Below are 1,153,433 nucleotides of genomic sequence, written 5' to 3'. Positions count from 1 at the left end.
AAGTGAGAAATTTGTCAAGTGAGTTTTGCCCCATTTTAAGACTTCTCTCACCATATTTGTTAAGTGAATCGCCGCAGTTCTTAAATTAGTAACACAGTTGTTACTGTTTTCTGTTTTCCCCATTGACTTTGCTTGTCAGAAGTCACAAAAGGAGATCACATGACTCTGGGACACTGCAACCGTCATAAATGTGAGTCAGTTGTCAAGTATCCAAATGTAAATTACATGACCATTGGGATGCTGCAACGATCATACGTGTGAATAATGGTCATAAGTGACTTCTGTCAGTGCCGTTGTAACTTTGAATGGTCACTAAATGAACTGTTGTAAGTTGAGGACTTACAATAGCATTTGTTTTTCTCACATTATTTATGTTTAAAATGGGGAAGTCATCTAGGAATTGTGGACAATACAACAAAAAAGCACTTTTTTCCTGTCTCTTCTAAAGGGAAAGCTTATTATTCTCAATTCACAATTGTTTTCCTTTTGGGTAAAGGCATTAATATCTAGTTTCCCTCACTATCAACGACAGGATAAAATAAAAACAATAACAAATTGACATCCTTTGGAGCTCCATTTCCCTTGTATCTTCTCTGATCTTACATCTCACAAATATAAAGACATTCTTTTCTGACTGGAGACAAGAAATAATTGTTATTTATCAGAAAAACTTTAATATCACCTCAATTATTTAAGCCGCAAGCATTTAAAGCAACAATATGTAATGCATAATATTACAATAATTAACACATTATCAAAACTTGTCAGATATATCAAATAATACACTTCACATAAAGCATAATAAAGCAATGAACATTAGAACAAAACAACTTAGACGCATGCCAAGAAAAAAACACAGCTCCCATATTTGCCACAATCTCCAGACACACATTGACCATTATATTTCCAAAATATCAGAAGATAAGGGTGGAGTTCTTACATTTGCTCGGCAGATGTTCCCCCAGAGGGGAGGCCCTGCAAACAGTGCACACCCAGGAGTTGCTTCAGTTACTTCACTAACTTTTTAGTTCCTGATTCCCAATAACCTGGCACAAATAGGAACAAGGTTTTTCCTTTCAAGGGGCCGAAATTGCAAGCCCACCCATTTATGAGGATGTCCCTGAGATTTCATAAATGAAATGGTTCAGCCAAATTTTCCATTGGCAGCTGCCGTTCGGGCTCAGAGCCGCCTGGCCTGACTCTGGAGTCTGTTTCAAGGCGGAAAAGCAGATACTCTTTCAGGCAGAGCAACAATCAGCAAGTAGAACGGACCTTATTCCCATTTAGTTCGGCCTCAATAGGCAAATGGCTTCGCTGAAGTTGAAAGCGCGCTGGACTAAAGGGCCCTCGGAGGTCTGGATCTGCTTTAGCAGGGGTCTTCAAACTTGGCCCTTTTATGACTTGTGGACTTCAACTCCCAGAATTCCTCAGCCAGCTTTGCTGGCTGAGGAATTCTGGGAGTTGAAGTCCACAAGTCATAAAACAGCCAAGTTTGAAGACCCCTGTGCTTTAGCAACATCAGCATAGTGTGGTGGGATGGAGGGTTTGTTGTCACTGTGTGTTGGGGGGAGAGAGCACAGGGGGAGGCTCAGCTAATCTCAATGTACACATGTTGTACTTTGACAATAAAGGTTTATTATTTATTATTATTAGCAGCAGCAGCGGCGGTGGCAGGGAATGCCTTGGTCGGCCAAAACCCATTGGCTTAACGATGGCCAAGAGCGCCCCCTCTCAGAAGGAAAAGGCATCGCCTCTAGATAGAATAGCAAGTTGTGTGTGTGTGTGTGTGTGGGCGAGGAACATGTGTTTGAGTCTCGTAACAGCAAACTTCGCCAAATCTTGGGGAAAAAAGACTGCTGAAAGAGACTTTGCAAGATGTTGGAGGGTAAGAAAAATGGGATGAAATCATTTTCAAAAAGAAGGGGAGAAAGGGAAGGGGAAATTTTGCGACCTAGTAGCTAGCAGACAACATTCGCATGCAGTCACCCATCCATATAGAAACCTGAGCTTTTCCAGCTTAGCAATTGGGACATAGCATGCTCGGAGACTGAGAGCCACAGAGAGAAATGGGGGAAGGGCCTTGCTCTTCATCTCTTTCATTCCGTTGCAGTTTCACACCTTCTTTTCTCCTTGGGGCTTTATGATGAATTCTCTCTGCTTTCCCTTTCGCTTCACTCAGGGGTGGGATTTAGCTGATTCACACCAGTTCGGCAGAACCAGTAGCTAATGTTTTGTTGCCCAGGCCCAGAATGGACTTCCGGAAGTGGCATCCAGACAGAGAACCGGTTATTTGAATCCCACCACTGACTTCACTCCCCCATTACACCCCACTCCACCTCTTCAAACCACCTGCCTTCACCCACATCCAACACATCCGGAGAAAGCCACCGGCCGCCACCCCTCCAACCTCCCACCCGTGTGCCCCGGAACAACCTCTCACACACTCACCTAAACAATAGGTGAGCAAGAATGTACGCACAACCTGCGCTGTCCAAACACACAACACTTACCTTCTGCACCTGCAGGTCCTTTCTCCCCCCCCCACCGCCTCCCCTCGAAACAGCAACCCTCCACACGCCCTCTTGCCTGCCCTGCTCCTTTGCACCGAGGGGCAGCTAAAACAAGGAAAAACAGGGAAAAAATCCCTCACCTCCACCAAGATTCAAATTAATAGCCCCCCCCAAGTTCCAAAAAGGGTTGCCCCTTTTTGTAGAGAATCCATAGCACACAGCGTACACGTAGCGCAGCCGCCCTTCCAAACGGTGGCCGAAGCTTTACCAGCTTCACCAGCAGACATGCCACGCTCCGCTGCCAATGAGCTACAGAAAGAGCTGATGTTGCTGCTCTCTTTTCAGCTATTTCACTCCCTTCAAATGAAGTCATTTTATTGTTTCACCACCACCACCTTTTTTCATGCCTTTCCCTTATGAGAGGGGGGCGCTCTTGGACAGAATTGAATGCCTGCTACAGTCTGGACCAGTTGTAATTGCTGATGGTCTTCAAAGATAGTCCCGTGAATCAATAGTCCTTGAGTAGCAACTGTTCGCAGTCAACAACGATGATGGAAAAAGGAACTTTATGACCGATGCTCACAGCTACAAGCTTCTCAGGTCTGTAAAGCAAAAGATATTTGAAAAAAGATCATAAGCAGAGTTGGGTTTCATTCCGTGATTGCTTTGCTTAACGACCAAGGTGCCGGTCCCAACTCTGGTCACTAAAAGAGAACTACTGCACAGCTCATTACGGTAGTCCAACTGCAAAGGGACCAAGCTGTGAAGGATTGTGAGCAGGGCCTCCCGGGCCAGGAATGAGCACAACTGACGCACAGGATGGATCTGCGCAAAGCCCCCTGGCCATAGCTACATCTGCTCCTTGAGCAAGAACTGCGAGTCCCGGAGGAATCCTGAATTGTATACCAGGTCTAAACCATTGAGCCTCAAAAATTACGTCTCTCTGGATCCAGGTGGGCCAAGCCTCTATTTTGACAGGCATGAGGCAGAGCACCATTCAGACCTTCACAGCCTCCAGGCACTATGTGAGCCCCTGAATAGCAGTGCCTGAATGACCGGGAACTTTTGTCTGATTTTTTTTTTGACTAAAAGAGTTTTCGCTCATAAATTAGTCTCCATGCTTCCTAACCAACTTCATGTTTGAGAAAACGCTATCAGTCTATTGTGCACAGTGACTGGGCATCCTCACGTTGCCAGTGACAAACAAGCTGTTAGTGCAGAAGGTTTCAGAATTAAAGAGGAGGCACAAAGAGGCAAAAGAATTGCAAACCACCTTCTTATGGGCGCATTGGGAAAGGAAAAAGGGCCCCAAAGAAATGTGTTTCAGCTGTGATTTTCTAGTAAATCCTGGAGGAAAGAAATGCAAAACGGGGAAGCCAGAGTCACTTAACAACTGTGGCAAAAAGGTCATAAAAAGGGACAAAACTCACTTAACAAATGTTTCACTTAACAACAAAGGTTTTGAGCTTAAATGTGATCGTAAGTCGAGGTCTAACTATATTGAATTATACAGAATAAAGTAGTTGACATTTCTTCATCATATTAAGAAATACACACAGGCATATATGCACACATATACACACATATATACAGACATCATACGTTTACTAGGGATAACTGAAAGGAATGAGCAGGCAACTCCTAAGCTTACTTTGTGAAAAATATTAAAAAACATAATAAAAATCAAGGAAAACACAGAAATGCCAAAAAAAGCCCACCCTACCGATGCAAGGTTAACTAATCATCCCCCAAACCTAACACAATAATACTTTCTGTGAGGCCATGCATGAGCACGTCAAGTAATTACGCTTTGTCGCAGTGAGTGAAGAAGTGAGGTGAAAGCAGAAATGAAAAGAGAGGGTCAATACTTGAGAAGCCCCAATAAGAAAGGTGGAGGAGGAGGAGGTGCAATTGAAATCGAGTGAAAGAGGCAAACGCCAGACTTTATTCCTAATTCTTTCTCTAGCTCTCTGGCGGCAAGCATGCTATGTCCCTATTGCTAAGCTGAAAAGGCTTAGGTTTCTATCTGGATGGGTGACTACATGTGAACGCTGTCTGCTAAGGAATCCCCTCCCCTGTGTCTTCCTTTTTTTGAAGCAAAGAAAATAATTTTTGCCAATTTTTCTCACCTACAGACATCTTGCAAAATCGGATGCCTCTTTTTTCACTGCTCTTTTTTCCCAAGGTTTGGCAAAGTTTGCCGTTACAAGGGCTCAAAGACCAGTTTCCCCTATCGCCCTCTTGCTACTTTATCTAGAGGCGATGCCTTTTCCTTCTGAGAGGGGGCGCTCTTGGCCAGGACTGTCGGAAGAAGAACAAAATGCCAGGCGGAGGGAAAGAAGAGGATTCCATTTGAAGGGAGCGAAGGAGCTCCAGGGAAAGAAGCAGCACCGGCTCTTTCTCTAGCTCATCGGCAGCAGAGCGTGGCACGTCCGCTGACCAAGCTGGTAAAGCTTCAGCCACAGTTTGGAAAGGTGGCTGCACCTGTGTGCTGTATCGTAAGGATTCTCTGCACCAGGGCTAGGCAACCTTGGCTCTTTTATGACTCGTGAACTCCATAAAAGAGCCAAGGTTGCCTACCCCTGCTCTACACAAAGGGGTAACCCTTTTGGGCATGGGGGGCACTTTTTTTTTTGAAGCTTGGTGAAGGTGAGCAAGTATCTTGCTCTTCTCCATACAAAAAGGGTCAACTTTTTTTGGCACCGTGTTTTTGTGTGTTTGTGTGTGTCAATTAAGTTTAAGTTGGGAGGCAAAGTTACTCGCGTCCGTGGCAATCCTTAAGCCACACGTGCCTCTTGGGTGGTGCTAAATGAGTAACAGACGGACTGGCAGCCAGACATCCATTAGGATCTCCTGGCTTCACACACAACCCTACAGTCCCACAGTCCTTTTAAGGACTAAAAAATAGCAGAAATAACAGATATGACAAATACCAACACCAAAATGATTCGGAATATTGGAAGTTCAATATGTATATGCCAACTTAACATCGAAAGCAGTAGTAGATCAAAATGTGAACATCTTTCCAAACTACTACTTGAAAATTATGTCGATCTGGCTGTGATCCAGGAAACACGGATTGAGAACGAACAGCAGCTTAAAAGCAGAGGAAGAATATCTGAATATGACGTCTTAGGTGCTATTTTTCATCAAACCTATGGCCTGATAACATATGTGCGTAATAACATTGAAAACGCATATTTATTGGAAACAAGCAGTGAGGATAACATCTACACTATCACAATTAAGATTGGAGATACCCAAGTCATGAACATCTATAAGCCCCCTACTATCTCTTGGCCTAATACAGTTCTCCCAAGGATTTCACGCTCGGGCATCTATATAGGAGATTTCAATAGCCATCATACTCAATGGAGATATATGTTTAATGATACAAACGGCGAGATCCTCTGTGAATGGGCAGATCAGAACAACCTATACCTAGTTTTTGACGCTAAAGATCGAGGCACTTTTAAATCAGCTGCATGGAAGAAAGAGTATAACCCAGACTTATGTTTTGTTACACAAGATAAAACCAAACCTATACCTGCCTCTCGGCAAGTGCTACCAACTTTCCCCCATAGCCAACATAGACCTATTATCATTAAGACAGGAATAAAGATACCTGTTATTAGATCTATACCCCGACCAAGGTGGAACCTAAAGATGGCTAACTGGGAAAAGATTACGATGGACCTTGAGAACATAATAGGACGTATCCCGGCAGTCAGTAAAAGCTACTATCGCTTTGTAGGAGCAATTATGTCATCGGCTAAAAAATCCATCCCACGTGGCTTCCGTAAGGAATACATCCCAGGATGGAACGAAACCTGTGAAAACCTGTACCAAAAACATCTAGAGAATGGTGATACTGAGATAGCCGATGAACTTCTTCATAACCTTGATCTGGCGCGCAGGCAGAAATGGGAGCAAACTACGTCTGGATTAGACTTTAAACTCGAATTGTCAACTTAACTAGAGTACCCCATGATAAGAAACACACTAAATTAGTGAAAAGAGAACTAAAGCACTTAAAAATTTTGTGCTCGCCTAGCCAGGAATATGCTCGACCCTTCCAGGTGGCTGAAATAGATACTGCCCTGAAGAATATCAAAGCTGGAAAATCTCCTGGTTTCGATGGAGTAATGCCTGAATTTATCATCCACTCTGGGCCTCGCTGGCAAAATTCTACACAGATATTTTAACTTCCAGTAAGCTCCCTCCAGAATTTAAGAGAACCAAGGTAATCGGCATATTAAAACCTGGGAAAGAAAGCAACAAGCCAGAAAACTATCGCCCCATTGCTCTGTTAAGTGTTTGTTATACACTACTTGAAAGGTTGATTCTTAACAGAATTGGACAGAAAATTAACGAACAAATACCGATTGAACAGGCTGGGTTTAGATCTTATCGGAGCTGTGCCGATCAAGTCCTTAGTCTTACTAGCCACATTGAAAGCAGCTACCAGAATAAATTGAAAACATCTGTTGTATTTGTGGATCTCACAGCAGCATACGATACAGTGTGGAGGGATGGACTACTAAGTAAATTCCTCCACGCTGTCCCTTGTAGGACCATGGGCCGCCTAATAAATAACATGCTCTCAGCAAGGACCTTTCAAGTTATTATGGGTGATAAAATTAGTAAGCAAAGACACCTGAATAATGGACTCCCCCAGGGCTCTGTACTGGCCCCATCTTTATTCAACTTATATATTTCCTATATACCACCTACGCTAGCAACAAAGTCCTCTTATGCTGATGACTTGGTATTAGCATATAGCCACAAGGACATCGAAGTTACAGAAGGTGTACTTACAGCCGACATACCTCCACCAATGGAGGCTAATCCCAAGCGTTAGTAAGACAGTCACATCATGTTTCCACCTTAATAATAAACTGGCAAAAAGAGAACTTAATGTATACCTAAATAACAAATTGCTGCCATGTGAGGCAACACCAAAATACCTGGGGGTTACCTTAGACAGGACTCTGTCTTTTAAAAAAACATATTCAGAATTTGACTGCCCAGGTTAACAGCAGAAACAACATTCTGCAAAAACTATGCGGAACAACTTGGGGAGCTTCAGCTCCAACTCTTCGATGCGCAGCCCTTGGGCTTTGCTACTCTGTAGCGGAATACTGCGCACCTGTATGGATAAACAGCTCACATACAAGGTTTGTCAATGTTCAACTCAACCATACGATGAGATTAATTACTGGGTGCATAAAATCTACACCAATTCACTGGCTACCAGTTCTTAGCCACATACTCCCCCCGTACTTACGACGACAAGAAGCTTTCACTCGGGACTATAGTAAGATCCTGCTAAACTCCTCCCTACCCATTCATGACTACACCTCTGATCTCTTAAGATGCCGATTAAAGTCAAGAAATCCACCTCTCCTCACAGTGCTTAAGCTGCTGGCCGAACATCAGAGTATCACACAAAAGTGGATGGAAGCATGGAGTAGCTATTCCTCCCAAGATATTTCTGAGCATATTTATCCTAATAGTATACCTCCAGGATTTAATCTACCCCGACACATATGGGTGACATACAATAGAATTAGAACGACTCATGGGGTGTGTGCTGATTCTCTGTATAAATGGGGAAAGACATCTTTAGCGCAATGTGATTGCGGGGCTCCCCGACATATAGTGAGGGAATGCACTAATAGAAAATACCCAGGAGATTTCAAAGACTTCCTCTGTGTAACAACAGCAGCTACTGACTGGATTTCCAAACTCGACATTAAACTCTGAAATGTTATTTCTGTTTTCCTCTTAGATTTTTTTTGCTTCTTTTTAATTGTTTTAACTGTTTTAACTTGCAAATATGAAGTGCTTTTAATAATGTGTGTGACCAGCCATACGCTAAATAATAAAATAAAATAAATAATTTGAAGTTTATGGAGGTGAAGGGGTATTGTGTTGTTTTCTCTAAAAACGGGGGGGGCACACCTTTTGTCACAAGGGAGGCAATTAATTTGGCGGAAAACAGAATTTATTGTAAAACTGCAGTCAGAAAGGAGGAAAAGGGGCTGCAATTGTAATCGAATGTAAGAGGCAAAGGCAAGGTTGCAATCCTAGAAATGTCTGTGACTCTTTGGTGGCAAGCATGCTATGTCCCAATTGCTAAGCTGGAAGGGCTTAGGTCTCTATCTGGATGTGAGCATTGGAGTCACAAAGAGGATTCTCCCCTTCTTTTTGATACAAAGAAAAAGATTTCCTCCTAGTATTTTTTTTATCCACTGATGCTCTGCATAATAGGATGCCTCTCTTTTCACTGCTCTATTTTCCCAACATTTGGTAGTTTTTCGTTACAAGACTCAAAGCTGTATTTCCTCCCCCCACCCCCAATTCTATCCAGAGGCGATGCCTTGCCCTGCTGAGAGGGGGCGCTCTTGGCCAGAATTAGCCAACGGGTTTTGGCGAAACAAGTTTGTTGTCACTGTGTGTTGGGGGGGGGTGGAAGCACAAAGGGCGGCTCAGCTAATCTCAATGTACACATAGTTGTACTTTGACAATAACGGTTCGTTCACTGGATCGTCTGCCATTGCTGCTGCAGCTGCTCAATACGAGCCGGACTTCCGAGGACTCGACGTAGATCGCTTTCTACTTCAGCGAAGCCCTTTGCCTACAGAGGCCGAACTCAATTGGAAGGAGGTCCGCTCTATTTGCTGATTGTGGCTCTGCCTGAAACAGCCCTGCCCGTTTCCTCTGTGCTTTCTATTCACTGGCTACCAGTTCTTAGCCACATACTTCCCCCGCACTTACGACGATAAGAAGCTCTCATTCGGGAGTATAGTAAGATCCTGCTAAACTCCTCTCTACCCATTCATGCCTATACCTCTGATCTCTTAAGATGCTGATTAAAGTCAAGAAATCCACCTCTCCTCACAGTGCTTAAGCTGCTGGCCGAACATCAGAGTATCACACAAAAGTGGATGGAAGCATGGAGTAGCTATACCTCCCAAGATATTTCTGAGCATATTTATCCTAATAGTATACCTCCAGGATTTAATCTACCCCGACACATGTGGGTGACATACAATAGAATTAGAACGACTCATGGGGTGTGTGCCAATTCTCTGTATAAATGGGGAAAGACATCTTTAGCACAATGTGATTGCGGGGCTCCCCGACAGAATATCCAACATATAGTGAGGGAATGCACTAATAGAAGATACCCAGGAGATTTCAAGGACTTCCTCTGCGTAACAACGGCAGCTACTGACTGGATCTCCAAACTCGACATTAAACTCTGAAATGTTATTTCCGTTTTCCTCTTAGGTTTTATAATTGCTTCTTTTTTTAAAAAAAATTGTTTTAACTGTTCTAACTTGTAAATATGAAGTGCTTTTAATTCTGTGTGTGACCAGCCATACGCTAAATAAATGTGCTTTCTTGAAACTGGCGACGACTTGGAGGCTGAAATGTAGCTGCCGGTGGGAAATTCTGCCGGGCCGCTTCATTTATGAAATCCCAGGAACATCCCCGTAAGCCGCATATGTGCAATTCCTCATATTTGAGACCTATCAGTAAAGGAGAGGGACTATCCTTAGGACTCTGGAAATTTGCAAATTCCAGATTCCACCTAACACAAAGCAGAACCCTTTCTCTCAAATTGTGGCATGGAGCCCTGACTCACTGCACATAGGTATTTTGTGTTGGTTTTTGACTTAGATCGGCTGGCTGGTTTTTTCCTCTGCGGTTGTAAGACCTGCAGAAGGACATATCTCAGATACGGTCCGGACACACAGCTGAACGAAGTCTTTTGTCCCAAGGGGCCAAACTAAGTGAGGAAAGGGAAGATAAAATCAGGTCAAGCTTCTCCTTGAGCAGTGTTATGGTTGCTTTGATCCCTGACGTTTGAATAGGTCAGGCTGATACTTACTAAGCTATTTGTGGTGAGAAAAATAACGGGAAGGGAAGGAAACTTGAAGGGATTTCTCTTCCTTTCCCTTCCTGGTCAGCTGAAGAAGAAGAAAAGGTCTGGATCTCCTTTAGCAACGTCAGCAGCAGAGGCGGCAGTGGCAGGGAATGCCTTGGTTGGCCAAAACCCATTGGCTAATGCTGGCCAAGAGCGCCCCCTCTCAGAAGGAAAAGGCATTGCCTCTAGATAGAATAGCAAGAGGGGTGTGTGTGTGGGGGGGTGTATTGGGGTGGGGGTGGGGGAAAGTGTCTTTGAGCTCTTGTAACAGCAAACTTTCCCAAATCTTGGGAAAAAAGACCGCTGAAAGAGACGCATCCGATTTTGCAAGATGTTGGAGAGTAAGAAAAATGGGACAAAATCATTTTCAAAAAGAGGGGGAGAAAGGGAAGAGAAGGTTTTGCAACCTAGTAGCTAGCAGACAACATTCACATGTAGTCGCCCATCCAGATAGAAACCTAAGCTTTTCCAGCTTAGCAATTGGGACATAGCCTGCTTGGAGACTGAGAGCCACAGAGAGAAATGGGGGAGGGGCCTTGCTCTTCATCTCTTTCATTCCGTTGCAGTTTCACACCTTCTTTTCTCCTTGGGGATTTATGATGAATTCTCCCTGCTTTCCCTTTCACTTCACTCAGGGCTGGGATTTAGCTGATTCACACCAGTTCGGCAGAACCAGTAGCTAATGTTTTGTTGCCCAGGCCCAGAATGGACTTCCAGAAGTGGCATCCAGACAGAGAACCGGTTGTTCACATATTTGAATCCCACCACTGACTTTACTCCCCCATTTCACTCCCCCTCTTCAAACCACCTGCCTTCACTACCTTCTGCACTTGCACATCTTTTCACCACCCCTCCCCTCGGTCTCGGAGACAGCAACCCTCCGCACGCCCTCTTGCCTGCCCTGCTCCTTTGCACCGAGGGGCAGCTAAAACGAGGAAAAACAGGAAAAAAATCCCTCACCTCCACCAAGATTCAAATTAATAGCCCCCCCCAAGTGCCAAAAAGGGTTGCCCCTTTTTGTAGAGAATCCATAGCACACAGCGTACACGTAGCGCAGCCGCCCTTCCAAACGGTGGCCGAAGCTTTACCAGCTTCATCAGCAGACATGCCACGCTCCGCTGCCAATGAGCTACAGAAAGAGCTGATGTTGCTGCTCTCTTTTCAGCTATTTCACTCCCTTCAAATGAAGTCATTTTATTGTTTCCCCACCACCACCTTTTTTCATGCCTTTCCCTTATGAGAGGGGGTTGCTCTTGGACAGAATTGAATGCCTGCTACAGTCTGGACCAGTTGTAATTGCTGATGGTCTTCAAAGATAGTCCCGTGAATCAATAGTCCTTGAGTAGCAACTGTTCGCAGTCAACAACGATGATGGAAAAAGGAACTTTATGACCGATGCTCACAGTTACAAGCTTCTCAGGTCTGTAAAGCAAAAGAAATTTGAAAAAAGATCATAAGCAGATCTTGGGTTTCATTCCGTGATTGCTTTGCTTAACGACCAAGGTGCCGGTCCCGACTCTGGTCGCTAAAAGAGAACTACTGCACAGCTCATTACGGTAGTCCAACTGCAAAGGGACCAAGCTGTGAAGGATTGTGAGCAGGGCCTCCCGGGCCAGGAATGAGCACAACTGACGCACAGGATGGATCTGCGCAAAGCCCCCTGGCCATAGCTACATCTGCTCCTTGAGCAAGAACCGCAAGTCCCGGAGGAATCCCGAATTGTATACCAGGTCTAAACCATTGAGCCTCAAAAATTACGTCTCTCTGGATCCAGGTGGGCCAAGCCTCTATTTTGACAGATATGAGGTAGAGCACCATTCAGACCTTCACAGCCTCCAGGCACTATGTGAGCCCCTGAATAGCAGGGCCTGAATGACCGGGAACTTTTGTCTGATTTTTTTTTTGACTAAAAGAGTTTGGCTCATAAATTAGTCTCCATGCTTCCTAACCAACTTCATGTTTGAGAAAACGCTATCAGTCTGTTGTGCACAGTGACTGGGCATCCTCACGTTGCCAGTGACAAACAAGCTGTTAGTGCAGAAGGTAGTTTTTTGTTACAATACTCAAAGGTGTATTCCCCCTCCCATTCTATCCAGAGGAGATACCTTTCCCTGCTGAGAGGGGGCGCTCTTGGCCAGGAATAAGCCAACGGGTTTTGGCGAAACAAGGGATCGTTTGCAGATGCTGCTGCAGCTGCTCAAGAAAAGCCAGTCTTTTTTCCCCCCAAGATTTGGCATGTGTTTGCTGTTTGCTGTTACATGTTTGCTGTTACAAGAGTTCAAAGACAAGTTTCCCCCCCCCCCAAACTTTGCTATTCTATCTAGAGGCGATGCTGGCCAAGAGCGGCCCGTCTCAGAAGGAAAAGGCATCGCCTCTAGATAGAATAGCAAGGTGTGTGAGTGTGTGTGTATGGGGGGGGGGGGAACCTCTCTTTGAACTGTTGTAACAGCAAACTTTGCCAAATCTTGGGAAAAAAGACCGCTGAAAGAGACGCATCCGATTTTGCAAGATGTTGGAGAGTAAGAAAAATGGGACAAAATCATTTTCAAAAAGAGGGGGAGAAAGGGAAGAGAAGGTTTTGCAACCTAGTAGCTAGCAGACAACATTCGCATGTAGTCGCCCATCCAGATAGAAACCTAAGCTTTTCCAGCTTAGCAATTGGGACATAGCCTGCTTGGAGACTGAGAGCCACAGAGAGAAATGGGGGAGGGGCCTTGCTCTTCATCTCTTTCATTCCGTTGCAGTTTCACACCTTCTTTTCTCCTTGGGGCTTTATGATGAATTCTGCCTGCTTTCCCTTTCGCTTCACTCAGGGGTGGGATTTAGCTGATTCACACCAGTTCGGCAGAACCAATAGCTAATGTTTTGTTGCCCAGGCCCAGAATGGACTTCCAGAAGTGGCATCCAGACAGAGAACCGGTTGTTCACATATTTGAATCCCACCACTGACTTCACTCCCCCATTTCACTCCCCCTCTTCAAACCACCTGCCTTCACTACCTTCTGCACTTGCACATCTTTTCACCACCCCTCCCCTCGGTCTCGGAGACAGCAACCCTCCGCACGCCCTCTTGCCTGCCCTGCTCCTTTGCACCGAGGGGCAGCTAAAACGAGGAAAAACAGGAAAAAACCCCTCACCTCCTCCAAGATTCAAATTAACAGCCCCCCCAAGTGCCAAAAAGGGTTGCCCCTTTTTGTAGAGAATCCATAGCACACAGCGTACACGTAGTGCAGCCGCCCTTCCAAACGGTGGCCGAAGCTTTACCAGCTTCATCAGCAGACATGCCACGCTCCGCTGCCAATGAGCTACAGAAAGAGCTGATGTTGCTACTCTCTTTTCAGCTATTTCACTCCCTTCAAATGAAGTCATTTTATTGTTCCCACCACCACCACCACATTTTTTCATCTTCCAAATATTTCATGTCTAGAAAATATGCTTTGCTTTAATAACTTGGTCAAATCACAAACGCCTCTTAAACTGCCACGTTTTACAAATAATAGTAATAGTAGAACAAGTATGGCAAAAGAAAGCAAATATAGTGTTGATCACAATAGGTATGTTGGGGGTAAGCCCAAAATAACTGGAGCACCACTTGAGTACCATCTGCCTTGACAAAATCACCATCAGTCAATTGTAAAAGGCAGCTTTGCTTTGAACAGCTTACATTTTGTGAAAAGTCCTTTAAATACTATTAAACAGCATCTGCCTATCCAAGATCCTCGGGAAGGTCTTGATAGGTGGATAAAAATGCCAAGTATTGGTTTGAACATAGGCTGTGCAAATAACCATAATAATAATATGCTGTAATAATTATCACATTTACCTCGATTTTCAAACATGCATGATTAATATCAATAGATACACTAGTACATACTAGTACATAATATATTGGGAAAATAAAGATCAAGGATACGATGCTGAATTATGTTCTGTGATTAATAAATAATATGTGTATGTGTTTTAGCATGTGTTACTATTTTTCTATTCTTTTTTCCAACAATAGGTGACATCATTGAGGGACATTTTTAATTTTTTCTATCCATTAGATAGCCAGTTTATTTATTCATTTATTTAACAGATTTATATAGCCACCCAGTCACACATAAGTGACTCTGGGTAGCTTACAACATTAAGAAATCCACAACATAAAACCCCATTAAAAACCCCATCTCAGCAGCAACAAATCAAATTAACAATTAAGTTTTGTGTTTTGTTTGTTTGTTTCTTCTTGTTGTTGTTGCTGCTGTTGGATTCTGAGGCTTGTTTGAAAAAGCATGCTATGTCCCAATTGCTAAGTGGAAAGGCTTAGGTTTCTATCTCGATGGGTGACTACATATGAGTGCCGTCTCCTATAGAGATTCCCAAAAGGGGGGGCTTACGTGTTCCATTCGTCTTTTTGATATAAAGAAGATTATTTCCCTTTTTTTTAAAACCACTGATGCTTTGCAAAATTGGATATGTTCTTTCCACAGTTCTCTCTCCCCAATTCTGCAGCCTTTGCTACTGAAAGAGCTCAAAATCCTCTTTCTCCCCCTTTGCTATTCCATCCATAGATGATACCTTTCCCTTGTGAGAAAGAAACATAGTAATAATGTCCTTTTCCTGTATCAGATAATCTTTAATATGAGGAATTATCTGCACAAATCCTTTAAGAGGATGTCTATGGGATTTCATAAATGAATCTCTCTGGCAGAATTTCCATTGGTATGGTTTAATAGGTCCCCCCCCCCGCACTGCCCTATCCCATTTCCCAGAGGATCAGTTAGTCCACATAAGCCTGCTAATACATGCAGAAGCCCTTCAGTGTTAGATGCCCCAAGTTCCGATTCCCATAACCAAATGCCTGACACACACTGCCGGCAGAATTTACCCTTTTCTTATCAAGACAAGTATGCCACCCACGTAGGAGGGACCTAAGGCTCCAACAGGAACTAGCCACAGAGGAAGGAGGAATATCACTGCCAACTTGGGTCCAGACTATCTAAGGGAACACCTGCTGCCGGCATCATCTTCCCATCGTCCTGTGCGCCCCCACAGGGAGGGCCTTCTCAGGGTACCGCCGGTTAATGAATGCCGGCGGGTTATTCCCAGGGGAAAGGTGTTCTCTGTGGGTGCGCCTGCCCTATGGAACCAACTTCCCATGGAACTTAGGACTGCCCCCGCCCTTCGCTCATTTCGCAGGGACCTGAAAACTTGGCTCTTTGATCTGTTTGGTCCAGACTGTGGGGTTGTTAATTTAACTGGGTTTTAGGTTTACTCTTGGGGCTTGAATTTTAATTTGTTTTAATTGATTTTAATTTTTGTATTTCATGGTTTTAACTGCCCTGTAAACTGCCCTGAGTCCTACGGGAATAGGGCGGTATACAAATTCAATAAATAAATAAATAAATAAATAAACTCCTGACTCCCAAATCCAATGCTAATCCATGGCTGGTGGTATTGAAAGCTGTGAAAAGATGCCCACCCGACTATAATTTTGTTTTGCCGAACCACCACCAATCAACCAAATAAATGCATATCACAGAATAAAACCATTAGTCGTTTAAAGTGTTGCATGATTCTTTCTTATTGCAGCCATCCGAATATTGGATTCCATCTCCTGGTACCAAAGATGTTGGGAAATGAAATCATTACTTGAATCATTCATCTTCCATCCCAGAGGTAGGCTTGCTTCAAAGTAAACATGCAGAGAACACTGGGATTAACCATGGTTGAGAGAAGCTTCGGAGAAGATCGAAGAAATTCAACTTCCCACTTTTAATCACCGCTGCAAGGTGGGACAGACGGGCAATCTGAGTGATGTGGTGATTTACAGTGCCTTATGAACTGAGGTAATTGAGGACTTCCCCTGCGTAACAGCAGCTACTGACTGGATCTCCAAACTCGACATTAAACTCTGAAATGTTATTTCTGTTTTCCTCTTAGGTTTTATAATTGCTTCTTTTTTAAAAAAAAAATGTTTTAACTGTTCTAACTTGTAAACATGAACTGCTTTTAATTCTGTGTGTGACCAACCGTACGCTAAATAAATAAAATAAACACTGAGGTAATTGGTTCGAAATTGTTCATGGTGGCCTGTGTGTGTGCTTGTGCCTTCAAGACAATTTTTGACTCGTGACAATTTCCTGGGACAAGTTTACTTTGGCAAAATTTTTTTTCTCAAAAATGCTTTGCCATTGCCTACTTCCTAGGGCTGAGAAGACAGTGACTGGCCCAACGTCCCCCAGCCTAAAGCCGGCTAAAACTCAAGGTTTCATTCCCCACCATCCAGTCAAGAGCTGGGAAAAGCTTCTTCGGTGAGAAGCGAAACGTCTTCAAAGAAAAAAAAAACCAAGAGAGCCCAGTTGCCTCCCGAAAAGGCACCTTCGAGGCCCTCTCGGCTCGCCAAAGAAGACGAAGGCATCCCCGCAGGCAGAAGCTTTAGTTGACGGAGGAGAAGGCGGGAGTCCAAAGCGACCGAGGCGGGGCCGAGAACTAACTCAGCGAAGAGCGGATTGGAGCGCCGCGACCGGAAGGCCCGCCTCAACGGCGAACGGCTCCCGCCTCTTTGCCGGCTGATGGCGGTGGTTGCTCCGCTGGCTGGCGGGGCGGTTGCCGCGGGCGCCATGGGGAATTTGCTGCAGTTTCTGAAGCTGGTGGGGCAGCTGAAGGTGGGGAACGCGGGGCGACGAGCAGGGGTGGGGTGGGGCATTTTGAGGCTGTTCTCCCTGTTGGTGCTGCTGGACTTTCGTTGCCGCCTTGGTTTGCTGGCCCCGCCGCGGATCTGGCTCGTTCGTTCGGCTCCCTTTGGAAGCCCCGCTCCGATCTTCCATGAATCCGAAGCGGGGCCCGTTGGGGACGTAAGATGAGCACGATAAGCGGGAACTGGAGGGTGGGGTGGCTGGGTTACAAGGCTGCGATGCCAGGCAGGCTAACCGAGCTTTCCTGCGGAGGAAGGTTCTGTTTCTCCGGTTGCCTTCCTTGCCTGTTGGAAGGCGAGTCGTTGGGATCCGGGTGCACGGTGGCGAAATAATAGTCCATTTATTTCGGGGTTTAGAGATCAGTTATTCATCGAATCTGCCTGACTTCCCAGCGCTCTTGGGCTCAGCACCGAACGGGAAGCCGCAATAATACCAATTAAAACGAAGAAACGATAGCAAAGAATATCGTTATTCCGCTTTTAATCTGCTGGCTCAAAGTTCTGCCCACATCAGCCTCTAATCTAGTTTTTCACACCTTTATGTGAGAGATTATTAGGCTGAGAGACATAACTGTCCCTGGCCTTCTCGGTACATTTCCATAGCTGGTGATGGGCTTGTACCTGGATCTTCCCAGATCTAGTTCATTAAACATGTAATTTTTCAGGAGGCCAGAAGGGTATGAGCTGGCACAAGCCACTTGTGTATTTAAGGGTGTTTTGACATGAATGGGTTCCTGGGCATGAGTGTTAAGAATGTTATTTAGAGCCCATAATGTAATGATTATTTGTTTAGGCTGCTTGGGCTCCTCGGCTGTTGCTTATGATTTACATTACGATTGTATTATTTTTAAAAGTTATGAGCTTCCCCTAGTTGTGAGATGGCTGCTGTATAAATTGAATTAATAAATAATATTGTGGGGAAAAATTTCAATTATTTTTTGAAGTTGCTAAATATTGAAAACGTGACAACGTCCTTCCTTTTACTTGTGTTTAAAGAAAAGAAAAATCAGTAAATATATTTTTGTAAATGTTTCTGTGGTACAATAGATGAACATTCTGCCCGAGGTTTGGGTCTAATTCTTGATCTGGGTTTTCTGTGTCCTTTTTTGAAACCAGAGAGTACCTCGGACTGGCTGGGTATACAGAAAGGTAAACAATCCAGAAAGTGTCTCAGATCACATGTACAGAATGGCAATTATGGCTATGGTCACTGAAGATAAAACTCTTAATAAAGATAGGTGAGTGGACCTTAAAATTAATTAAACAAGTTTACTTTATTTATTGAATGCATTTGCTGCCCAGCTCGCAACAAAATAACCCTGGGTGGCTTCCAGCATCAAAACATTAAAATACGAATGAATATCTTTAAAATAATAAAAATAGAAATCCCATTCAAAACAAAATATATTTAAAAGATGGGGGAACAGGATGCACAAGGGGGTAGGGTTGTCCCTTAATCCAACAACCATCTCCAGCGTGATGCTCCCCTGTTAGGACGCCAAACCAACTGGCAGTCAGGTGTTCAGGCTCCTGCGGAAGGACAAAAGGGTAGGAACCAATCTTGCTTCAGGGGGAAAGATGTTCCAAAGGGCAAGAGCCATGGCAGAGAAGGGCCTTCTCCTGACTCCACAGCTGAAATTCCACAGCATGCTGCCCCTGCCAATGTGAGTGGGACAAGCCAGTCCCAGTGGGATGTGATGGCTCCTCAAGTAACCTGGGCTATGCAGGACTTTAAAAGTAATAAACCTTGAATTGCACCCAGAAGCAGATGGGCAGCCAGTGCAGCTTCTGGATTAGTGTTGTAACGTGAGAAGTCCTAGGGACCCCAACAACTGCCCGGGCCATTGCGCTCTGCACCAGTTGAAGTCTAACTGTGAAATAGCACTAATTGTTCAAAATGAATGGTGATGGTTGCACTGTCTCTTGTGGCTGTTATTAAAATGCTCCCTCCCAAACGTTGGTCATAATTGGCTTTGTTTTAAAATGGGATGCATGTTGGATTACGTTTTTAAATCTGCAGAATTCACGATGTTTTAGTTCTCTTTAAAAATGACTATTATTTGCAATGTAGGGGGAGAGTGATTGATTGATTTATATTTATATTACATCACATGGGGGCACGGGCTCATCTGTAACAGACACTGAGCTTGTCTGCTGGAAAGCTGACAGCCTGGATTCAAGACCTGAGTGCTGCATGACTGGGTGAGCCCTCGTTACCTGCCCCAACTCCTGCCCACCTACCAGTTTGAAAGCACGCAAATGCGAGTAGATAAATAGGTACCACTTCAGTGGGAAGGTAAAAGTCTTCCGTGTGCCTCCGCATATAGTCATGCTGGCCACATCACCACGGAAATGTCCTTGAACAATGTTGGCTCCCTCGGCTAAGAAACAGAGATGAGCACCGCCCCCTAGACTTGGACACGACAGACAGGGCAAGAGGGTAGGCAACCTTGGTTCTTTTATGACTCGTGGACTTCAAATCCCAGAATTCCTGAGCCAGGCTGGCTCAGGAATTCTGGGAGTTGAAGTCCACGAGTCATAAAAGAGCCAAGGTTGCCTACTCCTGGGACAGGGGAATCCTTTACCTTTACCTTTATATTACATCTCAACCCAATTTCTGTATTACAGGAATGCACAGAACATTCTAAGTCATGTCAGACCTTCCAAGTAAACCAGATAAGAAACATTAGATGGGCTAAATCTACTTTACTGTAAGGTTACATTAAGAGAACCTTGCAACTCTGGAAGTACATATGTCCTGTTGCCACTATTAGGCGGGTCCTTTCTAAGTTTCTTTCTCTGACTGTTAATCCGTTGCGGATTTTTGCCTCTCCTGTTTGATTATTTCTTAAGGCAGTATACAACAGACTTGAATAAAATAATAGGAAGAATAACAGCAATAGCAGTATTTCTAAACAATACAAAAACCAATTTTCCCAAATCCAAGTGTCATTCCAAATGCTCTCCAGAAAAGCTCATCTTTCAACTTCTTCAAAAATGCAGTTAAAAGTGGAATATCCAGAGGGCAGCCACTCCTCAGGGCCATACTGCTACTGAAAAGCAATATTCCAAGACTACAATCCCCTCCTTGTTTAGTGACCACAATCTGTTCCTTAAAATCAGAAGTAAAATCATAAATAAGATAATACATGACAGACAGAGACATCATGAAAATCACTGCTTGGTTGCTGCCTTTATTTAATAGATTCTTTCTGTCTGGTTAGTTCTACTGCTTGACACTGACCATACCTTAATCAGTTTCAAACTGAGGGCTTTTGTTGTTAGGGCCTCGAAATGATGTTACAAATGGTTGCATTGGTCAAAATGAATTTTTAAAATTATTATTACTGGCCTTTTTGTAACAAGGATTACTAGTGTTAAAACCTCTCTTTCTGACCCTCTGACGAGCTTTTTAATTTCATTAACCTATATGAAGAGATGTTTTGTTGGCTATCTTCTATATACGGTTCACTAATATTCAAAGTAAATTTTGCAGGTTTCTTGCATATCTTTACAATATTTTCTTTGCAGGTGCATTCGATTAGCTTTGGTTCATGATATGGCTGAATGCATAGTTGGTGACATTGCCCCTGCTGATAATATTTCCAAAGAAGAGAAACATAGGCAAGAAAAGGTCAGTATGTAAATGGGAATAGTGTGATTGTCTATAGCAGCTTTCCCTAAACTGCCATTCCCAAAACAATATTAAAAGAAGGCTTTTAGAACATATTTCTGGTATAGAACTTTTGATTGCTGAACAAATTGTGTCATTTCTACCAACAACGATGACTTTGGGTACATTTACAAGTAGTCCTTGAATTACAACCATAATGGAGCCTGCCCATCAAAGTTATAAGTTGTGATGCTTCTAAATTGAGTCAACCACATGGCTGACCTGATTTTGTGACCTTTGTTGTGGCAGTCGTTAAGCAAACCAATGGTTCCCTAGACATTGAAAGTGAAGAAAATGCCAGTTTTCAGCAGAACCGTCAAAAAAGATGTGATCACGTGACCACTGGGGTGCTGCAAATAGCTGTAAACCTGGCCAGTTGCCAAGTGATTGACACGCAATCATGTGACCATGTCAGGCAGCCAACTGTTGGAACTTCAGAACCTAGTTGTAAGTACCCCAGGGAGGTCCATCATAACTTCGAAAGGCAACCAAACAACTGGTTGTAAATCATTGACTACCTGTAGTGCTAAAAACCAAGCTAACATCCTCTGGCCTTACCAATTCTAAATAGCAGTGCAATAGACCATGGTCTTATTGATCTCTGAAAGCAGAGAATGGGGAAAAGGTTCTTTGTTTGTTAGCATCTTAATAAAAATTAGAGCATCTTGGGAATTAAGTTTTCCTTTCTTTTCTTCTCTTTTTTAGGAAGCTATGAAACATTTGACCAGGTTGCTGTCAGATGATGTAGGAAAAGAGATTTATGAACTCTGGGAAGTAAGTTTCAGCATTTAAAATTATTAATGGATTTTTTTTTCTAAAGCAATGTTAAAAATTGGTTATACTCAAAACAATGGTTTGGGGAAAGCAGACTGCTCAATAAACAGTTTTGCATGAAAGCCACCAGCAATTTAAGGAGTCTCTTTCTACTGCTCTTTGTAAGATTCAGGGTAATTGTTATGCAGCTAAAATTGGGACTTATAAAGTGAAGTTAGCAATTTGAAATATACACACTTTACATGATCAGGATACCTTGTCCATTCAGGTGACCTCTTTCCTCAGTATTTGCTTCAAAGAATGAGTTATGTTCTTATGGTCACATTAGAGCATATTTGTTTTAATTTGGGGAAATTACACATGAAATAATGTGTAATGGATGATGGGAAACAGAATACTTTTCATAAAGATTATTTATTATTGGAATTATATCCCTGCTTCAATGAACCAAATCTTTATTGGGGTCATAGACCAGCATAAGAAGGGTGGAATACAAAAAATTAGTAAGTTTTAAAGCTAAAAAAATATAAAATACTTATACATCTTTGTGTATGTATGTATGTATGTATATGTATATATGTATATTATAGATAGATAGGTAGATAGATAGATAGATAGATAGATAGATAGATAGATAGATAGATAGATAGATAGATAGGTTTTTTCAACATTCAATAGTTACAATAATGAAAAATATAAAGCATAAAGGAAGATTAATACAGTTAAAATTTGGGATTTGGGAGGATGGTAAAAACATATTTTGCCAAAGTTTTGTTAATTTTGATTAACAAAACATTTTGAAGTCATTAAAATAGTTAACAATACAGATCTTCCATCATAGGCATCATGTATACATAGTTCTCAACTTACAACTATTTATTTAATGACCATTCAAAGTTATGATGGTGTTGAAAAAAGTGACTTACGACCAGTCTTCTTCAAACTTATCGTTGCAGCATCCCTCTGGTCAGGCAACTTTGGGTGCTTGACAACTGGTACATATTTGATAGTTGCAGCATCCTGGCATCACATGATTGCCATTTAGAACCTTCCCAGGGTTCATAACATGGGAGAGCCTATTTGCTTAATGATGATGTGATTTTCTTAATGGCCATGGTAAAAAAAATGTTGTAAAATTGAATTGATTCATTTAGTGACTGCATCTATTTAGCGGTGAAAGTTTTGGGCTTGATTAAGGTCATAAGTCAAGGACTACCTGTAATGCTATAGTTTGCCACTTTTCAAGAGCAGCCCTTAGTAAAGCACAATACAATAGTTTGGTCAGATTGTATCCAAGAGGTAAAAGGCTGTTGCTAAGTCCAACTGGCTTAGAAAAGTTTGCATGCCTGTAAGTAGGCAAATCACAGTCACAATCTGCAAATGACCTTTGATGGTCAAGAAACATTCAAAAGATGCAAATGTATTCTTTCTGGAGCACAATCTCATTCAGAGAAAGCTTCAGCTCAGTACCAGAGTAAAGCATTCCCCTTACCATCACCTCCTCTATTTTCTCTGGATTTAATTTCCACTTAATTTCAGGTTAGCTCTCATTTAGGCCATTTTTTTTCAAGTGAGGGAATATTTTCCTTAGAGATGTTTGGGAAGAGAAATGGTACTGTAGATCTGTTAAACAGTATGCATGTGAGTGAATAAATGTAAGATTCACTCAAAACAGACGGAAGTTTGTTTAGGAAGATTTCAGCTCATGCTACGTGTGGAGAATTAACAATTTCAACAAAGGTTTAGCAACATTATCTCTCTAGCAACAAAAGAGAGTTTCAAAACACATAGCTTCCACATGAACTAAGTGAAGGGAGGCACTCTACTGGAAAAATACCAGGAGAAATGAAAGAAATGCTTTGAATTAACTGGTCATATCTTGTTGAAAGGTATCAAAATGAATAGGCACATTAGTCCTTGGAAGCCAGTGCACTGAAGCAGCATTCTGTGTAGGCCACCTTGATTGTTCTGGAACTCAAACCTAACCTTTGCATTGTGAAGGAAGAGGATGTATTAGTAGCTCGGGTTGGTAGTTGGGCTGTTGGCTTGATCTCCGAGCTTGGCGATTTGGCTGCAAATCACCGATTTGCAGCCAAATCGCCAAGCTCGGAGATCAAGCCAACAGCCTAGAGGATGTTTAGTTTAGAGTGGAGTTCTTAGGTCAGAACATGAACAATAACAAGATATAAAGCTGGATTAGTTTCCACATTTCTTGAGTTGCTAGAAAAAGTAATGCTGGGAATGATTTTCAGCCCCTCGTGATAGGATAAACTTCTTTTCCATTATATAATTCTCTTCAGGAATATGAATGTCAATCTACTGCAGAAGCAAAATTTGTAAAACAGCTGGACCAATGTGAGATGATTATTCAAGCTTTAGAGTATGAAGAGTTAGAGAAAAGACCTGGGAGATTACAAGACTTTTATGATACTACTGCTGGTAAATATCCTTTACTTTAAACAACTTTACATTTATAACTCATAGGACAAAACAAAAATTACAGGATGGTTTCTCTGCTGAGTTTACTTGTCAGTTACCCATGCTAATTCCCAAAAGTATCCTTTCTGTTCCCTCACTCCAAGCAAATGCTCAGCCTTCTGTGGACTTGAGCCATCTTGCATATTCTCCATATTCCATGAATAATGTTTACCATATCTGCAAACTTTAACTTAACTGGGCAGAACTATCCTATTGCCCAGTAAGAATGTTGGCAAGTTTCTAGTGGGAGAGAAGAAAGCCTTGTGCTTTTATGATAAAATATCTTCACAACTCAACAGTGGCTGCTCAGTGGCTTAATGACACTGGAGATGGTCTTTGCTCCAGTGGTTCGAGTCCTAGTACTGCATGACGGGGTGAGCTCCCATCACTCGCCTCAGCTTCTGCCCACCTAGCAATTCAAAAGTATGTTATATGCAAGTAGATAAATAAGTACTACTTTGTCTGGAAGGTCAGATTCCTGCTGGGGCAGGACCTTCCCAATTGGGACACCCATTTGAGAAGCGGCTTTGGTGGAGGGAGAGGCCTCTGGAAGACTCTGCAGGATGCCGTTCATCTTTCTGGTGCGGAGCTAGCTCGTCCCCGGTGGCACCGCTTAGAAAGTGAACGAGCGTGAACCAAACAGGGCCAGCAGTCTTAGGCAGCCAAACTACTATTATATATTAGCATTGTAGTCTCCTGGCTAGTGTAACATTGTGAAACGCTAAATAAAATAAAGAAAAATAGGATATTAATTTGAAACAGATGACTGGGATACCCACAACCCCCTTTCACAGTGTTCTGGTATCAAAATTCCTCAAACTCAGAAGCTGATAGCACCAAAATGGAAAAGGGAAAGAGATTGCATTAACCTTCTGGGGGCTGCTGCTTTTGGCCGACTAGAAAAAGGCTCATTGCTTTGGCCTCTGGAAACTATCAGGATTAGAGGGTTATTCATAGCCTAAATCTTGTAGAAGTCTAGTTACTCGTACATTTTCCAAGACATTCAATTTTGGTTGTAGGAGCTTGTCCTTCAGGAGATGGATACATCTGTTAAAAGTCTTCCACACGATTGAAGTTGCAAGACATTTCTAGTTAGATTTCAAAGACACAAACTGCCAACAAGCATTTCCCTGATGGCAACAGTTGGTGCCTGTTTTCCATGACTTTGGCTTGTCTACTTGTATGTTTGAAAGGCTAGCAAAAAAGCTGTCAATCTGTATAACATTATAGCTGTCTGTGATGTTGATTTCAGAGGCAAAGGGCATTTAAAAGCCCAGCCAATTGTGTTGATGTGTGCTGTGGAATTGCTCCTCTCATCTGATCTGATTTCAGGTGACAGATAACACAACATAGGTGCCTAACATTTTTTTTTAACATTCCAAACTTTACTGTAATTTTAGGAAGTTACACCTTGGAAAATAGAACTAGTCTAGGCAAACAGATGAGTACCAGGTATAAAAGCTTACATAATATAGTAACATAGTTCTTGTAGAGATGAAAGTATAGTTATCAGAGTTACTGTCATAATCTTGCATTTAACTGAGTTGATGAGTATGTTAACTAATTAAAGTCTTTTTCTACAGGAAAATTTAGTCATCCAGAAATAGTCCAGCTTGTATCTTCGATAAATAGAGAAAGGAATGCAAATATAGCTGCAGAAAACAGTGATCCTCCAACTTGAATCACTTTTGAAATGTGCTTAGCTGCATCTAAAATAAATTATTTTATGATTTGAACATGTGATTGTGTGTGGTCTTGTGGTATATATGAAGACTGTTGATTTATCAAATAATTTGTAGAAAATATAGGCAATAAATATGGCTCTGATATGGGATTGGAAACCAAAGATTTTTTTAAGTATTGGAATCAAAAAATTAAAGTGGCTGCTTTAAATACATGGTTGGAGTTTTATAGGAGGCAACTAGTACCTACAGTAGAATATCCAGTAATGAATTAAAATTGGACGCAGTATGAACCACTTCATAATTTCCATATCAGACACTCTGCCTGGCAAATGTATTAAAAATGAGAAAACATGTTCATCATTTGGTCCGTTCCAGTTATTGAATTTCAGACGTGAAAACCCAAATGATTAAGCCATGTGTCAGTTTTTCAGCCTGCTTCTTTGAACATTTGCAATAAAAACAGTAACTTTCTGTAAATGAACCACATAACCCAGCAAGACAGGGAGACAAAATTGAAATGGGAAAGTAAAAATAGCTGCTCAGGTCACATTTATATAATTTATAAATAAATACAAATAATTCAAATTGGATAATGCTTCATAAATTTAATTGAGCTCCACATCTTTTAGATACCAGTTTTTTGTCAGGTTCAGAAGTCATGCATTACAAGATTTATTATTTTTTAAACATAATTTAAAGGTCCAGCCCTATATTAAGAATTGAAGTTTTAAATATTCTCTTTAAAAAGTCTAAATATGCTAAGGTCTTTTGGATAGGCACACTGACTTTACTCCAATGGAAAAGATAGAAAAATGTTATTACAATTCAAACTATTGCAGACAAGCAAGGATATAATCTGGTTCAGATTGTTATCAGATTAAATTGGTACATGCCACATTTGCAAGGAAATTGGAACTGTTTATATAGACGAAACTACTGATTGACTATACCAAAATTATCTCATGTTTTTTTTATATTTCTTCAGTACTTTGTACTCAAGGCATATATATCACTGCTTCTTTAGACAGAAAATTTTGCGACATTAATTGTTTTTGGTTCCAGTCCTCATTCCAATGGCACATATAATAATGAAGAGGCTGATTTATTTTTTTTAAAACAGGCACATAAACAGAAAACAGGCAAAAACAGCTTTGTTGTTTTTTTACGCCAGGAAGAACAGAGTAGGGAAATAGCTTGAACAATAATCTGATCTTATTTTTTGAAATTCATTATAAAAACATATATGAACAAATTTCTCAAGATGATACATGCCATTTTAAAAATTGACACAGTTGTATAGTGTAGAAGTTACGATGTAAAATCACTTATAAGCACAAATAGAATACAATGGGTAATATAGAAAGGACAGCTAGTAGTTACTTCTGCAGCACTAGCTGCCATTTGGTTGCATCCCAGCCAATCTCTGCCTAGTATTGCGTAGGTATATTCTCAATGCTGTCCTACAACTTCAGACTCAGCCCTGGAGAGAAAAGAAACATTTCATGCATCGGTCATATGCAAACAGCAGGGCAAAGGTCTGTCACCTAGCAGTGAAGCTCGTCTTCGGTTTCTGAAAGTCGGCTTTCTGCAATGGGGCTCCGAGCGCTAGCACTGGCCGCAGAGCTAAGAACTTCTTCAAAGCTTCCTCCAGGGTGAGGTGTACCTCCAACTTTTGTCTGGAAGGAACAAAACCTTTATTTTGCTATAATCAAAATTTCATCTTTGTCCCTCTGGGCTGTTTACATATTTGGACTACCATGCCAGGAACTTTTTCCACCCTTGCACAGTAATTTATCTTTTGATTGTCCCAACTCAGAAAGCAACAAGTAAGGCAGAACGTGTTTAAAATGCAAAGAAGCTAAAATGCCAGAGCAAAAATTCATTAGTTTATTTGTGTTAACAAATAGGCAAGCTTTGTGTTACATAACGATGACAGTTTGTATTAAATTAGGTATGTTGAAGTACAGAAGCTCTCAGATGGCTCTTAAATGCAAAGTTGGTGATAAATTCATCCACTTTCCCTCACAGAGATCTAATGTTGCATTTTAGAAAAAAAAAATTAGTAACAGGGAAAACAAGGAATCTATCTGAACAACAGAAATTACAGGAATCCTGAAAGAAATGCAGATGATTTGGCCATAGATCTGAGAATAAGTTGTATTGAAAGTAGGGCTTGCTCTTGTTAAGCAACACCCTGGGATTAAAAATACACTGGGATTTCACAGAAGGAACCCTGTGAAAATCTAGTTTGCTTGTAACACAAGTGCCAACAATGACTTAACTGATCAACTTTTCACAAGGTTTTTCTTAGGGTTTGCCTGGCTGCCTTAATCCCTTTTCCCTCTGTTCTTATCCCTACCTTAATGCTTGTAACAGTGGTCTCAACTTTTTCTTCAAAGGATTTGAACGTAGGAGAATTCCTTTAAGGGATAAAACAAAGAACAATATTTGTTAATACTTAATCCTGTTAATTTCCTTAGTCAATACTTAAAGGTTTTAGGTTTTAACCCATTTAGAAGAAATGAACAGTACATTTTACATTTTACAATACATTTTAAAATGTATTGTAAAACTTTTTAATAAAAAAAAGAAAAGAAGAAATGAACAGTATGACCTCATGGAGCACCAAGAATAATACGAATTATTCTGAAATACTTGGTCATCCATAAAGCCCATGTCACCATACCAATTCTTTATGGCCTTATTATTCCAGACATCATTCTCCAAGAAGAAAGAAAAAGATACTTGATAAAATCTATGGAAATTTGGGTAGCTGGGACTGAGACTGCATTTGAAAAATAATGAGGTTCAGAGAATACTGTATTTCAACTCTTTGCATAGGAACAAACACTTCAGTTGGAAGGCTGATGCCAAACAGAAAGAAGCTTTAATTCAATAATACAAAATGTCAGAAAGCATTTAAAATTGATTCAAATGCATTCATTTCTGAAATTTTTCTAGGAGAAACTGATTGTTGATGTGAAAGTCCTGTGGCATGCAGGCAATGTTAGTAGATCAAACTCAGAGAAATTGACTCTCTGGCCAGGAATTAGAATCAAGTTTGTTTCTAAATGAAAATGATCTGACTAGGACTTTGGCCTTGCAAAGTTTGAGAATAAAGAAGGTAAGAAAATGTAGTGGGTGCCCTTCCCCTCAAAGATGCTTTTTATTTTCTCTAAATATACATCAGATACAAACATTTTTGTTTTAAGGCACTGCTCAGTAATTGATGGAGAATGTTTTCTGTTCTCCATCATCAATTACTGCTACTACTTAGTACAATATTCTTCTGCCATTAAGTTTCAATCTTAGCCAAACATGAGGGTCTCTTTTAATGACTCCAAGCCTGACACATTTTCTTTAATCAAAAATCTATTAGAAAAAATGGAAAATGAAATTATACAAAATGTTTCTAATATTCAATATAAGGGCTGTAGGATTAAATATTTGTATAATTATAGTACCATTTGATATATAACAGTAATTACCTCATAGCAGGCATACTCATGGAGTGGCGGATAGAATACCTGCTTTGCAAAAGCATGAAAAAGAAGAGAAAATACAAAACTATTGCAGGCTTGCAGCTATATTGATTTCACATTAATGACATCTAGCAGTAAACTATTGTAGTTTAAATTCTAAGAGCATGCTCACTGATGAAATGCTACTTTGGAATCTCACTAAAATACAACACAGTTGTCAGAATCTTATGGAAGATCTTCCGTGGTGACACTTTAAATCTACTTCATTTGCTTTTAATTGATGGACTATAGCTACACATGGTTAGTATATAACATTTTAATTGTGCCTATCACGAGAGTCTAGGGGACTGCCAATAGCAACAGCAAGAAGGAAGGGAATGATTAAGATACTAACGGGAAGAAGAGCGATAGTTCTAAATCAGGAAATACTTATTCACTAATTCACAAATCAATGCAATCTAACCAAGGCCATATCCATATTCTAAAAATGGGAAATGGGGCAGATTCAGAGTTAACTCAACTGTTTCCATTTTTCAGAAAGAAACAAGCTTTCAAGCAGCTGGAAAGTGCCAGGCTATAATTGACAGCATCATGGATATTTATACTTAGACCAATACCTGCATCCTTACGGTGGAAATGATACCTATAGTTGGAAGATCTAGTTTTAAACTTTCTTAATTATCATATTAGCAAATTCCTCAATAATGCTTGCAGATTTTTTTCAGTCCTTAGCAATCTCTATACCGTTCAATCAAGCTATATATTCAAAAATATTTTAATTAAAGTAATAACCACCCTCTTTAAAGGAGGGAAAAACTGTCATAGTAAAAAACATTGCCAAATATTTACAGTACGTGTTTACCCTTTACACTCACGGATAAGCCAACATTCATTTTTCATGGTATTTTGGTTACAAAAGTTAGGATATGTTTATCTGCAGGTGGACTTATCCACAAGTATGTATGGGAAAATGGCTTATTTTAAAAAAGTATTACCACATATACTCATGGATAAGTCTACCTGCAGATAAGCCAAAGCAATTTTGAAGGTGTATTTTGCCACCTAAAATTCTTAGCTTATCTGGGAGTATATATGGCATTCTTCATGGAATTTCAGAGTTTCCTAAATGCACAATGGGTGGCTTACAAATAAGAAACTGAGAGACAGAATAAGAAGTAGTAGCACATATAGTCACCTTACCCAAGGGAATGTGACCTGGATCAGCAGCATAAGGAAAAATCAGGAAGAATTAAGGATGGGTATATAGCTACTAAAGTTCTTTCAAAACCCAACATAGTCTACTCAGTGTCAAGAGGGATTGAACAATATTTACAGTATTTTTCATGATCAGAAAGCATGTGCAAAGGGTGCTTCATAAAGTTTGTTAGCAGATGCAAAGCACCATCTGACTAAATAAATACATAACCTTCCATCTCTCCCAGCCACAGGTGCTTTCAGACTTTGAAAAGTAATGCCTGATTTTCAGAAAGCCCTCTATATAGCTCCCTTTTCCAATGTTTTCTCCAGCCCTATAACTATCAGTATTTGCAATCCCAGATATATTTCTAATAAAAACATAATTTTGAAAACATGTTCCCAGAGGGTGCTAGCAGTCAAACTATAAGATGTCAAATAATTCGTGTCTGTTAAATGAAGTTTGCTATGCTCAGAACTATTATAGTCCTAAAACATAGCTATTTTACAGAGCAGAAATTCAATAGACTATTGTCATCATCAATAGCTCTGGAAACTAAATATCAAAAGAAGAATGTCTTAGAATGCATCTTCATCCCTTAAATGAACAATATTGCTTTAAAATGTATCTATAAATGAAATCAGTAGTAACATATGCAACATAAATATATAAGCGAGTCAGTTAGTTTCATTTAAGTAGACATAAAATTAAGTGAAATTAAAAGCATGGGAGATTTGTTTGTTTCTCAGAGTCAGTTTAGAATGGAATGGCACAGAAATCTTAGACATTAATGAATTAATTAATCAACTAAGTCTGGCTGTGCTTGCAACATGAATTCAACAGGACTCGCAAGATAATTCCAAGCCAATTCCACTGTGAGAAATGAAAGTATTCAATGGAAGAGCTTACTTGCTATACTGCGCATTTGGCATATATAATTCAGTGGTATAAATTATGTCAACTAACCAAAGAGAAAACAATGATGATTTAAATTGAATCAACTGAAGCCCTTGATGATGTAAACATGGAGAAAACCAATCTATATGATCACTAAGAATCAATACTGATTTGATGGCACATAATCAATCATTTCCTGAACCTGGTGCTATAAAAATTACCCAGTATTATCATTAATATAAGAATATTTATATTGCATTATTTTAATGTGATATATTTATCTTCACTTTTTTAAAAGCTTGCTATTGATATGAGCTCTTTGTTACTACTTTTTAAAAACAAAGTATACACAACTATTTTGTGCTACTTTATTTATCAAGTGGCAAATAACCATGGTAAAATGTACCTATTACTAGTTGAAATTATATTAGAGAGCAGCACAGTAAATTATCCTCATTCAAAGAATTCTTTTTCAAGGTGGGGGGAACATAACTATAGCAAAATCAACAGTAACTATGGGCAAAAACTACCCAAGTTTGGCTTTGTTTGAGCTGGAGATGGAAAAGTGCCAAACCCCAGTACTGAAATGGAGAAGTCTCATATCCAACAGTATAAATTAAAGTCAACATAGGATTTTCCATTTAAGATGTTAGAAGATAACTTCAAATCTAGAGGTTAAGCCATGGGCAACTTGCTTTACTGCCAGCTATTGTTTTGAAGATTGGGAACTATCTCTTTGAAAATGGTTGTTACTCCTTTCATCTTGGACCTATCTCCAATGCCTTTCACCTCATTCCTACCAAACTGCTAAAACCTTGACAATAAGTAAGAAAGCAAATGCAAAATTAAAACTAGTTGCCTAACGGGCTTATATACCTGGAACAGATCACGTTGCTACTCATCTGTGAGTTCAATCCTGAAATGTCTAATAATCAAACCTAATTTTCAGCTCTGTCTGAAAAGATCCACCATGGAGCACTCCACTGGAAATGATGAATTAAGATACTTGCAGTTTTATAAGTTCTAACATTCTAATCACTTAAGAAAGTGTGCAGTCATCACTGTACGTGGCATTTCTAAGAAAAGTTTGGAGGCAAACTAGTTATTTTTCCACCCCCAAAGTGCTTTTGCAAGGATAACTGGACTTAGTTTTTTTTTCTTGAAGATGTTTCACTTCTCATCCAAGAAGCTTCTTCAGTTCTGACTTCAGTTCTGAAGCACTGAAGACAGAACTGAAGAAGCTTCTTGGATGAGAAGTGAAACAACTTCAAGGAAAAAATTACATCCAGCTCCCTTTTGGAAAAGCACTTTTGGGACAATTATGAGCTGGATGACTGAGAATCTCCACAGGTATTCTTCAAAATACTTGTCTTTAAGATTCCATCCATGAAAAGAATTAAGCTAGTACAGTTTTTTGTGGCCCACATATACATTTATTAGTAAGAATTAGCAAGCTGGACTTAAACATGTAAGCACTTTGATTCCCTTGTCTATTTTCTAGGAATTAAATCAGAAATGTATCATAATAAGGTAGCAATTTACTTTACGATAAAACAGGAAAAATGAAAGCTAATTTAACTATGATTCAATTTTGCAAAACTAGTTGAAGAATAACCAATAGGAACTAAATGTCATCCTTTAAATTAAATCCATATTGGCATACCTCATATCTCCAAACTTCTTGCTGATAACTGTTCCAACGTTGCTGATAGCTGCTGTGGCCTTTTGCCCTGCTTGAGTCAGAGTTTCTTGGGTCTTCTTATACCTAGCATAGTATAAATAGCAATCCTAATTAAGAAAAAGATTCATTTTTGTTCCCTCAAGATATCAGCATATCATAAACTGAAAGCAAGAAACCAAAATTCTATTTCAGGAACTGAGAGCCAAATTGCAAAACTCACTTACAAAGGAGTGAACAAGTTGTATATATGTCTAAAATGAGTTAGTCATTCTTTCAAATTATTATGCTCCTAAATAGGGCTGTGCATTGTTTGAAAATGCTAACAGCAGTTTTTCCATGCAAGTTTGAAAAATAATATGTCATTTTAAAGTATCCATTCTTTTTTAAGAATCACACAGAAAACTGAAAACTGACAGCCCTGTTTTAAGAGCTACTGTACTTCATTCTGACATTCCAAAACACTGTCAAGTGGTTTTCAAAGCTTACAGCTTTTACTAGATATACTCTAGAGTAGAAAGATCAAGAAGCTTATACATGAACTTCCTTAGGAGATTCATGACCACAGACTAAAATAACACGAGATTTAAGTTTCCTTAATATGTTAATTGCTAGTTATCCATTACATATTTTTTTAATTTTTTTTATTTTAATCCCATTTATATCCCACCCTTCTCCGAAGACTCAGGGCGGCTTACAATCTAAGCACAAATCAAATGCTTAGCAATAGCCTTCATTCTATGTATATGCCTGCTTATTAGGGCTTTCGCCCCCCCCAAGCGGCATTATTACAAAGTCAGCTTATTGATATTGATGAATGAAATGGGCAGGGGGGAGGGGAGGGACAGTAAAAACGTGATTGCTTAGCTAAAAGAGAAACAGTCTAGAATTCTACTGTCTTATATTGTAGTTTATGAAGATTGGTTGAAGAATGAGCAACAGCATGCATCTCCAAGTATCACTAATTACATGTCAGGCCATCATAGTTCATTGGTACAGTATGATGTCCATCAGCCAGATTGATCTGTGTTGTACAGATGTATAAATCATTATACTGGTTAAAGTTATCACATAGCTAGGAAATTCATTGGATGGTTATGGGCAAACTACTTTCTCAAAATCAAAATTATTGCATTGAGCATTTCAAAAATAAAATGTCAACCACAATATCAATATTAGAAAAAAACAAGAATAACCATTTCAGTCACATCTCACTAACTGTAGAGTTCATTGAATTGATTCATATTAAAAGGAATTCTGCTTTTTCTCTTAAAACAATGCATCACAATCCTCTTAAATTTGCACATGACTGGTTTATAGGACATGCTTTAACTTGCTATGTTTCCATTTTTCAATAGAATTGCTTTACAAACTGTTATGAAATCTAGAAATTGGTAAGTCAGTTTTATTCAACAGTATTTGCTGGGTATGCTCATTAATATCTCACAATTTACCTTTACCTTTCTACCTGCGCTGGAAGTATATCCTCATACTCAAACACTGTTACTACCATTCTTTCTTTTACTTTGAATCTTGTAAAAATACTGAGCAAACAGATGGCATCAATCTCTTGACATTTATATACAGTTGGTTTACCAAACCCAGTTCACTAATTGTAATTTAATTCAATATATTTCTTTTTTCTATTAAGTCTTAAAAGGAAAACAACTGTTACCTAGAGGAATGGACAAGTAAAAGAATAAAGTGAAGTTTAAAAAAAACACATTATTAAGAGAAACAGGATATCATACTAACAAATAATAATAAAAAGAACCCGCTAAAGTGGATCATGTTTGTACTACCTTTATTCTCTGTGATTATGGAGTGCCCATTGGCCATGATTGTGTCAATGGGCGCCCCAAAATATCTGTCAATGACACAAACATTTAGAAAGCAACCTGAAAGAAGTAAAGACATTTGGATCAGAACCTCCGGCAAGAAACATTGAGATTTAGACAGCTGTGTTTCCTTCTAATAAATTTGGATCAATCCACTCCCAATCTTATGGGATAACGCCAGCAGATCCCTTTTGTAAATCCAGTGTAGGATAGTATTCCACATCACTCTTCTGATTTAATTAATTAATTAATTAATTAATTTTATTTGTATACCGCCCTTCTCCCGAAGGACTCAGGGTGGTGAACAGGGCAATACATGTTAAAAAACAGAATACAAAAATTAAAAAAAAAGATTAAACAAGTGCCCAGAACTCTTAGATTAAAACGCATTTAAAAGTAATAAAAACCCAACCCCTCCCATCAGGCCAGGCCAGCTTGTTCAAAAAGATACATCTTTAGATCGCGCCGGAAGGAGCGAAGGTCTATCTTTTTTAATGTTTAAGTCATCATCCAATTTAATTTGTAAATGATTATTTCCATCTTTTTCCAATAGGCTGTCATTTTTAAAGGCACTTCTAAGTCAACTTCAGTTTTATGCAACGGGCTTGTTCCTCTTCAATAGCACCTTCTGATTCTATTATAATGTTAAATAATTAAAAAAACTTCTTCCATGCATATATCAAACACTTCTTTTATGATAGTCATCTGGTGCCCTCTTGTGTCCAAGCTTTCAAATTGTCTTATTAGTCTCAGTGTGTAAACGGAAAATTTTTCCCACAAGGAAGGATCCTTTCAATTAATTTCAAAGTCTTAAAGAAGTCCAACTGACCCCTTAATCCATTTAAAAGTTTCTAAGGCAACAATAAAGTAATCATCAGAATTATATTTTTTGATGATTAGTAGATGATTAATTTAACCAGGAAACAAAGAACGTAACAATTTAAACCTTATCATTTGTACTGTAATTAAGTGTTTGCAAAATATTAACATTTGCCATGAACACGAAGATAGTATTTTGAAAAGAGATGTTTCCATGTGTATGAATTGTTTTATATTGTGAATATCAGGATAACTAATTAAAGGTTTGGAACAATTTAGAGGCAAAAGAAAATGTTTTACCTGCTCCCAGAATCTAGAAACTTCAATAGGTCATTGTAATTAATAAAGACTAATTAAAAAAAATAAAGTCTGGTGTTATCAATGAGGTGCCTGTCATACATTACAAAAGTGTGTGTGAAACTAGTTTCTTTGCAGAAAGATAATGCAAAAGCTGAAAACTGATGCAACCAATCTCTCGTGGGTTTTAAAAAATTTCCTATCTATTAAATTGCTGGTACTGTCATTAAAATACATTCATCCTTGGACTCAGACAAGCCCATCTATCTACAATGCACTCTTTGAAAGTCAAATGGACTTACAGTAATTTATCCAAGGTATGTTTAAAATCCAATGTTCATTCTAAAGTGTCCAGTATATTTCCTAATTTTTAAATATCCTTCAATTAATATAACATAAAAAGGAAGTTTCCCTATACCTCAATGCAAGCTTGGAATATAAGAGGCGCCTATAAATCTCCAGTTAAAATATTCAGTCTTTTGTGTACCTGACAAATTGATTTCAATGGATTTTCACTGACAAGTGATACCTAAAAGAATAAACTCCATTTCCCCAAAAAGATGCAAACCATCCCACATAAGCTAGGCATCCCACAATTATTTCTCAGAGCGTAAGTTGGCAGACTTGATAGTTATTTTGTCTTGAACCTTAGAAGTGCTCCATGAGAGAGACCAAGGCAACAAAAGAACATTCCAGGTAGAGTCATAGTAGAGTGGTAGATGAAAATCAAGCTGTAGAAATCAAATCGGTTCCAGCCCAAGTTTTGGATTGCCCATGCAAGTTACGCTTAGTAATAATACCCAGAGGGAAAGAAGAGAGCATAGGGAATTTGAACTCACGCAGTAGTAGTTTGAACATCATGCCAGCTTTTGCTGAAGTTCTGCTTCAGCTCATTCACCAGATTGATGCCCAGTTTTTGCTTTATTTCCATAAGGTGCTTCTCTTTGGCTGCTAAAACTTGGCGTAAAGTTGCAATTTCATCCTCTAGCTGCATATAAGGAATAAAGCAAAGGAAAAGCTTGGATCGTTACTCCTTGTTCTTCATGCCCATTAATTTTAAGTGCCACAGTTTCCTTAAGTACAATAATGCCAAATAATTGGATTCCCATCAAATATATACTGCTTTTATATTCACTTAAAGAATGCCAAAATTAATGAATATGACTATTCACGAAGAAATAATGGGGTCAGATAATAGGCTTATTATAATTCTAAAAAAATATGCACCATTATACAGCAGATCTTAGCAATGGTTATGTTAAGGCTGACCTTTAGGGGTGCAAGGGTAGGGACCCATGGTCCAGGAACTTCTAAGCTGCACTATGCTTTTGGTGATAACAGTTCGGTCACCCCCAATTTTTAGCTTCCGGATGATCTTCAAAGGCATCTCCATATACATCACACTGCTGTAATTTATGCACATGATGATGAGGATTACAAGGTACCTGAAGCTGGATAAAGATCCCCCTGTACACGGCCCTCTCAGCAGGTTTGGTTACTTCAGAAAGACATTCCCCCCCGCTGCAAGGGAGTAATGCTTGAGTAAGACTTCATTGGAGCTGGCTGAAAACCTTGAACACAAAAGAGTAGCCTTGTCCTGTTTGGGTTAAAACTTTAATCTGTTATATTCCTGCCAGGAACTGGGATAAGACTTCCATGGCATCTCCTGTTCATTCTGGCATAGTAGGAGTGAGTTACAGCAAAGCTGGGTGGAGTTAGCATACAGATGATACCAAACTGCAAACTAACAGATTATGTCTCCCAATGGGTTAATATAGATATTAAATCCTGAAAGTGGAGAACTGAACCCTAAAGTATCCCACAGTTGAGTGATCACTGCCCTGGACTTTTCTCTGTGAAAACCACTGACTAAAACTGCCCATTAAGGAAGAAGTAGAAGCACTGTAAAACCTTAAACCCATAACTTATGACAGGCAAAAAGGATACCATGGCCAGTCATGAATGTTGGGTGCACTCCAGCAACAAAACGACTACTTCCAAGGTTATTTTCATTTCTCCAAAAAGGGTCTTGGGTTTTTGTGTGTGTGTGTGGAGTTGTCTAATTAGATTTTTTTTTTTTGCCCAAGATGGCGACGACCACGGGCGGCGTTCGTTGAGCTCTGCGGTGAGCCTACACAATGGGGACTGGTGAGGTTCACGAAAGCCCAGCCGAAGGGCATATTCGGAGGGGGGGTGTAGGAACAACAGGCTAGCACCGTTTCGCGGTGTGGAGCCTTTCCCCCCCCCAGAGAAGTAGAAGCGGCAGCGGCAGCAGCCGGGCGGCCTGTAGCTTGCCGCCGATCAGCTGGTGCTCAGGATCAGCTGTTAGGCGCTGTGCTGATTGCTCGCTCTCCCTGCCTCGGGCGTTGTGGAAGCTTTTCAGATTGAGATGACTTCGGCAGCCTAGGATCCTGCTGCGGACCTCTGGATGGATCATCAGGCGCCTGAACTCGGTTGGAGGGCGCCGTCTGAAGCCGTGTGGATCTCTCTGTTCCTGTCTGTTGCTCCTGGCCTTTCCGCTTATAAAATGGCTGCGGATTCCCGTCTCGGCGTGGAGGCTATGGGAGAGACTTTTCTGTCTCCTTTTTCTCAGAGGACGATGGAGATTTGGCTGCTTGAACCTGAGCATCTGACATTTATAACTGAGCTCCCTGCAGCCCTAGAAATGGATTTGTGTGCTGGATGGTCTGCTTGCTACTTTCTAAGATGGACTGGATGCTGGAACAGGATTTGGGACATTTTTTCCCCTGTTCCCGTGACCTCCCTATGATGTTCCGGAAGGAGTCTAGGACAGGCCGTGGTGAGAGGGCGGCTCTGGACTGGCTATCAATCCCCTGCTGGTGTGAGAGACTAGCAAGGTGGACTTTTGCTTCCCCAGCAATGCTGCCCCTATCCATCCCAGGCTGGATTTCATGGCTAGGTGAGAGGACAGTCATGAGCTCTTGCCTGGACCGGCTCAGGTGAGAGCAGAGCCGGATTGGCAGACTGCTGGATGAAGACACGTTCCGGACTTAATGTTCTTTACATCTGAACTAACATCCCATCAGCTTAATAACTTCTGACCCCATTTGTGAACAATGGCTCATATAGACAGTTCCATCTCATGGCTCGTTTACAATACTCTGGATCGGACTTGTGCGCCCTCAGAGGGGTTTCTCCCTCCTGGATACGACCAGCCTCCTTTTCTAACATTCCCCTTGATGACGGACCCAATTGCTGGGGCTCCGAGAGGTGGCTGGGCTTAACTAGGGGCCTCGAGTGGAGACGTACTAAGAGGCCCCTGATAAAATTTTTAGCCGGTTATTTTAAAAGGTTAGGGAGGGGGAGGGAGGGGAGGGGAGGGAGGGAATCTTTAACCGGCACACAGTCTGGACCTGTTAGAGGTCCCGACGGGACGGGGTCGGGGGAGGTGGCTGCTGGTTCTGGGAATGTGGGGGTGGGGCTTCAAATCCCCACGGCGATAGGGAAAGGCAGCAGGTGTTTGCGCGGAGGGCCATATCAACACCTGGGATCGCGCCCCCGCTATCTCCGAGCGGTGGCGCGCTCCGACCCTCCGGTTAGCACCCTCTTACCCGGGGATGAGGGTGATCAGGCCCCTGAGCTCAGGTTGGTCTATTTTAACGCTAGATCCGTAGTTAACAAAGCTCCCCTCATCCGTGACCTGATCGAGGAGGAATGTGCGGATCTAGCGTGCATCACGGAAACTTGGCTGGGCTCGGAGGGAGGGGTGCCTCTCACCGAATTATGCCCGCCGGGTTTCCGGGTGCTGCACCAGCCGCGGGCTCAGGGCAGGGGTGGTGGAGTGGCAGTGGTTATTCGGGAGACTTTGTGTCCCCGGGAGGCCACCATTGTCCAGATGGCCGGGAGTGAATCCCTCCTCTTGAGATGTGGTCCTCGGGTTCAGTTGGGATTGTTGCTTACATACCTGGCGCCCAGCTGTGTGGCAACAGCCCTGCCTGAGCTGCTCGACGCCCTCTCAGGGTTGGCAGTGGAGTTCCCCAGGCTTATAGTCCTGGGTGACTTCAACCTGCCGTCACTGGGAGGGTCGTCGGAGTTAGCTCGGGAGTTCATGGCTTCCATGACAGCCATGGGCCTGACCCAGGTTATTGAGGGCCCGACTCATGAGGGGGATCATACTCTCGACCTGGTGTTCCTGTCTGGACAGTGGTTGGACGATCTGGGAGGGGGTTCCCCGTCCATCACCCCTCTGTCATGGTCAGATCACCACCTCCTGAGGCTGGTTTTCTGTCATGCCACCCCCCGCCGCTGGGCAGCGGAACCGTCCAGGTGGTTCCGCCCCAGGCGCCTAATGGACCCGGATCGGTTCCAGAGGGCGCTTGGGCCTATACCTATCACCCTTACCCACAGCCCAGTCGATGCTCTGGTGGAGGCCTGGGAAACGGCTGCCACCAGGGCACTTGACTGCGTTGTACCCATGCGACCTCTGACCCGGCGCAGATCCCGCTGGGCCCCATGGTTCTCTGTGGAGCTCCGGGAGATGAAGCGTCGGAGACGAGGTCTAGAGAGCGGTTGGAGATCCAGCCGATCCGAATCCGACCGATTGCAGTTAAGAACCTTTATAAGGTCTTATCTTGCGGCGATAAGGACGACGAAGTCTAACTACTTTGCCGCCCTTATCACGTCCGCAGATAATCGCCCGGCCGCCCTGTTTAGGGTGACTCGCTCCCTCCTTAACCAGGAGGTGAGAGAGGATCCCTTGCAGGGACGAGCTGAGGAGTTTAGTCATCATCTGGCGGACAAAATCGCTCGGATCCGGACCGGTCTGGACTCTGACTGGGCAGAGTCTGATGTGGAGGAATCGGACGGTCTTGAGCACGTTATCTGGACTGAGTTCGACCCTGTTTCCCCTGATGATGTGGACAGGATCATGGGGAGACTGAGCACCACCACCTGTTTGTTGGATCCGTGCCCCTCCTGGCTAGCTTATGCGGCTCGGGAGGGAACACGAGGCTGGTTCCATGCAGTAATAACTGCTTCTTTGAAGGAGGGTGTCTTCCCTGCCGCCTTGAAGGAGGCGGTGGTGAGGCCCCTTCTCAAGAAGCCTGCTTTGGACCCGGCTGTTTTAAACAACTATCGTCCAGTCTCCAACCTTCGCTTTCTGGCGAAGGTTGTTGAGAGTGTGGTGGCGCATCAGCTCCCTCTGTTCCTGGAGGAAACTGATTATCTGGACCCGTACCAATCGGGCTTCAGGCCCGGACACAGCACGGAGACGGCATTGGTCGCGCTGGTGAATGATCTCTGGAGGGCTAGGGACAGGGGTTGCTCCTCTGTCCTGGTCCTATTAGATCTCTCAGCGGCTTTCGATACCATCGACCATGGTATCTTGCTGCGGCGTCTCAGGGGGTTGGGAGTGGGAGGCACCGTTCTACGGTGGTTCTCCTCCTACCTCCAGGGCCGCTCGCAGTCGGTGTTGACAGGAGGGCAGAGATCCACCCCGAGGTCTCTCATTTGTGGAGTTCCTCAGGGGTCGGTCCTCTCGCCTCTCCTGTTCAACATCTATATGAAGCCGCTGGGCGAGATCATTCGTGGTTTCGGGGTGGGGTATCACCAGTACGCTGATGATACCCAACTTTTTCTTTCCACCCTGAACCAACCCAGCGATGCCCTCTCCGTGAAATGTCCTCCACTACACAGCTGTTCCAGCCATTCCAGAATCAAATTAATAAACTGTTTTCAAGCTCTAAATTTTCCTGGAATGGGTGAAATGGCATTGCATTTCTTCCAGTAAGGTTGGAACAAGTTGTTTCAAATCTAAAACTTTCCCCATTTAAAATGTTTGAGCACTTCTACTATTATCTTAGTCTTCTAGGCTGGGGGTTGGGTATATCTTCCTACGATATTTGACTTAATATGCAAACATAGATAAAAGACAACAGTGGATAGAATAGTTGAAAACCAGTTGGCAAATAAACATAAAGCAGCCTGTTTGCCTGCTTATTTATTATCCATAACAGCTCTCATGTAAAAATCCTGGAATGAAATAAAGATTCTGTAAAAATCAAAAAATCATGCATTGGTGAGCCTATGGATTATTATACACAGGGATTTCTATACATATGTCTCTTGAAACAGTGGTTGGGAAATTTAACTAAGACAGTCTATATATTAACAATTTAAAAACTGGCTCCTGCATTATAAGGCAGCATGGTTAAAAGAAGGAGTCTTAAAAAGATCTAGTCTGAGAAAGAATGGGATGCAAAATTTAGGGTTATAATAAAACTAGCTGGTATACATAAGAATTCTGCTTCATCTAGATCAGGAGTGTCAAACTGTCAGCCTGTGGGGCAAATGCGTCACATAGAAGTCATGCCTACCCCAGCTCCGGCAAGGGAAAAAAAGTCACAATACATCATGACACGTCACGTGATGCAGCGAGTTTGACACCCCTGATCTAGATCTACCAGATCTGACCTGCAAAAATTTCGGCGAGCACTAGCTTGGTGCAATACATTCTGAGTGCAATCTTCCGGTCATCTGATTTCTGTAACCTGATTTGGTAGCTGTAACTTCATATGAGGAAAAAGAGGACCTGATATGATTATAATATTTACAGTTTGGGAGAATGTAATCAGGTTTAATAAATATCTTCAACTACTGACTGTTTGAAAAGGTGTGGAGAACCACAAGGCCCATAGCTTTCAATGAAAGGGTAACAGCTAATCTAAACAAGCAAAAATTCATTCACTCTTCAGAAAATTGGTAAACTTGGAGAAGTTTCAAGCATTTCTGAAGGCAAATCTCCAGGGCATTTCTTTGAAACAATGAAACAGTATGGCATCTGAATGTTATGAATGTTCTAAGATCAGAATTGACCTTGATTCCATAATCACAAAAACTACAAAACAATTTGCACTGTGGCATGTGCTTTCAGGGTAAAGGTCTTAACCTCACCTCACATCAGTGAGAAGGAAACACTGGAGGATAAAAACTTAAAGAGCTAAACATAAAATTTTTTGTACTTGATTTTGACTCAGTTTTTTAAATCATAAACAGATACACGTAAATAACCAAGGGAGCAGGAATGGATAATCCTGGTTCTTCAAACTATTAGGTGTGGCCCACCAAAACAGATGTTGAGTTATGATTTTTTTAATGTGATAATAGTAAAATAATACACATTAGTATCAACAATAATATTTATCACATGAAATATTCATCACATTTAAGTTTTCAATAATCTACCCAAAGAATTTCAGTTATTGGTACATTAAAAGCATAATAAAGAAATGATAATAAGTAAGTTTGATTTGTCTTGACACCACCCATATCTTTACACTTGTCTATCGTGATGACATGCTGCTAATTCCAACCTTGTATACTTATATCAAAATGCTGGTTGCAGGTATATTACTTTACGTAAGTAGCACTGTGAGGCAAGTCTTGTCACATGCACACATGCACATGTCACTCACTTGTTAAAAGGGTAAAAATGAAAATTAATCCAATAACCATATGCCCTCTCTTGGGAGGAGCATGGTGACATTTGTCCCCAAATGCTATTCCTAAATATAGCAAAGCTAGAGTGACTGGGTATCTGGAGGTAAGCTGTTCAAAAGAGGGAGTCTTTAGCGCCCTGAATATGGCATTCCTTTAAAGGTGGAACCCTCAGCAGACTTATGGGAAAGTTATGGCAAACCGAAGATAGCTGTGCATTTTCGCACAGCCAATGACCATGGGAAGTTGCCAAACAAATTAGCATTTAAAACACCTCTCTGGATAAAGGTGAGGACCAGGGATCACCGATAAGTGCTCTACACACATGCTTTCCATAAGGATACTGTAAAACAGCACTATCCAGCAGATTTTAGAGCACTGGGAGCCAAGGAAAAGTCAGCTTTCCCCAAGCCACAGTTCAGAACCTGCAGAAGAACAATGGGTTCACCCACTACTTCTCTTAGTCACTTCAAGAAAGTGCTTGTTAACTGCTTTTGGGAAATTAAGAATCTTCAGATTGACAAGTTTTATCCTACTGAGTGATACTCCTTCATTCCTAATAAAAGAAGTTTTATGTAAGTTTAGGTACTTTTTTTTTACTTTGAAATAAACAGAAAAATGGTAATTAGAATGTTAATTTTTGAAAGTTTTAAGTGAACTATGGGGCTGGATGAATTGGAAATAAGATTTAGAAATGAATTACAAGAATCCTTCCTGTGGGTTATTTAAAATCCTATTAAAATATATGAGTATATATATTTACAATATATATTGTAAATCTAAGTGTAAGAAATCTTTCAATGGGAAAATGTTGTGGATTAGAAGAAACTGTGGTAAGAGTAAACTTTGAAAGGTGGATGCTAGAGTCAATCAGAAAGAGCTAAAAATCACAATTAAAAGAGAAGAGACCCATTAATACAGGATGGAGAAAAATATTTTGATATCAGAGGAATTTAATAGTTGGCAACAATGCACTCAGAAATTTATCCTAAAAGTCTACTATTATAAAAATGTTTTAAAAAAGAAAATAGAAGAGGATACTATTGAGAGCCAGGGTATTTTGGATATGGGTTTAAAAATGACAAGAATGATATATAAAAAAAAGATGTTGCAAAATACTTGCAAACAAAACCATCTGATCTCTCAATAACTAAAAGAGATTCACAAATAATAAATCAAAATAGTGACTTGGACGACTTTCTTATCTTGGACTTATTTTGGACTTAAAAAAGAAATGTGCTATACTTGTGAAGGAGTTCCTGAGAAAGACAAACAGAAAATGAAAAGAAATCAGCTTTTGAGACATCATTTAAAGGGAATAAACATCAATATAGATGCTGTTATTTTTTGTATGTGTTAAACTTGCAACTTGCAGGAGGAGTTTCTGAAAAGAGAGAGGAGAAAATGATAAGAAATTAATTTGTGGGACCCTATTTGAAGGGATTAAAGAGTAAGATTTTTAATATGTTGCTGTTCCTAGTGATTCTTAATGGATTTTTCTTGAATGATGAGGCTTTAAAGGTTTGTTTACAGGTAAGAGATAAGATTAGGGGAACAAGGATATTTTTGTTCTATTTAAGGGAAATAATAAGTTACTGTTTTAAAAGTAAAGGATAATGAAACATATTTGATTGAGGTTAAAATATATATGTTGCTATTTCTGGTAACTTATTGTACTTTTGCTGATTAGGATTGAATGATGAGATTTTATATTTTTTTCTAGATGTGATACGAGAACAGATGTATAAGCCCTACCCCAAAAATAAACCCTAGTTTTGGGGCAAGGCACACATCTAAAAATCAAGCTAGGGTGGGGGTGGGGCATGGAGCTTCCCCACGCGTCCCGAACCCACTTACCTTGCAGCCAGGCCTCTCCTCGCCAGCCCACTTCTTCTGCGACGCCCCAGGCTTGCATTTCACAGCTGCAGTGGCCTTCTGGAAAGGCTTTTGACTGTGAAATGCAGGCCAGAGCTCCATTCTCAGCTGCAGAATGAAGCTGCTCCTTTGGCTGCAGAAGAAGTGGGCTGGCTGGGCGGGGTTATCGGAGCCAGAGATGAGTGAAAAAAACACAGATACCCCAAAAATAAGACCTGGTGCCTCTTTTGGAGGCAAAAAAAAGACTGGGTCTTATTTTCAGGGAAACACGTATGTAGGACTTTAAAGGTGACAACCAGCTCTGGGTTGGGGTTAGAGTTAGGGTTAGAGTGTGAGTGGCTGTGAACAAAGACTACTAATCCAGAGAAGGCCATATCTTATTTTAGTCTGCATTGGTCCTCTTGCATACAACCTTCACTTACTGTGTAAGTAGGAGCAATGAATCCTGAAGGACTCTACATGGAGGTTATGTCTGTCTGGGGAAGCATTACCTAATCCAAAGTCAAGGATAGTCTATCTCTGGATATGGCTGACTTCCAAATACACAGCCTTGTCTTGAGTGGATTCAGTCTAAGCCTATTTCTCCCTATACAGAACCTAACATTCACAAGAGATCAAGTCAGGATATCCTGATTAGCCCAGGATATAGATATATAACTGAATATTATCAACATATTGATGATACCTCAACCCATGATGATGGAACACCACTCCCAGCAGCTTCAAGGAGATTGTAAATAGTAGTAGAACAATTGAACTTTCAAGTAGCTAACTGAAGAACATTGGCTCCCGTTTCCCAATTCTGACAGACAATCTAGGACAGGGGTAGGCAACCTTGGCTCTTTTATGACTCGTGGACTTCAACTCCCAGAATTCCTGAGCAGCCGGCTCAGGAATTCTGGGAGTTGAAGTCCACGAGTCATAAAAGAGCCAAGATTGCCTTCCCCTGATCTAGGAGGACGATATCATGGTTAAGAGTGTCCAAGAGGATTGGGGTAATCATATCCCTCTATCTCATGCACAGCAAAGTTGATCAACAAGAGCAATCACTGCAATTTTGAGCCCATATCCAGACCTGAATCTCAACCCCAATGATCCAGATAATCTGTTTCGATCAGGGCTGTTTGTAATTATACTCCAATATAATTCACATAACTAAGTGACCAAAAATAATAAAAAGTGAAAAAATAGTAAAAGCAATGAATAAAACATTTTGTTTAAAATGATGTATAAAGGTCAAATTACATTACCTGGATTACTTCAATTTTTAATTCTTCTCGCTCTTCTTCAGAAATCACATTGGTCAAATCAACATCAGTTATGGTGTCTCCATCTGTCTCATGGAATGTTTGTTTTTCTAACAAACCTTTGGAAATAACACAGAGAAGAGTGGAAAAAAAATAGTATAAAGGCTCCTTCAAAGCAAGCTTGATTCCTGGGTCTTCACGGACAAGTCATAGTAGGGAGACACAAAGAAAACACAAATTCAGATAGTCCTTGATTTGCAGCCACAACTGACCCCAAAATTTCTGCTGCTAAGCGAGTCTCAAAATTTCTGCTGCTAAGCGAGACATTTGTTAAATGAGTTTTGCCCCATTTTATGACCTTTCTTGCCACAGTTATTAAGTGAATCATTGCAATTAAATTAATAACATGGCTGTTAAGTGAATCTGGCTTCCCCATGGACTTTGCTTGTCATAAGGTCATAAAAGGTGATCACATGGGGGCCACTGAATGGTTGTAAGTGTGAAAAAGGTCATAAGTCACTTTTCCCAGTGCTGTTGTAACTTCCAATGGTCACTAAATGAGGTGTTGCCAGTCAAAGACTAGCTGTAAGGAATAATCATTAGTGTATCATTCTTGAAAGTATAAATAGGTGTACAGCTTTCCAGAAATAAATTTATAACACGAACACAAGCAATTTAATACTTTAAGTGTAGGGTGTGCTCCTTGTGTTTAGAGAAAGTGAACAATTTGATACAGTGTATATATTAGGCTTCTCCAAGACTATCTAGTAAATATTTTCAAGCTCAAATAAAACTTATCCTTAGGATCCTCGTACCCAGTTTTCCATATAGATTGTCAACTCGTTCGACCTTATGACTTACTTTGCTCAATACAATGTACTGGACACCTTTATTATAAAGAAGATTTTATAATAGATGGCTTGAATTTAGTTTTTAAAAATAGAACCAAAGGTCCTTGAGAAATAGTAAAAATTTATGAAGCTTAAAAATTGTAGACATGCTGTAAAATATCAGGTCCAAATTTTCTACAGAGAACAGTACATGTTGACCAGCTAACATATGTTCAATTCTTTGCTGCCAGATCTAAAATTCAGTTTTTCTCCATTACATATACTTTTGTACAGCTCATTAAATTAGACCTTATGATGATTTAAATGGCACAAAAATATATTCAAAAGAAATAACAAAGGAACTTTGGAAGGAAACAGAGCATCTGTGTAATTTCCAAAGAGCTATTCAGTTCAGGTAGTTACTAAATGACTTCACATTTCTTTGTGTATTCTGGTTGAAATGTCAACCTTAAGGGAAGTTAATTGAAGACAATTACATCATTCATAAGCAACAACACCATACAAAGTTACTGTACTTCTTGTTCTGTTCCTTAAAATAATATTTTAATTCTATAGATCTTGTAAAGCAAACCACTACTGCACAGTTGTTTAATATTAAAAGTGATGTAGCAACCTCATGCTTCTGAAAATACTTTTCCTGTACCACACCACTTTATTTCAATGATAAACGAGACAGTGAGAACAGGGAGAAGACCAATTCCCTGCAACTGATTAGACCTAATATTAACTGTATAAAAGAAATGGAACCAGTTCTTAAGAACAATTAAAATGTTCAGAAAATAGCTCACAATTCATTCTTAGGACACAGATTTTGAAGGTCAGAAGAGTCAGTATTAAGATATGTTGGATCTTACTTCTAAGGTTAGAAACAAATTGACTTCATGGTCCTTTTATCCATACTCTTACCCAAATTTACCTCCATCTCTTTGCTGCCATCTACCAGCCACCCAGTTTTTTTGCAGTAGCTCTGTAGTTCATGGCAAAGAAGTGACAGCGTTGTCTTCTTGGGTTCAGGAATAGCTAAATATGAATATACTCATGCAGGAAGAATATTTCTATGACAAGCAAAATTAGAATGATAAGATGAAGATAGTGTTTTTCCACTTACAATGGACAGCTGTAAAAGCTGTGTATTAAGAAAAAGCAGGAACCCAGATGCTTTCAGTTATGGATGAATAGTTACTAAAAGAACCCATCAATCAGTCCTGGATTAAATAAAGACTGACTGATCCCTTGAAGTGATGAGTAGCATGCAGAAACTAATTTGGAGGCATGTAATGCAAATATATGATGGAGTAGAAAAAGCAAATAGAAGAAAGAGAAGACAAGAAGTATGGGCGGAATCAAGAGATCAGTGTTATCTCCTTAGAAGAGCTACAGGTTTTCAAATCAGGTTAAAATGATGGACCTTAATTCTTACAGTTGCCAATGACTGAGCCCAAATAATTAAATCAAATAACGATATATATAAAGGAGTTCTAGATCTATTACTAAATTTACTGGTTGCGCTTATGAAACCACAGAGTAATGCAGCTGATTAGTATTTAATTTGGATTGCAGCTCTTAGTATGCAAAACTTACCGTACCAATGAAATAAACATTATACAGCACATGAGCTAGGTTAACAGAAATTATATAAATATAATCTTTCACATTTTTCTATGAAATATGAAAATCCAAAATTTAATTAGGCATTTTTTGTTGTTTTCTTTTTTGTTTATTGTCAGCTGCCTTGAGTATTATTCATTGGTAGGAATGGAGATATATATCAAATAAATAAGAAAGAACCATAGTCACTCATTATATTTCATTCAGCACTGACAGGTTTTAGATGCACAATAATTTTCTATACAGGTATAAACTGTACTGGATCAGGCCAGGGTTTATTTTAATCCAGCATTTTGTTTCTCATATTAGCCAATAACTGTTTGTTTGCAAGGAGGAAATGGAGACTTCTCCTGCCATTTACCAGGACATACATTACTGCAAAAGGAACAAAAGAAAACATGAGTTACAAGGGCTGCATTTCTAAGTGAATGGGATTCTACTGAACAAGAACCTCCCTTCTAGTATAGCAGAAGATAAAGCATGGAAATGAGAAAAAGTAAACACTCTGCAGGGTGCTGGACAAACAAGGATGAATAAGCCGATGGAAATATAAAGTAGCTTTGGATTGAAACCTACTAGTGGTGATTGGCTAAAGTGCCCAAATCCCTCTGCCAAGTGATATTGAAAATTTTCCAAAGGATTTTTCGTGGCAGTTTTCTTTAAATCCAGGGGAAGTAGAAAAAAAGACAGGTTGTAACCACACAGGTCAGCTAAGAGTTTTCACTTACCACCTTGATGAAAATTCATCAAGGAGAATTAACAGGGTTAGTGAGCCATTAGAGGACAAAAGTTAAAGCTAGTAAAAGTGCATGCAAATGTGGCCTCTCGCCTTCAGAAGGTTTCCATGCAGATTAAAGCTTTTGAGACACAGCATGGGACCTAGAAAAGTGCTTAGACTGAACCACAATGCACACAGGAGCACTGTAGGACATCTGAGATATAATGTTAGGTTTTAAATTTTATACCTTGCACTTAGCTCTGGGAAGTGGGGGGGAGGGGGGAATGGGGGGAGGGATAGGGAGGGTTAGGTAGGGGTGGGTGGAGAGAGGGGGGATTGTTAAAGATAAAATGTATTTTAAAACTTTTCAATAAAAAAAATGTTAAGTTTTAAAAACTCAGCAGTGGCAAGCTTGCATCTACCCACTTTAGAATGGAAAAAGCCTAGAATTGCCCTAGCACTGCTGTTAGCTTTGACAAAGGTGGATCTGATTTGTTCCCTTTAGCTTCTGGAAGCTTAGGAAAATATGCCAAGGTATTTAAAAGCTGGAACTTGTTCAAATTTATTATTTCTAATTTACCACCGAGGTTAATGCAGCTAGGTCTCCCAAGAAGAGCACAGTGTTGGTTTTGGAGTAATTGATTATAATGAAGTATAATATTCCATTAAAGCTTGCACAACTCTCCTAAGCCCACTTGGATAAATGAAAGCGCTGCTGAATCATTGGCATACAGCAGCACTGCCCAATACCTGTCACTAATTTGGGTGGGAGAAGGGGTATCCACAGGGATGGAGTTTAAAAAACTCAAGATGGCAGTCACACCCATGTCTCCAAAGCCCCATTCCTTTTTCACATGCATTCTACATTTATGATTTGTGTATGTTTACATTTCATGGTGTGATGTATGTGAAAAGGGTGGAGCTCTGATTGTATAGATGAGGCTGCCATCTTGATTTTTCCAATCCTATCTGAGCAGAGCTCTAGATAAAAGAAAAGAAATATGGCCTGTTTTTAAATAAATAAATTTTAAATAAATAAATAAATTTTAAATAAATTCCTAAGAAATACAGTTACTAAGTTACTCCCTTTGGACATATGACTTATGTGATGTATGTGAAAAGGGTGGAGCTCTGATTGTATAGATGAGGCTGCCATCTTGATTTTTCCAATCCTATCTGAGCAGAGCTCTAGATAAAAGAAAAGAAATATGGCCTGTTTTTAAATAAATAAATTTTAAATAAATAAATAAATTTTAAATAAATTCCTAAGAAATACAGTTACTAAGTTACTCCCTTTGGACATATGACTTATGTGATGTATGTGAAAAGGGTGGAGCTCTGATTGTATAGATGAGGCTGCCATCTTGATTTTTCCAATCCTATCTGAGCAGAGCTCTAGATAAAAGAAAAGAAATATGGCCTGTTTTTAAATAAATTCCTAAGAAATACAGTTACTAAGTTACTCCCTTTGGACATATGACCAAAAAAAATGTTTTTCATTTGTTAATCTACTCTGGCGATTGTAATCCATGTTCCTTTCCACTTAAAGTAACATTATTTGGAGATTTAATCTTTCTCACTCTCTCTTTGTCCTGAAAATACAAACAATATTCAATAGGACTGAATGTACCTTGACAATTGCTATTAATACTTAAAAAGAGTGGAAGATTCTTTTTCATTTGGATTGTCACCAATGCAAAAGGTTATCAGCTTGAACTCTGTAAGTTATGTGTATTTCTACTCTTTCCTCTAAGGCAACCTTGGCTCTTTTATGACTTGTGGACTTCAATTCCCAGAATTCCTGAGCAGGCTATGCTGCCTCAGGAATTCTGGGAGTTGAAGTCCACGAGTCATAAAAGAGCCAAGGTTGCTTACCCCTATGTCTACTCTAAGCAATGCACCTTCCTGGTCAGTCAGATCTTCTGAAGTAGATTAGCAATAATAATGTTTGTTCTGATTTTTGATTATGACATTTGATCTTTTTTTTAAAAAAAAAAATCAGACTATTAGGAGTTCTGAACATTCAACTGCTAGAAAGGCAGATATAGCCATTACATGCTGGAACCCATTTTTAATGATTTCTTGTGAGGAAGTCAGCTTCTTTATTCTAGAATAACCCTCCAATATTAAAGATGGATATCATATACCAAGTGGGCAGAAAGTGTAAAAGATAACCAAACACCATTATGGCAGAGTCTGAATAAGAATCTTTCAAGAAACTGAGAACCCACTGTTCAAAATCTTTTCACCACTATTCAAAATCCTTCACAACACTCTACAAAAGATTTTAGAAGAATGCCTGGTACTTCAAAATGCTTATTCCCTCAGGAGGCACTGAACTATACAATAATGTTTTCTTCTCCTTGCAACCTTTTTTATAACTCAAACAATAAACATTGAAGAATCTTTTATAGGCTTTACACTAACACCTCATAATGTGTGGGAAGCATATTAGCAGCACAAGCATTACATGAATTCTGAGTAATCCTTCACAACAAGGTTTAACTGTTGAAATCGGTTTGGCAACTTTCTATTAGAAAACTGAACCAAGCGTGTCCTACTCGTCTGTTATTTAGCTCAATAAATAGTAATTAAGTGCCACACAGAGCAGAACTCCAAAATCAAATTGCTATCACTCACAAATCTCTCTCATACCTGTGAATATTCTGAGAGCAAAAGCTTTATGAATTTGTCAGAGAGCAGGCACTGGTTAAAAAATGGCTCTGGCTTTTCTGGAGGATCCAGAACCCAGCTGCTGGCTCTCCCCAAAATCAATCAATCAATCCAGAAATCAATCCAGAAATCAATCAATCAATCAATCCAGAAATCAGCAACTGACTTTTCTGAATGATCGCTATCATTCAGTTTACACATTACAGTCTAAGATTAATAAAGTGAGAGACTGGCATTCAAAGCATGCTCTCGCCGGCAAGTCCCACTCAAATCCATGAGACTCAAATCCATGAGTTTTAACACAAAGCTGGAAGTTGCAACTAACAATGACTCGTGAGGTGTGAATAAACACAATGAAACAAGTTTCTTTCAATTATTTCAGAATAATTGCATACATTATCAAAACATTCATGTTTAAACTGCAGCAGTTGTACACTTTTCCAGTCTGATGCAATGCATGTTTTACTTGGAAACAAATCTCACTTAGCACAAGGAGCCCTTGGTACAAGTATAAATAATTACTCAACCATGATATTGTGCAAAGTTACATTTAATCCCTTTATTAAGACTAAACAATAACGAATGAGTACATCCGTTTAAAACAACTTCTCGTTTTTGCGAACTTGTTTCCAATATTCATCTTTTACTCACAAGATAGTGTGAAATTATCCCTATTATAAATTAGCTGGCAGAATGTTATATAAATAGTTTTTTCCAGAAATATTCAAGCATGTCTGCAGAATGGCAAATGGCACTGGCTAAAATTTTCTGGATTTTTTCCTAAGGACATGAAGAACATACCTTAAAAAAGAGTAATAGAAAAGCCTTCCTCAATGATTTCTTAGATTTAGAAATCGATATTGATGTAACTAATGGAGTCACAAGAAGAGGATTATAGACTCTATAATAGGATATGGGCCATTAAGAAGCAAATGCTCCATGGAAGAGCTATAATTTAACTAGTTCTCTCTCCACTAATAAGAGGCATTTATTAACAAAATGCAGGCATGAAATCAGAGATATAAACAGAAACAGCAAATAACATAAGTTCATAAATTTTACTGACCAAAAGGAAGCAAGTGATGCAAGGACCAAAGAGAGATTCTGACATTTACTTTCTATTGCCAAACCTGTTATACAGCAATCCAAGCAAAACTCCTTAAGAGACAATGCTGCAAATACCGGCAATCGTCTTTAATACACCAAAGCTGTATTCCATCATACATGGGGGGAAAAATGAAAAGATAATTTGAAAGTTTATGGCATTCCCGACGCTCACAGATGGACAACGGATCGCATTCTATTCACCAAATCAACAAAGGAGCTTTGCTTTGCAACCGGCAAAAACTCTTTAACAACGCGAAATGATAAAGAAGAAAACGAGTTGTTTTTGTTTTTGTTTTTTACTTTTACTGTATTTGAATGAACGTTTTAAGAATACACGGGAGCCATTTCAGAGGGAAACTGGAACAGGAGAGCGTCCTCAAGCCTTTTGCCTTTTGCTATTTCAGTGTTTCGCTAGGATCCAATTAGCAATGAATAGAATGAATATATTTACCAGGCTGCGTCTCTTTGGTGGGAGAGTAAAAGTAACGGAGCACGCCGTGGCTTCCGAAGAAACCGGCATTAGGTTGGGATGAAGGAGATCCAGAAGAACAAGTTCTTAGTTTTTCTCACCAGGGGACCGCTTATGGTTCAAGCTACTGATGAAGAGCAGATGATATCATTCTAATGGCAGAAAGTGAAGAGGAACTAAAGAGCCTCTTGTTGCAGTGAAGAAGGAGAGTGCAAAACTTGGGTTGAAACTTAACATTAAGAAAACCAAGATCATGGCATCTGGCCCTCTCAATTCCTGGCAAATAGATGGGGAAGAAATGGAGGTAGTGACAGGTTTTATTTTCCTGGGCTCCAAGATCACTGCAGATGGGGACTGTAGCCAAGAAATTAAAAGACGCTTGCTCCTGGGGAGGAAAGCCATGGCAAATCTAGACAGCACACTAAAAAGCAGAGACATCACCCTGTCAACAAAAGTGCGTATAGTCAAGGCTATGGTCTTCCCAGTTGCAATGTATGGCAGTGAAAGTTGGACCATAAGAAAGGCTGAGCGCCAAAGAATTGAAGCCTTTGAACTCTGGTGCTGGAGAAGACTCCTGCGAGTCCCTTGGACTGCAAGGCGATCAAACCAGTCAATCCTAGAGGAGATCAACCCTGACTGCTCTTTAGAAGGCCAGATCCTGAAGCTAAAACTGAAATACTTTGGCCACCTAATGAGAAGGAAAGACCACTGGAGAAGAGCCTAATGCTGGGAAAGGTTGAGGGCAAGAGAAGAAGGGGACGACAGAGAATGAGGTGGCTGGATGGAGTCACTGAAGCAGTAGGCGTGAGCCTAAATGGACTCCAGAAGATGGTAGAGGACAGGAAGGCCTGGAGGAACATTGTCCATAGGGTCGCGATGGGTGGGAGACTTCGCAAATAACAACAACTGATGAAGACTACCGACCCAGCCATGCGGGACTCTCAACTTTCTTTAAAAAAATCCCCAGCACTGAGCTTATTCAAGGGACCTCACTTAAAAAAAAGTATCTTAAAATAAAACGCGGGCTCCATTTCCGTACCTTCGAAGACCCACAGGGGAAAAAAAATACTGATTTCTCCCAGAACACCGTATCTTTCTCTCTCGTCTATTACGGTTATGGTTATTCTGCAAGAGGAACCTTTTCAGAACTTTCTCTAGCCGTTGCAACCAGAGTAAATGGTTAAGCTTTGGGGCTGAGGTGACCAGCCTGAGGATTGCCACCCCCTCCTCCTCCCGAAAAACCCAAATACCGACCAGAAAGCGAACGGGGGTGGGTGGGTGTGGGAGGAAAGAAGAAGCTGGCAATCTCTTACAAGAAGAACGGGAAGAAACGCGCGCGGCTTCCCCAGAAGCTCCGGCTAAGCCACGCACCTTGCGCCTGTGTTTCCATTGTCCCGCCAGCACTTCTCCAGCGCTTCACCGCGGAGAAAACCGGCGGAGGGATCCGCGCCTAAAACGCGTCCGCTTCAATGCAGCGATTGCTGCTTCTGGGGATCATCAGCCGCTCCCGCTTCGCCGCTCTTGCCCGTGCTCTGAGGCAGCGCCATCTGTCGGTCTTTGGCCCTCTCTGCCACAAGACTTCTGGGTTTGTTTTTTTTTCCTGTGTGGGCGCTTTGAGGGGAGATCGGTGTCACCCGTTAAGCGAAAGCAAATCTGTGTTTTTTTTTCTTTACCCAATGCTGGATTTAGGCTTTAAATAAGCAAACTCCAACTTAGGGGTTCACAGTCCGAAGGGCCTCACAACTTTTTTTTGGCGGGGGGAGGGGCTTGTAGAATTTACCGTGTTTTTTTATGTGAACTGTAAGTATCATTTTAAGCCCAGGTTTTCTCTGTTTTCAAGTTTACAATGATCAGAATTTTTGAGAGTAGATCCCAGGGGGGGGGGGAAATGTATTTTTCATTTTTTAACTTGTTATTTGGTAATAAAAAGGTACTGTGCGTTCAGAAAGTATTCAGGCCCCCTTCACTTTTATCAATTTTGTTATGCTGCAGCCTGATTCTACAGGTTTTTTTTAATTCCATTTATATCCCGCCCTTCTCCGAAGACTCAGGGCGGCTTACAAGCTTAGCAGTAGCCTTCATTCTATGTATATGCCTGCTTATTAGGGCTTTCACACACACCCCAAGCGGCATTATTACAAAGTCAGCTTATTGCCCCCAACAATCTGGGTCCTCATTTTACCTACCTCGGAAGGATGGAAGGCTGAGTCAACCTTGAGCCTGGTGGGATGCGAACCTGCACTAATTGCAGGCAGCTGGGGTTACTTAAGGAGGCGTTAGCCCACTGCTCCACCAAGGCTGTTGAAATTTATTTTTTTCTCATTAATCTATACTCAGTACCCTGTAAGGACAACATGAAAACAGAAGTTTAGAATATAGAAGTTTAGTAAATTTATTAGAAAGAAAAAACTGAAATATCACATTGGCATAAATGCTCAGACTTGAAATTTAACTCTGCTGTCTCCCATTTCTCTTGATCATTGCTGACATGTTTCTACCCCAATTGATTGGACATGATTTGGAAACGCACACACCTCTCTATAGATGGCCTCACAACTGACAAAGCAGAACAAAGCATACTGTAGCAGAGCAGAGGTCAAAGGAACAGCCTGCAGAGCTCAGAGGTAGGATTATTGCAAGGCACAGATCTAGGGAAGGCTACAATAAAACTTTTGCTGCACTGAAGGTTCCTGAGAGAACAGTGGCCTCCATAATTCCCAAATGGAAGAAGTTTGGCACAACTCTTCCAAGAGCAATTGGGGGAGAAGGGTCTTAGTAAGAGACATGACCAAGAACCTGATGCCTTCTGCCAATCTGGGTTTTATAGTAGAGTGGCTTGATGGAAGCCTCTCCTCAGTGCAAAACAAATGAAAAACCCACTTGGAGTTCGGAAAAAAAGCACCTGAAGGATTCAGATGGTGAGGAACGGAATCTCTGTTTGATGAAACCACAATTGATCTATTTAGCCTCAATTCTAAATGTTATGTCTGGAGGAAACCAGGTACTGCTTATCACCTACCCAATATCATCCCAACAGTGAAGCATGGTGGTGGCAACATCATGCTGTGGGGATTTTTTTCAGCAGCAGGGAGTGGGAGAGTGGTCAGGGTTGAGGGAAAGCTGAATGGAGTAAAGTACAGAGATATCCTCAATGAAAACCTGTTCCATAGCACTAAACCTCAGACTGTGCTGAAGGTTCACTTTCCACCATGACGGTGATCCTAAGCACACAGCCAAGACAACACAGGAGTGGCTTAGGGACAACTCGATGAATGTCCTAGACTGGCCCAGCCAGAGTCCTGACTTGAACCCTATGGAACATCTCTGGAGAGACATGAAAATGGCTGTCCACTGAGGGTCACCATCTAAGCTGACTGAGCTTGAGAGGATTTGCAAGGAAGAATGGCAGATAATCCCCCAATCCAGGTGTACAAAGCTTGTCGCGTCATACCCCTAAAGACTTGAGACTGTCATTGCTGCCAAAGGTGCTTCAACAAAGTACCAAGTGAAGGGTCTGAATACTTATGCTAATGTGATATTTCAGTTTTTTCTTTTTAATAAATTTACAGACATTTCTAAAATTCTGTTTTCACTTTGTCATTATGGGGTACTGAGCGTAGATGAGGAAAAAATGAATTTTGACAACTGTAGAATCAGACTGCAGCATAACAAAATTGACAAGTGAAAAGGGTCTGACTATTTTCTGAATGCACTATATGTTTTCAGTTGGGGTGGTGACGAGGTTCTATTTTGACACACACCTTTACCTGCTTTAATACTTAACATTTTAAAAATCTATTAAATAAAAGACATTCTTTTATTGTCCTTTGGTAAAAAAACAATTTCATGTCCCCCAATCGATTGTGCCCCAGCTATTATAATTATTTTAAAATATGTTCTAAATGATTGTTCCACCAGCAATAATTAAATGTATAAATATTTACAAGGTGAGTATAGGTTATGCTTAAGTTTGTAATTGCTTTTGAAAGTTTAAATTTCAAAGTCATCTTATTTCAACCATGTAAGGTAGTCCAGACAGGAAGCATACCCAGAAATACTAACTCCATCTTTATTGTAAGGTTAAATTTACAGAATTTTGTGAACCTGAACGTACATCTTCCCCCCCCCACCTTCTCGTTACACTTCAAGAAACTAGAAAGCGTCCCTTCTAAAATGTGCCATGCTCCCATTCTTTCTAAGAGCTTAACTGCTTATATGACCATTGCTTATTTGACTAGATCAAGTGGGTCTTCTGTGGGTCTTTCTCCTACCTCCCAAAGTCATTTTCATATACCACTGCATCTTCCTTCTGTGTACAGTCACGTTTCAAAGAATAATTAACGTGACTAAATTGACATGATTCAAGAATAATTATTCAGGTTCTATGAAATCATACATAATTCAACATTTTCCATATGAAATCAAAGCCCATTAAAACATCTCAATTATTCTTTTCCTATTCTATCAATAATATCCACCATTGAATTGCTGAGTTTCTTCATGGAATTTGCCATTTTAGAGATTTTGTCCCATTTTTCTGATTGAAGAGATTGATGTAATGTATGCTTCATTTTTAATGCTGAAATTGCTTCATCCAGGTCCAACATCTTATTTGATGCCTCCAGTAGACTGTTTTCTTTTCCAGCAAGCTGAAGATAGAAAAATGTGAAAATTATGTAAAAATACATTCTTCTTAAGGCCAATCTGCTTTACCCAGCCAAAGGAGAGAGCATCAGGTGCCTGCTCTATATTTCTTAATTGTTCTGTCTTTAACTTGTCATTTGCTTCAAATGCAACTATTCTTGTTGCAAATAGTACTTTTTGTGGTCCAATGACAGCATTGTAAAAATAATGATTTTCAGCAAGAAAACAGTATAAGAGAAAAAGTTCTGACAGTTGTTGTATTCTGTCATAACAACTTACATAAAGGATACTATGAGCTTCTCCCAATAAGACAGGATTTTAACTAGATTTAGATTTATACTCAAATTGCTGTATGTATGAAATCAAACTGCATCAGAACAAGGGGAAAGAGCTAAACTGGTGAATGATACCTTCAATCATTGAGTGGAAAAGATTATTTCCTTATCCCTCAAATTAATCCTAACCCAGACTGGATCCTTGCGCTATTTTTTTTTCTTAAAAAAAGAAGAGATGATCCTGGCTGTAATTCCATTAATAAACAGCATATTTAACTTAAATGGATAGTTTGGTTTTATAGTAATAACTAAACTCCTCATAAATTAATAGCAAAATATAATTTATCCCTTTTATTTTTCTCCCTTTTGTCATATGCTTGTTTCAAAATCTGCAAATGGTAACATTTTCTCCAGTACATTACAGATGGTTTCATTAACTAAATTACTTTGGATGTTTTCAAAAACCCAGATTCAGAGACAGACCTTAAAAAAACAATGCATAGCTCTATTCTTCAACTGACTAGCATAGGAAAAGAGATTATATATTTGCAGGTAAATTTAATTTTGATAAAAGGATGAAATATGAATTAGTACAAAAGCTTAAAATACAATACAAAATACTAGTTTTGTTTTTAAGCATCCATACCTTTATCTTTTTGGGTAGATTGTGAAATATTTGATATAATAATAGCTCCTGCATAAATTCCTCTGTGATTTTAGTACGGTATTTTCATGAAATTTCAGCTTACCATTATCTAGTTCCTATATCCTCTTAAGTGGAATTTATATAAAATCTCATGCCACAACATATCCAGATTATTTATAAATAGTGTGTGCATGTGAATGCAAGTGCATATACATATGTGCATGCATATGTACATGTAAGAATAGTATTTCCATACCATTCTAATTTGATTACAGATGTTCTTTATTGTCCACAATTTCTTTTCAGAAATGATAAACGAAATCACCTGTTTTTTTAGATTAGATGCGAAATCAATTAGCAGAGAATTCTCTCTCTTTAGTTCACTGTTGTCTTGTTCTTCTTTTTCTAGCATAGCTCTAACTTCAGCTATTCGGCTGCTTAATGTTGCAATATTTAAATCAACAGTTGCGCTTCTTTTTTCTGACATGCTAATCTAGAATAAATCAGCAACAGAAATAAAAACCAGGGAGCAGAAACTTAAGAAATGTAAACATATGAAAATAAAAATGCCGTAATTGCTTAGCTGATGTACATCACTACAGCAGAGCAAAAAAAAAAAAAAATACAAGGGAAAATTTTGAGAAAATAAACAAAAACCTTGGATGAGCAACCTCCCTCTCTTATGCCATCAGAAGGCCTGTCTCCTGCTTCCCCACTCCATCAAAGGGCTTGAATATTGATCATGAGTCTAATGGACCCTCTGAAGATCAAACGTTATTGACTAAGTATGAGAAACAAGCAATCTGTGAAGAACATAATATTGGCTTGACGTTGAACCTTAGAGAACTAGATATTTTCAAGTATCTGGCTTCTTTGTAACACGAAAGCAAAGGAAAAATCAGCAGTAGGAAATGAATGTTTTGACTCAGTTGCACCCATCTGTTATTCTCTGAAAATGCTTCTAATTGCTTTAAAAGGATTTTGTTTAAAAAAGCGCTAGTGCAGGGTTTGATATGCAGACTGTCACTGAACTAAGTGCTGGATTATCTTTATATTTTATCTTTAAGTGCTTACCAGTATGCATCATGTTCCTGTATTACCATTACACATACAAATACAGGGTAAGGATCTGCATTTGTTAATCATTAAGTTCAAACTAGGTCTGCTTTATAACACATCCCATTAGCGATCATTTAGCATAATAGCCCTGTTTATTTGGTAGCAGCAAAATGTCAGGCACCCATTTCCCATCACGCTGAAGTATTTTGTTTACTAAAGACACGGAATGATTCCTGTGCTGGTCTCTACACAAATAAGTAAGAAATTGATTGCTAGTTGTATGAAGTCATATTTTAAGTCCTACACAAGATCATACACATTTTGTTGTGATATCTGAATTGGCCTAATATTGATTTTGCTATTTTTAACAGGCAGTATAACCCTGTTTTTATGCAGTCATTCAACCTTATCTTCAAGTTCCTGGAAGGTGCTCATTTCTTGCTCCAGAAGGTCTTGGTATCTCTTAATCTCACGTTGCAGATGCTCTTCCTGATCTTTCACTGCCAGAAATTGAACAATGCTCGCTGAATGGGTTGTATGCACTTCTTCCTTGAGAACTCTTTCCTACAATAAGGAAATGTGAGCTGTTCATGAAGTTTCAAAGGAAACATGTACATTTTTTTAAAAAGCACACCAGTCCACCCAAGATATTTAGAGCTATATAAAATAATGGAGGCCTGCAGCAGGCAGTTTCCTGTGTTAGATGAAGTTTTGGGAAATGAATTGCAATCCAGAAAAAAGAGGTAGGTGATATGCATGGATGGGGTGAAAATAAAGTGAGGGAGTACAGAAAAAGTGATTGAACCATTTAGAAACCCAAGAATAAGTGAGAATCCTGAGAGAGGTTGGGTTCTTTTGAATAGTTCAGTCATAAATCTATTCATGTGTATACATGGCAAAATAACTGTTTGTTCATAGTGAAAGAGAATTGAGACGTTCTAAATGTGAGAAAGGTGATTTTGGTAGAAGGTGTGCATGAATAAAATCTATAAAATCATAAAATGTATACATATAAGAGGACAACTAACGCAAAACATTAGGATAAAAGATTACAATCATATGTACGATATTGCATCATGTCTTTATAAAGACAAATATCATTTCAAAGAATGTAGTCAAAAACAGTCAAGAATAGAAGAGGGAAAAGAGTAATTTTGAGGGAAATGAAAAAAAAATAGGAGTAAAAGGCTAAACAAGGAGCTTCCAGCAAAGTAAATAACATGATGAAATAATTGGAGATGAAATTGAAGTGAGGGAATGCTGGAATAAGTATTTTAGAGAGTTACATGAGAATTATAATAAAATATCAAACAAATGTTATAAATGCTACTGTCCCAGAAAAAATAATAAGTAAGAAGTCTAAATGCTTTAAAAAAACAGTAATTTGAGGCACTTGGAGAAATATAAAAATAAAGGTCTGGTTTTGTAATAGAATGGCTATGCAAGTTGTTTAATATTTGCAAGAACAGCACAATAATCCCCAATGATTAGAAGTGATTGGTTATATATAGAAAAAGCTAATAATCCTTAATTTTATTGATCTGAAATGGGCAGCTAGACAAACTGAATAAATAAATACATTTGTTAACTATGCCCAGAAAGGTATTTGGCAGAATTCTGACCAAGAGAGAGTCGAAAAAAAGGTGACAGTGAGCAAAATGTGATGTATTATGGGGATGTGCTGATGAGACTTTTCCTCTTCAAAAGTAAAATGTATTAATGTGAGAAACTAAATTTACTTTAAGTTAGTTCCTCTGTTAGGGAGGCTCATTCAGTCTTTATCTTTTGATCCCATTTTACTATGCTACATTTCCTAGTTAACAGTATTAATAGAGAAGAGAGCATTCTTCATCTTGTGTAATAATCTTCTCACTGAAATCCTAGTGTAGGATTTTTGTCTTTTGAAAACATGTAAGGTCACTTTGAATGTTTGCAAGTCCTCACATCCTTAACCACCTCTTCTTGTATCCTATGTTTAGATCACTCTGACCATATAGCTTTATTATTTAAAAACATTATATTTTGCTTCATTTTTATAATAGAGAATTATTTAAGCATTAACATCATTTGCATGACACAAATGCCTACAAAATGTAGGCAAAATTTTGTCCCTTGAGAGGAAAAGGTAGAATGAATATTCAGCTGGCCTATTTGTACCAAGAAATAGAACAGCCTTTATTAATACATTTTTACTAGAATACAGATGGTAAAAAGGCACACTTTAAAAAAAATCAAAAGCAGTAGAAGCCACTATATTTCCTTACATACTGTCAATCAGATATGTATATTCTTATTGTGAATGAGATTGTTATTTTTCTTACAATGTCTGTTTGTTTGACAAGTTCCAAAAACCTGGATTGCAAGAGATTATTTTCCTTGGTCAAAACTGCATAATCATCCGCTATTTTACTTTGTAAGAGACGATCCTGTTCTGCCAGTAGCTCTCGCTCACGAATTTGATGGTGAAGAAAAGATATCTCATTCCTACAGTAATTAAAAATATGAGAATATCGATCTAAACATGTCTTCCACAATTTGCTATCAACCTAATGCCATAGGCCACAATTCTCATTGTCCCTAATTTTGATTATGAGAATTGTCTATTGTTGAAGAAGAGAGAAATTCATGACCCATATTCTGAAGAGAGCTGTTAATGTTAAGGAAATCTGCTTATTTAGACCATAGAGGTCTTGCCAAGAGATTAATTAATGCACAATGGCTTGGATTCAAAATAGTCAGAAAATGGTAATATTCCCAGCAACTGCACATCTGCTGTTGTCACATGAACTGCACATCAGCTGAATACTAATGGAGGATGGGATTCTCTCCAGAGACAAAGGAGGAGGAAGTCCATCCCAGAAAGGGGAGGGGAAAGGAAATACATCATAGGGTGGGAGGGTCTGACTGCCCACATTGTGATTTCTCCACACAGCCACGTGGTGGCAGCACATATAAACTTTTTTAGTCAATGAATGCTGAAGCAACTTCACACTAATTAAAATATAAAACAAAGTTATTAAATAAGGCACATCAATAATATAAAAAATAAAATCAATAAAACAAATAAAGTAACAGAGCTTCATAGATTAATAATTAGAACATAATATAATCAGATTCAGAACTCCCCTGAAACACATTTCCTTTGCCAGTCATATAAATAAATACCAACATAAAAAATGTAAGTGATAGTCTCAGAAGAGAATTCTGTAATTATAGAGTTCTACTCGAAAAGGTTTCATTCCAAACATTTACATAGTTTCCCTACTCAAGTCTCCAGACAAAAACTTCAATATGCTAAATCCATTGAGAGGAACCATTTATGAATATTTTTTCTACACTTCAAGCACTAATACTATCACAAATTAATAATTTAAGTATGGGTTTGCACCATTTATAAATACTTGCAAGATTGAATACGGTATTAGTTTACCTAGCCTTCATTTTCTCCAAAATTCATTAATTAGTACCGTAATTCATGAGTAATTTGCTCATGCATTGCTGCTGTTTTCGTAAGGATTTTTTCTTCCATTTCATGTACTGCAGACTGCATTTCCAAGCATTCCTTTTTCTTTTCAGAAAGCTGCAACTCCATTGCCTTTTGCTGTTCCAACTGTTGTGTCACCTTTGTTTAAATATAACATGTGGTAGCAGATAAATATTCTACAGAACTGCAGTTCAAAAATAGTTAAGAGACATTTCCTCACTGAACAGGATTCATGGAATAAATACTCATATATCTAAAATTGGGTCTTAGAAATAACTTTTCTGAACCTGTCACGGAGGGAGGGAGAGACAGATAAGGAAGGAAGGAATGAAGGAAGGAACCTTTTTAGCAGGAATATCTAGATAAGTTTCTTCATAATGCTATCTGTCTTTTCAGGATAACAACTCTGAGATACCCCTGAAGTGAGAGAGTAAAATACAGGATTGCATTTTTGGTTGTTTATACAAAACCTCCAAGGAGATATGTTTGGTATTATGTGCCCAGTTCAGTTTAGAAAATAAGATAATATGCTGCTCCCACAAATCCTAGGAGTTTTGCATACTATATAGTGTGTGCTATCTGATTTATCAGAGAACTAAAATATTTTCTCTTCTAACAACTCTCTTAATAATGATTTGGAGAAATCTCAGAAGAGGCAGAATATGTATTGCTTCTCTTGTCACATTTCTCAAAACATTTGTTCCATGACTTGCAATATTGCAGAAGGGGAGGAAGAATAGACTTGTTTATATAGGGGAGGAAAAAAATGTGTGACAACAATAGAATATGATGGACCACAACAGATGTCAGAATTTGCTTTCAATGGATTTATGAGGAAAGTCTTTTCTTCTAATTGTCTTAGACAAAAGACTGTAAAGGTACCTTGTGTGTTTAGAGCAGGGGTAGGCAACCTTGGCGGCTGGCTCAGGAATTCTGGGAGTTGAAGTCCACAAGTCATAAAAGAGCCAAGGTTGCCTACCCCTGGTTTAGAGGAATGTTTCTTCTCTAGTCAAAAAGTGCCTCTGAACATTGATGACATGAAATAGAAGGAATCCTACCCAAAGAATGCTTTTTTGCTTTCGTTATCCATCAACCTGACATTCAAAAACAAAGCAGAACTCCAGAAGTCCTAAGATCTGATCGCCTGGCACATAGGGTGGAAGCCAAGAAATGGACAACAGAACAGCAAACCTGGTGTCTGATAGTATGATCCACCCTCAGATCCCCACCATATCTCACTCTGTCCATTGCTGTTGATAGTCCAGCTTGCTCCCTCAGCATCCCAGTCTACTCCCACTCCTCACTACAATACACTATTCACAATAAACATCTTTCCAGAAATCCAACTGGTTCCTGTTTCCCAAGTTTGCCAACTCAGAGGGCTTGAGAGATGAAGAGAAACAATGATGGCCATTATGAATGCTTATGAATGTATGCCCTTATTATGTAGGTGAAATATAGAATAAAGTCTCCCAGCTGTGTAATCCTGTGCATACATTACTTTTTTTTTGGGGGGGGGGGGGAAAGATCAAATATATTAGGACTGGTAATAAATTATGAATAAAATAACCAATACCTTTGTTTTTAGCATAAGGATAGTTTGTTCTTTGCTTTTCAGATTCATTTGTTGCTCTTCCATTTGCTGCTTAGCGTATGAGATCTCAATGTGTTTTGCAGAGATTTGCTCATCTTTCTCTGCTTTCGCTCTCTTCCATTGTCTAATTTCCTCTACCAAACCCTGTTTCTCTTTTAAATGCTGTTCTGAAAGTAGAATTTATAATGAAATTCTTGCCTGCATAAGATAAGTAATGCTTTTCATACTTTTAATAAAAGCTCACTCCAACTGTGATCAGATTAACATAGTTGTAGATTAAATTAACTCAAAACTTCAAACATTTCAGTACAAATTAGAGATGGAATCCATGGACAAAAACATTTTGTCATGAATAAATAATTTATTTTGTGCACCGTCTATCTTATCTATTCATAGTGAAATAAGCTACTAAGCTGGATGTTTTGTCTGATTGATTTCATAAGAATAGTTATGGTAGACTGTTGCAGCAAAAAAAAAAATCCTATAGCAGCTGAAAAACACCTGTGGTGATACTAACCAATGATTATTACATGGTGGTTCGGTATAATCAATAAATCATGGAAATCCACAAGGTTGTTTGATGCAGCCTTGCTGTATTATAGGCCAGAACCTGTTGGCGTCTCAACAATATCAACAAAATAGAAAATTTTATTCTCTGTAGTATAAATACCCTATTTATGATTTAGTTCCATCTCTTTTTAGTTTTCTTTAGATAGGCAAGGGGTGCGGTGAATGGCTAAAGCTTCTTTTAGAAAGAGTGTGGGGCTTCTAGCCTTGAAAGATTTGATGCTGCATCCTCTTTTGAAGAAGCCATCTCTCAATCCAACCTTCTTTGAGAAATTCTACCTTGTCTGCAGCCATCCCCTAGACCAGGGGTCCCCAACCTTTTCACCCATTGTACCAATTTTAGTATATGGCAGGGGTGTCAAACTGCCGGCCTGCGGGCCGGAGCGTCACGGAGAAACCATGCCCATCCCATTTTTGGCAATGGGAAAAAGTTCCGATAAATCGTGCGATGTCACGTGATGCCTGGTATATGGCAACATTTGAGTACCTCTTCGCCTAGCAAGGTGTCAAAAACTTGATGACAAAAAAAGGAAAAAAGTGATAAAGTACAGGTAGTCCTCAACTTACAACAGTTTGGTTAGTGACTGTTTGAAGTTACAATGGCACTGAAAAAAGTGCCCCCCAAGCCACAGCCAAGCAAGACACCCTGTCTGCCCGCCCAGCGGTGCTCTTCCTCTTATCCAAGGTTTTCATTGTTGTGAGCATTTCTGTTGAGGATTGGCAGCGGGGGTGGGGTGGTGTGGTGTTTGGTTTTTATTCCCCCATCTGCTGGGTGGTTGCAGCAGGTTTTGGTCACTTCACATGACCCTGGGACACTGTGACCGTTATAAACATGAATCATTTGCCAAGCATCTGAATGTAAATCACAAGACCCTGGAGATGCTGCAACATTCCAGCTGATTGACGCTTCTTCTGGACTCAGCAGAAGCACCAGGATCAGTGCCGAGCTCCAGCTGGAGCCTGGCGTTGATCCTGGTGCTTCCACTGAGACCTGACAGCCCCGAAGAAGTGCTGATCCTGGCACTTTCGCTAAGCCCTGACAGCCCTGCAGCTCCAGCTTGTGTGGTGCTCGCTCAGGCTTGTGTGGTGCTGCCATTCCCCTTCCCCGCTACCACTTTTCTAGGATGGTCGCATATCACGTGCCAGGTGCCAATGTACCACAGGTGGTACCCGTACCACTGGTTGAAAAGCCCTGCCCTAGACCAGGGGTCCCCAACCCCTGGTCCATGGATCGGCACCAGTCCATAGCATGCCAGAAACCAGGTGGCGCAAACAAGCAAAGTCCCATTTGTGGGATGCAGGGAGCACATGAAACTATACCCCCTCTGGTCCACAGAAAAATCTCTCACCACAGAACTCTAGAAGTTGTTTGGGGTATTTTGTTCAACTGAATATGCCAGTTGAACATATAAGGACCAGGATATCTTGGCAACCATAATTTGTGCCCTATGAGCACATCGGTTAGATTACTATATTCAGAATTACCTTTGAAAATAATTCAAAAGTTCAGATGTTACAAAATATGGCGGCCAAGGTACTAGTGAATGACAGCTGCTATTCATCTGGTGTTTACATCTAGATTATATCATTCTAACTTACAATTTGGTTTGTATAGTTGAATCTAGGTGTGATATTTAATTTCTGATAATTGTGGATTAGTTAATAAATCATGGTTAAATAAGCATTTCAGGTTTACTGGAACAGCTGCTGATTTATAACACAAGTCTGTAAAATGCCACCACTTAGAACACTATTTTTCTCAATTTCTTCTGAAATTGACACACATGATTGCCAGTAACATCTGACTTGCTTGTAGACTGATTCTGGCTAAGCAGAGGTGTCAAACTGGCGGCCCAGGGGTCAGATGCACCATATCCAGGCTAGGCCCACCCCGGCTCCGCAAATGCAAAAAACATTGTGATACATCACGATATGTCACGTGACGTGATCAAGTTTGACACCCATGCTCTAGAGCATAGGTGTCAAATTCGCCATGTCATGTGACATGTCACGATGTAGCACGTTTTTTGCATTGCCGGAGCTCTGGTGAGCGCGGTCTCCGTATGGTGCAACCTGCCCATGGGCCGGCAGTTTGACACCCCTACTCTAGAGGAAAGCTTTAATAAGGCTCCATCTTTTCTAAACCCAAAGATTCAACAAACATAACCATATTATTTAGATATCAAGGACAGATTTTACTTCATCCACTTTCTGTATTTGAACTGCCTAATTTATAATCAGTTATTCAACACATTCTTATTTTCTTTTAGCATTTTTGTTTCGCTTAATTGAAAACAAGAAAGAAAACATAATATTTCCTGAAGATATTATTTAAAGCAATAATATACAAATTTACCACAGGATGGTGCTATTTTCAAAGAAAAAAAAACCCCAGTCATCTGAAGCTTAAATATTATTTGCCTTTTTAAAATGGTCATTGTTAGCAGTCAACAGTTTCAACAAGCTATATAATACTGGAATGATGTATCTTATGTTGTGAATTTAGAGTGAGATTAAAAATCTGTCCTCGTCTGCTTTTCGTTTCTATATTTGCTGTTTGGCTTTATTGTCTGTTTAAATACATATTTCTATTTGCTAAATAACATGCACGTGCAAGATATTCAAAATACTAACTCCTTAAAATAATCTTTAGCATGCCTTTACTAAGGCTAAACCTTGGTGATAAATTCATGATGCTGCACACCTTTCAGAGGAAAGAGTGATCACAATACTATTATCTGGAAAAGAACTTTTTTTTCAAGCATAGTAATTATTAGAATTTATTAGAGGTTCAAGTACCTTGGATTTTAGTATTCTTATTCTTCGGCTATTTCTTATTGCAAAACAATAATAATATGGCTTGGCCCAGGTTCGCCTGGTGTGCCAGTTGCGGCCCTATCTAGACCGGGATGCCTTGCGTACAGTCACTCATGCGCTCGTGACCTCTCGTTTGGACTACTGCAACGCTCTCTACATGGGGCTGCCCTTGAGGACCACTCGGAGGCTTCAACTGGTGCAGAATGCAGCCGCGCGAGTTGTGTTGGGGGTCTCCCGATACTCCCATGTTACACCTCTGCTCCGCGAGCTGCATTGGCTGCCAGTTGCCTTCCGGGTGAGATTCAAGGTGCTGGTAATGACCTATAAAGCCCTACATGGCATGGGTCCGGATTACCTACAGCAGCACGTGCTGCCGGCATCAACCTCCCTCCGTCCAGTGCGCTCCCACAGAGTGGGCCTCCTCAGGGTGCCTCCGATCAGAGAATGTCGATTGGTGGCCCCCAGGGGGAGGGCATTCTCTGTGGGCGCGCCAGACCTGTGGAACCGCTTACCGGTTGAGCTCCGGATGGCCCCCAACCTTCGCTCCTTCCGGCGCGATTTAAAAACCTATTTGAACAATTTGGCCTGGTCTGATAGGTTTGGGGTTGGATTTAGTTTTAACACAGTTTTATTATTGTATTATATTGGGCATAATTATTTAATCCTTTTTAACTTCTTTTTAACTTTTGTATTTATATTTTGATATTTATTGCCCTGTACACCGCCCTGAGTCCTTCGGGAGAAGGGCGGTATAAAAATTTAATAAATAAATAAAATAAATAAATAAATATGCAACATCTTTTTTCCCTAGGTACAGCGGTATATTATTTAGTGATTTCAGTAGGGGAGTTTGGAGGGTTTTTTTTGCAGTGTAATGGAAATGATTTGCAATAAAATTTTCAGAGTCCCCCCCCCAGAAATTAGAAGTCAACAAAAAATCCAAATGTTTATTAAATTAAAAAAATAGTACTAGGGGAACAGATAGTACCAAATCTACATAATTTTGAAAATGCTGAAAAAATACTACCATTAGCCATGCTGATTTGGCTATTAAGTTGATTTCTTTCCATCTTCAGTATGTTTAAACCATCTTTCTTTCGCTTCAGCTCCAGATCAAGGCTATCAGCCTTACACTGTAATGTCTATAGAAGAATAAAATACTGTGAGTTAATAGTTATACAATTATATGTACACTGAAAGAACAGAAAAGTTCAGTATCTTAAGGAGTTTATTTTAAATGCATGTTCCAATAAATTGGGATTTTACACATACTGTAATATTGAAAAATATTTCTGTACAGGTACTCTGACCTTTGACTATAATTGGGCCTAGCAATTAGTTGTAAGTTATGAAAGTTGTAAAGTAGGTCATCAAATAATCAGACTCAATTTTACCACCTTTTTTGTGGTGGTGGTTAACCACATGCAGCAGTCATTAAGCAAATTCATTGTTTACTATGGCCATTTTTTCCAAAAACAAAAAGTAAATTCGTTTCCAGGAAAAAAATGTTACAAATAGTGGTCATGTGATCACAAGGCATTGCAAACGACCCCAAATGTGGGCCAGTTGCCAAGCATCCAAAATGTGGTCATGTCATAATCTCAGAACCGGGTCATATGATCAGTTGGAGAGTTCCATTGTAACTTTGAATGGTCACTAAGTGATTGGTTGTAAATTGAAGACTACCTGTGTATGTATGTGCGTATATATCTATATCTATATCTATATCTATATGTATTTCAAATGCATTTGTTAGTAGTTAGCCTCCTGTTTTCCTTATGTATTCATTTTTGATAACAAGTCCTCAATTGACAAGTACATTCTGAAAGTGCTGGAAGAACTACCTTTTCACTTTCCTCTAAGGATAACCCACTAAGTAAATATGCAAAGAATTACTTTGGCATTTTTTGTCAAAAAGAGATAAAAATTACCTGTAGATTTTGTATCATATGTTCCATTTCACATGCAAGGAGAGGCTGAATATTAATTGCTTTTTTAGTCTGCTCACGAGTAATAACAAAAAGTTAAGGCAAAAGGATGAAATGTTAACTAAATAACTTTAATTAAAATTTAAAATAGAAAATAACTGACCTATTCTCATTCAGTTTCCACATTAATAAAATATTTAACTCCAATATTACAAATAATATTTTGAATATCCTATCCCTATTTTTCCTAAATTCCTAAGTTTTAGTTAACCATAGTCACAAATACATAGGATATAGAAACTTAGCTTCCAATTCAAGGAAATAAATTTGCTGTTGAAGATTCTTTATGTATTCAGATTCTATGCTTAATGATGCATTTTCCATTTCTAAAAGCAAAAATAAAATGAAACATATAATTATAAAGCTGTATTTCTTATGATTTTTTTAAAATCATAAGATTTTTTTACTCTTATACGTACTTCTCTTATAGTGACAGGATGGAAGCTCAAAAGTAATGTTAGAAAGTATTACTTAGAGCAGTGGTTCCCAGCCTTTTCTATACCCTGTACCCCTAGAACGCTTTTGATATATTCTTGCACCTCCTTACAAAAGTTTGAAATAACGGCAACAAATAATGCATATGCACTATAATTTTGAAAACCCAAGTTTACGCACCCCCTGGAATATCATCTGGCACCCCTGGTTGGGAACTCTCTAATGCAGACATGTCAAACACAAGGCCCGGGGGCCAGATCCGGCCCGCGAACTGGTTTCATGCGGCCCACGAAGCCATCCTGGAAACAGTGAGGGAACGGCCCCCACTGCCTTGGCCCTGGCCCAGAGACCCTCCTCCTGCCAGAGACCCTCAGATCTGTCCCACTCCTACCCAGGCCCCCATAGGCACCCTTGATGTAAACGATGTAGAGCTGGCCACGCCCACCCAGGCCACACCCACCCAGGCCACACCCACCCGGCCCCTTGAGGGCAACCACAACGCTGATGCGGCCCTCAATGAAATTGAGTTTGACACCCCTGCAGTCTAATGGGTAATGATAAGAGCCTTGGTGGAGCAGTGGGCTAATGCCTCCTTAAGTAACACCAGCTGCCTGTTGTGCAGGTTCGAGTCCCACCAGGCTCAAGGTTGACTCAGCCTTCCATCCTTCTGAGGCAGGTAAAATGAGGACCCAGATTGTTGGGGGCAATAAGCTGACTTTGTAATAATGCTGCTTGGGCCCCCCCCAAAAGCCCTAATAAGCAGGCATATACATAGAATGAAGGCTATTGCTAAGCACATTGATTTGTGCTTTAGATTGTAAGCCGCCCTGAGTGTTCGGAGAAGGGCGGGATATAAATGGGATTAAAATAAATAAAAAATAAAAAATAAAAATAATGGAAGCTTGGAACCAATTTCCAGTGTAGGTACTGGGTCAATCATCAGTAACTGAGTTTAAATATGCTTGGGGGGAAAAACACGTCCATTATCCGACAAAAAAATAAATAAAATAAAATGAATAAATTAAAAATAGAAGAACAACAACCCCTCAAAGGGCATTTTACTAAAAATAATGCAAGATTATTCACTTTAAACCTGTTGGTATTTTAAGAAGTTAAGGCAGTATATTTGCTCACCATCATTCCTGCAATTATTTTTTAAGTCAGCAAGAATTTAAAAGCCTAGTCCAAGTATAATTCAGCGCTCATATTTTACCCTACCCTGCTTTTGCCAATTTTTCAAAATCTAATTTGTGTCCATTTCTGCTCATCCTCTGTCAAACAAAATGAAGATGACTTTTATTGAGAGGAAGATTTTAGAAGCCAGCTGAGGCTAGTTTAAAGCAATAATTAATGCCAATGTAATTAAATGATAATCCAATTTTAAATCTTTCCACCAGGAGCCATAATAAGCTATGCAGATTTATCCTGGGAATCGACATTTTCTTATTAGATTCCCACGTACTTCAGCCCAGACCAAACCCGAAGAAAAGATCCGTGCGTGTACATCGATTACATTTTAAAGCTCTCTAGCAGGAAAAAGGTAACAAGACACAGATTGAATCGCAATTACTAGAAAGCTGGGCTCCCGCAGATGCAAATGCATGACCCTTGGTCTACAAAACCAGAGTGGTTAAGCTACATTAAGCTAAAGCCAAGCACCGGGCCAATCTTTTCAGTCTTAAAGCGGCTTATAATTTCATTTGTGGCAAACCGTGCATTTTGCCCCCTCCATTTTCCCCTTTGCGGTTGTCTGAGGTTTGTCAATCACAGGTGATGGGCGAGCGGGGTTCTTAAACCCAGCACGAGCAAACGGATTCAGAGAGGGTTCATTTGTGGCAGTTGCTAACGACACAACTTTCTTGGCACGGACGTCCATGAGTTCTCACAGAGAGAGCAGAGGCAGCCTTCCCTGCCAATAACCGCAAGAAGCGAGCTAGCTTGTTCTCTGAAGCACTTCGGGTCGCTCAAAGCCGAAGCCTTGGTGGAGCAGTGGGCTAACGCCTCCTTAAGTAACCCCAGCTGCCTGCAATTAGTGCAGGTTCGCATCCCACCAGGCTCAAGGTTGACTCAGCCTTCCATCCTTCCGAGGTAGGTAAAATGAGGACCCAGATTGTTGGGGGCAATTAAGCTGACTTTGTAATAATGCCGCTTGGGGTGTGTGTGTGAAAGCCCTAATAAGCAGGCATATACATAGAATGAAGGCTGCTTGTAAGCCGCCCTGAGTCTTCGGAGAAGGGCGGGATATAAATGGAATAAAAATAAAAATAAAATAAAATCAGGAAGCAATCATTGCGTGAGGAAGGACAATGGCAGGCACAGAAAGGACCCGAAAAACTCTCACCTTTTTGGGAGCTGAAGAAGCTTCTTGGATGAAAAGCGAAACGTCTTCGAAGAAGAAAAAAAGAAAGTCCAGTTGCCTCCTGAAAAAGCACCCTTGGGACTTTCTGGAACAAGCTCAGCTCTCCAATTTAAAAAAAAAAGGCCAATGCAGCTACCGGCCACTTTCGTTTCCGCGGCAACCTGCAGGCACAGCTTTGGCAACTTTCCTTTGGAGCCGAAGCCAATACGTCAAGAGGGCGGCAAGCGGAGGCAGGGCTGGGCTGGCCAGTCGGGGGAAAAGGGAGAGAGGAGAGAGGGAGGGAGAGAAAGAACTAAGCACTCGGTTTTTAAGGAAGAGGGCAGGTTTCATGCTGCGTTTTCCTCACTGCGACGACCCCCGTGGCCGCGCTTTCCTTAAGACCTCTGCCAAAAAGAAAAAAACAAGCCTCAGAGCTCCCCCGTTCCTGACGCCGAAAAGGTTCGTCGTCTTCTTTCTTAGCCCGAAGCCTGGCTTCCTCCATATAAGCGGCTCACCGGCGCAACCGCTCTCGGGATTGGAAGGCCCGTTTCCTTGGCAAAACTGCAGGCTTTCTTGGATTCCTTGACATTGCAGGATTTCTTCCTCCCCCGCCCCCGCCCCCACCCCACCCCGGTCGTCCTCCAGCTTCTTGTTGCAAAAAAGGCAAGTCCGCCCGACTCCCAGTTTGGTCCCGCGTCCTCCTCCTACTCCCCCACCCCTCCCCAGCGCTCCTCGGGAAGCCGAGCCAATGGCTTCCGTTTCGAGCATGGCGCGAAAAGGAATCGCGGCGAAAGAGCGTCGGAGTTTTGCCTCTCTTCTTTACTCTCGTCTCAGGCCTGGTCCCTGTACAGCAGGGGTCTTCAAACTTGGCCCTTTTATGACTTGTGGACTTTAACTCCCAGAATTCCTCAGCCAGCTTTGCTGGCTGAGGAATTCTGGGAGTTGAAGTCCACAAGTCATAAAAGGGCCAGGTTTGAAGACCCCTGCTGTACAGGTAGAGTCGGCAAACCTTTGACGAATAGTAGTAGTAAAGCAAAGCTGGCTGAGGAATTCTGGGAGTTGAAGTCCACAAGTCATAAAAGGGCCAGGTTTGAAGACCCCTGCTGTACAGGTAGAGTCGGCAAACCTTTGACGAATAGTAGTAGTAAAGCAAAGCTGGCTGAGGAATTCTGGGAGTTGAAGTCCACAAGTCATAAAAGGGCCAGGTTTGAAGACCCCTGCTGTACAGGTAGAGTCTGCAAACCTTTGACAATAGTAGTAGTAAAGCAAAGCTGGCTGAGGAATTCTGGGAGTTGAAGTCCACAAGTCATAAAAGGGCCAAGTCTGAAGACCCCTGCTGTACAGGTAGAGTCGGCAAACCTTTGACGAATAGTAGTAGTAAAGTACCAGGTAGTCCTTGACTTACGACCACAATTGAGCCCCAAAACTACATTGTTATGTGAGTTTTGCCCCATTTATGACCTTTCTTGTCACAGTTGTTAAGTGAATCACTGCAGTTGATCCAGCTGTTAAAACTGAATCGGGCTTCCCCGTTGACTTTGCTTGTCAGAAGGTCACAAAAGCTGATCCCATGACTTTGGTACACAGGAACGGTCGGTCGTAAGCATGAACCAGTTGCCAAGCAGCTGAATTTTGATCAACACGATCACGGGGATGCTGGAAAAGTCATAATTGGGAAAAGTGGTCACTAAATGAACTGTTGGTAAGCGAAGGACTACCTGTATGAACTGAATACAAGCAATCCAAAGGATTGCAGTTTCATCTGACGAGTCTGGTCTGGCGTTTCTTTGTCTTTACAATGGATGAAACAAACCTGAAAGAATGAGGAGGGGTGCAGGACGTTGTTCAAACTCAAACTCCTTGAGCCAGATTGAATAAACTGGGCAAAGGGGAAGGGTGTGAGCAACTGGCTCACATTCTTAAAGCAGGTAAGAGTGAAAGACATTCTTGCAAAGGAACAGGCGTTCAGTTTCCTGAGGTTGATGAAGTCAGCATACACAACCTGGCTAACATAAAAAATGCTGCCAAAGTACCAGGCCACTCGGATATTTAAAATATGCCTTGAGCTCCAGGTTAGATTTTTTTTTCTGCAGATCAAAGCTATGACCTGTGTCAACTTTAATACTGCAGGGTTTTCTAAAGCCAGCTGAACTCGGATATTGGAAGAGCCACAAGATTTTAAGGTTGAATCAATTCCAATTACTATTAGAGCGTTAATGTGAGTTATTACCCCCGTAGATAGGGCTCACAACTTGGGAGTCCTCCTAGATTCACAGCTTTCTTTAGAAGACCATATAGTAACTGTGACTAGGGGGGCCTTTGCCCAGGTTCGCCTGGTGCGCCAGTTGCGGCCCTATGTAGACCGGGATGCCTTGCGCACGGTCACTCATGCGCTCGTGACCTCTCGTTTAGACTACTGCAACGCTCTCTACATGGGGCTGCCCTTGAGGATCACTCGGAGGCTCCAACTGGTGCAGAATGCAGCCGCGAGAGTTGTGTTGGGAGTTTCCCGATACTCCCATGTTACACCCCTGCTCTGCGAGCTGCATTGGCTCCCAGTTGTCTTCCGGGTGAGATTCAAGGTGCTGGTAATGACCTACAAAGCCCTACATGGCATGGGTCTGGAATACCTTAGGGAGCACCTGCGGCCGGCATCAACTTCCCTCCGCCCAGTGCGCTCCCACAGAGAGGGCCTCCTCAGGGTGCCACCGGTCAAAGAATGTCGACTGGTGGCCCCCAGGGGGAGGGCGTTCTCTGTGAGCACGCCGGATTTATGGAGCCATCTTCCTGTTGAGCTCCGGATGGCGCCCGACCTTCGCTCCTTCCGGCGCGATCTAAAGACCTACTTGTTTGAACAAGCCCGCCTGGCCTGATGGGTGATGGATTTGGGTTTTATTGCTGTTTAATGTATTTTAACTTATTGTTATAGTTTTTGGGCATCTTGTTTAATCTCTTTTATTCTTGTTTTTTAACATGTATTGCCCTGTTCACCGCCCTGAGTCCTTCGGGAGAAGGGCGGTATACAAATAAAATTATTATTAAATTATTATTATTAATGTATTTTAGTGTAATTAAATAGTAATAGTGTTAAAGCAACCGAACTGCTTTCTTCAATTAATATGCTGTGCGCTGAACTGCGTAGCTTCTTGGATTCAAAAAGATGCTTGGCAGCCTCTAGAATTGTCCGCAGTTCTTATAACAACTATACACAGAGAATCATACCACTCCAAAACTGCAGACAGATTCCAGAAAAAGACGTGCCTTGTAGGTGTGCATGCTCCCAAGCAGATTTTTCTCTTTGAATCCAAAATCCTGCTTTAATAAATCACTGCACTGAAATGTCATTAAAGGCAAAATAACATAGGAGGTTTTATCAAGTCCTGAAGAGACTTCTCATGAATAATTTGGATCCAGTTTGGAAAACATTTTTTTTTTGTTTCAACTCTGAAGTGCTGATCTGTCTTATTATGTACCATTTTCTTTAAAAAAATCACAATATATCCCTCCAAAAAATACATTAGGTTAATTCTGTTTTGAAATGAAGGGAATCATATGATTTTAGTATCCTAAGCAACTGTTACCAATTGAATATACAGCAGAGGAACACAGAACCAGTAAGGAAGGTGTACAGGTAGTCTTCAACTTAAAGACCAGAATTGAGCTCAAAATTTCTGTTGCTAAGCAAGAGAGTTGTTTTGTCCCATTTTATGGCCTTCCTTGCGACAATTGTTAAATTGTTAAGTTAGTAACATAGTTGTAAAGTTAATCTGGCTTTCCTATGGACTTTGCTTATCAGAAGATCGCAAAATATTGTCGCATGACCCCAGAACTCTGCATCAATCATAAATATGAAGCAGTTGCCAAGTATCCTACTTTTGACCACATGACCAAGGGGATGCTGCAATAGTCATAAGTGAAAAGTGGTCAAAACTCACTTTTTTCAGTGCTGTTGCAATTTTGGTCACTAAATGAAAGGTTGAAAGTCGAGGGCTACCTGTAATGCTATTGCTTCAGTTGCATCTACCTAAGCTAAACTGGCACTTACTATATTATTTTTCTCTAATCATGCGGGGCTTATATTTCTCCATTGCCTACTGAGTCATTTTTTACTGAGTCATTTTTATTCTACACTGAGCTTTGTGCCTCTTAGCCTCTCAGATCACTTCTGTGCACTTTCTACTGCAGTGGCACAATTTAAGCATTTTATTAATGGAATAGCAATACGTATATAAGCATTTTTTAATTATATGACATATAGTGATAAAATTTATTTTTGAACATTTGAGCAGGATGAAATAGATCATAAAATAACCATTCACACCCTTTTAAGAGACTGAAATCTTTAATACAATATGTTGTTTGATGGAGACACAATTTCCTATCATGGAGTTGCATAGCTCCCTGCAGAGGCAACTCCAAGCACAATGTAGCATATGTTGTAGATATTAAAGAAAGTAGAATATGGAGACTTCTGGTTTTGCGCCATAGTGCACGGCCGAGGATTGCAGAGCTCTGCCTCCCATGGCTAGTTTCGCCCTGCCAGGGGACACTAAATGGGTCTAAAGTTGCCCTAGAGAGGTGACGAAGAGGGGCGCCCTGATGATTGCGGAACAACGGTGGTCATCCTGTTCAATCTGGAGAAAGCCATCTAACCTGACAGGAGAAAGGCTTGCCACACCTTGGTGACCAGCCCAAGCTACGTGCAGCCGAATCAGAACAACAGTGAACAGCGTGCTTGAAACTGGGTGAGGATTTCGATCTTCTCTTTCCTATTTTGTATCTGATTTCCTGGAAAAGATTCTCAAGAAGCAAAAATCCTTCCAATGTGGGAAGGGAGGGGACTACAACCCTCACCCTCGCATAGACGGAAGTGGCGAATTAAACTCTTATGGGGAACAAAAATATATTGAAATGAGGTTAAAAATACTACAGTCTGGATAAATATGAAAACTCATATTGGATTACAAAAACTATATATAAAAGTAAGAACTACACAAGAATTGGTTGTTTGAATTTTAAGATGGGCTGGTTTGATAAAGCTAATTAAAGACTATGGTCAAGTGAACACATTGTTCACTAAGCACTAAAGATTATTATTGTAAAAAATTAATAAAATATATTTTAAAAAAAGAAAGAATATAAAGGTTTTTTTCTCTGAGCTTGTGGGGATCCCCTAAAAGCTGCTGAAGATGTTACCTAGCCTGGTAACAAAACGTTTGGAAACAATCCACAAGCTCGGAGAACAAACCTTCACCCTCATCCTACACCCGGGCTACATATATTCGCCACTATTGCAAAGTAGAATACATTGGATCACACTATTTACATTTTTGGAATGTGACATGTCTAATGTTATATTTACACTTAATATTAAACATTGTAATATTTAAATACCTACAGTGCTGTATAGGTTAATAGAAATCAAGAAAGCCAAGAAATTGAGATGCAAAAGATTTTATTTTAAAACTATTTTTCTGAACAAGCTGAGTATAGTACAGTTATTCATTTGTGGCACTTTTCCACACAGCTATTAAAAGACCTCAGCTTAGGTCTGTAAAACATTGGGGTGACCTGGAAAGTGAAATAGGACTAAATGTCTTGGTGTAAATTGCTTCAAGGTTATTTCAGCTACTGCTCAAAATTCTGACAAGAAATGAATTTATTACAGAATAAATTTTGTGACATACACTTCATATACTTCTGTGATGAAATCTATATTACTGCAGGTAATTGGAGTGATATGACATTTGATTCCATTGGATTGCATATGCTGTGCATACCATTGACAGGTTAATCCTTTATTATTTCTGTACAGCCAGACAAAAAGGTCAGAAACCTGCTAAGAAAAACGCTGGAACAGTTTGACATGTAAAATGGGAAGTCAACCAAAGCAGGTCTAAATTTAAGAAAATTAACTTTTCCCCTACACATTGGTATTGCATTTAAATGACCAGAGTCTCTGGACATTTCCCTCAATTTTCCAGATTCCATAAAATAACAAGACAGCAACCATAAAAAGGATGTCTAGTTTTATCTGTTGTGCTCTTGAAAAATAAAATGATCAATAACCTATCTTAAAGTAATCTTGTTTTGAAGAGGTATCAATATAATATAAAAAACATATCCGTGGATTTTTCCAAGTGCATAAAACTAGAGTACAGATCACATATATCAATCTTGGCTGCTTAGATCCCTGATTTTGCTTGATTATAAACGGAAAATTTATACAAAATTGTTTGAGCTCAGTACACTATTAGCACCACCAATTCCACTTGTATTCACCTGGATATTATTAGAATTTTATTGCAGACCTTATTATTAATCAGTAAGGTTGTGCAAAGTATTCAAGAGAGGTGCTCTGCAAAGTGTGTTGGTCCAAGTGAAACATACTCAGACTATTATAGGAGCTGCATCCTTTGTGAAGAATGCATAGCTACTTAACTGCAAGTGCAAGTCCCAAGTGCATGCATGCTTTCCCTGGCTCTACCCGTGTGCAGTAAACTATGGACAGCCTTCAAAAGGATGCAGCTGTCTTAAAGCTTTCTTCATTCAGTTTTGTATGGTCCAATTACCTTTGTCAAAGAATTACTAGAAAGAGTTACACACAGAAAAATATAAGCAGAAAATAAAAATATGGTTCTATACTTATTTCAGATTGCAACAGTAAAACATAAGAATGCATCCATATTTCTATATTTCTTTGAATCTGTGCAGTTTGAGAAAGGAAAATACATTTTAGAATGCTTATGTTTATACTATATAAAGTAGAAATATTTAACTTCATGTGCATATTAGGCATATTAACAATTAACTGAAATTGTACTCCACAATGTGTGATGAACTTAACTCGTAATAATTTCTTATTAAAAAATGGTGAAAACTAAATCAACCCAATGAAACAGGCAACAAATCAGTGGTTTATTTTAAAAGGTTTATTAGGCTAACATTGCTATGAAAGTTAGTGTGCAAATTAAAAAAAAACTATTAATATCACAACACATAAATATCCATATCTTGCTTGCCCAGTATACAGTTTTTGGATCAAATTAATATGGAGTGTACTTATGTATTATGACTTTTTCCTCATCTTAAGCACAAATAGCCTTAAAGATCAATGGAAAATGAAAACAAAAGTATTCTTTATGACTCTGACCTTCAATCAGCTGTTACTGATAACACTCAATTTACTGGAGTTGCTTACAGCATAAATAGCATTCAATTTCAAAAACAGAAAATGAAAGACACAATTGTAACTGAACAATTGTATGGAAACCAATTTTTTTAAAAAGTTAAACCTTCACTTTGTGTTAGAAGTCCCATCCAGCAGGACATACATTAGCAGCAGAATGCTTTCCTTTTGTGTCTTGAATATTATATATGTGCATGCATACATAGTCCACATAATGTTCAATAGGGTATGGTCTACATTCATCAGGGCATGTTTATTTCAATACACGTAGTACATATGCAGTATAGAAAAGAAACTGTACAGGCCATTTTAAACCAAAAGGCACTTGCTAAGAACAATATAAAACATTTTGGATGTAGCTTCAAACAACATGAACAAGAATTAATAGCCAGTGGCATACCAATGTAAATGTTCAGAAGTATACTGGGAAAATATTGCCTCAAATGTGTTAGTGAAATACTGTACATTACAAAGCTGAAACACAGTTGAGCCTAGAATATTGCCTTTTAATATGCTAAATCTGTATCTAAAATACTATAGCTGAATCATTGTCATAAAAGTTGAATGGCTATTATCCATTGATAACAGCCATGAATCTCTAAATGGGGACCCCCTTTAAAGAAGCAGTTTGCTAATATGCTGGGGACAAGTAATAACTATTGTGTTATGTTCTGTCTTTTGTATTTCAAAAGTATTAAATATTAGAAAACAACTCTTGGACTAAATAGAGCTTCAGCCTGAGCCATCAAGTTAATTCTTATAAATAAAAATAGGATGGCATGGGCAAGGATTGATTTCAATAAATACAAATATAGTATGTTGCCTCTAGTATTTAGTGGATTTGCAAACTCTAGATTTTGGATTATGAATAATTATGCTTCAGAAGGGCAAGTTTTTCTTCATGTACAACTACTATGAAAAAATAATTGATATAGTGGGTTCATGGGTGGCAACGATGCTGAAAGAGGCCAGTGTGTCATACTGCAATGCTACAATTTCTCTCATTTCTCATTTTATGAAGCATTTTCTCCATTATCTGGCTTAATGGAGGATTGGAAGTAATTTTATGCAATGTACACTATATTATTGATAAGTTGCTTACTTCTAAAACTTCCATGCAAAAAGGTGATTTTATGCTGAAAGCAAGAATTGTTTAATTTGGATTAAGAGGGTATAACAAGGAATAGGAAGAGTAACACTTATCAAATTTACTTTTGTCCATGTTCTTTAGTATTATGAAAATACAGATGGAATATTTTGTGTTTTCAGAAGAGATACTAGCCATATGAACAACTATATGAAAGTCTCAAATTCAAGGTAAGGAAAATTTATGGGATCACATAAAACATCTTACTGAATATTTCTAGGTAAATATTCAAATATGACATATATAAAGCACCAAGATATTCAGGAGATGGAAAGGAATAAACCTCTGCTCTTAGGATGCAAAATATTTTTAAGCAAAATGTGGATATACCTAACTACTTTTAAAAATCTATCTTCCGTTATCTAGTGGCTACTTACATATTCTCTTTCAAGTCAACATATGCATACCCATGCAGAAACAAATGTAATACATGACTGTCTGTCTGTCTGTCTGTCTGTCTGTCTGTCTATCTATCTATCTATCTATCTATCTATCTATCTATCTATCTATCTATCTATCTATCTATAATTCAGTTATTTTCCTACCGAACAGAGGCACTTATGCAAAGAGGACTTATCCATTGGAAAAACAAAATATCCCACTGGTCTAACTATAATTATATTGCCTTCTGTTCATACTTTTTATCAGGAAAGGGCAATTTCCTTGTGACTGGGGACCTTTAAAATTTCCAGGCAACATAGCTGATTTTATCATTTGAGAAACTAAAATCTTGGCTCTTTTGAGTGCTTTAAATCTGACCACATTGGTCTTCTATTTCTCTCTCTCTCATACCAGGGAAAAGGGTAGATGATGGGAGGTTCTGAAGTAAAATGTTCTTATCCCAATGGGTTTTACTGAATAAATGAGCCTTGGTGGAGCAGTGGGCTAATGCCTCTTTAAGTAACACCAGCTGCCTGCAATTAGTACAGGTTCGCATCCCACCAGGCTCAAGGTTGACTCAGCCTTCCATCCTTCCGAGGTAGGTAAAATGAGGACCCAGATTGTTGGGGGCAATTAAGCTGACTTTGTAATAATGCCGCTTGGGGTATGTGTGAAAGCCCTAATAAGCAGGCATATACATAGAATGAAGGCTATTGCTAAGCTTGTAAGCCGCCCTGAGTCTTCGGAGAAGGGCGGGATATAAATGGAATTAAAATAAAAATAAAATAAAAAATTTCACCTTTATTTTACCCCAAATTGCATTAAAGGTCAAGAAATTTCACTACACTCAGGGTTGCAAAACCTCTGCTTAGTATTCATTCTTCATGGTTTTAAATCACTTTAAATGGAATTTTGCATGTCTCTAACAACCCCCAGTATTATTTAAAAATGTTACTCCCATCCATGTTATACAGAAAATATGGGTTAGAGGTAAAAAATTGCAGATGTATCCAACTTTCCTTCCTCTTCTAGCACTGTATTCCTGAAAGCTAATCCTGATGTGAGAGATATTGGGAACTACAGAAGGGGCAGGAAAAATTAACTGCCACTAAATTAAAGTCTTTAATACAAACTCTCATAGAAGATTACAGAAAAAGAGAGACACTGATTCTGAAACATGGGAAGAAAACAGATGTTTTTATTTTATTTTTACCACAGTAAGTGTACTATTTCAGATTTAGTTTGTGTCAATTAGTTCACTACTTCCTTTCAGAAATAATCTTTATGATTTTTATAATCAAATAAAATATATTACAGCACAAAAGTACATATAGGTCCAAGTGTAACTTTAACACATACTAGGCTGTTTAAATAAATTAAAACAAACAAACCCCCTTTCCTTCTCACATAGCCAGGATTTCATATGGAACTTATTTGGAAATGATACACAGAGAAGCTATGAAGATAGCACATAACATTGGCAATGCATTAAAAAAAGATTATGGATGCCACACAGCAATAAAAGACATATTCACTCCCTTGTATTTGAAACTTTTGTATATGACTGCAAGTATAAATTAATGTTCTATGAACTCGTATTAATTAGTACTCTACAGTTTGCAACATTCTGTGTTCAGATCCTACTGCCATACAAAATAATACACCTCAGAGAAGCAAATGAGTAAAGCAACAACTTACGTAGCTGACATCTCTTGATGGGAAATGAAGTAATTTCCTCTCATGAGATAGAGCTGATCAGAACTATCAGATCTGATGCCACAGAATTACTATACATGTAATGAAGGGTTTTCTTATCTAGTGTATTTTGATACTAAGACACATTCAGAAAGACAACATAATCTCAGAAGCCCTTTAAAGGCATAAGTCAGCACTATTGGAGGGAAGTATAAATGGATATTTATTAAAATATACAACTGTATATTTTAATAAAAGGTTACCTGACATATTTTATAGATTAACATCAGTAAAACAAAATGTGTTCAATTATTCACTTTCATATTTTCAATATGTTGGATCCATAAAATTACAGGGCAGCTTCCTCTGTTTTTAACAATGGCATTTTGAATGGCATCATCTTTAGAAAAAAACAGGCAAGCATCAATACAGATATCAACCATAACACCACCTAAAGTGAGATCATATTTCTTATAATTTGCTGAATGTCTTAGTAAAGAAATGGGAAGAGTGCTGTTATATGACTACAACATTGTTTTTTTTAAAACCTCTATTCATTAATGTAAATGCATTAAATGAATAGTTCTAAAGAAAGTGCTCTAGAAATAATATATATGATTATGGTTCTCATAAGGTAACTTCATTTACTGAAAATGTCCAAAAATAGCACAGTAGTTGGTTACAATCAGAGATAGCCCATTTGCTGAAACCAAACACAAGCTAAATATCAAATGGATCCAGAATGTTAGTAATTTCTCCATTGAGATGAAATCCTCATGCAATTTAGTATTTTACTTTAAATGTAAATACAATTCTATTTGGCAAATATATATTTTAAAAAGCACTGGATAATCTAATCTTCCTGGAGTTGACATGTTAATTATATAGCAATCAGGAGCTTAGAATAGTAGATAAATACGGTACTTGAGTGGCACAATATCATTCAAGCTTTTCTATTTTTCACTGTCAAACTAAAGAAGAATTATACCCTAAAAATGAAACTTTTAAATAATTCAAATATTTCAAGTCTTTTGCTTTGATAGTTACATTATATATAAATAAAATATTGAAGATGATTTCCTTACTATAAATAAGGAAAAGCTAGAGACGTGGGGGACAACAGTAATTTAAACTGGAATAACTTTTCTCAGAAAAGCACCAAAGAACAAGCCAGAAATTGTGTAAGAGAAACACAATATTTATAATAGTCAAAAAACAATTCAGAAAAATCCCAGAAACAATCCGCAATTATTCAATGTTTGTTAAATTGAACATGTTCACAGATACGTAGTTAAGGCTGACTGAAGTACAATTTGTAAAGATTAAACTTTAATAAACGCTTTATAGACAGCTTCTAATGCATATGCTTTTTTATGGGATAGTATCATTTTGGGGTTAATTCACTAAAGTAAGAATAACTACAGGATTTGACTGAAATATTTCTTCAAGCAGTATATTTTGTTAAAAGTAAAGAATTAGAATGGGAATAAAGGTTCAATTTTAAATTTCTTACAGGCATAATATGCATACATATTTGTGTCTTGTTTATTTTAATATATCAACTTTTTCAATACCACTCAATTTATATCCAAGATGCCATTAAAGAAAAAAAAGACATGCATTTATCCAGCGAAAGTAATCCACGTATAGAAGGTTCAACTTCCATAAATAATATTATCTTATGTGGTCCCAAATGTGCAAACATGAATGAAAAAGACCAGCATTTCATAAGGGTCCACCCTGATATTTCAAATGCAGAATCTGTATGCAAAATCACTGATTGTTCTATCAGGACCTGATATTCTATTCTAGCCAAATGGGCCAGCTGATAAACATTTGTCTTTGCACATAATTTGCTGTTTCTAGACAAAATCCAAAGAATTACTATATAGGCAGTATGTTTCACAATGATAAAAGAAGGGGGAAAATATGGAAACACTTGTAGGAAAAGATAATTTTTAAATCAAATGGAAGCCTCAACATTGCTTTAATGTATTCCGGACTACAAATATCAAATCCAATCATAACTTGGATGTCTGAATGTTAGTAATACAAAAATGTTTTCACAAAAGCATCTGACATTATAAGGAAGGACTAAAATCCCTGAGTAAATCAATGATAATAGATACGTTTGGCCTGAGAAAACAATTATTTGGGATTAAGTATACAATCTTAAAAAAAGTTTCTTAAGGCAACATTCAACTTTGAGAAACACAATAAAAGAAAAACATACTAAACAAGCTAAAAAACATTGATATATAATTGAATGCAGATATGTATTAACAGCGGACCCATTGAAATAAAATGATTAAAGTAGTTCTAACTAATTTAAAGCCCATTAATTTCAACAGATCTAATCTTATTTTTTAATAAATAAAAATTACGTTAAAATGCAATGTCTCATTAGGGACTCAGTTTAATTTTAATGGTGAAAAGGCAGCAAATGTTGGTATTATTTGGGATTAATAGAAAATGACTCATGCAAAACAGAATTTAAAGTGAACATATTTAACAAATTAGAGACATTAAATTACTTCAATGAAGTAAACTCTACAATGAATTCAGATTATATACTACAGTTGATTTTATACTGCTCCATTTAAGTAGTTTTGCTAAAATGTGTACACGTTCCCTTCCTGTACAATGCATGGAGCCTATTTGCATTATTATAGACTGATTTCAAGAACAAAAGATTTGCAAAATAGCCATTTTCAGTAATACTGTCTTACTTTTTTAAGGATCTCCAATAGCGAAAAGAAATTATTGGTACCTTAGACTGAATCATGCTGTCCATAGAATGCAAATGGAAGTCACAACATTGACTCATGGAAATGGAAAAGGTGATTTGGCCTCTCTCACCCAAGCCAAAACAACGTATGTGTGAGAGAGAGTTTGCACTTGAGCTCCAGGTCTTCAATGAGTGAATGATCCTTCTTCTCACAGTAGAACTACTTCAGTGACTTAAAGGACACTTTTAAAATTCAGTTCCTAAGGACTAACTGCATACCATATTCTCCATTTCCCCAACATTTTCTTCTATGTTACTCTGGGCACAACAGAAAAACTAAAATAATAATAATAATAATTGATCATTTTTATTCCTAAATATGTTAGCCTATTATCATTTTAAATTTTAAATTCAATAAATGGTTATTATTTTAAAAGCAAAACAAGAAAAAAATGTTATTCAGCTAACTGCTCTTGAACTCAAATGTATCATTCACTTTTGTTGTAACAGATTTTAAGAAACTTAGAATTTTACTGGTACTCTTTTAACTCAATTACTTAATTCAGTATGTGTATATGAGCCAATTTAGGTATATAATAACCTACTTTATGACACTTGGTGAACACCAGAGAACTGTAGAGAAGCTTGAGTATTTGAGTCAATACAAAAGCATAGAGATTTCACCCAGTAGTCATGATCCGTCCCAACTTTTAGGGATGAATCATGATATGGCAGACAAATCAGTAAGGTCCGCATCTTTCCCTCACCATTATGAAGAACCAGACAAACTGGCACTGGGTTTTAATTGGCCTTATATTAAGAATCTTTTCTGGAACTACAGGCATTCCTAGATATTCCTAGGTAAGAACTGGAAACACAGTTTTAGACAAACTGATACAGTTTGGTGGAAATGTAACATAGATTTCTTCAGAGCAAAGTATTACTTTCTGTAATGGACTTTGCCAAACACTGTGAAGAACTATCTTAAGGAAGATTGTTTCATTTCCTAGCTCTTTATAACATCTTGTTTTCTGTGGCATACTAGGTATGATCATGCTACTGTCTTGCGGTGTGAACATGTATGACAAACCTTGCATTACATCAGACACTACAGAACAACCATAAAGATCAGTTTTTTGTCTTTCTCTAATTAAGTTAGAGTAAATTGCTTACACAATCCAACACTATAAATGGATGACATTATCTCCCAAACATCCAAGTTAATGCTTCCAACTTTTTAAACAGTAGTAAAGTATGAGATATTGATGCTGTTCTAATAATTTCTCATTCCGATTCTGGATATCTGTCAGCAGCTAATAATATGGTTTCATTATTAGGCAAAATTTCACATCTAAGACAATTACTGCATTCAGCACCAGGTGGAACCAATCGTCATACTGTTGATGATCATAACAGTCATTTAACAGAATACTTTTAATAAACTGCCAGCAATAGACCAATCTCTGAAGAGAAGTCACCTTCACTCAAATTGCTTCTGTAAAAGTTCCAGAATTATTGTCAATAACTGGGGGAAATGTTGCTGAATTATATACTCCGTTCATGAGCTCATCAGTAGATAGGCTTTTACAGTGCAGATATAAGCTGTTCAAGAAAGAAGAGCTGAACTAAACCTTAGGCAGTTGGGTTGGGAGTTTAAAAAACACACAACTGTCTGAGGCCCCAGATATGAGCAGAATTCTGGCTTGTCTTTAGTAGTGTACAGTGCAATAAGAATATGGCAGATGGCCCCTAATCTCTGCTAGGGCGGTGATATCAAGATAGTTAACCAGCATTCTGTTGCTGTTATTTTGCATAAGCCTTGAAGGATCAGCTCCATTCAGCTGCACAACTCTTCACTCGTACCAAGGCATTTCTGATTGTGGTCTTTTCTTCTTCTTTTTACAAAGGCAATAGATGGGGAACACAAATAAACCTATTAAAAACAAGAGAAATCATTGCATTTTAAACATATGCCCACAATATCACTGCACAACTATATTTTGAGCTGGAATAAATGTACTCTGGTGAAGTCAAGAAAAATTCAGTAACAGTACACATAACTGTTATTCTCCAGAATTCATATAAGTAGACTCAAGTTATCCTAATTTGGACATACTATGTGAAGACCCAGCTCTCTGGAAAAGGCTCTGATGATGGGAAAAGTGAAACAGAAGATGATGTCAAGGCGGCACGGCAGGGTGAATGGACTCAATTAAAGGGGCAATAAGTACACCATTGGGAGACTTGAAAAAAATAGATTATGGATAGTTCATTACTGAGAAAATCTATCAGTGTGGTTGGCTAGGAGTTGAAAACAACTTGTTGCCACATAATAAGAAAATGCTTCCTTCAGAATACTGAATTTTAGAATACTGTTTTATTCAGATTTGTATCACTTTTCTTTCAAGAGCTCAGGGTCATATATAGCACATTTTCCTAAAAAGTCTGCTCATAACTACCTGTGACTTAAACTGGAGCCAGCATAAAATCATCCAGTGAGTATATACATGGCTGAGAGGAACATGGATTCATGAAAGCATGAATAAAAATAATGATTCAGGAATAAAACTGAAAATGCTATACTAAAAGTAATTACACTGTAAAATATAACATTATAAAAATAAAAACTCTTTGCCACAGACCCAGTTCAAAACTAGAACGTCTTCTTTAGTTACAGCATATTAAAATTTAAAGAGCTCAAAAAGTAAAATGAAGTTCCTGGAATTTTGCAGTATGTTATAGGACCACCAATAACTTTAATCTGTCTTAAGGACAGTATTCATTGACAAAAAATCTTAGGAATAAATAATATTGGGCATTTGAAAACAATCTGTAAACATTTCAGTTAATAAGCAAGGAGAATTTACAGAATGTACAAAAAAATTGCTCAACTTCCCCTCATGACTGAAGATATTTTTTTTAAGTTTTGTCTTTGAAGATCTAGCAATATCCTTTTTAAATACATGAAGTGCAAGGGTTTTTTTTTAAACAGGGTAACAATCAGGTTTTACTTTAGCTGGGATCTCTGACATGGCATCTGGAGGTGGAATTTATCCACAGACCATTATTAGCATCCACCACTTTTATTTTATCTTAAAATAAAAACAATCTAGAGAGAAAGCAAAACTTGTCATGCTGCAAAGCAAAGTGCCAGCCTCTAGCATCATCTTTATTTCCAAGAAAGTAAAAATGATTAGGGAAATTACTTTGCAAGTATTTTCTAAATGGTTAGGGAAAGTACTCCAGAAAGTATTTGTCTGGAAGTATGCCCATCTACTCAGAAAATGAATACAAATCAGAGCAATAGGCTTTATTGGAATTATAGGTAGATTCTGAAATACGGTTATAGCATGGTAACCATTGTGGGTGGACAAAGCTATCATTTCATTTCCAGATTTATAAGGCTGCCCAACTCTGAGTGACATACAACATGTGTAACAGGTTCTCATAATTCTAAACATACCTACTCAGTGTGACTTTTAAGTTTCTGATATTCGAAAGAGAATTTTAAAATGTGCTGTTCATTAGTGTTGTCAATGGTTCACGCTGAATTTACCTGTCCTAACTCTTGTAACTTTTTTAAAAAATTAACCTTCATATAATGATAGGAAGAAGGTAGCAGTTACAACTAAATCTATTGGGAAACAAAGTAAAGGTATGTTGCAAGAGGAAGAAGAATCAGAAAAAAAATTATTATCTACCTATACCACTGAGACGTTGCAGTGGATCAGAATCCCTTCAATTCATGAAAACCTAATGTAATCCAAACTAATACAATCAGTGTTAAAATGAATTATGTGAACTGTTACTTGCAAATATTAAATATAATCAATATCTGTCTTCCCAATGTGCAGTTACTGAATTGTAGGGTGTTATTTATAAATAAATGGAAGTTGAATTTCAGGAATTAGAAAGAGAGAGAATAAGTAAGTTAATTGTGCCTTTAAATGAATTTCCAAGATCTCAATATCAGATATCTCTGAAACCATTTTTCTTTCCCCATTTATAATTTTCTTGAATTCAATATGTTCCAGAGTTTGAAAATTATGTAATTCAAAACATACCTTTTTCTCTTACCTATTAGAACAACTACAGCTCCTACTACCAGTCCCAAAACCAATATTACTGGTGCAATAAGTAACTTCCCACCTGAAAAATAGAATTTTTTTTTACAGATTGTGAGATACTTCAACCCATGCTATTTTAATTTCTGCTGGGAACAAACTAATAAAAATAAACAAACAAACATTAAAAATTTAAGGACTATGCATACCGTTAACTTATATGAGAAAATTCTGAAATATTTTCCCTTTTGTGAAAGTAATTATACCACTTAATGAAAAAAAAATCATTAATTTATGCAAATTATGGGCAATCCAACTCCATAGACTGGGGAGCTAACTGCAGTTGCACACAAGGAAGTGCATCTTCATCAGAACTAGGTTATGGGAATAAAACTGAACTTTCCTTATCTTCTCAATAGAAACTATCCTAGGATTAAATTTCAAAATGACTCATAAGACCAAAAATCACACTATTAATTCAATATGTAATTATCTCTTTACAAAACACATTATAAAACCCAAAAGTAATTGTCTTTTGAAATAATGGGATCTTCCATTTTGGGGTTTCTTTTCTCTCTGAAGAAAAGAAACTAATAGACGGTAAAAGTGCACAATCAGAATCTACTGTTTATTCATTTATTGTAATATTACAATATGACAGATTTTATTTTCCTGGGCTCCAAGATCACCGCAGATGGGGACTGTAGCCAAAAAATTAAAAGACGCTTGCTCCTCGGGAGGAAAGCCATGGCAAATCTAGACAGCACACTAAAAAGCAGAGACATCACCCTGTCAACAAAAGTGCGTATAGTCAAGGCTATGGTCTTCCCAGTTGCAATGTATGGCAGTGAAAGCTGGACCATAAAAAAGGCTGAGCACCAAAGAATTGAGGCCTTTGAACTATGGTGCTGGAGAAGACTCCTGCGAGTCCCTTGGACTGCAAGACGATCAGACCGGTCAGTCCTAGAGGAGATCAACCCTGACTGCTCTTTAGAAGGCCAGATCCTGAAGCTAAAACTCAAATACTTTGGCCACCTAATGAGAAGGAAGGACTCACTGGAGAAGAGCCTAATGCTGGGAAAGATTGACGGCAATAGAAGAATGGGACGACAGAGAATGAGGTGGCTGGATGGAGTCACTGAAGCAGTAGGCGTGAGCTTAAATGGACTCCAGAAGATGGTAGAGGACAGGAAGGCCTGGAGGAACGTTGTCCATAGGGTCGCGATGGGTCGGACACGACTTCGCAGCTAACAACAACAATATTACAACAGTGGATTCCACATATGTCTACCTCTCTCTCTCTCTCTCTCTCTCCCTCTCTCTCTCTCTCTCTCTCTCTCTCTCTCTCTCTCTTTACCAATTTATTTTACATCCATTTAAAAATAATAATTAGTGGAACGTTGGCATGTTATTACAAAAGTATCAGCTTCAGGCAGAAATACAGGCTACTGGGCTCTGCATAGACCCCAGAAATATACTTAGAAAATAAAAACTGAGTTTTGTTTGAAAGCATGTTCACTTACAAGTTTATTGTTTAAATTTACTGATGAGACACAAAATATAAGTGAGCCATATTAAAGAGGAACATGGTACATAACTCACAGCCACAGTGAGTTATTTTGAAAGAGGAAACAATCAAAGCTGGTAAAATGTAAACTAATTCTTTCTGTTATCTTTTTCTTTCCCCTTTTATATACATTGTAACAGGACTTAAAAAATACTTCCATATGAGGTGTGGAAGGAAAATAACACCTCTATGCTTTTTTGTAATACTTAATTTTGGATAAGTGTTTTACTCCATTCCTATTGGTGATCACGGCTTCATAATTTTTTTTAGAAAAATTAAGGTTAAGTTTACATTGCAAAAAGTTTGTTGTTATTTAGCATGCTGATATTTTTCATGATATCTGTCTTAAATGCTCATTGGTCACTGATGTTCTGCTACATGCCCTCCCATAATTGACTGCATTCCATTCCATTCCAATTGTTTTATGTAAAAAGTTATTATCTTTTCTTTCCTGGGATCCTGTGGGGCAGACATTGTGTTGTAGAAAAAGCAGACAGCACCACTCTTAAGCAAACAAGCTAGCAGACAGCACAGAGTATAGACTACAGTACAGTAGAGTAGAGTAGGCAACAAAGAACAAAGCTGTTAAGAGATAAAATAAACTTCCCTCAGTGGCTTTTATCAGAGCCTGCATTCCATCTATTGTAACATAAATGCCCAGGTTTTATAACATATTATCCAATTGGTAAGTAGTGCAAGTCAGCTTGTATTGTAAATATGTAAACAGTTAATAAAAGTCTCCGTTCTCTGAGTTATTGTCATCTGATTCTGTGGGACAGATGCATTGGTTGTTGTTAAAGAAGATGCAATACAATCCTTTTTCTTTATAGCGTTTTGGTAAAGGAATAAATTTTCCAGAATAACTTGATGCCTCAAGTAGAATTGGAAGATTTGAATGGTGAACAAATACTTATGCTCACAAATGATTTCATCCTTGCCCTCATTCTTCTCAGTTCCCCTCTGCAAATGGTAAAGATAATATACGGGTATGCTGGCAAAAAGAAAAAGACCCAACATCCTGGGTGACTCCTGTGACACGAGCTCAGTGATTGGTCTTTAGATCTTAAATGCTTAAATATTTTAAATTCCATTCCTGAATGTGGGATCAAAAAGACTGAAACGCCTGAATCGCTGATCCAGCTAATGCAAAAATAATTATGGAAGTGAGAGGGTAAACTATGAACACTGATGGAATGGATGGACACCTAATTATTGGTTATAAAAATATCTGTGAGTCAGATAAATATTTTTCTATTTTAAAAGGCCAAGAATAGATATAAAGTTAGGTAGAAGTATGATGAAGACTTAGAAGCAGCAAGGGGAAAAAAGGTTAAGAGAAAACAGGAGACAGGTTCAAAATTGCCCCCAACAATCTGGGTCCTCATGAGCTTCCCAACTGGCTTTTTGCAGAAGCTGGCAGAGAAGACTGCAAATGGCAATTACATGATTGTACAGTGCTTGGCAACTAGTCATAAATACAAGCCAGTTGTCAAGTTCCCAAAATATGGTCATCTGACTGTGGAGGGAGGGTGCAGTGAGATGTTTTGCAATGGATGTGCTTTATGGGCATCAGTAACTTTGGTCATTAAATGGTATTCCTAGGCTTAAGACTATCTTTATTTTGTGCAATGACAAAATCAGCCCCAAACAATACAACTGCAGCAGCAAGTCTATTTTCAGTTTGCAAATGATTCATCTATTGTCAGCTTTAAACTGAGTTTTGTGTAATTTAAGAGACAATTGCTTAACTGGTTTAGAAATAATGTTTAATGAACAAGGGAATTTGGCCAAGAATCAACATGGTCAAATGCGGATTCTTCACTGGACCAGAAATTTACAATAGCAGTAATAGGCAAATTATGCAATGTCTCTAATTCTTTTTTGTGTCAGAAACAGACTGTTGTGCAGTGTAGAAACTCACTATGAAGCAGCTCACAAGCATGAAATGCACACAGTGGTGAAATAACAAGGGAGAATTTGAGGAAAAAAAGATCTAAAAATCTTGCATACATACTGTGTGTCAAAGTGTGGTATGTCCACCTGCAGTTCAAAACATGCAAATGCAAGTAGATAAACAGATACCACTTTGGTGGGCATATTAACAGGGACATGAAAGGAGCACCCAACTGGGCATCTCCCAGGCAACGGTGAGGTCACCAGCTAATCCTTTCAACCTGGAAGTGCTTCAGTGCGAGTGTAGTAGGTTTTTAATGCAATCTTTATCCAAATATAGTACAACAAATGTAATTCCAGATCAAAATTCCAAACAACATATCATATATATACACACACACATATACACAATACTTCAATAAGCATTGGAAATGTTGCTCTCAGAATGCTTAATTTGTTAGTTGTCCTAGTTCTGTCTAGACATATCTATGCATATCTTAGAGAAATTAACTTTAGTCCTGGACATTTTAAAAATATATTTTCTACTGATTAGAGAGGCTTCTGTATGGACAGGGAATCATGATCATCCAGTAATCTGTCCATCTGTATATCTCTTCTGAATTTAAATCAATTAAAATCTGTTGAATGCCAAGTAGCTCCCTCCCTCTCCCCCATAAAGAAATGAATTCCGTGGTTTGTTTTACCTCTGAATACAATACATAAGCAGTAATGCACCATCAGATTATGCAGTGCTTTAATATCTTAATACATTTAAAAGCACTGCATTTTACTAATTCCCAAAACTATCACTGGGATATGCAATCTTGGTCAAAACATCAGCAACTTTGGAAGAGCATCTTGCGTTTCAAAGCAGCTGGGCAAAAAGAAATTAGTTAACATTTTGCCTTGTTCTTTGCCAAATAGTTTTAAAAAGCATGTTTCTTCTTTATGTTCCCCACCCTATAGTTTAGCAGATGAAGATACAGAAAAGGGAATACATAGTAGAAATTTATTCTTTTGGTAATTTGTCAATAAACTCCTTTTGGTAACTTCAATAAACACCCTCATCCACCTACAATTTATAAGGCAAGCTACCTCATACCTAAGAATGATAGCTTCCACTGATAATTCAGTTAACATTGCAGTAATTGCTTAATGGAATGGTCAGCACATTTATTTCATATTTTATTGAGTTTCATTGGCAGACCAAATGTACTACTGTTCCAGCTACTAGTATTATTAATATGTCTCCTTAACATATTTTCTTTTCTACCCATTTCTCAATGTTCAGTATTTATTAGCAGCTCTATAAAATCAAAGCACTAGAATGAAGATCCTTCCAACAATGCAGTAAAATTGTCAAGAAATTCCCCCTTAAAAGTTTTTTTTAATATATATTTTAAAAACACCCAGTGTACTTTATTTATTTTAAACTCTGCTGCTCACATTGGACATTATTTTATCATGGACATCATGATCTAGTAAAAGGGTAAAAGAAATAAAAAGTTCTACAAAGCTATTCTGCACCCTGATTCTGATACACATTATGAGAGTTCCATTAAAACACACACACACACACACACACACACACACACACACACACTTTGATTAAATTAAAAATACGAATCCCGGGCACATTAGTATCCAAGCAAAAGTTCGTTGGCCAATCTTCTCAGGGTAGGATTGCTGGAGAGGTGAAACCACATTTATATTACTGGTGCTTTTGTGCTCTACTCATAGAACGCACCACTGGCCTATTTGCCTCAATCAGCCGTATTATCTCGAGCTGCCTCGCACTCGTTCTCATGGAGTGCGGTTGTGTCTGGGTGCCAGCTGTCAAGGGGGAATCGCAGACCGTTCTTCTGGTTGCGATTGGTGCGCTCGTCGTTGCACGTCCACCCACATCAAATGTCTTTGGGGATTCTTCCCCTCCCTTTTTGCCTGTTGCCATGCAATGCTGCTGTGTGGTCATGCGGTTCGAGTCCTGGCTCAAGGATACGCTCCGCAAGTGTTTGCGTTATCTGCATTGTTCTTCTTCCCAACTCCCTGCATATCAAGCTCTTAGGAGAATTTCCCCTCCCCCACCACACATATATGTATGTATGTATGTATGTGTATTATGTGTGTGTGTGTGTGTGTGTGTGTGTGTGTGTGTGTGTGTATCCTCTCAATTTTTTTAACAGAATGATATCATGATCTGAACAAAACCTCTGTACTTTGAAACTCATTCTTTGTAATAGCAACAAAACTTTTGGCAACTATGACACCTTTCAAAACTATTTAATTATTCACTTTGTTATCACTTCTTCTGGAAGTAAAGTTGGCTGTATGGGAGCACCTCTCATACAGAGACAAGGAGATGGGAAGGACAAAAGAAACAATGGGTTCATAAAAATGGAAAATGTGTAAGCCTAGTTGTTTATTATTTTCTATAGATCTGTTTTAAAAAACAGATTAAGTCTGAAATGGGTAGAAAGTATTAGGATAAATCCATCATTATGTTAGCAGATCTGATTGTGAAAAGTTCTAATTTCTCCATTCTATTGTGGAGGCTGGGGAATTCTGGGAGTTGAAATCCACAAGTTTTAAAGTTGCTAAGGTTGGACACCCCTGCTCTAGATTGTCACATTCTCAAAATATATAACCGGCATCTAATTGCGTATCTGTTAAGGACTTCAAATCATGTTTGTACAATTCTTTATGTAACCTCAGGATGTACAGAATTAAAAAAACCTGACAAACACACTTTAGGAAGAAATTCCCATGGTAATGAATCTCATGTTCAGAACAAAAATTTATAGTTGGAAGAGGAATTGCTTATTATTCTACATGTTAATGAAGAATAAGCATTGGGGTTCCTATAAATGGCAATTAATTCATAGATGATACAATTCTCCCAAAGATCTTATTACCCCACTTACCACAGACAGAGCCTCTCACTAATCTCCTTAAATGTGGATTTTCAGGGAGGTAGCGGTATTTGCATCCAAATATACTGAGGTTTGATGTATGATCTCCAAAGAAACGAAGCTGGCGATATCTCTCCCCACAGCGGTAACAGAAGTTAGTGTTGCATTGTGAGCATGTCATATGGTCACAGCCTTCTGTTCTCTGAATATGAATCTTTAAAAGTAAAACAGGTGGGAGGGAGGATAAAAATAATTGCTTTAAAAAAGAAAGATTCCACACAACATTAATTACCTCAATTGTTTTTTGACAAATCATCCAACAAATTCTGAAGAAAGCTACTAATCTATTGATAGAGAGACTTATAGGAGAAGCTAAAAGGCTGCTGTAATAAAGGTTTTTAAAATACTCTTTAAAGCCACAAAAATTCATAAAATTAAGAGACTAATTATTTGCTCTATAATAATGATACAAATGTAACTTATATCTATGAAAAACAATTAAAATGCTGCAAAGTTATTCAAGAAAATTGACAAGATTTTTCAGCAATTCAGAGACTTCACAAACAAACATTCCAAGCCTGTCATTCCCAGCTAAGGAGAAAAGTTATTATCCCATAGACCAACAACCAAGCAGTTGCTAGAGAAACTCTCTGCTTAAGTCTTTGGACATAGGTTTATATTTATATAGTGCCATTGGTATGTTTTGGAAGGTAATCAACAGTATGAGTCTATGGCCAGATACACAGTACACAGACATCAACAAAGACTCCATGATACACATAGGGACTGATACTAGAAAGGTTGGAATTTTGAATATTAAAATAATTAAATACATTTAATACATATATTATGTCCCCCCAAAATTCAAAGAAAACTTGGTTCTTTTGATTTTTTCTTATTAATTGATTGTATTTCTAGTTTATTAATGTTTGGTTATTAAGCGAATCCATTCAGTTGTTTATCTATTTAATGTTATGTGTCTGTGGTTGCAAAATCTGAGTGGCTCACAATAATAAAACATACAAAAAATGGGCTAATTAAATTCCAAAAACTAAGAAATATAAAGTCATGATTATCTTAATGGTTTTAAATCAACAAAGCATAACCACAATAGAGTTTATACAAAAAGTCATAAGGAATCCTGAGAAGTGCCAATGTTATTTCTACTTTTTAGAAGCAAATCAAGATTCTAGGTATTTTATTTGTGAAAAATATCCCCTATTACAGCAAAATAAAAAATAAAAAATAGAATATGCTGTAAGTTAGTAAAGCAGTATTTTTGCACAATGTATTTAAAGTTTAATCTGTTGAAATGTATTATTTTCAGCTGTATAACTTAACTAAATAATTCAACTGTTAAAATCCATCTCCTTAAAATTGTAGTATATTCAAAGTATTTTAATTGCACTTGAAAGTTATAATCAAATCGATACAAATTATGTTTGCTAGTAAACTGTTTATTCATTTTGATCAAAAGCTTTTGAAGAAATTTGATAAATAGCATGTGGTGTTCTAGTGCCACTTTAGTGTGAATTTCCCCTTCCAGAGTACAATATGATGCAAAAAATAACAAATAAATTCAATATCTTTTGTTAGCTACCATATTTTCTATAGCAAATCACTGGAAAGCTAAGGTACTTCCTTTTTATGTACCAATATTTAAAGTTTGAGAAATGGTAGCAAAGAGTCTTGAATAACCCTTTACTTGAATTCTGTACAATACTCAATTTCATAACTTACAATTTTAAAACAGTAACCTTGCCTTGACATTAAAAATAAGAATTGCAGACTAGATACAGATTGCTAACTAACTGAAGGAAGTAGTCATTTGGTTTACAGCCTGTTCTGCAGTAACCAAATAGATTAATTAATTTATAATAACACTAAGAATGTATATGAAAACAATGCTTGAAATCTGAAATGTCATTTTCAAATCAGGACGAAGTGTTCCAAAAATGTATTCCACTTTGGTTTTATATAATGAATATGCAGTTTGTAATAACAAGCAGAACCAGTTGGTGGAAACATGTAGCATATTATCACCCTTAGAACATAAAGCCCAAGTTTGCTCAATAAAAATTCTTGTTGTGTGTAGAAAGGTCATTCTCACTGGAATTTTCAATGTTGTCAAAGGAAGAAACTTGAAATACCCTTCATTCCTACAGACAGATTTTGAGTTCCTTATTCGTAAATGCATCAAACAATAGCTATTTAGCATACAGGCTGCATTGTCAGAATGAGGGAAAATCATCTTCTATTTTCAGACTACTTTAATGACATTATTTTCCTCTTTACTCCCTTAATGCTATTTATGCAATTTCTTGCAAACATTTTGCCTTAATTTTACTTAAATGAATGCAAAAGCCTCACTGATTCAATAATTTTTGGACAGCTTCTGCAAAATAAATTGGCATGTTCCAACTTTTCAATTCATCTTATTTGTTTAAAAGCACAGATCAGAGAAATCTTGCCTATGGGGAAGAAAGCAACTATCAATCAGTGACCTCCTCAAAATTTTAGGCATTAAAATTTTGCAAGATTTGGTTGTTTTTTTCAAGATGTTCAGTAACAGAAGAAAGCAGCCAATCTGTAAACTCATGTGATGATGCTCATTCCTGAAAATATCATTGACATTTCATGTACAATAGGGAAATTAAGCTACATGATAATTCACCTGTTAAAAGCATTTTTTAAAAAAAATAAACGAGTATTGGCATAATTTTTTTAAAATTTTTAAAACAAAATAGTTAAATGGTTTTAATTTTAAAAATAAAACATTTTCACATAAGACTGCATTGCACTGGTCTTTCTTTAGGACACATGGGGCATATCTTGGCAATTCAATTCACCTTTCATCAATAACCAACATTAATATTTTTTAAAACTGCAGTATTTTTCAAAATTGCCAAATGTAGATTTCATCCAAAAAGTTCAGTTGAAATTTCTTTTTCTCCAATTTCCGATCAGTCATGTCTTGAAACAGAGAAATACATTATCAAATATCATTACCCAGACATTCTCAGAACTTGTTATTTAAATACATCTTAGCTTTTTTTTTTTAAAAAAAAAGTTGGAAATGAGGGAGGGAAAGGTTATTTAACTGTTTTCTTTTCCTGAGGAGCAGATTGTTCACTGTTCTAAAAGTCATCAATTCAACACAAAGAGGGTGATAAGAGCTGTAATGTCAACAGATGATAGGGATTATTTTCTCAGCTTGTTTCTTGGTAGGTGTTAGTTCTACTAATTGACTTTGCTCAAGCATTTCAAAGAGTATTGAATGAGCATGCGCTGCCTTCTTACCTTGCACTTTGGACACTTTTGAGCATTTCTTTGCCCATGCTCGATTTCACTGGCCCAGTGACGTAGCAGTTTGTCTCCCTTTTTGAACTCTTTGCAGTTGACACCTTCGTGCCATGGAGAATGGCACTTAAAACACCACACAAATTGGCAGGTTGGGCACTGGATCTGTTTAAATAAGAGCATAAAGCAATAAACATCTAAACAAATGGCCATTAATTGAGGCTGGGAAAGCATAACTCAGCTCCTCCTTGCATGAAAATGACAAGGGGGTAGATGGTGAAGGCATGTATCAAAAAAAATACCTAATACAGGTAGACCTCGACTTATTATCACAATTGAGCCCAAAATTTCTGCTGTTAAGTGAGTTTTGCCCCATTTTATGACCTTTCTGGCCACAGTTGTTAAGTGAATCACTGCAAGTTGATAATTTAGTCATCTGGTTGTTAAATGAATCTGGCTTCCCCATTGACTCTGCTTGTCAAAAGGTCACAAAAGATGATCGCATGATCTTGGGAACACAGCAATGGTCATAAATGTGAACCAGGCACAAAGCATCTGAATTTTGATCATGTGATCATTGGGATGCTGCAAAGGTCGTAACTCAAAAAACAGTCATAAGGCACATTTTTCATTGCCATTGTAACTTTAAATGAACTGTTGTAAGTCAAGGACTATTTCTAAGTCTACAACTTCTCATTTACTGACACATTAAGATGAAGCTCTTAAGAAGCCTTATCAATGAGAGAAAAAGACATTTCATAGGGAATTAACTTTGTTGGCAGCTTAAACCAATAAAATTCTCTTGAAATCACAGTGGGGTCACTGCAGACTGATTTCTATAATTTATCTCCCTACCATACTAATTCCACTTCAACTACTGTCAGTACAAAACCTATTCTTATCACCGATATTAGTGCTTAACCAAAGTTAAGAAGTAAAATATCCATTTATTATTACTAACTAATCATATTCCTTTCATTATTTTTCCATTGAGAACCAATATAGACTAGCTTTTCCTTAGGAAATTGAACAAATTTAGAAAAAGTTGGAAATTCTTTTTAACAGTTGAAAAATGGTACATGGAAAACACTAATCAATATTCAATCTTTAGTAGATATAGAGGACAGGCTTTTTTGCAAGTTAATTAAAAAGCTAAATTGTAATGTTTAAATTAATTTACATTTGTCGCAGTAATGCCCAATTTCTTTTTGTAATCTTGGACTCCCTGGCCCCATAGCCTGCCAGTCAAAGGCTGTGATCTCCAGTTTATAAAAAGTTACATGCCCCCGATAGATAGGTCATCAAAGCCTTCAATCTTACAATAAATGGGATCAGCAACAAATCTTCAGGTAGAGCCTTATACAGTAAGAAGAATGCTCTTGGTCATTGGCTGATAGACATCTGCAAATTTGTTCAGGCTTTCCGTCATACTAATTTTTCCTCAAAACATATTGTTTTCATTATGGAAATTTATTGTTCATGCTTAAGTTTTGTAGTATACTAAAGTACTATCATTCTTACAATATTTTGGTAGTAATCTTTAAGGAATACAGGAATCTAAGTTTTCAATATGTACTATGGACAAAGTACAATTACATAATAATCTTTGTATACTTATGTTTACTTTTCCTCTAAGGAAAGCAAATGTCATAAAATGAGTAATGGAGATCATCTGCTGAATGTTTTGGGTGTTCTACTCCTAAAATAGGCAAACACATTAAGTCTTTACTCTATTTCTCACCTGTTTTATGCCTTCATTTATTAATGTGCTGCCCATCTTGTCCAGTGATGACTCTCAGACAGCTTTTAACTTTCATAAAAATCCAGAATATCAGCTGTTACATTTATTATAACATGCCAAATAAAAAACTGGTGTCATATGTTAATCTTTAATTAATACCAAGATAATCAATTTATCTTCATATTGGTAAGGCATTCTGATAGAACCCTATATCTATTTGTCTGCAACAACCTGGATGTGATAAGGATTATGGATTCCACTAAGATTTCAGCAAGCATTCTATTATGACCTTTGACCAAGGCAAGTTCTCTTGAATGAGGTTTTGTATACATAAGAATTTATACGGCTCTCAAGGCTCTAAAAATATCACACAGCAAAGCTGTTAGCAGAACATTAATTAAGCAGAGATCAATTATATTATGTGTTCCTGGTCAAGGCACAGATCTATTTTAATTTTTGAAACATAAATCTACAGATAGATAGATAGATAGATAGATAGATAGATAGATAGATAGATATCAATATGAAGTTCTCAAACTCCAGGAAGAATATAAAACAGCTGTTTATTGTTAAAGTAGTAAAAACAATAAAAACAACTATTTACAAACCTAAAACAACCTAGCTTTCGCTGGTCCACTGCCAGTGTCATCAGGGTAAATGCTAAGGGGTGAGGAGTTTGTTTATAAGTCTTGTTGACTCAGTGCCCTGCCCACTGATCGTGTAATAGGGCCGTCCGTCCTAACTAACAGTAAATATCATCTTGGTCCGGAGTGTCTGGTTGGGACACCAAGATGATGCGCCCCAAGGAGCCATTATTAGAGGAAGAAAAATCATCTGTGATCTATAGCGTACAATGTAAGGATTGCCAATGCAATTACATCGGAGAGATGGCCAAATGGATAAAGACCAGAATCCATGAGCATAGGTTGACCGTCAAAAGGTAGGAACAATACTCACAAATATGGACACACATGGCCAGCAATGGCCACTCATTTGACTTCATGGGGACGGAAGCTATCGCCCAGGACACCTCCAAAGGAGGCCGGCTGCTTAAGGAAGCCTGGTTCTCAGACATACATTCGATCAACCGGCACATAGAGCTACCGCCAGCTTATCAAGCATTGAAAGCGTATGAAGAACAATCCAAAACGCTGATTGCACTCAGAAGGAGAGGGACCAAGGAGGATAGGCAGCCATGCTACCCATGTGGGGGAAAGGAGGCCGGACACACAACAACCCATCGACACCAGGGGAAGGGAACAAGTGAGGAGTGAGTCTGCAATAACTCCTGACAGCCAAACGCAGAAGTGGTAGGGAAAGAGCGGACTGCATCCAATGCATTTATGTGTGAACGGAGATCGACTGGGAAAAGCGGAATCAATCGGACGAAGAGAGGAGAAAAAGGAACAACGGAGGCAAGGCAGGTATACGGGCATGCCCAACCCAAAGTCCGGAGGGGATTCGACAGATCAATGAGGGTGGAGCAATGCAGGGACCCATGGAGGAAGAACAACGAATAGAGGAGGATGGTGCAACCCACAGAAAAGGAGAAGCAAGATAAACAACAGCCGATTGAATGCAGACGGTGGAACAAGATCAGGGATGACCCTGTAAACACTCCAATCGACTGAACACAGACGAGACAGGGAGGATGCCGCAACGCGCGCACATGCCTACGCGCAAGGAGCAACCTGCTGAAAGCGGACAGCACAACAAGATGGAGAATGATCCAGCAGCCACTCTGACCTACTGCATGCTGACGAGGCAGGGGGGAAGGGCATCACAATGTGTGCACATACCCACATGCGACAAATGATCGGAGGGGACGAGATTGGCAGGATTGAATGGCAGAGGGCATAAACAATGGACAGATGCACTAGAGAAGGAAGGGGCGGGAATGGTAATAGAGGGGTGTATACAACGCCAGCCCAGGACATGCAGCCTATGATTGCGGAAGGGGGGGGCGTTTGGAAGATGGAATAATAATAGCATCACATGGCTGGACGCAAGGAGGACGGGTTGAGAGGATCAAAAAGACAGGAGAGGAGACAACAATGAAGGGTAGGATTGACAGAGGTGAAAGGGGCAAAGAAAGGAACAACAGGAAGAAAGCAGTTGGACACGCACAAGGAGATGCAGGACAGGTAGGATATTTACGGTTACTTAGGCTTATATCAACAAGACTTATAAACAAACTCCCCACCCCCTAGTATTTACCCTGATGACGCTGGCAGTGGACCAGTGAAAGCTAGGTTGTTTTAGCTTTGTAAATAGTTGTTTTTATTGCCTCTGCTTGAAATAATAGGAAAACTGTATAACACACACAGAAAAATAACCTCATAACTACAGTTCTTTGTTCTAGGTACGTCCCATAGCCACAGAGTATGTCAGGACTGCGAGCTATATTTGTTTGACTTTGACTTTATTCTTGCCTTTCATTCAGGAGTTCACGGAGGCATAGATAAATCCCTATTTTCTCTTACCATAAATAAGCCCCAGTGAAATGGTGTACTTAAATTGTTTTAACAGCACTAGGGATTTCCATGTGCAAGACCCTCCCAGCCACCAAGCTCACTGGCCCAGTTGCTATCTCTTAGCCCAATATTTGGGGAAAAAAATATGGAATGCTTTCTATGTTGACATGAATGTCTACACAAAAGACACAAGAAATTGAATGAATGTTCTTCCTGGCAACATATATTTGGGCAAATACACTATCTATTCCTATATGATATTTTCAACAGAATAAGTTATAGTTTTAAAAATCAGAAATATAGTTTGAATCAAATCATGGCATTTTTAGCACTGCTTTGATTAGTCCTCTTCTTAGAAATTAGGTAACCCACTGGGCAATTATCCTTCTAACCTGGTCTTCTAGTTTTCCAAGTTGCAATATTCTATCCTTGGTGGGAGCTGTTCAGCTGTGCTCTCTGCTTGACAGGCAGTAACTTAAAAAAAAAGCAGCTGAACTTTGAAATATTAATAATCATATGTAAATATGACCTAGTTGAGCAAGTTGTGTTCTTAATGTTCAACTAAAACCTAGTTTTGCAACACAGATATTTGGTCACTTGAACAATATGAGGTAAATTTGAATATCAAATTAAACAGCCAGACATAAGCTGCTTATAGGGCTAAACCTGATAATTCTTTTTATCATTACATTGCTAAGTATTTTTAATGAATTGGCAATTGCATTTCACAGAAAAAGTGCAAAGGTTAGAACCAATAAACATTGAAGTAAAAGGAGAAAATACTAACAATTTTATACTGTAAGCTTAACATGTACCATATATTACAAAGTATTCTCCTTTTTGGGTGTGTAGGAAACAGCTGGTATAATTTACTGCTTTTGCAAGATCAGCCATTGAAGATATCTCAGCTATATGCAAAGAATGGTAAAGAGTAGCATTCAAAGAAAGATAGAAAATGGCTTTTCTTTTTGATGTCAGCAAAACTGAATCTATCCTTAAAAATCTGTCTGCAGAAGAAAAGCACTGATGATGTTACCTAGTTAGGGTAATGAAATGTCTGCAAGAAAACAAGCAAGCTCAGAGAGCACCAAGGACCCCTGCACATCATATATATCTATAGAAAATATAGATTATTAAAACTGCAAAACCTTTCAACTGAAGGATTAAGTTAGGTGTAGATGCTGTACTTAGCACATGAAAGACCACTACTCAAAGTGCCAAGTACTGTCTCTACATCTTCTGGGAGACTCCACAAAACTGTCTTAAGGTCTACTCCAAATTGTTTCAGCAAGTATCTGAACTCCAAACAACTTTGCCAGCATATCCTATGGAAGAGTTGCCTAAGCATGCACAAACACACAACCACTGAATCAAGCGCTTGATCCTTTAAAGGGCTTACAAATACCTTAATGATCTGAAGAGGAGTACTTTAAAAAGTATCTATGTAATGCTTTGTGCAGCCTTACAGTTTGTCTAATAAGATACAAAAATCTAACTCCAGAATATAACTTCTTGAAATTCTTATGCTTTACAAAATTGACCACACATCTCCATCGTGTGTGTATCATATTATTATGTGTTCCTTCTATACATCCTTACTACTGCTACCCGTATATTCCATCCCATATTCTAAATAAATAAATTTAGGATTTAGCCTGGTTCCCTACAGATGATTTGGGTTTAATAAGTCTTGTAATATTCATCATCCAGAGGGCACCAGATTGCCTATCCCCAAGGTTTTGTGTGTGAAGACTTTCTTTTCCAACTGTGTTTCACACTGCTTTTCAACCTACGGTAGTTCACGGGGTGTCAAACTCGCGACATCACATGACGTGTCACGACGTCTGGTGACTTTTTTCCCATTGCCGGCAATGGGGTGGGAGCAGTTTTGGCATGATGCATCAGGCCCACACCCCTGACCTAGTATGTCTGACCAGGTTGATGTGTGTAGAAATGGGGGGGGGGGAAGAGAGAGAATGCTATATAAGCTGATGTGAGGAGAATATAAATAAAATAAGCAGAAAAATGTTTTTCAGAAAAAAAACAATGCACAGAAATACATAAGTTGCCATTAAAGTGTACACCCTAACTCTCTGTAAATTTCAAGCTTTATTTTAGGAAAACAAGATATATCCACCCTGGATATATACTGCCAGATTTTTTTTTTCACTGCATGTCTTTCATGAACAACTGAAATGCAAATTTAATTTTGATTTTCTTAAAGTATAATGGATAATTCCACAAAACAGTTCAGGTACCATGAGCTGAATAAATTATGGTTCAAAGCTCACAGGAATTTTTATAGATTTTCTTAAATCAAAGGTGGTCACAGCAACTAGTTATATATTTGCAAGCCATAGCAACTATTAGGAAGTTAGGGGGGGAGCCTTTAAAGCAGCATTATTCAATGTGCCGGCCATATTGTCTAGACAGCACAATAGAGAAGAGTACTTTAAGAAATAAAGAAAGTGAGGGATGAGTAAGGATACAAGTCAGTAACACATTCCAAAGTTCTAACTCATCTGCTTTCTAATACTTTCAACATGATTAAAGAAAAACACAATTCAAGAGAGAATGTAGAATATAAAGTACATTAGTCCTAAAACAAAAATTAAGAATACAAAAAAAGATATATTCATTAAGCGTCCTGTATTATAACAATATTTTCAAAGAACACTATGCTTTTGTATCTAATTAATTCAATATGATGAAATATTAGATTATAAAATCCCATCTAATAAATATTACATTAAAATCTAAATATTAGGGCAGTACAGAGTTTCCAGTTCAGTTCCAAAAAGTCCCTTTAGTGAATATGAGAACATAGTCTAAAACTTTTTAAAGCAGAGGCATCTTTTCCAAGGATCATGTGACTGACTTGTACAGCTGCTATATATTATCTTTAAATAGATTCAGTTGCTTTAAAGAGGGTTACTTTTGAACTCCTGCACTATTTGAAAAGTTATTTGAAAAACCTTTTTTGGAACATAAATGACTTATTTACATATGATTTGTAGAACATTATTCTACAAATGTAGAATAGGTACACATGTTTAAGACTGTGTACCTACAGGTACCAGTTAGTGAGAGAAGCGTGGGGATATTTAACTCCACTTAAATTGACATGATAACCTCAATTTTGGTCAACCAGCAAAATAACTGTGTTGTGTAGAAGAAATCTTGATCTCTTAATTTTTGGTGGGACTTTTCTAAACCACTGTTCTATAAAAGTCTATGCTGAAAAACAAGCAAAACACCCAGTTCTACATACCATACTGAGCATTAAAAAAAACACCTTAAATATCAGTTAGTGCTGACTGCATCCTCCTGGCAATGAATTAGCTGCAAATTCTAAAATCAATGAGCATACCCATGAGTTTGGACTATGAGTTAATAATATATCAGAACCACATTAAATATTACAAGAAAATGTGTTATACATTTGTCTACCAATCCCTAATTTGTAGTCCTGATCCTGTAGCTCACTGAACCACTGTTTCCAAATCTTGTTTTTAATATTATATAGTCTTTAAATTACCCCAGCATCAGACATAAGCATTAAAAATAAGAATCTAAAGCAAAACTCTATGCCTATATTACTGATGATTCTTTTTATATATATACAATTTTTAATCTGGGACTCTGCACATGCAGTATCTTATCATGCATATTTTAGTGTGCATTTTTTAAAAAAATATACTGCACATATAACAACACATATATTTAGAGTAGAGCTGGAAGGGACCTTGGAGGTCTTCTAGTCCGGCCCCGTTCAAGCAGGAGAACCTATACCATCTGAGACAAGTGACTGTCTAGTCTCCTCTTAAAAATCATCAGTGATGGAGTGCCCACGATTTCTGGAGGCAAACTGTTCCACGGGTTAATTGTCCTCACTGTCAGGAAATTTCTCCTTAATTCCAAGTTGCTTCTCTCTCTGATCAGTTTCCAACCATTGTTTCTCGTCCTCCCCTCTGGTGCTTTGGTGAATAACGTGACCCCTTCTTCTTTGTGGTAGCCCCTCAAATACTGGAATACTGCTATCCTATCTTCCCTATTTCTTCTTTTCTTTAGACTAGACAAACCCAAGTCCTGCAGCTGTTCTTCATATGTTTTAGCCTCCAGGTCTTTGATCATCTTGGTTGCTCTCCTCTGAATTTTTTCCAAACTCTCAACATCTTTTTTGTGATATGGTGACCAAAATTGGCTGCAGTATTCCAGGTGTGGTCTTACTAGGGTTTTATAAAGCAGTACTAATACTTCACATGATCTTGATTCTATGCCTGTTTATACAATCCAGGATTGTATTAGCTTTTTTGGCTGCTGCTGCACACTGCTAGCTCATAGTCAAGTGATTGTCCAGTAGGACTCCAAGGTCTCTCTCATAGTTCCTGTTTTTGAGCCAGGTCTCGCCCCTAATAGAACTAAGCTTAAATAGCTGCATTCTCATAGGTAATATCTATTAACTACCTAATTGAATTTCAGACCAAAGTGGCACAAAGAAATCAGAATAATCCCAAGAGTAAAACGCAAAGCCCACCATGTACTTTGAGATGGATCGATTTCAGTGCAGTACCAACTCACAAAAGTACAGCTGGGAACTTTGTAAAATTCAGCTAGGGTACTCATATATGTACAACACTTAAAATAAATATTGCAAAAGAACACCAAATACTTCAGAGTGTAAGAACTGACAAACTTCATAAAATATTGCAGGGCCATTTCCAAATGTAGACAAAAAGACACAACAAACATAAGGATTAACACGGCATCTGACTAGCTAGTCCAGATAGATTAATGGTTGACCAATACTAGGGTATGAAGCTATATATTTGTAGTCTAAAAACACAGCTTACATGAGATTCCAGTAAGAGAAGAAAGCCCATTTAAATGCCCACCATATCCTGGCCTAATTTTGCTGCTCACAGCTCTGCCATTTAATCCATTACTTGTGTGAGCATGCTCACTTTGTACTTGTTCTCCGTTTTGGTAGGGGTCGGAATATGACCTCTCTTCTTGAAGGTTGTAAAGTGCTTGCATTGAGGGCATGGCTTGGTGCTTGAGCCAATACGGCCAAGTTCCAGGAAGTATTTATATTTGATGATGTCATCATGTGGCAAATTGAAGAGAATGGTGGTTTCATCCAGATGTTCACTGCACTCTGTAATCGGGCATGGGATATCTGCTTGGCCCACCTGTACCTGCATATAAACAGAAAAATGTGTTATTAAATATCTTTATGCCACAAAAGTAACCTCACAGAACTATTCATCTTTTAAGTGAATAGCTAGTCCTCGCTTAACACCTGCCCTGTTTAGTCACCGTTCAAAGTTCTGATGGCGCCCTCAAGCCCTCGCACTTAGGACCATCACAGCATTTCCACAATCATGTGATAAGAGGTTTGGGTGCTTCACAATCATCAGGGATTTATGACCTTCACAGCATCCTGCAATTACACGATCGCCATTTGTGTGCTCCAAAGCCACTTTCCAACAAGCAAAGTCAATGGAGAAGCTTATAAAAAAATTGAAATTTGGGTGTGTGTGATGTCTTGCTTAATGGTCCCATCACTTAACGATGGGAGTTGCCAGTCCCAACCATAGCCATTACAGGAAGAATACCTGGTATAAGGCAGTGGGTTTGACTTAGTTTTATTGTGTGTAAATAAATACAAGTCATATTTACAAAATTAAGGTGAAAAAAGCAGAATCTATTAACACCTTTACGGAATATAGGAGTTAGAAGCCATGGTCTTCTAGAGTCCAGAAGTTGCTTAGTGCAACAACACAATCGATGTTGAAAGATTGTGAGGAGACTTAATTCTTTAACATCTAAGACAACCCCCTGCCACCATGTTTGTATAGAATTTTTTTTAAAAAAAACTGCCTCCAAAACAAATTCAAAATGAAGAATAAATGTTTTTAATCTCTCATGTTTGCATATTTTAATTTTTTTAAAAAAAATAAATTTAAAATTAAAATTAAAAAAAAATTCTCAAGAATTATCAGGCAAATTAATCTCTACTATGCAACAGTGAAAGCTACATATATCTACTACACCTACATCCAGTGAGACAATATAACAAAACTAAAATCATATATAAAGCAGCCAAGAAAAGCCAACAAACCACAACCATCAATCTTGATACAGGCTCAACCATACATCCAGGGCCTCAGGCTTGATGACAAAAACCTTTCTTCAAGATCTTACAAAAAGATCAGTAAGGCCAGGGCAAGTCTAATCTCTGGGGGAAAAATGTTCCAAATCTCAGGCATCACAGCATAAACAGGTCTTAGGGTAGGTGGGAATGACCTTGGGTGGTAGGGACGAAGAGAGTGTCTAGGGAGGGAGCTCCTAGCTGCATAATGGCAAAAAATAAAAATAAAAACATATCAGAAAGGATCTTATCAGTTTGTAAAAAGATTTGCACTTTCAGAGTTAGAAGATTCTTATAATGTAGCCTTAAAATAAAATAGAATTAGCTTATTGTGTTTCCTGTCCAGTCTACCTAGGAAGGCTGATAGTCCCAGCAGATGACAGCACCTGGGGTGGGGGTAAGGTTTCTGGAGAATGCCCTTCCTGCTGGATTTAAAAGAACAAGTTGATTCAACTGAGGAGAGATGGTCTCACAAGTGTAAAAATCCTTATTTTAGGATCTTCCATTTATTCTATTATGGGTATTTATACTTCAACTACAAGAGTGAGTTAAGGAGAAGGTGGGTAGAGGAGCACAGTAGCTAAGCCCTTGCTGATTGGACCCTCTTTGATTTTAAACTGCCAGAGGCTGCTGGGAAAAGCTACAATACTGTGAGTTAAGGAGAAGGTGGGTGGAGGAGCACAGTAACTAAGCCCTTGCTGATTGGACCCTCTTTGCTTTTAAACTGCTAGAGGCTCCTGGGAAAAGCTACAATACTGTGAGTTAAGGAGAAGGTGGGTGGAGGAGCACAGTAGCGGCCCGCGCACCTAACGGCGTGTGAATCATATAACAAAATCAAAAATAGTGGTGGTACATTCAGGGCAAGTGCATCTGAGATTCCTTTCATCTCAGCATGTCTGGCTTAGTTCAGTGCAACACTTGTTTTGCAGCTGTCTTTCGCAGCACTCTTTTCAAACTGGGAAAATGTCCTATCTGTACACAAATCACTAGTCCACAAGGACAGATTATTTATCTAAGGTCTGTAATCTGTAATCTTCAGGCAGAAATCAGGTATTCAGTTCAGCCCTCCTACTCTACTGAGCCTCCGTGCTATCAGCCCCCTCTACCGCAAAGATTTAATTTTAATTTAATTTAATTTAATAACATTTATATACCGCCCTTCTCCCTGAGGACTCAGGGCGGTTCACAGGGCAGAATAAAATAGCAAATACAAACATTAAAAAGAGATTAAACAATTGCCCTAATTAAAACAATAGAAGTACAATTCTAAAAACCCCAAGATAAAATTAAAAGACCAAAGATAAAACAACCCCACCGATCCCCATCAGGCTAGGCCAGCTTGTACAAACAAAAATGTCTTGAGATCGCGACGAAAGGAGCGAAGATCGGGCGCCATCCGGAGCTCTACCGGTAGCTGATTCCACAGCTCCGGAGCGCCCACAGAGAAGGATCTCCCCCTGGGGGCCACCAATCGACATTCTCTGATCGGTGGCACCCTGAGGAGGCCCTCTCTGTGGGAACGCACAGGGCGCAGGGAGCTTGATGCCGGCAGCAGATGTTCCCTGAGGTACTCCGGCCCCATGCCATGGAGGGCTTTAAACACCGTTACCAGTACCTTGAATCTCACCCGGAAGACAACTGGCAACCAATGCAGCTCACGGAGCAGAGGTGTAACATGGGAGTATCGGGAGACTCCCAACACCACTCTCGCAGCTGCATTCTGTACCAGTTGGAGCTTCCGGGTGGTCCTCAAGGGCAGCCCCATGTAGAGAGCGTTGCAGTAGTCCAGACGAGAGGACACGAGCGCATGAGTGACCGTGCACAAATCATCCCGGCTAAGATAGGGCCGCAACTGGCGCACCAGGCGAACCTGGGCGAAGGCCCCCCTAGTCACAGCTCCTATATGGTCTTCCAAGGTGAGCCGTGAATCTAGGAGGACTCCCAAGTTGCGAGCCCTATCTACGGGGGGTAATAGTTCGCCCCCCATAGCCAGAGGTGGAATGTCCGAATAAACCCGGGATGAAGGTATGCAAAGCCACTCAGTCTTGTCGGGGTTGAGTTGAAGTCTGTTCCTCCCCATCCAGACCCGAACCGCCTCCAGGCAACGGGACATCACGTTGAGGGCATCACTGGGGTGGTTTGGGGTCGAAAAGAAAAGTTGGGTATCATCAGCGTACTGATGATACCCAACTCCAAAGCCACGAATGATCTCACCCAGCGGTTTCATGTAGATGTTGAACAGGAGAGGCGAGAGGACCGACCCCTGAGGAACTCCACAAATGAGAGACCTCGCGGTCGACCTCTGCCCCCCTGCCAACACCGACTGCGAACGTCCCAAGAGATAGGAGGAGAACCACTGTAAAACTGTGCCTCCCACTCCCAGTCCCCTGAGACGCCGCAGCAAGATACCATGGTCGATGGTATCGAAAGCCGCCGAGAGGTCTAATAGAACTAGAACAGAGGAATGCCCCCTGTCCCGAGCCCTCCAGAGATCATTCACCAGCGCGACCAATGCCGTCTCCGTGCTGTGCCCGGGCCTGAAACCCGATTGGTACGGGTCTAGATAATCCGCTTCATCCAGGACCAGAGGGAGCTGATGCGCCACCACACTCTCGACAACCTTCGCAAGAAAGCGAAGGTTGGAGACAGGACGAAAGTTGTTCAATACAGCTGGGTCCAGGGCAGGCTTCTTGAGGAGAGGCCTCACCACCGCCTCCTTCAAGACGGCGGGGAAGATACCCTCACTCAGAGAAGCCGATATAACTGCCTGGAACCAGCTGCGTGTCCTCTCCCGGGCTGCATAAACCAGCCAGGAAGGGCACGGGTCCAATAAACATGTGGTGGTGCTCAGCCTCCCCATGATCCTGTCCACTTCCTCCGGAGTCACAGAATCAAACTCCTCCCAGGTGATATCGACAAGACCGCCCGTGTCCTGATCGTCAGACTCTGCCCAGTCAGAGTCCAGACCGGTCCGAATCCGAGCGATTTTGTCCGACAGATGTTGGTTAAACTCCTCGGCACGACCCTGCAAGGGATCCTCCCTCACCTCCTGATTTAGGAGGGAGCGAGTCACCCTAAACAGGGCGGCCGGGCGATTATCTGCGGACGCGATAAGGGTGGCGAAGTGGTTAGACCTCGGCTCCCTTATTGCAGCGAGATAAGACCTAATGTAGGCTCTTAGTCGCAATCGGTCGGATTCGGATCGGCTGGACCTCCAACTGCTCTCTAGGCCCCGTCTCCGACGCTTCATCTCCCGGAGCTCCACAGAGAACCATGGAGCTCGACGGGATCTGCACCGGGTCAGGGGCCGCAGGGGTACAACTCGGTCAAGAGCCTCAGTGGCCGTCCTTTCCCAGGCTTCCACTAAGGCATCGGCCGAGCTGTGAGCAAGGGAGGCAGGTGGGGACCCCAGCGCCACCTGGAACCTCTGGGGATCCATTAAGCGTCTGGGGCGGTACCATTTAAGTGGTTCCAAACACCCACGGCGGGGGGTGGCAAAACGGAAGACCAGCCGCAGGAGATGATGATCGGTCCATGACAGGGGCATAATAATTGGAGAGCCCCCACCAAGATCATCTAACCACCGTCCAGACAAAAAAACTAGGTCAAGGGTGTGGCCTCCTTCATGAGTCGGTCCCAAAATTACTTGCGTCAGGTCCATGGCCGTCATGGAAGCCATGAACTCCCGAGCCAACTCAGATGATCCTCCCAGCGATGGTAGGTTGAAGTCCCCCAAAACTATAAGTTTCGGGAACTCAACCACCAGCCCAGAGAGGACATCGAGCAGCTCAGGCAGGGCTGCTGCTGCGTGACTAGGCGAAAGGTACACCAGCAGCAAGCCCAACTGCGCACCAGGGCCGCATCTCAAAAAGAGAGACTCACACCCGACTATCTGGGGAACGGTGGCCTCCCGTGGACACAAGGTCTCCCTCATAACAACAGCCACTCCCCCACCCCTACCCTGAGCCCGAGGCCGGTGCAGCACCCGGAAACCTGGTGGGCAAAGATCAACCAGAGGAATGCCGCCCTCTGGGCCCAACCAAGTTTCCGTGATGCAAGCCAGGTCCGCCTGCTCACCCTCGACCAAGTCTCGGATGAGAGGAGCCTTGTTAACGACCGACCTGGCATTCAAGTACACCAGCCGGAGCTCAGGAGGCTGCACATCCTCACTCCCGGGACCTCGGGGCGGAACCAGAGGGTCGGAGTGCCTCACCGCTTGTAAGCAGCGGAGAGGCCTTCCCTGAGACCGATACGTCCCTCTGTTCCTACACCTGCTGCCATTCCCTATCGTCGTGGGGATGGATAGTCCCACGACTGGCCCTGGAGCCCCGCTCCTCCCCTCCGCGATCAGCCTCAGCACTAGCCTGAACAGAGGTAGTTGGACTGCCCCCCTCATCCAAACAACCAAGAAAAGAACCCTCCCTCCTCCCTAACCCCCCCAAAAAAAGATCCTGCAGGAGAAGGGGAGTGTGGACAACCGTGGGATCTGGCAGGGTGAGAGCTGTGAACCATAAACCCAAAGCCTTAGCTGTGTCCCTGCATAACAGGTACAGTGCCCTTGCTGACCTTAACAGGGACATTAAGGAAACAGGTCAAGGTAATTGTGATGATAACTCAAATAAGCAGGGGACCATGATCCGAGATGAACTTGTTTTTGACAGGGAGAAGTGCGAATCAGGTATTACACATCAGTCATGCAAGAAAAGAAACGTACTCAAAAAGAGAAGCCACCTTCTGATTGGTGATTCAGTTATAAGGGATGTAAATTTAGGAAAGGATACAGAGGTTTCAAAAGAGGTCAGGTGTCTTCCAAGTGCTACTGCTAGTAGGGACAAGAAGCGTATTTTCAAAATAGTCAACAATGCCAGCAATGACTCTGATGTGGATGCTATTGTACATCTTGGCACTAATGATCTGTCCCAAAAGGATGTACTCTCTGTGCAGAATGATTTCCAGAGCTTGGAGCAGGAACTCAGCAGAATAGGCTGTAGGCTCACTTTTTCAGAGGTCTTACCAGTGTATAAGAAGCAAAATGGAAAAGGCAAGCGTATAGCAGAATTTAATATGTGGCTAAAGGAGTGGTGTAAAGGAGAAGGCTTTGGTTATATTAATCACGATGTCTGTAGCTGGTCCAATGAAAAAATATACAAAAGAGATGGTCTGCATCCATCCAAGAAAGGGACTGAGTTACTTGGCAATAAATTCACAACTTTTCTGGAGGAACATTTAAACTAAACAACCGGGACAGCGAGTTAATTGATACAGAAAATCACTGTCCCCAACAATCTAAGAAAATAGGGGAACTCAGGCACCACACAGGTTATGTAGCAAGTAAACACAGGGTCAGTCATAAAGTACTCAAATGTCTATACACCAATGCGCAGAGTATGAACAGTAAACAGGGTGAACTAGAAATTCAGGTAAATGAGGGCGGATATGATATTGTTAGAGGGACGCGGTGGCTCAGTGGGTTAGGACGCTGAGCCTGTCGATCAGAAGGTCGGCAGTTTGGCGGGTCAAATCCCGAGTGCCGCGTAACAGAGTGAGCGCCTGTTACTCGTCCCAGCTTCTGCCAACCTAGCAGTTCGAAAGCACGTAAAAATGCAAGTAGAAAAATAGGGACCACTACGGTGGGAAGGTAACAGCGTTCCGTGCGCCTTTGGCGTCTAGTCATGCCGGCCACATGACCACGGAGACGTCCTCGGACAAGCGCTGGCTCTTCGGCTTTGAAACGGAGATGAGCACCGGCCCCTAGAGTCGGAAACGACTAGCACGCATGTGCGGGGGAACCTTTACCTTTATGATATTGTTGCCATTACAGAAACATGGTGGGATGAAACCCACAAATGGAACACACAGCTAGAGGGATTTAAATTATTTAAAAGAAACAGACTAAACAAAAGAGGAGGTGGAGTTGCTCTCTATGTAAGAAATAACTTTATCTCTACAGAAATAGAGCACAACAATGAAGAAAACTGTACACTTGAATGCATGTGGGTCAATATAAAAGGGGGAAAAATGACATTGCCATAGGTGTATACTATAGGCCGCCCAACCAAACAGAGGAAATAGATGAACTTTTTGCTAGTCAGCTAACTAAGGTATGTAGGAAGCGCATCACAATAGTAATGGGGGACTTTAATTACCCTGATATCAACTGGGAGACAAACTCTGCACCAAGTGGAAGATCTAACAGATTCCTGACAAACGTAGCAGACAACTTTCTCTCCCAAAAAGTAGAGAAGGGAACTAGGGGATTAGCCATATTGGATTTAATTCTCACAAACAGAGATGAAATGATAGAAAGTGTGGAAGCCACAGGAACATTGGGGGGAAGTGATCATGCAATATTGGAATTCAACATTATGGAAGCACAAGCAATAGAATACAGCCAAACTAGAGTCTTGAACTTTAATAGAGCTAATTTCAATAAACTTAGAGAGACCTTGGGAAGAATTCCATGGATGAGAATCCTAAAGGGAAAAAAAAAACTCAAGAAGCTTGGAAAATTTTGAAAAGTGAGATAATAAGGCCCAGTCTAGCACAATACCAACAAAGAAGAAAAACAACAGCTCTCAAAAGAAACCAGCATGGCTGCATAAAGAACTCTCTGATAAATTGAAAGATAAAAAGGACAAGTATAAGAAGTGGAAAGAGGGGCACATAACTAAGGCAGAATATCAGCAAATAGCCTGCAAAGATGAAGTGAGGGAAGCTAAGGCTCAAAATGAACTAAGGCTTGTGACCAAAGTCAAAACTAACAAAAGCTTCTTTCAACATATAAAAAACAAGAAAAAAGTTAAGGAAATGATAGGTCCATTTGTGGGGGGAAATGGCAAGAAGGTGACAAGCAACAGGGAGAAAGCAGAACTATTTAACTCGTTTTTTGCATCTGTCTTTACACAAAGGGAAAAAACAGTCCAACCTACCAAAACCAGTGCCATAAAAAACAGAATAGAAACGCAAGTTAAGATAGGCAAGAAAATGGTAAGTGAGCACCTGTCCAGCCTAGACAAGTTCAAATCACCAGGACCAGATGGATTACATCCCAAAGTTCTCAAGGAACTGGCAGACGTGATCTCAGAACCACTGAACTATATTTTTCAAAGATCCTGGAGCACTGGGGAACTACCAGAGGACTGGAAGAGAGCTGAAGAAGTTCCCATCTTCAAAAAAGGGGAAAAAATAGATCCAGGAAACTACAGACCTATCAGCCTGACCTCAATACCTGGGAAGATTCTGGAAAAGATAATCAAACAACAAATCAGCGAACACCTTGATGCAAACAAAGTCATCACTAAAAGTCAACATGGGTTTGTCAAGAACAGATCATGCCAGACAAAATCTTATTACATTCTTTGACCAAGTGACAAAATTAGTGGACCAGAGGAATGCTGTGGATATAATTTACTTGGACTTCAGTAAGGCATATGATAAAGTAGATCACAACCTACTACTTGAGAAGATAGAAAAATGTGGGTTAGACAGTATCACCACCAGATGGATTCGTAGTTGGCTAACAGGCCGTACTCAGCGTGTGGTCCTCAATGGAACTGCATCTACATGGAAGGAAGTGTGTAGTGGGGTGCCCCAGGGCTCTGTTCTGGGCCCAGTGCTCTTCAACATCTTCATCAACGATTTGGATGAGGGGATAGATGGGGAACTCATCAAATTTGCAGACGACACCAAGCTGGCAGGAATAGCCAATACTCCAGAAGATAGGCTTAAAATACAGGAGGATCTGGACAGACTCGAACACTGGGCGCTATCTAACAAAATGAAATTCAATGGTGAAAAAAGTAAGGTTCTACATTTAGGCAGGAAAAATCAAATGCACAGGTATAGTATAGGTGGTACCTTGCTCGATAACAGTAACTGTGAGAGGGATCTTGGAGTCCTAATAGACAATCACTTCAATATGAGCCAGCAGTGTGCTGCAGCTGCCGAAAAAGCCAACACAGTGCTAGGCTGCATTAACAGAGGGATAGAATCAAGATCACATGAAGTACTAATACCACTTTACAATGACTTGGTAAGGCCACACTTGGAATACTGCATCCAGTTTTGATCACCATGATGTAAAAAAGATGTTGAGACTCTAGAAGGAGTACAGAGAAGGGCAACAAAGATGATTGGGGGACTGGAGGCTAAAACATATAGGGAACGGTTGCTGGAATTGGGTATGTGTAGTTTAACGAAGAGAAGGGTAAGAGGTGACATGATAGCAGTGTTCCAATAACTCAGGGGCTGCCACAAAGAAGAGGGAGTCAAGCTATTCTCCAAAGGACCTGAAAGCAGGACAAGAAGCAACGGATGGAAACTAGTCAAGGAGAGAAGCAACCTAGAACTAAGGAGAAACTTCCTTACAGTTAGAACAATTAACCAGTGGAACAACCTGCCTCCAGAAGTGGTGAATGCTCCAACATTGGAAGTTTTTAAGAAGAGACTGGCCAGACATTTGTCTGAAATGGTATAGGGTTTCCTGCCTGAGCAGGGGATTGGACTAGATGACCTCCAAGGTCCCTTCCAACTACTACTACTACTACTACTAGTTGTTGTTGTTGTTGTTGTTGTTGTTGTTGTTGTTATTATTATTATTATTATTATTATTATTATTATTATTATTATTATTATTATTATTCATGTTGTTTTGACCCATTTAAAATAAATGGGAACAGTTAGAGGAAAAACAGTAGCAAAACAGGAGGTATCAAATAAAAAAAATTGTTTAGTTAATTTCATATTTGTAATCCACATTTCCCTCTCACATACATACTTTCAGTTAAGGCAGGCAATAAATTAAAATAATCATAAAAAGGACAAATTTAAAAAAATTGAAAAAAGCTAAGATATTCTCAAATATTAAGTATATTTATGTTAAATACATAACCTTATTCAATTGGTGTTTTATGAGATACTCTAAATAATTTTTTTACATAAATGAGTAACAAAGCATTCATATATTCTAATGCAAATATTTATACTTCAGTTGCCATATATTAGCATTTCATTTTCACCTGATAAAATTAAATACAAAAGAGGTTGAATAAAAGTTAGATCTTATTTCAAATTATCAATCATAGGCAATATTGCTTTATTTTGAGTCTGAGTCAGACCAGGAGTAGCAGAAATCAGCAGCATTACAAAGTAAAATGGGTAAGATTATGCTGAGCTCCACCTCCTTCAAAATCTAATTATGGAACCTTTAAAATAATTACTCATAAGTTTTAACAAAACATGCATTGTGAGTTCAGTATGAAACAAAGGTACAGTGACTGCTCACCATTACAAAATTAGATCAATAGTACCGAACTATTTAGCTGCAAATTAATTTGGTTTAGTGATCAGATCTGCAGTATTATATAGAAGGTATATGCATCACACCAGCAAGAATTGGCCTAGTTTCCTCCTAATTTAAAACTGTTGATTTAAATCACCATGAGACCACCAAAGCTTTAGGTGCAGCATCCAGAGACTTCAAATGTCCATTGTCAAAATATAATGCGACAACAGCACAGAATAATTATGTTAATAATGTTATAGGTTTGTGCTATAATTATGGTCAGTTCAAAAGATAATTCACATGCATGCAAATACAGCAACTATCTGCATCTCATTAAAACAGATGTACTGATTTTTACAGGTTTGCACAGCTGCTAGAGGGAGGTTTCCGATACAGTTTACCAGCTGTACATTCTGGTAAACAGATGCTGCTTTTATGATGGCCAGACAGGGCTGCATTTGGACTCCTGTATGTTTCAAAGCACCATTTCCAAAATGAAACTCAAACACTTCACAGCCTTAATATTTCACTTTATATATTGTATAAGGGGCGCGATGGCTTAGCAGTTAAAGACGCTGAGCCTGGCAGCTAGTAAAGGTGACAGCCAGGGTTCGCGACCCGAACACCGCGCAATGGGATGAGCTCTCGTTATTTGCCACAGCTCCTGCCCACCTAGCAATTCGAAAGCATGCAAACGAGAGTAGATTAATAGGTACCACTCTGGTGGGAAAGTAACAGCATACCACGTGCCTCGGCTTATAGTCATGCCAGCCAAATGACCAAGGAAAGGTCTTCAGACAGTGCTGGCTCCCCTGGCTAAGAAATGGAGATGAGCACCACCCTCCTAGAGTTGGACATGACTGGACAGGGGAAACTTTTACCTTTATCTTTGATACTGTATATTTTATCCTAGCACCACTCACTACTATGCAGAATGTAACCCAGCAAAAGCGAAGACTTCAAACTTGAGAAGTTGCGCGTCATTGATTTAACTCTGGACATTTTGAAATTATGTAAACACAACAGATTTTAGAAGAACCACCAATAATTGCTGCATTAAACCTGTGACAGAACCAGAAATGTTGTCTTTTGGGAGTCCATGTCTGCTGATAAAACTTCAAGCAGTAAGATGATACTGAACATCTCTCTAAATTTGATCTGAAAAGTAAAAGTAGACATTCTTTTGTTCTAAAGGTAGTAATAGATATTCTTCAAATGCCCTAGCCCAAATCCATTCAAGATCTGAAGGTAGGAATCAGTTCTCCAAGTTGAACTTGAGAATAATATCAACAAAGACACAGTATTTCACATTTTGAAGAATATTTTCATCTAAAATTACCTTTTCCAGCCTTGTACCCTCTTAAGACGACAAACTGTGCTGAGTATACTGGGAGCTGAATAACAGAACAGCAACGCAACACGTTAAGAAAAGTTTCTTGAAATGAACTACCATTATTTATTTAATCCCTTCTCCTAAAATTCCATGCAGAAATGTAGATAAGATTTAAAACAATCATGCTATCATCTTTTTATCTGTTATAGTAGTGGAATTCCACTGAACCAATTTCACAGTTGCTTAATTTCAACAGGTTCAATGGATTGTTCCATCAATATGTCTCATGACCAACCAAAAATATTGGTAGTATTTTAAGTTCTGCAATTCTTGAACATTCAATAAATCCACAAAGGTTAAAGGACTGGCAATATTATCACTATAAGTTACTTTTTTTATTATCAAGAAGCAGTGGACCCCTCAATGTTAGTTGCTGGAATATTAACTGGAAGATACTGTAGAGTTCTTGTTTTGCTTTGACTTCTCTTAGTATCCAGCTGTTCACAGCTATCACATAGTTACCTCATTAACTTGATTAGAGCAGGGCTTTTCAACCAGTGGTACGGGTACCACCTGTGGTACATTGGCACCTGGCAGGTGGTATGCGACCATCCTAGAAAAGTGGTAGTGGGGAGAGGAATGAGCTGAACCGGGGGCAGCACCGCACAAGCCTGAGTAAGAGATGGCTGCAGGGTTGTCAGGGCTCAGTGGAAGTGCCAGGATCAGCGCTTCTTTGGGGCTGTCAGGGCTCAGCAGAAGTGCCAGGATCAGTGCTTCTTCGGGGCTGTCAGGGCTCAGTGGAAGTGCCAGGATCAGCGCCAGGCTCCAGATGGAGGTCAGCGCTGATCCTGGTGATTCTGCTGAGCCCAGAAGAAGCACTGATTAGCTGGAATGTTGCAGCATCTCCAGGGTCTTCTGATTTACATTCAGATGCTTGGCAACTGCTTCATATTTATGATGGTCACAGTCTCCCAGGGTCATGTGAAGTGACCAAAACCTGCTGCAACCACCCAGCAGGGCTAATAAAAACCAAACATTCCCCAACCCACCCCCGCTGCCAGTCCTGAACAGAAATGCTCACAACAATGAAAACCTCAGACAGGAGGAAGAGCGCTGCTGGGCGGGCAGGCAGGTATCTTATTTGGCTGTGGTTTGGGGGGCACTTTTTTCAGTGCCACTGTAACTTCGAACAGTTACTAAGTGAACTGTTGTAAGTCAAGGACTACCTGTACTTCATCACTTTTTTCTTTTCTTTTCTTTTTTGGTCATCAAGTTTTTGACACCTCGCTAGGCGACTGGTGGTACTCGGATGTTGCCATATTCTAAAAGTGGTACAATGGGTGAAAAGGTTGAAAAGCCCTGGATTAGAGAAATAATAATAATAATAATAATAATAATAATAATAATAATAATAATAATAATAATAATAACAACAACAACAACAATAATAATAATAATAAAATTATATTATTATTATTATTATTATTATTATTATTATTATTATTATTATTATTATTATTATTATTATTCACAGCAATGTGAAATTAAAGCTGCCAGTTCTTTGAAGTTGGCCTTCAAACACATCGAGTTCTTCCCAAGAACCTAGGATAGCTATGTATCAGCATTGTAAATCTAAGCAGTGTAATCTTTTGTAGTTGGCAGATGAAAATTGGGTTAATGTGCAGATTTTCTAAGTGATGTCCAAGATTTTTTGATATGACATGTAGTGTGCTGATAACCACTGGGACCACCATGACTGGTTTATGCCATAATCAACTTCAGCTTTCAGATCTTGATACTTTGTGATCTTCTCCAATTACAGTTGCAAGAAAAAGTATGTGAACCCTTTGGGATTACGTGGAGTTTTGCATGAATTGGCCATAAAATGCGCTCTAAACATCATGTAAGTTACAACAATACAAAAACACAGTTTGCTTAAAATACTACTACACAAACATTAGCTGTTGGCATGTTTTAATTGAACATAAGATGGAAACTTTCACAGTGCAGGGTGGAAAAAGTATGTGAACCTTTGGACTTAATAACTGGTTGACTCTCCTTTGGCAGCAATAACCTCAACCAAACGTTTCCTGTAGTTGCAGATCAGACCTGCACAACGATCTGGAGTAATTTTGGACCACTCCTCTTCACAAAACTGTTTCAGTATAGCAATATTCTTGGAATGTCTGGTGTGAATCGCTCTCTTAAGGTCATGCCACAGCATTTCAATCGGGTTGAGGTCAGGACTCTGACTGGGCCACTCCAGAAGGCGTATTCTGTTCTGTTGAACCCATTGTTTTGTTGAATTACTTGTATGCTTTGGGTCATTGTCCTGTTGCATCACCCATCCTCTGCGGAGCTTCAGTTGGCAGACAGATGGTCGTACGTTTTCCTGCAAAATGTCCTGATAAACTCTGGAATTCATTTCCCCATCAATGACAACAATCCATCCAGGCCCTGACGCAGCAAAGCAGCCCCAAACTATGCTCCCTCCGCCATGTTTTACAGTGGGGATGAGGTTTTGATGTTGGTGTGCTGTGCCTTTTTTTCTCCACGTAGTGTTTTGTCTTTTTCCCAAACAACTCAATTTTGGTTTCAACTGTCCACAGTATATTTTGCCAGTAGTGCTGTGGAACATCCAGGTGATCTTTTGCAAACTTCAAACGTGCTGCAATATTTTTTTTGGACAGCAATGGTTTTCTTCGTGGTGTCCTCCCATGCACTCCATTCTTGTTTAATGTTTTCCTTATTGTAGATGTTTCAACAAAAATGTTAGCATGTGCCAGAGATTTCTGTAGGTCTTTAGCTGACACTCTAGGATTCTTCTTTACCTCATTAAGCATTATGCGCTGTGCTCTTGCAGTCATTTTTACAGGACGACCACGCCTAGGGAGAGTAGCAACAGTGCTAAACTTTCTCCATTTGTAGACAGTCTGTCTTACCGTGGACACATGAACATCAAGGCTTTTGGAGATACTTTTGTAACCCTTTCCAGCCTCATGCAAGTCAACAATTCTTGATCGTAGGTCTTCTGAGAGCTCTTTTCTGAGAGGCATGGTTCACATCAGACAGTGCTTCTTGAGACCAGTAAACCCAAAACAGGTGTGTGTTTTTAAAGGGCAGGACAGCTGTCAGCAACACATCCAATATCACACTGGTTGGAGTCAAGGTTGGCTCACTCCTGGCTCCTATTAGCTCTTGGAGAAGTCATTAGGCTAGGGGTTCACATACTTTTTCCACCCTGCACTGTGAATGTTTCCATCTTATGTTCAATTAAAACATGACAACAGCTAATGTTTGTGTAGTATTATTTTAAGCAGACTGTGTTTTTCTATTGTTGTGACTTAAATGACGTTTAGAGCGCATTTTATGGCCAATTCATGCAAAACTCCACGTAATCCCAAAGGGTTCACATAATTTTTCTTGCAACTGTATTTGTCTTCTAGTGTACTATCCCCTAGTATTGCCATATCAGTTATCCACACTTCCTTTTTTTCAACCACAATTAAATCTGGTGTGTTAAGAATCACTGTTTGCTTCATTGTTGGCCTCTTGGTAATCTTGGTGTTAACCTCTGCTCATTTGGTGTTGATTGCTGATAAAGAGGCATTCTGGTCTTCTTGTTCCCTTTTTGGTTTCTCTTGCTATGAATGGAAATGATTTCCTGATCATCACATTTCAACAGAGACTGAATTGAGAGGTAAATGGTCAAAATATTCATGCATACAATTTTAACACAAGAATAAATTATTTGAAGACTAAAATAACGTTCAAAATGTATTATATGAAATAATACCATATGGAGGCTTTACTTTCATAATTATTTCAATTATCTTCTTGCTATTTCAGAAGCAAAAAATAATTCTTTTAAAAATCTTAAAAAACAGGAATCATGAGCAACTAATAAGGGATTACTTTCATACAGCCCCACTATCCACTATTTATGGTCTATATAAAGATGGGTTTAGAGAAAACTATCTACCGGTATATTTTATTTAAAAGCAAGTATCCTGCTAAACACTTTGCAATAAAACATCTGCCCTGCAATATTTAGATCACCATGTATTACATCAGCATACCAAAATGTGTTAAAAATTACACTAATATTTAGATACATTCATTTAACATCTGGGGTACAGAGCTCTTTGGGACTAAGGATTATACTAATCTTGGAATAGTGTCATGGGGTCAAAAACAAAACAAAAAAAAGATGTTGAGACCTTGGAAAAAGTTCAGAGAAGAACAACTAAAATGATCCAAGGCCTGGAGACTAAAACATATGAAGAATGGCTGTAGGACTTGGGTTTGGCTAGTCTAAAGAAAAGAGGAAACAGGGGTGACATGATAGCAGTATTCCAGTATTTGAGGGCCTGCCACAAAGAAGAGGGCATCAAATTATTCTCCAAAGCACACAATAAACAATGATTGGAAACTGATCAGGGAGAAACACAACCTGGAATTAAGGAGAAACTTCCTAACAGTGTGGACAATTAACCAGTGGAACAGCTTGCCTCCAGAAATTGTGGGCCGTCCATCACTGGAGTTTTAAGAAGAGACTGGACAGTCACTTGTCGGAAATAGTATAGGTTCTCCTGCTTGAGCAGGGGGCTGGACTAGAAGACCTCCAAGGTCCCTTTCTATTCTATTCTATTCTATTCTATTCTATTCTATTCTATTCTATTCTATTCTATTCTATTCTATTCTATAAAAATGTTATTTAATTTAGAATTAGAATTAAATTTAGATTTAATTTAAGCACAGGGTTATTCCTGATGCATTTTATAGTTCTCATTTTTAGTCACATTAAAAAAAGTAGTTTGGCAACAACTTTTGGAAGGGCTTTAGGGGCCACACCCAACCTTTTGGAACCCATATAGAGCCCTACAGATGTCACAATGTGCATTTTTGCTTCACATTATAGCATTTAGAGAGGAATGTAGCAGGTTCTGCAGCCAGAATTGCCAGGTAATCAGTCAAATGGAGTGATGAACAGTAACATTTTACTTCATATATAATTTAATATTAATACAGTAATCTAATAACTCTGACGTACAAGTGTGGTAACAGTAAGTTACTGTCAGCCCCCACACACGCACTCACACACCCCCACACACACACTCTCACCCACAAACACAAACAAACGATAAGCCAGACAAGAAACACAGATGAACTAATTCTACTTCATTGTGAGGCTACATTGACAAAATCTTCCAATTACAAATTTCCAGCGACCGTTTTTAACCATCTGAACAATTAAGAGTGGGTCCTTCTTCCTAATTTTCTGTGACTGTTAAGGGGAGGTCCTGCTTCTCTTGTCTGATTGTTTCCTAGCCAGCATCTTCTCTCTTTTTCCCCAAGGTCATCTACACATTCCATTACAGCTACAGAAATCAATGAGTATATAGATACATTAAAGCAGTAGTCATCAATAAAGCATGCTTTATTGTGCTGGAGTTGCAATTTCCACATAACAGGGCAACTCTAACACAATTGGAAGGTGATAGCTTGGAGAAGGTTACAATAGTATCAGCTGTATTTAAAATTTGAGTGCAAGGTAAATTAATTCAATGATTAGTATATTAAATTAGTGGTAAGAGACAGTGAGTCACCACAGTCTGAATGTTCCTCTTGCTCCGAATCCCTGGTGTCTAGTTTATCAAGAAGCAAAACATCCTTTCAGTTAAAATAGTTCTTGCAGGTGCAGCTGACAACAACAAAAATATTCAGCTTTGACAAGCTTTTATTATCTTCTCCTTAGGAGTTTTGTTTCCATAGAATGTGTCTAAATCCAAAATCAAAATTATTTGAATAGCAACTTTGTTTTCTTTTCAAGACTATTTGAAACTGATTTTGAAACACAGAAAATACCTCTTCCAATTTTATCATCTATTCCAGGCATCCTCAAACTGCCGGCCCGTGGGCTGGATGCATCACGACGAAACTGCACCCTCCCCATTGCCAGCAATGGGCAAAAAGTCACGATATGTCACGCGACGTCACGAGTTTGACATGCCTGATCTATTCCTTCAAAGTATATAAATATATACAGATGATGCATATGTTATTTTATTTAGCACAAATAAATAAATATTTCTCATTTTGTACATTTTCATAGCTTAAAGAACCCAACTTTAGAATAGTACCATTTGTCTGAAATTGAATTCAAATTCCATTTACTTCCAAGCTTGAGCCATAAAAACGTAATGCTGTTTATCATAAAGTAATGTAAAAGTAGAATCTGTAAACTCTTTAATTCAATATTTGTAAAGAACGTCCCTTCCCATTTCTTTATCCCAAAACATTAAATGTTCTTCTGCAGCAGACTGAGTACCTTTTCCAAAAGTTCATCTTCAAAACATTTTAATACAGAAACTGAAATCACAAAATGTTCATCTAACATGAAAAATCCTCTCATCCGTAGAACTTAGAATTCTTCTTAAGGGAGCTTTCAGAAACAGATATTGTATCATTTCAGTAACTGAAACTTATTTGGCAAAAAGTTAACACACTGAGATTTAAATCCCAAGCAACTTATTTCTGAATTAATCCATTTCCTCTTAATAAAGCAAACTTCATTTCAGTTGCCTTATTATTTTGGGGACAAAACCACAATCATCCTTGGATTAAGGACAGAAAGAATGAACCAGTTTCTTCAGACAACCAATTCTGCATGATATGAAATAGCTGAAAATAATTAGATACTTTATTTTTACTGAGTCCTTATAGGAAAAGGAAAAAAAAGTTATTACATGACTCTCTATATTAAAAGCACCTCAAGTGAAATGAAGTAGGGGAGATAGTAGGCAATGATTACCAAGTGCTTGGAACCTCCCCCAAACAAACACATCAGACAGAAAAGAATATTGGAAAATATTATTTTTAAACAGAACTAAATTAACTGAATCAAATTTCAGAAGTAGGAACAAATTAATACATTTTACATCAATCTGACCTTATTGCTGAAAAGCCATACCTATAAAGAAACAAACAGCTTTTATAAACAGCCATTATGCATTGTTTTTTACTTGTAACAATTGTAATAAATGATAAGATTTAAAGAACACCTGGTTTCTTAAGACAGAGTGTGACTACTTTTATTGGATTTGCCAGAGTTTACGATTCTGAGTGTAGAGTTCCTACTCAGCATAAAAACATACAAAAGAAGAAAATAATTAACATATAATTTTATAATAAGACTAGGAGTTAGGAATAAAATACAATCAACTGGTCATAATTAACAACTTTAAAGCTGAAGGGAAAATGTAATTACGTAGTTTAACTAGCAATGTCTTAACAGACTTCTTAAAATGCCAAAAGGAAAGGTGTTGTTTGAATATGCAAGAGAAAGCTGTGTCATAGGAGGGAGCTACAGCTTGTTCCCTAAAAGGAGCAGTATATCTAGGACAGTGGTAGGCAACCTTGGCTCTTTTATGACTCATGGACTTCAATTCCCACAATTCCTGAGCCAGCTATGCTGAGCTATGCTGGCTCAGGAATTCTGGGAGTTGAAGTCCATGAGTCATAAAAGAGCCAAGGTTGCCTACCCCTGATCTAGGAGAACATCCAAATTATAAGTCAGGTCAATACAGTAGAGACCAACCCAGTCCAGAACTATTGTGGCAAACTGCTCTGGAGTTGAATGGGCTACAAACCCAGAGCCATACCATCCTGATTAAGACTCAATCTACCTCTGCCTTTCCAGACCCAAACAGCCTGCAGGTATCTGCACAGATTTCAATGGCATCACCTTAGGTACTGAAAATACCTAAGCCCATGCTGAAGAATAACTTCACTCCATAACAGTGAAGCCTAGAACTTTCTCCCCATCACTGTCAACTGGAACCACCCCTGTAGGAATCACTGTGGAACAGAGCCTCCCAATCCAAATCCTTGATGGATTCCATAATTGATAGTACTGAAGGGCAATGACAGAGATCAAACACCACTAGGAGGATCACACTTCCCCTATCTGCTTTTACCGGAGGTTTCCCACAGTGCAAACAATGTCATCTTTGAACTGTACCCAAGCCTGAAATATGATAAAATGGGTCTGATTCCTCCAGGGCTGTCTAAGTTGCAGCACCACGACTTTCTTAACAAACTTCCCCAAAAGAGAAGATTGAAAACATAATTTTCAGAATGTCCATGTAGTGCAATGCCTCAATATAGGATCCTAGCACCTCCATAGAGACTTTCACAATGGAAGAGAAAGTCAATGCTGCAGTTCACCCTGTCCAGTTCCTTGCATATTACAGAATCAAAGTCCTCACAGATAACCTGATAAAATGTAGTCTCAGTTACTTCCTCTGGATTTGCCCAGCTGGCATCTAACTCCAAGGAGACCTAAGAAATTTACCACAATGACCTTCCAGACAATTCTTCTGCCTATCCTTCTCTGGCAGAGTCTGTCCATCCTAGCATTGAATGGCACTTTGCAGACACAGTAAGAGCAGAGAATACTGAGATTTTGCTGTTCTCGTAACTATAGGGTAAACCCAAATATGGAGTCTTACCATTGTCCTGTCACATTAGGTCTTTGTGAAATCCCAATGACACCCTAGGCATGTTTGTTGGTTTGTTCCATCTCTTTAAAGCTTCTCAGAAAAACAATAAGCTATCAGAATGGCAAAGTAAGAGAGGCCATTCAGTACAATTTCATCTAACAAACAGGTGTCTAACTCACCACATCCCGTGATGTGTTGTGACTTTTGCATTGCTGAAGCTTATCCGGATGATGCAACTGGCCCGCGGGCCGGCAGTTTGACACCTCTGATCTAACACCATTGTTGTCCATTCTATTTCAGCAACCACAGTTAAATATCTCAGTGGAAATGCCATTATAGTCTCAGAAAACTCAAGTGAGTTTGGAAACCACACATTGCCACTGGATTATTTTAGATAATGATCTTTCAACTTTTCTTGTACCCTCATTAAATTACAAGTTTCCAACCACAAAATTTTAGCTAGATAGCATAATAGACCATAAGTGGTGTGGTTGGTAAGCTAAATATGCGCTTTTTAAATTAGGGTAACCCACCAAGTACAATCATGGCTTAACATGCCTCTTCTTTTTCATTTAATGGCAGCAGTGTTTTTAAAATGGCATTCACTATGTTATTGAATCAAGTAAGAAACAGTAAACAAGAAAAAAAAACGACTATTAACATTTTTAAAAATCCCTTTCAGAATTGGTCTTGGTCCAACCCATTTTGGAATTTAGTAATTATGCTGATGTTGGAAGTTTTGCAATAAACCATTCATAGCCTGAAACTGTCCAGTCATGCTGGATTACAAATCTCAGAATTCTTAGTCACCAGAGACCAGGAGCAGAATAGTTTGAGAAAACTGGTATATACTAGAGCAGAGGTCCCCAACCCTCGATCTGTGGACCAGTACTGGGCTGCAGCATGCCAGCAACTGGTCTGTACAAACAGGTGAAGCCCATCCACGAGATGCAAGCAGCACACAAAACCATGCACCATCCAGTCTGTGGAAAAACCTCTCTCCACAGAACCGGTCCATGGTGCCCAAAAGATTGGGGATCTCAGTACTAGAGTCACCTCTAGATTAGATGGGCAGCATATACATTTCATAAATAAATAAAATACTAAGAGTACTGTTTAACAAAACAATTGTTCAAACTAGCATTTATGGTAGAAAAAAAAGTAATTTTTGTGGAAAAAGTTCTCTTTCTCTTGCATTGGGCAAGGCCTATATTTACCGGCAGGAAAAAGGTATACAGGTGGTCCTCGACTTACAAAAGTTCGTTTAATGACCAAAGTTACAACAGCATTGAAAAATGTGACTTATGACTGTTTTTCAGTTACAACCTTTGCAGCATCTCCATGATCATGTGATCAAAATTCAGATGCTTGGCAACTGGTTCATATTTAGGACCACTGTTGCATCCCAAAGTCACACGATCACCTTTTGTGACCTTCTCACTAGCAAAGTCAGTGGGGAAGCCATGTTCATTTAAGTAACCAGGTTACTTACTTATCAGCTGCAGTGATTCACTTAACAGTGGCAAGAAAATTCCTAAAATAGGGGAAAATTCACTTAACAAACGTCTCACTTAACAACAGAAATTTTGTGCTCAACTGTGGTTGTAAGTTGAAGACCTATCTTCCTTCAATCCAGTAAGAGCCTGCTATAAAAAAACTGTGCTTTGTTATCACTAAAAAGAACATGATAGGTAACACTATGGTAGTTACTTTAATAGCACAGCTTCTGAAGAAATCTCAACCATTTCATTTAAAATTGCTCCCCATATAAACCATTCCAAGAAAGAATCAAACAAGGTTAGGGGTATGTCAAACACTAAAGTTAGGGGTATGTTAGGGTGCATTTGGTGTCTATACATCTTGTTTGAATTGGGTCCGTCAACAGAACAGAATAACAGAATTGGAAGGGACATTGGAGGTCTTCTAGTCCAACACGCTGCACAAGCAGGAGACCCTCTACCATTCCAGACAAATGGCTGTCCAAGTCTCTTCTTAAAAGCCTTCAGTGATGGAGCAGCCACAACTTCTGGAGGCAAGCCGTTCCACTGGTTAATTGTTCTCACTGTTAGGAAATACCTCCTTAGTTGTAGGTAACTTCTCTGCTTGATTAGCTTCCATCCATTGTTTCTTGTCTTGCCTTCTGGTGCTTGGGAAAATAAGTTGACCCCCTCTTCTGTGTGGTAGCCCCTCAAGATTCACTAGACTATGTTATAAGTAGAATAGCTTTCACTGTCCAAAACAGATAGAAGTGCAATTTGACTCAAAGATCATGACTCAAAAAAAAAGCATAACTTCTCTATAAGAAGGTATTTCTTCAGATTCAACATAATAAATTGCAACTCAAAATTGCTGGAAACTCAATTTAAAAAGCCTAGGCAATCCATATAATGCAAAAATATTTGAGTTGAGCCATCACAGCATACTCTGAACAATATATTGAACGCAGGGCAACATTACTTTATAGAAAACATACAGACACACAAAGCGCGTTTTCCATAGAGTACATACATATCAAGCATTCAACAGCATTCACAGACCTAGTACTACCAGTTTTTTTAGGAGAGGAAGACATGTGCAGTGAAAGGGCTTCAAGAATTATTGGAGCAGCTGTGTCAATGCAATAAAGTCCCTTAACACTTCATAGCATACATATTAGTTAATATTTGTGGACTATTAATGCACACATTTATGTAATTGATTGAATCTCCACATACCCTGAAACTTGCTTGAGAAATATGGCCAGTTGTCCTTCTTGCCTTAAAGTAGCACACTGAAATAACAACTTAAATTTATATGCTATCTTTATATGCTCTAAGGATAGTTTACATATTGTTAACACATTTAGAAACAAAGAAGCAACAGCAAGCAACACAAAAACAACAGCAGTTCATCATGCAATCCCCAAGGTAATTCACAGAGAGCTACCTTGATCCGATGATTTAAAGGACTATAATCCATAACTTGATAAGAGAAAGTTAGTTCAGTATAGCAAGAAAATACTTCATATATATGGTTGGAAGTTAAAAAGATACATTTTTTTGCCATACCTGAGCCCTATACAGAAACAATTTAATTAAAAAAAAGTTCAATTAATAATTGGCTGGGAAAACTCTGCTGAAGATGTGAGTCAGCTTACTCAAAATGATGCCTATTTTTGCCTGCTGACTCCACAGGCTTCTATCTCCAGCTGTTCATTATCTGTCTGACATTACAGTAGTGTAATACTATTCTTTCAGTTCATTAACAGCATGCAGTGTAGAGTGTTTAATAAATTTAAATCTGAATAAATTTTCTTTTAAAGTTTGGTACTGATATTCTTTGCACCTATATTTGAAATTATAAGTCACTTGGAAATAAACTACATTCTGTATAACAATGTAGATCATATAGTGAATCAAACAAATTATTACATGGAATTTTATAATAAATAATTAGTTCAAATTTTAATATAGAGAGGAATGCTCTGTACAGATTTGTTGTTATTCCAGCCTAGTGGAAATATGATAAAGTATATTAAAGAATATGCATAGTTGGAAGAGTTAAACCTATTATTATTAAACAAAGTGTGTGTAATTCACACGCATACACAAAACACAGAAATGTTTCTGCTGACACAGTCATTAGTCAGCAGCAGAACAGGAAAGGGAATCTTTTTCCTTGAGTATCTTACAAAATTTGATTAAAGAGTGAAACATTTTAAAAATGTTTGCCAAAGAAAGAGTTGGACATTTCCCCCTATCACTTGACATAATCCTGAAGACTGAAGGAGCTTTAGAATTACTTCTAGCTGATATCTTAAGCATGTCCTATTCTTCTCACCAGAAATAGCTAAAGAAAAAATTAAGAATATTCTTGCCATAACATTCATTCCTTGTTTAATCACTATATTTAAGGCAGCGGCTCCCAACCTTTTCTATACCCCACACCCCTAGAATGCTTCTGATATATTCTCGCACTCCTTACAAAAGTTCAAAATAACGAATTGTGCATATACACTATAATTTTGAAACTTCTAAACCCAAGTTTTCACACCCCCTGGAATATCGTTTCACACCCCCAGGGGGTGCGAGCACCCCTGATTGGGAACCCCTGATCTAAGGCCAGGCTTTTCAACCTTTTCACCCACTATACCACTTTTAGGATATGGCAACATCTGAGTACCACCAGTTGCCTAGCAAGGTGTCAAAAACCTGATGACCCACCCCCAAAAAGGAAAAAAGTGATGAAGTACAGGTAGTCCTCGACTTACAACAGTTCGGTTAGTGACTGTTTGAAGTTACAATGGAACTGAAAAAAGTGCCTCCCAAGCCATAGCCGAGCAAGATACCTGCCTGCCCGCCCGGCGGCGCTCTTCCTCCTGTCCAAGGTTTTCACTGTTGTGAGCATTTCTATTGAGGAATGGCAGCGGGGGGGATTTTGGTTTTTATTCCCCCCCCCCATCTGCTGTTTGGTTGCAGCAAGTTTTGGTCACTTCACATGACTCTGGGACACTGTGACCGTCATAAATATGAATCAGTTGCCAAGCATCTGAATGTAAATGACAAGACCCTGGAGATGCTGCAACATTCCAGCTGATTGGAGCTTCTTCTGGGCTCAGCAGAAGCGCCAGGATTAGCACCGAGCTCCAGCTGGAGCCTGGCGCTGATCCTGGTGCTTCCACTGAGCCCTGACAGCCCTGCAGCTCCAGCTATCTCCCGCTCAGGCTTGTGCGATGCTGCCACTGGTTCAGCTCATTCCCCTCCCCCGCTACTACTTTTCTAGGATGGTCGTGTACCACCTGCCAGGTGCCAATGTACCACAGGTGGTACCTGTACTACTGGTTGAAAAGCCCTGATCTAAGGCATACAAGGGTCAATTCATTACAGGCATCATGTAGGTTCACATGTTAAATTAAGCTATGGTTTGTTCAACTATATTTTGTTGAAAAAAAGTACAATTGCCTGGTTTCACACAGTTTTACGCCTGTCAAATACCATAATAGCTGGATGCACATAAAATGCTATGCCCAAAGCAAACAAATATAATTATGGCTTATTGTGATCTCTCATTTTCTTATTGTATATTATTGCCCTGTATAATCCAGTTATTTCCTATTATTTGGTTCAAGACAGCACATGACCAGCCCATGTTTTGAAGTATACTGCTTATATAATGTTATCATGCAAAATATTTCCTATTTCCTGGCCAAGCTATGCTGAAGGAGCTGACACAATTTTGCGTATCAAAAATGAGTCAAGAACCAATTACATACAGTTTTATCCTACCTAATCTAGCAGGCATTTGCATGGTGTATTCTACAGAATACAAGAAAGGGGCTAAACCAGTGGTGGGATTCAAACATGAGAACAACCGGTTCTCTATACAGATGCCATTCTGGGCTTGGGCAACAAAAAATTAGCTACTGGTTCTGTCGAAGTGGTGAGAACTGGCTGAATCCCACCACTGGGCTAAACGCAGTGCACATCCTATTTTTCATATATTTCAAAAAAAAAACAACCTTTTTGTTTAATTATTTAGTATATTTACCGATTAAACAAATTTGCTCAGAACTTTGCAAGATGAGGACCTACAACCTTAATTGTCTAAAACAGTATGTGTTACTGTTGGTCACTATGACCTTGATTTAGTGCTTCTAGTATTCAAAGGTCCTTCAAGCCCCAGCCCCATTTCAAGGGTCTTCAAGTGATCAATTCAGATAAGCCATCTGAAAAGATTGTCTCTGAGGTTAAGCACCTTAAAAAGTAATTGTCACTTCAGATGAAAAAAAAAGCAATCAGTTCAATTTATCATTATTGCAGTAAAGACATGTATCATTAAGATTTGGAGTGAGTGAAGGCTTGATACTTAGCTAAAATCAACATCTGTACACATAGTTCTACTGTATACGGTGGTATGAGCTTTAATTGACATTCATCAGTAACTGATATCCCCTTTCCCCAATTCATATTTTAAATATTTTATTGTGTTCGCTGGGTTATGGAAAACACCTCTCTGTACTTTCTAGAACAAAGTCACAAATGATAAACAATGTAACACTGACCTATTCCCAAAGATGTTGTAAGATCGAAGGAATAATATTACCGTCACGTTATATACTATTTTTAACTTTCCTTCAACATACGAACTTATTAAGTGCCAGCAGTATAGTAAATATACAACTAAATTATATAAGCATACAATAACTATTTTCCCATTGTGTACAAAAAAATCACTATGAAATTAAATTCCTTTTTATAATTCAGTTGTTTGTGTGTATCTGTTTAAAATTAAAATTAAAATTAAACACAAAAATATCTTTCAAGATAAATCACCCAGCCTCTTGGCCAACTGCTTGGAATAATGTCACTAGAGTCTCAAAATTGCCCACTTCCCTCAGCCTCTGGGGAAATTAGGGAAACAAAATTTGTTTGGAAATTTTATAGGATAAAATGAGGAAGTCTGCCTATTAGTAGGCATTATCAGCAAGCCAACATTCCACCTATCCTGAAAGACCTGAATTTTCTATCAAGTTAAATAATACACTTTTTAAAAAGAAGACCATCAAGACTAGCAACAAAGCAAAACAAAAACATTAGCACCAAAACTGAGCATAGGATTTTATTTTTACTGGAACAAGAGAGCAAAGCCTCATATAAATGTAAAATATTAAATAACCTTTCATCCAATTTCATATCCCAATGATTCATTTTAAAGATAGCACAAAAATGTTGTCATAAAGAGGAAATGTTTTTTGTCAATCATGTAGATATTATATTTATTATATGTCCTGTTCACCGCCCTGAGTCCTTCGGGAGAAGGGCGGTATAAAAATTTAATAAACTTAAACTTAAACTTAAAACTTAGATAAAACTCCTGTAGTGTCTCAGATTCTTTGATATAAATATGGAGGTGGAATTCTTTATAGACTACTATTAGATTACTTAGCCACATCACTCTTCAATAGCTTGCTCCTACATCACAGGGCTGTTAATATGTATAAAAATTATTTTATCTTACCCTCTTTTCTTCCTTTATTTTGTCTGAAGATTCTTTTACTTCTGATATTTGTAATTTATTCTAGGAGTATTTTCAGATGACTAGACAGTATAAAAGCTTTAAATACTTTGGCATATACAGAAAATAGAAATAAAAGATCATGTTGATCTTTAAACATTTTTATGAATATAAAAATATCTTCAATAGAGCTTGATGAACAACAGCTATTCCAAAGCATAAAAAGAATATCTTGGTGTAAGACATATCCAAGTTATTCGCCTGATTAAAAGTTTTAAGCTAGAAAGTGAACTACTGACCTGATTCATCTAACCTGTTAAGTCACAGTTTATTAACTAAATTAAAATTATCTGGGTTCACAATATTAATTCATAACACGATTTGTGTAATCTATGTAATACATTTGCAAAACATAGCTATGGCTTAGCAGAATGTATGAACCTAACTCAGAAAACTATCGTTAAAACAAGCCTTGGCTTAGAATAAGAATAAACTCAGCAAACCTCTCTTGTAAAAATTATGGTGATATCATCAAATATGAGATAAAAGAAAAAAATGCAAGCAAAAATGTCAGCAATATGTTGATAGGATCACTTTTTTGATAAGTAAACTAGCATTACAGAAGACACACACTTCAGGCTGCTAATTTTACTAATCTCTTTCACTCCTGCACCCTTTTTTTCTTTCATTAACTTGAAGAGTTTTGGACAAAACTGAAAAGCCTTTTCACCTACTATAACTTTCAAGGTTTCCCCCCCTCTTACAGAGGAATAGGTCCATTTTTATATTTTTTTTTACTATTCCTGCACTGATTTTAAGTTTAAAAGAAATGCAAAAATGAACTCTAGTGAAGATAGTCCTTGGGAGAGAGAAAATCAAAACACAACACAATAGCTAACATTTAAAAAAAATGCAGACATGTCTGTGTGTGCGTCCCATAGGAGGAGCTGCAGTTATATGATTTGCAACAGAACTCAAGCATTAGAGCAGCAATGGATTGTTGATACTGAGAAAAAGAGAAAGGAATTATTCACAAGATAATGCCAAATGCCATTTCCTACAGCACTGATTAAAGTAAAAAGTCTCCTTCAAATTGAGCTTGATTCTCAATGACCACGGTAACTGCATGGTTAGGTCCATGTAGTTTTCTACATAACAACATGCAAGAATTTGTTATCTTCTTTGAAGATGTCTCCACCTCCACCCCAACTTTCTATTTCTTCTATTCCGGCAGTTCTCAACCTTTTCTTCACCACGAACCCCCTTTAGATACCCTTTGTGGCCACAACCATGGCCAGGGACCTGCAAGACTTAACTCAAGATTTAAATAATAACATTTCTTCAGGCTTTCGCAAGACCCCCTGTGATGACATCATGGGCCCCCAGGCGTTCGCAGACCACAGGTAGAGAACCATTTTTCTATTCCATATCTCCCCATCCATGCTCTAATCTGATCTGGTCCAACCTAGTGTTAAGTTCAAATTCGGAAAAAAAAGGCTGCATTACCTTCTCGCTGCACTGCCTTCAATGGCTTCTATGACAGATAAACACTCAGCTCATACCAGTCACCACCACCCTCTCCCCACAAAAGAAGCAGGAAATTTGTCTTTTAAAAACACGGTGTCTTCCCCCCCCCCCCACCACCATCAGAAGTTCTGTGTAGTGGACCCAAAGGAGAAAGGAAGAACAGGAAATTCAGGGATATTACAGGGCTGGAACAGGAAGTGTGTGTGGGGGGTGATCATGGTACTGATAGAAAAGGTGATACTAATTAAACCAGGTGGAGGATAACAAGAAAAGAGTTTAGGCATTCAACTCAGGAAGCACACGCTGTAAAAAGAAGGGCATTCCACATTTAAGAAGCGCTACGATCGCCTATGGAAAAAGGAAAACAAGACGGGCGGGAACCTATGGGCTAGAAGAAGAAGATTAAGCCAAGTCCTCCCTGACTGGAAGCTTCGTTCCCTAAATCAGCGTTTCCCAACCTTAGGAACTTGAAGATGCGTGGACTTCAACTCCCAGAATTCCCCAGCCAGCATAGCTGGCTGGGGAATTCTGGGAGTTGAAGTCCACGCATCTTCAAGTTCCTAAGGTTGGGAAACGCTGCCCTAAATACAATACACGCGTGCCTGGGGCTGGGCTAGAGAGCAGGTTTCCACGGACTGGGAGGAAAGGATTCTGCACGTGTGAAGAGCGCTCGCTAATCCCCGCACGGATTTTACAGCCGCCGGCCGGAGACAGAAGAACGGCCAACCGGGGATCGCCAATAGGAGGCAAAGACCCCGCGCCCGAGGGCCTTTGGGGGAGGGGGAAAGGCATCCCCCAACCGACCCCGGGGAAAGGGGAGAGAAGAAGGGCAGGCCAAGGGCAACTGGGCCAAAGCGATACCCACTTGCGAGCTGAGATAGCGCTTGAGGCAGGCTTCGCAGACCGGCTTCTTGCAACACGGCAGCGGCTTCAGGGGCTTCTCCTCCAGACAGACGCGGCAAGAAAGCACCAAGAGGGGGCCGGAGATCAGCCCGGCGAAAGAGTCGGGCAGAAGATACAGGTCAACCTCGACGTTTCCGGAAGGGGTGCTTTTCCCTCCAGCTCCCACGACACTCGGCTGGGAGGGCGGCGGCGGCGGCGAGACAGCGGACGGGGGGTCGGCCGGTCGGCCCTCTCCCGGGGTTGGAGGAGCAGGCGGGCCGTGGCGGGACGGCTCGCTCTCCGCACGGGAGACGGGCCTCGAAGGAAGCCGGCAGCTGGTGCTCCTCGGTGCTTCCGAGCGCGGACCCTCCTCCAGGGGAGCCCCGCCACCGTCGCCGGCCTCCTGGCCTTGCGGGTCAGCGGGCGGCGGTCCAGCATCGTCCTCTGGCCGGGGCCTCGGTGTCCTTCCACTGACTGTGGGGAGCGGAGGTTGAGTCTCCGTGCCGGAGAGACGCGGCTCGGGGGCGGCTCCGTCTGGCTCCGGCGGGGAGCTCGCCGTGCTAAGGCGCTCCCCCATGCCCGCCGCCCCTGCAGCCCCCCGCGCTGAAGCTGCTTCCCATCCAGTTCCCCAGCCGGAACTGGCCTTCGCACCCGAACCGCGAGAGAACTCCTTCTCCGAAACGACCGTCGGGATCCCTTGCAAAGCGAGCCAGGCGGAGCAAGCCACTCGCAGGTCTCCGCGCCTAGGGCCCGACGCCCCGACGCGGCGCCGCCTCCTCCTCCTCCTCCTGTTCGACTCGCCGAGTTCAAAGAGGAGCAGCTCCGCCCCCCGCGCCGCGCGCGCACGACGCGCCGCCTCGTATTACCTACCTTCCTCTTTGCGGGCTGGTATCCCGCTCGCAGACGCTCCGACCATTTCTCCCCCCCCCCACTCCCCAGTTCAGTCCTAATAATGCCACCTTTCTCCTTAGCTTGTGTGTGAATGGAACGTGTGCGCAGCCTAGATTTCTTTTTTCCCCACGAAAGGGATTGTTTTTGAAAGAGCCTTAAGTTTCCCTGAACTCGCCTCCTTATTTTATTAGCTTCCTTTTCAGATAGTTGAAGTTATGCAGGTTTAATCAAAAGTGCGAGGGAAAGGGGGGGAGAATTTATTTATTTATTTATTTATTTATTTATTTATTTATGTATTTATTTATTTATTTATTTATTTATTTATTTATTTATTTATATTTATATTTATTTATATTTATATTTATTGATTGATTGATTGATTGATTGATTGATTTATTGATTTGATTTGATTTGATTTGTATACCGCCCTTCTCCCGAAGGACTCAGGGCGGTGAACAGGGCAATACATATTAAAAAAAACGATACAAAAATTAAAAACGATTAAACAAAATGCCCATGAATAAGTTAAAACACATTAAAAATAGGTTAAAACAAATTAATAAAACCCAACCCCATCCCATCAGGCCAGGCCAGCTTGTTCGAAAAGGTAGGTTTTGAGATCGCGCGGGATGGGCGGGGAGGAACCAAAGTTGTTAATAAAACGGCATAAACATGATATTTGTATATTATTTTTAGATTGTGTATTAAGATACTCCTCACCGATTTACATCAGGGATTTACCTTAAGCCACAGCCTGGCTGCTTTTGATTAGCCAAGCTGTGGTAAGGAAAGCTTATTCTATAAGGTCATTTTAACCCACGATCGGTTCAGTAAACAAAAGAAATCAAACAGGGCTGCTGCCGTCACTAAGGTGGATCAGGAAAAGAACAGAAGGCAGCTGAGAAATGCTACTTTCTATTGCAAAAAACCTCCAACCCCTTGCTTGATTCAGGAGAGAACAGTTACACTGGATGAAAATAATGATTACATTGTAACTAAAATATAAAAATTATAATAAAATACATAAGTGAATAACAGTTATATTACAAGTAAAATGTTCTCTGGGAGTTGGTGGCCATCCAAATTAGAATGTCAATTGAAAAAAGTGAGAACTTGTCAGCTGGACAAGTGGGAAGGTAGTATAGCTGGCTTAAATTTTAAGTCGAAGCACTCTACCACTTAATATTTTGTCTTGCTTACATATAGTTTCTCACTAGACATCCCTACGTTCTCCACTTTTATTTTATTGAACAATAGCTAATAGGTAGGTGTATTCACAACTGGTATACAGAAAACCAGACGCATATAGAACTAGGACTCAATTAGTATAAAGTATAATGCTTTTGATTGATCCGTAAACATTTTGCCTGCCACAGGTTTCCAGAAGTGCTTTTTCAGCAACAAACATTTCTCAGAACTTTTATGTTAAAATCTATACATTCTATATTAATTTCAAGAAAGAAATGTATACTCAGCAGGCGTCATAGGGAGCAGTTTTGAAAAGAACGTAATTGTTTTGGGGACAGCATCCTCAACATAAGTAAAATCAGAGGCTTTTCATTTTCAAATTCCACACTTCCATTAGAATCCCATCCAAACTTCATTTGGATCTGTGTATGTGAGAGATCTTTTGACTGCACTGCCCTATAAAAAAGATAAGAACATGAGGCTTTGAAGTTAATTCATTGTATACATGTATACATTGTGTGCATTACTCACCAATGCATGTTTTTGTTTCAGTTAAGGTTTTATGAACAATGATATTCTGTTTCACATAACAGCCATAAATCAAGATTTATAAGCTGCACTTTCTGGATTCACATAATGCACTAAGACAAAATAATATGTTATAATTTGATATAGCACATGACTAGTTTCACCTAGTCTCTTTGCATTAGTTACCATCTTTTTATGACAATTTCTGTATTTTTAACAAGTGTAGCAAGTATAACAGTACAAAGAATTAAGCAAAGGAAAAAGTTTTATTATTTTTATTTTTTAACTAAAAAAAAATCTGGGCACCTCTTGCAGCTATCATGTTTAAGAAAAATCCATTATATGGAATCCTTTGCTGAAGATGCTATTTCTTTATCAAGGGAATTAACAGTGAACATAGTAAATGGATATAGTCCCAAGGGACAAACTTGGCAACAATGTGAAATGCTGAGAAAGTTAAGAAATGTATTAGATACAATTGAACATTGATGAAATACATTTGAGTATTTTATTAGAGGTATTGGCTGGAAGATGCAAGACCATTTTGATATTTGGGATTCCTTTTGGTTTCTACTGTAATCTATTGCTTTAGAGCAGGGGTGTCAAACTGCCAGACCACGGGCCGGATGCGTCATGTGGAAGCCGCGTCCACCCCATTGCCGGCAATGGCAAAACTGTCCCGATAGGTTGCACGATGTCACGTGACGTTGTGAGTTTGACATGTCTGCTTTAGAGGCTAGAAGAGTCAACACAGATAATTCCTGAATTATTCACTGTTCTGAACAACTAAGTTTGAGACCCTATTGTGCCAAGCACTTAGTTTAGATCAAAAACAACATATTTATTTTTCCTGCAGTCTTCCATAAAGTCAGTCTGTTTATATTTTATAGGATTTTATGAAATTTTCACTATCATTTTGTATTTAGAACTATACTTATTGTTTAAAGTTAGTATGCTATACTAGTAAATAGTGCATCTATGATACTTAGAAGTGTAATTAACTCTATAGAAAACAATAAGTATGTATCCGTATAATGAAAATTATATGTAAGCATGTATGTGTGTGTATGTATATAACTAGTATTACCTCATTCAGATCATTTGCAAAAAAGTAGATCAGAGAAATATTTTTGCTTTCGGTTTTAAGCCTTTTAGGATTGCACAATCTGCTGAAACCAGATGCTATTTTGGGGCAAATGCATTTTTCAAGATATTTGATTATCTGTTAGATAAGAGAAATAAAAAAATCCCAATAAGCAATTAGATGATGTAATTCTAACTGTACATATGTGCAGATAGATCTTAGAAATCATAGCCCTATATTCAAGTGAATAGAACAGCAATCAACTAATGCAATCAAAGATACCTTATCCATGGAATACATTTATATTTGCTTACATTCCATCCAACAAGAAGGTTAAAAGAACTGGGTAGATCTCAACAAAATCTATTCAGTTCAGTATTTAGTTTCCATAATGACTAACAAAATGCTTATAATTACTCCATAAACAGGATATGACTGCAGTAGCACTGTCCTGCTTATGATTGCAGCAAATGTTTCAAACACATGTTTTCCTAGGATCATATGTCAGGACAGCCATGCAAGTCCCAAGAAAACCCACAGCTGCTTTAAAAATTTTCTATCACAAGTATTCCTAAAGTGTCCTATCAGAATCACATTTGGCCCTTCAAATCCTGATCCTGTACAACCCCCTTTATATTAAGAGTTATTTTGCTTCTGATAATGGAGGTTGCATATAGCAACTGATTGCTTTATCCTTCAGGAATGAATCCCAGGGGGTTGCTGTCACTATTTTATGGTTATGATTCCAGTTGCTTTATGATTATCAGCAGAAAGCACTGTTCTCTGTTTGACTCTCTCACATTCTGGAATTATGAGAGAGGAACATATTCCCCATATAATAGACATAACTAGATACGTATTTATCATATTCTCTGTGTTTACCTTTTTCTTAATCTGGAAAATTCTAAATGTTCTTGTAACTCTTCTTCCAAGAGGCATTGTTTCTGTGAAAAAGGTATCAAAGGATTTGAGATTAAAGTTGCTTTGTTCAAAAATTACGTTTATATTTTTTTCAATAAATGTATCGATGATTATATTATAAAGATAAAATTAAACTACATAGTTCAAACATAAAATTAAAAATGTGCAGAAAAGAAGAAGAAAAAGAAGCCTTTCTCTTCAACCAACATTAACAACTTATCACTATCTCTTAAAACACAACCAAACACCTCTTCATTCCGTACCCATTCTCTATAAGTCTACCTGTAAAACTTCATCTCTCCATACTGTATTAATCAACAAAATCCAGTAAGGTTTATCAGAAATAACATGATTTCAAACTTTATTCACTACACCACAGGTGTAAAATTTGATCATGTCACGTGATGTATTGTGACGTTTTTTGCCTTTGTGGAGCTAGGGTGGGTGTGGCCTGCACATGACACATCCGGCCCAAGGGCCACCAGTTTGACACTCCTGCACTACACCCTTTCAAAATACTTTATTTGGAAAGTCCAAGATGCTCTAAATTACATACATTTGAGAGTTCATTGACCTACATGATATAGTCCTATGATTATTTGATACCTTTTTGGAATGGGATTTTAATATATATAAATAGACTTATGGCAAAATTTTAAATGTTAAACATATTTATATGATATTGAATTATATATTCAACTTCTTTGAATACTTAGTCTCAACATTTTGGTAATTAATAATGGCTTAAATGGCAGGTTATATGTGAAGATCTTAGCTTTTCCTATATGAATATTTAATTTTGCCCTTGCTGAACTCTTCACCTTGATGCTTTGTTATTGATGCTGAAATATTAGCTATATTCACACGACATGCTCAGCCATTTTTTGTTTAGGTCTAATATGAGAGCTCAATTTGGACCTCTGATAAAATTGTTAAGAAGGATCTTAAAACTACTGTCTACCTTTAACAAACAAATAAAAACATACACACAATATCTTCAGCTGTAGTCGTTACTGACATTTGTACTGGGATTAATCTGTTTTGTAATTGCCAGGGAGAAAAAAGTGTGACAAACTGAACTGGAAACATAAATATGATATATCCTAGTTTGACTGGCTTTGTCCTAGTTTTGCATTCCAGTCCTGGTATCTCCTAAGGTAGGGCTGTACAAACCTGTGAAGATGGAGCTCAGATTTTAGTCAACTGTTGTATTTTTCCCCCTGCACAGTGGAACCAGTTTTGTAAGATGGCTAAACGTGTGTTGTCCTTTTGCTTCCAGAAGTGCAGGTTTAAGCTATTTAAACTTCCTGTCCCTTGGCCTTTAAATAAAAGAAGGGGGGGGGGGTTCATTGTTGGACTTAGAATATCCAAAGCATGTCAACTAATCAATAAACCACAGTTAACTATGGTTTGCGGTGTGTTTTGCCACTGGACTGATGAGTAAGTGGATTATTCATCTTGTGCAATCGTACTCCTTTGTTGCTAGTCTCCCATAAATATTTCTTCATCGCCCTTTCTTTGACACAAATCTATTAAACAAATATAATGATTTCCAGAGGATCTGTCATGTGGGTAGCTCAGTTAATAGAAGACTGTGCCATTCTGAATGCCTCACGAGATGTGAATTACCAAAACCTATGAAATTTGAAACCACTGGCTTGATGCCTTTTCATTTAAATATCTAAGAACTGCTGCAATCTAGTAAAGTATTAAGAATTCCCAGATTGAAGCACTGTGATCAGCACTGCTCTACAGGTACTATTTTCAAACATTCCAAGCACTGATAAAGTTACAACTTTATGACCTCTCCACAAACTTGAGCAAAAAGGAAATTGTGTGCAACTCATAGGGAACCAATCACCAAAGAGCATGCCAAGGAAAAGACAGGGCAGGCTGCTGTTAGCAAGTGAGGAATTCCCCTTTCATGCACCAAGGCAGGTCTCCTTGACAAAAGGGGCTTGAACTGGTACTGAAGAATGTAAATGATTGGAAAGTGAGCTGTCTTGTGATTCGCAGACCGAAAAGGGAATTTCATGTGGCAGGTAGAAATGTTTCTAAGCTTGCACAATCATGTTGCACGCTCAAGTTCTTTCCAGCAGAAGTAACTAAGTGCTTTCTGAATTTGACTTAGATCATGAAGTTTCTTTGAAAATTATCACATCACATGTATGCCTATGTGTTAATATATAATCACCCTAGACGAGTTCAAATCAACCTAGACGAGTTCAAATCACCAGGATCAGATGGTTACACCCCAAGATTGTGAAGGGACTGGCAGGCGTAATCTCAGAACTACTGAACTATATATTTCAAAGATCCTGGAGCACTGGGGAACTATCAGAGGTCTGGAAAAGAGCTGATGTAGTTCCCATCTTCAAAAAAGGGGAAAAAATAGATCCAGGAAACTACAGACCTATCAGCCTGACCTCAATACCTGGGAAGATTCTGGAAAAGATAATCAAACAACAAATCAGTGAACATCTAGAGGCAAACAAAGTCATTACTAAAAGCCAACATGGGTTTATCAAAAATAGATCATGCCAGACAAACCTTATTGCATTCTTTGACCAAGTGACAAAATTAGTGGACCAGAGGAGTGCTGTGGATATAATTTACTTGGATTTCAGTAAGCCATTTGATAAAGTAGATCACAACCTACTACTTGATAAGATAGAAAAATGTGAATTATACAGCATCACCACCAGATGGATTCATAAGTGGTTGACCAACCCCACTCAATGGAACTGCGTCTACATGGAGGGAAGTATGCAATGGAGTACCCGAAGGCTCTGTTCTGGGCCCAGTGCTTTTCAACATCTTCATCAATGATTTGGATGAGGAAATAGATGGGGAACTCATCAAATTTGCAGATGACACCAAACTGGCAGGAATAGATAACACTCCAGAAGATAGGCTTAAAATACAGAAGGATTTTGACAGACTTGAATATTGGGTGCTACAGCATCTAACAAAATAAAATTCAATGGTGAAAAAAGTAAGGCTCTACATTTGGGCAAGAAAAACCATATGCACAGGTACAGTATAAGTGGTACCTGGCTCAATAGGAGTAATTGTGAGAGGGATCTTGGAGTCCTAATGGACAAGCACTTAAATATGAGCCAGCAGTATGCTGCAGCTGCCAAAAAAGCCAACACATTTCTAGGCTGCATTAATAGAGGGATAGAATCAAGATCACATGAAGTGTTAATATCACTTTTTAATACCTTGGTAAAACCGTACCTGGAATACTGCATCCAATTTTGGTTACTGTGATGTAAAAAAGATGTTGAGATTTTAGAAAGAGTGCAGAGAAGAGCAACAAAGATGATTAGGGGACTGGAGACTAAAACATATAACGGTTCCCCCGCACACACGTGCTAGTCGTTTCCGACTCTAGGGGCCAGTGCTCATCTCCGTTTCAAAGCCGAAGAGCCAGCGCTTGTCCGAGGACGTCTCCGTGGTCATGTGGCCGGCATGACTAGACGCCAAAGGCGCACGGAACACTGTTACCTTCCCACTGTAGTGGTCCCTATTTTTCTACTTGCATTTTTACGTGCTTTCGAACTGCTAGGTTGGCAGAAGCTGGGACGAGTAACAGGCGCTCACACTGTTACACGGCACTCGGGATTCGACCCGCCAAACTGCCGGCCTTCTGATCAACAGGCTGAGCGTCCTAATCCACTGAGCCACCACATCACTGAGCCACCACATATAGGGAACGGTTTCTGGAATTGGGTATGTATAGTCTAAAAAACAGAAGCACTGGGGTGACATGATAGCAGGGTTCCAATATCTCAGGGGTTGCCACCAGGGCTTTTTTTGTCATAGAACTCTCAGAACAGAGTTCCGGCACCTTTTTTTGGATGGAACCTTGTAGGGTATGCAAGGCGGGCTGTATGACATGTGTGAGTTCCAGCACCTTTTTCTTTTACAAAAAAAGCACTGGTTGCCACAAAGAAGAGGGAATCAAGCTATTCTCCAAAGCACCTGAAGGCAGGATAATAATCAGGAAATTGAGATATCAATAAAAGTAATAGCCTATTCTTATTTTTTAAATTAAAAAAATAATTTAAAAAAATTAAATACTACCTAATGATGCAAAAATCTGAAGACTAAGATCCTTGTTTTGATTTACCTTTTCTGCAAGTATGAATGAAGATGTAATTCTTACCAGTGATCCAGAAGTGATCTATTTAACAGAGATCCATCTAATGGGACAATGCTGTCCTGTTGAAAAGTCTCATAGGAAAAAGGGTTTATTTATTTTCTAAATGCTGGTTTCTGACCCTACAGAGGCCCATTTCCTGAACTCTTATTTGTCCTGAGGATGGTGTCATTTCAGATAACTTTGTGAGATTTCCTTTTTCCTGCTTGGACTTTGAGATCACCTCTGTATTCTCATTTTGAAGTTGTACAATTTAATCTTTCCCTAAGTTGTGGTCTGTAGCCCATTCTTCCTTTGCTAACATGAATTGTGGTGGCCCACATGTTTAGCCAACTTGCTGATGATCTTATTTCATCTCTATAACAATATAAAGACTTTACACAAGTTCTTTAGTTCCTTTTCCGAAAAGAAAGCTTTTAATGTAGACAGCAGGGCATTGTTACTGAGGTCTCCAGAGAAATTTGAGCACTTTCAGCTGTTGGCTCAGGGAAACCAAATATAGGTGAGTTTAGGATTTACTTGCCTGGAATGCCCAGGGTTGAATATTATGTTGTTACATTATATATAAAGGCTCTGTTCAGAAATAAATTGGCTTAGGACTTCTCTGGTGAACTATCATATTCAGAAAGGAACAGAGTTCCTTTACCTTGGGGTCTTAATTTGCATTTTTGGCTAAGAAGTATTATCATAATTTTAAACCACTAGCTTTAAAGTCCCCCCCCCCGCCCCCAGAGATTCTTAAAGGATTACTGGAGATTCCTCAGTGGCACACTTCCCTGATAGGCAATTTGCCAATTGCTCATTCTTGTTCACTGCAGAGACCCCCAAAGAGTTTGAGGTACAGTATGTGGTCTTCTAAATGTGATCTATTACAATTCCATAATTGTTAGCCAGCCTGCCCATTATCTATTCAGAAGGAATTAAGATAGGGACGGCTAGGTCAAGTCACAATGGTAAGCTTAATATTCCCAGTTGACTGAGGTTCACATATGATCTGGAACTGAAACATGTCCTCATAATTTAGAATAAATAAGGGCCAGAGCAGTAAGTCATCAGAGGCTTGCATGATACAGCTGGAAGATTATAGAACAAAACTTGATTATAGTGCTCATTCTGAAATGTTGCCACTACTGGTGACCTAATAATAGTAACGACAATAACAACAACAGTTGGTACAAGCTAAATTTGCTGGATCTGTCATTTTTATTATGTAAAATAATAATTTTTAACACCAGAAATGTTACCTTGTAGGAAGAAGAAATTTTCCAAATAACTGTTGCCTTTGTGATTAGCACTGCTTTTAGTCTGTATAACTGTATAACAACATCACATTATAAAATGAGAGACATCACAAATTCTGATCCTTCAAATTTTGCAAGCCACAATCTGTTTTTAAAAAAACAAACAAAAAAAACACCTTATATTTTAAAGAATTTATATAACAGCTTTCTATTACCAAAACTATACATTTCAGTCTTTGGTTAACAAAACAGGAAGTAGTTGGGAATTTTCAGTGTTCTGTGCAAAATTGTGTCCATTTTCCATGCTCACAAGATTATATGACTAATAGTGTTAGTAACAATTTAGTGATATACATATTAGTACCACAATATTAATGTTTTGAGAAAAGTCTAAATAAATGTAAGAACGGGAATTATTTTTGAATGTATATATATATGCAGAATGTACAATGTGCAGTAAAAAAAATGACAGCACATGCTATCTTCCTGTTTTTACAAATAATTATCAAGTTACCAAATTCAGTATGCAAATTATTTGGGAAAACTTTTAAAGGACCATTTTTACCTCACAAAAAAATTAAATGTGTTGTGTATGTAAATAGTTATTAATAAGGGAATTAGCTGATTGCAGAATAGCAGGGTTTTGAGCGGGAAATCCAGGTGCAATCATTGGTTGCAATAACCTAGGAGCGGGAAAATAAGCTCCATCGATTGGTTACAGTTCAAACACTACCCCTATATAAGGTTGCAACATTTGACAGTTGACAGTTGACTTTGTGTATTCAATAAACTCGTTCATTGTTAAACCACTCTGAGTCCTCGTCTATCAGAACCAAACAATTGGCGACGAAGGTGGGATAGACAGAAGACCAGAGAATTGGCGGAATCGTCGCGCAAAGGCGGCAGAGTCAGAACGAGTCACAGTCAACCGAGCGGCCGCGGCAGAAAAGAAAATTCTCCGAATGGCGCAAATTGGGTCATTGAAGGAATTTGACCCAAACTTTCCCGAGGATTGGGAAGAATACATAGGACAAGTCGAAGGGTTCCTGTTAGTGAATGGAATCACAGACGACCGTAAAAAAGCGGCAGCGCTATTGACGATTTGTGGCACACTGGTCTACAGAATCGCTGTCAGACTGTGTCAACCGCAACCAGTCTCAAGCGTGCCTTACGCCGACCTCCTAGCCAAACTAAAGGTCCACTTTACACCAAGGAGGTCCGAACTCTTCTGGCGGCGCATCTTTGAGAAGAGAAACCAGAGACCGGGAGAATCCATACAAAAATTTGTCGCTGCCATCAGGGAAGCCGCAGTACGATGTAAATACGATAATTTAGAAATAAGAATTCGGGACCGAGTAGTACTGGGCTTGCGTGATGAGCAGCTTCAAAACAGAATAATCGCCAAACCCACTGGCGATCTGCAGGAAGTGATCGACGAACTTCTAACGTACGAGTCCACCGGGTATCGTGACCCCCCCCGCAGCAGCATGGCAGCGGCGTCCGAGATCAATCAAGAGGGCTATGTGGACTGCGGGGAGGCGGACCAGCAGTGGGAAGAAGATATAGCTGAAATCTCCAGGCGGTTCGGAAAATTGGCGCCAAGACAACCCAGAAGTGAAGGGCCTGAACCTGCCCGTCGTCAACAACCCGCAACTCCACAAAGACAAGCGACGGCGACACAACGACCTTGGCGGGACACCACAACCAGACCGCGCGACATGGACAACCAGAACCAGTGTGGCAGCTGCGGAGGCAACCATCCCCGCGCCTCTTGCCGATTCCGTACCGCAAAGTGCAGGGCATGCGGCAAGACCGGCCACATCCAGGCCATCTGTAGGAGCCGTGTTCGTGACAACCGCCTCCACGAAGTCGATGTGTGGGCCGAGGGTAAGGTAACCCCTTGTTTAAGTGGCAAGGAGACCCCTAAACCCTGGGTTAAAATTCCAAATCTAGGGGAGGTGGCGCGTGTCAGCCGGAGGAGACAGGGAAAGGGTTACAATTTTCCTGGAGGAAAATTAAAAATCACAGTCCACCTGCAAGGGGTCCCTTGCAGAATGGAAATAGACTCAGGGGCTTCAGTGTCAATAATTTCCACTGAAACCCTTGAGAGGATAGAACAAATAAGTGGAAGGAAAATTCCACTTAATTCAACAAATATTCAATTAACTGATTTCCAAAAAAGCCCCATAAAAATAAAAGGAAAGGTCAGCCTTAGCGTTAAATTTAAAGGATTTAAGGGGGTCTTAGAATTAATAGTCACAGAGGGACATAGGACTAGCTTAATAGGGGTTAACTGGTTCCCTGCCCTGGGCATTTGGATCGGGGGGATAAATTCAGTAATTAAAAATAAGACCCTCGAATCAGTCTGCAATGAATTTGCAGACGTATTCGATGGGTCTTTGGGTAGGTACAAAGGGCCCCCAATTAAATTTAACCTAGACCCCTCTGTAAAACCGATCAGGCTTAAGGCCCGAAGGGTACCTTTCGCCCTAAAGGAAAAAATCGAGGCCGAGCTCGACAGGCTTGTAGGCCAAGGGGTATTAGAACCTGTTGAGGGTGGTTTGTGGGAAACGCCGATTGTCACACCCCTCAAACCCAATGGGGATGTGAGAATCTGCGCTGACTACAAGGCCACCCTGAACATTGGAATGAAAAAGCATGCTTACCCGGTCCCGATGGTGAAGCAGGTCCTCGCCACGATCCAGGACGGCGCCATGTTTGCCAAGCTAGACTTGGCGCATGCGTACTTACAGTTGACTGTTTCTAAAGAGGCTGCAGAGGCACAGACAATTGTTACCCACAAGGGGGCGTTCCGAGTCCACAGACTGCAATTCGGTATTGCAGCAGCTCCAGGCATCTTCCAAGAAGTGATGGAGAGGACCTTAAAGGGCATACCTGGAGTATGCCCTTACTTTGATGATGTCCTGATAGCTGGAAAAGATGAGGAAATGTTAGTAGAGCGGCTGGAACAGGTACTGGGTAGATTTAGGAGGGCTGGATTGAAACTAAAAAGGGAAAAATGTAGCATAGGGGTTAAATCCACTGATTTTTTGGGGTTTAGGATTGACAAAAATGGAATCCACCCTACCCCTGACAAAATTAAAGCAATTAAATGGGCCCCAGAACCAAGGAATAAGGCGGAACTACAGGCCTTCCTTGGCCTGGTAAACTTTTACCACACGTTTGTGCCCCACAAGGCTGCCATTGCAGAACCCCTCCACAGACTCTTAGATAAGAAGACTCCTTGGCAATGGCTGGACAAACACAGAGTAAGTTTCCAAACTTTAAAGGACATTCTGTCCAGTAAATCAACTGTAACCCACTTTATAGAAAACAAACCAATTTACCTGGCGTGCGATGCTTCGCCTTATGGTGTAGGGGCTGTAATCAGCCACTTAGACAAACAAGGAATACAAAGACCAATTGCATACTATTCACGCACACTAACCAAAGCAGAGCGGAATTACGCTCAGATAGACAGGGAGGCATTAGCAATCGTGGCAGGAGTAAAAAAGTTCCACGACTACCTTTATGGTAGGAACTTTACTATACTGGCAGACCACAAGCCCCTGTTGGGACTGTTTACCACAGATAAACAGACTCCCCAAATAATGTCGCCCAGAATGCTGAGGTGGTCCATTTTCCTCTCAGCATACTCATTCTCCCTCCAATACAGACCGGGCAAGGACATGGGACATGCGGACGCCCTTAGCAGATTGCCCCTAAACATAACAGAGGAAGACCCTGCACCTGTGGGACAAATAATGTCCCTACAGGATATTCCCGATTGGCCCTTAACTGCTAAAGACATAGCGGAGGCAACAAATAAGGACCACACTTTAAAGAGAGTAATGGCCTGGGTCCTGAGTGGGTGGCCAAACGCCAACCCGGATGAAAAATACAGTCCCTATTTTAGAAGGAAAGATGAACTTTCAGTTCATTTGGGATGTTTACTCTGGGGAAATCGTGTGGTTATTCCAGGAATCCACAAATCAGCCATTTTACTAGAATTACATGAAGGACATCCTGGAATAGTACGGATGAAGGCGTTGGCTAGGAGTCACTTGTGGTGGCCAGGACTGGACAAGGACATTGAGGAATGTGTTGCCAATTGCCATCTGTGCCAACGCTCTAGGCCTGAACAACAACACATCCGTACGCATAAGTGGGAGTTAGCTAGAAATCCTTGGTCCAGGATTCATATTGACTTTGCTGGGCCTTTCCAAGGGTTAACATTTCTGGTAGTGGTTGACAGCTTCTCTAGATGGCTAGAGGTAGTACCAGTCAGTTCAGCAACCTCAGGTAGAACCATACAGGCATTAAGGGGCCTCTTTGCCACTCATGGGTTGCCGGATTTAATCGTGTCTGATAATGGGCCACAATTCACATCTATTGAATTTCAGGATTTCCTCAAGGCCAACTCGATTAAGCACAGGACATCAGCACCCTTCCACCCATCCACCAACGGCTTGGCTGAACGGAATGTGAGGACCACGAAGGACGCCTTAAAAAGAATCATTCGAGGTGACTGGCATCAGAGACTGGCCGAGTTTTTGTTGGCCCAACATACGACCCCATGTTCTGCTACAGGGAAAAGTCCAGCTGAAATGAGGTGGGGAAGGAAACTAACCACCAAATTGGACAGATTACACCCTGACAGACTTCTTCCAAGCGCTGAATTGGACATTCCTAACAGAACATTTAAAGTGGGGGATTTGATCTGGGCCAGGAACTACACCCAAGGGGACAAATGGATTCCAGGGGTGGTGACTGAAATTTTAGGCCCCCTGTCGTACACTATTGAGGGGGAAGGGAATAGGATCTGTAAAAGACACACAGATCAGCTGAGGAAGAGATCCAGTGGGTGCTTGCCAGTAGAGGGGGGCCAAAGCACAATTGGGGAAAAAAGTACATCCAGATTCAGTAATAACAACATGCCAGAGAGTGAGGTAGAGGAATGGCAAAACATCTCTTCCCCTGCAACCCCACAACAACAATCTAGTCAAATAGATTGGGAGGTACCCCTGCGAGGTAGGCCAGTGTCTACTGAGTATCAAACACAAACCAATGCACAAAACAGCAAAAGGGAAACATCAGAGTCGAGTAACCCAGAGCCTAGGTCCAACACAGACAAGCAGCCAAGCAGTCAATCAGGAAAAGGGGGCCCTAGCAGCCAGAGTAATAGATACCCTTCTAGAATACATAGGCCACCAAAATATTTAATGGACTTTGTAAAGAAATAACAACAACTGGGGGGTAAGGGGTGTTGTGTATGTAAATAGTTATTAATATTATTAATTAATAACTATTATTAATTAATAATTAATATTATTAATTAGCTGATTGCAGAATAGCAGGGTTTTGAGCGGGAAATCCAGGTGCAATCATTGGTTGCAATAACCTAGGAGCGGGAAAATAAGCTCCATCGATTGGTTACAGTTCAAACACTACCCCTATATAAGGTTGCAACATTTGACAGTTGACAGTTGACTTTGTGTATTCAATAAACTCGTTCATTGTTAAACCACTCTGAGTCCTCGTCTATCAGAACCAAACAAAATGAATGGAAAATGGAAGTCTCTAATGGTTGCAAATCTATATACCGCCTTTCTTGGCATCCTTCAGTCTCGAGAGACTATGGTATCGTGCTCTGGAAAGAGGTCCTAAAGCAGCATCTGGTGTGGCTAAAAAGGCCAATTCGAGAGTGGCAGTCCCTTCCGCACTGAGGGCAGATACAATCTGTCCCCTGTCCAGCCCCCAGATTTCGCTGGTTTCAGGACTGCCTCTTTGCCTCAGCCTGCCACACAAGTGTCTCTTCAAATTGGAGAAGGCCATCCTGCGTCTTTAGCCTCCAAGCTGAAAGATCAGAGGTCAAGTTTTCCCAGCTGTTAATGTCCATTCCCAAGGCCTTTAGATCCCTCTTGTAAGAGGGATATGCTGCCTAAAATGCAACAATAACCATGGACTTAGAATTCAAATAAACAAGCATCTGCCACACCACACCCGTTAACAATTGTTGCTAAGAAAGACAAGAAAGTCTGGTAGAGGACATTGCAATACCTGGAGACTGTGATGGAATGAGCACCTGCAGCAGCAGAGGAAGAATATTTTGCTAACATAGAGCTTTCTTTCCCCAAAAGAAACCTGGATTAAGAGACTATGCAGTTCCAAGATGGATGAGCAAGGGGGGAAGAGGTTCTGGGTAGCCACACTAGAATCTCCCAGGATACCTCTCGTAGGTTAGAAAATTAAAACATTAGTTTGGCAAGATTCTGTCTATTAGATGCAAGCAAATAAAGGATTGCATTTGATTTGATCTCACTGTCTCATGTCTGAACTGGATCCTGACAGCAGAATAGAAAAGAAAAAAACTGGAGAAAAATCCCAAACTACAAAGACCTCCAAACAGAAGTAGAACAACTGTGGCAAAAAGAGGCAAAGATAGTACCAATATTAATAGGACCCTGGGGTGCAATTCTAGAACATCTGAAGCATCACTTGAACATCATCAGCATTGACAAAGTCATCACTTGCAAAGGCAGCTTTCCTTGGAACAGGTTACATTTTGCGATGATGCCTTTAATATCATTAAACAACATCTCTATCCCAGGTCTTTGGAAAAGACTTAGTAGGTGGATAAAAATACCAAATCCAGTCTAAACATCTGGCTGACTGTGCAAATAATAATAATAATAATAATAATAATAATAATAATAATAATAATAATAATAATAATAATAATAATAATAATATGCTTTACAATATGAGAACAAGCCAAATACACTGTAGTGATGATTTAAAAAGTTAACAGAGGAAGGTTGTTTCCTTAATTTTTTTATAATTTTATGTAATTTGTTTAAAATTAGTTCTACCAGGCTGCTCATAATTTTCTATGATACTTTGCAGCTCGTACCTGATGCTCTAGGCTAATCATATTCTTCCATTATTAAACCAAGCCATTCAGATGAAATTAAGTAGCTACTGTTATGAATTGGTAATACCTAGAAGCTTATTTTGCTTGGCTAGTTGCATGGACTGTAGCTTCTAGTTCCATGATTAGACACAGGTAATCATCAGATTAGGGCAATTGGAAGCTATTGTACCTTCATAACATCTTGCTCAGTAAACCTACTCAACTGAACATGTCCAGTTTAAGTAAATGGACTCAAATTAATTAGATCTGTGAAATACAATTCTGTTCTGGGTTGAAAGGATAGAATTTTGCGATGTAAATAACAAAACAATTACAATAAAGTAAAAAGAATTTGGAGAAGAATTTAATTTTAGCTCCACAACCTTTATATGTCAGGCATTTCACTCATCATAAACAAAGGCCAGCAATTAAAGCCTGACAAAGAAGTATTTTAGAAGTATCAGAGTACATAGAAATCAAATTGACTACATTATTACTAAAAGGAAATAAAAGAGTTTAATTATAGCTTTAAAGACAGAGCCAAGTGCTGGCTGTAGAACTGATCATGAACTGTTTATTGGTAAGTTCCAAGCTAAGTTAAAGAAAAAGAAAGCCAAACAGTTAGCAGAATATGATTTTGAACATATACTTACCATTTTCAAGGAGAACACCAGAATTTCTTTGAAGTGTACATCACCCAGAATACCAATGTGAAATGGGCAGTTTAAATAATTTAAATAGATAATTTCCTCAATCTCAATGACAGGATTTCTTGGCAGTTCACTTAATGATTTCTCAGTAACCTCTTTAGAGATGGAGACTAGATAGAGCAGCTGATCCCAACTAAATCTGTTGGGACTGCAACTTCCAAAATTCTGGAAGTTCTTTCATGCTAGCTGGGAATTTGGTGACTAGTATTGAATACTCTTTGAGAGCACCAAATTAGAAAGAGTGGCCTAATGTCCCCTGAGGGTTGTAGAATATTGAATCCATTTCAATATTCTCCCTGGGACACTACATTTTATTTTCTCTATTACAAGAGGATTCATTCAGATATATGGGGAAAATGCAATAAGCATACTTTTGAGATGGGAATAATCTTTTTTTCTGATAATTCCAGTCTTTTCAAATGAAACCTGAACCAATTATAAGAGGTTATGTTTCCGGATTATATGCTGGTAATAGAATGTTGTGGCCTGACTTTTGATGCACATATATAACAAATAGCTTTGTTCCTAAATTAAACTTTTTTTTTTAAACACCCAATATTATTCAAGATTATTTAAAAGTGCTCATCTGGCAAAAATACAGTTGTGTTAAAACTTTGTTTCAAAGATGCTTCTAGTCTTTTATACTTTCTGTCTTCTATTGCCATCCTTTCCTACTATTTTCTCTTAATATACTGTGTGTTAGTTATATTTATGAAGATTAAACATTAGATTAGTTATTTTGCTCTGATATAAGATTCTGTAAAGATCATGTTAGTCCTAGAGCTCCCTCTTGTGTATATATGGTTAGCATGAAAAGCATTACAATAATTAAGGCTATTGTTCCCTATTATTTATTCATTCTTTTAGCTATGGTTCTTTGATATGATATGAACAACTGATCAGTCCTCCTAGCCATGAACTACAGTGGCATCTAGAGAAATGGAGAACCTCTGAGAAAAAAGATGGAGGCATCAGTACATTTGGAGAAACTCAAAGATATGCAGAAGTAGAAATATTAGGGAAGGTAAACCCACATGTACAGAATGCAATTCCTCCACATCCATATCCCAAAGAGGCCTGACCATTAATCCTAAGAAGTATCAGTACAAGATGGAACAATGAGTAAAACTGATACAGGGCAATGCAGCTGGTTAAGACCAGAAATCTCTTGGTGGCTAACACTTCTGTAATAATTGAGAGAAAGCTGCAGGCTCACCACTGGTATTCCCTAGTCCAGTTAAAACTTCACTCATAGAGATAAAAATGATCATGAGGGGGGAAAAAAAGTTAGGTCCAGTTGCAAGAAAGAAAGTATTGAAATATCATGTGAAGAATTCTGGCCTGCAGGGGTCTTCAAACTTGGCCCTTTTATGACTTGTGGACTTCAACTCCCAGAATTCCTCAGCCAGCATGCCTGGCTGAGGAATTCTGGGAGTTGAAGTCCACAAGTCATAAAAGGGCCAAGTTTGAAGACCCTGTGCTAGGCATTTGAAGCAGTTAGCAGTAATAGCCATCATGAAAAATATTTTGGTTTCTTTAGTCAATTCCTTTTTTAAATTAATAACCTCCATCAACTCACAAAAAGCATTTTATCCAAAGCTATTTCCTAGAGAGATGTGATGGGGGAATGTATGCAAGGTATTTTCTGTCCAATTTTTCTGAAAAGGACAAAGAAGAACACCAAGAAACATCTCCCAAAATTTAGTTCCCGGAATTTGAACCCATTGTCATTTGCCTTCTTTCTCATGCCTCCTTATTTGTTTCATCTTTCTTTAATGCAAAAAGCAAAAAGCTAAAGCTACGAGACAAACATAAACTACATATTGTGCAAATGCCTCTAGTCTGCTATGGGAATTTTGCTTTCACAGGAACCCCACCGGGCTATGGAAAAGAGGTGAGCAAGCTCAGGAAAAAAAAGCATCTGATCTACTTTTTTTTTTGCCAATCATTGCCAATCATTCTGCTGAAACATCCATGTGGAAGAATGTGTGCTTTTAAACAGGCGCAAAATGCTCTGCATAACTAACTAACAATGATGTCAAGTACTTTCATCTGATCTTTCCAGTATCTGGTAATGGTCAGAAAAGAACATAATGTTCAGGCGAACTTCAGGTATAAAAAATATATTTATTTATATACTTATTTTGTTGTTGTTAGTTGTGAAGTCATGTCCAATCTATCGCGACCCCATGTACAATGTTCCTCCAGGCCTTCTTGTCCTCTACCATCTTCTGGAGTCCATTTAAGCTCACGCCTACTGCTTCAGTGACTCCATCCAGTCACCTCATTCTCTGTCATCCCCTTCTTCTCTTGCCCTCAATCTTTCCCAGCATTAGGCTCTTCTCCAGTGAGTCCTTCCTTCTTGTTAGGTGGCCAAAGTATTTGAGCTTCAACTTCAGGATCTGGCCTTCTAAAGAGCAGTCAGATCTACTTATAGTATATCCCAAATTTATTATTTTTATGAATAACTCAAGGCAACAAACACATCCAAAGACTGACAGAGAATGACTGGGCCAAAGTCACTCAGCTGGCTTTCATGGCTAAGGTGGCACTTGAACTCATGGTGTCCCTGTTATGTATCTATATGTTTATTAACGTTAACATTAAGAATAGACAGGGCTGAGGTAAAGCCACGGCAGCTTTTGACAGCTGTCAAAAGCTGCCGGACAGAACTACACAGGCGCCCACCGTCTGACAGCTCTCGGCTGTCAGAATCACCTGGCAACAGCACGCGCTACCGATGACAGCTCCGAGCTGTCAAAACCAGCCGACTCGGATTGGCGGAGCAGACGGCGCGGGAAACCGGCTCAGCCCTGATTGGACAAACGTTGACAGCTGCTAGTATAAATAAGAGCGTTGTTCTTCTGTTGTTTGCCTGGTTCTTAATAAAGTTAAGTTTGCTTAACTTTGCTGTCTCGCCTGCTCTTTTAAAGCACTGGCGACGAGGGTGGGATGCCTGCTTGCATAGCTGAAGTCACCGCCTAAGGGGAGAAGAGATTTTTTCCCTTAGCCAGAGCTAGTCACTCGCTGAAGTCACTAAGGAAGCCTAGCTTCCTCACAACGCAAGCAGCAGCACCCACGACCGGACAGCATGACGAACCATGGCCATATTCGCGAGTTCAACACTTGCCACCCGGAATGCTGGGAATCTCATCTAGGCCAGGTAGAAGGGTACCTGGTGGTGAAGAAGATAACGGACGATCGGGCTAAAGCAGCCACCCTCCTCTGGCTCAGCGGGCCCGCCGTCTACGATGCCGCTGTTGGACTCTTCAGTCCAGAACCCATCGCAACAATCTCCTACGCTGAACTCACTGAGGGGCTGAGTAAACACTTCATGCCCACGAAGTCAGAGCTTTTCTGGAGGGTAAATTTCGCCCGACGAGTACAACTTCCTGATGAGCCCGCTAATGACTTTATAACCCGGGTCAGACATGCTGCACGGCGATGTCGGTTCCCCGATTTAGAGGACCGAATCCGGGACCAAATCGTCATAGGGCTTAAAGATGAACGGCTGAGGAGGAAGCTGATCACCAAACCCGCTCTGACGCTGGCTGAAGTGGCGATGGAAGTCATCGCCTACGAAGACAGCCACGGTGACAGCCAATGTCCCCCTGATAGCGGGCCCAGTGGGTCCGTGCACCAGGAGGACGGCGCCTTCAGCAGGCCAGAAGATGATGACATCTCCATGGACATCGATGACGTGCAGCGGCGATTCGAGAGACTCAGGCTGCAGCACAACAACCGAGGGGGCCCTTCCAACAACAACAAGAGCACTAGCTACCAGCCGAACAGAGCTAAATGTGCCAGCTGCGGCGGAAGCCACCCGAGAGCATCGTGCTGGTTCCGCAGTGCCAAGTGCCATGGATGCGGAAAAACAGGCCACCTCAAAGCCGTGTGCCGTAGCCGGAGCTGAGAAAATCTACATGAATTGGAGGTGACGTCTGCAGGTACGAACCAACCCACACCCAGGGACAGGCTCAGATCCAAACCCCTAGTGCAAAATGTGAAGGGAAAAGTGAGAGAGCGCATGGTCCACAGCACCCTTAAGCCCAAAGTCAAGGTGGACGTCCTAATTCACGGAATCCCCTGCGAGATGGAAGTGGACTCTGGGTCCTCCGTCTCTCTCATTTCTTGGCAAACTTACAGGAACATTTGTAACCGCAGCCGGCAACGGCCTGCCTTACGCCCCACTAAACTCCGCCTAGCGGATTTTCAAAAAATGCCCATTAAACTCCGGGGAAAGGCCTCAGTCCCAACGGAGTTTAGACAATTTAAGGGACCCCTTACTATACTAGTTACCCAGGAAAACAGGACCAGCCTGCTAGGGCTGGACTGGTTCGAGGCACTAGGAATAGCGCTGACAGGCGTCAACGCCACTCAGCTGTCAAACTTGGAATCCGTCTGCCTTCAATTCGCGGACGTTTTTGACAGCTCACTGGGAAAATACACAGGACCCCCAGCATCACTAAAACTGAACCCTAATGTAATGCCTATCAGAATCAAGGCTAGAAGAGTTCCCTTCACCTTGAGAGAAAAAATAAAAAATGAACTAGATCGGCTAGTTACTTTGGGAGTTTTAGAACCAGTGGAAGGGGCCGAATGGGAAACACCCATAGTGACCCCAATTAAGCCCAATGGCCAAATCAGATTATGCGCTGATTATAAGGCGACCCTGAACCACGCATTAAACGCCCATGCCTACCCGGTCCCGGCTGTCAAAGACATCCTCGCGGCCATTAAGTCAGGCGCCATTTTCGCTAAGTTAGACTTGGCGCAGGCGTATTTACAGCTGCCTGTCACCCCTGACACCGCCTTAGCTCAGACAATTGTCACGCACAAGGGAGCGTTCAAAATTAACCGCCTTCAATTCGGCATCTCCGCAGCCCCATGGATCTTCCAAGAAATCATGGAAAAAACACTAAAAGGGATCCCTGGGGTCTGCCCATATTTCGATGACATCCTAATTGCAGGGGAATCAGAAAACGACTTAGCGGACAAACTAACAAAGGTGTTCCTTAGGTTCAGGAAGGCTGGCCTCAAATTAAGAAGAGACAAATGCTCCATAGGGGTGCCCTCAACGGAGTTCCTAGGGTTTAAAATTGACGCAAAGGGGATTCACCCCACTGAATCTAAAATAAAAGCCATCAAAACAGCACCCATCGCAAAGAATAAACAGGAACTGCAAGCCTTTCTAGGGTTAGTTAATTTCTACCATACCTTCCTGCCTCACAAAGCCTCAATCGCTGAACCTCTCCACAGGCTATTAGACAAAGGCAAACCCTGGGTTTGGTCCCCTCAGCATGACAAAAGTTTTAAACTTCTAAAAAACTTATTAACTAGCAACGCTACGGTGGCACTGTTCAATGAACACTACCCTTATGGCTGGCATGTGATGCCTCGCCCTACGGCATTGGAGCGGTCCTAAGCCACTTAACTAAGGAGGGAACTCAAAACCCTGTAGCATTCTATTCCAGAATGCTGTCAAAACCTGAGCGCAATTACGCTCAAATAGATAAAGAGGCTTTAGCCATAGTTGCTAGCGTAAAAAAGTTTCATGACTACCTCTATGGTCACCAATTTACCATTTTTATGGATCATAAGCCCCTATTAGGAATCTTTACAGTAAACAAACAGACTCCCCAAATATTATCCCCCCGCATCCTCAGATGGTCCACCTTTTAGTCAGCCTATTCATTCACTTTGGAATACAAACCAGGGAAAAGCATGGGTCATGCAGATGGGCTTAGCAGACTTCCCCAACCAGTAATTGACCCAGACCCTGCACCAGCTGGAAAGATCCTAGCTATTTCCGAACTGCCTGAATGCCCATTATCAGTCAAGGACATTTCTGCAGCCATAGCTGCAGACAAAATCCTGGGCAGAGTCTTAGGCTACGTCACTTCAGGCTGGCAATCCACACCCCCAGACCCAGAATTCCAACCTTACATTTTGAAACAAAAAGAATTATCCTCCCATCAGGGATGTTTATTATGGGGCAGCAGGGTAATAATACCCGAAAAACACAGATTAAAAGTCTTGGAAAGCCTCCACGAAGGTCACCCGGGCATGGTCAAGATGAAAGCTTTGGCCAGAAGCTACGTCTGGTGGCCTGGCTTAGACAGGCAAATAGAATCACATGTAGCTGGGTGTTACTCCTGCCAACTTGTCAGAGCAGCTCAGCCCCAAGCTCCCATACACAAATGGGAAACAACCACACCCTGGTCACGCGTCCACATAGACTTTGCAGGTCCATTCCAGGGACAAATGTTCCTAATAGTCGTAGATAGCTATTCTAGGTGGCTAGAGGTAGCCCCAGTTACAAGCACAACTTCGGCAGCCACAATACAAGTTTTAAGGGGTTTTTTTGCCACACATGGGCTTCCGGATGTATTAGTCTCCGATAACGGCCCCCAATTTACTTCCTACGAATTCCAGAGTTTCACAATGGCGAACTCTATTAGGCACACCACCACGGCTCCGTTTCACCCCTCGACGAACGGCTTGGCTGAGGTGATGGTGAAATCAACCAAAGAGGCACTGCGGAAAATCATCACCGGCAACTGGCACCGCAGACTTGCTCAATTCCTTTTATCACAACACACCACCCCCTGCACAACTACTGGAAAGTCTCCAGCAGAACTACGCTGGGACAAACGACTAACTACCAGACTGGACCGTTTACATCCTGACAGATCCCCACCAGACCCAGAGCTTCCCCTCCGGTACAGAACTCTCAGCACCGGGAAAGCTGTCTGGGCTAGGAACTACGGAGGCGGCAATAAGTGGACACAGGGGGTCGTCATAGAACAAACAGGTCCCCTGTCATACGTCATTGACACAGGGAACAATTCCCATATCCGCAGACACATTGATCAACTACGACGACGCAGCCCACAAAATATGGGGGAAAGGGGGAACTTGGAAATGCAACCAGAACCGCCGCCGCAGGCACCCGCACACCAAGACCCCCCCGAACAAATGACACCACAACAAAACCCCGCACAAAATGACTTCTTTCCTCAAGGAAACCCTGAAACAAGGGAGTCAAGCCCCCCGCCCCCCGAGCCAGATCCCAACACATTTGAAGAAAAGGAACAAACGGGAGAAGCAATCCCCCGGCGGTCCGAAAGAATAAAAAGACCCCCCACCTATTTGGAAGACTTCGAATGGGGCAACCCCAAAAAGAAACAATCGGGAAAACGGCAACTCAATCAGAGGGAGGGGTAAGGGGTGTTATGTATCTATATGTTTATTAACGTTAACATTAAGAATAGACAGGGCTGAGGTAAAGCCGCGGCAGCTTTTGACAGCTGTCAAAAGCTGCCGGACAGAACTACGCAGGCGCCCACCGTCTGACAGCTCTCAGCTGTCAGAATCACCTGGCAACAGCACGCGCTACCGATGACAGCTCCGAGCTGTCAAAACCAGCCGGCTCAGATTGGCGGAGCAGACGGCGCGGGAAACCGGCTCAGCCCTGATTGGACAAACGTTGACAGCTGCTAGTATAAATAAGAGCGTTGTTCTTCTGTTGTTTGCCTGGTTCTTAATAAAGTTAAGTTTGCTTAACTTTGCTGTCTCGCCTGCTCTTTTAAAGCAGTCCCATTTTCTAACCTGTTGTCTTAACCATTAGACCAAATTGGCTCACGGTAATATTTATGAGATTTTTAGCATGAATAGCATATGAGACTGTCCTTGGAGAAGCTACAGTTAATGCCAAAGACAGTAACAGGATTGGGACAGGTTTTTTAATGTCTGAATCTCATTTCTAAAATGGCTCTTTAATTGCTTCTGAGCTCAATTCAAAGTGCTGGCTATTATTTTTAAAAGTAACTCTGTGAAATATAGATTTAGATTTTAGATTTTATTAGATTTATATACCGCCCTTTCCTGAAGGACTCAGGGCGGTTTACAGGGCATTTTAAAATCATATCAATATAAAATACAAAGTTAAAAGAGAATTAAAAGGTTAAATTATCCCTGAAAATAAAACCCCAGTTAAAATTCTCAGCCTGGGTCCGAGAGCTCAAAGAGTCAAGTCTTCAGGTCCCGGCGGAATGAGCGTAGGTCAGGGGCAGTCCTGAGCTCCACGGGCAGCTGGTTCCAGATGGTAGGCGCACCCACAGAAAAGGCCCTCTTCCTGGGTGTTATCTTTTCTATAACTTTTGGTGTTATAGAACCAAAAGTCCTGCCTAATTACAAATCTAACTGCCTAGTCACTGTACATCTTCAGTAATCTTCTCTATGTGCCTTCCCTGTCAGAAGTAAATTACATCTAAACAGGGAGGACTTTTTTGTAATGGTACCAACACAAAATGATGGAAAGCCAGACCTAGTTAGGATTTGGAAGGGACATCTTCTGGTAATATCAGGTATGGAAACTAGGGAAGATGAAATCCCACAGTGGTAAATCCAATACTGTTGCCAAGAAAAGCACATTGTTATGTTCATTAAAATACGAGGAGTACCTGAACTTGATTTAAGGGGGAATGATACTTTTTTTTGTACCAAACACGAGGCCTGCACCTGCAGAAAATTCAGTGCTTTCTTTTTGGTGCTGGGCAAACGTTATTATATACACTCATTTTCATCCTTGTATATTTAAAATATTATGTGTTGATCTTTTATCCATTGCCCCCTTTTTAAAATTGCACTTTAGTTTTATTTTTTCACAAGGGTGATGTTTCTAAGTGTGATAATGTACTGATTCTGGCATGTCTATGTGTTTTCTAATATCATTTTTATCTCCACCTCTGTCACCTTCACTCTTTTCTCCCTCATTAAATCTTTTTTTCTTCATGTAAATTATCCCTCTTCTCAGATTTAATTTTGGGAATATGTGATACATTTTTTTGTGTATTATAGGAACTCTTCTAATTTTTAAAGCTTTTGATTATCTACCATTATCGTGAATTAACCTGCAGGTTTACATTTCTGAAATATGATTTTTATCAGTTAATTGCTACTTTATTTCTCAACTTGGAAGGGAACATTATGAGTTGTATCTTATCTCTGGAGTCTAACAACTCATAGATACCTAGTCTTTAAAATTCAATTTAGTATATATTAATTTGTTAGGGCAGCATTCATACTTATGCTTACAAATCTACAGTACAGTATCTTGAAAGCAAAATTCGTAGCATAATTTAAATGAATCAGATTACTAGTTTTTGATGCTTCAAGTTAATTAATACTAATCCTTTCCACGGGTGTTCTGTAACTGATACTAATCTTCTCCATGGGAATTCTCTTACCATAAAGTTTCTGACTTTATATTATTAAAATGCTATTTAAAACTTTATCTTCTAAGGATACAATAGAATATAGGATATCAGAGTTGATAATGTTACAAAAGAAACAAGGAAGGAAGGATAGAGCAGATGAAACAAGTTTAAACAGGAAAGAGAGAACCATTGATTCTGAGAGGCAATGTTTAAAACAACAACTTGCAGCTAGTTACATTTCAGAGGCATTTTGGAAAAGTTTACTAAGCCTCTCTAAAACATTGGTTGAGAGAATCAGATTTAAGGTAAGGACAATCTGAATACTTAGGATAAAACCTGGAAAGTTGGAAGTAAGTATGCGGATGTTTTTTACAGCACTTTAATCTATTGTTTTAGAAATGGCACACTTTAAAAAGAGGGAGATTAATATTTTAGTTTGCCAATAGGTGGTGCTGGCAAATCAAAAAGAATTATTTGGTCCATTTAATTCTGCAATACAAATAACTGAGCTGCTAAATGTCTTCCTAATTCCAGCCAATTTCAATGTTCCTATAAAATATAATACATTTTATTGTGTTTCACCAATATTTTTATTGCAGGTATATTTTCTAGAGAAAAATTCTATTTTGAATAACGAATAACTGAGCATACAGAAGTATATGTCTGTTCTCTACTAAAATTGGGATAGAAAATATTTATATTCTGTTCCCCCATTTATACAATTGTTGTTTAAATACATACCCCACCCCCCCACCCCCCCCTCTCTCTCTCTCTCTCACACACACACACACACACACACACACACACACTTCAGCAATATTGTTCTCAAGAAGGAAAGAAGTCAATTACAAAAAGTTAAAGCACAAATAATGTCACTTTAAAAAAATCAAATACATAAAAGCTATAACATAAAAATTTCACAGATGAGGAATTATAATACTGTAAAGCAATTTAGTAACATTCTAAAATTCTAAGGGAATAAAACTAAATTCATCAGGCATGGGAAATTTATTTCCCAAATTTCTTCTCTTTTTTCAATGTCCAGTCCCCCAGTCCCAGTTTTGTATAACATTGGCTTCCAGAAAACCCCTTTGGATAGATAAACTCTCTTTGGGCTCTGCTGATGGATCGGCAGATAGAGATGCCACAGGCTGGAGAAATGTACATGCAGTTGATCTAGAGATACCAAAATATTGCAATTGCAATCTTCTCTAGTAGTTTTCAACTTCTCAAATCTATAGCCCTGAGATACCTTGTAAGCCTCACCTCCAAGTTCTAACCAGGCCTGACCTCCTTAATAATGTCAAAATGCTGCAAACTGTTGCAGAATTATTAAAAGGGACTCTCAACTTTCTGGCCCCAAATTAAGATTCCTGGAAAATCGGCTATATAGAAATTCAGGTTCTTTAATTCATATTAATAACATAGTGCCAAAAACCAAAGCTAAGTGATTGAGGGCATGAATATCTATCTCAAGACTGCTCAGGCAGAGTAATAGTTAGGGTATGAATCTGAGTCGATAAGATATACTGAGCTACCTAGGTGTCTAATGGAAATGATGGATTGAAGAACATTCTTAAACTCTAAATCTGGTTCTTTGTGGAAATGACAATTCATTTTGGATAGAGTGAGAATAATCAGTGGAGCCACAATAATTAGTTCCTTTATATTGTCTGAAATGTATCTCAATTTATTGGCCCTCATATTCATCTCTCTGGAAAATAAAGTAGACAACATGTGGTCCAGCAAGTGTTCCATCATCCTATCATCTTTCATTAAGTGCCATGCTAGATAGCACAGATGACATTTATCATTCAGATGTATCTAGATCACTTGTTGGCTATTTCTAATTAAGCAATAATAAGAACATCTGGATCATAAAAATCTGGAGTCAGCAGAAAGATTGAGTTTATTTCTGAATACTTACATGCCTTGCAAGAAGCAAACACTTTACCGCATTATTAAAGATTCAATTATTCTTCCTCCTTTTAAAAACCCGTCTTTTTATGTAAAAGTTATAAAGCAGATCTCACTCAATTTCCAACTGAATGTCACATTCTGTTTAGAGAGCAAACCACTTACACATAGGGCATTGGACTGTTATTATAAATATTCCCATTTGAATTATCACTATTGGAAACATTAATCTTCTGAGCAGTTTATAAATTATTTCCTACCTATTCCACATTACTTTAATTCTATCTCGTGTAATTAAAAAAAAAAAGCTCAACGTTTCATTTTGGCATTTGGTTCCTGAGTAAAATGGTTTATTTTTCTCTAAGCTGTAGTATATTAATACAGTCAGTTGTGGATATTCTGCTTGTTAGCTGCATGTGCAAGCTGGAACAAAACAGAAGGAGGATAGATAAGGGATTTCTAACTCTTACACAAGCTATTTACAGATCAGGATTTAGGTCTCTCAATGGGATTAAGATTAGAATATATCAAAATATCCAGTACTGATAGAAGCAATTTCTCAGTTTTGTGTGACTGAAGTGATATATATATATATATATCTCAAAAAAATAAAGGGAACACTTAAACAACACAATGTACTGTATTTAATAGTAGGATGTCTTATCTTGTGTTCCCTTTATTTTTTTGAGCAGTATATATATGTGGCATATTTACTTAAAGTATAAAATCTTCGAACACGGGATGGATAAAAAAACAGTTGTTTATTGCTAAAAGTCATAATAAGCAATAAAAAGTAACCATTTAAAGCATATCTACCTAGATATGCTTTAAATGGTTACTTTTTATTGCTTATTATGATCTTTTATTATTATGATCTTTTTATTGCTTATTATTATGATCTTTTTATTGCTTATTATGATCTTTAAGTATATGTGTATGTATGTATGTGTGTCTCTCTGTGTGTGTATCTATATCTATATATCTATATCTATATCTATATCTATATCTATATCTATATCTATATCTATATCTATATCTATATCTATATCTATATCTATATCTATATCTATATCTATATCTATATCTATCTATATCTTGGCGTATTCGGGTCTTTTCTCATGTAAGATTGATAGTGTCGGTGACATTTCGATGAGGTCCCACTCTTCATCTTCGGGCTGGTGTCTTCGGCTTCGTGCTTGTGGGAGCAGCAAAGCGTGATCGGCAGCTCACTATCAATCTTACATGGGAAAATACCAGAATACGCCAAGACCTACATACCTGTACCCGTGAAAATCTACGAAAACATATATATGTATATGTGTATATATATATATATATATATATATATATATATATATATATATATATATGTGTGTGTGTGTGTGTGTGTGTATGTGTATGTGTATGTGTATGTGTATGTGTATGTGTATGTGTATGTGTATGTGTATGTGTATGTGTGTGTGTGTGTGTGTGTATAGAGAGAGAATGGATTCATATTTGTATTGAGATGAATATGAAAAATTCAACAGATCATATTGATTATATGAATGTATCATATTTAGATGATTAGATCAATCATTTTATCGGCTAAGTCAATTATACTCAATAGAAAATAAGTTTTTAATATATGGGCAAAAAAAATGCTTTTATTTGCTTTTATTCTTCTGTTTTTTGGGTTTGAGGGGTTGATTCTTCTGAAATCCATGATCTAATATCCAAGAACTTCATAGGTGCCTAGATTTGAGAAGAATTTTTGGCTTCCTTACTGTCAAGGACATAGTATATCTTACTTGGTTTCCGTGTTCTTCAACTTGGGATGGATACTAATATGAATTTAAAAGCTCCTATAAGTAGAAATAACAATGTGAGGGTGAGTGGGGTATGCTGGATGTTTATATATAAAAGCTTGGCTGCAATGTGCTTTTTTTCTATGGTTTCTTGATTACAGTCTTTGTTCCCTGAAAGAAATAAACAGCCCAGAGCACATCCTCAATATCTGGATAAGCAAGATAAATGGTCAAAAAAGAAACAATACTTTAATCAAGGAATCATAGAAGGAAGAAACCACATTTCAACCAAAACTGGTAGAGCAAGCTACTATATAAAAACATCCAGCAAAACCTGCTTTCCCTCACACTGATGATGTTACCTAGCCTGGCAGTGTCGCAAAAGTGCTTTTTCAAAAGGCAGCTGGACTTTATTTTTTCCTTGAAGAGGTTTTGCTTCTCATTCAAGAAGCTTCTTCAGCTCCCACCAAATGGTGACAGATGGAAGGATTGAATTGAATTGAAAGAATCCTTCCATCCTCCACCAGTTGGTCAGACCTGAAGAAGCTTCTTGGATGAGAAGCAAAATGTTTTCAAGGAAAAAACAAACTCCAGTTACCTGTGTGTATGTATTACTGTTTATCTATGTAAAATATGACTCTTGCATATGAATGTGCAGAGCATTGGGGAATTTTTATGATGTAAGTATTAGTCAATCTGGTGTATTTCACATGTTTTCAGTAACAGTACTCATGTCCTATGTAATGTATTGGGCTTTGTCTTACCAAAGAGTATCATGTGGGGTTAATTGCTGGAAAGTTGCTTAAGCAGGGAAGCTGGCTAACGGCTCCCAGCTCCTCAGACAACCCGTCTCCAGCGCCACCATTGGCTGCTTCTAGGGCAGCAATAGGTTGCTTTAAACCTATTGGCCGCCAGGGTATAAATAGCTGCATTCGCAGTCCTGTTTCTCAGTTCAGTTCCTGTAAGGAAATAAAGAATGATTCTTGCTGAACTCACTTGCCTCGTCTCTTGAATCAAGCACAGAACCCAGTATATAACATCCTACATTATGGGTCATCCTGACCATGGTCTGATAGGACCCGAGGCCTAAAATTCCTCTACTTTGACCATAGGACAAGGCAGATTTTTGTTGTACTCTCCCTGTCTTGGAAGACTGTGCAGTTGCCTCCATGGCAGGCTGGAAAACTGAATATAGCTCAAATAACTCTCAGGAGTCATGTCATCCCACTTCTAAGGTTATCAGATATCTGGGAAAAGGAGGACACATCTTCCTTTTTGTTTTCATGTCCTCCATCTGGCTTAAAATAAAATATTGTCCAATTTTTTTGAGGTTTTTTTACATTGAATTGTTTTCACAACAATAGTCTTTCAGACTTTTGACTATTGTCACCTTATGGAAACCAAGAAAGCTAAACCATCAGTGTGCCCTTCCCCAGCAAATTTGTCCTCCATTCCAATGGTCTCTGTCCCACTTTGCTTGTTCAGATACCTGGTATCTGAACTGCTTAATTAACTTTTTTTTTGTTCTGTTTGAAAAAAAGGGCAGTGGAAGAGGAAGAGGGGTAGGAATATTTGTAGGTCTCTGTATTTTGAAATGGCTTTTTCTGTGATCTGTACCCTATGGGAAGCAGACACTTGTTTTTTCCTCCATGAGGAGGAAAAGTTCAAGTAGAGGAACTTTAATGAATCCTGTTTTCCTTTTTATAAGAATTACCTAAGAAACAACACTGAAGACTGGGAAGGGAACTTGAATTAATTGTACATAAACCTGTCTTTCTGCTGAGGATGGTTTTAATGTTTACTTGAGAATCAAATTCTACACAGCTGAATAATAAAGATACAAGAAATGCTGAAATTATGTCACTATATTGCATCTCTGAGGAATTAATGCTGTTTACCTGTGATGCAGGTTTTAAAGTGGTTATTTACAGAGCTTTGGGCAGGGTAATAAAATGGGGTTAAGATTTATATTGTAAATAGCAGCTTAATAGGCCTTTTGCACAGACCCTGAATTATAATCCCCCTGTTAAGTTGCTTTCACTGAGGGGAAAGATTTTGGATATAAATATCCTTTCCTATTATGACACTGAATAATTAAACTGTGGCAAGAGGTTTGTGTCTGAGTTCTAAAGAAATGATATTAATCTGACCAATCTTTTTATACAATCTTTCCTGTTTTTCAGGAATTTAACTACTGACCTCAGTCCAACAATGAAAATGTGTGATTACAATTCTTGTCCATTATGGCAGTCTAAGACCATATATCAAATCGTTATGTGAGCAATAGTGAGACAACTCTGGCAGTGATTGTATTACAGCAGCCACTATAGGCTCCGGTTTTGATTGCTTTCCTTTTTTATCGTCTCTTAAAAACATTTTTCTGGGCTTTGTGAAAAATGTATTGTGGACGTATGTTTCACAACTGCATTTTGAAATGAAGAGATTATTGCCTCGGTTCAGAATTAGAAATCACTTGGATATTATCTTTCAGCCAGTCTCAAGTGGGACAGATGCTGAACAGAACAAATACCAGCTATCTTCCAACCTCCCATAATGCCTACAAGATTGCACATATTTTAGTTTTATCATTCGTCCAAGAGGTCCATTCCATTAAAAAATGTTTTTTTAAAAAACTAGCAATCTGAGGAGTACTTTAAAAGAGCTACAGCCTTTAAAGTGTGCTACATGGGTTCTGAGCTTTTTAATGTTGCTTAAAAAGTGAGGGGAATCTAATGAAACTTCTAATGTAAAGTAAATACAACTGCTGTTTGCCTCCAGGACCTGGCTCTTCCTACTCTCCTCTATATTATCCCAGAATACAATAGCCAGCTGAAATATTATGGAGGCCTGAAAAATACATGTAGGTGGAAGCCTATTTATCTAAACTGAACTCTATTTGAATTTTTTGTTGTTGTTGTATTACTGGTCAAGCAAAACATGTGAAGCTCAGATAGTTTTTTGGGAAAAAGAGACCTCTTTGACTGCTCATTTAAGCTTCGCCCTTAAATGTTTACAATTTTTCCCTAAATCTGAATGACCTATAGCACATGGTGACTATTCTCAACTGCAGCCACCAGCTGATGCATCTCAGTTAACGCATATGAACTTACAAGGGATCAATTCCTTTTAGGTTCATATTTACTACAAGAGTCACTAAATGTCTTAATTTAGCCTTAGATCAAATTTATTAATTCATACATTTGCTGAACTGTAAGTGAACACTTACTGTGATCTTCCAATTCCTCTTCAGGATTTGATAAGAAGTCACAGGGAGAACAAACATGTTATCTATTTTCATCTTAGCACACTACAGGTTGTCAAAAATCAACAAGCTGACCATTTCTGCCCTAGATTAGTGGAAAATTAAAGCCAAGACCTTTTTATGAATCAGGGAACAAGCTGTTCAGATGATGCATTTCCATTTTCGTATTCCTCTACTGAAGTCAGTGACCCAGTAAGTAGAAGTGTGTAATGCAATATACTGATAAAACTATTGCCTTTATATTTTAGCTGATTGGTTTTATTTCCTGGCATGATTGACCTGTTCATACTGAACAATACTTGGCATGTGGTGCACCACCTGGGAGATGCCAGAGGGAATTGCTTCTCCCCTCTCAAATGCCGTGAAAAAAAATCTTTTCTGGGGACCATAAGCATGTCTGACACCTATTGTAACTTTGCTTCCTTGCATCCTATTACTGTTGCACCTGCAACTATTATGAGGTGAGTAACTTCTGATAAAATAGCTAGGGAAAAAGAGGTACATTGAGAAGATGGGAAAGGGGTTCACAAGCAAATATCACATCCATACTTGTGAACAGAGTGAAGTGTAAGAAGCAGTAGTACTGAGAATACAGCTAACCTAATTGTCTGGACAAGCCTTTAATTACAATTAGGGAGGCTGAAACAAAACTGATATAATTTGAGACCCCCTGAGGTACAGATAAGAATATTCCCTTTTAGTAAATTGGACTCTACCAGAATTGAAACATAAATTGCTTTTACAAAAGCTCCATGATTCCCCCTTAAAAGCGAGAAATGTAATTACCCCAGTTAATTGGTATTCCAGCACTTAATTCTTCTAATCAGCTATTTGTACCAGAAATACCTTCACAGTATCAGAGGTGAGTTTAATTTAGATTTTGTTTTTAATTTTCAACCTCCTGTCAAAGCAGTCACTGGGATTGTCTTAATTTTTGTTATGAACCTCATTTGGAAATCTCTAAGGTATATATAAAACTTCCCACTTCACCCATAGCGAGAAGTAGTGAAATGTACAACACAGGAAAGAAAAACATCTTTTAATCAAACAAGTGAAGTATAAGGTTTAAATTAATTTAGAAATAAACTGTTCTACTTTATGTGCTAGTAGCAGGAAAGATGTAGAAGGTGACACGCTCGTAAAAAAAATTGAAAACAGTTGTGCATTTCCTGTTCATGCAGGAAATTGTTTTTGAAGTGAGAACAATTTCTCTTTGAGAACCTTCTTCCCCAAAACACTTTGCCTATTTTTGTTGTTGCCTGGCTTAATATTTCAATTATGGTCCAGGATGGTTTGTACATTAATTTTCTCCCTAGAGAGAGAATAATAGAGACAGGGAGACAAATTTTTACAAATTGGGACATAAAACCATAAAGAAAATCCATTATAGATTTTTTCCCTGCCACAGCTCTAAATTGTAGCATAACAAACACCATGTAAATGGTGTCTCTTTTCTCCTTCCTTTTCATTAATTTAATTTATTTTTGCATCACATTCCCACTTACTTTCTTCATTAGTCTTTTTTCATTTTTTTTCTAATGCTCTGGTTAAGCACTTACAATCCTGTGGTAATCAGCTGCTGCAGCATTTGTAGAGCTCAGAGGAAAACATTGCTGAGTTGTCAGCATGTTTTCAACTTCATTTAAAATGACAACATGGTAATCAGCCATACATGCTGCATGGCTGTGAGGGGGGAAAAAGAATCAGTGTGAGTTCTCTGCCATTAATTCTCTTCCCAACAGTGACCCACATCTTTGTTTTCTAAGCAAGTTGAGTGCTTCAATAGGGTTTTGTTGTCCCTTTCTTAATGCTGGTAGAATGAACAGTTCATATCAGGGCTAGTAAAGCCCTGATCAATGCTGATTACAGAGAGTTTTAATATTAGAGGAGAAAGACACTCCTCCCCCAATTAAAAATATAGACTTGTCTTCAATTTTGTGAGCTAGTCTTACTTCTGGGACATTGGCTCTGTTTTTTCCATGTTTCAATGAGATTAGAGCGAAGTGGTTAGGCAACAAGATTTGATGAAGACATTGCTTTTATGATAGAATATTATCCTTAATAATAATAGAAATTGAGTTGGCTTTAAATGAAATTAACATTAAAAATGATAGCAGTGAAATTGGCTTTACATAGAAGGTACATCTTACTGGCACCTTAGGGATAAGTTCCATTATAATTTCAAAATAATAGTTAATTTAAAATAATACTAAAGTGACATTTTTGTTATGGGAAGAATTAACAGGGGTAACATTTTGACTGGAATGTTTCTGATTAAAAGTCTCTGCTGAAAACGGCATGTAGATATGGCGGAGAGTTAATTTTATATCTGTCTGAAGGGTAACAAACTTTTAAGATGGCACAGGGGGATCATCTTTTGGAATATGTCAAATGGATCCTGAATTTGTGAGTGATATCTGGTCCTAGCTATGAATTCGCACACTAGCAATAAGGAGATCCAGATTAGTTTCTGGCCAGGCATATCTTGGCTCAGGAACAGATCTCAGGTGCTTTTGCTTCAAACTTCTAGAGCATTGATGGACTGCCAATATTCCTACTGCATATATAGTAACATGTTTATCAGAATCACCAGAGTACATAACTTGGAACTGGAATGCTAGGACACCAATATTCTTACAGCAATATCTAAACTCTACTGACCTTCTGAATAGTGCTGGAGCAACATTTAATAAGATTACTTAACTTTGGATCAAAGTTTCTCTTCAGCCTTGATCCAGAAACCTGGCTATGACTCACAGAGTGTTTCATTCCATTATGCTCAGCTTTGGATGGTTGTTCCTATCGATTCAGCCTTTAATAGCATTTTTTCCTCTCCTTTTCTTGCTCCTTCATTTGATATTTTAAAAATAGGACAATAAACTCATATGTTTTATATATATAAGGTTTCATCCAAAAAAGGTGCCGGAACTCCGTTCTGAGCATTCTATGAGAAAAAAAGCCCTGTATATATATATGTTAAATGCTTGTTAACTATTTAGATTACCTTGCTAGGCCCCAAACATGGGACAAATCTTTATTTCCTGTTTCAGCTTAACCGAAGGCCATCGACAGGCAGTAGTTACAACAGTGACAGCTCATATTTGTGTAAATTTTTAGATTTTTAGATTGCTAATGTATGTTGAAGCATCAATGAGTTGTAGTGATTGGAAGGTTTTATGATAAGTATCGACTCTGATCTGGAACATGATGCTTTGCCCCCTTCTCAGTAGGCTGATTAGAGGGGAAGCTCAAGTGTAGAACAGCATGTTACCGATTCTAGACTTTGCCATGAACAAAGAGAAGGTGAACTTTACTATACGATACTTAGGCACCAAATAGCAGACCAAGTAGTTACAGGGTTATCTAACAGGATATAAACTAGTAGGGATTTGAAAGAGGCCTAGAGCATGTTTTAATATAATGAGTTAAATAATGGAAAATGCTTTGGAGAATGTAGTTAAAAGCCACAGAACAGCTTGCTGAATGGCCTACTGTACTGATCTAGTAGATACTCATTTAAATGGAATAAAATGCTTAGCTTTTGAATACCTCTGACTGGGAAAGACAAAAGACAAAGACTTCATGTTACAGTAGTGGAATGCAGGAGCTAGGACATATTACTGTTGTTGCAACAGCTATGGAGAGGATTAATCTGAACACCGAGAGCTTTGAATTGAGCATTGTCTATTAAAGGACCATGGCAATTCTTAACTGGTCCCCAGGGATGGTTGCTAGCAGGCAGGAAGAAAGCTGTATGACTGAGAGCCTGCTCTGTATGTTGAAATGGATTGTTATGTCAGTGCACAAAGCGTGCATCCTTTTGTGGAACATCCTTCTCTTCGTATTAACTTTAGTTATCCTTTCCTTTTTGATAGTGAAGCTGTTTTTTTCCCCTAAGCAATGGGAAGATTTATGAGCCTCCTATGGATATTGATCTCTTCTGTTATAGGATAAAGATTGGATGCTAGTGTTTTATCATCAATCAATCAATCAATCTTTATTCAGTCAATGACCAGAAAAGTTTAAAAGAACAAAAACAGAGCAAATCAATATAATAATATATGAACAACTGGAAAAGTAAATCATATTATAACTCTTTGACGTTCTATTACTATGTTAATGCAGTTCCACGGGTGGATATAAATCTAAAACATTGATGGGTATAAAATAGAAACCATATATGTCATAACAATTTATGTAGTAAACCAAGAATAATATTTAAAGGAAGGGTACTGATGTAATAAAATGAATTACAAAAGATTATTAAAAAGATCTACAATGGTTATTTAAGTTTCTGGTGAATCCCCAATGCTGCTGCACAGAATCTGGCCACCTGTGCTGTGATCTCTGCCTGCTCATCCTTAAGCAGCCACTGGAGATAAATATTTTCTGAATGACCGGGATGCCAATCAATAATGGGGAGGACATAGTTTTTCCGAATGGCTCTGTAGAAGGAGCATCGAAGGAGCATGTGACCAATGGTCTCCACCTCTCCAGAGCCACAGGGGCAGAGTCTTTCAGACAGTGGTATCTTGTTGTACTTGCTGTATAGGACGGCCAAAGGAAATGCATGGCACCGTGCAAGTAAGAATGCTTTCCGGTAGTTTACTGACTCCAACTAAAATACCTGGCTGGTGTAACCACGTATCTAATAGAGTCAGAAGCCAGAAACAGTGGAGCTAAACCTAAGTCCACTTGCCTCTTGATGTCCTCTACCCTTTGACACAAGGTTTGTTTTGCTTCATCGTAGTCCAATTTGAGAATTTAGGTGGATGAAAAGCCTACTTTGGCAAGGTTGAACTTGATTGCCTTGATCCACAAAGGGGAAAATTTATCTTGTAGAATCAGTGGAACAAGGCCTTGCGGAAAGCAATTAAGTCTTAGCCAGATGTTTAAGGAAGCTATACAGATTCTTGCTTCAACTTTTATCAATCCTGTCTCCAGGTGCAGAAGTGCATTTGGGACACAGCGTGGCATCTGGAGAATTGTTCTAATAAATTTGGATTGAACTCTTTCCAATGGTGTAAAACATGAAGCTAAGGGTCCGAGCAAGGTCCCGTAGAGAAGCTGTGCTAGCGACTTGGCCAGAAAGAGCTTAATTGCAGCTGGAACATAGTGTCCTCCCTTTGCGCAAAAAATTTTAAGAATGGCATTTGCTGATTGTTGGCCAGAGGCAGCTGTGTATTCTCCATGGGCTTTTTGTGAGCCAGTGGCATGGATGACCACCCCGAGGTACTTAAAGGTAGTTACCTGCTCTATTTTGTGGCTATTACAATACTATGTGTACTGTTTAGGCCTTTTTGAAAAAGCCATAACCTTTGTTTTCTCATAATTTATGTCCAGTTTATTATATTTGCAATACTGGACAAGGGCTCACAAGGCTCTTTTAAGGCCAATGGGAGTCCTGGAGAGAATCACAGCATCATCTGCATAGAGCAGCAGAGCAGTGCTTCAGTCACCTATTTTTTGGGGGTGGTAATTTGGATTATTTACCCATTTCACCATATCGTTTATGTAAAAATTGAAGAGCAAGGGGGCCAGTATGCACCCCTGTTTAATCCCCTTTTGAGTTTCAACTGACCTCAAGAGAGACCCTTGCATATTTCATCTCACCTTGAGAGATGTTTTGGTATGTAAAATACGTAGCAGATGGAGGAGTCTGTGATCAATTGAGGCAGCTTCCAGCTTCTCCCATAGCTTAGACCTTGTAACCATGTCAAAAGCTGCCTTAAGGTCTATAAAGGCAGCGTATAATGATACAGGTCTGTCTGATGCATATTTTCCAATCAAATGATGGGGACCTAAACACTGATCTATGGTCCCTCTCCCCTCTCTGAATCTGGCTTGTTGTTCAGCAATCAAGTTCTCATGGTCCAGCCACTAATTTATCTTGGAGGTGTTTGGCATAGAGTTTGCTGATTGTATTTAGCAGACTTATTGGTCTGTAGTTGGCAGGGTTGTCTCTCTTTCCCTTTTTATAAATTGGGACCACAATTGCCAAGCCACAATCCTCTGGGACATAGCCGGTGGAGTCAATATAGGTGAAGAATGCTGCCAGGATGGGTATCCACCACTCCATATTATTTTTTAGTAATTTGGCCGAGATGAAGTCAGTTCCTGGAGCCTTCCCGATCCTGAGTTGGCCAATGAGGGATTTGATTTCAGACTCTGAAACTGGAGGCCACTCAGGTAAATCCTTCATTATAGATCTTGTACTCTCGCTGGAGGGATCTTCATACATTCTCCAAAAATGGAGTTCCCAGGTTATAGGAGATATATGGCAGTCTAATGGGGTATGGATTCTTTCAGAGTGGCAAGCTATTAGATGCCAAAATAAAGAAGAGCTCTTTTGCTTTGCTGCCATGATGAGCTCTTTCCCAGGAAGACCTTGTGTCTTGTCTCTTCTTGAATGCAATCAATTGCTTGAATTGTTTTTTAAGTGTAAGTAACTGTTTAAGGATTGCTTTATTGCCATATCCAGTCTCGCTTTTGTACTCCTTATATGCCAAGTTAAGGGCTTTCTTGGCTTCAATGCAATCCTTATCAAACCATGGACCTCTTAGCTGAGAAATTTCGGTCATGTGCTAATAATGGTTGTAACTCATAAACTAAACTCTCATATAGTTCTAATAGATCTTGAGTCAGATTGGCTGATATGAAGGCTGCACGGATTTTTTGAAAATTATCCTCTGTTAGGGCTATCCTTACTTTTTGATCGTTGTTGAGTCCATTTGACTGGGCATCTTGTTAGGCCGGCTGTAGAGATTGCAGGGATAAAATGGTCCTTAGAGGGTATCTGCCTGATAAAGGGCTTCATGTATATACACAGAGGAAGATGATCACTTTCTAGGTAGGGTAGAACTTCAAAAATTTTCTATATGATGTACTAAGTCCATACAAGATATGATGTAGTCAATGGTGCTTCTTTTAAACCATCCAGTCTCTTTGTATAATTAGCTTGCACAGGATCTGGCAGTATATTGTTAAAGTCTATCAGCATTTCCTCTGGCACATCCTTAGCAGAAACAATGACTGTGGGTAACTCTGTTTGTGGATCACTTCTCTGTTTTCTCAGGGTTGATTCAGCTGCCCGTGTATCAAACTTATCAGTATGAGGACTGTTGCCGCTTGGATTTAAAGCAATAGTTCCCTCACGGAGAGACTGAACAAGGAGTGGGTGCAGGTTCCCTAAAAAAAGGCTGAGCGCCAAAGAATTGAGGCCTTTGAACTATGGTGCTGGAGAAGACTCCTGTGAGTCCCTTGGACTGCAAGGCGATCAAACTGGTCAGTCCTAGAGGAGATCAATCCTGACTGCTCTTTAGAAGGCCAGATCCTGAAGCTAAAACTCAAATACTTTGGCCACCTAATGAGAAGGAAGGACTCACTGGAGAAGAGCCTAATGTTGGGAAAGATTGAGGGCAAGAGAAGAAGGGGACGATAGAGAAGGAGGTGGCTGGATGGAGTCACTGAAGCAGTAGGCGTGAGCTTAAATGGACTCCAGAAGATGGTAGAGGACAGGAAGGCCTGGAGGAACGTTGTCCATGGGGTCATGATGGGTCGGACATGACTTCACAGCTACAAACAAATAAATAATTGTAGATTGATAAACATAGCTTGTGGTCCTGTCAGTAACGTGTGATGTATTAGGATGTGAAACAGACAATGTTTATTAGGTAGAACATAGCCACTCAGCCACTGTGTACATGTTAGATGCTATAGTTTTTGCTGTAATGGAATAAGAGAAATTTGGGTTATGAATATTATTCGGGATGTTAAAGGCTAAATTTGAATAATATAATTAAAATCAAAATTAGGTAAACTTTAATAACAGGACATAGATATTGTGTATCAGGTTCTGAAGTGTAGAGAAGACACCAGGCAGTTGAGTACAAGTGAACTATTGCTTTATTGGCAATCATGTCTGTACTGGGGAGTTAGGGCGTACATGCAAGCTTATATACTTTCATACAACCAATCAGATTGAACCTAACAATCCTGCCACTAAGAATCCCACCAGAACTGTTAGAGTTCAAACATGTGAATAGTTGCTTTCCCAAAACCTAATACACAACACCCCTTCCCCCTTTCAAGGAACATACAGTGTACCTTTATAACATTCCAGCTTTACATCTTCCACTTCAACTTCTAATACAATAATTGAATGATTGACTCCATTCAAGGCTATATATTCCTATAATCCTTATTCAAGGATTATAAACTCACTCCCAACCACCAACATTAATTCTGAGTGATTGACCCTACTCAAGGTAATATCTTTATCACCCATTTTCAGGGATTATGTGCTTCCTCCAATATTTAGTTAAGTGATTGACCTCACTTAAGGTAGTAGTTGTCCAACGCAACCTTCTCGGACGTGCACTTATGGGTTGCTGCCATTAAGATCAGAGACAGACCCTTCTGCTGTTCTGCCAGTATCCCTGTACTAACAAGTAGTACACAATGACCCAGTATGTGTCTATGAATAGACTTCTCCTGTAAGTTCCCTTACAAAATGATATGCACAGATAAATTAACAAAATCCAAAAAACAAGAGGCATGCCTCCCCACTTGGTGATTCAATACATACTTCTTTCTCTTAATTTACCACATAGTCAGTGAGATGTGCAGGTGGCCTATGAGGCCGTGAGGAACGTCTCTGCGGTTCCCTCACTTTGTAGTCTACCAACTTATTAGGCATGCCCTGTGAACCTGTGTCCATTTCAGCTGGAGACTCCGAAGAATTGCTCTGGCTGGCCCTGTCCGGTAGGCCCACCCCAGAGTGAGATCTTGAAACAGGATTCACACTGTGGTCACTGATGATTGCCTGATCTGAATGTTCAAGGGTTTCCTGTTGCAACTCTGTGCCCTCTGGATCCTCCTCAGACTGGAACTCCACTGAATGCTGAAGATGCTGGTAGGGTGAATAAGAGCTAACCTGTGTGTCAGCTTGAGAGCTATGGGAGGGATTATCACCCTCACTTGCACTTAGTGACCATTCTGGAAACCTTTTCCTTAATTGATCTATGTGCCGTCTCACTAGACGCCCTCCCTCCACCCCTACTGTGTAAGATAAGGGCCCTGATTTGTCAACCACCTTCCCAGGCACCCACAAGTGCCCCGGTCCATAGTTCCTGGCCCAGACCATGTCACCAGGTTGTAGCCCCCTAGGGTGTTTGGGTTGAGCAGCATCAGATGCCACTCTGTCAGGGTGAAGTCTGTCCAGTTTGGTGATGAGGCGTTTGCCCTAGCGCAGCTCCGCAGGGCTTTTCCCTGTGGAAGTACAAGGTGTGGAGTGCTGACAAAGTAAGAAGTCTGCAAGTCTGTGATGCCAGTCACCTGTGATGATGCTCTTGAGTGAGTCTTTTGTTGTTCTCACCATCCATTCTGCTTGTCCATTTGATGATGGGTGGAAGGGTGCAGATGTTGCGTGTCTGATCATGTTTGCTCTCAGAAAGGCCTGAAACTCAGCAGTGGTATATTGAGCCCCATTATCAGAAACTATGACATCAGGAAGCCCATGAGTGGCAAAAAGTTTCCTCAGCACCTGAATTGTCTTGGCTGAAGTCATACTAGAGACTGGAACAACTTCCAGCCATTTTGAATGACTATCTACTACAATTAGAAAGAGCTGTCCTTGAAATGGACCAGCATAATCGACATGGACCCTGGACCAGGGCGTGTGAGTTGGCTCCCATCTGCGAACAGGTGCCTGAGGCATTTCGGGTCTAGACCTTTGACAAATATAACAACCATGTACCTGCTCCTCAACAGCCTTGTCTAACCCAGGCCACCACAAGTAGCTCCTGGCTAGTGCTTTCATGTGCACTATGCCAGGGTGTCCCTCATGTAGAGACTGTAGTACCCTGTCTCTCAAGACAAAGGGTATGATGACCCTATTACCCCATAATAAACATCCTTTGTGAGCTGATAACTCATGCCTTCTTAAAAAATAAGCTTGGAACTCAGGACCTGGACTTTTGTCTTGCCATCTTGTGAATACCCATGATAGAACTCTGCTCAGAATATTATCTGAAGTAGTTTCAGCCGCTATGTCCCCTGCATGGAGGGGGAATTCAGGTAACTCTTGAATGGACAGTATTTGTGTAGCAGGGGCTGGATCTGGATCGATAGATGGTAAGGGAAGCCTACTTAGGCCATCAGCATGGCCCATTTCTTTTCCAGGTTTGTGAATCATTTTGAAATTATAGGCAGATAAGAATATGGACCACCTAAGCATCCTTGGTGAAAGTATATGAGGGGTTTGCTTGTCAGTTGTGAATAAGCCTAAGAGAAGCTTATGGTCAGTAAACACAGTGAAATTCCTACCATAAAGGTAATCGTGGAATTTTTTAACCCCAGCAACAATAGCCAAAGCTTCCTTGTCTATCTGTGCGTAATTCCTCTCAGCCTTTGATAGAGTTCTTGAGTAATAAGCGATGGGGACTTGCTCCCCATTCCTTCCCAAATGGCTTAAAACAGCTCCCAATCCATAGGGGGAAGCATCACAAGCAATGCAGACAGGCTTGGATTCGATATAGTGGGTGACAGTGGATTTGCAGGTAATAGGCTCTTAAGTTTTTTGAAACTTTTCTCATGCAAACTAGTCCACTTCCATACAACTTTTTTATCTAGCAGCCTGTGAAGTGGCTCAGCTATGGCAGCCTTGTTAGGCAAAAATGAGTGGTAAAAATTTAATAACCCTAAAAATGCCTGAAGCTCTGCCTTATTTTTAGGGTTGGGGGCCATTTTAATCACCTTGACCTTGGACTCTGCAGGATGGATTCCACTGGCATCAATTTGGAATCCTAGAAACTCTGTAGAAGTGACCCCAATGTTACATTTCTCTCTTTTCAGCTTGAGACCTGCAGATTGAAACCTATTTAACACAGCTCTGAGTCTTATTGCTAAGACTTCCTCAGTTTCCCCCATGATTAAAACATCATCAAAATACGGGCAGATGCCCGGAATGCCCTTTAAAGTACGTTCCATTACCTCTTGAAAAATCCCTGGTGCCACACTTACACCGAATTGTAGACGGTTGACTCTGAATGCTCCCTTTTGTGTTACTATGGTCTGGGCTGCTGCTGTAGCCTTGCTAACAGGCAGCTGCTGGTACACCTGCGCTAGATTGAGTTTTGCAAAAATGGCGCTGCCTTGCAGGGAAGCAAGCACATGGCTCACCATGGGGACAGGGTAAGCATGCAGATTAAGGGCTTTATTCAGGGTACACTTATAATCTGCACAGATGCGGATTTCCCTGTTTGATTTGAGTGGGGTGACTATAGGGGTCTCCCATTCCCCCCCTTCGACGGGCTGAATAGTTGCTTTCCCAAGACCTAATACACAACAATAGATATATCTCAATGAAATTGAATTGACAAATTTTTTAACTGACTATGCTATTTCTAGAAATTTATTAGTTTAAACTGGTTGTATGAAATGTTAAGGGAAATTGAGACGGACGTTTTGATAATGTAACCTGAATTATGTACTGAAAACTCTGTTATTGAATTTCTGATTACCCAGTCACCGTGATGCTTTCTAAATATGTAGATTTTAATTGAAAAACCAATAAAACTGACCTCCACTTGGGGGGAGGAGCCAAGATGGTGGACAGGCAGCAAAGGCTGTAAAGAGCTCCTCCAAAAGCAAAAGCTCTATTTTATTTTATTTTTATTTTAACTTTCTAACCTCTTTTAACATTGTATTTTTTAAAACAAGTTTTATTGGTTTTTCAGTTAAAATCTACATTTTTAGAAAGCATATATGTAGATATAGACCAGACATGTCAAACACAAGGCCCGGGGGCCGGATCCGGCCTGCGAAGTGGTTTCATGTGGCCCGTGAAGCCATCCTGGAAACAGTGAGGAAATGGACCCTGCAATGGCCCCCACTACCTTGGCCCTGGCCCAGACACTGTCCTTCTGCCAGAGACCCTCAGATCTGTCCCACTCCTGCCCAAGCCCCCATAGGCACCCTTGATGTGAACAGTGTAGAGCTGGCCATGCCCACCCAGTAGGCCATATGCACTCTAGCCACGCCCACCCAGTAGGACACGCCCACCCTGGCCATACCCACCTGGCCCCCTGAGGGCAACCACAATGCTGATGCGGCCCTCAATGAAATTGAGTTTGACACCCCTGATATAGACTAAAAAAAGGGTAACGGTAAAGGTTCCCCCGCACATGTGTGCTAGTCGTTTCCGACTCTAGGGGCCGGTGCTCATCTCCGTTTCAAAGCCGAAGAGCCAGCGCTTGTCCGAGAATGTCTCCGTGGTCATGTGGCCGGCATGACTAGATGCCAAAGGCGCACGGAACGCTGTTACCTTCCCACCGGAGTGGTCCCTATTTTTCTACTTGCATTTTTTACGTGCTTTCGAACTGCTAGGTTGGCAGAAGCTGGGACGAGTAACAGGTGCTCACTCTGCTACGCGGCACTCGGGATTCGACCCGCCAAACTGCCGACCTTCTGATCAAATCTTTATGCTTTTTCTTCAGAAAAGGAAAAAGATTTAGGAGGAAATCCTAAAGGAATCCTGAGGAAAAAAATTAAAATGGCTAATGAAGTATTTTTTTTTAGAATGATGAGTAGTATATGTAGGAAAAAGTTTCCTTTTTTTGGAGTGCAATCTTAAATCACTTGGGTAATGACCACTAAAATTTCAGAATTACGTTGATTTTTGTTATTAAGCTGATTCACTTCATTACATATCAGAATAAACCACATCCAGTTCTTTATATACCCATTAAGGTTACCTTCAATTCGTTATTGAAATTTGGTTGTATTTTATTTTATTTCTTTCTCTCTTGCTATTTTTTTTTCTTATCACTGAAAATCTCTTAGATTTTGGCAGCAATTTCCATTGACCACCCCACCTCCGTAACATAACTGAATAAGGCAGTATCAGAAACATCTGAATCTGAACTGGGCTGAGGATTCTAAGGAAACTGATTATGAGTTGGCAATGAGAGAGGCAGACATAGATCTAGGCTCTGGGAAAACAAAGTCAGAACACTGAAACATTCACAGCTGGCCTTTATATCTCCAACTGGAAGAGACAAGCATAGTCTCTGCTGTAATTTTGTATTTCTTTCTCATTGCTGACATAGTGTATCTCCAGTGAAGCTAAAATCCTCTTGCAAATAACAGTATAGAAGCATTGCATTGTAAGAATTATGCAAATATCTGTTCCATTGGAAAAATTGTTATATTGCTGGAGGTTTATAAAACAATATTTTTGAAATTCATTGGGTAAATTTATGGCATTATAAATACTTCTCCACTGAATGCAGTAATGGATTTGTTGTACCCAGAATCCTCAAAAATATATCAGCTTGCCTGAATGGAGAGGGAACAATTGATTCTTCTTTTTAGTTAGTCATTCATTGGTTCTAAAATATTTAAACAAAGGAAAGCTATTAGGATGTGCACGCAGCATAGCAACTACTTGTTCAATCCAGTTCTTCATGTTGCTCTTTTTCAATATTTCTGAAACACATTCACTGTTTTTGATGTAAAGCAATATATCAGTGTTTTTCAAACTGGGCAACTGTAAGATATGTGGACTTTAACTCCCAGACGTCCCCAGACAGCATGCTTAGGAGGAATTCTGGGAGTTGAAGTTCACATATTTTAAAGTTGTCAAGTTAAAAAAATACTGTTATAAATCATAACAATTATAAATCATGCGGCACATTAAGAAAAGGAAATATATTCTATTGCTATTAATTAAGATAAAAATGAATGCTTCAGGGTTACTGCACAAACAAAAGAAAACAGTAATAAAAGAGAGATAACCGAGATGAGGAAATATCCACAGGTTTCAGTATTCAATCCTCCATTAAATTTCAGGAATTCAGTGGGAACTGATGAAGCTTCTTGGGTGAGTAACAAAATGTTTTCAAGGAGAAAAGCCAAGGAAGTCCAGTTGCCTTTTACACAGCATCTTTTGGATTTATGTAGAGAGGTGTGGAATTGCTTGGTATTTCCTTTTAGTCCAGAATCAGTGAGCAGATGTTGATTTGACTCATTTGGTCAAAGAGATTTGGGGGATGCCTCTATGCTGTTACCCTAACCCAACAATAGCAACTCTAGTTGTGATTTGGACAGTTCTCTTTTCCTGCTGTTAATGTTCTGTCACTTAAATTAATTTTTTAAAAAAGGTTTTATTGATTTTCTAATTTTACATCTAAGTATTTGCAAAGCAATGTGGTGGCTGGGTTAGCCAATAATTCAATGACATACAGATATCTTTAATACAAATCTCAAAATACCACATTAAATATTTCCTCTCTTTTCCCCTTAGTATTTACTGTCTCGTATTGAAACTAATAAGGGACGCGGTGGCTCAGTGGGTTAGGACGCTGAGCTTGTCGATCAGAAGGTCGGCAGTTTGGCGGGTCAAATCCCGAGTGCCACATAACAGAGTGAGCACCTGTTACTCGTCTCAGCTTCTGCCAACCTAGCAGTTCGAAAGCACGTAAAAATGCAAGTAGAAAAATAGGGACCAGTCCGGTGGGAAGGTAACAGTGTTCTGTGCGCCTTTGGTGTCTAGTCATTTATTTTATTTATTTATTTTAATTCCATTTATATCCCGCCCTTCTCCGAAGACTCCTCGGACAAGTGCTGGCTCTTCGGCTTTGAAATGGAGATGAGCACCGGTCCCTAGAGTCGGAAACGACTAGCACGCATGTGCGGGGGAAACTTTACCTTATTGAAACTAATACAATTCTTATTGTGTCAATTAAATAAAGATAACATTCTTACATTTATCAATGATTTTTAGCTTATACATATCCTAGTTACTTTAACATTCAGTCTTTATAAACATCAATGTCCTAATTAGTTTTCCCATTAATATTTGAATTTAACATTTGTTGTTTATAATTTCCAAGTTCTGTCACTTAAATTAAATGCCCTCCATGATTGCTTTGATATAAAGAAAAGTGTATCAAGAAATCTCATCAGAATTCTTTCTACTGATGGTCTACTGGGTGGCCCTGCAAAGCATAGCTCATAGCTTCATTGAATTACGCAAGCCCCTTCACCACAACAAAGCAGTAATCCATGAAGGGGCTGCAATTCATAAATGAAGAAAATAATGGTTCAAAAACAAAGAATTCAAGCTCCCTTGAAAGCTGAGCTCTGCTGACAATTGTTTTGTAGCCTCCAGACACACTGTGGTCCTCAAATCCCTCACAAATATAAGTGTTGTCCTTGGTCACACAGAGGTTTGTCAACCAGCTTCAGTTATTGCACAGAATGAACTTTTAGATCACAATATAGTTCTTATATTTGCTTCCTATATTTGAACATTTTTCAAATCTCGAAAGGTTGAAGAAGAAGGAAGATTAGAGTATATTCAAAATTGGTAGTGGTTGAGGAAAACAATGGATAAATCCACTGAACTAGCAAATCTTTTATGAGTTTAGATGTAACTGCAATCCACTGTGTGTCATTTTTCATAAAATGTATTTATTTAAAAAGATAGACTTTTTCAGAAAGACTGAATTCTAAAGACTAAATTGTCTCTTATAATAGCTCCTTATCCATATATGAGCCTGTATTTTAGAAATGTAATTATATTTTGGTATTGAAACAAGAAATAATAAAAATGCTAAGTATTTATGTGTGGGACAAAATGATATAGACAAATACCTAGAGTTTTGAATATATTCATGAATCTGGGTAGTTATTACATTTGTAGTAAGCTTTAAATTACAACAGCACAGCACCTCTATAGGTAAATGTAAATGTAATGTAAAAGAGCTGATGCATCATTTGTACAATTTGAAATTTGCTAAGTTCAGTGAACATACCCTCAGTGTGACTAAACTTAAATTGATGGCATTCATGTTTTGCTTATGCCCAGGTTGATGAAGCAATTGTTGGAGATCTGAAGTCTTGACACTGGCAGTTTTGGAATCATGACATAACTGAATGATTACAAAGCATTTCCCAAAAGTATAAATCTGTAATCTGTGGCCTGTATTATATGGATGCTGGAGGAATGATAAATGTTTATGCGTGGCAGTTTTCTCCAATTTCTCTTTTATGTGGGAATGTTCTGATAGGGATCACCTTTCTTTACAAATGGAAGGATTGTTCTTGTTCATGATGTGCCAAACCCAGATCTAATCTTATTTTAACTTGGTCATTGCTAATAAGATAATATACTGTACAAGTGATGGCTCCTGATATGTGCTTAAAAATAGCCAACATTTCTAATTCAGTTTGATATTTTTATCTTGGCTGGATTTGGCTGCTCTTACTGATTTTGTGGTTTTAAATTTTGCTACATTTCTATATGAGTTAAATTTCTACTATTGTGCTTGAAAACTTTGCAGGCTGCCCTAGGAATTTTATTGAAGGATCTCATGTAAAACTTGAAAATAAAATAATAAAGAAAAATGTCACAGCACCTAAAATATTAATATTTCTTTTTAAAATTTTGAGATTCAAGCACTTAATGAAACAAACAGAGCAATTTTACGGTCTATATGTGAAGAAAGAAAGTTTTGTAATTGTAGGAGATCTTTGTACTCTGAGAACCATCACCAGTATATGAAGAAATATTCAGATATGAATAGACATTGGGAATGAGTAATCTAAGAAGACAAAATAGAATCCAGTCAGATTGGCATACAATACAGTTTGTATTTTATCTAATCTAGGCCAAACTTTAGATTTTTACAGGCCTCTTCAATTTTTTTTCCTGATTACTCAACAGGACACTATGAGATAAGAGCTACTATATGATAAGCAACTCACAATGAGCAATGACAGGGTGTACCAGAAAACAAATTTGTAATTCAGCACTGCAGAACATAAACCTATAGTTGGAGTATAAACCAAGAACTTTAGAACTTAGCCTTCGGCCTTAGTCTCCTCCATGGTGCCAATGACACAATTGTGTCAACTTAGTGGCTGCTAAACTCCATTCCTTGACTGTTTCTTTTCTCTATAATTGTAATGTTTGTTTTTGTTTTGTTTTGCTTTAATACCGAAGAAACTTGAATGTTAAGGGCAGGCATTAATCTTAAGACTAATTCACATTTAGAAAAATGTACCCCAGAATCATTCTTAGAAAAGAAAAATCATGCAGTAAAGGCTACAGCTCAGCTTTGGACTTGTGCTTAGTTGATAAGAAGATGGTTTTGATAAAAGGATGGTCTTCACAATAGCTGTTGGGTAAGAAAGCCCACAATATGATTTCAAAATTTCTAACATGCCTACCAGCTGACAAGGGTTTAAGCTTGATAAGATAAAATTTTATAGATAAGATTTTATAGAGAAATTGTGTTGCTCGGAGCCACATCCTTCATACTCTGTCGTTTTGCAGCAAGAGAGGATCTGAAGTTCAAGAAACCCAAGGCAGAGTTGCATACATGTAGGATATGCTCTTTCTACAAATCAGGAAAAGCATCTGCCCATCTTTAATATATAAAATCACTAAAATAGGAATATTTCCTGTTGCCTTTGCTACAAAGTTATACAACAGTCACTATGAGGAGATATATGCAGAACAGGTTAGCCAGTAAAAATAAAGTATTTTCCAAATACTTATAGAATGAAACTAAATAAAGTAAAGGCAAAAAAAAGAGCTAGATTGCAAACCCTTGAAAACAGCCAAAACACTATATGGCTTTAGTATGCCTCTCCCAGAAAAACTCTTAAGATGACTTACTGATTAATTGAATCAATCCATCATGTTTTGGTGGCAGATTCGATTTTCAGAGCATGATTCCTGTCTGAAGTACACTTGTAAGAGCACATCAGTATAAAATGAGGTAGGGAATATATTTATGTGAGAGTACACGTGTGCACTTCTATACTGAATGGTATGAGGTTCAATTACTTAACTGATATAGTAGCTCTGTTGCTTATTCTATCCTCCTGTCTCCCAGATCTTGCTGTCTAAAATTCTGAAGTGAGTTGACAGAAGGAAGTATACTCCTGGATTAAGGGTCTAAAATACAGGTTTCCCTTAGCACAGAGTTCCCCAACCTTTCTGGGTTGGTAGCCTGGAGGGAAAGGGAGGAGCAGAGAAATGTGTGTGCATGTGCACGCATGAGCAAATGGGTGCGTGCATGATGGTGGTGGTACTGGCGGCAGTGCTGGTACCTGTGTGCCCGCGCAAGCAAATGGGCCACTAGCCAATGTGTGCATGCGCAAACAGGGCGCTAGTGACCGCATGATGCTGGCGGCAGTAATAGCACTCCCGTGCATGTGCAAATGGGGCCGCTAGCACCAGCCATTCCCGTGGCCTGCTGGCCAACAGTAGTGGGCTGCAGCCCACAGGTTGGAGACCCCTGCCCTAGCAAGCTTACAAGGAAAGCTTGATCTGTTAATTTTTTTGAGCCATAGAAGGATCATAAAAACAAGGCCTCCTTCTTTTTCTCCTTATTTCTCCTCCTCCTTCTGCTCCTTGTCCTTCTCCTTTGTGAATGTTAAAAATTCATTAATTTGCTTTGTTGTTTCAATGATATCAATATTAGAGTTCCTTGGGTTTTTTTGATCTGCAGACCTGAAGACTAGTTCTCTACTGTTTCAGATGGAAGGGAGAGGTTAATAGCACTTAGCAATAGCACTTAGACTTACATACCACTCCAATTGGCTTTTACAGCATTCTCTGAATGGTTTACAATGCCAGCATATGTCAGCATATTTTCCCCAACAATCCTCATTCTACTAACCTCATAAGGATGGAAGTCAACCTTGAGCCAGTCAGGATCATACTGCTGGCAGTTGGCAGAATTAGCCTGCAGTACTGCATTCTAACCACTGTACCATCAGGCTCATGTTAGTACTCATCATCTAAAACTAATAAACAAATTTTTAAAATCCCTGAATACAGAAAATATCAATGAAAAGGATTCTCATTGTTTTTCTCCATATCCAGAGATCTTTTACCTTCCACATCTCTACCTGCCTGCAAAGTTACTCTTGATTGTGTTAACAGTTCCATGAGAATTGCAGGAGGGATAAGTGAATAACATATTTCAGGTTTTGCTCTAGGATTCTTGTTTCATAATAAAATGAACTCAAAAGTTTATTGCTTCTTCAGCCCTTTTCTTCAGATATTCTGCTTCCTTTTTTATTTTATTTTTAATTTTTTATTACTATGGTTGCTATTCATCCCATCTTCCTAGGCAATCCTTTGCTATTATTTCTTAAGTGCTACAGATATTTTGATTTTTTTCAGGAAGATTTCAGAATGATTCCTTCCAGGGCTGAGAGAGAATAACAGGCCTAAGGTCACACAACTGGTTTTGTGCCAAAGTGGGATTGGCGCTCAGTCTCTGGATTTTTAGTCTGATAATTTAATCACTACACCAAATGGGCTGTTTTTTTAAATAGTGAAGTTATTAAAAAAACCACCACAGGATTTAAAAATAGGAAATGAGACCCAGTTTGGTCTTTCACTGTAAATACATGTTTTTCAGCTTTGGTTTCCAGGATTCTAATGAAAAACAGAATATATTTAAATGTTATATTTTATAAAATACCTTGATTTTAAGGTAAATAACAAAATTATTTTTATATTTAAAAGTTATATAAACTTCTTCTGGGCTTTAATCTACTTTTTCTAGTATAAAAATTCTCCAACTAAATTTGCTTCTATTATTTCTAGTATAAAGATATTGATTATCTCCTCCTTTTCCCCCCTATGATGACTCCTTTTTCTCTAGAATGGGCTTTAATGATGATAACTTTATTGTCACTTTGAATGTACACCAATCGGCATACATCAAAATGAAATTTCGTTGCATACAGCTCTCAAAGGGTCACCACCTCTGATATATACTCCTTGTTCAGGGCCCGCTCAAATTTCACATTGTTCATTTTAGTCTCTAGGGAGTGAACGATGGCAAACAGGACAGATGGAAATGGGGCTCCATGTGGATTAGCCCTCAAATTCGCTTGTATTCTGACAACCTCGCCTTCTTTCCTTTTTCTGATCCTGACTCTTCCACCTTTTCCTTAAAGAGGCCTTGCTTCTTTTCGCCCCTGGAGCACGCTGCCGCCACCACCAACTCCTCCAAAAGCCTCTCTCTCTTCCTCTGGGCCTGCCGACAGCCTCATCCAGTTCCTTCGCTCCATAAGCTCCAGGTCCTCTCCTCCTCTGCCTCCTCTGGAAACAGCCCTGATTTGCAATACAATCCATCACTAGGCCAGCAGTCAGATCTTGCTGCTGGAAGAACAAATTCAAACAGCGCCAACGACTTTTAACGGTCTCACCAACAGTTCCAAAACAACTAGCAGCTCGCCATGCCAGCAAAGATTGTCGGTCGTATGTTACCTTAGTTCTACCATGTTGCTCAAACACATTAAAATCTTCCTGATCATGTGTCCTATCGCCCTTACTATCCCTCCCAAAACTATTCGCCTTCAAGAGCCAATGCAGCCGCAGCCATTCCAGGCACCGCCATCTTAGAACTTAAGTTGCATCTGTGTTTTGGTGACATTGTTCTTCCACTGTTTTAGATTATGATCATAATGTCTCACCATCTAATTTCATTTGTGCTTGGGATCCAGGATACGGTTCTTAGAAAGCCTACGATGAATGGATTTTGTAGAGTGCTTTTACTTCAGTACACAGTTGTTGTTTTTTACATTGGGCTAAGATTGCAAGTAAGTTTAGAGCAGGGGTCTAAACTGGCACTGGGCCACGGCATGCCAGTTCCACACAAACAAGCAAAGCCCCATTTGTGGATACAGGCACTACAAGAAACCACACCCCCTCCGGTCCACGGAAAAACCTCTCTCCATGGAACTGGTCCCTAGTGCTCAAAAGGTTGGGGACCTCTGGTTTAGAGGACTGATACTGGGATCCATAACTGTACACCTGTTACCTGTTACACCAGGCTATACCTATAAGAATGGCTGCTCTTCTGCTACAAATCATTGTTCAATCTGAACCAATCTTTTACTTTTCCATTGGCTTGTAGATAGCGGAAACTGATTATAACTACCATTTATAGAGATAGTACTTGACTTACAATCGTTTGCTTAGCGACCTTTTGAAGTTACAGCTAATGTGTGACTGAACCTCAGGCACTCAGCAACCTAGAATAGAATAGAGCTGGAAGGGACCTTGGAGGTCCTCTAGTCCAGCCTCCTGCTCAAGCAGGAGAACCTATACTGTCTCAGACATAATTACATTTACAGCCATTTTCAACAATCTGCAGTCAAGTAGCTATGCTTTGTGATGGTTTTGCTGAAAAAATGGCACCTACTTCTAGTTTTCAGCAAAACTGAGCCCTTAGTTTGGTTTGCTTAATGATCATAGTGATTCACTTAGATGCTGCAGCAAAATCAGATTTTTCTGACATCAGTAGGTCTTACAAGAAGAGCCATATTGACAATCTTGAGATATTTGGAAAAAAATAGCATACGATTAATGAAGTTCTATTCTGTGTTCACAAATATCATCTCTTTTCCAAGGTCTGTCTGGGATTTGTACTTTTTGTACAGTACTTTCCTTTTGCTGAGATTTGTTTTTCAGGCAAGATTTTCTGACAACTTCCTCATTTGCACGACAGCATAGCACAAACATGACAACATCTTTTTTTTCCTGCTGTGTCCTCATGATGTTGCCTTCATTTTATTATCAGCTCAGGAGTGAGACAGGCATAAGCCATCCTTAACTGTAGAGCAATAATTTTCTCCCTTATTCCAGCACTTCCCAAAGGCAGTGTAAAGTCACAAAACCTGTTGGGCTTTGTCACTATTTATCTTGGAAGGAAGTCAGATCACTGCAGCAATAAGCAAGAGAAGCAGGACAGGGATGAGCTGTAGGGATAGCAAATTTCATGCCGGTAATTACTTTCTTGCTGATTCAAGAATGGTTGGATAGTGCTATAAATTATAATGGGTATGGCACTTCCTCTGCTACAAATGTTTTAAAATTTGGACTCAGCAATCATATGAAATAGTTATGCACATTCTCTACATTTAGTGATGCCTAAGATAGTTCTTCCCTCCCAATCATTTTTGCAGCATTGTAACTAGAGTAACAATTCTGACATGTAGGCAATTAAGCTATGTGATATTTTGTGTCTTCCTTCCTGTGCATAGAATATGGTTGAATCCAATCGGCATACTGCACACATGTGGTAACCAATCACATTTTGATAAAAGTGAAATATCACAGGTTGTTCTGGGTTAAAGGTAAAAAATTTTTTAAAGAAATCATTCAGAAATAGTTTTTGAGTTACATGAGACTGATTGGTAAGTTGATCCGATTCCGGGTCAGAACATTTTAGTGAGCAGTAGGATACAGTATCTGTGTTTTGTCTGAATAATACTTAGCATAAGGATTATAATATCATCATATGGAAAAATCACTTTTATCTCATTAATATTCATCCCAACTATTGACATATTATTCAGAAGAATGAATAGTATCTATATATTGCTAGTAGGCTTTCACTGCATTAAAAACTTTATGAATTATTCACGTGTCAAGATATTCTTCCTCATTTGAGGTATACTAAATTCTTGATTCACTCTCCCTCATGATAGGCATAGTTCCATAGTTCCCACCACAGGCACTTACAGTCCCATATAGATTAACATCAGAGAATCACAATGTTGGGCTGTGCCTGATAAATTTGTATCATGTATACTAAGTGATATATTGATTAAAGATCTCTAGAACATCTGTCAATTGTGGTGAAAATCTTCCAAGGTATTGTCCAGGTCCCCAAATCTGCTTCCTTCACTAAAGGAGAAATTTTTTTGGATTGGACTGATTGCATGGTCATTTATTCATGGCCAAGATGGAAACATTTTTGAGGGATAGGAGATATTTACTGTTGTACAGTTTTAGGGTCAGATTTTTTACAGCTGCTAGAACTTTACCCAGCTTCTGATCATGCTTTTCTTCTGAAAACATCTGCATTACTGTTTTTACAGGTTTGCACAGCTCTTTAATGTTGACACATTGGTGAACTGTCTCTTGGGCACCAGTATCACTGAAGTGCATCTGTTAGTTTGTGCTTTTTTTAAAATCTCCCCATTGGAACATTCTCTATACCATAGTTCTGCTTTTAGTGTGGGGAATAGCAATATCGATACTTTTCTAGTATTGGCAGCATATGGAACAACTCTTTCTTAAAGCCATGTTTCTACTGGAAGAATCTTTGAGGTTGCCATTTCCATGTTAGGCTCCATGGAGATTTCTCCCACATGACACACAAAAGCCTTTGCTTCAGATGCTGCTCAGCCCCAAAGATTATATATTTGATCAAGAGGCAGATATACATTAATCTCTCTGCACTGGATATTGGGATAAGATATCTTAAAATGTAAGTATTCTTGCTGCCGGAGCTTGCAACAAACATGTATGAGGCGAAGTAGGCTCTAGAAACTTCTGTAGGCAGGTCTGAAATAAGACTTTCATCAGTTCCCCTGCCCCTTTTAAAGTTCATTGTGTGATCACTGATTTGCAAAGAGATTTCTTATGATTTGGCCATACCTGCAAACCTCCAGTAGGTTATATGTGCAAATTATTTTGACTGAGGAGGAAAACTGGTCTGATCTACTTGTCTGCCAGATTCTGTATCTGTGTTTAGGACTTCTTTGCATATTAAGATTTCTTGCCCTGAACTTGACTATTGATGAGTTTCTTATCATTTGCCTTTTCCAAGATTTAAAGGAATTTTCACAAGTTGCTTTTGGAATAAAGCTGCTATCTCCAGAATCAATCAATTCCCATTTATTTGACCTCAAACCGCAATCTGCTTTCTTATGCAGCAATATTAAATAGATCTCAGCAGATTTCTGAACTAAAGTGTCCTTTTTGCTCAAACAAACCCATTGGTTTGCCTCAAGCACAATTTACCAAATTTTCTTAAAAGAAGAAAGTCAAGCTTATCTTTAGCAACAGCAGCAAAAGGAAAAGATTTATACCTTTTTTTTTGCCAATGGCCACATGGCATAAATGAGATATGTAGCTGAATTTCTTCTTCATGCAATTTCAGTAGTAAAAAGGTAACTGTTTCCAATCGGCACATCCTGGAGGGCTGTTTAAATCAAAGGCCTTTGGTTTGGAAACTTTTCTCAGGAAATTCAGGATTTCAGATGAGAGTTCTACTCATCTCAGAAATCTCTAAAGCTAAAAGATAGTTTAGATTTCTAACATAATCATATTTTATAAAATGGTTCAAGACTTTCAGCTAAATTACAATACAGTATTTTAGTTTGTTTCCAATAACTATATTTATATTGTAAGTGCTTTTAAGTCCTGAATATGTTTTTGTTATGGAAAACAATACTCCACATGTAGCTTTTATTTTTTTTCTGGGATTGTGCTTGACATATAAGATATTGAATTATCTTTCTGCTATTCACTCACTAGGATCATCTTCCACTCTGCTAACTATCTTGAAGACTGCCTAACTGTGTTCTAATCTACGCTCAGGAATGTAGGTGATCACTTGAGTGTTGTGAGCATTGAAATAAGAATGAGCTACCAAGTTTGATCAATTTCAGAAGCAGCACATCAGCGGCAACAGAAGTATTAGAAGATGGCCATCTGGAGAAAAGCAATTTTGTTGTTCCTAGAGAACAAGACAGTTTTTTCTGCAGAAATTAAGATGACAATCATTTAGTCCAAGAACAGTATGGTTGAGCAAAGTTTTCTTTGGACTACCACTATTATTCATAGTGTTAAATTTTCAAAGAAAAGCTGTTCCAATAGATGACAGAGACACTGTCCTCATATAGGAATGGTATCACACCCTCTCAACAAGGATGATTTAAAGCAGTGCCTTAATATTACTGAAAGTCTATTACAGATTTAAATTCACCGATGAGGAGGCAATAACAAGGCATATTTTAATAGCAGAGATTTTGTTATATAGTCCAAGTTCCAAAAAAGCCTTTTAATGTCAGTGGATAATGAAAATACTGGTCACCTTTGACTGAGTTAAAATGATGTCATGACCTGGCAATTTCTATTCAGTCCTGACATATCTATGTGGAGCAGAGCTCACGATTGCCTTCATGTAAATATAATAGGATTAGTTTCTTTTTTTGGTGGTATTTTTGTTCTTTCAAGAATGACAGATCAGAAAAAAGAAGCTGTGAAAAGTATCAGAGATCCATAAAAACTGGGAAATCTATATTTTTTTCCATTTATTTTTTAAAATGCAAATTACACTAGTTAGTCAAAAAAGGTCACCTTTTGTTAAAAATACATTCAGAATTAACAAATGACTCTAAGAAAAAAAATGAGAGAGACATTTGGATTGTTAACACTTGCCTTTTGAATATTTGGATTTATAACAATAACAGAAAGCCCAGTCTAGAAAAATAACATACTTCATTGGATTTTGAAGAGGATACAGCTGTATAATTCAACAGTTTTCAAATATTCTCACACTACTGTGCTCTTAAATTTTTCCCATAGTGGATCTGCAATTCAGTCATTGTTGTAATAATTCTTTTGGAATAATACAGATTTTGTTGCACAAGAATGAAAATAAATGCCTGGTCCCATATCTGTGCACGTGTTTAAAGTATATAGGTTTATGTGGGTGTATTTCTATATAGTGAACAATGTTTTATTTAAATTTAGAATTCTCATTGCCTCAAAATTCTCTGGTCTTATTCAGATGTACTTTCTAGCCTCTTCCTGGATCAACAGGCCTCATCTGAATGCAGAAACCTGTTTTTCTTCCTGCCATCTGTTCTGCAACTTATACTTACCATCCACAGTTCTGTTCTGCTACTTACACCATCATCTACAGTTACTACACTATGCTCTAAATAATTGCTGATGCCCAAAATCATTTTTGACAAACAAGTCTAGTATAGCTGGTTATAGGTCTGCAATACTTTCCATGCTATTTATGGAGGGTCTTGATTCTTTACATGGACACAAATATGCCCACAGGCCCAAAAATGCATAAACACAGAATATATGGGAGTGTTCCTCCTTCTTCTTATTCACTTATGCCCTATACTGGATGCATTTGCTTCTTCTTATGAGGCGGCGGCGGGGGGGGGGGGGGATACATAAACCATGATATATCCAGTGCTTTTTTTGTAAAAGAAAAAGGTGCCGGAACTCACACATGTCATACAACCCGCCTTGCCTACCCTACAAGGTTCCATCCAAAAAAGGTGCCGGAACTCCGTTCTGAGCGTTCTATGAGAAAAAAAGCCCTGGATATATCTACCGTATATGATTGTTATTATATTAAGTAACAGGGAAATGACTGTTTCCTTCACTGTATCAAAGTAAACATTTGATGTAGAGGTACAGGAATACCTTAATTTGGAATGTGGCACAAAGCAGGAATTGGTCAAATGTGCTTAGTTTGTACTCAATAATTCTAAGCTAGAAGAATCACAATGGTTGCTCATGAGGATTCACAGCAAGCAAAATTTCATTAGTCCCCAGCATGTATGATGTACTGTATTCTTTTATTTATTTATTATAAATAGTAATGTCTATTTTGAGTAGAATTTAACTGCTGGTGTGTTCTCTTGACAACATTGTAGAAGTGATTACCCATTGCCTTTTTCCAGTTATATGATTACATCATAGGGCAAAACTATGCACCTAATTGTAAAATTAAAAGAATTAGGTTATAAAGTGTTCATTAAAAGTGAACTAATGCATAAATTATACAATGGATCCTTATTTCTTCTTAATAAGACTTTGAGATACAGGACAGCCAGCATTTTAAGATGCCTAAACTTTTCTAGAATCTACAAATCTACTTTTAAAAATACTTTGTCCTATTTTATCGGGTGTAGAATGTTAGTGACAGATCATTTCATCAACCCTGCTGCTTCACTGATTTGAATGGAAACTTATATTTGTCATGACTTTATGCTATTTACTACACAGCCATTTTTTCATTGTTATTAAGGTTAATAAAAAGGATAATTAAAAACAAGGTTAGGGAGACAATCCATATATCATATATCCTACTCCAGACTAATTTCACTGGCAATAAATGAATTTCAGGACTACAAGAATTGTGGCTCTTGATCCTGACCAAAAATAATGAAACTGCAAACAAGTATTAAAACTGAGAGCATCTTTAAAAGCTGTTAACTAAAGTGACAGTACATATACTATCATTATTACCACTGGTATTGACATAACCAGGCAGAGGCTTAATTATAAATTATATATTTCTTGGAATTTTCAAGTGCTAACCACTATTTTATATACATTTCATTATTGTATTATAGGTCGATGCAATGTTCCATTCATATCGCTGTTACTGATGTGACATTTATTGCTGGAACCAATTAGTTTTTTTCCCGTTGGAAATACCTGTTCTGTTGTCATTCAGGTGGCATTTTTGTAAATACACTGGTATGTATGCACTGGAGATAATGGGTAAAAGATGAACTGTCTTATTTCTAGGGAACTTGCATTGAGAGTTACTACAGTGGACGGTGGCTATCTAGGCTATATAGAATTGAAACATTTGGCAAGTGCAGACAAAAGTTATTTTGGGCTAAGAAGACCCTAACCCAGCAAGTGCCAAAGGCTGATGTCTTTGTTGGTTTTAAATAAAGAAATTAGGGCAATTCAAGTTTAAAAAAAGCCTGAGCAATATAACTCTTCCGAAAGAAAAGCCACTTCAGTAGTTGAATATACAGCTCAAATTCAGAATACAGACGCTTCTAGGAGTCAAGAGTATTTCATAGACATTGACCTACTAGTAAAGTTTTCAAAGGCATCTTGTTGCCAACTACATAACAGCACAGGTTTTTTTAGCCACAAAAATACAGGAAGATAAGATACATATTCTAACACACAACAGTTTCCCCAGTACCACAAAAAAGGTTTTCAAAAATCTCACCAAGGCAACTACTCCCACCCCAAATTAAAAACAAAAAAGAACAAAATCCAGAAAGATCTTATATGCTGCAGGTTTTCAGGGTTTGTTTTTTTTTTAAAAAAGCTCACTTACCTAAGGTTTTCAACTGGAATTAGTTATAAAAGAGTAAACATTGTTAATACTAATGCAGTTGGCCTCTGTTGATAGAAATATGCAGATATCTCTGTCATTAGTAAAAGACGTAGGTTAGAATCATTTATAAAAGCACCTAGAGTGCATTCACTAAAACAGTGGGGTTAAGGAGCACTGAGTTTGCGCTTTCTTTAGTTATTGTTTAGTAAAAATTCTTTTTCCTGGCTTTTCCCAGCTCCCAAAGTGTTCAGTTCTTTTAAAATACATCTAAGTAATTTGAAACCAAGTATTCTGGAAGCTTAATCATAAAGCACTTTTTTCCCCTGACAGATTATTTTTTAAATACAGTCATCTCCAGAAAGGTGGGAGCATTGTCTGTTACCTGACACAGCTTTATAACTTTTGTTTAGAATTCATGAACAGTATGACTGATCCTAAAGGAAGTGATTTCAGAGAGTTCTCATCAAAGTTCTCAGAGTGTGACTCAGGATGGGTTAAGGCAAGCATATATTAAACAGCCTTTAGGGCAAACAACTTCCTGTCTACTGACTTCAGCTTCAACTTTATCTAAAGATCTTTAATCTGTATGGACTAAGAAGACATGGCTCCAGACAGAGTGCAAAAGAGCCTCAAATAGCTAAAAGACATGAGATTGTTTCATAAATCAGAGGCAAGTGCAAAAAAGGGGCAGAAGGTAGATAGCGCCCAGGAGATGGCACCACTGCTTTTTTTTTTAAACCTTCTGTGAGGAACTTGGAAAATCAAAGTTGGGAGGGACTGGATCTTGTGCACTTCTGCCAGTTCTAGCTAGACAGAGAGGCCCTTGTCTCTGAGTGTTCTATTATATATTGAAACAGAAAAGTTAGGTCTTCTTTCATTCTTCTGCAACCTGCAGGAGGCTGTGCAAGAAGTAGATCTTTGTCCAGTCTTTCATCCCCAGGACAGATTTAGCTTGTGTCTACTTAGACCTAGAAAGAAAGAGAAAAAGGAAGATAATTTTTTTTGGTCACAAATAGAATTTATACCTCATCAGTTCCCTTTGAACAGCAGCATGAGCCTAGTTCATGGTTCTTCTCCAAAATTATCCTTAGTCCATTTTTGCATCTACTTGAAAGTTTTTGTTTAAACTACTGTTAAACTCAGTACAACAACAAAAAATGCCGCACCAGTTAATATTATAGAATATTAAAACAATTCAAAATGAAATGAAATAATAAACAGGTGTTTTGGCTTGACCCTGGAAGTCCAGTTGTCTTTTCCATGTGAATAACACCCAATATTCTTGATAGTGTATCACGACATGATATATGATACACATATACACTATTGCATACATTATTCACCTTAACGTTTTTCTACCAGTATAACCAATAGCACCAATCTGAAAGCTGAAGAGATGGGAGAGGGTGCCTGAGATTGTGGTCTTTTTCCATTTCCTGCTTTTATTCAATAGTTGATTGGCTTTTCTAGAGGCATTTTCCTGTTAAGGGGAGAGGCAATCATAAGAGTTAAGAATTTCTCTAAATCTAATATTTACCTCCTAATTTGGAAGTCTTAGCAGCAACTCCCACATAGGACCAATGGTGAAAGCAGCTGGGAATTCTATTTCAACACTGTTTAGATGGCCTTAGATTTCTGATTCCATTTTATAATCAGCGCTTAGCAGTTAGAATTGTCTCTGGTTTCTTCAGGTTATCTGGGCACTGTGAGTGATAAGGTGACAACTGTTGGCTATTTCTCAATGGAATAATAGGATCAAATCTCACTGAACTGTAGAAGGGGATATGATACAAGTGGCATTTGTTTTGGCTCTTAGGGACATAGTGGATTATAAGCAAAACAATGACACTCTAAAGCTTTCTCTTCTAGTTTAGAGAAGAAGCACACCAAAATGAAGTAAATTACAGTATATGCCATTGGGTGTGTGGCTCCATATAGATGGGAGAACACAGATGACTGGAATACCTCACACAATGATATACCAAATCCTTCAATAGTGGCAAGCTATTCTTGAGCAATTCTTCCAATACAACCAGCATCTGATTCCTTTCCTTTCCTTTCCTTTCCTTTCCTTTCCTTTCCCTTTCCTTTTTTCCTTTCCTTTCCTTTCCTTTCCTTTCCTTTCCTTTCCTTTCCCTTCTTTCCCACCTCTTTTCTGTCAACTCAACTGTATCCTTCTGTAAGGATTTCTTAGATTCATAGAGTATATTTGTTATTACATAAACTTTAGTTGGCACTAATTTTTAATCTATTGATAAAAATCCATTTCTGAAAATCAGTTTCATTGCTAAACAAAGCCGAAGTTTTGCTTTCTTGTTGACATGCCAAAGCCTCACAGAATATAATCACTGCAGAATTCCATTTTATATTCAGGTTGGTTATTTATATTTATTATGCTATATTTAGACTGGTTATTTATCATAAAACAGGACATAGAGAATTTTGCTTAAGATGTGCTTGATTGTGTCAGCTGAGGCAGAAGCCTCTGCCTCTTAATAAATGAAAGGAAAGCAATTTCTCTCTAAATCTTCTCTGCCCTTCCCCTACTCTTTCTCTTCTCCCTTAGTAGGTGATTAGGAGAAAAAAGAAATAACATATTTTTGAGGGTTTTTACTAATTATTGGAGGCAAATAATTTCTGATGTCTTTTTGGACCACTAGAATTAGAGATTGATTGATTGATTTAATCAATCCCATTTATATCCCGCCCTTCTCCGAAGACTCAGGGCGGCTTACAATCTAAAGCACAAATCAATGTGCTTAGCAATAGCCTTCATTCTATGTATATGCCTGCTTATTAGGGCTTTCGCCCCCCCCAAGTGGCATTATTACAAAGTCAGCTTATTATCTGAGGGAACACCTGCTACCAGCATCAAGCTCCCTTCGTCCCGTGCGCTCCCACAGGGAGGGCCTTCTCAGGATATCGCCGGTTAAGGAATGCCGGCGGGTTATTCCTCGGGGAAGAGTGTTCTCTGTGGGCGCGCCTGCCCTCTGGAATGATTTACCCGTGGGACTTAGGACCGCCCCCAATCTGCGTTCGTTTCGCCGGGACCTGAAAACCTGGTTTTTCGATCTATCGGGCCTGGACTGAAGGGGTTTTAGCTTTTTAAATGTTGTTTTAATTGGGCTTAATTAATTTAATGTATTTTAATTCTATATTATTTTTATATTGTATTTTATGCTGCCCTGTAAACCGCCCTGAGTCCTTTGGGAATAGGGCGGTATAGAAATTTAATTAATTAATTAAATAAATAAATAATTTATCTGGGTCCTCATTTTACCTACCTCGGAAGGATGGAAGGCTGAGCTACCTACATTACTAACTAACAGTGATATTGTTTAAGATGGGTCACCAAGCACAGATGGTTCAACAGCTAAGATAGTTCCTAGCCTCAGCAGTTCTTGTCCTATCTTGCCTTGTGTCCTTTAGAGACCTCCTAGAGCAGGAGTAGGCAACCTCGGCTCTTTTATGACTCATGGACTTCAACTCCCAGAATTCCTCAGTCAGCTATGCTGACTGAGGAATTTTGGGAGTTGAAGTCCATGAGTCATAAAAGAGCCGAGGTTGCCTACCCCTGTCCTAGAGGAATAAAAGTACTGGACAGGACTATTACCACTTTGTTTTGCAGTGCAATAAAACTTGAGGAGTAAAAGAGAGGAATAAAAGAGGCAAATGATCCTGCCTAGATTATAGACTATGTGTGGAACAAGTGGATGGGAGGTAAATCTGTCAAGAAAAGGTACTAAGCCTGAGGGACCACAATTCCGTGACCAGTAACACATAGCACTCTTTTTTACTTTCTGAAATGTTGACAGATGTACAGGATTAACACAAACTGGATAGCCAAAAGCACTCATCATCTGAAACATGATACCCTTTTTCTTAGTCTTCCTAATCTGGGGGTTATTACTTTTACTAAACTACTACTAGATAGTCAATTCTCATCAAACTCTTAAGTTTTGGAGGAAAAAAAAAATAACAGATATGGAATAGGAGACAGATAATTTTGGTTAGACAATATATCACAACAAAATAGCCCCAAAACATGTTGCAGCCATTGCTATGTTTGTTTTAACATGGTTTATATAATTATCATTTTAAAATCCTGGTTTGCCGAACAAGAGGAAGCTGGATTTACATGACAGCAACCCATAAACGATGGTTTACAGCAGCAGCGACTGAGTTTACACATTGAACTAGTCAAAATACACATCATATGGTGTGAATCCATTTACTTTAGGAAAGGATATTGAATACTGACTATTTAACTATTTGAGAAAATAGGAGCTGTGGTGGCATGTGATGGGCGAGATGGTACATTTGCTATTGAGAAAATCTCACTATGTAGATACTGTAGCTGATGTATCAGAGCACATCAACTATAAATCTTCCTATTTGTTTGAAGCAAATTTGCTTTTTTTTTTTTAGAAGAAAGGCGCCTCATTTATATCAGGAAATTCTGTAGAAACAAGAGAGCTGGGCTACCTGCTTCTTCTCAATGTCAGTTAGCTTGTAAGAATTTGCCAGACTGTGACAACGTGTCTTCTGTTGCTGTACTAGAAATACTATGCTGAATTTACCAACACCGTCAATGAGAAAGAAGTTTAAAAATGAAACAGAGTTTGAAATGTTCTTTCAGTGCTCCCGTGTTTCAGCTATACATTTCAAAATTTATGTTGGCTCCTCCAACCCTACAGATTCATGTTTTTTCCCAGCAAGGCTTAATAAGCCCTGTAAATACAAACAGCTACTCTCTAAGCAGAGAACATAAAAAGAATGGAACAATATCTCAGCAGGGAGGCTCCATCTGTTCATGGCAAGTTATACTACCTAAAAGAAGAAATACAATCAGAGTTGCTCAAAGTAGAGTTTTGTGAGGTGTACAGGTAGTCCCCAACTTAAGACTGCAGTTGAGCCCAACATTTTTTGTTACTAAGCGAGACAGTTGTTAGATGAGTTTTGTCCCATTTTATGACCTTTCTTGCCTTTCTGTTAAGTGAATCACTGTAGTTGTTAAATTAGTAACACGGTTGTTAAGTGCATCTGGCTTCCCCATTGACTTTGCTTGTCAGAAGTTGCTAAAGGAGCACCGCAGCTGTCCTAAATATGAACCAATTGCCAAGCATCTGAATTTTGATCATGTGACCATGAGGTTGCTGCTACAATTGTAAGTGTGCAAATGGCCATAAGTGCCGTTGTAACTTTGAACAGGCACTAAACAACAACAAAAGACGAGAGAGTAAAACATTTTTCTGGGCACATGCAATTGAAAAACTTTACGATAAAGCCACAGAATTTCCCAGCCACAGCCATGATAGGATCATGTGCTGCTATTTGCGTCTCTCATGACTACCAACACAGAAGATGCTGAAAACATTAAGAAAAAGTCACATGTACTATTTAATCTTTGGAAAGCAGCTTATTAAATAGGCAGACCAATTCTATGTAACATTGTATACTGAAAGGAAACGACACAGACAGTGGTGGTATTCAGCCTCTTCGCACCACTTCGGCAGAACTGGTAGCTAATTTTTTGTTGCCCAGGCCCTGAATGGACTTCCGGAAGAGGCATCCACACAGAGAACTGGTTGTTCACATATTTGAATCCCACCACTGGGCACAGAGATACTGTATTCAATGCCCCCAAAATCTGGGATTCCCTAGCTGATTAGCATGGCCTCTTAACAGAATAACGAGAGTTGGAAGGGATCTTGGAGGTCTCTAGTCTTATCTTCTAATCCAGAGGTCCCTAACCTTGGCAACTTTAAGACTTGTGGACTTCAACTCCCAGAATTCCTCAGCCAGCTTGAAGTCCACAAGTCTTAAAGTTGCCAAGGTTGGAGACCCCTGTTCTAGTCCAATCTTTTGAAGCTTCAGCAGTCCTGGCCTTTTCAATGTCACTGCTCTGATAAAGTGACGGTCATGACAAGCTTTAGACATCCTTGCTCCCCAATCTCTCCCCTTCCTATCATACCTTCTAATAGCCCTGGATTTCACACATATATGACACTGTACATACATGGAGATTTTATATATATAGCCAAAATTGATTTATTTTGCTTTCCATTTTTGGTCTTGTGTGAAGTGTTTGGAGGAGGGGAATTTTAGTATGTTGTGAATATTTTAATTTCCAATGTCTGTGTGCTTTGTTTTTGATGATCTGATAGATTTAATTAGATCAGATTAGTTCTTATATTGTTTTAGGAATAGCCATCTTGGATTGGCCTCTTATCAGATACATAAAATAATAAATATTCAGGATACAAAATGTACACAAATACCTACACACAGAAATGTAGTTTTCAAAATACTTAGCAAGCTGCTTTTTAAAAAAAAATAAAACAAAACTCGGACTAGTTAGCTTAGTATTTTTATTGCTTACTGACAAGAAATTGTTCAAGGCTTGGATCTTCCCCAGCCTGCTGCTTTCAATAAAGGTGACTTAGTCCCTAAAGTTAGAGACTGCTGCATTTTCAGAACCACAAAATAGTCACATCCTCTTGGATACAAATGCATATTCATATATTCTCCAACCACTATATGGACAAGCTGAACTCAACAGTAGGAGCAGGGAATGGAGAACACTTCATACAATGTCGTAAGCTGATTGTCCATAAGGAAGGCCAGTTGATTTCAGTACCACATTAATTTCTTCCTGATGAAGCAGATTTCATTAATGACAATCAAAGTTTGACTGGACTAAAAATCTGTCACCATCATATTCTACCTTTCAGTGCCTTTATGCCAAGCAAAAGGACAAAATGCTGCATACTAGAAAAGTAAAAATTTATTGTGAATATATTGTGAACTAACATTATTCAGGTATCACTGAATAATTTTCTTTGAATTACAATAAGTAACTTTTCTTTAGCTTTTTAGTATGTCTCCAGCAGTCCACTGAAAAACATAAATGTGGATACTTACATATACATTGGTTGTAGCTGTAAATGAGATGTCTTCTGTGGGCCTTGATAGCCGTAAGAGTCAAATCCACCTATGAAATCAACTGAAAAAGGAAGGTATTTCTTTCATTGCTGACATCATTCTTTGAAGAGCTAAGTATCATGACTTTAAAACAGCCTTACACAAAGACCACATCGGCCAGCAGCTTCTCTTCCTACCTTCAGGAAGGCGCTGGTCGCAGATTTATTAGTATTTATCTGTATAATAAGAAATAATTACACATTGCTTCTGCTGCCAGGAGCAGTCCACCTAGGTGGTGTGTGTAAATTGCTCTTTTGCTGAAGCTGCAAACAATGCAAAAACCATTCCTTTGCAACTTTTAAATGTTTTAGCCAGTTTTGATTATTGTATTATATATTTGCGTTCACACTGTGATTCTCTGAAAAAGACATGTAAGAAGGTGGACAATGCTTTTGAAAAAAATAAAAGGTTTCAGCATGGGAGGAAAGGAGGGAAAGATAGAAAGAGAAAAAAGAGGGGGAAAAATCACAATTATAGTGATCCATGGGGAAAAAGCCAAAATCCACAATGAGATGAGAACTTACTAGCATCAACAAAAGAAAAATGACTTAAAAAGCATTTTGGTTTTGATTTCTCCAAAACTTTTAAGCAGGCAAGGAAATAGGGAAACGAAAAGAAAAAGTCCATGCATTTAGACCATAAGGTCAGTAGAATAAAATCCCAAAACGTAGGCCCATATTAACTGTATTGACAAACATTCATGTTAACAAATGCTTTATATAAAAAAATGCTATTTTTTCTCACTTCTAAAAACAAATATATTTAGTTCAGTCTATCTCTCATTAGAGATAATTTGGCCTAGCATCAAGGAATCTCCATACGTTGATCGGTATTAAAGACTGTGTAGACTGAATATAGGGAACCTCCGGTCTTTCAGGTGTGGCTTTCAGAACGTCAATTCCCAGAATTCTTGCATGTTGGCCAAATATCATAAAGAACTGAGAGCCCAGTTTATGAAGGAGATTCCCAAGGAGATGTGCCTAACCTTATATTTTCTTTGACCCAGCACAAGTTAACACATTTTGTATAGTAACTGTACAGATAAAAATTGCCATTTTATCTCACAAATTATTTTAATATTTATTGTAACAATAAAATCACCATTATGCTCAGTTTGCGCTACAGATATGCAATCAAATCACTTCCCTTAGCTTGACTTGGTCCTCCCTTCAGGCACTTTGCTTTGGGCAACTCTGAATATTCCAAAAGATCACACATTCCCCGATCTGATGGTACTAAATAGCACAGGGTCATAGAACTGTGCCCAATATCCATAAACCATATTATAGTACCATGTACTCAGTCTTGTCAGTCCTTACATAGAGTCCAGCCTGAATTTTTTTTTTATTTTGACGTGTTGAACATATTCCCAATTGTTGTTCTTACCGCTAGGCATTTTAGCTTGGAAGAGCCTAAAAAGCTACAAAAAGTTTCATCGGCTCCTTTCTAATAACATGTATATAAAATAAATACCAACAGATGCTCTAACTCCTAAACTGATTTATCAAAAGTGCTTTAGAGCTTTGCTTTGTATCTTGAAAAATAATCATCCAATATCACTACTAATTAAGCTTCTCCTTTCAGAAAAAAGCATAAAAGTGCTAAGATATCTTCTCACTATAAAACATCAAAGGCTTAGAAATACTTTTAAAAGAAGGAATTATATTAAATCTCATGAAGTCCCAAAATCTATATGCTTATCTGGAAGTAAGCTTGATTGATGATTTCACTGAGGCTTTAGTTCTTTTTACACTAGAATGCAGCAAATATTAATTAGGAAATAGAAGATTCAAGCATGCTAGTACCTGGATATATAAATTGCCCTTAACTACATTTCACATGCAAAAGGTGATGCATAAACATAAAATAATCAACTTCTTACAGTTCCCCTAGATTTTCCTAGCACTGCTTCTTCCTTTTTGCGAATCATAAAACCTTAATTATAAAGGGAAATGGAGAATAGCATGCAATCACTATTTTTGCTCAGCCTCATTCCTGCTTTGGGGAATGTTGTGTTGGCAAGCCAACATAATTTCATTTGCCTCTTACTTCTATTAAAACATTCTCAAGCATAGTCCTGAAACTTTCTGAGATGGTGAGCCCTTCTGGAATTTTGAAAACCTGAGGGCTCTTTCACAAAATGGCTGGTTTCAGGACATGCATGCACAGAATGACAGCCATGGGGATGTAAAGAAAGGTCTGATTCAGGATGATGCTACCTGTCAGCCCCTCTCTATCTCTTCCTCCCTCCTGCAGGATGCTCCAAATTATCTCAGCTCACATTTGTTCTTTTCCTAGTCTGGTGAACATATTTCTAAACAAAGAACTGGGCTGTAGCCATCCATCTTTTAAAATTTTTCAAATAAAATGAAATAAAATTTCCTTGCAAATGTGATACCAGAAACCAGCAGTTTGCTTTTCAATGTGAAAATTACAGGAATGTTTAAAAGGTAGGGGGGGGGGAAAAACTGTGTGAAGAGAGAGTCTAGTAGCACCAAAGGAAATTCTCAATAGACTTCTGGGTGTCACGTAGGCAATTTTTATGTCTTTTAACTACTCAGAATTACAGGGAGTTGGGCAGCAAAACAACAACAACAACATAATACTATCCAGTTCTAAATTATGCATGTACTAATTTAATAGCTTACTAAAGCATCTGGATGATTTGAAGCAGCTCTGATTCTTAGCAGTAACATTAACTTTTACACTTGGCTTGCAATTGAACTTATACAATTTTACTTTGTAATTTGACTTTTTTTAAAAAAATGTATCTGAAATTCCAGCAGAATAGAATTATGCAAGCAAAGCATCAGATTTAAAACATTTAGAGCTAATATAGGTAACTTCACTTAATAACCACAATTGGGACTATCACTTGGCCACTAAGTGACGTGGGCATTAAGTGAAACATCATGTGATCTTACCTGTCTTCCATCACCTACAAACGTTAAGCACATCACAGGACCAAGGCTTACAACTTACTGCCAGATTCTCCATTGAGTGTCAGAAGCTGGCTGTGAAGCTCATAATCACATGATTGTGGGACACTGCAATGCTTTTAAGGGCCAGTCACAAAGCTGTTTTTTCAGTGTGGCCCTAAGTCCGAACAGTTGCTTACAGGTCAATTGTTAATCAAGGTCTACCTGCAATTCGTAGTAGGGATGTGAACAACTTTTCAAAATGGTACTTTGAAACATGTAAAAAATTCAGCCTCTGCTTGCATTGCTAAGGCAGCCACATATTTTTCCAGGCTTGCACAGTTACTTAGGAGGCTTCTTCCTGCTGTCTCTTGTGTGACAAAGGGATTGTGTATGTCAACACATGTATAGCTGCGGAGACAGTTGTGAACAGCTTTTGAAGCAGCCACTGGAGTCTGAAAAAGACATAGCTGCTTCCATGATTCAAAGAGGGGTGCTTTGCTTGTGCTACTGTTGCATTTTACAAAGCATCTCGTTCAAATGCTTTGCAAAGATGTAATATTTAGTACGCTCAAAATGGAGAGATGCGTGGGTGGCAGCAAGGCCTTTTTCCCCCCCCACCACAGGTGTGCAAATGCTTCCCAAATGATGAAAGGAAGAAATCTGAAATAGCAACCTAATCTCTGGTGACTTTCACAGGCCAGAGTTTTTGGACAAGAGAAGATGGAAAAGAATAGCTAGTTCAGAGCTGTGTTATTTCTCTGATCCTCTCGGATGAGAGCAGCAGGAAGCCTTTGCGTCTTGTGACAACAAAGAAATTGCTGGGTTGAATTGTGAATTTTCTCCCTACATTGCTCACTTTGCAATCCAGAACAGCAAGAGACAATGGAAAAAGGGCAGTAGGGCACTTTAAAAATCTATCTGTCCACTTTTAGACAAAACAATATATAGAAAAACACCAGCCACTGTGATGTAAAGCCTGCAATGATATTAGGGAGGCAGAAAGAAAAGGAATTGTCCTCTCCCTGCCTGCACTGGTGTAGACAGAGCATACCCAATAGATATTCATACTAAGCACTACATCAATCATTGTGCGAGAAGTCTATTGCAATTCCATTTGTAGGATCCAGGGGAAAAGCAATTAGTGTGTAGCTCTAGGATTTTGTAGCCTTACATCTGGAAAAATCCCATATTAGGTTGAAGTGAAGGATTAGCTGCTTTCTGGTTAGGGGATTCCATACAGGTTAAATAAATAAAAATTTTGTTTGATTGCAAATATATTAAATTTGTTGTAATGACTATTAAGCATCTAGGCATTTTTAGAGAAATTCTTATTAAGCCGCGCATCCTAAAACATGTATACGTTTTCTCAGACACACAGAATTGATTTCTTACAATCCTGTGTCAGTTAGTTCAGATAAATGGTGAGAATGATGAAAATAAGGCTGGAACTGAAGACATGAAACCCTACCCTTCCCCCCCCCCAATGTAAGAAAATAAACAACCTCAGAGGACTTATTTAGAGTGTATCTATCAATGTGTTTTACTAAATTATATCTCTAAAAAACTCGAACAAATATCAAGCTGTGTATTCTATTGCAGGGCCCTTGTGGCTTTTGTATACTTTGCAATGGCCTATTTTAAAAGCAGAATCTTTTCATCTTTCAGATGGAGAAAAGGATGAATTCGCATTACTAGTTCCTGTATTGATGATTTCATTTAAGAAATGTAGCCAATGCAATTTTCTCCCCACCTCATTTTAGATCAAATGGAAATATTCTGACTGTAATGGCTGAATTAGATTGGAAGTTAAACATTATATAATTACATCTGTTATACCAAAAATAGAATAGTTTTGTTCAACAAAAAGTCATGTCTAAAGCTGACTGAAAAGATGCCTAAAGCATCTTTTTAAAATAATAATAATAATAATAATAATAATAATAATAATAATAATAATAATAATAATAATAATAATAATAATAAATGATAGAAAAAACTAAAAGTGGATGTGACTAACCACTGGCATGAGGTAAGGTTTGAATCCACAGTACATAGTGGCAATAACAGTGACAAAGCACCAATTCTTCCTTGTCCTTATTGCATCTGCAGATTCCATCAGCAGCTCTGTTGGGAAAGGTGAGAAAGGCTAGGCTCTTACAGACATGCCAGGTGATCTTTCAACTGAAATTGCTCTTATCCACGCAGGCCTGGATAGATTCTATGGTGCTGAATGAGACAATGTCTTACATGGGATTCCTTGAGTTGTGGAGACTAAGGACGTCATTAGGCTTCCTATTTCCTTAGGGGTACCAGGCAGGACATGTATGTTTGGGTCTGGGACACTTGTCAACACTTCACCAGGCATTATTATATGATTACATGATACAATAATGTCATCAGTAATGGTGGCAGCCCAGACTCCAACTTTCTAGGCAAGCTTGTTGAGAAGGCAGAATAAGAAGCCACAGAAGTTGTTAGAGGAAATGGATGATCTGGATTTTATTTGTCAGGATTCAGACTTGTTCATGGGACAGAGGTGGCAATGGTTGGGTGTGCACCCCTTTGGCTCTACTAATCTCCTTGCAGCATTCAATACCAGTAACCCTAGTTTCTCTTTGCAATTGAAAGTTGGAGGCACCAGCTTGTGATAGTTTCACTCCTATCTGAATGGGCAGTCACAGTTTGTCTCATGGAGAAAAGTGGTAACCCAGTTCTTAAGAATTCTTACATAGAATTCCCCATGGCTCAATACTCACATTATCTAACATGTACATGGAACTGCTGGAGGAGGTGATCTGTTGGTTTGGGATGAGGTGTTATCAATATGTGGGGAATTATCACAGTGGCTCAGATTCAAAGTCAGAGAAAGAGACCAACTTTGGTGGGCTGCAAAGTTAGTAGAGCAAAGGTACTCTGCAAGACTGCTTGTGAGGAAAGAGTCTCACCTTGCTAAATGGGAAACAACATTATAGCAGCAAACTTAACTCTTTCTGTTGATGACAACTGCCCATTAATTCCCAATAAGTGTGCCTTGGCTCTTGAACCTCACAACCATGACTTTGAAAGTGGACCAGCTCTAACTCTCAGACTACACTTGATTACTCTTCTGCTCACCATTTTGATTTTGGAACTCTGTAAGCCAAATTTATTGAACCTTGGGGGGGGACTTTTTTCTAACTGCAAGTGTGTGTGTCAACGCTGCTAAAAAATTGTGTTTTAATATATTGTGCAAGGGGCAGAGATTTCAGATTTCAGCTTCCTTCGAGCAAGCATTTGCCGGTGTATTAGGCTAATAAAGGACTTTTAAGGTAAACAATGCCTCATAGTCACTTGAAAAGCCCACACGTCGGAAACTTGACAGTGTGCATGTTTAGTAAAGTGTGCAAGCTATTTCTTTGTGCATTTGTGTGTGCTTGGCCTGGAACAGGACAATAACACTTAGTTATACATTGGTACTCTGGACCAAGCCAGAGATATTGTGAAAGTCTTGAAAGTCATGAGGGCTATAAAGATCTGGATGGTAACTAAACATGGTCAGTTTAAATCCTTACAAGACAAAGTTGCTGTTTGTCATTGGCCATCTAGATGATAAAGTAACAGAAGTTTCAATATTTATTCAAAAGAGTTGTGTTTCCCCAGAAAAGATTGGTTCGTGATATGAGATTCTAGGATGTCTTGGTGCCAGAGACTCATGCCCTCAGAGATGTGGACACTGATTGAATCAGCATAACACAATAAATAAATGACTTTACAATCCTTCACTGTGCAGCACTAGGTAATATCAAGCCTTGCCTGGTCTATACAATACAATATCAAGCCTTGCCTGGTCAAGCCTTGCCTGGTCAATACAGAATCCACCTATCCAGTTCAGATGTTAGTTTTATGCATTACATGTTCCTCAAAGGAGCTGCCTCCAGCAAATATGACCAGGTGATATACTGATATAGATTGCATATACTGCTGTGAAATGCATCAATCCTACAGGTTGTATGGCATACTCTATGGTATAGTCAGCATTCCAGGTCCACAACCTTTCTGTAATTGGCTGATAGACGTGGACATTGAAACACTCTGCCTTGGAAGAGGAAAATTCTCAGGGACGACTCACACCCTTGTCAGTATCTCTTTACTCTCCTACCATTGGGTAGGAGATATAGGAGTATAGCCAGCCATACCAACAGGCTGAAGAACAGCTTTTATCCATGGGCTGTTAGGCTCTTGAACGGGAAATAATTTTATAAACTTTATGCATGATTGACTTGCGAGGCCAGTGTGTTGTGCAATTAGCTCACATGGTGTAATAAAATGGAGGGTTTGTTGTCACTGTGAGTTGTGGGGGAGGGCACGAAGGGAGGCTCAGCCAATCTCAATGTATACATGGTTGTACTTTGACAATAAAGGTTCATTCATCACCACAGAGTGTGGTATGCAATGCTCTATCTTTGATGTCCATGTGGGGAAAACATTAAGAATGTGTCCTAAATACCCACCTCTGTACAATACTTAAAAACCTAAGAGGCACACACTTACAGTGAAGATCATTATACCAATAACCACATAAGTGAGCATTCCAACACAACTTAAGAATGCTTAACAGACGGCGACGGAATGTAATTTCACCTAAGTTGTCAGAGAATGTTTGGATACATACAATGTGTTTGTATCAGCATCAACAGGAAAATGCTTATCCTTAGTTCTTTTTTATTCTTTTTTCTTCAGAGATCTCTCTTAGATCTCTCTTAGTTCAAATCTGGTGACAAATTGAACAATGCTAGATAAATGTACAGTAACAAGAGCCTATAGAAAATAGCCAAAGTTTTTCATTCCCATTTCTCTTCATATACCAAATGTGAAGAAATGCAAATACCCCTAGTGAAAAATAAACAGAGACCTAAGCATCACTCTTTGCATATAGTTTTGGAACACAAGACCAAAAACATCTCCCCAACATTTTAGTATCTAAAATTTGAGCGAGAGAGATACCGACACACACAATCATTTGCTTGCTCACACATGCATTGCTATCCCTTTATAAAATTCAGAATTTCATTGTCTCATAAAACACGGTGGCATGAACCATTCCCCAAAATAAAAATGCACATAAAGAGGATAGTCAGTTAATTTACTTGGCTATTTTAGACTTTTTAAATAGTGCATAACTTGCATTATTTGGCCCTACCAATTCTTTCCTATCTTTTCCCTTTTCTTAAGCTAACCAAAGGAAGATGAGGGAGATCACTAACACCAACTGTTGGGATGTTCAGATGTAAAGATCCAGGTAGACCAGGGGTGTCAAACTCAATTTCATTGAGGGCCACATCAGCATTGCGGTTGCCCTCAGGGGGCCAGGTGGGTATGGCCAGGGTGGGCGTGGCCTACTGGGTGGGCGTGGCTAGAGTGCGTATGGCCTACTGGGTGGGTGTGGCCAGCTCTACATCGTTCGCATCAAGGGTGCCTATGGGGGCCTGGGCAGGAGTGGGACAGATCTGAGGGTCTCTGGCAGGAGGAGGGTCTCTAGGCCAGGGCCAAGGCAGTGGGGGCCGTTCCCTCACTGTTTCCAGGATGGCTTCGCGAGCCACATGAAACCACTTTGTGGGCCGGATCCAGCCCCCGTGCCTTGAGTTTGTCATGTCTGAGGTAGACAGTAGCACATATTCAAATTACACCCATGCATATCTACATCAGTGATCTTGCTTTGCTTATGAACAAAACTGACAGTGAAAAAAACTTGTTAACAGAACAAAACAAACACAAAGTTTTAACTAATGCAGAAAGCTTGAAACAAGCTGCAGTTCCATCCAGCTTATCTGTGAACAAATCACATTGTGGGATTTACTTCCCAAAAGTACATAAAGGATTAGACTGGACACGAGGGTTGTTGTTTTTCTTACGTGCCTGTGTGCTCACTTTTGAATTTCTATTTTTCTTGTTTAGAAATTTCATCCAGTACATATTCCAATCGAGCTGATTTCAATGGACCTCAAAATACTAGGTATATTTTGTAGAAAGGCTCAAAAAAGCCTTCAGCCGGTATCTAGTCAAAGTTACACTAGTGACACTAAGTCAGTAATTATGTACAGAATGTACTGGAATGTTGAAGTGAAAAGGAAAGTGAGAAAATATTACTGGCAAAAGGTATCTGTGAGACACCAAGGACAATTAACAAAGAGGTTACAGTAGCAGCTAGGTAAGATCTGGCTTGTGAAATAGAACATGAAATAGAAGAAAGCAGCTGTGTGGAAAAAAGCAAACACATGCTCGCAACTGAAATGTGCTATTCACATTTGGAATGATATGGAGAACTAGGAGATGAACAGAGTGGAAGAGCAAGACGCTGTGAATCTTCTGCTTCTTCCTCTAAGGTTGCATGATTAAAAATCGACAAAATTACACACAGAGAGAGAGACAAAACGAAGCAGTACTTCTGAGTCACTGTGGTGAGTTATTATGATAAAGTGATCAGCTTATGTCAGGTAGAGTTCTTGAGCTTTAAGTGGAAACAAGATTTCTTCCATTATTGGAGTTTCATCCTGTCAAACATATTTATGCAGACCCCATCCTTTCTGTGACATTTCATATTTGTGAAATATGGACTTAAATTTAAATTTATATTTATATGTATGTATGCATGTATGCATGTATGTATGTATGTATGTATGTATATGTATATGTATAAAAAGGTAAAGGTTCCCCCGCACATGCGTGCTAGCCGTTTCCAACTCTAGGGCCGGTGCTCATCTCCGTTTCAAAGCCGAAGAGCCAGCGCTTGTCTGAGGATGTCTCCGTGGTCATGTGGCTGGCATGACTAGACGCCAAAGGCGCACGGAACGCTGTTATATTTATATCACACACACACACACAATATAATAATATAATATAATATAATATAATATAATATAATATAATATAATATAATATAATATAATATAATATAATATAATATAATATAATATAATATAATAATATAATATAATATAATATAATAATATAATAATATAATATAATATAATATAATATAATATAATATAATATAATATAATATAATATAATATAATATAATAATATAATATAATATAATATAATAATATAATATAATATAATATAATATAATATAATATAATATAATATAATATAATATAATATAATATAAATATTATATGTATATGTATATATAAATTCCTTTCTTACCCCTATGGGTGGTATGTGTCTTCCTCATTCTTGGGTCCTCTGCCTCAGGGGTCCCCAACCTATGGTCCCCAGCCCAGGCCCCAGGAATAGCTGGCAAGCCCTGCCCCATTCATGGTAGCACCACTGCGCGGGCACTAGCAGCCCCATTTGCGTACGTGCGGGATGCTAGCACTGCCACCAGTGTCATACCAGTGCCAACGGCTTGTTTGTGCACATGTGCAGTCCATTTGCACATGTGCATGGGTGCCAGCACATGTGCCATGGGCGCATGGACCCCACTTGTGCATGTGTGCACATGCTAGCACCATCATGCACACCACATTTGTGCATAAGTATGCAGGCCACGCGCATGCACATTTCCCTGCTGCTCCCTTTCCTTCTGGGCCAGGAAGCCGAAAAGGTTGGGGAACTCTGCTCTACCTGGCAGTTTGAAGGGTTGAAGTTTCTCTGCAGCTGTTCCTGGCACTCCACTCTTATGGACACAAAGCATGTGACTGTGGATGCTACAACCATCATTCATATGGTTGTAAAATACCTGATTGCGACCCCCTGACTGTGGGGACCCTGCAACAGTCATCAGTTTAAGGACTGGTTGTAAAGTTACTTTTTCAACACAGCAGTAACAGCAAAAGGTTGTAAAACAGGGCAGTCATTAACTGAGGACTATCTGTATCAGTCTAGGCAATACCTGAGTGGACAATTCTGAGAGTTGGCTTTCATATTTGTGTTGTGAACTGCCCAGAGAAGGACAGGGTAGAAATTTAATAAATAAACAAAAAATAAATAATCATCAAAGTTAAGGAAGGTTTGAAAGGTATTGAAATTGTTTGCTATTATGCTGTCAATAGTTTGCTTTAACTCACTTTTACTATTATTGAACCTCCTTCTTCTTGAATGTCTGTATTCGTGGGATCCTATATATCCTATGAATCCACCCATATTTAAGCTTTTTGAAATCGGATTTCCCTAAAGTCCAGGATGCACATTTGACTACATTCTATTAGATATTCTTTGGGTGTACTTAATAGAAAGGATGTAGTATATTCAAGCTACTATAATCTCATGAGACCAGGACTTCAAACTTCTCTCATATGCACCTGCTCACAAACAACACCTATTAGGTTTTTAGTCAACTAACAGTGTTAGCATTGCCCAAGTGTTTAGAAATAGCCATCTCCTAATCATAAAACCTGAAAGTCAGTGAGCTGGGAACAATACAGAATTCAAAAGAATCTATATTTCATCCATAAAATTCAGAGAGAGCACTGAGAAATGCAATTTATATTTTCCTTCTCTGAAATCAAATTTCAGTTGAACCAGGATATTTCTACTATCATTTCCATAATAATGTTCCATTTTACATATGAAGCATTCTAAAACTGCCCCTGAAGGATTTTTAAATTGACTGAATACTTCAAATAAACTCAGAAGAGAAAAAAGGAGAAGGGGGGAAGAAAGAGGCAGGCCATGCCCAATCAGTGCCATTTGGAGCCAGCACAAGCAGTGAAATAAATCTCTAATGAAATAAGTTGTGAGAGGAGATTGCTGTAGACAATTTTATTTGAAGAGAAATATAGGAAGAAAAGGGACGCGGTGGCTCAGTGGGTTAGGACGCTGAGCTTGTCGATCAGAAGGTCGGCAGTTTGGCGGGTCGAATCCCGAGTGCCGCGTAACAGAGTGAGCGCCTGTTACTCGTCCCAGCTTCTGCCAACCTAGCAGTTCAAAAGCACGTAAAAATGCAAGTAGAAAAATAGGGACCACTCCGGTGGGAAGGTAACAGCATTCCGTGTGCCTTTGGCATCTAGTCATGCCGGCCACATGACCACGGAGACGTCCTCGGACAAGCGCTGGCTCTTCGGCTTTGAAACAGAGATGAGCACCGGCCCCTAGAGTCGGAAACGACTAGCACGCATGTGCGGGGGGAAACTTTACCTTTACTTTTTATAGGAAGAAAAGTGGTACAAATGGAGGAAAACTCCAGCAGGAAGATTGGTATTCTGAAAAGTTAAAGCAAGTGTGAATTAACAGCAATCAGGTTCTTTTCTTATGAACTTGGCTGGACAGGACCTCCTGAATATTTTCTATGAAATTGTTCATGGATGTAAGCTATGCCTTGGGATACATATGGGATTTAGAGAGAGAGCTTAGATTGAATCTTACTCACAAGAAATGTTGGCAAAAGCACCGAACAGTCTTTTAAACTTTCAAATTTCAGAGGGAACATATTGGCTGTTTTAGAAAAGGTTGTCCACCTTTACTGCTTTCACCAAGGAACTCCTGGTACACATTCAAAATGCATTGGAGATCACCCAAGCACAGTTTGAAAGGGCTTCTATTCATCAAGTCAGAGCAGAAATAACATTTTAGATTGGGTAAATCTGGTGAGGGTCCAACAGACTTATTTTCACAATGGCTTCTAATAAAAAGTATGCCTAGCTAAAGATTTGTTATGTTTTTGTTAAATTCTAAGATGTGATTATTCTAGCCACATTGTCCATAATATACAGTACAATACACTGTGTAGTGTGATGAGGTATAGTGTGGTATGGCGTGGTGTAGTGTAGTGTAGTATAATATATAATACAGCCAGGCATGCTGGCTGAGGAATTCTGGGAATTGAAGTCCACAAGTCATAAAAGGGCCAAGATTGAAGACCCCTGATCTAAGCTTATGTCTAGAGGTCAAGGAGTCAAGGTCAAGGAATCTCTCTTCATTTTATCATGATAACAATACTGTAGGGCAGTGGTTCTCAACCTTGGCCACTTGAAGATGTGGGACTTCAGATCCAGAAATTCCTGACCGATCATCCACACATCCTCAAGTCACCAAGGTTGAGAGACATTCTTTTAAGGTATGGAGTAATCTGGCTTAGAGCAGTGACTAGCCCAAAGCCCCCAATGAATTTCTGTAGTTGAAGATAGGGTTTTCTTGGAGTTAATATATTAACTGTGGCACCACACAGTTATTAAAAATATCAAACTAAACTGCCAAACATCCTATGATTAACAACATCGACCTATATGCATCTAAATACATTCACATATCGTGGCATTCCCTTTCAGGGTAAGGAATGTTTTGTAAGCTAAAGAAGTAAGCAATAGCAAGCTAAATAAATTCAAAACATGAAACAAAAGAAGAAAACATTAAATCTAGTTATTATCCACATAATTCACAGCAGTTCTCTATATCTTGCAAACCGTTCTTTCTTCCATAATGTCCATTCATTACTTCACATGTAGTTTTTTTCTTTAAACCTTGCACTTCTCTTGTTTTTATGGATTTCCTCAACTATCAAATCATGATTCTCTCAAGTCTTCCTCTTCCTCTCAACCCATTAATTTTTCTCCTTATATTTAGTTTATAATTTAATCTTCATTCATTTTCTGAAAAGTACTTTGTTCATACTGATTATTTACTTTTATATTCAACCTACAGTCATTCAACTCCCATTCATTCTTGACCCTATCTCTTCTTGTATTATCACATACACTTTCTGAGTATCCTACTCCTACTGTATTGACCTTACTCATCCAATTCCCACTTTGATATAAAAAAGTGGCCAGAAAGCATTTACTTTAAATAAATGTTCATTCTCATAACTGATGATGTATATCCAACTACTTTCCCCCCAGTATTTGCATGTCTTAAATTTCTTCTTCTACCTTCCCATCTTTAGTAACCTTCTATGAAGATCCAAAAATATCTACTTGGTTTATGAATAACTTACAATAATTCATTTCATTTTCCCTATTGCATACAACTATCTTGGTCTTGAAACATTAGTTTTCATATATATAATTCTCATTGTAACACATAATCTATCCAATATTCATTTAGCCAGACATACGGCACCATTTGTGCTTAACATATATTTATCATCAACATCCTTCTAACATCATAAAAAAATGTTCCTAATACATTCATTCATGCATCCATCCATCCATTAAGCAACCAAGGGGACATCAAACTTCCTAATTTTATTTCTTGCTCAGTGTCAGACCATTTACTAAGCATTTAAACTTATTTGCATACATTGTTTTTTACTTCTATAACATTTCCGTATGATTTTATTTAGCAGCAAAACAGTGCAAAACATTCCGTAATTCAAGCCATTCATTTTATCACATGCTTTTTAAAAAAGAAATATGCATTCATTCATTCACTCCTTCACATAAACATAATTACAGGCAAAGTTTCTAAAACAACAAAACCCAAATTCTTTTAAAGCACTCTGAAGAAGAATGTTTTATGATGCATGTCAAGAAGTTGAAGGGTCATAGGAAAGCAGATCTCAGAACTGAACTCATGCCGCAAAAAACCCCCCAAAAACAAAACAGAAAGAGAAAAAGAAGAAAGGAAAAACAATGAAAGGAAAAACCTTGTAAGAGTTCCCACAAACCATTTTAAAGGACACTCGAAGCAAAACATTCATAATGATAAAGAAATACATACTCTGGTTTGCTCCAGGGAGCCAGTAGGCCAATCTTCCGCCCATCACCGGGTATTCAGCTGTAAATTTTAGCAGGCCAAAACTCAGGTGAGAGTTTGAGAAAATAGAGATGTGATTTTCTTTAATAGGTAATGTATTTTTTTTTTAAAAAAATGGTTCACTGGATACTACTTTAGAAGCTTCTAAACAGTATTAGCCTGTTAAGTTGTCAAAATGCTAGTGGATGAAAACTGTGAGAAATAAAGCAGCATGCAGTGGATAGATGCGTCAACCCTAATCCAGTACATATATTTTAGGGTGCTCCTAACCGCTAGTCCATACACTCTCATGATTTCCTTATTTCAAACCAGGGTTTGTTTTGGTTAAAATGCTGACTGAGCCAGTTCAAGAAATTAGAGTATACAGTATGAGGAATAGCAACAGAATTGAAGGCAGGTTAAAAATGAGTCTTCCATGAGTCTACAATTACTGCTTTCAAGATTATTATTTAAAGATTGGCAGAATATACAACTTTTGTTTTCCCAATGTTGGTTGTGATGTGTATGCTTCCAGGAAGGATTCTAGTGGCTTATTTTATTTGTAGCTGTCAGTTCAACTACACCAGATTCATGTCTATATATATGTTTTTAAAAGATGATAATACTTCTATATAATAAGGTTATGTAACACATTAAGAGAAAATCAATAAAATGCAGGTGGTGCCAAGCCTTTTATTGTACGATGATTGGGTAGAATATTAAACTGTTATTGTTATTAAACAGTACTGAATATTTATTAAGCAGAATCGTAGGACAATGAGGTGATACTAAATAGAAACATTACTTCCTTTAAATCTTTGTCATTACCTGTATTTATATCTTTATATTTACATTATGGGTGTCAACCTTGCCATGTCACATGACATGTCGCAACATATCGTGACTTTTTTCACATTGCCAAAGGTGGGTGTAGCCTCCGCATGATGCAACCGGCTCACAGGCCAGCAGTTTGACACCCCTGATCTATATCAACAGTTCCTTGAGGAGGTAGTAACTATTGTTCAGAAATAAAGGGACCAGATAAATGTTGAGGAAAGAGGAGCAGATAAATTAATATATAGGAAACCAATTGACAGCACCACTTTCAGACTGCAATCCCATTTATTAATTGTTTTTCATTACACAATTATTGTTTTAGCAATTTCCTTAACATCAGCTTCATTACTTGGGAAGGCAGCAATCCATAGCCAATTTTCTTTTCATGTTGTACTTGTTCACATGTAAATGCAGACCTTTTGTTCAAAATAGTTGCAATTAATAACTTTAAACAAAAGATATGCAAAATCCTTCCACTCAAAGTCATTTATAATCCACTAAAATGAATTGAAATTCCCATTTTGAGCCTAACCTAATTTTTTTTTTTACTGATAATAGGACTGGATTCCCAAAAGCACTCCATGCATCTTGATAGTAACATCCTAATTTTCTTTCCTGGTAAACGTTTTAAATAAGACTTCAGCACCCAAGGAAATTAAACTTTAAATTAATTGCACTTATAAAATGCCACCTCTGCTTTTGTCTTCAGCCTAATTACTTGCTTTAATTTAAACCAGCCTTAGTGGTTGATTTTACTAGCTATCCTTTCAGTTTAGATTACTTGCAGATACAGCTAGCCAGTTTCTATCTCTGTATCTGCTTCTATTTGTGATAACATTATAATGATTTTGTTCTGCCTCTCTACAAGGCCCAAACTGTTAAAATTCTTATGATACTCCAATCTGGGCTTGATACCATTCAGAGTGCAATGGGAAAACTGTCACTAAGTCCATAAACATTTCTGACTTTTTATTCATTGTTGGGAAGTTTTTTAAACACAGATAATTCACATCATTGTTGTACGCTGTATTGGTGTCATCATCCATAATTAGCTGAATTGTTCACTGCATCTCTGCTAAACAAACAGGACAATATTTTAATACATAACTGAATAATTCAGTATAGTTTGCTTTTAAATAAAGAAAATGAGCTGAAGGAAACTATGGATAATGGCTGGAATGGGAGGGTTTAAGCCATAGCTAACTTTCTGAGAAAGGCAGCTTTTCATGTCAACTTTTCATTAAAGACAGTATCTTGAGCCGATTGCCCACATATATCTAGTGCAATGTAAGTTCTGCCCTTACAGTTCAAGTCATATAAAAAGATGAGCACAGAGGTCTGGGGTTAAGTGCCATTTGTATACACACAATGTATGAAATTCACAAGGTTACTATGCCATGCATTGCTATGCCTGGAGGGATAATTTTTCTTTGAACATCATCTCATGCCAAATTACTCATTTCTCTTTCAAAATGTCTGTGTCTGAAGCCACTCCAACAAGATCTTTCTTTCAGAAATATTCACATTCTCAGCCTTTTTTGCTGCCTTGAAGTTGTTGAAAAGTTCTGAAGTTCATGGGCCTTGCAAAACAAATCTGATAGCTGTATCTTGGGCCAAGCTAGGGGCCCCAAGAACTGCCTCTGCCATCACATTCTGTGCCAGCTGTAGCTTCTCCATACTCTTCAAGAGCAGCCCCATGGTACAGTGCATTGCAATAATTCAGGCATGAGATGACTGAGTGCAGAGATTTCTGATCCAGGAAAGGTCATAACTGGCACACAACATGGAGTTGTGCAAAAACTCTCCTTGTCATGAGTGCTACCTGCTCTTCAAGCAGGAATTGTGAGTCCAGGAGAATCCCCAAGTTGTGACCAGTTCTGTCTGTAGTAATGCAGGCCCAGATCTCAAAAGCTCCATGCATCCAAAGCCATTTGGTCTTGCCAGGGTTCAGTAGAAGCCTATTATCCACCCACCTAGACCCCTACTGTCTCCAGGCACCATGAGAGGGCGGTGACAGCATTACTTGGGTCACCAGGGTGGAGATATAGAGATCATCTGATCATCTGATCTCACCCAGCCATAGATGTTAAAAAGAAGCGGAGAGAGTACTGAGCCCTGTGGCATGCCACAAAGGAGTGTCCATAGGCTGGATCTCTCACTGTCTATCAACACTGATTGGGACCAACTTTGGAGAAAGGAGCCAAACTAGCACAAGACTGCACTGCCCAGCCCAGTACCCTGTAACTAGCCAAAAACATACCAGGGTTGATGGTATCAAGGCAGCTGAGAGATCAAGAAGAGCAAGGAAGATTGTACTACCTCTATCCTGCTTTCACCAGAGATCATCAACAAGTGCAACCAATGTTGTTTCTGTCCCATAATTAAGCCTGAATCCTGACTGGAAGGGGTCGAGATAATCCATTTTATCCAGGACCCTCTGAAGCTGCCAAGCAACCACCTTTTTACCCAAAGGGAAGGTGGGAAACTGGACAAATATTGTCCAGGTGGGTGGGATTAGGAGATTTTTTTAATGTGAAATCTACAGGTTTTTTCTTCATTTGACATAACCAAGGAGGATGCAAATTTTAAAAAAATGGTTGGTATACTTAAGTAAATGTTATTAGGTGATCTTTGTGTGTCAGCTAGTTGCACTGATTTGAGAACCTGAAATATTTGGTGAAAAGTTATTGTCAATTTCAACAGGTCTTGGTTTAGTGCTTTTATGTATTATTCAACTTCTCAGTAACTGTATTAATTTGAAAGCTCCTAAACACCAAATGTGTGCATAGTTGGTTCCACACCCATCTTTATCTTTTGCAATGTTTGATTTCTACTCTTATCTAGCATCCAAACTCCTTATTTCTGGTTTCTTTCATACTCAAAGCTGCCTCATATTTGTTGAAGAACAATTTAAAGACTTCATGAAACACTTCTAGTCAGCTTTGCTGCAGGCATATTTGTTTTCTGCTCAATTGCTTGTCAAAATAAACTTCATTCCAATAGAATATATGTAGCTCAGAGTTGAACTGTGAAGTGCTCTGCTTTGTAGACATTTCATTACCCAACCAGGTAACATCATCAGGGCAAGTGAATATGGAGCTTGCTCCCAGTTTATAGTAGGTTACCCAGCCAGTTTTTGTCGGGGTGTGATTTTATGTTTAGTAAATAAACTTTCCTGCCCTTTGTTGATCCTGGACTTTTGACTAAAGAGGCAGTCTGGATTTGAAGTTTATCTATATCAGGGGGGGTCTTCAAATTTGGCCCTTTTATGACTTGAGGACTTCAACTCCCAGAATTCCTCAGCCAGTGTGCCTGGCTGAGGAATTCTGGGAGTTGAAGTCCACCAGTCATAAAAGGGCCAGGTTTGAAGACCCCTGATCTATATGGATATCTGGGGGCTGGCCTAACAGAATTACAGTTGGCTGAACTACTGGAAGATGATGGAGTGAGATGTTTGTCATCCTTTTGTACTGTATGCATGGTCATTGATGTTTTCATTGGGACTATGTCTTCATTATCCTATACTCACCCTGGCACTTTTGATATGCTGGGTGCAAATACATGTCACTGCTAACACAATTTCTGATTGAAAAAAAATTGTCTTCGGTTGAAGATTCTTTCATGATTATAGTATTTCTCTATTTTCTGAGTCTTCTCTCTCTCTCAAAGCTAAGCATACCTTCAAAAAGACAAGTATTTCACAATTGTTTATTTGCAGCTTCTATATTATGTATGGTTAAGATTGTTCTGTTAATTGATTTTTTTCAGGTTTCCCATTAAAGACCTGCTAAACTTTAAAGAAACCTATTTATATATGAGCAATTTTTGAATTTTTCTCTAGCTAGCTAGATGAATTGATGTCTAGCTTGGATTTTCAATGCTGTTTACTTTCTGAAGTAACCTTCAGAAGATCAACATAATAGTAAGAACAGTTCAACACTGAAGCCATATCAAGGGAGTTGATTGGCTCTCTTTCCCCGCATGTGTTCAAGCAGAGAATGGGTACTTATTAGTTGTAAAGGCTTTATCTGGATTCTTGCACTGAGCGGAGAGATTGCCTGGGAATTTAAATGGCAATTTAAGATTTGATGAAATACCAATTGTATGTCAAATTATAATGCTTAATAGAGAAAACTGTAATATTTTAAATCTCCAATAATCTGAAGTAATTGAAACTTCCACACTTGTGCATAAAATTAGTAATAAGAATTAAAATGCTCATAACTACTCATAGGCACAAATTGAAAGCATGGAATATAAAATGCCAGTCTAGCTAGACTGCAGAGTATCTGCAATATACCCCAAAATGACTGTGAGCACGGTCAATCTTTATGAAGCAACAAATCTTTAACTACCTTACTTCCATTAAGGGATACTGGTATTCATGTATCTACAATATCTTCAGAAAGAAATTACTAATATAAATGAAAATGTGCTTGGCCATATAAGAAAAATGAATGTAAAAATAATAACATGACATGAGATAACCTGGTTAATGCTTTGTGGAAAAGAGTTAAAATAATTTAATCTCACAGAGTTAAATGACGCAAACCCCATATCAGGATTGCAATTTTAGTATTGTAGCCTGTAGCCTGATTCTGTAAATTTTCTTAGAAGGAAATGCTGCTCTTTATATATTTTCAGAGGATGGAAGTTATATCCACATTAATCTGGAAGAAAGGCTCACTGAACTTAGTGAAACTTACTTTTAGGATGATGTGCAAAGTCATATTAGCTAGCTATTCCTCAAAAAAAAAATTCAGGTTTATTTAGAGAATAGATCTTATCACAACACCGATCATGCTTGCTAACATGAATGTGACATTAACTAGTTTCCTGTGTTGCCCTATAAACAGAATAAGAGAAAGAAATGTGGAAACGAAGTGATATGGACCACAAAAGAAGATATTATACCACAAAAGCTCTGTACTAAATTGTTTAAAAATAATACCCTGAATCTAAATAATCCTATTTGGGAAACAACATACTGTATATCCTAAAATGAATCCAGGGAAAGCTCTTTTGAAATTTTTCAGACAAGACTCCACCATGTCTTCATCTCCAAATATATTAAAGTTCAAGATGTAGTGATGAAGTCACCAAATTAGAAAACTGGAGATCATCCGATCTTAGCCACAAAGCCAGCTTGGTGACCTTGGGCCAGCCATTCTCTTTCAGTCCTAAGAAGCAGGTAAGAATAAAGCACTTCCAAAAAAAAGTGGCCTGTAATTTTCTTCTGGCCAAGAAAATTGCAAAGTCCAGACAGTCACCAGGAGTAAAAAAAAAACAACAATCTGCACACACAAAAAAGTAGTCTTTTGCTATTCTTGATAGGGGTTACGGATATTGCAGTACAACAAGGACATATAGTTGGGAAGAGCTATTTTAGATAACATGACTGTATTTTTAAAAAATTCGCTGTGTTTACACCACTCCTTTTTTTATTAGGGCACAGTAGTGCCAAAAGGGAAAGCACTCTTAGAAACAGAACGTCTGTTCTTTTCATTTCGTGTAACCTACAAATTCCAGCAGGCTGGTGTTTTATTGATGATTGATGATTCTCTAGAGCTTTTTATGAAGTAACTAAATATTTAATGATTTTTTTAAAAAAACAAACAAACCAATTGTTGGGGAAATTGACAAAAAGCTTGTATTGGAGGAATCAAATTGCACCACAGTTTAAACTGATTAAATGAATATTTCAAAGTAATAAAATTACTGTGCAATTTTAAGAAAATGTAGCTCTAATAAGAGTTCCAAAAATAACTATAATGTGTGGATAAGATATTCCATCATGAAAGATAAATGTTGACATTTTAGTTGCTTTAAATTGCTACTGTGACAGTATAATACAATAGATTTATTGGTACCAGTGACCGAAAAATAGGGGAAACACAGATTTCCTCTCTATGTGATAGAGTTTTTTCTCTCTAAAGAATTTAATTTTTAGGTTTACATTCTATTTTACACCTTAATTCATTTTCCGCATCTACTCTCCCTGTAGAAGTCCTAAAAACTTCCATTAATTGATATTCTTAATGCCTTGACATATGTAACAACTTTTCCAAGAATTCCAGATTTCACTGAATAGTTCCCAAGAAAGTTCTTGACAGTTTATCTAAAATAATAAAATGATTATTTTAGTGCCGGAATATTTTAACTATATTGGTTTAACTACTGATTTAGAATATGAATCTGCCTAATCCCCTTCATGGATTACTGCCTTGTCGTGGTGAAGGGGCTTGCGTAATTCAATGAAGCTATGAGTTATGCCGTGCAGGGCCACCCAAGACGGACAGGTCATAGCAGAGAGTTCTGACAAAACGTGATCCACTGCAGAAGGAAATGGCAACCCACTCCATTATCTTTGCCATGAAAACCCTATGGACAGGACCAAAAGGCAAAACGATATGACGCTGGAAGATGAGCCCCTCAGGTCGGAAGGCGTCCAATATGCTACTGGGGAAGAGCAGAGGGCTAGTACTAGTAGCGCCAGAAAGAATGAAGCGACTGGGCCAAAGCCGAAAGGACGCTCAGCTGTGGATATGTCTGGTGGTGAAAGGAAAGTCCGATGCTGTAAAGATTTTTTCTCCATAGGAACCTGGAATGTAAGATCCATGAATCAAGGCAAGCTGGACGTGGTCAAACAAGAGATGACAAGACTGAACATCGACATCTTAGGTATCAGCGAACTAAAATGGACAGGGTGAATTTAATTCAGATGACCATCAGGTATACTACTGCGGGCAAGAATCCCTCAGAAGAAATGGAGTAGCCTTCATAGTCAATAAAAGAGTAGGAAAAGCAATACTGGGATACAATCCTCAAAATGACAGAATGATCTCAGTTCGAATCCAAGGCAAACCATTCAATATCACAGTAGTCCAAGTCTATGCCCCAACCACCGGTGCTGAAGAGGATGAAATTGACCAGTTCTATGAAGCCCTACAGCACCTTATAGAACTAACACCAAAAAATGATGTCCTTATCATCATGGGGGATTGGAATGCTAAAGTAGGAAGCCAAAAGATAACCGGAATAACAGGCAAGTTTGGCCTTGGAGTACAAAATGAAGCAGGGCACAGGCTGATAGAATTTTGTCAAGAGAATACGATGGTCATAGCAAACACTCTTTTCCAACAACCCAAGAGACAGCTCTACACATGGACATCACCAGATGGTCAACACAGAAATCAGATTGACTATATGCTCTGCAGCCAAAGATGGAGAAGCTCTATACAGTCAGTAAAAACAAGACCAGGAGCTGACTGTGGCTCAGACCATGAGCTTCTTGTTGCAAAGTTTAGGCTTAAACTGAAGAAAGTAGGGAAAAGCACCAGGCCAGTCAGGTATGAATTAAATCATATCCCCGTTGAATATACAGTAGAGGTGACAAATAGATTTAAGGAATTAGATCTGATAGACAGGGTGCCTGAAGAACTATGGACAGAGGTTCGCAACATTGTACAAGAGGTAGCAACCAAAACCATCCCAAAGAAAAAGAAATGCAAGAAAGCAAAATGGCTGTCTGAGGAAGCTTTGCAAATAGCTGAGGAAAGGAGGGAAGCAAAAGGCAAGGGAGAAAAAGAAAGATACGCCCAATTGAATGCAGAATTCCAGAGAATAGCTAGAAGAGATAAGAATGCCTTCTTAAATGAACAGTGCAAAGAAATAGAAGAAAACAATAGAATAGGGAGGACCAGAGATCTTTTCAAGAAAATTGGAGAGATGAAGGGAACGTTCAATGCAAAAATGGGCATGATAAAGGACCAAAATGGCAGGGACCTAACAGAGGCAGAAGAGATTAAGAAGAGATGGCAAAATTACACAGAAGAACTATACAAGAATGAGCTTAACGTCCCTGATAATCACAATGAGGTGGTCACTGACCTCGAGCCAGACATCCTAGAATGTGAAGTGAAGTGGGCCTTAGAAAAGCTGAGCAACAACAAAGCTAGTGGAGGTGACAGTATTCCAGCTGAGCTATTCAAAATCTTAAAAGATGATGCAGTAAAAGTGCTACACTCAATTTGCCAGCAAATTTGGAAAACTCAACAGTGGCCACAGGATTGGAAAAGATCAGTTTACATTCCAATTCCAAAGAAAGGCAGTGCCAAAGAATGTTCAAACTATCGCACCATTGCACTCATTTCTCATGCTAGTAAAGTTATGCTTAAAATCCTACAAGCTAGACTCCAGCAGTATGTGGATCGAGAACTACCAGAAGTACAGGCAGGATTTCGAAGAGGCAGAGGAACTAGAGATCAAATTGCCAACATACGCTGGATCATGGAGAAAGCTAGAGAGTTCCAGAAAAACATCTACTTCTGCTTCATTGACTATGCTAAAGCCTTTGATTGTGTGGATCATAACAAACTGTGGCAAGTTCTTAAAGAGATGGGAGTACCAGAACATCTTATTTGTCTCTTGAGAAACCTATATGCGGGCCAAGAAGCAACAGTGAGAACTGGACACGGAACCACTGATTGGTTCCAAATTGGGAAAGGTGTCCGGCAAGGCTGTATACTGTCGCCTTGCCTATTTAACTTATATGCAGAGCACATCATGAGAAAGGCAGGGCTAGAGGAGTCAAAAGTTGGAATTAAGATTGCTGGAAGAAATATCAACAACCTAAGATATGCAGATGATACCACTCTAATGGCAGAAAGTGAAGAGGAACTGAAGAGTCTCTTGTTGCGAGTGAAGAAGGAGAGTGCAAAAGTTGGGTTGAAACTAAACATTAAGAAAACCAAGATCATGGCATCTGGCCCTCTCAATTCCTGGCAAATAGATGGGGAAGAAATAGAGGTAGTGACAGATTTTATTTTCCTGGGCTCCAAGATCACTGCAGATGGGGACTGTAGTCAAGAAATTAAAAGACGCTTGCTCCTCGGGAAGAAAGCCATGGCAAATCTAGACAGCACACTAAAAAGCAGAGACATCACCCTGTCAACAAAAGTGCGTATAGTCAAGGCTATGGTCTTCCCAGGTGCAATGTATGGCAGTGAAAGTTGGACCATAAGAAAGGCTGAGCGCAAAAGAATTGAGGCCTTTGAACTCTGGTGCTGGAGAAGACTCCTGCGAGTCCCTTGGACTGCAAGGCGATCAAACCGGTCAGTCCTAGAGGAGATCAACCCTGACTGCTCTTTAGAAGGCCAGATCCTGAAGCTAAAACTCAAATACTTTGGCCACCTAATGAGGAGGAAGGACTCACTGGAGAAGAGCCTAATGCTGGGAAAGATTGAGGGCAATAGAAGAAGGGGACGACAGAGAATGAGGTGGCTGGATGGAGTCACTGAAGCAGTAGGCATGAGCTTAAATGGACTCCAGAAGATGGTAGAGGACAGGAAAGCCTGGAGGAACATTGTCCATAGGGTCGTGATGGGTCGGACACGACTTCGCAACTAACAACAACAACAAAAATTTACAGTACGTTCCAAACATAATTTCATTCAGCTGCTGCATAGTATGATGCAGAATGTTAAATGATGCTGTACATTACTGGAGACTATAACTAATTTTTATTTTCTCTTTTCTTAGCTGACTGGCTGATAATCAACCTTAAGATACTCATAGCAGACTATTAAGACATCTCTGAAGGCTGAACTAGGAAGTTGTGGAAGGGGAACCACTAAAGGCAGCAATGCAATTCACTTATATATCAAGGAAATACAAAGAGATGTCCATGAAGTCACCAGGTGTCCAACCTAACAGAGATTTTTCTCTCCTTGCTAATAAAACTTGCTACAGCTGTTCATTTTACAGGGAAATGAAGGTATCCTAAGCTCCAGGCCTATTTACAACATTCTTAGGGCACCAATGAGGATAGTGAACATGTACCTAAGGAAATCTTTTTCTTGATCATATGGTTTATTGGAATATATCCCTTATGGAGAGTGATAATTAGTATATGCCTAAGGTCTATAAAAACAAAGTATAAAATAAATTCATCTTCTGCTCACACTGGAACATTCTTGGATCATTAAAACGTCTTATATTGTACTTATACTCAATAATAAATTCAATAACTCTGGAATATATGTCAATTATGAGAGAAGAAAAAGGTTTGAGATATTCATGCATGCTGATTTCAGATTTCATGGATTTTCTTTTATGAAAGGAAACTGGGAAATAATTTTGCCAAACAACATGAGATCCAATCCAGCCACAGTTAGAACTTAATTTTCTTGTCCTGGTGAAATCCAAGAGACTTCAGAATGCTAAATTATGCACATGGTTACTGAAATATTAAAAAAAAATTGTATCTTCAGGGCAGAAGTAGATGTCATGTTCAACACAGTCCGGAGCTGAAAAATAGTAGTCCCTTGTCAATTCTAACCCTTCTCCATCTCCCAATAGCATTTTAAGTCTATTTATTTGCATTGTGGACATTATTATATTGTCCTCAACATAAACTAGCAATAGCAATAGCATCTAGACTTGTATACTACCTCATTGTGCATCCTCTGGGTGGTTTACAATGTCAGCATACTCCCCCAACAATCCGTGTATTCATTTTTACCAATTACAGAAGGATAAAACTGAGTCAACCTTGAACCCCTTCAGGATCGAATTGCTGGCAGTTGGCAGAGTTTGCCTGCAATGCTGTATTTTAACCGTTGTGCCACCCAGGACTTCTTAAAAGGATGTCGTAGCAGAATTTGAGAAGTACACTAGCAACTATAGGTGAACATTTTTGGAACGTTCACCTACACTTGCTAGAACCTTTGCTTTCTAGATCTCTTAGACATAATATGTATTTCTACCTTCATAAACATTTTGTCAGGTTGGCACAGATGTGACAAGAAAACTGCAAGTAAATTGTTAAGAGAAAGTGTACTTCTAATTTATATTTTATGTATGTAGCAATATGTGTTTCTACAATATTTGAACTTGTAATGTTTGTCCATGTCCCTGATGTACAGCGCAAAAGGTAGAATGGAAGTTAAAAATGATGACACAATAAACCCAAGGAATCCAAGGAAGAGGGGTGACTATTAGGATTGTGTGCAGCTTTAAAGGGTGATTTCATTCAAAAACCTCCAAGGTTATTCAAGGTAGAGAAACAAGGTAGTGTCTTTAAATGATTTCAGAGAGAGCCATTGGTCTTCTGGGCTTTGCAGAGGCTCAAAGGTTGTGGAAGGTTGTGTCCTTCCATATGTGGAGAAAACCAAAAGAACTGAGAGCTGGCTGGTGTGAGAGGCTGGCTGATACAAGTCAGTACCTCATTAGTTTTATTACCTCCACAGTCCCTACCTGTCAAAGCATTGGGAAGTGTGCTGCCTTGCTGTTTGTATCTCTTTCTTCTGACACAATTTCTTTAAGAACATAGGAGGGAGGGAGAGCAGGAAGGAAGGAAAGAAAGAAGGGGAGAGAGATTTTTCCAATTATTCTGCTGTTCTTTTAACGTTTTTCTTGTCTTTTCCCAAATCTCTGTTTACCTTTACCTTTATATTTTTTTTATCTCTCACTCCACCTAGCCTTGTGTCCTATATCAAAATTGTCATTCCTCAATTCTTTTAGGTTCATCTTTCATTTCCCTTTGATTCTACCTACCCCAGCAAATATACAATCCTTCTGCCTCCCTTCTGGTACTTCACTGGCACTATCTTGCATTGTATTCAGTCTTCATTGCATGAATGAATCTAAGGCTGCATAGCCATTGATGAAAAACTGTAGGCAATGCAGACTGAGTCTTTAAATCATACACCATTGTGACAACACCCTCTTCAGAGCATTATTTATTTAATTAATAAATTTACATGGCCATCCATCTTGTGTGTGTGTGTGTGTGTGTATACACACACACAAATATACATATATACATACATATATATATATATATACACACACATATGTATGTATATATATGTATATGTGTATATGTGTATGTGTGTATATATGTGTGTATATATACACACACATACACACACAAATATACATATATACATACATACATTCATATATATACACACACATATGTATGTATATATGTGTATATATATATATGTGTGTGTGTGTATGTATTCGTGTGTGTGTATATGTGTGTGTGTATATGTCTCTAGAAGACTAATAATTAAATCAGAGTAAAAATAATAAGAACAAAGAGAACTGGAAAAAACAAAACAAAATAGGAAAAGCATAGGATAGCAGCAGAGAATACTCATAAACATTCAAACTAATCTTATATTGGGCTCACCCATACTATCAGGGCCCTGGACTGATGACAAAGTCAGATTTTCAGTGACTTACAAAAGGCTAGCAATTTGTGTAAATTATTATACAAATAGCCCAGAACATACCATCCTATTCTGCAGAAGAAGAAGAAGAAGAAGAAGAAGAAGAAGAAGAAGAAGAAGAAGAAGAAGAAGAAGAAGAAGAAGAAGAAGAAGAAGAAGAGGAGGAGGAGGAGGAGGAGGAGGAGGAGGAGGAGGAGGAGGAGGAGGAGGAGGAGGAGGGAAGGAGGAAGGAAGGAAGGAAGGAAGGAAGGAAGGAAGGAAGAAAGAGAAGGAAGGAGGAAAAAGAAATAAAGAAAAAAACAGGAAGAATTGTAGGCATTTTTATGTTTTCACATTAATATCTTGTTGAATCTTTTATCAAACTGAATCACAAATCTTGAATTGATTAAATGGAAGTCCCTTGCCTTAGGAACTCAAATCCAAATCAGACCTTGCTATCTCTGAATTCTGAATTGCATCATGATTCACACAGGTGTGTTAAACCAAGAGAAAGCCATATATATTACTGCACCCTCTTTTGATAGTAGCAGATTCTCTTCTATTTCATCTCTTTGCCATGAAATTGTATCTATCCTTGTCAAATGCCACCACAAATCCCATCGTCAGTCACAAGAGTTTTACATATAGGATAAAGCATTAGTAAAATTATAGTTATCAGCCATAGTGAGAAACAAAACGAGCTGTGCTAATGAAGAATGTTTGGAGGGAGAGAATTTGTGCAGCTTCATTTCAGAACAAAGTAATTATTTTGTACAGCTGCATTTTACCCTTCTCTCCATTGGCTTCAAACACTTGGGAGCTTTTTTGAAGCCCATATGTTAGGCAAGCTTCTACATCTTAACTTATTCCTATCTTTTATAGTATGACAAAGTATTCAGAATGGCATTAGAGTGGAATGGATGAGCGAGATGGGTGATATAAAAATGATTTCAACTCGCACGTAATAAACTTTAGTACTTACAGCTGTCCTCTTCTTCGGTGATACATTTCACAACATAACAGGCGTAGATGAATCCTGCCAGCTTAAACAAAATGGGACAACATTAGATGTGCAACAAAATGGTTAGTAGGCTTGGCAGTGGGCTGTTCCTACAAGACAAATGCTATCTTTGCCCCCCCATTTTGTTACGAAAATGGCAAATGCTGTATTTAAAACAATGATACATTTCTAGCAATAATAATCGACACAGGTAGGCCAATCTGTAATGGTTGTCTGGGTCTACTGCAGTGGTGGATTTTTCCCCTTAATTTATGAACATATTTTTGTCACTCAGAAATAAATAGCAATTGTACTTAGACTTATATACACTGTCGCAGTGTTTTACAGTCCTAAGTGGTTTACAGAGTCAGAATATTGCCCCTAACAATCTGGGTCCTCATTTTTCTGACCTTGGAAGGATGGAAGGCTGAGTCAACCTTGAGGCGGTGAGAATCGAACTGCCAAACTACTGGCAGCTGGCAATCAGCAGAATTAGCCTGCAATACTGCATTCTAACCACTGTGCCACCACGGCTCTTTTAATATAATAATAAATTGGTATATTATAAATAAATATAATAATACATAATAAATAAATAATAATAAATATAACAGATGATAGATAGATAGATAGATAGATAGATAGATAGATAGATAGATAGATAGATAGATAGATAATTGGCATATAAGAATACCCATAGCTGTTTCACTGAAAGCTTGCCACACAAGCAAAAGTCATGGTGTGTTTCCTACAACACTCTTACAAGTTATAAGATAGCCATTCAAATCTAAGGAAAAGGGTGAATGAAACACTTTTTCGCTCCCTCTCATTTCAACAATCCATCCAGATGTGCATTCCCGAAGAGAAAAAGAAAGTGGCTTTAAAGTGACCTTTGCTTATAAATACAACAAAAATCTAGCACCAATAGAACAGAATATACAGTATTTAGGTAAGGGCTGAAGTGTGGCATTCTTGATGCTCTCTGAGCTTGACTGTTTGTTTTCAGATGTTTCATTATCTGATTAGATAACATCCTCAGTGCTCTGCACTGCATCGTCAGTGTGTTGAAGCTCTTTCCTAGACAGGTAATGAAATGTCTGCAAACAATCAACCAAGCACAGACAGCACCAAGAACTCCACAAAAATTATTCAAACAAGAAGTGAAAGAGATGTTTTCAGATAGCTAGTCTTCTGTTACACTAGAATTCGCAGCCCACTTTAAATAAATCTATAGGTCTGTTTACCTTAAAGAAATCTATATAATATTCAGAATGCTTCCCTGTGAGACATCTTTTTTTTTACACTAGAAGTTACAGAAAATAGCAGTATTCACCGTTCCTGCCTTCAAGCTAGCTGTTAACAGAGCTGTTCAACTCCAGCAGTTCAAAGGCCATAAACTATTTTTTTAAAAAATACTAAAATTAAGTAACTGATGTCGTATTTGTCATTTGTTTAGTGGTCAGCAAAAATCCCCAGCAAAATCCATGTATTGATATTGTACAGAATGTAAATAAGTGTTCCTTGACATAGCAACTACAAGGTTACCCTGCTCTACTTAGTAAATCTTCAGTGTAGAAGCTGCAGTAATAATCTAGGGCAGTGTTTTTCAAAATTGGCAACTTCAAGATGTGTAAACTTCAACTTCCAGAATTCCCTCAACAGCATGCTGGGAGTTTACATCCACACATCTTAAAGCGGCCAAATTTGAAAAACACTGATCTAGTGACTTTTCTACAAGAATCCATGGATCTAGGGATGGTGGTGGAATTCAAATATGTCAACAACTGTATGGATGCCGTTTCTGGAAGTCCATTCTAGGCCTGGGCAACAAAAATTAGCTACTGGTTCTGCCAAAGTGGTGCGAATTGGGTGAATCCCACCGCTGGATCTATGGCATTAAACTGAAGGGTCGGGTGCTTGGAGGAATATTGTGCATGCAAAGACCAGAAAGTTGACCAAATCATGAAGAAGATGCTCAGTCTTGCAACTGTTCTGATTATATAGTTGCATTTGGCCTGGTTTTAAAGGGAAACACAATGGTTCAATGTAATGGTCAGTATTATGTGAAATTGCTCCTATGGACATGCTGAGGTCACCAACAGGATTAGCTAGCCTATTTTTCCATTGGCCCTATAGCTTAAATCATTGAGTGTCCAACCTTTTGGCTTTCCTGGGCCACATTGAGGGACGAGGAATTGTCTTGCACTGCATACAAAATATATAACATATTTAATATAGATAAATAACAAGCTTCCTTTACTTTTTATATATTTATATATTATTTTTATATATTTAATATATTTATATATTATGGGACCACAAGAATTTAATGACACATTTTGGAACTTGGCATTCAGGACAAAGAGAAGAGGAAAGAGCATATTACAAGGAAAAAATGCAGTGTTTTGAAAATTATCCCAGACTTCATTTGCCATTACAGGATTTTCATGTAAATCAGAGATGGAGAACTATGGCCCCTTTATGTCTTGTGGACTTCAACTCCCAGAATTTCTGAGAAAGTCAGGAATTCTGGGAGTTGAAGTCCACAAGTCATAAAAGGGCCATCCTTCCCCATCCCTGATGTAAATGAAAGGAAGGGAGTGATGGGGAGACGGTCAGCAAAAGCTTGACTATAAAGTTTTGCTTTATATATAATCAGGAAAGTGTTGTTCCTCACAACCAAAAGATTCTATTGATCCTTCTTTCAGTGTTCGGTGTTCACAGAGCTCAGAACTCATAGCCTAGGAAGTTATGTAATTTCAGGCACACCTATTTCTTTGTAGTAGAAACAGGTAATATTCATTAAGCTTCCATCATGAGGGGTCCATACTGACAATAGCTCAAAGCACCAGAGTCTTGAATGTTCAAATGAACATTAGAGAATCAGGAGGTTTTTTTAAAAACCCTTTAATGTTGAGAAGGTTTCTCAAGAACAAAAAAGGCAAGTATTTTCAGCTTCCCTTAAGATCAAGAAGAATCTTATGCCTGCTCTTTTGAAGCTCCACTCATGCATCAGAAGGACTAGATTTGGCCGATCATTTTAACAGCGGATGGTAGGAAAAATGTATTTCTTCATAGGTCACCAGCTGAGCTCTGCAGAGCAGGAGTTCCCTACCAGCACACAAAGACTCTCTGCTGTGCTTTAGCACAGCTTGTCAAGCAGGCCTCCGAATGGAGCCAATTATAACTGTTCACTGAACCATCTCTTTTATCGCAATTTCCCAGCTGGTGATCAGCCCTAGATGGGTGTTCGGTGGCTGGTCTGCCCAGCTATACACTTTCTGACCTTTGAGCCGCTAGGGAGAAAATGTTTGCATATTTCTGCTCTCTCTTTAAGTTAACCATTGGGAAGAACAGCAAATTAGGGCAGATGCGCAGAGGAAGTGGGTGGAAGAAATCCCTGAGGTAAATTGGTGGAAAAATCTGAGAGATTCTGCTGAATATTTTGAGAAATTATTTTAATTATATCTAACAGAAGTTAAGGAACACACTGCATTTTGTAAGAATTTCAGCAAAATTGAAATTCAGTACAATTCTTAATTTCTATCTATATAAATATACATAGATTTAAAAAACATGATATTATTCAAGAGTTGTTTAAATCAAACTACAATAGTAAAGAACTACAGGAATCAAAAGGATTAGGAGAAACTGTACTAGATATAGTCATATCTCATGAAGAAAGCATTTTTTTTCTTTTTGATATCCTTGATTCCTGGGATTACACAGACTCATTCATTCTTAAAACTGCCTTCTGGAATGCTTCTTAATTTCTCAGTCCAACCTACTTTCCTTTTATTTCCTGGTAGCTTCCTAGCTAACCTTCTTAGTTTTGGAGGGATCTGCAAATTTAGTCTTCTGTTCTGTCATTAAACAATTTGGCTGGTATCAAATGTCTTTTATAGAGTATATATTTAGATGTTTCCAGAAGATGGTGCTGAAGGATTACTATTCTGCTTCAAGCCTGTTTCATCATGGAGTCCCTCAGGGCTTCATTTAATCCCCCATGCTTTTTAACATCTACATGAAAGAGCTGGGAGAGGTTATTTTGGCATGTGAGCAGAGATGTCATTGATATGCAAATGACATCAGACATACCTCTTCCTTTCATCTAACACAGGAGAACTAGTTGGTGTTTTGAACCAGTGCATGGGCAGAATCAAGGATTGCATGAGAGTTAATAAAAAAAAGATTTAATATAGACAAAACATAGATACTTTGTGTCTGTGGATGGCAGTCCTGTAATGGTCCCCACTTGCCCTAAAGGAGCAGTTTGAAGAGGCTGCTAGATCCACCACCGTCATTAAAGGCCCAGATAAGATTCTGTGGTATGGAGCATTTTTCACTGATTTACCAGCTGCAAACTTATCGGGACAGAGACAATTTCACAATACTTAATAATTCTTGTGATTTGCTGGCTAGATTATTGGAATGCAGTGTATCTGGAGCTGAAGTGGTCCAGAAACTTTAGTTAGTTCAAAATAGAGCAGCTAGGCCGCTCCTTAGAATGCGCCACTATTTATATATTAAGTCAGTATTTCACTCATCTACACTGGCTGCATATCCATATCCATATCCAGTTCAAAGCAGTGATTTTAATTTTAAAAGCATTAAATTGCTCAGGACCAGGTTACCTTCTCCTAGTACCTACTTGGACTTTAAGATCTTCTGATGAGGCCTTTCTCCCAGTGCTTCCACCAAAGGAGGTAGATTGGGACTCTACAGAGGAGAGAGCTTTGGTGATATTCCATTTATGGAATTTCCTACCTGAGAGACCTGACCGATGCCCAGATTGGAATAATTTCAGCATCAGATTTCCTGAGATTTTAAATGCCTTCAAACTGTATTTTAATTTGTATTGTTTTAGGTTTTGAATTATCACTTTGCTACTGCTTAATTTGCATAATATTTTCATTTTGTATTTTGTTTGATTTTATTGCCTATGTTTTTACTGAAATTATATGTTTGGGTGTAAACTGCTGAAAGAGTTTAAATAAAAATTTAATAAAATCTTGCCTTACCTAAAGTATGTGCCATTTGAATTTTATGAGCATGCACACAGGTGGAGAAAATATACTAGTTATCCATCTGCTGTCTATGTTAATATTACAAAGGACTGGCATGAAATCAGTTTTGAGGCATGAAATGCAATGGCATGCTTCTGGCAAAGTAGCCCATTTGTCTAATTTAACTTTTACTAAGGTCCTTTAATACCATGCTAATTACAAACATATTTTTCATTATTAAGATGTTTAGCAGATGGTCGCCACTGAAGAGGTATATTGGGAAACTCGCCCAAACTGGCAGCAGATGATGTACTTTCAAAAGAAGTAGCTATGGGCTAAGACACAAAGAGCTCTGATATCTTAGAAAATGGTGTCATCTCAAGCCAATGATGGCTCTTTGCAAGGCCTCAAAATGATTGAAAGTGTATAGATGTTAATTCTAAATTTATTTGGTAGAGATGGCTTTGATCTAAATAACTATGAATGACGGTGTGCTGTTTACTCTTATTAAACCTACAAAAGTTAGTGAGGACCTTTCTGCCATTGTTTTTTTTAATATTGTTTGGCATCTCTTATGGACTCCTCTGGCTCCATTGTTTTGAAGGCTGAAGTAAATATCTTAATGAGCTCTTGGCCTGAAGTTCAAGAGGCAACAGGCTGTTAGTCACTTGAGAGTGACGGGTCTGATTCAGCCCAGTTGGCAGCTGATTCAGATGACCAGAATTTTGACATTAACCTTTTTGATTAAGCACAGCCAGGAACTGCCTATGTAACAGTGAATTTCAGATGCTCACTCTATTGGAAACTACATTCCTGCTTCTATATTTCTGTGCCCCTAATACCCTGTTCCAAGTAGTGCCTCTTTGATTTTCAGATTGACTCAAACTATGTACTTGTCTTGAACTTGGCTTTCCTGTCTCTAAACATTTTTGACTAATTACAAGGCAAGCAAACTCTTCAAATCTTGCTGCTCTCTAAATAAATAGCCGGTATTTGTCTCTGTCTCAAGATTTATAACCTGCTGACAAAATAATAATTATTTATATAGTTCTAGTGCTCTCCTGCGTCTGCTTTCAAACAATTGCTTGTTCCTATTTTAAGATGTAATTGAAGAATTTCTAATAAAAGTCTTGGTTTTTTTTATTCTGTCTCTTCCAATGTTTTGAACCAGTCTTGATTAGGCTGTTAAAAGCTCTTAATTTACTGGTTTAAAACAAAGTCATAAAAAAAATCCATGCTAACTTCAGAAACTTATCACTTGGATTTTCTTTTTTCCCCCAGGATCAGCGGATCATTTAGAACAGGAGTATCCAATCTTTTGGCTTGATGGAGCTTCACTGAATGAAGAGGGAATGTTTTGGACCGCATATAAATTATATAATATAGTTAAAGTATATAAATAACAAACGTCCTTTATTTGGGGGGATCTTGTGGGCCAGATCACTAGCTGTCCAGGGCCACATGCACCCCATGAGCTGGATATGCATGATTTAGAGCAGAATAATAGAGAGGGAAACAAAAATGACAGTTCTCATAATGGAAAGTTGAAAGCTGTACTAAATGGTTTAGCTCAGGGGTTCAAACTTAATTTCATTGAGGCCCACATCAGCATTGTGGTTGACTTGGGGGGCGGGTGGGTATGGCCATTGTTGGCATGCCTACTGGCTGGGTGTGGCTGGGGTAGGTGTAACCTACTGGGTGGGTGTGGCCAGCTTGACGTTGCTCGTGTTGGGGTGCTTGTGAGGGACTGGGCAGGACTAGGGTGTATCTGAGGGTCTCCGGCAGAGGTGGGACTGGGGCAAGCACCAGGGCATGGTCCACTGGAGGAGCCTCACCATCCCTCTCAGGCAGTGTGGGTGGTGGTGGCTGGATGATGGGAGGGCTGCCCGGAGCCCTGGGTAATGGAGGACAAGCACCCAGCCCTGTTCTTGAGCTCCTGCAGTACTGGGACCCCACAGCCAAGCCTAGTGCAGCCCCACTTCCCAAGGGGGTGCCCAGCTGCGCTTTCCTCCTCCTCCTCAAAGCTGCTGCTGCTGTGCTCCCTCTCCTTGGCCAGGTTGCTCATGGTTGGTGCAGGAAGGCAAAGTGCGTGGGTCAGAGAGAGGCTTATTCCTCACCATGCAAGGAGACCCAGCTTTGTAACCAAAGCATCCTTAGTGATAGGATGGGAGACCCCCAGGATGGGCCAGGTGGAGGGAGCAAGAGGATGGTGAAAGGGCAGCAGGGCTGCTGGTGGCCAAGTGCTAAGGCAGGACTTCCCTCAGACCCTTCCTCCCTCTCATTCCAATATCTCTCCCTCCCTCCCTCCTTCCTCCCTCCTTCTTTCTCATTCCCATCTTCCTTCTCTTCCTTCCTGTTTCCCTCCCTCTCTCTTTCTCCTTCCTTCCTTCCTTCCTTCCTTCCTTCCTTCCTTCCTTCCTTCCTTCCTTCCTTCCTTCCTTCCTTCCTGTTTCCCTCTCTCCCTCCCTCCTTCCCTCCGTCCCACTTTCTCATTCCCATCTCCTTCCTTTTCCTTTCCTGTTTCCCTCCCTCCCTGTTTCCAGGTCCTCTCTCCCTAGCTGTTTTTTGAAATTACAGTATATATACAATATACAAACACAACTAACCACAGAATTCCCCTGTATTGTCAAATTTGATCCTGGAGTTATCTTAATGCCTAGGACTAAGCACTAAGATAAGCAGGCAGGCTTGCTGAATAAAATAACAAGAAAACAATGTTTTTTTCATGCAGAAATTAGTATTTCAGAGATCAGTTCCCAGGTGAAAAGTTGCAAGTTTCCCAAATGCAGATTTGCTTTTTGTTTTCAGGTAGCATCTTTTATATACACAGGTAACATTGTAAAGTAAGACAAGGAGACAAATGGAGATAGAACCTTGTTACAGTTTTTGTTATTGTAAGACAGCCTCTCTGCCATTTTCTACTATTATTTTTACATGGCTTAAAGGTGGATGATTTTGTTCTATATATGGGATTCTCTTTATCACCTTATTAATCACTGAATCAAATAGTTCAGGATTTCTAAAGGAGATCTAAATACACAGAAAAATGTCCTTATTCAAAGATTTCCACTTACTGTAAAAATATCAAAACTGAATAAATTATTAACCCCCTCCCCCTTGGTACATTATAGGAAACATATCAAAACTAAAACCCTACAATTCAATTGATTTTTATTAACTATAGTTAACTACCGACATCAGTGTTTCATTTTATTGTGATTCAACTCCATGGATGTTGCTTCATAGCCAAATACAACATGGTTTTATCACAACTATGACTTATTACCTCAGCGAAAAAGATGCAACGAAGGCACTAAATAGATGGGAATGCTTTCCTTCTTCGAACCAATTTTCAGAAGGGAAAATGGACTTTTGTGGAACATTGAATACATTTGTCCAATATCATTAATATAATATGTAAATTAACTCTTACATAAATCTCTACATCTCCAGGATTTGTTTCCATTGTTTCTTTTAATATTACCTTACACCAGGGTGTCAAACTCAATTTCATTGAGGGCCACATCAGCATTGCGGTTGCCCTCAGGGGGCTGGGTGGGTATGGCCTGGGTGGACGTGTCCTACTGGGTGGGCGTGGCTAGAGTGCGTATGGCCTACTGGGTAGGCATGGCCAGCTCTACATCGTTCGCATCAAGGGTGCCTATGGGGGCCTGGTCAGGAGTGGGACAGATCTGAGGGTCTCTGGCAGAAGGAGGGTCTCTGGGCCAGGGCCAAGGCAGTGGGGGCCGTTCTCTCACTGTTTCCAGGATGGCTTTGCGGGCCGCATGAAACCATTTCGCAGGCCGGATCTGGCCCCCGGGCCTTGTGTTTGACATGTCTGCCTTACACAAACTCTTTCTCTGTAATAAGTAGTTCAAATGTAGCAACAGACACTCAGTTGCCTTTCCTAGAGGAGGTGATGAAGGATGGTTTGAAATCAGCAGCACAAAGTGGCTTTGTTTGTCTGTTGCATGGCCTGGCCATTCCCTCTCAGATCTTTAAAGCTGTCTTAGACTCTGTACAAAAAAGAAAGATTGACATCTTCTCTACTCCTTCCTTCCTTCCTTCCTTCCTTCCTTCCTTCCTTCCTTCCTTCCTTCCTTCCTTCCTTCCTTCCTTCCTCTTTCTTTCCTTTCTTTCTTTCTTTCTTTCTTTCTTTCTTTCTTTCTTTCTTTCTTTCTTTCTTTCTTTCTTTCTTCTTTTTATTCATCCCTCTCTTCAGATTGGTGGCATGACTGGAGTTAACCTCACTGCAGACAGATTGGGAGAAGTACTTACTCAGATCCTCCCTAGAGACCCTCTATTTTTTGCAAGATCTCTCTATGGGAATGCCTTCTATGTTTTAGAAGGCAAGAGAACCAACTCATTCCACAGTAAGTTATTTACATACGATAGGAGAATTTAATGGAGGAGTTACTTTAACTCAAACAAGTCCAGTACTCTTTAGGCCTAAACATAACCCCTCTGGATTAGTTGTGTGAATGACTACTTTGATTTTAAAAGTTTTCTTAATAGGACTGGCATATATCATGCATCTATTCTCTTTTCCCTGAAAATGAGTATTTCAGTAGAGTCATGTAGACCTTCAAATGAATTTGAACATGATATTGTAAGTTTTGAGGTACCTTTCAGAATTTAATGAAAAAAAAAATGGCACCACTAGAAAGGACATAATGAGCCTTTGGGAGATGGTGGAGTGAAAGACCCTAGATTTTCCTTACAAAATCACCCTCAAGGTAGAAACGCTGCCATGGAAACATTTCTTATTTGGAGAGATTTTCTGAAACCTCTTTTCCTCTTTTAGACACTGTAATGATTAGAAGCAACGGAGTAGAGCATTCTGCCAAGATTTAATCTATATCTTCCCAGCTTTAAGAGTATCCAGATTTATTGAAAGAAAGGCTTGGTTAGTTATGTCTGGGGTAGAGAAGTGGAACAAGGAATTCTGTTCAGATGCACCAAACAATTTCTCTTCCTCTCTGTTCCTCACCCACGTCCAATATCCTTCTCCTTCATACCCCCTTGTGTATCCTGGATTGAAACGAAGAACCTAGCATAGGAAACACCTACCCTTTCCCCCCCCAAGCATTTTTATACAGCAGGTTCAGCCACCCAAAAAGAAAAAAGAAAAAGAAAAAAACCCAGAAAAAAGAGGAGGAAGCAGAGAGAGAATGAAAGAAAGACCCCTGCTCCCAGTTAGGAGAGTTGAGGAAAGCTACAAACTGGAAGAGCTGTGCAAAATCAGAGCAGGGAAGGATAATCACGAGAAAGCTGCAGAGTTTGGACAGGCTGCAAATGCCATTGCAGGAAAATTGGGAAGGAGCTGTAAGATCTGTATGGATTGTTGGCAGGAAGAGCAGAGAAAAGCACCTTTATTTGTAGCACAGTAGTACCTTGGTCTAAGGGACGCGGTGGCTCAGTGGGTTAGGACACTGAGATTGTCGATCAGAAGGTTGGCAGTTTGGCGGGTCGAATCCCAAGTGCTGCGTAACAGAGTGAGCGCCTGTTACTCGTCCCAGCTTCTGCCAACCTAGCAGTTCAAAAGCACGAAAAAATGCAAGTAGAAAAATAGGGACCACTACGGTGGGAAGGTAACAGCGTTCTGTGCGCCTTTGGCATCTAGTCATGCTGGCCACATGACAACGGAGACGTCCTCGGACAAGCGCTGGCTCTTCGGCTTTGAAACGGAGATGAGCACCGGCCCCTAGAGTCGGAAACGACTAGCATGCATGTGCGGGGGAACCTTTACCTTTATCTTTAGTACCTTGGTACTCAACTGCTTTAAAATGCATCAAATTTGGTGCTCAACGCACTTTGAAGCAATTTTTTTTGTCCCTGTACTCATCACTTGTTTGGTACTCAACACACAAGCTAGAACTTGTCGGTGTCATCTGCCTTGTGACTCTCTATATTATTGCTTATGGGAAAAATGTGTTTGTTACTCCTTATTTTTGGTACTCATGCCTTTTGGAACCAATTAATGATGAGTATCAAGGTACCCCTGTACAGCATAATGACTTTTTATGTTGCTTGCTCAGTCCTATAGAGATTAGAGCAGTTCGACACCTTTTGGTATTGAAGAAGGCCATTAAACCTTGGTGTTCCAGGAAACCTTTGGAGACTGAAGATGATATGATCACCTGCAGTTCAAGATTGCTTATAGTGGCAGTGTTTTCTCAGTGCAACAGATTTCACAGTTATTAGGCATGGGTGTATGGATTTTATTTTATTTTTTTTTAAAAAAACACCTTGTTATGAATAGGGAACATATTTTGTTAGAGCTGAAACAGATTGTAATTGTAATTTGTGACTGAAGCAATTTATAAACGGGAATTGGAGAAAAGAAGAAAAATAGCAATAGTTAAATGTGCTGAAAATAAAGATGTAGGATTTTCAAGTTGTACTTAGGATATAAATTATGTGCAATTGAGAATTGCTTCAACTTTAGAAAGTATCAAATTTTTATGAATGAATCAAACAACATCCATCCCTAGTTCTCTTGTTTATATAGCAGTGCAAAATGTGGGATCTTTATAACCATAAAGGGCTGGATTCTCTTCCATACAATTCTACTTTGGTGAACAGAACAAATAGCAAAGGCAGCAATTGCAGACTGAAATTCTGTGTTTGCAGGATCACTGTCACAATTACTGTACAAATAGTTAAAAAATGATGAAAATCTGAAAGATAGTTATATTGATAGATAAGGATAAGTAAACAAATAATAGATATATAGACAGACAGAATGTTAACAGTTTTCTTGAATATAGATGTCGGTATACACATAGAGTTACCAAGGTCACCAATTTCTGAGACAGTACTAAAATAAAAATCAAATAATGTCTGTCTGCTTCCTCTGATCCTCTTTATGGAAACAAATTGTTTTCATACACTAAAAATACCATCTGATTTGGGGAGGGAGGGGCACGCTATATAGGAAATACTTATATATACTTTTATTTCCGGTTAATGTTCAAACACTGGACTGATCATCAAAAGCAGGTAACTTTATTGTAAGATAGTCAAGTCTAAACAGTGAAGCAAGAAGAGAACCTGAATAAATTCAGCAGGTTAGATGAAGAAGAAGATGCTATGGAAAATACAGATGAATTATAATGAGAATCTGGATTGCAAATGGCTGGCCCCTATTGAGAAATGTTTTATTTCTTTAAGAAGCGCTCCTTAATGCTACTTCAAAGGGAGAAGTAAAAAGCCTAAGCAAGCTTGCTGACAGAAAACAAAATGCCAAATCAATTCTTTAGAAATGTGTTTCATAATTTTAAGCTGCAGTATACACCAATGCTTCTTCAGAATCAATATCTGGCCAAGCACATCCTGAGGACACAATGAGTTTGCAATACCTTCTCAATGCAATTGTGTGTGTGTGTGTGTGTGTGTATGTGTGTGTATGTGTGTGTATATATGTGTGTGTGTGTGTATAGGAGACTGGAATGCTAAACTTGGAAGTAAACTAGAAACTAATATAATGAAAGAAAAAATCCTTTGTGTATGAAATGAGATGCCAAAAAACACAAAGTGTACAGAAAATATATTCTTCCAACAATCTAAAAGCTTTCATAGTTTATGGCAGGACTTCCTGCTTTTGTCTTGATACTATCGCTCTGGAAGAACCCTGGCGTGGCTGGGGATATCACGCTCCATTTTCAACATGTAACTTTGCACAGGATGGAAAGTTCATCATTTTTTTCACTGTACTGCAGGGGTGTCAAACTCAATTTCATTGAGGGCCGCATCAGCATTGCGGTTGCCCTCAAAGGGCTGGGTGGGTGTGGCCTGGGTGGGCGTGGCCTACTGGGTGGGCGTGGCTAGAGTGTGTATGGCCTACTGGGTGGGCGTGGCCAGCTCTACATCATTCGCATCAAGGGTGCCTATGAGGGCCTGGGCAGGAGTGGGACAGATCTAAGGGTCTCTGGCAGAAGGAGGGTCTCTGGGCCAGGGCCAAGGCAGTGGGGGCCGTTCCCTCACTGTTTCCAGGATGGCTTCGTGGGCCACATGAAACCACTTCGCGGGCCGGATCTGGCCCCTCGGGCCTTGTGTTTGACATGTCTGCTGTACTGTTTCAAATAAAGAAGTGAATGCTGATCCCTCTTGAAACAGCCAGAATAAACTCAAATGAAATGGGATTAAACAAACTACTTTATTATTTCATGCTTCCAACGTCAATAACTCACGGTTACAGCACTGGTCCATCTGGAATGCAAGATTTTTCACATTAGGTGAAAAAATGATGAACTTTCCATCCTGTGCAAAGTTACATGTTGAAAATTGAGCGTGATATCCCCAGCCACGCCAGGGTTCTTCCAGAGAGATAGTAACAAGACAAAGGCAGGAAGTCCTGCCATAAACTATGAAAGCTCCACCCACTTAACTAGAAAGCATGGTATTCACTATCAGTGCTTTTTTTGTAAAAGAAAAAGGTGGCGGAACTCACACATTGCATACAACCCGCCTTGCCTACCCTACAAGGTTCCATCCAAAAGAGGTGCCGGAACTCCGTTCTGAGTGTTCTATGAGAAAAAAAGCCCTGTTCACTATACAGCTAGACTACAATTCCCATAAGGCATCTCTTGAGGAAATAATGTTTAACCCTGTAAATGCTACATGTTCTTACATAAAATGCTGCTAGTATTAACCCTGTAAATGCTGAATACACTAACACAGTTTTTAATTCCTAAACTAGATATAAAATGGAGCAGCTGAATATATACTGGTCCTGCACACAAAGACATCATTGGATGGACAACATTAAAATCAAACTGACTATGTACTCTGCAAGCAATCACAAGATTTGTTACTGGTTGCAACTCAGAAGACCAGTTCCTTCCTGAAAAAAATTACACATTCAGTTAAGAAACAAATAGTCAGTCCAACAAGATATGGTTTAACCAATATTCTATATGATTATTTAACAAAGATAAATAATAGATGTTATGGATTACAGATGAAAAATAGAATCCTGAACAGGTCTGGACTGTAACTCATGTATACATATAGAGCAACTTTGGTTGGATGGACAATATTAGGATCTAAATATACTAAATCCCTGCAAACTATTACATCAGTTAGAAGGTTATGGAATGTAACATCTAATTTTAAAAAAATTACTATTTTTCCATTTTAAATTGACTTTAATGGGAAAAATGAACTTTTAAAATTGGAAGAAAAATGGTGATACAGAAAAATTAGATGAAATGGGGATATTGACTTTGACCCAAAGAATAGATGAAGATGACATACGCTGTATTAAGAGATAAATATCAGCCATTAAATATTTATCCAATACCAATATTAACAATTACAAATTTGTTGACAACATTGTTTGGACCAGCAGCATTTTCAGCTTGAGACACCTGAGATACTAGAATAACTTATTAAATCCTTTAAAACTAAAAAAGCTACTGATAGTTTTTATAAATATTTGTTTTCAGTACATGAATTTGATATGCAGATGTTAGGAAATGACTGGAATAAAGAACTAGAGGTTCCTATATTGTCTAGGCAATGGGAGAGTGTCTGAACCTCTACAGCGAAAATGTCAACAAATTTCAAATTACAACTTATACAACAAGTAATAATTAGAATTTATTGGACTTCATTACATTTGTACAGAGAAGGACTGTCAAAAACATTGCTTCATTGGAGATGTAAGAAGGATAATGCTTCTTTAAAATATGTTTCTAGAATGTCTCATACCTACCAAGTTCGGGGGGAAAATAGTGAATTATATAAATATATAAATTATATAAATAAAAGCTCAATTTAAAAGGATAATATTCTTTTGAACTATATACCTAGTGCACGGAATCTGACAACCTGACAACATAAATGGGTTCTCCATGCCATTATTGTAGCTAAATGACTGATATTGCAACATTGGAAAGATGTATGACTCCACTTATTCAGTGGATTGATGATCTGATTGAACTTGCCACTTATGAGTGGATTAGCTATAAGTGTGGACTTTGTATGGACCTTTTATGTGTTGTTTTGTTTCTTTTCTTTGACAATGTATGTTTCTCTATCATTATTATCTTGTGTTTTGCTTATTTCCTCATTTTTGTTATTAACTAAAGATCAGTAGAATATAAATAGATTTTTTAAAAAATCATAGTCAAAGAAGGATAGAAAGAAAAAAACAAGAAAGATGAAAAATTGTCCAGCTAATGAATTCCAGAGAAGGGCAGAACAGCAAATAAAAAGAAAGAATTATATTTAAATAAGCAGTGCAAAAAAAAGGAGAATAGCAACCAAATGCTAAGGGCTATGGAGCAAGTAAATAGTTCAAAACTGGGAAAGGAATTAGTTCAGATTGTGTATTGTGACTGAACTACCGTAATTTAACTTAAAAAAAACAGTATGAACACACAAACACACACATTCCTATATTAACAAATAATGCCAACCCAATGCAAATCAATTAAATTTGAAGTAGACTTTCTCTCCCTAAGGTCAAACATTTTCAAGGATAATGACTATCCATGAAATTACTGGAAATTGAAGGACTCTGATCTGAGGAAAGACTGCTGAAGGTTTCATAATTACAACAGGAAGAATTATTTACAGAAAATATATTATCTAGGCAGGCAAAGCTAGCTAGCTATATTCCATGAGAAAGAAGGTTGAAAGAGCATGTGCATTAGGCTTCTATGCTTTTTTCTGGGAGGAAAAAGGCAAAAGGAAGTGAACTCAGGAAAGCTGACCGCCCAAATTTTCATATATTTTGGACTTCTCATGAAGAAACTGGAAACTGTGCCATTAAAAGTGGAGCCGACAACTGAAGCAACAAGTTGTTGTTGTAGTTGCGAAGTCGTGTCCAACCCATCGCGACCCCATGGACAATGTTCCTCCAGACCTTCCTGTCCTCTACCATCTTCTGGAGTCCATTTAGGCTCACGCCTACTGCTTCAGTGACTCCATCCAGCCACCTCATTCTCTGTCGTCCCTTTCTTCTCTTGCCCTCAACCTTTCCCAGCATTAGGTTCTTCTCCAGTGAGTCCTTCCTTCTCATTAGGTGGATCCTGAAGTTGAGTTTCAACTTCAGGATCTGGCCTTCTAAACAGCAGTCAGGGTTGATCTCCTCTAGGACTGACCGGTTTGATCGCCTTGCAGTCCAAGGGACTCGCAGGAATCTTCTCCAGCACCATAGTTCAAAGGCTTCAATTCTTTGGCGCTCAGCCTCTTATGGTCCAACTTTCACAGCCATACATTGCACCTGGGAAGACCATAGCCTTGACTATACACACTTTTGTTGACAGGGTGATGTCTCTGCTTTTTAGTGTGCTGTCTAGTTTTGCCATGGCTTTCCTCCCCAGGAGGAAGCGTCTTTTAATTTCTTGGCTGCAGTCCCCGTCTGTGGTGATCTTGGAGCCCAGGAAAATAAAATCTGTCACTACCTCCATTTCTTCCCCATATATTTGCCAGGAATTGAGAGGGCCGGATGCCATTATCTTGGTTTTCTTAATGTTTAGTTTGAACCCAACTTTTGCACTCTCCTTCTTGACCCGCAACAAGAGGCTCTTTAGTTCCTCTTCACTTTCTGCTATTAGAGTGGTATCATCTGCATATCTTAGGTTGTTGATTTTTCTACCGGCAATCTTAATTCCAACTTTTGATTCATCTAGCCCTGTCTTTCTCATGATGTGCTCTGTATATATGTTAAACAGGCAAGGTGACAGTATACAGCCTTACTGGACTCCTTTCACAATTTTGAACCAATCAGTGGTTTCGTGTCCAGTTCTCACTGTGGCTTCTTGACCTGCATGTAGGTTTCTCAAGAGACAAATAAGATGATCTGGTACTCCCATCTCTTTAAGAACTTGCCACAGTTTGTTGTGATCCACACAATCAAATGCTTTAGCATAGTCAATGAAGCAGAAGTAGATGTTTTTCTGGAACTCGCTAGCTTTCTCCATGATCCAGCGTATGTTGGCAATTTGATCTCTAGTTCCTCTGACTCTTCGAAATTCTGCCTGTACTTCTGGTAGTTCTCGATCCACATACTGCTGGATTCTAGCTTGTAGGATTTTAAGCATAACTTTACTAGCATGTGAAATGAGTGCAATGGTGCGATAGTTTGAAGATTCTTTGGCACTGCCTTTTTTTGGAATTGGAATGTAAACTGATCTTTTCCAATCCTGTGGCCACTGTTGAGTTTTCCAAATTTGCTGGCAAATTGTGTGTAGCACTTTTACTGCATCGTCTTTTAAGATTTTGAATAGCTCAGCTGGAATACTGTCACCTCCACTAGCTTTGATGTTGCTCAGCTTTCCTAAGGCCCATTTCACTTTACATTCTAGGATGTCTGGCTTGAGGTCAGTGACCACCTTATCGTGGTTATCAGGGATGTTAAGCTTGTTCTTGTATAGTTCTTCTGTGTAATTTTGCCACCTCTTCTTAATCTCTTCTGCCTCTGTTAGGTCCCTGCCATTTTGGTCCTTTATCATGCCCATTTCTGCATGAAATGTTCCCTTCATCTCTCCAATTTTCTTGAAGAGATCTCTAGTCCTCCCTATTCTATTGTTTTCTTCTATTTCTTTCCACTGTTCATTTAAGAAGGCATTTTTATCTCTTCTAGCTATTCTCTGGAATTCTGCATTCAATTGGGTGTATCTTTCTCCTTTGCCTTTCGCTTCCCTCCTGTCCTCAGCTTTTTGCAAAGCTTCCTCAGACAGTCATTTTTCTTTCTTGCATTTCTTTTTCTTTGGGTTGGTTTTAGCTGCTACTTCTTGTACAATGTTGCGAACCTCTGTCCATAGTTCTTCAGGCACTCTGTCTATCTGATCTAATTCCTTAAATCTATTTGTCATCTCTACTGTATATTCGTCAGGGATATGATTTAGTTCATACCTGAGTGGCCTAGTACTTTTCCCTACTTTCTTCAGTTTAAGCCTAAATTTTGCAATGAGAAGCTCATGATCTGAGCCACAGTCAGCTCCTGGTCTTGTTTTTACTGACTGTATAGAGCTTCTCCATCTTTGGCTGCAGAGCACATAGTCAATCTGATTTCTGTCTTGACCATCTGGTGATGTCCATGTGTAGAGCCGTCTCTTGGGTTGTTGGAAAAGAGTGTTTGCTATGACCATCGTATTCTCTTGACAAAATTCTATCAGCCTGTGCCCTGCTTCATTTTGTACTCCAAGGTCAAACTTGCCTGTTATTCTGGTTATCTTTTGGCTTCCTACTTTAGCATTCCAATCCCCCATGATAATAAGGACATCATTTTTTGGTGTTAGTTCTGTAAGGTGCTGTAGGGCTTCACAGAACCGGTCAATTTCATCCTCTTCAGCACCGGTGGTTTGAATGGTTTGCCTTGGATTCGAACTGAGATCATTCTGTCATTTTGGGGATTGTATCCCAGTGTTGCTTTTACTACTCTTTTATTGACTATGAAGGCTACTCCATTTCTTCTGAGGGATTCTTGCCCACAGTAATATACCTGATGGTCATCTGAATTAAATTCACCCATTCCTGTCCATTTTAGTTCGCTGATTCCTAAGATGTCAATGTTCAGTCTTGTCATCTCTTGTCTGACCATGTCCAGCTTGCCTTGATTCATGGATCTTACATTCCAGGTTCCTATTGAGAAAAAATCTTTACAGCATCGGACTTTCCTTTCACCACCAGATACATCCACAGCTGAGCGTCCTTTCAGCTTTGGCCCAGTCGCTTCATTCTTTCTGGCGCTACTAGTACTAGCCCTCTGCTCTTCCCCAGTAGCATATTGGATGCCTTCTGACCTGAGGGGCTCAGCTTCTAGCACCATATCTTTTTTTCCTTTTGGTACTGTCCATGGGGTTTTCATGGCAAAGATACTGGAGTGGGTTGCCATTTCCTTCTCCAGTGGATCACGTTTTGTCAGAACTCTTTGCTATGACCTGTCCATCTTGGGTGGCCCTGCATGGCATAGCTCATAGCTTCATTGAATTACGCAAGCCCCTTCGTCACGAAAAGGCAGTAATCCATGAAGGGGGAAGCAACAAGAAGAGCTGCTATATAGACGAGATTTTTGTATTTCTTCTCCAATGAAGAAGAGGACTTCAGGTGCTCCAGACTGTTGCTCTTTGTTAGGAGACTGCAAGACAATGGTCTCCAGTAGAGCTCTGGGAGATCAGCGAATAGCCAACTTGTTCAACCACAATCAGCGCTTTCAAAAAGACGCTGGTTCAAACACTTCCTTTTTCTAATCACTTTTGGAAATTGCTTGTTACCTTCTTCCCAGATGGGTGAAGATGCAACCCTGGAATGTGCCTAGTGAGCTCAGTAGTATGGTGGAGCCTTCCTCATCTGGTGAAGGGAGCTTGGTGGGGAGGAGGATGGCGACCCATGGGGCTGGGGAGGAGGAGAATGAGGCATGGGGCTGGGGAAGAGGTTGGTGAGGCATGGGGCTTGGACTAGGAGGCTGTGTGGGACGTCTATTTGGGATAGTGGTAAAGCTGGAGGAAATGGAGGGATTTCCATCACAAGCTGCAGAATGTGCAGGTTAATTTTGACTGAGGAAAGTCAAATAATCATAATGCTTAGAACAGAGGTCACCAACCTTTTGGGCACCAGGGACCGGTTCCATGGAGAAAGATTTTTCCACAGACCGGAGAGTGCGTGGTTTTGTGTGCTGCCTGCATCCTGCAAATGGGGCTTTGCTTGTTTGTGCGGACCAGTTGCACGCATGCCCCAGCCCGGTACCAGTCCATGGCCTGGGGGTTGGAGACCCCTGGCTTAGAAGACTGACAGCCTAAACTATAACTAATATTAATGGAATATCTACTTTTTCCCTTCTTTATGTCCAACCCTCTCAGATGTCAAAATAATAAAATGTTAAGAATTTAACTATATTGTATGTATCATATCACTGGAGGTTTTAAGAAGAGACTAGACAGTCACTTGTCTGAAATGGTATAAGTTCTCCTGCTTGACCAGGGGGCTGGACTAAAAGACCTCCAAGGTTCCTTCCAGCTCCATTCTATTTTAAATCATTAAAATTACATAATTATACGAAAACTTATATTAACATAATCAAAATGGAAAATATAAAGTATTGTAGCTGTTTCCCAACATATATAACACTACCACTTCACCAATGCTTCCCAACTGTAGCCATTTTCAAATGTGTGGACTTCAACTGCGGGCATGGATGGGAAGGAACAGGCTCAGGCTGAACCCCTCCAAGACTGAGTGGCTGTGGATACTGGCATCTCGTATTGTCCAACATGTTCCATCTCTTCTGATGGGGGGGGAGGTATTGCCCCCCTCAGAAAGGGCCTGCAACTTGGGTGTCCTCCTGGATTCACGGCTTAACTTGGAGGATCATCTAACTGCTGTGACCAGGGGGGCCTTCGCACAGGTTCGCCTGGTGTGCCAGTTGCACCCCTTTTTGGACCAAGATGCCCTATGCACGGTCACCCATGCCCTTGCCACTTCTCGCCTGGATTACTGCAATGCTCTCTACATGAGGCTGCCATTGAAGTGCATCCGGAGGCTTCAGCTGGTGCAGAATGCTGCTGTGCAGGTGCTTCCGATTGCCCTCCGGTTGCGATTCAAGGTGCTGGTAATTACCTTTAAAGCCCTACATGGCTTAGGCCCGGGGTACTTGCGAGACCACCTGCTGCCATTGTCAACCTCCCATTGCCCGGTTCGCTCCCACAGAGTCGGCCTCCTCAGGGTTCCATCGGCTAAGCAATGCCGGCTGGCAACCCCCAGGGGGAGAGCCTTCTCTGTGGGTGCACCGACCCTCTGGAATGAGTTGCCTCCAGAGCTGTGGACGGCCCCTGACTTTCGGTCCTTCCGCCGTGACCTGAAGACATGGCTGTTCCAACAATCGAGCCTGGACTGACTATAGTTTTAAATTAGATTTTATTGGGTTAATTGTTATGTACTTATTAGCAGAACAGTGAAGGACAGGTCTCTTGATCCATTCCTCAGCCACATTATAATTAAATTAGCAATTATAGCCCAGCAGCTCACTCATAAGAAATACTGCCCCCAAGATTTTCTTCTCTGGAATATATTCCCAAAATATTTCCTTTTGAACTGACATGAAAGGGCTAAAAATTGCAGATAAAAACTCGTTGACACAGAACTTTCAGTAAATGTACTAAATTTTCAAATTTTTAAACACAAATACTGAATGTGCTGTCTTAAGCTAGATATATACAAAGATAGGAGCTAATTTTTGTGACAGTCATTACCATGGAGGAAATACACATGAAGGACCTTCTCATGGACTAGAAAAAGATTGTTATCTTTTTAATGTATATTTACTTACTTATATATTTGTATCCTACCTTTATTATTTCTACAAATATTTGAAGGTAGCAAACATATCCAACACATCTTCCTTTTCCTTCCCCCCACCCCCACAACAACAACTCTGTGAAGTGAGTTGGGCTGAGAGTGACTGACCCAAGGTCACCCAGTTGGCTTTCGTGGCCAAAGTGAGACTAGTACTCACAGTCTTCTACTTTCTAGCCTGGTACCTTAACCGCTGAACCAAACTGGGATATATGAATATATAAAGATGCAGTAACCCTACTGTGAATCTTCCCTCTCCCCCGCCTCTCCCAAATTTTACCATTCTATTACAACCAAGATGAAAAACTGGGAACCCTGATGCCTTGTTCCTTTCGTGCCCAGCTGTACTGTATTTATTCGGCTGACTGGAACAACAGGTCCTGCATTGCTCTGTTTCACCAAACCTCTTATTATGATGATGAAAGGACAGTAGGAGAAAGCAATAAAATGTGTAGAGTATGTACTGAATGTGCTGTTTCTCCTCCTTCCTGTCACGGCAGAGAAGCATAGGGAGGGAAGGAGCGCACCTGCCTGTCACTTTTTCTTCAAGTGCTTTTCAAGAAGGAAGCATACATAATACCTTCCTGCATCCATGGTTTCCGAGAAAGTTATAGAATGGTTTTTAATCACATGGTTTTGATATCTGACTGCCTTCGGCAGCATGAGCTTTTCCTATCGTACTGTCTCCCTGAATGTCACCTTTTCCCATCAGCTTTAGGATTAGGATAAGAAAAAATGGGTTTTGTGCTGCTGCAGATCTGGCGAAACCACCTCCTGCTCACAGCTCTCCAAACAAACGCCTTGTCTTAAACGGCCCCCTCCCTGTTACCACCTGGATTACATCAAGTAGCTGATTATAAATGTTAGGCAGTTATTTGGGGCAGACAACATCTGCATATCCTGAAGTCGGGGAAGACTGTTTGCTGAGATCTATTTCTGATAGCAAAAAAACAAGCCAGAAGCTTTCTGGTAAACAAAGAGAAGCTTTGACAAGCTCTTCTCTGCTGAGTACAAACTGCCTCATAAGCCAGAAACCCATATGGCCAACTATTTGCATGAAGAATGGGTTCTGAATTTAGATTTTTTCCCCCCTAAGCATCTCAAGACTGTCATAATTGCTTGACATGGTCACTTCAAGAGACAATGGAAGAAACAGCAGCTCCAACATTTTTATCTTTCATTTACTTTTTGGATCCAAGTTCTGGAGGTGTATTTTAAAAGGAAAGGATTCTGAGGAAAACAAATCTGAAAACGGAAGCATTGTATTTATCTTACTATAAGTTAACAGTAGAATATTGCAGCTACTTTAAAATTACTAAATCATAAAATAATCACCATCCAAAGTACAGTCTTGAAAATAGTCATGTTCAATGTATGCATGCATTGAAAATAAGATCCATGATAGGTGTTTCCAGAAACCCATTGCACTGGATCGCTTAAGAGGTTCCAACTACATGCTTCTTCTCTTAAGTTATTTGTTCTGGATTTCCCATGGAAATAAATGCATTAGGGATCTCTGAACATCCTAGAGGGAACAACTTATAGACAGATTCAACAGATCCTTACACTATCATTCAATTTGGCATAGTTATCATCTACCCACTGCCAGCTTCTTTTAATAATGAATGAGGTCAAATTCCCATCCTGATTGTTCCGTCGCCAAAATTTGTCTAAATGGATTATGGAGAAATTTCTTGTAGATTTTGATAGAAGCATGCTTTCAAAGGATGACATTCTTTTTTCCTCAAAAGAAACACAACCAAACCTATTTATTGGTTCCAGTTTGTGATCCCAATCTCCATTAGATCCTGTGGAACTATTAAAGTTGCGTTGTTAATATGTAATTGTAGGTGCTATAAATGGTAAAATAATTGTCATAATATCATAGCATGATGCAGCTAGTCACATTTGGTCATACGCAACAAATGTTTCTGATTGGGGTGGGTGGGTGAGGAGTAGTTGTATTGTCTTTTTTCCCCTTTATCTGTGTTTATTAAAGCAAACAAAAGCCAGTGCATTATTCTCACTCTGAATGCATGCAAATTAAACAATTTGGATTGCCTTAGCATCTGTAAGGGCTCCTTGGAGATCCATGCCTGCCTCACAATTGTAATACAGCTTGAAAAGAGAAGTTAACAAAAGCTTAGATCAGTCTGCTTTAGAAAGCACAATCAGATACCCAAAAGCATCCATGGTGCGACTTAATAATTTGTTTTATTTACTGGAAGAAGAACCATCTGTAAATAAGATGTGTTTGTTGCTTACCATGACCTATTGTACCTGTTAGTAAACACGTTACCTTGCCAGGCATCTCCATTTTGCTGATCCCTCCCAAGGGTATCCTTTATATATCATCTGCAGCTTCTCTTCTAAATAAATCACAAGGCACTGCTAAGGTCTATGGTCTACTGTTCACTTGTTACATGACAGCTGGGCAGGTTGACAGGAGTGAGAAAGGAGCTTTTTCGGTCTAAAATATCTGAATTTGACAAGAGCTAGCAAGCTGATGAGGGAAGGACCAGAAAGGGTATTTTAAAAGAAGAATCAAAGCAGTAGTGCTGTAGTCAAATATCTACAGGTGTCACATTTATTTGTTAAATGTTATATATTTATTAAAGTTTAATGTTTCATCTCTCTGATAAAGTGACTCTGAAAGACTTACAATATAAAGGCAATACAAAATGATCATAATTAAAAGGATGAAATAGAACGCTAAAAAACAAGAGGAAGGGCAATATGGAGGTGGGATCTTCTCTAAACCTCTCAGCCACCCCAAAGATATGTGCTCCTATAGGGACTCTAGGCCAGCCAGCAGAACAAGCTCTTCCAGAAGACCAGGAGTGTGTGCATGGGGGCTACAGCAGAAAAGTCTCTTCTCCTGCATTCCACAAGCTGAAACTCTTTGGCAGACAGGATCTGAAGTAGCCCTATGCCGCTGGAGTGAGTGGGGCAGGCTACTCCCACTGAGGTGAGACGACTTCTCAGATACTCTGGACCCATGCCACTGTTCTGTCCCAGCTTACGTACATCTTTGTTACTTCACAAAGACAAAATCCTCTTCTAACAGTAAACTGGAAAAATAAACCCTTTTTATTTGAGTTACAGACCTGATAATTGTCCCAGAAAAACAAAAGCAACAGAACACTTTTCCAACCGAGACCTTGTCCAAAAACAAAATGGAGCACAAGTCAAACAGGAAATAACTCACTGACAAAATAAACAGACCATGATCTTTTGACACTGAAGTTCTTTGAAAACGGTTGCCTCCAGCAATCAGCCCTGCCCACACATTCCATTTTTGTTATGCAGCCCCCAAGACATGGCTTCTCACTGCTTTCTCCTTCTCCCCTGGAGTCATCCCATTACCTCCCTCTGACCTACTTGTGTGACCTGTCTGCGTTTACGCGTGTTTCTGAGATCTTCCAGCTGTGCTTCTTCTGAGTCCGACTCAGCCTCCCAGCACAGCTGGCTCTCAGCTTGATCACGAGTGGAGGGGCCAGGTTCTTCCTCACTTTGTAAGTCCTCATCAGACCCTTCCTCCAACTCTGATGGCTTTCCAGGCCCCTCCTCCTCCTCCTCCTCCTCTGATTCCCCGGATTCAACTGCCGGGATCATAGGCTGGCACGGAATCACAACAGCCACAAAGGGCTTTAAGAGCAATGACTAACACCTTTAATTGGACCTGAAAGCAAACTGGCAACCAGTACAGCTCATGTAACAGTGGTGTTACATGTGGAAACCCAAGGGGCCTCCAGAAGTGCCTGTACCACTGTGTTCTATGCCAGTTGTATCCTTCCAAATACTCTTCAAGGATAGCTCCATGTAAGAGACATTGCAGTAATCTAACAGAGAGATGATCAGGACATGAGTGACTGTGTGCACAGCCTCACAATCCAGGAAAGGGTGCAAATGGTGCACAACATGATGTTAAAATGTTCATTAAAATGGCACTGATTCTCAAATTATTATTTTATAAAATAATTAAAAGGATCAGATGCTTTTTTGAGAATCCAATTATTTTTCCAAGTCCCAAAATAAAAACACCTTATATTCTTTAGGAATGGCAAAACATATGGGATGACCTCCATTTCTGAGCCACAGCTGTCCATCTCAGCAATAGAGGAAAAATGGGTCTTTTCTTTCCTTTCCTTCTTTCTGTCTTTCTTTCTTGCTCCCTCCCCCTCTCATTAATTAGCATTCTTTATAATAGCATTATCATTAAAATATAATTAAGGGCTTCCATCACTTTTAATAACTGGCAAGAGTTTGTTTAGGAATAGTAGAACAGAAATTGGTCCCTAACTAACTTCCCTGATGGAAAATGGTTTCCAAACTCTATTCAATTCAAGACAAGACGTGTAAGAGTGAAAGACTTTATCTCTGCATTAGACAGGAAAGCTACTGGAAGGTTTAAAAAAAAAGAATGGCAAAGGAAGACATTAAGTGTCTCCACCATGGCCATCTCTCCCCAAGCAGCTTGCTTAAAAATAATCTATACTCATCTCCTAAGAAAAAAGGACAGTTTTAGAAAGCAACAGTGTCTGATACATATAAAGACATATGAGAGAAGAATTATGGTACTTGCACTGCGTGACAAGGTAGTGATCTGTCAGGAGGGATAATATGAACGTGACACCCTCATAGACTAGTATGATATCACATCATACAGGCAACTGGTCCAAAGGAGCTGGAATCTCCTGAGAAATTAAAGCTGTAAAAGCCTTTACCTCTGGAATCTAGCAAAATTATTTTACTAGCTACAGGGAGGAGAGAAGACAAATTAAAAAGAGGGTTCATTCTTGGGAGGGCTACCTCTCTAAAAACAGCATCATTGTAGCCAGTTAAGTGGACAAATGATTTCTGACAGTTTATGAGCCTTGTTAATATAATGTGCTGTCTGGGAAAGTGCCAGCTAGCAAGATCCAGGGAAGTCAAAATTAGACCCCAGTGTGTTAGGAATCAGAGACCCATTTAATACCAAGTGTTTCAGCTGAGACTGTCTCTTCTGCTGCCAAATCAGCAATATTCAACCTGGAACTCTTGGGCTTTGTATATCTCACAATAGACCTGAATGCACAATTATTTGTAACACTAAATTGCCGGGGGGGGGGGGAGAGGAAGCATGGAAATAACAGGAAGCTGTCTTATGCCAAATCAGACCATGGGTCCATTTTGTTAAATGACTGGCAATTGCTCTTCTATGTCAGGAAAGAAACCCTACATACAGTAGCTAAGCATGGTGGGTCTTTTGAGCTGTGGTTGAAAAGTATATGCACTGTGCATTTCATAACTCAACTGACAAATCTCGATTAGAAATGGCAATGGTAAAAGGTGAAACAATCCTTTGAATACTTTTTTTTAGACTTTTTTTCCACGTTTGGGAAGAAGAAGATCACACAAACTCCCTCTGCATCTGAAGCATGAGGAAGAAAGTAGAATTTTTAATTATTATGCTAAATACTTCTTCTGGAATACATTAATTTTATTTAACTGCACACAAATCTGTGAAGTAGCTGTACAATTGTAACAAAAACAAAGAAGTTTCTGGAGTACCTTAACATTTCCCAAATTTATTGTGGCATGAACTTTTACCTGCTGAAGCCTAACTCATCAGTCATCTGCTCCACAAACCATGAGAAGGTCAGAGGACAATGAGTTGGCCCAGAAAGAAATGTTTGCTTGAGAAAGAGCTGCTGGGTGAAAATAATATGAAAAGACATTTTATGAGTCCTACAGGAGGTCCTTCATGTGGTTAGCCAGTCTGGCATACAGATTGCCAGACTAGGTAGGAATTTGCTATTTGCTATTATCCAGCAGAGTGATGCTCTTACAGCTATCCTGTACGCCAGGATTTTTCAAACTGAGTTCTATAAGAAATTAGGGCAAAAAAGCCACCACCAATATACTCAATTTTTCACTACTAACAGTTTGTTGGCTGAAAATGTTTGAAAAACCTCTGCTTTAGACATCATTGCAAGAACAAGAGCACTTAGACTTATATACCACTTAATAGTGCTTTACAGCCCTCTCTAAGCGATTTACAGAGTCAGCATATTGGCCCCAACAATCTGGCTCCCCGTTTTACCGACTTTAGAAGGATGGAAAGCTGAGTCAACCTTGAGCCAGTGATAATTGAACTGCTGGCAGTTGGCAGAATTAGCCTGCAATACTGCATTCTAACCACTGCACCACGACGGCTCTCTCTCACAATGTCCACTGATGCCTCCTTTAAGATGCACGAGGTTTCCTGCCCTACCAGAGTCTAATTAAATTAAAAGCTCCAAGCTTCAGTTTCATCTCCATTTCCAAACATATCTCTTGACCCCCATAGTTGCAACATGTAATTTAAGGGGGGAAAAATAGTGACTGGCTTCACCCTTGTAATTTATTTATTTATTTATTTATTTATTTTAATTCCATTTATATCCCGCCCTTCTCCGAAGACTCAGGGCGGCTTACAAGCTTAGCAGAAGCCTTCATACTATGTATATGCCTGCTTATTAGGGCTTTCATACACCCCCCCAAGCGGCATTATTACAAAGTCAGCTTAATTGCCCCCAACAATCTGGGTCCTCATTTTACCTACCTCGGAAGGATGGAAGGCTGAGTCAACCTTGAGCCTGGTGGGACGCGAACCTGCACTAATTGCAGGCAGCTGGTGTTACTTAAGGAGGCATTAGCCCACTGCTCCACCAAGGCAAGTTAACGGCTGAACATTTTTTTGGTATGTTTTTGCTCCCAGTAAGAGATCATCTGGCTAGATGCATTCCAGATCTAAGTATCCTGTAAGGAAAACTTGAAAAAGTCTACAAATAAAGGGAGTTACCAACTCTGGGTTGCAAACAGCCGAATGATCATAAGATAACTCCCTTTTCTGCATCGGGACTTTGGTAGCTCAGCTATGTATTGTAAACAGTGCTTTAAAAAAAGAAAAAGAAAAAGGTGCCGGAACTCACACATGTCATACAACCGCCTTGCCTACCCTACAAGGTTCCATCCAAAAAAGATGCCGGAACTCCGTTCTGAGCGTTCTATGAGAAAAAAAGCCCTGATTGTAAATAAGGTGTACCTTCAACAAATAAGGTATCAGTTATGACTCATATGAGTTTATCCCAAGTTTTCAGACTTTGTTATTGTTTTAGGAAAAAAGATAAAAATAAAAGATACAAAAGGGGGGAGGAAATAGATTAAGGGGGAATAATGCTTGGAAGTGGGGTTGTGTGGCCCAGTTCCACTCTCCCCCCCCATCTGGGCCGACAAGGGACCACTGGAATAGGGTATTCTGCTTGAGCAGGGGTTTGCATTAGAAAACGTCCAAGGTTCCTTCCTTTCTGTTACTCTGTTAATAGTGTTTGTACTCCTATGATTCTCCTAAATGAAACAGTAAACCTTGAATCCACTCAGTTTTATGGAGGGTTTAATTTATTATAAATTTCTCAATCTAAGGATCTGAATTAGTTAGTTTAAAGCCATATGTATGGGTCAAGGAACATATGATTAATCTGCAAAATTATTTTTTTTATTAAATAGGTATGCTACCCTTTTCACTATCCAAAGCAACAGATATAAACATTATTACTGAAATGTTTAAAAATCTCTCAGAAATTTCTTAAATGAAATAAACATTCGTTAGACCAGATGTTGTTTTTTTTAAAAATGTATGAAGTAGTAGACGGGTTACTTCTAACTTGTTTTAACATTTGGAAGATATCCTAATCGATTATGGCACAAAGTCAGTTCAGGAAGCATAGGAAAACCAAAACAAAATAAACAATGCTATCTGCTATCTGCTGCTATGTTGGATTTTTTTAAAAAATCAAAACAACTTGAAATAAATCCCTTATACATCATTGTATTTTAACAAAATAAATATAATCACAACTTCCTAAATGGATTTTTTTAAAGAATGAATACTTCTAAGCCCCTTCATTTTTTATTGTATTCCCTAGAGGAAAACCAGTCCAAGGGGGTCCAGGTTAATCTGTGTTTGCTATTAAATGATTATAAAAGCCAATGTTCAATGAACTGGGCTCTTCCTTAAGAAAGAAAATAGTTTGCACGGGTGGAATTCAGATTAAAGGAGACAAAAATAACTACAAATATGTTATTTAATTATTACTCTGCAATTATCCTCCAAATATTAATTGCTAACAATTATTATTGTGAAAACGTGTTATGGCTTGATGCACACACCTTATTTTAATACATTTGTCTTTTTGTTTTGTTTACACAAAACATCTAAAAACAAGGTGAGTGCACCAAGCCATAACAAAATTCATTATAGCTAATAAATGCAGCTGACAGCTGAGACTGAGAAGAAAGGCAAAAGGTATGCTGGGCTTTACAGAATGCAAGGTTAATTTGAAAGAAAAACAATTATTCATATTTCTAGTAGAAATCATTGTTAGCTATTATGGCAGGTAAAGACAGGAGCAAATTGTTCCATAATTACCACACTCAAGGCAACCAATGTTTGGAAAAATTCTAAATAGCTGCTTCAATGGCCAGTACAAAAAGTAGTCTAGAGTAATCTTCCCCAACCTAGAAGTCCTCACATATTTCGCCAGCTAGCATGGTCATTGGAAATAATTATGGTAGCTCAAATCCATAAATCTGAAAGGAGCTCAGGATAGCTGGCTGGCTCAGGGAACAGCCAGAGGAGCTGGGGACCCCTGATTTTGAACAGACCATATCCTGGTAGTGGGCCGTGGGCCGGGAATTGGGGACCCTTGATCTAGAGAACATTAAGTCAGAAAAGTCAGACTGGAAAGATCATTAACTTCACTGACCCAAGTGTAGGTCTCTGTACTCAGTGTAGGATGAAATAAGAATCCCGCATAAGGTAGAGTTTGAGGTTGAGAAGAGGTAGCGTATCTCAACTAACCTGATTTCATGGAATTTTGCTTTGAGAACTCTTTGTTCTCAAATTCACTAGTTTTAACTTGAGGATAATCTTTTCCCTATCTTTAAAAAACTGGACTAGTAACAGATTGTAAACACATTTCTGTTGCACCGTGGAGTGTTATATTTTTGTTAAAGTTTGTATTAAAGACTTTGGATGTGGCAGTGGTAGAAAGGGCAATATAATTGTTGTAGTAAAATCAGTTTTTTTAAATAAAAGTCAACAGTGTAATGTGCCTTGTAATTGGATGGCTAATGTCTTCAATTTCTAGTGTCTGAAAAGCATTTCTCCTTTTCAATTATATTTTTTGCTCTTTATTTTTACTTCCTGGATCCTGCACCATCCCCACTAATTTTTGTTTTAAATGCAGAAGCAAGGTGAAACAGAATTGACAAAAGCTTTGTTTTTACTCAACATTTAGCAGTACTAAATTTTTTCTCTTTTTAGTACCATTTGTGAAATTATTCTTCCAAGGTATACTGTCATTGCTACAAGGTAACAATAAACTTTATTATTATGGTCTTCAGTTGGCCTAATTATAATAGAATAAATTCCATTAACATTTACTTATGTAAATATATAATCAAACTTCACAATAACCAAAGTTACCTTGCATAGTTACATTGTTATAACACTGGAAAATGTTTTTCACTATTAAACATAAGGGCAAAGCAACCCATTTGCTTGCCTAATCTGGCCTGCGCACTGCTGTGGAAAGCATGGAGGCCCTGGACCTTTTCAGAGCACTGTGCAGATCATGTTAATGAGGCAGCCAGTATGGGGGATGAAACTGAACCTTAAGGAGTCCCATGACACTATCATGGTGAAGATGCCATGTTTCTGACGGAGACAAATAAAGCAAAACTCTGAGGCTTGGAAATTCCTCAAAGAACATGTTTATTAGTTACAAAGTATCGGCACATCAAAAGTGAAACCAAGTCTGAAGACACACATAACAATTCCACAATACAAAGTTAAGAAATCCCACCCTTAAAGCTATGCAAGCAACTATGTTCCCCAATACATCTTCTTGGCGGGCTTTTCATGAAACGTCCAGGCTGTAATCTCAGGAGCAGCCGATGACCTTGGTTCCCATGGGGCAAAGGTTTATTTAGACTAGTGAAGCACCTGGCAATCTCCCCTCCCTCCTCTCAATGTGTCAACCAAAAATGTAACAAACACCATGTAAATGTCTTTAAATCCAAACAGCTGTTATGATAAAGCCTACCACCACAAACCCCCAAGCCAATTGGAGAACACTGTATATATACAGGCCCTGATCAAATTAAGAACAAGAACAGATAAGCAAGAAGCTGATTAAAAATGTTATGGGTCAAAAAGGTGTTGTTGGAGAGACACTGTAAGATGGAATGAGTGGAATGATTGCTTGGTCTATGCGGGGAGGAGAAAGGAAGGGAAGTTTACATTCAAGTGAAATATCAGGTTAAACTGAAAGTATGACCTTATTACAGTATAGCTGGATTCATTGCCTTGGCTAAATCCAAGCTGAACCAGGAAAATTTAATTGGCAGACTAGAAGGGAATGCAAGATGACATTACACAGTAGGCTTGAAGTCATGTAGCCATCTTCAAAAACAGATGATCTGTGCAGCTGCATGATAAGAAGATATGCCAGGCCAGGCCAAGCAATAAAGCTGCTTTGGGATCTTACCCTTCTCAAATACAGAGCAAGAAAAATATCTATGGATCTATTTCTAAAAGGTAGCAGCAGTACATTTCTAATACTACTTACAGAATTAAATCTTCTTCAGAGGAAGGGGGGAGAATCATGGTTTTTAGACAACTGAGATTAGTCAAGTAATGCTTATAGTTGTGAGAGCATTACCCAGAAAAAAAATACAGATTTAGCTGAAGTGAAATATGTCCAGATACGTAAGAACTAAAAGCTTTAGAAGGAAGTCTGCAATCCTCTACGTTTAAAATATATATTCTTCCCCAAAAGAATATATTACCCACAATAAATTCTGCAGCTGGTATATTTCAATCCATTTCAAGCAGGACAACTGTGTGGTAGTCGTAACTGCCATTCTGAGACCCCAAAATACTAGAATACCATCGAAGTTTAAATATTTGTTCTAGACAAGAACAAGAATTTCGTAGTGATTTTTCTCTAACTATTACATCACAGAACTATGGTCAGTTTAAAATTAACCATTTGTAATCAAAGCTTAATCAGAAGGAAGACTGTACCATGTACCTTTTCCTGACATCTGAATCCATGGGAATGAAAATAATTTTCTCATTTGTTAGATTGATAGCCTAGCTTTTATCCTGGAGCTCGCAACAATATACATAGCAGTCTCTCTTCCAGTCTTTTTCACAACAAACTGGAAGGATAGACTACTAGACTAGACCAAGAGACACTTCTCTAAATCAGCAGCATCTACAGCAAACTATGATAACAAAATGTATATTGATGTCTCAACCAAATGATGCCATGATGTATTTATATCCCGATATCAGAAACAAGGAAATAAATCTCATATCTGCTAACAGAAATGAGGAAAATAAGCCACACAGCTGTGTGATGTCTTAATATGTTTTGTCATTTGTCTTTTCTTATTCCCCCTTCAAGATGTCTGTGCTTTGAATTCTAGGTTTTTTAAAAACAATACTGTAATGATCAACAATCACACTGATCAATGACCAGTGGCGCTTTATCTTTATAGTAGGTCTGTTCAAATTCCAAATATACTTCAGGCAGTTCAATATTAAAATGATCCCACTATCCTCTATAAATCTCCTGCATTTATTTGCTGGTGCAAATAAGACTCCCAGACTATTATTTACAGTATTTGGAGAAATGTACCCATATGTAATTGAAAAATCAATAGCATGTTGACTTCCAAAGTATTGATTCCATTTTTAAAATAGGAATAATGGCTAGATTCCTAGCCAAGTAAGACAGTAGAAATGATTGAGAATGAAGTAATCTATGTCCATGACATCTTTACTGCCATTTAACTATTCCAAATCTAGGTGAAGTAGCTGCAAGTAGACTGCAATGTTTCTGTATTAGCACATGGTGTTAAACTTGGTACAGAAGATATTGTTTCCAGAGAGAACTGAACTCCTATAGAAAGAAACTTTTCTAGAAATTAAACAGGTTTTTTTTCCTTTTAATGATACTGTAGTCCCTTGTATCAGATGGAGTCAGGGTGACTGAGAGGAGCTGAGCATTTACTGGCCGGATGCCCTTCTTGAGGCCTATGTGGAGCTCACAGCAGATATTTTCTCTTTGTGCTCAGACAGAAAAATATCAGCCGCTACCTAGGATTGGTCACAGCTTCCTGATTATGAGGATGAGAGTAACACCTCTAGGCTACCACGCCGCTTCTAGAAATAACAGTAAAATAACTAAAAATTCTAGTACTTTATAGAACAATTAATTATAGTGTTAGAATGGACTTCTAGTTCAGTTCTCTGCCCAGGACAGGAATCTACATAGCATCCCAGACAAATGATTATCTAATCTGTGACTGAAAACTTCCAGTGACTGAACATTATGAATCATGAGATAGTCTACCTCACCAATTAATGAAACTTATGATAAAAAATGTAAGTGTGGATCTTCCTTTGCAAAGTTATTTATTTATTTATTTATTTATTTATTTATTTATTTATTTGGATTTATATACCACCCTTTCCCGAAGGACTCAGGGTGGTTTACAGGGTATTTAAAACAAGAAATACAAAAGTTAAAAACAATTTAAAAAATTACAACAGTCCCTGAAAAAGTAAAAAACCCCAATTAAAATTAAAATTAAAATTCTCAGCCTGGGCCAGAGAGCTCGAAGAGCCAGGTTTTCAGGTCCCGGCGGAATGAATGGAGGTCAGGGGCAGTCCTAAGCTCCACGGGCAGCAGGTTCCAGAGGGCAGGCGCACCCACTGAGAAGGCCCTCCCCCTAGGTGTTACCCGCCGGCAATCTTTTACCGGAGGCACCCTGAGAAGACCCTCCCTGTGGGAGCGCACTGGACGAAGGTAACTTGATACTGGCAGCAGGTGTTCCCTCAGATATCCCGGACCCAAGCCATTTAGGGCTTTATAGGTCATCACCAGCACCTTGAATCTCACCCGGAGGGCAACCGGAAGCCAATGCAGCTCGCAGAGTAGAGGTGTTACATGGGAGTATCAGGAAACCCCCATCACAACTCGCGCGGCCGCATTCTGCACCAGCTGAAGCCTCTGAGTGGTCCTCAAGGGCAGCCCCATGTAGAGAGCGTTGCAGTAGTCTAAACAGGAGGTCACGAGCGCATGAGTGACTGTGCGTAGGGCATCTCGGTCCAGGTAGGGTCGCAACTGGCGCACCAGGCGAACCTGGGCAAAAGCCCCCCTGGTCACAGCTCCTATATGGTCTTCAAAATTGAGCCGTGAATCCAGGAGGGCACCCAAGTTGTGAGCCCTATCAAGGTAGTAACCACTCATTGGTTACTACCTTCAGATACTATGGAGAATAAATCCTCTTCCCTTCAAGTATTAGAAACTGTTACTACTATCATGTATTACCTTAGTCTTTTCTTTATGATAAACCTACCCAATTCTTTAAAACATCATTCATAGAATTTAGTCTAAATTTAGTAAAAAAATTACTGGTTTTTTTTTTGTTCTTTCCAGATTCTCTTATATAGTAGCAACCAGAACATTCATCTTCCAAGAAACTAGTCCCTGGTGCCAAAAAGATTGGGGACTGCAAATCTGTCAATCTTAATTCCCACTGCCAAATCTGAAAAGTTAATTAATTAATCATAATTTCATAAAATAAATTCTCAATTTTTATGTATAGCACAAAGAGCATCCTATTGATCTGCCAAGTTTCTTTCTGATTATTTTTCATTTCCATGGTGCTCAGATTGCAAATATTTAAATAGATTGGCTTCATAAATGTTGCTCTCAAGCTATTTCTTCATTAGTGGCCTGATATGATTAAAAACACATTCTTTGCAAAGAAACAGCATGCCAGTGCAATATTTACTGCTGCTGACTGCAGGAAAGATAGCTCAACAAGGAGGCTCACACTCATATTATTTTGTACAAGATAATCCACAAATAGCCTACCGCTGACTTTAAATTCTAGATAATAATATTGCTCTATTTTATAAGGGCTGTAAGGAAGTTTGCAAGGTACCATGTAAACATGGCTGACAGCAAGTGTTCTATTATGGCCTGCTAAATGCTTGACAACTTTTTTTTAACTGTCTACTCCACAGGAAAGAATTAAAATAGGATAAATCTTTATATTTTTTATTATTTTCTGCACTACATGAGTTGTTTCGATCTGTAGAAGTACTATCATTGGAACAGTTTAATAAAATAATATTGATAATATTACTAATTTTCTGTTTGCTGTATTTCATCATTTAAAGCTGGAATGCCCATTAAAAAGTGTATTATCATCACTACGGACCACTATACTTTCAAAAATGACCATTAAACCATAGGCACAGTTAAATCTGATAACTACAAATTCTTGTTAGTAATGATGGTGATGATGTATTCCACTACAAACGTAAGTTGCTATGGGGCCAACAAGTCCCCTGTGTCAGGTGTTTGATATGTCTGATCCAATTTTCTTCTGTGGTAAAATAGCTATCATTGATTTACAGTAAGTGCTGATTTACTCCTTTGCTTGGCAGCTTTTCACAGGTTGCTGTCCAGCTATCTTTCCTCCTAAACTATTTTTTTTATTGAAAGGTTTTACAGTACATTTTATCTTTAACAATCCCCCCCTCCCCCCACCCCTACCTAACCCTCCCAATCCCTCCCCCCATTCCCCCTCCCCCCCCGACTTCCCAGAGCTAAGTACAGGTTATAAAAAGAAAGAACAATCATAAACATCCATATGCTAAAAACAATAAACTATTAATTCTATCGCCCTCTAGCTCATATAAAATGACTACAAGCAATACTAATGTTACATATAAAAAGAAAAAAGAAAAGGAAACTTATTCAAATGCTAAATGAAACTTTTTAGTCCCATATTTGTTCTGAATATAATCAATCCACTTTTTCCACTCCATAATATAACGTTCTTGCGAATGATCTTTCAAGTAAGCCGAAATCTTTGCCATTTCCGCCAGGTCAGAAACCTTTAGAGTCCATTCTTCTATAGTCGGCAGTTCCTCCTTTTTCCAATATTGACCTATTAAGAGTCTTGCTGCTGTAATTAAATTCAACATCAACTTAATGTCCACAACAGTAGCATCTGTAATTATGCCCAGCAAAAACAATTGTGGACAAAACTTTATCCTTTGCTTAAAGATCTTCTGCATATTCCACCAAATTTTTATCCAAAAAGCCTTAACCTTTTTACAGGTCCACCATATATGAAAATACGTTGCATCTTCACCACCACATCTCCAACATTTAGGTTGATAATTCGGATACATACTTGCAAGCTTTTTAGGATCTAAATGCCATCTATAAAACATTTTATAAAAGTTCTCTCTTAGGTTTTGGGCTTGCGTGAATTTTACGTTCCTCACCCAGATCTTTTCCCAAGTATCCATTGTAATAACTTCTTGGATATTCTGGGCCCATTTTATCATACAGTCTTTAACAAGTTCTGTTTCTGAGTCAATATCTATCAATGCAAGATAAATCCATTTAATATGTGCTGGACCCTGATTTCTAATTTGCTTTATCAAATTTTCATCAGTCATTGAGAAACCAATTTTCTGGTCTTCTTTCCACCTGGCACGTAATTGAGTATATTGGAACCAAGTTTGAACAATCTTCTCATCTCGCAAGAGATTGTACGGCTTCAAACACCAGACGTTCCTTTCCAAACTTAAGATCTCCTTATACGTAGTCACATCATGTTTGAAGCCTACATTTATGTTTTCTATTGCATGTTTCGGGATTGCCCACAATGGCATCTTGCAGTCTAACTTATGTCTATACTTCTTCCAAACTCTCAACAATGCCTGTCTTAAAATATGCACTTTAAATACATTATCTACCTTCTTATCATACAACAAATATGCATGCCAGCCAAATAACAAGTCGTGGCCCTCAAGATTTAATAATCTCCCTTGTGTCAAATTAATCCAATCACTTATTCCTGACAACGCAGCAGCTTCATAATATAATTTAAGATTAGGCATTTTAAGACCACCTCTTTCACGAGTATCCTGCATAATCTTAAGTTTAACTCGTGGCCTTTTCCCTGCCCACACAAATTTATTGATACCCCGTTGCCATTCTTCCAAATTAGAATCTTTTTTAAGAATCAGTATCATTTGGAATAAAAATAAAAATTTAAGCAGGATATTCATTTTCATTGCTGCAATTCTTCCCAGTAAAGACAATTGCAATTTTTCCCAACTCTCCAATTCTTTTTGAATTTTTCCCCATAACTTTTCATAATTATTTTTATATAACTTTGCATTTGAGGGTGACAGATACACCCCCAAATATTTAACCCTTTTAACAATCTCAAATCCAGTTAATCCTTCTAAAAGGGCCTTTTGCGGTGTTGTCATATTTTTGGCCAAAATTTTTGTTTTTTTTACATTAACCTTAAATCCAGAAACCTTCCCATATTGCATTATTATCTCCATCAGGTCCACAACAGAGCTTTCTGGCTGAGTCACCGTAACAACCAGATCGTCTGCAAATGCCCTCAATCTATAATCCTGATCTCTAATTTGAATACCCTTAATTTTTTCCGAATTCCATATTTTTATCAATAATATCTCCAATGTTAAAACAAATAATAAAGGTGATAACGGACACCCTTGTCTTGTGCCCTTCTCAATATTGCATACTTCAGTCAGACTATTGTTAACTATTATTCGGGCAGTTTGTTTTTGATATAATGCCCTAATTGGTTGTAAAAATTTATCCCCAAAATTCATTTTATCTAAAACTTTCATCAAAAATTGCCAATTCAATTGATCAAAAGCTTTTTCAGCATCTAAAAAAATTAGCGCCGCAGGGATCTGGTTGTTCCTTTCCAAAAACTCCACCACATCAACTATATGCCTCACATTATTTTTCATTTGTCTACCACTAATAAACCCGGTTTGATCCCCATGAATCATCTGTTGCAAAACCCTCATCAATCTATTAGCTAATACCTTAGCAAATATCTTGTAGTCTGTATTTAAAAGTGATATTGGTCTGTAGTTTTTTACTTGAGTAGCATCTTGATCTTCCCTCGGAATCAAAGAAATAAAAGCAGTTCTCCAAGACGGAGGCACCTTTCCCCCCTTCTGAATTGTCTGAAACAATTCCCTTAATGGCTTTATCAGCTCCAATTGTAGATGTTTGTAGTAGACCGCAGTCAGACCATCCGTACCTGGCGCTTTATCCAACTTCAATTCCTTAATTACTATAAAAATTTCTTCTTCTGTTATCAATTGATTAATCTCCTCCTTTTGTTCCTGTGTAAGAACCGGGATGCTAGCATTCTTCAAATATACATCAATATCTGTTTCATTAATCTTCTCCTTAACATATAGTTTAGAATAAAAATCCACAAAGGCTTCCTTGATAAGATCCTGTTGAAACACAACCTTTCCTTTGTATTCAATTTTATCTATATTAGAAGCCCTTTGTTTTTTCCTTAACCTGTAGGCTAACCACCTACCTGGTTTATTGGCATTGCAAAAAGTATTATGCCTAGCAAACTGTAAGTTAGTTGCCACCTGATCAGCCATCAACTTATCAAATTGTCCTCTTAGCAGTTTAATGACCTCCTTAATCTTCGCATCCGATGGATTCAAAATTAGGGCCTTTTCTTTTTCCCTAATTTCATTCTCCAGTTCTTTCCTTCTAACTTCCAAATTACGTCTATATTTATTGTTCATATATATTAACACTCCTCTCATATAAGCCTTGCTAGCATCCCAAACCATGTCCATAGAGGTATCCTTGTTAATATTAATTTCAAAAAAATCCTTCATCTGCTTTTTACATTCTTCCACATTTCTCTGGTTTCTAAACAAATTCTCATTTACGCGCCAGGAGCGCCTATCTCTATTGTCCTTGTTGATCTCCAACCAAACTGGACTATGGTCAGATATAGTTCTTGCACAAATCTTTACCTTCTTAATCCTAGTAAAAAGGTCATTAGTCAGTAATATAAAATCAATCCTAGAAAAAGATTGATGTCTATCAGAAAAAAAAGTATAATCCTTTTCATGTATGTGTGTATCTCGCCAAATGTCTTGCAATTCCAGGTCATCCTTCATTTCAAAAAAAGATTTAGGCAGTTTAGCATGACTCGGGGCACGCTTAAAAAAACCAGCTTTATCCAACTGTACATCTAGGACACCATTCCAATCTCCCATAAAAATAAAAGATTTATAATCCAACTGGGTAATCTTTGTATGTAGTAAACTAAAAAAATCAGTTTGTTGTTGATTAGGAGCATACAGTCCAACTAAAAGCATTTTTTTGCCTTCTAACAGCAGATCTATCATAACATATCTTCCTTGCTTGTCTACTTCGATTAGTTCCGCTGTCAGAGTACTCTTAACATAAATAACCACTCCATTTTTCTTGTTCATTGCAGAGGCAATAAATTGCGTGCCCAACCTTGAGTTCAACAAATACTTTTGGTCCATGACCCTAATATGCGTTTCTTGCAAACAAATAATATAAGTCTTAAATTGTTTTAAATATTGAAAAACTTTCTTTCTCTTCTGTGGTGAATTTAATCCATTAACATTCCAAGTTAAGAACTTAGTCGCCATTCTTGGCGTCCCGAAGCTTCTGGAGCATGTCTGCCAGGACCCCTTTAACTTCCTTAGGCCGCGCCCCTCCCACAGCTTCACTGTAAGTATGCTTTGGAGGTTCAATAACTTTCTGCTGATCTTGTTCTTGCTCTTGTCTCACTCGTCTTAAAGCGGCACGCGTCATCCTCTGCTCTCCAGCAGCTGCCGATGAAACTGTAATTTGATCCCCTTCAGCACCATTCTCCTCTATCTGTGTTCCATCAGCATCTTGAGGCTTTCCCTCGCCATATCCCTTTACAGCTTCCAGAAGTGATAGAGGGGTTGCTTTTAAAACTTTGCTGTAAAAATCACGTGCCTGAGTCACTGTAACCAGACGGTGTCTTTTACCTTCATGCATCACCACCATGCCCACTGGGATCTCCCATCTAAACTTGATGTCACATTTCTTAAGTTCCTGTGCTAGGAAGGCAAAATCTTTCCTTCTCCTTAAAATCTTTGGAGGAATCTCTTTTAAAACCAGAACTTCTTGCTCAGCAACCACAAACTTAGTATCATAAGCAACTTGAATAACTTCATCCCTAATTGCTCTCTTTGTAAAGTAAACCACCACATCTCTAGGTAACTTCCTCTGCCTTGCAATCCAGGAGTTCACACGAAAGATTTTATCTATACTTCCCTCAATTTCAGCTGCTGATTGGCCCAGTATCACTTCCAAAGCCTCGGAGATCAGCTGCTTTAAATCTTCTTTAGGATTCTCTTTTAAGCCCCTGATTCTGATAGCAAACTCCATCTGATGGTACTGGACCAGACTCAAGTCTCCATCCATTTTATCCCTTATATTTTCATTCTCTAATACTTTTACTTCTAATATAGAGTTCTTTTGACTAAGATCCTCCACTTTTTCATCCAAGCTTTGCACACATACAGCCACATTTTCAATTGTAGACAAGATGTCTGCCCTCATTGCTCTAAACTTCTCTTCCAACTTCTCTTCCATTTTCTCCTCCAATTTCTCCTCCAGCTTATCCATCATATCTGACATTAATTGTGTTTGCTTTTCAAAGGCATCCTGTAGATCTTTAAGAGTCAGTGCCGGAGCAGGTGCGGGAGGGAGCAAAGCTTGCAACGAAGTCTGTTGCACCGGCGAAGCCCCCACACTCCGAAGAACTTTAGAGGCTTTCGTCGCCATCTTCCCCCACTTTCACTTGTTGCGCACTTTCACTTTTAATCCATTAAATCCGTTGAGCTAGAGAGTAAAGATAAAAGTCCACTTCACCTTGACCTCCTGTACCGCTCTGCCTGCGTCTTGATACTCAAGAGTCTTTCCTTCTGGCAGGGGTGGTTGCTAATGCTTGGCTCTGCTCCAAAAATCACAGAGCAGAGACGCTGCACAGCCCGGAGCAAACCCAGGCTTCGGGGGGGCTCGATCCTTCAGCCGCCCAAACTTAAAGCTCAGGCGGCCCCGGAGAGCTCAACCCCTACCTGGGGCCTCAACCCCTCCTCTTCTCCCGGGGAGGGGGCTTCTGAATCACCAAAACAGCTGATCGGCGCTGTTTTTCAGTGATTCAACAAAGCTGCGGAGCGGACAGCCCAGAGATGGCTGTCTTCAGCGTCGCATCACCACCGGAAGTCTCCTAAACTATTTTTAAAGCCACAGAAGTTTTACTTCCATTAGAGAAACATTAAGTATAACCATGGCATTTTGACTTTAATTTCTTACCATTCACAAGTTTTGTAGTTCTAGCAATTTGAATGACAGGTGAAATAGTAAATGGACCATTTTGAGAAATGCTTTCCTGAGGTCATAGTGTGAATGGCAACTGAACCATACAAAGTTTGTCTAGCATTACTTTCACCTAGGAGAAGAACACTAAAGTCCATTTATCATTGACCTGAGCCCTATTTAAAAAAAATAGAAATGAATTTTTCATGGGGAATTGCAGATAAGATAGTAATCATAGTCAATTACATGCTTCCTTAAACATAGATAGATAGATAGATAGATAGATAGATAGATAGATATAGATAGATCTATCTATCTATCTATCTATCTGTCTATCTATCTATCTATCTATCTATCTATCTATCTATCTATCTATCTATCTATCTATTTATCTATCTATCAATAGAGATAGATAGATAGATAGATAGATAGATAGATAGATAGATAGATAGATAGATAGATAGATAGATAGATAGATAGACAATATTTATTGTCATTTTTTACAATGGGTACAATGCACTCATTAAAAATGAAATCTAGTTGCTTGCTCTCAAAGTGTACACATACACAACACGATTAACATACTAGATATAACATATGTTTAGACCTACACCCCTACATAAAAGTAACATATAAATATTAATCAATCAATTATTAATACATAATGGAATGAGAAAGTTTTAAAGTTCACAAGGTTAATATTGTATGGAACAAAACTGGGACTGACTCTGGATGTTCTGCTTCAGATACCACGAAGCCTACTCCCAGAAGGTAACAAGGTAACAATTTAGACAATGAAACTATGATAAAGAATTTAGAAGAAAGTACAGATAGTCCTCAACTTATGACTGCAGGCTGAACCACAACTTCTGTCAGTAAACTAATTTACTGACTTCAAATGGCCACTAAACAAATAGTCATAAGTGAGGATCACCTGCAGAAAGGATGTTTTTCAATTTTTACCTTACAATGAATCTCAGTAAAGTGTTCTCTCCTACAAGGAAAATGAACATTGATCAGCTTCTGGGCAGAGATGACTGATGTCCACAAAACTTTAAATAACCTCCTAAAAGTATTTAAAAGTCGGATAGTTATAATTGAATCTGTATAACATAAACTGTTTCATACTATAATCACCTGAAGTAAAATGCCTTTGACCCTGGAGCTAATGGTGGAGTTGCTGGACCTATTTTTGTTAAAGATTCCATTTTTTAAAATCAAACTTTGTCTTATAATATGTGCTTTCAAATTCTTTTCCTCTTTTGTTTGTTTGTATCCTAAATATTTATGAAGTGCATTGGCTAAATTGGCTCCTTCTGTGACTGATATTCTACTCCCTGGGATTTAATCCATTCTGTTTATCCATGATAGACAACCAGCACAATAATGTAATTTAATTTTATGAAATACAAGTATACCTCTTTCTTTTGAATGCTGCAAAATTTTAAAGTTTGGTGTTTTCTCTTTTTAAAATCACTTTATGATACTTGTCTTTATCTGGAATTTGAACTATTTGAAATAAACAGTTCATCTTGGATAGTACTGCATTTTTACAGTTGGGATAAGTCTTAGTCAAGAAAGTTTAAAGTTTGTGCATCTTTTAAAATCATTAAAAAAACATTTCCATAGTTTATTACAATTGTTCTGAAATAAGTCTTTATTGCATCTTGTCAGATGAAGTCCCAAATATTTCACTGGAGTTTTTATAATATATACACATTTTTTGGAAATTTGTTTTTCTTCTGCAGTTAAATATTATGTATTTGTTTTCTTTACATTGAGGAACCATCTCAGCCTACTAGGACTGGCTTGCCCCACCTGCGCTGGCAGAAGTGGCATGTTGCAGGCCTGTCAGTCAATTCCAGCTGGTGGGATCCAGGAGAACAGCCTTCTCTGTTGTAGCTCCGGTCCCTTTGGAACACCTTGCCCCTTGAGGTTAGATCGGCTGACCTGACTAGGGTCTGAAGATTTGGCTCTCACAGCTGGATTGGACCCCAAGAAGGAGCATCACAATGGAGGTGGTTGATGAATTAAGAGCCAATCCCACTTTCCTGTTGTGCATCCTGCTCCCTTCCTCCCTCCCTCCCCTTCTCCTTCCCTCCCCATCTTTTAACTATAATTCTATTTTGATTGTAATTTTCACTGTCATTGTTTTTTAGAATGTTTATCTTTTGTCATTGTAATGCTTTTAATGCTGTAAGCCACCCAGATTTTGTATCTGGGGATTTTACCAAAGTCTTTGATTGTTTTCATCAACTGTGGCATCCTGTGGCTGCGTAATGGTCAGTACTATGTTATATGCATAGCATTTCAGGTTGTATTCCTCTCCTTGGATTTGAATCCCAAAATTTTTCTGTCTCTCCAAATCTTGTCTGATAAACCTTCTTAAAGCAGACATGTCAAACACAAGGCCCGGGGGCCAGATCCGGCCTGCGATGTGGTTTCATGTGGGCCACGAAGCCACCCTGGAAACAGCGAGGGAACGGCCCCCACTGCCTTGGCCCTGGCCCAGAGACCCTCCTCCTGCCAGAGACCCTCAGATCTGTCCCACTCCTGACCAGGCCCCCATAGGCACCCTTGATGCGAACGATGTAGAATTGGCCATGCCCACCCAGTAGGCCACGCCCACCCAGGCCACACCCACCCAGCACCCTGAGGGCAACCGCAATGCTGATGCGGCCCTCAATGAAATTGAGTTCGACACCCCTGTTCTAAAGCAATTACAGATAACGAGGGGGAAAGTGGAGCTCCTTGCCTGGTGCTTTTGTGCTTATTAGAAAACTTGTGCTGAGTGCTCCATTTGGTATAAGCTTTGCTGTTGCCAAAAAGGGAAATATATTGAAAGTGAAAGAAAATCAAAGGATTTTTTTTCATGCACTTTATCTCTGCAAGTTCATCCTACAGTTCAGTTGCAGATGTTTGATGAATTGTATAGCTCAACACAATGGAGCAATGGATTTAAAACAAAAAACAAAAAACTTACAATTGGTATTCTTTGCAGTTAGCAGGCAAATTTTAGTGTAAAGAGAAACAAAATCTTAATGCTAGAAGAGTGATGGCAAACCTTTTAGAGACCAAGTGCCCAAACTGCAACCCAAAACCCACTTATTTATCATAAACTGACAACACGGCAATTTAATCTGAATACAGAGGTTTTAGTTTAGAAAAAGCAACTCATACATTAACATCTTTTGTCTTAAAAGAAAAACACAATAACAAAGCTTTCAATGATACAAACAACTTTTTATTGAAAGGTAAAAGTTTGCATTTGGCATGCTTTTGAACAATTAATGTGATTTTTGCTGTTGTATGCATGCTGATAATTTGTCTAACCTTGGCTCATACTTTGTAAGTTTGAGAGCAACACATGCAGCACTCAGGCCATCTGTTAGTCTGTTTCTGGTGTCAGATTTCAAAGCTGAAAACAGAGCGCTCACTCCGGAGGCTTGTTTTGGCTAGGAAGGGGCTTGAGAAATGGCTTTTTCCTGTAAAAATGTAGCCAAAGAGCGAGGCATGCATGCTCACAGAGAGGGATCTGAGGGCCCCTCTGGCACGCGTGCCATAGGTTCGCTACCACTTTGCTAAAATCTAGAAAAAAGCAGAATTTCTTCCTAACAAAAGCATGATCGTGCACAATTTTAAAGCATAAATAATTTATTTGAGACCTTAGTTTGTAGTTGTGGCCCCAAGATCTCACTGATTTAAACTTTGACAGTTAAGTACAAATTCAGTTATTCATTCAACTGACTTGATTTAATTCCTCTGTCAAAAAATGGTATTACTTTTTCTTTCACTGATTGCTTAAGTGATCAGCTAGTCACTTTCCCAGGAAAAATATAATAAAATTTCTTTAAGAACATTTGCTTTTGTGTTTAAATAAAATAAAATGATTTCTCCCATATTCTTTTTTTTAACAAGAGTGAACTTGAAAATACTTTCCCCTTTCCACCCCCTTCTATGGTATTGCACAATTAATAAGTAATTTCAGAAGCACTAATTATTCCTAAAGACTCTGAAAAGGCCATTAAATAAGCATAAAGGTATTAAAATGCAGTCTCTCATTTCAACTACTTAATAAAGATAAAAGAGAAACTTATATACAGGTCAGGAAGCCCAGTACAGACAGAACATGGCAAAACAGACTGGCTCCAGGATGGCAACGGAATATAACAAGATTGTATACTCTTCCCTTATTTATTCAACCTATATATTGAATATTTATTAAGGGAAGATGGATTGGAAGAAGATGACCATGGATTTAAAATTTGAGAAGGAAATATCAATAATCTGTGTTATACTGATGCCATTACTCTTGATAACTGAAAATGCAAATGATCTGCAAGTTACAATAATAAAAGTCAATGGGCGTATTTAAAAAACGGGATTAGGAATAAACTAATGACAAAAATTAAAACAATGAGCCTTATAACTGACAATGATCATGGTAGGTGTCTTCTTCCTTTTGGGATCAATCATAAACTGTAAAGGAACAAAGAGACAAGAAATTTGTTGCAGACTAGCACTTGGTTGAGTAACCATAAAGGGCTTGCAAAAGATATTCAAATGCTTATACCTACAAAAATGAGAATTGGTGCAAACAATGGTATTTCACGCAATACTCTTTGAAAGAAAAAGTTGGACTTTGAAAAAGGATGATAGGAAGAGTACTGATGCCTCTGAACTTTGGTGTTGGAGAAGATTCCTAAAAATGCCATGGACAGCCAAGAAAACAAACAAAATGATCATCATACAAATCAACACCCAATTTCTCACTCAAGGTGCAAATGACTGTACTGTGCAAATTATTGTACTTTGGATATATTATGTGAAGATTTAGCTTGCTAGAGAAGTGTAAATGCTGGGAAGGATGGAGAAGACAAGGATAACCAGCAACAATGTGATTAAACCTAATTACAGTAGTGATGGATATATCATTGGAAGACCTGAGGTATTAAGTTAGGGACGGATCGTCCTGAAGAAAATCATGAACACTTCATGTAAAAAGTTGCTAAGAGTCAACATTGACTTGATGGCACATAATCAGTCTATCAAATCAATTTAACCAAACTGGTATAGTTTAAAGGCCTATGTAGCAAATTATGGTTTGTATAATGAAGGCAATTTGATTCAATCACACACAAAAAATGCCCCACCAAAAGATTTAGAAATGGGGGTGGGCAAGTATTAGCAAAATATTTGTTGCAAATCATTTGGGTCCTCCACACATCCAGAAACTTTCATCAGTCTTCTGTCTTTCACTGATTCAGTCTTTTACATTAAACAATTGAATTAACCTTAGCTCTATGTATGTGTGAAAAGACATGTTCTTAAATATATCTGAAATGAAAAGATTTAAGTAGCTTCTAATTTGCAGGTAGACCTCAGTTAACCACCATTTGTTCAATGACCATTCAAAGTTGCAGTAGTTCTGAAAGACTGGTGCTTATGATCAATCATTGAGGTTCTGGCTACTTCATTAACCCCCCCCCCAATCACCTAATCACAATCCAGGTGGTTGGCAACTGGTTCACCCTTACAATAGTTGTAGCATCCTGCAGACATGTGATCACTATTTGTGACCTTCCTTGCTAGCTTCCCACAATCAAAATCAGTGGGGAAGTGGGCAGGGAATATTGCAAGTTGCTCCCACCACTTTTTCTCCTGAAAAGCCCCGCTATGGACTCACCCACCCCTCCCCAGCCTGCATAGATTCACAGAGTGCAGTTGTAACCCTTCCCCAACCCTTCCCCAACCCTCATGCATTTGCCACTGCATCCCCCTGCCTTACACCAAAGTACTCACCTGCCATCTGGTCTGCTGAGAATGGCAATTTCCAGTCAGCTTCTCCACTGACTTTCTTTGTGGGAAGCCCACAGTTTTTGCTTAACAATGGCAATAGGGATTGCCAGAATTGCCTCACTCAGCGATGCAGTCACATGATAGTGCGTTGTTAAGCAAGGGTTACAAGCATTTTGGGATCCAGTGAATTAAAACAATTTAAAGAACTAAAATATGTCACTGATCTATGAATTTCTACTTTAATATTAATCTACAACAGTTTGGATCATAGCAACTCATACTTTCTGTCATTTTTGTTCTGTCATTAAGAATTTATACAAAATCTACAATTCCATGGGAGCATTCATCACTTTCATTCCACAACTTCATTCATCCTCGTTCAAATCTGTAACATCTTTCACCTTTGTTTTTGTTTTTCAAGTACACATTTTCCTTTTTTCATTCCACTAATTAATTCATGGAAGCTTCCATACATTGTCAACAGATATTCTTGAATAGTAACCTCTGCCTTCCACCCATCAACATTTTTTCAGTAAAAAGGAAAGTGTAAACTAGGTTAGCAGTCCTAATCATATCCACAACCCAAATAGCATCTCTTCTGATAATCTTCTGATCACAAAATTTGTAGATTTCAGCACATTTTGGCAAGTATGCCATAAACTATTTTTTAAAATATATTTTAAGATTTGAAATGAAGACTATCTTGCCAGCCAACAAATTTTAAATTAAGTTCTACATTTTTCTCAGGACATGACAATATACAATTGCACATTACTATATAATTTTCTTATTCCGTGATAATCTTAATGCTTCCACTAAGTAGGTTGGCAAAAATAAAAAAAAATAAAAAATCATGGTTCATAAATTTGATTTTCAGGTACCTGAATAAAAATAGTACCTTCATTTACTGCAAGTTGAAGTAATGGGATCATTATCATTCCAAAGAATCCAGATTGGTGAGAAGAGTAAAAAGATTATCAGATTATGTAGATATGATCCTAGGTTGTTTGGATAAAAGGAATATCTAAGTCTGTTAAATTGTAATGCTTAATTCATTTTTTCTTAAAACAAGTATTTCATTCTTTAGGGGAAAAAAATTCAACTTGACTAATATAAAATAATACACAAAGATGATGTTTGCAGTTCACCTTCTCTGTATATTATAATTGGGAGGGCTTGTTTTCATTTTTTATTGTTATAAAATGTCAGAATATCCATATTATGACTGAGGACCCAGAAAAAGGTGTAAGTATTTTACAGTTCCAAAATTTTGGTACATATGTATTTTAAAGTGTGTTTGAAGGTGTTGAAAGCACCTGTAGATATGCCTGTAACTAGCATTATGTTCAGAGAAGAGTGAAAACGGGCTGAGGGGGAGGTGGTCAAAGGCAAAGCTGCAGACGTTCAATGACAAGAAATCATTTTCTATTTTGAGATGAGGTGTGACAAGTTCTTTGACAGCTGTAGTGTAAGCAGCTGAATGAAATTCCCAAGACCATGCAGAGGTGTTTACCGTAAATGATGAGCTGATTCTTGGTAAGAAGATATAAAAAGTAATTCCTGTATCACAGCATTAAACATTCTTTTGTATTTCCATCTAGGACGATACTGAGCAGAGATGATTGCAAATCTTGCTCCATGCTTATAAGTGATTTTTTTTTTGTTCAGCAAAATGCATATACATTATCATAACATCCTAATGTTAACACTTGTATCTGTTTTAGGGGTTTTCAATTGTTGCCCCAAGATCCCAGAATTAAGGTGGAAGCCCTTCCTAGATAAACAGAAGCAAAGTAAAGATGAGCAAAAGAGGAAAAAAGAAATTCAGTGAAAACAATAAGTCAACTCAATTGTCCCCAACTACAAAAAAGAGGCCAATAGCTTGTCCTCTCCTCTAGAAGTTTCTCTCACTCTTTCTGTTTATTTACTAGACTTGTAAGTACTTCAGGGTGAGCAAGATAGCAGTGTTCCAATATCTCAGGGGCTGCCACAAAGAAAAGGGAGTCAAGCTATTTTCCAAAGCACCTGAAAGCAGGACAAGAAGCAACGGATGGAAACTAACCAAAGAGAGAAGCAACCTAGAACTAAGGAGAAACTTCCTGACAATTAGAACAATTAACCAGTGGAACAACCTGCCTCCAGAGGTGGTGAATGCTCCAACACTGGAGGTTTTTAAGAAGAGACTGGACAGCCATTTGCCTGAAATAGTATAGGGTTTCCTGCCTGAGCAGGGGGTTGGACTAGATGACCTCCAAGGTCCCTTCCAACTTATTATTATTATTATTATTATTATTATTATTAGTATTATTATTATTATTATTATTATTATTATTATTATTATTATTATTATTATTATTATTATGAACGCTGCACTTTCTGCTATATGGAGAATTGCTATAACTTTAATGAGTGGATTCTTTAAAACAATGACATAGGATGGGCTTTTTTCTTTTTATCCTCCCGTGGAAAAAGACAGAGAAAAATCAGTTTTCATGAATGAATTGTAGAAAGGGCCTGTGTGTGTCTTGATTTACAGCTCTCACTTGTAAATTAGTTGCAAAGCCTGAACATACATATCAGTCACTCATTTTTCCTAAAGTATTTCAAGGACCACCTCGTAAAACAAGGAAACTCCACAACACACACACATATTCAAGTTGTTGCATAATGCATGTATATAAAATACTTTTGTTCTTAAATACCAGAATGAAACAAGAAGGCTTGGAATAATTAATGAAGATGCCCAGAAATACACATTAGAAAGCCTTTGGGAAAATGAGATCCTACAATTGTGAGTCAGCTATACAAAGCACTTTTCCATTTAATTTGTAGAATTAGTACTCAGACAATTTAGCTAAAAAGCAAAGTCAGCTGAACATAAGGTACTAAAAAGAAGGAAGAAGGGCCTAAGAAGTCTAGAATTAATACAAAAATACCTTCATGATAAGAAATTAGTGGAGAAACTAGAAGAAAAGGAATTATACTAAGATACTGGAAAGGTACCGTTCGCCGAGATGTCAAAGACAGGATTCAAGAAATGTGTAAATTGTCAATTTTTGAAAATATTGTTATTTCTACTAATTAAAAAACAACACATTCACCATTTGAATTGATTTCATAATATTTGCAAGCATGGATAATTTTTTGCTTGTAATTTGTTATATGGTTATTAAATCACTAAATGAAAATGTGATACATTTAAATGATTTATATGTTATAAGTATGTTAATTTTTAGGGCTCTCTTTTTCATTTCAATTTATTCTTTTTAATTTTCCTTTTATTTGTTTTGGTTTTCTAACTTTCTATCTAATTAATTCATTGGATGTATGCATATTACTAGTCAAATCAAATAAATCTTTATTATGTTCATAAGGGAATGGGGTAAAATTAGCTGGGAGAAACACAAAATTAAAACAGGCAAACTTAAAAAATTAAAAATCTATCAGTCATTAGGAAATCGTCATTAGTAGAAGTGAGCATCTATATATATAGAAAAGAAGATATTATGTATATTATTATTATTTTTTGTTTCTGTATATTGTTTCCTCTGTATTTCTTTTAAAATTTGCAATAAAATTACAGGTCTACAAATAGTTTTCAACATATGACCATTCCAAGTTACGATGCTGCTGAACTAATGCTGTTTATGGCCTGTCCTTGGAGGTCTGGCTGTCCTAGCAGCTCCATGATAAAATGATTGCAATTGGAGCCCTTGTGATCTTATGATTGTCATTTCAAATTTCCCTGCTGGCTTCCCCAGAAAATCAGTGGGGAAGCTTGCAGGGAAGGCTGCAAGTCACTGGGATAAGTCTTCCCTACCTGCACACCCGCACCCAGATCTTCTGTGCTTGAATTGTGCTTCCACTCATGCATTCCTGCATACCTTCCCCAACCCACACAGTGTCTCTCCCATATTCTTCCTGACCTTTGCCTCAATGTATTCTTGGGCACCCTATATATTCTCCCCAACTTGCATATTACCTGTCATAACCCCCATGCCCTCATGCACTCTTACTGACCACGTGGCACCTCTTGCCTTCTCCTAGTGTGATGCCTCTTGCATACCCTGGTAGGTAAGAAAACATTTCGCAATTTAAGCAATCATTTTCTAAGATAGCCCTGTTTACCCTCTAATTAGGGTAATCAGGGTGCCACCGGTCAAAGAATGCCGACTGGTGGCCCCCAGGGGGAGGGTGTTCTCTGTGGGTGCGCCGGATTTATGGAACCATCTTCCAGTCGAGTTCCGGATGGCGCCTAATCTCCGCTCCTTCTGGCGCGATCTTAAAACCCACCTTTTTGAACAAGCTGGCCTGGCCTGATGGGATGGGGTTGGGTTTTATAAATTGGTCTTAACTTTTAATCTGTACTAATTTATTACGGGCATTGCTGTTTAATTACTTTTTAATAATTTTTAATTTTTGTATCTTGTTTTTATTATGTATTGCCCTGTTCACCGCCCTGAGTCCTTTGGGAGAAGGGCGGTATACAAATTAAACTAATAAATAAATAAATAATAAATAATTAATTTAATTTTAAAATTTCTAAGCCATCACCAATACTTACATGGGGCTCCTCAATATAATCATTAACAACTCTTCTAGTTACTACCACCCCAGATCCAGGAGGATCTTGTGCATATCAGTTGGTGCAGGCCAAGGGTAATCAAGCTGTTCAGTTGTGCCAACAATGTTTGTACTGAACTCCATGGAATACATCTTGAAGAAGAATAACAAGGACCTTATGTATGATAAGTAGCCACTTATCACCAGCCTCTAGAGGAGGGAAGTAGTGTAAAACCCAATGACTATGTGTTGCTCTGTGCCTAATTTTATGTAATCTTAGCACTATCTCTTTTCTGTTTTCAGAATTCTGGAAGATTCTCCTAATCTACTGTGTAGCGTAAAAGAAAGATGGAGAGAGAAAAATCTAAAACAGATTCTGTCTCTGACCCCAGTCACCATTTGCTTTAGCACTGGCATAAAGCTCCCTACAAGGGAATAAGAACCTCAGCAAGGAAAAAGAAAAGGTCTTAAACCTCTCTTCGAGCAACAGTAAGAATTTAATCGTAGCTAAGTAAATGCATTGCCATTTCTATAAATGCTCTAAATTAGTGACATATTTATATCTATTCATAGCTGAGCACAGTTTCATCTGTGGAAGTCCTGCAAAAGGTAACAGATCAAGTTTCAGCTGAACTAAGTCATTTATAAATATTTCAGCATACGAGCTATAAAATTTAGCTCTGTGTTTCAGGACACAATCTTCCCCTACCCATCTGGCTAACTGAGAGATCTTCCAACTGGTCTAATAATAATTTGTAATGCGTGATCAACACGCATTGATTTTTAATACCTAACAACAAAGGAAGGAGAAATAAATACATGTAACTTGCTTGTGATGGAAGCAGTTATTATTCTGATGGAGGGAACAGGGAAATTGACTGCCCAAATTAGATCTTAGCATCTGTGGTAACATATATTGGGTTGGAGGGAGAAAGAGGAAGATTGTCTGTTTGTACATTTTAGACATGAGGAGAGACAACTGGACAGGCTTTGTCTTGAACAATCTGAACAGCATAGGTATACTGTGTCCAGCATCTTATTCAAGAAAACCGCAAAGGCAAATAAGTATCCAGTGAACACAGCTTAGGGTGGTATACAGGGTTAAATAATAGAGTACTCAGAAGACAACCTGCAAATTATATCTTACAAAGGAAGAGAAAATGTGTGAAAGATGAGATCGGAGAACACCTGACAAAAAAATGCCGCCTGCTGTTATCTCATCAGACTCCTTGACTCTCCCAGTTTAAAGGCAAGAGGCCCCCAGTAGTCACTCAGGCATCCCAGCTTCCTGCTTCACAGCCTCCATCTCCTGGAAATAGCCTGTCAGGTCCCATCTGTTTTTTTCTTTTGTGAAGTTGCCAACCCCCTGAGAATGGGTCCTCTGTTCCTGTCTCCTTGCTGATGCAGGAAAACCAAAAGGGAATAACCCCTCCAATCTGCCAGAAATTGGTTTTCTGATATCAAGGACTGCTTCAAGGAGCTGCAATCTGCAACACTTAAATGAAAATTAGATTCGTAAGTACAGGGTTTTCTTTTGTTGTCTGATTGCAAAACCCTTCATTTTTTGCCTGCTTCTTGCTGTGTGCATTGAAAGGGGCTTAAAGTGAAATAAGACATTAATGGTAAAAAAAAATCCTGAAAATAAGCATGTATTATGACATCTGATATGGTATGAAAAACAACAACACCACTCAGGCAAGGCTTTGCTAGCATTTCTAACCTGCCCCAAGTGGAAACTTTTGTTGTTGTGGCTTCAAAGACTGCACAAGTTTAAGATAGTACAATTAGTTGCCATGAGATTTGCCAGCACTCAGAAGGCCATTAAACATGTGTCTTATTAGATATGACACAGCCATTAATCACACAGAGCATTTCTTTTGATTGGTTTATCAATCAAGCCACCATGTCTTTACCTTACGTTTAACACATTTATCTAAGGTCATAAATTTGCACTGTGTTTAAAAGCAAGGAGGTATCATTTTGATTGGCTGGGTTCCACTTTAATCCAGATTCTTTTTATAGCTCTGATCTCCATTGTCTACAAGGAAGTTTCACCTCTGATCTCTAATTCGGCAGGGATTTCATAGTATTCATGATTTGCATTCAAATTTATATTTTCATAGTAGAACCCAATTCTTGGAGTTGGCCTGAGATACCACAGATCTTTTGTTAGCTGTACTGAACAGCACAAGTTGTAGAAATATTTTATTTACTATCAAGCAAAACAATACACAGTCTTTTGATTCAGATCAAAAGCCTATGTAGTCCAGAACTGTATACTTATAGTGTTCAGCTAATTGCAGTAAGAAAATACCACAATTAGGAGTTGTGCTTGTTAACTTTCTCCCATTTCTCCCCCAAGCAAATGAACTATGCATGCACTTACAGTCCTGAGAGATGACAAGTGCTAAAAGCCCTCTTTATTTTATTTTTAGAAGTAGCTATACTATCATCACTTATTGATTAATACTACTTAATTTAACTCTGCCTGAAGACAGAAAAAACAGAGATGTGTTGTCTTGACCCTTTTCCAGAATTTTCCTTAAGAAACAGATAAATATGAATGCCTGGAAGTCTGCTCCATTGGTAAGATATTCCCCAGACTTAGGGTAAATATTAAAGTTGCTCCACCTTCTAAATTCTTTCAAAATATCACCCATCAGTTTTTCTGGGATAAAAGGGAAAGGACATTCTTGGAATTTTGTCCCAACTCAATAACTTGATCAAGTCCTTCCATGTGATACTTATCTGTTTAGCACAGGGCTGAGTCCTTGAGAAAGTCAGGTTGGGATCTAGATTTTTATCTGGTTACATCTGATTGCTCACTCTATTTAGAAGAACTGAATCAAGGAAGATACAAGTAGTCCTCGATTTAGAACATCTGTTTAGTGACTGTTCAAAGTTACAACAGCACTGAAAAAAGTGATTTATGACCTTTTTTCACCCTTATGATCATTGCATCATCCCCAGGGCCACATTAATCAAAATGTTGATGCTTGGCAACCGCTATTTCCCAGGATCATATGATCACTTTTTGTGACCTTTTGACAAGCAAAATCAATGAAGAAGCCAGATTCACTTTACAATTTTTCTTACACCTGGCAGGCAATTAACTATTTAGGCTGTTTATGATGAAAACAAATATCAGAAGCTATTATTATGTACTGGAAAAAGATTAAATAGGCCAGCTATAATAACTGTACACTTATTGTACAGTTATACAATACAGTTACTGCAATTGCATTGTAGTTCTAAATCCAGAAACGGTCTAAAGAAATTAATGCATTTTTTTCCCTTTTTAATAGCACATAGCTAAGGCTACTTGACTTAATTTGGTTTGGCAAAGTTTTACCATTGGTACTTCCAAAGTATTTAGGTTGAAATTCTAAACAGGTTTATCCAGGAATAGATTACATTGAAATTTGTGAATTTATTTTTCAAAAATAGCTTCAGGGTCAGAACACAATGTATAAATATTGCTCATTTTTTATTAAATCACAAAGGCATTGTCAATAAAATATATTCTACATATGTTTTACATTCTCAAGTGTTTACCAACTACCATGTCTACTGCTAACAAAGTATCACTTTGCATCATGATGTCATTGGTATTATCAAGCTTTTGAGCAGAATCTACAGCAAGAGTTGTTTCTTAGTTTAATCTCCAATTCCCTCAAGCTCAAAAACCACTCAGGCTTTTCTGACTTGAGTTCCACAGCTTCTTCTCCTTCCCCAGATAATATTTTATCTCTTGATCACTGGGGGATGGCATGATAGTAAGTTTGGAGTCTGCCTGGCTTCCTAAGGCTCCAGTTCCCTTTTGAGTTGATTCACTATATGATCTAGTATAGTTCGATGCTCTTCCATTTCACCCTCCCTCCCTCCCTCCTTTGCCATGGAACCTGACTTTCATGAGCATCTTATAGCTTTCGGTGGGATGCTTTCTTGGATACTGTTAAATTCTTGATTTTTTAAGACACCTACAGCACACATTGACTGTTTAAATACTGTGGTTATTCTATTTCCTCAAAAGAAGATTCTGCTCTATGGTTCTTTCTGTTCAGCCTAAGGCAGAATGATTTTCCCACTTCCAAGCAAAGAACGAGATTAAAATTCCTATCCTCTTCCTTTTCTCATTTCTTGCCTCTGATACAGTAGTGGGGCAAACCTTTCTTCTTACTGATATGGCTGATATGACTTCTGGCTTTCTTGTGATCTCACTTTCACTTTGAATGTAATTGCATAAACTAATGTTTAAAATTTTATCAATTATTCACCAGAGAGGAAATAATATTGTTGCACAGTGTTACTCATTTTTCTCATGCTGGGTTTCAATGGGTGGCTTAGAAATAAAATATACCACAGTTTTTAAAACTATAAAGAGCTTTCTTTCAACATATTTTGGAGCCTTTTCTTCAGATCAGTAGACCGCTCATATAAAGAAACGTAAGAAGTATCATCTTGATTTGGGCAAGGAAAATGCCCATCTTATAGCTAAACATTTCTGCTATCAATTATCAAAAATTAAACATGTGTCCACAACTGCTTGACCAGGCATTTACACACAACCAACCCAACTACTCATACTGATACTTCTGGAAATCTTTCTCAGAACTTGCTACATCAGTGCTGATGAGCTGTACTGATGCAATGTCTTGTGCAGGTTTTCACTTTAACAACTAAAGACTCAATCAGGAAACACAAATGTACAAACAATCTCATGTCATTAGAACAGCACAGGAAGGCTAGCTGATAGGGCTGTTCTCATTCATAGCGACAGAGAAATTTCTCTGTGGTATATGATGATGACAGCAGCAATGTAATAAAAAGCCTGGATATCTCTTGTGCATAGCCTATGTGTAATATACATATAATGAGTATCATTATATCACTTAATTACCAGTTATTTAAACATTAAGTCTGCAATCTGATAGACTCGATAATATTCATAGTAACGAGCAGAAGCTGTAGTAGTGCTTCGGGGGCCAGATATCTTTTAATAAATCTACAAGCACCATCAGGCTTTTTCTTCCCTCCAGGCTGTTATCTTTTTCATATATAGATATGAAAACATATATGTTAAGTCTTTTAGCAGTTAAGTGCTAAAATTAAAAAGGTCAATTGTATGATGAAGCACACAGTCCTGCATGTTTTAAATGGCACCCCAAGACTAAAACAGCTAATTGCTTTTTTCACACTGCAGCTTGTTTAAGTGCCCATAAGGCAAATGGGCTCATGTGATTTTTTTTTAAAAAAAGGGGAGGAATCCATCTATCTTTTCCTTGTAAGCCCGTTGGGGCTTATTTGGATTGAGTGTTGCTATAAAGAAATAGAAATTACCTGGAGCTTATTAAAATTATAATCAAGGAAAAGATGGGAAAGTCCACAATTATGTTCCAATCCATCTGCCTGTGTATCCCTTTCCTTCCAATTCCAGTCAACTGCTGTGGTCACAGCTGTATTACTGGGGGGAGAGCATGGAAATCTCCTTACTGAACAAATATCCAGTAACAAAATAACGGTATGACTTGGTTTGCTTATTTCTGTATCTTTAGAGCTGTTTAAAGGTAAAGGTAAAGGTTCCCCCGCACATGCGTGCTAGTTGTTTCCGACTCTAGGGGCCGGTGCTCATCTCCGTTTCAAAGCCGAAGAGCCAGCACTTGTCCGAGGACGTCTCCGTGGTCATGTGGCCGGCATGACTAGACGCCAAAGGCGCACGGAACGCTGTTACCTTCCCACCGTAGTGGTCCCTATTTTTCTACTTGCATTTTTACTTGCTTTCAAAATACTAGGTTGGCAGAAGCTGGGACGAGTAACAGGCACTCATTCTGTTACGCAGCACTCGGGATTCGACCTGCCAAACTGCCGACCATCTGATTGACAAGCTCAGCATCCTAACCCACTGAGCCACCACTGAGCTGCTTATTTGTCAGTAAACCAAACAAATTAAAGTCATCTATTGTTATGTAGCACATCTTTAGTTCTGCCCTGCATAAGGAGACCTTGTTGAATGATATCACATTTTGCTTCCAAGCTTCAAGCTTGCATTATGCATCAATGCATTACATATAAATAACCTAGATGAGGAGATTAAAGGGGCATTCGTCAAATGTGCATGACACCAAGTTGGGGTGGGGGGAGATTGTTAATATTTTAGAAGATAGGCCCCTTACTGGATTGGAAAGCCCTTCTCTCAATCACTCATATCCTGATCATCTCCTGTATGGACTATTGCAATATGATATACATGGGGCTACCCAGTGGCGGGATTCAGCCTGTTTGCACCATTTCGGCAAAACCAGTAGCTATTTTTTTTTTTGTTTCCCAGGCCCAGAATGGACTTCCAGAAGCGGCATCCACACAGAGAACCGGTTGTTCACATATTTGAATCCCACCACTGGGGCTACCTTTGAATAGTATCCAAAAGCTACAGTTGATACAAAATGCAGCAGCGCAAGCAATTTTGGGCAGCCAAGGATGGTGCCTTTTAACACCTTTACTGTGTGAGCTGGCACTTGGTGCCATTTTGCTTGTAGGTCCAAGATGTTGGTTATTACCTTTAAAGCCTTAAATGGTACGGGGCTAGGTTATCTGAGTAATTACCATCATCCCATCGACCCATCCCATCTGGTCAGGCAAGAAATTATGTTATGGACTCCATCATTTAACAAATTTCAATTGATAGGGTCCAAGAAGAGAGCCTTCTCTGACATTGTCCCCGTCCTTTGGAGTATTCTCCCCACCCTCAAGGTGAGACAGATCCCCATCCTCCTTTCAAAAAGATGTGAAGACTTGGCTTTGCCAACTCAGGTAGGCCTCACAGAGTGGCATGCAACCATGAGGCTTGTTAGTGCCTTGAAGGCACTCACTCTGCCTTTAAGTTATTTTTTTTACTTTGCTCCCATTTTGGCGGTATATTAGATTTTTATACGTTTCTTTTTATGCTTTTAGCAGTAAACTGCCTAGAGTCATTCTGTGAGTGAGAGGGGCAGTGCCTAAATTTGGCAAATAAATAAAATAAAAATAAGTGTTATATTGTTGGAAGTGGGTACAATTGTCTAAGCAGGTGACAAGTCTTCACTCACAAATAGAATGGCTGAATGCTGGAAAATTTGTTTTTAGGTATTGTATGTACAGGTATAAACAGTCACTAGCCTGGAATTTAAGCAGATGAAATCAGCTTTGGGCACCAAATGCAATCATAAAAACTATCAATAGGCATGTGGGTAGTGTCAGTCTCCCAAGTAAACCGGGCAGGAAACACAACAATCTGAGTAATTCTACTTTATTATAAGGTTGCAATAATAGACGCTTGCAAGTCTGAGAGTATAAATCTCCCTCTCTTTTTATTGCCTGATTCGTTAGGGAAATCCTTTCTAACTTTCTTATTCTGCCTGTTATTCAGTTGTGGGCTTCTCCCTCTTTTATCCAATCATTCTCTAGGCAGCATCCCCCACCCCCAGTCATTCTCACATCCCATTACAGGTAAGCACTTTCTCCCTCTCCATTCTTCCAGTTAAAATTGCAGCACCCAATCACAGGAGATAATGATATTTTTTAAAAAAATTGGGTGCTCAAAACTGATTTAATATTAGTATAAAATAATCTCCTTCGGTCTTCTACAAAAGAATCTGGAACTACATTTCAACCTTATATGCCAACTCTTGGTTGTTCTAAGAGAAGAATATTATACTTTTGACCCAAACAACTATGAAAACTTGGCTGAGATGAAATGGTCATCCTTTATTTTATGTACAAAAATGTTTACCCTTTCTGAGTAGCTTTTGAGAGAGTTTCAAAAAGGATACAGGAACAAGTGGTCAACACTCTCTATATTGTATTGTAGTTTCACTCATGGAAATTATCCTTTACCACAAGTAATTAGAAATATGATATCATAATGCATTCTTATTGTTTGGGAAACAGTAATATTTTTCCAATACCTCCTAACCTCAATAGAGTTGGACAATTTGAAATAATTGCTGTTGTGCTGTTACTGATAATCAGTAACCCTAATCCTACATTTATACTGACCCCTATTTGACTGGATTCATTTAAGGCAGACATGTCAAACACAATGCCTGGGGGCCAGATCTGGCCCACAAAGTGGTTTCATGTGGCCCACGAAGCCATCCTGGAAACAGCGAGGGAACGGCCCCCACTGCCATGGCCCTGGCCCAGAGACCCTCCTTCTGCCAGAGATCCTCAGATCTGTCCCACTCCTACCCAGCCCCCATAGGCACCCTTGATGCGAATGATGTAGAGCTGGCCATGCCCACCCAATAAGCCACACCCACCCTGGCCATACCCACCCGGCCCTTTGAGGGCAACCACAATGCTGATGCGGCCCTCAATGAAATTGAGTTTGACACCCCTGATTTAAGGAGAGAAGTAAGGCTGAGTTAAGCTATGTTCAGAAGGCATAAATATCAGGACTAAACGAGATTCAATTATTGTAGTAGGGCTGATGATGATTCAGTCTGTCCATCCATTCTCCCAAAGAATGAAAGAAACTCTTTCCTTTGAAATTAGCTCTACTTCATAGCAGACTGGGTAAGCTTCACATATTATTTATTAGATTTATATCCCAGTTTGCCTTTACATCAGGGATCCCCAACCTCTGGGCCAGGGCCCACTAGTGGGCTGTGAACTATTTGCAACCGGTCATGGAAACAACAGCCAAGCGCACCTGCATCCCCACTTGTGTGAACAGCAAGCATGTGCACATGCGCTTCATTTGCATGAGCAACGTGTCTGTGTGCATGCCGTTCACACAAATGGAGCTGTGCGCACACATATGCTTGCTGGCCAGTTGCATGGAACCATCCCTTCTCCCCCACTGGTCCACAAAGCTTTCTCTCCATTGCCACCAGTCCACAAAGCTAGAAAGTTTGGGGAACTCTGCTCTACACTGTATTTCTTCCTCCAATTTTATCCTCACTAAACAATACTGAGAGTTATGATAGGCTGAGAAATGTATGGCCCACCACTGATCACTGACATTCCATCGTTTAATGTGGACCTGAATCTAGTCTCCTATGTAATCCAAACTTGAAGCAAGACATCATATTAATTATCACCAAAGTAGGGTGGAGGTAGATTGGTGCAAGCTATTGGTAAGCAGTCAGTTAAGTTGTTTAGCATTTAACGAGAGCTGGTTATACAGTAGTAGACACTTGGTGAAGATTAAAATGGACAACCAAGGAGTATGAGACCTGCACTTCAAAATTTACTATGATACAATTGGTCAGACTATATTACATTTCTTTTCCATTTATCTCCATTATCTTTTCTATTTATTGTGTTTTTTATTATAGTTCTGGTCTATTTTTTTTAAAGCAGGTGCATTATTTCTAGGAATCTACATTTAATCAATTAATCAGATCAATTTCTTAAAATCCTTTTCACAGAATCATATGCCCTTATTTGGACAAATTACTAATGCAAGCAATTATGTTGTGGAGAGCAAATGCTATCTAAAGAAAGGGCCTACATTTTTCCTCACAGAGTGGAGAAACATTTAAAAATAAATGGTGCCTGCTGTAACTTATCCAAACTCAAATATGTATTTCCTTCAGAAAAGATGTTTAATGCATATGCAAATTTAATTACTTAATTAATTAGGTAAGAGTTAATCAGCTAACAGCTGTAATTTCTTTGCAGGTAGATTTTGAAGTTTACATATGAAAGAAAGTCCATGGTAAGGCATCAGATGATTAGTCTCCATGCCTAAACAAACAATTTTTGTTTCTTTGCTGAGGAAATAAGCTTGTGTTCCTGTAGACCACATTGATTTTAAGGTCTGAGAGGGAAGAGGAATATGTTGCTAATACAGCTAATTCCTTTAAGTCTGCAACCTTAAGTGCTGTTCCTGGGGATACGTCCCACAGTACACAAGGAGCGTTTTCTGTGGATAAATGTAATACTGTACTGTACTGTACAATTCTATCATTTGTAATAGAGTTTAGTTCTAGTTTTCTTTGCCAACATATCTTTGTCCCATGAAACTGCTCTTACATTTTAAAGTATCTACTAAGGAGGAATTTCCAGTGGACAAACCATGACATGAGACAGAGGTTACACAATATAATATAAAGTTTTGTTAGCTGCGAAGTTGTGTCCGACCTATCGCGACCCTATGGACAACGTTCCTCCAGGCCTTCCTGTCCTCTACCATCTTCTGGAGTCCATTTAAGCTCACGCCTACTACTTCAGTGACTCCATCCAGCCACCTCATTCTCTGTCGTCCCCTTCTTCTATTGCCCTCAATCTTTCCCAGCATTAGGCTCTTCCCCAGTGAGTCCTTCCTTCTCATTAGGTGGCCAAAGTATTTGAGTTTTAGCTTCAGGATCTGGCCTTCTAAAGAGCAGTCAGGGTTGATCTTTTCTAGGACTGACCGGTTTTATCGCCTTGTAGTCCAAGGGACTCGCAGGAGTCTTCTCCAGCACCACAGTTCAAAGGCCTAAATTCTTTGGCACTCAGCCTTTTTTATGGTCCAACTTTCACTGCCATACATTGCAACTGGGAAGACCATAGCCTTGACTATATGCACTTTTGTTGACAGGGTGATATCTCTGCTTTTTAGTGTGCTGTCTAGATTTGCTATGGCTTTCCTCCCGAACAGCAAGCGTCTTTTAATTTCTTGGCTACAGTCCCCATCTGTAGTGATCTTGGAGCCCAGGAAAATAAAATCTGTCACTACCTCCATTTCTTCCCCATCTATTTGCCAGGAATTGAGAGGGCCGGATGCCATGATCTTGGTTTTCTTAATGTTAAGTTTCAACCCAACTTTTGCACTCTCCTTCTTGACCCGCAACAAGAGGCTCTTTAGTTCTTCTTCACCTTCTGCCATTAGAGTGGTATCATCTGCATATCTTAGGTTGTTGATATTTCTTCCAGCAATCTTAATTCCAACTTTTGATTCATCTAGCCATGCCTTTCTCATCATGTGCTCTGCATATTAGTTAAATAGGCAGGGCGACAATATACAGCCTTGCCGGACCCTTTCTGCCATTAGAGTGGTATCATCTGCATATCTTAGGTTTTTGATATTTCTTCCGGCAATCTTAATTCCAAAATATAAAGTTAGATTATATTAATATAAAGTTAAAAGGGGGCCTTTTTGAGTGAAAAATAAGAGAGAAAATTTCTCCATAAACTTCCAAAACAATGTGCTAAATTTCTCGAAGTATGCTTAAGGATATTTTTCTCTCTCTCTCCCTTTCTCACTAGCTGTCATATTGCATGGATGATCACTAGCAATATATTTTAAATATATTAATTTTACTGCAAATACTCAGCTTTTGTTCAGCCCACCTATCTGAACTTAGTACTATTTCTCAATAATACTATTTCTAGTGAATATTTCTGATATATATGAGGTACCTCCCTTCTTGTGTAAGATAAATTATTGCTTCTGTGCATTATTTGAATAAAATTGATTTTTATATCTTGACAGCTTCTAATGGCATCAGTTGTGATTTAGATCAATTAATATTAATAGTCACTCCTAGTGAGATAGGTCCATAACTCAATTTATTGTATTAATTCTTGAATAAAAAACATTACCAGTATCAACAGATCATCTGTGAACAAGATTATTTAATATTCCTTGCCAGTGTGATTGAAACCAACAATATCACTATTATGTGTAATCTCACTTTCTGACATTCTAAGCATAAAACATTAATGGAGGAAGGAGACAACTTTTTTTTAAAAAAAGGGCTTCAATAAAATCCCATTGGTCTTGACCTTGGTCTTAAATTGACTAAGAAATGTCAAAGGAAAGAACATCTTGAAAGAATGAAAAACTGACATTGCCAATTAATTTTATCAAAGTGTTTCTGTGCACCCAGTGAAATAATTACAAGAGTTTGCAACTTGTCACAATGTAATGCTACAAAAATGTCTGGTAATCTCACTTTATCAGTTTCTTGGCTGTGATGAATAAATACTACTTGATAGGATGAATTAAACTGGCTGTCTATGGAGATTCTCAGTCATCCAGGTTATGGTTGTCCCAAAGGTGCTTTTTCAAGAGGCAACTGGATTTTCTCATTTTTCTTTGAAGATGTTTCGCTTCTCATCCAAGAAACTTCTTCAGCTCTGACTGGATGGTGGGGAATGGAAGGATTTATATTCCTTGTAGACAGCTGGTCATTTGCATTCTTTTAGAGAGTCGTTGAGGCTACTTGGAGGGTTATCTGTGTTGTCAGGGTTACCCAAGTAGTACAAGATAAGATAAGATAACCTTTATTGTAATTTTTTTACTGTGGGCACAACGACACACATCAAAAATGAAATTTAGTTGCCCGCTGTCAAAGTGGAACACATACATGACACACACCTAACCATACTATATACACATATGTATAGACCCACAGCCCTACATATACATAACAAATAAATATTAAATACTGTCCATCTTGAATATATAACGGAAGGAGGAAGCTTGAGAGTTCACAAGGTTAATGCTGTATGGAATGAAACTATGGCTGAATCTGGATGTTCTGCTGTGGATACCATGAAGCCTCCTCCCAGAAGGTAACAAGGAAAACAGGTCATGAAGAGGATGTGTAGTGTCCCAGATAATTGTACGGACCCTACTCAAGCAACGCTTCTGTGCTATGTCCTGGATGGAGGGGAGGGAACTGCCAATGAACTTTTCGGCCATCCTCGCCACTCTGCACCGCCTTCCTGTCTAAAGTAGTGATGCTTCCAAACCAGACTGTGATGCTGTATGACAGGATGCTCTCGATCATCCACCTGTAGAAAGTGCTAAGGATAGGAGAAGGAAGATGTGCTTTTCTCATGCAACACAGAAAATGCAGGAGCTGCTCCTGCCCGCTTCACCAGTTTTTCACTGTTGAGCGACCAAGCCAGCCTACTCATTAGCTGCACACCCAGGAATTTGATGCTGGTAACCATCTCCACAGGTGAATCATTTATGCACAGAGAAGTGTGGCTGTACCTGCCTTTTCTGAAATCAACAATGATCTCTTTGGTTTTCCCAGTATTTAAAACTAGGCTGCTTTCCTTACACCAGTTCACCAACCCCTCAACCTCCTTGTGGTAAGCTTCCACCTTGTCATCATGAATAAGGCCCACTACTGTTGTATCATCTGCAAACTTCACAATATGGTTGGTGGCAAACCTAGCACAACAGTCATGGGTCAACAGGGTGAACAGCAGCGGACCTAGGACGCAGCCCTGAGGAGAACTTGTGCTCAGGAAAATAGTATTAGAGGTATTTGTTCCAACTCACACATATTGGGGCCTGTTGGTAAGAAAATCAAGAATCCAGTTGCACAAAGGAGTGTTTAACTCTAAAAGGCCCAGTTTGTCTACTAGATGCTGGGGAATGATTGTGTTAAATGCCAAACTGAAGTCGACAAACAACAAACGCACGTGAGTATTTCTTTCCTCAAGCTTAGATGGAGAACAGAAGAAATAGCATCCTTCGTAAAGCGATTTGGTTGGTAGGAAAACTGAAGCGGGTCAAATGCTGGTGGGAGGCTGGATACGATAATGTCTTTTATCAGCTTCTCAAAGCATTTCATAATGGTGGATGTCAGTGCAACTGGACGGTAATCATTGAGGCCTGTAATTGTGGACTTTTTTGGCACTGGCAAGATGATGGCCATCTTAAAGCATGATGGGACCACTGCCTGCTGCAATGAGAGATTGAAAATATCTGTGAGCACATAAGCCAGCTCATCTGCGCATTCCCTAAGGATACGTCCAGAGTTGTTATCTGGGCCTGCTGCTTTCCGAATGTTAACTTTCTGCAGTCTTCTGGACAGAGGTGACATCAAAGCTTAGCACTTGCTTGTCAGGATGGGGCACAGCTTTCCTAGCAGGAGTGCTATCTGATGCCTCAAATCTTCCAAAAAATGTATTCACTTTGTTTAGGAAGTCTGTGTTATCCTTGCATCTCGATGGAGTCACCTTGTAATCCGTAATGGCCTAGATCCCTTGCCACATTTGCCTGGTGTTTGTTGGGTCCTGAAAAAAGTTCTGAACTTTCTGGCAATGGGCTTGCTTTGCAACTTTAATGGCACTTTTCAGATTTGTTCTGGCTGTTCTAAGTGCCAGCATGTCACCAGATTTCAAAGCCACATTCCATGCTTTCAGCATCTTGCGGACCTCATAAGTCAGCCACGGTTTTTCAAATGGGTGTGGAGCCTTATTGGAACTGCTGAAAGGACTGTGTTGTAGACTGGAGATAGATGGTGTTGTATCCCTCCCTCTCTGTTGAGACTGGGCTGTTCAATTTTGACATAGATGGCCTCTTTGACCCCTATTTCAAACCAGTGGTCCTCTCTGTCCAAAATGTGGACTTTGGACTTGGAAAGTGTGCCTTTGTCTTTTAAATGCAGATGGACTGCTGAATCTTGTCCTGATGGGTTTGTTCTCTTATGTTGTACCATGCATTTATGGAGTAGTTGTTTTGTTTCGACAATGTACAGATCTGCACATGTCTCACTGCATTGTACTGCATATACCATGTTGCTCAGTTTGTGTCTGGGTGTTTTATCCTTGGGGTGTACAAGCTTCTGCCTTAGTTTATTCATGGATTTAAAGAGTGTACATATGTTGTGCTGGCTGAAGATTTTCCTGAGCTATTCAGATATTTTGCAATGTATTGAATGACAACATTGTTTCATTTATTGTTCTCTCCTTTGTCTGTTATGGAGGAATTGCTGCTGGGTTGTTTTTGGGTTTTGATTGGCTATCCCAACTGGGGCTTCATCAAATCCCAATGAAATCCCAGTTAGCTGTTGCAAGAAGATTGCATAGACTGACTACAAACAAGGGCATGTCAAAGTAGCAACAATGGTGCAAGAAATACCAGTTGCCTGCAAGGAAGAATTTCTGGGACCCTAATATAGACAAAGTAATAGAAAATTAGGAATCTAAAGTGATTAAAACTTTGATTTTAGAAAGCTACATATTAACTAAGGGCCGAGATAAATTTGAAAAAAAAAATGGAATTAATTATAAAGAATCCTTCCTGCGGGAAAATACTTTTGTTTGAATTCTTAAAAAACAAGACAAGACCAAAAATTGGACACTACATGAAGCTACTCTAGAAGGAACTGAAGATTAAACTTAAAGGAGAACAACACTCAAACACAATCTACAAATACAGAATGACCAAAAATGTTGAAGAATATTTTTGAACAATGGACTCAGATATTAATTTTAAGACTGTCAGCCTCTATAGATAGATTATGTTTAAAATATGCTATGGAGTGGAAGATGTTTTACCAGACAAGACTTGTCTGAAAGTGGATTTAAAAATTACAGGCTAGAACAGGGGTCTTCAAATTGGCAACTTTAAAACGTGTGACCTTCAACTTCTAAAATTCCATAGCTAATACAGCTGGCTGAGGAATTCTGAAGTCGAAGTCTTAAAGTTACCAAATTTGGAGATCCCTGGGTTAGAAGAATGAAATGCAAAAAGATGCTACGCTGGATATTCAAATGAAACTGGCTGATGCAGTGGTGGGATTCAAATATGTGAACAAATGGTTATCTGTGTGGGTGCCTCTTCCGGAAGTCTGTTCTGGGCCTGGGCAACAAAATATTAGCTACCGGTTCTGCCAAACTGGTGCAAACTGGTTGAATCCCATCATTGGATTGATGTCATAATTAAAAATATGTAAATAAGAAACCCAAGAGTGACCTAGATAACTTTCCTACACTGGGTTTGGAAAAGAGACTTGTTAAAGCTTTGAAAACTTTTATGAGAAGAGACAAAGTGAAAAGAAAGTTCTAGAATGTTATTTGAAGGAGTTATAATCAAAATTGTTAAAGGACAGGAATATCAGGTTGGCTTATTTGATCAAAGTTAAAATGGATGTGTTGTTAGCTCTGGTAACCCCGTAATGGATATTAGCTGATCAGACCTGAACAAGGATTTAATGATTTGTTTAGAGATAAGAGATGGGATATGGGAAGAAGAGAACATTTCTTATAATTTAAGGGAAGGGGATAAATTACTAAAAATGTATATATTTATTATGATTAAGGGGAAAGTCCTTTTATATGTATGTGTATATATATGCATATATATGTGTGTGTGTGTGTGTGTGTGTGTGTATTTGTTCTCCTTTTCTGAGTGAGCTTTTGTGCTCTTCAATGCGTGCACTTATTCTTCTGTTGGTCTGTCCGATGTATGTGGTGGGGCAGGTGGTGCATGGGATTTCGTATACTCCTTGGTTTTCTAAGCCAATTATGTCCTTGGGGTTTCTTAGGATGGTGGATATTTTTCTGTCTGTGTAGAATGCTGTTTTGATGTTGTGTTTTTGGAGGACCTTGCTGATTCTGTCTGTGGTCCCTTTTAAGTATGGGAGGAGGAAGAATAAGTGCACGCATTGAAGAGCACAAAACCTCACTCAGAAAAGGAGAACAAACTTCATCCCTGGTCCAACACTTTGAAGCCACGGGACATGAAATAGATTTTAAAAAAACCAAAACTATCGCCAAAATTGAACATTTTAACAACAGAATAATCAGAGAAGCCATTGAGATAGAAAAACGCCCCCACAGCATGAACAAACGAGATGATACCTCTCGCCTACCAACCATTTGGAAACCCGCCTTGATTGACAGACGAGTCCCAACCACCAAGAATGATAGACCCAAACTCATGATAACACCACATGACATCACCACCACACAACCATTCAAAAAGCAAATCCGAACCCACAATGATAACGAGGCACAACCACAAAACAGAAACCTAACTACAGCTGCAACATCAGCCACTTTAAACCCCTCCAAACCACACAATAAGCAAACTGACACCCACTATAAAAACATGGCACCACCACAAACACGAAGCCGAACAAAAGCAGCACAACTCACCAGCTCAGGTCTAAGGCTGGCAGCTGAGACCAGCCCATCCACTCAAAACACACCCCCACCCAATCAGAACACACCCACCATTCAAAACACACTCCCACCCAATCAGAACACACTTACTCCCCCACCCAATCAGAGCACACCTCCACCCACAGAACACACCCCCTCTGGCAGTTTAAAAAAGAGGAACAAACAGCCACATGCTTCTCCCAGAAGAAGGAAGCAGAAGCCACCAGCCTGATGATGACGGATGGGATTCCGTCCAAACGTCGCCCCTACACCTTTAGTTCTACGCGGGGAAAAACCCGAATAACCAAAGATCCACATACAAACACCCGCGAAAACCTCAGAAAACAAATATATATATAAACAAATATATATATATAAACAAATATAAATATATAAACAAAAATAAACACATATATATATATATATATATATATATATGGGGCAAATCTTTATTTCCTGTTTTCAGCCTTATCTCAAAGGCCATCGAACAGGCTGTAGTCACACCGGACAGTTCATATATTTGTGTAAATTACTAACAAAGAATTAAGGGAGACTAAGATGCATTTCTGACTCTTTAGTCTTCATCAGTCAGTCATACCCTTCTGAGATTCGAACCTGGGCTGATTGCATATTAGGCAATATTTTTACCTCTTGAGCCACAGGATCTCTCTTGCTCTCTGTTAGCTTTCTGCAAGGGGAGATATGAGTCAAATGTTAGCTATTTAGATTACCTTGCTAGGCCCCAAACATGGGACAAATCTACAGCCTGTTCGATGGCCTTTGAGATAAGGCTGAAAACAGGAAATAAAGATTTGCCCCATGTTTGGGGCCTAGCAAGGTAATCTAAATAGCTAACATTTGACTCATATCTCCCCTTGCAGAAAGCTAACAGAGAGTGAGAGAGATCCTGTGGCTCAAGAGGTAAAAATATTGCCTAATATGCAATCAGCCCAGGTTCGAATCTCAGAAGGGTATGACTGACTGATGAAGACTAAAGAGTCAGAAATGCATCTTAGTCTCCCTTAATTCTTATTAGTAATTTACACAAATATATGAACTGTCTGGTGTGACTACAGCCTGTTCGATGGCCTTTGAGATAAGGCTGAAAACAGGAAATAAAGATTTGCCCCATGTTTGGGGCCTAGCAAGGTAATCTAAATAGCTAACATTTGACTCATATCTCCCCTTGCAGAAAGCTAACAGAGAGCAAGAGAGATCCTGTGGCTCAAGAGGTAAAAATATTGCCTAATATGCAATCAGCCCAGGTTCGAATCTCAGAAGGGTATGACTGACTGATGAAGACTAAAGGGTCAGAAATGCATCTTAGTCTCCCTTAATTCTTTGTTAGTAATTTACACACACACACACACACACACACACACACACATTATATATATTCATTCCATTTCATAGAGATCATAAGTAAACTAAACTTACAGCCCTGTGACCTACTTGTGAGCTTCGATGTCGTATCCCTCTTCACCCAAGTGCCAATCAAAGAAGCCTTGACAGCTATCCGAAATAAATACAACCCCCCAAAACACATCCTAGATCTGACCAACCACTGCCTATCTAACACATACTTCATCTACAATGGACAAAGATACAAACAAATGGAAGGAGCACCAATGGGATCACCCCTTTCACCTGTCATCGCAAACCTCTACATGGAACACTTTGAAACCCTCGCTCTAGAAAAATCCAACCACAAACCCAAACTCTTGCTCAGATACGTAGATGACACCTTCGTAATCTGGCCACACGGCAAAGAAAAACTGGATGACTTCCTCACACACCTCAATAGCCTACACCCCAAAATACAATTCACCATGGAAACAGAAGCTAACAATCAACTTCCCTTCCTTGATGTCTTAGTCTACAAGAAATCCAACGGCTCCCTAGGACACACTATCTACCATAAAAAAACACACACAAACCGCTATCTGAATGCACTCTCACACCACCACCCAGCACAGATCAACTCCGTAGCCAAGACACTCATCTCCAGAACAAAACACCTAGCTGACGAACAACACCAAAAAACCGAACTACACACTCTCACTAATGTACTAACAGCCAATGGATTCCAAAGAAACACGATTACCAACTTAATCCGAAGAGAGACACCCACAAAAACCCAAGACAGAGAACAAGAAAATGGCAAAGCCCTCCTCCCATACTTAAAAGGGACCACAGACAGAATCAGCAAGGTCCTCCAAAAACACAACATCAAAACAGCATTCTACACAGACAGAAAAATATCCACCATCCTAAGAAACCCCAAAGACATAATTGGCTTAGAAAACCAAGGAGTATACGAAATCCCATGCTCCACCTGTCCCACCACATACATCGGACAGACCAACAGAAGAATAAGTGCACGCATTGAAGAGCACAAAAACTCACTCAGAAAAGGAGAACAAACTTCATCCCTGGTCCAACACTTTGAAGCCACGGGACATGAAATTGATTTTAAAAAAACCAAAACTATCGCCAAAATTGAACATTTTAACAACAGAATAATCAGAGAAGCCATTGAGATAGAAAAACGCCCCCACAGCATAAACAAACGAGATGATACCTCTCGCCTACCAACCATTTGGAAACCCGCCTTGATTGACAGACGAGTCCCAATCACCAAGAATGATAGACCCAAACTCATGATAACACATGACATCACCACCACACAACCATTCAAAAACCAAATCCAAACCCACAATGATAACGAGGCACAACCACAAAACAGAAACCTAACCACAGCTGCAACATCAGCCACTTTAAACCCCTCCAAACCACACAATAAGCAAACTGACACCCACTATAAAAACATGGCACCACCACAAACACGAAGCCGAACAAAAGCAGCACAACTCACCAGCTCAGGTCTAAGGCTGGCAGCTGAGACCAGCCCATCCACTCAAAACACACCCCCACCCAATCAGAACACACACACCATTCAAAACACACTCCCACCCAATCAGAACACACTTACTCCCCCACCCAATCAGAGCAACCTCCACCTACAGAACACACCCCCTCTGGCAGTTTAAAAAAGAGGAACAAACAGCCACATGCTTCTCCCAGAAGAAGGAAGCAGAAGCCTCCAGCCTGATGATGACGGATGGGATTCCGTCGAAACGTCGCCCCTACACCTTTAGTTCTACGCGGGGAAAAACCCGAATAACCAAAGATCCACATATATATATATATATATATATATATATATATATATATATATATATATATATATATATATGTATATGTATATATGTATATATATACATACATATACATACATACTGTACATATACACACACATACATATATATATGTGTGTGTGTGTATGTGTGTGTATTATATTTAATTTCTTTTTCTTTACTATATTCTTTATTTTTTTCTATTTCTCTACTGTTTCTTTTCTTCAGTTTCTATTTTTTATTCTTTTATTTTTTTTTAGTTTGTATTATTTTTTTTACCTTTTTAACTGTAATGTTAATAAAATTATTACTAAAAACGTAGATGGCCATTTGTGCCCTGGTCTCCAATACTGGGCTCTATTTGATGAGCTAGAGAAACCTGAAATTTTTGCAAAGCTGCATGACTGTCTTAAGTCTTCCCTGCTGTAACTGCAAGGCCAATGGGAATTCAACATGGCTTTCAAAGAGGGCTTCCACATTTTCCCACAGAAATAGAAATGAAGTAAAATCAAGAGATAAAGATAAAGAGACAGGAGAAAGTTCATACTTTACCAGTTATAAAGTCTTCGGGGATCCTTTTTAATATTGCTATCAGGGCTTTTTTTCTCATAGAACGCTCAGAATGGAGTTCCGGCACCTTTTTTGGATGGAACCTTGTAGGGTAGGCAAGGTGGGTTGTATGACATGTGTGAGTTCCGGCACCTTTTTCTTTTACAAAAAAAGCACTGGCTATCACCATTGGTATATCTTCAAGTAGCTGCTACTAATTTCACCAGGTCTCCACAATGGGGTTAGATTGGCTTTTTCCTTTTATTCTGCTTTGCCCTCCCTCCTAACCATTTCTTCATTCTGCTTTGGTACTAGAAACAGACAGTGACAGGCTGCTTGAAGTGAGCAGCTGTTCTCAAACAAAGCAGGTAGAAATGTAAGAAAAGCTGTCAGACCCATAACAATAAGCCCATCATGACATAATTACAGTAAATCTCTAGAGTCATCTTTATGCACATAGCACCATATGTTTTCAGAAGAGGAAATATGCCACAGTATGCTATAGCGGAATGTAAGCAATTTCAAATAATTTTCCTGTTTTTTAAAAAATCTGAGAAATTAGCATATAGGTTTGTCAATTGACAACACAGAGAAGGAGTCAATTAAGTCAGCTGGTATGTAATTTGTAGTTTAAATAGTTGAAAGGTAAAAGCAGACAAAATTCTGCTCATCCATTTAATATTCTCTGAGAGTTGTACAACAGAAAAATTTCTACTTCGTAATAATATTTTTTCCATTTATTGTTACAAATTTGCTGTTATGGGAGCAAATTATTGTAATAATAATAATAATAAATAATAATAATAATAATAATAATAATAATAATAATAATAATAATAACTATTCTTATTATTTTGTTGTTATTGTTAGCTGCGAAGTCGTGTCCAACCCATCGCGGCCCTATGGACAACGTTCCTCCAGGCCTTCCTGTCCTCTACCATCTTCTGGAGTCCATTTAAGCTCATGCCTACTGTTTCACTGACTCCATCCAGCCAACTCATTCTCTGTCGTTCCCTTCTTCTATTGCCCTCAATCTTTCTCAGCATTAGGCTCTTCTCCAGTGAGTCCTTTCTTCTCATTAGGTGGCCAAAGTATTTGAGTTTTAGCTTCAGGATCTGGCCTTCTAAAGAACAGTCAGGGTTGATCTCCTCTAGGACTGACCTATTTGATCGCCTTGCAGTCCAAGGGACTTGCAGGAGTCTTCTCCAGCACCACAGTTCAAAGGCCTCAATTCTTTGGCGCTCAGCCTTTTTTATGGTCCAACTTTCACTGCCATACATTGCAACTGGGAAGACCATAGCCTTGACTATACACACTTTTGTTGACAGGGTGATATCTCTGCTTTTTAGTGTGCTGTCTAGATTTGCCATGGCTTTCCTCCCCGAGAGCAAGCATTTTTTAATTTCTTGGCTACAGTCCCCATCTGCAGTGATCTTGGAGCCCAGAAAAATAAAATCTGTCACTACCTCCATTTCTTCCCGATCTATTTGCCAGGAATTGAGAGGGCCAGATGCCATGATATTAGTTTTCTTAATGTTAAGTTTCAACCCAATGTTTGCACTCTCCTTCTTCACTCATAACAAGAAGCAAACATTATCAGTCCTTAACTAACAGCAGGAAGATTGCCATATGAAGCAAAGTCAAGCATATGATCTGTTGGGGATATATACTAGATGTCCTACAGTGGAAGACCCAAGTAGTAGTGCCCTGCAATAGTTTGTTGTTGTTTTCCTTAGCAATTGCCTTCCTTAACCGAAGGAACTGTTGGTTTTTGTATTGTGGTCACCTGAATCTTACAGTGAAGCTATCAATTCATTTTGCAACAAGGGATTTTGCAACAAAGCCACTAATACATGCTCTTTCATTTGCCACTGCCATCCAACTGCCAGCAGTTTGAATCTCCCCATCTCAAGGTTGACTCAACCTTCCATCCTTCTGAGGTCAGTAAAATGAGGACCCAGATTCTTGGGGGCAATATGCTGACTTTGTAAACTGCTTAGAGAGGGCTGTAAAAGAACTGTGAAATGGAATATAAGTCTAAGTGCTATTGCTATTGCTATTGCTATTAGCTGATCTTCCTCTTAGCATCCTTTTACTTGCTGGGCTTTTTGGAAAGGGGGAGAGAGAATTTCTTTCTTCCAGGACCCCTCTTCCTTCTCCTTTGCAAAATTCTAAATGCAGGGAGGAAAGGGGAAATGAGGAGAGGAGGAGGGAAGGGGAGGGGAAGAGGAGTGGAGCTTGCTGCTGCAAAGAGTAGGCTTGATTGAGATGTGGATTCTAGCAGATTTCTTATTTCTTTGTCTTCCTTCAAGAGAAAGGAAGACTCCCCACCAGCCAAAGATCCTGGCACCTGCAGTCAGGTAGGACCCAGGCCCCTGACTCCGGCAGTGGAAGTGGGGATGTCAAAGTCTGATATAAGTGTGTTGCCATGGGGTTTATGAAGGAAGCTACTGGTAGGAGTGGTTCGGCTGCTGTCACTGTGCATGGGGAAGATTCAGCTTGGAGTAGTTTTAATGGCTGCCTCATCCTGCCTTCCTATCCTGGAGCAAGGGGGGGGGGTTGTCAGAGCAGCTGCAGCTTCCTGGGCCACTGCCTCTTTTTTCCTGGCTTTCTTGTGCTTGCACCATATTGTAGCACCTCACCCCCTCAAGAATAGCCTGGGTCAGGCCTCTGAGGACCTCCCCTATCCTGCTGGGACTCCACACACTTATCAACCTACACAACAGCTTAATGACCACAACTGGAAGGGCTGATATTGCAGTCACTGAGTGAAGCAGTTATTTTGTATTTTGTTTACCAATCCCTTTGCTCAATAACTGAGATATGGGTCCCAGTTAAGGACTACCTGTACTCTGAGGGTTTTTATTATTGGTACTTTTAAAGTATTTTTCTTTACCATATAATTATTCTGCTTATAACTAAGAACAATTATTTAACCTCAGGACCACAGAAACAACCTGTATTCCTTCCTCATAGTCATTACATAATTATAAATTAAGCAAATTTTAAATATGAACTTGCACATTCTCTTTTCTTTAAGGAATGGCAAATAGTTCTTTTTAAAATTTGTAAAGTAAACCTTGACAGCAGCCATGGGAAAAAGAAGAGATAATATACATGGCATATATAAGGATTCTGAATTTCCCAGCTATGCATCTTTCTACATCTCATCCTTTCTGTGTAGAGAACTTATTTGACTTTTCAGAAAGGATTTTCACGGGATGATGAGAAGGATGAGGGAAATCCTTTTTTATGGCATTTCTATTCACATTATGAGTTAAGTAAAACTGAGCCTGTAGATAACAAATATTACCCAGTGAGTTTCATGGTTAAACTGGAATTAGAACACTGACTTCCATTATCCAAAGTCTAAGATCAGATCCACAACACACCACTAGTTTCTACTGTACCTTTCTAATACAGATATGGCCTGAATTATTTAGTAATTACTCAAAAGGGAGGCAAAGTCTGTGGTATTTCTTGTGTTTAATATTTCCAGAAGGTATTTCATTATAGCCCTAGATTCCCATTTGGTATTACTTACCCCTTCTTAGCCTGCAATCATGAAACCATTACTTACTCTCACTTACCAAAACTGTTTATTGCAAAATGCCAGTTAGAATGCTTCTTGGTAAATGGTTTCCTAAGTGCATCTTAAATTTCCACAATTGTTGGTGTAATGGTTGCTGTCCACAAAACCTGCCCTTGGCTTTACTAAACCTTCTCCCAGAGAAAATGGCAAAGGCATCATAATAAATCTTGCTGTCCATCATTTATATCCCAACCAAATACATAATACATGCATGCTTTCTTTAAGGAAAGGAAGAGAGCTGCCAATTTTGTACCTAATACAAGCTGTACAAAATTGATACCGCACTTTTTTTTTGTTCATCCAGTTTTCATAGGAAGGAGTGTAGCCTTCCTAGCATGTTTATTTATGCGTGTTTTCATTTTTCACATATAAACTCGAGGTACCAATATAGACATATGTTACTGGTATTTTCTTCTGGAGGGACTGAGATAGGGATTTCTTCTACTGTACCAAGATAACTAAGGAACACAAGTTATCCTTTTTGACTGCTAATAGGGAAAAATATTACACCTGATACACTTGGTCTTTCAAAGGCAAAACTTTGGTAAGATTAAATCCTGTGATTTAAGGGAAATATTTATTATGTATCTCATTTGTTTAACTGAAAATGCCAGGACTGAGCCTGCAATCTTAAATCTTTTTATTTGGAAGACTTAACAATTACTTAGAGGCTCTTATCAGAGTAGATAAAATTTGTATGAGATTGTGGTGTTATAAAGTTTTAATTACAGTGAACTTCAAAATATTGAAGATCAAGGAAGCTATGGAATCAGATCCTAATGTTTTGTTACAGCTGCACTCAGTGATATGATTTTATTAGACCTTGAATTTCTAGGTATACTTATTTGGCAGTATATTTTTTTTGAAGCAGGATTTCAGGATAATTCAAATTAATCTGCTCACACACTTTAATTCTGGTCAGGCTCCTTTCAGCCAGTGGGGTCAAATGGTGACAAAAAAGGAGATTGTGAGCCTTACCAAGACACAGATCTTGAATGATTATCTTGAGACTTTTCAAATGCTTGCAGTGAACAAGGGCAAGGAAGAGGTTCAGCCCTCACTCTTAATGCATTCTAGATGCATTCTAATATAAATGTCATTCACTCCTATGTAAAACTTTCAAATTATTGGAAATTCTTGCAATTAGGACAAACCTTATTCTCTGCCACTGAGAGTGGGTCCCACTCAGTCAGACACAAGGAAATGCCAGCCACATACTGCTCTTATTAAGGAATCCTTATAATTTACACACTTTCCTTCCATTAGAGTCAACCCATCATTATGGGAGTAAATTTAATACCAATGAACTAAAAGATAAGCAACCCCAAATTTCTTTTTTTGTGCCCTACACATCAAATACACTGTAAAGCTGACCAAGTGTTGTATTATGCTCCCAATCAAACCCAATTTAAAATAAAAACCCTTCTGCAAAAGATCAAGTGTAGGTTTTATACTTGAAATTCCCTTTGTAAAACAAGAGCTTATATGACTAAATCTATCAGCCCAGACAGACAATACATTGACTTGGCTGGTTTTTCTCCCTAAAACTTTCACTAATGATGTCCTGCTTAATATTACTGTCAGACTTGTCAATATATGGTGCTCTGAGGCAATGTGAAGCAGATTACAGCTGAAGTCACTTTTTTGCTAATAAGACAGTATGGTGTTATTGGGTGTTACTGCATAATCAGTATGTGGTCTCACACATTTATACTATTGTACTAATGTCACTTGTTCTTGTCAGAAGGACTACTCACTCTCTAACATCTCTCTGTATCCGTTACAACCAATTGTTCTGCATAAAACAATGAGTTGTATTGACTCAACAAACAGCTCCATCTTAATCAAATATTATTATTTTCTCACTATGCCCAGTGAGCCTAAACTTCATTACAAAAGATCACAGGTCATTTAACTTTGACAAATTATTACCAATCATCTGAGGCATAGAAAGACTTGCAAGAATGTTTTAATGAATTGTGAGACTATTCTCCAGAAAAACTTTGTAAATATTCTCTCCAAAATCTGAACAGGTGACCTACTCTTTTCAGCACATTTACTCAGGAATATAAAGATAGCACCAACTTTAAAAGCTGTAACTGTGTTTGATTGACAGAAGCATAATGAAAATTCCTTTCAGCAAATCAGAATCACCCGCTTTGCTCCCACCTTTGGGAGTAGGTGCTGGGCTGCTTAATTTTGGGCAGGGCTAACAGAAAATAACAGCACAATGTCATTTAAGAGAAAGTTGATTTTAAATAATTCAAATGCTGGAAAAGTTGAAATTCTGTATGCTGATGAAAGTAAAGTTCTGACTTTATTTTTATCAGCATTCAGAAAGGCTAAAACTGGACTCCCTATAAAAGATATAATGCAATTCAGGAAAACAAGAGAAGTATATCTGCAGAGGCAGAGGTATAAAAATTAGTAACCAGCAATATGATCATCTGATGTTTGGGCGCTAAGATAGAAAGGAATAGTATTTTCTTCTACGTCTACTGTATTGGACTGAAAGCTACCTTCACTATATTTCAGTTTCTAAGATTAAACAGAGATTATAGGAAGAAGCTTAAGCAATTGGTCAGTCTATACTATGATAACTATCATGATCAATGAATGAGCTGATATACACTAGGTGTCTGCATTCATGTGGGATTATTCCATAAGAGCTGATTGTGTTGCCCTGCTTGCCTTCCAACAACTTCTTTCTCTGATTAATTCCATATCGTAGCAGATTCATATTGGAAAGCCAATATTTAAATACTGAAATGCTAATGTTTGTTTCTATTTATGGCTAAGGATACAAACCTACCAGATACAGAAAACAATACAACAAATTATAAAGATATAATCAAAGATCAAGATACCGGTATGTATACATCTATATACAAAAAGGCATTGAAGTTCTCCAAATTTCAGACAATTGAGCAATAATAGCATGTGATCCTCAATGGAACCGCATCTACATGGAGGGAAGTGTGTAGTGGGGTGCCGCAGGGCTCTGTTCTGGGCCCAGTGCTATTCAACATCTTCATCAATGATTTGGATGAGGGGATAGATGGGGAACTCATCAAATTTGCAGATGACACCAAGCTGGCAGGAATACCAACACTCCAGAAGATAGGCTTAAGATACAGGATGATCTGGATAGACTTGAACACTGGGTGCTATCTAACAAAATGAAATTCAATGGTGAAAAAAGTAAGGTTCTACATTTAGGCAATAAAAACCAAATGTACAGGTATAGTATAGGGGGTTCCTTGCTCAATAGTAGTAACTGTGAGAGGGAACTTGGAGTCCTAGTGAACAATCACTTAAATATGAGCCAGCAGTGTGCTGCAGCTGCCAAAAAAGCCAACACAGTGCTAGGCTGCATTAACAGAGGGATAGAATCAAGATCACGTGAAGTATTAATACTACGTTACAATGCCTTGTTATTATGATTATTATTAATAATTGCAATAAATATGAAAGTATCTGGAGATCTGTCTGATAATAGTAAGAGAGTATTCTTCTCTGAGCTGGAATGGAAATTGGTTAGAAAAAATATTAAGTCAGCTTGTTTTATTGAATGGAAAAGGCTACCAAAAACATGTGGGGACTGTTTCAATTCCTTCCAACAAAAAGGGACAGTCATGTTATTAGATCTTTTTTCTAATAGCAAGAATTATATATTATACTGGATGGGATGTAAACTTTTTATCTTTGCTGAAACATTTGGTGTGGGAGAACAGCCTCCCAAGCATTCCTGTTCTGAACATGTGAGACTCTTCTGAATATTGATATTTCAGATCAGACCTACACTCTTTTCTGACAAGCAAGTGAGCTGATAGTCAACAGTACTGCAAATCTATGTTATGTCAGTCTTCTATATGGTCATACAAATGTCCTACAGAATCTGATACACTAAAGTATCATCAAAAATAGCAATTTATCTCAATATTTCAGGAGGCAGAGTAGCATATCAGTCACCACAGATAATAGAAATTGTAATTTCTGCAAAGAATACAGTACATAGTGGAATATCCACAGCAGAGCTCTCAATATGTAGATTAACTGCTTCAATTGGGGTTAACTTGATAGTAGTAGATCAAGTGCTAATGTTCTTGTCCTGAAAATTTTAATGGCAGTAAATAATTGACTGTTGACACTTTGACTCGTGGAGTGCACAATTTCATTTAAATATTTTATTCAACATTTTTTCATATAAATGTTGAGAAGAATTCAGACTTAATTAAATTTGCAGACAATACCAAGCTGGCAAGAATAGTCAACACTCCAGAAGATAGGTTCAAGATACAGAAGGATCTCAATAGGTTGGAATACTGGGTCCTATCTAACAAAATGAAATTCAATGGTTAGAAAAGTAGGCAAGACAAATCAAATGCACAAATAGAGAATAGGTGGTACCTGGTTCAATATTATAACTGTGAGAGGAATCCTAATGGACAATCATTTAAATATGAGTCAGCAGTGTGTTGCAGCTGCGAAAAAAGGCAACACAGTCCTAGGTTGCATTAACAGAGGTATAGAATCAAGATCACGTGAAGTGTTAGTACCACTTTATAATGCTTTGGTAAGACCACCCTTGGAATATTACGTCCAGTTTTCATCACTACATTATAAAAAAGATGTTGAGACTCTTTTGAAAGAGTGCAGAGAAGAGCAACAAAGATGTTTAGAGGACGGGAGGCTAAAACATATGAAGGTTGCAGAAACTAAGTATGTCTAGTTTAATGAAAAGAAGGGATGACATGACAGCAGTGTTCTAAGGGGCTGCCACAAAGAAGAGGGGGGGGGGGTCAACCTATTCTTCAAAACACCTGAAGGCAGGACAAGAAGCAATGGATGGAAACTAATCAAGGAAAAAACCAACCTAGAGCTAAGGGGAAATTTCCTGACATTTGGAATAATTAATCAGTAGAACAACTTGCCTACCAAAGTTGTGGGTGCTTCAATACTGGAGGTTTTAAAGAAGAGATTGGACAATCATTTGGACAACTACTTGAGCAGGGGGTTGTTCTTAGAAGACCTCCAAGGTGCCTTCCAATTCTGTTAAATTTGGATTATACTGTTCTGTACCAGCCTGCTACCGGCCCTGCAGAAAAGGCAGGGACAACCCCTTTTACAAGAAGGCAAGAGGCTGGAATTACGCCTGCCAAATTTATTGCTACAAAAACAAACAAGACACGAACCAAGAAACAGGAGCTTTAAGAAACAGGAACTATCCAAGCGGTTGCCTTCAGCAAACCAGCCCTCCCACACATTCCCCTTAAATACAGTTCAGGGCGTGGCCTCTCTCTGCCTCCTTCCGAGGTGCCCCATTGCCTTCCTCTGTTTACTCCTGATTGACTGCCTCCTGCATCGGGCGTCCTTGAACAGGGCCAGCTGTGGGTCATCTTCATCCATGCTGTCAGGCTCACACAGCTGGGTCTGCATCATGACCAGATGAGAGGGGCCTTGCTGGGGGCTCTCATCAAGCTGTCCAATCCCCTCAGCAAGCTCTTCAACACCCCCCTCCTCCTCCTCTGAGTCGTCCGACCCAACTGCCGAACCCACAGGCTGACCCTGAATCACAACATATACTAAAATCAGTAGATCTATCTTAATCACAACTGAGGAACGAAGTAATTTTCATGTTCTGGCCAAGATTTTAAAATGAGACTTGATCAGTTAAGCAGTTGTAGAATGCCAGTAGGAAAATTACAGCTAGGCCAAATTGTAACGGTGAGAGCCAAATTAGAAGGTGGATTTGTAACTGACGGCAGCACAGCTAAAAGCTGACAGCAAAACAACTATTTCTCTCCAGAAAGGTTGAAAAAGGGGAAAAGGCCAAAGCCAATTGATGAGATGATGTGAAGATGTAGCAGACAGAAAGTCCAAGCTTCAGAAAGAGGTATGCTTACATGAAACATCATAAGTTTCCTGAAAACTTGAAAAAAAAAAGAATTCTGAATTCTGAAGTTACAAAAAAGTCTAAAAGCAGATTTTTATACAATGCAGATTTGTGTGATTATAGAATTAGATCTGAAGGAAAGGTTATTAGGAGCTTATTACCTACAGAAGCACTTCTTTAACAGGAATGTTGTTTCATAAATGCATGTCTGGTACGGTTTGCTTAATCAGAGGGAGTTTTATTTCTGTGGGTGGTGGAGAGTAAAACCCTGAAACAAGGATCTCACATAGACTTTTTGAGTGTAAAAGGAAATAGCAGTATATCTGCAATGAGGCTTATTAAATTTCTCAGTGAAAAAAATTAGAAGTAAGATTGGCTCATAAAGTTCACGGCCTTTGCTTTCTGGATACTATTGCTCAAAGTCTGAAAAGTATTGTTTGGAACTCTTTGTAAAGGAAGGCAGATATGATTAAATATGTCTAGCAAAGACCTCGTGGGACAAGTCCCACAAATAGCATATAGCAAGTGAAGGATCCAATTTATCCAGAAGAAACAGAAGCAATTGAGAAGGATGATGAGTAGCACTGTTTATTAAAAATATCAGAAATCCAAATGAATGAACTTGGTGTAGATACTATTTTATAAAAATAGTGGAAGAAAGAATAAAGGCAGTGGTGTTGTCTATAGCTACTATTGCTTACCCAACCAAGGAACAGATATGACTCTTTAGACATAAAATCCCTGAGAAAGTTGTGAAAATAAATAAAAGTCAAGCCGACTCTCTCCCTGGGAGGGAAACCTGGTCAGGCAGCAGACTCCATTGTAATGCAATAAGGAGATTGGAAGTCTTTGATCCTTGTTTCCTATTGGAACTTTTGAGGTTACTGTGATGGTCTGAAATGTTGTAATCAAACCTTTAAGGATCAGACTTGCTACATACTGACTTTTTCATGGTTTTGTAATATAAATTACTTCTAAAAAAAACAACACCTGCCTGTTTGAGCGGAACTGGTGCTTTGGCTGCTACAACTGGCTGACTGCAGCGAGAAAATAGAGACCTAGATATCTTAAACTGTTGAGCCTTTAGTTTGTTATGGCTGCGGAGGCCTCAAACGCACCAAAAACAAGAAGGAAACTCTCTGCCTCACCAACCTTCGAAGAGGAAGTGCTTAAAATGTTACATGCATTAAAGGAGGGGCAGGACAGATTGCAAGAGACACAGGACAAACATACAGAGACATTTAAAGAGATAAAAAAGGAAATTGGCTTCCTGAATAAGGAAATTCAACAGGTTAAGACAGAAGTTTCAGAAGTGGATACAAGAGTTACTCAATTGGAAATAGGACGTGTCCAGGATCTGGAAAGACAACAGTACCAAGCCCAGGTAGCAATTGCTTTCCTGCAGATGAAGGAGAGGGAAATGAACTTAAGAATTCGAGTGTTTCCCGAAATAGAACAAGATAATTTAAAGGCAACAATAATCCAGGAATTTGAAGCATCGTGGGATCTGACAAAAGAAGAATTGGAAACAATAATAGTGAAGGCCTATAGATTTGGAGCGAAACCAAAGAAGAGAGATCCGAAATTTATAAGTGATTGTATGGTGGTTTTTCAAACTAAAGAACAAAGAGATAAAATTTTGGGACTTCACTATCAAAAGAATTTGAAAGTCCAAGAGCAACAGGTGGTCCTTTTTAAGGCTATCCCAAAATTTTTCTTGGATTTAAGAAGCAATTACACAGATTTGGTTAGTGCCTTAAGAAAGAAAAGGATCTATTTCCGTTGGGAATTCCCTGAAGGATTATATTTTAAATATCAACAAGATAGATTCGAATTCGAATTCGAACATTGGGAGAGAAGGAAAGATTTCTGGAAAAGAACATAAAAGATCTCAAATTGGAAGCAGGAGCAAGTCCTGGTCCATAACTGGAATTACCACCTCTTTTTGATGTAGGGCTGCTAGGAGCCGGGGCAGGAGCTAAGCCAAGAGCAGTACAGTAAAACAATATGGCACTAAGAATCTTATCATGGAATGTGAATGGTTTAAATTTGAAACCTAAAAGAAATCGAATCCATCACGTGTTGCAAAAACAGAATTTGGATGTGATATGCCTACAAGAAACACATGTGATGAGAACTCAGAAAAATTTTGCAAAATAAAAGATTAGGTCAAGAATTTATTTCGGCAGACAAAGTTAAGAAACGAGGAGTAGTGATTTATGTTAAAGAGAAATTTGAAGCAAAATTATTGTTTAAAGATGAGGAGGGAAGATGTCTTGCAGTTGAAATAACAGCACAAGGCGATAAGTTGTTGATGTTTGGAATTTACGCACCAAATAAAGGTAAGGCTGAATTTTACAAGAAGATACACGATGTACTTTTGGATTATATGGATTATAAAATAATCTTGATGGGAGACTTGAATGGAGTAGTCTCCACATTGATGGATAGATCACAAAGACAGAAGATTTCTAATGATGGAAGACTACCAAAGACTTTCTTTGAAATGATGGATAATTTTGATATGATTGATACTTGGAGATTGAAAAACCCATTGGAGAAAGACTTCACGTTTTTCTCTGATGCAAATAAATCGTGTTCCCGCCTCGATTATATATGGACAACAAGAGATTTGGCCATGAGAATAAATAAATCAGAGATTTGCCCAAAGACTTGTTCTGACCATAACGCTGTGCTGTTGGAATTAAAATTGTTTCTACAGGGTTCGTTTAGATGGAGAATGAATGATGCCTTGCTGAGAAGTGAACAGATTGTTGAGAAGGCCCAAAAAACCATAAGAGACTATTTTGAGATAAATTTGAATACAGAGGTAGAAAAAAGGGTCATTTGGGACGCAAGTAAGGCGGTCATGAGAGGTTTTTTGATTCAACAGAATGTAATAAGGAAGAAGGCCCAAAATGAAAAGAAAGATATCATTTTGAACCAATTGAAAGAGAAAGAGAAAAAATTGAGGAGTAATCCAAAGAATCAACAGGTTCAAAAAGAAATAAAAGCCCTTCAATCACAATTTTCTCAGATAATTACCGGTAATCAAGAAATTGAATGGAAAATAAAAATGATGAAGCAAAGGTCTTTTGAATCGGCAAATAAATGTGGTAAGTTACTAGCTTGGCAGTTGAAAAAGAGACAGAAACAAAGTACAATAACTATGATAACACAAGAGGAAAAGATTATTGAGAACCCTTGTTAGGCATATGGTGTTAGCCTACAATGTTGGGTTGAAAATATATTAACCATGATGTTATGTCTTTAAGATGTTAATTGGCCAATGGGTGTGTAAGTGTTCTCATGGCCATAAGAGGAAGCTAGGAACATAGCTTTTTTCTCTCTCTGAATTCACTGCTCTCTACTATTACTGTTTTTGCTCTGCTGTTGGTTTACTACTGTTGTAAACCTGAACTGTGTATTGACCTCTGGACCAGTAAGAAGACTTTGTATTTGGATTACTCCTTGGACTGTTGCTATTGTTTATGACCTGGACTGTTTATTTTTGACTGTGCATTTTTGTTTTTACACCACCTCAAAAGTAAACTACTTTTTGCTTTTACAACTCAGTGTACTCTTGTGTGACTCTTGCTGCTCTCAGTACCCTTCCTTGTCTGTGCAACTCTTTGGTAGCACAAGGAGACCTCTGCACATCAAATTCCTCAACACTGGTTATGGGCCCAGGCCTGTACTGAGAGTTAGTTCACACAGTTTTCCTAGCTGAGTTTGTGTTAGCTATTTGGTGTAAAATGGCACAAGAACAGTTGTCAGGCATCTCCTGGATAACCCGGTTGGATGGGACAAACTATGTTTCCTGGTCCACGAAATGCTGCTTGCTTTTGTGCAAGGAAGGACTATGGACTGTTGTAAATAACCCACCTGATACTACTGCTTGGGATGCAAATAACGAAGAGGATGCAAAGAAGATAGACGACTTTAAATGAAACAATGAGAAAGCTCTTTGCATTATTGGACTAACACTGAACGACCAGCAGCTTGTCCATATTCGTGGTGAGGAGTCTGCTGCTAGGTGTTGGGGCATTTTGCGAAGGCTTTATGTTCGAGACAGTGTGGGTGTACATATACACCTTACACGTAAGCTGTTTAGAGCTTGTTTGCAGAAGAATGGAGATATGCTGACCCATTTAAACTACATGAAAGCAACTTTTCAAGAGCTTCATGAAAAGGAGCTGATTTTTTCAGAGTTGCATCAGGTCTACATTATTCTGTCATCTTTGGATGAGAGTTTTGATGGGTATGTTTCTTCTTTGGAAGTCCTGACCAGAGAGGAACTGACATTGACTAACATTACTGGGAGACTGCTGGAAGAGTCCAGAAGGAGGCGTGACAGAGACCAGCTGAGAGAGACACAGCTACGAGAGGAGCAGCCATTTACCACTGCTTACAACGTCAAGAAATGTTATTCTTGTGGGACTAGAGGGCATATAGCCAAATCCTGTAGAAAGGGTAAAAACAGAATGTAAATAGCAGTGGGAAGGCTAAGAAGAGCATTGGTTTGGCTATTTCTGGTGAACCAACATCCAGAAATAATGAATTGTGGGTTGTTGATAGTGGGGCTTCACAATGCATTACTAAAGAGAAAAAGAGGTTTATTAATATGAAAAACAGCAACCAATATGTTTCACTAGCCAACGGTTGGAGGATGAAGGCCTCTGGTGAAGGTAATTCCTATTGTCCATGCATTGATGAACAGTTACCTATGTTATATATACCTAAACTAAGATTCAACCTGTTATCTGTAAGGGAATTGGTTAAGGTTGGGTTTGTGGTAACATTCATAGGGGAGCAATGCACTATTGAGAGGAATGGAACCTGTGTAACTGCTAATTTGAAAGATGGTTTATTCATTCTCACAAGTAACCAGGTTAGTACAGTTAAAGCTAACTCAATATGTGAGAACAAGAAGCCACATGACGAGTGTATACATTTATTGCATAGGCGGTTAGGGCATGTAAACTTTAACTCACTACATAAAACAGTTGAGTTAGTAGAAGGAATTAAACTGAAGCCATGTAGTAAGTATTTGAATTGCAATGCCTGTAATCAGGAAAAGAGTAAGGCAACTCCTGCAAACAGGTTAAACGGTTTCAAAACAACTGTACCTTTGGAAGTTGTGTTTGCAGATTTAATTGGACCCATGAAACCAAGTTTAGGAGGGTCATGTTATGTTTTAAGTATATTGGACCACTACTCTTGTTATGGATTTTGTTATCTGCTTAAGTCAAAGGCAGACACTTTCCAACAATTTGCAAACTGGCTCAAATTCGTCGAGAGAAAAACAAAGAGAAAGGTTCAGTGCATAATTACTGATAATGGTACTGAATTTACAAATAAGCGCTTTGTTGATATGCTACAATCAGCTGGCATTGAGCATAAACGTTCAGCCTCTTATAGGCCTCAACATAATGCATTTGTTGAGAGACGTGGGCAAATGTTACAAGCCATGATGAGAACCATGTTAAAGGATTCAGGCTTAACAGATAGACTGTGGGGGGAGGCAGCAAAATGTGCAAACCATGTTCTGAATTTAGTTGTTAATACTTCTACTGGTGAAATACCATATACAATATGGCATGGTAGAAGACCAAACCTTGATTACCTGCACACGTGTGGCACCCCAGCTTGGGTCCACATTCCTGTGCACCCAGTCTGAGGGCAACTACTTTAAGAACAGCTTTAGTATAGGCGGCTAAAAACCAATATATGGTTAATCATGTAGATGTTGAAACTGCATATTTACATGCTCCATTGCAACATACTATTTATTTAAGAATACCACCAGGATTGACCAATGATAGAGACCATGATTGTTGGGAATTAAAGAAAAGCCTCTATGGATTGAAACAATCAGGCTATAAATGGAATAAATGTATAGTTAATGAGTTAAATGCAATAGGTTTTGTAGCCAGTAGCGCTGATCCTTGTTTGTTTAGAAGGGAACACAATGGAGCATTATCTTTTCTTTTATTATTCACAGATGATATTGCAATAAGAACAAAAACTGAGTTAGAAGCAGAAACCATCATTTCAAGATTGAAAAATAAATTCACAATTAGAAATCTTGGGAAAATAAGCCACTATTTGGGGTTAGATATTGTGATATTGGGTTTTAAGGTGTAGCAAGCTAGTAAAATATCTCAGTTATTGAAGAGATACAATATGGAAATGTGTAAACCAGCAAAAACTCCGATGGCTATGGATTTTAAGGACACTAATGTTGAGAGTCCTGTATTTGATAAGGCTATGTACCAATCTTTGATAGGAAGTCTTATGTATCTGAGTAATTGGACTAGACCTGATATTTCTTACTGTGTAAACCAATTAGCTAGGTACAACCATAATCCAACTGTTAGACACTGGCAATCAGCTAAACGAGTATTAAGGTATTAGAAACAGGCTATTCACTACTCGTTATATTTAGAGCCAAATCGTGAGTTAATCCTCACAGCATATGCAGATGCGAGTTTCACCTCTGATTCAAACACTCGTAAATCTACTTCAGGGTTGGCTGTAATGTTGGGTGATTCTTTGATTGGATGGAAGTCCATTAGACAAAAACACACAAGCTTGTCTACAATGGAGGCTGAATTTTCATGTTTATCAGTGTTATGTACAGAACTGCTAGTGTACAAACAATTATTGTTAGATATGGGTTTAAATGTAAATGATCCATTCATTGTATATGAGGACAATCAAGCTGCAATAAAGATGGCAAATAATGCTGCAGTAAGAACAAGATCTAAACATACTGATCTTCGTTATTTAAATGTCAGACAATGTATCAAGGATAAATTAATACAGCTAGAGTATTGCCCATCTGATGTAAATATTGCAGACCATTTTACGAAGGTACAAAGTGCTGTGAAACACAATGCTAATTGTGAAAAAATGTGCATAAGATTGTAAGGGTTATATATTATTCTACCCAAAGGGGAGAATGTTAGGCATATGGTGTTAGCCTACAATGTTGGGTTGAAAATATATTAACCATGATGTTATGTCTTTAAGATGTTAATTGGCCAATGGGTGTGTAAGTGTTCTCATGGCCATAAGAGGAAGCTAGGAACGTAGCTTTTTTCTCTCTCTCTGTGAATTCACTGCTCTCTACTATTACTGTTTTTGCTCTGCTGTTGGTTTACTACTGTTGTAAACCTGAACTGTGTATTGACCTCTGGACCGGTAAGAAGACTTTGTATTTGGATTACTCCTTGCACTGTTGCTATTGTTTATGACCTGGACTGTTTATTTTTGACTGTGCATTTTTGTTTTTACACCACCTCAAAAGTAAACTACTTTTTGCTTTTACAACTCAGTGTACTCTTGTGTGACTCTTGCTGCTCTCAGTACCCTTCCTTGTCTGTGCAACTCTTTGGTAGCACAAGGAGACCTCTCCACATCAAATTCCTCAACAACCCTGAAGAAATTAGGAAATGTTTTCAGAAATATTATAAGCAGCTATACAAGAAAGAAAAAGAAAAAGAGGATTTAATTAAAACAGAACAGTTATTGGACAAATATGGATGGCAGAAAATTCCTGAAGAGAAAAGGACCCTACTCAATTACCGGATTACAAGACAAGAATTGGAGGCAGCAATTAAGACTGGCTGATTCAGCCACTGATGGAAGTATGTAATGAATTACTAGAGGGGGTTAAGGCACCTGAGACCTGGAGAGAAGCATTTATTACGTTGATACCTAAACCAGATACAGACAGAGCCCAAGTAAAGAATTACCGCCCAATCTCCTTGTTAAATGTGGATTACAAAATTTTTGCTAACATCTTGGCTACAAGACTGAAGAAGGTCCTTTAAGATCTTATCCAACATGATCAAGCAGGTTTTTTACCTGGTAGACATATGAAGGACAATATTAGGAACATAGTTGATATTTTGGAAAGGTTAGAGGCCAAAAAGCACTCTAAGGCTATATTAATGTTTATTATAGTTTATAGTTTATAGTTTATTTGATTTATATACCGCCCTTCTCCTTGGTAGGGACTCAGGGCGGTTCACAGGGCATATATCAAAAAGAGAATACAAAAATTAAAAAAGGAATTAAACCCATGCCCAATAAAACAGTGGTGCAAATTAAAAACAATTAAAAACCCATAATCCCCCATCAGGCCAGACCAGCTAATTCGAACAGGTGGGTCTTCAGGCCCCGACGGAAAGTTCGGAGGTCTGGTGCCATCCGGAGCTCCACCGGCAGTTGATTCCATAATGCCGGAGCCCCCACAGAGAAGGCCCTCCCCCTGGGGGCCACCAGTCGACATTCCCTGACTGGCGGCACCCTGAGGAGGCCCTCTCTGTGGGAACGCACAGGGCGGAGGGGAGTCGATGCCGGCAGCAGGTGGTCCCCGAGGTATCCCGGACCCATGCCATGTAGGGCCTTAAAGGTCGTAACCAACACCTTGAACCTCACCCGAAAGACAACTGGTAACCAATGCAGCTCGCGGGGCAAAGGTGTAACATGGGAGTACCGGGAAACTCCCAAGACAACTCTCGCGGCCGCATTCTGTACCAGTTGGAGCCTCCGAGTGGTCTTCAAGGGAAGCCCCATGTAGAGAGCATTACAGTAGTCAAGGCGAGAGGTCACGAGCGCATGAGTGACCGTACACAGGGCATCCCGGTTCAGATAGGGCCGCAACTGGCGCACCAGGCGAACCTGGGCGAAAGCCCCCCTAGTCACGGCCACTATATGCTCTTCCAAAGTAAGCCGTGAATCTAGGAGGACTCCCAAGTTGCGAGCCCTATCCACGGGGGGTAAGAGCTCACCCCCCATAGAAAGAGGTGGAACATTTGGAATGTCCCGGGATGCCGGAATGCACAGCCACTCAGTCTTGTCAGGGTTGAGTTGAAGTCTGTTCCTCCCCATCCAGACCCGAACCGCCTCCAGGCAACGGGACATCACAGCGAGGGCATCACTGGGGTGGTTTGGGGTCGAAAAGAAAAGTTGGGTATCATCGGCATACTGATGATACCCAACTCCAAAACCACGAATGATCTCACCCAGCGGTTTCATATAGATGTTGAACAGGAGAGGCGAGAGAACCGACCCCTGAGGAACTCCACAAACGATTTAATTGGACCCATGAAACCAAGTTTAGGAGGGTCATGTTATGTTTTAAGTATATTGGACCACTACTCTTGTTATGGATTTTGTTATCTGCTTAAGTCAAAGGCAGACACTTTCCAACAATTTGCAAACTGGCTCAAATTCGTCGAGAGAAAAACAAAGAGAAAGGTTCAGTGCATAATTACTGATAATGGTACTGAATTTACAAATAAGCGCTTTGTTGATATGCTACAATCAGCTGGCATTGAGCATAAACGTTCAGCCTCTTATAGGCCTCAACATAATGCATTTGTTGAGAGACGTGGGCAAATGTTACAAGCCATGATGAGAACCATGTTAAAGGATTCAGGCTTAACAGATAGACTGTGGGGGGAGGCAGCAAAATGTGCAAACCATGTTCTGAATTTAGTTGTTAATACTTCTACTGGTGAAATACCATATACAATATGGCATGGTAGAAGACCAAACCTTGATTACCTGCACACGTGTGGCACCCCAGCTTGGGTCCACATTCCTGTGCACCCAGTCTGAGGGCAACTACTTTAAGAACAGCTTTAGTATAGGCGGCTAAAAACCAATATATGGTTAATCATGTAGATGTTGAAACTGCATATTTACATGCTCCATTGCAACATACTGAGGAACTCCACAAACGAGAGACCTAGGGGCCGATCTCTGCCCCCTGCCAACACCGACTCCGAGCGTCCCAGGAGATAGGAGGAGAACCACTGAAGAACTGTGAAGAACTGTGAAGCGTCCCAGGAGATAGGAGGAGAACCACTGAAGAACTGTGCCTCCCACTCCCAGTCCCCTGAGACGCCGCAGCAAGATACCATGGTCGATGGTATCGAAAGCCGCTGAGAGGACAGAGGAATGTCCCCTATCCCGCGCCCTCCAGAGATCATTCACCAGAGCGACCAATGCCGTCTCCGTGCTGTACCCGGGCCTGAAACCCGATTGGTAGGGGTCCAGATAATCCGCTTCATCCAGGACCAGAGGGAGCTGATGCGCCACCACACTCTCAACAACCTTCGCAAGAAAGCGAAGGTTGGAGACTGGACGAAAGTTGTTCAAAACGGCTGGGTCCAGGGCAGGCTTCTTGAGGAGAGGTCTCACCACCGCCTCCTTCAAGACGGTGGGGAAATAACCCTCACTCAGAGAAGCAGATATAACCGCCTGGAGCCAGCCTCGTGTCCTCTCCCTAGCTGCATAAACCAGCCAGGAAGGGCACGGGTCCAACAAACATGTGGAGGAGCTCAGCCTCCTCATAATCCTGTCCACTTCATCAGGGGTCACAGAATCAAACTCTTCCCAGATAACATTGACAAGACCGCCCGTGTCCTGATCGCCCGACTCTGCCCAGCTGGAGTCCAAACCGGTCCGAATCCGAGCGATTTTATCCGACAGATGATGGCTAAATTTCTCGGCACGACCTTGCAAGGGATCCTCCCTCACCTCCTGATTAAGAAGTGAGCGAGTCACCCTAAACAAGGCGGCCGGGCGATTATCTGCGGACGCGATGAGGGTGGAGAAGTAATTACACCTCGCCACCCTCATCGCAGCGAGATAAGACCTAATATAGGTTCTTAACTGCAACCGGTCGGGTTCGGATCGGCTAGACCTCCAGCAGCTCTCTAGGCCCCGTTTCCGACGCTTCATCTCCCGGAGCTCCGCGGAAAACCATGGAGCTCGCTGGGATCTGCGCCGGGTCAGGGGCCGCAAGGGTACAACCCGGTCAAGTGCCTCAGTGGCTGCCCTTTCCCAGGCTTCCACTAAGGCATCAGCCGAGCTGTGAGCAGTGGAGGCAGGTGGGGACCCCAGCGCCGCTTGGAATCTATCAGGATCCATTAAGCGTCTGGGGCGGTACCATCTAATTGGCTCCGTACCCCCACGGCAGGGGGTGGCAAAGCGGAAGACCAGCCGCAGGAGATGATGATCGGTCCATGACAGGGGCATAATAAATGGAGAGCCCCCACCTAGATCATCCAACCACCGTCTAGATAAAAAAATCAGGTCAAGGGTGTGGCCTCCCTCATGAGTTGGCTCTGAAATTACTTGCGTCAGGTCCATGGCCGCCATGGAAGCCATGAACTCCCGAGCTAGCTCAGATGAACCTCCCAGGGATGGTAGATTGAAGTCTCCCAAAACTATAAGTTTGGGAAACTCAACCACCAAACCTGAGAGGATATCGAGCAGCTCGGGCAGGGCTGCCGCTGTGCGACTAGGCGAAATGTACACCAGCAGCAAGCCCAACTGCGCCCCAGGACCAAATCTCATGAAGAGAGACTCACACCCGACTATCTGAGGAACGGTGGTCTCCCGCGGACATAAGGTCTCCCTAATGGTAACCGCCACTCCCCCACCCCTACCTTGAGCTCGTGGCCGGTGTAGCACCCGGAAACCTGGTGGGCAGAGGTCAACCAGAGGGACCCCACCCTCTAGGCCCAACCAAGTCTCCGTGATGCAAGCCAGGTCCGCATGCTCACCCTCAACTAAATCCCTAACGAGGGGAGCTTTATTAACCACGGACCTGGCATTCAGGTACACCAGCCGGAGCTCAGGAGGCTGCACATCCCCGCTCCCGGGACCTCGGGGAAGAACCAGAGGGTTGGAGCGCCTCACCGCTTGTAAACAGCGGAGACGGCCCTCCCGGTAACGATATGGCCCCCTGTCTCTCCGCCTGCTGCCTTTCCCCGTCGTGGGAATTGGTAGTCCCACGACCCGCTCAAGAGCCCCAGATGTAACCACAACCCGCTCCCCCCGAACGCCGTCAGACCCAGGCCTGGCCTGCAACAAAGTTGTTTGGCTACCCCCCACCGCCAGATGCGGAGAAGGCCTTTGACAATATTTCTTGGAGTTTTATGAAAAAGAATTTTGAAAATATGGAGGTTGGGCAGAGTTTTATGAATGGTTTAAATGCAATTTATTCTGAGCAAAAAGCAAAAATTATAGTTAATAATGTGGTGTCAGAGGAAATTAGAATTGAAAAGGGTACCAGGCAAGGGTGCCCACTCTCCCCTCTGTTGTTTATTACGGTTCTGGAAGTTTTGCTGAATATGATAAGGAAAGAGGAAGGTGTGAAAGGGATTGTAGTGGGCTCGAAACAATATAAGCTAAAAGCCTTTGCTGATGATTTGGTCTTAACATTACAAGATCCAGAGAACAGTGCAATTAAAGCACTGGAAATAATACAAGAGTTCGGACATGTTGCAGGTTTTAAATTGAATAAGAATAAAACCAAAGTTTTAGGGAAAAATCTGTCATTAGAGGAAAAAAGTAAGTTACAGGAAGCCACTGGTTTGACGTTTGTAAAAAAGGTGAGGTATCTGGGTGTAAATATGACAGCAAAAAATTTGAATTTGTATAAAGATAATTATGATAAAATGTGGAATGAAATTAAGAGAGATTTAGATATTTGGACAAATTTGAAATTGTCTTTGATGGGCCGAATCTCAGTTGTTAAGATGAATGTATTGCCAAAAATGTTGTTTCTATTTCAAGTACTTCCAATTATTGAAAAGTTGAATTGCTTTAAAGAATGGCAAAAGGTATTATCGAAATTCATCTGGCAGGGGAAAAAACCTAGAATTAAGTTCAAGCTGTTAACAGATTCAAAAGATAGAGGGGGCTTCTCCCTGCCAGATTTGAAACTTTATTTTGAAGCTGCTGCTTTTTGCTGGTTGAGAGATTGGTTTGTGTTAGAGAATACAGATGTATTAGACTTGGAAGGTTTTGACAATGTATTTGGATGGCATGCATATTTATGGTATGATAAGACAAAAGTCCACAAAGGCTTTAAAAATCATACAATTAGAAAGTCATTGATTAATTAATTTATTTATTTAGTTACATTTATATACCGCCCTATTCCCTGAGGACTCAGGGCGGTTTACAGGGAATTAAAAAATCCACCATACAAAAGTTAAAAAACCAAATTAAAAAATATTAAATTGACCCTGTATACTTAAAACCCCAGTTAAAAATTTCTCCTCAGCCTGGGCCTGAGAGCTCAAAGAGCCAGGTCTTCAGGCCCCGGCGGAATGATCGGAGGTCGGGGGCAGTCCTCAGCTCCACCGGCAGCTGGTTCCAGAGGGCAGGCGCTCCCACTGAGAAGGCCCTATCCCTGGGTGTCACCCGCCGGCAATCTCTCACCGGCGGCACCCTGAGCAGACCCTCCCTGTGGGAGCGCACTGGGCGAAGGGCGTTTGATGCCGGCAGCAGGTGTTCCCTCAAATAGCCCGGACCCAGGCCATGTAGGGCTTTATAGGTAATAACCAGCACCTTGAATTTCACCCGGAGGGTGTGGATGAGATATAAAGACCTGTTACAAAGTAAAACACCCAGGTGGATTTCGCCACTAGAGGCTAAGACCCAGAAAAGGTCAAATATGGAAACCAAGTGGCTGAAATATAAGGATATATTGATACAAGAAGGAGACCAATTTAAAATAAAAACATATGAGCAGCTGAAAGATAAGGTTGATGATTGGTTTCAATATTACCAAATGAACGAAGTGTATAAAATGGATAAAAAAGAGGTTTTCAAATAGAGAAATCCAAATTGGAAATGTTACTGTTAGATACAAAATTAAAGAACCTTTCCAAAATGTATAATTTATTGCTGGAGTGGCACACAGAAGATGAACAAGTGAAATCAGTGATGATCGATTGGGCTAATGATGTGGGGCATAACATTATGATTGAGGACTGGGAGAGGATGTGGAAAAAGGGTATTAAGTTTACAGCATGCAATGTTTTGAAAGAAAATATGATGAAGATGATGTATAGATGGTATTTAACACCGGTTAAGCTTGCAAAAATTTATCATACATATGATAACAAATGCTGGAAATGTAAAGCTGTAGAAGGAACCTTTTACCACATGTGGTGGACTTGCCCCATAGTAAAACACTTCTGGGAAAAGATTTATAATGAATTAAAGAAAGTTTTGAAAAATACATTTATTAAGAAACCAGAAGCCTTCTTATTGGGTATAGTCGGAAAAGAAATTCCCAAAAAAGATGTTACTTTCTTTCTGTATGCCACAACAGCGGTGAGAATTTTGATAGCTAAGAATTGGAAGACACAAGAAATACCAACGGTGGAAGAATGGCAGATGAAAATGATGGACTATATGGAACTCGCCGAACTGACAGGGAAAATCCGTGACCAGGGAGAAGAGTCGGTGGAAGAAGACTGGAAAAAAATTCAAGGATTATTTGAAGAAATATTGCTATACCAACTAGTTTGAAATGGACTTGGAGGTGTTTATAGGTTGTAGTTTTAGAATTTGATGTTTAGTATTAAGGATAATATGAAATAATGATTGTTAAATGATAAGAAATTAAATATAGGTAGATATTAAATACGATTTAAAATTATGAAATAGAAATTGCAAATAAGGATTAACGAAGAAACGCAGATAGGGGGGATTCGAGGAAGTCACCCGAAAATGATTAGAAAGATTAGGAATAATGGAAGTTAAGTATTCTTTTTGTATTTTTGTTGTTGATTGTATTGTTTATGTCATGTCTTGTTTTTTATATGTATTTTTTTTGTTTAAATATATGTTTATATAAAAGCAATAAAAAATTTTTTTAAAAAAGGAACAGATATGAATCATATTTTGTAAAAGCAAACTGCAGATTTTTAAAGAGGTATATAGTATTTGTTTTTCATTTGTAGACGAACTGCGATCAAAAGGACAATCCAAATAATACAACAATTTAAAATCATAAAGTGGTTAAGTTTGGTATTAGGAAGACCCAAGTTCAAATCCACCATGGATGTTCCTTAGGTGGGAATTCGAGCAGGTCATAAAGAGATCAGTCTCTAAATATCTTGAAAAAAGAGAAAATCCCATAACAGATTAATATAAATTGTAGTCATTATATTTTTAAGTTCAGCAATGAATTGAAGAATATACTCCAGGATATATTGATTAACAGGCCAACTGAATGATGAGTGGCTTGACAATTGCATAGCTAGATAGATCACACAAAAATTGTGTGCAATGTGTGCTTATGATTTCTTATCAAGCTGGACTGAGATATTGAATGGGATTCTACAAGGTTGTGTCTTGAATATTACTATTTTAATTAATGATTTCCATTTCAAAGAATGCAATCTACAAATGACATAAAATAGGATGGAACAAGTACAGTAATTACACCCTAAAAACAGAATAAAATTAAGAATGAATTTATTAAGATAGAGAACGTGACTGAAAATAGCATAAGGAAATTTGAGACAATTGAGAAATTTGAGAGTGGCCTTTGGTGAAAAGGGTGGCTACATAATTTTTGATTAATATATTAATAAATGCCCATTTGGGGTCTTTGGAAACAAGGACTGAGAGGGCCATGATGGTGAACTTCCAGTACTTTAAAAGGTGTTAAATGGAAAAAGGGCAAAACCTACTCTCTATTCTAGAACTCAGGACACAGGATAATGGATGGGATCAAATGTTAGAAAATATTCCTAAAAGTAAGAGGACAAAGGATGGGGCAATCAATTATATATAAATAAGTGGTCTTCCCATTTTTTTGGATATGTTTAATTGGAAACATTGTTTAGGGGATGTTTTAGTTTAGATTACTGCACTGAATTATGGGTTGAGCTCAGTGACTTAAACAACCTCTTCCAATACTATTATTCTATGGTTTTATAATTCCAAATCTAATTTAGATATTTTAATGTAGTATTTGAAAAAAGTCCCTTTTGAATATGATTCAGTTAATAAAGTTGTAGTTCTGTGGAATTAGAAATATTGTGATGGCAATCTTATATTAGATGAATAGTGCTTCAGGGAATCCATTTTGATTCCAGTGATTGAAGCTTTTTTTAAAAAAAACTAACAAAAAAACTCTGGTTTGGAATTTTTAAAAAAAAACATTATAAATCTTATAATAAGATATAATGATACTATAATAGCTTATATTATCTGATAGCAATAATATTGATATTAAAAAGAAATAAAAATAGGTTAGGCAACTCAAACAAAGGAGTTAGCTATAATACCTATTTTTCCACAAAATATTTACTGTAAAAATCCAGAATTGCTAACCTGATTACAGGATTTGGTTATTAAACATAAAGGAAGATTAGTAATGCTATCACAATAATTATTTTAATGTACAGTATACTCCTATAACATCAGTGGAAAACAAATTGCAGTCAATATGTAGAACATTACATAGGCAAGCACTCAGAGGGATCAATATGAAAATACTCAGCTTTTATATCAATTCTTGTTGCTAGTTGTATTAAAATTGTTACTAAAGATATATTTGAAATGTATAGATAAAGAATTACCCAACTTTTTCTTTTACATTGTTGAATTATGCACATTTCATTGTTGAATTATGTTTAACCACATATCCATTTTTGGGAAAAGGAGCATCTATGCTTTTCTGCATAGTTTTTCTTTCTTTTTTTATTAAAAAGTTTTAACACACATTTTATCTTTAACTGCATAGTTTTTCTAAGATCATCTTTGTGGATGGATCTACAGATGGTTTGGAAAGTCTGTATACATAGCAATTTAGGATCATACTGATTAATTAAGGCCAAACTTAGCTAGAGCCCTGGACTAATTAGTCCAACTACTAGGTTATAAAAATCATGTAAAATCCTAAGAGGATTTGAGGCAAGAGCCTTAGCTGCTCAGTGGTTCAGAAATATTAGGGTCCACAGGAACATTCACCATGTTTGGCAGCAAAATGTACTTGCTTCCAAGATGTTGGCATTACAACAAATCACAAAAATGCTTTTGAGAACCCCAGACTATCATCTAATTAGGTCACTTGATGGGAAAAGAAATGATCCAACTCCTGAGGGAAAAAATACAATCACTGGTAGACTGAATGACCTGAGAGATCCTTTTCCTTTGTTTGTTCAGCAAGACAGCTCACATATGGATTTGTTGGAAAAGACTGGTCCTAATAGAATGAAATAGATGATGAAAGTGGTGGAAATAGGATTCTTTGACCTGCATGTTGGGTTACAACATCTTCTTGAACAAGCATACCTCACCAACTCAATAAGGATATATCCAGTATAGGTGGAAAGCAGGAAAATGGCATCAAGGTATAATGAGCTTGTCCTCTAAAGTCTTCTCAATTAGCAATAGCTATAGCATTTATATACCACTTCACAGTGCTTTATAGCCCTCTCTAAGCTGTTTACAGAGTCAGCATATTGCCCCCAACAATCTGGTCCTCATTTGATTTCTGTTTCATTTGATTGTCTTATTTTCACATCACTTTATCCTTCCTTACCTTCATTTTTTACAGTCATTATTGGTTTGTCCTTTTACAAGTATATATATTTATACTGCTACTATGGGGAAAAGGAAGAAGATACAGGGTACATCTGCATCAGAGGCTGCATCCAAGTCTATGATAAACAGAAAGTTGACAGCTATATGACAAGCAAGCAAGCCTCTCTTGTAGGTGACATCAGCCCACTTCGTCTGTCTGATAGGTATGATTCCCTGGAGTGGGATTTATAAGCTCAGATGGAAAGTCAGCCATTTACAGATCTTTCCTCCTCCTTGAGAGAGGATGTTTTCTCCACACACTGCGGCTGCTTGTTCGGTGGCCATATGGCTCACGCAGGATGGGGATGGGGACTTAAATCTTGAAACTTTGAAAAGAGTAAATATGCTTGTTTAGGTGACAAGATATTGTCTCTTATTTGCACAAACTGTTCTTTCAAAGCTCCCACCTGTTGACCATGATTAAAAATAAAGTAGATGCTTCAAAAGAGTCTCTTGTAAAGTTCATTGAGAGCCAACGTAACAAAATTATTCATTCTGCCAAAACAAATGATTTGTGCAAGAAATACCCTTATAAATAGCTAACAGGAGAAAAGAGGTCCTTATCTCTGAACTGAGTCTTTGAAAAACAATTTAAGAAAAAAGAACAGAGAAGGCTCAGAAATCTCACACAACTTAGAGGAAAATTCAGAAAGGCCAAAAATCTTATAAAAAGTGCCTCCTGCAAAACTAATCAGGTAAATGAGTAAATGGAGGCAAATGGGTGTTATGTATTCACATATTATTAATGTTATATATATATTAAACAGGGCTGAGGTAAAAGCCGCGGCAGCTTTTGACAGCTGTCAAAAGCTGCCGGACCGAACTACGCAGGCGCCAACCGACTGACAGCTCTCGGCTGTCAAAATCACCTGGTAACAGCACGCGCCGCCGATGACAGCTCCGAGCTGTCAAAACCAGCCGACTCCGATTGGCGGAAGCGGACGGCGCGGGAACCCGGCTCAGTCCTGATTGGCCAACCTGTTGACAGCTGCTAGTATAAATAGGAGCCATGTTCTTCTGTTGTTTGCCTGGTTCGTAAATAAAGTTGTGTTGCTTAACTGTGCTGTCTCGCCTGCTTCTTCGCTAAAGCACTGGCGACGAGGATGGGATGCCTGCTTGCATAGCTGAAGTCACCGCCTAAGGGGAGAAGAGATTTTTCCCCTTAGCCTGAGCTAGTCACTCGGGAGCCTAACTCCCACACAACGCAAGCAGCTGCACCCACGACTAGACAGACAGCATGACGAACCACGGCCACATTCGAGAGTTCAACACTCGCCACCCAGAATGCTGGGAATCTCATCTGGGCCAGGTAGAAGGATACCTGGTGGTGAAGAAGATCACGGACGACCGGGCGAAGGCAGCCGCCCTCCTCTGGCTCAGCGGGCCCGCTGTCTACGATGCCGCTGTGGGACTCTTCAGTCCAGAACCTATCGCCACGATCTCCTATGCTGACCTCACCGAGGGGCTGAGTAAACACTTCATGCCCACGAAGTCAGAGCTCTTCTGGAGGGTAAATTTCGCCCGAAGAATACAGCTCCCTGACGAGCCCGCCAATGACTTTATAACCAGGGTCAGACACGCCGCACGGCGATGTCGATTCCCGGACTTAGAGGACCGAATCCGGGACCAAATCGTCATAGGGCTTAAAGATGAGCGGCTGAGGAGGAAGCTGATCGCCAAGCCCGAGCTGACACTGGCAGAAGTGGCTAGGGAAGTCATTGCCTACGAGGACAGCCACGGTGACAACCAACGTTCCCCTGACAGCGGGCCCAGCGGGTCCGTGCACCAGGAGGACGGCGGTTTCAGCGGTCCAGAAGAAGACGACGTCTCCATGGACATCGATGCTGTACAGCGGCGGTTCGAAAGGCTCAGGCTGCAACGCAACAACAGAGGGGGCCCTGCCAACAACCAAAGGGGCGCTAACTACCAGCCAAACAGGGCTAAATGTGCCAGCTGCGGCGGAAGCCACCCGAGAGCAGCATGCCAGTTCCGCAGTGCCAAGTGCCATGGATGTGGAAAGACAGGTCACCTCAAAGCCGTGTGCCGCAGCCGGAGCCGAGAAAATCTGCATGAATTGGAGGTGACGTCCGCAGGTATGAACCAGCACACACCCAGGGTCAGGCACAATTCCAAACCCCTAGTACTAAACGTGAAGGGAAGGGCGAGGGAACACACAGTCCACAGCACCTTTAAGCCCAAAGTCAAGGTGGACGTCCTAATTCATGGGATTCCCTGTGAGATGGAAGTGGACTCTGGGTCCTCCGTCTCACTCATTTCTTGGCAAACTTACAGGGACATTTGCAACCGTAGCAGGAAACGGCCCGCCCTTCGCCCCACCAAACTCCACCTAGCGGATTTTCAAAAGACGCCCATTAAACTCCGGGGAAAGGCTTCCGTCCCAACAGAGTTTAAACAATTTAAAGGACCCCTTACTATTCTAGTGACCCAGGAAAACAGGACCAGCCTGCTAGGACTGGACTGGTTTGAGGCGCTAGGGATAGCGTTGACAGGTGTCAACGCCACTCAGCTGTCAAACTTAGAATCCGTCTGCCTTCAATTCGCGGACGTCTTTGACAGCTCACTTGGGAAATACACAGGGCCACCTGTATCATTAAAACTAAATCCGAATGTAATGCCTATCAGAATCAAGGCGAGAAGAGTTCCCTTCGCCTTAAGAGAAAAAATAGAAACTGAACTAGACCGATTAACTAACTTAGGGGTCCTAGAACCAGTAGAAGGGGCAGAATGGGAGACACCCATAGTGACCCCAATTAAGCCAAATGGCCAAATTAGAATATGTGCTGACTATAAAGCGACCCTAAACCGCGCTTTAAACGCCCATGCCTACCCGGTCCTGGCTGTCAAAGACATCCTCGCGGCCATTAAGTCAGGCGCCATTTTTGCTAAGTTAGACTTGGCGCAGGCGTATTTACAGCTGCCTGTCACCCCTGACACCGCCTTAGCACAAACAATCGTCACCCACAAAGGAGCATTTAAAATTAACCGCCTTCAATTCGGCATCTCTGCAGCCCCAGGGATCTTCCAAGAAATCATGGAAAAAACACTTAAAGGGATCCCTGGGGTCTGTCCATATTTTGACGACATCCTAATTGCAGGGAAATCAGAAAACGACTTAGCTGACAAATTAACAAAGGTGCTCCTTAGATTCAGGGAGGCTGGCCTTAAATTAAAACGAGACAAATGCTCCATTGGGGTGCCCTCAACAGAGTTTTTAGGATTTAAAATTGACGCAAAGGGAATTCACCCCACTGAAACAAAAATTAAAGCCATTAAAACAGCACCAACCCCTAAAAATAAACAGGAACTACAAGCCTTCCTAGGGTTAGTTAATTTTTATCATACCTTCCTGCCTCATAAAGCCTCCATCGCTGAACCCCTCCACAGGCTATTAGATAAAGGCAAACCCTGGAACTGGTCACCTCAGCACGATAAAAGTTTTAATCTACTAAAAAATTTACTGACTAGCAACGCTACGGTGGCACTGTTCAACGAACAGTTACCCCTATGTCTGGCTTGCGATGCCTCTCCCTACGGCATTGGAGCAGTCCTAAGCCACCTAACTAAGGAAGGTACGCAAACCCCTGTAGCGTTCTATTCCAGAACGCTGTCAAAATCTGAGCGCAATTACGCTCAAATTGATAAAGAGGCTTTAGCTATAGTTGCTAGCGTAAAAAAGTTTCATGACTACCTATATGGCCGTCCATTTACCATTTTTACGGACCATAAGCCCCTATTAGGAATCTTTACAGTAAACAAACTAACGCCCCAAATATTATCTCCCCGCATCCTGAGATGGTCTACCTTTCTGTCAGCCTATTCATTCACCTTAGAATATAAACCAGGGAAAAATATGGGCCATGCTGACGGGCTTAGCAGACTGCCCCAACCAATCATCGACCCAGACCCAGCACCAGCTGGAAAGATACTAGCTATCTCAGAACTCCCTGAATGCCCATTAACTGTTAAGGACATTTCTGCAGCCACTGCTGCAGACAAAACACTAGGCAGAGTTTTAGGCTATGTCACGTCTGGCTGGCAATCCACACCGCCAGACCCAGAATTTCAACCTTATATTTTAAAACAAAAAGAATTATCCACCCATCAAGGATGTTTATTATGGGGCAGCAGGGTAATCATACCTGAGAAGCACAGACTAAAGGTGTTAGAAAGCCTCCATGAAGGTCACCCAGGAACCGTCAAAATGAAGGCTCTGGCCAGAAGCTACGTCTGGTGGCCAGGATTAGACAAGCAGATAGAAGCGCATGTAGCCGGCTGCTATCCCTGTCAACTTGTCAGAGCAGCTCAGCCCCAGGCTCCCATCCACAAATGGGAAACTACAAAAACACCCTGGTCACGCATCCACATAGACTATGCAGGTCCATTCCAGGGACAAACATTCCTAATAGTCGTGGATAGCTATTCGAGATGGCTTGAGGTGGCCCCAGTGACAAGCTCAACTTCGGCAGCCACAATACAGGTTTTAAGGGGGCTGTTTGCAACACATGGGCTTTCGGATGTAATAGTCTCCGATAACGGCCCCCAATTTACTTCCTACGAATTCCAGAGTTTCACAACGGCGAACTCTATTAGGCACACCACCACGGCTCCGTTTCACCCATCCACTAACGGCTTGGCAGAGATGATGGTGAAGTCAACTAAAGAGGCACTGCGGAAAATCATTACCGGCAACTGGCACCGCAGACTTGCTCAATTCCTTTTGGCACAGCACACCACCCCCTGCACAACTACAGGGAAGTCTCCAGCAGAACTCCCCTGGGGCAAGAGACTAACTACTAGATTGGACCGTTTACATCCCGACAGATCCCCTCCAAACCCAGAACTTCCCCTCCAGTACAGAACTCTCAGCACAGGGCAAGCTGTCTGGGCAAGGAACTACGGAGGGGGCAACAAATGGACACAGGGGGTTGTCATTGAACAAACAGGTCCCCTATCATATGTCATAGACACAGGGCACAATTTCCCACATCCGCAGACACATCGACCAACTGCGGCGTCGCAGCCCACAAAATATAGGGGAAAGGGGGAACGACGAAATGCAGGCAGAAGCCCCGCCGCAAACATTATCACACCAAAACCCCCCCCGATCAAATTGCACCACAACAAGACCCCACACAAAACGACTCTGAAACGACGGAGCCATGCCCCATGCCCCCCGAGCCAGATCCCGAAACGCCTGGGGAAAAGGAACGACCAGCTGAGACAACCCCCCGGCGCTCCGAAAGAATAAAAAGACCCCCCGCCTACTTGGAAGACTTCGAATGGGGAAACCCAAAAAAGAAACAGTTGGGGAAACATCAACTCAATCAGAGGGAGGGGTAAGGGGTGTTATGTATTCACATATTATTAATGTTATATATATATTAAACAGGGCTGAGGTAAAAGCCGCGGCAGCTTTTGACAGCTGTCAAAAGCTGCCGGACAGAACTACGCAGGCGCCAACCGACTGACAGCTCTCGGCTGTCAAAATCACCTGGTAACAGCACGCGCCGCCGATGACAGCTCCAAGCTGTCAAAACCAGCCGACTCCAATTGGCGGAAGCGGACGGCGCGGGAACCCGGCTCAGTCCTGATTGGCCAACCTGTTGACAGCTGCTAGTATAAATAGGAGCCATGTTCTTTTGTTGTTTGCCTGGTTCGTAAATAAAGTTGTGTTGCTTAACTGTGCTGTCTCGCCTGCTTCTTCGCTAAAGCAATGGGGATCTTAAAAAAGCTGCCGTCTAACTCTTTTAAGCCTGCTATTGTATTGTGAAAGGTGAAATGGCTTCTGTTCAAGTCTTATGGACATTTGGGCAACAGTCTCCAATATGCTGTTTCAGATGAATATGCCGTTTCAGATGAAACTCTTACTGACCATCTTTTCCAGTTCACATTTTCCACTCAGAGGAAATCAGACCACTTCTAATTCAATCCAGCCAAGAGTATGCTGGTATATTAAAATAATAACAGAATTTGAAGGGACCTTGGAGGTCTTCTAGTCCAACTCCTCTGCTCAAACAAGAAACTCTATACCATTTCAGATAAATGGTTGTCAAATCTCTTCTTAAAAACCTCTGGTTGCCTCCATAACTACTGAAGGCAAGTCATTCCACCAATTAATTGTTCTGTCAAGAATTTTCTCCTTAGTTCTAGGCTGGTTCTTGGTTAGAATGATCTATTGCTTCTTATATGCCCTCCAACTTTGGGTGGGACAACATACAAAAGCAAGATTTCTTTTAATTTTTAATAGTAATTTTATTACCACCACATTGGCAGTACAAACTGGAAAAATATTTAAAAAATAGAAGGCAGAGTTTTGACACCGTAGAAAGGAGTAAAGAAAATTTCAAAGGACTGTGTTGATTATGGCTGTGCTTGTTGAGAAACATCATTAAGTCTCTGTAGAGGAGACACAATAACCTTGAAAACACAATTTATGATGTTTCTCTTCAGCCTGGAGATAAGGCCTCACTTCTTTTGGATGTTGAGTGGATTCCCTCAAGTAGCAGATATGATTGGAATGCTGCTGCCCAAGTTTTCAGTTTCTTCTTCCTAGATTTTATAAAAGCCCATTTAGCACAGAAATTTATACTTCATCTTTCATGAAGTCAACTGCTTTGATTCTTTGTATCACAAGGCTTCCAGTTGTAGAAGTGATTCTTAAATCCGCTAGTAACCCTGGTATCATTCATGCCATACTTATTGCATATGTTTATATACAATATACATTAAATTACTATTCTACTTTTCTTAAATTTACTAATGTTATAATATTTTGAAAAAAATAGCTGATTTAATGTAAAATTTCATTATTAAAAACTGCTTTAAACTAGCATTTAAAGCTGATGAAGGGTATGTTCATTTTCAAATAAAGAAACAACTTTAGGTTATTTTATCAGCTTCTAAAGGTTGGGTAAATGGAGTTGCATAACCCTCAAATATGGGTGGGCAAAAAAACAGTGGGAGCAGAAGCAACTTCCAACTTCCTGTCAGTTCCCTATTGAGTTTGGTTGTGGGAAGCTGGCCTGGAACATTGGAACATTCCTTCTTTCCTCTCTCCCTTCCTCTCTCCTTGGAGGTGCTACTCTGGATTGTGAAGGTGTGTAAGAAATGGTGCATGGTCAGGGAACTATGCAGGGGAGCAGTGTAGGCCAAGAAGTGTGCACAGAGGTTCCTTGCTTTCTATTTCCCCTTCCCTTCTATTGCTGGCTGGGGTGGGGGGCGGTGAAGGGGAGAGCCAGAGATTATGAGAGTGGCTGGGAAACTGTCACAGCACATTCAAAATGACCATCACATGACTGCAGCAGCAGCCCAGCAATACTGTAGCTACAGCAGTACTGTAGCAGTAGCAGTAGCAGCCACCCAGCAGCACTAAGGCAGCCACAGGTTTCCCAAATTTCATTCCCTCAGGAATCATGGATCCCAGATTTGGAATGCATGCTGTAATTTATCCCATTTGAAGTATCTTGGTTCAAAAATTGTTTTCTTATAATGCACTTTTCACCCGCTTAAAAATTACAGGAACAAGAGTTTAAATAGTATATAACTACACACAAAAATGTTTATGTGTGTATGTGCATGCATGTGCAATTTTTTTTGCTAAAATTAAATTCAAAGTTATTTTTGGATATGAGATACACAAAACTGTCACATATAATTTCTAAGCAAATGTAGTTGAAGAATATCTTTTTATATTCTAAATATCTGTATTGAGGTGCACTACTGTAAATATACCAAAACATTCTTGGTGAAGAGCAGAGATAGGTTTTTGAAGTAATTATTTCTTTGGAAAGTTTATGCATATGAATAGTATTAACTGTCTTGTAAACTATAATTGAGAGAAGTCTTTGATCTAAGGATTTCCAAGATTAATGACATACGGTAGTTTGTTCAGTTTTATACTTCTAACAGGTATTTAGTCAATATTCTCTAAGAGAAGAAATGCAGTACCTGCAATCAGGCTTAAATAAAATAAATTAAAACTCTTAAATATAATTGCAGTGATTCCAATTTCCCTCTAATGCTTATAAGACATAACAACTGGAATATCACAGAGCTAACTTTTTTTCAACCTTGCCAGATTTAAAATGTGTGGACTTCAGCTCTGGGGAATTCTGGGAGTTGAAGTCCACATATTATAAAGTTGTCAAGGTTGAAAAACATCTCTGAGGGACATGGATTGAGATAGAAGACACCTCATAGATTAGCCAGTGTGAACACTGCTACTGTACAAAATCTGCACTATAGAAAATACCACACATTGTTGAGAGAAGCAGACAAAGCATTTAAGGGGACAATCAGGCAGAATTATGATAATTCACTCTCAAATGTGTAGCAATCTAATTAAGAGTGAGATTTGGAGAAAGGCATTCATAGAAGGGTCAGAAAAGTCAAGATGAGGACTGCAACCAAGCAATTGAAGCTTAAACTCTATTTCACAGTGTTGCAACACACATTAAAAGGAGGCATGACTTTTATTGCATGGTTGGGGCTACCATCTTGACTTTTATGATCCCTCTGGAGACACCCAGATTTTATTATAGCTTATCATTTAAATTTTTCTCCCTGTGTTCCCTGAAGTCATAAGCTATTTTGTTGGGCAACAGTGATGGGTCAGTGGGGAGAAAGGGGTTGACAGAAAAGTAAGAATGACCTGGCAGAAAAGGAGAGGAAGGGAAATTCCCAATGAACAGAGGGGAATGATGTGACTTATCAGTTCCTTTGCATCAAATCTGAAGAGAGGTTTACAAGTAGTCCACACTTAATGACCTTAATTGGAACAGGCAACTTGGTTGCTAAGCAAAGCTGTCATTAAGTTAATTCTGGGACTGCAGCTTGCAATTTCCTGCCAGGTTCCCCATTGACTTTGCTTGTCGGTAGCTGGCTGAAAAGGTCACATATAGTAATCGCATGACTGTGGTATGCTGTGACTTTCATAAATGTGTGATGATTGCCCACCATTTAAATCAGGGGTCCCCAACCTCTGGTCCATGGACTGGTACCAGGCCAGGGCATGCCAGCAACCAGTCCACACAAATGTGCAAAGCCCTATCCATGGGATACAGGCAGCACACAAAACCACACACACTCTGGTCCACGGAAAAACCTTTCTGCACAGAACCGGTCCCTGGTGCCCAAAAGGTGGGGACCTCTGATCTAAATCATAATCACAGGACCATGGGAATGCTACAACAGTTATTAAGTGCAAGGATTAGTCATAAGTTACTTTTTTCAAAGGTGTCATAACTTTGAACAATTGCTAAACAAATTAAGCGAGATATATATGTGTACGTGTGTATATGTTTGTTACAGGTATGCACTGGAGTTAGCTGAACCTGAATTCTTCAGTATAATCTGTGAAGTGGATAAATTCTTCTGTTTAAACATGAGTTTCCTTGGAGCTCCAGTCTTGATCTCTTTCTCAGCTCATTTTTAACAGTTTGTGATGATGTTTTAGGAGCTGTGTTAGCTAACTGATCAGCTGAATAATACATGTAATTTACAGAAAAGACACTAAACTCATACCTTACACCTTTACTTCACTCCTGACAATCAGCAAATTACCTCCACATTCAGAGACCACCATCATCTTCCTCTTGCACACACAGATATTAAATCATGTGTCCAAAATCTTCTACAAATATGTCTCAACCTCAGATATATCATCAGAGATGTACAGGTAATCCTTGACTTATGACCATTCATTTAGCAACTGTTTGAAGTTACAACAATGTGTTGTGATTCAGGGTCAGCCTGTGGGTTCGGCAGTTGGGTTGGACGATTCAGAGGAGGAGGAGGGGGGTGTTGGAGAGGTTGCTGAGGGTGTTGGAGAGCTTGCTGATGAGAGCCGTCAGCCAGGCCCCTCCCACCTGGGTATGACGCAGACCCAGCTGTGTGAGCCTGACAGCGTGGATGAAGATGACCCACAGCTGGCCCTGTTCAAGGACGCCCGACGCAGGAGGCAGTCAATCAGGAGTAAACAGAGGAAGGCAATGGGGCACCTCGGAAGGAGGCAGAGAGAAGCCACGCCCTGAATTGTTTAAAAGGGGAATGCGTGGGAGGGCTGGTTTGCTGAAGGCAACCATTTGAATAGCTCCTGTTTCATGGTTCGTGTCTTGTTTTTGCTCTGTTTGCTTTTGTGTCCATAAATTTGGCAGGCTTAGTTCCAGCCTCTTGCGTTCTTGTAAAGGGGTTGTCCCTGCCTTACCTGCAGGGCCGGTAGTAGGCTGGTACAGACCACAATGCTGAAAAAAGTAACTATCAGCCATTCCTTGCATTTACAACCATTGCAGCATCCCTGTAGTCACATGATCAAAAGTTGGATGCTTGGCAACCAGCATGAATTTATGGTTGTTGTACCATCCTGAGGACATGTGATTGTCATTTGTGTCCCTCCGAGGGGCTTTGACATGCAAAATCAATAGGAAAAGCCAGATTCGCTTAATGACCACATGATTCTCTTAATAACCAAGGCAAAAATGTCTTAGTGGGTTAAACTGAGCGCAACTCACTTAACAACTGCATCATTTAGCAACAGAAGTTCCAGTCCCAATTGTTATTGTAAACTGAGGACTACCTACACACGAACATTTGAACAATTCATCTCTTCTTAAACTTCAGCTAGTTCTGTCCCCAAATATAAAAGTTACAGGCAGTTGTAACTCAAAATCCTCCATGCCAATTTGTGGTTAAACATTATTCACTCCAATTTTTTCAGAAATTTCTGGCTTTCTTGTGCATTTCATTTCTTATAGACATTAGTATTTTTTTCCCATACAAAATTGGGAAGGTGGAGATACATTTTCCTGTGGAATGAGTTAGCTGAATTATCCCAAATGTTCTGGAATAAATCAGTTGAATTTGGAAGAGCCAGAGATGTACTGATTAATTTCTGTATATCCTAATCTTTAACAGGTTTTAATTTGGTGTAGGTTTAGAAGTGTTGGATGGAAATGAATAATTAAGAGGTCGAACAGAATTAAAATACAAAAGGCACAGAGAGTGATAATTACCTACTTGACAGGGGCCATTCACAAGATAGTTGTTAGGTGTGATATTCTGACATTACTGAGATAATTAACACATGTATGATCAGATTCCTTTGCCTCTGTAGATGGGAAGGAATCTTTTTTGTGAATAGTTTCATGCTATTGTTATTCTTTGCATTTATTTATTTTGTTCAGAGATAAAATGCAAATACTACCTATTCTTGAAATTACCGGTATTAACAGGTAAATATTTATTTTTATTAAAGTTATAAACAACCTTTCTCAGTTATACAGCTTAATTAAGTGTAGTAAGATTGCTCAGAAAACAACCGCTACAGTAAATTAATCCTGACTGGATTCAAATTAAAGCCTTACTACTGTGAAAGAAAAACACAATATATTCAGAATGAATCTGCAGTTTGTCAAACACAAAGATCTATAGAGTTGGAACAGACTTTGGAAGTCTCCTATTCCGACCACCTTGCCCAGTGAAGGAGTCTTCAGTGCAGGAGACAAATGACTGTCTGGTCTTTTCTTGAATATCTCCAGTTATGGAACATCCACAACAGTTCTTGGCAGGTTCTTCCATTACTTAATACCGTGTTTCTCCGAAGGCCTACCCTGAAAATAAGCCCTACCCCAAAAATAAGTCCTAGTTTTGGGGCAAGGCACACATCAAAAAATCAACCTCATGTTGGGATGGGGGTGTCGATCTGCCCCACATGCCCCGTATCCACTTACTTTGCAGCCAGGCCTCTCCTCACCGGCCCAGCTCTTCTTCTGCAGCGTCTTCTGCAGCCAGGCCTGCATTTTTCAGTCACAGGCCTTTTTGGAAGGCCTCTGCAGCCAAGAACCGAGCTTGGATTCAATCCATAGCTTGGTTCTGCAAGACCTCTGCAGCTGAGGAGGTACATAGGTCCATAGCTTGGTACTCGGCTGCAGTGGCCTTCAGGAAAGGCCTGACTGCAAAATGCAGGCTGGAATGCAGGTGCAGAATCAAGCTGCTTCTTTGGCCCCAGAAGAAGTGGACTGGCTGGGCAGGGCTGTTGGTGCCAGAGATCCCCCAAAATAAGACCTGGTGCCTCTTTTGAAGGCAAAAAAAAAAAAGACACGGTCTTATTTTCAGGGAAATACGGTATCTCTTACAGTCAGGAAATTCCTCCTTGGTTCAAGTTTGGATCTCCCACTCTAAACCTTCCATCTGTTGGTTTTTGTCTTCCTCTCAGGGGTTAGTAGGAATAAATTTCCCTCTTTCTTGTGACATCCCTTCACAAAAACACTCCTAACAGAAGCCTAGCAACCCCCCCCCCCAAAAAAAGAAGAATAACACTCCAAGGAGGACAAGGATTCTCAGCAGACCTTCAGTACAGAATATCTGACAGGAGGGAAAAGAAGAAAACCAAAATATCCAAAATAGGTGGAAATTTCATGCCTCACTTGGATAGAATGGATGGCCAGAATCCTGAGCCAGAAACTTCCAAAAAGAGAGATTATATCTAGAATAATTTATTTCATAGGAGAGGAAGAAGTCAAGAAGTCAGTAAAAAATAAATAGCTGTAAAGTATAACTTGCAAGATTTCATTATTATAAAATGAAAGCACATTGCAGCATACAGTATTTGTCCAGCTACTTTTTTTCTGTGTGTGTCAAGGGTTTCTTTTGATTTCTTCTTCTCATGTAGAATAAAAGACTTTTTCTCCCCATTCTAGCAATCAAAACTCTCTATTTCTAGGAACACCATTATAGCTTAATATATGAACTTTTTTTTAAAAAAGATGCACATTCCTTTCTTTTTGCATCAGATATCAAAGTTTAATTTTAATCACAAGAAATATCTAAGGAGTTCATATTTGCTTTATATAGTCCTATATAAGTAGGATGCACATTAGAATGTTGTGTTAAGAATAAAATACAGCTACTGAATAGCAACTAAATATGAGGCATTAGTACTGAAAATAGAAGTTGAGAAATTTACTTGTTAAATAACTTATTTACATAAATAGTAAAGGTAAAGGTTCCCCCGCACATGCGTGCTAGTCGTTTCCAACTCTAGGGGCCGGTGCTCATCTCCATTTCAAAGCCGAAGAGCCAGCGCTTGTCCGAGGACGTCTCCGTGGTCATGTGGCCGGCATGACTAGATGCCAAGGGAGCACGGAACGCTATTACCTTCCCACCGTAGTGGTCCCTATTTTTCTACTTGCATTTTTACGTGCTTTCGAACTGCTAGGTTGGCAGAAGCTGGGATGAGTAATAGGCACTCACTCTGTTACGTGGCACTCGGGATTCAACTCGCCAAACTGCCGACCTTCTGATCAACAAGCTCAGCATCCTAACCCACTGAGCCACTGCGTCCCTATTTACATAAATAGTGATGCTCCAATGAAGGCTTTAATTTGATTCTATTTCTAAATGCAACATTTGTGTCCATGTCTGGAACAAAAACTTGCCTTCTCTCTCTTTAATGACAAGGTCACACAACGGAGGTTAGAGGAGGCCTGGAATCATATGGAGCTAAGGACTTCTTCAAAACTAGTTGCTAGGTGGTGTTTTTTTTAAGTTTTGCTGTAATCTGTCTCAAAATTTCTCAAAATGTCCCTTTCCCCTCTCACTTTGAAACAAGCATCTTTTTTTTCTAGGCTTGAGCATTTCTTCTGAATTTATCTAGGTAGGGTTTACAAGATAACTTAATAGAGCTAGAGGTGTGAGAGGTGCTACTGATAGGATAGCTGTTTTCTGCTGCCATATTTTTGAAGATCCTGGGCTGTCTAAACTGAAAAAGCTGGAAAAAAGATGATATTCACAATTTTCCCCTTTGGGATTAAGCTAAAGTGCTAAATGTCAGGACAGCTTCAGACCACTGAAGAGAGGATAGTACAGTAACAGACAAAGATATCCAGACAGCCACTTCATAATTAACTAAGTGCAGCTTCACTCCTGAGAATTTTTCATCTTTGTAATAAATTTCAACAGCAAATTCTGTTTCATGAATGGAGATTAGAAAGAAAAAAATGCAGAATTTTCCCCCCTGCACGGCATGAATATTTATAGTGTAACTAAGCCAAGGCCTATAAATGCTTGCAAAGCTGATAGCCCCATCTACTTACTTATTTACCACCAGCTGTGAGCAATTTCTCAGTGGTTTACAATCATATAATATCTACACATAAAAGCAGCTATACATACAGAAATAAGAACCATGGTGCTACATAATCTCATAACCGTTAGATCTGAAATGCCTTGCAGAAGGGTTCAGTTTTCAGAGCCCTTCTAAATTATTCAAAGTAGGTGAAATCAACATTTGCTGAGAAGAGGCTTTTTCATAAGGTGGGTCCAGAAGAATAAAGCACTGTTTTCAGACACTCCCCACGTCAAGGTTGTGGAGTACCCAACACTTTCCCATCTGGGACAATTGTATTGGATAGATGGCTTCTGCCTGGGAAACCTCCAGCGATGAAGCACCTATAACTTCTTAAGCTTGCCTTCAGAAGTTGTAGGTGCTTCATCGCTGGAGGTTTTTAAGAAAAGACTGGACAGCCATCTGTCTGAAATGTTGTAGGGTCTCCTTCTTGAGCAGAGGGTTGAACTAGAAGACCTCAAGGTCCCTTTCAGCTCTATTCTGATTGATTGAAAGGTGGTCCTAGGAGCCAACTCATGTAAGGCTTTAAAACGTGCAAAAGCCTATTGGAAAACAATGCACAGCACACCTTTATGTGACTGTAATGACTCTCCCCTGCCCACATGCCATACACTGTATTCAGCCCCTATCACAGCTTATGGATGGTTTTAAAAGACAGACTCATGAAAAGCAAACTGACGAGATAATGGTAACATATATGATCCTGCTCCAGATAGGGCTATGATTGGTACATTAGCTAACGTTTCCCAAATGCTTCCCTAGCCACAGCCTTGCTGTAGTTATGACTCCAAAAGAATTCTCAAGTTGCAGGCCTGCTCCTTTGTAGGCATGCCACCACATTCATGGTTAAAATCAGAGATGACAGAGATGTTTGTTAGTTTGTTTCTAAATAAATCACAGCTTCATAATTCTAGAGTCAACCTTTGCCTTAATTTTGTTCCATCTAGGTTCATCTAGACTCCAGACACTGGGTCAAGAGATTCACTGGATCTCCAGCCTGGTCTACAATGAAGATATACAGAAGGGGATTACTTGACACCTTTCAAACACTGCCCATGAAGAATCTTGAGTGATGAGAAGTCCATTGCTACTAGGCTGTTATCAAGAACTCCTAATGAGATGGAATAAATATAAAACAAGGTATTTTGTTGTTGTTGTTTTTTTTGAAAATTGCCCCTATGGGTATCCCCCTAAGCGGTTTTTTTTAAAGAAAAAAAATGGTGGTGAAGTTGGACTGGTGGACGTATGGTAAAATAATATCTTTCAATTCTGGAGAACCCATCCTCAAGTCTAGGGAAGAATTAGAATTAGAAGAACACGCTTATCACTGGTTTACATATCAACAAATTAAGGAAAGATTGGAAGGAAACTAGAGAAAAAAGGCCATGGTTTTGAGTTTGCTAAAAATGAATTGAAAATCCTACTATGTGGTAGTGATGATCATATAATTGCCAAGGTCTATAAAACATTATTAAAACTGAATTTGGAAAATAAACATGTAAAACATTGTACGATCAAGTGGGCAAGGAATTTGGGGTATAATGTGATGTTTGAACAATGGGAAAATATGTGGATAAAAGGCTTAAAATTCACATTAAATTATAACCTAAAAGAAAATTTTTACAAAATGATGTATTTAACACCAGATAAGTTATCTAGAATGTATAAAGGTATTTCAAATGAATGTTGGAAATGTAAATGTAAAGAAGGGACTTTTTATCATTTATGGTGGACATGTGATAAGGCAAAGAAATATTGGAGTAGGATTCATATATTAATGCATAAAATTCTTAAAGTGAACATAAAGATTAAACCAGAAACTTTCCTTCTGCATCTAATAGAAAGAGAACTGGAAACAAAAATTGGAACTCTGATTTTATATATGGTGATGGCAGCAAGACTGCTCTATGTACAAAAGTGGAAGGATGCCTCGATTCCTACCGTGGACGAATGGTTACAAAACTGATGAAAATTTGATAAAGCAAATTAGAAACCAGGGTCCAGCACATATCAAATGGATTTATCTTGCATTGATAGACATTGACTCAGAAATGATAAAATGGGCCCAGAATATTCAAGAAGTTATTACAATGGACACGTGGGAAAAGATCTGGGTGAGGAACGTAAAATTTACGCAAGCCCAAAACCTAAGAGAGAACTTTTATAAAATGTTGGCATTTAGATGGCATTTAGATCCTAAAAAGCTTGCAAGTATGTATCCGAATTATCAACCTAAATGTTGGAGGTGTGGTGGCGAAGATGCAACGTATTTTCATATATGGTGGACCTGCAAAAAGTTTAAGGCTTTTTGGATAAAAATTTGGTGGAATATGCAGAAGATCTTCAAGCAAAGGATAAAGTTTTGTCCGCAATTGTTTTTATTGGGCATAATTACAGATGCTACTGTTGTGGACATTAAGTTGATATTGAACTTAATCACAGCAGCAAGACTCTTAATAGGTCAGTATTGGAAGAAGGAGGAACTGCCGACTATAGAAGAATGGACTCTAAAGGTTTCTGACCTGGCGGAAATGGCAAAGATTTCGGCTTACTTGAAAGATCATTCGCAAGAACGTTATATTATGGAGTGGAAAAAGTGGATTGATTATATCCAGAACAAATATGGGACTAAAAAGTTTCACTTAGCATTTGAATAAGTTTCCTTTTCTTTTTTCTTTTTTTTTCCTTTTTTTCTTTTTATATGTAATATTAGTATTGCTTGTAGTCATTTCATATGAGCTAGAGGGCGATAGAATTAATAGTTTATTGTTGTTAGCATATGGATATTTATGATTGTTCTTTGTTTTTATACCTTGTACTTAGCTCTGGGAAGTCGGGGGGGGAGGGGGGAATGGGGGGGAGGGATAGGGAGGGTTAGGTAGGGGTGGGGGGAGGGAGGGGGGATTGTTAAAGATAAAATGTACTGTAAAACTTTTCAATAAAAAAAAAACTGATGGAATTAGCAGAGATGGCCAAATTGACTGTGCTGATAAAAGAAAAGAACATAAGTACTTTTGTTTCCGCTTCTGGACTTTGTGCTTGAGGTGGGAAAAAAATGATACTATGATTTTGGGTTTTACCGATTAGACTGATTTGCCGATATAGAAATGGCTAACGCATACTACTATATAAATGTAAAAAGTTGAGATTTGATTATAATGTCTGATTTTACTGCAACACAGAGAGATGGAAGTCAATGCCTTTTGTTTCTTCCCCTCCCTTTCTTCACATCTTTTTTTTGTTTTCTACTTTTCTATTGTTGTCCCCAACTATTCATTTTTGTATTTTCACATTTTATGTTATAAATGAATAAAACTAATTTTTTTTAAAAAAAAGAACTCCTAATGAGAGAAAGAAAGCAAGGCAGGTAAGGGGGAAAGAAGAAATTTTTTGAAAGATATTTGGAATTGTTTAGAAAAGACTCAAACAATAATTGCTGCATTAGTACATTAGTACACAAAACTGGATAAAATCAGGAATTGCCATTAGGGAAACAGAAAGAACACTGCATTAGATACTACTAGATGACATTAGTGGTTGGTCAATTTAAAGATTTACTAATGGAATGAATAGGGTATAAGTTGCCATTGTTTACAAAGTTTGTTAATTTCTTTTAAAATGTGGAAAGTAGAAATCTTTGTTTTGAATGTTTAGTTGCATCTGACCAATAAATACTATCAATTGTAACTGTAATCAATAGCTAGGTCAGCCCCTGGAAACTGTCTGTATTGCACAGTTAGACTGGAACCAGACTTTAATAATAAAAGCTATAGAAACAGAATTTTGAAGCCCTGACTGTGAAGCTCTTCCCTTCCTCTATAACCCAGGGAATTAGGGCAGAAAAAATTTGAGGGTTTTTTTTGTTATTTTTTTAAAACTTTCCTTATTTTTGGGGCTTAAAGCCTCTTTTTCTAACTGTTGCTGTGTAGGTTTCCCAAGGTTATCTCTGTGGCTTTCTACACTCACTGCCTACAGAGAATAAAATGAATAAAATATATTTCTGATATATTAAAATCCCATGTTGTATTCCTGGCATATTCAGGTAATTTAATTTTTAATTTAATTTAATTTATTAATATTTCTATACCGCCCTTATCCCGAAGGACTCAGGGCGGTGTACAGGGCAAGAATAAAACACAGAGTTACAAAAATTAAAAGGTAATTAAATACATGCCCATAAAAACAATTGATACATAATAAAAACCCCAATAAAATGATAGTAAAAACCCCACCAATGCCCCCTCAGGCCAGGCCGGCTTGTTCGAACAGGTATGTTTTCAGATCGCGGCGAAAGGAGCGAAGATCGGGCGCTGTCTGGAGCTCAACCGGTAACTGGTTCCATAGCTCCGGGGCGCCCACAGAGAAAGATCTCCCCCTGGGGGCCACCAATCTACATTCTCTGACCGGTGGCACCCTGAGGAGGCCCTCTCTGTGGGAATGCACAGGGCGGAGGGAAGTTGACGCCGGCAAGGTAAGGCTGAGGAGGACTTCTACCTGAAACTTTATGAACCCACTGCTAGTCCTTATGGAAATCAGCTCTACAGACCAATGACATGGCTCATTAGTAAAATGTACTATACTTTTTATGGATGCAATTTGTAAAACAAAGCTTCTGATTTTATAATTTGAGGAACAATCCTTCAGAAATTAAGTAATATCATGTGAATATTGTGTGAATGTTTCAGCCATAAATAGAGGCCAAGTAAATGTCTCTATTCAATGATGATTATCTATCCTATTAGGTCTCAATGTAAGGGGAAAGTCTTGAGCTATAAATTCAGCTCATGTTCTTCTGAAATTCACACATATTTCCCAGGCATATGAGAAATACCAATATAGGCTACCTTCTTGCTCTATGTCTATGTTAGAGAGAGAGAACGAGAGATCCATAATGCAGTACTGTAATCAGAGTTATGCTTTATTATTCAATCACAGGTCAACTCACTGATCTATATATTCTCTAATACTTGGAAGCATTTTTGCAAATATATCTCTTTTCTGTTCTATTTTCCAAGAATCACTTTTACATATAATTTCTTTGAGGTAACAGACACTGGACAGAATATACACAAGGTTATTCACTATGGGGAAGTAGTCTATAATAATATTTCACTGCTCTGTTTTTCATCACTTGGTACAATGTTTTTTTAAAATTTGTGGTACAAAAATCTTTCAGAGAAATTAGGTAATTAATTTAAGATCACAGTTCTACTTCCATAAGCATGCTCAGCAGAATGTAAAATGGTTGTGCTTTAATGCTTTTACAGTTGTTACTATAATAGTAGGTGAAAAATTAAATATTAAATATGGCACCTGCTTTTTTATAGTATATAGGAAAGATATGTAAATATTTCCTTCTACTAAAACTCCAATTTTAATTCTGAATATGGGCTTAGACTTTCTCATATATTCCTGGCACATTTGCTCCTGGAAAAAAAATAATTGTACTAGATTAAAAAATGGGCTAATTAATCTAGAGAAAACAGGGTAACTTTACAAAAGTTCATTTGATATATATTTAAGTTTTCCTTGATTTTTAGAACTCTCATGTAGCATTAATTAATAATCTGTTCACTTCTAAGGCATAATTTACACAATTATTGTATGTTTCCCCAGGGAGTTCTTGCAATAAAAAAAATCCTTACTGATTTTTTAAAATAATCTCTGATTTGTTTATGAATTTATATATTCATATATTAATGCTTTTCTTTTGAGCATATAAATATTCATAATTTAATGCTTTTTTTATTGAGCATCCATGTAAATAAAATGAATAAATAAAGCTCTAGATAAAGAAGAAAGCACTGGAGCAACATATGTACAACTAAATACTGTAGTTTAATTCTAAACTTGTCGAACTTTTTCAATAAATACAGACTAAGCCTTGTTGCTCCATCAAACAGTACAACTGCAGATCTACCCACAATTCTGCAGTTTTTTAAAAAAGATAGCAGCTTGCTCAATCATACAGCTTGCATTTATTCATAAATGCTTCTCAAAAGACGTAACTATTCTGGTACTTACATCCAAAACTATGGTTTGCAAATGTTCTGTATGATTTTGTGTCCTCTAGATTTACACAATTCTAGAGATCATTTTTTAAAAAAATGATATGTGGTTCCAACTAAACCATAAATGATGTGTGCTACAAGCTAAACATACTTAAAAAGAGCATTGCAATTTTTGTACTTGCTTGGGTTGAGATACCTCATATAAAAAGACAGTGAAAGAAGAGATAATGGGATACTTACTGCAAAAAAGATTTGTAGAGAACTGTGAGCCACTTCTATATATTGATATTCAAGAATGCACCCTGACACAGTGATGTAGCGATGGTCTTCTGGGGCCCAATCTGGGGCTGGAGTCACAGATGTCACTGTGCAGCCTGGGCCATTTTCCATCCACCAAGACCGGTGCATTGAAATATTGAAGGTCAGAATAAGATCTGTTTCCTGTCAAATGGAAAAGTCAATAAATCATCAGCTAAAGTTGAGTTTGAATGATGGCTTTACTTAAAAAAAAACAACAACACTTAAAATGATCTCCACTCAGTTTTAAAATTAAAATTTGCAACTGGACTTTTAATTTGTGACACAATATTTCAGTTGTTATGATCTCATTCAGCTTCCACAAAAAAGAGAAAGATGATTCTATTTCCTGTGTATCCAATGACAACAAAGACGGGTGAGAGAAGCAACCTGTGAAAAGGAATCCACACAAGTGTTCAGTCAAGCAAGAAAATTAAACCTTTTGTGCGAAATGGCTCTCAGAATCCAATCATCCCCACAGATTGTTTTTACAGTTCCATTAATTTTTTATTATCAATATGGAGCTACCTGACGAAGATTTTGAAACACAAGATACTAAGGAAGTGAACCTCAGGAAAATAGCAAGGGGGAAGTCACTGAACACAAAGGCAACCATTCATAGCCATCTCAGCTTTGTCAAACTTTGGGAGGAATGTTCAATGGGCAGATGAGTCAAAAGTGAAATATTGAGACTTCATAAATGTTATGTCTGATGGAAGAGAACCATTATATTCCACAATAAGAACTTTATATTAACTGTTGAATATGAAGGTGGTAGTGTCATGGTTTAGGGATAAAGATAGTCTTTGACTTACAATTGAGCCCAAAATTTCTGTTGCTAATGAGACACTTGTTAAGTGAATTTGCCCATTTTACGACCTTTCTTGCCACAGTTATTAAGTGATTCACTGCAGTTGTTAAGTTAGTTACATGGTTGTTAAACGAGTCTGGCTTCCCCACTGACGTTGCTTGTCAGAAGGTTGCAAAAGGTGATCATGTAGCCCCGGGACCCTGTAACCGTCATAAATATGAGTCAGTTGACAAGCATCTGAATTTTGATCACGTGACCATGAGGATGCTGCTATGGTTGTACGTATGAAAAATGGTTATAAGTCATTTTTTTTCATTGCTGTTGTAACTTTGAACAGTCATTAGTTGAGGACTACCTGTATTTTGTGGCTTCAGTATTGGGTCACTTACCATCACTGAAGTAAGCAGAAATTTTGCTTTACATCAGGCCATCCATCCCTTATCCCAGGGGGCCCCAACCTCCAGTCCGTGGACCGGTACCGGGCCGCAGCGTGCCAGCAACTGGTCTGCACAAACAAGCAAAGCCCCATCCATGGAATGTAGGCAGTACACAAAACCACACACTCTCCGGTCCGCAGAAAAACCTTTCTCCATGGAATCGGTCCCTGGTGCCCAAAAGGTTGGGGACCTCTGCCTTAGCTCAAAACATGATATGTATCATATTTTGGAATGGCCAAATGAATGTTAGACTTAAACTGCATAGACATGTTGTGGCACTATCTGATTTCACTAGGAAAGCCTCAGATATTCCTGAAGTCGGCATGAAGGAATGAGCCAAAATGCCTACATGGGAACATAGGGGGTTGGTCACCAAATGGTCACCAATAACTGCATTTGGTTGCAGTTATTGCCACTGATATTACTGAAGAGGATGGTTCATTTTTTACATTAGTGCCTCATATTCACTGGATTATTCTGCTTATGAAATAAATGAAACAAGCATTAAACATTCATATTATTTGTTCATTCAATTTATTATTTATTATTGCTCACTTGAAGCTTTGATAAGATCCAGTACAAAGTTATACAAAAATTCAGAAGATCTAAAGAGGCAAAGTCAATCTATACATTATATTCTTTATTTAGCTATATTATGGTTTAATGTGGTGATAAACTACTGTATAAATACTATAATTAGAATAGAATAGAATAGAATAGAATAGAATAGAATAGAATAGAATAGAATAGAATAGAATAGAATAGAATAGAATAGAATAGAGCTGGAAGGGACCTTGGAGGTCTTCTAGTCCAGCCTCCCGCTCAAGCAGGAGAACCTATACCATCTCAGACAAGTTAATGTCCAATCTCTTCTTAAAAACCTCCAGTGATGGAGCACCCACGATTTCTGAAGGCAAGCTGTTCCACTGGTTATTTGTCCCCACTGTTAGGAACTTTCTTCTTAATTATATATGGTGTTTTCATGAAGGTCTTGACTAAATCCTTTATCAAAGCTTCTTAAAAATGATAACTGTCATCCAGTGAAGTCCTCTTAACAGCTTATAAGTGACTAAAGAATATTAGGAACCACATAAGCATACTATCACAGTGGAGAAATGCAAAATAGAATACAGGTAGTCATAGTTTTGTAACCACAATTGGGACTGGCAGCTTGGTGGTTAAGCAAAGCAGTCACTAAGAGATACTGCAACTGTGCTTATGATCTTATGTCAGCTTTCCTTTGCTTTATAGTCTTGAAAATATTAGGATTGGTCATAAAGTTACTTTTTCATCACTGCTGGAACTGAAAATGGTCTTTAATGAGGGAGCTGCTAAACAAGGACTACCTGTACTTCAAACATCTGCACTGCATTAAAGTGTGTCTATGTATGTGTGCATAATGTACAGTAGATTTAGAGGTGAATCTTAATGTGGTCATTTTTGTAGGTGACACCAGATTTTGAACATGGAATCCTGGATACCAATTAGTGAATATGTCCTCAGAGTTTTCAGCAGTTAGCCCATTGCTGACAGTATTTTCTTTACACTTGAGCTGGCTTTTGCTCACTTTCAAGATATTGATGAAGAACCTTTTTGAGCAGCTCAGCAGAGCACAAGAAAATAATAATAATAATGAAAAATAATTTGTGCTAGAGTCCTCAAAAGTAATTATAACTGAGACTAAGCAGTGAAAAAGCCCACAGAATAAGCAGATGCAAACCATTCCATGTTTAGATAATGTCAGCTTGGAAAAGCATTCAGGTCTTAGTCACTCAATTAAGGTTCCTATACATTAGGTAATCCCATTCCCAAATATTACATTGCTGCTATTTTATACAGTTTTCCTTATAAGTATCTTTCCCTTGCTTATAAAAACCTTTTATGCTACTGTCACAGAACAAATGCTTATCTGTACATAACTATTACAAATATATCCATTTTGGTATGCTGTCTTTAAAACATGCATGCAGTTGTTAAGTTAGGAAATAGTTAATGACAAACGTAATAAAAACATGTTGAGCCATGGCTTTGACATAAAAGAGCTAAGTGCTCAAATCTAAATATTCATTTTATATCAGCTACTCCATCTTGATTCTACCCAATGATGTTAGAATACATCTCCCATCATCCAAGGCTAATGCAGCCGGAGTGCATAATATATTATATTGTAAACAGGGTTATGGTTAATGGTCTCTTGTAGTATGGAAAGTAATTTAACATAACCTGTTAGTGATTTTTTTCTTGAAACTTAATAAATAAGTACAGTGTTTCTACAAAATCTTCTTGAGCTATGCCTAAATAAACTATATCATATCACTAATTGTGTGTGTGTGATTGTATATATTTTATATATTGATTATACATAGAGAGATAGAGATAGAAAGAGAGTATGTGTGAGTAAGTAAATAACCTGTTAGAGATCACAACCAGAGAGAAAACGGTGCTCTTCAACATTTATCAAAAAAATAAAACTAAGAAGACTACTTCATTTTACCTCTCATTATTTTTGGTTACATTATTAACCATTATTTATGGTTACAATCAGTCAAACTCTTTTAATTTAACATGCTACAATTAATTTAATAATGTGAAATTAATGCTCTTCCCTTTGAAGAAACCTGAGGCAGAAAGAGAAATCTCCCCGTTATCTTCCTTAATAACAATAAACCTTTATTGTCAAAGTACAACATGTGTACATTGAGATTAGCTGAGCCTCCCCCCTGTGCTCTCTCCCCCCAACACACAGTGACAACAAACCCTCCATCCTACCACACCATGTGAACCAACTACACCACACACCGGCCTCCCAAGTCAATTCTGCATAAGTTCACAGAGATTATATCCCATTTAAAAGCCTAACAGCCCACGGATAAAAGCTATTTTTCAGCCTGTTGGTACGGCTGGCTATACTCCTATATCTCCTACCGGATGGTAGGAGAGTAAAGAGATACCGTCCAGGGTGTGAGTCATCCCTGAGAATCTTCCTCACTCTTCCAAGGCAACGAGCCCTGGTGATGTCATCCAGTGGTGTCAGGGGACAGCCTACAATGTCTTGTGCTGTGCTCACTACTCTCTGTAATACTTTCCTGTTCGCGGCTGTCAGACCAGCATACCAAACCACAATACCATATGAGAGGATGCTCTCTATAGTAGACTGGTAAAAGAGGGTCATTAGCCATTGTTCTACCCTGTTCTTCTGCAAGACCCTAAGAAAGTGAAGCCTCTGTTGGGCCTTTCTAGCCACCTGGGTTGTGTTAACTTTCCAGGTCAGATCGTCACAGAGGTAGACTCCCAGAAATTTAAAGGAGGAAACACTCTCCACACAGTCCTCCCCGATGTAAAGTGGGGCAGATTCCTCCTTTTTTCTCCGGAAGTCTAACACCATCTCTTTCATCTTGCTGATGTTTAGGTGCAAGTTGTTGTTACTACACCATATGGATAGTTTTTGTACCTCCGCCCTATATGCTGTCTCATCTCCACCTGTAATAAGACCCACCACAGTTGTATCATCTGCAAACTTGATTATCGCAGTGGATGGGTCAGATGATACACAATCATAAGTGTATAAAGTGTACAGGTAGGGGCTAAGCACACAGCCCTGTGGCGTGCCGGTGCAAAGCTTCAGGGGGGTGGACAAAGCAGACCCGACCCTCACTGTTTGTAACCGATCCCTAAGAAAGTCTTGAATCCAATTGCAGATGGCGGGGGAGAATTTCAAGTCAGTCAGCTTCTCAATGAGAATGCTCGGCAAAATGGTGTTGAAAGCCAAGCTGTAATCAACAAAAAGCATCCTGACATAACTTCCAGGTTTCTCGAGATGACTTGCTACAGAGTGTAAAGCAGTAGCTATGGCATTATCTGTCGATCCACAAAATAAAAATCTCTTACCCTGGGAGAGTGGAAGCAGAAATCAACCCTACTGTAATGAAATCGTAAACTATATGAATTCCTTGCCCACTTCATATGCTGTTCTAGAAGGTTAACAAGGCAGAAGGCTAACTGCTACTTGTGGTGATAAGTACAGGAAAAAGAAAAGAAATATGGGTTGGATAAACTATTGCTCCAGAACATTCATGAGGTCAATCCAATTCCTATATGACTGTAAGATTTAATGGAGTTCAGCAGTGTTATAGTGCAGTTGTATGCATATCTACTAAGATATTAGTCCTAAACCTAACCAAGGTGTGGGATCCACTCTTAATATTCTGATAAGAGATATGGTTCAACAGCTGAGCAAAGAAAATCTGTCATAAACAATGCTACACTTAAATTATTTAAATTATCTGCCTCTATTATCTAAACAAAATCTAAATGCACCAAGCATGCTCATTGGTTGCTTGGCTCCATGCTCTTGGCATCTGTGTCAATTTATATGTGAAATATCTTAACAACCAAGATGGCCAATTACTCTGTGACATGCTCCCTTTTTATAAATAATTGATTAAGATTGCATAAATAATTTATAGGGGCTACAAGGGTATTAACAATAAAAATGTGTGCAGTAAAAAAGCTGTAGTGCATGAATTCTTTAGGTCTGACTTAAAGCTCAGCCTTGATGAGACTCAAAGTTGCAAATGGAAAGTTGTTAAGAGTGAGGGCAAATATACATATCCCAGGATAATATTGAAAGCTTGAATCTGGATTGGTCACCGGAACCAGAGGTTTACTCTTCTGAGCTTTTGGATTGTTGCTGGAGCCCATCTTCAGTTCTTAAGAAGTCTTCATAAAAAAGGAGCTATCCTTTCACTGAGCATAGCATTTTGATTCTAGAGGGGGAAAAAACCCCTAACAGACAGAGAATGATGCCTCACTAAAGCATGGTGAGAATTTAGCACTTGCTCTTCATTGCATTAGGACAAAAATTGAAATTGTTTGTATCCTTCATATGAAACAACTCCCTGCCAGTGAAGTGTTTTTGGCAGTGGAATAAATGAGAAATTAGGCAATATCTGTTCTGATTCAGTGTCAGCCTGTGGTTTCAGCACCTGAGTCGGATGATTCTGAAGAGGAGGAGGAGGAGGGGTTTGGAGAGCCGTTGGTGTCAGAGGAAGGTTCTGATGCACTGCAGAACTCTTAGCCTGGCCCTTCCCTTCTTGTTCCTCCTCAGACCCAGCTGTGTGAGCATGAAGGATTGGAAGAAGATGATCCACAGCTGGCTCTGTTCGGGGATGCTAGGAGCAGGAGGCAATCTAGCAGAACTGAGCAGAGGAAAGCAATGAGGCAACTCGGGAGAAGGTAATGAGAAGCCACGCCTTGGGACTGCTGTTAAAAGGGGAATGTGTGGGAGGTGCTGGTTGCTGAAGGCAACCGTTTGAAGAGCTTCTGCGAGAGTCCTGATCTATTATCGTTTAACACTTGTTTAACCCTTTTGGTTTAAGTCTTGTTAGAACTTTTTGTTTAACTTTTGTAAATAAATTTGGTTGGGTTAGTTCCAGCCTGTTGATTATAAAAAGAGGTTGTCCCTGACATTCAAACAGGGCAGGTCGTAGGCTGGAACAGAACAATATCATTGCTATTCATGTCAAAGGTGATGATGTGCTTATAGCTGTTTCCCCCCACCCCCCATCCCCCACAAAGGAAGAGAAGCGTGGTAGGATTCTGCAGGAAGTGACTGAAACAGCCCAATGGGAGATAGTTAAATTAACCCAGATAAGATCCAGTTTACGATGAATGAAGTTAGACATCTGGGACATATACTTTCATAAAAAAGCATTAAGCCAAATGATAGTAAAGTTCAAGCTATAGTTAATTATGGCATTACAAGATAAAGAAAGGTTAACAGAAAATTTGGGGGAGGGTCAGGTTGAACTGATAGCAACTGCTCCTTAATAATGCCATGTTGCAATGGTCTTGGGGATATGACAATACATTGACATTTCTGAAAACAATACTGGGAAACAAAGATTTTATTTCTTGAACAGTTATGGGTGTATCTTATAGATGTTTGGCTGTAAATCACAAAAATAACCTGTAATTTAACCTATCATGTATCATTTTATAGAAATATTCTGTTTTTGCTATTTCTTTTTATACAATGTATGCTTTAAGTCAGGGGTGTCAAACTCAATTTCATTGAGGGCCGCATCAGCATTGCGGTTGCCCTCAGGGGGCCGGGTGGGTATGGCCAGGGTGGGCGTGACCTACTGGGTGGGCGTGGCTAGAGTGTGTATAGCCTACTGGGTGGGCGTGGCCAGCTCTACATCATTTGCATCAAGGGTGCCTATGGGGGCCTGGGACAGATCAGGAGTGGGACAGATCTGAGGGTCTCTGGCAGAAGGAAGGTCTCTGGGCCGGGGCCAAGGCAGTGGGGGCCGTTCCCTCACTGTTTCCAGGATGGCTTTGCGGGCCACATGAAACCACTTTGCAGGCCGGATTCGGCCCCCGGGCCTTGTGTTTGACATGTCTGCTTTAAGTTTACTAATTTACTAATTTAACTAAGTTTACTAATTTTAAGTTTACTAATTACTAACACCCACTAGAATGGTGTCTCCTTACTGATTCATCAATGTTACATCTCAAGGCTGTCATGTTACACAATGGCAATGTGCTCTTTTTTATACAAGTTTTATTAATTTTTTAATATTTACATTCAAATATTTGTGAAGCAATACGGTGGCTGGGTAATCAAAAGTAAACAATATCAAATAACAAGTTATTTGTAGATAGCTCAGGTTACATCAACAAGGATTCCCTCTCTGATTCCCTTAGTTATAACATAGTCAAATTAATCAAATTAATACATTTCTAATTGTGACCTAGTCAATCAGAAAATCAATTCAATACTCATACTGCATAATAAAACATTAGAAAATATCCTAAAAGAAAATAAAAGAAAATAGAAAATAGAAAAAAATAAAGAAGGAAGGAAGGAAGGAAGGAAGGAAGGAAGGAAGGAAGGAAGGAAGGAAGGAAGGAAAGAGAAAGATTGGAGGAAGGAAGGAAGACTATGTCAAAGAAATGAAAAAGTATTAAAATATCACATATCTCCAGCAGAATTATTAAGACACCCTACGCAAAACTTGCTAAGATGTCAATTTTTTACAGGTTTCTTAAAAGATAGCAGGAAGCAATTAGAAGACATTGGGGGACTTTAGACAAAACATAAAGGGATGCAAGTGATCTTTCATGATGTCATCACACAATACATATTATACAACATAACTCTTGTGTTATGATCGACTGACACAAATTATCTAGTTATATCATGTAGCATGTATCATCACGGCTTTCACATGGCATCTTTGTTTTTCCTTAATATAACTTTATTAATTTTCAGAAAGATAGTTAAAAGATAAACAAAAAAGATTTTAAAAAAGAAAAGACTCAGGAAAGAAAAAGGATGAAAGTGTAAAAAAGAAAGAGGGGAAAAACAAGAGAAATAAAAATAGAAAAAGAATGAATCTCCACATTTTCGGTATAGATATGAATAAAAAACACATCAAACTCTTACTCTGATTAATGTTTGTCTAGATTATTTCCCATATAATTCTAATCATCAAATCCCAAAATCAATTTTCCATTTCTTTCAGTTTTGCTCAAAAAGTCCAAAAATGTTTCCCAAGTACAAATAAAATTTGTCAAAAAAAAATCAAGGCTGTCAATTTGCGATTATCATATATAAAAACAAAGTTACATAAGATGTTTCCATTTGTTTGTCCCTTATGCCCAAAAGAACGTCTTCTGCATCAAATTACATACAGTAGCTGATTCCAATATTTTCTAAGCTTTATTACATGTCCACCAAAAATGAAAAATTGTTCTTTTAAATTGATAACATTTTCAGCAAATATCTGAGATTCCCTTATACATTTTTGACAATTTATCCAGTGTCATGTAGAAATGATACATCATTTTATAAAAATCCTCTTAAAATTATAATTCAGTGGTAAATTTCAACCCTTTCTTCCATACATTCTCCCCACATTTCTACTATTTCTGCTAGAAAAATGCGCTTCATCTATTTTAGATTTGAAAGGTCCACTTTCAGCTAGATAAATGTCATAGTTTGCAAGATCTTGAGGAATATGATTAACCAATTTCAGTCCAAAGTATCCTCAATCCAATGATATTATGGAGTGAAAAATTCAAATAATCAATACTTTACAAAGTACAAGAGCAGGTGAGGATTTCCATTTAGTTTTCTTGGAACTTCAGAACACACTCTTGACTAGCCTGAAGTTTTCACTGCAGTTATTGCCAAATCTCATATTAGGGAGCCTCCTCCCATCTATCAAATAATTCTTCTGCCTGAATTCCTTAAGGAATATGTTTTCAATTGCAGCAGCAACAGGTTAAGCACAAAGGATATTATGTTTGGATTGGCAAGCTTACTAGCAGCCTGTAGAGCACAGGATTCAACGTGCATAGCAACATAGAGGGTGGGCAACTGGAAAGGATAATAACACCAGATACAGATTGCACTATCTGAAGACATCAGCAGGAAATAGTGACACAATGGGAGATATCACCAGGAGAATCAAATAACCTCAAGGTTAGGATAAAGATTGAAACTCAGGCAACAGAGTCAAACTGTATGATCTCTGCAGCTGCAGTGTCTTAGCAGTTGGCTCTACTTCAAAGAAGCTGAATCTTCAAATCAAAAACTGGGAACAAGTGGAATAGGCAGTATTAGCAATAAAATTTGTCTGTGTGAGCATGCCTTTGAGTGAATATTGACTCCTGGCAATTTCATACATGGGTCCCTGCCGTTTTCTTGGCAGATGGTCTGCCAATGTAATCTTAGATTTGACAGATAGGTCGTTCAGCTGGCTTTGTGTGTAAGGTAGGACTAGAATGGTCAGCCTCCCAGTTTCTACCCTCGTGCTTTAACCACTACACCAAACTGGCTCTCATTAGGTACAACTACTTATGGCTAGATATAAGTTGGATGCTGAGTTCGTATTTCAGTTCTTTATGCAGAATAAAGATAGTTTTATTTATTTTTTCTTAATATATTCAGAAATGTTAATCCTGATCAAATAAACCAACGTTAAATTTCTTTCCTATTTCTTCCCCTTATTTTTTTAACAGTATATTGTTGTTGTTAGCTGCGAAGTCGTGTCCGACCCATCACGACCCTATGGACAACGTTCCTCCAGGCCTTCCTGTCCTCTACCATCTTCTGGAGTCCATTTAAGCTCATACCTACTGCTTCAGTGACTCCATCCAGCCACCTCATTCTCTGTTGTCCCCTTCTTCTATTGCCCTCAATCTTTCCCAGCATTAGGCTCTTCTCCAGTGAGTCCTTCCTTCTCATTAGGTGGCCAAACCCTGGCCTTCTAAAGAGCAGTCAGGGTTGATCTCCTCTAGGACTGACCGGTTTGATCGCCTTGCAGTCCAAGGGACTCGCAGGAGTCTTCTCCAGCACCAGAGTTCAAAGGCCTCAATTCTTTGGCGCTCAGCCTTTTTTATGGTCCAACTTTGACTGCCATACATTGCAACTGGGAAGACCATAGCCTTGACTATACGCACTTTTGTTGACAGGGTGATGTCTCTGATTTTTAGTTTGCTGTCTAGATTTGCCATGGCTTTCCTCCTGAGGAGCAAGCGTCTTTTAATTTCTTGGCTACAGTCCCCATCTGCAGTGATCTTGGAGCCCAGGAAAATAAAATCTGTCACTACCTCCATTTCTTCCCCATCTATTTGCCAGGAATTGAGAGGGCCGGATGCCATGATCTTGGTTTTCTTAATGTTCAGTTTCAACCCAACTTTTGCACTGTCCTTCTTCACCTGCAACACGAGGCTCTTTAGTTCTTCTTCACTTTCTGCCATTAGAGTGGTATCATCTGCATATCTTAGGTTGTTGATATTTCTTCCGGCAATCTTAATTCCAACTTTTGATTCATCTAGCCCTGCCTTTCTCATGATGTGCTCTGCATATAAGTTAAACAGGCAGAGTGACAGTATACAGCCTTGCCGGACTCCTTTCCCAATTTTGAACCAATCAGTTGTTCCATGTCCAGTTCTCACTGTTGCTTCTTGACCCGCATATAGGTTTCTCAAGAGACAAATAAGATGGTCTGGTACTACCATCTCTTTAAGAACTTGCCACAGTTTGACGTGATCCACACAATCAAAGGCTTTAGCATAGTCAATGAAGCAAAAGTAGATGTTTTTCTGGAACTCCCTAGCTTTCTCCATGATCCAGCGTATGTTGGCAATTTGATCTCTAGTTCCTCTGCCTCTTCAAAATCCTGCCCATTCTTTGGCACTGCCTTTCTTTGGAATTGGAATGTAAACTGATCCAATCTTGTGGCCACTGTTGAGTTTTCCAAATTTGCTGGCAAATTGAGTGTAGCACTTTTACTGCATTGTCTTTTAAGATTTTGAATAGCTCAGCTGGAATACTGTCATCTCCACTAGCTTTGTTGTTGCTCAGTTTTTCTAAGGCCCACTTCACTTCACATTCTAGGATGTCTGGCTCGAGGTCAGTGACCACCTCATTGTGATTATCAGGGACGTTAAGCTCATTCTTGTATAGTTCTTCTGTGTAATATTCCCACCTCTTTTTAATCTCCTCTGCCTCTGTTAGGTCCCTGCCATTTTGGTCCTTTATCATGCCCATTTTTGCATGAAACGTTCCCTTCATCTCACCTATTTTCTTGAAAAGATCTCTGGTCCTCCCTATTCTATTGTTTTCTTCTATTTCTTTGCACTGTTCATTTAAAAAGGCATTCTTATCTCTTCTAGCTATTCTCTGGAATTCTGCATTCAATTGGGCGTATCTTTCTTTTTCTCCCTTGCCTTTTGCTTCCCTCCTTTCCTCAGCTATTTGCAAAGCTTCCTCAGACAGCCATTTTGCTTTCTTGCATTTCTTTTTCTTTGGGATGGTTTTAGTTGCTACCTGTTGTACAATGTTGCGAACCTCTGTCCATAGTTCTTCAGGCACTCTGTCTATCAGATCTAATTCCTTAAATCTATTTGTCACCTCTACTGTATATTCAACAGGGATATGATTTAATTCATACCTGACTGGCCTAGTTCTTTCCCCTACTTTCTTCAGTTTAAGCCTAAACTTTGCAATGAGAAGCTCATGGTCTGAGCCACAGTCAGCTCCTGGTCTTGTTTTTACTGACTGTATAGAGCTTCTCCATCTTTAGCTGCAGAGCATATAGTCAATCTGATTTCTGTGTTGACCGTCTGGTGATGTCCATGTGTAAAGCCGTCTCTTGGGTTGTTGGAAAAGAGTGTTCTCATCGTATTCTCTTGACAAAATTCTATCAGCCTGTGCCCTGCTTCATTTTGTACTCCAAGGCCAAACTTGCCTGTTATTCCAGTTATCTTTTGGCTTCCTACTTTAGCATTCCAATCCCCCATGATTATAAGGACATCATTTTTTGGTGTTAGTTCTATAAGGTGCTGTAGGGCTTCATAGAACCGGTCAATTTCATCCTCTTCAGCCCTGGTGGTTGGGGCATAGACTTGGACTACTGTGATATTGAATGATTTGCCTTGGATTTGAACTGAGATCATTCTGTCATTTTGAGGATTGTATCCCAGTATTGCTTTTCCTACTCTTTTATTGACTGTGAAGGCTACTCCATTTCTTCTGAGGGATTCTTGCCCACAGTAGTATACCTGATGGTCATCTGAATTAAATTCACCCATTCCTGTCCATTTTAATTCGCTGATACCTAAGATGTCGATGTTCAGTCTTGTCATCTCTTGTTTGACCACGTCCAGCTTTCCTTGATTCATGGATCTTACATTCCAGGTTCCTATGGAGAAAAAATCTTTACAGCATTGGCCTTTCCTTTCACCACCAGACATATCCACAGTCCTTTCGTCTTTGGCCCAGTCGCTTCATTCTTTCTGGTGCTATAAGTACTAGCCCTCTGCTCTTCCCCAGTAGCATATTGGACGCCTTCCGACCTGAGGGGCTCATCTTCCAGCGTCATATCGTTTTGCCTTTTAGTACTGTCCATAGCGTTTTCATGGCAAAGATACTGTAGTGGGTTGCCATTTCCTTCTCCAGTGGATCACGTTTTGTCAGAACTCTCTGCTATGACCTTTCCGTCTTGGGTGGCCCTGCACGGCATAGCTCATAGCTTCATTGAATTACGCAAGCCCCTTCGCCACGACAAGGCAGTAATCCATGAAGGGGTTAACAGTATATTGTGATCTTTAATTCCTCCAAATATCTTAGAACTTGCTTTTTTTCTGTCCTTTCTCACCTTGTTTTTTTTTTAAACTTTAATGGGTCTCCTTTGTAAATCCAATATAGGAAAATTATCCAAGTCACTTTCCTGATTTGTTATTGGAGTTTGGTGGCATAAAAATGTGAAAAAGATATAAATACATAAAGATAATAAATACATAAATAATCTTCCTTCCTTCCTTCCTTCCTTCCTTCCTTCCTTCCTTCCTTCCTTCCTTCCTTCCTTCCTTCCTTCCTTCCTTCTTCTTTTTCTAAAGAAACCAGGGTAGTATAAAATTGATGTTCTTCTTTATGAAATATAGCTGGTCTAAAGACACATTGTGTGCTTCATAGTGAGTGGTTTTGAAACTAAATCAAAAGGAATCACTTGATTCTCTCTTCTCTACCAGTGATTAGAAGGTAGATATATTTCAGCCTGGCTTAGCCTCCACAGAGTTTTTCTTGTTTCTCTTTCTCTTTCTCTTCTTATACATTTCTTGATGTATCAGGGCCTCTTAATGCTTATCATCAAGCTTCTCAGGATGCATTGTCCATGCACCAGTTTTTAATCAATTCAGTTGATAAAAGAAAAGCTTTTTCAGCCACTGGCTCTAACTCCTCAAAGTCCTAGCTGTTACCTTTCGGCACTATAAAAGCAATGAACTTTAATAAGAATGACTTGCTGCAGAGACAGTTACAAAGAAAACTCCCTGTTTCTAAAGTCTGAATAGGTGACTGAAATGTTTATTTAAGAAGTTGGTAGACAGCAGATTTACCTTTCTAACTCTGGTGTCTTTGTCAGCTTCTTAAATTAAGTTTTCAGTAGCTGATTTGTCCCTGGGAAATGCAGAAATGTGGTTGAGCTGTCTCCTGGGGTTTCTTATACTAAATCTTTTGTTTGTGTTCAGTACTAATGCAGAATTAGAGGGACTGCTGTGTTATAGAGCTAGAAGATCAATGCTTTTATTACTCTGAATTGGAAAGCTGGTATATTCAATAGGGCTCCAGCTGGGGGAAATACTATAGAAAGTTTCCTTTCACCCTTTCTTTTGGGTTTCAGAATATTGTAAAACATTAGGAAATATGAACTCAAAGTAAGAGTGTCAATGCTGCAAACATTGACATGTTTTTGCACTGACGATATAAGAGACAGCCTTTTGCTTTAATTGTTTGGCTTTGAATCACTAAAGCGCAGGAAGAATTCAACCCGGATGTTTGAGAAGATAAGAGTGCGCTTCAGAAGAGAAGGGAAACTTGGTGTGTTAAACTAATTGGTGAATGTGATTTATGATGTGTAATTAAGGGAGGGAGATTCTGTATGATATGATGTGTTAAGGGGAGGTGAATTCAGATTCTGGCATCCATCCATGAGTGCTGATGCTCCGTTCTCAATATTATAGAATTTTTTGGAATAAACAATCATGCAGTGTTCTTTGATCTGTCTCATTAATTGGAACCATGACAAAGAGAATAATACATCACTGACAATTGAGTAAAATATAATAATATAGAGATTCTTAAAAGGAATTACATTATTCCTTTAATTATAGATATTCTTGTAATTAAGAAGATGGCTTACTTTAACCAAGCAATACATTGGTATGATGTCACTGAGAATAAATGCTGAAGCGACTTTCTGACACTTAATTGCCCACAAAAGCACAGAGTAAGGAGATATAAACTACCAAATTAATAAACTTGGAGAAGGCTTGTAAGGACATCAGAGTTAAGTTCTAATGGCAGGTAGAAACCCAATGATGCATGAAGGAGAACTGTAGAAAAGAGGGGAAAGAAAAAAAAGGAAAATAATGATGGAGAAAGAAATACACCTGGGAAACAGCAAAATTATTACGAGCACCAAAGCTATAGCACAGCTTTTAACAGCCAATTTTTCTGGCAATATGTCAAGGAATGAAGATGCCTTGATTTAGAACTGCCATGATGCTTCTAGCTTGCCTACAATCTGGAGGGAAGGCGGAAAGGTTTGGAATACACAGGTGGTTGCTATCAGTGTAAGAGCCGAGGTCACTGAAGAGATGTTTTGACAAATTGAGGTTTTCTTCTCATAACAAGACATTTGAAGACTAATTGGACAATGTGACCTGAACTGTCAGAGACAGGAGGGAAGGTCTAACTGTTTTAATTAACTTTTTCCCGCCATATTACCAGAGCTGGTATTCTTTCTACCGTACCGGTATGCTATGCCTAATAAAGGTTCACATTAGAAATCGCAATTTCTCTGCTGGATTTTCTTCTTCAGACTTTTCAACCAGAACCCTAACACAATATATAATTTGAGTGAATGTGGAAAATCTTTTAAGACAAGTTGTGAAAGCCATATTTATTTGTTCATGGCTATACAATCACAGAACCTGCACTATTTTAATTTACACATGATATGGCAAATAAGATATTTGAAAGAGCTGAAAAGATTTATCGCACTAATTTCCTAATCAGAACATTTATACATTAGTGCAGAGAACATCTATACATTAGTGCAGAGGCTCCTGAACCTAGCAGTTTGTGGGAACTAACTAACAATTCCATTTATTAAGTAATAAAATATGTCACTGCGCCCATTGTCTTCACAATACTACTTGGCCCCTCAAATGTGCTACAGCTACTCTTTTAAACTCTCCTAGTCCCAACCCTCTCTGTTCATCCTTCTCTTCAGGCTGCTAGGTCAAGCCAGTGTAATTCTTTCACCATAATCTCTTACTCTTTTGCCTTCATTTCAGCTCTCCACTATTCCTGCTGGGATACTTCTGGAACAGGTCCTCAGGCAAGGGAAGTCTATTGTTGAAGAATCCACCATCCCCTCTTTTGGACATGTTACTTCTAAGGCCCTACTCTGTAGACTTACTGTTTCGCAGAAGCATTTGCTATCAGAAATGTCTGCACTGCCCTAAATGTTATATCCACAAAGGACCAATTATGTGCTAGGTTGGTCAGTGCTCCCTCCCTCCCTCCCTCCCTCCCTCCCTCTCTCTCTCTCTCTCTCTCTCTCTCTCTCTCTCTCTCTGTGTGTGTGTGTGTGTGTGTGTAGACCCAATAAAGGGAAACAAGAAAAAAGTGGAACAAATCTGAAAGCAACATTAGGAATGTTTTCATTCTTAATTCAAGATGTGTACACAAAACTCAATGGCTTGTCCTTGTTCAACAAGGTGCTAATGGGACCAGGGAGCAACACAGTCAAGCACACAAAAATATGATATTAATGGAACAATCCTAACTATTCAAAAATAAAGATCACTTGCTTTCTTTACAGTGCTGGGTCATTGTTAAACAGGATGATGGGATTATTTCAAGTAGATTTGAGGTATGATCAACAGTAGTGGGGACAGAGCTGGGTGTCACATGTGGCAGTGCCTATTCTACTCAGTAGCAGTGGAGGAAAGTTTATTTATTTATTTGATTTCTATAGTTACCCATCTCAACCAACTTATTCTGGGCCACAAACAATGCTAAAAATATTTTTTAAAAAGTACAAAATAAATATATACAGCAACCAATAAAATTATCATAATAAGTAAAAACAAGAAGCAGGTCCTAAATGCATTTAGGGCTCCAGGCCAGAGCCCAGAGCCATTTTTAAAGACTTACAAAATGCCAACAGAGTCAGGACCATTCTAATCTCTGAAGGCAGGATGTTCCAAAGGGCAGGGCTACAGCACAGAAGGTAGATTTTCTGATCCCTGCCAGCTAATATTCCTTGGCTCACTAAATTCGGAGCATACCTTGAATATTAGCTGGACCAGATTGGACAGGCAAAAGCTACTGGGAAAAGATGATTCCTTAGGTAACCACTCCCAAGCCCAGGGCTTTAAGGGTGACAACCAGTGCCTTGAATTGCATCTGGAAACACACTGGTAACTAATGAAGCTATTATATGTGTTGCATACTTGATACCATTTACTATGTGTGCAGCTGTATTTGTACCAGTTGAAGCTTCTGAATGCTCTTCAAGGGCAGCCTCATCCAGAATGCCAAGATGTCTTTTTGTTGATGTTAAGTGATAGTCAACTCCCAGGCCAGACCAGTGAATGTCTGATTGACGGAGATTCTGGATCCTTCTATCTTTTGTATGGATATGGAAAAGATAATAAACAACCATCTTTTAAAGATTTACTAAGTTACTCTCATGATTATGCAAAAATATTGTAATCCAAAAATGTCATTTGGAGAATATCACAACTAACAATTTTGGTAAAGAATCTGGTTAGGAAAACGACTAATTTCCAGGTATGATAGATTAGCCGAGGATCCCCTCTCTCCATTACATCTGCATAGGAGAGACTATTCAATAAGTTGTACAATACATTTTTGCTAGTCTCCAAGCATAAAAGCCTTTGTGTCATTACGTGCTACTGTTATGATTCCTCACCAGCCAGTGGACCCGACAGCTGAGTCTGTGGAATCAGAGGAGGAAGAGGAGGGGCCTGGAGTGCCATCAGAGTCAGAGGAAGGCTCTGATGAGCTCCAGGACTTACAATCTGATGAGGAGCCTGGCCCCTCCACTCGTGCTCAGGCTGAGACCCAGCAGTGCTGGGAAGCTGAGTCAGACTCTGAGGACTCACAGCTGGAAGACGTCATAGATGCTTACAAATACCGACAGGCAACAAGAGTTGAACAGAGGGAGGCAATGGGGCGGCTCCAAAGGCAGAGGAGAAGGCATTAAGAAGCCACGCCTTGGGCATGGCTTCTTAAAAAGGGAAGGTGGGAGGTGATGGTTGCTGAAGGCAACCGTTTGGGAAGGAATCAAGTTTCATGGAATCATGTTCTGTTTGCCTTGCCTTTGGACAATTCTCTGTTTGAATCGTGTTTAGTTTGCCTTTGCTTTTGGATCTTTTTCAGGTCTGTAAATAATAATAAAAGGGGTTTGTTTTTCCTAAGGTTCCAGCCTACTCGTTGGAAGAGGAGTTTGTCCTTGTGAGTTAACAAGGACTCATGTAGGCTGGGACAGAACAGCTACCCAGCCTGGATGATATAAGACTGACATTAGTGGAGGCAGATTAAAAAGAACAATATAGTTCATTTCTGCAAGTTTAACTTGCTTATTGCTCGTTGATCCCATAGCCAATCCACTTCTGGAACATTTTCTTCTTCCTAAAATAAAGTTTACCAGCTTTGAAAGCCTTCAATGTTTGCAAGCCAATTATTTTGTGAGATAGGAATACGTTTGAATTGATCATGCACTCTAATAAAAGACTTAGCCGGCTATGAATTGGCCCTGCTAACTTTGTGATTAGGTTTCTATTTGAAAGGTCTGATAATGTCCCATCAATATTTAGCTCAGAATGTAATGGAATAGTTGTTTTTCTGAGATTTGTTCTATAAAACATGTGAAATTAATCAGAGATAATGGATCTCACAGGGGAAAGAGATCTGTTCCTCTTTGCTGTTATTGAACATGATTTTTAAAAAAGCAGGTGTCCAGTGAGACACCAAATCAATTTTTCCTCCATTTATCCATAAATATTTCTGACTATTTGCTCTGCCTAAACTTCATCATGAAAATTCAACTCAAAGGGTGGAATTGTGTTTTCTTTATACTGTTCTCCTTGTCGGTTTTCTGTGATCATTATCACTTCTGATGTCACTGTGCTGATTTAATCCTTAATGCACTTTGTCCTAATCATGTTTCATTCAACAAATATGCTTTTTATTACTAATATGTTGTCCAATATTCATTTTCTCTGTATTCATTTGATCATTTTTCTCATACAAAAACATGAAATTTGGAATAAAGACCATGTGAGGTCATTTTTTTTAAAAAATGAACTATACTCGAAATATTTATAACAAATATTTATCACCTTTAAAGCCCTTCATGGCATGGGTCCAAGTTATCTGAAGAACGTCTCACCCCAAAAGGATTGGCCCGCCCACCCGTGCTGGCAGAAGGAGCATGAGGCAGACCCATCAGTCAAGTAATTTTGGCTGGGTGGGTCAGAAGATCCTTTTGTGCCATAGCTCCTGCCCTTTGGATCATTGTATGCTCCAAGGTGAGATCCATACCCACCTTACTGATCTTCCATAAACACCTGAAGACCTGGCTCTGCCAGTAGGCCTGGAGTCTCTGTACTATTCGGGAGGTGGCTACTGGATTAACATCTCCCTCATCTCCCCATGTGCCTCATTCTCCCTTCCTCCCCATCTTTTAATTGTACTTATTATTGTTGTTATCCTTTATCATTTTAGTGTCTGCTAGTTTTAATGTTTGCGACCTGCCTAGAGTTGCATCTAAGTGAGATGGGAGGCCCAAAAATCTACTGACTGACTGACTGGACTGACTGAGAACATATTCTGTGGAATCCCCAAAGCAATCTACTTTCTCTTTTGAAATTCTACAAGTGTGGGCATTATTCTCTTATTAATTCTGGGGAATACAATTATTATTTTGAATGTTGGTTTAACACCCAACTTTCAATGATTCCTAGTATCTAGAAATAGGTGGGTTGAATGAACAGATATTCATTCAACAGCTCTTTCTCATTTTGTTTTCCAATTCAAATGAACTTCTGCATCTGAGAAAATGTTAAGAAAGGTATTAGGCAAAGCCTTCTTATTATACCTTTGCTAATTTCCACAAATTAAAAAAGTCAATTTTATTTTGGAAACTCACATGTGGGGAGAATGATTGGGTACTATGCCCTGTTAAACTCACATCATATACCAAATTAGGCAATATTGTAGTAGTTTTCTAGTGTTACATCATTCATCTAAAATGTTATAATTGTGTTCTGTAATTAAAATTTACTGTATATATGTTGAATTTAATTACGGCAGCGAGACTTTTAGTAGCGCAATATTGGAAGAAGGAAGAACTGCCGACTATAGAAGAATGGACTTTAAAAGTTTCCAATTTGGCGGAAATGGCAAAGATTTCAGCGTATTTGAAAGACCAGTTGCAACAGAGATATATTGTGGAGTGGAGAAGATGGATTGATTACATCCAGAATAAATATGGGACTAAAAAGTTTCACCTAGCATTTGAATAAGTATTGGACTTATGTGATATATAAATTGCTTGTAGTTATTTTATTAAGAGTTAAAGTGCGATAGAATTTAATATTTTATTGTCGTTTGCATATTGTAGATTATGTTTGTTTGTATTTTTATACCCTGTATTTAGCTCTGGGAAGTCAGGGAGGGGGGGAGGGGGAGGGGAGGGAAGAGTTGGGGAGGTTTGGGGAGAGGGGAGGGGGTTGGGAGGGGTTTTGTTTTTAAAAAATGTACTGTAAAACTTTTCAATAAAAATAAATAAATAAAATTTACTGTATATATCTGTAGTAGCTTGCTTTTAAACTTGTTTTACTCTCTCGTATTCATTTTTAACATTTGACCTAATTGTGGATTTTTCAGCATTGCTGTCTATTCGTATGCAACTGTCATTCAATACTGACCAGGGAATGGTATCAGCAGTAGCACACTATTTCTGATGAACAAACACCCATCCCTGTCATTAGCTATATGCTTTAAAAACTAATGACAAGGATGGGTGTTTACTTGGCAATATTCTTTAGCAGGGTTATCAACATAAATGCTTAGAATATAGTACTGTATGGGAAATAAAAAGTATTTAAGCTCATGAATAGAAAAATAGTCTCTGTACTGTAATCTATACATGTTTAGTCCAACAAAAATCCATTTTATTTGATCAGATTTACTCTTGATATGAAAACTATGAAATATATAAAAGAGAAAAATGTGGCTTAATCTAGCCAAAAATTACAGCTTCAGACAAAGCAATTTTCCAGATGTAGAAGTTGGTTATGACAAAGCAGTGATGTGCACAAGGTTTTTCCATAAGCAACAGGTCTAGCAACCTATGTCTATTTAATGCCCTTTTTTATTCATCTAATCATTCATTTACTTATTCCTCTACATACCAATTCTACAGTTTTCTCTTTTTCTTTAGCTTACTCACCATACATATTCAAAAAACTTTCACTACAAAAGTACCTGCAGGAAAGCAAAGTGGTGTAAAATAAAACAGATATGAAAAGCATTAGAACTGTATATCATTGGGTCTTTCCTCATGTAGGTCTTATTTTCCATACTTCAGGGCTGAGCAATACTGATAAATATAATAATTGGCAGATTATTCTTTTTCAAAAATACCCTTTGTCAAATAAAGGATAGAAATATGGTTTCAAACTTCAAGGAAATTATTAAGTGTTCCTGTTTATTGTTGGATTCAGGTATAATTCTTTGATTGCTAATGTCATCATTAGGAGAATATGGCACCTGTTTAATTGCTAATTATTCTTTTAAAACAGATAAATTGTTTTGTTTATTTAAGAATATCACACCTACTTTTTTGAACTAACTCCTGGCTTGAGGTATGAAGTGCTATTATTAAGCATGGGAAATCCCAATTTTTTGGAACAGAAAATGAAGAGAAGCAGATAACACTATTTGATGACTGCCCCTATATCTATCTACATCAGAAGATAGATGATTTGGAATTTTCAATATGCAGCCAAAGTCATATACTAATATGGAAACTACAGTACATCTTCATGGAAACTGTTTTTGCCACCATTCCCTAATTGTGGTGCCTTTGAAATGCTCAGCTGATCTTCCCATATGGACTAACTGGATATGATAGGAATTGTAGTCCTATACAGCTAAAGGGCACCTAATTAAGAAAAGCTCCTTGTGGTAGAGTTATTTTATCAAACAAAAAGTAGCAGCCTTTTCTGTAAATTAGAAAAAGCAAGCAAGCGTCCATCCATGGCCAAGTTGTCATGACACTCATTGTAAGCACAAGGCCACACAGGGAAATAAATGAATGCAGATGTGGAATCCTTTGTTTTATTCTAACCGTGTAACAACTCAAATCAAAACTTCAACTATAATAGTAGGTTCTTCTAGCTTGACAGACTTCAACCTTTATTCTAAAGCCCTCTTTAACTGAAGGGCTATTCACATCGAACATTTTAAATATCAGAAATAAGGATAAACAAATCATGTTAATTTAAGCATTATTTTAATTTGGTATTATTCATTAACACCGAGTTCAAATTAGATTTTCATTCTTTTGTGCTATGTGATTCAGTATGCTTTAGTGTGTTAAACTAAATATTCAGTAGGTCTTTTCAACCTGACCTACTCTTTGTACGCTAACAAGAAGCTTTGGCTTCTACAGTGTATTAATAAACGCTTTTTCTTTCTCCTTTAATCAGATTGACAATTATATTAAATTTCATGAGACTCTACTAAAAGGCAAAGCATTGTTTTCAAGAAAAGTCAGGACATCAAACTCAGTTAATTGACAGGTACATTTTGGTTTCAAAGCAGCTTTCTGAAGTTTAAAGCTATTGCCAGAGTCCTCTTAAGAAAATCAATGAATACAATGGAAGTCCTGAATTGCAGCTAATGCTTCAAAGGAATAAAAATACTAACCATATGACAGTGGATTATGGATAATTTTTATTATCAGGATTACTATTCATAGTTACTATACTGACCTAATTTTCCCCTGTGATTTTTTTAAAAAATCCATTTCCTTCCCACTTAGACAGTCTTTCAGAGAATGTCAAGTAAAAGGAGAGCATAGCAAAAGAGCATGTATTTTATAAGAACAAAGGGATATAAACATGACCATGAATACATTTAGGCTAGAAATCAGATTATGCTTTTACTAGTCAAAAGAACAAAATTCTACAAGAAAAAGTGCGAAGATCATTTGCCAGGACAAAGAATGTGATTAAGCTAATGAAAAAGTCACAGAGAGAAGAAATCAAAGTTAATAAATTAGAAGCAATATATACAGTAATGAAACTTTAATCCAATGCTTCACCAGTCGTACTGAAATCTTTAAGGATTTCTTCCCCCTGGGAAAAGCATTCTTTATAGTGTAATATAATTCTTTTGTTAGTATTCTCCCTTCCTCATACAGCTTTCTTTTATTTTTACATGGTAAATTTTGAAAGTACGAGGTGAAATTTTGGAAAGGTACAGTATAGTTTAATAGCAAAGAACTTATATGCTATGATGTAGGAATAAAATACTTGATTTCAAGTGTTGAAGGCTAAAGGTTTCCCTCTTGATTGTAGATGAGGGCCCGAGATACTTTTTAGGAATCCCTCAAATCTGTTGTTCAGCCTTGTGATTCCTTGAGCACCTATACCTTAATAAACCAAATAGTGTGTGACTGCTAAGTAAAACTTCCAAAATGTAATGAATACCCATTAAGGATGAATATAAGCAGCTCTTTTTCTTTCTTTTACTCTGTCTTTCTCTATCTGGTCTGCCCTTCAGTTTTCCATAGGTTAAACTCAGTATCTGGCTGAAAGTGGCTGGACTGAGAAGTTAAATTAGGTTTAACTAGTTCTCGGATGTAAGATAAGATAACCTTTATTGTCATTTTTTTTTACTGTGGGCACAACGGCACACATCAAAAATGAAATTTAGTTGCCCGCTCTTAAAGTGAAAGACATACATGACACATACCTAAACATACTATATACAATGTATGTATAGACCCACACCCCTACATTACATAACAAATAAATATTAAATACTGTCCATCTTGAATATATAACGGAAGGAGGAAGCTTGAGTGTTCACAAGGTTAATGCTGTATGGAATGAAACTATGGCTGAATCTGGATGTTCTGCTACGGATACCACGAAGCCTCCTCCCAGAAGGTAACAAGGAAAACAGGTCGTGAAGAGGATGAGTAGTGTCTCAGATAATCTTACTGACTCTGCTCAAGCAGCGCTTCTGTGCTATGACCTGGATGGGAGGGAGGGAACTGCCAATGATCTTTTCAGCCATCCTCACCACTCTCCTCACCTTCCTGTCTGAAGCAGTGATGCTTCCAAACGAGACTGTGATGCTGTATGACAGGGTGCTCTTGACTCTCCCCCTGTAGAAAGTGGTCAGGACAGGGGAAGGAAGATGTGCTTTTCTCATGCGAGGCAGAAAATGCAGGCGCTGCTGTGCCCACTTCACCAGTTTCTCACTGTTGAGCGACCAAGCCAGCCTACTTGTTAGCTGCACACCCAGGAATTTGATGTTGGTAACCATCTCCCCAGGTGAATCATTAATGCACACAGAAGTGTGAATGTGCCTGCCTTTTCTGAAATCGACAATTATCTCTTGTCAGTGCATACCTGGACAATAGACTAGATTGAGAAAAATGAAAACAACCCCAAAGAACTTAATGTTAAACTACTCCCATATTTCTGCCAAGAGTACCCCATGGCCATTTTTGAAGTAATCAAGAATCAGATTGTCTCAAAGGACATACCTTAAACATACATTAAACATACAAATTAATCCTACAGCACCAATTATTAACAAACTCGAGGGCATGCTTGGCCTTCTAGGCAAGTGTTTAAATATCTATTGATGCTTATGTGTCTTGCTGAATTGAGATAATCCTAATAATTAGAAATTGACTTAGGTGGATCAAGAATCAGATATACCAGGAAGACAAAAGCAGCTGGATTGTCCTTAATGTCAGATGAGAAAGCTCAGTAATCCATTCCAAATAAAAGCTGCTTCTCTATTCAGCTACAAAAAGAAAACATGTGTCGATCACCTAAAGCTGAATTTGGAGAGTGAGGTTCTATCCTTTGTACTGCAATAGATATTCAGAGAATGATCCAGATCCAAACCTGAAGTTATTCCCAGAGGACAAAGAGTAGTAAGGTACCAAGGCCCAGTGCTGAGCAGGTAAGTGAGAAAAATTTGCTTCTGTTACCAAGTTACCTGCTCCAAAGTAGGTGGAGAGGAAAATCTATCACTTCAAGCATATCAAACAGGACAGGTGGCTCTGGAGACACTCTTCCTCCTTTACTTTTCCCCTCCTGCTCCAAAGTTGCTGCATTAAAGAAGTATTTAAATACCAACACCTGCAGTGTTATCACTTACAATACAGCAGCAGTAACAAAACCATTTCACTCCTGTACAATCCCAGATAGTTGTCACCACCTACATCAGTAACTGATGCTCCAATCCAGGCAGAGTAATTGTGCAGACCAGTTTTCACTACGAAGACTGCACTTAGGTTATATCAGTCCTAAAACAAATATTAATCAAAATGATGGGGGAAAAGCATCAAATACCTTAAAATTAGAATTCCTTCTTCTAAACAATTTAAATAGCATGGAATAAGGGAAATAGCATGGAAGCATAAGCATTATTATGTTTGTCGCTGGAATGTCAATAATTATAGGCAATACACTTATCTTTCCCATGCATTTTGACTGCATTTAAATTGTTCAGAAGGAGGAATTCTAATTTTAAGCTATTTAATGCTTGTGACCCCACGCCTAGAGCCAAGAGAACAGATGCAATCCAAAATCCAGTATCCTGCCTCTTCATCCTTTCACCTTGTCTCCAACTTGGAACTGGCTCCTGATGGGAGGAAAATTCCATCTAAGTTGTAACAGATGGAGTGGCAAAGTGAGAACTCTAAAAAAACCCTGTGATCCGGGAATGCTTATGTGCTAATAAATTTGTTAGCCTTAGTGTGTCAAGAATTTTTGTGGCTCTTGTTCCGTACCTGTGCTTAATTTCTAAACCTTAAATTTTATGCATACTGGTCTGTCATAACACACTTGTTTTCTTATTTGAAAGCCTTATTTCCTCAAACTAGGTGAGTGCTGAAAGAAATGGTGTTTTTGGTGTCTGTGTGAATTGAGTAATAAAAGATGCACCATGTCACCCTTATAACACTCAAGACAGAACTACAAGAACAAAGAAAGATCAAAGAAGAGATAAATAGGAAGTTAGATGAAATCATATATTCCAATTGTTAGTTTTAATGCTGTTTTGCCAGTCTAAAATTGTAGATGTTTCTTATCAGCTGAAAAAAAGTTTCAGTTCCTCAAGACTGGATAAATGACTTGTGCTGGAACCCTGTGAGTGTCTACTTATCCTGCCAGCTTTGACTACTATTGATCATCATAATTCTACCAACTTTGTAGAATGCTTCAAGGACAGAACTCCTCTGTCGGGCCTGGCATGCCCGACATACGGAGGGGCCGCGGAGCGGCCTGCCCGGGCCCGAAAATCACCGCCGGCGGCCGCGGAGCGCCCCACCAGGCCCCAGAGACAAGCGCCAGTGCCCGCATCTTCCTAGAAGGCCGGGACAACGCTCGGCCTTCTCCGCGCCTCAGCAACCGCCCGCCCAACGTCCGGGGAAGCCAAAAAGCAATCTACCGGCTTCCAGGGACTCCCGGCGGCTTCCTCCTCGCTCTTCCTCCCTCGGTGGCGCCTGGAACGGAGAGCAGCGACCACGAGGCATTGGCTGCAGCCTCCCAGCCTGGGGCCCGCTTGCCAGCACATTCCACGGCGCCGCGCCGCTCTTGCCGACTCCCGGAAGTGATCAGCAAGTCGGGAGGGAGTGCGGTTGGCCTGCAAGGCCACGGAGCAGCCAGCTGACATTTGGGAGCTGGGGGGAAGGGCAAGAATGCCGTCGCAGAGCAAAAGACCAGAGGGCCAAGGAGCAACTCAAACGGCAGGACAAGGACGGGTGCCAGGAGGGTTCAAGGGGAGGTGGAGACTGCCGGCGAGTTAGGGAGGGGCTCGAGGCACAGCCCTCGTCGGACTGGAGAGACTGGAGAGATGAGGGGGATAGGGAAAGTATGCGGAGCTCTGGGGGAAAGGAGGGTGGTTTGGGCTGGGGGGTGGCTTACCGGCTGCAATGGTGGTGGGGCGGGTGCCAAAGGGTGGATACTGTAGGGGGTGGTAGTTAAGTTAGGTGTGGGCGTGGTGGAATAATTAAGGGTGTGGTGGAGGGTGTTGCCGTTACTGGCTATTTAGCAGCGTTGATTGTGCTGTAAAATCAACGCTGACTTCATCAATCTTCGGGCTCTTGTTTATGAAGCAATAAACGTGGCTTAGAAGAACCAGCTCCCGTTCCGGTTTCATTTGTTTGGGTGAATCATCGGACGGGCCCTGAAATCCTCTTCTTCCTACAAATTCCTTGTTACACTCTTGTTGTTTAGTAACCACATTCTAAGTGAAATGATTCTGAGAGAGAGAGAGAGAGAGAGAGAGAGAGAGAGAGAGAGAGAGAGAGAGAGAGAGAGAGAGAGAGAATGGACGGAGGGAGGGAGGGAAGAAGGGAGGGAGGGAGAGAGAGATTGTGAAGATTACTGATTGTTTACTGGTCTTTTCAGCCTGACCCATTTTGGGGGGGGAGGTTGCCCCTCACAGAGCTGGAGAATTGCCTAAACAAGCTATCTTTTCTTGAGGTGCTGATTTATCTGCTGTGCAGCAGCACATTTCTAAAAAAGTGTTAAGAGTAAGTTAACAAATTCAGCTCTGTGACTTTAATTAGTTGGCTGGGAACTGTTGCCTTAAACCAGGGGTAGGCAACCTCGGCTCATTTATAACTCATGGACTTCAACTCCCAGAATTCCTGAGTCAGCTATGAGTCTATAATTCCTGACTCAGGTATTCTGGGAGTTGAAGTCCATGAGTCATAAAAGAGCCGAGGTTGCCTACCCCTGCCTTAAACCAACCACACTTTAATCAGTTTCACACTGAAGACTTTGGTTGTCAACCATTATAACATTAGATGGTAAATGCATGCATTGGCTGGGTTATTTATTACTATTTATTGTCATATTTGTGAAAGATTGCTAACTAAGGTAGTCACTAAATGAGTACTATATGCATTGACCTTGGGGTAAATCAACAGAGTCTGGAAATAGATTGTATGCCCAGACATCACTGGGGATTCCAAGAAATGAAAAAAAAATAGTCCTGCATCCACTTTGCTCTGCAAATTGGAAAGAGGAATATAGATTGGGTATTTGGAAAGCACTTATAGGAAGTGCACAGTAGTAACGAACAATGTATGTGTGTTTAAATCAACTGCTTAAGGCATTTGTTTGGAAGATCCACCAGCGTGGAATATGAATCTTCTAGGGAAGAATTTCTATCTTCCTAAGGAAGACTGCCAATGGAACATCATTGTTTTTGCCATACTTTTGTTCGTAAAGGGTTACTATCCCACATTTTTAAGACTGATACTGCATTTTTTTTATTTTCTTGATGAAAAATAAATCAAAATGGTGAATCCCTCAGCCTGGAAAAACAAACTAGTAAACTATACAATTTATTACAAGGAAGTTTTCAGAAGCCACTTAATGTACAATGTAGTATTTAACCTAACAGTACATAAATTAATAAGGAACCCATTTGTTATGGTGGATTTTTTTTTCTGCAGCTGATAAGGCCTGTCAAATTATTCTGTCAAAAAAGGAAATCTTTTTCCAGTGGCTGCACAAACAGAATAAACCAGAGAAATAACATTATTTCAGATACACGATCAATTTCTCCACAGTATCTGACACTCATTTCAAAGAAGATTTCTGCTGGACTATACCAGGAAGTCTCTCATGCATGTAATAGAATCAAAGAGGTCCATTATAGTTCCAAATTGGCATGATCTCTGTTCAGCTCTGAACTCACTTTCTCCAACAGCAGACTCAGGTCTTGGGAATCCCCAGTGGCTTTTAATACTTGACAGATTGTTCCTCCTAAGCTGTGGCATGTGCTCGATACTATGAATAGCCTCTAAGGCCTTGGTTTTTACAAAAAAACTATTACAAAACATCCTTTTAATTGCTTCCTGTATTTATTGAAAGTTTCTTTTTTTTCACAAAAAGAATTTTTAAGGTTTTCTTTTTTCAAACGTATATATAAAGCTTTGTAACTTAGCATTTGAATAAGTAGTGGATTTTTATGATGTATAATTAGTTTGTTGTTATTTTATTAATATTATGATTACGGAGAGTTAAAGTGCTATAGAATTTAATGTTTTATTTTTGTTGTTAGCATATTTTAGCTTATGTTTGTATTATTATACCCTTTATTCAGCTCTGGGAAGTCGGGGAGGGGGGAGGGGAGGATAGGGGAGGGTTGGGGAGAGGGGAGGGGGAGGAGGGAGTTTTTTTTGTATTCAAAATGTATTGTAAAACTTTTCAATAAAAAAAGCTTTGTAACTTAGCCAAAGAACAGCATATACATATTAGTAATAAAGAACCAGTTTAAGATACTATTGAATTAGGTTCCCCCCCTTCTTCTTCATATTCGCCAGTTTGATTTTTAATCTATAACATGTATAAATGCCAGAATTATGCAAACATAAGAAGACTTAATGAATGTTGACTCTGATGTTTATAAGTTCTTTTTCTTCCAGTGTTATTATCATCTACTGTTTGTCTAATCTATCAGTAATGACAATAGTAGCTTTGGCACTTTTGTTTTTGAGACTATTTAAAGGTTTGACATGTGCAACTGCTGTTAGGTTATTAAAAAGCACAGTTAAACAAAGCACTCCAGAAAACCCTACACCATCTGGAGACATTTATAACTGACTTTGGATTCAGACCAATAACTGTAGGAATGGTGCAGTATGACAATTTCGTCGACTGCTCCATTCTTATCTGTCAGGGACAAAACGCTGTGACTTACAAGCCAAGGCATGTCAGATCATCCTCATTATGCACTCAAGCTTGATTGAACATTAGAAAAAGAAAAAAGTGCTGAACAGAAAGAGTGATGGAGAGTGGAACAGGTTGCCCAGAGAGATGGTAGTCTCCTTTTGTTGCATGTGTTTAAATGGAGACTAGATAGCTATCACTTAGTGATGCTTTAATTTGGGTTAGTACACTGGGCATGGGGCTGGAATGAATGGCCTTAATTACCTGTTCTAACCCTGTGATTCTAAAGAGAATGTGCAATGGCTTAATTATCTCCACAATTTGTCCAAATCCTAGTGGCTTTTTCACACACTGCAGCCTTGCGTAAAAGCCTGTTAAAAATAATTCCCGGGCAGAAGGTTTGTCTATGTAGCAGTAAGAATATCGAAAAGGCTATACTTTTCAAAGACAAAAGATTAAAACTTTTTGTGCAACGCCACATTTATCTACATTATGACCCCAGCAATTAATAAGGTGATAAAATCTGAGACATGAAAAAACTAGAAGCAAAAAAATAAGAGGCATTATTCTCATTGCCTCTTCTTGGACTTTTCACTAAGGTCAAATGTAGTTTTATCGTTGTTCATTTTAATATGTTTCTTTTTTTTGTCTCTTGTATTCCCCCCCCCTATTTTTATTTTATGTAGATTAGTGTAGGGGTTTGTCTTTTTTATAAAATATAGATTACATAATAGGATAGTTTTTCCCTACAGTATGTAACCTGTTATGCAACAGTAATTATAGAATAACAATATTTATATACTGTATAATATTACAAATCAATGTGTGTCTTTTTAGAAAAACGTTAACGCTAACATTTTAAAAACTCTGTACAAATATTAAGCACCACGTCACCCCCATGAAGGAGAAGCCAGCAGTTTGGCCACTTCTATGGCAACATGGCTGACTAAAATCTTGTAAAGATTGGACCATCCTAACCATTGCAGATAGTTTAAGAGGATATCGTGGTCAATGGTACTGAATGCTGCTGAGAATTCTACAAAGTCAGAGTTTCCTCCTCTAGTATAGATTAGAAAAATGTAATTCGAATAAACAAGAACCTAACTAAAGAATTGTTATTGGAAGGAAGTTTAAAGTTACAACCCAGGAATTTCAGGGAGCACCTTTAGAGAGACAATTTAGGCTGACAAAACTCTTGTCTGTTTCTTTCTGCTTTTTTTGGGGGGGGGGGAAAGTAGCTGGAAACATGCCTCTTTGGGAAGCTGTATCTGTTGATGGTGTAGGTAAATGTCATTCCGATTAGAATGAGAACTAATTTAGGACTAGAAGAGCTGCATTCCCTCCATTCAGAACCTGATGAAGGTCAGTCGCCAGGTGTGTATGGAGATTCTCAGTCATCCAGGCCATGGTTGTCCCAAAGGTGCTTTTTCAAAAGGCAACTGTTTTTCCTTGAAGATGTTTTGCTTCTTATCCAAGAGAAGTGAAACGTCTTCATCCTGCCTAACTGTCAAAACTGAAGAGGCTTCTTGGATGAGAAGCTAAACATCTTCAAGGCAAAAGAAAGTCCAGTTGCCTTTTGAAAAAACAAAACAAAACACCTTTGGGTCAGTCAGCAGGGTAATTAATGTAGTTTCCAATCAGGTCTGAATTCCAACAAAAAGACATCTAGATAATCTTCTCTCTCTAGGATTGTCTGCAAATAAAGCCCTACCACCTTCTCCAAAAATCTACTGCAAAAGAGGGAAGACAGGAAATAGGGTAAAAGAGTCACGCAGAGGGATAGATCCATCCCACAGTTGCCAGAACTGATTTTACAGAGAATATTATGTACTTCCCTGGCATCAACAAGCTCAAATGAATCCCAGATGATTCACAACAATTTTCCAGGCGTCTAGTGCCCAAATAACTATGGCAAAGCAATTGGGTCTATAAAACGTCTGGTTAAACCTTCTTAATTGTTCCACCAACCTTGTGAGGATCATAGGTGCTGACAAGCTGCATATTGATCAGGAAGCAGCCTCACTATGACAATCATCTTCCATCTGATACAAGATAAAAAGCAGGCTGAACATGGGCCTCCCTGGATGATTTAGGTCGTTCATCACCTGGGACAATCCCATATTTGTCATGAAGGCCATGGATTCCTGTGCTTTTCTAGATATCTGCCTCCCGCTCAGAGCATGGAGACTAACAGGGAAAATCCAAATCAGCACAGAAGGGAGGTCCAGGAACTCAAGAAATGACAATATTGGGTGGCATAAAAATGGGTGGTACAACAACACTATTCCTAACTTACCTCTATAGCCCAATTTCAAGTATAGGCACTCACTAGCAGTTACATGTGGAGCAGGATCGTAAAGTCCCTTACAGAATCAAAGACTTTCGTAACTTGGGAGTTGGGACTGATCAATCATCTGAAACTTTAAGACAGGGGTGTCACACTGCCGGCCTGTGAGCTGGTTGCATCATGCGAAAACTGCACCTGCTCCAACTCCGGCAATGCAAAAAAATTGTGATACGTAGTGACACATTACGTGACGCAGCGAGTTTGACACCGTGCTCTAAGAAATCCATTTATCAACCTTGAGAGGTACTTCAGACAGGAAGCATACCCTGATGAACTAATTTTACTTTTTTGTAAGGTTACATTAATAGAAGCTTGCAATTCTGAAAGTACATTTCTCTCCCATAACATTTGCAAGTCAGTCAGTCAGTCAGTCAGTCAGTCAGTCAGTCAGTCAGTCAGTCAATCAATCAATCAATCAATCAATCAATCAATCAATAGGGAGAATAACTTCTGAAACATTTGCCATGCCCATATTTTTGCTGCAGTTGCCTCTTATCTGACTGTTCCTCTGTTTGCGTCTCTTCCCCATGTTTCCACACACACACAATCTCTGATGACATCCTCATCTTCAATCTTATTTCAGCTATGTGTATTAGGTGTATTCTTTGCTCATCAGTGCTTGATCACGAGTACACATGACGCTGGCTGGCATTTACAAAGAGCAGCATGAAATCAACATTCCCAATAATATAACCATCTGATCCTAAGGATAAATCTTTAAGGCTAGAAGAGAGGATCAAATCATGTTACTAGTATCTTTTTTATGCTTATCTTGCCCCATAATTTTTATTTCCCGGTGGCAACCCAGATCTTCCCCGCCATCCCCAGGCAACCAGAATAGACCAGCTGCCTAGCCAATGGCCACTCCAACCAGCCCACATACTATCCTAACAGTACTCACTGCAAAAGCCAACCGCTAACAGTACAATGATTGGGACTGAGATGTCCTTCCCTGGATGAAAACTGTCGTCCCCCAACTCAGTCCATTGCAGAGATCAACACCATTCCTCGCCCAGAAAACAGCAATCCCCTGGATCCCAGGCACTTCATCCCACACGATTTCTTCCTCTGTCCCTCCTTTTTGCTTCCAAAAATCTCTTTTGCCTTCCTTAACAAGTAAACCAGTGGAACAGCTTGCCTTCAGAAGTTATGGGTGCTTCATTACTGGAGGTTTTTAAGAAGAGACTTAATAGCTACTTATCTGAAATGGTATAGGGCAGGGGTGTCAAACTCAATTTCATTGAGGGCCGCATCAGCATTGCGGTTGCCCTCAGGGGGCTGGGTGGGTGTGGCCAGGGTGGGCGTGGCCTACTGGGTGGGCGTGGCTAGAGTGTGTATGGCCTACTGGGTGGGCGTGGCCAGCCCTACACCGTTTGCATCAAGGGTGCCTATGGGGGCCTGGGCAGGAGTGGGACAGATCTGAGGGTCTCTGGCAGGAGGAGGGTCTCTGGGCCAGGGCCATGGCAGTGGGGGCCGTTTCCCCACTGTTTCCAGGATTGCTTCATGGGCCACATGAAACCACTTCGCGGGCCGGATCCGGCCCCCGGGCCTTGTGTTTGACATGTCTGGTATAGGGTCTCCTGCTTGAGCAGGGGGTTGGACTAGAATACTTCCAAGGTACCTTCTAGCTCTATTCTATTCTTCTGTTCTTCTTCATCCAGTCTCTGATCTCCATTTTTGGATTTCAAAGAACTCCCTTCAATTTCAGTTTGAGGCCACTGAGCCCCCCCCCTTAAAGAGCCATCAGGAAACCTCTTTCCTTCCTTCTCTTTTGTTCTTTTTTTTCCTCTGCATGCCTCCAACCCCCATTCTTCTTCTTTTTCCTTGTGTCCACACTTTCAGCTTCTACTTTCTTGGTATGCCCAAGACTATCAGGAACTCACAGTGACTGTAAAAACTAATATCAATAAGCTGCATTATTTAGGAAATCTGCTTTGTTTCAAATAAAAGAAAAAAAAGACCTATCAATTCTTCCCTGAGAAAAAGCACAATGAGACTCTGGAGCAGTCATATCATCCAGGCACTTCCTTAGGGAGAAAAAGGCAGTTTCAAAGAAATATAAGAGAAATAATATGATATGTTGATGTCATGGGGCCTTTAAATTCTATGTGAGACAACTAATAATTTCAGAGCATGTCTTTAGGTTTAAAAAATGCATTCTACAGAGCAAATGTAGTTAATATAAAGGTAAAGGTAAAGGTTCCCCCGCACGTGTGTGCTAGTCGTTTCTGACTCTAGGGGCCGGTGCTCATCTCCGTTTCAAAGCCGAAGAGCCAGCACTTGTCCGAGGACGTCTCCGTGGTCATGTGGCCGGCATGACTAGATGCCAAAGGCGCACAGAACGCTGTTACCTTCCCACTGTAGTGGTCCCTATTTTTCTACTTGCATTTTTACGTGCTTTCGAACTGCTAGGTTGGCAGAAGCTGGGATGAGTAACAGGCGCTTACTCTGTTACATGGCACTTGGGATTCGACCCACTAAACTGCCGACCTTCTGATCAACAAGCTCAGCGTCCTAACCCACTGAGCCACCGCGTCCCTCGTAGTTAATATACATACTACTAAAACTTCCTGCTAGCAGGAAGTTGAAAGTCACTCCTTCTCCCACTGTTTTTCCCCCAGCCATGGGCATTCAGTTTCTCAGTTTAGGTTAGGAAATATCTTTAAAACAATGACCCAATGAGCACATGTTGTCTAGTACATTATACTACTACGAAGATTGCATCGGTACAGTGTACAAAGCTGAACTTTTACCATCTTTTTTAGTAGTTCACTTTATTTGCCCTCCTTACCGCAGGTAGGAATTATGTCCCAGTAATGATGAAAAACTCACATTACATTCCCTGTTGATTACCTTTTTTTTAAAGCTTACTCTCTAAAAATGCAGTTTTATGGAATCAATGCAATTAGTTTTATACTACTGACTCAAAAAGATGGGTTTTTAAAATGAGACATTTTAAAAGAAGAAATAAGTGAGCTGGCCTTCCTCACAGGAAATGAAACTGAACTCTGTAGTCTCTCTGTGTGGGTGAATTTTAAGAAACAAGTATTGATTTCAGTTGATAAACATGGAAGTAGTTGTCATTTCCTTCACTGCTGTAATAATAAAGATTAAATGGATGCCACTATACATTGCTGCCTTTGTTTTAAATATAATACAAAACATAGACACACATGAGAAACTCTCTGAACTCAACAGCATTTACTTTTGAAGGAATATGCATGGAATTTCACTATTTATTAAAATACCTGCCCAAAAGAAAACTTAACAAGATTTTGAGATGATAGGGACTGTTATATAGGAGAGAGTACTTGCAAATGTTCTCTCTCCAAGCTCTGCAGTAAAGAGCATGATCAAGGGCTCAATTTTATAAATTACAAGGTTGCCTCAAAATGGTGAAGGATGCCAACATTAACCTTATTTCACAAACAGGCTTTCATCTGCCACACTGCCAATTCACTACCATCAATGAAGCAGCAGATAAACAAACACAATAGCAGGAACAAAAATTGAAGCTGAGATCAGATTTTTACTGAATCAAATTCTAAACACGTGTCTGAGATATATACTTACTGTATTTGAGAGGATTGAAACACTATTCTACTGAGCTCCCACTCTCTTTCTCTTAAAGGAAAGGGGGGAAAAACCCTGCCCAGTAAACATACATCTTGTGTGGGTCATACCATTCATTTTCTTAATTTACATTTACCAAACTATTCTTCATTTGGTTGATAGATTGCATATCAAGTCATTGTTGACTCTCAGCAATCACACACATAGATATTTCTCCATGACAATTTGTTCCTAACCTGTATTTTAGGTGTTCCAACAATTCACCTATCACAACTGTAAGTGGATCCATACATCTTGCTGCAGGTTGTCCTCTTTCTTTCTACCTTTCCCAGCATTAGAGCCTTGTCAAGAGAGCTAGGTCAGTATCCAAAGCACAAGGTATGACCATACGCATCTGGAGTGAGAACTGTAGGTTCTTTGGTTCAGTGTTCTAGTTGTTTGTTTTCTTGGCTGTCCATGGTTTTCTAAGTTGTCTCAACAGACACCAAAGTTCAAAAGCATCAATTTTCAATAGGAAGAATAGGTCTTCTTCACATTTAACTTCAGTCCCATTTTCCCCCCCTGTGTTCCATGACTTTTATTACTAGAACTTCTCTGGCTTTCTCAATTATGCTGCATGCGTCAGTAATAACTCTAATTTTTCTCAGCTTTTTTAATGCAAGTTTGAACATCTGGTATTTCCCAGGTAGAGCTTTAATTTGTGTTGGATGAACCTAAGTATTATTATGCTAACATGTGAAATTAACAATATTGCTGGATAGTTTGCACTCTTGTGTGTGTATGTGCCCTTGAGTCAGGCTGACTCCTGGACTAGTCCCTGTAGTTTTTTTGGCAGGATTTCAGAAGCCATTGCCTGCTTCCTAGATCTGTGAGAAAATGACTGGCAAAAGATAACCCATCTGGCTTTGTGCCTAAAATGGGATTGGAACTGACAGTCTACAACAGACATGTCAAACTCGTGACGTCACGTGACATTGCATAGCATATTGGAGCTTTTCCCCCATTGCTGGCAATGGGGTGGGCGCGGTTTCCTGGTGACGCATCCAGCCCATGGGCCGGCAATTTGACTTCCCTGGTCTACAGGTACCAAGCCTGATGTCTTAACCACTACACCAAACTGTTTCTTTGCATTTTCCTATATCACGTCTACCTAATATAAGCACTTGCTTTCCTGACCTGAGAACTGGGATGACCTTCATGCTTTGGTACAGTCTTGGCATAGACTCCCAACATTTGTCATTAATCCCTCCCAAGAACACATAGAACACATGATAAAGCAGCACATCAGGATTTGGGGAGGATTTCCTATTTATTCATGGCAATTCTCAAGCCCACATATTATGAATACGTTCTGATCTAGAACAGCTGATTTCTGTGATAATATTTAGAATGAAAGATGGACAAATATTATAGCCATGATCCTTCATTACATGCAGCTTGCAGCAACCATTTTTGGAAGAAATTTTTAAAAGGTAATTCTTTCCCATTCAACTTTGAATGCACTGTAAGTTACTCAAGATCCAATCTGAAAGTAACCATTCAGCTTTATATGCTGATTGAATAGAAAAACAAGGCTAATGTAAAGCTGAATGGGTTGAATAGAAAAACAAGGCTAATATATGTATGGAAATACATAGTGCAGATATTCCTTGCTTACTGATGACCTTATTTAACAACTCTTCCAAATTAGAACACTGTGCAAAAAGCCAACTTTCCAACCAAGCCTTACTTTTATGACTGTTGTGGCATCCCATGGTCATGTGATCATTTGTATGCATCACAATCGGCTTCCAAAAAGCAGAATTAATGGAGAATGCATAAGTAAAATAAAAAATTGTGGTCATGTGATATCTTGCTTGATTACCAAATGGGAAATGATGTAAACAGAATAGAATAGAATAGAATAGAATAGAATAGAATAGAATAGAATAGAATAGAATAGAATAGAATAATTTATTGGTCAAGTGTGATTGGACACACAAGGAATCTGTCTCCAATGCATAAGCTCTCATGATCATGATAATAAAATACAATCATGGTCATACTTAGTGACTGGGTTGCTTAATGATGAAGTTTTGTTCCAATTTGGTGAGTAAGTGAAGCGACTACCTCTATATACACTAAGATGATTTTGTTCAATGATCCATTCTCATGTCACTGTTAAGCTCTCATGAATGGAAAACCTCATGCTCACATAAATGGGAAATATATAACATATAATGGCTATTTCATAGACCATCTAGGACAAGGGTAGGCAACCTCAGCTCTTTTATGACTCATGGACTTCAACTCCCAGAATTCTTGAGTCAGTTGCCTACCCATGATCTAGGACTAATATAGTTTGCTCTTCTCTTAATATTTTAAAAGCTCTTTAAGAAGGAGCTTTTCCAAAGAATATTTGCTAGGTACCGTAGTTTCTTGCTGCTATTTTTCTTTTATTCATTTGACTTTACCTCATTTTGTGTTGCTATTATTGTTAGGAATATTTCTTATTACTATGAGATGTATGTTTACTGTGAACTGCTTAGATTTGCTGTGGCAAGTTTTGTTATTTTTTTATTTACGGTGTACTTACTGTAATTGTTTTAACATGCATTTTATTGTTGATTGCCATGGCAAACAACTCTGATTCTATAGTTAATCTGATGGAATGTCAATTAAATAAATAAAACAAATAAAATACTTGCCCATGAGTCTGCATTTCTTGAAACTTTTTGTTACTTGGAAAAGAATAACGATATCAAGTATACATAAAGAAGCTCTTTTAGGTCATAGTTGTATAATATTTCAGGTTTTCACACTTACAAGGGTGGCTTTCTGCTTGTTAGCAGTACTATTTTGGACTACAATAGTCAAAAATGAAAGAAAGGAGGTGCAAGGTTCACAACAAAATGCAAATTATATTCAATGAAAAATTATGGGAAAAAAAACATAAAACGCTATGACTTTTTATAAACCAAAATACCACAGTAATATTAATGAACATTTTTTTAATTTTTTGTTGATAGGGCCTTTATGTTTGTAACCATATTTCAATGTATTAGATAGACTGGTGTTTCTCAACCTTGGCAACTTGTGGATTGGTGGACTTCAGCTCCCAGAATTCCTCAGTTTGTAAGCTGCCAAGATTGAGAAACCCTGGTAGACCATTATTCCCATAAAATAATTTCACTGGAGTGAAGTAGTTATGCAAAATGGACAGTTCAGTAAAGAGCCCTATTCTGTTTTCCACACTGATCTCCTATCCCTCTTTTCATTACTGTGATGCTATAAAATGTTATGGTATATACTTTGCCAGTTCTCTTCGTGATCTATGAGATAGCTTTACAGAGAGTATGTGAATGCATTAGCATCCCCACTGTCCATCGTTGTGATAGACAAGTAATATATACAGTTGATAGCTTTTCATCATGAGGACTTTCAGGAACAATGAAAATTATACACATACTAACAACTGGGAATGTGCAAATCTATCAATCATAGTGTGTCACAGTTTTTTTGTTTTTGAAAATGAGCATTTGCTTTTTTTTCCTTCTCCATTTTATCCTCTTCCTTTTTACAAGTCATTTTTTCATTTGTGATTTTTTTCCTGTACTTTCTAATACATGCAGTTTTAGTTGCAGATTTTGCTATCAATTTGGTTGCAAGTAAGTTGAGAAACTAAAATTATATTATTAGAAATAAACATCAATTTTTTTCTGTCAACAATACTGGTTCATGTCTTTTTTTGGTGCAGATATTTTTTATATGTGGGTAAAGTCTAGAAACCTTTTTTCTGCTAGCAAGCACCTTTTTTCTACATGTTGTAAGAAATTGCTTGAAACCATATGTCCAAACATCAGAATGATGTGTTCAAGTCTCATAGTTGCTACATAGCAAGTCTCTACCATTCAATCCCAGCACTTTGTCCTGGCAGGTATAAATAATAGCAATCCAGATAAAATTAAGCACTTGACAGAAAGCAAACTTCAGAGGAATCACTTTAATAATCACTTGCTAAAACTAGCATCAGGACTGTATTCACTCACACTTAACATTATAAATGTACAAATAAAGTATGCACCCTAGAAAGAAATGTGATTGGAAAAGGATATATTCACAAAGCAGACTACATATTTCTCCAAACCCTAATTTTATGGATTATTCAGATAATCATGGTGAATGGTATCCAGATGTATTTTGAATCCATAGCTGAGAAATATTTTCGTTAAGACAGATAATATAACACAAAGGATACGCAAGATTTCTGCTTGTTGAAGAGTTCCGGAGAACTTTTAAGCTTTTTTGTATTAGTCCTTATCAAAGTATCATCCATCCAACTTTTTTCTCTACTGACTGAAACAGCTATGAGTTTTCATTTGACCATATTTCAGACATATTTTCTCTCCTATCAATAACAAACACTGGCAGTTTGGAACACTCCACATTCTTACTTATATTCCTGCTATATAAATCAATCGGAGCTCCAACGGAATGCTTCAGAAACGTCTGCATGGATTTTGCCACTGGAATGTTTACTAGCAAGTGCTGCATTTAAGAGGTAATAAATTATGTATCATCAGCCTTAGTCAAAGAATTGCCTGGTTTGCTCTCTTACAATTTTATGACACTTAAGCATAAATCTGTGGTCATTTTAAATGCTGCAAATTCTTCAAGGTAAGGTTTCTTTTTCTTTCAAGTAGCATCCTCACATAATTAAAATACTAATCAACATGGAAAAGGATAGCACAATCGTTTGTTAATAATAAGTAAGTTGGGAGGACCTTGGAGGTCATCTAGTCCAACCCCCTGCTCAGGCAGGAAACTCTATACCATTTCAGGCAAATGGCTGTCCAGTCTCCTCTTAAAAACTTCCAGTGTTGGAGCGTTCACCACTTCTGGAGGCAGGTTGTTCCACTGGTTAATTGTTCTGTCAGGAAGTTTCTCCTTAGTTCTAGGTTGCTTCTCTCCTTGACTAGTTTCCATCCGTTGCTTCTTGTCCTGCTTTCAGCCCCTGAGATATTGGAACACTGCTATCATGTCACCTCTCACCCTTCTCTTTGTTAAACTACACATACCCAATTCCAGCAACTGTTCCCTATATGTTTTAGCCTCCAGTCCACCAATCATCTTTGTTGCTCTTCTCTGTACCCTTTCTAGAGTCTCAAGATCTTTTTCACATCGTGGTGACCAAAAATGGATGCAGTATTCCAGGTGTGGCCTTACCAAGGCATTGTAAAGTGGTATTAGTACTTCACGTGATCTTGATTCTATCCCTCTGTTAATGCAGCCTAGCACTGTGTTGGCTTTTTTGGCAGCTGCAGCACACTGCTGGCTCATATTGAAGTGATTGTCTACTAGGACTCTGAGATCCCTCTCACAGTTACTACTATTGAGGAAGGTACCACCTATACTATGCCTGTGCATTTGATTTTTCCTGCCTAAATGTAGAACCTTACTTTTTTCACCATTGAATTTCATTTTGTTAGATAGCGCCCAGTGTTCGAGTCTGTCCAGATCCTCCTGTATTTTAAGCCTATCTTCTGGAGTATTGGCTATTCCTGCCAGCTTGGTGTCGTCTGCAAATTTGATGAGTTCCCCATCTATCCTCTCATCCAAATCGTTGATGAAGATGTTGAAGAGCACTAGGCCCAGAACAGAGCCCTGGGGCACCCCACTACACACTTCCTTCCATGTAGGTGCAGTTCCATTGAGGACCACACGCTGAGTATGGCCTGTCAGCCAGCTATGAATCCATCTGGTGGTGATGCTATCTAACCCACATTTTTCTATCTTATCAAGTAGTAGGTTGTGATCTACTTTATCAAATGCCTTACTGAAGTCCAAGTAAATTATATGTACAGCATTCCTCTGGTCCACTAATTTTGTCACTTGGTCAAAGAATGTAATAAGATTTGTCTGGCATGATCTGTTTTTGACAAACCCATGTTGACTTTTAGTGATGACTTTGTTTGCATCAAGGTGTTCGCTGATTTGTTGTTTATCTTTTCCAGAATCTTCCCAGGTATTGAGGTCAGGCTGATAGGTCTGTAGTTTCCTGGATCTATTTTTTTCCCTTTTTTGAAGATGGGAACTACATCAGTTCTCTTCCAGTCCTCTGGTAGTTCCCCAGTGCTCCAGGATCTTTGAAAAATATAGTTCAGTGGTTCTGAGATCACATCTGCCAGTTCCTTGAGAACTTCGGGATGTAATCCATCTGGTCCTGGTGATTTGAACTCGTCTAGGCTGGACAGGTGCTCACTTACCATTTTCTTGCCTATCTTAACTTGTGTTTCTATTTTGTTTTTTATGGCACTGGTTTTGGTAAGTTGGACTGTTTTTTTCCCTTTGTGTAAAGACAGATGCAAAAAAAGAGTTAAATAGTTCTGCTTTCTCCCTGTTGCTTGTCACCTTCTTGCCATTTCCCCCCACTAATGGACCTATCATTTCCTTAATTTTTTTCTTGTTTTTTATATGTTGAAAGAAGCTTTTGTTAGTTTTGACTTTGGTTGCAAGTCTTTGTTCACTTTGAGCCTTAGCTTCCCTCACTTCATCTTTGCTGATATTCTGCCTTAGTTATGTGCCCCTCTTTCCACTTCTTATACTTGTCCTTTTTATCAGAGAGTTCTTTATGCAGCCATGCTGATTTCTTTTGAGAGCTGTTGTTTTTCTTCTTTTTTTTATTGAAAAGTTTTAACATACAGTTTATCTTTAACAGTCCCCCCTCCCCTCTCCCTCCCCCCTACCCCTCCCCCCTCCCCCCCGACTTCCCAGAGCTAAATACAAGGTATAGAAAAAAAAACAATCATAAGCAACCATATACTAACAACCATAAACTCTAAAATCCATCACTCTCTAGCTTGTATAGGATAATACAAACCTTAATAATATTAAATATATATAGAGAAGAAAGAAAAAAAAGCAAATAAAAAAAGAAGAAAAAAGAAGGAAGACTTATTCAAATGCTACATGAAACTTCTTAACCCTATATTTGTTTTGGATATACTCAATCCATTTTCTCCATTCCATAATATAACGTTCTTGCGAGTGATCTTTCAAGTAAGCCGAAATCTTTGCCATCTCTGCTAGGTCGGAAACCTTTAAAGTCCATTCTTCTATGGTCGGCAGTTCCTCTTTCTTCCAATACTGACCTATTAAAAGTCTTGCTGCCGTAATTAAATTTAACATCAACTTAGTGTCCACAACCGTAGCATCTGTGATTATTCCCAACAAGAAGAGTTGCGGACAAAACTTTATCCTTTGCTTAAAAATCTTCTGCATATTCCACCAAATTTTTATCCAAAAAGCCTTAACCTTTTTACAAGTCCACCATACATGAAAATATGTTGCATCTTCATCACCACACCTCCAGCATTTTGGCTGATAATTCGGATACATACTTGCAAGCTTTTTAGGATTTAGATGCCATCTATAAAACATTTTATAAAAGTTCTCTCTTAAATTTTGAGCTTGTGTAAATTTTATGTTCCTCACCCAAATCTTTTCCCACGTGTCCATTGTAATAACTTCTTGGATATTTTGGGCCCATTTTATCATACAATCCTTAACAAGTTCTGTTTCTGAGTCAATCTCTATCAATGCAAGATATATCCGTTTAATATGTGCTGGTCCCTGATTTCTAATTTCTTTATCAGATTTTCATCAGTCATTGTAAAACCATTTTTCTGATCTTCTTTCCACCTGGCCCGTAGCTGAGTATATTGAAACCAATTCTGAACAATCTTCTCGTCTCGCAAGAGACTATATGGCTTCAAACACCAGACATTTCTTTCCAAGCTTAGAATCTCCTTGTACGTAGTCACATCATGTTTGAAACCAGCATGTATATTTTCTATTGCGTGTTTTGGAATTGCCCACAATGGGATCTTACAATCTAGCTTATGTCTGTACTTCTTCCAAACTCTCAGCAATGCCTGTCTTAAAATATGCACTCTAAACACATTATCTACCTTCTTATCATACAACAAATATGCATGCCAACCAAACAACAAGTCGTGGCCCTCAAGATTTAATAATCTCTCTTGTGTCAAATTAATCAAATCACTTATACCTGCTAACGCAGCAGCTTCATAATATAATTTAAGATTAGGCATTTTAAGACCACCTCTCTGTTGTTTTTCTTCTTTGTTGGTATTGTGCTAGACTGGGCCTTTATTATCTCACTTTTCAAAATTTCCCAAGCTTCTTGAGTTGTTTTCCCCTTTAGGATTCTCATCCATGGAATTCTTCCCAAGGCCTCTCTAAGTTTATTGAAATTAGCTCTTTTAAAGTTCAAGACTCTAGTTTGGCTGCGTTCTGTTGGTTGTGCTTCCAGAATGTTGAATTCCAATATTGCATGATCACTTCCCCCCAAGGTTCCTGTGGCTTCCACACTTTCCATCATTTCACCTCTGTTAGTGAGAATTAAATCCAATATGGCTAATCCCCTAGTTCCCTTCTCTACTTTTTGGGAGAGAAAGTTGTCTGCTAGGTTTGTCAGGAATCTGTTTGATCTTCCATTTGGTGCAGAGTTGTCTCCCAGTTGATATCAGGGTAATTAAAGTCCCCCATTACTATTGTGATGTGCTTCCTACATACTTTAGTTAGCTGACTAGCAAAAAGTTCATCTATTTCCTCTGCTTGGTTGGGCAGCCTATAGTATACACCTATGGCAATGTCATTTTTTTTACCTTTTATATTGACCCAAATGCATTCAAGTTTATAGTTTTCATCATTGTTGTGCTCTATTTCTGTAGAGATAAAGTTATTTCTTATATAATAGAGCAACTCCACCTCCTCTTTTGTTTAGTCTGTTTCTTTTAAATAATTTAAATCCCTCTAGCTGTGTGTTCCATTTGTGGGTTTCATCCCACCATATTTCCGTAATGGCAACAATATCATATCCGCCCTCATTTACCTGAATTTCTAGTTCATTTATTTATTAGATTTATATACCGCCCTTCTCCCGAGAGACTCAGGGCGGTATACACGGCAATTAAAATATAACATACAAAAGTTAAAAATAAATTAAATTAAATTTAGCCCCAAACAAAATAAATTAAATTATGAAAATTTAAAACCCCAATCCCTCAGTCCAGGCTGGAAGCTCAAATAACCAGGTTTTCAAAAAGAGCGAAGGTCGGGAGCCATCTGCAGCTCCACAGGCAGCTGATTCCAGAGGGCAGGTGTGCCCACAGAGAATGCTGTCCCCCTGGGGGCTGCCAGCCAGCACTCCCCGACTGACGGCACCCTGAGGAGACCCTCTCTGTGGGAGTGCACGGGGCGATGGGAAGTTGACACCGGTAGCAGGTACTCCCATAAATAATCCGGACCCATGCCATTTAGGGCTTTATAGGTCATCACCAGCACCTTGAATCTCACCCAGAGGACAACTGGGAGCCAATGCAGCTTGCAGAGAAGAGGTGTTACATGGGAGTATTGGGAAACCCCCATCACAACTCGCGTAGCCGCATTCTGCACCAGCTGAAGCCTCTGAATGGTCCTCAAGGGCAGCCCCATATAGAGAGCATTGCAGTAGTCTATTCGAGAGGTCACGAGCGCATGAGTGACTGTACGTAGGGCATCTCAGTCCAGATAGGGCCGCAACTGGCACACCAGGCGAACCTGGGCAAAAGCCCACCTGGCCACAGCTCCTATGTGATCTTCCAAACTTAGCTGTGAGTCAAGGAGGACACCCAAGTTGCGGGCCCTATCTACGAGGGGTAACACCTCACCCCCCATAGTTAAAGATGGAATAGGCTGGATTGCCTGAGATGCTGGTATGTACAAACACTTGGTCTTGTCGGGATTAAGTCAAAGCCTGTTCTTCCCCATCCAGACCTGAACCGCCTCCAAGCAGCGGGACATCACGTCGAGGGCATCACTGGGTTGGTTTGGGGTGGAGATGAAAAGCTGAGTATCATCAGCATACTGATGATACCTCACCCAGCAGCTTCATATAGATATTAAACAGGAGGGCGAGAGGACCGACCTCTGAGGAACTCCACAAATGAGAGGCCTAGAGGCCGACCTCTGCCCTCCTGCCAATACCGACTGCAAATGACCCAGAAGGTAGGAGGAGAACCACTGTAAAACAGTGCCACCCCACTCCCAACCCCCCGAGGCACCGCAGTAAGATACCATGGTCAATGGTATCAAAAGCCGCTGAGAGGTCTAATAGGACTAGGACAGAGGAAAAACCCCTGTCCTGAGCCCGCCAGAGATCATTCACCAGCGCGACCAATGCCGTCTCTGTGCTGTACCCGGGCCTAAAACCCGATTGGTACAAGTCAAGATAATCAGCTTCCCCCAGGAACAGAGGGAGCTGATGCGCCACCATGCTCTCAACAACCTTCACAAGGAAGCGAAGGTTGGAGACTGGATGATAGTTGTTCAAAATAGCCGGGTCCAAGGCAGGCTTCTTGAGGAGGGGCCTCACCACTGCCTCCTTCAAGGTGGCAGGGAAGCTACCCTCTCTCAATGAAGCAGTTATTACTGCCTGGAGCCAGCCTCGTGTCCCCTCCTGAGCTGCATACACCAGCCAGGAGGGGCACGGGTCCAATAGACACGTGATGGAACTCAGCCTCGCCATGATCCTGTCCACCTCTTCCGGAGTCACAGGGTCGAATTCTTCCCAGATAACATTCCCAAGACCGCTCGTCTCCCCCCCATCAGACTCTGCCCAGTCGGAGTCCAGACCGGCCCGAATCTGAGCAATTTTGTCCGCCAGATGCTGACTAAACTCCTAGGCACAACCCTGCAAGGGCTCCTTCCTCACCTCCTGATTAAGGAGGAAGCGAGTCACCCTAAACAGGGCGGCTGGGCAATTATCTGCGGACGCGATGAGGGCAGCAAAGTAGTTAGACTTCGCTGCCTCCATCGCCATGAGATAAGACCTTGTAGAGGTTCTTAGCTGAATCGGTCAGATTCAGACCGGCTGGACCGCCAACAGCTCTCTAGGCCCCATCTCCGACGCTTCATCTCCCGGAGCTCCACAGAAAACCATGGAGCCCACCGGGATCTGTGCTGGGTCAGGGGCTGCATGGGCACAACGCGGTCGAGTGCCTCCATGGCTGCCCTTTCCCAGGCCTCCACCAAGGCATCGACCGGGCTGTGAGCGAAGGCGGCAGGCACAGACCCAAGCGCCACCTGGAACCGTTCAGGGTCCATTAGGTGCCTGGGGCGGAACCACCTGGTCAGTTCTGCCGCCCAGCGACGGGGGGTGGCAAAGTGGAAGGCCAGCCGCAGGAGATGATGATCAGTCCATGACTGGGGTATAATAGCTGGAAAACCCCCTCCCAGATCATCTAGCCACCGACCAGATAAGAAGACAAGGTTGAGTGTGTGACCCCCCCCATGAATCAGGCCCTGAATTACTTGGGTCAGGTCCATGGCCGTCATGGAGGCCATGAACTCCCGAGCCAACTCTGACAAGCCCCCCAGGGATGGCAGGTTAAAGTCCCCCAGAACCATAAGTCTGGGGAACTCCACCGTTCACCCTGCTTACTGTTCATACTCTGTGCATTGGTGTATAGACATTTGAGTTCTTTATGACTGACTCTGTGTTTACTTGCTACATAACTTGTGTGGTGCCTGACTTCCCCTATTTTCTTAGATTGCCAGGGACAGTGATGTTCTGTATTAATTAACTTACTGTCCCCGTTGTTTAGTTTAAATGTTCCTCCAGAAAAGTTGTGAATTTATTGCCAAGTAACTCAGTCCCTTTCTTGGATGGATGCAGACCATCTCTTTTGTACATTTTTTCATTGGACCAGCTACAGACATCGTGACTAATATAACCAAAGCCTTCTCCTTTACACCACTCCTTTAGCTACATATTAAATTCTGCTATATGCTGGCCTTTTCCAGTTTGCTCCTTATACACTGGTAAGATCTCTGGAAAAGTGAGCCTACAGCCTATTCTGCTGAGTTCCTGCCCCAAGCTCTGGAAATCATTCTGAACACAGAGCACATCCTTTTGGGACAGATCGTTAGTGTCAAGATGTACAATAGCATCCACATCAGAGTAATTGCTGGCATTGTTGACCATTTTGAAAATACACTTCTTGTCCCTACTGGCAGTAGCACCTGGAAGACACCTGACCTCTTTTGAAATCTCTGTATCCTTTCCTAAATTTACATCCCTTATAATTGAATCACCAACCAGAAGGTGGCTTCTCTTTTTGGGTACCTTTCTTTTCTTGCATGACTGATGTGTAATACCTGATTCGCACTTCTCCCTGTCAAAAACAAGTTCATCTTGGACCATGGTCCCCTGCTTATTTGAGTTATCATCACAACTATCTTGACCTGTTTCCTTAATGTCCCTGTTAAGGTCAGCAAGGGCACTGTATCTGTTATGCAGGGACACAGTGAAAGCTTTGGGTTTATGGTTCACAGCTATCACCCTGCCAGATCCTATGGTTGTCCACACTGCCCTTCTCCTGCAGGATCTTTGCGGTGGAGGGGGCTGATAGCACAGAGGCTCAGCAGAGTGGAAAGGCTGAGCTGAACACTTAATTTCTGCCTGAAAAGCACAGATTACAGACCCTAGATAAATAATCTGTCCTTGTAGACTAGTGGTTTGTGTACATGTTATATATTCAGACACAAAACAACCCCTCACACTCATAAGGGATCCCCGGCAGCCGTTTGACAGCCGTCAAATGGCTGCCGCGGCATTCCCCCCCACACACGTGGCGAGCGGCCGATTCTGACAGCTGTCAAACTGCCGCGCATGCGCAGTGCAGTGACAGCTGTCAAACTGGCCGACTCTGACAGCTGTCAAACTGCCGCGCACGCGCAGTACACTGACAGCTGTCAAACTCCATAGAGCCGCGCATGCGCAGCTCGGCCGGAGCTGTCAAAATTGCCAGCTGGCCCCGGCAACAAGCCGCCTCAGCCGCAGCCGGTCTCCTGCTTATTGGGTGTCCTAAATCTGGCGGGAGATTCTTGCCTGTTTATTGGTTATTGAGTGTTATTGTTGTTATCCCTGTTTACTATAAATACGAGAGATTCCCGGCATTGTTTCGCCCGGGACTTCTGCCCAAATAAACGCTGTTGTTTTGAACCTGCCTGCTGTCTCGCTGTCGTCCCTCAAGATATTACACCTGGCGACGAGGATGGGATGCGGGTCTGCTTGTTAGCTGAAGGTCACTAGCTGAAGCCACAAGTGAAGGAGGGAAGCCGTCCCACCAGCTGACACCGCTGAAGTCACTTGCTGGTCGGGAGAGCCCTCCACGCACACCATACAAAAGCAGACCCGTGGTCCGGACAGCATGGCAAACCTTGGGCACGTCCGAGAATTCGATGTCTCCCAGCCCGAGGGCTGGGAATCGCATCTCGGGCAAGTGGAGGGGTACCTCCTCGTCAACAACATTGTCGAGGATCGCCCCAAAGCCGCAGCGCTCCTTTGCCTCAGCGGCCCGGCGGTCTATGATGTCGCCGTAGGACTCTGCGACCCTGCTCCAGTGGCTTCTGTGCCCTATGCCGAGTTGGTTGACCGCCTCAATCGGCATTTCGCCCCAAGACGGTCTGAGCTGTACTGGCGTTTGAACTTCGCCTGCCAGTACCAATGACCAGGTGAGTCAGCCAAGGCATTCATAGCCACGGTCCGACAAGCGGCCCGTCGCTGCCGTTTCCCGGACCTCGAGGACCGCATAAGGGACCAGGTCATCGTCGGTCTGAGGAACCTGAAGCTCCAGAAAAAGTTAGTCACTAAACCGACGATGGACCTGGCCGAATTGACTCTAGAAATCATGGCTTATGAAGACAGCCATCGGGAAGACGCGCTGCCACCTGGTAATCCCTTCACGGGGTCAGTCCACCACGACTGCCCTAAAAGTATAGACCCCGAAACAACCGAGCAGAAGACAGATGTGGACGCCATCCGTCCGAGACCCTCCAACCTCCAAACTCGCCGGGAGGGAGAAAAAGGGCCAGATCGTCCGGCCGGAGGCCAAAGGCAGACCACCAACCGCTCCAAGTGTGCCAGCTGCGGCGGCAATCATGCCAGGGCATCTTGCAAATTTCGAAACGCCAAGTGCCATGGCTGCGGCAAAACTGGCCACATTCGCTCCGCCTGCCGCAGCACCGGCCGCGAGACCCTTCACGACCTGGAGGCGGCCCAGGAAGGTAATATGTCCTCCCCCAAATTGTCAGGGACGGCCTTTCGGTCATCCGTCATGACCACTAATACGACCCAGGGGACCCTGACTACCAGCTTTATCCGCCCTAAAATTAAAATCCAGGTCCGGATCCAAGGGATCCCCTGCGAAATGGAGGTGGACTCTGGCTCCTCAGTCTCCATTTTGTCCTGGGACACCCTCCAAGGGATCGCGCACCAATGCAGGCGCCGTTTTCCTATTACCCCCTCAAAAATTCTGTTAGCTGATTTCCAGGGTGCCCCTATCAAATTAAAAGGGGAAACGAGGCTCTCTATTAGTTATCAACATTTCCAGGGGGAATTAACAGCCCAAATTGCAACAGGGAAACGAGCCAGTCTCATTGGCCTCGACTGGTTCGAGCCCCTAGGGATAAAAATTTCCGGCATAAACCACTTCCAACCTCGCCATTTACAGGCCGTCTGCCAACAATTCGCAGACGTGTTTGACGGGTCGCTGGGGAAATTCAATGGTCCCCCCATTGATTTAAAATGAAATCCAGAAGCCCTGCCCATTAGGATTAAGGCTAGGAAAGTCCCCTTCGCCCTGAAACCCACAATTGACGCAGAACTAGACAGACTAATTGGGCTAGGGGTCATAGAACCAACAGACAGGGGCACTTGGGAAACCCCCATAGTCACCCCGTCAAGCCTAATGGGGAGGTCCGCCTCTGCACGGACTATAAAGCCACCCTGAATCGGGCTTTAAACCCCCACGCATACCCAGTCCCAGCTGTCAGGGACGTGCTTTCTTCCATTCAGGCAGGAACTATATTTGCCAAACTGGACCTGGCCCATGCATTCTTGCAGCTGCCAGTCTCAGATCAAACCGCCATAGCCCAAACTATAGTCACCCACAGCGGGGCGTTCAAAGTGAACCGCCTGCAGTTCGGAATAGCTGTAGCACCTGGAATATTCCAGGAAACCATGGAGCAGACTCTTAAGGGAATCCCTGGGGTTTGCCCCTATTTCGATGACGTGCTCATCGCAGGGGAATCGGAAGACATACTAGCTGACAGGCTGCAAGAGGTGCTTCAAAGATTTCGCACCGCCGGCCTCAAATTAAAAAAAGAAAAGTGCTCCATCGGAGTTCCTTCTACGGAATTCCTGGGGTACAAAATTGATGCTAATGGAATCCACCCCATGGATTCCAAGGTCAAAGCCATCAGGGCAGCACCACCCCCCAAAAATAAGGCTGAATTACAAGCCTTTTTGGGATTAATAAATTTCTATCATGCTTTCCTCCCCCACAAAGCCTCCATAGCAGAGCCGCTCCACAGGCTCTTAGACAAAGGAGCCCAGTGGCTCTGGACTCAAGCCCACGAAGATAGTTTCAATAAATTAAAACAACTTCTTTCTAGCAAGTCCACCGTCACACACTACAAAGACAAAATGCCCCTCTGTGTCGCCTGCAACGCTTCCCCCTATGGCATAGGCGCTGTCCTCAGCCACCTCCACAGCGATGGGACTCAGTCGCCCATCGCATATTATTCCAGGACCTTGTCCAAAGCCGAGCGCAATTACGCGCAAATTGACAAGGAATCCCTAGCACTGGTGGCGAGCGTGAAGAAATTTCACGATTACTTATACGGCCGCCATTTTACAATCTTCACAGACCACAAACACCTGCTAGGGCTCTTCACCTGGGACAAATTGACCCCGCAAATTCTATCCCCCAGAATGCTCCGCTGGACAACATTCCTAGCAGCATACTCCTTCAAAATTGAGCATAAGCCAGGCAAGGAAATGGGCCACGCAGATGGCCTTAGCAGGCTGCCCCTGCCCAACCTCGACCCAGACCCTGCACCCGCCGGCCGAATCATGGCCATCCAAGAATTGCCTGACCATCCTATTTCAGCCAAAGAAATAGCTGCAGCAACTTCCAAGGACAAAATCCTAGGCAGGGTCCTGACCTGGGTCCAAAGCGGCTGGCAATCCACATCCCCGGGGCCAGAATTTCAGCCCTTTTTCCAGAGGCACCTGGAACTGTCAGCCCACCTCGGCTGCATCCTTTGGGGCAGCAGGGTCATCGTACCCGCCCCACACAGGCAACAAGTTCTAGCCTCCCTTCACGAAGGCCACCCAGGGGTGGTCAAGATGAAATCCCTCACCCGCAGCTACTTGTGGTGGCCAGGGCTCGATGCAGACATCGAACACTTTGTCGCAACCTGCAACATATGCCAACAGACCAGGCCACCGCTCCCTCACGCCCCTGTCCATAAGTGGGAGGTGACAAAAAACCCCTGGTCCCGAATACATGTCGATTACGCCGGCCCCTTCCAGGGACAAAATTTCCTAATAATTGTAGACAGTTTTTCAAAGTGGCTCGAGGTCATCCCGGTCACCAGCACGACCTCAGCAGCCACAATTAGGGGTTTGAGGAGGGTGTTTGCCACCCACGGGTTGCCTGATGTCATCGTATCTGACAACGGCCCCCAATTCACTTCCACTGACTTCCAGGTTTTCATCAAGGCCAACTTGATTAGGCACGCCACCTCCACGCCTTTTCACCCCTCCTCGAACGGTCTTGCAGAGGCCATGGTAAAGGCGACCAAAGATGCCTTAAGAAAATTCATCTCCGGCGACTGGCACTGCAGACTGGCAAAATACCTTCTGGCCCAGCACCATGCACCACCACCGGCAAGTCTCCGGCAGAACTCCGTTGGGGGCGCCGCCTAGTCACAAAATTGGACCGATTACATCCCGACAGGGCAGCCGCCGAACAAACCATTGCACCGTCCGCAAAGGTCTTCCCTCCCGGCCAGCCCATTTGGGCAAAGAACTTTGGGGTCGGCGACAAGTGGCTGCAAGGCGTGATCTCCGACCAAACTGGCCCAGTCTCCTACCTCGTCGACCTAGGAGACGGAAGGCTCATCCGGAGACACGCTGACCAACTGAGGAACCGCACACCGCAGAGCCACAGTTCCCGAGCCCAACCGGGCACTCTATTTTTCCCACCAGCACCGTCAACGCCACCCAGCCCATTGCCGCTCGTCCCTGACGCCACCGACGACCCCCATCCTACTGACTCCGAAATTCCCCCCACCGGGGAAAGGGAAGACCAGCCCTGCACAAGTCAGCACAGCCCAAACCTCCGTCGCTCCACCAGAACGCGGAAGGCTCCCTTGTACTTGGCGGACTATGAATGGGCCAGCAGCAGGACTAGAGGAACTGACCCCACCTAAACTTCCAGGGGCAAGGGGGCAAGGGGTGTTATATATTCAGACACAAAACAACCCCTCACACTCATAAGGGATCCCCGGCAGCCGTTTGACAGCCGTCAAATGGCTACCGCGGCATTCCCCCCCCCACACACGCGGCGAGCGGCTGATTCTGACAGCTGTCAAACTGCCGCGCATGCACAGTGCACTGACAGCTGTCAAAACGGCCGACTCAGACAGCTGTCAAACTGCCGCGCACGCGCAGTACACTGACAGCTGTCAAACTCCATAGAGCCGCGCATGCGCAGCTCGGCCGGAGCTGTCAAAACTGCCAGCTGGCCCCGGCAACAAGCCGCCTCAGCCGCAGCCGGTCTCCTGCTTATTGGGTGTCCTAAATCTGGCGGGAGATTCTTGCCTGTTTATTGGTTATTGAGTGTTATTGTTGTTATCCCTGTTTACTATAAATATGAGAGATTCCCGGCATTGTTTCGCCCGGGACTTCTGCCCAAATAAACGCTGTTGTTTTGAACCTGCCTGCTGTCTCGCTGTCGTCCCTCAAGATATTATAGTACAGATAGGACATTTTCCCAGTTTGAAAAGAGTGCTGCGAAAGACAGCTGCAAAACAAGTGTTGCACTGAACTAAGCCAGACAAGCTGAGATGAAAGGAATCTCAGATGCACTTGCCCTGAATGTACCACCACTATTTTTAATTTTTAGTTATGTAGCTTTTCCCAGCAGCCTCTGGCAGTTTGAAAGCAAAGAGAGTCCAATCAGCAAGGGCTTAGGTACTGTGCTCCTCACCCACCTTAACTCACAGTATTGTAGCTTTTCTTAGCAGCCTCTGGCAGTTTAAAACCAAAGAGGGTCGAATCAGCAAGGACTTAGCTACTATGCTCCTCACTCACCTTAACTCACAGTTAATGCACAATTAAAACCAACCAAAAGTTTTTATAGTAATTTTATTACCATACACCTGTGGGAAGTCAGCCCCCCCCCAGAAATAAATATTTTTGGGAATATTAAAAGACAGAATATGATATTTACCTAAAGGATCTTATAGGCAGAAACCACCCCCCCCAAGTCTCTCTGTCCCAAACAGAAACAGGTCTGCAGAAATGCAGATGTGATAATCTTGTCAGAAAGACTGGACCCAGGAAGCTTGGATTAAAAAGACAAAGATCTCTAGAATCAGCAATCCCTCACACAAAGAAATCCAACAGTCATCAGCCACAGCTCCAGGGAAGCAGGATATGACATTTGGGACATAATAGGATTAATCCACCATCACCAATAACAAAAGGACACACTCAGACTCAAGTCAAAGTACATGACACAGGAAATACAAAGCTTCAAACAGGAACAGGAAACAACCTTAAGAACCCCAGAAGATATAAAAACCCATCACTCCTTGTTACATGTGGTCAGCTTTTCCCAGAGCCATCTGTCTGGCTCTCCTCTTCAATAAATTGCAACTTCTTTCTAAAGCAGTCTCCATTTTGTTTATTCTCAGCTTAGACTGGACACTGATGAAGATTTTTCTTTCAACACACCATTTTTGGGGTTCATCAGCCACTATCACAGGACATCTAACTTAGTTATTTTAGTAAGTACATTAGACTTGTTTGTCACATTAGACTATTCAAAGGTTAAAGAATTACAATACCTGGAAAAAGAAAATGATAGCTTAGTTTGAACATTAAAATTAGCCCAGGTGCTACATTGACCCCTGTGGCTTTTAACCAGAAGTAATCAGTCATTAGTTTGGAAGAAATAATGAAAGCTCTGTTGTGCTTAGGTTATTTTTCTGCATGATTATAGACCATCACTGACAATATGCTTCAGGAGTATTTCAGCAAAGCCTCTTTTGGGACTTGTGTATATAATACCTCACTTCCTTTGAAGTAAATAAAATTCATCATAAAGTCTATTTTTTAAGTACCCCTGCCGTGGCAATGTTTGCTTTTTATTAAAATGGAAATGAATTTACAGTGCATTTTGGGAGGAGAGACAGTCGTTTGAGGATATTATAGTTAAAAACAGAATGTCAATCACAGCAAAGATCTGTGGCTTTATTTGCTAAGCAGTGTAATTTAACAGTGATAAATTGTTTTTATGAGATACTTGAATTTTTTAAAATCATAATTTGAAAACTTTCACTGTAACTTCAAAGCCTTTACTAATAACAGGATTTGAGATATTACTAATATATTATTACACTCCAGACCCTATAATGTGGCTTAACTAATGGGAGTATATGTGCAAGATAGAGGTTGGAAATACTTAAGTGGGTATGAAAAATTGAAGCAAAAGACTGAAGCCAATTTACCCATAACAACTACTACTTCTATTTCTACCCCTCCCACTCCAAAAAACCAAAAACAAAACCCCAACCCCAAAAAGTTTTTGGAATAACTTCTAATACTTTAAAATAATCAAGTGAAAAACTTAAATATACTTGTAGATACATACAGTATTTGAAAATAACAGATGAGAATAAATGAAAGATAGAAGAAATGAAGAGAATGCAAGCTTCATAGAGGCATATCATGTCACCTCTTTGCCTTGAAGAGATCTGAGTTACTTCCAAAGCATCTAATTCTGGATGGACAGAAATTAAACCGGACAAATGGCTGTCCAGTCTCTTCTTAAAAACTTCCAGTTTTGGAGCATTCAGTTTCTGGAGACAGGTTGTTCCACTGATTAATTGTTCTGTCAGAAAATTTCTCCTTAGTTCCAGGTTGCTTGTCTCCTTGATTAGTTTCCATCCGTTGCTTCTTGTCCTGTCTTCAGGTGCTTTGGAGAATAGCTTGGCTCCCTCTTCTTTGTGGCAGCCCCTGAGATATTGGATACTGCTATCATGTCACCCCTCATCCTTCTCTTCATTAAAATAGACATACCCAATTCCAGCAACCATTCCTTTTATGTTTTAGCTTCCAGTCCCCAGATCATCTTTGTTGCTCAACAACAAAGTCTCAACATCTTTCTAGAGTCTCAACATCTTTCTAGAATGTCAACAATACATTTCATCATTAAGCAGTTCCATAGTTTTTCCCCCTTTGTATTCTGGCACAGTATTTCCAATAGAGGGGGATATATGTAGCTCAGTGTTAAAATGAGGGGGTCTCTGAGCTTGATTGTTTTCTTGCAGTTGTTTCATTACCCAAACTAGGTAAATCTCAGAGCACTTCATACAATATTTCTCCTGAAAAGCAAAAAAAATCTCCATAATATTGTGAGAAGAACTTTTGGGAATTCAAACTTTTGAGGACGTTTGGATTTCTCAGCCAAATTTGTTTGTCTTTCTATCAGAAAGAAGTGTTATTTTGTAGCATTTGCTGGCTTAAAGTACTATATAGTTTTGGCTCAATTTTTTTGTTTCTTATCCAAACACTAGCACTTTATTCTAACATCTTCCTGATAGTGAGATTTTCCTCTTTGGAGTCTCAAGTAATTAAATTCTAGCTGAAACTGAAAGCCTCTTCAGAATTAGCCTAGTATAATGCTAAAATGCATTTAATTAATCCATTCTGGAATTAACCAGTGCCCATCTTTCGTAAGATATTGCTTTCCTGCTGAGTGAAGTTATTGGTCCATTTAGCTCTTTGTCTTAGGTCAGCTTGGCAGCAACACTTCAGAATTTCAATCCGACAGACTCCAGTCCTAGTTGGAGAAGCCAGACTAGATCCTGACACACCCTCTGCCACTAATACATTGACCTGTCTAAGGTGGTATAAAGCACTTGTGGTGAAAACCATCACCTGGAAACGGAGGCATTAAACAACCAGCAAAAATATTGAGGTCTCCGTCTCAATGGCATCAATAATCAGTTGTGGTCCATTCAAAAATTTTTACAGCATGACACTTCGGAAAGAAACTCACATCTGTCAAATGAGATGAATTCTTTGATTTGCAATCTGAACTGCTTTTATATAAAGTGCAGTAGATGTATTAACCATCAGGAGGTTTGTCATTGCTCTAGTCAGGCACACAAATGACAGTGACACCTTTCTCCAAACTGAACTTCATGTTTCATGTAAGCCAAGGAAATAAAAACACCCCTTATTATTTAATTACTTATAGAGCTGCTGCATGAACCACAATATATCTATTTTCAAAACAATGTCAATAATTCTCTCAAACAAAAATAAGCATTAAGTGTAATTATTTCAATAAAGTGGCAAAAGAGAAGAATTCAATGAATGGGCTGCATCAATGAAAGGTTAAGACTGAATTATCTCAGACTTCAAAAGTTAGGAAGGAGGCAGAAAAATAACAGATAATAAATACATCACTCTCTCCATGGAAAGTAAGCGGAAACAGAAATAACACTAAATACCAATAGTTACCTATGGAAATGGTATTACTGGGGGAACATTTTGTTTTTAGGAACATGATATTTATTGGATGACAGCCTGCTAGCACATGGTGAACTGCAACTCACTAACACTGTGAAGAATATACAATATATGGCTGAAACATGGTAAATTGATCTGGAGACTTTTGTTTGAGTCTTACTGGGGTTGTGGGTTAAAAACCTTACAAGTTCTGATCAATACTTATGCGCTGTAGGAATAAGTAAAAGAGCAACTAAAATGTTGCCTCTCAAAGAAAAATCAGGAATCATAAGTCATAAACCTCTTAACCTACATTATGAATTTACTAATAATCATCACCATCAGTATGGAATTATCAAGCATAAGTCTTTTCAGAATAATCAAAATAATATTTCATTTCTTTAATCAGATAACTTCCTTACTTGATAGTGGAAGTGCTGCAAGCATAATATTATATATCTTATATTCACCAAAGCATTTGAGAAAGCAAATGCTTTTGACAAAGCACCCATTCTCATGAACCAATTAAGTTTGGGCTGAATGGCTTATAAGGTTGATCTACAGTTGGAAGAAATTTTATTGAAAGAGACCTTATCATTAGTGCCTCAGTAATCTGGAATAAATTATTGAGTAGGATGCTGTACCTTGGAAGACAGAATAGAAATTGAAAAGTTCAACAACTTTAGAGGAGTGAGCCAAAACTAACACACTGATATTTAATAGACATAAATGTAAAGGCCTTCAGCCAGGAAAATATACAAGGGTGGGATGGGAGACACTTCAGATATATGAAAAGTATATTGGGCCTGTAAGTGAATTGCTAGTTGAATAAGAGTTAACAGTATAATGTGGTTGCAAAAATGGGCTAAGGCATTTTTAGGCCTCTAATCCCCAAATGTCAGACAGTAACAGTGCCACCATATCTCTACCAGTCAAACCATATCTTGACTACTACAGATACTTTTGGGCATCATGTTTTAAGGAAAACCAGAAACATGAAGAACACTAAACCTAATCAGAGGACTGATCATTAACTGTTAAAAGAAAAGATTGCTGAAATTAAATAAGAGTGCCTTTGATAATAGGCAACCATATGAATATGATGAATGACTGAATGAATGTGTTTAATCTTGAAAAAAGGCTGACAGCATTTTTTAAGTACTTGAAAGAATGTTTCTCAGAAGAAGATGAAAATCTGTTCTTCCAGAAAGTAGAACATCAATTAATAGTCTTAAGTCAGAGAAATGGTAGTCTCCCTTAAACACATAAGGCAGACTCTGAGCAATCATTTGTCAGGAATGCTTTAAATTGGATTCCTATACTTAGACAAAAGTTGGATAGCCCTCTGCAGCTGTCTATAACATTTCATCATCACATTGATAAGTTGGATGTAGAAATTCTCAGCCAATTTTTAGAACTTCTTTCTCTTCATCTGCGTTCAGTATTTTACTGAACAAGTTGTTGGATTTCCAAGAATCTATTCCATTTCTGCATTTCTGTTATGAAATGTAATATTCATAATAAATATAAATGTTATAAATAACTAAAACCACTTAAAATATAATATTATTTATATTAGTTCCAGCCTTTTGGATTTTTGTTAGTGCTATAGTTAATATCTAGATTATTTTTTGTGATTTCGTTTGAAAAAATTATGAGTTATTATCGATGTTTTGCGTTTCAGTTATTTTGATCTTTTCCATGGAGAAGAACACTAGGATAGATACTTTATTCTATATAAATTATTTTAAAAATGCAGTTCAGTACTGATAGAGAAAAGGATTGGTTGTTTTTGTGTGAATATGTGCAGATATGAGCATATGGCTGGTTAGAACAGCATGCAGCACTCCTAAAATTAGGCAACTGCTAACAGAGAAGTTTAAATAAAGCCACCAGATTTTAAGTATGTAAAAAGCAAATAGAATCCCCTTTTCATGACAGGCCTTCAAGCACCTTAATTGCCTGATGAATCTATCCCCAGGGAACCCAAAGGAGGTTAACCCTATTGTGATGAAATCTCCTTGGAAACAGCTCAGACTATTGGAAAAAGTAGTGGTTTATGTCTGCAAATTGGAATTTCCACAACTGCTGTCCCAAATAAAGAAAATATAAGTATTTTTAAAAAATTAACTTCTCTTGTACTATTTGAAAAAAAATATTTTACCATAATATTGGCATTACAAATATTTAGTCCTCCATATTTCTCCAAGAAATGTTAAAAAGCAGGATCATATTCATTTAAAAAGAGAGTGAGGAACTCGAATAAAATTAGGCTTTCAGTCAAGTTAATATAACATCATTTTACTAGAAAAAGAAATATGAAACTAAGAGAATAAAAAAAATAACATGGAGTGGAAAATATACTCTATTCTGGAAGAACCAGTATTAAAATCTCTCAAATGCTTCACCCTTCTGGTTTCTTCATCTTATTTTTGTACTTCATTCTCCATCCTCAGTTATTCTGAATAGCAAATGTACAAATAACTCCTACTTCTGTTCTTTCAGAATATATGTCTTCTCTGCTGCACTGGCAGAGAGTTTTTATCCTTTATTGGCTACTGATTACTAAAAGCACAAAGAACAAAATTCATGCAATCAGCATTCTTGTTGGAAGTTGAAATATTATTTGTATGCATTTGTATGTCAGTGTGAACATTCCTGAAAGTAGAAAACTGATGAGCTATTATCGGTGAAGCAGGTCTTATGACTATAAGAGAAATAAGATTTATTTACAAGAAGTACATCTACTATATACCTGTAAATTATGTGCCTGGAGAGAATGGCAGAATGACATAACCCAAGATAAGCAAAATTTAGGCAAAAAAGCAGGTAGAAAAATTGGGGGATACAAAGTAAATCCTTTCTGTTTACATATTATTTGTGATCAGGAAATCATGAGATCATTGTATTTGGACCTCCCATAATACTAATTTAATTGGTCACTGCAAAATCAACTGCATTGTAATGACATCATAACAAAGAGGGGGATTTTCTGAAAATTCCATGAACTTATTAATAATAATAATAAATAATAAAACTTTATTGTCAAAGTACAACATGTGTACATTGAGATTAGCTGAGCCTCCCCCCGTGCTCTCTCCCCCCAACACACAGTGACAACAAACCCTCCATCCCAGGCATATCAACTCACGATGTCATGTGACATCAAGCAATGTATCGTGATTTCTTCCCCATTGCTGGCAATGGGGTGGGCGCAGTTTTGCTGTGATGCATCCGGCCCACGGGCTGGCAGTTTGACATGTCTGAGCTAAAGGGTAGCTCCACTTTCTGAAATTTCCAGAATGTAACAGCCTTTGCAAATGATGGTCATATTCCTCTTGGCTGGCTATATTAAATTATTTAAAGAAGCTTTCCCAACTCAATTCTAGTTTCTTTCAAACGTGTTGAATTTATTTCACAAAATACCTGGGGCATCAGATACACCCAGGTTGAGGAAAACTAATTTGAAGAAGGTTTTAAAAATGCTATCATTTTTTAAAAAGTGCTTGAAGATAGCAGCATAGTGAAAAGTCTTAAATGTTGAGAAATACTTTTTTCAAAGTATGTTAGATGTTGTCAGCACACTGCTTTCCCAAGAGGGAAAGAATTATATGTGATTTTTGCAGACCAGATCTGTTACCTCCATATATTGCAAAATAACTTTCTACTGTCTCAAACAATAAATTAAGCACAAAATTCCACAAGGGGATATATGGAAAAATGCTCAAGTACTTCATACCATCTATTTGATGGATTATAATTTCAGTCTCTCCTACTTATCAAGCCAATCTCATGGCAGAAGAAATCTAGCATAATAGCTAAAGGGCTCCAAATGGGAAGATACATAAGGATGTAATCCTCAGAACAGATGTTAGAGCAAGAATAATCTTCATTCGACTACGGTAAATATTATTTATGATATTTATAGAGATAAAGTAAATGCTTCTTCAAATCAAACCTGATTTCTGGGGATAATACCTGGCCAATACCTAGTTCATCTTGAAAACCGTAAACAGGGTTCCACCTTGGTTAGCAAGCCAGGAATACCACGATGGCTATAAACTAGAAGGGAAAATTTAAAAATAATGGCAAAGACAACAGTGACGGTCCACATCTGTACTGCTGCCAAAAAACCCAATGTAGCCATGTTTATGAAGTTACCAGGAGTTAGAGGAAATTTTATTTTGACCTCCAAACAATACCCTATAGGCAATATTTTTGGAAATAAATGTTTAAAAATTAGTATTTGCCTTTCATAAATGGAATGAAAATATCCCCACCGCAAAAAAAACATGGAAAGCAATATCATCTATTTTTAAAATCTCCAGGTTAGATACAATCTGAACCTTTGAATCAAAGATTCAATTTGAATTTACCAATTTCAATTTAGTCTGAAGTAATCAAATTAAATTTATCAAATAAATGTCTCATTGTGCATGTCCAAAAATCCACTGAAGTTTCAGACTGGTTCAAAGCCATCTCTAAATTGAAGCTTCATCTAGAAGCTTCACTGCTCACATAGTACATAGTCTCTTAAAATCTCTTAAAAGAAAGTAATTCCTACTTATTTTATACAACTTTTAGGTACTAGCATAAATTGTTCAAATGTGTGTCCAAAGCAGAGTCCTTCACTGTAATGATTTGTGTATATGTGTGCTAGATTTTTTTTTGTTTGCAGAAATAAAAAGTTTTAATTCATTTCCCTTCTGCCATGCAAAACAATCTGCATAGGTAATAAGGTAACATTTCCAATCTTGCAGTATAAATAGCAAACGTCAGACTGATTAGAATACAACTTAATTGCATTTAAGTCATTGCAATTCAATCTCTTTCCTTCTCTAGAAGTAACGTTTATCATTAAACAGGATCATGCAGGCTTTTATAAAACCAGTTCTAAACTCTAATTCAGGATTGGATTTTCCCCCCCCCAAAATGAAGCTTAAAAACATTGTGTGTCACCTGATAATAAAAAGACCTAATCATTTCCAAGTTCCAAATGTTCAGTTATGTATGCATGGGGACAACAAAAGAATTCATATGGCAAACAAAAATGATACGGTTTGTTTGACATCTTTATTACATCATACTGTGCATTATTACATTAATTTTGTTGCGTAGTGGGTTCTAGAGAGCAGGAAGGACGCCGAGACTATGAGTACAGCATAGCAGCTCTTTATTAGGTGAAGGAACTGTACTGGGGAATAGGGGTTACCTGCGCCCTTTATATACCTGGCCAGGTACACATCCAACCAATCAGGGTGAACCTCTGTTTCCTGCCAAAAGCTGATCCCGGCCACAACAGTTTCGGTTCAGTGCCACCTGGTGGTATCTGTTATGCCAGTACTCACGGTGTTCCCTTAAGCTCAATACATAACACCCCTTCCCCCTTTAAGATCAAACAATCATCTCTATATACAGGTGTATACATACATAATTTGACAATAATAATGACACACCCCAGAATACAATGGCCCTCAGCCTCCCCTCATTTGCGCACATAGTCAGTGAGGTAGGCGGGTGGCCTGAGTCCGGGATGAACGTCTTAGGGGTTCCCCCATATCCTGGATGGTAGGGTCAGTGGTTAAGTCCTGGCTGACCGTTTCGGGTTGACAGAGTCTGACCCTGTGGCAGGGATGTCGCGGCGGACCTGGGCCTGTTGTTGTCCTGGCCGGTCCAGGGCTCTCTGGAAGCAGTTCTGGGTCAGTGAGGTCCTCCTCGGGCTCAGGTTCTGTTGTTTGTTGGTAGGGGGGATTTGATGTCAATGATAGGTGGTCTTCCGGGTGGTTGCTCTGTGACTGTTCAGGAACCGTTTCCTGACCTGGTCTATGTGCCGTCTGACCTGACGATCCCCCTCCACCCCTACTACATAGGATAAAGGCCCAGTTTTGTTAACCACCACCCCTGGAATCCACAAATGTCCCGGACCGTAGTTCCTGGCCCAAACCAAGTCACCAGAGTGTAATTCCCTAGGGCAGGGGTGTCAAACTCAATTTCATTGAGGGCCGCATCAGCATTGCGGTTGCCCTCAGGGGGCCGGGTGGGTATGGCCAGGGTGGGCGTGGCCTACTGGGTGGGCGTGGCTAGAGTGCGTATGGCCTGCTGGGTGGGCGTGGCCAGCTCTACATCGTTCGCATCAAGGGTGCCTATGGGGGCCTGGGCAGGAGTGGGACAGATCTGAGGGTCTCTGGCAGAAGGAGGGTCTCTGGGCCAGGGCCAAGGCAGTGGGGGCCGTTCCCTCACTGTTTCCAGGATGGCTTCGCGGGCCACATGAAACCACTTCACGGGCCGGATCCGGCCCCCGGGCCTTGTGTTTGACATGTCTGCCCTAGGGGTTTTGGGTTGCTCCATCCTGGAAGCCACTTTGTCAGGGAGAAGTCTGTCCAATTTGGTGATGAGGCATCTGCCCCAACGAAATTCCGCCGGACTCTTCCCCGTGGCTGTGCATGGTGTGGTGTGTTGGGATAATAGGAATTCCGCCAACCTGTGATGCCAATCACTGACGATGATGCACCTGAGTGCGTCCTTGGTCGTTCTCAACATGCGTTCAGCTTGTCCATTAGTTGACGGGTGGAAGGGCGTGGATGTGACATGACTAATCAAATTCGCTGCCATGAAGGCCTGGAATTCAGCAGCGGTAAATTGAGCCCCATTATCCGATACCAAAACATCAGGCAGACCATGTGTGGCAAAAGTCCCCTGAGCACTTGGATTGTTCTGGCCGTGGTCATCTTGGGGACTGGCACTACCTCCAACCATTTGGAGTGGCTATCTACCACTATTAGGAAGAGCTGTCCCTGGAATGGGCCAGCGTAGTCTATGTGGACCCTGGACCAGGGTGTATGTGTTGCTTCCCATTTGTGGACAGGTGCTTGGGGCATCTTGGGTCTGGACTTTTGACAAGTGTAGCACCCGTGTACCTGCTCTTCTATTGCCTTGTCTAACCCTGGCCACCAAAGATAACTCCTAGCTAACGCCTTCATTCGAACTATGCCAGGGTGCCCCTCGTGTAAAGATTGTAGGACTCTATCCCTCAGTGTGTCTGGTATGATGACCCTACTACCCCACAACAGGCATCCTTTATGGGCAGACAATTCATATTTCCTTACGAAGTATGCCTGGAACTCCTATCTTGCCACCCTGTGAATACCCAAGACTGGACCCTGCTCAGGATTTTATCTGATGCTGTCTCAGTCGCTATGTCTCTTGCATGGAGAGGGCATTCCGGTAGCTCTTGGATTGCTAGTATCTGTGCAGCAGGTGCAGGATCTGGTTCTGTGGTTGCTAGGGGTAGTCTACTTAACCCATCCGCATGGCCCATTTCTTCCCCTGGTTTGTGAACCAGCTTAAAGTTGTATGCTGATAAGAATATGGACCACCTAAGCATCCTAGGAGAGAGAATTTGGGGGGTTTGTTTGTCCGTGGTGAATAACCCTAATAGCAGTTTATGGTCTGTGAATATTGTGAATTCCCTACCATACAGGTAGTCATGGAATTTTTTGACCCCAGCCACTATTGCCAGGGCTTTCTTGTCTATCTGGGAGTAGTTCCTCTCTGCCCCGGACAAGGTTCTGGAGTAGTATGCGATGGGCACCTGTTCCCCATTTCCCTCTAGATGGCTTAGTACTGCGCCCACTCCATAGGGTGAAGCATCGCAAGCAACGCAGATGGGCTTTGTTTTGATGAAGTGGGTGACTGTAGACTTGTTTGAAAGTAGGGCCTTTAAGGATTGGAAACTTTTTTCGTGGACATTGGTCCAGCTCCATACAGCTTTCTTATCTAGGAGCCTGTGCAAAGGCTCAGCTATTGCTGCTTTGTGGGGTAGGAAGGAATGGTAAAAGTTTAGCAGCCAAAGGAAGGCTTGCAGTTCAGCCTTGTTCTTGGGAGTGGGGGCCATCTTAATTGCCCTCACTTTGGATTCTGCAGGGTGGATCCCACTTGCATCTATTTTAAACCCCAAAAATTCTGTGGATGCAACCCCAATGCTGCATTTGTTCCTTTTTAATTTGAGACCTGCAGAATGAAACCTACTTAAAACTGCCCTCAGTCTGTCTGCCAGCACTTCTTCTGTGTCCCCTGCAATGAGGACATCATCACAATAAGGGCATACCCCTTAGATGCCTTTAAGAGTCCGCTCCATTACCTCCTGGAAGATTCCTGGTGCTACACTGACACCAAATTGCAGGTGGTTGACCCTGAAGGCTCCCTTGTGCATTACTATTGTTTGTGCTTCTGCCGTCTCCCTGGTAACTGGCAGCTGCTGGTATGCCTGCACGAGATCTAGCCTAGCAAAGATGGCACCGCCTTGGAGGGAAGCGAGAATGTGGCTGACCATTGGGACCGGGTAAGCATGCTGGTTAAGGGCCCGATTTAATGTACACTTATAGTCGACGCAGATCCTGACCTCCCCGTTAGTTTTGAGGGGGGTGACTACAGGGGTCTCCCACTCTCCCCCTTCTACCGTCTGCAGGAACCCTCTGTTCAACTAGTTTGTCTAGCTCTCTCTCTATCTTGTGTTTGAGAGCAAAGGGAACTCTCCGGGGTTTAATCCTAATGGGCAGGATGCTGGGATTTAATTTAAAGGAGATGGGGACCCCGGTGTACCTGCCTAGCTTGTTATCGAATACGTCGGCAAACTCTTTGCAGACAGATTCAATGCTATTCCCCTGGGTTCTGTGGATGCCTGATATTACTATGCCTAGTGCCTCAAACCAATCTAGCCCAACTAGACTAGTTCTCCGGCCCTCAACTACAATAATATCCAAGTGCCCTTGGAACCTCTTAAACTGCACTGAAAGGGTGGCCTCCCCCTTGATTTTTACTGGGGCATTTTGGAAATCGGTGAAGATAATATTGGAGGGCCTCAATTTGACCCACTGCTTGCTCCAGCTGCAAATAAGTTTAAAAGTCTCATACAAGATGACTGAGACTGCAGAGCCGGAGTCAAGCTCCATTTTACAGGGAATGCCCTGTAAATGGACATCCAATTTAAATTTGGGTTTAAGTGGCTGGCGGGCCCCGGTTCGGCAGATGGCCCTCCTGCTTTTGAAAAACCCTATGCTGGTTGGTTTTTGGGCCCCGGTACCTTTCCGCGATGCGAAAACGGCTATGGCAGACCGCTGCAATGTGGCCTGATTTTCTACAGGCCCAAGACGTGACCGACCAGAATTTGCAGTTTGTCTATGCGTGGTCTCCACCACAGCCTGCGCATTTTGGGAAGGGAACTGCCTTCCGCTGGTTCTCCCGGCTTCCTCGTTGTCACTCCCATTGTTCCGGCCTCTTCCAAACCTGGTCGATGCCGGTCTCCTCTGCTTCTCCGCTCCCACCATATGCAGCGTCTTCGAGGTGGATGGATCCTCCAGGGCTGCTGGGTTGGGGGGGACTGGACCGCTTGCCCTGCACCGCTGGCCGCCTTGTTGGCCAAGATCTCGTCCTGAGCATCTTGGAGGGTTAAGTTGGACCTTGCAAACAGCCTCTGTTGCAGGCGCTTGTCGTGTAGGCCGAACATGAGCCGGTCGCACAGCCTCTCGTCCAGATTGGAGAACTTGCAGAGGCAGGTGGCCTGCCGCAAGGCCGCGATGAACTCCGATGCCGATTCACCCGGCAGTTGGACCCTCTGGACGAACTGGAACGCCAGGCCAGCTTGGACATTCATGGCTTGAAATGCCCGTTCAGCTTCTCGGTGAGGTCTCGGAATGAGATGGTTTTGATCGGCGTCAGCGAGCACAGGCTTACGGCCAAGTTGTAAATGGTGGGCCCGCTTATGCAAAGCAGGATCGCCACTTTCAGGCCATCTTCAGTGATCTAAAAAGCCCTAATAAGCAGGCATATACATAGAATGAAGGCTACTGCTAAGCTTGTAAGCCGCCCTGAGTCTTCGGAGAAGGGCGGGATATAAATGGAATTAAAATAAATAAAATAAAAATAAAATCTGGTTCACCCGGAGGAAATTTTCGACCTGTCCCAGGTGAGAGTCCCACCATTCGGGGTGACGGATGTCGAATTCTCGGGGCTGGCTGATCTGTGCAATCTCTGCGTCCAGCATTTGTGAATCCTGCTCCACTGATGTGGCTGCTAGCGTGGTGACTAGCCAGTCATTGAGGGGGGGGGGGGAGAAGATGCCTCTTTACTCCAGCAAGCGATGCTGTCCCCTAGTGACTTTCAGCTCTTAAGGTGAAGCAGAATCCCATCCTCGGCGCCACTGTTGCATAGTGGGTTCTGGAGAGCAGGAAGGACGCTGAGACGATGAGTACAGCATAGCAGCTCTTTATTAGGTGAAGGAACTGTACCGGGAAATAGGGGTTACCTGCATCCTTTATATACCTGGCCAGGTACACATCCAACCAATCAGAGTGAACCTCTGTTTCCCGCCGAAAGCTGATCCCGGCCACAACAGTTTCGGATCAGCGCCACCTGGTGGTATCTGTTATGCCAGTACTCACGGTGTTCCCTTAAGCCCAATACATAACAAATTTAGTTCAAAAAGTAAAGAGAACATTTTCTCCCCAAGTTAGGAAAAAATGTATTTCCTAGTCACTATGAATTTGCTCTATTCCTCCTCGCCCCTCAGCCTTCTTAACCACGATACTATAAATACAAGGTTTTTTTTAGTATTTTAAAAATGTGTAGTTTTATCAGGATGGTTTTGTATGTAGAATATTTAAAACATATTCTGGCTTTAAAATAATCCTTATGCCCCTCCCATTCTTTTCCTTTTGAACTACAGACAGTGTACCATAGACAAAATGAAAATCGATAGGCCAAGGGTCGAATCCAGACTAAACTGCTTTTGTCCCTAAGCCCTTTCAACCGTACAGCACAGCTCTCCTTAAAGTAGAACTTTACAGTACGTATTTATCTCATTTTCTATGAATGAGAACACTAATCCAATTGTGTATATAATACATATTTTACAAAGAACAAATGTAAATAAACTTAGAGTGAGATAAGTCTCAGGCTGGCTGGGAATTCAGAGAACCACATTCCAATATCAGCCTTGTAGAAGATCAAAATAGAGACTAGATTTCAACACACCTAAAATTACAAAGGAAAAAATCGGGAGAAGAACGTAAAGCAAATGGAGAGAGATAGCAGTGCTCCTGTTGCCTTCATCAGGCTTACTAACTTTCAATCTTCTAAAAGTAGGCAAATCAACTGGGGAAGATGAGTCAAGTTAGAGAGCAACTAGCAAAATTGGCAGAATGAAACAAAACAAATACTAAACCAGGTTATGCATTGACTGGTGCAAGGAACTTTGAACTATGTAGCTATAAGTTTACATTGGCATTGTGAATGTTGCATAAATCAAATGTGCTCCATTTACCTTAGTTCCTTTGATTACTTCAAACTACAAGAAATGCAGTTCTATAAGTCAGTACCGCTGTTTCTTTAGCTCTTTACGAAGATAAGGTTTGTCTGCATCCTTTATGAGTTACATTTACTTACACTTGAAATTCTTGCTTCTGAAGCTGAAAAGCTTGAAGCGATAACCAAGAGTCCTGCAAGACTTGCCAAAATGTCTTGTGTGTGTGTGTGTGTGTGTGAAGAGAGAATTTTTTAATGTGAAAGGCAATGTAAATGCACTTGCAAAAGACATAGTGAAGTGTAGCCTCCATTAAAATGAATTGGAGATGTTTGGCTGCCTTCCATACGACATTCTGGCATGAGAGGGAGAAGGCCTTTAGCCATTATCTGCAATGAGATTTCATTTGCAATCTTAATGTGAGATGGAAAATAGCATTTGGGACGTTGGAATTACACAGCCTGCTTCTATTGCAGGTGTCTAATTGATAGCAATACAAGCTTCATTAGAATACACAGCAGGCTGTGAAACTTTCTAAAATGCCATCAAAGATGAATGTAATTTGTTATTAGTAAAGGTAACCGTCTGGTTTGGGAGCGTTAGCTGAAATATGCTGCAGATGGTCTAAGCTGCTTCTTCAGGGTCATGCTATGGGACAAAGCAAAAAGTAGGCATATAGAAAAGAGGTGAGAAAAAATATATAAAAATATAAAATAGTGAATCCATCAGACTCTTTATTCAGGGCTGGAAACAGAAACTTCATTCCGATCATTCTAAAGGTAAAGGTAAAGGTTCCCCCGCACATGCGTGCTAGTCGTTTCCAACTCTAGGGGCCGGTGCTCATCTCTATTTCAAAGCCGAAGAGCCAGCGCTTGTCCGAGGATGTCTCCGTGGTCATGTGGCCGGCATGACTAGACAACAAAGGCGCACGGAACGCTGTTACCTTCCCACCGTAGTGGTCCCTATTTTTCTACTTGCATTTTTTACGTGCTTTTGAACTGCTAGATTGGCAGAAGCTGGGACAAGTAACAGGCGCTCACTCTGTTACGCGGCACTCGGAATTCGACCCGCCAAACTGCCGACCTTCTGATCGACAAGCTCAGCGTCCTGAGCCACCGATCATTCTAGCCAACTCTAAATTCAGGTTTCTTCAGTTTTGAAACTTCTTCTTTTTCTTCTCCAATGCTCATATTAATCTCCTTGCTTTTGTTTTGAAAACTTAGTTTACCTGTCCATTACTGGATAAATTATATTTTCATAGAATAAAAACCAAACAGAAACATTAATGGGTGTGGGAGGAAACTAGCTTTTCCAAACATTAATCTGTTCTTCCTTGTTTTCTCTTATGACACCATGATGCTCTACTGCAGTACACAATTATTTCTGAGAGGTAGAAAGGGAGAAGGAATTGTTACTAGCTGTAGATTCAGCTGCCCTGGAATAATTACCAGCAAAAGGTATTTCAAGAAAGAGTACTATATTCTATATATTTTGTCTGCTACACTGTGATTGTCCCAACTCCCTCTCTCCCTCCAAAAAGGCAAGACAACATTGATGGATGTCCATCAAGTGCTCTCTAGCTATTTTATATATCTGCTGGCAGAGATTTCCATTTGTCAGATGCAATGTCTATCTGTACCACGAGGGAATTCGCTTACATTTCCAATAAACTAGCTGGCTTGAAGGTTTGCAGGCACTGGCCAGCCTTTTATTGAAGTGAGACAAAGAGGATTTTCAATGACTATTGCAGAAAAGGAAATGAAGAACTGACAATGGCCCAGTCCAATTCAATTCATTTTCAAGCTCTGCAATTGCTTCTATTCATTTTGTGTGTCTGAATAGTGGGTGCGGGGGGGGAAAACATAAAATAACTCTAAACATTCACTTTCCATCAGGTACTTCAAAGAGCAAACTATCTGAAATGTAGAGAACTTGATTCTTACACTGCCAGTTCTTCATCGGCTCAGCCACTGAGTAGTGCCATCATTGATCCTTCATTTTGAAATAACCCCAAAACTTGACTTTGTGATCTTGTACAATATAATGTTAAGGTCTGAGAATAAAACACAGATCAATAATGGTATCATCTTCTCTGTTCATCATAATGAACATGATGAATATTTTAACACAGAAGATCATAGGGTATTAGTCGCTCCGTAGAGACTAAAATGGATGATCTGAAACTTGAGCTGGCCGTGAACAAGGAGTGTATATCGGAGGTGATAACCCTTTGAGAGCTGTATGCAATGAAATTTCATTTTGATGTATGCTGATTGGTGTACATTCAAACTGACAATAAAGTAGTTATTACTATTACTATTACTACTACTACTACTATTATTATTATTACTATCACTATTATTATTATTATGCGGCAGGCAGAAGGGTGTCAGGTGCGTTGAAGTCTTGCAGCATAATGCAAGTATGTGTAGCCAAGTACGGTGGTGCAGTGCAAATACAGGCAGGTGGATGAGGGTGCTTCAGCAAGACATGAAAACTGGGAGGTGGGTCCTGTGGTCCAGTGCAATTACAGCCAGATGTGTGGTCATTATAGAGAGCAGGTGGGAGGTGCTGCGGGCAAGTGTTACAGAATATAAGGTCTACACAGTGATGGTTCTAAGGAGAAAAATGGCAGGACTGGGAGTTGACTGTTCTTGTGGGAAGCCAGCAGAGAAGGTCATAAATAATGGTCACATGACATTGGGATAACGCAACTTCATAACTCAATTCAAAGGCTTGAATTGAGTTCATGTGACTGTGGGGAAGCTGTGATTGCCAGTAACTTTGAGGACCAGTTAGTATCGTTCATCCAGCGCCACTGTAACTACTATATTGTAACAGTTGCTGAACAAGTGGTTATAACCTGAGGGCAACTTCTATAAACAAGCCTTATAATTATGTGCTATCAAAATGTATAATGACTTGCTTGGTTATCACAGCCAAATATAAAAGTTTGAAAGTAATTAATTTGCAGAAAAATAGACTAAGAACATATAATTAGTCAGGATTGGAGGGGACAAATTAAACATAACTTCTTAAAGAATTGGCAATTACAAATAACTAGATGTAGAGATAATGTCCCAATTCTGCACAGCTGACACATAATGCCATTGTATATATGTGTTTGTGTGTGGTTTTGCAACCGAACTAAAGAAATTTCAAATAGGTAATCAAATGAGCTTTAGACAATTAATTGACTGATCTGTTAAACTGGCATAATTTTGCATATGAATGAAGAAAACACAGTTTTTCTGCAGCAAGAGGCATATTTTTATTTTAGATGATGCACACATTCATAATCATAGGCATAGTTTCAGAAATTACATTTTTCTTTTGTAAAAGAAATTAGAATAGATCACATGGTCCTGCCATCTGCTGTTTTATTAGCATTTGTACTAACAATCATGGCAACTTAAGTCCCATTGTGATGGGTTTATCCTAAGCATGACTAACTCTGGAAAGGATCCAGTTCCATATATCAGTTTTTCCAAAGCCAAGGTACAAAGATTTTCTTATATGTTAAACTTGTGTCTGGGTGTATATTGATAACGGTGTGGGTCTGTGCCTAGAAGAGATTTGCATAACGTTGAGACCTACAATTTTTTAATAAACATTTTATTTTTTAAGACAGATTCTGTTGATTGGCCTTGGTAAGACCACACTTGGATTACTGCATCCAGTTTTGGTCGCCACGATGTAAAAAAGATGTTGAGATTCTAGAAAGAGTACAGAGAAGAGCAACAAAGATGATTAGGGGACTGGAGGCTAAAACATATAAGGAACAGTTGCTGGAATTGGGTATGTCTAGTTTAATGAAAAGAAGTACAAGGGGTGACATGATAGCAGGGTTCCAATATCTAAGGGGCTGCCACAAAGAAGAGGGGTGGGGGTCAACCTATTCTCCAAAGCAGCTGAAGGCAGGACAAGAAGCAATGAATGGAAACTAATCAAAGAGAGAAGCAACTTAGAACTAAGGAGAAATTTCCTGACATTTAGAACAATTGATCAGTGGAACACGTGCCTCCAGAATTTGTGGGTGCTGTAACATTGGAGGTTTTTAAGAAGAGATTGGACAACCATTTGTCTGAAATGTTATAGAGGGTTGGATTAGAAGATCTTCAAGGTCCCTTCCAACTTTGTTATTCTGTTACTTCATGATTCAGAACTTTGTGAATCTATGAGAAAAAGAGAAAACCTCTTTCCTAATACAGCCATTTTCCTTAATAAAAAGCATTTATTCAAAAAGGATTCAAGAGTTACACTTCCCCACTAGTACTCTCAGCTATGCTGTGCATTCTTTTTAAATCTGAATGTATAGATTTGCTTGCTTTCTAGATGTGCTTGTTATGTAATGCTTGTTAACATTAATTACAATGAATATAAATATTCTCTTTTTTCTCATGATGCAGTACTAAAAAGTGATCATATTGGAATCAAAAGCTGCAAAATAAACAGTACATCTGGAAAAGCACAATTAGCATGCTTGAAAATGGAAAGGCAGATGATGCAAATATTCGTGCTCCATAAAATGTCAAGTTCAATGCCTCACTGTGCACTAGTTTGCTTAAAGAAGTGGCCTTCTAGTGCTAAAAAAGTCCCTTAATGCATAAAAGACAGCATAATTGCAAACTGTGTAATTTTATTAAAATCAAGCTTGTAACATTTAAATGAAATGCATATTTGAAGTTTTATGCATTTTTATCAATTAAATTCAAGTGAAAATGTCACAAACCAGAAATATCTTCTGTTTTAAAGGTCTCGGATCAAGGATTAAGTCTCAGGAATCTTAATACTCAAAGAGAGCAAAACAACATTTTAATGAAAAGACAAACAAGCCCTATTAACATATTCAGTCTCTCCCCCTCTTTCTATTTGCCTTTTTTCCTCAAATTCAATGAGTTCTCTATTCTAATAAGCAGGACTGTAGAAAACATTTCTTTGCACTCTACATTGAAGTCCCACCTTACTAGCATGAATGAGTTGATGCAACATTTCCAGAGTTATTTACTTCAACATAAAGCAGTGGTTCTATACCCCGCACCCCTAGAACACTTCTGATATATTCTCGCATCCCTTACAAAAGTTCAAAATAATGGCAACAAATTATGCATATACACTATAATTTTGAAAACCCAAGTTTTCGCACCCCTTGGAATATTGGCTCGCACATCTGGTTGGGAACTCCTGACATAAAGTAAATGACCAAGATTTGCGGTCTTATACTTCAACTTTAGAATAAAATAACAGAGTTGGAAGGGACCTTGTATGTCATCTAGTCCAACCCCCCATCCAAGCAGGAGACCCAATACTATTTCTGACAGATGGCAATCCAGTCTCTTCTTGAGAGCTTCCAGTGATAAAGTTCCCACAACTTCTGATTGATTGATTGTTCTCACTTTCTCACTCTTTATTTCTAGGTTGACTCTCTCCTTGATCAGTTTCCATCCGTTATTCCTTGTCTGGCTTTTAGGTGCTTTGGAAAATAGGTTGATCCCCTCCTCTCTGTGACAGTCCCTCAAATATTGGAACACTGCTATCATGTCTCCCCTGGTCCTTCTCTTCACTAGACTAGCCATGTCCAGTTCCTGTAACCATTCTTCATATGTTTTAGCCTCCAGTCCCCTTATCATTTTTATTGCTCTTCTCTGCACTTTTTCTAGAGTCTCAACAACTTTTTTATAGTGTGGTGACCAAAACTGGTTGCAGTATTCTATTTAGCTAGGCTGAATATTGTCAACTGCAGCAATTATTCCATAATGCAACATGCTTTCTTCTAAGACATCGCCTGTCCTTGTATTAAAAAAAAAGTCAGTTCAAGAATCAATCATAGCCAATAGGACAAGAATTGGAAAAACATGTAACACAACCTACTTCTACTTGGCCACATGCAGAGTATAAAATGCACATCACATAGCAATTCATAAAAGCAAATTAAAATACAAAAATATTTAAAATATCATTCAAATTCCACTGGCTTCTTTCCACCTATACTTTCTATATCTTGCAAGGCACCATGCCTGCAAGCAAAAACAGGATTTTGCTATTTGCCATATGATTTCTCAGTTTCTATCTGCAAATAGAAAAATTATATAAAAATTGGCTACCGAGCCTGGAGATGGTGTGTTCAGGTGGCCACCATGGTGCTATGGAAATTCTTAAAGAAAAACCAAAACAGGAAAATTTCTATTAATTCTTTCCTACACTTCCTACATAGGAATAGTCAAGAGGCAGTGTTTTTATATCCTCTTTCAAGAATCCTGAGATTTAGTTATTGGTCTCACTAATGCTTTCTTTATTATGTTCAATAATTTTTGAAAGTTTTATTACATAGATATTGTTTGTTAAGTGATGTCACTGGCCTGTTAGAGCAGAGAAGGAAATTTATTATGAAGTGCAATGAAAAAAGATGATATAGTTGATCTTCATCAGTCTCTTCTGTTTTCATGCCTAACACAGTGTGATTTCCCCACACCCTGCGTTTCCTCTAAAATAGAAATTAAAATGTGTTTCCACAAATGGCTCTTTGTTTTACACTGTTGAATTGGAAAAAGTATTCCACCTTTCTTTTTTGTATTGTTCAATGTCTCAGCATTGGCCATTTCCCCTCCTTAACTGCTTTTCCTCTGATCTAAGAGTCTATGATTTTCATGAGGAAAGAGTGAGGCACTATATTTTTCTTTTTTTTTTATTGAAAAGTTTTATAAAATACAATTTTCCTTTAAAAAAAAAAACCCCTTCCCCCTCCCTCCTCCCCTCCCTACCTCCCCCCTATCTCCCCCCCTCCCCCTCCCCCTCCTCCCTCCCCTACCTCCCCCCCTCCACTTCCCCTCCTCCCCCCTCCCCCCCGACTTCCCAGAGCAAAATACAAGGTATATATCTAAAAGTCAATCATAAACAATCATATACTAACAATTATAAACTCTAAAATCCATCACTCTCTAGCTTGTATATAGTAAACCAATCCTTAATAATACTAAATATATATAAAAAACTAAAATAAAAAAAACTAGCATCATTCCCATCTATGTTCTTCCACAATTCACTATTACCTTAACATATTCTCATTTGCACATTAATAAATAGTTCTTACACAAATTAACCCACATTAACCCACAAAACTTTCTTCCTCTTCCTCTGTAGTAAGTTGTCCATTAATTCCAAATTAAAAAAAAAAAATCTATTACCATACATAGCATCCCAAAACTTTTTTTTTTCCCCTAAAAAACACAACTACCACTTAACTATAAATATTTTGTGGAAGTTCCATAGATTTCTACTGATCTTATTTTTTTTTCTTTTTTGAGCATTTTAAGGCAGCACGCGTCACCCTCTGTTCTCTAAGATCATCCAAAAGAGTTGCAGCTTGAACTCCTCCTGTACCCTTCTCGTCTATCTGTGCATCTTCATCCTCTTGATGTTCTCCTTCTCCAGATCCCTCTGCAGCTTCCAGAAGTGTTAATGGGGTTACTTCCAAGACATTATTATAAAAATCATGCGCTTGCTTCACATTACTCAAACAGTATCTTTTGCCATCATACATGAAGCTCAACCCAACTGGGATCTCCCATCTGAACCTTATATCTCTTTGCTTGAGCTCTTGCACAAGAAATATAAAATCCTTCCTTCTCTTTAAAATCTTTGGAGGAATTTCTTTTAAAACCAAAACTTGTTGACCAGCAATCACAACTTTGGTATCGTAGGCAGCTTGTATAACTTCATCTCTAATTTCCCTTTTTACAAAATAAACCACCACATCTCTAGGCAACTTTCTCTGTTTAGCAATCCACGAATTCACACGGAACACTTTGTCCATACCTTGTTTTAATTCAGATGCTGGATGGTTCAATACTCCCTCAAAAGCCTCAGAAACCAGCTGCTTTAAATCTTCCTTAATATTCTCTTTTAGGCCTCTAATTCTCACAGCAAACTGCATCTGGTAAAATTGGGCCAAGCTCTGTTCACTGTCAATTTTGTCTTTTAAATCTTCAATTTCCAATACTTTTGCTTCTAATAAAGCATTCTTTTGAATCAAGTCTTGCACTTGATCATCCAGCACCTCCACACATTTAGCAACTTTTTGCACTGAGGACAAAATGTCTACCTTCATTTCTCTAAGTTTCTGTTCCATCCTTTCTTCCATTCTCTGCTCCAATTTCTCCAATTTCTCCTCCATCTGTAGAAATTTAACACCCATTGACTCCAAAATTAACTGGGTATGTTTTTCAAGATCCTTCGATGTCAATACATCAGGAGAATGCAACGCCTGCAGCAATGATTGTTGTTGCACCGGAGAATTTCCAGCACTCCGAAAAGTTCTAGGGGGAGGTTTCGCCGCCATCTTTTACTTACAATTGTGACGCACTTTCACTTTAAGTTTTAAGCAAAGTCCATCAAGCTTGAGAGTAAAATAAAATCTTCTTCATCTCTTCATCTTTCCCTCTTGTACTGCTCTGCCTGCTCTTTCCCTTTCATAGTCTCTCCTTCAAGCAGGGATGGTCGCAGACGCCTGGCTCTGCTCCATAAAGTCCGGAGCAGAGACGCTGGTCAGCTGGGAGCAGCCCAGGCTACGGGGGAGTTCAATCCTTCGGCCGCCCAAGCTCCAAGCTCAGGCGGCCCCGGCGAACTCAACCCCCACCTGGGGGCTCACCCCCTCCTCTTCTCCCGAGGAGGGGGCTTCAGATTCGCCCGAACAGCTGATCGGCGCTGTTTCGGGCGAAAAAACACCAGCTGAGCCGCGGGCAGCCCGGGAAGGCTCCCTCCGTCGCCGCGGAGCCACCGGAAGTCCCGAGGCACTATATTTTTCAAGTGCAGCAAAGTAGCAGTCCAGAAGAAGACCATTCTACTGCAGCCATCTTCCCTAAGTCTCAATACATTTTGCATTACATTGTAAGGAGAAGGGACTGAAGCTGCAAGGCCTCAGTTCATTTAGGAAAGCAGAAATTCCACTAAGCAAACTCCACTAAGTTCAGCCTTCTTATATGTAGCCATGTGAAAGATTATATTAAAAATCTCTTTCTCTCTCCTTCAAAAAGTTCTGTTTCCAGCCTGATTTGATTGTTACACCCTGATAACATTTACATGTCTACTCCTGTTAAGCATGCATAAACCTTACTGAATTAGGAGGATGGCCAGAGGTAGGCAAAATACTCAAAAAGGTTTTGTTTTCTGCAATGTACTGATATGATGTTAAGGAATGATTGCTCTAAAATCCAATCAACAGACTAATAAACATTGCTATTAGTCTTTTTATTTATCTCTGCTTGCGGTTTTCAGATTTTGCCTTAGGAAATTCTTCCCAATAGCACTGTAAATCATTTTGGAATACATTCTCTGTACTCTTTCTAGAGTCTCAACGTCTTCTAAGAAGGATTGTTTCTTTGCATGGACACCTGATGCAAAATGACAATGAACTTTGCATGTGTCAGTGACTTTTATATGGTTGCAGATCATACAGAGAAGACTGAAGGCATCCAGTAGTTGTTTTTTTCAATTTAATCTGTGCAACATTATTGACATTTGCCAGGAATGCCCTTTAGAAACCAGCAGACTTTTAGTTTGGGGTAAATACTTCTTTTAAATTCAAATATAAATTTTGAATAGTATGATAATGTGTGCAATTTAAAGGAGGCTGAAAACATCATGTTCTTGAGTTTCAGAGCATCATGAATCTTAGAAGCTTTACCCAAAGGTATGCACCTCTTATTTTTAATGTGATCCAAGTAGTTGGTAGAAGCCTATTATCTTAAAAGGGTGAAATGTTACTTCTCACTCGATGCAACTGCATAAATATTTTAAGAACAGCATAAATGTTATTTTAAAATGTTTCTGCATATGACATTTCTCTTTCTAAGCACCTACCTATAATTTGTATTTGAATTATGGGAAATAATTCATGCATCCATTGGGGAACAGAGCCAGGGAGAGATTCAGCAGGATAAGTAAATTATAATTATTTAACAAGTGACCAGCTCAGTGCTCTAGCTAATTTTGAACTCTCTTGTTTAAGTCCCTCAAGGGCATCCTTTGGCATTCAGACTTAAGAGGCATTAGCAGAGACTCTTATTATTTCTGTCGGGAAGCGTGTTCTGTCCAGAGTCACTTAGGTAATCAATGTCAATTTATACTAGATAGCAGTTGCACCAGCCTTAGCATCTGTTATTAAATCTGTTTCCAGAGAACAAAATTACACTTAATTCAGAGTAAATTATATAAATAATCCTTTTATGTATCATATTGCTATGCACATTAAACAGTATGTACGGGTTTCTAAGATGTTTTGCTTTGATGGGGGTAACTACATGATTATGGGACGTGGTGGCTCAGTGTGTTAGGACGCTGAGCTTGTCGATCAGAAGGTCAGCAGTTTGGCGGGTCGAATCCTGAGTGCCGCATAGCAGAGTGAGTGCCTGTTACTTGTCCCAGCTTCTGCCAACCTAGCAGTTTGAAAGCACGTAAAAATGCAAGTAGAAAAATAGGGACCACTACAGTGGGAAGGTAACAGCGCTCCGTGCGCCTCTGGCGTCTAGTCATGCCAGCCACATGACCACGGAGACGTCCTCAGACAAGCGCTGGCTCACTGGCTTTGAAACGGAGATGAGCACCGGCCCCTAGAGTTGGAAACGACTAGCATGCATGTGCAGGGGAACCTTTACCTTTACATGATTATAGTTCAAATGCAATATTCATTTTTAGGAATATTTCAGCAGATTTTTATGGCTAATGTGACTAGGCAGCCTTTGGGCCCTCTGTATTTTGGGCTGGTTCAGACAGAAGGAGGAATGCAGTTTCTGGAAAAGACACCCTGTTAACTGAGTTGGATGGGGAAAACCACTAATAAGAAATTGGCTAGGAAAGAAGACTTCACTCTGATGTCAACTCTTATCTAACAAAGCTTGGTTTGCATAATGTAAGTTGGTAGTTTATTTCTCTCCTCTACTGTAAGTCCACTTCTAGCTTGTCATGTTTCAGTGTTTTCAGTCTGGTGTGAATTTTCCCTAATCCCAGGGAACAGAATTTTTCTGTGATCCTGCTTTCTGCTCGACATCAATATTTCCTTGGAAGTCTACAACATGACAAGCCTAATTTCTATTAATTCTCTGAATCTAGATAAAACCTGTAAATTAGGGTGGGCTAGAGTGATTTGGGACAGATTGTTATTTACAATAAAGCGCATAGTTCTAATCTGCCTAGTCCTAACTAAAAATCTTTAATAAAGCTTAGTAAATACTGATCTGTTGTCCTTGAATTCTGATGCAGAGCTATAGATTGTGATGCAGCAACTGTACCAAATCAAAACAAGTAAACAACAATACAACATTTCCCATTTGTATAAAATGTCGTGCTAGCTGGAGAAGGGAAGAAGTAGTAGTGATCCACACTTGTGTCCCCAAATTAAAATCATTGCCTTGTGACCAGATCATCATCACTGTATCTTAAAAGGATGGGTAGCTTGTGGGAGTTGGAGAGATATAAGTCTCCCTTACTAACTGAAGGATCAAGACATGGATGTGTGTCGCTATACTGCAGATTTTAAAGATTCCAGGGATTACTGACAAATTTGTGGAAATCACCTTACAAACAGATTCTATACTCATTCAGAGATGAAAATAAACAAAAACAAATGTTATTATGCTCAGATGGATTCATCAAATGAGTTATGTCACCAGAAGGAATATCTATCTAGACACCAATATGGTGCTTTTGAACAGAAAAGTAACAGTATCCCTGTGATCCATTATACAACACCAGACAATTCTTTTTATAGAAAGCTGGGGCAGGTAGGACTTGTATAGATTGAGGACACATGCAGATATGTGCATTTTGGAGCCCCTCTATGGTGCTCATGTGATGATGTAGTAGTATTCAGAAAACCAAGTAAAATGGAAGGAAAACTTGTGTTTAATTTGGTTTTAACACAAGAAGTTCTGCTATGTGTAGATGGAAAAAGTTAGAATCGATGGATGGGCTCCACTTATTCATCATTCAATTTTTATTATTCATAATTAATTATGTTAAATTATTGTTTATCCTAGCTCTGACCCCACCCCATTCCTTTTGTGGAAAGTGTTGTTTATATTTACACATGCAAGTTCATATGCCCACAATTATTTGGGTGGGGAAGTCTGCAGATTTGGCTTTAGCTGCACTTAGCTTAATTTGAATTTGTTTCTATTTTCTCTTCCTTTTCTCGAAGGGTCTTCAGTTCAAGTAAAAATGGTACCTCTGTAGCTTTATGCACCAAGCTGTCGCATGGCAGTTCTGAATCATGAAATGAACAAACAAAAAAGGTTTAATGACAATATGTATGTATTTGTTTATTTAGATCCAAAAATGTTGCAGACTCTGTTCACTCTCTCAAGTTCACAGTGTGATTATAGTCTCTCCAGCATTTTTGCACAGAAGCTTCATTAGCCAGCTGGCTTGAAAACAACCGTAAAATAATACTATCTATTCTCCGTGCAACTTGAGAAGGCAAATTCTGACTTGTCTTTTTGCACCTCCTCATTATCTGGAGGGGATTGCAGCAGTCCCATGGCTTCTTTAAATTAGCACTAGCTCCTTTACACTGACCCCAGGTGCCACTATGAAGGTAAACAGTTCTCCCTCTGCCAAGACCAAAATTAGGTAACAGACTTGTACATTCACATATTACAAAGAGGGCTCTGCTAATCAATTGGCTAGAAAATGCTGCAGCACTTTGACAAAATGATCAACAAAAGGTTTTGATCTTACTTTCTTTCACCAAGCAAAAAGAGGTGGAAAATAAGAAAGCTGGACACAGAAGATCTCATGACAGAACTCTTCTGAATCAATGCCCAACATTTAGTACTGAAGGGAGAATTAAAGGAAAAACAAAACTGCTTTGAAATGCATGAATGGCATTCTCTTGTGTAATCCTCCGTCAGAGTTAAAGACTTACATAATTTTCACTAACCAAGCAAGATCAAGTAATATTCATGCAGTGGTAATGGGGTGCCAGCTACAATTCAGCTTAGATGAAGCAGCCACCCCGGCATGTATAGCTGAGACCTAGGTAGCCCTGAGTAAGGAGTTCCCCTCATTTCTCACTCAGCTTTCAGGTTTGGCAACCTGGGAAGAAGGGTAGCTATTTTTATCCAGGAGTTGGTGGCCTTTCAGAACTTCTGCACTATGGATTATTGCCTGGTATCATTCTCTGACTAAAGTTGCACTTTAGGGAACCGTTGTGATGGCCACACTTGAACTGTCTTCCCTGCTACAGCCTGCAGATTCTATTCACATGCTAGCTATTATTCCTCAGGGCTTTCAACTTCTGCCGGGTGACAATGAGTCCAGAGCAGCTCAAAAGTTTACAGCCACCTTGGCGGCCATGGACTTGTCCAAAGTCATTGAAACCCTGGTTTGTTTGTGTGTGTGTGTATGTGTGTGTATTCCTCAATGCAATTGTAACATATCTGGTAGTGGGGGACATTCCCAACAGTCTGCTGATACAATCAGATCAGTCTCTGTCTTTCAGCTTCTAGTATTACCCCACCCTTCAATGAGACAGGGCATTTTTAAAATGGCTTGCTCCAGGTGACTTATGGATCTGTTGAGTTGTCTGGTGGACAATTCAGCTGAAGTTAAATCACAGCTTGGAATTGGTGAGTGGCTGAGGCCTTAGATCACTTTCCCCCAGTTCAGCCTCTTGACTTTTGGCTCTGACTAAAAATTATCCAAGGAAGTAGATGTTCAGCTAGCAACAGTGACCTGGAGTCCTTTTGACCTCTTCCAGCTGGTGCTGAAGAAGTTGTATCTATCATAGTGGCATATGCATCAATCACTTCCTGATCATATTTCTGTAACATATTTAAGACAGAGCTACCTTTTAATGATTATTTAGGAAACCTAGCTATTATAGAATATGGCAGTCAGACTGCAGTCTGGACTATATTACAAGCTTTGCCTTACAGAAATTAAACTGGCTACTCTATGTCTTCCAGATTGTATTCAAGTAGTTGGTTCTTATCAATAATGCTCTGAATGGCCTCTTCCAAATGAGCCAACCCTACATTACATTAAACATCTGAGGCCTTTCTCTATCCTGTATGATTAAATGAGGTTAGACTCAGGGACCAGAGAGCAGGATTTTTGCTATACTGATATTTCAGCTCTGAAATTATTTGCCCAAAGGGTAAGTAATACTATACTATAGGAAGAATTGTTCTCAAAAGTAATATAAACATGCTTAATGGATAGAATATGTAGATTTCTGGGCAGGAGCCACATATTATTTGATGACATAAGATATAGTAGGGCTGCTTTGCTACTCAACATCATCCACTATATGGGAACATGAAATGCCATGAAATAAAGGACTGATGCTGATTTAGGATAACTCACAGATTGGATTATTTCCGTCTTTTCTCCTCCTCCTCCTCCTCCTCCTCCTCCTCCTCCTCCTCCTCCTCCTCCTCCTCCTCCTCCTCCTCCTCCTGACAAGCTGAGCCAGGGAAAGTTTAAGGGTTTAGCTGTGCTCTTCCTGGGTACTTTCTGCATGTCTACATGGTACCCAGCACTCTTATATTGCTGGACAAAGTTCTTCGCATCTAGGGAGTTTTTCTTTTGTGCCACAAAAAGTGATTGGAGTTTGAATAAGGCCAATGGGCTGCTGCCAGCATTTTGAGATGGTACAGCTTCGGAAACAGAAGCCACACAAACGACTGGAATGCTGTTGTTATGATAGCCACATAACAATACAGCTTGAAAGCCTGAAAGAGATTTTCTTTCCCCTTTTATGTTATAAAGAATCAAAGTGGCTGAAACTGGAATTTGTTTCCTTATTCTCTCCTGTGTATCCAGGCTAAATTGTTGTTTATGCAGCAGTTGCTGAATTTGTTCTTCATTTCCATACTCCATTAAAAGTGCAAGTTTGAGATCTTTGCTCTATATTCTTTCTTTATATTAATAACATTAAAAACTTCCTTCCTTCCTTCCTTCCTTCCTTCCTTCCTTCCTTCCTTCCTTCCTTCCTTCCTTCCTTCCTTCCTTCCTTCCTTCCTTCCCTTCTTCATGCTTATTCTATAAAGATAACTCTAGGTAACTCACCTTAATATTAAATAGAAACAGAATAAATAAAACAAATCAACCCATCAACAGCACCAGTTAGAAACCAGTTATGGTTTCATAGCATATATTGGCTGTAACAAGGAAGAAGAAGCAAGAAACTTGAGTATTCATTTCTGGCTAGCTGGCCAGCATAATTTAGTCATTAAATTTAAAGAGCTTGAGTTACATATTTTCTCTCCAACTCAGAAACAGATGAGAGATTTTTCTCTGCATTATGTATGGTATTAATCATACATTTTTTTATAAACACATGTGGCAAATAACATAAGTTCCACAGTAGCAATTATATTTTTGCAATGTATGGCAGTGAAAGTTGGACCATAAGAAAGGCTGAGCGCCAAAGAATTGAAGCCTTTGAACTCTGGTGCTGGAGAAGACTCCTGCGAGTCCCTTGGACTGCAAGGCGATCAAACAGGTCAGTCCTAGAGGAGATCAACCCTGACTGCTCTTTAGAAGGCCAGATCTTGAAGCTAAAACTCAAATACTTTGGCCACCTGATGAGAAGGAAGGACTCACTGGAGAAGAGCCTAATGCTGGGAAAGATTGAGGGCAATAGAAGAAGGGGACGACAGAGAATGAGGTGGCTGGATGGAGTCACTGAAGCAGTAGGCGTGAGCCTAAATGGACTCCAGAAGATGGTGGAAGACAGGAAGGCCTGGAGGAACATTGTCCATAGGGTCGCGATGAGTCGGACATGACTTCGCAGCTAACAACAACAAGCAATTATATTTAAAGAAAATATTTTACCAGTTTTCTTTTTAATTAACTGAGAGATACCATCATTTGGAACAGGTCTCACAAATCAGGCAGGAGGAGGTAGGAGAAATGTTTTGTGGGGAGACAAGATATTTTAAAATTAATTTAAACTATTTTTAGTATTCTGCAGAATTATCCAAATGGCTGTATAAAATACGGCTCTAGATTTGGGAAAATGAGAATTGTTTCCAAATATGCAGTAAAGTTTCAGCATAAGTAAAAGGCTAGCTTGAATTAACGTACATAAGCAATTAGAGAACTGGACATTGGTAACTACTTCTGATTGTTTTACTAACAGTTTTTGACAAAAATTCAGCATAGCGAATGAACACAGACCACGTGATGAATCACTCATTCTCCTGTTTGGCCGTCATATATTTAGGTACATGCTGGAAAAAGAAAACCCTACAGGTAATCATATTTTATCTAATGCAAATTTCTCCAGCCTGAGCTCCAGCACACTCATTACTAATTATTCTTAGCCATGCATTTATAGTATTTTACAGTATTTTCAACTATATCCCTATCTTTCACTCTGATAGCACAAATTTTGGCTTTCTCTATTACAGAGTTAAACCAAATCTGAAACCTAATCTACATATTTAAAAAATAATCAGTATCCATTCTTGTTTAGACTACAACAGAGAGTCATTTTATTTAATTAACTAAAAGCGTCTTAGGAGTTGTAGACATACAGTGTGTGTGTATGTGTGTGTGTGTGTTTGTTGGCACCCCAGAAATTTTTCCAGAAAATCAAGTATTTCTCACAGAAAAGTATTGTAGGAACACATGTTTTGCTATACACAGGTTTATTCCCTTTGTGTGTATTGGAACACAACAAAAAAGGGAGGAAAAAAAGCAAATTGGACATAATGTCAAACAAAACTCCAAAAATGGGCCGGACAAAATTATTGGCACCCTTAACTTAATATTTGGTTGCACACCCTTTGGAAAAAATAACTGAAATCAGTCGCTTCCTATAACCATCAATAAGCTTCTTACACCTCTCACCCGGAATTATGGACCACTCTTCCTTTGCAAACTGCTCCAGGTCTCTCTTATTGGAAGGGCGCCTTTTCCCAACAGCAATTTTAAGATCTCTCCACAGGTGTTCAATGGGATTCAGATCTGGACTGATTGCTGGCCACTTCAGAACTCTCCAGCACTTTCTTGCCATCCATTTCTGGGTGCTTTTTGACGTATGTTTGGGGTCATTGTCCTGCTGGAAGACCCAAGATCTCGGACGCAAACCCAGCTTTCTGACACTGGGCTCTACAGTGCGACCCAAAATCCTTTGGTAATCCTCAGATTTCATGATGCCTTGCACACATTCAAGGCACCCAGTGCCAGAGGCAGCAAAACAACCCCAAAACATCATTGAACCTCCACCATATTTCACTGTAGGTACTGTGTTCTTTTCTTTGTAGGCCTCATTTCATTTTCGGTAAACAGTAGAATGATGTGCTTTACCAAAAAGCTCTAGCTTGGTCTCATCTTTCCACAAGACATTTTCCCAGAAGGATTTTGGCTTACTCAAGTACATTTTGGCAAACTGTAATCTTGCTTTTTTATGTCTCTGTGTCAGCAGTGGGGTCCTCCTGGGTCTCCTACCATAGCGTTTCATTTCATTTAAATGTCGACGGATAGTTTGCGCTGACACTGATGCTCCCTGAGCCTGCAGGACAGCTTGCATTTCTTTGGAACTTGTTTGGGGCTGCTTATCCACCATCCGGACTATCCTACGTTGCAACATTTCATCAATTTTTCTCTTCTGTCCACGACCAGGGAGATTCGCTACAGTGCCATGGGTTGCAAACTTCTTGATAATGTTGCGCACTGTGGACAAAGGCAAATCTAGATCTCTGGAGATGGACTTGTAACCTTGAGATTGTTGATATTTGTCCACAATTTTGGTTCCCAAGTCCTCAGACAGTTCTCTTCTCCTCTTTCTGTTGTCCATGCTTAGCATGACACACACAGACACACAATGCAAAGACTAAGTGAACTTCTCTCCTTTTTATCTGCTTTCAGGTGAGATTTTTATATTGCCCACACCTTTTACTTGCCCCAGGTGAGTTTAAAGGAGCATCACGTGCTTGAAATAATCTTGTTTACCCACAATTTTGAAAGGGTGCCAATAATTTTGTCCGGCCCATTTTTGGAGTTTTGTTTGACATTATGTCCAATTTGCTTTTTTTCCTCCCTTTTATTGTTGTGTTCCAATACACACAAAGGGAATAAACCTGTGTATAGCAAAACATGTGTTCCTGCAATACTTTTCTGTGAGAAATACTTGATTTTCTGGAAAAAAATTTGGGGTGCCAACAATTTCGGCCATGACTGTATATATATATATATATATATATATATATATATATATATATATATATATATATATATATATATATATATATATATATATATATATATAGTCATATATGTGTGTGTGTGTGTGTGTGTGTGTGTGTAATTGTAAATTAGCTGAGATTAATGTTCTCTCTAAGACTTGGCATTTATTTTATAGCACATCAATCAATCAGTCATTCAATCAAATAAATAACTTTTAAATGTGTAGGTAAATAAAATAATATGATTATTTTTTTGCTTTTAAATGGTAAATACATTCATTTCTCCTGGATAGTGGAAAGGACAGAATATCTCTTCTATGATAGTTCCTTTATAAAAAGCAAATTACTCGTTGGCTAAATGTTTAAAAACTGTTTTATCTATCTAATAAATTGAGTAAATGTTGCCACTGTACAGGTCATCCTCGATCTGTACAATGGCAACACTGAACAGAATTTATGCTGCTAAGTGAGAAATTTGTTAAGTGGGTTTTGCCCCTTTTTATGACTTTTCTTGCCATATTTGTTAAGTGAATCGCTGCAGTTATTAAATTAATAACACAATTGTTAAGTGAATCTGGCTTCCCCATTGAGTTTGCTTGTCAGAAGGTCACAAAAGGGGATCACGTGACCCCGGGACACTGCAACCGTCATAAATATGAACTCAGTTGTCAAGCGTCCAAATGTAAATCACGTGACCATGGGGATGCTGCAATGGTCATGAGGGTGAAAAATGGTCTTTTTTTCAGTGCCACTGTAATTTCAAACAGTCATTAAGTGAACTGTTGTTAGTCGACGATTACCTGTATTTGAAAATAAATAATGAAAAACAATATATGGCCTGTTAATATTTCATTTATTTATGAGCAGTTTTATAAAAGGGTTTTGGGTTTTTTGCTCTGCAAAATGCGTATGTGCAGCATTGTGGAGAGCCTTTATAAAATACTGTGCATTTCAGTATGAAATGCTTCTCAATCTACTATACAGTAATAGCATGAAAATACCTCAGTTAGATTTGATGGTCATGTAACAAGGTATGAACTACTTTCATGCATTATAATGAAGTTGAGCAAGTGACCTTAGAAGATGCTGCTAAAAATTGAATGCTGTCCAAATTGACGATATCAGATTTTCTCTTGTAATCTGCTTACAGAATATATTACTATGGCAGTTCTGCTACAGCTGTGTTTTTCTAGCAAAAGAGGATCAGACTGGTTTTTGGATTATTTGGAAATGTGTATCTTAATTGGACCTTCCTTCCTTCCTTCCTTCCTTCCTTCCTTCCTTCCTTCCTTCCTTCCTTCCTTCCTTCCTTCCTTCCTTCCTTTTCATTTTTATTTATTTATTTTTTAATTCCATTTATATCCCGCCCTTCTCCGAAGACTCATGGCGGCTTACAAGCTTAGCAGTAGCCTTCATTCTATGTATATGCCTGCTTATTAGGGCTTTCACACACACCCCAAGCGGCATTATTACAAAGTCAGCTTATTGCCCCCAACAATCTGGGTCCTCATTTTACCTACCTCGGAAGGATGGAAGGCTGAGTCAACCTTGAGCCTGGTGGGATGCGAACCTGCACTAATTGCAGGCAGCTGGTGTTACTTAAGGAGGCATTAGCCAATGCAGAATGTAAGAATCAAATTATATTCAATAAATCAAATTCAACATTAAATACTACTTTTACTGTAATAAAATATAAACACAAATATTGAACAGAAGTTGGGGAAATGTGAGGTTCCCTGTTTTTTTTCCATAGAGAACAAGCAGATTTCTAAAATGTTCCTTGCTCAACTCAGTTTCACAGTATCCTATTACCAGATCAACATCACATTTCTCACGTATTGCAATACAGAAACTTTCATATAAATGAATATATTACCAGGCAAGACATCTTCATTCCCAAGGGGTTGGAGGGTGGGGGAGTTGGTGTCTTTGAGTCAATGACTGCCTGGACAGTAAATGCCTGGACAAATCCCTGCAGTTTTCATTGCCTGCTTCCTAGGGCTGAGAGTGAGTGACTGTCCAAGGGTCTCCTAACTGGTTTCATGCCTAAGGAGAGACTAGAACTCTTAGGCACCTGGTTTCTAGTCTGATGTCTTAATTGCTACAACAAACTGGATTATCTAGAATTTTTCCTTTAGGTAGCCCAAAACTTAGAACTTTAATGACTAATGTCCATCTCTTGTGATATAGCATGTCAACTCATTCTAACACTAGGCTTTCATATCTTAGTGAAGCTATATCACCATTATCCACATGTTTTAAAAGTGTGATTAAAGTTTCTTCAAGTCTAAAATGCACAGGTTTAGAATGCTAGTGTAATCCAGCTTCCCTGCTCATGTCTGGTGGGAAAGAAAGTTCAATGAATGACAGAACATATGAGTCTAGAATACAGAGATATTTTGACCCAGCTTCCCTAACACAACAGACGCACCAATAAATCTCCAACATTCCTTTTATTCAGGAACGCCAGAAGTTTCACACACCCAACTGTTCCAAGTCTTTACTTGCCTCCAAATAATGGAGTTTGCTCTCTCTTCCCTGCAAGGTCTCCCCAAAACCAGAGTTAATCTCAGTCTCTCACCACGCTTGCATCAAGAATCCTTCCAGCAAGCTGGCTCAATTCCAAACATAAGACACACGCACCCACTCAGAAGGCACTCTGACTCCCAGCGCCACAGGATCCGAGGAAAACTCCGGAAAGTTTCCAAACAAGAGTCAGGAGTTCCAACTAGAAGTGGCTGACCGGCAGGGAGACGAATAGTTGTCTGCCACACCTATTCGTCTCTGCCCCTGCTTTTTATCCATAGCTGAGGGTGGGGCTCTGTTAGCAGAGGTGACTCTTCCACCCCGAAGACCAGTCCATAGCCTCTCGCTGTTCTCCTCTCCTCAGCCTCTGCTGGGCCCGCGCATCAATCACTGGCCCCATGTGATCCTCCTCTCCTGAATCACTTACCTCAACGCATGGAGGTCTCAGTCTTCCCATCTGGGGGCTGGCGGCCTGCCCAGGCTCCGCCTCTGTCCCTGACTGAGACAGCTCCATTCCTTCATCCCCATCGGAGCTTTCAGATGGCCCCAGACACTGGGCCCGACGCCCACTCCTGTGCTTCCTCCTCTGAGTCGGACACAGAGTCCTCCAGCAGCCAATAGGCCACAAGAAAATTAATCAATTTTTTAAAGTAAGATGAGGAAAAACATTTTTTCACTATAATTATATACATGTATAAAAGGATGACAACTTCATATGATACAACTTCAGTTATATCATTATTTTCCAACAGCTCTTGCTCTAATTACAACTCTTTATTTAACAGAAAAGTTGTTGAACAAGGATTCCTCTATTTTGAAAGTGACCTATTCAGACGCTCAGAAACTCTCTTTTTTTTTCTTTTTTGCTCAGATTTTTTTAAAATTTTAGTGGCATCAAAGTTTTTAGCAAAAGGGATTTTACAAGAAAAGCAGCTGAGGACACAAGGTCAACATAAGTTTTTAACACACTTAGTGACAAGACTGCAAGGAAAGATGCAAATGGGCTTTTAAAGAGTTTCAAGCAGTACAAAGTTTGCTGAGGGGGAAGTGCTCCTGGTCTCTTCAGGACCTTGCTGATTATTTTCTATAAGTTTATATTCTACATGCAGAGATGACTTTCTCATTATCATGCAAAGCTCTTCTAAAATCTTAGCATTTGTTCAATGTGTTCTGCTCTTTCATAGGCTTAGCACTGTACATCTACAATGTCAGGGAAGTTTTCCAAACCACACAACTGGCACCTCCTGGATTCTATTTATCTGGATCCTTGCCCAGCATGGCTTCAACACATACACAACCTAATTTATCTGCCAAATTTTGTTTTGAATGCAATTCTTATTACTGGAAAGTGCTTAATGTCTGTTTGCTTGTTTTATCTAGAGAACTTGTATTTCACCTTTCAGCACTGCAGTTCCAATAAAACCAAAATAAATAACACTGATCAAATCAAGCAAACAACCAGCAAAAATAGTAGCAGCAACTGGCAGCCAGCAGCAGAAGGTGTACCACTGTTAACATGAAAACCTTAACAGATGGGTGAAAATCCAACAAAATAACAGAATAAAGTATTCCTCAAAGTTGCTCAAATGAAAAGGATTGTTATATCTAAGAAAGTAAAAACTGACATTGGTTATCCCATTGTCCCAGAACTAAGGAGAATTTTTCTGACAGTTAGAACAATTAATCAGTGGAACAACCTGCCTCCAGAAGCTGTGAATGGTCCAACACTGGAAGTTTTTAAGAAGAAACTGGACAGCCATTTGTCTGAAATGGTATAGGGTTTCCTGCCTGAGCAGGGGGTTGGACTAGATGACCTCCAAGGTCCCTTCCAACTTCTTCTTCTTCTTCTTCTTCTTCTTCTTAATTATTATTATTATTATTATTATTATTATTATTATTATTATTATTATTATTATTATTATTATTATTTACAGTGAGGTATTGCTACAGAGAAAATATATTTTCTTGTCTTTACTGACCTATGCTCTAAAGCAGTGGTAGAGGGGAGAGGGGATGGTTTTGTGCATGTGTGGATGCTGCTTTCAAAAAATGCAGCTTTGCATGCGTGCATGCACTTACCCACCACTTCCGTGGCCCGGTCTGAATGGACTATGGCCTGCCATTGGGCCATGGCCCAGTAAAATAAACAAAACTGGTCAGAGCAAGACATTTAGAGAACCTGATCCCAGATCTTTAAGGTCTTTATTAAAATCTACTACGCTGAATATTGTCCACAAGTAATATTGGATATGAACAAGGAATTATTGTATTAGATATTACAGCCTGGCTAGTTCCATTAATAACCTTGTCAACTGAATTATATAGCAACTAATCTTTCCAAACAATCTTCAAAGGCAGACCCATAGAGAATACAAATGGAGTAATCTAATCTTATTGCAACACGGAGCTCCAGTCAGAGTTCGTCACATTCTTTTTTTAAAATGATGCTTACATTGGTTTCAATTGATATGAAGCTTACATTTGTTTGACTTTTGACACAAACTTTTGGTGGCTTTTGGTGTCCTTGCTATTACCTACGCTACAAAGCACAATGTCAACCTCCATTTACCATCTGCCATTCACACCGTCTTTCTTTCTCTGCATTTGTTGCTATTTTTTATGCAATAGACTGAAACCAATAGTTTAGTATGTCGGGTGCTTACTTAGAAGGTGAAATGGAAATAATTAAATAATACTTTCGATGTCATTGTTTTCTATTTGGAGTACTGGAAGAAAACCCCAACACCATGAATTATTATCTTAAAGTTTTGTTTAACTCAGAGTTTCTTAAACTCTTCTATTTGCCAGCCCTTTCCTAAAGTTTCAGATTGTTCATGAACCCTTAAACCAGACATGTCAAACACAAGGCCCGGGGGCTGGATCCGGCCCACGAAGTGGTTTCATGCGGCCCGTGAAGCCATCCTGGAAACAGTGAGGGAACGGCCCCCACTGCCTTGGCCCTGGCCCAGAGATCCTCCTTCTGCGAGAGATTCTCAGATCTGTCCCACTCTTGCCCAGGCCCCCATAGGCACCCTTGATGCGAACGATGTAGAGCTGGCCATGCCCACCCAGTAAGCCATACACACTCTGGCCATGCCTACCCAGTAGGTCACGCCCACCCAGGCCACACCCACCCAGCCTCCTGAGAGCAACTGCAATGCTGATGCGGCCCTCAATGAAATTGAGTTTGACACCCCTGCCTTAAAATTTATTATATGAAAATAATTTAATAAATACTACTTTCATTAATAATATTATAAATAACAACAACAATATCCTCTTGGATAGTCCAACTGACCCTTGGGGGTCATTATTGACCAATTAAAGGAACTCTGGCTTACATTGTTCAAAGAAACTAGAGCTGCATTTCCAAGAAAACGGCACTAAGACATAGGTAAGATTTCTTCACAGAACTCTCCTGTTTATATCATGAATGAATATTTGCTGCTCAGTGGCAATATTCATTTATTTATTAATTCATTGTGATTCTGTGTTCACACCATAAAAGTGCATTTGGGTGAGTCAGCAAATTTGAAAAAGGGTGTCAGCAAATTTGAACTATTCTTTAAGCAGAGTTCACAGGGGGCAAATCAATGTCACTTTGCCTAGAAAAAAAGAAATTGAACCTGATAACACTAGAAATGTCTTAAGCACGCATTTCCCATGAGCCTTCAACATAATAAAGTTGAAGTGGAACCTTCAACATCATAAAAGTTGTGGCATTCTCTTTTCTGTACCGTTTTAAAACTTTTTCAAGGAATTTCTTCTGCCAAACAATTGAAACTTAGGATTTTCATTCAACTTCAAATGCATTGTCAGTGCAAGGTAATTCAAAATAATTTGTATTTGCTCTCTTAATATGTCAAAAAGTGAAAAGATACACCTTTAATTGGACATACCATTATTAATGGTAGAGTTAAGATGCAGGAAAAATACAGAAGACTTAGAGAGCAGGGGTGTCAAACTGCCGGCCCGCAGGCCGGACACATCATCCGGAAGCTGTGCCCACCCCATTGCCAGCAATGGCAAAACAGTCCCAATATGTCTCGCGATGTCACGAGTTTGATATGTCTGAGTTAGAGAATTCAAACATTCTGTGTCACGGTTCCGACAGACGAAATTCTTTAAAAGAACTTTGAGGCATCTTTTATTTGAGAAACAAAGTATCGGCACTACATAGTTAAAGCCCCAAACTGAATTCCCCTCCCCTGGGCACAAAGTAGCAAAGCACAATTCACTCCTCCAATTAACAGTCACAAATCATATTCCCCAATTAGCTTGAAGCGCAGGCTTTCTCCCCAGCTCTCCAGACTGCCAAATCTTTATCAGCTCTGGGAGCAATAACCTTGATTCCCACGGCTGAGTTATTGTTGTTATGACTAACGTTATCCATGTCCCCCTCCCAACATCATTTAACTCTAGAAGCGAAAGAGAAAAGATGGCTAAATTTCCATCTGTTGACAAAGCAAGAACATCCGATGTTAGCAGCATTGACATTCTCCTTGATTCTGCGCCAAAGGAATGAATGGCAGATTTACGAAACAATCCTGCCCATTTTTATGGATTTGGTTCCAGAAGAAAGAACAATGGTCTTTCCTTACTTTTCTCCAGAATGGAAGGGAAAAAAACACACACCTATGCCAGTTCCAAAGTTAGTATTGTTCCCTCTGGGTTCTAGGAGTGTATCAAGTATATATGGAGATCTATAGGAGTGAAGGGTTCTGGAACAAAGGGAAATTGTTTAGTCTAACTGTTGCTTTCTTGCTTTTTGGAATCAGCTTTTGCATCAGAGAAATCTCATGCAGGCTTGAGAATCATGTACATGGATGGGATATACTGAAGAAGGAAATAAGGGAGTGTACAGGAATGATTGATGTCTTTCTTATGAAGTAATGTCTGATTTTCTTTTTCTTTTTTAATAAGTTTTTTATTGATTTTCCAATGTTACAATAGTATCTTTGAAAAGCAACGTGGTGTCTGGGTTACAATAGTTCCATTTCATACAAATACATATTATTACAAATCTCCAATTTATTGTGATCAGTATTTCCTCTCTTTTTTCCTTAAATACATATTATCTCTTATCTAAATTAACATACTTCTTATTGTTATCCATCAGTTACTTAGTAGTTTTCTTACATTTGTCAATACTTTTGTATATTTTATGTTTTAACATTCCATCTTTAAAACATCAAACACCTTACATATTTTTCCAGCTTTAGTTTTGCATTGATATTAAAATTAAACATTTGAAGTTTCTCATTTTAATATTTCTGGATGACCTCCCTTTCCTTTACACAATTCTCTCCAATACCCAGTAATATAAGTACACTTCTTATATATCTGATTTCCATATCAACAAGTTATTAATACAATATAATATTCTTATTTTCATTATGATTTCCACATATTGAAAATTAGCCAAAATTTCTTCCATTTTAACATTTAGTATATACTTTCATATTGTTACATCCAAGTACATTAATTACATTATATCAATTTCATTTAAACAGCTCAATATTTCAATTTAACTGTTAATATTCATACATCTATTTTTTTTAATTAGCCAGTATTTTTATCTACTCATCAAAACAATCTCTTATAGCCCAAATACAATCCTGTCTATTTTAGTATTTTCTGTTTCAAGCCTTTTAAATATGTCCAATCTTCTTCAATCTTATTCTTGCTTTTTTCCTTTGCCATATCATTTTTCACTTCTTTGCTTCAGAATCATCAAAGAATTTTTGTGTTATTATATTGTGACCCTCCAATCTCCATTTTTGAAGGGTTGAGGGGTCTAATAAAAACATCAAATCTTCTCATTATTTTCACCTGTTGATATAATTATCCTGGACTATATATTTTTTCTTCCATTTGTTTCTCATTTTGCTCCTCAAATTTCTGTGCTTGTTGAGTAATTAATTCTTCTGTTAGTATATTTGATTGTTCAGTTTCTTCTGCTAAGCTCTGTCCCAATAAATTATTAGTTGTCACAATTTGAGTTTGCTTCTCCAAGATGCTTTCTAGTTTCCCCCCCCAAAAGCTCTTATTTCATCACCAGCTGTAGAAAGGAACTGATAAGTTTGGTAGGTTGTTTTAATCATAGCATAATTTGTTTTTGTATTTCTTCCATGGTGGAGTTTCACATCTGGTATTCAAGGTTATTCTTATTTTTAAAATGTCAGATTGCAATTTCAGGCTTAGCCACTGAGTGTTCCCCAAGTGCTTATAAAGTTCGTTTCTTTTAGGGAACTGTCTGTTAATCTCTTTCCAATTTATTTCTTCTATTTTAGAAGAGCAGAGCCAGATTTTCAAATAAAAGTAGGAAATAAAAAGTAGGTAGTCCAAAGCTTTTATTCTACAAATTATAAAGTTCTAGTTGAGGTCCAAATCAATTTTTCAACATTTTTTTTAAAAAAAAACACTCCTGGAGGGAGTGGTTGCCACTATTTTGAAGGGAGGGTTAAAATTCCCCCCTCCCTCTCCACAGGGGGGATGGTATTTAGCAGCTCATTTAGGTGGAAAGAAGAAGATTAGGGTATAAGAGAGGAATCTTACCCAGTCTCTTCCACGCTGCTTTAATGTTGCCTGTTGGTAAGAGTGACTTCGGCTGTCTGCAGCCTAGTAACCGGCCATGTTACTATGGCCGGTCTTTCATCTGCCAGTTCGAAGGGAATGCAGACACTAATGGGAGGGTTGTGGTTCCCCCGTGTTTCTGCAAAAGCCCCTTCTTGCTGGTCACCCCTCGAGGGCGACTCTTCGGCCCTATTAGGACCCCCCCAGCAATGTGAAACTGGACGTGGAAGATGAGAGCCATCCTCCAGATGTCCATAATGGCAGCGTTGGCAAACCGGAAGTCTTCTGAAGTAATGTCTGATTTTCATTGGCTAACAAAGTTTATAAAGCAATGCTACCAACTTTCTAAGGCATGGCACTTCTGGACGTAACTCTGCCAGCATTCCAGATTGTTGGCCACCCAGCTGCTTAATTTGATCAAATAAAGTGCTGCTTGATCAAGAAGTCTCTGCTTGGGTTATCTGATTAGATTGATATGGTATCTCAAGTTTAAGTAAGGGGCTGGGACCTTACAGAGTATCCCCAAATCTCCCCTCTGAAAACATCATCAAAATCAGAACTTAAGGCTTCCATGATGCCTGAAACTTCAGCTCCAATTTGGGAACGAGAAATTCAAAACACATTTACAAAATCTGGAATTGACCTTCCTGATAGTCTTACTGGCTTTTCTGTACCAACTGTAAAAAAGAAAAAGTCCCATTTTAAAAATATAAAATCCAAGGGCTACTGTTGTCTGTATTCGACATATGCAAAATGCATGTGGCTCATCTTTTGCCCTATGGACTATGTTGAGTGCATGTTGTGAACTGAGACAAGCTCTTCAGATTAATGTTGCAAAATGTTTTCTCTCTACCCAGAGCCTGTAGATATCAGGTACTTTTCACCAATGAAGCCTGAATGTATTCCAGAGAATAAAACTACATATACGAGTTTCTATGAATAAAAAATGCAAATGGTGGTTGAATGATGAAATATCAAAATGATACAAGAAATTAGTTACTCAATTCAGATTCTCACAATAATTCTTGCATGGCCAGTTCCAAAAATGGGTCCCTTTCCAGCCTACCATGGTTTCACTGATTTTCATCCAACTGAACAACAGATGCCTTGAAGACAGCAATTCAATTTGCTATGTGATGAACAGAATGAGTTTTTTGGCATTTCTTTCTCTATCAGACAGTCTTTACTCACTTTCACTTTTTTTGCAATTTTGGCTTAAAGTTTCAGGTGGAAGGTGCCATGCCACTGCTTAAAAAAAAACCTCTGATGATTATTTCACTCACACATTTCTCCCCAAGAAAAGGAAGGAAAGAAGGAAGGAAGGAAGGATGGATTTAACATTGATAATTAAAGTTATCTACATTGAAAAGTTAATATCTACAAAATGTAACAAAACAGTTAGCAAAACTATGTATCCATAAAATGCAGAGAAATCAAAGGAAGAACACTTCATATTCAAGTGTTTATGAAGAAACAGGGCTATTAACTGAAACAAAATGAATTATGCTGAAAAAATATACAAGCATCCGTTTTTAAATAAATATGGTTGAGTATAATAAATTACATAATATCCAAACTATTGTAAATAAAACAGGGATATTTCAGTGGGTAAATGGCCTGGGCTTGAGGCAAAATGCAGCTGCATGGTTTGATGGATATTCATAAACTGAAATGTGTATAAAGTGAGGCAAGTATGAATTTATAAGGCAGAGAAAACATACAGTATATAATAAAAAACTGGGAAAATATTCTCTTTGCACAAGACTATCCTATGTGACTGCCCCAGTTTTTCTAACTTTTTGCAGCCTCCCATACTCATCACATGCCATTGTGGGGAGAACACTTTTCTGATGCTACTATCTATCTGTGTGTATAGTAAAGTCAGGAAAGCCCTTCAGATGAGATGAGCTATATTAATCTATCTTTGAAACTGCCACAATATAAATAAATCCTCACTTCTGCATTGCCAACATGATGCCATCAGGATGAAATTAAATAAAAAGTAATATCAGATCCTGAATATCAGACATCATTCTTTTTCTCCTATAAGAGGCAAGTTACTGAGTTTTAATGTGCACTGATCACTGACCTCAATTCAATTTTTTTGTCTTCTTCTTATAGAAAACCCATTATTTTCAAGGAAATTTGCACTATTTTTCTAAATGAATTAATGAATTAATGAGAGGTCTTAGGTGACATCTGTATTTCCACTAAAAGAATTAGTCAGAATCAGAACAACAAATAGATCAAAAAAATCTTTTTTAAGAAAGGGATTATACACTATACCAAATGTTTGGGAGACGAAGCTCTTCATTTAGTTTTTATATACTGCTCAAAAAAATAAAGGGAACACTTAAACAACACAATGTACTGTATTTAATAGTGGGATGTCTTATTTTCTGTTCCCTTTATTTTTTTGAGCAGTATATTTTAAAGCTATCTAACTGAACTTTCTAGAACAGAGGACAATACTTTTTGGGGAAATAAAAAGGGACAGAGAAATTTAATCTCACTTTTTGATCAGATTGTTGCAGTTATGGTTATCATAATTACCATCATCGGAATACTGAATGTAACATACATTGATTTCATCAAAGCATTTGAGAAAGTAACTCATAACTCAAATTAATTGGTTAACAATCTAATTAAATGTGAGCTTGATGACATCCCAATTAAACAGGTACATAACTGGCTTAAAAAGCATGTTCAAAGCATGCTCTTCAATAGTTCATTATCAAACTGGAACAAGATATTGAGCAGGATGCCAAAATATTATGTTTTGACCCTGTATTCTTTAGTATTTTTATTAATGGCCTGGATGAAGACTGCTGCCGACATAAAATTGGGTATCATAACCAGAAGCCTAGCAGTGAAATTTAAGTTGACTGAAATTACCATTTTCATAGATTATTGAAAGAGATTGAAAATCATAGAATTAAGTTTAATGGAAACAAATGCAAAATTCTTCCCTAATGAAACATAGATATAATGCATAGTTATAAGATGGGGAATATTGGGCTCTGTAATAGTACTTAGCAATAAAGAACAAATACTGATGTATTTGATTATTGGTGGTTGTTGGAGATTCCTGAGGAAGCACTCAACCCAGAGTTCTCACTAGAGGCAAATACGACGAAACTCAAATTATCATACTTCAGTCACATTATGCAAAGATCTAGCTTTCTGAACAAGTTTAAAATACCAACAAAGTTCAAAGGAAAGCAAGCAAGAGCACAAAGAGCAGCAAGGTGGAGAGACCCAATTTTAGCAGTGGTGGGTGTGCCATAAGACCTGTTATATAATGTGTGTGAAGGTGAATTTTTCTAATTCTTCCTTTAGACCTCCAATCTTCTAAATTTCTAAATTTCTTTTTGTCCCCATCTCAATTCAATTTGAGAGATGGCAGAGTTCTGACTGAAACATGCCTGTCCGTCCATCCATCCACTCACCCACCCATTCATCCATCCATCCATCCATCCATCCATCCATCCATCCATCCATCCATCCATAAATGATCTAAGATATTCAGTGTTTGTATTTTTTCAAAGCAGGTGAAATAGCTTCCAAAATGAAGGTAAAACTGTCCACAATACAAAATGACACAAAGCTCACTCTAAGGCAGCAGCTTCCAACCTTTCCTATACCCGCACCCCTAGAATGCTTCTGATATATTCTCAGACCCCTTACAAAAGTTTGAAATAATGGCAATGAATTATGCACATACACTATAATTTGGAGAACCCAAGTTTTTGCACCCCCTGAAATATCATCTTGCACCCCCGGTTGGGAACCCCTACTCTAAGGGCTGATTCAAACATGCATCTCTATTATTGTATAATTTACTGCTAAATGCATGGACAGCTTCCAGTAAACTGCTTTGTATTTGTTATGTCTCTGATGTTTGATTTGTGAGGCTCATTTTGTACATCATTACCTCATACTGCAGTTATTAAATGATGAGCAAGCACGTGTGTGACTTCTCTTTAACAGCTGAAATATGACAGGTAAGAATTAGGTAACACTGCGGTCTTACAATGATCTGTTTGTTTTCTGCTTTGGATTTTTATCAGCCTTACAGGAAGACTAGTATCTCATTCATATCACTTTTCTTACCAGAACACTGAAGAAATGCAAGAAGTTACTTCTAGAATAACAGAAGGATCAGAAATATAATTTCATCATGGGCATCCTCCGGAAGGAGGATTGGATTACTGAATTTTGCTGTGCATGAGACGACCCTTGAAGACCACCCAGAAGTTATAACTAGTTTAGCATGCAGTCTTGCATGCAGTTTTGGGTGCTTCACATTTTGTCCATGTTACATTACCGTTGTGTAAGCTACATTGGCTTCCATTTGCTTTATTTTTGCAATTCAAGGTGCTGTTTGTCTCCTTTAAAACCTAAATGGAATGGGGACAGATTATTTGGGGGACTACCTTTCTCTGACAGTATCTGCCTGGCCTATCAGTTAGATAGGTTGGGTGTGCTTCAGTATTGCCATCTGGTGGGTCTTTGGAAACATGCATTTTTTGTGGCTGCTCCAATCATTTGGAACAATTTCCCCTTTGAGATTTGGAGTGCTGCATCCCATCAGTCTTCTGGAAAGCTATAAAGACTTGATTTTTGTCCAGGCATTGAGCTAAGATAGATGTGAACCCAAAAATGTTAATTTAAATGTGGAATTAGTGGAATGTTGTTTGGCAGTTTGGATAATATTGCCATATTTCTTCATACTTTTCTTTTTATTAAGTTGGTCATATTTCTTCTCTTTTCATTAAGCATTATTGAGAGACATCTAGGATTACTACGTATAAAATAAGGGGCATGGGAATTTCTAAACAAATAAACACATACACAATGCAGACACGTCCATATATGTTTCTCTCTCAATTATTCTCCCAGCAATAAGGGTAGTTCAAAACTGGCTAATTTTTCAAACTTGAGGGGGAAAATCTTATGATCTCTCAGCAAAAGTGTCATCTTTTTAAAATTTTCTTAATTATAAAAATACATATATGTGCTCACATCTTGAGAAGATTTAGTTTTAATTTTTATGAGCACAATCATTTCACCACTAGTGAATTCCCATTTATCAAAGTATCACTCCAAATTCAAACCTCTATCTGCCCTTTGATGATAGCAATAGGTGAAAACATTAAAGACTAAATAAAGGAGTATTATTCTATACTGTACAAAAGATATTTTGTCTTCAGGTTCAAGAAGAGCAGTGCTATGAAAGAAAAACAGGAGTTTGGAACAGCTAATTGTGTAAACAAGCACTGGGAAGCCTGTCTAGAATTCAGATTAAATCCAGTAATCCATTCAATATGGTAACTATACTCTGCCACCAAAAAGAGTTGAGAGAACATTCTATTTCAGGGCTTTAAGCTTGCTTTGCTACTGAATCCATATAAGAAATTAATAGCAGGGATATGGTTAATATATTAAACAAATTGAGTTTGCTGACAACAGAGCATCTAAGATAGCAATCTTAGCTTAGAATGTTTTGCAAAATACAGTTTCAAGGCATTGCCCACATTTAATAGAATTGGACAGAGAGAACATAAACATATTGAAATAACAGGGTTAGCTAATGGCAGATAAACCCTATAGCTCTCCAGAGATAGATTCACCACTTCTGCATGTGCATATGTTAGTCGCACTTGAAATATTAGAACTACTTTTAAACAATCTGAGTGCTTCTTATGGCCCGGTACACATAAACAATACATAGAGAGGGACCTTAGGCAATCACACTTAATTTTTGAAGAAAGAAAACAAAATTGCACAGCGGAGATGTCATTAGTTCAGCATTGTTTTCTATTTCCCCCCACAATGCATAATATTTAGATCTTTTGTATTTTGCTTCACAGTTGGGAAATGTTTATATTTGATTCCTCACTCCTGACTCAATAAATGGCTGAAATATTCTAATTATCGAGAAGCAGAAGAGAAGCAGGAGAGCCATATAACACAGAAAGTGAGGGAATACATGGATTTTGACTACAAATCTGAGAGGCTATGTTTTCTTAGCAGTAAAGATCTTGCGAAGATTTGGCGATTACCTGAAGAAAAACTAGGCAATTTTCTTAGTTCAGAAATGGCTTGTCAGTGTCTTCCTCCAGGATTGTTTTCAACTTCCCAATGTAGCCTACAGACCAGGACTCTCTTCATGGTCCTCCAATCCTCTTCCTACTTAGCTTCTAAGCCCAGACAAGCAGATGACACCTGCTCTCAACAGTTGACTCAACTCCTGATAATTATATGGATAAGTCTATAGGACTATGAGTCTATGGAAGCCAGTTTGGTTAAGGCAACAGGATAGATACCAGAAGACTGTGAGTTTGTCTTGCCTCAGGCATGAAAAAGCCAGCTGAGTCACTCACTCTCTCTTAGCCCAATTCACCTCACAAGTTTGTTGTTGTGGGGGAAACAGCAGGAGGAAGGAGTAGTATGTGTGTTTGCTGCCCTGAGTTATTTATAAAAGTAATAAAGAAAGGATTAAAAAAAATCTGAAAAAATCTGAGTCTATATTGGTTTATTAGTAACTGTACTAAACAGGTGATTTCCCCACTGCTTTTCTTTCCTTCCTTTATATAATGTATTCAGTATCAGAATTACTGAAATCTGTTCCTTGCTACTATAGTCTTATTTCATTTGGATAATATTACTGTAAATTGGCAGTAATAACACAGCTCATTTGTAATGTATTACTGTAAATGAGCAAGCATTATCACCATTTAAAAAAACAAAACAATGGATGCATTAATTCTTGAAAGCACCTTTGCGAAATAAAAGTATTTTGGATTCTGTTAACTGGCATCATTTTTGGAAAGCCTAATGCTTCCTTCTAACTATTTCTGTGTTTCTACCTGTCTTTGGGTGGTTGAAATGCATGTTTTTGTTTTGAAAAATACTATCTAGCATTGAAAGCACCTGACAGCATTTTTCTAAGAAGCCTAATATAAAAAATGTGCAAGGAACTCCGGATTCCCACAATTGTCCATGCAGGCCTCTATATAACAGATGGCAGGAGAAGGCAAGCCTCATTTTCAACTTTATTTCCCCAGGAAGTTTATAAATGGGATGTTACCAAGTTAACCCTTATTAATGATACTTTCAGAGGAAGTATCCTCAGCTCCCTGGATCTAAAAATGGGTCTGGAAACAAGAACATCAGTAGGATTTTATTTCAAGTGGCCTCCATTCTGGAAAATCAATTTACTGAATTTTGAAAAATGTAACTGAGAGAAGCTGTAAAACATTATGGTTTTTCTGATTACATCAAATGAAAATATTTGCTCATTCAGAAAGTTGCCCCATGATCAGTCAAATGAATCAATATAAGTGGCTGAAGGAAAGAAAGATTTTGATATTAATCAGCGTGAGCATCATTCCACCAAAAGCTTTCAAGTCCCATTATTGATTTTGGAGGAATATGAGTGGAATCAATAAGATTTAAAAGAGCTTAGCTGTGGGTGGGGGTGCACCTTATTTTAAACCCTTTTGTAATGTTAAATTAGTTAAAAATAGGCCTGGTTCAACTTTTTCAAAGCTAAGGGGGGGGGGAACCCTGAATCTATTTCTTTTTTTGCCTATTTTTGCCTACTTTGCCTACCTATTACAGAATTACTATACAATTTTTATTTAGTTTACAGAACCCTGAAATATTTTCAATACATGATATGCACTATAATACTGCTAACTACTGCTATTGCTGAAATTTTTAACATTTTCATTTAAATTTTCATTTGTAATACAAAAATGAATCTAAAATAGATGGGAAAAAGATTTGCACAGTAGACTTAAGATAATTATATAGTTATCATTGAACAGGCAATTGAGATTGAAAAAATATTTGGGAAACTAAACATTTGACCTGGTTCATACTGATCTTTCCTTTTATGTAATTCTGTGTGATAATTTGAAAGCATTTTATCTTCTTGAAATGTATTGTACTTTGCTTGCCTTAATGGAAGTGCTTTATTATCTGGACAGAATTCCTGCTTTAAGTCTTAAGTCTTGTTTTAAATATATGTCATCTGGGAGAGGAAGTACAAATCCTGCTTCTACCCTCAAACATATTCCAAATTTCTCCTTGGAATTAAACATGCAGTAAAAATAATTAGGAATTGATTATTTTCTCATGAGTCTCTGCTCAACATAACCTATATGAGCAGAACACCTTACTTTCTAACTAAACCCTATAGTCTTTAGCACCAATTTGCCACTGAAAGTATGGATAACACAATATTAGTTAACACTGATTTTTAGTATGAAAAAAAAGATTCATATCTGATCCTAATGTTTTCCTGTTTGTCATGGAGGACTGTTTTATACCCAAGTATTCATCTTGGTCACATCTATTTTCACATACAGGTCTTGTAAGAAGCATAATGCTGTCTGGTGAGAAACATCATGACAAATATGCTGGGGGGAAACAAAAAAAACCCAGCAAATTGGAGATATATATATATTCTTTCCACTGAGCTACCCTCATGCCTTGCCAAATACAACCAAGCCAAAGAGTAAAAACACCAGGGGAAAGCTTTGTAGCTCACAAGTGCCTTTTTCAAAAAGATTCAAGCTGACACTGAGGGAACCTTTTTCAGCAAATGAGAGGACACGTTCACGCTGTTCTTTCTGGGAAGACATTTATATCAAATATTCATGGTATTCTCTTGTCCATACAAGCTTGGTTTGATGGTGTAATTGTGTCAGACTCATCTGGCACCAAAACTCAGTTCTTTTGCACTTTCTTCCTAAACAGTACATTCCCATGGAGAGATGGGAAATGATGGCCTTATCAAATTGCTTTATGACCTGTGCCTCATTTGTTCTAAAGACCTAAGCTAACAGCCTCCTTTCTGGAAGAACTAAGCATATATTCCAGCATCATTTTTCTTTGTGAGTGTTTATCAGAAATCTGGAATTTCATAAGAAACCAGGGAAAGCAGAGATAAAAGGTTACTCACATGCAATGCCATATTAGAAAAGTGATGCTCTGTGCATGAAACTATGAGGGAAAAGATATATTGCAGGGATGCATGAGCACAAACAAAATTCAGAAAATGTATAGATATTCTCTCCATGCTGTTAAATAGTATTTCTTTCCAGGTGGTTCTATCCCTTATATTTTTGTGGCTTGTGGCTTTTGTCAGCAGGCAATAATTTATTTTTTTGGTTCAGATAGTAAATAAGTGAAAATAATTAAGTGCACTAATAAGGATTTTGGGGGGGAAAGTATATTATAAAATCACTCACTTCTCTATTCTCCCCCCCTTTTTTAATGTTAATGGCATTTCGTAAATAGAACCCTGATAATATATGGGGTGTGTGTCTGCGAATACATGAAGAAATAAGGACTTTTTCTATTTTCCCTATCAACAATTGATAGTGACTTTCCATAAAGTCGAAATTTAAAAATATGCCTGAGCTAAAGGCAATATTCTGCATCTCCTTTGAAAACAATAAATCTTTGTGGAATTTCTTACGCACAATAAATATTTAATTTCCAAATACAGCAATAACAATCAAAACAAGAATAACATAAAAATGTCATTGCAATACAAGAGAATAGAGCGAGAAGGGCCACTCTTTTTCACCATTATGGACAGGTGAGGGTGCAGTTCTGCACCTGATCCAACGACTGAAAAATGTTTCATGTACTATAAAACTCTTCAAACACAGAATGTCATTAAATACTAGATACAGGGCTCAATTAACGATCAAACTTGATTCAAAGCTGGGATCCAAAAACAGAGTAATTATCTAAGACAGCCTGGGGTGAAAAGAGTGCCTCGTTGGATCAAAGCATTCGCAGAGAGTTATAGGTAGCACGAAATACAGAAGTTGTTACAGTTCTTGCCCAGGGGCTTACAATTTAAGATTGACAGAACAAAGGTGAAGGGAGAATAGGAGAGTTTAGAGTTGGAATAGTGAGGACTCATAGCGAAGACTTAATATGGCACTGAGGAGAAATTCTGAAAGGCAAGCAAGGCTCTGAGCGGGATGCATAATATTTACATATTTCTATTAGAAAATAAATGAAGATACAGCTCTGCCCCAAAGGTCACACAATTCAATTGTCATGCTTATAATTTAATTGTGAAGCTTTCTAGTCCATTATCCATTACATAGGAGGGTGGAGATTTATGCAATATTGTGCTTGTTAAAAGTACGCAAGAATGTAGACCGCTTTGATTCTGAACTCTTTATAATGTCTGGGGTCTTCAGCTTTATTTATTTGCTAACAAAAAACATTAGAACCTGAAGACATTAGCAACCTGCTAACATTTCTTTAATAGAGTGCAGCTCATATATCAAATGGACTAGGAACTCCTATTTAGCAACAATGAAAATAAACAGATTCGGAAGAAGGGTCATACTAAATGTAGAAAGGAAATGATATATATTTCATATGCAAATAAAAATGCAGATTCACACTGATTTTTTTACTGCATGTCACAAATGCTTAAGTCTTTGTGCTATTGTTAAAATAAAATAATTTGCTTAGGCAGTTTCCTACATAAATATGGAGAAGTATTATATTTGACTATTAAAATGACATTAAGAAGCTAGCTAGGATAGAAATCCCTGTATATCCAAGGAGATGTTTGTTTTTTATCTTATTTCAGATATGCAAACCTTTCACAATATACTTGACTCACAATAACATTCTGTTCAGAATTTACACTAATTTATAGAATTTTAAATATTCGACTTGAATTATTAAACTCAAAAGGAAATTCCAGCCAACTAAAGTATCATGAATTTTCTAACATTAGTATCCTGAACCTCCTGAATTACGATGTAGGAATTTTATACAATTTTATACAGTTACAAACTAGTTCCATTTAGAGAAGCTAATTGCTATGATTCTTCAAGGAAAAATGAAATAATGTTTACAACTGAAAAAATCTAGGACCTATAATCTGTTGGGATGGGAATATTTAGAATCAAAAGAAAATTCTTATCTAAGGTTGCAGGGGGACAAATCTGTGAAATGGAATATTAAATACAGAGCTTTGATCAACTGGGGGAAAGGAAGGATAAATCTCCATTTAGAAGCACAGTCATATACAAAAGCGGCTGTTCACAGTTCTGGTTATTCCCCACACAATTTACAGTAGAATGGGCAATCCCATTTTGCTAATACAACTATTTCTAAAGCAGACTTCTGCTCAACAGGCATTACCACCAGTCAAAGTCTGGATCCAATCTGATGGCAAACATGAAAGCATGAAGCTAATATTTTTGACATTTGCTTATGGATACCTATCATAACCATGTCATAACTAATAAGCCTGAAAATAGAGAGTAGTGGGATACTAGAACAGCTAATTTATAGTATTATTTCATTTTATTTATTTTTAATTTATCAGCTTTTTGAACTGCCCATCTCTTTTGCAGAGGGGCAATTTGTGACACATTACCCTCACAGCTATGTAAAAAGATGGGTCTGTGCCTTGCATTTGAAAATTTCTTTATTACTTTAATAAATGTATGTGGCAGCCGATCTCATTTGGGTGGCAAACAATTAAAATAAAAACAAGATAAAATAGCCAAAAGTCTAAAACCAATACCAACAGCATAAAAATAGCTGCTGAGAATATTCACAGCATCCCACATTCAATATTTATTTATTAAAATGCATATGGAGAGATGGAGCTTCCGCAGCAAATGTAAACATACATTGCTAGACATATTTATGTATATAAAATAGCCCATCCTTTCTTTCTTATGCAGTGTTCACCCCTGCAGTACAGAATGAAGCAAATAGAATTGTATTTCTAGTCATAACCAAACCAGGCTGATTTTTCTACTGTTCCTTTTATCTCTGCCTTTGATAAAAGTGAGAGATCAGTTAGTGCCATTTCATTGCAAGTGAAAAGAAGACCCCAAAGACCGACAAAGGTATCATTTTAAAAAAAGGGTGACAGCTGAATAAGATCAAGGCTGACTTGTTTTTGTAGCTCGTAGTTGGTGTTTTGTGAGAATCACAGATTGGGATCAATGAAGCTGAATATAGCGTCTGTTCCAAAATATACCATTCTATTGTAGGTGAAAAACAGATTGATGAGCCAAAAATATATGAAGAACAAAATAATGCATTCCAAAGGACAGGAAAGATTCTGAAGGATTGTGAAAGACAGTGATACAAGTCTGATATTTTTTGTGCTAGGAATGCTACTATAATATTGTCTATGAAAGAATGGTGGAGGGTTTTAACAGCCAGATAACTGTGGCTGAATTTACACACTTCACTGAGTTATGCTTGGTTTAACCACATAATGCATGAACCAAATATCACTGATTATTAGCCATAAATCCTGAATACATACTGTCTATCATGCTGAACCAATACCATTGAATGTTAAACCATTTTTAAAAATGCTTATCGATAGAAGAGAATACATGTATCTTACAGTTGAACTGTGGTGTCCTGGGTACTCTCTGAGTTTGGTTGTTTACTCACAGAAGGTTTTGTATCCAGTAACATCTTCAGTTAATAGCTGATTATTCAGTGACATTTGGTTTTATTCAACCAAGTTCAGAAAGCACCAAGGGCACTACAAAATTCCCAATAATCAATGTAAATATTTTGCCTAATAATCATTCCTGACTCTTTACTACTGGAAAAATGTTTTATCTTAAGTTTTAATGCTACTGATTTTTGTTAGGTAAGAAGTCACAAGACAGCTAGTTAATCAAGAAGGAAAGTTGGAGCCTTATGAAGCAAAGAATACATAGAAAAGGGGCTTTATTTTTTTCGGTTGTACATAGCATCAACAAAAGAGTTAATATCGATGCCTAACTTGCCATTTCGTAATAATGTTGGAGACAGAAGCAGAAAGGGCACTGCGCTTGCATCTTCCCTTCCCTTCGCAATTAACAGTATGCAAATCAGATTAGTGAAAAAGGTCAACAGCACTGGGACCCTAATCTAGAATAGTTGTTCGGTGCCAATGGAAAGTAAATATGCAAATACTAATAAAGTAGGGGGACGTACACAAAGCCCTGACCAAGAAAGAAATGTGTACTTAGGGGAGAAATAGTTTAAGGAGGAAGGAGTAAAGCCAATTTCTGAAACTCAAAAAGTCACACACTGAATCAGCAAAGCAAAGAAAATGAAACCATAGGTCAATTAACAGATGGATGTTTACACTAAGAGCTATTAATATATTTAAAAATATATTAAAACCACATCAGAAGAAACTGTAATTTCAATGGCTTTTTATTTATTTTTTCAGATCTCAAAATATTTTTCTCCAAACTGAATTTGTCAGAAGGGAGTTAAATTAATTACTATTGATGATAGTTATGGGAATAATAATAATAATAAAAAACATTAAATGTATTCTACAGTGGAATAACTGCACAGTGAAAATAAGTTTTTAGTTGAATACAGTTACTGTCAATGCTGCTAACATAGGATGTTTTTGCATTGACAACAGATGGAAATGTAGCCATTTTCTTCCTTTCACTTTTAGAGTTAGACGATGCTGGGGAGAGGAGATGTGAATGAGAGTCCAGCTAGACATAACAACACTGAACCTAGCCTGAGAATCAAAGTTGTTGAAATCAGAGCTGATAAAGAATTAGTGGGCTGGAGAGTTGGAGAGGAAGCCCGCACTTCAAGCTAATTGGGGAATGTGATTTATGACTGTAAATTGGGGGGAGGGAATTGTGCTTTGATACTATGTGCCCAGGGGAGGAGAAGAAGTTTGGAAAACCATCAAAACTGCTTTAAAAGGGCTTCCGAGACCTATAAAAAGCAGGAAGATAAAAAGGGCTCCCCAAAGAACATTCCAAGTTGGGGAAAATGTTTATCTGTTGACTAAATATTTACGGCTCAAACTACCCAATAAGAAGTTAGGACCGAAGTTCTTGGGACCTTTCCCCATTGTAAAGATCATTATCCCGGTAACAGTGGAATTAAAACTCCCTAAGCTCTTAAGAAAAGTTCACCCTGTTTTCCATTGCAGCCTGCTGAAACCTCTTCAGGGCTCCACCTTAAAACCTTCCCCTAAGAAGGCACCTGGACCCCTCAGAGTGGCGGGACAGACTCACTACGAAGTAAAGTGCATTCTTGATTCTAGAATTTTTAAAGGGAAATTGCAGCACTTAGTACAATGGAAGGGGTATGTGCCCAGGGGAGGGGAATTCAGTTTTTGGTTTCAATTATGTAAGTGCTGATATTATGCTACTTGAATAAAAGGTTCATTAAGGTAAGCAATGCCTCAAAGTTCTTTTGAAGAGTTTCATCTGTTGGAACCATGACAGTTAGGCTTTCCCTTGAACTGAAATAGAATCATTGTTGTTGTTAGCTGCGAAGTCGTGTCCAACCCATCGCGACCCTATGGACAACGTTCCTCCAGGCCTTCCTGTCCTCTACCATCTTCTGGAGTCCATTTAAGCTCACGCCTACTGCTTCAGTGACTCCATCCAGCCAGCTCATTCTCTGTCGTCCCCTTCTTCTCTTGCCCTCAATCTTTCCCAGCATTAGGCTCTTCTCCAGTGAGTCCTTCCTTCTCATTAGGTGGCCAAAGTATTTGAGTTTCAGCTTCAGGATCTGGCCTTCTAAAGAGCAGTCAGGGTTGATCTCCTCTAGGACTGACCGGTTTGATCGCCTTGCAGTCCAAGGGACTCGCAGGAGTCTTCTCCAGCACCAGAGTTCAAAGGCTTCAATTCTTTGGTGCTCAGCCTTTCTTATGGTCCAACTTTCACTGCCATACATTGTAACTGGGAAGACCATAGCCTTGACTATACGCACTTTTGTTGACAGGGTGATATCTCTGCTTTTTAGTGTGCTGTCTAGATTTGCCATGGCTTTCCTCCCAAGGAGTAAACGTCTTTTAATTTCTTGGCTACAGTCCCCATTTGCAGTGATCTTGGAGCACAGGAAAATAAAATCTGTCACCACCTCCATTTCTTCCCCATCTATTTGCCAGGAATTGAGAGGGCCAGATGCCATGATCTTGGTTTTCTTAATGTTAAGTTTCAACCCAAGTTTTGCACTCTCCTTCTTCACCCGCAACAAGAGGCTCTTTAGTTCTTCTTCACTTTCTGCCATTAGAGCGGTATCATCTGCATACCTTAGGTCAGACATGTCAAACACAAGGCCCGGGGGCCGGATCCGGCCCGCGAAGTGGTTTCATGTGGCCCGCGAAGCCATCCTGGAAACAGTGAGGGAACGGCCCCCACTGCCTTGGCCCTGGCCCAGAGACCCTCCTTCTGCCAGAGACCCTCAGATCTGTCCCACTCCTGCCCAGGCCCCCATAGGCACCCTTGATGCGAACGATGTAGAGCTGGCCACGCCCACCCAGCAGGCCATACGCACTCTAGCCACGCCCACCCAGTAGGCCACGCCCACCCTGGCCATACCCACCCGGCCCCCTGAGGGCAACCGCAATGCTGATGCGGCCCTCAATGAAATTGAGTTTGACACCCCTGCCTTAGGTTGTTGATATTTCTTCCGCCAATCTTAATTCCAACTTTTGATTCATCTAGCCCTGCCTTTCTCATGATGTGCTCTGCATATAGGTTAAACAGGCAGAGTGACAGTATACAGCCTTGCCGGACTCCTTTCCCAATTTTGAACCAATCAGTGGTTCCGTGTCCAGTTCTCACTGTTGCTTCTTGGCCCACATATAGGTTTCTCAAGAGAGAAATAAAATGGTCCGGTATGCCCATCTCTTTAAGAACTTCCCACAGTTTGTTATGATCCACATAATCAAAGGCTTTAGCATAGTCAATGAAGCCGAAGTAGATGTTTTTCTGGAACTCTCTAGCTTTCTCCATGATCCAGCGTATGTTGGCAATTTGATCTCTAGTTCCTCTGCCTCTTCAAAATCCTGCCTGTACTTCTGGTAGTTCTCAATCCACATACTGCTGGAGTCTAGCTTGTAGGATATTAAGCATAACTTTACTAGCATGAGAAATGAATGTAATGGTGCGATAGTTTGAACATTCTTTGGCACTGCCTTTCTTTGGAATTGGAATGTAAACTGATCTTTTCCAATCCTGTGGCCACTGTTGAGTTTTCCAAATTTGCTGGCAAATTGAGTGTAGCACTTTTACTGCATTGTCTTTTAATATTTTGAATAGCTCAGCTGGAATACTGTCACCTCCACTAGCTTTGTTGTTGCTCAATTTTTCTAAGGCCCACTTCACTTCACATTCTAGGATGTCTGGCTCGAGGTCAGTGACCACCTCATTGTGATTATCAGGGATGTTAAGCTCGTTCTTGTATAGTTCTTCTGTGTAATTTTGCCACCTCTTCTTAATCTCTTCTGCCTCTGTTAGGTCCCTGCCATTTTGGTCCTTTATCATGCCCATTTTTGCATGAAATGTTCCCTTCATCTCTCCAATTTTCTTGAAGAGATCTCTAGTCCTCCCTATTCTATTGTTTTCTTCTATTTCTTTGCACTGTTCATTTAAGAAGGCATTCTTATTTCTTCTAGCTATTCTCTGGAAGTCTGCATTCAATTGGGCTTATCTTCCTTTTTCTCCCTTGCCTTTCGCTTCCCTCCTTTCCTCAGCTATTTGCAAAGCTTCCTCAGACAGCCATTTTGCTTTCTTGCATTTCTTTTTCTTTGGGATGGTTTTGGTTGCTACCTCTTGTACAATGTTGCGAACCTCTGTCCATAGTTCTTCAGGCACTCTGTCTATCAGATCTAATTCTTTAAATCTATTTGTTACCTCTACTGTATATTCAACAGGGATATGATTTAATTCATACCTGAGTGGCCTAGTTCTTTCCCCTATTTTCTTCAGTTTAAGCCTAAACTTTGCAATGAGAAGCTCATGGTCTGAGCCACAGTCAGCTCCTGGTCTTGTTTTTACTGACTGTATAGAGCTTCTCCATCTTTGGCTGATTTCTGTGTTGACTGTCTGGTGATGTCCATGTGTAGAGCCGTCTCTTGGGTTGTTGGAAAAGAGTGTTTGCTATGACCATTGTATGCTCTTGACAAAATTCTATCAGCCTGTGCCCTGCTTCATTTTGTACTCCAAGGCCAAACTTGCCTGTTATTACGGTTATCTTTTGGCTTCCTACTTTAGCATTCCAATCCCCCATGATGATAAGGACATCATTTTTTGGTGTTAGTTCTATAAGGTGCTGTAGGGCTTCATAGAACCGACCAATTTCATCCTCTTCAGCACTGGTGGTTGGGACATAGACTTGGACTACTGTGATATTGAATGGTTTGCCTTGGATTCAAACTGAGATCATTCTGTCATTTTGAGGGTTGTATCCCAGTATTGCTTTTCCTACTCTTTTATTGACTATGAAGGCTATTCCATTTCTTCTGAGGGATTCTTGCCCGCAGTAGTATACCTGATGGTCATCTGAATTAAATTCACTCATTCCTGTCCATTTTAGTTCACTGATACCTAAGATGTCGATGTTCAGTCTTGTCATCTTTTGTTTGACCATGTCCAGTTTTCCTTGATTCATGGATCTTATATTCCAGGTTCCTATGGAGAAAAAATCTTTACATCATTGGACTTTCCTTTCACCACCAGACACATCCACAGCTGAGCGTCCTTTTGGCTTTGGCTCAGTAGCTTCATTCTTTCTGGCGCTACTAGTATTAGCCCTCTGCTCTTCCCCAGTAGCATATTGGACGCCTTCCGACCTGAGGGGCTCATCTTCCAGCGTCATATCATTTTGCCTTTTGGTACTGTCCATAGGGTTTTCATGGCAAAGATACTGGAGTGGGTTGCCATTTCCTTCTCCAGTGGATCACATTTTGTCAGAACTCTCTGCTATGACCTTTCTGTCTTGGGTGGCCCTGCACGGCATAGCTCATAGCTTCATTGAATTACGCAAGCCCCTTCGCCACGAGAAGGCAGTAATCCATGAAGGGGAATAGAATCATAGAATCATACCTCTATTCCAAATCAAGAAGTAAAGCCCCACTTGTAACAATCACATAAATTACAACTTTAAGGGATAGTAATAACTGACATTACAACTCTTCAAACCTGTAATTTATTTGATTGCTAGAATATCAGTACTGCAAATACTGAGGGTTATAGTGTTCGTCCATAGACTGAATAACATCTTATTGCAGAATAGATTCCTTCTTCCCTGCCCACATATCTCTAACTCCAAAATCTGGTTTAAAGAGTCAGAGATTTGCCAAGGGACAGCAGAAACAGAAGCAAAACTCTGTTCACATGTTAACTGCAGCCTACAGTTAAGATTAAGAAATTAAAAATTTGACTGCAGAGTGTAAAAAGAATAACATTTGGTCAGTTCTATCAAAAGGCAATGTCAAAGGTCATGTGTTTGAGAGAGACCTCCAGCCTACTACAGAGTCTAGTGCAGCCTTCACCTAAAAATGTTGCTTACTCTTATTTTAGATATTTCAAAAACTTGAGAAGAATATATTGCATCCATTTTCTCTGGGTATGCACAGTTGTGTCAAGGCAGATAACATTTGACCTATCATACTAAAATGGATGTGTGCATAGAATCTAGGCTACTGAGAAAGCCATATTACTGCATTGAAGACACTGCCTATCACTCCTTCTAGGTAGACCAAGTCAGAAAATGAACTCCACAAGAAGACCAGAACAACATCTTACTGAGATAAGCTATGTTAGCAGAAGTTTGTATATCTAGTTGTGTTGTACCTCTTCCTCTTTTTTATAGTTCAGTCACTTAGGGAGATGTCAATCTGAGTCACTTCTGAATATTACCTAGGCATTCTAGACTTAAAAAATTGATCCCCTTTTACATGGGTAATGGTTCTGTGAAGGTGACTTCCCTTACTCTCTGCACTTTCCCAGCAGAACAGTGTGCAGTCTAGAAGCTGCATAAGAATTTTATTTAGATGAGCACAAACTCACTGTAGCATCCCTGAACAGCAGAAAAAGGAAACAGAGCATCTATACAATATATTCCAATAAAATGGATATCCACACAACTTTATCAAAAAGTGCCTGACCATTCAACCCAATACAAGCCCTAAAAAGAATAACATTGCCATAGATCAAGAACATCTCAGAAACCACCAATAGCCTACTACAACCACATGGAACCAGCGTAGCACACAAGCCAACTAAAGCCCTTCAAAACATCCTAAGTATACCAAAAGACCCAGCAGCACCATAAGAAAAAAACAGGAGTCATTACGACATACAGTGTAATGACTGCAACAACCACTACGCAGGACAAATAGACAGAAGATTGGCAGAACACATCCATGAACACTAACCAGGAGTCAGAAGATATGATGAAAATTCTTTAATTTCACATTTGGGCAGATTTAACCATAGTCTCAATTGGGAAACTGTGACCATCCTAGACCAAGCCAAGTTCAAAACCATAGGGAATTTCTAGATGCCTGGTACTCTGACAAATCAGCCATCAATAGACACATAAACATCTATAGACCATGCAAAAGAAAAAAACCAGCCAAAAAGGGAACAAAAAGAGCTAAATACCTCTCTATGATACCAGCAATCAGCACATAGATAAGCATAGATTAACTCCAAGATTAACAGCAGACCAACAATCAACTAGGGGTCCCAAACCTGTGGACTGTGGTCCAGTAGTGGGCCATGGCCTGCTGGCCAACAGGCTGCAGTGTGTGCGTGCACACCCCCTCACTTGCACTAGCACCGTGGTCATGGGGCACAAAAATGGGCTGCCACTGGGCCTTGGGGTGCAAAAACAGGTTGCCACCATGCCTCAGGATGTGGGCCACCACCACACTACTAGCACAAAAACGGGCCACCGCCATGCAACACAAAAATGGGTGCTGCTGTTCTGCAAGGTACAAAAATGAATGCTACTGTGCTGCGGGGTGTGGAAATGGGCCACCACCATGCTGCAGGGCACCACAATGGGCACTGCCATGCCACAGGGTGCCAAAATGGGGCACTGCTGTGCCACAGGGCACAAAAATAGGCTGCCACAGCACTGCAAGGGACAAAAATGGCTGTTGCCATGCCACAGGGTGCACAAAAAGGCGCTGTGCCATGCAAGAATGGGGCAGGCTATTGAGTATCATATAGGTGCTAGCCCCACCCTGTTTGCAGCACACATGTGCTCATGGCACACACACATATGTAAAATGTTTAACCCTCCCTTTTCCTCTGTTCCACCAACCAACAAAGGTTGGTGACCTATGAAGGTCATGCCCTTCTAGGTATAGTAATCTTTTATGTCTAAGGGTTATCCATTCTTTTAACCATGTTAATACAGATGCTTGATAGTATAAATCCCAATCTGGAAGCCCAAATCCTCCATTTTCTTTTGCTTCTGGTAGCATTTTCAATCTAATTCTGGCTTTTTTTCCTTGCCCAATAAATTTCAAAGATCCCCCCCCCCCAGTTTTATAGGTATTGTTTGAAATAAAAAGAGTAATTTTGGTAAAATATTCATCTTCACCGTTGCTATTCTCCCTAGTATTGAAAGTTGTAGATTTTTCCATTTTTCCAAATCTAGTTTTATTTGTTTTAGTAATTTTACGTAGTTGTCTTCTTTTATTGTTGCTTTTGTGTAATCTCTTTTTAATCTCTTTTTAAAGCCATTCAAGCCAATATATCTTCCAACAATGATTTCATACTCTGACTTTGCACATTGTAAAGAAAGATTTCTGTTGGTAAAAGAAAGACATAAGCAATTTTAACCTGTTCATTATCCACCAGCTATCAATGTAATTATTTTCATTTTTTAAAACAGTATAGAGACTCAGAACTTTACATATTTAATTCAGAAATAAATGTTAGTATACCCAGCTGTAATAACAGATATCCTTGTAATGTGCAAACATTAACAGGTCAGATATAAATTTCATGGACATTTTGAACAAAGCAATTGTATGGGACCTGAGCATAAATCAAATTTTCTTACAATATTTTTTGCTTGTGTACACATATGTAACAATGTCTGTACATGATGAAAATTTTGAGAAAGAATGACTTATTTTATAGATAGTCCTTCAGATAGGGCTTATTTGCAGGAAATGTAATTACTTCATGTGTTCAAGGAAACTAAACTATTTAACAATATCTGCATTGAAATATTTAAACCAGATAATTTTCACATACCTGTTCTTCAAATTCCAATAACTAGAACTTTAATGAAGTTTGTTTTTCTTATTTTTCCAGATACATTTTTTTGCTCCGTCATACAGAGAATCTTATTGATTTAAATAAAAAAATATTTGCTCCATTTTCCTATTACTGAAAAGACTATACTTGATAAAAGAAGCACTCATGGGAACCTCTTATTATAATTTGTATGAATTATTTCTAATTTATACTGATAGGGAGTATAATATGCATATTATAATATATAATATGCAGTATTTCAATTAATATATACTGAAATTATATTAAATGTTACTACAACTATTTGTAGGTTTTAATTTCCTGATCATTTAACATATATTGTACCTCTTTACATTCAGCTATACAAGCTGGAATATCTCCACATGTAGAACAAACCCCAAATTAAAAAGAAAAACAAGAGTAAATTAGAAACATTTGGGGGAATTACTGATTGTTTTTCTGAATTAATTAAAATGAGGACCCAGATTGTTGGGGGCAATAAGCTGACTTTGTAATAATGCCGCTGGGGGGGGAGCAAAAGCCCTAATAAGCAGGCATATACATAGAATGAAGGCTACTGATAAGCACATTGATTTGTGCTTTAGATTGTAAGCCGCCCTGAGTCTTCGGAGAAGGGCGGGATATAAATGGGATTAAAAAAAAATCAGGCATAATATGAACTCACTGCTAACTTAATAAGACCAGATAAAACTTCTAACTAACTTATGAGAGCTTTGGATGAACTAGAATATTTGAAAGATTTATATGTAAGATTTGTAGTACAAGCAGGAAGTCAAAATTACTATTAACTTTTGAGTTTGACGAATTTGAGGAATTCATTGTTCTTAAGACTAATTTTTTGAAAAGTATATTTATATAGATTAGTAACTTCTTTTGAGAATGGTATTATTTCCCCAAATATGGTTTAGATCATCCTGAATCTAATTACCAGACAAATTGGACTCCCAAATGCCTTATCAAATGCCAAGAGAAATAGAGTAGAATCCAAATATCTTATAGTATGCCCATAGTGAGCCTTCAAAACCCTGTTCCTTTATTCACATCAATTTTCATTCAAAGAAGGGTCTTATTCCATTCATAAGAAGGGTCTATCAATAAACTTCTGAATTAGGTTCTTCAATCTCTCAAATCCTCTTGGGTGCTAACCATGTGCTGTTTATTTTGTCAATTGTGAGGTATACATTAGCCTCTCCCAAAGTCAATGTAAGAAGAGTGGTGGTTGACTACCTAGGGGAAAAGAGAAATTATAAGAACAATTCTAATCTAATTGGATGCATATACCTTTGAAATTTGGAAACTAAAAGTTTTCCTATTCTTACTGAAGATATTGACTTTTATTTAAAAAGAAAAGAAACAAACCTTGAAAAATTACTATTAAAACTCGGGATTTAAAAAGTTTTAAACAGTATTGGTGATATCTTGTGGTGAAATATGCTATTATAATTTGTTATTGTCTAAAAGAGACTTGCCTGGAAGCCCAGAAATTAGAAAAAACCCTCTCGACCTTGACATACCACCTGTGAGAAACACAGCTGTAAAGAAGGAACTGCAAGGTGGTTTATCTGGCCTGTTTGAACTATGAAGATAAACCTTTATTGACTTTCAGAATTATAAACTGTTTTCCTATTTCTTTACATGAGAAGTCTTTGTTATTACGCGAGATGATGGAATACTTTGGACTATAAATTCTTACCTGCCAAGCAATTTTCACTATAAGACTATTTGCAACATGTGAAATAGATGTCACACATCTAGCTACAAAAACTACTTCTAACATTTGATTTTAAAATCCTTAATTTAATATATTATCAAGAGAATATGGATGAAGATCAGGAAAAAATCCTTTCTATGTTGAAATCAATACATGAAACCATTCTTTCAGCATGTAACAAAATGAGAGGCAAGATAAAGGAACAAGATATACAGACCCAGGATATACAGACCCAGATTTCGACTACAACCAAAGACCCAACAATGCAAAAAACAACAGGAGAAATGGAACAACTAAATATTAAGACAGAGGACCTAACTGAGCAACAGATCCAGCCAATGGGGAAATTAGAAAAGAGAGTGACAACATTGAAAATGGAAAAGATTTTTTTCATAAATCAGAAGAAACTTGAGGAAAAGGAAGAAGAACAGACTGAATGGAAAATAAACCTATTAGGACAACTGTGGGAAACTGAAATAATGGGTAAGCGATCAAAGAAATATAATAGGGCTAGTTCTTCCAAAAAAATTGTAATTGAATGGTTTTTCTTAACTCAAATAATACACACAAAAATAGAAGGAGAACTGCTTGATTAATTAAAAGTACTAACATGGATGGTTAGTTGGCAAAGGAAAAAAGCCAGAGTAAGGGTGAAAGAAACTAGGGTTTTGATTTATTAGGGGGATTTTATACTATTGATTAGAAGGTTGAAGATGGTTGAATACATATTACTTTATTTTTAGAAAATAAAGTAATATTGTAACTGAATAGGTAAGATGTGTAATAAGATTAATGGATTTTTGTTTTAATATGGTGGAAAAAGATTTTTTAAAAGAGAATAAGATTACATGCAAATAGATAAGATGTATATTTACAATATTAGATTTTGTTGTAAAAAGGGAAAAATGTAGAAGTTGAGATAAAGGAAACTCTAGTTACCTAAAGAATAGAAATTATAACATACCAAATGTTAACTTGAATATTGAGGGGAAATTAAAGCCTGGGGAAAACGCTACACCCAGACACTGATGTATTTAAGTTTGAATGTAAACACAATTAAGATATGTATAAGTTCAACATTATTGATAAATGTAACAAAGATGGTTTTACTTAATTTAATTTAATTTTAATTTAATAATTTAATTTGTATACCGCCCTTCTCCCGAAGGACTCAGGGCAGTGAACAGGGCAATAGTTGATAACCATAAGAATTATATTAATTCAATACGAGGTAGTAGATATTAAGGGATAAAGAGAGGAAATATCTGATGTTGTAACTTGAGATTTTTGCTAAAGATTTATATATGTTATGGAATCATTCATTATCTAGTCACCACGTTGCTTTTTAAATGTTTAATTGAAAAATTAGAAAATCAATAAAATATTATTAAAAAAAACATTGGAGGAGAAAAGAGAAGAAGCCATCAGCTATAAGAGAGTGAGGGATATGGATTAAATCAGGGGTGTCAAACTCAATTTCATTGAGGGCCATATCAACATTGACGTTACCCTCGGGGGGGCAGGTGGGTGTGGCCAGGGTAGGTGCGGCCTACTGGGTAGGAGTGGCTGGAGTGTGTGTGGCCCACTGGGTGGGCATGGGCAGCTCTACATTGTTTGCGTCAAGGGTGCTTATGGGGGCCTGGGCAGGAGTGAGACAGATTTGAGGGTCTCTGGCAGAAGGAGATGGGACCAGGTCAAGTGCCAAGGCATGGTCCACTGGAGGAGCCTCACTGTTCCTCTCAGGCCATGTGGGGGGAGGGGGCTGGACAGTAGCACGGAGGCCAAATGCCCAGCCCAGCCCTCAAGCACCTGCAGCACTAAGCCAAGCCCCACTTCCCCAAGCGGGTGCCCAGCTGCACTTACCTCCTCCTCAAGGCTGCTGCTGCTGTGTTTGCTCTCCTTAGCCAGGTTGCTCATGATGGGTATGAGGGCAAAGTCAAGAGGGAGGCCCACTCCCTCTCCATGTGAGGAGACCTGGCTTTGTATCCAAAGCTTCCTTAGCAATAGGATGGGAGACCCCCAGGATAGGCCAGCAGGAGGTGGCAAGGTGATGGTGAAAGGGCAGGAGGGCAGGACTAAAGCAGGACTTCTCTCCTTCCTTCCTAAGAGTGATGGGAAAATATTTGAGATGAGGGAGGGAGAAAAACAGGGAAGAAACGCAGCTGGGGAAGTGTTATCCTTTGTGAGGAATGGAGAAATGCACCATCGCCTGGAAGTGGCCACCACATGGCCCTCACCTACTTCACACATCTGGCTTGGTGGGCTCTGGGGGAGGGGATGCCAGGAGCAGCATAAGAGTCGATGTTACCTGCGCAATGCTGCCCAGCCCCCAGCCTGTTTGGTTTTGGCAGGCAGCAGGGCACTCTCCTCACAGTGCTGAGAGGCTGAACTGGGTGGCATGAATCTGAAGAGAAGCGCAACACTGCCCAGCCCCTAGCCTCGCCAAAGTAGGCAGGGCCATGTGCTGGCCACTTCCAGGCAATGGTGCATTTCTTCATTCCTCACAAAGAGTGATACTTCCCCAGCACGTGCCCAGGGGGTGGGGCTGATGCGGCAGGGGCTGGTCCCTCGCTGTTTCCAGATGGCCTTGTGGAGATAAGACTGAATGTGTTTCAGCATAGAAGGCCACCACGAAATTGTACATTGGCTCCTGGCTGGCCTGGGCCAGGGCCAAGGCAGCGGGGGCCATTCCCTCACTGTTTCCAGGATGGCTTCGTGGGCCACATGAAACCACTTTGCGGGCTGGATCCGGCCCCCGGGTCTTGTGTTTGACATGTCTGGATTAAATGGAAATGGGACTACCATAACCGTACACAGAGCAGATACGAACTGGATGAATAAAAGTTCAATAAATTTCACACAGACAAGAAGAAACAACTTATTATTATTATTAGTTTAAAAATCAGATTATTTTGAATGGTTCTAGGTTAATTGCTTAGTAAGGGCAAAACAGAAATAGAAATCAAGCTAGAAAGTTCTTTATTTGGCTTGAAAGCAATATGTAAATGTTATAATTTTAGGAAACCTAAAAGAAAAACGTGCTAATTTTTCTGGGATGTGGTATCTGCATTCCCTTTGTATTTCATATTTCAGATGACCATTCAAAGTATTCAGTGTACATCTGCAGATTCAGTATTTGTTTTTCTTTTTAATTTAGTAGGTATACACTGACAATTCCTAATAATACTATGCAATCTGCTAAGAAACCTAAGGCAGAAGAAGCCTGCAGTCTTTCCAGAAAAATCCTTTCCCTGTTTGAAATTTCTGAAGAGGGACTGAATAAAATTATTCTTGGAAGCCCTCAAGGAGGAAGTGGACAGGATTATGGGGAGACTGAGCTCCACCACATGTTTATTGGACCCGTGCCCTTCCTGGCTGGTTTATGCAGCCCGGGAGAGGACACGCAGCTGGTTCCAGGCAGTTATATCAGCTTCTTTGAGTGAGGGTAGCTTCCCTGCCGTCTTGAAAGAGGCGGTGGTGAGGCCCCTCCTCAAGAAGCCTGCCTTGGACCCAGCTGTATTGAACAACTTTTGTCCGGTCTCCAACCTTCGCTTTCTTGCGAAGGTTGTTGAGAGTGTGGTGGCGCATCAGCTCCCTTTGGTCCTGGATGAAGCGGATTATCTAGACCCGTACCAATCGGGTTTCAGGCCCGGGCACAGCACGGAGACGGCATTGGTCGCACTGGTGAATGATCTCTGGAGGGCTCGGGACAGGGGTCATTCCTCTGTTCTAGTCCTATTAGACCTCTCAGCGGCTTTCGATACCATCGACCATGGTATCCTGCTGCGGCGTCTCAGGGGATTGGGAGTGGGAGGCACGGTTTTACAGTGGTTCTCCTCCTATCTCCAGGGACGCTCGCAGTCGGTGTTGACAGGAGGGCAGAGGTCGACCGCGAGGTCTCTCGTTTGTGGAGTTCCTCAGGGGTCGGTCCTCTCGCCTCTCCTGTTCAACATCTATATGAAACCGCTGGGTGAGATCATTCGTGGCTTTGGAGTTGGGTATCATCAATACGCTGATGATACCCAGCTTTTTCTTTCTACCCCAAACCACCCCAGTGATGCCCTCAACGTGATGTCCCGTTGCCTGGAGGCGGTTCGGGTCTGGATGGGGAGGAACAGACTTCAACTCAACCCCGACAAGACCGAGTGGCTTTGCATAACTTCATCCCGGGTCTATTCGGATATTCCATCTCTTTCTATGGGGGGTGAATTATTACCCCCCGTAGATAGGGCTCGCAACTTGGGAGTCCTCCTATATTCGCGGCTCACCTTGGAAGATCACATGGTGGCTGTGACTAGGGGGGCTTTCGCCCAGGTTCGCCTGGTGCGCCAGTTGCGGCCCTATCTAAGCCGGGATGATTTATGCACGGTCACTCACGCACTCGTGACCTCTCGTCTAGACTACTGCAACGCTCTCTACATGGGGCTGCCCTTGAGGACCACCCGGAGGCTCCAACTGGTACAGAATGCAGCCGCGAGAGTTGTGTTGGGAGTTTCCCGATACTCCCATGTGACACCTCTGCTCCGTGAGCTGCATTGGTTGCCAGTTGTCTTCCGGGTGAGATTCAAGGTGCTAGTAATGGTGTTCAAAGCCCTCCATGGCATGGGGCCGGAGTACCTCAGGGAACATCTGCTGCCGGCATCAAGCTCCCTGCGCCCTGTGCGTTCCCACAGAGAGGGCCTCCTCAGGGTGCCACCGGTCAGAGAATGTCGACTGGTGGCCCCCAGGGGGAGATCCTCCTCTGTGGGCGCCCCGGAGCTATGGAACCAGTTACCGGTTGAGCTCCGGACAGCGCCCGATCTGCGCTCCTTTCGCCGCGATCTGAAAACATACTTGTTCGAGCAAGCCGGCCTGGCCTGAGGGGGGATTGGTGGGGTTTTTTATTATTTTTATTGGGGTTTTTACTATGTATCAATTGTATTTTAATCGGGCATGCATTTAATTATCTTTTAGTTTTTGTAAATTTCTGTGTTTTATTCTTGCCCTGTACACCGCCCTGAGTCCTCCGGGAGAAGGGCGGTATAGAAATATTAATAAAATTAAAAAATTAAATTATTTAAAAGTTGTTGGTTAGAGTCCAGGCCCAACTAAAGATTATGCTCAGTAAAAGTTTTACTGCACTTCTCACGGTACTAGTCTATAACTGAAAAATCATGTAACCTTTCATCTACAAGTTAATATATTCAGAAACTAAAGAGTATTAGGCTTTAGTTAATTTGCATTTTTATTTCTCATATAAAGGGTCTTCATGCCACTAAAATAAAGAAAGATTCACAGGAAATGGTTTATTCTTTTTTTTTTTTGCTTGTGTCAGCTAGGTTCCAACCTTCTAACAAATCAACAGTTATAGCCAAGAAGCTGGTATTTCTTTCAGATGTATCATAATTAAAATACTGTATCTTAAATCTGTTAAAAATGTCATTTTGTTTCTGTTACTATATTATTAAATATTTTTCTATTGTCCACTCAAAGCAATAAAATAACTCATATAAAGAAGAATGCCAGAATTATAATTGCAAGCAACACAGTTCTCAATGACATGAAATACCCCAAACCAAAAGTTCTTGGCAAAAGATAATATGTTACTGAAATTATAAAATGTCTTCAAAACATAAAATCAGTTAACAGTGTACCGATCTTTATTTGGTTTAATTAAAATAGATTTTTTTAAAAGTTGTGTGTTCAGTGCCACATTTATGAAAGCAAAGTATGTATTTTTGATACTTATATGTTTTATATATTTTTCAAAGTTGCTCTGGAATCTAAATTTCCATTCCTTGGAAACTTCTCAGTTCTAGACATATTGGTACAGTTCTAAACTTATTGATACAATTCTAGATCTATCTAGGTCATTTTTATTTCCTTTTAGAACAACAAAGGCCTATGATACTTCACACCTGAAGATTTTCATTGTAGAATTCTGCTCTGAGAAAGTTTGGACTAACCCAGGGGTAGGCAACCTTGGCTCTTTTATGACTCGTGGTCTTCAACTTGTGAAGTCCATGAGTCATAAAAGAGCCAAGGTTGCCTACCCCTGGACTAACCTTTCTTCTTTAGACAAGAAAAATAGTATAAGAGAAAGTTGTCCGTGAATCGGTTTCCCCCACATTTTGTTTGATTAGTTTAAATGCTAAATATCAAGGAACTACACAGCAAAACACTTTTTATCTTTCCATTCCATTTGGTAAATCATATATTGATTTAGTACAGAATTATAATATGACATTTCCCTTCTCTAATCTTGAGTGGACAGGAAAAATGCTGGGTAAATTATATTATTTGGCTCATCAAATTAGACAGTGCCATGAAGCGGGAGAGTAAATAATTGAAGCAATCTGCAATCATCTACTATTGCTTCAAATTGCATGCATGCTATTTTAATCACCTTCTTCCGAATCACAAAAATAAAAAAGTAGAATGCTTTTAGCATTCAACATTGTACTGACGTTTTTCACATTACACAAAACAGTTACAGTTAACCTTTCTTATTGAAATTGGAGTTGACAAAGATAACTGAAGACAGTGCTTTCCTTCCTTCCTTCCTTCCTTCCTTCCTTCCTTCCTTCCTTCCTTCCTTCCTTCCTTCCTTCCTTCCTTCCTTCCTTCTCAATCATGTCTGCATTTTTACTAGGATCATTTATTGGAGTATACACACAATTACCACCATGCTACAGCTTTCTACATTCATACACACTAATTTCCAATACATATTTTATTCCTTTTATTTGCGATTAAACCTACATCTTTATTTTGTTATACTGTATGTATTGATCAATCCCATTACATAAGACCATATCATTTTTTGGAAAACTGGTGTTATACCTTTCAACCTTTCTGTCAGAATCCATTTATATCATATTCATAAATGGAATGTTTCAAACATATCCCATGGATTCTGCCATCTCCCGAAGAGAAGAGGATAGATGTGTATTGAACCGGCAATAGGCATTTCAAAGGAAAGGAGAAGCCTTTTGAACTGGGGAAACAAAAGGGGGGGCTAGCATCTGGCTTTTGTCACGGTAGACAGCAATAAACAAAAGGGTCCTAACTTCCTTTTTCCCACGAGATGGAGGATACGAGAGGAAGGATGGGGGGACTGACCAAATGGGGATTAAGGGAGGTTAAACCGGGAACTCTTTATAAGGATTTACATCGTGGAACCATTAAGCCCTGTCTCATTTCCTACAACCGAGCATGTCATAGTAAAGATTTCTTTTGGACTAAAAACCTGACTCCAACAGTTTTTGTCTTCCTAAGATGTGGTTTGGGGTGGGTCCTGACATTAGACAGGGCTTGCAACGAAAGTCAACCCGGGAAGAAGAACCTTACCGGGGGACTTTGCAAATAAATATGATGTCTGACAATGAAGCAAGAAGGGAAGAAAGCCCCACGGAGAAGGAGCCTTCCTCCCAGCCGAACTCCCAGAAACATTGGGAAGCTGAAGCATCATATTCCTCCTGGGAGGAAACGGCGGAGCAGCACGAACAAAAACCCCGGTGGTCGATGGGCGTTGGAAGGAAAAGTGAGTGGGAAAAGGCTTCGAGAGAAGTGACCCTGAGACGGAGCGACCACCAACTGGAATGGAAACAAGAGATGGAGAACTCCCTGCACGCCAGTGAGGAAGAGCGGATTCTGGAAAAAGCTATTGACTTGATGAAAACAACCCTGAGCTCACTAAGGGAGGAGAGAGCTGGAAACCACAACACCTGGGGTCGCAACTGGAGGGGTAACGGAAGGGATCCAACACCTGAAACCCCAGGGCTGTCCAATGGAACAGGAGCCGCTGACTCAGCGGTACCCACCGCCCCACAGACTGCACCATAGAATTCAAACCTGGGGCAAAACTCCCAAAACCCAGGATGTATGCCATGAGCCCAAGGGAAATGGCAGAAATGGAAAGATTCATAAAGAAAAACTTAGAAAGAGGATTTATTGAGCCCGCCAAACCCAAAGTAGCCGCCCCGGTTCTGTTCAGGGAGAAGAAGGATGGGTCCTTTCGTTTGGTTGTGGATTACCGGAACCTAAATACAATTAGTGAATGTAATCTATACCCCCTTCCTCTAATGAAGGATATGCTATCCCACCTATCGAAAGGAAAGATTTTTACCAAACTAGACCTGAGGGAAGCATACTACCGTATTAGGATTAAGGAAGGAGACGAATGGAAAACTGCATTCAACTGCCCAATGGGGTGCTATCAATTCAAAGTATTGCCATTTGGACTGCAAGGGGCCCCCGCAGTCTTTATGCAATTAATTAATGATGTACTGAGAGAGCACCGATATAAGGGGGTCCTGGTTTACCTCGATGACATCCTTATCTTCACAGAAACCAAAGAGGAACATATCAAACTAGTCAGAGCAGTCCTGAAGAAATTGCGAGCTGCCCATTTATATGCTAAATTATCGAAGTGTGAATTTCATCAGGAAAAAATCGACTACCTGGGATATCGCATATCCCCAGAGGGCATCGAAATGGACCCAGAGAAGGTCAGGGCAGTACTAGAGTGGGCACCCCCCCGCACATGGAAGCAATTGCAAAGTTTCCTGGGGTTTGCAAATTTCTACCGCCAATTCATCCCTGCATTTGGCCAAATAGCCATGCCCCTCACAAATTTGTTGAAAACGAAGGGGGGGTCACCCGTGAAACCCAGCCAGCCTCTAAAATGGTCAATGGAATGTCAAGCAGCATTTGAGAGGCTAAAGAGACTCTTTTCTGCGGAACCTGTACTTAAACACCCAGATCCCAACAAACCTTTTGTAATACAGGCAGATGCGAGCGACGTAGCAGTCGGAGCCGTATTACTACAAGAAAATGATGAGGGGGCGTTGCAACCTTGCGCATATACATCCAGGAAACTTACAGAAACTGAACAACAATGGCCAATATGGGAGAAGGAAGCATTCTCATTAAGGTGGTCATTATTAACTTGGCGTCAATTTTTGGAAGGAAATAAAATACCTTTCCAAGTCTGGACTGACCACAAAAATTTAGAAGCACTAAAAACGCCCAGGAAGCTCACTCCTAAGCAAACCCGCTGGTCCCAACACTTTCACCGATTCAATTTCACTCTCAAACACTTACCGGGGGGAAAGAACTTCCTGGCAGATGCATTATCCCGCATGCCCCAATATAACAGCACAAGAGTTACTGACTTTAAACCACTTGTACCGGAACAACAACTGGCAGCACCAGTCACCACCAGGGCACAAGAAAAAATGAAGCCAAAGGTAGATAGCCAAACTGGAATAGAATTCAGGAAATCTTTGGAAAGTGATGAATGGTTCCAGAAAAATAAACATGTGTGCACAATTAAAGATGGACTGCCGTGGGTGGGGGAGAAGCTATATATACCGGCCACACAGAGAATCAATTTCATGCAACTGTGCCATGATACAAAATCAGCAGGACACTTTGGCTTTGTAAAAACCTTACACTTAACTAAAAGGCAATTTTGGTGGCCATCTATGAAAAAGGACATAGAAAGCTATGTGGGTAGCTGTCAAATTTGCGCAATGGCCAAGAGGTTACAAGGGAAATCGCCAGGACTGTTACAACCAGTGGCGAATCCCTCAGCCCCATGGAAAGAAATAGCCATGGATTTTATTGTGGAACTACCAGAAAGCAACGGAAACACCGTTATCTGGACTGTTACTGATCTGTTCTCTAAGCAAGTCCATTTCATACCTTACCCAAAAATTCCTACTGCAAAAGCATTAGCAAAACTTTTTGTACAACATATTTACAGATTGCATGGGGCACCACAACGCATCATATCTGACAGGGGGGTGCAATTTACCTCAGTATTCTGGAAGGAATTTTTATCTCTGTTAGGAACCACCCAAGGACTGACATCTAGTCATCACCCTCAGGGTAATGGGCAAGCAGAAAAGGCTAACTCTGTACTTGAACAATATTTAAGATGTTATGTACATTTTCAGCAGAACAATTGGACAGACCTGCTGCCTTTCGCAGAAGTGGCATGTAACAACGCAATTCACTCCAGCACAGGTTACACTCCTTTTCAAGTAGCCACAGGCCAGAGCTTCAACCCCATACCTGATCTAACGCCAAAAGAACCGGTAATTCCAGAACTAAAGGAATGGATTGCTCAGTTACAATACACCTGGCCTATTGTCAGAAAAGCATTAACAGAGGCTAGACTAGCACACAAGACACAGGCAGACAAGAAAAGATCTGATCCCACACCGTTCAAGGTGGGAGAGATGGTATATCTGTCTACAAAATACCTTAAGTCTCTCCAACCCTGTAAAAAACTAGGACCAAAATACATTGGACCTTTTCCAATTAAAAGAATCATAAACCCAGTAACAGTTGAATTAGAACTACCTAAAAATCTTAGACGAATACACCCAATCTTTCACTGCAGTCTAATAAAGAGAGAACAACAATCTCCCCTACGAACAAAAATTCCACCACCACCACCTCCCATCATGGTGGAAGGAGAACAACATTTCGAGGTGAAGGAAATTCTGGATTCCAGGAGACATCATGGAACAACTCAATATCTAGTGGCTTGGAAACACCTCCCCTCCTCAGAAAATGAATGGGTCAGCAAACACCACGTTAAAGCACCAAAGCTGCTTAAGAGATTTCATATTCCTGTATTCTCTTCTGTTCTTTATTAAATTTCTGTCCAACGGCAATTGTAGGACTTTTGGTGATGCAAGAAAATAAAATAATAATTGCAATCAACATTCAATCTAGAACTTGAAGATTTTTCATTTCATTTGTTGATTCATGCCTTATTTCTTACATTTAAACATTGCAATTTTCCATGATCTTATGAACTCATAAATATTAAACTCCACTACTCCTAATGGCTTGGGTTAATTGAGGCATTCAACATAGACAAGGTTATCAACTTTAGTTATAGTCTCACATATAATTCAAGGATCAGTTTTGATCCTTTTTTTGCCAGTATGCCAAAAACACAACCAAAGTTGATATTTCTCCTGACAAAATTACTATGCTCTACTTTGCAAGCTAGAACGTCTAAATCAGGGGTCTTCAAACTTGGCCCTTTTATGACTTGTGGACTTCAACTCCCAGAATTCCTCAGCCAGTGTGCCTGGCTGAGGAATTCTGGGAGTTGACATCCACAAGTCATAAAAGGGCCAAGTTTGAAGACCCCTGATCTAAATACTACGCTGCGAGCCAATAGAAAGTTGTCCCATTCTACAAACTCAAAGGTACATCTAGTAAACTGACACATACTCAGAATACAGAGTTTCCATGTACTTATTGCCTTTTGTGATACAAGTGCTTGTTGTTTTTTGTTTTAAAAACTGACATAGGATTACACAGAACATTTCTTAGTCTGAAAGGGTCTTTTATTATTTTTTTTCTACTAAACTATTCTATGACACCAGACATGCTCTCTGTCCCAATTTTATCACTTCTGTTTTCAAACCATTTTGATTTCTTAATTGTTGATCATGGGGAAATATCTTTTAAAGTTAGCCAAAGGGAGGTGCCATTGCTTTTATATAGAGAAACTGATGTGCAGTTTGTGATTAAAATGGCATAATTTGGCTATGTCTTGTTTTTCATTATACAGGCCTCCAGTTTCTTAAAATTCAGTTAAATCTCAAGAAAGGACATGAAAAATAGAATACATCTAGTGAGGCCTTTTTTTCAGATAGGAGGCTTTAGTGATGGGGAAGAGATGCATTGAGGTAAATAACAAGAGAGCCAGTACCTTGGACAACAGTAAAAGACAGCCAAGAGAAATGTTGAAGGTGGCTTGAGAATGAGGTACAAGTTAAAAGTTACAAGTGACTAGAGGACAGATTTTATCACAGTGCTAGCTAAAACTAAAATGACTGTTATGACAACTCATTTCATCTGTCTTAGCTGATTCAGGAAGATGTGTTTAAAAGGATCAAATTTGAAACAGCATATGCCTAGAAATGTGTACATTAATTGAAAAGTCTTTATTTTCACTGTGAATCTTACATATGTTTCACTACATCTAAAGCTGCAAAAAAGAGCATGGTGCTCATGAAAGTCAACAGGAAATTGTATATATCTCTAGAAGAAATGCTTAGGAGTGCTTTCATTCTCCATTCCAAAAAAGCCTCAGATCCTTAATTCCATTGGCACAACACACTTGCAGTCACTAAGCCAGAACATTTGTCTTCAAAGAGCTGGCATTTTAATATATAGTTTTAAATCAGTGGGAGAGAGCTTATCTAAGCCAATTAAAAGGATCGTGAATAAAATTGAAAGCACGGACAGCAACAACTAAAAGTAGCATATATTTTGGAAACTGCCAGTGACTCAAATTTACAGGAACAACTTCTTATGATACACATGTCATTTCTTTTAATTTCATTTTACAGTACTTTAACCATTCAAATATTTATAGAGATGCATTACTGCAGAAACATTTTATTTATTTATTATATGTATTGCCTGCTTTTCTGCTTATATAAGCACTCCAGGGGGTTTCAAATAATTAGAATTAAATACAAAATATAAACCACGTCAGTGAAATCAGTACCATTAAAATCAGTATCATTAAATAAATTAACAGCTGAAAGCTTGGTAAAAGAGATGTGATTCTGTTATTTTCCAAAATACTTGAAAATACGTATTATGTCGTGGGCTCTGATGAGCAGGAATGAAGACACACAGTTGAGTACAGAGAAACTCATTCTTTATTTTAGCAGAAACTGTACTGAGGATTTGGAGTCACTGTGCCTCAATATATAGCCAGATCCTCTGGTAGCAACCAATCGGATTGAACCCATGTTTGCCGCCCAAAGTTGACCAATTGCAGGACCGAAGACGTCCTGTCTGGGTTGCTGGAGAACCATTAGTTGTCCAGCAAAGCACATGGTGATATTCCAAAAGCCCAGTACATAACACTCCTCCCTCCTAAGATCAGGCTATAATACCCTTGACAATAATCAAGGCTTATCAGTCACTCCCAACACCCCAAATACTAAACAATAATAAATGTGATCCTTTGTTAAGCCAAGGTAGTTAGAAAGACATTAAGCGACCTTTACAGATGTGCCTTGTAGAGTGGACTACAAAGAGATTAAAGAATAGCTTGTCAATGCAGTATAACTACAAAGAGATAAAACAACATCTCAATGAACATGCTTGCCAGCAGTTACAATTTACCCCCCAATTTCTGTAGGTAGTGGTACAATGTCATACATTACAAACTGCAATCACTTAAAGCATGTTGCAGTAATAAATATTTGTTGCAACCAAAGCCTAGATAACCAGTACCAAATCAAACCAAGAATCTGGGCAATATACTCCTTAATAGAGCTATTACCTATGAATTCAATGACTACAGAACACTCCTAAATTATTAACTCATTCTCTCTGGGCGAGTGCAGCGCTGTCCAAAACAGGTGTAATTTAAATCCCCAAATCCAGTTTTCTTGTGAGCTACACAACCTTCACCTTGTTGGGATTTCATCCCAAATTATTCTCTTTCATCCAGCCTTTAATCAAGATAAATAATACCAAAGGTACAAATTGTCTTATTGGACTAGAGTTTGGACTAGAGCCCTGGATGATCTTTCATCTACATGAAGATGAAAAATAGCATTGGAACAAGATAGAAGCCTGTCAATGTACAGAAATACAGGCCTAGGTTGGATCCATATTGGATCCATATTGATGGATATGATTCATGGACAAAATCTGGATTGAAACAGGTCCAGAAAGAGCTGGAGCTGCAAGATGGGTACTTTCTAAATTCATCTCACTGAATAATGGAATATTGAGCCAAGCCTATAATTAAAGGTCATGCTGGCCATATGACTGCGGAAGTGTCTTCCGACAATGCTGGCTCAACTTCCTTGAAATGGAAATAAATGCCACCCCCTATAGTTGGCAATGACTAGTGGAGTAAAATCCGCAGGGATTCCCTCCTCCCTATAGTTAAAGAGAACTTCCAATCACCTTGCAGTGAGATGGGCAGCAAACAAATTTAATACATAAATAAATAAATATTCAAGTAATTCTTCTGTAGGAAAATGCATGTTCAAAGAACTTCAGTAATGGACCAATCAGTAATGGACCAATCCCGACCTGATTATTTGAACCAACAAGAATAAAAAAGGTCAAGAAAGCCTATGGTGACTATAATTCTTCCACATACAGGTAGTCTTCGACTTAACAACCACAATTGAGCCCAAAATTTCTGTCGCTAAGTGAAACATTTGTTAAGTGAACTTTGTCCTATGGTTACAACCTTTCTTGCCACAGTTGTTAAGTGGAATTACTGCAGTTAAGTTAGTAACATGATTATTAAGTGAATCTGACTTCCCCATTGACTTTGCTTGTCAGAAGGTTGCAAAAAGGTGAACATATGACACTGCCGTCATAAATATGAGTCAGTTGCCAAGCGTCTGAATTTTTATCACATGACCACGGGGATGCTGCAATGGTGGTAAGTGTGGAAAATTGTCATAAGTCCTTTTTTTCCAGTGCTGTTGTAACTTTGAATGGCCACTAAATGAACTGGTATTAAGATGACGACTACCCATACAGTATGTTTCATGTCTTTTTCTGCAAAGAACATGAGAATTGATCACAATGTTCAACTGTTCTAGCTCATCTCTCCAAAAATCTTAAAAACTTGAGACATCCATAACACTAGCCACCTATTTTGTGCAGATGAAATGATGCAGGGATGCAAGTCCACTTGCTGTATCTATTACCTTAAAAAATGGGATTTACTCCATGTTCAATCTTCAGCCTTCTACCTAGCTGCTTCACTGCTCTCAGGGTCCTGGTAAATTGAGATGGCCTTTAGCTAGAGGGAAGAATGGGTTTAGGAAAAATAATGTCAAAGATATTTCAAAAGTATCATTGACACACCAGGTAGTCAATTCCACCAGGATATTCAGGAGATGTATCAGGGAACAAGACTGGACAATTTCAACACTCTTCCAGTGTGTGGCAGAGCTTTCATAATATCAGCTGTTAGTCTAAAATTTATCTGAGAACGACCTGTTCATAGTAACTGAATTACACAGAATTCCTATATTTTCAGATCATTTGTTTCAGATAAACAGAAGACGGTAAAGCCTAGTAAGATTAATTGGGAGAAGTACATGTCTCCTATTTATAAATCTCTTGTTAAAAACTGTGATTTGTGCAAATGAGCCCATTTCTGTAATGGCATCATTATCCAGATGATAGCTTTACATTACGTCATTACAGAAATGTTAGCCCATTCCATGCAAAGTGCATTCCATCGTGAGCCAATAAATTGAGAGTTCACTGTACCAAAGTTAAGAGTGTACCCTACTGCAAGCACAATGTCAAATAATAATTGAGAGTGTCAATAATCATTACAATGAGCATGAAATCCTAAACTAGTATTGACTGGATAATCTCAGTGAAATCTCTGAAGTTGACCACCCTAATTGCCAGATGAGAAATGGTCCCCATCATGCTATTTGCTATTTGCTCCAAACTTCCATGGCAAGCTGACATCTTGCTAGTGTTTGTTAGCTAACAAATTAGCTTTTGTGAGGGGAATTGTTACTGGATCCGAACAGGCATAATTTCTCTGGAACAGTTGAGAACATCCACAAGATCATCTGGATTCCAGATAATTGCTCCTTGTAAGTAGACCACAGAAACTGCCATTTTTACTGTTGGATTATGAGTGGAGTGGCTGGAAATCTGAATTACATCAAGCTCACATTCACAAAGCAGCCTTTACAAACATTGTCAGAGTTTATTGGATTGTCTACATATCAAGTGATTTGGACAATGAACACTGTTGACAGCAACACCTCTTGTAAATAACTGTTAAAAGTTTGATAGCTGATTTTAAAATTTTAATTAAATTGTAAAATTTAAAATATTCAATGTTATTATCCTTATTAAATGAAGCAAATCTGTGGGTTTTTTAAATGTCAAAATAGATGCACCAAAAGTACTTGTATTTTCAATTAGTATATCTTATGCATTTGATTACTCAAAGATACTCTGATACATACATCTATAAAATGTATTTGTTTGTTTGTTTATAAATAAGCATAGAGTCATAGAATTAGAAGAGCAATTTAAGGTATGAAATCTAATCTAATCCAGTTTACCTCATTCTTGACAGATAGCTGTCCTGCCTCTACATAGTGAAGGTATAGAAATTACTTTGGAGAGATGGAGGATTGGGTAGCTTTGCATAGCTCTTTTTTGTTAGTATTATGCTGGCCGGTCTCTATTATACAGTATATTCCTTTAATTTTAATAGTTGTTTTCACCTTTTTGCCAGGGGGAGTTGAAAGCTACCTTAACAGACAATCTACAGTCATAAATTAATTATTCACCTCTGCCCCACCACTTACTGTCATGGTTCCAATTAATGAGACAGTTCCAACAAAATTCAGGCATTTTTTAATCTAAAAAGTCTATCTAATGTGTATTTTCCTATTAGGATAGATCTCAGCATGTAAAAAAACTTACCACTGAGCAAAGTCAGTGGAATAAAAGTCCAGATCATAGAACTGTTCAAGTTAGCTAGCTATTTTAGCTATTTTATACTGTTCCTTATTGAAGAGCTCGCTCTTGGTATGAAATCAACAATCACCTACACTTCTGTTTGATTCATAACATTACTTAATCAATCAAGTCTTACCCCACAAACACAGAATCCAATTTCTTTTTGAGTAAGTGTTTGTGGTTCCTCAGTAAGTGGAATGCTATACTCTTGCAATTGTCTGGTGAACAGATAGCACACACATAAATTAATCCCACTGAAATTGCAGCAGCAGATTTTGGAAGGAGCACATTAGGTACAACCAGCTCTCTCTGTCGGAATGTACAAAGGTAGGATGGTATAAGACACCACATAACAGAATTTTTCATCATAATGAAACAAAACAAGTCACACTGGGGCAAAAAGAGGGCCAGTTGTCATGAATGTGTTAGAAATATAGCTCAATATTTATGGCAATTCTGGAACTTCTTAAAATAACACTGTAGTACATTTGCAGTACAATATAAATGGTTTAAATGAATGAACAAAACATAAATGTGCTAGGTTGTGCAGAAAAGTAGTATGAATGTACATACAAATACAATACTAGCAGCAGAGAAAAGTTGAGTGTTTAAGTTGCACCACCCAAGATGGAGACTAGTCAAAATATAACTTCAGGCCAATGAGTCTGATTCCCCTAGCAACTCTTGATAAATTTAAGTGACCTATGAAGAATGACAGCATTTTCAAATGGTATCTTTTTCCCTTGGAGCCCTCTGGAAACTAAGATATAATGAAATTTGGATATAAGACATTAGGCGGTAGTTAGTCTGAGGAAGCTGGAAATCACAATCTATAAAGGAGGCCAGGCGCTAAGGTGGGGACCAGGCACAGCCAAAAGATAACCAGAAGGCAGGGTCAGGGTCAGGGTGAAAGTCAGATGGAGATGCCTAATGAGATATATTGCTTTTTCTTCATGCACTGGAGTTTGGCTCTACATTAACCTTTGTTCTGTATATTCCTGCCTTTTTCTATTTTAGATAATCCTGTTACTCTCTAAGCTATTCTTTACACATGGCCTTTTGGCTAAGTTTGTGTTTATTATTTATTTATTTATCATACTTAAGAATTACCCATCTCCCACCCAGAGGGACTCTGGGAGGTGTATAATTTAATTTTTATGAATTCTCTTAAGGTTTGCCTAATATACTCTCTCTATCCCATTCTCTTTGAAATAAAGTCTAGTCAGATCCTCTCCTACAGCCTGCTAGAGACTCAAATATTTCTAACATACTATGAATATAATTTCCTTCTATCACTTTTAACTTCTTATATCCATATTAATTATTAGTTGAAAGTACAAAAATAAAAGTGCCCATGAAAGCTTACCCAAATACACTGTTTCTACGGCAATACAGAATTTAATTTTGCAATCATTTCCATTCTAACTGGTAGAAATGCTGAGGTTAAAAAACCATGCAAACTAATTTATCTGGAACCACAAGCATCCTTATAGTATCTACCCATGAAACTATCTTCAATATAACCTACACTGTTGGATACCAGCTCCATTTTCAATTTTCATTTGTTAGATATATGATCAACCATGTCAAATCTGTAAGAGTAATAGAAGTTGGAAAAATAAAATGAAGTCATTTACTTAAAACATTTTGATAGGTATTTGTCAAAAAAAACCCACCCGGTCAGATTTCATGCTCAAAGGCATTTACCTACAAAGTTAACGGGATGCTTTGAGAAAAAAAGTAATTTAATTTCTCAGTTATCTTAACAGAACATCTGCTGAACCAATATCCATGGAAGCTAATATGTTCAAAATTAAATATCCTGCAGGTACCTTATTAGAATACATGCAACACTGAAATTTAACTGCTAACCACTGCATTATAAATTATTTCTCTGATAGATATAAAGTAATAAGGGGCCAATATATCTCTAAGGCTAAATCACTCCAGTAGCTTAGATGGCAGGAAAAATACAATGAGAAAATTGGTGAAATGTTGTATTAAAATTGCCTTTTATATGTTATGAAATAACATGTTTAATTTGTATATTAAATGTACTTTTGAAATAATGTAATTTCATTGACTCATGACAATGCAGCAAAAGTGTCACCTTATATATCTGTAATGTCTTCTATGCTTCTAATGTATATAGACTCTAAGGTGTAATTTTTCATTTTCATTTTGAAACTGAGTCACTAGCACCATGTAGATAAGGAAAGGATCACTAACATAATCATGTGGACCTACAGATAATCTTAAAAGTATCCATAAGTTTAATTAGAAACCCTAATCATAGACATTCATTTTGAGATATGCTGAAAATAAGGATTTCCAGTGGAGCAGATAGCATGAAATGAAAACTGGGAAAGAGAAGAATAAACGTAAGCCTAATATACACAATAAATTAAGTTCATCTAGAATGCATTCAATTTCTTATCATTCCCTGCAATTTATTTTTTGGTCATGTTATTTGAATTGCTAAAAATTCTGCAAAGCGTGCAGATAGGCTCTCCATCTCTCTCTTCAACATGGGTGATGGACTTTTGAACATTTAAACATCCTGGCTTGAAGATGAATATTTAGGACACATCATTATGGCAAGCCACGTAATGCTTCTGTGGAGTTTTGCACGAGGGCACGAGAACAACCTATATTCATTTCATCTGTTGACAAAATGAAATGAACCTTCTTCAGACTGGAGAGATAAAAAGAGGTACCAGGTTCTAGGAGCAAAGCCAAACTCTGGGCATTTGAAAAACAAACGAATGCAGCTGATTTTAAAGAATTGTAACCTAAAAAAACAGTGATTTCTATTACAGTTGGAATATTCATCCCTTTATGGCATTTTAGCTTCTTTACAAATTTCATTTGTAAGCAAACAGATATAAATATAATTGGTTTTTTTCTCATGCCATACTATGAAAGAACAGGTGGTGTTTTTTTTCTTTTCTAAATCACATTCCAGACCCAGCTATCAAATGAGACTGGATCTACAAACCAAATGGTTGTCTCTCTACATCCCTTGTGAACAGATAAAACCAAAATAGATACATTTTAAAAGTGCAAGACTTGCAACAATTCAATCACAACTTTATGTCAAACAAAATTTATTTATTTATTTATTTATTTATTTATTTATTTATTTATTTATTTATTTATTTATTTATTTATTTTATTGAATGTATATACCGCCCTTTCCCGAAGGACTCAGGGCGGTTTACAGGGTACTTAAAACATTGATACAAAAATTAAAAACGATTAAAAAGATTAAATTTAATCCCTGAAAAAAAAATATAAAAAACCCCGATTAAAACTCTCAGCCTAGGCCGGAAAGCTCGAACAGCCAGGTCTTCAGGTCCCGGCGGAATGAGCAAAGGTCGGGGGCAGTCCTAAGCTCCGTGGGCAGCTGATTCCAAAGGGCAGGCACACCCACAGAGAAGGCCCTCCCCCTGGGTGTTATCCGCCGGCAATCTTTTACCGGTGGCACCCTGAGAAGGCCCTCCCTGTGGGAGCGCACTGGACAAAGGGAACTTGATGCCGGCAGCAGGTGTTCCCTCAGATATCCCAGACCCAAGCCATTTAAGGCTTTATAGGTCATCACCAGCACCTTGAATCTCACCCGGAGGGCAACCGGAAGCCAATGCAGCTCACGGAGTAGGGGTGTTACATGGGAGTGTTGGGAAACCCCCATCACAACTCGCACGGCCACATTCTGCACCAGCTGAAGCCTCCGAGTGGTCCTCAAGGGCAGAGAGCGTTGCAGTAGTCTAAACGGGAGGGCATGAGCGCATGAGTGACTGTGTGTAGGGCATCTTGGTCCAGGTAGGGTCGCAACTGGTGCACCAGGCGAACCTGGGCAAAAGCCCCCCTGGTCACAGCTCCTATGTGGTCTTCAAAATTGAGCCGTGAATCCAGGAGGATGCCCAAGTTGCGAGCCCTATCAACAGGGGGTAACACCTCACCCCCCATCGTTAAAGATGGAATAGTCTGGTTAACCTGACATGCCGGTATGCACAGCCACTCAGTCTTGGCAGGACTGAGACGAAGCCTGTTTCTCCCCATCCAGACCCGGACCTCCTCCAGGCAACGGGACATCACGGCAAGGGCATCACTGGGTTGGTTCGGGGTGGAGAAAAAAAGTTGGGTATTATCAGCATACTGATGATACCCCACCCCGAAACCCCGAATGATCTCACCCAGCGACTTCATATAGATGTTGAACAGGAGGGGAGAGAGAACCGACCCCTGAGGGACTCCACAAACGAGAGGCCTCGGGGCAGATCTCTGCCCTCCCGTCAACACTGACTGCGAGCGGCCCAGGAGATAGGAGGAGAACCACTGTAGAACGGTGCCTCCAACTCCCAACCCCCTGAGACGCCACAATAGGATACCATGGTCGATGGTATCAAAAGCCGCAGAGAGATTGAATAGGACTAGGACAGAGGAACAACCCCTGTCCCGAGCCCGCCAGAGATCATTCACCAGCGCAACCAATGCCGTCTCCATGCTGTGCCCGGGCCTGAAACCCGATTGGTACAGGTCCAGATAATCAGTTTCCTCCAGGAACAGAGGAAGCTGATGCGCCACCACAGCCTCAACAATCTTCGCCAGAAAGCGAAGGTTGGAGACCGGACGATAGTTATTTAAAACAGCCGGGTCCAGGGCAGGCTTCTTGAGGAGGGGTCTCACCACCGCCTCCTTCAAGGCGGCGGGGAAGATACCCTCCTTCAAGGAAGCAGTTATTACTGCCTGGAACCAGCCTCATGTCTCCTCCCGGGCCGCATACACCAGCCAGGAGGGGCATGGGTCCAACAAACAGGTGGTGGAGCTCAGCCTCCCCATCATTCTGTCCACATCATCAGGGGAAACAGGATCGAACTCAGTCCAGATAACATGCTCAAGACCGTCCGATGTCAAACAAAGTGTAAAAAAATTTAACAGTAGAGGCACCAGAGTTATCCCATGCTAAACAACACATATATAATACAATTGTTTTTGGATGATAACATATCATATTTTTTAAAGCAGTCAGATAACTGAAGTGGTTTCATAGATCAGTAGGAATACTGAATATTTTCCTTTCTTTTGAGCAGATTTTCTATTTGATGGTGCATTCCTCTCTCTAAACCATTTTGTACATAAGTTTGAATTTGCAAATTATTTCAATTCCTTCAAATCTCCATAATAAACTTGGTATATTAGCTAGTAAAATCCCTAGAGCAGCAGCACATATAAGAAAACTATACGATAATATAATAAGAATATTCAATTTTGTATGAAAAAGGCAATAATTTATGCTTGCAAGAGATACCCTAGCTGTGTTTGTGAGTTTTTATTTGTGTGTGTGTGTGTGTGTGTGTGTGTGTGTGTGTGTGAGAGAGAGAGAGAGAGAGAGAGAGAGAGAGAGAGAGAGTATTCTGTACATAGTTTCTTAACTCAACTCATTTAGGCCCTTGTATCTATTAAAACTGGGATTTTTTGAAAGTGCTGTGCATCCTCGGCACTTATGTAGCCATTCTGAGCTGTGACATTCAATATTTTAAAAAATGATTGTTCATCAGCCTTGATGATTCTTAGGGTTAAAAGTCTGCCCTCACCTATTTTATACCTTGGATTGATTCAGAAAAGCTGCTGCCCTCTGCAGCTGCTATCTGATCTTTGGAAAAAGCACAACTGCTTTAAAGAGTTGCAATTGGAGGCTACCTTCATGCATCTGTGCTCTTGAAAGCACTTCTTGAAGATTATCTAGTATTGCTCTTGATTCCAGGGCAAAGTTTAATGTGACACTAAAGCAAAAGGACATATTTTATTTAAACTTGTACTCTGGGATATCACAACCAATCGTCCTCCTCTGCCAGTATTTCTAAGTCACCTTACAGTATTTCAAGGTGATAATTGAAAAATTAAAATTTCATGCAAACGTTCTGTGCTACTTAGTGTTCTTCGAAGCAGGGACACCAGATGCACTTCCAGTGACCTAAGAGACTGCGATTCTGAAGTAAATTGCAGCTTAATTTCTAAAAAAGAAAGTAATCAATCTAAGAAAGCATATAATATAATTTTTCTTGCCAGCATCACATTATTTAAAAGCATCTGCGTAAAAGCATGAGCTCTATGCAATTTGCACTCCCAGCAGAAAATATTCCATATATAGGGGAAGCCTTCTAAAATGTAACTTTTGTCCTTTTTGTTACCTGGCAACCCAACCTCTTGTAACAATTTTGATAAGCTGTGAAAGCCACGGTATCATGGGAAAGACATTAGCAATGACACAATGGCCCAAAATGTCCTGAATCCGTTGCCAAACTTCACATTATTTATCTATCTAAGTTTCTAATGCACAGAGACCAGCTCTGCCTAGCTGTTCATTGGCAAGCACTGCTAATCTCATCGTTCTGAATACCCCATTATTGTTATCAAGCTCTTTGACTTCAAGTAAAGAGCTGCTGTGAAAGTGTCATGACCTTTGTGACATGGGAGGAGGAGAATGAGCCATTAGTAAATTTTTTCACAGTGAATAGAGCAATAGCTTTGAAAATGGTATCTTGATCGGGCAAGTAATGACAAAAAATCAGTTGTAGATAAGCAAGGGGAAAATAAAGACCAGTAACTACTTCCTTCTCAGGTGAAATAGCTTTCCGTAGGGAAGAAAGGTATATTTTACATACAGAGAAAATAGTGTATTCCCAACTGGGCAATTATTAAGCTATATTTTTAAAATACGGATCCCTAAAATTATTTTGTGGAAGATTATCTCTCATGCTTTACAATCTGAACTGTGTCCCTGGTGTAACATAGGAATGGCCCAGAGTTTCCCCAGGGTCACATTTTGTTCGCTATTTACAGCTAATTCACAGCAATAGCCTTTTCAAACAAGGTTCAGTATTCTTTTCCTTGCACGAAGAATTTCCCATGAGTGCTATTAACTATGCTGTCCTATTTATTTTCAGGAAAACATTCAAATAATGGGGGGGGGGGTGAACCCCAAACAAACCAAAACAGTGAGACAACCTTAAATCTCACTTAATCTTTCAAGACTACTTGAACTTTCTGTTAAAGAAAACAGCGAACAAGTTGTTTTTAGAGTGTGTGATCTTTAATGGTGCTCGTGTAGAATACTGTAATCAAATATATCAAGTGGTCAGGAGTATCGGGTTGTGCGTACACTGCATCTCATGAATAAGAGTACGTGTGTTGGGTGTGAACTTTAAGAAATATTGCATTTGTGTCTCACCGTTCATAAATCAAAATCTTTCCCCCCCCCCCCCTTATCTGTTATCTGTTCAGGTTCTTAGGCAAGTATTCGCAGTTACTTCAGAAAAACATGGTTAGTTGATCTCAGCCATTCTTTGAAAGTATCCATCAATTTGTCTACATTCCAAATATTTCTGATAATGCAAAGTGATTAAATGTATATATACCTCAATCATGTTAAAAAGATAGAAAAGATTTACAAATTTCATCTAACAATTTATTCTCAAAAAGTTGGTGATCTGCAGTTTGGTCAAAGTACTTTTTCTGTGACTATTATCACGACCTGACTCAATGCTCAGACGTTTTATGACTTGGGATGTATTAGTAACTACAATTGGAACATATGAGCAGCACATGACGTGGACACATCACAACAGCTTCAAAACTATCCTAGATAAGTGTGATACAGGAGACTTGAAGTGAACATCTCACAGTAGGGAATTTCCACCCAGTTCATTACGAATCTCAGTTTGAGGGTATCACAACAGAATCAATAACGATGGGGAAATAGAAGCTTCTCAAATTCACTTAAACATGGCACTAGAACACAGTATTTCATGCTAATTGAATTAAATCTTACAAAATCTAACAGAGTTTGCTTTCATATCAAACTTTTACACTTTTTATTTGTGAAAGTATTTTTCAGAAAATGTGCAGTTGCTAGCAATTCTTTTTTTCAAGCCAGAAAGCAAAGGATATGGCTCTTTAAGTACCTCTCGATTCCCTGCAGGAACAACAACCAATTCATGCTGTATCTAGTGTTTCTTTCATACTGCTACACAGGCAGAATTCTAGACAATATATATCTGCTTTAGCATCATTGCGCAATATGTGGTCACCACATGAAAACTGTGGCTTCCCATGCTGGCAGCCTCAGAGATCCGCATTGTTTGAATGGATTAATTCACCACACAAATCAGTTCTTTCCCCCATACCATCACATCTCTCTCCCTCTCCCTCTCTCTCTCCACAGAGAGAAAATTTGCAATATCAGAGAGAAAATCATTTGATTTCTAAAAGCCAATTCACACAAAAGCTTTAAAATAGCTTCTATACAATGATATAATACATGGTCTTAAAGGTGGAGGTGGATTAGAATGAAGCAATTCCATTTGCTATGATTAAAAATAACAGTGATTCTTTGTCATCTTGGAAAGAAAGCACTCAGGTCAATTTAGTAAGTTTTTAAAATGTTCTACTGTGTTTTGAAATATTGAACTTTCAACTGTTTGCAATCATTGTTATATTTCTTCCAAGAAACATATTTCACTTTCTAATAAACATTTCTTGATCTGTAATGTCTTTGATAAATGACTTAATCCAAAATATGCTGGGCCACCAAGAGACATTTTTTTAGGTACTTTTAATCCATCTCCTCTGTTTTGCATAACAGTGTATGCCTTCTCCACATGGTTTGAGTAAGAACAGATGGATCAGTCTATTTTCAAACTCTTATCATTTTCATTTGTGTGCAACCCTGTCTGTTCTATCCTTTTAATGAACTGTATAGGTATTATTAAACCACACACAAAATTAAATAAAACCATGTATTTCATTACTTCATGAAGACAAACTATTTATGTAGTCACTAAGTTGACAATGCCTTAGTGGCACCTAGTCAATCATTTTGTCACTGATTCATAATTATATTTTCCCCTCAAAATATGCATTATATATTTGCTTTTCTGTTGTTTTTCTTCTTTATATTATTTGTGAATCAGAACAATCACAGGACTCTGGGTGGCCCATATCAGAGTAAAACAAATGAAAGATACACAAACAACAAAACAATAATGAAGACTCAACAAAATTATTTAAATGGAAGAACCCAATAGCCCAATCAGTGGTAGATAAAAAACTGTAGAAAAAGGACAGATTTTCGATTTTCCTAAAAACAAGAATGCAAGGCACCTTCTGAAGCCTTGGAGTTGGTATAATGAGATTCAATCAGGTCCCATGAATTTCACAACAGGGGACTCCTAGAAAGACTTTTTGAGTTAGACTGGCAGACTTAACTACAGCAAAGCAATGCAATATAACACTGTAATGTAACCGTATGTAATATAACACTGTGCCATAAAGAGCTTTATAGGTAACTAGGCAACATATGACCATTGTTTCAAAGATAGGTCATTGTTTCAAAGATATTTCCTTACTTAAGCAGAGAAACAAAATGATTATAAAGGTAAAGGTTCCCCCGCACATGTGTGCTAGTCGTTTCTGACTCTAAGGTCCGGTGCCGAAAGCCGAAGAGCCAGCGCTTGTCCGAGGACGTCTCCGTGGTCATGTGGCCGGCATGACTAGATGCCAAAGGTGCACGGAACGCTGTTACCTTCCCACCGTAGTGGTCCCTATTTTTCTACTTGCATTTTTACGTGCTTTCGAACTGCTAGGTTGGCAGAAGCTGGGACGAGTAACAGGCACTCACTCTGTTACGCGGCACTCAGGATTTGAGCCACCAAACTGCTGACCCTCTGATTGACAAGTTCAGCGTCCTAACCCGCTGAGCCACCATGTCCCTAGAATGATTATGGGTAGATAAAAATCAGTGGGAGGCAACGTCTGAATTCTTGTTGGCTTCCCCGTTGAGTTCCCTCCTTCCTTCCCTCCCTTCCACATTTATAGGAAGGCAAGAGTTCTCACATAACTCCTGATAGATCTGATGAGTACACAATTAACTTCTAGTCCTCCCATGGGCATGGCAGATGGATGGATGACTTTGGGACAGCCATTTTCTCAGTACAACTGCCTCACTGTGTTGTGGGGAAAAGAAAAGGGAGCACTATGATTAGGAGACTAGAAGTTAAAACATGCAAAGAAGGGTATCAGGAATTGGGTGTGTCTAGTATAATGAAAAGAAGGACTAAGGGTGACATGATAGCAGTGTTCCAATATCTAAGGGTTGCCATAAAGAGGGGGTCAACCTATTCTCCAAAGACCTGAAGGCAGGACAAGAAGAAATGGATGGAAACTAACCAAGGAGAGAAGCGCCTAACAGTGAGAACAATTAATCAGTGGAACAGCTTGCTTTCAGAAGAACTGGAGGTTTTTAAGAAGAGATTGGACAACCATTTGTTTGAAATGGTATAGTATCTCTTGCTTGAACAGAGGGTTGGACTAGAAACCTTCAAGGTCCCTGCCAACCCTATTATTTTATGTTCTATGCCAGGGGTGTCAAACTCAATTTCATTGAGGGCCGCATCAGCATTGTGGTTGCCCTCAGGAGGCTGGGTGGGTGTGGCCTGGGTGGGCATGGCCTACTGGGTGGGTGTGGCTAAAGTGTGTATGGCCTACTGGGTGGGCATGGCCAGCTCTACATCGTTCGCATCAAGGGTGCCTATGGGGGCCTGGGCAAGAGTGGGACAGCTCTGAGGGTCTCTGGAAGGAGGAGGGTCTCTGGGCCAGGCTCAAGGCAGTGGGGGCCGTTCCCTCACTGTTTCCAGGATGGCTTCGAGGGCCGCATAAAACCACTTCACGGGCCGGATCTGGGCCCCGGGCCTTGTGTTTGACATGTCTGTTCTATGCCCTTGGTAGGAAGTGTTCTAGTTCACAAGCCAACTCCCTTCCACCTCTATTATTCTATTCTGTTAAACTATGAACACCACATTGTTCAGAATAAAGATGACATAAAAAAGAATAATACATACAAAGATTTTTTTTTACTCTTGCCCATATGTGTGTTCAGTATGTGTGTGGAAGTAAAATTGTTGACATCACTTAAAGTATAAACAAAATGCTTCAATCCTATATATTGCTAAAAAGGAAACAAAATTACAAAACAGTTGCCAATGCCAGTTATCTTGTCCTTTTTTCCACTAATTAGCAAAACTATTTTGAATATGCATACGTCTACCGAATCCACAACTCAAACTACAAGGGAAAAGCAATAACATGCACCATATTGAAAAGCATCTGATCAGTTATAGTACTCCCAAATATGAAATTAACATGATAAAAATTAGTCTATGGAAATCTTAGTCCATTCACAATCCTCATTAGAAGTTGTCCTCCTAGGTGTATATTTTATACTAATAATATTTTGTCAGTGACTTAAGACATGCACTGCTGAAGCAACCCTGATATTCATCATTTCCAAGATTACTAAAGAAATGATCACATTTTGAGTAAGTAAGAGTAAACGTCTTGGAGAGGTAAACATCAGATGATTTGGTCTATCCGGCAGTGAATTACCTTTGATAGGTCTCCAGCTTCCAAGTAGAAGCAGATAACAAATATGTTCCATGTAACCCAGAGGATTAGCCAGACAGCATACTGTTGACAAGGAAAAGAAAATAATGCATTACTATTTTTAATATATTTAGGCTTAAATGATTCTGAAAGTACAAAAAAAAATTCTGACATAGGCATGCATACACAGCACACAGTCATAATATTGTTACATGAAAGAGGTTAACTTACCCTTCCAAATAAAGACAAAATGAATAGCACTTTTCATTTCACATTTATTCCATATAATAGTATGATAGAGTGGTAGTCCTCAATGAATGACAATTTGTTCAGCAACCCTTCAAACATACAACAGTGGTTATACAACTGGTACTTATGCCTGGTCCCTGACGTTATGGCCATAATAATGCTGCCATGTCACATGATAAAAATTTGGCCACTTGACAGCCTGTCAACACAAATACAGGGGTACTTGAACTCCTGCCACTTGCATATCTTCCCCCGTCTCTGCCCTTTTTGGCCACTCTGCACAGTGGCACTCCTTGGGGGGGAGGTGACAGAGGTGGTGCTGGGTTTGGCTGCCACCCATCCCTGAGCCTCTACTTCAACCCAAACACTGGTAATACCACCAGCACCATGAAGATTGTCACCTCAAGCCCCACAATGTGGCCAATCACCCCAATGCCACATTGCAAAGCCCTAGCTGCACTGTCATCCATAGGTCCTGCTGTCCCCACCAGACCTTCACCAACTTCGTCTTCTTCCTGTTGCTAACCAGGCATACCCAGCCTGATCCTATGCAAGACAGAGCTGGCTGCACCAGACCTTCTTCTTAAGGACAATCATGCTTCTCCAAACAACACACTGTCTTCTTACAATGCTTCAGAAACTTCTGAAAGCCCTGGGATTCTACTTCAGCCCCAACACCACATCTATTTCATTGTGTCTGTTTATTTGACTTATTTATTGGATTCAATATAAGCATTGCTTGACTCCAACTGGGCAGCTCACAATATAAAGCTTAATAAAAAAACTTTTTACAAAACAAAATGGGATATATCCACTCTATGCAACATAACAAAAAGAAAACAAAACACAAACAACAGGGGGTCCTATTCTTTGGTCTAAGGCCTGGGAGAACAACCAAGTCAACAAGGGTGGAAAGCCCACAGGATGGGAGCCACATGGATTTAAGGGCAGCAACACAATAGAGAAAGCATGTTTTGAGCATTCCACTGGATGGTTCTATTTAATCAAAGGGATTCAAAGTGTCCCTATTTGTCAATACATACTGGCTGGGCAGAAGCTATGAGAAATATGCAATTCTTAAGATAACCTGAGCTATGCCATGTAGGACTTCATAGATAATTATCAGCATCTTGAATCATACCTAGAAGCTTAGTGGGAACACTGCAGCTCATAGGGCAGAGGTATCATTTTGGTATGCCCATCACTGCCCATGCCAGCATATTCTGGACCAGCTGAAGCTTTTGAGTGATTTTCAGGGATAGTCCCATGTAGAGTATATTACAGCAGTCAAGCTTTATGATGATGAAGTCATGAGTGACTGTCTAAAAGGACTTCTGGTTCAGGAAGGGGTACAACTGGTGCCACAGATGGAACTTTACAAAAATCCCTTGATCACAGCTGGCACCTATTATTCTTTGAGCAGAAGCTGCAAATTCAGGACAACTCCCAGATTACGTATCACTCTTGAATTCAAATGTGTTGGTCCCTCAAAGAGTATAGACAGAAAATCCTCAGTTCCAAGGAACTTTAAGAGCCACAGCCACTCAGTCTTGGTAGGACTGAATTGGAGTTAGTTCTGACAAGGATGAGCAGAGCAACTCTTGAGCGAAAGAGAGCTTGCACAAAAAGAGGATTCTGAGAGAAGTTAGGTTTACACAGCAACCACACAGATACACTGAGGTGTGTACAAAAAGTTTTACTTGTGGGATAAGACAATAGCACAGTCCAGGAAAAAACAATCCAGGTCATACACGAGTAGTGAAAAAATAGCAGATAACAACAGTCCAAGGATTATCCGATACAAAGTCTTCTTACCAGTCCGTAAGTCAAACACAGTTCTACAGGTTTAGCAAAACAGTAGCAAACCCACAAACCACGATAAACAGAAAGTAAGAGCAAGCGAGAGTGAATGTAACAGAGAGAGAGAAGCTATGTCTCTAGCTCCTTCTTATGGCCGTAGGAATCAGTGTTGGCCAATCATTAGAAGGTATGATGCAATGCATTACACAGTTAAAGTGATACATTACAGTTCTATAACAATGATACAATCGTAGTTCATATATATTGCCAACCCAACCAGTTAGGCCACAGACATATACCTAACAAGTTCCTTCCCATCCGGTCTCATACAGTCTACAGGTACTGAGACAAGACCACACTTCACTTCACTTGGTTAGCTCATGGTCAATATTTGGATATGATCCGCATATTCATAATGCAGAATCCTAAACTGAAGGATGAGCTCACCCAGCAGCTTCATATAGAAGTAAAATAAGCAGGGAGAGAGAGAGAGTTGAGCTCTGTGGCACCTGACAAAAGAAGGGACAATTTCCCCTGTACCCAGTTAACACTGATTGAATTTGTCCAGAAATGATGAAAACCACCACAAAGTGGTGCTCCCCATTTCCGGTTCCTGCAGGTAGTCCAGAGAAGGATACTGTAGTTGATGGTACTAAAAGCTGCTGAGAGACCAAGAAGCACCAAGATGGATATACCACTTCTATCCCAGCTCCACAGTTCATCATCAAGTCAAAGCAAGGCTATCTCTGTCTGAACCCTTTCCTGAATTCTGACTGAAATGGGTCTCTGTGTCACATGAATATTCTTTTGACACATTTTGTCAATCTACATAAGTTCCACCAAAGTTCAGCTTTCCACCAAGATGCTAATAAGGTAAAGGTAAAGGTTCCCTCACAGATGCGTGCTAGTCGTTTCCAACTCTAGGGGCCGGTGCTCATCTCCATTTCAAAGCCAAAGAGCCAGCGTTTGTCCGAGGACGTCTCTGTGGTCATGTAGCCGGCATGACTAAATGCCAAAGGCGCACAGAACGCTGTTACCTTCCCACCGTAGTGGTCCCTATTTTTCTACTTGCATTTTTATGTGCTTTCGAACTGCTAGGTTGGCAGAAGCTGGGACGAATAACAGGCGCTCACTCTGTTACGCGCCACTTGGGATTTGAGCCGCCAAACTGCCGGCCATTTGATTGACAAGCTCAGCGTCCTAACTCACTGAGCCACCGTGTCCCTAATATGCTAATACTTTTCCATGAAACCTCAGATTTCCAACTGAGAGACTACTTTTGCAAGCCAAAATGTTTATTACTCATAACTATCACTAGGAAAGATAAGCAACGTACTGACAGTTCTGGTAATTCTCAAATAATAATAATTTCATGCTAGTCTGCCTCAACCCCATGATAATTTAATTAATTATATAAGATCATTACATTACTATTATCAAAATTGTTTTCTACCAAATCAAAACACAACTTTACAGCTATATCTTCTGATTTAATCATTTCATAAGCATGCTTAGTTGTTTCAAGCATGTAAACCAGTGATTCTGTTTTATTTCTTAAGGGTAATTATATCTCAATTTTCCACAGAATCATTATGGAATTATTGTTTTTCTTGTTTTGGACCATTTCCCATATGGCACAGAGTTAGGGAAGAATTTTGTTTGATCCATATTTTAATGAAGTTTTGTAATTCATTTTTTTCTGAACTGATTTGCAAACCAGAATGCAGCCTCTGTTCTTCTTTCGGTTAGGGGGAGAGGTGAAAAGAACAGATAAACAAGTTTAAGGAAAATTGCTTGCAAAAGCCATGTATTAAGAAAAATGTTTACAAACAGTGCTTAGGAGAAATATAAGTGAAAATGCATATGAATTTTCCATGTACTTCATAAAACTACAAAGAGATGCAGAAATGGGGTGGAATATATTTTGAGAAACAGAATGAGTCTGTGTTTGGCAGATTAACCTATCCTTAATCATGATACCCATCATCATACTTGTTTATGTATTTATATATCTAAATGATATATCCCAGAATTCTAACTGAATCCACAGTGACACTTCATACAAACATAAAACAATTTTCTTCTGCACTGTAACTTTTACAGCACTTTTACTCTCTCAATATATCACTTTTCCTGAAAAAAGAGCATATTGTGTACTAGTGTATTAAACTCCTTTATCTAAGCCAGACATGTCAAACACAAGGCCCGGGGGCCGGATCCGGCCCGCAAAGTGGTTTCATGTGGCCCCCGAAGCCATCCTGGAAACAGTGAGGGAACGGCCCCCACTGCCTTGGCCCTGGCCCAGAGACCCTCCTTCTGCTAGAGACCCCCAGTTCTGTCCCACTCCTGCCCAGGCCCCCATAGGCACCCTTGATACGAACGATGTAGAGCTGGCCATGCCCACCCAGTAGGCCACGCCCACCCAGGCCATACCCACCCGGCCCCCCCGAGGGCAACCACAATGCTGATGTGGCCCTCAATGAAATTGAGTTTGACACCCCTGATCTAAGCTGTTCCTTGACATTATTTATACATTTCCAAATAATACTAGTTTCTTAAAGAATTTGAAAGCAGAATAAAAAGTTAAGATATAATTCTCATGTCAATAAACTGCAACAGAAACATAAAGGTAATCCTTGTTTTACAATCATTCATTTAGTGATTGCTTGAATTTACAGTGGCACTACAAAAAGTGACTTATAACTACTCCTTGCACTTACAACTGTTGTAGCATCCTCACAGTCGAGGTCTTGGCAACCAGCATGTATTCACAATGATTGCAGGATCCTGGGGTCATGTGATCACCCTTTCCGGCCAGCTTCCATCAACCAAAGTCAATGGAGGAATCCAGATTCACTTAATGAATACAGTATGTGATTCACTCATCAGCTGCAGAGATTTGCTCAACAACCATGGCAGAAAAGGTTATAAAAGTGGACACAATTCACTTAACCGACTTGCTTAAAAAAGAAAATTCTAGTTCCAATTGTGGTTGTAACTTGAGGACTACCTCTGCTTTGGTTAACGGATTGCTTCCTTTTATTTCCTGTCTTAGACTGACTGCAAGAGGATAGGAAATTTTAGTTCCTGTCTACAATTGAAAGGTTGGAACCAAAATTAATTGACCGAACCACTGTTTTGTTTCAACTCATGGCTGTTCTCAACTGAGATATGTATAGATGAAGGATGAATTTAGGAGGTTCTTAGATTGAATCCCAATTTACAAAAGGATTCAATAGGCCACACTGTAAACTTGAAAAAAACCAATTAGGCCACTAAAGTGAAAGGAACTGACAAGCTATGGGAAAGTGCTAGCTTCAAGAATGCAAGCAGGAGTGCATAAGATGACTGAGAATGGTTAGTGGTTATTGTCGGGTGCCAGTAAGGAAAAAATCCACATTAAAATAGATTCAAAAATTCATTTGTTTAAGTGAAGGTTCTGTTGTACAAAGAAGAGTGTTCTTATCTAGCACACTCCTTCCAGAATATTTTAATATGAATAAACTTTACCCAATGAACAAAGATAATTCTATCACCTGTATTAACAGTAATTATCAATTATATTAATACTAATTAACTGAAACTGTAATCTAACCAATCAAATGGAAGTTTGTGTATGTATCAATCCTGGGAAAAGATACCCTTCTCCAGCTATTGGCTGTTAGTCTTTGGTACTGTATTGGTCAATAAATGAATTTATACTTCAAATTAAGTATATCTTCGCTTCCATTTAAATATGGGTTTTATAGGAAGTGATCTACTTCACAAACCAACTCCAAATCGTAGTTCTGAGTATGATTTCAACAAGTTACATTTGGGATTACCTTGATGACACCTTCAAAGCAGCATTAAATTGTAATTAATCAAAACCAGAAATGCAGGAGTCTACTCTTTATCTTGTGGCTGCTCTAGAAAATGAGAGATGTTGGTTAAATGTAATAATATCTCTGCTCCTTGCTTGTCACAATAATACATGTCACCAAAACTGGCCCTCAAAAATGTGCTACCATACAAGTGGCATTTCTGTAAATTCTATTTGTTGAGAGTGTGGTGGCACATCAGCTCCCTCTGGTCCTGGATGAAGCGGATTATCTAGACCCGTACCAATCGGGTTTCAGGCCCGGGCACAGCACGGAGATGGCATTGGTCGCGCTGGTGAATGATCTCTGGAGGGCTCGGGACAGGGGACATTCCTCTGTTCTAGTCCTATTAGACCTCTCAGCGGCTTTCGATACCATCGACCATGGTATCTTGCTGCGGCGTCTCAGGGGATTGGGAGTGGGAGGCACGGTCTTACAGTGGTTCTCCTCCTATCTCCAGGGACGTTCGCAGTCGGTGTTGGCAGGGGGGCAGAGGTCGACCGCGAGGTCTCTCGTTTGTGGAGTTCCTCAGGGGTCGGTCCTCTCGCCTCTCCTGTTCAACATCTACATGAAACCGCTGGGTGAGATCATTCGTGGTTTTGGAGTTGGGTATCATCAGTATGCTGATGATACCCAACTTTTCTTTTCGACCCCAAACCACCCCAGTGATGCCCTCAACATGATGTCCCGTTGCCTGGAGGCGGTTCGGGTCTGGATGGGGAGGAACAGACTTCAACTCAACCCCGACAAGACTGAGTGGCTTTGCATACCTTCATCCTGGGTTTATTCGGATATTCCACCTCTTGCTATGGGGGGTGAACTATTACCCCCCGTAGATAGGGCTCGCAACTTGGGAGTCCTCCTAGATTCACGGCTCACCTTGGAAGACCATATAGGAGCTGTGACTAGGGGTTCTTTCGCCCAGGTTCGCCTGGTGCGCCAGTTGCGGCCCTATCTTAGCCGGGATGATTTATGCACGGTCACTCATGCACTCGTGGCCTCTCGTCTGGACTACTGCAACGCTCTCTACATGGGGCTGCCCTTGAGGACCACCCGGAAGCTTCAACTGGTACAGAATGCAGCCGCGAGAGTTGTGTTGGGAGTCTCCCGATACTCCCACGTTACACCTTTGCTCCGTGAGCTGCATTGGTTGCCAGTTGCCTTCCGGGTGAGATTCAAGGTACTAGTAATGGTGTTCAAAGCTCTCCATGGCATGGGGCCGGAGTACCTCAGGGAACATCTGCTGCCGGCATCAAGCTCCCTACACCCTGTGCGTTCCCACAGAGAGGGCCTCCTCAGGGTGCCACTGATCAGAGAATGTCGATTGGTGGCCCCCAGGGGGAGATCCTTCTCTGTGGGCGCTCCGGAGCTGTGGAATCAGTTACCGGTTGAGCTCCGGATGGCGCCCGATCTTCGCTCCTTTCGTCGCGATCTCAAGACGTTTTTGTTTGTACAAGCCGGCCTAGCCTGATGGGGATTGGTGGGGTTTTTTATTTTTTGTACTCTTAATTTTATCTTTGGGGTTTTATAATTGTATATCAATTGTTTTAAACTTGGGCAATCATTTAATTTCTTTTTAATGTTTGTATTTTGTATTCTACTTTTGCCCTGTGAACCGCCCTGAGTCCTCAGGGAGAAGGGCGGTATAGAAATATTATTAAATTAAATTAAATTAAATAATGTTTGCAAGATTTTTCTAATGCCAATTTTAAATTCCTGGCAAATTTTCATATCTTTTTCTAAAGGGGAAAAAATCTATACACAGCTGAATTTTCCTTTGAACATTGCAACTTTAATCCTCTACAAATAAGAAACATTGTGTGCTGATAGATGTAAGTACTAATTAAGTTAGATAATTAATTAATGCATGGACTCTGTTTCAGACAGGTGTGCAAAGGTGCTTTGTTTTAAGAACAGTAATTAAAGCTGTTCCTAAGCATATAGCATTTCTTCCCAGTTCCTATTGTCTTCTTTGGAAGATAGGTCAATATTACCATCAACATATTGATGATATGTTAGTGAAGGGATTGGATTGGAAAATAATTAGCTCATCTTAACGGTTTGAATCAAAGACTTCCTAGCTCACAGTGGCCACAGAATGTAACTGCTCTAACTGTACTAGTTCCAATCTGATATATTGTGTGATCAATTATCCTAAAAAATCAAAGCCTCATTACAAAAATACTATAAATGTTTCAAACTTGTCAGGATATATGACCAGAGATTGCAGACATTTAAATACCTTTTGGGGTTCATGCTTGAATTAACCAATGTGGCAATGTAGCCTAGAAGGTCTGTGGCAAGATAATGAACAAATGCTCTACCATGTCCTATTTCTACGTAGAGCTGCATTTTATGAGAGAGTTTCAAAGTGTGAAAACCTGCCCTCCTCTTTTCTGGGAACAGTAGAGAACGACATAATCTGACAGCAACCATGACATAAATTACCAGAGCCACAAATCAATAAGGTCTTTATAACAATAGAAAATTAGGATTGCCAGGCTCAACCCCCAAGAGGTATGTCATATCTTTCAGAGATACACAGAAGAGATAAATTCAATAGGTGTGCTGATTAAAAGTGAAAGAAACAGGATTTGGTCTTTTACAAAGCTCTTAAAGGAGAGCTTTATAAAGTCTTGGGCTATACAGAGATATAAATAGACATACTTTATGGACGGCATAGCAGTGAAGCCATGGTACTTTCAGAGGTTGCATAAATGAGTGGGGTTTTATGGATAGAATCACCACAAGCATACTCTCTTGTGCATGATTAATTTTGGAGAGAGAATATTGGTTGCAAGGAAACAAGTTATTGTTAATGCTAGGAGGAGAATATTTAAACTAATCTCTAAGATCTCAAAGTTAATTTCTTGGTGGGAGGAGGGAATAAGTATTTTGTATAATGCAAGCTCTAAGTCTAAGAGTTTCCTATTAGATCAGCAGCAAACCTATAATTTATCTGCAAAGATAGGTGACTGAAAATAGCCATGTTGATATAGGTAGTTCTCAACATTTGACCATAATTGAGCCTAGAATTACAGCTGTAAGTCATGTCAGTTGCTAAGTCATGTGACTGTGCCTATATATATATATATATATATATATATATATATATATATATATATATATATATATACTGTATGCATGTATGTATGTGTGTGTGTGTGTATGTGTGTGTGTGTGTGTATGTGTATATATATATATATATATATATATATATATATATATATATATATATATATATATATATATATATCCTAAAAATATGAGTCTCGGGTATATACATGTTTAAAACTAGAAACAAGGATCACCAAGACTTAAAAAAAAAATTAAAACTGAGTTTTCGTCAGCACCTGCTGCCATCATCAGAGTATGGCTAATGAGCGTGTAACAGCGTGTAACGCTCCTGCCCTCCTGCAATCAATTGCATTGGTCCTGTCTCCATCAAGCACACTGATGTCTGTTTGATTTCAGGTGCTCTGCCTCTGTCCACTTGCCCCTCCTATCGGGAGGGTTCATCCTGCCACGAGCAATCCTCTCGCTGTTCATTTAACCCTTTCACACTCGCTGTTGCTGTCATAGTCTGCCACTCGCCCCCAGTACCAGCCTCGCTGTTTACCCCGGTCAGGTGCCCTCTCCCTATGTCTTTGGGTCCAGTCTGCCTTCTCATCATCGTTTGCTGTGATGACAGGTTAATTGATGAGAACTTGTCATCCTCTATTTTCTCTGTCAACACAACTGCCTAACATGTAAGCAGCCCAGGTTTGAATCTCAGAAAGGTGTGGCTGGCTGATGAGAGCAAAGCAGCTTGAAATAGCTATACCAGTCTCCCTTTAATTCTTTGTTAGCAATCCAAATTTACACACACACACATACACACACACACATAGTCATGTGACCGCAGGATGCTGCAAATGTCTGTAAATGTCTGGTTGGCAAGTACCCAAAATGCAATCACATGACCATGGAGAGGTGACAGCCACTGGAATTTTGAAATGGGATTGTTAAGTACAGCTAATCCTTCACTTACGACCATTCATTTAGCAACCATTTAAAATGGCACCTTAAAAGGGACTTGCAACTAGTCCTCACACCTACTACTGTCACAGTATCCTCATGGTCACATTATCAAAATTCAGGCTCTTGGCAACTGGTATATATGTGTGATTGTTGCAGCATCCTGGGTTCATATGAATGCCATATTCCCATCTGGCTTCTAATGAGCAGAGTCAATTGGGCGGGGGTGGGGGGTGGGATTCGCTTAATGATGCATGATTCACTTAACAACTGCAATGATTTGCCTAACAGCTGTTGCAAAAAAAAAAAGATTGTAAAATCAGGTGCTGCTCAGAATACTTTGCTTAGCAACTTACAAATTCTGGCTCCAATTGTGGTTGTAATTTGTAAGTACCTGTAGCTTTGGGGAGGTCTGTTGTAATTTTGAACAATCACTAAGGGACCGGTGGTTAGTTAAAGACTACCTGTACCAAATGCACAAACTCTGTCTTTTCCTATGTGCATCATGTCACATGCCAGCAGTTCAGGAATGGAATTTGTCTTGCAACGCTGCAACATTATTTGCTTTCTGCATCCCACAGACATTCTTACCCAGAGAATAATCCTTTCTATCGCTAGTAGAATAAATACTTCCCCTTGACATTAAAGATAAAGAGAGGATGTCATTCTTCTGCTCTACCCATTGTTCCTTTACCTACATCATTTTGAAGCTTCTTCCTTTTCTTTACACCTACTGTTCATGTGTGTTCCTCTTTGCTGTGTGGTATCTTAATAAACCTACTATAAACAGATAGTTTGGGTGCCGAGTTCTGTTTTCAGGGATTGGAAATGTGTCTCCAAAGGCAAAGGTGTCCCCAGGTGTGATACCAGAGAATGGGTTTTGAAGTGTCTTTTAGTTTTTCCAATAGCAGAAACAGAAAGTTAGTTAGAACACTTAGAGTAGTATGATTTGGTATCAGGATATCAGATTAACAAAAAGACCCAGGACAGCAGATCTCGTGGAATCGATCTGAAGGAAAGCTACATCTGCAGCAAATAACAGGTCTTAGTAATGCTGTCCAACTAATTAGATATCGAGAGATTTATTCAACTTTACTCCTAACCTTTGTGCTCCTCTCTAAAAGCAGTAAGACTATTTAAAGCAGTAAGAGCAAACAGCTATACAAAACTATGTTTACTAAATATCCATTAATAATGGATGGAATAGTGTTCTTTATTGGGTTGAAACTAAGAGCTTTTTTGCAGGGTTCTTTTTTTATCTAATGCCTTAAATTAGTATCCTATATAATAATCTGAATCAAAGTAATCCATTCCAATACATCAAGGTTTACTTATTCCTAACATATCTGAGATGGTACTCTTCATTCGTGCTTTAACAATTCCAACTTTTCTTGTTTCATGCTTCCCATATTTCTTGCTCTTTGGATCTTTGAATAGCAAGGAACTTCTTTTTCAATGTTGACAACACTGGTGACCAAATTTCCTTACAGCTTTAGTCTGTACATGGCATCAGTAATCAGAGGCGTGCCTTCCAATCTGGCATCTCACAATCTGCTTTTCAAACTATCTATAAATGATAGTTGTGTTCATACAAGGAGTTACTTACTTAATCTATCTTAGATGGCTTGATAGGGGTTACTTGCTTTATCTATATGTCTATCTACCATAGAACAATGATTCTGGCCTGCTATCAAAATTAAACTAATTTTAATTAACTAAAAAAAACCCACCATACCATGGGCTCCTGCTTTAGTGTAATCTTGTGAGAACAACCACTAGTTTCTGATGCGACACAACAATGTCTACTAAAGCAACTGATAAATTGACCCCTAAATTGCTCAAAAAAAGCCATTATATAAAACCATTGTATAATGGTCCAGCTGGTATAAGCTCAATTGTGCATATATAATTCCAAAGGAAATGTCATGGTTCCAATAGATGAAACCCATCAAAAGAACTTCAAGGTAAGAATTCTTCCTTAAAGAACATTTTATTCAGGAAACAAAGTATCGGCACTGCATAGTTGAACCCCAAACTATTTTCCCTTCCCCTGGATACAAAGTAACACATTGCAACTCCCACCCCCAACAAGCAGTCATAAATCACATTCTCCAATTAGCCTGAAACCCAGGCTTTTTCCCCAGCTCCTCAGCCCACCAAAACATTATCAATTCGTCCTTGGGTTCTCACAAAGCAGTGTTTATAATTATGGCTAGCTGAGCTCAGCATTCATCCCAATCCCCCTTCTGCACCTAATCTCTAAATAGAAGAAAAAGCATGTTAAGAGCTAAAAAGGAAAATGGCTGCAATTTTCATCAGTTGTCAGAGTGGGAACATCCAATGTTTACAGCATTGAGGGACATTAATAAGAAAAGTTTAATTAGATAATTTATAATTTTCATGATTAAAGATACCAGAGATGGAATATTTTTCTTAATTGGTCAAAAAAATAATGAATCTCCCCAAAAAGAAATCTTTAATTATCCTACATATATAAAACTGAGGATTGTGCTCAAGGAGTGGGAAAAAAATGAAGCACAAAAAGTTGTAAGTTGTCTCTAAGATATATAGATAGATAGATAGATAGATAGATAGAGAGAGAGAGAGAGAGAGAGAGAGAGAGAGAGAGAGACAGAGACAGAGACAGAGACAGAGACAGAGAGACAGACAGACAGACAGACAGACAGACATAGATAAATTCATAATAAAAAATACAAAGAGGAGGCCAAGGTGATTTCTGTACAAATATAAACAATGAACCTATGATATTCACTGAAATTCAAGATCTTATTCATGGAGGTATTAAGGAATTAGAATGAGAAATTAGAAAAGTCTATCTGGTATTTTGCAAATTGTGAATGTTTTACCATTAAAAAGTCTCCCTTAAAAATTTCTTTCACGTTTAAAAACAATAGTCTGCAAAGCTACCCAGTGCTATGAAGATAAAGCATGCGTTCCAATGAACTTCCGTTTACAAGGGATTTGATATATCAACACTGCTCAGCAGGAAGCTTTAGAAGACTTCAAGACTAGGCTCAGTCAATTATTCAGTCAATTTAGTATTGATTGAATAATATTCCGTCAATAGTAAATTTGGTAGCAGCTCAACCTGAGTAAGTGTCTGAGATTTCAGCAGATGAGATTCATATTAATCCTTTATTTTTTATTTTAGTCTGTACCTAGAGTCTACTGTAAAACATCTCCATTGGTGTGGATTTCTTTTCAGTTCTTTCAAAATTTAATCCACAGCAAAGCTGGCATTCTTGTAGCTACAGCTTACGCACAGGCTGGGAAAGATGCCATCAGCATTTATACTTGATGCACATACATTGTCTTTTGGCTCTGCACACACAGGTCCATCTGTCGCAGTGGCCTCATGCCACTTCTCAGTTAGCTAGAGTATGAGATTGGGCCTTAGTGCCAAGGAACCTTTGACAGGCAGGTTCCCAAACCTTGTGCCTTTTTCGCAAGAAGTAGCTTTTATCTGAAGCATTGGTATACCATCAGTCTCTGCATATGGTGACAACTGTATGGGCAAATTTATTTTACGCAACAAAAGAAAAATCTGAATGAAGATGAGAACATAATCCTAGTGATTTCAACCATCAATTTATAAGAGACACGGCAAATTGGAAGTAGGACAAAGAAAAAATATAGAGAATATTAACAGATGACTATGATTTGCTGATCCAGGAAGCTATTAACAGAATAAAGCAGCTGCAGAATCTCTTTGCTGCTTATTTGAGAATAGGTTTATTTCAATTGAAAATACTTAGTATTTAAGTAACTGACTGAGCTATATGTTATATATCCTTTCCCTTAGCTCAGACAGATTTCTGGATATCATGCCGTTAGTGACTGGATGGGGCATTTCTTAAAAACCAGCTTTAAATTAATGGAAACTAATCATTTTTTTCCTTACATGCCCTTCAACAACAACAAAAAGAATACAGGTAAAGAATAAAATCCTATACCTTATCTTAAGCAAAAATTTGAAACAGAATTATTTAACAGTTGGCACTTTAGAGCCAAGCTGCCTTTCATTTTTAATAAATACTTAATAAAACAATCAAATTTAAATTTTAAATAGAAAGGATTAAAATAATGGATAAAAACACCAAACGTCAGAAATGAATTTTACTTCCATAGATCCTCCAAATTTTACCAATATAGTAGATGCCATATTGAAAGTCACCAGCCAGTAAGATACCATCTCTCAATCACAGCACTGCAGTCTGTCATAACTTGCTCCTGATTTCAATCTCCACTTTGTTTGGACAAGCTGGCTGTCACATTTGCTCACAATCTCCTATAGGGTCACAATCCCTGATTTGAAAATTCCAGCTGTAAATAATTACAGGACCATGTTAACAGTGTTAAATAGAAGTCCTGATCATTTTAACAATCACAACTACTATGTCAGGTGCGAAAGACCAGGGTCACATATTAAGTTCCAGTTAAAATGATTTATTGCTCATGCTTATGCATAGGAATCTAATCAACTAATGTTTAGCACTATGTTGGTGATAGATAAGGGTTAACAGAATTCAAGAGGGGGTTGGACTTATTGTGCTTATGGAAATGTAGAGATTCTAAGCTGATCCCTCTTTTGACTCTTACCCCAAGTGCTATCACTCCTCCTCCTATATTCTTCTTCTGAATATAATGTATCATTACCAAAATATTGAAGACGTTTTGCGGTTTTTTTAAGAATACAGAAATGAAATAGACAGTACAAAATTAAATTATACAGGTAGTCCTTGACTTACAATAGTTCATTTAGTTACAACAGCACTGAAAAAAGTGACATGACTGTTTTTTACACTTAAAACCATTGCAGCATTCCCATGATTATGTGATTAAAATTCAGAAACTTGGCAACTGACTCATATTTATAACAGTTGCAGTGTCCTTGGCTCATGTGATCACTTTTTGCATCAGTGGGAAGCCACTTAACAACTGTGTTACTAACTTAAAAGCTGTGGCAAGAAAGGTCATAAAATGGGCCAAAATTCACTTTTTTAAAAATTTTATTTTAACCCATTTATATCCTGCCCTTCTCCGAAGACTCAGGGCAGCTTACAATTTAAGCACAAACCAATGTGCTTAGCAATAGCCTTCATTCTATGTATATGCCTGCTTATTAGGGCTTTCACACACACCCCAAGCGGCATTATTACAAAGTCAGCTTATTGCCCACAACAATCTGGGTCCTCATTTTACCTACCTTGGAAGGATGGAAGGCTGAGTCAACCTTGAGCCTGGTGGGACTTGAACCTGCACTAATTGCAGGCAGCTGGTGTTACTTAAGGAGACATTAGCCCACTGCTCCACCAAGGCTCTGGCAACTGTCTCGCTTATAAACAGAAATTTTGGGCTGACTGCTGATATCAATTCTAGATTTTGACTCCCAAATATGAGAAGAGAATCGTATTGATCAACCTTTCTATTATATTAGGAAGGAACCAATTCAATGGCTGAGACTTAACATTGAAAGGTAATTTATTTCCAACACAAAATTATCTTCTTAAGGCAGAAGTTCAACAAAACAAATACATTACACCCAAAGTTCAACAAAATCATTATTGATATAAAATTCATATTAACATCTTAACAGAGGTGCTCCAAAAGTTTTGGGGCGTTAAGATTGCTGATTAATTTTTAGATTAGAATGTCAATGGAGTAAAATTATTATAGAGGAGAAAGAAGGTTTTTTTTTCTTTTTGTTAATATTTTACACAATTTAAGATTGCTTGCTAGAAAAGTATATTAGGGTAATGGATTTAAAGTATGTGTTGAACTAAGAATGGGTATGTAAGCTCCTAATTAATAACAAGTTGTCTTAGAGATTGCCTAAATCTTTTTTTTATATATATTCTTTGTATTTGAACTTTTATTTGAATTTAAGGATGATTTTGAACTGTGAGACATTTGGTGTGATACATGCAAGAACTATTTTTGATCGTAGTTTAGTTTGGTTGGAGATTATTAAGACTAACAGAGATAGGCGCTTTTGGCGTGTAACTGAGAAATTGTTTGGAAATTAGAGAAAGGTGGGAGAATGTAAATAGCAGGTGAAAGTTTTTTTCTTTTTTTCTTTTTTTTTTCTTTTTCTTTTTCTTTTTTTTTGAAATTAATATGAATAAGGACTGGGATTAAGAAAATTTATTTTGAGCAAAGCTTTTTTTCTGTTTTCCTCTTTTTTCCCCCTCTACTTTATTTGTAATGTTAATATTGTTTGTATTCATTTTATATGAGCTAGAGAGCGATAGAATTTATAGTTTATTGTTGATAACATAAGGGTGTCTATGTTTGTTTTTTGATTTTATGCCCTGTATTTAGCTCTGGGAAGTCGGGGGGGGGAGGGAGTGGGGGGGAGGGATAGGGAGGGTTGGATAGGGGTGGGGGAGGGGGGATTAAAGTTAAAATGTATTGTAAAACTTTTTAAATAAAAAAATTCATATTAACATCTTGAAGACTTACTTATCTTTCCAAAATAATGCAAATATTGAGCCAAAATGGGGCAACTAACAGGTTGACAGTTTGACAAGCCCAAATCATATGTCAGAAACCTCTCAAACATTCTACATATTTAGCATAAAAACTGATCTAAACTCTTCTTAAATGTCTACTAGATTGTCCAATAAATATGGCAGTATCTTTTGATGAATTAATCTCATTTTAAGGCTATTAGAAACATATTTATCATTTATTCTTCCCCATAAAGTTTTGAGAATTTCCAGCAAACTTTATACATTAACATAAATTAAACAATTAAATGTTTCCAATTAAAACAATTGGAAATATTTGAATCAACAAATTGTTATCTTCTTGTGGATAATTATCCCAATATAATTTTAGAGAATAATTATTCCAGTATATTTAAAATTAATTATTCTGCTATATTAAAGTCAATTAAAATGCTTGTAATTTAACTAGACATCTAGTAGACATTCCATTTAATTGAACAACTGATAATCAAACATATATCCACAATTTTAGATGAAACATCTTGATAATTATCAAGTGATCCGATGTATAATTTATATCTCATAATAATAATTTTGTTCACTTCCAGCCATCCTTATATACAAAATATCATTTGATTGTGTAATAAAATAGGCCACTAGTTTCAAAATCAAGTTGGATATAAGAGACTGCTCTTTACTGTGAGAATAAATTATCTAGGTTTAAATACTGATAAAACATACAAGCAAAAAGGAGGCTTAGTGTGAATGTATATGGAGAGATTACATTAACATTCTTCTCATATTGCCATTTTATATAAGATGTCTTCAGTGGTTTGATTCAATAATCCTTTTCGTCAGCTGAAGTATTTTTAAAACCTAAGTATTGAATTGTCTGGTTCCCAATTAATATATAGGAGATACACACACACACAACTATCATTTACATTCAATATTTTTATGAAGTAAACTGGTTACATTAGAACACAGTTTGAGTGATTTATCCACTACTATAAGCATATAAGCATCACAATGTAATTTGGACAAGTCATTATCTAGGCAGGTAAAAAACTTTACTTAAAATAATTGCACTGGAAATAAAGCGTAACCCAAAAGAAATGGAAAAGAGGGAAAGAAAGACATATAAAATAAATACAACATAATGGATGAGGTTGCAATAGAGGAAGCTGTTATATTCTTCGTCACTCTCACATTTTGCTGACTTAGAATTTTGTTAGGCACTTTACTGATCTAATGAGCTCTCTAGCAGAAACTACTGAGATTAGATTGGATATAGCAGAAAGGGCAAAGATTGAAATATTTGGTCATGGAGATTTTGCATCAATGAACTCTAGGAAGGAAGACTGAATTGGTGTGTCTGCTCAATTGCCAAGGTTTTGATACATATATTAGTGACCAAGAGAGGTAGGTGTTCATGCTCTTCTAATGCTCAAAAGATACAAGCTTGACTCTTTTTCTAATGCCTCTAAACTGACTTTTTTTTTCATGAAAACTAATTTCACTTGAAGGAAACAGCAAATACATTTTATCCACATCAGTCAGTTCTGCACTCACAATGTCACACAATTCTAGGAAAACAGTAATGGAATGCTGAATAAACAAATGCTAGCCGTACCTGAGACACCATTTATTTGTATTTGATATGTAAACATACATTCCTGTAGCCTGTTAAAATCTGAGATTACTTTTGCCATATAACAACACATTAAATGCATGCTATTTTAAGGTGCAAATCTATATAATTCCAGAAATTCAAGCTGAATTAAAAACTGAAGTGAACTTCATTTACCGTATTTTCCGGCGTATAAGACGACCCCCCAACTTTTGAGAAGATTTTCATGGGTTAAAAAGTCATCTTATACGCCGGAAAATACGGTATGTTATGGTTGCGGTATACATTTAATCTTTCTTGCATTTTTGTTGTTTCAGGAAAAGAAATGGCATTCATCATTAACACACATTTCTTCTTATTAACAAATATCTGCATGCTTGGAGAATCCAGAAGAAGTCCAATTATCTGAGAATTAGGTTGATGACCAGATAATCAATGAAAATATTTATAAATATCAGTCTGGTCTAAAATTCTTACTAAGATTGGAAATCCCACTTTCAAGTTTAAAAAAGTCTATAAAGAAGGGCAAGGCTTTTCCATGCATCCTGTATGTGTCCAATTATTTGCCCATAATGAATTCTGCAAAAGCCAGTTTGGTGTAACAGTTAATGTGCCAGACTAAAAATCAGGAAAGTGAAACTTCTAGTCCCATTTTATACAAGATGCCATCTACATGGCTCCCTTAGCTCTAGAAAGCAGGCAATGACAAATCAATTCTGAAAAATCTTGTTAAAAAAACATCAGGGATTTGTCAACACTAATTCAAAAGCATACACGTATACAGACAACATCACACAGAGAAGAGAACTCTTGTCAGCTTGGATGTCTACCTTAATCCTAAATATTAATCTTTTAGAAGAAGGTAAAAGAAGACTCCAACATATTATAAGAAACCCCATTTGAACTCCATCCTAAAATAAGATATTTGAAATGTGCACATTGAGAATGGAAAAATGTTACTGTATTTTCAGATTCAGTCTAGTTCTGATAAGTATGTGGTAGTAATAAGTACTAAAGTTTCCTGATTCAAAAAAAGTCCCCAACACCCAGGACTTTTACATCCTTTAGGACTAATGATGAAACCTATTACTAACTGTTTTATAGGTTTTATATAATTATAAGTTTTATATAATTTCTATAGTTTTATTGGCATGCATGAATTTCATTTCAATCTTTGGGGCCCTTTACTTCCAAGGTCAGCAGCAAACAGGATATAGCAGAGACGTCCAACTTTGGCAATTTTAAGACCTGTGGAGTTTAACTTTTAGAATACCCAGCCAGGCATTGTGTGTGGGGAATTCGAGGAGCTGAAGTCCTTAAAGTTGCCAAACCTTAAAGTTCTCTATAGTATCTGCTGGGATACTGTGGAGCAGGGCTTTTTAACCTTTTCACCCATTGTACCACTTTTAGGGTAAGGCACTATCCGAGTACCACCAGTCGCCCAGTAAGGTGTAAAAAACTTGACCCCCCAAAAAAGGAAAAATATGATAAAGTACAGGTAGTCGACTTACAACAATTCATTTAGTGACTGTTCGAGGTTACAATGGCACTGAAAAAGTGACTTATGACCATTTTTCACACTTATGACTGTTGCAGCATCCCCAGGCTCAAGTGATTTACATTCAGATGCTTGGCAACTGATTCATGCTTATGAGTTCAGTGTCCCAGGGTCATGTGATCACCTTTTGCAACTTTTTGACAAGCAAAGTCAATGGCTGGGGGGCGTGGCCAGCTCATCACTCAGGTTGCATTCCTATTTACCTTGAATCAAGAAATATATCTAGCTATCATCAGCATACTAACAGTACCTGACATTGTGCTGATAGATGACCTCCCCTGACAGGTTCATGTATTATGTTTAATCTATTTTTCATCCCAAACTGAAATATTTAAATTAATGATGAAAGTGTCTCAAATCTCGTTCTTAATTCTGGTACTGTGTGAAGTTAAATGTATCACAACATCACAGTGCAAACTCTGTCCCTTACCTAGTACCGTGCAGCTTGAAGTGCAACTATGACAGGGTGAGAGCTTGCATTATAATATCATAATGCATTTTTTAATTTTGGTATCGACATAATTAGGAGTGGATGTCTATATCCATAAAACACAATGCAAGATAGATCTTGATAGTTGGGACAAAGGGGGTTTTATAATCCTGGGTTTTCTGTAACCAAGCTACACAAATCTAGGAATGCTATTGTTCAATGTAAGTAGGTAAAATGATCAGAAGGAATAACCTCAAGGAACAGAAGGAAGAGCTGCAACCAAGACAATAGCAAATTAAAAAAAACAGAGTCAGGTTCAGAACTATAATTTCAGAAAGTGTTTCAAACAAGAACCTCCCTATTTTCACAATGATAGAGGGAAGGAAAGGGGAAGAACATTTGGACTTGCAAGATTCTTTTAAGATAACCTTATATTAAAAGTAGAATTAGCATGCGTGACTGGTTTTTTTTATATGGAGAATTATTCTTTTTATCCTATAACTGTTTGAAAATGGATTAATAAAAACTATTCAATGAAAAGTCTAAAAAAAACCCCACTGAAGTAGTGCAGGAAACATTCAGGCGTGTTGTACTACTCCTAAACTCAGCCAGTTCAGAGAGAATGAAGAAGTAATAACCAATCAATTTTTAATGATTATAGTACTGTATATTATCCTTATTAAATGTTTCAGATTCACCCACTGTTTTCTAAGTTACTAGATTTCCTTTATAATCCACTTTTCTGGTTATGCACAGGCACAAATGCTGAAATCTGTGTAGAATCCACCCACTTATAAAACATTTATAGTCTTTACACTTAAAAATAGGGTTCCAAGAAAATGTAAATAAAAAGTGGATCCAAGTTAGTGCACACACACAAATAATATAATAATACTAAAAATGTCAATCCAAGAGTCAAACTACAGGGATAAAACAATGCAGTAGATTCCAGCAATGTGTTTCAATATGAATGAGATGAATGTTTAATTATTTCACCTGAAAATTTAATTTTGCTGCTTGGAAATGAAAACAATTAAATCATATGTTATAATTCCAATCTATGGTGATTTTTTTTCTTCCCCTCCCTACTTAGCAAAAATTGCAAGTGCTTACCACAAATAGTCTTTTGGTATGCAAAGAAGCATTAGAAGCCATCTGCAGTCATAGATCAGACTCTGAAATTCTTTAACAATATAACACAAGTACAGCCAAGCTCTCCTATTTTAGTGTATAGTTTTCTGCTAGTGCTCATTATTTCCAAAGGGAAAATGGCACTGAGTAAGTTGACAAGAAAAGAAACTAAGTCAATGAATATTTTTGAGATGATCATAACCTGTTGCTCTCTCTCTTTGCACATTTAATGTTTAATTATAGTTTCTACAGTACTGTCATAAAGAACAAGATTCCAATTCTAAATGTTAGCATTTCCAGGATAGAAATTATTTCGACTCTCCTCACTGACAGTCTCAAGGCATGAAAAACTGTCAGGAAGAAGCTATTTTGGGTAGATAGAATAATAAATGTTTCTAGTGTATATATGAATATTTCATTTTTACCTCATTAAGGTCAAAATGTGATCAATATCCTAGTCATATCATCCCAATCATCCCTCTTCCTGCTTTTTTTACCAAGATAAAAGACTTGAAAAAGTAGGAACAAACCCCCCCGAGTTTTTTTTAATATAAAATCTCATCTCACATCCTATATTCATATGTCTACTTCTAAAATAGAAGATATATCTGTAAGAACTACCTATTTGCAAATGTGAATCACACAAATGCTTGTTAGGAAGCATGGTGTTTTATCATGTACACACTTAAGACCAGAAAGAGATGAAATATCCAGAGATATAGTGAAATTTGTGGGGAGGAGTCTTTTTAAGTTGGAACTTCAGCTAAGGTTTCCTTTTCTTGGCCTATATTATGGCCAATAAATACACACAACCAGGCAAGATGCATAAACAGTCTGAACTGTTAGAAGGCAATTTCCTCTTATGCTGTGGTAAGGAATGTTGGACAGCTGATCTACATGAAATATAGAAACAATGCATTGGCAAATGAGTGGTTTATTTTCTTAATTTTCTTAAGCTTATCAAGATGTAAACTACTAAAGAAAATGAAAATAGTGGGAAAATGAGGGAGGAAAAAGAGAACGAAGCGTAGGGTAAAGGGGAAAAAAGAAAGAAAAGCAGTGACTTCCGATAGTAACATTACGATCTCAACTTTTTTACTTTTACATACTTAATGTGCAACTAGCAAGTGAGTGATTTTGAAGCCAAAAGGGGTATATAAAATTGGGATTCACAGTCATTAGAATGGTGCTCTTTTGCACTTCTTATGCTATGCCTTTATGTGATTAACCTTACAAGTTCCTAAATCCATGGGTTAGGACAGGGGTGTCAAACTCAGTTTCATTGAGGGCCGCATCAGCATTGCGGTTGCCCTCGGGGGGGCTGGGTGGGTGTGGCCAGGGTGGGCGTGGCTGGAGTGCATATGGCCTACTGGGTGGGCATGGCCAGCTCTACATTGTTCATGTCAAGGGTGCCTATGGGGGCCTGGGCAGGAGTGGGACAGATCTGAGGGTCTCTGGCAAAAGGAGATGGTCCACTGGAGGAGCCTCACTGTTCCTCTCAGGCCGTGCGGGGGGGGGGGCTGGACAGTGGCATGGAAGTCAAATGCCCTAACCCTCAAGGCTGCTACTGTGCTTGTTCTTCTTAGCCAGGTTGCTCATGATGTATACGAGGACAAAGTTAAGAGGGAGGCACACTCCTTCTCCATGTGAGGAGACCTGGCTTTGTATCCAAAGCTTCCTTAGCAATAGGATGGGAGACCCCCCCAGGATATGCCAGGAGGAGGGAGCAAAAGGATGGTGAAAGGGTAGCAGGGAAGGGCTAAGGCAGGACTTCCCTCAGACCCTTCCTTCCTTCCTTCCTTCCTTCCTTCCTTCCTTCCTTCCTTCCTTCCTTCCTTCCTTCCTTCCTTCCTTCCTTCCAGTGGTGGAAAAATATTTGAGATGAGGAAGGGAAAAAAACAGGCAAGAAAAACAGCTGGGGAAGTGTCATCCTTTGTGAGGAATGAAGAAATGCACCATCGCCTGGAAGTGGCCAGCACATGGCCCTCGCCTACTTCACATATCCAGCTTGGTGGGCTCTGGGGGAGGGGATGCCATGAGCAGCATGAGACTCGATGTTACCTGCGCAATGCTGCCCAGCCCCCAGCCTGCCTGGTTTTGGCAGGCAGCAGGGCACTCTCCTCACAGTGCCGAGAGGCTGAGCTGGGTGGCATGAATCTGAAGAGAAGCACAACGCTGCCCAGCCCCTAGCCTGCCGGAAGTAGGCAGGGCCGTGTGCTGGCCACTTCCAGGCAATGGTGCATTTCTTCATTCCTCACAAAGGGGTGATACCTCCCCAGCACGTGCCCAGGGGGTGGGGCTGGTCCCTCGCTGTTTCCAAATGGCCTTGTGGAGCTAAGACTGAATGTGTTTCAGCATAGAAGGCCACCACGAAATTGTACATTGGCTCCCAGCCAGCCTGGGCCAGGGCCAAGGCAGCGGAGGCTGTTCCCTCACTGTTTCCAGGTTGGCTTCACGGGCCACATGAAGCTACTTCATGGGCAGGATCTGGCCCCTGGGCCTTGTGTTTGACATGTCTGGGTTAGGATTAAGATTTGAGAAAATGAGGCAACCCTCCTGTATTTTATGCATATATTTTATTTTTATTTATTTACAACTGCAAACCAATACAAAACAATTCAAAAGGACACGGTAAGCCAAACCTGAAACACTCATAAAAAGAGAATGTCAATTTGACTTTTGCAAGTCCTGGCTCTTGCTAAGAACTTGGCAACTTTTCTGATTCTTATCCATGTTTGGTTTTGTAGCGGAAGTCTATAATCTCTTGGTCAGAGAGAAACCTAACAATCAGGTTTATCAGTTTCAGGTTTCATGGGATAATGGATATTTTAGTAGTACATATTACTGATTCAAACTGTTTATGCTTATCATATAGGAAGCTAGTATAACTGTCAGGTGTTGTCTGTAGAGGATATAGGGAATGGCACTGAAGGACAGGAGGAAGAACTGCTACCAAGGAAAAGGTCAGAAGAGAACGATTTGAACATTGTCCAAGGAAATAACATGGAAAAAATGTCTTATATAAACCTCTCCTCTTGAGCAAACTAAGGTAAGGGAGGGGCAACATGTATTCAGATTTTCAAGATTCTGTTGCTACAACTGTTACAATAAAAGTAGTATTGACCTATAAGCCATTGGTTTCTTATTCACGTCAACTGTTGGACTGGCATTGTCATAATGGGTAATGTGCCAATTTGGGCCAAAGTAAAAAGAAAAAAGAACTTTATCCCTGTCATTTTGAAGGCCTAACTACCAAATCCTCTGTTTAAGATCAATCAAAACAATGTCTGGGCTAAGGGATGATAAGAGACTACATAATCCAACAGACTCAATTTACCTCCTCATGGATGAGGTAAACCCATCTAGTAGACTGAGGCAGATGAAGGAACCAGTCTGCAGGAAGGTTCACTTGAGTTACAGATACAAGTACTCCTTGAGTTATGACCATTTGTCATAACTGTTATGATCATTTGAAGTTACAGCAGCATAAAATGAATGGCAATTACACCTGGTCTTCACAGTTACAATCATTTCAGCCTCCCAGCAACCATGTGATCAAAATTTGGGCATTTGCAACCCACTTTCATTGATGATCTCAAAGACATTTAAACTCTCCTGTAAGATCACTGTTACAATTATTTTTAATTTACATGGGTGTATCTTGATATAGTAAAATTATTAATCTGAGAAGGTGGCAACCATTGGATATTGCAGCTAATTTCGTTCAGTCTCAAATAATTGACTCAAAGGTTACTCTTAAATCAAAGGCAATGTAAAAAGAATTTGGGAAAGCTGGATTACCTCTCTATTAAGTAGTACAGAATTGTACCCAGAACCATAGAATATCTTGATCCATGTCTTGTCCATTTAGGGGCCAGAATATTTTCTGGAACAAGTCTAATGTTTATAATAAAGAAATTTAGCATACTGATTTTTGATTAGATAATTGTTTTCTGGATTATGACCATCCGTTCTCTTGTATATTAGGAGAGTACAGCCTTTTTTTAAAAAAAAATATCTCAAACTAGAGTAAAGGTTAAATACAACAGGAACCTAAAATATTTTTTTCTCATATTAGGCATGTTATGTAAGCAACGTAAGTTATCCATGCTGAGAGTATCATTTCTTTAGATCGTTTTAATCTCTAGTATGTGTCTGTCTGTCTGTCTGTCTGTCTGTCTGTCTGTCTGTCTGTCTGTCTGTCTGTCTATCTATCTATCTATCTATCTATCTATCTATCTACTTTTATTATAATAGGTTGGTAATGGTAATATGAGCAGCTATATCATTATTAACAGTAATGTGATGTGTGCCCAATACCCAAAGGCCTTCCAGGCACATGTACATAATTAAGATACAGATAATGTTCAATTAATTAAAAACTGAAGGAAAAAAGAGATTAGCCAAGGAAAAATCTCAAACTCAGAATTGCAGCCATACATATTACAGTATGTATGTGCCAATTAAGTCCCCAAGCACATAGGAAGCTGAGCATGAAATGAGGGCCTGTCTCTGAGCTGCCAGTATCTCAAAGTCTGGCACAAGGAAGAGGCAGGTTGGAGGGTATGCTTTGTTTATTGTACAGGTTGTGGTGCGGCACAGCTTAGTAAATTAAAACCAAAAATGATACAATTTGCAAAGATTTAGAGAATTTTGTCCCATAAATTTATTTAATAAGGAATACAACAGAATGGAATAAGAGACAATCCAAACAAGGTCACATTGCCTACCACTGGAATAGAGACATTAAAAAATCTGACAGGCTTACACTGAACAGTACAATCTAATGGGCTGCCATTTAAAGCGGGCTCAGCATAAAATCAACAGTACAAGTGCTATGCTATTGTACAGAATTATTCCTATAGATCAGGGGTCTTCAAACTTGGCTCTTTTATGACTTGTGGACTTCAACTCCCAGAATTCCTCAGCCAGACATGTTGGCTGAGGAATTCTGGGAGTTGAAGTCCACAAGTCATAAAAGGGCCAAGTTTGAAGAACTAAGCTATAGCTAGTCCTCACGTTTCTTAATGAGTAGCTCAAGTTGAAGATATAACTTTGCTGAAGACTCTGTTTCAGTACCTCCCAGTTCTTGTTGTTAACTAAACTCTGATAAGGGATATGTAATATGTTAAATGAGTATGCCCATGTGACACCTCTGCTTTGTAAGTAGCAGTGGTTGCCAGTTTACTTCTGAGTATGGTTCAAGGTGCTAATTGTTACTACAAAGCCCTATGTGGATTAGGACAGATTACTTGATGGATAGCCTATCTCCCATAACATTTGCCTGGCTAATTCAATCTTGCAGGGTTGGCGCACTCTGGGTTTCTTTGATTAAACAATTTGTCTTTTAGAACCCTGCAAGTGTGCTTTCTCTGTAGCAGTGCATGCCTGGCCTCTGGAACAAGATTCCCACAAGATCAGAAATACTACCGAAATCCAGTGGCAAATTTGCTGATTTCTTCTGATGCAGTTTTAGTTCTTTTTAATGTTCAGATAAGAACTAACTAATCATATTAAGCTTCTTAAGTCTAAGATGTCTATATTCCTCTTTAAAAGCCTCCAAAACCTCATTTAATTCAAAAATAAATTGAATAATACCAGTAAAATCATTGCAATACTTCATGTGGATGTTGAAGAGTATTTTTAAGGATGAGAAAGAAAGAAAGAAAGAAAGAAAAAGAAAGAAAGAAAGAAAGAAAGAAAGAAAGAAAGAAAGAAAGAAAGAAAGAAAGAAAGAAAGAGAAGGAAGGAAGGAAGGAAGGAAGGAAGGAAGGAAGGAAGGAAGGAAGGAAGGAAGGAAGGAAGGTTGCTCCTAAGCTAACAGATAAGAGTCATCTGGATGGTGACTAACCTGCTTGCTTACCCAAGGAAGACATAGATTGAAATAGATTGGTATCTCTCTCTCTCTCTCTCTCTCTCTGTGTGTGTGTGTGTGTGTGTGTGTGTGTGTGTTTGTGTAGAAAGAGACAAACCATGACAATACTTTGAAGAGCAGCTTCTTGTCCTTACATATTCTGCAGTGTATCAAGAATGAAGCATAAGGAAGATTAGGTCTAATTCTAGTTCTAATTCTGCTGGCAGATACTGTATATACAAATTTATTGTCCCATATGCTTTCTACTGAGAAATGGTCAGTGTCTTCTCATCTTATGTACTTGAAAATGGTATTATTTTTATCTTTGCTACCTCTTTTTGTCTGCCTTTCTCTCTCACACATGCACACAAACACATAGGCTCACCACAAGGCATCCCCTGGAAACCACAATGGTAATTCATGCATAAACTAATTACTTCCATCATTTGCACAATTAAATTATAATCCCTCTTCCTCTCTGAGGACATTCATGTCTTTCTAACTGCACCTAAGTTTTCATAAGCATCTAAAATGAAATACCAGACTAGTATGTTGATGCCACCCTGCTTCACCACCTGACATTCATCTCACTACAAGGACAGTTATGTCTGGTGCCCATCTAAAGGGCATCGCAATGGCTGAATGGCTTTTCTTCTGTAAAATTGAACAATGATGGCAAGATGGAAGAACTAACAGTTTATTTACTATGACTTGATAGAATGAATAGGCTGCCTCCTCAGAGGATTGAACTCTGTTGTGTATATGCTACATAAAAATGATAATATTTGTTAGTAATCTTAATGTGTCAGAACAATGATGGTACATTCTGAATTTCAAATTTGGTTATTAAATAAATTTCATCCTCATCTTCTCATTTCCTAGTAATAAATGAAACACGCAACCATTAATTAATATATATCCAGAAATAACTTCACATTTGAGATCCAATTATTTCATGCTTTCCTTCTCACTTCGATATCACATCAGGAAATTATGAAGATATGAGTGGTTTTCCATGAATTTTCTGGCATATAAATTTAATTTCTGTAATGGTTTGTAAAGATACTTTTTAAAATATTAGTTTAAAGAAATGAATATTCCAATTATAAGAATAAATATTACATTATTTTCTTAAATGTTGGCAAGATGAAATTGATTTAAATATATCTTTTCCAGCAAATGTGTTCTAATCTTGTAATCTCTGTAGCTTATTCATAATACCTTATATATATTGAATAACATATAAAGAAATATCAAATGATTTACTCTATGTTCAAACAAAATTATGGACATTGTAATAGAAATGAAAAAAACACATAACTGGAATATTGGAATTGGAATATTCTTTATTGGCCAAGTGTGACTGGAAACACAAGGAATTTGTCTCCAGTGCATAAGCTCTCCATATACATACTATACAAACAACAAAGTAATGTCACAGATCATAAATCATAAGATACAATCATAAATCATAAGATACAAGTAACAAGTGTTAAATCATAAGTTACTAATAGGAGAAGGTAGTAGGAAAGATGAGAAGATGAGAACAATGAAAAGATTAGAAGAATAGTAGCAATACAGCCCTACTACATGGATAAATATCTTTAGGCATAAGATAGTGCTGTGGGAGTAAGGTGTTTAACAGAGTGATGGCATGGGGGAAAAAACTCTTTATGTCTTTTGGCATGCAATGTCCTATAGCGGCATCCTGAGGAGAGAAGTTGAAACAGTTTATGTCCAGGATGTGATGGGTCTGTAGATATTTTCTCAGCCCTCTTTCTGGTTTGTGCAGTATATACATCCTTAGTTAGTTGACTTTTTACCACAGCCTATTTCTTCCTTACAGCTAATCCTTGTGCCATGACTCTTTCATATAGCAACTGTTCACAGTTATAGCAGTGAATAAAAATAAGTCTACAACCTGTCCTTACATTTATGATCTTCACAGGTGTGTAAATCAAAATAAAGCAGAAATAAGACTGTAAGCACAGTTGCTGATTCATTTAGCACCGACTTCAATTAACAACTGAGTTGCCAATCCCAACCGTGCTGACTAAACAAGGATTACATGTACACAGAGAGAAAACCAAACCAAGCACTGCCTCTTATGCTCTGCATGACATTTATTTATTATGGTACAAGTTGCAGAGAAAACCATGCTATTTAGGAAAAAAAATATTTTTTTTGTCAGAGTGGATAAAGTGCCGTATTAGTAGCCATTTATAATACAATATCTGCAAACCTAACTGAACATCAGATGCTACAGCACTGAGATTCTTATTACTTTAAAATTTGATATTTATTATCTGCAGTATGGTTCCTCTGACAGGAATCTGTGTGGTCTTATCACTGTGCCTATGCATAGACAATAAACCATAAAACAAATCTCTAGATAAATTGCACAATTTGCAACTAAACTATGGAAATTGTGAGAAATTGGAATTTGGGGGCACTCTAACTGCTCTGTTTCACACTATGCATGTTTTTTATCTTGCTTTTCAATGTCAGCTGTAAAATGTTTCTTTCCAGGGAATAGCACACATGACAACAAGCATGGTGTGAAAAAGTAATTTGCTGTTTTCCCTGCAGACCACTCGAAAGCTGAACAAGTTGCTGAAAGAGTAAGATAGAGAAGGATCAAAATGGCATGATTTAGAGGGAATTCAGTGCATACATTCAAGGAAGACAAAATAAAAGAATCCTTAAAGCAAAGTTAAAGAAAGTCAGCCAGTACAAAGCAATGCAGCTGCAAAGGTATTGTGACCACCATACACAGGTCTTACAGCATGATCTTTAAAGCAAAAAGAGACAACTTACTTCTCCAAGAGAAAGGATATGAATCATCTTAAGGAGAAAAGAATTCACAGAAAATATCATAGTAGAACTGCATGTGGATTTGTGCATGTGCAGATTGTGAAAAAAGAATGAAGACAAAACCTTTATCCAAACAATAAGCTCTAGCTACTGTATATATTTAAGTATATGCCTACTCATATGTCAATCCATTTTATTTCTGCACTAATCTGCAGGTTTTTAAAAAAAATCAAAAAAGACATATTTAATTATGCAGTTCTGAAAATGTTTTTCCTTCAAGTATACAATCCCAATTGTATTTTATCTCTCAACAATCATTTCTGCATGGATTCCAGTTTTTTTTTCCAGCTGAAAACTGTCTTATTCAGAGAAGTGCAAACATCATAATACAGTTTACTATATTATTGTCTACAAGTTTCCTGACTGGAGCTTTTCTTAGCTCTAACTAGTGGGCTCTGGGGTTGAACATGAAAGCTCCCATATGCAAAACATATTTTCTATGTTTTGTCCTAGCAAGAATAAAAGAGCTAAGTTGCCCAATAGCTTCATAGAAGAAAAGAGGATTTTACATGTAAGCTTAGGCATGATCTCTACTTCATATCATCTCCTTTTGTCCACTAATCAATTCAACTAGCAGCAGCATGCACAGGAATCCAACCACTAATTATGCTCAAGGAACTGAGCGATTGTCACCTGCTGGATTCCTTCTGAGAATTCAGAAAACTTCTTTGGAATGCAGCCACCAGTCACCTAGCAGGCCTTTGGAAAAGAAATCCAACACAACTCTCATTTGTTAAAGCCACCACACATTTCGCCTGGGTTCCGTGTGAAATAAGTTTCCATCACGTTTTAAAGATCTTAGGGGTTGGAAGGGACCTTGGAAGTCTTCTAGTCCTGCCCACGACAAAATGTTTGTTTAATCTCTTCTTGAAAACCTCCAGTGATGCAGCACCCACAACTTCTGGAGGCAAGCCATTCCATTGGTTAATTGTTGTTACTGTCGGGAAATTTCTTCTTAGTTCTAGGTTGTTTCCCTTTTTAATGATCTTCCACCCACTACTTCTTGCCCTACCCTCTGGTGCTTTGGAGAATAGGTTGACTCCATCTTTTTTGTGACAACCCCTCAAGTGATGGAAGACTGCTATCATAAAATTGCCTTACCCCTGAAATCAATGTCTGGAGGTTACTCCTTTTCAGTAATTTGGCAAAGAATAAGCTTGCATTGGTATCTTTCATGACATCAAGGCATCAGCCAGGTGCTATGTTTTATTATACAGTTTTGGATGTAGTTTAAAACAAGTTATCTCAGGAATCCTCCTTCTAATATCAGGGGTGTCAAACTGCCAGCCCATGGGCCATATGTGTCATTCAGAATCCGCGCCCACCCCATTGCCGGCAATGGCAAAACCATCCTGATACGTTTATGTCTGTAACTCTTCTATTTTTACAACCAGTTCTATTTTTCAAAAAATAAAACATGTTATTGGCAGACCTGCATCAAGACAAGCTACAGAAGATTTTGTTTGGAAAGATATATAAATAAAATGATTTTTACCTACTAAAATAACAATGAAATAAAAAGTAATACATTTTAGGGGGCGGGTTGTGTCTTTTCTTCCATCTAAAGGACCACAGGAACATCCTCGTATCAAACACCAGTTATGATACCATTTATCATAAACCATGCTAACATAATGAAGAAGTATAGCTGAAAATACCACATACTCTTCAAAGATGAATGGACTTGTAACATTACCTGCTCCATAAAGATGAAACAACATAAATTTGTACACACACAAAAAAATCAAAATCTGATTTTGTGTTAAAGAAAATATGGAATATACAGTATATTACAAATAATACAAAAAAGAAATAGAAAGTTAAAATATAAGGAGGAGGGAAAACAGCTCATCTCTAAAAGGTTTACCTGGAAGTCTCACAAAACTCAATAAAGTTTACTTCCAAACGTTTGAGTTTAAGATTGCAGTTTAAAGCCAATTATGATTATTTACAGTCTTCACCTACAAATCCATATTAGCTAACTGAAACTCAAGCAGTGATTTGCATAGCAGTAATTAAAGCAGTATCTTAGATTTTATAAGTAGAAAGATAGGCTAATTTAACTGCTAATCTCCAGATGAAAGCTGAACATTCTTTTGCTTATTTTTCTTGTCTAAGAGGTTTGGGAAAAAGATCTTTAACTGCTACCTGCAGTTAACGTAGCTTTTAGACTTATTTAATAAAAAGCCTCTGATTTTATGAATCCAAGCTTGCTGCTGTTTAAAAGGAAGACAATTTGATGCATCAAGGAAGACATTCTCAGAAATAGTGAAGAAATGCTGTTTAGGTGACCTTGCACTAAGAATGGGCAATTCTTTCCCCTTCAGCTTCACTCATTTTTGCATTTTCCATCCTAGTCATAAATCTATTTCACTCATTTCTGTGCTTCATGAATTCAGTTCCACTACCTCACAAAAAAAGAAAACCTGATTGAAAATTAATAACATATTAGTCATTGTGAGAACTTTCTAATTTGTGTATGTTTCATAAATATTAGTTTTCTTTAATATTTTTCCTATCATGTTTACTTCTTCAAACATTCATTTTGTACATACTTTCTTCAATAGATACTTTTTAGTGCTTGCATGTTTTCTGAATTTTGCAAATCTATTTTGATTCTCACATAGATCTGGGAAAAAGGAATTTGTTGAGTTTTTATAACCATTCAAATCAAAACATGTTTCATTTCTCCACCTTGAATAAATATGAAAGATAGAGATAGAACTGTTGCTCTACTGTTTTTTTTAATTAAGATCTGTAAGACCAGCTTGCAAATAAACTGAAGTTCTACTCACAAAGTAACTATATTCAATATTATATGATTACTCCTTGTATTTACAGAAATTTCCACAGGTCTCCTTTTTTCCCCCATCTGTGAAAATAGAAATTATCCTGGAAAGTTTTCTTAGTCTCTGGATATGAAGAGTGATATGGGAATATGAAGATCGTGTTCTACTGGAAGGCTAAATTTGCAATCAAATTGTTCGTATACAGCAGAATTAGGAATAAAATAGTTCATGTTCTCTAGGAGAATGGCTTCCAATCAATGTTTCCAAATTGCTTTACCAGGAAAATGTGCCAGAGATAGATATGAAGGTAGAATAAGCATAAATAATTTGTAAATCAAAGTAAGAAGAAAAAGTTGGCTCTGTCTGTACTCCTTTTTCTAGCACTCCTTTTTACCGGGAGACAGAATGACGAAGCAACTCCATGCCAAGCATGATGATGTTTATCATCCCCAAAATGTATACACAAACGTACTCTGTAAATGTGTTCTAATTAACATGCATACATCAGGAATGGAAGTTGCTATTTCATTCCTCTGACATGTTAATTTTAATCCACAAGAGGATCAGGCTGGCATCTATGTACTATTCCCAGCAGTGAACAGAGAGACTCAGAACATCCAAGAATCATTATATAAAATTAGGAGAGCAGATTTGCTGCATGGATCTTCCTATCAGGATGTTTGGCAAAATATCAAAAACGAGCTCTTGTAGGCTTGAGAATTATTTCTTTATCCTTGTGTGACGCTTGTAATCTGTGAATCACCCAGATAAGTTCACTGACCTGTGCTTTATCCTGTATAAAAGGCTATATGTTTAGTACAGAAGGAGATTGCTTGTAAAAATGTCAAGAACTAACAGACACAGAATTCCTGTTTCGTGTGACTTATTCCAACAGAAGGGAGGAAAAAAAGAAGCTGCATGCATGTTAGGAGATCTTTTACTATAATTTGGAGGAAAACTATTAATTATGTTTTATAATGTCAATGATTCTATGAAGAATTAATGACTTTGGTGGCGGAGAGTGCTTCAGAGCCGGATTTCAACAAAGAGGATGCCAAGTATAAGAAGCACACAGGACATGACTCTTGCAGACATAAAGCAAAGGAGCAGACACCTGGCTTGTTTATCAAATTGATGTGTGTGGAAAAAAAATCTATAGTATTGGCAGGGATGTTGATGGTGGTAAAGCTACAGAAATTCTTCTAGGATAGTACGAACTACACAGTATAGTTAAATAAACTGGCTTGGAAAAAATACTTAGTGTGATAGGATATTCTATTGTATCAGTTTTATTGTAAACATACGTTTTTAAGACAATATTGAAATCAAACCACTGTGATAGGGAATCCCGAGGAAGGAACTATTGCAATTAGCTAAGTTTAGTGAGACCATACACAGAACCAAATGGAAACTTTATTTCTTCTAAAACTTCAAACTACTTTGTTGTAATGAAATATATTTTGCTCCTTAGAGGCAATGCTAACTAAGCATAAATGAAGTACAAGTGGATACAAGAACCATAATATTCAAAAAGAGTTTTCTATGACATTCCAAAGCATATCCGCCATTCTCAAAATATATGTTCAACATTGATTGTGTTTTTTGACTTCAGTTGGTTGAGAATGCAGTGGCTCAAGCAGCAATGGGCATGTCTCATTGTGGCCATATGTCACCACTGTTCTGAGAGCTGCATTCCAGATGTCTTTGGGTGGAGTGGGTACATTCCAGGTATCTTTTATGTTGCCATATTTTGGGACTTAGAAAGCATGCCTTCTCTGTTGCAACCTCCACAATCTGGGACATCATTCCTCCAAAAATATGGATGATGCCCTCTTTCCTGGGATTCCAATAAGCTCTGACAACCTGGCTTTACAGGGAGTGCAGAATTATTAGGCAAGTTGTATTTTTGAGGATTAATTTTATTATTGAACAACAACCATGTTCTCAATGAACCCAAAAAACTCATTAATATCAAAGCTGAATATTTTTGGAAGTAGTTTTTAGTTTGTTTTTAGTTATAGCTATTTTAGGGGGATATCTGTGTGTGCAGGTGACTATTACTGTGCATAATTATTAGGCAACTTAACAAAAAACAAATATATACCCATTTCAATTATTTATTTTTACCAGTGAAACCAATATAACATCTCAACATTCACAAATATACATTTCTGACATTCAAAAACATAACAAAAACAAATCAGTGACCAATATAGCCACCTTTCTTTGCAAGGACACTCAAAAGCCTGCCATCCATGGATTCTGTCAGTGTTTTGATCTGTTCACCATCAACATTGCGTGCAGCAGCAACCACAGCCTCCCAGACACTGTTCAGAGAGGTGTACTGTTTTCCCTCCTTGTAAATCTCACATTTGATGATGGACCACAGGTTCTCAATGGGGTTCAGATCAGGTGAACAAGGAGGCCATGTCATTAGATTTCCTTCTTTTATACCCTTTCTTGCCAGCCACGCTGTGGAGTACTTGGACGCGTGTGATGGAGCATTGTCCTGCATGAAAATCATGTTTTTCTTGAAGGATGCAGACTTCTTCCTGTACCACTGCTTGAAGAAGGTGTCTTCCAGAAACTGGCAGTAGGACTGGGAGTTGAGCTTGACTCCATCCTCAACCCGAAAAGGCCCCACAAGCTCATCTTTGATGATACCAGCCCAAACCAGTACTCCACCTCCACCTTGCTGGCGTCTGAGTCGGACTGGAGCTCTCTGCCCTTTACCAATCCAGCCACGGGCCCATCCATCTGGCCCATCAACTCACTCTCATTTCATCAGTCCATAAAACCTTAGAAAAATCAGTCTTGAGATATTTCTTGGCCCAGTCTTGACGTTTCAGCTTGTGTGTCTTGTTCAGTGGTGGTCGTCTTTCAGCCTTTCTTACCTTGGCCATGTCTCTGAGTATTGCACACCTTGTGCTTTTGGGCACTCCAGTGATGTTGCAGCTCTGAAATATGGCCAAACTGGTGGCAAGTGGCATCTTGGCAGCTGCACGCTTGACTTTTCTCAGTTCATGGGCAGTTATTTTGCGCCTTGGTTTCTCCACACGCTTCTTGCGACCCTGTTGACTATTTTGAATGAAACGCTTGATTGTTCGATGATCACGCTTCAGAAGCTTTGCAATTTTAAGAGTGCTGCATCCCTCTGCAAGATATCTCACTATTTTTGACTTTTCTGAGCCTGTCAAGTCCTTCTTTTGACCCATTTTGCCAAAGGAAAGGAAGTTGCCTAATAATTATGCACACCTGATACAGGGTGTTGATGTCATTAGACCACACCCCTTCTCATTACAGAGATGCACATCACCTAATATGCTTAATTGGTAGTAGGCTTTCGAGCCTATACAGCTTGGAGTAAGACAACATGCATAAAGAGGATGATGTGGTCAAAATACTCATTTGCCTAATAATTCTGCACTCCCTGTAGTCCCAGGTTCAAGTTTGATGTGTATGGGAAGATCCTTCCCATTCTTTGTTTTTAATAAAGGGGAATATTTGTAGCTCAGGGTTGAAATAAGATGCTCTCTGGGCTTGGTTGTGTTCTTGCAGACATTTCATTACCCATTTTTTCTGTTTTTATGATAACTTTTGCTTTGTTTTATCAAAGTTTTTAACTAATTTAGTATTATATTTTGCAAGCTGCCCAGAATCTGCTGGAGTGGGTAGCTGTAATAATGAGATATTCTGAGCACTAGGGAGCAATTATCAATTTCAAAAATTGGAAGTATATAACTACAACTGCATTATTATGGACTATATTCATACATTACCTCTGAATGATCAAAGTTGCAGATAGAGTCTAAATAGCAATTGCTAAGCTCTAGCGGATGAATGTAACCTGCTGTTATTATTGATCTTTATGGATAACATTTTTCAGCCATCCAACTAATAGACCGAGCAGTAAAAGAATAAGGTCTGACTCTGTAATCTATAGAAATGTCATCTCTGTTGGCCATACATCTTGTATTATTCTTTAAAACCATTTTTATTGCATTCCCTTTTACCTTCATTTTTCTTTGAATACTCTTCAACTCTGATTGCTTTTGAGTTCAACTGTCATGAATAATTTTAAGGTTACAATTTGAATAGTTCTTTGAAGAAAGAGAAAGACAGGAGGAAGAGAGAGAGGGAGGGAGGGAGGGAGGGAGGTGTGGAAATCACCCATTTCACTCACAAAGCATAAATAGCTTAACTTTTCAGCTACTGAAAATATATATCCCTACATGACATTATGTAAATCTGGCAACATACTTTTCTAAAAAAAATCCAGTGATCTCTGAACAATTTGCTGTATTTTCTGGATATAGTTAATCTGCCTTGATCACAGAGATTATATGTACAGATGCCTCCTAAACTATAGAGAATGTCTTAATGTCTCTTAATTCTTACTGTATATAGCAGGTACATTCTTAAGCATACAAAGTTAATAATACTTACTCCTGTTATGTAGCGAGGTCTATACTGGATGGTTCCAAATAGGCCAAGTATGACTATAATAATGTGTACAAAATTTGCCAGGATTGGTGCCCATTGATAACCAAGGAAATCAAATATCTGTCTCTCCAGCACACAGACCTAGGATTAAACAACAACAGTGATTTGATTAGAATAGCTCAAGAAGAAAGAAAAGAGAGAGGAAAAAAACACTGTTTTGAAGGATAGTTTCTTTCCTTCTTCAGTACTACCGTTAGTACTGATGAGGCAAAAAAAGACAAAGAAAAGCAGTTTTGCTATGATTCACTCTTTCTGTTTAACTAAAAATGTGCCTTTTTAAGCAACAATCAATCCACTGAGATCTGTTTAGATAAAATATTCACATGGGCAGTTTTAGCAAGATATAAATCCTCATTCAATGAGATGCTACAGCTGAAGGCAGTGAAGCATTAACAACTTCATCATTTACCATTAATAGGATTTCCATGTCTAGAATCGGTGGTTTGCTTGCAAGTTCAATGTAGGCTATTTTCTGATCAAAATGTGAGTGCATACCTGTGCATGTGTGGCAAAAGAAAGGATCTGAGTCAAGTATTAAATATATGAAATTAAGATTGATCCATGTTTGCAATGCAAGTAATTGCACTGCAAAACTATGATTTATTTTATATGCTGCTAGGTTCACTACCCACAGTAACTCTGGGTTGCTTACAATAGCATGAAAGCATTAAAAGGGTTAAAATTAACAACAGTTAAACAAACGATTTACTTAAGGTTTGGATTTTTAACATTTTGTACAGTCCTGAAAGAGATTTTGGGAATTATATGTATCTCATGAATTATATTCTGCCTTATTGAAACCATCTGAAAATGTATTGAAAAGCTCAATTTCTTCTACATTGAATATATATATATATATATATATATATATATATATATATATATATATATATATATATATATATATATATATATAGAGAGAGAGAGAGAGAGAGAGAGAGAGAGAGAGAGAGAGAGAGAGAGAGACTCATTAGACGCATACCATTATTTAAGAACAAAAATGGATCATTCAGCTAATTGTCTCTCAAAATGTGTCAAGCTCTTGTAAAGATACATAACTTGTTTTTCTCAGGAATGCCAAACACAGAAGGCACACTGATTGTAGTTGTTGCCGCTGTGTAAAATGGAAATCCATTTTAGCAACTATCAAAACTCATGTACTGTAATTTTCCAGCACTATGGAATGGCATCTTGTGAGCTAAATGTATCAGAGCTTTATACTTCTGATTTAAGATCTGAGGACAATAGCCTCAGCTGAAACAATATTACAACCGTTTTAGCACAATCACCAAAGATTCACAGACCAAACATACTTGGTTCCAGTGAGTTGACAGAAAGAGCAAAAGAATGATAGAACCACGATGATAGTACCAAAGTAGCCTCCTTTTTTATATAGATTTTATTAGTTTTTATAGGGTTAGGAATAAGGTGAGGTCAGGGTTGGGGTTGGGATTTGGGTTAGGGTTAGGATTAGGGTTGGGGTTTTTCCAAATAACATTCTGAATATTAAGCAAACAGCATAATGTCTGGGTTCAAGTGTTTAACAAACAATAATAGATAATAGTTAATTATCATAAACAATATGTTAATTAATCACTCAATAACATTCTTCTTGCTAATATATATTCAAAATTACATATCACATTCCTTTCTCTTAACTCGTTTTTCTAGCCATTGATAGAAATTATCCCATTTTCTAAAATACACTGAGTCTTCTTTCTCTTAAGTCAATCTATCCATTTCTGCACACTCTAAAATTTTCTTCAGCTGGTAAATTTTCTTCAGCTGGTAAATTAGTACTTCTTCAGCTGGTAAATTTTCATTTTTCCAATGTTGGGCAAATACAATTCTTGCTGCCGTTAGTACGTGAAGTAGCCTCCTTTTTATCTGTTGCTTCCCATGTTGCAAAGGACAGAAAAAAAATAAGATATGCAGGAGAACAAATGAATGATAGCTGAATCCTGTTTCCCACCTTCACAATCTTATTTTTGAAAAGTGAGAGGGATGTTTCATTCACTGACTTGCTGAGTTTTCTCATGACTAATATTACCTGTAAGATTCAGGTTTAGCTGAATCAGATATTCTTCACAAAAACTCAGAAGATGACAGCATCCTGATTGTCATCTAACAAGTTAACTAGAAGAGATCTGGTTCATAGTTGAATGGGAAACCATCACAAAATCCCACGCCTATAGACTAGGCTGGGAAATAAAAATCATATTAGAAGAAGCCTCTTCTACAACCTTTTCAGAAAAACTATATACTGTACAATAGATATGCCCAAATAGTCATCAGAAGACAATTCATGCATTCATGAAATGGTTTCCATCCAAAAAAGTTGCTGACATAATATGAGATGTCAGTCTCTAGTCTTTAAGGTACCACAAAGTTTTCCTGCAGTAGAAACAAGAACTTACTTCTCTATGTTGTGATATTTACATATATGTATGGCTAAAAATAAATTTGACTTAATGTCATTTTACTATTTCAAGGATGACATAATTCTTTATTTCAGTTAAATACTACATAACAATTTCAAGGAAATTTGGAGATTTTTTTTCATTTTTTTAACAAACTAATATGATTAATCCAATTTTGGAGTCAACCCACCACATTAATGAAAACACAGAGCAGTCATTCACTCTAATTTACTTAATACATATCAGTTTTCACATCCATATTCCCATTGCAACATACAATCTACATAACATTTATTACAAATAACTCAGGGTCTCAGCTAACTAAACCACAGCATCTGCACACAAAAATGCAAAATACTTTCACATCCTCAATACCTCTAATGTCACCACAAGCATTCCTCATACATTTTTTAGAATTTATTAAGAAATCTTCACTGCAGAGTTGGAAACTATTTATGAACTTACTGTATTTACACACCTACCCATAAACCCATTAATTAATTTTATTTGTTTTAGTACCACTTTTAAAGATAGATCCTTTTGATCTATCTTTAAAAGTGGTACTAAAAGCAAGGGAAAACAAAACATTTGCGTGAAACCCTTGTGTACCCATTACCATAAGCCAAGGACTACACATGGTTTATACATTGCCCATTGATATTGTAAATCAAAATGGGAAATCACTAGTAGCACATAACAGGTTTAAGTTTATCTACTTTTCTTCAAACTGACTTGAAGGTTTAGACACAGGGAACAAAGAAATTTTAATAGGGAAAGTTAAATTTCTTATATCAACATTTTTGATATATAACAAAAATGAAGTTTCATCCTTAGTGCAAACAATATCAGTATATGTCCTAAGATATACTGTGGTAATTACAAAGCATTTCTTGTAATAATTATAAAAAAGTCATCAATAAGCAAGAATTTTTTTATTTCAAATGATTTGGACTTCCAATATATATCTATAGTGCACTGGTTTATTTTAATTGTTTACATGAATAAACTAAGTGAACAATTGATCAGGGATTTTGATGCTCTTGAGGAATAATCACATTAATCTTGAATGAATGTAGAGAAGCACTTCAATATGATTTATGTATGTAGTTTATTCCTGACCCAACAAAATATGCACACTGTGTACCATTTTTAAATGGCATGCATATAAATGCTTTGCATCATTTTGCTATATTCAAACAACAGCTTGGTAAGGAACAAGGCCCCCAAGAGGGTTTAACTAGTTATGTCCTTGAAATCCCTTATAAATTTAAATAAAATCAGTAAACAAAATTAATTATTCTGCTGAGATACTTTATCTCATAGACCAATATTACCTTTTAAATAAACAAAGGTGCATGCATAACATAAGCACCTAATTCAACTGATCCACTGCCATGCTTGGGTAGAAATATTTCCATAAAAATATTACATTTTAAGAAGAAACAGCTTTTTCTCTTCTGCCATTTTCTTTGAACTTTGTTTTTATTTTTATTTATTTATTTTAATCCCATTTATATCCCACCCTTCTCCGAAGACTCAGGGCGGCTTACAATTTAAGCACAAACCAATGTGCTTAGCAATAGCCTTCATTCTATGTATATGCCTGCTTATTAGGGCTTTCGCCCCCCCCAAGCGACATTATTACAAAGTCAGCTTAATTGCCCCCAACAATCTGGGTCCTCATTTTACCTACCTCGGAAGGATGGAAGGCTGAGTCAACCTTGAGCCTGGTGGGACTCGAACCTGCACTAATTGCAGGCAGCTGGTGTTACTTAAGGAGGCATTAGCCCACTGCTCCACCAAGGCTCTATATGTTTTTGCTCTGAATTTACAGGCAAGCATGTAATTCCTTTTTTGTTGATCAATTATATTATATTAGGCATATTATTACGTAAGCATTTAAAGACTTTCCATATTTTTCAACACATGCAAGACTAGCAAACACAGCAGGAGCGTTTTAGCTAATCTGTGCCATAGGACAACCAAGTTGGAATGCTCAGCTGCCAGGAGGGAGCCTAAGGAAACAAAAATTATGGGCAAAGACAGTTTGAACAGACAAGTTCTTACAAAAAAAAATGTAAAATTGTAGAAAAAGGGGTATTTTCTTCCCAAGAGATCTCAGTATTTTTAGACATCAAGAGAGAGGGACTGCAACAGAGAAAAAAGCTAGAGATAGAGTAACCATACCTCACAGGTACACTAATTAAAAAAAAACATGTGCCAAAAAAAGCAATAAAGAAACACACCATGATTTACTAAAAGCATTTTGCTTCTAATTAGCAAAATACATCGCCAACCTTATAACCTTAAAAAGTACATGGAGTTGCACTTTTTATATGGTAACAGTTGCCGGGACACTTTGAGTTATTTCTTGGAAATCACACATAATTCTTTAGAAAAATGAAATTGTGAAAGTGTGCCTCAATGTAAAAAATAACTCATGCGCTGAATTGATAATTCTTCACCTTTAGACTTATTGCTGATATTACTTCCAAAGTTTTTATTTAATTTTACGCAGTTTGTAAATTTATATTCCTTTTTTCGCTTTTATCTTCTTTTTTTTTTTGGCTTTTTGGAGGGGGAGCCGGGCTAACAAAAATACGTTACAATTAAAAAATAAAAAGATTTATCAATTCACATTAGCAACACAAGATAAGAATATTTTTTATTTATGCAACATTACTGTGCAAAATATTAAAAAATATTTTTGTTTTTTAGATTTAGGTACAGTACTTTTCCCACTAAACTTCCACGTTTTTGTATTTTTTATTTCGCAGGCTTACTTCATGAACTAGTTCTGGTGTTTTAATTTGGTGTTTTACTTTATGCCTTTGAGTGCTTTTATTGCTGTAGTGAATAGATCTCTTCTCCGAGTTACTAAATTTATGATATTCTATGGTAAACAGGACTTCGGTACAAGAGAGCACTGTCACAGACTTCCGGTGGCTGCGCGGCGCCGGAGACAGCCTTCCCGGGCTGCCCGCGGCTCAGCTGTGTGTTTTTTCGCCCGAAACAGCGCCGATCAGCTGTTTGGGTGAATTTGAAGCCCCCTCCTCGGGAGAAGAGGAGGGGGTGAGGCCCCAGGTAGGGGTCGAGTTCTCCGGGGCTGCCTGAGCTTGGAGCTTGGGCGGCTGAAGGATTGAACTCCCCCGAAGCCTGGGTTGCTCCCAGCTGGCCAGCGTCTCTGCTCCAGATTTCTTGGAGCAGAGCCAGGCATCTGCGACCACCCCTGCCTGAAGAAAGGAGTATGGATTAAAGGAGCAGGCAGAGCGGTACAAGAGGAAAAGGTGAAGAGGACTATTTTATTATACTCTCGAGCTTGATGGACTTTTTAAACTTTAAGTGAAAGTGCGTCACAATTGAAAAGTAAAAGATGGCGGCTAAACCTCCCCCTAAAACTCTTCGGAGTGGTGGATCTTCTCTGGTGCAACAATCATCATTACAGGCGTTGCACCCTCCTGATGTACTGACACCGAAGGACTTACGAGATGCTCTGGATAAACATGCCCAGGTACTTTTGGAATCAATTAATCAATCAATTGGTGATAAATTTGCACAGATGGAGGAGAAATTGGAGAAACTGGAGGAGAGAATGGAAGAGAGGATGGAACAGAAGTTCAGCGTGATGAAGGTAGACATTTTGTCTTCAGTGCATAAAGTGGCGGAATGTGTGGAAGATTTAGATGAAAAAGTGGATGATTTGACCCAAAAGAATGCAATATTAGAAGTAAAAGTACGGGAGAATGAAAATTTAAGAGACAAAATGGAAAGGGAGTTAAGCCTTGCCCAATATTACCAGATGCAGTTTGCTGTTAGAATCAGAGGTTTAAAAGAGAATATTAAGGAAGATTTAAAGCAGCTGGTTTCTGAGGCTCTTGAAGTGGTATTGAACCAGCCAGCATCTGAAATAAGAGCAGCTATGGATAAAGTGTTCCGTGTGAATTCATGGATTGCCAGACAGAGAAAGTTGCCTAGAGATGTGGTGGTTTACTTTGCAAAAAGAGAAATTAGAGATGAAGTTATACAAGCTGCCTATGATGCTAAAGTTGTGATTGCTGATCAAGAAGTCTTGGTTTTAAAAGAAATCCCTCCAAAGATTTTAAGGAGAAGGAAGGACTTTACATTTCTTGTGCAAGAGCTCAAGCAACGAGATATAAGGTTCAGATGGGAGATTCCAGACGGGCTGATGGTGATGTATGAAGGTAAAAGGTATCGGCTGATTACTGTGAAGCAAGCGCGTGATTTCTACAATAATGTTTTAAAAGCAACCCCATTAACGCTTCTGGAAGCTGCAAAGGGATCTGGAGAAGGAGAACATCAAGAGGATGAAACAGAGGAAAATGGTGCTGGAGGAGATCAAGCTATAACTTCTTTGGATGATCCTAGAGAGCAAAGGGTAACGCGTGCTGCTTTAAAACGAGCAAAGAAAATAAAAGAACAAGACCAGCAAAAGTCTTCAGAATCTTCACAATGTACTCATAGCCAAGCAGTGGGAGGAGCACGGCCTAAAGAAGATAGTCCTATCAAAGCTGTGCTCCAAGAGCTTTGGGAGGATATGCATGGCAACTAAATTCTTAACCTGGAACGTTAATGGACTAAATTCACCACAGAAGAGGAAGAAAGTTTTTCAATATTTAAAACAATTTAAGATAGATGTTATATGTTTGCAAGAAACGCATATTAGAGTTTTGGATCAAAAGTATTTATCGAACTCGAGGTTGGGTACGCAATTTGTTGCTTCTGCAGAGAACAAGAAAAATGGAGTGGTTGTTTATGTTAAAAGTGCCTTAACAGCAGACTTAATTGAAGCAGATAAGCATGGAAGATATGTTATGATTGAGCTGCTGTTAGAAGGTAAAAAGACGCTTTTAGTTGGATTATATGCACCTAATCAACAACAAGCTGACTTTTTTAGTTTACTTCATACAAAGCTTACCCAGTTGGATTATAAATCTTTTATTTTTATGGGGGACTGGAATGGTGTTTTGGATGTGCAGTTGGACAAGGCTGGAGTTTTCAAGCGCATTCCAAGTCATGCTAGATTGCCTAAATCTTTTTTTGAAATGAAGGATGACCTGGAATTGCGAGATATTTGGCGTAAGAGACATTTGCAGGAGAAGGATTATACTTTTTATTCTGATAGACATCAATCTTTTTCGAGGATTGATTTTATTTTGCTGACTAATGATTTTTTTTGAGGACTAAAAAGGTGAAGATTTGTGCAAGAACTATCTCTGATCACAGTCCAGTTTGGTTAGAGATTGATAAGGAGAAAAGAGACAGGCGCTCGTGGCGCGTAAATGAGAATTTGTTTAGAAATCAGAGCAATGTGGAAGAATGCAAACAGCGGATGAAGGATTTTTTTGAGATTAACATGAATAAGGGTACCTCTATGGATATGGTTTGGGATGCTAGCAAGGCCTATATGAGAGGGGTGTTGATATATATGAATAATAAACATAGACGTGCAGTGGAAACTAGAAGGAAAGAACTGGAGAATGAAATAAAGGAAAAAGAAAAGGCTTTGATTTTGAACTCAGAGGATGTGAAGACCAAGGAGGCTATTAGACTGTTAAGAGGACAATTTGATAAATTAATGGCTGATCAAGTGGCGACCAATCTGCGGTTTGTTAGGCATAATACTTTTTGCAACGCCAATAAACCAGGCAGATGGTTAGCTTATAGATTGAGGAAAAAACAAAGGGCTTCTAATATAGATAAGATTGAGTATAAAGGAAGGGTTGTGTTTCAACAGAACCTTATTAAGGATGCTTTTGTGGATTTCTATTCGAAATTATATGCTAAAGAGGAAATTAATGAAAAAGATATTGATATATATTTGGAGAATGCTAGCATCCCGGTTCTTACGCAAGTACAAAAAGAGGGGATTAATCAACTGATTACAGAAGAAGAAATTTTCACAGCAATTAAGGAATTGAAGGTGGATAAAGCACCAGGTACGGATGGCTTGACTGCAGCCTATTACAAAAATTTACAATTAGAGATGATAAAACCGTTAAAGGAACTGTTCCAGACAATCCAGAGGGGGGGAAAGGTGCCACCGTCTTGGAGAACAGCTTTTATTTCTTTGATTCCGAAGGAAGACCAAGATGCTACTCAAGTTAAAAATTATAGACCGATATCACTTTTAAATACAGATTACAAGATATTTGCTAAGGTTTTGGCTAATAGACTGATGAGGGTTCTGCAACAGGTGATTCATGGGGATCAAACAGGGTTTATTAGTGGTAGGCAAATGAAAAATAATGTGAGACATATAGTTGATGTGTTAGAGTTTTTGGAAAGGAACAACCAGATCGCTGCGGTGCTAATTTTTTTAGATGCTGAAAAAGCTTTTGATCAATTGAATTGGAAATTTTTGTTGAAAGTTTTAGACAAAATGGATTTTGGGGAAAATTTTTTACAGCCGATTAGGGCATTATATCAAAAACAAACTGCCCGAATTATAGTTAATAATAGCTTGACAGAAGCATGTAATATTGAGAAGGGCACAAGGCAAGGGTGTCCGTTATCGCCCTTGTTATTTGTGTTAACATTAGAGATATTATTGGTTAAAATTCGGAATTCGGAAAAAATTAAGGGGATACAAATTGGAGATCAGGACTACAGATTGAGAGCATTCGCAGACGATCTGGTTGTTACAGTGACCCAGCCAGAGAACTCTGTTGTGGACCTGATGGAGATAATAACACAATATGGGAAGGTTTCTGGATTTAAAGTTAATACACAGAAAACCAAAATTTTGGCCAGAAATATGACAGTTTCGCAAAAGGCTCTCTTAGAAGGATTAACTGGATTTGAGATTGTTAAAAGGGTTAAATATTTGGGGGTGATTTTGTCGCCCTCTAATACAAAGCTATATAAAAATAATTATGAAAAACTATGGGGGAAAATTCAAAAAGAATTGGAGAGTTGGGAAAAATTGCAATTGTCTTTGTTGGGACGGATTGCAGCAGTAAAAATGAATGTCCTGCCTAAATTTTTATTTTTATTTCAAATGATACCGATTCTTAAGAAAGATTCTAATTTGGAGGAATGGCAGCGAGGTATCAATAAATTTGTGTGGGCAGGGAAAAAGCCACGAGTTAAACTTAAGATTATGCAGGATACTCGTGAGAGAGGTGGCCTTAAATTGCCTAATTTTAAATTATATTATGAAGCTGCTGCATTAGTAGGAATAAGTGATTGGATTAATTTGACGCAAGGGAGGTTATTAAATCTTGAGGGCCATGATTTGTTGTTTGGCTGGCATACATATTTGTTGTATGATAAGAAGGTAGACAACGTGTTTAGGGTGCATATTTTAAGACAGGCATTGCTGAGAGTTTGGAAGAAGTATAGACATAAGTTAAGTTGCAAGATACCATTGTGGGCAATTCCAAAACACGCAATAGAAAATATACATGCTGGCTTCAAACATGATGTGACTACGTACAAGGAGATCCTCAGCTTGGAAAGAAATGTTTGGTGTTTGAAATCATATAGCCTCTTGCGAGAAGAGAAGGTTGTTCAAAATTGGTTTCAATATACTCAGTTACGGGCCAGGTGGAAAGAAGACCAGAAAAATGGATTTACAATGACTGATGAAAATTTGATAAAGCAAATTAGAAATCAGGGACCAGCACATATCAAACGGATATATCTTGCATTGATAGAGATTGACTCAGAAACAGAGCTTGTTAAGGATTGTATGATAAAATGGGCCCAAAACATCCAGGAAGTTATCACAATGGACACGTGGGAAAAGATTTGGGTGAGGAACGTAAAATTTACTCAAGCTCAAAATCTAAGAGAGAACTTTTACAAAATGTTTTATAGATGGCATTTAGATCCTAAAAAGCTTGCAAGTATGTATCCGAATTATCAGCCTAAATGTTGGAGGTGCGGTGATGAAGATGCAACATATTTTCACATATGGTGGACATGTAAGAAGGTTAAGGCTTTTTGGATAAAAGTCTGGTGGAATATGCAGAAGATTTTTAAACAGAGGATAAAGTTTTGTCCGCAACTTTTTTTGTTGGGAATAATTGCAGACGCTACAGTTGTGGACACCAAGTTGATGTTGAACTTAATTACGGCAGCAAGACTTTTCATAGGCCAATATTGGAAGAAAGAGGAACTGCCGACCAAAGAAGAGTGGACTTTAAAGGTTTCCGACCTGGCAGAGATGGCGAAGATTTCGGCCTATTTGAAAGATCATTCGCAAGAACGCTATATTATGGAATGGAGAAAATGGATTGAGTTTATCCAGAACAAGTATAGGGTTAAGAAGTTTTATGTAGCATTTGAATAAGTCTTCTTTCGTTTTTTTTTCTTTTCTTATTTTAGTTTCTTTTTATACATATTCAATATTACTAAGGCTTGTTTTATCCTATATAAGCTAGAGAGTGATGGATTTTAGAGTTTATAGTTGTTAGTATATGATTGTTTATGATTGCTTTTTATATATATACCTTGTATTTAGCTCTGGGAAGTCGGGGGGGAGGGGGGGAGGGGGGGAGGTACGGGGGGGAGGAGGGAGGGGGAAGGGGGGATTTTTAAAGGAAAATTGTATCTTAAAACTTTTCAAGAGAGCACTGTCACAGACCACAATGAAAGGACTATATTCTGCTCTCAATCAAAATAAGTCGGAATTGGGCATCTTTATCCTTGCGGTTCCTCTCAAGATGCTTGCGGACAGCAACTGGTTTCTTGATTAAGTGGTAAAGATCTTCTGGGAGATCAGGGGCAAGTCCCTTGGATTTAAGAATCCTCAGAATTTTGTTACCAGTCACAAAACGAACTTGGGCAACCCCATGCGAGTCCCTTAGTATTACACCAATTTGGGAAGGTGTCAAGCCTTTCTTAGCCAACTTGTAGATCTGCTCTTTGACATCATCAGAAGTAAGTTTCAGCCATGTAGGTACGCTTCTCCTGTAAGGCAAGGCCGACTGGGACAGGCCTTTTCCGGGTGCGTGCATGCGACCCATGATGGCGAAAGGACTATATTGAAACAGCATTCTAAAGAAAAACCTGTCCAAAAGTACATACAATTTTATTTCACCTAATATAAGCATGCTGTTTATGCAGGTTAGACATTATTTTCAACCTTCAATTTTCAAATGGTCTAGCAAATTGAAATAGCGTAGGGGCTTTCAAATAATGAACTGCAACAATTAAAAATATTGTTGGACAACCCCCTCCCCCCCAGTTCAGAGGGTTCAGTTAATTCAGTTAATGATGGCAATGGGGACTTTTGGAACTGTATTTTGTGGTCATGTGATCCTGCATTTTATGATCATATCATTTAGCGGTGGACATTCCAGTTCCAACTGCCATTGTTATTCAGGAACCACTTGTTCGTGACCATCTACACAATTAATCTAAACTGTATTATATATTATAAACTATAGCAATTTTCAATATTTATGGTGTTGAAATTAGTATAGAGAATACAATGTAAGGATTATGACAAACAGATCATATTGCCTGGTGGTTAGGTAGGGTTGGCTCTCTCAGAAATCTACTGTGCCGCTGGAAATAGGGTATGTCATTTTTTTTTAAAAAAGAACTCTAAAAGAACCTCTTGGCAAGAACTACAAGATTAATGCCACATAGATAATTTATGGTTGCTCGAGGACCAGCTATGTATTATTTTTAAGAGGCCCCTGACCAGTTTTCTGAACAGGTATTCTTCAAAAAACAACAACACACAACTGGAATCCAGCCTTGAGCAATCCAATTTCTATTCTAAGAAGAGATTCTACACAAATCAGAACTCCAGGAGAGCTTATAATCAGAAAATATAAAGTCTTATCACTGGACAAAAAAGCATAAGTGCGAAGAGGAACAACATGAACATCCACCAGAATAAGATAGGCAAGTAAAAATATTGCCAAGAATGCCACTCTATTTTATTTCCTACAGTCAATGGAAACAACTGACACTAATTAGATGCCAGGAACTGTAACTAGAGACCAACGGATACCTCCATGGAAGCATCAATAGTATGGATGGAATCCAGCCTTGAGCAATCCAATTTTGAACACCAAAAATTTCAGAAGTATGCCCCCAAGGAAAATATCTATTCTAAGAAGAGATTCTAGACAAATCAGAACTCCAGGAGAACCTATAATCAGAAAATATAAAGCACAAAAAGGCATAAGTGCAAAGAGGAACAACATGAACATTCACCAGAATAAGATAAGGAAGTGAAAATATTATTTCCTACAGTCAATGGAAACAACTGACACTAATTAGATGCCAAGAAATGTAACTAGAGAGCAATGGATACCTCCATGGAAGCATCAATAGTATTTTCTAACAGTCCAAAACAGTCCATGGACAATACAGACATTATTTTTTTTTCTTTAATAGCTTTCAGGGTAGCCTGGAAGCTGCATTCTGGAACCAGCATGGTTACCAGGAAATGGGATTTGGGCGAGAAGGACTCAATTCTGCAGTTCTCAGTGGCAAAAAATTATGCCAGGGTCATTTTAATTTAGGAATATAAGCAATCTGCTAAGACCCTACTTCTTTTGAAAAAAGAAAAAAAGAAAAAGTGGTGAATGCTCCAACACTGGAAGTTTTTAAGAAGAGATTGGCCAGCCACTTGTCTGAAATGGTATAGGGCTTCCTGCCTGAGCAGGGGGTTGGATTAGATGACCTCCAAATTCCCTACCTACTTCTTCTTCTTCTCCTTCTTCTCCTTCTTCTTCTTCTTCTTCTTCTTCTTCTTCTTCTTCTTCTTCTTCTTCTTCTTCTTCTTCTTCTTCTTCTTCTTCTTCTTCTTTCTCCTTCTCCTTCTCCTTCTCCTTCTCCTTCTCCTTCTTCTTCTTCTTCTTCTTATTCTTCTTCTTCTTCTTCTTCTTCTTCTTCTTCTTCTTCTTCTTCTTCTTCTTATTATTATTATTATTATTAACAGCAAACCATCAGCCACCTGATAAGATATCCTTTATGATCTCTGCATATCTCTCAAAAATTCTAATTATGCCCTATTTTTCACTAAAATCGTCTTTCATACAATAGAATCAATATGTTGGACTCCTTTTTAAACTACAGCCACAGGATCAAGAATGTGCCTGAATCCAAACTTTAATACTATTCCTTGGCAGGAATCTCTTTCTGGCTAGAAAACAACCCCAAAATGTATTGATAAAGTCCAGAACTAAAAGTGGATTGCAATATATAAAATTTTTGGCAGAATTTGCTTTCCCTTAAAAATTGCAATTGAACCAAGAATTCTTTTTTATGTTCTCAACCTCTTACATTAAGCTTATCTCTCAGCCTCCTTGTGCTTTGTGGTGGCTCTTTTTGGCCACCTGGGAGAAGTTGTTATTAAACACAGGACTGTGTAGTAATTCAATATTCACTAGCATATGTATGTCTCTGCAGTTTATGGCTCATGAGGTAAGTGGTGGCTCTGCCTCCTGTGCCATTCTTTCTGGTCTTGTTTTTTTTTTTTAATCTCCAAAGTAGAGTAAAAGGGCAATGTAGAATCCTTAAAGCCTCAAGTCCTAGCAATCTCTGGCATAGGAACCGGTTGCTAAGGTCATGGAGCTCTGTTTTAATTCTGACTGCATGTTTCATTTATTCAGTGCAAGGAGAAAGGCACCCTGCATATCCTGAAGATGCTTTTATTTTTTTTTTCTGATGGCAAGCTACAACGTCTCTGGGCTTCCTCTATTTAGTAGGAACACTGACAGATTCAAGTATAATTACTAACGGTAATCCAACCTTGTTACGAAAGTGAAGCCTCAGCCAAGCATTAGGACAAGCAGGATTTGGAGTTTATGATGTCCTGTCAAGGCCCTTTAAACTATATAAAGCAATACAGATCAATTCAGGATGAGTTGCACAAAGGATCCTAATAGTGAATAAAAAGTCAAAATAAAAAGTAAAACAGGTGAGTTAAACCCCAAAACACACAGACTTAACACACTTTGTGTGCCAAAACAAACAAATCCCAAAGCCTGCAAGTTGAGGGGAAGAATTTTAAATATTCCAGTTCCATCCCTTTCAGTGAGATACACATCTCTAGTTTAGACAAATGCTGGGCTGAATGGTACAATATGTTAGGGACTAGTTAATTTGCCAAGATCAACTTAGTGTTATAGACATATAAAGCTGAAAGACACCTCAAAGATGCCTCGCCATTTTGTCTCTTTTGTTTATGGTATTTATGGGCTCCTTCTGCCAGACATTAATGACTTTTAAATGCAGTTGCCATATAACCAAAAGTACAGGATTTTGAAGCTATACAACTAAATGTTACGTTTTTGCCTAACAAACAGGTACAATGAATATCACTGAATATACAACCAGTATAAACTAAATGCTATCTAACTCATGCTGATATTCAGCAACAAGATTTAGGAACAATCTCTTACCAAAAGAGGATTTTGGAAAAAAACCCCGGATCACATAGATTGCATTCATTATGTTAGCTCTTTAATGTTATTTACTTGTAATTTCCATGTGTGGGAAGTCAGCCCTTGAGCTCAAACCCCAAACTACCTTTACTACTCTGGCTCCACATGGGCAGGGCCTGGGAAACCCATCCACAGACACAAGAGGTCTGCTGCTGGCAAGATGGGGCTTACCAGTCTCAGTCCTTTGGAGATGTTAGCTTGGAGTCCCATCTGGGGTGCCAAATTGTTGAAAGAAAAGTATTCATCATGGTTCAGTCCAAGCTGGGAATAAACATGGCGACTGCTTTGGAAGAAGGTTGTAGTTTATTGAAGAGGAGAGCCAGACAGAAAGATGGCTCTGGCAGAAAAGAGAGAGCACATGTAGAGAGTGGGTTTTTATACCCTCTGGAGCCTTTTGTTTGGAGTTGTTCCTGTGGCATACGCTTTGACCTGAGTCTGAGTGTGTCTTTCTGGTATTCTGATGGTGATGGGTTAATCCTATTATGTCCCAAAGGTCATATCCTGCTTCCCTGGGGCTGATGACTCTTAGAGTTTGGGTGGGGTATGTAGATTTTAGGTGACTTTGTCTTTCTAAGCTTCCAGCTTCAACTTTCCTGGATTTACATCTGCATTTCTATAGAGCTGGTTTCTGCTTGGGGAAGGGAGATTTGGGACTATTAAGAAAACTGGGCATGCTTTTCTGCCTCTTTAAGATCCTTTGAGGAAATATATTTTTCTGCCATTTTAATATTTCCTTCTCTGGGGGGCTGACATCCCACACATGCAACAGAGCTTTTTATGCACAACATCATCACTGAGATGTAGATGCATCTGCACTAAATTTGATAGCCTGCTTATTAAAAGCTGCAGTAACAATCCAAGGGAGTATTTATTAGAAAATTGTTGAACTCTGTACATCCTAGAAACTAGAGATAAATAGGTCAAGCTCTTATAAATAAACAATATAAAATTATATCAAAATACATCTTTATTTTTATTAATTTATGTGAGCTAACTTATTTGTACTTGTAATTTATGCATTATGTTTGCTACCATTTACAAAGTTATAAATTATAAACATGTCATAAAAAGCTTGCAGGTTTTCTATTCCACTGAAAATTTATGTGTTTTTCTCACTACATGGTCCAGAAGTGACCGAACAAAAGCTACTGCAAGAAAAACATGTCATGTTCTTATACTCCAATTAAAAAAGCCCTATATATGCAGTTTCTATAGTAAAAGTTCATGCAGTGAATTGCAAGATACAAGTAATGATTGTAACGTATTGAGGAATGGATGTGTCTGTGTAAATCAGCCCATTGTTTCTTTTAATGAAATGCAGAAACCTCTCTGTAGTTAAACATCTCTACAATTTTTTTTAAAAAAAACTTTATTGACTATAAAATGGATTTTTCCTGTAGAAAATTATTTACACAGATACAGATACACACAGGAAGAGTTCTTTTTAATTATAGTAAAGCATCCAGAAATGTAAGAATTTTCTAGTTTTTTTAAAAATCTTACATTGCAAAAATAAACAACTCATTAGTGTCAGAAACCAATTTTAGACTGATATATTTCTCCTCAGAGAAAAATATTTATTTACAGACTGCACTAATGACAAGTACAGATAGGCCTTGTAGGTTTTCAGAGGAAGAAGAAATTTCCTGCTTTTAAGTTACTTGGCACCAAATCTGAACATTCAAACTATTTTTTGTCTCTATAAAGCTCATCTTGCTTAAGAGAGGCCTAACAAACATTGATTGAAGTCATAGTTGGGAATTACAGAATTAAAAACGTGCTGTCTGCATTTCAACTTCAAAGGTAAGTTTGCTGGTATATAGAAAATATTTGTAATTTTATGAGATTTGTACTGTTGAGCTTTTTTTTTTCTTTTTTGCTGCTCAAAATGTTAAAAGTACTTCCAAAGTGCTAATATGCAGAAACTGATTTCATGGCATTAACAAGACATTTTAGCATAGTAACCATAAATGTCACCATTGCTTCCTAATTTACAGTACTATGTTAATATTACAGGGTTTCTATATCAACATCATGGGTTACATTGGATTGTAGATATGATCCAACATTACAATTGGCTTTGCTGTACAGTATTACATTTTTATCGTATGACACATTGAAAGCTCTACACTACCATATGTGAGATGCCTACTTGCTTACACCGGGGTCCTTTTTCAGACTTCTTCCTAATGAAGGTTGACAGGGAAGGAGACGGGCCAGCAGAAATTAAGGAATAGAGAAAGGTATAGCAAATGCCACAACACCCTCCCACAAACACAGCTACAGTTTTATCATTTGAGATACAACAGTTTCTGCAAACATTCTATTGCTTAGCATGCTGGCAGAGTCTTTGAAACCACCAGAGGCCAACTCTAAAGTTCAACATGGGGAAGAGCAGCACAGCACAAGCCTCTTGGTAATTCTATAGTGGTCTTCTTTGATTAAAGGTAAAGGTTATTACATTGGACATTGGAAGCTGTGATACGGCCCTCTAATGGTTTCCTAATGCTTCACAGATCATTACGTAAAGAAGAGTCTCCTTATTCTTATTATTCTAAACGTTGATGTCCTGTTAAATAGCAGAAGTAAGACAAAGACTATCCACATGAACTCTAGCAATTGGTAAATTTATGAACTTCAGAAAACCCACCTATCATATTTAAACTAGGAAGGAAGCACTGAAATAATAATTCTATTACTAGGACTACAAACCATCAACTGCATGAGATATTTCTTCATACACTGCAGCCGTCTTTTGCTCCAATAAGACAATCAACATAAATAATCTGAGCCCTTGCTTGTAGTCTTTCCTGGGCTTGATTAAATAAATAGGAAGAAAGGGAAAAACACAACAAGGTCTGCACTTGATTGGACATAGATCTGGTCTTGGACAAGTCAACTCATTTGGAGAGATAGTTCATAATGTTTGTTCCACTTGGTTGCAGGTCTTCTTGTTTTGTACTGTATTCATTGAGTTCTCAGTACTGTCAATGAATGTTGCAGTTTCCAGCAAGCCTATCGCACAATCTGACACTAATTAGGACTCAGAGAAAATGGCTGAGTTAAAATCACCCAGCTGGCTTGCAGATCAAGGGAGGACTAGAACCTGATCCTAGTCCAGCTAAACCATTCTAGCTCTCTCATTTTGAGAGCCAATGTGATGTAGCAGTTAAGATGTGTCAGCCCTGCAAGGTAGACCAATAGCAGGTATCATGTGTGCCTAAATCTACCTTAAGATTAGCTATACAGGCAGGCCTTGACTTACGACCACAATTGAGCCCAAAATTTCTGTTATTAAGTGAGCTTTGCCTCATTTTATGACCTTTCTTGCCACAGTTGTTAAGTGAATCAATGCAGTTGATAAGTTAGAAACATAGTTGTTAAGTGAATCTGCCTTCCCCATTGACTTTGCTTGTCAATGGGGTCACAAAAGGGGATCACATGACCCTGGGACACTGCAACCATCATTAATATGAGTCAGTTGCCAAGAGACTGAATTTTGATCATGTGACCACGGGGATGCTGCAATGGTCCTAAGTGTGAAAAACGGTCACAAGTCACTTTTTCAAGGGTGTTGTAACTTTGAACAGTCACTGGAGGAACTGTTGTAAATTGAGGACTACCTGTGGTAATAGAATCTTGGAAGCCAGAATGTGCTTCTCCTCCTGTCTCTTTTATCTTTATGTCAATTTGTGTTGGGTCTATCTGAGATGTTTGTGGACTTCTCCTGCCTCATCTGGACTGCTGCAATACAGTACAGCATTTATCTGGAGAAGAGCCTAATGCTGGGAAAGATTGAGGTCAAGAGAAGAAGCGGACGACAGAGAATGAGGTGGCTGGATGGAGTCACTGAAGCAGTAGGCGTGAGTGTTAAGGAATTTGTTGTGCAGAGGTCTCCTTGTGCTACCAAAGAGTTGCACAGACAAGGAAGGGCACTGAGAGCAGTAAAAGTCACACAAGAATACACTGAGTTATAAAAACAAAAAGTAGTTTACTTTTGAGGTGGTGTAAGAACAAAAATGCACAGTCAAAAAATAAACAGTCCAGGTCATAAACAATAGCAACAGTCCAAGTAGCAATCCAAATACAAAGTCTTCTTACCGGTCCAGAGGTCAATACACAGTTCAGGTTTACAACAGTAGTAAACCAACAGCAGAGCAAAAACAGTAATAGTAGAGAGCAGTGAATTCAGAGAGAGAGAGAAGCTATGTTACTAGCTTCCTCTTATGGCCATGACAACACTTACACACCCATTGGCCAATTAACTACTTAAAGACATAGCATTATGGTTAATATATTTTCAACCCAACATTGTAGGCTAACACCATATGCCTAACAGTGAGCTTAAATGGATGGTAGAGGACAGGGAGGCCTGGAGGAACGTTGTCCATGGGGTCACTATGGGTCAGACACGACTTCAAAACTAACAACAACAACAACATTTATCTGCTTATTGCCTTAGTAGTAGATCTTCTCTCTCCCTCAAGCTCATCTTCTTTACTTTCTACATCATGAGAGAAGCTAAGAGTCCTGTCTGGGAGATTTTACAACGATCTTTTCTGAGCCCTAAACTGGTATTATTATAAAGGGGGAAAGGGAAAATGGAGTAAAATGTAAAATGGAGTAAAATGTAAAAACTCCTTAGTTTTATGAAAAGTAAAAGATTAATGCCACATAGATAATTTATGGTTGCTCGAGGACCAGCTATGTATTATTTTTAAGAGGCCCCTGACCAGTTTTCTGAACAGGTATTCTTCAAAAAACAACAACACACAACTGGAATCCAGCCTTGAGCAATCCAATTTCTATTCTAAGAAGAGATTCTACACAAATCAGAACTCCAGGAGAGCTTATAATCAGAAAATATAAAGTCTTATCACTGGACAAAAAAGCATAAGTGCGAAGAGGAACAACATGAACATCCACCAGAATAAGATAGGCAAGTAAAAATATTGCCAAGAATGCCACTCTATTTTATTTCCTACAGTCAATGGAAACAACTGACACTAATTAGATGCCAGGAACTGTAACTAGAGACCAACGGATACCTCCATGGAAGCATCAATAGTATTTTCTAATAGTCCAGAACAGTCCATGGACAACAGAGACATTAGGGGTTTTTTGTTCTTTAATAGCTTTCAGGGTAGCCTGGAAGCTTCATTTGCAAAATTCTTTACTGTAATCTTACAATAAGGGTAGTGTTAGTACTCATGGTTTGTGCTTCTTGCCTTCTTGGACTACCTTGCAGGGCTGATAGATATAAATTTCGCTATTAATAATCACTTCTCCCCACCATCAATTATTTGCAATTCCTACTGATTTATGTGCTCAGCAAGCTTTCTGCTTACCCCTACCTTTTTTAAAAAAGTGAGAATGGGGTAAAGCTATTATGAATAATTTACACATCATCAATCACTCATCTCTCAAACACATCCTCCTGCTAAGCTTCAAGAGAAAAACAGAAGAGGATATAGGACATTTCCTGAACTTTGGTAGAAAATCCCAGCAAGCTCATTGGAAGTCCAACCCATTCCATCTCAAAGCCCAATTTTCTACCCTATATTTGTCTTCTAATCCTTGCACTCTCCTCTCTCAGGTTTGGCTTCTTTGCTTCACTACTTGCAGCAATTTCTCTTGGAAGCAGCCAAAGGGTAATGTAGTACGGCTGCAAGCAATTTTCCAACAGAATCCTGCCACTGCCAAATAAATGTCGTATTTCAAAGAGCATTTGCCAGTGTTCTAACAGAGAGATATTGTCGATGCCTCCTTTTTTCTGGCCATACCTCAGATCTCTAGCTGTTTCAAGGGGATTATCACCTTGCTGGTTTTATAAAATCCAAGAATTCAACAATAATTATTATGCTGGCAGGGAGTAATGCAGCAAACAGTTAGGTGGCAGGTATTTAAATGCTGCCTGTCCAAAACAGTAGGGTCTACTCATTTGTGGCACTGAATATTTTTAATAATCACGAGCCTTGTCATAGGCTATGAAAAGCAAATTTAATTGCCATACTCTTCCACAATGCCTATCAGGAGGGGGAAAAAAAGCAAGTTGAAAATTTCTGGTTATCTCCCCTTTTCACTGATGTTGGCTTGTTAGCTAATGACCCTTTTTGAGGTAAGAAGCAATTAGCATGCAATCATGACCAGCAAAAGCTAGGTGTTTACAACTGTTTTTGACCCATTTAACACAGATTAGTCTAGGAGAAAAGAAATCTAATGCTTCATTTAAGTTCATAAAAGCAGTAGAAATGCTTGGCAATTTGGTAACAATAAATACATAAAATATACCTTGAATCAAAACCTCCCTTCTTGAAACAAACCTAGCCATACTAACTGTAGATACTGTAATGCATATCGTCTGTTGTGAATAGATTTCTAATTATTTTCTACTAAAAACAATCTAGCAATAAAACGGTGATTGTTCAGTTTTAACGAGCCTGCAATTCAATATACTAAGCCAAATTAGGATCTTTCATTAAGGAGTAGGACAGGTTTTACAATCCAGTAAAAAATATATTCTTGTTTATTCTGCAATAAGATACAATATGTCCAAAGGCCCCCAGCCAAGAAAGTCTACCCAGTCACTAAACCGGGGAGGGGGGGGAAAGCCAGTATCAGATTTGAGAATATTCAGATTCCTAGCAGGTATATAATTCCTATTGATTTTAAAGGATTTTAAGCATTAAAACTCTCACTGAAAATCTAACTTGAGAAAGAACTAAGTTAATTCAAATCAGTTATACAGATTAGTCAGTGGCAGGCTTGGAACAAAATCAACATGCGAGACTTATTTAAGGGTTTAGATGTTAGATTTCAACACTGGTGATCCAAATTCAACTTGGAGGTCGCCAGGTAACTTTGACCTGCCTTTTTCTCTCCAGCCATCATAATGTTGATAATAACTTTTCCTCTAAGCCCGCCAAGAAAACCTTTGGAGAGTCTGGGAACAGCTTTCAAAACAATGCTTGAGCCTTGCCAAAAATATGGCTGCTATAATTCTTCAGAGTGGAGTATTTTGTTCAGGCTAACACACTGAGCAAAGCATCTCTTCCAAATGCACAGCCTCAGAACAGAGACTTCTATCAAGTGGTTCTTTCCCTTACATGATTTAGTACTCTACATGCATTCCCCTAATATTCTCCATCAGAGGTCTCCAAACTTTCTCAGTTGATGGACCGGAGGGAAAGGGAAGGGGAAGCATTTTACGTGCCCACACACACAAATGGGGTCATGAGCACATATGATGCAAACGGGGCAGTACTAGCGCCTGCGTGACATGTGCTAGCTCTGCCCTGTTTTTGTCCCATGCAGCACCCCATTTACATAGTAGCAGTGTCCCATTTTCACCGCACAGTGCCCCGTATGCATAGCAGCAGTAGTGCTAGTGTGAGTGGGGTGTAGTGCGAGCACACGTGTGCACGTTGGTCAGCCTGTTCCACAGCCCGGTGCCCAGCAGGGCACAGCCTGGTAGTGGGCGCAGACCACAGGTTGGGGACCCCAGTTCTCCATCATCTGATGCATTTTCTCTAACATAACATTTTATATACTTTTTAAAATTGGAAAATAAATTGGAAAATTTTGAAAAGTGTGGATTTTAGAATGTAAATTCTTTTTTTTATCTGTACATTGTGTAGAATCCCCCTGTGTGAGAGAAGGGTGCTTTTAAATGTGATATAAATAAATAAATAAATAAATAAATAAATAATGAATTTCAATTCATGTATACAGATTTGGGAAATAAATTAACCAAAGTTATTAATTGATAAATGTATCATCACTCCTAAAACTTGAACTATGTTTAATACTACACCTATATTCTGATGTACAATTTCAATCACAGCTTAAGGTAACTTTCAGGAATTCATTAGAGTGCTCTGCCACTTGTAAGGTAGATTATTGAATTACATGTACAGCAAAAAAATAAAAGTATTTTTGACGTGATTTTTTTTATTTTTTTTAAATTTCCCAATGTGAATATGGTGTATTTCAACCAAGTTCTGTTTGTAACCAATAAATAACACAAAGCATGGTGAATAACTAGTACTTAGGAGCCTAAATGTTTGGATTTATTTTCAATCTCAATATTAAACCACAAGAAACAGCCATTACAAAACTATATGTTTGAAAACCACTATGTTCATCAAAGCACCAGAAGAGAAAATGTTTTTGGCATTTTGAAGGCTGCAGCTTGCAGAGAAAGTTTATTCTGTACAAATTCTAGAGAGGAACAAAAGTGAAAGGGAAAATAGAAAATTCCACAGAGTGTTTCATTAGCTACCTATGACTGGTTGAATATAGCCAGTAACAAAAGCAATTTTAAAATTTCAGGAGAAAGCACTAGTAGGTATAGTGCAATAAAAAACATATATAATATAACAAATCAAATCAATTCACCCTCATTAGAGTTGGTTTTATATTAATGAGACAACTGAAAAAGATCTCAAATTTTTTAATAAATTTTTCTGGCTGGCTCCTTACCATTCTAGAAAACTTGATTTACAAGAGTGGAATCCTTCCTTCCTTCCTTCCTTCCTTCCTTCCTTCCTTCCTTCCTTCCTTCCTTCCTTCCTTCCTTCCTTCCTTCCTTCCTTCCTCTCTCTCTCCTATGTATCAGTGGCCTCAGTAATAAGACAATGGGCTTTCCCCCCTTTTCTTTAGACTTAAAAGCTCAAATATAGGTATAGAAATCAAATTATTAAATAACACCTGCAAATAATTTTTAGCTGTTCCACAGTGTGCAGCAACATAATCAGGTTTTCATTATCACTTTATAATATGAAAGAGCCTTGATTAGTTGCATGCCCAAGGGAATTCCAAGCCCACAGACTTATCTAAACTATTGTAATCATGCCAGTTTATGAAGCTACTTCAGTCACCAACAGCATATTGGGGAATCTACTAAGAGGCAGCTGGACTTGGAAAGGATATATCAATCTGACCTAGTTTGGTCCCATTTGGAGTACTGTGTCCATTTCAAAAAGACAGTATAAATTGGGGCAAATTCAGACAAGGATTACTATGACAGTAAAATTAAAATTCTATGAGGCATGGTGAAAGGATATGGGTATATTTAATCTAAAAAGTAATTTGTGACGTAGGGCTTGGATATAATTATTGGACTGTTTGGTATAGTGGTTAATATATCAGGGTAGACACAAGGAGATCATGAGTTCTAATTGCACCTTAGGCACAAATCCAGCTGTATAACTTTGGGCCAATCACTTTCTTTCAGCCCTAAGAAGAAGACAACAGCAAACTACTTCTCAAAAACCTTGACAAAAAACCTGCCTGACAGTTACAGGAGTAAAAAAGCAAAAACAAAAACCTTGACTCAAAAGTACACAGATATAACTAAAAGACTTCTTCAATATGAAAAAGATTAATATAGCTCCAACAATTCAGGAGACTGTAGAACTGAAGTTATCAGCAATTTATGAATGGTTTGTTGGCATAGACTACCTATATAAGGAAAGGTGATTATCCTTCATTTCATTTTCTTTGTAAAATCCTTTATATATTACATATATTTGTAACTATATGATTTAATGTTTTTGATCTTGTTTTTTGTTCAATTCCAACTTTATTTTTCTTGGGCTAATGATCCCGAATAAAGTTGAGTTTGTTAATTTTTATTTTTATTTTTGGTATTCCATTAGTAAATGCCCCATAACCCCTCAAACCCTTCTATAAAATTTGAAATAATTAAAGCAACTGAGCTATATTTTATTAATTCTAAAATGCATCACAAAGGCAACATTGATGGCAAACACACCTTCCTTTGAAATGTTACTATGCCAGCCCAGTTTTTATTTGGAGCTCCTTGTCTAACATCAGCAGGGCTTTTTTTTCTAAAAAAAAAGGTGCCGGAACTCTCATCTTGGTAGGCGCAGGAGGCGGGGGGGGCAGGGCTGCTGCAGTCATGGGTGCGAGGGGTGTTGGCGGCGGGCTGCCTCCTGGGGTCAGAGCCGGCGCGGCTGGTGCTGTGGGAGCAGCTGGGCCCGCTCTATATGGCAGGGCTGTGCGGGGCAGGCGGTGGAGGCAGGGCAGGGCAGGTAATGCAGAGCGGCCACTTAGGCGCGCAGGGTGAGGTGATGGTGGCGCAGGTCCAGCAGTGGGTAGGCCGCCAGCCTGGCTGACATGGGTGAGCACAAGGAAGGAGTGCACATGAACTCCGCAGAACCCACCTCCCACTCCTTGTCCTCTCTTACTTACCTAATTGAGATGGTGTAGTTGGGCAGCAGGGAGGGATGCAAAGTTCCTGCCAACTCACCTTCGCTGCAGACAACTTGCCAGTGCAATGTTTGCCGGCTGGGTCTTTTGGCGTGCTCAGCAGCAATTCCTATTGGCTTTCGAAAGCCAATAGAGCAGGGGTGTCAAACTCAATTTCATTGAGGGCCGCATCAGCATTGTGGTTGCCCTCAAGGGGCCGGGTGGGTATGGCCAGTGTGGGCGTGGCCTACTGGGTGGGCGTGGCTAGAGTGCATATGGCCTACTAGGTGGGTGTGGCCAGCTCTACATCGTATCAAGGGTGCCTAGGGGGGCCTGGGCAGGAGTGGGACAGATCTGAGGGTCTCTGGCAGAAGGAGGGTCTCTGGGCCAGGGCCAAGGCAGTGGGGGCCGTTCCCTCACTGTTTCCAGGATGGCTTCGCGGGCCACATGAAACCACTTCGCGGGCCAGATCTGGCCCCCGGGCCTTGTGTTTGACATGTCTGCAATAGAGGGAGAAGCATACCTTGTGCAAATGTTTTTTTGTGTCTTTTTTGTGCAAATAAAAAAGGTGCCAGAATGCCATTCTGAGCGTTCTATGAGAAAAAAAGCCCTGGTTTTATGTTTTAATCTTATGATTTTAAAAATATTTTTTTTCTATTGTAAGTTGCTCCAAACCTCGCCATGTGGATTGCATAGAAATATTATATAATTGGTAAATAAAGGTAAAACATATGTTAAATATACATCAAATGATAATATGCTTCCCTACAAAGTCAATTCTTGCTCAATGACAGACCAAGGAGTTAACTCGGAAAGGCATGAGGAAAATCTAGAAGAGGTCTGTGTAACATGTAGAAGGGAAAGGCCCACACTGATAAATTAAAAATCTTTGTGGCCTGCAAAGGAATGCTGGTGGTCTAATCAATGATTTGGTGACTAGAGGAACACCTATAGTGTTGGAGCTCGTGGTCATGGTAAGCCATGGAGGCACTAGGCAACATGACTTCAGGGCAGTGTTGGTGATTTTATTACTTTTTCTTTTAAAGTCTGTGCTCTGTCCAAGGGTGCTTGGTAGGTTGCATGTACAGGCCTGGTCTAGAATTTATTTATTCAACTATCTAGAGCAGGCATGTCAAACTTGCGACATCATGTGACATCACACGGTGTATCTCACTTTCCCCCAATTGCCGGCAATGGATTGGGCGTGGTTTCATTGTGACTCATCTGGCCCGTGGGCCAACAGTTTGACATGCCTGGTCTAGAGACATCCATTTTTTGCATTGCAAAGGGCCTTCCATCTGTTGTATATATGGTTTTATTTTTGTGTGCAAAAAGGATTCTAAATTAATTGAGTCATGTCCTGGTGTGAAGTCTGATAGCTTGAGTTAAAGAGCCTATAAAATCTCAAATGACTCCAGTTGTTTTGTTAAAGTTATGCTTTACCTTAGAACTTTATGCTAAAGTTCTAAGGTAAATATTATTCATACTATATAATATCCAGATGAGCACCTCAAGTAGCATATTGTAGGTCTATGAGATGTGGTAGGCTTCATAATTTGTTGACTGAAGAAACCACCATGCCATATGTATATATGCAACTGCCATTATTTTTCAAGCTACATTACTTGAACACATGGTACACATCACAAATCAGATTCCTCTGTAATGCACTATTCCTTTGCATGACCGTAGGACATTTAGAAATGCAATTACGTTCTTATGCTTCCAAAGCATTCTTCCTTATCTTCCTGTTACATTGATAACCATAAAAATATTCAAGGTCTCTTGGGATAAGATAGAATAAGTATGGTATTTAAGGAATGCAATAGAAAGCATTCACAATGCACAATGTATTTAAATTTCATTTTGTTTGAGGCAACTTCTTATAAAAGAATTGCCATTAATTTGTTTTAATAAAATAATTTAAATCAATTTTTACTTGATTTCAAATTAAATTAATTATATTGGTTGACAATGAGATTTTTTTTAGTACAATTGCCAAATGCAATAAACTGGTTTTAGGTATATGTGTGCACTAATTATTTCAACACCAATACATTTTAACAACATATTCCATTTGTAAATGAATGCAAATGCAAATTATACAATTTTTTGTGCAAAAATAAAACAAAATAACAGATTTAAGAGCTGTTATCATTAGTTATCCTTAGATAAAAAATAATTCCATCATCCAAAACTTTGTTATACTGTATTTAAGGAACAGATGCTTTGGGATTAAAAAAAAAAGACTGACTATATTTGATTGTGTATCACCATGGCATTAAAACAAAATTTGAACAGTATATGAAAAATAAAGGTTCCCTAAATGTCTGCAGGCTATATCTATACATTTTCCTTGATAGCACTCTATTGCCTTCTTTTTAGCATTTTTTTCAACTTCCCAGCTTAAAAAAGGCAAGGCGCCCCACACCAGGAGCTGAAAGTTTGTTTAAGCAGGTTGCTAAGCAACCTGTTCACACTCCGCCCTTCTTACCCTCCCACTTTTGAATTAGCCTGTACGGATCACATTTCCTTCAATTTGAGCCATCTGAAGGTCCGTCGCTGCGATGCATTCTGGTGCTCTGCACCCTGGCTGCCTGAGGAGAATTTGGCTCTCTGGAACAGCTTTTTTTGTGTGTGTGTGCAAAAAAGGTGCCGGAATGCCGTTCTGAGCGTTCTATGAGAAAAAAAGCCCTGAACATCAGTGCCTTGAACATTAAAAAAAAATCAATCTCTACAGTTTAGTGAAAGACATCTGAATATAGAAACAAATATAATTTTGAAATATTGTCCATATGTAGAATGAGGCACTACAAAAAAGAGAAATTTGTTGCTCTGCAAAAGTTGGAAATCCACAGTACTTAGTATCCTTCATCACTAGCCAAAGATTGCAGGGGTGCAATGATTTATAATTCCTCAACAACTGGAAGAGCATAGATTTGCTGACTACCCTACATTCACAGATTCACTATCCTACATTCACTTAAAATATTCACAAGGAGCGTAGATACCTGTGAGTAAATCCCTATAGAAAAGTATGCTCTGGCACAGTTTTAATGATTAAAAACCTAGTATCCATATAAGGATAATATTTTTAGGATCCTATAAATATTGGTCCATAATAAGTGCCTCATTGGATTCTTCACTATCACAGATGGTGGACTAACATCACAATTCTGAATGAATATGCAATGTAACAAATGAATATGTAATGGTTAAATGAAATAAATTGATTTCAAAATTTGTTCTTTTTAAACAAATAAAGAAATCAGAAAAACATTTCTTAGGTTAGAATCACTGCATTTTTGGAATTAGAAGGAAGAGCTAGTAGAATCTCTTACTAAAAAAACCCATGAAAAACAATAACCACGCACTAAAGCTAAAACAAATGTTTGTCTTTGGACATTAAAATTGCTCAAGTTCTCATCTGATACCAAGTATAATCATATATAAAGATGAGAGAATGACAAAAATATACAACTTATAACAGCAATTTACCATTTTTCTGACTCAAATCCAGGAAGCCCCCACTGGCACTTGCACAACATCTGCCCAAAAACTTTAACATTAATTCCCAATGGAAATTAATGAACTCCCAGTTATAGGAAAACATATAAGTGACACCCCCCCCACACCAAAGGGTGCCAGACTTTGAACTACCATGTCAGCAATGGACAATCCTGAATAGGAGCCATGCCTTATATGGTATCTGCCGGGACTCTCTGTATAAATTGGAGATAGTATCCTCCACTCAGTATGATTGTGGGGTCCCATGTCAAGCTGTAGATTACATTGTGACTGGCTGTAAACTGAGGGAATATATAGCGGTCCAGTATCTGATTTTTTTTTAAAAAAATATAAACAATGCTGCACTTCAATGGTTAGTAGTCTAGGCATTGGTATTTGAACATAGATCTTTTTAACATTTATATTTTATTGGGTTCTATTAATCTAGCTGAAATGTTAATTTATATTGCTAGTTCATGTATGATATGCCATAAAATCTACTCTTCTGAATCCTGGTGATTCTCTTGTTTGTATTTAAAGGCTGCAGACATCTTCATAAGTAAGGAATTGAAGCAGGAAAGAAAAGTGAACATAAGTTCTTCTAATATGGACAAAAGATTTTTGGAGTCTTAGACATTGGCTGTTGATTCATTTGCTATCTATATTCATGGAAATGGTCTTTCCTGTTAGTTATATCTAATTGAACAAAAACAGAAATGTAAGCAAAATGAAGATGTTTGGCCTTGTGAAAAACCACATGAAATCTCTCTCTCTCACTCTCTCTCTTTCTCTCTCTTTTGTTTCTGTTGACTCCCTCAGGGTTAATTCAGTTATACTGAGCAAGATTTACAGAAAAAAAATGTACAAAAGAAATGAATGCAGCTTATGGACCTCTGGGTCCTATTTCTTATTTCCATCAATAGCAAAAAAAGAGGCTTGTAATAGATTCACTGGCATCTCATATTACAAAGACCCAAGCTATGATTTGATAAGGATCTTCTAGACAATATGACTACTATTACATATGTTGTTGGTATCTCAAAAACAATGTTCTAATTAGATCATGAAAACAAATTGGAGCAATTTGTTCGACTGATTTCTAGCCCACCTTTTCTCCAAAGGATCATGACAGCTTCCTTCATTTTATCTCTTCAATAACAACCCTATAAAGTAAGCTGGTCTGAGTGAGAATGACAGGCCCAATTAGTTGCTGTTTTAATCCATTATTTTAAATCCATTATTTGATAAATCACTTCAGAAATATTTGAAAACAAGTAAATAATGGAGGACTACTTTCTAAAATGGAAGATGAAGAACATTTTAAAGGCAGCTAACTATAAGAAATCTTAAAATACTCTCACCATCTGAGAGGCCCAGAGGTCCATAAGTTGCATGTTTGCTCTGTTAAGATCAGAAACGATATTCTGTTCTGAAGACATTTTTAAGGCCTAAGAAAATGTGTGATTATTCTTATACCCACAGGGTGTTTTTTTAATATTCCGAACTGTTCAGGTTGCTGAAACTACTTTATACACTGAAATATATAAATGTCAGCTTATACTGGCAAATCAAGTAGGTTTTACTGACATTCAAAAATTAAAGAGTATATACAAGGAAGCTGAGCAGTTATATTGTAAACAGTAAACAGAATTCCATATCTTCTATAATACATTTTGGTTCCTGAGTTTTGCTGTTTATCATATTGCCATCATAATGTTTCATCAAGCACAGATGTTCAAGGGAAAATAGATAATGAATTCTGTTAAGTCTTTCACAGACTTTAAGGATTCTGAATCTTATAGTGGTCATTTTGCCATGTTAACATACAATTCACTGTAATAGTTGTAATTAATAATCTGATAGCTAGCATGCTATTTTTATGTAACATAAAACCAATTCTTGGTTTATGATTGCCGTGGTTACACCCTCAACAACAACCTTCAGTCTACTGAGTGGAGGAAGCAGTTATATTTAATAAGAGTGCTGCGTAACAGAGTGAGCGCCTGTTACTCGTCCCAGCTTCTGCCAACCTAGCAGTTCGAAAGGACGTAAAAATGCAAGTAGAAAAGTAGGGACCACTACGGTGGGAAGTTAACAGCGTTCCATGCGCCTTTGGTGTCTAGTCATGCTGGCCACATGACCACGGAGATGTCCTCAGACAAGCGCTGGCCTTGAAATGGAGATGAGCACTGGCCCCTAGAGTTGGAAATGACTAGCACGCATATGCGGGGGAACCTTTACCTTTACCTTAAGTAACTACAGCTAGCTGTACTACATGTCTAATATTAGAGATAATTATGGTATTATTTCAAGTAGTGAAATTTTGTTGGTATATTTTAGGATCCCTGTAACTGAAGTTATTCTATTTTGATTTTGCCCTGGTTGTTAAACCTATCACAGATTTGGCACATTTGTATAGTGAGTCAGTACTGCATTATTTTAGATAATTTAAAGATAATATGATAGTGATTTTTTGCACATTTGACTGGAGCTATGAGTAAGTCTTTGCACAGTTGACTGGAGCAGGTAAGTCTACAATTTTCATAAGTGTCAACCATAAGTAATGTGAAATTGTCAACTTGACCTATAGATTCATTTATTGTAAAATCAAACTTGAAATATCTCCTTAAAAGACTTTTATGTACAGTGAAAATGAAATTGGCTCCAGTTTATAATAAGCAACTTCATGCATAACTTCACTCAAAAGTACCAAAGGATTTTTTTAATCATAGGCCACCCTCTAAAATCATCCTTTCAAACATAATTTGTGTGAAAATGATTTCATATATACAAAGATCAGACCAATTATTAGCACAGACACAGTAATGAGCTAGTTTTCAAATTGCATAGAATTCTTCTCTGCTAAACCATAATCGCATGGGAGGAAAAAAAAAGCATTGCTGGTGAGTGGCATGGAATGCAATATATTAATGGCATAGCTCGATCTGCAGTTAACCTTTTAGCAGCAGCACCCTCAATTTCCTTTTTATTCCCTATTGTCTGAAGACCTATACCTTACAAAGTTCATTTTGGGTTTTAGCAAGCTCATATGTTTTGTTATTTTTAGCTGAGTCTTATAAATATATTACAATACTGTTTCTATTTTGAGTAAAGATTTTATACCTAATATATAATTATTAGGAATAAACTGTTTTCTTAAACTTAAAAATCAGAATGATATGGGAGTACCCCTTAAAAGTTTCTGCATTTGTGATGTCTTTCATTTTATATAGCAACTGAAGTTTAATGATAGCAACTTCTGATGCTCCAATAGGGAATTCAGCTATTGGAGGTAGCTCTCCCCCTCCCTGAATACATTCCTAGAATTCTATCTTAAATGCATTCCCTATTGACTGAAGATCTATACCTTACTAAGTGCTTTGACTTAGCTTCCATCAATTCTTCCATTTAACACAAAGATCTGTAAAGACATAGAATATGAAAAGTCTTTCAAAAGTTCTCTGAACTCAGAAGGTTCCAAACTTGAACTGCTATGCTAAAGAACATCAATGGACAATAATAGAACATCTGGAACATCCAGGCAACCATATCCCATATATCTCTTCCCCTGAAAAAAAACAACACATGCAGTAAAAACTCCACCACTCCAGGGAAGTGATGATGGGGTTTGCATCAAGGAAGTTGATGTTGTTGTTAGTTGCAAAGTTGTGTCCGACCCATCACGACCCCATGGACAACATTCCTCCAGGCCTTCCTGTCCTCTACCATCTTCTGGAGTCCATTTAAGCTCACACCTACTGGTTCAGTGACTCCATTCTGCCACCTGATTCTCTGTCGTCCCCTTCTTCTCTTGCCCTCAATCCTTCCCAGGACATTAGGCTGTTGGATAGTATGCTGACTATATTCATCTTATATCTTAATCCCTGGCTAATTAAGTAATGTTGTCAAAGTGCTTTCCAGATGCTGGTGGCTCTCCGAGTTTGGATGATAAAAACAGGTTGAGATTCAATTTTACCAACACAAAGCAGCTTTTTCTTCAAGTATCTGTCAATTCCAGTGAGTTCAATGAAAAATATTAATTAGGTTCTATTCTTCTGGGCGGAACTGGTTCAAAGAGCAGGTAGCAACTGTAGCCAAGATAGCCTTAGTACAAGTCTGTCTTGTGCACCAATGTATATGTATATGTATATGTATATGAATATATATGTATGTCTTGGTGTATTCGGGTCTTTTCCCGTGTAGGATTGAGGGTGTCTTGGCGACATTTCGATGAGATCCCACTCGTCATCTTCAGGCTGGTGTCTTCGGTTTTGTGCTTGTGCAAGCAAAACCGAAGACACCAGCCTGAAGATGACGAGTGGGATCTCGTCGAAATATCACCAAGACACCCTCAATCCTACACGGCAAAAGACCCAAATATGCCAAGACCTACATAACTATACCCGTGAAAATCTACGAAAACATATATATGCCCCACCACATACATTGGACAGACCAACACAAGAATAAGTGCACGCATTGAAGAGCACAGGAACTCAGAAAGGGAGAACAAACTTCATCCCTGTTCCAACACTTTAAAGCCACGGGACATGAAATTGATTTTAAAAAAACCAAAACTATAGCCAAAATTGAACATTTTAACAACAGAGTAATAAGAGAAGCCATTGAGATAGAAAAACGCCCCCACAGCATGAACAAACGAGATGATACCTCTTGCCTACCAGCCATTTGGAAACCCACCTTGATTGACAGACGAGTCCCAACCACCAAGAATGATACCAGACCCAAACTCATGATAACATCACATGACATCACCACCACAAAACCATTCAAAAAGCAAATCCAAACCCACAACGATAACGACACACAACCACAAAACAGAAACCTAACTACAGCTGCAACATCAGCCACTTTAAACCCCTCCAAACCACACAATAAGCAAACTGACACCCATTATAAAAACATGGCACCACCACAAACACGGAGCCAAACAAAAGCAGCACAACTCACCAGTTCAGGTCTAAGGCTGGCAGCTGAGACCAGCCCATCCACTCAAAACACATCCCCATCCAATCAGAACACAGCCCCCATTCAAAACACACTCCTCCATCCACAGAACACACCCCCTCTGGCAGTTTAAAAAAGAGGAACAAACAGCCACTACCACACACTTCTCCCAGAAGAACGAAGCTGAAGCCACCAGCCTGAGGATGACGGATGAGATTTCATTGAAACGTTGCTCTTATACCTTCAATTCTACGTGGGGAAAAAACCCGAATGACCAAAGATCTACATACAAACACCCGCGAAAACCTCATGTGCGGGGGAACATTTACCTATATATATATATATATATATATATATATATATATATATATATATATATATATATATATATATATATATATATATATGTTAACAAACTAAGCAAACACTGGGATGAAATAAGAAAAACTGAAACAGTTTTTATTGCTAAAAGATCAAGCTTTCGTTGGCTAACTGCCAACGTCGTCAGGATACGGCCGACCTCAACAAACAGACCGGTGACGTGCTCCATGAGCAGAGTGCAAACACCAACAGTATAAATGCGATCTCCCTACCCCAGCGTTTCCATCCTGACAACATTGGCATTTAGCCAACAAAAGCTTGATCTTTTAGCAATAAAAACTGTTTCAGTTTTTCTTATTTCATCCGAGTTCGCTTAGTATGTGTGTGTGTGTGTGTATATATATATATATATATATATATATATATATATATATATATGAAAGAAATCAATTTTCAATAATAACGTAATTTCTATCTGTAAATCTCTCATTCTTAAAATCATCTATTTGTTCATATTGAACAAATTCATTCTCATACTTAAAAGGTAAGTTTGTGTGCTGGAAGAAGAAAAAGAAAAATGCCAGCACATGATTTTTTTAAAAAAATATTTTTTTTTGCTGCCCTTTTAAATCAAGCTTTCTGAAAGTGGCAAGATATAGTTTTAGTTTTTACAATGTACAAATTTTGAATAATCATTAAAATACTCAACAAAATAAATGTAATCATTAAAATAAACAATAAAAAGCAGCCAAGATAATTAAAAATCTTATGTGCAAAATTAATGTTAATTTTCAGATTTAGAGGACTACCAGGAATACCCCAATGGATATCTGCTCTCTCTACCTCTCTCTTTTTTAAAAATTTTTTTATTAATTTTCTATTTTTACACTCAAGTGCCTAATAAACAACATGATGACTGAGTCCATTAGTGATTCTGTGGTACATGTAAGCTTCTTCAAACTAAATCCAATATTACATCCTCCAATACATCCTCTCTTCTTCTGGTAATAAACATTTTTCCACACTAGGCAAATACAATTCTTATTGTTACTAAATATACAATTGTCTATCAACATTTGTTACATTTTTCTAATACTGTCAATAATATCAGTTTAGAATATCTTTTCTAACCAGGACTTTAAGCAATTATTTTAGGTTAGATGAAGACTAAGTCACAACCTATTTCTCTATGAAGATTTTCTTGATTAGAGAACTAAAAAAATGAACAAGCAATCTGATTGGATATGTCAATACAACAGTTGTTCAAGAGTTATTTTAGTCATAAGAGACAAGCTGTTAAAGTTAGAAAAGAAGAATTCCAGGATTAAAAAAAACTCTTCCAGAGATTATCTTTCTCTTTCTTTTTAATAAATTTTTCTTGATGCTTTTCCACCTGCTAAATCAGTTGTGCGGCCACATAAATGTTTTAAATAAATAAATAAATAAATCAGATCTCAGTGTCCTCTATACATTGCCTGACATTTCCTGAATCCCTTAAGAATAGTTGTTGGTGGGGGGGACTGTATAGGAAAAACTGTGACAATGAATGAGAATTGTGTTGAAAAACTGATCCTTCATGTAGAAAAATGAAATCTGCATTCCCAACACTTTAAAAGCTACTATATGGGATATTGGATAATAATAATAATAATAATAATAATAATAATAATAATAATAATAATAATAATAATAATAACAACAACAACAATAATAATAATAATAACAACAAGAAGAAGAAGAACAACAACAACAACAATAAAGTTGGAAGGGACCTTGGTGGTCATCTATTCCAACCCCAAGCTCAGGCAGGAAACCCTATACCATTTCAGACAAATGACTGTCCAGTCTCTTCTTAAAAACTTCCAGTGTTGGAGCATTCACAGCTTCTGGAGGCAGGTTGTTCCACTGATTAATTGTTCAGGAAATTTCTCCTTAGTTCTAGGTTGCTTCTCTTTGGTTAGTTTCCATCCATTGCTGCTTGTCCTGCCTTCAGGTGCTTTGGAGAATAGCTTGACTCCTTCTTTTTTGTGGCAACCCCTGAGATATCAGTACACTGCTATCATGTCACCCCTCGTCCTTCTCTTCATTAAACTAGACATGCCCAATTCCAGCAACCCTTCCTTATATGTTTTAGTCTCCAGTCTCCTAAGAGCAATCTTTGTTGCTCTTCTCTGCACTCTTTCTAGAGCCTCAACATCTTTTTTACATCGTGGTGACCAAAACTGGATGCAGTATTCCAAGTGTGGCCTTACCAAGGCATTATAAAGTGGTATTAACATTTCACGTGATCTTGATTCTATCCCGCTGTTAATGCAGCCTAGCACTGTGTTGGTTTTTTTGGCAGCTGCAGCACACCGCTGGCTAATATTTATATGAATGTCCACTAGGACTCCAAGATCCGTCTCACACTTACTACTATTGAGGAAGATACTACCTATACTATACCTGTGCATTTGGTTTTTCTTGCCTAAATGTAGAACCTTGCTTTTTTCACCATTGAATTTCATTTTGTTAAATAGCGCCCAGTGTTCAAGTCTGTCAAGATCCTTCTGTATCTTAAGCCTATCTTCTGGAGGGTCATCTGCAAATTTGATGAGTTACCCTTTTATCCCCTTATCCAAATCAAGATGAAGATGAAGATGAGCACTGGGCCCAGAACAGAGCCCTGGAGCACCAACACTTCCCTCCATGTTGATGCAGTTCCATTAAGAACCACACGCTGAGTACGGCCAGTCAGCCAGCTACGAATCCATCTGGTGGTGATGTTGTCTAACCCACATTTTTCTATCTTATCCAGTAGTAGGTTGTGTATATCCTGGAGTTTCTTTGCTTGGCAAATGATTACTAAGGGATAAAGAGGAGATGAATGTAAATCAATAGCACACAGATTATAAATTTAAAGAAATGTGTATTTCTTTTCCTTGTCCCCTAAGCACTTCTCAGAAAACCCACTGAATTCACTAGTGCCACTCAAATCTGTCAGGTGAAATTCAGATGGAGTTTGGGAAAATCAGATTAGGAGAAATTTATTCCCTGGATTCCACCCCATTTCTAATAATTGAAACATTTTGCGTGGGACACAAAAGCAACAGAGCTATTTTTACTTTGATAGAGTACATATGGTGTTTCATGCGCAGAAGGATTCCGCCATGTTATCTTCTATTAGCACGGGATATGTTTTATGCATGCAAAGGGATATTCTCAGACATTAAGTAAAATTACCCTTCACAGAAACAATTAGGAATACAGAAATGTTTTATCCCATGAATGAATGAATAATCCTGTAGTATAAGTGTGTGTTAGATACTTGCTATGTGAAATTCAGTGAGTTATATAGAAGACATATATTTTCTCCCCTATAGGCTACCCAGAAAATTGAGATGGGTTTAATCTTAACAATCAAATAATAATCTTAATTCTTAACCATCAAATAATAAGTTCATAAGCCTCCTGGGTAAGATGTAGTTTGGTGTGATCTCTGAAATAGATAATATTCTACTTTTTATTTAAAATATCATTTATTGAAACAGGCTTTGCAATTAGCAAAAAAGATTTTAACGTCAACCTTTACCGTAAGAGACAAAAAGTCCAGAAAGCCCACATTTGAAGTCAATCCAAAAATTAAAACTTTGCTAAATTAGATTTATCCCTACATGAATTACCAACAAACCTTTTATTTCCTCTCCCAAGCAATAACCTTGTTAATGAAATCATTAGAAGTGGAGTATGTATAGTATTTCAGTATCAAAAAATGAATTATAATGAAATTTACAAGATAAGATTTGGCAATACTTTATATCTATGAGACTAGGATTTGCTATTTCTTCGGCTCCCTGATTCAATCTGAGAGGAAAGAAAATACAAAGTTCATGATTTAGCTGACCAAACTTGGTGTACTGTTTCCCAATGATTGAGAATTTAGAAAGGTATTTTGTCTCTCAAATGTGTTTCACAACCTAGGTTATAATTCCCTCTTTTCAATACTCAGATTTTGGGACAGGAACAAGGTGAATAAATGAAAGGCATATTTAGTTCACCTATCCATCTTGCTAAAATGATCTGGGGAAAAAACTTCTTTTTAAATCTGGCTCACCAATAATTTCTTGTAGTTTGCCAGCGAGTAATAAACTTCATGTTGCTGTAGATTGAGACAGGCAATAAATTTAAAAGATGTATTCATAAGATACTGCATTGAGTTTAACTGATCATAAAATGTGCAGGCTGATACTACAATATATGTTACAGCATAATCTGCATTATTTATAGTTTAATCTACAACCTTAAAGTTTTTGTGTCTGAAAGAATCTAATAATCCAATTCCATATTCACATGTAGATTTTACAAGAGAAAAACAAGAACTATTAAAATATGAATTGATTGTGCCTATTTTTCATATATAACTTTGCCAACTGGATCATCTTTTTAAAAAGTTGTTTTTGTAGCTTAGCTCCTTTCCCATGATAAAAAAAGTTGTTTCTCTTAGTTTCTAGGCAAATTTATTTTCTTGGAGTCAAACATTCCATCAAAATGAATATTCAACAAAATGTTCAAGCAGAAAATTAAACCCAACCTTAACAATCCAAGGGCACTTGTAATTTATGGACCACTGGTTGTTGTAATTATTTTTTTAAAAAATGAACTAGAAAATTACTTAATTATGAGAAAAGGAACTAACTGTTTTTCCTAGCTATTTTCCTAATCTATGTAAATTAAAAACATCAGAAACACCATTGATGGGATGCACATCCTGACAGTGAAGAAAATTTGCAATTCTTTATCCTTGACATATTCAATATAAGCACCTATGCACCAATTATGTCAAATAGAGCTTTTCTGGGTCCAAAATAGGAGGATATCAGAGATGATCAATTCAGCAGCAATAACCTGCCAAATCTAGATTTGCAAATTGAATCCAGTTTTGTTAAAATCATATAGCAAAAATGTACTGCTATTATAGGTATTCACAAGTCTACTAACACCGTGTAATATGCTTAAACAAAATATAAGCTGTCTTTTCTACAAAACCTAACTCCAGACTACAATAGTGATGGAGTCAGAAAATAAGAGGTTACTAACATGTAACCTTTAGAAAATAAGCCAAAGCCAATTCCTAAGTACTCTATACTAAGATTGCAAACGTACACAGTAACTGAATAAAAATGTTAAAATACGGATCTGGTTTATTTATGAAAAAATATACAATCTGTTTTGCATGTGTGAAGAAGACCACAGCTGTCTTCGGTGACAGAAAGAATCATGTTACTGTTTTCTGACAGAAAAAGAAAACGGACACAAGACTGGATCTAGTGGGACTGTGGATGATATATGAAGGACTGGAAGTTACTTCAAAAGGGAGGAGAGAAAATATACTGAATTTTAATTCAGGTAAGACAGAGGTTTTTTGTGAAAGGGAAAACCAGTTTTTGAAACAGCACTCATCTAGATGTACAATTTTCTTTGGTAATATTTGATGAAGTCTGGAAGGTGACAATGATAATGAATGTTTTTTATCCACCATGGATAAGGCACCATCTGTGGAGTTATTTTTTTCAACTATTAACTTAGTCACAGCCACCCATTTGACAGTAATCTCTTAAACTTGATTAATTTAGCTTTCAAGATAAGTTGAAAGCAACAGCTATTAGAAATAGGCTGCTTCTGCTTAGACAGGACAAGAAAATCTTAATAGGTGATGCTTCTTTTGTGCTTTTTATATTGGCTGCCCCCCTAATATATAAGATCAAGTCATTCAACAGATTGCTTTTATATTATATAACCTTTTCTACCTATCAGATAGACTGGTCATAACAAGGGGCAACAGTGCAGCTTAAGCCATGGAATCCCTTTCTTGAGGGATCGACCTGTGCCTTACTCATTTAGTCTGCTATTTTCTTGACTTTTTGAATATTTCAAAGTGAAATTTCAGCACCATGGGTTCATCATTATTAACATATTCAATTATTTCTATATTTTTAAAAAGGAATGTTGAATAAAGAGCCATTCATTGCCTTGGAATTTCAGAATATAAGCAAATACAGAATTAGAAAGTTGGAAGGCAACACTTAAACCATACAATCACATCAGGGGCTATGCATTAAAGTTAAACTACAACAGATGGTTTTCTAACCTCTGGTGAAAGGGGGAGGGCCACATTCATGTTGATTTGCTTTTACTACTAGGAAATTTCTTCTAACATTCAGTCACAATCTGCTCTATTATAATTTAAACTAATTTTTCTATATCCTTTTATGAAGAAAGAACAGAAAACAAATCTTGATCTCTCTGTGTGAGAGACAGACAGATAGGCAGACATACTTTAAGATATATGAAGAGTGCTATTACACCCCTCCCCCAATCTTCTCAAACAGAACAGTCCTAATAACTTTAATCTCTCTTTGTAAGATTTACTTTCTATTATTATCCTTCTCTAAATCTGTTCCAGTTTGTCTGAATTTTTCCCAGCAGTTTTCAACACGTAGCACAATAAAAGTGGGATCTGATCAAAATAATATGTCCTGATTGGAAGCTGTATTGCTGATCACGCAGTCTAAATTTTTATTTCCCTTTTTAGGCCACCACATCCTACTCTAATTCAGTTTGCAATCCACTAGTAGTCCAAGATCTGTTTCTGAAGTACTTTTATCAAGTCATATATATTTGATGTTGAATCTGTGCATTGTTTTTCTGTTCCTAAATGGAACACTTCATTTTTCACCTTGTTAAATGTGTTATTTCCAACCCGTATTTCTAATCTAGCAATATAATTTTGGATTTTATTTCTGCCTTCTAGAATATTTATAAACATTCCTTGCATCATACCACCCAATCATTATTTTTTTTAAAAAAATCCTAAAGAGTATAAAGCCCAGAATTAAACTCTGAAGCAATACAGTGTCACGAGAAATTATAGAGAAGACATTGTTGAAAATGAGTTTCAAGTCAGCTGTGTATTCACTTGATTCTTATATCACTGAGCCTATGTGCAAAGGTTGCTAATCAGAATTTCATGGGATATTTTCTTAAATAATTTGTTGAAGTAGAGATATATTTTTTAAATATGTTTTATTGATTTTTAACATAATCACCTTAATATTTGGTAAACAGCATGTTGTCTCAGTTAGTATTTAAAAAACTATCAATAACAATTAATTTGTATAATTCTATAGTCCATATAATGGCTTTGCTTGATTTTCTCTTCTTCCAATGCCAACCTTAAATTAAAGCAGTTCTTATTATTTGAATAAATGACAGTTAAATATAGACATTTTTCTCATGTTTCTCCAAATAATAACCACATCAATATAAAGCTTTTTTTCTAATTGCCTCGTCATAGATCCTGTTTACAGAATTCTTATTTAAATTTATTTTCCCCACAATATTCAGAGCATTCTTACTGGTTAAGATTTTCTCAAAATTAGTTACACTTAAGTATTTAAGTCTTTTTTCTCATACAAGCCATCCCAACACTTTTACATTTCTCATATCTTAAAAAAAACAGAGAAAACATTTCTTTTATATAAACCATCCCAACATTTTTATATTTCTCAGTCCTCCTGGAGAAGGGCGGTATATAAATTTAATTTAAAAAAAACATAAAGGAAAAAAGAAAGAAAAAATACTATGTTACTTGAGGGGTTCATCCCTCTTAAACTAATCTTCATTTATATCACAAAATCTTTCTATTTCTTTAACCATATTCAAACAGATGTTTAATTTTTAAATATTCCTTCTGGTAAATCCCATCATCTAATTTCTTAATTCTCACTTTAGCCTTTTTTCCCCAAACATCTCTCCTGATCAATATGCTTCGCTGAATCAAAGAATCTTTCCATAATCTTTAAAAAATTATTGCAGGTACAAAAGGCAAAACAGGTAAGATGTTTTTATAGGGAGGTTTTGCCCCTTCGTATACATTGAGAATCTTTTCCTTTCTTTCTTAATTTTATTTATCATTTTTTATCTCTCAAGTTCTCATAGTTCTCCTGGCAGAATCCATTTTGTTAAATCTTTTTTCTTGTCCTCAAACTTATTTTGTAATCTTAGGGTATAGGTTATCTTTTCCATGTCCAGTATATTCTGTAACTTTTTTTTCCACCTGAGTTGTCATACTTACTTCTATTGTTAAGTTCCATCTTGAAATCTCTCTCCTCTGTCTCGTATTCAATTGTGTTTTTTCTGCTCACTCTCTTGTTTTTATTTTCTGAGAATTTTTGTATTGTAAAGTTAAATTAGAGATGTGTTCATTTATATTTTCAAAGTTATTTTTAATTTCCTCATAGTTTGAGATCATTGTTGTTTGGATTAGTTGCAACATAGCATAGATCTCCTTCTGGAAAGTATTTGTGGGTTTTTTTGGTATATTCTTTCTGCAGATCTCTGGTTTTCCATGATAGCTAAAAATCAAGGTTTTCCTTTTAGAGTCACAGTTGAGTTGGTATTTGTAATCCAGAAAGGTCAATATTTTTTTTTACAGTTTATAATTCTCACTTTTGTAGATAGCCCAAAATGTTTTTTTTCCTTTTTTGCCGCAGCTGTTCTCTGTTATTAAGACAATGAAGGTCACCAAAACTAAGTTATATTTTCCTGGGCTTTGCCAGTTCCTGTAATAAAGCAACTGCTGTTGTATATTTTCATCCACCACTAGATGTTAGCACCAGTCAGTAACAGACAATTGTTTACTTCTATTTTCATGATTTAAAATATTTAACAGATTCCACCGATTTCAAACTTATCCAAATTAAGTCTTATATTCATTTCATTTCGGCATATTTCTGTACCCCCTGAAAAGTTTAATTCGCCACTTCCATCTGTAGGAGGGTGGGGCAAAGGTCCCCCCTTCTCACTTTCAGAGGCTTTTTTCTTCTTGGGGTTTTTCTTTTTCTTTTTTTCCAGAAAATAAATTTTCAAGTAGAAGAGAGAAAATCACTGTTCTTACCGAGTTCCAAACACGTTGGAACTTAGCTTAAAGTTAAAGTCAGCTTAAAGTAGTGCTTTCTCCTGCTGATTTCTGGAGGGCTTTTCCCAAACTGATTGGATTAACCACCGTGTCTCCACAATCGGCGGGATTTCCTTCCTTCTTTGTTGCCTCTACAGGGCAACTTCAGACCCATTTAGGGTTCCTAGCAGGGAAAAATCAACCAAAGTTTGCAGAGCACCATGATCCCTCGGCTGCTGCACTACTGCGCAGAACCAGAAGCCTGAGATATATGATTTTTACAACATTCCCACAATTACTAAGGAAGCTATCCAATCAAAATATGATAAAAATTATTCTGCTCAAAACTTGTCACTGATTTCTGGTAATAACCACACCACTTTTCAAGTTATTTAGGCAGATGGGATGGGATGGGATATGACAGGACAGGACAGAACAGAACAGAACAGAATGAGTTGGAAAGGACCCTGGAGGTCCAACTCCCAACTTAGGCAGGAAACCTTATACCATTTCAGACAAACCATTATCCAATCTCTTCTTTAAAACTTCCAGTGTTGGAGCATTCACAATTTCTGGAGGCAGGTTGTTCCACTGATTAATTGTTCTGTCAGGAAATTTCTTCTTAGTTCTAGGCTGCTTCTCTCCTTGATTATTGATTATTATTGTTCTCCTGCTCTCAGGTGCTTTGGAGAATAGCTTGACTCCCTCTTCTTTGTGGCAACCCCTGAGATACTGGAACACTGCTATCGTGTCACCCAGAGTCCTTTCATTAAACTAGACATACCCAATTCTAGCAACTGTTCTTTATATGTTTTAGTCTCCAGTCCCCTAATCATCTTTGTTGCTCTTCTTTGCACTCTTTTTAGAGTCTCAACATCTTTTTTACATTGTGGTCACCAAAACTGGATGCAGTATTCCAAGTGTGGCTTTACCAAGGCATTATAAAATGGTATTAATACTTCACATGATCTTTTTGGCAGCTGCAGCACACTGCTGGCTCATATTTATTTGTCCACTAGGACTCCAAGATCCCTCTCACAGTTACTACTATTGAGCAAGGTACCACCTATACTGCACCTGTGCATTTGGTTTTTCTTGCCTAAATGTAGAACCTTACATTTTTCACCACTGAATTTCATTTTGTTAGATAGTGCCCTATGTTCAAGTCTGTCAAGATCCTTCTGTATCTTAAGCCTAGCTTCTGGAGTGTTGGCTATTCCTGCCAGCTTGACATCGTCTGCAAATTTGATGAGTTTCCTATCTATCCCTTCATTCAAGTCACTGATGAAGATGTTGAAGAGTACTGGGCCCATAATAGAGCCTTGGGGTACCCCACTGCATAGTTCCCTCCATGTAGATGCAGTTCCATTGAGGACTACACATTATTATTTACTCTGGAATCTTCCCAGATAACAAAGTTAGACAGACTGTTCTGTATTTCCCATATTTCCCTTCTAATGATCATCTCATGACTCACTCCTTCTCCAAGATTTTTCACATATCTAGCTCAAGCCAGAACACCAAGTATTTCTTTAGTAGACTAGGTACAATTCACCTACAGCTACTTGTGCTAATACATTTGTCTGAATTATTGTGAATATTGCCAATATCCAAATTTATAGGTCAAGTCCTCAGACTTTGAGCAATGACCATGCTGGTTGAGGAATTCTGGGAGTTGAAGTCTTCAGATCACATTTGCTTCACAGATCTATCTGAATCACACCCAAGCCAGAAGAACATGAGATGTTCATTTTGGCATAGCTTAAGTAGGTTCAGCATATGTTCCTATTTTATCTTCTTTCATATGTAATGTATATTTTAATTGTTCCTACTGCATAGTTTGCATATATTTAAAAGTACCTCTTTATATATGGTTGTTTACATGAATAAAATATTAATATTTGGAATATTTCAATCTTTCTGCCACTTTGCAAAGGTCTCCCTGTCTAAGAATCAACAGAGACCTGATTATTCTAAGCCAAGGCAAGATATGCACCTACCCTGCATATTTGAATTGATTGGTTGAACTTTTTTAGTCCCACTTTTTTTTTTTTTGGATTGCACATGGCAGAGAACTGGGAGCCACAGGAGACGTGTGAAAGAGCCGCATGCGGCTCTGGAGCTGCGGGTTGCAGACCTGTGCCCTATACCATTTCAGACAAATGGCTGGCCAGTCTCTTCTTAAAAACTTCTAGTGTTGGAGCATTCACCACTTCTGGAGGCAGGTTGTTCCACTAGTTAGTCGTTCTAACTGTCAGGAAATTTCTCCTTAGTTCTAGGTTGCTTCTCTCCTTGACTAGTTGCCATCCATTGCTTCTTGTCCTGCTTTCAGGTGTTTTGGAGAATAGATTGACTCCCTCTTCTTTGTGGCAGCCCCTGAGATACTGGAACACTGCTATTATGTCACCCCTCACCCTTCTCTTCATTAAACTACACATACCCAATTCCAGCAACCGTTCCCTATATGTTTTAGCCTCCAGTCCCCCAATCATCTTTGTTGGTCTTCTTTGTACTCTTTCTAGAGTCTCGACATCTTTTTTATATCGTGGTGACCAAAACTGGATGCAATATTCCAGGTGTGGCCTTACCAAGGCATTGTAAAGTGGTATTAGTACTTCACATGATCTTGATTCTATCCCTCTGTTAATGCAGCCTAGAACTGTGTTGGCTTTTTTGGCAGCTGCAGCACACTGCTGGTTCATATTTAAGTGATTGTGCACTAGGACTCCGAGATCTCTCTCACAGTTACTACTATTGAGCAAGGTACCACCTATACTATACCTATGCATTTGATTTTTCCTGCCTAAATGTAGAACCTTACTTTTTTCACAATTGAATTTCATTTTGTTAGATAGTGCCCAGTGTTCGAGTCTGTCCAGATCCTCCTGTATCTTAAGCCTATCTTCTGGAGTATTGGCTATTCCTGCCAGCTTGGTGTTGTCTGCAAATTTGATGAGTTCCCCATCTATCCCCTCATCCAAATCGTTGATGAAGATGTTGAAGAGCTGCACAGACCTATTCTAGATTTTCCTCTTGCCTTTCCGAGTTAACTCCTTGGTCTGTCATTGAGCAAGAATTGACTTTGTAGGGAAGCATATTATTTAATTTAATTTAATTTATTAATATTTCTATACCGCCCTTCTCCCGGAGGACTCAGGGCGGTGTACAGGGTTAGAATAAAACACAGAAATATACAAAAACTAAAAGATAATTAAATACATGCCCGATTAAAATACAATTGATACATGGTAAAAAACCCCAATAAAAATAGTAAAAAACCCCACCAATCCCCCCTCAGGCCAGGCCGGCTTGCTCAAACAAGTATGTTTTCAGATCGCGGCGAAAGGAGCGCAGATTGGGTGCCGTCTGGAGCTCAACCGGTAACTGGTTCCATAGCTCCGGGGCGCCCACAGAGAAGGATCTCCCCCTGGGGGCCACCAGTCGGCATTCTCTGACCGGTGGCACCCTGAGGAGGCCCTCTCTGTGGGAACGCACAGGGCAGAGGGAGGTAGACGCCGGCAGCAGGTGTTCCCTGTATATTTAACATATGTTCTACCTTTATTTACCAATTATATAATATTTGTATGCAATCCACATGGCGTGGTTTGGGGAAACTTACCATAGAAAAAATATATTTTTAAAATCATAAGATTAAAACATCGCCTGGCCCGTACCACCTCCGCTGCCTGCATTGCGCAGCCCCGCCATATAGAGTGGGCTCTGCTGCTCCCACAGCACCAGCCACACCGGCTCCAGCCCCAGGGAGGGGAGCCTGACGCCAACACCCTTCGCACCTGTGACTGCAGCAGCACCGCCCCCCCACCCCCCCGCCTCCTGCGCCTGCCAAGATGAGAGTTCCGGCACCTTTATTTTTTTAGAAAAAAAGCACTGATTATTATCATGGTGCCAAATTAAAAGATAACAGAATGATTATTTGACACATCAAAAGAAATGTTCCAGTAACTTATAGCTCAATCATGTACAAATGCAAGAACAAATTTCATTTACCATATTGCAGAATTAATTCATCCTAAGTAGTTATCGGAAGAAAAATATTTGATTTTTTTCCTCTTATCATTATTCTATTGCTAATATTCTACTTCAACCCTTGCACAAATATAAGTATATAAATCTAATCTGACACAGGCTAAAATTCCTTTAATGTCTTGCTTCAGCATTATTTTACTGAATAATAGGTAAGTCAGAAATGACCAATGGCTATCTGAACAGGTAAGAAATTTCTCAAACCTACTGTGCCCTATCAGTCAAAAAGCTACAGGAACAAATAATGATAAAGAAGGTCAGGACTTGAAAATAGCTCTTATTAGTTATCTAGGATAAGGATCCAGATAGATATGAAAGAGATATTGAAGGATAGATAGAGAAGAATGAAAATAAGAAAGGCTTAGGATCAGTTTTCCACCCAACATTTATGCAAGTAGTTGACGTATGGCTATTTGTTTAGTGATGGTTCAAAGTTACTATGGCCCCAGAAAGTGTCCTTGTATTTATGACTGTTGCACTACCTCCGTGGTCACATGTTCTCAATTTAGGTACTTGGTAAGCGGTTTGTATTTATGACTGGTTATAGTCATGTGATCATGATTTGAGAAACTTTCCAGCCAGTTTTTTGGGGGAAAAAGGCCGATTGGGGAAGCTCGATACATTTAAAGACCATGTGATTCACTTAACAAACATGGTAAAAATGATCATAAAATCAGCTCTGTCACATGATGACTTGCTTTACAACCACCACAATATATGATGGAAATTGGAATTGGAATTTCCATCACGAAGCAATGCAGTTATAAAGCGCAATCACATTGCTTAGCAAAGGCAATTCTTGGCAGTTCCAGTTGCCATCCTTAACCAAATCCCATGGTCATTTGACAGTGCAACTTCCTACCCACCTCCCACAACTAAAGTCAATGGCAGGAAATTTCAAGCTCCAGGCCAGCAGACAGGGAAGTTGCTGATGACAGGTGGATGAAGGAATGAGGAGGGATTGCAAGGCTTGAAGGGAGGTTTGGGAGGGTGTGCGAGGCTGTGAGGGCGGTCCAGGAGGAGTACAAAGATGCAGGTATAGGTGCAAAAGGTGTCATGTGAGTTGAAGAGAGGGTGAATGAGATGCAAGTGGGTGTTCAAGACAGAGTGAGTGGCACAGATGTGGAAGGGAGTGCAAAGGAGTGCATGAAAAGCACAGCACGGGTCACAGACTATTTCTGAGGGAGGTTTGGGAAGAGTACAAGGGAAGCTCAAAGGTATGAGAGAGTGCATTTGCTATGGCATGGGTTGAGAGGGGTGTGTGGTGTGTGCAAGGAGTGTGGTGTGGTTATGGAGGGTCCATAGGAGTGTGGTTAGGTGTGCAAAGGAGTGTTTGAGAGGTGCAGCCTGGGACAGGGAGATTGTGTGACAAGGGAAGGAAGTATGAGGGGGAGAGATGTGTGAGAGGACAAGGAAGCATGTTGAGGGTCAGGGAGGATGCACAAGTGCAAGTGCAGAGGGGCTGGAGGAAGGTGCTTGGCTAAGGGAAACTTACTTCAATGCAACCTTCCCTGCCAGCTTTCCCAGTGACTTTCTGGGGAAACCTACAAGGAAGGTTACAAATGCAATCATGTAATTGCATTTGTAACCTTCCTTGTCAGAACTGGAGGCTAAAACATATAAGTAACGGTTGCTGGAATTGGGTATGTCTAGTCTAATGAAGAGAAGGATGAGGGGTGACATGATAGCAGTGTTCCAATATCTCAGGGGCTGCCACAAAGAAGAGAGAGTCAAGCTATTCACCAAAGCGCCTGAAGGCAGGACAAGAAGCAACGGATGGAAACTAACCAAAGAGAGAAGCAACCTAGAACTAAGGAGAAATTTCATGACAGTTAGAACAATTAATCAATGGAACAACCTGCCTCCAGAAGCTGTGAATATTCCAACACTGGAAGTTTTTAAGAAGAGACGGGCCAGCCATTTGTCTGAAATGGTATAGGGTTTCCTTCCTGAGCAGGGGGTTGGACTAGATGACCTCCAAGGTCCCTTCCAACAACAACAACAACAACAACAACAACAACAACAACAACAACAACAACAACAATAATAATAATAATAATAATAATAATAATAATAATAATAATAATAATAATGGGATGCTACAACCAGTTAGAAGCATGAATTGGTTGCCAAGCACACAGACTGAGGTATATGTGCTGGGATTGCCAGAATTCCAAGGACTAGTCATAACCACAATTTGTCCAGTACCATCATAACTTTGAATGCTCAGTGAATGAATGGTCATAGGTCAAGGACTACCTGCATATTCATTTATCCCAAAACACTGTCATACAACTTCAGTGTCCAACAAAGTTAGCCTTCTTTCAAGGCTCCAAGGAGTCCTGTTTATTCTACAAATGAAGATTTTGGAAGCACAATTATAGTGTCATACAATTGTACTTTCATCCAACGATTTACCTTACATAGCTTTGGTAGCATACAGGGTGTTTAAGCCAACTCAGGCTCATTTGCCAATCTGACTATGTACCAAACTTGAAGTTTTCAAAAGAGCATAAACACATTTTGTTTCTAGAACTTCAACTCTGTAAGGCAGAAATAGAACTTGATTCAGTGCAAAGTCATTGTGAGAGTTAGTTCTCACACAGTCAGTGGAAAATACCACAACAACTAATTTAATGGTTGCATAAAAACATTGAACATATGGAAACAAGCCCACTACACTCAAAAGAAGAACTTGAGCAGTCTGTTACATGGAGAGGGAATAAGAAAGAGATACAAGGCAGGGCTTCCGGTTTTGTGCAGTTAGCGTGACAGCCGAGGATCGCAGGGCTCTGCGCCCTATGGCTGATTGTTCTGTCTCAGCCTATGTACGTCCTTGATAATTCACAAAGACAATCCCTCTTTTAACAGCAGACTGGAAACATAAACCCTTTTTATTTGAATTACAGAACCTGATAATTGTCCCAGAAAACAAAAGCAACAGAACACTTTTCCAATAGAGACCTTGTCCAAAAGCAAAATGGAGCACAAGTCAAACAGGAAATAACTCACAGGCAAAATAAACAGACTATAATCTCTTGACACTGAAGTTCTTTGCAAACGGTTGCCTCCAGCAACCAGCCCTGCCCACACATTCCCTTTTCGTTACACTGCCCCCAAGGCATGGCTTCTCACTGCTTTCTCCTTCTCCCCTGGAGTCGCCCCATTGCCTCTCTCTGTGCTACTCATGTGAGCTGTCTGTGTTTCCAAGCATCTCTGAGATCTTCCAGCTGTGCTTCCTCCGAGTCCAACTCAGCTTCCCAGCACAGCTGGCTTTCAGCTTGATCACAAGTGGAAGGAGCAGCCTCTTTATTAGTTTGTAAATCCTGCAGCTCATCAGAGCCTCCCTCTGACTTTGATGGCTTTCCAGGCACCTCTTCCTCCTCCTCCTCCTCCTCTGATTCCCCAGACTCAACTACTGGGATCACAGGCTGGCACGGAATCACAACACTGATTTCTTTCTGCTTGGGGACCCTAAATGGGCCTGAAGTTATGTTCTGTTCCAGCCTACGACCGCCCCTGTTTGAATGTCAGGGACAACCTCTTTTTATAGTCAACAGGCTAGAAAAACCCAACCAAATTTATTTACAACAAAATCAAAAGTTCAAACAAGAGTTAAACCAAAAGTTCAAACAAGGGTTAAACAGGAATAACAGACCAGGACTCTAGCAGAAGATCTTCAAATGGTTGCCTTTAGCAACCAGCACCTCCCACACCTTCCCCTTTTATCAGCAGTCCCAAGGCGTGGCTTCTCATTGCCTTCTCCTCCTCTCACTGAGTTGCTTCATGGCCTTTCTCTGTTCTACTCTGCTGGAATGCCTCCTTCTCCTAAAATCCCTGAATAGATCCAGCTGTGAATCATCTATGTCCAATACCTTATGCTCACGCAGCTGAGTCTGATGAGGAACATGACGGGAGGGGCCAGGCTGAGAGTCCTGCAGTGCATCAGAGCCTCCCTCTGACACCAAAGGCTCTCCAAACCCCTCCTCCTCCTCCTCCTCTTCAGAATAATCAGACTCAGCTGCCAGTACCACAGGCTGATGCTGAATCACAACAAGTTGCCCCAGAGAGGCGACAAAGAAGAAGGAGTGCCCTGTCAACTGTGGAGAGGTGGCAGTTGATCTGGTCAGCTGGGGAAAGCCCTCCAGAAACCAGCAGAAGAAAGGCTGGCTTCATTCCAGAGTCTAACAGCCGAATTTAAGCTTGATTATAAACAATGTGATTGGAACTGGGTAAGAACATCGATTTTCTTTCTTGTACCTGATAATTGACTTCCTGGAAGAAAAAAAAGCCCAAGAAGCAAAATCTCCAAAAGTGAAAAGGAGTGGGAGCTTTGCCCCACCCTCCCACAGAAGAAAGCGATGAATTAAAGTTTTATGGGAGACAGAAATATATTGAAATGAAAAAAAAATATAAGACTTAAATCTGGATAAGTTTGAAATTTGTGGAATTTGTTAAGATTTTCTTCTCAAAAGATTATTGAAAACAGAAAAAAGTAATTGTTTTGAAAATTAAAAAAAATGAACTGATGCTGACATCTAGTGGTGGAGGAAAATATACAACTGTAGCTGCTCTAATACAGGAACTGACAGAAAGCCCAGTAAAAGATATCTTGTTTTTGTGACCTTCAACATCTTAACTAAACAGAGAACAGCTGCAACAAAAAGAAAACATTTTGGGCTATTTAAAAGCCTTAGGGGAAAAAATTGACCTTCCTGAATTATAAATACTTATAGAATTGTGACTTTAAAGCTATTTGCAGAGAAATGAAAACACTGATTCTTGTCTATCATGGAACATCAGAGACCTGCAGAAAGAACATATCAAGAAAAAACAAATACCTTCCAGGAGGAAATGTATGTTATGTTGCAACTAATTCAAATGACAATGATTTCAAATCACGCGGAAATTAAAAACAACTTTGAAAATTTAAATGAACACATCTTCAATTTAACCTTACAACAACAAAAACTCTCAGAAAATAAAAATACAGAGCGATCAGATAAAGCAGACAACTGAATATAGACCAGAGGAAAGAGATTTAAAGATGGAAGTCAACAATGGAAGGAATTATGATTTAACCAAGGCGGAGGAAACATGCAGGAAATATTGGACATGGAAAAGATAACCTACACTTCAAGAATGAAAAGTAAGTCTGAGGACAAGAAAAAAAGATTTGACAAAATGGATTACAGTGCTGTCAGGAGAACTATGAGAATTTGAGATAAATTTGATGATAAGAGAAATTAAGAGAAAAAGAAAGAAAAATATTTTCAATGAATACGAAGGGGCGAAACTCTCCCACAAAAATATTTTACAGGATTTGTCTCTTGTACCTATGACAACATTTACAAGACTACGGGAAGACTTTTTGGTCCAGCAGAGCATACTGATTAGGAAACATGTTTGGCAAAAAAAAAAAAGGCTAAAGTTAGAATTAAGAAATTGGATGATGGATCTATCAGATGGAATATTTAAAGATTAAACATTTGTTTGAAGATGATTAAAAAAGTAGAAAAATTCTGGATATAAATGTATTTTAGTTTAAGAGGGACAGGCCCCTCAAGTAGCTTAGTATTTTTATTTACTTTTTTAATTTCCTTTTTTATGATATGAGAAATATAAAAATATTGGGATGGTTTCTATGAGGAAAAGGTTTTAGATATTTAAGTGAGAAAATCTCAATTGATAAGAATGCTCTGAATAGATTCAAAACATTATTGGATTTATTAGATGGAATATTTAAATATTAAACATTTATTTGAATATGGTTACAAAGAGTAGAAATTTTTTGGATATAAATGTATTTTAGCTTAAGAGGGATATGTTTTTCAAGTAGTATATTATTTCCTTCTTTTTTCTCTCTTTATTTTTTTCTTTTTCTTTTTAAGTTATGAGAAATGTAAAACTGTTGGGATGGCTTGTATGAGGAAAAAGATTTAACAATTAAGTGAAATTAACTCTAAGAAAATCTTAACTGGTAAGAATGTTTTGAACATTATGGGGAAAACAAATCTAAACTGAAAACAGGATTCATGATGAGGTAATTAAGATGATTACTTGGAAAAGGAGCTTTATATTGATGTGGTTGTTAAATACTAGAAACATGTTTATATTCAATTATTATCTATCAAAATATTAAGGAATGTACTAATTTAAGGTGGGAAAAAAGAATATTATTGGGAGAAGAGAACATCAAAGAAAGCTACTATGTGGATTATGAAATTATAGAAATTAATTGTTATGCATTGTTTTTAAATGTAAACCCAGACAACACGCTGTTTACCAAATATTAAGGTGAATATGTTAAAAATAAAATATATTTTAAAAAAGAAAGAGATACAAAGCATTTGAGTACTGTTAGCATATACACAGCATGTTCTTGAAATACAGGAAATAAGTAATGCTTATTTACTTCAATATGTATTACTTATCAGCAGTTTTTGTGATTTCTTATGAGTGTTTGTAAATGGTTCAGTCCTGTCTGTGAAGAAAAGTCACCTTGTGTACTCAATAGCAAGAGGACTTGAGTTTTCCCAGTCTATCACTTCAACACATTCAGATATATTTGCAATGAATACACAGTCTTATGCAAAAACACATTAAAAAAACAAGGATCCACACACATACACACACATTCATACTTCAGAGTCTTTTTTAAGCCCCTTATAGATGTCCCTGGTTGGGGGAAAAATCCATGGGTTGGTACAGGCAACCTAGGCAGGAGTCTGGAAAGAAAAATGGAAGTATAGGATATGTGTTTGGAGAAAACAGAGGGAGGAAGAGAAAGGAATAGACACTTGGGATAACGAAGCTGGGAAGATCAGATAAGATCCACTGGTTGGTTCATGGATGGAGAAGGAAGAAGAGTTTGGCAGGGTTGGAAAGAAGAGGCTACTTAGAAACTGTTCCAGGTTCTTGTTCCAGGCACTTTAGTTCATAGATTAGTTCAGGTTCATTTTGCATCAGTGGGAGAAAGTGACATCAGTCAATGTGGTCGAGGGGTGCCATATCCGTTGAGTCAACACTGGCTGTAGTAAACAACAGAGCCTGTGGACAGTCCCAGGTGACTGGCAACAGGCAGTGAACTGTTAAATGAATAGTTTTTAAGAGTCTGTCACAGATTTCAAGAACCTTGCTCTATATAGTATAAAAAAGGATTGTTAAACTAGAACTTGTCAAGAAGCTTCCATCTCTTCAGGAATAAGCATCTTGAATCAAAAGTTTCATTACATACCGTATTTTCCGGCGTATAAGATGACTGGGCGTATAAGACGACCCCCTACATTTCCTGTTAAATTATAGGGTTTGGGCTATACTCGCCGTATAAGACTACCCCTCTTCCAACGCACACCAAATAAAAATTAAAAAACATCAGATTTAATTTTAATATGGTAATTTTAATTCAAATGCTTATGACATGCAGGTACTTAGTAGGAAAACTGTCACTTATAAACATAAGGCTGTTTGTCATCAAACATGTAAACATAAAACAGTGCAAGTGGATTAAAGATAATAACAACAACAACAACAACAACAACAACAACAACAACAACAACAACAATAATAATAATAATAATAATAATAATAATAATAATAATAATTTGGAAGGGACCTTGGAGGTCATCTAGTCCAACCCCCTGCTCAGCCAGGAAACCCTATACCATTTCAGACAAATGGCTGTCCAGTCTCTTCTTAAAATCTTCCAGTGTTGGAGCATTCACCACTTCTGGAGGCAGGTTGTTCCACTGGTTAATTGTTCTAACTGTCAGGAAGTTTCTCCTTAGTTCTAGGTTGCTTCTCTCCTTGACTAGTTTCCATCCATTGCTTCTTGTCCTGCTTTCAGGGGCTTTGGAGAATAGCTTGGCTCCCTCTTCTTTGTGGCAGCCCCTGAGATATTGGATCACTGCTATCATGTCACCCCTCACCCTTCTCTTCATTAAACTACACATACCCAATTCCAGCAACCGTTTCCTATTTTCCTAATTCACTTTTTCACTTTTCCTAATTCACTCTAAAGCTTTCCCTGCGCAGAGCCTTAAGTAACACCAGCTGCCTGCAATTAGTGCAGGTTCGCATCCCACCAGGCTCAAGGTTGAGTCAGCCTTCCATCCTTCCGAGGTAGGTAAAATGAGGACTCAGATTGTTGGGAGCAATAAGCTGACTTTGTAATAATGCTGCTTGTGGGGGGGGGGTGAAAGCTCTAATAAGCAGGCATATACATAGAATGAAGGCTATTGCTAAGCACATTGATTTGTGCTTTAAATTGTAAGCTGCCCTGAGTCTTCGGAGAAGGGCGGGATATAAATGGGATTAAAAAAAAAAAAAGACCAAATGGGAGATCTGCTCCAGGTTTTCCAGCCAGCCCGCCCAGTTCCTGAGTCAAATGTGTCCTTAGAGCTAAGCAGCTGCTCTGGCTACGGCATTCCCCACCTGCCTTTCAAGTTGCTCTTGCATTCCCCACCTGCCTACAGCTGCTCTTCAACTTTAGAAGGAAAGACGCCCAGACCCCAGCCTGTAAAAAATCACAGACTGCAGCTTCTACTCCAATTGATCCCGCTTTCCCTGCGCAGACTAAATGGAAGATCCGCTCCAGGTTTTCCAGCCAGCCCTGTCCCTAAAGTTTCAGCACCCGGCGTATAAGACGACCCCTGACTTTTGAGAAGATTTTCATGGGTTAAAAAGTCATCTTATACGCCAGAAACTACGGTACTCTTTCTCCCTTTTGTGGGCTTATTGCCTTTCAAGGCTGAAAATCATAAAAAATTACAAGTAGATCATGGAAGTAGGGATGAGATCTATTCAGAATTTGTGCACATTTGTTTTAGCTTGTTCTACAATGCCCATGTGTCCTTTACTATAAAGGACAATCCTTTATTTCAGAAAGCTGTCCTTTGGATTTATTTAATTCATTTATTTATTTTCTTGGTTTTGCTCTTGAATTTTTCTTTGTAAAGCAAAGTTATAAATACAATCAATTACCTTTTTTAACCCTTATGTACCTCTTTCAGATTTGCCCAGGAAAATATCATCACTATAGGTATTCCATAAAAACTGCACTTCATGGTATTTCTCTGTGACAGTCTATGGAAATGAAAACTGGACTTTGAAGAAACAGGATTGGAAGAGTATTGATGCTTTTGAACTTTGGTGATGGAGAAGACTCCAAGAATACTATGAATAATTTCAAGGAATCTTAGATAACAAACAAGTGGATCTTCAAACAAATCAGTTCTGGGTTCTCACTTGAAGGGCAAATGACCAGGCTCATTTTGAACACATTTTGTAGAGAGAAGTTTTCTGGAAAAGAGTATAATGCTGAGAAAGTTAGAAAGACAAAGAAGAGGGCAGTCAGCAGCAAGGTAGATGGATTCAATTATACACTAGTGGTGGAAGACCTGAAGGACAAAGTTGAGGGCAGACTTTCCTGGAGAAAATCTATGTGATCACTAGGAATTAAGCTCAATATCAATTCAATAAAAATTATATGATACAGAATTTAACCAAAAATCTGATCCCATTTTTTTTTACATCTTAGCCTATGATAAAACTGTAAAAATGATGGTATTGAAGCCTTAAATAGAGCAGAATGCAACTGCCAGAATTGAAACTGACAGAACCAAAGTGATGTGGTTCATTTAGTTTGGCTTAATGAGTCATGTGAATCTACTCTAATTTTCTCTAAACTTTGGTTTCTATCTTGTTTCTAAATTGCTGAGAATATATTCCAAAGGGAAGACTTGTCACTGAAATACTTCCCCCCATCCCGAAGTTAAAAAATCTATGTTTTGCAAACATTTAAACATCAGGTTAAAACTTAATTATTTATGAAGGCAATATAAAATAGCACGCTGCTTTGTTTAGTTTATTCTGCTATTTTTATGTTTTTAATTTGTTCTCACCATGATATTATTCTATGAAAGATATAAGCCAAAAAGACTTCAAATAAATAAACTCATAAATATATAATTGTGGAGCAATGAGGACTGAATATGCTCAGTAGGCACAGAATAATAACCATTCATTGGGAAGACGGAAAATTAAAAGAAAGGGAATATGGTGAGCAGTGGGCTAATGCCTCCTTAAGTAACACCAGCTGCCTGCAATTAGTGCAGGTTTGCATCCCACCAGGCTCAAGGTGGACTCAGCCTTCCATCCTTCCGAGGTAGGTAAAATGAGGACCCAGATTGTTGGGGGCAATAAGCTGACTTTGTAATAATGCTGCTTGGTGTGTGTGTGTGAAAGCCCTAACAAGCAGGCATATACATAGAATGAAGGCTACTGCTAAGCTTGTAAGCCGCCCTGAGTCTTTGGAGAAGGGCGGGATATAAATGTAATAAAAATAAAAATAAAATAAATAAAATAAATATGAAATCCTAAAGCATCCTATGTCTGTCTGGCTGAGATCCTCATCAGGTATATTCTATGATGCATACTGTATTGTTTTAGCTGGTCCCACTTTTTCTTCAGCTAAAATATTTCATATTAGTTTTGAGGATTTTCCTACCTAAACAGTACCTTGAGTTTTGTTAGGCACAGGGATGGTAGTGGTGGAACAGATTTCATTTCCAGAAAGCCAAACTACATAGGTCTCTGAGATCAAGAAAACCACCTCAACGTATGCACTTTTTAAGATAACTATCTTATTTGTCGAGCTAATTAGCTCTCTCTCCATTTTTCATTGGATCTCATAACAGAATCGGTGATACTTGACTCTGAGTTCACCAAATGTCTGCAATCCAGTTAGTTCAGCACTTACTGCTTTCCTACCTGAAAAGAGTTATCTCATACTAAACAAAAAATAATAATTCTTCCTTTTTCCTTGTGCTGACGAATGGGAAAAGCGCTTTGTTAGTCAAGTTCGTATGCAAAGAATACTGCAGATAACTTCTATTTAGCTGCATTTTTTCCCCGCAATTCCAAACCTATGGATAACTGCCTTAGCGAAAGGTACTAATGGCTTGCAAATTATGATGGAATGTCTAATAGATTCCGGGCAAGTGGAGGAGAAAAAAAGAACGTTGCAAATGAGAGATCCTAGCCGAGGGGAGGGAGGTAGCATGAGACAGACACTCAAAGCAACGTGCCTTAATTACGCTAAAGATAAGTTCAGCTGCGAAATGGCTTTGACAGGCTTTCAAGATTCTGTTATGCTACCTTCCGAGCAAGAAAGAAATCCAAGTGGCTTTCATTTCCTGAGTTTTATCAGCCCCAAAGGACTTCACCCCACCCAGCAAAGAAATAAAGTCTATATATTGATGCTGTAAAATTAATACGGCAGCCTATAATAGGACTGTGCAATGAAGCTTCACTTTACTAGTAATCCCAGCGAAAAGACACACACAGAGAGACAGCAGAGTGCCACACCTGATGATCCACACCTGATGATCCAAGCTGTTGAGTTTGAATACTTCCTGTAAATGAACTGCAGAGTACTTCAAGATTTAGAATTTGATGTTTAGATAAATTAAAATCATTTTCTTCTTCTTTGTTTGTCTGAATCCATAAAAGTTGAAAACATGGAAGGAGATGAGGCCTTATGAATTAGTCTCTTTGTACAACTAGCCTTGCTTCCTTGCCTCTCCACCAGTAATCAGGAAGATCTGAAGAGCAGTCTTAGCCATGTTTTATTAGAAATTGATTTTAGATGCTACATAGGGGGAAAGGGATTTATAAAACACAAGGTACAGTCACAAATGATTTTATTAATGTACAATTATGCTTTATAACAGGCATGTCAAACTCGCGGCGTCATGTGACTCACGCGACATATCGCGACTTTTTCCCAATTGCCAGCAATGGGGAAGGTGCGGTTTCATCGTGATGCATCCGGCCCGTGGGCCAGCACTTTGACATGCCTGCTTTATAAGCATATTCCAACAAAATTATTAGTAAATAAATATCATGAATTTTCAGGTGGAAGGACTTCTATTGTCAGGCACAAAGGATTAGGATCACATGTAAGTTCTAGTTCAGAAGGTTCATTGCTCAATAGTATACACAAGAATCTAGTCAAGTAACATAGAATACTAAATTGGCACCAAATAAAGATCAACAGAATTCAAGACAGATTGGACTTAGACCATTTGTGGGAATGTAATGACTCTAGTCTGATGACTCACTTTATTCCACTCCCCAGCTCTGACTGCTCTTCTCCTATATCTATGCACTCATGCATGTATGGAAAGAATACCAAAAAAGCTACAGGATAGGCCTTAGGATCACAATTGAGATGAGAATCTTGGTTGTTGAGTGAAATGGTCATTAAGTGAGATGTCATGTTACCACCTTGCTCAATGACAATTTGGGCACTCCTGGTGGAGGTCATAAAGCAATTTAATGTGTTATTAAGAAGATGGAATCGCAGATTGTGCATGAATTGAGTATAGTATGTATAGTGCAGTATGGTGCAAAGTCACAGATGCTCCTGGAAGCATCAGCTGCTCCAGGTGAGCCCTGCAGTGAGTCATCATCATCAGTGCTGGGTATGGACCTGAAGTAGACAGCTGGGGCCTTTAGAACTCTAGTCCCATTATATAGTGTTATTGTAAAATACTGTTAAAGCCAATCTACTTCAAACTACTTATAATAATATTTGCTGTAGATTCAAAGCCATGGGTAGGGAGCATGATTTACAGCAATTTGGGGAGGGGAAACACCTTCCAGCAACCTCAGCTGTCTAATGAGGATTACTAGGGATTTAGATCAACATCTTCTAGAGGGGCTTGTGTAAGAGAAGACCAGGCAAAGCTGGGAGGCAGAGTTAAGTATATCATCAGTATAGAGTCCTTGCATTCCCACAAGCGCTTCAAGTCCATCCCCTCCTGAATTCCGTTGACCCATATCTGGTACCAATTTAGTGCTGAACTTTAGTTCACCAGATTCTTGTATATAGGCTTGAACAATCTTCTATACTGCAACCTTATTAATGGCCCTGATTCTTTGTCCTGACACCCTGTTTTCCTCAGTTTTGTCTTATGTTGCGGTCCCTTCTCAAACTTTTTTTATGCACCAATATGATAAGCTGGTGGTGGTGGGGAGGTGAGTCTTTCTAGAGTTGGACTGCAACAGTTTTTCAATATTAACCCATTCAAAAAGTCATACAGAAGTTAGCGTTACTCCTTCAGTCTTGATGATTACCTAGTGCTTAACAGGAGCATGCCACATTTTCTTTTTCTAAAATATTCTTGGAAATTAACCTTTGCCAGGATCAGAAACAGAACTAGGTGGCATTATATAATCTTGTGAATTAAGTAATGTCACTGTACCTCCTAAATTGCCAACTGAAACAGAAGATATCTAATTACATTTAATTGCTTTTCATTCCAACTAACCTTATTTAGAGTTGTTATTATTATACAAGCTATGTCTTTTGTCCAGTGTTTTTCAGCAATTATTTAAGATTTAAATGCATCTACAATAAGAATGGCATGCACAAAAAAGGAAGGAGGAAGAAAAAATATATATTTGCTGGAGAACAATTATAGATGTATTGTTTTCACATGCAGAGCTCTTGGTATGATACAATGACAAGTTCAGATTCACTATAAAACAATCATATTGCTCCCCAATAGTTAAGATCAGCTAAGTAAGGCCTCTTTCCTCATACTTATGTTTAGGTGTGTGCCTTTAATAACATTTCATTGGTAATAACAATGGCTACACTTTTTAATATAAAATAAATCTAAAGTAGATTTGATTTTAAACAAGTAAATAATAAAATAAAGTATGTGATTCTTGCTTCTCTGAGCTTGGTTGTTTGCACTGATGATGTTACCTAGTTTGGTAATGAAATGTCTGCAAGAAAACATCCAAGCTCTGAGAGCAGCAAGCACTTCAAAGTTCAGCCCTGAGCTACAAATATTCTCTTCCAAAAGACAGTATTTATACTATTGATCATTGTGTTATATACGTAAACAATCCCCTGAGAGAGACGTATATATGTTAACTGTTCAAATAATACGGCAGCAGCAAGCGTATAAACTAAAAGCAGCCTGACAAGAAGAACACGCGGGAACTTTGACAGCTGTCAAAGTTCCCCGCACCGCGCAGGCGCCACCACTGACAGCTCGCGGCTGTCAAACGCCGGACTACGAAGAAGCCTGAGCTGTCAAGCGTCCACCGTACAGCGCAGGCGCAACCACTGACAGCTCGCGGCTGTCAAAACACCAAGACACGCGGAAGCCGGAGCTGTTAACAAAAGACGACGCGGATTGGTCCCTGCCTGACAGGGCGCCAAAATGAACACCGCTGATTGGTCCTCACTACCAGCTGCCGGCTATAAAAGCCGAACAAGTTATTCTATGTTTGCCTTTGCTCTTAAATAAATCTGTTGTTACTAGCCTGTCGTCCCGAGTGGTCCTTCGGCTACTTCACTGGCGACGAGGATGGGATCGCTCCGGAGCTGAAGTCACGGCCGAGGAAGGGAGTTCCCGGCAAGAGCTGTCACGGAAGTTTTAACTTCCATCGGAGCAACCCAGGACCGGACGACATGGCAAACTTCGGCCGTGTGAGGGAGTTTGATACCCGCCATCCCGAGAGATGGCAATCACACCTCGGCCAAGTCGAGGGATTCCTCCTCGTCAGTAAGATCACTGACGACCGAGCAAAGGCCGCCGCTCTGCTGTACATCAGCGGGCCCCCGGTGTACGATGCAGCCGTCGGGTTGTTCAGCCCAGTGCCCATCACTGAAGTCTCCTACGCGGACTTGGTGGACCAGCTGAGCAAATACTACATGCCGGCTCGATCAGAACTATACTGGCGGGTGCAATTCGCGCAAAAGAAACAACGGCAGGACGAGCCCGCCAACGAATTCATCGCCGGGGTCAGGCATGCCGCAAGGAACTGCTGCTTCCCCGACCTGGAAGACCGCATCAGAGACCAGGTGGTGATCGGTCTGAGGGACGAGAAGCTACAAAAAAAACTGACGTCCAAACCCGACATGAACCTGGCCGAGCTGACCAGGGAGATCATGGCATACGAACACAGCCACAAGAAGAAGCCGACCAACACGACCCCAGAGGCCCCCGCGACCGTCTACCAGGAAAGCGCAGCCTTCAGCGACAGCGGAGAGTCGGTAGATTTCACCGACGGAGAAGCCCTACAACGCCGAATGGAGCACCGACAGCCGAGAAGGGGAAAGATGTCGGACCGCCGGGGAGCCAGGTACCCTCCACCGCCACCGTGTTACGAGCAACGAGCCGCCTGTGCCAGCTGCGGGGGCAATCATGCCCGAGGAGGTTGCCGTTTTAGGAACGCGAAATGCCACAATTGCGGAAAGACCGGCCACATCAAGCCGGTGTGCCGCAGCAAGGGCCGGGACAACATCAATGAGGTGGAGGCAAACCCCCCAGGTAGGCCAGCTGCCCAGGCCAGCAGAGAAACCCACCCAGGGCCCCTGGTAGAGATTGTGGACAGGGTAAACAGCATAAGCTCCAAGGTTAAGATCTGGGTCAGGATTCAGGGGGTGCCCTGCCACATGGAAGTAGATTCCGGGTCGGCAGTTTCCTTAATTTCTCTAACAACCTATCAGGAGATCTGTCAGAAGGGCCGAGGACAAATCCCCCTGAAACAAACTCAGGTACACCTAGCTGACTTCCAGAAAACCCCCATTCCGGTGGAAGGAAAAGCCAAGGTCGTAGTGCAGTACAAGGGGTTCAAGGGGCCCCTGGAGGTTTTAGTCACACCAGGGAACCGCACCGATTTGATAGGACTAAACTGGTTCAGTCCATTAGGTATCGCTTTAACTGGGGTTAACACCATCCTAACACCCAGCCTAGAAGCCGTTTGCGATAAATTCGCCGACGTTTTCGATGGCACTTTAGGGAAATACACGGGTCCCCCCATCTCCTTACAGTTAGACCCTGCAATCCAACCAGTCAAGATAAGAGCCAGGAGGGTACCTTTTGCCCTTAAGGAAAAAATCGAAAACGAACTTGATCGCCTCGTAGGACTAGGGGTGCTTGAGCCCACAGAAGGGGGAACCTGGGAGACCCCTATCGTCACCCCAATCAAACCTAATGGGGAAGTGAGACTGTGCGCTGATTATAAGGCGACAGTCAACTTAGCCCTCAGCCCCCATGCCTACCCGGTGCCAGCGGTAAGGGACGTATTTGCTTCCATCCGCTCGGGCACCCTTTTCGCCAAGCTCGATCTCGCTCAGGCGTACTTACAGCTACCTGTCACTGAGGACACTGCGGAGGCCCAGACAATTGTCACCCACCGCGGTGCCTTTAAGGTAAAGAGGCTCCAATTTGGCATATCGGCGGCCCCGGGTATATTTCAGGGTATCATGGAGAAGACCCTGAAAGGAATACCCGGGGTCTGCCCCTACTTCGACGATGTTCTCATCGCCGGAGAAAACGAAGCGAACTTAGCTGACAGGCTGTCAGCTGTGCTAAGCCGGCTCAGAGAAGCCGGCCTCAAACTTAAGCGGGAAAAGTGCTCTATTGGAGTCACATCCACTGAATTCCTAGGGTACAAAATAGATAGCCAGGGCATCCACCCCACCTCAGAAAAACTACAGGCTATTCAAACCGCACCCAGTCCTAGGAATAAGCAAGAGCTGCAATCCTTTTTAGGATTGTTAAATTTTTACCATGCCTTCATCCCCCATAAGGCCACTATTGCGGAGCCTCTGCACAGACTCCTAGACAAGGGTACAACTTGGTCCTGGACCAAAGAACATGAGGCTTCCAATCATTAAAAAAGATTATCTGTCACAGTTCAACTATCACCCTTTTCAGGGAGGACACCCCAATATGCATCGCTTGCGATGCCTCTCCCTATGGAATCGGGGCTGTCTTAAGTCACATATTCAAGGACGGCACACAAAGACCCATAGCCTTCTATTCACGCACTCTAACCAAAGCTGAAAGAAACTACGCCCAAATCGACAGGGAAGCCCTAGCAATAGTAGCAGGGGTCAAAAAATTTCACGATTACCTGTATGGAAGACCATTTACTATAATTACTGATCACAAACCCCTGCTAGGCATATTCACGTGGAACAAAACTACTCCACAAATTCTCTCCCCGAGAATGCTAAGATGGTCAACCTTCTTAGCAGCCTATTCCTATCAACTAATACATAAACCAGGTAAAGAATTGGGCCATGCTGACTGCCTCAGCAGACTGCCCATACAAACCAGGGACCCAGACCCAGCCCCAGCCAGCCAGATTTTAGCAATCTCCCAACTTCCAGAATGCCCCCTCACTGCAAACATCATAGCTAATAATTCTGCCAAAGATAAAATACTTGCCAGAATCCTCAAATGGGCCACAACAGGATGGCCAGCTCAAAATCCACAACCTCAATTCCAACCTTATTATAACAGAAAAAATGAGATCTCAACACATAGAGGATGCCTGCTGTGGGGAAATAGGGTCATCATACCAGAGAGAAACATAGACCAAACATTACAAATTTTACACGAAGGACACCCTGGAATTGTAAAAATGAAGGCGATGGCTAGAAGTTATGTGTGGTGGCCAGGCATAGATAAACAAATAGAAAAGTACGTAGGTGGGTGTTATACCTGTCAAGAGACCAGGAATGAACCACCCCAGGCTCCAATCCATAAATGGGAGACAACAAGAAACCCTTGGTCACGTATACATGTAGATTTTGCGGGACCCATCCAAGGCCAAAGTTTCTTAATTGTAGTAGACAGCCACTCAAAATGGCTGGAAGTCACCCCCCTTAGAACAATAACGTCCCAAGCCACTATTCAAGCTTTACGAAAAATATTCGCTACGCACGGCTTACCTGACACCATAGTTTCTGACAACGGGCCTCAATTCACCTCTCGTGAATTTCAGATCTTCGCTATGAAGAATTGTATTAGGCTGGTCACGTCGGCGCCGTTCCACCCTTCGTCAAACGGAATGGCTGAAATTATGGTACGATCCACGAAAGAAGCATTAAAAAAATTCGTTAAAGGAAACTGGCAGAGGCGCCTCAGCCAGTTCCTCTTAGCACAACACACAACACCATGCTCTACGACCGGCAAATCACCAGCAGAATTAAGATGGGGGAGAAGGCTAATAACACGTCTGGACAGACTGCACCCTGACACGTATCCAGAAAAAGATCCACACCCCCACCCTACCCGCACACTCAACCCAGGTCAATTGATTTGGGCACGATCATACACAGATAAAAACAAGTGGGTCCAAGGAACAGTAATAAAACAAACAGGGCCCATCTCATACCTTATAGCTACGCAAGCACAGGGCAACATACGCCGCCATATTGATCAGCTCAGACCCAGACAACCACCACACAATTCTGGGCAACCAACCAATGCCAGCATACAGCTCCCACCGGAAATGCTGCCTATGCTAAACCAGGAAGAAGAACACCAAAACGAAGACCCGGAACCTCACCACCCTCCACCCCTTCGCCGCTCAAACAGGAATCGGAGACCACCCACCTACCTAAAAGACTATCAGTGGGCAGGTTCAAACATCCAAGAAGATGGAAACGCACCAGGGGAGGGGTAAGGGGTGTGTTATATACGTAAACAATCCCCTGAGAGAGACGTATATATGTTAACTGTTCAAATAATACGGCAGCAGCAAGCGTATAAACTAAAAGCAGCCTGACAAGAAGAACACGCGGGAACTTTGACAGCTGTCAAAGTTCCCCGCACCGCGCAGGCGCCACCACTGACAGCTCGCGGCTGTCAAACGCCGGACTACGAAGAAGCCTGAGCTGTCAAGCGTCCACCGTACAGCGCAGGCGCAACCACTGACAGCTCGCGGCTGTCAAAACACCAAGACACGCGGAAGCCGGAGCTGTTAACAAAAGACGACGCGGATTGGTCCCTGCCTGACAGGGCGCCAAAATGAACACCGCTGATTGGTCCTCACTACCAGCTGCCGGCTATAAAAGCCGAACAAGTTATTCTATGTTTGCCTTTGCTCTTAAATAAATCTGTTGTTACTAGCCTGTCGTCCCGAGTGGTCCTTCGGCTACTTCAATCATATTTGCTTCTTCAGTGCTGGTTGGTACTCTTTGATATACATTTCTCTTCTACTGTTACTCTTCTAGATATTTTTTTCTTCTCTGCCTTTTGTCTTGTTAGATTAACTGCCAATTACTGTTCAGGCAAACTATACAACCAGTATCTTTTTGGAACTCTATCAGACACAGGACTAAAATAAGAACAACAAGAAAAAAACCCCATACATGACTATTCTCCAGAGGTGATGGACCAAAATGAGAAACCCAAAGGATTAGGAGAGATTTATTGCAAAACATGTGTGACACCACAAGGATGCTTAGACTTGCTGTAAACCAATCTCACTGTGAGAGAAAAGCATGAAGGGTGGAGGGGAAGTTGAGTGAAAAGAAAGCAAACATGTGCTGACAAAATAGGAAAAATGTGATCACAAGCATTAAAATGGGAGGGGCTACTCTTAAGAGTCATCAAAGCACAAAAGTTGAATATGTCTCTCCCCCCAGCCTAAATGTGGTAATTAGAAATAGTAATTTTTGAAGAGATATTTTGTCCAAGGAGATATTTTGAAGAGATATTTTGTCCAAACCTTGAAGCCAGGTCAAACAAAGATAGGAAGTATTATGCCCTGGAATTGCAACTCAATTTTACCAATATGTTCTCCTACCTATTAAAATTATGTCATGGATAAAATTAATCATGCTAGTAACAGTGGTCTTTATTTTGCCATTATTTGACCTGATTCACTGGCAAATCACTAGGAGGATGGGAAAGAACTGCAATTTCTTCTTAAATGTAGCAAAGAAAACAGATATGGGGGGGGCGGAGGGAGAGGGAGGGAGGGAGAGGGGGGAGAGACCAGTTGGGAATGGCTTTTTTTCTTGAAAGCAATGCAAATTTCATTTTCAAAAAGCTACAAATGCATAAAATTAAGGCTGTGCAATATGTTTGGCAAGTAAATCCTTAGCTCTAAAAGAGGCTTAATTTCATTTTTAAGAATCTAAGATAATCCTAGACCAATTCCAATAAAATTTGGAATATGGATCAAAAGCAAAACAAACAAAACCCTAAAATTTTGCTTTCTATTATCTTTTTCCAAAGTGTGGAAAAATTAAAGTATTGCACATGGACAATGCAAATAATGTAGGGCAAGGTTTTTGAGCTACATGATTTTAAAATCTGTTTTTTTAAAATGCACATAAGATTTGGGCTAAAAAATACAGGAATTTTAGATCTCTATTAAGAGAACCGTCCTGTAAAATTTTTATTGGAAAAGTTGAAAGACATTTCACCCTTCCTTCCTTCCTTCCTTCCTTCCTTCCTTCCTTCCTTCCTTCCTTCCTTCCTTCCTTCCTTCCCTCCCTCCCTCCCTCCCTCCCTCCCTCCCTCCCTTCCTCTCTCCTTCCCTCTGTACTTTTAAGTCAATCTTGACTCTCCAACTGCCTGGAAAAGTTGCTGCAATTTTCTTGACAAGATTTCAGAAGTGGTTTGCCCTTGCCTCCCTCTTCCTAGGGATGAGAAAGAGTCACTAACTGAACATCACATTTCTGGTTTCATGCCTAAAATGAAACTAGAAATCACACTTTCCCAGTTTTTAGCCTGGTGCCTTAGTCATTACACCAAACTGACTATCTCCTTCATATTTAAAAACCTTTAAAAAGGTTTTAACTTTTTTGCTCTGAGACAAATTGCAATGATATTTGTAAAATAAAAACCAAATGTTTAATAAGAAATTTTTGTGGCAAAGAAAGCTCTTAGGTTATTTTTTTTAAAAAAATGCTAAATATGAGTTCCTAAATTTTATATTAGAGGGGTAGTTTTGCATAAGGCAAACATTATTGCTTTGTTTAAAAAATATCTATGGAAGTTGGTTATGTTTTGCAAAGTTCTTTTTAAAATGCAAGGTTACACAGAACCAAAAAAGGGAAGGGTAGGATAAGACAGAACAGAATGGGATACAATAAGGGTAGGGTAGGTTTTAATGCATAACCTGAAAAGTGAAGAAAAATCATATTTTCTGTTTAATTAGGTAATCAATGATTGGAAATCTGGATAATAACAAGTTTTCTTTGTAAAGTAATACTTTGGTGGGTTGCAGACTTTTTCTTTCTATGAAGAAAAAGTGGATGTTTGCCGAAGTATCAGAACATCAAATTAGACATTAGGCTAGCAGGACAGCAGAAAATTGATTGTCTGTAATGAAACCAGTAAAGCTCGGCAGTCTTGTTTGCTCAAGCTTTTTTCCACTCTTGCTTTTTATCACTGTTCATTTGTTATAGCATACCAAGATCATAGGTTAACACAGTTAGAATTTCTTTCCTTCAGATGCAGTGAAAACAATTCTGGGAAACTAAAACTCTCATCTAACATTTCAATAATTATCTTTTCCTATTCCTATCGATTTTTAAGATACTGCCCTAAACACTTTGCTCAAATGCTATTAGAACTGCATTTCTCTAGCTTTAGAGGTGCAAAGTGTATATTGGTTTTATACCCATTATTTCCCATGCCATACGAATTTTAGATGAGAGGTAATTTGGACATTCAGAGAAATGTATGGCCAAAACAAAACTTGGGTCTGCAACCCTCAAAGGTTTATTAATTATTTAGCCTTTTAATAGGGACTCCCATGACAGAATGCTCCGTTTTGAAAAACGTATATGCAGAAATCAAGCATATCAACAAGTCGGATAACTTAAAACATTATGGCCTCTGAGATCTGAGATCTCTCTGAGACTAATCAAAGAGAGAAGCAACCTGGAACTAAGGAGAAATTTCCTGACAGTTAGAACAATTAACCAGTGGAACAACCTGCCTCCAGAAGTTGTGAATGCTCCAACACTGGAAGTTTTTAAGAAGAGATTGGACAACCATTTGTCTGAAATGGTACAGGGTTTCCTGGCTGAGCAGGGGGTTGGACTAGAAGACCTCAAAGGTCCCTTCGAACTCTACTAGTACTACTATCTAATTTTAATCTAATTTAATTTAATTTTTAATTTAATTTATTAATATTTCTATACCGCCCTTCTCCCGAAGGACTCAGGGCGGTGTACAGGGCAAGAATAAAACACAAAGCTACAAAAATTAAAAAGTAATTAAATACATGCCCATAAAAAAACAATAAATACATTAATAAAACCCCAATGAAATGATAATCTAGTTTATGGATGGAATTATTATTTTTCCCCTATAGAGCAGCATCTAATGGGCTAATACTGGGTTAGTCCAATTTTTATTTTAATCATAGGTGACCACATGTACTCATGTTCCTTTTCTTATTATGGCTGGTAAGATAAATCTGGTAAGGAGTGAACTATGAAATTTTTGGATCTGTGAACCTTAGACTACAGGGTACTACATGTAAGATAAAATGTTCTAAAGACTGAATTAACTGATCAGCCTTTGCTTTGTTTGCTTTCTCCATATTGCTATGTTATCGTATTCCATAGAAGTAAATCATATATGTTGCAAAGACAGCTCCAATTGTGTATATATATCTTCCAGGGTAGGTGAAGGGGATGTTCTGTACCAGCCTACTACCGGCCCTGCAGAAAAGGCAGGGACAACCCCTTTACAAAAAGGCAAGAGGCTGGAACTAAGCCTGCCAAATTTATTGACACAAAACAGAGCAAACAGAGCAAAACCAAAACACGAACCATGAAACAGGAGCTATTCAAACGGTTGTCTTCAGCAAACCAGCCCTCCCACACATTCCCCTTTTAAACAGTTCAAGGCGTGGCTTCTCTCTGCCTCCTTCTGAGGTGCCCCATTGCCATCCTCTGTTTACTCCTGATTGACTGCCTCCTGCGTTGGGCATCCTTGAACAGGGCCAGCTGTGGGTCATCTTCATCCACGCTGTCAGGCTCACACAGCTGGGTCTGCATAGTGACCAGATGAGAGGGGCCTGGCTGAGGGCTCTGCGAAGCCTCAGGGCTGTCCTCTGCAGGCTCTCCAACACCCCCTCCTCTTCCTCTGAATCGTCCGACCCAACTGCTGAACCCACAGGCTGACCCTGAATCACAACAGGGGAACTCTCTCCCTGTTTTTATATTCTCCACTTTCAGAAATCCATAATCCTTTACTTTTGTTCAAATATAATTCTAGAAGCTTCCCTAGATGCCTAATCTTTATACCAATATTTTGAAAACTTCATTCACTGATGTTATAACGTCTCCGGGATTGTGTGAGTGATATTGCTGCCAAAAGCGCTTGATGCAGCTCCCATCGATTTTTAAATCATATTTATTCCTTATATATCATTGTTCTAGTCATGTGAATGCTCCAACACTGGAAGTTTTTAAGAAGAGACTGGACAACCATTTGCCTGAAATGGTATAGGGTTTCCTGGCTGAGTAGGGGGTTGGACCTATCACCCTTTTCCCAGATGGAAATAACATCAAATATCAACTTTTTAATATTGGATATTCAGTTATTGCTAACACAATGAGGATGTTTAGAGAACTCACACAAAGACAGATTGCTTGTCAACCATATCTTTGATCAGACTCTCAATCTGTATATCATGCTTTATTTCAGTGATTCATAGCACATACAGACAAAAAAGAGAGATCCGTTGATCTTTGATAGACTGATATCTTGGTAGAATTAATGGGAAAGCAACCTAAAATAATATCAACAATAAAAGCAACAATGATGCCCTTTTATATACAGTACATAATATTTTTCTTCTCCCATTGTTGTGTCCAATTCAGAGACACTGCTTAGATAAATCCCTGCAGTTTTCTTGGTAAGATTTTTCAGATGCGATTTGCTATTGCCTTCTTTTTATTAAATGCGCAATGTCACATGACGTGTCATGACGTATCGCAACTTTTTTGCCATTGCTGGCAATGGGGTGGGCAGGGTTTTGCTATGATGCATCCAGCCCATGGGCTGGCAGTTTGACACCCCTGTTCTAGAGCTAAGAGAAAGAGACTGGCTCAGCTAGTTGGCTTTCTGCTCAAAACAGGACTAGAACTCATGGTCTCTTGGTTTCTACCCTAATGTTTTAACCGCTACACCAAACTAGCTCTAAATACATAGTAATAGCATTAGCATTCCATTATTTTCCAATTTGGAAATTTTGTCTGGAAATTCCATACACGGAACTGCCTGTGGAAACCACTTAGAAGCTTCACTGGGTCCAAAATGCAGCAGTGTTGATAATTCTGGGTATACCTTAATATGCCCTGGATATAAATACACCTCTATCTGCAATTCAAGGTGCTGATACATACCTACGTGGTATAAAACCAGGTTACTTGTGAGACCATTTGTTTTACAACAGCATCCTCTGAGATTTGGCTACCCCAACATTACTCTTTTGGATTTTTTATTTTTTTTTGCTATTAAGTCGGAAGATCTGACTGAACTTTTTTTAGTCCCACAAACTCCGTTTCACTGCAGCAGAAGAGAAACACACCAGAGCTGGAAAGCAGGTTAGCAAAGAAATGCTTTCGGAAAGAGGGAGGAGTTGCACCGGGAGGAGAAGCGGCAGGAAAAAGGCTGCTGTTTCCAGAAGGGAGAAGGGAGACGCGGGGCAATGCAGGTAGCAAGCAAATGCTGTTCTCTGCTCTGCATCCCTGTGCAGAGCCATTGCGTTCTGTGTTCTCCGTGAGACAGGAGACAAAGGGCTGGCAGAGGCAGGCAGCCGGGAGAATTGGTAGAGGACAAAGAGGCAGCAGCTGTGCCTGGGCAGGTGATCTGCAGGGTGAAGCTTAAAGAAATCCCCTAAAGCAGGACAAAACGGCAGCGGAGCCGTTCGCCATCACCCCCCCTTGCTGTGTATTGGAGTGTGTACTGTATTAAGCAATAGCTTAACAGATGACAGCTAGAAGGGGTTGTACATAACTGCCGCAAGGCGTGGCTCAGCTTTCGGCGGGAAAGCCTGGTTAAATTGATTGGCTGTCAGCTCAGCAGCCAGAGTATATAAAGGGCACAGGCAGCCCATTCTGTTGCTGGTTCTTCTCTACAAATAAAGAGCTGAATTCACTGCCTGGCGTCGTCTTGTTGTGTGTTAACCCACCACACTTCACTGGCGACGAGGATGGGATCCTGCTTCAGAAAGAGCTGATTTAACAAAGGGCCTGCATTACTCACTGGGGGAAGAGGCATCTTCCCCAGCTACCGAGTTTAAGGGCTATCTGAAGCAGGATCTGCAGGACCAGACGCAACATGGCACAGTTCAGCCAGATCCAGCCAGTTGACCCAAGGTGTCCCGAGCAATGGGAATCACACCTGAGTCAGGTCGAGTTCTACCTATGGGTGAACAAAATCACGGAGGACAGTATGAAGGTAGCGGCTCTAATGTGCACAAGCGGCCCAGCCGTTCACAATCTGGCCATTGGACTTTGTGCGCCAACAGCCATTGGAGCCGTTATGTACAACGACCTCGTGGAAAAACTGAACAGGCATTTCAACAGAAAAATGTCTAAGCTGACCTGGCGATTCCATTTTGGAAAAAGGGATCAGCAGCTGGGCGAATCAGCGGCAGATTTTATCGTGGGGGTGTGACAAGCTGCCCGCCTCTGTAAATTCACGAATTTAGATGAGAGGCTTCGCAACTGGGTCATTTTTGGCCTCCAGGACAAGCGGTTGCGGCAGAAACTTTGCGCCAAGCCGAACCTGACCTTCCAGGAGGTCTAGGATGAGGTTTTGGCCAGAGACATGGACGATGGCGCAGATCAGAGCAACCCTAGACCCAGCACTACCGGAGGGGCCATGCACTGAGCAAACGCTATGTACAACAGGAGTGGACATTGGGACGAGACAACCGACATCGACGTGGTTCACCAAGACCAGATACCACAACAACGGCAAGGGCACAACAACAGCAAAAGGACCCAGAAGAAACAAACAACACCAACGACACAACACAAATGCACCTGCTGTGGATGCGGCACGACCCACCCCAAGTGTGCAGGCTGTGGGGGAAATCACACCAGAGCGGCCTGCAAATTCCGTACGGCCAAGGGTCAGGCCTGCGGAAAAACAGGCCACATCGCAGCAGTCTGCTGAAATTGCCCCAGACGGCCTGCACGAGATCCAGTCCAAGGATGAAGATCTAACATGTACCAGGGGGCCCCAGCAGTCGTCCATTGGCAATTTCAAAATATATAACACTGGGGTTCACCGACCACTCACCCCAAAAATCAAATTGGATATCCGTTTGCAGGGGATTCCCTGCAAGATGGAACTGGACTCCGGTTCAGCGGTTTCAGTAATTTCAAATAAAACGTTTGAACACGTGTGCAACCGGAGTCAGTGGTGGGTCAAGTTGAGTCCTTCCGATATCAAATTAGCAGATTTCCAAAACACTCCAATTAAAATTAAGGGGGAAGCCACATTGTCCGTGGGGTTCAAGGGGCATTTGGATGTCCTCATGGTTGAAGGCCGAAGGACTAATTTAGTGGGGTTAGATTGGATCAAGGCCTTGGGTATCGTGATCGGAGGGATCCACAACACCCAGGCCAAGAGCATCGAAACTGTCTGCAAGAAGTTTGCAGACGTGTTCAATGATCAACTGGGCAAATACACTGGGTCCCCCATTTTGTTTAAGTTAAACCCTAAGGTACCGCCCATTAGAATTAAGCCCCGAAGAGTTCCCTTCACTCTCAAGCATAAAATTGAGAGCAAACTGGACAAACTAGTGGAACAAGGGGTGTTAGAGGCCGTAGAAGGGGGTGAGTGGGAAACCCCAATAGTCACCCCCCTCAAATCAAACAGGGAGGTTAGGATTTGCACGGATTACAAGTGCATGATCAATCGACCACTCAATCAGCATGCTTACCCGGTCCTAACGGTCAGCCATGTCCTCACTTCCCTACAAGGCGGTGCCATTTTCGCTAGAATAGATCTTACGCAGGCGTACCAGCAGCTCCCGGTTACCAGGGAAATGGCTGACGCACAAACTATTGTAACTCACTGTGGAGCATATAAAGTTAACCGTTTACAGTTCGGAGTGACTGTGGCTCCAGGGATTTTTCAGGAGGTGATGGAGAGGACTCTGAAAGGGATTCCAGGAGTATGTCCATACTTTGACAATGTCCTCATCGCGGCGAACATGGAAGAAGTATTGGCTGACCGATTGGAGATAGTGTTAGGAAGATTTCGTGTTGCAGCATTGGCGTAAAGGCCACAGAATTCCTGGGTTTCAGTATAGATGCCAGGGGAATCCATCCTGCAGAGTCTAAGATGGCCCCCACTCCCAAGAATAAGACAGAACTGCAAGCATTCCTGGGGCTACTAAATTTTTATCATTCATTCCTAACAAAAAAGCAGCTATTGCTGAGCCCCTTCCCAGGTTGCTGGATAAGATTTTATCCCCAAGAATGCTCAGGTGGTCTATTTTCCTGCCTTTTCTTCCAGTCCACCAATTGGCTATGGTTGGTGACCTCTGCTCTACCACCTCTATTCGAGCTTGTAGTCGCCTGCTTCGCCTCCTTTGTGCTGGGTGGGGCTCCTGCTCCAGGCAGTGGCGGAGGCCTGATGGACCTGCTACTGGTGGCAGCAGCGGCACACGTGCCAACAGAGAGTGCTCTGAGTGCCCCCTCTGGCACACATGCCATTGGTTCGCCACCACGGCCCTATTTTCTTTGGTTAATAAGGCATTTCACAGTGGATTGATCTGAAAATGGCACTGGTAACCTGAAAGTACCCTCTGGTCTTGTTGTTTTTAGTAAATCAAGTAAGGAACATTTTTTCTCTATCCCGCTCCTCAGGGCCAAGGACACTGAATAATAGACTGCTTTGTGACCTTTCTCTGCAAGAAAGTACAAGTACAGCTGCATTTTACCTGTGCTACCCAGCGAAGATGACAATATTAATGGGACCATTAGCCAGGCCCTGCATATCAGGCACCTCAGAAAAAAGCTTATGCTTCTAGCACCATCATTCAAAGCAAATAAAAGAAAAGGAAGATTTAAAAGGCAGATCAACCAGAAGGGTTTGTTCTCTGTCCAAGAAGCTACAGACTGAAAATATTGACCAAGGTATCTGTGATTCAAATTACAGAGGGTGGCAATTGTCTGTGGCTTTGCAAAACAGAACATAAATAGTGGAATTTATGTTAAACTGGTGGCATCTTTACTTCTAATAACAAAAAGAATATATAGGATTGAGTTGGTTTTCCTACTAAAGAATTTCTTTGTCCCTTAAGATTGGGAATAATAGAAAGCTTATTAGGGTCTTTCCATTCTCACTGCTATTCTGGCAGAATAATCAGCATTGTTGATCCACAATTTGTAATACTATTAAAAGGGCTAGCAACTTTCCCCATGCTTCTTGGCTCCTTTCTGCTTAGACTACATCTTGGGGGAAAGGGATGATTATTCCCAAGTGTTGCTTCTGGTCCAGGGAATATTTCATGAAAAGGCCACAATTCATAAGAGCAGGGTGTCTCCCTTTGCAATGTAAAGGAGATATACCCTCTCTTCTTTGCAACTGCTTAAATTCAAAATACAGGTAAGGTAAAGGTAAAGGTTCCCCCACAGATGCGTGCTAGTCGTTTCTGACTCTAGGGGCCGGTGCTCATCTCTGTTTCAAAGCCGAAGAGCCAGCGCTTGTCTGAGGATGTCTCCATGGTCATGTGGCTGGCATGACTAGACGCCAAAGGCGCACGGAACGCTGTCACCTTCCCACCGTAGTGGTCCCTATTTTTCTACTTGCATTTTTATGTGCTTTCGAACTGCTAGATTGGCAGAAGCTGGGACGAGTAACAGGCGCTCACTCTGCTACGCGGCACTCAGGATTCGACCCGCCAAACTGCCGACCTTCTGATCAACAAGCTCAGCATCCTAACCCACTGAGCCACCGCGTCCCCATCAAAATACAGGTAGCCCTCGCTTAATGATCAATCTTTTTCAACCATTCAAGGTTATGATGCACATCCCAAAAGGTACTTATGACCCAGTTCTAGAGTTCTGATAAATACCCCTCCCCCGTGGTCCTGTGATTGCATTTTGGCAGCCGGCTTGCATTTACGGAGGTTTGCAGCGTCCTGCAGTCACATGATCACAATTTTTGGTGGCAATAGAGAATGAAAATAAATTATAACAATCCAGAGATAGAGCAAAAGAGTTTGCCTTCTTAATCTTGCCATTGAGCACATATTGGTCAATGAGCCGTGGTGGCGCAGTGGTTAGAATGCAGCACTGCAGGCTACTTCTGCTGACTGCCAGCTGACAGCAGTTTGGCAGTTCGATTCCCACCGGCTCAAAGTTGACTCAGTCTTCCATACTTACGTGGTTGATAGAATGAGGATTGTTGGGGGGCAATATGCTGAATTTATAAACTGCTTAGAGAGGGCTGTGAAGCGGCATATAACTCTAAATGCTATTCCTATTGGTGTTAGAATAATACATTTTATTTTTTAATCTGAGCTGGTCTATAATGATTGCCCCATGATCCTGAGCCTGGGGATCAGGGAGCTCGGTAAGATTCTGATGTAATTTTTAATTCTAAAGCCTAAACCTATTAATACCTCTTTCATTTTCCTGTGAATACAAATCTTTAGCTAATTTCCTGAGCCTTTAGCTGGACAGGAGATACCATCCCAAAGCAACTGGAGGCATTTTTGTCAGTGTTTGTTACAGGTAGGTAGGTATCTCTGCTTTCTTTTCACTTTCTTCCTTTAGGCAGAAGTAGTTGGTGCCATTCAAACCAAATTCCCACTAGATCATTTTTAAGATTGTCTTCACCGCCCCCCCTAGCATCCCTGACAACCACTCAATAAAATCAGTCTTAGTAAACACTGATAGTTTTTATAACGATAAAGCAGTGGTGTTATTTCAGACTGTTTGCATGGTTTCATGAAATCAGGAAGCAATGTGAAATCTACTCCTCGTGGAATATGGAGTGTCATGCTGCTTTCTCCTCTCCCAATTCATTCTTTCCAACATTTGAATCTGTAAGATAAAACATTTCATGCTCCTCTAAGTTGAATGAGCTATTCCCCAGTGCCTTGCCAACTATAATAATAGTCCCCATGCATTCTGGCTAACTACTGGGGGGAAAATGCCATTTTTGAAAGATTTATAGTATCTTAGGAAAACCATTTAATTGAAAATCAAAACTTTTACTGGATCATTGATTTTGTAGAAGTCTGCATCATTATTGTTCCTGACAAGCCTGGACTGTGTGTTCCCTTACTGAATTTGTGCTGCTGTTCAATAATTCTGTATCACTATGCCTAAGTCCTAATGTATACAGGATAATAGGCAAGTTAAACTTTTTTAAAAAAATATAGATGACTGAATTCAAAAACAAGTATTTATCTCAGCATTTAAACCTCAGAAACGACACATTTACACTGTTTTTTTTCCCCCTGTCTGCGGGAGGTGAAGCAATGTAAAACCAACCTACTTACAATTTACACTGTTACTGACAAATCACATTTAGAACGTGGTTCACTGATGCTACACTGGCTAGCTAATACTCAGCAACCAGAGCTCTCACAAAATGGCTCACCTACAATGTTTGTAAGCTTCTGAAACAGGTATTCTTCATTTTATTTATTTGTTAGAGTTATATCCTGTTTTTCCGTCGGGAGATCAAAAAAGCATACAAAATCCTCCTTTTCTCCTACCTGTGTTACTGACTAGCCCAAAGTCACCTGGTAAACCTCTGTGACCTTATTTGAATCTAGGTCTCCCTGGGGTTAGTCCAACACCTTAACCTTTATAATGTATTGGCTTGCAAAACAATTTGATGGCAGGTAAATCTTACAGAAGATAATGACTATCACATTATTTATTTAGCGTATGGCTGGTCACACACAGAATTAAAAGCACTTCATATTTACAAGTTAGAACAGTTAAAACATTTTTTAAAAAAGAAGCAATTATAAAACCTAAGAGGAAAACAGAAATAACATTTCAGAGTTTAATGTCGAGTTTGGAGATCCAGTCAGTAGCTGCCGTTGTTATGCAGAGGAAGTCCTTAAAATCTCCTGGGTATCTTCTATTAGTGCATTCCCTCACTATATGTTGGATAGTCTGTCGGGGAGCCCCACAATCACATTGTGCTGAAGGTGTCTTTCCCCATTTATACAGAGAATCAGCACACACGCCATGAGTCGTTCTAATTCTATTGTATGTCACCCATATTTGTCGGGGTAGATTAAATCCTGAAGGTATACTATTAGGATTAATATGCTCAGAAATATCTTGGGAGGTATAGCTACTCCATGCTTCCATCCACTTTTGTATAGTGCTCTGATGTTCAGCCAGCAGCTTAAGCGCTGTGAGGAGTGGGGATTTCTTGACTTTAATCGACATCTTAAGAGATCAGAGGTATAGGCATGAATGTGTAGAGAGGAATTTAGCAGGATCTTACTATACTCCCGAATGAGAGCTTCTTGTCGTTGTAAGTGCGGGGGAAGTATCTGGCTAAGAACTGGTAGCCAGTGAATAGGTGTAGATTTTATGCACCCAGTAATTAATCTCATCATATGGTTGAGTTGAACATCAACAAGTCTTGTATGTGAGCTGTTTATCCATACAGGTGCGCAGTACTCTGCTACAGAGTAGCAAAGCCCAAGGGCTGCGCATCGAAGAGTTGTAGCTGAAGCTCCCCAAGTTGTTCTGCATAGTTTTTGCAGAATGTTGTTTCTGCTGTTAACCTTGGCAGCCATATTCTGAATATGTTTTTAAAAAGACAGGGTCCTGCCTAAGGTGACCCCCAGATATTTTGGAGTTGCCTCATATAGGAGCAATTTGTTATTTAGGTATACATTGAGTTCTCTTTTTGCCAGTTTATTATTAAGGTGGAAACATGATGTGACTGTCTTACTTACACTTGGGATTAACCTTCATTGGTGGAAGTATGTGCTCAGAGTTGTAAGGTCAGCTGTAAGTACACCTTCTGTAACTTCGATGTCCTTGTGGCTATATGCTAATGCCAAGTCATCAGCGTAAGAGAACTTTGTTGATAGCATGGGTGGTATATCGGAAATATATAAGTTGAATAAGGATGGGGCCAATACAGAGCCCTGAGGGAGTCCATTATTCAGATGTCTTTGCTTACTAATTTTATTGCCCATGATGACTTGAAAGGTCCTTGCTGAGAGCATGTTATTTATTAGGTGGCCCATGGTACTACAAGGGACAGCGTGGAGGAATTTGCTTAATAGACCATACCTCCACACTGTATCGTATGCTGCTGTGAGATCCACAAATACAACAGATGTTTTCAATTTATTCTGATAGCTGCTTTCAATGTGGCTAGTAAGACTAAGGACTTGATTGGCACAGCTCTGATAAGATCTAAACCCAGCCTGTTCAATCGGTATTTGTTTGTTAATTTTCTGTCCAATTCTGTTAAGTATCAACCTTTCAAGTAGTTTATAACAAACACTTAGCAGAGCAATGGGGCGATAGTTTTCTGGCTTGTTGCTTTCTTTTCCAGGTTTTAATATGCCGATTACCTTGGTTCTCTTAAATTCTGGAGGGAGCTTACTGGAAGTTAGGATATCTGTGTAGAATTTTGCCAGCCATTCTCTTGTGCGAGGCCCAGAATGGATGATAAATTCAGGCATTACTCCATTAAAACCAGGAGATTTTCCAGCTTTGACATTCTTCAGGGCAATATCTATTTCAGCCACTTGGAAGGGTCGAGCATATTCCTGGCTAGGCGAGCACAAAGTTTTTAAGTGCTTTAGTTCTCTTTTCACTAATTTAGTATGTTTCTTATCATGGGGTACTCTAGTTAAGTTGACAATTCGAGTTGCTACTTGATCTGGAGTAACCTCTTGTTGTTTGCGTTGAGCTGGGTGGTCTCCTCCCAATTTTTTCAGTAGGCTCCATGCCTTCCTGCTTGAGTGTTTAAAGTCTAATCCAGACGTAGTTTGCTCCCATTTCTGCCTGCGCGCCAGATCAAGGTTATGAAGAAGTTCATCGGCTATCTCAGCATCACCATTCTCTAGATGTTTTTGGTACAGGTTTTTGCAGGTTTCATTCCATCCTGGGATATATTCTTGCGGAAGCCACGTGGGATGGATTTTTTAGCCGATCACATGATTGCTCCGACAAAGCGATAGTAGCTTTTACTGACTGCTGGGATACGTCCTATTGTGTTCTCAAGGTCCATTGTAAACTTTTCCCAGTTGGTCATCTTCAGGTTCCACCTTGGTCAGGGTATAGATCTGATAATAGGTATCTTTATTTCTGTCTTAATGATAATAGGTCTATGTTGGCTATGGGGGAAGGTTGGTAGCACTTGCCGAGAGGCAGGTACAGGTTTGGTTTTATCTTGTGTAACAAAACATAAGTCAGGGTTATACTCTTTCTTCCATGCAGCTGATTTAAAAGTACCTCACATAAAACATAGAAGGAACGGTTGCTGGAATTGGCTATGTCTAGTTTAATGAAGAGAAGGATGAGGGGGGACATGATAGCAGTGTTCCAATATCTCAGGGGTTCCACAAAGAAGAGGGCATATGCTATTTTCCAAAGCACCTGAAGAAGCAATGGATGGAAACTAATCAAGGAGAGAAGCAATCTAGGACTAAGGAGAAATTTCCTGACAGAACAATTAATCAGTGGAACAACCTGCCTCCAGAAGCTGTGAATGCTCTAACACTGGAAGTTTTTAAAAAGAAACTGGACAACCATTTGTCTGAAATGGTATAGGGTTTCCTGCCTGAGCAGGGGCTTGGACTAGATGATCTCCAAGGTCCCTTCCAACACTATTATTGTTGTTGTTACATCAGAAGAAAAAACAAATATGAAGCTCAATTGCTCACTAGGCTATATCTTTTCCTAAGTAGCTAATTTTGAGCACAATCCGCAAAAGTCTGGTTGTCACTACTACATTTCATTATGCATGTGTGAAATGGCCTATATTCTACTAAATATGGGAAGGAAAAGCATCCAATTAGCTTCTGATAATAATATAAGCTCTAAGTGGACAATATTTCTACTGTATGACCCAGTCTAATTATTCTAATTATTCTCTATAATTAATTAAGTCTAATTATTCTCCATAAATCCAAATCCAAATCATTGATGAAGATGTTGAAGAGCACTGGACCCAGAACAGAGCCCTGGGGCACCCCACTACACATTTCCCTCCATATAGATGCAGTTCTATTGAGGACCACACACTGAGTGTGGCCAGTCAGCCAGCTACAAATCCATCTGGTGGTGATTTCTATCTTATCAAGTAAAAGGTTGTGGTCTACTTTATCAAATGCCTTAGTGAAGTCCAAGTAAATTATATCCACAGCATTCCTCTGGTCCAGTAATTTTGTCACCTGGTAAAAGAATGCAATAAGATTTGTGTGCCATGATCTGTTTTTGACAAACCCATATTGGTTTTTGGTAATGACTTTGTTTGCCTCTAGGTGTTTGCTGATTCGCTGCTTGATTATCTTTTCCAAGATCTTCCCAGGTATTGAGGTCAGCTGATAGGTCTGTAATTTTCTAGATCCATTTTTTTCTTTTTTGAAGATGGGAACTACATCCACTCTTTTCCAGTCCTCTGGTAGTTCCCTAGTGCTCCAGGATCTTTGAAAGATAGTTCAATGGTTCTGAGATCACATCTGCCAGTTCCTTCAGAACCTTGGGTTGTAGTCCATCTGATCCTGGTGATTTGAACTCATCTAGGGTGGACAGGTGCTCACTCAACATTTTCTTACCTGTGTTTCTAATGCGTTTTTTATGGTACTGTTTTTGATAGATTGGACTGTTTTTTCCCTTTGTGTAAATACGGATGCAACAATCAATTTAAGTAGTTCTGCTTTCTCCCTGTTGCTTGTCACCTTCTTGCCACTTTCTTCCACTAGTGGACCAATAATTTCCTTAACTTTTTTCTTGGTTTTCATATGTTGAAAGAACCTTTTTTGTTGTTGTTGTTATTTTTGACTTTTGTTGCAAGCCTCAGTTCATTTTGAGCCTTAGCTTGTCTCACTCCACCTTTGCAGGCTTGAGCTATGAAATGCTTCACAGTTAGAACTTTATGAAATGTTTCACAGTTAGGTCTGTGAAGACCTCTGCATTTTCAATTTTAAACTAAATTGTTTTTCTACATGGGAAATCGGCTTTATAGAACAGAGATAAATCTTCAGTCCTCAAATGTTGCCCCCAATATCACCCCAAATAAGAAGCTAATAGATGAATATTATTCTGACATAATGGTTCATAAAAATTAGACCATTAGTTGTTTAAATATATGCTGCCCCCAGCTATTCTTTATTTTGAAGTTATTGCACAAAGAAATATATTATACAGGTAGTCCTTACTATCAAAGTTGAGCCTGGTATTATGGTTGTAAGTCATTGTGATTGCTAAACAGGTCATTATGTGATCAGGTCTGATTTCATGCCCCTTTTTTGTGGCAGTCATGAAGCAAACATAATGGTCACTAAGCAAATCCATTCTACATAATGGGCCTTTTTTTGCTGAAAACCAGAAGTAAATGCTGGAAATAGCAAAATAAAATGTAAAAAAAAATATGATTGAGGGGATGCTACAAATTGTCATCTTTATGCTACAAACCATAAAGATGAGCTGGTTGCCAATGGCCCAAAATGCAATAATCTGACTCTGGATGTGGTTGTGGCCATTGTAATTTTGAAATCAGGTCAAAAGTAGCTTTTGGAGGGTCCATCATAACTTCCAACAATTGCTAAGCAACCAGCCAAAAGTCTACCTGTACTTGGATCATTAATATAGGAAGCAATAATAGGAAATATTTTTAAAGGTGTAGTTACAAGTGTTATCATATGATTACTATCCTGAGCAAATCTCTTCACAATGTCCTTCTTCCAAAGCTTCCTAAGCCCAGACTTTTAAGAGTCGAAATAGTACAAGTACAAGTAAAAAAAGATAGCATAAGATCTCTTGATAATTTATGAATAGCCTGGATGCTTTTCATCATAAAAAATATTTTTAATTTAACTGCACTGAAAGCTTTTTTCTTGCTTGCTTTTTATGGCCACTCCACATAAAGCAAATATGCTTATTTGAATAATTATAGAGATTGCACTCCATTGTTCAGTTATAATAGCAATTAGTGCAGTCACTGTAAAAAAAAGAGGCATTAAGCAGCAAAACATTTTATCACTCATTTTATAAAGGGCTGGTTTTGCTAAGCATGTGAACTGGAAAACCTTGACTCAGCACTTGGTTTTCTACGCTGGCTATATTCCCAGTGGCCTTGCTACTGGCACACATTTGATTATACCATCCATTAGCTCAGTATTTTCATTTGAATCAACATTATGGCCTACAATGAATTCATGGAATTGAGCAATACAACCACATGGGTCTCTCACACCAGGCATTTTCTACCAACTCTGGGAACAAACTAGACTTAACACTGAGTACATGCAAAAGAATTGCAGAAGCTGCAACTATACTATTATATCATCAGTGTAATACAGCACTTTAGTTCCAGATGCAGTAAGACTACAATTTCCTATAGCCAACAGGACATCAAGACCTGCATGCATGTACATATTACTTTTATTTCCACAAAATATTTCCCATAAATTCTTGAAAATGCAAGTTACAATTCCATAATACAAGCTTCCTTTTTTTCAACAAACAACATACAGTAATGAGTTGAAGACAAAAAGGCTGAGAAAATATGGATCCCAGTGATGACACATTGTATATATAAGAGTGGGACTTAAGGCACCTGTAAAAAATGAACCAGAAGTTGGAAAACAACCAAGCATGAGAACTGAAGAACATAGCAAAAATCAGACTTATTGGAACAAGCAGGAGACCTAGAACAGGGGTCCCCAACCTTGGCAACTTTAAGACTTGTGGACTTCAACTCCCAGAATTCCTCAAAGCAAAGCTTTGAAGTTCACAAGTCTTAAAGTCACCAAGGTTGGGGACCCCTGATCTACAAGAAACAAGATAATGAAAAACACACAGAACTGCAGAAAACTTAGGTAAACGCAAAAATCACGAGAAACTTACTTCTTGTCAACAAGGCTTCTAAGATCAGTTTATCTGGGTAGATTACTGCAGTCTCCAGTTCTGACAGTTAATACAACAATCTGAAGTCCCACAAAGTCCTAGCATTGTTCAATAGCATTACAGGTGAAATAAAGGAGGAAAGGAAGATGCCACAACTGGGTGATCTTATGTAATTGGATGGAGACTGGTATTGAAAGATAGTAATTTGCCAAACTACAAATGGCCATACCTTAAAAACCTTTTGACTAGCAAGTCTCTCCAGTCTAACAGTCCAAAGCGAGATAGATGTTCAGACTCAGCAAGTAAATTGCCCTTTATTTCTAGTGGTGATTGAATTAAATGACATTAAAAGTGAACATTTTGAATATTTCACTCATTCTATACAATTGCTCAAACAATAGAGTACGGGTACTTATGCTTAAGAGGAGTAGTCTTCATAGTCTCACTCATGTGATATATACTTGAAGAAGGGAAACGTAGATGCGATTCGTTTTTTAGATGCATGAAAAGGCCTAGAGTAACAGTATTGTGGAATGATATGTACTGTATAAAGGTCAGAATATAAATAAATCTTCTGATTTGGTGGTGGAGGAAGGAATTCACTTGTCCTCATTTATCTCCTTGAATAGTGTCAGCATTCTACATCACTCATTAATTTAGTACACTATAGAGATAACCCAAAGCATTTGATAACAATGTGTCAGTTCAGTCAATGGTCATTTAATCAAATATGCAAAATGGATTGAGGGCAACAAGTCACTTTTTTGCCCTGTATGGATGGTGAGGGTCACTGGGTGAGAGAGACGTAAAGCTATTAAGGAGAAAAAGTGCATCCTTTGGGTGAATACCATTAGCATAGCTATGCAAAAGAAGATGATGGGAATGAATAATTGTAATCCGAATATTAAGAATGTAAGAGTTCATTAATGGGACCTTTGCAAAATGTCAATGCTTTTCAATTATCTGTGTTAAAAAAAAGAACAGTAGTTTCCAAAGATCTAATTATTAGAATATAAATAATATTTTGAAAATAAAAAAAAATCTCAAAAAAATCATGTACTGTAGTTAAACATATTTCTCATGGGATTAAACATAACTGAATATGTTTGAAAATACTCTATGGAGCACACTGTGGATATGGTGCACAAGCATTATTTCTTGCCTGTTCTCAGTTACTTTATTTCTGAGAAGAAAAGTAAAAGACACAGTCTGACATTCTAACTTTAAATCAAACTATATTTTGATTATATTATGGCATATTCAAATATGAAATCTAAATTAACAGGAAAAGCATTCTAGGGGGGAAAAGAAAACCCTCCTTCATTATGTCTTTGAGAAAGCTAATGAAAAAAAAAACATACTGTATAGCAGTGGTGGCGAACCTATGGCACACTTGCCAGAGATGGCACTCAGAGCCCTCTCTGTGGGCACACGCCCCATGCCCCGGAGATGGCAACTGTCCTCTTCAATCAGCCGCCTGCTAACTCACCAAGGTATGGCTGGTTTCCCTCCCCCCCGTCCCATCCCTCCTGGCCTCGCATGCTCTCCTTTTCCTAGGCACGACCCACTGCATCACATCCTCAGCTGTTGGCCATCCATCCATCTCAGAGGCGGCTTCTTTGAACTGCTGGCAACAGGCTGCGGAGCCCCAGAGTGCTCTAGTCGAGAGGCTGGCAGATTGTGGCTGCTGACGGACACCGTTGGCCCCCATGTGCTCGCTGGCCTCTGTGTGTGTGGGGGGGCGATGGTGTCAGGCAGCAGCCGCCGTGGCCCTTGCCTTGCCCTATGGCAATGGCACCCCCACTCTGCCTCATCTCACCCCGCAGGATGAGCCTCCTGCCTACCACCCCATCTACCAGAGACCCCCTGAATCTCCCCCAACCCTGTCCACCCCCCACAGGCATCCCTCCCCATGAGCAACATTGAGGTGACCACACCCATCTTGGCCACACCCACCCAATCTGCCATGACCACTACAGCCACGCCCACCCAGTGGCCACGCTCACCTGGCACCCAGCGATAAATAAATAGATTTTGGGTTGCAGTTTCGGCACTCAGTCTCTAAAAGGTTCACCATCACTGGTGTATAGCAAGAGTCATTATGACCTGCTTTACATGTAGTTCCTAGGGCTAGGCCATAAATCATGCCTTATAGACCAAAACATTTCTTTGTTAAATCACATTTCTGTCCAGTAAGTAAGCAGGGACTTTATGAGAGCTTTCATAATTCATTTCTTCTTCATAGAAAAGCATTCTGGATTTTCAAGTGTTTATATGATATATTTTCAGAGCTGACTTGCAGAACAGATATGGAAAATTGTTCTGATAGATGTACTCCAAGCCATTTCATAAAAAAATGGGCTCAGCATAAACATGTATTTGTACATTTTCAATCTAATTTGACCAAGTAAGAATATGAACTCAGCAAGAGCTACTGAGAGTGGTGAAACTATTTTGTTGATCAATTGTATCTTTCTATGGGGAATATGCAGTATTTCTAAAGTTTGATTTGTAAAGCTGAAACAAGCAGGAATACTAATTTAGGAGAGTTAATGTCAACCAAATATTTATACCTTGAGTTCTGCAAGACATGTAAATCATCCGTAAAGTAAATAAAGGATATAATCAGTGCTTTTTTTTGTAAAAGAAAAAGGTGCTGGAACTCACACATGTCATACAACCTGCCTTGCCTACCCTACAAGGTTCCATCCCAAAAAGGTGCCGGAACTCCGTTCTGAGCGTTCTATGAGAAAAAAAGCCCTGGATATAATACAATGAAAAAAGAGGAAAAAAAGGAGAAATACTTCCAGCACAAGGTAAACAAATATACAGTGTGAAAGAATGGAGACATTCTGCCAAATCACAGCGTAAATGGGAGTTTAGTAGTTATATTTCATCTGCAGTTTAATATATAACAGTTTAATATGTCTGTTTCATTAATGTTCACTCCCCATGTATTTACCAATAATCATTTTGTTTGTTTTTGTTTTCATTTGAGAACAGAGTAACCATAAACATCAACAAGGTGGCAATAGTTAGAATCAAAGATTGCAAATAGTTAAAAAAAGAGAGATAATAGTCACTATTTTCTGGAAAGTATTGGGATATGCTTTGTTTCTCTTGGAATAAGGGACTTACAGGTCCTTGGGGGGAAAAAAAACTCTTCTGCAGGTGGCATTTGAAATAACAATGGCATGACAATATTCTTCAGCAGAGTTCAAGAAGGCATATATATTATTCAAGCTTAATTCCAGGCATGTTCCAAGCCTATGAAGACATATTTGAAAAGATCACAAAAGGATACCTGCTATTTAACTCCACACACAGTGCAAAGGAGATCAACGGGGTTAATCCCATCTAGCACCTACTCGGCAGTAAACGGGTGTCATATGTCACTGCTAAAAACACTTGCTATCGATTGATTCCGCTGAGTAAAAGGCAAGAAAGTAATAAGACAGATTTGAACAGCTGAAAGCCGAGAAAAGCAACACGCTATGAAAAAGTAATTTGGGTTGGGACAACAGAAATAAAAAGAAACCTATAAACATTACAGGTCAATGGCCTGGAAATGTGCAATAAAACTACATGCATCTCCCACTTTTTTATATAAAAATGCTTATTTTTGTTAGATTTAATAATATATATAAACACCCGGACTCTTCATAAATCAAACAAATCAAGAAAATTAGTCAAGAATTTTGTATAAGATAATTATTTCTGTTGGCTGCCCAAAAGAAAGCTAGAATGCCACCTCAGAAGTGCACAGAGGTGCTAGACAAACTGCAAAAATGAATCATCAACGTTCAAGCATGCTGTTATTCAACAGGTCCAATGCAAGTGCTGTTCTGTGGAATAGGTGAGAACACAAACTTAACACATCTTCACTTCCAGCATTAATCCAATATTTTCCATAAATGAGCAACAGTGTGTGATTATAGTATGCTGGCTAACTTTCAGCTAAAATGATCCTTATTCTGATGTAACTAATTATAATGCAGTTCTCCAGGGAAGAGCTTATGTCAGCTCCTAAGGCAAGCAACCAAACTTGACACAGGATTAAGTAATACCATTCAACATGTTTTTGTTTGAAATTTTCTGATTTCACTTTCAGTCTGATTGCCCAAAAGTAGAAAGGTGGAACTACATTTGACCATTTGACTTTCTAATTTTTAAGTCATAAATTCATTTCTTCTTGTTTCCGCATTGGTTTGTGAACATTTCTTGAAATCTGCAAACAAGTTTTATGCATATTTTTGTTCATTACTTCCCTAATATACATATTTAAGGAAAAGTTTTAAATGTAAAGCTTTAGAAACAGAAATATTTATAAGCAATCTCTATTTTATACCACCCTTTCATGGATTACTGCCTTGTCGTGGCGAAGGGGCTTGCGTTATTCAATGAAGCTATGAGCTACACCGTGCAGGGCCACCCAAGACGGAAAGATCATAGCAGAGAGTTCTGACAAAACGTGATCCACTGGAGAAGGAAATGGCAAACCACTCCAGTATCTTTGCCATGAAAACCCTATGGACAGTACCAAAAGGCAAAACGATATGACGCTGGAAGATGAGCCCCTCAGGCGTCCAATATGCTACTGGGGAAGAGCAGAGGGCTAGTACTAGTAGCGCCAGAAAGAATGAAGCGACTGTGCCAAAGCCGAAAGGACGCTCAGCTGTAGATGTGTTTGGTGGTGAAAGGAAAGTTCGATGCTGTAAATATTTTTTCTCCATAGGAACCTGGAATGTAAGATCCATGAATCAAGGAAAGCTGGACGTGGTCAAACAAGAGATGACAAGACTGAACATCGACATCTTAGGTATCAGCAAACTAAAATGGACAGGAATGGGTGAATTTAATTCAGATGACCATCAGGTATACTACTGCGGGCAAGAATCCCTCAGAAGAAATGGAGTACCCTTCATAGTCAATAAAAAAATAGGAAAAGCAATACTGGGATAAAATCCTCAAAATGACAGAATGATCTCAGTTCGAATCCAAGGCAAACCATTCAATATCACAGTAGTCCAAGTCTATGCCCCAACCACCGGTGCTGAAGAGGATGAAATTGACCGGTTCTCTGAAGCCCTACAGCACCTTATAGAACTAACACCAAAAAATGATGTCCTTATCATCATGGGGGATTGGAATGCTAAAGTAGGAAGCCAAAAGATAACCGGAATAACAGGCAAGTTTGACCTTGGAGAACAAAATGAAGCAGGGCACAGGTTGATAGAATTTTGTCAAGAGAATACGATGGTCATAGCAAACACTCTTTTCCAACAACCCAAGAGACGGCTCTACACATGGACATCACCAGACGGTCAACAAGGAAATCAGATTGACTATGTGCTCTGCAGCCAAAGATAGAGAAGCTCTATACAGTCAGTAAAAACAAGACCAGGAGCTGACTGTGGCTCAGACCATGAGCTTCTCATTGCAAAATTCAGGCTTAAATTGAAGAAAGTAGGGAAAAGCACTAGGCCACTCAGGTATGAATTAAATCATATCCCTGTTGAATATACAGTAGAGGTGACAAATAGATTTAAGGAATTAGATCTGATAGAGAGTGCCTGAAGAACTATGGACAGAGGTTCGCAACATTGTAGAACAAGTAGCAACCAAAACCATCCCAAAGAAAAAGAAATGCAAGAAAGCAAAATGGCTGCCTGAGGAAGCTTTGCAAATAGCTGAGGACAGGAGGGAAGCGAAAGGCAAGGGAGAAAAAGAAAGATACACCCAACTGAATGCAGAGGTCCAGAGAATAGCTAGAAGATATAAGAATGCCTTCTTAAATGAACAGTGCAAAGAAATAGAAGAAAATAATAGAATAGGGAGGACCAGAGATCTTTTCAAGAAAACTGGAGAGATGAAGGGAAAGTTTAATGCAAAAATGGGCATGAGAAAGGACCAAAATGGCAGGGACCTAACAGAAGCAGAAGAGATTAAGAAGAGGTGGCAAAATTACACAGAAGAACTATACAAGAATGAGCTTAACGTCCCTGATAATCACAATGAGGTGGTCACTGACCTTGAGCCAGACATCCTAGAATGTGAAGTGAAGTGGGCCTTAGAAAAGCTGAGCAACAACAAAGCTAGTGGAGGTGACAGTGTTCCAGATGAGCTATTCAAAATCTTAAAAGACGATGCAGTAAAAGTGCTTCATTCAATTTGCCAGCAAATTTGGAAAACTCAACAGTGGCCACAGGATTGGAAAAGATCAGTTTACATTCCAATTCCAAAGAAATAAAGTGCCAAAGAATGTTCAAACTATCGCACCATTGCACTCATTTCTCATGCTAGTAAAGTTATGCTTAAAATCCTACAAGCTAGACTCCAGCAGTATGTGGATCGAGAACTTCGAGAAGTACAGGCAGGATTTCGAAGAGGCAAAGGAACTAGAGATCAAATTGCCAACATACGCTGGATCATGGAGAAAGCTAGGGAGTATGTGGATCGAGAACTTCGAGAAGTACAGGCAGGATTTCGAAGAGGCAAAGGAACTAGAGATCAAATTGCCAACATACGCTGGATCATGGAGAAAGCTAGGGAGTTCCAGAAAAACATCTACTTCTGCTTCATTGACTATGCTAAAGCCTTTGATTGTGTGGATCATAACAAACTGTGGCAAGTTCTTAAAGAGATGGCAGTACCAGACCATCTTAGTTGTTTCTTGAGAAACCTATATGTGGGCCAAGAAGCAACAGTGAAAACTGGACACGGAACTACTATTGGTTCAAAATTGGGAAAGGAGTCCGGCAAGGCTGTATACTGTCACCCTGCCTATTTAACTTATATGCAGAGCACATCATGAGAAAGGCAGGGCTAGATGAATCAAAAGTTGGAAATAAGATTGCCAGGAGAAATATCAACAACCAAAGATATGCAGATGATACCACTCTAATGGCAGAAAGTGAAGAGGAACTAAAGAGCCTCTTGTTGCGGGTGAAGAAGGAGAGTGCAAAAGTTGGCTTGAAACTTAACATTAAGAAAACCAAGATCATGGCATCTGGCCCTCTCAATTCTTGGCAAATAGATGGGGAAGAAATGGAGGTAGTGACAGATTTTGTTTTCCTGGGCTCCAAGATCACTGCAGATGGGGACTGTAGCCAAGAAATTAAAAGACGCTTGCTCCTGGGGAGGAAAGCCATGGCAAATCTAGACAGCACACTAAAAAGCAGAGACATCACCCTGTCAACAAAAGTGCGTATAGTCAAGGCTATGGTCTTCCCAGTTGCAATGTATGGCAGTGAAAGTTGGACCATAAGAAAGGCTGAGCGCCAAAGAATTGAGGCCTTTGAACTGTGGTGCTGGAGAAGACTCCTGCGAGTCCCTTGGACTGCAAGGCGATCAAACCAGTCAGTCCTAGAGGAGGTCAACCCTGATTGCTCTTTAGAAGGCCAGATCCTGAAGCTGAAACTCAAATACTTTGGCCACCTAATGAGAAGGAAGGAGTCACTGGAGAAGAGCCTAATGCTGGGAAAGATTGAGGGCAAGAGAAGAAGGGGACGACAGAGAATGAGGTGGCTGGATGGAGTTACTGAAGCAGTAGGCGTGAGCTTAAATGGATTCCAGCAGATGGTAGAGGACAGGAAGGCCTGGAGGAACGTTGTCCATAGGGTCACAATGGGTCGGACACGACTTCGCAGCTAACAACAACAACAATTTTATACCATTTATAAATTATTTTCCTATACAAAATATGAGTAACATATGCTTTTGTTGTATACATTGTTTGTTTGCAAATGTGAATCATAGAATCTAATATTGCCCACTCTTAATTGTTTTCTCAGACACACCATTTACTGAAAAAAGTGAAAAATAGGATAACCTCATTCAGTTCACATGTAATCATGGGGACTGACTTGACACAAACTTAGCTAATTTAATCCACATCAGGTATCCTGTCATCACATATTAACAAGATAATGTTCATTTCCAACCCATAATTCAACAATATATGGAATGACAAATGCCAGATGTGCAAATTAGATTCAAAAGAGGCAGGGGCTCCCGTTACTAGCATTCAATAGACAACAGAAAAGTCAAAATACATGTAATTTTGTTTTATTGATGATACTAAGACATTTTACTACAATGTACTGTAGAACTCTTAGAAGCATGGATGTTTTATTTGCTAGATTTTAAAAATCAAGCATCATATCATAGTTAGAATGTTTAATTTTATTATCCACTAAGGGACTGCCAAAATCAGAAGTGAAATTTTAAAGATGAGCAGTAGTGGAACATATCAGTTAATTCGGCTGATGGTAATAGTTTAGATGAAAACACACACACACATTTTTCCCTCCACACATTTACACTGGAAACATCAGGGGGTGACAAAGTCTTTCTTCCCTTCTCTGTTATGAATTCTAGCCTAGGTCACTGATGGAGCATCTTGTTTGGTCAGTTTTAAAAAAACAAACACAGCAATGTCATAGGCTAGAAGAATTCTGCATGAATGACATAACTTTATCTTTTCCATCAAAGCCAGCTTGCTTTATTTGGAACAGACATCATCCCTATTCTTTTTTCTGAAGTGCGCAATCCAGGGATAATCTGTCAGAATTCTGAAGAATTCTTTGTTCTGCAGCAAAGCTTATATTTATTGGGGCTGATCTTTTGTTCATTGCAATGCCTGACTTCTTAACTTTAATGTGAAATACTTTTCAGGAAATATATATTAATGGTTGAAATGTTTCAACAAAAAGGGAACCACAGATCACAAACAGTATGTCTCTTTGCATAGTCAGAGGAAAGCTGTAATGCTTTATTTTTAGAGCCTACAGGCTTCCATCATCAGAGGCAATAATCATTTGGCAATGAAGTCAATTTAGCTGCACAAAAAAATAATGGGTGCAGAGGGATAAAGAATGGATGAAAATCACAAGCTTTCTATGATATTACCAAATGCATGATAACAATAAGACACTTCAGTTATGTTATCCAAATCTATTTTTAAAGAAGAACCAGTACTTTTAGGTTCTTTAGTAATACATAATATGGTATACTGTCTGTTTCCATGATCTTTTTCAGTAATTTCAATAATGGCAACACATAATTAGAATTAAGCAATCATATAGTTTAGTTTATGCATAAATTTTGTCAATAAATAAAGTTATTTTTTTTAAATTCCACTTATATCCCGCCCTTCTCCGAAGACTCGCTTACAAGCTTAGCAGTTGTTGTTAGTGGGATATAACTTGTTTTGAAATGAAGTTGACTGCAATACACAAAAGGGCCTACCAATGTTACTCAGTCCTTTCTATTATAGATCCTTTGGCTTCTCAGTGGTCACATGTTAGAGCTGGTATTTGTCTTAGGGCAGTGGAAATGCGATCTGATGCTGTCCCTTGTAATGGTCAGATCACTGTTTGGTTTTTTTGGTTTTCTGTAGCTGCTGAGAGGAAAAATGTATCATCTAGTTTGCCACAGGTGTCTAATGGATCCTGCTGGGTTTCAGAGGGAATTTGGGGATGTTCCTAAAGCTCTGGCTCATGATCTCACTGAAGCCTTAGTTGCTGCTTGGAATGATGAAGCAACAGCCTTGGATCAGCATTCATTGACTTTTCTTGTTCGTGAAACCCAGAGACCTCACTGATCAAAGGAATCTGGAAGATGAAATAGAAAGACAATTATTGTAGGAAATGAAGAAGGAACTCATCTGAGCACGGTGAGAGCTTTTACTAATGTGATGATAACAGCAGCAAATTATAATTCTTTTTCTCTCTAATTGCATCTGTTTGAATCTGTTTGAACTAGGTCACTTCATCTGTTTGAAGTGACCTAGCTCCTCATGGCTAAGAAAGATCCAGAGGAACACCTACTGGGCTGCCATGTGGACTATTCAGATTATCTGCTGGATGAAGGTACTTGGTTCTGCTTTAAACTGCAAGCTGGCTTTGTACGTTCTATGGAATTCACCAAGGCACAGTCATGCTTGATTATCTGGGAAGAGTTTTAGCTTGTTGGTACTGGGAGATGATATGTGGTTACATCCCAGCAGTAGTGAAAACATTTTGAGAGAGAGGGAATGTCCCACCAGTTCTTAAAAAGGCAGTGGTCCACCCCTTCCCCAAGAAAACTCTACTGGGAAATTTTTATGCTGTCTCCATCCTTTTTAAATAAGGAGGTTGAGAAGTTGGTCAGACCACATTAATTCTGCCCCTTCTTGATTGTTCAGCTGTTTTCAGTATCACTGATTATGATATCCTTATGAACCAGCTTCAGAGGTTGGGAATGGGGGCAGAGTGTTGAGTGGTTCTCCTCTTTCAGTTGTTTATCTCAATTTTATTACTTTTATAAATAACTTAAGTTGTTTAATAGTCCTTCTTCCTCTAATTTTGCCCCATAAAAACCCTGTGAGGTGGGTTGAGCTGTAAGAAAGTGTCTGGCCCAAGGTCACCCAACCAACTTTCATGCCCAAGGTAGGACTAAAACTCACAATGCTCTTTCCTTTGGGACACTTCCAGTTGGCATTAGTGGGTGACAGAGGTCTAACTTGGCTGGATCTCTCAGGATACTACCTACTTCTTTTTAATATCTCAATGAAGTTGCTGTGTAATGTCATCTGCTGAATATGGGAATGTGGCACTAAATATCATTAGTATACTGATGATATTCAGCTATAGAACTCCAGCCCAAGTGATACCATCAAGGTTCTTTTTCATTGTCTGGAGACTCTGAGGATCTGGATGAGGAAGAACAGGCCTCAGCTTAACTGAGGTTATATTAGCTGGCTGTAGGTTTAGGTTTTGGTGATCAAAAACAGGATATAATATTCCAGGTGTGGTATCACCAACACAGCATAAAGAGCAATGATCATGTTTGATATCTCGTTATTATCCCACAATTTCACAGGTTCTTTGGCAGCTGAAGCCCACTACTAGTCCTGTTTCCTCTGCGGTCTATTAGGATGCCCAGATCCTTCTCACAAGTACTACCGCTAAGCCATATATCTGATTTTTTCCCCTACCCCTTCTAATGCAGAACTCTAGATTTTTTGCCACTGAATAGATCTTGTTGGAAAAAGGCCAAATGTGCACAATATGAACATCCTTTTGAACCTTGAGTATATCTTCTGAGGAGTTAGCAATCCCCCTGGGACAGATGTGTTTAATATTTAGGTTTGAGAAAGGCTTCCTAAACAAATAAAGAAAAACCTCTCTGGCAATATAGTTTTAGAAGATAATGTCCACTGATAAAAAAGAAGGATATGGTTCAATGAGGATGAGGAATATGGAATGTAGAGTAAATATTAGGAGACTTTTAGACAGTTATTTTTACATATGGTTACACTGCAGAATGAGAGTTAAACTGTGGTTGATAAAAGTACTGGAAAAGTAACAAAATAATACAGTTGAAATAGAGATTTTTTTAAAAAGCAAACCTAAGGATGAACATTTTAAATTCCATTGCTAAACCATCGTGATTGTATGTGAGTCTTGCCCAATTTTATGACCTCTTTTGACATGGTTGTTAAGCAAATCAATGTGGTCATTAAGTGAATCCCACAGTTGTTAAGTGATTGAATTTGTTTGTTAGAAGCTGGCTGGGAAGGTCACAAATGGCATTCACATGATCCAAGGCAGCAATCTGAGTTTCCCCAGTGAACACTAAAGAGCGATGTCTACAGTTTATCTGGATGACTGCAAATATTTTGTACTGAGGAACACACCCAAATAATGATATTTATAATACATTCCTTTTTAAGAAATTCATCTACATGGGGCTGCCCTTGACGACCACCCGGAGGCTCCAACTGGTACAGAATGCAGCCGCAAGAGTTGTGTTGGGAGTCTCCCGATACTCCCATGTTACACCTCTGCTCCGTGAGCTGCATTGGTTACCAGTTGTCTTCCGGGTGAGATTCAAGGTACTAGTAATGGTGTTCAAAGCCCTACATGGCAGGGGTCCGGAGTACCTTAGGGAACACCTGCTGCTGGCATCAACTTCCCTCCGCCCTGTGCGTTCCCACAGAGAGGGCCTCCTCAGGGTGCCACCGGTCAGAGAATGTCGATTGGTGGCCCCCAGGGGGAGATCCTTCTCTGTGGGCGCCCCGGAGCTATGGAATCAGCTGCCGGTTGAGCTCCGGACGGCGCCCGATCTTCGCTCCTTTCGCCGCGAGCTAAAAACATACTTTTTTGAACAAGCTGGCCTGGCCTGATGGGGGACTGGGGGGGTTGTTATTGTTATTTTATTGGGGTTTTAAGATGTATTAATTGTTTTTAGTATGGGCATGTATTTAATTATTTTTTAACTTTTGTAATCCTGTATTTTTATTCTTGCCCTGTTCACCGCCCTGAGTCCTTCGGGAGAAGGGCAGTATAGAAATATTATTAAATTAAATTAAATCTGGATGGGAGTGAGAGAACCACCAATATCTATCAACATAAATGAAATGTCATAAACTTTTTATAGAGTTGATTTTTGATACAATCTGAGGTTCTGATACCAAATTAATTATCTTTAGCCTATAATAGAAAATATTAAATAGATATTTATTAGCACGGTTAAGATTAGAATCCTATTGAACCAGAGTAGCGTGGAAGCTGTTCATATAATTTTGTATTGTGTTCTTTATCGATTGTTTATACATTTATGCTATATTTTTATGTATATTTATCTGTAAATATAAATAAACAAGCAATTTCTTGATTCTTATTAGAAACAAAGGCTTTCTTTTTCATGGGCTGCATTAGCATTGCTCAAATGATAAACAGAAATAATTTAAAGCAACACCTTTGGGCAGTTATACATTAAAATTCATGTAAAGTATGAACCATTAAAAATCCTCTTTTTTTTAATTCAGGCAATCAACTCACTTGATGCAATGTGAAAAATTAATGCGCAAGTGAAAACCATACATCAAAACTCACTAAAATGTGGTTTCTTTTATCAATAAATAATGATAACAATAAATTATATTCTACAAGTGCACCTTATGTCCAGAGGTACATATACATATTTAAAATATCCATAATGAAATATTAATTTAAATAAATAAATCAGTAAATACAAAGATAAAAATTTCAAGGAGAATATATCATATACCATCTTGGTCTGAAGTATTGTCGGAGAGGAATATATCAATTTCTCCTGAAAGAAATCATTTATGATGCATGCATTATTTCTATCTATTTTAACAAGAACTGGATGTGCTGTGCCCTATTAAAAACAACAACGGAGGATTTAGTTATGATGTTATAATTGGAACAAATATAGGAACAGCTATAGACAACTGAAAGCAAAATGTATTTTAGTCCACAAATAAAGTATTAAATTACTATAGGTAACATTAAGGAATCACTAGAAAGCACAAAGAATGCAATACAAATACAGGTAATCCTCAATTAACAACCAGTCTTTCAGTGTCTACGCAAAGCTATGATGGCACTGAATCAGTGGTGGTTACAACTGGTCCTTACAGTTCTGGCAGTCCCAACACTCCTGTGGTCCCGTGATCACAATCAGGACCCTCGGCAACCAATTTGCATTTACAGAGACGGCAGCGTTCTGCAGTCATCTGATTGCAATCTGCATCCTTCCTTGCTTGTCTTCCCACACGCAAAGTCAGTGCTGGGGAAGCTGACAGAGAAGGTTGCAAGTTGCTCAAGTAAATCTCCCTCACCTTGGCACCTTCTCCCAGCGTCTCTGCACTCATGCCACACTTCCCCAGATACCTGCAAATACTCAAACCTCTTCCCTGAACTTTGTTATTATGCTTGTGCTCCCCTGACACTTGCACACCCTTCCTGACCAGTTACACAGTCTCCCCCAACCGGCAGCAATCACCCCAAACTCCACTGTGCACATGCCGTGCCTCCCCTGACAATCACACACCCTTTCACACACTCCATGAGCCTTATTGAGCTTGCACAGCACCTCCCTGGCCACTTATGCATTTTCGTGAAACCTTCCCTCTTGCCAGCCTGCTTGCCAACCCAGGAAATGCAATTTCTTGACAGTTACCCCACTGACTTTGGTTGTTGGGAGCCAGCAGAAAATTGCAAGGAGCTCCTTGCTTAACAACCCACAATCCTTACTTAACTGCAAGGCTTGCCATGGCTAAGCAATGCATTCTGGTGGTGTTGCACTCTATAATCACATCACTTAACAATGGAAATTCCAGTCCTAATTGCTTCCATAGCTCAAGGACTACTTTTATAGAGGGGAGGAGGATGAGAGACAAAAATGTAAGGGAATAATGAAACTTTAAAACAAATATTAAAAAGAAAGAGAAGTGTACAAATAAAAACGTGGAGTTACAACCCAACCAGCAAGCAGCAAAATATAAGTACTGCATTCAAAACAGAAGAAAAATTTCAAGCGATCACATCGTATGAACAGAAGAAAGGCATATTAGAAAATATTTAAAAGGATAATAGTGCTCTTTAATGTCAATAATTTCTTTTTGTTTCTCGTAACAGAATGGAGCAGAAAAGCAGAACATAATAACATGACTTTCTTTTATGGCTGAAAATTGAAGCCATTTGGTAAAAATTCCTCCATAATTTTAATGTGTTTATATGTTAAGTGGTGATTTGTCAGTTTACTTACGGAATGCAATGAAATGGGAAAGAAGGAAAGGTATGAATTTTCTTTGCTTTTCAATACTGTCTTATCAAACTTGCACAGTTCTTCATAAACAGTACAAAAAGTTAATTGTTAATTAAGATATTTCACATGAGAAAAAAGAAAAGGTAATTAACCAAAGCAAAGAATTTTAACTGTTCAGCTTTTAAGCAACTATATCTGGATATTCAGATGCAACTCTACTTCAGGATTTCAAGCCGTGGGGTTTTTTAAGTAGGCAAATTATTTTTCATTATTACATAGCAAAAGGGACGCGGTGGCTCAGTGGGTTAGGACGCTGAGCTTGTCGATCAGAAGGTCGGCAGTTTGGTGGGTCGAATCCCGAGTGCCGCGTAAAAGAGTGAGCGCCTGTTATTTGTCCCAGCTTCTGCCAACCTAGCAGTTCGAAAGCATGTAAAAATGCAAGTAGAAAAATAGGGACCACTACGATGGGAAGGTTCCGTGTGCCTTTGGCGTCCAGTCATGCCGGCCACATGACCACGGAGACATCCTCAGACAAGCACTGGCTCTTCGGCTTTGAAACGGACATGAGCACCGGTCCCTAGAGTTGGAAACGACTAGCACGCATCTGCGGGGGAACCTTTACCTTTACCTTTATATTACATAGCAAGCTGTTTTCCGTGTGGGAATAAGTGTGCCTGGAATTTGATACAAATAAGTGAGAATGCTAATCAGTGTTTTTATAAGAACATACTGAAATACAAAAAGTAAGACAGAATTTTAGTTCATTTTTAAAAAAAAAACGTGAATTGGAAGAGGGAGAAATTACAAAATAAACTTATCTTTCTAAAAGCCATTTATTCTACTTTTAGAAATCTATATTTATTATTTATTTACTTGCATTGATAGGCTTGCCAATCCAATCCAACATGTTGCATGGTTTACATACCACATACAATAAGAAAGTAAAAAACAAGAAAAACACAAGAATTAAATTACAATTATATTTTAATATTCTACAAAGTGGAATAAATTATGCAGATGTTTAAGAAACTTCACCCTCTGCTTCGTGATAATCAGTAGGCCAGTTACTTGTTTAGAAAAAGAAATCAGTACTCTAAGAAAATAAGCACATACTGTATCATTAACAATTTCATTCATATACCGAATTCTACAGGGAATGCCACATATTCATAAAATTAGAAACATAACAATAGCAATACACAACTATCCCCCTTGATTACATCTAAATTCTGAAGCAGCATTTTCTTAATTGTTAGCCACCCTGACACCAATTTTGATCAGTTAATATCCTTGTTCTTCCACCAATCCATCTGGTTTTCTAGTCTAACAAAGACTCACTACAACAAAAATATACTTAGAGCAACAAAAATATACTTATATCTTCCATACAGTTAAAGTGGCAAATGTTTTATTTGCACAAGGAATCTAAACAGCACTAAAGGATCACCAGATTTTTGCCTCACATGATTCACCTTTTTTTCCCCACATGTAATGGCAACCAATTTGGCACTAAGGAAACATAAACACTTTCATTTTGGAGCATGCCATATGGATTTTGCATTTTTAGAAAACAAGGAAAAGCAATAGCCATACATTCATTTCCAAGGCCAGATGTACTTCCACAACAATACACTGTGGTATTTGAGGAAGATAACTACTAGAACCCTCCTAATTAAATAAAACACAAAGGAAGCACTAACTAAATAAAAGTGCAAGAGCCCTACCAGTTGCTAAATGCAGCTAAACAGAACCCAGATGACACATAACATGGAGAAGATAACAGAAAGATAGTAAAATGTAGATTTATCTAAAGTTTTCTAATGTTAAACACAAGAAACAGAGATTCTCGTACATTTACAGTAGATACTAATGGTGCAATATTTATTTTTATCTAAGACATGATCAAAACCTCTTTTTTGCATTCATTTCTAAACAAGGGAAATATAAATTCATATGATTTTAATAAGTCTAAATGTAGAGTTATTAAATCAGCTTTATGGGTGTCCATGAAGAGGTGCAACAACAGCAAGAAAGATAACAAAGTCTAGTGGTAATGAAGATACTATAATTGAAATAAATTTAAAAATACAGAACTCTACGTAATTAGAGTATTTTTTTAAAACTGAACTTTGTAAAAAGTTTTTGTTACTTAAGCATGTAGGAGCAACTGTAAAGCATGATAAAACAACAGTGATGGTAAAAAGGCATAATCATCCAAATGGTCATCTAAACAGAAAATGTTATATTATTAGGCCAGTGTTTTAGAAAGCTTCCCTGCTGTCTGCAACTAAAAACAAAGACTTTCCAAGACTCTTTGTGCTATATGAATATGGCACGATCTTCTGATGAAAGAAAGATATATTGCATCATCACTAGTTTCAATGATCTTTAAATGCAAGGAGTTCTAATTATGAATAGACTGCCAGAACTATTGAATTGTTTCATTTTACTTTTAAATACTCCAGTGAAAATTAGGGTCAATGGATATCATTGAAATTTTGTTAATTTTATTTATGTTTTTAAAGATGGTTGTCCCTTAGGACTGTAAATGCATTTGTTTCTGGTTGTTAGAGATTTATTCCTCCCTCCCCCTCCAAAATTGGATTATATTAAGTCAAAATGTCATGCTTAGAACTTTAAATAATCACCTCCAAGCAAGTTGGGAAATGACTGCAGCTGTACTTAATAACATGAAGAAAATGAAATATAAAAGGAGATCTTTCACAGCACATCTTCATTCCTGTCAATAAATTTACCAAATTAACTGCAATCATTCTATTCAAGCAACACACAAAAGGACTTCTATTGTTTTACTAATTTTTTTTAAACCTTGCCTAATGTTAGATAGGGATAATTGTTTGGGTTTCAAAGGATAACAATAAATTGGCAGATTTCCATGAACCAACCTTCCTTCCTTAACTCTATGGCCTCTTTACAGTCCAGAAAATTCTAGAGAAGTGCACCTGCCATTAGAGCTGTGCGGAGGTGGAATAATTGTTGTACATGCTGAAACAATGTTGAGTGATGATCTACTGTGTACCTCTCTCCTCTGGTTCACAAATAGATGGGTATATTTTTCATTGCTGATTCAAATGCTGTTCTGTGAGTCCTAGCATGCTAGATTTGTGCTAAGAATAGGTACTTGAGGTCACAACACATGTGCATACCTGAATTTCTCTCCCATAAATAAGGCAAACAGCACCCAATAAAGTATATTAATGTAATGGTCAACTCAGTTTTTTTCACTGCTGACACAAACCAGTGCTTTTTTTGTAAAAGAAAAAGGTGCCGGAACTCACACGTCATACAAACCACCTTGCCTACCCTACAAGGTTCCATCCAAAAAAGGTGCTGGAACTCCGTTCTGAGCGTTCTATGAGAAAAAAAGCCCTGACACAAACTATTCTGGGACAGCTGCTCATTATTTAGAATATCGTCTTCCTTGTCCAGAATAATATAAGTCTCCATCATGGTTAGTCACTTTATTAAAAAAAACTCTCAGATTTCCCTCCTTGAAATGAAATTCTTCCTTTCAAGTAGCCTACATAAAAAGTCAGTATAATTAATGGGTTTCCTAAAAGATATACATCAGGGACCTTTGTTGTTGTCAGTTGCGAAGTTGTGTCTGACCCATCGCAACCCCATGGACAATGTTCCTCCAGGTCTTCCTGTCCTCTACCATATTCTGGAGTCCATTTAAGCTCACGCCTACTCTTTCAGTGACTCCATCCAGCCACCTCATTCTCTGTCGTCCCTTTCTTCTCTTGCTCTCAATCTTTCCCAGCATTAGGCTCTTCTCCAGTGAGTCCTTCCTTCTCATTAGGTGGCCAAAGTATTTGAGTTTCAACTTCAGGATCTGGCCTTCTAAAGAGCAGTCAGGGTTGATCTCCTCTAGGACTGACCGGCACTATACTGTAGTTCAAAGGCCTCAATTCTTTGGTACGGGACCTTACCCTGTAGGAAAACAACTATGTTATCCAGTAAAAGCTCCTCCATGCAAAGCTTTTAACAAGGTGATGTTATATCAATGCATTTTCTTTAGGCTTTCTTAACTAATATTATGATGTTCACTGATCTTTCATTTGGGAGTTATATTATTAATAGACCGAGTACATCACTTTGCCATGGTTGTTGTTATATTTTCTTCTCCAACTCACTAGATGGATGTTGTCTTTTTCATAAAACAATTGTATTTTCTCACACAGTTTTCTGTGCAGCATCCGAGGGATTGTTCTATTAATATTCACTCTCACCTTGCCAGAATATATAGCATTATTTTATGACAATGCCCATGTGACCACTGTAACATTCATCTCCAAATACGTGATTTTAAGAATCCCTTTGTATTACTCTACTCTGCTTTTGCTCAACAATTATTAACTATTGAAACCATTTTTTTCAATCTTATACATTACCTATCTTCTATTTTCTCAATAATAAAAAAGAACAGATCTGATTTTTTCCCCAGTTTTTGTAAGATACTCTCACAATTTAGGGCGGTATAAATCATCCGAACTATTGCTGCAGTCAGAGCAAATGTTGCAAGTGAAGACCTGCTCCTCAAAGTACCAAAGCTGTCATGTCATCTCAAGGTTCAGTGTGGACCACATCAAGGACCATTCTAAATCATCTGTATATGCTTATATATGGAATGCAAATACTTTTGCTTGGATTGATAACAAAACAGTAAGGAGAAATGTTTCACTCCAAAGTTCCCAGATATTCTCATTCAGCCCACTGCAATACAAATTTCAAATAAAATACAATACATATAGTCCTCGGATTTGGAACATTTTGTTTAGTGACAGTTCAAAGTTACAACAACACTGAAAAAAGTGACGTATGACTGTTTTTCATTCCATTGGAGCATCGCCCTGGTGACATGATCAAAATCCAGACACTTGGCAACTGACTCAGGTTTATGATGGTTGGTTGCAGTGTCTTGGGGTCATGTGATCCCCTTTTGCAAACTTCTGACAAGCAAAGTCAATGGGGAAGCCAGTTTCACTTAACAACCATGTTGCTAACTAAACAACCAAAGTGATTCACTTAACAACTGTGACAAGACAGGTCGTAAAACAGGGGAAAACTGACTTAACAATGGTTTCACTTAGCAACGGAGGTTTTGGGCTCAATTGTGATTGTAAGTCCAGGACTACAATATAAAGGAAGGGAGAAAAATGGAAAAAGAAAGCAAAGAGAAAGCAAAAAGTTCAAATAAAGAAAAAAAATATCAAAAGAAAATAGTAAAAAAAAAGATTCAGAGAAGTGGTTTTTCAATTGTTATGGGACAGATGAATGAATTCATCTCTGACTTCTAATTTTAAAATGTTTCGGTTTTATACCTGATTTTCTTTAAAACATTTTAGATTTCCCTGTTAAAAGCATTAGATGGTAATCATTCCTCCAGTTACAGTTTTTTTTAAAGAAATGGATGGATTGCTTTAACCCTGAACAAGTATACAGGAGAGGAATATTGTACAACAAGGAGTTTAATGATGCTATTAGCTCTGCTTTATTAAGGGCATATGAATGCCACACTAACTAACATGGACAATATTAATTTAGTATATTGTAATTCAGTGCCTTGCTACCGAGCTCATTTGCTAGCCTCATAAGCATCGCACTGCTGAAAACCTGACAGTATAATTTGGCTGCCTGAGGCAAAGCATTCTGGGTTGCTATCAGGTCAAGAAGGTGCAATACCAATTAATGCATTAAAGTAGAAGGCAACATTTTAGTGGGGTCTGTTTGCCTTCTTTCAAATGCTGTGTGTGCTGGGTTGAAGCAAATGATCCTGAAAGAAATTCTGTGTTTGCAATCCGACCGCACATCTATTTCTACTTTGCCAAGAGTCAGCCCCACTGAATTCAACATTGCTTACCAGTGGAGTTTTCTTATTGTTGCATTAAGAGCAACATTAAAGGCAAAACATACACAGAGAACTAGAGTTTATATTGTGGCATCCCTGAGTTTTTAATGCAATTTACAACCTTTAAGTTCTGTTTTCTCTACTATATATACATTTAGAAATAATCATGTTTTCAGAGGGTGGCAAACATTAAATCTCAGAAGTAGCGTATGCATATGAAAAGCAACTTTCTCACCAAAGATAATTATACTAAACCTCCTTATATGTCCTTAATCCTCTAATCCCCCATCCCAATTGTAAGCATTATTTAAGTATACATGTAACTGTGTTGGCTCATATTCCTTCCCTGCCAATTGTTTATCACACTAGGTAGTGCCATATACAGAGGCTACGATGTACAAAGAGAATTATGGAGATGGTTGCTTAAGAACTTCTTTAATGTATTGTGGTAAAGTCTAGTTTGAGAGAAACTCTCATCACGGTCATTAGCTTTTGAAAGAAATATACAACAATGACTAATTTTAGCTGAACAAAATCTAATCAATATTAAAAGATAAAGAAGCCATCAAACTGAGCTCAATTCCAGATGAATGGATCCAAGCAGAACCTGATGCAATTTTCTCCTTTCAAAATGACTTTCCAGTCTAACTTCCATTAATGGCTCATAATTCTTGTTTATGCCTGAGGAGCAATTATAATTTCTATAAAGGGCATATATGCCTTGGCTATTCATTCAGCTTGTTGTGACTGAATGTCTGAAGATGGTTTCTACATCCATTTGACCAAAGATACTCCCTGCACTTAGAAGTTCTGTTTCTGAACACTTTTAAAAGTGATCAGCCAAATTTCAACAAACTCTGTTCATGTCTTCCTATTTAATATGGGAAAATCAGAAAAGGAAATGGAAGACATGGAGGTACTGCAACACATCCCAACCCTTGACAGTGTCAGGAATTACTTATATAGGTAGTCTTTTATAGTCATAATTCAGACCAGCAACTTGGTTGTTATGTGATGCTATTGCAAAGTAGAAAATAATTTGACTATGACTTTGCTTAAGGTTTTACTTCAGTTCCCCCCCCCATTCCCCTTCCCTTTGAAATACTCACTCTGGTTAGAAGGAATAGAAAAGAATAATATTTGTATTTACATTCATTGGAGAGGAGATGACAAAAGAGTAAACAGGCATTCAGTGAGGAATGCACATTGAAAGAATGTTCTACTACCAGCAGTTTGCCCAACATGCTCACAGCTCTTAGGCCCCAGTGTGCTAGGCAAATAGCTGGTGCCAGAGCATTGCTTTTAATGTGTATTTTGTGCTTGTTTATTCTCTTGTCATCCCTTTCTCTCCAATCTCACCAGTGAGGAAAGGGGAAAAATTGTCAGGGACAGGACAAAGTGTACTAACTGACTGTAATGGCCAATGTGTGTGTGAGAGAGAGACAGAGTGTGTGTGAGTGTGTGTGTGTGTGAGAGAAGGGGGGAATCATAAATGGGTGCTTTGGCCTCAAAGTTTTTTTTAACAATACTGTAACTTTACCACATAAGAAGGCAACATAATGGTTGCACCCTGTGTCCCCTTGATTAAACAATGTCATTTTTGGGAAACCAAGAAACATGTCTTCTCTGTTGTAGTACTTGCCCTCTGTAATAAAGGATCCTGGATCCCTGGGATCCAGACAGCTTCTAACCAGATGGTGTTCTGGAAGATTTCACAAATTTAAATGTTCTCCCAGTAGGGAGAACAGGAAAGATGGAAACCTTGGTTAGATACATTTGTTATATGGCTATATGGTTTGAAGTTTACGGTCCAGATCTGCCATTCTATTTATTTCCTTTATTAATATTTTAGCTTACATTTGTATTTATTTGGTTACTATGAACTGCCCAATGTTCATCTGGAGTCAGATTGACTGAAATATGTATGTATGTATGTATGTATGTATGTATGTAATAATACGTTTAATTCTTAAACGTAAAGCTTACTCAGTTGAATGGACTTGTTCAACTTGCAGCCTTGTCCAAGAATATGGTCATATTATGAAATGTAAATGTTGAATTAGAACCAAGAAGGAAAACCAAATGCATTGACCTGTTTTAAGAGTTTTAAGCTTTTTTTGAAAGAGTTGGAAGCCTATGGACAATGCCTGCTGGGAGAGACAAAATATACAAAGAAGCAAAAATATACAGTATGTATTTTCACTGTCATACTTGTCTGAGAATTGCAAATTGCACCTGGACTGCACAGTTAATAATACTATGAATGAAGGCATAGTAGTTACTTAATATCATTTTTAGATACTAGAGCTGAGTGAATTTTTAAGGAAGTGCTTTGTTCAAGTCTCAAAGTTGCCTCATGATCCTCCTGACTTTTAAGAGCTAAGTGGGTGCATTACTCGACTTGCTCTGTCATGACTGGCATTTGAAGGCATTTTTCAAGAGGTAGAAGGGCAGATGAACAGTCACAAAGAAGATAACAAAATAAAATTGCTCCAACTCTGATTTTTTATGTTGGTGAGTGTCACAGTGTCCCTTCCTTGAGGTCAAAGCTCTAGACAATGACTGTACAAAGTCAGTCTTTTGGAAATTATAAACCTAGTTCCCAAGCTTCAACATAATCTGTGGAGAAACCTACATATGTAGGGTATGTGTATATATTACACACACATTTATATAATATCACAGATAACTTCCACTGCACTGAAATTCAGAGGAGAACACGAAATAAAGATATGCATATAGGGTTGAAATTGCATCTTATTTCAGAGGAATTATTAATAAGAGCAAGGAAAAGTATTTCATATAATTCCAAGAACATGAGTAATGATTTCACTTTGCCCTCAGTGTCAAAGAGGTTTTTGGTGTCATGTATGAGAGGCTAATATATGATTTTTCTGGCTAGACTCCTCTCTTGTAATATAATTGCCTATATACTCTGCTCAAGAGAAACCTCTGGCTGGAGTATCGGGGTTATGGTGGGTCAGAAATGAAGTGAATTGTACTTGCTGACCCAGCTAAGGAAGAGCGAACAATGCTATCCTTTTCTTAACCTGGTTCCAATCAGCACTATAAATCTTTGATTCCCATGAACACAGATTTTTAGCCAGGAGCCAAATAGTATAACTGCATGGATATATAAATGCAAGTGAAAATAGAGACAACATGTCCTCATGCCATCACAGACAAATTTTAGTTAAAATATCAGTAAAGCTTTCCATATACCCTGCTGTCCATCTCCTACTTCATTAGGAACAGGTATGTGAATAAATCCATTCCCATTTTAAAACCATTTTTTTAAAAAAAAATGTTCAGAGGTATTCGCTAATAAATCCTGACCATGTCTCTGTGCAGTAGGCAAGACAAATATATATTTCATTTCAGAAGGAAAATAAGACACAGAGGATTTGTTTCTGGACATTAGGCAGAATGATGGATGTTGGTGGCTTGTGGAAGACAAGGACATGTTCATGAGTACATTTTTCAGGAGATTCTAAATATCAGTACACCGTATAACCTACACATTTAATTTGAACAGTCATGTTTAATAGCACTTTCCCTGAATTTCTACAGGGTTTTTAATTGTGAAAATAGGAACAGGGAAAATGCAATTTTATTTTGTCTTCTGATTACCCTTCATAACTAGGACAAAATTAAAAACGTGGTGGTGTTCTATACACAACATCTCTATGGGTTGCTGTTAACAGTATACTGAAAACTTGACAGGACAATTTGTTATAAATAGACAAGGGTAGGAAAGGCAAAAAAGAAAATTCAGCACAAAAAACACAAAGAGAAGCAACTAGCTTCTGAAATAATAGTTTAGTCTAGTTGCACATTAAAGGAGTTACCATTTTACATTAACAGGATCACCCGGTATCAATACTTCTGCAACAAAAGACATCACGTGTAAAAATCTACATTTGTAGAAAACTAAATGCACACATTATGAATTGAGTCAGTGCCACAGAAAACTGTGACATTATGCAAGCTAGCTGAATTAAAACTAAGTTGTTCTAATAAACCTGACAGCTTATAATTTTCCAATAATTTCTGCTGCAATTTCCAAGATTATGCATATTTTAGTAAAGTAATTAATTTTGTTAAAGTGTTACTCCAGTAGATTTATCTACCTCAATCCCAAATTCCTCATGATGATTGATAATTTAAAGTTAAATTCCTCAATGTATATATATTCTGACTGTGCTCACAAATATATAACAAAGTTAATGCTTTTATGCCAAATAATTCATTGTAATAAATAAAATCACACAGATACAATGCTGTCAAAGATCACTATTGTTTATCTGATGTATCTCCTGCTTCAACTTCTGGACCAAGCATTTATTCAGCAGCTAAATGCCATTATCTGTTCTACTTTAGTGACAGTCATAGTTTCCTTTCACAGTACAATTGCCCATTTTTATAAAATTATGGCTCATATGCCTTTTCCAATCTCAAAGGTGTGCCCTTTCCATTTGAGCTTTCAAGCAAAAAGATTGTTTCTTCCAGAAATTGCTGTAGTTAAAAATGTCTGTTGCTATAATGTTAGAAATTTTAGTCAGCTTGGAGGTGTGTAAAGGATGAATAATAAACAATTTTCATGTAGCTGTATCACCAAAATCATGATTTAGATTAAAACCAGGATAAGACACACAATAATGCGCATAGCCTTTAAACAAAGCATTTCTTTTTCTTTCTTTCTTTTCAATAGTTCCGTTGTACCAGAGAAGTGCAATATAGCAGACTGAATCTTTATTGTTGTCGAGGCTTTAAATTTTGATTTGGAAATCTAGACTGAACCTTTATCACAAAGCTAAAGCCCAAAAATCATTTTAACAGGAATTGTATATGTATATTCTCCATGCATTGGGATGTGGGCGTAAGAGAGGATTCCAGGCCATTGCAGGCTGCCATCAGACACACCTTTGGTGCTTTGGAAAATAAGCTGACCCCCTCTTCTTTGAGGGGGCTGCCACAAAGAAGAGGGAGTCAACTTATTTTCCAAAGCAACAGAGGGCAGGACAAGAAATAATGGACGGAAACTAATCAAGGAGAGAAACAACCTGCAATTAAGGATAAACTTCCTAACAGTGAGAACAATTAACCAGTGGAACTGCTTGCCTTTGGGAGTTATGGGTGCTTCATCACTGGAGGTTTTTAAGAAGAGACTAGACCACCATTTGTCTGAAATGGTATAGGGTCTCCTGCTTGAGCAGGGGGTTGGACAAAAGACCCCCAAGGTCCCTTCCAACTCTATTCTAATTCTAACCTGTCCATGCCTCTATAATATTCCTGCATGTCAGACTCCAGAAACCAAGAAAGACACGAGTTTCTTCTAAGTAGTTTCCAGTATTGTTCCTCACATTTAAGATCCTCTTCCTCCGAACCAAACTATCTAAACTTTGCTGTCTCTGGTGTTTCTGGAATGGAGCTCCTTCCTCCCGGGAATCCAGATTAAATTCCATCATACTGCACAGTGGTTTTATTTATTTTTATTTATTCATTAAATTTTTATGTCGCCCATCTCACTAATACAGTGGCTCTGGGCAGCATATATTTCCAAATGGAGAGTCTCTAGCAGCAATTACATGATGGCTATGTGACCCTATACCTTTGAGCATTATTTTAAAATATGAGAGGATTTCTATGATTCCACAGGAATCACTCTATCACAAAATAGTTGGTAGTACCCTCCACTCTCCCAGAAGTCAAATACTGTATATAATGGGGAGGGGGAGAGAACAAAACTCAACAAAAAGGGGGCATTTGGTAAACTGTCACTTAGAACATACAAATAATAATAATAATAATAATAATAATAATAATAAGAAGAAGAAGAAGAAGAAGAAGAAGAAGAAGAAGAAGAAGAAGAAGAAGAAGAAGAAGAAGAAGAAGAAGAAGAAGAAGAAGAAGAAGAAGAAGAAGAAGAAGAAGAAGTTGGAAGGGACCTTGGAGGTCATCTAGTCCAACCCCCTGCTCAGGCAGGAGGTTACTGGGTATAATCTAATTGTTTCATAGATCACATATGCTAGTACTATAAGTAGTACTAGTGACACTGTACCTGAAAATAATTCTCAATTTATGCAATGAAAGGTTTCTTTCTAGAAATCCTGATGTATTTGTTGCCAAAAATTTTACATACTTTAATAGGATATAATTATTTAAATATGTATTAATTAAAAAAAAACCTAAGCCATTATGAATCCTGAACAGGTATGCATTTGAGAAAGAGAGAGAGAGAGAGAAATATATACGCCAGCTGAGTGACAACAGGTTGCAATCTTCTCAGAGGAATTTTAAAATGCCAGGTGCCAGGATTGGGTAAATTAGCTTACAGATTTTGATAGCATCTTCCATACTACAGGAGTGTCAATCAGCACAGATACCTCTATCTTTAGATGAGTGAAGCAGCAGCTTGGGGAAACAACAATGAGCAAGAGAGGATTTCACTCTTTTATGCCAGGTTTCTCTGCCACATTCTTCCTCCGCCAAAATGTACAGATGAAACTTGTCCATCCGTTAAAATGGAACTAAATGTTTCCTAATGTTTTCAGAATCCCTAAATGTATTCAAATTGCATAGAAGACACCATCCCTTTGGTCTGAGGACCTAAAGGAAATATTGCAAGATGAATGTTATGTTAAAGTTGATACCAGTTTGGTAAGAAGGCAGCAATCAGTTTTAATTTAAAATGGATTTCATTTTTTTAGCATGTTTTGTGTATTTTAAGGGATGCACAATAATGTCCCAGTCTGGAAACCCGGGGACTGTTTTTCTAGTCCTGCCTTAGGCACAAAGCTAGCAGAGTGACCTTGGGCCAGTCACTCTCTCTCAGCCCTAGAAAGCAGGCAAGGGCAAACCACTTCCAAATCAATTGTCATGAAAACTGCAAGAACATGTCCAGGCAATTGCCAGGAATCAATAGTAACTTGAAGGCATAAAAGAAATAATGTAACATAAAAATATTATATTTAATCCTGAGTTATTTGGATTCAGATTTCAAGACACAATGCATATTCATCATCACCTTTTATTTTCTGAAGTCAGAGCTGCAATCTTAAACACCATTTTTACAGAGTGTCTTCTATTAAATTTAGCAGGACTTATTACTGACAACCATGTATAGAATTGCAGTCTGAACAATGAACTAGTTTTCAGATTGTGCCATCATCAATCACATTGGCTAAAGATGATAGCAACTATTATCCAACCCATTTTGAGAGTGCTAGGTTGAGAAGCTGACTTAACTCATTGGAAGTTTTAAAGTATATTATTCATCTGTCATAAGTTCCTATCATGTTTTTCTTCAAAGGAAAACAATTCTAAATTTAGAATCCGCCCTTCCACCCGAAAAGAAAAACAATATCAGGTTGGGAAAAATATAAAAGTATTGGGGGGGAATCCAATACCTTTTCAACATCTAACAACACAAACACACACACAAACACCTTTCCTTATTTCAGATCGAGAAAAAGTGAGGGTTGAGGAAGGGGAAGGGGAAAGGGAAAGGGACAGGGAAGCTACAGTGGAAAAAAGAGAGGAAAAGCAATGAACAAAGCTCGACAGAGGTGAACAAGAATTGGACAAGGAATGAAAGACAAGGGAAAGAAACCTACAAAATAGAACAGAAAGGGTCCCATCCTCCAGCAGCAGGGCTAAGTGCCAGCCTTTCCAAGTTGGGTGGACAACAGCTAATCTTCAAGGCTATCCCCAGGTAAAAATAGGAATATCTGTAGTCATCTGCATCTCTAACCAATTCTCTTTTTTAAAAAATAAAAAACAGCACCTTCTCTATTCAGAAAGACACCTAACTCCTGGAATTAGGGGATTCTTCTTCCTTTTCAGTAATTATGAGTCCCCACCCTAGTCTTCCAATTCCCAGCAATAGCAACTAGTTACAGCACTTCATTTTCCAGTTAACGGTTGGCTTTAGTTATTACCACAAACGTGTTTGAAAGGCAACAAAATACCACTTGAAAACGGGGAGAGAAACAGAACCAAACCCTGAAGGCAGAGATTTACAAGGTATATGTGATTATCAGCCTTTCAAGATAGACCATATTCCACAGGAAAAAATAGCTCTGCGACAATGGACCTAACTCTATTTAATTGAGATAAATTGTAAAATAGAATCTTGTAATCCTGACTGAGCTTCTCTTCCCCTCTCTTTTATATCTCACCTCTTATAATGCCTGAATCTCTCCTTAATATTATCTCCTTTCCCAGGTCATCTTTGTATACCTAATGTTTTCTGAATATTTGCTTCAAGGCCATCTCCCTCAAGACCATCTATAGACGATCCCTATTAAAAAGCCCTCTTTAGGTTCCTGCCATTCACACCTGAATGATTGCCCAGCAATGATGTGGCTTTCAGCTTGTCAATAAATAGGGCTTGCAAAATATCACATACCTCTCAACATTAACCCAATTCAAACTTGCATTCCTCCCAAGCCACATTTTGGTTGCAATTCTGTTAGAACTTGCAAACTGACTTTGTTAATGAATATGGAAATAGCTTACACAGTGCTAAATGAATATGGAAATAGCTTACACAGGTACAGCTTTACACAGTGCTAAAAGTTCCAGTGTATTCCTCTTGTACTACTTGGGTTTAGGTTTGAATATTGATAGTATGCAACCAAAAAATTCATCAAAGAGTTTGAAAATATTGCACACTGAGATGTGCAAAAACCTTAAAATATTAAAAATGTGAAAGAACATAAGGCACTGAAGTTGCCATTTTAATTTCCATAATTTTGAAAAGATAAATATTATGATCATGGAGTGGATGTTTTCTTGTTTTTGCAATGAAAGATGGTTGGTTTCATTGTTTCTGAAATTAGAAAATATTTAATATGTGTACTGCCTAGGTACCATGTTTTTCAAACTCTATTAAATAATTTTGAATGTTGTACCTATGGCCCCCTTGCATTAAATACAAAATAAAATATTTTTAAGACAACAAAGTTAATAATTCTTCAAAGTGATGGTTTAATAGCTATCCAGAATGTTCCCTGACATCTACTGTATGTGAAATATCAGTGTACTTCTGTAAATGTTTGGGAGAAAAGTTGCTGCTAATATGCTGTATATTCTCCTGAAGTTTCATCATTTGGTTGTAAAATGAATATATTCTGCATATCATTGGGACAGTTTGTAATATTCATAATGCAATATTTTTCTTACATGATTACGACTGCATTACTAGCTAATTTTATGAAATCACATATTGTAAATCATTACAGAACTGTAATTGGTAAGTGGGAATGTTAAATACCTTTTAATGAAAATGGAAGTAGGATAACGTATGTAACATCAATCCATTCTTCACTGTAATTTTTATTTTAACATTTACAGAATTTTGGAAAATGACAACAAGGGGGGCTGAAGAGCATCACACTCTCTCTGTCTCTGTCTCAGACTAATCTACCCCAAGATTATTGTTTTGGGAAAAACTAGGGAGGAGAGAGCTCTAGGTATACTTCTTTGACCACCTGTATGGAAGATGGGGTATAAAACTGCATTATATTTCACTACACTATGCTATACTATATAAGGTAAACAAATGACAGAATTTGGATTTCCATAAGTGCCTAAGAACTAGGAGTATGGTAGCAAAGATATTCCATTGAAAAAGCTCTTCCCTTTCACCATTTGCACACACAAAAAGTTTCAGACTCAGATATTACACTACAAACCCTTCATTCGTTTATTCAGCTTTGATGCCACCTGACCCTAATCTATTCTAGGCAGCTCACAGAGTAAAGGACAGCAAAAAAATGATGAAATACAATAAATTAAAGGTAAAGGTAAAGGTTCCCCCGCACATGCGTGCTAGTCGTTTCCGACTCTAGGGGCCGGTGCTCATCTCCGTTTCAAAGCTGAAGAGCCAGCGCTTGTCCGAGGACATCTCCGTTGTCATGTGGCCGGCATGGAATGCTGTTACCTTCCCACCGTAGTGGTCCCTATTTTTCTACTTGCATTTTTACGTGCTTTCGAACTGCTAGGTTGGCAGAAGCTGGGATGAGTAACAGGCGCTCACTCTGTTACGCGGCACTCGGGATTTGACCCGCCAAACTGCCGACCATCTGACCGACAAGATGAGAATCCTGACAACACATCAAAATATAAAACATCACAAACGAGGGATTCCCACCTAAGCAACCTCAAAGCCTAGGAGAACTGCCAGGTTTTGAGTATTCTGACACAAGAGAAGACCTTTGGCCATATACATAAATCATTTATGTCTTTAAAGATAATAAAAGTAACTGAAGGAGACAGTGAAATTGTTTCAAACGTCATGTCAACTTGGCAAATTATTGTACCGTAGTTACTCAGCCTGAGCCTTGAGCTATGAGAATGTCAAGGTATCCCATGACTAGCAAAGCAATGTTTCATTACAGATTTTATCAGAACATGGAAGAACACAATGCAGAATATTGTATAACTTTGCATCTGTGCCTGTGAAAAAGTTAACATCCCCATATTGATCCTTTCAAGAGACCAGACAGTTCCATCCAGAGCTAATTCAACCATCTCTTCCAGACACTTTAGGATATAATTCTTTGCATTATTTAAACACTTTTACAGTAATTGGCATTTACTAGAGTATGGTTTCACAGGCTTTCTAGGAGAAAGTAAGATTATTGTTTGCAAAATACCTAATGGCCAAGGAACTCTTGCCTAAATCCAAGCCAATTACCACAGGGAATCTGAATGTTATTCATGATTGGCTTGGCTATTTCCCTAAACATAAGCTTTTGTTTGTTTGTTTTTTAAAAAATTAAATACATTCACCTGCGGCTATACATCATTTTTCTAAGTACTTATGTTCAATTAAGTAATGGCAGCCTCTCATACAAATTTACTACAGCCCGTAAGAGAAATGAAGTTATCAAAAAAGACTTTGTCAAATATTCCTCATCTGATACAAAGGAGATTAGTACATGACATTAGAACAGAAGGAGAACTAAAGCACTAATACATCACCTCAGTTTCCTGCTGTCAAGCAGATTAACAAGGAGACAGAGCAATAACTTATTCATGCAAACACGCTTATTTACTTCATTAGATAAATGCTTGCTGCATTCAGGATTTTATTTTCTTTTGTTACACAGCTTTAAGTGATGCTGATTCTTTTTAAATGACCTTGCCAATGGGCACATAAAATATCCCATGAAAGGGAACCAGGGAGACTTTGTGATGGCTCCCTTACTGCAGTTAAGATTATAGTGTCTTGTTCTTATTGTGCTTATTATAGTTTTTTTAAAAAATAGATGCTATATGTATACACACACACACACATATATATTTACTGTTTCTTAATTAAGGGTTGAATGCTGCCCAGAGTCACTATTATGTGAGATGGGCAACCAGACAAATTTGATAAACAAATACATGAAATAAATAAATAGAGAAATTGCATCTAAGCAATTGTAGATGCCTGAAATTCACCATATCTACATGTTAATGCATGCTAACATGTGGACATGCCAATACTGGTAACTGATTTTTCAGCCAGTAAATCATCTCTTATAACAGCATTTGCAACTCTGCCCAAGGGAACCAGTGAACTGGATACTGAGGTACTTAGTATAAGAGGGATGTTCATTTTTTATTGTTTTCCAAACAAAGAGAAAAAAAATTCCTCAGAGAACTATATCACTAATCAATTCCTTTAAACAGAGGGAACACTTAAATATAAATGCAGCTGTGGAAAAAAAATTCTGCAAAAAAGGCAGATGCAGAATATGCTAAATGGCAGCATTTGTGACCCTCAAATTTAGCATATCCATTGGAGCTACAAACTGAACACTATTCCATACTAAAGGAATTTCTGAGTCAAAATGTCAAATCAGTCAGAAATCAAAGTACAATTCTCCGTGTGAAAATATGCAAATATATTATCCTAATTACTAGATATGAACCTTGATTAGGAAACTATACATGTTAATCAGCGCTGCCTGATGAAGCTAACTTCCACAGCTGGGGTATCTATAATGAGAATCTCTAGAATTCCCCCTCAAGATAATAAGTGCCCCATCTTAGGATTGGCCCTAATGTGGACTGACTATGTTTCTTATGGCTATAAGGAATAAAAATGTCTCTTGTAGATACACATTAAGTCTCATGGAATAAAACTTGAGTTCCAAATCTGTTAGCTCATTCTAAGTAAGTAAGCAAGTTTAAGAAACACCGGGAAGCCATAATTTCCCAATATTTCCCACACTTGATCAAGTTGTGTTCTGGGTTTGATTAAAAAATTGTTCAGTGTGTGTGGGAGTGCAAAGATGGCACCTATTGCCATTTACTGCTGTAGAGAAGAGACAGATAAGTTCACATTCCCATGTTCTTTGAAGCACTTTTTTCCAGAACAAAAACATATGTACTGTTACCAATGTGCGGTATATATTAGAAAAACATAGAAATTACAAAAATCAGTCCAATAGAATTGGTTTATAACTTAACAGCCAAACCAGTAAACAAATATTAAAAATTCAGACAAGTCAAATAACCATTCATATTTGAAACAATATCCAGTGATATGATGGAGCACATATATGTTTACAATTGAAACAAAGCAAGTTTCAAGCTAGGAATTGCCAAGATTAATGAGAACAAGGTGGGCTCCTCAGGCCCTTCACTAACACACTGATCAAAAAGTGATGACTTTAAAAGGGTTTTCTAGAGTTTTAAGGCCTGAACCCAAATACGATGACCTGAAACAAGGAACAGAAAGATTTTTCTGCACCAAGTAATGTAAGGAACAAACAGGACTGTGGGAAGAAATGAGGACAGACTGATACTTGGAGAGGAAAGGGAACACTTTAAATATAGGTACCAGTGGTTTAAACTGAACTCTTGCTCAAATAGATTCCTGCATTATAATGAGAAGAGCATGGAAAAGAACAGAGAGAAGAATTAAACATAACCCTACACTTGATCCTTTGAACTATTTACACATATCTCATTACTTTATTCCTGTTTGACTTGGTGAATTGCACTGGGTCTCTTCATTGACTTCAATATTTCTGGACTCCCTATGACCATGTAATTTGCTGATACGTTTTACATGCTTGCTTAGGACATGAGATTATGATATTTCCAGTGTCTCGATGAAATGACTATAAATGGGGACTGTCCAGTGTCTGCACCCACCTTTAACTGAGGAGTGATAAGAGCAGACTTTTATTTGAAGTCCTAAAACAAGCAGATAAGCTTCATGTAAATCTATGTGGGATTTCTTGCTGCCATCTAGTAGTCCTGGAATTTTGAAACCTAGGTATAATAACCCTACTTCTTTCGGGATAGATACAAATAAGAGTTTATATCAACCCTCCTGATGTGTAACATACGTACAAAAGAGTCACATTTTCTAAGGCGATATTAAAGTCATATTATCATCTCCAGTACTCAAACAGAGTAAAACTATGAGGGGGAAGGAGAAAATTAACAATATGTACAGTATGTATGTGTGGACTCATTGTGTTCTTCAGAGGGCAATGAAGCCATACAGTTCAGACTGCTCACTGTATTGAATCTCCACAGCTTCCTTTAGTCCTAGAAGACCCTCAACATGTAAAATGTTAATGTTCTTCAATGAAACAAAACAAATAGTAGTCACTAACTGTGATTTTGAAAATCCCAAATATTACATGCCTTTCTCATGTAAATGTGTCTTTGGGTCAATAACATTTGAACTTAGCCTGCAATTTGCAGCTGCTATAACCAACATTTTTAATGTGGAATTGTTTGAAGTCTAAAAGATATTCAAGTTGACCATTGTTGTGAGATGTCATTCATTCGGAAGCTCCCTATATTTTGAGTACGAGTTCACACAAATCTGTGGAGATAATTATGTAGTTTTATTTCATTGGAGATGTTCTTTGAAATAGGCCTCTGAACATTAGAATTGAGTGATATATTTCTAGAAAGTATAGATTTAAAAGGATTACATTTTTAAAACCATTTGCAAAGTTTGGCTTTCATAGGTTTTATTGTTTCCAATATTTGTCTGTTGTTCAGTTATTGTACATTAACCATTCATTTGGTTTTTCTCATTGAACAGAAATATTCATGTGCTCTTTACTTTAGTACCACAACAGAGAAAACATTGTAGTCAGGTGAGACCGGTCTATCAGGGCTCCCTGGTCTACCCCAAATATGGGATGGAGTATACTGCTTCCGCTTTGTAGTCAGGGATCACACTGCCAAAATGCTGCTCTCTGTAAGTGATTTTTTGTAAAAAAAAAAAAAAAGGAATACACTTCATATACATAAAATTTATTTTCTGATTTGACTATTAAAGCTCACTGTGGCATCATGGATGACATCTGGGAACTTTACCTACATCTTAAGGGATTTATTCTCTTTTATATATTTACCACTTACTGTTACGTAACTAGTGTTTTTTTTTGTGTGAAATTAGTGAAATTTCCTTTCACCAATATGCTTTTCCAAACATATGTTACTTGGGGGTAGGGAATAGGACAAAGAGAGGAAGTGGGGCCAGCTCTATTTTCCTTTTCACACTATAGTTAACATAAGCAGAAATAAGTAAGTATAAATAAGCATGTATCTGAGGGAAATGGACAGTTAATAAATATGAAAAATAGATTAAAATAAATAATTTTTTATTTTTTTTTATTTTTCCCCACAAGATACCTTCATACTGTAATCAAGATAAGCTTCTGAAGCTTTTTAGAATGTATTTTGGATATCAGAAATGTCTCATTTCAACAAATGCTTACTGCAGATCACTGAGAACCAGAAAATAAAGGATTGTTTTAACATTAATCTTCATTTGACTGCCACATCATCAAAGCAGGGGATATAACCTCAGGAATGGTTTGTCCTACTATTTGGGATTTTTATTTATTTGCTGACCCAAGTATTCTGAGTAGAAAGGCAGGGTGAAAATAAAGTAAAAAAAAATCTTCCTGTCATATTCTTTTCACTTCAAAGCGTGGAAGAGAGTAACAACAAATATATATATTTACCTAACCATACTAGGCATGCTTCCCCACACCCCACTTCTCATGTTTCTCTTACAAATTGATAGCAACAAGACTTTCAAGTTTCTAGCAACTATCTTTGGTGGAAAAATTGACACTTTGTGCTTTTCCTGCCACAAGTGCTGATCAGCCGCGAGTCTGCTTGAGTCATGATCCTTATGGCAGCAAAACAGGAAAGAAACTCCTAAGAGACCAAAGGGAGAAATAACCGATTGACACAGGAAGAAGTTCCCTGGGGAGTAAGATCCTGGATCTTTATACTACTACTGCATGTATAAAATGCCTCCAGAAGTTAGGGTTTAATTTGCTTTGAGACAAGTGTGTCTTTTTAAGACTTGTAGAGAGAATGCAGACAAGTGTCCATGGGCAGTGCCTTCACTTGCCTTAGAAAGAAATACTTGTATCAAAACAACTTCAAGATTTCTAAAATAGTTTGAATGTGAAGCTTTTCTAAGGCTAAACCATGGCAAAAGTTTTCATTCTTATGTAAAACAGGGCTCTTACAGTACAAGCTTTTGTAAAGTTAAGTTTCATAATGGGGAACAAGGATGCTTATGTCACTTGAGGCAAAGAACAGACACCAAAGCTGGTAGGCCAAAATAAATAAATAAATAAATAAATCACTGCTTATGCTATATTTAACCATTTGCATTAACTATTCGAAGTTGAAATATTTTTCACTGTATTTAACAGGAAAGAAAAATATAAATGTTTAGAAGAAATTCTTAGAGGACCTTTGGGGCCCTTAACAAGCTACATAGACAACTACTGTGATGCTAAACAGTACTAAATTAGATAGCATCAACCTTCCTCAACCCAAAAATGTGTACTGGAGGAACATATATCTGCTTACGGTAATTGCCTAGTGAAGTCCTTCCAGCCCAGTAAGGACTATTTGAAATGAGGAGAATTCAGGATATAGCATATCTCAGGCTGGCCTCTATCAATCCCTATATAAGTTTGAAATTTAAGCTTGGGACATTTGTCTTTTTTGCAGTCTCTACATAGTTTTGATAAATGTAACAAAATAATAGAACAAGAGCTTTAATTGCTAAGTCAGCACCTCTGAATTGATTGGTAAAATCAGAATTGTTGTATAAATGGAAAGTAGTATCCTATGAAGTCAACACCTCTTTGAAGGATTAACCTAAGTGCTCTGTATCTGTTTAATGCAGAAATTCTTGATATGCAGTTTGATCACTCTGGAGAAAGGGAGAGGACCTAGTTCTAGACGTCAGAAAATAGCAGAATTTGTTTTCTTAATTGCCGGATGCAATTTGCTTTATTTAAAAAAGTAAAAATATATAATTCTTAGTTTACTCTGAATCCATTAATTTGTATCCAAAAATTACTCCTGCTCTCTTGATATCTTTTAACTTTAACAGTGAGATGTAGAAATATTAGTATCTTAATGAGGAGCAAAGTTTGTTTTGGTTTTTGGATTAATGTTTATAGCCTCTTGTATTTTTGGTTAAAAAGCATTCCATTTTTTTACATAAAAGGTCTTACAATGAATAAGATACATTGATCTCACTATGTCACTTTTCATCAAGAGTTGGCTAATGGTTTTGTAAAGGACAGCAGGCTGTTCTACCATCTGCTGTCTGATTATTGTCCTGAATGTTTCCTCTAACAATAGGCTTTCTTATTACCAAATCTAGAATGAATTGACATTGACTGATTTAGGCTATTAAAAGACACCCACAAAACATGACTCACAGGTTTTGATCAGGGATCTCACCATGGGCTTGGGCCAGAGCAAGAATGGTTGGACAAACAAGCCACCATTAAACTTTCAAGAGTTGTGTGGGGAAAAAATATTTTAAGCTTTAAAAAGTTATATTTTCACTATACAAGGATGGAAACAAAATGTTTGTGGAAATTAAGGTGCCTGCTTGATATATTTGATAGCAATGGTCATCTTTATTGAAATAGAAATGAAATCTTTAAACAGTGCACTAGTGGCCAAAGTGGATAGTTTTAAAACTTACATTTCATAAAGAGAAACATCTCAACTTTATTGTGTATTTTTAATATTTTATACTTTGAGCTTAAACTGAAGGGACTATAAAACCTGTGTTTGTGTGTATGCTGATACATTATAATATACCAGGAAATTTCTGTAAATACAAACCTATACTTTTTTATTCTGTTCATTGACTACAAAAAGGCAGTATTACATACCAACTTTAAATTTCATGGTATTTGTATTTTCTCTTAAGCACAGCCAACAAAGGTCAGTCTGAGGAATGTCAAGAAGAAGGAGGTTGACATTTACAGTAATATTTGAACAATCATTGCAATTTCAGTAGAATTATTTGTCAGCCAGCGCAGACCTCAATGTTTTTAAATATTATCTTCTTACAGGTGTTATTCACAATAATTCAGAATTCAATCCAAACCAATCCTTTAAATGCTGGAAGGAATTTTAAAAAAATAAATAAAAATCCTTGCATAAGCATCAACCAGAGGCCATGTTAGAGATAAGTTACCTAGAGATAAAGAAATGGGATAGTTCCTAGATTTTGATGAATAATCTGAAGGGTCAAGTAATGGTCTCTGGAAGTCCAATTATAATGAATCCTTTTCACTCAACATTATTCCTTTCCATAGACATTATTTCAAAGTTCTGTACAAATGCCTCTTATTCTCCAAAAGGTACAGTTCCTTCCCATGATATTTTGTACAAAATACCATGATAACCCTGAGAAAAAGATTGATGGGGCCCAAAGTCACCCAGTTTTCATGCCTAAAGCAGGATTAGAATTTACAGTCCCCTGCTTTCTTGACCAAACGGGCTCTCCTGATTGGTTATCTATAATTGCAATTAATCAACTTCAACTTATTAGGTCACTTCTATGACACATTGATACAATTACTATGCCTTCATTGAATGGATTCTGTTAATACCACTTTACGTTATCCTCTTACAAACTTTATAGATGAGTTCATCCTTTTACAAAGTGGCCTGCTTATTACATTCTACAGTATATCACTATATTATTGGGTTTCATTTTACAAACCCCCAAATTAAAAAAATACAGTTTTATTCATCCCTTTTTTAGTTAATTTGTTTTGTATAAATTTTTTAAAATAGTATGGGAAGTGCCTCAGATGATCTAATAAATGTGTGATCCTTCTGCACCGAACATAACTGCAGTTTATTCTTTGGCTGTGATGCCAAATGTATGCCTATTTCAATCAGTTATTATTAATATACCATGAAGCTACTCTGTATCAACTGCCTTGATTTCCTTTTTAAAATACAATTCCTTCTTCACACATTTCTTATATTACCATTTATAACAGGATGAGAATTTCTTTTTTTTATATCAAGACATTTATTTTCTCTCAGTATATGCTTCCAAAATTGGAAACTGTATTAATAAATCTGCATCTATCTTTTCTTCAATTATTTTTGCCGTGGTTTTCAAAGATATAAACAATGAACATAGATTAAGAGAGGGGGGGGGAAAGGAATACAAAAAAGTGCATTGGGGCTACGCTTAAAAAGTATCTGGAAGGTGCAGCTGATGCAAAAGGTGCAAGCAGTTTTGGACCTCTCTCGTGTTGCGCCAAAAACATTTGAGCTGCATTGGGTGCTGATTTGCTTCTTGGTCCAATTTAAGATGTTGGTTATTACTTCTTAAGCCCCTCATGGCATGGGACTAGGTTACCTGCAGAACAGTCATGCTCCTATTTCACTGGCTCATCCCACTTGGTCAATCAGGGCAGGTATGTCATGGACCCTGACTGTTAAAAGAATTCTGACTGGTGGGGTCTAGGAAGAGAGTGTTTTCTGCCATTGACCCCCCCTCCCAAATATTTCCCCCCCCCCGAGGCCTTCTAGAATAATGTAATGGCATGGCTCTGCCAGCTGGCATGGGGGTTTAAGAATGGTATGCAACCCTGGAGGTAGTTGGTGGCTTGAGGTGCTCTCTCTGCCTTTTTTTAGTTTTAAACTCGTAATTTATTTTTATTTATTTGTATCCCACCTCTATTATTTTTACAAATAAGGCAGTGAACATACCCAATATATCTTCTCCTATTTTTCCCAAAACACCTTTGGATTGGGCAAAGGAAGTGACTGATCCAAAGCCACCCAGTTGACTTTCATGCATAAGATTGGACTTGAACTCATGCTCACATGCTTTCTAGCCTGAAGACATAGCCACTGGACCAAACCAGCCTATTTAACTGTATAAATAAGCAATAATACAGCTCAAGGTTCTGGGAGCATATTGCTTGTCTCATATCTGATTATCCAGGGAATAAGGACTTTTGGTGACATCAGGAACCCTCAATCACTTTTTGATATTTAGCAATAATGTATCAATATCATATATGAACAGAAACATTGTTTTTCTGTTAATGTGTATCATATTATCCTACTTATATTAAATTACTTGTAATGTGAGATTACTGTTCTCCTAATATGTATTATTTTAGGGGAGCAGTCCTTAAAGTGTGGTCCAGAGCCCATTGGTGCCTTTGAGACCATTTCAGGGACAAAGTCAAATATACATATACATACACACACACACACACACACACACACACACACACACACACACACACACACACATATATATATATATATATATATATATATATATATATATATATATATGTTTAAGTATTTGTCAGCTCATTATTTGTGCAAATTATTCAAATTGCTAATAAAGAATTTGGGAGGCTAAGATGATCATTTCGAACTCTTTTATGTTCTCATCAGTTAGTCATACCCTTTATCTGAGATTCGAACCCGGGCTGATTATATATCAGGCAGTGTTTTAACCTCCTGAGCCACAGGTTCTGTCTCCCTTATATTAGCTGGAAGGCAAGGCAAATGTATGTTTAAGTATTTGTCAAGGCTTTTTGAATGGACCTTGCTAATTAATTATTAGCAATTTGAATAATTTGCACAAATAATGAGCTGTCATAAGTTGACTAGTTCCTGTGGATAAGCCCTGAGCCGGGCCAAAACAGGAATGAAAGAGTTAATTAGCAAGGTCCATTCAAAAAGCCTTGACAAATACTTAAACATACATTTGCCTTGCCTTCCAGCTAATATAAGGGAGACAGAACCTGTGGCTCAGGAGGTTAAAACACTGCCTGATATATAATCAGCCCAGGTTCGAATCTCAGATAAAGGGTATGACTAACTGATGAGAACATAAAAGAGTTCGAAATGATCATCTTAGCCTCCCAAATTCTTTATTAGCAATTTGAATAATTTGCATATATATATATATATATATATATATATATATATATATATGTGTGTGTGTGTGTGTGTGTGTGTGTATGTATATATATATATATATATATATATATATATATATATATATATATATATATATATATATATATATATATATATATATATATATATATGTTTTCTGAGGTTTTCGTGGGTGTTTGTATGTGGATCTTTGGTCATTCGGGTTTTTTCCCGCGTAGAGTTGAAGGTGTAGGAGCAACGTTTCGACGGAATCCCATCCGTCATCCTCAGGCTGGTGGCTTCAGCTTCCTTCTTCTGGGAGAAGCATGTGGTAGTGGCTGTTTGTTCCTCTTTTTTTAAACTGCCAGAGGGGGTGTGTTCTGTGGGTAGAGGTGTGCTCTGATTGGGTGGGAGTGTGTTTTGACCCAAACTCATGATAACATCACATGACACCACCACCACACAACCATTCAAAAAGCAAATCCGAACCCACAATGATAAGAACGCACAACCACAAAACAGAAACCTAACTACAGCTGCAACATCAGCCACTTTAAAGCCCTCCAAACCACACAATAAGCAAACAGACACCCACTATAAAAACATAACACCACCACAAACACGAAGCCGAACAAAAGCAGCACAACTCACCAGCTCAGGTCTAAGGCTGGCAGCTGAGACCAGCCCATCCACTCAAAACACACCCCCACCCAATCAGAACACACCCACCATTCAAAACACACTCCCACCCAATCAGAACACACTTAATCCCCCATCCAATCAGAGCACAAACTAAATCCCCTTCAAAATTAAGATGTGCTGATGTTCACATGGTAATTTAAATTTGCCTATCCTGACAAAATAAGCATTACTGTACCCAAATGAGAAACTGTATTGGACAAGAACAAGAAATGGATGTAACTGTCCTCTTAAACACTGTGCATCTTCCTTGTGTTGAAATTATACTCAAAAGATTTCAACACCTGGCCTTCACAAGGCTCTAACAGGGCTATTTCACTGAGCTTTACCAGGCACTTTATTTCATTAGGTTACAGCCTCTCTAAAATGACAGATTTTGTCAGACCCTCTTTAGCTGCAGGGCACTCAGATATATTTGCTAGTAAAAGGGTTAATGGATTCAGCCTTAGAAAAATGCATTGCTTTAAAGGCTTATAATATGATAGATAGTGAACTGCACACACACTAGTAAGCAGAGGTGAAAAACAAATTAATTGGAAGGTAGAGAGTTTATTGTTTGCTTGCCTTTTGATAGATGGATCTCATTATTTTTCTTGGGTAGACAAAGCCATAACAGTTCACCAAGGAAGGCAAAGTGGCAGCTTCAGGAAACTGCTTACAGATGGACAGCCAGCAGGCTAAAAATATTACTTCTTGTCCACCTCATCAATAAACCAACTCCACGCAGAATGGCAATTCTTCTTTCCTGCTTGGGCTGCCCTTTGTGAGGCAGAAAGGATGTTATTGATAATAAGGGGATGTTCAACAAAATATACACTGTAGCACATATTCATTTGCTAAGGTAAATCCATACCAAAGAGAGCTATGCAATCTTTTAATTCCATTATTTAAAATGGCAGCAGACCATTGTTGATGTCTTAAGAGATTATGCTGATCCTGTATTTTGTTGCTAGCTTATTAATGATTAATGGTACAGATTTATTATTTGCCTAAATTTAGATGTTGGGTATTCTATATGTTGAAAACTCTTATTTTTCCCACAGCCTTATTGATTTCAACTTGTATAATGTTGATACAAAGTTTCATAACTTTGTTCTTGTTGTTTTTTTAAAAAAACCTGAAAACAAAAAATGAAGAAAGTGAATACAATTTATAGTATAAATTATAAAAGAAAAACAGATAAAAAATTAAGGATGTATAGAACAAATTAAAGAATGTTTGTTAAGTATTTCCCCCACCCCCAAAAAATGAAACCAAAAGTGTATTGTTAAGTGTTAACAAGCAATGCTTTAGGCAGGTGTCTCTAAAAGAAGCAGCTGCAACTTGAGGAAAAACAGCAAATATTAGTAAGCCTTGTGAAACAGTTAAGAGCCAATTTGTGTAAACACGTGTTTCACAGTTAACCATAAGCTATTCTTACTGTGCCACCTAAATAAACTCTTTTGTAACTCAAAGAGCAATTAAAATTAAACAGTAAACATATATACTACAATAAGTGAGGCAGCCTATAAAAGCTGGATGAGAGCCTTAGTCCACTTCTACTATGTGACTGTGACATCACCTGTTTTACATTTAAACTTGGAATGATTTAGATCACGGGTGTCAAACTCGCTCTCTCACGTGACATGTCGCTATGTATTTTGACTTTTTTTTTTTGCATTGCCGGAGCTGGGGTGGGCGCAGCACAGCAGTTTGACACCCCTGATTTAGATGATAAGATTAATTTTGGATCCAGCTTGATCCAGATATCGTATGTAAGAGAAGGATGGCAAAGACAGCTTCTCCCTAATACAGTAGTTTATCACAGTATATGGCAGATGCAGATAATAGAGTACTTCAATTTGGCAAGATTTTGTCTAAAAGTGTGGAGCAATAAAGAACTTAGCTTGGAAGACTTGCCATGTGTCTTTCTTGCTTTTATAAAGGTAAAGGTTCCCCCGCACATGAGTGCTAGTCATTTCCAACTCTAGGGGCCAGTGCTCATCTCCATTTCAAAGCCAAAGAGCCAGCGCTTGTCCGAGGACATCTCCATGGTCATGTGGCCGGCATGACTAGACGCCAAAGGCGCATGGAACGCTGTTACCTTCCCACCGTAGTGGTCCCTATTTTTCTACTTGCATTTTTATGTGCTTTCGAACTGCTAGGTTGGCAGAAGCTGGGACGAGTAACAGGCGCTCACTCAGTTACGTGGCACTCAGGATTCGACCCGCCAAACTGCCGACCTTCTGATCAACAAGCTCAGCGTCCTAACCCACTGAGCCACCGCGTCCCTTTCTTCTTGCTTTTAGAGCCTGATAATCCCCCTTAATATGTTTTACAGTTGGGATCTGGTGAAATACATTGCATTTCCTGGCTAAATAAAGTTGCAGGGCATTAAATATTACCTACCATATTCAATATAGATTGCCGTAATTTTTTTAAAAGATCCAATCAAAGAGAAAGCTAACTTTGGATGTTCTAAATTTCTAGCTAAGGTAAAAATAGTATTGATTTATCGCCAACAATTGATTCTAATGAATAATTTTTAATCTCTTAAAAATAAAATCTGTTATTTCTGATTTGTTTTGTTGCGCAGTTCATTATAAAATAAATGAAGTATACTGCAGCTTTATATTTTTAAAAAACAATTCTTTTTTAAAAAACAAGCAACTGGATATAACTGAAATACACAATAAAGTACACAAAGAACTCTTTGTTATAGATCCAGAGTAAATGCAATTGATTTAGTCATTTTGCAGACAATTAACCACATTTCTAATGAGAGTCCAAATGTTACAGAGCATTAAACAAGGTTTTAGTGACAGTATCTATCCAAGAATTATTTTTGAATATTAGAAAGCTAGGGAAAGTTAAATTTGTCAAAACTGATGAAAAAGAACTATAATAATATCAGGCTTAATGGTACAGGATGAAGAAAAATGCCTGCGTCTTGAATTAATTGTATGCCTTTTACTAATTTGATGGGTTTTTTCCCCTCTTCTAGTTGTGTTGTTATATTCTTATTTTTGTATTATATTTTTTATATTGTTGTTTTTTTCTGTATGAGCTACTAAAAATCATTTTTATTGTAGTACCATAGAAATACACTGTTAAAAAAATAATAAAAAGGAAAAGAAATTTAAATGAAAGAAATGCATTCAAAGGAAAACTGACGGTCATTTGTTGTTGTTGCTCAGTCGCTAAGTCATGTCTGACTCTTTGTGATCCCATGGACCATAGCATAACAGGCTCCCTAGAAAAAAGCAGAACTCAATGCCTTATCCATGAACAGTACAAGGTAGGTGTAGAAATTTGTACACCTTTCAAGTGCTACAGTCTTGTTCTTTTTTCAACTGTCTCAAAGAAAGTTTAAGTATCTGAAATTCAAAGTACAGACAGAACTGCAAGAAATGCAGGATGAATGGTGGCAGAAGGCCGAGCAGGTGGAACTCTATATAGACAGGCATGCCACCAAAGAGTTCTTCAGTGCCTTAAAGTTGGTTTATAGTCCTTCTAAATCAGGATGCTCCTCCTTGATGTCATCTGATGGACAGAGCCTGACCAAAGACCAGAAAGGACTGAAAAAACCACTGGGCTGAACACTTTTCCAACTTAATCAGCCATCCATATTTGATCATATCTTACAGCAGATTCCTCAGCTGCTAGCTAGTCTTGTTTGCCCTAGACCTGCTTCCCTGTACTCATGAGATCAATAAAGTGACAGGGCAAAACGAGATCTACAAAGCATGAGACCCAAATGCACTGCAGGCATTCCAAGGCTTCTTGGAACACGTTAAGTCCAGGGGCGATGCCTGATGACTTCCTTGATGCCCTCATTGTGGCTCACTATAAAAATAAGTGAAGCAAATCACACTATGAAAACTGCAGAACTATGTCATTGCTGTCCATTGCAGGTGAGATCTTTGCCCACATTCTCCTGAACAGATTGTTTGGAAAGGAATCTCCCAGAGGAGCAGTGTGGCTTTTGGCCAGAATGGAGTACAACAGATATATTTGCCAAGTCCAGAAGAAGTGCATTGAGCATAACAACTTTACTACGTCTTCACTGACCTGATAAAGGCATTTGACAATTGAAACAGGGAAGCTTCTGCATCATCCTGAGATGTAATGGATATCTGGGAAATTCATAAGCTTATTCAACTACTCCATAACAGAAGTTGCTTGCAACTGTGATAGATCAGCTGCATTTGTCATTTGCAATGGAGTAAAACAGACTTGTGTACTAACACTGGTTCTATTCAATTTGTTCTTTGCTTGCATGTTATCAAAATCTGTCCTGGATCTGAAAGAGGGAATATAGATTGGGTAACAATTGACAATTCTCTTTGACCTTTGCTGCTTGAATTCCTAGAGAGAGTACCAGAATACCAACCTGGAGGTCTTAGATTATGAGGAATCCACCACCATTTTATCAGAGGCAGATGAGATGAGTGGGACATGTCATCAGAATGGATGACTGCCATATGCTTCAACAATTACTCTCCAGTGTACTGATGTGCAAACACTACAAAGACACTGTAAAAAATACTCTATACTAGTGGTTCTCAACAAGGGGTCCGCAAAGGCTTGAAGAAATGCTACGATTTAAATCTTGAGTTAAGTCTTAGGGATTTGGGACCCCTGATGTATAACAGCGATTCTCAGTCTTTTCTTTAGCACAGACCCCTTTAAATACCTTCTGTGGTCATGAACCATGGTATAGAGTTTCTTTTACAGTGTCTTTGTAATTGTTGCATGGTTGAACTTGAGGTCTCTTCCCAGACAATGGGTTTGATTAGCAGCTGCAGCTTCTACCTTTGGCTGGTATCAAAGTAGTGTAGAGCTACAGTCCCCAACCTTTCCCGCTTGGCAGCGGGATGTGTGTGTGTGTGTGAATGGCAGGTGCAAGCATGTACCACTCCATTTGTGTGAGCAGCAGGCACTTGTGCAAAGGGAGCTTCATGCACAAGTGGAGGGTGCCTGCACTCTTGTGTGAAGCTCTATTTGCACAAATGGGGCTTCATGTGTCAGCACAAGCGCCCTCCACTCAAGCAGCCTCCGCTCACATGAGAGGAGCTTCTTGTGTGAATGCAAGTGCCTGCTGCTTGTGTGAGTGGAGCTTCACATGCGAGCACAAGCACAAATGGAATGGCCCATGTGCACACATCTGTCACTCTCTCTCACACACATATATGTGTCAGGCTGGGTCGCTGAGATGGAAAGGTTGGGGACTGCAGCTCTACACTACTTTGATATCAGCCAAAGGTAGAAGCTGTAGCTGCTGATCAAACCCACTGCTGAGCCCTGTGCTATGAAGCCTCCACTGTCTTTGAAGACGGCTGCAACCAAAAGCTAATATAAAGCCATAAATGGTATCACAGAATAACAGCCACAGTTATTACAACAATGGACTTCCAGTGCTCCCACTGTGCTAGACTCATGCTTCCACACTGGGACTGCAGAGCCACTTCTGTGTCCCAATATGAACTGCACAACAGAGTGTTTTCTTCAATCCCGAAAGATTACCACATATGTTAATAAGGACCCAAAAAAGGGATTGACTTGTTAAACCAAAAATTACCTAGGGGAAATCAATTCCATAAATAAGCAGATATTTTGACCGATTTTACTTCTAAGGCTGTGACTGCTGTACTCCCTCCTTTCTACCATTAGCTCTTCTTAGAAGCTGTCTGAACATTTGAAAATGAAGATAATTCATTAGTACAAAGCAATGAATGGCTATGAGGAGGGAAAAGCCTTTAAAACACTTCTGGCTAGCAGTCTACCATTGTGGGAAGCATTGTTGAGAAATGAAAATTACATGGAATTGCTAAAGTCAAGCAGTATCTGGAAGACTAAGAAAAAATTCTGCTCAACTTGTACAAAAAGTGGACAGAGCCACAGATTACTGCAAATGACCACATGATGATGGACTAGTTTCCACAGAACATTATTGCTTATATTAAAAAAATGATCTTCATGGGATTGCTGCACCCCTAATGTTCCTTATGGATTAACCTTGTATATAATGCTTCACTCCAATAATCTCTAGAGTAGTGTTTCTTCAGGGCTTCCTGAAGGTTAATCTCTACTCCCTACTCTACCCTGGGTTGCAGCTGAAAGAACAGCTGAATGAAGAGGTTACACAAAATGCTCCATTCTGACAACTTTCCAATTTAGATGATTCTCCCTGCCCCAAGCTGCTTGAGCATGATCTTGGAGTGTCCAAGATGTTTATGCTATGAGACTTCAACTTATCTTTCCTGAGTAAGGATGTAGTCCAAAAGTTAATGCATCCATTAACTGGATGGCAATCATGGCTTGTCCAAAATAATCTGGAACCTGATCATTTTTTTTATTTTAATTCCATTTATATCCCTCCCTTCTCCGAAGACTCAGGGCAGCTTACAAGCTTAGCAGTAGCCTTCATATAAGTGTGGGAGGAGAGAGGTCCAGATATATTTGAAGCTAGAGGACATTTCCATAAATCCTTTGTCATGATCAGGTCATTGTCTGATCTCCTTGGAGTTCTCTCTGGCTGTGACTCTCTATAAGAGGGAAAATAGAGCTATTTTATCAAATTTTTCCCAGGTACCCGACAGGAGATCTCCTGAACCTCTGGTGGGTAGTTCTGTGGTGAGCCTTTATGACCTAAGTCATCTAAGATGACAGAAGCTCTTGACAGATTTGTTCTTGAGCATCCTCTTCCTGTTTGCTGACCCAAGGAAGTTCTTTGATTATTGAGGAACTCTGGAAGATAAAACAGCAAAGGACACCATAAAGCAGCACTATGGGATAGAAAAAAAGGACAAATGTGTCCCAAATATGGATAAAAGTTCATAACTGAGCCTACAGAATAATAGCAATCTCAAGAGATTTACTATCCCAAATTAAGCTGCAGTATTTCCCCTTTTAATGCTATTTTTAATGTCTTTATTCTTGTCCTTTAGGGTAGCTGAATTTTATGAGACTATTTGTCTACCTGCCAATGAAATCTAGCTTCTCTGCTAGATTCCTCTACTACTTCTACAGACTGTTTTGTGAAGATAAATTGCTCATGCTCGGTAGGTAAAATATGGCAGGAAATTTTACATTTAATTTTGTGCACCTCTTCAGTAGCTTCCCTTAATACTTTCCACTAAAGGTGAATTATTTGGAAGACAGCAAAGATTCATTCCTTCAAGTTTATTTGCATACATGTGATCAAGAATTAGTGTTCAGGACCAGTGAAGAAATTTCTTTGGAGATTCCTAAACAACCTTGGCACTATATTCTGATGAAAATCTATTCATCTCTGAAGCTTTCTAACATTAAAAATGTATCACGTCTTACCTTAGGAAGTAATAAAACCATAAACTTTTCCAAATAAGATGGATTCTGAGAAGAGACCCAAGGTCTGTCCTATAAAATGCAGATTATATTCAATTTATGATGTGATTATTCCATATAATGACCTATTTGGTTTACTTATGGTTCTTTCCCACATAAATATAACTCTTAAATAAAGACGACCTCCTGTTGTACCTCAGCACATTAATTCCATTGCTTATGCTCTTTGATTCATCATTTAGGTAGTATTGAATAATTTTGACTGTGCAACTAAATCACTTTTGGATGACACAGTAAGCGGTCTGAAAAATAGATTGCTCATATGGGGAATTACATTTAAAATTTTCACCTTGTTTTGTAGCAAGAAAAGTAAAAAAGTGCAGCTTTATGTAAGCAAGATTTAGTTCAGATAACTAAAAGGGTTCTTCAACCGCAGGAAACATCAATGAAGGATATGCCAGATTTCTCTTACAGAGTTCCTAGCATGTTTTAGGATATCAAAATGTCCTATTTCTGGTAAATAAGATATGTGGCAAAACTCCTCTTATAGCATTGTTCCATTAGAAATTCTAATATTTTTTGGATAAAGCTCCAATTTTATTTTATTTTTTTTCTGGAGAAAATCTTTGGACTTTTGTTCCACAGTGATCAAACATTTCATAAATGCAGAATTCTCCTATCAAAGGCTCTCCATGCTAAGAAAAATATGGACTTGTGGGATATCTCTTTCTCACATCTGACAGGAATAAGAGACAACACCCATTTTTTTGATAATAAGTTTAGACCAGAGCTGGAAACCTGGGAAATTTATATCAGATTCAGACCTTCTTGGGGCTTGGGGTAAATTCTAAATTCATCCATTGTGGTTGAATTCTATCACAACCAGATTCCATGGTTGCGATTCTTTTCCAACAACCCTGCTCACAAATCCACTGTGTGATCTTGGGCTAACCATTTTTTTAACTTCTGGGAAGAAGAAATCACTTCTGAATAATGTTACCAAGAAAATTGAAGGGAGTAGTCATATAAGTCAAAACTGACATGAACTGATCTTAGCTGACTGAGAAATTCAAAACTGTTGACCTCAAACAAGGTTTTTAAATCTACTATTTCAGTTTTTTTTACATTCTGGCAAACAGAAATATAATACTGTTTTTTCAAAGGGCAGAATACTTTGTGATATTTGTGGTTGCGCAGTCTGCTGTGTAGATAAAAATAAATTTAAAAAATTAAAACAAATTTTAAAAAATCATAACTGTTAAGATTGAAACACATTAAACCTATTGAAGAATACAGAATGAATATAAAGCAAACAGGTTTTTAACAACACTAGCAACGTGGTAGACAGAAAGTCTAAGATGTGTTTCTAGAACCAGAAAACTTGGGAAAGTGAGAGTCCTGATGTTATGAATGTTATGTTATTATTGGGACTAGGATATGTTTTAGTTCTGAAAATTGCTAATTTTTTATTTTTCTATAACTCTATTTTATCATAAGGTAAGCTGCCTAGAATTTAAAAGTGAGGCAAGATATACATTGTAGTAAGTGAATGAGCACCTGCAATGGAAAATGTGGCACGTGATGTGTATGATTTTTTCAATGAATAAAAAAGACTCTAGCACCAAAACACAACAGGACAGTGAATTACACAACCAGGGTACAGCTACTAAATAAAGATTATTCTGAAAAATTAAGTTACCTGAACTGAAAACAGCACCTCAGAAAGGGCCTCAGAAGATGGTTTTAGGGTCTACTGAGGTATATATATATAGCAAGAAACAGTCATTCAGGTGACAATTAGGACTTTCAGCAATTGCAGTATTCCAAATGGAGTCCAAAAATGGATCGGAAGTCACTGAGGACTCACCTTATAGGGATTACACATACCTGCAACTGCCAAGTTCCTGAGAGCCATTATAAGGAGATCATGTTGCATTTCAAATACCTCTTTTGAGTATTGAATCAAGGTTGTCATGCACTGTGGCTTAAAACCAGCTCTATAATTTAAATTATGGGATAATTCTAATAATCACTGGCATCCATGATAAGCCATAATGGCAGCAAAAAGACAATATGGGTATCATGACATAAGTGACACAATTATGCAATTTGTATTAGTGGTATCATAATGTCTGATATAAATACATATGTCATGTCACTTATATAGGTTAGATCATAACACATTTCATCATTTGTCACCTTTTCCCTTGCAGTTGCTCTTGTTTTCAATGGATCTCTGCCACTTCCAACCCTCTGGAGTAGTTTTATTTTATCCTGTAAAAAGCAATTGAAGGGTATATGAATAACTGTCAATTCACTTCTCAAGTCCTGATTTACTGGGGCTGTAAAGGGCTACTAAAGAATGGATATTGGATATTGAACTTCAGAGAGACTGAAGTGTGGATAGGTTTATTATCACTGAGCTATATATTTAAGCTCACACTGTAAGCTGAAGAATAGCTTTAGTGCAGTTCAATCTTTTACCCTTGGCCCCATTGAACAAAAAAAAAAATGGTAGTATCCCCTTCGTCAATGTGTGTGTGTGTGTGTGTGTGTGTTTTGTGAGAGAGAATAATCAATGAATCATATTACTTTTAAAAATATTTTTTCATGTCATCTTTATTATTTTTATAAATAATAAAGGTAGCAGATGTAATCTCCTTCCTCCTATTTTCAACTTTTAAACAACTTTTACGGAGAGATCAGCAGTGTCAAAGGATGTACATTTTACTTTCCTCCTATTAGATGTTGTTTCTAGTGTGTTGTCTAAGGCTAAGAATATAAGGCACAGGTTATTGAAAATAGACTAAAATGTATTTTATCTTATATTATTTAGTATTCACATTTATTTTCATTGAATTCAATCATTATCACTATATCACTGCATATTTTGACCAGGTCTGTAGGTAGGTTTTCCTCTGTTGACAAGTAGGTTATTAGACAAATATGGCCTGACACAATTAAAGGAGAACCATCTTTCTAACATTATTTGTTCATTCAATAATTGTGCTGAAATCAAGATCAATTTCAAGTTATTTACATCAATCTATACCTACAAATTGTTGCTTTCCAAACTACCTCCAACTTGCAACTGCTGAAAACTGATGGAATAGTTACTAATTTAAGGTGATAAATATAAAAATCTATAGTATATTCTGCAAAATTATACTAAATAAATTTAAGTTATGAAACAGCATGACAAAAGTAAAAAGCAAGAATAATTTCCCAACTTAAAAACAAAGCAATACTTCCAGAACCCAATCCCTTCAACTAAACAAAGGTTACTAGGTTACCATTCCTGGTTTTTAAAGCTTTAAAACGTGATTCTTGCTATGATTGTGCAGGCAAAACCAGACGTGAATAAACATATTGTACAGTGTAAGCCTTTTGTACAGTAGCTGTTAGTCCCCAAATTCCAAATATTTTCCTAGAATGAAATGCTGATTTAAGTATTGTTGATATTTAATGCAATTATGTGATGAACTAGAGACATCCTGAATGCTCCCTTTAGTTATCAAAAATATCAACTCATGCTTATCTAGTATGGCACTTATGAAGGTGGGATGGAATAAGATAAACAGATGAAGCGTGGTATATAAAAAGAGCAGGCTACAATAATAGAGAAAAAAGAATCTTAGCTGGAATGTTTGTAAATATATTTATTTAAGCCTACAAACGTTGGATATTTTTTCAAGGAATAAATGAGAGATATAGAAATGATGGATATTAAACACGATGTGTAGTTTGGGATCCCACTTGGTATTTTACAAAATAGCTTGTTTTAATGTGTATGTATTTAACTGAAAAGCGCCCTGCTGACTAAATCACAGTTTGAATTCCTAGTAATAGCACGAATAAATATGAGGGAATGCCTCTCTCCAGTAAGGTCCAGCTAAGTGGGAGAACTTTGAGTCCCTTCAATTAAACTATGTCATCTATCTAGGCCTGCAGAGATGTGTTCTCTCTATCACATTACCTGCCCCCTGGAATATTTCTGCTCCAAAGCAGAAAGGCTTCCATTCTGATGAAACACACTAAAAACCTAATTATTCTCCCAGGTCCTGTAGGGCAGTGGGTGATCTCATTACAGGATTTTCTTGTGTCCTGTATGTTCTCTGAATGTATATCGTCCGTTTCTTTTACAGAATTTCATTGTTCTCGCATCTGAAGTCCACTGGAGCCAGGTAATCTTTACATTTAAGAAAGGAAGGAGGAAAGCATACACAATCATCTTTGTGTTATTTCTCAGCATATTAAATTTTTTTCCAGAAACTGGAAAAAGTTGTTTTCAGAAAGTACAGATGTGATTGAGCTATTTCTTTTCCATTTGGTTGTGGGTTTTGTTTTTGTTTTTTAAAAAGTACATGTTGCATTGTTATTATTGGTAAAGAAATAGACATTAAATTTGCAGGCATATTGTTTGAAAGAGATAAACATCACAGGTAGTCATCAATGTACCACCATTTGTTCAGTGACTGAAACTATGTGTTCTGTACCAGCCTATTACCGGCCCTGCAGAAAAGGCAGGGACAACCCCTTTACAAACAGCGAGAGGCTGGAACTAAGCCTGCCAAATTTATTAACATAAAACAGAGCAAAACAAGACACGAACCATGAAACAGGAGCTATTCAAATGGTTGCCTTCAGCAAACCAGCCCTCCCACACATTCCCCTTTTAAACAGTTCAGGGCGTGGCTTCTCTCTGCCTCCTTCCGAGGTGCCCCATTGCCTTCCTCTGTTTACTCCTGATTGACTGCCTCCTGCGTCGGGCATCCTTGAACAGGGCCAGCTGTGGGTCATCTTCATCCACGCTGTCAGGCTCACACAACTGGGTCTGCGTCGTAACCAGATGGGAGGGCCTGGCTGAGGGCTCTGCGGAGCCTCAAGGCCATCATCAGCAAGCTCTCCAACACCCTCAGCAAGCTCTCCAACACCCCCTCCTCCTCCTCTGAATCGTCCGACCCAACTGCTGAACCCACAGGCTAACCCTGAATCACAACACTATGGGGGCACTGAACAAATGTTAGTTACACCTGTTCCCTGAAGTTACACCTGGTGCAATGCCCTCACGATCGTGCGATCAAAATTTGAACATTTGCCAGAATCACAGGTTCTTTTTAATCTGTACCCAGTTTGATTGACTCAAGCTCAAAATATCAATCAAAAGCACTGGACTCTAGCCAACTGGATTTTTATATCTCCCGCTAAGGGTTGGAAAGAGATTTTATTGTGAAAAAAAACCTAAGATACCAAACATATGTGAGTTCTTTCTATGTCTAGTCTTAAAACTATGCTGTATTTGTATTACTATTAACACTATGAAGTAGTCTTTACACTATATTCTACTACATTATACTCTATACTGAGGGGTCTTTGGTGCTCTCTGAGGATGGTTGTTTTCTTGCAGACGTTTTTTCATTACCCAGACTAGGAACATCATCAGTGCATCCCTCAATTCAACCCTGAGCTACAAATATTCTCCTTTATTGATAGTCTATATCAGGGGTGTCAAACTCAATTTCATTGAGGGCCGCATCAGCATTCCGGTTGCCCTCAGGGGGCCAGGTGGGTGTGGCCAGGGTGGGCATGGCCTACTGGGTGGGCATGGCCAGCTCTACATCATTCGTGTCAAGGGTACCTATGGGGGCCTGGACAGGAGTGGGATAGATCTGAGGGTCTCTGGCAGAAGGAGATGGGACCGGGGCAAGTGCCAAGGCATGGTCCACTGGAGGAGCCTCACTGTTCCTCTCAGGCCATGCGGGGGGGGGCTGGACAGTGGCATGGAGGTCAAATGCCCAGCCCAACCCTCAAGCACCCGCGGCACTAAGCCCAGTCCCAATTCCCCAAGCGGGCACCCACCTGCACTTACCTCAAGGCTGCTGCTGCTGCTGTGCTTGCTCTCCTTAGCCAGGTTGCTTATGATGGGTATGAGGGCAAAGTCAAGAGGGAGGCCCACTCCCTCTCCATGTGTGGAGACCTGGCTTTGTATCCAAAACTTCCTTAGCAATAGGATGGGAGACCCCCCAGGATAGGGCAGGAGGAGGGGGCAAGGGGATGGTAAAAGGGCAGCAGGGAAGGACTAAGGCAGGACTTCCTTCAGACCCTCCCTCTCCTTCCTTCCTTCCTTCCTAAGAGTGGTGGAAAATATTTGAGATGAGGGAGGGAGAAAAACAGGCAAGAAATGCAGCTGGGGAAGTGGCATCCTTCATGAGGAATGAAGGAATGCACCATTGCCTGGAAGTGGCCAGCACATGGCCCTCGCCTACGTCACTTGGTGGGCTATGGGGGAGGGGATACCATGAGCAGCATGAGAGTCGATGTTACCTGTGCAGTGCTGCCCAGCCCCCAGCCTGCCCGGTTTTGGCAGGCAGCGGAGTGCTCTCCTCACAGTGCGGTGAGGCTGAGCCGGGTGGCATGAATCTAAAGAGAAGCGCAATGCTGCCCAGCCCATAGCCTGTTCGAAGTAGGGAGGGCCATGTGCTGGACACTTCCAGGCAATGGTGCCTTTCTTCATTCCTCACAAAGGGTGATACCTCCCCAGCATGCACCCAGTGAGCGGGTCCGACACAGCAGGGGCTGGACCCTCGCTGTTTCCAGACGGCCTTATGGAGCTAAGACTGAATGTGTTTCAGCATAGATGGCCACCACGAAATTGTACATTGGCTTTTGGCCAACCTGGGCCAGGGCCAAGGCAGTGTGGGCCATTCCCTCACTATTCCCAGGATGGGTTCGTGGGACACATGAAACCACTCCATGGGCCGCATCCGGCCCCCGGGCCTTGTGTTTGACATGTCTGGTCTATATCATTACTTCTACTGTTATGCTATGTTATATTATATTCTATTGTTAGCACACTTTAATAATTATTGTTCTACTACTATTACTAGTTATCAGCTGTTATTTTTCCTTATAGATCTTGGTCTATAAAAGAAATCCTCTTTCCCTCCTCCTCTCCCCCACCTCTCTCTTCATTTTTTCCCCTTTTTGTATTCATGGGCAACATGTAAAATACTGGCATCTTCCCACAATGTGCTTTGCTTTGCTGTATCTCTTCTTTCACTGGACTTTTCTGAACTCAGTTTGGACAAGGGATGGACATGGTCTTGGGAAGAATAACAGAATAACGGAGTTGGGACTTTGGATGTCTAAGCAAGAGACCTTATACCATTCCAGACAAGTGGCTATCCAGTCTCTTCTTAAAATCCTCCAATGATGGAGCACCCACAACTTCTGAAGGCAAGATAATTGTTCTGACTGTTAGAAATTTCTCCTTAGTTCTAGTTTCTTTCCTTGATTAGTTTCTATCCGTTGTTTCTTGCCTTGCCTTCTGGTGCTTTGGAAAATAGGTTGACCTTTTCTTCTTTGTGACAGCCCACCATATATCAGAACAGTGGTAACATGTCACCCCTAGTCCTTCTTTTCATTAGTCTAGACATACCCAATTCCTGCAATCATTCTTCATATGTTTTAGTTTCCAGCCCCCTATCACCTTGGTTGTTCTTTTCTGCGTTCTTTCCAGAATCTCAATATTTTTTTATAATATGGTGACCAAAACTGGAGTCAGACTTCCGGTTTGCCGAGCCAGCAGATATGGATGTCTGGAGGATGGCTCTCGTCTTCCACGTCCAGTTTTGCATCACTGGGGGGTCCTAAAAGGGCCGAAGAGTTGCCCTGGAGGGGTGACCAGGAAGAAGGGGCTTTTGCAGAAACATGAGGGAGATGCAACCCCCCGTCATTGCCTGTATTCCCTTCGAACTGGCAGACGAAAGACCGGCCATAGTAATATGGCCAGTTACTAGGCTGCAGACAGCCTTAGTCACACTTACTACCAGGCAACATTAAAGCAGTGTGGAAGAGACGGGGATAAGATTCCTCTCTTATACCTTAATCCTCTTCTTTTCACCTAAATAAGCTGCTAAGTACCTTCCCCCCTGTGGAGAGGGAGGGGGGAATTCAACCCTCCCTTCAAATAAGCGGCGAGCAAGTTCAGGGGTGTTTTAAAAAAAACATTGAAAAAAAACGGACTAAAAGAAAAGAACTTTCAAAGTACTTGGGGGACACCCAGTGGCTAAACCTGAAATTGCAATCTGACTTTCTCAAAAAAAAAAAAAAAAGAAAATATTTAAGAAAAACAAGATAAGATTAACCTTGAACACCAGATGTGAAACTCCACCATGGAAGAAATGCAAAAACAAATCGATGCTATTAGGTAATTATCCTACCAAACATATCAGTTCCTTTCTGCAGCCGGCGATGAAATAAGAGCTTTTGGAAAAGAAGAATAGAGACTCGAAGAAACAAACCCAAACTGTGACTACAACTAATAATTTATCGGTACAGAACTTAACAGAAGAAATTGAACAATAAAATACATAGGCAGAAGAATTAACTATTCAACAAGCACAGCCTTTTGAAGACCAAAATGAGAAACAGATGGAACAAAATTAATATGATACAACAACACAAGAATTCTTTGATGACCCTGAAGCAAAGAAGCAAAAAATGACATGGCAAAGCAAGAAAGCAAGAATAAGATTGAAGAAATATGGACATACTTAAGAGGCCTGAAATAGATAATACCAAAATAGATAGGATTGTACTTGGATTACAATTGTTTTGATGAGTAGATAAAAATACTAATTAAAAAAAACAGATGTATGAATACTAACATTGAAATATTGAGCTGTTTAAATGAAATGGATTAAGATGTATATATGTTAAGAATGATACATGGCAACTAAATTTTTAACTTGGAACGTTAATGGACTAAGTTCACCACAGAAGAGGAAGAAAGTTTTTCAATATTTAAAACAATTCAAGATAGATGTTATATGTTTGCAAGAAACGCATATTAGAGTTGTGGATCAAAAGTATTTATCGAATTCAAGGTTGGGTACGCAATTTGTTGCTTCTGCAATGAATAAGAAAAATGGAGTGGTTGTTTATGTTAAAAGTGCCTTAACAGCAGACTTAATTGAAGCAGATAAGCATGGAAGATACGTTATGATAGAGCTGCTGTTAGAAGGTAAAAAGACGCTTTTAGTTGGATTATATGCTCCTAATCAACAACAAGCTGACTTTTTTAGTTTACTTCACACAAAGCTTACCCAGTTGGATTATAAATCTTTTATATTTATGGGGGACTGGAATGGTGTTTTGGATGTACAGATGGACAAGGCTGGAGCTTTTAAGCGCATCCCAAGTCATGCTAGACTGCCTAAATCTTTTTTTGAAATGAAGGATGACTTGGAACTGCGAGATATTTGGCGTGAGAGACATTTGCAGGAAAAGGATTATACTTTTTATTCTGACAGACATCAATCTTTTTCTAGGATTGATTTTATTTTGTTGACTAATGATTTTTTTTTGAGGACTAAAAAGGTGAAGATTTGTGCAAGAACTATCTCTGATCATAGTCCAGTTTGGTTAGAGATTGATAAGGAGAATAGAGACAGGCGCTCGTGGCGCGTAAATGAGAATTTGTTTAGAAATCAGAGAAATGTGGAAGAATGCAAACAGCGGATGAAAGATTTTTTTGAAATTAATATGAATAAGGGCACCTCTATGGATATGGTTTGGGATGCTAGCAAGGCCTACATGAGAGGGGTGTTGATATATATGAATAATAAACATAGACGTGCTGTGGAAGCTAGGAGGAAAGAACTGGAGAATGAAATAAAGGAAAAAGAAAAGGCTTTGATTTTGAATTCAGAGGATGTGAAGACTAAGGAGGCTATTAAACTGTTAAGAGGACAATTTGATAAATTAATGGCTGACCAAGTGGCAACCAATTTGCGGTTTGCCAGGCATAATACCTTTTGCAACGCTAACAAACCAGGTAGATGGTTAGCTTACAGATTGAGGAAAAAACAAAGGGCTTCTAATATAGACAAAATTGAGCATAAAGGAAGGGTTGTGTTTCAACAGGACCTTATCAAGGATGCTTTTGTGGATTTTTATTCTAAATTATATGCTAAGGAGAAGATTAATGAAAAAGACATTGATATATATTTGGAGAATGCTAGCATCCCGGTTCTTACGCAAGTACAAAAAGAGGGGATTAATCAATTGATTACAGAAGAAGAAATTTTTACAGCAATTAAGGAATTGAAGGTGGATAAAGCACCAGGTACGGATGGTTTGACTGCGGCTTACTACAAAAATCTACAATTAGAGATGATAAAACCGTTAAAGGAACTGTTCCAGACAATCCAGAGGGGGGGAAAGGTGCCACCGTCTTGGAGAACAGCTTTTATTTCCTTGATTCCGAAGGAAGACCAAGATGTTACTCAAGTTAAAAATTATAGACCGATATCGCTTTTAAATACAGATTACAAGATATTTGCTAAGGTTTTGGCTAATAGACTGATGAGGGTTCTGCAACAGGTGATTCATGGGGACCAAACGGGGTTTATTAGTGGTAGGCAAATGAAAAATAATGTGAGGCATATAGTTGATGTGTTAGAGTTTTTGGAAAGGAACAACCAGATCCCTGCGGCGCTAATTTTTCTAGATGCTGAAAAAGCTTTTGATCAATTGAATTGGCAATTTTTGTTGAAAGTTTTAGACAAAATGGATTTTGGGGAAAATTTTTTACAACCGATTAGGGCATTATACCAAAAACAAACTGCCCGAATCATAGTTAATAATAGTCTGACAGAAGCATGTAATATTGAGAAGGGCACAAGGCAAGGGTGTCCGTTATTGCCCTTGTTATTTGTGTTAACATTAGACATATTATTGGTTAAAATACGGAATTCAGAAAAAATTAAGGGGATACAAATTAGAGATCAGGATTATAGATTGAGAGCATTCGCAGATGATCTGGTTGTTACAGTGACCCAGCCAGAGAACTCTGTTGTGGACCTGATGGAGATAATAACACAATATGGGAAGGTTTCTGGATTTAAAGTTAATATACAGAAAACCAAAATTCTGGCCAAAAATATGACAGTTTCGCAAAAGGCTCTCTTAGAAGGATTAACTGGATTTGAGATTGTTAAAAGGGTTAAATATTTGGGGGTGCTTTTGTCGCCCTCTAATACAAAGTTATATAAAAATAATTATGAAAAACTATGGGGGAAAATTCAAAAAGAATTGGAGAGTTGGGAAAAATTGCAATTGTCTTTGTTGGGACGGATCGCAGCAGTGAAAATGAATGTCCTGCCTAAATTCTTATTTTTATTTCAAATGATACCGATTCTTAAGAAAGATTCTAATTTGGAGGAATGGCAGCAAGGTATCAATAAATTTGTTTGGGCAGGGAAAAAGCCACGAGTTAAATTTAAGATTATGCAGGATACTTGTGAGAGAGGTGGTCTTAAAATGCCCAATTTTAAACTATATTATGAAGCTGCTGCATTAGTAGGAATAAGTGATTGGATTAATTTGACACAAGAGAGATTATTAAATCTTGAGGGCCACGATTTGTTGTTTGGCTGGCATGCATATTTGTTGTATGACAAGAAGGTAGACAATGTGTTTAGAGTGCATATTTTAAGACAGGCATTGTTGAGAGTTTGGAAGAAGTATAGACATAAGCTAGATTGCAAGATACCACTGTGGGCAATTCCAAAACACGCAATAGAAAATATACATGCTGGTTTCAAACATGATGTGACTACGTACAAGGAGATCCTAAGCTTGGAAAGAAATGTCTGGTGTTTGAAATCATATAGCCTCTTGCGAGAAGAGGAGGTTGTTCAAAACTGGTTTCAATATACTCAGTTACGGGCCAGGTGGAAAGAAGACCAGAAAAATGGTTTTACAATGACTGATGAAAATTTGATAAAGCAAATTAGAAATCAGGGACCAGCACATATTAAACGGATATATCTTGCATTGATAGAGATTGATTCAGAAACAGAACTTGTTAAGGATTGTATGATAAAATGGGCCCAAAACATCCAGGAAGTTATCACAATGGACACGTGGGAAAAGATTTGGGTGAGGAACGTAAAATTCACACAAGCTCAAAATCTAAGAGAGAATTTTTACAAAATGTTTTATAGATGGCATTTAGATCCTAAAAAGCTTGCAAGTATGTATCCGAATTATCAGCCTAAATGTTGGAGGTGCGGTGATGAAGACGCAACATATTTTCACATATGGTGGACATGTAAGAAGGTTAAGGCTTTTTGGATAAAAGTCTGGTGGAACATGCAGAAGATTTTTAAACAGAGGATAAAGTTTTGTCCGCAACTTTTTTTGTTGGGAATAATTACAGATGTTACAGTTGTGGACACCAAGTTGATGTTGAATTTAATTACGGCAGCAAGACTTTTGATAGGTCAGTATTGGAAGAAAGAGGAACTGCCGACCATAGAAGAGTGGACTTTAAAGGTTTCCGACCTGGCAGAGATGGCAAAGATTTCGGCCTATTTGAAAGATCACTCGCAAGAACGCTATATTATGGAATGGAGAAAATGGATTGAGTTTATCCAGAACAAGTATAGGGTTAAGAAGTTTCATGTAGCATTTGAATAAGTCTTCTTTCTTTTTTTCTTTTTCTATTTTAGTTTCTTTATATATATTTAATATTACTAAGGTTTGTTTTATCCTATATAAGCTAGAGAGTGATGGATTTTAGAGTTTATAGTTGTTAGTATATGGTTGTTTATGATTGTTTTTTTATATATATACCTTGTATTTAGCTCTGGGAAGTCGGGGGGAGAGGGGGGAGGGGGGAGAGGTAGGGGGGGAGGGAGAAGGGAGGGGGAGGGGGATTTTTAAAGAAAAATTGTATGTTAAAACTTTTAAATAAAAAAAAGAATGATACAATGTAACTAATATACTTGGATGTAGTGACATGAAAGGATGTATTAAATGTTGAAACGGGAGAAATCTTGGTTAATTTTCAATATGTGGAAACTATAAATGAGAAATAAGAATATTATATTGTCCTCCTCCTCTTTCTCCTCCTTGTAATTGGTATCCTAATGACTACCATTCTTATATTGTATTACTAACTTGTTGATATGGAAATGAGATAAATAAGAAGTGTATTTACATTACTAGGTATTGGAGAAAATTGTGTAAAGTGAAAGGTCATCCAGAAATATGAAAATGAGAAACTTTAAATGTTTAATTTTAATATCAATGTAAAATTAAAGCTGGAAAAATATATCAGGTGTTTGATGTCTTAAAGATGAAATGTTAAAATATAAAATATACAAAAGTATTTACAAATATAAGAGAACTATTAAATAGCAATGAGAATTATGTTAATTTAGATAAGAGACAATATGTATTAAAGAAAACAAGAGAGAGGAAATATTGGTTACAACAATTTGGAGATTTGTAATAATATGTATTTGTTTGAAACGGAACTTTTGTAACCCAGACACCACGTTGCTTTTTAAAGATACTATTGTAATATTGGAAAATCAATTAAAAAAACAAAAAAAAAACAAATGGATGCAACATTCAAGTGTGGTCTTATTAAGGTTTTATAAAGCGGTACTAATACTTCATGTGACCTTGATTCTATCCGTTAATGCAACCCAGGATTGTGCTGGCTTTTTTTGTTGTTGCCTCCAACTGCTGACTCATATTTAAATGATTGATTCCAAGATCCCTATCACAGTTAACTACTATTGAGCCAGGTTTCGCCCAATCTGTACCTGTAGATTTGGTTTTTCTTGCCTAAGTGTAAAACCTTGCTTTTGTCTACATTGAATTTCATTTTCTTAAGATGGGGCCCAGTGTTCAGCTTGATGAAGTCAGCAGCTTGGTGAAGGCTTGGGGAAATCAGTACTATCTCACAAAGGACCAGGGAAGCTGTGTCCTACCAGCAGTGACAGGCAGAAGATGGCAAAGGTCAGTTGGAGGCAGTAAGGTCAGTGAGCACAGAGTGACAAGACCAGTAGGGCAGAGGAGTACAAGGCAACCAAAAGGGCAGAGATGAAAGGGGGTAATGAGTGGGGGGAGTTGAAGAGGAGGCAGTTCCTTATCTAACCAAGGCCTGAAGCTGGGGAGAACAAAGCCAGGAGTGGCTTGGATCAGGGCAGGTCCTCAGCTATGAATGGCTGGATTCAGTTAACGATGGCAACCAGGACTGCCTGGATAACCATTACTAAATGATGTAGTCATATGGCATTATGATTTACAAACAATTGCTTAACATTTGAAATTCTGGTCCCAATTGCCATCAAAACCCGAGGACTACCAGTATCAATTCAGTATCCAGGTATATTGGAAGGCTCTTATGAAAGTAAAGTAATTTCAAATTTGGGGAGGAAAAAGGATTCACTAATTATCTCCGCTGTTTAATGAACTTGAAAGTTCACATTGTAAAAGTCAGAACAAGGAACTTTTTAAAATAATAATTACAAAACAACGGATACAAGGATTAAATTCCTACAAAGTAAATTCCTGTTAGTAGATAGCTAAAAGCATGCCCAACTTCAAACAACCGCCAAAAATTTCTCATGAAAGCTCAAAAATTATAGTATGGCAATATTTAATATTACTTTACTTGCAAATATAACAGCTATGGCACCAAATGGGTTTGCTTATATATACATCAGATTTTCAGAGTATTGCTTGTGTCTCTGATACTGGATTCTAAAAGAAGAAAAGGAGGAATGGGATTCATATCAAACATTGCTAGTCTATTATTTTTTTAATTATCCTCCAAACTTATGGGCAAACATAGTGAAGTAGATATACCGTAGTTTCCGGCGTATAAGACGACTTTTTAACCCATGAAAATCTTCTCAAAAGTCAGGGGTCGTCTTATACGCCGGGTGCTGAAACTTTAGGGACAGGGCTGGCTGGAAAACCTGGAGCGGATCTTCCATTTAGTCTGCGCAGGGAAAGCGGGACCAATTGGAGTAGAAGCTGCAGTCTGTGATTTTTTACAGGCTGGGGTCTGGGCGTCTTTCCTTCTAAAGTTGAAGAGCAGCTGTAGGCAGGTGGGGAATGCAAGAGCAACTTGAAAGGCAGGTGGGGAAGGCAGCAGCCAGAGCAGCTGCTTAGCTCTAAGGACACATTTGACTCAGGAACTGGGTGGGCTGGCTGGAAAACCTGGAGCGTATCTCCCATTTGGTCTTTTTTTTTAATCCCATTTATATCCCACCCTTCTCCGAAGACTCAGGGTGGCTTACAATTTAAAGCACAAATCAATGTGCTTAGCAATAGCCTTCATTCTATGTATATGCCTGCTTATTAGAGCTTTCACACACACACACCCACAAGCAGCATTATTACAAAGTCAGCTTATTGCTCCCAACAATCTGAGTCCTCATTTTACCTACCTCGGAAGGATGGAAGGCTGACTCAACCTTGAGCCTGGTGGGATGCGAACCTGCACTAATTGCAGGCAGCTGGTGTTACTTAAGGCTCTGCGCAGGGAAAGCTTTAGAGTGAATTAGGAAAAGTTAAAAGGTGAATTAGGAAAATAGGAAACAGTTGCTGGAATTGGGTATGTGTAGTTTAACAAAGAGAAGGGTGAGGGGTGACATGATAGCAGTGATCCAATATCTCAGGGGCTACCACAAAGAAGAGGGAGCCAAGCTATTCTCCAAAGCACCTGAAAGCAATGGATGGAAACTAGTCAAGGAGAGAAGCAACCTAGAACTAAGGAGAAACTTCCTGACAGTTAGAACAATTAACCAGTGGAACAACCTGCCTCCAGAAGTGGTGAATGCTCCAACACTGGAAGTTTTTAAGAAGAGACTGGACAGCCATTTGTCTGAAATGGTATAGGGTTTCCTGCCTTAGCAGGGGGTTGGACTAGATGACCTCCAAGGTCCCTTCCAACTTCTTCTTCTCCAGGAAAACCTGGAGCGGATCTCCCATTTGGTCTGCGCAGGGAAAGCTTTAGAGTGAATTAGGAAAAGTTTAATCCACTTGCACTGTTTTATGTTTACATGTTTGATGACAAACAGCCTTATGTTTATAAGTGACAGTTTTCCTACTAAGTACCTGCATGTCATAAGCATTTGAATTAAAATTACCATATTAAAATCAAATCTGATGTTTTTAAATTTTTATTTGGCGTTGGAAGAGGGGTAGTCTTATACGGTGAGTATAGCCCAAAACCTATAATTTAACAGGAAATGTAGGGGGTCGTCTTATACGCCCAGTCATCTTATACGCCGGAAAATATGGTACTTCTTAGAATTTTGCCTAGATTTTGAAAAGGGACCCATATTGAACCTTAAACTGATATAATCTTTTCTTTTTCTTTTCTTTTCTTTGCCTTGAAGTCAGTGTTGACTCCTGGAAAATGCCTGCACTAGTCCCAGCAGTTTTCTTGGCATGATTTCCAGAAATGGCTTCCCATTGCCTTCTTTTTAGGGATAAGCGAATGCCTGGTCCAAGGTCATCCAGCTGCTTTAGTATCTAAGGAAGGACTAGAACTCACAGTCTCCTGATATCTAGGTTGGTGCCTTTAATTACTAGACCACAGTGACTCTCATCTGTTTAGTTCTACATAAAAATGGATTTGCCAATGTGGGATTTTGCAAGCAAACTTCTTTGGTGCCATAGTTGATGTCTTTGCAAATATTCCAAATGCAGAATAAAAAACATAAAGACGCATTCTTAATATTCATTAAAACTTTTGAAAAATGTATGTACCCGAAGGAGCCCTCTAATGGTGAGCGCAACATAAAGCAGTAAAACAAATTCCCTCTTTACTTTCTTTCCATTCACCACATACCCCATGAGAGACAAAAATGTTTTGGAGCTGGAAAGAATCTTTTGCAGCATAAGAGATCCCATTGTGGGAATAGATCTTTCCTTATCTGATCTTGTAGAGAGACTTATGAATGATAAAGAATGTCCTATCATGTTTTTTTTATAGAATTAAATATAAATAAATAATGTAAGGAAGATCTTGTCTTTGGCGATATTAGAGATATATTTACCTGGTTAACATGGATTAAATTTAAGACAAATCTGCACATTATTTAATAAAATTCAAGACTTTTTAAAAATTAATTTGTATGGCTGCTGATCTTGCAGAGTATCTTTGGGTGGCAAACGAAGTTTAAAAACATCAATATAAATAACAATACAATATATAATAAAGAGGATTTCAAAAACATTCTATCAAAACTATTCTACTTTGTTACAGTAATAATATTTAAAAATCTGGAGGACTGCTTTAATGAGCTATATTAGTAGTTCATTTGCTTTTTCACTACTAATTGCATTACTACTATAATAATAGTATAAACAGATATTATTCATATTCATATGGCTACTTAAATAAAACAGGATATATAAATATAAAAAAAATGAACAAAATTTATTTACCAGTTTTTGGCCTTTTACAAAAAAATAAATAAAAGCTCTTACTAGATTTTCAATTTCAATAAATCTTCAGTCGCCATAGAAAAAGATGAGCAATATTCTGTTCAGAATGATTTAGTTTTCATATTAGAGACTTTTATCAGACCAACATCATTCATCATGGGACTCCTGATCAGTTACACAGAATTCTTGATCTGTTAATTGCCAAGGATTCAGTAACAACTTAGTTTTTATTGATGGAATTGCAAGAAATGTGAAGCAGATTAAAAACAACACATAAATGAGAAAGTTTATGTAATTTAACACTCTAGAATGTAATTGAAAAGGATCGTGCAGATTGATTAAAATTTTTAATGTGGATCTACTATATGATCAAGTCATATTTCATAATTATACAAACACACACACACATATATAACAATTAAACTATGTATAGTATGAATGTTTACAATGTGTCTATCTACTGGACTTAAATAATGTTATGCAAATTACTTTCTAGCAAACTTTTAGGTAGCACAGATTATTGCTCATCAGAGAACAGCACTATGAAAATCCATTTCTTACAGCAGAGGCAGGGTATTTTATAAAGGGTATATCTCTCCCATTCATTCAAGAGACAAGACTAGAAGATTCTGATGCTCCTTCCTGTGACCGGAGGTCATTTTCTCACTTTCAGAATGACCAACCGGAAGGAGAACTTAAAGAAAGACACACGAGAAAAATAAAAATAAAATCAATATATGATACTATTTATAATTTGTTGCAGATAGATAGATAGATAGATAGATAGATAGATAGATAGATAGATAGATAGATAGATAGATAGATAGACAGACCTTTATTGTCATTTTTACTGTGGGTACAATAGCATACATTAAAAATGAAAATTAGTTGCTTGCTCTCAAAGTGTACACATACAGTACATAACACACGTTTAAACATACTATATAAAACATATGTATAGACCTATACTCTTACATATAAGTAACATATAAATATTAATCACTGTCCATCTTGAATACATAACGGAAGGAGGAAGCTTGAGAGTTCACAAGGTTAATATTATATAGCACAAAACTGTGACTGAATCTGGATGTTCTGCTTCGGATACCACAAAGCCTCCTCCTAGAAGGTAACAAGGAAAACAGGTCATGAAGAGGATGTGTAGTGTCCCAGACAATCTTGTGGACGCTGCTCAGGAAACGCTTATATGCTATGTCCTGGACGGAAGGGAGGGAACTGCCAATGATGACAACCTAGTATGTGGCATTTTTATTCCTTTTTAAATTAGACTGGTGGATGCCCTCTCTTCATTGCAAAAAAATGACCTTCATAATAAGACCAATGTATCATGTTCCTTAGGGACGCGGTGGCTCAGTGGGTTAGGATGCTGAGCTTGTCGATCAGAAGGTCGGCAGTTTGGTGGGTCGAATCCCAAATGCCGCGTAGCAGAGTGAGTGCCTGTTACTCGTCCCAGCTTCTGCCAACCTAGCAGTTCGAAAGCACGTAAAAATGCAAGTAGAAAAATAGGGAACACTACGGTGGGAAGGTAACAGCATTCCATGCACCTTTGGCGTCTAGTCATGCCTGCCACATGACCACGGAGACGTCCTCAGACAAGCGCTGGCTCTTCGGCTTTGAAATGGAGATGAGCACCGGCCCCTAGAGTTGGAAACGACTAGCATGCATGTGCGGGGGAACCTTTACCTTTACCTTTTTATCATGTTCCTTACAGTGCAGCCAGGATATTCTACAGTAGAGTATACCAGAACTATCCCTAAGGGTGGAAACTCATTCAGAAGACCCCTAATCTCAATTAGCAATCTTTTTTTTTTGCAACACTCTCTTGATGAAAGATTTTATTTAATTTCAAGCTAAGTCTGTAGTATTTAATAAAGAGGAACATAGATGACCATGTGATAGTCCTATCTCCAGGAGATGTTAGTATTGAAGATAGCCAACATGGAAGGCTTCACTACAGTAGTCCTTGACTTACAACAGTTCATTTAATGACCGTTCAAAGTTACAACAGCACTTAAAAATGACTTATGACCTTTCCAGCATCCCCATGACCATGCGATCAAAATTCAGATGCTTGGCAACTGGTTCATATTTATGACCGTTGCTCTGTCCCAAGATCATGTGATCATCTTTTGTGACCTTCTGACAAAGTCAATGGGGAAGCCAGGTTCACTTAACAACCGGATTACTAACTTATCAACGGCAATGATTCATTTAATAATTGAGGCAAGAAAGGTCCTAAAATGGGGCAAAATTCATCTAACAAATGTCTACTTAACAACAACATTGTGTTGCCCATGGAGCAAGGTTGTTCTTCGTGTTGTAGCTTGCTTGATACAGGATTTGATTCACCTGCATATCACGGTCAGTTAGTGCAGCTCTGGTTCAAAGCTGAGCTGCTGAAAAAGTTAGTAAGAACCTACTGGAGATTACAAACTCTTCTTTTCTCAGGCAGATATTGACAGCTATAATGTCTGTTTTATTAGCACATGTACATAGATAGCATATTTGAAACATTAAGATCTGCTCTATGGTTTTACTGCAAATTCTAGGTGGAGAGCTGAATCTGCTCAATCTTCACAATTGGGTCTAGATAATGATTATCTGCTAAGCTTGTAAGCCGCCCTGAGTCTTAGGAGAAGGGCGGGATATAAATGGAATTAAAATAAATAAAATAAAAAAAATAAATTATCTGTCCTAGAGTTAGGAATTTCATAAAAATGCAGGCTGTCCAGTCCCTTGCATAGAAGATGTGAAACAAAATGGACAAAATTTTGATGATTGCCTACACAGAGGTGTCCCATCTGAAAACAGAGTACTTACATTTTTGTGTATCTTCCTTTCAATAAAAACTATTAATCAGCAGTCTTAAAAAGGAATAAAAGTTAGAAAGCATTTAATATGGTGAAATGTGTTCCATCGCTGATATACTCAGTAGGTAGCTTATGGCCTACAGAATTGGATGGCATTTGGTCAATTTTTGTGAGGTGGAACATGGGCTGAAACAACACTAGGCAAATTTGTTAAAGTTTATAATGTAACAATGTAGGTCAGGGTCCCTAACCCCCAGTCCGTGGGCCGGCCAGCAACCAGGCCGCACCAACATCCACAGGATGCAACCAGTACACAAAACCACACCTCCTCCTGTCCACAGAAAAACCTTTACCCATGGCACCAGTCCCTGGTGCCCAAAAGTTGGGGGCCTCTGCTGTAGGCCACTGTTTGGAACCTGTGCATCTGATATTATGAGAGACCATAGGCGGGCAAATTGTTAGCCTCCTGCAGAGTTTTTGTGAACAAGAAAAACTCATTCTCTTTAGTTTAAATTTAGCCAGATCTGAGGTTCATGCCTCTGCCAGCACTCCCAGGTTTGTGTTGTCTGTTTTGGGTTAAGTAGGGGTAAAAGGATTATGTAGCACAGGCTGATGTCCTGCTACCTCTTCCTTCATATTTTTACTTGCTAGAGACTTGGCTTTCTTTCACTCTTTATTTCATTTAGGACACTGTCTAAAGCCTCAAAAATAATTTACTTACAATATGAGGATTGATTTTTTACTTAAGAATACATGTTCTTTATTATGTGGTTTTCAGTTCAAAAATAAATTCAAATATACCAATATTTGGGAAAACATCCCAAATGAATATATTAGAGAATAGGACCAAACAAGGCTGGCTTAGTGGAATTTTTCCTTGGGGAAAATGTCTTCAAGAACAATGTAATCACAATTTTTATCCAAACATTACCTGAACTTCAATCACTATTTCACAACTTGGATATACTTGAGTAGTAACCATATATTATCAATATAATATTTACAACTTGTGTGATAAATTCTGTAAAAATTAATGTTTTTCCTCAATAAAATAACTACATTCTGACATGACAGTCCTTATTGCTCCCAATGTGATTTTGAGGTATGTCACACTGTGCACTATTTTTACTAGAAACATCAATCAAAATCTTCCTTGGGAAGTTATTCCTAAAGGTGTTCAATGGTTATGAAAACTTGACATTTTCATCAAAAATATAATTCAAAAAGGTTATTATTCTGTGCCAATGTCTTTCTCCGTATCAGTTCTGTTAATACAGCCATGGCCAGCAAAAGAAAAGAAAATCACATCAAATAATTCATTGCCTGTATTTGTTGACATATTTACAGGTTGACAAGCAATTACTACCAGCATGATGAAAGAAGACCTTGGAGCTGGTACCATTTAATGGTATGAAAATTTTGAAGAATGCCACCAAAGAATCTTTAGCCTCATTTTATAGTTAACAGGGTTACAGTACTACCACCCCACTGTGGAATCAGACAGAAAAACAATCTAGCAACAGTCCCAAAGTTGCTTTTCCAAAAGGCAACTTCATTTTTCCTTAAATACATTTCACTGCTCATTCAAGAAGCTTCTTCAGTTATGGCTGAATAGTGGAGAATGGAAGGATTTATATTCCTTGCAGGCATCCTGTTGTTGGTACTCTCTCTGAGAATCATTGAGGTTCACTTGGAGGTTTACCTGTGCCCTCAGGGTCACCTAAAAAGTGCAAATGGGTGTGAAACCTTGGAAAGGACTGTGTTGGAAACAGGAGATAGGTGGAGTCATATCCCTCCCTTTGTGTTGAGAGGACTGCTCAATTTTGACATAGATGGTCTCTTTGACCCCTTTCAAATCAGTGGTGCTCTCTGTCCAGAAAGTAGACTTTGCTCTCTTCAAAAGCATGGCCTTTGTCTTTCAAATGCAGATTGAGTGCTGAATCTTGTCCTGATGGGTTCGTTCTCCTATGTTGTGCCATGTGTTTGACAAGTGGTTGTTTTGTTTCTCCAATGTACAGATCTGCATATCTCACTGCATTATATTCCACATAACACATTGCTCAGTTTGTGTCTGAATATTTTATCCTTGAGGTGGACAAGTTCCTGCCTTGTGTGTTCTTGGATTTAAAGTATGTATGTATGTTGTGTTGGTAGGAAATCCTTCTCCCTGGTTTGAAAGAGGGGTCAAAGAGGCCATCTACGATCTATGGCTATGAGTTCATTGTATTCAAAAGCAAAGATTAAACATCTTCAAGAAGAGACAGGTTTTGAACAGGGTTTTGAAAGAAGGGGAAAAGAAAGGTTGCACTTTTTTTGCCAGGTAATTATTTTTTAAATTAATCTAGAATTCTATTCCTTCTTTGAAGGGTATTATGTTTTTAATTTTAATGGTACATTGACACTACAAAATATCTGAGAACATCTTGGATTTTACATGTTGAAAGAAATGTTCACAGAACACCATTTAATTTATTACAAATATTAGAAATAGATATCATTCAAGTTAGGAAAGAAGCAAAATTTGATTTTTCAACAAATTTTACAGACAGGCTTTTAGTTACGATAATTAGTCACTGTGGTTGTAAGGTCAAGGTACCACGATGGGTTTCTATTTTACAACTGTTTTTATGACTGTCATAAAGCTACTGTGGTAGTTAAGTGAACCACACAGTTGTTAAGTCAATCACATGTTCATTAAGCCAATCCAGTCCAGAAAAAAAGCCAGAAAAAAAGTCACAAATCAGGGTCATGTGATTGCAGAATGCTACAACTGGTTTGTCTATGGAGATTCTCAGTCATCCAGATCATGATTGTCCCAAAAGTTTTTTTTTCAAGAGGCAACTGGATTTTCTTGTTTTTCTTTGAAGACCTTTCACTTCTTATCCAGCTGACTGGATGGTGGAGAATGGAAGGATTTATACTCCTTGCAGACAGCTGGTCATTTGCATTCTTTTAGAGAGTCATTCAGGCCACTTGGAGGTTTATCTGTGTCCTCAGGGTCACCTGAGTAGTGCAAATGGGTATGGAGCTTTCTTGGAACTGCTGAAAGGATTGTGTTGTAGAGTTGTACTTTCTGCAGGATATTTTGTACTGTGTCCCTTCACTGTTGAACACAGGCACAGGCTGTTGATGATGAGTCTGTGTTGTCTGCATCTCAAACTCAAGCGCAAATGGTTCTTCTAGTCTGCAATTTTTGGAAATCCATTCATACTCCCACACCATTTGAAGGGTCTTCATCCCAAAGCGCATAGCTAAATGTCTATGGAGTTTCTCAGCCAACCAGGTTATGCTTATCCCAAAGATCCTATTTCAAGAGGCAACTAGACTTTCTTGCGTTTTTTTTTGAAGATGTTTCACTTCTCATCCGATGAGAAGTGAAACTTCTTCAAAGAAAAACAAGAAAGTCCAGTTGCCTCTTGAAAAAGGATCTCTGCGCTGCAACTGGTTGTAAATAACATTGATTACTAAGCTCCTGAAATGTGATTACATGACTATGAGAGGACAACAGTCATAACTTCAAGAATGGTTAATAAGTAGTTTTTTTTGAAGTCCATTCTAATTTCAAACAGTTATTAAATAATAATAAACCTTTATTGTCAAAGTACAACATGTGTACATTGAGATTAGCTGAGCCTCCCCCCGTGCTCTCTCCCACCAACACACAGTGACAACAAACCCTCCATCCCACCACACTATGTGAACCAACTACACCACACACCGGCCTCCCAAGTCAATTCTGCATAAGATTATGTCCCATTTAAAAGCCTAACTGCCCACGGATAAAAGCTATTTTTCAGCCTGTTGGTACGGCTGGCTATATTCCTATATCTCCTACCGGATGGTAGGGGAGTAAAGAGATACCGTCCAGGGTGTGAGTCATCCCTGAGAATCTTCCTCACACTTCCAAGGCAACGAGCCCTGGCGATGTCATCCAGTGGTGTCAGGGAACAGCCCACAATGTCTTGTGCTGTGCTCACTACCCTCTGTAATACTTTCCTATCCGCGGCTGTCAGACCAGCACACCAAACCACAATACCATACGAGAGGACGCTCTCTATAGTAGACCGGTAAAAGAGGGTCATTAGCTGTTGTTCTACCCTGTTCTTCCGCAAGACCCTAAGAAAGTGAAGCCTCTGTTGGGCCTTTCTAGCCACCTGAGTTGTGTTAACTTTCCAGGTCAGATCTTCACAGAGGTAGACTCCCAGAAATTTAAAGGAGGAAACTCTCTCTACACAGTTCTCTCCGATGTGAAGTGGGGCAGGTTCCTCCTTTTTTCTCCGGAAGTCTAACACCATCTCTTTTGTCTTGCCGATGTTTAGGTGCAAGTTGTTGTTACTACACCATATGGATAGTTTTTGTACCTCCGCCCTATATGCTGTCTCATCTCCACCAGTCATAAGGACTACCTATATTTCAATAACCGTACCTGATCTGGAACATATTCTTTAGTTTTATATTTCTTCCAATCTTTTCCAATAAAAAGTATATTAGAATATTCTTTTAAATTGTTTTTAAAAATTCCAAATTAAGGCAGAAATAAGCCTAAACAAAACAGTATTTGAAGAAGTGAAATGGCTGTTTTTCCCCCTCCCAAATTAATTTTTTATGCATGGTAAATTAAAGTGCTAAAATAAATTCAAACAAGCTATTATAAATTATTATTTCCTAGCAAGTGTCTATAGAAAATCAAAACTAAATTAAATTAATTTTTGTTCCATTAACTGGGCTCACCTTTCTGACAGTGTTATAAAAAAAGGGAAAAAAGAAAACTGAAGTCTTTTTACAATCAACATAAGCATGGAATTGCATTATTCCTGTCTCCCTGACAACCTGCCAAATTTCATGACCAAGAAAATTCCCAACTGAGTTGCTGATCCAGATGTTTAATAATTCAGAGATCTGTTCCTTTTTGGGAAAAATGTCATTTGTCATTAATGACTAAAGTATCACCAAACAGCTCTCTGTCCTCTCTCTTAATGTGCCAAGTGTGACGCGATGTCAGTTTTGTTAAATTAAGTAAATCACTTCAGATGCCTTTCAGTCGAAGAACTATGGCAACAAAGGATAAAAGAATCACCTCCACAAAGTGCCAGTTCTTTCCCTTAATATCTCAAAACATAATGGTATCTTATCATTCAACATACTATTTGTATGTTTTTTAAATGTTAAGTTCCAATCAGTCAAAAATGAAACAGTTTGCTATAAACAGTTTGCTATTAAGTCAACTTAATTTAATGAGTTATAATACTCCTGGGGCATATTAAAAACACAAAGTACCTAATTAAATTAGGTATGAGATGATTTTGATAATTAGATAACTTACATACTTCAGATTTAACCTCACAGGCTCTATCCTACATATAGGTGACTAAGTGCTCTAGCCTGCACCAACAGAGCGGGATTTAATATTTAATAATTTGTGAATTAAAGTCAAACAGTAATAACTTAAATAAAACAATGGTCATGGGAAAAATATTTTTTTTAAAAAAAAGGTTTCCATGGACAATGGAGGCAAATATGATCCTACAATACTTTAGTTGAGATTTGCTCAAGGAAGCAGATAGACTCCTGATGATAAATATCATTTGCACAATACCTTCAGACAGAAGCATAGAGAGAGGAAAAGAAGTTTTAATTGCAGAAATTACTGTACAAAATTGGGAGGGTGGGGATAGGCTTAAGATGCAAGTAAAGAAAGTTGGGAAGGGAAGGGAAGGGAAGGGAAGGGAAGGGAAGGGAAGGGAAGGGAGTATTCTTTATTGGCCAAGTGTGATTGGACACACAAAGAATATGTCTCCAGTGCAGAAGCTCTCACTGTACATGCAAAGCAACAGAAACAAAGCTAAGCAAAATATGTATCAAAGTGACTGTAGAAATACAGCTAAATTTGTACAAGTACAGCTAACTACTGTATACTGCTATATTTGACACCTATCACTTACTGGATTTCTCAGTTGAACATATACTATATATACCCTGAGTAAAAGATTCCAACAGAAAATGTTTTGGAAATTATAGATATCACAGAGGTGTAGAAGTTTTAGATAAAAGTGATGCATCTCAATACATTCCAGTCTACGAAGGGATCTGATTTATCCCTTTATTCCTACATAGCAAGCCACCCAATTTGTTGCATTAAATCATATAATAAAATATCCTGTTGCATGCAAAATAAACTGAATTTGTTTAACTACAAAGTACTGTTCTAAACTCTGTCCCCAGTATATCCAACTGGTGGGAATAATGTCATATCTGTCATTGTGAGCCTGCCTTTATCTTTTTCAAATCATGAAAGTTCTTTTCCTTTGCTTTAAAGAAAATTTCTTGCTATTATTTTGTTTTTCATATCTAATTAGAAAATACAAACTAGCTGTTGTCATCATTCAAGGATTTACACTGCATTCGATAATTACTTATGTCTAATTCTGCAGGTCAAATTATTCAATGGAGGGGAAACCCTAAATTCTACCCCTCCCTTCCCCTTGTCTTTATTGTTTAGGTCTGACATGACTGAAGCCATTTTTATTCTTGGAGGAATTAAATAAAAGAAACAGCGTTCAAATGGCACTTATTGGTCAGCTGTATATATGAACAGTGTAATTGGTAGATTGGCTCTGAGATGCTGTTGAAATGTTCAGTGTTATGATAAACATTAATGCTCATTGATTGAAGGGATCCTTATTTTCATTTCTTGGCATGGGCATACTGAAACCAAAATGTACCCAAACAAATATCACTATTAGAAATGTCAGTTATTAAGCAAATGCAAACAGCAAAGTACATTACTCTAGCTGGTTCTATTCCTGACCCTTACTGGGTTTGGTAAAAGTTCAGAGAAGATCAACTAAGATGACCAAAGGCCTGGAGACATACGAAAACATACGAAGAACGGCTGCAGGACTTGGGTTTGGCTAGTCTAAAGAAAAGAAGAAACAGGGGCAACATGATAGGAGCATACCAGTATTTGAGGGTCTGCCACAAAGAAGAGGGAGGTCAAATTATTCTCCAAAGCACCAAAGGAAGAAACAATGGTTGGAAACTGATCAAAGAGAGAAGCAACCTGGAATTAAGGAGAAAGTTCCGAACAGTGAGGACAATTAACCAGTGGAACAGCTTGCCTACAGAAATTGTGGGCACTCCATCACTGGAGGTTTTTAAGAAGAGGCTGGACAGTCACTTGTCTGAGATGGCATAGGTTCTCCTGCTTGAGCAGGGGGCTGGACTAGAAGACCTCCAAGGTCCCTTCCAGCTCCATTCTATTCAATCTGTATGCTGCCATTAGTTCTGAAGTGAAAATAGGGAGACATTCCTGGGACACCAAAGAAATGGCTTAGAATAGCACCTAGACTTCTGAATAAAGCTTTAAAAAAACCTGGAATTTTCAGGAACTACATGTGTACATTTTCATTTATCTCAGCTTACTTGTTACAAGCCTTTCCATTTTATTTAACACTGATCTCATAACTATAGTTTTCTGAACTTGCAAAATAAAACCTATGTGTATTAAAACAGTATCTAGCACATAAATTATTGTGATAAATTACAGATATTGCTTCCTTCCCATCTAGCAGCATCCTAATGGGTTTTACATTTCAAATCACTGGCCTGCAAATTTATCTATTTCCTTCAACTCCTTTTAAATCTCTTTGCATTTTCAAAAAGGTGGAGGCCAGGGGCTTGGTTGTATAAGGTTGTAGAAGTCAATCATATTTCTAAGTCCATCACACTGGTATCTCTTGAAGCCAGTACAAAGTATGTCTCAAAATCTTGCTAAAATCAAGATGAAATTTCACGTGATTTTCCAGATATCCCAGTAGCAGAAAATGCAGTAATAGCTTCACAGATTTCCACTCTTTGTGAGAGAAACCTGTTCCTAGGCTCCAACATATGTAAATATTTCAATCTTAACAATCTTCCTAAATTTGAAAAGCATTGATGTTCTAATCCAACTGGAAAGATTAAGAATCCTCTAGCAGTTCCAGAGTAGAAACCTTTTTAAAGTATTTGAGACACTCCATATTTCTTCAGTCCTTTTATTGCTTACAAAAGTACCTCCAGGATATAAGTATACTGTAGATTATTTGCAGCTCACTAATGATATCAAAAGAACATCATGTGGGTTAAAGCAAGGAAGGGTTTGCAGGTTTTATACTTTAGCTGGAATAGCTGCTGAGTCACCTTCCCAAGGCTGTGATTGGTGGCACTGATGTCCTGCAGGGAACAGAATATTGAATGATACCAGCAGTGAGTAGAAAGTCAAAGCAAGGACTTTCTTCAAGAGTCACAATAGCTAGAAGGAAACAGGACATTCAAGACTTAGGTTTATACTTCTTGAAAGGAATATAATTATTTTCTCTTTATGTGAGTGAACAGTGATGACATTGGGAAGTTTTCCAGTTGTTCATTGAGATACTGGCTTCCTTGCAATGACTCTTGGCATTCTATAATGCTGAAGTTTCAGTTTGATAGAGCAGTGCATAAAAGAGAGTTGTTACATGGCATGCTGAGGAACACCCACCACTATCTGCTTAGCTTCATTATGGACCAACTGAAGCTTCTGGATGGTTTTCAAGGATAATCCAGGGCATATTGCTGTAATCAAGCCATGAGATGATCAAGCCATGATGACTGTTTCAAAAGCCTTCTATTGAATACCCCACCACCACTCAGTCTTAGTAGGATTGAGTTGGTAAGTTCCTCCCCTTGTGATCCTAAACTACAAATCAGCAGATTAATGCATCTGGCAATTTCATTAAGAGAAGATCCCACACCCATCCTGTTATGCATTCCTTCATTTTTATCTACTTTTTGGGTTTTTTTAATGTTTTAATTCTTAAAGTTCAATGTTTTTTGTTAGATACTGGGTTCGTTGCTTGATTGACGAGGCTAGTGAGTTCAGCAAAGATCATTGTTTATTTGGTTGCAGGAACTGAACTGAGAAACAGGGCTGCGAATGCAGCAATTTATACTCTGGCCTCTAGGCGGCAGCCAATAGGTTTAAAGTAACCTATTGCTGCCCTAGAGGCAGCCAATGGCAGCACTGGAGACGGGTTATCTGAGGAGCTGGGAGCCGTTAGCCAGCTTCCCTGCTTAAGCAACCTTCCAGCAATTAAACCCACGTGATATTCCAAAGCAAGACAAAGCCCAATACATTACATTTTTAATGTTCTTATTGTTTTGAACCACACTTTTATATTGTTATAAGCTGCCCAGAATCACTTGACAATGAAATAGGCAGATTGAAAAATAATGGACAAAGTGGTCCCAGTAGTGGAAGGAGCACTCAGGGATGTAAATTATAAACTGGAAGAACGGCTCCAAACGATCCCAGGAACAACATCAGAACTCTCTGTCCAGAAGAGTGCAGTGCTAAGAACAGCTAGGAATCCTGGGAATCCTCAAACTTGCAGGCCTCTGATAGGGGACCTGAGATTGAGGAAGACACAGAACACCCATAAGATCGAGAAAGGAATTTTTATAAGTTTAATATAAATATATAAATTTAGATACTGAAAAGGTTGGAAGAGTGAATAGAAGGTAGGTACCCACAAAGGAGGAGCCAAGAGAACAATCTCTCCCAGAGCACCAATCTTGAATGGAACTGGCCTCTATGAAAGGAAGACAATCACCATAGAACAGTTCCCACAATCCCTATCATTGAAAGTAGTCCAGATATCTTGCAAACATATGCATTCAAACAAACATTGCACGTTTTTCTGTCCAAATCTTAGATCCTCCCACTTTAGCTCAACATAATTGCTCTTCTGAATGAACAGTAATTGTGTTAATGATTTAGAGTTGTTTTTGTTGTTAAGAATCATAGCACCATACCCTCTCTGAAATAAAAACCTAGATTCTCAATCCACCTATATACTTAGCATAATTATGATGGGCAAACGACTAGCTAATGGTTGATTTTACTTCTAAGTAGATTGTCTAGGTCTACTGTTTAAACAAGTTGAAAAATATCATTAAAATTAATCAAGAAAATGCATAAGCTACATCTCTGATAAAGATCAATTTGATCTCTCCTCTGAGGACTGAGAACTGACAGAGGAGGAAGTGGGACTATTTCAGAGAACTGAAGAAAAGGGGAAGCTTCCAACTGTGACACAATATATCTGGCTTGAAATTGGAAGAGTCTGGAATGCTTTCAAATTGACAAAAGTGAAGCCCTATGCATGCATATGAAACCATATGTATTCAGAACCTCAGGAGCCAATCTAGGGGAGAAAAAGAAAATATCTAAGGAGAGAAAGGTCAATTATAAAAAAAAGTCTTGGGGAACTGGAAGTTCAGCAGTTATACATTTCTGATCCCAGTACTCAGTCTGGTCTTATATCCAGAGTCTTAATGTTCTGTGTATGAAAATTAGTTGTATATTTTGGTTCTTGTTTTCTGCATGAGTGCTGATCTTCCTTGTGATCTCTTGTCTTTTGCCCCCTGGCTCTTATTGACTACTCTTTACTCATTTCAACTGCAGAACCCAAGCAAAAGCATTCAGCACAAGGCAGGGTAACATACAACTAAGAAAACTTGAATGCACTGCCAATTTAGTTATAACAGGCCACTGAAAATTAAAACTTTGCATCCACCAGATTTATATGGAGCAGATGATCCCCACCAGAAATAGGTTTGCTAGTTAAAATCCAGAGGTGAGAGGAAAGAAATAAAAAAATGCTTGTTATTAAAGTTAAAAAGCTAATAAACACAAACGCAGCATCTATTCTCAAACATTAAAGCATCCATGACCTTTGAAAGGGTTGCACAGCTACTACAAAGTTGTCCCTAGCTGTTTATACATTGTGCGCATGCGTAAGTAAATAGTTTCATTGGTCGTCCTAGTTAGGGTTAATAGCACGATCATGCTTTTGAGGTTTACATCACTTATAATTTCCATCAATCACTTCAGTGATTTTAACTCGTCAGAGTGCCAGGTGATTCTGCTCAGACCACTTGTGAGTGGCATTGCCAGAATCATATAGCTGTGCTAGTTTAAATCCTGAGCAACAGATGGATTAATGGAAGATAATCTACCCAGGCTTTTAGAAAATGTCTAGATTTATCTATCTCAGAAAACAGATTACTGAATTAGATTCTATACAGAGAAAGCAAAACAGTCTAGCTTTCAACATGTATCTGTTCATGACATTGCAACTATGGCTGGCTCTCCAAATCTATACCAGTTCCCTAGCATGGCCTGCTATTTTACGTTGGGCCTGACATCATAAAGGTGTGGTCATAACAAAGCTATGAATTATCAAACCATTCCAGATAATGAAGCTTCCATGTTTGACTTAAAGTGACATAAACCATCATCACACCTAGAGCCCTCAACACTGTATTTATTACGTACAGCAAATTTTAAAACAGAGTCAATTAACAGCCAAATGCCAACCAGTATTATCTTGGTTTCGTAACATCTGTTTTTTTAAATAACTTTTATTTATTTGTGTTCATGTGTCTGGGTATGTGCAATATGTGCCTTCAGGTTAGAACTCACTCCTGGCAATTAAACAGACATAGTTTCTTGGCAGCATTTTAAGAAGTAGGTTCTCCTTGCCTTCTTTGTAATGCTAAGAGAAAATAACCAGTTCCAAATCACCCACTAAGGCTGCACTAAACTCATATTTCTCCATTTCTAGTCTAGAGCCTTAACCATTAGATTAAAAAAAAGTTCCCAGCCTGGTATAAGAAAAAAAGAAAACTTGGTAAGACTTTTTTTTTGAAAACTACAAGGCCATAAAAAGTTGTTGCAATTTTAAGATATTTTGTAAGAATGAATACCTTTAAAAATTTAAATCAAAAAAGGGCTTGTGGTTAGAGGACAAAGCCTGACTAAAAGAGCCTTTAAAAAGCAATCCCTAAGAAGTTTCCTGGCTAGTTTCACAAAGCTTTGAAGAAAAAGAATGTTTCTTTACTTACAAACTTGATGAAGATTTGTTCTGACTCTACTGCTTCCAAGGCATCCTATCTGACGAAAGCATTCCCAGATGTGTGGCAAAGAGGGATTGTTGTTAACTATTATAAAATATTGATGAACAAAGAAGTGTTGAAAAATTACAGAGTACCTCTGTGGCTTCAATTACAAAAGCATAAAGGCAGGAGTAAAAGAACACTCCAAGGAGGAAATACTAATACTTGCGCCCAATACTGTCTTTGTAAGCTATATAGCGCTGTGGATTGAGCAAAGACTTGCAAGAGAACAAGGAGGCATTATTGTTACATTTCCCCATTTCCTCTAGAAAATTGATCTAAGATACTAAGGGCATCCTGCAAAAAAGTTTGGGAGACAATATACAGCAGGGGTCTTCAAACTTGGCCCTTTTATGACTTGTGGACTTCAACTCCCAGAATTCCTCAGCCAGACATAAAAGGCCCAAGTTTGAAGACCCCTGCTGTATACAGACTACAATGGGAAGGGGAAATTGGCAAAACATGGTTTTCTGTTCTTCAGTGAGAGGCCTCTATTGTATCAATAATTTAATTAATAAACCAAAGGCCAGCAGCAAATTAACTGTAAGACAGGCATTTCTAGAAAAAGTAATGCTGCATAACAGTTGAAAATACGAATTAATACAATAGGTGGCTTTTTTTTACCTTTTCTTTTTGTTTGAGAACTGCACTGGAACAAAATACTGTACTGTAGGTGGCAAGGATAATCCTTTATTTCAGCAGCCCCTGGAGTTTCAAATAGAACTATATTATCTGATTACTTCAACCCACTTTGAAGCTGTCATCTAGGGCTTCAAATGCCCATTTACTAACTGTTCAGTAGATAATTATAGAAGTAAATGCAGATAATAAAACAGAATAACAGAGTTGGAAGGGACCATGGAGGTCTTCTAGTCCAACCACCTGCTCAAGCAGGAAACTCTATACCATTTCAGACAAATAGTTGTCCAATCTCTCCTTAAAAACTTCCAGTGATGAAGCACCCACAAATTCTGAAGGCAAGCCATCCACTTGCTAATTTTTCTCTCAGGATAATTTCTCCTTAGTTCTAGATTGCTTCACTCCTTGATTAGTTTCCATCCTTTGCTTTTTGTCTTGCCTTCAGGTGCTTTGGAGAACAGGTTGACCTCTGCTTCTTTGTGGCAGCCCTTAGATACTGGGAAATTATCATTTCACCCCTAGACATGCAGTTCAGTCTAAATCTGGTGTATGCAATTAGCTAATACTTTTTAACTATTATATACCTCTGTCAAGGTTATCTTTAATGTACTCCCTTGCAATTTTTGTTCCACATACTGTACAATTTCCCTATATATATAGCAAGTTTTTGTAGGACCCTGATATATAAACATTTTAAATGTAATTATTCATCATCTCACCAGGGCTTCTCAACCACTTTTGCAACTTAGCAACTTTATGATGTATCTCCCTGGATTAGAAAATGTTGCATTATAAATAGATTTAATGTTTGCTGGAAAATGTTCAAAAATTTCAACTAATGCAAAATTGCATTGCCTAAGTGAATACCCATGTAACAACACTTCAGGCTGGCTATTATTGTTGTTCTTGTTGTTGTTGATTTGAACTTCTTGTGACAGAATGAGATAATTAAAAACACTGTCTGCCATTCTAACTTGTGAACTTCCAGACATACACATTGGGTTTGTACTCTGATAGGTAAGCACTGGAAAACGAAAGAGTTGGAGCAATAACTCTTTTTTCAGAAACTTTCACATTAGGGAGAGAAAGTGAAAAGGGTTTGATGTGTTGGCTAGAATAGTGAGAGTTGAGATGAAAGAGTCTGGGGAGGAAAGGAAGAACAGATACCCATAAACCACAATTCATGTCGGCAGTGTTAGCTACCGCAAAAATATTATGTTCTTGGCCGAGATAAATTTACTGAAGTTTCTTTCTGAAGAAATAAGATGGATATCATGATAATCAAAGTGAAGGACAGAACTATTTGGCACAGATAGATCAGGTGGCGAAGATCAAAGCCAGCAGTGTTCTGCCAACTGAGGGATTAATACCCAAGGTTAACACTAAAGAGGGAGAAGGGTTTTAAAACTACACATACATATGAGTTAAATAGATACTCTGATTTTATAAGATGACCTACTTTGCAGAAAGAGCAACAACCTAGGCATGCTTTTAGACATAATACATCAAGCTATTGCTTCCTACTGGCGGAAGCTACGAAGTGAGGACTGGTTTCTTTCTCTATAGCTGCTGGCAACTATAGAATTAGTCTCACATGGTTAATAGTGAAACAGAGATATTCCTATCTTTGATGATGCTGTGAAAAATGGGAAAGAACTCCCAAGATGAAGGGATTTGTGACCTCAAGATCTCTGTTAATTTCTTGAAAACCCAAAGCCTTCTCACCCTACCTCCTTCAGGTCCAATCTCAAAGCAAAACAAGTTCATAAACATTAAAATCAGAAACTGTCAGTTCTACGGAAATTATAATTAGAACACTTCTAGGAATAGGTTCCTGATACTTAAAACTACGTTTACAGTCATTGATAGAAGTAAAGGAAAGGTCTTCAAAAATTTAATATTGAAAGAGAAATTTAAAATAGAATTTGCTGCAGTGGAAATTTACTGAGTGGAGAAGCAACTATACTGCTCAAAAAAAATAAAGGGAACACTTAAAACAACACAATGTACTGTATGTAATAGTAAGATGTCTTATCTTGTGTTCCCTTTATTTTTTTGAGCAGTATATAAAGGCTGGGAAACAGAAAAGGAAGGATGTAAGAGAAACACATAGGCAAAATTGTTATCTGGGTCTTCGCAATAGGAAAAGGATCTGCAAGAGAAGATAACTAGCAAAACAGGAAAGAACCTATTTTTCTAAGAAGACATAAAAGGGGGGGCAGAACTCAGGCAACTGAGCATGTGCAATTAGTTGATTAATGTTAACTGACACACCTTGCATAAATTATCTCTTAATTTTAGTGTACATGTGATGTATGATTTAGTATGTGGCAGGAAATATGTAGGAGGTGGTCAGAAAGAGTGCAACCTCATAGTACCTCAGCCAATGGGGAAAGAGGACGGATGTGCGACCAGGACAGGGCTGTATAAAGAAGGGAATATTTTGGGTTGAAACTTTGGAGAGAACCAAGATTTGATAGCTTTTCTCCCCACTTATTGCAATAAACCAGGGGTGTCAAATTCAATTTCATTGAGGGCCACATCAGCACTGCAGTGGCCCTCAGGGGGCCGGGTGGGTATGGCCTTGGTGGGCGTGACCTACTGGGTGGGCGTGGCTAGAGTGCGTATGGCCTACTGGGTGGGCGTGGCCAGCTCTACATCGTTCGCATCAAGGGTGCCTATGGGGGCCTGGGCAGGAGTGGGACAGATCTGAGGGTCTCTGGCAGAAGGAGTGTCTCTGGGCCAGGGCCAAGGCAGTGGGGGCCATTCCCTCACTGTTTCCAGTATGGCTTCGTGGGCCACATGAAACCACTTCATGGGCCGGATCTGGCCCCCGGGCCTTGTGTTTGACATGTCTGCAATAAATGAAACAAAAGGCCTTCACTGTGTCTTGGCTGGTTATATTGGTCAGGTGAGCTGGCCTCTGGTCACGAAGGAAAGTAGCCAGGAGCACATAACAGTCATAAATCAATACACTGCACAGAGAATATGCCAGAAAAATAATTAATTCAAAAGTTACCCTTTTGAAAAGAAATATACCTTGGTAAAAATGCAGGTTGACCTAGTAGATATGATGTGGACTAACTAATAAAGCCTCCCTCAAACAAGCTTTTGTTAAAATAAGATTTCTCTTATTTCCTAATGCCTGGACCTCTCAGAGTCTGTTTGCTCAATCCTGGCAAAACTGAATGCCTGTAAGATTTAAGTCCCACTCTAGGTTCAGAAGATACTTCACTTTCAACTCTACCTGGAATGCACTTTCCCTGTCATAGTTGATACACAATTTGGAGGTCCTCCTAGACTCATGGCTCTTGCTCAAAGAGCAGGTAAGAGCAATTGCTAAGGCAGGTCATTGCCTAGGTTTGTTTTGTCCCACCAATTGGGCTGACTTCTGGATTCCTTGGTCATCTATTAGATTTACCACTTAGATTATTATAGCCCACTTTACTTGGGGATGCCTTTGAAGAGCATGTGAAGCTATAACTGGTACAGGCAGTTTTTGGAATTTCTCACTACTCTCATATAACACTATTACTCCTTAAATAGCCCTGGCTCGCAATAATCTTCCAGGGATAATTCAAGGTGATGATTATTCCTTATAAAGCCTTACATAGCATAACACCAAGCTACATGTGAGACACCCTTTTCCCCATTGCTTCTGTTTGCCCCACCAGATCTAGAAGAGAGGACATGCTCTAGGTTCCCTCCATTAAACAGTGATGTCTTGTTAGACTCAGGAGTCATGCCTTCTCAGTGGCAACACTGGCCTTATGGAACATCATCAAACCAAAGGGGAATGCCCTGATCCTGTTAGCCTTTTATATGATTCTGAAGACCCATCTATTTTCCCAGAATGTAGGCCAGGCCATTAGGTGAACAATACTGTTGAGTGATATGTATTGTATACTTCAGAAGTCATCGTTTGTCATTTGTAACTGTTGGTTTTAATCTTCGTTCACCACCCAGAGTTGTCTTGTGAGACAGGTCTTACACAGTGGTGGGATTCAAATATGTGAACAACTGGTTCTCTGTGTGGATGCCACTTCTGGAAATTCATTCTGGGCCTGGACAACAAAAAAATTAGCTACCAGTTCTGCCAAAGTGGTCCAAACTGTCTGAATCCGACCATTGGTCTTACATATAATATTATTAAATATTAATTGTAATTTATTAAATATAAATTATTTAAATAAATAGTTATAAAGTGTGCATGAGAATAAATTACATTAAAATGGCTCAGTATTGATAACAAGATTTCTGTTATCATCTTGGTTGCTTAAAGTATTTTTGAATAATGTGCCTATAAATAAATAAGGAATTCTTATGATTTTGGATTATTATTGAGGTCACAAATGTACAAGTGCTATTTCATGAAGACATTTTTAAGTAGAAAGTTGAATGATTTGCAGCAAATCATGCCAGAATGGATTGTATGAGATAACAATTATGGATTGTTATTATTACATTAAAAATCAAAATAAATCTGTTTAATAGTAAATGGATGGAATTACTACAAATTATGGATAAATGAGAAAAATTATGAAAATTTGTGTTCTATCATATTCCTTCACTAATGATGGGTAGCTGGATAGAAAATTTTAAGTTGTGCAAATACTGGGAGAAAGGGGAGTAGATAGTATGTACTTTATTAAGAGGAATCAATGCTTGCCAAAAGAGATAAAACTGGCTATGTATTAAAAAACATGTTTTGGCCAAGAAAGTGAAAGTTGATGCATTAGAAGAAACATTACAATAAATTGAATGTACTGGTAATGGCAGTTACAAAATGTTTGTAATAGAACAAAAAACGGGACAGGAATGAATGAATGAATGAATGAATGAATGAATGAATGAATGAATGAATGAATATGAACTGAATGAATGCAGTGGAACAGAAAAGCAAACAGTGTGAAAGAAATACATTAAAATAATTTATTCTACAGAAAAAATAAATGGGAATCAAAACTCAAAATAAACATAGTAACAAAGAACAAAGGAGAAAATTGATAAAATCATGGTTCAGTGGAGTTGCCTCATTTTCAATGAGAACTAACTAATTTAAGTAACATGGATGAAGCACAAGATGATTTGGTTTGTAAAGTAAATAGTATTGGTATATGTTTCTTTATCTTACTTCATGCATTTATTTGGCTTACACTTTCTTAGTTCTTTTTGACACTTTGCATAATGTTTACCTATTCCAAAGTTATATTAACATGGTGGGTATGCATGTATACATAGATATTACACATACACAAATACATATATATCATTGAGAATATCAGACAGGCTGGTTTTAAAATTTCCCTCAATTTTGCTCTCAAAGAACAAATTAAAAAAATCATTATTTTTTATCCCCCTTAATTCTTTCAATCTTTTTAGGTTTTAAGTACTTATGGAGTTACCTTTAAAATAGCCTTCTCTTTTTCTTTAAAACAACACAAAATCCTCAAGGAATTAATCCAGGCTGTAGAGAATCTCATAGTGGAAAACTAAAAATTTAGTTTCCTGAAATATTAAGCAGTTTTTTTCCAGTATTCAAACCCAGTGGGTTACCATATTAAATCCATTAATGGCTGCTGTGGCTAGCTGTCTTGGCAACTATATTATATGGAATAAAAAAATGCTTATAGGGCACTCTTATCCTTTTCTTTGTATACTTGCACTTTTACAGAAATTTCACCTCTCAGGCAGAAGCAGATGAGACTGGTGGGGAGGTAATAAATGCTACTTACCCAGAATAAAAATAGAACTGTACCTCTGCCACTATTTACATAATAAAAAGAATACATCCAGATCAAAGAATTATGTTCTGCTATGTAATATACAGATGGCATTTTCCTTAAATTGGCACATGTCATACTGCAAGATAAGATGAGGTTGTACACAAAGGGCCATGGAGAACTCCCACAGGGATGGCCATATGCTTTCTTTCATGTGTAGGACTTATCTGCATATCTTGGATAATTGGATCATTCTAAAGAAGGCTTCAGCTATTTAAAGGAAGAGATAATCCGCATTTCCAGTGAGATAGCCAATTAATTTTAGATGCCTTAGAGGCTAATGAATTCTATGAATTTATGAACTCTTCCTCGTTGGAACTGAAGCGTTTTACTTCTGTGGAAGCAGTATTTTGATACTAATTTGGTGGCAGAGGAATGGATAGGTATGCTCATGTTCTAAAGCACCACAGGATAATACTGTGCAGGTATCTATAAAATAAGTTGACTCCTTGGGGACAGGTAAGAAAGTGAGAAAAAGGAATACAGATCCTTGGAAGGGCGCTGCTAAGTAACTGAAAGTAAACACTGATTTCTGGCAAAACTATTGTGCATTTTGGCCACATGACTGGCACACTGCAAACAGCCATAAATGCAGGTCAGTAGCTGATGCAGTGCAACCACATGTACCGTAGTTAAAAATAAGCTCTTTCCACCTGAGTAAAAAGGAAAGCACCCAAACAGCAGAGGAAGAAAGGATCAGCTCTTAATTGACAAGATGATTCTGGAAAACTTGTAGAGTAGGAAGGCCAACTTGAATGTAGCATGGATCAATTACAAGAAGGCATTTGACCTTCCTGCCACATGACTAGATAATCAGGGGCCTAGAAATAACAGGAGTCAGTAGAAACATCAGTAGTTTTTGTGCAAAGATTGGTGGCACAATGAATGACACAGTTGTTGGTCAATGGTGATAATTGAGAGAGGTTAATATCAAGAGAGGAGGAATCTTTCAAGGAGACTCATAATCATCACTATTGTTTATCACTGCACTGATTCTTCTATCAAAAATACTGAATAACTCAGGCGAAGACTATCAAATATCAAAAACATCTTCCAGGCTACTCAACCTACATTTACATGGATGATCTGAAGCTGTATGAAAAATGCAAGCCTAAGCCATGCTGCCATATTGTAGTTGTGGGGGAAATCGGAGGAAGGAGTATTAGGTATGTTAACTGTCTTGAGTTATTTATAAAATGAATAATGGGGAAAATAAAAAAAATGAAAGTGTTTGCAAGGAGAGAAAGATAAGAGGTAGGGAATGATATTGGTACAGTATGAACTAGTTTTAGTTAAGTTCCCTTTTTAAAATCCCATATCTTTAATATGTTTGATTTATGTCACTACTTATTCATTTGGTGGATCTAAATAACATTGTTTACCCCCCAAAAAAGAAATAATTTCATGTTTATGGATGGATGTACATTCATACCTTTGAAACGGGGTGTAAGTCATGTTTGAGTAGCAGAATGGATTGATGTAAAGTGTGCCATGTTACTCTCTCTACATTATAGAAATGTGAAGTAATTCTCAAAACTAGAATCATTCTGTGAAATGTTTCCAATTTTTGAATAAAGGACTGCCATTCTTCTATCCAGAATGTTAATAATTGTTCTACATATTCCAAAAATTCAAAATACCATTTAATAAACATGCATAATATTTACAGATTTATCTATTTGTTATACGCATATTTTCAATAAGAAAGGAAACACTGACACAAAGGGGTGATATTTTTTTTCAAATAAACAAATATTCCCTTTTTTAATTAGATGACTCATTTTGTAATCAGATGTGCATTCATCATGAGTAGAGCTACCTATGCTCTAGATTTTATTCTGTGGAGTTCTTAAAGCCAAAAATAATTTATATTCAATATCCTTCCAAAAAAGAGGGGAAAATGATAGAGGAGGAAAAGAATGTACCGGTAAATAAATCTGCCAATTCTATGTGAATTCACAGATAGTCCTGGGAATGAGTTAGAATAACTACCGTATATACTTGAGTATAAGCCGAATTTTTCAGCCCACTTTTTGGGCTGAAAAAGTCCACTTCGGCTTATACTCCAGTCAACAAAAAAACTTACCGAGGACTTGTGCGCGGCCGAGGCTTTGGTGCTACTTTCAGAGCCTTCTCCGCTAATCAGCTGTCTGCCCATCAGCTGTCCATAGGGATGCTGCAAAGCTCTCCTTCTCTAGGCCTTGGACTCCCTCCTGGCTGAAGAGTAGATGAACCAAGCCAGCAAGGAGACAAAATGTTTCTGCAGCTGTTTTTCCTCTGAATTTTTTTTTTTTAAAGTAATCTCCGAAGGTTATGCCAGAAAATGGAGGACGCTGGGTCTTTGCAAGCTTTAGCTGTCCGCCTGGCTGCCTGAAGGCCGCCCTTTTCAGGCAGTCTGACAGACAGCTAAAACTTGCAAAGACCCAGCGTCCTCCATTTTCTGGCACAACTTTTAGGTCTTTGCAAGCTTTAGCTGTCCGCCTGGCTGCCTGAAGGCCGCCCTTTTCAGGCAGTCTGACAGACAGCTAAAACTTGCAAAGACCCAGCGTCCTCCATTTTCTGGCACAACTTTTAGGGATTTATTATTATTATTCCTACTACTACTATTACTACTACTACTACTTCAGGAGTAAAAAGTTGCAGAAAAAAATTCTCTCCTTACTAGCTTAGTTCCTCTACTCTTCCATCTGGAGCCAAGGTAAGATTTTAAAAAGGGATATTGGTTGGAAGGCAGAGGGAGAGTTTAGTTTTAGCATCTAAAAAAAGGGGGGGGGAAATCAGCGAGTACATCCCAACCAGCTTTTTATGTTTTTGTTATTGAAGAAATATGGGGGAGGGGGAGGGGTTCTGGGGTGGGTTGGGGAGGGGATAATATTGTAACTTCAATAAAAATTTTCAATAAAAAAAAAGAAATATGGCTTTCTGGGGGAAGGTGGGGAGGGCGTTAAGGAAGGAAAGGGTTTTTGGAAGCTCGTCCTGAAGCTGCCTTTTGTGCAAGGGGCCTTTTCTCAAAGCCTAGAGAGGCAGCTTTGTTGCCTCCCCGTAGACAGCTGATGGGCGAACACCAAAAGCTCCAAAAGGCTAGGGAACTAGTCCCAGAACAAAACGGAGACCTGCCTGGCGGCAGAGGCTTGCAGAGCGCGGATCCAGCCTCCGAGGCATGCAGAACGGCGGATCGGCTTATACTCGAGTCAACAACTTTTCCCAGTTTTTGGGGGTGAAATTGGGGGTCTCGGCTTATACTCGAGTCGGCTTATACTCAAGTATATACGGTATATTATCCACATTATAGAACCAAAGGAACATATAGTGGCAAACTTTATTGCATTGCTGTTCTTATTTTCAAACACAGGGGAACAATTTGCCAGAATTTATAGTACTTTACAATATTTATATCATAGCAATCAAGCAAGATGTCAATTTCATTACCAATCTTAGGAGGATATAGTAATTATTTATTGAATTTAAAGATTTTCTATTAGGTCTTTCATTGCCAAAGACTTTATAATATTGTACAAAATTATTTTAAAAATAAAGTACAGTCATACTTCAGCACTCAACTGCTTCAAAACTCGTCAAATTCGGTATTCAATGTGTTTTGAAGCAGAAATCTTGTCCAAGTGCTCGTCTTTCTCCCAGCAGTCGACATGCAAACAAGAACATGCTGATGTTGGCTGCCTTGTGACTCACTATTTCTTCCAGCTGAAATAGTAGGTCACATGATAAATCATGTGATTTTGTTCGTACCTGTTGGCTGTAGTATTCAGCATGTCTTACAGAACAAACTATCAACAAGGACAGAGATATAATTGTACCCAATGCAAATAAAGCTAAACTATCCATAAAGGAAGATTGGTGTGGGAAAAGGTACGCTTTACAGTATACAGGTTCTTGCAGTAAATGAACTGACTTAAGTATGAAAGTAAATTGGAAAACAGGGCCATCCTGTGAACCAAGCTAGCCTTTTTTCCCCCTGCCTTCAAGGCAGTGTTGATTTCTGAAACTGCCTGCAACATTTTTAGAAATGCTTTGCCCTTTCCTACTTCCCAGGACTGAGACAGAATGACTGGCCCAAGGTCATCCAGCTGGCTTTGTGCCTAAGGTAGTGCTAGAACTCCCCACCTCTCTGTTTCTAGTCTGTGGCCTTAACCATCCTATCAAGTGGTCCTCTAAACTAACCATACCAGTAACAATTCTGACCATAGGAGACCAAACTCTAGGTACATGCAAAACATATCACTTTAATTCCAGGGTCCACTGATCCAGCTGTTCCTTGATTGGTCCACTGATTCGCCGGAACAAACATGTCAAACTCGTGATGTCACATGACGTCGCACGACGTATCGGTACTGTTTTGCCATTGCTGGCAATGGGGTGGGCGTGGCTTCCATGTGACGTATCCGGCCTGCGGGCCGGCAGTTTAACACCCCTGCTCCAGAAGAATATCCACTGAACTGGGAGCAGTTCACAGTATTCCAGACACGCTGTCTTAAAAGAAGAATGTTCTGTCTTGCATTTCATTGTACAGTCATTTTTTCCAGCAACATGCAGTTCTTGACTTCTCATACTTCAATTAAATCCCAATGAAAGAATCAGAAGGTAATTTCTCCCGTAGGACTTTTTTGGATCAGAAATCATTGGCAACTCAGAGACTGTACCACAATGGAGAGATCTGTTCTGTAATATGAACAGTAAAAAGGTAAGCATATCCATCTTGCAATTGTATTTTTTAAAAAATCCTGAACAGAAATGCTAAATAAATTCTGATATTTTCCAAAAAGGAAGTACAAAAGCAGAAGCCTTTTTTTGAAATAACAGAAAACTTTAAAAACATATTCACATGTTGATTCATATAAACCAGGGGTCCCAACCCCTGGGCTGTGGACCAGTACCAGGCCGCGGCATGCCAGCAATCAGTCCACACAAACAAGCAAAGCCCCACCCGCAAGATGCAGGCAACACACAAAACCACGCACCCTCCCGTCCACAGAAAAAAGTCTCTCTATGGAACCAGTCCCTGGTGCCCAAAAGGTTGGGGACCTCTGATATAAACCATACTTTTGAAAGCTTAAGCAAGACAAAGGAATAGCTACCTAAGAGAGGAAAGCTCATTGCCCTACAGCCTTCACTCATCACCCATGCATTTCTCAAGTATAAGCCAGCAACTGGTACTTCTTATTCCTCCTTTTCTCAATTCAAAGACCTCTTCAATCTGTGTCATTTGAGCTAAAAGAGCAAGTGATAAGTTGAGTGAGCTACATGTGTGTAGTTATCCTAGACTCCCAAAGACCTTTTTGCCTTCTATATTGAAAGTTATAAAGTTCTGCATTCCTGTCTCTAGTGATAAACCTCTGCCTCCTCCATTTACGATTGTATACAAGGTTATAAAGTTCTGCATTCCTGTCTCTAGTGATAAATCTCTGTCTCCTGCTCCATTTACAATTGTATATAACAAGACTTGTCTCCTGTAATTGCCCTTGCCTCAAGATATGGCTTCCTGTCTCCTGTAATTGTCCTTGCCTCAAGTTATGCCTTTCTGTGATAACCCTTGTCTTCTCTGTTAGCATTTGTATACGATAAGTTATGCTTTATTGTTTCCTGTGATGACCTTTGCCCTCTTCATTAGCAGTTGTATGCAATGAACTATGTTTTCCTATGACCTTCCATATGTTGCTTCCTCATGTGTGTACTTCCCCCTCCCTGATGAAACTGCTCAATAAAAGAGTGCTGTGCAAAGCTGTTCGGGGGGCAACACCATCCACCCCGGGCACTCTGTGCTCTCTCACCTTGAACAAACTTGTGTTGGTGCCTCAGTTTGTCCTAGGATCCTGTTCCTGCGCTATCGCAGTTCCCAAGTGTGACCGTCGGAACGTCCGGCACACTGGGTCGGTGGCAAAGGGCAAAATCCTTCCATATTCAAGGTGTTCACCCTTGCGAGGGTCCCTCTAAATTCTCACCCCTTTTAGGGGGTCTAAGAGTTGAGGCCGGAACCCTGATCAGTCGCTCGACGCGACAACTGGGGGCTCGTCCGGGATCGCGGCTTCAACTCCACAGTACGACTCCTGCCCAGGGGTGTACTGCCTGCACTCCTGTTACCACGCACCTCGGAGAAGGCTTCTAATCGTGAGTAATGGGCTCCCCAGTTTCCAAAGTTTCGTCAGGTCATAGGGACGAACTTTTTAATATAGTGCAGAATGCTAATTTTGTTCAAAAATACAATAGCACCATGGTCCATCCTGTAGGAAAGAGACAAAACTTTTACAATATATTAACAAAAATTGTCCGGCTTATCCGGAATCAGGCACTTTGTCTGTTATAACCTGGGAAAAGCTAGGTAAATATCTTCACAGTCATCCCAGGGCGCCTGCTGACATTTTGTCCGCATGGCAAGCAGTGATGGCAGTATTAAAACTTTTGCCATCTCCTTTAGATCTGACATCTTCTACCTCTAAAACCTCTTGATCACTCTTCTGATCTTCCGCCTTCATCTGAAGCCCCCCCACCCTATCCTTCCGCACCATCTACAACATCTTCTGACAAACCTTCCTTACATTCTTCATCGTCATCTGAATTCCTAGCCTCCTCTTCTCCAACCTTATTACCAGGAGGCCAATTAACAAATCTTCTTACTTCATCTGTTTTTCTGATGGATTCTCCTGAAGAAACATCTCTTTATCCTTTAAATTTAGCCCCGGGTGGAGGGGGTCCTGCAATTCATCTTTTTCTTTTAATCTAGTTCTTTGGATTATTGTTAATAGGAGATGGTTAAAGGGACCTATAGAAACCATGTTCGGTTGGAATCAACTCATGATTTTTCTCACCTCTTGTAGGACAAGTCATATGTCTAAATAAATGTTGTTTTAATAGTATCTGTGTATATATGTCTGTCTGTGTTGTTCTGTGTTATTTCCAAGACTTGGAAGAGGGTCAAAATCCTCTCTGATAACACCAAACAAAAAGGCCTTATTTAACAATGTATGGTTTGTCTGGAGAAAGTATGAAATGGAATTTTTCTATGTGAAATTGTTTATGCAAGCAGTCAGAATGGAAGTGAATGAGTTAATTTGCTAATATGTAAATGTGAGTGTGTTAGCCCTCAAACCCACCTACCACCCCCCACCCCGTCCCAGGCTGTGAAAGGAACAGTAAACTACAGATTTTATTGTTGTAAAAGCCATGGATGATGTGTGAGAGAAAATGCATGTAAAGGAGAGCAAACTATTTTTTTTTTTGGTGGTGAGATTTTTGTAAAGTTTCTTTCCCCCCCCCCAACCCCGCTCTGTTACTTTAAGAGTGAGAAAGGGAGAGACAGCCAGAAGAGGGGGGGTGGCTGGTCCTTTTAACCATTTTTTTCTCTGCTTAGAATTCCAGTCTGAGAAAGGGGGGTGGATGTGAAACTTGATGCCCACTCTTGCAGTTTCAGCTTGCAATTTTTTTTTACTCGTAAGAGGAGAGATTAATTGTTGGACAAGTTTTTGGAAATTTTTGAGTTTTTAGTTAAACATCACCCAAAAGAAATTACTCTGATCTTTTTGTGGAGTTGTTTTTTGTTTTTGTTTTTTTGTTTTTGATGTTTTTGTGTCTGTGTGCAGGACACATTGATAGAAGGTGATATCTGGGAGAATTTCCCTCCCTTAATCAGCACTAGCCTGTGGATTTTATACCTTACAACAGGCTCTGAGATTGTTAATACAGGAAAGGGGGAACATATACACTGACTCCAAATATGATTATGGAATCTTCAATACTTTTGGAGAAGAGAAATGTAGAGGATTGATTAATAGCGAAGGGAAACAGTTGGCTCATGCAAAAGTTGATAGAAGCTGTGGAAGCAGAAAAGACAGAAGTTAGGCCAGAGTGGCAGAAGGGCAGTGAATGAATGGATAATAGAAGGGAGAAACAGAAAAGTGGTTTTTAAGTTGGTTTGCACAGATTTGTGAATTGCATGCATTAAAATTGTTGGAAACAAGGGGATTGCCACTAAGGGATCATCCTAAACGTGTGAATTGTATGCCTTAACACAAGCCTTAGAATGCTGAAGGAACAAGAATGTACTATAGAAATATGGATAGGGAGAAACATGGGAAGTACAAGAAACTGAGAGGTGGATGTTGCATGATGGGAGTCGGATGTTGCTATTGTTCAATGTGCTAACCAATTGAAAATTTTGGAGTGGATTCATTTATCCCATACGCCCAAAGTTTCTATTTTAACCAGAGAAGCACAATTGGCTCAATTGATTTTTAAAATTCGTCACCGAACGAAAGCCTTGATTGGGCTGGAGAAAGACACTCTTTTTGTGCCTATGTCTTTGCAAATTTGGGAATCATTTTTTCTAACCTCAAGTGAATTGCAATTTTCCTTAGCTGATTGGCATGGCAAGGTTTCTTGCCACCCACCACCCGATCGTTTGCAAATTGTTCGCACTGTACCCATTGACTGGTTGTCACCCTTGTCTCCTCACCCCCTACATTCGGCTGTTACAGTTTTTGCAGATGGGAGCAAGGAGTGTGGCGCCTGTGCCTGGTTGGAAAATGGTCAATGGAGAACCAAGCAAACAACACCCCAGCGGTCAACTCAAAAAGCTGAACTGGCTGCTTCAATTTTGGCCTGTCAAATTTTTTCCTTTCAACCTTTGAATCTTATTGTAGATAGCTTTTATGTTTATCACACAATTCAAGTGATTTATGGATCTTATTTATCCCCCTCCATTCAACCAGATTTGTTACAACTTTTTTTAACCTTGCAAAATTTGCTTTTTGAACGCCAACATCCTATTTTTGTTGCTCACATTCGTAGTCATCAGCCTTTTCCAGGTTTTTTGCAAGTGGGAAACAATGTTGCAGATCAGGCTGCCTCCGGACCTTCAGCCTGTTCCTTGCAACCCCTCACCCCCTGGGAAAGTCATTCATATTTCCATCAAAATTCCAAAGCTTTACAAAAGCAGTTTGGCATCACCGCTGCAGAAGCAATTGCAATTCGCCAGCAGTGCTCAACATGCAGCAAACAAGCAACTGCAATTCCTATGGGTGTAAATCCAAGGGGATTGGAGCCTTGCCAAATTTGGCAAATGGATGTCACACAAAATGCACCATTTGCTCCATGGAAGTATTTGCATGTTTCAATTGACACCTTCTCAGGATTCATCATGGCTACCCCCCAATGGGGAGAAGCCACTAAACATGTAATTAATCATTGTATTCGGACCTTTGTAGTGCTGGGATGTCCAAAAAAACTCAAAACAGATAATGGCCCTGCCTACAGCAGTCAAGCCATGGCAAAATTTTGTCATCATTGGCAAATAACACACAAATTCGGAATTCCATATAATAGCCAAGGCCAAGCCTTGGTGGAAAGGGCTAACCAAACCTTGAAACATGCTTTAGATCGTTATAAAAATCAGAACGGGGGAAAACGAAACCCCAACCTCCCAGCAGTGCAAGAAACTCTTAATCTTTGCCTCTACACTCTAAACTTTTCCAACCTGACTGGCTATCCCTTAACCACAGCTGCAGAGCAGCATTTTTCATCTCCAGTTGCAGATCAACCTAAACCCAAAGTGTGGTATCGCCAACTTCTAGACCTAACTTGGAAAGGCCCTGCAGACCTTCTCACTTGGGGAAGAGGCTACGCAGCTGCTCAACTGCCAGACAAAGTGCTGTGGATCCCCGGTCACCACGTTCGTCCGTATCATGCCTCCACAAACACAACTGCAGAACCCATTAAAGATGACAGCATGGTTTGTGACTTTTTTCAGCTTTAACACCACTGACTGATGCCACTAAAACACAATTCCATCTGAAAGCTTACCCCAGACGTCAAAGTTTTGCCGCCCACTCAGCCTGCAGCATTTCATTGTGCCTCCACTTCACCAGCTATCCCATCCCGTTCTTTACAATGGCTCACACCTTTGACATTGGTTCCAGTCAAAAATGACTCTTTTCACACTGTTTTTGCCCATCGCATGGACCCAAAAGGAACAACCTGTTGTTAACAACGAGTCTACCATCATCATCTATGTGAACTCTGTAGCTCATGTTCCTGTCCAAACTTGAAATGGTTTCAGCTTTCAGGAATTACTTGTCTCCTGGTTTCCCAAATTACCTGGTTTACAAGCTATTGTAGCTTTAATTGGTATGATTGTATTAGGATGTATTATTTTACCTTGTGTCTTGCCTATTTTTATCAGAAGTATTACTAACAGTATTTCTTTGATAGCTGAACAGAGAGCTGTAAAATCGAAATTGATGCAGACCTCAAACGAATCGAACAGTCTATGGTTGTTCTCCAAAATTCTCTCACCTCACTATCTGAAGTTGTTTTACAGAATAGAAGAGGCTTGGATTTGCTTTTCTTGAAAAATGGAGGCCTATGTGTAGCTTTGAAAGAAGAATGTTGCTTTTACACTGATAACTCAGGTATTGTGCTTGACTCCATGGCAGAATTAAACAAACGATTGAAAGACAGAGAAGGGGAACGCTCCCAGCATTATACTTGGTATCAAGGAATGTTTAACTTCTCTCCCTGGCTGACCACCCTTTTCTCAGCCATAGCTGGTCCTTTAATTTTATTATTACTTGCATGTGCAATTGGCCCATGTGTTATGGGTAAACTTTTAGATTTTCTACAACGAAGGCTGAGCAGCATTAGCAATGACATTCTGTTGATGAAACACACTGTTGACAGTGAATACAAACATCCTCTTTTAGAATTTACCTCTGATGAACCCTCACACCAACACTCTTTGAAAGGAACACTGGCGCCGGCACAGGAGGTATCGAAGGATTTCTCTTTTTCCCGCGTAAGTGTCCTAGAAGAGAAAGTTCTGGACTACATTGAGGGGCCTTCTCAGTAATTGGCCTTAAAAACAGAAAAGGAGGAGTTGTAGTTATCCTAGACTCCCAAAGACCTTTTTGCCTTCTATATTGAAAGTTATAAAGTTCTGCATTCCTGTCTCTAGTGATAAACCTCTGCCTCCTCCATTTACGATTGTATACAAGGTTATAAAGTTCTGCATTCCTGTCTCTAGTGATAAACCTCTGTCTCCTGCTCCATTTACAATTGTATATAACAAGACTTGTCTCCTGTAATTGCCCTTGCCTCAAGATATGGCTTCCTGTCTCCTGTAATTGTCCTTGCCTCAAGTTATGCCTTTCTGTGATAACCCTTGTCTTCTCTGTTAGCATTTGTATACGATAAGCTATGCTTTATTGTTTCCTGTGATGACCTTTGCCCTCTTCATTAGCAGTTGTATGCAATGAACTATGTTTTCCTATGACCTTCCATATGTTGCTTCCTCATGTGTGTACTTCCCCCTCCCTGATGAAACTGCTCAATAAAAGAGTGCTGTGCAAAGCTGTTCGGGGGGCAACACCATCCACCCCGGGCACTCTGTGCTCTCTCACCTTGAACAAACTTGTGTTGGTGCCTCAGTTTGTCCTAGGATCCTGTTCCTGCGCTATCGCAGTTCCCAAGTGTGACAGTCGGAACGTCCGGCACACTGGGTCGGTGGCAAAGGGCAAAATCCTTCCATTTTCAAGGTGTTCACCCTTGCGAGGGTCCCTCTAAATTCTCACCCCTGTTACGGGGCTCTAAGAGTTGAGGCCAGAACCCTGATCGGTCGCTCGACGTGACACATGTGGGACAAGAAGGATGACAAGTTGGTATTGAAGGCAAACCAAATAGCATCTCCTGTCCTCTACTACCCACCATCTCTTTCATTCTTCCAAAGACCATGTGGATTGAGAATAAGAACCAGAAAACTAGACTCACCATTTACATACAAGGGCACAATGGAAAGGGAGGGGTGTGTGGAATAAAAACATAAAGCTTTTCATTTTCATTAGTTCTCCAGGGAATGTTCATCTTCCTGGAGATCTGGACGGTCCTGGACCTTAGAGTCTTTGATAAGGCATTATGCACCTGGACGTTCCCCCAAGCATTTGGATTAGGAGATGAGGTAAGATCTGCCAGTTAATTTTCTTATAAACTAGGATTGTTGTTGGTGACCTTCAATATCAAGGTTTGGAATTGTTATTTTTAACCTTGCATGTGGTCCAGAGTCACTGCCAACAAAATTCACAGGAATGTCAAGTATATTTTATTCTTGAGAATCTTATGAATTGCTGAACAATTTTGCAATATGTCTCCCCTCTCATTTAGTTCAAATCAGAAATGTATATAGCTTGTAGATGACATTCCAGGACAAAGGAAACTTTTATCCATATACCATTGATTTGTGGGACTGTGTCAACTCTTTTCTGTATTACACATTTAGCATTTGCTTGAATTTAGAGGATTAATCAATGCATAGCTGTTTCTATTATTTAAACTGGAATCCTATGCATAATATACTTTTTTATTTATTGGAGTTACAGATTCAGAAAAAACACATCAACTTACATCTTCAAACAAATTATTTTCTGTTAGCAATGTATGTTGGAAACTAACTCCCAGAGATTGGGGTTAAGTCTAGCAAACATTGAAAACAATAATCTTATCTGAAATCCATGACCTTTTTGATTAAAACAACTTGTCTCTTTTTTCAAAAAGCAGCTATTACATCTAATTAACCACTCAGAACCCATGCTGTCCTTTGAAATGCCATGCTATACAATTTTTGTTCTTTTGACTGATGATATTTTGGATTTTTTTCTTAGGTTAATACAATAGAAATAACATGTTGTAAAAACATTAACAATAGTTCAGGATTAAAAAATAGAGAAGCGTCTGCTGAACCATACCTTTCTAGTTTTTGTATCACATCATTCTTCTTAGTCTACTTGAACTAACACTGTTCTTAAGATCACATTGGAATGCCACTGCAAATTACAAAGCTCCTCTGGATGTTAGCTTAGCAATTGAAGATAGCTTTAAAATCCACTTGATATTGTGACTTGCAACACTTGGAAAATGCGCTCTCCAGCTAATTTGGAGGCAGTTGGATATGGATGAGGGACAACAACACAATGTTAAATCCACACCAGTTGCAGGGTTTCATTATTCAAAGACATTGAAGATCTAAATATGTCCTTTCCTTGATTGGGAAGTATTCAGAATATCCCTTGGGATACTCCTTGATCCTCGCTTTTCTCAAATGATTTTCAACTGCTTCAACTGATACATAAGTTACAATCTTATCGAAAGAAGACAGACACAGCTTCTGTTAGTCATGCTTCATACAGTACACAGTCACTGTCTATGTATGAGCTGCCTTTGAAGACTGGCCCATCTTCTTTCATCTCTAATCAGAAATATGGCAACCAAATTTCATCTGTAACTCCTATGTCACAACATAACTGCAAATTGTCAATTGCTGTGGTTTCCTTTTTTCTCTTACAATTAGTCTGGAGTGTTCATTTTAGACTTTTACCTATATACCTGTCCACAATAAAGATCAAGAGCTTTCAGAGTTACCACAGGTAACATTGATACAAATTTGTAGATTAAAGTTTGTGGATAAAAAAAGAGAATTCATGTTTTGAAAAATGTTCTCTAGTATACTTTTTTCTGTATTTGAAATCAATAAATCTAGGCATGTGCTTTTGGTTTCCCCCCCTGCTCAGACTTGAAGACATCATGTGTTTTAGGTCTATCCACTCTAAAACCACGTTAAATAACAAGAATTGCAAAATTATGTCTTAGAATTAACCATCAACAATTAGCACGAGCCACTTGCTTCCCCATTAGTGATATGATGGATTTATTTCTATATTTTAAATTATGAAAAGTATTTGAAAATAATTTTGATAAAATAGTCTTTCTTGCCCTGCATTAAAGGATGCAAGAGCTGGAAATATTTGAGTTCATGTATAAGTAAAATATTTAAAGTATACTAATTTCACCACTATTCTGTGGGATCATGTTTGAAGACTCATATATACTTGTTCCCATATTCAAAATACATGTGCTGTATGTAGGCATTTTGTAATGTATGTGTGTGTGTGTGTGTGTGTGTGTGTGTATGTATGTAATCAGTTTCTACTAGACTAGACCCATCTAAAAAGTCTTTTAATAGACCAGTTAAAAAATATGTGTATAGTTACTTTTTCCCTCCTGGATCAGCAAATTTTCTAAGCAATTTGTTGTATATATGTACATGGCATGGGTCCGGAATACCTCAGGGACCACCTGCTGCCGGCGTCGACTCCCCTCCGCCCTGTGCGTTCCCACAGAGAGGGCCTCCTCAGGGTGCCTCCGGTCAGAGAATGCCGGCTGGTGGCCCCCAGGGGGAGGGCCTTCTCTGTGGGCACCCCGGCTTTATGGAATCAACTGCCGGTTGAGCTTCGGATGGCACCGGATCTTCGCTCCTTGCACTGCGGGTTAAAGACCCATTTATTCGAACAAGCTGGCCTGGCCTGATGGGGGAAATGTTAGGGTGTTAATGGGTTTTTTTTATATTTTGATTGTTTTAATTCGGGCAACAATTTAATCCTTTTTAACTTTTGTACTTCTATTTATTTGCCCTGTTCACCGCCCTGAGTCCTTCGGGAGAAGGGCGGTATAAAAATTTAATTAAATAATTAAATAAATAAATATATACATATACATATATGTGTAAATTTTAGATTGCTAACAAAGAATTAAAGGGAGACTGATATGCATTTCAAACTTATTTGTTTTCATCAGTCAGCCATACCCTTCTGAGATTCGAACCTGGGCTGATTGCACATTAGGCAGTTGTTTTAACCTCTAGGCCACAAGCTCTATCTCACTTTGTTAGCTGAGAAGCAAGGGAGATATGTGTTAAATGCTTGTTATTTAGATAACCTTGCTAGGCCCCAAACATGGACAAATCTTTATTTCCTGTTTCGGCCTAACCGAAGGCCATCGACAGACAGTAGTCACAACAGTGACAGTTCATATTTGTGTAAATTTTAGATTGCTAACAAAGAATTACAGTAAAGAGAGTACTGAGAGAGTGTATTCTGAATGCTTAACAAACATTTAACGCATATCTTCCTTGAGCGCCTGTGGCCTAGGGGTTAAAACAACTGCTTAAGACGCAGTCGGCCCAGGTTTGAATCTCAGAAGGGTATGGCTGACAGATGAGAACAAATAAGTTTGAAATGATCATATCGGTCTCCCTTTATTCTTTGTTAGCAAGCCAAAAAATTTACACACACACACACACACACATATACATATATATAATTTTCTTTTAACAAAAGCCTATTTCCATCAACTGTATGTACTGAAGTTTTAACAATTGTGAGAAATGCAAAGAACAAGGAAGTCCGATTATCATTTTTACAGCACAGCTGCAGTTTTCTGTCAGCAGATGCCACTTTGCTAAAAATCTACCACTTTGTTTATTCTTTACAAAAATAGTTTTCAATGTATTATTGGGAAAAGCTTGTTATAGTAAGAAGTAAACCCAGGGCCCAGGTACATAACTAGTCACTGAATTAGATCTAAAATAATTCATAAAACCTTATACCAAAACGCAGGTGATTCTTTCCACCAAAATGGAGCTTGTACATTACATTTACATATCTCAATGCCCCCCATCCGTTCTCCCAAATACAATTGTTAAATGAATGTGAAGGTTTGCAAGTGAAGAATGGGGTGCCTCAGGGGTGGGGAAGGCCCTTAAAGGCTTAGTGCAGGCCCAGGTTCACCTCCCCTGTGCCTCCTAAGGCCTCTCCCATTCCCAAGGCATCTGGCACTCTGCTTCCTTCCCTCGGGAGTTCCCCAGGCCTGCTCCCAAGCCAGCACAGACTCCCTTGCTTGGCTGAATAGCCAGCCTGGGAGCAGTATGGAGCTTGGGAAACCCCAAAGGGCAGGGTGAATCCTCTGGAGGCCCTTGGCAGATCAGATGGGAAATAGGCCTTGACTGTAACTGCCCTCTGTAATCTGGTCACTTCTGCTGACCATCTCTATGCTCCCTTGCCTAGTTGAGTGGCTGGCTTGGGAGCAGGCCAAGGCCTTTGGAGACCTGGCAAGATGGTTAAGAATAGGTGTGGAGGGGGGGCGCTAAGCATCTCTGCTGTCAGTCGTAAGGGTGAATGATGGAAGGGCCACTGAAATGGTCATAACTTTGAAATTGGATCTGACAAGAGATGCTCAGTACCCCACCCCCCAATTTCTAACCATCCTGCCGGGTCTCCGCAGGGCTTGGCCTGCTCCCAAGCCAAACAGTGTTTGTGTGATATATATGTATGTGTATGTACATGTATGGGTGATGTACATGTGTATGTATGTGTATGTACATGTATGGGTGATCTCTCTCTCTCTCTCTCTCTCTTACACACACACACACACACACACACAAAATCTCTGGAGCAACTCCTGGCATTTTACAGACATGAAAGAGTAAAATATAATTCAAATAAAAATTCAAAGTTATAGGACTATGCATGTTTGAAAATGAATCAGAATATAATAATCTAGATGTAGCATTGTTCTGTACCAGCCTACTACCGGTCCTGCAGATAAGGCAGGGACAACCCCTTTTACAAGAAGGCAAGAGGCTGGAACTAAGCCTGCCAAATTTATGGACATAAAAGCAAACAGAGCAAAAACAAGACACGAACCATGAAACAGGAGCTATTCAAACGGTTGCCTTCAGCAAACCAGCCCTCCCACGCATTCCCCTTTTAAACAGTTCAGGGCGTGGCTTCTCTCTGCCTCCTTCCGAGGTGCCCCATTGCCTTCCTCTGTTTACTCCTGTTTGACTGCCTCCTGCGTCGGGCATCCTTGAACAGGGCCAGCTGTGGGTCATCTTCATCCACGCTGTCAGGCTCACACAGCTGGGTCTGCGTCGTAACCAGGTGGGAGGGGCCTGGCTGAGGGCTCTCATCAGCAAGCTCTCCAACACCCTCAGCAAGCTCTCCAACACCCCCCTCCTCCTCCTCTGAATCGTCCGACCCAACTGCCGAACCTACAGGCTGACCCTGAATCACAACAAGCATATAAAATATCCTACAATCTATACTGTCTTCTGTTGTCAGTCTGTATTATGTTTCTATGATTTCTGTTGCTCATCATCTCCTGAAACATTCATATTTTATGCTTTTGTTAGTCAAGATTTGGTCTCTAAAGGGAATTTTGCATTATAGTAAGAAAACTGAATTTATTTTAATACTGTACAAAAATGTATTGGTGATATCTATTTTACTGGGCAAATTCATGGAGACCTAACCCTAGCCTTAATTGAAATTCCACCCTAATGGGATTTTTCCAAGTGTTTTACCAAGAAATGCAGATAAGATAGGCCTGAAACATGAGAGGCCTCCTAAGCATATCAATACTCTATGACTCTATTTGGAAATATTTATTTTCCAATACAAATTCTTGAAAAGGAAAACCTAACTCTAAGTTAATTTCCACTCTAAGGGAAGTTTCAATGTATTTTACCAGGAAACACAGATAAGGCAGTCTTGAAACAGGACAGGCCTCCTAAACATACCAATCCTCTACAAATCTATTGGCAATATAAATTCCGAATTCATGGAGAGCTAACCCTAACCCAAATCACAACCCTAAACCCAACCCTAATTGCAATTGCTCTTTAATGGGATTTTTCCATACTAGGAAATGCAAATAAGGCGGTCTCAAAACATGAGAGGCCTCCTAAGCATACTGATACAATTCTAATGGCAATACTATTTTCCACTACAAAATCTTGTAGACCCGCCCCTAACACTAATCAGAACCCTCACTAACTAGATTTACACTTTAACACTATATGAATATACTGGTGATATTTATTTTAATGGGCAACTTCATAAAGAAATTGTGAATATAGTGGATTTCCCCTATAAAGGGATTGTTCTATGTATTTTATCAAGAAAAGGAAACTGTTATAGCAATCTCCATTTTGCTCTCTGAATTCATGGGGACCTAACCCTAACCTAAGTGGGTTTGCCTCCCAATGGGATTTTCCAATGTATTTTACCAGGAAATACAAATAGGGCGGATTCAATAAGTAACCACCCTCCTAAGCATACCAATCCATTATGAATATGTTAGTGAACTTCACTGAGTTCTCTGAAAATGCTGGCATGAGAAAAACTCTAAGCAGATTTGTCTCCCAATGGGATTTTCTGATTTATTTAGATAGGATACTGATACACTACAAATCCATTGATGACTTGTATTTGCTCTCAACATTTATGCAGACCTAATCCTAACCCTAAATTGATTTGCCGCCCAATGGGATTTTCCTATGTATTTTACCAGGCAAAGTAGATAGGGTGGACTCGAAAAGTCAGAGCTCTCCTAAACATACCAGTATGTTAAGCTCTCCTAAACATACCAATATGTTGGGACTGATAATTTACCTGCCTGAACTCATGGTGACCTAACCCTAAGTGGACACCAATGGGATTTTTGCACACCAACAGGATTTTCCCATATATTTTACAAAGAAATGAAAATAGGGTGGACACAAAAAGTCTGCAGCCTCTGAAACATACCAAAGTGTATGAATATGTTGGCAACCTCCATTTTGTTCTCCAAATTCATGCAGATCTAACCCTAAGGGGGTTCCCCCCATGGGTTTTTCTCATATATTTTATCAGAAAATGTAGATGGGGTGGGCTCAAAAAATCAGTACCCTCCTAAGCATACCAATGCTCTATGAATATGTTGGAAACTTCTATTTGCTCTCTGAAATCATGCAGACCTAACCCTAAGTGAGTTTGCTGCCGAATGGGATTTTCGCATGAATTTTACTAGGAAATGCAGATAGGGCAGGCTCAATAAGTCAGCACTCTCCTAAGCATACAAATGGGATCTTCCTATGCAGACCTAACCCTAACCCTAAGTGGGTTTGTGCCACAATAGGATATCTCCATGTATTTTACCAGAAAATCCAGATAAGGCAAGATTCAAAAAGTCACCTCTCTCCTAAATATACCAATTGGCTATGAATGTGTTAGCAACTTCCATTTTGTTCTCCAAATTCATGCTGATCTAATCCTAATTCCCAGTGGGTTTGCCCCCAATATGATTTTCCCAGGTATTTTCCCAGGAAACCTAGATAGGGCAGGCTTGAAGAGTTAGCATCCTCCAATGTGTTAAGAATCCATTGGCAATGACAATTTCCCTGCCTGAACTCATGGAAACCTAACTCTAATCCTAAATGAGTTTGTACACCAATGGGATTTTCCCATGTATTCTATTAGTTAATTTAGATATGGTGTGGTTTTTTTTGAAAAGTCAGTGCCCTGCTAAACATACCAATGCTCTACAAATGCACTGGAGAACTCCTAATTCATGCAGACATATATCCCTAACCCTACGTTGGTTTGCCCATGGGGTTTTCACATGACTTTTGCCAGGAAAAATGGTAAAGCATTTAGGATACGCTCGAAAAGTCAACACCCTCCTAAGCATACAGATGTCTTAAGAATCCATTGGTGATAATAATTTTTGTGCCTGAACTGATGGTAACCTAACCCTAACCTTAAGATGGTTTGCACACAAATGTGATTTTCCCTGTAATTTACCACAAAATATAAATATAAATCTTATCTATCAGATAAGCTGATATTACTGAAAAACTCTTCCTTCTAATATGTTGGAAGAGAAATATGCATTTCTGTTTATCAGTTTTCTTTTAGTAATCCAATATGATGAAATAATCGTGTGAGCTTTCACAACTATGCTGTCTGAGAGTCGCATACATTTTTAGTTAATAAAACATAAATTTTCCTTACATTTACAATCTCTGTAGGTATTTGAACTGGTAATTCTGATTATAATTTCAGTACGCTATTGAAAGTGCCCTGGCATTCTTCTTGATTTTCTACCTAATGCTTAACTGACTTTCTTCTTGTCAGAGCCATCTGTTTAAAACACATTTCTGATATTTATGTTCACTTAACATTTAGCTTCTCAGTATGGTTCTATACAAATTCTTACATAATGTTCTTATACACTTTAATCAACAACCATATGGCTCTCTCTTTTACAGACACAGATACTGTATATAGGGGTATGTATGTATACATACACACACACACACACATCTACATACATATCCAATGTTTTATAGTTCCTTAAACTAAAATAATATTAAAAGTTACCATGGAGAAATATATGCCACATAATAAATATTGAAGAGTAAAATAAAGAAATGCTACTCTAGATAAAGCTGCAGTGGAAACCTCGCAAGGTCCCTGATATACCGTATTTTTCAGACCATAAGACGCACTTTTTCCCCCAAAAAAGTGGGGGGGGAAAACGAGGTGCGTCTTATGGTCCGAAGGTAAGCGAAAACTCTTGTCTCCCATTCAGTCAACGCCGTCCATCAGCTCCATTGGAGAGATGTGATTGAATGAAGATGAGGAATTTTCCACCCCTCCCCGTGTGCGCCCATTTTCTTCCTTTTACTTCACCGCTAAAGAAATAAGTTTTTGCTAAACTAAACCTCATAGGCCAAATCCCAATAATTCTCCGGTTTCGTATTGCTGGTGACTTGCCCCAGCAAAGCTGTGAGGAGTTGTCCCTGCAGGTTTCTCGGCGAAGTTTATCGGAAGTGATTTTCCATTTGCAAGAGTAATAATTGTTTGAAATTGCTTTGGCGTCTTAGAAAACCTATTCAGGGAAAAGAAACTATTGGTACCTTAAATTTTGGCCAGCAGCTGAAGTGCATTCAGTGCCCCCCCCCCACATTCCTCTCCTCTCCTCCTTCATTGGCTCTCAACGCAGCCCTGCTGCGTATACACGTGCACCGAGACACGCAACCTACTGGGTGGAGGGTGAGGGTGGGGAAGCCGGCATGCTGAGCTGCCGACCAGCCAATAGAAATGCAGGTTCCCGACGCGGTGAGGGCAGGGTGCGTAGAGAAAGAATTGTGAGGGTTGTTCTCATGCCATGGGAGAAGTGTGCGTTCGAAGAGAGCTACCGGTAATTCACACAATTGCGGGCTCCCAGTGGAAAAGAGCAGGATGGATTCATTTATTCTTTCTTTCTTTCTCAATGTAATATGTCTAATTTAGCTGATGCTAGAAAAAATAGTATCTTTTGTACACTTTTGAAAACTATTTTGAATCTATAACCATCTATTACAACTAAACCACTTTAAATTAAACAATTCTTAAGAATGAAATATTTTTAATTTGGACTTTACTTTTACTGTTTGGACTGTTGTGTGTTTTGAAAAATAGATTATTTAGAATCTAGTTATGTTGCACTTCAGTCTTTAAATAATTAACCTAGTATACACATAACAATATATGATAATTTTCCATGGTCAGCTTAACATCAATAACATTTATTTAAAAGGCTAAAATAATTTCTGGTGGTATTATCTGTACATTAAAATTTTGTTTAGTCACAATCTTTCACTTTTCACATTCTGGACAAGCAGTGGTCATGTATCCTAGCAAAAGATGTTACTTATGTGCATAAGTGTAGTCAGCAGCATATGCCTTTTTAAAAATATCAAACAGTCCAAAATATCTGTATTACATCCAGAAATGCCAACTTTGCAACCAATATTTCTCATCCATAACTATGGCACCCTAAGGATACCTGCATACATGCCAATGCTTCTCTGGGATCAGTAACGCAGCAGGGATTGCTTTTTCCTTCCAGTAACAGATTGCTGGGAAATACCAAACATGGCCTTCAGAATTCCAATGTTGGTTACAAAGTTTTCTGGATGTGGTTGGAAAGAGGCTTTTTGGCGCTGGAGACCACTGCCATGTGGAACATAGCTCTGGGTCGGAGTTGGGAGCAGCTCCGGGTGGGGGCTCAGCACGGGCCGCAGCGTGGCAACTACGGGGAGGGGAATCCCGACAGCAGCTGTGGAGAGGGAATCCTTGCGGCATGTGGCTCCAAGCCGCAAGGGCGGGGGTGCAAAGGACGGGCGGCGACGCCATAGCAAGACACCAGCATCGCTCCCAGTGACAGCACCTCTGAGTTCCGGCACCTTTTTTTTTTTTTTTTTAGAAAAAAAGCACTGATCTAAACCATTACATAAAATCTGATGCTATATCTGTGTTGTGCATAATTTTCTTCTCCTAGCCTCTTTCCATTGAATTTAGCAGATCAGAAAATGCCAGGGGATTCACTTATCTTTATTGTATTGAAGGACTATTCTAGTATTCTGAAAATACAACTTAAAGTTCATGATGTAGAAGGATCCTTCCAACTGAATTCTAGAAGCACAATGAAGTACAGACTAAGTCTTCCCCAGCCATTAGTTCTAGGATTAGAACTGCAGGTTTGTATCTCCCTCCCACCCCAGGATTAAAAGGAAATTTGGCTGGCTTTCACAAGTTCCAATCATTCTCTTTTTGGTCCCTTCACTCTTCAATTTTCATTATTTCCAATTGAAGAAGCAGTTTGACTTGAATATCAAACAACCTTCAGCCAAATCAGAAGATACGTAATTTTCTGCTCCTTCTTAAACTATAATTTCCTTTTCATACTGCACTATTGATTGTGTCCTTCTTAAGTTCCATCCTTCATAGTTTTAAATTAAACTTACTTTTCTATTATTTCTTGTTATTTCCCAATATCCAAAATATGCCATGCTATTTTTAAGACTTTTTAATGGCTTTAATCCTCCTTCTTTCCTTTCAAAACTAATTTCTGATTTTCCCCATTTATCTCCCTATCCAGTTTTCTTTGGTCACATATTTATTTTTTATAAATTTCTATACATTACTTTTGTTCTTTAGATTATTTTCTCTGCAACCATATAGCTATGATTTTATTTTCTTTCCCTACAATTGTATTCTCTTTTCCTGGATTTCTTCAAGCAGATATTTTTATACCAAACTAAAATCAATCTACTCTTCGCTCTCTTTTTTCCCTTACTCCATAACTCTGTTCCCCCCCTTATTATTCACAGTACCATATGGTGTTAATTTTTCTTTTCTTTTTTTCTGTTAGAGTCTCCTCCTGTTAAAAACCACATGTAGATTTTGTATAACCTTGAGGGTGCTTAACGAAAATTATAAAGAAAATTATATCATCCTATTATGCATGTGTTAAACATTTGCTACAGCTTATTTGATATATACATGAAGCCACTGGGGAGGTTATCCAGCAGATTGGTGTCTGGTACTACCAACATGTTCATGATACCCAACTGTACATCTCCAGGCTATACTGCAGATGTTGATGGCACTTTGTCCTACATCATGCATTTGGATGGTGGGGGGGAAGCACTGAACCGTAGCAAAATGGAACTGCTGTTTGTACATGGGATTCTTCTGTGCCCCTTGTTGGTCATGGTTGCACTGCTCCTAAAGGAACAGGTTTCTGACTTTGAAATCCTCCAGGTCTCACATCTCCAGCTGTTTAGCAGACATGTTGTGGCCAAGGTTCCTGTGCCAAGGTGGGATCTTACTGGGGAAAGGAGAATCTGACTAATACAGTTCACACTCTCATCACCACCCACTAGATCACTGCAACACACTGTAAGGCTGACATTCCTCTCTTCAGTACAAAGGGAATAGTATATGTGCCTTCCTCAGAGTACGAATACCAGGTTTTATAGGAGTGAAGAACAGATATTTTTTATCGCTTTTGTTATGAGATCAGTTGAAGGACTGCAAAATCAGCATAATATAGGTTTTTTTTACATCTCTTCTGCACTGGAGTTGGGCAGCTGTAGTAAATTCAAATACAAGAAGTATACCGTTAGAAATTGCTACGATAGCAGTAATTCAATGGGGACCATAATAAGAATAATAATTCATGGCTACCAGTCATTTTTTCTATTAAATGGTGATCACTTTGTTCAAGATTCAAATCTGATAACTCTTAATTTTAGGTATATGGTTCATTATTTCTTCAGAGATGATCCACTATTCATGCTGACTTGAACAAATGCTATCAGTCAAAAAGTACAAGATCTGCTTTTGAAGAATAAAAGCTGTGGTCAAAACCATTTTACCTGGAGCAATTTAAAAACAAAAGTGACTTCTTAGACATATCTAGGCAGAAGAACTAGATCATGAAATTTGGATTAACGGAGGGGCGGAGCCAACTGTCAGAGCGGGCGGCTGTGTGAACGGAGCTCTCTCCTCGCACAACCTCTCACCCAGTGTTCGCGGGGGCTTTTCGGAGCTTCAGGAGGTCCTGTAGGGACATCCGAAGTTGCAGGCAGCCCGGAGAACCTTCATGAGCGGCAGTTCGTGTTGAAGATCCGGAGAAAGTCTGATGCGAGCGAACCGGGGAGAAGGAGGCCAGTAATGGCCGACATGAAGATCTGACAGAGGGACGGAGCTAGCACGTAAGCAGCGGGACAACGGTAGAGCGGAGCTGACGGAGAGTGTATCCGAATATTAAATAGGAAGCGCTTGTGAAAGAGGTACTGGTTCGAAGTGGGAGCCTCACGGAGAGGGAATAAGCGGCGATAGAAGTCTTGAGGGAGGCGTTTGGCAAAAACAGCAAGGGAAAGAAAGCCGAAGACTATATGACTGTATTCTAGCTGGAAAAAAGCTACAACAAGTCAAAGTCTGAGCTTTGGAGCCTTAGAGACTGAACTCTGGATTGTCGGGCGTGGAAAGCGATCAGCTTGGTCTAGTCTGGTCTATCCTGGTAAATTTTGAATTTGTGAACTTTTGAAACTTTTGAAATTCTACTCTACTTGTCACGGGCGGCCATTTGATATAGCAATTTAGTAACTGGAGGTTTGTTTAGTGGGACACCTACTGGTCTTTGACAGCAGAGGAAGACGGAAAAGGTGCCAATTTCTGCGCCGGAAACGGGGGGGGGGGAAAGAAGAAGAACGTGACTTTGATTATATTCATACTATAGAATTTTATTATATAAATTGCTTAGTTGGTAATAAGTATCTGGTGGTAACTGTTTTATATATCTTTTGTCATAGAGTTAAAAGGTTTATATAAGACTCAGGGTATTATACATTGATAAAACGCTGTTAAAATTGGGGAAACATGACAAGTATCTCGGGAGCAACTAAGCCTAGCGCTGGCAAAAAGGCAGCAGCACAGGGACAGGGGATGGCCTCAAGTCCCTCCAATCAGAAATCTATAGAGGATATGCTGCAAAGGGAAAGATCTAACTCGAATTCCTTTAAAGATTTACATGCCCTTTTGCAAAACCTACACGAGGCAATGGCCAAAAACCACGAGGAGATGAAGAGAGAAATAGGCCAAATAAGAAACGACACTGGTGAATTAAAGGGGAAAATCCAAGCGATAGATGATAAATTTGAAGGGATTCAACAGCAATTAGTCAAAAATGAACAAAGACTTCAAGATATGGAAGCTAGAATGGAAAAAGAGGAAAAGAGAGTAGATGATTTAAATGAAACACTCCTTCAGGCTAATAAGGAATTAGAAACAACAGTCATTTTTCTGGAAGCAGAAAAGGCTGCTCATTATCTACGCTTCCAGAACGTTCAAGAAAAAAGAGGGGAAGATCTGTTGGTCATGATGGCAGAACTGATGGCAAAGGCACTCGGTGTAGGGAAGGAGGAAATGCTGGCGGAAATTGATGAAACATACAGGGTCCAAACTAATTATGCGAGAAGGCACAACCTCCCAAAAGAAGTACATGTAAGGTTAGTTAAAAAATCAATTCGGGATGAGCTTCTGCATAGATCTAGAGAGGAACCATTAGAATTTCGGGGCCAACCAATCACCATCCTTAAACAGATACCTAAAAGGATGAGGGATCTGAGACGCGGCTATCAATTCTTAACATCCAAACTAATAAGAGAAAATGTAAACTTTAGATGGCTAACTCCAGAGGGTATTCTTGTTACGTGGCAGGATAGAAGGCATAGACTGGACACGATAGAGAAGGCAGAAGATTTTTACAAACGCCACTTCCATAGCCAAGAGGAAGTAGATTTAGAAGATCAAGATGGAAGGGAGGTAAGAGAAAGAGATACAATACGTGTGGCAATGGATGGGAAGATCTTAGCTACAGAGGATAGAAGGAACAAATCCGGTGAGTTAACAGAGAAACATGGAACTAGAGACAAGGAAGAGAGAGAGCCCCGAATCACGAGATCCACAAAAACCAGAAATAAGTAAGATGAAGGGAGGTGAGTGTAGTATTATGTCTGTGAATATTAATGGATTGAATTCGCCAGTGAAAAGGCGGAAATTTTTTAATAGGCTTATTCACCAACAATTGGATATCGTGGCAATACAAGAAGTCCATATAAAGGAACAACAAAAATATTTGTTAGTACAACCAAGAATAGGGAACCTATTCGTTTCCTTAGACCGACACAAGAAAAAGAGAGGAGTGGCACTATATGTAAACCCAAAATTGACTGCAAAACTAATTTATAACGATAAAGAGGGTAGAATACTGATAGTCGAGGTTATAATAAATCACAGGAAGGTCATGATGGTAGAGATATATGCCCCAAACCATAACCAAGAACAATTTTTCAAAACACTTCACAATAAGATATGTAGCATTGATTATGAGGAGATTTGTTTAATAGGAGATTTTAATGCTATCCTAGATATAAATTTGGATTATATGGGAAAGACGCTTAGGAAAAAGAAGAGAAGAACTCTACCGAGATCTTTTCTTAACTTGGCTGAGGAACTAAATATCCAAGATGTCTGGAGGGAAAGAAATCGTAAGGCTAGACAATATACATATTACTCCAACCGACATAACTCATGGTCTAGAATAGACATGGTGTGGATGACGAAAGAAATTAGTTCAGAAATAGATGAGGTACATATAGCGACAGGTACTTGGGCAGATCACAATCCTATTAAACTTATCTGGAAAGGTTCCAAAAAAATATCCAGATGGACGCTTCAAAGAGCAATTTTAAAAGAAGACGAATTCAAATCTAAGATGGAGAGAGAACTAAGTTTTTTCTTTAAGGAAAATAAAGCTATAGACACCTCAGTACAAAACAATTGGGATACAGCTAAGGCTGTGATGAGAGGGGTAGCGAGGGCATATATGGTATATAAAAATAAGGGGAAAAGACAACAACGGGAAAGATTAGAAGAGGAATATAAGAGCTTAGAAGTTACACTCCAACAAGATCCACAAAAAGAGAATATCAAGCAATCTATGGATCTGATTAAACACAAACTTAACATTCTAGACAAAGAGAAATTGGCACAACAATTGAGAAACACGAAACAAAATTTTTTTGAAAATGCAAATAAACCGGGCCGGTGGCTCGCATACAAATTGGGAAAACAAAAGGGGAAAAACTGGATTCACGAACTACGAGATGAGGAAGGGAGAATATTCCACCAGGAGGAAAAAAAAAAAATTATAGCCCAGGAATTTTATGAACGTTTATATAAAGAAGATAGCCAGGCAAGTGTGGAGAAAATGGAGGAATATTTTCAAAGAGCCAAACTACCTAAGGTCACAGAAGATACCAGAAATATGTTAAACGAGGAAATTCGACTATCTGAGGTGATAAAAGCTATTAATGCACAAAAGAATAATAAAGCATCGGGACCCGACGGTCTTCCATCAGAGATTTATAAAGAATTACAAAATATCCTAGCTCAACCCCTAGTGGAGGTATTTAACGCAGTATTAGAAGGCGCAAGGACGCCTAAATCTTGGCTAGAGGCAAACATAACCCTTATTCCGAAAGATAACACAGACCATACATTAATCCAAAATTACAGACCCATATCACTTCTTAACTCGGACTACAAGATATTTACATCAATTATAGCGGAACGATTGAAACGATTTCTGAATGATTTCATACACGCAGATCAAAATGGTTTTCTCGCTAAGAGACACACTAAGCACAACATTAGAATAATATTAGATACATTGGAGTACTATGAATTACATAGCGAACAACAGATGGCATTACTTTTCTTAGACGCCCAAAAGGCATTTGACAATGTTAAATGGTCTTTTTTGTGCCAACAGCTTAGCTTTATGAATATGGGTGAAAAATTTATAAATATAATTAGGGCAATTTATGACAATCAGGAAGCAAAAATAATTATTAATGGGGAAGCATCTAGCAAGTTTCAAATTCAAAAGGGAACACGGCAAGGCTGCCCCTTATCACCGTTGCTGTTTATATTGACTCTTGAAGTATTAACGAGAACTATAAGAAACGACCCAAAGATAAAAGGATTAACCATTAAAAAGGAAACCTTTAAATTGCAAGCTTTCGCGGACGATCTAGTTTTTATTATGGAGGATCCATGTCAGACGGGACCAAAGCTATTGGAAGAATTATCTAAATATGGTGAGGTTGCCGGACTGCGAATAAATAGAAATAAGACCAAGATGATTGTTAAAAATATGACCAATAAACAAAAAGGTAATCTGGCCGAAATCACGGATATAGAAATAGTCAAGAAAATAAAATATTTAGGGATTAACATTACGGCTAGATGCACTTCACTCAAAAAGGATAATTATGATAGTGTAGTGAATCAAATAAAAGGTGACCTGGAAAGATGGGGAAACCTAAAACTCTCATTATTGGGAAGAATCGCTGTCATTAAGATGAATATTCTGCCTAAAATCCTGTTTCTGTTTCAGAATATCCCAATTCAACTCGACTCTAAATTTTTTCGAAATTTGGATAAATTATCACTAAATTTTATTTGGCAGGGGAAAAAACCAAGAATTAAATTGAAATATTTACAAGACACGAAGGAAAATGGGGGTTTTGGATTGCCAGACTGGGAATTATATTACCACGCCGCGGCCCTGAGCTGGATTAGAGAATGGGTAATCTTGAGAAATAGAAGACTATTAACTTTAGAGGGTCACGATTTGCAATATGGCTGGCATGCTTTCCTATGGACGGAGAAACAAGGTCTTTTCTCGCATTTTCAAAGACACCGGATTAGGCAAGCGCTACTCAATACTTGGAAAAAAATTAGATCTCACAATTACACCAAAATACCGGTCTGGCTATCCACCCTTGAAGCGATAGTTTACCCAAATCTGTTTGATTTGGGTAACATAATCTCATACAAGGATATTCTGAATGAGGAGGGGGAATTGAAACTTAGGAATGAACTAGAATTACAAGGTATAAAACTCGATTGGTGGGCCTACTTACAAATCCAATCGAGATTTAGGAAGGATAAAAATGAATGGGGGATATATACCTCTGAAACAGCATTGGACAAAATATTATTGGGACCGGACTCTAAACAAATAAGGAATTTTTATAAATTACTTTTGGGATATAAGCTGTTTGAAGAGCAAGTGAAAGACCCCATGTTGATCTGGGCTAACAATTTAGGACATAACATCGACCTAGATACTTGGCAAACAATTTGGGATAGGAATAAAAGGATAACACTGGCCTCATCGTATAAAGAAAATTTATTTAAAATGTTTTACCGATGGCATCTCCCCCCAGCCCGCTTAGCAAAAATGTACACAACAGTATCTCCCAAATGTTGGAAGTGTTCTGAAGAGATAGGCACATACTTCCACACGTGGTGGTCTTGCAGTAAAACACAAAAATTTTGGAGAATGATTTGGATTTGGCTGAAAGAAATATTGAAACAAGATCTGGAGTTTAGTCCAGAACTTTTCTTGTTGGGAATCACGAAAGAGAAATATCCTAAAGATGTGCTATACTTAACGATCCATATTATCACAGCAGCTAGAATATCATTTGCGCAAAAATGGAAAAAGAATGAGATCCCAGGACAAAAAGAGGTTATTAGGAAAATTTGGGATTGCGCTGAAATGGACAGATTAACTTTGGAATTAAAGAATAAAGATCAATCAGACTATTATAGAATTTGGAACAAATTGTATCTTTGGATGGATAAAAAGAAAGGTCTCTATTAGGTTTTACAGACTAGCTCACTGTTTTAAATATTGTGGTATTTCACCGATTTGTAATCTAAGTGTATTTAAGTGTATTTTTGATGTACATATATACATGTATATATATATATATTTAAACATTGTAGACAAAAAGGTTTGTCAGCTCGCTGGTACTGTGTCCAATGTTTTTAAATAATAAATTTAATAAAAAAAATTAAAAAAAAAAAAAGAAATTTGGATTAACAAGGATATGAAATAGTTTCTCTGTTTGCAAAATCACATGTAACAAAATCAAGCTATACCATTCTTTGTTTAATTTTTATATTCCTCTGTGTGTTTATAGAAAGTTAAGAGTTAAAAAAGGATGTCAAAAAAGCACTAAAGCTATAAGGCATAGAATACAGAAGTTAAGATTTGATGTTTCACAAGTGAATCATGTATTTTTTTTTTAGTCCCATTTATATCCCGCCCTTCTCTGAAGACTCAGGGCGGCTTACAATCTAAGCACAAATCAATGAGCTTAGCAATAGCCTTCATTCTATGTATATGCCTGCTTATTAGGGCTTGCGGGGGGGGCCCCAAGCGGCATTATTACAAAGTCAGCTTATTGCCCCCAACAATCTGGGTCCTCATTTTACCTACCTCGGAAGGATGGAAGGCTGAGTCAACCTTGAGCCTGGTGGGACCCAAACCTGCAATAATTGCAGGCAGCTGGTGTTACTTAAGGAGGCATTAGCCCACTGCTCCACCAAGGCTCTTTTTTACAACACAAATATTCATAAGAACAAGAGAAGCCACTATTTTTCCCACTTCAATTTTGGAGTTCACTCAGTGGTGGGATTCAGTCAGTTCGCACCGATTTGGGAGACCCGGTAGCTAAATCTACCTGAATTCAGAAAACCAACTGGCTTCTGGAAGTCCAGTCTAGGCCTTGGAGGCCTCCCAGGCCTAGAACGGCCCACCGGAAGACCGTTGATGCCACTTCCGGAAGTCTGTTCTAGGCATCGGTAGAATGGCCCACCAGAAGTGCAAGATGCCACTTCCGGAAGTCCGTTGTAGGCATCAGAGGCCCAGGACTGTATCACATAATAGAACTGTTGTTCAGTTATTTGAATCCCACCACTGACTTCACTATTTTAACAAAGGGAAGAAGTTAAATGAAACACAATTGGAGCTGCTGTTATTATAAAGAAAAAAGTCTTATCTACCTGACTCATAAAAGAAGGCAAACAGATTCATGCTGAAAGAAGGTTTATAAGAGGCACCTCAAACACCTGAGAAAAGATTCATTGCCACTAAGATCCAGCTCATCACAGCAGCCAAAAGCTAATTCTAAACATGGTGATGTCTTATTGTCATAGTATGACCAATACCTTTACATTTCCATTATAACTATTTAAAGCATCGGATTTGTATTTTTTTAATTGCCAAATTTCTGCAGACTACATTATAGTGGCCTTGAATACATAGATGGGATAACTCTAGTACGGTAGTAAAACTCTTCATAGTACTTTATTATTTATTGTTTTAAACAGAAAAAGCAAGTACTTTGTATTGCCCACAGAGGGGATGATTTCCTAAAATGTATATTAAACTCCCATGAGACAGATTTATAGAATAATAAAGCATGTTATTTTTTCTCATGTTTTATTCTATAACCGTTTCCTATATTCTAAACCTGAAAATATTCATGTATAGCACTAATAAAACAAGACAGAAAATGACTGTATTTTGCTTCGAAAATATGCTACTTTTTAAAAACAAAATTTGAGTAGGAGAGGAAAACAAGCATGTTCATGGTTTTTTACCCTTCTGTTTCACTTATGAATCAATTTCAAATTTACAATGACACATTTCCATACCAGAGTTTTCACAGCAAAGAAAATAACTTACATCTAGGTTCCTAGATGTTTGGTATTTACTTAAGCATTGTTTGTTCTTCCAGGAAAGACATTTGGATGCTTTTCTTTTCTATAGCAATGTTCCCCAGGGAAATCCTTCAAACAGTACGTTTTCATTTACTTTTAATTATAAATCTCATCCCAGTTTATCTTTCCGCACTATCAACTGTGAATCAAAATGACCCAAAGTTTGCATTTGAAGCACACACTACAGCTCTCTTAATCATAATAATTGTTTTAATTACAGAAAATATTTTAAAATGTCTTGTTTTACTGTCACACTTGGAGAGATCTTCAGTTAGAACAGAAGCCATTGTCAGATTGAATTTTTGTTAAAGCAGGTGATTCTTAAGGTAGTTTTAAGCCAATATACTGAAAATGAAAGTATTTAAATTTGTCAGCAAGATTCAGCAAAAACTTATAAAACCTCTATTAATAATGATATATCAGGGTTTAAAGTGAATCAGTGAAAAAGTCAAGTGGTAGGCAAATGTGTCAAGCAACTATGTTCACAGCATTCATTTAATTTGTATCAGTCCACCTATCTAATAAGCTCACGGTGGAATTCTTAATGTTATTTCATCTTGCTTTTCAAATGAACACATATGTGGATAAGGTTTGGTTAAAAAACTATCTTAGCTTGTCATTTAAAGAGTTAATGAATTCACAGTTGAATTAAACCAGATCTGAGTCTTCCAATCTATTTCTGGTTTCCTATAGCTATTAAGTCAAAAACAAGATAAGACCAGGACTTTCTGGAAAATTAATCTAGTCTCCCCTTACTGGTAATCAGTGTCCTTCATATGTTTTAGAAAGCCATTAATAATTAAGATGCTACCGAATTTCAATTATGAATGCTTTAGGTGTTCTTCAATCAGCAGTTTATTCATCATCTCCCCCTCCTATTCCTTTGATGTTATAAGTCCTTTCCTATGTATTTCTATCTATTTGCATCACCAGTTTTCCAATTCTTTATTCAGGATTTTTAGTTCCTGAGTAACAGAAGCATTTCATATCAAACTATCTTTTGGAAGGCCATTCTATATGTTGTTAGAGCAGCCATTTTATTCCCTTCAAATGCAGTCATAACCAATGATCAAAGATTGCTTAGAGGTAATTGCAGCCTGGAGTATACAGAATCTGCAGATTCTCATTTCCACCATTCAGAGTTCCCTTTCATCTCCAGCAGCTGGAGGCAAAAGGAAAGCTAGGGTTTCCCCCCCCCCTTATATTTTGCTATGCACTTTTAATTTGATAGATAGGAAATCACTTTCATTTTTTTCTCAAGAAAAAGAAACTTTTAGTAACCTACTCATAGGACACAATTTATTTTCAATTATAAATAAGCCCAGTGCCAGATAGGAGATAACATCTCTTTTACTTTACAATAATAATTCAAATAGTTTGGGGTTTTCTTGGCTTCTCACATTTCAATTAAATACCATGGGGAGCTATAGTAGATAATTTCTTCATGTTTTTCCAGTTCAGAAAACATTTACAGCCACAAAGACTGCAGACTGATAGAAAAAGATGTAACAAGAAAAACAAAGTAAAGACCAGCATTTTCACATGTCATCACAATTGATCAAAACAGTACAATTAAAAAAAGATTTAAGTACCTGAAATTGAGCAGCTTCTTTTGCAATATACCGGTATATGTTTATTTCCATTTCATTAAACAAGTCTCTCTATTTTTCTTACAGTGACTTAGAACAGGGCTTTTCAACCTTTTCACCCATTGTACCACTTTTAGGATAAGGCAATATCCCCAAGTACCACCAGTTGCCCAGCAAGGTGTCAAAAACTTGACCCAAAAAAAGAGGAAAAAATGTTAAAGTACAGGTAGTCCTCAGCTTACAACAATTCGCTTAGTGACTCTTCGAAGTTACAACGGCACTGAAAAAAGTGACTTATGACCATTTTTCACACTGATGACTGTTGCAGCATTCCCAGGGTCGTGTGATTTACATTCAGATGCTTGGTAACTGATTCATACTTACGATGATCACAGTGTCCCAGGGTCATGTGATCACCTTTTGCGACTTTTTGACAAGTGAAGTCAATGGCCAGGGGGACATGGTCAGCTCATCACTCAGGTTGCGGGGTGCCTATGGGGGGTGCAGGCAGAGATGTGGGGGGGATCCATGGGTCTCTGGTGGAGGGGGGTGGGACAGGCATGGGCGCCTTCCTTTCTTCCCTCTCACTCCCTTCCTTCCTTCCTTCCCTTCCTCTTTGTCCCTTCCTCTTTCCCTCCCTCCCTTCAACTGTTCCTTCCTTCCTTCCTTCCTTCCCTCCCTCTCATTGTCCCTTCCTTCCTTCCCTCCATCTCATTGTCCCTTCCTTCCATCCTTCCCTCCTTCCCATTGTCCCTTCCTTCCCTCCCTCCCACACTGCCCAGGAAGGGACAAGGGGAGGGGGACAGGCTGCCAGCTCAACTGGTGGCTGTGCTGCTGGTGGCCATGGCTTGAAAAGCCTGGTTTTGGCAGGCAGTGGCACATTTCCCTCACCGCACAGAGCGGCCAGGTGAGGCAAACCGTCGACATGCTGAACCTGCCAGTGCGCGCGCAGAGGCAGAGGAGCTCCTGCCCAGCTCACTTGCTTGCACTTCACCGGAAAACATGCTGCTTGCTAATTTAGCGGAAGCGCCAGGATCAGCGCTGGGCTCCAGCTTATCCATGCTTCTGCTAAATTAGCAAGCAGCATGTTTTCCGGCGAATCACGAGCAAGTGAGCTGGGCAGGAGCCCAGGAGAGCAGCTACAGCTGACCCATGCTTCTGGGTGGCTCCGCCCAGCTCACTTGCTTGCGCTTCTGGAAAATATGCCGCTTGCTAACTGAAGCCCCAGGATCAGCGCCGGGCTACAACTGACCTGCGCTTCTGGGCAGCTGGCCAGGAGCTGTTCACTTGTTAGCCCTTCCCCCCAAATCACGCCACTTGATCACTCACCCTTCCTCGCTCGCTGTTCCTCCCAAAACAGGCCGCTCACTCTGTCTCTCCTCACTGCTTCAGTAAGAAAAGCCTCTTCTCTCCGCCCTCCTCCTCCTTTTCTCTTCTGGGTGCACCGGAAGTTCCAATTACTATGTCGCCATGTGGCAGATCCTGGGGATTCTGCCAAGCTCTGCAGCTCCAGCCAATCTCCTCCAGGTCTGTGTGGCTCTGCTTTAACTGGTTCCCTCCCCTACTCCAATTAGCTAGGGCTCGCCTACCACCAGCCAGGTGCTAAAGTACCACTGTTGGTACGTGTACCATGGGTTGAAAAGCCCTGACTTAGAATTGTTCCTAACCCTACGAAACATTTTTGTATTTCCTCATAATCTTTTACCAATTTGGATACCGAACAATGTACTGTATCCACAACAGAAAAAACCCTCCTTTCATCGATCTTATTTCATCTTGATCTGCAAGTCATGTTGTTAAAATAATAGCAGGAAGAATTAATGTGTGTTATATTTATATAGTTGAACGATTAATAAAGTACAATAATTAAGATACATTCAGCAAGCATTAATAAATCAAATGGAATTTACAGTACCTCTGAATAAATATGGAAAGAATTGCTGCTTTATAAGAAAAAAATCCTGAGGCTACTTCTAGTATTTTAAATCACAAAAATATTGTAAAAATATTAAATATACGCTATGAATTTTTAGTAAGGAAATGGCTGGCATTATAGACTCTAATAATGCTGATTAAAACCTCAACAGACTTTATTTTGCCAGATCATGCCATTATGCTGCCACTGAAACCCATGGCAGATTTCTATTTACTTACAGTAAATTATACATCTCACTGAATTATTGAATGGTTGTTCAATCTTTTCTTGAAAACCTCGAATAATGGAGCACTCACAACCCAGTAGGCAAGCTGTCATCTCCTATCTTTTAATACAGAACTACACAAATTCTCCCCTTCTCAGTTACTATCTACATTGCTTTCTGGCAATCTTTTTCATTCACATTACACACAACCTTCTGTTTATAACTAGAAATGTGGAACTACTGTAGTATATTATTTAAAATTTAAAATAAACACTTTTTATGAACAAGCCATTACTATTTATATAATTCAGATGTGCCCAAATATTCTGTCAGCTTGGTTTAAAATATTACATTAAACTTCTCAAATGTTCAGTTCTAAAATTGTCATGAAATATCAGCACGTTTAGTTGTTTTCCTTCTACAAGTGATGGCAACACCAATATTGTAAATGAATGGTTGACCCATGTCATTGAAAAGAATGGGCTTAACAATATATCTTACCAAAATGTAAGTGTCAGATTATTAAAGAAATATTTGTGCAAGTAGAAATTTAAGTTGTCAATAAAATACCAAAGTGTGATTTTTTGTTGTTGTTCTGCTTTCTTAACTTCATCTCATGGATTTAACATAAACATAAATTTGGATCAATTACTGGCAGAGCTAATACAAATGCTTTTTATTTGAATTTAACTTCCGGAATGGAACCCTGAAATTACAAAAAGTGAAGTATGGCTTTTGTCAGTGACATGTATTTGGACCAGTTTTATATCAAGTCTTCAAAAGCAAACATGGTTGTTTTTCTCCCATAAAACCATAATACATCTTTTTTGAGCTAAATCCTAGATCAGGTACACTGGATGCAGTTCTATTTCTGTTTGTTAGTAATGTACTAGGAGGTTCCCCCCCCCTTCTTGCATCTCCTAGCTAGATACAGCCGATTTTCTAACTTGATCTTCATTTTGCTCCCAACATTAAATATATTTTGTTCTATTCAGTTTTTAGAAAATGGCCCTGCAAACAGACTTTTGGAGTCATGATTTCTTTCAAGTACTCCATTGGGTTGAAAATAAATAAATAAAAAGTTCCAATACAGCAACCTACAAACTGAACACAGTTGAGAAGCAAACTTGGCATTCGAAATACAAATTTAAAGGTTTGAAATATATGCTATGCAAATAAAACTTTATCTTGGTCCTGAAATTTGAAATACAATTTTTCATTTTTAGATACAAAATAAGTCAAGTATTTCAAACAGTTTCGGGAGAGATATTCCTTCAAATATATGATATTCAAATTATTTATGACATCTAAGGCAAGCAGCAAGAAGACACTGAACTAAGTATGGTACACACTGCAATTTTTGATTCCACACAGATCACACTACTAGAATTCCAGCACTTAAATTTCATACAAATTAGAACTTTCAAACCATTTTCAGAGTTTACTAATAAATATATCACCATGCCAGGAATCTCTGTCCAAGAGAGGATGCAAATCATGATCCAAATGATGCTCCAAACAGGTAAGTTATTTGGGTGTTAGGACATTTAAACACATCTCAGAAACTCTTATTTTTCTGGTACAGATACTTTGGTACTTTCTTGTTGGTACACATACAAATTGATCCCTGAAACTGTCAAACTTCTGCTTAGGAATGGAAAACACTTCTGTTTGACTGATTTTACTTATATTTTTATTTCCACTGGATTTTCAAAGAATAAAAGAAAATAAATTATGTTAATAAAAATACAAACTTAAAAGCATATAGAAATTACGGTAAAATCAAAATCAAATATTTTATTATTGTCTTCGACTAGCCTTTTAAGTAAAAAAGAGAATTACAACAATATAAGCAATAAAACACAGGTTGACAATTAATACATCTTGAATAAATAGTAAATCTAATAGATTACATGCTTAATATATTCTAGTACACCATTAATAATTTAAATATATAGACATTTCATATGCAACTTCTAATGAAACATGTCTCTTAAGATATAAAATATTTGATTAGGACAATTGAAATCAATAAGAGGAAAAAGAAAAGCTATAAACAATACCAAAATATTATAAATAATATGTAGACTGCATGTCAGATTAAAATATGAATTCTAGAACTCAATTTTTGAAAGTCACATAATTCCATTTATATTACTGTAGTCCAGTAATGCTTTCCAAATAAGAGAATTGTACATCAGATTTATTTTTTAGGCATGAAGTCATTTTAGACATGAAACACATACATATACATAAATTCTGCTTCTAGAAAAATCAATCATGTTAATTCATTACTGTTAGTACAGGTATATGATAGGAACAATATACATTAAGAGTTGGAAGGGTTTATCATTTCCACTAAACACTAAGACCCTGTAACTTTATTACCACCCATCCTCCAACACATTTACTTATGTTTAAAATAATAACTATCTGCTTGTTAATTCTTTCAGATATTTGATGTTTTAAAGATTTTGTTTCTCCACAAATATATCCAGGATTCTTTCATTTAGGCTTCATTAAATTAAAAGATGTAGAATTTATACAGAGGTCCATTATTTTAATTGGAGTAGGAACAAAGTAGGATTTCCTCCTGCAAGTATTCAAATAGGTGAACCAAAGAAATGACATTTAGTGATATCTCATAATCCTCACCGGCTCCATACAGGAATACTGCAGTAATTCCTTTCACCTTTGAGCACAAATGGGCTCAAGTCTACAAAAACTACAAAAAACTGCAGAAAAAAGAATCCAGCGAAAAATTACATCTATGACAGAGTACTAGAATAAGAAAAAATGGCTCACTTTGCTTTGTATCAGCAGAAAGCAAAAAAAAACAACCCACAAAACCTCAGCATTTAATTTGTAATATGCTAATATGAAACATTAAATCTTATCATTCATAGATGTTTTTACTATAGGGATCTAAGTCTCTCCAGTAGAGGAATGAAGGAATATGATACATGAAAGGAAAACATCAGGGCACTATTAAATCTGTTGATGTTGCTGCTATTCTTGATATCCCCAGCTGTTCAAAAATTTAAAAAAAACTGGTTCAGAATTATGCTAGTTCTAACCTAATTATCAATTGATCTTTCTTGATGATGTCACTAGGGGTTGCTACATAATCAGCATTCCTCTTGAACAGCATACTAAAATTACTATTAGGTGAAACAGACAGAGAAATGAAATTTCATGTATTGTTTGCATTTAGATTATTCCTATGGCCATTGAAATAAGTGAGTAAGTGAAAAACAATCCAGCAAATTTAAATGAGGAATCAGGAAAAAAAAGATTAAAGGCTTAATGCTGAACACAATATCAATAATTTCTATAAAGCCGACAAGCATTTGCTTTTTCTAGATGGATCTACAATAGCTCTTTTTTAGAGAGATGAGATTTCTTTCCTGGAAGGTTCACTGAATTGCTAACTAATTGCATTCACAGTATTTGCCATATCATCATCAAGGAACTTTTTATGGCTGCATGCAAATAGATTAAAATCAATTAAAGAGATGAGTCCATTTTTTCATATATTTTTATTTAGTCTGACAGCTGTTTTCTGAATCCTACAAAGACTGCATATGCAGCAGATAATCCCATATGAATATACCAATTGTTATATTTGTTACCTCCTTTTGTAGAAAATCTGTTACATAAAAGTGAAGCAGTTCAAAGTGACAGCTAAAACTCTCCCTCCATGCCTCAAGTCATCTCTAGAAATTGCACAGTCTGCTATTTCATTACCATTCCAAGACACAACTGAATTCATTCAAACTACCGGTAGTCTGAAAAAGTGATGAAATTTGGCTTCAACTTTGAGCTACATACAAAGAACCTGTTGTGATAATACAAGAAAAAATATGAAACTGTTTCAAAAAATATGGGGAAGCTATAGACTGTTCAAGAACTCTACCTTTTAATTTATCTTATAATAGTTGGGGTTGTAACCAGCATTTGATTTATTTGCTATTGTCACAAACCTTGTGTTAAACAGTGGAGAACCATAGAACATACCGTAATTCTTATTCTTAATGTAATAACAAGCTTATGCCGAGGAATTCTTAACATGCAGCAGACTGTTAAATCAATAGTTATCTACTTCCGTAATTTTCTGGTTTCTCTAACTATAGTTTATTTTTATAATATGGATGGAATCCAGTTTACAATTATTTGGCTATAAGTTCTAAATATTTGAATAGGTCAATATTGATTTGTGAGTGCTACATCCAGTGACTACAGACTCAATACAGACAGCACTTGGTAATTACAGATAGCCCTTAACATTCATTTAGAGACTGTCCAAAGTTACAACAGCAATGAAAAAAAGTGACTTATGACTGGGTTTTTTACATTTATGATGTCTCAGCATCATATGATCATGGTCATGTGATCAAAATTTAGATGCTTGGTGACTTGACTCATGATTATGAAGGTTGCATTGTCCCAGGGTCATGTGATCCTCAGCAGTCCTCAGCTCCATGGGCAGCTGGTTCCAGAGGGAAGGTGCACCCACTGAGAAGGCCCTCCCCCTGGGTGTTACCCGCCGGCAATCTTTTACCGGCGGCACCCTGAGAAGACCCTCCCTGTGGGAGCGCACTGGACGAAGGGAGCTTGATGCTGGCAGCAGGTGTTCCCTCAGATATCCCGGACCCAAGCCATTTAGGGCTTTATAGGTCATTACCAGCACCTTGAATCTCACCTGGAGGGCAACCAGAAGCCAATGCAGCTCGCGGAGTAGAGGTGTTACATGGGAGTATCGGGAAACCCCCATCACAACTCGTGCAGCTGCATTCTGCACCAGCTGAAGCCTCCAAGTGGTCCTCAAGGGCAGCCCCATGTAGAGAGCATTGCAGTAGTCTAAACGGGAGGTCACGGGCGCATGAGTGACTGTGCGTAGGGCATCTCGGTCCAGGTAGGGTCGCAACTGGCGCACCAGGCGAACCTGGGCAAAAGCCCCCCTGGTCATGGCTCCTATATGGTCTTCAAAATTGAGCTGGGAGTCAAGGAGGATGCCCAAGTTGCAAGCCCTATCAACGGGGGGTAACACCTCACCCCCCATCATTAAAGATGGAATGGTCTGGTTAACCTGAGATGCCGATATGCACAGCCACTCAGTCTTGGCAGGGTTGAGATGAAGCCTGTTTCTCCCCATCCAGACCTGGACCGCCTCCAGGCAACGGGACATCACGGCGAGGGCATCGCTGGGTTGGTTCAGGGTGGAAAGAAAAAGTTGGGTATCATCAGCGTACTGATGATACCCCACCCCGAAACAGCAAATGATCTCACCCAGCGGCTTCATGTAGATGTTGAACAGGAGGGGCGAGAGAACCGACCCCTGAGGAACTCCACAAACAAGAGGCCTCGGGGTGGATCTCTGCCCTCCCGTCAACACCGACTGCGAGCGGCCCAGGAGATAGGAGAACCACCGTAAAACGGTGTTTCCCACTCCCAACCCCCTGAGACGCCGCAGTAGGATACCATGGTCGATGGTATCAAAAGCTGCTGAGAGATCTAATAGGACTAGGACAGAGGAGCAACCCCTGTCCCGAGCCCGCCAGAGATCATTCACCAGCACGACCAATGCCGTCTCCATGCTGTGTCCGGGCATGAAACCCGATTGTTACGGGTCCAGATAATCAGTTTCCTCCAGGAAGAGAGGAAGCTGATGCGCCACCACACTCTCAACAACCTTCGCCAAAAAGTGAAGGTTGGAGACTGGACGATAATTATTTAAAACAGCCGGGTCCAGGGCAGGCTTTTTGAGGAGGGGTCTCACCACCGCCTCCTTCAAGGTGGCAGGGAAGACACCCTCGTTCAAAGAAGCAGTTATTACTGCCTGGAACCAGCCTCGTGTCTCCTCCCGGGCCGCATAAATCAGCCAGAAGGGGCACGGATCCAACAAACAGGTGGTGGTGCTCAGCCTCCCCATGATCCTGTCCACATCATCAGGGGAAACAGGATCGAACTCAGTCCAGATAACATGCTCAAGACCGTCCGATTCCTCCATGTCAGACTCTGCCCAGTCAGAGTCCAGACCGGCCCGGATCTGAGCGATTTTGTCGGCCAGATGATGACTAAACTCCTTGGCTCGTCCCTGCAAGGGTTCCTCCCTCACCTCCTGGTTAAGGAGGGAGCGAGTCACCCTAAACAGGGTGGCCGGGCGATTATCCGCGGACGCGATGAGGGCAGTGAAGTAATTAGACCTCGCTGTCCTCATCGCCACAAGATAAGACCTTATAAAGGTTCTTAACTGCAATCGGTCAGATTCGGATCGGCTGGACCTCCAACCTATCTTCTTACTTAGTAGATGTATTATTCTGTTCCATCTTTTACTGAAATTCATGGGGCAGAATATATGATAGATCTCATTGGTGGCCCCTACTTTATTGAGTATCTTACCCCCATCTCCCAAATACAGATGCTCCAACTTTCCTTTTTTTCAGGATGCAAGTATAAAGTGGTACTGTTCCAGCAAGCATTTGGCTCATAATAGTTTGGCAATCATAAAAAATGCTTTTTAAAACAAGTATGTATAATAAAATGTATTACATTTTATTAATACTTTTCTTATTTATTCAGATCCTTAGCCTTTTAAAATAAAATACAAAGTAGCACCATTTTAGAAAATGTAGTCAGTCAGAATAAACACTGCACAAGAAGGCAAATAGTCTGATTCAACACATGACATTTTCCTATAATTTAGAAGCTATTTTGAAACATCTTCCCACCTCCTCCACAAATGCTAATAAATTAGTGGGATGTAATAAGTACAGAGGAGAAGTGGCACTTAAGAAAGTAAACATGATATAGCAAATTTGGTATTAATGGTTTTTCACTGAATTGTCAGTTTCTTCAAGACCCAATTTAATAATACCTACTGTATATAATACAATTAGCTTTTGTTTCAAAGTTTTCACATATGTATTTCTATTCTCTTGGTAATTAAACAGAAATCTCTAATGCCTTTGAGGGGACTTGGGGAGATGAGCTTTTAAATCACTCAACAGTTTTCTAGGTTTGAATATATTATTTCTTTCCAGATAATCCCAGATCAGGAGTACCCCTTGAAAGTTCTCTTAAAGCAGTCTTCATTCCCATTTAATACACGTATCAGCGGAAGCAATGGTACAAGAAAATGTGAAAGGATAAGATGTTCTCTGCATCTCCAAAGTTCCATTAAAATCACAGTTGGAAAGGGCTATTTTAGTCACAGAGTCTAATACATCATTAAGTGCAGAAATCTTAATTCAAGGATATCTAACAAATGGCCATCCAGATTTACTGGGGAGACCAGCAGTTCTCTACGTACAGATAGCCCTCAACTTACAACCATTCATTTAGTGACCGTTTAAAGTTACAATACTGAAAAAAGTCACTATTGACCAGTTTTCACACAAATGACTATTGCAGTATCCCCGTGGTCATGGGATCAAAACTGTGATGTTGACAACTGGCATGTATTTATGACAGTTATACTATCCCGGGGTCATGTGATCACCATGTAACTTTTGCTTCCAACAAGCAAAGTCAATGGGGGAAGCCAGATTCACTTAACAACTATAGCAAAAAAAAGTCATAAAAAGGAGCACTTCACTTAACAACTGTCTTGCTTAGCAATGGAAATGTTGGACTCAATTGTGGTTATAAGTCAAGGACTACATGTAATTGGTTCTACTGTCAAAATGCTCTTAGTGTTAGGATTACAAATATGTTAGAGTTAATGCCTTAGTTTCCTTTCAAATAAAAGGGAATCAGTGTGTAAACTTCCAAGGGCTGATAGAATCTGCTTCTCAGGTTAAAGAGATACTTTTCCTGTGTCCCTCACACTGACTTTAGGGAAAAAAAGAAAGGATTTTCTAGTTTCAGAAAAATCAGATAATCAAACAGAGGCATACTTGCATCACAACTACACTAAGGATGTGCTAGGATTTTCACTAACCAGTAGTTCTAAATTGTTAGTTTCAAGAAAGTTATTGATAATTATCCTATAATGAGAATTTATCTGTTAGATGCAATGTAAATAATCTAATTTGTATTTATTAGTTCTACTATGTTCCAATACAACTGAATTGCTATATTTCAATTTTTGCTATTTTTTCAACATTACGCTATACAGTATAGATTATAGAACAAGTAAAATCAGATGAGAGAAACTGCAAAGAGAAACCATTTTACAGAGCTAAGTAAGGAGTTTACTTTAAAGTCTCAACTGCTAATTCATTAAATATTAATATGCCATTCCCACCACCACTTCTTAGGTATAGTCATTTAAAAAAAATCTAGTTTTTTTTATCTACATTTGACATGAGACTAAGCTGTGCTCCAGGTCTGAACAAATCCTGAATCCTGAGACAGATCAAGTTAATTCAGGACAGCTTGTCAATTACTTGGGATTAAATAAACAGCTCTTACTAATTCAAACCTGACCTGGAGTTTTAAATATGATACAAATGCTGGCACTAATATTGTGAAAAAGTCCACAGCATACAGTGCAAAGATAAGTAAGATCTGAGTAAGTGTGGTCTGTTCTCAACACAAAGTCACCCTTGCAGTCAGATCAAACTTAAGCACTGAGATCATAGGGACAGGTCTTGTGGCTACTGATTATGGAACACAGTTGAGAAGGACAGATCAAAAAGGGGACAGAGGCAAGTTTAAATCAACTATGAGTTCAAAAAAGTTTGGAGAATGTTACAGAAACAGTATGAGCAGCTAATGTCTGGAAACATAAATGACAAATGTAGTGTTAGGTATTTATGATGAGTTGTATCAAAATTCTACAGCCTTACTTGGTCATGATCAATGTTTCCAGAAGGTATGGCCAAAGATGGCACTTTAGAAGAAAAATGTCAACAATCTCCAGTTTTTCTACATACTCTCTTCATTCTCTTCCCATTCTCTAGTAAGTTGGGGAAATAGGGCTTAACAGAAATAGAAAGCCCTTTCAGATATGTTATATTTGGGGGACCTAAGGGGAATACAGATTAAAACATGGCAAATAGATGTGGCTGGCCTTCAATTACATTCTCATTTAAAGAACAAAAAAAAAAAAGGAAAAAAGCCACATCTTGAAGAAAAAGATGGCATTTCCACACTTGCATCAAGGCATTGTATGAACATGTCTGGCAACCTTTTTTGTTATGCTTGTTGTGCTTCATAACATTAGCTTCATCTTGTCCTCAGCTGAGACAGCTCTGACAGGCTTAGGTAACTTAACTGCAATTTAAAGTAGTGTTGTTGTTTTTCCCCTATTAAGGTTATAGCAGTTTAAATGTGAAGACAAGCCCTATCATTAGGTGGACAGTCTGGTGGTTTGCAGGCAAAATTACCACTCCTATATTAACCCATTGATTATTGTGGATTAGTATCTATATGCCCCCCTCCTTTGTGTTATTTACATGATAAATTATTCATGGCACTCACCCATGCAAAAGAAAAGAGTGGCAATTATTCTTAAAAAGAGCACTGATATAATACTACAGGACATGACCACAGCTATTAGAATAAACAGGTATACAGCAAAAATCGGGATACACCTGCTACCAATGGATTTTTTTTTGAATGCCATCCAGAGTTCATTGGAGTTGGGTGGCTAATAAATTCCAATAAATAAAATTGGAGAAAGACACTGAAAAATTCTGTCTGAAATGGTAAAAAAAGCACACTATGTGTGATTTGAATGTAAACTTTGGAGAAATTGAGAATCTGGAAAATTTGAACTGAGTAAACACAACAATGCAGAAGATAGTTTAATAAAAATTTGGAAAAGAGTGTACTTTCTTCATTGCCAATACCTGCTTCCAGCAACATAAAAAAAGAGTCTCTACATTTGTATAGTATCAGAGAGAGTGACAGTATTAAAATCAAATAAACTTCCTCAGAGGAAATAGATTAGTGCAATCCAGTCAACCAGGGTACTTTCGGGTGCAGATTATGAAAAAGACCATGAAATATTGGTGTCAAGCATAGGTTAAAATTAGAAAATTAAGCAGAGTAAATGTGTCAACAAGACTTGACCTGGAAGGGTTACAGTCAGGATATAAGATCAATTGAAAGAACAGATTCAGTACATTTCGTTTATGCAAAATAGAGCTTGAGAAGCTACAGAAAGAGAAAAGAGGCATTATGAAACAAAAACAGAACAAAATATCACTAAATTTCAAAGAGGTAAAAATCAAAGTGCCTTTCACAAAAAGCTATCATGATAGGGAAGAGAAAGGATGAAAGCCTTGGATGACAAAAAGGACATATGATAACTGAATGCAGACTTCAGATATCAAAAGGAAAGGATGAGAAAAGATGTCTAAATCAAGAATGTTCATAAACATAGAAAAATAAAAGATCTTTTAAAGAAGATCACAGGAATCACAAGAAAATGTATAGTTAAGACGGGAAAATTCAAGAATAATTTCAGAAATAATCAGAGGCACATGAAGTTAAAATATGGAAGCCTGCCACAAATGGGATTATAGAATAACTAAGTTATTTGTAAAGACAGTATATATATATATATATATAAGAACCCACTTCATTAAAAAGTGAAGAAACAGACCAACTGTCAACTAGGAAAACAGCAGGTGTAGATGAAATATTCACTTTACTATTTAAAGCCGCAAGAGAAGAGACAGTTAAAGCGCTAAAAGCCCTATGTCAGTCAATATGGATCAAGACAAGGAAATGTGCCAATTAGCAAACCTCTGTACTAGTGATGCAAAATTTTGCTTCTATTCTTACAAAGAAGAATACAGCTATGCATGGGGAGAAAAATGACAAATGAACAGTCAGGTTTCAGAAAAAGCAGAATGACATAAAATCAGATAACTAACATAAGATGAATAATGGAAGAGAACAGAAGATAGAAGTTTACCTTCACTTTCCTGACTACTGCAAGGCTAGAACATGGAACATATCAAGACTAATGGGCATGCCAGAATGCTTGATTATCCTTCTGAAGAAACCTTACAATGAACAAAAGTCTATTAAAATAAATGAAGAAGCAGAATGTCCAGAATAAGGGAATAAGATGAGAATGCCTATTGTTCCCATCTTTATTTATCTTAAGAACAAATGTAAGAATGGCAGGATTCAAACAGATGAACAGCTAGAATCAAACCTGGAGATTAAAACAGTTACAATTTGCAATACTGTAGCAGATTATGCTACTGCATTAGCTCAAGTAAAGACTTCGAGCCCATTATGAAAGTAAAAATGCAATGTGTTTTCTCAACAACAACTTTATTGATTAGCCCTTGGGCCATATCAAACTGCAAAGTTCCAGCAACAAATTGTTACTAAAATTTGATAAAGGCAATTTAAAATGGAATTTGATAAAATACAATTTAAAATGGAATTAAAATAAAATACAATTTAAGATGAAATATTAATAAAATACAATCTAAAATGAAATTGTAACAATGTAGAATAATTTAAGATATAGATAAAATATGATAACATTATATTTCGGAGTCACCCTTGCAATCTACCCCAATCAGTCCCACATATGCAGATCTCAACCGGATCATTTTGTTTAAGTACTGTGCTACGTTAAATGTTATTTTCAAGTTCTGGCCGGACATAAGGTAAGTTTAAAAATGCAATGTGAAAAACAAAGGTTAAAAATAAATATGAACAAGACAAAATATATGCAATCTACAAACTTAGTGAATTTACAGTTCAGAAGTGGACATGGCCTTGTTTTCTTGGGCCAAAAAATAGCTATCTTTTTTGCAGTAATGAATGGCTATAAAAAAGGCAGTAACAAAGACTGAGAAAAATAAGATAAAAATAAGATAAAAACTAGAGATACGAAGTCAGAGTATCATGGATTGCTACTCTAGAGTAGACTAAATATAAGTGGGCTGTTTCTTAAGGCAACTATTAGCTTGCAGAAAAGCACATACTTTAAGCAAAGGCTGTTAATGGACAGTATATTAAAATGATTAGATTTGATAAGTTTGTGAGAAATAAAAGGGGGAGGCATTTTTGTCATAGAATTATTTATACTGTAACAAATTAAAATTAGCAAAACTTTGTTGTTGCTGTTAGTTGCGAAGTCGTGTCCGACCCATCGCGACCCTATGGACAACGTTCCTCCAGGCCTTCCTGTCCTCTACCAGCAAAACTTAAGAGTAGCAAAATTAAAAATTATAGTTATAAAATAAAAAGATAAAGTAATGGCAAATATACAAAGTTTCTGAAACATTATAGTGAGAACAAATGGAAGATGTATTTTCTAACGAGCCTATGTACCCAACATAGACAAACTTCTCTCAACATTTCACTACAGATCTAATAAAATTAGCTAAGGCCTTTACTGTTTCAAGTTTAGTTGGTGGCAATTGGAAAGTGATTTTGTAATGATCAGACAAGTGGATTTCTTTTTCTGGGGTTCTGTGGAAATAAAACAATGGACCCAATAGTGAATGACATCATAATTCACATTTGTTTCACAAAGGCAGAAGGAATGTAGTGGAGTTATTTTGAAATCTCCATTCAAGTATTGGTGAAGACATCAACAGCATTCATAGCTGAGTTAAAAGTACTCCACAAGAGTAGATTTAACACTGTCAGATAGTTTTCAGTGCAACAGAAATTCCTGATTACAGGAAAATATGGTGACACTTTGCTTTCTACCAAGGCAGTTAGCTGTTTGAATTGTGCAATCAATGAAATCTTTATTATTTCCTTTGTAGCTATAGGAACTAAATGGGCAAGTGCCACAATAGAGTGTCCATAAGTTTTATATGTGATGATAGTCAATGTAATGTTGGAAGTTAGCACCCACCCACCCTCCTAGAGAAGTAAATATTTTGAAGATATTAAAAAAGGCAGAATATAATATTTCTCCAAAGGAATAATAGAGAAAAATCTTAAGCAGAAACTAGTCCCCAGTCTCCTTCCCCCCAGATTTTAAGAAATGCAGATTTGGGGCTACCTAGTCATAAGCAAAAAGCCTTCGGCCACAGCCCCAAAGAAGCAGGACATGACCTTTAGGACATAATAAGATTAACCCCACACCCTTTTCAGACTAGCAAAAGACACAAAAGCCCACCTCATTGCACAACCCCCTGGAACATTCCAAACCACATGCTGTTGGTTCTGTTCTTCAATAAACAGAACTTTCTTTCCAAGCAGCCTCCATTTTATTTATTCCCAGCTGCACTGGACCTGATGATTTTACTTTCAACAGTACTAAATGAAAAGCCAAACTGTATTTGTTCCAGAGGTAGTTTTAGTTATACTAGAAGAAGGTATAGCTTATAATGTAAGTCAGTAATATTTTTAAATAAATTACTACTTTTACAAAAGTTATTCCAGTTTCCATCCTAAGAAATGAAAATCTTTCACAATTTTGACCTCATACCACATAAAGGGTAATAAATACAGGCAGTACCTGAAAAACAGCCCTTTGACTCAACATTTTCAATACCTTTGCTTATGTCATCTGTTCTTAACTCTCAAGGACTGACTGGAAATAATGCAAGCTCCATTATAGAAAAATAAAAGTAGCATAAAGTTTGCTTTTTTTTTCTGTTTCTATTAAACGATTTAAAACATTGTGGAATAACCAAATTTAAAAACCTGCATGTTCCTCTATGGCACAGGTATGCAACCCGCGGCTCCGGAGCCGCATGCGGCTCTTTCAGCTGTGTCCTGAGGCTCCTGGTCTTCTGCCATGTGCAGTCAAAAAAAAAAGTGGGACTAAAAAGTTCAACCAATCAATTCAAATATGCAGGGTAGGTGCATATCTCGCCTTGGCTCCACTCTTCACTCAAACCCTGTTCTGCGCATGCGTGCATGTAAGCGCATGCACACATATTTTTTGCGGCTCCCAGTTTTTCCTTTTGTGAGGGAACCGGTTCCGAGTGGCTCTTTCACTGTTTCAGGTTGCTGACCCCTGCTCTATGGTGTTATTTCCATAGCCAAATTCTCCAGTCTGAACAGAAAATATTTGAAAGATATAGTGATGGTAAAACTATATTAAAATATACTCTGTTCAAATTAAAGGATGGATAGTTCTATAATATTTTAGACCCTTTTTATGAGAACAACAACGCTAATATTCCAGGCTTCTGGAACACAACCATAGGTGTTAATTTAACTAAAGAAAGCAGTTAGAATGGCAATGTATCATCTTTTAAAGCAGGATTTTCACCCTTTTCACTCATTGTACCACTTTTAAGATATGGCAATATCCGAATACCACCAGCAAAGTGTCAAAAACTTGATGACCAAAAAAAAGAGGAAAAAGTGATGAAGTACAGATAGTCCTCGACTTACAAAAGTTCGCTTAGTGACTGTTCGAAGTTACAATGGCACTGAAAAAATGCCCCCCAAGCCACAGCCCAGCAAGACACCTGCCTGCCCTCCCTGCGGCACTCTTCCTCCTGTCTGAGGTTTTCATTGTTGTGAACATTTCTGTTGAGGATTGGCAGCGGAGGTGGGGGAGTGTTTGGTTTTTATTTCCCCCCCCCCCCGTCTGCTGGGTGGTTGCAGCAGGTTTTGGTCACTTCACATGACGCTGGGACACTGTGACCGTCATAAATATGAATCAGTTGCCAAGCATCTGAATGTAAATCACAAGATGCTGCAACATTCCAGCTGATTGGAGCTTCTTCTAGGCTCAGCAGAAGCGCCAGGATCAGCACCGAGCTCCAGCTAGAGCCTGGCACTGATCCTGGTGCTTCCACTGAGCCCTGACAGCCCCGAAGAAGCGCTGATCCTGGAGTTTCTGCTGAGCTCTGACAGCCCTGCAGCTCCAGCTATCCCTCGCTCAGGCTTGTGCGGTGCTGCCACCAGTTCAGCTCATTCCCCTCCCCCGCTACAAGTTTTCTAGGATGGTCGTGTACCACCTGCCAGGTGCCAATGTACCACACGTGGTACCCATACCACTGGTTGAAAAGCCCTATTTTAATGCATCTGAAGTAGTTGTCCCCAGGAGCTTTATTCAAATTTAAGGAATCTATCAAGTAATCTACTACTAAATGAGTAACATGGGCTCAGAAATTACTGCTAGCCAGTTCACATGATATCATATATTCTTAAAAAGATATTTATTGAAAATGTTGATAACACAGAGTCTCTATTGTGGTTGTGGTCCTATAGACTCAAAATAGTGAAATATTTATTCTCAGCTCACCGTATCTAAAAAGTTGTCCTATCTTTTGAATCTAGAGTATGGCCAAGAGAGGACTAACATCTCATCTCATAAGCTTTTTTTTATTTTAAGAAGTCATGTATATTTATATCTTTCTACTAATGATTTCTGTCAGATTGTCTGAAGAAGGTGATTATTTCATATACCTTATACATCACTTCTGAGTGGGACACCGTCTTGCAGAAGAAAATACAATGAATAAAATAAATTGGGAGGGATATAGAGAGATGATTAAAATATCTGTGGAAATATCCTTGGAAGAGTTATGAATTATTTATCTGGGGATAAGTTAGGATGGCATGCATTTGTCCATATAGCCAGATGTGAAACCTGACTTGATAGCACCCAACTAACCATCTTTAGAGTGATTGAGGTCTGACTGGACCATTTCCAATTGTCCAGGTTTGGCTCTCAAAATCTAGAAGCAATGTGTTGAATACAAATTCTGGTAAATTATTTCCTATTAGTGAGCTAAGTTAAGCATCACCAGAATGACCAGAAGTAGCAGTTCTCTACTTTTATTCTTCTCTCTTAGCTGTTCTCCTGAACTGATTGTTATATTCATCAGTCCTACTGAACTGGAAAAGAAGTATATAAACAAACAAAAATAAAGACACGCCAGTCCTTTCCACTCTACCATAATCCTGAAACTATTTTATAAAATTCTCCTTACATATCCCTGATTCTGTTTCCAATTTCCTTCCATGAATCAATATAAGTGCACAAGCTGAAGTATCCAAAGGAGAGCACTGCAGTAGTTCAGGCATGAGTGACCCCATGCACAAATATTCCCAATCCAGAAAGATCACAACTTCCATAACAAGCAATGATGCAAAAGCTCTCCTGGACACAGACTCCACTTTCTCATGCTTTCTCTGCAAAAAACCCCACTAGCCCTATCCATGTTGGAGTCATCAGCTTTCTCTCATGCTCTTCCCAGTTGTAATCTTGTCTATCTCTCCTGATTTCATCCACCTCCAAATTTCTATTGTCCAATTTACATGCTCACAACTTTATATCCTTATTTCTTCTATTTCTGCTAAGAAAGAGAACAGAAACTCTCCTTTATTCCCTAATTCTTTCTCTCATCTAAATTCTATGTTTGAATTACAGTCTATGCAAAATGTTTTTGTTTTAGTGCCTTCGAGTCAGTTTCCACTCCTGCTAACTGCCAGGACAAACCCTTGCAATTAGCTTGGCAAAATTTTACATAAATAGTTTGCCATTGTCTTCTTCCTAGGGCTAAGAGAGAATGACTGGCTTCAAATCACCCAGCTGGCTTCATGCCAAAGGCAGGCCTAGATTTCACAGCCTCCTGACTTCTAATCTGATGCCTTCACCATTGCACCAAACTTGCTCTCCTCCCTAGGCAGTATCACTTAAAAAATAATAATACTTGTAATACTCTTTTAAACAGAGACTGTTTCATGTCTCACTTCTGAGAATCTTGCAAATAAAACTGCAGGGACTTATTCAGGTAATCACCAGGAGTCAACACTGACTTGAAAGTATGTGTGCATGCGCAAGCACACATATTCATTATTAAAGAGAAATGAAAACCGCATCTTCCAATTAGAAGTTATTCTTCACATCTTCAATTCAAAAGAATATATCTTGTTTTCTCTTAAAGTACAAAACGTGGATATTGATTGGCAAGGAAGCAAAATAGCAGTCCTATCTCTCCTTGAAGTTCTCCATATCAGATACTTTGAAGAATTCAGTACACTGGCTGATTTCTAATGATTATTCTCTTTAAGTGGAACATGGTCTGAACATGTAGATTGGAATATTTTATTTCCAAAGTATGTTATGTCCAATTAAAAAGCAGCATCAGCTTAGGAGACAACACTGCGTTTATTTTTTAAAATGCATTCATCTATTTAAATTACGTTGTCAATTTTATTTCATAGTTTTCAAATTTCTACAAAAAGTAATTGTGAAGGGTGGTGCCTCCAGAAATGGCTAAGAAAGCGTGGACCCACTTTTTTCATTTGTTAATCTGCACATACACTGATACAGAGAGCAGGGAAAAAATACAAAAACAACAACAACCCCCAAATTACTATAGATATGTCATTCTTTTCTTGGCACTGGTAATTGAAGAGAGATGGCATTAAAGATTTGAATTTAGATTTTGGAGGAATAACTTTCTTTCTCCCTACAGATCCTCCAATTTTAAAAAGAGCAGGAAGAATAATATTCAGCATTTCTAGCCCAACTGTTCAATATACTGCTGCCCAAATCTTTTCATTTTACCAATCAACCAAGTGTGAATGAAATAATTTATGAAGTCTTTAAAAATCTTTAACCTTCTGATCTCAACTTTTGGATAAGAGAAAATACCACATCAACCACGTGGCTGCTTCCCAGGGTACAACTCCAAGAAATTTAATACCTGCACTCCTTTGGAAAAGGTTTTATGTCATATACAAATGTGAAACAAAATAATATAAACGGCATTATAATACAGCGTTTCCCTGAAGTTTATGATACTTTTTGGTTTCAGGTAGTCCTTGATTTACAACTGCAACAGAGCCTGCCCCATAAGGTCGCAAGTGGTGATGGCCATTAAGCCAGACAGTCTCATTTAATGACACCCACCCCCTCTTCTCCCTGATGCAATTGTTAAACAAGCGTGTGGATTGTTAAGTGGAGCATAGAGTGCCTAGTGGTGGGGAGGCCTGGGGAAGGGCAAGTATCTACCAAGGCCTCCCCCAACCCTGAGGCACTTCATGCTCCCAACCTGACCCCTTAGTCACCCAAGAGAGCTTAAAGCCGGGCAACAGAACTAGTGATACATACAGGGCAGCTACAGCTTATAGAACTCAGCATGCTTTCCATCCAGCCACCAAGGGCTCTCCAAGGCCTCTCATTCCCTGAGGCACCCAGTGCTGCACTCCCTGCTCCTCAGAGTCCTCCAAGGCCTCAGGCTGCTCCCAACCCAACTACTCAGCCAAGGGAGCCTAACACCAGGGAGCAGAACCACTGGCACATGAAGGGAAGTTACAGCTTGTAGGCCTCAGGTTGCTTCCTGTCCAGCCACCCAAGGGACCTACAGGACTCAACCTGCTCCTCTCATCCAGTTGCAGGGTCTGGCAGCATCCAACTTGCTTTCCTGGTTTGGTTTGGTTTGGTTTTTTTTTTTTTTTTTTTTGCAGTGGCACCCAGCCAATAAATACAATGTGAGGTTCAGCTTTCTTAGAGAGGCTGCCTGCCTCACGGCAACCTCATGCTATTATGCAAGCAGGTACTATTTTCTTAAGCCTGTAGCGGGCTCTCTTTTTTTAAGGGGGCTCCATTCGTTTGTGGAGTTTGCTGGGAACTCACAACACATTGGCTGGGGGGAAAAAGAAAATTTATCTAAAGAAATGATTTCTGATCTTCGTTGTAGCAGTTATAAACATGTTCAATACCATTTCCGCTCTCCTAAATTATGTATCATAGTTGCCTTCTTCTAATAAAGTCATCTTTGATCAATAAATCTGAAATAATTCTTTTTTGTTCATTTTCAGCAAAAACATCCATAAAGAGTTTCTAGTCTTTTTTAAAAGCAGTTATTGTTCCTGTCTAATCAGGCAAGTAAATTTACGCATTTCAGCATTCCTTCATTGTATATTCCTCCATTGTGGGTATTTCATTATTATTTCAGCTTTGTGCATATACTAATCTCACACCTCAGTTACCATATGTAAAACTAATTGTCCATGAGTCTTTTCTAGTCAATTATCCGTAAGTTCTAATAAAAAACCTCTGGTTTCAACTGAAAATTACATTTTAAAATTCTCTGCATCATCATATATATTAGTATCCAACATTTTTTCAAATAAGTCTACTATTCATAGTGAAATGTCCCTTTATGCTTTTCACATTTCCAGCAGCAGCTGGAAGTATCTTTACATATGTTATAGAATCTCTCCGGTTCCACATATACCAGTTACATCCTTTTATAGAAATTCTCTCTGAAATAAGACAATGTGAATTTTAGTCCTTTTAAGCCCAATCTCCGGAAAGGCCTCTGACTGTGAAATGCAGGCTGAGCTCCATTCTCAGCTGCAGAATGAAGCTGCTCCTTAGGCTGCAGAAAATGTGGGCTGGCTGGGTGGGGCTATTAGTACCGCCGCCGAGAGGTGAGTATAAATAGACCCCCTGAAAATAAGACCTGGTGCCTTATTTCAAATTCGTCTAGAATTTAGTCCATTTGTGACTTTCTAGAATCAACTCTCTAATCACTTTTTTCCTGTTTATTCCAAAATAATTCTTAAGTCCTTAAAACATCTTTTGCTAAGGGGAAACTCACCCAGTGCTGTAAAACTTGTTGATTGAAAGGTTCCTACTAGCTGAAAAGCAATTAATAAGCAATTTCCAAAAATGATTAGTAAATGAAGTATACAAACCCAGTATCCTTTTAAAGCTACTGATCTTGGTGTGAGCAATGATGGCTTTCCTTTGACCCCCCCCCCATAGACTACAGGTAAGAAGCAACTGTACGGTGCATCAATTTCAAGTCCTTTCCTTGTCTGGAGAGGAATTATGAAGAGCCAGCCCTTTGTTTTGCTTGGTCATCTTCAGCTCACCATTTCTTCCCTGGAAGTCCTTCAATAGTAAATTCTGAATAATTTCCAACAAGGTCTTATCTTAACCATTTTTGCACTTATTATCCTATGAACATATGTTGCTAATACAGGTCTCAAGAGAGACATATTATTTCATTTCTAAAATTCATCTGTTATGCCTGAAGCTTCAGAATTACATACCAGATGTTCAAAATCTATATTTGATATTATAGCAGCATTCCAAACTCATCAAAAAATAAGCAAAGAACATAGAAGCAACAGTAACAGAATAATATTTTCAGAATACAAGGTGAATTATGGCACCATGACATAAAGGATAACTACAGTATCCATGACTCATTGTATTCATACATAGCCCAAATAGAATATATTGTATATATTTTTAATATCCAATAAATTTTACTTATTTAAAAAGTTTGATTGGCTGGCTATCTTAAACAATTCCAGGCAGCTCACAACAGCAATAAAACCAATAACTAAAAAACATAACCATAAAATGAAACAGAAAAGGATTAAATACCCTACAACTTAATCGTCTACTTAGGATATCCTGCATCAAATTCTAATTAAATCTCATTATTTTCTTTCTATTCTATCCTATCCCAGGTCTCAGTAAAAAACAGCAGTAGATGTTCTTCCAAGGATGAGTGCCTGCTGAATTGCCCGGGGGAGGGGGGGTGTTATTCTACAGTATAAGATAGCGGTAGCCATGGAAAATGCATTCTTCCAAGGTCCCAACAGGTGGCAGAATTTGAGGGAATGTATCTGGAGAGCACTTATCCTGTCTCATACTGTGGGATCAGCAGATATTCTTAGGGAGCAGTGGTCCTGCAAATAACCAGGTGTCAGGTAGCGCTTTAAAGGTGATAGTAAGCACTTTGAATTGAACCTGCTATATGGGAGCGTGCAGCTTGCACTATAAAGGTATAATATAGGCAAACCTATGAACACTCTACCATGGACATCACTGCATTCTAGACCAGTTGCAACTTCCAAGTGGTCTTCAAGGGCAGGTCCATGTAAAGCTGATTTTAGTAATCCAAATGAGGATTGACTAAGGCATAAGTGACCATGAAGAAGGTCTCCTGGTCCAGGAAAAGCCACAATTGGTGCACAAATCAGAACTGTGCAAACACATCCTTAATTATGATTGCTACCTGCTCATCAAGCAGCAACTGCGAGTCCAGGAGGATCTGAAAATAGTGCAGGAGAATGCAAACCCATCCAGAGTCAGAGATGACAAGTCTCCATACCCTGGGGGACCAAAATCCCAGAGACGCTGCATCCTGCCAGGATCGATATAAAGTTGGTTCCTCCCCATCTAACCCATAACAGCTCCCAGTTATTTGGACAGCACTGGAATAAATTCACCGCCCAGCCAGGGATAGAATTATACTGTACTGATGATACACAGTCTGTGGCATTGGATTACCTCATCCAATAGTTTCATGTAGATATTGAAGAGGAAAGGGAGAGACCTGTTCTGTCTCAGATTTCAGACAAACACATGCAGAAGTCCTGCTATTTACTACAGCAAAGCAGATAACAGTAGACAAGATCATAAACTGAGGTCTATGCAAAGAGTGGTTGTCTAAATCAGTGTTTTTCAACCACTGTTCCGCGGCACACTAGTGTGCCGCGAGATGTTGCCTGGTGTGCCGTGGGAAAAATTCGAAAGATTTTTTAAAAAAATGTCTGCCCGAAGAAGCCGGGGCCACATGAGGCCGGGGCTCCAGACAGCCCGCACCGTAGTGCTTCGGAGGCGGCGAGGCCAGCAGTTGCAGTTGCAGCTGCTGCTGCTGCTGCTTCATCGTCATCCTCCCCGGTGCTTCCCTCACCGCCGCCGCCGCCTCCTTCTTCTTAGACAGCTCGCCGGGCAGAGCGCATCCTCCATCCGCCTGCCCTGCACGTTGGAGGGGAAAAGTTCGCCGGAGGTTCTCGAGCTTTCTCTCCTACCCATTGCCGGCTTGCCCAGTGTTGGGGTGAGCCTAGGACCCGGGGAAAGGAAGCACCCCACTCCCCGCTGCCACCGTTGCCTCCCCGAGCGGGCTTTTCAGTTCAGTCTCTCCGCTGCCCAGGCGGCTTTCAGCTCCCTCTCGCCTCGCAGCACCGCGCTCCAGTCAGTTTTGCAGGCTCAAGTTACAAGTCCCGCGGACAGTGGGGCCGGGTGCCCGCAACTCGCTGGAAGCAAAAAAAAAAAAGTTGTTTGCGTCTCTCGCCTTGCAGCCACCTTCCTCTCTGCCCAACTCTCTCTCGAGCTCCCGGGGAGAAAAGGGGAGGGGGCGCCGTTGCTCACTACCACAACACCCCCTGGAGGACGGCCGCGATGGATCGGGCGAGGCGGTGGGATCGTTCGAGGCTTCTCCGAACTCTGCTCAAATCCTTCCCTGGTGGCGGAAGACGTCATCGACCTCCTTTCCCATTCAGCGCTGAAGAAAAGGGCGGGAGAAATTGGTGAGGGGGGGAAAGGGGGAGATGGTCTCCGTTTCCCCAGGCCGACTTTTTTCTGGCCGAGAAAGGCGGATGGGCTTCGGGATGACATTAGCGCCCGCAAGCGCTAATAAAGCTTTAGGCCGCCATAATAATGATAAATGATTACATTAGATTTTTTTAAAAAAAAATGATTAGCTAGCAAACTAGGGCTTCCTTGTTCTCAGGGCTGTTTGGGAAGATACAGTATTTCTGTTTATAATGAAAAGGAACCTCTCTTAACTTCCCTCTGCTTGGCCTTAAAGCAGGGGTAGGCAACCTTGGCTCTTTTATGACTCATGGACTTCAACTCCCAGAAGTGCTCGAAAATTACTGGTGAGAAGAATTATTTTCTTTTATGGTTTCAGGAACCATTAACGGTAAAATTTTCAGGAACCATTAACAGTTACATTTTTTAACATTTTCTAATGGTGGAGTGCCTCGTGATTTTTTTCATGAAACAAGTGTGCCTTTGCCCAAAAAAGGTTGAAAAACACTGGTCTAAATAAATCTGTTTGAAGTTCAAGCAGCAGCAGAGTGGTCTAAATTCATTCCAGAAGTCAGAGCTAAGTTGGCTAGTCCAATAGTCAAGGGTTCAACTTCAAGAACAAGGAAACACAGGCATAGCAGTTATGAGGTGTAATTCCAAATGGCTGATTCTAACAAAGGCTAAAGGAAAAACAGCTACATAGATCTGTCTACAGGCAGCTAGCTGCAATTACTTAGCCTTTGCCTAATGAGGAGCCTCACTGCATGCATCAAGATCTGGAGCTTGGGGGTTGTACCACATCATCCAGTTGATCAGGAGATGTCTGTGATTGATCAGCCTCCTCAGATGAATTATGACTTGAAGAAGCTGTCAATCTACAGACTTAGCTACAGCAGTGCTGTCAGAATTGGAGTGAGAATCTGAAACATGGCCCATGACAATACCTGAGCCCTGAGGCAATCCACACTGTAGGAGCCTAGGAACTGACCTCTCTTCACTCATCAGTAGCAACTGGAACTGGTCATGCAAAATGGTGCTTCCCACTCCCAACCGCTGGAGCCAGTCCAGAAGGATACTGTAGTCAATAGTACTGAAAACTGCCAAAGATTCGCAAGAGCCAGGACAGTTGTACCACCCTTTCCAGAGCCTTCCAAAGATCATCAGCAAGTGCACCTATCTACCTCTCATTGCTATATCTCAGTCTCAACTCAGATTGAAAAGGGTCTACATAATCCACTTCATCCAGGCTCCTCTGAAGCTGTGTGCCAAACACCATCTCAATAAGCTTTCCCCAAAAAAGGAAGAAGAACTGCTTGGATCCATCCACATGCCATCTCACAGGAGATAGTAACCACCAGGAAATGAAAGGTCCAGAACACAAGTGGCTGAGCTCAAAGACATGAGAGTCCTCTCCACATCCTCAGGATCGAGCAGTTTAAACTCCTTCCAGGTAACAGGGCTCAGACAAATCTCAATCACTGCCAAAGGAGCTGTCCAGTCAGAGCCCAACTCTGAGTGAAATCAAGCGGCCTTATCTAACAAGATGCCAAGAATACTCCTCGTAATAGCCCTACAGCAGCTCCCCAACTCCTCCTTATCTAGGAAGGACCTGGTCACCAAAAACAGGGCTGCTGGACACTCTGCAGATGCAATAAGGGTGGAAAATTAAGTGTGCTTCTCCACCATTATCGCTACAAGATGAGTCCTAATATAGACTCTTAGCTGTGCTCAGTCAGCTTCATTCTTTGTTTTCCTCCAACCTTTGGTGGAGGTCTTGGGCAGGACCCTGGAAGCCCCCAAATACTTATGAACCACCATACCCCCACCCATGCCCTGGAGTCATACCTGATGCCACACTCAAAACCCAAGAGTGCATATTCAGAGTGGGGAACCCCTACTTCAATGTCCAACCAGCTCCCAGTGACCAAGTTAGTTCTCCAATCCACAATCAGATTATGGATACAATGAGCTTTACTGCAGATTGACCTGGCATTAAGCAGCAGTAGCTGGAGACCAGAACCACCACCAAAGCTTGAGAAACTAGATTCTAGGGCCTACCATAGGGGGACAGAGTGAGATATCAATCTTACACAACAGAGCCACCTTCCCCATGGCCCAAGTTAAGAAGTTTTTGGTTTTTTTTGCAGAAAACAAATATGATGGTAGATTCATGTGTATTTACAGTGAGATGCTATCACATCCTGTTCTATAGAGAGGGATTCTGCACAACTGAACCATTTTTATCATTTCTTTAAGATTTGGGGACACTTAACATAATTTCATTTGCAAGCAAAAATATCAAGGAAGCCTTTAATCCTTTTAAAAATCATTTGATTGCTACCCTTAGTAATCATTTTCTCTACTTGGGATTTCACTTGTGAATGCTGATATTGTCAATTGATCATAAACACTACAGACATCAGGATCAGGTTTGCTAGAGCCTCAAGGTTTGCATGAAGACAAAACTAGTAGGGAAAATATCAAAATGAGAAATTCCAAAAGCAACACAAGTATGTTCATTAGCTACAGAATACTGATTTTTGTGGATGGTGCAGGATATGAATGTGAGAAAACAGGATACTGCAGCCATAACTAATTTTTAGAACATTAAATATTTAATATGGCCGCATGTTATTACATATTTTTCTTGTGCATTCAAAAATATTTTACCAGTGTTATCAAAGAACAGTGAAACATGCAATTGTATTAACAGATATAGAATAAAAATTGAAGAAAGAGTACAGAACAGTGGCTAATGAATAATTCTTTTACTCTTTGAAAGCCATTTTCATCTTCTGAAAAAGAAATAAATTCATCCATCATTTTCTTCAATAAATTATCAGAGAACTATCTCAAATGTAAAGCTCCTACAGCCAATGCAAATTTGGGTTACCATAGGTAAGGACAATTTGAAGTCCATATGCTATTTACAACTTCTATCTAATCCCTTTTCTGATGATCTCCACAATCACAAAAATACATGCTACTGAAAAAATCTATTTTATGATTTCTGGCTTTTTTTTAAAAAAAAAGTAAAATAGGTGATAGCTTTAGCACATCTATTTTACTTTAAATTGCCTCCAACTAACAAGCAGGGTACATACAGTTCATCATTCCTTTGACCAAATCTTAAAACACTTAAGATTATAACAGAATGTTAAATGATGAAAACATCTAGTTAAGAGAAATTAAGAGAAAGGAGACAATATTGTCTTATGTAGTTAAAATGTCCAAAATTAGAGTATTCAATGCTGAAAAAGCTACTTGGGAGTTTATCTATTACATTTAGGTTTTTTTAATATATACTGTAGACAGAATTCTAATAATGAATTAAGAGTGGATTAATATTAATGAAAAGAAGCAATAGATATCTTATTATATATTAACATGAAAATCTCATTTGCAATCATTAAGGGTTATTAGTTATCATGCAATCCTTCATACTTTTCAGTGTTCTCTTCTTAAGGAAAACAATTGGATAAGGTGAAATAAGTATCTAGGACAATCCTACTCAGTTCATGACTTGCTCCAATTTTAAAGTCATAATAATAATAATAATAATAATAATAATAATAATAATAATAATAATAATAATAATAATAATAATAATAATAATAGGAAGAAGAAGAAGAAGAAGAAGAAGAAGAAGAAGAAGAAGAAGAAGAAGAAGAAGAAGAAGAAGAAGAAGAAGAAGAAGAAGAAGAAGTAGTAGTAGTTGTTGGAAGGGACCTTGGAGGTCATCTAGTCCAACCCCCTGCTCAGGCAGGAAACCCTATACCATTTCAGGCAAATGGCTGTCCAGTCTCTTCTTAAAAACTTCCAGTGTTGGAGCATTCACCACTTCTGGAGGCAGGTTGTTCCACTGGTTAGTTGTCAGGAAATTTCTCTTTAGTTCTAGGTTGCTTCTCTCCTTGACTAGTTTCCATCCATTGCTTCTTGTCCTGCCTTCGGGTGCTTTGGAGAATAGCTTGAATCCCTCTTCTTTGTGGCAGCCCCTGAGATATTGGAACACTGCTATCATGTCACCCCTCACCCTTCTCTTCATTAAACTACACATACCCAATTCCAGCAACCGTTCCCTATTTGTTTTAGCCTCCAGTCCCCCAATCATCTTTGTTGCTCTTCTCTGTACTCTTTCTAGAGTCTCGACATCTTTTTTACATCGTGGTGACCAAAACTGGATGCAGTATTCCAGGTGTGGCCTTAGCAAGGCACTGTAAATGGTATTAGTACTTCAAGTGATCTTGACTCTATTCCTCTGTTAATGCAGCCTAGCACTGTTGGCTTTTTCGGCAGCTGCAGCACACTGCTGGCTCATATTTAAGTGATTGTCCACTAGGACTCCGAGATCCCTCTCACAGTTACTACTATCAACATCTTCAGGGATGTTGATGTCAGGCAGAGAAATACTGTGTCTCTTTCTTCTTTTTGAACTTTTAAAAAGTCCTTATTATTGCAGAATTAATCTTAACTTTTACCTGGATTGTAATTAGAATGGAGGGTTGCAAGATAATTTGGTCCAGGCAATTCACAGCCCTTAAAGGATGTTTTACCTTACTTTTTCTTTTCTCTGCCATCAGAATAGCTAACTAAAATAGCTTGCCACAAAGAAGTGAGAAATAGTGGGTGCCTGACATCAAATATACTCTTCAAGGCCAGGATGTATTCCCCATTCCCAGAGAACAAAATCTGAAGTATTGTATTACCTTTAGAATACTGTAACTCAGGGGTCTTCAAACTTGGCCCTTTTATGACTTCTGGACTTCAACTCTCAAGTCCAGAAGTCATAAAAGGGCCAAGTTTGAAGACCGCTGCTGCAACTGAAGACACTGGATTTCATTCTCAAACTTCTTCCCAAAGAATATATGCTTACTGGCTCTCTTGGGAATTGGTTGCTTCTCTTATCAGATCATTACAGAACTCTTCATGTGCTCATAAACTGAAATATGGTCATTAATTGGTCCAATCCTTTGACTTCTTTCAAGTATGATTACAGGTTTGCAGTTGTTGTTTTCAGGCTGGATCACAAACATCGCTGCAGGCTATGACTACTGAATCTTGACCACCTTTACTTTTGGTTCTTAAGATACCACTCGTAGAAAGCATTTATTTCTTTTATACCCATTCATATGCTCACATGTTAATACAGGTAGTTGTTGACTTACAACAATTCATTTAGTGACCGTTTAAAGTTCCAATGGCAATGAAAAAATCATCTCTATGGTCATCTGATCAAAATTCAGATTGACTCATATTTATGACAGTTTCAGTGTTGTGGGATCATGTGATCACCCTTTGTGAACTTCTGACAAGCAAAGTCAATGGGGAAGCCAAATTCACTTAACAACCATGTTACCAACTTAACAACCACAGTGATTCACTTAACAACTCTGGCCAGAAAAGTCATAAAATGGGGCAGAATTCTTTCTATTTTTAACTTTATCACTTAGCAACAGAAATTGTGGGCTCAGTTGTGGCTGTAAGTCAAGGACTACCTATATATGAAAAAAAAACAACTGAGCATTTTTTTTCCTTGCTGAACTCTACTAACACCCTTCTCTTTCTTCCTGTTCTCTCACTCTATGGAATCTGTCTTATATTCTTCCTATAGTCTCTGCTTACTCAAAAGTGACAGTGACTAAGTTAGCCAAAAGGATCGTCTCAAAGGTGCTTTTTCACAAGGCAACTGGACTTTCTTGTTTTTCTTTGAAGCCGTGTAACTTCTCATCCAAGAAGCTTCTTCAGCTCTGATTGGATGGTGAGGAATGGAAGGATGTATACTACTTGCAGAGAGCTGGTCATTTACATTCTTTAAGAGAATCGCTGAGCCACCTGGAGGTTTATCTGTGTCATCACCTGAGTAGTGCAAATGGCTGTGGAGCCTTCTTGGAACTATTGAAAGGACTGTGTTGTAGACTGGAGATAGATGATGTCATGTCCCTCCCTCTCTGTTGACCAGCTGTCTGCAAGGAGTATAAATCCTTCCATTCCCCCCATCCAGTCAGAGCTAAAAAAGCTTCTTGGATTAAAAGTGAAATGTCTCCAAACAAAACAAGAAAGTCTGGTTGCCTTGTGGAAAAGCACCGTTGGGATAACTATGACCTGGATCACTGAGAATCTTCATAAACAATTACCCAAAAAGGGAAATTTTGGGCAATCAGCAATCTCAAAACAAATCCCCTTGCAATCAGGAGATTACTTTACAGCTGAGCTCACAGTCCCTTGAAACACATTACTTTTTTGGTCATTCTCTTTCTTCTTCGTTTCTTCCTCTATAAAATTTAATTAACAATATACAATACTTAAAAAGTAAAAGTAATAAGAAATGTCTACAAGGCATGTTTTGATGGATAGTTTCATTTCTTTTGATGACAAACCAAAAAATAATAATAGTAATCACAACCCTTCCTCAAGCTTTTAACTACAATTCTATGGATTCTTTTTTATGTGTACTCAGATATGTTGGTTCATTGGCTAATTGGTTCATCATGTTGGCTAATTTAACTAATATACTGTACGTGTTCACTGTTTACTCACTCTCTTTAATTTCAGTTTTTTATGATTTGTAGTTTGTTCTAGAAATTATTCTTAAAATTGTATTAATACTATTGCCGAATCTGGCAAAGTCATTTTTAAAAAAAGTGGGATAAAAACATTGAAAAAAATTGTTTACATTGTCGCTAATCATGTTCCATGTTTTTGGATTTAGTTCACGATATGACTCAAGCAGATAAGAATAATTAAAAGATTATGGAGAACCTAAACTAATTATTTTTTCAAAAAAATTTCTTACATTGTTCCTGTATTCAAGTGAGGAAGCATTTCAGAACATTTGGATATCCAAAGCTAATCCACTTACCTGATTATAAGCCCTATCAAACATGCACAGGACTATGAATGCAATATTGGAATTCAACATTCTGGAGGCACAAGCAATAGAACACATCCAAACTGTCGGCTGGTGGCCCCCAGGGGGAGGGCATTCTCAGTGGGTGCGCCAGCCCTCTGGAACACCTTACCTACCGAAATCCGGATGGCCCCTGACCTCCGTACCTTCCGTCGCGACTTAAAAACTTTCCTGTTCCAGCAGGCTGGCCTGGCATGATAGCGTTAATTGGGGTCCCAGTTTGTGTTCATTAGTGTTTCTTATTATTTTATTGTTCGGTCTGTATACCTTCCTTCCTCTGTACACCGCCCCGAGTCCCTCGGGAGAAGGGCGGTTTATAAAAACTAATAAATAAATAAATAAATAAATAAATAAATAAATAAACTAGAGTCTTGGACTTTAAAAGAGCTAATTTCCATAAACTTAGAGAGACCATGGGAAGAATTCCATGGATGAGAATCCTAAAGGGGAAAAAAACTCAAGAAGCTTGGGAAATTTTGAAAAGTGAGATAATAAAGGCCCAGTCTAGTACAATACCAACAAAGAAAAAAAATAACAGCTCTGAAAAGAAACCAGCATGGCTGCATAAAGAACTCTCTGATAAATTGAAAGATAAAAAGGGCAAGTATAAGAATTGGAAAGAGGGGCACATAACTAAGTCAGAATATCAGCAAATAGCCCGTGCCTGCAAAGATGAAGTGAGGAAAGCTAAGGCTTAAAATGAACTAAGGCTTGCGACCAAAGTCAAAAATAACAAAAAATGCTTCTTTCAGCATATAAAAAACAAGAAAAAAGTTAAGGAAATGATTGGTCCATTAGTGGGGGAAAGTGGCAAGAAGGTGACAAGCAATAGGGAGAAAGTAGAACTATTTAATTCGTTTTTTGCATCTGTCTTTACACAAAGGGAAAAAACAGTCCAACCTACCCAAACCAGTGCCATAAAAAACAGAATAGAAACGCAAGTTAAGATAGGCAAGAAAATGGTAAGTGAGCACCTGTCCAGCCTAGACGAGTTCAAATCACCAGGACCAGATGGATTACACCCCAGGGTTCTGAAGTAACTGGCAGACGTGATCTCAGAACTACTGAACTATATTTTTCAAAGATCCTGGAGCACTGGGGAACTACCAGAGGACTGGAAGAGAGCTGATGTAGTTCCCATCTTCAAAAAAGGGAAAAAAATAGATCCAGAAAACTACAGACCTATCAGCCTGACCTCAATACCTGGGAAGATTCTGGAAAAGATAATCAAACAACAAATCAGCGAACACCTTGATGCAAACAAAGTCATCACTAAAAGTCAACATGGGTTTGTCAAAAACAGATCATGCCAGACAAATTTTATTACATTCTTTGACCAAGTGACAAAACTAGTGGACCAGAGAAATGCTGTAGATATAATTTACTTGGACTTCAGTAAGGCATTTGATAAAGTAGATCACAACCTACTACTTGATAAGATAGAAAAATGTGGGTTAGATAGCATTACCACCAGATGGATTTGTAGCTGGCTGACAGGCCATACTCAGCATGTGGTCCTCAATGGAACCGCATCTACATGGAAGGAAGTGTGTAGTGGGGTGCCCCAGGGCTCTGTTCTGGGCCCAGTGCTCTTCAATATCTTCATTAACGATTTGGATGAGGGGATAGATGGGGAACTCATCAAATTTGCAGACGACACCAAGCTGGCAGGAATAGCCAATACTCTAGAAAATAGGCTTAAGACTTATACAGAAGGATCTGGACAGACTCGAACACTGGGCACTATCTAACAAAATGAAATTCAATGGTGAAAAAAGTAAAGTTCTACATTTAGGCAGGAAAAATCAAATGCATAGGTATAGTATAGGTGGTACCTTGCTCAATAGTAGTAACTGTGAGAGGGATCTCGGAGTCTTAGTAGACAATCACTTCAATATGAGCCAGCAGTGTGCTGCAGCTGCCAAAAAAGCCAACACAGTGCTAGGCTGCATTAACAGAGGGATAGAATCAAGATCAAGTGAAGTACTAATACCACTTTACAATGTCTTGGTAAGGCCACACCTGGAATACTGCATCCAGTTTTGGTCACCACGATGTAAAAAAGATGTCGAGACTCTAGAAAGGGTACAGAGAAGAGCAACAAAGATGATTAGGGGGCTGGAGGCTAAAACATATAGGGAAAAGTTGCTGCAATTGGGTATGTGTAGTTTAATGAAGAGAAGGGTGAGGGGTGACATGATAGCAGTGTTCCAATATCTCAGGGGCTACCACAAAGAAGAGGGAGTCAAGCTATTCTCCAAAGCACCTGAAAGCAGGATAAGAAGCAATGGATGGAAACTAGTCAAGGAGAGAAGCAACCTAGAACTAAGGAGAAACTTCCTGACAGTTAGAACAATTAACAAGTGGAACAACCTCCCTCCACAGGTGGTGAATGCTCCAACACTGGAAGTTTTTAAGAAGAGACTGGACAGCCATTTGCCTGAAATGGTATAGGGTTTCCTGCCTGAGAAGGGGGTTGGACTAGATGACCTCCAAGGTCCCTTTCAACTTTATTATTATTATTATTATTATTATTATTATTATTATTATTATTATTATTATTATTATTATTATTATTATTGATGTCAATTTTCAATTATATTTCAGTGCTGAACTATGTTTTATGAAAATATTCAGTGGCAGCATTAGCTTTTGTCTTCTAAAAAGATCAGAAATTATTGCTAGTATTTTGTTGACCTTGATACAATTTGAGATCAGAGATCAGGATCTTCTATACAAAGGGCAATCATTCTTCCCTAGACAGTTGTAAGCTGTCTCTTGGCTAAACTGAGACACTCTTGCAAGTATGTTCCTATTCATGATCTGTTTTGCCTTCAGGTTGTATGTCACACAACATTGTTTTTCAATCTTGACAATGTGTGGACTTCAAAGAACACCACATTTCTCTCCCATTATTGCCTTCTCCCCTTCAGTATGAGGAGAACCTGAAGCACAGAGCCCCAGAGCCTCCAATTCCACGTCTCCAAGACATAATAGCAGTCTTCCTATACTCGTCACAAAGAAGAGGGGGGAAACCTATTCTCCAAAGCACTTGAGGGCCAAGTAAGTAATAGACCGAAACTTATCAGAGAGAGAACTAAGGAGAAATTTTCTGACAGTGAGAGCAATTAATCAGTGGAACCTTCAGAAGTTATGGATCACTGGAGGTTTTTAAGAAGAGATTGGACAGCAATTTGTCTGGAATAGTATAAGGTCTCCTTCTTGGACTAGAAGACCTCCAAGGTCCTTCCAAACTTTGTTATTCTGTATAAATCTATATAAATTTAAGATGAATGTCTCATTATGCAAGCATTTCCAACTATAGGGAAGGATTAGATGATATATTTTTTATTTTTATTTTAATTCCATTTATATCCCGCCCTTCTCCGAAGACTCAGGGCGGCTTACAAGCTTAGCAGTAGCCTTCATTCTATGGATATGCCTGCTTATTAGGGCTTTCACACACACCCCAAGCGGCATTATTACAAAGTCAGCTTATTGCCCCCAACAATCTGGGTCCTCATTTTACCTACCTCGGAAGGATGGAAGGCTGAGTCAACCTTGAGCCTGGTGGGATGCGAACCTGCACTAATTGCAGGCAGCTGGTGTTACTTAAGGAGGCATTAGCCCACTGCTCCACCAAGGCTCCATATTCACGTATCTGAATCTACTTCCAACTCTTTCTAGATGAGAATTAAATCACACACAAAATCCACAATGAGGAGAGTGATATCTCTGGCTAATTCCTTAAGCATCTAAGAATTAAGCAACAAATGCTATTCAAATGCAGCAAGCAGTAACTCAGCTTTCACATTGTGTCAATATTGCATGGAATTAAAGCTGGAGAAAGAGGGCAGTATATCACTATGATCAGTGCCAATGCCAAGAGGCCGGAGAACTACAATCTAAACCCACCTAAAAGGCAAACAGAAAGGAAAGAAAGAAAGAAAAAAGACTTTAAAATGAGGGCAAAATGTTCTCACAATTATTGATAATGAAATCTTCAGAAAAGTAGGGTTAAGTGAAGTACAATTGTAATAATAGAAAATAGTTAAAAGTACATTTTGCTTTTAGCTAGTTTTCTTTGTGACTTTGGAAACACTTTGAAAGCAAAGAGAAATGAAAGAGTACAAAACGTTCAAATTATACACAACAAAGAAAATTGCAGTGTCATTGGTAGCAACAATTGAAGTTTTATAATGCAAATAACTAAACTCAGGTATAGTGCACAATAATCATCTATGCATTTTTAAATATAAAATAATGGAAAGTCTGGATTCTCTTTAAATGTGTTTGCTGCATTATGACAGTTCAAACACTTGCAAAACCCACTTGAAAATCAGAAGACAAGGGAAATGTCTGATTGTACATATCGTAGACAATTTGTGGATTTTTCAAACTACTTGCACTTGCCTGGGGGAAAAAAAGTCTACTTCCACCTCATCATAAAAATAAAGTGATCAACAACTCAAATGAGAGATTTCTACGAAATAACAGAATATTATAATGTAGTAAAAATAATATTAACTGGTATTAAGATCCCTTCTAGAGCAGGAAAAGTTTCATGATTCTTGGTAAGCAAAATAAATACTTTCTAGGAGGAATAAAGTGTCAAAAACCTGGCCTCACCATCATAAACTAGAATAGGCATATATACAACCTATAAGGGGGTGGGGGTGGGGTGGCGGCCATATTGATAAATTAAAAATCCTCACAAACCATGAAGGAATACCTGGCACACAGATCAGCTATTCCACAGCTAGTAAAGCAGTGGCATCACGGGAACTGGAAGTGACAATAAGGCTTGGAGGAAATACCAATGTGCATCTTTTGGTAGAAAGAGAGCTGAGAGCTGAGAATTTATTACTTTTTTTTAAAGTGCCAGTGGGTTGCACAAGCCTGCTTGGCAGGCCACATTGCTGTTTGAGGGCCATATGTCATGGAAGACTGATCTAGAAAGTCATTTGATGATTTGCTTAGGGTTGCAAGCAGAGTAATAAGTAATGTAGGAATAATTCTGACAATAAAATAAGCATTATTAATAATAATAAAGTTGGAAGGGACCTTGGAGGTCATCTAGTCCAACCCCTGCTCAGGCAGGAAACCCTGTACCATTTCAGACAAATGACTGTCCAGTCTCTTCTTAAAAACTTCCATTGTTGGAACATTCACAGCTTCTGGAGGCAGGTTATTCCACTGATTAATTGTTCTAACTGTTCTAATTTCTCTTTAGTTCTAGGTTGCTTCTCTCTCTTTGGTCAGTTTCTTTTTTTAAAAAAAATAAGTTTTATTGGTTTTTCAATTAAAATCTACATATTTAGAAAGCATCATGGTGACTGGGTAATCAGAAATTCAATAACAGAGTTTTCAGTACATAATTCAGGTTACATTATCAAAACGTCCCTCTCAATTTCCCTTAACATTTCATAAAGGTAAAGGTAAAGGTTCCCCTGCACATGCGTGCTAGTCGTTTCCAACTCTAGGGGCCAGTGCTCATCTCCGTTTCAAAGCCGAAGAGCCAGCGCTTGTCCGAGGACGTCTCCGTGGTCATGTGGCCGGCATGACTAGACGCCAAAGGCGCATGGAACGCTGTTACCTTCCCACCGTAGTGGTCCCTACTTGCATTTTTACGTGCTTTCGAACTGCTAGGTTGGCAGAAGCTGGGACGAGTAACAGGTGCTCACTCTGTTACGCGGCACTTGGGATTCGACCCGCCAAACTGCCGAACTTCTGATCGACAAGCTCAGTGTCCTAACCCACTGAGCCACCGCGTCCCTTTCATTTCATACAACCAGTTTAAACTAATAAATTTCTAGAAATAGCATGGTCAGTTAAAAAAATTGTCAATTCAATTTCATTGAGATATATCTATGTCCTGTTATTAAAGTTTACCTAATTTTGATTTTAATTATATTATTCAAATTTAGCCTTTAACATCCCGAATAATATTCACAACCCAAATTTCTCTTATTCCATTACAGCAAAAACTATAGCATCTAACATGTACACAGTGGCTGAGTGGCTATGTTCTACCTAATAAACACTGTCTGTTTCACATTCTAATACATCACACATTACTGACAGGACCACAACCTATGTTTATCAATCTACAACTATTTATACACAACCAGATTCTGTTTTAAATTTTAGCTAATTCTTAATTCTTAAATGGAATAATCAAACGTCTTTTAACATCAAACGTGGGATCTATAAACCAAATTTCCATTATGTCAGTGCACAAATTATAATGGCTAAAATAAGCCTAATAGATACATAAACACATTCTAGTTCTATCTCATAAAAAATTTCTATTTTAGATCCTGATAGATCACTGATTACTAAAAGGATAACCTTTAGTGGTTCTCTCACTTTTTAAATCTAACTCTGGCTTTCTTTTTTTGCCAATCAGGTTTCCAGACCAAGGCCTTTAAATTGCCAGATAGGTCTCCCTTCACTCCAATACATATTATTTGAATCGAAGGAGGCCATCTAGCCATCAGAGATCCACAAAAACCAAACCATTTGTAATCATTATGTTGTTGCCCTGTTAGTTCTAGTCTCTGGATTTGCTCTAAAAACTTTATCTTCAGTTTGGTCTGGATTCCTCTTCCATCTGGGTTCATCTGCTTTAGGTAGAGAGTCTTATCCAGTTTTGTAATTAGTGCTTGGCTATCCAGGCTTTCAGGAAGGTGTCTTGTTGATTTTCCACATCCTCTATGTTAGCATCACTATCTTGCACATAATATACTTCTAACGTTATAGGCTCTTTCAACAGTTTCCATCTGTTGCTTCTTGTCTTGTCTTCAGGTGCTTTGGAGAATAGCTTGACTCCCTCTTCTTTGTGGCAACCCCTGAGATATTGGAACACTCCTATCATGTCGCCCCCTCGTCCTTTTCTTCATTAAAGTAGACATACCCAATTCTAGCAACCGTTCCTTCTATGTTTTAGCCTCCAGCCCCCTAATCATCATTGTAGCTCTTCTCTGTACTCTTTCTAGAGTCTTAACATCTTTTTTACACCGTGGTGACCAAAACATAATTTTGTAAATACTGGAGACACAACCATATCTGTTGGTTTTTACACTTAAAAGGTGGTAGAGTTTAAATATGAAAGCAGACCTAAAGAGATGTATATGGTAGCTTCTACATGTTGAATTAAATATATATGATTTTTGATTCCTGACTTTCATTGAAAATTTGGTTGTTTTGATGTTTTTGAAATGCTTTCATTGATCAAGTTGCATTATTTATAAAATCTCTCTCCTAAAATTCCTTTCATTCATCTAAGGAATTGGGTTTGACTTATGCAGTACTTGCCACAGATCTTTTTTTTAAAAAAAAAAAGTTAAAATGATTCTTATGGTAAATGAATCAATAGGAAAATGTATATTCAGGATGAGTTAAAATATTAATTAGGGTTTGCTATCTGTGTCTCTATACTCTTTGATGACCTTGCCTCTGCTTTTAAGCAATTATGATGAAATTTAAAAATGAAGAATATTCATGGAAATGGTTCAGATTCAATAAATATCTCCAATTAACCATCATCTCCACTTCATCAGTAATAGAAAACACTTCCACTTTAGATGGTATAGCTATGATTCTATCTTCTCTTTCCTCTTGAAGAGCTAAAGTTGCAACTATCAATCTGACATGGTTTTCTGGAGTTTACCAATCCAGTGGCCACTGCTGACTTCATCTTTATTGAATTGAACTGAGTATTTTATTTGGTTAAGTGTGATTAGACAAACAAGGAATTTGTCTCTGGTGCAGAAGATCTCAGTGCACCTGCAAAGCAACAGAATAATGATAATCATAATAGTACTAATAAGAGGAAGGAGTAAGAAGGATAATAAGGATAAATAATGACACTACAGCCATACTACATGGGTAAATTACACATAGACATCAGAGAGTACTGTGAGAATTAGGTGTGCAGCAGGCACACGGTAAAAAGTTCTTTTGGCCTGCAATGCCCTGTAGTGGGTCCAAGAGGAAGGAGGCCTTGAAGCAATTTATGTTCAGGATGTGAAAGGTCTCCAGATATTTTCTCAGCCCTCTTTCTGGTTTGTGCAATATACAGATCTTCAATGGAAAGCAGGCAGGTGGTGATTGTTTTTTTCTGCAGTCCTAACTATTCGTTAGAGTTTGTCCCTGTCCCATTTGGTTGCTGTACCAAACCAGACATTTATATAAATACAAATGACAGACTCAATAATTCTTCTGTAAAACTGTATCATCATATCTGACTAAAGCAAGGAACAGTTAACCATGGTTGCAAAACTATAACAATCTTGAATCAGTGGCAATATGTACTGTACTTTCAACATGTGAACACAAAGACAAAGATGCTAATATAATATGCTGTTATGAGAAGCACAGTAGACAGCCAATAAATCGAAGTAAAAAAGGGACACTGTTTTTTACAAAGTTAATTGGAGGATAAAAAGGGAAGAGGCATGCTGACAAGGAATTAAACCAAATACTAAAGGCAGATGAAGGTAAAAAGATTACAAAATCCCAAGAGTTAAGCATGGTTGACTGCAGGGGCACATCCATATAATTTTCTTGGCAAAAATACTAAACAATTGGGCATTTTTCAACTTCCCAGACTAGCCTAAGGGCCCTAGGATTTCCTGGTGTGGTCCAAACCAAACATAAACTAACTCTTGCTGTGCTGTGCTTATTTTTGTAGTTTTTTTCAAGTTTGGCTAGATGCAATATTGAACCAGATACAATACTGACACAACTGTAAGAGAAAAATGAAATATTGATCTCATGGCTGTTCTCATTATTCTTAGTTGATCCCAAACCTGTCAGTCATTGCATCCAATACTCTTCTGCCCAGATCTCTTTCTTTGGGCACAGCTGCTACATTTCTCTTCCCATTCCACCCTCTGTTGGGGGGGGGATTTCTAGTCTTTTGGAAAAATAGAGAAGCAAAGGCATAATGAAGACCAACACAGCAAGTTCAGATCCATTGGTTTCACTTCACATAAATTAAAATCCATTCCAAATTATTCTAATTCCAACTTCAGGTTCTGGACTTTGGATGAAAATGATGCATACCCTAAGCATTCAAATGCTACCCAGGAAAAAGGCTTAATATAGAGTTGTACATTTAACTATTGTAGCTATTCTACAATAATACAGAGAACTTCACTATGGCACGTAAGATTTTGGTAACCTTCCACACACATTATTAACATAAACAGGTTCTGCTGATTATTGCTACAAAATAACTCTGAATAAAGATAAACTAATCTTTGTTATAGCCAGAATATGGCCACATAATTGTGCAAGAAGTTTAAAAATGGCTTGTGTTTATAGAATTCCTTCCTGAAGTTACATGATGACTTAGACCTAATTTACTACCCTTATAGGCATCTTCAAGCATTTTATGATTTACACAGGACTTTCTTGTACTGTATTAAGAAATCACTGTTTTGTATGTTCATTAATTTATCTTTTTCTATGTTGAATTTCATTACTTTTCTTACGATGCTAATGTCTCTATTTGTATCCTTTGCTGGCATTCAAAGTCTTGCAGACTTGTATGAACTGACAAAAGAAATTAATAAGCTGCTTCCCATTTTTAAATCATTAATACAGACAATGTCACCGATTTCCTTCTGTTCTGTATTTTCTTTCTGAACAGCAGGATAGTTAATCATATTAGAGATATGGCACCCATTATCATTTAAGAGGCAACAAGATGAAAATCCATTTCCTCTTGAAGAATACTAATAGAATGGATTCGTCACCATGAGGGTTTTTATCTTCCTCAAAATGCCACAGTTTGACAAAACAGGATTTTAAAAATGGAAAGGAAAGGAGAATTAGAATCCCTAATATGAATCAAGTTTTCAAACCATTATCTGCTCTTTCTGTAATGCGTAATGTCCAAATTGACTAACGACTATTATAGTAATCTTTGCATCTGGAAACTTCACTTCAGATTTAGGTGCCTTGTGCCCAAGTATGAACATCCAATCAAACAGCACCAGCAGATTTAGTTCCTGGATACAGACTTGTTGATTGCAGTTTTTTCAACAGCAGCTGCAAGACGCTAGAACCGAACAAAGCTCTGTATAGAAATCAGCAGCAACTCCATGCCCTAAAAACTGGCCCCATCTGATAAACGTCTGCAGGAATTCTGCTGCTCACAGAAGCACTTCTTATTTCCAAGTGAAAGATGGAACCAATTCTGAGCTACTGGAATTGGAGAAAGTGGAAGTCCGGTTCAAGTATGATCAAATTTCGTAAAGTTTCAATGAACAGTGGAGAACAAAACTGACCTTTTGTAAGTTTTGGCCTCTGTCATTAAATACAATGCAGATGCCTCCAAAGGAAAGTTCGGCATAGGCTGGCTTCACACAAGCCCAAAAATGTAATAGGTTTGTCCCTTCAGTTTTAACAAGCAAGCATAAAAAATTACAAACGGAAAAAAAACTCAAAAGCTTGTTGTATTTCTGGTGAAAATGGATGATGGTTTAAGATTAAAAAAAAACTGCTCATTTTCTGATATCTTTATGGCCATATCCATGCAGTTTTCTTGCCAACAAACATAAATGGTTTGCTATTATCTTATTTCAGAAGACATTTTAGACTAGCATTTCTTTACCTTGGCAACTCCCAGAATTCCCTGGTTAGCAACCACTTCTAAATCTGCTGAATTTTTTTCCAAGATCCATCCAAGGAAGCTAGATGCAACTACCTATTTCTATGCACAGAATTACAAGCAGTCCTGTAATTGTTAAGTCATCACTAATTTTATGACCTCTTTTGACATCGTGGTTAAGTGAATCATTAAGTGAAGCATGTAGTCATTAAGCAAACCTGGATTCTTCCATTGACTCTGCGTGTTGGAAGCTGGCTGGGAAGGCTGAAAATAATGATCACATGATCATGGATGCTGCAATCATTATAAATCCATGCCAACTGCCAAAGGCCTGAATTTTGATTATGTAACTAGAGGGATGCTACAATGGTCGTAAGTGTGAGGAGTGATCATAAGTCGCTTTTTTTAGCACCATCATCACTTTGAATGGTTGCTGAACGAAAGATTCTAAGTTGAGGACTACTGTACTACAATACAATAAAAGTATCCATTAAAGCAAGGCTTTTCAACCAGTGGTACGGGTACCACCTGTGGTACATTGGCACCTGGTAGGTGGTACACGACCATCCTAGGAAAGTGGTAGCGGGGTAGGGGAATAAGCTGAATGGGTGGCAGCACCGCACAAGCCTGAGCAATAGATGGCTGGAGCTGCAGGGCTGTCAGGGCTCAGCAAAAGCGCCAGGATCAGCATTTCTTCGGGGCTGTCAGGGCTCAGTGGAAGCGCCAGGCTCCAGCTGGAGCTCGGCGCTGATCCTAGCGCTTCTGGAATGTTGCAGCATCTCCAGGGTCTTGTGATTTACATTCAGATGCTTGGCAACTGATTCATATTTATGACGGTTACAGTGTCCCAGGATCATGTGAAGTGACCAAAACATGCTGCAACCATCCAGCAGATGGGAGGAATAAAAACCAAACACCCCCCCACCCCACCCCCACTGCCAATCCTCAAAAGAAATGCTCACAACAAAGAAAACCTTGGATGGAGGAAGAGCACCGCCAGGCAGCCAGGCAGGTGTCTTGCTCGGCTGTGGCTTGGAGGGCACTTTTTTCAGTGCCACTGTAACTTTATTTATTTATTTATTTATTTAGTTACATTTATATACCGCCCTATTCCCTGAGGACTCAGGGCGGTTTACAGGGAATTAAAAATCCACCATACAAAAGTTAAAAAACCAATTAAAAAATATTAAATTACCCTGTATACATTAAAACCCCAATTAAAAATTTCTCCTCAGCCTGGGCCTGAGAGCTCAAAGAGCCAGGTCTTCAGGCCCCGGCGGAATGATCGGAGGTCGGGGGCAGTCCTCAGCTCCACTGGCAGCTGGTTCCAGAGGGCAGGCGCTCCCACCGAGAAGGCCCTATCCCTGGGTGTCACCCGCCGGCAATCTCTCACCGGCGGCACCCTGAGCAGACCCTCCCTGTGGGAGCGCACTGGGCGAAGGGCGTTTGATGCCGGCAGCAGGTGTTCCCTCAAATAGCCCGGACCCAGGCCATGTAGGGCTTTATAGGTAATAACCAGCACCTTGAATTTCACCCGGAGGGCAACCGGAAGCCAATGCAGCTCGCGGAGTAGAGGTGTTACATGGGAGTATCGGGAGACCCCCATTACAACTCGCGCGGCCGCATTCTGCACCAGTTGAAGCCTCCGAGTGGTCTTCAAGGGCAGCCCCATGTAGAGAGCGTTACAGTAGTCCAAACGGGAGGTCACAAGCGCATGAGTAACTGTGCGTAGGGCGTCTCAGTCCAGATAGGGACGCAACTGGCGCACCAGGCGAACCTGTGCAAAAGCCCCCCTGGTCACGGCTCCTATGTGGTCTTCAAAATTGAGCCGTGAATCCAGGAGGACGCCCAGGTTGCGAGCCCTATCAACGGGGGGTAACACCTCACCCCCCATCGTTAGAGGTGGAATAACTTGGTTAACCCGAGATGCCGATATGCACAGCCACTCAGTCTTGGCGGGATTGAGACGAAGCCTGTTTCTCCCCATCCAGACCTGAACCGCCTCCAGGCACCGGGACATCACGGAGAGGGCATCGCTGGGTTGGTTCGGGGTGGAAAGAAAAAGTTGGGTATCATCAGCGTACTGGTGATACCCCACACCGAAACCACGAATGATCTCGCCCAGCGGCTTCATATAGATGTTGAACAGGAGAGGCGAGAGGACCGACCCCTGAGGAACTCCACAGAGAGACCTCGGGGTGGATCTCTGCCCTCCTGTCAACACCGACTGCGAGCGGCCCTGGAGGTAGGAGGAGAACCACCGTAAAACGGTGCCTCCCACTCCCAACCCCCTGAGACGCCGCAGCAGGATACCATGGTCGATGGTATCGAAAGCCGCTGAGAGATCTAATAGGACCAGGACAGAGGAGCAACCCCTGTCCCTAGCCCTCCAGAGATCATTCACCAGCGCGACCAATGCCGTCTCCGTGCTGTATCCGGGCCTGAAGCCCGATTGGTACGGGTCCAGATAATCAGTTTCCTCCAGGAACAGAGGGAGCTGATGCGCCACCACACTCTCAACAACCTTCGCCAGAAAGCGAAGGTTGGAGACTGGACGATAGTTGTTTAAAACAGCCGGGTCCAAAGCAGGCTTCTTGAGAAGGGGCCTCACCACCGCCTCCTTCAAGGCGGCGGGGAAGACACCCTCCTTCAAAGAAGCAGTTATTACTGCATGGAACCAGCCTCGTGTTCCCTCCCGAGCCGCATAAGCTAGCCAGGAGGGACACGGATCCAACAAACAGGTGGTGGTGCTCAGTCTCCCCATGATCCTGTCCACATCATCAGGGGAAACAGGGTCGAACTCAGTCCAGATAACGTGCTCAACTTTGAATAGTTACTAAGTGATCTGTTGTAAGTCGAGGACTACCTGTACTTCATCACTTTTTTTCCTTTTTCTTTTTTTTTTTTGGTCATCACGTTTTTGATATTTTGCTAGGCGACTGGTGGTACTCGGATGTTGCCATATCCTAAAAGTGGTACAATGGGTGAAAAGATTGAAAAAGCCCTGCATTAGAGCTCTATTTAAAGAGAAAAGAGAGTGAGGGGGGTTGAAAAAAAATAGATATATAACATTAAAAACTGTTCTCTGGATATGCAAAAATAATATTGCTTCTTAATTACTGACATCTAGTCAGCCTTAACTATATCAAATATGGCACCTTCAAGGCAAAATTACTATTGGTATACAGACTGTCGCATGACTTTAAGACCAAACGCTATTTGACTGTGAAGTGTATGTGCAAATCTATTGCTCCCTTTATCTTTTTTCACCATTTCACTTAAGAACAAATTATCCTGACATCATTTAGCTGTGTTTTTTGGCTATACATACTTAAGTTTTCCCTCAAATTTATTTTTAAGCAACAGTCCTGTCTTAGCAACGTATAAACTTTTAAAATTGCAATGTATGTATTGTGTGTGTGTGGGGGGTTGTTACCACAATGTGGTATCAAATAAGCACTTATCACAGCTAGCCTACAGCAGCAGCTCCCAACCTTTTCTATATCCCGCACCCCTAGAACTCTTGATATATTCTCGCACCCCTTACAAAAGTTCAAAATAACGGCAATGAATTATGTATACACACTATAATTTTGAAAACCCAAGTTTAGCACTCCCTGGAATATTGTCTCGCACCCGCAGTTAGGAATCCCTGGCCTACAGGAATACTTTTCCAATATATCATTTCAAAAAGACATTACACATCCCAATTTAATTGGAGAGAAAGAATTCTTTGGAGCAACAAAGTTGAAATATTGACAATACTGGACCAATTATCTTAAAGATCTTCCTTTATCTCCAAATCTTTTAGTGGTGCTTCATGGGAAAAAAAGGCTTGTTTACAACAGACCCCCACCCCCACCCCAAAATCAGCACAGATTAATAGCAAAAGGATCTCTCTCTTTGTTTGCAGAACTAATATATTAAACCACTGATAGAAAATTTAAAAAAATTGAACATATTAATGGGTTTATGGAGAGGCAACTCGATTCCAACAGAAAGTCACATTAGTGCCTACTAGTTTTCAGCTTCACTCAACTTGGCCTTAGAAGAGAAAAAAGAAAGAGGGAGGAGAGAACGAGAGTACTGCAAAGTGCCAGTTTCCAATGCTCTTTTATTTACAGGAAGGTGTTTTTGCCCCATATGTAGTCCATTGTTAGAAGGTTAACAACTAAAAAAACCAAGTAGCTGCAGCCAAAGTACTTGGTTTGAAAGTGTGTTGTTAAGTCTCGAAAAGCTGACTGCAGCCAAGAAAACTCAATTCTCACAGAGTCTCATTAATTGGATTCATTGAAAGGAAAAAAGAATTAAGTTACAGAAGAAGCTGGATATGTATACTTGAGCGCTCCATCTATCAATAAGTTTGTTGAACCAAGGCCCCTTTGATTTCTCTGTCTGCCTCTTGACGTAAGGAAGATGTCATTATCTGCATGAAGGATATGAAAAGACAAAGTCCATATTTCTATCCTGCAATATTTTGTTAACTTACATTACCGTTCCAAGACTCAGAGCATTCTGTAACATTTGTCTAAGTCTTCTCAGAGAAATAAACAAGTGGCCTGGAGCGGGAGGTACACAAATAATATCTTCATCCGTTTGTTGGTTTATTTTTTTAAAGCCTTTTTTTTTACTGCCAATTCACCCCGTAGCAGCCATTCTGTGAACATGCAGATCTAATTGTGTGAAAGGATTAGGAGGATACAATAGAAGTTACAGCTTTCACAGCTTTTCAGAAGGCCATAAAAATGGGGCTATTCCAGAAGGTCTTTGAGAACTGAGTACTGTAGATCTCCTGGTGCCAGGAATGCTACCTGAATTGTAATTTTCAAACTGTAATTATATATACTTATTTTATTATAGATTACTATATTTTATTGTTATTGCATTGGCCAAGACTTTCTTTTGTATAATGCTTGTTGCCGAGACTGAAGCGGTTTATAAATGTAAATCTCAAATGCTTTCACTAGTTTTTTAAATAGTTTATTCTGTTCTGTAAATGAGGTTCATTAATTTTTTGAAATAATGTTCAAGTAATAATATTTTCTTAGGTATTATCTTCCACAGAATATATATATCACTTCCAAAGAGACCACAGAAACACTAATTTCTTCCTCCAGCAATTTATATTATCAGAGTGGACAGCATCCGATGTCCCTTTCCGAAAAATAAATCCCAGTGTCTCACAGCACTCATTTCTAAATACAGATGATTAGGCTAGTACCATTAATACACTGAAGGAATCTTCATTATATGTCATTTTGTTCTCTCTATATAAATAATTGTTGTACAGGTCAATCCAAGAGCAACAACAATATCACTCAGACACCAGTGCAAAAGTGCTGCAGAGTATAAGCAAAGTATAGTCTTTGGCAATGTATACATACATCGACTTACGGCTGTAACACAAAACTTTCAGCAGTTCTAGAGCTATACCAGGCTTAGTATGTAGGTCAATGACATATTCCAAAAGTAAACATCCCATGGGCCTTTGGGAAGGAGTTTTAGGCATTTTAAGGTGTGAAATAAAGCAGCTATCTTAAGCAACAATAAGTATCTAGATGCAACTCTAAAATCTTCAAATGCAACAACAACAAAAAGTTAGGATATGGATATATTCAGATACACTTTTTGATGCATTTGCTGTTACTCTGTGATACAATTTTACAGGAAAGATCAGATGCTATTATTTTCAATTTGTAAATCTCTCAAATATTCTTTCTCACTATTTTCCCCACAAATCCATTAAAAAGAGAAAGACAAAACTATTTTCTATGCCAGTTTAATCTGTGCTAGGTCTCTGAATTTTGAACTATCCAAGATTTACTTGAGATTGATTCAGGCATATTATTATTACTATAATAGAAAAATGATACTATTCTAAAGTCATTCTCTTTTTTTAAACACAAGGTGGCACACATTTGTTTCTTCTTTTAAAATAGAGCCAACTTGGGTTCTCAACTCTTTTATGGCATCCCAGGGTGGATGCATGGATTCTAGTTTCAGTAAATTGTAAGAAGCTTTTTTCTGGGATTTCCACTGGAGGTTAAGGCAAACTGCAGAGCTGACAACCGGGGCAAAGGCTAAAGGACCAGTGAGTAAACTAGTTCCTTAGAACCTCTCTGGATGAGGACAGGATGGGAGATCATCCACATAAGCCCCAGACAGCTGTACCTCACAATGAGACTGCAGGATGGCCGTTTTCCACAGGTATGAATGCCAGAAGGGGGAAAGGAGTAGTTATCTTGCTTAAAATCACAGTGAAGTCTTTTAAGGCAGCGGCCCCCAACCTTTCCAGCTCTGTGAATCATCAGTGGTGGTGGTGAAGGGGAAGAGGGGATGGTTTCGTGCACCCGCCGCTTCCACAAATGGTGCTTTGCATGCTTGCGCACTCCCCCATGCGCTCACCCATTTCTTGCATGGCCCGTTTCCCAACAGGCCATAGCCCGGTTCCAGGCTGTGACCCAGGGGTTGGGACCCCTGTTTTAAGGGACATTAAGTTCGCAAAGTTCACTTTCTAATCACTTTCAGAAATTGCACATTAACTGCTTCTAACTTACTGAGGGCCTTAAGTCCAGTAAGTTTGAAAAACCACGTACATCTGCCTTCAATCCTGAATACAATAACATTCTCATTATAAGCTTAAGAATTTAAAAATCTGAAATAAACAACAGAAAGCTAAATAAAAATTTGATCTTAGAAAATTATAAATGGACTAAGGGACCAGATAAAACTTGGAGCACTGAAACTTTTACAATAAGATTTTGAAATTAACTGTAAAGAACAAACAGTTTCTCGTGGGGAAATAAATCTGGTTTTAGTTACTATAAGACAAAATAGTTTCCTGATTTCAACACTGGATACTGGTTTAAAGTTTTTAGGTAGAGGAACAATTTACAAACCTGCAACATGTTGCAAAGCATTCTAACAATGAAAATAGTGAAGATGATTTTTAAACAATGGAATCAGAAAATGTCATGATTATCAAAGATGTCAGTAATGATATCTGCTTCTATGGATAGACTATGTCCAAAAAATGTTATTGAAGGAATTACAGATGTAGAACAAATTTTAGCTGTCAAGATAGAGATGGTATCAAAAGAGGATTTGCAACTGACAGGCAAAGAGAACAACTTATAAAAATTGTACAAAACAAATGGTTGAGGCTTTAAAATTTAAAAGGGAATACAAGTGAAAATCCAAGAGAGTGACCTGAATAATTTTTCCCCATTGGATTTACAAAAGACGTTTTTAAAGTCTTGAAGAACTTTGTGCAATAGGAATGAAATCAAATCCCATTCTATGATATTAGAATGAATTAAAGATTAAAACTTTAATCTTTAGAATCTGTTAGAAATAAAGGAAAATAATATAAAATTGGGTTATTTGTTTAAGGTTAAAACAAGATATGCTGTTATCTGTGGCAATCCTTTACATTTTTTTTTTGTTTTCTGCTGACACCATAACTGAAAAGGTGGTATTTTATAGATTTGTTTATAGACAAGAGGTTGGATATGGGATGAAACAAATTACAAATGTTTGTAACTTTAAAGAGGTAAATTTGGTTATACTTGTTGTGATGAAGGTTGGGTATATGTTTCTTTTCTCTTTCCTTATTATTTACTTATTTTTCTCTTTTTTTACTTCTTTCTAGTCACTTTTTTTACTTTGTATTAGATTTTACAATTATAATCAAAACTCTTCATAAAAATATATTCATCCAATTTTTCTGTGGTATTTTGGGTTCTCCCAAACAAGTTTTACAGAAAGTGCTTAGCACCCACCCCTTTATAAGGGTGTCAAACTGCTGGCCCGGGGGCTGGACGCATCATCTGGAAGCCGCGCCCAACTCATTGCTGGCAATGGAGAAAAAACTCCGATACATCTCACGATATCATGTGATGTCGTGAATTTGACATGTCTGCATTATTCTTCCAAAGATTAGATTGTCCCTGATTCTATCACCCTTTTGCAAGGCTTAAAAACATGCAATGGTTGTGCTGATATGTGATTATTAACATCAGCTGCAGATTAGGTAGGCGATGTTTTTTTAATTGTTTTATGTTTTAGGTTGTTTTAATTATTGTTAGCCATCCAGAGTTATGAATTTGAGATGAATAACCATACAAATTGAAGTAATAAATAAAAACAAAAACATGTGCTAAGCCCAGGAAACAAAGAAAACATGACAAAGAATTTCAGAACAAAAGAGGAACATCATCAGGCTTTCAAGGTTCTGTTACTATAGACTACATCAGGGGTGTCAAACTGCCGGCCCATTGCTGGCAATGGGAAAAAAGTTGCAATATAATAAACCTTTATTGTCAAAGTATAACATGTGTACATTGAGATTAGCTGAGCCTCCCCCGTGCTCTCTCCCCCCAACACACAGTGACAACAAACCCTCCATCCCACCACACCATGTGAACCAACTACACCACACACCAGCCTCCCAAGTTAATTCTGCATAAGATTTAAAAGCCTAACAGCCCACGGATGAAAGCTATTTTTCAGCCTGTTGGTACGTCTGGCTATATTCCTATATATCCTACCGGATGGTAGGAGAGTAAAGAGATACTGTCCAGGGTGTGAGTCATCCCTGAGAATCTTCCTCAGTCTTCCAAGGCAACGAGCCCTGGCGATGTCATCCAGTGGTGTCAGGGAACAGCCCACAATGTCTTGTGCTGTGCTCACTACCCTCTGTAATACTTTCCTATCCACGGCTGTCAGACCAGCATACCAAACCACAATACCATACGAGAGGACGCTCTCTATAGTAGACCGGTGAAAGAGGGTCATTAGCCGTTGTTCTACCCTGTTCTTCCACAAGACCCTAAGAAAGTGAAGCCTCTGTTGGGCCTTTCTAGCCACCTGAGTTGTGTTAACTTTCCAGGTCAGATCTTCACAGAAGTAGACTCCCAGAAATTTAAAGGAGGAAACTCTCTCCACACAGTCCTCCCCGATGTAAAGTGGGGCAGGTTCCTCCTTTTTTCTCCGGAAGTCTAACACCATTACATCAATATGTAATGACACATCACATGATATTGCAAATGTAACACCCTTGGATTACATCAATAAAATATAGTTCCAGTGAAACCTGTGGAGTCTGTTTCTTGACCTGGCCTAACTTGAAGGACTGAACATTGTCTGAATGGGCATTCCTTAGTTTATTATGTGCCATCAACTAAACAGCAAATCATACCATAGATTTTCTCCCTGACAATATAGCCACATTTTATTTTATCTATGTTTTTTGGTAAAATATAGGAATGAGACTTTCTCTCATGCAATATGAAATGGTGTCTTTGCTGTTGACATTAGAACAGCTGCCCAATATAGGTGTCTCCTTGCTTTAGCTGGGCAACTGGGATCATACCTTGGGTAGCTATCCTGCGATTATATAGACTTGGCATATACTTTCAGAATTCTTTGTTCATCTCTCCCAGGAACAGCCCACCAAGATATGGTAGAACAGCAGGATTATGTGGGGCTCATGTGGGATGTTCTAACTTAGATACCATTATTAAAGTTGCAACTACAAGATACTGCCAATTCAAAATGATACTTTTAAGTATATTTGGCATTTCTATGATTCTGTTTTTCTATATATGCAGCTGATTAATAATTGCAATTAACTGATTAAAGTAGGAGATAACTGCTAACCCAAACATGAATACAACTCCCATACATGCACAAAGAGATACAGTAGGAGGGAGAAGGAGAATTCAGTATTTTTGCAAACTATGTTGAAAATGGCTATAAATATGTTGAGAAATAAGTCTGCCCTTGAAATTAAATGGCCGAAGATAGACAAAAATAAAATCAACAAAAATTCCCATTATTATAGATACTACTGTTGTGGACACTAAGTTGATGTTGAATTTAATTATGGCAGCAAGACTTTTAGTAGTGCAATATTGGAAGAAGGAAGAACTGCCGACTATAGAAGAATGGACTTTAAAAGTTTCCAATTTGGCAGAAATGGCAAAGATCTCAGCATACTTGAAAGACCATTCGCAACAGAGATATATTGTGGAGTGGAGAAGATGGATTGATTATATCCAGAATAAATATGGGACTAAAGTTTCACCTAGCATTTGAATAAGTATTGATGTGATATATAAATTACTTGTAGTTATTTTAATAAGAGTTGAAGTGCGATAGAATTTAATATTTTATTGTTGTTTGCATATGGTAGATTATGATTGTTTGTATTTTTATACCCTGTATTTAGCTCTGGGAAGTCGGGGAGGGGGGAGGGGGAGGGGAGGGAAGAGTTGGGGAGGTTTGGGGAGAGGGGAGGGGGTTGGGAGGGGTTTTGTCTTTTAAAAAATGTACTGTAAAACTTTTCAATTAAAAAAAAAATCATTATGTCAGTAACAACTATATACCCAAGAGAGGAAAAGGATTTTTTTCCCATCCACGTTATTTCTATATCGCCTCTTTGCAAATGCAACTGTTTTGGACAAAAACCTTCCACTGTGCTATGAGATGTGGAAGTTAAGATTTTTTGGAGGAAAAAAAGTCAGATATCTGCAGTTGATATCATCTCCACCTTGCCATTATTGTATAAGTAATTCAGGTGATGAACTGCACATATTTATCTGATATTGGGATATACCAATCATTCATATTTTCAGATGGCTGGATAAAACATTTTTTTTTACTAAGTCCTGTAGAATAAGATAATAGTGTAAGGATTTAGAACTCTTGCTTTCTGTTTCTTTATGCAATGTTCCACCAAAACAGGTACCGTATTTTCCGGCGTATAAGACGACTGGGCGTATAAGACGACCCCCTACATTTCCTGTTAAATTATAGGGTTTGGGCTATATTCGCCGTATAAGACTACCCCTCTTCCAACGCACACCAAATAAAAATTAAAAAAAACATCAGATTTGATTTTAATATGGTAATTTTAATTCAAATGCTTATGACATGCAGGTGCTTAGTAGGAAAACTGTCACTTATAAACATAAGGCTGTTTGTCATCAAACATGTAAACATAAAACAGTGCAAGTAGATTAAACTATAATAATAATAATAATAATAATAATAATAATAATAATAATAATAAGAAGAAGAAGAAGAAGAAGAAGAAGAAGAAGAAGAAGAAGAAGAAGAAGAAGAAGAAGAAGAAGAAGAAGAAGAAGAAGAAGAAGAAGAAGTTGTTGGAGGGGACCTTGGAGGTCATCTAGTCCAACCCCCTGCTAAGGCAGGAAACCCTATACCATTTCAGACAAATGGCTGTCCAGTCTCTTCTTAAAAACTTCCAGTGTTGGAGCATTCACCACTTCTGGAGGCAGGTTGTTCCACTGGTTAATTGTTCTAACTGTCAGGAAGTTTCTCCTTAGTTCTAGGTTGCTTCTCTCCTTGATTAGTTTCCATCCATTACTTCTTGTCCTGCTTTCAGGTGCTTTGGAGAATAGCTTGACTCCCTCTTCTTTGTGGCAGCCCCTGATTCCAGCAACCATTCCCTATTTTCCTAATTCACTTTTTCACTTTTCCTAATTCACTCTAAAGCTTTCCCTGCGCAGAGCCTTAAGTAACACAAGCTGCCTGCAATTAGTGCAGGTTCGCATCCAACCAGGCTCAAGGTTGACTCAGCTTTCCATCCTTCCAAGGTAGGTAAAATGAGGACCCAGATTGTTGGGGGCAATAAGCTGACTTTGTAATAATGCTGCTGGGGGTGTGTGTGAAAGCCCTAATAAACAGGCATATACACAGAATGAAGGCTATTGCTAAGCACATTGATTTGTGCTTTAAATTGTAAGCCACCGAGTCTTCGGAGAAGGGCAGGATATAAATGGGATTTTTTTAAAAAAAGACCAAATGGGAGATCCGCTCCAGGTTTTCCAGCCAGCCCGCCCAGTTCCTGAGTCAAATGTGAAGTGGCTGGAACAGACCACTCAAGACAGCTGGTAACTTCAACTGATTTATTAAGACAGAGCGGAAAGGTACAGGAGCACTTGGCTATTTATAGTCTGGCGCCGGTCGTACGGTCCAATCACGAACCGCCCTTCTTCCCGCTTTACTTCTCTTCCAATCAGCTCTGCGGCTCGTTTGACAGTTCTGCTCCTCGTGCGGCGGCTTGTGTTGTTTTGACAGCCGCAAGCTGTCAACTCGTGCGCATGCGCCAGTCCGGAGTTTTGACAGCTGTCAAAACTCCCTCGTGTTCCGCTGTCAACGATTTACCTCATGTTCCGCTGATAATGTTAAACCTTTATGAATCAATAATGTTAACACATAAACTGCAATAACTGAACTATACACATATAATACACCCCTTACCCCTCCCCTGGATGGTTTCCGCCCCCGTGTGTTTGTTTGTCGCTCCCTGCCCATTCATAGTCTTGCAAGTAAGTTGGTGGTTTCCTCGATCGGCTGGACCGTCGTGGGGGAGCCTCGTCTTCGAGAACTCCTTCCTCCTGCGGTTGTGGCTGTGCTTCTTCGGATGGCGGAACGCTAGGTATAAAGGGGGTTAAAAGGGGTTGTTGTGATGGTGGGGGTGTGTTTTGTGGTTTGCGGATTCTTATTTGATCTAGGTGTCGTCGTAGTTGGCCGTGTGTGTCAGAGTGGATTAAGTATGAGACAGGTCCGGTTTGCTTTATTATGACGCCTTGGATCCATTTTTGGTTGTTGGTGTAATTCCTAGCCCAGATAGCTTGGCCTGGCAGAAAGGTTCGTGGCACGGATGTAGGAGGTTGTGGTTCATTAGGAGTTCTATCTGGGTGCAGTCTGTCTAATCTTGTTATTAGCCTCCTGCCCCATCGAAGTTCAGCTGGTGATTTGCCAGTGGTGGTGCCGGGTGTCGTGTGTTGGGCTAGGAGGAATTGGCTAAGGCGTCGGTGCCAGTTTCCTTTTATGAATTTATTAAGTGCTTCTTTTGTTGACCTCACCATTATTTCTGCCATGCCATTTGTCGACGGGTGGAAGGGTGCTGACGTCACCAGTCTAATACAGTTCCTCGAAGCGAACATCTGAAATTCACGAGAGGTGAATTGTGGGCCGTTATCCGAAACTATGACGTCTGGGAGGCCATGTGTTGCAAAAACTTTTCTAAGTGCTTGTATAGTGGAGTATGTTGTTATTTTATTTAGGGGTATCACCTCGAGCCATTTAGAAAAGCTATCCACAATTATTAAGAAATTCTGCCCTCGTATTGGTCCCGCAAAATCTAGGTGGATACGGGACCATGGGTTTTTTGTTGTTTCCCACTTATGGATTGGAGCCTGGGGTGGTTCGCTTCTTGTTAGTTGGCAAGTATAACATCCCCCTACATGTTGTTCTATGTCTTTATCAATTCCTGGCCACCATACATAGCTTCTTGCAAGTAACTTCATTTTTACCATTCCAGGGTGCCCTTCGTGTAATGTTTTTAATGTTTGTTGTATATTTGTGTGTGGTATCACTACTCTATTTCCCCATAGAAGACAGCCTAAATGAGAGGTTAGTTCTGCTTGTCTGGTGAAAAAGGGGCGAAATGTTTCTGCTGGGCTTTTGTGTGGCCATCCAGTTGTGACCCATTGCAGAACCCTGCTGAGAGTTGAATCCTTCGCGGTGTTATCAGCAATGATTTTTGCTGTGAGGGGGAATTCTGGTAATTCCTCGATGGCCATAATGTTGCTCGCAGGGGCTGGGGCTGGGTCGTGGCAACGTATAGGGAGTCTGCTTAGGCAATCTGCATGCCCTAGTTCCCTGCCTGGTTTGTATACTAGTTTGTAGGAGTAAGCTGATAGGAAGGTTGACCAGCGTAGGATTCTAGGGGACAATATTTGCGGGGTCGTTTTGTCCCAGGTAAATATGCCTAATAGGGGTTTGTGGTCTGTGAAGATAGTGAACTGTCTGCCATACAGATAGTCGTGAAATTTTTTAACTCCGGCAACGATGGCCAGGGCCTCTCTGTCAATTTGAGCGTAGTTCCTTTCTGTTTTAGTCAGAGTCCGAGAGTAAAATGCAATGGGTCTTTGGGTGTCGTCCTGGTCCAGGTGGCTCAAGACTGCCCCAATCCCGTATGGAGATGCATCGCAAGCGATGCAGACGGGGGTGTCCTCCTGGAATAGTGTGATAGTGGAACTTTTACAAATGATGTTCTTGAGTGACTGAAAACTGTTTTCATGCACTCTTGTCCAGGTCCAGGGTTTGCCCTTGTCTAATAGCCTATGAAGTGGCTCTGCAATAGTAGCCTTGTGGGGGAGGAAGGCGTGGTAAAAATTTAATAATCCCAAAAACGCCTGAAGTTCCTGTTTGTTTTTGGGGCTGGGGGCTGCTTGGATGGCTTTTAGTTTGTCGTTTGTCGGGTGAATGCCCTGGGCGTCAATCTTATACCCGAGGAATTCCGTAGAGGGAACTCCTATAGAGCACTTCTCTCTTTTTAGTTTAAATCCGGCCGTTCGGAATCGCTCTAGCACAGCTGACAGTCTGTCAGCTAGGATGGCTTCTGTTTCTCCGGTGATAAGTACATCGTCGAAGTAAGGGGAGACCCCGGGGATTCCCTTTAATGTTTTTTCCATAATACTTTGGAAAATGCCTGGGGCGGTCGAAATGCCAAATTGTAGTCTTGTCACTTTAAATGCTCCGCGGTGAGTGACGATTGTCTGGGCTGCCGCGGTGTCATCTGTCACCGGCAACTGCAAATACGCCTGCGTGAGATCTAATTTCGCAAAAATGGCGCCTGAGCGAATAGAAGCCAGGACGTCCCTAACTGCTGGAATGGGGTAAGAGTGGGCATTAAGTGCTAAGTTGAGTGTCCCCTTATAATCTGCGCATATTCTAATTTGGCCATTTGGTTTCAGTGGTGTTACTATGGGGGTTTCCCAACTGCCCCCGTCAGTAGGTTCTAAAACTCCAAGTTTGACAAGGCGTTCCAGTTCGTCCTCAATTTTTTGTTTGAGGGCGAAGGGGACCCGCCTGGCCCTGATTTTAATAGGCTGTATGGCGGGGTTTAAGTTAAGGGCGATGGGAGGTCCTGTGTATTTGCCTAAGGAACCATCAAAGACGTCTGCAAACTTCCTGCAGACAGTCTCAAGGGTTGATGTCTGAATGGCGTTGACGCCTGTGAGGGCAATTCCTAAAGGGCTAAACCAGTTTAACCCTATCAGATTAGTGCGATCCCCCTGGGTGACTAATACTTCTAGTGGTCCCTTGAACTTTTTGTATTCTACCCAGAGCTTAGCCCTCCCCTTGAGTTGAATTGGTGTCTTCTGGTAGTCAGCTAATTGAACTTGAGGGCTTTTTAACGGTATTGTTTTTTTACTGCGCTCACAAATTTCTCTATACGTTCTAGATGAAATTAAGGTTACAGCAGAACCTGAATCCACCTCCATGTCGCAATAGACTCCCTGTAATTTAGTTTTAATTTTTACCTTAGGGCTTAAGCTGTGTACTCCCTCCACTGTCTTCACTAACCCCTCTGAGGGCTTTCCCTTACTGGCTCGGTGGGTGATCGTACCTGGGGAAGCAGCCTCTACTTCATGCAGGTTGTCGCGGGGACGGCCTCGGCAGACGGGTTTAATGTGGCCGGTCTTGCCACAATTATGACATTTAGCGCTCCGGAAACGGCAATTTGCCCGGGCATGGTTTCCGCCGCAGCTGGCACAGGCGTTTCGTTGTTCCCTTTGGGCTGAGGTGAAGTTTCTTGGACTGGGACGGTCGTTGTTGTCGCTCCGTCTACCTTGCCTTCTCTCCATTCGGCGTTGTAATGCATCGGTGTCTGTTAGATCGATGGACTCTTCGTCGCTGAGACACGCTTCGTCCTGATGGACGCTGCTTTGGGGTTCCATTGCCGTTCGGTTGGAGGGCTTCTTGTGGTTATCTTCATACGCCAAAATCTCACGGGAGACCTGGGCGAGGGTCATCTCCGGCTTTGACGTGATTTTCTTCTTGAGACGTTCGTCCCTCAGCCCGATGACCACCTGGTCCCGAATCCGGTCCTCTAAGTCGGGGAAGTTGCAGCTTCGCGCAGCGTGCCGGACTCCCGCGATGAAATCATTTGCTGGTTCATCCGGCCGCTGCCTTCGTTGGGCGAACTGTACCCGCCAGTACAGTTCTGAACGGGCCGGCATGTAGTGCTTGCTGAGCCGGTCAACGAGTTCTGAGTATGGAACTTCAGTGATCGGCACCGGGCTGAATAGTCCGACAGCAGCATCGTAGACGGGCGGACCGCTGATGTACAGTAGTGCGGCTGCCTTGGCTCTGTCATCTGTTATTTTGCTGACGAGGAGGAATCCCTCTACCTGCCCCAGATGCGACTCCCATCGCTCGGGGTGGTGAGTGTCAAACTCCCTCACTCGTCCGAAATTTGCCATGCTGTCAGGGCTCGGTGGTCCGCTTCGCTGGGGAGTTAAAACTCCCAGTGACTCGCTCTATCGGCCGAGGATTCCCCTGGCCGTGACTTCAGCTCTGGAAGCGGATCCCACCTTCGTCGCCAGTGAAGTGGCTGGAACAGACCACTCAAGACAGCTGGTAACTTCAACTGATTTATTAAGACAGAGCGGAAAGGTACAGGAGCACTTGGCTATTTATAGTCTGGCGCCGGTCGTACGGTCCAATCACGAACCGCCCTTCTTCCCGCTTTACTTCTCTTCCAATCAGCTCTGCGGCTCGTTTGACAGTTCTGCTCCTCGTGCGGCGGCTTGTGTTGTTTTGACAGCCGCAAGCTGTCAACTCGTGCGCATGCGCCAGTCCGGAGTTTTGACAGCTGTCAAAACTCCCTCGTGTTCCGCTGTCAACGATTTACCTCATGTTCCGCTGATAATGTTAAACCTTTATGAATCAATAATGTTAACACATAAACTGCAATAACTGAACTATACACATATAATACAAAATGTGTCCTTAGAGCTAAGCTGCTGCTCTGGCTGCTGCCTTCCCCACCTGCTTTTCAAGTTGGGATATACTACAGCTGCTCTTCAACTTTAGAAGAAAAGACGCCCAGACCCCAGCCTGTAAAAAATCACAGACTGCAGCTTCTTCTCCAATTGGTCCTGCTTTCCCTGCACAGACTAAATGGGAGATCCGCTCCAGGTTTTCCAGCCAGCCCTGTCCCTAAATTTTCAGCACCCGGCGTATAAGACGACCACTGACTTTTTAGAAGATTTTCATGGGTTAAAAAGTAGTCTTATACGCCGGAAACTACGGTAATTCATTCAAAGCTAAATAACAGTACAAATTGCCAGATTTGTTGTTAATTCTGGCATAATATTATTCAATGTTCTACAGTAGTGGAATAGTTTTCAGTATACCTTACAATAAGGAGAAATCTTCTGACAGTGAGAACACTCAATGGAACAGTTTGCCTTCAGATGTTGTGGGTGCTTCACTGTTGGAAGCTTTCAAGAAAAGACTGGACAGCCATCTGTCAGAAATGATATAGGGCCACAGTAGGCAACCATGGCTCTTTTATGACTCATGGACTTCAACTCCCAGAATTCCTGAGCCAGCATGGCTCAGCTTGGAAACCTCTCTCTTTCCCTTCAGCATGGCTGGCTCAGGAATTCTGGGAGTTGAAGTCCATGAGTCATAAAAGAGCCAAGGTTCCCCTGGTATAGGGTCTCCTGCTTAAGCAGGGGATTGCACTTGATGATTTATAAGGTCCCTTCCAATTCTGTTATCCTCTCCTCTCCTCTCCTCTCCTCTCCTATTCTAAGCAATTAAGTGTAGAGTCTTTAAGATTTATACTTTGGTCACAAAGAGATAGTCTAACTACTCAAAAGCATTAAATCCATCTTTACAATTGCATGCTTTTGATAATGTATTAGTAAAAAATGTAAAGCAGGGAATACCTTATCTCCTTTGTGCCAGCCATATTATTTCTTGGCTAAATCAAGATGTATGAACATATTTTTCTATTAGCATGGACATTGTTAGCACTTCAAAATTTTGTATATTTTACCTTAAAAAAAAGGGACGCGGTAGCTCAGTGGGTTAGGACGCTGAGCTTGTCGATCAGAAGGTCGGCAGTTTGGTGGGTCGAATCCCGAGTGCCGCGTAGCAGAGTGAGTGCCTGTTACTCGTCCCAGCTTCTGCCAACCTAGCAGTTCGAAAGCACGTAAAAATGCAAGTAGAAAAATAGGGACCACTACGGTGGGAAGGTAACAGCATTCCGTGCAACTTTGGCGTTTAGTCATGCCGGCCACATGACCACAGAGACGTCCTTGGACAAGCGCTGGCTCTTCGGCTTTGAAACGGAGATGAGCACCGGCCCCTAGAGTCGGAAATGACTAGCACGCATGTGCGGGGGAACCTTTACCTACCTTTACCTTAAGAAAAAATTAAGGAAATATAAGAGCAACATTTTTCAAGTTCCTAAAGATAGAGTTAAGACCTGTTGATGTATTCCCAGAATGGACAGGACAGATGATAGCCTTAAATTGCAGTAAGTCTGATTCCAATTCATCGTTAGGGGGAATAATCCCTACAGTAAGAGTAGTTTGCCATTAGGAACAATTACAAAGAAGGATGGTACGTTTAATTGTCATGGATTTGTCGAAGAAAAAGACAGATTTCATCTGTCAGGGAAGCTTTAATTTGAATTTATGCACTGACTAAAGTGTTGGACTTGATGTTTCAAAGAGCCCCTTTCAATTGTACAATTCTACTGTGTTTTGTCTTACACTTCCATCAACCTGATGTGGGATACAATCTGTCCTACCCTTTTGATCCTCAGAACAATATCCAGTATATTATCTATCATTACTTTTACCTTTTAAGAATTCTTATGAATAGAACTATAGTTCAGGATGAAAATTTTTAAAAAGAATTAAACAGGAAAAATAAAGGTATGCATCAGTGCCAGTTAAATCAATCTTTCTTTCAAGCCCATATTTTCCATCATTTCTGCATTTCACATAAATTTGAGTGGATACAGATGAGACACAAATTCAAAGAGATTAAATACAGTCAGTGAAAGCAAGCTTTGATCTTCCCTACTAAAGCAGTGCCCATGAACATAACCCTACTGTTCACAGCTCTATATACCTTTGTCTCTCAAGTGGAAATGATCAATACCACAACCCTTGAATATCTTCAAACAATAGCAAGACTGTAATCCATAAAAAGGCTGTAATTATTTGAAATCTACGACTGAATCCCACTTGGATTAGCAAAGTTTCTTAACAGACATAGATAGGATAATACAAATATCTTATTTGAAATTTTCTTCATGTTCAAGACCAAAGGAAAAGGAAAAAGACTCATATCACTTTATCATCAAATAGAACTGAAAAGTTCTCTTTTCACCTAAAAATATTCAGATTTTAAAATATTTTTCTCCACTAAAATATAATGAATACTCCCAGTGAACAAGTCACAACATAATTTACTACTGTTGCCAACGGCTCTTATTTTTGTCATTTACACAGCATATTTTTGAAACAACGTAGGTGGCGTTGTTTTGGTTTATCAAGCTCCATCAACACTTTGAGGCAGAGGAGACTGCTTCCTTCAACTTTACCTTCAAATATACTGGTCAAAAATCCATCCCAATTTTAATACAATAATTTGACAATTCATATATTCCCCATTTATTACAGGAGGGTCTGACAAATTATATGTCATCTTTTATAGGATGCATGCTGAATTCTACATAATTGCATTGAAATGACTGAAGGATTCATTTTCTTAATATACCAATAAGATTATCACCCCTCCCCAGCTTAGGGTCTTTGGGGTCTCCTAACTTCTTGCATCATATCAGGGAGGATGTAGGGAGTAGCTATTTTCTTCCACTATGACAGATGTTCAGAAATTTAATTCGTGTTCCTGAAATTGAATTCAAAGCTATGAGACTGTGAAATTGGAATCAACGAACTTGGGGAGAAGGAACCCTCTCCCCAATATGTAGTAAATTATCCAAATAGGTTGGTCCTGTCTAAATTGTATTGCTGACATAAAAGTTACTCTTGCAACTAGAAGAATGCATACTTAATGGTTGCTTTCTGCTTCTACACTTCTTCCTAGATATAAACTAGTCTTTGGAATGAGAAAAGAAGGCACGGAGAAGAAAAGAGATTAGAAAAAGAAAGAACTTACTTTAGAAAGACAAAGAATAATGCCTGGGATTTCTAAAAGCAGTACATGTTTATGTAATATTAATTCTTGTATACTGTACCGATTATTAAGTACATCTCATAAATAAATGTCTAAATTTCATCCAAACAGGATAACTTCATTTGGACTCATATTAAACATAAAAGCAGGAATTAAATTTAAGTGCAAATTTAACATTTAGATTTCAAAGGTTGCTGCAAGTGTTTCTAAATAGCGCTACAAACAATTTTTTAACAGAAAGATATGCCATATGTATATAGAAAGAAATTATCTACAGCACAAAATTCTTTCAATATTCCAAAAACTACATTTTAATTCCTATAAACCTCCATACAGGAGGGCTAAATTGCTGGACAGAATCAGGTCATAAAAATTAAAATGCCTTTCTTAAAGCCCCCCAAATAGTTGTCATGCTTTCAGATGAAGCATGAGCAAAATACAGCAACTTTCTAGATTCATTTGTTTTTGGATCAGTCTTCATCTAAGATAAGAAATAATTTGTTTAATAATTGACCATACCGTTTCCCATTTTGTCTTTTATACATCTGACCTTCATTCTTCTGCCAAATGTGCTCAGCATTTACCTGTGACAGTTAAGGAAGATGTCATTCATTCTAGGAACATGCACTCCAGGACAGAGAACAAGACACTCGGAGCAGAATGAGGAATAGCATCTGAAGCATCAGATGTAAATTTAAACGTAACAAATTATTTCAGGGAGATATGCTGTCACAGGTAGGTCATAATTTGTCATTGTGTATATTTGCCACTAATCTACCTGGGCATTTTAAAATAAAAGTGTATTATATTCTTAGTCAAGAATATACAATTTCACTTTTATGTGGATTTTTGTCGTGTGTAAGTTAAGCAAGGTCAGTCACTTACAGAATTTTGTGTTGGAAGGAGACAGGGAGGTTTTCTTTTTAGCTTTCTTATACAAGAACCCACTGGGTTCTATATCTACCTTTTAGTTGTATAAATTATAGGTTTCGTGACCAAGGGGGCCTTCTCCCGGGTTCGACTAGTTCGCCAATTACGGCCTTATCTGGACCTGGACGCCTTACGTACAGTCACCCATGCTCTTGTGACCTCTCGCCTAGACTACTGTAACGCTCTCTACATGGGGCTGCCCTTGAGATCCACTCGGAAGCTTCAACTGGTGCAAAGTGCAGCGGCACGGACACTCTTGGGAGCCTCCCGATACTCCCATATCACACCTCTCCTCCGTGCGCTGCACTGGCTTCCAGTTGCCTTCCGTGTGAAGTTCAAGGTGCTAACAATGACATACAAAGCCCTACATGGCATGGGTCCGGACTACCTACGGGAGCACCTTCTGCCAATGTCAGCACCCCACCGTCCTGTGCGCTCCCACAGAGAGGGCCTCCTCAGGGTGCCACCGCTCAAGGAATGTCGGCTGGTGGCCCCCAGGGGGAGGGCATTCTCAGTGGGTGCGCCAGCCCTCTGGAACAGCTTGCCAACCGAAATCCGGATGGCCCCCGACCTCCGCACCTTCCGGCGCGACTTAAAAACTTACCTGTTCCAGCAGTCCGGCCTGGCCTGATAGCTCTAATTGGGGTCCCAGTTTGTATTTTACTATTGTTTTTTCACTATTGTTCATTCTGTATGCCTACCTTATTCTGTACACCGCCCCGAGTCCCTCGGGAGAAGGGCGGTTTATAAAAACAAATAAACAAACAAATAAATAAATAAATAAATACTTCTGGAGGAATCAAGAGTTCATCTGGAGTATCTGTCTATGGAGACAGCTACAGAGGTAACCTCTGAGAAGACAAACAACAGCGGTCAGCAAAACATGAATTAAGCCAGGACAGGAAGAGAACATTAGAAAGAAACTAGAACTGTTTCTTCCTTAACAATCTTTAAGATAAGAGGGAGAAAGGGAAATGCTGCCAAGTTTTAAAGATTCTGGTATTACAGCCTATATCAGGGGGTAGGCAACCTTGGCTCTTTTATGACTCGTGGACTTCAACTCCCAGAATTCCTGAGCCAGCTGGCTCAGGAATTCTGGGAGTTGAAGTCCACGAGTCATAAAAGAGCCAAGGTTGCCTAGCCCTGGCCTATATCAACAACAGTGTTCCAGAAAATTTTGTAGTCTAGTTCAGGGGTCCCCAACTCCCGGTCCATGGACCAGTACTGGGCCGCGGCATGCCAGCAACCAGGCCGCACAAACAAGCACTGGATGCAGGCAGCACACAAAACCACACACCCTCCGGTCCGCAGAAAAACCTCTCTCCACGGAACTGCCCCCTGGTGCCCAAAAGGTCGGGAACCTCTGGTCTATTTCTTGACCTGGCCTACTTCAAAGGGCTGGGCCTGCAACTTCTTAAATCAAATGTATCTTTTTCTGTAGGATAGCTGCATGGGTCAGGGGAAAAAATAGGCAGACCTTTAGGCAGATCTTTCAAATATGCCCTGCTGTACTCCGAAACCTCTTCAAATCCAATATCCCATTCACTCATAATATGTACTAAAACAAAACACAAATTTGACAAAACATAAGGGATTGATGATATCCTATTGGGGATTCTAAACTACTTCTAACCTGTTCACTTTTAGAAAAACATATTTATGAAGAGCCATAACTAATGAAAACTTTTGATTTTTTTTAACTGTACACATGTCCACAGGTTTAAAAAACAGCTGTATCTCATTTGTTTTTAGTACCAGCAACCAGATCAATCAGCTGGCAGATGTTAACATATCCCTATCATCTTTTAATAAATCCAGATTGATTGTTTTGAATTAAAATCACTCCACCGAAATGTTAGTGAATGTTTTAAAATACTAATGAGTCAGATGGTTTCATAGTTGCCACACAATATAATGCATGCTATATTTTGAGATTATCTGTATAGGGTTAGGGATAAAAGAAAGCCAATTTGGTAGTGGTTAGGACATTATGCTACAAATCAGGAGATCCTGAGTTCTAGTATTGCTTTAGGCACTAAGTTAGCTAGCTCAAGGGTCCCCAACCCCCAGTCCGTGGACCAGTACCGGGCAGCAGCATGCCAGCAACCAGAATGTGATTTACATTCAGATGCTTGACAACTGGTTCATATTTATGACGGTTGCAGTGTCCCGGGGTCATGTGATCATCTTTTGCAACTTTCTGACAAGCGAAATGTCATGGTTCCAATAGATGAGACCAGTAGAAATAAGAACTTTTAATGGCTACATAATATCAGCACGAACAAGGGTGAAACCAAGACTGAAAGTGCTCTCCCCCAAAAGGTTATAAAGTAAAAGTTAAACTCCCCACCCCTTTGGTGTGTCATTAATCACATTCCCCAATTAACACCTTTGACAGGCTCTCAAATAATAACTTCAACTTGCCAAATACTTAGGCTGCTTGACCTTGGTTCCCACAAGAAAGTTATTGTTTTGACTAAACTACAAGAATGCATCTCCCCCCTCCCATTGCTATGGCAAAACGAAGAAACATGGCTGCATTCAGAACATTTGAAGGTTTGACACAAAGTCAATGGGGAGCCGGATTCACTTAAAAACTATGTAACTAATTTAAACAGCTGTAGTGATTCACCTAACAAATGTGACAAGAAAAGTTGTAAAATGAGGCAAAACTCACTTAACAAATTGCTCACATAACAAGACGAATTCTGAGTTCAACTGTGCTCATAGATCGATGACTACCTGTGGTACATGTGAAATGGATCTGATTAAACCTATTAATTGGAAGTTAAACGTGAACCAACAGTTAGATGCAAAGCAGTGCAATGCATCTGCTAAAAGAAACAAATGCTAGATCGTGTAAAGCAGGGGAGTCAAACTGCCGGCCCATGTGCCAGATGCGTCATACAGAAGCTGCACCCATACTATTGCCGGCAATGGCAAAACCGTCCTGATATGTTGCGCGACGTCACTTGATGTCACGAGTTCGACATGTCTGGTGTAAAGTAATTGTTTTACCATGCTCTTCCTTGTTCAGACCCAATTTGGAGTGTTGAGAGTATATTCAGAAGAGGGCTAATTAAATGGGGGGAAAAGAACTGAGGGGAGATATAATAGCTTTCTTCAAATAATTGAAGGTTGTCAAACAGGAAGAGGACTTCTCTTCTGTCCAGAGACCAGGACCCAGAAGTAATGAATTAAAATTATCAAGAAGAAAGAACCCAGGAGGAATGTCTTGACAATATGAGATGTCAGATAATAAAACAAGCTATCACTTGAAGTGGAAAGGTAGTGGTAAAATTAGAAATCATCAAATAAAATCTAATGGTATCTTCCAGTGATACTCTAGTGCAGGGGTGTCAAACTGCCAGCCCACAGGCCGGACAAGTCATCCGGAAGCCATGCCCACACCATTGCCGGCAATGGCAAAACTGTCCTGATACATTGGGCGACGTCACGTGATGTCGCACATTTGACATGTCTACTCTAGTGGATTTTGCACTGAACAGCAGGTTGGATTAGATGACCTCTAAGAAACTCTGATTTTATGGTTCACTCATTCCTACATTTTCCCCCAACATAATAACTTTGTTAGATAGCTTGGAATGAGAATTACTAACTCCTTTCATAAACTTTCAAGGCTGAGCATAAACTTGCACTGGGGAACCCAAATCCAATATCCTAACCACTATATCATCTGGGCCTTATAATAATTGTGCAGCTGGAGATGAGTTTCAATTTCTAAGCACTGTTAATTCCTACATTGGCAAGTAAAAGATATCAACCTTCTAGTAATTTTACTTTTAAAAAAAGATGGCAACCAGAACACTTTGGCAGAATACTGTGAAAAAGTTATAAATCTTCTAAAACTAAAAGAGAGGCTGAAGGCCTCAGAACTGCCAATCCTATACCTAAATGGAAAAAGTCTTCAATTCAAAATACTACCATTTAGCACCTTCTGGTAAATGATAATGATAAACCTAATCTAATTATTTGATCTTCACCCCACTGAAGTTCTACCCCCAGATCTTAGGTTGACTAAGACCCAATTTACAGTATTCCAGTCAATCTAACCTAATAGTTTCAAATAAACCATTATATAGTACTTCATAAATTTCGATTTTGTAAAGTGTAACAAATATTTATCTTTATCTACCCTTGGCTCATATCAACTTTAATAATCCCATGGGGAAAGGTTTAATAAATTGCAACATATTAAAATGCACATATAAAGAGAATTCCTTCAAGACAAGAGAAAGACATGTGCAACTTCAGGACACTTATTTATTTATCCATTCAAAGGGATGAAATAACTTCTTAAATTAAATTCTAAGCCAAAATTTATTTCTGAAAGGATGTACTACACAAATTTAATACTCTTGACAATTACAGGTTTAAGAGTGTGAAAGCTCAATTACAGCCATTATAATCATACTATTGTATAAATTTTGATGAATCTGAAGTGAAACAATCTAACACAGCCAGCAGGAAACCATTATTTGATAGCCTGTATAAACTATCACATTTCAGTGTCTATAATAGAGATTCAACCAGCTGAGAACTTTAAATGAACACACTAATATCCAGAAATTGCTTTCACACTTATTAGTCTCCCTCTCTCCCTCTTTAAAAGAAACAGAGGGTGCAAAGACATTCTATTGCTTTTCCACACAATATTGTCACTTGCATGAAAAAGTTCCATGTAAAAAAATAACAAGGAATTGCATGTATGTATGCATTTACAGGATTTATGTGGCTGCCTATCTCATACAATGACTCTAGGCAACTCACAACAATCCACAAAGCAACGTACCCTTTCCCCTAGGAGCCAGATCAAACATCCTCACACCTCAACTCCCATCTAAGCTCAATACTTGGGGAAAAAGCCAGATCTTTACAGTCCTCCTGAAGGCTAAAATGATAGTGATCTCTCTCTGATCTCAGGTGGAAGAATATTCCAAAGAGCCAAGGGCAACCACTAAGAAGGCACATCTGAAGTCTTTTCAGATGACAATATTTAAGAGATGGGACCTGGAATCCATTCACCCTTTCAAACCTAGTGGGATAGGCAGATAATCTCAAATCCCTGTCCCTGTCCCATGTAGGGCTTTAAAGGAGATAACCAGCAACTTGAATTCCACCCGCAAAGATTAGAAGAAAGACATTATTCATGTTTATCCCTGACTGGAAACCTCTTAGGGGCTTTTTGTGTAAAACCAAAAAAATGTCTTTGACGATTATTTTTTTCTTGTTGGGAGATGAACAAACTCTTCCAATGTGAGCACCAAAACTATTTGAGCTTCCTCCTTTCTTAAACTTCAATATGTGTGAGTTCACACAACCAAAAGATGTTCTTGGTAGCTTCATTCAGATAGACTATAAAGTTGCTGATTTAAACAGGGCTTACCAAAGCTAACAAACCCTATAAGAAGAATCAGGAAGTGTTCAGTGTGTCTCTCCATGCATGATATGGTTTTCAAATCAAAATGACCAATCATCGCATTGAGGGAAAAGTTACTTCGTTCATAATGCTAACAATATCTGGCTCAAAAAAAAATGTTTACTAATCGGGATATGCAATTCTCTTATTTTCTTTAAAAAAAACAACAACCAAGAAAAGAATATTTGTAATAAAATAAAATTGTGCTTCCTCTGGTTATCTGCATAGACGAGTAATTTCAGCATAAAAATAATCCCAACAAAGTCACTGTTGCCATATTATGTTTCTCTTTTTATTCACAGCTACTTTTCTTCTATCTTTCACTATTTTCCCTTTTCTCACAGGTTATGATACCATCTATAAGAAGCCATGGTAATCAGCATCAGACTCTCTAAGTGATCACAGAAAACTGAGAATTCACCCCAGCGCTGGGGATGAATATTAGGGAAGATCACAACTCACTCATCATAGCTGAAATTGGTATTCAGAATCAATGTAATATCAAAAGAGCCAATTTCAGCTCAGCCAGGGCATGAGTAAGAGAGTTATAATGAAAACAAATTTTGGCTAGCTACTGAGATATGATGCCATGCCGAATGATGTCAGGCCATTACACAGACAAATCTGTTGAATTACTTGTCCTCTCAAAATTGAGAGAAGAAGAGTTATGCAGCTGGAAGGGTAGACATCCTGGAAAGATTTCCTCTTTTCTGATGTTACACTGAAAGGTAGGTCAAAGCGTAAGAAAAATGGGACCATACCACTTTATTGTTCTGACAACCAGAAATCTTTGTGCAGTACTTCCTTTAGGCTATTTTGATGTCTCAAAACAAAGTGCTAAAATAGAATGAGAATAGCATCCATTTATATCTGAGCAAAGTAGAAAAGCAGTATTTTTCATACAGGTAGCCCTTGACTTACAACCACAATTGGGCCCAGGATTGCTATCTTAAGTCTGTGAGGACATAAAGGGAGATGTCACATGATCACAATGACCTACAACAGAAATCCTGGCACTTCCTTCTGCAAACATTAACTGACAATTGCTGATCATTAAGCAAGTATCTATCCCGATCCAAGCCATTCCGATATTGGTCCTTCCCAGCCCTGAGCCTCAGTAAAGGATGTCTCACGCTCCCCCTATCTACCTATCTCACTCCCATTTCTGGCCTTTGGCTGCCCTGAAACCAGTGGCAAGTCAGAAGAGTCAGACTGGGAATGGTTCAGGAGCTGCAGGAGAAAGAAGATGGTGAAGGTCAGCTGGGAGAGTGAAGTGCAGGGTGCAAGGGCCAAAAGAACATAAACGGGGAGAGTTAGGTAGAAGGAACTGAAGCACCCCTGTGGTGCCAGATGTCCAAATTTTGATTACTTGATCTTGTGCTCACTGCTATAGCTGAAACTTTGGGCACAAGTGTCCCCACTTAGCAATCACAATTGAAACCAGCAACTCTGTTGCTAACGCAGTCACTAAGTGAAGCACCACCTCACTTTCACTGGGAAAGTCATTAAGTGAATCACCTAGATCATTAAGCAAGAGATTATGTCACCATGTCTTCTGAGTTTACTGCTGACTTGTTCATTGATTCTGCTTTTAGGAAACTGGTTATAAAACACACAAACAGCAATTGCACGACCAAGAAACATGTGACAACCATAAATGCCCACCAGTTGTGAAACACCTGAATGTTGACCACATAATCATATAAATGGTACAATGGTTGTTCATGCGAGAAGTGATTGCAAAGTTATTTATTCATCACCATCGTAACTTTGAATGGTTGCTAAACAAAGCAGTCACTGAGCAAGATCTACTTCTATACAATCAATAAATATTCACATTTGATCACTGTCTACCACTAACTTGCACTCAAAGTATCTTATTTTGCAATGCACTGATGCAAGGTTCCATGATTATCTTTTAGCTCTCTCTTAATTGAAATGCTTTTATGTAAATGCAAGACTTTGTGGGATTCAAAACAAGCAATTAGAAATATGGCAATGATTAAAGTCAACCAAGTACTTCCAGAGACAACATATTTCCTAGGTTAGTAACATATTTACCTATTGTTATGAGAAATATTTGAAGTTATCCAAAAATCTTTGATCTTGAAATTACAGATAGTGGCACTGAAATGCAAACTTTGAAAAGGCATTTATTGATGATTTTTCTATTTTAGATCTTTAATAAAATAATGGAAATTCCCAGTATATAATGTAAAAATGTTTGTGATTATGACAGGAAATAGCCCATCAATTAAATTTATAAAATTGTAAGGGGAAAATGTTTTTTTTCCTTCCACATTCAAGAAAAAAGGATGTTTTCTACCTGAACGAAAATATCTTCATTAGAAAGGCATGTATCTCTCATTCCAATTAATTAACATTTTTATGTCCATAGTTACACATAGATCAACATACGGTAATTTCTACATTAGGCTACAGACAATACATTAAAACCATAACAATAATGAACAGGGATCTTAAGACTCAAACAGAACAAACAATTACAAGAATTAAAGAAATAAACATAAAACACACATTGCTTGTATAAAATGTTAAAAACCACTAATATTTACAATACAATTTGTCTGGGAAACACAAAACACAATAGCTTCATATTCTGATCAGTGAAAAGCTTTTTTTTGTTAATTCTTTGTCCTATTGTATGTATTTTCTACCAAAGATGCATTGTGAATATACTCACAGATGACAATATTCAGGATGTATTCCCAGACTGTTAATTATTCACATCCAAAAGCAATCAGAAAACAATTGTAAACCTTAATTTGTATTTCAAAATATTTTTTATAAAAATGTATTAAATATTCCAAAATTCAAAAGGTTGTAGCACCATAGCAAATACTAACTAGATTACAGTACTTGTTTTGACTGCTGGCAATCCTCAACTTAAGATAATTTATTTGGTGACGGGTCTAAATTACAATGGTACTGAACTAAGGGATTTATGACTCATGCCCAAAGTTACAGTTGTTGTAGCACACACCCCCATGGTCACATGATCACAATCTTGGCACTTGGCAATCTGTTTACACTTATGAACAGTTGCCAAGCACCCTACAATCATATGGTCACATTTGCAACCTTCCCTCAAGCAAAGTCAATGGAGGAGTCGGCAGGGGGCATTGCAAGTTGCTCACGTAAGTCTCCCCCCACCTACACTGACCTCTCTTTGCTCAGTTGCATGCACTGTGCCCTCCTTGTCTCTTTACATGCATGCATCATAGCCTCCTTTCCACCTTAGCTCGCATACATTCACCATGGCCTCTTTCTCTCCTTCATTCGCTTGCCCTGGTCTGAATCTTCTTTCACTTACATGTACAGTTGCAAGAAAAAGTATGTGAACCCTTTGGGATTACGTGGAGTTTTGCATGAATTGGCCATAAAATGCGATCTAAACGTCATGTAAGTCACAACAATAGAAAAACACAGTCTGCTTAAAATAATACTACACAAACATTAGCTGTTGTCATGTTTTAATTGAACATAAGATGGAAACATTCACAGTGCAGGGTGGAAAAAGTATGTGAACCCCTAGCCTAATGACTTCTCCAAGAGCTAATTGGAGCCAGGAGTGAGCCAACCTTGATTCCAACCAGTGTGATGATATTGGATGTGTTGCTGACAGCTGTCCTGCCCTTTAAAAACACACACCTCTTTTGGGTTTACTGGTCTCAAGAAGCACTGTCTGATGTGAACCATGCCTCGCAGAAAAGAGCTCTCAGAAGACCTACGATCAAGAATTGTTGACTTGCATGAAGCTGGAAAGGGTTACAAAAGTATCTCCAAAAGCCTTGATGTTCATGTGTCCACGGTAAGACAGACTGTCTACAAATGGAGAAAGTTTAGCACTGTTGCTACTCTCCCTAGGCGTGGTCGTCCTGTAAAAATGACTGCAAGAGCACAGCGCATAATGCTTAATGAGGTAAAGAAGAATCCTAGAGTGTCAGCTAAAGACCTACAGAAATCTCTGGCACATGCTAACATTTTTGTTGACACATCTACAATAAGGAAAACATTAAACAAGAATGGAGTACATGGGAGGACACCATGGAGGAAGCCATTGGTGTCCCCAAAAAAATATTGCAGCACATTTGAAGTTTGCAAAAGAGCACCTGGATGTTCCACAGCACTACTGGCAAAATCTCCTGTGGACAGATGAAACCAAAATTGAGTTGTTTGGGAAAAACACACAACACTATGTGTGGAGAAAAAAAGGCACAGCACACCAACATCAAAACCTCATCCCCACTGTAAAACATGGCGGAGGGAGCATCATGGTTTGGGGCTGCTTTGCTGCCTCAGGGCTTGGACGGATTGTTGTCACTGATGGGAAAATGAATTTGAGTTTATCAGGACATTTTGCAGGAAAACGTACGACTATCTGTCCGCCAACTGAAGCTCCGCAGAGGATGGGTGATGCAAAAGGACAATGACCCAAAGCATACAAGTAATTCAACAAAACAATGGCTTCAACAGAACAGAATACGCCTTCTGGAGTGGCCCAGAGTCCTGACCTCAACCCGATTGAAATGCTGTGGCATGACCTTAAGAGAGCGATTCACACCAGACATTCCAAGAATATTGCTACACTGAAACAGTTTTGTGAAGAGGAGTGGTCTAAAATTACTCCAGATCGTTGTGCAGGTCTGATCTGCAACTACAGGAAACATTTGGTTGAGGTTATTGCTGCCAAAGGAGGGTCAACCAGTTATTAAGTCCAAAGGTTCACATACTTTTTCCACTCTGCACTGTGAATGTTTCCATCTTATGTTCAATTAAAACATGACAACAGCTAATGTTTGTGTAGTATTATTTTAAGCAGACTGTTTTTTTCTATTGTTGTAACTTACATGATGTTTAGAGCGCATTTTATGGCCAATTCATGCAAAACTCCACGTAATCCCAAAGGGTTCACATACTTTTTCTTGCAACTGTACCTGAAAAAGGTTATGATATATTTACTGTATGGTATTTGCCTTTTTTGCCCACATGCATACACTGCACCCTCTTGTTCTCCTTTACTCGCTTGCACTGCATGCTCCGCTCCCTTGCATTCACCATGTCCTCCTTTCTTCCTAAACTTACTCATACCAAGCCCTCTTTCCCATCTTCACTTGCACACACCACAGCCTCCTTCCTTCACACCATTCGTGGGGTGCTTCGGAAGTCTCATTTCCCAAATCATATGTGCCATTCCTTCTCCAATTTGGGCAGTGGCCAGAGAGAAGACAGTAAATCCGTCCCAAAATGGATGCAGGAGTGAGAAAAAGGTTCACAATTGCCACATCATAGAATCTTTCAGGATGTAGCTAGTAGGTTACAAGGTTATAGCTCTCGTTTGGCAAGGTTCTGTCCTTTAGGCATAAGCAAATAAATGATTGGGCTTGATTGGATCTCACTGTGTCATCTTTGGGTTTGGGCCTAATAGTATGATATTCTTTTAAGCAACAATCACACAATAGGTTGCCTTTTGACCTCTGAGCCCTTCTGTTTAAGTGGGAATTGGGATATGTACTCAGCAAAGTACAAAAAATATGAACAAAATGCTTCTGAATATGTAGAAATTCATAAATAAAGTGCTTCTATTAAGAAACAGACTTGAAATTATTGCCTTTATTATATGTTTCAATGCAACATGTTTCAGTTGCAACAATTATCATTTTGGAAGGGGTTACATCCAATAATTTTCACTTTGGGGAATAGTGATCAGTTAACATCTATCGGTAAGCTACCAAAGTACATTTTAATGCCTTGTTGTCAATCACTGACCATTTCATGAAAGTATTTTTGGAAAGTGTGAGCTCCTCCCTTTGGTTGGAAGTTGGACTGAATAGAGCTGTGAGAATGAGGCAATGATTACAGTGTCATGGTTCCGATTAACGAGACAGATCAAAGTATACTGCATGATTTGTTTATTCCAAAAAAGTCTATAATAATGAAAACAGAGCATCGGCACTCATGGGTGGATGACAGAATCTGAATTCTCCTCCCCTTAACACATAAAATAATGCAGAATCTCCCTCCCTTAATTATACGTCATGAATAGGTGGGGTTAGGGGGGGGTTGGGGAGGGGGATAATTTTGTAACTTTTTATAAAACTTTTCAATAAAAAAAATTATACGTCATGAATCACAGTCACCAATTAATTTAACACACAAAGTTTCACTTCCCTTCTGAAGCAAGCTCTTATCTTCTCAAAACATCCGGGTTGAATTCCTCCCGTGCTTTAGTGATTCAAAGCCAAACAGTTAAAGCAAAAGGCTGCCTCTTATATTGTTAGTGCAAAAACATGTCAATGTTTGTAGCATTGACATACAGTGAATATCTTTTATCAACCTTTTCACTTTCTTATTCTTGGTACATAGCAGTGAGAGCTCCAGCAGAAGGAGAGAGCACCACCACCAAATAATTTAAGAATAAATGAAAATATAAACTCTATGTACAATACAGGGATATGTTAAGACAGCTGTAGAACAATTCTACTTACTACCAATAGTATCAGAGGGAATATTCAATATTCATGCAATCACATCTCATGGAAAAAATGTCAACAATGGGCACAAGCAGCTAAAAGAAGATACATGCCATTACTTCCTCTCACTACAATTTTTGTTTTAACTACAGGTAGTCCTTGACTTACAACCACAATTGAACCCAAAATTTCCTTTGCTAAATGAGACAGTTGTTAAGTGAGTTTTGTCCCATTTTACGACCTTTTTTGCCACAGTTAACTGAATCACTGTAGTTTTTATGTCAGTGACATGGTTAAGTGACTTTGCTTCCCCATTGACTTTGCTTGTCATAAGATCACAAAAGGTGATCACATGACCGTGGGACACTGAAACCGTCATAAATATGAGCCCATTGCCAAGCGTCCAAAATTTGATCATGTCGCCATAAGACTTTGTAATGGTCATAACTGTGAAAAATGGTGATAAGTCACTTTTTTCAGTGCCACTGCAACTTCGAACAGCCACTAAATGAATGGTTGTAGGTCAAGGACTACCTGTATTATATTTTGTGATAAAACTGATTTTATATGCCACCTAGAGTGAGGCTGTTTATAACTCCTGCAGTAAATAAAACAAGAATACCATAAATAAAACAAGCATACCATAAAAAATAGGTGCAAACATTGTTTAAAAATACCTATTTAAATTTTTTAATATCTGAGATTTTCCTATTATCATATGCCATTTTAAAAAAACAAGCTTAGTTGCCATGCCATACTGAAACTACATGCTTCAGTTGTATACAATGCATATATACTGCTCAAAAAAATAAAGGGAACAGAAAATAAGACATCCCACTATTAAATACAGTATATTGTGTTGTTTAAGTGTTCCCTTTATTTTTTTGAGCAGTATATAATTCAAATGCATTTCATTGAGATGTTGTTATTATTAACCAACCATCTCACACTTTGAGGTGACTCTAATTTACTCTATAGTAAATAATAAGAATAAAGCTTGATCTATCTGAGTCTATATTTATGCCATGAATAGAAATGTGAAGTCTCTTAAAAAGAAATCTATATATCTTTCTCCATTCTTTCTCAGGCTAATTAACACCCCCACATATACACGCATTAAAATGGATGAGGAATGTTTTACAGTATAGTATTTTTTCTTTTTAAATTATACAAAAACCAGTTATGATAGGGAAAAATGTTCTATGTTTATAGAACTATATCAAATCAAGCATAAATAAACTCTCATGAAAAAGGCTTGTATTTTCCAATGCAAGTGAGTCTGTGAAGTTTTAGAAGTTAATAAAAATGATAATGCAATTTCCATTCCCCTATCCACAGATCTAGACATGGTAACACCACACATGTAGGTAGCTAAGGATTAAAACAGTTTTGAAGAGTTGCCTGTTACACAAAAAGTTGTGCCTGGCATCATATTCGGATACATTCAGAGTTCTCTCCTGGTCCAAAAAGGAACCCAAAATATTCACCTCACCCAACTCTATCGATCCACTTTCCCTATTTACAATTCTCCAGGATTACAAGCATTATCTTCCCAACATAAAATACTGATGTCCCAATCTTCTCCAAATTTTTTTTAAAAAATAATTGAATAAGCTACAAAGTTGGAAATTTTTGCATGCAGATCATATTATTTCCCATTAAGATTTTTTTATCTTTACTTCGATTATACCACAATGCAAGAAGAAAGATAGAAAAATTAAAATTTTAAAAATATAAAATAAAGAACTCTACAAATATATAGTAAGATATGTATGCAGGTTTGGCTGGAACCTTCACAGAGCTGCAAACGGATAAACATTTCTCATAAGTAATGGATGAACTGAAATCAAGAAATTATTAAAAATGCATAAGTGCAATACATGGAAATAGATGAATTCACTATGGATGTTTACTTTTTAGTGAAAATAAAGGTGGGCCCTTTCATTTTTTAAAATGTAATTTCTACCGATAAGATACTATATGCTCTAATGATCTAGGTTAAATAAAGGATACCCAGCATTTGAATCAACTTTTCAAAACTAGGAGATCTGACATTGTCTAGTTTGAGAGTAGTATACTAATACAAGCAACTACCCAAATTATGCTTACAAAAAAGTAACAGAACAGAGCTAGAGTTACTATTGCGTGTAATGAAAATCCAGAAGTCCTCAGGCTTCGACTTGCCTGGGAAACAGCATGCTCTAGTTTGCTTATGTATGCTATTTGATTGTCTTCCTTCCATCATACTGCCAGCAGGGATGACCAAAAAGAATCTAGCAGCTCCAAGTCTATACTCATCACATGCACATCAGGCACTTATTTCTTTATGAATAAGCCAGAGTCAAAACCCATGGGGTGGTACGCATGTTGTGTTTGCAAGTATTATGGGGACTCAAAACCAAGCAATGTTTAGCGAACTATGTTTTGCAACTATAAGAGAAAGATTTATTTACTGAAAATACATTACAGGGATAAGCAAATCTTAGCACCTAGCTTACTTTAGATCACCAGGAGACGAGTCAATACAGTAAAAAAAGAATCTCCTCTGGGTATCTCTAAAACAAAGAAGGGACATAAAATAAATTCTTAACTTTCTAGGCCATTAACTTATAATTTGCTAGTTTAAAATCTATCCACTTGCCAAGTGACTCTAGGAAGCTTATAGGAAGACTTAGGAAGCTTATATTTAAAAAGAATAAAGAAAATATATTTCGCAGAATAAAACAGCCACACCATGTGGTAACTTAAATAAACATTTTTCCTGTGTCTTTATGTTTTATCTTCTTTTGAAATTTAATAAAGTTTTGGAAAACACATACATACAAACACGAATTGTTAGTGCCACTGAATATGCACTCCTAAAAGCAATGACTCTTACAGTAAGTTCCCAGTTCCCGTATCACAACCACAGTTATATATTTGGAACACCAGAACACCAAGGCAAAGTATTTTAGCTTTTTTTGTTTTATTTATATTATGCATGGATTTTGGTTACAAATTGATTCTTACCCATGTGAGCCTCATGAATTAGGTGGTGTATACTTTTTCCTCTCTTAAATAAACAAATACAACAATAAAATGTAGCTGTAGTCTGAAGACTCAAGGATTCACATTGGGAAATGCTGATTATGACAATGAAAGAAACTAAAGAAATGAAGATATTTGTACACTTCAAATAAAATTGGATTATGTCATAGCTCTTATACAACTGGACACTAAAACATACCTATTGTATACAGAGAATAAGCTTTTGTTCTCTGTGTTAAATATGCCATTGTCCATAATGCATGAATTACAACAAAAGTACTGTAATATAAAAATACTTGAATTGTCTTATCTGAAAATTAAAACCTTCTGATAATATTCCCAAATTGCACAGACATTGCATTACATACAAAAATACTTTCTTTTATGTGAATTCACAAGATTATACTCTACTTACAACAACAAAAAAGATAAAGCTGGGGCTAATGGAAAAGGACCTGGGAAAAAAATATGGAACTTTGATGTTGTTGACACTAGCAAGCTTACTCTACGTTCAGAAATGGAAGACTACATTGATTCCCACAATGGAGGAACGGTTGCAAAAAATGATGGGAGATAGCAGAGACGGCTAAATTGACTGTACTGATTAAAGAAAAGAATACGAATACTTTTATTGCTATGTGAAAACCACTTCTGGACTTTGTGTTTGAGGTGGAAAAAAATGAAACTTTGTTTTTGGGCTTTATCAATTAGATAGATTTGATGTTATTGAAATGGCTAGTTTGTATTATTTGATAAAAGTAAAAAGTTGAGGTTTGATGTTGATATTATATTTTACTGCAACGAAGGAAGTCGGAAGTCAATGCCTTTTTTTCTTCTTTCCCTCACTTTTCTATTTCCTTTTCTCTTCCCTATCTTTTCCACTATTTACTTTTGTATTTTCATTGTACTGCATACTATAAACTAAAAAAAAACTTATACGAGAAAAAAAGATAAAGCTAATATGTATTTTGTACTAAAACTAGCTAAAAGCAAATAAAGTTCTTCCAATACTTATCAAGACATGGACTTACTTGTTTAAATGAGCATTTTGAAGCTTCAGACAAAGCAGGTCTGTACAATAAGAACAACTAACCTGCCATCATTCATTGCTTTGCTACTTGCCTAGGACATTATAAATCAAATCATGTAACATGACTTGCTTTCCACAATGCAAGCAAAACATTAGGCAAAACTTGCTCCATAACTTTATTAACAAAATCAAGGCTCTAGACCTTTCTCAGTCAGGTACAGAGTCAGATATACTGTAGAACCGAATCCACACTGAATGCTTTTGTGGACAACATGGAAATACTAGGATAAGGGGAATGTAATCCTTGTGGACTTGTTTGATCTCTCAGCAGTTTTAATATCAATGATTAAGGCAGCCTTCTGGACTATCTATGAAAGTAAGAAAGAAGACACTATTTACAAAACTAAGTGGGTGGTTGGAATCAGTGGAGGGGAGTAGATATCAACCCTTAGGATCCCCAACTGAGGTGACACAGGGGCTTATTACATTCTCCTTCCTCTAGCCACTGGGCAAAATCATCTAATTACGTATCTCAACTCTGAGCCTTGAAGGAGATGAAGTCAAAGTTCTGTCTTTGATGTTTGGAGACTATGAGGGTCTTAATGGGAATAAACATTAGACTTCACAAGACTGAATATATTTGTGTGCAGAAGGCTTTCAACTGGTACTCTATCTTTGACTCTGGATAGGGTTATGCTTCCTTGTGCAAAGCTAATTTGTAAGCTGGGGAACTTCTGGGCTCATAGCTCTTATCAAGAAGAACAGGTGGCAGCTGTGGATAAAAGGCCTTTACAAAGATCCATCTTGTGCACCAATTTCTGGATCATGAGATTTTGCTCATTGTCACTCACCTCCTGTTGGGAATAATGAAATGTACTCTACATGGAATTGCCTTTGAAGACTTCCCAGAAATTGCACCAGACTGCAAATGTTGAACAATTCAATTGTTGTTAGCCAATCTACTCATGTAACATCTCTGCTTCAAGAACTGCACTGGTTATCAGTTTATTTCCAAGAGATCTAAAATAAATATATTGATCCTGCAGGTTGTCATCCTCAAAGCCCTTCAAGGTTCAGGATTTGGTTACTGCAGGTTCATCTTCTCCCAGTGATCTCTGATCTTTTGTTGAGAATAAGAAGGAATTCTCTCCTTCTTAAAACTCTCACAAAAAGTCATCTGCAGATAATCCTAGGATTGGACTTTTTCAATACTTATCCACCTTCTCTGGAAGAGCACTCCACCTGATATCAGGCAGGTCTGTTTCTACCATTCTTCCATAATTTTATTGAAATCCGTTTTGAAACAGATTTCAACAGCAAGATTTCAAAGACTGAGTTATCTTAATCTCTCCTGAAAAGCAATTCTGTAATTATTGTTCCTTGGACTATTATTTATTATATTGTGGTATTTATGCTAGTTTTTAATCTCATGCTAGTCTGGAGACCACTAAGCCTCTCAAGAGTCAGTAATGGCTGGTGAGCCATAAGCCTAGTAAACAAATAAAACCACAATAAAGTTTAAAAACTTTATATAAAATAATTACCAAGTCAATTTTAAATCAGGGATAAATTAGATATTTAGAATAGTTTAGTACTCTAAGTTAAAGAATTCTAATTTTAAAAGTTATAACCTAGAACATTTTCAAAGATTATTTTTAGAGTCTTTGCATTAAATTTTGTATGATGTATTTCAATCAGAACAATATGTTGACCAGAAAAACAGAAAACAATATATAATTATCCAAAAATAAAGTAGCAAAGATAACATATGGATTATAGAATGAATTCTGGTTAAAAAAAGTTGCTAGCTAAGTAAGATTAGAAAGTACATGAAATTCTAGCTTGGACTGTTTCAGTATATTTAATACCAATATAATTTACAGATATCAGCAGTTAAAGATTTTCACAGCTTGGAAATATATATAGTCACCTCTTAATGTCTGCATGTAACCTATACTTAAAGATACAGTTAAGGAGCTGCCACAAAAATGGTAACTGTGCTTCATTCACTTATATAATTGTTAGTTGCTGAAAACAAAGTGGTTGTCCATGCATAGTCACTTGGAGACAGTAAGGAAAGCTTCTGAAGCAGCTAGGGGATTCTGGAAAAAGACAAGGCTGCTTTAATTATTTAAAGAAAGGTGCTGCATATGCTCTCCCACGCATTCCTTAGCAACCAGTCTGAAGGATTTGCATAGCCCATATACAAAGACTACAGATCATGAGGGGAAAAAATAATAGTCTCCAAATAATCTCATAAAAGTGAGTAGCCCACAAGTTTTTATTATTTACTGTTCACCAATATGCTGCCTCATATAAGTTGTGGACCCTCCAAAAAACAATAATTCTTTGAATCTCCCTCCCTTGGAGAAAATAAACAGGGGATCTCTATCTCAAACTGACATTTAAAGGAAGGTATTGGAAGTGAAGTAGATGGGTCCTGCCTTTATATTTCATCTTGAGGGTGCTTCACTATGACAAAATAGACTTTACAACTCTCTTAAGATTCACATCTTCCTACTAGTGTAATCGTTAAGCACTGGCAAGTACAAAGTGAACCATAATGGAATTTTTTAAACAAAACACATATATAATAGTCTCTGCGGATAATCACAAAATGACAAATATCTAGCGGAAACACTGAAATCAATGTACAGCTTCTACTAAAAAGGCAAATTCTGAACCTGATTAATAAAAGGAATAAAAAATAAAACTACTCATATCAAAACGTCTGTATACAAACCTGTGTAGAATACTATGGACATTAATTTATATCCCATCTTTGTTATTTTTATAAATTAACTCAAGGCTGTCAACGTATCTAACATACCTTCCTCCTATTTTTCCTACAATAACCACCCTGTGAGATGAGTTGGGCTGAGAGTGACTGGCCTAAAGTCAGCAAGCCAGCTTCCTGAAGAAGGTTAATGTTAAACAGCCAAAGATGTGGGAGAGGACAGAGAAAATAAACCATGATGAGAAAAGAGTATAATTTTGATGGTTTTTATTTTTTTAAAGTAATCCTGTATTATTCATAATATGACACAGGCATGTAAAATTATGAAGTCGTGGAAAAATAATTTGTTTATTCTCATAATTGGAAGCCAAAGTGATACAATCAGGGTGGATCTGATTCAAATCAAGTTGATTTAAATCATGATCCAAATCAGACATGTCAAACACAAGGCCCGGGGGCCAGATCCGGCCCGCGAAGTGGTTTCATGTGGCCCGCGAAGCCATCCTGGAAACAGTGAGGGAATGGCCCCCACTGCCTTGGTCCTGGCCCAGAGACCCTCCTTCTGCCAGAGACCCTCAGATCTGTCCCACTCCTGCCCAGGCCCCCATAGGCACCCTTGATATGAATGATGTAGAGCTGGCCATGCCCACCCAGTAGACCATATGCACTCTAGCCACGCCCACCCAGTAGGCCACGCCCACCCTGACCATACCCACCCGGCCCCCTGAGGGCAACCGCAATGCTGATGCAGCCCTCATTGAAACTGAGTTTGACACCCCTGCTTTAAAGGATCTGAAGAGCCATTAAAAGTCTGAATATTTATTTGAAATCCCCTCCATGCATCTTATGTCAATATCCCCCCCCCAATGTAATCCTTGGTATTTTATTATATTTGACTAATTTTACTGCTTGGAGTGAAAAATATCAAACTATCTGATCATTTGAAATGCCGAACTACATTTTGGATGAGGTGCATGGTAGCATCCCTTCCCCAAGGCACTGGTTAAGAATATTCATTTTTTCTCAATGTAGTACTTTCAGATAGTTTTGATTTTAACTCTCCAATCATAGGTAACTAGAGTTCACCTACGTGCTTGATTGTATCAAAAAAACTGAGAAGCAATGCCTGGAGGATACCAGAGGGAAAAGTTTCCTTTACATGTAGAAGCTTCAGGGCTAAGTCCTTTGTATTTTTCAGTCAACAAGTGGTTTCTCTTTTGATGAGGATGATATGGATGCATTATCAGATTCTTCTTCTTTTTTTAAAAAGGATTCATAATTTCCAGGTGCAAATTGTAAGCAGTCTCTTTTTCATTACTTTATTGTCTCCTCCCTTGCTACTAATCACTAGAGCAGACATGTCAAACACAAGGCCCGGGGGCCGGATCCGGCCCACAAACTGGTTTCATGCGGCCCACGAAGCCATCCTGGAAACAGTGAGGGAATGGCCCCCACTGCCTTGGCCCTGGCCCAGAGACCCTCCTTCTGCCAGAGACACTCAGATCTGTCCCACTCCTGCCCAGGCCCCCATAGGCACCCTTGATGCGAATGATGTAGAGCTGGCCACGCCCACCCAGTAGGCCATATGCACTCTAGCCACGCCCACCCAGTAGGCCACGCCCACCCAGGCCATACCCACCCGGCCCCTTGAGGGCAACCACAATGCTGATGCGGCCCTCAATGAAATTGAGTTTGACACCCCTGATCTAAATCACTAGTAAAAAAGGCTTGATTTAAATCATAATTTTTAAAGAGCCACTGTCATCTCTGTCCTGCAGCGGCTCCTCCTCTGACCTGCTGTTGACTCACCGACAGTCCCATTCACTTTAATGGGACGGCTGGTGATATGGCAGTGACACAACAAGGTTTGGGAGGTGGTGGGCAGCAGGTGAGTGGATGCCCACTAACAGGCGTTGCCATGATGGATCTGAAATGACAGGTGCTCTTTAAATGTAAGAACTTATTCTTGCTGGTTATTATTTGCAAACAAAATGAAGGTTTCCTATTTAGAATAATAAGCTGTCAGGTTAGTAAAACAGTGATATCAGAACCAATTTTAGGTTAATAGGTTAATCACACATAGTTGGAGAACTACTCAATTTTTTTTATTTAATTAGAACACTTAAGAGCCTGGTACAGATAGATTTCTCTTCAAAAAATCATAGTGATTGTAGTGTACATAGATTTGCAAAGCAGTGGGTTAAAGGAATATTCCTGAACTTTGTTTTATGATTAATCTCATGGTTACTGTGAAATTGTGTGAATGCATCAATGCGTGTTACAGTATCTCAGCTTGCAGAGCTTGGATTCATCAAATGAGTTTACCAAAAATGTAAATATTGCAGAATATACAGCCTCATGCTATATAACTAAGCTTCATTTCATGCTGAATAAACTAAATGATTAATGTACCTTAAATAGAAAACTATATTTAAATAGATTTTTACTCCAAAAGCATTTTATTAAAATAAATTTGATAAATATCAAAAAAATCCAATTTAAATAAAAAATCGATTTTAAAATCGATTATTATCTACCCTGGATACAATCAAGCTTCCTGATATGCGACCAAGGACAGGAAAGCTTTGGAATCTGCTAGTACAAGATATCAAAGTGGTTAGCAACTTGCAGAATATTAGAATCTTCCTAAAATAATTCAATTATTTCTTGGAACATAAGGCCAATAACTGTTTGTGGGACTCTGCGAATCTCTGAATAGGTGTTCTATTTCAATGAGGCTTTGAAGTACTTTGCCAAGCTAGAACAGCTGCTTCGCTCTGTAACTTAAGCTTCCATGCCTGTGCCCTGCTTACATGAATGCCTTGTTAATGGAGCGGATAAAGTTGGGCCCACCTCAACTCTCAACTCTCTCTCATGGAGAGTGATGCTTCTCCATGAGGTGGAAAGTCCACTCAGCCAGATCACAGGACACATGCAGACAACTTACTGATAGCTAATCAGCAGTACCTAGATGGAAATAAATTCTGGCCTAGATAATCACATTTACTTTCAAGATTGTGCTAGCACAACTCTAACTCACTGTCTTCTTAGCACAAGCAATGTAATTATGACTGAACCAAATTAGACTTTAGTGTAATTTATATATTGTGCTGATTTTCCATATTACAAAAGACCAGCATTTTTCACTGATCCAGCATTTGTTTTTCAGCCTAAGACTGAACCATTCAATCCTTTGCATTTACTTTCCAAGCAATTATACAATTAAAAAATATAATAATAATAATAATAATAATAATAATAATAATAATAATAATAATAATAATAATAAACCTTTATTGTCAAAGTACATGTGTACATTGAGATTAGCTGAGCCTCCCCCCGTGCTCTCTCCCCCCAACACACAGTGAAAACAAACCCTCCATCCTACCACACCATGTGAACCAACTACACCACACACCGGCCTCCCAAGTCAATTCTGCATAAGATTTAAAAGCCTAACAGCCCACGGATAAAAGCTATTTTTCAGCCTGTTGGTACGGCTGGCTATATTCCTATATCTCCTACCGGATGGTAGGAGAGTAAAGAGATACCGTCCAGGGTGTGAGTCATCCCTGAGAATCTTCCTCACACTTCCAAGGCAACGAGCCCTGGCGATGTCATCCAGTGGTGTCAGGGAACAGCCCACAATGTCTTGTGCTGTGCTCACTACCCTCTGTAATACTTTCCTGTCTGTGGCTGTCAGACCAGCATACCAAACCACAATACCATACGAGAGGACGCACTCTATAGTAGACCGGTAAAAGAGGGTAATTAGCTGTTGTTCTACCCTGTTCTTCCGCAAGACCCTAAGAAAGTGAAGCCTCTGTTGGGCCTTTCTAGCAACCTGGGTTGTGTTAACTTTCCAGGTCAGATCTTCACAGAGGTAGACTCCCAGAAATTTAAAGGAGGAAACTCTCTCTACACAGTCCTCCCCAATGTAAAGTGGGGCAGGTTCCTCCTTTTTTCTCCGGAAGTCTAACACCATCTCTTTCGTCTTGCCGATGTTTAGGTGCAAGTTGTTGTTACTACACCATATGGATAATTTTTGTACCTCTGCCCTATATGCTGTCTCATCCCCACCTGTAATAAGACCCACCACAGTTGTATCATGTGCGAACTTGATTATCGCAGTGGATGGGTTAGATGATACACAATCATAAGTGTATAAAGAGTACAGGAAGGGGCTAAGCACACAGCCCTGTGGCGTGCCGGTGCAAAGCTTCAGGGGGGTGGACAAAGCAGACCCAACCCTCACTGTTTGTAACCGATCCCTAAGAAAGTCTTGAATCCAATTGCAGATGGTGGGGGAGAATTTCAAGTCAGTCAGCTTCTCGATGAGAATGCTCGGCAAAATGGTGTTGAAAGCCGAGCTGTAGTCAACAAAAAGCATCCTGATGTTACTTCCAGGTTTCTCGAGATGACTTGCTACAGAGTGTAAAGCAGTAGCTATGGCATCGTCTGTCGACCTATTTCCCCTGTAGGCAAATTGATGTTTATCAAAGTCCAGTGGGAGGCATGTCCTAAGATGTTGGAGAACCAATCTTTCGAAGCATTTCATGACTACAGACGTTAATGCAATAGGTCTGTAGTCATTCAGGCACTCAACTGCAGTTTTCTTCGGGACTGGGACAATGGTAGCTGCTTTCAAGCACGATGGTACACATGCCGTTTGCAAGGAGATGTTAAAAATCCTTGTCAGGACCCCTGCTAATTGACCCCTGCCAGTTTCTTTTGCTGGATATATCCTTCACCATACAGTAACATTTCGAGTCCAAGCAGTTTTAGATTATACTGATTGTTTGGGCTTAGTCTAATTTATTAGATCACTACTGAAATTATTTGGATTAGCTAGTAGAAATATAATATAAGTAGGCACAGGGAGTGTAGCCATACCGATTATCTTCAATGCCAGTAGTATCAGTATAGCATTGAGTTAGACTATTTGCCAACACTGAATTTTTTAAACAAATGTTTTAATAGTTTTTGTCCTTTTTTGGATGAACTGATCCATAGATATTCTAAGATTAATTTTATCCCTTGGGATCTGATAATTGGACAATATAAGTATCCCAGCTTAACTTCTGGGCTTTTGAAGAGCCATAAAAAACTGAAAATCTTACAAATATATGTAATACACAATACATACCTCAAGGTTCCATCTGGTAGGTCTAGAATGGTAGCAAATCATGAATAGACATTTTGGGGAAATACCAGCTAAATATAAACTTAAAATTAAGTAGAAACATTGCTGATTTCAGTGTAGGTTCATAACATTTGGGGATAAGGATGAACTTACTCTAAACAAACAGATACACACACATTTGGGTTTCTGAATCCAGTATTTTCTAAATATGCATATGCAGATGATCTCAGTGGCTAGAAGTTTCTCTACTTAAAAAAGACATGCCAACCATAATCTTATCAATCTATTCTCTTTCAAGATAAGCAACATTACACAGAACTCACAAAAGAACAAAGAAACTATTAACTGAAACTAATTCACATCACCATCGTTCACTATATTTCTCCATAACAAAATCTAGTCTTACAAGGCATCTCAGCTTCTAGTAGCTCATGCACCACTTCATACGTTGCCTTTTATTCTTTAGCTTCACCCCTTTTTTGAAAATCTGATTCACTTCCTCAATTGTATGTTACTCAGTCCTCGCCCTTCCTTTCAACCCATTCACTTTTTCTTCCTGGATTTGGCAGTTTGTGATACAATTCCCACTCATTTATTCTACATGGCCATCTTGGTGTACTGTTCTTATACTGGTCACTTAATTTTAATTTGATTTCTATTCCTTCAACACTGATTTATTCTTAAACCCATCTCTTTTTACTTTACTACAATATAACCTCTACCAAATTCAACTTTTATGTTTCTCTTGACACACCCAAATCTCAAAATGGACAGAAGCATGCTCTTAGGAATTTTTCCTTATTTTGACAATTTTTTATATAGCCTCTTCCAAAAATGCCTTTATTTTACTAAATGACTCTGGGCAACTTACCAGTAAAAACCAGTATATGCAATCAAACTGGTCAGTCCTAGAGGAGATCAACCCTGACTGCTCTTTAGAAGACCAGATCCTGAAGCTGAAATACTTTGGCCACCTAATGAGAAGGAAGGGCTCACTGGAGAAGAGCCTAATGCTGGGAAAGGCTGAGGGCAAGAGAAGAATGGGATGACAGAGAACGAGGTGGCTGGATGGAGTCACTGAAGCAGTAGGTGTGAGCCTAAATGGACTCCAGAAGATGGTAGAGGGCAGAAAGGCCTAGAAGAACGTTGTCCATGGGGTCGCGATGGGTCGGACACAACTTCGCAACTAACAACAACAAAAGCAAAAAAAAAAACAACCCAAAAACAAAACAGATCAAACCAACAAGGAAAGAGAAACCTATAACTACTTAGGAGAAAGAAATGGCAAACTGAAGATGACTCTATTAAAAGAATGAAGAGCCTGCAGTAATTCTTCTCTGGACAAGGAGAAGACTTGAGATCATCCATATATACTCCAGACACTTGCTACTTGCATGGTTCCCTCAAAACAGATACTGGGGTTGCATACTTCTTTTTCTAATCACTTCTAAATATTGCTTGTTAAGTGCTTTTCAGTTATTAGGAAGATTTGGATCAACTTGCTTTACAGCACCAGATGAGTGTCCTTCAATCCTTAGTGAAAGAAAATTTAAATACAAGCTTAAGAATTTTTTAAAAATCTTTTGAAATGAACAGAAAAAAACATGATTAGAATTTTGATTTTGGAAAGTTGCAAATGGAGGATCCACATGAATTTGAAATAACATTTTGCAATTAATTATAAGAATCCTTGCTATAGGAAATTATTGTTGTTTGGAATTCTCTAAAAAACATAATAGGATGAGACTTTGAAGATTGGATACTAAGGTAGTTCTTAACTTACAACCAAAATGGGACCAAAATTTCCATCGCTAAATGATTAAGTGAATTGAGATTTTATCACATATTTTACTGGGGTTATAAGTGAACCATCATTTGTTAAGCAACTCCCACGTTCGTTAAGCGAATCTGGCTTCCCCCATTGACTTTGCTTGTTGGAAGCCCCCTGGGAAAGTTGGAAATGGAGATCACATGACACTAGGGTGCTGCAACTATCATACATACATGCCAATTACCAAGCTATCAAATTTTGATAATGTGACCACATGGACGCTACAACAGTTGTAAAAGCGAGGACCAGTCATAAGTCACCATCATTACTTTTAATGGTCTTTAAATAAATAGTTGTAAGTCAGAAGAACTAGAAGGAATTAAAGATTAAAATAAAAAAACAAGAATACTGAAATTTCACTAATTTGACTAAATGTGACCAAAAAAAGAGGAAAAATATTGCAAGATTAGATATATTGAAGGGTACTTTTGAACAACGATCTCAGATGTTAATTTTAAGAGTGCTTGCCTCTATAGAGAGACTATGACAAGTCTGTGACTGTTCTGAATGTGGATTTAAAAATGACAGGTTACAAGAATCACATAGAAAAAGATGCTATATTGAACATATAAAGGAAACCAAGTGATGTCTTAATAATTAAAAGGGGTATACAAATAACAAACCAAGATGATGAAGGGATATACAAATAACAAACCAAGATGATCTAAATAATTTTATCAGATTTACAAAAGAGGTTTGTTAATGCTCTGAAGAATGTTGTAATAAGGGACAAAGAAAAAAAATGAAAAGAAATCAAATTCTAGGCTATTACTTGAATGGACTAAAGATCAAGATTGTTAAAAGTAAAAGGAAGATAAAATTGATTTATTTGACCAAGGTTAAAATAGATATATTATCTCCAGTAACCTTTAATGGACTTTTGCTGATCAGAACTGAACAACGAGGTTTCAATGATTTATTCATAGATAAGGGAATATGGGTAGAAGACATCATTTGTTGTATTTTATGCATTGATTAATTACTAAAATTGTTTATATTCGTGATGAATTCTTTATATATTTATTTTCCTTTACTACATTCTTATTTTTCCTTTCCCATTTTTATTTCCTGATTTTTTTTTATTTCCTGATTTTTATTTTTATTCTTTTAGTTCATATTAGTTATCTTTAAAAATATAAAATATATAAATGCAAAACCTTTTGATCTCATCAATTTATACCAACTATGAGTGATTAATATCTTGATACTATGAAGTACATTTTTAAAAAGTGCAATCGTGATAAACAGTTTGCATATAAACTTGAGAATGTTTGAAATCCTTTAAATTCCAAATCCTTTTCTATCTTTGAACTATTTTTATTTCTTATGTTTTATTTTATAATCTGTCTTGCCAGGGGTGCGTTTCTCAGCAACTGATCATGAACTGAATACATAGCAAGCATAGTTAGTGGAAGGAATGCAGAGATGACCTGGTCCAGCTCCCTTGCTACCCCTAGGTATTGCTGATTTCATACCAGCACTATCAATCAAGTGTCAATTTGCAGCTCTTCTTTTTCCCTTAATGAATTTTTAACAGCAAGGAAAAAAAAAAGGTAGAAGATGTGGTGGGAAAATATGTAAGTGGAAGATTATAACTTCTTGATCTCCACCCATACAATTCCAAACTACGAAATGTTTATTCCATCATAAACATTTGGTCTAAAAGTATGGAATTCATAAGATTGCCTCGTACAATCCACAAATAGGGATACAGTAAATATATGTTTCTCTCTTTCTGTGAAGGTAGCCTTTGTCAGTCCAGAAATTCTGAAATGTACTTAGCAGCTGCACAAAAAAACCAGAAAAACACAAAACACCTGAAAAATTTATGTATTTGAATCAATATATGTATGTTTCTGAGGATTCCTTATACACATTTTTAATTTGTTAGTGCATGCTCAAAAATATAAAGTCTAAAACAGTTTTAAGTTTCTCTCAACCCTTCCAGGTTCATTAATAAAAATTAATAAACATTGTAATACAATACACGCTCACATGCATCGGTGTCAGGCACAGATCAGTCACAGTGAAATGATTCATGAGTAAACAATGAAAAGTGATCCAATAAAGAAAAAAAAACAGTATTCAGTATTTTGGAATATATGTAACATATAGTTGACCAAGAATATAAAGCAATTGAACTATCAAACTGTCAGTTTTCTCCTCTCTCTTTTAATAGATCAATGCTATATGGCACTAAGGTTTGCTTAGCAGGAGCCAAGAGAGCTAAAATAATGTCATGAAATCAAGAATTAGGGAAGTTTTATAGTATTTTACAGGCCTTATCTAGTATTCTACTTCATAAGCTTTGAAACAGGGAAACTTTACAATTTTATGCCATGTCCCATTTCAGTTCAAGTAAACTTTGGCACATTTAAAATTAATTAGTGGTTATGTGCATAGGTCCTTCAATGTCAGGCACGTCAAACTTGCGATGTCACGTGATGTTGTGCAACGTATCGTGACTTTTCCCCCCACTGCCAGCAATGAGGTGGGCACGGTTTCAGTATGATGCATCCAGCCCGCGGGCCAGCAGTTTAACATGCCTGTTCCATGTTGATCCAAAAAGACAAGGAAACCAAACCCAATAATATTGGATGTCTGGGACAAAGAAGGAAATAGAGTATTTTGATAGCATTCTTTTTTTCCCCCAGAAACATCTGGTTACAATGAACTAACTCATCCTTCAGCTTGATTCCATAGGACAAGTCCTGAATATTGACTTTTTTTGGTTACATGAAATAGAAGATGATTTGAAACAGCCAACTAATACATGTTACTGATAAAGAACCTTTTCCAGGTTCTTCATACAGTTTAATATAAAAACAAATACTGATACTTTTAAGGCAGCATTTCCCCCCCTAAGAAATTGCATATAAATAAGCAAAATAAACACTACTCTGAACAAGATTTAGATACCACCACACACAGTTGAGAGTTGATAGATTCACTGAAACACCTTCCTAGACTACGCACCTATCATTGGCCATTTTCTTCTCCCAGACTATCTTTTTAACCACCTGTCATTTCAAGAAAATAAAGCACCTTAAATGGCATCTTGCCAACTATCAGAAAATTTGTTCCTGTTCTCAAGGTTAATTGCTTTTCTCACTCATTCACACTAGACTCTATACAGAAGTCCAAATCATCCACTCCCATGCAAATAGGACAGAATTGCAATTGTAGGAAACTATTTCACAACCTGTTCCGCCTAATATATTCAATCAAGATACCTTCACAAACTGGCTAATTGGAACTGCATCTCTGAAACATCTTTTAACTTACCAAAGTATTCAGCAAAACCGCAGTAGCAGGAATCTCAGACACCCAAGGTCAGAGGCTGAAACTGATTTGCTAGTTATCTCCTTTTCAATCTCTGGCCAATGCAGTTTCATCGTTCCAATAAAATTACACGGTCAGGTTCTTTGAGCTTTTACCACCCACTTTAAAACAATACACCATTTAATCCCTAAACCCTGCCACTCACCTGACAACCTGAAGCCACTTTATAATCCCAATCACAAAGCGTTCACCCGTTTTAATTAAGAAGAGCCAATTCCAAGACTCTTCCTTTAAGCCTCCCTGAAGATAAGTTAACTTTTCACGCCTTCCTTTACTACATCTTCTATGGCAATTACCCCGAAGTCCAATTCCTTTTCAAAAATCATTCAGCTTTACAAAGACGCCCTGGATCTCTCCGAGTTCGAGGGCCTTCAGTGGAAAAGAGATCTCACTTTTTAAAAAAAAAAAAAACCATAACAATGCTTCCCACACTCGGAACACAGCCCACTCCGTTCAACGAGACTCACTCCCGAGTTAAAAGAGCACAGAACTGGAACCTCAAACACAAATTCTACCGCGTCCTCACGTGAAATCCATTTAGCAAGTCCCTACGGTACTGCCACACTTTTGCATAGCTTTCTTCTGCTTTCCTGGCATCGGCACATCCCTCTGAGCCCCCACCCCACCCCCTTTTATACTTTCTTTTCGCAGAAGAGTCTTCGGAACGGAGGGAGGGGATGGGGAAGAGACCATTCAAAGGAAGCCAAAGAAGCCAGCTCCTCACTTACCAGTTGCATGCCACAGATAAAGATCAGCGTGCACCTGCCGCTGCAGTAACCCATGGTTTCCCCGAGCCCTCGCGGCAGCCCCGCAGTCCCACGCAGAGCCCAGCCGTATCCAATCAGATGGTGGGAGAGGCTAAGCGAGCCTGGGCAGAATTCAAGGGGCTCCTATCTGCCGCCGCCGCCATTGAGTCCCGGGAAGGAGCGGACATTAGGATCGCGTTAGCAGCAGCAGCAGCAGCAGCCGCCGCGCCAACAATCGCCTTCGGCGCCCTCCTCCCACCCCTTGTGCAAAGCGGCGCGGGCGGAAATGGTGTCCCGGCATCCAGCGAAAACGGCGGCGGCGTCTCCCAAAGGCATCCGACGGCCTTTGCAAGTTTGTTCGCCAGCCGGGCTCAGCTCTCGATCCATCCAGCCATCCGGGCAGGTGGAAAGAGAGAAGCGAGCGAGCTCCGCTCCTTCTGTAGTCTGACACACACACACTCTCTTCTCTCTCTCTCTCTCTCTCACGCCTCGCTAACCAACACCCCTCCTTGTTTTGTTTTGCCTCAGACAACAGCAGCAAAGCCTCTTGTCAGCGCTCGGTCTGGGCTCCTCTTTGCCTCAGTCTCTCCGTTCAGTGGCAACGCGGCTATTCCCAATGCAGCACAGCAACAGAAGGAGGAGGAGGAGGAGGAGAAGGGAGCTGGCTGTTGCACAGAAGCATGACAGGCGCTGTCTCTCAATGTTTGCAAGGCAACGGCCGCCGCCGCCGCCGCCGCTCCCTGCTCAGCCCAGTTTGAAGCACGCGGGGCGGTGGGGAGGGAGGATGGAGGGCGCGAAAGGAAAGGTGGGGATCGAGGGAAGACCTCTCAAATCCCCTTTCGTGACCTTAGCTCTGCCCGAGACTTGGGGAACATCTTCCTTCGCACCCGGCCACTCGCCTCTGCTCCCCTCTTAGGCTTTTTTCCCCCTTCTTCTTCTTTTCTTAAATGGCACCTCGGTGTCGCGTCCGCCCCCGCCTGCGTCGCGGCGGAAACCGCGAAGTTGAGAGACTGTGGCGGTGCTTTTTGAGCGGGATTGCACACAAGAACCTCGGGGGAGGGAAAGACGTGCGTGCGTGTGTGTGTGTGTGTGTGTGTGAGAGAGAGAGAGAGAGAGAAAGGGGGAGTCGCCCCCGGAGAGCGGCTGCTTCGGCTGGGCTGCTGCTTTCTGCCACTGCAACGGCCGTCAGAGGGAAATGAGGGGCGGTCTCGGTTGGCAGGAGGACGGGTCCCCGGGCGCCGCCACCTGCCTGCTCTCCGGAGGCACGTCAGGGAGCTCGCTGGCTCCGCTTCTGCTACCTTCCTCCCCAACTAAGGAAGCGGCGGTGGCTGTCTCTGGAAGTGGACGCCGGCTTAGGCGAGCCGAGCCGAGCGGCGCGGCGCTCTCTACTGCCGGCTGCTGGGCCTTTGTTGCAGAAGCAAGCTCAGGTAGAGGAAAGCAGGCAGGCGTGCCCGGCACCGACTCAGGCTCCCTTCTTGATTAGCGGCCACCTCGGCCCGAGAAACAGCGAGAGAGAGAAGAGGTTGCCAACGGGGCTGCTTGCTCTTTTATATTGCGCTTCCCGTCCACCCCGCCCGGTTTCTTTCCCCATTCCCCTCGGCTGCAAATATCTATATTTCTCTCTATAAAGCAGAACCGGCATCTTTTCTTGCCTTTCTGTTTGAAAGGTCTCGTTGCCACGCAGCTGCTGAAGAGAGTAGTAAGGTTTCTGCCCGGGAGGAATACAAGTCTCATTCTAACAAAAGCAAACCGACACCCTAAAAGGGCACCTGGATGAAAAAGGGCACCTGGTAGACATGACTACCACTACCAACTCTTATATTTTGCACACATACACGCACCTCCACCTGTTTCACACACACATACAAACACACACACGCAGCCTGACCCGCACCTTGAAATGTGAAGATAGTTTTATTTTATTGCATTTTATTTCATTGCAACTGTAGAAACAAAATTAATCGGAAAGAAAGATGAAAAATATAGTTTTATGATGGATGGTGTGGCTATCAGCTTCATTTGATTTACTGCATTTTAAACCTTTTGGTGGGAAAATTGGTAGTTGGGTATTTAAGCATCTCAACAGTTACCAGGTAGCGTTTACAGTACAAGCACTGGAAGTTGAGCTGAAGGGAGAAAAAAAAAGAAGTTCTGTCTATTTTGTTCTGATCATTTTCTCAGCTTTCTCCAAGTATTACAAGTCACTACTGTATTTTAAAAGATAATTAAAATACTGTTACTTACCCATTGTGATTAGTCAATATCCATCTGATGGGTGTCAGCAGATACAACAGAAGCAAATCTTTTTCAGTATATTCAAGAATAGAAACTAAAAGGAAAAAATTGCTTTGACAAGACTAGACCTATCTCTCTCACTCATTTAAAGTCATATATCGGTTGCTGGCCACAGGGTAATGGTTAAGGTATTAGGGTAGAAATCAGGAGACTGTGAGTTCTAGTTCTGCTGTAGACACAAAGCCACTTGGGTAATTTTGGACCAATCACTCTTTCTCAGCCCTAGAAAGAAGGTAAGAGCAAACCATTTCTGACAAGACTACAAGGACTATTCCAGGCAATTGTCAGGAGTAAAAAGTGACTAGAAACACTCAAGTACAAAACAGGCAAATGTAGACTAGCATTCCTAAAATTACATTCTGTGGAACTTTTAAGTATGCAAGAATTGGATGAGGTTTCTAAGAGATTAAGGAGAAAACATAGTTTAGTCAGTCAGAAAACTGACTTTATCACTAGAACTTATTTAGAACAATTAATCAGTGGAACAACCAGAAGCTGTGAATGCTTCAGCACTGGAAGTTTTTAAGAGACTGGACAGCCATTTATCTGAAATGGTATAGGGTTTCCTGCCTGAGCAGGGGGTTGGACTAGATGACCTCCAAGGCACCTTCCAACATATTATTATTATTATTATTATTATTATTATTATTATTATTATTAGTAGTAGTAGTAGTAGTAGTAGTAGTAACTTTGCTCTTTATTTCTATGGATATTACAAGTAGTCCTTGTTTATTGACATTTGTTCTGTGACTGCTCAAAGTTACAATGGCAAAGTTCTGGTTATCACACCATTTCGGTGCTCATGTGGTCACAGTCTGGATGCTTGATAACCAGCTCATACCACGGTTGCAGCATATCATGGTCACATGATCACCATTTGTTAGATTTCCACAACTCCTTAGGGTGAGAGTGGCCTGTGATAGAGGAAATCACTCACTGTTCCCTGCCCAGCACCAACCTACCTCTGCACTAGCACCATGTATCACAGGCCATTTGCATAACCTCCCCTGCCAGGCAATAGCCATCTTTGGCCCTGCTGTGCACACATTGCGTTCCATGCCTTACCTACTTGCTGGCCTGATTGAAAGCCACCAGGAACTCATTTAACCACTTGCTGTTCTTGCTTAATAATGGCAATTGGAGGTGCTGGGATTTTCATCATTAAGCAATGTGACGGTGCTCTTTATGACCACATTGCTTAGTGACAGAAATTCTGGTCCCAGTTACTGTCATTAACCAACAACCACCTGTAATTGATGGGTTAAAATTCCACTTAATCAGTGGGAAAAATCAATATTAATGAAATTAATATTCCTCAATATATATTTTAAAAGGCATCCTGCTGTTAATTCAAAATAGATTTTTTAAAAAATTCATACTGATCTAAGGAAATTTATGACAAGACAGGCCTCTAAAAATTTCATTGGCTAAATTGGTATGATGTTATGAAGAAGGAAATTTTTATTTGCCAGATATTTTAAAAATATCATTGGACATTTATTTGATTGTCTGTATTTATACAGATGGGAATTTAACTGAATATCAATGTCTATGGATTCTATTCAGAAGTTATTATGTATCTCTGTTTAGATCTTGGCAGTTACTCAGATCAATATAAGCCAAAGAAAAAACTTTTTTTCATTTCCCGTCTTACATGCAGCTAAACATGTTTGGGCCCTAAAGGGATGTAGATTGGATTTTGATGCTGAGTTTCATGAATATTTAATTTTATGGAAAAACTCTGCTTTAAAAATAGGTGATAAGATAGTCTGTGGAAAGAATGGGCAAATACTAAAACAGACACATTAATTCAATTATTTTGTAATTATTGTTTTACAATTTTTCAACAATGTGGAACTTTCTTTGCTTAAATCAATAGCAATATAATTAAGCATGTTTTTAATATGCATTAACTTGAGATGCTGTCAGTTTTTAAAATTGAATCTAGTTCTGAAATTACGAATCTTAAGTTTGAAATTATGTGAGATGTTACAAAGCTGAAATTATTTTTGATTTATAAAAGATTATGACAGACTTTCAATAATTGAACACCATTGTGTTTAAAAACTTTGCTTCTTTGGATTTGAATTTTAAATTCATCTTTTTTTTATTCCAGCTCTATTAGACTTCTGAAAAATGTATCAATATAAGTGTGTGTGTGTTTTGATGATATAAGAGATACATTAAAACGTATGATGTAATTAGGTCCTATTTTGATTTCTTTTGGAAATCAGTTGTAACATATAAAAGTGAATGTTTTATATATACTAAATGTTTTCAGAGGAGATCAACCCTGACTGCTCTTTAGAAGGCCAGATCCTGAAGCTGAAACTCAAATACTTTGGCCACCTGATGAGAAGGAAGGACTCACTGGAGAAGAGCCTAATGCTGGGAAAGATTGAGGGCAATAGAAGAAAGGGACGACAGAGAATGAGGTGGCTGGATGGAGTCACTGAAGCAGTAGGCGTGAGCTTAAATGGACTCCAGAAGATGGTAGAGGACAGGAAGGCCTGGAGGAACATTGTCCATGGGGTCGCGATTGGTCGGACACAACTTTGCAACTAACAACAACAATAACAACAACAAATGTTTTCAAGTTAAATATGTCAATGTTACTTTTAATTATATTCCAAAATTGTGAGATCTGATCATTTTTAGGAGTATTGGTTACATTGGGCATGAGGAAGAATCAAAAGAATTATAATCAGAAATTGGAATAGTGGTATTACCCCAGATATCCAAGACTAGGTTCAGGAAATGAGATATTTATCCAGTTTTTGAAAAAGCTATCTTCAAAAAAAATACAGTGTATTTCCTTTGGTGTAGGTTCCATGATATTTTATAAGAAAAAGTACTTTTATACACAATTTGATACATTTATAAAATGATGGGATAAATTTATGACATTTAGATTTTTTATATTAATTTAGTATATCAGGTTCTTTTATTTATTTGCTTGTTTATTTGCCTTTTTAATTTGTTGGATATTATTGCTTTCTTTTTAATTTGTTTTTATATATTGTTTTCTCTGTATTTCTCTTTAAAAAATGGCAGCACTTTTAAAATCACTCTTTGCTATTACAGCTGGAATAACTGTATCACTGTATGTCATGAAATGATAGCTCCTTGTCATCAAGAGTTAGATTGTTATTAACATAAGAGATACAACATAAGCTAAACAACATTGCTTCTGCCTCGAAACACTCTGCAATTATTATTCCACCTCTGATTCTGATTGGATTATAAGACATAGTTTATGTGCAACTGACTTTACACTGAATGCACTATCATACAACTAAGTTATTTCATTTCTTTATAAAAAGTGAATCCATAGAATAACTACAATATTTTTTCTATACTGTGTTGTTATTGTTTGTAAGCCACCTAGAGTAGCTGTAAGCAACTAGGTGACTATATGAATTTTCTAAATAAATATTGATAGTGTATTCTGTGATGATAAATAACACAAAAGGTGCATTTTTCTATATTTCTATTCTGTTTAGCATTTTCCATCAAAATATTACCCTGGAAATTTTGCAGGTTTTTTCCCCCTGTAATATTAACTAGGAAAAAATGTTAAGTTCATTAGACTTCCACACAATAAATAAAAGAGGTTAGATGCCAAAAATGGTGACGCTATTAAGAAAGTCTAAATTCTGGTTCTATTTTAAGAACAGGAATACAGGAAATCCTCGACCTATGACTGTAATGGAGCCTGCCCATTACAGTCATAAGTGGTGACAACCGTTATGAGAGATCCTTGTTTAATGACCCCCATCTCCTGCTCTCCTTAATGCCACTGTGAAATGCACAGGTTGTTAAGTGAGCACGGGGTACCTCATGGGAGGGCCCTGGGAGACTGGCCACCCAGCTGAATCCATAAAAAGGCAAACAAACAGGAAAATAGCTTTGCAAAACCAAAAACAGTCAGCAAGGGAAAGGAGCCCAGCTAAATAAGGGCCTAGCACTGCATTCCAATGACAGAGAAGCTTTCAAACAAGCCTCCATGCTTGGCTGATGAAGCCATGCCTGTGGGCTGGGCCTCTGCCCCAATCAGCTAGTCACTGGGAGATTACAATCCTCTCCTGGCTCTTGTTAGCTCTGGGGAAGTCAGCTGCCTCCATGCAAAGTCAACTGCTTCAGGACAAACTTCCCAAGGTTTCGAAGCTTTTGTGGCCTTTAGGGCCCAGCTTCTGCTGTAGCCATTTGGTGCATGTTGATGCTGCCACTTTTTCTTTAGACTTGAACGTTTTTTTCAGATCCTCAAGGCAAACAGGCTGCAGAAAGATTTTGTTTGCTTGCTTGCTTCCTTCCTTTCCTCTATTTTCGTTCTGGCAGTGACTCATCAAGGTAAATAACTTATAGATTTTGTCACCCTCTTTCCAGGCCTGCAGTAAATTTAACAAATTAAGTGGTTAAAAGAGACTGAGATTAGACAGTTAGAGGCAGAGAGTTTAGTTTCAGTTAATTGGGGGAGAAAGATCAAGAAGTCTGTTCCTCCCAGGTTTTTTGTTTTCTTTATTGAAGAAATGTCGGTTTCTGAGGGAGAGAGGGAGGGAGGCAGGGGGTTATGAAAAGAAACGGTTTGGAGAAGTTTGTCCTGAAGCTGCCACCTTTGTATACAGACAGCTGGCTTCCCCAAAGCCTAGGAGTGGTTTGCAATCTCCTGACAACCAGCTGATTGGGGCAGAAAGCTCCGAAAGCAACTGCCATTTCCACAAGTAATTGTCAGAGCACTGAAAATGGTGGCTGCTTCCAGGAGAGGTGGAGCAGACCCAAGCAGTGTGGGACCCTGTTGAGGTGGAATGGCGGGGTGTGTGTATTGTAGCACCCTTGTGGGTAGTTATAAGGACAAATGACTGGAAGGGCATTGCAGCTGCCATAAGTTTGAAAAAGATTTGTAGGTAGCTTTCAAGGGGTCTGTCATAACTTTAATGGCCGATAAGTGGCCAGTCATATCTCAAGGACTAGCTGTAATTAGAAAGGTAGCAAATAAAGTTGGAGCTACCAGATCTGGGCTGCAAAACTCCTTATAACCACTAGATGGCATGGTATTCATTTATGAGGAGTCAAAGACTCAAGATGAACTAATTGTATTTATTAAGATCAGGTGTGACATCACAAAACATTGCACATTTTGCAAACCCTGCCATTTCTTATGTGCATCATAACATCACACAAAAATATTTAAGGAACATGATTTGCATTATCATATAAAAGTGTACATTGTATCACTTGACTCCCTCCCCTGCCATCTCTCCAAGCATTAAGCCGATCCAATCCTGCTTAACCTTCAGAGTGAGGGAGATGTTGGCATCTGCTGAGATGATCATAAAGTAACTGAGGCATAATTATCCTTTCATGTGTCAAAATGTTCAAAATAACCTGTCTTTCGTGTGGTCTTTAATAACTCTACTGTTGCATTCCACAGCAGGTTCTATGGGTGGCTATGTAGGGACTTAGGTATAAGCAAAGATTCTATATGTGATTCCAAAACATTGGCATTAAAGATAAGCTTTAACTTAAAATTTCTAGGATGTTTGCATACGAGTGAATGAGTATGTATTGTGTCTTAAGTACTGTAAAACCAGCTTTTGCAAAATGGAATTTCATTTTATAGCAATTGTAGAGAAAACACCAAAATCTAAGTGGGTTTTGCTCATTTTTTAAAAAACACTTTTGTCAGACAATAACTTTATAGTTTTAATTTATAAATATAATAAATATTTCAAGCTCAGTTTAAAAACAGTAAACTTTACATACCTCCCTTGTTCTCATTTCTCAAGCTTTTTCCATTCTTTGCAAGCTTATGTTTTTCACAGAGGTCCCATCAGTTCAAAGTGAATGTACTTCAGGGAATAATAGTATTAGGTATGATAATCTATAGAATTTTCTTTACACACCTATTCTTTTTATGAAAGGATAGTGGCAGATTTGTATAGTAAGATAAATAATCATTGGATACCAAATGAGCAAATTTTATAAATAAATAAATAATCGAGAATATGTCCACAAGATGGACGGCAAATAAATTTTAGAAACAAACAAAAATGTGTCCTCTTTGACCAGCATAACATCTATAAATTTGTACATCTGGTCAGCAATAAACTACAGCACTTGCTACCATAATACAGAAATTTAATCTTGTATCAGTTTTTGTATGTATTTTAATATTCTGCTAATGTATTACATAAAGTATCCCATCTGGAAGGAGAGACCATCTTGCAAATATCTCTTTCACTTTGAACGTTTCTGTTTGGCTGAAAAGCTGCTTCTGAGACCTAGAGAAACTTCTGGAATAGGATAGGATAGGATAGGATATAGGATAGGATAAGACAGATATGATAAAGTAAGATAACCTTTATTGTCACTTTTTTCTGTGAACACATTGGCACACATTAAAAATGAAATTCTAATGCCCACTCTCAAAAGAAAATACATGAAGATGGTACTGGACAATTGGGGGGAAAAAGCTTCCTCTAAGAACCATGATGCATTCATGTGAAAGATATTCTGGATTTAACTCAGATATGAAAGGTTAAGAAAAATTGTGCTTTGAGAGAAAATTGAAATATGTGAAAATGAATGTAACATTTTTGTCTTTAGCAACTCTGTTTACATACCTTCTGCTGCATCACTGTTCAGTAACACATTCATCTATGACTATAAACCCTATTGCTGCTTCAAAGTCTATGTCAAACACCTTTTCCTTGTCCTGAAGGATTTCAAGGATTGTTTGCCCAAATGACAGTTTACTTAGTTTACTGTCATATACATTTGTGAAATGCTATAACAAGTTGATTAGAGGGTTCACTTTTTGCATAGTGACAAAATCGTCTGTCATATAATAGTCTGATGTCTTAAAACCATTTAACTAAATAACAGTTCCTAGTGGAAAAATGTAATTTGTTGCAGTAAAACTGCTTTACAAGTGCCTTATGTCAGACTTTAACTAAATGTTAGGATGTATTAAATGCAAATTTCCACAGAATTAGTCATGAACACAGAAACTCATGGAAATGGAAAAGGAATATCTCTTTATAAGGATTAGAACCAAGAAATATACTTATTGTTCTAGAAAAGTTTGCAAAAATTCTGTAATACATTAACATATGCCATTTACTACTCTATGATAACTAAATGGTACAAATCTTTAATCTCCTCCAGTGTCATTAACACATAAATTCCCTAGCCAGTTATGTGTGATATATAGTTTGTTGATCTGTTTGCTTAATTTTGGGGGTAAGAACCAGCATAATCAAATATGCTGAAAGTCCAATAACATTAGGAAAATCACAGCCCTCTATCTTATTTCATTAGAAGAGTAGATAGATGTTTAATACTTCTTAAATATATTATAATGAATCTCCTTTTATCATAATAAGCCCAATATCTTTATATATTAGCCTTGGTGGAGCAGTGGGCTAATGCCTCCTTAAGTAACACCAGCTGCCTGCAATTAGTGCAGGTTCGAGTCCCACCAGGCTCAAGGTTGACTCAGCCTTCCATCCTTCCGAGGTAGGTAAAATGAGGACCCAGATTGTTGGGGGCAATAAGCTGACTTTGTAATAATGCCGCTTGGGGTGTGTGTGAAAGCCCTAATAAGCAGGCATATCCATAGAATGAAGGCTATTGCTAAGCTTGTAAGCCGCCCTGAGTCTTTGGAGAAGGGAGGGATATAAATGGAATTAAAAAAAAATATTACTTTACTCAAAATGGTGAGATTTTATAGCTAAAAATTAAGAATGAAAATGTACTATATTAGGGAAATAACAGTTTGTGCAAAAACATATGCCAAGAACGTCTGTAATGTATAATTTTATTCCAAAACAGTGATAATAAGATTAATGTACAAATTTTTTGTAAAGTGAAATATTGATTACAGACAAGTCTAAAGGCACATAAAAATAAAAGAAATATAAAAACTTCTACCAAAAGGGAATGTAATAGATGACACTTATACAAGCAAATTCTATTTAGATTAAGTGGTTTATGTTAATATAATTTTGTTTATATTAAGCTATTTTATGTTAGATTAGGAGAGAATTGAAAAAGGGAGAGAGGGAGGAAGGAAGGAAGGAAGGAAGGAAGGAAGGAAGGAAGGAAGGAAGGAAGGAAGGAAGGAAGGAAGGAAGGAAGATTTCTAGAATGGAAAAAAATGAAAGATTTGTTAGGAGAAAATTGCAAAATAAAATTATATTTTAAGAGATTTTGTGATTTTTTTATACTTATGCTGTATATTAGCCACAGCTGTGGTATCAGCACAGAATAACCAGATGCATTGGTGCACTTTTTAATTAACTTATTACTGAAATTGGATAGCCCAACTTCAAGATCATATGGAATTTAGAATTTAAATTTCCCCAAATTTACTAGGGGAAAAAGGTAAAAGAAGACAAAACCTGCATCTGCTTGAGTATTTTATAAAGCATTATTGGGGGTAGGTGGGGAAGTAGGGGTTATACACTATTCTTTATTCATACTATACAAAAAACTTCCATGACATAAGATTGCCACCTGGTGTGATCAGATTAGATATTAGGAAAATAACACCTTGTAAAATCTCAGGTGAATTTCTAGGAAATAAATGGGGCAGGGGAGGAACACATTAAAATCAGTTCATGAAATCAAGCTTAGATTAGAACATAAACCAAAAATAAGAAATTGACTTACGAGAGCTCAAACTGTGACAGTGACCTTATCTGGAAGCAACTGCGATTATCCTTGAACAAATATATAGCCACGTTTGTATAAGAAAAAGGACAGCAGAACCTTACACACTTAAACAGATTAAGAAAGATGAGAAATTTTAGACAGGATGCAAAAGCATTGTGGCAAAATGCAGCAGAGGAAGACATTTTTATGAAATGGGTGGGAACTAAAGGAAAAAGTTTGAGGAATATAAGGTAATAGGAGATACTGTTGGACATTCTGGATCACAGATACTAAAAACAATCATTTTCAAAATCTTTCCAAGAAGAATGGCTTTGCAATTTTATAATGATGTATAAATACTGTAGATTGCATTGATTAGTAAAGAAGAAACTAGTTGTCCCAAGGACAGATGTGGTCCTGCTGCAGGAAGAGGAGCTGCAGGAAGAGGAGGACAAATTTGGTTGTGATCGAGGACTTCTTGTTGAATATAGAGAGACAGCTGTAGGCCAGCTAAAATTATTAATGAATCCTCAGTATACGAGCTCTTAGTGAGGAAAAAAAGCCAAAAGACAAATTCTTGGTACATGGATCTATATGTGATTGCTGTGGTGGAATCTTCATTCTTGTCTGTAATACAGATATTAGTTTAGCTGAGTAATATCTAGAAATCTACTGCAGAGTAAGCCAACTTCTGAACAAAGGGTTAAGTATTTAGAGAGCCGATATTTACAGTTGAGCTCTGGTGAAAGATCTGACTATTGGGAAAAGAAAACACACAAAGACATACAAATAGATAAATATTGAAGCACAAATGAACCTGAGTAGAATTAGTAAAATTAGAAGCAGTTTTAAAAGTGAAAGTAGCTTATTTATAAATCCCTATTCCTTGTTTGCCCAGAAAGTGAACTTTTTCATCATTTATAGTCAGCCATGTCTCTTGGAGTGCTATTAAGTCAAAATAAGAAAGGAACACCACCAGGTTCCCATCTATTACTCTGGTCTCCAAGCCAGAGATATTTCCAAAACAGCAATTGGGTAGAATCTTTGTACTTCATAGCAGTGAGGTGACTGGGAAAGGATTGAAATTTGGGGTTAAAAATCTTCAGACATCCAGCAGGAGTGATGTTATCCAAGTATTGAAAAAACAACAACACTGGTTTGAAATCTGTCTGAACCAGTAATTTGCAGTTGTAGAAGTTCTGAAAGGTTTTAAGGGGAACAGACATTTTGTGGAGTTCTTTTGTAGGTTGGTAACTCGGAATAGCATCCACATGTAGAAGGAATGGCTTACCCCTAGGCAAGGATGACTTTCCTGCTTCAGCTTTTCTTCTTCACCCATTTTGGACTGCTTTGTAGCCCTAACAGATGATTTGCGACTTGTGTCTATTTTTAGAAGCACTGAACTAAAGGTACGTTCCATATAACTCAGTCCCACTCCATAGCCAAGTTCCGTTGGTAACTCATAAAGGTTTAGACTGCCCTTGCTTCCTCTTGTCTATTGGTCTTAATGTTAATCTCATTTCTTACCTTTTACGTAAGGTGTAGTATTTTATCAGGAAGCAGGGGAAGTATGGTATAAAGCACTCCCAAAGACTCTTAGTTTGTTTTTTTCCATGTCTATATTCCATGTTAAAATAAATGGTGAACCAGTAGATAGGTGTTATTTTCATGGGCAGTTAGAGTGACCAGCTCTATTAAAAGTTTAGCAGCTTTACATGTTATTGCTAGGAGCATGATGGATCACATGGTTAGGGCGCTGGGTTGACAATTTGCAAGCCTACATTCACAGCCCAAATGGCAGGTTGAGCTTTCATCATTCACTCCAGCTCCTGTTGACCTAGCAGTTCGAAAGAATGTAAAAATGTGAGTACATAAATAGGTACCACTTCAGTGGGCTCATTAAGGAGGACATGAAAGAAGCCCCCAATTGGGCATCCCCAGGGCAATGGTGATGTCACTGGCTAATCCTTTCACCATAGGAACTCGTTGGTGCTTCCGACATAGTATAGTATAGTATAGTATAGTATAGTATAGTATAGTATAGTATAGTATAGTATAGTATAGTATAGTATAGTACAGTACAGTACAGTACAGTACAGTACAGTACAGTACAGTATAGTATAGTATAGTATAGTATAGTATAGTATAGTATAGTATCGTATCTCCGGTCCTTTCGCCGCGGCCTTAAAACTTTCCTTTTTCATCAGGCTGACCTGGACTGACGACAGGGTTTTTTAAAATGTTTTTAATTTTTAATTGTTTAGTTTAACTTATTTATTGGGGCTGTTTATTTAATTTCTTTTAACTTTTGTATTGTTGTTTTTATTGTTGTTAGCCGCCCTGAGTCCTTCGGGAGATAGGGCGGCATATAAGTCCCAAAAATAAATAAATAAATAAATAAATAAATAAATAAAAATAGTATAGTATAGTATAGTATAGTATAGTATAGTATAGTATAGTATAGTATAGTATAGTATAGTATAGTATAGTATAGTATAGTATAGTATAGCATAGTATAGCTAATACTGTAATTCCCTCAGAACATCTAGCCTTTTTATAACACCACTTGTTCATTATTTGGAAAGGAAAGAGTTAATCAAGTTTGTTTCCAAGTGTTCTTCAGAAAACTGACTTGCTGTGGGAGGTATAGATTGTTTGCTCAGACTTTTTCTTCTCAAGGACAATGGTGATAAAATGTCCTTGGAGTTACCTATTTTTATATTGCTACAATTAAACTTTAAAGTAAAAGCACTCTTATTATCAAGATGAGTTATTAATGAGCTTACTCCCTCTCTGTGAAACACATGTAATGGGAAGATCACAAACTTGCTTTAAAAAGGCTTCATTTTGAACAACATAGTAGGATATTCAAGTGTTAGGAGGATTTGTTTAGAGTCTGTCCTGGATGAAAACCATGCAACTTTTTGCAAATCAATGTATTGCCTTTTACACTGTAGAAGCTGACAGAGCCAGAATGGTTGCTTTTCTGGATCCCCATTCTCCTCTATTTATTCTGATAGTTTGGATTTGTAGTGCAATCTGATTTGGCTGTAAGTAATAGTTGTGATGTGGTTGCCTTTGATCCAATACTTCTTAAGAGAGTGTTACTTTTCTTGCATACTTCTCTGGCTGTAGGTTTAGACCTCTAAATATGTTTCTCACTCTCTGGGATCTATTTTTCCAACACTGTAATTGATTTTTGAGACACAGTTGTCTCAGGGTGAGCTTGTTTTGACTGACTCAGCAGCAGGATTTGGATGTGTTTAACCTTAATAAGAGAGTCTTTTAGAATGTCCACTTTGTTGTTAACTGTGGTTAAAAACTCAAGAATTGACAATACAGTTTGTGCCATCAGTAGGCATTGCCTGCTTATAAAGTTAGTAACATTTTCATTTTTTAAGTCCTGATCCCCTTGTTGTATAAGCCTTGTGGCAGATGGACAAATGGTTGCAATCTGTCAGGGAGAAGCATCCTCAGGGATAGAAGCAGAAAGATCTAAAAGTTGGGAACACTATCTCCATTTGTAGATCCCATTCCAGGAGGATCTATTAGAGAAGCTATCAGGAAAAGTGCAGGGGGTTTGGTTAGCTCTTTGCTTTTTAAATAACTGTCAACTTTGAGTTGTTTGGTAGGCTTGAGTGAAATCTGAGAAGCAGAATGTGAATACTGCCTTTTCTTTCCTTTCTCCATGGCAGAAATGCAAAGAATATACCGGTGTCCATTAAAAAGAGTAAAAATACGGGACTCCAGCAGAACAAGAATAAAAAGAAAATGAAATAAAAATAAAATAAAATGGAATGGAATGGAATAAAAGCAAAAGAGTTAATTAAAAATTAAAAAATGGCTTTAGAGGGAGCTTTTAACAACAGATGCTACCTCAATACCATCTTTCTGGGCTTGGCTGTTTGTTTATACACAGTTTTAGGCTACTCCACTCTCAGTGGACTCTGGGTGGGGAATTATAAAACAGTAACCATATAATTAAAACAAAAACTAAATAAAATAGAATTCTTATAAAAATCATAAAATCCTAATCATGGTATTCCCATTCAGCTGGAGTTAAAAGCATGATGGAATAAAACCATTTTCACTTGCTTACTCAAAGCTATATGAATGAGGTTATATGTAAAAATTAAGCTGAATTCCTTGGTGCTAATAACATGGCAGATATTTTTTGATAAAGTTGATATTAATGGATATATTTAAACATTTTGTAAAATAGATATGTGAATGTAAAAAGGTCAAACAAAAATAATAATTTAGAGACTGAATTGGTAATTCATAGAATCTTCGTGCCTTTGCGAAAAGGGAAGCAGATCGAAAACCAATTTCTAATCTCAGTAATACTCAAAATCCAAGCTTGACTCTTATACATGACACAAACTTATTTTAAAAATTGCACACTGCTCTCATTGCTCATGCCCTCCCTAGGGAGGAGAGAGGGGATATAAACCACAGCTTAAGGATCTTGCCCTCAGATGTGACCCATTCACAATAATCAAACCAAACCTCTAAAAAAGAAATAGGATTTGATGTTCTTTCACAAATTATACTATTTTAGTATGATCATTTTAATACACATAGAATATATAACTGGCCAAAAATAGGACATAGAAGATAGAATAATAGGGTTAGAAAGGACAATTAAGGTCTTCTAAACCAACACCCAGCCCACAGCAGGATATCCTATACCATTCCAAACAAATGGTGGTCCAGTCTCTTCTTGAAAATCTCCAATGATTGAGCTCCTGCAACTTCTGGAGATTAATTAGTTGTCCTCCTATCAGAAAATTGCCCCTTAGTTCTAGATTGGATCTCTCTTTAATGATCTTCCACCCATTACTTCTTTGTTGGGTTCTATTTTCCCTGTCATTTCATAATCAACTAAATAATCAATTTTCCTCTTTTCGTCCTCAGGACTTAATGTTCTCCAGTTTTCCTGATCCAAGCACTTTGTGCAAAAAAACACGTAAAAGCTTCAGTATTTTGCTGTCAAAAATTGATGATCTATCATGATTCTCTAGGGGAAGTTAGCATCTTAAAAGGATGCCAGTGGATATATTATAAGCACTCTTCTGGATATAAAAGGCTATCCATAATTCTTGCCAATTAACTAATAAAATATATGAAACAGGAAAGTACACCATGAATTGTCTATTGAAACATTGCCATTCCTGATTTTGATATTTCCAAATGCCAAGTGTCTTTTGGTTAAGTGGCTTAATCCATAGATTTAAAAAATAAAGTAAAAATAAAATCAATGCAATTTATGCAGATAAGTGGAAAGGAGTCAGGGTCTAGAATGCCAAGTAATACCATATGGTCCATCTTGGTTCTAACTAGCTGCTGGCTTTCCTCAGCATTCATTGTGGCCATTTGGAATACTATAGCTATAGCCTGGCAAAAGCTTTTAGTTTTCACAGATCAAGAACCCATTTTCTAAGTAACAAGCAGTCTACATCTCCTGGAGCTTACAGTCTGTGCCAGTTGGATTCCAACTTTCTGGCAAACTTGAGGATTTCAGTAATAAATTGCCCAATATTAAAAACAAAAAAAAACCCCACCAGTCAAATATAGAATTATTCTGAATAAGAAGATGAGATCTATTATATCCAAAAGGGTTAGAGTTAGCATATCTTTTAAATTCTGGAAAAACGGCTCTGGGGAAGTTTATTTCCTCACTCCAAGAAAACTCCCAAATTGCATATCTCTTTCAGGAAGAGGGCAAACCCATTAATTGTAACCCACTAATTATAACTGTCTATTCAGGATATTTCCCTATCCGTACATCTTCAGTCATTTATGGATTATATATATTTATTTATGATTTTGTTTGTATCTCATCTTTATTATTTTTACAAATAACTCAAGGCAACGAACATATCCAACACACTTTCCTGCTTCTATTTTCCCCACAACAACAACCCTGTGGAGTGGTTAGACTAAGAGAAAGTGACTGAACCAAAGTCACCCAGCTGGTTTTCAAGGCTAAGATGAAACTTGAACTCATGGTCTCCCATTTTCTAGACTGATGCCTTAATCATTAGACCAAACTTGCTTTCAAATTGTATCTCAGATTGTTCATTATCATCTTTCCCAAAACAATCACAATCTTTCTTCAATGATTGGATAGAAACTAGAAGTAGAACTGTCTAAGGAGCTTCTCAGTCATCCAGGTTATGGTTGTCTTAAAGATGATTTTCAAAAGGCAACTGGACTTTCTTTGGGTTTTTTTTTCCTTGAAGACGTTTCACTTATCATCCAAGAAGCTTCTTTAGTTCTGATTGAAAGGTGGGGAATGGAAGGATTTATATTCCTTGCAGTCATCTGTCATGAGCACGCTGAAGGTCGAATTTTCAGACCACACAACATACATGCACACTTTAAGTACTAGAATACAGATCTAAGGCCTTATTGAAAATAGTAAATAATCAGTTGCATCACTTTAAGCAAGCTTTATCAGTGTAAGACGGCCAACGAATGTTAAACTGTATGAAAAGTTGGTGAAGATTTGTGTTATTAGAGCCTTGGTGGAGCAGTGGGCTAATGCCTCCTTAAGTAACACCAGCTGCCTGCAATTAGTGCAGGTTCGCATCCCACCAGGCTCAAGGTTGACTCAGCCTTCCATCCTTCCGAGGTAGGTAAAATGAGGACCCAGATTGTTGCGGGCAATAAGCTGACTTTGTAATAATGCCACTTGGAGGGGTGTGTGAAAGCCCTAATAAGCAGGCATATACATAGAATGAAGGCTACTGCTAAGCTTGTAAGCCGCCCTGAGTCTTCGGAGAAGGGCGGGATATAAATGGAATTAAAATAAATAAATAAAATAAATATCTCCGTTGTAGATGTGCATTTGAGACACAACAAGTTATCTGGAGAGCTGCTCTGTTGAATTTAGATTGTACCCTTTCCAAGGAAGTGAAACTAGAAGTTGGATGGGCAATCAGAGTCCCTAAAAGGAGTTGAGTTAGTGGTTTAGCATGAAAGAGCTCAAATGCAGCTGGAATATAATATCCTCCCTTGGAGCAGAAAAAAATATGAGGATGGCATTGGCAGATCTTTGTCCAGTAGCAGCAGCATATTAACAATGGATTTTTTTCAAGCCATTGATACACATGACTACTCCTAAATACCTAAAACAAGCAACTCATTCTGTTCTATGGCCATTAATGCACCATAAAAAATTAATCCAAAGCAAATCAAAGCCCTTTTCTGAATCAGAAATACTAGTAGAGCAAAATCCATTCTATCTTTAGCTATATCCTACCTATCAATTCATAAGCACAGATTATCTGATATTTCATAAACCTAAATTCAGAAGGGGAATTATATATAATAAAACCTCCTGCAACTGCCTAGCCAATGATGTAATTAGAATCTTAATATCCATATTAATAAATGAAATAAGTCTAGAACTAACACAATATTTTGGAGCTTTACTTGGTTTTAAAATCAGCCTTATATTAGTTTCATTAAACAATTGAAGCATACCGAAACTGATAGAAGCTTTGAATACAGATGTGGGAAGTCAGAGGAATCAACATCTAACATTATGCAATAAGTCAAAACAAAGTTACTAAAGGCAGGATAGGGCTCTACCAAATGGGGTGGGGGGGCACATTAGTATAGTTTTCTTCCCAGTCTAGGATGGGTATAGAAATAGTGAAACTACCTCAGCCATGAGGACAGGCTTGGTTCTCAGTTACTACTGAATAGCTTCCTCTGGAAGTTGGTCTTATATTTTGTCCTCACTTGAATGAGAAAATTTTTCCCGTATTGAATTGTTCCGTTTGATCTTGCTATTCTGCTAGTTTGTAGTTGGGTTGTTTTACAATAGCTTGTTGTCCCTTCAAACACTATGGTTGTTGGGTTTTTTTCCCATGCAGTCTTGTCCAGTTCTTGCCTGAACAAATTGCTGCAGTTTTCCTGGCAAGGTTTTCAGCCATTGCCTCCTTCCTAGAACTGAGAGAAAGTGACTAGCTCAAGGTCACCCAGCTGCTTTGTGCCTCAGGTAGAACTAGAACTCACCATCTCCCGGTTTCTAGCCTGATCACTATACCAAACTGGTTCTTCTGGTTATTGTATATTTGTGTTATGTATTTACCAGTTACTTCTGATATTTAAAGATACTAATGTGGGGGGGGGGACATATTAAAGAAAAGGTTATATGATGCATACAGTTAGGTCCATTTGAGTCAGTAATACTGACTTTTGACAACTGTTTTGTTAACTGTCCCTGTTCTATTTCAGAAATAGTTTGCCACTGTCTGAGAAAGTATGACTGGCCCAAGGTCAGCCAATTTGCTTCATATTTGAAGCAGGGCTAGAACTCACAGGCTCATTATTTCTAGCCAGGTGCCTCTAAAGCGTATTTGCCATTTATTAATGTTTAAATACTCCCATGTTACACCTCTGCTCCGCGAGCTGCATTGGCTACCAGTTGTCTTCCGAGTGAGATTCAAGGTTTTGGTAATGGTTTTCAAGGCCCTACATGGCATGGGTCCGGAGTACCTCGGGGATCACCTGCTGCCGGCGTCAACTTCCCTCCGCCCTGTGCGTTCCCACAGAGAGGGCCTCCTCAGGGTGCCACCGGTCAGAGAATGTCGTCTGGTGGCCCCCAGGGGGAGGGCCTTCTCTGTGGGTGCTCCGGACTTATGGAATCAGTTGCTGGTTGAGCTCCGGACGGCGCCTGACCTTCGCTCCTTCCAACGCGATCTGAAGACCTATTTATTTGAACAAGCCGGCTTGGCCTGATAGGGGATGTGTTGGGGTTTTTATTGTGGTTTTTTACATTATTATTTATTGTTTTAGCTCAGGCTTTGTATTTAATTCTCTTTTAACTTTTGTACTTTGTATTTTATATGTGCCCTGTTCACCACCCTGAGTCCTTCGGGAGAAGGGCAGTATACAAATATAATAAACTAAACTAAACTAAACTAAACTAAATTGAAAGTTAATGTTTTAAATTTAAGCAACAATTAGATTTAAATTGTTTTTCTCTGCTTTTATATTTCAAATATAGTTAGAGTTGTTTCTGTTGAAATGTTGCTCCTTTACAGAATAAAAAATATTTCAATACTTCTTCAGAAAGAGTTTTAATATTGTGGAATATTTTTTTTTCCCTATCTAGGATCTCCGAATTTAAACTAGCAGTTCAGTCCCATGTGATGCTCTCATTCATCCTGAAGATTTTTGCATGAGTGGTAATTGGTCTCAGAGTTCCCACCTAGCATTTGGAAAGTAGTAGTCCCAAGTGATCGAAAGAGAACCAAATTCAGTAAAACTAATTTAACCTACTAATAATGCTTTTAAAAAGCAATCCCATGTAACAAACCCATTCATTACAAAATAATACAGTAGGATAAAAATAATGGGATGATGCCCATTTTGGTTGATAAGAAGCAGTAGCATCATCCTTAAACAAAATGTTCCCCAAATTAATTCAAATTGCTGAAGAATTGAGAATAATGGATATGTCACATGGCTTAATTACAGCAAACAAAGGGTAATTGATCAACTCTAATGGGGAAATGACACTGGAGTCACTAAGAGGTCAATTGTCTCAAACATCTCCATTAGTTCAACATTATTGAAAGTAAATGACGTGTCCCTGAAATTCCTTTTTTTAAAAAAAAATCAACTGTATATCAACTTCTGAGAAGAAATGAAAGAGAAACAATATTGATACTGTGGATAAGCATCAGATAATTCTGAATAACAATACAAAATCTGATGACAGAAGTAAAATGCCATGTTTTAGAATTCATCCCAGCTTTTAATGGAATATCTATAATAAGTAAGGAAAATCCTACTCATAAGATTGAAAAACATAGCAATAGCAATTTTGTTGTTGTTAGTTGTAAAGTTGTGTCAGACCCATCGCGATCCCATGGACAACGTTCCTCCAGGCCTTCCTGTCCTCTACCATCTTCTGGAGTCCATTTAGGCTCATGCCTACTGCTTCAGTGACTCCATCCAGCCACCTCATTCTCTGTCATCCCCTTCTTCTATTGCCCTCAACCTTTCCCAGCATTAGGTTCTTCTCCAGTGAGTCCTTCCTTCTCATTAGGTGGCCAAATTATTTGAGTTTCAACTTCAGGATCTGGTCTTCTAAAGAGCAGTCTGGATTGATCTCCTCTAGGACTGACCAGTTTGATCGCCTTGCAGTCCAAGGGACTCGCAGGAGTCTTCTCCAGCACCATAGTTCAAAGGCTTCAATTCTTTGACGCTCAGTCTTTCTTATGGTCCAACTTTCACAGCCATACATTGCAACTGGGAAGACCATAGCTTTGACTATATGCACTTTTGTTCGCAGGGTGATGTCTTTGCTTTAGATTTATATACCACCTCATAGTACTTTACAACACTCTCTGGGTGGTTTACAATGTAGAAGTATTTGCATATTGCCCCCAACAATCTGGGTCCTCATTTTATTGACCTTGGAAGGATGGAAGCTGAGTCAACCTTGAGTCCTGTCAGGATTGAACTCCAGGATGTTGGCAGAGTTTTGCCTGAAATACTGCACTTTAACCAGTGGTGGGTTTCAGGCCCCGTCCGACGAATCACCAAAAGAATGAAACCGGAACGGGAGCTGGTTCTCCTAAGCCACGTTTATTAGCCACATAAACAGTTGCTCGAAGACAAACGAAGTCAGCGTTGACTTCACAGCACAGTCAACGCTGTTAAGTAACCAGCAAAGCCGACACCCACCACCACACCCTTAATTGCACCACCACACCCCCACCCTACTTAATCACCGCCTCCCAAGGTTCCCTCCTTTTGGCTCCCGTCCCACCACCAATGCAGCCGGTAAGTTACCCCCCAGCCCAAACCTCCCTCCTTTCCCCCAGAGCTCTGCCTAGGCTCTTCTTTCCCCTCGCCTCCCCAGACCGCCGTGAATTGTGCTCTGAACCCCTCCCCGGCCCACCGGTAGTCTCCGCCACCCCCTGAACCACCCAGGCACCCGTTCCTGTTCTGCTCGGGCGCTGGGCAGCCACCGGCTGCTCCATCGTACGGCCCCTTCCCGGCCTCCTGGTTAGTCCCAGAGGCTGCTGGGCCGTGTCGACGTCCCCGTCCCTCTTCCCGGTCCCTGGAAGCCAGCCAAGAGCTCCGTGGCCGCGCTCGGCGGCCGCACTCCTTCCCGGCTTGTTGGCAGCTTTTGGGGGCCGGCTGGCTGGTCCGCGGCCTCCCCAGCTGACAGGTGGGCCGCCGCTGTGCTGTTCTCCCAGCTGCACCTTCCCCCGATCCGTCGGGGTGGCGTGGGCGTGGCCGGCCATTTCCGGAGCCCGGCAGCTCAGCGGAGAGGCGAGGATGCCAGCGAACGTCCCTGGAGGCTGGTGAGTTGCTCTGAAGCGGGCGGGCGGTTGCCGGGGTGCTGGGGAGGGCCGTATGCTGTCCCGGCCCTCCGGGAGACCATGGGCGCCGGCGGGAGGCTTCGGGGCCTGGCGGGTTGCTCCGTGGGCATCGGCAGTTGGCCTCGGGGCCTGACGGGGTGCTCCGCGGTAGCCGGCAGCCTGGCGAGTCACCCCGCGGCCCGTCCGTATGTCGGGCGTGCCAGGCCCGACAGTGGGATTCAGCCAATTCACACCGGTTCAGCAGAATCGATACCTTTGTTAAGTTCAGCAAACTGTTACGATAAATCTGAGTCTCCACTCCTGGCCTTCCCGTCTCTGGTTTTTCCAATTTTTTTTCAACCTCATGCTGTGGTTTTCTCTCTCATCTCCTCCCTTCAGCCATTTGGGTCTTGCCATTCTCACACTCCTCAGGGTGATAGAGGAGGTTCTCCAAAGCACTGACTGAAGCTGACACCCTGCTCCATACCCAAGGGAGACCACCTCCATCACCCTGCAAGCAGAGGCGGGGGGGGAAGAAGGTGATCCAGACATGCTGCATGGCAGCAGCAAGCAGAGGCAGGGAGGGGAGGGTTTCCCCACTGCCTCCGCTTGCTGCCCCTGTGCAGCACGTCCAGATCGTGTGTCTTACCCCCCCCACCTCCACTTGCAGGGTGATGGAGGAGGTTTCCCTTGGGCTTCTCCCACTTTCTTCTTCTTCCTCCTCCTTTGAACAGCCCTTTGCTCCCACTGCTGCTTTTTCAGTCCTGTATCTCGGTTTGTCCAGAGCCTATGTAGAGGGTCTTTGGAAACAAAGCCCTGCAGCGATCAGGTGGGGTGGGATCCATTCCCTTCACTTTTGGACTGGCTCCCAAGTGGGCTGGAAGGTGCAGCATGAGGACTCCAATGTGGCTGTGCAGAAATGTTCCAGCAGACTGTCTGTGCTCCAGTCCCCCTCTATTAAGCATTGCCATCTTGTGTGGTCTAGGAAGCCTCCCTTTTATATTGCAGCCCCCACCCTCTGGGACAGCATCCCCCAGAGATAAGGGCAGCACCCTCTCTCCTGGGGCTCCAGAAAGCTTTGAACCCTGTCTTTGGTCCAAACCCTAGAGTTGATCTTTGATGAGGATTTAATGACCCTGTTTGCTTTAGGAATTTTGTTATTACAGCATTTTATTCTGTATTCCCTGATGATTTAAAACCTTTAGCTGTTTTATGTCTTTTTAGTTTTGTGGTCCACCAAGAGTCAACTGGAGTTGGGTGGCCAATAAATTAAAATAAATAATATTAGTATCATTATCAACAGTGATAATATCAGTAGCATGATTATTGTTCATGGGGAATACTATAGATGTTTTATTTTAAGAGATCATGGTACCCCATGGGGATAATATTCTATGCTTTTGATAAAATAACTGTATACCACAGTGTAATAAATGTATTAGTCTAAAGTAGCAAGATACGGTTATAATAAATGTTTACATTATAAAAGTATACCTAAATCTGGACTGCAAGGTTTTGCCAACAAAACTTTAGAGAGAGGCCAAGGTAGAAGTAGCTTACTGGGGGTTTCAAGTATCTTTGCTAGTCTAAACAATTCTGCGTCCCATGGGAACCAAGGTCATTCTATCAGTTATGTTAGAGGGTTGGACATTTTGCTAGAAAGCCTGCCAAACTATTCTATTGGGGAATGTGGATGATTGCATAGCACTGGGGTGGGAATTTTGACTTTGTAATAGTGTAAATCTTTGGGGGGAATTTCAAACTTGGTTTCACTTTTATTGTGCTGATATTTTGTATCCAATAAACATGTTCTTTGAGGAAGCGTCTAACCTTGGAGTTCTGATTTATTTGGTTCCATCTATCGGAACCATGACACTTACATTTTGGATATGGTTAGTACTGTAGTGGTGCAGTGACTAGAATGCAGTATTGCAGGCTAATTCTACCAACTGCCAGGAGTTTGATTCTCACCAACTCAAGGTTCACTCAGCCTTCCATCCTTCTGAGGTGGTAAAATGAGGACCCAGATTGTTGGGGCCAATATGCTGACTCTGTAAAGCATTTAGAGAGGGCTGTAAAGTACTATGAGGTGGTATAAAAGTCTAAGTGCTATTGCTATTGCTACAAGTTGCAAAATCCTGTTGGGCTTTTATATCCCAAACTGCTGAAATAGAATTTAAGCTTGAACTAGTAACTTCATTAAATAAATTATGCCATAATGGTCTGTTAGCACATATAATATGCTGGCTCTAAGACAAATTTCATTTTCCTAATTGGAACATTGGAAGCTTATAAAACATTTCAGAATCTCAACAATGTTAAATGTGTAGTGGATTTTATACTATTATGCTATTCTGAAAAAATAAGAGCCCTCTTATCTGTCTATCTGAATATACAGTGCAAACTGCTGCAACCTAACAAAAGTTCACATGTTGTTATTTTTTCTACTTTAAGGTTTACAACAGCCAGTTACAACCCTTAAACCTGTTCTTTTAATGCATTGGATGCTTTATGAGGAGGTGTTCTCTGTGAAAACACTCAAAGACAGATAACTATATATTTCTCAGATAAAGAGGGCACTAGATGTCAGTAGCTGCTCTCTCTAGAGACCCCAATTTTTACAGCCTCATTAGCTGTGTCTTAATTAGATGTCAGGTAGGTTAAAATCGACTTCTTAAGTTGAAGTAAAAGGCAATGAAGGGCAACTGATGTGATCTCAACATGCTAAGTTACAAACTTCAAACTGTTACAAAAGTAAAGATAGAAAAGAGCATGGCTTTAAATGTTTGGGGTACAGTCCTTTGAGGAATTATGTTGGATAGCTTTCCCAAAGTTCCTTGTTGACAGTAAAGAATTTTTAGTTTTATTGTTCACACATGACTTCAAATACGGGAGAGAGAATCCCAATTGTTGTAGAATACTCAATAGAAAATAGATTATTTGGTATGGGTTCAGCTTGAAAATCAGTGGAAATTACATTCCTAGTTCTCCTTTTCCATTCATGGGAACATGGATCAAAAAGGAATTGATCTTATGCAGGGTTTCAACCTGTCAGTAGGTCATCTTCAAAAAGATAATTTATCATTGGTTTTACTGCTGCATCAGTCAGTCCCATATGCTAGCTTTCCTAATCTCTCTTCACATACTGTTTACAACTTTTGTGTAACTCTCTGATAACAAAGTGTTAATAAACAAAGATCTAACTTAAGGCATGAAACACAGATAACAAATTTAGACAGAAACTCTTGAAGCATTAATCTAGATTAAGCCAGGAATTCAAAAGGTGAAAGTTTGGTTATATCCCTAATTATATATTGTGGTAAACACCCTAAAGATGTTTTTCACATGTTTTACCTGTGCATGCAGACATATCAGGAAGTGTTTTTGAAGTAAAATCCTTTAAGCACACATGGGATCACATATGAAAAAAAGAAAGAATCGGGAAGAGGTGACCGGAGACAAAATGTAATGTCTTCCTCAACCTCTCCTTCCTCCATCCAGCTGCACTCTAAATGGTAAGTTTATGCATACATTGTGTGAAATTATACTGAAAATCCAGACAAGCCTTAGAATGTATAAATTAGAATGTATAAATTGCTATATTGTGCATTATTCCCTTAGTTTGCTTTCTTGGAGTCTTTACGATTGTTCTTATTAGAGTTTAGAGTTTAGAGTTTTATTGTATTTGTATACCGCCCTTCTCCCGAAGGACTCAGGGTGGTGAACAGGGCATACATAAAAAATACGAGATACAAAAATTAAAAAAGAATTAAATAATAGCCCAGTTAAAACAGTCGGTAACAATATACAATATAAAAATCCCCATTAAAAATCCCCATTAAAACCCCAACATATCCCCATCAGGCCAGGCCAGCTTCTACAAATAGATGGGTCTTCAGACCGCGTCGGAAGGAGCGAAGGTCAGGTGCCGTCCGGAGCTCGGCCGGCAGCTGATTCCATAAAGCCGGAGCGCCCACAGAGAAGGCCCTCCCCCTGGGGGCCACCAGCCAACATTCTCTGACCGGAGGCACCCTGAGGAGGCCCTCTCTGTGGGAACACACAGGGCGGAGGGAAGTTGATGCCGGCAGCAGGTGGTCCCCGAGGTACTCCGGACCCATGCCATGTAGGGCCTTAAAAACATTACCAAGATCTCACACACCAAAAAAAAGCAATGGAAACCAAAGTTCACCAATTCCACGGTATACTTTTACCCTGAAACATGACTGATTGTGTAACTTATCCACAGAATACTCTAGTCCTCAGAATTAAATAGGCAGGTGGGGCTGAGAAGGTGTGAAGGGTTGGATTTTAACCTGAGAAGCCTGCTTGCTTTAGAGCTAATGGAATAAGGAAAGGGCAAACATACCTAGTGTTCTCTGCTAGACACCCACTTTTCCAATTTTCCATCCATAAAGCAACTTTTAGTTATGCTGTAGTTTTGTTGTGTTGTTTCTTTCCTGATTGCATAGAGGATTATCCTGTTCTTCAAAGAAACCTCTCCAGATTACCGTTGTTAAGGCAGAAGTTTGGGGACTAAGAAGGAAAAGGTGTGAATCTTTGAGGTTGTCTATGATTTTTGAGTGCAACCTTCCCTATTTGCTCTTACTGTATTTAGAGAAAGATTGGAACTTACAGATTTCTATATGCAAAAGAGGCTTCAGAGGATACAAGAGATTACTAAATATGTCCTTCTGACAAGCACACGTTTAATAATGGAACACTTGAAACCATTGCACACCTTGGACTGGGCTGTCTCCAAGATAACACATCCTAACCTTGTTCTGTATGATAATCTGCAGGCTTGTATTTCAAGCATTCATAATGCTGTCCAACTCTGAGTGTTGTATCATGTAAATAAATATTAACCAAAAATAAATTACCATACATCATTAAATAAATAGCCCACTATGTAAAATAGCGAAGCAAACAGGATAACCTAAAATAACAAAAAAAGATTTAGTGATACATTTGTTACACTCCCACGGTACATGTTTTGGTGTACTCAGTTAAAAGAGTTGTCTGTCTTAAAAAACCTGCGATGTAATTTGTGTTTTTGCTAGTTTCTGTCAGTTCTCATCAACAATTCACTTTTTAGGAAATAAGAAATAGTCTTATAATTAGGTAACAGAATGATAATATATCATTTTGCTTTTATTCATAATAGAAATGGTTGGATACCGATAAAGACTGATTTGATGAAACAAATATGACTTGAAGGCATTGCTTCCTCATAAATTTATTATGTGGGCTTAAAAGATTTAAAAATAAACCTTTACCATGCTGTCATCTTCTCTTCTAGGAAATATTAATGTCTGGGTAACATGAGTGTCATGAGAATTAAATATGAATGTTGGGTTCCAGTGGTTACATTGATGAGAAGCATCATTTCTAAAAGAAGCAAACAAACATTAAAAATCTTCTGTGAGACTGAAAATATTATGACAGCAATTTGCACACACTCACAGTATGTACAGTATGATTACAAAAATTCAGTGGACATGTAAATATCTATGAGGCAGAAGCAGAAATTTATATAAATTATTGAAATTCAGAGTTAATTACCTGGGTGGAATATTATAATTGTATCATGTTTACTTGAATAATATAGGAATATTTGAATATAGCTAGTGTTGCATGAACATTACATTACACTGGTTTTTATTTTAACAACTCTGTTAAAACTTAAAGTAGATGTAAACACTGTTCCTTCATAATATATTTGTCTTCTGTGTTAATGACATGGTGGGACAAGCCAGCTTAGCTACACAATGAGTTTAAACTTGTAATTCATATATGAACAACAGTGACCTCATGTGGCTATTGCTTTAGGATTTATCTCTCTCAGAGATCAACAGGAAAGTCTCTTTTTCAAAATTGGCCTATAGAAAAATTATAAGAGGATAACTAAATATGATATTTTTCATTCTTAAATGCTTTTTGGTTACTTGATAAAAGATCTTTCTTCTACAAGCCATCTTACTGACAACTAATGGTCAAGAAACATTTCTAGTCTTTACAATTTTGAAGATCTCTCAGACATTAATTGCATTTATTTAATGTGATAATTTGTAATCTTCCAACATTAGGTAGGTAGAAAAAGTGTTTTCAAAACACATATTACCTCTGACCTAGGTAAAATTAGTTATCACTGTCCTACTGAAATTCCAAACTAATTTATCCCCCTTTACTTTCAACAGAAGTTATTCATTATTACTGTGTGTTGAAGTTTAATGATTTGGCTACTTTCCCCCCAAATCATTTCTTCTTATATATATATCCCAATGTCTATCTCTATAGACATTCTTCTTATATACATTGGCTGCCATGACAGTTATTCGTGGAGGTCAAATTTATAAAAATAATATTTTAAAGATTATTCAATTCAATCTCTAAACCCACTCATTCCTAATGTTCATTTTAAATGTACACGGTCATAGTGCAACATGCCTTGTCTCCTGATTATGAACGTAAGGAGACTTTATTGAAGGGTGTTGCTCCTCTGAATAAGAAGGAAAGAAAGAAATATTTTAAAGAGGCATGTATCTGTGGCTACCATATTATTCAGCTTCCAAAAGGGATTGACTCAGGTCCAACAAGGCTTAGTTTCTTATAGAGAATTTAAAATGAGCATTTACTTTATTACTCCTACAGATAATGCTAAAAGAAAAGGCTGATTAAAACTTGTCATGGTTGAGCATGAATGACTTTTCTTAGCTGCTTCAGTCTAGGCACTCTCCAAATTTGCAGATTTCAGTTCCCTTAATTTCCAGCCAGCTTCAGCATTGGTCAAATTCTGGTCAATGCATTTAAGTTTGACTAGTTTAGGGAAGAGTGACCATCATTATATATGCTGGGCTAGCTTAAAATATTTTTCTGTCTTGAGTGTAGGACAATGTCCATCTCACTCCAAATTCCATGCATAGAAGCTGATCAGATGAAACACTGTATTTTACTTCAAGACAGGGAATAGGATCCTTCTATTGACTATCCATGCTATCTGTTCTTGACATCAACTTCATCTTGTTTGATAATAATGTTGGATCTATGGACAATTCCCCCCAGCCTTATTTGGAATAAATTTGGACAATTGTTTAAGAAAACATATCCTTTATAGAGCCTGCAGAAAATAATAATGTACATATAACCCTATCCTTGGCATCTAAATTACTGGAATTCAAGATGGCAGCTAAGGAGTCTAGGGTAGTAGCAATTGCTTAGTGCTCAAATCTACATTGTGAAGCAAAAATAAGATGTGAAAAAATGCATGTTGTTCTGATAGCTTCTGATTTCATATAAATCACAGCAGAGCCTAAAAACAAATGACATGGCTTTCAAAGCTAGATGATATTATATGATTGTGCAGCTGATTCTCGTGGAGATGCTAAAAGAATTTCTTTATTCTGTTTTATATAATTATAACATTTAGGTTGCAGTCCTAAACATGCTTACTTTAACTGTAAATCAGGAGATCTCCTTAACTTTCTCCCCCGGTTCCTTAAACTTTTCTATTACATTAATAGAACAAATGTAAATTTTGGATGTCTTTTTTATTTTATTTTATTTTAATGAAGATAATCATCACTTTCTCAGACCACCAAAATTCAATAGCTACAGCTTTTCAATATCTAAAATGGAAGGACTTTGCCAATCTAGACCATGACTCTTAGAAATGAAGAAACTGCCAAAAAATTAATATCAATATTAACATCAGAAATATAGCCAAATACATAAGGATATTCTAAGAGTCAGCCAATAAAACTCTCCATGAATGGATGAACCTGTCAGCTTCATTTTTATTTATATTCACTTCACAAATATGTGCAGTCTCATACTTATCATATAACATGAATCATTTACAATACCCAGTTATATGGATAAGTTTGCTGGTTATAAGAAAAAGGGTGCTGAATATGCAAGAATATAACTTCCAGAAGACAATTTGTTCTATTTCATCTATTATGTTATGGGTTTTTAAATCATAAATCACTGTAGCTTCATGTTCACATTTGTACTTTCATATCAACATGGATGTGAAGTGTCTAGTTAACCACACTTCTTTGCAAAATGAATCAAATCAGAAATAATGTTCCTTTCTATTCAATATTTCATACCAAACATTGTAACTCTTTGGGGGGGGCATTATATGCTCTAAAGGTTATGTTGACAGCAGTCCTAAGTTTAAATTCTTTATACTGGATACTTTTCCAATATTTTCTATAAATCAATTTTTAATTAGGAGACAACTTCTATTCTCTGATTTATTTTAAGAGAGTTGCCAACAGCACTAAAATCAACATATTATTTCTGAATTCACAGTACTATTTGATGACCTAAAAAGGCTTTGAGGTCAAGAAAACTACTTTAGAGCTAGCAAAACCATTTTGTCAAAGTTTTGAGATGTAATGTTTATACTTACTTATAGCTGAATTACTCACATGGATTGACATATCACAGATTATGACCTGCACTTAAGAAATTATGTTCTGATTGATTGCTGGCAGTCTGGGACTAGTGGGAACCAGTCAGTATATACAAATTTGAAAAAGCAAGGGAAAAAGGAAAAGAGAAACATGTTTGGTCTAACAAAAACATGAAGAAAATCAGAAATAGGATTTTAAATTCCAGGAAGAATGGGAAATAAAATAAATAAAGCTTTATTTTGTATTCTATATGAATTTTGTTTTCCCATGGATACTTGCTAATAATTTTCAATATATAATCCATAATTTTATGCACTAACAATTAGCTTGCAACTTTCATAAAACAATTCATTGAAAAAGTAGATGTGGACACAAATCTGTGTAAGAAGAGGAGTTTGAAATGTTATGAAATAATCTAGGATGTGAATTATGATAAGACTTTCAAGTTCAAATGAGAATCACTGATTAAATGCACCAAGAAAGTGGATTTGGGGGGAGTTGAAGCATTCATGTTATATTTTATTTTATTTTATTATTTATACATCACATTTCTACCTTGCTCATCTCACCTACGTGACTGTGGGGGGGGGGTTTACAATGCAACAAACATCTTATATCAAACAATTAGGCAGCCATTTTGCATTGATTATTACTATTCTATTCAATTCTGTTCCTATTATGATCATGACCTTTAGGGCAAGTCAGTCATACTGTCTGGTAGCCTTGGGCTATCTATTGTAGGGTACCTTTGCAACCCAATGCAACAAACATGAAATCAGTAAATGATTCTTTCATAGGCATCCCAGCAAGTCATGCTGATGCCAAACTGTCAAAATATGCTGCATAATAGTACAATGTAAGCTCCACCTTTTCATAACTGTGTCACAATTTGCATGCAAATCCTGAAGAAACAGAGTGTACTGTATATTGCAACTAACATTTTGTCACCCATCTTCTGCAGATACCCAAGTATCCTTTGCCTTTCTTAGTCTAGACTTCTGTCCTAAATATACCATCCATCAACTGCCAGTGAATTATTGCACTGAGCTATAATAGAATACAATAAGTATTCACCCAAGAATTCTATAGTTCATGAAAAGCACAGATTCTAACATGCATGAGCACCAATTGTGTTGTGTTGAAAACATCAATCTAAAAGAACAATGTAGGCCATCAAGTTGATCAAGGAATAATTTGGCCACTCGGTTGAACTCAGGAAACATGGAGAATGGTTAAGGTTATGCATGTTTGCTCTTGAAACTACTGGATTCACTTTACAAGAAGTAATAAAAACTTTCATCATTCAGGGATAATCAGCCTCCAATAAAGTATGCATCTTCTGCTGGTACAGTCAGCTGCTACAAATTCATAAGCTGTGAGTGTGAAACAAGTAGTAGAACAGTGGTTTTTCAACCTATGGTCTGTGGAACCCTAGGGGTCCTTGATGTTGTCACATGGGGTCCGTAAAATCTTGAAGAAATGTTATAATTTAAATCTTGAGCTAAGTTTGGGGGTCTGTGGCCATCGTCTTTGGCCACAGAACGTATTTAAAGAGGGTCTATGGGCTTCCGGTTCCGGTTTTCGGCACGGCCAGACACGTGAGGGAATGCTCCCCACATCGTCTGGATTTCTTCATCAGGGGACTCCTGTAAAGGGGTCTAAAGTCGCCCTGGAGGGGTGACGAGTGGGGGAGAGGTCTCTCCAGTCAGCAGTAGAAGGACGGCGGCACTCTGTCGGCTTGGAGCAACTCTCCAAACCGACGAAGAAAGGATCAGCCACTCCCATGGCCCATCATTTCAGCCGTTTCCTGCCGAAGCCAAAATTACAACAAAGCACTTGAAAGCACTTGAAAACTGGGTGAGAGTTGCCTTCTTCTTTTCCTAATTGTCTACTTTTTCCTGCCAAAATCTCCTTGAATTTGCTTCCCCCAGTGAGAAGAGAGGGAAGAGAGCATTTCTTTCCCCACCCTCCTTAAAGGCAGCCTTTGATCATGCCAGGAGAAAAAAAGAAAACTTTGAACAGAATAATACCATTTAATTTGACTTACTTCCTTTCTATTTATCCTTACAGAAACTGGCTATTCTGTCTATTTGATTAAAAAAGGGAGAAAAGAAAAGAACTACTTAAAAGTTACTTAAAAAGTACTCAAAACTGATAAATTCACTCTGTCTAAAAAATATTTTAAGTATGCTGGGGACATAGACCTCGCCACCCTTATTGCCGTGAGGTAAGACCTTTAAAGCCCTACATGGCATGGGTCCGGAGTACCTTAGGGAGCACCTGCTGCCGGCATCAACTTCCCTCTGTCCAGTGCGGTCCCACAGAGAGGGCCTCCTCAGGGTGCCACCGGTCAGAGAATGTCGTCTGGTGGCCCCCAGGGGGAGGTCCTTCTCTGTGAGTGCACCAGATTTGTGGAACCGTTTACCGGTTGAGCTCCGGATGGCGCCCGACCTTTGCTCCTTCCGACGGGATCTAAAGACCTACTTGTTTGAACAAGCTGGCCTGGCCTGATGGGTTTGGGTTTTATTATTGTTTGATGTTTTAATGTATTTTAACTTATTGTTCTGAAATACTGGGCTCTTTGTTTAATCCATTCTTAATTTTTGTATTTCTGTATTTTACTATTTATTGCCCTGTTCACCGCCCTGAGTCCTTCGGGAGAAGGGCGGTATACAAATAAAATAATAATAATAATAATAATAATAATAATAATAATAATAATAATAATAATAATAATAATAATAATAATAATAATAATTATTATTATTATTATTATTATTATTATTATTATTATTATTATTATTATTATTATTTTATTTGGCAAATAAACCTGTTTGTTTTGGAACTGCCCTTGACATTATCAGCTAAAGATAAAAACCTGAAACAGCTGGAGGTGAACTCCAGGCTTGTGGAGGTGAACATTTACTGACTTTTGTTTAAAAATTAGCCTCCACTAAGGACTATTTACCACTACTTCAAAATGGAGACTGATCAGCCACAAACCTCGCTTGACTATAAGCTCATTTTCAGGCCCCCGTCCGACAAGCCACCAAAAAGAATGAATCCGGAACGGGAGCTGGTTCTCCTGAGCCACGTTTATTATCCTCACAAACAGTTGCTTGAAGACAGACGAAGTCAGCGTTGATTCTACAGCATAATCAACGCTGTTAAATAGCCGGCAAAGCCGACACCCTCCACCACACCCTTAATTGTTCCACCACGCCCACACCCTACTTAACTACCGCCTCCCATGGTTCCCACCCTTTGGCACCCGTCCCACCACCATTGCAGCCGGTAAGCCACCCCCCAGCCCAAACCACCCTCCTTTCCCCCAGAGCTCCGCATACTTTCATCTCCTCCCTCAGCTTTCCAGAATGCCGTGAGTTGTGTCCTGAGCCCCTCCCCGACCCGCCGGTAGTCTCCACCACCCCCTGAGTCACCCTGGCGCCCGTCCTTGTTCTGCCGCTCGGGCGCTGGGCATCCACCGGCCGCTCCACCGTACGGCCGCCCCCCGGCCTTCTGGTCGGCCCCGGAGGCTGCTAGGTTGCGTCGGCGTCCATGCCCTCTTCTCCAGTCCCTGAAGGCCGGTAGGTCGCTCCATGGCCGTACACGGCAGCCGCGCTCCTTCCCGGCTCGTTGGCTGCTTCCGGGAGCCGGTGGGCTGGTCCGCGGCCTCCCCAGCTGACGGGCGGGCCGCCGCTGCGCTGTCACCTCGGCCGCTCTTCTTCCTGGTTTGCTGGGACGGCGTGGATGCTGGCGGCCGTTTCCGGAGCGCGGCAGCTCGTCGGGGAGAAGAAGAGGCTGGCGGGAGTCCCTGGAGGCCAGTAGGTCGCTCCGTGGCTTCCCCGGGTGTTGGGCGGGTGGTTGCTGGGGTGTGGCAACGGCCGAGCACTGTCCCGGCCCTCCAGGAAACCGTGGGCGCCGTCGGTAGGTTTCGGGGCCTGGCGGGTCGCTCCGCGGGCGCCGGCGGTAGGTTTTGGGGCCTGGCAGGTCGCTCTGCGGCCCCTCTGAATGTCGGGCGTGCCAGACCCGACATGCCACCCCCCCTACAAAGGTTCCTCCTGCAGATGTAGAGAACAAGGTCACAGAATCATTCACTCCGCATACACCTCCGTGTCCCCTACCTCCCGGTCTGCTAGGGTGGGCACGGTGGAATGCCCGGACTAAACGTGGAGCATGGATGTCTCCCCGTGACACCCACGTTGCCTCCTCCACCGGGTACCCCTTCCACCAAAGGAGATACTGTATGGCGCCCCTCCGCACCCTGGAGTCCAACAGCTCCTGCACCTCGTACTGATCAGCGTGAACTGGCCCGGGGCCCCCCTCCCCTGCCGCTACGGTAGCCGCTGGAGCAGGTTTCAGCAGGCTACTATGGAACACCGGGTGGACCTTACCCAAGAACTTTGGCAACCGCAGTCGCACCGTCACCGGGTTTACCACCTGCACCACCCGGAACGGCCCGAGGTACTTGGGTCCTAGCTTGCGGCACGGGACCTGTAACCATAAGTACTTGGTGGACAAGTAAACCAGGTCCCCCACCCGCGGTGTAACAAAGGGCTTTCGTTTCTTGTCTGCCTGTGCTTTGGTCGCAACAGCGGACCGGTCCAATGCTTCCTTCGCTGCCCCCCAGGCGGCCGTGATTTGTCGCATCCAGTCCTGCGGTGAGCACGGAGACCCCTCCTTCTGGAGGCATTCAGCGAAGGGGACGAATTCGTGACCGGTGACCACCCGATATGGAGAGAAGCCAGTACTGCTATGAACCGCATTATTGTACGCCACTTCAGCAAGCGCTAACAGGTCCACTCAGTCCATCTGCTGAAAAGAAACGTAGCTCCGTAGATATCGTTCAACAGCGGCGTTGGCTCGTTCTGTGGCCCCATTGGTGCTGGGGTGATAGGCCGTAGTCAGCCCCTGCGATGAGCCGATATGACGCAGGAACTCTCTCCAAAACTGAGCTGTGAACTGCACCCCTCTGTCCGAGATCACACGCCGCGGCACTCCATGCAATCGGTACACTTGCGTGAGAAACAGCCATGCCAGCCGACGAGCTGATGGCAACCCCTTACAAGGAACAAAGTGTGCCTGCTTGGAAAACAGGTCGACCACTGTCCAAATGACGGTGTGACCCTTGCTCTCTGGGAGGTCAACAACAAAGTCCATGGCGATGTCTTGCCATGGCCGAGTCGGGTCAGCCACCTGCTGCAACAGCCCCAAAGGCTTCCCAACTTGGGATTTTGTAGTAGCACAAACATGGCAATGCCGTACATACTCCTCGATGTCACTCTTCATGCGGGGCCACCAGAATTGACGACGTGCCAGATGTAAAGTTTTCACAAACCCGAAATGTCTCGCCTGCTTGGTGTCGTGACAGCCAAAAAGAACCCGTGGCCACACAGTTTCAGGTACATACAATCGTGTTCCATGCCACGCCAGGCCTTCCCGCATAGTTAATAGTCCCGAATTACTCCGTAACCAGGCGTCCTCCTGCAGGGCCCTTTGGATGGCCTGGTTCAAACCCTCCTCCGTCACCTGTCCAGCACTCCCTGAACCAACCCCCTCCTCCACCAGTGTGGGGATGAGTGCCTGCACCACCTCCTCCCTCTTGCTGTCAAATTGTGGCATGCGGGATAAAGCATCCGCCAGAAAGTTCCGACCCCCCGGCACATACTTCAACACAAACCGGAAGCGACGGAAGTATAATGCCCATCGGACGTGCTTAGGCGACAAGCGGTGAGGGGTCTGTAGGACCTCCAGGTTTTTATGGTCCGTCCACAGTTCAAATGGACGGGAGGCCCCTTCCAGGAGGTGCCGCCAGGTCTCCAAGGCCCAACGGACCGCAAAAGCCTCCTTCTCCCACACCGCCCAGGCCCGTTCAGTGGGAGTCAGTTTCTTGGAGGCATAAGCGCACGGCTGCAGGACCCCGGAACTGCTCCGCTGAAGGAGGACGGCCCCAAGAGTAACATCGCTCGCATCCGCCTGTACGACATAAGCCAGGTCGGGGTCAGGGTGTCGCAAAACGGGCTCTTTAGCGAAGACGGACTTCAATTCCTCAAATGCCCGCTGACACGCTGTGGACCACTCCAATTTAAGCCCTGGTCGTGGGCGTGTCTTTAATTGTCATGTGCGAAGAAGATCTGTTAACGGCAGGGCGATGGCCGCGAAGTGTGGGATGAACTGTCTGTAGAAGTTGGCAAAGCCAAGGAAACTTTGCAACTGTCAACGGGTCTGCGGAGCCTGCCACTGTTGAATGGCGTGTACCTTTCTAGGATCCATCTCCACTCCTGCCGCCGATATACGATACCCAAGGTAGTCCAGCTGGGCCCTATGGAACTCACACTTGGACAGTTTAACATAGAGCTGCGCTTCCCGCAGTCTTGTCAATACCTGGCGCACAAGGAGTACATGCTCCTCCAAGGTGTCCGAGTAAATAAGGATGTCGTCCAAGTACACCAAATCTCCCCGGTACAGGAACTCATGCAGGACCTGGTTGATCAATTGCATGAATACAGCTGGGGCTCCCTGTAAGCCAAACGGCATCACTCGGAACTGGAAACTACCAAGGGGACAATTAAACGCAGTCTTCCACTCGTCCCCGGCTCTGACCCTCACCCGGTAGTAGGCCTCCCTCAGGTCCAACTTGGTGAATACCCGGCCTGTCGCCAAATGGGCCAACAGGTCCTTCATCAAAGGAAGGGGATAGAGGTGCTCCACGCACACCGCGTTAACCCCTCGGTAGTCCACACACAAGCACAGGCCCCCATCCTTCTTCTCGCGAAAGAGCACCGGCGCCGCCACCCGAGACCGTGCTGGTTGGATAAACCCTCTCTCCAGGTTTTTATCTATGTACCGCCGTAACTCCTGCATCTCCTTCGGGGACATGGCGTACATACGGGGCTTAGGCAGTCTGGCACCAGGTTCGAACTCGATGGCACAATCCGTCGGCCGGTGGGGTGGTAACGAATTGCACTCTCGTTCGTCGAAGACGTCCATTAAGTCAGAGTAAACTCGGGGTACGTGCACCTTCGGGTCATCCATGACCCCGCAAGCCTTCTCCCGCGTCCCCGTGTCCTCCGGCCCCAGAAAGGAATGGTGGAGAGGGGGCTCGGGGCCCAGACCCAAGTGAAGATGACGGCAACCCCCCTCCCACCAAATCGTGGGGCCCCATTTGTCAAGCCAGGTAAGGCCCAGGATAACAGCTTCAGTCATAGAGGGCACCACAACAAAGCGCAAAGTCTCCCAGTGGGCCCCCAACTCCAGCCAGACTGGTTCGGTAACATGAGTGATAGGAGCCCCCCCAAGGAGCGACCCATCCACTTGCTGGAAGCGAAGGGGAGTTACCAGGCGTCGCAGCCGGATACCCACTGTAGCCGCTGTTTTCCGGTTGATAAGACACCAGGTGCTCCCTGAATCGATCAAAGCCCTAACCGCCCGTCTCTGCCCAGACATGGAGCTCACCAGTACCACTGGGAACACGAAGGGACACACCGGGGCGCTTACCATTGGATCCTCCTCCAGCTCCAGATCCTCAAGGTCTTCTGTCGGCGTGGGCTGGGCGGTTACGGGTCTGGTCGCCAAGGGAGGAGTCGTCACCCGACAAGTGTCATCGGCTGCCTGATAAGCAGTTCGGGACCGCTCCGAGGTCTTCCTAGCAGGCAAAGCCCGTGTCGAGGTCGCAGGGGGAACCATTCGGGCCGGCGGAAGCGGGCATTCAGCCGCCCGATGACCCGGCTGGTCACACCAAAAACACCTAATACCAGGCCGTGGTGGCTGTACGGAGGGGGCTTTGGCCGCCGGCAAGCCAGGCCACTCCTCCACCTTCGCTCTTTCGGCCGGCTTCCGGGCTCCGGTCACCCCCTCAGACCTTCCTCGAGTATCCTGTAAGCCAATGTCCAACTCAACAGCCACCCGGAACCAGTCCTGCAGACGGGCCGGCACCCCCCTTACCACGCAAGCTCTCCGCAAGGCACTGTCTAGCCCAGCCTTGAAGTGATGCACAAGAAGGCGTTCTGGCCAGGACCGTAGCCTCCCGGCCACCTTCCGGAACTCCCCAACATAACGCACCACCGGTCTTCCTTGCTGGTGCAGATCCAACACCTCGGCCTCGGCGTGGAGCACCCGTGAGATATCCTCAAAACGGGCCCGTAGAGCCTCCAGGAAAAGACCAAGGTCCCCGAGCTCACGGGCATGATCGCCATATAGGTCGGCCGCCCAGGCCGCGGCCTCTCCTTGTAGACACGCCATCACGGCCACTACCATCGCCCACTGGGACGTGTAGGCCAGCCCGTACTGGTCCATATGGTTAATCACCTGGCCCAAAAACATTGCCAGGCGGTCTGGATGACCATCATAGACCACGGTCAGGGGCGGTGGGCCCCACGCCAGCCCTGGACCCCAAGGACCCAGCGGCATCCCCTGGACTGGAACCCCCCCATCTGGTCGTAACGGCTGTTGTCTCGGTCTTCCGGCCACACTATCCCAGGGAGCCGTGCCGATTGGTACTGCCGTTGCGGGAGCCGGGACCCCAGGACCCCTGCGGACCTCAGGTTGACGGACCGGGCCCTGGAACCTCGGGCTGTCCATATGTAAGCGGGGCGGGCTAGACCGCCGAGTGGGGCACCTGGGAGGGACCACTGCCCCTGGTCTGACTCATCTGGAACAGACCAGAACCCAGGCTCCCGACCCCTCACTTCCCCGAACCGCTCTCTGAGAACCTCCATGGTACGGCTGCCTGGGGCGGTGGAGTAGCTCCATTCTTCACCGCTGTCCTCCATGAAACACCGCTCCCTCCACTCTGTAGATGCACCTTTGGGCCGGGTCGTCTGGCCTTGGCCGAGCCCTTTGTGATCCCCATCGGAGTGTGTCCACCGATCGCTGCTGCGGCCCCACACTCCAGCCTCCTGAGGCCCCGGACCAGGGCCGTCGAGAGGGGGAGGCCTTTCCTTTCGCCGCACCGAAGGCAATGCCTCCTCCCCCACCTCCCCCGACTCCAGGAGCCCAGCCGCAGCTCCAGCTTCCTCCTGCTCCTCAGCCAGCAGTGCAGGATCCTCCGTACCTTCTGCCATAGCAAACTCCCAGGAAGCGCTCTCCACAAAGAGTAAAGGAACGCTGACTTACTTTCAGGCCCCCGTCCGACGAGCCACCAAAAAGAATGAATCCGGAACGGGAGCTGGTTCTCCTGAGCCACGTTTATTATCCTCACAAACAGTTGCTCGAAGACAGACGAAGTCAGTGTTGATTCTACAGCATAATCAATGCTGTTAAATAGCCGGCAAAGCCGACACCCTCCACCACACCCTTAATTGTTCCACCACGCCCACACCCTACTTAACTACCGCCTCCCATGGTTCCCACCCTTTGGCACCCGTCCCACCACCATTGCAGCCGGTAAGCCACCCCCCAGCCCAAACCACCCTCCTTTCCCCCAGAGCTCCGCATACTTTCATCTCCCCCCTCAGCTCTCCAGACCGCCGTGAGTTGTGTCCTGAGCCCCTCCCCGACCTGCCGGTAGTCTCCACCACCCCCTGAGTCACCCTGGCGCCCGTCCTTGTTCTGCCGCTCGGGCGCTGGGCATCCACCGGCCGCTCCACCGTACGGCCGCCCCCCGGCCTTCTGGTCGGCCCCGGAGGCTGCTAGGCTGCGTCGGCGTCCACGCCCTCTTCTCCAGTCCCTGAAGGCCGGTAGGTCGCTCCATGGCCGTACACGGCAGCTGCGCTCCTTCCCAGCTCGTTGGCTGCTTCCGGGAGCCGGCGGGCTGGTCCGCGGCCTCCCCAGCTGACGGGCGGGCCGCCGCTGCGCTGTCACCTCGGCCGCTCTTCTTCCTGGTTTGCTGGGACGGCGTGGACGCTGGCGGCCGTTTCCGGAGCACGGCAGCTCGTCGGGGAGAAGAAGAGGCTGGCGGGAGTCCCTGGAGGCCGGTAGGTCGCTCCGTGGCTTCCCCGGGTGTTGGGCGGGCGGTTGCTGGGGTGTGGCGACGGCCGAGCACTGTCCCGGCCCTCCAGGAAACTGCGGGCGCCGTCGGTAGGTTTCGGGGCCTGGCGGGTCGCTCCGCGGGCGCCATCGGTAGGTTTCGGGGCCTGGCGGGTCGCTCTGCGGTCCCTCTGAATGTCGGGCGTGCCAGACCCGACACTCATATTAGAAACAATCCATAAAGTTTTTGATATGTTTAACTCCAGGCTGGAAAAATTAGGTGCCAACTCCAATTTACAAGCTGTAACCCAGACTTCAACTAAAGAATTTACAATTCAGAATATAATAAAACTGGAACAAATTACTACTGAGACAAAGGAATACAAGGTACAAGAAGATATTGAAAAAACTAATACAAAAAATTTGACTCTATCCAAAGAACCGACAACTCTAAAAGTACAAGGAACTATCACTATGGCAAATAATATTAAGGACCAACAACAAACTGGGAAAACTTAATCCTCAACTTTTGACTCCATCAAAAGAGCCTATAACTTTAGAAGTATACTATGTGCAAGATAGTGATGCTAATATAGAGGATGTGAAAGATCAACAAAGACAGTTTCCTGAAAGCCTGGATAGCCAAGCACTAATTACAAAACTGGATAAGACTCTGTACTTGAAACAGATGAACCCAGATGGAACAGGAATCCAGACCAAACTGAAGATAAAGTTTTTATAGCAAATACAGAGACTAGAACTAACAGGGTAACAACATAATGATTACAAATGGTTTGATTTTTGTGAATCACGGATGGCTAGATGGCCTCCTTTGATTCAAATAATATGTATTGGAGCGAAGGGAGCGCTATCTGGCAATTTAAAAGCCTTGGTCTGGAAACTTGATTGGGAAAAAAAAAATGAAAAAAAAATCCAGAGTTAGATTTAAAAAGTGAGTTCTTAGAGAACCATTAAAGGCTATCCTTTTAGTAATCAGTGATCTATCAGGATCTAAAATAGAAAATGTTTATGAGATAGAACTAGAATGTGTTCATGTATCTATTTTAGACATTATAGTTTGTGCACTGACATAATGGAAATTTGGTTTATAGATCCCATATTTGATGTTAAAAGATGTTTGATTATTCCATTTAAGAATTAAGAATTAGCTAAAATTTAAAACAGAATCTGGTTGTGATTAAATAGTTGTAGATTGATAAACATTGGGATGTGGTCCTGTCAGTAACGTGTGATGTATAAGGATGTGAAACAGACAATGTTTATTAGGTAGAACATAGCCACTCAGCCACTGTGTACATGGTAGATGCTATAGTTTTTGCTGTAATGAAATAAGGGAAAGTTGGGTTGTGAATTTTATTTGGGATGCTAAAGGCTAAATTTTAATAATATAATTAAAATCAAAATTAGGTAAAATTTAGTAACAGGACATAGATATATCTCAATGAAATTAAATTGACAATTTTTTTAACTGACCGTGCTATTTTTAGAAATTTATTAGTTTAAACTGGTTGTATGAAATCTTAAGGGAAATTGAGAGATGTTTTGATAATGTAACCTGAATTACATACTGAAAACTCTGATGCTTTCTAAATATGTAGATTTTAACTGAAAAACCAATAAAACCTGTTTTTTTTAAAAAAGAGGGTCTATGGTCAAGAAAAGGTTGAGAACCACTGTAGTAGAACATTCTTTTATATGGATACATACATTAGATCAGGGGTGTCAAACTCAATTTCATTGAGGGCCGCATGAGCATTGCGGTTGCCCTCAGGGGGCCGGGTGGGTGTGGCCTGGGTGGGCGTGGCCTACAGGGTGGGTGTGGCTAAAGTGCGTATGTCCTACTGGGTGGGCATGGCCAGCTCTACATCGTTCGCATCAAGGGTGCCTATGGGGGCCTGGGCAGGAGTGGGACAGATCTGAGGGTCTCTGGCAGGAGGAGGGTCTCTGGGCCAGGGCCAAGGCAGTGGGGGCCGTTCCCTCACTGTTTCCAGGATGGCTTCGCGGGCCGCATGAAACCACTTCGCGGGCCAGATCTGGCCCCTGGGCCTTGTGTTTGACACGTCTGCATTAGATAATCACAGTTATGATTATAGTAAGCATTTGGCATAGTAGGTTACCTTGTAAGTAGTACTAATATATGAGTGCTTAAACGACACAGTTAAATCTCACCCTTGATACTATCTAGCCATCAAGTCAGACAAGGAGTTAGGTTCAGTTACATCCAATTTCTCATCTTTGGACTATATAGCCTACACACACTCCTCTGACTCTTCTCTACTAGATCCTTTAATACATGTACTAAATTGGGATATTGAAATGATTCAGTCTATTTGCTTACTCTGGGGAATGATCTTGTTCTAGGCTGCTAGGCATACGTCTGCTTACCTAGTCTCAGACAAAATGAAATCCTTGGAGAAGAGCTTGTCTTTATCTTGATTCCCATGTATTCAGGCTGAGCTTTATTTGTGGTTGTAAATCACCTGAGTGATGGCAGTGTATCCACTTTTGAAATATATAGCAAAAAAGGTCTTCTGACCTGTTCTGGTTGTACAGGCAATCTAGCTGTGACATCTGTCACCTTATTGATCTGCAGGTCTGATGTGTGTACTTGTTTCTCCTTGGTTAACTTCAGAGATTCAGGTGGAACAGATGATACCGCCCCTTTCAGCTTCCTCTCCAAATCCACTTTTGTGATTCTTGCTCTGAGACAAGTTTTCAGAGAGGAATTATTCACTGTGATATATTGTGCCAGAGAGTGAGATCATTTTTTTTCCTGTGTGTGCCCTAGCAGTTAGGAATCATTCTGCTGCTATATTTTTGTTGAATCTCTGCAATTCCTTGCTGGTGCTGACACTTTAGCCTTCAGGATTCTGCCTTTCCAAAGTGATATGAGTTCAAATCTAATTTTGCCTAGAGCACCACTTAGTGCCATATCAAAATAGAGTCATTAAAATGTCCACATCTATTTTTCCAATTTTTAAGCCCTGGAACCACACTTGGAAACTGCTGCTAATTTAATTCTAGGACTCTATGTTATACCCTGAATTTTGCGGTACAAAATTTTATTAAAGCCACTGTAATGAACAGAAGGCAGAATAGATAGTTATAAAAGCTCTCTATCATTATATTCCTCTATTTTTCTTTCTGATAGTACCAGTCTTTTTATGGATTTGATCATCATAAAGAGTAGAATATGGAAAGAAGTGCACCATTATGTAATCTTAGAGTAAATTTAAATGGATTTATAACTGCTGTAAAGAAGACCAGGATTCACTTCTTTATATTTTTCTTTTTTATTTCTGTTTTTCTTTCATTTCTTTACTATTGATTCTCCTATTTTTTTATTTTTTGTGCTAAACATGTACTGCTTTTTACTTTGTAAAAAGTCTTCAATACAAACAAACCACTGTACCAGCCTTTGATTCATATACAATTTACATAGATGCTTAATTATGTAGGGATTTTTTTTAAAAAAAATGTAAAGCTTTTGGATCAGCCACAATTGTACATTTCACTCTTATCTCATATTCACCGAGAATACATGCAATGTTAATAGCCTCTGAACTATTATACATATTTTATTTTAAGAAACATAGCTCACATGGGTAACAAGATGGTGGGTTTGTTGTCACTGTGAGTGGTGGTGGTGGGGGGGCACGAAAGGAGGCTCAGCCAATCTCAGTGTATACATGGTTGTACTTTGACAATAAAGGTTCATTCATTCATTTCCATTTGTATACCAGTATACCATAAATGCATGGTTTTTTAAACATTTCAAATTAAAAATAAAGTTACATTTGCATTATGTTGATTTTGAAGTTTACCAAAGTGGTTTATCTCAGTTTCCAGCCAAATGGCATCTGTAGGTATTTTTAAAAAGTTGAACGACTAGAATTTGTGATGAAAATACTGACTGAGGAATAATTTAAGGATTACTTGATTGTTACAATGCACACAAAAGGCTGCATTGTAAAGATGGATCAAAAGGCTTGATGATCTGAAGCCACAATTCTAATAAAGAGTAGCTTAAATACTAATATCCTTTTATAAACTTTAACTGTCAATCCTTTCCATTTTTTAAATGTTTGGGGGCATTCTTTCAGTATTTTTACTTCTCGGTGAAAAATCTAGTTACAGCCTGATTTACTTATTTCCTTTAAAAAAAACGTAGAAAGGGAGTTTCTCATATACTCTCTATAGCATCCAGCATTTATCTAAAAATGCATGGGGCAAAATATGGACTGTTCTTAATTTTAATATCAATTCCAACACGGATAAAATCATGTTATCACATCACATTTCCTTGAATCCTTCTTAGGATTTAGTCACATAGCAGCTTAAACTGCTTGTCCCTCGTGCTGCTTCCAGCTTTTTTTTTTTAATAAAAAAGAAAATAAAAACCTTCAGGAATTCCTGTTCAGATTGCAGTGGGTTAATATTGGCACTGATATGATGTTCAATCTGGAGTAAGGCCAATGGGAGACGTAACCAGTCATTCTCCTGCTTCTTGCCCTTTCCTTGTGTAGGAAGTCAAGTGTTATTAGATGGGCAAGGTGTGGACAGGCCTTCCTGCCCTTTTCCTTATATTATTGGTTCCACCTCAATAGTCACTGTTTGCTTAGTCTCATGGAGATCTTCTTTCCCCTTCCTGTAGTCAGATATTTTAACTTCATACAATCCTCTTATTGCTCATTTTTACATTTTTTAAAACAGTATATCCAGTGCTTTCTGGACAAACTGAGGCTGTTTAGTGGAAGAAGGAGTGTATGGGAAAGCTCATTCCAGATGTCTGAGATGCTTTGGATTTGAAAAATAAAACCAGAAAGTAGCCGTAGCATAATGATAATAATAACCAATAGGCTCATTGTAGAATTTAAAAAGTAACCATTACCGTCTGGGCAACTAAGATTTACAGAAAATGATAACATGAGATCTGTGCTGGCCAACTGGCTAGCCTAAGTATAAGTCACACTATGGTAGCATTGGAGATGGATGATCCCCCAGTGAGAGGAGGAAGCGCCACACATGGCACAGTATTATTGTCTCATGAAGTTTAAAGCATAATTCTAACCAACAGTGGGGTGATCACCAGAGGTAAAAATGTAAGGTAGGAGGACTTCCGGTGGCTGTGCGGCGCCGGAGACAGCCTTCCCGGGCTGCCCGCGGCTCAGCTGAGTAATTTTTGCCCGAAACAGCGCCGATCAGCTGTTCCGGCGAATTTGAAGCCCCCTCCTCGGGAGAAGAGGAGGGGGTGAGGCCCCAGGTAGGGGTCATGTTCTCCGGGGCCGCCTGAGCTTGGAGCTTGGGCGGCTGAAGGATTGAACTCCCCCGTAGCCTGGGTCGCTCCCAGCTGGTCAGCGTCTCTGCTCCGGATTTCTTGGAGCAGAGCCAGGCGTCTGCGACCACCCCTGCCTGAAGGAAGGACTATGGAATAATAAGAGCAGGCAGAGCGGTACAAGAGGAAAAGGTGAAGAGGATTATTTTATTTTACTCTCGAGCTTGATGGACTTTTTAAACTTAAAGTGAAAGTGCGTCACAATTGAAAGTAAAAGATGGCGGCTAAACCTCCCCCTAAAACTCTTCGGAGTGGTGGAACTTCTCCGGTGCAACAATCATCATTGCAGGCGTTTTATCCTCCTGATGTATTGACACCGAAGGACTTACGAGATGCTCTTGAAAAACATGCCCAGGTAATTTTGGAATCAATGGGTGATAAATTTGCACAGATGGAGGAGAAATTGGAGAAATTGGAGGAGAGAATGGAAGAGAGGATGGAACAGAAGTTCAGTGTGATGAAGGTAGACATTTTGTCTTCAGTGCATAAAGTGGCGGAATGTGTGGAAGATTTGGATGAAAAAGTGGAAGATTTGACTCAAAAGAATGCCATATTAGAAGCAAAAGTACTGGAGAATGAAGATTTAAGAGACAAAATGGAAAGGGAATTGAGTCTTGCTCAATATTACCAGATGCAGTTTGCTGTTAGAATCAGAGGCTTAAAAGAGAATATTAAGGAAGATTTAAAACAGCTGGTTTCTGAGGCTCTCGAAGTGGTATTGAATCAGCCAGCATCTGAAATAAGAGGAGGTATGGATAAAGAGTTTCGTGTGAATTCATGGATTGCTAGACAGAGAAAGTTGCCTAGAGATGTGGTGGTTTACTTTGCAAAAAGGGAAATTAGAGATGAAGTTATACAAGCTGCCTATGATGCTAAAGTTGTGATTGCTGATCAAGAAGTCTTGGTTCTAAAAGAAATTCCTCCAAAGATTTTAAGGAGAAGGAAGGATTTTACATTTCTTGTGCAAGAGCTCAAGCAACGAGATATAAGGTTCAGATGGGAGATTCCAGTTGGGTTGATGGTGATGCATGAAGGTAAAAGGTACCGGCTGGTTACTGTGAAGCAAGCGCGTGATTTTTACAATAACGTTTTAAAAGCAACCCCATTAACACTTCTGGAAGCTGCAAAGGGATCTGGAGAAGGAGAACATCAAGAGGCTGAAGCAGAGGAAAACGGTGCTGGAGGAGATCAAGCTATAATTTCTTTGGATGATCCTAGAGAGCAAAGGGTAACGCGTGCTGCTTTAAAACGATCAAAAAAGATAAAAGAACAAGACCAGCAAAAGTCTTTGGAACTTCCACAACATACTTACAGCCAAGCAGTGGGAGGAGCACGGCCTAAAGATGATAGTCCTATCAAAGCAGTGCTCCAAGAGCTTTGGGAGGATATGCATGGCAACTAAATTTTTAACCTGGAACGTTAATGGACTAAATTCACCACAGAAGAGGAAGAAAGGTTTTCAATATTTAAAACAATTCAAGATAGATGTTATATGTTTGCAAGAAACGCATATTAGGGTTGTGGATCAAAAGTATTTATCGAACTCAAGGTTGGGTACGCAATTTGTTGCTTCTGCAATGAATAAGAAAAATGGAGTGGTTGTTTATGTTAAAAGTGCCTTAACAGCAGACTTAATTGAAGCAGATAAGCATGGAAGATACGTTATGATAGAGCTGCTGCTAGAAGGTAAAAAGACGCTTTTAGTTGGATTATATGCTCCTAATCAACAACAAGCTGACTTTTTTAGTTTACTTCATACAAAGCTTACCCAGTTGGATTATAAATCTTTTATTTTTATGGGGGACTGGAATGGTGTTTTGGACGTACAGATGGACAAGGCTGGAGCTTTTAAGCGCGTCCCAAGTCATGCTAGATTGCCTAAATCCTTTTTTGAAATGAAGGATGACTTGGAACTGCGAGATATTTGGCGTGAGAGACATTTGCAGGAAAAGGATTATACTTTTTATTCTGACAGACATCAATCTTTTTCTAGGATTGATTTTATTTTGTTGACTAATGATTTTTTTTTGAGGACTAAAAAGGTGAAGATTTGTGCAAGAACTATCTCTGATCATAGTCCAGTGTGGCTAGAGATTGATAAGGAGAATAGAGACAGGCGCTCGTGGCGCGTAAATGAGAATTTGTTCAGAAATCAGAGAAATGTGGAAGAATGCAAACAGCGGATGAAGGATTTTTTTGAAATTAATATGAATAAGGGCACCTCTATGGATATGGTTTGGGATGCTAGCAAGGCCTACATGAGAGGGGTGTTGATATATATGAATAATAAACATAGACGTGCTGTGGAAGCTAGGAGGAAAGAACTGGAGAATGAAATAAAGGAAAAAGAAAAGGCTTTGATTTTGAATTCAGAGGATGTGAAGACTAAGGAGGCTATTAAACTGTTAAGAGGACAATTTGATAAATTAATGGCTGACCAAGTGGCAACCAATTTGCGGTTTGCCAGGCATAATACTTTTTGCAACGCTAACAAACCAGGTAGATGGTTAGCTTATAGATTGAGGAAAAAACAAAGGGCGTCTAATATAGACAAAATTGAGTATAAAGGAAGGGTTGTGTTTCAACAGGACCTTATCAAGGGTGCTTTTGTGGATTTTTATTCTAAATTATATGCTAAGGAGAAGATTAATGAAAAAGAGATTGATATATATTTGGAGAATGCTAGCATCCCGGTTCTTACGCAAGTACAAAAAGAGGAGATTAATCAATTAATTACAGAAGAAGAAATTTTTACAGCAATTAAGGAATTGAAGGTGGATAAAGCACCAGGTACGGATGGTCTGTCTGCGGCTTACTACAAAAATTTACAATTAGAGATGATGAAACCGTTAAAGGAACTGTTCCAGACAATCCAGAGGGGGGGAAAGGTGCCACCGTCTTGGAGAACAGCTTTTATTTCTTTGATTCCGAAGGAAGACCAAGATGCTACTCAAGTTAAAAATTATAGACCAATATCGCTTTTAAATACAGATTACAAGATATTTGCTAAGGTTTTGGCTAATAGATTGATGAGGGTTCTGCAACAGGTGATTCATGGGGACCAAACGGGGTTTATTAATGGTAGGCAAATGAAAAATAATGTGAGGCATATAGTTGAGTTTTTGGAAAGGAACAACCAGATCCCTGCAGCGCTAATTTTTCTAGATGCTGAAAAAGCTTTTGATCAATTGAATTGGCAATTTTTGATGAAAGTTTTAGATAAAATGGATTTTGGGGAATTTTTTTTACAACCGATTAGGGCATTATATCAAAAACAAACTGCCCGAATTATAGTTAATAATAGTCTGACAGAAGTATGTAATATTGAGAAGGGCACAAGGCAAGGGTGTCCGTTATCGCCCTTGTTATTTGTGTTAACATTAGAGATATTATTGGTTAAAATACGGAATTCGGAAAAAAATAAGGGGATACAAATTAGAGATCAGGATTATAGATTGAGAGCATTTGCAGATGATCTGGTTGTTACAGTGACCCAGCCAGAGAACTCTGTTGTGGACCTGATGGAGATAATAACACAATATGGGAAGGTTTCTGGATTTAAAGTTAATATACAGAAAACTAAAATTTTGGCCAAAAATATGACAGCTTCGCAAAAGGCTCTCTTAGAAGGATTAACTGGATTCGAGATTGTTAAAAGGGTTAAATATTTGGGGGTGCTTTTGGCGCCCTCTAATACAAAGTTATATAAAAATAATTATGAAAAATTATGGGGAAAAATTCAAAAAGAATTGGAGAGTTGGGGAAAATTGCAATTGTCTTTGTTGGGACGGATTGCAGCAGTGAAAATGAATGTCCTGCCTAAATTTTTATTTTTATTTCAAATGATACCGATTCTTAAGAAAGATTCTAATCTGGAGGAATGGCAGCGAGGTATCAATAAATTTGTTTGGGCAGGGAAAAGGCCACAAGTTAAACTTAAGATTATGCAGGATACTCGTGAGAGAGGTGGTCTCAAAATGCCTAATTTTAAACTATATTATGAAGCTGCTGCATTAGTAGGAATAAGTGATTGGATTAATTTGTCACAAGAGAGATTATTAAATCTTGAGGGCCACGATTTGTTGTTTGGCTGGCATGCATATTTGTTGTATGACAAGAAGGTAGACAATGTGTTTAGAGTGCATATTTTAAGACAGGCATTGTTGCGAGTTTGGAAGAAGTATAGACATAAGTTAGACTGCAAGATACCATTGTGGGCAATTCCAAAACACGCAATAGAAAATATACATGCTGGCTTCAAACATGATGTGACTACGTACAAGGAGATCCTAAGCTTGGAAAGAAATGTTTGGTGTTTGAAATCATATAGCCTCTTGCGAGAAGAGAAGGTTGTTCAAAATTGGTTTCAATACTCAGTTACGGGCCAGGTGGAAAGAAGACCAGAAAAATGGATTTACAATGACTGATGAAAATTTGATAAAGCGAATCAGAAATCAGGGACCAGCACATATTAAACGGATATATCTTGCGTTGATAGAGATTGACTCAGAAACAGAACTTGTTAAGGATTGTATGATAAAATGGGCCCAAAACATCCAGGAAGTTATTACAATGGATACGTGGGAAAAGATTTGGGTGAGGAATGTAAAATTTACACAAGCTCAAAATTTAAGAGAGAATTTTTACAAAATGTTTTATAGATGGCATTTAGATCCTAAAAAGCTTGCAAGTATGTATCCGAATTATCAGCCTAAATGTTGGAGGTGCGGTGATGAAGACGCAACATATTTTCACATATGGTGGACTTGTAAAAAGGTTAAGGCTTTTTGGATAAAAGTCTGGTGGAATATGCAGAAGATTTTTAAACAGAGGATAAAGTTTTGTCCGCAACTTTTTTTGTTGGGAATAATTACAGATGCTACAGTTGTGGACACTAAGTTGATGTTGAATTTAATTATGGCAGCGAGACTTTTGATAGGCCAGTATTGGAAGAAAGAGGAACTGCCGACCATAGAAGAGTGGACTTTAAAGGTTTCCGACCTGGCTGAGATGGCGAAGATTTCGGCCTATTTGAAAGATCACTCGCAAGAACGCTATATTATGGAATGGAGAAAATGGATTGAGTTTATCTAGAACAAGTATAGGGTTAAGAAGTTTCAGGTAGCATTTGAATAAGTCTTCTTTCTTTTCTTCTTTTTCTATTTTTGTTTTTTATATATATTTAATATATATATATATATATATTTATCCTATATAAGCTAGAGAGTGATGGATTTTAGAGTTTATGGTTGTTAGTATATGGTTGTTTATGATTGTTTTTTTTATATACCTTGTATTTAGCTCTGGGAAGTCGGGGTGGGGAGGGGGGGGGAGGGGGGAGAGGTAGGGGGGGAGGGAGAAGGGAGGGGGAGGGGGATTTTTAAAGGAAAAATTGTATGTTAAAACTTTTTAATAAAAAAAATGTAAGGTAGGAGAGAGAACCCTTGTGTCTTGAGAGCAGTAATGCAGGACCCCCACATTGGATTATTCTATGGAAGGAAACGATAAATATATTTGCCAGAGTATTCCCTCTTTTTAACCCTTGAGCAAATAGCAGCTCTTTAGGAACTTGATGCAATGTTCTCATCTAGAGATTTTTCTTTATTAGTTGCAGAATCGAGGAATATATATGCAGAGGATGGGAGAGGAAATGAGCAAGATTCACCTAATTTGGGGGAAAATGGAAGAGTGCTTTCTGGGAATAAGTGTAGCTAGAGTTTTTATAGATATTGGGAAATTGCCAACCTTTGCGCCATCCTTCTATCACTAGATTTAGAAAAGTCTTTAAAATTGCAAATGTGTGAAAAATATAAAAGGGAGCGGAGATCAAGCTAGCCAAGGGGGGGTGGGGTGGGAAGCCATAGAGCCATTAGCCACAGAGCTAATCATATTCAGAGCTAATCATATTCAGAGCTGATTCAGAGCTAACTGAATCAGGACACAGGATTTGAAACAATCTGCTTTGAAGACAAGGCAACCTGGGCTGAAAAATATTTTTTTTTATATTGTATCTGGTAAACACTAGCAGGGATTGCTTTTGCAGTAGATTAAGAAAAAGAGGAGCTGACGCCATCTGTTTCTGCATTCTGGGAGAGGTGGCTGGCCTGTTCTGGGGGCAGGCTAAAGACTACATGAAGATTCCCTAACCGACAGCATATGATGTGATTTTCTAAAACGTAATAGTCTTCATGTGATTGCCAACAATCATAAGGTATCTGCAACAATCACAAGGAATCCTAATACTGTACTATAACTTATTCTATCTTTACTAGGAGTTTAGAATACAAATGTTTGTGCATATATATTGTAACAAAGCTACCTTATTTCACAATATGCACAACTTATCTCTCCTCCTCCATCACCACCTCCTCCTCCTCCTCCTCCTCCTCCTCCTCCAAATGCTGTGGAATATTTAACCTCTTCTAAACAGTCAAAGTTAATTCCCCTCTTGCTGGGAAACAGAATTGGAGGCTGTGGGGAAAAGGTTCAGTGTCCTTTTGCAGAGAGAGGGTCTCTCTAATTGGGGGGAAGTTCTTACCAACTTTGGAAACACTTCCATCTTTCAGCGCTTCCATCACTCATTTACTACATTCAGTAAATATTCTCTTTCATGGCAGACATGGCAACTTATGAAGAAATGATGAAGGGTATCACTGATTACCAACTATGAGTCTCTTTATATGCGGTCTTTGGGATGAAAGGTGACCATGCCTGTGAAGACATGGGGAAAGGAGAGAAAGAGTCGGATGTTGTCCATCCTAATTCTTAACTCATGGGAAGAGAAAGGCACAAAATAAGGCATCAACAGCAAAGCAAAAAAAAAGGCAGCCTTTGTCTTCTTTCAGGCTTCTGCTTAGTACACAATAGAAGTCATTCTCTTTGATTAAATTAAAAACAAAAAAGGAAGGGGGATTAGCATCAAATCCTTTGAGTATTTGTGATATTCAATTAAAATGTATTGAGTAATAAAAATGCATGGCATATGCAGGAAATAATAGTTAAAAAGGCTAATGGGAAACCTGGCTGTTAAAATGACAAATTGTCCTTTCCTTCGCTTTTGATTCATATAGCATTATATATCAATAAGGGCTGGTTTGCAAAATGTCTCAGCCTTTGATAGACATTGGCGGACTGGTTAGCTATTGCTTTGTAATGATAAGCCAGATCAGTCTCAAGAGTAAATAAGGAACAAAAAACCCGAAGAAGACGCAGCCACCAGGAACCTTTGATATTTGGATCGGGAGGGAAGAGGTTTTGCTCTTTTAGTTTGATTTAGCTTACCAGCCCCACTTTGAGAATATGTATGTTAGTGTGGCAATTTATGGTTTATTTGAATTTAATGCATTCATTCCAGTCTCCATAAAAACATCCATTTGATGAATCAAAAATGTCTATAAAAGTAGCATGGATTATCAGTGCAGTTATCTCAGGTGGTTTACTGTACAAATATGCTCATCTCAGAAGCTTGCAGATATTATTAGACTGTAACACTTCACTGGATAACTTGGTTGGTCGGCTTTAATATTTAGCTAATATATCGTAATGTATAAAAACATACAGGTTTTCTTTGTTTTGTTTTTCCCTGACAGGTGCTAAAGTATAAATTGATCCCTTTTGGAGCCTTCCCATTACTGTTACCTCATCTCTTTCCTTCTTTACAAAAAGCTAGGCCATAATAATAGCTTTTGATGTCTAAGATGCCAGCTATTGCTTTTGTACTGTATGCCTCCACCCTGAAGAACATTTTTTTTTAAAAAAAGGAACACGTTTGTCATTTACAAATTCAGATTCTAAGTTTAGTTTTTTTATAATTTAACCTTTGATGGAATTAATTTGTTCAGATTCATGAGAGGAATTTTTCTTCTCAGCATAGAATGAACAAGTGGAGATCACAAATTATGGACTGGAAAGTAAAAAAAAAAGAAAAACCCAAAAGGAGGCAACGTAAGACACGTCTATAAAGTCACTAGTTTACTAATTAGCTGGCAATATCTATCCAACCTTGGATAACCTTGAGAAATTAAACCCAGTCATGCTGTAAGTACTTGAAGGGAAGCCACAAAGAAATGTAATTTTATTTATATATTCGATTTTTATCCTGCCTTTATTACTTTATAAGTAACTCAAAGTGGTGAACATACATAATACACCTTTCTCCTCTATTTTCCCCACAGCAGCAACCCTGTCCTGTGAGGTGGGATGATCTAAGAGGGAGTGACTGGCCCAAACGTCGCCCAGCCAGCATCCTGACAACCTTGGAAATTGAGAGGACATTCTGGATAAAGGCAATATCAAATCATGGTCTTATTGTTGCTATTAAAAAAACACCAGAAATTAAGGCTGAAAAAGGGAGTCATCACCAATTTTCAACCAGCTACAATATATTGGTAATGTAGATACTATAAATACAAGTAGGACTTTCCTAAACGTTTTGTCATCACACCTCCCTTTAGTGTAATCTTAATGTATACACCTCCTCTAATAATCCAAATACCACAATGAATACAAAGTAACAATGCAACAATATAATGAAACTTTGGGAAAAGTGGATTGATTGTAACCTGTAACTGAAAGGTTCTTCAACACACCTGCTCTGGACTCTCTATCTTCACTTTAAGAGAATGTGAATGTAGTACCATTGCGGACTACTCATTGAGTATGATTTGTCAGCCAGCTACAAATCCATCTGGTGGTGATGTTGTGTATTCCACCTTCCTCTAGCTTATCAAGCAGTAGATTGTAGTCTACTTTGTTGAATTCCTTACTGAAATCTAAGTATACTATGTCCACAGCGTTTCACTGGTCTACTAATTTGGTCACTTTGTCAAAGAATGAAATAAGATTGATTTGGCATGAACTGTTTTTAACAAACCCATGCTGGCTACCAGTTATAATTTGTTTGCTTCTAGTTGTTTGCAGATCTGTTTTTTGATTATCTTTTCCAGGATCTTCCCAGGTGTTGATGTTAGACTGATTGGCCTGTAGTTTCCTGGGTCTGTTTTTCCTCCCTTTTTTGAAGATGGGAACCACATCAGCCCTTTTCCAATCCTCAGGTACTTCACCGGTGCTCCAGGATTTTTGAAAGATATGGTGCAATGGTTGTGAGATAACATCTGCCAGCTCCTTCAGAACTCTGGGATGTATTTACATCATTTACTAGGAGACAGAATCTCCCTAGGGAAGTCCACATAAAATTTAGTAAGATATCACTACGAGAGGAGGTATATCAGGGATCGAGAAATCAGGTGATAAAATATGCGAGTAGGCAGGTCACTATTTTGAGACAGGTTCCTAAGAAAGTGCGTGATCGAAGACAGAATTACCAAGCCCTGACAACAAAATTACGCAAATATGGGGTGAGATATAAATGGCTTCTCCCAGATGGGCTTTTGGTGACATGGCAGGGGAAAAGAATATGCCTTGAAACCCCCCAGGAGGCTGATGAATTCCTCAAGAGCAAATTTATAATTTGGGAGAAGGAGAGAGGAAGAGAATATTTAAAGGAGGTAGATAGTAATGGTCAAGAGAGAGAATTGGAGGAGAAGGGAGCAGTAGGAGGAGGAGAAGGAAAGGGAGACGAGGAGAGGAACCAACGAGTAACTAGACAGACTACTAGAGCAAAGAATGTAGATAAGTAAGGATGGGGGAAGAAATATGTTTTCTCTAAATATAAATGGTCTGAATGCACAGGTGAAAAGGAAGCGGGTTTTTAAGAACTTACTGAAATTGCATATGGATGTTATATGTCTCCAGGAAGTTCACATTAAAAAACAACATGAATCGGTTCTGCATTGTCCAGAACTTGGTGAGCTATTTGTGGCACTAGCAGATGAGAAGCAGAGAGGCGTGATTTTTTATGTTAGGAATTACTTGGAACCAAAACTGATTTATAAGGATGAGGAGGGAAGAATTTTAATGTTAGAGGTACGCATAGGTCTATTACAGGTCCTCTTGGTGGGAATATATGCCCCAAATAATTGACAATCTGATTTTTATCAAATGGTGTATCAAAAGCTTATTGATTTACAATATGACCATGTATCCATATTAGGCGATTTTAATGCAATAATTGACAGGGATTTGGACTACAAACTGGGGAACAGCCAAAAGAGAGAAAACAGGAGAATTCTTCCGAAAGTATGTGCATATATGAGGGATGAGCTGGGTTTTATGGATATTTGGCAAGCCTTCCACCCTCAGACAAATCAATACACCTTCTTTTCTCCCAGGCATAGATCGTGGTCGAGGCTTGATATGGTGTGGGTAACTATGGACCTAAAAGCACATATGGTAGAGATTGAGATAGAGCCTAGCATTTGGGCAGACCATATCCACTGCTGGTTAGATGGAAAGGTGATAAAATTAGAAGAAATAAGAGGTGGATGCTGAGAACAAGCATCTTGAGAGAGGTAGAATTCCAACAGATGGTAAAGAGAGAAATGGAAACCTTTTTATGGTCAATGATAATGGTGAAACCTCGATACAGACCTTGTGGGACACGGCTAAAGCGTATATGAGAGGGTTAGTGATCAAATATATAGGTGGAAAGCAAAGACGGAAATTTAAGGAGAGGGAACTGTGGGTAGCAAGGTTGCGGACTGCTGAGAGGAGTTTACAGACCAATTCATTAGATGTTAAAGCCAAGGAAGCGGTAGACGCTAGTAAACATCAACTTCTTTTATTAGACCAAGAGGAGTTAGCTCATAAGCTTAAAATGGCCAGACAACACCACTTTGAGCATGCTAATAGGGCGGGCCAGTGGCTCACCTATAAATTAAAGAAGGAAAGGGAAAGTAGACAGATAGATCAATTGCAAGATAAGAGAGGAGTTATACAGGTGGATAATGAACGGAAAAAAGAAATTGCTCAGGAATTTTTCTCACAACTCTACGCAAATGAGCAGATATCTGATGAGAAAATTAAGGAATACTTAGATTGTTCGAACCTCCCCAAATTTCAAGAATCAGCGAGGGATTTGCTAAATAAGGATGTTACGGAAGGAGAGATAGAGATTGCGATCAAGGGACAAAAGACAGGGAAAACCCCTGGCACTGATGGCCTACCAGCAGAGATTTATAAAATCTTCACAGATCTATTTATAAAATATATGAAGGATATCTTTAATATGGTGTTGAAGGAATCTAAAGTTCCTAAATCTTGGTTAGAAGCCTATATTTCTTTGATACCGAAAGAAGGGGCGGACCACACTCTTATACATAACTATAGGCCCATTTCACTTCTTAACTCTGATTACAAAATCTTCGCAGCTGTAATGGCGGCTAGACTTAAGCAATACCTCAATGAATTTATTCGTATTGATCAAAATGGTTTTTTACCTGCTAGACAGCTAAAAGACAATGTGCGAATTATAATGGATGTTTTGGAGTATTATGAGGCCCATCCTGAAAAGCAGGCGGCGCTTCTTTTTTTAGATGCCCAGAAAGCCTTCAACAGGGTTAATTGGAATTATCTCATATTACAATTGAATTATATGGAGGCTGGCGATTATTTCTTGAATGTAATTCAGGCCATCTACAGTCAACAGAAAGCTAAGATTTTGGTTAACGGAGAAGAGTCGGATGAAGTGACAATAGCAAAAGGCACGAGACAAGGTTGCCCACTTTCTCCATTGTTGTTTATATTCACTCTAGAACCTCTGCTTAGGTTAATAAGAGAGGATTTGGGTATAAGAGGGCTGAAGGTTAGAGAACAAAAATATAAAGTTCAGGCATTTGCAGACAACCTAGTCTTTGTCTTAGAAGAGCCATTAACCTCTGGCTGCCGACTTATTGATAGGATACAGAAATTTGGTGAAGTACCGTAGCTGGATTACGAATAAATAAAGAAAAAAAATGAATATTATAGTTAAAAACATGACGGGAATACAGAGATTAGAACTACAAAATACTTTGGGCTTCCAGATAGTTCGTAAAATTAAATATTTGGGTATATGGCTGTCCGATAGATGTTCCTCAATAAAGGTGGATAATCATTTAAAATTGATCAGACAATTGGAGAAAGACTTAGACAAATGGGGTAAGCTACAACTTTCGCTAATGGGTCAGATAGCTTTGATCAAAACCCAGGTCTTGCCTAGATTGGTATTCCTTTTTCATATGGCCCCAGTTAGATTAGATAAAACTTTTTTAGGAATTTGGATAGGAGTACCAGTAGATTTATTTGGCAGGGCAAGAAACCCCGAATTAGATTAAAAATGATGCAGAAACCAAAAGAACAAGATGGATTTGGGGTTCCAAATTGGCAAAACTATTATAATTTGGCGATCCTGGTATGGATTCGTGAATGGGTCACACTGGCACGTAAACATTTGTTGGTAATTGAAGGCCACAATCTCCAGCAGGGGTGGCACGCCCACCTATGGTGGGAAAGATGTAGACCCCCAGAATAGTTTACTAAACATTATTTACATGGAGTTTTGATTGAGATCTGGGCCAGAATTAGGAAAATATATTATAATAAAGTGCCACCTTAGACCTCACCCCTGGAAGCTGTGATCTATCGGACATTATACAATTTTGAGAAAAAGTTGACTTATAAAGAGTTATTAGATCTAAATGGGAACTTAAAAACAAAGTTATCACTTCAGGAACAGGGGTTAAATTTAGATTGGTGGACCTATCTGCAAATTAGTAGTAAATACACGAAGGACAGGCAGAGGCCTGGAATTTGTCAAGAGCTCCATACCCTGGATAGGATTTTGTTGGGAGTGGATGATAAGATCTTATCTAAGTGTTATAAATTTTTTATGGCTATGGAAGTAGCTGAAGAGGGTGGGAAGGCCTTGATCCATGTCTGGGTGAGAAATTTAGGTTACTCAATAGATATTGAGAGGTGGAGCGAAATTTGGGTTAAGAACATTAAGTTAACACGGTCAATAGCATACAAAGAAAATATATATAAAATGGCATATCGTTGGCATTTACCGCTGGCCAGGCTCACCAAAATGTTTCCGGGAACATCCCCAACTTGTTGGAAATGTGGTGTCAAAGAAGGCACATATTTCCACCAATGGTGGACCTGTCGAGAGGCTATGAACTTCTGGAAGAATATTCAGAAATAGCTAAGTGAGATGTTGGGATACCATATACAATTGTGTCCTGAGGTATTTTTATTGGGGATAAGACAAGAAAATATAAACAGAACTGCATGGTACCTGTTGTTACATATAACCACTGCTGCAAGATTGGCGTGGGCCCAGTATTGGAAGATGGATGTTAGCCCACCCGACCAAATAGTAATTCAGAAAATAATGAACTGTGCGGAATCAGATCGGCTCACTATGATGTTAAGGGGATGAGGGGACACAGATTATTATTTGTCTGGGAGTCAATGGTACAATTGGATGTCAAAAAGAGCTATTAGTTGAACTTTAGTACTTATTATATGCAATAATTTTTCCTTTCTTGGTGGTTGCTTTTTTATATGCAACGGGACAACCTTATTTCCTCCTCGCAATGTGATGTAAACCGCTATTGACTTATTGTTTGCTTGATACACAAATAAACAAAAAATTAATTTTTTTTTAAAAAAAAGAACTCTGGGATGTAATCTGTCAGGTCCTGGTGATTTATATTTGTCAAGGTCAGATAGGTGTTCTCTTACAATTTTCTTGATTATTTTAATTTTTGTTTCTAGTTTGTTTTTTGCAGTATTTTTTGGGTATGTTGTGCTATAATTTCTTTTTATGTGAAGACTGATGCAAAGAATGAGTTAAGCAGCTCTGCTTTCTCCCTATTGCTTGTTACTTCCTTGCCATCTTCTTTCTTTAGTGGACCTACAGTTTCCTTGACTTTTTTCTTGTTATTAATATGTTGAAAGAAACTTTTTTATTATTATTATCCTTGCTTTCTGTTGCAAGTCTTTGTTTATTCTGAGCCCTTGCTTTCCTGACTTTGTCTTTGCATGTTCTGGCTGTCTGCCGATAATCAGTCTTAGTTATCTGTCCCTCTTTCCATTTTTTGTACTTGTCCTAGTTGACACTTTATAAGTGTTTAGCTTAAATGGACTCCAGAAGATGGTAGAGGACAGGAAGGCCTGGAGGAACGTTGTCCATAGGGTCGCGATGGGTCGGACACAACATCGCAGCTAACAACAACAAGTGTTTAGTATTAATAGAAGCATGTATAAACACACAAAAATGCAACACAACAATTCAGCTTTATGTGGAAGGGAAGTTAGTAAATTTCATCCAGCTGTGGAAACAAATGAATGTCCAGGCTGGGAAATCTGAATGGAAAAGCGTCAGAAGTGTATAAAGTTATGGATACATCAGCCTAGCTGATAAAATAGTATTTCAATCCAAAATTCTAACAGACATATTTTAAGATTATTTTAAGAAGTATATGACAAGTTTCAAATTATGCTTTGTATAAGCCGCTAATTTATTTCTTATTTTTTTTAAATTAGATAATGTAAGTTAGATTAAGTAACTGATCAGGATGAGAAGCTGGAAAACAGACTGTGAGAGAACAAGAGTGTCTTTCCAAAAGGACAAGAAGAAATGAAAAGTTCTGAAAATAAAATTCATTTTCAAAATTCAAAGTCTCCTCTGAAATCCAAATGCGGTACAAAGCAGCCAGAAGCTGTCACAATCTTTAATAAAGTTTGTTGGCTAAAAATGCATAATGACAAGGTCATCCCTTGCAGAAATTGTTCAGTCTAAATCCTACAATGTTTCACCTTGAGCATTCCAATTTGAATTCTTCAAATATGTGTCTGTATGCATATAGATATATGTTAAAGATTTTTAAAAATAATATAAAAGCAAGCACAAACTAATACAAATGAAAAAGATAAAAGAAGTCAAAGAGAAGTACAAGGAAAAAAAGAAAAATAGAAAAAAGATGCAAAGTAGCTTCTGATTTTCTTTACAATAATTAGAAGTACAATTATACATTTACCTCTTACTCTACGGTTACAACATACCACTTTGCTGTGAATAATTTATTCTGTTTAATCATCAAAATCATAAATTCATTTTTTCTGTTTCATGCAAAAAGTCTCCAAATACATACAGTATTTACAACTGAAGTGTCTCTGTCTTTTTTCCTGAACCACTGAGATCATAACTGCAGCTGTGGATCTCAATTATCTGGTGATATCTATCATGCAATGCAAGATACTGCCCAGCTGAAGAGTGTCATAATTATTCCAGTACAATTAATGTACTATTTTACAATCTCAAAATATTTACTTGGCTCGAAGTTATTACCCTTTTTTCATATTTCTTCCTCTTGTGAAACAAATGCTAATTTCCCATGCTTTATTTTTAGAATCACGTTGGTTTCCTTTTCATTTCTCCAAATAGTCTTTTGCTAATACCACCAGGCTACTTATTTCATTTTCTCTGCTCTCTTCTCTTCCCTATCAACTTACAGTGCTCTCTATATTTCATATTTTAGACCTTTCCCTCTGGTTTAGCTTTGCCATAACTCAGTATTTAAAAAATACATGTCTATGCTGGGAGGGCAATCTGGTGTTCTCCATATGTTTGGACTTCAAATCACACAAGTTCCAAACAAATAATTTCATTATCTTGGATTTTCACCAATCACTGTGTTTCCCTCTGGAAATACCTTTTGGACCAAGGGAAGACAAACTATGGCTTTCCAGATGTTTCTGAATTTCAGTTTTCTCACCTGTTCTCATTAGTATAGCCAATGATTAGGGATATTGCAAATTTATTCAATATGTCTGCATTTGAGAAATGATTGGGCAGTTAATTTTACAATAGACATGGGCCATTTCAATCATCAGAGTTCCTTGCTTCTGTTTTACTTACTTGATTTTCTCTTGTAGAAATATTGCACATTGAGTTTTACATACAACAAAAATATTGTCATGACCCAAGAATCACACAGTGACTCTGTGAAGAAGGTATTCCAGCATATTCCATCTGTGAAATGTCAGCCATAGGACATGCAAAGCAAAGAATCACATGAGGCTGCCCACTACCTGGGCATATGGAGAAGTTGGATGATGATGAAGTAAGGCTTCCCAGCCCCACATTTAGCAAATAGAGAGCAGAGCAAAGACATTTTGTGAGGCTCCTTGCCAAGCAAGAAAGAGACTAAATCTCTTGATTAAAGGCAGCAAACTGCAACCTACTTTTAGAGTCACCCCTGACCTATGATCCCTTGTTGGAAACAACTGTCTGATCTCTGGCTCTTGTGTGATGCTTTTTGCATGGATTCTGCTTGTGAAATTCTGATCTCTGGATTAGCTGACAGCCCTGACCTGGATCTTGGAACTTTGGATTGTATTTGGATTACCCTGCTGTGTGCCTCTCTTAAAAGAAAAGCCATTCAGGCAAGTTTCTTTTAGAGATTGTGTTTTGGCTTGCATTCCTTGTCTGCTGCTTATTTTGACTTTGAGTAAACTGCTAATTCCCATAGCAAATGTTTGAGTGAGTGTTCAGTTGATACCAGAAACTGGACAAATAACATGGTTTAATGCTGATTGCTTTCTTACTCCTATTGCAGTGATCACAGCAAAGCAATGGTAATCACAAATAGTTTCTTCTGAGAAAGCAACTATTTTTCCTCCCAACTTATTGCTAAATTCAATCCATCAGCTTTTGGTTGGGAGCTTGCCTTCTACCTTTCAGAGAGTTCCAAAGAGCACACAATTTTCAAGCACCTTTGTATGAGATCATTAGAGAGGAAAGGCAGGTTTCATTTCCGCTAGGGCTGACATCTTTCTTCAATAGGTTGTAATTTGACTGAGCTCATTGACAATTTCATAGGACAATTAATATTTCATGTCATGGGCAGGAAAAGCAAGTTCAGACAAAGCAGCCATGGCAACATTGGGGTTTACAATTCCTATCTTTTTACTGAAGTGGATGAGATTTATCCCAAGATAGTTTAATAAATTGTTTTCTCATTTTCCTTAAAAGACAGCACCTAGCTCTAGCAATCATCAGAATGGATGCTGGCATTCTTACCAGTGCAAGTCATAAAGTTGTTCATCACAGTTGGATGTTCTACTTTTGAATGAAACCACTGGTAGACAAAGTTTAGTCAAATCAGGCACAAGCCTAGAGAGGACATAGCAAAATCCTATGAGTCCAAACCCTTTATTTGCAGAATTGGACAGATTTTTTTCAAACTAAATCTGTAACTTTCTAACCTGCTAGATGCATCCTGAGAGATGTATGTGACTATCCTGAACCTCTTACCCACCCATCCTACCCAGTGTCATCTCCCATCTAGCTTGGAACTGTGCAGTCTCTTAATCTAGGCCTCTCTCTTAGAAAATTATCTGTTGCTAGAACTTCTATCCACTGATTCTCCAGATGCACATTCCATCACAACTAATGAGATAATGGATCTGTTAATCTCTCAGGTTCTGGAGTGATAGGGAGGCCTGATGGGATTTAAACCAATTAATTTTTGTGGTAAAAGGAGCAGGTGTAAAAGAATGAAATTTAGTTGGCATCTGACTGTATACAGCTGCTGTTTTAACCTGGAGAATAAAACTTTTCAAAGTAATCAACATAAATCTCCTGATTTGGTTCTCAGCTGTAGCAACATCTCTTTAAAAATTAAATAACTGTCTTTTGAAATTAAGTATGGAACTGGAAATGCTTGGATCTGTAGTTCAGTAACATATAAAAGACCACAAGCTCTCCATGTTGTTGTTTTTTTGTGGGAAAAGTGTGCTTTTCATTGGATATTAAAGACAGAATGGAGAATCCTTATCTGCATTTGTAATAGAAAACAGGTGTGCAGGAAAGCTTTTTCTGTAGATGTGTTGAATCAAAATAAAAGAAATTAAGGCTTTAATCCTATGCCTATTAATTGGAAGCAAATTCTATTACAATAAACATGTTTGGCTATATTACGAATGCTTCCTTCTAATATAAAATAATCTGAGGTAGCATAAAGATATTTGCTTGCTTGTGTGCATTTATTATGTGTGGAAGAGTGAGGTAGTTGAGACAGCATGAAGATAGTACTTATGAAAGTACTTTGCATCATTTTAAAGTCTTCAAAGAAGCTTAAAATGGTCCTAGCATTTATATTCTTTCTTTCTTTTCAGGGCTTTCCCTGAATTTGTTAAAGGTGTATGAAAGGGTGTGGTAGCTGAGTTGGCTGGGTCTTAGTAAGATACCATAATTTGTGTTGTCAGGTTACTTTGCAATATTTTGAACCCTCAATAGGATGCTTTTAAAAACTCTTTGTTGAAGCTTCAATTATAGCATTTATGCCCCTTCTTCCCTAAAGTAACTCATGACTTTTCTTCTGGTTACTGGTCCATTCTTACTGGTACAGCACTTTATGCATGATCCAGTAGAACTACCTGATGTCCCCATGTTATATATGGGAGCAAACCCAGCACTCTGGAGAAGGCTGTAAATCTGTGAAAGATGGAAGAGAAGAACAGGAAGACGAGTGGCAAGGTGGATAGATTGCAATGGCAATGGAAGACCTGAAGGACCATGAAGAAAATCTGTAAGTGCTGACATCATCTGTCACTCATGGTATATAAAGAAAATCTTGTGAAGTTGATTAGTCTAAATCTAGACTAGCCAAAGTCATCCAGTGAGCTTCACGGCTAAATGAGAATATGAAGACGAATCTCTCCACTCCTAAGCTAGTATTGTAATATTCTACTACAGTCAATATGTTAGGCTTCCTTACTAGAAGTGCAGTTCATTCTGCCATTATCATTCTAAACATTCAAATGTTCCTTCATCTGTCATCATAGTTATTAAACACACAGACACAGAAACACACACACACACATACACAGAGAACACACACACACACACACACACACACACACACACAATGCTTAAGCACTGGCATTTGTTTTTATCTTGTTTATGGCTGGGATTCGAGACCTCAGAAAAGTCCCAGCAGAATTCTTATAATAGCTGCCCTGCTGATATTTTATTGCTTAATTATTTTTTCTCCTTTCTGATATTTAAATTGAATGAATTTTTTGAAGCTTATGTTTTAATATATTTTTAATTGCTATAACTTGGGAGTGGATAGATGGAAAAAAGCCTCATGTTCCCATATTTTTTATATTGCATAGAATAATGGGTTATGAGTTACATTGCTGGTGTGGAACAGCTGGATTTGAGTAGGCTACACTAAAAGGTAAGCTGCCAGTATTGTGATATTCTAAAAATGTTGACAGAGCAATGGACTGAGGAATGTGTAATCTCACACACTGTTGCACGGACAAAAGAGTTTTTTTTAACAGTAAAAGTTACCGGTAACTTTTCAGTTCACGACAAGCATTCTCTTTCTGTACAGTGAATTTTTAAGTAAGGAGGATTTTAGTTTTTTCAGGCATCAAGAAACTGGATCTCTTCCCTTTCTCCACCTTACCTTTTCCCTTCCCTTCCCTTTGAATACAAATAGACCTGGTTTAAACCCTCCCCCCATGCTCTCAAACATCTACCTGATGTTCAATACTTCTTAAAGGTGAGTATGAATGTACACCAAGCGAGCTGGAATTAAGTAAGAGATTACTTGTCTTTGCTAGGTTTTACACATATCAAATCACAGTAAAACAGCTTGGTGAATTTAATATTTGGACTAATGGCTATGTGGGTGGGAAAACAATGTTGCCCTTTACTTCAAGTAAATAAGATGTATTACTGCATTAATTCTGAAATGAAATAAGCTGTGCCTGCTGCATTTAGGGTTTTTCCTGAGGAATACCATCAATCCCTATCCCAAAGTCCTGTTCTGAGGGCATGACAGGTCTTTCCCATATGTCCACATTTAAAACATTCTGTGTGTGTGTGTGTGTGTTTAATGGAATTATACATGTCAGAACAATTTTAACCTATCAGCTCTCCCACTAACACCTTTAAACAGAGGTGTTTACTGACTCGAAGTTCATTTTATAGCTCAAGCCCTAGAAGAGGAATAGGCAAATTAATGTTTTCCAGATTAGCAAAGCCTCACAAGAAACTCTGAGAATTCAAGAATCCAACACATCTGGAAAGGACTGGATGCATCCCCTGCTACAAAGAGATGGGCTAGAGATACTCCCACATAAAATGGGCTCCTACTGATACATTTCAACTGAGTCACAATTGTATTGGTTGCTCATTAGCAGTACCATAACAGATTGTCACAAAATGTTGGAGAGCCAACAGACCTTGCTTATGTATGAATCATTAAAAAAAAAACCCTCACTTTTAGAGAATTTTAGTAAATTACCCTCATTTGCTTAGTGGGAGTAACATCACATTTATACATACCTCAGAGGAAACTCTTCAAAGTGTATTGATATTTTTAAATAATTTCTGTTACGTACTTGCTCTTTCCACCTTTTTGTCTACACAGCCTTACATCTAACTTTTATATGTTCTGCCTTCTGGGATCTACTTTTTCTATCTTCAGAAAGATTAAAATGGTGCTAGATAACTGAGTTTAGAAAACTTGAATTCCAGTGTTATGTTTTAAGACAATCATTTTTGACATTCTCCTTATCCATAACTCTCCAGCTGCTTGCAGCATGGCAACATCTGGTAGTGATGGCACACACATATATACAAGCAACATTAATTTCTCACTATTTAGGTTGTAAAAATACCACATTAACTTGGGGGAAAAATAAAATATTGCTTTTATGCTACAATATTTCAGAGTGGAACATAATTCTAAATTTTATAATAAAGATTTATTAGTGATACACTCTCCAAAAATTCTTGCCATTTGTAATAGGAAGGGGGAACTACCCCTATTTGAATTTATTTGAACATATGTTTTTTCAGAATTGCACAAGTTTATGTTCGTCTTCATCAACAGACTTAAAATGGGTTTTCTTTAATAGAAGTGCAGATGGAGGATCTAGCAATGTTTCTCAAATTGAATTCCCATTGCTATCATGTCACATTTTTCAGTGATACCACCCACTGTTTTCTAAAAGTACACTGTCAACAACAATCTGCCTGAATTATAGTTTGAGACAATTTCTTCATTAACGTCTCTCCATTTTTATTTCTAGCAATTGCCTTGGTGTTTCTAATTGCATTTCTTTTGCTTCTTTTCTTCGCAGTGCCTGTAAAGTGAAATGCCAATTTTGTAATTACTGATACGCTGAAGTACTATTTCTATCCCCCCTTATTCTTGTATTGCTTCCAAACCCATAAGTGTCCACTTCCTAAACTCTTGAGGATTCATAAATAACTGCATAATTTTAATTATTTAACCAGCGTTCACAGGAAGCATACACATCATAACCATTAGCACCGAAAGGAGACACTTGAGTGCTCAGTTACTCATAGTTAAATTATTGTTAATAAATTTTGAGCACTTCTCAGAGAATGAACGAAGTGTGGGTTTCCACACAATATGCACTTCATTTATACCCACAAAAAACATTGAGACTGTACTGAGATACACTGGAAGTAAAAGGTAAATTGAGAAAAAATTACTTTATACATAGTGATTTAGTTTAGTTTAGTTTAGTTTATTGAATTTGTATACCACCCTTTTCCCATAGAACTCAGGGCGGTTTACAAAGTATTTAAAAACGTCAATACAATACAAAAGTTAAAGACAGTTAAAATAATTAAATTTAATCCCTGAACAAATATAAAACCCCATTTAAAACTCTCAGCCTGGGCCGGAAAGCTCAAAGAGCCAGGTCTTCAGGTCCCGGCAGAATGACTGAAGGTCGGGGGCAGTCCTAAGCTCCACGGGCAGCTGGTTCCAAAGGGCAGGTGCACCCACTGAGAAGGCCCTCCCCCTGGGTGTTATCCGCCAGCAGTCTTTTACCGGTGGCACCCTGAGAAGGCCCTCCATGTGGGAGCGCACAGGACGAAGGGAACTTGATGCCGGCAGCAGGTGTTCCCTTAAATATCCTGGACCCAAGCCATTTAGGGCTTTATAGGTCATCACCAGCACCTTGAATCTCACCCGGAGGGCAACTGGAAGCCAATGCAGCTTGCGGAGTAGAGGTTTTACATGGGAGTATCGGGAAACCCCCATCACAACTCGCGCAGCAGCATTCTGCACCAGCTGAAGCCTCCGAGTGGTCCTCGAGGGCAGCCCCATATAGAGAGCGTTGCAGTAGTCTAAATAGGAGGTCATGAGTGCATGGGTGACTGTACGTAGGGCATCTCGGTCCAGATAGGCACACCAGGCGAACCTGAGCAAAAGCCCCCCTGGTCACGGATCCTATGTGATCTTCAAAACTGAGCCGTGAATCCAGGAGGACACCCAAGTTGCGAGCCTTTAGTTGTATTTAGTTGTATAGATAAAAAAAAATCATCAGGTATCTTTCACATTCTCTCTACTATGCCCTTAAGTCCTAGTAGATCTTTTCTCCCCTAGTGACTTGTAGAATCTTACAATATCAGATATGAAGAAATGGAGATTTGGCCTTGGAAAATATTACACTGTCATGAGAAAGAGGAAAGTGCAACAAAAACTTGTAATTAAGCCTGCTTTCTTTTTTTTTTTTTTGCTGAAGATGAGGCAGAGAAAAACTCTGGGCTGGACTTTCATTTTTGAAACACTCCTGGGCCTGTTTTTTTTTTACCTTGCCTACTTTGAAGGGCTAACATCATCCACATCATTATTGTGCTGATATTACAGTAGCAAGGTTTATATATTCTGAGCTGTGTAATAAACTGATTTAAAGAAGCCTTCCTTTTTCACAAATATATTACAATTCTTGCACTTCTTCATCTTCCTCTCTCCACTCTTCTCAGTGTGGTTAATATAAATGGGTCAATATTTTATTTTTATCCCTTTCACCTATCCCTTTTTCTCCATTTCTCATTTGGAACCACTGTAGTCATCCTACTAATAAAATGTTTAAACATCCTCATATGTTTGATAATACAAGATAGCATAAATAAATGGATTATGTAGATGAAAGTTGCTGTAGACCTAAATGTATCATATGAGGATTTTTGTGTAAATTAATTTCTAAATTCTTTGAATGAGACAGGAGTGGAGATAAAGAACAAAAAGAAAAAAGGGAAAGAACTGTAAAATAATGAAGTATCTGAGAGGAATGTACCACTGACATGTAAAAAGGTAGAGGGAGATTATTATTAGCTATTTACTAATAGCTAATAATTCACTGGATGTTTTTCTCAGTATAATACTGTCGAGGGCATCCGACACCAAGATTTTTTAAAAATATCATACATATAAATTAAAGGCAAATGTGTCTCCTGTCCAGTCATGCCCAACTCTAGGGGGCAGTGCTCATCTCTGCTTCTTGGCCAAGGGAATCAGCATTGTCTGAACACCTTTCCTTGGTCATGTAGCCAGAATGACTATACACTGAGGCACACGGAATGCTATTACCTTTCCTACTCAAGTGGTACCTTTTTATCTATTCACATTCACATGCTTACAAACTGTTAGGTTGGCAGGAGCTTAATGAATATTGGTGTTCCCAATTTGTTTTCTGGAGTACAGATGTTGCAATCTTCAATTTTTCACCAAAAGATTTTGTAGCTTCTGACAGTGTTCTGTGTTCTCAGGCCTTACAAAACTATCCTTTTTTCACAAAACTTTATTAATTTTTATTACATTTTTCAAAAGAATATGCAATACAAAAGAACAAAGAAAAAAGTCAGAAAAAGGAAAGGTAGGGGTCAAGGAAAAAATAGGGGAGTGCAGACAAGAAAGGAAAAAAACACTATAGATTTCCTTTGGTACAGATACAACATAAAATGCAGTGGTCCTTTGAACTAGAGCAATCCACAGCACATAGTACTTTTGTTGTCATAAACAGTTCTAGTGATCAAATCCCAAAGTTAAAATTTCATTTCTTTCACGTTCAAACAAACAATTTCAAAAGTGGATTCCAAGTAGACACTAACCTAGACAGACTTTAATCACAGCAGTCAATTTCACCATTTCTAGATAACTGCTGTTATTTGTAAGAACAAATTTCATTTTTCCCCAGTTTGTTTCTCCATCAAACCTAGAAGAAAAAATTCTGGTTTCAGTTGTTTGATTCAATCTGAGAATTCTCTGAATTAAAATATAGATCTGATCCTAATATTTCTTAGCTTCCTTACATTATGAAGTTAAGGTATCTTCAATTTGCTTACATGTCCAACGTACGTTTGACACACTATAGATCTTTGACAATTTATCAAATGTTTAAATATCAATGATACATCATCTTATAAAAGTTTTCTTTCAAATTATAATTCAGTGCAAATTCAGACCTTTACTCCTCATATTTTCCCATTGATCAAGCATTATGTTGTTTCCAATTTTTTTGCCCATTTAATCATACAATCTTTGACATATTCATCTTCCATATTCATTTTCAATAGTAATTTATACATCTTAGCAATAACATGCTTGCCACTGCTACATAAATCCAATTCAAAATCCATTTTCTCATTCATAAAAACAGAATTTGTCTTGTCCAGTTTAAATCTCCCTGTCAGCTGAGGGTAGGTAAACCATTGATAAATATAACTATCACTTTTCAGTTCTTCTCTATTTTTAATTTAGGCTCTCCTTCAGAGAAAATAAATGAACATAGGTCAGCCAAGTTAGTGTAGCTATCATTTCTCTTCTAAAAGAAGGCTTCTTGGGGTGATAATACTAAAGGAACTTTAGGAGTCAAACTTATTTTATACCTCTTAAAAATCCTCATTATGGCACATTCCAAAAATGATTTTAAAAATCTATATCGCTATGTCATATCATGCCATACCATAGCCATGCAACCCAAAGCTAAAACCATGCCCTTCCATCTCCTAGAAAACTATGTTTACAGATAGCATGGATCAAGTAATTATGGGCAATATGTAGATGTTTTACTGTATGTCTGATTAAGGAAGAAGATACGAAGTCTTAAACTTTCTAACCAATACCCCTACAAATAAAAATCCTCATTTTATGAATACACAGAACAGGATTACCATTAGATTTACATTTGCACAAACCATGGCAGCTCCTGAGCTTTTTAAAGATAAGTATTTTAATGTAACTCTTCTTGTCCCTGTTGCAAAATCAATTTACACAAATGCTAATGGAAAAGGGCAAGCAGAATGGAAGTAATTGCAAGTTCTCTTTTCCTGAATCTTAGCTTAACTTTTTCTTGGATTACCAACACAATTCTATATTTTGGGACTTGGACTGAATTCAGAACAAACTTCAAGCGATTGCATGCTCTGTGTAGATAACATGCAGCTGCCAAGCTGGTTAAGCAAATCCTTCATATCTAGAACAGCCACTAAAGAAATAACTGATGAATATTACTCATGTTTCCATAAAGATTATGTATACTATTTCTCAGTGGAGTTTGTGTTACTGTAACTCTTCAATTTATCTATGTTAATATAATGAATTTTGTGGTTGCTAAAAAAGAAATAGATTCATAAATCAGAATTTCTTGGAATCTGATGTAAGCTATATTTTGCAGAAATTCAGTTTAAAATCCAGTTTTCAATGCCACATTTCACTTTAGGACATGCAACTCAGAAAGATGATGCCCAAGAGAATTATTTTTCATTCGCAAGAGTTAACAGTACTCTAAATGACAAGGCCTCTTTTTCAGAAACTTAATCAGTACCCACATTTTTATATACTAAGCAAAATGAAAGCATTATTAAAAATTCCATTATCAAGTAGATGCAATATTATCTTTAGATTTATTGAATATAAACCAGCATTCAGAAAAGTGTTCTCTGATTTGAGACTAAAATATTGGAGGAGGTAGCTTTGCACAGGGGAAATAATGTTTATAGGATGAAGTTTTAAGAATAGTGTTTGTAAAAACAATTGTGGAGGCTGGTTATTATTTGAAAGAAAATAGAAAAATAATCTTTATTCATGAAGTAAAATGATGATAGGAAAGCTAAATTATATCAGTCTGTATCTTAGAACCACATTGTACATCCTCCAAATTGGATGTATATATAAAGAGAGCCCATACTACTGAAGAGCTGGGAGTAATAAAAATGTGGAGTGTTTCTGTTCATAAGTTTTATAGAAAGCCAATGCACACAATGCTAAATCTTACAACAGAAAGAAAAGTCATATAATTTGCTGCTAAATATTGACTACTTTAAACTCAACATGTCCAAGTGACGTTGTTGTTAGTTGCGAAGTCATGTCTGACCCATTGCGGCCCTATGGACAACGTTCCTCCAGGCCTTCCTGTCCTCTACCATCTTCTGGAATACATTTAAGCTCATACCTACTGGTTCAGCATTAGGCTCTTCTCCAGTGAGTCTTTCCTTCTCATTAGGTGGCCAAAGTATTTGAGTTTCAAATTTAGGATCTGGCCTTCTAAAGAGCAGTCAGGGTTGATCTCCTCTAGGACTGACCCGTTTGATCGCCTTGCAGTCCAAGGGACTCGCAGGAGTCTTCTCCAGCACCATAGTTCAAAGGCCTCAATTCTTTGGCGCTCAGCCTTTCTTATGGTCCAACTTTCACAGCCATACATTGCAACTGGGAAGACCATAGCCTTGACTATACGCACTAGTGGCCTAGTGCTTTTCCCTACTTTCTTCAGTTTAAGCCTAAATTTTGCAACAAGAAGCTCATGGTCTGAGCCACAGTCAGCCCCTGGTCTTGTTTTTACTGACTGTATAGAGCTTCTCCATCTTTGGCTGCAGAGCACATAGTCAATCTGATTTCTGTGTTGACAGTCTGGTGATGTCCATGTGTAGAGTTGTCTCTTGGGTTGTTGAAAAAGTGTTTGCGATGACCATCGTATTCTCTTGACAAAATTCTGTCAGCCAGTGCCCTGCTTCATTTTGTATTCCAAGGCCAAACTTGCCTGTTATTCTGGTTATCTTTTGGCTTTCTACTTTAGCATTCCAATCTCCCATAATGATAAGGACATCTTTTTTTCGTGTTAGTTCTATAAGGTGCTATAGGGCTTCATAGAACTGGTGAATTTCATCCTCTTCAGCACCAGTGGTTGGGGCATAGACTTGGATTACTGTAATATTGAATGCTTTGCCTTGGATTCAAACTGAGATCATTCTGTCATTTGGGGGATTGTATCCCAGTATTGCTTTTCCTTCTCTTTTATTGACTATGAAAGCTACTCCATTTCTTCTGAGGGATTCTTGCCCACAGTAGTATACCTGATGGTCATCTGAATTAAATTCACCCATTCCTGTCCATTTTAGTTCGCTGATTCCTAAGAAGTCGATGTTCAGTCTTGTCATCTCTTGTTTGACCACGTCCAGCTTTCCTTGATTCATAGGTCTTACATTCCAAGTTCCTATGGAGAAAAAAATCTTTATAGCATCGGACTTTCCTTTCACCACCAGATACATCCACAGCTGAGCATCCTTTCGACTTTGGCCCAGTTGCTTCATTCTTTCTGGCGCTACTAGTACTAGCCCTCTGCTCTTCCCCAGTAGCATATTGGATGCCTTCCGACCTGAGGGGCTCATCTTCCAGCATCATATTGTTTTGCCTTTTGGTACTGTCCATAGGGTTTTCATGGCAAAGATACTGGAGTGGGTTGCCATTTCCTTCTCCAGTGGATCACATTTTGTCAAAACTCTCTGCTATGACCTGTCTGTCTTGGGTGGCCCTGCACGGCATAGCTCATAGCTTCATTGAATTACGCAAGCCCCTTCACCACAACAAGGCAGTAATCCATGAAGGGGCCAAGTGACATTAATATGGGAAAAATCCATAGGATGATTTCTGTTTTGTTCTAATTTTCTAGATATCTACCAAAAGTAAGAAAACTGATGTGTGTGTCTGTGTGAGTGTGTGTGTGTGTGTGACCGCATGTGCAAGTTGGCTTCATTCATGAGAATGTGTAGCTCCAGTTAATGAAACAAAAAAGATTTTTGTAGGTTGGAAAAAGAGATGAGATACTGTCATTTTAAAAAATTTAAAAAGATCTGCAGTAAGGAAACTTTTGAGCTTTCTTTGAATTGCAAAGAGCCAGTTATGGAAACCTCCTGCTGGCAAACAAAAAAGGAAAGTGATTCCAAAAAAACTGAATATTTCAAGATTGCAAGGTGGGTTTGAAATTCATCCCTCAAAATGGGTTATGTAAACTTGATTTTTAAAACGTATCACTGATAAATTCATTATATTGGAAATTGAACACTCAGAAAGCAGCTCAACTCCAAACCCTGAAATGTGCAAGATTCTTCTTGTCACTTAAGACAGATGGGATTTTTGAGGGCACAGGCATGCTGTGAATCATCGCAGTGGCCATAAGGGTCAAAACTATCAGCAGGAAAAAAACCTCAGCTCTTCCTTGAAGCAAAATAGAAAGGGAATTTTATATCATGCCAGGCTGTCTGTCATTTTGGCCTCCTGGCATTTCATGTACATGAGATCAAGCTGCTGTTCTTTACACTGAGCGCAATTGATTTTGAGCACAGAAGTGGGCCTGAAAGCATACACAAATAGCTGTTAAGCATTATGTTTCTCAGCTGGAGTCCAGTGTTACTTTCAAGAGTAAAGTGTTTCCCAGAGAGAGCAGGGGATGCTTGGCTTACCAAAAAGTGGATGGTGCTAATTTCTGCCTCTTTTGAGCAAAAATATCTGAGCCTTGATCTCAACAGATCTATGTCACTGCAGACTACCTTGAACTCATGTTTCCATATTGCCTTTGCTGAAGCCTGGCTGATAAAATGGTCCAAATCTCAGAAAATGCAGAATAAAAAACTGCACTTCTGGCCAAGAGTAACTAAGCACAAACATATCAGGCAGAGAGGGCTGAAATGTAGGATTTCCCTGTTTGCAGTCTTACTTCCTCAAAAATCTAAATAACATATTTTGTTCAAATAATACACTTCTGTCTGAAGGTTTTTAAAGCAAGTCAATAATGGCAGAGGAATGAGGTGCACTACTGTTGGAACGATGCAATTGTGTCTCACAGTTTTGTTTGAAGAAGCTTTGCTGTCTAGAGATCATTAATAATGTATCGAAAATCCAAATGCCAATATTGGGAAGTGGGAAGTGTTGAGCCCATCATATGAAGATTTATTTATTTATTTATTTATTTATTTATTTATTTATTTATTTATTTATTTATTTTTATGGTTATTTTTACAAAAGCTAAAAATGTCTTTACATTTCTAATTTTACCTAATGTGTACACTTTTAAAAATAACATTGCCTCTTATTTGAATTTTGTTTCTCAGTTTGGGATGAAAAATGCACTACCAAATTTAGAGGTGTGCACAACCTGAAGGATAATTATATTTTGTTCTTTATAAGAGTTTGGAAATGCAGATGAGATCAGGTTGATTAAGCATGTAGCTCCAACCAAATTCTCCAGCATTTCTAAATTGCCTTTCCCTTTCCTCATGCTATAAATCACCAGAGCACAGAAAGTTGGGAAAGGAAGGTATGCTGCTAAATGTCTAAGATAGCAACCAGTCTTAGTAATCCAGGAAAGGGCATTTTCTCAATAAATTATCTACTACTCCTCAACTGTCTATACCCAACTATGATTCGTATTATATATAGACTTACCTGTACAACGTGTCACATCAACTCCAAATATCAATTTTATTTTAAACTAGCAGATAGTGTGCCAGGCTTCATCAGGTACATGGGGCTTCTGAATCTGAGTTGCAAAAATGTGAATAATCACTAGATCACAAGAAAATATTGAGTTCAGCAGTTTAAATATGGTACCTCTAATATTATATGGATAGTAGCTTTTGATTTTACTTCTATTCAGCCTCTCAGAATAATACAAATTTAAAGAAAATAGCTTTGTGCGCTGTGTGAAAGCAACCTTAACTATTAACTATACTTTTTATTTATTATTTTATCAGCATCTTATTAATACAGTCTCTGAAATAACCCATTTTCTGAGTTTCATCAATAAATAAGCCATGAGCCAGTTAGCTAACTCTCTTTCTCTTTATCTATCTATCCAGATTTATATAACTGCCAATTTGACACACTGATCCTAGATAGCACCTAACCTCTAATAAAAACAAAATTATAAAAACAGGTCACACCCTTCCCACCAGGTACCAGATCACTCATAATGTGGACCCCTTGACTCAACCCCATCCTAGCCCAATGCTTTGGAAAGAAAGCTGGATCTTTACAGGCTTCTGGAAAACTAAAGGTTTAGGGCACGGGTCTTCAAACTTCGCACTTTTATGACTTGTGGACTTCAAGTCCCAGAATTCCTCAGCCAGGCATGCTGGCTGAGGAATTCTGGGAGTTGAAGTCCACAAGTCATAAAAGCACCAAGTTTGAAGACTCCTGGGTTGGGGGGTCCCTGACTATTAATGTGGCTAGCTATTGCAAAATGACAGAGTGGCCATAGAGAAGACAATCCTCTAAAGTCCAATAAATGACAATGTTTAAAGGAAGAAATCTGGAACATGCTTATCCTATCTGGCCTAGTAAGCAGATACCTTTGAGGAGAGGTGATACTACATGTAACTTGGCCTTATGCCATGTTGGGATTTAAAGCTGATAACCAGCACATTGAACTGTTGCCTTCCGGGTGAAATTCAAGGTGCTGGTGATGACATACAAAGCCCTACATGGCATGGGTCCGGATTACCTACGGGAGCACCTACTGCCGGCGTCAACTTCCTTCCGTCCTGTACGTTCCCACAGAGAGGGCCTCCTCATGGTACCACCGGTCAGAGAATGTCGGCTGGTGACCCCCAGGGGGAGAGCATTCTCGGTGGGTGCACCAATGCTTTGGAACCGCTTACTGGCTGAACTCCGGATGGCCCCCGACCTTCGCTCCTTCCGGCGTGATCTAAAAACTTATCTATTCGAACAAGCCGGCCTGGCCTGATGGATTTGGGTTTTAATATTATTTTAACTAATGTATTCTTATTTTTATTGCCCTGTACACCGCCCTGAGTCCTTCAGGAGAAGGGCGGTATATAAATCAAATAAAATAAATCAAATAAAATAAATAAACTGTATCTGGAAAGCAACTTAATGAGTGTGGTAGGTAAATTCAACACACTAAGCCACAACTCCCAGCCTCCCAAAAGCAAAAAGTCATGAACTTAGTTGTATATTATCCAAATACGTTTGCTAGGTCATTACGTAATCTGTTTAAGCACATTACTGAACATAGCCAGTGTGTGAACAAGCATGTACATCTTCTTTTAACCCTTCCAACTCACAGGACAAATATATGTAAATGGCTCAAAGTTATTAAGCAGTGGATACGGACAATGATGCCAATTAGCATTTTAAGAAAATATATAAAACAGCTATAGCAATGAGATCTGAGTTGCAAAAATCTGGATGACCAGTAGATGAGAGCAGATACTGAAAACTGATACTATCTTGTTTTGACTTTCTCAAAATGAAAAGTAACATGAGAATCAGAGTGAAATTCAGTCTACATGGAATGTGAGAGGATTGTATTTCTAAATTTGAAATAGCAAGCGGTAGAAATCTACCAGGCCCAATCTGCAATTCACTGCAAGGTAGGGTGTTGCCAAATATATATTTTGTGAATGTTTTTGCCCCTTCCCCCAAAACACCTTTTTCAGGGGTAGATGCATCTACCCTAAAATTAGTGAAAGCAGCTGGTCCTTATCCTAGGCAGCTGCTCCTTGATTGCTCTCTGATCCTTAGATGCTCTGCTGCATTGCTCTCGGTGCCAAACCTCACATGAGGAGCTTCTTGGTCTTCCAGGATTGCAGCCACACCCTGCAGGGCAGCGGCTATTAAGTGTTGAACAGCCTGCCTCCTAGAGTCTGAGATGCTCCATCACTGTCTTAAGGAATGACTTGGCTTGTTATTTTGCTTAATTTCAAGGTTCTTGTGAATGACCTCTTAATTTGTTTGGAGGACTGTTTTAACACAAGTAGTCCTCAATTTACAACCATTCATTTAACAACTGTTTGAAGTTATGACTGCACTGAAAAAAGTGACTTACAACCAGTCCTCACACTTAAAAGATACTATGGAATCCTTGGTGCTTTCTGACCTTAGTTCTTTGCTTGCAAACATTTTGTTGCCCAACTAGATAACATCATGTGTGGGGGGTTGGCTCGCTGTTTATGTACAGTAGCTTGCCCTGCCAATGATGGTGAGGTGTGTTTTTCCCCCCTATGGTGATTCCTTAATTAGCAATAGCAATAGTACTTACTCTTATATACCAACTCATAGTGCTTTACTGGATTCTCTGGGTAGTTTACAGCATCAGCATATTGCCTCCAACAGTCTGGGTCTTCATTTTACTGATCTCAGAAAGATGGAAGGCTAAGTTAACCTTGAGTTCGTCAGGATCGAACTCCAGACTGTGGGTAAAGTTAGCCTGCAATACTGCATTCTAACCACTGAGCCACCAGGATCCTTGGTACTGATTAGGATATTGTTTTCAGCTTGATTGTTTGCCTCTTAATAGTTTCTTGATTAGGGTATTGTTTTCTGATTGATTGATTGATTAATTGATTTAATTAATCCTGCCTGATGAAGAGGATGTTTTCAGGTCTTTTTGCTTTCTTATTAATTTTTTATTGTCTTTTTTGAATAGTATAAATGTGTTTTATCTCTATGTGTCTTTTGGTGGCTAAAGTATCTGAGTGCCAAGCTGTCAGGAATCCCCTGGTGGTTTTGGATTTAGCTTTATGTAGAATGCTCATAGGGACGCGGTGGCTCAGTGGGTTAGGACGCTGAGCTTGTCGATCAGATGGTCGGCAGTTTGGCGGGTCGAATCCCGAGTGCCGCATAACAGAGTGAGTGCCTGTTACTCGTCCCAGCTTCTGCCAACCTAGCAGTTCTAAAGCACGTAAAAATGCAAGTAGAAAAATAGGGACCACTACGGTGGGAAGGTAACAGCGTTCCGTGTGCCATTGGCATCTAGTCATGCCGGCCACATGACCACGGAGTCGTCCTCAGACAAGCACTGGCTCTTTGGCTTTGAAACGGAGATGGGCACCGGCCCCTAGAGTCGGAAACAACTAGCATGCATGTGCGGGGGAACCTTTACCTTTACCTTTAGAATGCTCATAGTTTCCCAGGGAAAGTATGGTTTAGTCTGTCCATGTATTGTGAGAAGAAAGAGCTTTTTTTGTATCTTCTGACTGCTATTTGGTATTAATGGTTGAGATCTGCTAGTCTGGTAGTCTTCAGCCTATCTGTCATATATAGTGGTTATTACAGTCTTTATGCTGAATGTTGTAGATGACTCTGTTTTTTTCTTCTTGGGCTCCAAGGTCTTTTGGTTTACTTAAGATATTTTGGAAGGCTTTAGTTGGTTGGTGCTATAGTGATGCCATGTGGTTTTAATATTTGCTGGTTATTTCTAAGATATTTCTGTTATTATCCTCTTCATAGGTTGGGCTAGTTATGCTGTAATGGGTTGAGTGGTCAGGCACTTTAGATAAAGTTGCATCAGTATCTATTTTGTTGAACGATATTATGTAGACCAGATGTGTCAAACACAAGGCCCGGGGGCCAAATCCGGCCCGCGAAGTGGTTTCATGTGGCCCGTGAAGCCATCCTGGAAACAGTGAGGGAATGGCCCCCACTGCCTTGGCCCTGGCCCAGAGACCCTCCTTCTGCCAGAGACCCTCAGATCTGTCCCACTCCTGCCCAGGCCCCCATAGGCACCCTTGATGCGAACGATGTAGAGCTGGCCACGCCCACCCAGTAGGCCATACGCACTCTAGCCACGCCCACCCACTAGGCCACGCCCACCCTGGCCATACCCACCCGGCCCCCTGAGGGCAACTGCAATGCTGATGCGGCCCTCAATGAAATTGAGTTTGACACCCCTGATGTAGACAGTCTGTTTCTTTTTGTGGTGTTCTGGATCATTGCACTGTGTTTGTCCTCATCTGAATAATGTTCTTACATAGCTCCTCCGGTGGGAGGTTGAGCTATTACTTTGGCAATAGAGCATTTGGTTAGTGTTAGTGTGTCATAGTGGTCTTAAAGACAGGTCACTAAAAACTCTGGATCTGTCAGATTCAAATCCCTTCCATTCCCTGAGAAAAAAAACGGAATAAATGGCTTTAGCTCTGAAGCTGATGTACTTATTTTCTCCCCACGATACTCAAGAAGTTGGAGCTTCTGTGCCATTGAATCTCGCTGCTATCAGAATATTTTTATTACTTTCTTACAACATTTTTAATACCAAAATGCAACATGCAGGTTTATACACAGGACATCAAAAGAATTAATGGAATTTAGAGTTTTCCACATGAAACTGTTTCGGCTTTAAAGGCAAGATGTAAATATGAGATGAGGAATCCTAGTGGTACAAGATATAATTAAATATTACAGAAACCAATTTCCTCTTTATCTTCAGCCCTCTAGATAAGGCAAACAGCTCAGAAGGAAGCCTGCAGGTCTCAAAGTAAAATCACACTTCAGGACCCAATCAAATGAAAGGAGTTGTCAGAAATGTCCACAAGGACGGTATAGTGTAGAAAAAATTCCTGTCTTCATCATCTAAAGTGAAGAAATATATGTCCTGGCATCACCCATATAGTTTATGTCATCACAAGCACCATTTCTGTGTGTCAGTGGTAATTCTGTTCCAATAATACAGGTAGTCCTCGACTTACAACAGTTCATTTAGTGACCATTCAAAGTTACAAGGGCACTGAAAAATGTGACGTATGACCGTTTTTCACAGTGATGACCTTTCCAGCATCCCCATGATCATGTAATCAAAATTCAGATGCTTGGCAACTGGTTCATACTTATGACCGTTGCCGTGTCCCAAGGTCACATGATCATCTTTTGTGACAAGCAAAGTCAACAAGGAAGCTGGATTCACTTAACAGCCGAATTACTAACTTATCAACTGTAGTGATTCATTTAACAACTGTGGCAAGAAAGGTCGTAAAATGGGGCAAAATTCACTTAACACGCTTTCACTTAACCGCTGAAATTTTGGGCTCAATTGTGGTCGTAAGCCGACTACCGATATATGCCAGATATTTTCAAGGATATGGCTGCATGGATATAGATGGGTGATTTGCAATTATTTTTACAGGGGGAAACAATGTTTTGTTTTTGAAGATATAATCCCATGATTAGTTTTTTTTATTGGGGGGGGCAGATGGTACCTTCAAATCATTGTTAGCAGTTTTTTTCACAATGGTTTGCTCTTGCCTGCTTCCTAAAGCTGAGAGAGAAAGAGTCTGGGTAATTAAGGTAAATCTACATGTCCCAGGACAATGTTGCTGGTTCCAATCTGAGATGGCCATCAGGACCAAAGGTTTATTATTCCAAGCTTTTGGGCTCCTGCCGGAGTTTATCCTTAAGAAACCTCTCTCTTCATAATATAAGCGCTGGGCTATTCTGTGCATTGTGTTTATATGGTACTTGGTGGTGGGTAGCTCTTAGCTTTTAACTAGGGCAGGGGTAGGCTACCTCGGCTCTTTTATGACTCATGGACTTCAACTCCCAGAATTCCTGAGTCAGCTATGCTGATTCAAGAATTCTGGGAGTTGAAGTCCATGAAGTCATAAAAGAGCCGAAGTTGCTTACCCCTGAACTAGGGTGTTGATGGCTGGCTCTTAAGTTGTTAATTGTTTCCAGAGAGAGATTGGCCCCAGGTCGCCAAGCTGGCTTTGTACTTAAGGCAGGGCTAGGACTCACAGTTTCCTGGTTTCTAGCCTAATTCCTTAAGCACTACATCAAACTGGCAGCACAACATTGAGGAACATATATTGGTGCAATGTAGCAAATCCATTTATTTTGATTACTACAGCTCTCCATATGTGCTATTTTAGCAACATATTTACAGAACTATTTTTGTCAAACCCCATCTCACATCTGGAGCTAAATAATTTGCAATGGGTTACATTTCACAATGAGAAGGAACAGGTGGCTCTTTCTTATTTCATATCTCCAGAGACATTCCTTGGGGTTTGGGGCAGCGATACAGTAGGTAGGGAAACCACCACCTGTAGGAACAGTGGGTTAAGATGTTGCCAACATACAGATGGCCGCTAGATGGAAACAAAGAGATAACATAAACTCTCACTCTTTGCTGCCATCTAGTGGCTGCTCATATTTCTGCAGTCCAGATCTAATATTTCTATTTAAGTTGTTAAAGAAAACAAAAAAAATGATGCAATAATGGTCCTAATATGGTCCTAAGCAATCCTTAGGTTTATTTGCTTTATGATACGCCTCTGCTTCATGGTGGCTACTGGTTACATAACAATCTTTTTCAAACTACAATTAAGTAATTAAATAACCTATTTAAATTTATGGGAAATATTTATTGCACAGGAAAAGTTATGTACTCTTCCTGCCTGTACCACTTGCGAACAGCTCCTCTTCATTCAGGAATGAGTAACAATATCCTTATGAACTGGGGGTGTGCAAAATATTTTAAAGTCAAATTATTTCAGATTCCATGCTTGAGCATGAAACTACACAGTTATTGTGAGTCTGAACACCCCATCTGTCTCAAAGAACTTATCTATTTCAAATTGGCATGGATGGCATAGTTCTTGAAAATATCACATTCTGTTTTGGAAAAAAGTAGATAGGAATAGCACACACACATAAACATATAGATACAGATTTTATGGGAAATGTAGTATGAAAAGGCCTTTTTTACATTTCATAAAATTTGGCAGTTTCTCCCTTAAATGATTTATGAATTGAATGTCATGTTGCTGAAAAACAAGGACAGTCATTATGTTTTGTCATATTAGATAATAAGAGAATTGCCTTCCTTTTTCCAAATCTGGCTCTAGATGTGGGTACTGAGTTGAATCAAACTATTCTGGAGTTTTGCAATAAAGCCGTTTGGGGGGAGGGGCTACAAATTGATGCCAAAATTAGATGATGTGATCTCTGTTCACCCCTTCTACCAATGTTTAGCTTTGTTGTTTGGAAATGTTTAAGAAATGTGATTCTTGCTCATAGCTCTATGAAAAAACAAATCCACACCTCTCAGACTAATCTAATTGAACATAATGTAGTTTTGCATCAGATTTCACACCTTTCTGAAACCATTTTTTCGTATGTCAAAACTTTCCCCATTAAAATCTACATGGTAATGAAAGCTCATTTGAGCAGCCTTTTATCTTATCTATTGACAGTGTGGCATGAGCAAGATTATGAATGCAATTAGCACACTTTAATTACTGGCTTGGTAGGTAATGCATTGATAACTGTCCTGCTTGCTGTTTTATGGAAGATCTGCCTCGTTGTTCATTTGTTTATAATTATTATGCTTCAGCAAAGAAGAATGAATGTCCCTCTTGAAAATAGTTTTTTATTTGATTCTAGGCAGCAAAATATAGGGGGGCTTCCAATCCTGTCAGTACACCAAGTATGATCAATAGGCCACTTTATTGGGAAGCTTTTTGCTAAAGGGTTACTTTCAAAAACAAATAGCTCAATTTTCCTATGTATTTGATTTTTATATTGTGTTGTTTTGACAATATTTCATTATTCATTAAATACAGCAATTAGAAACCTCCTTTCCAATATTTAACATATCCATATCTTTCTGATTACTTCTCTGTTTCTGTTTAAAACCAGCTGGATTAAACGTTCAAATAAAGTAGCTAGTGAATGAATATGAAATTAGAATGTTGAAACAATCACTGAGCGGCTTGATTCCAGTAAATAGAGGAGAGCTCAAATATAAATACTTAGGGAAGCAAGAGACTGACACTCTGATAAGAATGGGAGGAAAAATGAGGGGGTGCGCGTGAGTTCAGGAGAGGCATTATGAAGGTCCGGGAGGTTGAGTAAGAGGTGCAGGGTGTGGCAGGTGTGTGAAGGAGCATTTCAGGTGGTGTATGCATGCAAAGGACCAGTATGGGACAGGGAGGGATGCTTGAGGATATGCTAATGGCCTGCATGATGCAAGTGCAGACAGGGTGGGGAAGGGTGCAAGAGTGGGGGAGACTTACCCCAGTGACTTGTGACCTTTCCTGCTGCTTTCTCCATTGACTTTCTGGGAAAGACAGCAGGTGATCATGTGTGATTGTAGGGCACTGCAACCGATTGTGTGAATCAATTGCTAAGCACCAGATTGTGATCACGTGACCATGTGGGTACCAGGAGAGCTGCAATTCCAAGGACCATTTGTAAACACCATTTGTTCAGCACTGTGATAATCTTTAAAAGTTGCTGAACAAATGGTGATAGGTTGAAGACTATCTGTATAGGCAACAGAATATCAGAACAGCTTTGTATGAATTTATTTGTGTATTGCTCATATGTCACAGTCTGCTGATGACGGAGCTTGCAAGTAAAGGGGACAACCAAATTCAGTTTATCAGCAATCAAGGAGAGGGAAATTTGTATCTATCAGAAGATTTAGATTATATTTTGCATATAGCTTTCTCATTGACAAACTTGCTAGAGATTATGAAAACTAAACTTCAAAACTTCTAAAGCAGAGGTCCCCAACCTTTTGGGAATTAGGGAACAGTTCCATGGAGAGAGGTTTTTCCACAGACTGGAGGGGCCGTGGTTTTGTGTGCTGCTTTCATCCCACGCATGGGGCTTTGCTTGTTTGCACGGACTGATTGATGGCACACCTTGGCCCGGTACCAGTCCACAGACCGGGGGTTGGGGACCTCTGTTCTAAAGGACAACAGGTTTTTGTAATTTGGTAGTACTGATAGTAGACATTGTAGCTGTTCTCATCCCTCAATTACATCAAATTCAGCAGGCATTAGATAAAACATAGCCATGACATCCAATAGATCTAAAGGGGTTTTTTTTTTGAAAAAAAAAAGTTCTTATATCTTCTTGAAATCTAGAGTATATACTCTGCCCTTAAAGTGTATTACAGTAAAATTCAGTTGTACAAATAGATTAAAAGAGTTTATGAAAACATACATTAAAATGAGGACCCAGATTGTTGGGGGCAATTAAGCTGACTTTGTAATAATGCCGCTTGGGGGGTGTATGAAAGCCCTCATAAGCAGGCATATACATAGAATGAAGGCTACTGCTAAGCTTGTAAGCTGCCCTGAGTCTTCGGAGAAGGGCAGGATATAAATAAAATTAAAAAAAAATATTATAAGAGGGTGTAAAAGGAATAAACTATCACATAAACTAAACAATAACAAAATAAAAGCAAGGAAAATGTTTAAAATATCACAGCCTCATCATTAAAATGCCTAGGAAAATACAAATGTCTTTGCCTTGTGCCAAAAAAGATAAAGAAATAGTACCACAGAACATAGTGTAATAGAGTTGGAAGGGATCTCAGAGGTCTTCTAGTCCAACCCCCTGCACAAGCAGGAGACCCTATACTATTCCAGACAAATGGCTGTCCAATGTCTTCTTGAAAGCCTCCAGTGATGGAGCACCCACAACGTCTGAAGGCAAATTATTCCATTGGTTGATTGGTCTCACCGTTAGGAAATTTCTCCTTAATTCTAGGGTGCTTCTCTGCTTCATTAGTTTCTGTCCATTGTTTCTTGTCCTGCCTTTTTGTGCTTTGGAAAATAGTTTGAACCCCTCATCTTTGTAGGAGCCCCTCAAATATTATTACTGTGCTATCATGTCACCCTTAGTCCTTCCTTTCATTACATTAGACATACCCAATTCCTGTAACCTTTCTTCATATGTTTTAGTCTTCAGCCTGCTAATCATTCTGTTACCGTGGGGGAGGAATTCAATTCAGGGGCTACAACTGAAAAAGCTTTCTCCGAAATAGTGAGGAAAATGTGAGTAATACTGCCTTAATCACTCTTGATATAAGCTTATTTGGAGAATAGCTTTGGATGGCTTTCAAGATTCTGTTACCTTAGCATTATTTATTGATTTCAGAAGTCAAAGTGATTTTAAGTCCTAGGTTTGCCAGTCTTAAAGGGTTTCACAACATGGAAAGAGTCATTACTTTAAACTGTGGTCCCATGCTATGAATGGGTTAAGTTTTAAATGGAAGGGAATTGGGACTATTGATGATTCAAAGAAGTTGATTATGTTTATGTCACTCAGTTCTAGTCAGCATTCTTACTGCAATGTTTTAATTGGTGTTTTGGACCATACTCAGGGTCAAAAAATATATTGCAGCAATCTAAAAATTAGAGAGATTATTTCTGTCTAGGCATGGCTGCAGCTGGCATACCAGACTAACTGATGAAAGCTGCTTCTTGTCACTGATGCAGTGCATGCTGTAATTTCAGAAATGGATCCAGAAGCACCTCTACACTACAGACTGAATCCTTTAGAATATATCTTGTCTGCACGGAGCTAGTCTTCACAACCAGGCACTGATTTAGTAATAATGCTTCCTCATCTTCTTACCAAATGAGATAGCCCATGAGGGCCAAGGGTGAACAAGCATGTGGTAACTCAACCAAACATAATCAGGTCTTGACATTGAAATTCATTTAAAGAAGTGATTAGACAGTCTTGGGCACTTCTACTGTTGGAACTGTAGAATAAAACTATAGATAAGTTTGATCAACTTTCCCTCAAAGTGTCTAGCCATGAAGTGATGCAACAATCTACTGGAGGTCCTATGTGACTTCTAGCTGGGTCAGAGCCAAAAATAGAACCAAGCTATTTTGAGAAGCTTGGCTAAAGCTACTGACAGGTTTGCATTTTCAACTCCTCGTGACCATAAAGTAGTGATAATGAGTTTCTACTAGTGATATTATTTGAGATGAACTTATCCTCCTGCATTCTAATAATCATCTACCTTTCTTCATTGTCTTCAAGCAACAGTCTCTGCCATGGGAGAAGGAATTCAGGAATGATTGCATCAACCAACCTGGTCAACTCTGTATTCCACATGCAGCTAAGTCTTTAACAGGAGGGAAAAATCCCCCAGTATCTTCTAGAATCCATTGGAATCATTTAGCCTCTGGAAGCAGGTCATTCTAGTAGATCCCTTTTCCTAATTATTTCTACAGAGAGTAATAATTGTTGGAAAACTAAATCACAGCACGAAATATCAAATATCTCACTTTCAGCCTACTCTCTCCCTGCCTAATAAAGGAAAACTAAATCACAGTGGGACCTTCCACACTGAAAAATTCTTATCTTGTATTCCTAATCTATAATGTTCTGTCCTCCCTATCACTTCACAAAAACAGAGTGAGCATATAGAAATACAGGGGTTTGAGAATACATGGATTTTTCAGTCTATCTAGGCTGTGCTCAAATTGCTGTTTCAAACAGATCTCAAAATCCCATTTCAAACATATCCCATTGTGAATATCAGAGAATTCACAGACAGATCTTGATATTATAAAGCATCATGTAATTTTTTGAAGATTCCCAAACTTCCCTTAGTTTTCTAAGCTTTGACACTGCAGATAGTTTTTAATAAATTAAAAACAAAACAGGCACACAAGTAAACAAATTATCTTTTCATCAAGAGTTAAACTGGTACCAGTGCACCTTGGGACTCTGCATTAACCAGTAGCCCTAGATATTAATATGTGCATACAGAGATTTGAAAGTGCATTAGAAGAGATTCATTCTTGGTATGATCCAGCAGATTTCTTCTTTGAAACTGATGGGCAAGAACTAAAAAAAGAAGCAGTGGGTGAGGTGGATTATTTCAGTGATTTTAAATGTCAGCAGGGGAATTCAACAGGGGAAAAATTTACCTAAGTTAATTTTCTTCTTCAGTCACTGTGGCTGACTTCACGGTGTCCTTCCCAACCCAAATAAGGCCCGGAAAGAATGTGCTAAGAGTATGCTAAGAATACATTTCAGCTTGGTTGGATAAGATTACCGTCAAGTCTGTATTTCATGTTTTCTGCCATAGACCTCAAAGAACTGTAATCATATTAAAAGAAGTGGCTAGGGCTTTGACAGCTCCTTCCACTTCCTTTGGTGCCTTTGCTTTTGCCCGCTTGGCTTTCTAGTTTGGAGCTGGGTGCTTAAAACTGAATAAAATAGATCAAGTCCCTGAGTGGTGCCTAGGATGCCAAATAAGCTGAGCTACAGATCTGCTGAGAGCCATGGCTATTTTTATTAGAAGCTGATACTTTAGTGTAGCTGTGAAGACTGCCTTGGGAGAGGGTTAGTTTCTAGGGAAGGTGGGGAAGGCAAAGCAGGGCTTTGTAGAGAAAGTAGCTCAACAGAAGAACCCAAAGAAAGTTAAAACTGCAGAGGACGTCCCACCTTTTAATACACCATCTCCTGCGAGAGTCAACGTTGGCCCTGTCAGATCCTCTGAGCCGCTAATGCAACTTGACCTTTTCTCACAGTGCATTTCTTACCATCAGCATTATGACTGAGATTACAGCTGAAGGTACTGTAACCATCTTGATGTTCTAATTGTCTGAAAAAGATTTCTACTTAGTCACTCGGCATGATCTATATACATTTTTTTGCGAAATCGTGGCTTTGCTGAAGGGCATGCTTGAAGGCAAAGAAGCTGGCTCTGCGTTAGCAGCTGGAATTTGTACCAGCTAATAAAACCTGATCATCAGTCACCTCTAAAAATAGCCTTGGTCATATAGAGTTGGGAAGGCAGGCTTAGACGGAGAGGCTGCAGAAATAAAAAGCACAAAGAAATAATAATAAAGCTGGGATGGTAGATTTAAAAGCTCATCATAGTCACTATATTGTTGCTTGGCATTTTTGCACTTTTCCCCCTGTTTGAATCCATCTTACATTTGCTTGCAGTGTAAGTCTTTCAGGCACATTTTTTAGATGTTTTATTCAGCTTTTATTATTATTTTTAAATAACTCAAGGCAGTGAACATACCTAATACTACTTGTTCTTCCTGTTGTTTCCTCAACAGCAACCCTTGAAGTGAGCTAAGGGCTAAGGGAGAGTGACTGGCCCAAAGTCATCCAGGCAGTTTTCATGCCTAAAGCAGAGTAATTCAGGATTAATTTTATTTATTTTTTACATATGTATCATTTTTTAAAAAATTGTCATTTCCCTCGCAGAGGGACTCCAGGCTGAGTACAAGTAAACTATTAGCACATAAAAACTGTATATAACATTTAGATAAAAGGCAAAGATAGATATAATTCAGAATTAAAAGGTGGGGGAGAAGGTCTTTAGGCAATAGGCAGCCCCACAATTGTGTGCTTCTCTGTGACCGCCCCCCCCAAGCAAGATGCAGAGCCAAGTCTTTAGACATTTCAAAAGGCCAGGAAAGTGCCCCCTCCCCCTTGCCTCTGGGGAAAAATGTTCCAAAAAGTGGAGGTAATGGCAGAGAAGGCTAACTTCCTGAACACCACCAGTTGGATTTTTTTTAACTGACAGGGTCTGCAACGTATCGTCCCTGCCTGACTGGGTGGGACAAGCTGATGTAATGGGGTGAAGATAGTTCTGCAGGTAACCTGGCTTCAGGCCACGTAAGGCTAATTTTAATTGCCTGTTTCATGCAGTTTAGTTCTGCTGATTTTTGCAGTATTCCACTTCACAAGTTATAGGAACTCAAACTGGCATTCCACCAAAGGTATGCCCAACAGGAATACTGGTAGAAATAATGCAATTTCAAATGCTGTTTGCCATGCTGTCACTTTATATTTTAGGTTGATGTATACCTATATTTAAAAACACTGTATATATTAAACGTGAGCTGCCCTTTACTAAACAAATATTTATATAGTGCATTTGTTTTCAAATCACGCCTTGAAAAGGTGCAAATATTTCTCTTCCAAAAAAGAAGTCCGGATTCCAATCTCCCCCACTGTGTTTAATTAGGGAAGTGCAGCATGGGTTATTACAGAAGGAGTAAAATGCAGGATTTGAACCCTGAGGAACAAATCACTTAAAGGCATGATGCAAACGTATAGGTTACGCAGTGTGCTTTATATCAAATTAAATCTTTGAGATATATTCAGTGCTTTATAAGACTACATGTTATTAGTCTTCAGTAATTATATAGTTTTGGAAGTTGTATATGAGGGTTGCTTGAATGAAGGCTAGAGAGAATGAGATCTGAACCTATAAATAAAGAAATGGTTATCTGGAAAATATCAATAGTTCATGAATAATTTTAATATGTTCAGACTATTAATATATGCAAACATTTTATTCAGTACAATGATGAAGGATTTTTTTTTTAAAAAATGCAGGCTTTTAAATATATTGTTCAATTTTACAGTGGAATTGCATAGCATTTTTTTCCATTGTGGATCTCTGCATTCTACTCTCCCAAGCTTATAACCATCTTTTCTATAACAAAAGCTCTTAGATCTATTCTTTACCCTTTTTATTCAACAGACCAAGACTGTGTCCCAAATCACTGCAGTTGTTAATGAAATACGAAAGCAAAATAAGTTTAATATAATAGAATTTGCATTGAGCATTATTGGAGACCAAATCTGTTGCTTTCTATTTCTGGGATGCTTAATATTCATGTTCAGTGGTAAGTTTGTGAAGAGCAGGCATAAAGCCAGTATAGCTGTCTACTTTGATCAGAGTTTGGGTAGATGTAATGAAGTGTTTGAGGAAGACCATGCTAAAGCTAGGCAAGACCAGGTTCATACAAAAGACCAAACTTCTTTAAAAGGTAATGATCTACTTGCTGGCTCATAAGGTTGAATCCAGTGACCAACACAAAACAAAACATGAACAGGTTAAAAGATGTAATATTAAATGTATGCTAAATTTTGGGCCAATATTGGTACTGGAAAAAATGTGGACTATGATATTTCATTTACTCCGCTCAACAATTTAAGAGAATATATTTATAAAATTATATATTGATGTCACTTGACACCTATAAAACAAAAAAATGTATAAAAATGTTTCAAGTAAAGTTTGGCAATATGAAAAAGTGGATGGAACCTATTATCATATGTAATGGACTTGTGAAGTGGCCAAAAATTTTGGTTGGTGATTCACAGGACATTGATGAAAATAATGGGAATACCTTTTCAGATTAAACCAGGCCTTTACTTATTAGGGTCAATGGAAGAAGAACTAACTAAAAAGCATGGTGTCTCATTGTTTTACATTGTTACAGCGGCAATATTATTATATGCATAGAAATAGAAAACTAAAGAAACCTCAAATAATAAAAAGTATTCAATATTTAAATAGTAAAGACTATTTAAAGTTACAGACTTCTCAGAGATGGGTAATACTGACTTGCCTAATGAGAGAGAAATCTACAGTTTTATTAAAAATAGGGGTTACATTATAAAAGTAGAGAAAAATAGTTTGATGATAAAGGGTTTTATAGATTAAACTAGGGGAGATAATGGGAAATGTAAATAGTGATTACAACAGTATAAGAAATGGTTAATGAATGCCTGAGGAAAGTGAAGAGTAGAAGTAGATTGGATTTTATTTTTTTTACTTAATTTAGATAGTTAGTTTTGTGATTGTATAAGTTTGTATGTTTTTGTATATGTTCATGTATTGTATTTTTATGTCCAGAATTTTAATAAAGTTTATGTAGAAAATACTTAAAAATTAAAAATAACTGATCAGCTGATGTAACTAAGAATTTTTTTCCCTGAGAAGAGTTATGGTGAGCTTTTCTATTACGTAATATATTTGATGTAAGCATATGCATTATTATTACGCAGATGCTTACATCTTGAGTGTTGCAATTATTAAATGTAAAGTTCAGTTGGAATGTTCTAGTAGAGGGGTAAAATATAAAAGATAGGAAATTAAAAAAAGAAAGAAAAGTTTTTCTTTTGTACCAAGCTCTTCTTATTTGCTAAAACGTTTGGATTTTAGCATCCAAGAAGATCATGGTACCTTATGAATGGCAAAAAATAACTTTTAAAGGAAAGAGAGATCTTTCATAGATAGTTGGAGTGGTTGTACAGCAATTCTTTTTTATGTTTTGTATAATATTTGTATAATTTGTAGTTTTATTATATATATATATGTGTATTCCAAAGGTTTAAAAATGAAGATTAAAAATGAAAAAGAAATCAAAGCAAAAGCTAAACATACAAGAAAGAAATAGAAAAATAGAAAAGAAAGAACAAAGATATAAAAAGAGATTTCCAATCTTCTTTACAGCATTTATAAGCACAACTATCCAATCCAGTAAAACAGTTTGTGTGTGTATAGATATAGATGAGATAGATAGATTGATAGGTAGATAGGTAGGGAGATAGATCAATTATTACCTAAAACCATTGCATAATAATTATTTAAGAAACATTAAAAACTATAAAAGTAAACTAATAAAACAGTAAAAGAAAATAACAGATGTAGGGATGTTAATAATAGTGGGGCCACCTCATGAGTTCACACATCACCTGAGGTTGGGTAAAAAAAAATTCCTTATCATGCTTTAAACCAAGATCATTTTTCTTAAATACTAGCATTAATTTATCAGTAATTGATGCTAGTATATGGTAATAATTTCCTTTTTTTATAAATAGCAATAAACAAATGAAGGCAAATATACATGTCCCAGGATAACATTGCATGATCCAATCTAGGTAGGTTACCGGAAACAGAGGTTTAGTCCTCCGAGCTTTGGGACTCACGTTGAAACCCATCCACATTCTGGTGAGAAAGAGCCCCTGAGGATGGGCTCCAGCAGGAGTCCAAAAGCTTGGAAGACTAAACCTCTGGTGCTGGTGACTGACCCAGATTGATTCCTGCACACGCGCGCTCTCTCTCACACACACACACACACACACACACACACACACAAATTCTTATGCTGAAAACAGCCTTAAGTGAAAATGACTAAATAAACATATGAAGATTTTTTTACCAGGGTTTAAAAATTACATTTAATTAGCATACATTTATTTAAGATAACTTCCGTAATTATTCACAGCAGTGATTCTTTGAGGTTGCTTTCTATATACAATCTTATTAAGAATATGTTCCTCTTCCAATTATATTCGGCATATTTGTATTTATCAGCTTGTGGGTGCTTAGTATATTCTCATAGCAAAAGTTGATGAAGTCTTTCATATATATAATCATAAACAAATGGAGTGATGGAGAGATTTCTCTTTCTGTTCTTAGCTAGTTAAAGGGAGCTTTTCCAGCATTCATTTGAATATGAGCAGAGCATTTGAAATGTTCAAGAGATTTTGCTTTGTTGATATCATTGCTTCTATGGATATTCTGTTCAAAGTAACCTTCTGTGCCTCATTTTTCTGCTCAATGTGGGAAGTCAGAGATTGAGGCCATGGTGTTAGCATTTGCAGGATCAGTTGTCAGTAGAGGCAAAGTTCTAGGGATGCTTTAAGAGCCAATACAATGCAATAAATGGTAAGGCATGGAAAAGTTAAGAAAGTTAAACAAAGGGTATTACAAACTAAAGGCATATCTTTAAATATGTTTCAAAACAGTCAAGGCCTTTTGGATATCTCCCATGGTAGATTAATAAGACAAGAACCATTACATTTTAAGTGAAATAAGAGCTGTGGTGGCGTAGTGATTAGAATGCAGTATTGCAGGCTAATTCTGCTGACTGCCAGCAGTTTGATCCATACCTGCTCAAGGTTGACTTAGCCTTCCATCCTTCAAGGTCGGTAAAATGAGGACTCAGATTGTTGGGGGCACTATGCTGACACTGTAAACCATATAGAGAGGACTGTAAAGAACTATGCAGCAGTATAAAAATCGAAGTGCTGTTGCTAAATTGGTAATAATTTTCTCCAACATCTTTAACCCTAGCTTTTTCCAGGTAAGTTTGCAACCCCCTTAAAATTTGTTATCGGAAAACTGAATAAATAATAAAATTTTCATTATTATTTTTATCTACTGTTTATAATTTGTTTCTTTTATTAAATTATTGAGTCAAAGTATCCTATATATATATTTTTAAAAAGCCTAAAGAATAGCCCATGAAATCCTGATTGTCTTTATGGACTCCTTCATATTTTTACGGATTTTTTTTTAAAAATGCATGTATGGTTTCAGTGAATACATTTTGGTTAGGGAGATTGAAGTTAACCAAGTGTGGTAAGAAAGAACAATATCCTGTTTTTTTTTAATATATATACTAATTATCTATGTCAAATACTTAATTTTAACTGAAACTTTCTGGGGTAAATCTGTGTATTTTATTTTGTTTTGTTAGTTTGACCTTTTCTTCAGAGGTAATTGGTTGGCTTCTATAAGAAACAAAATGTTGAAATATAAGAGGGCATGACTTGATCCAGAAGAGCTATTCTTATAATCTTGTGAATATCCTAAGCAAATTTGTCTGGACAATAACCACATTACCTTTTGGCTTGCTGGGAGACCAACATTGTTTTTGTTTATTCTAGAATGCTTTGGGTTCTATCAAGTGATGGGATTCAAATATGTGAACAACCGGTTCTCTGTGTGGATGCCGCTTTCGGAAGGCCATTCTGGACCTGGGCAACAAAAAATTAGCTACCGGTTCTGCCGAAGTGGTGCAAACTGTCTGAATCCCACCACTGGTTCTATTCCCCTCCAAAATCTATCATGATTACACTCAAGCTAATGAGATGCAGATTTCCCTATTACCAAGCATTACAATAAAATGGGCCTTCTAAAATATTCTTGTAGATTGAAAATGTAAAAATTTATTATGTTGGGACCCATTCTTTGCTCCATTAAATCTATTCAATAGTTAGCCTACAGAAACAATATCAAAAAGAATAGTTAGGTCAGTTATTGTTCATCCTTCTAGGTTTTACCATCTCTGCAAAAATGACTATTCAAAGATGTTTGTAAAACTGCAGGTGACACATTATACCCAATGAGAAAAAAACAAGTCAAGTCAGCTTTTTTGTTCTTCCAAGTAACTGCAATCTGAACTTTTGCACTTTATCTCTGCATTAATTTAAAATAGAAATGTTTGTGTGGGACTACATAATGCATTCACAATATGCAAAAGAATTTTGACAGGATCAACAATGCTGTCTTATTTTTAAAAAATCTAACCCCTTTTTGTATTTGAATAATGCTGAAATGCATAAAAGCAATTTTAAAAAACCACCAACAATAGAAATAAAGAAGGGGGGAAATCATGTGGTATATAGGAATTATACTCTTTGTCATACTGTATACATTCACAGTAAATTCTAATCTAAAAGTACCATGAAATTATTTCTAAATTTTAAAGAAAAAATATACTTCACTATAGCCTTATTTTTCTATCTTGAAAAAGTTTACAATTATTTGTATGTCTGGTCTGAACAGATATGTTACTTTGAACTTGAGAGGCTTTCATTTTATCTCACAGTTCTCTCAAGGTACTCTTGTGAGTACTTTCTGGAAATATTATTTTAGTCTTTTTATATTATATATTACATTCTATATACTGGAGGGACCATCTCATCCCATTGGGATTGTCCCATCCCACCCATGCTGGCAAGGGAGGCATGCCCCATCAGCCTGTTTATTCTGGCAAGTGAGGTCCAGGACCAGGGCCTTCTCTGCTGTGGCAGCTGCCCTTTGGAACATCTTGCCTCCCTGGAGTGAGGTTAACCCCAATCCTTCTGACCTTCTGCAAGAGCTTAAAGATCTGGGGCTTCAATGGGGGAACATCACAGTGGAAGTAGTTGATTAACAACAGATCCCACCTTCCCCCATCCTTTAATTGGATTGTAGGATTGGGTTTGTTTTAGCTTGTTGAAGGAAAAGTCTTCATCATGGTTCAGTCCTAGCTGGGAATAAACTACATGGTGACTGCTTTAGGAGGAAGGTTGCAGTTATTGAACAGGAGAGCCAGACAGGAAGATGGCTCTGGAAGAAAAGAGAGAGAGCGCATGTAGGGAGTGGGTTTTTATACCTTCTGGAGCCTTTTGTTTGGAGTTGTTCCTGTGGCAAAAATTTTGACCTGAGTCTGAGTGTGCCCTTTGGCATCTGTGAGTTAATCCTATTATGTCCTGTCTTAGAGTTTGGGTGGCACGTGTAGGTTTTAGGTGTCTTTGTCTCCCTAAGCTTCTGGCTGGGGGCCTCCAACCTTCCTGGATTATTTACATCTGCATTTCTACAAAGCTGATTTCTGCTTCGGGAAGGGAGACTTGGTGCTGTTAAGAAAACTGGGCATGCTTTTCTGCCTCTTTTAAGATTCTTTGAAGAAACATAATATTCTCCCTTTTTAATGTTTCCTTCGGGGTGTGTGTGACTTCCCACAAGCTTATTAATGTATATTTATCTTTTATGATTGTAAGCCTCTCAAGTTACCTTGTGATCAGATGGGCAGCCAATACATTTTATAAATAAATAACTCAAAGGTCAGCAAACTATCTTGGCTTCATTTGTGTTGCTTACTATCTTGGCTTCATTTGTGTTGCTTACTAGAATGCTAGAATCCATCACAGAAAATCAGGAGGAAACACAGGTCATCTTATGCTTAGACTTAAGGAAATACAGAGTTGTTCTATTTTAGGATTGCTGTATTTTATTTACTGAAATTTATATATAGGTAAAGTGGGACACGGTGGCTCAGTGGGTTAGGATGCTGAGCTTGTCGATCAGAAGATTGGCAGTTTGGCGGGTTGAATCCCGAGTGCCGTGTAGCAGAGTGAGCACCTGTTACTCGTCCCAGCTTCTGCCAACCAACAATTTGAAAGCACATAAAAATGCAAGTAGAAAAATAGGGACCAGTACGGTGGGAAGGTAACAGCGTTCCGTGCGCCTTTGGCATCTAGTCATGCTGGCCACATGACCACGGAGACGTCCTCGGACAAACGCTGGCTCTTCGGCTTTGAAATGGAGATGAGCACCAGCCCCTAGAGTCAGAAACGACTAGCACACATGTGCAGGGGAACCTTTACCTTTACCTTATATGTAGGTAAATTAGATCTAGAGGATGTAATCTTGTATTTAATTTCTGTTTTCTCCTATTATCTCTTACATAATGCAGGTAACCAGTAGCTTTCCAAATATTTTTAAGTAACTCAAACAATTCTTTTCCATCAGATTACTATTCCTGCCTTCCCTTTGTTTAATTCTTTTGACAGAATAGGAATAGGAATAATAGAACTATGCTAAAGGGGTGCTTTGATTTGAGGAAGACTTGATCAAATTAAGTAGATTTATGAACTGAAGTAGAGACACCGTTTGAGTGCAGTAAATCAAATCATGTGATAACTGAAACATGTGAAGACCAGTTTTGCACCTTCTTGAATCTCAAATTTGCAGTTTGAACTGGATCAGTTTGATTTGCCCAAGATCTTTTAATTAGGAATCTACTTGTTTGGAAACACTCAAGATGACCTTGAAACACTACTCAGACCAGGAATTTATTTCCATCTTCTAATCTTTTCATCATTTCTTATCTTCATCATTGTCAGACTTGAAATAGTAGGAAGCACTTTTTTATTGTTGCTGTTGATAATGATTCAGAATTAGAAATCATAACAAATATAGACATGCCTCATTCAGGTACCTCCTGGCCAATCTAGTCCAACTTTCTGGCTACCTCTACTACAAAAATGGATGAGAAATACTAGAAAAAATAACAGTACCTTTATGACTAATTTCAATTATCAATTTCTATAGTCTAACTAATGAATGTCAAACATGTATGTAAGGAGAAAAATTATATCATGCTTACCACTATCTTCTCCTTATGAAATATATTTGGATTTAATTTCTTTTTTCTTTTTTTAAAAATCAAATTTTCCAGGTGCTTTATTCTTAGTTAAAAGCAATAATAACCTTCACAATAGATTGATGTGAAAATTATTGTATCACAGAGGCAGGCTCCAACTCCAGGTAGATGTAAGCAGCAGGAGGGGAAGAACTCTGTCGGAAGAGACACTTTATTTCCATATTAATTCATTTTCAAAATATAAAATATATAAAAAAATCTTTCCCTTAGAAGCAGTCCTGAAATTGATTCACTGTAGATTTTTCTCATGCAAAACTGTGCTACACATTTTCATGTAGAAAATGGGTGTGTATGTAATTTTGCTTGGCATGTATATATTTAATCCAATTTTTATAGAATAATGTTCTAGAAGAGATGAAATATGTATTGTACCGCACTTGAATATGGAGCCATCTAGAAAAGTCAAATCAGTTGTCCAGAAAAAGACATTTCAGTTTTTAAGTGCAAATCTTGCCCAGTGCAGGAAGCTGAAGAATACTATCCAGTCTTTGCTAGAATACACTTGGCAAAGAGGTAATCAATTGCATTCTGAGACTACTATTCCAGTGTCAAACAAGGATGTTTTTTCTTGACTAGAATATTTCTTTCTGTATCTTAAAATAATTATTCTAGGTCTCTCATATTGAGGCAACAAAAAGTGGATTTTGAGCTGTGTGTGTACTTGTATTGCTTCAGGTATTTGAAGACCACTGTAATATTCCCATAGAGCTAGACTGGTGGGTGGTTAAACCATCAGACTAGAAACTGGAAGACTGTCAATTCTAGTCTCTCTGTAGGCATGAAACCAGCTGATGATTTGAAGCCATTTACTCTTTCTCAGCTTTAGGAAGGAGGTAAGGGCATACCACTTTTGAAAAAAAAGTGTTCTAAGGCACAAAAAACTAACAAAGTATCTCTATTCTTTCTTTTCTTCTGAAAACTAACGACCTCAGGATCTAAGACAATTGTTGAAGAACTATTTTTAAAAAACTTAATCATCTTCATTGCTCTTCTCCATAACTGTTCTGATTCTTTTCCTTTAAAAGCGATATCCAGGTTGCAGTCTGGGTACTGAATAGACAGGCCCAATTTATTTGCTCTGCTGCTTCTTCCCTTTTGTCATCTCTAAATCTTTCAGCTGTGATGTATCTGAACTTTCCATAATCAGGAGATGCAGTCTGTTTAGTAAAAAACAGAAGCATTTTTTGTCATGCAGGGTACTCAATGGATATGGAGTGAGACTAGGTCAGTACTAGTTCATGGTTACATTAGAGATCAGTTGTGTCCTTCGTCCCAAGTAATAGAGATGGGATATAAATCTTACATAAATACATCTTCCATTTCAATCATAATTTGGCTACAATTTACATTCAGAAACAAATGACTGAGGGCTTCACAAGAAACACAGGGTTCAGATATATTTTTGAGCACTGAGTAATATTCCATCTTCAGTATTTAGCAGCAGAATTCTTTGGACAACTCAGAAATACATTATTTTACATGCACTATTTTTCTTCAGAATATTTGTAATGCAAGTCATCACAGTTTTTTGAGCTAAAATCATGTCAGAGAACTGCAAAATCAAATAAATAGGTGAGCTTGAATTAGAATTTGCAAAAGAATTCTTTAATAGTTCATCCTTACGCAAAGATTCATCAAACCTGCAAAACAGGGCAGAGGAATCTGAATCAGGAGGATTTCAGAAATATCTGTTTCTCCTTTGATTTTCCAATATGTAAATCAGGTGATGCTCATAACAATTTTGAGATCTCTGAGCAGGATGTCCTTTAGTTCTTTTTTAGTATAATGCCTTTCCAGATAGCTTTTATCTCTTTTAACTGTTATATAACAATAGTCATCATGATAGAAGCAGATGAAATAGAATGTGTTTAAGCAGCATCACCTGTTGCAATCACACAACTGTTCCACTTTTATGGAATACATAATGCTACTGATTTGGAATTTGGCATTTTATAGTAGAGCTTTATAACTGGTACTCGGCACACTTTGTCTCCTGGAGAAATTTGATGGAACAAAAATTATGCCTTGGAAAACGGAAAAAGTGATGTCTTTTAACATGTAAAAATATTTTTAAAAGCAGACAGATTGCATCTATGTATATGAATGCACTAAGATGAATACATCATTCATCAATAACACCCATTTATGTAGGTGGCAAAAGCTATGCCAATTTTGTTCAGCTTACATGACATTTCAAGGTAGAAATCCTAAGTTTCAAACAAATCACTTGATCAGCAGAAGAATGTTTGAAAAGAATGCAAATGAAAAGAGGACAAAGAACAAGGGAAATTGTGTACAATGCAAAATGGGTTAAATTGTCCTGCTGACAAGGAAGCCAATTAGAATTTTGTCTGTCATCTTTGAAAACCATTAGAATTTTCTCTAGCAAAGCTGGGAGATTGTGTTATCATCGTGAATGATTGTAAGGATACATCTGAACAACTCTAATTCTGACAATTGGTGGAACTGTTTCAAAATTTCAGTCACCACATTTAAATCTGCAAATCTCTCTCTCTCTCTCTCTCTCTCTCTCTCTCTCTCTCTCTCTCTCTCTCTCTCTCTCTCTCCCTAAAATCTGCAGCAAAATAACTTAAACAGGCATTGATTGTCATATTGGTAGGGAAAGTTATTCCGCTCATTCGTGAATCATGGCAGAAATAGACTTTTCTTTCCTTAGATATTGTTCATTACTTCTGATTATATGTCATTCTGTAAACCCAGAATAGTGTACAATTTTTTTATGCATCAAATTATAATCTAATTTTACCACATTGGGGACACTGAAATGATAAACTAAAGTTACACTGTACAGAAAATTAAATTATTTCCATTATGATTTAATAGAGTTGTTTAGTCCTAGACATATTATCTGATGTAAAAATAAACATTAGGAATAAGGTACAAATTTATGTTGAGAAATAATTTGTATAGAAACTCTTAATGAAGTTATCTGTGAGACACCAAGTACAGTTTATTTCTGTTCTCATATGGCAAGTTTACTTTATATATGTTGCCCAAATAAAGCTTAGGTCATTGAGGCAAGACACTCAAAGTGAGAGCAATGCCAATTTGCCAGTTTGGGAATCGTTGCCTTCATCTATATAAACTGATAGCCAAAACTTATTGTCTGAATGATTGGATCATCTCAAGTTGTTTAATTGACATCCTGAGGTGGCTCACTGGGGTGTTGTTGCTATTTATAGGGACATATTCCTATAAATCACCAAGAATCCAACTTGACTCAAAGATGACTTTTGACTATAAATATTGTCAATACTTTTAAAAAATCTGTTGCACAAACTTTGACTGTAAGAATGTTGTTGTTGGTTGCGAAGTCGTGTCTGACCCATCGCGACCCCATGGACAACGTTCCTCCAGGCCTTCCTGTCCTCTACCATCTTCTGGAGTCCATTTAGGCTCACGCCTACTGCTTCAGTGACTCCATCCAGCCACCTCATTCTCTGTCGTCCCTTTCTTCTATTGCCCTCAATCTTTCCCAGCATTAGGCTCTTCTCCAGTGAGTCCTTCCTTTTCATTAGGTGGCCAAAGTATTTGAGTTTCAACTTCAGGATCTGGCCTTGTAAAGAGCAGTCAGGGTTGATCTCCTCCAGGATTGACCGGTTTGATCACCTTGCAGTCCAAGGGACTCGCAGGAGTCTTCTCCAGCACCATAGTTCAAAGGCTTTAATTCTTTGGCGCTCAGCCTTTCTTATGGTCCAACTTTCACAGCCATACATTGCAACTGGGAATGTACAGTTGCAGTTGACTGTAAGAATAGAAGCCTGCTAACTAGTCTTGTACTTTGGATATAACTTTCATTTAATCAGGAGACAAATAACAATAAAAATTAATTTCATCTTAAACTTGGCTAACACTTACAATTTTTGGAATATGTCTTTGTTTAATAGTATGCTTATTTATATGGACATTCAACTTGCCATTGAAATTCTGGCTAACTAAAATAGAGTTAAAAAAAGCAATAAACAAATGACAAGAGTAATGAAATGACAAGGTACAATTGAATGCAAACTGCAATCACATTTATAATCCCAAACCACAGGAAAAATGCAAATTATGGTTTGGTAGTACTGGGAAATAGTAACAACAACAGGTGTAAAGCATTCATTGAGTATACAGTATTGTTTCTTAAAGGAAGCTCCCGGATTCTTTATTATTAAAACCTCTTACAATGGAGCTAAGTGTTCACTATCAATTTAAAAAAATTCTAATGTAACTTTGAATAAAAATAATTATACATTTGCCTTTATTAAAATATGAATATAAAGAACAGCAAAAAGCTAAACCATTTAAGGTTCATTTTACTGTAGAGTATACTTATAATGAAAGAAAAAAAATGGGGCCCATTCTACAGGCTGTATGTCTTTCAAAAGCTTGCTCTTTCCCTTGGCCCTGTGGATGTCGTCTTTGACTTTTTAATGCTGTGCGTTTCCTTTACTTCTTTTTATATTCTTTTCTCCTTTCCCCTCCTTTTCTCCTAAGAATGATAGTTGATTGCCAACTGTCTTAGGAATTCCTTTCCTTTTGGCTACTTCCCACATCCATCTTTGTTGCATTAAATACTTTGTTTCCTGTATTCTCTTCTCTTTTTCTTTTTGTCTTGTCTCGCCTTTAGTAAAATAGAATAGAGCTGGAAGGGACCTTGGAGGTCTTCTGGTCCAGCCACCTGCTTGAGCAGGAGAACCTATACCATTTCAGACAAGTGACTGTCTAGTCTCTTCTTAAAAATCTCCAGTGATGGTGCGCTCACAATTTCTGAAGGCAAGCTGTTCCACTGGTTAATTGTCCTCACTGTTAAGATGTTTCTCCTTAATTACAGGTTGCTTCTCTCTTTGATCACGTTCAACCATCTTGGCTCTCTGGTGCTTTGGAGAAGAGTTTGACACCCTCTTCTTTATGTCAGCCCCTCAAATACTGGAATACTGCTATCATGTCACCCCTGTTTCTTCTTTTCTTTAGACCAGCCAAACCCAAGTCCTGCAGCCATTCTTCAGATGTTTTAGTCTCCAGGCCTTTGATCGTCTTAGTTACTCTTCTCTGATTTTTTCCCCCCAAACTCTCAGCACCTTTTTTGTGACATGGTGACCAAAATTGGCTGCAGTATTCCAGGTGTGGTCTTACTAGAGTTTTATAAAGCGGTACTAATACTTTGTGTGATCTTGATTCCATGCCTCTGTTTATACAACCCAGGATTGTACTAGCTTTTTTGGCTGCTGCTGCTGCACATTGCTGGCTCATAGTCAAGTGATCGTCCACTAGGACTCCAAGGTCCTTCTCACAGTTGCTGTTTTTGAGCCAAGTCTGTGCCCAATCTGTACTTAAACCTTTGATTTTTCCTGCCTAAATGTAAGACTTTGCTTTTTTCCACACTGAAACTCATTTTGTTGGATAGTGGTGGAAATGCAGTGTCAAGATACTGTGCACTGATTTAATTTCTTTGACTTGTTATTAGGACCTGTGTCCACAACAACCGTCATAGACAACAAGAATGGATCAGTTCCTGTGCCGCATATGAAAATGTCCAAGAGATCAGTATCAGAAGATTTTGCAACAACCTTCAGTTCACCTGCAGCATGGCTCCTTGTTATTGCTCTTATCGTTACCTGGTCAGCAGTGGCTATTGTCATGTTTGACTTAGTGGATTACAGAACCTTGGCAGGTAATGGTTATATATCTCATAAAATGTAAGGTATTCATGCATGCAGCAGAGCCTGGTGAGAAGTATCATCTGGGAACTCACCAAATCATTGTTCTCCACAAATTAACAGAGTTATGAATCAAACGTGAGCTGTTAACACTGATATTAGTTTTAAAATATCTGGGATATCTAGTTATTCTATAACACCTTATTTCTTTTTATTTAATCAACTTTGTGTGTTATTGTCCACACTAGATTGTTCAAGATTTTGTTTACAGTCTTTAGCTGAATAGATTTCTACCCTCCTTTCAGAAATTCCTACTTCAAAAATACAACAAAATGTGGAGGTTGAACATGGATCTGTTAACCTCAAGATACCCTTTTTTTGGTGAAGATCTGAAAGATCTTCAAACTTGTTTAACATTTTTATTTACGTAGTTTTTAGATGCATGTATAACAAATAGTACAATGGAAAAGTTCTCTAGACTGTTTTCATTTGCTTGACTTGGGCTACAAAAAAAAATCAAGCTTTTTAAAGCTAAAAGAAAAAAAACTAGGTGAAGGCCAAAGAAATGCGAGGAACAAGGAAGAAAATTCCATTTGTTTGAATTCAGTGTAAATGGAATTCACATTTAATTCAACTAATATGATTTTGTTTTCTTTGTGTACGACTATTTTCTCTCCCGTGAAATTAAAAAGTACAATTTGACATGAGCTTTTGGGAGGATTCTGGGGTGTAGTAGTAGGCTGTAATCTTTTAGTGTGAATGATTTAATTTAATTTATTAATATTTCTATACCGCCCTTCTCCCAAAGGACTCAGGGCGGTGTACAGGGCAAGAATAAAACATAAAGTTACAAAAATTAAAAAGTAATTAAATACATGCCCATAAAAACAATAAATATATTAATAAAACCCCCAATAAAATGATAATAAAAAACCCCAGCAATCCCACCCTCAGGCCAGGCCGGCTTGTTCGAACAGGTATGTTTTCAGATCGCGGCGAAAGGAGCGAAGATCGGGCGCCGTCCGGAGATCAACCAGTAGCTGGTTCCATAACTCTGGGGCGCCCACAGAGAAAGATCTCCCCCTGGGGGCCACCAATCTACATTCTCTGACCGGTGGCATCCTGAGGAGTCCCTCTCTGTGGGAACGCACAGGGCGGAGGGAAGTTGACGCCGGCAGCAGGTGTTCCCTAAGGTACTCCGGCCCCCTGCCATGTAGGGCTTTAAATACCATAACTAGTACCTTGAATCTCACCCGGAAGATAACTGGCAGCCAATGCAGCTCACGGAGCAGAGGTGTGACATGGGAGTATCGGGAAACTCCCAACACAACTCTCGCGGCTGCATTCTGTGCCAGTTGGAGCTTCTGGGTGGTCCTCAAGGGCAGCCCCATGTAGAGAGCGTTGCAGTAGTCTAGTCGAGAGGTCACGAGTGCGTGAGTGACCGTGCATAGATCATCCCGGCTTAGATAGGGCCGCAACTGGCGCACCAGGCGAACCTGGGCGAAAGCCCCCCTAGTCACAGCTCCTATATGGTCTTCCAGGGTGAGCCGTGAATCTAGGAGGACTCCCAAGTTGCGAGCCCTATCTACGGGGGGTAATAATTCGCCCCCCATAGCGAGAGGTGGAATGTCCGAATAAACCCGGGATGAAGGTATGCAAAGCCACTCGGTCTTGTCGGGGTTGAGTTGAAGTCTGTTCCTCCCCATCCAGACCTGAACCGCCTCCAGGCAGCGGGACATCACGGTGAGGGCATCACTGGGGCGGTTTGGGGTCGAAAAGAAAAGCTGGGTATCATCAGCATACTGATGATACCCAACTCCAAAACCACGAATGATCTCACCCAGCGGTTTCATATAGATGTTGAACAGGAGAGGCGAGAGGACCGACCCCTGAGGAACTCCACAAATGAGAGACCTCGTGGTCGACCTCTGCCCTCCTGCCAACACCGACTGCGAGCGTCCCTGGAGATAGGAGGAGAACCACTGCAAAACCGTGCCTCCCACTTCCAATCCCCCGAGACGCCGCAGCAAGATACCATGGTCGATGGTATCGAAAGCCGCTGAGAGGTCTAATAGGACCAGGACAGAGGAATGCCCCCTGTCCCGAGCCCTCCAGAGATCATTCACCAGCGCGACCAATGCCGTCTCCGTGCTGTACCCGGGCCTGAAACCCGATTGGTACGGGTCTAGATAATCCGCTTCATCCAGGACCAGAGGGAGCTGATGTGCCACCACACTCTCAACAACCTTCGCAAGAAAGCGAAGGTTGGAGACAGGACGAAAGTTGTTCAATATAGCTGGGTCCAAGGCAGGCTTCTTGAGGAGAGGCCTCACCACCTCCTCTTTCAAGACGGCGGGGAAGCTACCCTCACTCAAAGAGGCCGATATAACTGCCTGGAACCAGCTACGTGTCCTCTCCCGGGCTGCATAAACCAGCCAGGAAGGGCACGGGTCCAATAAACATGTGGTGGTGCTCAGCCTCCCCATGATCCTGTCCACTTCCTCCAGAGTCACAGAATCAAACTCCTCCCAGGTGATATTGACAAGACCACCCGTGTCCTGCTCGCCAGACTCTGCCCAGTCAGAGTCCAGACCGGTCCGAATCCGAGCGATTTTGTCCGACAGATGCTGGTTAAACTCCTCGGCACGACCCTGCAAGGGATCCTCCCTCACCTCCTGATTCAGGAGGGAGCGAGTCACCCTAAACAGGGCAGCCGGGCGATTATCTGCGGACGCGATAAGGGTGGCGAAGTGGTTAGACCTCGCCTCCCTTATCGCAGCGAGATAAGACCTAGTATAGGTTCTTAGTCGCAATCGATCGGATTCAGATCGGCTGGATCTCCAACTGCTCTCTAGGCCCCGTCTCCGACGCTTCATCTCCCGGAGCTCCACGGAGAACCATGGGGCTCGACGGGATCTGCACCGGGTCAGGGGCCGCAGGGGTACAACTCGGTCAAGAGCCTCAGTGGCTGCCCTTTCCCAGGCTTCCACTAAGGCGTCTGCCGAGCTGTGAGCAAGGGAGGCAGGTGGGGACCCCAGCGCCGCCTGGAACCTCTGGGGATCCATTAAGCGACTGGGGCGGTACCATTTGATAGGTTCCACACACCCACGGCGGGGGGTGGCAAAACGGAAGACCAGCCGCAGGAGATGATGATCGGTCCATGACAGGGGCATAACAATTGGGGAGCCCCCACCAAGATCATCTAACCACCGTCCAGATAAGAAAACTAGGTCAAGGGTGTGGTCTCCCTCATGAGTCGGTCCCAAAATTACTTGCGTCAGGTCCATGGCCGTTACTTGCGTCAGGTCCATGGCCATCTAAGCAGAGGACAAATATGATGATTTCTACATTACAGAACCAGCAATGGGCAATGCTATAATGTCATTATAGCATTATAGCATTATAGCATTGCCCATTGCTGGTTCTGTAGAAATAATAAGCTATTATCTAAGTCATGTTTTAGATCCAATCCATGGGTTCTTCCTCTTGTGCCAAAACATGACATGAATGTCCTTCTCCTTCTGTCTCTGTCATGTTATCTAAGTTTCATCTGAATCTGTGCCTGAGACAGCTTAAGGTTGTCCTTAGCTTCTTTGTATTTCTGTCTTCTACTGACAATTTTGCCATGGTTAAAATCTAGTAAAGTCATTGACAAATTGGTTGCTGACTTGACCTTGGAATCTGCCCAGTCTTCCCAGGATTCCTTTCAGTTCCTGAACTTTTTATACCATGAAATCTGGGTGCTATTCCCTTATGTGATAGAGGATGATTTTTTTTTTTTGCTGAATGTGCATATTTCCAAACAATCCTGAAATCTGCAAAATTCAGCTGAGCCCTTTTTCTTTTATATTAAATGACTCACAGTTTTGTCTGGGCAAATTATTTCATGCAGCTTTCCAATCTTAATGAGACCGTTGAGAATTAAACTTTGGTCTCCGATTCATTTCTGTGCTTGCTAAATAATTATGAATCATATTTTAATAGTTTGAATAGACTACAAAGATTCGTTTAGTATTTTTTTCAATTACGTGTGAATGGGGCAATATATTTAACGCAATAAAATAACTGCAAATGAGAGTAATTTATGCAGGCAAGATAGATGTCTTCTTTGCTAATAATGGCAAACTGTTACTGTAATGTGTGAATTCTCTTAAATTATTATTTAGATATTGAAGATAGGAAACACTTTAATTAAATCAAATTTAGCATCGGGAAGCTGCAGCTGGTGCAGAATGCAGCAGCCCATGCTTGTACCTCAGCCCATGCATGTTGCACATTACCTAAATGAGCTTTATTGGTTGATGCCTCTGAGCAATGGAAGACCATTTTCCCCTGAGCTTCAACTGGCCTCAATTTTACTGACACTTCTAAAGGCCTTTAAGACTGAGGCATGGGGATCATTGTTTTAGTGACAAACTGTGACATGCTACGTTGTTTAGATTGGTTTAGTCTTGTGACTGTTTGAGGTATAGCTGCGTTTTACAGTATGTTTTCTGGTTTTTACTGCTGTAAGCTGCCCACAGCTGCTATGTGACATGGGCAGTCACATAAATCAAAGAGTTAAGGAATGATAGAGAGTGATATCATCGCACACTGCTGTAGTTGTATACTTGCATCTCATGTACTCCCCTGACACTCTATTTTCATTCTGTCTGACCCCTCCTTTTTTTTCTTTCAACTGCTGTTTACTGATTCCCTCTCCTTTTTCTCTTTACTTTTCTGCCTGGCTAAAAGAAGAAGCTCAGTCCTTCCAAAGATGTATTTTTTTTATTGCATAAGTTTTTATTTAAATTAGGTGAAGAGTTGCATTACATTAGGCAGAGGTTCAAAAGAAGCTGTAGAGCTTCAAATAACCTTCCCCTGCTTTTAAAAAATGTGCATACATCCTCCATTTGACTTATGCGCATGTGGGCAGAGATAGAGTTTGCTCTAGATCAGGGGTGTCAAATTGCTGGCCTGCGGGCCAGACGCATCACATGGAAGCTGCACCCACCCCATTGCTGGCAATGGCAAAACAGTCCCGATATGTTGTGTGACATCACGTGATGTCACGAGTTTGACATGTCTGTTCTAGATTGTTACTACAAGCACATTACTTGTCTAATAGGGTTGGGGGACTTCTCATAGCTATATCTACAATTCAAGTGTAGCCTGCTACTTTGATTCCTCCAACAAAATGAGTCAGTGAGGGGCTTTTGTCTTTTAGATGAAAGATAGAGAAATTATGAAAGGGCACTCAGGAGTATATTTTTTAAAAAAGGAGAGAGAGCCTCTGATAATTATGAAACAACACAGATTGTTCCCCCTGCTCTTATAAATAATAATAAAATATAGAGTGCAATAAAAGTAGTGTGCTTCATCTTCTAACAAATCATCATGCAATTTAACAGCTTATTTAAATCTAGTTTTAAAATCATCAGATTGATTCAGTAAGGGCCATTGGTTGCCATAAAGTCATTGCTTGAAGTTTAGTGTGTATAGTATTACCTAGAAGCTCACAATTTCTTCTCATTATCTGTAGGTAAGGGTTTTCTTTTCTTTAAAATGAATTCTTTAAATTTGAAAAGTAGAATTAGATACACAACCATTTTGAATATTGCAATAGTGGCGAATATCTGCAGCTCAGGTGTAGGATGAGGGTGAAGGTTTGTTCTTCGAGCTTGTGGGTTGGTTTCTGAATGTTTCGTTACCAGGCTAGGTAACATCTTCAGCGGAGTTTAGGTGATGTCAGTGTCAGTATTCTTCTGTTTATAAGGGCTTCAGTTGTGGGTGTGTGTCAAGTGAGGGTCTTGTGATGAGCCATCAGAGAGAGGCTTGTACATTCTGAAGTAGTCAAAGGTGCTTTCCTGGATAAGGGCCACTACTAAGCAGTGGTTTTGCCAAAACATTTTAGACCTCTAATTTCTTCTTTCTGGCTGGGGCTTTGATTCTCACATTTCCTTGCTTGAGTTATTATTACTATAAATGTAAATGTTTATAGACTCATTTATAGACTCATGCACTGGCCTGGATACTGATATATAGGAGAAGAGTAATCATTGGGGCTAATTCACAGAGATTGCACAACATGGGCAGCCTTGATGCCACATGATATATTTTAATATATTTGAATTCCCAGGTTTATTCAGATCATTTGAATGCATTAGAATCTTCCTTGTTACAGAGGTAACCCACGTTTTTCATTGAAACAAATGACTAGACAAACATCATCTGGCAAGGTACTTCATGCCAATACCAAGCTGATTTAAGATAAAAATATAAAGCAGCGTATGGGATGCCTATAACTGAACTGTGTTGTGATATGTTTCTAGCAACAGATGTATTTTGATTTTAAAGTGTGAACTCCTGTAATGCAGCTTTTACTCCAAATAGTAACTATAAATTACTCTAAAACAAGGTCTTAAAGACACAAAGGAATATCCCTCAACTTAAGTCAGAAGGAAATACCCTTGTGAATATGTTTAGATTTTCATAATCACAGAGGAATTGAGAGCCAAAGACAATACTGAATTAGAAAGGTGTTTTTCATGTGGCTGATTCTACTGGCTATGAAAGAACAGGTTTGCGTTCATATTTTGAACTGACGTTTTTGCAACAACAATATAGGAACTGGAGTTTTTGCAACAATAATATAGGAAAGCTACAAAGAGGTTAATCCAGTTTGATTATAAAAAGTGTGAGAATTCAAGAAAGCTCACGAAATGTGATTATCAAAGAAAATCAAAGCTAATTCAGATTTTTCTTGCAAGAAATGGGCAACATAAATTCTAGAATAATGGTTTTAGTTTTTAATAATTTTGTCAGGTATAGCTGAGAGATATATATACATACAAGGCTACCTTATAATGTAAATACTTGTTTGAAATTTTGTGACAAACATTCACCTGGAGCACTATTCTACAAGCAGTCCTCATTTAGCAACCACAATTGGAACTGACAACTTGGCCATTAAGCAAAGTGGTCATTAGTGAAACCATGACTGTGCTAATGATCTTACTTCAGCTTTCCTTTGCTTTAGAGGTCTGCAAAAGTTATAAATGTGAGGATTGATTGCAAAGTTTCTTTTCACTACCCTTGTAACTGTACATTGTCTCTGTATGACAGGATCACTAAGCAAGGACTACCTATAATTTAGGGATTTTTTTTTCTTCAAAATTCAATTATGTCTGATTCTTGGACCCTACCTGGAGAAGTCCCTGCAGTTCTCTTGGCAAGTTTTTTTCCCCCAGAAGTGGTTTGCCATTGCCTCCTTCTGAGGAGAAAGTGATTGTACCAATGTCACCCAGCTGGCTTGGTGCTCAAGGTGGGACTAGAACTCACTGTCTCCCAGTTTCTAGCCCGATGCCTTAAATATTACACTAAACTGGCTCTCTAATTCAGTTTGCTTGTTGTCCCACATTTCTGTCCCTGAAAGAAAAATCACTGTTTCTAAGAACAGGAAGGAGTAGCAAAATGAGCTTTACTGAAGAAAGTGATAATTATATCATTTGTTTGCTTCTTGGAATCAGCGAGTTGAATAAATTATAACATGATAATTAAAAATGGCAGTTGTTGACCAGCTTGAAATATAGCAACCTGGGAAGGCAGGATAAAAAAAATCCATAGGTCTATTCCATAGATCCACCAGCTATTAGAGAGATGGATGCTGTGGCTAATTGGAGCTGAAGTTGTCACTAAATCAGAATAAAGCATTGCAGACTTTTATGAAGGTCTTAAGATGGTTCAGGTAAAAAAGAAAAACCTGAAGAACAGCTGGGAAAAATAAGTATGGAATACAACTGCAGTATATTGGTATAGATCAGGGATAGGCAACCTTGGCTCTTTTATGACTCATGGAGCCAAGGTTGCCTACCCCTGGTATAGATGGAAGATGACAGCATCTGTTTCTGTTTTCAAGAAGCAGAGGGTGGCCTATATTGCTGGTGGGACAATCAGAGCCTGCAGATCTGCCCTAAGTGTCCATGATCTCAGTTTTTAATAACTTATTTTAAGTCTAAAATATCCTTTGGATCAATTTTCTACTCAATGATTTTGGAGCTATCCCTGATACTATCACTTTTTCTGAGTTGTATTCAGATATTATGTTCAGTTAGGGCTTGCTGACCAAGCCATTATAGCCTAATTCATAAATCGGGCTAAACCAAACTAAAGAGATCACAGTACAGCTTAGCACAATCTCCCCATTGACGCCTTTTATATTATATTTAATTTCTACAATTTTTAGTAATGATCATACTTTCTGGGAGATGTTGGGAAGGTGTAGTGTATCTTGATGTGAGAACTTACATTATTACTTGTAATAGTAATGATAGGAAATAACTTTCCCTGAATGAACCTATGAAGAGCAAGAGAATGAGCTTTCTAACATATATTTTTTTGTGCTGGCAGAAATGCTAATCTGACAACAAGCATCAAGATTAGATTAACTATTCTTGTTTTAACTTGGGTAATTTGAACATTAGAGGCAAAGATGGGTTTGTGAAGTTTTCTACATCATATGTATAGGTGTCCATTTCTAACCACAGTGATGACAAAATGGCAATATATGTATTAGCATGTTATGATGCAAGCTGTACCCTTTCATATTTACATCATAATTTACATCATAAGTTGCACAAATACATAAGAGGCAAAGTTTGTATTGACATGTCATAATGAACATTTTATCACTTTACTCCTACTCATTCCCATCAGCACCTATAATCACACAGTGACTTGCCTGCCTAGTGCAAAATTGGCAGATTTTACACATTGTTTAAATAAACAGACGGATAGTGCAAGGGATAAAGCAATGATCCTGGTCTGACACTAGTGACACTGGAAAATACAGTTAACCTGTGCTGAAAATCACGTTTAGGCTGCTAGATAATACATTGAAGCCTAGGAATTAGAAAGTTCATTATATTCTCAGAATGCTACTCATAAGAACAACTAGACAGCCAGAGCTCAAGGATATCAATGTGTTGATGAAATGTACTACCCAGAGGAAAGATTCACATTTGACAGGCCTTGGGGAACGTTTCTGGACAAACAAAATTGGAGAGATGGACTTCCCTTGAACTGAAGTGGAATCAAACTGCTGACACTTAACATCAATGCACTGCCAAAGAAGCTTTGAAATAATCCCCTGGGGGAAAGTTAATAGGGGCTAAGCAGCATCAAGTTTGGAAGTGTGAGAAAATAATATAAGGCAATATATTGTTGGTGCATGTCACCAGAAAAACTGTCTAGAGTGAATAAAGTTTCTTCAAACTTATGTTGGAAATGTAATCAAAACAAAGGGACATTTTATCATTCTTGGGGAACATGTAAAAAGCTAAAAATTGTAGAAATAATAATAATAATAATAATAATAATAATAATAATAATAATAATAATAATAATAATAATAATAGTTGTTGTTGTTGTTATTATTATTATTTCTACATATTTTTAGCTTTTTACATGTTCCCTAAGAATGATAAAATGTCCCTTTGTGTTGATTACATTTCCAACCAGAGATTTTTCTTTTGGGACTGATGGATAAGTAGATGGGGAAAAAAGCATGGAACTTTGTTTTTATATATGACAAATGCATATATTATATGCAGAAAGATAGAAAAATTCTGCTATACCCCAATGGAGGAATGGATGGTGAAGATGATGGAACTAGCTAAGATGGATAAGTTGATGGCTTTAATTAGAGACAAAACATTGTCTAAGTTCAATGTTGATTAGAAACCATTTATTGACTTTTTGCATGAAATTGAAAAAAAAAAGAAATCAGGATACATGATACATACATGATGATTAGAAAGTTTATAGAAAAATCTAAATAATGTAACTATTGAGTAAGAGATCAATTCACATTTACACTTCACTGCTGTAAAAGAACATTGGAAGTTATTTCTTTATATTTCTTTCCTTTTTTTAGCACCTTTGTTTCTGTTCTCTATTTTCTTCCCTTCCTGTTTTATTGTAAATATTGGTTCTTGTTAGTTTTTATCTTTCATCTTAAGATTTTAATGAAGTTATAAAAATGAAATAAAATAACACATACAACTAATTTGGATTAATGGATAGATGTGAGAGTTTGGAAAAAAGGCCATGAATATCTCATCATCATCATCATCATCATCATCATCATCATCATCTTAATCTTAATAGCAATAGCAATAGCAATAGTAAAAGATGATAAGTAAAAATTTCTGTTTCAATGATAGAGGTCTTCAAGCTAAAATGGGGATATTAGAGAACTTACTAGTTAATGAGACCATAGATATAATAGTTATTGGAAACCTGGGGAAACAATGAGAATCAGTGGAATACAATTATTTCTGAAAACAAATTTCATAGAAGAATAGGAAAGGTCATACTGGTGGACATGTTATTTTTTATCTGAGTAAAGTTATAAAAGCTAGTCTAATTATGAAGACTGGTCCCCTCATAAGATTCCTCTACAAGATCTCTAGCCAGAAATATAAACTAGATCTAGAGATACGTTATCAACCACTAAAACAAAATGGTCAGGGCATGCAAGAACCTGAGTATAAACATGTTCATGACCTGATTAAAAAAACAAATTTCTTGATCCCCTAAAATGATTAAGCTTTAGAATACTATAAAAGGAAAATGTCCCCAAATGAAGAGATGGATGAAAAAGAAACTGTAAAGAAGTAAATACAACCAGTTCTTTGACAGTGTCTGGACGTTATTTAAAACCAGAGAAATTGAGACTCAGCAAAATATCACATTATAAGGAAGGATCAGCAAAATCCGAGAAGATAGCATGGATTGATTGTAGAATCCAGGAAGCTCTAAAAAGTAGAAAGACTTCCTTCAGGAAATAAAAAAGTTGTATATATATATATATATAAATTTATATATATATAAATTAAAAGCATATATATATATATGTTTTCTGAGGTTTTCGCGGGTGCCTGTATGTGAATCCTTGGTTTTTTGGGTTTTTCCCCACGTAGAACTAAAAGTGTAGGCGCAACGTTTCGACGGAATCCCATCCGTCATCATCAGGCTGGTGGCTTTAGCTTCCTTCTTCTCCCAGAACAAATATATATATTTGTTTTCATTTTTTATATATATATAAATTAAAAGCACAAACAGTCAGAAAAAGAATACTGTAAATGATAATTATTAAAAAAATCCACTGTGGGAAATGTTATGGACTTCTTTCAATGTATTTGAAATGGACAATTAGCTAGGAAACCAAGAGAGATTCAGGAAATTTTAGGCTTGGCAACTAAAAATTTTTTTTCTGAGTGAAATGGTAGTTGTACAAAATAATAATTAAGTGTATATAGAAGGATAAGTCTTACTAAAGAAAAATCAGTATGGATTTTTCAAAAATAAATCCTGCTTCACCCACCAACCTTCTAGAGCTGTTGGAGAAAATCAACAGGCTCATGGATGAAGGTAAAACTCAGAAGTGATTGTGAAGATTCAGAAGTGATTGTGAAGAGTTCAAAAAGTATTTCTTTAAATTGAGTGAATGGTGACCCAAAAGATCCAGCAAGGCTACTCTAATGCTGTAGTTTTATTATAAGTTATATCAAAAGTAACTTCTTAGAAGATAGATTCTTTTAAAGGGATTATAAATCAGTTAACTCAAAGTCAACCTGTTTTTCATTTCTTCCTTCTCTATCTTTCTATTTTGCACTTAGGGCAGTCTATAAACAAGCTCACCACTGATCCATTCAGGATCATGCATGGTGCTGTGGAAGAGAGCACCAATTCGATTTATGGCTTTCTTTCTTTACTGTCAGACCTCATATTTGAAGATGAAGATGAGAATGGAAAAGGTAGGTTTCAGTTAGGCTGTTGATTTGATTTACCATTTTTTTAAAAAAAAAGCAAAAATGAATATGAAATGTCACTCGTGAAGCACTAAAGTTTACAAAATGGCCAATGTAATTCCTTTTTTTGTAAAATTTATTTATTTATTTATTTTATTACATTTATATATCGCCCCTTCCCGAAGGACTCAGGGCGGTTTACAGGATGATTAAAAAACCAAGATACAAAAGTTAAGAACAAATTTTAAAAAAAATTATATTTGTCCCTGCATAAATAAAACCCCAGTTAAAATTAAGATTAATCCTCAGCCTGGGCCAGAGAGCTCGAAGAGCCAGGTCTTCAGGTCCCAGCGGAATGAACGGAGGTCGGGGGCAGTCCTCAGCTCCACTGGCAGCTGGTTCCAAAGGGCAGGCGCACCCACTGAGAAGGCCCTATCCCTGGGTGTCATCCGCCGGCAATCTCTTACCGGTGGCACCCTGAGAAGACCCTCCCTGTGGGAGCACACTGGACGAAGGGAACTTGATGCCGGCAGCAGGTGTTCCCTCAGATATCCCGGACCCAAGCCATTTAGGGCTTTATAGGTCATCACCAGCAGTTTTCATATTGTTTTTCATGCGCTATTAGGGGAAAAATGCCAGAACTAAAATGTTTGCATTATTTTCAGCCTTGCTCTAAAATATACAAAAATGGTAGAACTACAGGAGAAACATGCTGCCAAGGAATTAGCTTCAGTAGTACTATTCATAAGTCTTTCGTTTTAATTTCATGTGAGAGAGGAATATTTGAGCAACAGCAATTCTAAATGGACATTGGGTGCTTTCAAATCTAAGGGTGTTCACTTGGCCCACCTTACATTTTGTATTAATCAGTAGGTGTCAGAGCTGCTGGCATCAACAATAACATTTCAGTCCAACATTCAGAAAATCTGAATGTTAATGTGCTACCTCTGGTCTTGTCAACATATACGTTGGCAGTAATTTGGGGAAACTGCATAGCTAAGTCAAACAGCTCAAAGAGGCTTTTGATTGTTTTGTCTAAACAAGAGCCCGTGTTATGGCTTGGGGAGCTTGGGATGTCATGGGGCCTTTCCCCCCTTTTTAAAGTGATTTAAAAATTGGTTATGTGCCAGTCCTTGGGAACTTCTAATGAAACTCACAAATAAACAGCTTAACAGCCCAGAATTAGCTTCTTTTTAAATCAATTCACCATACCAGAATTTTTTCTATGGTATAGATAGTATGAATGATTGTTTAGACATAATAATAAAACAGTACATATTTGAGGCTCATGTTTATGTAGTTTCAAATTTCTAGGCAAAATGCATCACTTGGTAGTTAGCTATGACAGTGAAGGGTCTGTATTGGTAGGTTCTTGAGTGACAATGGAAAGTATATGTGTATATATACTGCTCAAAAAAAATAAAGGGAACACAAGATAAGACATCCTACTAGAGCCTTGGTGGAGCAGTGGGCTAATGCCTCCTTAAGTAACACCAGCTGCCTGCAATTAGTGCAGGTTCGCATCCCACCAGGCTCAAGGTTGACTCAGCCTTCCATCCTTCCGAGGTAGGTAAAATGAGGACCCAGATTGTTGGGGGCAATTAAGCTGACTTTGTAATAATGCCGCTTGGGGTGTGTGTGAAAGCCCTAATAAGCAGGCATATACATAGAATGAAGGCTACTTTCTAAGCTTGTAAGCCGCCCTGAGTCTTCGGAGAAGGGCGGGATATAAATGGAATTAAATAAAATAAAAAAAATATTAAATACAGTACATTGTGTTGTTTAAATGTTCCCTTTATTTTTTTGAGCATCTGGCACCTTTTTCTGGATGGAACCTTGTACGGTAAGCAAGGTGGGTTGTATGACATGTGTGAGTTCCAGCACCTTTTTCTTTTACAAAAAAAGCCCTGTATATATATATATATATATATATATATATATATATATATATATATATATATATATATATATATATATATATATATATATATATATATATATATATATATATGTATATATATATATATGTATATATATATATATATATATATGTATATGTATATATGTGTATATGTGTATATGTGTATATGTGTATATGTGTATATGTGTATATGTATATGTATATGTATATGTATATGTATATGTATATGTATATGTATATGTATATGCTGCTTATCTGCTACTTGGGATAAAGTACAGAAGGGGGTACCCAAACCCTGGGCTGTGGATCAATACCAGTCCGCAGCATACCAGAATCCAGGCCGCACAAACAAACCCATCCAGTCCCTGGTGGCTAAAAGGTTGGGGGCCGTTGAAGCACAGGTAGTCCTCGAGTTACCACCATAATTGAGCCCAGAATTTATGTTGCTAAGTGAGTAATTTATTAAGTGAATCATTGCAGTTGTCAACTTAGTAACATGGATGTTAAGTGAATCCGGCTTCCCCATTGACTTTGCTTGTCAAAAGGTCACAAAAGGTGATTGCATAATCCCGGGACACTGCAACCGTAATAAATATGAACCAGTTGTCAAGCGTCCAAGTGTAAATCACGTGATCATGGGGATGGCTGCAATGGTCATAAGTCACAAGTCACTTTTTTCAGTGCCATTCTAAATTTCAGTAGTTACTGAACGAATTGTTGTACGTCAAGGACTACCTGTAAGCAATGATTTCATGACTGAGATGTTCCTTTATAGCCCCAAATCACATGCCTTATAAACTAATATAAGTAAAACTCAGCTGGAACAAAAACATTACTCCTGGCAAGGAGATTTGACAGTTTGAAGTAGCACCTAATTTCAACCACTGTGGGGATCTTCGATTAGTACTGCCTGGAAATACTTACCATTATGTTCTTATACCACTGGGTCTCATTTCTGAATAGAGTGTCAGATCATTTACCCATGTTACTTAATCAGAAATGCACTTCTTTAGTCCTTTCTAAACAAGAATTGTCTCGTAAGATTTTTCAATTGTAACAATAAAAGTGTAAAACTGTAATCACAAAACGTAGTTACTGAGATAATTTCAGTTTCAAATTATATCCTATATTTTATATGAAAAAGAATTGAACGAATGATATTCTTTCTCAAAAAAGCCTTTATTAAATGTAATCCAGCAATACTTTCAAAAGTAAATAATTTCTAATTAAAATTTTGTACATTATAGCAGTAATGTTCATAAGAGCTCAAAACTAAGGCAGATTAGAATTCTAACACTTGAAGGTTCTTTTATGTTTTTGGAACACGTGTATTGCATATACAAATTAAAAACTCCAATAACAGAAGATTCTGGAAGTCTTCCTATTTTAAGGCTTGATTGAAAGATATTTTCTTTTAAACTAAAAGAACTGTCATGGTATCATTAGGTACAGACAATTGTTTGCATTACATGAGGGAACACAGACATAACACCTCTCTGATATTCTTTAATGCTGCTTCATCTTTTCCCAGGATCATATGATAATTTCAGAGGATAGCTACATAATCCCAGAAAATGTATTTATTCATTTATAAAATGAATTCAGTTATTCATTTAGTCTATATAGCTGCCCACTGCTCCCTTATATTTTGAAGTACCGTTTAGGAATTACATTTGAAGTAGCCCTGGTAATCATATCAACCTTTAACATACACTCCAATTATATTAGGTTATAATTCATAGACGTCTGGGAATTATGAAAAATATAATTCAGCTTATCTGAAAGTTCAAAGGTCCCAGACTGGAAGTGGTTGACCTCAATGATCATTTGTTCAAATGACCTGTAGGCAAGTAATGATACATGTCAAAATCTCAAAGTTAAGGGATTTTTGGAGGCACTTTATTTAATTAGACTGCCTAAACATGGCAGGGGTCCGGAGTACCTCAGGGAACACCTGCTGCCGGCATCAACTTCCCTCCGCCCTGTGCGTTCCCACAGAGAGGGCCTCCTCAGGGTGCCACCGGTCAGAGAATGTCGATTGGTGGCCCCCAGGGGGAGATCCTTCTCTGTGGGCACCCCGGTGCTATGGAATCAGTTACCGGTTGAGCTCCGGATGGCGCCCGATCTTCGCTCCTTTCGCCGCGATCTAAAAACATACTTGTTCGAACAAGCTGGCCTGGCCTGAGGGGGGATTGGTGGGGTTTTTTATTGTATTTTATTGGGTTTTTTTTTACTATGTATTAATTGTTTTTTAGTGGGCATGTATTTAATTATTTTTTAACTTTTGTATCTCTGTCTTTTTATTCTTGCCCTGTTCACCGCCCTGAGTCCTTCGGGAGAAGGGCGGTATAGAAATATTAATAAATTAAAATTAACTTAAATTAAACAATTGTAGGACATATATGGGCAACCCAGGCCTAGGGTCAAGTAAGAAGGCCCAACCTTCCCAAATAATAAAAAAGAACCCCTTGGCCACCATATCATCTGAGACTATCAGGACAAATAAAAAGGATGATAGAGGTGAGCATGTATCACTGGGTTTAGGGAGTGAAACCAGATTTGGCAAACATATGCTATTAGAATGGAAAATACTGAAACTGCAATGGGAAAAATCTGTTTGGTGCTTGGGCCACTTGAATTCAATGTATAAACTTATATTTGTCCTTCCTATCTCAGATCACAATCATTTCCATAAATCCTGATATGCTCATAAAAAATAGCAATATGAAAATCTCAAACTAGAGCTTCTTTTCTTTTTTCTTTTTCATTTACCACTCATGATGCTTGTTTGCATTTAAATATGAAAATAATCTAGCATGGAATAAGAATGCAAATAGATTGTTATTCTGCTATTCATTTGATTATTATTTTCTGTCTTGGCTTAGGTGAAGGAGAGCCATCCCTGAAAGTAAAAGGTTTGCTGATTTCTATAAAGAATCACATGCTTTGTGTGATTAAGTGGGTTTTAGGGCAGAAACAATGCAGCTTTGTACTGCCAGTGCTTTGCTAATTATGCACCTTCCTGCTAATTGCATGTTCCTTTTCTGGATAAATATCATTTGAAAGCCATAGTCTTCTCCTAGATAACATGTTGCATGCCTGAATTGTTCTGACATGTAATAGACTTCCAAAGAATAACTAAAAGTGTTCTCCACTAAACTTAAAAGCCTGAGTAAATTGCTACTGCCCTAGATGGCTTGTTTTATTTTTTAGTAAAATCCCTGTGTCTTTAACAACTGTGTGATATTTAAAAATTCAACAGTTGGATTTTTTTTGGAGGGGGACAATTTCTAAACACTACTTTTTTATATTTGGAAAAATTAAATATGAGTTCTTTAAGAACAAAGGAGAGTGGCTGATTGCCCCATTTAAATAATATCATATCAGAAAATCATTGATCTAGGACAGGGGTGTCAAACTCGCAACGTCACGTGACGTATCGTGACGTATCAGGACTTTTCCTCCATTGCCGGCAATGGGGTGGGCGCGGTTTTGGCATGCCGCATCCGGCCCATGGGCTGGCAGTTTGACACCCCTGATCTAGGAAAACTGACTTCTTAAAGATTCCTTGTATGCAAATCTAGTCTATCAAGTTGACTTTCCCCAAATGAGGAACCCTTTCTCATCAGATTTTGTCCTAATTCCTATAAGTATCGTACCAACTGAATAGAGACTGAAATGGCATGGTGCTTACAACATTTATCTACATTGTGTTGCCTTTGCAAATAAGGCCTCTTAAGCTTGTGCAGTTCCATAAAAGCTAATGCAGAAAATGGGGGGAAAAATCAAATAAGGCTGCCCATTCAATGGAGGCAATGACTTTGTCTGAATGTGATGCTTCCGTTTTAAACTCTATAGGCCACCTTGGGGACTTTTTCTTTTTTTTTTACTGAAAAAAACTATAGAAATTAATGGCATTGCATTTTGTATAAGAGGTGCAGCTTTTGTTAGAGTAGTAATGATGGACAAGGATGTATTACTTGAAAATATTCTTCTTTATTAACTCTGAAAAAACAACAACAGATATTTGCCCCTCTACTTGGGAACAAATTGTGAATGAAGTTCCTGGCCCTGATGGACTCAGTTCCTTCTGAAAGAGAAACTCGGCAGCTTTCAGTCCACGTCCTCCAAAATGGAGGAAAGTGCTCTGGGATCCAGTTCTTGCCATATCCAGTGAAACAGCTTTTGTCCCAACAGGATGAACTCTATGAACAAGGAGAAAAGGGAATGTTTAAATGGAATTGGTCAGGTTTAGCTATAAAGTGGGGATCAGTGAAATTCTTCAAACTCATCAACTGGTGAAGATAGTGAATCAGCAAACCTGTATATGCCATTGTAACTAAAATTATAGTGCTTCATCACTGGGGGGGGTCTTAAGAAGAGACTGGACAGCCATTTGTCTGATTTCCAGAGTGGTGTCCTATTGTATCAGAAGTCAGCATTAAAGAAGCCAGTTTAGTATAGTCGTTAAGGCCAGAAACTGGGAGACTGTGAGTTCTAGTCCCTCCTTAGACACGAGAGCCAGCTAGATGACTTCAGACCAATCCTTCTCTGTCTCAGCTCAACCCATCTCACAGGGTTGTGGTTGTGGGGAAAAGAGGAGGGAGGGAGAAGTATTAGGTATGATCATTGCTTTGAGTTATTTATAAAAACAATAAAGTCAAGGTTAAAAAAACCCCAAATAGAATCAGTTACTTCCAAGCTCATCATATTCAGACGGAAGTTAGCCTCTTCCTTAATTTCGGCAGACTTGCCTTTTCTTACACTGTTCAAGACTGCAGAAGAATGCCTTTTAAATTCACTAATAACTTTGTGTTTTTGTTTTCTCCCATGCAGAAGAAATCCAACCACCAGTCAAAAAGAAAGGTGAGCAAATTTAAGAACCAATTAGATTTCATCTTTTATCTTAACATTGGATGGCAGCTTTCTGATGATTTACTTTACTAGCATGGATCACAAAACATTGGAAGAATAGAGAAAATGATGAAAAGGGGTTGGGCGGGTGGGTTAAAAAAATAACTACTTTGAAGAGTAGAAGAGCTTTTGAAAGAAAAGGGTTTCCAGAATTCCCTGCCCTGCTAATCCCTTACCTTGAGAATAGAAAATTAGAAGATTATGTAGGTTATGTAGAAAGTAAACATAGGGGCAGTCATAAAGGACTCAAGTATATATACACCAGTGTATAGAGCATGAGCAACAAACAGGGTGAATTAGAAATGAGGGCAGATATGATATTGTTGCCATTATGGAAACTTGGTGGGATGAAACCCACAAATGGAACACACAGCTAGAGGGATTTAAATTATTTAAAAGAAACAGACCAAATAAAAGAGGAGTAGTAGTTGCTCTCTATATAAGAAATAACTACATATCTACAGAAATAGAGCACAACAATCATGAAAACTATCTTGAATGCATTTGGGTCAATATAAATTGGGTCAATATAGTATAGGTGTATACTATAGGCCACCCAACCAAACAGAGGTAATAGATGAACTTTTTACTAGTCAGTTAACTAAGGTGTGTAGTATGGGGGACTTTAATTACCCTGACATTACTGTAACTGGGAGACAAACTCTGCACCAAGTGGAAGATCAAACAGATTCCTGAAAAACCTAACAAGCAACTTTGTCTCCCAAAAAGTAGAGAAGAGAACTAGGGGATCAGCCATATTGGACTTAATTCTCACTAAAAGAGATGAAATGATAGAAGGTGTTGAAACCACAGGAACCTTGGGGGGGAGTGATTATGCAATATTGGAATTCAACATTATGCAAGCACAAGCAATAGAACACAGTCAAACTAGTCTTGAACTTTAAGAGAGCTAATTTCAACAAACTTCGCAGATGTGATCTCAGAACCACTGAACTCTATCTTTCAAAGATCCTGGATCACTGGGGAACTACCAGAGGACTGGAAAAGAGCTGATGTAGTTCCCATCTTCAAAAAAGGGGGAAAAATGGATACAGGAAACTACAGACTTATCAGCCTGACCTCAATACCTCAGAAGATCTTGGAAAATATAATCAAGCAATGAATCAGCAAACATTACCAAAAGCCAACATGAGTTTGTCAAAAACAGATCATGCCAGACAAATCTTATTACATTCTTTGACCAGGTGACAAAATTAGTGGACCAGAGGAAAGCTGTGGATATAATTTACTTGGACTTCAGAATGGCATTTGATAAAGTAGACCACAACCTACTACTTGATAAGATAGAAAAATGTGGGTTAGACAGCATCACCACCAGATGGATTCATAGCTGGCTGACTGGCCGTACTCAGCATGTGGTCCTCAATGGAACTGCATCTACATGGAGGGAAGTGTGTAGTGGGGTGCCCCCGGGCTCTGTTCAGGGCCCAGTGCTCTTCAACATCTAAATCAATGATTTGGATGAGGGGATAGATGGGGAACTCATCAAATTTGCAGACGACACCAAGCTGGCAGGAATAGCCAACACTCTAGAAGATAGGTTGAAGATACAGAAGGATCTTGACAGACTTGAACATTGGGCACTATCTTACAAAATGAAATTCAATGGTGAAAAAAGTAAAGTTCTACATTTAGGCAAGAAAAACCAAATGCATAGGTATAGTATAGGTGCTACCTTACTCAATAGTAGCAATGGTGAGAGGTATCTTGGAATCCTAGTGGACAATCACTTAAATATGAGCCAGCAGTGTGCTGCAGCTGTCAAAAAAGCCAACACAGTGCTAGGCTGCATTAACAGAGGGATAAAATCAAGATCACGTGAAGTACTAATACCGCTTTACAATGCCTTGGTAAAGCCACACCTGGAATACTGCATCCAGTTTTGGTCACCACGATGTAAAAAAAGATGTTGAGACTCTAGAAAGAGTACAGAGAAGAGCAACAAAGATGATTAAGGGACTGGAGGCTAAAACATATAAGGAACGGTTGCTGGAAATGGATATGTCTAGTTTAATGAAGAGAAGGACCAGGGTGACATGATAGCAGTGTTCCCATATCGCAGGGGCTGCCACATAGAAGAGGGAGTCAAGCTCCAAAGCATCTGAAGGCAGAACAAGCAGCAATGATTGGGAACTAATCAAGGAGTGAAGCAACCTAGAACTAAGGAGAAACTTCTTGACTGTTAGAACAATTAATCAGTGGAACAATCTGCCTCCAGAAGCTGTGAATGCTCCAACACTGGAAGTTTTTAAGAAGAGACTGGACAGCCATTTGTCTGTCCAGGGGGTTGGACTAGATGACCTCTAAGGTCCCTTCCCTTATTATTATTATTATTATTATTATTATTATTATTATTATTATTATTATTATTATTATTATTATTATTACGCTGAACTTCCTTACAGATAATGTATTCCGATAAGAACACAGATAAGGGCTCAGCTATTTTAGGGCAAACTTGTTCACAGCTCCCTAAAGCCTTGGTGGAGCAGTGGGCTAATGCCTCCTTAAGTAACACCAGCTGCCTGCAATTAGTGCAGGTTCGCATCCCACCAGGCTCAAGGTTGACTCAGCCTTCCATCCTTCCGAGGTAGGTAAAATGAGGACCCAGATTGTTGGGGGCAATAAGCTGACTTTGTAATAATGCCGTTTGGGGTGTGTGTGAAAGCCCTAATAAGCAGGCATATACATAGAATGAAGGCTACTGCTAAGCTTGTAAGCCGCCCTGAGTCTTCGGAGAAGGGCGGGATATAAATGAAATAAAAATAAAAATAAATAAATAAATAAAGACACACATATCTTAGCTCATAGAGGACAGAGAAAATGGGGCTTACCTGTCCATTCATATCATTTCCATTGGTAAGCATCTGAACACTATGTTGGTTTTCCTTCTGTAGTATTTTCAGCAATTGCTAAAATTGCCTGTCCTACAAATTTCACAACTACAGTAATTTCTTTGCGGCTTGTCAGGAACTCAAAAAAAAAAAAAAAAAAGCTCAGGACATCTGCCAAAGAGAAGGAGGGAGGGGGAGCTACAGGATGTAGAAGATTAGAAAAGGGAAGCAAGAGAAAAGGAACTTTGATGGAAATCACTGAGCGATGTCCTAGATTTTATTATACATTTGAGACATACGGTGCCTGGAAGGCCATTATAAAAAGGTGTGGACCAATAGTAGTGAAGTTGGGGAAAGGCAAGCCTCTGAAATGTTATACTACCGTAATATGAGAATCTGAAAAGATGGTCAGAAAGAACAAGGGAAACAAGGGAATATTTTTTCTGAAAAAAGAGGGGGGAAGTTGCTATGTAGGCCACTTGGAGCACTTGAGGAGTGGCGAAATATAAATCTAAAAGTGAATTTCCGTCATTGTTAATCACGATTTCCTCTTAAAATTTAAATGCTACTTAAAACTTGTGACAAACTATTACCAGTGGAAAGCTTTTCATGCCACCTAACTAAGTTTAGTCTTAAATTAAGGCACATGCCTCAATCAAATTAAAAAAATAATCCATAGGTCTGTGCTGTAAATAAGGAACCTTTTTTTTAGTTGTTCAGTATGAAGGTATAAACTAAGGAACTTTAAAATATAAATATAAATAATAAAATATAAAGGTTCCATATACTGGACAACCACCAGAGCCCTGATATCAGAGCTGGGCAGAAAGAGGATGCTTCGGTCCAATGAACTTTGCTAAGAGACCAAAATGTAATGGCAGCCATGGTGAGGTGAATAAGAAGAGAAAACTAAGAAGAAGAAAAAAATGAAGGGAAAGGACAGAGAATATACAGAAAGATTGTGCAAAACGAATCAAACGCAAGCAATTGGGATGGTGGCGATGATACTGCGAGCTGGTGAAGAAGTAGGAGCATAAGACTGAACAGTGTTGAGGAGGTTTGGACACAGAGTGGGAAGAAGTAGAAGAGGTGCAATGACAACTAGCCAGTAACATTCTAATTGGGAGTTGCAAAATAGCCCCAAACATCCACAAGTGGCTTCAAATCAAAGGAGATCATGGGAAGTTATAATACGTCCTTTTAAGGCAACCAAAAATGTGAGACTATTGACAGAACAATGAAGGAGTGGATGGAGCTGGAGGCAATGGAGACAGAATTATAATTGATAGGGTGGCGATAGGGGTTCAAGTGGATCCCACCACCTGCAATGCAGAAAGATTCTGCACTGATGAGTCACCGTTGGCAGGAAGAACATTAGGTGCACAGAAACTGATTTCTTGAGGATAATAGGAACAGATGGATCATAGTGGATCTTCCTGGTGACAGGCAGGTAATATTGGTCAATGGGCATGTCTACAGCAAGAGAAAAGGACATTATTTCTCATCTGGGAAGCCCGAGGAGTGAGCCTAAAGAGGGAGTAATAAGGAAAAAGGGGAGGGGAAAAGAATAGTAAATGAATGGATGATTATGTATTTTGACACAAGGATCAAGAGACGTTTGTTAGAGGCTGGTCAAAGTGGTATTGGCAGGTACTAGCTTTCCATGTAGAAGGATATGGTTTGTTCAAAACAATTTTAAGGCTTCCTAAAATAAAACTTCAGCAAGTCTAATGTTTTAAGTTAGCTGACAAGCACAAATGGTATCAGGTGGAAGAAAAATTCTTTTATTTTCGGAAGCCCTACAAAAAACTGAATAATTTCCTATCCTCCTACAGTTGGTTTGCATTTTAATCAAAACTAATCCAATTTACACTTCCTGAATCTGTATGCAAATGGGAATTCATTATTTTTGGATACTTCTAAATGATGTAACTTATAATTAAAGATTTGTGGGATATTGTCATTGGCATGGCCTTCGGACCTCTTCTATTTTGCTACCAAGATTGCTGATAACAAAATAGAAGAGTATACCTCAATATAGAACAGAACAGAACAAAACAGAATAGAGCTTGAAGGGACCTTGAAGGTCTTCTAGTCCAGCCCCCTGCTCAAGCTGGACTCATACAGGTGATTGTCCAGTCTCTTTTTAAAAACTTCCAGCGATGGAGCGTCCACAATTTCTGGAGGCAAGCTGTTCCACTGGTTGATTGTCCTCACTGTTAGGAACTTTTTCCTTAATTCCAGGTTACTTCTCTTTTTCATCAGCCTCCAACCATTGTTTCTCGTCCTTCCCTCTGGTGCTCTGGTGAACAACCTGGTCCCCTCTTCTTTGTGGCAGACCCTCAGATATGTATATCCAATGTATACAGAGCCTTGGTGGAGCTGTGGGCTAATGCCTCCTTAAGTAACACCAGCTGCCTGCAATTAGTGCAGGTTCGCATCCCACCAGGCTCAAGGTTGACTCAGCCTTCCATCCTTCCGAGGTAGGTAAAATGAGGACCCAGATTGTTGGGGGCAATTAAGCTGACTTTGTAATAATGCCGCTTGGGGGTGTGTGAAAGCCCTAATAAGCAGGCATAAACATAGAATGAAGGCTACTGCTAAGCTTGTAAGCCGCCCTGAGTCTTCGGAGAAGGGTGGGATATAAATGGAATTTTAAAAAAAAAAGATACTGGAACACTGCTGTCATGTCTCCCCTATTTCTTCTTTGTGGTAGAGGCCTAGTACAGCTAAGTAAACTGGCAATATACACTATTCTGTTCTCCATTAGAAAGAACAATACTGAGATTTCAATTTTTTATGACATGGTTAAATCAAGCAATGAAAAATAGAAAACAAGAAATGTTTTAAATTGCATAACAGTTTAAAATACAAGCCATAGATTCTCTCCTGAAAACTTATGGACTTGATAGAGTTTGTCAGTATGGCAGATATGGGCACCAGTTGGGTAATTAGTTATTCTATCCACTTCTCTCTAAAGAATATCTCTATTTGCATATTTAGTGCTTTCAGAGTTTAGCTGATTTTCTCTTTATATCTCCAAATGGCAATGAGTTGTTTTTTTTTAATTTCAATTGCTTTTGCCATGGTTTGGAATGGGTATTGCTGTCTCTTAACTGTTTCCCACTGACTGGTGTTTTCAGAATCTCTGTTCATAGTTTTTTCTGTTGAAAAATGCAGGTTTTTTTCAAAGGTTCCTGAATTACATAAATATTCTCTTGATGTGCTTGCAAAGCTTATTTTAAATATTTTCTTCCTTTGTTCTTGATGACTTGTGTTGTGTAGTGAGTTCTTTGGAGGCAGTAAGCGAGACGAGAGGTTGCAAACAGGAACATTGCTTTATTGAGGCAAACAGGAACAGAACTGAAACAGAGGCTTCTGCGGAGCTACTTATACGGTTGGCCACTAGGCGGCAGCCAATAGATTTAAAGGAACCCATTCCCACCCCAAATCATCCAATGATCTTCTTGGAGAGAGTGAGTCTGGCTAGTCAGTGACCGTTACACAGACACACTAATTGAGCAACCTTAAGCAGCATTCAAAAGACACGTGAAAAGAGTTCAAGTACAATCCCAATACATTACAACTTGCATCTCCCATGATTAATCCAGGGTTTGGATCAGAACTACCCATTTAGTGACCACAGTATTAAAAACAGTAAGTGGCAGTTACTGGCATTATAGAAAGCATTACACTTTATATATGTCAGAGCATTTGTAAGCATTTGACTGACTGACTGACTGATTGATTGATTATATGCCACCAAATTGTTATCACCTCTTAGCAAACACATAAATTTTCTCTGTCATGATTTATCCCTAATCTGGTCATTCAGCTTTTCCAATAGTGCACTCATTGCCATTTAACCAAGTCCATCTTCCTTGCTGCTGGTCATCCTCTTCTTTTTTCTTCCACCATCTCCAGCATTAGAGCTTGTTCCAGAGAACCATGTCATCCCATAATGTGTCCAAAGTAGGTTAATTTTAGCCTGGTCACTTCTGCCTTGAGTGAGAAATCTAGGTTGATTTGTTTGATTGTGTATTAATTGGTTTTCTTGACTGTCTATGTTGTTCTCAGGATACTTGATCAACAAGAATTTTAAAAGCATCAATATGCTTCCAGTTGTGCATATTTGGAAGCCCAGTAGTCATCATTGTCCATTCTATTTCAGACAGATGAACCTTTGCTAAAAGGAAGAAACAAGAATGTTTTTCCCCCACAAAACAAAGCCACCACCATGTAAACTTGTTCTTTTATTTAATTCGATGCATTCTTTACCATGCCTATCCTACTTTAATTAATAATAAATCTTTGGATCAAAGAAAAGGGACATATACCCATCTTACACCACTGATCTGCAATCTTTTCCCAATAATTGATCCTAGCAAATGGTTGTTGAATATGATGTATGTATGTATGTATGTATGTATGTATGTATGTATGTATGTATGTATGTATCTAGTGCTTAGTGCCTATTCTTGTGCTACAGTGATCAATGCCTGAATGCTGTTTTTTTAATCAGTCCTTTCCAACCACTTGTAGGATTTCCCAGTGTCTGCTACTATAGCTAACTGCCAAATTTAGTTTAGTTTTAGTTTATTAATATTTCTATACCGCCCTTCTCCCGAAGGACTCAGGGCGGTGTACAGGGCAAGAATAAAACATAAAGTTACAAAAATTAAAAAGTTATTAAATACATGCCCATAAAAAACAATAAATACATTAATAAAACCCCCAATAAAATGATAATAAAAACCCCAGCAATCCCACCCTCAGGCCAGGCCGGCTTGTTTGAACAGGTATGTTTTCAGATCGCGGCGAAAGGAGCGAAGATCCGGCGCCATCCGGAGCTCAACCGGTAACTGGTTCCATAGCTCCGGAGCGCCCACAGAGAAAGATCTCCCCCTGGGGGCCACCAGTCTACATTCTCTGACCGGTGGCACCCTGAGGAGTCCCTCTCTGTGGGAACGCACAGGGTGAAGGGAAGTTGACGCCGGCAGCAGGTGTTCCCTAAGGTACTCCGGCCCCCTGCCATGTAGGGCTTTAAATACCATAACTAGTACCTTGAATCTCACCCGGAAGACAACTGGCAGCTAATGCAGCTCACGGAGCAGAGGTGTGACATGGGAGTATCGGGAAACTCCCAACACAACTCTCGCGGCTGCATTCTGTGCCAGTTGGAGCTTCCGGGTGGTCCTCAAGGGCAGCCCCATGTAGAGAGCATTGCAGTAGTCTAGTCGTGAGGTCACGAGCGCGTGAGTGACCGTGCATAGATCATCCCGGCTTAGATAGGGCCGCAACTGGCGCACCAGGCGAACCTGGGCGAAAGCCCCCCTAGTCACAGCTCCTATATGGTCTTCCAGGGTGAGCCGTGAATCTAGGAGGACTCCCAAGTTGCGAGCCCTATCTACGGGGGGTAATAATTCGCCCCCCATAACGAGAGGTGGAATGTCCGAATAAACCCTGCTGTACTCCTAGATGCTCTTTAGGACCCGTCTTATTCTTTGGTGGTACTTGACAGTTGCTTGAGATTGCTGTGGTCTGCTCTCAGGTCCTGAATCCACTTTGCACTAGTGTTATGTGTCTTTTTTTCTCCCATATGTTCTTCCAGTACAGTTTAGTTTCTGCTGGTTCTGTTGTTACAGTGTTGTTGTATAGAAGTTGGGAATACACTTTGGATGGTTCTTTGGAGAATAGTGCAGTTATCTTCTTTTTCTCTGTTTCTCTAGTGTATCTCCTTAGTCTGGTAGCCATTGCTGTGAGACTTTATTTAGCAATCTCAAGTGCTTCAAATGGAGCCAGGTTCTTGTATTTTTTTCACTAGTGGAGTTTTATCTTTAAGAGTCACATGCTTCTGTAATTCCACCAGCTGACTAACTTCTCTCCGAGTTGCCTTGATCTTAGTTAAGTCAAGTCAAGACAATGCTTATTACAGTCAAAGACCAGAATTGTAACCTCTTATATCATTTTCAAGTGGTGGTGGTGGTGGTTATGTACTGCTGTTTTTCTTGACTGTGTAGCCAAAAATCTCCAAGATTACATGCCATTACATGCCATTTCCAAGATTACATGCCATGGCAGGCATGGGTTGTCACAAAACACCAGAAATGGAACTAGTTGCCAGGATATGACAAATGAGCTACTGTGAACATCCAGAGGTCCAAAGGCATTGGAAATAAATAATTTTAATTTGTAATTAAAAACATAATATTTTTATACCATGTAGGTGGAGTAGGAAGCTTTATAGGCACATCAAAAGAGGCACTTAGAGACACTTTGTTTCCCCTAAGCATCACAATACCTACCTCCAGTGGTGGGATTCAGCCAGTTTGTACCACTTCAGCAGAACTGGTAGCTAATTTTTTGTTGCCCAGGCCCAGAATGGACTTCCAGAAGCGGAATCCACACAGAGAACCGGTTGTTCACATATTTGAATTGCACCACTGCCTACCTCTACCTCAGTTTTAGCAACTTTTATTTAATTGTATCCAACTATCTCCTGATAAGAATGGTTAAATTAAAGTTTATTGATTAAATCTGAAAAGATATGTTTAAAAAAACAAGAAAGCAGAAACAAAAAATTTGTGAGCAACTACTGAATATGTTCATAACGTAAAAATACTCTACTTCTGCTGTTTTGCAAAACACGGCTGCTTGCTCATAGAAGAACGTGATGTAAACCTGGATCTGGGCCTCCTTGTTATAGTTGAAACATTTATTTAGGATTTTTAAAATAATTTTTAATGAGATTTTAATAATTTTTTATAATCATGAATATTTATCAGGTGCTTAGAGCTACCAGCATCTCTCTTTTTCTTTAAGAGATTTGACAGTTTTCCTTAAGTAAGAATTTAATAAAAGTACAAAGAGGAATAATGGCCTTGGATTCAAGGAAAGTAAAAATGTAGAGGAACAGAAGATGGTTGAAGTGTCTGTATTTACTTTTTCACAATAGATGATAATTTAATGTAACAGCTATCAGCTTTAACTTTTACAAGTTAAAAGTTCAGAAACTTTCACTTCAGATCAACACAATTTAGCACGTTAGTAACTGTATGTAAGTAACTGCTATACTTAATTTATTTCAATATGCCATGTTAAAATATGGTGAGCAATTGTCTTGATTAAAACAAATATTAAAACGAACCATGGTTTGTTAATTTTGAGGGGCATAATAAACTATGGCTACTTAAACTCAGAGGTAAATGCTTCTGAACTCTTTGAGGTCATGCTGGAAGAAAGAAAAAAATCTAACCTCATTGTGGTTAAAGATGTGTTTTGTGAAAATTGTTTTGCATGTGGAAAACAAATACATGTGGAATTGGGAAATATATTGAAATCTATAACCTAATTGGGTCTAAATGTCCATAATTTATTTATTTAGCATATGGCATAGAACATATGGATAATGGTGATAAAATTATATAGAAGGAGTACATAATACTGTAGTAAATATATGATAGAAATATGTAATCATTTTTGTAAGGTTTGAGGAATTTTTTTAAAAAAAGTTATAGCAGAGATCCCCAGTCCATGGACCAGCACTGGTTCACCACATGCCAGAAACTGGGCCGCACAAACAAGCAAAGCCCTTCCACCGAAAACAGGCAGCACACAAAACCATGCCCACTCCGGTCTGCGGAAAAACGTCTCTCCATGGAACCCTGTTTCTCAAAAGGTTGGGGCCACTGAGTTATAAATTACATTTTAAAATATGTTGATTCATATGAATGGAAGTGTTCTCTATATTAATTGTAATGTGTTCTGTATATAAGCCTAAGCTAATAGTACCACTTTATGGTAAGACCACACTTGGATACTGCATCCAGTTTTGGTAACCACAATATAAAAAAGATGTTGAGACTCTAGAACAGAGAAGAGCAACAAAGATGATTAGGGGACTGGAGGCTAAAACATATAAGGAACAGTTGCTAGAATGGGTATGCCTAGTTTAATGAAAAGAAAGATTAGGGGTAACTTGACAGCAGAGTTCCAATATTTGAGGGGCTGCCACAAAGAAGATGGGTTTCCCAAAGTAGACCATGGCTTCCCAGGTAACTTGTCTTGAATAATGTAGTATTAGTTTTAGCTATCATCCAGCCCAAATAGACAACATCCCCCTCCCCCCAAGTCCAGCAAAATTTGTGGAGACAATAGAGAAATTTATTAGGATGCCAACTGCATATAGATGGAACCCAGGGTTACACTCATTGACAATAACTGCCAACAGCTTCATAGGAATGTTAAAGAGGATATTGTATAAAATGGAATATTGTAGGAAACCGGTAAATAGAAATACTTGTATTACTCATTGCTCACCAAAACCAAATTCCTATAATATATAGGAATTCTTGAAGTTCCTCTTCTATATTATAGGAATTTATACTTTGCCACAAATGTCATGAAGGCTGCAAATTAGGCACATTTATAGAAAAATGCCTTTGATTTCTCAATCAACATTTAGGGTAACTCGCTCTCTTCTTAATCAGGAGGAGAAGGAGGAACCCTTGTAGGGTGGAGCCGAGGAGTTTAGTCGATTTCTGTTGGACAAAATCGCTCGGATCCAGACTGGTTTGGACTCCGACTGGGCAGAGTCTGATGAAGAGGATACGGGCGGCCTTGTCGATTTAATCTGGGAAGAGTTCGATCCTGTGACTCCTGAAGAGGTGGACAAGATCATGGGGAAGCTGAGCTCCACCACGTGTTTGTTGGACCCGTACAGCCCAGGATGGGACATGAGGCTGGCTCCAGGCAGTGATTACTGCTTCTTTGAGTCAGGGTAGTTTTCCCGCCGCCTTGAAGGAGGCGGTGGTGAGACCCCTCCTCAAGAAGCCTGCCTTGGACCCAGCAATTTTAAACAACTATCGTCTGGTCTCCAACCTTCGCTTTTTGGCGAAGGTTGTTGAGAGCATGGTGGCACAGCAGCTCCCTTTGTTCTTGGATGAAGCTGACTACCTAGACCCGTACCAATCAGGTTTCAGGCCCGGGTACAGCACGGAGACGGCATTGGTTATGCTGGTGAATGATTTCTGGCGGGCTTGGGACAGAGGTTGTTCCTCTGTCCTAGTCCTTTTAGACCTCTCAGTAGCTTTCGATACCATCGACCATGGTATCCTGCTGCAATGTCTCAGGGGGTTAGGAGTGGGAGGCACGGTTCTCCAGTGGTTCTCCTCTTACCTTCTGGGACGTTCGCAGTTGGTGTTGGAAGCGGGGCAGAGATCGACCTTGAGACCTCTCATTTGTGGAGTTCCTCAGGGATCGGTTCTCTCGCCTCTCCTGTTCAACATCTATATGAAGCCGCTGGGTGAGATCATTCGTGGTTTCGGAGTTGGGTATCACCAATATGCTGATGATACCCAGCTTTTTATTTTGACCCCAAACCACCCCAGTGATGCCCTCGACGTGATGTCCCGCTGCCTGGAGGCGGTCCGGGTCAGGATGGGGAAGAACATGCTTCGACTCAACCCTGACAAGACTGAGTGGCTGTTCGTGCCGGCATCCTGGGAAATTCTGATTATTCCATCATTGGCCATGGGGGGTGAGCTATTACCCCCCGTAGATAGGGCCCGCAACTTGGGGGTCCTTCTAGATTCACAGCTCTTTTTGGAAGAGCATATTGGAGCTGTGACTAGGGGGGCCTTTGCCCAGGTTCGCCTGGTGCGCCAGTTGCGGCCCTATCTAGACCGGGATGGCTTGCGCACAGTCACTCATGCGCTCGTGACCTCTCGTCTAGACTACTGCAATGCTCTCTACATGGGGCTGCCCTTGAGGTCCACCCGGAGACTCCAACTGGTGCAGAATGCAGCCGCGCGAGTTGTCTTGGGAGTTTCCCGATACTCCCATGTTACACCTTTGCTCCGCGAGCTGCATTGGCTACCGGTTGTTCTCCGGGTGAGGTTCAAGGTGTTAGTGATGACTTACAAAGCCCTTCATGGCATGGGTCCGGATTACCTACGGCAACACCTGCGGCCGGCGTCAACTTCCCTCCGTCCAGTGCGCTCCCACAGAGAGGGCCTCCTCAGGGTGCCGCCGATCAAAGAATGCCAATTGGTGGCCCCCAGGGGGAGAGCGTTCTCTGTGTGCGCGCCAGACGTCTGGAACCGCTTACCGGTTGAGCTCCGGATGGCCCCCGACCTTCGCTCCTTCCGGCGCGATCTCAAAACTTTCTTTTTCAAACAAGCTGGCGTGGTCTGACGGGATGGGGTTGGGTTTTTTATAAATGGTTTTTATAAATAGTCTTAATTTTAATATGTATTAATTTTATGGGCATAATGTTTAATGGCTTTTTAATTTTTGTATTCTATTTTTATTGTGTATTGCCCTGTTCACCGCCCTGAGTCCTTCGGGAGAAGGGCGGTATACAAATTAAATTATTATTAAAAATTATTATTATTATTAACATGATTTTGATGGCACAATAAGTAGTCTTCACTACATTAATGATAAAGACCTGACATTTAAGAAAGTACCACAATTCTCTTGCAACCCCTTACACTGAAAATCTGCTGTGCAGACATTTTAATAAATTTGTGTGGCTTATTGAAGTGGCTATATTTATGTTCAATGTTGTTTTGTTGTACTTTATTGTGTTGTTTATACTTTTAACTATATGCCACTGTAGGAATTAAATTGAATGGCAATTCACATTTTTTCTATATAAATCAACACAAGCCTTCTCCAGATCAGTCTCATGATGCAGATAGTCATGCTGAATTTGCAAAAATACTTCTTAATGCTGTCCATATCATAGTTTTACTGCACTCATATCTCATTATCAGTGATTCTGCAGCACAAATTCATGCTAACTAAATTCAAAGTCACTTTTTGGGAACACAGATTCTCAGTTTTACTATGCCTGGTGTCATATGAAGCTTAGCATGATGTCAATACAAGCAAAGCTTTGTGGTGTCACTAGTTCCTTCCCCTTTGATCAGGCTGGAGAAGAATGGGTGGAAGCAGAGGAAATACTACTACACTATATTAAACATAAGTCTCCTTCAGAGAGAATGTAGGGGTTCTCCTAAATCACACCAAAGTTCAATTCGGTCTTGGATCTGATGTCTCATCGTGGCCAGTCAGCTGACTTTCAAAAGCTCACAAGTGAAAGTAAAAAGGCAGTCAAGTTCAGCTAATTTCCCAATTACTAAATGATTACTTCTATGCAATTTGACAGTGAAGTGGAAATGCTTTGCCATTATTTATTACCAGGGTATTTTTTTTCTAGCTTTGCAATCTAACCCACAGATCTGAAATTCCTTGAGGATTTCCCATCTAGAGCTTAACTTCCAAAATCAGACATCATTCAAACAGCCACAATGTGATTAGCAGTCCTTTTGAATTGAGATTGACTCCTGAAGACTAAGATGGACATATCTATACAACTTTCAGCAATTATAGTAATTTATCATTGTTGTCTTCTCTAGCCAACTCAGCTAAAGCTGGGCCTCCATCCAGGTACTAGAAGATTTAACCCTGTTTTGCTTTTTAGATCAGCCAAGGTTGGCTAGATAATGTCACCTATTTAGATAGCTCATAAATAGGCCTACTGAACTAGAGACCTTTTATTGTTATTTCGTAGAATGTAAGTCAATCACAATGTGAAAAGGACAGCTACAAAATGATTAGGGTTTCTATCTAAATGCATTGTAAGGAACTGTTATGTATGGCATTTACTAAATGTGTAGAAAGTGATTTTAAAAGTGCTTTCGTGCACTGCTTTTTTTAGACATATTGCCCAATAAAAAATAATCAAAAATAATACCTTCAAATCAAAATACTTGCCGCTGTGGGAAATATAATGTGTTTGACTTGCCTGCAGTAATATTTTCATCACTGAATACTTCTGTGGAACTATGCATAGTGAGAAAAATGCTTAAAATTCTCAGCAGCAAATCCCTAATCCATGTTAAGTCTGTATTGTTTGTTTCCTCCAAACAAAATAGAGTTAATATTTGGATGCATCATAAAATCATCCCAAATCAAGTATCTTCTTGGTAAACAATAAACTACTGATTTCCAGATCTACAATTGTTTGCTTCTCAGTGATTCAACTATGTTATTCTAGAAGTCTACTCTGGATTTCTTTTTCAGTAAAATGGAGCAATCCATCACTATAAGTTCCATCATAGCTCAACCCTTTTCAGATGCTTGTAACATAGAGATGGATTATCCATAGATTTTGGTTGAAAAAAATCAGCATAGGCAATATATGTCTGAGGAATCTAAGTACAAAAAAAGTATACTTTGGAATGTTGTGTAGAAAAGAAGCAAGTTACTAAGAACTTTTTATAAAAATGAATATTAAAATCAAGTCTCATTTGAGTGAAGCTCGAGTCCCGGTGACCTCTTGGACATCGTTAGGTAGTTATCTTGGAAATAGTATAGAAGTTATTTGCCATTGCTTGCTAAGATGTTTTTTAACATCTTAGTCTTGGTTAAAGATATGATATTGCAGGGCTGCTTTTCTCTAGTTATTTTTAGGTTGGAATGTTTTGCTGATGGGTTGATGTATCTTTTTATGGGATCCAGGAAATGTATCTTCTCTGTGGCTATGCTTACCCTGACCATATAGATCTTTAGGAAGGCACTTAAACCTGGCTCTTCCCAGAGACCTTGGGTTAGCGATGTTATGCAAACCCACTAATTATGATGTAGGTTGCTTCTTCTTCCCAGTATAATTGCTTTTTCATTATTTGTTTACCTTGTTCTTATTTCTGTAAGTTGCCTAGAGTCACTGGTGAGTGGGCAGCTTTAGCATCTGACTAAGAAAAGAACAGAAAAGAAAAAGCAGTTTTTCTTATGATTTTTTTAAAAACCCTAACGATAATTAAACAAAAATAAAGAGATTCTGGCACAGACCATATTTAGACTGATCTAAATATTTACACATTTCTAGTGATAGTGATTCCAATTATTTTTCTACAGTTAAGATTTTTACCATAGATTTCTTATTTAGTTTGGCACACAAATGATTTAAAATTAGCACCACGACATACCTCCCAACAGAATGGCAGAGTGTAAATTCTGTCATTTACACTGAGCAAGTACTGAAGACTTTGCATTGTTGCAGGTCAGGATACCTTTACTTGCCTCATACAGGTTTTCTGTTTTCTCCCCCTTGCAAATGAGTTTGACTTGCTGAATTCACACTGCATTCTGTAGGAAGTTAAGTGGCTCCTTTTAGATGATTATGTTTTTAGCTAGTGCTCTTGTAATATCTTACCCAAGAAACTGTGTAAGTGGGAACATGAGTTACAAGTTGTAACAATTATAAATTCTTCAGGTTGACTGGGGTGTATGGTCATGTATTAAGCCAAGTGGAAATACCTTTTGTGGAAGGAAACTGTGCCAAGCCTCTAAGACAGAGGTCCCCAACCTTGGAAACTTTAAGATTTGTGGACTTAACAGGTTTTAAAGTTGCCAATGTTGGGGACCCCTGCTCTAAGAGACTGAAGCGCCTTAATGATCTGAGAAACAGGATCTTTCAGTTAAAATAGGCAGATTAAGATACTGTTCTCGTTTCTAATGAGAGAGACGGAATGGGTAGCTGATGAGGCGATTCTTTTACATAAATGTCTCTCGCCTTATACCTCTCTTCTCAACTGTTTTATGCATGGAAAATATCAAGACCCTGCCATTAATTTTTTTTTACAACTTTAACATTTTACAGCTTTAACATAACAAGTTTTTTTACAGCTTTAAATATTTGCTTTGATATTATCAAAGACATTAGTAGGTGTGAGATATATCTGGTCACTTAATATCAATCTGCTTTTGTTGAAACAAAATTTGTGCTTTTCAGTTCCATGTACTTTAACAGATTATATGTTTGTATTGCATTGCATTTATTATATTTGGTTCCTGTTGTGGAGACAATAGGAGGAGGAAGGTATGCTGGATATGTTCACTGCCTTGAATTATTTGTAAAAATAATAAAGATGGGATATAAACAAACAAATTAAAAATATTACCATAGGAACACATTACATGTAGTGTAGCCGTTTGCAGAGAACAAAACTATAATTGCTGAAGGAGTTGTAGCAGTGCTGTAACATCAGTTGATCAAAGACTTTGTGTGATATATTTCATTAGGAAGCTTTCCTGTGCATTCATTTCTAGCACACTAGAATTTTATTTATTTATTTATTGCATTTTAAACCTGGAAAATATTCTTCTGAGCTATCTGTGGACATAATTTGTCACTTCCGTGCTTTCCACATCTGGCATTACATGGGCTATATAGATCAGCCAAAAGTATTGAGAATCATACTTGCCAAATGGTATGTCAACAAGCTGTTAGTTTACAGGATATAAAACAATTACTTAACTACAGTATAAGTGCTTTGTATCCTCATGTCATCAGTGAGAAAACTTCTATAAAATTGGCAATTTAAGAAGCTGTGGATTTTTTTTTCTTTTTTGCTCTATTTCCTTGTAGCTAATGAAAAAGGAGCAATGGAACACATTTTAAGTACATACTCTCACACAATAATTTAATAAATTGTGGTGCCATCTCATGAAGAATCGGGGTGGTTGCCTTGGTGACAGAGATTATCCTTGCTACCACAGGATTCTGGCAGTTTTCTAAAAATGAATTCATAATATTTTGGATTTATTAAAATATGCTTTTCTGATGGAGATAAATTGCATCCTTTCAGCTGGCCATGTAATGCTCCTATAAAAATACAACTGCTTTAGCAACTCAGCAAAAAGATATTATATGATTAGTTGGAAATTAAAGCGCATGCCATTTTAAAAAGTGAAAGGAAGCTTCAGAGAATGTGATTCATTCCACGTTAAATTTTTTAGCACTCCTTTAGGTTGCAGACTGTCCACGCTAACCTCCAAATAATTTTTGCAGGATCCAGTCTCCTTGTCAGCAGTGCTATATTTTGACAGCTTTGCATTTTGGAGAAAGAAATCCACAGAAAAAATGGCGTTTTAAACCTAAAATAAATTGAAGGGTTGTGTTTTTTTTTGTAAAACAACACAAAACTCTAGCCAGAAAGTGGATGCAATTCAACTCATTCTGTATCTGTTATCCACTTGCTGCTTCTGACCACTAAAGGTCATATTGGCCATAGGCGACTGGCTTAACCACTGCCCTTCTTACAAAACTGTACCAGCAAGACTAGAAACAGACCATCATAGATTGATTAGGTTAAATGGCCTAGGCTCCTCCCCCATTCACCTATTCAGGTGACCCATTAGCTACTTCAGTTTCTCAGATTTCAAATTTTAAAAAGAGCAAATTTCACACATAGAATCCAGCAAAATGAGCAGATTGTTCCCTTCATCTTCACTTTAGAAGAAACTGGTTTCTTCTTTCATGGTAATTAGCCAGTCATTGGCTGCTGACTGAAAGCCCAATAAAGGTAAAGGTAAAGGTTCCCCCTCACATGCGTGCTAGTCGTTTCCAACTCTAGGGGCCGGTGCTCATCTCCATTTCAAAGCCGAACAGCCACCACTTGTCTGAGGACGTCTCCATGGTCATGTGGCTGGCATGACTAGACACCAAAGGCGCATGGAACGCTGTTACCTTCCCACCATAGTGGTCCCTATTTTTCTACTTGCATTTTTATGTGCTTTCGAACTGCTAGGTTGGCAGAAGCTGGGACAAGTAACAGGCGCTCACTCTGTTACATGGCACTCGGGATTCGACCTGCCAAACTGCCGACCTTCTGATCAACAAGCTCAGCGTCCTAACCCACTGAGCCACTGCGTCCCTGAAAGCCCAATACATAGCACTAATTTTGAGCAGTGCTTTTTTCAAAGGCTAAATTTATTTATTTATTTACATCCCACTTTTATTATTTTTATAAATAACTAAAGGCGATGAACATACATAATATGTATTTAGTGGGAATAGTTGGTCAAATTCCTCTGAAATCTTAATATCCTGTTGGTACTCATAGAGGCAAACCATTATATACCAACTCTTAAGATGGAAGAAAAATTCAATTGGCTTACTTTTTAAAGCAAACTTGCTCATTTCATACTTTCTGAACCACTGCAGAAAGCACAACCTTATTGTACTTATGATTTTCCAAATTTTGTGATTTTTTTTCCTGACCAACAATCTGTAGGAGAATGTATAAGAAAGATAGTGTATTGTGGAAATCTAATATCTGTTATTAGAATTATACATGAAAATCTCTGTATGCGCCAGTTTCTCCCATCAAGAGTTATCACAAAGGACACGTCCAAAACCAAACTTGGAATGTGATTGAACTGGAATGGTAAAATCCATTCTGTTGCAATCTGATTAGATGTAAACCAACTTGAGCACCTTACCCAAGGAAATTTTTCTTCACATCTTGAGTATATTTTCAGGTAAAGTCACTGAGAGAAACAGCAAAATGTATCACTATCACTAGAAAAATGGCTCAGAGCAGTTCCATTACATTTTTCTGAAAGCCAATTCTGAACTGAATGTTGAGGTTTTTACCTTAAGTGATATTTTTTTGATGGAATACATTTTGAAAGCAGAAATCCTACCAAGAGCAAAGTATAAGGAGTATCTGTATACTTCAAGCATAATATTCTAGTCATTAAGCTTCTGTCATGTTTTCTCTGTTCCAGAAATCCAGATAGACAAGGCTGAAAAAATAGAGAAAGTAGAAAAAAAGCCAACCCCAAAAGGTAATATTATATCTATTTGAGTATGTATATTTTGTGTGTTGATAAATCTAGTTTAGCAATCTCCTGTACAAACACATGCAAAGGGGATATAGTCAATACCCTTGAGCCCATTGTTGATGTCAGCAAGCTTAAAAAGCAAGCCTTGAAACCAATTCCACCAGAATATGCATTTTTTTTTGTTGCCTGAGTTATCAAGCAGAATCAAATACCTTTTGAACATGGTCTCCTCTCATTTTTATTGTAAAGTAATCCACAACAGCATGTAGGAGCAAACCTATTCATTCTTACCCCACCCCACCCCAAATTGTGGATAGTTAAAATAGGACATATCAAGAATGATGTCTCTTATCCATGGTGAGTATATTATTGATCAGAACTTCCTATATTTCAGTTGTGCATTTGTCAACTTTGATGTATTTGTACTGGACTTTCTCCACAGCGTTCAAACCATAACAGTTTCTTTTCCTCTAATTAGCTGGTATTCTTCTTTGCTTGTAGAAATTCAGAGAGACAAGACTGAAAGGGAAGAAAAAATAGAAAAGAAACTACCACTCAAAGGTAATTAGTTTCATTTATTTTATCATCCAAATGTTTTATGTAGAAGAAGAACATACAAAACTGCCCCAGACCTTAGGAAACATACACAGTTACTCGAAGGGTAAAGTTATATAAGGATAAAATTGCATAAAGCAAACTTTCTGCACAATAGATTTTCCCGTGATTATATCACACTTCTGCTCTGGAAGAGTAATGTGTTTGGTGGTTGTTTCATCAGCTAATAAACACCTCTGGATATAACCAGTTATTAAAATAGAATAGAATAGAGCTGGAAATAATAATCAGACAAATAAGCGTTAGGGATATCTTGAAGGAAATGCCTATATCTTTCTCACTCAGACATGGTGAAGAAACATATAACAAGAAGATCAATCTAAAACATATGAAGAATGATTGCAGGATTTGGATATGTCTAGTTTAATGAAAAGAAGGACTAGAGGTGACATGGCAGCAGTGTTCCAATATCTCAGGGGCTGCCACAAAGAAGAGGGAGTCAGGCTATTCTCCAAAGCACCTGAAGGCAAGACAAGGAGCAATGGATGGAAACTAATCAAAGAGGGAAGCAACCTAGAACTGAGGAGAAATTTCCTGACAGTTAGAACAATTAATCAATGGAATGACTTCCATCCAGAAGTTGTCGGTACTCCAACATTTGAGTTTTTAAAGAAGAGATTGGACAACAATTTGTCTGAAGTGGTTAGGGTTTCCTTCCTGAGCAGAAGACCTACAAGGTCCTTTCCACCTCTGTTATTCTGTTACTCTGTTATAGTTTAGTGATTTCTTCCCATAGAGGCTAATCAAATAGTATTAATTATTGCAAAATACTGAAGAATTAAAGAATGAAAAATCTCATTGATTGAAAAATTAATATCTTGGCTTCAAATGAAGATTCCTATGTTAACATTTGACTGGATTTTTTAGTTACATTAATAAAATATTCTGAATATATTTCCTTTGTCTACACAAAGAAAGACTTTTTAGAAAAGGGCTATTTAATGAGTGTTTAAAATCTTTATAAGATTTGTTCTCTCTTTATATGCTTCATTTTCTTTTTCTTCCTTTTCTTATTATTTTTATCACATTACACTCTGAACATTGGAACTATTGCATTGATCAGAAATGGCATTAAACCATAGTAGGACTTTCTGAACACTGGTGTAATAGCACAAAGAAAAATGGAAGAAATGAAAGCTGGCAGTATCATTTGAGTCCACAAATGCTGAATTTTTTAGTCTTTTCACCTGGATTGCCATCGGCTGACCCATTTCTGCCAGGGCCACCTGCTGCTGTCTTGCCATTTGCTAAACTGAGCCCAGATTAACTTTTGACATTTGATTGCAGCTGCTCCCAAGGCTGCAGTGGCTGTACTTAAGAGCTTCAAGAATCTATTTAATGTGTAGTGGGCAGCAGTGGGCAACATGCAAATAATTTCTTGTGTATCAAATTCATTCCAAACTTGCAGGAAGACAGCAAATTGGTTGCTACAGGCTCAAACTATGCAAATTAGTGTTTAATTATGGCTATTAACAATATGGCCCTTCCTGAATTATCTCAGTCTTGAACAGAATAGTGTGGAGTAAACCAAATTAGGAAAAAAGAAATATATTTTAATTTATGCCAAGGTGTTAATTATTAATATGAATGTGTATACCCTCACACACAGAGAGAGCGAATTAATTGAAACATATTGCCAGTTTAAGACAGCAGACATTCTATTTTTTTTAAAAAAAAATATAAAACCTACATCAGCTTGAATGACTGTTAAACATAAAAAAGAAAGAACAAGAAAACACAAAACTTTATAAGAACGATTTTAAAAACCCAAATAGATCTACCTCAAAATGCCTGTCTTCAAATAGCAATAGAAGGTAATATATGAGGAATATTTTGTTAATGTAACTAAAAACAGAGAGCAAATATCAGCAAAACAATCTTAAACTGAGGTGTTTTAAGCCTCAATATATATCCATATATATTTGTATTGTGTAGTGGGTCCGACGCAAGAGAGACGCCAGCCGGTGTGTGAGTTCAGCTCTTTATTGGAAGGGGAAGTGAACTGGGGAATGAGGGCTACCTGGCCTCCTTATATACCTGGCCAGGTAAACTAACAGCCAATGGGGTTGGCCCTAGGTTTCCCGCCGAAACTGTCCAGGCCAACGCCCCCTGATGGCTGTTGCTATGCAGATGCCTGCATACATAACACCCCTCCCCCCTTAGAGAAGACCCACATAACAACAACAACATGCAACTACTATGACCATGAGTATATATATAAAAAAAACAGTGGTGTCCTTGTGTGAGGGTCACTTGCACACATAGTCCGACAGGTAGGCTGGTGTCCTGTGTGGACGGGTGGATCGTCTGGGTGTGCTTGCCCCCTGGGCTTGGACCGTGGGTTCCTGAGGCCTTTGTGCAGGGCTGCAAGGAGCCGGAATCAGGAAGTCCTCCTCCTCTGGTCCCTGCCCTGTGACGTCCTCAGCTGGGTTGACCCCTCCTGGAGTGTGGTCCTCCTGTTGATTGTGTGCGTTGAGTTCAGGGACGTGTGTGACGCGCTCAGGGGCGTGTGTGATGTGCTCAGGGACTCTTCCTCTGAGCTGATCGATGTGTCGCCTTATGCGTCTGTCCCCCTCCACCCCTACAATGTACGAAAGGGGTCCTGTTTTCTCGACCACTGTCCCCGGAACCCAAGGATGTCCAGCCCCATAGTTCCTTGCCCAGACCAGGTCCCCCAGGTTGAGGACCCTGTGTGTGGGTGATGATGGCAATGGTGATGGTAGTGATGCTGGTGGTGATGGTGATGATGGTGATGATGGTGATGTTGCCCTTCCGGTTTCGGCTGCTACCCGGTCTGGGTGTAGGCGGTCCAGCTTGGTGATGAGGTGCCGTCCCCATCGCAGTTCTGCTGGGCTCTTGCTGGTAGCCACGCATGGTGTTGTGTGTTGGGCTAGTAAAAATTTGGCCAGTCTGTGGTGCCAGTCCCCGCTGATGATGCGCCGGAGTGCATCTTTGGTCGTCCTTACCATCCGTTTGGCCTGCCCGTTGGTAGATGGATGGAAAGGCGTGGAGGTGGCGTGCCTAATCCAGTTCGCCTTCAAGAACGCCTGGAAATCAGCAGCAGTAAACTGAGGCCCATTATCAGACACAATTATGTTGGGGAGGCCGTGTGTGGCAAAGAGCGCTCTGAGCACCTGGATTGTCCTCCCCGAGGTCATGTTGGGGACAGGGACTACCTCTAACCACTTGGAGTGACTGTCCACCACTACTAAAAATAGTTGACCCTGGAATGGCCCCGCATAGTCAATGTGAATGCGGGACCATGGCGTGTGTGTGGCCTCCCACCGGTGTACTGATGCATGTGGCACTTCTGGCCTGGATCTCTGGCATGTATAACAGGCCTTGACCCAATCCTCAACCTCCTTGTCCAACCCGGGCCACCAGAGGTAGCTCCTAGCCAGTGCCTTCATCCTGACCACCCCCGGGTGCCCTTCGTGTAAGGAGTCCAATACCCTGGCGCGTAGTGCAGGTGGAATGATGACCCTGCTACCCCAAAGGAGGCACCCCTTGTGTGTGGAGATTTCATCGCATCTAATGAAATAGGCCTGAAACTCTGGTCCCGGGGATTTGTCCTGCCACCCTGTGCAAACCCATGAGTGCACCCTGCCCATGATGTTGTCTGTGGCTGTGTGGCTGGCAATGTCCTTGGCAAGAACTGGGCACTCGGGTAGTTCCTGCAGGGCTAGGATCTGTGTGGCTGGTGCTGGGTCTGGGTCGTGTGTGTCTAGGGGGAGCCTACTTAGACCGTCTGCGTGGCCCATCTCCTTCCCTGGCTTGTGCACCAGCTTACAATTGTATGCTGCAAGGAAGATGGACCACCGGAGCATCCTGGGGGACAGAATCTGGGGGGTTTGCCTGTCTGTGGTGAACAGGCCCAGGAGTGGTTTGTGGTCCGTGAAGACAGTGAACTCCCTGCCATATAAGTAATCGTGGAATTTCTTGATTCCTGCCACGATTGCCAGGGCTTCTTTGTCTATTTGGGCGTAGTTTCTTTCTGCTCCAGACAGTGTCCTAGAATAGTATGCTATGGGGACTTGTGCCCCGTTGGGCTCAAGGTGGCTTAGGACAGCACCCACACCATAAGGGGATGCATCGCAGGCGATACAAATGGGCTTGGACTCGATGAAATGGGTTACTGTGGACTTGTCCGACAGCAATGCCTTCAGGGCCTTGAAGCTCTGATCATGGGTGGCCGCCCAGGCCCATGTTGCCTGTTTGTCTAGCAGCCTGTGGAGCGGTTCAGCGATGGCTGCCTTGTGTGGGAGGAATGTATGGTAGAAATTCAGCATACCCAGGAATGCCTGAAGCTCTGCTTTGTTCTTGGGTGTGGGTGCTAGTTTGATGGCCCTCACCTTGGATTCTGTGGGGTGGATTCCCCTGGCGTCTACTCTGAACCCCAAAAATTCTGTGGAAGGAGCGCCTATGCTGCATTTTTCCTTTTTGAGTTTGAGGCCAGCTGTGCGCAGCCTTGCCAGCACTTCCCTAAGCCTCCCTGCCAGTTCCTCTGCTGACGCTCCTGCGATCAGGATGTCATCAAAATAGGGGCAGACTCCTGGAATGCCCTTGAGTGTCTTTTCCATAACCTCTTGGGAAATGCCGGGAGCAACGCTGATTCCAAACTGCAGCCTGTTCACCCGGAACGCCCCCCTATGGGTTACTATGGTTTGGATGTCAGCTGTTTCCCTAGTGACTGTGAGTTGCTGGTACGCCTGTGCAAGATCGAGCCTTGCAAAAATGACGCCGCCTTGGAGGGAAGCGAGAACGTGACTGACCGCGGGAACCGGGTAAGCATGCGGGTTTAGGGCGCGGTTCACCGAGCACTTATAGTAGGCGCAGATCCTTATTTCCCCATTGGATTTGAGGGGGGTCATGATGGGGGTTTCCCACTCCCCTCCATCTACGGGCTCTAAGATTCCCTGGGCCACCAACTTGTCTAGTTCGCGCTCGATTTTGTGTTTGAGCGCAAACGGGACTTGCCGCGGCCGGACCCTAACGGGGGAGACGTTCAAGTTAAGCTTGAACGATATGGGGCTCCCGGTGTACTTGCCTAATGACCCGTCAAAGACGTCGGCGAACTCCCAGCAAATGGCCTCAACGGAGTCCCCCTGGATCCGATGGATCCCGGATACTGAGATTCCCAGGGCCTCAAACCAGTCCAGCCCGACCAGGCTGGCTCTGCGGCCCTCTACCACTACAACGTCCAGGTGCCCTTCATGACCCTTAAACCCCACTGAAATGGTGGCCTCCCCCTTCACCTTGACCGGCGAATTCTGAAAATCAGTCAGGGTTAATTTAGTAGGCCGTAATTTAATCCGTTGCTTGCTCCGGCTAATTATGTGGTTAAGGGTCTCGTCCGAAATAATCGAGACCGCTGATCTGGAGTCAAGCTCCATGCTGCAAGGGACGACTTGCAAACGGATTGCTAATCTAATTTTGGGTTTGAGCAGCCGGCGGCTACCTGTGTGGTTAATGGCCAGCTGGCTCTCGACATAGCCAATTTTTGTTTTGGTGGGGGCCCCAGTACCTACGAACGGCGGTTCCTCCGGCTGCAGCTCGTGGATCTCCTCCCGGGGGCGGCGGCTACGGCAGACGGTGGCTATGTGGCCTGTTTTCTTGCAGGCCCGGCACGTGGCGGACCGGAACTTGCAGAGGCTGCGCATGTGGTTCCCACCACACCCTGCGCACCTCTGGGGAATGGCGGTGTTGCTGGGAGGCCTGGGCCTGTCTGGGCGTCTGGCTCACTGGTCGGGGATCGACTTCCACTGGAGGAGGTCGATGCTCAGGTCGTCCTCCTCTGTGGCCCCTTGCCGGTGGACGCTGGTTGCCTGGTTGCCGGGCCGGGTTCCTTGGCAGGCTTGGACGGCCCTGCAGGCCGCTTCGTGTGCTAGGATGGCGTCCTCGGCTTCCTGGAGAGAGACCTCCTCTCTTTCGAACAGGCGCTCCTGCAACCGCCTGTCGCATAGGCCGCAAATCAGCCGGTCCCGTAGTCGCTCCTCCAAATTTGTGAACCTGCAAGCGACGGCAGCTTCCCGCAGGGCGGCGAGGAAGTCGGCGCCGGTCTCGTCTGGGTGCTGGTCCCTTTTCTCGAATTGTGACCGTGCGGCCACCTTGGAGCGCCGGGGCCTGAAATGTGCGTTGAGCCTGGCCATGAGGTCTCGGTACGCAACAGTGTTGATGGCCTCCTGGGGGAACAGGTTTGCGGCGACTTCCAGCAGCGCTGGTCCCCCAAGGCAGAGCAGGGCGGCCGCCTTTGCACCGTTCTCCGATATCTGATTGAACCGCATATACAGTTCAACGTGAGCCAGGTAACGGGTCCAGGTTTCGGGGCGGCGGGTCTCGAATTCGCGGGGTTGTCCGGCTCTAGCCATGGCGGCAGTTGGTCGTGGATGTGGCGCTTGGCGTTGCCGGTTCAGCTGGTGGTCGTGGGGGGAAGAAGGAAAAATGCCTTTCCCTTTAGCTCGCGGAGCATTTCCCCAGTGACTTCAGCTCTTGGTCGGCAGCAATCCCACCTTCTTCGCCACTATTGTGTAGTGGGTCCGACGCAAGAGAGACGCCAGCCGGTCTGTGAGTTCAGCTCTTTATTGGAAGGGGAACTGGGGAATGAGGGATACCTGGCCTCCTTATATACCTGGCCAGGTAAACTAACAGCCAATGGGGTTGGCCCTAGGTTTCCCGCCGAAACTGTCCAGGCCAACGCCCCCTGATGGCTGTTGCTATGCAGATGCCTGCATACATAACAATTTGCGTAAATGCTGGATTAGTAAAGCAGTGATACTGCTTCTGCTGTTGTTTTTATAGATTTCTCTATATTCTTGCTAATGTCCCAACACTAATACTGAAGAAGACTGTACAAGGCCATGCTTTATCTTTGCTCCACAAAGGTGACTTCCTTTGTAAAGTTGCAAGTGTGATATAATTCACCTCATTGAGTTGAGGAGGCCATGCAACCATAGACAAGGCACTTTACATTCTTCTATAATCTCATCTAGTAGATAAGTTCTCAAAGCAACGCTCTTTACTTCAGGGACCTTACCATGCGAAGATGTTTCAAAGAGACGCTCCACACAGAAGCAATGCATTTCTTTGGAGTTTTGCACAACACTGTCCTTTAAGACAGGTGTCCTCAACCTTGGCAACTTTAAGAGTTGTGGACTTCAACTCCCAGCAAAGCTGGCTGAGGAATTCTGGGATTTGAGGTCCACAAGTCTTAAAGTTGCCAAGGTTGAGGACCCCTGCTTTAAGAAGTCAACCCATTTTCAGCAGACACACTTCTTTTAAAATATGCATTGGCAGCAAGGCCAATGCAGAAGAATTTGGGGGAAGGGAAATAGTGTGTGAGTCTAGACATTTACTAAAGTAATAATGGCAAAATGATATTTCAATATATATTTTTAAATCCCCCCTATAGAATTTTCATGGAGATCATAGTGCAACTGGTCTTGGGCTAATAAATATAGGCCTATGAGATATGGTATATTTAGCTGACCTTTTTTTTTTAGTTTGATCTGTTTTCATTAAGCTAGAGATGATTATCTCTCCCAGAAGAAGGAGAAAGTGATTACTCACTTGCATAATTCTAATGTATACAAATGATTTTAATTTAAAACTGCTTGTATAAATTAGAATGCCATAAAACAAAGCCAAGCAATATAGGTATTCCTAGAATATTGTACACAGCCCCGGGCCCATGGCAGCTGCATTTAGAGGCAGTTAAAGTCTGAGCAGGAAATAAATGGATTAATAACATTTTGGTATATGTCTAGGGGAGGGCAGGCAAGGGGGCTCCTGCTCTCAATTTAATGCTTCTACCCAAAATATTGAATAGGTTCCAAGTATGACAATAGCTTCAGTAGCATTCAGAATTCTTTTCTGAGATTAATTCTCAGAATGCCTGAAGATATACTTGCTTGTTTCCTAAGAATGAAAACCAGGAGCTATTTGTGGTTCTAGGACCTTTTCCAACTAGTCTTTAATTACAGGCTAAGACTTGAAGAGGTGCCAAATTGCCCGCCTAAGATATGCTTACAGGAGCAACTAAGCTTCTGTAAAGGTGAGACCTGGCATTAGCACGGGATGCTGTTGATACTGAAAATTGGGTTCTCTAACATTTATTTTGTACATCAGCATAGGGCAGATGTCTACTTTGAAATGAAGACTTGGATCCAGGATATTTTTACACAATATTATATTGCCAAACTTAGGATAACACAACGGCACCGTCGCTTAATAGTTCTCAATAGGATTTTGATGCTTTTGTCACAGTCTTACCACTTTTGTCCATGAATGGTGGGTTATGGCACAGGTACAGAAGGGTATAACTTACATTATGACAATATGATATTGTTTTGGTCATTCTGCCTCATCCCTTTGCCCTTCTCTGTATACATTATTGCCAAGGTTAAAATGCTGGATTGGTTCTGAGGGAAGTCGGTAATATGAGGAGGGGACTGATGCTGGCAAGGTTGAATATCTGTGGTGCTAAAGCAAATTTTAGAAGAGAAACTGGCATGGGTTCATGTGAGTTTGGTTTCTGGTCTTGAGGATCAGGCAACATAGAAGATCTCTCTCACTTTACAGCCGCTTCCTTCAAGGTATCAGGAACAATTAAGCTGCAGACTTCATCGATTATAAGCAGGCCTGCAAAAGATCAATGCTTTTATGTTTTTTAATACAGATGCCAGAAGAGGATCCATATTCTGCTTATAGCAGAAAAGGATTGTTAATATTGGTACACTTTATATTGTGAAAATAAAGTGAAACAGCTTACAGTTGAAACACTAAATAGAGATTCAGCCCACATTTTACAGTCTTGTATCTAAGTAAACCAATGGTTATAGATTTTATGCTTGCCTAGATAAATGTTATGTACACTTTTGTTTAACCTTTTATATAAATAGTTTTGCACACTCCATGTTTGAACAATCTTGGAAAAACTTACACTGGAACGTCTATGGTCAGTGTGAATGGTGTCTTAGAGTTTTAACAGAATTTTGAACATGTGATAATCTTTGATTCTTTATTATTTTAGTCTGATTGGTGTGGCTTATGTTCAGATAGTAAAACTAGACTTAGGCTTTAAAACTGCAAATCAAGGTTGACGTCAAAAGATGAAAGTGGGTGTGAAAATGAAAATGTTAAGATTGGTCTAGTTTAAACTAATCTCACTATAGTAGAATTTCTAAACTAGAATTCTAGTTTAAACTAGCATAAGTTTAAACATGACCATTTCATGTATATAGTTTTCAGAACCATTCACACACACACACTCTCTACACCAGGGGTCTTCAAACTTGGCCCTTTTATGACTTGTGGACTTCAACTCCCAGAATTCCTTCAGCCAGCGTGCCTGGCTGAGGAATTCTGGGAGTTGAAGTCCACAAGCCATAAAAGGTCCAAGTTTGAAGACCCCTGCTCTACACAAACACACACGCACACAAACTAAACACCCACAGACACATGCACAACACAAACATACCAATATCAGTGTTATAGGTTGTATGTGCTCGTATTGGCTAGAGGCTAGAAAGTGCTGCCTTGATGTCTCTATGAAGCAGTAAGTTAACTTACGCGGTAAAATGGAATGCAGATTATTTTATGTAATGAATAAATATATTTTTCTACCACTGGGCATTGGATGGCAATGGGGTAATTAGTTTGAAAGCCCTGCTCTTTGGATCTTGGCATCCTGGTCATTGCACAGTATGCAAATCTCAATCTGTAGAACAGTGACTATTAGTTCCTCATAAGGACATGGGAAGAGGCATAACTTCAGGCTATGTACTTATCTATCACAACAGGTGTTGCCAAAATAAGAAACCTCAAGTTCCAGTAATGACTACACATTTTGACATCTCTTCCTTGGTGACACTGAATATTCACAGGCCATGAGAATATCAGGGTTTTAGATAAGCATTTATTTATTTAGAATGTGTGTGTGTGTGTGTCTGTGTGTGTGTGTGTCCCTTTGTGTATGCGCTAACAGACACATTTATACTACTATGTTATTAGATGACTGTTGTAGATTTTGATATGATTTAACTTTAACATTTTGTATTGGTGGAGAAATTGTACATATCTGTTGCACATAGAAATTGTACTGAGCTCAGTATATTTTATTCCAGGGAATAAAATTATAGCAGGAGCCACCTGGAGTCTTATAAATAATAGATTAAACAAATTGTGGTGAATGGGTTATTCATCAGATATTTATTCTTATTTATTATAAAATGTATATCATATCCTTCAAGTGCTTAAAAACCACCTACGGCAGCTAAGTGAATTTGGTCCAATTGTTAAGGCACCAGACTAGAAAGCTGGAAACTGTGAGTTTGAATCCTGCCTTAGCCATGGAAGCCAGCTGGGTGAGTTTGGGCCAATTATACTCTCTCAGTTCAATTCACTTTGCAGAGTTGCTGTTGTGGGGAGAATAGGGGGAGGAAACTCTGTTTGATATGTTTACTACCTTGAATTATTCATAAAAATAATAAAGTTGGGATACAAATAAATAAAATAACACAAATAAATAAATAACAGATAGCTTTGCATATTTCCTGGGCTACCAGATATTGAGTGTAGAAAGTGGGGTGATCATTAGATTTTTAAAAAAAATAAACTCTCTTTGCTGTTATCTAGTTGTCATTCATATTTTAGCAATCAAGATATGCAAGTTGTTAATTTTTGTTAAAGGTGTGGGCCAAGGAGTGGGCAACAGAGAGTGCCCAGTGGGGCTTTAAGACTGCAGGGCCTACTCATTCCTTTCTATGCCTATAGCACAGATAAGCTGCTAGAGGAACTGTTGGATTGAGATATGGTTATTAATGTTTTGCTGCCATCAATGAGTCATCCAGAGTTATACAGCCCTGATATGGTAGACCAATTCCAATTCCAACAAATTACAAATTGTTGATTACAAATTGGCCCAATCTTGCAGTCTACATCTGATAGCCATAGCCTAGCTTAAAATTACAAATAGCTGTACCACTGATATTTTGGTATTAATTGGAGGGGACCTTGGGACTATAGGTGGCCTTAGGTGTCTTTTATTGCTGATTTGAAATAGAACAGTTCCAAAGAAAAAAGAGCAATATTATCATCATCAAGTCAACCCACAGAAGTATGACATCTCACAGGTTAATTCACTAGTATACTATCATACAGTATACTGTACAGAATCTTTGTGATCATAACGGTGCATGGAATCATCTCCTTTGTACTGTACATAGATATAGAATTAAACTAATTTCTACTAAAAAAAACTCCATCAACCCATTTTCCCCAATGTTGTAGCCACCAGATGAACTGGAATTCAAACTCTCAACATTTCCAGTCAGCATAGGAATTTTAGTAAAAAGGCAAGGAATAGTGTAATGAATGCACTGTTTCTACTTGTATTTGCTTCAACAAATAAATTTAGCCTCATGTGATAAGGAATGTTGCTGTATTCTGAGGACAGAAAAGCATTTTTTCTTTGTCAAGCTAGAAACCATTTCTTTAATGAGCTGAACAATTTTCTCACTAGTTTCAGAACAAACTTAAGAATCTTAAGCACACAAACAGGAATGACACTGTGGGTGAGCGAGCAGCTGTTTGTGGGTGTTGATTCTATAAGTCCACAGAAAATAGTCCCCTAGATAGCTGGATTTAAAAATGCAATCCATCCTGAAGATGTGTGCTTGTTTAAAAAAAACACCCCATTGTTAACTCATGTCCTTGTAGCTGAACTAATTTCCAAAAATAAAAACCTTACTTGGCAGGCAATGTATTTTTTGTTAAGAATAGAAAGTTGCATTGGTAAATGGCAATGCATTGAGCTAGCAAATCAGCTTACTTGTGTAGTATAAAAAGTTAGTTTATGCAACAGAGGGTAGGTATAGCAATAGCACTTAGATTTATATACCATTCCAGAGTGCTTTACAGTCAGTGGTGGGATGCAGCCAGTTCGTACTAATTTGGCAAAACTGGTAGCTAATTTTTTTTTATTGAAAAGTTTTACAGTACATTTTATCTTTAACAATCCCCCCTCCCCCCACCCCTACCTAACCCTCCCTATCCCTCCCCCCATTCCCCCCTCCCCCCCCGACTTCCCAGAGCTAAGTACAAGGTATAAAAACAAAGAACAATCATAAACATCCATATGCTAACAACAATAAACTATTAATTCTATCGCCCTCTAGCTCATATAAAATAACTACAAGCAATATTAATATCACATATAAAAAGAAAAAGAAAAGAAAAAAGAAAGGAAAACTTATTCAAATGCTAAATGAAACTTTTTAGTCCCATATTTGTTCTGGATATAATCAATCCATTTTTTCCACTCCATAATATAACGTTCTTGCGAATGGTCTTTCAAGTAAGCCGAGATCTTTGCCATTTCCGCCAGGTCAGAAACCTTTAGAGTCCATTCTTCTATACTGGTAGCTAATTTTTTGTTGCCCAGGCCTAGAATGGACTTCTGAAAGTGACATCCACACAGAGAACCAGCTGTTCACATATTTGATCCCACCACTGTTTACAGTGCTCTCTGAGAGATTTACAATGTCAGCACATTGCCCCCAACAATGTGGGCCCTCATTTTACAGACCTCAGAAGGATGGAAGGCTGAGTCAACCTTGAGCTGGTCAGGATAGAATTCCTATCTGTGGGCAGAGTTAGCCTGCAATACAGCATTCTAACCACTGCACCACCATACCTCCACCAAGGTATGGAGAACAAACAACAGCAATGTAGAAATATCAATTTTATCACACCTACAATAAGCCCATGGAGGGAGGCAAGGGAGATCTCACCATGGTGTCTTTATTCTCTTTGTATCTATACTATATGCTGATGGGATCCAATAAAATTCTTCATGGCCGCCTACAAGTAGAGAGATGAAAGCATGTAAACTTCTGCTTTTACACCTTCCACTCAATATGGAACTATGGTTGACTCACATGTAATGTGATATAACCACTTTTACTCTGATGTAATGAAATTTTCCAAACTGGTACAGTACAGTGGATAGAATATAGTCTAATATTTGTGTTGAATCTCATTGGTTAACTCAACTTTGTCATGCATGACTATTATACTTCAAAAGGCCAGTTTTACATCTGTATTTGATAACATTATTTCATGTTACTCTTCTAAAGTGTAGATCACTTAGAAATGTGAATGTATTGATATTGTTATTTATAGAAATTCACAAAGAGAAACCTGAGAAATACGAGAAGCCTAAAAAAATAGAGAAGACCAAAAAGCTTGAAAAAGTAGAAAAACCTCAAAAAAGGGAACTTACTAAAGGTGAGAAATAACCACTGGTAACAAACAACACCTTGGTAATCAGTTTAACCTTTTGATTGCTTTTGGGCAATCACTGCTGAAGTTTCAGGGACCTAACAGTGCTAGAACAGTTTCTGCTCTTTTCAGAAATGTGAATTGTCAGTTTTTCCAACAGATGCTCATATAATGAGATCTAACAGGATTTGGCAGCTCTGTGCTTCCTAACAAAATGGAAAAACCATTTCGCCATTGCAAGAGGAAAAAATAAACTCCCTCTTTCTAATCTACTGTGTGATGAAGACCAGAGTTTGTATCAACAGCAAAGGAACAATATCTGGTTTTAATTTCAAATCAAGTGAAGAACTGAATGAGGAAATGCAAAAACAATAACTAGACTAGATTTTGAAGAAGGATTATTAGCTTTCTGATGAATGTCTATCAATGAACGATTAGAATACATTTAGTTGATTTATTTGGAAACATATTCATCATAGTGCCACCTTTTTGTACTGATTTATATTGTGACAGTATTGAGGTACATTTTATGGATGAGCAGCAAGGAGTGACTTCTGTGAATAGGATTTCCATAAAAATCCTGCACATGCCGTACTACATGATCATGAACAGAAGGGAAAGTATAGCAGAGTAATGTAGCAAAATAAGACCAATGTCAATAATATTTCAGAAAATGTAATTGCATTATTTTGGTAAGAAGATATTTTAAATTGTATATATAAATATATATTGATTTGCTTATAGTGATACACAAAGAAAAACCTGAAGGACATGAAAAAGTTGAAAAAAGAGAAAAACCAGAAAAGAAAAGCAAATCTGAACAACCTGGAAAGATGGAAAAGAAAGAAAAAGCTATAGGTAATTATAATTTTCATGAATTCTGAAGAAGAACAATTCGATTTTTAATATGAAACACCCATAGGAAATAGGGAGAAAATATTTCATTCCCCAAATCAGTTTTTGCTGAGAGATGGAACATGAAGCTAAATTTAACTTTTTCATTTTTGTTTCATTGTGTTTCTCAGGAATCAGTTAAATCCACTACTTAAAAAAAGGACCAATCCCTTTTCCTAGACCAGGTTTCCTTGACAAGATATATTCACTCAAGATGGATTCTCTCATTCTTCTGTTATTCTGCTTTATGTAGGAAATCATTGCTTTCATTTGCGGGGAACCAGTGTGTTATTTACACCACTTTCAGTTTTTAAAATTTTATCTGATTAGTTGCAACCTATTGAAATTTGAGGAAGAGCAGTGAGTGACAGAAGAAAATTTGTTTTAATTAAAGAAAATAACAAACCATTGTGTTGCAGCACACTAAGCAGACTTACAAAAGAGTAATTCATTTGGCAGTTGCCAAATTGTTTATAGACATTATCGTGCTTGATGTTAATTCCTTTATTCTTTAGGGATTTGGATCACCAAATTTCAACTTCTTGTCTTTTGACTGGCCTTTTCGGGCACCTCACTGGCCACGCACTACAAAAATATGATTTCCTCTTCAATAATAGTAATATTATTCCCATGATTTTTTTCAAAGCTCTTTAGGGGAAAATGTTCCCACTGTATATAAAAAATATGCAGCAATATATTTATTTTTTTAGTGAGATCTTAAATAAGAGTTATGGTGACCTATGAATATCTAGTTCATGAGAAATCAAAATCAGCATATTACATCTGTTGTGACTGTATTTAATGAGTAGTTCTCCATGTATGCAGCATTTTTCCATTCTCTCCTTTCCCTCTCCCCTACATAAACCTGAAAGTCTGTTCCTGAGGATCCCAAGTCTCCAAAGTAGAATTAGGGGTGCTAAAGCCTGTAAGGAAAGAGTAAATCCATTCCACTGGCAGATGTCTTTTCTTCAGTAGATAAGCACAAATTGCTTCCACCCATTATGATTACCCCATGAAATTGTCATGAAAATGATGGTGCTCTCCCAGGCAAAAAACCCACTTGTGTACTACTTTGAAAGTTGATGGATGATAATAAAAAACTAATTATATTGTACTTTCCTGCAAAGAGAATGACTCGCTTAAGGCAAGAGGACATATGGTATTTGTAGGAGCACTTACGGTCATTTTTCACTGTAGTGTATTGAATTTAACATTTCCTTATGGCACAATCATGGCCAATTGGGGCTAAGGGTCATATATGGCAGGAAATTGAACTATTGACTGACATAGCTATTATTTGTGTGCATCATTTCAGTTGACAAACCAAGTTTTAAGAGGATTTTCAATGGAATTAGCACTGCAGGAAGGGGTTTTATGTATATGCCCCTGCATATTTGTAACAGTTCCACAATCATATACATTTCTCTTGTGGTTATCTCTTAAAATGTAAAGGTCTTTATTTAAAAACTGGCCATTTTGAAACCTTGCAAGTGCATTAAAATATTAAAAAGTTGCTTCTAATGGCAATTTTTAAAAAAACAAAGGATCTGAACAAATGTGGTGTCAAAAACCCTAACCCTATACCATTTTGGACAACCATTTGTCTGAAATGGTGTAGGGCAGGGGTAGGCAACCTCAGCTCTTTTATTACTCATGGACTTCAACTCCCAGAATTCCTGAGTCAGCATAGCTGACTACTATGCTGTAGTAGTTGCCTACCCCTGGTGTAGGGTTTCCTGCTTGAGCAGGAGGTTGCACTAGAACAGACATGTCAAACACAAGGCCCGGGGGCCGGATCTGGCCCGCGAAGTGGTTTTATGTGGCCCACGAAGCGATCCTGGAAACGGTGAGGGAACGGCCCCCACTGCCTTGGCTCTGGCCCAGAGACCCTCCTTCTGCCAGAGACCCTCAGATGTGTCCCACTCCTGCCCAGGCCCCCATAGGCACCCTTGATGCGAACGATGTAGAGCTGGCCATGCCCACCCAGTAGGCCATACGCACTCTAGCCACACCCACCCAGTAGGCCACACCCACCTCTGCATATCTAGAGATATACAGTATGGTGTATTTATATGTACACACAGTCCACTATTCCCATTTGGAGTATGCAGCATCAAGCTGCAGAAAAAGAAGTAAGAAATAGTAAGCAAAAGAAATGGATAGATGATAGATAGATAGATAGATAGATAGATAGATAGATAGATAGATAAATAGATAAATAGATAGATGATAGAAAAGAAATGATAACAGATATGTATGAATCTATAAATTCAACATTTGACTGGCTGTAGTTTAGCAACCTTTGGAGTTAATGGCAAAATCTGCTGAAGAGGGATATGCTGTGCTAGAATATCAGCAGCAATTGAGGAAATGTGGAGAGAGGGCACTGGGGGTGATCAGCAGGCTGTTGGGGTTCATTTGGGGTTGCTAAGAGGAAGAGGGGAGAGACAGAAAAACACACTCGTTTTTGATTGCCATTTTTCACTCCTACTTAAGCTGAAGACAGTTTGGTGCAATGCTGGAAACTGGGAGACCATGAGTTCTAGTCCTGCCTACGGCCCAAAGCCTGCTGGGTGACCTTAAGTCAATCACTCTCTCATCGCCTTAGGAAGCAGACAAGGGGCAAGCCCCTTCCAAAAATATTGGCAAGAAAACTGCTGTAGGTTCTTCAGACAGTCGTCAGGAGTCAACGCTGACTTGAAGACACAGACACACAGACATGCGTACACCTCACAAGCACAAATTTTTTAAAAATGTAACAACTATTTTGCCTTTATAGCCTATTTTGAATGGGATACACTCCATCCATAATTCATGTCAATTCACACAAATACATGGTATATCATGTATTTGTCATATCGTGGTACGGTATTATATAATTATTGGCATTTCATTCTAGTGACAGGAATGTGATCAGCAGTAATATCGCTAAGATATTCTAAGAACTTCTATACTTCACTGACATAATGACCTTGATTTTGTTTCATTATTATTTTTCAAGATCTGTTACTGAAATGTTATTTATTTATTTATTTATTTTATTTTAATTCCATTTATATCCCGCCCTTCTCGGAAGACTCAGGGCGGCTTACAAGCTTAGCAGTAGCCTTCATTCTATGTATATGCCTGCTTATTAGGGCTTTCACACACACCCCAAGCGGCATTATTACAAAGTCAGCTTAATTGCCCCCAACAATCTGGGTCCTTATGATTTTCTCTTATTGTTGATTTTTCTATATTCTTTTCTATAAATAGAATAGAATAGAATAGAATAGAATAGAATAGAATAGAATAGAATAGAATAGAATGGAATGGAATGGAATGGAATGGAATGGAATGGAATGGAATGGAATGGAATGGAATAGAATGAGGACCCAGATTGTTGGGGGCAATAAGCTGACTTTGTAAAAATGCCGCTTGGGGGGGGGCGAAAGCCCTAATAAGCAGGTATATACATAGAATGAAGGCTATTGCTAAGCACATTGTGCTTTAGATTGTAAGCCGCCCTGAGTCTTCGGAGAAGGGCGGGATATAAATGGGATTAAAAAAAAATAGAATAGAATAGAATAGAATTCTTTGTTGGCCAAGTGTGGTTGGACACAGAAGGAATTTGTTTCCATTGCATAAGCTCTCAATGTAGATATAAGTAATAGTGATAATCATGATCATATACAACATGAAAATACATTTATACTATATTCTTTTTTAAAAAATGTTTCAGTATCTTCCAAGCAGAAGACTGCAAAACAAGAGAAAAAGAAAGCAGCTTCTTCCCCCAAAGGTAATTTTGTTAATTTTACTTTACTGAGAAATAATTCAACAAGCAGCACATTTTTGATGGGAGGGGGAGAACTGAATGCAGAATGCTCCCATGTAACTCTTTTTTCAAGGGAGTTTCTCCATATAACTGCTATTGAAATGGCAGAAGAATGTGTGAGTCCAGCTATCTTCTGTATGATGTCTGTCAAGGTGTATATCGTCTCTTGGATTTTCTTCTCCAAGCACTTGGATTTGTTTTGGATTTTCTTCAGTGGATGAACTCTGATGAAATACTGTAAGAATGGTTTAACATAGGTTGCTTTATTCAAAGAACTGTTATTTTTTCATTACCCATATTTTTTTATCATCAGATTGCTTGTGAAACCTTACCATTTGACAAAACTACTGTGCCTAAAATTTTCATAGGCAGGTGCCTATTTGCAGTCAGAGGCAAGACATTTGTCTATTTGTATCCCACCTTTATTATCTTTATAAATAACTCATGGTGATGGATGTATCCAACACACTTTCCTATTGTTCCCACAATAACAACTCTGTGAGATGAGTTGGGATGAGAGAGAGAGTGACTGGCCCAAGGGCAACCAGCTGGCTTTCAGAGCTAAGACGGGAATAGAACTCACAGTCACCCCTTTCTAGCCTGGTGTCTTAACCACTAGACCAGGGGTCTTCAAACGTGGCCCTTTTATGACTTGTGGACTTCAACTCCCAGAATTCCTCAGCCAGCATGCTGCACTAGACCAACCGATTGGTATTTTAAGTTAATGGTGGTGGTGGTTTTTTCCCAAATTAGTGGCAGAGAAAACTTTGTAACAAACCTTTTACCTGCATATCACTTTCTCATTTCTGAGGTTGCTTGTATTGCTTTGTATGTGACTTTCATCACATCTAAAAATAGAGGTTCATTTTGTGCTCCAATATTTACCACAGCAACTTTTTTATTCCTCTATTACTAAGTTCTCTCACTGACAGTTTCACATTTATTCTACAGCTAGAGAGGAAAAAAAGATACTGGGATAAGCTGTTCATTAAATTGCCCCAAAATCTTGTAGGGTAGAAGTTCTGAGAGAGGAAGTTTGCAATCCTTTTATTGGCATTGTATTTTTAATAAGCTTTGGGAGAAAGTACAGAGGAATCTATATGTTTCTCATTGATTTCATTTTCTTCACTCTTCATATGTGTGCATTTGTGTGAAAGGGTGGGATAAAAACTACCTTTAAGTTTTTATATTTAGGTGCTTACTATAAAAGTGTTAACTCTACCTAGTATTCCAATTAAATTGGATATCTATCACAGGTCTACTCAAAGGTAATCCTCACAGAATTCAATAGGGTTTATTCCAAAAAAAGTGGATGCAAGATGGCAGTAATCCTATGGAACTTAATGGGAATTGTTTCTAAGTAGATAACATAAAGTGGCACTTTATGGTATATTTATGAACTTTTCCCTGATTTTTGTGATTAACAGAGTGCCACTTATATTAAAACAGAATAAAATTCTAACTTAAACATTAACATCAATCACTATTTGACTGCATCCTCATTTTAACAGAGTAAATGTGAGGAAGGATATTCAGGAATGCCACCTGCTCAGCAAGTAAGGCACTGTGGGGTTTTACAGTACATCCTTTATAAATAATAATAATAATAATAATAATAATAATAATAATAATAATAATAATAATAATAATAATAATAATAATAATAATTTTATTTATATACCGCCCTTCTCCCGAAGGACTCAGGGCATTGAACAGGGCAGATATATAAAAAATACAAAAATACAAAAGTTAAAAGAAATTAAACATATGCCCAACTAAAAACAGTAAATACATATATTAAAAATGACAATAAAAACCCAACCCATCCCCCATCAGGCCAGGCCGGCTTGTTCAAATAAGAGTGTCTTCAGATCACGAAATAATGATTTGCACGGAAATGATGCAAATGGCAGAAATATCGTCATTTGCATAATGGTGACATAATGCAGATTATATAAATCAGAATAATTTTTGCAGCTTGCAAAGCATCTTGCATCAAGTCTGGTAAAATTAGATTTGTTATATTAGAAACTAGAGCCTCAGGCTCCACCGGTAAATAAACCAATAGGTGTCTAACTTTCCCAGTATAAGCAGAATAATTCCTAAGGCCTTATTGAGGAGGAAAAATAAATGTCTCTGATTTCAGTGGGTCACATCCTAATGGAAACTGCATTAATAACATTGCTATTGAAATCTTATGGCTACTCTGTCACAAAGAACACTTGTGAAGCTATTCAGAGTTGGAGCTGTTCTGGTTAACACAGGTGATAATGGAACTACTATCAAGAGACATGGTTTTGGTGTTGCTTGTATATTGGAAAGTGCTTGAAAAATAAGTTCCAACATTTTGAACAACTCTACATTCTGTCAATTTGGCTTAATCATTAGACTGTGACAAACATACCTGCAGGTTTAATTAATGATGCAAGCTCATTTAAAATGTTTTCTTCTCCCACTGAATATAAAAGAGTAGTAAGCAAGGACTTTATAATAAAAGTAGTATGGAGAACGCCCTGAAAAATCCAGATTCTCAGGTGATCTGGGAAGTCCCAATTAGTTCCTGAGAGGGAGAAAATAGTCTTGAGACTCATCTATTCTCTCTCATTTAAAACAATCTGTTGCTTTTCCACAGCTGGAATAACAGTTCGTGCAATTTATGCTCCCTTGTTCTTTTCTGCTTCAGTGTAAAATATAATATAAATACAGTAGACATTTATTTTGCAAGTACGTGTTCTTAAGTCAGCTAGCGAAAAAATGAGGTGCCGTAGATGACCTCAGTTCTTCTCTTCTTTGTCTCTCTATTGATGGGAATAGTCTGGAGGAGAACTGTACCTTTGTTTTACTTACTGTAGTTACATCATTCTACAGCTCTGAGAACTCAGATATTCTTATAGATATGTTTTGTTTTAAAAATGGAGCACTTGCAAATGATTTGTGTATAGGAAGATCGAGAGTATGTAAATAGTGTGATTATCTGTTGCATCAAATTACTATATTACTCCACAGTTTATAATTTGTACCAAACATACCAGGAAAATGGATCTGATGTGATCTATCCACATTGTTAGGTGGCAGACGATAGGTATGATTACCTAAGTGTTCTGCATCACATTCTGCATTTTAAAGGATAATGGAATTAAACAGCAAAATTACCTGAAAACATCCCTTTTCAAAGGAATTAAAGATCATGTATCTTAGTGTAGTTGTTTTATAATATACTGTAAAGTGCTGGTAAAGTAATGTTAACATCTTTAAAAGGTAAAAGGTAAAGGTTCCCCCGCACATGCGTCCTAGTTGTTTCCGACTCTAGGGGCCGGTGCTCATCTCCGTTTCAAAGCCGAAGAGCCAGCGTTTGTCCGAGGATGACTCCGTGGACATGTGGCCGGCATGACTAGACGCCAAAGTTGCACGGAATGCTGTTACCTTCCCACCGTAGTGGTCCCTATTTTTCTACTTGCATTTTTACGTGCTTTCGAACTGCTAGGTTGGCAGAAGCTGGGACGAGTAACAGGCGCTCACTCTGTTACACAGCACTCGGGATTCGACCCGCCAAACTGCCGACCTTCTGATCGACAAGCTTAGTGAGGATTATATAACATTTTGCTATTTAACTCTTCGAATTAAATCCACAGTAACTTTCCATAGATATGGGATTCCCAGTCCACATCAATTCTTTTTACTTAAATGAACAAATTCATATTTGTGTTTTATAGATTGATTGGTAAAATCAGCTCATTTTCTCATTTTACTAACAGAAAAAATGAAAACTGAACAGCAAGAAAGGATGGGGAAAAAAGTTGTCACAAAAGGTATTTCTTTAGTCTTTAATAATATTCAGAAGTGAACTTCTTTAATTTCTTTAATCATATAGCAGGGACAGGAATGCAGAGGCCAAATCACCCCAGGAGGTTATTAATAAACTAATGATAAAGCCAGTAAGATTTAAACATTAATATGAATCACATTAGATGTGGAATTCAACTCTCCAAATTCTCAGCAGTAATTGGAAAATTCTGTGAGTTGAAGTTTATATATCTGGATATGGCCAAGTTGTAAAATCCTTGTCTAAACATTACTTTATTCTTCTATTGTGCAGAATTTAAATCTTAAAATTAATTGTTGTTAAATGTTAAGACATCTAAGAATTGTTTGGATGTGTTATTATTTTGCTATTGTCACACTATTGTTTTACTCAGAAAACTAGAGAAACAATAATTTCCTTAAATACAAGTGTGTCCAAATGCAAGTAAAAAAAACTAGGCATTATTCTTTTGAAATTACTTTTTAAAAATCTGTAGGTATTTGAACCAAGAATTAGGTCCTGTTTAAACAGTGCACTTAAAACAGTTGTTCTGCACTTTTATGTTTTCCACTGATAGTTAATAATGACACTGTGGTCTTTTAAAACTTCATAAGCGGTACTGAAGATATTTTTAATGCCATATGGCAGGGATTTGTGAACCTAAAACATTTATGTTGCGTGCAGATAAAAAGAGCATCCAAGTTGAAGAAAAGATAAAAAAAGATGTGAAAGGAAAAAAACCCGAGGCCAAGGCACCTGAAAGACTAAAGACCAAGGAAATCAAAGCAGCGGAAGTGACATCACCAAAAGCCAAGGGAAAAAAGGAGACTGCCCTGGCAGTCAGAGAAAAAATCGATCATAAAGGTAAAAAATATCAGGAGGAGGTCACCAAGGAATGCTGAAGTTCAGGAAGGAATTCAGATTCCCCTTTTTAGAAAGAATTCATAATTATGAGGGGGGGGAAAACAGTTCTTCCTCTTGAATCCACCAATGTCTTCTTTTAACTAATAATTCTTTTAGGAACAAATTTCACTACAAAAGCATTTCCAGCATAGGAACAAAGATGTGAAACCTCTGGACTATTAGCCTCCATCTAGAGAATGCTTCACATTCTTAAATCTAAGAAGAGAATTTGTCAGGAATTGGAATGAGAAAGGGACAGAGGTAGGCAGAATTTGGAGAACATAGATATGGAGATCTATGCAATTTATATCTATTTCTAAAATACATGCACTGAATGAGAAAAATGGAGGCATGAGGAGGATTGACCTCTCTGAATGCCTTTGACAACATCAGCCAGCCAGCCATTTTGCTGGCTCTTCTGTGAGATGTATGTTTCTGGAATGTATATTTCTTTTTTCTAGTCCATCCATCTGTCCCTTATGTACCATTCTCAGATGGGTTAAAACAGGGGTCCCCAACTCTCAGGCCACAGACTACTAACAGGCCTTGAGCCAATCGGAACCGGGCTGTGGAATTGGTGGGCAAGTGTTTGTCCATACATTCCCTCTTGCGTGAGCAGTGGGTGAGCGCATATGCTCCATTTGTGCTGCTTGTGCAGAACCATCCACCCCCCCCCCCGGTCTGCATAGGTGCAAAGGTTGGGGAATTCTGGTTTAAAAGACTCATATATTACAAGGGGATAAAATCTGAAATCTAACAAAAAAGACTTAAGTAACTCTGTTTCACTCTGGTGCCAATCTCCAGGAGGAATCCCAGAGGGTAAGAGTTATTATGGATTCTAAAAATCTATCTAGCTCATTCAAAAAAACACCACAGTAGCCAGCTGAATGCTAGGTATGACACAACTCCTAGTTACCGACTGTGGACTCAACCTGGACTTCTTTCCTTCTCTCTTAGATGGATAGCTTTTCTTGTCCACTTCCACCCAGCACATTCCATTATTTTTCTCATTGCTTTCTTTTCCAAGTGATTTAGCTCTTGCTTGTGGTTCCAGCCAACCACTCTCTTTTTAAAAATATTCCAATTCACAGCCTTTAATGTTCATTTCCTCATCTTTGTCGTCAGCCAACCAGCTTTTGGTGAGCAACATGGAGGGTCAGTCCTAAATGAGCTGTTTTCAACTTCACTTGAATTTCCCTGCCTTTTGGAATTCCATTCCGCATTGTGTTTTTCCCCCCTTCTCCTTCTTCAAATGTTGTACTTCTCCCAAGCCTGCTGATGCTTTTCTTTTAAGCACAGATGGTGGCATTTTGGAAACATCAGGATTTACATGGGGAGATGGTAGACAATACAGATATTACTAGCATTTTGGATATATCTTTTTAATGACTTACAGAATTTTGAAAATTTCATACAAATCTTCCATTTGAGCTGCTTAAGATTTTTGTAGGCTTTCCCTTCCTTTTTTTTCTTTTTAGAGAAAGAGAGAGAGAGAGAGAGAGAGAGAGAGAGAGAGAGAGAGAGAGAGAGAAATGAAAATCTTCCTGTCCATCTCCATGCTGTGCAAAAATACTATATTTTTAAATCTATTTATGGTTAGGTCCCATAATATGAGTTATTTCTTAGAAATTATTAGGATTATCTCTTGAGTAAAAAGGTATGCATGTAACTAAAATGACAGCACACTTCAACTCTTTAAACTCTTCCTATTCATTTGAAAGACAGTACAACATTTAAACATATCTAAGTTCGGAATGTTTGTGCATCATCTTTAATCTTCAAGCCCTCTTATATAAATAATTTTTGGGGGAGACGACTAAACTTGTCAAGAATGGGTTTCTCAATTTTTTAAAGTTTTGTCAGGCATGAACAACCAGACCCCACATGTGCAGAACTTGAGCTAACTACTTTATTATATTCTGCCTAAAATACAGGAATCTCCCCAGTCTGGTAGTTCTTTCCTGGGAATAATTAGATAAGAGTCCAAGGAATCCAGGGAGATTCTGGCCTTTTTATGGTTGCATAGTGACTCTAGCCCCATGCTTCAGCCCTCCTCCTTGCCAGGCTGGATACTCCCCCAAAAGTTCAAATAAGTTGCCCCCAGATTTATATTAAAATGCTTGGGCATTTTGTTTGGGTTTCTATTACTGCATGCATGTTTCTGCATACCTTTCCTGATATTTGTATTTCTCCAACCAATCTCTCATAATATTATATGTTTATGTGCATATTTATTCCAATAAACATGTTTTTGTGCTTATTATTACCTAATATACGCATTTTATGTCTTTTTATTTCCTTGTGAATTGTGCTGCCGAATCCAGAAAAATGTTAGTTATCTCCAGCAAGCTTGAAGGGTATGAATATTGTAAATCTGTATAAAAATTAGATTGAAAAAAATATATGTCCCAATTACTTGCACTATGAACATGGACATTATTCTTTAGCCATAGCATACTAGGAAACAAAATCAAAATTTAGATATATTTTTTTAAAAAAACCCTTGAACCTTAGCATTACTATTCCTTCATACTCGTTTTTCTGACCTGTTCAATTATTTCTGTCTTTTTGACAGATGTGCTATATAGAAATTGGGAGCACTGGTGGTGAGCTCATATCTAAACAGATTGCTCTCATTACTCTCTGAATGAGCTTTCAGTCTGAGTAACATGTACTGATCTGACAAAGGGCTGATAGGGTTATGGAAGGAAGATTGTATGAACTTAATATTTCTTCCTTTGGCAGACCAATCCTGAGTGCAGGATTGCCCTACAAGCTGCAACCCATCAGAACAAAAATGGAAATTGGGAGATTTTTGCATTTCCCTGCTATGTCACTTCTGCACAATAACAAGGAGATTTCCCTGCTCTAGTTGTAAATAAAAAGAGGAACATTTGGCTTCTAACCCTTTCCCAGACACTTTTCATTCCATTGCTTTAGATTTTGTGTTTCTCTGAATGTTTTTTTTTAAATCTATTAATCTTCTTTAAAATCGTCACTTTATGATAAAATATAGTTAGAAATGTGTGTTTATCAGATAACGCAGCTATAAATATTTTATGAGGAAAGTATAAATGCATATATTTAAATATGTGTTAATGTATGCATTTTGGTGGCAAGCTTTAAAAATAGTTTTGGCAGAATGGATACATGAAAGTTTATACGTGAAATAGTGATGAAATATACTGTATTGATTTTTTCCCCATCCCTAGTGGTAATCCATCAGATCAAATACAAACTACAGTGCAGGTACCATAGTTTTACAGATATAACCAAAGGTCCTGGGTCTGATCTTATCCAGTTTGTGTTGGAAGAAAATATTTTATTGATAGCTAGAGTGAGTCTGTAAAACTGGTAGTCTTCTCCATCAGTGCTTTTTAGCACCAGGTCTTTAGCCAATTCCAGTATTCCAGTGAAAGACACATTCCAAAGGTGAACAAAAATTGGTTGGTTCCACTGCTTTCCCTTCATCCTCCCCCACCCCAAAAAAGAAATAGCTCTGAAAATGTAATTCATGGTGTGACAGATTGAAAGATAATACAATTGAAATATACCGTGTAAAGTTTTAAAATTGATAACTGATACATGTGTCATAAGCATAAACCAACCCTTTATCGCAATGCACATGAACTTTTCTGATTGGATTTAAAAAAAAAAGCCAGGAGGCAATGTGAATTTTCCAAAGATATCCAGGAAGAGTGGATGGAAACTGCAAAGCAAAGCTATAGGTGACATACAAATGATATAACTGTTGCAATTAGTGATTTTTTTTAAAAAAAAAATAATTTTAAGCTATCAGGATTATGTTTATGATGTGTGAAAGCTGATGTTTTCCCCAAATTCCTTTTCTTTAAAATTCGTTCATCCTGTACTATTGTTCAGTACTGACCTCCATATCCAAACATTGCCTGCCAAGAAGTATGACCTTTCAACCACAGAAATGCTGGGGGGGAAAGGATTAAACATCCCCTTCCATACCTATTGATCATAATGCAGAGTGGCCCTTTGTGTGCTTCCAGGGAAGCCAGGAAAATCACAGATTGAAGCAGGGCAACACAACTAATTTAGACTTCAGTGGAACCACAGATGATGTTTTCGTGCATTCCTCTTCCAGATGAATATCAGAGGTGGCAATTCATAAAGCTGAAAATCCAGTTCTTTCCAGTGGAATTAGTAGAAAAGCATTGCTAATGGAAATGGTCTGTGAAGAGCTCAGAAAAGCAAACTTGACCTAAATTCTTCAGCAAGAGCCCAACATTTTCCATCTGTTGAATGTAGTAGCTTTTATTTTGTAGCAGCTGCAGATAAATTAAAAATAAACATAATATATTTTATTTAATTAAATAAGAAAATAAATTAGAATCAATAAATCATTTTCTGCTGCACAGATTTATCATGCAGTTAATTTTGTTCTGCCTCTAAATGTTTTAATTTTAAATGGTCTGCAGAACTCTATTTATAATTGGATCACAAATGCCGCCCAAAGGAAAGGGAAGATGTTTATTTTTGTGGAGCACTAAACAAAAATTATGCTGAAATGACCACTACAACTTATGCTGACCGTCCAATGGCCATTGCTATTTTCAAAATTGTCACATAGCCCTGCTCATGACTAGAGTCAAGAACTTAGAACTGGGGCCAAGAACTTGGCTCTAGTAAAACAAAAACAAATTATATCTGAAATCTGAGGGTAGTAAATAGAGAAGTTGTCTTTCTGTACAAATACTCTGTACCAAATGCAAATTTATCTTCTGAATGCAAATTATTTATAGGACTCTTATAACCATAGGAGTGAATTCTTCTGTATTCTATGGACTTATGCGTGTATGATTACGTTGCATCAATTTGTTTGTGGATGTCCATTTTGTACATGTCAATTGATCTTGGTTTTTTTTTTTTTTGTTAAATGGGCTTTCTAAAATGAAGATGAGAAACAGTTTGGTGTAGTGGGTAAGGCATCAGGCTAGAAACTGGGAGACTCTGAGTTCTAGCTGCCTTAGATGGGAAGCCAGCTGGATAACTTTGGGCTAGTCTTTCTCAGCCCTAGGAAGACAGCACAAGCAAGCCACTTCTGAAATCTTGCCAAGAAAACTGCAGGGAAATATTCAGGTGGTTGCTGAGAGTCAGCAAAGGAGAAGAAGGAGGGAGAAGAGGGAAGAGCAGAAGCAGGAGGAGCAGGAGGAGCAAAACCAGGAGAAGCAGCAGAAACAGAAATAGCAGAAGAAAGAAGAAGAAGAAGAAGAAGAAGAAGAAGAAGAAGAAGAAGAAGAAGAAGAAGAAGAAGAAGAAGAAGAAGAGGAGGAGGAGGAGGAGGAGGAGGAGGAGGAGGAGGAGGAGGAGGAGGAGGAGGAGGAGGAGGAGGAGGAGCTTAGCATGATGCTTGATTCACTGGCTTTCAAATGTATATGCTGTTTTTTTTATTAAAATGATTGCATGTATGGTTCTGCTTAGTAAGCATCCTCTGAAGTGCCATTAAGACAATTGTTACATATTGTTACAAGACCAGGATGCTACTTTAGTTAAAAATTACAGACCGATATCGCTTTTAAATACAGATTATAAGATATTTGCTAAGGTTTTGGCTAATAGACTGATGAGGGTTCTGCAACAGGTGATTCATGGGGACCAAACGGGGTTTATTAGTGGAAGACAAATGAAAACTAATGTGAGACATATAGTTGATGTGTTAGAGTTTTTGGAAAGGCACAACCAGATCTCTGCTGCGCTAATCTTTTTAGATGCTGAAAAGGCTTTTGATCAATTGAACTGGCAATTTTTGTTGAAAGTTTTAGACAAAATGGATTTTGGGGAAAATTTTTTACAACCGATTAGGGCATTATACCAAAAACAAACTGCCCGAATTATAGTTAACAATAGCTTGACAACAGTATGTAATATTGAGAAGGGCACAAGGCAAGGGTGTCCGCTATCGCCCTTGTTATTTGTGTTAACATTAGAGATATTATTGGTTAAGATTCGGAATTCGGAAAAAATTAAGGGGATACAAGTTGGAGATCAGGACTATAGATTGAGAGCATTTGCAGATGATCTGGTTGTTACAGTGACCCAGCCAGAGAACTCTGTTGTGGACCTGATGGAGATAATAACACAATATGGGAAGGTTTCTGGATTTAAAGTAAATATACAGAAAACTAAAATTTTGGCTAGAAATATGACAGTTTCGCAGAAGGCTCTCCTAGAAGGATTAACTGGATTTGAGATTGTTAAAAGGGTTAAATATTTGGGGGTGATTTTGTCGCCCTCTAATACAAAGCTATATAAAAATAATTATGAAAAGTTATGGGGGAAAATTCAAAAAGAACTGGAGAGTTGGGAAAAATTGCAATTGTCTTTGTTGGGACGGATTGCAGCAGTGAAAATGAATGTCCTGCCCAAATTTTTATTCTTATTTCAAATGATACCGATTCTTAAGAAAGACTCTAACTTGGAGGAATGGCAGCGTGGTATCAATAAATTTGTGTGGGCAGGGAAAAAGCCACGAGTTAAACTTAAGATTATGCAGGATACTCGTGAGAGAGGTGGCCTTAAAATGCCTAATTTTAAATTATATTATGAAGCTGCTGCACTAGTAGGAATAAGTGATTGGATTAATTTGACACAATCGAGGTTATTAAATCTTGAGGGCCATGATTTGTTGTTTGGCTGGCATGCATATTTGTTGTATGATAAGAAGGTAGATACTGTGTTTAGGATGCATATTTTAAGACAGGCATTGCTGAGAGTCTGGAAGAAGTATAGACATAAGTTAAGCAGCAAGATACCATTGTGGGCAATCCCAAAACACGCAATAGAAAATATACATGCTGGTTTCAAACATGATGAGACTACTTACAAGGAAATTTTAAGTTTGGAAAGGAATATTTGGTGCTTGAAATCATATAGTTTCTTGCGAGAAGAGAAGGTTGTTCAGACTTGGTTTCAATATATTCAGTTACAGGCCAGGTGGAAAGAAGACCAAAAAAATGGATTTGCAACGACTGATGAAAATTTGATAAAGCAAATTAGAAATCAAGGACCAGCACATATTAAACGGATATATCTTGCATTGATAGAGATCGATTCAGAAACAGAGCTTGTTAAGGATTGTATGATAAAATGGGCCCAAAACATTCAGGAAGTTATTACAATGGATACGTGGGAAAAGATCTGGGTGAGGAATGTAAAATTCACTCAAGCTCAAAGTCTAAGAGAGAACTTTTACAAAATGTTTTATAGATGGCATCTAGATCCTAAAAAGCTTGCAAGTATGTATCCGAATTATCAGCCTAAATGTTGGAGGTGTGGTGATGAAGAGGCAACATATTTTCACATATGGTGGACATGTAAAAAGGTCAAGGCTTTTTGGATAAAAGTCTGGTGGAATATGCAGAAGATTTTTAAACGGAGGATAAAGTTTTGTCCGCAATTTTTTTTGTTGGGAATAATTGTTGACGCTACAGTTGTGGACTCTAAGTTGATGTTGAATTTAGTTACGGCAGCAAGACTTTTGATAGGTCAATATTGGAAGAAAGAGGAACTGCCGACTATACAAGAGTGGATTTTGAAGGTTTCCGACTTGGCAGAGATGGCGAAGATTTCGGCCTATTTGAAAGATTACTCGCAAGAATATTATATTATGGAATGGAGAAAATGGATTGAGTTTATCCAGAATAAGTATAGGGTTAAGAAGTTTTATCTAGCATTTGAATAAGTCTTCTTTCGTTTTCTTTTTTCTTTTTCTATTTTGTCTTCTATATATATTTAATAATGCTAAGTTTTGTTTGATCCTATATAAGTTAGAGAGTGATGGATTTTAGAATTTATAGTTGTTAGTATATGGTTGTTTATGATTGCTTTTTTATATATATATACCTTGTATTTAGCTCTGGGAAGTCCGGGGGGGGAGGGGGGTTGGGGGGAGGTGGGGGGGAGGAGGGAGGGGGGGAGGGGGGGAAGGGGGGAGGTAGGGAGGGGAGGAGGGAGAGGGAAGGGTTTTTTTAAAGGAAAACTGTATTTTTAAAACTTTTCAATAAAAAAAAAGACAATTGTTACATAGAATTATAAGCTATATTTAACACTTCCTTTTACATTTTAGCCTACATATAACTTTCTCACTGATTAATTGATAAATTGCATAAATTTGCTCAAGGTCTAATTGATTATTTATATTCACTTGTCCATGCTGATTTTTTTTAAAAAAAATATTTATTATTTTAATGGGAATTATAGTACTATAACAGAAATTGCCTATAGCATTAAAGTAGGAATTTGTTTTTATCTATTTTCAAAGACAAATATGGAACAGAAAATATTTGATTTTCAATTAAAATATCCATAATTATTTAAAGTAGTTTAAATCAGTCTTGAAATAAAAGTGGAGACTAACAAGTAGATGCAATTGTCCTATAAAATAAATGCCAGAAACATTTGGACTAAATTGCCTTGTTTAGGAATGGGCCATTTCACGTTGCTAGACTCAGATGCTCAGCTTTTATCCCCATTGGCCATGACAGGGCTATTGGGAGTAGTGGTTCAGTCATCTCTTAAAGGCCCCACATTGTCCATCCCTTAGTTAGCTTAACTGTCCATACGGGAAGCATCTAGATTACTCACATGCAATTCCCTTGGTTAGAAAAAAGAATGAGTTTCACAGTTTTTCAAACTGGCGTTCTGTACATGATCTGGGATTGCAAATCCCAGCTATTATGGCCTTTTGTCCTGCTGATGAATAAGTCTATGAATTTCAGTCCCAGCCCTTGGGGAGGGTGACTAATTTGGGAAGGTGGAGGTAGGGAAAAGAAGTGGTGATTTGGTCCTCAAAACTTACACATGATTTAGAGTACCAGCCATTGGAAACACCATCTTTGTGCAGAAAGCCTGAAGGAATTTTCTATGGAAAACTCTTTAAAGAAATACAGAAACACCACCATCACGATTGGTTAATTTAAGCAAGAAATGAAAAAGCTATTAAGAGTTTCAGTGCAGTACTGAACTCTTTTTTAAAATCTTCATTAAAAAACAATCTAATTATGTCTTATTGCTCTTTTTTCCCTTCTATTCTGCCAGATCAATTTGCATTCTGTCGCTATATGATTGACATGTTTGCACACGGGAATTTGTACACAGGTACTTGAAATGAATATTGTCAATGAAATGTTTGGTTTTTCTCAGAGCTTCTACTATTTTGTGCTCTTCAAATATCTCTCTGTGTGTTTGTGTTTGTGTGTAGTTAAACATGGAAAAGAGAGTGCACAGGCTAAATAAAGTACATTAATGAATGGCTTGACCCATTAAAGCTTCTAATTTTTTTTTTTTGCAGTTGCATGCATTTAAGTTAATGGCAATATAAAATCAGTGGAGATTTAATAAAGAATGAAGATGCTTTCTTTAGCAGATGGCATACTGATTGTTTGCATGATGCATTTATGCCATATAAAAGATAAAATATTTACTTGAAGTGTTTTGTTTGTATTTTCTTAAGATAGTAGAAAACATCAAAAGACTGATCAAAAAAATCAAAAGCAGGGTCATATCTTATGAAAATATTTTGAGCCAGTTGGGGGTTTTAGGATAGAAAAAAGTTATTACTGTATGCGGAAGGAAAGGAATTATACTGGCATATAACAAAAAAAAGTCCCAGACCATAGATAAAATCTCCTTTCTGTAAAGTTTGCTAAAGCTTTCTGACCATAACTGATGATAATTAACAGCATTATGTCATCAATTTTGAGATGGATAACAGGTGAAAAAATGTATTCCAAGTCAAAAAGTATGAATATAACATTTTTCAAAAATCCAAAACAAACATCCAAATATTTTTCCCCAAACCCAGTTCCTCCCATCTACTTTGCAGCTCTGAAGCTTGTGGCATGTGATAATAAGGACATGATTGTTTCTGGGGAAAAAAAAAGTATGATGACTTGCTAAAATATTTTAGGAAACTAATATAGTCAAGAAAAAAATGAATTAATTTAAAGAGTGTGAAATTTAAAAGACATTCAAATCCTTCATCTAATGTAATGATTAGATAGACTGCCTTTGGATCATGAATAACAGCTCATTTTTCCCACTGATCTTGATGAGATTCAAGGTTCTTCAGCTTTTAGGGAAAGGGATATAATTATCAATGTCACTTGACTCATGTTCATTGACAAAGTTAAAATACATTGTTTTGCTCATGTAGGATGTACATCCACTTCCTGTTCTGATATGGCATATCCTTCCATATCTTTCCCAGCATGCCATTTTCAAACAAGCAGAAATGAATGTTTTGCAAAGATGCAAAGAAAAACATTCTTAAGAATGTGGTTCTTATCCCAACTAAGATAAAGTAAAAGGACTTAAGCAAACTCCAATCTACTTTTGAGATATTCCAACAGTTCCCACAAACATTTGCCAAATTAGGTAGGGCTAATAAGGGTTGAAGAATGCTATAGGGCACCAGTTTATTTAACTCCAGTATAAATAAAGGGCCTATTGACATAATCATTTACATGGTTCAGGTGGGAGGGATATGCATGCTTTATAAAGACAAAAATTGAGAAAATTGACCAAGCAATTAATCCTGAGGTGATTACAGTTACCTAATTCCCACGGTCAACTAACTGTATGGATCTGAGGGTTATTGAGGCAAAGGCCTAAAAATGAAAATGTAACCTTATAGAATCATAAAGTTGGAAGGGACTGCAATGGTCATATGGTTCAATCTCTTGCCTTTCTATATCCTTTGTGGCTATTTTGGTCTTTATCTTACCTAACTTCTAATTGGTTTGAAAAAAGGGACAGAAATGGGAAGGAATAGTTCCTTTTAACCTTGTCAGTAGCACCACCACCATCAGTCATTGTGCCACCACAACTGAAGAAGGAAAAAAAAACAGGAAGTGGGCAGTTAGGTAATACCATCCTGGCCTTTTTTGCAGTAGCTGTATCCTACTGCATAGTAATCTTGAATAGTGTGCTGTGTGTTGCTGCTGCACAAAGTTGAGGTAATTGGCTCAGTATTGCTTACATTTCAAAAGCAAGTGAACGTGCTTTGGTAGAGTTCATTCACTAGAGTCCAAAAGGTAAATGATAACAATAGATCACAGTGAATGAAAATGTTTTTCATGGCTTTTATAGAATCTCACATACTGCTATGTACACATTTTAGGTTACTCCTTAGAATTCTTGTGAGCTCTAACTGCAGAATATATATTCCTGTTTTTGCATTCAGCAAATATAATTTCATTTAATGATGGCTAGTTATGTGTGGAAAATTCTTTCCTCTGTACTTCTATATGCAAGGGGTTTTGTAATATGCACAATACTGTGCAGAACTGAGGAAAAAGGATACATACCTTTTACAGTGATACTTCAACTTCTAGAGATAAATCTGGGAAATCTGTAAACTTGAAGATGTTCTTAAACAATAACTTCATTAATTCTTGACCATTGCTTGAGGATTCATTTCATCTTCAAGATATTTATGCTTATTTTAGGAAAAGTTTTAATTTCCTAGTGATAGAAAATTCATTTTAACTTGTCTGTTGATCTTCTGATCAGTAAGTCTCCATCTTGTTGCCAGTGGGTCAGGGCGTCAAACTGTTGAACTTGCAGAAAAATAACCAGAGGCTGTTTTGTCCAACATGGAAAAAAAATATGGATATCATGTTTCTCATTAAGGAACCACTTGGTTCCTCATGTTCATCATATGCCCTTGACTCTTACTTCAATCAGTCAATGTTTAGCAAGCATAAAATGAAAACTGGATGCTACCACTGCTTTTTTCTGAATAACAATAATAATATTTTCAATACAGTGTTATTCCATACATATATCCAAACAAGAACTAATTTGAAATGCAAAGATCCACAAACAGGTTTCTCAATGCAAGACAATTCTATCCAAAAACACTGAGCTGAATCAGATGTTCATTCTGTAGCCTTCGTTAGCTTGGATGAGATGTAAGCCCAGGAAAATTTACTACTATCACTTGTGTCTGCTAGTAGCCACCCATTAAGTTACTTCAAATGTTTTCCATATTTAGCCCATTCTCCTGCAATCTATATAAAGTTTAATATACAAAAAAAAATGAAGGCTAGAGAGAAGTTCCCTGAAGATGGGCTCCAGCACAAGTCCGAAAACATGGAAGACAAAGCCTTGGTCCCGGTGACCGACCCAGATTGGATTCTGCAACATTATCCTGGGGCACATATATTCACCTTCATTTGCAAAAAGATGAATATTTATCTTCTGGGATTGCAACTTTTCAACTTTCCTACACATAGATCTTCTCTGACACTTTGATCTAGACTACACTGCAATCCTATTTATTCCCACTGAAGAGTAACTTTAATAGAGCTTATTCCAAGTTAAATTAATCTAATATTTCAGCTATTATTGATTCAGTTAAAACAAGTATTCTGAGTTTCTTGTAAAAAGCTCAAGTAGACTACTGGCTTTTATAGTTGAAATATATAGGAAAGGAAGTGTCATAGATCAGAGTTCCCCAACCTTCCTGGCTTTGTGGACCCACAGAGATGGGTGGGAGAGGAGATGGTTCTGCATGAGCAGTGGGCAAGCACGTATGCAGCTTCATTTGCGTGAGCAGCAGGCATGCATGCCTGCTGCTCACATAAATGGAGGGTGAATGCGTGTGGACACCTGCTGCTCATGCAAGTGGGAATGCAGATGTATCTACGTGCTTGCCTACCATTTCCATGGCACGGTTCTGAATGGCTCAAGGCCCAGTAATGAGGCATGGTCCGGGGATTGGGGACCTTGTCATAGATGACATACTAAATGACATTCAGTAATGAAATTAGCAGATAACTTTGGACTATTTACATCAGGGGTGTCAAACTGGCGCATGTGTCATGCACAGGCCACACCTACCCCAGCTCCGCAAAGGCAAAAAACATTGGGATACGTCATGATACGTCACGTGATGCGATTGAGTTTGACACCCGTGATTTACACTTTCACAGCTTAACATAGCTCACACAGTTGTTGTGAAGATAAAGGGGGACTCTATCTTGAGTTCCCAGACCAAAAACATACCAGTGAAATACCCTTTGGCTTCAGTCTGCACAGCATGTGACTTAGAGCCAAAAATTATGCTTTACACTGTCCAAGAAACACCTAAACTATCTAATTAGAATCCTTTACAATGAAAAACAGTAAAAATCGTATTCAATAGGTGCATAACTTCTGTCAGATCAAGATTCTCACCCCTAAAGTCAATGTGGCCAAAGTCTGGAGACAGGGTTTCAGAAGTTTCAATGAATAAAACAAATTCCTTTAAAACAATGACCTTTTTTAAAAGAGAGAGAGAGAGAGAGAGAGAGAGAGAGAGAGAGAGAGAGAGAGAGAGAGAGAGAGAGAGAGAGAGAGAGAGGGAGGGACCCCATCCAATACATGGGGCCTGTGGTTGATGGCTGGTTGCTCCCAGGATGCTGTTTTAACACCCATGATGTATATATTTAATTATCAGATTTGTAAAAATTTTATTTGTGGCATAAAATAACCAACAAATAAATATTATAGAAAAGCCAATTAAAATTATTAAATATAAATTAAAACCAGGTGACAAAAGGGATTACAGGGTCGTAAAAAAGGAGTTAAGAGTTTTTAGTTCACATGATGCAGCAGTTGGTGATGCAGTTCCAAAAATAATTTCCTTCTTAGCAAACTAGAACTGCATGATGCCTCTCCTGGCAGATCAGATGGAACAGGTAGTCAGAGAGAGGTGGTTCTCAGATAACCTGGCTCCATGCCATGTAGGACTTTAAAGGATAAACCCAGCACCTTAAGTGGTTATCTGGAAACAAACTGGTAACCAGTGCAGCTCACGAGCAGAGGTATAATGTGTGCCCTTTTTCAGGGACACATATCACTACCCATGTTACTGCATTTTGCACTAGGCAGTCCCATGTAGAATGCATTACAGGAATCCATTTGGGAGGTGACCACGGTATGAATAATTGTGAGCAAAGCCCACACAGTTCAGGATCAGGTACAACTAGCACATAACACAAAGTTACACAAAGGGAGGAGAAATTCAAAACGAATGAAGAAATTATGAGAATACCCATAAATGATTTGGCAACGTTATGTAGAAAAGAGCTGAAATGCATTTACAGATAGGAACAAATGAGACTAAGCGTAACTAAAATGGAAACACTCTCCTTCTGCTACTTAACTATATGCCTTCCTTTAATTATCCACCATGCTTTAATTATGTGTCTGTGGGGAATTTTAAAAAATTCTAAGTATGGAGGGAGCAATATTCATTAAGACCACAGTACACGGGGAGGGAAAGTTTAATTGTAACAAAATTGCCCACATGCTGTAATTAGCAATAGGGAAACAAGTTCTCACTAGTGTCACTGAGAGCCTTTTCTAGTTTTAATTTTTGTGCTTGGAGTAGTTTTTATCAGGATAATGACAGTAGAAGAAGGATTACATTTCTCCTCCCCTTCTCCAAATTTTTTTTTAATTTCCTGAATTGCTTGAAAGACACTGAATTAACTTAATCACTGTTGCTCAGCCTATTCTAGCTAGGATATTGCTGTGAAGATAAAATATAGCTGATGTTATCCATGGAGGAAAGATAGGATATGTATTGCTAATTGCACATCAATAAAGAGGGATAACAAGGAAACGATTTGCTTTGCAATTTAATGCAATGTTATTGAATTCTGCCCCTTTGAACCATTATGTGAAATGTGTTCATATTTTGGTATTCACTTTCCTGAATTGTGTTATGCTTTTCCCAAAAAAAAGGTTATGTACAAGAATCTTCATGCATCTGCTATGGCAGACAATCCACCCTTAATAATCAAATGTCATTCAATATTGATGGCAAAAATTATCTCTATTAGATATCATAGTTTGCTTTATGAACAATTGTGCATAAAACTGCATATGGGACAATGAATCCAATGAAAGTGCACACAAATCTTCAGAGTATTTTTTAAAGTTCCAAACGTAAGTTTAGCTAGCATTAAGAATGGGCAAAGGAGCAACAGGAGGAAGAATACTTCTGCAGAAAATGGTTTGAAAAGATCAAATTGTGAATTGAAGGAATCCATGAATAGGCCAAATCAACTGAACTATGTTTTTGCTACAGTCTAAAATATTAATATAATCCTTTAAATATAAAGGTATAATCCTACTTCAGTTAGACACAACAGCTAATATCCATTTAAACACCTTTACGTGGATGGTTTGGCCTGAATGCAGTGTGTACCTGCCAAGCCTATATTTTGCATGCTAAAAACAACAATAACCACCATGGCCACTACATTGCAAAGAATTATAGAAACCAAGATTATAAAAAAGCCTAGCCTGAGAACTTGAAGAGTTATAGCCACTTAAAATATTAAATAGGTATGCTGTTTTTTTAAAAAAATAACATCCCCTTCAAATCAAGCTTATCTTCATAGACATGTTCATATACTTGTCCTGGATGGATTTTTAGCTTCCAAGCTCCAGGAATTCCTGGTGATCTAAGTCCAACCTGCTTATCTTCTGAACGAGAAAAACCAGATCAGCAAGGTGCCTAGCCTAACACAATAGTATAAAGTCCTTCTATGCACTATGATTTTGAGCTTTATGATCTCAAGAATACTTACTCTTCTAAATCAAGTCATTTTGTAATTACAGAAAATACCATTTACAGAAAATACCATAGAATTTGCCTCAAAGAGGTTTCTTGGGAGATCATGCTTTTCTTTTTAAAAAATAAGTTAGGTAACATACACTAAATATTTTGATGGTAACGTTTTAATCACATGAGTGACAGATAGATTTTTAAATTATGATCATTCCTCTTGTATGTATTTGTTTATATATATGCGAGTTTATGCAAGCTTCTATTAATATTAACCCTCTGTCAAAAATAACTATACTATACTGATAGTAAGAGTGGGAGAACTTCCTATTATCTTTCTCTGATCAATAGCTAATCTATTAGATTTTATAAGCATGTAAATGATTAATTGCACTGGTGCTTATTATTGCTCACTATACATATTATAGTCTCCTCACGGGACAACCTGACCTCATGGTATCCTGTAGTGTGAAAGATATCAGCCAGAATATTTTCATTAAGCATTTTGATTGCAAACTGTGAGTAGCACTCTGTTGCAATTGGAACTGTATCTAATCCCCTGCTTCCAAAGATAGCTGTAATAATGGGATCTCATCATTCATGAGAAATCTACTTTTAAGCCAGCAGTGTTCACAGCAAACCAAGATGATGCCAAAATGATGCCTGTGATTTTATTAGACAAAGACTTCCACTGTATCCTGATAGGTGATACAAGTATGTAATTCACAGCATTTATGTGATGATCTTCTTATGCATATATTGTCATTTGTTGCCCCTATTCCTCAAGGTTCCCTACAAACTAATAAGAAAGATATAGTTGAGTGAAAAGCTAGACTTAGAAGTTTTGGCAGACAGCTGGATCATTATTTGAATTTACACAACCCTTGAGGTTGTTAGCTTTTTCATTTTACAATGCATGTTCTTCACAGAGAGAATTAATTAATATGTTCAGGACAATTTTTTACAGTGAGATCATTATTTCCAATGCCCAGTTTCCTAATAAAACAGACCAAGTTACTGGTCTTTTCTTTTTCCTGCTGTTTTTCATGGTAGCAAAAGCTGCCTTATTTCTGTAATGTTATGTGTATTTATTGTACACACTCATTCTCAAATCACTCTGGGAAAAGTATCTGCAAACATGAATTAGTCCTATTATGTTATAATTGCAAATAGTCGTAACCAGGTCTTTTATTTGACTTCCACCAGGCCTTAACTTTATGTATCTTTACCCTGATTGTCTTCTTAACTCACTTTTCCTTCCATTAGTAGATTGGTTTAGGTTAACCATGGGAATTTTCTTTGTCTTCTTGTCTTTATTGGTTTTCTTGTAATCATGGTTTGCCGACTTATACATCTTTACACCTAGCTATTCTTCTATCCTGATTATATTATGGCTCCTTGAGATTTCCATCACTTTCTTAAGCTGTTTGTTCAAGACTAAATTTCCCTTCACTCCTTCAAAAGTTTTATTCTCATTAAGTTCTGTATACACTGGCACTATCAACCTCCACCTATCTATCAGGTGTGAAGTAATGTTGTTTATAATCCCCTTTCTCCCAAACCTAGTTACCTAACACATTTAAATATCTCGAATCTTGTGGGTTCTGACTAAGGCTTCCTGTAGGATATTTTAGAGAACTGCTTAGCCCCTAAATTCTTATTTGTCCCCAAAGGGAAAAAATAGTAGAGAGATTATTAAAGAAGTTGTACTTGGGATGCTAATTTGGCTTTTTAAATATATTTGTGCTTAAAGGGAAAGTTATTGTGTTGTGTTGTACCAAAATGGTGCAAATGGTGCAAAATGATCCTTTGGACTGGGATCTCCCATGTGGATTGTGAGATTCCTTGCAGTCTAGATGCTGTTCCAGTCTATAGCCTTCAGTCAAAAATGACATGATGACATAAAAGGAAGAATAACATGTCTTTTTAACTTTGTCATGTGGTTGGTTAAGCAAGCTCTGGAGACTATAGAATGATAATACTGAAAATAAAAAACTCAACAAAAAGATTAGTATTATTGTCCCAGATTAGTGTCCTTCTTCACAGAAAATGCTCTCATTTGCTATTGATTAATATGCTGTAATTTACAAAGTTAGAGTCCTGTGAAAACTTTAAAGATGGCTTGTCTTATGTTTTAAGCATTCAGAGCAAATGAGACAGGAAAAGAATGTTATTTAAAATTATGTAGTGATCAGGTGTTGGAAAATATGAGTTATACAAAGAAATGAATGTTAAATTGCTTCCTAGGAAAATGTGCTGTTTCCTGAAAAACAATTCAGCCTGTTTTTACAAAAATGTCTGGAACAGTTTTGAATTTATTTGGTGCATTATGCTTTCTTAATATGTAATGTATAAATGGATCACATTATTTTTTCTGGTAAAACTTTGCAAACATACGACATGCAAAGCATCTGCAGAAATAAACACAAGATGCAAATACATGTACATGTACATGCCCTGCTCCTGTCTTTGTTTCCTTTTTGGAGACAGGAAGAGCATGCTGAAATCCACTTGCAATTTCTTAACCAATTCTCACAATTCTTCAGTCACTTGTTTCTACCCAGACCTGTTCCAGACATTTGGGTAGCATTTCCAGAGCAGAGCTGAATGGATTCAATTTGCTGCAAGTGAGAGAGGCAAAGTTACCCATTACAATGCAACATCTGAAATCTGAACTATCATAATAGAGTTGGATAGATACTGATACTCAAGATTTTAATTTCAGACTAAGCCCAATCCTCTCCTAGTTATAAGGGGCGTGCGGAGAAAAAAGTATGAAGTTTACTGAGCTGCAATGTTTGAAATGTACAGTTCTTACATTTTGATATGCTGTGGTACTCTTATTCAGGCCTTCCTGGGGAAATGGGCTTATAACTAACCCATCAGCCCTTTCTCCATATTTCTGTTGGTCAGAAGGTTTGGTCATCCAATAATGGAGGGAGAGAAAAAGGTAAGCAAGATAGATTTCAGGCTGTGGGTTGTTTGTGGCATCATTGCTTAAGTCCAATAGAAGTTGGATACCTTGTGCAAATACTCAAAAATTGCCCAGGTTACCATTGCTCAATTCTGTGGAACAGACTGGTTGACCAGATGCTCTGAACTTGTGAAATCAATTTCATGCTAGAAGAGGAGGGTTTGTGATAGCTATCTACAGGATGGGCTTCAGGATTTTTTACAATCTGTAGCAATCATTCAGCTTGGAAATCTCTTCGTGTTGCTCTTCTCCTGAACTGAAACTGGAAAGCCTCGAAGTCCGCTCATATCGAAGAGGTGACTTCAAACTAGCTGTGGGTTGAGTCCCACCCCCTCCCATGGTTATGGACTCTTTGATTTAGTCATGGATTCTGGGATTTTGCACAGCCCATGCTGGTGGTGCCCAGGCTGTGAATCCTCTTAGATGAAATATGGAGAATATACAGCTCAGCCTTCTCCCACAGTGCTCACCGAAGAAGTTCCTGTCAGCCTTCTTTTATACTGCAGGCTCTGTGAGAGAAAACCAAGGGAGTCACTGAAGCAAATCCACATAGCCACATCATTTAGCTCTTGAAAGGGACCAGACCAGGCAAGCTTCACTAAACAGCTTCAAGGGACTGTTTGGTTCAAAGCCTTGTCAAACTGAAGCACGTTGAAATTCCTTTCAGGATGAAAATGTACCAGAATGACCTCATCCATCTTCAGCCAGAAATTGCATCATATATTTCATAACTTATATTTCCCTTAAAAACTGAGATTTTAAATTCCCACTTGAGAGTGGGCATGCGGCCTGGGCAGGTGTTCAAAGTTGAAATGTAGATGAAAACTGTATTGCCGTTTGTTTGTCAATGTAAATATATTGCAAATTTGTCAAGGTAAAAGTTTCTTAAATGCATGTAATAAAGTGGCTTAATATGACAGGCACACATTTTTATGAATGCATTTCGACTGTATTATCTCAAAACTTCAAAGCTTTGGCTGTCATAATCTTGACTTATATTACTAATCATTTTTTGCATTCACACCTGCTTTCGAAATGTATGGAAATTAGAAGAAATAAGTTATAACAAAGTATTTTATTGTATATATTTTATTAGAGTGAAAGAGGAAAACATAGGGTTCATGTTCAAAAGAGGAATTAGCAGATGCAGAGGACATTTATTGCTAAGCTGATTGCTAACATGTTCCATATGTAATGGAGAGGAAAAACATTTTAGTTTGTATTACTCTACTAGAGTGAATGAAGGTTTTCCTAACCAAATTAAACCTGATTTTGCCCTTGATCCTGGAGAAACAATTCCCTTTAGCATTGGTTATGAGTCCAGTGAAATTGCCTATGCTAACCACCTTCTAGAATGGTTCACCTGGAGCTATGGTCACTTGAAGAAAATGCCTGTGGACAAAACCCAAAATGTGGACAGTAGCAATTCTACCTCTTCCCTTTCTTCATAAAATGACAATCTCTTTCATTCAAAAGTACGTCATCTGCTCATGCTTTCATGCTGACATTTCTACAAAGGCTTGGTAATATGTCACACAAAGTAAAGCAGCTATTAAAGAGTTTACATCTCCACAACCCAGTAGATGTTCATGAATTACAAAAGCACTTCCTATTACAAGGAGAAGGAAAAGGGCTCTCAGGCCCTCCTCCTCCATCAATCAAGGGCTATAAATGTGTGATGCTTGATTATATTGATTGTTGTCTTTTTTAACCCTGAATACAAAGTGATTAGCAAATAATTCAGCATTTTTAACTCCTGTGATTTCATGCTCACTAATCTAAAACTTCAGATCAAACTATTTTATTTGTTTTGCCCTCTTTTATTTCTAAAAAAAAGGTAAAAGTTCCCCCGCACATGCGTGCTAGGACGTCTCCATGGTCATGTGGCCAGCATGACTAGACGCCAAAGGCGCACGGAACGCTGTTACCTTCCCACCGTTGTGGTCCCTATTTTTCTACTTGCATTTTTACGTGCTTTCGAACTGCTAGGTTGGCAGAAGCTGGAACGAGTAACAGGCGCTCACTCTGTTACACGGCACTCGGGATTCGACCCGCCAAACTGCCAACCTTCTGATCGACATGCTCAGCGTCCTAACTTAATAATATAGACAAGCAATTCAAAAGAAAGTCCAATCTCCTGAGGGACTGTTTTTTTTAAAAGTGGTCTCCAAATATACTTCATTATATATTATGTATTATTTGCATATTATTATAATTAATAGCCTTTCACGTCTCTCTTGTGTTCAGGATCGTATTCCCCCCTATTTTTGGAACAGATCCCGGCAATCACAGCTGTTCTTCCAGCTGCTGAAGGTAAGTTCAGTTAATTTCTATAAAGAAACATTCAGAGATTTTTTTTACAGAGTATCTTGACCAAAGATTATTCAAACTGATGTGAGTATCATATCCTAGGTCAGGGCTGAGGATGGAGATAAAGGAAAGCTTAGCTATAAAATCCGGAGTCTAAATCCAAAATATTGCTCAGGATCAAAACAACACACAATAAGTTCCTAAGCAAGTCCAAAAGTCAAAGCCAGACTACTCCAGATCCATGCTGAGATTCCAGAAAAGAAAGACAAGAGAGAATGAAAATTAGCCACCAAGCTGCAAAAACATGGATATCAGGGAGGTTAGACAGGGTTCAAGATTCCAAGGGAAACCACTCATTGGGTGAGATGCCACTTCTGGAATGTCTCAATTTTGTTTTAAAATAAAATAAAATAAAATAAAATAATAAAATAATAAAATAAAATAAAATAATAAAATAAAATAAAATAAAAAAATAAAAAAATAATAAAATAAAATAAAATAAAATAAAATAATAAAATAAAATAAAATAAAATAATAATAAAATAATAAAATAAAATAAAATAAAATAAAATAATAAAATAAAATAAAATAAAATAAAATAATAAAATAAAATAATAAAATAAAATAAAATAAAATAAAATAATAAAATAAAATAATAAAATAAAATAATAAAATAATAAAATAAAATAAAATAATAAAATAAAATAAAATAATAAAATAAAATAAAATAAAATAAAATAAAATAATAAAATAAAATAATAAAATAAAATAATAAAATAATAAAATAAAATAAAATAAAATAATAAAATAAAATAAAATAATAAAATAAAACAATAAAATAAAATAAAATAAAATAATAAAATAAAATAATAAAATAATAAAATAAAATAAAATAATTAAAATGAAAAATATGCTCCCAGAAAAATGTATTATAACCCTAGCAGGTGTAGAGAGTGGTGGTGGTGGTTGTTTTGGTGCCTGAATCAGCATTGGCTCCTGGGGACTACCTAGACCAGGGGTCGGCAACCTCGGCTCTTTTATGACTCGTGGACTTCAACTCCCAGAATTCCTGAGCCAGCTATGCTGGCTCAGGAATTCTGGGAGTTGAAGTCCACAAGTCATAAAAGAGCCGAGGTTGCCGACCCCTGACCTAGACTAATCCCTGCATTTTCCTTGGCAAGATTTTTCAGAAGTGGTTTGCCATTTATTTCTTCCAAAGCCTGAGAGACAGTGGCTGGCTCAATTCTCCTCCAGGTCCAAGGTCACCCAGTTGGCTTCATGCTGAGTAAATCGTGTTCTCCCAATTTCTAGTCTTGTGTCTTAACCACCGAAGCGTTCTCATTCTTTCAGGAATATCTAGAAACAGGATGCTAGATTAATTAATTAGTTTCCTTGAAAAATTTCCAAGCAAACTTTGCTTGGTCACCCAAGAAGCCATAAGTGTGAGGTATTTAGAGATCTAGCATGGTATGATTGAATAGGGTAAGAGTAGAACTACCATGTAGGAAGCAGGATGAGAAGGTAATAAGAAGCAGATCAGGGCTTACCTTAATGAGACTGTAGCACCTGAAGATGATAGTTTTGTCCCAAAGTGAGATGATAGTTTGACTTCCATTTCCTGTAAAATATAAATATAGAAGGTAGAGCTGAATTCACAATTAGTCCCCAAAGGCTTGGTGTTAGGTGTGATATATTGCTGCCTGCCTTTGATGGATGCATCTCTTTAGCTTATCAGAAAAAAAAAAACAATTTAAGAACTAAATGCTGTTGTGCCACCCTATTTGTCATAATGGTAAATATTCATTGTGTTAAGTTGCAATTAGTGTTTTAAGCTTTAAATGCTCTGATTTAGTTCCTAATTTTCAGAATGATGAGTTACATATTGCTTCTGCTGATCCTCAAGGAATTTTAACCATTATGGAATTGGCTGTGTATATGTTTCGTTCCAGTGGTGCTATATGTAATTATATTCATAAATTGATGCATGCAGCTGCAGAAATTGAGAAGACGGTATAGCCCACACACACACAGCTGAATTCATAGAAAAGTCTATGGACCCCATTTTTCCTTAATAGTTGCAATATCAGGAGTTAATGAAATTCATTCAAGGAAAGAAGGAAAGAGGGGAAAAAACAAAAGACATGTTTAAAGTCTCTGGCATAGTGGTCAGTCAGTAATCTAAATTTCAGAAAGATACAGGGGAAATCTGAATAGGTATTTCTGAAGTATAAAAACCTAAATTGCTTCCACCTCTCCTGTCTGATCTGGCAAGAAGGGCATGCTCTGGATACTATCGATACTAGGGAATGTTGGTTAGCTAGATACAGAAGGCATGGGTTAGAGCCCATCTCTTGGTTATGTGAACGATTATGTTAGATTGTGCCTGGCTGCTATGTGATTTTTTTACGTTTGTTTTTATATTGTCTGTTTTATATATTTACTGTAAGCATAGAAAAGTAAGATACGACACTATATAAGTCAAATAAATAATATTAATTCAGCAAACTGAAGGTAAATTTAGTGTTATATGTAATCGATAAAACACTTTGCATAGGAAAAGCCCTGTGCAAAGATTTACTAAATAACGATTAAAAGGAAGGATAATTGTTTTTCGTTGTGATAGTAGTAAAACAGTTTGCTGAAGTGACATATAAAATTATAGGTTAGGTCTAGTCCACCGCATCCACATTAGAATCTAGATATAGAACTATATCTCTGATGTTGGGCTCTTAATCCTAATGCTATCACAGTGCTCCTTATACTTATTTACACAGATTTACACGACTCATTTCTGTGACGCTGTTAGAAGAGGCCTGCAGGCAACTGACAATTTAGAACAGGGATCCATGTGTCAGTGTCATTTCTAATACAGAGAGAAACAAACAAAAATCAATACGAAGACTTCAGATTCTGAAGCAGTTCTATACCAAGCATGAATCCAGAACAGGGAAATAAATATCTTACCCTAATTGACGTCTGATACTGACAATGATATCAATAAAAATGAGTACAGTACAGACTTTCCAAGAAGACTGCTCAGTATGACACAGTATTGAAACCAACGTAGTTAATGTGAACAGTAAAAGCAAACAAATACCATAGTGCCATAAAAGTAATTTCAGAGTTCTGTAATTTAGGACAGAGGTCCCCAACCTTTTGGGTACCAGGGACCGGTTACGTGGAGAGAGGTTTCTCCGCGGACCGGAGGGGATGTGGTTTTGTGTGCTGCCTGCATCCTGTGGATGGGGCTTTGCTTGTTTGTGTGGACCAGTTGCTGGCATGCCACAGACTGGTACCGGTCCACGGACCAGGGGTTGGGGACCCATGATTTAGGATATATATTATCAGGGGAAAAATAATTCATTAAGAAAATATTTTCCCCCAAACTAAGTACTGATTAATCTTTTGCACGATTATCTGTGCATTTCTAGTGCCTGCCAAACTAACCATGTCCATAAGATGAGAAAAAACCACTTTTGGTTTCATTTCTCTGACATTGCTATTTTTTATTTCTTTTTTGATACTGAATTTCCATATGACGCTGGCTCCAAATCAGTCCATTCCAGTATTTTCTTTGCTGCTTCCATGGTTTTTCCCCCCAGCTTGTGGCAATCTTGTTCCAATCTTTCATAAAATATGATGGCATGTCTGTTATGGCTTATAAGAATGATTCTACCTTTAATTAATTTAGGCTGTCTCTGATTTCTTTTCAGAGTAGCTTGGGGAGAACTGATTGTCCATTTACTCATCCATTTCTATTTCTCTCAGGCAGCACTTTATTTATAGTTTTTCTTCCTATCATAATTCTATTTCATTATTAAAAATATGGAAAAGAAATGAAAATCTAGATGCTTAGCCACTTAGGATGGATGGAATACTTAGGATGGAATACGTAGCCACTTAGGATGGAATACAGAAGCATGCTAATACTATAATCATTACAGTATGACCTGGACCCAGAGATAGCTATTTATTTACACTTTTTAGTATAGTATACCTTCATTACTTGGAAAACCTGGCCTGGAAACTTTTTCAAGGTGAAAATGAATCAGATTTCAGTTCAGTTGTGGGAGTATGGTAGATGACATGTAGAAGTCTCAGGAATTTACTGTTTAAATCTGTAGGACAATATCCATCAATATAAAAAGAAAAGGCATATGAAACAAATTTCCCTTGAGGGACATGGGCAGTAGAGAGACATAAAAAGTTCTGGGAACTTTTTTTTGCATGATTTCATTTGATCCAATGAAGCTTACCCATAAACCATGTTGCTGATTTGTTCACCAATAGGTTCACAATTAAAATAAAATGCCTGGTATACAAATGAATGCATAGGCAGTGGGACTGTATCTGTTGCTAAGCATTTCCACTGCATCCTTGGCATTTTTATTTCATTTTGCATTTGGAATTCACTGTCAATTAACTTTGGAGGACCAAACTTCCATATTATACTTTTAAATCTGAAGGCAGTCTGCTTCTACTTCCTACTACCTTCCTTAATGTGTTATCATATTTTAAATGACTTTAATTATTCTGACCTGTGAAAGATTTTAAGCTCCTCTTTTAGAGAGCAAAGTTCAATGCTCACAGAAGATCCACAACATATTTACATTATTTGAGTGCAAGAATATTAAATGTGCCCTAGCTATCTATTACTCCATCCCAACAGCAAATAAATTATAGGCTGGAAAGGCAATAAACAGCAGAGCAGAAGATTTCAGATACTTAATGAATCTTCTATGCTGTCTCCCAGAATGACCTGCCTGCATCATTATTCCTTAGCTTTCTTAGTCCCAAAGGGTTTGGCTATATCCGATCCAAATGACAGACAAGGTGTTTAAAAACATTAGATTAATTTATACTTTAGTGATTACAGTACCTATTTTTGACTTAGCATTCTTCAGACAAGACAAACAGATGGGTTCCAGAATAATAATAATAAAAAAACCAGCTACTCTCAAAATCTCAGATTGATTTTATTTACATTTCCTTGACCTTTGTAAATTGCCTGATTACATCAGTATGGCACAGCTATGCAATGCTGAAGAGAAGAATAGAACCTAAACGAAACACTCATTAAAAAAAGAATGCTTGAAGAGACCTTGTCAGATGAAATGAGCTCAGAGGCACAGCAGGCTTTAGAGAAGTTCTAATATACCAGGAATATCATTTCTATTCTCAGCTGATTTCAATGAATATTAATACTTTTAATACTTGGAAACTGAGAATAGGCAATATATTAACTGTTTCATCAAATGAAATGAAATAAAATAGCCATGATGCTTAGGAATTCTGGAAGCACCAGTCGCAATATTCTTAGACGCCGCAAGGTGAGGAAGGCTGAAAGAGAATATACCCTTAAATAGTATAAATAGAATTGATCTAGCCAAAATGGAATCTAGTATTAATTTTAAAATTATTTCATGCTGAACTATATCTCAATAATGCTGTATTAGGGACTGGTGTGGATATGAAATAGAGATCTAACTCAAGTTTAATCTGTTTTATATTGCCAATTAAATCTGGAGGGACAAACTTCCATATAATATTATACTTTTAAATCTGAAGGCAGTATTTTAGGGAAAATCAAGCTACTGTCACATGTCTTTCACAAAAATGTGTTTCCATAACCAGTGCTTTTTTGTAAAAGAAAATGGTGCCAGAACTCACACATGTCATACAACCCGCCTTGCCTACCCTACAAGGTTCCATCCAGAAAAGGTGCCAGAACTCCGTTCTGAGCGTTCTATGAGAAAAAAAGCCCTGCCCATAACCATTCTTAAAATTTTGATCAGAAGCATCAAAAGTACCTAGGCTTCAACTGAAGGAAGCCTCATGCTTTTTGTTTCTATATGCTCTTCTTTACTGCCAGCCTTTTGATCCCCTTTTCTTCCCTCCTCCTTTTGCTGATGATGGATGGGCAGCAAGCTGTTCCTGAATCATCACTAATGTCACCTACTTACTCCCTGTATCATCTTGGAACTTAAAGTGTGAAAATACAGAGCTTCGTAATGTGTATTTTCAGAGAGTCTCAGTTGTATAGCACTATGCCACCTAACTCAAGTGCTTTGCTATATTTAGAGATTCTCATCACAGGCAGATCAACAGGCAGTTGCTGCACTCTAATCTACTGTGAAGGACACTTGGCATAAATCCAGTGCTGCTACTCCTTGCCTTCTTCCATCTCTTAAAAACACTTGACATCACAGGTGGAAGACATAAGATGTTGTAGAAGTCATTGAAGACCATTTTAGAGCAATGTGCCTGACCTTTTAAAGGCTTGCATTAAACCCTTCTTATTTTTCTCATCACACCTTCCAATCTTTCTCTCCTTCAGAAATAAACCTCACCGACTTTCCAAAGGTTTTTTTTTTCTTTAGAAAGAGATCTTTTTAATTTAGGGATTTTCTAGGACCTTGTTCCATTGATATGGGGTTATGGAAAGTAAAACATATTTCGCAGAAAGTAACATTCAAGGAAAAACCTGGGAATAGTTCTTTGTTTCAGATAAGACTGTGCCTTCTGAACTGGAAATAGCAACCCTTGTTAAAATCTGGATGAGGTCATATGCCATAGCAATGTGAATGTGCAGCCTCAGTTTATTCATTTCTATTGTGAAATATTGAATATATTTTGTGTTTATGAGGCTATGGATAAGAAAGCTTTTTTGTTGGGCAGATCTACGTATTTTGAACTAGATTGACAATTTGGGATCACATGCAAAGTTGGCTTCTGCATACTTAGAATTACAAAATCTTAATGGGGAAATCTCTGTTCCCCCATGTTCAGCCTCAGAATAACCTTTTAAGAAGCACAATTACTTAATTTATTTAAAGTATAAATCCATTCCTGGCTACTTGCAAGCTACCTTTCCTTTTCAGCCTAATCTGCAACTTTGTTGTAACTTGTGAAATGCAAACTCTATGCCAAGAGTCATATAATACATGTTAGAACTGAGAGAGTGGAATGACATACAAATTATTGTCCAAATCAATTTATTTACTTTGGAAAGAGCATGCACTAATAGCACCACATATTTTCTACTCCATGTTCCCATCGAATACTGTATATCCTTCTCCCTTGGTGCCATAGTTTCTGTTTGCCAGTTGCTTTTCAACTTTCATTATCAAGGTCCTTTCATATAATTTCTCAATTTGCTCATATGGGACCTAAAATGAATTTATGGAATGGAATCAATTTAGGACCAGAATGATGTTAATAGGAATATTTACCTGATCATCAAAAAGGATTATTACCTGTATAGTTTAGTTTAGGAAGAAACAAGTGCCTCCCATTAAACATCAAAGATTTTTTTAAAATTATGCATAAACATTGTCACATTTTTTTCTGTGATCATTTTTTCTTCTGACAGATGTTCTAGTTTCCAGATATATGTGTATGTTGCATGAACTTAGTGCACATACTTGCACTTTTGGGGTCTTTTAGCATGCACACCAAAAGAAGAGTACTCCTTTGGCTCACCTTTGCTCAGGAAATTCAGGGAGTTGCATTCCAAGGGGACCTACAGAGCACAGAAGAAGAAAGGCTGCTAGTGTCTAATAATATTGCACACCTGTCAGAGATTAAAGTAAAGGCCTAATTCCGTTTCTCTGGCATTTTCAGAATAGGTATTACTATGTAGACCTTTCTAGTAAATGTGTATGAAACCAAATGAAACATCATTTCTGCTTCTTGGAAATTTTTACACTTGGGTAGACCATTTGTGTGCTAAGAATGTGTCTGACCTATTGATATATTTGTGCTGGATTGGAATGATAAATCTGAGTTCCTTCATGGATGTGAAGTGTAAAGAAAAATAATATAATATTTTTAATACAAAAGAAACTACTCATTGCTGAACAATTTAACAGGTATTTCATTGCACTGTGAATAGCACAATATTGGTATACAGGCAGAATCAATTTGTTTTCATACCTCTTTGTAAATCTTTTCTCTCCTATAGCCCATGGATGGTCCTTATATTTATGGAACCAATATGCAGAAAGACTATAGGGTTTATAGCTTTTAAGAAAACATCTGCTTTGTAACACTCTCAATCTCATTTTTTTGCTGGAGCTTCTGCAAACATCCTGTCCTTTCTCATCCCTGGTAATTTATTATTTGCATTCCTTCGTTTAACTTTTAAAAAAATATTCTTTCATTCTTACAGTGGGAAAGCTTAACGTGACTGCTACAAAAAGTAAGTAGTGTATATTGCATTCTCTTGTTTGCTTTTGGATAGATAACCCATACTTATCCATCTGAAATGGTCATGCGCTCTTCTAATATCCAGAAGAACATATTGTGTATTTAAATCAGCATGTGTGGGAAGAGTTAGAATGTGCCAATAAACCATGACTAAGCTAACTTAATCCTGGGTCCTTTAGAGTGAAATGCACAGGATTCCATATCACAAGGAGATTTGAAATGTTGGTTTCAAAGGTCCTCCTCTGAAGATAATCAGGCTGTATAAATGGATGCAAGACAGAAACTAGTTAGTGCTACTCTCTTCTGCTCTTCTAAGTTGATAAAACATGTGAGGCATTTCTCTGTATGTTGGCAATGAATAAAATATATTAATATTAGAGATACTGAAATTGAGGGCAGAGTTAAAGGTAAAACTGCATGTTTAAATATTTCTGGGCTATTTTTATTTTCTTTCTTTCATGCCTTATGTTTCTTAGTCATATGTGGGAGAAGCTGCTCCTGATCATGCATGATCTTAAGTCCATAAGATATATTTTAGCGAATTAACAGAATATGGGTATATTAAGAAAACAGCTTCCTCTCTTACATTTTTCTCTTCCTTTCAGACACTCGGTATAACCCCATGTTGTGTTAACTGCCAACTGTAGCATTTCAGGTTGCAAATGGGAGCACATATGATTGAACTCTCTTTTGTTTTTAAAATAAGTCCTCTAAAGACAATTCATTTGAATGATTTGGGACCAGTACATTTTGAAATTATTTCAACCTCTGTTTCTGTGTCTGCTTACCTTTGCCTCCATCTGCGTAACTCTGTCTCAGTTTACTGTCTCTGGGCTTTATCCATTTTCGTCTCCATCTCTGTCTCATTTATATCATCAATATCTGGATCTATTATCCAATCTGTGTCTGCAGCCTGAAGGGATGCATCTGAGACACAAACTGATGAAACTGAAGCAAGGCTAATGGTCTGCTCTATCAGGGGTTTAAACAGAGCTCCTTTGGACCTGAGGGAGGCCTTTCAGATGGAGCTCGTTGACCTGCATCACATCAATGTATTCTCACTCTTAGATCCAGAAAGGATCTGTCTCCCTCCTCTTCAGAATACAGCCATCAGAAAACCCCCTGCAATCACCCTTAGATCTATTTAACTAGGGTAGAAAGCTCTGGATGAACACTAAAGGCAGCAAAGAGTTTTCAGTCTCTTTCAGCTGCCACCACTTCCCCTTCCATTTTGTCCTTCAGGAGCACAAGAAAAGGAAGAGAGCACCAACATGGAAGCTTCCAGAGACTCCAAGGGCTCTATTTCTTGTACCTGTTGCAGCAGCCACAGCAGTGTTAGTGCCTCTTCTGTCACTCACTCTGCCTTCCTATAGGACTGTCAAGCAGCTGTTCAGTTGACAACTGGGTGTGGCAGCAAAGAGTCAGAAAAAAGCTGACTGGGTTCCATCTAATTACTGTCGAATATAGCAACCCAGATAGGATAGCCTTAATCACCTTGCCTGGTCTAATTGAAGGTGTGGGCTAAAGCAACAACTGGAAGACTGATGGACTCCCCTTTGTTAAATGTACAGCATTACTCTTCATCTAATTATCTATTTTAAAATTGCATGGGCTGCTATTATATGGAGGAATGCATCCCAATCTGAAGCTGGACAAATGCATCATATATATATATATATATATATATATATATATATATATATATATATATATATATATATATATATATATATATATATATATATATATATACACACACATATATATATACACATATATATATACACACATATATATACACATATATATATACACATATATATATACACATATATATACATATATACATATACATATACATATACATATACATATACATATACATATACATATACATATACATATACATATACATATATATATATATATATATATATATATATATATATATACATATGTTTTCGTAGATTCTCGCGGGTGTCTGTATGTGTAGATCTAGAGTCTCGGGTTTCTTCCCGCGTTCCTTTCATCTTCAGAAAGTTGTGGCGACGTTTCGACGAAATCCCATCCGTCATCATCAGGCCGGAGTGTTCCTCCTGCTGCTTCCAGGAGCAATGCGTGGTCTGGCTGTTCCTTTCCTTCCAACTGCCGGTGGGGCTGTGTTCTGACTGGGAGGAGGCGTGGTTGTCTTCTGATTGAGTGGAGGCGTGGCTGTCTTCTGATTGGGTGGATACGTGGTTGTCTTCTGACATTTAAATATCTAAAATATGTCCTTATAAATAAGCCATTCTAACTCTTTTATATTACTCATATCAAGAAAAAAGATAAGAAAAGAGAAGAAAGAGAGAGTACTATGTTATTTGAGGGACTCCTCATTCTTAAAGTAAAATTCATATCCAAAATCTTTCTATTACTTTAACTATATTCAAACGGGTGTTTCTTTTTTAAATATTCTCTCTGATAAGTCCCATCATCTATTTTCTTAATTTTCATTTTGGCCTTCTTCTTTTGCCCAATATCTTTAATCAATATATTCTGCTGAATCAAAGAGTCTTTCCATATTGTTGTAGGTATCACTGTAGTTATAAAAAATAAGTCAAGTACAATATCTTTGTAAGAGGCATTTGCTCTTTCATGTTCGTTGAAAATCTTTTTCTTTCTTGTTCTCTCTGTATCTCTTATCATTTTTTGTCTCTCTAGTTCTAGTGGTGTTCCTGACGTCTCTGCAATCCATTTTGACTAGTCTTTTTTCTTATCCTCAAATTTCTCTTATGGCATAAGTTGTCTTTTCCAAAACCAATATTTCTTTTTTTTTTAATTGAAAAGTTTTATCATACATTTTATCTTTAACAATCCCCCCTACCCCTCCCCTATCCCTCCCTCCCTACCCCTCCCCCCTCCCCTCCCCCCCCGACTTCCCAGAGCTAAGTACAAGGTATATAAAAAAAACAATCATAAACATCCATATGCTAACAACCATAAACTCTAAAATCTCTCTCTCTCTAGCTCATATAGGATAACTACAAACACTATTAATATAAAATATATAAAAAAGAGAAAAAAAAGAGAAAAGAAAGGAAGACTTATTCAAATGCTACATGAAACTTTTTAGTCCCATATTTATTCTGGATATACTCGATCCATTTTCTCCACTCCATAATATAACGTTCTTGCGATCTATCTTTCAAATAAGCCGATATCTTCGCCATCTCTGCCAGGTCAGAAACCTTTAAGGTCCATTCTTCTATAGTCGGCAGTTCCTCCTTCTTCCAATACTGACCTATTAAGAGTCTTGCTGCCGTAATTAAATTCAGCATCAACTTAGTGTCCACAACTGTAACATCTGTAATTATTCCCAACAAAAAAAGTTGCGGACAAAACTTTATCCTTTGCTTAAAAATCTTCTGCATATTCCACCAAATTTTTATCCAAAAAGCCTTAACCTTTTTACAAGTCCACCATATATGAAAATATGTTGCATCTTCTTCACCACACCTCCAGCATTTAGGCTGATAGTTCGGATACATACTTGCAAGCTTTTTAGGATCTAAATGCCATCTGTAAAACATTTTATAAAAGTTCTCTCTTAAATTTTGAGCTTGTGTGAATTTTACGTTCCTCACCCAAATCCTTTCCCACGTGTCCATTGTAATAACTTCTTGGATGTTTTGGGCCCATTTAATCATACAATCTTTAACAAGTTCTGTTTCTGAGTCAATTTCTATCAAAGCAAGATATATCCGTTTAATATGTGCTGGACCCTGATTTATGATTTGCTTTATCAGATTTTCATCAGTCATTGTAAAACCAGTTTTCTGATCTTCTTTCCACCTGGCCCGTAGCTGAGTATATTGAAACCAAGTTTGGACAATCTTCTCATCTCGCAAGAGGCTGTATGGTTTCAGACACCAGACATTTCTTTCCAAACTTAAAATCTCCTTATACGTAGTCACATCATGTTTAAAACCAACATTTATATTTTCTATTGCGTGTTTTGGGATTGCCCACAATGGTATCTTGCAATCTAACTTATGTCTATACTTCTTCCAAACTCTCAGCAATGCCTGTCTTAAAATATGCACTCTAAACACATTATCTACCTTCTTATCATACAACAAATATGCGTGCCAGCCAAACAACAAGTCGTGGCCCTCAAGATTTAATAATCTCTCTTGTGTCAAATTAAGCCAATCACTTATTCCTGCTAACGCAGCAGCTTCATAATATAATTTAAAATTGGGCATTTTAAGACCACCTCTTTCACGAGTATCCTGCATAATCTTAAGTTTAACTCGTGGCCTTTTCCCTGCCCAAACAAATTTATTGATACCTCGCTGCCATTCCTCCAGATTAGAATCTTTCTTAAGAATCGGTATCATTTGAAATAAAAATAAAAATTTAGGCAGGACATTCATTTTCACTGCTGCGATTCGCCCCAACAAAGACAGTTGCAATTTTTCCCAACTCTCCATTTCTTTTTGAATTTCCCCCCATAATTTTTCATAGTTGTTTTTATATAACTTTGTATTAGAGGGCGACAGAAGCACCCCCAAATATTTGACCCTTTTAACAATCTCAAATCCAGTTAATCCTTCCAATATTTCTTGTAATTTTTTTTCCATTTGGGTTAAATCATACTTCTTTGTTGTGTTAAGTTCCATCTTTGAGTCTCTATCCTCAAATTTGTGTTCAGTTATCTGTTTTATCTGCTCCTTCTCTATTGTTATTTCCTGGGAATTTTTTGTTGTAAAGTTAAATTGGAGATGAATTGGTTTATGTTTTCAAGTTACTTTGGATTTCTTTGTGGTTTGAAGTTATTGTTTGAATTAGTTGCAGCATCTCATATGTCTCCTCTTCAAACATATTTATTTTTTCTTGATAAGTTCTTTCTGCAAGTCTCTGATTTTCCATAGTGGTCAAGAATCAAGGTTTTCTTTTCTTTGCAAATAGCTTTAGAGTCACAATTTAGTAGATATTTATAATCCAAAAAGGTTCAAAAAGGTTTCCTGAAGTTTATAATCCTCTCTTTGTTTGCAACCCAAATTGTTTTCTTTTTTGTCACAGCTGTTCTCTGTTGTTATAGCTTTGAATATCACAAGCACAGATTAGTTTTTTTCCAGATTTTGCAAGTCCTGTATAAAAGCCATAGCTGTCATAGTCTTTATCCACCACTAGATGTCAGCACCAGTTTATTTTTCAAATTATCAAACTAGAAAATTGCCTTTAAAATGAGAATCTTAACCATTCAACAATTCCAAATGTATCCAAATTTAGGTTTTATATTCATTTCATTTCTGTATGTTTTACTCCTACATAAAAGGTTTAATTTGCCACTTCTGATAGTAAAAGGGTGGGACAAAAATCCCCCTCCTTCACGTTCAGAGGTTTTTTGCTTCTTGGGATTTTTTTTCCAGGAAAGTTAATAAGTAGGATAGAGAAAATCGATGATCTTACCCAGATTCAAATGCGCTGTTTACAATCAGCTTAAAATAGTGCTTTTTAACTTTGTTTGCTTGTAGCTTGGGCTAGACTCTGTTGGTTTCTGGAAGGCTTCTCCTGGACCGATGGGCTCAACTGTCATCTCTCCGTGGGCTACGGGACTTCCTTCCTTCTTTGCCGCCTCTTCGGGGTGGCTTCTGGCTCATTTAGGGTCCCCTAACAGGAAGAAATTCAGCCAAAGGACATGGAGTCCCAAAATCCCTTGGCTGCTGTGCTACTGCGCAAGACTGAAAGTCCATCTGAACACATTTTCTATGGCATGTGGCCAGCATCGCCATATACCAAGGTGCACAAAATGTTGCTATCTTCCCACAAAAGTAGTACCTATTAATCTACTCACATTGGATGCTTTCAAACTGCTAGGTGGGCAGGAGCTGAGGCAAGAACTGAAGCTCACCCAATTACACGGTGCTCGGTTCACAAACGCGGGCTGTCAGTTTTCCAGCTGACAAACTCAGCATCTTTAACCACATTTACTTTTGGAAAAGAATCAAAGAGCACATATAAATTTTGAACCTGAGGTTTTGGAGAGGTCATATCCCATCCAGCATAGAACTGTAGATTGCTAGGATCACCTATTCCTTATGTGGATGAAGTTTAAAGGCATTTGCCCTCATCCACTTCATTATAATATCAGATATCTATATCAGATGGTTGGTGAAGTAGCCGAAGGACCACTCGGGACGACAGGCTAGTTCAACAACAGGTTTATTAAGAGCAAGACAAACATAGAATAACTTGTCCGGCTTTTATAGCCGGCAGCTGGTAGCGAGGACCAATCAGCGGTGTTCATTTTGGCGCCCTGTCAGGCAGGGACCAATCCGCGTCGTCTTTTGTTGACAGCTCCGGCTTCCGCGTGTCTTGGTGTTTTGACAGCCGCGAGCTGTCAGCGGTCGCGCCTGCGCTGTACGGTGAGTGCTTTGACAGCTCAGGCTTCTCCGTAGTCCGGCGTTTGACAGCCGCGAGCTGTCAGTGGTGGCGCCTGCGTGGTGCGAGGAACTTTGACAGCTGTCAAAGTTCCCGCGTGTATTTCTGTCAGGCGGTTTTACTTATATATACTAGGCGATGCCTTCTTATTTGTACTGTTAACATATATATACATTGAATAAAGGAATGTTTACATATATAATACACCCCTTACCCCTCCCCTGGTTCGTTTCTTCTTTTTTGGATGTTTGAACCTGCCCACTGATAGTCTTTTAGGTAGGTGGGTGGTCTTCGATTCCTGGTTGAGCGGCGAAGGGGTGGTGGGTGTTCTGGTTCTGGTTCTTCGTCTTGGTGTTCAGCTTCCTGGTTTGGGATAGGCCGCATTTCCGGTGGGGGTTGTAAGTCGGCACTGGTTGGTTGCTCAGAAGTGTGTGGTGGTTGTCTGGGTCTGAGCTGGTCAATATGGCGGCGTATGTTGCCCTGTGCTTGCGTCGCTACAAGGTATGAGATGGGCCCTGTTTGTTTTATTACTGTCCCTTGGACCCACTTGTTTTTATCTGTGTATGAACGTGCCCATATTAATTGACCCGGGTTGAGTTTGCGGCCGGGGTGGGGGTGCTGTTTTTCTTCTGGGGCTGTGTCAGGGTGCAGTCTGTCGAGACGTGTTATTAGCCTCCTCCCCCATCTTAATTCTGCTGGTGATTTGCTAGTTGTAGAGCATGGTGTTGTGTGTTGTGATAAGAGGAACTGGCTGAGTCGCCTTTGCCAGTTTCCTTTAACGAATTTTTTCAAGGCTTCTTTTGTGTATCGTACCATAATTTCAGCCATTCCGTTCGACGATGGGTGGAACGGCGCAGACGTGACCAGCCTAATACAATTCCTCGTAGCGAAGATCTGAAATTCACGAGAGGTGAATTGAGGTCCATTGTCAGAAACTATGGTATCAGGTAGGCCGTGTGTTGCGAATATTTTTCGTAAGGCTTGAATAGTGGCTGTGGACGTTGTTTTCCTAAGGGGTGTGACTTCCAGCCATTTGGAATAGCTGTCCACTACAATTAAGAAACTTTGGCCCTGGATAGGTCCTGCAAAATCTATATGTATACGTGACCAAGGGTTCCTAGTAGTCTCCCATTTATGGATTGGTGCCTGGGGTGGTTCATTCCTGGTCTCCTGACAGGTGTAACACCCACCCACATACTGTTCAATTTGTTTATCTATGCCGGGCCACCACACATAACTTCTGGCCATCGCCTTCATTTTTACAATTCCAGGGTGCCCTTCATGTAAAATGTGCAATGTTTGGTCTATGTTTTTCTCTGGTATGATGACCCTATTTCCCCATAGCAGGCAACCTCTGTGTGTTGAAATCTCATTTTTTCTGTTATAATAAGGTTGGAATTGGGGTTGTGGGTTTTGAGTTGGCCACCCAGTTGTGGCCCATTTGAGGACTCTGGCAAGTATTTTATCTTTTGTTGAATTATTGGCTATAATGTTTGCAGTCAGGGGGCATTCTGGAAGTTGGGAGATTGCTAAAATCCCGCTGGCTGGGGCTGGGTCTGAGTCCCTGGTTTGTATGGGCAGTCTGCTGAGGCAGTCAGCATGGCCCAATTCTTTACCTGGTTTATGTATTAGCTGATAAGAATAGGCTGCTAAAAATGTTGACCATCTTCAAATTCTCGGGGAGAGGATTTGTGGAGTAGTTTTATTCCAAGTAAATATGCCTAGCAGGGGTTTGTGATCTGTAAATATAGTAAATGGTCTTCCATACAGATAATCGTGAAATTTTTTGACCCCTGCCACTATCGCTAGGGCTTCCCTGTCAATTTGTGCATAGTTTCTTTCAGCTTTGGTCAGAGTGCGTGAATAGAAAGCTATGGGTCTTTGTGTACCGTCCTTGAATATGTGACTTAATACCGCCCCGATTCCATAGGGAGAGGCATCGCAAGCGATGCATATTGGGGTGTCTTCCCTGAAAAGGGTGATAGTTGAGCTGTGACAGATAAGCTTTTTTAACGATTGGAAACTGTTCTCATGTTCCTTGGTCCAGGACCAAGTTGTACCTTTGTCTAGGAGCCTATGGAGCGGCTCTGCAATAGTGGCTTTGTGGGGAATGAAGGCATGGTAAAAGTTTAACAGCCCCAAAAAGGATTGAAGCTCTTGCTTATTCCTAGGGCTGGGTGCAGTTTGAATAGCCATTAGTTTTTCAGCGGTGGGGTGGATGCCCTGGCTATCAATTTTATACCCTAGGAATTCTGTAGAAGTGACTCCAATAGAGCACTTCTCCCGCTTAAGTTTGAGACCGGCTTCTCTGAGCCGGCTCAGCACAGCTGACAACCTGTCAGCTAAACTAGCTTCGTTTTCCCCGGCGATGAGAACATCGTCGAAATAGGGGCAGACCCCGGGTATTCCCTTCAGGGTCTTTTCCATGATGCCCTGAAAAATACCCAGGGCTGCAGATATGCCGAATTGTAGCCTCTTTACTTTAAAAGCACCGCGGTGGGTGACAATAGTTTGAGCTTCCGCGGTGTCGTCTGTGACAGGCAGCTGTAAATATGCCTGTGTGAGATCAAGCTTGGCGAAAATGGTGCCAGAGCGGATGGAAGCAAATACGTCCCTTACCGCTGGCACCGGGTAAGCATGGGGGCTGAGGGCTAGGTTGACTGTCGCTTTATAGTCCGCGCACAGTCTCACTTCGCCATTAGGTTTGATTGGGGTGACAATAGGGGTCTCCCAGGTTCCCCCTTCTGTTGGCTCCAGTACCCCTAGTCCCACGAGTCGGTCAAGCTCGTTTTCAATTTTTTCTTTAAGGGCGAAAGGTACCCTCCTAGCTCTTATTTTAATTGGTTGAATTGCTGGATTTAGTTGCAGGGAAATGGGGGAACCTGTATATTTCCCTAAAGTGCCATCGAAAACGTCGGCGTACTTTTCGCAAACTGCTTCTAGGCTAGGTGTTTGAATGGTATTAACCCCCGTTAAGGCGATGCCTAGTGGAGTGAACCAGTTTAGCCCTATTAAATTGGTACGGTTCCCTGGCGTAACTAAAACCTCCAGGGGACCCTTGAACCCCTTATACTGCACCAGGACCTTGGCTTTCCCTTCCAACGGAATAGGGGTTTTCTGGAAGTCTGCAAGGTGTACCTGAGTTTGTTTCAGGGGGATTTGTCTTCGGCCTTTCTGACAGATTTCCTGATAGGTTGTCAGCGAAATTAATGAGACTGCTGACCCTGAATCTACCTCCATGTGGCAGGGCACCCCCTGAATTCTGACCCAGATCTTAACCTTGGAGCTTATGCTGTTTACCCTGTCAATTGTCTCTACCAGGGGGCCTGGTGGGGTTTCTCTGCTGGCCTGGGCAGCCGGCCTACCTGGGGGGTTTGCCTCCACCTCATTGATGTTGTCCCGGCCCTTGCTGCGGCACACCGGCTTGATGTGGCCAGTCTTCCCGCAGTTGTGGCATTTCGCGTTCCTAAAACGGCAGCTTCCTCGGGCATGGTTGCCCCCGCAGCTGGCACAGGCGGCCCGTTGTTCGTAACGCGGTGGTGGCGGAGGTGGGTTCCTGGATCCGCGGCGGTCCGACGTTTTTCCCCTCCTCGGCTGCCGGTGCTCCATCCAGCGCTGTAGGGCTTCTCCATCGGTGAAGTCTACTGACTCTCCGCTGTCGCTGAAGGTTGCGCTTTCCTGGTAGACGGTCGCGGGGGTCTCTGGGGTCGTGTTCGTCGGCTTCTTCTTGTGGCTGTGTTCATATGCCATGATCTCCCTGGTCAGCTCTGCCAGGTTCATGTCGGGTTTGGACGTCAGTTTCTTCTGTAGCTTCTCGTCCCTCAGACCGATCACCACCTGGTCTCTGATGCGGTCTTCCAGGTCGGGGAAGGAGCAGTTCCGCGCGGCGTGTCTGACCCCGGCAATGAATTCGTTGGCGGGCTCGTCCTGCCGTTGTTTCTTTTGTGCGAATTGCACCCGCCAGTACAGTTCTGAACGCGCTGGCATGTAGTACTTGTTCAGCTGGTCCACCAGGTCAGCGTAGGAGACTTCCGTGATGGGCACTGGGCTGAACAGCCCGACGGCTGCGTCGTACACCGGGGGCCCGCTGATGTACAGCAGAGCGGCGGCCTTTGCTCGGTCGTCAGTGATTTTACTGACGAGGAGAAATCCCTCGACTTGGCCGAGGTGTGATTGCCATCTCTCGGGATGGCGGGTATCAAACTCCCTCACACGGCCGAAGTTTGCCATGTCGTCCGGTCCTGGGTTGCTCCGATGGAAGTTAAAACTTCCGTGACAGCTCTTGCCGGGAACTCTCTTCCTCGGCCGTGACTTCAGCTCCGGAGCGATCCCACCTTCGTCGCCAGTGAAGTAGCCGAAGGACCACTCGGGACGACAGGCTAGTTCAACAACAGGTTTATTAAGAGCAAGACAAACATAGAATAACTTGTCCGGCTTTTATAGCCGGCAGCTGGTAGCGAGGACCAATCAGCGGTGTTCATTTTGGCGCCCTGTCAGGCAGGGACCAATCCGCGTCGTCTTTTGTTGACAGCTCCGGCTTCCGCGTGTCTTGGTGTTTTGACAGCCGCGAGCTGTCAGCGGTCGCGCCTGCGCTGTACGGTGGGTGCTTTGACAGCTCAGGCTTCTCCGTAGTCCGGCGTTTGACAGCCGCGAGCTGTCAGTGGTGGCGCCTGCGTGGTGCGAGGAACTTTGACAGCTGTCAAAGTTCCCGCGTGTATTTCTGTCAGGCGGTTTTACTTATATATACTAGGCGATGCCTTCTTATTTGTACTGTTAACATATATATACATTGAATAAAGGAACGTTTACATATATAATACAGTTGGATCTATTTGGATGAAAAAGAGAGACATAGAGAGGATTATCACCAAAATGTAGAAGTATCAAAGCTTTAAAACCTGGATAGTTTCCTAGTGTATTTTATTATAGACATTAAATAGAGTGGACACTAGAGAGATTGAAGGATCACTTTCCGAGACCACAATGTGAAGACTGACCATTAAAAAAAATGCCTCTAAATTCTATCCCAGCCAAATGTTCTGATCATCAGATATAATGGCTGATCACATTGAAATCCAATGGTGCTCAAATTTTGCTATCAACCTTAAAGAACCAAAAAAAAAAATAGTATTTCTGCCCAATTATGATCACAGATGATCAAAGTTTTCTATCCCTAATCAGGTAAATACTAAGCACAAGCGTATCAAAATTATCCTGGGACATCCAGAAATTCATTTATCCCTCCATTCAAATATCTATCAACTGCACTGCATAGTATGGCATTAGTCTACTTAAAAAAATACCCTTCTGAAGTTGTTTTTCCTAGCATTCCCCCACTTCTGTATGAAATCTTTTTCTTCCATTAAAATAAATAAGCTGTTGACTAGGCAACATTTTGTGCTGTTTATTTTATTTTTAGACTCAGAGGTATTTTATTTCTCCAAGTGCAGAAGGAGAAAAGTTTCTGTCATTTTGACTACTAATTCTTGAATAAAAATGCACTCTGAAATAATTTCCTTTTAAATTTATTCTTTAGAAGTGGAAAAAGGAAAAAAGGTGGTTCAAGAAAAGAAAGCTATTCCACAAGTTATAAGAAAAGGTAGGGTATTTATTATTTTAAAATAAAGCAATTAATTTGCTTCAGCTTTAAAGGGTTCTGCTCTGCCTATTGTATTTAAAATGAAACCAATTAATTACCTTTTGATTTATATCTTAGAAGAAGAGAAGAAAAAAGTAACTGCTGAGAAGAAAGGTATTCCTGAAATTAAAAAGAAAGGTAAGTTATTTGCATAACTATTGCATTGATGCTGATTTAAATGTATTATATAGGTAGAGGTTATTTCTGAAGTATCACAAATTTGAATCAAATAATCAAGTAGTCATAGAATCACCACTTTAATCAGATGGAGATTAGAATATATGTGGATATATGTGCTGCTCGTGAAAGAAAGAATGAAGCTTCAATTGCACAATCAGAACTGCCATTTTGACCTTTTTTGACCAAATTCCATGGACATCTCTATAGCATATGGAAGGAGAGGATCAGGCTGAGCCCAAGGGTGGGATTAAATGCATCATCACTCTGGGATCCTATGCCCCTGAAAGACCTAAGTCCAGCCCTCCCTTGAAGTCTATTAACTTTTCACTGGTGCGAATTTACCTTGACCATGAGTTGATAGTTCAATCCTAGGCAGCAGCAGATATTTGTCTCCTAGGGTACAAACAAAAAATATCTGCTGTGAACTCCGTGTAGGTATCAGGAAGGGCAGCCGGCCAGTAAACACTCAGTTCTATCCACTCGCTCTAACTTCACCCTGAATTAAGGGATACAGGGTCGTAAAAAGGGAGTTTTTATATGCATAGGGAAATACAAGTGCATTTGAATATTAATTATTTTGCTTTATATTCTGTGGAACATTTCCTAAACTCTTCTGTGGGGGATAACAATTTAAATGAAAGAATACATACATTCTTCATGAAGTGTAAACTAAATGCCTGCTGAGACAGAACGTTAAATTATGGCTGTTTTTTGTTGTTGAATGAACAGAACGAGTGGAGCCTTTTTTTCAGTTTATTCAATAGTATTCAGCTACTTCTATCCGTCTGATCCAAAGCCATGTTTTTCATATTTTAGAAGTGGGAGAAGGAAAAAAGAAAATTCATGAGAAGAAAGATGTTTCTGATACTCAAGCAAAAGGTATGCTTTTGGAAGGTGATGTTTTTTTAATCATTATCATGATAGTTTAAATATAAGGGATTCATGTATGCACGTAGATCTCATTACACATTGCATTCCCCATTAGAAGTGCTGTAATCTGTACAGATTACTGAATCTCACAGATGTCGGTGAGCATCTGCCAGGTACATAACATTTTTTACTTTTGTCATTGACCAACAAAATTTACTATCAAAATTAGAATTAAAGCCATCTCACTGTCCTAATATAAGAATAACTAAAATATAAGGAAATAGCACAGATATAAAATTAACATTGGTCCATGATATTGATGCCATTAAGATAATAAAGGCATAACCTATGAATGCAGTGCTGCATAAATCTATGTATCTGGTATACTATTACACATACAGAGAGACCAAAGTAAATAACAATAACATAGACGTAGAGATATATATGGAATAGTGGCAAATATCGATAGCTCAGGTGTAGGATGGGGGTGAAGTTTCGTTCTCTGGGCTTGTGGGTTGGTTTCTGAACATTTCATTACCAGGCCAGGCTACCATCTTCAGCTCCAAATATGTTCAGGTTTGTACTGAATTCAATATTCAATCATTTAAAATAAGAACATATAATTTTCACATGCTTGGCTGAAGTAGGTGCTTTACTTTTCCAGAATAAGAAACATCTTTTTTAAAATTAATTTTTAGGGAAAAAAGAAGGAAAAAGGAAAACTCCTGAGAGGGCAATACTCTCTGTAGTTAAAAAAGCAGGTAAGAAATATATTGTTACTCCCTTCAGTGATTATTATCCGAGTGTATTTTTCAGATTTTTAAGTTTACTGGGTAACTATGCAAATGCTGATTTTTAAAAATGTTCTGAATTTGGTGGATTATATTTTTATAAAAAATGATTTTTATTCCAGAGTTACATTGTCCCTAAAGTTGACTTTTTAACTTTGTACTTTTTTGTTTTTATAGTATTCACTATTATAAAATGATTACATACTTATATCTATGGCATAAAATTATTTCAATATTTTCTTATTACAATATAAAAGGTATTTTGCCGGCAAGTTTTCATAGTAAAAACTAATGATAATTAGTCAGGGCTCTTACATGCATGAACAGTTCAAAGAAATTAATATTTGTAAAATATAAGTATTTATAAACAATAACAAAATATGTTGTTATTCCTTGGCAGCACAAGGAAACAACAGCCAACAACTTAATAGCTGGCCATCAACACCCTAATCAACAATAAAAAGCCACACCAAACCAGGCACCACATAAATACTACACGTAGAAGTGCCCAAAGTACACATTCTGGTAGAGAGAAGTTCCTTGAGGATGGGCTCCAGCATAAATCTGAAAGCTCAGAAGACTAAACCTCTGTTCTTGGTGACCGACCCAGATTAGATCTTGCAAGGTCCAATTATTCTGGGATGCACAGGCCTAATTATTGGTTGATGTTAATTGCCACAAGAATATTCCACCTGTATTGTAGGTCCTGCCCTAGCTTCCTGTTAGTTTCTGGATACAATTCAAAATGCTGCCCATACCTAAAAAGCCCTATGTATATGGCTTGGGACGAAGGTACTTACAGGATTGCTTTTCTCAACCAGAATCCATCAGAATCCATCCATTTCTGGGAAACTTGTGGAGCAAAGAATTGTAGGTGATGATTTTAATGGCAGCTCTACAATATGGAACAATCTTCCATTATAGTTTTAATTAGCATAAAGTTTTTAAAAAAGAGTTATCATGAAGGACCTATGTATAATAATAGGATGCTGAAGGTGGTTTGACTTTATAGTTCTATGGTTTTATTTATTTTTTTTATTGAAAAGTTTTAACATACAATTTTCCTTTAAAACCCCCCTCCCCCTCCCTTCTCCCTCCCCCCCTACCTCTCCCCCCTCCCCCCCTCCCCCCCCCCGACTTCCCAGAGCTAAATACAAGGTATATATAAAAAAAACAATCATAAACAATCATATACTAACAACTATAAACTCTAAAATCCATCACTCTCTAGCTTATATAGGATAAAACAAGCCTTAGTAATATTAAATATATATAAAAAACTAAAAGAAAAAAAGGGAAAAAAAAGAAAGAAGACTTACTCAAATGCTACATAAAACTTCTTAACCCTATACTTATTCTGGATAAACTCAATCCATTTTCTCCATTCCATAATATAGCGTTCTTGCGAGTGATCTTTCAAATAGGCCGAAATCTTCGCCATCTCTGCCAGGTCGGAAAACTTTAAAGTCCACTCTTCTATGGTCGGCAGTTCCTCTTTCTTCCAATACTGACCTATCAAGAGTCTTGCTGCCGTAATTAAATTCAACATCAACTTGGTGTCACAACTGTAGCATCTGTAATTATTCCCAACAAAAAAAGCTGCGGACAAAACTTTATCCTCTGTTTAAAAATCTTCTGCATGTTCCACCAGACTTTTATCCAAAAAGCCTTAACCTTTTTACATATCCACCATATATGAAAATATGTTGCATCTTCATCACCGCACCTCCAACATTTAGGCTGGTAATTCGGATACATACTTGCAAGCTTTTTAGGATCTAAATGCCATCTGTAAAACATTTTGTAAAAATTCTCTCTTAGATTTTGAGCTTGTGTAAACTTTACGTTCCTCACCCAAATCTTTTCCCACGTGTCCATTGTAATAACTTCCTGGATGTTCTGGGCCCATTTTATCATACAATCCTTAACAAGCTCTGTTTCTGAGTCAATCTCTATCAATGCAAGATATATCCGTTTAATATGTGCTGGACCCTGATTTCTAATTTGCTTTATCAAATTTTCATCAGTCATTGTAAAACCATTTTTCTGGTCTTCTTTCCACCTGGCCCGTAACTGAGTATATTGAAACCAGTTTTGAACAACCTTCTCTTCTCGCAAGAGGCTATATGATTTCAAACACCAAACATTTCTTTCCAAACTTAGGATCTCCTTGTACGTAGTCACATCATGTTTGAATCCAGCATGTATATTTTCTATTGCATGTTTTGGAATTGCCCACAGTGGTATCTTGCAATCTAACTTATGTCTATACTTCTTCCAAACTCTCAGCAATGCCTGTCTTAAAATATGCACTCTAAACACATTGTCTACCTTCTTGTCATACAACAAATATGCATGCCAGCCAAACAACAAATCATGGCCCTCAAGATTTAATAATCTCTCTTGTGTCAAATTAATCCAATCACTTATTCCTACTAATGTAGCAGCTTCATAATATAGTTTAAAATTGGGCAGTTTAAGGCCACCTCTCTCACGAGTATCCTGCATAATCTTAAATTTGACTCGTGGCTTTTTCCCTGCCCACACAAATTTATTGATACCTCGCTGCCATTCCTCCAAATTAGAGTCTTTCTTAAGAATAGGTATCATTTGAAATAAAAATAGAAATTTAGGCAGGACATTCATTTTCACTGCTGCAATCCGTCCCAACAAAGACAATTGCAATTTTTCCCAACTCTCCAATTCTTTTTGAATTTTCCCCCATAGTTTTTCATAATTATTTTTATATAGCTTTGTATTAGAGGGCGACAAAAGCACCCCCAAATATTTAACCCTTTTAACAATCTCAAATCCAGTTAATCCTTCTAAGAGAGCCTTTTGCGAAACTGTCATATTTCTGGCCAAAATTTTGGTTTTCTGTATATTAACTTTAAATCCAGAAACCTTCCCATATTGTGTTATTATCTCCATCAGGTCCACAACAGAGTTCTCTGGCTGGGTCACTGTAACAACCAGATCATCTGCGAATGCTCTCAATCTATAATCCTGATCTCTAATTTGTATCCCCTTGATTTTTTCCGAATTCCGTATTTTAACCAATAATATCTCTAATGTTAACACAAATAACAAGGGCGATAACGGACACCCTTGCCTTGTGCCCTTCTCAATATTACATGCCTCTGTCAGGCTATTATTAACTATAATTCGGGCAGTTTGTTTTTGATATAATGCCCTAATCAGTTGCAAAAAAAATTCCCCAAAATCCATTTTGTCTAAAACTTTCAACAAAAATTGCCAATTCAATTGATCAAAAGCTTTTTCAGCATCTAGAAAAATTAGCGCCGCAGAGATCTGGTTGTTCCTTTCCAAAAACTCTAACACATCAACTATATGCCTCACATTATTTTTCATTTGCCTACCACTAATAAACCCCGTTTGGTCCCCATGAATCACCTGTTGCAGAACCCTCATCAGTCTATTAGCCAAAACCTTAGCAAATATCTTGTAATCTGTATTTAAAAGTGATATCGGTCTGTAATTTTTAACTTGAGTAGCATCTTGGTCTTCCTTCGGAATCAGGGAAATAAAAGCTGTTCTCCAAGACGGTGGCACCTTTCCCCCCCTCTGGATTGTCTGGAACAGTTCCTTTACCGGTTTTATCATCTCTAATTGCAAATTTTTGTAATAGGCCGCAGTCAAACCATCCGTACCTGGTGCTTTATCCACCTTCAGTTCCTTAATTGCTGTAAAAATTTCTTCTTCTGTAATCAGTTGATTAATCCCCTCTTTTTGTACTTGCGTAAGAACCGGGATGCTAGCATTCTCCAAATATATATCAATGTCTTTTTCATTAATTTTCTCCTTAGCATATAATTTAGAATAAAAATCCACAAATGCGTCTTTGATAAGGTCCTGTTGAAACACAACCCTTCCTTTATGCTCAATCTTATCAATATTAGAAGCCCTTTGTTTTTTCCTCAATCTATAAGCTAACCATCTACCTGGTTTGTTAGCGTTGCAAAAAGTATTATGCCTGGCAAACCGCAAATTGGTTGCCACTTGATCAGCCATTAGTTTATCAAATTGTCCTCTTAACAATTTAATAGCCTCCTTAGTCTTCACATCCTCTGAGTTCAAAATCAAAGCCTTTTCTTTTTCCTTTATTTCATTCTCCAGTTCTTTCCTTCTAGCTTCCACAGCACGTCTATGTTTATTATTCATATATATCAACACCCCTCTCATGTAGGCCTTGCTAGCATCCCAAACCATATCCATAGAGGTACCCTTGTTCATATTAATTTCAAAAAAATCCTTCATCCGCTGTTTGCATTCTTCCACATTTCTCTGATTTCTAAATAAGTTCTCATTTACGCGCCACGAGCGCCTGTCCCTTTTCTCTTTATCAATCTCTAACCAAACTGGACTATGATCAGAGATAATTCTTGCGCAAATCTTCACCTTTTTAGTCCTCAAAAAAAAATCATTAGTCAACAAAATAAAATCAATCCTCGAAAAAGATTGATGTCTATCAGAATAAAAAGTATAATCCTTTTCCTGTAGATGTCTCTCACGCCAAATATCTCGCAGTTCCAAGTCATCCTTCATTTCAAAAAAAGATTTAGGCAGTCTAGCATGACTTGGAATGCGCTTAAAAGCTCCAGCCTTATCCATCTGTACATCCAAAACACCATTCCAATCCCCCATAAAAATAAAAGATTTATAATCCAGCTGGGTAAGCTTAGTGTGAAGTAAACTAAAAAAGTCAGCTTGTTGTTGATTAGGTGCATATAATCCAACTAAAAGCGTCTTTTTACCTTCTAGCAGCAGCTCTATCATAACGTATCTTCCATGCTTATCTGCTTCAATTAAGTCTGCTATTAAGGCACTTTTAACATAGACAACCACTCCATTTTTCTTATTCATTGCAGAAGCAACAAATTGCGTACCCAACCTTGAGTTCAATAAATACTTTTGATCCAAGACTCTAATATGCGTTTCTTGCAAACATATAACATCTATCTTGAATTGTTTTAAATATTGAAAAACTTTCCTCCTTTTCTGTGGTGAATTTAGTCCATTAACGTTCCAAGTTAAAAATTTAGTTGCCATGCATATGCTCCCAAAGCTCTTGAAGCACTGCTTTGATAGGACTATCTTCTTTAGGCCGTGCTCCTCCCACTGCTTGGCTATGAGTACGTTGTGGAGATTCCGAAGACTTTTGCTGGTCTTGTTCTTTTATTTTCTTTGCTCGTTTTAAAGCAGCACGCGTTACCCTTTGCTCTCTAGGATCATCCAAAGAAGTTATAGCTTGATCTCCTCCAGCACCATTTTCCTCTACTTCAACCTCTTGATGTTCTCCTTCTCCAGATCCCTTTGCAGCTTCCAGAAGTGTTAATGGGGTTGCTTTTAAAACATTATTGTAGAAATCACGCGCTTGCTTCACAGTAATCAACCGGTACCTTTTACCTTCATACATCACCATCAGCCCGTCTGGAATCTCCCATCTGAACCTTATATCTCGTTGCTTAAGCTCTTGCACAAGAAATGTGAAGTCTTTCCTTTTCCTTAAAATCTTTGGAGGAATTTCTTTTAAAACCAAGACTTCTTGATCAGCAATCACAACTTTAGCATCATAGGCAGCTTGTATAACTTCATCTCTAATTTCTCTTTTTGCAAAGTAGACCACCACATCTCTAGGTAACTTTCTCTGTCTAGCAATCCATGAATTCACACGGAACACTTTATCCATAGCTTCTCTTATTTCAGTTGCTGGCTGATTCAATACCACTTCGAGAGCCTCAGAAACCAGCTGCTTTAAATCTTCCTTAATATTCTCTTTTAAGCCTCTGATTCTAACAGCAAACTGCATCTGGTAATATTGAGCAAGACTTAATTCCCTTTCCATTTTGTCTCTTAAATCTTCATTCTCCCGTACTTTTGCTTCTAATATGGCATTCTTTTGAGTCAAGTCATCCACTTTTTCATCCAAATCATCCACACATTCCGCCACTTTATGCACTGAAGACAAAATGTCTACCTTCATCACGCTGAACTTCTGTTCCATCCTCTCTTCTATTCTCTCCTCCAGTTTCTCCAATTTCTCCTCCATCTGTGCAAATTTATCACCCATTGATTGATTGATTGATTCCAAAAGTACCTGGGCATGTTTATCCAGAGCATCTCGTAAGTCCTTCGGTGTCAATACATCAGGAGGGTGCAACGCCTGTAATGATGATTGTTGCACCGGAGAAGATCCACCACTCCGAAGAGTTTTAGGGGGAGGTTTAGCCACCATCTTTTACTTTCAATTGTGACGCACTTTCACTTAAAGTTTAAAAAATCCATCAAGCTCGAGAGTAAAATAAAATAATCCTCTTCACCTTTTCCTCTTGTACCGCTCTGCCTGCTCCTTTTAATCCATAGTCCTTTCTTCAGGCAGGGGTGGTCGCAGACGCCTGGCTCTGCTCCAAGAAGTCCGGAGCAGAGACGCTGGCCAGCTGGGAGCAACCCAGGCTTCGGGGGAGTTCAATCCTTCAGCCGCCCAAGCTCCAAGCTCAGGCAGCCCCGGAGAACTCGACCCCTACCTAGGGCCTCACCCCCTCCTCTTCTCCCGAGGAGGGGGCTTCAAATTCGCCCGAACAGCTGATCGGCGCTGTTTCGGGCGAAAAAACACACAGCTGAGCCGCGGGCAGCCCGGGAAGGCTGTCTCCGGCGCCGCGCAGCCACCGGAAGTCCCAGTTCTATGGTTTTATTTTATTCAGGTTTAGTTTCACCATGGCATTTTAAGCTTGATGGTGGTCTGGTTTGTGTTGCTTTTAACCTCTGTAAACACTGAAGGCCTGTGTGATTGTAGCAACAATAAAGTCCGATAAAGAAACTTATAAATATTTAATACACCTGTGTAGTCCCACATCTCCAGAGGTATTTCCAGGCAATGTAAATTGAGGAGAGAAATTGGTATGCATTCCTCTGTAAAGAATTTGGTCAGTATATATGAAATTATTATTTTGTCGTAAAGCAGCCAGATGCTCAGACTGTATATGGCATTTTTGTCTACCTATCACATTCTTCCCAAGGACTGAGATGTTGTTGTTGTTGTTGTTGTAGTTATTATTATTATGCATGCAATAATGTAAAATCATAGCTGCCAGTTAGTTAATTGTTGTTAGCCTTCATACTCATTGACTTCTTTCCAAGATTATTATTTTAGATCACTCTGAAAATACAGAATTTTAATTATGATAAAATAGTTGAGCTATTTTTTTGCTGCTGAGTTTATGGGTGAAATTTATAAACAAATAAGCTAGCATATTAATATGTAAGCAATAATAATGCATAGCTACCAGCTTATGTAATGTAAGATGTGTTGATGGGAATGACTCAGCAGTCTGTGTCTCTTTAAGAACCTTTGTATAAAGAGAAGGCTCTGCTAATGTATTCTCTTTCTTCCAATTCCTGCTGTAACTAGTGTTTGTTGGATCCTGCTGTTTATTGTTCCTGGTGTATGATATTGTAGATAGTGTAAGATAAACCATCATTTAGTATAGACCACTGTTTTCTGTGTTTACTCCTGAGTTATCTCGCATAATAGGACTGTGCAGGCTCTGACAGAAACATTTATTTTCATGCAAAAGCAACTTAGAACTCTTGAGTTATCAGTTGTGAATCCCTAATTTATTTAAATTCAAATTATATTATATATAAATACAATATTTGCAACCTTCTTTGCTACATAAGGAGCTTTGGTGGCGCAGTGGTTGGAATGCAGTACTGCAGTCTAACTCTGCCCACTGTCAGGAGTTCGATCCTGACCACCTCAATAATGACTTAGCCTTCCATCCTTCTGAGATTGGTAAAATGAGGACCCAGATTCTTGGGAGCAATATGTTGGCATTGTAAACCACCCAGAGAGTGATGTAAAGTTCTAGAGTGGCATGTAAGTCTATCTTAATTTAATCTTTAAATGCATGAAAACAAAACTATAATAACTGCTTGTTTCTTTCTGGTTATTGAAAACTCAGATAAAAATATGAAAAGTTGTGGTTAAAAGGGCTTTCGCTAAACTTTACAGAATAGATCAAAAGGCCTTGGTGCATATTGCTGATCATTAAATATAATCCACTTGCATAATGTTAACTGTATCTTTTGAATTCTGCAGTCTTTCTTATAGTTGTATCTGTTCTTTTTCTTAAATTTCTTAACACTGGTTTTACAGAAGATTTATTTATTTAATGTATATATTGGTCCATCTCACATGCATGTGACACTGGGCAGAATACACAATTAAAACACAACTAAACAATATTGTTTATCCATTAAAACAATTAAAAGCTACATTAACAAAAGGCAGAGAAGAATGCAGTCAAACTTATACCAGCCATTTAATAGTCTATATGTTTCCATGGGATCCCCAGTCCTGATGACCAAACCAAGTTTTCAGGGCCTTCCAGAAAATCAATAAAGTTGAGGCAAATCTCAACTTTTTGAAAGGGTGGCTGCTACATCAGAAAAGGCTGTCCTCTTGGCCCCCACCAAGTGATGCTACTTGGGTGAAGACCCTCAACATGCCCCATTGATGAGGCAGATAGATGTAATTGGGATGAGGCGATCTCTCAGATAACCTGGCCCTATGTCATGTAAGGTTTCAAAGATCACAGCACCTTGAATTGGATCCAGAGGCAAATTGGTAACCAATGCAGCTCATGGCGCAGAAGTGTAACACACCTAACTGCAGGCATCAGTACATTTTACACCAGCTGAAGCTTTTGGATACTCTTCAATGGGAAAATGTACAGTGTATAACCCCATGTATTGTGTATTACAGTAGTCTATCTGAGAGGTGATTAGGACATAAATGACTGACAGGAAAAGTTGTGACTGGCACACAACTTGAAGCTGTGCAAAAGTCCTCCTGGCCACGATGGTCACTTACACCTCAGACAAGAGCTTAACAGGGACAAAGGTGTATAGCTGGATATTTTCAGCATATTAACGATGCCTTACCCCACGATGATGAATAATCGCACCTGGTGGGTTCATGTAGACATTAAACAGAAACAGAGCCTTGGTGGAGCAGTGGACTAATGCCTCCTTAAGTAATACCAGCTGCCTGCAATTAGTACAGGTTCGCATCCCACCAGGCTCAAGGTCGACTCAGCCTTCCATCCTTCCGAGGTAGGTAAAATGAGGACCCAGATTGTTGGGGGCAATTAAGCTGACTTTGTAATAACGCCGCTTGGGTGTGTGTGTGTGAAAGCCCTAATAAGCAGGCATATACATAGAATGAAGGCTACTGGTAAGCTTGTAAGCCGCCCTGAGTCTTTGGAGAAGGGCGGGATATAAATGGAATTTTTTAAAAAAATGAAGAGAGCACTATGCAGCAGGTGTGCTGGTACAGTAGCAACAGCCCCAACTGATCCTTAGAGCCCAAATTAATGATTGGGGTCTCACAACTTAATGAACAGAGTCTTAATGCTGCCCATCCACATATAAGCCCTTGGACAAAAGAATGAGCCAGATTGAAGTTTTTCACAAGGATGGAACTTGCTCTGTATTTGTTAAAATGATGCTAACAATTCTAAATTTGTATCTATACATCATAGCTTGCTACATGCAGTGCTGCAATTCTATTGTTCTCATTTTGCACATCTGTTTTCTTTTTTCCAGTAAGAATAATTGGTTATGCCAGGTAGCAGTAGATTCTGACTTTCAGAATTCTTGTGGGAGAATCAGTTAGTTCAATGTATTTCACAGTAAAATGCAAAGGGGGGGGTGTTTGTTAGATTTTATTCTCCCGTTCCTCTTCTCTTGTCCTTACACATGTATTATTGTTGCATCTTTCAAGATTTAAAGGGATGAGTTTTGTGTATGTCTGGCTATGTCAAACATCTAAATAATATATTTTATATTCATTATGGTTAAAAACAGGTGGGTTGTAAGATAGAAAATATTTGATGTTTGTTTACTTGTTCAGTACAGCATTTACCACTTTTTCTCCAGAAATCAAAGTGCCGCACAGTAAGGTTTCAACTCCATTCCGATTCTGATGGGATCAGAGGTAAAATGAATAGAGCCCCCTCCCAATAAAAACACTCCCAAACTAAGGATATTAATTGCATACATCTTTTCACTAGACACCTAGGTATATTACACCAAGGTGTGCAGTACGTACCTGTACATAACTCCCAGAAGCATAGTAACAGATGACTTGGACCTTCCTTCCTTCTCTTTTGTGTTATGTGGAAATCATGAGACTTTTGTTGCTGCAGGAAATAAATCAACATCAGGTAGGACAGAGCAAAATTTGCCCAATTAAGCACTGAAATTGTGGAGGGCAGCAAAAGTTATATAAGCAATGCAGTGAAACTAAGGATTACAACTACATCAGAAGAAAAAGGGAAAATTGAAAAGTAAGGAAATTCCAGGAATAATGGAAAATACTATGCAAAGATGGGCATAATAAAAGGCAAAAAAGGTAAAAGTCTACTGGAGAAGCCCAAAATATGGAAACTAGGGCATGAATAGACCTGAGAACTGTACAGAAACGATCCCATTCCAGAATTAATGATATGCATGAAGGTTTGATCACTGGACTACAGCCAAAGAGTCTGGAAGAAAGGGAGGTTAATGGGCCCTGGAAAACATTGCTTCATCAAAGCTGCAGGAATTGATGAAATACCAGCAGAACTATTTAAAATCTTAGATGATGATGATGCCATTAAAGTGCTTCATGTGGTTTGGAAGTAGCTGCTGAAAACATAGCAGTGGCCTAACGGAAAAGATCAATACCCAAAAGGGCAGCACTAAGAAATGTTCAGACTAGTGAGTAGTTGTGTTTAATTCACATGCCAGTAAGATAATCCTCAAGATGCCGCAAACCAGAATTCAACAGTGCATGGAATAAAAACTGGCAGAAGTACAAGTCGCATTCAGAAGAGGCAGGGTCACTCAAGATGACATTGGTAACTTCTGACGGAGAATGGAAGAGGGAGAGGAATTCTAAACAGGCATACTATGCTAGCATTGCTAATTATTCAAAGGCTTTTGTGACTGTGTAGCTCTGTCATGCACCAGTTGTGGACAACCCTTAAAAACATGGATATAGGCTACTTCATCTGCCTCTTGAATAATTTATATGATCACCAGAAAGCAACATTTATAATGGAGGACATAAATAGATCGGAATCAAGGAAGAAACATACCAAGTCTATACACCATCTCTTTATTATATGCAGAATTTATCACAAGAAATACTGTCCTAAAAGAAGCAGAAATTGGAATTATATTTGCTGGAAGGGACATCAGAAAGTTCAGATATGCTAATGATACTGCTTTAATGCCTGGAAACAAAAGGAGATAAGCAAGGTAGAGATAGGGGATATCTTGTTCAAAGATAGTGCACAACCTGGCTTGCCATTCACCAAGTAAAAAAAACAAAAAAACCCCAAGATTATGTCAATAAGAAAAGCCAGTCAAATGTAAAGTAGATGGAGAAGTGGAAACTTATTTTCAGAAAGTCATGGGAATGATCATCATAGCTATGAATGAAAAGAAATTCCAGTAAAAAGACTATGAGAAATCTAGACAAAATATTAAAGTAAAGAGAAATCACACTTATAGCAAATATACTGATTGCCAAGGCCATTGTTTTTCCAGTTGAAACATATGGTTGTAAAAGCTGAACCATCAGAAAAACCTGAATGAAGTAAAATGAAGCTTTTGAGTTGTGGTACTGGAGAATATGGTTGAGAATACCTTGGACCATAAGAAGAACAAATAATCTGGTAGCAAGATATAGTAAAAATAGGTAGCAAGATATAGTAAAATCAGACTGTAGCTTAGAATACTAAGCTGTGGCTGCTTGTGGCCTCCCAGGTGCATTGGGTCATAGAGGATACCCAAAGCTTCCAAGTCTGTGACAACTTTGTATGCACTGCTGGGCCCTGTCAAGACTTCTGGGGTGCATTGGGGTAGAGAACAAACTGAAAATCTCCAGGGTGATAGCAGCTCAGGCCTGTAGTCGGCTTTAGCCTCCTGGGTGAGGGAGGAGGGAAGGAACAGGCCTGAGCCTACTGGGTCTGGTGGTTTCTGCATCATGAAGATATAAGCTCCATTTCTGCACCCTATGCAAGGGTATCATCTCCCCTCCATCCCATTTAACCGATTATCAGAGTTATCAGAGTCCTGATCAACACCACCCTGTATAGTCAGCAACGTCTAGCGGAGTAAAATCCACGGGGACACCTTTATCTTTTAAAAATCTTTTTTATTAAGTTGGGGCAACTATACCCAGGTCTCAAGAATCTTGGATGAACGCTACAAATCTCTTAACTTTTGGATGCCACCTATTGGTTAGTTAGAATTTTGCATTCTAGTTATGATAAAGGTAAAGGTAAAGGTTCCCCCGCACATGCGTGCTAGTCGTTTCCGACTCTAGGGGCCGGTGCTCATCTCCGTTTCAAAGCCGAAGAGCCAGCGTTTGTCCGAGGACGTCTCCGTGGTCATGTGGCCGGCATGACTAGACGCCAAAGGCGCACGGAACGCTGTTACCTTCCCACCGTAGTGGTCCCTATTTTTCTACTTGCATTTTTACGTGCTTTCGAACTGCTAGGTGGGCAGAAGCTGGGACGAGTAACAGGCGCTCACTCTGTTACGCGGCACTCGGGATTCAACCCGCCAAACTGCCGACCTTCTGATTGACAAGCTCAGCGACCTAACCCACTGAGCCACCGCGTCCCTTCTAGTTATGATAGCCTACCATAAATGTTGCATTATCCCTAAGAAGTACTTTATACTAAGTCAGTGGTGGCTAACCTATGGCACGCATGCCAGAGGCGGCACCCAGAGCCCTTCCTGTGGGCATGCGTGCCATTGCCCCAGCCCTGCCTCCCGCCCCGGGTGCAACCAGCTTGGAGCAGCACAGCCAAGGACATAGCAGCTGGGCAGCAGGGACAAGACTCCTGCCTCATGCTCCTTTGCATGCAGATGATGCTGCGGGGTGCGGGTGGATGGTGTGGCTGCCATGGCGCTGCAGGGCTGCCTGGGTGATCTGCTGCGGCGGGCCTTGGAGGCGGTGGGTGGCCCTGCAGGGGGGCGGGGTGGGGGCGGAGCAGGGGGTGGAGTGGTTTTGGGGCAGTGAAGGTTTGCCATCACTGTACTAAGACATGACAAGCTGATTCATTGACTGGCTTGGGAGTTTTTCAATTCTACTCTCTCAATAAAGAAAAAAAATCAACCAATCATGTATTTTCTACAACAATGTCTCAGTCAGAGAAAATAAGCCATTCAGAGAGAGCATAGCAACTCACCTGTGTACAAACTGAAAGAATAAATTAATATGTCTAAATCTCTGCCCCCCCAAATCCTTTGATTCATCCCAGAACAATTCCAGTTGACTGAAAAAGTTTCCCTGCAATGTTTTTTTTGAAGGGGGAAATACTTGGTAGAGGGAATTTCTCTCCCAATAATTGAGACGCCACCTATGGAAAAGTATGCTGGAGAGTTATAAAATTGACATCCAAACCTGCATTCATCAAACGGCTTACTTCATAATGGCTTCTCAGAATGGGATTACAGCATTAGGGAGTAATTCAAAAGTCACTTATCAGTCTCTTGATTCCAGCAGGAGTACATAAATATGCATGAGCAGTGAATCATCCCCTCAGGTTGCCTTTCTGAATGCACATTTGCAGAAATAAATAGTAATGCCAATGTTTTCCTTGGAACTTGATATCAATAGAATGCTGGGAATAATCAAATTGTGCCATACCAAGAAAATGCAAAGCCCAATAAATAATAAGGGTTTTTAACAGAAGTGAGACAGATAATGCATATTGTTGAAACTGGTATCAATGACTATCATAGTATCTAATGTGGAAAGCAGCTGTGTTAAATTCAAGTTAACATCCATTTAACTGTTTTGGTGGAAGGATCTAACTCATGGCTTTTCTCTGTACTTAAAAAAAGCCCAAGCCTTAAATGAGAATATTAGCTCCGGCAAAATAAACATTTGACTTGATAGCATGAGTTTGCCAAACTAAAACCTGACGGGACTGTGTGAATGGAGATGGGGATTTCAGATCAGTCACCCTACAGTTGCTTAATATTCAAAAGTTTTATTTTTTTTACATTTGGTGTGGAAAATCTTATTTGCTTATAATAACATGATCTTATACTTCATGTTAATGTAGTTAATTAAATGCAGGAGTGAAGCATTACTTTATGATTGATATGCATTTTGCTTCATATAGAAACTTGCAAAATGTACTTTTCCAAATCTGAAAAGCATTCTAGAAATTGAACACTACAATCAACATTCTGCTATTTATTTTACCATTTTCATTATTCATTATACAAGGTTGAGAAAAGGCAAATGTAATGGCTTCCTCTTTTCGTGGTGTTTCTCCGTAAGCATGCGAACTGCAAAGATGGCATCGGTAGTACTAACGCCTTTGACAAAGTTGCATTGATTGGTATTGATTTTTACAATATCATGTAGGATGCTGCATTTGATTGCACGAGATGGCCTTTGTTGATCCAAAAAACAGACCCTACACCAGCAAGAAAAACACTAGGATGCTGATGATAATATGATGATGGTGGTGGTGGTTTTCATCACTCATTGTAAATGTTACAACCTGTGTTTCAGCTCTGCTATGCTTCTTCAGTTGGGTCAGTGCAAGGTTAGGAAACTCAACACCGGAATTTTTCAAAATGTGTAGAAAGATTTGGTACATTGAAAAGTCTCACAACGTATCACCCTGGGTGAAAACACCATTGGACAAGAGAAGATTTTCAAAAGTGTGTGTGTGTGTGGGGGGGCGAATAAAGAGAGCAGGATAAAGCTGGAAGGCCACCAGTGTAGCCTGTGTTGATGTTCTGTCCCTGCCAGGACCTTGGAAATGTTTGAGCATTCTGAGATCAGATGCCTCTGCTAAACTTTACATTCTGTCCTACAGATTATGCCTCACTATAAAAGGATACAGAAGCTCTATTTGGGCAACATCATGAGGCAATTCCAATCACATGAGGGCATGAGGAAGACTGTGGCTGGCTCCACCTCCTCTGTTGCACCAAAGTGTTGGAGAGACAAGGTCTAAGCAGGGAGAGTAGTCTATACATGGAGGCTTTCAGCACACTTTAGAAACATAATTGCTTGGGATTCTTACTCAGATTTTCCCCCTCCACACATGGAAAGCAATGGGATCAGGTGGCAGGGATATCATTGTATATGTAAGAAAATATATGAATCTAATTAGAAGTTTAGGAATAATCTAGTTGAAGACTATTATATGATTTAGAGTAAAATAATGTATGTTTTTGTTTTTGCAAGTCATTATGATTCATTCTTCAGATGGATCTGTCCAAACAGAGAATTCAAATGAACCCTGCAGACACAGTTTTTAAAAATGTAGCATTAAAAGTTATAGCTACCCATGCCCCCGCACATGCGTGCTAGTCGTTTCCGACTCTAGGGGCCGGTGCTCATCTCCGTTTCAAAGCTGAAGAGCCATCGCTTGTCCGAGGACGTCTCCATGGTCATGTGGCCGGCATGACTAGATGCCAAAGGCACATGGAACGCTGTTACCTTCCCACCGTAGTGGTCCCTATTTTTCTACTTGCATTTTTAGGTGCTTTCGAACTGCTAAGTTGGCAGAAGCTGGGACGAGTAACAGGTGCTCACTCTGTTACGCGGCACTCAGGATTTGACCTGCCAAACTGCCGACCTTCTGATCGACAAGCTCAGCGTCAGTTTTCTCTTTTGAAATGCTGACTTGATAGCATTTTTAAGCTGACTATAATTGCTGTGTTTGCTCATCAGATTAGTGTAGTATATAATGAAATTTCCAATTAATGTGTGTTCATAGTAACAAGGTATGGTGGGTTAGGTTTTCATTTTCCAGAAAAACATGTGGCTGTTGCTGGATATATTATTAGCTTTTCTTTGCAGGCATTTTGGTTGCAAAAAGGAAAAAAAAGAAATCAATGAACACAAAAGTACAAACAGTGTTTGTGACAGTATTAGAAATCTTAGAAATTAATTAAAACTCCTTCGGTTTTTTTCTCATTTTTATGCATGGCACTTATGAGTGCAATATTGCTAAATTATTATTTAACTACAGCCATATGTTTCTTTCCTATTTGTACACTATCTTGAAATTAGAAGGGTTTTTTATATTTGTGTGTGTGTGTATGTGTGTATATGTGGTAAGACTTTAACTATCACATGCGTGACCAAGAAATAGAAACAAAGAGGCAATTAGATACATAGAAAAATTTGTTATTTCCTGTTTGAAGTCACTCATAGGAGATAACTAGTTTATCCTTTGCCCCAGTGATATTTTCCCATATTTCTGATGGTTTCATATACATTTCTATGGGGAAGAATGAAGTGATATTGCATTTATAATAATAGAAATAGTAACTGTAACAGTAATATCTTGCCATCAGTGAAGTATGAGTAGCAACACTTGGCAGCCACTAAACACTTATCTTAGAATAATATAAGGAACATTGCACTGCTCCTGAGAAGTTTGTAATTGAAAATACTGAATGGAAAACCTATAGAGAGAGATAAAGATAAGTTATTAAGGAAAGGATGCGAGCAAATGCTATTTCTATTTCAAATAGAACATTTTAGTTACAGTTGGGAATGGCAATAAACAGATTTTTCTGCCAAAATTCGACAGAGCACGCTAGGGTTTGCCAGAGGCTTAAGTAGGATGCTAATGAGCTTGGTTTTGCTTACCTCTGCTTTATATATTAAGGGAGAGCTGCTTAGGGGAACTTCAGTGATAAAAGTCTATGCCATGATATATTCTTTATTTTGATAGGCTCTTCCTATACATTTATGATCTTTGGTATATCAATTTCATATATGCTGGAATTATTTTTAAAATGATTCTTTTTAATGCTAAATTTATGCTATTTATGTTAACCCTGAATAAATTGTTTAAAAGATTTCAATTATTGCAGGATGTTCAAAACTTGCTGCCAAATCCGTCCAGACATTTCTTTTTATTTACTACCCCTGAACATATCTATAATCTAGGAATAATAAACAGGGTGTATACATCAAAGCCTTAATGAAGAAGAGCAAATCAGAGCATGAAGTCTGAAGATGAGCCATTGGCGTAGTACCCCTCCCCACGTAACACAGATCCTTTGACACTGTATGTTAATTGAGTTACCTCCACAGAGTTTAAATAGAGAAGAATTAATTGCAAAGATGATTAGCTGACTGAGGATGTTCAGTCAGATGTGCACAGCTCTAAGCATACCTTTTTTCATTTTATCTTTTCACAAAACACAGAAATGATTAAAAATAAGTCTAGGAGCTCATCTCCATTATGGAAAGTTTAGTTAAGCTATGTTTCCCATAGTCAGGAAGGAATAGTTCTCAGAACGTGACTTCACCCCAGAATACCCTCCAGACGTATGTCATAGTTCTTGTAGTCGCCCCTTCATCCAGAAACCAATCTCAGAAAATTTCAAATAGATTGTAGAAGAGAAAACCGCAACTGCTATTTCTTTTATTTATCACAGCACAGACAGAATGGAGAGGAGGTAAAACAGATCATTGAAATGAGAACGCCTCCTTCAAATGGCTCCAAAGGAAAACAAAAACAAGAAAAGAATTGCTGGGTTTTGTAGTTATCCTAGACTCCCAAAGACCTTTTTGCCTTCTATATTGAAAGTTATAAAGTTCTGCATTCCTGTCTCTAGTGATAAACCTCTGCCTCCTCCATTTACAATTGTATACAACAAATACCTCTGCCTCCTCCATTTACAATTGTATATAACAAGACTTGTCTCCTGTAATTGCCCTTGCCTCAAGATAAGGCTTCCTGTCTCCTGTAATTGTCGTTGCCTCAAGTTATGCCTTCCTGTGATAACCCTTGTCTTCTCTGTTAGCATTTGTATACGATAAGCTATGCTTTATTGTTTCCTGTGATGACCTTTGCCCTCTTCATTAGCAGTTGTATGCAATGAGCTATGTTTTCCTATGACCTTCCATATGTTGCTTCCTCATGTGTGTACTTCCCCCTCCCTGATGAAACTGCTCAATAAAAGAGTGCTGTGCAAAGCTGTTCGGGGGGCAACACCATCCACCCCGGGCACTCTGTGCTCTCTCACCTTGAACAAACTTGTGTTGGTGCCTCAGTTTGTCCTAGGATCCTGTTCCTGCGCTATCGCAGTTCCCAAGTGTGACCGTCGGAACGTCCGGCATACTGGGTCGGTGGCAAAGGGCAAAATCCTTCCATATTCAAGGTGTTCACCCTTGCGAGGGTCCCTCTAAATTCTCACCCCTGTTACGGGGCTCTAAGAGTTGAGGCCGGAACCCTGATCGGTCGCTCGACGCGACAGGGTTTCTTCGATTCAAGTAAACTTTCTTTACTTGAATCGTTCCCTTGCCAGAATCTCACTTTGATGTCTCTTACAGGATGTCACCAAGTAAAAGAAATTAATTTCAAAAGAATAGAGAAGCGAGCAAAACCGTAGTTAAGATTTAGTCCAATACACACACACATACACACACACAAACACACACACACACACACACACACACACAGAGAGAGGCATTGAGCCTTGAAAACTAAAACTGGATAGTTAAAAAGCAAGATAAGTCTAAAGTCACTCCGACAGGGCACAAAAAAAAAAGAGGAAGATCAGGGCAAAGCACATGCTGGCTTTGAATGGAAGGCAGGAAGCATGGACCCAAAATGTATAAAGCAAAAGATACAAGTACAGATACACATCCACCTATTTCCAAGACAGATGATAGTAGAAGGGAAGAAACTGTATTGTAGATAATAATAAACTGGGGATAAGAAAACTTAGTAATGCAAAATAGCCAATGTATACACAGATATTAAGTGCAGATCATAATGCTAACTGAACATATCAATTAGTCAATGTAGCTACACTAAAAGTACAGAAAGTAAGTGTAAGATCTGCATGTGTTTGAAAGTAAAAATGGTAAATTGAACCATCTGGAATGGCTGGGGAATTTATATAGGCACATCAATTATGGCTAGACAGCGTATAATATAAATGAGCAATGTAATAAAACAAGTTTACAGCTTTATTTGTCCTTTTGCCACATGGGCAAAAACCTAGCACAAATGGAATACCCTTTCTACAATAGCTGTAAGGAGGACATTGAATCAAGCCAAGGAGAATGCCCCCCTATATGTAGGGATTGTGATTTGCCTTTGATATCTGGCCAGTCTGGTCAACCTTATTGGAGGGCAATGAAATATAGTTAGAAATAAATCCTTGGGAAGAAATTCCAGGTCTAATTAATACTCTTAATTAGAAACTAGCGTTGCTTTCATTGCTCTCCAAAATTCCACATGTTGCTTTGTCACTTGTATGAATTCTTAGACCCCGTATAAATTCTCTGGAAAATTAAGATTGCCCATCACCTAAAATATAAATGAGTGGGATGCAAATGTACTTCCACAGCCTCTCCACTTTAGTTTGCATTCAGCAAAAGGCCATTGTTTTGCAGTATGATTAAAAGGCTTTTCTAATTGTTGAATAATTAGAATGGTTGAATTTTAGAATCCCGTCAAATCATAAATAGTTCTCTTTCATCCATGGTGTATCTCTGAACCAAATCTAGGCAGATGAGATGCATTTCCATTTAGTTTTCCTTTGTTTTCCTCTATTGTCTCTTATTTACCGTAGCATAAGCTAATGTTGAATATTTCACTCTTCAACACAAAATAAAGTCAAGGATTGCTAATCGGCTTCTTTTAAAAGAATATTCATGTAAATAAAACACATTAATCCCCTGACCTGCAATAATGCAAAACATGCAGTGTTGGGATTCAGCCAGTTTGCACCAGTTGGGCAGAACCGGTAGCTAATTTTTTGTTGCTCAGGCCCAGAATGGACTTCCGGAAGCAGCATCCACACAGAGAACCGATTGTTCACATATTTGAATCCCACCACTGAAAACACAGTAGTAATTAGTCTAGAGGAAATAACAACAGACAATTCTGTTGCCAAGTTTGCTAAAATGAGCACAATGGGCAAAACAGGTATCTGAAAACAGAATCCTCTTTGACACTATTCAAAAACAAGTACTACCTTACTCTGGGCATGGTATCGCCGATGCACAAACCTGCTCTAATAGACGAAACAGAAATAAGGGCCTGGGAAGGAATCTGATTACTACTCAAGATACAGGCTTTTGTTTTTTAAAAAAATCCCATTTATATCCTGCCCTTCTTCGAAGACTCAGGGTGGCTTACAATCTAAGCACAAATCAATGTGCTTAGCAATAGCCTTCATTCTATGTATATGCCTGCTTATTAGGGCTTTTGCCCCCTCCCCCAAGTGGCATTATTACAAAGTCAGCTTATTGCCCCCAGCAATCTGGGTCCTTAATCGTAGACAGTGCTTTTTAGACAGAAGCAATATTTTTTCATGGACATAGTATCTGCAAATGGACTTCAGTTTTTATAGACTAATTCAATGAATCTATAGCTGCTCCAGTCCCATCCTCATTTCTTTAAAAAATGACCATGACTATAGTTACTAATCCTGAGAGGGGCCACTCTTAGATGGTTGTGAGGTTAGTTAAGACCATCAGCTTACTCGGAGAGGGAAAATTCACCATTTCCTTTTGCTCCTTCAGTGTTCCAAGGACTATTGGACTGTATTAGTGCTAGAGTTGAAAAAAAAATAAAAAGCTGTCCTTTGAATTAAATTAGATCTTCTGGTTTTGGCAAGGGAATTATGCTCACTTGACATGCATTGTATAGGTGACAGCATCAGGCTAGAAAACTTCCCTTGGGAAATACATCAGTATCTTACTTTCCCTATAATAGGTACCAGTGAAAAATAATATTGGTGTGAGATTACATTTGGCAAATCATTTATGAACTTTCACTCTGTCTTTGATTAATTATTGTTCTGCTAGCTATTTTGTTTCATGACGTTTTAGCTATGTTGAGCGTTTTTGGAAATAGAACTGAAGATTATAAATATTTTAATAAACACATGTAAAGAAATTCATCTCAAAAGTGGAGATTATCTGAAGAAAAAGGTTCCAAATTAGTCAGGGTTCTTTTTTGTGAATCTAGTGGAACTGTGATTCTTTCTTGCACTGATTTGTTGGTTTTCATCCAGACTGGACTTGCCATAGTTACTTAGTGGTATCAATTTCTCAAAATCAGTGCATCTCAAATTGGAAAACTGAAGTTCAAGCATTAATCTTGTACAGGAACATAGTATATGATGCATCTTGAGCTAAGATTTAAAATGTTTACTTAAATCTGCCTAGTATTTCTTCTTATTTTCTGTAGAGGAGATACACAAACTATTTCCCCTGTCAGAGACATGCAGCAGTAGTGCCCAGTATAATGATGTCTTTGTTATAAAATCAATACCCTTGAGAGCATTTTAAGACAGAATATGACTAGTAGTCCTGTATGAAGTAACACAAATTTGCCTCAGCAAAATGTTGAAAGTTATGGAAGTGAACTGGTTTGCTTTACTGAACTGCTGAAGCTTGATATTCTTAGCTTCCCCTCTCAGTATGTAATGGGGAGAAAGAATAACCTTGAGGACCACATCAAGACAACAATAATATAAAAGAAGTCTGAGTCTAGGGCAGAAATGTAACTGGAGAAAGCATGTCTGACTTAATAGTCCCCAGATTTCATGAAGATAAAGGGAGAGAGGGAGAAGCAAATTCAGGCATGCAGAATTCTGTTGCAGTAGCCTTATGATATAAGTAGAATTCATAACTTTGGTTTCGTGGTCTGGTCTACCTTGAAACTGCGATGCTTCCAGGCTGAGTTGCTTCAGGATTGCCCACAGTTTTTAATAAAGTGACTGAGAATGGAAGACCTTGAAAAACTATCCAAAAACCACTAAACAATAGTTCTACAGCAATATTTCAGACAGTAATTGTGGAAATACATGGTTAGACTTCTCATCACTAATGCTACTTCAAATTTTTATACATAGAAATCCTTTCTGCTCCAATGAGTACTCAAAGAATATGTAAGTGCAATAGCTTCACCCTCATGAATCATCCAATAACACATTAGATGAAAATGTCAGGTGTAAACACATGTGCACACAGGCCTACTTATTTATTTTATTTTTATCTATTTAATTTCTATTCCACCTTTATTATTTTTATAAATAACTGAAAATAGAGAACATATCCAACACCCCTTCCTCCTCATATTTTCTATCATTGCATATATCTGAGAGGCATGCTGGGGGAATTCAGCCTGGCGGGGTCCAGGAGAAGGGCCTTCTCTGCTGTGGCTCCTGCCATATGGAACATCTTTCCCCCTGAGGTGAGATTGGTTTCTACCCTTCTGTCCTTCTGCAGGAGCTGAAGACCTGGCTCTGCCAGTTGGTTTGGGGCCCTAACAGGGGAGCATCACATTGGAGGTAGTTATTGAATTAAGAGGTCATCCCAACACCACCCCACCCCTTGGGCATCCTATTCACTCCCGCCCCATCTTTTAACTATATCTTGATTGGGATTTATATTTTTATTCTTTTAAAGATATTTATTTGTCAGGTTTTAAATATTTTAATGTTGGAAGCCTCCCAGAGTCATTTGCTACGAGATGATTGGCAAATAAATTCATTCATTCATTCAATCAATCAATCAAATAAACATTTTTTCTATTATATCAGATTACCTTCTTAGGAACCTCTTATGTGTTCTTTCCAGAATATGGCCATGTGCTTTTGCATTTCCAGAAGCCATTATCATCATAGTTTGTAACTTTTACTTGTACATATCCTCTATCACTGGATTGATCCTTCACAAAGAGCATAATGTGGTTATGTTGGTTTGTGCGGTATAGCGCAGTGTGCTTGTAATCCTTCGGTAAGCCTGAATGTTAGGTGTGAACTAGGTTTCTATAACTGATTTTAAAAATTGTGATTAAAACAAATTGTGCTTTAGCATAATATGTGGTCCCCAGATGTATGTGGCAATACTGTATATATGTGTGTGTGTGTGTGTGTGTGTGTGTGTGTGTGTACCAGAATTTGAGCAAAGTTTAGTAATCTTAGATATATAAAATCCAAGGCAGCAAACATATCTAATATGCCTTCCTCCTCCTATTTTCCCCACAACAACAGCCCTATGAGGTGGGCTGGGCTGATAGAAACTGACTCTCCCAAAGACACCCAACTGGCTTTTGTATCTTAGGCAGGACAAGAACTCAGAGTCTTCTGGCTTCTAGCGTAGTGCCTTAGTGAAAAGACCACACAGATTTACTCAAATTCTACTCAAATTTAATTATTTTCTGCTCAGGAAAATACAGGTGAAACTCTAAAAAATAGAATATCGTGCAAAAGTTCATTTATTTCAGTAATGCAACTTAAAAGGGAAAACTAATATATGAGATAGACTCATTACATGCAAAGCAACATAACTCAAGCCGTGATTTGTCATAATGGTGATGATTATGGTGTACAGCTCATGAAAACCCCAAATCCATAATCTCAGTAAATTAGAACATTGTGAAAAGGTGCAATATTCTAGGCTCAAAGTGTCCCAGTCTAATCAGCTAATTAAGCCATAACACCTGCAAAGGGTTCCTGAGCCTTTAAATGGTCTCTCAGTCTGGTTCAGTAGGAATCACAATCATGGGGAAGACTGCTGACCTGACAGTTGTGCAGAAACCATCATTGACACCCTCCATAAGGAGGGAAAGCCTCAAAAGGTAATTGCAAAAGAAGTTGGATGTTCCCAAAGTGCTGTATCAAAGCACATTAATAGAAAGTTATGTGGAAGGGAAAAGTGTGGAAGAAAAAGGTGCACAAGCAGCAGGGATGACTGCAGCCTGGAGAGGATTGTCAGGAAAAAGCCATTCAGAAGTGTTGGGGACTTTCACAAGGATTGGACTGAGGCTGGAGTCAGTGCATCAAGAGCCACCACACAGAGACAGATCCTGGACATGGGCTTCAAATGTCATATTCCTCTTGTCAAGTCGCTCCTGAACAACAAACAATGTCAGAAGCGTCTTACCTGGGCTAAAGAAAAACAGACCTGGTCTCTTGCTCAGTGGTCCAAAGTCCTCTTTTCTGATGAGAGCAACCTTTGCATCTCATTTGGAAACCAAGAACCCAGAGTCTGGAGGAAGAATGGAGAGGCACACACTGCAAGATGCTTGAAGTCCAGTGTGAAGTTTCCACAGTCTGTGTTGATTTGGGGAGCCATGTCATCTGCTGGTGTTGGTCCTCTGTGCTTCATTAAGTCCAGGGTCAACACAGCCATCTACCAGGAGATTTTGGAGCACTTCATGCTTCCTTCCGCAGACGAGCTTTATGGGGATGCTGATTTCATTTTCCAGCAGGACCTGGCACCTGCCCACACTGCCAAAAGCACCAAAACCTGGTTCAATGACCGTGGGATTACTGTACTTGATTGGCCAGCAAACTCGCCTGACCTAAACCCCATAGAGAATCTATGGGGCATTGCCAAGAGAAAGATGAGAGACATGAGACCGAACAATGCAGAAGAGCTGAAGGCCGCTATTGAAGCATCCTGGTCTTCCATAACACCTCAGCAGTGCCACAGGCTGATAGCTTCCATGCCACGCCGCATTGAGGCAGTAATTGCTGCAAAAGTGGTCCAAACCAAGTACTGAGTACGTATGCATACTTATACTTTTCAGAGGTCCAATATTGTTCTATGTACACTCCTTGTTTTATTGATTGCATGTAATATTCTAATTTTCGGAGATTGTAGATTTGGGGTTTTCATGAGCTGTACTCCATATTCATCACAATTATGACAAATCACGGCTTGAACTATCTTGCTTTGCATGTAATGAGTCTATCTCATATATTAGTTTCCCCTTTTAAGTTGCATTACTGAAATAAATGAACTTTTGCACGATATTCTAATTTTTCGAGTTTCACCTGTACATGCATTTTGTCCCAATAAATACATATCCTTCCATTTTCCCAACATCTACATTTTTGCAGAATTTTTTCTCCAACATATTGTTTTTCAAAATAACAAAAACACTTGCGACAATGGATCTGGGTCATGCTTTAGGCTAGGGAACCTAAATCTGCTGACTTTAAAGACATCAACATTTTCCTCATTGCCTGTAGTTCTAACCCACCCTGCTCAGTGACTTAGAATTACTGAACAGCTGTGGCTGCATCGGGGTCAAGTGTTTTGCTTGGTCTCCATGGGATTTGGTGACAAAGCTATGTTTGTGTTGCCTGCTGCCTTTTTGTCTGGGTGTGACAATGCACATACTGTCACCAGGGCTCTGATATTTAAATGGTAGCCTCTGCAGCTTTCCAAATGCCATCGATACATGGGAAATGAGGAGAAAAGGCAAAACTGATATCTCACACATTCACATTCACCTTTGTTAGTCTTTATGTGTGCGTGTCTGTATGTCTGTGTGCAGTGGTGGGATTCAAATATGTGAACAACCGGTACTCTGTGTGGATGCCACTTCTGGAAGTCCATTCTGGGCCTGGGCAACAATAAATTAGCTACCGGTTCTGTCGAAGTGATGCAAATTTGCTGAATCCCACCAGTGTGTGTGTGTGTGTGTGTGTGTGTGTGAGAGAGAGAGAGAGAGAGAGAGAGAGAGAGAGAATGCCTGTGACCGTTTTACTTGGTATTATTAGTTTGTTGGGAGGGGAGGAAACAAAAAGAAACAAACTCTTGCCTATATTTCATTATTAATAGCTTGGGGTGTTACTTATACAAAAAAGAAGCACTGGCGCCCCCTTGCGGCTGCAGCCAGGATTTGCTTCGGGCTTTAGTGTTTTCCAGGATGGTACTGTTTTTTTCCTCCAGTAAGTGTCTTGGTATTCCAAGCAGAGAAGATCACAGTGTAATGTTACACTCATGAATACCTTCCCAGTGGTTGGAAGTAAAAGGAGGTCAGGTCAAAGGCTTTGTGGTAATTAGAGTTACCAAATGACAAAGGCAGGGAAGAGCATAATTTTTATTTTGACAATCTGCAGCCCCTGGTGTACAAAACGTCTGAGTTTCGGCTCATGCTGCGCAGACGGACTCATCTCTGTGTCGTCAAGAGTCCCCATTGCTATTAGCACCAATATTTCCTCCCACCTTCTACCCACCCAGCTTGCTCCATGACTCATCTGTTGTTCCCTGGCATTTTCCAGGAGCTGCCTTTTTCCTCCTTCAGAGATGGGCAATCACAGCAATCAGCCTCCAGGAAGAGGAAACGAGTTCCCTGAAATCACCCATCTGAAATAGCTGGGGGGGGGGGCCGAAATCTGCTGCAGCATTTGATGCAGCTTCTGGTGATAACACTCTTGAGGCAAATCGCTGCTTGGTGGCAAAGGTTTCTTTCAAAGCTCAAGTATATAATATATTATAAAACTATAACTTCCCTTCAGGGTTCTAAAGGCATAAAGATTTCTTTTTCAGGTGCCAGGCAGTGCTTGCAGGATTGTTCTCCAGGTATTTGATTGCACTCACACTTGAGGTCACAAGTAGATTAGTCCTGCAAGAGCTGCTTGTTGCCACTACAGGGAGTGGCACAACTTGAGCCCAAAATTTCTGTGGCTAAGTGAGACATTTGCTAAATGAGTTTTGCCCCCTTTTACGACCTTCCTTGCCACAGTTGTTAAATTAGTAATGTGTAATTAGTAAATGAATCCTGCTTCCCCACTGACTTTGCTTGTCAGAAGGTCCCAAAAGGTGATCACGTGAGGCCCCAGGACACTGTAACCGTCATAAATATGAGTCAATTGCCAAGTGTCTGAATGTTGATGATGTGATTGTGGGGATGCTTCCATGGTTGTGAGTGAAAAACAGTCACAGGTCACTTTTTTCAGTGCCGTTGTAACTTCAAACGGTCACTAAATGATGCAGGGGTGTCAAACTCAATTTCACTGAGGGCCGCATCAGCATTGCGGTTGCCCTCAGGGGGCCGGGTGGGTGTGGTCTGGGTGGGCGTGGCATACTGGGTGGGCGTGTCTAAAGTGCGTATGGCCTACTGGGTGGGCGTGGCCAGCTCTACATCCTTCGCATCAAGGGTGCCTATGGGGGCCTGGGCAGGAGTGGGACAGATCTGAGGGTCTCTGGCAGGAGGAGGGTCTCTGGGCCAGGGCCAAGGCAGTGGGGGCCGATCCCTCACTGTTTCCAGGATGGCTTCGCGGGCCGCATGAAACCACTTCGCGGGCAGGATCTGGCCCCCGGGCCTTGTGTTTGACGTGTCTGATCTATTGTAAGTTGAGGGCTTATCTGCATTTTGCACTTGCTGCTGTGTCACATGATTTTACTGAGGCATGGCTCAGCTATTTATTTCTCCACATCAAACCTCGTTAAGAGCCCAAGAATCTACTGCAGTAAATTTTTGATTTAATGGATCCTTAGTGGTCTTTGGATGCAACAGAGAAAATGGGTTTATATTGTGTGTGGCATCTGCCTCTGTAATGTGGGAAATCCCCTTTGCCATTTTATGCAATATAAAGGCCCATGCTCATTTCACTCAAGTGTAAAAAGAAAAATATGCATATCCACAATTACATCTCCTAAATATAAAATATACCTGGGTGAAATGGCATTTGCATTTAATAAACGTTCTGTTTTACTGGACATCCCCTATGAGACTATTATTATATACCTTCCTGTACACCCTGTATTAATTTATTAAAACAAGCATTGCTGTAAACATGAATTTTAAGATATATGGATCACCTGTTATACTGTGGGTAGTCCTTGCCTTATGACCAGTCTTTTAGCAACAATTTGAAGTTACAACAGACCACCACCCCAAAACAAAAGTACTTAAACCCAGTTTCAAAGTTATGAAGACAACACACCCCTACATCACGTGATCACATTTTGAGTCCTTGGCAACTGGCTCATCTTACAGCCATTTGCAGGGTCCTGCAGTCATGTGACTATGATTTTCTTTTCTTTTTTTTTGCCAGTTTTCAGGGATTACTTCCAGTTTCTGGCAGAACAAATGCCCATTGGGTCTAATGGATTTGCTTAACTATCACCTCCTTCCCTTAATGAATGCTGCAAAAGATGTTGTAAAGTTGGGTCTGGTCCTATGGTGACCCACTTAATGGCCACAGTTGACTTAAGACTATAATTCTGGGCTCCGTTACTTTCATAGGTTGAGGATTATCTTTATTTCAAATTTGAGTATAAGGATTAGGCATGCACAGGAGGGGAGGTATGTTTGTAAGAATTCATACAATGGTTCCTTTCATCCTCCACCAACTAATTTGGGCTTTTATCACATGATGTTGGAAGGTAGTATAGCAAACATCCATTCAGGTAGTATTACTTCTCCAACAGAATTTTCCCAATTTCTGTAGACCCTTCCCCACTACTTTATCACCCTCTCCAAACCTGCTTTAATGTTGTCAACCATGGCAACTTTAAGATCTGTGGACCAACTCCCAAAATACCCCAGCCAGCCACGCTTTAAGGTGTGTTGGATTGAAATCTACACATCTTAAAAGTTGTCAAGGTTGAGAAACATTTGTCCAAAAACATACAGAAGACACAGAAAGAAGGAGATGTCTCTGTTCATTCACAGTTAGAAATTGCATCTGCTTACAAAAGTCGAAAATTAGATTTTGATTCTGATTCTCTTATTATAGCTACTGTTTGTTTTATACAAATGAATGGGAGTAAAAAAACAAGTGTTTGTTTTTTTAAAAAAAAACCCTGACTCTTAATTTACAACAGAATGACCACCCGTAAAAGAAGTGTATCTTCAAAAATTAGGGCAAAATGCCTTGTTTCTGATTTTTCTCTCTTTTGTCTTAGTGGCTAGGGTGGTGTTAGGCATATGGTGATAGCCTACATAGTTGGGTTGAAAATATATAAACTATATAAACTATGATGTTGTGACTTTAAGATGTTAATTGGCCAATGGGTGTGTAAGTGTTCTCATGGCCATAAGAGGGAGCTAGGAATGTAGCTTCTCTCTCTCTCTGAATTCACTGCTCTCTCTACTTTTGCTGTACTGTTGGTTTACTACTGTGATAAACCTGAACTGTGTATTGACCTCTGGACCGGTAAGAAGACTTTGTATTTGGAATACTCCTTGGACTGTTACTATTGTGTATGACCTGGACTGTTTCTTTTTGACCGTGCATTTTTGTTCTTTACACCACCTCAAAAGTAAAGTATTTTTTGCTTTCACAAGTCAGTGTACTCTTGTGGTTACTGTGTGATTCTTACTGCTCTCAGTACCCTTCCTTTTCTGTGCAACTCCTTGGTAGCACAAGGAGACCTCTGCACAATAATTCCTAACAGGTGGTCTTTTAATTATATGACTTATGATATGTAGACATATAACATTATATGATAAATTCAGCAGCCAGTGTACAGATATGGGACGTTTCTCTGAAGGTGCATTTATTACTCACTCAACCATGCAAAATTGCAAATGCTGAAATGTAGACTGATCTTCAGGTGAAATTGTGCATGAAGGCAATGGGCAGGTTTAAGAGTCCCAGGGAAGCAACAAATACTATAAGAAATAAGTGGGAGATATTCTATGCTATTCCAAATTATATTACTATTTAAATATATGACCAGGTTTAACCAATAGACTTTTCAGTAGTTTTCATTTTCTAAAAGTGTCACCTTACATCTTTTTAATGTGAAAATTTAATGGCTCCATTTTAAGGAGTGTTATAAAATGATTGGCAGATGATCAGTGGACAGAAACCCAGTAATATGCAAGAAGTATATTTATATCTGCTAAGACAACTTAGCAGATATAAACATATATAAAAGACTTGTAGCCTGTAGATGAAATGTATTTCAATAGTAACTGCAATTTTTACTGTATGCAGATAATCTGTGAGAAAAACCACTTGAAAACCATATAGTTTAGAAAAATAAAGAACACTGCAAAGAAGTGATCCTACCTCCCCTAAAAAAAGGTACAAAGAAAAAAATCATACACCTACAATTATTGTATACAACCCAGCTCCCCTTTCTTGTCCACTAGGGTTGTCAAATCCCATTGAAAGCAAGCATTGAGTATGTATGCATTTATTCCATACTCCAAAAAGGGACAAAACCAGAACAAAAATTTAAATGTTATTTGAATTAATAGTTATTGATCAAACTTGTCTGGAAAATAAGATATCTCATATATAAAATTTATTGAACAGCATTTGCACATGTGCTCACCAACCATTCTCTCTCACCCAAACCTCTCTCTCCCACCCATCACAGATACATATAAATTCTTACAATGATAGACTGCAAATATCTGGGATCATTAAGTATCAAGCTAGACAAGCTTCTTCCCACTGAGTTTGTTGTGGATTCCTCTCATTTTCTGCAGGCTGTTAGGAATGACTTTGTTTAACTCTGCTTATTTTTGCACAGTGGAATAGATACTTGGGAAGAGAGTCTAGAAGTATTGAGCTAGGAATCAGAAGGTCGGCAGTTTGGCGGGTCGAATCCCGAGTGCCGCGTAACAGAGTGAGCACCTGTTACTCGTCCCAGCTTCTGCCAACCTAGCAGTTCGAAAGCACGTAAAAATGCAAGTAGAAAAATAGGGACCACTACGGTGGGAAGGTAACAGCGTTCCGTGCGCCTTTGGCGTCTAGTCATGCCGGCCACATGACCACAGAGACGTCCTCGGACAAACGCTGGCTCTTCGGCTTTGAAACGGAGATGAGCACCGGCCCCTAGAGTCGGAAACGACTAGCACGCATGTGCGGGGGAACCTTTACCTTTACCTTTACAGGTACTATAGAAGAATGGGTGTTTAAAATTTCGAAACTTGCAGAAATGTCTAAGATTTCTGCTTACTTGAAAGATCATTCACAGGAAAGATATATTTCAGTTTGGAGGAGATGGATAGATTATATTCAGAACAAATATGGGACTAAAAAGTTCCATTTAGCTTATGAGTAGATTTTAGTGGAATATTGTTATTGGTACTTTGTTTGTAGTTATGTTAAAGGGGAGTTAAAGCACATTATGAATTTGGTTAATTGTATATTTGCATAATTTTTATTTAGAATATGATTATTATAACTATAATCCTGTATTTAGCTCTGGGAAGTGGGGGGGAAGTGGGCGGGTTTGGGGTGGGGGGGATTTGGGGATATATTGTAAAATTTTGTTTTTGTAAAACTCTTTAATAAAAAAGCACTAATAAATCCCTTTGACTTCAGTAGTTGTTATGTGCATGGTACTTTCAGTGCTGGTCAGCAGGGGTTTCCTCTCATAGTTTTCCATATATAGGAAGTAAACCTCTGTTTGTGTAGCCCCTTTCATCCATGGAGACATTTCATTGATGAAAGGTATTGACTTTACTGAGACCTTATTTGCATAGAGGAGGGTTATAACCAGGGCTTTTTTCCTCATAGAACACTCAGAATGGGGTTCTGGCACCTTTTTTGGATGGAACCTTGTAGGGTAGGCAAGGCAGGTTGTATGACATGTGTGAGTTCCGGCAGCTTTTTCTTTTACAAAAAAGCACTGGTTATAACCCACCTTATTAGAGGAGGGTTTCCCCTTCAGACACTCATTTTCTGCACCCCAGTGATGCCCTCAACGTGATGTCCCGTTGCCTGGAGGCGGTCTGGGTCTGGATGGGGAGGAACAGGCTTCAGTTCAACCCTGACAAGACTGAGTGGCTGTGCATGCCGGCATCTCGGAAAATTCAGATTATTCCATCTCTTACTATGGGGGGTGAGTTATTACCCCCCATAGATAGGGCTCGCAACTTGGGGGTCCTCCTAGATTCACAGCTCTCCTTAGAAGATCATATAGGAGCTGTGACTAGGGGGGCCTTTGCCCAGGTTCACCTGGTGCACCAGTTGTGGCCCTATCTGGACTGGGATGCCTTGCGCACAGTCACTCATGCGCTCGTGACCTCTCATTTGTTTTTGTTTTTTTATTGAAAAGTTTTACAGTGCATTTTATCTTTAACAATCCCCCCTCCTCCCACCCCTACCTAACCCTCCCTATCCCTCCCCCCCATTCCCCCTCCCCCCCAACTTCCCAGAGCTAAGTACAAGGTATAAAAACAAAGAACAATCATAAACATCCATATGCTAAAAACAATAAACTATTAATTCTATCGCCCTCTAGCTCATATAAAATGACTACAAGCAATACTAATGTTACATATAAAAAGAAAAAGAAAAAGAAAAAAGAAAAGAAAACTTATTCAAATGCTAAGTGAAACTTTTTAGTCCCATATTTGTTCTGAATATAATCAATCCACTTTTTCCACTCCATAATATAACGTTCTTGTGAATGATCTTTCAAGTAAGCCGAGATCTTTGCCATTTCGGCCAGGTCAGAAACCTTTAGAGTCCATTCTTCTATAGTCGGCAGTTCCTCCTTTTTCCAATATTGACCTATTAAGAGTCTTGCAGCTAATTAAATTCAACATCAACTTAATGTCCACAACAGTAGCATCTGTAATTATGCCCAATAAAAACAATTGCGGACAAAACTTTATCCTTTGCTTAAAGATCTTCTGCATATTCCACCAAATTTTTATCCAAAAAGCCTTAACCTTTTTGCAGGTCCACCATATATGAAAATACGTTGCATCTTCGCCACCACACCTCCAACATTTAGGTTGATAATTCGGATACATACTTGCAAGCTTTTTTAGGACCTCTCATTTGGACTACTGCAATGCTCTCTACATGGGGCTGCCCTTGAGGACCACTCGGAGGTTTCAACTGGTGCAGAATGCAGCCGCGCGAGTTGTGTTGGGGGTCTCCCGATACTCCCATGTTACACCTCTGCTCTGTGAGCTGCATTGGCTTCCAGGTGCCCTCCAGTTGAGATTCAAGGTGCTGGTGATGACCTATAAAGCCCTACATGGCATGGGTCCGGATTACCTACAGCAACACCTGTTGCCGGCGTCAACCTCCCTCCGTCCAGTGCGCTCCCACAGAGAGGGCCTCCTCAGGGTGCCTCTGATCAGAGAATGTTGACTGGTGGCCCCCAGGGGGAGGGTGTTCTCTGTGGGCGTGCCAGACCTGTGGAACCGCTTGCCGGTTGAGCTTCGGATGGCCCCCGACCTTCGCTCCTTCTGACGCGATCTAAAAACCTATTTATTTGAACAAGCCAGCCTGGTCTGATGGGTTCGGGGTTTGGGTTTGGGTTTTAACATAGCTTTTAACTATTGTATTATATCGGGCATAATTATTTAATCTTTTTTAACTTTTGTATTTTGTATTTTGATATTTATTGCCCTGTATGCCGCCCTGAGTCCTTCGGGAGAAGGGAGGTATAAAAATTTAATAAATATAAATATATAGGAAGGAGAACAGCTGGTCCTCCAAATCTGAAAGCTTCTTAATGAGTTAAAAATTATGGGCATGGCCCTAAATATTCCATGAGACAAGAACACAGGGCTGACATCTCTGAAAAGACAGTTTACAAGTTTTTTTTTTTTTTAAAGGCAACTGGATTTTCTTAGTTTTGCTTGAAGATGTTTCGCTTCTCATCCAAGAATCTTCTTGAGTAGTCGATACTTCTTCAGAACTAAAGAAGCTTCTTGGATGAAAAGTGAAATGTCTTTAAGCAAAGCAAAGAAAGTCCAACTGCCTTTTGAAAAAGCACCTTTGGGACAACCATGACCTTGGATGACTGAGAATCTCCATAGAAACTCTGAAAAATAGCTACTCCTTGTCTCCCCATCCCCATCCCTTGCCTCCATTTTAGTCACTTGCTGAATATTTAGGCTTTGATCTTTCAACTGAATCTTTCTTTGTTTCCATGTTCCCAGTAATTCCAAATCAGTAACTCCAAGTATTGGAAGAAAAAAAATATCTTGTGTTCCTTCCAGGAATGCTTTCAACACAACCTCTGAAAAAAGAACAAACAAAACAAAAATGTGGGAGCTGATAATTTTGCTCTGCTGTAGCCATACCCAAAAATATAATGGCATTCTCATGAAGCATCCCTTGAGTAAGGTGGAATATTCAGTACCACTCTAGAGAGAGTTCTTCTATATTTTAGGAAAGTTAGGGCTTGCAAATATGATCTGGATATGTCAAAAAGCCATTTTCTTAATAGATTGCTTAACTTTTAATAGCAGCTGAGGTAAAGGGCCAACAAGACAGAACCTTGAACTAATGACTTTCATCAACTGCTCTCATGTCAATAATTAAATATCCTAAGCCAAATTTGTGTCTAAATGGAAGGAAGAGCAATTGATTTCAATTTTTAGAACTCAGCCTAGATGTTGGCAAAAAAACCCTATAAAATATGGGTTTAAATCATGAGAATGTCAAGGCTGAAGATTAAAATCATGACTTTTTGTAAGCAGAATGCATTAAAAATGTAATGTTCTGCAAAATTGTAACCTGGCAAATATTACTGTTGGACTATCTGTGCTTCTGATTACTGAAGACCCATGACCGAACATTTGAAAAATGTAACTTGTCCATTGAGCTGATTATTCAAATACCATACTGTATATGAAGCACATGCTATTTACTGCTCTATTACTGTAATTTACTACTGTTTGCTTTTTAAAAAAATACCATTTGGAAAATGTCCTCATTTGTCTTCTTGCACTTACTTTTGTCTGGGATAGAACTGCAGCATCTCTTTTGTACAATGGAAATAATTTTTTGTAGCCATTCTGGGTACATGATAGACTGAAGGTGTGAAGAATTCAGCAATGTCATTAACATATAAATGAAAGTGAAACGAAGCTAGGATATTCCTTGCTTAGCTTCGTTCTAAAGGTACAGAATCTGAAAGACCTCAAACCTATCAAAAAATGATCTGTTATGCAGGAGGCTAGTATTTCACGGGGAAAAAAATAAAGTTGTTTAATTGTTTGTTTGCAGAATAATTTGCTACTTAGTATAATTTTTATAGCACTTCTTTTAGAACAATAGTCCTCTCAGGGAATCTTTAAAGGAATTAAAGAATTGCAAATAAAAATACAATCACTATTACTGAAAACAAACAAAAGAGATCCTTTCCCATAAGGCAGGGGTGTCAAACTCGCCATGTCAGGTGACGTGTCATGACGTATCATGACTTTTTTCCCCTTGCCAGAGCTGAGGAATTATTGTGATTTTTTTTCTCCTCCTCTTCTAGGCTAACTGATAAATCGCTAACTTCTGCAATTGAAAGCAATTAGTTTTCTTCCCATTGTTACCCTTAGAACATTAACATATTCTAATTCAATAGGTTAGATCAAAGGAATTATCTATAGTGACCCTACCTATCTGAAACCTTACTTGCTCATAAGCCTCCATAACTCTGTTAATAATAATAATAATAATAATAATAATAATAATAATAATAATAATAATAATAATAATAATAAACCTTTATTGTCAAAGTACAACATGTGTACATTGAGATTAGCTGAGCCTCCCCCTGTGCTCTCTCCCCCCAACACACAGTGACAACAAACCCTCCATCCCACCACACTATGTGAACCAACTACACCACACACAGGCCTCCCAAGTCAATTCTGCATAAGATTATGTCACATTTAAAAGCCTAATTAACACTTTAATTAACTCACTTAACAAGCTGTCCATCGGCTAATATAAAGGTTAAAAAATTCTGGAGAATTTTAGCACATTGCTGTTACTAGAAACATTCAAGTATGTTAGCTAAAATGTCTGCTGTTTGATTGATCTTAGCACCAGAGTCAAATAATAACGATGGAGTGTTGTATAAATTAATCAAAGGCAATAATGCACTTCAGAATCATGCATGTATTCCTCAATAAGTCTGTTAATTATACAAAAAGGCATAATTAATAAACAAATCCACTACTCTAGGAAAAAATATTAATGTTTGCCAGCTTGCTATTCTCCCTTAAATGAAAGTTTCATTAATTAAAATGTTGAGCACTGTATTCATTTAGCAAGAAGTCTGAATTAATACTACTATGTATTAAATTATTCTTAACTGATGTATAGTTGTTGATATTTCAAATTGCCCACCCCTTCAGGGTCTTGTCTTTATTTTTAAATAATTGCATTACCTATGAGTCAAAATCTAGGATGTTCATCTTTTGCAGCTAATTTTGCTGTAAGTGTAGGGATATGGACCATTGCAAAAACTCTTCTTCTTCTAAAGATAAGTCTATTCTAAAGTAGTTGCTGCTGATTGTTTAATTTTCATGCTGGCAGTCACCTAAAAAGGAGATGTCACTGTATACCACACAAGCAAATAGGCTTGTCTTAGTTTTAGTTGCTGCAGGGTGCTGATACCCTAGGAAAGTGAAAGGTACTCTAACTTCCCCAATTAAAATGGGTTGTATCACTTGATGGAAATGTCTTCTGCACATGTTTCTGCATGTAAACAATGCCATCACCACCTCAACACTGGCACCTAGGAAATGGAATGTCATTTCACTTTGCAGAGCTGTGTCAAATGGCCTTTTGACCAGAAGCTCAACTGCTTCCTAAGCAACTTGGTTGCATTTAACAACTTTGAAAGAGTATAAACTGGTCTAATCAGCATATATGTCCAGTGCTTTTTTTGTAAAAGAAAAAGGTGCCGGAACTCACACATGTCATACAACCTAGCTTGCCTATCCTACAAAGGTTCCATCCAAAAAAGGTGCTGGAACTCCGTTCTGAGCGTTCTATGAGAAAAAAAGCCCTGTATATGTCTGATATCAACACTCACTGATAATGTTTAGATAAACTTAGATCAATTCACCTGCTTCCATTTGGGGATAATCAGAATAGATGTGACAGGCAGGATGTGAAAGGTAAACCTCTGGCATAGAATGAACACTTTTCATTATGCTTTTTTTTATAATCAAAGCAAGCTTGTTGCTTTAATGAGGCAGCTTGGAATATAATAAATGAAACCAATAATTATTGCATATTCTTTTTCCAATGGTTAATAAGCATAGTAAAAACTGCAATGCATTTTAGCATCATCTTCAATGAGTCCTGCAAAATCCTGACATAAAGAAATCTAGTCAATTGCAAATGAAAAAAGAAGACAGAATACCATATTCAGATATTATTTATTCTCTGCCTGATCAATAGCAGAGTAGAAGGATATTCCTTTGCTATTGCAAACTGAAACCTTCACTATGAAAGGCCAGAGCTGTCCAGATTTCTTAGGATTTCTTAAGATGAGTGGCATATAAATGTAATAAATAAAAAATAGACAAATATTTTATAAATGTAAGGCTATCAAAAATCAATGGAGATTACTTCTATGTAGCCCCAGAGAGAGTTGGCCAAACTGGGGATTTTGTAGTTGAAAGAGAAGAATCTAATGTGATGCATTAATGTTGACTTCAGTCAGCCAACTCTTGAAGATAAGCCTTACGCTGACATTACTTAGGACAAATATAACTCGCATGCTAAGAATAGCACAACCTCCCAGTTACTTTTTAACAATTAAATCAAATTAGATTTCATCAGCTCTCTTTACTTGCTAATCAGCTATACTGTCTTTGAACTCCTGGCCTAAGGAATGTGACATTATCACTATGCACACCCTCCAGTTAGGAAAAAGATGCAAGTGTTTGGGACCAAGAACATTTTCCATGCGAAGGAAACTTAGTGAGCCATAGTTCTTCATAATGACATCAAGATAATTGTCCTTACTGCCTAGTGTCCTCAATGTTTTGCAACTGGTAGTATTTCATATTATTAGAAAACATCACAGCTTAAGACTGAGATATGGTCAGTGTCCGGGATAGGGGAGGGTCTCAATATTTTGAATATATTCAAATAAAAGTCTGTGTCATTTGGATAAAAATGAGGTTTGCTAGTACCCGCAGTAGAAGATACACAAGTTGTAATTCAAGTTGTAAGTCACTGCTGTGTTGTAAAATTAATATTATTCAATGGATATGTGAGAGGAGCAAAGATAAAAACTTGTCACTTCTAAAACTTCAGCACTCACACGGAAGAGAGCCACATGTATGGGGGATGGAGAACAGGTTTTTCCAAGCTTGTGTGCTACTTCTTATGCAAGGGAAAAATGAAGTAAAATGACTGTTAATGCACACATGTACTGAGTCATCCAAGAATAAATTATGAAGCCTGAAAACAGGTGCTGGTGTTTAATGATACAAAGAAGTGTGCTTTGTATGCATCACTGAATATTAGAAAGCATCACTTTTGAAGATTTTGCAAGCCTTACTAATATACCCAGAAGTAATGGGAATCTCCCTCTTAGTGTGTGTGTGCATGGGTATGTGTGACCAATTAAGTGAAAGTGTAAGTGCAAGAGTTAAATAAACTATTTTTTAAAAAAGAAATTGATGTAAGGGGTAAATTTATTAAGAGATGCTAGCACCAATATTACAAATTCTCTAACAGATGTGTCTCAGAATGAAACAGATATAGTAAGTGTAGCCTTACAGCAGGATCCAAATTGAGTCAGTCAACAGGACTAGAGGTTTGTTCTTCCAAGCTTTCGAACTCATGGTGCAGTCCATCGTGAGGCAACTTCTCAATCTCCAGGATGTGTACACTGGGCTGTTCTAGCATGTGGTGTCTGTTTGTGTGTGGCTTTGAACTGTACAGTGGGATGCTGATGGTTGGCTATTAAGACATTGTTAGTTGATTCCTTGTGCAGCCATGCCTTTGGTAAGCTGTTGACTGACAAGGGTACGGTTTCCTAGGCTTCAATCGTTTCTCAGGCTGTTTTTGTCTCTGCTCGGCCAACAATCTTAGTAGCTGAAAAATTGAATGCATGTCCTTGTTCATTGCAGTGCAAGGCTACCAATGAGTTCTGGTTTCCTCTTCTAACCATTTGCTGGTGTTCAGGTAATCTGGTAGTTAGCTTCCTCCCTATCTGTTTTACATAGTGACAGGGAATCCATGCAGGGAATCCGGTAAATCACATTAGAAATTTCTCCCACTTCCAACCTATCTTTCTACTGCATGATTTGTCCTCATGTGGTAGCCTCTGAGCAATGGGTAATGCCCACTTGCAGCTGTGTTCTATTTCTTCTGAAATGTTTTTGATATATGGCAAGGTGTGCTATATAATTGGTCTTGTACCTTCTTTCTTCCTTTCTTCCTTACTTTTTCAAGGACTTGCAATAAGCTCTATTTTACCTTCTGATGCTATAGTGGTGAGTGAGGAAAGCTAATATTATAAACTGTTTCTCTGTAGCTGGTATAGCACATTTTGACTATCATTTCCATCATACCTGGAGAGTATGGTTTGATGTGCTTGGTTGGGGAACTATAGAACCTTTCATTTTTAGAAGCCATCTCCTAGGAAGTGCATTGGTGTCATCAATGAGCTTTGGTCCATGTGTTGTGTGTCTGGTAGGAATGGCATGTTGCTTGCATATTTTGCTGGTACATATTCTAGTGTGATTGACATAGTGATGAGTACTTGTGGTGTTGTTTTGATGAGATGGTTGTCAGCATCATAGAGTGGTATCATTTTGATGAACCAGTTGTTGATTGGGAATTTGTATTGTAGATCTGGATCTCCTGTTGTGTGTATTTGTTTTTTGTTTTTTTGGCTTGCTTGTGCATCATCATCTGCAAGGAATGCTATTTTGTTTAGGTTTAGATGTGGAGTCACATTTTCATCTTGTATGTAGTGCATTTCTTGATCATACACTGTTGATTGGTTTTCTGCTCCTGGTGACCATGTTGGATCAAATTGTTGCATTGAGTGTGTGTTGAGCCATTTTTGTTCTTGTGCTTCCCAGGAGAATTTGACAGCATTTTTTTCTGGTCTGAGTTCTTTTAGTTCTTCTGCGATGCAGAGTGGATCCCACATGAATTGTGCATATGGTGGTTGCAGTGAGGTTGATCTGTATATTCCATGTTTGTATGTTGGTAGCATGTACCTTGTGTTTTGGTGTAGTCCTTCTCTCATCCACAGGTTGTTTTGTCCTTCTGTTAGTTCTTCCCAGTCTGTTTCATACTTGTCATCTGAGTAGCATATTGCATAAATGGCGTTATTAAATGTGGTAAATGCTGCAATGCCTTGAATTGCACTTTGTTCTGTTAGAGGAATCATGTTGGATACTGTTGCTGATACACTGCAAACGCGGAATCGTGCAGTGTTGTAGAGTAGTGTTGTCCATTGTTGGAATGTTAGATAATCTCTCCAAAGTTGGTTTGGTATTCTGTGGTATCCTGTGGTGTATTCAATTGGGTTTTTTGGTTGTGTGGTATTGTTGTTTGATGTTGGGTAGTCCATTCCTGCATTTTCAATGTATGCATAGTAGGAGTTTTTAAACGTTACCATAGGCATAATGTAGATAATTTATGTAATTTAGCCAATTGTCGGTATTAAGTGGCCTGCCCACTCCAATCATTGTTTCAGTTTGATGTTGATTAGGTTGTTGTATTTGGAGTAGCTCGATGGGAGTGAGCTTGCGTTCAGGATTAGGTTGATTAGATATTCGTCGTACGGGGACCAGTCTATCTCCTCCTCTTCATTCTCTAGGTCCAGTAGGAGATCGACTACGTCCTCTACTGTTGGGCTCAGTAGAGATTGGTCGCTGTGTGATATTTGTTCATCGTCTGCTGCAGTCGCTGGATTGGTGTCTTGGTAACTCCTTCTGTTAGTTGTGGTGCCAGTGCAGCTTGTAGGTTTTGGCTCGTCGGAGTCGCTGTCACTCTCGATAATGTTGTTTCTTCTTCTGCACCTGTGGTTGCACCTGATAGGTGATTTTGAAAGGGATCTTCGATTAGGCCTACTTGGTATGCTGCTTCCTGAATCAGAACTGTTCCCGTTGTTATTGTCTGATGGGTCACTGTCATTAGGTGTTGTGCAAATTGTAGTATTTGGTTTGCTGGTGTTGAATTGTAGGCTTCTATCCCTCCAATTCGTAGTGCTGTGATCACTACTCTGGCTACTTGAGTGTGTGTGTTGATCAGTGTCTGTAGGCGTTGTTGAAGGAACGTTGCTGGTGATAACCCTGTGGAAGATAAAAGTGGTACATCGATTGGTTAGTGCTTGTCGTTCTGCAGAGCAGTAATTCCATAGGTGTTTGTTAGTTGTTATGAGTACTGGTGTGCGATTTGTTCGGATTTGTTCTTTCTTACTTTTTCAAGGACTTGCAATAAGCTCTATTTTACCTTCTGATGCTATAGTGGTGAGTGAGGAAAGCTAATATTATAAACTGTTTCTCTGTAGCTGGTATAGCACATTTTGACTATCATTTCCATCATACATGGAGAGTATGGTTTGATGTGCTTGGTTGGGGAACTATAGAACCTTTCATTTTTAGAAGCCTTTAATAAACAATGACTGATGTCACTTCAAATGTCCAGTTTTAATTGTTAATATCAATCTAAACAGATACACATTCAAAATCCTATTGTATCTTAGTTTTCCTTTGATTCCTCTATCTACTAATAAAAATTGGCCTAATGATCATTATAATTCAACACATCTGGTTGGTTCCATTTGGAAATGGCTGCTTCATAGGATCCCAAAGACTCTTGGTGTGTGAATTTTGATTTGTGGCAATCAGAGGTCCATTAAAAATATGATAGAATGGATTTAATTTTAATTCATTCCTGGCTTTTGTTAGATAATTACCAGGCTATTAATTCCTTGAGTAGAAACAACGCAGTTACCTAGTACTTGACCTCCGATGCTCATACTTTCTGAGACCAGGCTGTATTAAGAATCATCTTTCATGGCTCAAAATACTCCAATGAAAAGCTGTTTTTAGAGAGCTTATGCCACCTGCTGCAGCTTTTATTTTAACACATTGGAACATTTTGCTAGGGGCAGCAAATGAAACATTAAGTATCATCCATGCATGATGTATTGGTTTAAAAGCCCTCATTAATGTATCAAAAATGCAGAAAATGATTTCACACATATGGCTGACATATTGTATCTAGAAACCTTCTGCTTATTTAGTTTCTTGGAAGCCCCAAAGTCTATGTGCTTATGTTAGTTTTCTACATCTATGTAACTGGAAACCTTGGTCTTTAGATGTTAAATAGAGAACTGGAAATACCATGGTTAGCTTATATTTATCAAGTGAGTTGCTAACTGTTAGGCATATGGTGTTAGCCTACAATGTTGGGTTGAAAATATATTAACCATGATGTTATGTCTTTAAGATGTTAATTGGCCAATGGGTGTGTAAGTGTTCTCATGGCCATAAGAGGGAGCTAGTAACGTAGCTTCTTTCTCTCTCTGAATTTACTGCTCTCTACTATTACTGTTTTTGCTCTGTTACCTGAACTGTGTATTGACCTCTGGACCGGTAAGAAGACTTTGTATTTTGGATTACTTCTTGGACCGTTGCTATTGTGTATGACCTGGACTGTTTATTTTTGACTGTGCATTTTTGTTCTTACACCACCTTAAAGTAAACTACTTTTTGCTTTTACAACTCAGTGTACTCTTGTGTTTACTGTGTGACTCTTACTGCTCTAAGTACCCTTCCTTGTCTGTGCAACTGTTTGGTAGCACAAGGAGATCTCTGCACATCAAATTCCTTAACACCAACTAAAATAAATCAAATTGCTCATTAACAAATATGTCCTCTAAGTGCAGTGATATTTTTTTTCTGAGCAAACATTATTTTGAGTAAACTATCCTTCTATGAAATCAGTTTTAAATTAAGTAAACTTATATAGATTGTATGATGTGTCTCAAGTACAGATTCATATCTGGGTAAAATATTTTGAATTCTTCTTTCCCTTCTGCCCATCCATTGAAAAATCTTGTGTAATAATTTTTGAATTCTAGCAAGCCTGGTTATCTAGATCAATGCTGCCCAACTCTTTGGGCACCAGAGACCGATTCCATGGAGAGAGGTTTTTGCGGGGACCAGAGGGGGTGTGGTTTCATGTAGTGCCTACATCCTACAGATGGGGCTTTGCTTGTTTGTATAGACTGGTTTTTGGCATGACAGGGACCAGTGCTGGTCTACAAACTGGAGTTTGGAGACTTCTGATCTAGATGACCAGACACTCCAGTCCAGATGTTTTAGGACTACAAGTTTCCAAATTCCTAGTTATGGAGGTTGGAGAAGATTGCCCTATAATATAAACAGCTGGTCATTATAATTATATCTATCAGTGATGATGGGGTCCTTTATATAGGTATGAAGAGAACTATTTGTTCAGCTGCAGTCATCATTTTTTCTCAAGATTTTCACATTCTATCAACATTGACTCCATATTTAAGAATCCTAAGACATATTTACCTTATTTTGTGAAAAAAGGTGATTGTTCTTACATTTTGCTGATAGCTGGCTTTTGTTTATTACCACAAATGTTCCATTTGATGGATTTAGTTCTTTATAAAAAATCACCTTGTTTTCCTTAATGACCATCTGTAGTCCAGAAAAGCATAGCCTTCCTTTTTGAAAACATATGCCTTGCATATTTAAAAAATCATTTCTGCAATTATTCACAAACCCAGCACGCGGTCCTCTGAATCCCATAGAGGTTTGCAAAACTGGTTCAGTATTGTTTGTGCTGTGTCTGTGTATTATGTTAATCAGTGACAATCAATACAGGGAGTAATACTTTATCATTATCCATAATAGAGAAGATTGCTTGCTTTCATAAGCAAACAGGATAATCTGAAAACTTGCTCTGGAGCCCTATTTTTCCTGGGCAAAGTTGCTGTGGTTTGACAATGCTCCAGCTTTGTGATTGCAAAGATTGTTCATGCATAGTGGAAGCAGCATGAGAATCACTCCACATTTTGCCTGAAGTATATTAATGGAGTCATGACCCACATTTTGAGGTTCCCAAGTGTCTTTCATTATGGGCCTTAGCAGAAAACTGGTGGAAGAATTGCTGTGCATATTGAATAAGGAACTAATCACAGAGTGAAACAAATATTAAGGAGTAACTATGAATGAATAGTAAAAAAACCAGTGTGATTTTTCCTAATTCTTCACCGGAGTTTAGTTTCTTGTTTTAAACTTTTTTATATATTGCTAGGTGAAAATAAATATGCACAAATCAGTTTCTCATATGATAATCGTTAAACATCTTATCCAAAACATAAAGAAATATCCCAATGTATCAGAACTTTTGTAATTGAGCATGTTGTAGATCACATCTGCCGTTGAAGATAATGTTGCCAGTGAGTTCGGGTTTTATAGCTTCTAGTAATAGCAGATAATTGTGATAAATGATTCATATCAACTAAAAAGGACATTTTAAAAATTTCCATACCTGGCAACCATAAAGCATTTATGAATGCTTCAATAGACCTCCATGACCAAAAAGAGCTTTATGATTAATTTCATCTCAGGGTGGTAATTAGCTGGGTTTGAAGCAATTTCTGGAAAAGAGGTGGATAGAGGCAGAAGATTAACCCACAAACTTTTTTTTTAGAGCAGAGGTCCCCAACCTTTTGAGCACCAGGGACCGGTTCCAAGAAGAGAGGTTTTCCTGCGGACTGGAGGGGGCATGGTTTCATGTACCGCCTGCATTCTGCGGATGGGGCTTTGCTTGTTTCTGCAGACCAACTTCTGGCATGCCGTAACCTGGTGCTGGTCCATGGACTAGGGGTTGGGGACCCCTGTTTTAGAGCAAAAGACAATATACATATACCTAATAATCCATGAGTTTCTTCTGGAAACTGCTAGGCTTTCTATTACCTCAGACGAAAGAAAGGGTTCTTACTGAAATGGCACAAGAGTCCTAAAGAGCAGAAATCAAAGCAAGGGGTCCCAAAGAGATAAGCTTTGTTCAAGTAAAAAAAACAGTTTGGTGGGAAAATGCACATCTAAATGGAAGCTGGCCTTGAAAACTGCTGGAAGGTGTTTTGTCTGAAAGAGCTGTCATTGGCTTTTATTACCCCAGAAGGGAAAAATTGCAAATACTTCAAAGTAAAGTTTTTATCAAGAGTCAGGTTGGTTAAGTCAAGGCTTTTCAACTTTTTCACCCATTGTACCATTTTTAGAATATGGCAACATCCGAGTACCACTAGTCGCCTAGCAAGGTGACAAAAAAAGGGAAAAAAAGTGATGAAGTACAGGTAGTCCTCGACTTACAACAGTTCACTTAGTGACTGTTTGAAGTCACAATGGCACTGAAAAAAGTGCCCCCCAAGCCACAGCCGAGCAAGACACCTGCCTGCCCGCCCAGGGGCGCTCTTCCTCCTCTCTGAGGTTTTCATTGTTGTGAGAATTTCTGTTGAGGATTGGCAGCGGGGGTGGGGGAGGTGTTTGGTTTCTATTCCCCCCATCTGCTGGGTGGTTGCAGCAGGTTTTGGTCACTTCACATGACCCTGGGACACTGTCACCATCATAAATATGAATCAGTTTCCAAGCATCTGAATGTAAATCACAAGACCCTGGAGTTGCTGCAACATTCCAGCTGATCGGTGCTTCTTCTGGGCTCAGAAGCTTAGGGTGCAGCTCCCTGGAGAAATACATTTTTATCTTCTGGGACGATGAAATAAATGGATGGCTTGTGGTATATATGTGAGAGCATATAGCAGAGCTAACTGCTAATAAGTAACAGAGCACTTATGGCCTTTTATAATATATTCTTACAGACACAAAGGAAGCCATTTCCATCAAGGACCTAAAAAGTGAGTCTTATTTTTCTAATTATGTTCTTACCCTTATTTATTTTTTTTCCACTGTTATTAGTGTTTGCTTTGATGCATCCATTTATGCATATTGAACTATATCATTTCATACATTCTTCTTTGGGTAAAAGGCAACTTGCACTCAACGGGATTTACACCTGGGTAGATCTGCAGAGAATTGTGCTGTAAAATTGTAAGAAAATGCAAATATGGAAAGAGTGACACCATTTATAATTTTAAAGTGACATGTTTAGACTTAGCAGTTTCTTCTATTCTGAATCAATTCACACTGCATTTTCAGTTCCCTGTTCCCATTTGTGATAGACAAGTTATTTCTTCCCTTCTCCATTTTTTTTAAATTACATTTTGAAAAAGCAGATACAGATTGAAATGTCAACTGTGATGTCACCTGAGTATTTCTTAGTGGCCATGAGCTGGATAGGAGAGTTCATGTATCTGGTTCCTATAAAATAAGGTCTGAAGACTTTTAGTCCTTGAATAATGTCCCTGGTATGAAAAATGCAAATCATCAAGCCTGGCAGCATTTGCCATTTCTGTTTCTCGGAAAATGATGCAGGAAACAAGTGGCTAATCTATAAAGACATTCCAGAATCCTGCATTATTTAACCAAGTAAAATAGGATCCTAAACCTGCCCCATGCCATCTTGTAAAATGAAAGCTGAAGAGCTTTCAGCTATGTGTAGGAAGTCCATGGACCTAGGGCCACAACTGGACATAATTTCCATTGTTAAGCAAGGCCGTTGCACCCTTTTGATCGTCTTTTTTGCCATGGTTGTTAAGTGGATCACAGTCCTTAAGCAAATCTGGCTTTCACCATGGACTTTGCTTGTTGGAAGCCAGCTGGGAAGGTCACATGCTGCAACAGCCACAATTGCCAACTGTCCAAATTATGATCACATGGCTGTAAGTATAAGTAACATTTTTGACTGCCACTGTAACTTTGAACAGTGCCTAAACAAATGGCTGTAAATCGAGAACTACCTACGGTATATTCTTCCGCTGAATTGCAGAAGACATCCGGCTACATACAGAAGAAAGAAAGAAAAAGACAAATGGCTACAGTTATTTCAGATCTTTTGCAGCAAATTGCACTCATGTTATTCTCACTGTGCTTCTATAGCACCATTAAAATCTACATACAACTCAGTAGCATAACAATTCTCATCTGAGGATCAGGAGAAATCATATGTCTTCCACAGCTATAAGTATTCCAATTGAGGCATTAAGATCCTGGGAAGTAGATGCATAAATAAAGGGAACACTTTGGATCATCAAAAGCAAAAAAAAAAAAAAAAGAACACTTGAGGACCCCCCACACACACACACCTCAGAGCAAAAGGTGAACACAGAAAAGATAAAATATAAATTGGATTGCTGTTTTTTGCTGCTGATTTCAATGGGGTAGCAGGTGCTTCGATGGACAATTCTGATCCTTTAGCATGGCATCTTCCATCCTAGGAAGATGGATGCTGCAGGCATCATGTCCCTGACATAAATGATAATAGTTCAGTATTGTCTTCTGAGTAGCACTTATCTTCTGCATTACAGAAGGAGTGTCTGATTATTTTCTTGTCAAACAGGCATGTTTTGTACAGAGACAGGCTGTGAACTGACTCCAATTACACGTAGCCCTGTTGACCTGAAGTGGGGATGGGTATTCTCATTTATCATAAAAGATGGATCTAGCGCAAGCCAGATTGTTCACTGTTGCACATGTACATGTACATATCTAAGCTGAGCTGGTGACACTGATCTATGCTACAGCATGAGAATAACCTATTTTGTTTTATTCAGGAGAAGAAGAGCACAAACGTAGAGAGACCTTAGTTTCCTTCAGGGAGAATGTTATTCCAGCTATGCCTTTTTATATGCAAATGATGCGTGGTTTGTGAACTATTGACCACTGACTATTAAACTGTGATGCTGAGTAGTATAATACAAAAATCTACATTTGTTAATATTAGTAATTATAACCTGATTTCAAATCACAGTTTCTCTCCCTGTTTTTGACTTACAGTAATAGAATTCCAAGAAACAACTTCTTTTAATTATGTTCTCTTTTTCCTTACAAGAAGGATACTAAGGGCAATATTTTTCCCATTTTGTTTCCCCATTTGTTTTGTTTATTTAATTTATTTTTGTTATGGCATGCCTTGTTACAACTGCTTTAATTTGTTTTCATTTCAAGAGCCAGCAAAAACTCCGGCAGCCCCCCAGCCAGTTTCTGTAAAAGTGGCAACACCAGGTAAATAATTCAATTATTTTCTTTTGCTTTGTTTCCAGGATTATTTAAGCACCCTTTTGAGCAGCATGCATTTTTGTTGTTGTTATTATTTCATTGCACCAGAGCGCCATCTGTTGGCTCAGATGTTTATGGACTCTTTTTGTTCTCTGAAAATAAAAATAATACTGTGGTGGATTCTGTCCTGCCAACTGACAAAATCATACAGAATCATTTACAAGTAACAATAATTGGATTCACTTATTGTGTTAAATCAAAACTAAGCACACTACACTGCACTGTGTAAACCTTGCAAATCTCTGAAGGAAAGCTTTTCCTAACAGAACATGATCAGCATCCAATTGCTGAGTGTGGAATTTCTTGAAACAAGGGCCATGCACAAGTAAGGCTGGTTTCAGAAGGCAAGCTCAGTGGATATTCACTGCATTTCTGTAAAATACTTGGCTCCATTTGCAAATATCGACACAGATGAAAGTCTTACTGCAAAGGGCCAAGGTAGCTATATTATTTTTGGGGAAAAAACATTTTTTTTACTGGCTTACAGCGGGTTTGTTCCATTTTACAGAAGATCATCCCGCAGTTAATGAGTTGTTATATGGCCATCCTTTACCTGTGTTTGTGGAAAAACTAACAACATGAGTTACCTGATTACAGATTTTTCATTATAGTTAAGCCATTTGGTATTCCTACTCTGAATACTTAATTATGATAAAATTATTTCTAAAGTTGAATCTATAGGTATGAATTAGCTTCTACAAATCAGTGTCCTCCTTTAGCCACTTTTTTTTAAAGAGGAGGAAGGTGACAGAAAGTTTAAAAAAAGAATATTTTTCTGCAATAGTTTTTGGTTTTGATTCTGTACCCCACAACTATAGTTGACTCCAATTAAATGGAACATCTTATCCTTTTTTTATCTGTATGGAGTAAGTGAAAGGAGGAAACAGATGCTGAAGGTATAATATAATTACTGTATCCTATGGCAACAGATTATTTCATAGTCCCACAAGGAAATAATTTTGCAAATTGTTCCTCTGATAACAGTGAATCAGATCATTGCAGATGATTTCAAATATAGTCTTCACAATCTATAAATCCTTATTTATCATTTTGATAAAGAATATCAACATGAAATGCATTCATGGGAGGAGATTTGTTGCTCTGCAGAATGATGACCCCCATTAACAAAAATGGCATTATAAAGTAATTATTAGTTCTTAAAAACAAATCTACCTTTTCCAGATTTTTTTTAAAACATTCCCAGTCTCCCCACCTCCCTGAAATATTTAAGTAATAACCAGGCCCAATTTTGCTTGTTTCCCTGAAAAATAAGTTACATGCCGCCATCTGCTGAAACAAACTTGTAATATTCATCAGAATAATAGTTGGTTTGTTTTTCACAAATTGTTGATATCAACATTACAACAATCGCTGAAAATGCTATGAGGCTGAATTACTCAAAAAATAATTTATTGCCTGAAAAAATATTGTAATAAAATACACAGCTTTTTGTTGAAATGATGTAGTAATATATGTGAATGACGAAACAGCATAAAGCGTGAAAGGAGTAAATGTTTAGGTCAGGGGTAGGCAACCTCGGCTCTTTTATGACTCATGGACTTCAATTCCTGGCTGGTTCAGGAATTCTGGGAGTTGAAGTCCATGAGTCATAAAAGAGCCGAGGTTGCCTACCCCTGGTTTAGGTGAATTCTAGCGTGAATTCAAAAATCAGAGTGACCATAAAAAAATCAGGCAATAGGAGGAAACTAGGATTTAAGTTTGCCTGAAATTCATAGGAAAATAAAAACTCTGCACAATAAAATGTTCGCAGTTCATTTGCAGAAATGTTTATTCAGAAGCGATTCCTACAGAGTTAATGAGGCGGACTTTCACAAATTTGTATATTTTGTCTTTCATGTATTTTTTTTCTTTGAAATTGGATAAACATACCCCCTTCACCATTGAGTTTCTCAGGATGACTTTCAAAATATTAAAATCATAACATATTTTATAAACCAAAATAATTAAAATGCAGTACGTAAACAATAAAAACCTAGCTGCATGTTGATTAAAATGCTTCTGTGTAGTGGGTGCCCATGTATATTTGCTGTATTAACAGGGTAAAAGTTATGGGGAAAATATATGGAGTATACTGTATATACTGTAATTTTTATTGAATAAATTCTTAACAAAGCAAAAACCACAAAAGAAAATAATCAATACAAATAGTAAATAGTGGAAAAAAAGAAAAAGAAAATAGAAAAGAAGAAAAGGAAAATAAGGATTATAAAGAAGGAGCTTCCAATCATCTTGGCAATAGATATAAATAGATTTTAATTCTTTCCACTCTCTGGATGACACATACATGCATCAATAGCAATTTTCAGAATATTTTGACACACTATAAACTGTCTGGATGTTCCTGGAGTCCTTGGACATTACTATTTATATGACAATAACTAAAGTCCATTAAATGTCTTTTCATGGTACCCCTAATATAGTTGTTTCTAAAAAAGCAAAAGGCAATGGGAAAGGATTGTGCTGGTGCATCAATTCTTGTTTGGATCACTAACATTCTTGAAAATTTGGGTATAACTGCTCAGTTCTTACCTCGAAATACTCTCCTTCTACTACAGTTCTACTTATTAGAAGTACCCATTTGCATAATCATATCAATTGAAATAATAGAATAGAATATCTTTATTGTCATTTTGTATCCCACAATGAAATTAAGTGCTATCCACAGTGCACACTACACACAAGTAAAAACTACAAGTTAAAAAAACCCTTACATTATATACACACATCCTTCCCATTCTATTCACCATTGCGCTGCCCCTAATATTTAATTTAATTTAATTTAATAATTTGATTTGTATACCGCCCTTCTCCCGAAGGACTCAGGGCGGTGAACAGGGCAATACACAATAAAAATCGAATACAAAAATTAAAAAGCCATTAAACATTATGCCCATAAAATTAATACATATTAAAGTTAAAACTAGTTATAAAAACCCAACCCCATCCCGTCAGACCAGGCCAGCTTGTTCGAAAAAGAATGTTTTGACATCGCGCCGGAAGGAGCGAAGGTCGGGGGCCATCCGGAGCTCAACCAGTAAGCGGTTCCAAAGGTCTGGCATGCCCACAGAGAACGCTCTCCCCCTGGGGGTCACCAATCGGCATTCTTTGATCGGCAGCACCCTGAGGAGGCCCTCTCTGTGGGAGCGCACTGGACGGAGGGAAGTTGACGCCGGCCGCAGGTGTTGCCGTAGGTAATCCGGACCCATGCCATGAAGGGCTTTGTAAGTCATAACTAACACCTTGAACCTCACCCGGAGAGCAACCGGTAGCCAATGCAGCTCACAGAGCAAAGGTGTAACATGGGAGTATCAGGAAACTCCCAAGACAACTCGCGCGGCTGCATTCTGCACCAGTTGGAGTCTCCGGGTGGACCTCAAGGGCAGCCCCATGTAGAGAGCATTACAGTAGTCTAGACGAGAGGTCACGAGTGCATGAGTGACTGTGCGCAAGGCATCCCGGTCTAGATAGGGCCGCAACTGGTGCACCAGGCGAACCTGGGTAAAGGCCCCTCTAGTCACAGCTCCAATATGCTCTTCCAAAGAGAGCTGTGAGTCTAGAAGGACCCCCAAGTTGTGGGCCCTATCTACGGGGGGTAATAGCTCAACCCCATGGCCAATGATGGAATAATCAGAATTTCCCGGGATTCCGGCACGAACAGCCACTCAGTCTTGTCAGGGTTGAGTCGAAGCCTGTTCCTCCCCATCCAGACCCAGACCGCCTCCAGGCAACGGGACATCACGTCGAGGGCATCACTGGGGTGGTTTGGGGTCGAAATAAAAAGCTGGGTATCATCAGCATATTGGTGATACCCAACTCCAAAACCACGAATGATCTTACCCAGCGGCTTCATATAGATGTTGAACAGGAGAGGCAAGAGAACCAATCCCTGAGGAACTCCACAAATGAGAGGTCTCAGGGTCGATCTCTGCCCCCCTGCCAACACCAACTGCGAACGTCCCAGGAGGTAAGAGGAGAACCACTGAAGAACTGTGCCTCCCACTCCTAACCCCCTGAGACGTCGCAGCAGGATACTATGGTCAATGGTATCAAAAGCCGCTGAGAGGTCTAAAAGGACTAGGACAGAGGAACAACCCCTGTCCCGAGCCCGCCAGAGATCATTCACCAGTGTGACCAATGCCGTCTCCGTGCTGTACCCGGGCCTGAAACCCGATTGGTACGGGTCTAGGTAGTCAGCTTCATCCAAGAACAAAGGGAACTGCTGCGCCACCACGCTCTCAACAACCTTCGCCAAAAAGCGAAGGTTGGAGACCGGACGATAGTTGTTTAAAATTGCTGGGTCCAAGGCAGGCTTCTTGAGGAGGGGTCTCACCACCGCCTCCTTCAAGGTGGCGGGAAAACTACCCTGACTCAAAGAAGCAGTAATCACTGCCAGGAGCCAACCTCGTGTCCCATCCCGGGCTGCATAAACACAAACACATGGTGGAGCTCAGCTTCCCCATTATCTTGTCCACTTCTTCAGGAGTCACAGGATCGAACTCTTCCCAGATTAAATCAACAAGGCCGCCCGTATCCTCTTCGTCAGACTCTGCCCAGTCGGAGTCCAAACCGGTCCAGATCCGAGCGATTTTGTCCGACAGAAATCGACTAAACTCCTCGGCTCGACCCTGCAAGGGTTCCTCCCTCACATCCTGATTAAGGAGAGAGCGAGTTACCCTAAACAGGGAGGCCGGGCGATTATCTGCGGACACGATGAGGGTGGCAACGTGGTTAGACCTAGCCACCCTCAACGCTGCGAGATAAGTTCTCGTAAATGACCTTAGTCGTAACCGGTCGGAATCAGATCGGCTGGACCTCCAACAGCTCTCTAGGCCCCGTCTCCGACGCTTCATCTCGCGTAGCTCCATGGAGAACCATGGGGCCCATTGAGATCTGCGTCGGGTCAAGGGCCGCATGGGTACAACTTGGTCAAGTGCCTCTGTGGCTGCCCTTTCCCAGGCTTCCACTAGGGCATCGACCGAGCTGTAAGCAAAGGAGGCAGGTGGGGGCCCAAGCGCCATTTGGAACCGCTCAGGGTCCATAAGGCGTCTAGGGCGGAACCATCTTGTTGGCTCAGCAACCCCACGACAGGGAGTGGCAAAATGGAAGACCATCCGCAGGAGATGATGATCGGTCCATGACAGGGGTGAATTAATTGGGGAACCCCCCCAAGATCATCTAACCACCCTCCGGATAGAAAAACCAGATCAAGTGTGTGACCCCCACCCCCGTGAGTTGGGCCCAGAATAACCTGCTTCAGGTCCATGGCCGTCATGGAAGCCATGAACTCCTGAGCTAACTCAGATGATCCCCCCAGGGATGGTAGGTTGAAGTCACCCAAAACTATAAGTTTGGGGAACTCAACCACCAACCCTGAGAGGATATCGAGAAGCTCAGGCAGGGCTGCCACCACGTGTCTAGGTGAAACGTACACCAGCAGCAAGCCCAACTGAGCTCTGGGACCGCATCTCAGGAGGAGGGACTCACACCCGGCTATCTGGACTGTGGTGGCCTCCCATGGACATAAGGTCTCCCTCACAACAACTGCCACTCCACCGCCCCTACCCTGAGCCCTAGGCTGGTGCAGCACCTGGAAACCTGATGGGCTAAGATCAACCAGGGGGACCCCGCCCTCTGGGCCCAACCAGGTCTCCGTAATGCAAGCCAGGTCTGCATACTCCTCCTCAATCAGATCACGAATGAGAGGTGCTTTATTCATTACGGACCTGGCATTGAAATACATGAGCCTGAGCTCAGGTGGCTGCTCATCCTCACTCCCGGTACCACGTGCTGAATTCAGAGGGTCGGAGCGCATCACCGCTTGAAGACAGCGGGGACGCACCCCCGGGTATTGATGTGGCCCTCTGTTCCTACACCTGCGGCCATTCCCAACCGCCGTGGGAATAGATAATCCCACACCCCACCCCGGGGCCCTGTAGGCCCCCAGCCCAGCCCCCACCATGGTGCGATCAGTCCCTGACCTGGTCTGAGAAACGGTTGGTGGAACCCCCCTCGTTTCCAACCGAACCGGTAAACCCACCCCCCTCCCTAACCCCTCAGAAAAAACCCTCATTGCACTTCAATGTTGCACTGTACAGTAGTATTTGATATGGTTACAGGTCTGAGATAAAAACTATTTTTCCACCTATTTTTCTTTGTTTTTATTATCCTGTATCGTCTGCCAGATGGTAATAGTTAAAAAAAAAGAACGATAAGTCTTTAAGAATGTTTTGAGCTTTCCTAAGACAGTGGGATTTGTACAGTTCATCTGGTGGTGGTGGGGAAGGCGAGGGCAGCCAATAATCTTCTGGGCAATGGTAATGACCCGTTTTCCTATCTGCTACTGTGAAGTTGGCAAACCAAACACAAATGCAATAGTTTAGAGTGCTCTCTTGGAGCAATGATAGAAGTTTTTCATAATCTCTGATACGCCTTCTTAACCAATGCTATAACGTGAGCATTCCAGGTCAGGTCCTTCTTTATGGTAACACCCAGAATCCTAAAGCTGGCCACCCGTTCCACACGGTCTCTACTGATGATCAGGGGCTGAATATCTGATCTATTCCTCCTATGATCTGCTACAAGCTCCTTGCAACCATCTATTGCGATCACAAGTTTCAAACTTTACAACTGCAATACCGAGTATAGTAAAATTGATTCATGGATATTGAGACTTCTGCATGAATCAGGTAGGGGGACCAAGCTAGCTACAAGAAGCAATCTGCAGGCTGATGAGAAAACGTCTTAATATAGAAGTAACACTGATGAGATTTTTAACTTTAAACTATGTGGGGTTTCATAGTCTTGACAATGAACTCTTCCTTTAAAGGAAAGATGAAATAGGTTTATTCTGTCATTTTCTATTCTAGAGACAAGGCTGTGCTTAGAAAATCCTTTCACTTTTTGTTTTGCTGTTAATTGATAGCAAGCCTAGGTCTTTCACAAGAAGGGTTGATACCTTCCTGATTGTCTCACCACCTGAGATTGACATTTGGGGAGTTGATCTCCTAAATATTCCCCAAACAGCAGATGGGATTGTCCCCACCCTCTTCTGCCAGCTTCCCTTTCTTTCCTGAGCCATCACCCGTATGAGTGATCTTTGTTATTACACACCACCACTGCCTTTTCAAGTAGCTTCAGGGAGTGTTGGCTATTCCGTGCAATTCGTGATTTGGAAATTATGTAGATTCTGTGGCCCATGCTTCTGTGTCAGGAAATGAGGCAGAATATATCCTATTTAGTTATAAGAAGTTTGTTAAAGGAGGGATGTAGGGTTGTTCAAAACCACTTGCCTCATTCCCCTTAGTTCTACTGGAAAAGAGATGGGCTCTTTCTCCCCCATAAATAATGGTGTGAAGAGAACGTAGTAGAAGTCAGGAAGTAATGTTAGAAAACCTCCATTATATCCAGTTATGCTTAGGTAGTCACTGCTGAGTAAATCATGGAGAAAATGTTAATTAATACAGCAACAACTAAAGATAATAAAACGCTTCGTGCATTCTACCACATGCAGTCACATAATATTATTAATATATTATTTATAATGTTAATCCAAACACTTAATCATATGATTACTAATGTAACATTGAACTGTGTTGCAATAGTAGCAAGACCTCCGTGTACATTAAGACATTATTTATATGGGCAAATATTATTTTTCTGTCTGTAGACGATAGGATAAAATTAAGAATTTCATAGCCTAAGGCCATTTCTTGACAGGGCAGATGCAATGCAAAATTGGATTGAGCAACCCACTGATGCCATTGCTAGGGGCTTCATGCCAGGATGCCAGATCCTGTTGCCCCAACTGTTTCTGATCCCATTTCTAACACCGAGTTGTTATGAAATAATAATTCTGTATCTAATGAATAAAAGAAACCAACAGGTAAATAGAAAAGTTTATCTCAGATACCAGTATTGGGTTAATTACAGTACTTATAAGCATACATAGCTCCATGTGTCCATTTCTCATTGATTCAATGCATGATTCTGCCATACTGTATATGGTTGAACTGTAGAAAGTTTGCTTATATGATGGTACTTTGTTCCCTATGTGGTCTTTTGAAAAGCCGATTAGTCATTTCTCCCTTTTTAGGATATTCGGACATGCATATTGATTAATTTAATATTAATTGACTGTTGTAAGCTCTCCAGAGTTGCTTAAATATACATCATTTGAATAAAAACTAATTTATTAGCTTGGTTTCCTTGCACATGACTTGTCTGTTTAGATCTAAAGGAGAAGGGCCTTTATATCTCTCTATAGGTGCTTTACCTCGATGGCGATAGGTTTTAGTTAATTTTTCTTTTATTTTTTTGCTGGGGGGAGGGGAAGAGGTTCTTGAAAGTGAGTGGGTAGGACAAGACAGTTATTTCTTGTTTGCTGGCAGACAAACAATAGTTAGCTGTCATTTCTTCAAATGTAGCATCTGATTCATCCTTGGTTCTCTATGAGCACTGTACTTTTACCAAAAAGCAAAATGTGTCCTTTCTTACTTGTAATAAAACAGACTAACTGCCCTTTCAAAGTCTTAATTGGGGAATGAGTAAGCTCACTGTCTGTAAGTGACCCCAGTCTATCATTTTATTTTCTGGTCAGTGTAGAAGTACTACACTGCTTACTAAGAACTTTCAAGGGCAGGAATAATACCTTTGTTTTCCTCTTACCTTCCAGAACCATACAAGAAAGAAAAGCTGATAGAAATAGGAAACCGCATCCCATTTTCTCACCTCCACTTCCCAGAAATATATTCATATAGTATGCTATTGAAAAATTATCATAATCCTTTTACTCTTTTATTTTTACAGACTGGTCAAAGAAGGGTGCACATGTGAAAGAATCTGGTAAGACCTGGTTGTTGTTTTTTCCCCAAATTACACTTTCTGTTTTGAATACTTTGTATTAATTCATATAAGATTGTTGATGTGAACATGCCAGAGAAGAGGACACTGAGTAATGAAATAAAACGACATGAAAAATAGACTACATCTTGTTCCTGTGAGTTACTTAGGACTAATTCCTACAGCCCCTTATCCTCTGCCTCAAAATCATCCATATTCTGGTCCTCATTGAATAATTCTTGCTATCTCTTCAATCCATTCACTGAGTCTGGATGGACCATGTCTGCATATGTAATTACATTTTTCTTACTGTAATTATCTCCAGTATGAAAGGCATTTAAAGGACACATTAGCAAGTCTATCTAATGGGCTTATTATTTTCCTTATAGAATTCCATGCTTCTATCAAACTGTGTTTGATAATATGTTCTCCTTTGTGTCTCATAAATATTCATTGTACTATGTATGTCTTTCCAGTCCATTAGTAGTATTAACATTCTACTAATCAAGAATTTTATTCACTCTGTTACCCATAACAAGCAACTTGCTTTCTGATTTAATATAAATTTTGAAGAACAAAACCACCTCTTTTAAATATTGAATTTTTTTAATTTAACTATGGGACTTTTCTCACTTCATATAAATTTGCTGACTATTTCTTGCTATTTTTGTAAGGCTCTCCCTGAGATTTACAACTCTCTGATGCCATTTGGAATAAATAGTTGATCTTGGGAAATAATTTCATGTTAACAATTACAGTTGATCCTGATCAAAGTGGCCTTGTGTTCTTCCATCTTCTGAGATCTCTTCTGAACTCTTGCCATAATTTAACATAGAACATTCTGATTTTAAGTGAAGTGCCAATTCAAAAAAATACCATTTGTTGGAAGCATATATACAAACTCCTACTTAGATATGACATGGAGACAAGAAAAATAAAATAAAACCTTATGATAAAATGGATGCAAAATTTCAAAGAAACAATCACTACACAACAATGAGAAGAATTATAGATTAAATCCATAAAATCTACTTCAAGTCACAACCTAAAAGAAAATTGGTATAAAATGTTTTACATATGGTACACAACTCCATCGATTTATCTCCAATATAGTTAAATCATATATTATATAGTAATAAATGTTGTAAATGCCATGAAACAGAAATTCTATACTTGATGAATATGTAAAAAAAAAACCTCAAAGGTACTGGAAAGATATACATAGTACAATGAAGAAAAGTTCAGAAATTAAATTTGAAATGAAATTGTGATACACACACACACACACACACACACACACACATATATATATGTAAATTATTCAAATTGCTAATAAAGAATTAGGGAGGCTGATATGGCCATTTCGAACTTATTTTGTTCTCATCAGTCAGTCATACCCTTTATCTGAGATTCGAACCTGGGCTAATTATATATTAGGCAGTATTTTTAACCCCTATATATATATTGCTCATGGCAATGAGAATAAATTTTGCACAGAATTGGAAGAAAGAAACAATTCTGATGATATCTGATTGGCTACTTAAATTTGGAGAATATTCAGCAATAACAAAAAAAAACAACATATATACAACAGGAAGAAAATAAGAGCCACTTAATTCTTGCTTTGTTTTAATTATGAAATCACAAGACTAATTAACTGTGATCTTGGTTTATCATTTCAATAATGAATATATGGAATAAGCACACCCTTGTAGACTCTGATGGAGAAATCATTTTCTTACATCCTAGAAACACATAAAAAAGAAAAGCCAGTAGAAATATGTCAGTATGTTAATGTTTTCTTTCTTTTACAACTGCAAAACATGATATTGGACATGGATATGGATTATACATGTTCAAATTGTAGAATAACTGAAATCCTTATGTCTTCTTTTTTTAGCCAAAGTGCCAAAGAAACATGTGCATGTAAAGAAATATGGTAAGAATGGGGTAAAAACATATCTCAGAAATGGCACTGTTCCTTTTGAACACTTAGTATAAATTAACAAAAGACTCTGGAAGTGGCTGTTACACATCCTAAGTGACTACCTAGTGAAATAAAGCCAAAAATTTGTATAATAAATTTCCTAGAGGTGGGTTACTTAAGCCTCATCCACACAATCCTGTTGCTTTGGTTCCAACAAAGTCTGCTTGGCTTTTCTTGAGGAGATGTCCTCATATTTGGCCTTGGTACTGGAGCCAGATTACTGGAAGAGCTCAATCTTATTTTCAACTTGGAAGACATATAAGCCTTAAGAAGAAAAACGCAGAAACAAAAAAGAATAGATAATAAAGTACATTCTTCCAACTGAATTCAGAATATATTCAATCCCAGATTAGTTTTGTTTGTGGAATTAAAGTCTCCTCAGTCTGTCATTTGCTTCTTTGCTAAGTATTAAATTATATACTGTTTATTTTGAATATTTAAATGCAAAAATCATTTTCTGCTCATATAAACCTTAAGTTCTTTTTTTTAAAAACCCAACAAAAATGAATAGATCGTAAATTGCATTATGCCAACTGTGAGTTATCTAGTCAGAGGAATCTCCTCAATTTTACCTTAATTTTAATTGAGGAATTAAAACATTCTGTCTCTAATTGCCCTCAATTTATTGCTTCCTTCTTTGTTAAATATGGAATAATTCACTGTTTATTTTGAATACCCGAATGCAGAAATCAAGTTCAAACCTTCCTCTTATTTTCTAGAACCAGACAAGAAAGAAAAGTCAATAGAAATAGGTAAGCATGCTCTTATTTTCCTACATTTACCTAAAAGTTGTGTTATGCATAAATATTCAATATGTGTGATAATCAATATATTTAAATCTTTTTATTTTAGCCAAGCTGCCAAAGAAGGCTGTGTATGCAAACAAAACTGGTAAGACCTAATCTGGGACAGTCAACTTTCTACCTTGAAAAGTAATCAAAGACTACAGAAATGAGTGTTCCATAAGAAAAGCAGCTAATTATTGAAATAAAACATCAAATTTTGATAGGAGATGATTCAATCCTTTTTCCCATACTAAATTGACTTTATGAGGAAATTCAGTTAAAAATTAGGGGGGGGGAATGTTGATATGGAAAAATTGGATGAATTGATTTTGGATGAATTGATTTTGGATCAATTGCTTTTGGATCAATTGATAGATGATGAGGACAAATTTTTAACCTATGATATGCTAGGAGACAAATATTTATCAGATGTAACTCAGTGGCAATATTTACAGCTACAATCATTGTTAACAGCGTTGTTTGAACCAGCAGCATTTTCAGCTTCTGAGACACCTGAGATATGAGATCAATTGGTTAAATCTTTTAAACCAAGGAAACCAATTATTCATTTCAATATATGTTATCAATAAATCAATTTGATATGCAAATAGTAACAAATAGTGAAATAAAGAATTAGAGTTTCCTATATTGCCTAGACAATGAGACTGTGTCTTAACATCTATACCAAGAATATCAATAGATCACAGCTTACAACTTATAAAACCAAAAATAATATTTAGAATTTTTTGGACTCCATTATGTTTGTATAGAAAAGGATTGTGTAGGACAGCATGTTGTTATATGCAGTAATGGGAATGTTTCTTTTTAAAGCATTAAATTTTGGGACACAATAGAGGACTACATAAATGTTGACTGTGCAAACAAAGCTAAGATTTTCCGAGGATAATATTATCTTAAATTACATACCTAGCTCAAGGAATTTGACAACTGAACAACGTAAATGGATTCTCCATGCCCTTATTGTAACTAAAAGACTGATAATGCAACATTTGAAAGATAAATGTGTGGCTTGGCTTTGCTGGATTGAAGACTGGATTATAGTTGCTACCTATGAATGGATTGTACACTTTGTGTGGATATGGGACTCATTTATACAAAGTACTGTAGGTTAAAAAAGAATGAAAGTCATATATATATATATTATACTCTGTATCTTATTTTTTCTGTTGTATTTTTTCACTTACTTTTAAGCACTTCTTATGCATTGTTTGATAATGTATGTATTTTGAGTTTTGTTCCTTTTGCTTTTTGCTGTTATTATTTCAAAAGCAATAAAAATATTTTTAAAAATGTAGATAGGAGACTACATTCTGTCCAATGTGATTAATTGGGGAATTAAAACATTCTATATTTAAGTGCCCTTGGTCTATCACTTCTTTTTCTGTTAACCATGGAATCATCCACTGTTTATTTTGAGCGCCCAAATACAGAAATCATGTTCAAATATTCCTCTTACTTTCTAGAAGCAGATAAAAAAGAAAAGCCAATAGAAATAGGTAGGTATGCTCTAATTTCCCCACCTTTGCTATCTGAAAGATGTGATACACATATTAATATCCATGTTCAATATTTATAATAATCAATATTCTTAAATCTTTTTCTTTTCCTTATAGCCAAGCTGCTAAAGAAGGCTGTGCATGCAATCAAAACTGGTAAGACCTGAGTAAAAGTAAATCTAGAAAATTCCATTTTCCATTTTCAAAAATTAATAAAAGGCTACAGAAATGAGAGTTCCAAGAGAATGACTAATTGCTAAAAAATAAAACACCAAATGTGGCTTACTCTTTTATTCCCTTCATTGCCCTCCCCCATGGGAAGAGATGGCCTATTCTATTGGCCTTCCCCAGGTGACTAATGGACTGTATGTGGGAGCTTATGGTTTACTCTGTGGATCTGGTGGTTGGTTTAGGTGAGATCTCAGTTGTTGCCAGGCATGGGTTTTTGACAGGAGCCTTGGACCACAACACCCCTAGGTGACTTGTCTCTGTGCATCAATACCAGGCACACTTTAGATTATTGAGAAACTCCAGGACAGGTTGCACTCCCTGCAAAAAAAATATCTGGAGTGATATTGGAAAAAGATTTAAACAAGCCTGATTGAATATGGGCAATTGCCTATATTACCTTGTAATGATAAGGGAGGGCAGCAAAATGTAAGTATTGTGTTTGTTGATAGCTATCCAACAGACCTACTCAGGGTGACAGATAACATTGCTCAGATTGACATTGAATTGTATGCTGGCTGGGTGAGTTTGGTGGGGGTACCTAGTCTTGTGGTATGATCTAGGTGAATCCTGAGGAAATGGATAGGGTTCTCTGTGCTGTTGCTTTGGCCACTTGTTTGTTGGACTCAGTTCCCCCCTGAAGTAGGTCTTTGCTAATGTACTGAACTCTCTGAAGGAGGGGTAGTCCCTAGAGCCCAGAAGGAGGTGGTGGTATTCCCACTCCTCAAGACCCAACAATTTTATGTAAATGTTGACCTGTCTCTAATATTCCCTTTTCAGGGAAGGTTGTTGAGAAAGTGATCAGACAGAAAATGCTGTGAACCCTCTAGGACAAGGGTAGGCAACCTTGGCTCTTTTATGACTTGTGGCCTTCAACTCCCAGAATTCCTGAGCCAGTATGGCTGACTCAGGAATTCTGGGAGTTGAAGTCCACAAGTCATAAAAGAGCCAAGGTTGCCTACCCCTGCTCTAGGAACTGGATTATCTAGACCTATTTCAGTTGGGTTTCATGCCAGGGCTAAATACAGAGACAATCTCAGTAATTTGACTTTTGTAGGTGACACAAAACTGCCAAGAAAAAAAAACTATGAATAAATCGTAAAGTACATTCTACCAACTGTGAGTTATCTAGTAAGAACAGTCCATTCAATCCCAATTTAGTTTTAACAGTCAGATTAAAAGAGTGACTTTAAATGTCTTCAATCTATCATTTAATTCTGTAGGAGAAAACCAGGCTGAGCATGAGGGGTAAGTGGGTGTCAACACATCATCAGTCTCAAGTCCCTTCATGTCCATAAGAGATCTAAGTTCAGCCCACTTTGAATTCCGTTGACTCTTATCTACTGTCAATTTGCTTTGACCATTAGCAGTCACTTTTGCACAGAGTGTAAGCATGCAACAAATCTGTTATCCTTTGAACCATCTTGCTTCCAGATTTCTTGTGCCTGACAATTCTGTATAATATAGGGAATCACCCATTGTTTTTAGGAACAACCAAATACAGAAATAATGTTTAGGTCTTTCTCTTATTGTCTAGAACCCCACAAGAAAGAAAAGCCATTACAAACAGGTAAGCATGAATTACTGCCCCATCTTTGTTTATGCGGAACCTATTAATATAGTACAACTGTGCAACATTTATTAAAACTCAGTACTTTTAATTTTCATTTTAGCCAAGCTGCCAACAAAGGATATCCATATAAAAGAATCCGATAAGATTTGGATCAAAACAAATTTAGCAATTTACACTTCCCATCAGTTAACATAAAATTATTATAATTATGGTTGCCATGAAAAAGAGGCCAACCAAAAAAATTAAATAATGATGAATAATAGAGTGCCTTTTGCCCACTCATGGTTTCCTAGGGCTCATCTCTTGCCCTGCCTCCTAGATCATTTGCTTATCTCTTGTTGAAGATACATCCTTGTATATAAGGGTTGGCTTGCTGAAAAGACCGACTGAAGCTATTCCAGCTTATCCAACTAGAAAATGGTATGTTCTATGAGAGAACAGAGTCAGACCTTCTTCATGCCTATTCTGTGTTGCCTGAAGAATGAATCTTTAGTATTGCCAGCTTTCTGGGCTCTAAACCTATAAAAGGACCATCTCAATTGGTTATAAATGCTCTCCATAGATAATTTAATTTTGACAGAGATATTAGAACTTTCACACTTAAAGTTTATCCTTTATTTTTAGGAAAGGTTGGTCTACCCAAAACCGAAAACCAAAACTGAGTGTTAGAATAAAAGAATAAAATAGAGCTTGAAGGGACCTTAGAGGTCTTCTAGTCCAGCCACCTGGTCAGACAAGATACCCTATACCATTCTCTAACTACAATTCTCCCATCAGTAATCATTGGCCCTTAAATAGAATCTTGTTGGACTGAAAGTATTTCTCCCCTCCTCTTTTTAGTTCTTTTGAGGGAGGATCCCTTCTGAAATGTTTCCCAGGCTTTCCCCCCATGGGCAGACTAAGCTGCCTTTTATCAGACCACTGATTAGGTTTCTGGTCTTGCTCCTGTCTCCCAAGGTCATTTAAACATATCATCACAGTAATCTCCTCCTAGCTTTAGCAGACCTTACTTATTCCAGGACCACCTCTTACTATAGCTGTCGCTACCCACTGTCCTTGTCCATGAAGTAGTCCTCCTCTGCCTACCTGGTTCCGTTCCCCATTACAAGCCCCCAACTAAGGGTGACTCCTTTCCCCCATCCTGTTCCTCTTCCCTCTGCTGCCACTTCCTTTAACTTTGAACTTGGCATAGAACATTGCTGAGACCCCTGACCATAGCAGGAGAAGGAACAAACCACTGTCTTTGTGCCAGAGGAAAAACTGTTCCCTTTAGTATGAACACCCAAATGTTCACATCATGTTCTGGTTTTCCTCTTACTTTCTAGAACAACCCAAGAAAGAAAAGCCAAGAGAAGTGGGTAAGCACAGTCTTATTTTGTCTTCTGCACTACTCTGAACATATGGCCATTAAAGAGATATTGACCATTTGTTTTCAATCTATGTCATAATCAAAATGTTTAAATTTTTTTCTTTCAGCCAAAGTGACAAAGAAAGTTATGCATATAAACAAAACTGGTAAGTGCCATAAAAATATATCTAGAAAATTGCACTTTTCCATTTTGACAAATTGTTATACATTAACACAACTTTATGAAGATGAGAGAAATAATGTTCTGGTCTTTCTCTTATTGTCTAGAACCCCACAAGAAAGAGAAACCATTAGAAACAGGTAAACATGAATTACTGCCACACTTCTGCTTATGTGAAACGTTAATATATTACAGCTGGGCAACATTTATTAAATCTGACTACTTTTAACTTTTCATTTTAGCCAAGTTACCGATGAAGGATATCCATGTAAAAGAATCTGGTAAGATCTGGATCAAAACAAATCTAGCAATTTACACTTCCTATCAGTTAACACAAACTTATTATTGCGAGGTGCCTTGAAATAAGAGTGACCCAAAAATATATATCAAATAATGATGAATAATAGAGTGCTTTCTGCCCATTCATGGTTTCCTAGATCTCATCTCTTGCCCTGCCTCCTAGATCATTTACTTATCACTTGTTGAAGATATATCCTCACGTGAGTTCCTCTTTCTCTGGGGTGGCTTGCTGGAGAGGCTGGTTGAAGCAACTCCAGCTTTCCAACAAGAAAATGCTATTTTCTACGAGAAAACAGAGACAGACCTTCTCCATGTCTGTTCTGTATTGCCCAAAGAAGCAGTTTTTAGTGTTACCAGCATTTTGGGCTCTAAGCCTAGAGAAGGACCATGTTAATTGGTTATAAATGCCCTCCATAGTTAATTTAATTTTGACAATCAGAGATATTTACCTTTCACATTTAAGGTTTATCCTTTCTTTTTAGGGATAATTGGTCTATTTAATACTGAAAACCGAAACTGAATATTCTCCAACTACAGTTCTCCCATGAGTAATCCCTAGACATTAAATAGAATCTTGTGAGACTGAAATTATTTCTCAATTCTTTTTCCTAGAGTTTTAGAGGGAGGGTCCCTTCTGAAATGCTTCTTCCCCACATGCGCAGACTAGGCTGCGTTTTATCAGACCACTGACTAGGTTTCAGGTCTTGGTCCTGTCTCCCAAGATCATTTCCACTTATCATCACATGTAATCTCCTCACAGCTTTAGCAGACATTGCTTATTCCAGGACCACCTCTTACTATAGCTGTCGCTACCCACTGTCCTTGTCCATGAAGTAGTCCTCCTCTGCCTGCCTGATTCGGTTTCCCATTTGAAGCCCCCAACCAAGAATATCTTCTTTTCCTCATCCTTATCCTCTGCTGCCACTTCCTTTAACTTTGAACTTGGCATAGAACACTGCAGCAACCCCTGACCACAGCAGCAGGAAAAGGAACAAATCACTTTTCTCTTTAGTACGAACACCCAAATGTTGACATCATGTTCTGGTTGTCCTCTTACTTTCTAGAACAACACAAGAAAGAAAAGCTAAGAGAAATGGGTAAGCACGCTCTTATTTTGTCATCTGCACTACTCTGGAACATATGGGCATTAAAGGGATGTTGATCATTTGTGTTCAACCTATTTCATAATCAAAGCATTTGAATCTTTTTCTTTTAGCCAAAGTGCCAAAGAAAGATATGCATGTAAACAAAACTGGTAAGTGCCATGTAAAAAAAATCTAGAAAATTGCATCTTTCCATTTGAAGAATTGTTATAATAGCAATAGCAATAGCACGTAGACTTATATACCACTTCACAGTGCTTTACAGCCCTCTCTAAGCGGTTTACAGAGTCAGCATATTGCCCCCAACAATCTGGGTCCTCATTTTACTGACCTTGAAAGGATGGAAGTCTGAGTCAACCTTGAGTCAGTGAGAATCGAACTGCTGAAGTGCTGGCAGCCAGCAATCTGCAGTCAGCAGAATTAGCCTGCAGTACTGTATCCTAACTACTCACCACCAAGGATACAATATAATAAATTATCACAACTCTGTGAAGATGAGAGAAATAATATTCTGGTCTTTCTCTTATTGTCTAGAATCCTACAAGAAAGAAGAGCCATTGAAAACAGGTAAACATGAATTATTGCCACACCTTTGCTTATGTGAATTATATCAATATATTACAGCTGTGCCACATTTATTAAAACTCAATACTTTTAACTTTTCATTTTAGCCAGGGTACTGATGAAGGATATCCATGTAAAAGAATCTGGTAAGATCTGAATCAAAACAAATCTAGCAATTTACAGTTCCCATCGGTTAAAACAAACTTATTATGACAAGTTGCCTTGAAAAAGAGACTGACCCCAGCAAAAATATTCATAATAATGAAAAATATAGGGCCTTCTGCCTATTCTTGGTTTCCTAGGGCTCATCTTTGCCCTGGCTCCTTTATCATTTGCTTACTGCTTGTTGGAGATATATCCTCTTATGAGATGCTCTTTCTCAAGATTGGCTTGCTCCAGAGGCCAGTTAAAGCTACTCCAGCTTATCCTACTAGAAAATGTATTTTCGATGACGGACCAGAGAAATACCTCCTCCATGTCTATTTTGTGTTGCCTGGAGAAGAAATCTTTAATGTTGCTAGCATTCTGAACTCTAGACCTATAGAAGGACCATCTCAACTGGTTATGAATGCCCTCCATAAGGACAATCAGAGATATTGGAACTTTTACACTTAAAGTTATCCTTTCTTTTTAGGGAGAGTTGCTCTACCAAAACCAATACTGAGTGCTCTCTAAGTACACTACTCCCATTAGTAATCATTAGCCTTTAAACAGAATCTTGGAAGGCTGAAAGTATTTCTCACTTCCTCTTCCTAGTCTTTTAGAGGGAGGACAACTTCTGAAATACTTCTCAGGCTTTCCCTCACAGTCAGACTTGGCTGCCTTTTATCAGACCACTGACTAGATGTCAGGTCTTGCTCCTGTCTCCCAAGGTCTTTCCATATATCATCAGAGTAATTTCCTCACAGCTTTAGCTGACATTGCTTATTTCAGGACCATTTCTTACACAGCTGTCGCTACCCACTGTCCTTGTCCATGAAGTAGTCCTCCACTGCCTGCCAGATTCTCTTCCCATTAGAAGCCCCCAACCAAGGGTGACTCCTTCCCCCCATCTTGTTCCTCTTCCCTCTGCTGCCACTTCCTTTAACTTTGAATTTGGAATAGAACATTGCTGCGACCCCTGACCACAGCAGAAGGAGAAGGAACAAACCACTGTCTTTGTGCCAGGAGAAGAACTTTTTTCTTTGATACGAACACCCAAATGTTGACATCATGTTCTGGTTCTCCTCTTACTTTCTAGGACGACGCAAGAAAGAAAAGCCAAGAGAAATGGGTAAGCAAACTCTTATTTTGTCTTCACCACTACTCTGGAACATAAGGGCATTAAAGGGATATTGACCATTTGTGTTCAACCTGTTTCATAATCAAAATGTTTGAATCTTTTTCTTTCAGCCAAATTGCCAAAGAAAGATATGCATGTAAACAAAACTGGTAAGTGCCATGAAAAATTAAATCTAGAAGTTTGCACCTTTCCATTTGAAAAATTGTTATAAGGTAACACAACTTTATGAAGATGAGAGAAATAATGTTCTGGTCTTTCTCTTATTGTCTAGAACCCCACAAGAAAGAAAAACCACTAGAAACAGGTAAACATGAATTACTGCCACAGTTTTGCTTCTGTGAAACATTAATATATTACAGCTGGGCAACATTTATTAAAACTCACTACTTTTAACTTTTCATTTTAGCCAGGGTACCGATGAAGGATATCCATGTAAAAGAATCTGGTAAGATCTGGATCAAAACAAATCCAGTAATTTACACTTCCCATCAGGTAACACCAACCTATTATGATGAGTTTCCTTGGAAAAAGAGACTGACCAAAAAAAATAATAATCAAATAATGATGACTAATAGAATACATTATAATGGCGACTCCTTTCCCCCATCCTGTTCCTCTTCCCTCTGCTGCCACTTCCTTTAACTTTGAACTTGGCATAGAACATTGCTGAGACCCCTGACCATAGCAGGAGAAGGAACAAACCACTGTCTTTGTGCCAGAGGAAGAACTTTTCCCTTTAGTATGAACACCCAAATGTTGACATTAAGTTCTGGTTTTTCTCTTACTTTCTAGAACGACACAAGAAAGAAAAGCCAAGAGAAGTGGGTAAGTGAACTCTTATTTTGTCTTCTGCACTACTCTGGAACATATGGGCATTAAAAGGATATTGACCATAATTTCATAATTAAAATGTCTGAATCTTTTTCTTTTAGCCAAAGTGCCAAAGAAAGATATGCATGTGAATAAAACTGGTAAGTGGCATGTAAAATATATATCTAGAAAATTGCACCTTTCCATTTGAAGAATTGTTAATACATTACCATAACTTTATGAAGATGAGAGAAATAATGTTTAGGTCTTTCTCTTATTGTCTAGAACCCCACAAGAAAGAAAAACCACTAGAAACAGGTAAACATGAATTACTGCCTCTGCTCTCATAACCTTTGCTTATGTGAAACATTAATATATTACAGCTGGGCAACATTTATTAAAACTGACTACTTTTAACCTTTCATTTTAGCCAGGGTACCGATGAAGGATATCCATGTAAAAGAATCTGGTAAGATCTGGATCAAAATAAATCCAGTAATTTGCACTTCCCATCAGTTAACACAAACTTATTATGATGAGTTGCCTTGGAAAAAAGAGAGTGACCAAACCAACCAACCAACCAACCTACCAACCAACCTACCAACCAAGAAACAAATAAATAATGCCCACTCATGGTTTAGAATAGAATAGAGCTTGAAAGAAACTTGGATGTCTTCTAGTCCAGCCCCCGGATCAAACAGAAGACCTATACCATTCTCTAAGTACTGTGCTCCCATCAGTAATCACTAGCCATTAAATAGAATCTTGTAAGACTGAACGTATTTCTCACTTCCTTTTCCTATCCTTTTTGAGGGAGGGTCTCTTCTGAAATGCTTCCCAGGCTTTCCCCCCACCTAGAAAATTGCATATTTTCGTTTGAAGAATTGTTATAACAGCAGTAGCATTTAAACTTATATACTGCTTCATAGTGCTTCACAGCCCTTTCTAAGTGTTTTACAGAGTCAGGATATTGCCCCCAACAACTTAGGTCCTGATTTTCCTCTCCTTGTAAGGATGGAAGTCTGAATCAATCTTGAGCCAGTGAGAATCAAACTGCTGAAGTGCTGGCAGCCAGCAGTCCACAGTTAGCAGAATTAGCTTGCAGTACTGCATCCTAACCACTGCACCACCATGGCTAAAGTATAATAAATTATCACAACCCTATGAAGATGAGAGAAATAATATTCTGGTCTTTCTCTTATTGCCTAGAATCTCACAAGAAAGAAAAGCCAAAAACAGGTAAACATGAATTATTGCCCCACCTTTGCTTATGTGAAATATATTAATATATTACAGCTGTGCCACATTTATTAAAACTCATTACTTTTAATTTTTCATTTTAGCTAGGCTACTGATGAAGGATGTCCATGTAAAAGAATCTGGTAAGATCTGAATCAAAACAGATCTAGTAATTTACAATTCCCATCAGTTAACACAAAGTTGTTATTATTATTATTTGCTTACTGCTTGTCTTTGTGCCAGGGGAAGAATTTTTCCATTTAATAGGAACACTCAAATGTTGACATCATGTTCTGGTTTTCCTCTTACTTTCTAGAACAACACAAGAAAGAAAAGCCAAGAGAAATGCGTAAGCAAACTCTTATTTTGTCTTCTGCACTACTCTGAAACATATGGGCATTAAAGGGATATTCACCATTTTTGTTCAATCTATGCCTTAATCAAAATGTTTGAATCTTTTTCTTTCAGCCAAAGTATCAAAGAAAGCTGTCCATGTAAACAAAACTAGTAAGTGCCATGTAAAAATAGCTCTAGAAAATTGCACCTTTCTGTTTGAAGAATTGCTATAAATTAACATAGCTCTATGAAGATGAGTGTTCTCTGAAACCAATGAATTAAAATGACTAACCTGGATAAAAGACTACATTGTGACCACTTCTGAGTTTTGTATTCAGAAGAACCTGCTGAATTAGGCTTCCTTTTGAATATCAAATTAAAAGTTTCACTGACATCCCTGGACATTCCAATGCAGAAATATTTTTGTCTTCCTCTTACTTCTAGAGCCAAACAAGAAAGAAAAAACAGTAGAAATAGGTAAATATTCTAATTTTTTTTTCAATTTCCCTCCCTGTAGTACTGACATGGTGTACTGTTCAAAATTTAAAATAACCTAAAGCAATAATTTTAGCCAAGCTTTCAGAGAAAGATAAGTTTATCAAAGAATCTGTTAAAATCTGGATAAAAATAAATCTACCAAAGTACACTTTCTGTAAGAGTGGAACGTCTGTGTGAGCTGGAACTTGACTTGGGTTACTACTAGTTGTGCAGGTTTAATATCTAGAAAAGAAAAGAAAAAGAGTTGCTCATAAACATTACATGATAGGAATAGGCAGAGCTAGCTGCAGCCTACCAGGGGAAAAGTAAAAGAAAATACATTCCCTGCTGATATTTCTGGAGCAAATGCAGAAGGAAGTGAACTCAGATTAGCAAGCCTATAAAACAAACATCAGGCAGAATGAGATAGATAAAAGGGGGGATGCAAAACAAATCCTGAGTTATCTATGTGTATCCAGCTTCCCCCTTGTGGTCAGTAAGTGAAGATAAGCTGAAGAATCATTGCCATGGATTCATATCTCCCTTTCCACTAAGCACCTTCTACTTTTAGCTTTTAATATAAGTTAACATAAGACAATGGAAATAGATGTGCTATAGGGAAAAATGTAGAGAGTAAGGGAAATGACCTTGATAGTGGTAGGCAAACTCCATTGACAAGGTGACAAGGGATGAAACATTTTTTAAAAGTCCAGAATATCTAGATAACATTTGGAAATAGCTCAGGCTAATGCCTCCCTAATTCACGGAGGAGGAGGAGGAGGAGGAGGAGGAGGAGGAGGAGGAGGAGGAGGAGGAGGAGAATCATATTTTCAAGATTCTGGTATTACAGTATAACCAATCTCAGTCAAAGTAGTTTAAGCCTCTGTGTGGAATTGATTTTCTTGTTGGGTCTACCTGGAAGGGGTGAGAAACAGTATTTAAGTTCTGAAGTAAAATGGTTAATGAGAATCAGATTGATGTAGTGCTTAAGAGGTTGAACTGGCAACTGGGAGACCTAGGTTCAAGTCTATATTCAGCCATGGATCAGTCTCAGCCCAACCAACCTCACAAGGTTGTTGTTGTGGGGAGAAATGGAAAGAAAGAATACTATTTATTACAATTACTCTAATGCTGAAATCATGCTCTGGTTTTCTTAATTTGAATTTAACATATGAAAGAAAAGCCAATAGACATAAACAAGGATGTTCATGCTTTCTAACCTTGTCCTCAGTGAAGCACATTGAAATACCATAATGTTTAAAGTTACGATATTCCAATATTTACACTTTATTTATTTCAGCAAAGCTATCAAAGAAGGATGTGCATGTGAAAGAAACTGGTAAGCACAAGGGGGGGGAAAATCAATCTAAAAAATTAGAGGGCAGGGAGGAAAGAAGGAAGGAAGGAAGGAATTTTTAACAGTATAATTAGTAAATTTGAGCTTGTTCTCTTGTCTTGGCTTCCCTGAAATATATAGATAGAACTGCCTGGAATACATGCAAACCCAATATCTTTGTTTTTCAGCATCCCAGCCCAAAAAGGATATCTTTATTCAGGAATCTGGTAAGATCTGATAAAAAAAAAGTTTAAACACTGTATAAATCAACAGAAGACTATGGACAAGTGTAACATGTGACAAGTGAATAACCAGTGAAATAAAATGGCAGAAGGAAAGAATATAATGGTTATGGTAGAATTGGGCTGGTATCAGAGAGATGCACATTTAGCTATAGAAACCATGGGGGAGTTTCAGGCAGTTTCTTTCAGTCCAGTCAAGGGAATAGGGCTGTTGTTATGGCAGGAACGGGAGGAATGGACACTATGCATTCCACAGGAAGAAAATGTGAAATATAAATCTAAAAAATAAAATAAAATTATGCATCTGTAAGAACAGTGTTCACCAGTTGGAATCTGCCCATTCTTCAACCCATGGAGAAAATTGCTTTCAAAGCGCCTTGTTGCTCTCCCTCCTTTAAGCAGAGGCACTGGAGACGAGATTGGCCTCCACCTTGCTGCAGTTCTGGAAAGTTGTTAAAAAGTGGCTCTTCTGGAGAGCCTTTGGGGGTGGATGAGTAGTTTGTGGTTAGCCAAAAGAAAGGTTGGCAATTGTGGATTATGTCTGTTTCTTTTGTGTCTTATACTGTATATGAGGAATGTACTGCATTTCAATCCTATGGAAAGAGGTAGCTTAGTCACTGTAAATTGGAAATGGAATGAGGGAGGGCGTTTCAATCCCAGTTTTATTTTAATTGATGAATTGCGGAATTGTTTTATGTCTGTGATATTGGTCTATCATTTCATTCTTTGTAATATATGGAATAAACACACGCTTTGCTGTAAAGCCTCTGATGGAGAATCATGTTTTGTTCTTCTTCCTACTTCTTAGACTCACACAAAAAAGCAAAGCAAATAGAAATAGGTCAGTATGTTAATGTTTTCTTTCTTTTACAACCGCAAAACATGATATTGGACATGGATATGGATTATACATGTTCAAAACGTAGAATAACTGAAATCTTTATATCTTCTTCTTTTAGCCAAAGTGCCAAAGAAACATGTGCATGTAAAGGAATCTGGTAAGACTGGGCTAAAAAAGTATCTCAGAAATGGCACTGTTCCCTTTGAATCCTTAGTATAAATTAACAGAAGACTCTGGAAATGGATGTTACACATCTTAAGTGACTACCTAGTAAAATAAAGCACAAAATATGAATAAAATATTATATTCTTCAAAGTGGGGGTTACCTAGGCCTCAACCACACACAGTCCTGTTATTTTGGCTTTAAGGCAGTCTGCTTGTCCCTTCTTAAGGAGATATCCTCACAATGAACCTTGGTACTGGAGCCAGATTGTGGGGGATCTTGAAGAAATATTTCCTTAATTGCTGGCAGAGAAGCACTATCATGAAAACATGAAGGCACGGTATTTTAGTCCTATTACTGGAAGAAGGGATGAAAACTGTTCAGTCATATTCTCGATTTAGAACAGGGCTCTGCAAAGGCAAAAAACATCACAAAACATCACGATACGTCATGTGATGCAATTGAGTTTGACACCCGTGATTTAGAAGATATATAAGCCTTAAGAAGAAAAACACAGAAACAAATAAGCAAACATAATAAAGTGCATTCTGCCAACTGAATCCAGAATCTGTTCAATCCCAGATTAGTTTTGTTTGTGGAATGAAAGTGCTCTCGGTCTATAACTTGATTCTTCATTAAGTATTAAATTATAGACTGTTTATTTTGAAATTTTGAATGCCAAAATCATGGTCTCCCTCTTACTTTCTAGAAGCAGACAAGAAAGAAAAACCAATAGAAACAGGTAAGCATAGTCTTATTATCCCACCTATGCTTACCTGAAAGATGTATTACAGGTACTGATTATCCAGATTCAACATTTATAATCATATTTTCATTTTAGCCAAGCTGCCAAAGAAGGCCGTGCATGCAAACAAAACTGGTAAGATTTGAGAAAAAACATAAATATGGAGCATTCCATTTTATACCCTCAAAAATTAATTAAAACTACAGAAATTAGTATTCCATAAGTAACGTGAAATAAAACATCAAGCATAGATAGGAGACTATGTTCTGTCCAATGAGATTATCTGGCCAGATGTTCATTTTCTTCCTGTTGTTTTAAATGTGGATTTAAAAGACTTGCTGACTTAAAATAATCTCTACGATTTTAATCTGTTTAATGTATGGAATTATACGCACACCACCTACTTTTATTTTGTACTTGGAAATGCAGAAATCATATTATGATCATCCTCTTATTTCCTAGAAACGCATAAGAAAGTAAAGCCCATAGAAACTGGTAAGTATGTTGTTATTGTATCTTCTTTACTTTCCTGAAGCAAATGATATGGTAGAGTTGTCCAACATTTATAATAACTCAGTACGTATATACTTTTACTTTAGCCATACTGCTAAAGAAGAATATCCATGTAAAATGTAGTATATCCATGTAGTATAAACAAGTTGTTAATGTTTATAATAACTTAGTATTTATATCCCTTTATTATAGCCAAGCTGCTAAAGAGTGATGTGCACTTAAAAGAAACTGGTAAGGGCTGTGTAAAACCATTCTAGCACATACTTACAACCTTCAATTCCTTCTATAAATTAACCCAACATTATCAACATGAGTTTGCCTTGAAAATGTGCCTGATTGAAGAAATCAAATGATGAGGATGGATAATAGCAATAGCACTTAGATTTGTATACTATTTCACAGTGCTTTACAATCCTCTCTAAGTGATTTACAGAGTCAGCACATTGCCCCCAATAATCTGGCTCCTCATTTTACTGACCTGGGAAGGATGGAAGGCTGTGTCAACCTTGAGCCGGTGAGACTTGAACTGCCAAACTGCAGGCAGCTGGCAGTCAGCAGAAGTAGCCTGCAGTACTGCCTGTAACCACTGCGCCATCACAGCTCAAAGAGGGATAATAGAGTGCCATCTGCCCATTCTTGGCTTCCTAGCACTCATCCCTTACCTTGCTTCAAGATCATTTGCTTACCATTGCTTGAAGATATGCCCTCACATGAGATGCTTCAGCTTAGGGTTTGTATGCTGCTGGAATTTTTCCAGGTGATCCAGTCATAATGTGGTATTTTTCATCAGAAACCAAAAGCAGACCTCCTAAATGACTGAGTTGCCCAAAGGAATCTCTAGAGTTGATAAAGTGCTGTATTCCAGTTATTGCACAAGAGAATCAAACCATCCCATTTGGCCATGAATTCTTGTGAATCCAATGTCATTTTAACTGTGGCTATTAGAAAACTAGTATCTCTTGTTTGGAGGTTGTCCTAGCTTCTGTATGGCTGGTAGGCCTTATCTGAAATATTGAACTCATTAATAATCAATATTTATTATTCCTATCTATAACCTCTGTGGCAGCTTTAGCAAGACACTGCATGAACTCCCCCTCCTGTTGATCTGAGCCTTTCTTCCTTTTTTTTTACCTTTTCCTTCTTCTTTGCCTGTATCCTTCTCACATCTCAGCCAAGTATGGACCCTTCCTTATACTTAGTCCTCTTCCCTTAAAGAGCCATTTCTCTTAAATCTCTGCTCATGGGAGAACTGTACTATCATATCTGAGAGCAGCAGAACAGGAAGAGGAGGTAACTTCTGTACTTATGCAACATAGGTAACCTTCTCTTTTTTCACATCAGTGCCCCAAATGTTTGTAATATATTGAATAATCCCACACGATGCAGTAAACACTAAAATACAGAAATTATGTTCTAGTCTTCCTTTTCCTTTTTAGAATCACACAAGAAAGGAAAGTTGGCAGAAACGGGTAAGTATGCACCTGTGTTTAATCTTTGCTTACCAGAAACACATGGATATGGGTAACCTAGGTTCCAAATTTTATCATAATTAAAATGCTTAATCTTTTTTATTTTAGCCAAGCTGCCAAAGAAGGATATTCATGTAAAAGAATCTGGTAAGACCTGGGTAAAATCATATGCATGAAATTACATGTTTCACTTTGAGCATTTTCTGTAAATTAAGACAAATCGATGGAAATGTGTTTTCCATGCTTATTAAGTGACCAAGAAAAGTGACTAAGAGAAGCGACTATGTAGTGGAATAATATCAGAGATGATTAATATACTGCATTCTGCCCACTGTGAATTATCTAGTTAGAAAAACTTGTTCAATCCCTGTTTTAATTGTGAATTGAGAAGTCTCACTGTCTATAAATGATCTCAGTCTATTATTTTATTCTTTATAATACATGGTCTTACTTAACTATAAAACAGTTTATAATGTTCTGGTCTCTGAGTTTCTAGAAACAGTTAACTATGCTCTTATTCTTTCCCCTCTGCTTCTCTGAAACATATGGATGTAATATGCTCTTCAAACTTTATAATATACCAATATTTAAAAGCATTTATTTTAACCAAGCTGCCAAAGAAGGATATGCATGTTAAAAGGTCCAGTAAGACATGAGTAAGCTCAAATGTAGACATTACTTTGAACATTGAGTATAGCATAACACAAGGTTATGGGAATAAATGTGCAATTTAAAAAGAATTAACTAAGAAGGTAAATAAAATAACTCCTTTCTGTCCTTCTGTTCCTCTTCCATCTGCTGCCATTTCCTTTAATTGGCAGCATAGAAGGAACAAATCATTGTCTTTGTGCCAGGGGCAGAACCTTTTCCTCCCAACTCCCAAATGTTGACAGCATTGTCTGGTTTTCTTCTTACTTTCTAGAGCTCCACAAGAAAGAAAAGCCAAGAGAAATGGGTAAACATTCCTTTATTGTGTCTTCTCTGAAACACATTGGCATTAAATGGATATTGATTATTATCTGTGTTCAATCTATGTCATAGTTAAAATTTTTGATTATTTTTTTTAGCCAAAGTGTCAAAGAAAGATGTGCATGTAAATAAAACTGGTAAGTGCTATGTAAAATTATGCCTAGAAAATCCCATTTTCCATTCTGGACAATTACTATGTAAACACATGCTGTGGAAATGAATGTGTCATAAAACTAGTGAATTATACTGAATTAAAGTTGCAAAATGGGATGATGAATCTCATTCTGCCCACCTTGTAGTCAAAAGACCTCACTCAGTCTATGCTTCATTTTAACTGTCAGATTAAAAGACTCTCTTACCTTGAAGGGATTTTAATCTATGATATAATTCTATGTAGAATGTCACTTACTGCTTGCTATAAACAACCAAATGTAGAAGTAATTTTCTGGTCTTCTTATTTTCTAGAAGCAAATAAGAAAAAAAAACCAATAGAAACAGGTAAGCATGCTCCTATTTTCCCACCTACGCTTATCTGAAAGATTTGTTTCAAAAACTCATTACCAAATTCAACATTTATAATAATCAATATATTTGTTACTTTTCATTTTAGCCAAGCTGCAAAAGAAAGCTGTGTATGCAAACCAAACGGGTAAGACCTCAGGGGGCAAAAACCTGAGAAATTCAACTTCCCCTTGTGAAAATTAACAAAAAACTTATCTGACCAGAAGGGTCTTGTCAACTCTGCTTTCTTTTAATTATGGAATTAAGTCGGATCACTAAAGTGATCTCACTCTATGATTTTAACATGTTTAAGATATGGAATTATATTTTTTTTTGTACTCTGAAATGCAGAAATCATATTCTGATTTTTCTCTTATTTTCTAGTAACACATAAGAAAGAAAAGCCAATAGAAATAGGTAAGTATGTTGTCATTGTACCTCCTTTATTTTCCTGAAGCAAATGATATGGTAGAGTTGTCCAACACTTATAATAACTCAGTATGTATATATATTTATTTTAGCCAAACTGCTAAAGAAGAATATCCATGGAAAAGAATCTGGTAAGTTTTGGGTAAAAACAAATCTAGCGATTTAAACTTCCCATCAGTTAACACAATACTATTGAGATGTTTTTGCTTTGAAGAAATCAAATGATGAGGATGGATAATTGAGTGCTTTCTGTCCAGTCTTGGTCTCTTAACATTCATCCCTTGCTCTGCTCCAACATAATTTGCTTGCTGTTGCTTGAAGATATGTGTTCACACGAGGTGCTTCATGTTTGCTTGCTGCTGAGGCAGACTGGAATTCTTCCAGGTGATCTCAGGAGACAAACTGTTGGATTTCAGTTATCCCACAATAGGATCAAATGACCTGACCATGAGTTTTTGTGAATCTAATGTCATTATAACTGTGGCTACTAGAAAACTAGATCTCTCCTATTTGAAGATTGTCCTTGCTTCTGTCTAGCTGGTAGGCTTTGTTTGGAATATTGAACTCATAAATCACCAACACTAGTGAATAATCCCTAAGTTTATTGTTTCTATCTATTACCTCCATGGCAGTCTTGGTAAGACACTGCACGACTCCTACCCCTAACCTCTCTTCCATGACCCACCTTTTATTTCTTCTTTGCCTATTTCCTTCCCACATCCTAGCCAAGTGTGGACCCTTCCTTATACTTATTCTTCTTCCCCCAAAACTCATTTCTCTTAAATCTCTCATTATGAGAAAGCTTTACTGTCATATCTGACAGCAGCAAAAGTAGGATGAGAGGCAACCACTGTTTTTGCACCAGTGGGAAAATCTCTGAATGAATAGATAATAAAGTACACTCTGCCAAACTTGAGTTATCTAGTCAGAGCAGTCCCTTCAATACCAATTTAGTTTCAGTTGGGGAATTATTATTATTTTTTTGCCTCTAAGTACCCTCAGTCCATCATTTGCTTCTCTGTTATGTATTAAATTATGCACTGTTTAATATGAATACCCAAATGCAGAATTCATATTTTTGGCCTTCTTACTTTTTAGAGGCAGACAAGAAAGAAAAGCCAATTGAAATAGGTAAGCATGGTCTTATTTCCCTGAAATAACCTTACCTGAAAGATGTGTTATGCATATTTAGAATCCATATTCAGCATTTACAATAATTAATCTATTTAAATCTTTTTATTTTAGCCAAGCTGTCCAAGAAGGCTGTGCAAGCAAGCAAAACTGGTAAGACTTGAGAAAGAATAAATTTGGGAAATTGCCCTTTTCATCTTGAAAATTAAGAAAAAATTAATGAGTGTTTCATAAGAGAAGTAATTAATTGCTGAAAATAAACCATCACATGTAGAAAGAAAAATAATTTCATTGTCTCTTGTTTTCTAGAAGTACGCAAGAAGGAAAGGCCAATAGAAATTGGTGAGTATGCTATCCATGTCCTATTTTTTAGTTCCCTGTTTAAAATTTATAATAATCCCAAATTTGTATTATTTAATTTTAGCCAAGCTGCCAAAGAAGGATATTCAAGTAAAAGAATCTGGTAAGATCTTAGCAAAATAAAAAAGTAAAAATGGCCACAATGAATTATTTAGGATCATCATCGTCAGGTCTTTCTCTCACTTTATAGAACCAGAAAAGAAAGAAAAGTCAATACAAATAGGTAAGCACTTTTTTATTTTCTAAATTTTGTTTCCTGAAACAAATGGTTATGATAAGAATATTATCTATGTATAACATTTATTATGACCAAAATACTTATATTTTTTTTTAGCCAAGCCGCCTAAGAAGGATGTGCATATAAAGGAATCTGGTAGGATCTGGGCAAAAACACACCTATGTATGAATTTGCATTTTCCACTTTTGAGCACTTACTTTTAAATGAAATAAAATTAAAATGTAACATAGTATACATTTTGAACACTGTGGCCTCATCCATGCTGCCCCATTGCTATAGATTCAAGATAGCCTATTTACTGTTTGTAGACGAAATATATTTTTACTTAAGGGTCCTCCATCTCAGAGTGAGCTTGCGATTGAGAAATGGGGAATTTGTTCCAGGCAATCTAGCCAGACCTTAATCTTTACCATCAGAAAAAAGAAGTAGGTCTCTTCCATAATCATTCTGTGTTGCCTAGAGATAGATTCCTAAGGTTTGGCAAGCCACTGGGCTTCATTATTCCACAAATGGACTGAACCATCCCCTCCCATCCATCATGAATTGTGACTATCAAGGAGATGAAATCCCTCCAATTTGCAGCTTGCCTTTCCTTTTGTGGGGGTGAGAATAGAGTCAGCTTAAGAGGATCTGGAATTTGTGAAAGACCACAACTGGTCCTTCCCAAGGTTGCTGTCCCCACCAATAAGCCCTGCAAAACCTAATGGACACTGCATAGCTGATCACACCTCTCATCCTGCCATCTTAACCTCTCTTCCCTCATCCACTTCATAATTCTCCTTCTCTGCCAGCCTGGCTCTCTGAGTCACACGAAGCCTTCCAGCCAAGTGCAGATCCTTTCCTTATCTTTCTTCCATGGCCATTTCTGTTACCTCTGCCTTTGCTACTGCCTTTGATAGCAGCAGCAGGTAACCACAAGGGAACAAGAGGGAACTATGGGCATTCAAATGGAGAAATAATGCTCTGGTTTTTCTCTTCTAGAACTGCATAAGAAAGGAAAGCCAGTGGAAAAAGGTGAAAATGTTATTTTCTTATCCTTCCCTGAAACATACGATTTTTTATAAAGATATTGATTATCCAGGTTAAACATTTACAATACCAAAAATGTTTCACTGTTTTTATTTTAGCCAAAGAAAGATGAGCATGTAAATAAAGCTGGCAAGTCCTTTGTAAAAATAAACTCAGAAAATTGTACTTTTTACTTTTAACACTCAGTATAGATTATGGCAAGCCTCTGGAAATCAGCATGCCATTTAACAGATGAGTAAAAAAGTTAAATTTTTAAAAGGTGACTTGGATAACCAATTATATTCTGTTCCCTGCAGGATATCTCTCAAATTACATGTAAAAAAATCACTAGTTTTTTATGTGTGTCTGGCAATCTAGTATCCTTCAGCCAGAATAGTTCTAGCAAATTAACATTTATAAAACTTATTATTCTTCAGGCAAACTATGCAAATGCAAATATGATATTTAATGTACTGAGTATCTTAACTCTCTCCAATCTTAATAAGCCATTTTGAAATGAAAGGTTTACCTTTTGCTCAATTTTGTGTGTGTGTGACACACACACACACACACACACACACACACACACTTGACAGAAGGAGAACTTTATTTTTTGATGCTGCAAGATATGATTGTATCTTAGTAAGTTTGAGGGAGGAAGAACTTTGCTCATGAATGCTACTATAGACCTGACAACATCATCAATTCAAGAAGCACAACTGTTATTGCCTTGTCCTGCTGAGGTAAACATTTCTCAATTTCATATACCGTAAGTGGATGGAAATGCATAACACAACATACTATTTTATTAGTAATCCTGTTCCCATATATGAAATGTGTAAACTGCTCTGGGGATGCAATTCCTTTATCATTAAAATAAATATCAGGGTGTTCTCCAAATATTTTTTTCCAAAGTTTTGCTATATTTTATAGTAGTGCTTTATTATCGTGCATCAAAAATATGTGGATGATCTGTATACTAAGCAAAGACTTTATCACATATTGGATCTTGGAGATCACCTTTGGGAAAAAGAACTGGCGATTTGCCTCATGGCCTTCCTATACAGAGAGTGTGAGGTGCTGCCCCACAAGCGGGCACCTTTTTGAGAGTGGCAGAGGCTCATTTTGTTCCATTCTGGAGTGATCCAAATTGTGACCACTCCCAAAATGATTCCCACTCTCAGGACAGCAACAGATGGCCTCTGTATAGGAAAGCCACATGGCAGATTGACGGGTTCTTCTTCCCAAAGGTGATCTTCAGAAAAAGTAAGTGAAGTGAGGCATGACAGTGGAGTGGAGGAGGCCCAAAGCCTGTGAAGACCCAGCCATTTGGGAGGTAAGCTCAAAGGACCCAGCAGGGCAGGATTGGGGAAAAATAGACGAGTGAGGGTCTCTACAGCATTCCTACATTTGAGCATAAGGGCAGGCAGATTGCCAAGTGCCAGAATTTTGTTCACAGGACCACAGGGGCCTACAGCAGCTGTAAATTCAGATACAGGTTATAATCTCTTTGTTCAGTGCTATCATAATTTCAGATGGTCTCTGAACAAAGAGTCATAAATCAAGGACTACTTGTAACCCCCCCCCTCTTAGGAATGAATGGTGCTTTTGTTTTTGGCATTTCATCATTGGGGAAGAAGTCATTATTAATCAAGATGACAGAAAAACCTCTGCATTTTTGAAGCACTGAATCTACCCGTCAATCCTAATCCAACAAAAAAGTTTTAGCATGTAAGAAAAGTTTATGCTGCCACTTAACCTCTCTAGGCGAGAAGAAGGCAATGCATGCATCTGATCACTGGCCATGTGCTGAAAAATATAAATAAGGATGCCAGATCCAATTCTGGAAGACTTCCATTTCTGCCCACTTAACCATTCATTGGCACTGCCGCTAGGAGCTTTAAACACTTTTCAGGCATGGCAGAAGCTGTGAAAATACCATGTAACAACAATGTTTCCATAAATATTATTTTCATGTTTTTATTTTTTGACTTGTAGTTATTCAATAAACTCAAATATCCATGTATATTTCAAAACTGTGCAATCTTAAACCATCCCATGATGATGGATGCAGCTACCCCATGGATGCATGGATGCAGCTACAGTAGTAGCACTGCTCCAGGGTTTCAGAAAAACATGTTATCAGTTGTTCTTTTTAGAATGCTCATTATGTATTTCCTTGTGCTCCAGATCCTCACTAAACAGTCTTCAAGTAATTAGATCGAGTTCTGTTGGGAGAATCCACTTTTGTTAGGATCTTTCTGGAAAATCTTAAAAACATTTTTCAATCTTCTTCAGGAAAGAAAAGAGTGCTGTGAAATAACAGAAATGTGTTTGTTTTTGTTTTATACCAAGGGGATCAACCGATTCAAAAACATCTTTCTCCTCTCCTACCAGATTCATCCCTAGTTGCTTTTAAAAAAAAATATAATTGAAAATATTGCTTCATTCTACATGGCTACATATTGAATTTCTCGTGAGGATTTTATTATTTCTTAGGCTTTTAAAGCTTTTATGCTGTTTTTAGATTGGGTAGCTACCACTTGGGTTATCTGTGGTAATATATACAAATAAATGTGTGTTGTAAGAATTTTGAGGTTCTGTATAGTGTTCAGAATATATTCTTACTTTATTTGCAGCTGTTGGAGGAACTCATAAGCCAAAAGGTCAGGAATATTATTTCCTTTTTAAAATTTATGTACTTATATAGAGAATACTTTGCAGCTTGATCCCTAGCCAATTTTCAGAGAGGAGTTGTAGAGACCTTCATTCAGTTCAATAATTCTGAGAGCTGGGTTTGTGTCTCATGAGATTGTACACTTCTCTTTCACACAGTAACAGTTAGTCATTACTGCTTTTTTATTAAAAGTGTTTTCAATCATGAACTATCACTTGAATTAAAACGAACATTTTGTTAGTTTTATTTTATTTATTTATTATAAATTTATATAAGTGTCTAACTCACACATAGGTGACTCCTACCTTAAAATAGCTTTTCTTTTATATGTAAATGATAAATTAACATAATTTGTTATTCCTTTTTTGGAAAAAAAAGACTATGGCTTAGACCTTTTATGACTTTGGAATTCAAAACATACTTAATTATTTATCTATACCCTGCCTTTATTATTTTTATAAATGTATCAAGGCAGAGAACATATATAATACCCCTTCCTCCTCTTATTTTCCCCTCAACAACAACCCTGTGGGGGTGGGTGGGGGGTGGAGCTGAGAGAGAGTGACTGGTCACCCAGCTGGCTTTCATGATTAAGGTGGGACTAGAGGTCGCAGTCTCCTAGTTTTTAGCCTGGTCCCTTAAACAACATGATTTGTCTTCTATTTAATCTGTGCTTCAACTAGCTTATACAGTGGTACCTATGTATCTGCCAGTGGTATCTTGGTATCTGTTCCAGAAGACATGACAAATATTAAAATTGACAAATACCGAGAAAACCACATGACTTACCACGTGACCCACTATTTTGGCCAAAAGAAATAGCAAGTCACAAGGCAGCTGGCCTTGCATGTCAAAATACTGGGAGGAAGACGAGTGCTGGGACAAGATTCCTGCTTCAAAGCGCGTTGAATATTGAATTTGATGAGTTTTGAAGTAGTCAAGTGCCTGTATCCTAAATCTGCAGAAGCTTTCTTCAGGAGCTGCACATTCTTCTCCTTTACAGGGGAATTTAAAGAATTATTTTTTTATCTATAAGGTGAAAGTTCAGCTTACAAAATCATTAAATCAGACCTACCATGGTTAACAATCGATAGGTAAAACTGTAGGTAGTTTAAGATTCAGGTAGCAAGCCAAATGCAATTAAGAATAGCAGCAGATGCTTCTAGCTTATTTCTCACAGCCATTTCAAGGAAGATAACCTCTCAATCTAGGTGCCTTTCATCTTTGATACACTATGCTTTTCTCCCACTAACTCCCACTAACTAACTAGGGTAGACATCCAGATAAATGTATTCAGGTTGATCAACTTACCATAGGATTTTATATTATTTTAATTATAGGACTACTTACAACCCAGTTTCTAAATTCTGGTAGCTGGGGCCCCCACAGTCATGTGACCACATTTTGGGTTCTTTGTAACCAGCCCATATTTATGGCTGTTTGCAGCATTTGGCAGTCATATGGCCATGATTTACAATATTATTATTTTTTTGCTGGAAACTGGCATTTACTTCACGTTTCCAGCAAAAAATTGCAGACAATGGATTCGCTTAAGGACCGCCACAAAAAAGATGGTAAAATTATCATGGTCAGGTGATGACCCACTTAACAATCCACATGATTTATGACTATAATTTTGGGCTCAATTATGGTCAAAAATTGAGGGCTACCTATATCATGTTCTTTTTCTCTCTGCCATTCTACAAGATTATAATCTAGATGTAGATTGCTTAGGAGACACAAATATAATGTTATTGCATAATTCTGAATTATCTGTTATGATCTAATCAATATGTAAAAATGTCACTTCAAATAAGCAGTAGAGATTTAATGCTTTTTCAATGGCATAAGCCATTCTCTTTGAGACTAGCTGTGTTACATGTCCCTTATCTTTGTTTTGCAGCGTTACACGAAAAGAAAGAAGAAAGACCAAGCAAGGCAGCAGAACAAGGTAAAAATAAAATAAAATCAGTCAAGCTGATATGTTCTAAAACAAGTGTCAGAGCTGTTTAAAAAAAATACACATTTCATATTGCAAGAAATGGACAACCTTGAATTTGTCTCTTTTAACTATCTTGGTGAGTAGTCTTTTCAACCTGTCTAGGAAACATCATTTTGACAGAATTCAGTTTGTATATATTCAAACACAGAGACAAAATGTAGCAGTTTATCTAGACATGTCATCTTTTGTGGCCTAAATTATTTTAACTGACTTGATTTCTGGCATAAAGGCTTTAAGTGGAGATGAACATTCTATGGGATAGGCATTATTCTTTATGTTTTAACAATACCTGACCATTTTTGTGGATCTTTAAAGAAGTTGCATTGCATAGAGGTAGCTCTTGACTTCCAGCCATTCATTGAATGGCCATTTGAAGTGATAATTTTTCCAGGTGCCTTCCAACGAGCAAAGTCAATGAGGGAAGATCATAAAATTGGGCCTGACTCACTTAATAATCACTTTGCTTAGCAATGAAAATTCTAGTTCCAGTAATGGTCATAGGTCAAGGACCACCTGTACTGTGAGGCAAATGTAGGTATAGAATGTGGACTTCAGCATGTTTCCATTTAAACGGCCAAATCAGCATACAGGTTTTAATATAGAAAAAGTTATAGAATTGATATAAAGGAAAACTCTATAAAATGAAGATTTATATAAAGTGAATATTTAAATAATTTAAATAAATTTCAACATCAGGCATTGTTTCTTTGAATGCTACAGCACAATTTCTTCTTTTTCCTCCTGGGTACAGTTAATTTTGTGTCCTATAGTTTTGTCCCCATTAGTACTTAAGGTAATGGTTCCCCCGCACATGTGTGCTAGTCATTTCCAACTCTAGGGGCCAGTGCTCATCTCCGTTTCAAAGCTGAAGAGCCATCGCTTGTCCGAGAACATCTCCGTGGTCATGTGGCACAGAACGCTGTTACCTTCCCACTATAGTGGTCCCTATTTTTCTACTTGCATTTTTACATGCTTTCGAACTGCTAGGTTGGCAGAAGCTGGGACGAGTAACAGGCGCTCACTCTGTTACACGGCACTCGGGATTCGACCCGCCAAACTGCGGACCATCTGATCGACAAGCTCAGCATCCTAACCCACTGAGCCACCGCATCCCTATCATTAGTACTTAGTTACCAGTTAAAATCATGATGCCTAGGTAAAATTCAGTTGCTGGGCTTTTCTATGGAAAATCTGTGCTCCTTAGGTTTTGATAATGCTACAAATGTCCTTAAGCAATGAATGCTGTTTGTTTGGAGACATAGATCTCCAAACAAACTTAAGTAAGGTGTCACACCCCAATATTTATAATTTGCTTCCAAAGGATTTGTTCCAGCCTATTTAATCATTTTGAATAGTGGGTTCTTTGACTCAGGAATGAAGACGCAAACAGAGTACAGGTAACTCATACTTTATTTCGTGCTGTGACTGTACTGAGGGAAATGGCTGCAGCCAACCACAATATATAGTCTAGCCCCTAGGCGGCAGTGAATAGGTTTGAATCAACCATTGCCGCCTGGGGATAGCCAATTGCAGCACAGGAGACTGGTAGTATGGGTTGCTGGAGAGCCATTAGCTGCTCCAGCAACCCACGTGGTATTCCCTCAAAAAGCCCAGTACATAACACCCCTCCCCCCTTAGCTCAGACCATAATAACACTAATGAGTCTCAATAACGGTCAAGACTCAATGTCCAAACACATTAAAGTAAAGCAATAATACAAAAAAACCCCAATGTGGACTACAATGTTATTAAACAACATCTGAATGAATAGGCTAACAAAATGGCACTTTTATACAGTTATATCATAGCATTAGTTCTGTAGTCTAGTGGCAACAGGATTTACAACAACAAATAGCTCTTTATTTTACAACGTAATCTGCAAGATATGAAGGAGGCTTGTGTGCCCTAGAGGAACGTCTCAGAGTTCCCATCACTTTGTGGTCTACCAGCTTACCCAGTGGGCTGGGTAGACTTGTGTCCCTTTGTGCTCCTGAGTCAAGGGGATTCGATGCACTCTGGCTGGCCTCTCCAGGTTGGCCCACCCCAGAGTCAGACTGTTTGGCAGAGTAGGCACAGCAGTTGCTGAGGTTTGGTTGGCTTGCTCCTTCAGGGGGTCCATGTTGCACTGCAGAGCTCCCCAGTTCTCCCTCTGGTTCCATCTCAGTTAGGAAGGAAAAGTCCTGGTAGTCTATGTGAGGGCTGGCTTGGCCACAAGTTTGAGGACCTTGGGAGGGACTTATGACGCAGTCCTCTCTTAGTGGCCATTCAGGAAACCGCTTCCTGAGCTGATCAATGTGTCTTCGGACAACTTGCCCTCCCTCCAACCCCACTTCATAAGATAGGGGTCTGGATGCCTTGGTGATTTGACTAGGAACCCACAGATTCCCATGCCCATAGTTCCTGGTCCAAACCCAATCACCCATGTGCAGTCCCCTTGGGGGTTTTGGTCGAGAGGCTTCTGCTGCCACTCTATCTGGGTGCAACCTGTCCAGTTTAGTGATCAAACGTCTCCCCCAATGTAGTTCTGCAGGACTTTTGCCTGTGGCAGTGCAGGGAGAAGAATGCTGGAAAAATAAAAAAAACTGCTAATCTGTGATGCCAATCACCTGTGACAATGCACTTGAGTGCCTCCTTCATTATCCTCACCATGTGTTCCGCTTGACCATTAGAAGATGGATGAAAAGGCACAGACGTTGCATGTCTGATGAGGTTAGCTCTAAGGAAAGCCTGAAATTCAGCAGCAGTGAATTGGGCCCCATTGTCTGAAACTAAGACATCTGGCAACCCATGTGTGGCAAAGAGTTTTCTCAGCACCTTGATGGTCCAAGCAGTAGTCATATTAGGAACTGGAATTACTTCCAGCCATTTGGAGTGGCTATCCACTACTATAAGAAAGAGCTGTCCTTGAAAAGGCCCAGCATAGTCTATGTGAACCCTAGACCAGAGAGTGTATGTTTCCTCCCACCTGTGAACTGGAGCCTGTGGCATTTCAGTCCTAGATTGCTGGCATGTATAACAACCATGGACTTGACCCTCAATGGCCTTATCAAGGCCAGGCCACCAGAGGTAGCTTCTAGCTAACACTTTTATTCTGACAATGCCTGGATGGCCTTCATGTAATGATTGTAAAACCCTGTCTCTTAGGGAAGTGGGAATTATGACTCTGTTTCCCCATAAAATGCACCCTTTATGGGCAGATAACTCATGCCTCCTGACAAAATAGCTCTGAAATTCTGAGCCTGGGACTTTTTTCCATCCAGCCCATATATACCCATGACAACACTCTGCTAAGTATTTTATCTGTGGCAGTTTCAGCAGCAATGTCCCCTGCATGGAGGGGAAATTCAGGTATGTCCTGGGGCTGACCAATTGCAGGACCGGAGACAGCCTGTCTGGGTTGCTGGAGAGCCGTTAGCTCTCCAGCAATGCACGTGGTGTGGTACTCAAAAACCCAGTACATAACAGTCTGGGTTGCTGGAGAGTCATTAGCTGCTCCAGCAATCCACATGGTATTCCCTCAAAAAGCCCAGTACATAACACATCTATTCCAGTTTTGAAATTTCATAAGGTTAGAGCTCAGCAGTCCTTTTTAAGAGCAGTCCTATGTATGTACCTTCAGTTATGTTCATGTGGAGATGAAGCAATAAAAACTCTAAACCATATGATGCTATATTCTTCCCTGTATAAGGACTCTAGCTAGATCCTTATATATCTTATCTTGAAGAAATATTAAGGCAGTAAGTATTAAAGTAATGTGATTTCTCTTTAATTTCTTTTGGACAAGGACTAAAAAAATAGTCCCCAAGTTGCACAATTCTTCATTATTTTTTTATTCTACAATACTTATTTTTTCCTGTTATACAGTTATGTAGAAAGATATAATGCTTCTATTATGAGATATTTTGTTTGTTTCTGGCCTTGGGGCTATAATAAATTTGATTGGATTTCATATAAATATATAAAGTTAATATTAAAGTTAATATTTATTATATAAAAATATAAAGTTAATATTTATTTATTTATTTAATATTTATTCCAAATAACTCAAACTAAATGACACAGAGACCCAAACATATGAGAGAATTAAAAAAAATAGTTTCAACATTTTTGATGTACTTATTCATGACATGATTGTAATTTGCACTATTTCTCTTACCTTTAAAAAAAGTGTTACTTTAAATATTTCATGGAATGATAATGGCAAGCTTAGAGGGGATCAAATCATTAAAGTTCTTTTGCTATCATACAATAAGCTATTAGATTTTAAACATAGAAGAATAATGTAAAATTGTAGTATCTCTTGTGAAAATAATAACAATAACAATAACAATAACAATAACAATAATAATAATAATAATAATAATAATAATAATAATAATAATAATAATAATAATAATGTTGGAAGAGAAACCCTATACCATTTCGGACAAATGCCTGTCCAGTCTCTTCTTAAAAACTTCCAATGTTGGATCATTCACAGCTTCTGGTGGCAGGTTGTTCCACTGGTTAATTGTTCTAACTGTCAGGAAGTTTCTCCTTATTTCTAGGTTGTTTCTCTCCTTGATTAGTTTCCATCCATTGCTTCTTGTCCTGCCTTTCGGCGCTTTGGAGAATAGCTTTGGAGAATGGCCTTAGTGACTACACCAATAGCTTCATATATAAATACGGTGGCAAACATATCTTTGTCCATGTCCAAAATTAGCTGACTCTTTTGATGTTTAAACTGAACACTTAGAAATTATTAATGTTTTCTTTTACTCCTAAGTACTTAAGGCAGTGTTTCTCAACCTTGGCAAGGTTCAGATGTGCGGACTTCAACTCCCAGCATGGTGACTGGGGAAATCCACATGTCTCAAAGTTGCCAAGGTTGAGAAACACCGATTTAAGGAATACTTGAGAAGTTTCATTCCCATGTTTCTTTTTAACCTTTCTGATTCTGTCCCATGGGCATCTGCAGGGACTTCCTGCTTTTATCAAAATGATGAAAGCAGCATTGCAGTGTTATGCTGCAAACTCTGCCCTTTTTTAAAAAATATCATGCATTGTCATGATGTCCACACAAACAAGGCAGATCTTTGTGTCATGATGCTACAACCAGTGCTTTTTTGTAAAAGAAAAAGGTGCCGGAACTCACACATGTCATACAACCTGCTTTGCCTACCCTACAAGGTTCCATCCAAAAAAGGTGCCGGAACTCTGTTCTGAGCGTTCTATGAGAAAAAAAGCCCTGGCTACAACCCTGCCTTCATCATGCTGCTTTGTCTCCTTTCTGCCTCTTCCTCAATAAAAAACAACTATTTCTCTGGGAAAAGTGAGAAGAGAAATGTAGCCAGCTCAGCCCCATGAAGTCAGTGACAGAGTTGAGTTGTCTTCATTCTTTTCTGGGGCTGCACAATGTGACGTTTATATACACACTGTCTCAAATTGTCAGCTGAAAGTGTTTGTGGAAGCAGGATAAATATAAGCAAAGACTCCATCAATTCAGAGGCAATTTCTGGGACAAGTATATTTGTATGCAGAAATACTGAACTGGTTTACCACTGCCCTTTTTATGGGGGTATTTGTTCAACTTCCAAGTCTGTTTGGGAATTTGAAAGTATCAATATGGTCCAACAACTCCTTACTTTTCTTGAGATCACTCTTACTCAGGGAAATGCTGCCACTTATTATACAGCAGGTAGAAGATATCAGGTGCAGTATTAACCCCAAAAGGCCCAGAGGTAGCATCTGAGACCTTGTTCATGCCTTCAAAGAAGAGTAGCCATAAAATTCCGTTTTCTACTTGGAGCAGGGGCTTCTAAATTTTTTCATTCGCTTCCCTTTCAGAACTTCCATGTTGGAGGCAATAAGAAGGCATGGAACTGAGCATTGTTTATACATGGATCTCTTCCTCATAGAGATAGAGGTGAAATCCATATGTAAACATTTATAATTTACACCTTTAGGCCAGTAGATAAATTTAATGCAGTTGCCTTTCCTTTCTCCCATTTCTGCAAATTTTATTACTATGAGGGGTCCTTGGTGCTCTCTGAGCTTGGATTTAGGATTTATTAAATTTGTATGCCGCCCTTCTCCCTAAGGACTCAGGGTGACTCACAACAATAAAAATTAAGAGACATAAAATACAAAAATTAAAAAATAATTAAACAATGAATATAAGAAATACGGGACAATTTACACAATAAAAACCAAATTAAAAACCATGGTCAGTCCAGGCCCGCTTGTTGGATGTTTTCTTGCAGATGTTTCATTACCCAAACTAGGTTAACATCATCAGTGTTAATAAGGAATAGGATTTACTCTCAGTTCATATTCTAGTGGCTATATATAAATATACAAATATTCTTCTTTATTAATTTTGTGATCATTTGCTAATTTAGAATATTTTAAAGAGATGCAGATACTTAAGTAAAGTACCCTGTAAAATGCAAATATTAGAGAAAAATATTTACTAGTATATGTACGTTAGGGGAAAAGCAAAGAATATGCATACAAAAATTCATACTGACCTTTTAAAATGTAAATAGATGCAAAAAGATATTTAAATTAAGATGGGAAAATGCACATTTTTTTGCACATTTCATCTCTCCCTGGTCTTTTTTCCTCCACATTTCCCTCCACAAGCCTTCTTAGGAAACATGAGTAGCATGCTTGAAACACATCTTGTATTTGGGTCATAGAATAGAATAGAATAGAATAGAATAGAATAGAATAGAATAGAATAGAATAGAATAGAATAGAATAGAATAGAATAGAATAGAATAGAATAGAATAGAATAGAATAGAATAGAATAGAATAGAATAGAATAGAATAGAATAGAGCTGGAAGGAACCTTGGAGATCTTCTAGTCCAGCCCCCTGCTCAAGCAGGAGAACCTATACCATTTCAGACAAGTGACAGCCTAGTCTCTTCTTCAAAACCTCCAGTGATGGACAGCCCACGATTTCTGAAGGCAAGTTGTTCCACTGGTTAATTGTCCTCACTGTTAGGAAGTTTCTCTTTAATTCCAAGTTGCTTCTCTCTTTGATCCGTTTCCAACCATTGTTTCTTGTCCTGCCCTCTGGTGCTTTGGAGAATATTTTGATCCCCTCTTCTTTGTGGCAGCCCCTCAAATACTGGAATACTGATATCATCTCACCCCTGTTTCTTCTTTTCTTTAGACCAGCCAAACCCAAGTCCTGCAGCCGTTCTTCATATGTTTTATTCTCCAGGCTTTTGATCGTCTTAGTGATTCAAAGTCTCTTTTCATTATTTTCATTTCTGAAGGGAAGCACTAACAACAGAAACAAAATAATAGAACAGAGATTTTGGCTGCTTTCCATTTCAAGGGATGTGTCCTTGGTTAATGTTAAGAATTGATCAGGCACCTCATTCATCTTTTCAGTTGAATGAAATAAGTCAAAAGTGGTTGTTTTGTTGTGGGTTCTACTGATTCAGAAGCTTTTACAAAAGTTGGCTAAGAAAGAAATCTTCATCTACTTTTGCTATTTGTAAGTGAGATGCCACTCTGAACTCTTTTTTTGCACATGCAAATAGACTTTTAATCTGATGAATTTCACCCCTTAATTTCAATAAATGTAATTCTTCATTCTAATCATATAGTGTTAGCTACTATATGAGGAAATAAGGGATTATTATTTTTTTCTCATTTCTTCTTCTGCAGATAAATCAGACTCCAAAGAATCAAGTAAAGTGTGTCACAGTATGTATATATTTTGTGGATATGATAAATTATCTGACAGTTTATCCACGAATAATATTTATCCTTGTTTTCATTATTTTAAATTATTACAAGATCATTTTAAATCTTCATTTAGAGTAAAAAGTGTTTTTTTTAAAAAAAAAGCCTACTGTGCTTTCCAAGTGAACAATTAAAAAAACAAGAAATGATGAATGTGGCTCAATTAATCATATATTAAATTGCACAGTGTCAATATGATTGAATTTTACTGTTTTATTATTTTGAGCTCAGTTATAATTTCCACAGCATAGCAGTGACTGCACAATTCTTTGTATGACAGAAAATATATTAATATGTCAATTTATTCATTATTTGTAGGTATATATTTTATATTAGTGGTGCTGTACTTTCAGTTTTCTGGATTAAAAAGTAATGTTTCCATTTTAGTTATAAAAATATAATAAAATATACACTTAAATTTTGGAAATGCATAAATAATACTGCAAAATATTACTATTACTTCCAATTGCTCTATAACATTCAACATGTAGTAATATTAATTACAATACAGGATCACAAAGCAAATATCATATCCAAAACACAGAGTATGTTGGATCTGTTGTAAAATATTATAAGTTTTATAAAAGAGTTTTACATGCAGGCATATAAATTCATACATGGATGAGCAGCAAATAATCTAGCAATAATTTTCTGTGGGGTAAGCACCTAGCGTATTACCCTTCTCTTTTCCATCCTGCAATATTCATCTCAGGCAATTAACTCATAGACTATTATTATGTAAAACCAGAATTTAAAATACGGTATTTGTATGCTTCTTTTAAGGGATATGCCTTCTTAAGATGGTCCCACAACTTAATATAATTGTATATTTGCAAAATAAAACAGCCAGTTTATAACATCATATGTGCTTACCCAAAGTTTCAAACATCTGTAATTTGTATGTGCATGAAAATTAACACAACTCTGGTATGTATTCTGCAGAACACATGAAAGAAAAAGTAACAAATTATGATGCACCTTTAAAAAGTAAAGGTGATAAATAAGCAGCTGAAATCAAACTTGAAATTAAAATATAAGTATGATAAAACTGCCATGTTCTTCCTGCTTCTGATTATATGCAAACAATTAAACTGGAATAAATATGTGCCTGATTTTGGAAATACTTAACTGCAAGGCTAATATTGAATGTTACATGAATGCAGACAGCATTCAGGAAAAAAAAAGCATATGTGAAATGAGAACGCCTTCAGGGGTTCATAAAGACAAAGGATAAAATCATTTACACACATCTATTAAATATCCAATCTTCTCCTTTTCTTTCTCATTTAAATATGGAGTCCATAGGGAACAATTGTGTGGCATCTGGCTGGTATTGTCAAACACTTTCCTTTGCATTGTGTGTATGCTTGCTTTCCTATGCATTGTAAATATGTAAGATCTATTAAGTATGATAAAGCTTACTTGGCAATCAGTATCATCAGAATTTCAGCCTTAACTGGAAGTCAGCATCTAAGAATGCAGCAAGGCTCCTTATGTGGGTAAATATGAATAGGATTTGGCATAAAAAGGAAACTACAGACATAATACACTTAATTACATTACAGAATGAGTACGGGTAGTCCTCGGCTTACAACGGTTCATTTAGTGACCATTGAAAGTTGCAACAGCACTCAGAAAAGTGACTTATAACCATTTTTCACACTTATGACCATTGTAGCGTCCCCATGGTCATGTGATCAAAAGTCAGAGGCTTGGCAACTGACTCATACTTATGACAGTTGCAGTGCCTCGGGGGGGGTCATCTGATGCCCTTTTGTGACCATCTGACAAGCAAAGTCAATGGGGAAGCCAGATTCGCTTAACAACTGTGTTACTAACTTAACAAGTGCAGCAATTCGCTTAACAAATGTGGCAAGAAAAGTCACAAAATGGGGCGAAACTCACTTAACGAATGTCCCACTTAGCAGCAGAAATTTTGGGCTCAGTTGTGGCCATAAGTTGAGGATTACCTGTAATCTATTGTTTCGCTATTGTAAAATGCGGGCAAGAGGTTTTTTGGATTTGAATGCAGTGTGCACACAAATGAAAGAGAAGCTAAACAGATTCACTGAAGAAAGCAAAGCAAAAGAATAATTTTAATAATTTTAACTATGGCATAGATACAACACATTTACAGGTGGGACAATGAAAGAAGATTCTGCAACATTCAATACAGCTAGTTCTTGAATTATAATTGGCTGCTTAATGGCTGTTCAAAGTTATCCCAGACCTCTCCAGAGCTGTTTATAACCTGATTTGAAATTATGATGGCTGCTGCACACACACACCACCCCCACAGTCACATGATTTCATTTTGGACACTTGGCAATCAGTTGACCTCTACAGCCATTTGCAGTGTCCATTTGCAGCTGACCGTGACTTGTAATGGTTTTTTTACCCCTGGATTCTGGCATTTACTTCCAGTTTCTGGCAAAAAATGCTCATTGGGGAAAATGGATTTTCTTAATGACTGTGGTGTTCACTTAACAACTGCTGCAAAAATGTGGTCACCTGATATCTCAACTTACAGTCTCAGTGACTTACAACCATAATTCTGGGCTCAGTTATAGTCATAAGTCAAGGACTGCCTGTTGAGGAGTGTAAATAGAATTTCACACCCCCATGGCATCTGGGAGCCCCTTATCCTTCACAAAGGTGATCATGGTCCCAGCTAGTTATAGCAGCTTTCCTGAACAGGCCTATAGTAAAGCTCCTCTCAAGGCAGCTTATATCTAGCTACCTTATACCTCTTGCAGTTACTCATACTTCTAATAAATTTCATTAGCTGTTTATCTTTTCTTGCCAAAAAGTGATCAAAATCTGTATGAGGCAATACCAGCTCACTCATCACATTCTCCTTACTAGGTGGCTGGCTTTGGCAAAGTAGTTTTCAAATAAAAATTTAGCAGTCTTGAGCTTAACTGCCTGAGGATTATGAGGAGTAAACTAGTGGAGAAGTGAAAGGAAGAGACTTACTTTTCAAAAGATCCTACTTTGCTATGCCATGCACAGGAATTACAAAAGAGAAGCTATTTTATACAAGAAAGAAAAAGAGCACAAATCCTCCTTGGTATTACAATGATTTTCTGAAGCAGCAGTACATCTATATTGTTGTTTTGTGGCTTGAGATTGTTTTTTTATATTTTAATCTGATTTGTATTTTGCTATTAGCCGCCCAGAATTCATTTAGAGTAGGAGTAGATTATGATTGCTGTTAAATAATAATAATAATAATAATAATAATAATAATAATAATAATAATAATAATAATGAGGAGGAGGAGGAGGAGGAGGAGGAGGAGGAGGAGGAGGAGGAGGAGGAGGAAGGGACCTTGGAGGTCATCTAGTCCAACCCCCTGCTCAGGCAGGAAACCCTATACCATTTCAGGCAAATGGTGTCCAGTCTCTTCTTAAAAACCTCCAGTGTTGGAGCATTGACCACCTCTGGAGGCGGGTTGTTCCACTGGTTAATTGTTCTAACTGTCAGAAAGTTTCTCCTTAGTTCTAGGTTGCTTCTCTCCTTGACTAGTTTCCATCCATTGCTTCTTGTCCTGCTTTCAGGTGCTTTGGAGAATAGAATAAATGAAATCTTGAATACAGCAGCTAAAAGTTAGTAAGAAACATGAAGCTGTCTAGTTAAGTGAAAGAATTTATGATCTGACAAAGTATAACCAACCTTTTATATTCATATATCTGGACATTGTCAGACAAGTAGGAAATTATTTGACTATCTAGTACCCACAGAGACTTGTCTTAGCAAATAGGTGCCACGACTCATTTCTTGGTGTTATACTTTCCCATGGCTTTTAAAAGTCATGCATTTAAAATGCCAGATCGAGTCAGGCAAATTATAACTGAATGCAATTAGGACTGCTACAAGCTACAGTCTTCTTTCATTCCAGTTGAGTGAGATACAAGAAGATCTGAAATGACTGGGGAGCTTTCAAGACATCATTCCCCATTTATTTCTCTCCATCTATTTCTGCCCCTCTACTTCTGTCAAAGCATTACTAATCCTGAAATCTGAAAGGTCAAAGCGCAACACCATCCATTATTGACATTCAGTGTGATTGGTCACCTGTTGTTTCTATAGTAGCAAAAATCTGTAGAGAATCAAGCCATAAGGTTGGGATCCTTCTGATGCTTACACACAGAGGCATCTAATGTTCTTTATGAACAGAATAAATTTCAGTCAAAGGAAAAGTGCTGTGGTCATGGAAAGAGTTCCGTAAGTGCAGTTCTTTTTCTATGAACACAAACTATGTTCAATCCCTGCTTGAAAAAAGTTACATGATTTTAGCTATTGATACTTACGACTGCTACCATGAAAAGAATGTGCAATATATCCAACTCAAAACTTAGCAAACTGCATATCATGTCAATGCATCTTCAGTTTGGGATTATTAATTGCTAGATATGACTAGTGTTTGCTCACTGTACTTTTACACAGAGCCCGAGAAAGAAAAATTAACGAAGACCACAGAAACCCCAAAGAAAAAGGGTAAAGAAATATATTTTTAAAGCTTTAAGACTTTTTCGGTTTATTTTCAGATTGCAAAAGTAGTGAAGAAATTCTTTTCAAGCCCATAGAATTAACAAAAAGAGTGGAAAAACTTGTGGAAGGAAATAATAATGATTAGTTTTATTTACTTGATCTAGCTATATATAGTCTTGTTATATTAAATGAAGGTTTAAAAGCACCCAGAAATGTGTTTGTGTGTGTGTGGGGGGGGGGTTTAAAGAAAAAAAATGCAAAACGAAATGAATGAATGAATGAATGAATATTTTTATAGATATCTCAAAAGAAAAAGTGAAGCCTCCTATTGCTGTCAAAGGAAAAGGTAAATATGATTTCTAAGATCTTTTTTTAACTAGGACCATTGTAGGATTTCACAAGTGTTTTTGTTGTTGCTAAAGTGATTTATGATAGTTATATGAGGAACAGTACATATAATGTTATAGAATGGACTTAGTATTGCCATTGAACAAAAGAGGGTCCTTAATTTACCACTGTCCTCTTTTTGGGTGTTAAAGTTAGTTCACTTTCATCTAATGGCTCTTCCACATACTGAGTTTGCACCACTCCCATTTGGTTCTGAACCCTTCAAATCCCATCTTCTTATGATTTCTATTGGTAGCTTGGCTGATTTATTTCCAACTCTGCTGCAGTAGTAGTAGGTCTGAAGCAGGTTTTCAGCTGCAAAAATAGGATATGTGTGGTGGGCTTGGAGAGAACTTTTGCATTATTCTCTAATTGCTTTCCGATCAACAGCTACTTAACAAGTCCTATGCAGTAAATGCTATCTTAGCAGTTTCACATTTTAGATGTTTGATAAATTGATTAATCAATTTATATGGCCTTGCAAATTGTGATTCTGCTTGGCTAATTTAGGGTTGAAAACAACAACAAAGAAATCAAGCAAAAATAAAAAAAGACAATAACATTGAAGTGTACCCAAGCCTAACCACAATCAAAGTCCCAATTATTACAAAACAAAACTCTAGTAATATCCTGGCTCAGTGCTAGGGGAACTGAGCTGAGTTCCCCTCACTTCACTGGCTTAACTTCCTCCCTCCCTCCCTCCCTCCCTCCCTCCCTCCCTCCTTCCTTCCTTCCTTCCTTCCTTCCTTCCTTCCTTTCTTTTAAATTTTTATGCCTCCCATTTCTCTAGGTCTATCAAGTTCTCCTCCTCCTCCTCCTCCTCCTCCTCCTCCTCCTCCTCCTCCTCCTCTTCAGGAGCTTAAGGCAGGGCAATGATATTTGCTTCTTGTTCTTAGTTCTGTAAGGTCTATAACCAGTGCTTTTTTTGTAAAAAACAAAAAGGTGCCGGAAGTCACACATGTCCTACAACCCACCTTGCCTACCCTACAAGGTTCTATCCAAAAAAGGTGCTGGAACTCCATTCTGGGCATTCTATAACAAAAAAGCCCTGTCTATTACACTGAAAACAATTATAGGTTGGTTTCAAATTGTTTTTGAAAAATAGCAAGATAGAAACCTTGATGGAGTAAGTTAGGTAGTTAGTCACCTACCTATGTGAACTGTTGATTTTCAATTCCAGTCACCTACCATATATACATACACACACACAGAGACAACCTGAATCCCAATGGGTCATTGTCACCGGTAGGCAAAACAAAACAAAACAAAAAACCTGCTGTAATAAATAAATTGACTGATAGGTGGATAGATTTCAAAGAGAGCAATTGTTATTTCTTATATCTGATTTACATTTTTTTTAGCCTCAACCATGATAAAACAAACCAAGAACATTTCTCATCCTGCCATTAAAGGTATGATTTTTGTCTATTGCTGTTTCTTTTTAAACACTAATTTGTTATTTTTCATTTTAAATTCATTATTAGTGATCTAGAGTCACAATAGCAAGATATCTAGCCATATTATAGATAGATAGATAGATAGATAGATAGATAGATAGATAGATAGATAGATAGATAGATAGATAGATATAGATATAGATATAGATATAGATATAGATATAGATATAGATAGATAGATAGATGATAGATAGATAGATAGATAGATAGATAGATAGATAGATAGATAGATAATAGACAGACAGAGAGACAGAGAGACAGACAGCAATAGCAATAACACTTAGACTTATATACTACTTCATAATGCTTTATAACCCTCTCTAAGCAGTTTACAGAGTCAGCATATTGCCCCCAACAATCTGGGTCCTTATTTTACCAACCTCAGAAGGTTGGAATGCTGAATCAACCTTGAGCCAGTAAGAATTGAATTGTCGAACTGCTGGCAGCCGGCAGTCAACAGAAGTAGCCTGCAGTACTGCATTCTAACCGCTGCACCACAATGGCTCATGGTAGATAGAGATAGATAGAGAGACAGACAGATATACCTAATGAGAGAATAGGTAGACCTAATGAGAGAGTACTTTTTCATTTATGCATATCTACTATGTTAAGGGATGTGGTGGCTCAGAGGGTTAGGACACTGAGCTTGTCGATCAGAAGGTCGGCAGTTTGGCGGGTCGAATCCCGAGTGCCGTGTAACAGAGTGAGCGCCTGTTACTCGTCCCAGCTTCCGCCAACCTAGCAGTTCGAAAGCACGTAAAAATGCAAGTAGAAAAATAGGGACCACTATGGTGGAAAGGTAACAGCATTCCGTGTGCCTTCGGTGTCTAATCATGCCGGCCACACGACCATGGAGATGTCCTCGGACAAGCGCTGGCTCTTCGGCTTTGAACAGTTTGTGTGCAAACTATTTCTCTTATTGAGTACTATACTCAGAGGAATCCATAGGATCCCACACTTTCATCAAAATGACAAAAGGAGGGTTGTACCATGCAATGCAAGGTCTGCTCCTTTCATACATGCATGCAATGTCACCACCATAGCATACAAAAGCATAAAACCTGTTGTTATGTTAAAATAAAGCTCACATCTCTCACTATATTATGGTGACAGGAATGAAAGGAAGTGTTTATTGGGGGAGGGGAGACACTCCAAGACTCAAAGACATGGGATTGCTATCATTTAATCACTGTGTGAGGGCTCCACAAATGTAACACATTAAACTGAGTGTAGCCCGTTGGTTGTGTATGCTGGTCCAGTAAAGCCTAAATTAAATTCCATGATATTTCTCTATTCAGGGGGAATGGAGATGCCAGGAACATCCCAACTTGATGTTAGGGATTATATGGTAGAGATCAAAACCAATGGATAACAAAAGTGCTACTGTTTCCCTCAGATTAGAAAATAAAGTGGATGGAAATCACAATAACATCTTGAAAATGTTGCATTAGTCCATGTTTAATGATATATTTAAGATACCTTTCTTTATAGTACTGTATATGCAAATTACTGGACATTGAGTGCTAGTTTTGAAATTAACCAATACAGTACAAAATATTTTATTCTCTTGATCTTGCCCAATTTCACTTGTAATCTCTAGCTAGGAAATTACTGGAAATGCTTTTGTTAATACATAAATGTTCCTCTGAAAGAAGGAACTATGCCTCATTGTTTAAAGGACATAATTATTAGGCCTCTATTTAAGGATACTTTTTGTCTTCTCCAGAATTTTCATATAGCACATGCATTTAGCATCACACTGACCCTTGGAAAGAATGTATTATGCATGTGTTAAATGCATTGAAAGGCTGCCAATTTACTTCTAGTTTTGGTACAAGATGCTAGATATTACCTATAAAAGCCCACATGGCTTAACAAGCTACTTCCTTCATTGAGATGATCTTATAATTTTTGGAAATATACAGTTGCTGAAAGCTCATCTTGGGGTGACTTGGAGTCAAGCTTTTTCGATTATTATCTGGAAGGTGTTCCCTAATGAGCTGAGAAGACAGATCTCTTTGCTTTTTTTAAAAAAAGCCCTTTAAAATATGATACTTTTTAACAGGCTTTTTGATTATTTAAATTTTGGTTTTCATTTTTAAACTTCGGGTGTTCTTATTGAAGAGCATCAAAAGGCTTCAAGAGCCAACAGTATCAAAAGTATATAAAGTACCTAATACAACAAAGAAATACATCACAGCCAAGACTTCAGAAAGAATAAAGCTATTAATGGCTACTAATCATTTGTCTATAGATTATGTCCAATATCAGAGGCAGGATGTTTCGGAAAACTCAGGTCCTGGATAATAAAGCTGGTGAGATGCTGTGGAAATAAAATGCTGAGCTAGATAGCTCCCTTATCTGTTCTGACAACAGATATTGTTTATATTCTTTTCTTTGACATTTTTTGGACTTTTTGCTCAGCATAATCAATGATTCTAACTGATTGTTTTCTTCTTGCCACTATATACACATATTACTTCATGATTTTTTTTCTTTTCCTCTCTTTTGTGCATGTGCATGTGAATAGACATACATTCTCTTGCATATTCTATTAAATGGCTATTTTTTAGAGTTGGCATGTTCCTGGAAAAATCAGGAAATATTTTCTGGCACTATGGTTCACTTGCTTGAACAATTTTCATTTGGAAATATGGTCTGTGGCCCATTTGCACACACACACAAAAGACTATATAATTAATACCCTCTTGGCCTTCTAGAAAGAAGAGCCAACTCATTAAAACTATAAAATGATTATAAAGAACAATGACAGGTGATACCAAGAGAGGAACCAAAATAAATAGTGTCCAAAATTAATAAGCCCAGAAGAACTGCTTATTCTGAGATAGAAGCATGCTTCCTAAATATATGCCTAGGAATTTTGACTTTTACAAGTCCCTCTGATGTAACCAGAATAAAGGCTTATGTTGTAGACAACAAAAGTAGGGATTCCCTGAACTCTGCCTGTGCTTTCTCAAATGATGGGACTGAACCACTACCATTAATTTGCGCTCCATGGAACAATACCTTTGAGTCAGATACCACTAATTACAACATATACTCATCTCTTCTTTTAGCATTGCAGTAGTCCCAGACCACAGCCATTTTTTTTATTTGTTGTGAAAAGGAATGCTGTGCAGGTAGTCCTTGACTTATGAATGATCACTTAATGACCGTTCAAAGTTACAGTGGAGATCTCCAGGGCTACTTACAACCTGGATCTGAAGCTCTAACCACTACCCTTCCCTGCAGTCCCAGGTGATCACATTTTGGGCACTCAGCAACAAGTCCTCATTTACATCAGTTCGCAGTAGCCTGCAGTGGCATGCTCACAGTTTACGGGTTTTTTTGCCAGAAACAGGCATTTACTTTCGGTTTCTGGCAAAAAAAAGGCCCATTGCAGACAAAGGATTCACTTAACAACTGCAGTGGTTGCTTAAACACCACCATGTTTGCTTTAGGACCACTGCGTTTATTAACAATCGCTACAAACAAGATTGTAAAATTAGGTGTGGTCACGTGGTGATCTGCTTAATGACCAGCATGATTTATAGCAGGCTCAGTCATGGCCATAAATTGAGGACTACCTGTAAATGAAGCATTTTCATGTTTACTCATCTGCTTGCCTGGTGGGTAGCAACAAACAAGCAACAGTGCAAAACAGTAGCAGATTCTCCCCTTACCCACTATTGAATGTGTGCTCAATATAAATATTGATTGGCATATTTCCTCCCTTGTTACACAAGAATATCCCTTTCTGAACTAAAGGACATGGTGGATGTGCTCTCATTGTCCTGGTGAATTTCAGAACATACTGTCATGATTTCATAGCAATTATGGGTCTATCTTAAATAGCGTCTATCTCAATCCTTCCTCTGAGATTGCTTTTTCTGTGTCTAATGAGGGGGTGATGACCTGAGTGTAGAAGAATTTCCTCCAATTCCATTTTCTTTAATTAATTTCTAATTTATGTTATTTAGATTGATTGGGTCTAAAGTAGGGGACCATTTCAAGAAAAAATAGAAGTGTCTTTCTGGTACCTCTTACAATTTTCTTGCTATCATGACAGGCAATTGTGTCAATGTCTAGAAGAGTTCTGCAAAAAGAAAAAAGCCAGGGCAATTGACATGGTTGTTCCTTAATGTCCTCTCCAAACAATAGCGCTGCTTAGTTTTATGCTTTTTTTAAGATAATGGCAATGAAACAATTAAAGTGATTGGTACATTGATATTAGCATAAAATTTAGAATACATCCATTGGAGAGATGAGATCTAACATATGTCTCCTTGATTATCGTGTTATGAAGTCTGTGAAATTGGGGGGGGGGGGAACTGAATAAGTAATAGGAGCAACAGCGAATGCTTCTTTGAAACAAAGTGTTAATCTATGTATAGAATCGTAGAGATCAGTAGATCTATTTAGACCAATTCACGTCTTCCTGCAGGATCAAAAATAGAGCATTTCCAATAGATGTCTCCATTTAAACACAACTGGATACTGGATTTCACTATGTAGCGTTCTAACATTCTGTTGGAATATATCTTCTTGCAACTTAAATCATATCATCCCATCTCCTTCCTTCTGAATCCCGTGATATTGGGTAATTTCCACCAGGGTGGACCCAGCAGGCAAAGCTAGTTCTATCTAGGCAGGCATTATGTATCCCAACAGATTTAGCAGATTGTAATCTGCCAAGTATTATTATATATTTCTTATCAGTGTTTACATCCCAACATTATTTTATCTGCATCTTTGTGTAATTTTCAGTGGAAAGGTAGAATATAAAAGTTATAAATTAATTAACTATAATGTTGATAAAAGTTCCATTGACCTTTAACATATGGTATGACACTTGTCCTATGGTGGACTACTTCTGTCAAGGCTTGGATATGGGCAATGAATCTCTCCTGGTCTTATTTGCTATCTCAGTGATGTTTGATACTATAGACCATGCTCCCTTTTGGGCCACTTGCAGGGGCTAAGGACAGGAGGCATGGTTTTACGATAGTTTAGCTCCTTCAATGGATCTCTTTCCATTGGTAGAACAGCTTATCTCCTGGAGTTTTGGGTGCTCCATTGCTAAAATCAAATAATCATAGGGATGAAAGCAATCTTGGAGGTCTTCTAGTCCAACCGCTGAGGAGGTCTTCAAGAAAAGATTGGACAGCCATTTGACCAGGATGGAATAAAGTCTCCTGCCTTGGGCAAGGAGTGAGACTAGAAGATCTTTAAGGTCCCTTCCAGCTCTATGATTCTATGATTCTTTCCTAAGCAGGCAGTAGTGTGAAAGAAAAGACTGATCTTTTTGGGCACAATCCTGTAGAATCTCACATAGACTGGACCTTGATTCTGCCTTTATATGAGATCATTGAAGATCTTTGGTAGGTTTACAACAAAGTATCTAACAATACAGTACCACCATGGAGGTGATGTGGAAGGCTGCATCCTGTAATTGGAAGCTATAAGTATCTGGATGGGATGAAAAAAACTGAGGTTAAACCCTAACAAGATGTAGTTTTTTTATTGTTTTGGATATTGGAGAGATTGCTGACACTGTTATGACTCTGGTGGTGTATAAACATAAATGCATAATTTGAGTGAATATTACCCTAAATTGATTTTATTGCCTGGAAAACCATTGCATAGAAAATTACATTATTGTGACTTTCAGCCATAAAAATGTTTCATTTTGCAATCTTTATTTTCTAAAAATTCAAGTGATACAGGAATTAAAATTCATTATTTTATTTTATTTTCACTTTGTTTTCTATTTTTTAGGCAAGGTGGCACAACATAAACCACCAAGTAAGTTTCTAAATGTCACAGCTATTAAAAAATACAGGAATAGTGATCATGGTTAGAATTTGGTGATATTCCCCAGTTATATTTTTACTGACAATGGCAAACATTTATCCTTTGCCTATCTCCTAAAACAGCTGTGGGCTTTGGAAATTCTCCAGAGCAGATCTGGAGGTTCCATAAGGAGGAACCACCTTACATTGAGTTCCATTCACATACAGATGGATGTTGTATTTTGCTTATTGAAATGTGGTTATAATCATATCTTTACTCCAATAATATATGTGACTGCCACATCATTTCCCAGGATGTATAATAATGTCCTATAGTATGGTATGATTTTACTGAGCAATAGAGGGAAAGGTTTTGCCCCCAGCATTGTCTATCCTGATGATCTATGAATAAAATTACTGTGAAGTACAATATTAATCCTATTCAGTGACCTTGCAAATCTAACTTAGAAATGTCATGATATTTCTGAAAAAGCAGCCATGTAGAGAGGGCAGTGACCAGGATTCTAATAGAATTAGACTAGCCCAACTGGAAACCCATTTTCTTTCATCTGTTTCATTTCATGGAGCTCTTCAAAATAGAGTGGTGCCTAATAGAAGTGCCTTCAGATCATTGAGAAAACTGCTAGGTCTAACTATCTTAATAGGTTCCTCCATCCTGCAGTGATTGATGGCCCTAGTCACCCTAGGACCTTATTCCTTTCAGATGAAGGAGATATTATGAAATTACCAAGAGTAGTGACTTACCATTTGCATGTTCCCAACAGACTGCTAACACACCCATTCCAAAACTGTATTGTGTGTAGGGTTATATTCTTAGAGAAAGCCTAAGCATGACCACACATGTAGATTCACTATCTACTGTGTGCTAGTTTGAGATCATCAGAAGATAGGGCTAAAACCATAGCTCTTCTCTCAGTAATTCTGGAATGACTTGTTTCATGTGAAATCCATCTGAAAAGAATGTAAAAGTTAAGAGAAGAAGCTATTAATACAATATGACAGCAAAACAATGTTGAGTTTATCTTATATTGCTCCCACTTTTTAGAACAAGAGGTTCTTAGGCATAAAAAAGGAGTTCATCCAGCCAAACCAGTTATTTATTCTAACATCCTTACTTCACACAACCTACTTGGCAAAGTGGGAAACAGAATTGACAAACTGAGTGTTGATAATAATGTATTGGCTGCTATTCTATCTTTTTCTGAAAAGGTGGTTGTGTACTTTAACATACTGAATTAATAGAATTTCCTAACTATTGTTAGCCGAATAGCTTAAATAATGCATTTGGCAATTAACTGTGATTAATATTTTACTTTCCATTATCTTTTTTTAAAAACAGTAAAGAATATAAATAATTTACATAGTAAAGAGCTAGAACACTGAAATACCAATACATACATGTGATCAAAGCCTGCCTCTTTTTAACATGCATCACGATGCATGTAAAAAGGGGTGGAGCTTTGATTGCATGTTGACTTTTTTGATCCCTTTCCCTGCAGACACCCCTGGTTCCATCAACAACTTTCAGGGCTGCCCCATGAATGAGCCCAATGTGAATTCCCTTGGATAAGAAGACTTTAAATGCAATAACTCAATCTGTAGCAGATTGACACATTTGGAACTCTCATTCAGGGCCAATAATGAACATCTTTGTAATACATATCATGTTTTATTGCCATAGAGAGCATAATATTAAATAATATAGTAAGAATTACTTACATGGCAAAGTAAAAGTAATTAAAAGAGGCTTTGCATAGATGATGTCAGAGAATATAAACTGTAGCTGTTCTCAGGAGGCATCTCTTTTTATGGTTTATGGAAACTACCCGTGTACATAGAAGCAGCGTATTCCCTGTAGTGGATTACAGGTTGTAGTTTGCTACAAAACAAATGTTGAAATATAGAGCATAACTGGTAAAATTTACTGTGACTCTCATACAGTTGCTAGTATTTCTGTGCCATTACAATATAGGTAATCCTCAACTTAACAACTACAACTGAGCCCAAAATTTTTGTTGTTAAGTGAGAAATGTGTTAGGTGAGTTTTGCCCCATTTTACAACCTTTCTTGCCACATTTGTTAAGTGAATTTGCAACTGTTAAGTTAGTAACACAGCTGTTCAGTGAATCTTGCTTTCCCATTGACTTTGCTTGTTAGAAGTTTGCAAAAAGGGGATCACATGGTTCCAGGACACTGCAACCGTTGTAAATGTGAGTCAGTTGCCAAGCATCCAAATATAAATCACATGACCGTGTGTGTGTGTGTGCTACAATGGTTATAAGTCTAAAAAAATTCACTTTTTAAAGTGCCGTTGTATCTTCGAATGATCACTAAATGAACCGTTGTGAGTTGAGGACTAGCTGTGTAGCCAACAGAAGACAGCAGACCTCATGCATATTTTTAGAGCAGGGTTCTCCAGAGTGGTCAGTATCAAACCTAAGGGTCAATGGGACTATCCATTATTGTTGTTGTTGTTGTTGTTATTATTATTAGTAGTAGTAGTAGTACGAGTTAAAGTAGTATGTATTAAATTATTTTATATAATAAATGTTTGTGGTTTGATGAACAAAGATTTATGAAGGGTTAATGGGCTGAAGAGTTTGGGAACCTCTATTCAGAGGCCTTTTGGTACTGTCCACACTATTCACACTAAAAAGCAGAGACATCACCCTGCCAACAAAAGTGCATATAGTCAAGACTATGGTCTTCCCAGTTGCAGTGTATGGCTGTGAAAGTTGGACCATAAGAAAAGCTGAGTGCCAAATAATTGAGGCCTTTGAACTATGGTGCTGGAGAAGACTCCTGTGAGTCCCTTGGACTGCAAGGTGAACAAACTGGTCAGTGCTAGAGGAGATCAGCCCTGACTGCTCTTTAGAAGGCCAGATCCTGAAGTTGAAACTAAAATACTTTGGCCACTTGATGAGAAGGAAGGACTCACTGGAGAAGAGCCTAATGCTGGGAAAGGTTGAGGGCAAGAGAAGAAGGGGACGACAGAGAATGAGGTGGCAGGATGGAGTCACTGAAACAGTAGGCGTGAGCCTAAATGGACTCCAGAAGATAGTAGAGGACAGGAAGGCCTGGAGGAACATTGTCCATGGGGTTGCGATGGGCCGGACACAACTTTTCAACTAACAACAACATTCAGAAGCATTAATAGTTGAGGATGAAGGCTCTTTCTCCAAGATTGTGGGCTGGTTTCTGAACATTTCATTACCAGGCTAGGTATTATCTTCAACAGAGTTTAGGGGATGTCAGTTCTTCTGTTTATAAGGGTTTCAGCTACAGGTGTGTCATATGAGGGTCTGTGATGGGTCTTGTGATGGGTCAGGTATGAGTCGTCAGTGAGAGTCTTGTGATAGGTCTTGTGATGAGAAGGTTAGATCAGGTCAGGGTCATTGGGAGGTGAACTGCTGGGGAGGGGGGTCTTGTGTGGGTTGGTTGAAAGTCAGTGCTGTTTCTGGTGGCTGTGCAGTTGATTTGGATTCTGAGGGGTTTGTAGGCTGGTTGTAGGTCAATGTGTCTGTTGATGGAATTGCTTGTGGATGGCCAGACTTTGATGAACTCACGAGTATGGCAGGTGGTAGCATGGCTGATGATTTTTTTGTGTTGCTTCAATCT

General features: G+C 39.0%; 5 protein-coding genes across 14 annotated transcripts in view; 2 read left to right on the top strand and 3 right to left on the bottom strand.

The window, feature by feature from the left end:
* The first annotated feature begins 16,959 nt into the window (after positions 1 to 16,959).
* Positions 16,960 to 25,790, top strand: HDDC2 (HD domain containing 2). Its single transcript, XM_083348141.1, has 6 exons — positions 16,960 to 17,096; positions 18,242 to 18,363; positions 20,657 to 20,759; positions 21,504 to 21,572; positions 23,873 to 24,011; positions 25,634 to 25,790. The coding sequence occupies exons 1-6, from the start codon at positions 17,004 to 17,006 to the stop codon at positions 25,729 to 25,731; spliced, it is 624 nt and encodes a 207-aa protein (XP_083204267.1). The 5' UTR covers positions 16,960 to 17,003; the 3' UTR covers positions 25,732 to 25,790.
* A 557-nt stretch (positions 25,791 to 26,347) lies between these two features.
* Positions 26,348 to 55,450, bottom strand: TPD52L1 (TPD52 like 1). Of its 8 annotated transcripts, none has more exons than XR_014490994.1 (8): positions 55,316 to 55,450; positions 46,522 to 46,637; positions 36,781 to 36,929; positions 32,973 to 33,074; positions 30,413 to 30,432; positions 29,224 to 29,262; positions 28,095 to 28,155; positions 26,348 to 27,215 (listed from the first exon to the last, which is right to left on the bottom strand). XR_014490994.1 is itself a non-coding variant. In XM_083350813.1 (7 exons), exons 1-7 carry the CDS (start codon positions 55,332 to 55,334, stop codon positions 27,280 to 27,282), a joined length of 621 nt encoding a protein of 206 aa, XP_083206939.1. In that variant the 5' UTR covers positions 55,335 to 55,450; the 3' UTR covers positions 26,348 to 27,279. The 8 variants fall into 8 exon arrangements, 6 of the variants coding, with proteins under 6 accessions (XP_083206939.1, XP_083206942.1, XP_083206940.1 ...); XR_014490995.1 differs by lacking the exon at positions 26,348 to 27,215 and adding an exon at positions 27,301 to 27,411; XM_083350813.1 differs by lacking the exon at positions 30,413 to 30,432 and having other exon boundaries at positions 26,348 to 27,411; positions 29,224 to 29,265.
* Positions 55,451 to 83,435: 27,985 nt separating this feature from the next.
* Positions 83,436 to 140,323, bottom strand: RNF217 (ring finger protein 217). Of its 2 annotated transcripts, none has more exons than XM_083352925.1 (6): positions 139,539 to 140,323; positions 109,844 to 110,077; positions 100,665 to 100,829; positions 97,377 to 97,578; positions 90,996 to 91,080; positions 83,436 to 88,864 (listed from the first exon to the last, which is right to left on the bottom strand). In XM_083352925.1, exons 1-6 carry the CDS (start codon positions 140,130 to 140,132, stop codon positions 88,831 to 88,833), a joined length of 1,314 nt encoding a protein of 437 aa, XP_083209051.1. In that variant the 5' UTR covers positions 140,133 to 140,323; the 3' UTR covers positions 83,436 to 88,830. The 2 variants fall into 2 exon arrangements, with proteins under 2 accessions (XP_083209051.1, XP_083209050.1); XM_083352924.1 differs by having other exon boundaries at positions 91,009 to 91,080.
* Positions 140,324 to 208,250: 67,927 nt separating this feature from the next.
* NKAIN2 (sodium/potassium transporting ATPase interacting 2) lies at positions 208,251 to 837,579 on the bottom strand (the record flags this gene model as incomplete). 2 transcript variants are annotated; one of them, XM_083370531.1, is made up of 6 exons in its annotated part: positions 208,251 to 208,336; positions 236,928 to 236,988; positions 356,873 to 357,073; positions 503,635 to 503,715; positions 540,740 to 540,877; positions 837,526 to 837,579. In XM_083370531.1, the coding sequence occupies 6 exons, from the start codon at positions 837,577 to 837,579 to the stop codon at positions 208,251 to 208,253; spliced, it is 621 nt and encodes a 206-aa protein (XP_083226657.1). The 2 variants fall into 2 exon arrangements, with proteins under 2 accessions (XP_083226657.1, XP_083226658.1); XM_083370532.1 differs by lacking the exon at positions 356,873 to 357,073.
* An 87,592-nt stretch (positions 837,580 to 925,171) lies between these two features.
* TRDN (triadin) overlaps positions 925,172 to 1,153,433 on the top strand; it is a gene marked incomplete at its 3' end in the record, with an annotated part of 235,922 nt that continues 7,660 nt past the window's right edge. Inside the window, exons 1-79 of the mRNA XM_083374012.1 lie at positions 925,172 to 925,637; positions 940,349 to 940,555; positions 952,202 to 952,339; positions 957,140 to 957,169; positions 959,091 to 959,120; positions 978,605 to 978,664; positions 979,163 to 979,222; positions 992,456 to 992,560; positions 993,299 to 993,412; positions 997,170 to 997,229; positions 1,001,021 to 1,001,074; positions 1,001,752 to 1,001,931; positions 1,011,037 to 1,011,096; positions 1,022,784 to 1,022,849; positions 1,031,017 to 1,031,046; positions 1,043,017 to 1,043,079; positions 1,043,197 to 1,043,256; positions 1,044,115 to 1,044,177; positions 1,044,867 to 1,044,929; positions 1,090,354 to 1,090,389; positions 1,092,599 to 1,092,655; positions 1,101,536 to 1,101,571; positions 1,103,469 to 1,103,507; positions 1,104,275 to 1,104,307; positions 1,104,408 to 1,104,446; positions 1,105,825 to 1,105,857; positions 1,105,975 to 1,106,013; positions 1,107,623 to 1,107,655; positions 1,108,984 to 1,109,016; positions 1,109,135 to 1,109,173; positions 1,109,295 to 1,109,327; positions 1,109,430 to 1,109,468; positions 1,110,552 to 1,110,584; positions 1,110,704 to 1,110,742; positions 1,111,125 to 1,111,157; positions 1,111,262 to 1,111,300; positions 1,112,395 to 1,112,427; positions 1,112,547 to 1,112,585; positions 1,112,708 to 1,112,740; positions 1,112,843 to 1,112,881; positions 1,113,229 to 1,113,261; positions 1,113,369 to 1,113,407; positions 1,113,532 to 1,113,564; positions 1,113,677 to 1,113,715; positions 1,114,456 to 1,114,485; positions 1,114,590 to 1,114,628; positions 1,114,802 to 1,114,834; positions 1,114,954 to 1,114,992; positions 1,115,266 to 1,115,298; positions 1,116,599 to 1,116,637; positions 1,116,823 to 1,116,861; positions 1,117,685 to 1,117,717; positions 1,117,836 to 1,117,874; positions 1,118,590 to 1,118,622; positions 1,118,722 to 1,118,760; positions 1,119,088 to 1,119,120; positions 1,119,331 to 1,119,369; positions 1,120,575 to 1,120,607; positions 1,120,716 to 1,120,754; positions 1,121,530 to 1,121,562; positions 1,121,675 to 1,121,713; positions 1,122,042 to 1,122,074; positions 1,122,187 to 1,122,225; positions 1,122,462 to 1,122,494; positions 1,122,599 to 1,122,637; positions 1,123,605 to 1,123,637; positions 1,123,752 to 1,123,790; positions 1,123,947 to 1,123,979; positions 1,124,062 to 1,124,100; positions 1,124,188 to 1,124,220; positions 1,124,332 to 1,124,370; positions 1,125,217 to 1,125,249; positions 1,127,883 to 1,127,909; positions 1,129,824 to 1,129,871; positions 1,137,587 to 1,137,625; positions 1,142,114 to 1,142,164; positions 1,142,457 to 1,142,504; positions 1,143,907 to 1,143,957; positions 1,149,781 to 1,149,858. Coding sequence (XP_083230138.1) covers positions 925,616 to 925,637; positions 940,349 to 940,555; positions 952,202 to 952,339; positions 957,140 to 957,169; positions 959,091 to 959,120; positions 978,605 to 978,664; positions 979,163 to 979,222; positions 992,456 to 992,560; positions 993,299 to 993,412; positions 997,170 to 997,229; positions 1,001,021 to 1,001,074; positions 1,001,752 to 1,001,931; positions 1,011,037 to 1,011,096; positions 1,022,784 to 1,022,849; positions 1,031,017 to 1,031,046; positions 1,043,017 to 1,043,079; positions 1,043,197 to 1,043,256; positions 1,044,115 to 1,044,177; positions 1,044,867 to 1,044,929; positions 1,090,354 to 1,090,389; positions 1,092,599 to 1,092,655; positions 1,101,536 to 1,101,571; positions 1,103,469 to 1,103,507; positions 1,104,275 to 1,104,307; positions 1,104,408 to 1,104,446; positions 1,105,825 to 1,105,857; positions 1,105,975 to 1,106,013; positions 1,107,623 to 1,107,655; positions 1,108,984 to 1,109,016; positions 1,109,135 to 1,109,173; positions 1,109,295 to 1,109,327; positions 1,109,430 to 1,109,468; positions 1,110,552 to 1,110,584; positions 1,110,704 to 1,110,742; positions 1,111,125 to 1,111,157; positions 1,111,262 to 1,111,300; positions 1,112,395 to 1,112,427; positions 1,112,547 to 1,112,585; positions 1,112,708 to 1,112,740; positions 1,112,843 to 1,112,881; positions 1,113,229 to 1,113,261; positions 1,113,369 to 1,113,407; positions 1,113,532 to 1,113,564; positions 1,113,677 to 1,113,715; positions 1,114,456 to 1,114,485; positions 1,114,590 to 1,114,628; positions 1,114,802 to 1,114,834; positions 1,114,954 to 1,114,992; positions 1,115,266 to 1,115,298; positions 1,116,599 to 1,116,637; positions 1,116,823 to 1,116,861; positions 1,117,685 to 1,117,717; positions 1,117,836 to 1,117,874; positions 1,118,590 to 1,118,622; positions 1,118,722 to 1,118,760; positions 1,119,088 to 1,119,120; positions 1,119,331 to 1,119,369; positions 1,120,575 to 1,120,607; positions 1,120,716 to 1,120,754; positions 1,121,530 to 1,121,562; positions 1,121,675 to 1,121,713; positions 1,122,042 to 1,122,074; positions 1,122,187 to 1,122,225; positions 1,122,462 to 1,122,494; positions 1,122,599 to 1,122,637; positions 1,123,605 to 1,123,637; positions 1,123,752 to 1,123,790; positions 1,123,947 to 1,123,979; positions 1,124,062 to 1,124,100; positions 1,124,188 to 1,124,220; positions 1,124,332 to 1,124,370; positions 1,125,217 to 1,125,249; positions 1,127,883 to 1,127,909; positions 1,129,824 to 1,129,871; positions 1,137,587 to 1,137,625; positions 1,142,114 to 1,142,164; positions 1,142,457 to 1,142,504; positions 1,143,907 to 1,143,957; positions 1,149,781 to 1,149,858 — 3,733 coding nt within the window. The 5' untranslated portion in view covers positions 925,172 to 925,615. The remainder of the gene's footprint in view (positions 925,638 to 940,348; positions 940,556 to 952,201; positions 952,340 to 957,139; positions 957,170 to 959,090; positions 959,121 to 978,604; positions 978,665 to 979,162; positions 979,223 to 992,455; positions 992,561 to 993,298; positions 993,413 to 997,169; positions 997,230 to 1,001,020; positions 1,001,075 to 1,001,751; positions 1,001,932 to 1,011,036; positions 1,011,097 to 1,022,783; positions 1,022,850 to 1,031,016; positions 1,031,047 to 1,043,016; positions 1,043,080 to 1,043,196; positions 1,043,257 to 1,044,114; positions 1,044,178 to 1,044,866; positions 1,044,930 to 1,090,353; positions 1,090,390 to 1,092,598; positions 1,092,656 to 1,101,535; positions 1,101,572 to 1,103,468; positions 1,103,508 to 1,104,274; positions 1,104,308 to 1,104,407; positions 1,104,447 to 1,105,824; positions 1,105,858 to 1,105,974; positions 1,106,014 to 1,107,622; positions 1,107,656 to 1,108,983; positions 1,109,017 to 1,109,134; positions 1,109,174 to 1,109,294; positions 1,109,328 to 1,109,429; positions 1,109,469 to 1,110,551; positions 1,110,585 to 1,110,703; positions 1,110,743 to 1,111,124; positions 1,111,158 to 1,111,261; positions 1,111,301 to 1,112,394; positions 1,112,428 to 1,112,546; positions 1,112,586 to 1,112,707; positions 1,112,741 to 1,112,842; positions 1,112,882 to 1,113,228; positions 1,113,262 to 1,113,368; positions 1,113,408 to 1,113,531; positions 1,113,565 to 1,113,676; positions 1,113,716 to 1,114,455; positions 1,114,486 to 1,114,589; positions 1,114,629 to 1,114,801; positions 1,114,835 to 1,114,953; positions 1,114,993 to 1,115,265; positions 1,115,299 to 1,116,598; positions 1,116,638 to 1,116,822; positions 1,116,862 to 1,117,684; positions 1,117,718 to 1,117,835; positions 1,117,875 to 1,118,589; positions 1,118,623 to 1,118,721; positions 1,118,761 to 1,119,087; positions 1,119,121 to 1,119,330; positions 1,119,370 to 1,120,574; positions 1,120,608 to 1,120,715; positions 1,120,755 to 1,121,529; positions 1,121,563 to 1,121,674; positions 1,121,714 to 1,122,041; positions 1,122,075 to 1,122,186; positions 1,122,226 to 1,122,461; positions 1,122,495 to 1,122,598; positions 1,122,638 to 1,123,604; positions 1,123,638 to 1,123,751; positions 1,123,791 to 1,123,946; positions 1,123,980 to 1,124,061; positions 1,124,101 to 1,124,187; positions 1,124,221 to 1,124,331; positions 1,124,371 to 1,125,216; positions 1,125,250 to 1,127,882; positions 1,127,910 to 1,129,823; positions 1,129,872 to 1,137,586; positions 1,137,626 to 1,142,113; positions 1,142,165 to 1,142,456; positions 1,142,505 to 1,143,906; positions 1,143,958 to 1,149,780; positions 1,149,859 to 1,153,433) is intronic.

This window comes from Vipera ursinii (genome assembly GCF_947247035.1).
Source record: "Vipera ursinii genome assembly, chromosome: 1".
Taxonomy (NCBI): domain Eukaryota; kingdom Metazoa; phylum Chordata; class Lepidosauria; order Squamata; family Viperidae; genus Vipera; species Vipera ursinii.
The sequence above is the reverse complement of the archived record's forward strand: the minus strand, read 5'-3'. Positions and strand labels throughout refer to the sequence as shown.

Excerpts from the sequence above, each read along its gene's own strand:
- HDDC2 (XM_083348141.1), top strand. The coding sequence starts at position 17,004 with ATGGCGGTGGTTGCTCCGCTGGCTGGCGGGGCGGTTGCCGCGGGCGCC. Across the intron at positions 17,097-18,241 it reads AGCTGGTGGGGCAGCTGAAG|AGAGTACCTCGGACTGGCTG; the intron begins GTGGGGAACGCG and ends TTTTGAAACCAG. Across the intron at positions 18,364-20,656 it reads AAAACTCTTAATAAAGATAG|GTGCATTCGATTAGCTTTGG; the intron begins GTGAGTGGACCT and ends TTTTCTTTGCAG.
- TPD52L1 (XM_083350813.1), bottom strand. Across the intron at positions 28,156-29,223 it reads ATGAGTATGCCTGCTATGAG|GAATTCTCCTACGTTCAAAT; the intron begins GTAATTACTGTT and ends TATCCCTTAAAG. Across the intron at positions 27,412-28,094 it reads CCACTGTTACAAGCATTAAG|ACAAAAGTTGGAGGTACACC; the intron begins GTAGGGATAAGA and ends TGTTCCTTCCAG.
- RNF217 (XM_083352924.1), bottom strand. The coding sequence starts at position 140,132 with ATGGGGGAGCGCCTTAGCACGGCGAGCTCCCCGCCGGAGCCAGACGGA. Across the intron at positions 110,078-139,538 it reads AGCGCTATCTCAGCTCGCAA|GTACAGGTGGGCCAAGCAGA; the intron begins GTGGGTATCGCT and ends GTTTATATGCAG. Across the intron at positions 97,579-100,664 it reads AAAAGTGTCCAAAGTGCAAG|ATTCATATTCAGAGAACAGA; the intron begins GTAAGAAGGCAG and ends TTACTTTTAAAG.